Source organism: Euleptes europaea, chromosome 15, assembly GCF_029931775.1.
Source record: "Euleptes europaea isolate rEulEur1 chromosome 15, rEulEur1.hap1, whole genome shotgun sequence".
NCBI classification, from domain to species: Eukaryota; Metazoa; Chordata; class Lepidosauria; order Squamata; family Sphaerodactylidae; genus Euleptes; species Euleptes europaea.
The window spans coordinates 16250944-17372916 of record NC_079326.1 but is presented as its reverse complement, the minus strand read 5'-3'; the positions used below and the strand labels follow the sequence as shown (position 1 = coordinate 17372916).

The following is a 1121973-nucleotide window of genomic DNA, read 5'->3' as shown; positions in this document are numbered from 1 at the left end:
AATCAAATATTAAGACACTGTTCTGGATTTTTAAAATAAAATTTATTTAATAAAAAATACATTTTAAGCAGTGAAGGAGGACAACAGATCATCCTTCTCTGGTGACATAAAACAGATAAATGGGAGACTTGAAAAAAAATAAGCAAATGCTATTGTCACATGCATGTTAAAAAGAAAATCCAGTATTTGGAATTCATGTAGTACAAATAACATTTGTTCCAAGTTAAAATGTGACATGATATTTGATCTTTGGGTGAGGGGGACTAAGGTTGATAATACCCTAATAAATAACAAGCTAAACTAGAAATCAGTGATTCAAACAAATCCCACCCCATTGAAGTAGGTCAGAATTCAGGTAAAAATTTAAGTATGCCAGCTCAGCTAGTTTATTGATTGGTCTGAGTTGCTTCTGAAAAGGGGAAGATCAACTACCTTAAAAATCATGACGTGGCTGCTATATAAAATAATTTAAAATATGGCAGGTGATGTGCCAAGCAGCCCTTCCATGCATTAAGCGTTGTGAGAAACTATCAGAATGTCAGTGCCTGAAACTCTTACCTGCAAATTGTTAACAATTTAGACCAGTCTATGACAAGGCCTGGCATGGAGACTTTATTTTGTACACTACATCATGTGTAGGGCTTTTTTTTTTTTTGGTAGCTTATGAATTGCAGTTTTGGAGAGGCTAAGTTTTAAACTTTTACTGTCACATTACACAGCTCCCCGCCTTTTTTTTGCCATCAAGTCATAGCTGGCTTATGGTGACTTAATTGTTCAAAAACCTTCATCATGATCCTGTCTCAGCAAAGTACCGGTACTTTGAAATCCCAGTGATGCTGTAGCTTTCCTTTGCAAAAAATTGAATATAAAACTGTGCAGCACTGGCTGGATCAAGCCTATGCTGCTGTAAGGGAAAAAAGGCTATAAATAAAACCTGCCCCTTAATGATTATGAGGAACAGGTTACAGAGCTTTTTGTATCTTTCCATATTATTCCCTCCATTGAGCTAATTTTACAGCTAATATGTTGGGTTTAGTAGAAAAGCTTATTTTTTTCTTGTAAAAAGTTATTTCATTTCAGTAAGCATATGAACAATGATAACATACATATAAAAGTAGAAAACAATACCATTTAGTACAAATAATAAACCAAATTCTGGATGAACACAGAATTTTGATAGCATTACAATAATTTCCCTTAATTGTAGACTATAGCTTATTTATACTCTTAATTTTTGCTTATTCATTCTCTATGATGTTAATACTTGTATGCCGGTTTGATTCTCCTTAAACGGTAGAAAAAGTCAGCATATTAAAAACCAACTCTTCTTCTTCTACTACTTGAGGCAATGGCCTGTACTGTGGTGTATTTTGTGTAAAAATACGCTTCTGACCTTCAGAGTATCAGAAGACAAATGTGCTTTTTGAGGAAGTCTGGGTAAGGTTTCCTTCACCATCTCCCCCCCAAACCCCCCCACATGTCTCACATCATGGCTCTCTTGAATATTGCAGTTTACTGAGCAATTGAGAATGCTTTTAAACCCCACTCTCAGAAGTACTTTCCCAGAAAAGAACAAATTACTGCTAAACCAGATCAAGAATGTGGTGGAGAAAGGTCCTAAATATATCTTGAGCAGGAAATACTTGCAGTAGGCCTAAATTAAATATTCATAATACAAGTTCCTGTCCATCTAATCTAAATTACTTGAGTAGCCCGCATCCTACTTATAGTGAGATGTATACACCTATTCTCCTGCATGTTTAACCAAAAGTGCTGTTGAAAAAGATGCAGAAGGATGTGCTTGAAATCTACTGGAACAGGCATTCCGATTGATCAGTGTACTGACACACTATACTATACAGATATTAGCTAAATCAGATAAAAAGTAGTAATTTGGTATCTGAAATCAAGAGTGCGTCAAATGAATTGACGTGAATGCTCGCGGCTTTTCAGAAGTTCTGTTTGGTATATCATTAGCGCTGCAAGTTTGCCTGTGTTAGTTGCCTGGAAACATGTCACAGAAGCTGGTTACAGTGTGAGTTGTAATGAGTGTGGGTTTAGGTTTATTATGCTGAGCATCATTCTCATTTTGATTTCTAAAGCAGTGGAGGCTGGTCCATCTGGGCAAATAAGGCAGTGCCCCACCAACTCAGGCTGCCCCCTTCGCTAACTCTTGAAAGCAAAGGCACTAATGGTTTAAAAGTCTTTTTCTGGAACCGGCAAGCTTTAATTCGGTTTGGGCAAGCTGTATGTAGTTGACTGCTTGGGGGTAAGGGAATGTCTTCAAATTCTGCATGTGGCCAAAGACTGTTCTGTGTTATTTTACAACACAGGAAACAGAGTTCTTGAGCTAGGGGTATTTGGTGAGCTCTGGATCAAATTGACACCTCCAATATTCATATCCTGTCTGTTAAACTTTACCAGTTTGACTAGTATGTCAAGTAGCGAATTTTAGGAAGGTGGGCACGTGGCAGGCTTTCTTTCCTCCATTGGTTATTCCCACTGCTGTTTGTAATAAGGTAGGGTTCGATCATATGAGGGACACACCAAAGTAAAAATGAATGCAATAGTTTGTTGCCAAACAAACACAGTATTCTCCTAACATCCCTGGCTGCTCTCTAAGTCCTACTACCTGCAGCTCCTCCTTCCTAGCCAGCAGGGATACTCTTGAAACCCCCTTCTACTATATTCCTATAAGGATGTGTCTCTAAATTACAACAATCACTACATTGTTGTGAACATAGTTGCAAAATGAGAGGTTGCATTAGGATAGCACCTGCATGGGGATCAGTTAAATGTTAAGGACCAATATGGCAGCGCTTAAGTGTTTTTATTATCATTGCAAGAGAGGAGGATGGGGACAAAACAAAAACTATTCGGTTCTGGCTCAACCTACCAGTGACCTTCCTGTGTTCTGCTGCACCAGCTTAGAGGGTAGCAGCTGCAACTATTTTAATGCCTAAACTTCCACTCTGATGGCCTTAAAACAGTGAAAGATCACAAAATTCAAGTCCGACCAACACTTACTCAATGATATACAGCTAGGGATGCTAAATCTTTATTGGGAAATTCCTGGAGATTTTAGGGTGGAGCCTGGGAAGGGCAGGGTGTGAGGTGGGGAGGGGAGGGCAATCTGTGGGGAAGAGAGGCTTCTCAGTAAGGTAAAGTACCATAGAGTCCACCCTCCAAAGCGGCCGTTTTCTCCAAGGAAACTGATCTCTGTAATCTGAAGATCAGTCATATTTCTGGGAGATCACCAAGCCCCACTGATGGTTGGCAATCCTGTTTTACAACCCACCCTTTCTCATAAACATCCCCTTATGAAAACAGCTTCTTGCCGCCTAACAGACACTCAAACCCAGGGATGAAGTTCTGACACAAACTGATACACCAACTTTGTGGGTCCCCCTCCTTCAGTATCTTCAAGGAAGACTCCAGTGTGAAATGGAATTATTTCACAGTACTTCCCACCCTCAAGGGACCTGAGATTTTTTGTCTCGCAATACGAATTATCTATTTTAAGAAACTTTGGCATTCCCCACCCATTACAGGTGTGTTCTAATTTAGCATAACTATGGTCTCTATATTTTTCTGGATTACTTTTGAATTTTACATAACTACTTTTCACCCTGTTTACTTGTATTTCATGGCCCCTTGACCCCACTGGTTTTTCATACCTCTTTCGTAACATGGTTGTGTGCTGAGGATCCATTCATTGCATCTGAATAAGTGGGCTGTAGTAATGAAAAATTATGATAGAATAACATTTTGGTATACTGTAAGTCAATACTTCCCAACTTATGGGTTGGGACGCCTGTGGAAGTGGGTTGCGGTGGGCTCCTATGGGCTTATGGCAGCTGTTTCCTTCACCTCCTTGCCTGATGCCCAACTGAATTCATGCTTATTTCTAAGGTGGAGAGGTGGGATGTAGCAAGCCAGCCAGTCAACCTGCAGTCCACAGTGAGCAAGGCTGAAACTGCAGCTGAGCCTGAAAAGCAGTATGTGTACCTTCTTGCCCAACGCAGCAGCGGGCTCCATCCTCCTAATTTTTTCCTTTCTTTGGCTGCGCTCCTCCCCCATTTTCCTTTGATGGCAATGCCACCTAGCTGTTTCTCAGCAGTTGCTAAGGTGTTTTTTTTTTTAATAGGCCATTTGTGAACTGCACTGGCTGTTGCAGTTGCAACAAATGGCTAAAGGAATTACCTTTCCCAGGAAAGTCTGTGGTGCCACTGCTCCTGCTCGCTTCAGATGTGCCACTTGTGAACACAGGAACACATGAAGCTGCCTTATACTGAATCAGACCCTTGGTCCATCAAAGTCAATGTCTGCTCAGACCGGCAGCACTCTCCAGGGTCTCAGGCGGAGGTCTTTCATATCACCTACTTGCCTAGTCCCTTTAAACTGGAGATGCTGGGGATTACAGTCTTGTAATGTCAGCGCTACCATATCCATGTTTTAGATTGATGTATGATTTACCATTTCAAAGCATTTGGAGTGCACCAGCAAACTTTCTTGATAAGCGTTCACAGTTAGTCAAGTGTTAATCTTGTCTGAAGGATAAAAATGAATGTTATCAACTTTCCTACAGGGAGAAACAAGAGTTCAGATGATCTAGAGTTCGTATGTCCCTTTGGAGCCACTCTAGCTAAGCTTACCCACTACACAAACGATAGTTTTCAACAAATAAACCACTCTTACCTCTTGGACTCTTCAGAAAGCATTGAAGTGCTTGCATGAGAATCCAGCAAAGTGGCGTTTTCTATTTTTCTTAATGTACTTGTCTGGAATTATTCTTTCTCTGTATTTGAATAATAGTGCAGATAATAGAGTAAAAAGGTAAAGGTCCCCTGTGCAAGCACCGGGTCATTCCTGACCCATGGGGTGACGTCACATCCCAACGTTTCCTAGGCAGACTTTGTTTACGGGGTGGTTTGCCAGTGCCTTCTCCAGTCATCTTCCCTTTACCCCCAGCAAGCTGGGTCCTCATTTGACCGACCTCGGAAGGATGGAAGGTTGCATCAACCTTGAGCCGGTTACCTGAAACCAACTTCTGTTGGGATCGAACTCAGGTTGTGAGCAGAGCTTGGACTGCAGTACTGCAGCTTACCACTCTGCACCACAGGGCTCCTTAGATAACAGAGAGCTTATGTTTATTTTATTTATTTAAAACCTTTCCCTTCTCCCTTACACAATACCAGATATTTAGAGTAGCTTAACAATTACAAAAATAACTCTGACCTTTGGGGGCCATAGTTACACATACTTTGCCTTTCTGAGTGATTAATGTAACATGTTCCATGTGGGGAGTGCCTTTGAAAAACTCTTGGAAACTCCAAGGGAAGTTTGCAACTTATTGTTGTTATTGACAAGAGCAGACTGCTTAGATTACTTTAGTCTTGGTAGACCCGATCTTCATGTTCCTCTGTCATCAGAAGTTCAGAGGGGGGTGAAATGAGACAGATATGAGACATCATAAAAAGTAGCACTTAAAATCATAATAATGTGTGAAGTGGTTGATGGCTAGTCGGTGGCTGTTAAAACTAGGAAAAGGAATAATAATGTAATCCATAAACAGTTGATTGAAAAGCACAGTTTAAAATAAAGTGTAACACTGGAATGCAGGAACTTCTGACAAAATGAATAATTCTGGCATTTGCCAATTATTGGCTACGTGGAATAGGTTGGTGTATCGGCAGGATCTGCAAAGTGATCTTTATTTCAAATATCTCCACCTTTTCCCTCCCTAGATAGAAACCCATGGTGGCTTACAAAGTCTGCTGCAAAGCACAAACAGGCATATCTCACTAACTAAGATTTCCAAATATTAAAATATCAGAAATGAAAAAAGCACCAAAACAAACACATATTATCAATCTAACAAAATAACTGCGGCAGTTTCCAATATATCCACCAGATGGTGGTATCCTACAAGGAATTTTGTTTCCACAAGGAACCACTGAGTAAAACTATTCCCTGTTCCACTTTTGTATTTTAGGATACAAAATGCCTTTTGAAATCAAGCCTATTGAGACGATTGTATCATTGGCTCTTCATTAATTGCTAATTCATAGGAATCCCTTAAAATCACAGTTAGAGTAGCAGATGACATCTATAACTGACAAAAACCTGTCCAGAGTCCATTGGCAGATTCTTTCAATAACATCTGTTTTGATACCACACTGATTGGAGCTAGTGCATTTGCATGCCTGCACTATACATCTGTCAGTAGTCCAGCACAACATTATGTACTCTTGCATACATTGATTTCAGTAGGCTTAGGTGTACCTACCTCTGTGCTAGAATTTAGCCAGAGAGGTATAAAGTTTTACTGAGAACCTAATTTTGCATAGCAGTAGAGCTTCTGTTTATAAATAGGATCCAGGTGAAAAAGACTGGAACCTGGCATGGTGGTTTTGTATATATGAGCTTAGCACAAGATAGAACAACATGTCAGCAAATGCAGTGCAATCAGTAGGATTCTTTGGTTCTTGTAGGTTATCCGGGCTGTGTGACCGTGGTCTTGGTATTTTCTTTCCTGACGTTTCGCCAGCAGCTGTGGCAGGCATCTTCAGAGGAGTAACACTGAAGGACAGTGTCTCTCAGTGTCAAGGGTGTAGGAAGAGTAATATATAGTCAGAAAGGGGTTGGGTTTGAGCTGAATCATTGTCCTGCAAAAAGTATCAAAGGTAATGTGCTAACCATTGTCCTGTTAAGTATCAAGATAATGTGCTAATGAGGGTGTGGTATGTTAATATGGAACCATTGTATCCTGAAGTGATCTGTTAATGTGTGAAATCCAAAGCTAATCTGCATGGCTATTGTGGACTGTAGTAGGATTCTTGTTTGGCATTTTGTAATTTACCAATTATAATACATGAATTCTGTCTTGCTCTAGAAACATTTGCAGTATTGCTGTGTTTGACTCCATATGTTACAGTGTTCTGGACCTTTAGTGGGATCATTTGAAGCTCATGGCTCTTGCTGTGAGATCCCTGGATCATGGCTTCACCAATTATAGTGATAATGAGCTGTAATACCTTTATATCGCTCTTCCTGTGCTCAAAAGAATGTTACGGTGAAGTGGATGGAAGGCTGCATCATCATATAACCAGGAAGAGGGCTTTGCTTGGAGATAGTAGCTTCTGTAACCATGTGTCCATGATTGACCTGAAATCTGAAAGTGGGACTTTCTGCTCTAAGTTTGTATTTGTTACCACTATGCCACACCAGGTCACTATAGAGGCAGGCAATAGACATTATATACCCTCCTGCTGTCTGGACTTCATTGTACAAATTGGCTGCATGGGCTGAACATGAGACTTAGCAGTGCTATCCCAAAAATACTTTCCAGGGAATAATTTTAATTAATTTATTATTTCAATTTTCTACTCTGTTCTTCCTCTCCAAGGCCGGGCTCAGAGCAGCTTACAAAGTGGTATAACATCCCAATTAAACAAATAAAAACCTTAAAAACCTTAAAACAATATTTAAAATAGCCCTATCCTTTTAGCTCGTTTAAATGCCTTTCCATCCATGGTCATGTTGGGCAGATATACTGGGATACCTTTTCCAGACCGTCTCTGCCCATGTAAAATGGGCGAAATTGAAACGTTGGACCATCTGATACTCCGCTGTCCTTGCTGGTCTCAAGATAGAGATGCTCTTATTGCTCCAATCCTCACCAGCTTGAACCTCCCTCTACATGCCTGGGTGTTGCCTTTTTTGCTTGGCGACTCAACTAATGGTGCATCCACATCGAATGTTGCCCGCTTTTTGGCCAGAGTGGCTGCTCTTAAGAAGAAAGAACTCTCAACACCTACCTCTGCCAATTTTTAGTCAGTTCGCTCCGCCCCCAGTTTATTTTAGTTAGGATTTTTACTTATTGGGCTGATGCCTAATTTTTAGCAGTGTTAACGTAAGATTGTATTATCCTTATCATGTTTACTATAATGCTTCCTATCCTCCCTCGTCTTCTCCTCCCTTCCTTTCCTCCTCCCTTGGTCAAAGGCTGCGGTCATAGACCTAATAATGAATTATTATTATAATAAAATAGCCCTATAAAACAGTCATACAAAACAGAAATGTCCTAAATTATCTAAATTATCTAAGGCGCCTCTGAGGTGTTAACATAAAGCTACATCCAAGTGAGCAGATGGATAAGATCCCAAGTTGGATATAGGGTACAAAGTAAAAGCAGTGGAGGTTAGGGGAGGTCAGCATTTATATATAAGGGAACCGTAGCTGGCCTCAGCCATAGGCCTGGCGGAATACCTCTGTTTTACAGCTCTGCGGAACTCTCCAAGGTCCCTATAGAATAGACTTGGGTAAGATTCTGAGTAGACATCCTTAGGATTGCACCTTTGAGAGGAAGAGATAAACCATTTTAAAATCAAATATCTGATTAAATTGGTACATGGCTCTGTTTTATCCTATAAATCACTTACATTGCTTTCTTCAGCAAACTTACAGGTGAGAAAGGCCTGTTGAATTTGAACTGACTTCTGAGTAAACATGATTAAGACAGTGTGCACGTATTCTAGGTCCCATCACCTTCAAGATCTCATCTCAGAGTCCCTGTGTGTATGAACTTGCCAGCTATCTCCAGTATTCAGAAGGGGCACTGCCTATTCGTTCTCCTAATACCGTCTTCAGGAACAGGGCCTTCTTAGCAGTGGTACTGGTCTTCTGATTTATTTTCATTTATAGTCCACTTTTCTTACTGGGACCCAAGGTGGATTACACATGCGATAGAACTATTAAGTCAATCAAAATCTAACAATTGAATTATAACAATATTTAAATCTAACTGCAAAGATTCCTAGTAAAACAACTTAATGCTCTGGAGCTGGGATGGAAGAACTGGGGGTGGGGGGGGAACTCGGTATCCCTAATCGAGATAACCTCCCAAGGCGATCCATTACATCGCTTTACTCCTCCACAAGAATGCCCTCCTGAACATTTTTGTTCAGCGCAGTATGGGGACTTTCCTAATAGCTTTACGCAGATGGCTCCATAATGTGAGAGCCACCACAGAGATTGTCTGGGAATAGGCAGTTGCCGGTTTTACCTGTTTGCAGAGTGGCACCTTTGGAAGGCTTTGCTCAGATGTGCAGAGCTGTTGCAGTGGATCATGGCACGAGAGACAGTCTTGCGGGTACCTGGGTCCCATACCAAGAAGGGCTTTGGAAGAGACAGTTAAAACCTTGAAGTGAGAAAGATACCTGATTGGTTACCAATGGAATGTCCCAGAGTGGGAATGATATGTAGATTTTGCTTAGCATCGAATAGAAACCAACTGTGGTTTCTGAGTTGTCTTTAAGGGCAGACCCCTGTAGAGTGCTTTACAGTAATCTTGCCTTGAGATAACCATAGCATGAATCTGTACAGCTGGGGGCCATCTTCCAAGCTGAGTGGAGTTGGTAGAACACCCTTTTTGCAGATACTTGCTTCTCCAACAATAAAGCTAGATGCAGAATCACCCCAGCGCTCTTAAATGAGTCAGCTAGAAACAATTGCACCCCACCCAAAGTGGGAAAGCCCCTGTCCAGGGCCTTGACCTTCCCAATCAGCATTACCCCTACCTTGTCAGGGTTTCAGGGATTATCTTAAAACACTTCAAAAAATAGCAAAACGTCCAGTCAATTTTTAGAAAATCTTTTAAAATATCAAGTAATTTAGATAGCATTAATGCCAGTGTCAATGAAGTGGTGCTTGCAGAAGTGAACTTTCCTGCCTCCTTTGTTCTGCCAGAGCCTGCCATTCCCCTGCCCCAAAATAATGCCTTCAGGGATCAGTGAGCCCCCTGGAAGATTGTGGGAGATGGTAGGGGGGTCTGCTGTGGAAGGGGAGAATTGGCAAAAATTACTCCCTTTTCTAGTGGTAGAAGGGCAGAAAATAATCAACTTTTTCTTTTTACAGTGCAACCCTGTGCACAGTTACTCCAGTCAAAGACCATTGATTTCAGTGAGCTTCAACTCGGGTAACTCTACACAGGATTGCACTTCTAATGTGTACCGGTAAGTGGAATAACTTTTTAAAAACTACTTTTTAAAGTTCTGTGAATTTATTTATTTGTAGTTTTATTTCAAAGAAAGATGGGTTAACATACGTGTGTGCAAAATGTCATATTGTGCTGGCATGTGCATGTGACGTATGTGGATATTTGTCCTTAGACCTCTTTGCACATACACAAGTACATCCAGGCTTTTGACTCTACCCCACAACATTTTCTGTAGTGGACTTGGAAAGGACACAGAATGTCCTTTTGTTTACCCTGGATTCCCTGGGCTCTCACTATCACTAATATAAGTTCCCCCAGCCTTCTTTCAGGAGCTTTCTAGATAGGAGATTCTACCTTTTAAAACATTTATTTTAAATTATAAAATGTACAACAATAATGGTAGCGTACAATTGAAATAACAATATATAATAGGCATTTTCAGTGAACCCATGATAGGGAAATACTATGCTTCACAACATTGACATTATCTATGCACATATGTTATGCCATAGCTACTTCCCATTTCAGTGTATTATAAATCTTTTCCAAACAGTCAGAAATTAATCATCGCTCTATCGCTGCACGATCTTGCCTTAACCAAAGAATTTAATTTACAAAACATCCCAAATCTTCCCATGCCATTTCTCCACTGATGGTTTTTTTTAAAGTGCATTTCCAATTTTTCGCCGTTATCATTTCAGCGCCTGCTAACAAATTACTCACTGAATTTCAATTACTGCAGCTTCCTCTAACAACTTGTTTAATTGCCCGTCCATTCTTACTTCCCGTGTCTCCTGGTATTTAATCCAAATTTGCTTTGCAGAAAGGTTCAGCCTTGGGACATGTTACTATTGCACCAAAACCAATCATCACTTCCCCTTCCCACACCTGATTATTGTGAGTCTCATGTTTGCTAAAATCAACTTGACTTTATTTGCTGTGGAATGGTGCGATTTTTTAAAAAGTCTTATCCATGTTGAATAGAGCTGTGATGGTGTAACGCCTGCAAAATAATTTTGTTCTTCCAGAGGAAGTAGGGGATGACTACCATTTGTTACTATTCTGCATGGCACTTTCCAAATGCATTGGTACTGCCATCCAATTAGGTTCCAAAATTTCAAATGAGAATGGTAAGTGAGCCAGCACTGACTGCATAGACCATAGACTTCCACATTAAACAGCTGTTTGGCAGCCATCAGTTTCAATCTGTGGAGTACTTGACAACTTTAAAAGATAGCAGCTTAATAGCCATCCTTCGAACATGCTCAGTAGCTCACTTGTCATTTTGGCTACTTTAAGATTATATGGCAAAGTATATTTCACCAGTGGAACAGTCCTTGATATGTCAGGCGGAGAATAAAGCGGGAAAAAGTCTAAACTGGCATCTAGAAGATATAAATGGAAACTAAGTTTTATGCAGTGGTTTTTTAATCTTAATAAAAAGTTGGAATTGCCCAAAACAATGCACTAAATTAAGCAACTGTGTAATATGGCCTTTTGAAAGTCTGTAAACAGAATGTTTTCATAAGCAAGAAAAATCTATGCCAAAGGAAATAAGAGGCAAGCTTCCCTGTTGATATTGGTCTGTATAATTATCAAGCCAGAGGCAATGACGATTCTGATAATAACTTTACATTAAATTGCAGCACTGAAAAGTGAAGTCATCAGTTGACCATAATTTGAATGGTTAGGTAATTAATTTCATTGTATAGGACTTCTCCCCTGCACTTGTTTTGTAGATACATTTCTCTCCAGTGATGGCAAGAACTATTCTTCTGCTATTAAGCGGAGGCGCCGAAGGTGAAGGGTGGGTTCCAAACAAAGAAGCATGCTCTATTTGAGTGTTATGCTAAGGGATCTAATTATTAAATTATACACTTTTGCCACACACTTGAATTAAGCATGGTTTATAAATTGCAGTTAAAAATAATCCAATTGAGTAAATCCCATGGCAGCCTTAGACAAGTATTTATGGAAATTGAAGATGTAGGATAGTCTGGTCACAATCCAGCCCAATTTATGCACATTTAAATTAATTGAAATTAATGATATTAATGGTGCTTAGCTCTGCCTTGGCTTGTGGTCTCTGGTTGTAGTACAGTCAGTCTTGCTTGATGTTCAGTCCTATCAGAGAAAAAAAATCCACTGTAATTTTTTTTAATGTACTACTTCTTCTCATTTTTTTCCTTTTATTTTTCAAGCCTTCCAGCTATTTCTGCAGCCATATTCTCAGGATAGTTCTTTGAGTACTTGCACTGCCATCCAGCTGTGTTTGCCTCCAGGTAAATGAAACTGAGAAGGAACATCTTTGCTGCAGCTGTTAGGGAACCGCCGGTTAGGTCTCCTGATCCAAATAAATCATGCTTAAAAACACGCTGTGCACAGCGCGGTGTGTATCTGGAAGTGTGAGATATATTTACACACCTTACTGTTCATCAGAAATGGTGTCACACGTACCTGTAGATATATTCTGCTCTGTCTATCTGATAAATTTACTGGAGGATACAGTCATTTTGAAAAGAGAATTGGTTAGTGATCTACAACTGCGTTACAGTATTAGAGCTGAAAATATGTTTGCATGGAATGAATGAAAGAATGAATTTATTTTTACGGCATTAGCCAGAACAGTATGCATGGAAAGAAAACCTTCGTTCAATGTCCGATATATGTTAGCAATGGTAAAGGTTTTCAAAAGTACTTGTTGAATGATCACTTTTTGGAATATATTCTTTTCTTTACTGCAGGGGTGGGGAACCTTTTTTCAGCCAAGGGCCATTTGAATATTTATAACATCATTTGAGGGCCATACAACATTATCAACTTAAAAATTAGCTGACCAATATGTTTCTCCATAACCCAGGTGGGAAAGGGTTGACACAGTTTCTTGGGTGGTCCTAGCAGCTCCATAGCTAACGACTCTTCTGCAAGGGGGAAAGAAGGTTCCTTTTCTCGGCAAAACAAACTCACATCCGCCTTGAATAGAGGCTATTCCTGTCTGTGGGAGGGGGCTAATCGCCAGTCTTAGATCCTTCTGAGCTAGTGATCTGCCAGGACCCATGAAGGGCCAGACCAAATGATTTTGCGGGCCTTAAACGGCCCCCAGGCCTGACATTCCCCACCCGTGCTTTACTGGCATATACTATTGGTATATATTCTTTATTGGAACTAATCTCTGCTGTTCTCTTCATTTACATTGTCTTAAAAAACCTTCTGCTAATGGCCTTATATCACCTATGTAGTCCCTTATTATGTTTATAATTGACCATTTTACACTTTTAACTAATAAATGCTGGTGTCACAAAAAGCTCATCGTCATTGAACATATGAATCTGCCTTATAACGAATCAGACATTGGTCTAAATATTGTCGAAGGCTTTCACGGTCAGAGTTCATTGGTTCTCGTAGGTTATCCGGGCTGTGTAACCGTGGTCTTGGTATTTTCTTTCCTGACGTTTCGCCAGCAGCTGTGGCCGGCATCTTCAGAGGAGTAACACTGAAGGACAGGGTCTCTCTGACACTGTCCTTCAGTGTTACTCCTCTGAAGATGCCTGCCACAGCTGCTGGCGAAACGTCAGGAAAGAAAATACCAAGACCACAGTTACACAGCCCGGATAACCTACGAGAGACATTGGTCTGTCCAGCTCAGTACTGTCTTTGACTTAGTGGATCCCAGATGGAACTCTTTCCCAGTCCTGTGAGATGTTACCAAAAATGCTTTAGAGATGTGAGAACAGAACATATAAAAACCATGGGGGGTCTCACTGAACTGTGGGTCTTTTAGCGGTGTCACTGGAGTCTGTTGCTCTTTTGCTACAACAGAGTAACCTGGTTGCTTTTGGAATTTTTCACAGCCTTAGAAATCAAGCACTAAATTATCAGGTCTCATGCACTAAATTATCACAGAGATATTATTGGTCTTTTGTTATAACTCTGGGCAGTTGAACAATTTGGCACAGGAGCATAACTTAAATAAATTTAAAATAAAATTTTACCAGTAGAGAGATATTTTGGATCAAAGTGCCAGGAACCAAAAGGGCTATGGGCTCCATCCAGTGCAGTTATCAGTGGAAGAAGCATAGCTATTACCCATGTTTCTTCCCCTCTGCAGTCCTTGTGATCCCAAGAAAGATGATTCCTAGAACTGAGGGACCCACTCAGACTAACAGGTATGTGGGTTGAGGGAGAAAGGGCAGAGAAGAGGGAGAAAGGGATGAAATCACCCTTTCCTTCTCTTCCACAAGTGCTGCTCTGTGATGAGGACAGATGGGCATCCCAGTTCCCCAACCCATGTGGCTGTTAGTTGACATGGGTCCTGCAACCCTGGAAATCATCTTTCCTTCTGTAGAAGGACATGATAGAGGTCTATAAAATTATGCATGGTTTGGAGAGAGTGGACAGGGAGAAGTTTTTCTCCCTCTCCCATAATACTAGAACATGGGGTCATCTGCTAAAGCTGGAGGGCGAGAGATTCAAAACAGATAAAAGGAAGTATTTTTTCACACAACGCATAGTTAAATTGTGGAACTCCCTGCCCCAAAATGTGGTGATGGCTGCCAGCTTGGAGGGCTTTAAGAGGGGAGTAGACATATTCATGGAGGAGAGGGGTATTCATGGCTGTTAGTTAGAATGGATACTAGTCATGCTGCATACCTATTCTCTCCAGGATCAGAGGAGCATGCCTATTTTATTGGGTGCGGTGGAACACAGGCAGGATGGTGGTGCTGCAGTCGTCTTGTTTGGGGGCTTCCTAGAGGCACCTGGTTGGCCACTGTGTGAACAGACTGCTGGACTTGATGGGCCTTGGTCTGATCCAGCAGGGCCTTTCTTATGTTCTTATTTTGGCACTGCTAGGGGACAGAGACATGGCAAAATCAAATCTGCCGGCACAAGACTTCCAATGATGGATTGCTGGATTTTGGCCTGTGTGCAATGTTCCAAATGTGAACTGAGACTTTTCAGCCACACTCTAACCTGCTGCCATTCAGCCAGCTGTTTTTTCGCATCAGTGGACCCTCTGGACTGATGAGTAATAAACAGTTGGGGATCCAGAGTAGTAAAGTAGTCTCTGAAGGCTTCCCCGTTTTATCGTGATGGCCAAGGTCACAACCCCACCCCACTGAAGATGCCTCCTTCCTCCCAGCTTTACTATTCTCACACTCAATGAGCAAACAATTTAACCACTTCCGCCACAACAAGGACACAGAGGTCTGAAGGTTTAAATTCCCACCAATTGAAGCCTCTCAAGGCCTCTTAAAAATTAATTCCCTCAGGAAATTCTTGTCTATCTCTCGTTACTCTGATGTAGACCCAATTGTTATTTAAATAACCAGGAGAGGGTTATATTTCTATCTGCCTTAATTTTGCCCTGGTAGCATGACCCAAAACTTGGGGGTTTGCAAAAGACCGCAATCATAGTGACTGGATTAAATGATTTTTTTTTTACTAGGCAGGTCCTGACTAGAAAACAAAACCCAGTATTGTCAAAGATCCACATCTATAGCATTCTGAGCAAAGTAAAATATGAACATTGTAATAAAGATATCCCTTTCATACTACATCTAACTTGTATCTAATGATACAAAGAGACACGTAAGCTTGGTTACCGAAATCTAGTTATTGTTCTTCCAGCAGTCCCCATGAAGTCTCTTCTCTTCTTCCCCCGATAGTTTTTTAAACCACTATCCGATCATATCCTTCTTCCTGAATTTTCCATTGCCTTTCATTTTCTGGGCCCACTGTGCTCTGTTGCTCTGGAAGATCCTATTATTTCTCAGATAACCCATCCATTACAATTTCCATGGCGTTTCTTCCCCAGCCAGAAGATTCCTTGCCAGTAAATCAAGTTTAACACCTGCTTTTTTTGCTGAAGTGATTCACTCCTGGACATCAACGGAGTGCAAATTAAACATTTTTCTGTCCAAAGACATTTTACCTTGGTTACTTGTAGCGTGAAGATTCATTTCACCACGTGCAACAGCTTCTCTGAGGTGCTTTTTGTTGGCACCTGGGAGTGTTTAGATAGTAGCTGTCATAGTGTGGAAGATTTTTCTTTCAAAATAATCCTTCAAAGAGAATTGTGCTTTGGTAATGATTGTTCAACTTGCAGTCATTTAATAATCAAAGGGAGATTGGCAAAGAGCTGCTGTATCACTGTGATGAGATGTTTATTCATTTAGACCAGGGATCCCCAACTTTTTTGAGCTGCGGGACCTTGGATTTCTGACATACTGTGGTGGGCGCAGCCGCCAAACGGCTGCCACCAAACAGCTGCTGCAGGAGGTGGAGCCAGTCACAAAACGGCTGCCACAGCTTACTGTCAGTTGCACAGTGAAGATCCTTGTGCCATGGAGGCAGCTGCTGTAGGATGCAAAAAAAACCCAAAAAACACCCCACTCCACTCTCTGGCCAGATTCAACCAAGGAATGGAAACAACTCAGGTCTTTTTGGAAGCGAGAGGATATTTATTTTGCTAGCAAGGAAAGAGCCTCATGACTGGAAAATAGGACTCTTCCAAAAATGTCCCGCCTCTCATCTCAGTTTTTATACAATTTCGAGCCCTTTGTCTCCTCAAATATCATGATGCAGTCTGTATAGTCTCGTGATATACACGCCCCCATGAGCTCACGTTGTTTTTCTGTACCTTTTCGTACCAGTCAATGATGTAATTTACACTTGCACAAAAGTCTTAGCATAAATAAACCTTTGTTAGGATATACTTCTCTCTACTGGCTTATATAGATAACTAAAGTATTAATTAAAGCTGTAATACTTTTGGTGCTCCCATATTCTTTATATATCTTGTGAATGACTAAATCAAATAAATTGAAATTCTACACTTCCCTCACTGCTGCCAAATCAACATTTTAAAACATCTGCACAGCCCATCAAATCTCCCATTGCCAATCAGAAGGGTAAATTAGCTAATTAAAAGGACCGGTCAGAGTTCTATGAATGGACTCTGACTGCTAATGGGATTAAGGCGTTGTGCTATCAGTCCCAGATGTCTGCTTGGAGTGCTTCATTAAGGATGTCAGGGAGACTCATTTACTCCCTATTGTTTTCCAACTTCACCTTGAGGCCGGAGGAATGCAAACAACCCATCTCTGCCTTAACAGCATCCAAAAGCTCTACACAGAGCCCTGGAAACTTTAGTTCACCTTGGTAGAGCACTGCCCTGCTATTCCCTGTTAGCTTTGGTCCCATACGCCATTATGGCATACCGGGTTGCTGGGACAGAAAGGAAGCCGATGGGAGGTAGGCCTCATTGCAGTTCTAATGATAAGGGGGTCTCTGGGAGTTTCTTTCTCTGAAACGTATGAGAAGCCTGACACACATTCTATTCTTACAACATCCCAGCAGGGTAGGTATGTTTTTATCACCCTTATGCAGAATACGGTTTAACCAATCAAAGTGGCTAGGGGCTGTTTTAAATTATGTCAGGAATTTAGGCCTATCCTCCCAAACCCTTCTAAGCAGTGGGCTGGTTCAAGCAAAACAGCTGATCAGTAGGGTTGCCAGGTCCCTCTTCGCCACCGGTAGGAGATTTTTGGGGCAGAGCCTGAGGAGGACGAGGTTTGGGGAGGCGCTTCAATGCCATAGAGTTCAATTGCCAAAGCGGCCATTTTTCTCCAGGTGATCCGATCTCTATCGGCTGGAGATCAGTTGAATTAGCAGGAGATCTCCTGCTACTACCTGGCAGTTGGCAACTCTACTGATCAGGCAGAGGATCAAGGATACTGAGCGTCAAGCCAATATCGCTAGAACACCAGATTTTATATGCCCTCTGAGTGCCAAATATGTGATCGCTCCAGCGGCCTATTTGGCTATATTGGAATCCAATAACATTAGGAGAGCTCTCACCCTTGCCTTGTGTGCAGCACTCCCCTCTGCGGTACTCAAAAGCAAATTCAAGAAGATCCCTTTCATAGAAAGAAAGTGCCCATGCTTGCTTCAAGAGCTGGGAACGATCGAACATATGATTTTACGGTGTACTTTTTCCAAGGAAGTTAGGAGTAAAATGATTGATCCTTTGCTAAAGAAATTCTCGAGAGAATCTGACAAAATCAAATTGGACCACCTGTTAGCAGGCAATAATCCCCAGATCTCGAGATATGTTGCTAGATACTGCATGTTAATATGTAGGGCTTGAAAATCCCAGCAGTAATTTTTAACATTTATTTTATTAATGGTCATATTTTATTCTAATAGTGTTATTTGGTTTGTCCTTAAATCTGCCTTGCTTTTGTTGGTAAGGCTTATGGTATGCACCGCTGTATTTTTATATTGCTGGTCAAATGACTGTAATAAATGAAATGTAAATACAGTTTATCAGAATTGCACAGAAATAGAGTTCTTTGTAGAAGGTCATACAGTAGGAAGCACAGAAAATGGACTGGTGAAGTGATAAGTTGTACTTCCTCATCTCAGGACTCTTTTATACCAAGTCAACAGGCCATCTGATCAAAGTTTTTTAAACAAATGATAAATGTGATAGATTTGCCCTCAGCTTGTTGCCATAAAATTAATGTTAAAAACAAAACACTTGTTTTGATTGATGGTGCTGTCAAGAGCACTTTATTGTTGTTGGCATTTTAATGACAGTTTTGAGAAAGGAATAAAACTGTGTTAAGTAAATGGCACGGTCTCATTATGAGTATATTCACTGGCAGGGCTAACTAATCAAAAACTGAATACAAATGTGGCTTGCAACAAGGGCATAAAATAATTGTCTCTTACCATGGAGCATCCAAGTAGTTGTTTGGCATTGGTTAGCAAACTTCTTTATATAAAGTTTTGTATTGGAGTTTTCTCTGAACAGCTACAGAACTGGGGTTGTTCCTGGTGAGCATCTTGCTTTAGGTTTTGCTCTCTTGAGTTCTCTGTGAGCACAAGAGAGTCACACCAATAACCTACTATAGCCCCAGAGACAAAGTGGAGAGGGGGAAAGTAAGGAATAAAATAAACGAAGCACCTGTGTGAGTTCAGTAAGAATACCAGGGAAGTAATGCTTACAAGCACACCTAGTGTTAAAGCATTTTAACTTAAAAAAAAATGCTTACAGATGATAGATACTATGTTATGGTGGCAGAAAAGGGCAAGAGTCCAGTAGCACCTTAAAGACTAACAAAAATATTTTCTGGTAGGGTATGAGCTTTCGTGAGCCACAGCTCACAACTTCAGATGAGATATATATATATCTGAAGAAGTGAGCTGTGGCTCACGAAAGCTCATACCCTACCAGAAAATATTTTTGTAAGTCTTTTTCCCCCCCATAAAATTGTATTATTTTCACAATATTTTACTGACAGGAACTTTTCAACAACACATTCATTTCATAGACAATACAAAAGAAAACTTTAACAGCGTCGTCGAAAAGCATAATCATATAATAATAAAAAGATATTCAAATAAAAGACTTCCCCCTCATCTTCCTCCATCTTGCTATAAATTTATCCATTCTTTTGTATAGAAATTCTAATCCAAAAAAATACATCTAACTTGATTACTAAATTAATTCTAAATTATTTAATTCAATACAGTTAATACGTGTTTATTACTGATTTCATATATAGTAACAGATTTTATATCAAAACCGTTCTTAAAGTAAAAGGATTAGATTAATAATTACAAAGTTCACTAGTCATCATTTAAATCCCTGTTTAACCCTCCGTTTCTCTCTATCACCCATAAACGGCATGCTTCCTTTTTATTTTATTCTTGCTGTGAGTTTTTGTTTTTCCATCACTTCTATTATTTTTAAAGTCCGGTCTTTTTTGTCCAGGTGTATATGTTTGTAAGTCTTTAAGGTGCTACTGGACTCTTGCCCTTTTCCACTACTGCAGGCAGACTAACACGGCGACCCACTGTGAATTATGTTATGGTGGTTCTGGTTCTTCCTGGAGGATAGGGTCCAGAAGGTGTTGCTGTTATTCCCATCAGCCATCAAAATGTGAGGTTTCAGAGAGCTCTGTCTTTTCTCCTACGAAATCTTTCATCTGTGGGAAACAGCAGGAAGTGTGAGGGAAGGTGTCAGCAAAAAAACGGATGACCTACAGCTCAGCTTCTTTTTCATCTGATACTAAGGAGACTGTCGCTGTGCTTATCTGGAGCCTGGAATCAGTGATGGGTGCAATGAGATTGAACGAACTGAAGCTAAAACCTGACACGAGGGTGATGATGTTGATTAGGGTTTCAGCCTTTGCTAGATGGGGTTGAAATCACCTCCCTGTATGATTGGTCTTGGTCCACTTACAATGCAGTATTCTCCCTCTCTGTGTGTTTAATTTAAAAAACCCCAGTTATCCCAGTTATTCATATGCTTTGTGATGGACCACAGAACTGCTGATGTGTTGTTCTGGTTTGGGAACCTTGATTGATGGGGGTCCAAAAACAATTATACTGTTGACAGTTGGGAGTGACAGTTGGAGGCTGACAGTTGAAAGTGGCAGTTAGGGGCTGGCCGCCAGAGAAGGAAGGGAGTTGTGTAGGACCGAGAAGGATCCTGAGTGAGAGAAGTGAATCCAGTAGTCCCTCCCTGAGGGAAATAGCTCCAAGGAAAAGGGGGTGATTCCTATCAAGGTTTAAAGAAAGAAAACTGGAACCTGTGTGTATTGGTCCTGCTTCTTAGATATTTTGTATCAAAGAAGCTTATGGCTGTTCCTCTAAGGAGCGACTGCCAAGTGATCTCTCTCTCAACAGTTACAAACACCTGTCGATAAAACAGAACAGCTGCATTCTTATAACAAACTATCTATTGTATATAGTTGTATGTCCTTCCTGTTGCCTTTTCACCTGCCAAGTTTTAACCTGAAACCTCCCTAACAACCTGACTTGATCTTTTCTCCCAAAGGAGAAAAATAACACAGTTCTGTGTTAACAATTCAACCTCTCATGTGCCATATTCAAACTTATGCTAATAAAGGGTTTCTCGATTCCTTATCTTCCTAAGTTTGGGTCAGAATATAACAAGATACATTTCCTTCATCTGAGTGGAGGTGGTGGAATCACAATATGCTCAAACAGAGACACTGTCCTTCAGTGTTACTCCTCTGAAGATGCCTGCCACAGCTGCTGGCGAAACGTCAGGAAAGAAAATACCAAGACCACGGTTACACAGCCCGGATAACCTACAACAGTGATGGTGAACCTTTTAGAGACCGAGTGCCCAAACTACAACCCAAAACCCACTTATTTATCGCCAAGTGCCAACACAACAATTTAACCTGAATACTGGACATTATTGCTAGGGTTGCCAGGTCTCCAGCCACCACCTGGAGGTTGGCAGCCCTAGTAGGGGAAGGGGGAGGGATGGAGAAAGGAAGGAACTGGGAGAGGAAAGAGAATGAAGGAATTGGGGAAGGAAGGAAGAAAGAAAGGGGGGAGGGACAGAGAAAGAGAGAGAGAAAGAGAGAAAGAGAGAAAGAGGAAGGAAAGTAGGAAGGAACTGGAAAAGGAAAGAGAAGGAAGGAACTGGGGAAGAAAGGATGTAAGGAAGGAAGGAAGTGTCCTGGGTCAGGCCTCAAGCCCCACCCAGGACTTGCTCCAGGATGCACACCCGAAGTTCTCCCCACCCTTACCTGCAGCTCTGGGGAGGTGGCGAGGCGACGGCGCGGGATGGCGGAGACGTTGGGCCCCAGCGCGGCGGCATTGGGCACCTGCTGTCGGGGGCAGGGGAGGAGGGGGCGGCGAGAGCGAGGGCGAGCGTGCCAACACTTGCGACCCCGCCAGCCTGCGGGCGACCTTAGGGGGCGGGGAGGGAGAAGGCAGAGGCCACGCAGCCACGCCCAAGCCGGAGGACTCGAGGGTGGCTCCGGCTACCCCACAAGCTTACCGCAGGAGTCAGGGACGAGCACGAACAAGGGAGAGGGGGAGGACGGCGGGAGATGGCAGGCCTTTCTCTGGCGGATGCGCGGCTGTTGAGGGGCCGCCTGGCCCTCCACGAGCGCCAGGAGGAGGAAGGTGAAAACGGCCGGGGGAGAGGCGCCTAAGGAGGAGGACGATGGCGGCGGCAGCCTGGAGCTGGACTGCTGGGAGCCGCCTGAGGGGGACAAGGAGGAGGAAGGCGGTGAGGAGGAGCTGCTTCTGGAGCCTAGAGGAGGAGGCCCCGCCTCATTGCTGCTGGCCTCCCCGCCCCCTATCAGCTGTTGCGGGGCAAGAGGGGGGGAAGAGGAAGAAGCCAGCCGCGTGCGTGCGAGGCAGGAAGCTGACCCGCCGACGCACACACGGTGGGGGGCGGAGCTCAGCTGAGAGAGGGAGGGGCACAGACGACCCAGGAGGCCTTTTGGAGCTCACCCACGCGTGCCGGCAAAGATGGCTACGCATGCCGGAAGTGGCACGCGTGCCATAGGTTCGCCAACACGGACCTACAAGAACCAGTGGCTTATATGTCTGAAAACATCTCATCTGATGTTGTGGCTTTCCGTATTAACTTTCAGAGCTTTAAATCAGCAGTATTGATCAGCAGTATTGATATCCAAGTTATTGGCCACTACTGTGTTGTGCCAATGGCTTTCTGATTTAGAATTTAGATCACCCACCTGAGCAAGTGGTATATGTAAGGGCACAAATCTCTTTGTGCAAACATCTACCTTAAAAAAAAAGTAAATATCCCAAAAATACCAAAAGAACTGGCTTGGTAGTAAGAAAAGAGAGAGAATATGGACTCTGATCACATAAAATGTACTTCAAACACAAAAGTGATAGGATGGGGCAGAAAGACTTTGATCCTATTGGGAGGTAAGTACAATTGACCTCTGTGGGACTTATTTTTGAGTAAATGTGTTTAGGATTACACTGTAATTGAAGTGATATGGGAGAACAGCACATGTGCAAACAATGATATATACTTCAAAGAGAAGCCCTGGTTATGCTATTTTTTAAATTTATAAGTAAGCGGTTCCCCCTTCAGCTGTAAATGTACTGACACACCATATGGACATTTATTATAAGCTAAGGAGCAGATTAAATACCCTGAGGGTGACAGAGTAGACCCTTGTAATTAGTTTGGAGTTATTATTTTACTATCTCTTATTCCACCTTATCTTTTCACTTCAATGGCATCTGTGTGGCAAGGTTAATAAATAAGAAGGAATTGAAATGTTTTCAATATTCTCATGGCATTTCTATCTCTGCTTCATCTAACCTAGCAGAATGTTGCTTTCAGGCATCCTGAAATGAGTGACGATGGATATGAGTGGGATGTTACTCTAAGGTCTGTAAAACTGGTGTGACACTGATCAGTCAATCATTTTGACTTCTCTCATACTGAGCCTAGGACTTGATTCCAAGAACACAAGCCCACCACATATTTTGGAATAAAAAACAGTCTTTGTGTAACAAATACAAAGCACAAAAGTCTTTCTTCCCCATGCAAAGGCACACAATAGCTGTGCTATCCTGATAATTTTGTGTGCCTATAATTTTATTGCCTAAGAAAAGTAATAAATAGAGATGGAGAGCATTTGGTTAGATTATCTAACTTAACCTGCTGCCTTGGGCAGGATCTTTCATGGTTAAATATTCCTAACAAACTGAACTGCATTATACAGGTGATGTTCGAAGGAAAGAGGAAAAGAAAAGAAGGTACACAATGCCAAATGCCCATGGAGGGGAAGGAATAAATTAGTAAATGTACGCTTTGAGCAAGCAAGCCCATACAAGAAAAAAGTGCAGTTCCCTATGCCTGATGGGTCATTCTGATTTTCGGACCAAGATGAAAAATTATTTTCCAGCATGAATGTGGCAGTGATTTAGACTCAACTGCTAAGGCACTTCAACAAAACATAATCTTAGCTCTTTAGTACAAAAGTCAAAGTCAAAAACCTTTAATGGCATAAAAAGAGCATATCTCTTTAGTACTAGTTCTCTTTTCTGTCATCTGAATTCTTCAGACATAGGAAGAAAATTCAGTTAGGGGAAAACACTAAAAATAAAGATTATTCTGATATAAAATAGGCTACTAAACAGCTTTCTCCTTCAGAAGAGCTGCCTTGGTTGAAACTTCGGCTGGTTCCAAATAACCCACCCCCTTATGAAAACCTGCTGTCAAACTGAAGATTGCCTTGAGTAGTGGCTTTGCTTACCTGCACTGTGACCATCTCTTGATGTTTGATGACAGGTAGGGCTGCCAGGCCGAGCCTGGCAACCAGCGGGAGGGTTGGGGGTAGGGACATGGTAGGGGGCAGTGTTGAAAGCATGTTTATACCACTTCTGGTAAAAACCTGAAAGTGACAACAGGTAGCTGTAGGGATTACCAGACGTTCTATGGTAAAACCATAGAGTTTCTGGTGATTCCTTGAGCTATCTTATGCCAGTTCTGAGTTTTTACCAGAAGTAATGTAGTGTTGCATGCAATGCAGCCTTTGTTCCCTCCCACTGCCTCTTGAAGCTTTGGTGGGCAACAGGAGCTGGGGGAAGAGAATTCCCCATCCCACTGGGGGCTTGGCTGCCTTTATGGTGCTACACCTGCTTGTTCAGCTCTTTTGACAATGTAAGCTAAATGATCCCTGTAGATAACTGCTGTCATCTCTAAGCATCCATGTGACAGAGCAGGAAATCCTGAGCCGTGCCTTTGGAGTTGCTTCTATAACCAAGAAAGTATTTTAATTGTCTTCAGTTAGCTCTTCATTTATTTGGCAGCTTTTGGTTTTTTCTTGTATTAAAGTGCTTATTTGATTTAAATGTCCTCTTACAAAAGCAATAAAATGCTAATTTCCATTCACACAAATTGAGAAAGAAGTATTCCAGAACTGAGAATGCAGAAAGATAATGGCTGTACCATCTTTGGCTGACTGGATGACCCCAGTGGAGGTAATTTGAATTGAAAATCAATTCCAGTAAGAGCTTGGTAAAATGACTCATCCAAGGAACAGTTTTTTAAAACTAACTATGTATGGGTGGGTGGTTCAATTATAGGTGTACACATTTTTTTTTAGTATTATAATTTAAAGTTGGTGTACCTATTAATAAAGTTGATAAGCAAAAGGAATCCAAATGTCACTAGCCTCTGTCAAATACAGTACGTTGTTTTATAATGAATTTTTCTCACTTCTAGGGATCATATTCTCATGCTGCTATACCTTTTTACCAGGGAATAGACTCATTATTTTTTCACAGCCCTTCAAGCTGAGATAAACATCCCAATTTAAGAAAAAATTAAACTATAATATTTTAGATGTTCTGAAATAGCATGATATGCCAACCTAAACAACAGCCCTAAGCAGGCCTATTCAGAATCTCACTGAAGTCTGTTCAGTATATATTCAGTCTATTCCACAGAGCTGGAGCCATGATGGAAAAGGCCTGGGGTCTGGTCAATGCTAGAAGGTCCTCCCTAAGTGGGGGGATCATTAATATTAGTAAGTAATCATCCTGTTCCTTTCATGGATCTGTAAGCTATATCAGCTGCTAATCTGGTTAGTTTTTTATCCAGATCCATTTCATAATTTAGTTTTGCCACAATTTTAAAATATTAGCTGGGACATTTATGTGTGTTATGATAATAATTTAAATACAGTCTTGTCAGATACACTATTATTTTTGCCCAGTTATCAGTCTTACTTTTCTATTTCTCTGACTTTGGGTTGATTTCACTCACCTGATCTCTTGAAATATTCCACCAACCAAACATCTAGATATTTTATATATTGCTATTATATGAGATTTGGTCCTTTGTGCTTTATCCGTATTTAAAAATGTGGAAAGGAATAGTTTAATATGGGATAGTGTGCCTGTAAACATTTGGAGTTCTCATCCCATAAGAAAGATAGATGCAATCTCTTGTGATTTTCTCTGTTGTGGCTTTGCAGTAGTTGGTAGGGGAAAGTGTTGAATCATGTAATGATTTTCCCTTTTCCTTTAAAAAAAATGCTTGAACAAACATATTGTCCCTGAGTGGCTGCATGGAACCACTTTTAGTAAGTGCAAGATTCCAATTACAGATGTGTGCAGGGCAATGTCAGCTATCTTGACAAATCCAGTGTTAAACTTGTAATGGTACCCATATTGCACAGCCCAAACACTTCCATGCTGCACAATGAGGCGCATTGTCTATAAAGATTTAGGATTATGGACTGGAACTTTCCCAAGTGTATTTCAGGGTAAAATCAATAGCTATTAATTATGGCACTCTGTGTATATCACTTCAAGAGGGTGTCCCTAAACCTTCGCTTTTAAAAGCTGGAAGTCGTTGATAGAGGCTGAGAGTGTTTGCTGATCCCATGTGCTGTTAAAACACTTCTCTGAAGAGACTGAGAACTAGCCACCATTGCAAAAATGATATTGGGCTGAGTGGGCCATCAGTTTGAGTAATTTGGTTCATTAAATACCTATAAAGCTCTCAGGGTTGTCATCTTAGTCTTGGCAACTGGATAAATGTGCAGATAAAACACAGGCTTCATTCTTATGCTTTCTGTATATCATCCATAGCCCACCTGTTATAAAACAACAGCCCATAAAATTTTTAATTCCTATTTAGATGCTTAAATTCAAATCAGTTTACAGATTTTAGATACCAATGAAGAGGGGATTCAGGGCTGGAAGCTATGTTTATCCATGCTACTGTAAACTTTCTGGTATATTCTGTACCCATTGGAGCTTCAGGATGTTGCAGCTTCATAGACAGCATTTTACAGTAGTGTCTTTGAATTTTTTTCTTCAAAATGTCTGGCATTACTACTATTGTTGTAAATTATTTGTATCCTGTCTTTCCCCCAAAGGGTTCATGTGGCTCTTTTGCCAACATGCTGTTTTGTTTGGAAATCATCTCAAGTTCTGATAAAGACTGCCAGAGAGCCAGCGTGGTATAGTGGTTAAGCGTGGTAGTTTGGAGCAGTGGACTCTAATCTGGAGAACCAGCTTTGATTCCCCACTCCTCCACAAGAGCAGTGGACGCTAATCTGGTGAACCAGGTTGGTTTCCCCACTCCTACACATGAAGTCAGCTGGGTGACCTTGGGCTAGTCACAGCTCTCTCAGAGCTCTCTCATCCCCTCCTACCTCACAGGGTGTCTGTTGTGGGGTGGGGAAGGGAAGGCGATTGTAAGCCAGGTTGATTCTTCCTTAAGTGGTAGAGAAAATCGGCATATAAAAACCATCTCTTCTTCTTTTGTCATGCATCTAATAATTTGGAGGGATCTTCCCAGTTTGCTGCTGGTACATCTAGATGCTGCTGAAGTTAAGTAACATTCCCTCCCCATTACAGACAATAAACTTGCAAGCTTGACTTTCTTGTCATTGCCATATAATCTTGTAGCAATTTCAAAATTCTTTCACTGTACCTTAAAAAACATCCAGGTATTGAAAACATCACCTTTCATGTCTGTAGTCCCAGGGGCTGGAATTAGCTGAGCTGCCATGGATTGTTCCTCTGAGTGGCTGGTGCCTCTTGACAGCTGTAGGGCTTGAGGTTTTGTGTGTGTGTGTTCAAAAAAAGTACTTTAACTTCTGACACCATATTTCAGTGGATTGTTCAAAGATAACAGCGGCCCAGCTTCATGAACGTAGGCTTTATTACAGCAATTCTGAAATAAACTGTTAACAACTGTTAACTCCTCTCGTAGTCCTCTGATCTCTGGGTACAAAGCTGCATTTCCAGTTTCTTTTACTTACTAAAGTCTTTGTTGCAGCTCCCTCGGTTGGTCAGCATAACTACCTATTCAAATAGCCCCATTAAAGCCCTGTGTGAATGGGGTAGCAGCAGTGAGGTGCGGTGGATGCAGTACCTGCACACAAGACCACCTTCTAGGATATGAGCCATGGTATGAAAAAGCTGCAATGCAGTATTGTACAGGGTGAATCTTTAAATCAAAAGATTATGGAGAGCCAACATGGTATAGTGATTAAGAGCGGTGGTTGGTGTAAGCCCCACGGGTGCCAGTCTCCAGGACTGGTCATGGCAACCCAAACAGATGCGAGCCACCACTGTTCCAGCTGCACGCCTAGCCCCTAAACGCTACGGGGAAGGCTTTTGCATGTCAGTGAAACTGACACGGCCGCTCCTGTGTATCCTGAGCCGCCGGCAGCTGAGAAACAGAGGCAAGGTCAACCTCTCCAGTGAGCCAGAGGGACTCCATTTCCTGTGCATCTCTGTTCCAGCAGAAGCCATGTCAGGGGAGATGCCCAGGCATGTAGCCTGCACCAACACCCCCCCCCTTGCATCATCGGACACTGGTTAAGCAAAGCCATTCAGAGACATTGAGATAACGATCCCCGGACGTTAGCAAGATCGCGCCTATTGTTTTAGATCGTTAAAGCCAATCAGCGAGACTCCTGGTTTCTTCTGGGGTTGCACAAGCCACTGGAATCAGAATAGATGTCCAAATTGTCACCACACCACCTCTCAGCCGGTTGTTAAGCCTTTTGTTTTAGCTTGGGAACCAGGAAGGTAATACAATCACCCTCCCCCTCCCAAAAAAGAGTATAACTGAGTCCTGAAAGTCCATACGATCCCTTTTTAGCCTTCCCCTTCCATACTGACTGCCACTATGCCAGGCTGGGTAGCAAGACCAGACCACCCAGCTTTCCGGCCTGCTGGTTAAGCCACAGAAATCCATACCCCTTCCCCCTCCTTTAGCCGCATGGAATTCAGGACGGACAACTCCTCTACAAGAAAGGTGCAGTATACCCCCTCATCTGCCTGCCACATGGCAAAAGTCTCTTCCTACCACCTTTTATTCCTAGGCTCTTTTGAATGTATGTTTGTGTTGCACCACTGAATGCTTGAATACATAAACTCTCTTAATTTGGAATCCTTTTGCCTCTGTCGTTATTCCAAAGGTCACAGATTACCGGCTGTGGTATACATAGGTTGATTCCCGCTATATAAATATTGTAGTTTCCGATTGCTCAGCTAATTTCCCCATTGAAAGAGCATTTTGGGTAACATTGGAGCAGTGGAGTCTGATCTGGAGAACCAGGTTTGGTTCCCCACTCCTCCACATGAGCAGCGGAGGCTAATCTGGTGAACTGGATTTGTTTCCCCACTCCTACACACAAAGCCAGCTGGGTGACCTTGGGCTAGTCACAGCTGTCTCAGCCTCTTCTACCTCACAGGGTGTCTGTAGTGGGGAGAAGAAGAGGTGATTGTAAGCCGGTTTGAGTCTCCCTTAAATGGTAGAGAAAGTCAGCATATGAAAACCAACTCTTCTTCTTCTTCTTAAGGAGTTTTGCTCGGTGAAGATCTTATTTTAAAATTATTTTATCATCCATGTTGCTTAATGACAGATTTCTGCCTTCAAATTTACTATTAACCAATATGTTAAGTTGAAATTATGGAGGGGAAATCCCATACCTTTTCCAGACAAAATTCATCTTGGCTACTGAACATGTCCATCGTCTCTAATAGCCTTTTACTGTATAGCAATACAGATTAACTCAAATACATGATGCCTTCAGACCCCATTATGTTTAATTGTATCTGATGTGCATTCATCTATTGAAATGCAAGGTACAATGCTACGTCCCTGCAAGAAAGGCTAAGAGCCTAGAGAACAGATGAATTTCAAATTCTAATGGATGCAAATTGATTTAAATGTCACTACAAAGATACTCAAGGCTAATAAAAAAATTACAGAGGATTGGAGAATGACATCCTTGTACATTTTAAAAATACAGAAATCTAGAATCTTAGCCAAAGGGAAGTCAATGCAATGGGTGGCTTGAGTTTTAAAAGGTTTAAACAAGCTATTTATCATCAAAAATGACTTGCTGCTGCTTACCTTTCACATACGCATGTAATATCTCTTAGTTTTTATCTTTCTCAATTCTTGTTTCAGTTCACTTTTTCTTTCTGCCAATTTGTTTCTTTTGATCTTCCTTTTTGCCCTGGCAGCCCCCCCCACCCAATGACACAAGACAGCAGAATGTGGGTTAGACTAGTTTTGATTTAAATGATCATTTAAATTAATTTAATGGCTAATCTATGTCACTGCTCGTTCCAATAAGCTGACAACTTTGAAGGTGGGCTCTGCTTGGCATCTGCCTGCTATGCATTTTGGGCAGCTCCACCATGGCTCCAAACTTAGCCAGCACTTCCACTGGCCTTGCTTATCGCCGCTTGCACAGCCATATGTGCCCAAAGGTGTGAAGTTTCATCCCACTTCTCTGATGTGCCACAAGACTCCTACCAGGTTCAAAAGATGCTGCTCAGCCCCAAGGATGCTCCTTCACAGCACACCCAGTCTCAAGGTACGGGATCATCTATTTTAGACACACAGACCCTTTAATGCCAGACATCTCAGGGTGCTTCCTAATTAACTCTGCCTATCCTGATCAAACTGCCCTACTCCTGCCACAAAAGATCCTCCGCCAGTGAAGTGAAAGCTGCACTGAGAGCAATTGGGAGAAACAAATCACCAAGAGCAGATGGGATATCAATAGAGCTATTCCAAGCCACAGAAATGGAGTCCATCAAAATCTTGACAAGAATATGCCAACAAATATGGAAAACAAAACAATGGCCCACAGACTGAAAATGATCAATTTACATTCCAATTCCCAAGAAAGGAGACATCAAAGATTGCAGCAACTATCGGACCATCGCATTAATTTCTCATGCAAGTAAAGTGATGCTCAAAATCTTATAACAAAGACTGTTACCATATATGGAACAAAAAATGCCTGATGTTCAAGTTGGATTCAGAAAAGAAAGGCACTAGAGATTATATTGCAAATCTTCGTTGGTTACTGGAGCATACGAGAGAATTTCAGAAGAAAATCAGCTTGTATTTGATAGATTACAGCAAAGCTTTTGACTCTGTGGCTCACGAAAAGCTATGGCTGGTTTTAAAGGAAATGGGTGTGCCACAACATCTGATCCTTTTGATGAGCAACCTGTACTCTGGTCAAGAGGCCACGGTTAGGACAGAATATGGAGAAAAGACTAATTTGGAATGTGGACTCTATGGCATTGCACCCCATTGAAGCCCCTCCCCTCCACAAACCCCTCCTTCCTCAGCCTCCACCCCACAAATCCCCATGTATTTCCCAACCTGGAGCTGGCAGACCTAAGCCCAGGGATGGCTGTCTGTGTGGCACCTAGCATCAGTCTCTAAAAGGTTGCATTCATCTTCTCCCCACTAGCACCCCCCCCCAAGTCAGGTGCTTTAGGTAGGGGCCAGGGCAGCTGTGTCCATAGAGGGTCCTCTTACTCCTCTCCATGGCCCAGCAACCCACTCGGCCCCTTCCTTCTTGCCCTCTTCTATGGGAGTGGGCAGCGTTTGCGTATCACCCTTGGGGCACTCACCCATAGCTAGCCCATTTGCTGTTGACATGCTTCCTTCGCTAGATTGTCCCCTATGGACTGAGGATGCTGCTAGCACACTAACCCCAGATGACATTGGGGGCAGCTAGCTTGCCACCTCTGGCCCACTCAGCTCCACTGATTCTGCAGCTCCTGGTGCCTTAACTGTCAGATCTGCCTCCAAAGCTGTGAACCTAGTCACTAAACAACAAGAAGAGCGACTAGCCACTTGCCTGGACATCTTCCTGGGCAGCAATGCCACACCTGCTGCCTGCCCTGTTGAAGCTCATGGCTGTTGAGCAGCCATCCCATTTGATCCTCACTTTGGCCATGTTAGAATCTTCCTCTTTGTCAGATGACAACTGCCCTGGAACTCACGCTGGGGCTGTTGTTCTGCCAGGCAGCCAGGCCCACCCTTCTTTTGCAGTTCCTTCTTTGGACCCATCCTGCCAGACACACTGTCAAAACATCTAAAGCACACAGAAGTAACTTGAATGACCTTGGATGCTGCTGTAACAAACTTGCCCCCCTTTTAAGGTACCAACACTGTAAGTGACAGAGGTAGGGTCCAATCTTTAATCACAGGTCACAGTAGGAGACTCTAACCACTATACTCCATTCTAGTGACAGAGAGGGTCCAACACACTACAACCCTTATACTACAGCCTAGAACATATCTATGTATGATTTACAACTATAAATTAATACCCTCTATTGATTAATTTATTACACATGAATTATATTTATGAACATACTCTCTATAACATAATACCAAACTCCACCCACTCACGATTTTCCAATTACTTTTTCCTTTCCTGACCCTTGCTTTAAAATTACAAATTAACTGCACTGCTCCATATTAGAAGACTTACTTCGTCTCAACCAGAAAGCCTCCTAACAAAATGGTGTCCCACTACTTCTCCGAACCTCAGTCTGCACTCCCCCATCAAACAAGTGTTCAGTATTTGTTTGAACCCGCTCTGAATTTCCCATCCTTTTTCATATTTACGCTGACTCTAGTGATGTAAGCCCCAAACTGGCAGGAACTCTTCTGTGCTAAGCATTGTATTATTAAACTGTGCTAGGTGGGGTGAGCTAGGAATCTAAGGGTTCAATATTCTACACAACATTTATTTGGAAGTAAGTCCCATTGAACTTGCTGCAGAATAGACAGATCTAGGATGTGGTGGCAAAATGTTATCCTACTCTGGATTAGTCTGGACAATTTTGAGTTTCTTTTTTTAATGGCTCAGGAATGAATGCCTTGGATGTGTGTGTTAAGTGCTGTCAAGTCGCTTCCGACTCATGGCGACCCTATTAATCAACGTCCTCCAAAAAGTCCTATCTTTGACAATTGACAGCCTTGCTAAGGTCCCGCAAATTGAGGGCCGTGGCTTCCTTTATAGAGTCAATCCATCTCTTGTTGGGTCTTCCTCTTTTCCTGCTGCCCTCAACTTTTCTTAGCATGACTGTCTTTTCCAGTGACTGTCTTCTCATAATGTCACCAAAATACGATTGCCTCAGTTTAGTTATTTTAGCTTCTAGGGTCAGTTCAGGCTTTATTTGATCTATAACCCACTGATTTGTTTTTTTGGCAGTCCACGGTATCCGGTATGCCTCGGATACTGTGTACTTATCTGTTACCTGCTCAATAGTCCTGCCAGAAACTCTTGCTTCATTTCATGTAATTTTGCGTGCCAAAGTTTGTTGTAAACTTCTTTTGAACGATCTTCCCACCCCCAATTTTGTATCACATGCAGATTTTCTTTTTCTACTGTCACTGAAGACGTTTCAAAAGGTTTATTCTTTTGCTAAGTATGCAATGTTTGTTTGTTTTTTAATGACATTGCTGCTATAGCTACAGCAGTCTCTTGGGACTGAGCTGCCCACGTTTAAAAAAATACCTGTATAATCTATTTTACACAGAGCTATGGATTCTTCTCAAGGATATTAAGTATTTAAGTGAAACCAAGCTATGCTCGGCATTTATACTTTAGTAATCTCCTGTTAAATGATAAACGACTCCCGTAATGACTGGTCACTGAACTTTATATAACATATGCCCACTTTGTGATTAAAATATGTGAGTAGTCAGCGTGGATACCTTGGGCAATGATAATTTCTTGCATGGGTGAAACAGGTCTATGAATATTGCAACAGGCATTGATAGAGACATAATCCTGTAAGTGCTTTGTTGGGTGAATTAATTTGGTAACAACCCCTGGTCTAAAAATGCTCACCTTAAGGAAGAGCTGTACTTTCATAAGACCCCACGAGGGGTCTTTAGTAAATATAATCCAATGTGATTCGTCTCTTTTAATTGTTGGTTTTGTTGTGGGGAAGTTGTTTCTTGTTGTGGTTTATTGCTGCTGCAGTGTTAGTGCTTATACTTCCTCCTAATAATAAAAAATGACCACAATCCAGTCAAAATTAATCACTTTTAAATTTCTTCTCTCTGAGTTCAGAAGAAGAGATTTCAACACAGGACTAGCTTGACTATTGAAATGAGAGCAAATGCTTAACAGTGACTGAAGCATTACACAGATTTTGTGTCCTTAACCATTCTGGGGAAGCCAACAATAAACACCTTAAAGATTAAGAAGTTTTTTTATTGTAGCATAAACTTTCATAGGCTAGAGTCCACTTCATCAGATACATAAGGTGGAATCTTTGGTACCCACACACATATGGTATAGAGCAGTGGTTGGCAAACTCATTAGTCAACAGAGCCAAATATCAACAGTACAACGATTGAGATTTCTTTTGAGAGCCAAATTTCTTAAACTTAAACTATATAGGTAGGTACACTGTTTATTAACTTAATAAACTTTAATTAAAGTTTTAAGTCTTAATTAAAGCACTCTGAAGCATAGGAGTCTTTTATGTTGACAGGTTTTAAGAAGAAAACCACCAACCACTGAGTTCCCAGCTTTTAAATGACAATGCTGATGCTCAGCCATTACCTGCTTTTGAAGCCCCTCTCTCACACTACCACCCCCTCCCCAGGGAGGGGAAAAAAGGCTGGTGGAAAGGAATTCACCTCCACCTCCAAATGGCCACAGCTGTCCTCACCCCCTCTATTTTCCCCCTTCTTCCTTGAGCTTTAAACTTTACACTGGAAGCTCCTCAGGGCAGAGACCAGGTTTTTTTTTGGGGGGGGGAGGAGGGAAGAAAAGAGTGCATTACTTCCAAACCAGCGTCATGCACGGCGACGACGGTGCAAAATAAAACCTGCAAGAAAAATGGGGAAGGAGAAAGGGGGGGGGGAGAAAGGATGAGTGTGTGTAGGGATAATTTTCTACTCAGCCCGTATTTCCAAAAAAGGGTTGCATCCATGCCCCCCGTCCCAAATGCCAGATGTTGGCGGGGGAGGGGGGAAGGGGGAGGGGGACGATCATTTGCAGAGGATTACGACCCCCCCCAAGCCGCCCAGCCCCTTCCCCCACCCCCAAACAAGCAGGGCCACTTCCTCTCCTCTCCTCCGCTTGTTTACGGGCCCAGGGACCCGGATCCAGGCGGCGGCCTCCTCCTCCTCTTAGCCCACCCACCCCCCTTACCCCGGCCTTCTCCATTCACTCACCCCACAGCCTCGGCGGCCAGAAAGGGGAGAGGTGGTTGTCGGTGGTGGTGGTGGTGGTGTGGGGGCCTCGCCAGCGACCAGGACCTTGCGTGGCTCAGGCACGTGCGGGGGTGTGACCGGTTGGTTGGGTGATGGGTCCCCGTGCCTCTCTCCTTGCGCATGTGTGGATGCCCACCCGCTCTGCCCAGGCCCACCTGAGGGGATTGAGCGGTGCTGGGGGGGAAAGGGAGGGCGGCGGCAGCGAGCGTCTCTCTGGGCCAGAGCGGGCGAGCAGCAGTGGCAGGAGGAGAGGCTCAGTTCATTTGCACAGCGGAGGTGACGACAGCCACTGCCACCTCTCCCGTCACCCGACCTAGAGCCACACGCAAGGGGCCAAAGAGCCGCATATGGCTCGCGAGCCGTGGTTTGCCGACCACTGGTATAGAGGAAAAAACCTGAATAGCCCTATTAAAAGGTGACAAAATGCAAATAGCCAGGGTTGCCATATGCCTGGTTCTGGCAGGCAATTGCATGCCAATTAACCAGGCTGCATGTGGAAGTGCTCCTGCTTTCCCTCTGGCAACTATCCCGCATGCACGCAGCCATGACGACATCACTTCCGGGGTAACCCCGGAAGCATGGGGGAGTGCAAGAATGTCCTGCATGATGTCGCACTTCCAGATTTACCATTGCATCCGTGCAACTGTGTGCGTGGGATCACTGCCTCCAGCCCCATCCTCCAAAAAGCTCCCTCCGATGCCGAGGGGGGACCTGGCAAGCCTACAAATAGCCAAGGGCCTTGCAGCCATATATCCAATAGCAATCCCCATGGAGTGTGGGCAGAATCCTGAAAAAAAAGGAAATAAAAGGGAGAGAAACAGAAAACCGCTCTGGATTGGAGGGGAGCAGAGGGAGAAGCTGAGGAAGACCCTCCATGAGATCTCACAGGTGGTCGTTTTTGTTACCTCCAATTGGCACTCAGTACTGAGGTCACATATGTAGGAGTCCCTTCATGTGTCCCTTCAAACCAGGTCTGGGATCCTAAGTCTGTGTATATACATGTGTGTGCTAGGAGTGGAGAGGGTTCTGGGGTTATTATGTAAAATTCAAAAGTAATCCAGAAAAGTATGATGGAAATTCAAAACAGAAGTAATTGATGATGATGTGATTTTCCTAGTTTTGGTCCAGAATTTACCTCAAGACTGGCAGTCTTCATCAGAATCATAGAATCATAGAGTTGGAAGGGACCAACAGGGTCATCTAGTCCAACCCCCTGCCCATTGCAGGAAATTAACAACTACCTCCCCCCACATCCCCAGTGACCCCAACCCTCCCCCCACCATGCAGGATCCCAGAATCAATGCACTCCCGACAGATGGCTATCCAGCCTCTGCTTAAAGATGTCCAAAGATGGGGACTCCACCACTCTCCGAGGCAGTGCATCTCAGAACCTGAGATGATTTCCAGTAGTAACTGAGAAGAACCTTCAAAAATGCATGCTGAGAATCCAGGTAATAAAATTATAAAGCAAAGTTCAGCAGAGAGGAAGACCAAATTTAAGAGTTCTAGATTGCAGATTTTAGCTTTCCTAAAAACTATTGTTTCATTTGATAGAGGATGTTAATGTCAATGGTGTACACAACACACTTCTGTTCCACAGTCATTCTGGTCCAACAGGTTTTGACACTGAATGGGGTATGTGTATCACTGCAAAGAAAGTAATATTGCATCAACACTGTGGCAATTTTCATACAAGGAATTTTTACAGAAAAGCATCCATTTGAATATATCATCGTGCTGTATTAAGGGTCCTTTGGGTGTCCCTTCTTGGGACTGAATGTAGGATGAGAAAATGAGATGATGAGAATGTATGATGAGAAACACTGAATGTATGATGAGAATATGGTTTTATTTGTGTGTGTGTGTGTGTGTGTGTGTGTGTGTTTAAACCAATTATTTCTGCTGGCAAGAGCTTGGTCATTAAAACTGTTTTGTCTTTCATCCACTGACTATATGTTATGCTTAGTGAACTTGAGTCCTGGCTCAATTTAGAACTTTCATATAAAGTGTTTGACATTATTGGATGCTTATTTCTGTGAGCACTTTCTCTCGCCGTAAATAGGGTTGATTTGAGAAATTCTTATTTTGATTGCAAATAAATCCATACAACTAGCTGGCGAGTGGCTAAAAGCCTGAGATATGACCGAAGAAGACACCAGTTATGCTAGTGTTGTGAACTTAAGTTGCTATTATAGTGTCCTCGGGGAAGCCACTATTCTTTCAACCTCAGGCCTCATCTGCAATATGGGAACAACAATGTTCCCCTTTGGGAGCTGGGCCCCTGCCTGCCTTCAGAGGTGAGGCATGTCACAACTAGAGACAGGGCATTTTCTGTGGTAGCACCTCGCCTTTGGAATGCCCTCCCAGTTGGAGCTTGCCTGGGGCCTACTGTACTTGTTTTCAGCACTGGGCTAAAACTCATCTTTTTATCCAGGCTTTTAATTATGGGGTTATCTTATTAATTTTTAATGCTATGCCCTGTTTTATGGATAGGGTTTTATACTGCTTACTGTATGTCTAATGGCATGTGTTTTTTTTAATGGCTTGTGTTTTCTGCTGTGGTTTTTAATTGAAAGCCACATCAAGCAGGACTCTGGAGAGGCAGCATAGAAATATTCTAAGCAAATAGATAAATAACCTGGCTAACAAATATCCTGGGTCTTCACCGCTCTGCCCCTTGGATTATTTGCCTAGATGCTTGGACTCCCTGCCTTGGGATCTGGATCACTGCTGAACCTGACCAGATAGGTATGGCTTCTTACCTTCCTCCTTGTTGAATACAGTATGTTGCACAGCGTGTGTTGGGAGGGGTGTTAAAATATTTGGCACTAAATGTGGACATACTAGTGTCGCGGAATGATTTATAATATGTTTATAGCTCATGTGCTTATGCTGCAGTCCAGCTGTGTGTACAATTTCCCTCAAAGAATTGTTTCTCATTTCACACTCTCGTGATTCTCAGAATTCCTTCCACGCTAATAGAGGAGCCTTGGCACTTTGTCAGAAGTCCCTGGTAGCAGTTTGTGTAGGCCACTGCTTCAAAGGCTGGTATATAACCTGAACCAGAAGCTTCGTTAGTATAGCATTGAGAGGTGATGGAAGGAGGGAGGGGCCATGGCTCAGTGGTAGAGCATCTGCTTGGCACGCAGAAGGTCCCAGGTTCAATCCCCGGCATCTCCAGTTAAAGGGACTAGACAAGTAGGTGATGAGAAAGACCCCTGCCTGAGACCCTGGAGAGCCGCTGCTGGTCTGAGTGGACAATACTGACTTTGATGGACCAAGGGTCTGATTTAGTATAAGGCAGTTTCATGTGTTCATGTGTACATTACCCTCAGGCTTCTTTAGTGTGGATTTGAGCTTGTATTGGAGAGTGGGTCACATTCTCACTGGCATGTATCTGGTGAAGACCACACATAATAACAGTACAGTGTTCTGAACATTGTCTGCTTGTGTCCTTGATACTGCAGATCTATTCACATTTTTAAAAAAAATTTGAACAGCCTGTCATCTATGGGTTATAAATGTTGGCCTCCAGCCTATTTGGTCAGGACAGAAATCATGAGCTATTCCTTGGATCCAGTCATGCATTGCATGTGGGATGAGTTCTGTGACATCATCCTGGCATTCTGACCATTGCTACATGTTCATTTTGCCTTCCATGTGTGCCCAAAGTGAAGGCATAGGCAAAATTCTTGGTGAATAGCAGCTAACTTGCCAGGGGTGATATTGAAATGTCTCATTATTGTTTATGCTGTTACATTGGTGCTGCTGTTCTTACGTCTTTGACTTTGCTCCTGGGATGCCATAGGATTGTGGGCTACATTAGGTTAGACCCTACCAACATTTTTGCTCAGTCTCACTCAGATTCCCTCCTATGGCTTTTATACATGCAGTTCCTAGAATCATCAATATAGACTTTTTCACAGTCAGATGGAGGCCCCTCCTCCCTATTTCACCAACTGAAAAGCTTGCTGGACCCAGCTCATTATGATTGAATATAAGTATGGCTGTCATCTGATGTACCAATGCTATAGGACTGGCTCATCCATCATTTGTTTCTTATTCAGGAACTATGTAAGATATTAAGGCTGAGGGGGAAAATTTTTGCAGCTTGTCTCAAAAATTAATATTATACATAGGGTTGCCAGGTCCCTCTTTGCCACCGGCGGAAGGTTTTTGGGGCGGAGCCTGAGGAGGGCAGGGTTTGAGGAGGGGTGGGGCTTCAACGCCATAGAGTCCCATTGCCAAAGCGGCCATTTTCTCCAGGTGAATCTATCTCTATCGGCTGGAAGACCAGTTGTAATAGCAGGAGATCTCTAGCTAGTACCTGGAGGTTGGCAACCCTAATTATACAATAGCAATCAATGTGCTGTGTTGAGAAATCATTCCCACTTAGAAATAAATACACTTTGTCAAATTTGAGTCTGCGCTGATCATACAAGTTTATTTCAGAAGCTCTTAACAGGAAATTAGAAATGACATTTCAAATATAAACAAGGAATGTGACTACTCACCAGATGACAGCAGTAAATGTTTTTAAGAATGTGGCTGAGAAGCATTGTTTTTCTGCCACAGTTTGACACTTGCTACTCTCTCAAATCCTTATAATTCATGTACTGTCTGTGGCAAATAGTCATACTACTTGTCAGCTCTTGGGCAGTCCGGTGATATAAGCCATACATTCTGAGTCACGCCTGAAAGCTATGTCAGAGCTTAAAAAGTATGAGCTATAAAAATTTTGCACTGCAGAAAGCTAGAGGAGAAAATAAAAGCATACTGATTTAATCTTCAAATAAATTTGCCAAAGTGGACAGATCTTCCCTTGTCCTTTGCAGCCCTAACTCGAGACCTGGGAGCTGATAAGTTATTGGGGTTGCAAATTTTTCATGCAGGCATCAGGAGAGCTACACCGGGAGCTGAAGCAAATAGAGAGAGTCACTCACTCTGGCATTCTTATTATGCTGCAGAGGTTATTGTGAAGCAGAAAATAACATTATTTCACAGATTTAACGTAATTGTATAATATAAGAACAATTTATCTCCCTATAGGATTCTAGGATGTTTCAGAAGACTTCCTTGCCTAATTAGTTCAGGTGCCATTAAATAATTCATAATGGTATGACATTGGAATGGCATCACAGATTGGAATGACATCAATGGTAGGCACTGATATACAGCCATCTTTTATCTCCATCGCTTTTACCAAATTTTGATGGGCTTTTTCAAGAGCTCGTTTTAATGCCTTTCTGCTGGCCTTGCTCAGCAGGAGATTCCAGCATTTGAATCGGTCTTTTGACCACAATAAATGATTGATTGATTGATTCCAGCATTTACCTCTGGAGTCTAGGTTGTGCCCCTGTAACTCTGATGTTGAGACAATTACCCATATTTTATTGTATTGTGAATTTTATCAGGATATCAGAAATAGGCTGATTTTGCCCTTGTTGACCAGAGTTTTTAGACATTCAGATGTTTTTATTATTAAATATTTACTTGAGGATAAAGATGCCAACATTTCCTACACAGTGGCAAAGTTTTGTTACATTGTCACTAGAGCGTGAAGAGCTTGGGTTAGCGCTTCAAAATTGTAATCCTGGCTCTGTATTGAGCAATTTTAACAATGTTTATCTGCTGAGCAAATGACTGTAAATAAATAAACTAAAAAGCCATCTTTTATGACATCCTTCCAAGATGGAGTATTTAGGAGCAGTCTATATATAGGATTTATTATTAGTGAACACATGAACACATGAAGCTACCTTATACTTAATCAGACCCTTGGTCCATCATATTGTCTACTCAGACTGGCAGCAGCTCTCCAGGGTCTCAGGCAGAGGTCTTTCACATCACCTACTTGCCTAGTCCCTTTAACTGGAGATGCCAGGGATTGAACCTGGGACCTTCTGCATACCAAGTAGATGCTCTACCACTGAGCCACAGCCCCTTCCCATATACTGTTAGCTGCCCTGAGCCCAATCTGACTGAAGAGGGTGGGGTATAAATAAAATTCATTATTATTATTATTATTATTATTATTATTATTGTTGTTGTTGTTGTTGTGACATGTGGGCTGATGATGGGCAAGGAGAGCTAGCTAAGTGGAGCTGAGGATGTAGGGGGCATTGGCCTGGGCACTGGGGGAGCAAGCAGTGGGGACAGGACAATGGGGGAGTTTGGGGCAGATACATACTGGCCAGTAAATCGGGTGTAACCTGACATGCATATGGTAGGGTGTGGATGGATTATGGCATCAGCTGCCCTTGTGAGAGAGGGAGTACCTTTGTATATGCATTGGCCAGACTGGACTCAAGGAAGAGAAGGAATGAGGCTCTGAGGGAAGGGCCAATTACTGGGGAGAACTTTAAAGGTGGTGATTAGGCATGCCTGGGGGTGGCCACCAGAGGAAGAAGGACTAGGTAGTCTGTAGGTGGGATGAGTGAAATGTAACTGTGTCACCAAGTTGTTAATAAAGCTGTTTGAGACCTGTTTAAGTGGACTTGAGTCTAATATTTTGGCCATGGATGGACAACCACTGCCCAGCTTGCTACAGTCAGTGTCCCTGCAAGTGAGCTGGGACAAGCCCACCCTGCATGGCTGGTAGAATGCCAAGGCATATGGATTTGTAGCAGTGCTGAAGATATGTCATAGCTAGAATGAGAAAGAATAATTATAATTGTGATTATTGTTCTGCATAGGCATATCTAAAGAATTCAAGATTTTGTTAATGGGTGTGAAGTAGAGTTGTGCATATCGATATACCCGAACCGAAAATAAACCCAAAATTAGCTGTTTCAGCAATATTCGGGTTTCGGGTTGACCGAACACCAAAACCTGGGAATCTGCTCGAAACCGAATAGGTGATTCCCCAAAAAAGTTGAATAATTATTTGGCTTTTCCGGGTTCAACTATTCTCCTTTGCTCAGATGCACGGCTCTGTGCTTTTCACTGGTTATGCCTTTTGAGGTAGGGGTCATGTAATCGGAGCCAACTTGGTCTGACCAACCAGGCAGTGGGCTGATATGCACTTAAAAGATGGGGCTCACCCAGTCCTGTCTGGAGGGATATACCCTCCAACTAAAAAACGGCGACTTCTATAGATACTTATTGGGCTTCTGAACCTGAAAACCGATGGACAGCTCGGCTCGCAAATGCCTGGAGGATGGGGGCAACCTCTTCACTGGCCCATAAAATTGGACCCCTGTCCCAAAGTTCACCAAACTTCAGTGACTGTCTAAGGAGAGTCCCTTGCAGCCACGCTGCAAATTTGGGGACTCTACCTCCAAAAATGCCTCCATAGGAGCTTTGCAAAAAAATCCCCATAAGCTATAATGCCCCCCCTTTTTTTGGTAAACCCACAAATAAGCCATATACCCATCTTTACCATTATGGATATTCGGCTTATTCCGGGTTTACTGAAAAAATCAGGCCCAATAAACCCAAACCCAAAATTTACTGATTTCCTCTTCCCTTCATAACTGGCTAGGGAGAATTGTGCTCCACACTCATTCTGCCTATTTCTGTTTCACAGCACATGGCCGATGGCATTATGGTGAACCAGTCACCCATGTCTCATTTTTGAAGTGTTACCAAACCTTCTTGGCTCATCCTCTCCTTCCTTCTACTCCCCATCTTCCCGTCTTTTCCTCTGCACCTTATTAGAAAACTGGAAGCATGCCCAGTGCTTGCAGGTTTTTTTTTTTTTTTGGGAACAATTCCATAAATCATGAAGAGATGTTTCACGGCCAGGGCAGCATTCACAGCACTGTTAATTCAATATTCAAAACCAGTTCTACATCATGGAAAATTCAATCTATCCATTCCTTGCAGGATGCAAGTAAAATATGGTGTGGGGGCATCACTAGAATTTTATTAAAAGGACAGGTTCCTATTAACATTTTCTCACAATACAAATGTGGGAAATAATTTGGCCTGAATGCTCTTTATCTTAACAGCATAATAACAAAGGATAATATAAAAACTGCACGAAAGAATACCTGCTGATGTGCAACGTCCAGCTAGATTTGAAACCATGAAATGTATCATGTCAAGTATTTTTTTTAATGGAAATTTCTGAAAAACGTTATAACATGGCCATTTCCCCCCTGTTTGAAATCTTCTAGAAAATGTTCAAACAACCGTTTTAAATAGGCCATGTTAACCAAATTAATAATGTTCTTCATATTTTAAAAATGCTTTATGTTTTAACTATGTGAAAGTGTATTGCATTGGACCCAATGATAGGGAATGGCGTGCCAATTGTGGACCAGAGTATCCCTCTCCTCCAGCTGTTGCTGTTTGCATGCTATGCCCTGGATTCAGGGAACCTCCCAGGAACAGCACTCGCCATAGTGGACAAATTGGTGACAACTGCAGCTCTTCTCAATCCACAGAAGTGAATGTGTGCCATGTAAACTGACCCTAAGATTCAACCCATTTGTTTGTTTACTTGTATCCTGCTGTTAGTACAAGGAGTCCAGAACTGAAGTTTAGGTTTGCAGCAACCATAAGAAGTTGGTTGGGCTGTCAAAGAGTGACTTGCCAAGCCTACCTGGTGGGCTTCATAGTTTAAGTAAGGATTTGAACTTGGGCTTCCCACGTGTAAACATTATTACCCATTATTGTACGAGCGTTATATATGAAGACGGCTGAGATAGCTTCCATCTCAAAAGATGTCACGCATAAAGTGAAGGTACACTTTCTCTGGAGTAAGTGTCATTGTTTAAATTCTGAACAAATTGGTTAGACTGTGTGTGTAAGGTGCTGTCAAGTCGCAGCCAACTTATGGCAACCCAGTAGGGTTTTTCAGGCAAGAGACTAACAGAGGAGGTTTACCATTGCCTTCCTCTGCATAGTGACCATGGTGTTCCAGTTTGAAGTGAAGTTTCTTCTGGAATAATTCTTGCCACTGCAAAGTTCACATGTTCCCAATGGGAAGTTTTTTGATTCAGTTTGTAACATTGATGGCAGAAGGTGGTAGTGAACCGATGCTTCTATTCCCCCCCTTTGTTTTTATGTTACTCCTGTTATTGCGGGGGGGGGGGGGGCAAACTGCTGCTTATCCTGGGCACTATGGGTTAAATTAGGCGCCATCTGGAGTTTTAAGGTTTTTAATTGGGTTTTATTGTTTAATTTTAGAATTATTACTTTTATTGTTGATGTTTTGATGTGTTTGGATGATGTTACCTGAGCCTGGTCTTGGCTGGGGAGGGCGGGTTATAAGTCAATTAAATAAATAAATAAATACATACATCAATAAATAAATAAATAATCTCTTATGTTCTGCTCTCATAGCGTGTTAGGCATTTGAAAGGGCCTTACACATCAAGGGGGTCTGCTCAATGGAGGAATACGCATCTACAACATCCATTACAGATGGGCATCTACCCTCTGCTTAAAAACCTCCAGTGAAAGAGGGTGTATACCTCACAAGGTAGACTGCTCTACTGCTGAATGACTTTTACTGTTAGGAAATAAATGGGGTCTGGCAAAGGAGAGTGCCAGAATGGAGTTGGCCACCAAGCTTTTCCTGGGGAGGAAACATGGTTTGCTGGTCCTCTGCCAAGCAGGGAAAAAGGGAGGGTCTTGCAAGGTCTGTGGGGAGGTATATAAACTCCAGTCCAGTGTCAAGGAAGACATGGTAACGGCTGCTCCTCTTTCCTTGCAGCTAGCACAGAAAGGACAGAAGATCAAAGGGTTTCCCTGATGGGAGGGGACAGACCAGGGTGAGCATTCTACGCCCTTCACTCTCAATATGAGGCCTGTGCAGGGATGGAGGGTGATCCCGGTACACCCTCTACTGGCCTTTTTAGTGGTGAAGTCTGCACCACACAATCCATCAGCTGTGGACCTTTGGACAGCCACCGTTCTATGCTGCCAGCACTGGCCCATTTCCTCATATACTATCTAGCCAAAATCTTCTTCCCTGTAATTTCCACACATTAGTTCTAATCCTTCCCTTTGGACGGCTCCTTCTTCTTCCTGGCATATATTTGAAGACAGGGTTTATGACTTTCCTTGGCCTTCTCTTCTCCAGGTTAAGTACATCAAACTCTTTCAACTTTTTGCTCACCAACCTGGTCACCTTTTTCCGGGTGCGTTCTTGTTTGTTGACATTCATCTTCAAAACTGGTGCCCAGAACTGGACAAAGTAGGCCTGACCAGTGCACAGTAGCGTGGGATTTTAAATCCCCATAATCTAGACACTACACTTCTCTTAATACTACTAGTTAAAATGGATACTAGTCATGATGCATACCTATTCTCTCTAGTATCAGAGGAGCATGCCTATTTTATTGGGTGCTGTGGAACACAGGCAGGATGGTGCTGCTGCAGTCGTCTTGTTTGGGGACTTCCTAGAGGCACCTGGTTGGCCACTGTGTGAACAGACTGCTGGACTTGATGGACCTTGGTCTGATCCAGCAGGGCTGTTCTTATGTTCCAATACAGCCTATAATTGCATTACTGTGATGTATTTAACAAAAAGACTAATACAACTCACAAATTCCAGAAGAATATATAGGCACAGGACTCCCTTTCGTGGGACAACGATTTCATGTAAATTACTTTGTCTGCATATCCACAGTTACATGGTTTCGTGAATATTTCAAAACAAATAAAAATGTAATAGTATATCATCCACTGAAGCACACTCTTAGGTGACTTTCATGGCTAGGAAAATAAACTTACAGCATTATTAAAGCAAATGTTAAACTTGAGAGAGACTGAGCCCCGATTCAATCATTTTAAAATCATCCACAAAGAGTGACCCATATGTTGCAACCATATGGGGGAACGGAGAAGTAACGTATGAGATGGGGTGTCCAAGCCACCACCTGATCCTCCAGAGGTCCTATGCTTACATTTTTCTTTCTTTCAAAAATGTAACAGGAAAAGAGAGAAATTGTGAGAGGAAATCCTCCCAGGGATTGGGTGTTTTTGTGGACGCCAAATTGAGTGTGTAACTTTCCTCACATGACTGCAGTGGTTTGTAAACTTGTCAACTGAGATGGGACTGAATTTGTCCTAGACATTTAATGCATCTGATAACAGTAACATTATAGGCAGGATTCATCCAATTATGGCACTGCCTGATAGCTTATCCAGGATACATTTGAGAGCAGACCTGAAATGGTAGCCTGAACTCTGGTTTCCTATAAAACATGAGAAGAGGTTAGTGGCAGGCACCATATAGAATTAACATTCTCTTTGGGCTTTCTAAATCCTTTAAACAGTCGTGAAGAAGACTGATGATTTCTAGTTGCTAGTGCAACTGAGGAGTTTTGATAGCCTGCTGAGTGGGAGTTTCTCTATCACATTGTGTTTGAAATATTATGGAAACACCTCGCTCAGTGTTAAGTGGCTTTGCCTGATTTCTGTCAGATTGCTGGAGAAAAATGTTCCACCAAGCATTTTCTCTTCCTTTGACATAAAAGCTCTATGGCATTTTACGCTCCTAAGGGGATTTATTCAGAGATGGGTTCCCCCCCCTTTCCTGATTCTGGTTTGCGACTCTTTTTATTATGTTCTGGTAAACAGTTTTTCCTCCCCATTCATATGACTATAACGTGGATTAAACAAGAAGCATATATGAGAAAATTAAAAATATATTGCTTCACTTTAGTATCACATGTGTGCATGTTCATAGAGACCACTGGGGTCCCCCTGTTCATTGTGCACAAAAACACGTGTGTACCAAAGGAAAGTATGCATGGAGCTATTTCCTCTATTGAAATTAATTGGATAGCTTTTACAGATGGGAAGCTCAGTTTATTCATCACAGGCTCATAAGAACATCTTAAATTGCAAATGTGCACATGTTCAAAATATTTATTAAAGCAGATTCCTTTGTAAACACTCCATTGTAATACAGTTCAGGTTTGTTATAGTGGGCTATATTCTTTTCACTGCACTCAGTTAATAGTGGTGTATTCATCTGGTGCCAGGAGCCGTCACCTGCATAAGTATGGTGTAGGGGTTAGAGAATTGACTAGGGTCTTGCAGACCCAGGTTTGAATTCCTACTCTGGCATGGAAGCTTCTTGAGTGACTTGGGCTAGTCATACTCTCTCAGCCTAACCTAGCTGACAGGGATATTGTTGTGAGAATAAAATGGAAGAGGGGAGAATGATGTAATAAACTTCTTTGGGTCCCCATTAGGGCTGTCAATTCGGTTCGGTCAGAACTGAAAATCAACCAAATTTCCCCTGATTCGGTGATTTTATGTTCGGACGGATCCGAACTCAAAACTGGCGGGCAACCGGGGGGGCCGAATTCAGCGAGTTCGGGAGTTCGCGAATAAATCCGGCAAATTCGGCCCCCCTTCAGGGGAGCCCGCTGAAAGGCGCGGGCTGCCCTTTAAACTGATCTGAGCCTCCCAGCTGGGAGGCACAGGCCAGTTTAAAGGGCAGCCCGCACCTTTCAGCGGGCTCCGCTGGAGAGGCTCGGGCTGTCATTTAAACTGATCTGCGCCTCCCGGGCGGGAGGCACAGATCAGTTTAAAGGGCAGCCCGCCCCCCTTCAGCGAGCTCCGCTAGAGAGGCTCGGGCTGTCCTTTAAACTGATCTGCGCCTCCCGGGCGGGAGGCACAGATCAGTTTAAAGGGCAGCCTGCACCTTTTTAAAGGGCAGCCCGCACCTTTCAGCGGAGCTCGCTGAAGGGGGGCGGGCTGCCCTTCAAACTGACCTGCGCCTCCCAGCCGGGAGGCGCAGATCAGTTTAAAGGGCAGCCCGCCCCCCTTCAGCGAGCTCCGCTGGAGAGGCTCGGGCTGTCCTTTAAACTGATCTGCGCCTCCCGGCCGGAAGGCGCAGATCAGTTTAAAGGGCAGCCCGCACCTTTCAGCGGGCTCCGCTGGAGAGGCGCGGGCTGCCCTTTAAACTGACCTGTGCCTCCCGGCCGGTTTAAATGACAGCCCGAGCCTCTCCAACGGAGCCCGCTGAAGGGGGTCGGGCTGTCCTTTAAACTGATCTGTGCCTCCCAGCTGGGAGGCTCAGATCAGTTTAAAGGGCCCCCGCGCGCCTTCAGGGAATCCCTCTGAAGGCGCGCTGGGGCCGAATTTTACCCCGAACTCCGGATCCCCCCAAATTACCGGGGATCCGAAGCGGGGGAGTTCGGACTTCGGCACGTACCGAACCCACAAGGGTCAAATTCCGCCGAATCCGAACTGTACCGAATTTTTTTTTTTGACAGCCCTAGTCCCCATTGAGGGAAAAAACTGGGGCATCAATATGGAAATATAAAATGTGCTGGTGGAACAGCCTCTTCAGTTAGAAGCAGGTTTCTTCTTTTGGAAGGCACTGCCACTAGATGAACAGAGTAGAAGGATTCAACCAATTGTGTTTAAAAATTCAGATACAATATTCACATTTAGAGGTGTTTAGGAATATGTTGATTCATATTCCCAAAGACATACAACTCCCTTTTGCTCTGTGAAGAAGCCATAATAAAAGTTCACTGAGGCATGAGTGTCCCCTCCCTTAGCAATAGTAGCAGCAACCCAATGCTTTCAGAAAATTCTTGCTTGTGTCAATTAGGGGATATTCCAGCTTATTACTTGCTTTATATTTTCTGACTTCTCGCACATAAAGGTGAAAAAGCCTGGCTCATAACTGTGTATAACTGACATTTTTCTGAGAAATTATATGCATTAGTGACATTGTGAATCTGATGTGACATCACATCACTCACTCACTAATGCAGAAATTTTAGGGTATTTGAAAAGTGGTGGCATAAAAAGGAAGTGACTCTTACTGATCCCCGGATGGGATGTTGGCTTATTTTATAGGCCTAAACCTATTTTCTGCAATGATAAGGATACCTCTCTTATTGAATCCCGTCTTTCTTTCCTTTTGGGCTGTGTGAACCATGATGTGATGATAATGGATAAAATGGAGAGGGTATATGCTCTAGGAGACCTTGCCTTCAGTCTTCCAGTGCAGTATGCATGCAGTTTTCACAAGCTGTAAATTTTTGAAATATATCTAATTCAGATCAACATTTAAATGGCACACATGTCCACATAGGAGCTCACACTGCTAACATATATTATATATGATAGAATTCATGTATACTGGATAATCAGGACAATAGGTAAGAGAAAGTTACCATCATGCCTGCTTTTAGCTGCCATTTGTACACCAGGCATGCTTAGATAAAATTTGAAGAAATGCAAAAAACAGCCTTAAGCATTCTATGCACAATAGCCAAGTAAGAGTATAAGACAACACGGTATATTAGACACAACATTTTGTAGTACTTGTTTTTCACGGATCCATAATTCTAATATGGTTGGTTGCTTGGACATAGGAGATGCTACTTCTTATTCAGAGGCAACCACTCTGTTGTAAGAAGTGGTAATTACCACAGATCATCCTGGGAAAAGTTCCTGTGGATACAAAAGGGGAAACCTCTGACAGTGGCTAATGAATCCAGAGGAACCCAGGTGGCTACAATGGATGCCCCTTATTTCTTGTGAAGGTGACCAGTAAGACATTGCTGTACCTCAGGCAAAAGATAAGAATGCTACCATCCCGCTTTAACTGAAGCTCATTTTTAATAATGGCTACACTTACCATTTTCATGAGGTGTTTTTGTTTTATTCTTCTGATGGAATCTCTACCTTGTCCGGTGGGTCTTGCAGCATCCGAGGGCTGGGGCCACCTTCCTCCATCACTTTCTCATCTGTGGAGGCATTGGCAGGTAGACCCACAACAACTCCCTTGCTCACTTGGTAGAGGCTCCTGGCCCTCTCCCCCTGCCTGTCCACCTACAGCAGAGCTGTCACCTGGGTGTGTGGGAAACAGTTGGTCCAGCAGCCCCCGGTCCACCTTCCTGCCAGCCTGAGATGTGGCGGTGGCAGGGCTGCCCTTGGCACGGGATGCCCCAGTGTGCATGCTGGGATGGCTCCTCCTCCCTTCCTCTCCACATGTGCAGACAGTGTTCCTTTCTTTGGGGGGGGGGGTTAAACCACCACGGTTTATAACTTTTCAGATTTTTCTGCAAGCCTAAGGGGCCCCCAACTTTGAAGAAATATCTGCTTTCTGTCAACATGGCTCCAGTCTGCACGTTTACATATCCACACATGGGGCCATGTTGACTATTAGATATATTGATGTAATAAATACCAAGGCAAGTTTTCCCTGAAAGCCTATCAAAATGGCAAATGTTGTAAACAAAGACACAACTGTATTATAGGTCCCATAGTTAAAAAAAAAAAGACATTTCTGAAAATAATGGCTGAGGAGCCTGTGCATCTCTGCTCCTGCTATGACACCAGCTGCGTAAGGGTTTATGGAATAATATTTTTTTGGTCATCTCTGTTTAATACTTGTTACTGCTGTGTAAATGACTTCATCCAATTAAAATCTAATGTTCTAGTAGCTGGCAGTTCCTTGCTGTTTATGCGTAAGCAGCTACTGCAACCTCTGGACAATTATAATTGTTAGTAAAGTATGATGATGTTTTATTCAAATGAGTGATTCAAAGCAGAGGTTGCTGGGTATGAGCAGAGGAGGTGGGTTTTTCTGCATGTATTCTGAGAGATCCCACATACTGAATCTTGATGATGTTATTGACCTCGCAGTGTGCCAGAGTTTTGGAACATGTGAGCATTTTATTTATTATTTATAGCAACTATGTTTTTATCTTGTCCTTCATCCAAGGAGCTCAAGGCAGTGCACATGTTTCTCTGTTCTCCGTTTTATCCTCATAACAACCCTGTCAGGTATGTGCGGAAGAACGACTGGCCCAAGGTCGCCCTTGCAAGTTTCTTGGCAGAGTAGGTGTTTGATCTTGGGTTTCCCAGTTCTTACAGGGCAATCCTGTGGTGTGTGTGTGAGAGAGAGGTAGTTGGGTCAGGCCCGGGGAGATAGCACAGCCTCACCACCTCCTAAGTGGCTTGCTGACCTGAAAATACAAGTGAAAAATGTTATTATTATTATTATTATTTTTAAAAAAAACAACCATGAAACTCCTCCATAGAGTTTCACGGGGCTATGCCTTCCTTTTTGCTGGCCCAAGTTCACACTGGCTAAATGGAGCATTCCTGGGGTGAAATGGCTTTGGGGGCTGACTAAAGTCAGTTCAACTCCTGGGAACCCCCATTTGATGCCAGCAGGAGCCCTTGTGTTGTGTTGCGACACCACAGCGCAGGTACCCAAGTATGGCGCTGCGGTGTCACTCCCCGACACCGGAGTAAGTGGCCCTGCGCTAGCATCTGTGCCAGTTTAGCTGGCACAAGTTGCACTTACACCAGTGCAAGGGTCATGACAGCTCCTGAGCTGGTTCCCCCCCTTCAGGATTGCTCTGTCCGTCCATCATTCTAACCATTATGCCATCCCAGGTCTCCCCATTCTGTAGAAGAGGAGAGGGATATATTTTGGAATATTTGTGTTTACAGTATGCATTCCCTGAACCCAGTTCCTTTCTCTGCCCCTTAGGATTTAAAGGTCATTGATGTGGGTCATAATTGGACTTTGAAAATATGCAGCTTATACATGCCTCTAAGCCGAATTCTTTTGTTTCACAAGGAGAATTCTGTTAGACCCCAGACAGTTTGAGCAGAAGAGCAGTGGTGACTATGGCTGTTTCCAGCTCCATGGACCTGAACCTCAGGAGACTCACTGCAAGTCCTCTCTGCTCGATTTCAAGCAGGGGGGTTGCAGGATTGATGATAAGACCTATTCCTATATTTAGAGATAGACATATTTAATTTGTAGTAAAAGAAGAGTGCATGGGTGAGATGAGATGGGCAAATATAGAAAATGAGAATAATTTTTTCTTAGTTCCCCATTTCCACTGATCCATATGTGTTTATGATATGTTCCTTCCAGGTGATTAGTCTAACAGGCCATTCACTTGGGTTAATTGTGTCAGTCAAGAGAAGGCAGCGTGATTTATTGGAGATAGCTTCAAGGATGTAGAATTCATTATGACCCTTGATAGCCAAGTAGTAGTTTTAAATGTGATAATGAACTCAAGTTTATCATAATAAACTCAAGGCTTTGTCTTTGCAACTTCATTGAGCAAATCTGAACAACCACTGAACTGGTGGCTGGCCAGCTGTTCTGTGGCCAGATTGCTGCTTCTTCATGATCAATGAATTGAATAGAATAGTTGAATTTTGAGGACTCCATTGTGGGCTTCCAAGCAGTAGGTCATGCAAGCTTTTGGGCTTCCTGTTGAATAAACAGGTAGCAGTGTAGCTAGGGGTACCTTTTACCGGTTTTGGTTGGTGAGCCAGCTGTGTCCCTTTTTGGGGGTGAAAGATCTTCCCAGTGTGGTACATTCCCTAGTAACATCTTGATTAGATTACTGCAATGCACTGTATGTGGGGCTGCCCTTAAAGACTACCCAGAAGCTGCAGTTGGTACCGAATGCTGCGATGAGCATGGTGACTGGAGTGGGTTGTAGGGACCATATCAGTCCAGTCTAGTTCCATCGACACTAACTGCCAGTTTGCTTCTGGGCCCAAACCAAGGTACTAGTATTGATATTTATAGCCCTATACAACTTGGGGTCAGCATACCTGAAGGATCACTTTTGCCCATATGAATCTACCTGTCCTCTCCTGTCATCTTTGGAAGACCTGCTTTGGGGGTCCCTGCCACCTGAGGATAGACAGGTGGCAACACAAGAAAGGGCCTTCTGGGTCATGGTGCCAAAACTTTAGTGGAACTCCACGAAAGTAATGGTGGTGTTAGAAGCATGTTTGCCACCTTGGAGACACTATTAGGTGGAAAGGTGGCATAGAAATGTTTTAAATAAATAAATAAAATTCACTTTACTTTTGGAAAGTTTGTGGTGGGCCCATTAGAAGGATTTGTTTTGCCAGTAACCCATAAAATATGAACCAGCTGTAATTATTCCCCCTTTCCCCCATCCAAAGCAGAGGGGCAAAGAGAAGGTAATAAATATAAACTATTTGTAATTTAAATGTGTTGCTGAAATAATAGGCAACAAACCTTTCATAATCTCCTTTGTATGAGGGCAAATGTAAATTGTCTGGAGTAGACTTTGTTAATGATTATTGTAAGCCACCTTGAACCAAGATGAAAAGTGAGATATTGATGATTTAATAAAGAATACTTAAATAAATAAAAATTGTAAATTGGATTTTACAAAAGACCAGGTTTGTGACCAATTAATGGAAAAGGGCAAATAGTTTAAATAAATAAATAACACATGCCTTTAAGAACTCTTGAACAAAATCTGGAATCATTCCACACATTCTGATATTTGTTCCTAAAATTCTAGATCATACCACAACCAAAAGGTGTTCATCCTAGATCATGACTGTAATTAAATGTAACTTTACTTCTGCAAGGAGCTTTTCTAGCAGATACCTGACCATGCTTTCTGCAGTGTAATATATCAGCAGTTCATAATTTTTAAATTATGTTATTAAATATTATTATTAAATATTAGAATAGTTTTTATTAAAAATGAAGATGGAAACCCATTTTGTTCTCCGCAGCTTTTGATTCATTTGCAATTACCGATCTGCGTTCTATGCTTCCAGGTCGCTCAGTTCCTTATCATGGCTGCATGAAGGGAATGTGTAATGCCGTAGTGGTATGAGACTTTTATTTCCTGATGTCTGATTATACTCTTCAACCTCTTTTATTAAAGGCACTGAATAAAGTGAGGGAACATTCAAACACTGGCACATTTAGGAGGTTTTTTCCTAGCTTCAGATTAACGCATGAACTTCTTTCTTGTAGAACAGAAAACCCCCCAGGCCAGTCCCAGTCATACTATTTTGAGTCAAGCTGATATGTAAATTCATACAAGAAGGCGTGAATCAGAACACATCCTAACTGAACGAGTCTCTCTAATGTACCCTTCAGAATGTCTGGACTAATTGTCATCTGTATAACCAAAAAGCCCAGTAAATAATCTTATGTGTAGTCAAACTGACTTGGCAGTTGTGTATTTATTTTATTGGTTTTGATACGTTTTATGGACTCCTGTGTATTTTAATATGTTTTGAGCATATTATATTTGGATCTTTTTGAAGTGTAAATTGCTGTGTAATATATGCGTGGGTGATGCACGAGACTGGAGACAGAGTTCCAATACAACTGCTTTATTAGCAACTAGAAGTGATTTTGACTCAGCCTTTCATCCTTCCAAGGTCAGTAAAATGAGTACCCAGCTTGCTGGGGGTAAAGGGATGACTGGGGAAGGCACTGGCACACCACCCCGTAAACAAAGTCTGCCTAGAAAACGTCGGGATGTGACGTCACCCCATGGGTCAGGAATGACCCAGTACTTGCACAAGGGACCTTTACCTTTACCTTTAGAAGTGATTTCAACTGCAACTGTGGAACTCTGCCTGAATCCTCACAACACCCTGACTTATATGCTCACCCAACCACCCAGGGCCACGCCCCCCAAGTCCACAGTTGGCCATTGGGAGCTTGAGAGGAAACCAAGTCCGATAGTAACACACAGGCGCGGAGCCTGAAGCAGACTTCAAGCTCAACATAAGCCTTGCTCTCTGCTGCATACATAACAGGCTGTATAAAAGAAAAGAAAAATTTCGCTGAATGAAGATATTAAATATGTGTCATGGGCTACTGTTGTGCTTTCAGGAGGCTACTAGTATGTTGCAGAGGGCACATATGATTTGTGCCAAATATATGCAATAAGGTAGCCACAATTAGGAAAGCTGATGCCGGAGTTATGCCACAGTTGCCTACCCAAAAGCAATATAGCTTGATATTTTCTTCCTGCAGTTTTGTGACATCACTGTTATCTTTAAGTTATCTGCTGATTAACTGTTCATCTGCAAGGCAAGAGGAATCCTACTGACTGCAAAAGGCTGTGCTAGTATAGTATAGGTGCCTTATTTTTCCATCATGAAAACAACCTTTTTTTGTTGTGCAAAAGCAACCCTTGGATCAACGTATCTGCCCAGGAATCAATTGAAGGAGCTACCTATTACACAGGTTAATATTTTGGTGGAAGAGGTTAAGCACATGAACACATGAAGCTGCCTTCTACTGAATCAGAACCTTGGTCCATCAAAGTCAGTATTGTCTACTCAGACCGGCAGCGGCTCTCCAGGGTCTCAGGCAGAAGTCTTTCACATCACCTCCTGCCTGGTCCTTTTAACTGGAGATGCTGGGGATTGAACCTGGGACCTTCTGCATGCCAAGCAGATGCTCTACCGCTGAGCCACGCCCCTCCCCCAAAGGAGAAGCAAAGGAGAAGGTGTGGGATTTAGCTTGCACTAGATCCTTTTTAGAGGATTAGTTAAGAGGAAGAAACTGGAAGGTGAAAGAAAATTATATTTTCAATTTTTAATGACATGCTGCCTCCTTCCTTTATGTACTTTGTCGAACCTGTTGAAGAAGTCTGGTTGCTGGTTGCTATGCTGATACACAGCAGGATGCTCTGAGACTGATGTGCAGATGGATGTTCTAATAACTGACCTGTAAGACTGGGCTGGTTGATTGGGTTTTGTTTTTATTATACCCTCAGTTTGCTTTTACCCATCAGCAACCAGCAACTCAGGTTCCAGTACCATTTGCAAAACCTTTAGGACAAGAAGGTTTCTTACCACTATTTGTTAATTAAGTTTTGTAAGTTACTGCTGCTATGTATGCTCACACCAATGATAGACTTCTTGAATCAGTCACAATGGATATTTTATCCAGTTTCATCAATCTGGTTGAGTTTTTACAGGTTTTACACATCTAAAATGTGTTGCAGTGCAATCCTAGACAGAATCACACCCTTCTAAGTCTATTGGATTGCACCGTTCAGATCTGAAAAAGTGCAAAAATAAGCTTGATTCAAATAGCAGAGCTAGTGGTGGTAGAGAGAAAGCCCCCCAAAATGGCAAATACAACAAAACCTATTCTTTACCCTATTAAATAACTGAGATCTTAATAAACCACAAATAATTGTTCCTCATCAGGTTAACATATATTCAAAGATACCCTACAGTGACATGTATTAAGTATCCTGTGGTGCAGTAAACTTGTATAACACTAATGGTTATAGTCTATCCACTTGCTAATTTCAAAGATTAACTGGCTGATCTATGAAATGCATTCTCTAAGACACCAACTGATATACTAGTTTATATTCTCAGTATGGTTATCTTGATTTAATTTCAAGACACTAAGCTCTTTTGTTTATGGCTTCCCCCCCTAAGATACAACAAATTATTCAGGAATAGAACTGAGCTAGGAAATTAATGAAGCCATGAAAGTCCAGTTAGAGCTGTATCTGCAGATACTGGAGGAAGAGAGGAGCTGCAGGTAAGGTAACTGCACTGGTCCACAAAAAGAACAATCCAAAACCCAATGTTATGTAATATTTTAAGATTAAGTTCACCAAAAAATCCACAAAAACAACAAACAGGCAAGTTATAGGGAAGAGTAAGGAAAAAGAAAGAAGGTATTTTTTAGGCCTCTGCTTTGCTATTTGTACAAGCTATATTGCAGACTTGTTATGCAATCCTAAAAATACTTTCCTGGGAGTAAGCACCCATTGAATAGACACAAAGAGCATTCTAAGTAGATCTTCATGGCATTCAGTGGTGGATCTACTATGAAACTAATAAAGCTTAAACTTCAGGGCCCCTAATCCTGGAAGAGATAAGCCAGTGGGTTGAAGTACTTAATATTGACCTAGAATATGCTCTAATTCCCATTTCATATGGCTGCAAAATGTCCCTGTAATTGGTCAAATTTCAAAATTTTCTCGGGGGCTTGCAGCGCCCAAACCCCCAGCTGCATGGGCTTCCTGAGCTTGCCAGAAACTAGTCATAGCCTATATTTTGGCAGCTGGGTCCTGGAATCCTTTGCAGGTGCACAGCTTAATAGTTCTATAGCTCAGCTCTTAGGCTAGAGCCAATCAGAACCATAAAAAGACATCTGAAGTCTCAATTCAGGCTGCACTTGTCTCGCTTGTGCATTTTAACACCAAAAATCAGATTTTTACCTCTTTACCCCTCTGATGACCTTCTACCTCTCTATTAGAGAATGAACCAAAACATCTGCCATAGAAAACCCCCACTGAAGAAGATAACCGCTGTTACCCAGACATCGTTGCTAGTGAGAAGGGACTCACTGTATGGCCCATTTTCAAGGCTTCACCCCACCACCCTGTTCTCTGCCATTTGGGCCTTGAGGTCCTTGCAAGGACCCTTTGGACCTTGTTGGATGTTGGTTGACCTATTGTTGCTGGTTGCGAAGGGGCCCCCATAACAGTTCAAGCTTCAGGGTCCCAAAAATGTAGGTCCACCACTGATGACATTGTTAGAGAGCAATTCTAAGCAGGTCAACTCAGAATGCTACTCAGGTCTTTTCAGGAAAGTGTTCTTAGGATGGCACTGTACATTAGATTAGGTGGTCTGGGTGTAACAAGTTTCAACTTGCAACAAAAACCTTCTGGGAAGAAGGAGAAAATGGCAGTCTTTGTTTGAGACTATGAAGGCCAGCCATTTACCAATGTTCCTCCACCACTAAATGGAATTTGGGGCTGACAAGCCCCTGCCCCACATTGGGGCGCGGAATCCCCTGCCCCAAGCTTCTGTTGCCCACCATCACTCCAAGCAGTAATGAGGGGGAAAACATAGAGTTTCCAGTGATTTCTAGATTTACAGCTGTCATTTCCAGATTTCCCCCAGAAGTGACATCATCATGCTTGAGATGCTGGCCACCTAACCATGTCAATACCCCTAACCCTCCCATCAGTTGTCATGCTTGGCCTGGCAACCCTTGATGGAATGCATTTGTCTTTTAAAAAGCCAAGAGCCTTTGGCCTATGGGGTCCTCCAAGGCTCTATGTGGTCCCCAATGCTCTTTAAAATCTACATTAAACTGCTGAGTGGGGTCATCCAGAGATTTGGCTGGGTTATCATCAATATGTGAATGACATTCAGATCTATCTCACACTTCCAGCTGATCCAAGGGAGAAAGCCGGAACCAGTGCCCGGAACCAGTGTTGGAGTGGATGCATGCTGATAAACTGAAGCTTAATCCTAATAAGACAGACATGCTACTGGTGGGCAGAAGGTCTGACCTGAGATTTAAGGTATCACCTACCTGTCCTAGCTGGGGTTGCACTCCCCTTGAGGGAACAGGTGTGTAGTCTGAGGGTGCTCTTGGACCCAGGCCTACTGCTGCATGTCCTGGTTACATCTAGATCAGATTACTGCAGTATGCTGTTTGTGGGGCTGCCCTTGAGAAGTGTTCAGAGACTTCAATTGGTATAGAACACTGCAGCCAGGATGTTGACAGGAGTGGGTTGTAGGGAAGTATCACTCCAGTCTTGGACCATCTACACTTGCTCCCAATTTGTTTTTGTGCACAATTCAAGGTGCCGGCCTCGACCTTCTAAACCCTAACTCATTCGGGACCAACACACCTGAAGGACTACCTGCTCTCTCTCTTATGAACCTGCCTGACCACTACAGTCATCTTTGGAGGCCCTGTTTCAGGTGCCCTGTCTTCTGAGATTAGCCAGATGGCAACCCAGGAGAGGGCCTTCTTGGTCATGGCACCAAAGCTTTGGAACTGTCTCCCCAGGGAGATTTGCCTTTCCCCTTCTGTTGCTGTCATCTGTCGGTGGGTGAAGACTTTTTTGTTTCCTTTGGCCTTCCCTCGGTGTCAGTGTTCCCTCCTTTTCTGTTTTTAATTGTTTTAATGATATGTGTTGGGAGTAGGGTTGCCAAGTGCCATGTGGTGGCGAACAAACCCCTGCCACTCAGAGTTTGAGTGGTAAAAGGCCTGTTGCGATGCAGCACCTCCGGGTATAAATGCATTGCAAGGGGCCTTTTACCACTCAAACTGGGAGTTTGAGTGGTAAACGGCCCCTTGTGATGCGTTTTACACCCGGAAGTGCTGCACGTGACCTAGTGTTGCCAACTGCCAGGTAGTAGCAGGAGATCTCCTGCTAATTCAACTGATCTCCAGCCGATAGAGATCAGTTCACCTGGAGAAAAATGGCCGCTTTGGCAATTGAACTCTATGGCATTGAAGTCCCTCCCCTCCCCAAACCCTGCCTTCTTCAGGCTCCCCCCCAAAAATCTCCCGCCAGTTGCAAAGAGGTACCTGGCAACCCTAACGTGACCCCTTCCACCTCCACTCCAACTGCCGTAGGAGAAGGGGGACCTGGTAAAGCCTAGTTGGGAGTGTGTTGTAGGGACCATATCACTCCAGTCTTGGCGCATCTAGGCCTGGCAACCCTTATTAGTAGTAATTAGAAAGAATGGGTCTGGAAACAAACCTTAGTTGTGTAAATGTACATATTTCATAATGCAGTAGAAAGCTGAAAATGGAAGCAGGCTTCTTCATGGGAGGGAACAGTTTTGTCAATCTCGTCTGTTCTCATAAAACTAATAAAGAGAAGTGTTTACAAGGAAGAACTAGTAAACAGGAGCACATGCTTAATCCACCCCGCCCCCAGCTCTTCAGTTCTGTGTTGCCAATGTTCCTGTACCCATTTAAACATTTTCCTCAGCTGGGTTCTCCTGGAGAGCATTTACTGGGTAATTGTAGGCATAGGGGGATAGGGCAGGTGCCCCCTTTCTCTTGCCTTCTAGTTTTCCCCTATAAATGCTCTACTCTTCATATTATCTCAGCAAACATAGGCTAGGGAACACACATTTGCTGAGATAATGTGCAGTTCCACATAAATGTTTAAAGGTGCATGAATATCATATTTTTACATAAGGATAGAAGCGTGGAGTTCCAAAGGGCACAATTCTCCCCCCACGCTTTTCAATCTCTATGTAAAGCCCTTAGCACAAATCATTCATAGTTTTGGGGAAGGTTGTCATAAATATGCTGATGATACCGAGCAGTATATATCATCCAAATCTCCTGGTGATGCGCTAGATATCCTGAATAGCTGCCTGGCTGCTATGCTTAACTGACGAAAAGTGAAAAAATTGAAACTAAATCCCGAAAAGACGAGGTAATGTTGGTCGGGAAGAAGGAGGTCTTGAAGGACATTGTGCTCCCCGCTTTTGATGGAATTCAGCTGACCCTTGCTGACTCAGTTAAAAGCCTTGGGGTAATACTGGATCCAACTTCATCACTGGAGAAGCAAGTTAATGCAGCTGCAAAAGATACCTTCTACTGACTCAGCCTAGCCTGTAAGATGGCCTCTTACCTTGATAGGCTGATCTGGCCACCTGGATCCATGCCACAGCAACATCTAGACTAGGTTACTGTAATGCACTGTACATTGGTCTCCCCTCAAAGTCAGTTCAGAAACTCCAACTTGTGCAGAATGCCATGGCTCAGCTATTGTCTGAAGCTAGATGGAGTATGCATATTACTGCCATTCTACAGACACTCCATTGGCTGCCCATTTGTTACCAGCTCAATTTAAGGTATTGGCGATCACATGCAAAGCCCTTCATGATCTTAGTCCCTCACATCTGTTGGATCACCTCTCTCCCATGCTTCACCACATCAGCTTTGCTCATGTCCGCAGGGCCTTCTGTGGGTGCCAAGTTGCAAATGGGCAAAATCAGCAACCACCTGTGTAATGTGCTTTCTCTGCTGTGGTTCCCACCTTATGGAATGGCTTGCTCATGGAGGTCAGGAAAGCTCCCCAGTCATCTGGGTTTCTGCAAATGATGCAAAACTGAATTATTTAAGAGGGCTTTTCTGCACAGGTAATAGGGCTGCACTGTACAACATGGTTCACTAACTTACTTGGAAAAATGACTTGGGACTGTGGACTATACTGCTGTGTACTGTAAGTAGGATCCTATTATGTAATTTTGCATTGCTTAATATGTCATGTTAATTCTAATGGTATGCTTCAGTTCTTTCTAGACTTCTATAATCCTAATGCACTGTTTATTGAATGTCCCATTTTGTTGATTGTATTGACTCACTCTGTGTTATCTGCCTTGAGTTTCAGTGAGAAAGGTCGACTATAAATAATGTAGTTTTTTAAAAAGTCCTTTTGATACACAATTCTTGTTTAATTTCAAGATTTTTACTGAAAACCACAAGATTAATATATTGAAATCTTTCAAGCAACCTACTTGCTTTATGGCTATTAATTAGGGTTGCCAGCTCCAGGCTGGGAAATGCCTGGAGATTTTTGGGGTGGAACTTGAGGAGGGCGGGGTTAGGGCAGGGGAGGGACTTCAATGCCTTAGAGTCCAATTGCCAAAGTGGCCATTTTCTACAGGAGAACTGATCTCCAGTTGTAATAGTGGGAGATCTCCAGCTTCTACCTGGAAGTTGGTAACTTTACTATTAATAGAAAAAAGCTGAATTTTATGTATGTGTGTAAAGTGCCGTCAAGTTGCAGCCGACACATGGCGACCCCTTTGGGGTTTTCATGGCAAGAGACTAACAGAGGTGGTTTGCCAGTGCCTTCCTCTGCATAGCAACCCTGGTATTCCTTAGTGGTCTCCCATCCAAATACTAATCAGGGTTGACCCTTCTTAGCTTCTGAAATCTAATGAGATCAGGCGGTAGAATAATGCATGGTTTTAATACAAAACTGGTTAGGTTTCAATTTTCCTGTAATCAGCAAGCTCACTGCAGTATGTAATTTTGAAGTTACATGGAACAATGAAACCTAATTGTAGTAAATTATAAACCTTTGGTACATTCTTGTTTAGGGTATGTATGTGAACATGCTTGAACTACGGCGGGTATGTATGCATACCTGATGCATACCTGATGCTACTCCTGCATGACATTTATCGGTAAATGTACATCTGAATTGTTGCATTGATGCTTTTGACAATGACTGGGGGCAAAACACATGACTGACACGCTCCTGTCAGCTGCTTATTTTTTCTTGTGGTAATGTTGGCATACTGTCAAGTTGCAGCCAACCTCTGGCAATCCTGGAGGTTTTTCAAGGCAAGAGACAAACAGAGGCTGCTTACCATTACCTGACTCTGCATAGCAACTCTGGATCTGTTAACCAGGGCCAACCCTGTGTAGCTTCCAAGATCTGACACAACTGGGCTAACCTGGACCATCCAGGTCAGGCAAAAGGTCATTATTTTGTTTAATAATTCTACATGTTGTTCATACCACATCGAGGAGGCTTGTGGTGGTGTCTAAAACAGTAGCTTCTGCTTAATTTATGAAACTATTTGTATCCCACCTTTTCTTGTGGCTTAAGGCAGCTGTGATGCAATTGTACTCTCATTCCACCTAGGGGTTAACTTGAGTATTAGACGGTCCAGTCAAGCTAAGCAGATGCACCTGGCTTGAGAATGGTTGGTCCTTACCTCTCCCAAGGTCAGGCAGTGGAATATGGAGTCAATTTTGAGAACCAGGCCTGGCTGTGATAAAAAGACAAGGGTGAGGGAAAAGAAGGAGTAAATGTGAGTATCTTCTAAAACCTAAGGGGTGAAGGATTTTATTGGTTGAAGTTAGGGTTGCCAACCTCCAGGTAATAGCAAGAGATCTCCTGCTATTACAACAGATCTCCAGCCGATAGAGATCAGTTCCTCGGGAGAAAATGGCCGCTTTGGCAATTGGGTTGTATGGCATCGAAGTCTCTCCCCTCCCCAAACCCCACCCTCCTCAGGCTCCGCCCCCAAAACCTCCCACCGGTGGCGAAGAGGGACCTGGCAACTCTAGTTGAAGAGTGTCATCTGATTCTGTAGGCCAAAACCTATAACTGGGTATAGGGATTTAGGGTGACACCTACCTTTCTCTTCTGTTTTCCCTTTATCTATTTACCTGACATCTGTACCTGATGCTTAAATTAGTATGCTGTATTGTGCCATAGTTTGCCTTATTCTCCTGCTTGCTATTATCAGAAGCAATCTTCACTGCAGGTATCCTGTGTGTTATGTAGTGAGTCAGCTTTGTTATTTTTGTCACTCTTAGACCTTACAGAGAATCTCTGAAGTCTGGATATCAATTATAATTCCAGGAGAATTCCAGGACCCACCTGGAGGTTGGCAACCCTTGTTCTAGAGTAGGCCATGAATAAAATGTTTAGCTGCCCCTTGAGTTTGATTTTGCATTCAGAGGATTTATTTAACAGCTGCCATTTCTCAAAGCGACTTAGGTCTCAAGCCCAAATCACATCCTCCTCAATATGGCCCGTGAAAAACCAAAGTGGAAATATTTTCTCCTTTCAGTGGGTCCCCTTGAGCTGTGCAGGAAGGAAAGATTACATAGCTACTGCATTCCCATCCAGCTGGAACAGAGCATCTAAAGCTGGAGAGAGACTCCATCCAGTCACAGACCTGTGATGGCTACAGCTTTTGGGATCAGTCCTGCTCCTTTGCCAAGGAGCGATTAAAGTCACAAATGTAAGAAATTGAGGCCTGCTTCTTTGCTCTCTGTGCCTTAAATGACTTGGCCCAATATCACAGTTTTATAGTAATATTTGTGCTTAAGTCAAGTTTTTTCTTTTCACTTTGCAGCTTATACAACCTTTGTAGCTTAGATGACTGAAAGGAGAGGGAAGCATGGAGTCTGTAAGATGGTGTAGTCCTGTCCCCCCCCCTCGTTTATTTTACCAAAGTAGGAAAACATCAAGAATTTGAAATAGCCTTGAAACGGTTCCCTTTCCATCAAGAAACACAACATGTCCTTTCAAAGCTTAATTGAGCAGCACAAAGCTAATTAGCTGTCCGAAGACATGCCATTTAATGCACAATCCAGCATTAATTTGTTCTACTGAACGAGCTTATCTCGCATATAAACGCCTTTGCCCTCTGGCTTGCAAGGCAGCTGCAATACACAAGGAAGACAGATAATTCTTTCATTTCAGTGTTTTTTGTTTCTGTGAGCATAAAACAATCTGTATGTCAGTGGTAACTAAAAGTTTCTGTTTTCAAAAGAGGAAGAAAGGAAGCTGCTCTGATAGCTCTGCTTTTATTCCTGGGTACCAGCCATTAACAAGTGTGTTCCTCACTAGATGTTTCAGGATAACATGATCACTTACAACCTGCTAATCTAAGTTCTAACTTTAATGGTATGCTGAGCAAATGATTTCAAAACCTTCCACGGATAGCAGCTAATTGCTTTATACTCTTTCATTTTACAAGGGAAAAAATCCAGAGTATTTTTATTAAGTCTTTTATATCACAGGAGAATTGCTGCAGCTAATGTGAAAGGTTTTTTTTAATGTTGTTAATCTTTGAAGCATGCAGTACTTCAGAAATTGCTAAATGAATTCACTCTTTCTCGACAGTAAGAAGTCATTATTTTCTAAGGATACATAATATGGCTCTGAAAACTGGTTTGTGTTTCAAAATGTAAAATCTTAGAGTAGAATTACATATTTGCTAAGTTAACGGTGCAGATGAGTTTTTGTATTCCTTGTGGTGTTGGAAGAAGAGTGTTACAGGTACCTTGGACTGCCCCCCCCCCAAAAAAGCAAATAAGTGGTTTCTAGTACCCAGCTTGCTGGGGGTAAAGGGAAGATGACTGGGTAAGGCACTGGCAAGCCACCCCGTAAACAAAGTCTGCCTAGGAAACGTCGGAATGTGATGTCACCCCATGGGTCAGGAATGACCTGGTGGTTGCACAGGGGACCTTTACCTTTACCTTTAGATCAAATCAAGGCTGAACTGTCCCTAGAAGCTAAAATGACTAAACTGAGGTTATTGTACTTTAGTCACATTATGAGAAGACAAGAGTTACAGGAAAAGACAATAATGCTAGGAGAAGTTGCAACAGGAAAAGAGGAAGACCCAACATGAGATGGATTGACTATAAAGGAAGCCACGGCCATCAGTTTGCAAGACCTGAGCTAGGCTGTTAACAATAGGAGGTTTTGGAGGACATTGATTCATAGGGTCGTCATGAGTCAGAAGTGACTTGATGGCTAGGGTTGCCAACCTCCAGGTACTGGAATGAAAAACAACAACACCTATGCTATAATCAAATGGATATAGGAAACAATAGCACAAGGCTCCAAAGATTGATTTCAAAAAACATATATTGACACAATGACAACTATAACTACAAGTGAATATTAGTGCAAAAACACCAAGTGTAACATTGCAACAATAACAATGACAATTATACAAAACTACAAACGAAATTTCTCACAATGTACAATGACCAATTTTTGCACTCTTTAAACTAGTACAGTTCAAAAACTGAAGAGTGCTGGTAAACATTTTCTTTCACGTTGCCAATAAGGCTTTGGATAGAGTTGGAGTCGCTTCGAAAGAAGTCTTCTCAGCCAGAAAGGAAGAAAGGAACGCTTTCCGGATTGTTATGCGCGTTTTCGTCACTAGGGGCTTCATCAGCGTCTTGTTAACAAGCAGCCTCTCCAGGCTGGTGAGACTCACAATTGAATAATTGCAAGATTGACTATAAAGGAACCGGCAGGAGGTTTTTGGGGTGAAGCCTGAGGAGGGCGGGGTTTAGGGAGAAGAGGGACTTCAATGCTATAGAGTCCAATTGCCAAAGTGGCCATTTTCTCCAGGTGAACTAATCTCTATTGGCTGGAGATCAGTTATAATAGCAGGAGATCTCCAGCTATTACCTGGTAGTTGGCAACCCTAGGAGGGACTTCAGTGCCATAGAGTCCAAATGTCAAAGTGGCCATTTTCTTCAGGTGAACTGAACTCTGTCGGCTGGAGATCAGTTGTAACAGCAGGATATCGCCAGCCAGTACCTGGAGGTTGGCAACCCTATCCAGGCCTCATCTGGGGACAGGCAACCTTAGCTGTGTGAGTTTGAGTGTCTTCTGAGGTTTTATGATATAGTTATTCTATACTGAACAGGATGGCTTTGAAATGGGAGCACAGTATGTATTACCATGACCACTGTGTTACTTATCTGTAGGAAGACCAAGTTCCTGCCAGTTGAAACTAGGCAGAAATGAGAAGATACTTTTAGGGAGAAGTGCTGGCAAGCAAATGTAAGCTACCTTTGTAATCTTGTTTCAGGATGCATTTACTCCAGCACTCCTTTTGCCTTTTATTTTGTCTCTTACTGGCTTGGCCTTTACCTCTACACATTTTCTGTACAAATACTCATCTTCTTTACTGAGATGTTGGCTGGTGATTTTAAAAATTTCCTTTGTTGCTGAGGATGTACAATTGCATGCACATGCATTCAACAGAATTTGAATGCGGCTACATCTTGATCATTACCCAAGGATTCTCCCCCTACCCCTTTTGGTAATCCTATTTAATTCATGGTAACAGAAATTACATATCATTTATTTGGATGATTTTAGGCCACCTCTTGAGAGACCTGTTGCAGTGGTTAGAATGTCGTACTAGGATCTGGGCGGCTCAGCTTTGAATTCTCACTCTGCCATAGAAGCTTGCTGGGTTGAAATTAAATCAAAAGAGTTTCCGTGTAGACATTAGGAAGACTTTTCTAACAGAGCGGTTCCTCAGTGGAACAGGCTTTCTTGGGAGGTGGTAAGCTCTCCTTCCCTGGAGGTTTTTAAGCAGAGGCTAGATGGCCATCTGTCAGCAATGCTGATTCTATGACCTTAGGCAGATCATGAGATGGAGGGCATCTTGGCCATCTTCTGGGCATGGAGTATGGGTCACTGGGGATGTGGGTGGGGGGAGGTAGTTATGAATTTCCTGCACTGTGCAGGGGGTTGGACTAGATGACCCTGGTGGTTTCTTCCAACTCTGATTCTATGACCTTGGGTCAGCCGCACTGCCTCAGCCTAACCTACTTCACAGGGTGGTTGTAAGGATAAAATGGAGGAGAGAATAATGTACGCTGCTTTGGGTCCCCACTGGGGAAAAAAGGCAGGGTATAAATCAATTCAATAATAGTAGATTGTTTTTTTTTAATCTTGACCCTGTTACCATTTTGCTCCACTAATTTGGAACAAATGCTGTTCAACCAGGGCTTCACTCCACGTATCTCTATCTCCTCTCCCCCTATATCAGCTTTCTTTTCCATGAAGAGCTCCAGGAAAGATAACTAACCTTCATTTTTGTATATAAGCTTTTGATTCAAATGGGAAGGTTCTGAATGTAGGCAAGGAAGGAATATGAACCTACGGTGCTTCCAGTACCATACAGCATGTATGGTCTGCATGTCTGAGCCACATGGACTAGATAACATACATATTTCATGGCCTGTGTTGAATGTGTAGTAGTACTGGCAAGTGCATGGTGGATTTTAATATTTTTTTTGCTCATAAAAATCCATCCTAATCAGCAGGAGCTATGACAATCAGGATATTACTGGGCTGAGTGAACTAAGAGTGATCCCATTTATCTAAGTAATAACAGAAATGTAAAAAGTGGTAGAAAGTTAAAGATACATCATCATTTTGACTATGATCTTTCCATTTTGGAAGCGCGGTTTACAAGGTTTATAGAAAATCCTATTGTTCATCAAAGTTTGAATCAAGGCCAAACTTGGAATAATAAAATATTGGCTTCTTCAGCATTACATCAGTTTTAAATATTTTAGAGTTCATGTTTTGATTTAAGATACTTCTACAGTCCTACAGTTTTTCCAGCTCAGAAGCAGCAATTCAGCATACCCTGCATAATTTCTGCATTATAAATTGACTAACAGAGCTAGTCTTGGTAAATTAACTTTTATTTAAAAAAGAATAAAGCTCAGGTCTCTAAATCTTAGCAAAGGTTAGAGAACAGAATAGGTGATTAGCTTGCATATTATTCCTGGTTATATCAGATCTGTTTTGTTCATAATTAAGTAAATAGTCTGCATTTTTCAGTTTTATCCTGAAAAACAATTAGCCTGCATATGTATCCCTGAAGACTAAACTACACATTATGCCGCAGTCATGTTTAATATGGGCCTGAGAGTCCATTCACCACTGCAAAGCATTCTCGGGAGAGGTACATTGCAGTAGAGAATGAGCAGGGGAAAGAGCTATAACATTCTTGTCCTACCAGCCATCCTCCCCCTGGACATACCATGAGTTCTAACCTCAAGTTTGCAAGATAAAAGCAGCTTGGGAGGGGGGGTCAGTAGAGGTACCATTTTCCTGCTGCTGCTCCTGTGGCTGGCAAGACAAAAATTATATGAAAAAAAACCCCACTGTTGGCGACTGTGCAACACCATTTCCAGGAAAAATCTGGAAGTGACTTCAGCCTTCTATGATTTTATCATAGAGTTTCCGGTTATTTCTAGAGAGGTGTGATTTTAATTCCTGGTTTTCCCCAGAAGTGATGTCATGCCATCACCTGTGACTCCTCCACATGTTGTCCCTGTTTTCTGCTGGTTGCCAGGCCATGCCTGGTAACTCTAAGGTTCAAGGAAAATTCTGGCTTCCCAGAAAAGACCATCAGTTTGTTTAAGTTGCTGGTTGGTGGAAAACCCAGGCTTGAAATGGTCCATATACAGCCTGCGATATCACTGATAATTGGCTGTTCATCCCAATCTTTCCTACCTTTCCAGTTGTACTATTTCATAAAGGCTAGGAATTAGTTTGGGAGTATGGCTTGTCCCTGCTGGCTTGGCTCTGGTTTCCCCTCTTGCTTCCGCTGTGTTGTGTTGAAGGCTCTTGTTCTCATGATAAATAATTATGCACAGCTAAGGGCAGGTATAATGGTGCAAAACCATCCAGCGCTTGAGACAATTCCCCATTTCTGTTTCCTTCAGCTTAATACAATATTCTTTACACAGTTACTGGTGGAAGTCTGGCAGTATACCTTGTAAATTTCTTCATATCTTGAAGGCCAATCTGAACCCTGTACCCTGGGGCAGAGCCCTTAGTCCTAAAGAGAAGAGGTAAACATAGCTTCCCACTAAGGCTTGTACTAGGGTTGCCAGGTCCCTCTTCACCACCGATGGAAGGTTTTTGGGGCACCGCCTGAGGAGGGTGGGATTTGGGGAGGGGAAGGACTTCAATGCCATAGAGTCCAATTGCCAAAGCGGCCATTTTCTCCAGGTGAACTCAACTCTATTGGCTGGAGATCAGTTGTAATAGCAGGAGATCTCCAGGTAATACCTGGAGGTTGGCAAATTTAGCTTGGACCCAGCACTGCAACAAGAGAAGGAGCATAAATGTTTACCATCCCTCTATTTAAGCACTTTCATACCAATGTTGAGAGTTGGGCAGGTAATAAAGGCAAAGGTAGCGAATATTTTTGGTCTGAGTACACACGCACAACATCTAACTTGGAAGGAGTTGGTGTGCCAGCAAACAAGAGGGAAAGCGGGGAGATGAAGGCCAAACACACTGTAAGAAAGCTGAGCGCCAGTGGTGCTTCCAGTGCCTCGGACTTACCTCAGACCTGGCTGGTGGCTGCATGGGTCCAAGAGGAGATAACAGAGGTGCGCCTGTTCCCCCCACCATGTTGTTAGCATCAGAGGGAGGACCAGCTCCTCTGGGCTCACCACTGCTGCTTGGGCACAGAGCTGGCCGTGCATGCTGAGTGTTACATGTTACTACTTGGTACATGTGCCAAGGGTGGCCAGCTTCTGTGGCCAGTGAATGTATATCTGAGCTGAGATTTGAACCAAGGAGGTCCAGTTATTGCTCTTAACTAGTATTTGATGCCCCCAAAGAAATGCAAAGTGATTTCTGAACCTCAGTCTAACACCATATCTAGAACTTTTATACTGTGTATTTGAAAGATGAGTAAAAGGGTCAAATAAGATTACCGCAGGTGTGTGATTTTTAAAATATTTGTATAGAATTCTGCAAGATCAAAACAAAGTGTTTTGAAAATGCTATTTCACTGTATCCTTCACAGACAACTTTACAACTGAGGCTAGCTTATACAAATCCTTCATTTTGTCATCAACTTTAATAAATACTGTGTTTATTTTTATCTCGCACCCTCCCTTATGAGAGTCAAGAGCAGCTTTTTTATTTATTAAACGGCCACATTTATTGCTGATGAATGATAATTTACAGCTGCGCTATCAGGGGGGAAAAAGTAATGAAATAAAACTTTTGTTTTATTATGCTCCCAGAACTGATTACTGGAATAAAAAGGAATAAAACAACTCGTACATCTAAGAGAGATTATTGCACTATCAGGCAATACACCTGCCCAGCTGATGAATAGGACTCATGAGCAGAGTTAATAAAAAGCTAACGTTATTTGAAGCTCGAGCATAGCAGGACAAAGCAGTGCAAATGTAGTTCATGATGATGTCGCAGCGACAATATAAAATCAGAAGATTTAACAGGGAATTATGGAAAATATCACCACTCTATAAAAACAATTACAGTCACCCAACTTTTTGGTTATAATAGTTTCTGTGCCAGTTTCTAAAATAATAAAAGTAATTTTTCCAGTACACTTAATTAAAAACAACAACAACTTGAATATATGGTTTGTGTTTCCACCACCACAGAAATGCTTGTATCTCATGCAACAACAACTGAAAATTCGAGATGGAAGAATTTGTATCAGTGCATAATACTTGCGCAAGATTGGGGTCGAAGAGTTTGCTCTGGGAAGTTCTTTGTTAAAATCTCAGTTCATAAACCCACTGGATAGCCTTGAACTAGGCACCATTCTCACAGCCCTTCTCCCCATCGGTTGTCAGGCTAACACTGACCTACTTTAATAAAAGAGTTTGGTAAGGTTTACTGACACATGGTTGGATCCAGACCAAATTGACAATTTTCACTGATTCCCCATTTGTGCTGTAGACCCCTCCATGTCATTCCTCTGGGGCCCCTATCCTCCACAAGCAGCACTTTCTGGAGATCAATGCACTACAGTAGGTGGGGGAAGGCAGGAAAGTCCCATTCTGCCTTTGGGAAATTAAGTCTGGATTTAACCCTCTAAGTGTAAAGCTCTAACCGTGCAATCCTGAAGGTTGGGGCGAAGGGCCTCTGGAGGTGGCATGACCCATATGGTGACATAAGGGCCACTTGCGTCATCCAAACTGGCAGGACGCCAGCAGGGGGGCATTTACATTGGCACAGTGGAGTGGCGCAGCAACACAGTGCAGGGGTGGCATCGGAGCCCCAATGCGGTGCATATTTGGCAAGGGGGCCCGCACTGATGACAAAAGGGGGTGTTCCAGGGTGTGTGCCCATGACTAGTTGGATTCCTAAGGATCTTTGGCCAAGGAATGTCCACTTTTAATGGCACAAAGTTATGCCATGTGAAATCATGGTGTAGCCCATTGACACCCACGATAGCCTTTTTCCGAATGCCTCCCCTTTCATCGATGCAGCCATGCCCCTGGGTCCATGGCGGCTGTGGAAGCTGACCAAGTGCCTGGCTAATGGGACCGCAAGGGGGCAATGCCCCCAAAGTGGCGGCCAGTAGCACTGCATCCCATCCCTTATAGGCACTGGATCCACCACATACACCTTCTGACAGGTAAGGTGCGCGTGGCTTGACAACAGGCCGTTCCCCGGCTTCCCTGTGTAGCTGTGGCATCGTCTGTCTCACTATTATTTTGTGTGAGATTGCAACTTCACAGAGCTGGCATTTGCACAGCTAACTTCTTTGGAGGTGGCTCGGCTGTGCCTTTGCTGTGCCGTGCACAGCCGTGGCATAGTGCCCCCCTTCAGGGATGGGCTGAAAGTCTGCTACATAAAGTTTATTAGATTGCCCAGAAGCATCAGTCGTTATGATGGATGGGATAAGTGTGAGAGATGGCTTATATATTGCCTGTATCTATAAGGTTAGAGCATCCTCTCCAATTGCATCCTTCATGTGCTATCCCATATCACTAAGTGCTCTCTCCAAGATCAGAGGGGCATGCTGAATATATTAGGTGTTGTGGAACACAGGCAGGATGTTGCTGCTGCAGTTGTCTTGTTTATGGGCTTGTTTCCTAGAGGCACCTGGTTGGCCACTGTGTGAGCAGACTGCTGGACTTGATGGGCCTTGGTCTGATCCAGCAGGGCTTTTCTTATGTTCTTATGCTGGTCCACCCAACAATGGTGTTCAAAATCAGTGCAGCATGTTATATTTCCCACAAAAGTAAATGCCACTTTTTACTTGTAGGGGCAAAAGTAGATGGGTTAGGGCAAATTTTGTTCTGTTTTAGAGCTTGGTTTTTTACTTTCCAAAATAGTTCAGGAGCCCCATTTTGCTGAGGATCATGGTAGGGGGAGGGGGAATGAGAGGCTCCTGTCTCCCTCCGTGCCATTTTCAAGAGCCAAAATGGCTGTGAAATAGGGTTGCCAACTTCCAGGTACTAGCTGGAGATCTCCTGCTATTAAAACTGATCTCCAACCGATAGAGATCAGTTCACCTGGAGAAAATGGCCGCTTTGGCAATTGGAGTCTATGGCATTGAAGTCCCTCTCCTCCCCAAACCCCACCCTCCTCACACTCTGCCCCCAAAACCTTCTGCCGGTGGTGAAGAGGGACCTGGCAACCCTACTGTGAAGATAGCACAGAGGGGGAGGAGTCCCTCACCCCCTTCACACACTGCTGTCCACTGCAGGATATGCCCTCCCCATGGCATTTTGAAAAGTAAAAATCAACAGATCTGCTGCCCCACATCAAATCATTGGGTTGGGGGAGGAAGACCCCAGGGTGCTTCAAACAACGCATAGCTCTGTTTTTTTTAGAAGGAAGTATTTTTTAAGAAGAACTGCTTAACCAAAGGCACTAGGCAAATTCATTTTGAGTTAATTGAATATAATTGAATATAATTTCCTAGTATGATAGAGATTAAAGCCTGTTATCCATGACATTATGCAAGTTGAAATCAACATGCATGCAAAGGTACACGTATGCTGGCCCCAATCCCTGCCTGTGCACGATTGCTGGCCTGTAAATATGGCATCTGCATGCATAGATTCTGTCCCCGATCAGGAACATTGCTTTTTTGTAGTGTGTTTATTTTTCTAGGGTTTATTTGGTGGTTTATTTCTTTATACGCCTTTCTCTCCAATGGAGACCGGAAATGGCTGACATCATTCTCCTCTCCTCCATTTTATCATCACTACAACACTGAGAGGCAGGTTAGGTTGAGCATGTGTGAATAGCCCAAGCTCACCTAGCATGATTCTGTGGTAGAGGGGGGGATTCAAACGTGGGTCTCCCAGATCCTAGTCTGACACTCTGAACACTGTACCTAGGGCTGCCAGCTCCGTGTTGGGAAATACCTGGATATTTTGGAGATGGAGCCTGAGGAGGGCAGGGTTTGGAGAGGGGAGGGACTTCAATGCCATACAGTCCAATTACCAAAGCGACCATTGTCTCCAGGTGAACTGATCTCTATTGGCTGGAGATCAGTTGTAATAGCAGGAGATCTCCAGCCACCACCTTAACTGTACCACACTGTGTAATGTTGTGTGTGGTCAAATGAGGAACGTGAAAGCCGTAGCCACAAAGCCTAGCTGCACATCATGACGATGTATTTCTAGTTTGGAAATATTTTTGCTCAGAAAGGGCATCTTTATATCACCTGCTGTCTAATCCTTTCAGTTGGAGATGCCAGGGAATGAACCGGTCCTTCTGCGTGCAAAACCGATGGTCTGCCATTGAACTGTGCCCCCCCCCTCAGAAAGTACGTCTTGTCATCTGACATGCTCCGCATTTGTTTTATTTACACACCTAAATGGGACTGGATAATAAATGAATAATACGGGTTCTTTTTAAAGATCCATGATGTTAGTGAATTTTCATTGCTGCACAATGTACTGGCAGGAATAGTGACCCACCAAACTGAATGCCGTTCACTAGATCCATATTGTGGGTGTGACCAGTACTTCTACCCCTATCATTTTATTAGTTTCAGAGTAAGGAGCAAAACAGAGAAGGATAGGCCTCTTTTTTCTTTCTGAGGACTTGTAAAATACATGAGAGTTTTCATTTTGCTCCATCCTTTTCCTGGCCTCCTGTTGGTTGAAAACCGGCTTTTGAATTGTCAAATTATCTTTCTTTGTCGTCAAGTAAAACAACAACCTGGCTGTGCGTTCTAGTGGCTGCTTAAAAAACCAGGTAGAGATGCTGTCTCTGCGATCTGAAATTAATTTAAGGGGAGGCCATCGACTTCAGTGGATTTAGAAGGGTGTAACATTGCTTCGGATTGCACTACCTGAGCAGTGGATTTAGAAGGGTGTAACATTGCTTCGGATTGCACTTCCCCTGTTCTACTTCGTGGGAGTTCAGTCTTTGTTGATTCCATTGTCAGATCAGCAACGGAGGCTCCTGTTCATTCTCTGGTTGTTTTCCTCTCTGCCGTTTCATCTCGACCTGTGCTGCGCGTGACTCAGTACACAAGAGACTTGGGTTACCTCCTTTCATCCTTAAAAACGAGCACTCTGCTTTCTAATGGAAGTCTGAACCCTCCCACACACCCTTTCTGTTCTGTCCCGAGGACATCAAAAGCATAAGGAAATGCTTAGCTGTTCAAAAGAATATGCTTCCACTAATCAATCAGGGCCCACTTCAAGACCTATATGTACTGAAGAACCAAAATGCATCTCAGGGGCATTATGCAGGAAATGGTCTAACATTAAGGTGCTGATGACAACACGCACGCTTTATGTGAATAGCTGACATATTTGGTTTTGAGGGTAGAAAAACCTACATTACGTTTTCCTGTGCTGTTAATGCAGGCATCAGCACGAATTCCAGGGCTTGAGTTTTACCGTACATCCTCAGAGAGATGACCTGACTAGCCAACCAACTGCCCCTTAGGGCATAGCTGTTCTATTACATCAGCTCATGAATAAGTGGAATTAGTTCTATGGTACCTAAGGGTTTTCTATGGCAATTGTAGGGTACTTTTGGAAGAAAGAAGTGGAGGGTAGTATCTGACGATGAAAAACTTTAATGCACTTTAATGGAAGGTCAAACAATTGCCAGCCAGTTTCTTTATTAAAAATAAGAACACTTGTTTTTTATGTTCCCATAGCTAAGGATCTTCTAGAAAATGCTTGCAGATATTTATCTAAAGCGATTAACAAAATCAGAGACAGGTGAGTTTGCTACAGGTCTTCCCCCCCATCCCCTTTTCTCTCTCCTGCTCAAATCACGAACTTCATGAGGAGATTAAAGCAGTTCTTTTAAAAGGCACTTTTGCAAGAGAGGGTTTATCTCTGTAACTCTTGACAAATGAGCTTTTGTTTTATACGTACTACATGATTAATATGAAATGACCTTTTCACTCATCAGACACGGAATTATCTTGCCTATTGTTAAAGCATTTTAACAGTAGCAGTCAGTGATGTCTTTTGACATTTTACCTAATGCATTATACAGAACACATTCTCCATCTCCCTTCTGCCAAACCAATCCTCTACAAAATTAATAGAGGGAAATATTACTTCTGAATATGCCAAAAATATTTTACCTGTTGTTAGCATGCTTCAGATAGTTTGGGATTAGATATATGTGGAATTATTTTGAAGAGATGCACGAATTTTTATCTACAATTCTCATATTTGTACATATATATTATTTTGCACATTTATTTGTAAAGCAGTGTTTTGCTTCAGCAATGGCATGAGAGAATATTTCAAACAAGATTTCAAACCATTTTAAAATATCTTGTGAAATCCTAGTGCTTGGACTTCTCATAGGGAATGGTAAACCTTCAGGCAGGGCACACTATTGAACTTTGTACATCATGCGGAGTCGATTTTTAAAGTAGTGTATTAAAAAAAATAAGATCTAGTGTTCTGAAGAGGCTTTGAATTGTTCCCGCTTTGAATTGTTCCCGTTTAAGATTGCAGATGCCTACACAATATCCTAGGAAAAGCAGCACAAGCTGCTGATAATGGCAACATGACATATACAGGTGTGTCATCTTGGCAATCTGTGTAAATGAAGAACAAGGTTACAAGTAGCGGTGCTGGTACAATGGAAAATCTCAAAATAAAAGTGATCTAATTCCTTTTATTAGGACCAGTCAAAATGCTTTCAAGCTCTCCAGAATTTTTCACCAGGCTGGGGGAGAAAGAGATGTTTCTGGACGTGATCTTAAGGGCTTTTATAACCATCGTGTTGAATGGCAAGGAGGGTTGAATAGATAATATATTGCTCTGCTCCCTCCCCTTCTTAAAGGCATAACACAATAAACCTCCCTAACAGCCCCAAAGGAAGCAAAATGGAGGGGGAGGGTTATTGCCCAGTGAGTCTACTTGCGTGTAAATGAGAGCCTCCTGCAGTTCCACTCAATTCCGGCTCCAACGCCAAGTAGAGATAATGAAGCAAGCTTTTCCTCCCTTGTTCCGTAAGCAAACCCATTAGGCAGCAGACTCAGCTGGGCAAGGGGACGGCTTCTCAACTACCTAGCTGGAGAAGCCCAGTGCAAAGCTCAGGCCTGAACCTGCCTGCTGGCCCTGCCCCCATTGACCAAGGGCCGGATTGGTCATTTGCCATATAGGCGGGCCAGGAAGGGATGCAGCAGGGCGGGAAAGGGCAGTATGCAGGCGGCCCAGCTGAGACCCTCCACAGCCCCCGACCTTGTGCCAGCTCCCAACCCCTCCCCCTGCATATGCCGGAAACTGGGCTTGTGGTCAGCGTAAGCCTTGTCTTGTTGGAGCCAGTGTCAGATTGTACCTTTGTTTTTTGGGGGGGAAAGAAGCAAGCATGAAAATACCCCACTAAAAATACTAGTAGATGATAGTAGTAGTAGATGATAAAATATGTCTGTTACACCAAAGAGATTTATTTATTTATTATATTAAATTTGTTCCCCGCCCTGGCCCCTGACTCCCTGGCCAAAGCTGGGCTCGGGGCAGCTAACAACATATAAACCATACACGCTCTGTTAAATACAATAACATCACTCACAATAAAACCACAAACTATCCAGAAGCTTTAAAACCAATCTATAACTAATAGATGGCACTCTGATATTAAAACCGCTATGGCTCTCAAGCAGCCAGGGTCCCCAATTCCATCAAGAATATGACTGCACTAGAGGACTTCCGGTGGTGACGCTGGGGTGAGTGCCACGTTCCCCCAGAGCTCCTGGGGGGAATCCAAGTTGACGTTAAATAGGGGTGATTTATTTCACCCCAACCCAACCCTTGCAAGTGGGTTGGATAGCAGGAACTCCCTGCAGCCCTCCGAGCGGTTTGACCTCCTAGATACTCTGAGGGAGCTTCTTTAAGTCCCCCAGAGATCTAGATGCCGGTCCCGCGGGCACCAAGGGAATACAATCGCCAAAACGCAACTTCGGCTGAAGACTCTACCCTCCACCACCTCATTCACAACATAAGGATAATATCAAGATAAGCACCTCACCTCCAGACGCCCAAGTGAGTACATAAGAATTCTTCATCTTTCTACTGGCGTACCGAATAACTGAGGGGGTAGAAGAAATATTCCCAGTAGCCTTGGTCCCCCCCCCCAATGTAACCAGAGGAATTTGGCTTATAAGATCCACCAGTATAAGCGGCAAGAGTCTTATCAAACTGATCAGCTATAACCAAAACAACGAGCCGGATGGATAGACTTGTGATGGATTTAATTCTCTGCCAATAAGATGCATATTTTTTAGAGGAAGAGGAGGGAGAATAACCTACGGACTTCCTGGTTTAAAGAGTCCTCCAGCCACGTTGTAAAACAGGGGATATCTAAGACCGGAAGACACTCTGTATTGTTCACTCCCTCTCTATCATCTGAGCAACAACAGAAACCAACCCGCAGGACCGGAAACACGTCCCACTCGCGTTACACAGTTATAGTTCCTGAAGGAAACAATCAGCGAGAAGAGGTGGTAGAAGGTCCGCGGTGCAAGGAACTTCCGGACCACTTCCTGCTTTTGCCGACCTAGAGCGTCCGGAAACTCGTTGGTATTTTAAAACTTTAAAAGACTATTTCTATGTGGAAAATTACTCTATTTGACCCGAAATTTCTTTTAAAAAGCTAATCAGTGGCTCATCTTCTATTGATTGCGTGTTGGGCCCTGCCGGAGGCGACTTTTTTTTCCAGCTACAAACACATGTAAATGTCTGGATCCTGCCCTCGTTCTGGTTCATTACACAGCCCTGCCTTTACTAAACTTAAAGAAACTACACAGAACACCATGGATAAGAAATTACAAGATATGTTAGCCAAACAATCAGAGGCTAACGCCAAGCAGTTTGAACAGATGTCCAAGCAGATGGCACAACTGACTTCTATGATGACCACGCTTAGTCAATCGACCCAAGCCATTAATCAGAAACTGGATGTTGTCACTGAAGATGTAAAAGATGTTAAAGCCCAAATGTCAACTATGAAGATGGATATGCAGGCTATTGACACATCAATTAAAAAGGTGATGGATGAGCATAAAGACACAAAGAAAAAAATAGAATCTCAAGAAAAACAGATTGAAGTAATACAAAGTAACCAGGTTGTTGCCAAGGACCAAATGGCCATGATGGAGATGAAGATCAGAGAAACCAACCTTCGTTTACGCAATTTACCAGAGGCGATGGGTGAAAATAAAGAGACTCTTCTTCCTAATTTGGCTTACTTATTTAATATGGAGGAAGAAGTATTAGGCCAAGCAATAAACAGAGCTTATAGAATACCATTACCGGCAAGAATGAAGAGATCTAAACCAATGGATCTTATGATAGTCTTCTATGATACCAGGATTAAAGACAAGATGATGAAGATCCATTATGATAACCCAGTGTCAGTAGGAGACATCTCTTTGATACTCCTTAAGGACATACCAAGACATCTGCTTTCTCAGAGGAGTAATTACAAAGAATTTGTGTCTGTTCTGAAAGCTAATGGTATCAAATACCGATGGATAATGCCACAGGGCTTGGCCTTTACCTACAAAGAAATAAAGACAACAATCACATCGCCAACAGATGTTGGGAAATTTCTGAGAAAATATAAGAGAGAACTTATGGGCTTAACTTCGGAACAAAAAGAAGAGGACGAAGAAGAGGAGGAGGATCTACAAGGAGCGGAAGGTGGTGCTGATCAATACATTTAACATTTCGTTTTGTATAATATTACAACATGGCAAAAGTAATTTCATGGAACGTGAATGGACTGAATGAAAAAATTAAGAGGGCCAGAATTTTTAAACAGTTACAGAAATATAAATACTCCCTAATTTGTTTACAAGAGACTCACATTGCAATAAGAAACAGAAAATATTTGGACAGGCAAGTGCTTGGACAAGCATTTGTTACTTCAGCTAAAACAAAAACGAAGGGAGTAGTGATATATGCACATCCTAGCCTGAGCCCTGAACTACTGTATAAAGATGATGAAGGAAGAATTGTAATTATTAAAACAAAAATATTGGGGCAAAAGACAATTGTGGCGGGAATATATGCACCCAATGAAGGGAAAGCAAAGTTCTATGAACAATTACACGAAGTAATTTCTCAATATGCGAATGATCAGATCCTCTTGATGGGAGACTTTAATGGTGTTGTGTTACCGACTATGGATAAAAAATCGGAAGCAAAAGACAAAAATGAAGGATGTTTACCTAAAACCTTCTTCTCCATGGCTTCTGAACTGGAATTGCAGGACATCTGGAGAACCATGAACACTACAGCCAAAGAATTCACTTTTTATTCAGCAAGACATGACTCACATTCCAGGATAGACATGATATGGGCCAGCAAATCAATTTTTACGCAATTACGTAAAGTTCAAATTGTGCCTAGAACTTTTTCTGATCATAACCCGGTTACATTTGAGTGGAACAACAAGCAGGCATTTAGATGGCGACTGAATGACAAACTTTTAAAGGATGTAAAGATTCAAAAACAATTACAGGATTTAATCAAAGACTTTTTTTGAAATAAATCTTAATGGAGAAACATCCCTCAATACAGCTTGGGATGCATTCAAGGCAGTACTAAGAGGATTTATGATACAGAAAAATGTGACATGGAAAAAAACTCAACTACAACTTACTAATAATATTATTTGGGATTTACAAAATTTGGAACAGAATCTTCTTACAGCAACACAAGATGATGAAAAAAAGGACATTCTAATGAAGATATCTGTATCAAAACATCAATTGAATCTGGTAATGATGGAAGAAATGAATAGAAATTTAAAATTTGCCAAACAGAAATATTTTGAACATGCAAATAAACCAGGGAAGTTTTTGGCATCTCAGCTGAAAGATTCTTTTCAAAAAAGGATAATAACAAAAATTCAATCATCTAAAGGACCTGTGTATACAACTACAGATATACAAAATGAATTTGTCACATTTTATACTAAGTTATATCAGAGAGATAATATCTCAAATAAGAAAATGGATAATTTTTTAAACTCAATACAAATGAAATCTCTTTCAACGGCCCAACAACAAATAATAGATGCCCCAATTACCAAGGATGAATTACAAGATGCAATAATGAGACAGAAAATGGACAAGACGCCCGGGCCAGATGGAATAACCGTGTTATTTTATAGAACCTTTAAAGACAATTTAGTGGAATTTTTTTTTTCACTTTGTAACACAATTTTGGATAAGGGGGAGTCCCCAGAGACTTGGTCCCATGCATTTATATCATTGATACCTAAGGAAGGAAGAGACCTGGAAAAAACCTCCAATTATAGACCTATCTCATTGCTTAATGTGGATTACAAAATTTACGCTTCGGTCTTATCGAACAGAGTAAAACATTTAATTAAAGACTTAATACATGAAGACCAAGCGGGCTTTGTTCCAGGAAGGCAAATTAAAGATGATATCAGAATTTTACTAGATTCGTTAGAATATTATGACCAGAATACTCAACAAAAAGCAGCCTTTATTTTTTTGGATGCAGAAAAAGCCTTCGATATGGTCTCTTGGGACTTTATGAAAAAGATATTGGAGAAATTAAACTTTGGAGACCGTTTTTTGAGAGGCATATCGGCAATATATACATCCCAATATGCAAAAATTTCAGTAAATGAATCAATGTCAGATAATTGTTCAATAAGAAAAGGGACTAGACAGGGATGTCCCTTATCTCCGATACTCTTTATTTTGGTGTTGGAATCATTATGTTGCAAAATAAGAGATCTGGAGGACATCCGCGGACTAAGAATTAAAAAACATGAATTTAAACTGAGAGCTTTCGCGGATGACCTCTTGTTGATTTTAGAAGAACCGACACAATCAATGAAGGCTTTGATGGAGATTTTGGACATTTTTAGGAAAGTTTCAGGTTTTAAAGTTAATCGAGAAAAAACAAAAACGATATTTAAGAATTTGACAGAAATGGAACAGAGAGACTTTACTTTTTACACAGGATGGGAGAAGACTACCAAGGTCAAGTATTTGGGAATCTGGATCTCGGCAAAGAATAAAGAACTGATAATCAATAATTATTTTAAGCTATGGGAAAAGATAAAAACCGATATGATCATCTGGTCTAATAAAAAACTTTCACTCTTAGGACGTATAGCTATAGTCCAAATGAATATTCTACCAAGAATACTCTTCCTGTTCCAAAATCTACCTATCATTTCACATATCAAATACTTTAATATTTGGAGGAAAGATATCTTAAATTTCATTTGGCAAGGGAAGAAACCGAGGATTGCATATAAATACTTAGTGGACTCTAAAATTAGAGGAGGTTTTGCGTTACCAAACTTTCAATTATATGCTGAAGCGGCTGCTTTAGTATGGCTAAAAGACTGGATTAATTTATCTAATAGATTTAGATTTAGAAGGATTCGACAATATAAGTGGATGGCATGGCTACTTGTGGTACAATAAAATTAAGATAGAAGCATCATTTCGTAATCATATAATCAAGTCCTCCTTATTTCATGTCTGGATGAGGTACAAACATATTTTGGAACCAGTAACACCGTTATGAATCTCACCTCAAGAAATGTTAACTTTGCGTCCACTTAGACCAGACAAGTTTTTAACCTATCAAGATTTGATTGTTTGGGATGGAACAAAATATTCATTAAAAGGCTTTCAACTTTTAAAAGAAGACTTGCAATGGCTCCAATATTATCAAATTAAATCTGGTTTTTTGCAAGATATGAAGAATGGATTTGCTAAGGATAGGTCAGTGTTTCACAAACTTTTGTTAGATAATAAGACTCAACTGATCTCTAAAATGTATAGTCTTCTTTTGACAATTTATTGCGAGCAGGAAATAATAAAACCAACAATGATTGACTGGGCGCAAACCGTGGGGCACAATATAGCCTTAGATAAATGGGAGAGACTATGGTCAAAGGATTTGAAAGGAATAAATGTAAATCAATTCGGGAGAATATTTATAAAATGATGTACAGATGGCACTTAACACCTAAGAAAATTGCAAGGATATATAAGGTGACTTCCCCTAAATGTTGGAAATGCAATAAAGAAATTGGTTCCTTTTATCATATGTGGTGGACTTGTGATAAAGCTAAAGACTTTTGGGATATGATTTACAATGAAATAAGAATAATTCTTCAAAGAAATTTACCCAAAACACCGGAATTGATGCTACTCAGTGTGATCCCAGATGATGTGATAATACAAAGGACATTTTCGATCTATGCTACAACAGCTGCAAGACTGCTGTATGCAGCTAAATGGAAAGGGGCAGATATTCCTGGAAAAAAAGACTGGATCATAAAAATGTTTGAACTGGTGGAAATGGCGAAACTTACAGCTACTTTAAATCAAAAGGACAATGAGCAATTTATGGGGGAGTGGGAGGTTTGGTTGAAATACTGTAAACACGAATTAGGACTGGGAAAAATGGAAGAATACTTATTAATCTGATCCATGTGATAATATTAATGTTAATAATTAATACTGAATAGATTATATAGTTTAGGAGTGAAAATGTTATGGTTTTACTGGAAAGAATTAGGATCAGAACTCATCATGACGGTATTTAACCATTTTATTAAGAGGCAGACGGAGGTGAAGGGGAAGTCAAAATTTCTTTTCTTTTTCTTTTCCTTTTTTTTAATTATTATGTACTTAGAATAATAGCAACATACCTAGACATTTAAATGTTATATTTTTAAATTGTTGCTTGTCTAATGGAAAAGATATAAAACCAATAAAAATTTATTAAAAAAAAAAAAGAATATGACTGCACTACAGAAAAAAAGGGGGGGGGAGGCCAGCACAGATATAAAACCGTAGCTATCCTCAACCGTAGGCATGGTGGACCAACTTCATTTTGCAGGCCCTGCGAAATTGTTTAACATCCCACAGACCCTGGTCTCATTCGAAAGGGAGTTCCGCCAGGCCGGGCCAGGGCCGAAAAACCCCAGGCCCGTTCGAGGACAGCTGGACACTCTTTGGGTCGGGGACTACTAGGAGATTGGCATTTGCTGAACGTCAAGTTCTCTGAGGGGCATACCAGGAGAGGCGGTCCTGCAGATATGAAGCTCCCAGGCCATTAAGGGCTTTAAAGGTCAAAACCAGCACCTTGAGCCTGATCTGGTATTCCAGCTGGAGCCAGTGCAGCTGACGAAGCACTGGCTGTATATTAGCATTTCCCAACCATTAAAAACCAACAACAACCAATCTAGTTGACATGAAATTGGGTGCGGTGGAACACAGGCAGGATGGTGCTGCTGCACTCGTCTTGTTAGTGGCTTCCTAGAGGCCCCTGGTTGGCCACTGTGTGAACAGACTGCTGGACTTGATGGGCCTTGGTCTGATCCAGCAGGGCCTTTCTTACGTTCTTAAATTGATTAGAATCTGTATACAATTCAGTGTAGTGAATTTCACCACTCCATGAGTCTCTATAGGAATCAAGGTGCTGCTTCATTACAAAAAGACACTCGCAGCAAGACTGCCCATCCTATTATCTTTGTACAGTTTTGAAGGTACCAGTGCTAGATTAGGGCCAATGCCATGGTAGTAGTAAAGGAGAAGTGTCCCTTATTGCTCCATAGAAACAATCACAAGCGTACATCCTAAGGTTAATAGAACCGTATCCATATTTTTTGATGTGAGAGAAGAAAAGAGCATCTACAAGCGAAAAAAATAAGACGGGAATCTTTCATCAGGCCTGCTGGCTCAGCAAAATGCTATATTATTTAATACATTGACATATGAGGCCAGCCTTAGGTGATTTATAATGGCTTTTCTGTGACTTAAAAATTAGTGCATGCAAATTCTTGAAAGAACATAAGCTTGTAAAAGGTCTTATATCTGCAAAAATTCCTTGAGTTCATTTTACTGTGGCAATCCTATGGTTCTGCTATGCCAGGACTAACATTGGTATAATATTGCTGGCATCATACACTCCGTCAGTAGCAGAGCACCATCATAGGCAAGCGCTAATGAACAAGTACTAATATAGCAACACTGGCAAACACTTCCAAATTCCCTGACACTTCTGTTTGTACCCACCTATCATACCATCACATGCCACAGTACCTCCACATTAGCCATCCATATGTCACCAATCCATGCATGGTGATGACGGAGTCCCATAACATCACTCAACCAAGTACTTGCCTGAACAGAAAAGCAGCAATTGACACCTATAGACACAACCTTCAGTGCTTTCCATAGAGCAGGAGTCTCCAGTCTTTTTGAGTCTGTGGACACCAATGGAATTTTGACATAGGGTGGTAGGTGCAACTACACAGCATAGTGTAGTGGTTAAGAGTGGTGGTGTGGAGCGGTGGACTCTAATTTGGAGAACTGGGTTTGATTCCCCACTCCTCCACATGAGCGGCAGGTGCTAATCTGGTGAACTGGGTTGGTTTCCCCACTCCTACATATGAAGCCAGCTGGGTGACCTTGGGCCAGTCACAGCTCTTTAGAGCTCTCTCAAGCCCCAACTACTTCACAGGGTGTCTGTTGTGGGGAGGAGAAGGGAAGGTGATTATAAACTGGTTTGCTTCTTCCTTAAATGGTAGAGAAAGTCGGCATATAAAAACCAATTCTTCTTCTCCTTCTCCTCCTCCTTCTCCTCCTCTTTCTCCTCCTCCTCCTTCTCCAGCCACAAAATTGCTCCTGTAGGAGGCAGAGTCACATAGACATAGGAAACCCAAGTGCACAGGTGAAGAGGGGTAATTAAAAAATGCACTGGGAAAGAGGAGTGAGAGAGAATACAACCAACACAGTGGTGGCTGAAATGATGTTACTTTACTCTGCACAACCAATCAGAAGCCCTGCTGGGCAAGAGCTCCACATGGCCCCACCCACTTTCTATAAACACTTGGTGAATACCAGGAAGAGTATCAGCAGGCACCATGTTGGGGACCACTGCTGCAGAGAGGGGGCAATAACAGCACAAATGCAAGAAGCATTTTGCTGGTTAACAGCCGAAGTCAGACAGAGAAGGATAGTGGGCCACTCTGCTCATAATACCTTTCAGCTCCATGATGGAGTGGCAGACATGCATGCAGACAGAACCCATGAGAACAATTCAAGCTCGCCTGTGGGAACCATGCTCCCACACCAGCACTTATCAGAAATTTCCATCCTGTTGGTGCCCATGGGAGGGCTACACTTTTTTTGCAACCAAGAGGGCCACATAAAAAAGTTGGAAGCACAACGGGAAACTCACAGGCACTAATGTCAAGACTTGCATAGTAGCTTAATGGCAGAAAGCATTACGAGCAACCAAAAGATGTGAATTCTGGTCCCACTGTGGAGAGAGATTGATGTCCTCTTCAAAAAGCACATCTTACCTTTGGGGTTTTAGTCAAGAAGCAATGAATTTCACTGCAACACAGTGAAAAAAAAGTAAGGCTAGAACCTGCATTATCCGCTCTTCCAAGCAAATCCCTAACCACACAGTTACAGTGGCAGAAAGAAGACATACATAATGAAGCCTTTGTAATGCCATTTAGTAGAGGGGCAAGCGCCCATCCCATGGGGTGGATATCATTTCAGGAGCCATGAACACATGAAGCTGCCTTCTACTGAATCAGACCCTTGGTCCATCAATGCCAGTACTGTCTACTCAGACTGGCAGCGGCTCTCCAGGGTCTCAGGCGGAGGTCTTTCACATCACCTACTTGCCTAGTCCCTTTAACTGGAGAGGCCGGGGATTGAACCTGGGACCTTCTGCATGCCAAGCAGATGCTCTGCCACTGAGCTAAGGCCACTGAGCTAAAGGGCCGTGGCTCAGTGGTAGAGCATCTGCTCAGCATGCAGAAGGTCCCAGGTTCAATCCCTGGCATCTCCAGTTGAAGGGACTAGGCAAGTAGGTGATGTGAAAGACCTCCGCCAGAGACCCTGGAGTGCCGCTGCCAGTCTGAGTAGACAATACCTGACTTTGATGGACCAAGGGTCTGATTCAGTAGAAGGCAGCTTCATGTGAGCCCCATGTGTGGTTCAGTAAAGCAGTGCAGATCAGTAGACAAGGGATTCCAGATTAAATTGTTGGCAGTAGTTTCACAGAGGAAAGGGCTGGGAAGAGACTCATGTACTTGGAACAATACAATGAAATTGCCAATCAGCATGAGTAGTGGCAGTTTTCTTCAGGAACCTGTCTGGTTTGAGAATGCCTCATCATGACCAGCCCTTCTTACTCTATCAAACCACATCTTTCCCATGTTTTCAGGTTGATATCTAGTATCTGCAGACTTTTTTTTTGTCTTTAGCAGCCCTTGCTATCAATTACTTACTAGCGTAATCACTGATTTAAAAAATCATTAGCAATTATTAAAATAGCAGCAGCCAGGGAGGGGGAAAAGGTCAGCAAAGCAGTGATACATTAATACAGAACAAAAGCATCGATATAGGCCAAACATGGTGTGTTTGCCTGTCGATTCTGTTCTCTGCAAGGTTTGTGGCTTCTATAGCATATATTACAACTGTTCTCTGACCCAAGCCAAGAATATCTTGCTAAAATATTGGTAGTAGATTGCTCATGTAGCTTAGGAACTGTGAAATGGATTGGTAGAACCTAATGCATCTGTGGCTTACTTGTCATAACGGTGCAGGACAGAAATTATTTCAGTGGTTTCCTAGTCTTGTCTGTCGCCATGCAATGGGGTCATGCAAAACTCACTCTGTTAGTAGGAGGAATGTAATATTTGATTGAGCTGATTCATTGAGGCCTCCTTTACAAGCATATCTCGTAGTGTGTAAGTTGGCTCTGTGGTGCGGTCTCATGACTCTAGAGAGCAGGTGGGACACAACATATGGGAAGAGCTTTTTGCTTAGGAATTCTCAACTGAATGGCACCTTGTCAGAAATACTGTGACACACCAATGCGATTGCCGTGGGAAAGAACCACAGAGAACTGCTCCTATACTGCTAAATGTGTATGTGAAAATTGGCCTTTAAAAAACAAAAAAAAACAAAACTGAAGACCTGAGCTCTAAACTAAATTGTAACCCTTGTCTCTAAACTAAATTCTTCAACCATCAGTCCTCTACAGATTAACCCACATACACTAGACCAGAAGTCTCCAACCATATTAAGCCTGCAGGTCTTTTTGGAATCTAGGAAAGGGTAGCACATATCACTACAAAATGGCAGCCATGGGAATGGAGTCATCACAAAATGGTAGCCATGGGGCAAGGCCAATAATAAAATGTTGCGAAGTTCCATGAAATGTTTTTGAAGTTCCAAATCAAGTGGCCTCCTATGATGGAAGCATCTGCTTCTGAATGGGCACTCCCTGCAGACACAAAGACATTGCTTTCTGAAGCACTTTCTACAAAAAATAGGCTGAGGGAAGCTGGGACTGGGTCTTGCTTTGGGGAAAAGTAACTGTTTGGGTCGATGTCCAAGAAAGGGGAAGGTTTGCTCCTTGCGCAGCCCCAGGAAGAGGTTTCCAAGCCCAGAGGCATAAGGATCTCTGTGTCTGTGCCAAGTGGAGGGCCCAGAGCTGTGATGCATCTGCCTGGGATAAGCTCAGAACTTCCCAAATCAGTTAACTGGTAGGATGCAATCCCGAACAACCTCTTTTTCTTCTTCCTTTTAAGATCTTTGGGATCGTGTCCCCCAGACTCAAGAAACAAGCAGACCCCAGGAAACCCATTGGCAGGTGCTATGGTTCCCCTGGTGGCAGGTTGGGGATCACTGCTCCGAACTGCAATATACATGTGCTGTCATAGAGGGAAACCAAATGTGAAGCAAAGGCATCTACAGAAAGAACAGCTCAGTATTCTGTGCTCACATGAACATCATTTAGAAAGCATTCTGGCTCAAATAAGGCAAACCAGCTATTGAAATAATGCGCCATTAGGCAAGGTTAAATTTGTCCTTGAAAATACCTGTCATCAACTCAAATGCTGAGCCAATGTATTGTTCTTTTTTCTTTAAGCAATAGTGACCCATTATTTACACAGTTGTACATTTTTCCACTAATTTTTGAAATTGGTTGTACATTCTATAATAATAAATGGAACACCAGCTATTTTAGCTGCAGAAGTTGCTTTCTGAGAGCTGCAACAGAATTGCTACACGCTATAAAAAGGCGTCTAAATAGTGAAAATGATCTTTGATGCTATTTACTTTCCAAATGGTGTTTATAAAAGTCGTGATGAAGGGAATGGAGCTCTCCTTTTGTGAAATTTCAGTAGGAACTCTCAAGGCATTTCTACCCTTTTCCATCATGTTGTTTTTCTCTAAAGTGCATTTCAGAAAAAGGACCTCATTAAAATATTCTTTCTGTTTCAGACTGGCAGAATAGTCAGGCTTTAGCATAGTTAATAGAGTTCTCTCTATTAAAAAAAAACCTTGAAGAATTACTTCTTTTACATTTGAACATCACTTATGTAAACAATGACCTCTGAACTCAACAGTGAAGTAACATTTAACAACATAAATCTCATAGTTCTGAAGCAAACACTTCCTTCTCTTTCAAAGAACGTGAGGGCATTATTTTAAAAATATAGTATGAGAGAATGACGAGTGGGGACCCACAAGTAACTTGTGGGGAAGAAAATGACAAGCGGGGACCTACTTTCCCCCTGACTTTCCTTCCTCTCCTCTCCCCCACCCCGTCTTCTCTGTCACTCATGCCACCCTGTCTTTCTGTCTCCCTCCACCCCTGCTTCCCTGAACCCATTTATTTACATTGTTTATATTCCGCCTTTCTCACTTGGACTCAAAGTGGATTATACAGCGGGAATCAATACAATCGACTAATGGGACATTTAATTCACAATGCATAGAATTAGGGTTGTAGAACCAACCAGAAGTCTAAAATCAGAACTGAAGCAAAGCAAAAGTATTAACATGACTCATTAAATGATGCAAAATTCCATAACAGGATCCTAATTTCAGCAAGTTATAAACAGTAGTATGGACAACAGTTCCTAGTCATTTATCCAAGTAACTTTGTGAATCATTTAGTACGGTGCAACTCTAACGCCTGTGTAGAAAAGCTCTCTTGAATAATTCAGTTGTGTATAGTTTTGGGAAAGCCAGGATAGTGGGAGTCTTCCTGATCTCAGGCAGGCCGTTCCATAAAGTAGCCACATTGGAGAAGGCATGTGTACGGGCAATTGTTGATGTTGTCCATTTGCAGGTTGGTACCAGCAGAAAACCCTGCTCTGATGAACAAAGCTGTCCTGGTGGAACGTAGGGAGAGACATGGCCTTGCAGGTGTAAGGGTCCAATGCTCAGAAGGGCATTGTATGTGATAGCTAATACCTTAAATTGAGCCCAGTAATTGATGTGCAGCCAGTGAAGTGCCTGCAGGATGGGGGCAATATGCATGCTCCATCTAGTTCCCTAAAATAGCTGAACTGCAACATTCTGCACCAACTGGAGTTTCTGAATTGATTTTGAGGGGAGACCAACGTACAGTACAGTCTAGTTTCGATGTTACTGTGGTGTGGATCCAGGTGGCCGGATTAGCCATATCAAGGTAAGGGGCCTTCTTTCGGGCTAGGCTGAGTTGGAAGAAAGCCTTTTTTGCAACTGCATTAACTTGGTTCTCCACTAATAACAATAGATCCAGTATAACCCCAAGGCTCCTAACTGATCCAGCAAGGGTCAGCTGAGCTCAATCTTATGTTCTTATGTTCTTAATCAAAAGTGGGGAGCACAATGTCCTTCAAGACCTCTGCCTTCCCAACCAGCACTACCTCTGTCTTTCCAGGGTTTAGTTTCCATTTATTCACTCTTAGCCAATTTACCACAGCAGCCAGGCAGTTATTCAGGACCTCTACCACATCATCAGGGGATTTGGATAAGGGTATATGTATCTGGGTATCATCCAGATCTCTGTTGCTCTCCCTCTCCCTCTTTGCTCCAAACTGTGAGACTTGTGGGGTGTTAATTTACTCAGCCATTCCCTTCCTACCAACAGCTCTGCTTTAATTTTGGTGCAATTCGCTCAAACAAACAAACAGCTCCTCCAGCTCTCTGGAAAGATTCCTCATAGGGAATAATGGAGCCAAATAATATTGGAATCCTGAAAAAACCCGGATCTGAATACCAAATTGGCATTTAGATAACCGGGAATACCAGTATATTCTCCCCCCCCTGATATCTGGATCCAAAAAACCCCACCCCACCCCTGTGAAGACAGAAGAGCCATTTTGTTCTTGACATCAGTTTATTCTCCATTATGTGTATTAGGTTTTGCTTTTGCAGTTCCCTGAGACCCAGCAGTGTTCTTGGCTAACAGGCAACACCTGCAGCTTGTTAGCCTAGCAGGTTACATCTTCAAGGACAGTAGTGCATACCAGCCTAACTGGTTGATTCTGCTCATCTGTGGGAAGATGGGAGGGGGATAAGATCACTCCTTTTCCTGGGAACATTATTCCGATCCAAACCAGTTTGAACCATCTAGAGACTTCTCCCTGGTAACAACTTTGAATGGTTCATCTGGCCAGAAGCGAAGCTACACCTCATGGTGGATACCTTCTTCTTCTATTCTTGTTATACTCTGCCTTACCTTCAACACCTATGTAACTTTCCTCACAATGCCTCAGTGCCAGCAAGATGTAGAGGGGCCTGAACCAGCGTAAGTATCGATAGCAATATCAGCAGCTATGTAACAGTGTAGTAAGTATATTTAGTCAGCAATTTTGTTATTTTCTGTGCCAGTGTGCCTTAAACTGTATAACTGTATTTTAACCCATTTTGAACCTTTTTAATTTTCAATAAACTCTTTAGCTTTTAAAGGTGGTTTGAGTTTACCGACCTGGCTCAGTTTCTCCACAGACAAGGTTGGAGCTCAGCAGGGGTTCAATCTTGACACCCCGATGTGTATATCCCTAGAAATAACACCCAATTAAGCCTCTTCAAAAGGAACAAGTCACCTTTCCTCAGGCATTTGGGAACCTTGTATGGAAGTGCTGCTGAACAAATATAAAGAGTGATGATGTATTGTTATGAATTTGCTTTTTGATTATTGTGAGTGAGTACAGTTTGGCCTAAAATTACACCTGATGTTGGTGAGAGACTTTGACAAAATACTATTAATGGCTGTGGATATACTGTCAGTGGATGCTAACTGTAAAGAGATGGTTTTCTGAGAGCTCGAGTATGAGATATTAGAAATATAGAAGGTTTCTCACTTTCCCAAGAGATCAGGGAAGGGACCACTATGTAAATGTGTGTGGAAAATTTCTGGCTTGGATGAGACACCCTGAGAATGCAGTCTGTCTGTGTCTCTTGATCCTCAGGATTGTAGATTTGCTGAATTTTCCTTCTATATTGGTTCTTGTAGGTTATCCGGGCTGTGTAACCGTGGTCTTGGTATTTTTACCAAGACCACGGTTACTGTTGTGGTGCAGGCGAGGAGCGAGAGCTGTAAGCGTAGTCTGGGGAACAGTCCAAGGTCATTCACAGTGAAGGTAGAGTCCGAGATATCAACACAGGCAGGGGAAGTCCAAGGTGTTAGTCAGAGCCAGTCCAAGAAGTCAGGATACCAGGAATCCAAAGGATAGCAGGGAAACAAGGCCGGTACACCAGGAGGTTGGTGACAAGTTGCTTGCACAACAGCCAAGCCTAACTGATGGCTTAAACCCCTTCCCCTGCTGCTGTAGCAGAGCCAGCTGATGCTGATGAGGCTGAGTTCACAGGTGGTGCTTCAGCCCTGCTCTTCCTCATCACTGCTACTGGGGAGGTTCCTGTGTAAAGCCTTCAGTCTAGCACTCTGCCGTCTCTGCTGCATTGCCAGATGGACCTGTTTTTTTTCCTGCTTGTGGCCTTGGCAAGGCCTCTGGAGACACTGCATGTTGCAAGGTGTCAGGTCCAACTGGAGTCCTTGAGCTGGCAGGCTGCAGGCATGGCGAGTCATCTCCTGACTTTGGCTGATCCTCTATTCTGGCCTCTACTTCCTCTTCGTCAGAGGAGGTCTCTGTAGGCTGACTCTCTGCAGGCTGACTCATGACAGTTACACAGCCTGGATAACCTACAAGAACCAATGGACTCTGACCGTGAAAGCCTTCGACCATATTTCCTTCTATATATTCTCTACTTTTGTATTTGTAAATATAGTGGATATTGCAAAGACATCATACGTCTTCCATACTCTATCATCCAAATCCGGGAAGTGGTAATTCTAGAACTTCTCACAGCTAAGGAATGTATGGAGTACATAGTATGGTTGCCTGGCAACCAATGGGAGATTGGGGTGGGGGAGTGGGGGCATGGAGTATGGCTGTTGGCAACTGTGTGACATCACTTCTGGGAAAACATGGAAGTGATGTCAGTATTTTCTAGAAATCACCAAAGATGCTATGCTCTTACCGTAGAGTTCCCAGCACTTCCTAGAGAGGCATGACATCACTCCTGTGGGTTTTCTAGAAGTGATATTACACCATAGGCCCTATAGCCATTAAAAAAAAACTCTTCCAAGCTTTTCTGAGAGGTGGCAGGAAATGGGAGCTGGGGGAAGGGATCCCCTTCCCGTGCTGGGGGACTGGCAACCCTATTGCATAGTAGTAGTATGTAGATTGTAACCCTTCTGGTGGGTACTGTATCCTTCTGCTTGCTGTACAGTGCGAAGCCACAGCAGGCCAATACTATATTTGTCTTTGCGGTTTATAATAATTTTCCAGGAAGAGTAAGCTAAACATATATTCACAGGTGAAAGGCTAAGAACTATCATACCCATTTTCTAGTGCTCAAAGGATCTCAGCTAAAAAAGAGAGTCTTGGGTTTCATGTAGATTTGTAAATTATTTATTGGCATTAAGTCATGCCCAAAGTTTGCACAATTTTGTGAAAAGGAGCCCTTACAGATTTAGTTAGCATAGTTGTTTTTGTCCTCCCCCCAATGCTATTGTTAAATATTCTCAGTCTCCCAAAGATAGTTGTGCTTGTCCTAGTGACTTATTTCTCATGAACCCTACCTCAAAACTATCAAAAGAACCAGCATTATTTTTAAACAAACCGCAATGGTGTAATATTAGCTGGTCTCCCTTCTCCTTCCTTTCTCCACCCCTTATTCCTTTTCTCCTCCCTTTTCTTCCTTCACTTTTCCTTTTTCTTCCCTCCTTCCTTCCTTTTTTTTTGGTTCTTTTCATTTTTGGCTCCGTCCACCCCATCGGAGTAGTGAGACCACTGCCGACTAGTGATTGCCTATACCAACTTGGCTCTTCCTTTAGTTGGTAGGGTAGTTAGGTTTTATTTGAGGGTGCCATCAATACACAGGATGGAACTCGGTATGTTTTACTTAGATCAAATTTTCATGATTTTAATTGTAAATGTTATGCATATTGTATCTACATGTTGTCAGCCGCCCTGAGTCCGGTTCGCTGGGAAAGGCAGGGTACAAATTGAATAAAAGACAAAAAAGATAACAGAAGAAAGAAACTCTGTATATTTTCTATTATTAGTTATGGCATTAAACCAGAAGCTTTTAAAATTTAAAATCTGGATGATTCTCCCCCCCCCCCACTTCTCTCTACATGGTAATGGAGAGGAGGTGTGGCTCAGTGGTAGAGCACCTGCTTGGCATGCAGAAGGTCCCAGGTTCAATCCCCGGCCTCTCCAGTTAAAGGGACTAGGCAGGTAGGTGATGTGAAAGACCCCTGCCTGAGATCCTGGAGAGCTGCTGCCGATCTGAGTAGAATACTGGCTTTGATGGACCAAGAGTCTGATTCAGTATAAGGCAGCTTCATGTGTTCATGTATCCAATATAGAGCAGAGAAGAAGATAAAACAGAACTTTAAAAACCTAAGTCCACAAAATAGTAAACTAGTATAGCCATAAGGTAGGGATGGGGTGTAGAAATTCATTCACTGTGATAGGTGTCTGGAGCTGTGGACAGGCAAGACAGATCTTTCTACAAACCTGAAAAGGGCCTGACGTTTGTAGAAAAATGTGAAATCTAAAAAAAAAATACACGTTTTTTTTAAAAAACAACCAAAATGATAAAAGGAGTGCTGGTAGCTTTAACAAATGGATTAACTCAGTGGTTGTTGCTGATCAACCATAGCTTTCCAAGGCTTGGTTTCTGTGAGTAAAAGGTGGGACAGGGTACTTTCCAGGGTTGTAGTGGTTAGAGTCACAGTTCTCTCAGAACTCTCTCAGCCCCACCTACCTCACAAGGTGTAATTGTGGAGAGGGGAAGGGAAGGAGTTTGTAAGTGGCTTTGAGACTCCTTTTAGTTGGTAAAAGTGGGGTATAAAAACCAACTCTTCTTCTTCCTCCTCAGAATAGAGTCTGAGAGACCCAGGTTTGAATCCTCATCTTGCTGTGGTAGCTCACTGGGTGATTTGGGGCCAGTCACATACTTGTAGCCTAACCTACCTCACAGGGTTGTTGCGAGGAGAAAAAAGGAGAGGGGAATAATAGAATCTGCTTTGGTCCCCATTGTGAAGAAAGATGGAATATAAATGAAGTAAATAAATAATAAATATAGCTGAAGGTTGGGAGTCAGATAAAAGGTAGGTTGGTGAATGGCTGAGGTGAGAATGAGGCAGGGAAAGGGGAGAGGATATGGGGGTTGACAGGAGGAGGAAAAGAGGAAATAGTGTGGAGTGGGGTATACAGAGGAAAGTGATATGCTCTCCCCCAACAAGTCCTTGAGGGTTCCTTGCCATGCCAATGGGCTTGGCCCAATGGCCAGCACCATACAACTGGGGCATAGTTTTTCTAGGTAGAGGCTGCCGGGGGTGGGGGAGGGAATCCTGAAGACAAGGGGGCAGATGAATGTAGGTTGGCTGTTGGGTGGGAAGGGGAGAAGGAAGCAGGAAAAGGGAAAAAGCTATGTGGGCTTTCAAGAAAAAGAAAGAGGAAATAGTGGGGAAGGGGGAAATGAGAGGCCTCCCTCAAGTCCTTGTGGGTTTGCGCTTGGACAGTTATATTTGAGAGCATTCTGCATACCATTCAGTGCTCAGTGTAGGCTTTCCCCCTCCAGTTTCGCAGTGTGAGTTGAGCAACCTATCTATGACTGAGTAAAAAAAAAATCTTATTGAGGAACGTTTTATACCAAGCATTGATAGAATATGTAGCACTTGCTATGTATCACATTCTTGATATGCTTCTATAGATGAAACGTAAGAAGATTCACTTATCAGGATTGTCTTCTGTAAGTTACAACTTCAAGATTTTTTGTGCTTATAAATATATAGTGTGTATGGGAATTCCAAAACAAATTAAACATGTGAGTTGTGATTCCAAACATGCATTGGAATGCAAATATTGTTCCATTATTAATTTATAAATATAAGAAATTATCTTGAAGGGTATTGCATTACCAGTACTTGAACTGCCCTTGTTTTTTTCTGGCTTTTTATATATAAAATAAAGAAAATTGATTAAAAATAGCTGTGGAACTAAAGATGCGAGTGAGTCCAGTACCAGGTGAAATGGATTTGTGGGCTGGGGAAGACATTAGAAAGGAAAAGAGAAACTGGCTCGAAAAAACTATGATATTTATTTATTGAACTTCTTTCTTGCTCTCTATCCCTGCTGAAGCCGGGCTCAGAGCAGCTAATGTCATGTCAAACACAACACAAATCATACAATATGTAAATTAAATTCCAATATTAAATACTAACAATAAAATTCTAATGGTAAAATCCAATTGGCACCTATTATTCAGCCTGTATCTTCACGGCAAGCCCAGGGAGAAGCAATCAGGATCCCCAATTAAAACTTGGTGTGATGGAAGCAAGAAGAAAGAAAAGGGGAAGAGAGGCCAGCTATACTAGACACCACTGCTGCCCTCAACTGTAGGTCTGGTGGAATATCTCTCTTGGGTCTCTCAAGAGAGTTCCACCAGGCCAGGGCCGAAAAAGCCATGGCCCGAGTTGAGGACAATCTTCGGGCCGGGAATCACCAGTAGGTTGTTACTTGCCAAGCATAGTGCTCTCTTGGGGGCGTACGAGGAGAGACCGTCCCGCAGATATGATGGTCCTAGACCATTTTGGGCTTTAAAGGGAAAAAGAAGAAACCAGGGAAGTGAGTGAAGGAGTGTGTAAGCCTCATAATTTATGATCGCTGTGCAAAAGGAGGCTGAAATGTATGATATAAAAGGAAAATAAGGAAACAAATCTAGTCTATTGATGCTGGGAGAAAGGTTTAATGGGCAGCATTCCTCAGAACTGCTCTTCTGAGTGCCCAGCATAGCAATAAATAAAAGAATCTGAACCACCACAATCATGGGAGTAAACAGAGAAGTGGTAATACATAAGACAATAACATGCTAGGAGTTTCCCATCTTGCATGACTGAGATCACCTTGCATATTAGGGCTATCTATTGAGCTGCAACCAGCCTGGGAATTTAGCTGCATATGATTTATATATGTTTCCACCTCAAGTTGGCAGATGTGAAGCCCTGGCTGTGGAATTTGGACTAGGTGCATAGGGGTAATGTAAATTCCTATGAGATTTGCAGACCACATCGACACCCTTTGTGGAACACAGGCTGCTGCATCAGTATGTGATACTGTGCATGTGTATACTAAGACCTGGATGCTGCTGAGTAGGATCAAAGGGTGGGCAGAGTGAGAAACAAAAGTTAGGTAGGAAGGGCAAAGGAAAATCTGCAGTAGAGAGCTGTGATACAGTGAGCTTCCCTTTATTAGTCACACTAGGGAGTAGACTTGACCTGGGAGTGGTGTAGTGGTTAAAAGTGGTGGTGTAGTGGTTAAAAGTGGTGGACTCTAATCTGGAGAACCGGGTTGGCTTCCCCACTCCTATGCATGAAGCCTGCTGGGTGACCTTGAGCCAGTCACACTTCTTTCCGAACTCTCTCAGCCCCACCTATCTCACAAGGTGCCTGTTGTGGGGTGGTGGAGGAAGGGAAGGTGATTGTCAGCTGCTTTGAGACTCCTTAAAGGTAGAGAAAAGGGGTATAAAAACCAACTCTTCTTCTTTGGGCCTGGGTATATCATATGCTCTAGTTTATTGCTTCTTTGGTCTCGTTGATTATCTCATAATTCTCTCTTTCAGTCAGAGCTGGTGTATACAGATAACAGTGTGATCTTACTCAGATTACAGGACCCAGGTTTACAGACAATACACCTTTGCACAGATATTGCTTTTTTACTAGGAAGTATAAGAAGCTCCCATGCTGGCATGCTTTTATGTTATACATTTTTTCCCCTTTCATAAACTCCAGCTACAATTTATGTAAATGCAGCAGCACTTTTTGGAGCAGCTGCTATCATGGGTATTACAATGGGAGTGTATTTTTAAGTTGCCCGTTCATTACATCAATCATCTCATACAGCATCAACATTGAGGATGGGTCATGGAAGTCATATGCCTGTGTTAAATAATGCTAATTTTTAAGCTGGACTCTTTGAAATTGCTCTTCCAGCTACAAGATTAGCAATGCAATCCGAAACAGAGCTATAATTGCCTAAACCCATTGACGCCAATGGATTTAGAAAGGTTTATATCTGTTTAAGGACTGCACTGCAAGTCTCTGACAAACTTAAACCCACTGTCTTGTTTGTTGGCTTGTACACAAATTCAAATTTATTAGCAAGTAGGAGAACTAGCAAAAATGTACTTGGTTAACTCATCAGTGAAGTGGAGAAAAAGATGCAAAGATCACCTACCGTAGTCCAATTTATTTACTCAAAGGCACCATCTTTTATGTGCCAGTTCACATTTCCCTTGCACAATTAATTCTTTTACAGATTAATTTCCATTCCCACCATATGATATAGTATGTGACAAAGGAGAACATGGGAAGGAAGCATCTTCATGTCAAAGAAGTACACATGCAGTGCATGCACCTGTAATAGGACCATCTAAGATAGACTGAGCCAAGCCAAATACCACAAGAAGAACTGATATGAGTAAAAAACTGATTGTGTAGTATAAATCAAATGTTTAAAGTTTCGTTGCTACAAAGTTAAGTCACTTGTGTAGCGTTTAGAATCTTTAAATTGCCAGGAAGTTGCTAGTTCCAAAGCCAGTAGAACGCAAGTGCTGTTTCGAGTCTCTTTAGGCATTAAAATAAGTCTGGTGTAACAAGATTAATTAAATTGCTAATCTTGTGGTGGTGGCTTTTAAATACTCAGCATGTTCACATGGAAACATTTTGTCGCTTGCCATTATGCGCTTCCCAAGGATCACGCAGTTCATCTTTCTGTTCCCCGCAGTAATGAATCACAAAGATTCATAACCAGACCATTGTGCTTGTTCATTAGCCAACTCTGAGGTTGCAAATACTGAACTGCAGGGCTGACCTTCAACTGTTTGCCTTGAAATAATCCTTGACACAAATACATTGCAAGCCATGGATTTTGGAAGTGTGTGGTGCTTGCATTAGGGTTGCATTCTCTCATTTCCTTGTATATGATATTATTGATGATGTTCTAGCTAATTGATTCCTGTATAATTTCTGAAGATTTTCATCTACAAATGATGTCTGGACCTTATTATTGATGGAGGTCTCGCTCTTGCTTCCACAATGGTCTTCATTCTCACAGCTCTTGTTGCCTTCTCTTCTCTGCTACCGTTTCCTCATTTGGTAACCACCAAACCACACATCATAAAGCTTAATGGTCAGCTAGAGCCAGTGGATCAATGTAAGTTGCAGCAGTGCAGGTTACAATTTGCATTCCTGTCCCTGGGGTATGGTTCAAAGGCTGGAGACAGGGAACTCCACCCTGTTTCCCAGAAAGTCTGGCTTGACCCTATCAAATAGTTCTTTTTGGGTAACCTTTCTGGTAGCTGCTGCAATTTCTGGGACTCAATAACATCTAGAGGAGAATGGTAGGAGGTGAGAAGAAGAAACTGCTACTTGGAACCCCTCAGCAGAACAGCTCAGCTGCTCTTATGTAGTACCCTCGGGGACATGGAGAGAACATCTAGATGAGTGCATCTATATTTCACCTTCATCCAAGGCAGTGTACATGACTCTCCACTCTTCCATTTTATTCTGACACCTATCTAATGAGCTAGGTTATGTAAAAGAGATTGACTGGCCAAAGGTAGGGCTCCCAGGTTTCATTCTTTAGTGGAAGACATCCTGGCAGCAGCCCCTGAGCCCCCTCTACCACTCATTAGGGTGACAGGGGAAAATTGAGGTGAAACTGCATTCACACCATAAAGTTTCTGATGAATCCTAGAGCATCATACAAACACAATGATGTCACTTCCTGGTTTACCCGGAAATTATGTCACACCATCAGAGAGACAGCTTCCCCCCCATATTCCTGCCCACCCAGTCTCACACTGAGTGTCAGCCACCAGCCACCGGCAATCCTAGCTCAAGGTCATTCAGGAAATTCCATGGCAAGCAGGGGTTTGAACAGGGGGTCTCCCCAGACTTTGAACAACACTCAAAGCACTACAACATACTGGCTCTTACACCACACTGGTTTCTGTATCAGTGTGGTGAAGCTGCCAATGTAGTGGTAAAAGTGTTGTACTTGGATTAGGGAGAGCTGGATTCAGGTTTCTACTCAGCCATAAATTTCACTGCTAAATCCAGTTTAACCAGGGTCCAGCAATTGAGGGTGTGTGTGTGTGGGGAGGAATGGATGACTTTCCTGGGGCCAATAATGAGGCCTACTTTGGGTTGTAAACTCATTACCGTCCTCTAGATTTCAAAATTAATTTTTTTCCTTTCATGATGGATGAGATTGTATAGGATTGGGAAGCAGGGTAACTAAAGCATGGGTTCAGTTTCTAGTGAGCCCTTTGGCTTATATATAAAGTTTTTACCCGCCCTTTTCCTTATCCTGCAGATACGATGTTTCAGATAGGTCAGCCCAGCCACATCATGTTGGGAGAAAGCAAAATGTCACTAAACTCATGTTGATAATCGGAAGCTTCCAGTGCTAGTTCCATTAACAGCTCTGAAAATAAGATGGGATATTGCCGTTATACTCAGTATAGAAAATAATGAGTTTAGGAAGGTATGGGAAAAGGGTGCTTAAGGAGTTAATCTACATAAAATTGCTGAGGTTGTCACTATAATTAATGTTCCCAATAAACATGCTAATTAGTTGACATGGAGAGAAATCTTTCAGGGACCATGTTGGACTCTTTCATATTATCCTGAATGCAAACACTACCTTATCATATCCTTACCATTGAACATTACCTCTACATCATTTCCTGGGTTTAGACATTTGTTATTGACTATTCACAGAACAGCAGAAAGACTTAATAAAATCTGACAGCAGGCTGCTTTTCCTGCCTGCATAGATTAAGTGTGCACCACCTTTGCATTTCAATTAGCTAAAACTAATGGAATAAATATTTTACTTTTTACCACTGTATTTGGCAAATGACTTGAAGGAAGCATAAATCTCTGACCTGGAATTGTGGTCTTTCTTTAAAAATGGATGACAGCCACAGGTTTATTCTGTTGCATAGTGACTTTTTAAAGCCAGTGTGCTTTGATACAGTGAAAATTTAATGTGATTAAATGGGTTGGTAGATGCCTAGAGCGCAATAAAACACATTGCTATGACCATGCTACAGAGCAATTTTATGCCTATTCTGGGGCAAAATAGTCTAACTAGTGTGTCTGTGCAAAGCCATCTAGTAGGTCTATTCCAAGTGGTAAGGAGGTTTCTGAGACTGGCCCCTGAATAACATAAGCTTATCCCATACAACAGATAACTCTCTCTCTCTCTCTCTCTCTCTCTCTCTCTCTCTCTCTCTCTCTCTCTCTCTCTCTCTCTTGTCAAGTCACATCTGATTTATTTATCCTCATTGAATAGGTTTCCCAAAAAATTCCCAGAAGCAATTGCAGGCAGGATCATATGGGACCATGTTTACAGAATGTTTTCCAGCCTTCTACATTATATGCTTGTGTAAAGTGCCGTCAAGTCACAGCAGACTTATGGCGACCCTTTTGGTGTTTTCATGGCAAGAGACTAGCAGAGGTGGTTTGCCAGTGCCTTCCTCTGCACAGCAACCCTGGTATTCCTTGGTGGTCTCCCATCCAAATATTAACCAGGGCTGACCTTGCTTAGCTTCTGAGATCAGGCTAGTCTGGGGCATCCAGGACAGGGCTCTCTACATTATATAGCCAGACTTAAATATTAACTATTCCAAAACTAAAGTGATGATTTTCAGAAAAAGGCCTTGCAAATTGAAATGGAGCATAAATGGCTCTTCAGTTGCCCAATGTAGTTCCTTCAAATATCTTGGGATAACTTTTACTCAATCCTTATCTTGGAACGATCACCTGGCAACAATCAAATCAAATCAATAGCCATGAGCCAGCCAATCGGTGAGAGTGGATGGTTTTTTTTAAAAAACTTTTTATATTCTACCACTTCGGGTTACTCAATGAAGATGATGGGCAGTAGATTCAGGTCAGACAAAAGGAAGTCTTTACATAATAGGTTTCATTGCCACAATATACAATGACAGATATAGAATGACAATATAGAATGACAGATATAGAATGACCAACGACCTGACAAATTCAGATATTGGTCAATCTTTGGCTCTTCGTTGTGATAGCTAAATGAAACCTGTGTTTTCAGAGGGTAATGCTTTGAACACTAGTTTCTGGGAGGCAGAAATATAGGAAGTCTGTTGCCTTGATGTCCTGCTTGTGGGCTTCCCTGAGGCATCTCATTGACCATTGGGAGAAAACAAAGATCGATGTACAAAGGCAATTTCTACAGAATTCTTACAGGAGCAGGATGGAACATGAATAACAATTTTAAAACATTTTAAAAGGAAAAAACCCGTACCTATTCAGCGAAATACTGGACCTGCATATATTTCTTCTTTTAACGTTTAGTTCTTTTAAAAATTTGTTTTCCTATTGATTATCATATTCTGTTTAAACAAATGTTAAACAATTGCAGGAAAACAATTGGCACATGAACAGAATTAAGCCCTGTGGCTGCATATGTAGATAAGACTCTTATTTTGCCCCAGTGGGGAACGCTGATCCAATATGGAACACACAGACTCAAACGCTTAACTGAAACAAAGTAAACTGTTCATTGAAGTACAGCAATGGAAAGAATAAAAACCAAAAGAAAGAACAAAAAGGGATTGGAAACATAGTGGAGAAGTGAACTGCAAACAAAATAGCCTAAAAGTGAAAGCAGCACAAGAAGAAAAATGCTTATATGGTAATGCAACTGAATTGAACTTAGAACAGCTTGGCCCTTCAAGGAAACCCTCCTGTCCACTCATGTTAAAGCAGACAGTCCATTCCTGAGCTGACGGTGTAGGGGAACGGCGGGGAAGAGGCGCAGTGGCGCCTCTTCCTAAGCCGTTTCGCCTACGCAGTTGAAGGAAAAAAAGCTGTTTCACGGCTTTCCCCCCTTCAAGCGGGGCTTTTTGCCCCATAGGGAACAGCGAGGCTGCGCCTGCTAAAAAGCAGGTGCAGCACTGCCGTTCCCAGCGCCGGCATACCGGGCAAAATGGGTTAGGGAGCCCCCTACCCGGCAGCTCCTCCTCCCGTCCCGGTCCTGCCCCCCTACGCCGGCACGGCCTCTCTATGCCATGGCCGGTGCCATAGGCCACGCCGGTGGATGGGCGAGGTGCGGCCCGTGGCGCTCGCCCGCCAGCGGCCCTGGCCTCCCCGCCGGTGTAAGTACGTGTAATCATGCGATTAGACATACTTACGCCGGCAGCGAGGTCACGCCGCCTCCTGAGGGGATTCGCCCCTCAGGAATGGGCTGTTAGTCACCTAAATTACTTGAAGTATGAGGTAGTTGCCACTGTTATCTACCAAAGGCTGAGGGTCCAGGTCTTCAACCCAAGTATCATGCCCACCTTAACCTGTCCTAGTGTGTGTGTTAAGTGCTATCAAGTCACTTCTGACCCACAGCAACCCTATGAATCAATATCCTTGGAAACAACCTATTATTAACAGCCTTGCTCAGGTCTTGCAAACTGAGGGCTGTGGCTTCCTTTATAGAGCCAAACCATCTCATGTTGGATCTTCCTCTTTTCCTACTGCCTCCAACTTTCTTTAGCATTATTTCCAGTGACTCTTGTCTTCTAATAATGAAACCAAAGTTACGACAGCCTCAGTTTAGTCATTTTAGCTTCTAGGGAGAGTTGAGGCTTTATTTGATCTAAAACCCACTTATTTGTTTACCTGTCCTATGCCTTTTATATATTTTTCTGGATCAGTAGAGAGGCAAGGACATAATTTTCCCTCAATTTTATTTTACTACCCCATCTTTTCCCAAAGAGAAAGTTCTTATAACACTCCAGATTGCCAAAACAAGTTCTCTTTCTTCTTGCACATATCAGATGTCTTGGTTTGGCTTCTCAAGGTGCTATGTTTATGTCATATCTACTTCTTACTTTTGCAGGATTAATTGTTTAACTGATACTGACACTGTGCTTTTGTGGTTTATTGGATTTTTAGGTTGAAAACGCATGGCCTTTTTGTTCTGTGCTTCCCCCATGAATTTAACAAATCTCCCCATGGCCGTCTCCTGCAAAACATCCCCTGGTTTTTCCATTCCTGGTTTCTGCTGATTTTAATTGCAGGTGAGTTTAAGCTTCTGGGTTGACTCCCCTGCCTGGAGAAGCCACTTCCTGGCCCCCACAGCAGCAGAAGCTGCAGTGGAGGCATCTTTCCACCCCCCAGACCCCGTGCCCTTTATCTCCCCCACTGCCACACCTCGACCATCAGAGGCAGAGCTTCCACCCGCCAGTGGCTTCCCCTCGCCTCCACCCAGGGGATGGCGGAGCAGCGGCAGGTCCTTCAACCAGTTTCTGCTGCCTTGACCTGCCACGGCTGTCCCCTTGCCTCCACCTTGAGGATGCTGGAGGCGAGGGAAAGTTGGTAGCGGGTTGAGGCAGTGGCAAATGGTTGAAGGACTTGCTGCCGCTCTGCTGTCCCCTGGGTGGAGGCAAGGGGAAGCCACCAGAGGGTGGAGGCTCCTCCTCTGATGGACAAGGTGTGGGAGTGGGGGAGAGAGAGGGCATGGGTCTGTGCGGGGGTGGAAAGGTGCTGCTGCCACCACTGCTGCTGCTATCGAGGCCAGGCTTCCCTTCGCCTCTATGACTCCATCGCATTTGATTTTTAGACAGCGGGTTCAAGAAAAGTGAGATTGAATAGGGACAAAAAATAGAGAAACAAGCCATGCATTAACAGCCTTAGACACACTTTTGCTTATCCCTGTGAGGCTTGGGAGCAGGGTATCTGAAGGACCATCTTCTCCCATACATTCCTGCCTGGGAATTAAGATCATAGGGAGAGGCCCTCCTGACTGTCCCATCAACCAAAGACATGAAAGAGGGCCTTTTTGGTGGCAGCCCCACGACTGTGGAATAACCTCCCCAGGGAGGTGCACCTGGTCCCCTGACTTCGAATCTAGAAGGTAGCTGAAGATGGTTTTATTTAGGACACCACTTGGTTAGGTTTTTTCTATTTCTTTCTCTTGCTGACCCGAGATAAGATGCTTATATTTTGGGTATCAGATGGGCAACATCCAGTGCTGCTCAAGTCTCCTGGACATGATTCTGATATAAAGGGCGAAAACGAATGGTCACTTTATCCTCCTTTAATCCCTGTTTTAGCCAGGATTGAACGCACATTAAGTGAAACCCATGCGTTCGATCCTGGCTGAATCCTGGGCTGAAACAGGGATTAAAGGAGGATAAAGCGACCGTGCGTTTTCGCCCAACGACTCCCAATAATAAGTTGTGTTAGGGAAGCTAGGAAGGAGGGAGCACTCCTCCCTCCTTGACTGATAGTGCACCTGCCCTTTAAACTTTAAAGCAAGGGGCCCCAACATGGTGCCAATAGGCTCCACCTCTTGCAGCAGCCATTTTGTGGCAGCCAAAGGTGCCCACAGGCTCAAAAAGGCTGGGGACCCCTTCTTTAAAGGGCCATTATTATCAATGAGGAGGCCAGGTCACCACTATGGAAAGTAACGGTCCTTTAAAGTTTAAAGGGCAGATGTGCCTTCAACCAACTGGGAGCGGGGAAAAGGGGTAGGCGGGCCACAGCTAGCATGCTCTTCAGAGTCCCACAAGGGACCTGCAGATATCTGAGTTCCTGCTAGGTATTTAACTAAAACAATAATTTAATTTAATTTAATTTAAACTATTATATTGCCCTTCCTGCTTCCTGATATGGAAGTAAAAGGATAATTTTGCTAGTGTACATCCCTATTATCTTTATCATTATCACTTAACAGACAGTCTTGCTGGCATGCTCACATTGGTGTTGTGATGGTTCTTCTGAAAGTTAAATAAGTCTTCTTTTTAGAACAAGATTAACTGTGAGTCGGTGACCCCACCAGTATGTCTCTTAAGGATTCAGTTGCTTCGCACATAGACCCAGTAAGAACCTATTGATTAAAATAACTTTTGTTCCAAGTTGGATTATTTTAATCAGGTACCACTGAAAGTACCTTACTTAGGCTTTTGTGACTAAACACTGCTTCATTGTGTGGTTAAGTAGCTTCTAATGTAAGAATGATTTTTAAAGGTACTTTTTCAGCTCAAAGCATTTTCATAGACTATTTGAATTGTTGACTACTTCTTTCCACTATCTCTGATGAGCAATTCTTTGGAATGTGTAAACCAATGGTCTTTCTGACCTATTCCAATTAGTAGCTACAGTTCTATGCCCAGGACCATGATTTTCCACTGAAACAATACTAATCTTGTTTAGAAATAGATGATCTAAACCGGTTTAAATTTAGGGTTCAGATTAACATCTTCACAACATGCTCCCCCTGTATGCTTGAACAGATAGGAAAGACCTACTGAATCAGACTATTAATGGGGCAAGAGGTTACTATGCATAAACATTTTCTTCACCAATCCTGTATTGTTTGTGCCAGCTCTTCCCTCCTCACGTTTTTCTGTCAAACAGGATATAATCAGATTTGTTCTGAATACCTTGCTGTTGTTTTAGTTTCCACTGGTATCCCACCATTTATCTCAGAAAGCGGTCCTCTGATAGAAATAGCTGTTCCTCTGGTGGCAGGGTTGTGGACCTCCAGGTACTAGCTGGAGATCTCCTGCTATTACAACTGATCTCTAGCTGATAGAGGTCCGTTCACCTGGAGAAAATGGCCACTTTGGCAATTGGACTCTATGGCATTGAAGTCCTTCCCCTCCTCAAACCTCGCCCTCCTCTGGATCTGCCCCCAAAACCTCCCGCCAATGTTGAACAGAGACCTGGCAACCCTATCTGGTAGAATAGCTACTTCTGTTGGAGAATGCCTCTTTAGGGTAGATGAATGCTTCAAGCCAATGTCCATTCTGTTCTGCGATAAATTCTACCTACCACACAAGTTCCTCAAAAATGTGATTGGATCAGATTATGTGAATCATGATTTTTCCTCTACACATAATGGGGAGTAGAGGATGAGAATGACAGCACAGTTGACCTGCCTGCCCACATGTGTGTGTGTGTGTAAAGTGCCGTCAAGTCGCAGCCAACTTATGGCAACTCCTTATGGGGTTTTCATGGCAAGAGACTAGCAGAGGTGGTTTGCCAGTGCCTTCCTCTGCACAGCAACCCTGGACTTCCTTGGTGGTCTCCCATCCAAATACTAACCAGGGCTGACCCTGCTTAGCTTCCGAGATCTGACGAGATCGGGCTATACCATGCTGCCTGCCTGCCTGCCTGCCCACATAGGGATGTAATATTCTAAAAAGATTGCCAGATGTGCAAAATCCAATGCACACAGGAGCATAGGCTCAGATTGCATCATCAGTGTGACTGATTTTATCTGGAAAACGACCATGCTAAATGGGCCTTATCATATTGGACTGGATATTATGCTCCCTGGACAACTGGAGGCAGGACTGATGCAGGGAAAGTAAAGGCTCACTCTTGCCACAATCCAGTTCCATTTTACTTAGGGGGAAAAACTGAGGTCTGTAACATCAAATCGAGCTAAAAGAGCAAATTTGATACAAATAAGACAAATATGTTTATTTTTGTCTGTAACATCTCAATTTTAAGAATGTTTGTTTCTAAATTCTACTGAGATAACAGGATTTACTTCTTAGTAAGCTTGCTTAATAGATGTTAGCCTTTTTTCTAACCGGTGGCTATTGCATGTCTTCAAACAGTGCTTTTAGAAGATTTTTTATATGAAGGTCATCAGGAGAATCGACCTTATTTTACCCCAAATCCCAGAGAGTATCTGTTGTCATTAACCCTGAGTCCAACACATTATTTTAAGAATCTTAGTGAGAAAAGTAGAAGTTATTCATTTTAACCCTGCGTAAGCCTGCCATGCTGTAATGGAAAGCATTTCTAACATGCAGATGTGCTTGGTGATGCTTGATATGGATTTTCCACTTGTTCCAAAGTAATTATGCTGCGATACCTGCAATGTAATCAATAGCTAGTGGTCTGAATAGCAGGAATGATGGCAGTGATTTGCCGTTGCTGCATTTGACAGGATTGCAGTCTATTTTCATACTTTTTTAAAAAAAAAATCGTTGCTGAGATAGCAGCAGTGATAATAGTTATATGGGCAGAATAACAAGCAGCAGAAGGTTAACCAATCTCTGTGAACCAATAAAGTATTCTGATGAGCTGATAAATCGAATGGGTAACAGAATTCTCTGGAAGCCAGCCTGTAACTTGGAAAATTACTTGTCATGGCAACGGGCAAGTATCACTGCTGGGATTACAACCTTGGAGCAGGGGGATTGATCTAATTTGCACAATGAATGAGTCTTGCATATAGGAAATCTATAGGCAACGGTGAATAGTAAGGAAACGTAACTAGTTCAGACCTGGTGTATCTTTTTTAATATTTTCTATTATGAAATAGGCTAATCGCTCTAGAAAACTGCATAGTAGGTGAGAGAAATTCACAATAAGATTTTGGCTTCCCTTGTTTGGTTTTAAAATGTATATTTTTTTAATTACCCCCATTCCTTTTCATTCAAGGATCAATGAAGTCTTTTGAGAGCTCTGATCTGCTCTGATTTCTAGTCAGAAAGTGGCCCTCTTTTTGCTGGTGAGAGGCATCATTGGAAGGGGCAGGACAGACGCTAGGACTTGTCATGTTCAAATGGGCACGATAGCTGAGAAATAAGGTGATATTTGTTTAAAGAAGATTTTATACCTTGGCTCCTTTTAAACTCCTTTCTGTGTGAAAATGGAACGGGAGGTAAGTCAAGGAAAGGCCCGTTTGTTAAACTGAATGGATGTTGGCATAGATGGAGTTTTATCGAGGTTTCCCCAAACCAGTTGTCCTAGTTGCCATGGTGACGGTTTCTTCCCTCACTTCTATTATTGTTCCTTCCTCATCTCTGACTTCACTCAGAACCAGCATGATGTAAAAGGTGAGATCCCATCTGAATTTGGACATTGCCAGTCCTGAGTCTGAGACTTGGAGCCAGGGACTACTTTTGCGCTGCCTCCAAAGAGCAGTGTGAATCCAGGAATCAGACTCTACCCAAAGCAAGCCAGAAGTCTTGGTTTTGTGTGTGTGTGTGTGTGTGAGACAGAGAGTTTTAGTGCTGAATACAAATAATAATGTGCTACCACTGCTAGCCAAAATGCGTAGATCTCAAATTATTAAAAGAATAAATGAGAGAAAGCAAAATAAAGGATCTAAGATCAGAAAGCATGTAAGAGTGGTACAGCAACCCACATAACACCAAAATAGCACACTATTAGCAATGCTAAAGTGCTCTAGATGGAATGGAGATTGACTCCTGGTTATATTTTATTCATTAATATTCTTTTAAAAGTCTCATGCCGAGAACTGAAGCTGCAGGATTTTTATTGAACAGCAGCTAAACAGGAGTTAACCGGGATTGATGACCCTAACAAAATAAAATGAACACAAAAAATGAAACTAATATGCTCTGGAAAATGCAGAGCTGCCTTGCATTCACTAGCATGAGTTGAACAGAAACTACTTCAAGAGAGAATTATTTGTTATAAAAATATGCTGGGCAGGAGCAGTTCTAAGGCACAAACTAAAGATCCACTATGTTGCTAGGGGCATTTCATGTGCTATACAGCTATATCCAGGTTTGCTATAAAGTGCACTCAATAAGGAGCCACAAGCAATCCTGGAACCCTCCTGAGTATCTGTATGATACCTGTATTTTCAAAAACCTGTTTGCCACATTCACAAACCCTATTCATGAGACCCAAACACATACAGTGAGTATATGAAAGGTAGGGTGTAGGATAATAGTGGCAGGCCCTACCCCCAGTCTCCATAAACCTCTAGGCTCTGTGTCATAGAGCCTATACACCTTCAAGTCAAAATATGTATGCTCTGCTCCTTTGGTCTGGTTCCTCATTCTCCATAGGTTCACTATGCATGTTTTGATTGTGTGATTAGGGCTAAACTCTTTACATTTTAGGCATACATTAGAAATGTAATATGTAAAGGTTTATTTCCCTATTGTACTCAGTGTTATGCAACAGGGAGGTAATTTTCAGTGGGTTTGTGGGTCTGAGAATAATCATACCTCATCTTTGAAATCAGGAAATATTTGTTATAAATGTGATTAACACTATTTCATCCATAAAAATACTTGAAAAATAGAAGCCCACAAATAGTGTCACCAAACCCCTGATGGTGGCGGGGGATCCCCCACCTCAGGCTCCGATTGTTTGCTGCCACTTTGAGCAGCAAGCAGGATTTTTTTTTTTAATGGCAGTGTTGTGTGTGGTGCTATGTCGCTGTTCGTAAAAACCCGAAAGCAACATAGGGTAGCTCTAGGAATCACTAATAACTCTATGATTTTACCATAGTCTCCCAATTAAGTGTAGAACGGATCTGTAAGACTCCTATAAACGTACAGATGTATCCAGCAAAATGTCTATCAACCAGCACACTTTTAAATGATTCACTGTTTAGGAAGACTAACATTCATAGTCTTTTATGAAACTGACATACTTTTATGAAATTGACATGCTGAGTCAGACCATTGATCTGTCTAAGTCAATATTGTCTTCATTGGTCACACATTGTACAGGTCTGTTATCACACGGCATGCAGCACTGGTGCAGCTTGTGGGATGAAAGACTACTGCAAACAATTAAGGTCTCCTTAGAAAAAATGGCCAGCATGGTATAGTGGTTAAGAGCGGCGGACTCTAATCTGGAGAACCAGGTTTGATTCCCTTCTTCTCCACATGAAGCCTGCTGGGTGACTTTGGGCCAGTCACAGTTCTCTCAGAACTCTCTCAGCCCCACCTACCTCACAAGGTGCCTGTTGTGGGAGGAAGATGATTGGAAGCAGCTTTGAGACTCCTTAGGCTGGAGAAAAAGGGGTATAAAAACCAACTCTTCTTCTTCAAACTGTAAATAGTGATTTGTGAGTAAATATATTCCATGAGACTATCAAGAATTCTGTTATCCACTGGCATTTTTAATCACAGACTTTTCATGGGGAAATCCTAAACAAAGCTAGATTCCTAATGACATATCCACCCTCCTAAATGGAACTAATTGTATAATAGTGTATTTTCCCCACTCATCACAAGTGTTCTCGGTATCAGTTTGGTGCTATGGTTACCCACTAGTACTACCAGGCAGGCATCTTGCCTGTTTTTTTTAAAGACCCTGCATACCACAAGATAAGCAACAGAAAACAAACAATAATGGTAGTGGATGACTTACTTGCCCTTAGTGACTACTCGCTTTACTGATGTGAAAGGAATATATGTTGAGATTTTGCCTGTTATCTAACAATTTTCTGAGGGAGACATGAAGGAGATGGAAGATAGAATAACAATCTCCTACCCAAACTGAATCCTTGTGTGAACAAAGCCAAAATCTGTAACTGTAAGGCTTGGAATGTATGCTTTAGCCTTGTCTTTGAATCAGAAGAGGGAGAAATCATCCAAAAAAGAATGCAATTTTTGTCATGGTTAACCGTGCATTCCTGAAAGGGGGGCGCACGAAGCTCCATAGGAGCCAGCATGACCCTGCACTGGTATCCGTGCCACTTTACCACGGTGCAAAGTGGCATGGACGCTAGTGTGTTGGGGAGCCACAGAGCTGTGCTGGCCTCTGCTGTCGTCGCTGCCACACCAGCGGGAAAATCCCCAAAGGGAAATCCTACACTGGGGGGGGGGATTTCTGGGGCATTCTCATGGCGGAGCTGATGTTAATCAGCTTCCACACCCCTTTCACCCTGAGAATGCCCCTTCTCGCTGCAGCATTGCTACGCCAGCAAAATAGCTGGTGTAGCCTCGCTAAACTCAATGGGGGATTTTCAGGGATTTTCTATTTTGAGTTTTGGTAATCTTTTGCCACTGCGTTTCCTCCCCCCACCCCCAGGAATGGGCTGCCCGAAACCTAACATGTTGGATCTAGTGACTCCCTTTTGTTAAGGTTCCCTCCACTGGAGAAAAAAAATATTCTACTGGAATTTTCAGTTCTTCTCTTCACTTCTCTTCAGTTCCTCCCTTCACAGGGGGAAGAGAATAATTTGTTCCTGCTTTTTTAGTGGATGTGAATTCTGAGTAATATTTCAATGTGCATGCACCTCTGGGTATTTTGTATACTTCCTCAACACGTTGAATATAAAAAAGAACACTCTTGTGTACTTGAAACTCATTCAAAGGGTCATTTTCAAAGACACCATTTCCTCCCACCATTTCACTGATGATGGTTCTTTGTTATCTTTGCACGTTATTCATTTCATATGAAACAGCTTGGCCTCTGCTGGCTTCTAATATTGAAGAAATAGGAAATCAGCACAACGCTCACACACTTTAAACAAAAAGTTTTTTTTGCTTTACAATGACCGTTACTATGATTTCAAATACAAATACAAAAGTACATTGGTCACACAATCCGCGACCTATGTCAATCATAAACCCTACATGAAAAATAAGACTGCGGAAAGGTTCCGAAGAGTTCTCAACCCCAAAACAAAACAGCAGAACTTCAGCTTAGCTGCGTGCGCAGCTGAAAGCCACGCTGTAGAACGGCAAGAAGCCTGTAGGCGTGGACAGCAAGAGAGAGGTGTGCTAGCCGCGCTGTAGAATGGCAAAAAGCCTGTGGGCGTAGTCAGGACAGCAAGAGAGAGGCATCAAACGCAGTGCACATGAATGGTGCCTAGTGCCAACTCCTGGCAGGAGAGGAGCCAGGAGACTCAGTTTGTGTCCGGAGCCCGGGAAACTGGGAGACCCGGTGATCTCGGAGGTGGAAACGCCTTTTTCGGAATAATCTTATGCGTTTTCACTAAAAGGTTTAGCTTCATCAGCCAAGTAATGAACGTGAGTTGAGAGGAAACAATCTTCCTTTAATGTATTGGTTTCGTGGGCCAAATGAAAAATACGTTGGGAGGAAACAGTCTTCCTTCACTGCTTTCACAGCCTATATAACAAACAAACAAAAAAGCCATTATAAGCGCTGTTCTATGAGCCAAAAATCTTTTTAGTTTTTAAGCTATTAATAATATTTACTGTTTTAAACCATAGTGAACTATTTTTGATGATTTTTAATTTTTAACAGTTTTATAACTATTTTTTCTAGCTGGTTATCATGAATAGTCCTTGCAAAATATAGTGACACTCTAGTAAGAAATACAGTTTTCAAACACCATTAAAAATGCAATTTACAAACAAAGTATATACATAATACCAACACTTTGTTAGGACACAATCATCCTTACACAGCTCTATCATGAGTGACTCAGTGCACTCTCTCCTATTCAATTATAGGTTACAGGTGCAATGAATACAAATTGCTAGTGTCAATGCTTAAAGGTACCAGAACCCAAACAAAGGCTACAATAAATACTTACAACAAGCTGATACATGTGAAAACTGACTGACCTCATATATAATCAACTGTATACCAATGTTGTAGAATAAACTGTGAATTTATCATTATCTAGACTCATCAACAATAGAAATAAGAAATAAGATAATTAGGGCAGAGTGAAGCTGTACGGATCAAAGTAAGGACCTTTAAAAATTTGGAAAATTATTATAAAAAACATGAAAGATCAAAATCTGTATTCAGGCCAGAAGGGGCTAAGGTTTTAAATTAAAAAAATGAAGTGCATTTTTTGTCTAAGAAGTATTTGTTGGATGTTGCTTGAATTATAAGGATGGCCTTTATAGACCTAGATGACAAAAAATCTCAAGTCTTCAGCATTGTGTCCCATGGAAAGAAAATGGGAAACTAATGGAGCTTCCATATTCTTAGCTTTTATGCGAGAACGGTGTGTGCCAATCCTAATCGACCTTATTGTACTGCCCAAGTACATTTTTCCACAGGGGCAGACGTTGGAATAAACGACCCTACTTGTGCCACAATTGGAAAATTGTTTTAACTGAAAATTAAATCCAGTGCTGAGAGAACTCATGTCCTTAACAGGAAGACATAAATTGCACACTGAGCATGAACCATATCGATGATGGCCTAAGGGGAGGGTAGAGGAGCATGAAGAACTGGATGGAGGTATAGATGACTTAATGTCAGAATGTACTAGTGCATCTTTGAAGGACCTAGTCCTACGTAGCCCAAATACTGGTGTGACATCACATCCTGGAAGAGATTGGGCAACATGCCAGTGCTTACGTATAATGTTCTGAATGGTGTAAGTGTAAGCATTGTGTTCTAAAGAACAGAAAATTTTGTTGTCAGATGTTTGTGGCTTCTAATATTGGGCTTTTAAATAGTTTTAATCTTTTTAAAAAATTAAGACAAGAGCATTCAACAGAACTTTTAATTTCATAATGGATCTTTTTATCTTTATCATAGAGTAGCTGCCTGTCAAACATATTCAGCTGCTTCTACTATTTAGTTAACAGAAGGAATAGAAAGGGAAGGCTTAGTGTGTTGCCATTTGTGTTGTCAACAACCAAGAGAAAACCGGCAGCCATAGCCTGGGTCTGGATGCATGATTTAAAATCAAACAGGGTATTTTGGTCAATGGTACATACAGTGTTTCCATGCTTAACCATTCAAAGTGAGCCTCACCACCTGCAATATATAAAATGTTTGGCTGGTGTATTAATGTTCTTTTATGTAAATTTTCATGCTTATGTGATAGGCTCATGCTGCACAGTTCCCTTCCCTATTCAGATATTTTTAATTCTTGAGACGGGGGGGGGGGAGGGGATGGAGGCCGGATGACTGGCAACTCTAATGCACTTATATGCATATGTGCACCATTTTAATAAGGCGTGTTCAAAAGCAAGGTAAGGGCAAAAGGATTCATCATCAGCAAGTACCAGTCTGTTCCTAGACTGTCCCTGTTGAAAGGGACCACTGGAGCGTGCAATTGTCTTCTCTTCCTCTGAAATATAACAGAGTGTAAGTAGGCAAAGTTGAACTGGGAAAGGGGACTCGGCATCTTTTCTGTCTTATCAAAGGAAAGTCGGCCTCTCTTGCCTATTAGGAAAGAAGAGCATGATCTGCTCAATAATTTTCATGGTACTGGTGGGGGAAGCTTCCTTTTCATACATGCCAAGTAAGCATTAATTGGTCTGTGAGTGATTTGAGGTTTTTAAGGGGTATACTCCTCAACACATTGTGGGGCACTCAAGCATGCAAAAAGATGTGAGGCAGTTTAACATTATTAATTGCCAGCTAGCTGATTAGATTTACACAAAATTGTCAGTCCTTACGGCCCCAAATAATCATTCCTCGCAAAATTTACTATGTCATTAAATTTATCCCTAGCAGGTTTTCCAAAATGAAATCTCCTAACAGCAATAAAATTTTATTGCATGTTTAATTTATTTCTCCCTGAAGTTAGGAAATGTCTCAAAGACTTATGTTTGGGTTCATTGGTATTATTCCTTAAATATACATAAACATATATTATCTACTTCTTTAATTCTGATGGGTCTTAAAAAATAAGGTCATTTCCAGATGTTGTTTCTGCATTTGTGACAATGGCAAGTATGTCCTGACTTTAAAAAGTCAAAACAAAAACAAATCTCACTGAAGACTAGACACTAGCAGAGCTTTGCAGCTACCCTAGCTATTATTTGCAAATATGGCTTTTTCTTTTCTCTGTGTTGGAACAGTAATTGCCTACCTTTCTATGCCTGAACAAGTCATATCAAGATGAACAGTGCTGTAGTCCAAGACACCTATCATGTGGAAATTGTGTATTCGGAAAATTGCTGTAAGACCACTGGCTCTCAATAATATAGTAAGTATAGTCTTCTAATCAAGGCTAAGAATTATGTGGGATGGCAAATGAACGTTGTGATGTGACATCACCCCATGGGGCAGTAATGACCTGGTGCCTGCACAGTGGACTACCTTTACCTTTAATTGAGCATGACGTCTCAGCTTGCCACCATGATTTACCAGAATGGGAATGGACATCAAATATTACCATTCTCCTCTAAGCATACCAATGTACATCATGTGTTCCATGAACTTCCATTATATTCATTCTGCAGCAAGAAGTTTTCATTGTTATTGTTATCATCAGGTTTATCTTAACAAACATTATGTATTTTTCCAATAGCTGCTTTCCCATTTGCAGCAAGTTGTATCCTGTAATCTCAACCTTTTCCATACCAGGTTCATCTAAGAACAAAATAAGCCCTTGTGAGAAATTATTTCGAGGCATTGCACTCGCAAGCAACAATCTGGGTTTGGGTTCAAAGTAAACAGTAATAAACAGTGTAATACTCTTCAGTGTCCATTGAAATCAATGGGTTTAAAAGTAAGTAATTTTGCTTACAGTGCCGTCCTAAACAGAGTCACACCCTTCTAAGTCTTAGACATGTAAACTCTGCTTAGGATGACACTAGGGTTGCCAACCGCCAGGTACTAGCTGGAGAACTCCTGCTATTACAACTGATCTCCAGCTGATAGAGATCAGTTCACCTGGAGAAAATGGCCACTTTGGCAATTGGCCTCTATGACATTGAAGTCCCTCCCCAAACCCCACCCTCCTCAGGCAAAAGAAGGAAGGGCTTATACTTATGGTTGCCAGCCCTAGGGTTGCCCTTGGCTGGCAACTCCCAGGAGCATTGGGGAAGAGCAGAAACTCTGGAAACTGGCATTATGCAACGCCATGACTGCACTAGTGGTTGTGCATCTAGAAATAATGCCATGGTGTCAGTTATGTTCTAGGAATTTCCCAAATCATTACATTAAAAACCATAGAGATTTGGGAAATCTCTAAAGCGTTGAATGACTCTGATATTCCTTCTGGTTATTCAACTGGAAATGACATTACAGTATCACATGAGACCTATTCCCCCCTTTTTACTCCTGCTGCTCCATCAAGTTCCATGGCAATTTAAGAGAAATCCTTGCACATACAGCCCATTCCTGAGAATGTGGCCGAAAAGAAATAGGAGGCGGCGTGACCCCGCAGCCAGCGTAAGTGCATGTAATCACATGATTACACGTACTTACGCTGGCGACGAGGCCAGTCTCGCCGCTTGTGACTGTGGCCGAGCGCCGCGGGACCACGCCTTGCTCCTCCGCCGGCACGGTCTCCCTGTGGCACCGGCAATGGTGTAGAGAGGCGGCTCCCTAACCCATTTCGGCCCGGTGCGCCGGGAACGGCAATACTGTGCCTGTTTTTTAGCAGGTGCAGCCTTGCTGTTCCCTATGGGGCAAAAAGCCCCGCTTGAAGGGAAAAAAGCCGTTTTTCCTTCAACGGCGTAGGTGAAACTGCACCTCTTCCCCACCGTTCCCCTACGCTGTCAGCTCAGGAATGGGCTAATAGTTTAATTAAACCTTATTCTACTGATTAGTGTGTTTAAATAATGGGTTTTTAGGAAAGGGAGGGTCTGGTAGAATTTCTCTCCTGGATAGGATATGTCTGCTATTGTACATAATCAGAAAGGTTGCCTTTGGCTGTTAATTTTATAAGGGTCCAGTGTGGTATAGTAGTCAGAGTGTTAAACTAGGAACTGGAAGACTCAGGTTTGAATCCCCCTTTGGACTTTTCTTTTACTTGGTTTTATTTTTATTTAGTTACTTCTACAACCTTTCTTTATTGCTTCCCCCCCCCTTCTCTCTCATGAAAATAGGAGGGAAATGTGTGATTTACTGTCAACTAATAACCAGCTGTGAATCCATGCTTTTGGATCTCTTCATGAGTTACTTGAGGGGATCATGAATAGAATGCATGGCATGTTGCTTACTTCTGCGATGTTCTGTCTGTGTTTCCCCTTTGAATTTCTAGCAAAGCTTATTTAACATTCTGGTTGTTTTTAAGAAAAGTTCTTTGCTTCCTTGGGATGAAAGTTCGCTATATAAACCAAATTGAACTTTCAAACTGGATAACAAAAATAATTAGAATCACATAAAAACAAATTGTACAAAAAGTAATTCATACAATGTACTTTAGTACAATAGATCTGGCCTTATCACTCAATTCTTAGAAAGAACTAAGGCATTTTGTACTTGGAGGTTCCTAATCTACAGTGGGCTAATTTGGTTTATGGACTTTTCTACCACAGTTTCAAGTTTAATGTAGTAACTTCCTCAAATACAATTCCTCCCTGTCCAGGACCACAATTCCATTCCATATTTTGAAATGTTTCTTGGACCTAGAAACTTCATCACCTTTGTAAATTAGGTAGCACACACCTTTTAACTTGCCTAGATTTCCCTCACCTTTCTCCAAGCCTGGGAAAAAAGATTTCTTTTTGTGTTCATTGAAGCTCTGATTGTGTATCTGTAGGCAGTATCTGGCTCAAAATAAAGCTTTAGACATGCATTCTACCCCTAAATAAGACTCTCTCATACCATCATGTTCCAGATGTCAATACTTTCAAACTTGCATTAGCAGCTTCATCTGCCAATATTCACTTTTTGATCATGTTATCTTTCCATCTAGTCTCTACTTCGTGCTGTGTGGTACAGTTTTTTGATTCTAAGGATTAGATTAAATTATATTCTAGGTCTGATGCTTCCTGTAATGGCCAGGTGACCATCTCTGATTCAGAGAAGAGAGACAAACGTTTGGATATAAGGAATGCTAAAGACTAAATCTGTGCATGGAACTTAGAATACAACCCAAAGCAAATCAGAACTGGAATGACCCACAAGAAGAAAGTTTGCATCCACCTGCTTCTTTGCCAGCCTGTTGGCCCTGATCTGCAAATACTACCTTTTGGTTCCTGCTTGGTTTTTATGTCCATGTATTTACATCTAAAGTGGACAAGCCAAGTAACATTCCAAACACAAACCCCAGTAGAAGTATCTGATATTTTGCTGGCTTTAGCTGTGCTCAAATTTTAAGGAAATTTTAAGGCAAGCAAGCTAGTGTTGCCAACCACCAGGTACTAGCTGGAGATCACCTGCTATTACAACTGATCTCCAGCCGATAGAGATCAGTTCACCTGGAGAAAATGGACACTTTGGCAATTGGACTCTATGGCATTGAAGTCCCTCTCTCCCCAAACCCCAGCCTCCTCAGGCTCCGCCCCAAAAACCTCCCGCCAGTAGCAAAGAGGGACCTGGCAACCCTAAAGCAAACTGAGATGTTTCCCTTTCCATAATGGCAGGTTCTCCCCCACACCCCAAATACTATAACAGTCACAAGCAGCAGAGATGGAATTGCCACTACCAGCAGGCAAAAACAGATATGAATAGTAGCAATGAGTAGCAAACCATAAAGGCTGGGGGAGTAGGTACACTACTCTTCTGAACCCTTTAGTACAAACCTGCCTCTGTCTCGCCCAATTATGTATGATTTCTAGTTTGGCCGCAGAGCTTATGTATACCCTTCATCAAGTTACTTCATCTCACTGAACATTTGCATTTGCTTCATTTATATATTGCAAATTAATAAGGTATACTTGTTGGCTAGAGAAATTATCCTGTGGTATTATTATGACCATATTATGCTGCATCAGATCCCGTAAATACCAAAAATAGTAGAGGCACAATCAAAAAAGCATAAGTCTGACAAGCAGAAAGATGTGGTTTCCTGGAGGCATTCCCATCACGCTATGAAAGGGAGTCATCTTTTTAAATGACTTCGATTACTAATCTGATTGCTGTAGCTGGGATGCTAAATTGAAACATAAAATCAGTGAAGGTTTTTGGAGTGGGAAATTAATTAGAAAATTATCAGTTACAATGAAGGAAGTACAAGCTGCTGAATTATGTTCGTTATCGAGGCCTAAGAGCATTTAAACTGAAGAGATAAAATTCAGTGAAGGCTGCAACCAAGTGAAAATCATCTTAGCAAAAAGATAAGTGCTAATAGATTTTTTACACCACAGCACAGCTTCCAAAGAACTCTTTAAGAAGGCACAATTTGAGTTGGAGTGAATAGCAGCTTTAAAAGAGATGCTGTCCAGAAGGTTTGCCAAGCCTACCAGAAGAAGCTGGCCTTGCCTGATCTTCTGTTTTTGAGTCAGTTGCCAGAATATCAAGGATCATTAGGAGAATAATTTGTTTCCCACTTGGATTATACCTAAGCAAAGGAAAAACTTCTGAGCTCTACCCTTCAGCCAACCAAAAATTCATTTGTGGCCCAATAGGCCCAGAAATTCTGTTGTGCCAACACATTTAATTCAAATGTAATTTAAGCCATTACTGGGTAAGCTGGTCTTAGTCCCAGCCAATAAGGGGTGCTAGGGAGATGCTTCCCTGTCTGTTGAATCTACTTGCAGAACATATAATAAGAAAAGATGGGTTAGATTTAGATGAAGGTGGAGTGAAAATTGGTGGAAGGAACATTAACAGTTTAAGATATGCAGATGATACCACATTGGTGTTACAGGCTTTGACATATTAGAGCATATGAACTGTTGTATTAGTGTTGTACATATGCAGAATTATTCAATGTAAAACCTTATTCTTCATAAAGACAATTTAGAGGCTTGTATTTCATTTAAAATGAACATGCCTGGCTAAGAGACACTTTCAGAAAATTCCTCTACTGTTTTGAATTCCTAATCTTTTGAAAGATAAGCTTTTGGACTCCAACCAAGTTTCAGGAATCCAACTAGGTTTTGAAATTCAATCTGCCACTAACACTGACTGTTATAAAAAATAGTGTTGTATAAATATAATATTGTGTTTTTAAAGTTTAAATATGAAAGAATTGCTACAGATTGTTGAAAATAGATTCAGTTTGATCATGCTCTTCGGGAGATGAAGATGCTGATAATATTAAACATTATAGAGGTATATTAAAGCTAAAAACTGACTGTTTAAGAAATAAGCAAATAACCAGCTAGAAGAGGAAATCCTTATATGGAAGCCTGCAGGAATACAGTAGGGAAGCCCTTGTATGGAAACCTGCAGGAATACAGTAGAAGGAAGTCCTTATATAATACAAGTTTAGCTGTGGAAATCCAGCTAAGTTGAAATACAGTGACTTGTAACAGTATAAATACAGGCAAGGAAGAGCTAGATTTTAGATCTCTCTGAGTCTTTGACTTAAGAGAATCTCAAGATTGGTTTGGGTATGTATGGATTTACTTGTATACTATTCTAGATAGTGTGAATCAGATTCTTTTAACTAAATCAGACCTTTACTGTTATATTTTAAGTATTGGATTTTAAAACTAAATAGTATGTAGAGCTTGCTTGCTTTACTGTATACATTGTTATTGCTTTTAAGACTTTGTAATACTTGCATATACACATATATATACACATTTATTTCATTAGAGCTACTCGATAAAAAGGCTTACTTTTGTGAGTAAATAAGTTGAGTCCTGCTTAGTAGGTGACTAACTGAAGAAGATAACATACCACTTCTCAGGAAGGGGTCGATTCTAAGAGCATAGTCAACTGAAACGCACTGACACGCTACACTGGGTGTGTGTTAAGTGCTGTCAAGTCATTTCCAATTCATGGCAGCCGTATGAATCAATGTCCTCCAAAATGTCCTATCGTTAACAGCCTTGTTCAGATCTTGCAAACTGAGGGCCATGGCTTCCTTTATAGAGTCAATGAAAGGTAAAGAAGAAAGTTGCAAAGCAGGATTACAGCTGAACATCAAGAAGACAAAAGTAATGACTACTGAGGAATTATACAACTTTAAGAATGATGATGAAGAAATTGAAATTGTTCAAGATTTTCAATTACTTGGCTCCATCATCAAACAGAAGGGAGACTACAACCAAGAAATCAGAAGGTGATAGAGACTTGGAAGGGCAGTTATGAAGGAGCTAGAAAACATTAAGTGTAAGGATGTGTCACTGGTGACAAAGATTATGATAATTCATACTCTAGTGTTCCCCAGTACTATGTATCGGTGTGAAAGTTGGATGATGATGAAAGCTGACAGGAAGAAAGTTGATTCCTTTGAAATGTGTTGAAGGAGAGTTTTATGGATACCACGGACCACCAAAAAGACAAACCAGTGGGTTCTTGATCAAATCAAGTCTGAACTCTCCCTAGAAACTATTATGACCAAATTGTGGCTATTGTACTTTGGTCACATTATGAGAAGTCAAGAGTCACTGGAAAAGACAATAATACTAGGATGTTGAAGGCAGCAGGAAAGGAGGAAGACCCAACATGAGATGGATTGACTCAATCAAGGAAGCCACAGCCCTCAGTTTGAAAGACCTGAGCAAAGCTGTTAAGGATAGCACATTTTGGAGGTTATCAATTCATAGGGTTGCCCTAAGTTGCAAGCAACTTGATGGCACTTAACACACACGCAGAGAGATGCTTATAAGCAAATTGCCACTCCATGGCCAAGGGTGAGAGGAGGACAGGGGCCAATAACCCATTAGCATAACCATTGTTAAATAAGCAACCTGAACAACACAACATTAATCGGAACAATTTTATTTGGAGAAAACTGGCCACAACTTAATTGGCAGTAGCTGAAATGCATTGGCGCAATATGTGGGCTGAATCAGTGACATCATTTGACCCCAATGCTCCTGATGTCCTCCTACTACCAGCGAGCCCTCTAGAGTAGCCTAGGGATGGCTGAACAAGGGTTTCATCTGGATGTGAGCCACTTGGTGATTCCCCCGCCACTTGGGAGGAGGTTGTTTGGACAGCCCCCAAGCTGGGCATGTCCTACCCTAAGCCTCCCCCCAAATCCCTTAATGGGATCCCCCAATGGGGGAAAAGGGCAGGCAGGCTGCTTTCCTTGGAAACTGATTCCAGCCCCATGCTAAACACCACCCAAGTTGTGACGGTTAACAATACTGTTAAAACATTAAACATAGGGAGGGAGGGGCAAAAATAGAGGCAAATTGAGAAGGAGGCAGCAGAGTGCCTCCTTATAACCTTCCTGGGTAGACCAGGGACCCAGAACAATTTTCTGGGTATTTTAGATTTCAAGAGTAGTCAACCCTATGACTGTTTCCGCACTGGTGATTTGCTCTGGGTTGGATGCTTTGGGGAAGTAGTTTCTCCTCCCTCCACACTTCCCCACAGCTTTGGGGTTCTTCTGTGCACCACCTGGATTTACTTTTCTTAAGTCTTTCCTTAACCTGCTTTGCTGCAATGTTTTGGAAAAGATCACAGCAAAGCCAGGCTGGTTGCTTTGTGGGTGGAAAGGTATAGATTTTCTCATTCCTGCCTACAGAGTAACTGTTTTTCCTGCTCCTGTGGTGACCATTTCCTTTCCCTGCTAACAGGGAACCTTTTGTCTTTTGTTTTAAATCAGCAATTAGTATATCAATATAATGGTTAGGGTTGCCAGGCCTGTTCCTGGCAATCCTAGGATCATTTGGAGGCAGGCAGGGGGAGGGGGCTGTCATACAATGCTGTAGGAATCCCTCCAATCTCTATGGTAAAAGCCATAGACCTTGGTGGACATGGTAACCAGAACCAATGGCACTACATCTGTGACATCACCCTCCCTTTTTCTTCCAGTACAAAAGTGGGCAGTGCAGGAGAGAGCTGCCATGGCAAGCCTAATAATGGTATATCGATTTCTCAGTTACTGGTTTGTCAGGTTATAAATGAACAACCTGGACTGTTGCTTACTACTGTGGATGAACAAGGAGAGTGGACTGAAGGATTGGAGGATGCATGGGTAGAAGCGGTTATTTATCAGTGCCTTTGAAGGTGAATTCATATTTTCTGAGTTGCAGTACAGCAATTCTACAAAGGACCACAAACTGAGAAAGAAGCAGAGGCACAAGCAAAGTGCAGTAAAATAAGATTTACTGATTCATGCATGTATCTAAAGCAAGATACTTGCCCTCATAGTTTTTATTGGCCTTTTGTTACCACTAAAGAGGAAGTGCATTGCATTAAGCCATAGGATTTGTACAGATTCTTGGCTGTTGTGTCATTTTTATGTATGTGAGCTCTCATACATTGTCCTGTCTAAAAATTCAAGATTGCAGGAAGAAGAAGAAGAGTTGGTTTTTATATGCCGACTTTCTCTACCACTTAAGGGAGACTCAAACCGGCTTACAATCACCTTCCCTTCCCCACAGCAGACATCCTGTGAGGTAGGTCGGGCTGAGAGAGCTCTAACAGAGCTGTAACTTGCCCAAGGTCACCCAGCTGGCTTTGTGTGTAGGAGTGGGGAAACAAATCTAGTTCACCAGATTAGCCTCCGCCGCTCATTTGGAGGAGTGGGGAATCCTTTCCTTTCCTTTTATCCCTTAGAAGCTCCTTGATCAATTGATCTTGAGCAGCATATATCTAGTGTTGGAGGGATATAAGGACTGAAACAAATCTTGCCACTGACAATGTAGCCTTGGGGTCCCTATCACTTAGTAAAAAAGGCATTATGTCAGTCACAGAGGCATTGGATTTGTATATTAAAAGGGGGGAAATATAGTGCGATCGAAGATCCTCGTAAAAGCGGCATTCCAAAAGGGCATGGGCTAATGAGTCAATAGAGCCAGAAGAGCAAGGGCAGATCCTGTCTGAGTATGGTATATTCAGAATTCTGCCCTGCATTACCATAGAAGGGTTAGCATTCAATCTAGCCAAGCAAAAAGCTCTACAGAGACGAGGAGTTGTCAGATAATATGTATAGGCAGGCAGACCACGTGGAGGGGTATTCCGAAGAACTGGGATGAACAGACACGACGAGCACGAAAAGTAGTGCTGTTATAATCAAGCTCTTTAATGCGCTTTTTAATTTTGGCAAAAGCTTCAGTTTTCCCAAGATCTGATAACATATCCTGCGAGAAGCCCAACAACGCCAGTTTCTCATCTAAGATTTTTGCCATGAGGATTTAAAAGGGTCATGCTTCAGAGAAGCTAGGAACCCCTCAGTGCTAAAGCACAGTTTAAGGTGTAGTTTAAAGGCGGCCAACCACGCCCTAGCTTCAAGTGACATTTGGCCAAACTCGGAACGAAGAGTAACGCCAGCAACACATCAAGGGGCATTTAGAAGTTTTCGTAAGAACTGAAGCAGTGGACGATCTATAGATTCATTGATGACTGTAATCCAGATGGCAACACCAGAGAGGATAATTGGGGTAATTTTCAGGTTAAAAACCTGAATAGCCCCTGGAATATATTTGCCACCTTTGGTGTGAAAAAAATTGACAATAGCACCAACCCCAGGTTTAATTTTGTTGGACACTGCTTTTTGATGGGCATTCCAATTTAGGTTACGGGAAAAAAGAATGCCAAGGTAAACAAACTCCTTGACTTGGTCAACCTCAAAGCCATCTAATACCCAGCGAAAAAGTGAAGATCTCTTAGTGAAGATCATAATCTTAGATTTATGATGGGTTTATTTTAAGACCTTCCCTAGAGCAGTACTCAGAAAAAATTTGCAAAGATCTTTTTAAACCAATTCTTGTGCGGGACAGGAGAACTGCATCGTCAGCATAGAGTAGAATCGTGGTGTGATGACTTGCAAGCTTTGGGGGGTGGCAAAACTCTGAGAAATTGGTTGCCATATCATTCAGGTATAGGTTAAACAAGAGGGGAGCAAGGAGGCAACCTTGTCTAACTCCCTTGACCAGTTCAAAGGGCTCGGTTAGTTCTCCTTGGTTGCTACAGCGAACCTGAGCTGTGAGGTCAGTATGAAATTGCTGAATAAGCCATAGTAACCTCCTATCCATAGTAGAATGTGATAGTTTCAACCATAGCCTCTCCCTCGGGATGGTATCAAAAGCTCCCTTAAGATCCATAAAACCCGCATAAAGGGTGCCATTTCTGGGGGAGGAATATTTCTCTGCTAGATGGGAGAGCACTAAACAGTGGTCCATGACAGACCAACCCCTTCTAAAGCCAATCTGTTCCCAGCCAAGGATGTCATTACTGTCAACCCAGTCCAACAGCCTCTTTAATAAGTAGGAGGAATACAATTTGCCTAAGCAAGACAAAAGGCTGATTGGACGATAACAGCTTGGGTCAGAGCGCTGACCCTTTTTAAAGATTGGGACGATAATAGTATGTCTCCAAGATTTTGGAATAGCTCCTGAGGCATTAATTTGTGTGAATACAGGAGCAAGAATGTTGGCCCACCAATCGCTGTTGACTTTAAAAAGTTCGTAGGGAATTAGATCGGGACCTGGGGCTTTACCTGAGTGTAGGCGATCAATGAGCGGTTTAATTTCCTTAGGAGACACATCTGGCCAGGAATTCAACAAAATAGAAGATGCTACAGGTATAAGACCCTGGTTTTCCACAGAGTAGGAGAAGAGGCTCTTGAAGTAAGCTACCCAGACCGAAGACGGGATACATGCGGGGACTCTGGCGTAGCCATTGCTTAAAGAATTCACAGTCCGCCAGAAAGTTGAATTATCATTGTTGTTTATAGCTGTAATCAAGCTCCTCCAATTTTTATATAGGGCCTCTTTTTTCCTCCAGTTTACCAAGTCCTTGTAGTTCTTTTTAATAGTTAACAATTCCTTCAATACTGAAATAGTATTGTTCCTTCTGAATTCTCTATGTTTCCTGGTTATTGCTCGTTTGAGTAGTCTACACTCGTGGTTAAACCAAGAATTTCGTTTGTATAAAGCGTGAAAGCTTGGGGTGATTTTTTAGTAAATAAAGGTTTAAATAAATCAGTTAATCTGAAAAAAACATTTAAGACAGTAGCTGCAGACTCTTGCTCAAGGAGGGCAGCTTTCAACGAAGTCACCTCCAAAAGCTGCATTTTACCACGCACCAAGGAATCAAGCTCAGGGCTCCAGTAAACACGAGCTAGGGCTTTTTGGGATTGGTGCAATATTTGATGGTAGGACGGTAATAAGTGTGGAACACATAATTGGTTGATTGAAAGAGAGATAGGGAGATGGTCACTGCCCATGTAATCGCAGACTTCCATATTACTGATTAGAGGTAAGAGATCTAATGAAACCAGAAAATAATCGATAACACTGGCACCATTTTGGTTAAAAAAAGTGAAATCTCCATTAGGGTCGAGGAGTGGGGAATCAAACCCGGTTCTCCAGATCAGAGTCCACCACTCCAAACCACCGCTCTTAACCACTACACCACGCTGGTCAATGAAGTAAATGATTTTAGAATGTCACACGTGAAAAGCAACTACCTTAAGCTTTGGCTGAAATAAATTCTTTATAAAGATTCTATATTCAAACCCCACTCTATCAAATTCACGGGTAATCAGACAAGCATGTTCTATTTCCTGGCAGAAGTGACAATATAGAAAACAATTTCCATCCACAGAAAAATGGCTAAAAATATTGATTTTTCTTAATTCAGAAAATAAGATTTGTGTTCTTTTAACAGACCAATCTGAATACTAGTGGGTAACCTGGCATTTTCTTGTTCCACATGGCAAAATTGAAGTTTGAATGTGAGCCTGAACTTTTTCCTGATCAGAACAACCAATCAGTTGGTCAGACAGAAAACACTTGGCAGCTAAGTGTCAATTTCTTACTTATTGAATAGCCTGGCTCCTAACCAGCAATTCCTTATTGAGTTTCCTGTTAACATAACATGAAAACAGCTTTTGAAAATGCTGACGTAAACTCATTTGCTTTTCTGTAGATTTGGGAGATCAGTTCGTGTGTGTGTAAAGTGCCGTCAAGTCGCAGCCGACTTACAGCACGCAAAATTGTTTCTGGTCACAAATTTCTAAATGCCATTTAAAAAAAAAAATATTGATATTTGTCTGAACAGGTGGCAGATGAGAGGGAAGTTGGTTAGGCTTGACTTCAAATTGTTTTACAGGTATAAACCTACCACAAGTATGATAGGACAGGAATTTGCTCTATTGACTTATGGAATTCACTGCCGCAGGGTATGCAGTAGAAAAGAGCAAGAGTCCAGTAGCACCTTAAAGACTAACAAAATTTCTGGCTGGGTTTGAGCTTTTGTGAGCCACAGCTCACTTCTTCAGATACAGGGTATGCAAACAGCCAATAATTTAGATGGCTTTAAAAGGGGATTAGACATACTAATGGCAGGAAAAGTCCATCAATTGCTGTTAAGCAAACTAGATGTTCAAAGGCATAGTACTTCTGAGTGCTGGAAGACAACAGCAAGGGGAGACTTTGGCCTCTGTGCCATGTTTATAGGCCATCCTGAGACATTTGGTTAGTCACTGTGTGAAACAAGATGATGTAATAGATGGATCTAATCCAGCAGGACTACTTTTATGTGCTTAATCAAGTGCCTTAGCTGTATATTTCTGGTAGTATTCTGGACTAGTGATTCTGGACACATATTGTAAGACTAATTAAATTCTAGTAAGAACAAAGTACAGCAAAGAAGACATTTCACCATATGGGGTCTCAAGTGTTACTTAAAGCCTGGGGATCCATCCTCTCTTTGGCACAGAGACATTGTACAAGCTATATTTCAGATGAGTTTAAGATGGAAGTCTTTACCTGTAGGAGACTTCTTGGCCCTCATGCCTTTAAAGGAAAAACACTCACACTGTTTTGAGCTAAAGTCATATTCTTCCATAGCCTTGGCTTAGGCTGAGGGTGGGAGAGGAGGAATGCTTTCTAAGAGTCTTGGTTGCTTTCTTCCCCTACTTACTAGTTACGAAGAGAGGCGGTTACCTTTTTCCTTGATCCAAGAACTAGCATCTGGGGGATGTTCAAATTGCCATTTGGCCATGAAGCTCACTGGGTTCTTTAGGCCAGTTACCCTCTCATCCTCAGAAAAAAGGGGGGAGAACCATGTACACCATTTTGAGTTCCTTGGAAGAAGAGCAGGATGAAAATTTATAGATAGATCTCACTTTCTTATTGCCCTTTTCATGGTTGCTGATGATCTAACTCAGCTCCTTCCAAGTTGGCCAAGGTTCTGACTTCTGATTTGATTCCACAAGACCTCAGGACTGATTCCCTAATTCAGAACCTTACCTCTACTTTAGTGTCAGCATTTCCACTTTCTAGTGTATCCTAGATGGGCTGTTTCATTTACTCCAGCCAGTTCCATAGCTCATCTCCAACCGTATTTATGGGACAGAGACTTGTGTATCACCCCACTGCTAAGTTATCTTAGGCAAGTGCTTTTTAGTATCTCAACAGTTCTTTGAGGTACCTGTTGCTGTAATTTCAGAAGGCAGGAAAAGTAATGCTCTGCTTGTCTTTGGAGATACAGGACAACCATCATCTCAGCCTCACTGGCTCAATAGTACAAGACAGTTTAATTCGACAGGTACTGAGGCTATGTTTTTCCTCAAAGCATAGGAGAAGAGTATCTCAGGTGTGCTGTACTTAGTCCCCAGTTGTGATGTCAAGGCTGGGAGATACAGGCAAACCTTTTAGAAGCAAGGAATGTGAAGACAGGGCTGTGTGGGAGATGCACTGGCAAGACACAGTAAACAGTACTGCTAGTCTGCCAATTGTTAATGACGGTATTCACATGACTCCAAACACAAGGTTGGCCTGGAGAGCTTTACCAACCCACTGCCACACTCTAATGTATATTCTGTGCACTGTATTGCATTACCACTCCCCCAAAGGATGATTATTTCTTGCACTATGTTACCTTTCTACCACCCTTGGATAGTTATTCTTAGGATTGTATTACATTTATATCCATCTGCTTTTCAAAGAAACAACCCATCCACTGGCTTCTAGGAGTTTAAAGAACAGAGTAAAAAGCCTCAAATCTCTAGCATCTGTCATAAGGTAGGATTAAATGAGTCCCCCTTAAGAGGTTATTGGAAACCTAATTTACACTTGCTACCTTTTTGCTTAGGTGCTATAGCTAGAGTTGGACTTTTAATAACCGCTGTCAGCAGTAACAGTAGGTAGAATTTTTGGAACCTTTGTGTGTAGAAGCTGCTCTTAATGAGACTGTTGAACAATTGCGAGGTGAGAAATACAGGAGGACTGTAAATGTGTGATATCAAAATGAATGATTAATTAAAGGTATATGCATGTGAGATTAAAAGGGAGAGGATAAACGAAGAGAATAGTTGCACAAGACCATTGAAGTTAATGGCCAGGGAATATCTCGCACATCTGAGCTAGAAAATGTTGAGAAAGTTACTTGAGAAATGTTGCTTACTTTTTCTCACTGTTCCTGTGCCAGTGTGAAGTTTCTAATGCTCTTCAGGCAAGCTGAGGAGTCTGGCCAGCAAGGAGTTAAGGAAAGCTGCTAAATCCACATTAATAAGAAATTAAAAGAAATTAAAGTTATATAATATAGGACACCTAGCAAATGCAAGCCTAGTTTAATTGGCAAAAAGTGTCAGTGAATAAAGAATGCAGATCAATAAAGAATGCAGATCAATAATTAATTTTACCTTCATTTTAATATTTTACCCTTAGACAGATTTAGTGCAAACGAGGTGTTGTAAAAGGCTGATTTAAGTTGAATTTCTCTGAAGTGTTATGATGGGGCTATAAGAAATGCTTCTTTTTCCAAGGCGCTCATGTTCACTCCATACCTCCAAACTCTACTCCATATGCAAACTTCGGAAAGTAGTTCATATGGAAAGAGGCAGGAGTAACCCTGAATAGATATTAAGTTTAACATCGGTGATCGTTTGATGTCTAAATAAAGGAGAAAGCTGCATATAACAATAATCACTTGTCAAAATTAAAACGGGAGCATGTGCTGATATCTGAAATCAGAGAAGAAGAATGTGATGTGAAACACATATTTCAGTAGGCATGCACAGAGCCGGAAACCAAGCAATCTGCATAGTAAGTGGTAATAAGTGGGGGTTTTGTTTGTTTGAAAAAGGTGCCAGAACTCATATATAGGGTTGAACCGATTTCTTCCAATTTCCCCCTCCCTCTGCAGATCCCTGCTAGGCTTTTCCTGAGGGTCTACTCTCTCTTTCTGGCAAAGTGGGGTGGGCTAGCACACAAGAATCAGGTCTTGGGGGACCCCTCCCAAAGGTGCTGGTACTCAGTACTAGTAAGTATTGTCACCACAAAGAAGCCCTGGTGATAACTAATACAGGGCATTAGATTACAAGGAGAGGGGAAACTGTAGAGACTTACAGGGAAGGGGGAAAGTTCCAAAAGCTTGTAAACACTATCCACAAATCTCTCAGAATTGGCAGAACTGCTAAGGTTAGCACCACAAGGGAGTGGGGTGCCTTCTCTTATTTATTGTTTTAATGATTGTTTGCGTCATTTGATTTTAAACTGAATTTGAAACTGTCTTAGGGAGCAGATAGCATCGATCCATAAATAAAAATCAGATTTTCTTCAACCTGCAAACAGAGTCCGTGTTATGTAATGGTTAGAGTGTCAGACTGGGAAAACCAGGGTTCAAAGCATACTGGATGGCTTAGAATCCCCTCCCCCCCCCCCGCCTAATCTATCACATAGGGTTCTTGAAAGGATACAGTAGAGGAGATCCTCGAAGGAAGGGTGGGATAAAAATATGATGGATGGGTATGTCAGTTCAGGATGCAGATTTAGCTCAGCAATCATTCTGTGGAGCTGCATCTTTGTACATTGCACGGTAAATATGAAAAGAGAAAGTTCTCTGTTTCTCTTGAATTTAATATCTGAAACTGTCAGGCTTCTCTGTGTTGTAAAAGTAGCAATTAAACAACAAAAATAGGGGGCAAAACTCAACCAGAAAAGTACAGGGAGCCTCAAAGGTTGAACTGGACACTATAAAATCTATAACAAAATAATTGTACTTATTATATGGTGTACTCAATAAGTTTGTTAAAAACACTGGGCCTGGAATACAGGTGACATATGAAAAACATCACTATAAACTGTTACAAAGATCTCAAACAAAGTTGATGATACACCCATTATAAATGACCAATACTTAATACTCCTTTTAAGGTTTTCTATATTCAGATAAAAATATCTTGTAAGGTATATTTCCAGATGTGTCTTTAATAATCATTTTCTGTATTTACAGTGAGGGAAAAAAGTATTTGATCCCCTGCTGAATTTGCCCGTTTGCCCTCTGACGAAGAAATGACCAGTCCATAATTTTAATGGTAGGTCCATTGTAGCTGTGAGAGACAGAATAACAACAGGAAAAACCCCAGAAACCCAGAAGACAAAAGTCAGAGATTGATGTGCATTATAATGAGTGACATAAGTATTTGATCCCTTTGCAAAAGATGACTTAGTACTTGGTGGCAAAACCCTTGTTGGCAATTACAGAGGTCAGACGTTTCTTGTAGGTGGCCACCAGGTATGCACACATCTCAGTAGGTATTTTGTCCCACTCCTCTTTGCAGATCCTCTCCAAGTCAGTAAGATTTCGAGGCTGATGTGTAGCTACTCGAACCTTCAGCTCTCTCCACAGATTTTCGATGGGATTAAGGTCTGGAGACTGCCTAGACCACTCCAGGACCTTAATGTGCTTCTTCTTGAGCCACTCCTTTGTTGCCTTGGCCGTGTGTTTTGGGTCATTGTCATGCTGGAATACCCATCCTCGACCCATTTTCAATGCCCTGGCTGAGGGAAGGAGGTGCTCACCCAAGATTTGATGATACATGGTCCCGTCCATCGTCCCTTCGATGCGGTGAAGGTGTCCTGTCCCCTTAGCAGAAAAACACCCCCAAAGCATAATATGTCCCCCTCCATGTTGGACGGTGGGGATTGTGTTCTTGGGGTCGTAGGCAGCATTCCTCCTCCTCCAAACACAGCGAGTTGAGTTGATGTGAAAGAGCTCAATTTTGGTCTCATCTGACCACAACACTTTCACCCAGTTCTCCTCTGGGTCATTCAGATGTGCATTGGCAAACTGCAGACGGGCCTGTACATGTGCTGTCTTCAGCAAGGGGACCTTGCGGGCTCTGCAAGATCTCAGTCCTTCACGGCGTAGTGTGTTACCAACTGTTTTCATGGTGACTATGGTCCCAGCTGCCCTGAGATCATTGACAAGTTCCCCCCGTGTAGTTCTGGGCTGCTTCATCACCATTCTCATGATCATTGCAACTCCACGAGATGAGATCTTGCATGGAGCCCCAGACTGAGGGAGGTTGACAGGGTTAGGGTTGTCCCCTTCTCACCAAGCTGCTTGGCAATAGTCTTGTAGCCCAGTCCAGCCTTGTGCAGGTCTACAGTCTTGTCCCTGACATTTTTGGACAGCTCTTTGGTCTTGGTGGCTAGTTTGGAATCTGATGGCTTGATTGCTTCTGTCGACAGCAGAACCCTAACCCTAACCCTAATCTGGCTGGTTGATAGGGGATCAAATACTTATTTCACTCATTATAATGCACATCAATCTCTGACTTTTCTTTTCTGGGGTTTTTCCTGTTGTTATTCTGTCTCTCACAGCTACAATAAACCTACCATTAAAATTATGGACTGGTCATTTCTTCGTCAGAGGGCAAACGGGCAAATTTAGCGAGGATCAAATACTTTTTTCCCTCACTGTATGACCACTGATGAAGGCCCAAGAGGCCAAAACGGATATGGTCCTGTATTGATCATTTATAATGAGTGTATGATCAACTTTGAGATCTTTGTAATAGTTCAATCAGTCAATCAATACCTTTATTGGCATAATTGTAACAAATTCTACTTAAAAATTACCAATATTTGTAACAGTTTATACTGATGTTTTTCATATGTAGCTTGTATTCCAGGCCCTGAGTTTTTAACAAACGTCTCGTGTACACCATTTAATAAATACAATTATTTTGTTGTAGATTTTACAGTTTCCAGCTCAACCTTTGAGGCTCCCTGTAATAGTGGCAGTGCCTAGGTTGATCAACTTGATAAAGAAGCCTGAACAACCTGTGGCCATGCAAGTCAAAAATACCCATATTTTGTGAAGAGATTGACACTCCTCTCTTTATTTTTGCAGTCCCAGGCAGACAACAAAAACATAAGTTAATTAAGCATTCTAGTGGGCTTTCAACTATGGCTGGTCAATTGTGTGTATTTCTTTGTTGGATTCTAGTTTATTTCTGAATAAAGCATAATACTGTCCTGACAGAGAGAAGCTTGCAGGAACAATGTGCCAATTCTTTCAGTAATTTTTATTTTGTTTTTGCAGGAAGATATCTCCTTTTCTCTTGAGGGACTCATATGTTCAGCTGAAAAAAAGTTAATCAATAGCACTTTGTAATGCCAAGAAAATATGGTAGAAAACCTGGTTTGCAAAATTTATGGCAACTGAGACTTGTTTTACAGTTGTAGGGGCACAATGTGATATATGCTCTGCCCCATAGCTCATATTTTGCTTTCCTCTTCATGCTGCAATATTCATTCCACAGATACTCAGAATGCCATTAAAGAAGTGTAAGAATCCAGTAGGGAGTTTAGTTAGAACTAACCCAGCTGCAAATACAGATTGGAAATATTTCCACTCCCTGCTTTTCATAGTCATTTAGGCCCTCTTTAAATTTTAGAAGTGCCTGTTAATTTTTGATGCAAACAAAGCGTTACTGTACAAGGAAGCAGAGGTCATGCAAAAAAGTGTAACAGATACATTTGATCAACATTATAACGGCCACACAGAACATATTGAGGATATCCAAATTGTGTTTGTGCATATGCACATGATGATTTAGGGTACTGGAACCTGTACTTGCCTCATTGCATACATATGAGCTTTGGCTTATGCAGCCTAAGAATAATAACTTGTCTGGTAGATCTTTGAATAAATCACCCAACCAGTAGCTCCTATGAATGCTACATTTAATATTGATTGTGGGGAATGTCAAAGTGAACTTAGACTTTTTAAAGTTTTTATTCAAATGCCTTATTTGCCTAATTCAGTTTCATGGTAAAATTCTTCTGTAAGGGTTTGTCCTGGCTTCAATAGGATGTTGGTAAAACATGATACTTAGTTTGTTACCATAAAATCATCAGTTTCCCAGTATGTACAATAGATATATGTCTTTTATCATTTTTCCTACCCTTAATAGTTGGTTAATGGTTATTGGATTCATCGTTCTCCTATCTGCAATCCATTGTGTGAGTAGTTTTCAAATTTTAGAATTCATGCAACAAGTCTGTGTTGTTAGAAGAGCTTCCAAAGGTCTTCTTTTGATAGTTGTATTTCTTGAACTGGCCTTCCTAGACAATTCATGTATAAATTAAAAGATTTTACATGGTCCTGAGCAGGAACACAAGCAGCATACAAACAAAACAAATATAAATGCACAGACACACTCACAGCATAAAGCTATTTCATATAGTGCTTGGTCTCTATGTACATTCTCCATAAGGATATCGTGCATATTTACTGATCGGTATTCAGAATACTTACATTGTGCAGGTAAATGGTTGCTTACTGACTAGGAGATTGCAGCATAGGCTCCTAATGCTAATTATGGCATCTAACGAACTACGCTGGTTGCCCATTTGTTTCCAGGCACAAATTCAAAGTGCTGGCTGTTACCTTCAATTTTATGTATTTGTTTATTTACTATTTCCATTTGTACACTGCCCTCACTCCCCGGCCAAGATCGGGCTCAGGGTGGTTATCAACCCATTTCATAATAACAATAAAATCACAATCGCATAAACATCCACAATAAAACATTAATTTCAATTCATCAGATTAAAGCATCAAATTAAAACCATCTAATGGCGCTCACCATTGGGTCATAGAGGTCGCCGAAAGCCCAATAAACAATCAAGGCCCCTACACATAGGTTGATGACAATCAAATGCCCTCAGTTATAGGCTTGGAGGAATAGCTCTATTTTGCAGGCTTGAGCCAAGGTATTTGAAGGGCCTTTCTTACGTTCTTATGTTCCTCCCTTATTGCCCAGGCCACCAGTTAAGATCGGACTCACAGGTGCAGTTTTCTACGTTTTTATGTTGGACTGGATTTTTAATGCTGAGATTGAATCAATACCTTTTAATGTTTTATTTTTGCTATTTTTTAATTTTGTAAGCCACCTCAGGTATAAACTTGCCCCCTCAAAATAAATCTACACTGGATGCTTCTACCTAATCATCAGCAATGGTCACCCCCATCTCTACTACTGTTTCTGCATGTGTTCCTCACACAGAGTGCAATCCTAAACAGAGTTAGAGTGATTTCAGTGGAATTAGAAAGGTTTAACTCTATTTAGGATTGCACTGTAAGGAAGTGATGCCCCTTATGCTCTGAGTAGTGATTAGTAGTGGCAGCCTCTTCTTTCCCTTTCCTGTCCATCACATTACCTCCCTGCTGGCCACTGCCGTGTTTTGTTTTTGATGGCCAGATTACCAAGCTCATACCATTTCAAGGAATTCAGTATTGATCACATTGCAGTTTACCGTAATTTGTATAATGGTCAGCAGTAGCAATAGTGGTTATTAGTTGTTGCTAACTGAATTTGATTATATTTGAGACAGTATTAAATGACGCCAGCGCTGATCGATATGTCAGGTGAATAGCTTAAAGCTACTTCAGTTTTGGTTATATGACTTTAGACAAATACAAAATACCTGATTGAAAATTCATTTTAGTCTTCACTTCTAAGGATAAGTTCTTCACAAGAAAATTCTAGCCTCGGGAGAAACGCTCTTACAGTCATATAATCAGTTTATTTTGTCTGTTTTAAAAGCAGGCTGCTCACACCAGCTAGTTGAACTGGGCTTCTGATCCAAACTGATCACAAAGCAGGCGAGAAGACTAATCTAATAGTGCATCAGCTGTGGTTGTTTTGAATTTCATGGACGCACAGGTGAACTTAAGATCTGATTACTTACTCTTTTATGTTCTGCACTATTGAATAGGTACTTTTAAAATGTAAAAGTGAAGGGCTAAGAAATATCACAGTAAATGCCACTTTTATTTGAGCCAATGCCCTCTCAGGGCTCATACATCCAGAGGTCCTTTTTTTAATTCACTTCATGAGAAAATAAGACACCCCAGAATAGTCTGAACTGCACTTCCTCTGACTCTCACCAGCCATTACTGATCTCCTCCTTGCCTGAGGGTCATAAAATGCTGAAGCTGGAAATGATCAGAGAAAAGATTTTGTTGCATACATCCAAGGTATGTTCCATTACAAGAAAGGTCAAAATAAATAATGCTTATCAATTGTATAGTGCATTCAGAATTTTCAAAATATTGCATATGTTACCTGCCTAGGTTATTGTAAAAATGCATGATGTAGGTCAAAATTTGGATGGTTGACTGATCTGAGTATTTATTTTTCATTGCATCTTGTAACATACAAAATTGCTCAGTGGCAGTGCTAGTCTTACTAACCTCTGTTGTTTGTAAACTTAGGCTGTTTCTGCACCAAAGGTTTGAAACGTTTCATGCAACGTTTTATTTTTTTCATGTCTGCACTGTTTTCCCTCTGGTGCTGAAAATGTTTTGCAGTCGACTGTTTTGCAGTCGTCCTATGTGTGCACATTGTTGCTTATTGCAGTTTGCAGGAGACATAACCACCGGAAGGTTTTAATTTTTTTTATCACACTGAAGGGGTAAGTTCGACACACCATCCATTCACAATGTGTTTGCATGGTGGATCTCAGTTTGGGTCAGGGCATCCATTTTGAGTACCAATTCAAAAAAAGGAACTTGGTGAGATGACGACCAAACACATCGCACCATTGCACCATCACTAGAGTGCATGCGCAAAAACAAAAAAGGGGGGGAGACAGGGGCGGATCTACATTTTTGGGGCACTGAAGCTTGAACTGTTATGGGGGCCCCTTCGCAACCATCAACAATAGGGCAACATCCAACAAGGCCCTGGCCCCAGCCTGATGGAATGTTCTTCCAAGTAACATCAGGGCCCTATGGGACCTTCAGAAGTTCTGCAGGGCCTGTAAACAAGAGCTATTCACCAGGCCTATAATTGAGGGAAACCACAGGTTGTCATCGTTACTGGCCTCCCTCTCCTCTCCCTTGGGGCTTCTGATATGATTTGGCTGCTTGGCCGGGCCTCCAATGGCCCTGTAATTATACGAGTACCATCTTGTTAACTGTATTGAATGGTTTTATGAATTTTAATGATTACTTATGAATTTTAGATATATATGATTTTATTATAATTGTTGTTACCTGCTGTTAGGTAAGAGAGAGGAATGGGGATCTTCAGTAGCTGCCACCACTCTGGTGTGAGCCTGACTCAAGAAGGCCCAGAGCACCCTGCCCGCCCCTGGCTGCTTCTTCTCCCAACAGGGTATACTTTCTAGAGTAACAAACAGAGTAACAAACAGTTTATTAAAAAGGTCTAATAATAATGATAACTCAAGCCACAATAGGACAACAAAACCAGTAAAGGTAGGCAATCAAACAAATAAAAACCCTAACACATCTATCTTTACTGTCCCTAGCCATATCCTGGCACTAGGCCTCAGGCTAACTCACCCCTTCCTGGATGAGGAATCCCTCCATCTGCAGCAGCCTCTCCTTAGGAGTGAACCCCCTCCCTTTCAGGCAAGGCATTTTATTCCTTCTCCCCAGGCACCACTCCCTTACCCCTGATTGGCCCTAGCCTTCCCTCCAAATCCTCTTCCACCAATCACAAGGCCCAGAGGGAGCCTGGGAGATGTAGGCTTGGTAACTACTTTAATATTGGCCTCCCTAGGGCATGTAGGCTGCACTTGGGGCCTAGGATCATGACACCCACCCTGAGCCTGGCTTTGACCAGGAATGAGGGTGGGCTACAAATTTAACTAATAAATAATAATAATAGGGAGGGGTCATCAGAGGGATAAAGAGGTGAAAATATGATATTTTGGTGTTAAAATGCACAAGCGAGACAAATACAGTCTGAACTGAGAATTCAGATGTATTTTATGGTTCTGATTGGCTTTAGTCTAAGGGCTGAGCTATAGAATTATTAATGCACCAACAAAGGATTTGAGGACTCAGCTGCCAAAATGTAGGCTTTGAATAGATTCTGGTGAGCTCAGTGAGCCCTTACAGCTGGGGGTTCGAGCACTGCAAGCCCCCAAGAAAATTTTGAAATTTGACCAATTACAGGGACATTTTGAGGCCATGTGAAATGGGAATTAGTTAGAGCATATTCTAAAGTCACTATTAAGTACTTCAACCCATTGGCTTATGATTCTATCACTAAAAAACTCCATTGATTTTGTAGAGAAATTCACTCATTTAAAATAAGTTGCTTTGGGGGTCCCTCCAGGATTGGGGGCCCTGAAGCTTAAGCTTCATTAGTTTCACAGTAGATCCGCCTCTGGGGGGAGAGGAGGGGAGTGTCCTATGCATCTGCCACATCACAAATGGTGCTCACTCCCCAGGAGAAAAAAATCATTCATTTTTAGGAAAGCATGGGTAAATTGTTCTCAGGAAAACAAAATACAACAGCAAAAGAGGCGACATGTGGGCAAAAAAATTGAAAGCGCTGCCAAACCTCGCATATAGACCGCGAGGATAATTTGTTGTAAATGATTTGTGTATAAACAGCTTCTGTTGTCATTTGATAGCAAACTTAGAAGCAGATCTAACAGAAGTGGACTTTGTCCTGCTGTGCTGTAAAAATCATAGTGCATTTCTTCTCCACCACCCCACAAATAAACAAATAGGGGAAAAGACACCTAATTGTGACAAAGGCTATAGCGTGCTTTAGCTCATCTGTTAGAACTTTGAGCTAGTTCTGCATTTATTGCTTCTTCAGGCAGCAAGGACATTAGAAAAAAAATTCTCAACAAAATTCAGTAAAACATTTTTGGGAGAATACCAATGTTGGACACTTAAAACAACATTGAATAAGGCTGCCAAGCCCCTGGTTGTGGGGAGTATTCCCTGCCCCCAGCTTTTGCTGCCTGCCACTAGGGCTGCCAACCTGCAGATGATACCAGGAGGTCTCCTGCTATTACAATTGATCTCCAAGCGACCAAGATCAGTTCCCCTGGAGAAAATGGCTGCTTTGGAGGGTGGACTCTATGGCATTATACCTTGCCAGGGTCCCTCCCCCAACCCTGCCTTGCCCTGGCCAGGGTTCACCACCAAAATCTCCAGGCCTTTCTCGATGCAGGGCGGGCAACCCTACCCACCACCTCTCAGAGTAGCTGTGGGAGAAAAATATTCCCCTGCGACTTCAGCAGCAGAGTCATGTCACTCCTGGTAGAAAACTGGAAGTGACATGGAGTAGCTCTAGGAATCGCCAGTTGTCGAGGAACACAGGAGCCTCCGCACCTGGTCGCTCGCTTAAGGTGGCTAGCAAAACTACTTTTAAACAAACGCTGAGCACAGGAATCCCCTGAGCTCAGCTGGTAATCTGCCACCAGCCCCTATTCAACCAGTTTAGCCCCAGGCAGAGGATAAGGGCAGCCTCTGCCTGCTGGTGCCAAATTAGCAAGTAGTGCTCACCTTGCAGAGTAGGACTCTCAGCAAGGGGAAGCTACAAAAGTAAAGGGTTTGAGTTTGGTAAGCGGACCCCAGTTCAACAAGGCACTTAGATTTAGAGCTTGAAGCCGGTTAAAGCCAGAAACCACAACGATATATTTTAAGGATTTATTCAAAGGTTTGTGCTCGTTACAAGAAACAAAGATTCGTGAAGGAAGGAGCTTCCCACAGTTGTAAATTGAGCTTACATTCCAGAATGCCCAGAATTTGATATCATGCATATGCAGGCCAGAGGCCTGAACCAAAGACAACTGCAGCAAGGAATTGTGGGGATCACATTTCCTTGACACCAGTTTTGCCACAAAGTTTCCAATGATTCCTAGAACTACCTAAGCCACTTCTATTTTTTTTTACCAGAAGCGATGTGACGCCTCAGCCAATGCTGTGGCCTCCCCCATATCTCCTCCCACTGCCCTCCTGCTGCTTGCCACTGGCACTGCCTGGCAACCCTAACATTGATAGCAAGCAAGGCATATGACATAGCACCAGGTTGAATCTAGCATGTGCTTTAAATTATCTCATGATCCTTATACAAGTCCCAGGAACCCATGGGATTTTACTGTTTGCTTATTGTCTCAAAAATTGAAATGTGAATCAAAGGAGAAGAGTTGGAGAAGGTGATTTGCAGCTGAATATTTTGCATTCCATGAGAGAAATACAGCTGCAGCACAGTAGGGTTTTGAAAAAACTATTCATTTCATTTATTAAAATAATAATACTCAGCCTTTCCTCTTGGCTCAAGGTGGCTAGTTTAGTTCACCTCATCTCTAGGATTAGTGTTTCCAGGCACTGCAAGCAGCACAAAATAGAGATGCAGATGGAATTCTTGGGTATGTTGGTTTTCAGTCTATTTGCATAGCCTGCTTCTTGAATTAAAATGAAATTGTAAGACCTGGAGACAGATGGAATTGTAAGACCTGAAGAACCACCCCCACATACACAGCAGCCGGTTATTCTTTAAATTTAGATTTGGATCTTCAAATATACACATTTGCCCCAATTTGCATTTTGCTGTGCATTTGTTGTATTTATTAACATTGTCTTTATTAATGGTATTCAAAAGAATACAATACTGGGAGGATATTTTTCCTATTATAAACACAGGAAATGAGAATAAGAGAAGAACTGTTCATAAACATTTGCCTCCTTCATTCATTCCCCATACGTGAATACCATCACAAACCACATGCAGAAGCCAGTAGTTTTCAGCAGAGAGAGTTCACACATTCATTTATGTCCCAAGTGTTAACTAATTGAGTGATGGGAGAATAAGTAATGTGCATTCATATGTGAGATAGCTCAGCCAGTCAGTCTGTGGCATCTATAGAATTTGATCTAGATTTCCCTCAGTGGCAAGCAGTGGCATGTTACAGTAAATTATTTCCCCTATTGAACTATTAGAAATGGAAAGTAAGTTATGCCCCACTCATGATTACTAAAAGATAAAAGGAACAAGGTGTCACAAACACTTGTGGGTATTTTCTCACTTAGATATCTTTATTTACTTGTATAATTTTTCAGCCACAGCTTATAATAATTCAGGAAAAAACAATACAATTAGAATTGATCAAATGTCAAATTGAAAACAATCACAAATAGAATAAAAAGCAGCACAATAAAAACCAGGATGAATGAAAGGATAAAAGCCAATATTAAAACTATAACAATCAACCAATAAAACTATGCTAAATAGATAAAGTACCATCAAAGACATAAAATCAAACCAAAAAAGCCAAAAGTTACATCTAAAACAACAAGTAGGGCCAATAAATGGCAACAGAATCATTATAGGCTTCAGCCATTCTGAAGGGTAGTAATAACTGGGAGAAGTTGCCACTCCCTGTTGAGGACGTCTTCCGGTGGGGGAGGAAGAGGCAGCAGCGGCGTTTGTTGGAGGCTCCATTGTTTAAACTGCATTTTATAAGAAAACGAAAATCTCCTGGGAGTTGAGTTATCTGTCGTCAGAGCTAATAGCCTCTGAGTTACTTTGAACTGTTTTGAACATTGTTCAGAACATTCCTCCCCTTTTCTTAATTTATGATTTAAGATGCCTGAGGAGGGATTTGTGCCAGGAAAACTCCTCTGAGTAATTATCAAGACTAGGTGGGCTGACCGGCTAAATATAAGATAAGACGAAAGACACAAAACCTTCTCATTTGCCTGGTCTATTTGCCAGCTTTAATTTCGCAAAGAGTTTAATTCAGCGTGGGGTGTGTCCACCAGCCTGGAGTTTTAGCAATCCAGCTCAACTGACTTGGAAGACTTGGAAAACTTTAGTTTACCATTTGTTGTTAAAGTAGTCTACTTGTTTCCTAAGAAGTCACATGGACAGAGGTTGATGTTATACTTTCCCTGCCCTTATACTGAAATATTTCATTCTTCTAAATTTTTAAACCTTTATTAAGAACGGAAGATCTTGAGGAACAAGTGGACCATTAATAGCCTGAGTGAAATATCGAAATAAGAGTATATCCACCTGTCTAAGTTGCTGTCAGTTTGAGAAATGGGAGTGGGCAAACTGTCCCGAGATTTAGACGATCCTCTCTCGCCTTTCTCCCCTCCAGCCTGGAAACAAACCAGAATTGAGGATTTTTTTTGCTGTAGATGTTCCCCCTCCAGTTTATGCTGTTTCAACTTCAAACAGATATGCTCCATTAGCAAATCTTGAAGGGAGGGCTTTGGTTACTGGCACAGAAGAGAAGAGTAATTTGTCTTTTACAAGTCAAGAAGGCATTAAAGAGGTCAATGATGAGTCCCAGAGAATGCCCAACTCCATTACAGGTGATGATCCTTTTCATCTGATTGCTAAAACAGTGGAACTCACTTTTGACAAATTGACGTCACTCGAGGCTAAGATAGACCTTCTTATAAGGTCGTTCCTTAAATACTCTAAATCAAATATGGCCCCTGGCTTGTTCCCTGTGGAAAACCCCCTCCCTGGCTTTGGTGGTATAGTGAAGCAGATGGAAAAAACATCAAACCAACAAGTAGATAACATCTTAAATCAACAACAGGAGAGAGAACATTACAACCTAAAGTTGCAGCCCCATAAAGTATGTTTGATGGTGTGTAAGTATCATGGACAGATAATACCTTGGAAGACAAAGCAACAAGTAACCCACCATTTAAAGGAGCTTTTGGGGCAGAGAGTTCCCTTCATTGACCTGAAGAAGATACAACTGTTGTATAATCAGACACAGACTCAAAGACTTTTGCTTTCTTTTGGGAGTTCTAGAATACCTTCACAGTTATTGCGTTCAAAATCTTTCTTGTACACAAAAGGGATTTTTCCAACGAGGGTGTACAAAAATCTTAATGTGATCCCGTTGTTTCCAAATTTTAGATATAGTCACCCTCCTGATAGTCCTTTAGATGGCATGGTCTCTGCTGTTCCACAACCAGATTTGATATCCTGGTCAATACCAGTTTTACATCCTGAGAGACCACTAGCTCATTTTTCCCTCGAAAACTCTATAGAAGAGGATTTACTTGAATCTTTCCCAGCTTTACCTTCAGCGGATCAAATACTGATCACCAACAGACTTGAAGACCTTAGACTCAGGCATTTGAATTTAACAAAGGCTACATCTAAGCAACAGTCACTTACAACTTCTATCCAACCCATGGAGTTTGATCATGGAATCAATTTATCTTCTACTTCAACCCATACCTCGAGAGCAGCGGACATCAGGAGTCAAAGAAATAATTCACCCACCGTTGGACAGGCAGATCTCAAGCCTAAAACTCTTGATGCCTCACCAAAGATAACCTTGGATGATCAACACATGCAGATGGACGCCTCTGCTCCCAAGAATGGTTGAAGAATGATCTTCACGGATCACAACGGTAGTCTAAATAAGTTTTCAACCGCTGATTGACAACTAAAATTCCTGTCATGGAACGTAGGGGGGTGGATGAAAAAGCTTTATGATTCTGAATTTCTATCGTTTTTACATGGGTTTGATATACTTTGTTTCCAAGAAACATGGCTTCAGAAAGCTGACTCCTTAGATTTAATGGGCTACAGGGTATTCTCGGAGTCAGCGACTAAAACCCATGTAAAAAGCCGTGGTAGCGGCGGCCTAGCAACTCTCATCTCAGTTGACCTAAAGGTAGAGGCACAGGTTATCAAGAACAATTTCCCAAAAATATTTTTGATTTTACTTCTTACACGCCTTCACTTTGGTGCTCTTCTTTGTATAAATGTGTATATTCCACCTAGAAGCTTAACATCTCAGGTAAATGGGAATCTGTGGGAATCATTAGCCCTTATGTTGGAGTCTCTAACTTCCTCATACCCAAGAGCTCACATGGTCTTATGTGGAGATTTTAATGCTAGAATTGGGCCGGGGTCGAGGGGAGCTATTGTCAGTTTGAAGGCACAGAAGGCTTTGCATGCTCAGATCCTAGAACGAACAGCAAAGGATATGGTGATAAACAAAGAAGGACTGAAACTCCTGGAAATGCTTGCATTGGCTAATTTGTGCATATTGCACAGTTCAAATTTTGATGTATCTCGAGAGTCCTTTACATACTTGTCTACTGGTAGAGCTAGTACAGTTGATTATATAGCAATATCCTCAGGACTGTTAAATCAAGTGCTTGAATTCGAGGTCGTGGACTCACCACAGAGTTTAATAGTCAATACTGAGCCCAATGTTAAGCTAAAGTCTGCTCAAACTTCCGCAGATGGTCTTGTTCTGGGAGCAAGGAGACTCAGGTGGTCAGAACATTTGTATAATAAAATTGCACATACTCATTGTATAATAAAATTGCACATAATTCTAAATTGGCCGCACTAAGAGAAGTCATATTACATCAAGACACTGATGTGTTAATACCATTTGAGGCCATTAGTTTTTATCTTAAGCCCTTGCTCGTAAATCACAAGGTCATGAAATTATCACCTTATGCTAAAAATGGTTAGTTTGATCACAACTGCAAAATACGTAAAAAAGAACTTATAGCCACCATGAGGAAAGTGAGACGGTCCAACAATGGAACACAGATGGCCTATCTTTTAAATCTAAGGTCTCAATATAAAATGTTAATTAAAAACAAGAAAAAGGAGTATGATATATCTTTTTGGAAGGAAAAGATAAGCAGTATTTGAGAAAAATTATTCCCATTTTTGGGAATTGGTCTCTAACAAAATTAGGGATCCCAGTGACAGGATGGATGCCCATATATCAGGCCATGATTGGTTTTGTTATTTTAGTAAGGTTTTTGGATTTCATCTGGTTCCTCAAGCCTCCGAACAAATCGAGAATATTATTTTGGACCCTGTAGGGCTTCCAGATTGGACACCAGTTTCTGAGTCCCAGGTTGTTGGTTTAATAAACTCACTAGCATCAGGAAAGGCCCCAGGCGAAGATATGATCCCTCCGGAGTTATATAAAGCCTTTTCAAGTTGGTTGGCCCTCCCAAAGGGGACCTCAGTTGTCTTGATGCGAGCTGAAACAGGTCTGCCTTCTCTTAAAGCAAGAGCACATTTAGCCATCCTAAAATATTGGAAAAAGAATAAATTTGACAGTTCACACTCATTCAGACAGCAGTAATTTAATATCATTCTGTCAGTAATTTAATATCATGTCGGACGTCTCGCCTTTTATAACAGCATACTTACACGCTATTCCATACCAGATGACCTGTTAGGGTCATCGGTGGACAATTGCCAGCTTCGAGATTGGATATATAAAATGGAAGCACTAATAGATCATTCTTTAATTCTTAAGTCCAAAACAGCACCTTGGTTCAAATTTATTAAGTCCAACCATAGCAGAAGCTCTTACTTAGCCAATATTACCAATCAAAATCTTAGAGCAAATTTAACTTCCCTACGTTTTCAAACAATGACAACAGCAGTGCTTCTGGGGCGCTATTCTCAAACACCTTTAGATCAGCGGATCTGTATATGTGGTGCCCCTGTTCTGGAGGATTTACCACATTACATCCTTTCTTGTTCGTTATATGCTCATCCCAGGAGTAGATTTCTTGCAGCCCTTTTGGATGGGATGAGTACTTTGTCGGTTACTGAAAAAATTAAACTTTTGCTGTTGGACTGTGACACACATATTTCTTATCGGGTTGCACAGTTTGCACTTGCAGCAAAGAAAATCAGGCTTAAGGAGGTTTTACAGAGAGCAAATACTTAGAGCCTTCATGGTTCAATGTTTCAGTCCGTTTTACTGATATTAATGTTTTAATGTTTTAATGTTTTATATTCTATTTCTTAAAGGTGAATGATATCTGTGTTTTACTATTGTATTTCTTTGTACTAAATATTGTGACGGCCTAAGGCTATACAATAAAAACTTTTATTTACTAATATTTACATAATCATTATATAAATTATCTTGAAATAAAGCAATTGTTGATCTTTTATAGACATCCCTTTTTATACCGGAAATATTTGCCCACACCACACTGAAGCCAGAAGAAACCCCCACATACAAATTCTACCATGATAACTCATTGAGTTATTATAAGCATTGAAAGAAAAATTGTACATAGCCTAAATTTGCTTTGACATTTTAAGCAACCAAAAGTAAATGTAACGTTACTAGCAGCTACTGGTAGGATGATTTATTCAAAGATCTACAAGACAGGATCATTTTTAGTCTGCACAAGCCAAAGCTCATAGGTATGCAATGAGGCAAGTACAGGATGCCCTAGATCATCATTCATATGTGGCATCACAGTTTGGATACCAACATTATATTCTACACAGGTGCTATGATCTTGACCGAATATTCCTGACAGGCTGTTTTGCATGACCTCTGTGTCTCTTTTTACAGTAATAATGCTTTGTTTGCATCAAAATTCACAGGCACTTCTAAAACCGAGACATGACTTGAACTATTATGCAAAGCAGGGTTTTAGGATATTTCCAATCTGTAATTACAGCTGGGGCAGTTCTAACACAACTCCCGGCTGGATTCTTATACTTCTTTAATGGTGTTCTGAGTACCTTTGGAATGAATATTGCAGCATGAGGCAGAAGGGAAAATCTGAGGTGTGGGGCACAGCACAGATCACATTATGCCCCTTTAACAATAAAACTAGTCCCAGTAGCCATAAATTTTGCAAACCAGGTTTTCAACTGTATCTTTTTGACAATATATATTAAAAAGTACTGTGAAACAACTTTCTCAGCTGAACATATAAATCCCCAAGAAAGCATAGAGATATTTCTCCTGCATATATAAAACTAGATGTAGTGAATGTTTGTTACAGAGCCCTGTCTTATGTTCTAAAAAGTCTCTTCTAAATGTGAATAATCCCAAAGTGATGAGGTTAATATGTTTTAGCCTGAAATTCTGAATCAGATCAAATTTGTTATGTACTATTATGTCCCAAAGATTTTTTCCCCCCTCCATGTCACCCTCCCTCATTTTATCAAACTTTTAGATTATAAGTACAGTTTAGATTGTGGTCTTTTATGCATGGCTGTGTTACCCAACTTGCTCGGTTATGAATTTATATGGGGAAATTAGCATTCAATAACCGGCTAATGGCATAACCCACAGGATCTAAACCTATGTCTACGGGAGTCCAAACCGTGATTCAAGAATAAAGCAGAGGCAATGGATTTAGTTTCAAAAGGTTTACTTTTAAAATAGTGTGCACATGCACTCAAATATCATACACACACCAACATACAGAGTCTAAGAATAAAAGGGAGGAGTAGAGAGACGTTTGCCAATGTGGCAGGCCCACGATGATGGGTTATACTGTACCTATCTTGGAGCGGAGTTGTCCTGAGTTCCATAGGCTAAGATACTGGGAAAGAGGGGCAAGCAGGAGGTGTTCCCGGGAACTCGGCCAGCAAGGCGGGAGGGGAGCATAGTCAGGCTGCACAAAACCTCAGCCAACAGAGTGGTGGCAAGTAAGCCAAGGGACAACCTAAGGTAACATTATGGACTGTAGGGACCCCAGATATACTGTTTTCTTGGGGTGGGGTGATTGGATTACTCCTTCGTGGTTCCCGTGTGACAAAAGGTGACAAAGACCCTAATGGTCGGCTGTCTGGGTGAGGCAATGGGCAATTTGAGTAAACTATCCTATTTCCATTGATTTGCGCAATTCCAGGAGAGTCGGGAGTCGCCATGAGATGGGATTAGCGATCGTACACAAAGCTGCTAGTATCTGTCTCCGGGGCGCGTCATTTTGCATAGCCGCAGGAACTACTCATTGTTGGTATCAGGATGTCTTCCGATGGGCCATCAATCATGCTGATGAGGCTGGGGAGGGGTATGTGTTGGTGCAGACTACGTGCTAGACAGCTCCTTTCGAGATGGCTTCTACTGGAACAGAGGCACACAGGAAAATGGAGTCCCTCTGGTTGGCTGGAGGGTTGACCTGGCCTTGGTTCCTCGGCTGCCGGCATCGCGGGATGAATGAGAGCCTTCGTGTCAGTTTCACTGGCGGGCGCGGGAGCCTTCCCCGTAGCGTTTGGGGCTAGGCGCGCATCTGGAACAGTGGCAGCACGCATCTGTTTAGGGTTGCCATGACCAGTCTGGTTTGCTAACAATTGTTTCACTCACAGTCACCCCTCTGACGACTTCAGGTCTTTGTGATGATTATGCATGCCATTTCAGGGGTCACCTCGCTCTTCCCCTGCATTTCCACGCATTTTGCCCGTCTTTTCAAATTCTAGATAAAACCGGTCTCTGAAAATGGCATGCATAATCAATACAAAGACCCAAAGTCATTGGAGGGGTGACAGTGAGTGAAACAGCCATGCATAAAAGGCCAAAGAATCCACTTCAAGGAATCACAGTGGTCAAGTTTTAAGACTGATTCCCTCATTAAGCAGTAACATGGGACATTTCTTTAGAACCTGAATACCATAGATTTTTGTACCTTGTTCCTTTGCTTTTTTTTTTTAGGAGCCCCGTGGTGCAGAGTGGTAAGCTGCAGTACTGCAGTCAAAAGCTGTGCTCACGACCTGAGTTCAATCCCAACGGAAGTTGGTTTCAGGTAGCCGGCTCAAGGTCGACTCAGCCTTCCATCCTTTCGAGGTCGGTCAAATGAGTATTCAGCTTACTGGGGGTAAAGGGAAGATGACTGGGGAAGGCACTGGCAAACCACCCGTAAACAAAGTCTGCCTAGTAAACGTCGGGATGTGACATCACCCCATGGGTCAGGAATGACTTGGTGCTTGCACAGGGGACCTTCACTTTTACCTATGCTTTTTGAAAGGTGAAATATGACTGCTTCCACACATTGGTGGTTATTTCACTCTAGTAATCACTTGCAACTGGAATATCTTGTCCACACAGCAAAATTCACTTGTGAATGATTGCTGTAATGCAACTATAGTGCAATATCCAACGGTGGCTTGGATCTGCTGGAAATTTCTGCTGATGGAATGAGGGGCATTTTTCACATTCCCCCCATTTCCATTTCTCCGCTCAATGCTAGTCCTGAGAGTCCCTTGTCCCACAGGGACAGCATTTCAGGAAAAATTTGGAACTGCAGTGAGAGGGTGGAGGGGAAGGAGGTTCACTCTGCTTTTGGAAATCCATTCTACTGGTGGGTGTTTTCTGCGGGATCAAACCCAACACGTGGTTACAGCCTCTGACAGTTGTTTTGCGCCTGTTTTATATATGGTACTAACTACAGAGAAAGTAATACAGTTTGTAACATTCTACTATGTTGTTGGGGTCACTGGAGTAGCATAATGTAGTGCCATGTTGGCGAACCTATGGCACGTGTGCCTGACTTGGCATGCCAAGCCCTCTCTGCTGGCACGTGGGGGTAAGCAGAGCAGGCTGGCAGAGAAGGGAGCTGGGCTGCCGCCGCCACCACCCACCGTGCTGTGCCTGTGCCGCGGGAGCGAGCTTGGGCGCTGCCGCTGCCGCCCTCGGCTTCAGCCGCTCGGGGCTGTGCAGCAGCAGCAGAGGACGCCTCCTGGTGAACCCCGTGACCTCCTCCCATGCGCCCCATGGCTCGCCTTTGGCGCCACAGTGGCTTCCCGCCACGGCCGTCGCCGGCTTCTGAGGGGACAGCGAGCATCCCTGAGACCCGGGGGGGAGGCAGGGGAAGGGGGGAGAGCGCGCGAGGGTGGCAGGAACTGGGTGGGCAGGTCTCTTCCCCGACGCATGCGGCTGCTCTCCCCGTGCACCCCCACCCCAGCGCAGGACTTTTCGTGGCTCTGCTGGGGTCGCCTCCTGGCGCGGCACGGGCAGTTTGGGCGCTTCCTCACCCGCTCGGCGACCCCCTTCAGGAATAGAGGCTGCGCTGGCGGCCGCTGCTGGGCAGAGCGGCTCTCAGCCGCCATCCTGCGCACCTGAGCGGCCGCCTCTTTGCGCACCATGGGGCTTCCTGCCAAAGCAGGCGGGCTCGGGCGCTGGGGATGCCGCCGGCGCTGGCTGTTGCGGCAGGGCTGGGCATCGCCGGGGGCCCCGCACGGGCGTCATCCGGCTGGCTCTGGCCATCCAAAGCCAGCCCCCGCCACCCAGCTGGGCAGCGGAGAGTCCAGGCCAGCGGGGGCTGGCTTTGAACTGCTCCAAACCCCCCTTCTCTGGACTCTCCGCCGCCCAGCTGGGCGGCGGGGGCTGGCTTTGAGTGACTTCTCCTGCTTCTCTGAGCCAGGTCAGCAGAGCCACGGGGTTCTCTGTTGATGGTGACCTAGTCAGTTCTCCAAGTGGCATTTGGGAGCTATTCCCCTCCCCCCAAGACAGCACACGAGTGAGAAACTCCCTCTTTATCTCTCTTGACCTCCTGAAATTAGTTCCTCTTGCCTCACATTCCTGTCCTAGCCAGGCCTGCCTTTCTTCCTTTTGCAATCTTTTATAGCTTAGAGCCCTTCCAGGCATGCAGCTTCTGCAACATTGCAAATACAGCTTAAAGGGCATCTCTCTAATCCTCTTGCTGGAATGAAGGAGGGTGCCGCCCCAGGGGGACCTGGCAAACAGCCTCCCCTGCCCTTGAGCAACTCAGAGGCTGGCAGAGGTGGGCTGCCTCCAAAGACAAAGCGCCAGTTCACAGCAACTGGTCAGCAGTGCAGAGGAGGCTGCCCCTCCCCGCCTGTCTTCTGGTCCCAAAGACAAGGTCTTCCCGGGGCCACACAGTCTTGGCAGCTAACCCCTGAAAGGGACTGGGGTAAGACTGATGCTCCCTTAGAGCAGGCAGACACTTTCTCTTCCTTTCAACGGCACAACACCCTTGGGGAGGGAGAAGGGGGCTGGCAGAGGGTGCTGCCACGCAGGCAGCGGGGAGCAGTTCAAAGCCCCCCCTTCCCTGGACTCTACGCCGCCCAGCTGGGCAGCGGGGGCTGGCTTTGAACAGGCAGCGCGGAGCAGAAATGCCTGAACTGCCTGCAGGCAGTGAGGAGCAGTTCAACCCCCCCCCCCGTTCCCTGGATTCCCCTTCCCTAAAACCTCAGTATTCAGGTTAAATTGCCGTGTTGGCACTTTGCGATAAATAAGTGGGTTTTGGGTGGCAGTTTGGGCACTCGGTCTTTAAAAGGTTCGCCATCACTGATGTAGTGGATAGAGCACTGGTACCCAACCGGGGGTCCGTGGACCCCCAGGGGTCCGCGAGAACGAAATTAAGGTCCGTGAAACAAAGTTATAAACCTATAATAAATTAATATTTTCAATTAAAAGTTCTCTATTATAAACATATATATTCAAATATTATTCTAAGTTTAATGTTTAACTAACAGTTATGATTAAAGTTTATTTTCAAATTCTTGGAATTTTTATTTTGAACCTTGGGGTCCCTGCACCGAACAAAAAAGTCCTAGTGGTCCCTGGTCAAAAAAAGGTTGGGAACCACTGGGATAGAGTATCGACTGGGATATTACAGTGATATTAAAAGGTCAAACCCTTCCAGAGTAACCATAGGCATAGTGCAAGGGAATTCCTTGATTTGTGCAATGGTAGAAGATCTACATTTGAGCCTTCACTTCCACTGAGGAAACAATGATTTATCAAATGTTCCAATTTATTGATGCGACAACCCTGCTCACCCACATCTATCTGTAGATTCAAAAAAATACATGCAGGTTGTCTGAGTTCATTGTTTCAGAGTCTGAAACCCTAGGAAATCATCCAGAACTCCTTGTGATGGATATCATTATCAGCTGTTTTTTTTTTAAATTATAGGTCAAAGATATTGGCAGTTTCTGCAGAGAATCTAACCCAACGCCATTGGCAAGCTTGACATATGAGAGAAGCAGTCAATATTTTCTACGCCACCGCAATTTGGAATCCAATATCTGGTTTGTTTGCCAGTCTGTTCTCATTTGTCACTCAGGAAAGGCTACTTAACATGTATTTACATTTAATTTCTCTTTAGCATTGAATGACGTGCCACATTTGAAATCTGAACAGTAGCTAAGAGTTAGCCTTTGGGTCTTTGTTTTGATTATGCATGCCATTTCTGACCATCAGAGGTCACCTCGCTCTCCCCCTGTGTCTCTTCGTGCTTTGCCCGCATTTTCAGGGATCTGTTTTATCTCGAATTTGAAAACATGGGCAAAGTGCAGGGAAACACAGGGGGAGAGCAAGGTGACCTCTGACAGATGGAAATGGCAAGCATAATCAAAACAAAGACTTAAAGTCATGGGAGGGGTGACCGTGAGGGAAACAGCCATGCATAAAAGGCCTCACTGTTCATTAATGCTGTTCCTTGCACAATCAAGACCTATCCTAAAATACCTAATTCTGTCATCTCCTTTACCATATTTATGATCCTAAAAAGGCTGGACTCCAGAGAATGTTAGCCATTCTTATGTTGCATTGTGTTCAATGGGACTAATACTAACTTCCCACTGATTCCAGAGGGACTTACACATATTTAACATTTTTCTGAATTTGTGTCCCCATGTTCCACAGATGGGACTAGCAAAAACTGAGCTCACTACACCACTAAAATGCCAAAAAGCCTACACAGTAACAAAGGCTTTTAAAAATGGTTTTCATTCCCCATTATCAAACAATCCATTGTCTATTAAAAGGGCTTTTCTCAGCAGTCTAGTTTTCACTGAATTTTGCTGGGAGGCTGACATTGAAAATGTTGTGTCTTTGAATGTTACATTCCATAATTGAAATGTTGCGGCTTTCTTGAATTGTTCCAAATATACTTTTGAGAAAGGGTGGTGTGTGTGTGTGTGTGTGTGTGTGTCATAAACATCTGGTTTCAGGACCCCAAATGTCTTCTTACAAGGTTATGTATCTATTGCAGAAAACGTACTTCTGAAATAGTAGTTGCTAGAGCTGGTATGGAATGTGCTTTTTCTGACTCACCTAGTGTCTTCATTTTCCTTAAAATTACTGCTCACGATTGCCTTTCCTTTATAGTTAGAAATGCTTCCTTTGAGGGATGTGTACTAGGCTTCAAAGCCATCAGACTGTTTGTTGCTGCTTCTATTGTTCAGGCTTTTCAGACAAGGCTTGGCCTCGTCCAGCAAGAGGTTCTCCTCAGCTAAGTTTGAGCAATTGACTTGGGGTCAATACATGAATAGGTAATGCAGCTAGTGAAATGACCGTAGTATGCTGACGGCTATTGTCTTTGGTCCTAATAGTGCATGGTTCATAATATTCCCATCCAGAAACAGAAACAGAATACAGCAAGGTTATGATACAAATGTTCTGAATTACTATAGGCAGTGAGATCAGATTAGTGATAAACAGAGAGGCAAGTTCACATTTCTTCACCTAACATACAAAGCCCAAACATCCAACAGTCTGAGAATTATGGCTGTTTATCTTGTCTTGTGATGTGCATGTGTCATATAGGGTGACCAGGTCTTCTGCTTCATCGGGAGGCGTCTTGCTGTCTTTATTCATTGCTCACCAGCCCAATGATGGCTGGCAGGAGGGTTTTAAAAAAATGCTGCTGGGCTGGTATTCACCAGAAACAACATTGTGCCACCCGAGATTTCCATTTCCCCCTCCCCCACTGGTTGCTAGCCATTGGCTGGCAATCCTAATGTCCTATAACATATACGTATTCTGCCTGAGAGGTGTGCCATATACATGCAACAATACTAGATAAATCTTTCTGTCTTTATTGGGAAGTAGGGCTGTCGATTCGGTTCCATCCGAACTGGAAAACAGCCGAATTTCACCCGATCCGGCGGTTTTCGGTTCGGATGGAGCCGAACCGCAAAACGGCAGTCCCAAACTCGGCAAGTTCGGGGGGCCGCAGAAAAAATTCGGCAGGTTCAGCGTCCCCCGAACCTTCCTTTTCCCGCCTTTAAAGAGCTCTCTGGAAGGCTTATGTTGCATTGTGTTCAGGATCACCTTCCCTTTCCCCCCAATTTCCCCCTCAATCTCCGTGGGGGACAGGATCACCTTCCCTTTCCCCCCAATCTCCCCCCAATCTCCATGGAGCAGTTCAAAGAGCTACCCGCCCGCTTTCCTGGGAGCCCCGGGAAGGGGGGCGGGGGGAGGGCTTTGAACTGATCCGTGCTGCCATGGCTGGGGGCGGGGTTTTTTTAAGTGTGGGAAGGGGGGCGGGGTTTTTTTAGGTGCTATGTGCTGCCAGGGCTGGCAGTGCTCCACCCGCCTGCTTTCCTGGGAGCCCCGGGAAGGGGGAAGGGGGGCTTTAAAGTGCTCTGCGCTGCCAGGGCTGGCAGCGCACCTCCCGCCCACTTTCCTGGGAGCCCCAAGAAGGCGGGCGGGTGGGTCTTGGCAGTGGGGATCTGTTTAAAGAGCCACCCGCCCGCCTTCTCCGGGCTTCCAAGAAGGCAGGCGGGTGGCTCTTTAAACTGATCCCCACTGCCAGCTTTATTCCCTGAACTCAAATCTCGCGCCAAATTCCACGGAACCAAAGCGGGGGAGTTCAGACTTCGGCATTTCCCGGATCAAAATGGGCTGGATTTTGCCGAATCTGAATTTTCCCAAATATTTTTTAAACAGCCCTATTGGGAAGAGGCAGGCATTTTCAACTTTCAGGAAGAGGGTAGCTGAAAGAGAACCATCTCAGTGGATATTGGTGATGGCTGATTACAAAATGTTTGAATTATTAGGTTTAGATTTTAATACTTATTCATTAGGAATCATGGGAATTGCAGTGGTACTATTTGGTATTCTCTCACAGGCCATGAAGTGTGCAGCAGAGTCCACTATGAGTTACACATTGCTTATTGCTACATCTAGCATCTACAGTGGTTTCAAAAGTTGATCAATGTTTATGGACTATGGATATATGCTAGTAGAGAGTCACCATAATACACATGTGTGAGGGCCCAATTCCATCTGGAAAAGTGGAAGGTAAAATATGATAAAACTGACTCAAAGGTGAGAAAGCCTCCATGGGACTGGAGGCAGGAGCAAGATGGTGTAGGGAGGGGGGACAACAACAAAAAGAAGCAAAATATTCCTAAATCTTTTGATAAAGTACTGTATGTTTAACACTCACAAACAGATAGGAAACCTTATAGCTGCATTAAATTAAGAGGTTATTAAGTAGAGATACCCCGAGTTGTTTTGGGGAGTGTATAATGTCGCAGATAAAGATGTTGTCACATCACAGCTGACTTATGGCAACCCTTTGGGGTTTTCAAGGCAAGAGATGTTCAGAGGTGGTTTGCCATTGCCTCCCTCCACGTGGGCTGAGATAGTTCTGAGAGAACTGTGACTCGCCGAAGGTCACCCAGCAGGCTTCATGTGGAGGAGCAGGGAATTGAACCCGGTTCTCCAGATTAGAATCTGCTGCTCTTAACCACTACACCATGCTGGCTCTCTAAGAGTATAAATATCTAAATAAATAGATAAGGCACAAATGCTCTCATATAGAGCTCTAATGGAATAGGGTTGTTTTATACATTATTTTGTCATATATAGGATGCATGAAAACAGCATTTATGTTTCTTACACCTGCTGCCACAATATGCTGTTGCATTCACCACATACAGCCCATTCCTGACAAATGGGCTGGAAGTGCATAAGAGGTGGCGTGACCCCGCCGCCAGCGTAAATGCTCTCTTATTCCTTGATAAGAAGCAGGTTTTTCCTGGCACAGCCTTGCTGTTCTTTATGGGGAAAAATGCCCCATTTCCCTAAAAAGCTTTTTAAAAAGGCTTTTTTAGGCCTTTCGGCAGCCGGGAAACCACTTGGGAGGCACCGCAGCGGCGCCTCGGCCATGCTGTCCCCAGCCGCCGATAGGCTCAGGAATGAGCTGATAGACCTTCTGCCTGATATGCAGAGTACATAACATTTCTTGTGGTGGTGTATCCTAGTGTATATTCCTATACGGGAGGTGAAGGGAGGGGATTGTGGACAGTGATGTACGCAGGTACATGGCAGACGTACATCAGGTACATCACGCAGACCCCTTTCAAGCAATCTCAGCATATTAAAGACATCATACTGGCTGATTCCCCTCATTAGACTTCCCTGAGCTTTGTGAGAATTAGTGCTGAGTGTATGCTGAACTGCTGCCATCCAACTTTTTTGTTGGATAGTAAAGGAACTCTTAGTCATTTCCCCCCACACAGCATGCATTCCCATAGAGTAGGGGAGCCACAGCTTCGTTGCTTTCCTTTGAAGCAGTGAATATTATTGGCACAGTCATAATAAACCACGTTCTGCCAAGAGGTATGAAAACGGCTGAATCGCTGACATCCCTCTGCTGGTTGCTGCCCCTCTGGTGGTTGAAGTGAAGCTCTTACTTGCCATTAAGGGATGCTCATAAAAACATAATAGATGCATACTCTCAAGTCACAACTTACAAAATAACTTACAAGATGATGCCAGTGGTAGCTGTTTAGTATCAAGCAGGGCTTTTGTGTTCTTCCTGTAAGATGGAGATTGAAATGTATTGGGGCAGCTGTGATGGCAGTAATGAATTCCAGAGGGGTAATTACGTTGCTCTATTGCAGCAAAAAACAATCAAGAGTTTTGTGGCACCTTAAAGACTAACAATTTTTTATTCCAGAATAACATTTTGTGGACTAGAGTTCACAGCTGCGCCTCTGAAAGTTTTGGTTTGCAACAAGACTCTTGTTTGTTTATCTTGTCAGTATGCGGACATTCCACTATTGAGACCAATGTATGCAGTAGAAATATTTAAAAATTCTGAGTCACTTGGGTCGTTACATGAAGAAAAGGCTTTCTGATGCCAGTTATATACATTTTCTTCTTTCTTTTCAGGGTAGGTCACACATGCATGTGGATCACGTTGATTTCTCTGCAGTGGATTACTCTATGCATGTGCTTGGTGCACTCGTAGAAGTTAGGAACTATATGAATACAGTATAAAGTACTTATTTGCAGAATAGGCCATCGCAGATACCGCATACATAACTTGAATAGCCTGAAGACGAGAAGACTGAGTGGAACAGGCTTCCTCAGGAGGTGGTAAACTCTCTTTCCCAGGAGGTTTTTAAGAAAAGGTTAGATGGCCATCTGTCAGAAATGCTGATTCTATAACCTTAGGCAGATGATGAGAGGGAAGGCATCTTGGGCATCTTTTGGGCATGTAGTAGGGGTCACTGGGGGTTTGGGGGGAGATAGTTATGAATTTCCTGCATTGTGCAGGGGGTTGGACTAGATGACCCTGGTGGTCCCTTCCAACTCTATGATTCTATGATTCTCTGATTTTATGAATGGGCCCTCACACTATATGTACAACTTCTGTATCATTCCACGTCATCCCACATATAGCTGCCAATATAATTACAGATGTAATATATTATATGTAGAGCAGGCTTAGACCATTGGCTGCTTGAATTATGAACTGACTCTTTAGGTGATGCAGGTTAATACTATGTTGTCTGTAGCCAGTGTGGTGTAGTAATTAAGAACAATGGTTTGGAGCGGTGGACTCTGATCTGGAGAACCGGGTTTGATTCCCCACTCCTCCACATGAGCGGCGGAGGCTAATCTGGTGAACTGGATTTGTTTCCCCACTCCTACACACGAAGCCAGCTGGGTGAGTTTGGGCAAGTCATGCTCTCTCAGCCTCACCAACCTCACAGGGTGTTTGTTGTGGGGAGGTGAAGGGAAGGTGATTATAAGCCGGCTTGATTCTGCCTTAAGTGGTAGAGAAAGTCAGCATATAAAAACCAACGCTTCTTCTCTTCCTCCTCCTCATCTTTAGGCAGCTCTCAAATGCAAGGCATCTTCTGTTGAACATGAGTATGTCAACTAGATCTAAGATGAGAGCTGTATCAGTTGAAAATAGTTAGTAAATAGTCAAACATATCAGTTGAAACCAGTTAGGAAAACAGTCAAATGTTTCCCCTTTCTTCAGTGATGTTTGTTTGTAAGAGAACAGTTTCAAGAAAAGGACACCAGATTCCTTCCAGCTCCACATGCTCTTATATTTTCACTCCAGAACCAATGAATGTTTTACATGTTCTTTCTTCCTTCCAGCAGATTTTTTTTGTAGCAGCTCCTGCTCAGTGACCTCTATTTGTATAGAGAGGAAATGTAATTGACTTAATGGAGTCCCTCTAAAGATAAATTGGACCCCTATGTATCTTTGCTTGGGACTGAAGGCTGCTTGGCAAGGATGATACACATGGAAATTTTTATTTCAAATGGGAAAAGCATGACTCATACCCATTTAAAACTCAAGCTAAAATTGTAATTGCATGAATGATAACATTCTATAATTATGATGAGCAATTACTCCTAAGTAATTATGGATGTAACTAAATTTGAATGACTTTTGAAAATGTTGAATTAGGCTAGCATTTGCATTGGCTTGGCTTGTTCAGGTGACAGCAGTAGGAAAGGAATATTGAAGGTGGGCAGAGAGGCTAAATGAATTATTTGCGATGGTCTTCACTGTGGAAGATGCTGTCGAATAGCATCAGGAGAACTGTACCAAATTGAGGTGAATTAAGTTTGAGAGCTAGTTGTTAAACTTCAGATTAAGAACCCTCCAGGGCTATCTGGCATTCACCTACAGTAAAATCCAAGAGAGGTCACGCTCCTGGAGCAAGTCAGCTAGTCTTGAATCGAGTGCAGGCTCTGCTTAATTTAGGGGTGCAGCAATGTCTCATTTCATGTGGAAATGCATTTCAGAGTTGTTGGAACTGACCTTTATTATCACCAGCTGTATTCCTTCTGAAAAGATTTGTGGCAGATGAGATGGCTGCATAACCACTGTATATCCCTTGGGGCACTCCTGCAATTTATGAAGGTGTGACTTTTAAGCGATGGACATGCTCCATGGATTTCATCTCCCTGACTTATGTATCTTATAAGTTCCCATCTGTGTACAGTCACACATTGTGATGTGCACTGGAACATCATTTTAGTCAAGGAACATTTTTTTTCCATTGCACAACTTCCTGCCATACTGGCGGGACAGCCTCTCCCGATACACCCCTCGAAGAACTCTTTGCTCAGCTGGAGAAAATCTACTGGTGATCCCTGGCCCGAAAAGCATCCGGCTGTCCTCAACCAGAGCCAAGGCCTTTTCGCTTTTGGCCCCAGCCTAGTGGAATGTTCTGCTCAGTGAGGTTGAGGCCCTGTGGGACTTAAAGAAATTCTACAGGGCCTGTAAAACTGAGCTGTTCAGCCAGGACATAATGGTTCCATCTAGCTGGCCTCCTCTCCTCCCTTCTGTCCCCTATGTCTGAAGGCACCTAGATTTTATTTCTGCTGAAATTTTGCTGGGAATCATGGCTGTTTTAATTGTTTTAAATGACCATAAGCCGTTCTGAGCCTGACCTGGTCAGGAAGAGCAGCCTAGAAATCCAATTTTAAAAAAATTAAAAAATAATGTAAGACTGGTGTTTTATTTGATCTTTTCCATGGGGATCTCTAGTAACTTACTACAGTCTCTCACTGTACGTGGCAATTTAAAAGCAATCAGAAGGATGCTCTTTCCAAGTCTAGCTAGAACAACAAAGCAATCAATATAGCCTGCAATTTCTTTGGGATTTGAATGATTCTACCACCGTAGACAATTTTTCACACTGTTCAGTGTAGATGTAAATCCATTAATTCGGCCCAGTGTTCTAGTCTAAAGGTTTCCTACTACACCAGCTTGTTAATTCTCTACTCTTCATTGGCTCTTGCACTAGGGTTGCCAGGTCCCTTTTCACCACTGGCAGGAGGTTTTTGGGGCAGAGCCTGAGGAGGGTAGGGTTTGGGGAGGGGAGGGACTTCAATGCCATAGAGTCCAGTTGCCAAAGCGGCCATTTTCCCCAGGTGAACTGATCTCTATTGGCTGGAGATCAGTTGTAATAGCAGGAGATCTCCAGCTACTACCTGGAGTTTGGCAACCCTATCTTGCACTCCTAAAGCATTTAGTACATCCTTCCCAGAAGCATCTTGTGACTTGAGACAGCAACAACAGCCAGTCGAAGGAGTCTCAGGGAAGAAAAGTTGTGTAGTATTTAGCTTGAACTTTTAAATTCATAATTTTTTTTCCTGCATGTTCAAGCCTTGAGTTTAACTAATTAATTAGTATTATTCATTTGTAAGATCATCAGATTTTGGTTTTATATTGAAGCCCACTCCAAACCTTCAGCAATGATGACACCCAGATCAATAATAATGATAAAATACAAGCCTAAGTTTTATAGGTGATTGCCAAGATTTACAAACTGCTGTTAGGCCATGTCAGCACTGTGCCAATTCAATGTTACTTGGATCCCTGTTGTGAATAATGAAGTTACTGCAGGAGGATGAGAGCTCATTCTTTAAATGGGAATTATTTGGCACTGGGGGATCCTTCATGGGCTTTTCTCATGCCATGGTACAATGATTTTCCTAGCCTATGGTGAGGACATCTGTCTGTTATGAGGATGGAAGCGGGTCTGATGCTTAGCGGGCTACAGAACAAAGACCAGATGTATCTTAGCAAAGCTTCAAAGTGGATCCAAGGAATGAAAATGCTCATTGGTTCTTAGATCTCATTGTTAGATCTCATTGGATACGGGCAGCCCATTCCTGAAGAGCCGGCGAAGCTCCTTTGGGGCCGGCATGACCCCGTGCCAGTGTAGCTGCTACCTCATCACAGAATAAGGTGACATCTACACCGGCGTGGGGGCAAACGTGCCGGTGTCCTGGCACTGCTGGCCCTCACTGTCAGCGCAGCCATGCCAGCAGGGCTTCCCCAGAAGGGAAAGCCTGCACCAGCGTGGTGGTGGGGCATTCCTGGGGGGTGGCGCTGCCTTTAGGCAGCGTCCACAAGCCCTATTGCCCCAGGAACACCCCCTTGAGTGGCAGTGGGTCTGTACCACTTTTTTTTGGTGGTGCAGCCTTGTTATTTTCCGTAGGGCATTTCCCCTCTTTCCCCCTTTTTTATTTAAAAAATGCTTTTTAAGGCTCCACAATGGCCAGGAACACTCTGAGGAGGGGGCGCAGCTCTGCCACTCCTATCCGTCATGGATCTACTCCCCCCTTCAGGATTAAGCTCTTAGTGTGTCTGGCATTCTTGCATTGTAGCAAATATCTTAATGTGAGATGTTGGCAGATATATTACTTATGCATAGACAAGACCATTCATTTTGTTGTATTATTGACAAAACTCAATGTATCACACACAGGGTATGTTAGACAAAGTATGCCAAAAGAAATACACACATAAACATATACTTATCATGATTAATTTTGACAATCAATAATGTTGGATTTCTGAACATGATTAATAGGGATGGATAAGAGCCAGTTTCTTAGAACATCTGTGTTAGATTCCCCCTCCTCCTTCTGCATCTTTGGTGCTTATTTTTCTAACACAGATTTAGGTAACAAAACAACAACATACAGTATCTACAGTCACAATTCAGAGATTAGATTTAGCCAACAATTCAGAGATTGGCATAACGCAATCAGTGTTTGTTCAGGGAAGTGAAACTAATTTTATCTTTTTCACAAAAACAGACTTCAAAGAGATCTGAAGATAACCTTCTACATACTGATCTCCCATTGAAATCAAAGAAACTTACTTTAATGGACAGTGCAAGCAGAATATGAAAGCTACAACACTGAAATTAATCTACCTTAGTCATAAGCAAATCTTCATGTGGATGGGTATCTAACTAAGATTCGAGTCTTAGTACAATCCTAAAGAGAGTTGCTCCAATCTAAGCCTATTGAAATGAATAACTCTCCTTAGGATTGCACTGTATGATTAGTTGTGTATTGCCATTGATCTCTTGGTTTCACTCTCATAAATGTTGTTTCTCTGATACTTGTTAGTAGGCTTGTGCATATCAATAAACCCAAACCAAACATAAACCTGAAACAGCCATTTTGATACATTTCCAGTTCAGGTTTACTGAATGCACAAACCTGGGGAGAAAGCTAAAGCCGAATAGGCAATTCTTGAAAAAGCCGAATAATTATTTGGCTTTTTCAGGCCCTGGGGTGGGGCATTTTTCAAGGTAGAGCCACCAAATTCACAGTGTAGCTTGAAGGGACTCTCCTTGCAGAAACCCCAAAGTTTGGTTAAGATTGGGTCAGGGGGTCCGATTTTATGGAGTTTGGAAGGGGTCACCTCCCCTCCATAGAGAAATATTGTGAAGTTTGCAATACTCTATGGAGGGGGGCAACCCATTCCAGACCCCATAAAATTGGACCCCCTTGACCCAATCTTCACCAAACATTGGGGTTTATGCAAGGAGAGTCCCTTCAAACTGCACTGTGAATTTGGGGGCTCTACCTCAAAAAATCCCCCCCCAGGAAATTTTTTAAAATACTTACATTTTAGACTTGTAAGTAATGGCCACCGTCTGCTTCCTCCCTCAAGATTCTAATTTTCCCATGGTTAATTGCAGGGTTATGATCAATCATGGGAAATTGAGTTTTCCCATGAATTTTAAGAAAGGAAGGAAGAGGCCATTACAAACATGAGAACACTCTTAAAACCTTCCAGACTTGCATCCATCACCCCATCTTGGGGCAGGGAGTTCCACAATTTAGCTATGCATTGTGTGAAGACATACTTTATTTTATCTGCTTTGAGCAACCCACTCTATTCCTGCCAACTAGTTGTGGCCTAAGGAGTTTACAGCCAGGCCTATTTCAAAGACAACACTCATCCCACAGTGACAGCATGGAGCAGGCAAAATAAGAGTTTTGTACCAGGCATTTCTCAGCCTCGGGTTGCTTTTTGAGGGTGGAACCTGAGAAGGGTGGGGATTGGGGAGGGGAGGGACTTCAATGGGGTAAAATGCCATAGAGTCCACCTTCCAAATCGGCCATTTTCCCCAGGTGAACTGATCTCTGTCACCTGGAGATCAGTTGTAATAGCAGGAGATCTCCAGCCACCACCTGGAGGTTGGCAACCCTACCCCCAAATTCCTGCTCAGCACTTCAGTAGCGACCATATAATTAGATGCAGCAAAAGGCCTGCAAGTGAGAGGGTGCAGCTGAATAAGCAGCCTGCCACCCTCTCCTGATTGGCTGACTTTCTTCAGCCAAACTAATACTGCCCATGCCACAGCTGAAGTTCATGGGGCTGTGGCAAACTGATCCATGGCATTATCCACTGTGAAAGAAAACAGCTCCTATATATTAATTGGTAGGATCTGATAGAGTCGAACATTGGCCTGTTTTCTACAATATCTGTTCCTATAAATGCCCCAAGCAGCTTCTGTAGTCAACATCAAATCCTATGTTCTGTCCCAACTAGCAATCTAGTGTATATTGCACTACCTTCAGTAACTAAGAACATAAACTGTAATTTTACCATCCAGTTCTTTAGTATTATTATGGACATACTAGTGCTTCCTAATGCCCTTCTTCCTGACCCAGAATACAATCCTAAACTCACTAACTAGGGAGTAAACCCCATTAAGAGCCCTGCTGGATCAGACTAGTAGCCCATCTAATCTAGCATCCTGTCTCACACAGTGGCCAACCAATTCCTCTGGAGGTCCAACAACCTCTACATCTCTCACCAGGTCTTGAGTCCTGCTCAGAACCAAGTCCAAGATCACCACCCCTCTTGTTGGCTCTGTGACCAACTGTTCCAGTGTCCAATCATTTGTGATATCTAGGAATCTCATTTCTACAGCATGACTCAAGCACCCAGTCAATATGAATGCAGTTGAAGTCTCTCAGTATCATAACATTATCTACTTTAGTCACCTCCCTTATTTCCTTCTCTATCTCAAGATCAGCCCCATGGGTTTAATCAGGTGAACGATAGTTCACCCCCATTTTAAAGTAACTCTCATGGCCCAGTATTTTTATTCATATTGCTTCTGTTGGGGAGTTCATTCCCCTCATGCTTTCTAACTTATTTGATTCTATGCCCTCTTTGATGTACAACAGTACACCTCTCCCTCCCTGTCCTGTCTGTAGAGCTTATACCCAGGTATAACTGTATCCCATGGATTTTCCTCATTTCACCATGTTTCTGAGGTAACTACTTTATCTAAATTGTCATTGAGCACCAAGCACTCCAGCTCTCCCATCTTGGCTCGGAGGCTTCTAGCATTGGCATATAGATATCTACTACATGTCTTCCTCTCCAGCAACCCTTGCCTCCCTCTGCTTCTTTGTTGCCACATATGCCCCTCTTGTGCCATCCTACACTCACTCCCAAGTTCTATTGTGCTCCTATCAATATTACTGTGTTTACGCAATCATCCCTTTGGATGGACTTGTCTCAAACTGGAGTCTCCCCAGCTCCTAGGCCTTGAACAATAAAACCATAAAACTTAAATACGACCCATCTCTAAAGACACTTCCCTTCGTCTCTTCTCTGCAGCCTCCAAAAAACGAGCAACAAAATAAGTACGCTGAAGGTCAGAGTCCTTGAAGAGGAACTGAAACTTTTGCTCCAAAGTTGCTTGAGAAGATGTGGATCATTTGTGAAAACATGGTATAATCCATTTTAGCCTAAGTTGGTATATGTAAGGACAGTGCAAAAGGATATGTACCAAGGAGTCCACTGACTGAAGAGGGCAGGGACACAGCCGGTCTGCAAAAGGGATCTTTAGCATATGGCTCAGCAAAACCATTGAAAAAGGGCAATTAAATCCTGAAAGCATAAAGATTCCACATAACCTTGGACTAACTAACCAGGGAATCTATATAGGAAGGAAGATTACCCTTAGATAACAGGCCCAGAGTGTAACACAACACACACTCAGAGTCTAGGAAATAAAGGTAGGAGTACAGAGACATTCACCATTGTGGCAGTTTCCCTTTGAAGAGGGGTAATACTACACCTGGTATAGTAGCGAATGATGCATGAGTTTTTCCCTTTGCGTCTAGGGCTTGCTGCATGTCTGGAACTGTGGCGACACGGGTTGTTGTGGTGACCAGGTAACACAGTTCAGGAGAGGGCCACTGCCAGGCTTCAACCTCTTCTCAGACATTTTGCCCCCACTAGGTTGACCTCATTATATTCAACTGTCAGCATACCTGGCTGTTTCATTATACCAGCAATATGTTTCCTTAGTCCTCCCTTACTTCCGACTACAAAAAAAATCTGGTTCGTCCAATGTGTTTAGACAATCTAGCTGTTTGTATATGCCTTTGATTCTATTTAATGAAATGCCTTCACACAAAACCCTCACTAATTAGATGAGGGCGAAGTGTATTTGGACAATGAGAGGAGTTTATGGAGAGTAGGAAATGAACATTAAGAAATATTTGAAAGGGCTACAATGGGCATGGATAAATGCCTACTTTTGTGTGTGTGTGTGTGTGCTAAACTTGAGACCTTACATTTTTAGTATCTATTTATTATGATCTGAGACAATGTTTTTGAATGGTTACAGACATACAATTTTTTTTTATAACAGTCATTATCAGGACAGATCTAAAGCTTTGAGCAATATATATTACAGATGTCTAGTGGCACAAAACCACACTGCAGACAAAGTGTAAAATGATGCTGTTAAAAGGAAGCTATTTAATTTGCATACTTCGGGGGAGATCAGTTATTTGCTGTATTATAAAGTCTGATAAAGCTAATATGTTAGTATTTGAGTTTAGTGCCTGATCTGTTATATTGCTGGCTCTGCTTGCCCTGACCTTAAGTAGTGGAAGGAAGAATGTACAACCTGGAAGTGGAAATGCTCCGCTGGAAAGCAATTTCTTCTTGATTGGTCCCTAGCAAAAGCTAGAAGATCTGTTTCTTGGAAGAGGTGCAAGGAAAGCAGCAAGTGATGCTAATCTTCTTCTGGGCTATTTATGGATATTTACTGATCTGCGGAATCATTCTTGTCATGGTAGTGATATCAGATAGTAAGAGTGTCTACTCTGTTGCTGGCCCGTTATGCTTGTCAGCTCTGCTGAAATCATTCACCTGGGAAGAGCCCAGGAAGGCCCCCAGAGCATTGCTCAGGTAAGGCTGCAAGGACTGCTGTATGCCAGCCAGTTTCTTCTTCAGCCATTCAGTTGGAATATGTGCTTTATCGTTGGCTATTCATTAGGAACGTTTGTTGGAAGTGAAGGACTTTACACTGTCTCTTACCTCAGACTCCAGGGAGCGGTCCAGACTAGTGAGTCAGAGACACAGAGGGGACAAGAAATTAACAAGGAGTTGGGCATAATGAAGCCCTCAAAATCCAACACATTTTCCACCAGCAGCTCACTAAGAGAAACGCTCCCCCCCCTTTCTGGACATTGTGCCAAGAATAGTCCCGTGCTGTATCCCTACAGGAACTTTAAGACCCTTACTTATATGGTCACAACTGCACCAACAAACCACAATATCTGTCCATGTGCAGATATCATGGAAGGGGGGAGACTCTGAGCGGCATTTGGGTTTACTTTATTGTTTGCAAAGGTGGAACCAGCTATTGCATTCTCAGCCCTGAGGATGGTTGCAGAATCCTATTTGGTTACAGGTCCTTACATGTTAAATATATTTACTTTGCATTACCAAAGTGTTCCAGTGGGAGGTAACGTTAACACATTTAAACGTGGTCCCAGATAGGGAGTAGAGCAATCCAAGACTGGATATCAAGATGCTCTGCTAAGATGGGAGAATTATATCTATTTCTAAATTTTCCAAGTGACTCAAGTAATATAAAACAGTCTACAACAGTTCATCTTATCTAATATTGCTTTATTCAAGCTTAATTTAGCTTTTATAGCTGTTCATTTGTAGACAATGCTGACTGTCATGATAGCCAGTTTATATCTTCAGCAGTTGGCTTTTTGGCTCAGCAATTATGTATTTGTGGATATCCTAAATTAGAGGATCTTCCACGTTATATATGTTGTCCTCTTTGCTCCCTTCCAAAATGAATAATACATTTCTTGCTTCTATCTTAGCTTGTTTGAATTCTAGCTTTGTTGTAGGGAAAAATAACTTATGTACGTTTGGATATAGATTCTTATGTAATTTATAAGGTTTCTTTGACTGGCAGACATGAAAATCTGATCAAAATCCATTTAAGAACTGGCAGCAAATTACCATGGTGGTGCACTATCCTGATGTGTTCATTAAGTTTCTTTTAAAATAATTAGATGTTTTTAAATCTAGGAAATTAAGGCTTGCTATTTTAGTATTGTTATTTTTCATGTAATACTCTTATACTTTGCATTTTGTTGTCTTTTGTTTTCTTCTGTTTGGTAACTTGCAATGGCCTCTGGGTAAAAGCAATGAAGATTTTCTCTCTACCATCATGTGTTGGCTTGAACAGAAAGGTTACATGCAAGTTGAGAAAAACCTGGAGGCTGGTCAACTAAATGTACTGGCCATTTGCACTACTTTCTAACCACGTGCACCTTTGAAACCTGCAAATTGTCAGCTTGGCTCCCAGATATGCATTTGAGAGGGTGACAAAATACACATCTGTAAAAGTAAAAATGGGCTTTCTGATCATTTATAAGCAGCAAATTATGCATTCTGTGGCTGCTTGTTTTGATATGCAGTGCATGAAAAGAAGTGTCCATGGATCAAAATGTGTCCATGGATCAAAATGGATGTGAAACTGACACTCAGCTTCTTATGCAAAGTTGACATTAACAAGTGACTTGTTTATCCATCTTAAATACAGAGTCTCAATCAATATCAATGGGCCACGTATGCCCAAAGGAAATTTGTCCCCCCACACTCCAGCAGATTGCTGCACTAAGAACAGTTTGTGCTTTAATGCCAGGAGAGGTGTATCTTATTTTCATCTGGATTCTGTGGGGATTAAGTCAATTAAAAAAAAAGTTATCTGAGGAAGCGAATACAGATTTAGTACAGGAGCACACACCTTCTAGTGGGGGCGCGCGCACACACACACACACACACATGCATGCTTCTGCTCTTCTATTTTTCCGGATCTCTGCTGGCTTGCAGATCAGTAGAATGATTCTCTTCATATGGCCAGATGCTTCAGGCAACTGGCTTTTGTTGCAGTTGTTTGTGCATTGTGTTAGTTATTTTTTTAATTATCTGTCTTTACCCTCAAAGAGGGATAACATGATTCTCCTTTGATCAACCAGGGCTTCTGTGGTGTCAACTTTTTCTAGGGAGCTGTTTACAGGTTGCTCAGATGGAATGCATTAATGAAAGTTTTTTTCTTCTTCTATTTTTGGTAGACGGAACCCCTCTTTGACCTCATGAATTGCATGTCTTGTGGTTATACAACACCCTGATTGGGAGCTCTGGCACATTTGAATAATAAATGGAGGCATATGCTATTTCCCTTGACAATGTTGTTTTTCTATTGCAGGGCGCTACATGCTAAATTGATCTCCTTTGCTTCCTTTTCTTGCAAATTCTCTCATTAAATTAAATAGTCTGAAAGGAGCAGCCATTAAGCATTCATTCCTTATTAACTAAGTGGTGTAAAATGGAAGTCTCTGAACACTTTCCTAATTAATTGTGTAAAGCTGGAAACAAAGTTAACAGGGAACAAACAGCATTATTTTGGAGAAGCACTCTACAATTAACTGGAAGCTATTTACCAAGGACTGCAGAAGCGGAAATATTTTTCCATTCCGCAAAGACCATTAAAAGGAAGCCCCAGAGGTGACAAGTGGTTTGGTTGTCTCTTGATACAAATCCCAAGCAGTGGTCATATGAACTGGATGTAGGCAGTTTCTGACATGTACTGTTACTGCTTACTTTAAAATGTTGCAGTTTTATTCATAATCAGTCTCTGTTCCCCTGCTATAATTCTGCTACAGATTTAGACCACAGTAAGGCCTTCAAGTTAGAGCTGTATAGGAAATGAGGAAGGAATTCAATTGCCATATCAAATGTGTCTTTGTGTTTATAATTTCCCCTGTTTTATTTGCTGGGCTGACCAAAAAGGTTTTTAAATGAAAAACAAATAATGAATAGGGTTGCCAGGTACCGCTTCGCCACCGGCGGGAGGTTTTTGGGGTGGAATCTGAGGAGAGTGGGGTTTGGGGAGGGGGGACTTCAATGCCATAGAGTCCAATTACCAAAGCAGCCATTTTCTCTAGGTAAACTGATCTCTGTCAGCTGGCGATCAGTTGTAATAGCAGGAGATCTCCAGCTAGTACCTGGAGGCAGGCAACCCTAATAATGAAATGTGCAAAGCTATTAATATAATACTTTTTGTCTAAGGAAAAAGGCATAAAAGAAAACAATCTCCCGACATGAAAAAAAAAAAGATCCTCTAGATAATTCAGCAGAGGTGAACACTCTTCTGGGCCACCTTCAGCAAGATTCACCCAAAGGAAAATGATTATAAAAGTTCTATCCAAACTCTTTGCTTCTGGCACATTTACAAATAACAGGGACCCAAGTGTTACTCTTAGCTGATCCTGCCACAGCTAAGCAGTCGTATTATTGAAATGTGAGGGAAGGGGGGATTTTCTTGATGCTCATTATACTTGGGAACAAATGTAGTTGAAGTTTTCCATCCCCACAGGATGCTGGATAACCACCGTTTATAGTCTCCCAGCTATCGTCTCTGTGCAGCATACTTTCGCATACTGCAAGTTCTGTAATGCTGCATGCCAAACACTATTAGTAGTGTGACACCATATCTGCTGAGCACATGGCAAGGAAAGAACTGGGTTGCTTTAAACAGAAGCCTAGCCATAAAGCCTCTTGGCAAAAATAAGTTTTATTCTGTGAAAATGTTAACTTTAGCACCCTCGTGATTAGAAGAAATATCATCTATTAATAACCCCCAGTCTATTTGGAGATGTAGCAAAGTCCCTTTGAAACCAGTAGGACAAAATTAAATTTTGACTAATTTAGTTCCTTTGCTTTCATCGGATCAGGAGCATTAAAGAACATCATTGTTGTCAAATGACAGCTCTAAAGTGAGGTAGAACTCAATATCATATAGTAGACACTGATTTAAGTAACATTTGGATAGTAGGACAAAAAAAAGGATGTCCTGGTAGTCTGGCAGATTTGATTTCCAACATTGCTTATTGCATTTCTGATCTTATGGACAAATGTTCCAGAATCTCCTTCTGTCCTATTCTATCTGATTCACTTTCCATAAGTATTTGGATGGGAGACCACCAAGGAATACCAGGGTCGCTAAGCAGAGGCAGGCAGCGGCAAACCACCTTTGAATATCTCTTGCCTGTAAAACCCTACATGGTCGGCATAAGTCAGCTGTGACTTGATTGTGGGGTGGGGGCGAGAAGCCAAAACAAGAAGGAAAAAGAAATAGTGATCAGTAAGTAATCTCTTGTTGCAGCATGGGTGAGACTTGGATAATGTATGCTCCAGAAAGTATAGAAGAAACGGCTGCCCTGGTTGTCAAGCCTGGGGAAGACAAGACTCGCCAGATCTCCCCAAATATTTTTTCCTCTCAACTAATCCCCTAATCCTCCATTTTCATCCCCAGAGTCCCCAAATAATTTTCAGTTAATTTCTCACTAGATTCATGTCTGCGTCTCCCTCCCAAAAACAGTTTCCCAATTTTTGTCCTCTGTACCTTGTGATTTGGTCATGCTATAGTTACTACAATATTAAATGAAATTAATCAAGGTAACTATTCAGACATAAACTTGTTGACTGAATACACATTTTAGAGTAGCATTCACAAAATAAAATAAATCTCTAAATGTGGAAACTCTAATTTGAAAGGGTTTCTGGACCAAACTGGAGTCAATGGTACATGAAATCAACAGTCTGCTGATGTTGAAGACCTCTGTGCTTAATGTCGAGAACTCCTCAACAATATGTATGCAAAGTCGCTTTCATCCTCTTTTCAGCTTGTCAATTTTGAGTTTGGGAGTTTAAATTGATTGCTAATGCTGAGACTGTGCTTCTTTCTTCAGTAAGTACATTTTATTCACATTAGCTACCCTTCAGTTGATACTTTGAGCTGGACATTTAGTTCTGCAAAGGACCTATATCTCAGACAAACATGTAACACTGGAAACTGTTATTGGCAATAGTGGCAGAACTACATTTACAAGTCTAAATTATTGCCTTTTAAAAGCGGTCATAGTAAATGTCAATGTATGTTTACCTTAAGAAAATTATCCAAAATAGGTATGTGTGTGTGTGCAGTCAAGTCGCAGCCGACTTATGGCAACCCCTTTTCCGGGTTTTCATGGCAAGAGACTAACAGAGGTGGTTTGCCAGTGCCTTCCTCTGCACAGCAACCCTGGACTTCCTTGGTGGTCTCCCATCCAAATACTAACCAGGGCTGACCCTGCTTAGCTTCTGAGATCTGATGAGATCAGGCTAGCCTGGGCCATCCAGGTAAGGGAAAGTAAATATAGTCAAATGTAATTAAATGTGCAACTCTTTGTTGTCAGATAACTATGAATTACAGCTAATGAAGTTTTATTAGCTCATTTCTTCTTCATCATGCCCCAAAATGTTAGCGGTTAGTAATTTTTTGAAATCTATGCCATATACTCCAGTTATTCTAACATACTGGCACCTGAAGAAGTCCTTATCTGGGTTTTGGGTATAGTTCAGTCTCCCTTTCACAACCTGAACCTGGTCAGAGAGCAGAGGAAGACAGGTGAAGCAGTGAAGACTTCACAGAATATGGTGAGTTGTATCATGTGTGTGTGTAAAGTGCCGTCAAGTCGCAGCCAACTTATGGCGACCCCTTTTTGGGTTTTCATGGCAAGAGACTAACAGAGGTAGTTTCCCAGTACCTTCCTCTGCACAGCAACCCTGGTCTTCCTTGGTGGTCTCCCATCCAAATACTAACCAGGGCTACTTCCGGTGGTGCTGCTGGGGAGAGCACTCCATTTCCCCAGGCTGTCCTGGGAGAAATCCAAGTTTGCGTTATTTCTGGGATACATAGATACCCCAATCCGACCCTTGCAAGTGGGTTGGAAAGCAGGAATTCCCTGCAGCCCGCAAACGCGGTTTGACCTCCTAGGTACTCTGAGGGGGCTTTTTAAGCCCCTCGGAGTCCTGGACGCCGGTCCTGCGAGGGCACTAGGGAAGGACATCGCCAAAACGCAACTTAGGCATCAAGCTCCACCCTCCACCACCTTAATACCAACATAAGGACTACATAAAGAAAAGAACCTCACCTCTTGACACCCAAGTGAGTACAAAAGAACTCTTCGTCTACTTACTGGAAACTTGAACAGACGGGGGGCTGATAAGAATATTTCTGGGACCCCCATTCCTCCTTAATCCGAACTGAAAAAGTTTGACCTGAGTTAGCCATCGGGATTAGCGACAGGAGCCTTATCAATCCGATCAGCCTAAACCATAATAAAGAGTCGGAAGGATACCTTTTGATTGACAAGAACTATCACCAATGGGTCCAAGGGAAGGGGAGGGTGATTTTTCTTCCTGATTTTCCGGCGAAGAATATCCTGCCACGTTTGCAGTAAGGGAGCGCCTGGAACGGAAGACCCTCTATAACAACCTATCTATCATCGGAACTAAAATAACAGGAAGTAGTTGTAGGACCGATTACGCGTCGCACTCGAGTTACTTGGAAATCATTCCTGAAGGAACAACCATCGAGAAGAGGCGGTAGAAGGTCCACGGCACTAGCAACTTCCTGTATACTTCCTGATCAGCCCGACCTAGAGCGACCGAAAAAAACTCACTGGTATTTCAAAACTTTAAAACGCAATTCTAGAGCCAATTTCGACTCTTTTCAACCCGAAAAAATTATAAGGCTGATGTTTGAATTATTATCTTTTAATTAGAACTTTAAAGGCCCTGTCTGTGCACATGTATTTTACCAGCTTCTTTTGGCTTAATACATAGCCCTGCTCCTATGAAATCAAAGGGAATTTTACAGAATTCAAACATGGAAAAAAAAATACAGGACATGCTTGCTAAACATTCTGAGGCGACAATTAAACAATTAAAACAGATTTCAACACAGATGGCTCAACTGATTTCAATGATGACGACTCTTGACCAATCATCACAGATAGGCAATCAGAAGTTGGATCTGGTTATAGAAGACATAAAAGTCTTGAAAATTCAAACGATGACCACAAATACAGACATACAAGCAATGGACTCTTCTGCCCAAAAAGTCATGGAAGAATACAAGGATACAAAGAAGAAGACAGAAGTTCAAGAAATCAACCAGCCGGCGATAAAGAGATCAGACATACAAGAAATAGACTTTTCATTTAAAAAAGTCATGGAACGACGTGTGGATATAAGGAAGAAGAGAGCAGGTCAAGGAATACAGATTGAAGCCACGATGGAGATGAAGCCCAGAAAGAGTTATTTTTGGATACGTATCCTGTCTGAGGAAATGAGAGAGAATAAAGAAATCCTGTTCCCATACCTGACTGGCCTATTTCAGTTACAGAAGGAAGTATTAGACCATGGTTAAAGGATTGATTTAAACATGATTGCTGGATCCAAAGGCTTTGATAGTGTGGACGGGTGGCATGGCTATTAATGATGTAGTGGAATTAAGATTAAGACATCATTTTGGGAATAAAGGGCTAGAAATTCTTGAGAAAAAAGACTGGATTGTTAAAATGTTTGAAGTGGCAGAAATGGCAAAACTCACAGCTATTCTAAATGAAGAAAATGACGTTCGGTTTCTGGGGGAATGGGAGGCGTGGATGCATTATTGTGAATATGAGTTAAAATTGGGAAGAATGGAAGAATATTTTCTAATCTGATCCAGAGGATTATTTTTGGTTTTTTTTATAATGAATAAGCATAATTATATTTACTAACAGATTATGGTTTTTTTTATACAGGATATTGATAGTTTATTAAGATTAGATTAACTACGACGAGATGAACTTTTTATTAAGAGGAAGATAGAGGTGAAGGGGAAGTCAAAATTTTCCATTTCTTTTTTTTTCTTTTTTTTCTTTATTATATGTTATGGAAATATAACAACTTTAGGTTAGAATTGAAATTTTATATTGTCATAGATGTTGTATAATGCAATGGAAAATTTTTAGTATAAAATCCAATAAAATTTATATATAAAAAAAAACAAATACTAACCAGGGCTGACCCTGCTTAGTTTCTGAGATCTGACAAGATCAGGCTAGCCTTGGCCATCCAGGTCAGGGCAGTTGTATCATACATTAATCTTATTTATTTCTCTGAGTGCCTGGACCTATGCAAATCTTACTCAGCTCTTCATGTTCACTGAGGAACTAAGTCGATAACAGAAACAGCTAAGCCACTGCTGTACTATTTTCATTCATTAATTCCTCATTAGAGGCAGAGTTGGTTGATCAACTAGAATGGTACGAAACAGAACTTTGGATTCCATTGAAGTATAGTCTGATAGCACTAAGATTGCCAATTAAACAGCTGTTTTGTGCTAAGCTGCCAAACAAGTATTTTGCCAAGTAGTAATTTTGACAGATTTTTGCTGTCCGGGCTTTTGAAAAAGAACAAAAACAATGAAGACATTTTTAAAGCGACGTGTGACAAAATCGTCTCTATATAATAATGTATATTGTCTTAGTTTGGTTTTAACATGCTAATTACTTGCTTTTTTACTTACATTTAGTTGGATATTTAACTTTATACCCAAAGATGGAATATTATGAATTTTTTGGGGGAAAGTAAGTATATTCTGACGTTTTTGATTTAAGGTTTTCTTTTCTGCCTGGCCATGTCCGCACTGCACGTTTGCAGCCCCGAATTCTGCGGGCTTTCCCTGCATGTTCCCACTTCAACTCACCTGAAATATTCCGAGGAGTGCAATTTCGCCGCGCTAAGCGCATCCGCTTATACGGCGAATTAAAAAATAATAAAGCGTCCTCCACACCTGGTGCCTTTAAGTGGGAACATGCAATGCGTGTTCGATCCACTTCCTGCTGCCAGCCAACCCCCGCACTCCCCCCGCCTCCCTTACTAACGCAGGTCCAATCGCCGTCCTTGCTTGGAGCGCCGACTGGGCATGCGTGGAGAGAGTGCCGGTCTGGTTGCTGGTGCGTTCACGGGCCTTGTTGAACAGTAGTGATAAGGCAGGGAGTATGAACCCTTATTAAATGCCTTTCTATGGTGTAATTTATCTTCGGGACTATCAGCAGACAAAGGGAAAATGTTGCCTGTACTAATTATAAATATCTGCTTCCTTAACAGCAAAACAAAAAACAAGTGTTTGCACAACTGAAATTTGTTAGCAGACTTTAGGAAGATACATGTTTAGAACTAGGTAGAATTCAGCAATAGTCCCAGCTACAGACACATTCCTTTGAGAGCATTTATAAGATAGTGTGCTGCGCAGCATATTTTCATAACAGAACTGCCAGTTCTGAAATAGCTTTTAAAATTTATTTTGCATTTCTTAGGAAGAAAAATGAATATTTTTGTTGTTTATTATTTAGCTTGACCCTGTTGCCATGCTTTAAAAAAAAAAAGACTTACACAAATTGTAGTCTGGAGTATGTTTGTACCTCAAGCCAAAATTCCAATGTATTTTAGGGAAAAGATGCGCCACCAAGCAAACAAACAAATAAATATCTGTTTTGTTTGTGGCAGTAGAAATGGTGCTGCAGAATATCCAGCCACCAAGAGACTGAAAATACACTTCCCCATGAGGTGGAAAACATTGAATATTAATCTAATGGCACTTACTGTGTATATTTGCTACCTGAGACTGTGTCTATGGTGAAATAAATGTTTTCCCAGTCATCAAGAAAAGCTGCATCTCTCCAGAGCGCTTAAAATGCTTTCCTGGATCACTGTTTTCTGGGGAGAGGGGGATGCTCTTGGTGTATTTTTGTACTCCAGTATGTTTTTTTTTTGGGAGAGGGGGCTAACAAAACACCTCAAGGGAAAAATCTATAGCTTTCTGTGTTTGTTTTATACCTTTTGGGGTTTTTTTTTTGGGGGGGGGGCATAGGTTGCACTTTAATGGACAGGTGACAATGTCCCCTGGAGCCACTTCTGCCAAAAAAAAGTGGAACCAGGATGGAAATTCACCTTCAACAATGTTAACAGGATTTAAATATTAAAATATAACAAGTGGGAACCCACAAGGACTTGCAGGGAGCATTTCATTCCCCCCTGTATTCCCTTTCCCTACTATTTCTTCTTTCCTTTCCCTAGCCACCCTCATAGATTTTCGCTTTTTCCTATTTTCTTTTCTCCTCCCTACCCACCAGCCAACCTCCCTTTATCTGCCAGTGTGGTGTAGTGTTTAAGAGGGCAGACTCTAATCTGGTGGACCACTCCTACACATGAAGCTTGCTGGGTGTCGTGAGAATGTTCTATATTGAACATTAGTTCATATTAAATATATTATTAATTTATATTAAATGAGTTTGGGTTAAAAATGACCACATGCATACCTTAATATTATCACCTATAGTCACACAAGACCTTTAGCTGACATCAGCTCCAATTAGGCTTTTGACCCTAAAGGGCACAGGAGCTAGTCACCCAAAGCACATTGCGTGCTCCAAATCAAGGCAGTTCAAGCAGGCGGCAAATTGTCTGCCCACTCTAGGAGGAGATTGTTTTGGGAACATTGATGGATGGACAAGACAATCAGATATCAAAGCGGACACTGAAAGAATTATTATGGAACAAGATATTTCTAAACAATTTAGTCATGATTTGCAGAAAACTCATTTCCTAAGAATGTGACAGGGAGGGGTCATTTGAGACCCTCTCCTCTCTATAAATGAACAGTCCAAATATCCCTTCTTTGTCCTTCCACTGAGAGACCACAGACCCTTTGAATGGTTGCCATCTCTGTCTCTCTCTCTGGAAGTGACCCAGGGGCCTCTGTATCTGTTGTCTGTCAATACGTTTACGTTTGTTAAGTACTGTCATATATATTCAGTTAAATATTGCTTTCTCCTTTGCTTCATATTCTTTTTGTAAGTTCAATAAAACTGAATGGTTTCCTGCTCATATGGCTTGAATGCTGTTTAAGAATGACTGTGTAAGAATGCTTCTCTCTATGAAAGGTTCTTTTCCAGCCAGATCTCTCTGGGCTGCCTTTTGGTAAGTGAAGCAGGCAGAGAGGGCCATGCACAACGAACTAGAAGGGGGGGGGACAACAGATTCCCCCCACACTGGGTGACCTTGGGCTAATCACAGTTTTCTCTGAACTCTTTCAGCCCACCTACCTCACCAGGTGTCTGTTGTGGGGAGGGGAAGGGAAGGCGATTGTAAACCTCTTTGAGACTCCTTGAAGGTAGAAAAAATCAGGGTATGAAAACCAACTCTTCTTCTTCTTCTGCCATCCCTCTTTTCAGCTTTCCTCTTTCCCCACACCTGGTTCTCTCCCCCCAGGAATAGCCTGGCTGAGTTACCTGGTAGCCTCCAGTGCTTGGCCCGTCCCATTTGCTTGGTGGCTGCCAGTGATAGGCCAGGCCAGGCCAGGCCCATTTGCCTGGTGGCCACTGAAAGCTCCTGGCTGGGCCTAGTTGCATGCTGGCTAGATTCCCATTCATGTCTGTGCTAAACATAAGAAACTATTAGCTGGACAGATAACGTTGCCAACCTCTAGGTACTAGCTGGAGATCTCCTGCTATTACAACTGATCTCCAGCCGATAGAGATCAGTTTACCTGGAGAAAATGGCCTCTTTGGCAACACAAAACAAAACAAACAAATACAATAAAGTTAATATATAAAAAATACAAAAGAGTATCTTTATATACTAATTATTACATTCATGATTACTTAATTATAAAGTCCAAAAAGATACCCCTTCACCCTCCACCCACCTTAAAAAAGTGACCCTTCACCCGACTTCTGAAGAAGTGTCTAAACAGTTTTTATAATGAAACTTATTAACAATATAATATAAAGATATTAAAACTAGTTTCTATAACTCGCTAAGTAATATAGTAAAATCCATTTTTGCCAGTTCATCCCAATATGAGGTGGCCTTTAGCCATGTTTTTTTAAATTCTTCCATGTCCTTTCCATGTAGGAATTCTGTTAGTTTGGCCATCCTCATATACATCCATAATTGCTCTCTCCAGTCAGCGATTGAAGGTTTATGGCAACCCCTTTTCAGGGTTTTCATGGCAAGAGACTAACAGAGGTGGTTTGCCAGTGCCTTCCTCTGCATAGCAACCCTGGTATTCCTTGGTGGTCTCCCATCTAAATACTAACCAGGGCTGACCCTGCTTACCTTCCGAGATCTGATGAGATCGGGCTGTACCATGCTGCTTTCCCTCCCAGGAAAAGCTATACAAGGAGAAAAATACTGCCTAAGAGCGTTTTGTCGGAGGAAAGCAAACAGCAATAGGAAGGATCCCCAAGGTGCTCTTTGGCTATCAAAACTTAGCTTATTGGTTTGCTCATCTCTTTTGCTACTGCATCCATTAGACATATTATAATTTGAAAATTTTGACTTTGGCAGCATTGGTAAGGAAGCGCATAAGGCTTTGGAAGGAAGGAAGAGACGAAGATGTGTGGCAAGGGAACAATACTGGGAATTAGAGCATTAACAGCAGGGTACTGAAAGATCTGAATAACGATCAAGTGCTTCGGGGAATCGTCCCTCTAATTAGATGGCTGCAATCACGGTATTAGTGTCCTGCAGTTGCTGTTGATGTGCTTTTACTGCAGGGCTTTGAGCAGCATCGGCTTTGGCGACACTGTCCTCGGCTCTCCTGGGAGTTTCCTAATCATTTTCTGTCTTCAAGGAAACAAGCGCGATGTTTGATGTTTGTTGAGATCGTTAGGAGGAAGCACAAGACCGTCGTTACGATGATGGTGATTTTTTAAAGAAATATTGTAATACGAAATCTAGGCATCTGTCTATGACTTTTTGTATTCTTTCCAGAACATTTTTGGACTCCACTCTGTTCTTTAGTTGCACCCCAATGGCTGCAGTGCTTGAAACCTTCCTCCTCCTCCTCCTCCTTCCTGAACATGCAAGCAGCCATTTACACATTAGCAGGCAAACAGCAAGTTGCGGCATTAAGAACTGAATTTAGTTAAGCAGCCTGTTACAAAAGAGGATTATATGCGCTACCAAGGACGAAAAGCTGCACAGTAGAAAGGAAAGGATGGGAGTGAATGATATGCCTCAAAGAGTGATTACCACAACACCCCTGCAGAGGATCTCAGTCAGCACTTTGTGGAATCTCATGGTATTGATTGGAATTGTTTCCCTGATATTTTATAATGATAAATGATGCACTTAAAGAGTCATTATCATTCTTGATCACCCTTGTTAGGCGTATACTGTAATTAGGTTAGATCAAACAAGACTGGGAGGTTAATTGGGGAAATTTATGCTTCCTAGTGATAGATAAATTATCATTTTGTAGAAGCCCATCCAAAAACAAAGCCAACAGGTTATTGATCATGCCATATGACTCTGACTGCTCACCCCCTCCACACCCTCTCTTTTTGTATGAAGAAGGCTTTTATTTGACTGCTTCAAGGCATCTAATTTAGGTACCATTTTGGAAAATTTGCACAGAAAATCTTTTTTTTTTTTGAAAAAGCATGAAACAAGACATAAAGATCCCTATAAAGTTCTTATTAGCTCTCATAAAACTCAGTGCATACTTAGACCTACTAAAATTCTGAGCAGCAAATTTCATTAGTTTCAAATACTGAATGCCACAGTTTGTTAGATATAAAATGATGTTTTTTTCTAGTTCAGGGGGAAAGTATTTAGCCTTTATCTCTTGAGGGACACAGGCAAGAACAAGAGCAATATCCTTCCTGAGTTCTCAAGCACTGGAGGTTCACTATTTAGTTCCAGTATATACTTGTGTATGTACTGCTTGTTCTTTTGCTTTTAATTTCCCTGCATCCCTGCATGGACTTTTTGGTTTTTCACCCAGGCTTACCCTTAATTGCCTTTGGGTTACCCTTCCTATACTGCATCTCCATATATTTCCTTCACAAATTGTGCCCAGGCTATCAATATGCCCTGTTTGTTGTGCCCCTTGCCCTGAGCTTTGGCCACTGGGTGAAATAGGATGCTGGAGGAGATGGACCACTGTTCTGATCCAGCAGGGCTGTTCTCATTATTGTATGGCTCCGTTCTACTACTCCTTCTGGACTCTGCCCTCCCGCTAACTTGCTGGGACTCATGCTTCCAGCAACTCTTTATGTTTGGTGTGTCTGGGATTCCAGTGATAAAATGTTGAATTTTGTGTGTAGGTTTTCAGCATTAAGTTAAACTGAGACAGAAATGTAGACTGCATTTCTCAGATTGAATTATGAGACACCAGTGTATGGACTAAACTAAGTTTTTATTCTTGGATTATCTGTAGTTCAAACACTACTAGAGCATCATTTATAAGCACAATTTATTGCTAATAGATAGCTTCTAATAGATAACAGCATTGAGGGCAAATTTACCAGCTACAAATGAGGCCAGCATTACCACTCAGTTCATTCCTATCCCCTCCAGAATGCTGGGCTGAGCTGTCTGATTTTCATACTTAATTTGGAAATGGGATGGGCATAATAACTTCCACCCAAGAAAGTGTCGCAGGCAACCATATGTGAACAGGATTTTGATATGGAAACATGTTCCATTAGGCTTCATAAGGATAGAAATGTGTTAAAACGTGTTAAAAAGATGTTATGTCACTTCATGGACTGGAACACCTTTGACTGTATAAGCTCAAGGCTTACTTGCTATGCTGTAGAAGCAAACTCAGATTCTGCTGCTATAGTCATTTACTACAGCTGTCACAGATAAAGGTCACAGCTGCAGGTGTGCTTATCTGATTAAGCAAAACATACTGCTTGACAAGGAATGATAGATACTGTCATATCTACTAACTACTGCAGATGGCGGTCAAGTGCATAGTAATGTTTATAAGGCCTATTGATTAACTACTGGCTAAGTTACTGTTTATTTATAGAATGCTTTAGCTAAGGGATTCTAGAACCAAAGATGACTGGACCTATTCCAGCACATCTACAAGATAAAGGCTCTGAAAAGGTATAAATAGAGACCTTTCTCTGACTACAGGTTAGAGAGGTTCCTGATGGTCTAAACCTATTGACCTATGGACTTCCTCCATCTACCAAAGATATAAAACCTTGGTAGCCTAATTCTTGTGTGAGTTAGGAACCTGATTCTTGCGTGAATTAGGAACAATCATTTATACTTGTCTCTAAGTCTGGAGAACTCTCACAGAGAGAGATATTATACCACAAAATTTGTCTCTCTGAGACTGATTGTCTGGGATAACTGTCTGTACAATGCTTCATCCTGAATATGTGATGAAGACCCTTAATCTAAGGATTATAAGGGTATGGATCTTATCATACTTGAGTATGGTGTCATTGAGAACTTATAGAAGCCATTAGCCAAATATAAGTCCTCATAAGATCTATCTTATGTATATACTTCCTAGTTCTGACAGACAAGATGTAAATGCAGCTTCTCTAAGAAGCCCACTACCAGGGGTTTCTCTACACAAGGAGGAAGCACTGAATATACTCTGCAGTCAGTTCTAAGACTGAGGCCTCACATAGAATTGTCTGACATACACATGCATACATAAACATGCATTACAGCTAACAATGGCTAACACATAGAATTACTCCAATTGGAATACATATAATTGGAATACATATAATTGGAATACATGGATGGAGATGCATGGAGCCTTAAGCTCTTAAACTGAACTATACTCAGTACTCTCTAAGATTGGCACTGCCAGAGAGATTATGAAATGGAGTTTATACTCTACACATAATGTTAAGCTTTACACATAGCTTCAAATACGGATTAATTACAGTATAGCAAACCATCAAGGTGGCTCTTAGCTATACAGCAATGCTTACAGCAAAGCATACTCAAAGATGGCTTTCACATAGCCTTTTCTAATTTGAACATGGGCTTCAGACCCATAAACCTCAAACATATAGAGACTCTATGCTCTCATGCCTTCAGTCACAAACAGACTGCTGGAAGAGCTATAGTATCAGCTCTAACATGAAACTATGGAACCAAAGAGATCTCTCCTACCTTTACAACTACTAAAGGCATTGAAATAACAGAGTAATACTTAGAGAATACCTGAAGGAAATCTAACTATTCTAAGTGAACTTATAGAATCTTTACAGAAACTCTGCAATGACATGACTGGGTAAAGTATGTCTTATATTTAAATAATTTGAATTAGAATACTTATTCAATGCACTAACCATTATTTTACAAGATTTCTGTAAACTGTATTATTTCCTGAATGAAATATATACTTGGGAAACTCTTATATAGAGTCATAGAGATTGTTGATATTGCTAATATTGCTTGCATACATAAGATAGTATTTTGTTCCTGTTGAACTAACTAATATAGTTTTTATTTCTGTAATCATTTACATGCATATACTTTATGTGAAATAAATAGTATTTCTATTCATATATTCTTTTCATATTTTTACTGGAACATTTCAAGAGAAAGTCTATCTCGCAAGAGGTGGAAAGTGTTGATCCCTGCTTAGTGGGTAGTAGGCTGAATAAGATAAAATATCCCTTTTCAGGAAGGGGTCAATTCTAAGAGCTTGGTTACCTTAACGGCACGGACCATGACAAAAGCAGCAAAAGAACGTCTGAGAAATTATTCTACCTGATTTACACACAAAAATCCCAAATTAAAATTGGACTTAGAAATACAACTTTACTCTTGTATTATCCTGCTCTTACTGCATTTTCTATTTGCCTTTGTGAGGCCATAAATTGGCTGTGACTTAGCGGCACTTCACACACAATGCTATTTACTACATTGCTTATACTTTTTGTTGATTACGTTGTATTTTAATTCTGTGGTATTGTATTGTTCATTAGATGTCTTATACTGTAGGAGTAGACTTACTAGACTTACTAGAATCCATTAATAGTTCCACCTAGTTCCATATAATCATGAGAATGGGATAACTCTTGATGTGGAAGCCTCCAGACTGGTGTGCAATATGTGATTTATCAACTTCAAGATGGGTTGAACTCCCTTGCATGTACAGGTTATTCACTGTATAGTCAGCGCACAGTACATTGATGTCAGTGACATAATCCACTAGACCAGTGATCCCACCAATGTGTTTCTTGGTCTCCACTTCCTCTTCCCTTCTACTATGCAAAGAAAAAATCCCAGCTTCCTGCCATCTCATTGGAGCAAAAAATGCTTCAGAAGAGCACGGGAGGTTCTCCTTTGTCTCTTTCAAGAGCATGTATTTGGAAACAGAAGGATGCTTGGCTTGGAACCTCCCAAACCTTTGTGATTGGCTCCAGCCACCATGGCAGCCATTTGTTTTTCAACAAGCAATCCTTTCATTGTCAAGTAACCATATTGTACTCAAGTTCTGTTGTGTTCAACCCTGTTTTTTTTTTAACCATTTTATTAGAGAAGGGCAAATATACAATATTTACACACGAACTCCCAGATCCAAAAATATCAAATCTAATGAAAAATGAAAAAAAAATGAAAACAGTCTCTTTATGAAACTATCTCTTTCAAAATTCAAAAAGTGCCCACAAGTTAAACAAGGAGATTCCTGAACCATACTATGCAAGACTTCTCCTTTCCTATGCAGTGAGATTCACAGCATCTGTGGATGCATGGAGGCCTCAACTGCACTGTGATTTTGGAGAAGTTATTGAATGGATACGGTTTGATAGCCTAGAATGCAGACTATATTAGATTCAGAGACAACAAATGACCCAGGCCACCCAGTGACTTCATGGCTGGTTGGAGATATTAATTTGGATCCAGCAAAGGTTTTCTGTTAATGGAGTACAATGTTCCCCTTCCTCCCCCCTCCACCTCTCAAAATACCCTCTGAAATTTTTTTCTGGGGAAAAAGGTGACATTGAGGGACAGCATGGAGAAGAGTCAGAGATCTGCAGTGGAGAGGGGAATCAGTGAAAATTGTCCCCTTTCCATCTGTGAAAATCTTCCATGGGATCTAAGACACTGGTAGAGGTGCCTTCTTCTGCCTTAACTTAAACCATATTTTACCATAGCATTGTTTCTGATCCAAAACATATGTCACAATTTTGCAGAGTTGTAAAGAGTTAACCAAAATGTATTTTGAAGTTGCACTGAAAAATATTTCAGGTTATCCTTTAAGCCACAAAACATCACTGCTACCCTAGCAAAACTACCCATCTTGGAAGACCCTTCACTTCACAATGTAAAATGAAGTGGATAATTTGCTTAGAATAGTTACTTATCTTTTGTAAGTTTTTGTTATAATTTTAGCATAAGATTAGAAGGTAGTGCCCATATCATAATGATTTGTTTAAATTAAGGCTTTGTGATGCAGTAGTGGGTAAAAGGTGCTTTCAAGGATTTTTCTATAGATTGTGCCAGCACTGAATCAATACTGCCAAATGTTTGACTCTCCGGCATGTGTTTCATGCATAGGCCTAAACTAGCACCTGGCATAGATTTATTTGATGCAGTGTTCAAGTGTTTGGGAATGGTTCTATTCAAAGCAGAAGGCAGATGCAAGACAATCTTAGGGAATAACAGTTATGGCTGTCCTTCCAACCATTCTTTTTCTCTGATGTAAAAGAGTACGTGCCCTTAATGTTATGGCACAGAGAAATACAGGCAGTGTGAGTGAAGTCGCACCAGAGGAAGACAACTGCCTTGCCTCCTCTACTGTCACTGCAGCATTCTTTCCCTCCCCACAAACTGTCAGTGCACCCAGAGGAACAGGGTAGGGAACAAATTGGAAGCCTGCAGCAGGAGGAAGGAATCAGCAAAAAAACTCCTATCCATTCCACCGAAGGAGCTGCTGCTGTGCCAGTGGAACGGTACTTAAGGGGTTCAAGCCTTCTTGTCGACTCCTAAAATATTTCATTTGACTATTAAACTAAATCCAACATGTTCAACAAAATAATCACTCCATGCTCAATGCAATATCAGCCTACAGAATCCCTGACAAGTGTTCAACCAGTCGCTGCTTAAAGACTGCCAGTGAGGGGGAGCTCACCACCTCCCTAGGCAGCTGATTGCATTGCTGACCTACTCTTAGTGTAGAAAAAAAAATCCTAATACCCAGCCGGTACCTTTCCACCCATCATTTAAACCCATTACTGTGAGTTCTGTTCTCTGCTGCCAACAGGAGCAGCTCCCCGCCGCCCTCCTCTAAGTGACAACCCTTCAGATACTTAAAGAGAGCAATCATGTTCCCCCTTACCTCCTCTTTCCTGGACTGGACATTCCTAAGTCCCTCAGCCTTTCATGTAGGACTTGGTCTCCAGAGCCTATTTAATTCACTTTATTAAAGAGCAGCACAGCACAAATAATGTCTTGAACAAACCATGCTGTCACTCTCTCTTTGTGCATCTCTGTGTTAAGCCAGTGCTCAGACTTCAGCATATGTTGTGTTCAGTGCACCCTGACCTGGATGGCCCAGGCTAGCCTGATCTCACCAGATCTCAGAAGCTAAGCAGGGTTGGCCTTGGTTAGTACTTAGACAGGAGACAATCAAGGAAGTTCAGGGTTGCTCCACAGAAGCAGGCAATGGCAAACCACCTCCATTTGTCTCTTGCCTTGAAAACCCTACACGATTGCCATAAATTGCCTGCAACTTGATGGCACTTCCCACCACCAGTGGTCAGAGTTCTTGGCCATTCCACCAATGCAGCTGTTAGTGTTCACCCTTATGCCTTTCAGTGCACAGCAGGAGCTGTGGAAGGCATCCACAGGAAAGGTAGGCAACTTGTTGTGGTCCCCAGCAGAGAAGCGGTAGATGTTGCAAGCATCTGATCCTGATTATGCAAGTTAATCCCAATTATCTGAGAAAGACAACCAATGGTATGACATGGACATCATAACACCTCATGGGTAACTAACTGTCCACTAATAAGGGCAAAGGTGGTTTCCTTCATAGGTGATTTAAGTGAACACTGTTTATGAAGAGTTCTAGGAACATGGCATTTTTTATGATTACAATTAATTTTTCACTGACCACCTAAGTAAAATTAAGTTAATGTGAAAAGTATTAAAATCCTCTTATTTGGGGGGGATGTTCATGCAGACTTTATTTATTTATTAACTTTAGTTATATCCCACCTTTCTCCTCAGTGATGATCCAATGTGGCTTACATCATTCTCCTCCCCTCTGTTGCATCCTCACAACAACCCTGTGAAGGAGGCTAGGCTGAAAGTGTGTGACTGACCTAAGATCACCCAGCAAGCTTCCATGGCAGAATGGGGGGGGGGTTTCCAGATGCTAGGTCTCCCCAATGCTAGTCTGATACTCAGCACTACACCACACCGAATCTGAAGCATGTGTGTGTGTGTGTGTGTATATAGAAGTGTAATAATACCCACTTTTAGTTTCATTTCAAAGAAAAGAGAGTGGCTCTTTAAGCAACTCTGCTGCAGCAGATACTGACGAGGTTTGCTGGTATTCTGTTCTTTTCAAAGGGACGGAGAATCGAGATCGCTGGCTGCGCTGAAGAGCTGTCACATTCTCAGTGTTGGAGAGGTGTAGTGCAAGTGAATGGAAGCAGCCGTTGAGCTCTCTCTCTCTGCATGCTTAAAAACAATGAATCAAACGAAGGCTTGACTTTAAGGCTTTAAGAGACTCACACAAATCTGAGAGCCTCTTGGTCTCTAGAGTCTTAAATACTCCTGCAAGAGAAGCAATAGCAGAAGTCCGAGCAGAAAGGACGGATTTCTAACCGGTTGCTCTAACATAACTCCTTCTGGGATTGTGCGCTATCCAGGGTGCTGAAACATGAACCAAACTGCAACCGTGTCCCATCAGGTCAAGTGTCAGCCTTCCAAGTCAATCAAGGTATGGACAATTCATTATTGCTAGGGGTGGACAGGAAAGATTACATGGTTTATTTAAATTCTGGAAGAAATTGTGATGTCTTTGCTGGGCTACCCAGCGTCTCATTAGATTGTTCTGGGGCACAAGATGAGTTTTGAATGTTTGTATTTAGGATTTTTTTGAATAGCGTTTGCATTGTCTTTTCCCAGTGATCATTCTAGTGTAGGAGGGTCAACTAGCTTTCTTGGAATATTAGTCAGAGGGAATTATGATCAGTGTGATTGGTAAGGTTGGCAGTAGTTTACGTGGTGACAGAAAAATGAAATAGTTAAAGACGCACTCCAGCACAGGGCTGGCAACCTGTTTGATTATTTCCTTTCATTTCATGTGTCTGCGTACCATGTAAAATGCCCAAGCACTGGGCAGTTAGATTCTTGTCAATCAGTTGAACCTAAAGGTCAGATCAATTGCATGCATAGGTATGTGAGCCAAGCTGAAATGAAATGGAGCACAGTTGGCTTGCTGGTGGCTTGTTAATTGAAAATGTTTTGGGTTGCTGGGGAAGAAAGAGGTGCAGTGGACGGCTGAAGTTTTATTGATGGCCCTGTCATTTTGTAGACAGTCTTGACTGGTGGGGATTGATCAGTCAACAATGTGAAATAAACTCTCTCATCATTTCGTGTTCACCTTACTCTGCATTTAAGCCACATGCATAGGTATTAGATGTGTTACAAATGATAGACATTTTCGATATTGCTGGGGGGGCAGTAGGAACCTTGCACTGATTTTATATTTGTTCTTTACAGAAAGGTAAATGTGTGTTAATTGGAAGGGATTTTTACCAGGGGTTCAGCTGTTTACTCGTAGAAGGAAGGCTACACAAATGCCTCTTCTCATGTAAGAGAAACAAACATCTGCACAATGCTTCTTTTCTTGGTTATGTTATGGAATCCCTCTACTGCAAGCATTTTATGTATTTACAGAACAAATGATTAAAGTTTCCTAAATGCATGGCACAGAGGAATGGTCTGTGTAATGCCTAGTCTGCAAAATTCTGACAGAGGGAGCATAAAAATGTGATGAAGACTGCAACCCAGCACTAACTCACTCGGGGATCTTTCCTGTTGAACGCAGTGCAACTTACTTCCAAGTAAATGTATAGCGAATTGGGCTGCTTCTTCTGTTCTAAGAAATAGTTAAAATCTGTTTTCCTTAAAGAAATGAAATGAATGAGCTCCATTCTGTGACAGAAGGAGAAAAAACCAATTTCTAAAAGTAATTAAGCTTCATACAGTTAGTATCTCTGAGCAGGATACAGAAAATGTGACTTAACATTCCTTCATGTATAAACAGGCTATGCTTCAATTTGATATACCAAAGGAATGCAGGAAGTATGAGCTCCTGACAGATAGAAATGAAAGATCTGTGGTATAATGACTGGCCACATGAATTTAATGGTATCTCTGATGCCTAAATGATCACTTACATCCTGTTGGTACATGAAAGGAAGCAAATCCTATGATCTGCATTTGGCCCTCTTCAGACCATTTTCTAGTATTAAATCAACTTTAGCTGCTCTCAAGAATCTGCATTCTTAACTCTGAGGACTAAGTCAAAGATGTGCAATGCAGAGGATACCTATATCATATCCCCTACAGCTGAGACTAATTGCTCCCTGACAGCACCACTTATTAAATGCCCTTGACCACATGCCTAAAAGAAAGCACAAAACTTATGATAATGCTATTAAAAACTGGTTAATATTCTGCAGGTAGAGAAGGGGGCAGATTCTGAATGGCATTTGGGCACAAACCTTTCAGTGTTCTTCCATCGTCTTAATAACAGTATCCAAGCTAAACAGTTTGATTTTCTATTCCTTATTGTTATGTCAGGTGTATTAAGTGCTTTGAAAAGATTTCAAGATACTGCAGTGCTAAGCAAATGGCTGCAGCAGCCTGACAGAAGTATGAAGTTAGGTTTCAGGCTGCTTTCACTGCTGAGGGGCTTGTTGGGTGACATGTTGTCTTCGTAGTGGTAATTTCACAAGGAAAAATGGAGAAGAAAAAGGGCTGCTCAAATTTCAGTAATCAATTTGAACATACTGTGACCAAGACCCAAAAAATCCTGCAAGAAATAGCAAGTGGGTTTGGGAATGCCAAGTGAGATGGCAGGAAGAAAGGCAAATGGCCAGATGAATAGTACATCTAGGCAGATAGAAGTCTGATGGGGATTTGATTGCTGGCGGGACAGCTGGAGTTCAGGTCAGAGGTATCCAGTACATTTTCCTCCTCCTGTAAATGCTCGCCTTCTGGGATCCCTTCCTGGCTTCTTCTCTTGTGGGATCCAAATTGCACGTTCTCTCATGTTGCTCCAGGTCTCATCTTTAAAGGGTAGACTGCCACTAAGAAAATTATGGCTATAATTTGAATAGCAACAATATAGCAGTATAACAGAAACACCCTGGGTTGGGCTATGTGCAAAGCTCTGCTTATGGGGAAAAAACCTTCTCTGGCCCCCATTCAATTCCCCCGCACTTCTAGGAAGTGGCTCCAATGGGCCAAGAGACCCTTAAGAGCAGGGTGAAGTATGATGGGTGTTGGCATTAGGAAGGGGACCTGGGCAACCATTAACCCCATTCCTTCTGAGTGAGTGGAAATGTCCCCCTGTTTATGGGAAACAGACCTTGGATCTAGCTAATAATATCTATTTGTCTGGTAAAAAACAGGAAAGAATAATCTGTTTTCAGATTATGGGCTAGACTTTGTTGCATGTGTTGAGAAAGTTGTTGGGCTGTATTTACATACTTTTAGGGATGGGTGTTTATCACAAGGTTGGAATGAAGTCTATGTGACCTCAGCGAGAGATGGTGAAAGTCTTGAATATTTTTTTGTTTATGTTGCATATATTGTATATTTCTCAGTCATGTTTATTCTTTGGTAGATACAAAAATGAGGTTCTAGGCTGGTCTATCAAAAGCAAAAAGCCCAAAATATGTGAAGTTGCTTCCTGTAATCTGTTCCTGGGGGATGGGCAATCATTTGGTCGTAGAGGTCTGCTTTCTACATAGAAGGTCCCAGGCTCAGTCTTGCATCTTCCCCAAGGATTTCCAGTAGAAGGGCTGGGAAAGAGATTCTTCCCAAGACCTGGAAGAGCTAGCTCCAGTTAAGGTAAGCAGGTGATATTCCAGATGGGATCATTGGTTCAGGTCTGAACACGACAGCTTCCTGTATCACTATATATATTTTTTCTAACTACTAGTTTGTTTGTTTTTTTACTTCAGCAGTAAAGTGCATGGCTCTGCAAATGTAAAATAAAAATGAATCACTTTTTAAAAAGGATTTTCTACTCTGTTCATGTGTGTATCATAATGCTAGGATTCGGAGACCTCCTTATTTTTTTAAAAAAAATGGAATGAAGAAGATTAGTAAATTTTTAAAGTTTTCTTTAGATAACCCCCCCCCCGTCTCCTAATAAAACACTCTCTTAATTCTGCTTCACTTTACAGCTTTTTCTGAGACACTTGCAAATCTTTCCTCCAAGCAGGTCTCGGAATAATGATTTTTCACTTAGATCTGTAACAAAAAAAACTTTTTAGGGCCTGGCTGGGAATGCTAAATTCTTACCTTATTTTTCTTTCATTACAACCTTGACTTCAGAAGCCACCCCTTGGGCAAAGAGCTTGTTTTCATTCTTTACACTGTTGGCTCATCTTGTAACGCTGCAAGTAAATTAGATCCTGTGGCAGAATTTCACCACTATACTGTACCTTTCTGCTTTACTAATAGCAAAGTGAAAACTTTGTGTCACAAAGGAGAGAGTTGCTAAAGCTGTGCTTGTCTTGTTAAAAAAAAAATATCGAACCATTTGGTCTTGCTAAATTCAACAGCCATAAATCTCTTGATACCACATATGTGAAAACATCCAAGAAGGTGTGGATACCACATAGCAGAATCATTTTCCTCTTGCTTTTCTCTGTTATATTTGCCAGGTATAAAGGACAGGACACTGAGGGCTTGTTCGGGTTACAATTTTGTGACATACTTTGTGTGGTTTTGAGCCTTTGACTCTTCCATATGGAACATGAATTGATGGTTTGTGAGAAAGTGACCCAGTGCTTGACAGGAATAAAAGTGCAGTCCTTCAATAAGTGAAAGTTTAAAGAGAAGGATACTTGTTTTGATTGGAGAATCTACAAGTCTCCTATTCAGGCAGTGGTTCCAATTTAAAATTTTTACCTTGTACAAATGACTGTTCTGTGTGTGATCCTCAAGCAGTTCTTGTAGCTGCTTGATATCCAGATATTTCCAGAATAGCTGAAGAGCTGGTTCAGGGCTTCAGATTCTATAAGTCTAAACATGTGAGGAATTCTAGCCCATGTTGATCTTGGCCAAGGCCAACCCACCTGATCATCAAATGTGTTGTAGTTAACGCAGCTTGTTTATCGTTCTACCCATAGAACTGCTGATAGGGATATTTCTTCGCTGTAGCAATAGACCAGCAGTTCAGAAGCTGCCATTTAGTTGACCACTGTAGTTTCCACTTCTTTTGACAGATGTGTAGCTACGAATGTGTCACTGGTAGGTTTCTGGAAATCATACTTCCTTAGCCGTAGGATTAACTTTAACATTTTTTTTCCTGATGGTAGCAGAGAAAGGAAATTGTTTGGATTCTGTACCATTAAGATAATCTTCCTGGGAGAAGAAAAAATGTGTCTTTCATTTGAATTGTTAGAAGGGTAGTAGTTTGCTACTCGTCCAACATGGTTCAGTAGATGCCTTCTGACCAGAACTGAAAGTATTAGGCAGAAACATTTCATAAGGTCTTAATGCTCAAATGCTGTATAGAAATATGCATTTCTACTCAATCATACCTCTTCAGCACTGACAGATATTTTGGAACGTGGATGAAAAAACAGGATTTCAATAGATGTTGGGCTTGGGAGCCATAAGTGACTGTTTGACATGCCACCAGAAGCTCTTCTGAGCAACATTCCCAAATGTGTCACATGCCCCTTGTTTTAAGAAAGTGGGCAAGTGGGCACTATGGTTGGCTCCCACTTTGAAACAGCTGCTGCTGGAGGAATGGAACAGTTGCCAACCTCCTTGAGATGCAAGCTAGAAGGGGTGGAAGTAAATGTGGCTCTTTTGGTTGATGGTAATAATGGATGTGGCTCTCCAGAGTGAATAGCACTAATCTAGTTCATTGATGAAAGTTGTTTCATGAGTACACATTTCAGCTATCTGAACCTGGAATTCATTTTCATGAAAGCTAAAAATTCCCTGGATCACTATTTCTTACATGAAATTGGAAACACTACACGCTGCTGACACTGGACTTTTGTTTTAGTTCCTATGATTTGAAAGATGTGGACATTTGTTTTGGAGTCTTACCCTTGTGTTACATGGCAGTGCCTAACATGGTGCAGTACAATCGTATTTAAAGAACTAGAGAGATGCCTTAAAACACCCAGTGAGGATTTAAGATTCTACATTCTATTTCTCTGACATGGTACCTTTTTGGAGTGAGGTATAGCTACGTAGAATGAAGACTGTGTGTATGGGTGTATCTGGGTGTGCATCTCTCATAACTCCATGATTCTGTTTTCTATTCAAATATTTGCACAGGAAAATCTGCCAATATATGCAGGTTACTAAAGATGAATGCCCAAGTTCCTGCCACTTTTAAAAATAAACTGACCAGACCATTACTGAAATACTGTACACTGCTACAGATGATATCAGTTTCCAAGTAGCAACCTGATAGCTTGGCCCATTAAGAATTATTCCATATACCACACTATGAATGTCACACTTCAAAAATAAGAGGTAATGACATCTAAGGGAAAGACGGCCTTATCCGTTAGCTCTCTAATCATTTTATGTAGACTGTAACACACTCTTTTGTCCCAACAGTAACACAACTCCCTGCTGATGCTTCCAACCTTGAGCAATTAGGTGTTTCTCCTACTACTCAGTGAAGCTGCCCTGTAAGCGTGCTTAAATGTTGCATATTCTACCATTGATCATAAAGGGTTTTCAGATTGTGAAATATTTTTGTATTATGAGCGAATGCCACATGTCCAGCAGCACATGTTAAGAAAAGACAAGAAAATTAAACACATAAACACCACATTCTTGGACTTCCCAGGCACTCTGTATGTATCATCTGTCAGCTTTAACTCTTGGGCTGGATCCAGACTAAATCGGCAATTTGCAGCAATTTCCCTTCCTGCTGCAGACCCTCCTTGTGTCATTTCTCAGGATCCCCTATCCCGTACAAGCAGCATTTCATGGAAAAAAGTGGGCTGCGGTGGGAGGGAGGAAGCAGGGAAGCTCCATTCTACCTTCGGAAAACTCTGTATTCAATCCTCTGACAACAATTACAGTCTGATCTTGGAGAATGATAGTTCAGAACTATCTAGATACATAAATCTGTGATTGATCCATTTCCCAATTGGCTCCAATCAATTGTTCCATCTTTTTTACCTGCTTCCTGCTATCTATGTAGCGCCATTGGTCCTTGGATGGTCTGACCTAAACCTTACCATAAGATGTGTGTGCATTTGTACTAACATGCTCACCAAACAGTAGGGATATGTCTGACAATGGGGCCATAAGAACGGGCTATAGTTGAATGGTTATCAGCTTAAGAAGAATGTTGCATAAATGGGGTAATTTCTGTAAGGGGGAGGTTAAATTAATGCTAGTTTCATCTGACCTTTTTGCTTGCCTTTTGTTGCACCCATCTTTTGGTCCCCAGCCCACCCTTGCTTTTGCTTCCTACATTATATGCTTCTCACCTCCAAGTCTCCCAAGGTCTATTCGTTTTTTCTCACTCTCAGCTTTTCAATAACACTTTTTTGTTCATAATACGTAAACACAACATTTAGCTCAGGAGAAGATGGGCAGAGTTATAAACAAGTGAGCTCCTCATTTATAGTATTTTTTTTTTAAAAAAACGCTTTGTTACTAAAAGCTGTTTCCATGCATTTTAAAACCTGTGGGTTTGCAATCTAAAAAATGACATACACCAGGCAAAGGTTGTAAGATTCCAGAACATTTTAATAGTGCTGTTAAATATAAAAATATAAAAATGGGGAGGGGAGTTAGAAGGAAAGAGTATTGCTGCTTCTAAAATGTTATAAAGCTCTCCAATGATTTATAGGTTGCCTCAAGATTACTTTGATGATCCTTGACATAGGGGTACAAAAAAAAGAAAGCAAATAGTATGTAAAATTAGCTGAGGAAGGGATGCACAAAGCCGGAAAAGATGTCCTGTAAATAACTTTAAAGGATGGCTCGCTTCCAGTGTGTCTATTTCCAAATGGTATGGTATACCTGATCTTCTAGAGATCAATACAGCGACATATTGAACTTCCTACCTTCAACTTGTAAATCATGTATTTAGCATTTAGAGGCATGTAAATAGCCCCGTTGCCAGTGTAATGTTCATATACATTTTCCTGGATTAGTGGATGCTTCCTGATGCAAGATCAGGCCCTTTGAATTAACACAAAGTGTTTTTTTTCTGTAGTGTTTCAGTTGTTTGCATGCCATCTGCCAGTGTGAAACCAGACTATTTTTAACTCCTCCAGCTAGTTTTTAAAGCTATCCTCTATACAGCAAAGGGAATATATATATATATATATATATATATATATATATATATATATATATATATATATATATATATATATATATATATATATATATATAATCATTCTGAAACGTTACTCATGAAACGTTACTCATGACTTCAGAGTTGCATGGTCTGAAGGATGTATAGTTGGCACATATGCAATTACGTATACTACGGTTGAGCTGCATGGTCTATGAGCTTTGCAATGGCCATTAATAGCTTTTAGATTAATGACACGGTTCCAGAAGGGTATTTTCAAGCAGGTAGGCACCAAATGTATTTGAAATTTATAATAAGCCTTATTTAAAGCAAGGTCAATTGTTTCTTGGGATATAATCATGGCTAAATTTGCCTTTCACGAATAGTTGTTATGACTGAGAAAGTCTGCTGTTATGTGCTTTTTTGTGGGGTGGAGACCTAAGGAATGTGGCAGTATATATTTCATTTTCTGTAATGATTCTGATGAGATGTTCTTCCTACTCAAATTCCTGTGTATTTGGATACTGTCGTAATTTTCTTACAAGAGAGTTTTACATGTTATGACAAATGCTTTGTCTAAAATTCCTATGTCTTCATTTTGTGATCGTATATACATAACAGAAACACATGCTTCAGAGCCAATGGTGGTGTACATACATTTTATTTGCTTCAGTTTGTACTTTGTTATGTTGCATTTGTTTTCTTTAGTATGTTCTCTTCTTGTTTTTTTTTTCCCTTTTCTGATTTATTTCCATTGGTTTCACTGGGAAGCACATGTACATTTGAAATTTCATTCCTTCTAAAATGGAATGAAATTCTCAGAGATTATCTGAATTAATGATGTTTGCATTTATATACAAAGTAAGAAATAAAGTTTTATTGTATAGCCATAGGCCGTCACAATATTCAATACAAAACAATAAAATGATAAAACACAGATAACTTTCACCTTTAAGAAATAAAATATAAAACATTGAAACATCAATATCAGTAAAACGGACTAAAACATTAATCCATAGAGGCTCTAAATATTTGCTCTCTGTAAAACCTCTTTAAGCCTGATTTTCTTTGCTGCAAGTGCAAACTGTGCAACCCGATAGGAAATATGTGGCATTTATTTACAATAATTGTTCCACAGGGCAGCTCCTTATGGCAAAGGATAAGGAAAAGCATAAGATGGTATTGCTTTATATAAACAAGCAAGTAACTTATTTCTGTAACATGCTAATGGAGTAGATTGAATTCCAATTCAAAGGGTCGAAGATTACCAATTTGAATCAAAACACATCAGTGTTTTAATAAATCCACCAAATTTGTCCTTTCATCTAATGTGTAAAGCAGAGCCGGTCCAAGATACATACATATTAGATTTGTCTCTGGGTTGTTTCACATGGCCATTTTTATATCTTGGCATTAATATGCACTTTATATGTGTTTGGTTTGTACCTCATCATGCTCTGCTTCAAGGAATGTTTGAAAATCTATTAAGGGTTTCAGGCTTGGGCATGGAGGATGAGGATAGAAGAGTGCATGGCAGAAAATAAGGGTGGATTAATGGTCATGGAAATGATAGTTAGGTGATGAAACAGAGAGATATGCCTACCAATTTTAATTTAAGTATGCATTATACTGTCCTTGTGTGTGTGTTAAGTGTCATCAAGTCACTTTTAAATTATGGCAAACCTATGAATTAAGGTCCTTCTGATGTCTTGATTGCAGTCTCCCTTTTAGTTGATGATGGAGCCAAGGAATAGGAAATCTTTAACAATTTCAGTTTCTTCATTGTCAACCTTCAAGTTGTGTAATTCCTCAATAGTCATTACCTTTGCCTTCTTCAGCTGTAATCCTGCTTTGACATTGTCTGCATTAACCTTCATCAGGAGTTGTTTCAAGGCTTCACTGCCAGTAATGTGGTGTCACTGGCTTATCTCAAATCATTAACATTTCTTCCACCAATTTTCACTCCACCTTCATCTAAATCTAATCCAGCTATCCTTATTTTATGTTCTGAATACATATTAAACAGATCGGCGATAACTTGTCCGACACCTTTGCCAACTGGAAACCTCTCTGTTTCTCCATATTCTGCCCTGACGTAGCCTCTTGTCCAGAGTACAGGTTGCGCATCAAAACAATCAGATGTTGTGACACATTTCTTTTAAAACCAACCATAGTTTATCATGATCCACAGAGTCAAAAACGGTGTAATCTATGAAACACAAGATGATTCCCCTCCCCCCAAATTATTGCTTATGCTCCAGTAAACAATGTAAATTTGCAATATGATCTCTAGTGTCTCTTCCTTTTCTGAATCCAGCTTGAACATCTGGTATTTCTCATTCCATATATGGCAACAGTCTTTCTTGCAAGATTTTGAGCATCACTTCACTCACTTGAGAAATGAATGCAGTGGTCCGATAGCTGCTGTAATCTATGAGGCCTCCATTTTCAGAACTGGAAGGTAGATTGAGCATTTCCAGTCTGTGGTAGGGGTGTGCATATCAATATGCCAAACCGAAGAAAAACCTGAAAAATACGTTTTTGGTAATTTTTTGGGGGGAGTTACTGGTACAAAAATGGCAGCTATTAAAGGGAGCCGGAAAGCGGATCCCTGAATAATGCTGAATTTATTTGGCATTATTCAAGGCCGCTTTGGCTCTGCCGCCATTTTTTAAAATGCATACAAGCTTTCAATTTCTTCCTCTTCAGCATCTGTAGTTGGGCATAAACTTGAATGATGGTTGATAGGCTTTCCATGAAGTCAGATAGATATTATTTGGCCAGATATTATTTGCATTATAGCCCTGTCTTAAGTCTCAGGGAGAAAGATAACCTATAAATGATCTATAAATGAAGTAAATAGCAAATAAATGAGTTGGTACTTGCCATGTTTCTGAAAATGATCTGCAGATTATGTCAATTCTAGGAATGGACACCTGGTTGGACTCTTGATATGTTGGGAACTGGGATTTCTCGCTATCACTGTAACAATAAGAGGAATCAGACAGCTGCCAAAAAAAAAATAAAGTGCAGGAAAACACAACTGCAGCTGTTGTTGATTATTCCTTCCCATCAGCCTCCCCACCTTGACATTTACTACAAGTTAATAATAATGGATACAAGTCTTGATGCTGCTAGTTCTTTTGAAAATAATTTAAAATGTGGTACCCTTTCTTCCCACTCTTTCACTGAAGGGCTTTGTGGTCACTGGAGACTCAGATTTAGATACTGATTTTCCACTCTTTTTACGTGCTACATTACAGAGTTAGTGAATTAAGCAACCTTTACATGCAAGTTTATGGGAGTCTGAGCTCAGAGATGGGGGAAAAAACCTCCTAATTTAATAGAGCATGGAAATGAGCAAGCTCTCCCCTAGAAACGCAAGAGAGTTATGGAAGAGACCCCAGGGTTGTTCGGCATGAGAGGGATGAGGTGTTTTGTATGTGAAGCCTCTGCTGCAGCTGTGTCCTATTGTGAATTGATAGTAGCTGCACTTAGAGAAGCTCATTAAAAGGTTGAAAGATGCCAGGATATCTTTTGCCTTCATATTTGAGTTTGATTTGTGGTGGCAGGTGGGTCTTAAACATTTGATGCCTTGATTTTCATATTAGCTATTTTGAGAGAGTCAATAGCAGTTTGCCAGAGTGCCCAAATTGCATTTTGAGAGCTATGTCCTGCTGCAGTTCTTTAGGAGGTTTAAGCATGTATGGCATTGTTATAACAATAAACGTTATCTTATAATTATTGCCTTTGCAAAGGAATACCCTCAATGATCCAATATTATAGTTAAAGCACACATGCACACAACCATAGCCAGATGCTGTTATCTCTGTGTGTGAAGTAATCTAAACAGTGATTAATATTGTGTAGGTCATGGAGAATGACCTTGTCTCGTTTCTTCCCCAATGACATGTAACCTGCCTCAGCTGCAGACTTTCCTACACTGCAGCTCAAATGTAAGAAGGCTTTTAGCTTCGCTGAGCAGACAGGTAGGATACAGACTACAGATCTAGCCATGGGGATGAAAAGGGAGAATGTGATCAGCAGTTCCACCTTCTACCATAACTCATATAACCCCAGTCACCCTTGGCAGCTGCTACTCCAGTAGTTTCCTATAGACTGTTTTTTCAGTTTTTGAATGGCATCTAAACATCCCACTGTCATCCCAAGATCTCATCTCCCTTGAAACCATTTAAAATATCCAACTGCACTTCAGAAGTTGGACTACATCATAAATATGTTGGCATCACTGGGAACACTCTTGCCTGACCATCAAGGAGTATGAGGAGGAGATACAGGACTGCTGGTGGTAGAGAAACTTGAATAGTATCTAGATTTTCAAGAAATCTTTGGGACTCTCTATACGAATTGACTGGATGAATTCTCATTTGAAACCAGTTTGAGTTTCTAATTTAATGGTCCTATGGTATGGGGAAAGACTTGGGAACTGAGAGTCACATTGCAGTTTAACGTTCGAAATTTAGCAGCCAGGGTTGTTCTGCTTAGGGGAAGCTGGGGAAAGGGAAAAAGTAGACTTATTTAAATCGTTTTTTGGACTTAAATAGAAAGCCAGTGTGGTGTAGTGGTTAGAATGTTGGGCTAGGATCTGAATGAGTCAGGTTGTAATTGACACTCTGCCATGCAAGCTTGCTGGGTGACCTTGAGCCAGTCAATGCTCTTTTAGGCTAACAACCTCAGGGTTGCTGTGAGGATAAAATGGAGCAGAGGACAATAATGTAGACTGCTTTGGGAGCAAAGGGAGTGTATAAATGAAATAAATAAATAAATAAAGACATATAGTGTATTATTAGCAGTTTGGTCTAAAAGAATAAGGTCTATCTATGATGCTTCAATGGCTATTTAGCACAGGGACATCATTCCTTAATATTGTAGCTATTGAAAAACATTCATGTGTGAATCTGCCTGTGGAAAACAGACTCCTTTATTATAGAATAGCAATGTGGAACTGTTTTCCATAAAAATCCCTAGCCCCATCTCACCACTGTCTTGACAAATGAGCCTGGTATTACAATGGGCTCCTTTTCTGCTTCTGTGACTGACCCAACCTTACCCATCCTCTGCACCTAGGAGCTAGACTGCAAGAGAGTAAGACCTCTTAGCTCTAGACGAAAAGGAAAACAGTGTGGAAGCTGCTATTACACATCAGAGACAAAGTAAATGTGAAGCATTTTTTTGCTGTCAAAAAGATGTTTATGTTTATAAGTCATCTCTGTAGCATCATGAAAATCTGAGCTTTTGAGAATATAGTACTGACAGACACTGTTCTGAGAACAGAATAACTTATCGTCTGAAAGTCTGTTGAGAAGATGAAAGACATAAATAGCTTAATCAGGAAGAAAGATTTCCCTCCTACCAAACTAGAGGAAGCGAGCAAGGGAGGATTATTTTACAGTGGGAACCTTCTTTTACTCAATACCTAACGAGCATGGCAGAAAGAAAGAAAGAAAGAAAGAAAGAAAGAAAGAAAGAAAGAAAGAAAGAAAGAAAGAAAGAAAGAAAGAAAGAAACCAATGCCTGTGTAGTACCACTGTAGCCATAGAGTCCAAACTTGTATAAACTAAAGGGAATGGTATACTCCCAAATGGTAGCTACACAGTGGTGAGAATGAAGTCCTGCCAGTGCCGCAGAACCACGAGTTGAGGCGAGCTTCACAATCACAACCAATACCCAGGCCTGAAATATTTTTCAAGACCAATTAGGCAATAAGCATACAGACAGGATGGAATTTAGTGGACTGGCAGTGCACATTGCTTAAACACATTTACCATAAGGTGTAGTTTGTATAAACTTCATCAGGTGTTAGAAAAGTAGTATGGTACATAGTCCAGTGCACACATATGTTGCGTACAGGCTCTAGAACAGGCAGGCGTAGAGGCAATTGGGGTACAGGAAGAAGACACAGAGGATCAAAAATGCGGTCAATCAAAACCCTGGGATTCTGACAGACAAAGTTTAGGAAGCCAGCCAAAACAGAAGAGAGTGGAATAGGGTTGCCACTTCCAGGTTGGGAAATACTTGGAGATTTGTGGGGTGGAGCCTGAGGAGGGTGGGGTTTGGAAAGGAGAGGGACTTCAATGCCATTGAGTCCAACTGCCAAAGTGGCCATTTTCTTCAGGGGAACTGATCTCTATAGGCTGGAGGTCAGTTGAAATAGCAGGAGATCTCCAGCTACTACCTGGAAGTTGGCAACCCTAGACTGGAACCATTCTGAAAAGCAACCTATTGTCACCATCAGAATGCAGATGGGGATGGAAGAAGCCCCTTGCACAACGCCTGCCCAGCCTTTTCTGGAGGCTTGTTAAAGATACAGGCAGAAACCTAGGCTGTAAACTGGCCAGTAATTCAGCTCAGAAGGGTCCAGGCATAATCTGTTAACTGGGCAATAAGTGAGTGCAATAACTGCAAATTTGCTGTGTCACATGCTGTTTTGAAAGGCCGTAGTGTTAACTTAAAGTTAATAATTGGCGTTATCATCAACTTTAATTATTGTTCTAATTGTGGTAGATGGTTTTTAGGGGGGGAAACCAGTAATAAAATACAGTATTTTAAATGTTTCTATCTATCAAATATTAATTATTGTTTGGGATGCTAAAAGCATTCTTGAAAGTTGTGTGCACATTTCAGTATCTTTTCAGCAAACATTCTAAACTCTATTTGGGGTGGAATAGAGTCACTGAAGTTATTTAAAAATTTACACTGGTATTTTTCAAAATGTACTGCTCCCTGTGTAGCTGTATTTTACTATGAAATATTACGAAGTATCTGGGACCATATCCCTATAAGATGTTGTCACCCCAGCTATGTTGCAGTGATCGATGTGGGCTTGACTCCATGAGCCAAGGCTTAGTCTGTTGCTTTATACATTTCCTGTGTTCATGTTGATAAATGGGCTTGAAGGTCTGGGTGCCTAAAAGAAGTTTGGAAATCACTTTGGAAGTACAAAATTCACAGCACTTAACCTGCTGTATCTGGCGCCTCGCATGATCAGGACTCACGTTGGTTAAAAGTTGCCATATTAATTTCAAATCACCTAGTAATTTAAGCAGTACGGTGACAAGCTGAAAAAGGTAAATCTCCAAAATCAATAATAGTGAGTCTTGCTTTGATCTATAGTTTGTTTTCACCCCCAACAGATCTAAACCAGAACAGAATAGTAATCTAATATGGGTGCTGCAATGGCCTGTTATGTTATTACAGGGCTGGCAGTTTCCAGATCAAAACTGAATTATGGTATGAAAGAGCCTGAAGGCAACGCATCTTCCTGCATGCCTGTAGAGCTTGTATCATGTTTCCTTGTGTGTATGGTGTCTTCTCTCTAAACAAATAGCTTAAGAGGTTCATTTTTCATTAAAGATTATTTCAGGCATTGGCTATGGATCAAAGAACAAAAAAAACCCAACAACCTGTCAAGAGCTGTAGAAAGGCTGTGTGCACATTGCTTCTTTCTCATCCTACTGACTATGCTTAGAGAAGGCTAGTGAGGAGGAACCAGCCATTGTGCCAATCTGTGTACATGTACAGAAATAACAAGACATGTCACAGATAGTATGGTTTAGTAACTGATCCACAGCTAAATTAATTTTAATAACCTGCTGTGTGTGTGGGGGGGGGAAACCTGCTAAAGGCTGTAGTCCTAAGTACACTTACTCGGGAATAAGTGCGGTTGAACTGAATATATGTGCTTAGGATTGCATAGTTAGTCATCTGCTCTTAAACAGGGGGTTATATGACTAGTATATTCTCCCTACCTAATGTACAACCAGTCCTTATCCGAGCCCTAGAGTAGAAACTGCTCCTGGCTCATTGGAGTTGCAACACAACTGTGTTGAGTGAGGGTTTTTTAACCTGCCCCAGTCCTCACAACTTTAGGTAGCTTTGGTCAACCAAACGTTGGTGCTTGCCCCTGGTCTTGCCAGACCCAATAGCCCCGGGTGGCTGGTCTGAGGAATCCTTTATTTTCTAAATGTTATTTATTTTATTTATTTATACCCCACCTTTCTCCACAATGGGGACCCAAAGCAGCTCACATTGTTCTACTCTCCCCTATTTTATCCTCACAACAACCCTGTGAGGTAGGCTAGGCTGAGAGAGTGTGGCTGTCCCAAGGTCACCCAGCAAGCTTCCATGGCACAAGTGGGGATTTGAACCCAGGTCTCCCAGTTCCTAGTCTGACACTCTTAACCACTACACCATACTGGCTCTTCAGTGGTATGGCACCTCACAGTTCTTGGAAGAAAAAAGAGGGGAATAAAACCCAACCTGAAAACAGAAGCTGGGTACCCAAGGTTGGGTAGAAAGAATATATATATATACTGAAAATATAATTTATTTGAAGCGCTATGTAAAGGTTAAAAATATTTAAAAACATTAAAATAGCACAATGGCATTTCCTAGGGTTGATGTCTGTAACCACATACCAAACGCGTTTCGGCCTATTGGGCCTTCATTAGTGGTTAATAAAAACCCATGTTAAGCCTGCACACATTTACAGAAATAAATAAATAAATAAATAAATATACAAACAGTTCAAAGCAAACCAGACATGTGTATAGGTTGTAAAATCTTTTACCAATTACTCAAACATCTGGTCAGTTTGGTTCTAGTTGTAATACTGGTTTGTATATGTCTCTCATATACGATGTGTGCTAGTATCAACCTAGTAGAGCAGGTATCAACCCTAGGAAATGCCATTGTGCTATTTTAATGTTTTAAAATATTTTTAACCTTTACATAGCGCTTCAAATAAATTATATTTTCAGTATTTCTTTCTTTCTTTCTTTCTTTCTTTCTTTCTTTCTTTCTTTCTTTCTTTCTTTCTTTCTTTCTTTCTTTCTTTCTTTCTTTCTTTCTTTCTTTCTTTCTTTCTTTCTTTCTTTCTTTCTACCCAACCTTGGGTACCCAGCCTCATGGTTCTCTCCAAAGTAACTGATTCCTGAACCCCATTTTGTCTGTACTGCTCCTACCAATTGTAACCTGTTGTTTGTTCTCTGCTTAATCCTAGTTTGGAATTCTGGTTTGCTGCAAAGAGAACAAGCCACAATTGTGGTTCTGATGGAATGACAAGATATGGTTTGTTGTGAAAGTCATTTATTAGACTGCCATGTGTGAGGGGAGCGAGGAGAGAGTGAGACCTAAGCTTGTTCACATAGGGAAAAAAACGTTTTGTCATTTTTCCTGAACCATAGAGTTGACAATAGATCTTAGTGGCCTTGTATATGAAATCTGTATCTTAACCTTGAATATCAGTGAGGTAATAATGCCTTTGAATTTCTCCTTTTAGAGGAGTATTACTTTCTGGTCCTTGTAAAGGCCTTTCCCCCCTCGTCTTAATCTAAACCCATTAAAGTGTTTTAGAAGCTCGGAAATGACAAGACTAATGGCTTTTCTTGCTTACTTTATTCAAATATCAATAATTACACATGTTGCTCTTTGAATAAAGAGGGCAATGGTTAGGAACACAGAAATCAGGATTGAATTGTTTGGCTAACTCACCTTCAGATATAAGCATGTGTTTTCTTGTGTAATTATTTCACCAATGAAGTATTTACTGTAGTAGTGGGTAATTTCACTTCAGCATATAACTTGGATAGCAAGACTAATGTTAGGAAGAGAGCCCAGATGGATCAGACCTAAGATACAACTGGTTGAATACCCTGGTTCCAAAATGGCCACTGGCCAGCCTAAGGTTGCCAGGTTGAGCTTAGCAGCTGGCATGAAGGCTGGGAGCAGGGTTAGGGAGGGTGGGCTCCACATCACAAACATTTCTACATCACCTCCAGGTACAGACCAGAAATAAAGGTTAGCTCTAGGAATCACCAGAAATGTCTATGATTTTACCATAGTTTCTGGCAATTCCTAGAGCTCCTCTGTCATTGTCGGGTTTTAGCTGGAAGTGACATAGCTATGTCAGTGATGTTGCTGTTGCTTTTTCTTCCACTGCTGCTTGGATGGAGCAACAGTGGGCAATGCAGCTTGCCAGTGGGAACTTTCCTAGGCTAGCCAGATGCTCTGAGACAGCGCATGGAAGTAATGCCTTTTCTCAGCTGCTTCTCCCCAGCAGCTAGAAATAGTAAATATAGCTCTTCAGTCAGAATAGTTAATGCAAGTTTCTAGAAATATTTACTTATTGTTACTGTTTTCACACTCATGTAAAAGCTTGTTTTCAATTTGAGTAAAAAAAAAAAAAGCTCCTCATTGGCTAGGTATGTCAGTGATTCATTGGGAACCCAAATCATAATTTTTCATGCCACTGATGAACCCACTTTAATTTTTTTGTAGCACTCAAAAGATGACCGTGATTACGACAATGACCACAATTATGGGCTGGTTCATAAAGACTGGCACTGTCTGCATGTGGTATCATTTTTATACACTGGATGCAGCATTTCATAGAATCATAGAGTTGGAAGGGACTACCAGGATCATCTAGTCCACCCCCTGCACAATGCAGGAAACCCACAACCATCTCCCCGCTACACCCCCAGTGACCCCCACTCCATGCCCAGAAGATGGCCAAGATGCCCTCCCTCTCATCATCTGCCTAAGATCATAGAATCAGCATTGCTGATTTGCACAGGGCTTACACATTATGTCGTTAAAGTTTAATGAGAAATAATGATACAGTTTGGGTCTGTGTTTGTTGGATTCAATTATTGCATAGGACCTATGCATACAATATCTACATATAGATGTTCAGTCATCCAGGAGATAAGGCAGGCATATCCAGTATTTGGTATCTGTCACTGTGTCCGAGACATATCATATTATTTCATCTGAAGCAGGGTTTACACTATGTTATATTGAAAACTAGTTGATCTCTATTGTCGTTTACTGTTCTCCAGTAGATTAGACCATGCAAGGATGACACTGTATTGGGATACAATTAAAAGGGAACAAACTGGAAGTTATTCAGTTTGTTTTTACCAGCATTGTGTGGGTGTGTTTGATTATAAGCCTTAGACAAACAATGTTTTGGGGCATCTCTGAGACCAGGTGTGCAATTCTTGAATGAGCTTTATTGAACAATACCAGATGGCATATATAGGAACAGGGAATACTCTACTGCAAAGCAGACCATAGATCACAAACTACTACAGACTTTCTTATTGTACTGGCCGGGCAGGCGGGCCAGGCTGCTACTGCGGCACGGTGCAGAGGGAGCTGAGGGAGGGAGTGGCAGGATGCGAGGGAAGCACAGAAGCCAAAACTTCTACAGCGGGACGGCTGCACTAAACAGTGGAGATAGCAGGGAAAGCAAAGTCCGATAATCCAAAAGTCAGGCCGGGGCTGGTACTTATCAAAGGCTAAACAGCAGAGGCGTCAAATAGGCAGTCCGAGGTCAGGGTCACTAGTAAGTCAGCAGGTCGGTGTATAAAGTCAGTCCAAGGTCTCAAGCTAGAGTGGCGTGTGGCTGTGTAGCTGATGCCGGAGTTCAGCACGTTGCATCCACGTTTCAGCTGGGTTTTGCCACACCTTAGATCTGGCCGGTTATCGGAGTGAGCTTGATCCTGCCATTGCTCACTGTCATCTTCAGCCATTGTAATTTCTTTACGTCTGAGTAATCTCGCCGAGTGCCGTCTTTCACTAAGCAGCTGTCGCTGCTTTCTTCTTCGGAGCTCTATGGGGCCAGTTTCTTGCTGTAACTCATCATCTCTCCCTCTGGCTTCTGAGGAAGGCTGGAATCCATCACGCTGTTGAGCTGTTGAAGCCTCCACCGGCCCTTGTAAATCAGCCCACAGCTTCTCTGCCACGTTTCCTGGAGGCGTGGTCGGCTGTTCCAGTTTTTCTGCTGATTCCTCCGAGTCCGTCACAGGGGGGGCCATGACACATCCTCTGAGGAAAGGGGCTTCAAGGAAGTAATTAAAAAAAAAAGATTTCAGAGTTTGAATTGGTTATGAACATTTGCTTCAGCTTTCTTAAAACTGTATAACTGACAGTGCCATTCTAAGCAGAGTTACATCTTTCTATGCCAGTTTACTTCAATGGACTTAGAAATAGGCTTGCCAGGCCCCCACTGGGAGCAGGGCACCACCCACTCTGGGGTCTCTTCCCCTGGCACCAGTTTGCTGGCAGCAAAAGGAGGCCTAGATCTGTCTCACCGGCAACACGGCAACATCCGGAAGAGACATCATTATGTTGCTGGCGATGAAGGGACCCTCTGGTATTTGAGCAAAAACTCTGTGGTAAAAATGAATTCTACCATAGAGTTTTTGCTGGAATACCAGAGCATCTCCACATCACCAATGACATGATGACATCACTCCCAGGTGGGCTAGAACTGGCATCACTGCATTGCCAGCAACGCTAGCTTAGGGCTTTCTTTGCTCCTGGTAAGTTCCTTCCACCCCCACCCCCTGGTTTCCAGACTCTTTTTATCGGCCTTGAACTGCACTCTTTTTCACCGACCTCAAACAAAGGAAAAAAATTATGGGGCTTGGGGGTGTGACTGGAAGGGGGTTGAACGGTAGAGAATAACATTACCACTAGCCTACTGGCTTCCATTTCTCCTAATCCAGAGAAGTTACCCGAAGGCAACAGAAAGAAAAACACAACTTTAAAACAGCCTCCCTCTAGTAAAAAATTATCCTTCACAAATACTACTTAAAATATAAATGATTCATTTAAAGGAGTGTGTGAAATCAAGGTACCAATAATATGTATAAAGACAAACGTCTACAACAAAATTAAACTAAAAACAGAGAAGTGGCAGAGCCAGCATGGTGCAGTGGTTTGGAGCAGTAGATTCCCCAGTCCTCCACATTAGCGACCGAGGCTAATCTGGTGAACTGGCTACGAATTCCCCACTCCTACACACAAAGCCATCTGGGTGACCTTGGGCAAGTTACAGCTCTTAGAGCTATCTCCGCCCAACCTACCTCACAGGGTGTGTGTTGTGGGGAGGTGAAGGGAAGGTGATTGTAAGCCAGTTTGAGTCTCCCTTAAGTGGTAGAGAAAGTCGGCATATAAAAACCTCTCCACCTCCACCTCCACCTCCACCTCCACCCACCTCCTCCTCCTCCACCTCCACCCTCCTCCTCCTCCTCCTCCTCCTCCTCCTCCTCCTCCTTCTTCTTCTTCTTCTTCTTCTTCTTCTTCTTCTTCTTCTTCTCCTCCTCCTCCTCCTCCTCCTCCTCCTCCTCCTCCTCCTCCTTCTTCTGTCACAGGGCTTCCAAAAGCCTCTCTTAATCTCCCTGCAGGTTGGCAGGTTTTGTGTGGCTGTAAATGTCCAGAGGCTGCAGCTCTTTTTTACATCACTCACAAGACTATGGTATTATCTGCACAGAAAACATTCCCTTCTCCTCAAATACCTTTCTCGTCCCCTTCTTCTTAGAACTTTTCTCTCTCTCTCCTTTCCTTCAGAGACCTCTCTCATTTCCCTTTATCTTAGCAACCTCCTAAGGCTCCCCCTCAGGGACAAAAATCTACCAGGAAGCCAAAGCCATAGGGTCGCACACAGTTTTGTTTTGCTTTCAGTCCCATAGTGCCGTTAACATTTCAGCATTTCTTTCTAAAGTGCTGAAAAAATCTTTACAAAAGAATGCTACATTGTGGGATTGTAACAACAAGGAAATCTGTTCAGAGCCATTGCTGGAGGTACACAGTCTGTCCTGGAAGCTATTTATGAGCCAACTTAAACCATCCACTGCAAAGGTAGGTAGCATTTGTCTTGATGGTTTAAGTCTTCGCCCGTTTATAGCCTTGAACACCGAGTCTCTGCCAAGAGATCCAAGAACCTTAGCTGTCTGGGAGTCTGACCTATTTGACAGTGAGGTGGAGCTGTCTAGGGCATGCTATCTATTTCTAATGTATTTGGGCCCTGGTAGTATTGATCACAGCAAGCAGACTAAAGCTCCTGCAATTAGCTGGTCTCCTTTCTACTGACTCCTACACCTGATTCAGCAGCCAGTTTAATTTAGGACCTGGTGCTGTGCGATATTTCCCCCCCTAAAGTGCAGGCTGTAAATTGTAAGACGAATACTAGGATCCTGGGATTGAGAGCGCAATAGAGTAGTGTTCCTTAGGAACATGGCAAAATGAAAGAGGAGGCAAATTAAAAAAAGAAAAAGAGAAGTTAACTGCAGATAATTTCTTAAGTACATTCTCTAGTTGGTATGTAGAAGGCTCTTATGGTGACAAACAACTCTTGCATGAGTAGGGTTGCCAGCCAGGTCCCTCTTCGCCATCGGCAGGAGATTTTGGGGGTGGAGCCTGAGGAGGGCGGGGTTTGGAGAGGGGAGGGACTTCAATGCCATAGAGTCCAATTGCCAAAGCGGCCATTTTCTCCAGGTGAACTGATCTCTATCAGCTGGAGATCAGTTGAAATAGCAAGAGATCTTCTGCTATTACCTGGTGGTTGACAACCCTATGCATGAGTAAAATTTAATTTAAGCTAGGGATCTCCAGATTTGTTCCTAGAACATGTTTTTATGCCAGGATTTGGCTTCAGGTAACAAAAAGACTATGCCTTCTGGCCATACATGGAGTGCCTTTTCTTGTACAACTACAGCAGCCCCCACACATCTGAGAGACGAGATTCAATGGCAGGTCATGTGGTTTCTAGGCAGCCTTGGGCCTGTGGGTGAGTCTTGATTAATCATCCTTCATTTTGACTTGTGAAATCTCAAAATGAATCATTTTGAATGTAAACGAACAAGATTTTAAAATTTGCCAACAGAGAGGAAGACGCCCCTTCCCTCCCCGGCCACCATGCGCACAAATTTCTAACATTTTGGTGTTGATGAAGTTGATGCCATTGAAACCCAAAGTTTTGAAGCTGGACTTAAAAATGGAAACCACCTAGGATTGCCAGGTCCCTCTTCGCTACTGGAGGGAGGTTTTTGGGGCAGAGCCTGAGGAGGGCGGGGTTTGGGGAGGGGAGGGACTTCGATCCCATAGAGTCCAATGGCCAAAGTGACCATTTTCTCCAGGTGAACTGATCTCTATCGGCTGGAGATCAGTTGTAATAGCAGGAGATCTCCAGCTAGTACCTGGCAGTTGGCAACCCTAAAACCACCCTGTTCTTTTTATCAGACAACCCAAATCTTAAACTTGACATAAACTTGTCAAGAATAAAATGGAATGGAAATAGAAAGGAATGCTTAAGTGTGAAGATGAGCAATGCTTTTAAGGGTCTAAAAGTTCATGTTTCATTGTTAAACTCTAAGACTTATGAAGCACTTTATGCTCTCATTTGATGAATGTTGCACTCACTGCAGAAAACCTGCCTCACAAGATATTGGAAATGTTCCTGCAAACACTGCAGTATTTTGGGGATTTTTTTTTTTTTTGGTGTGGTGCAGTAGGTGGTTTTGTTGTTTGCAAACCATTTCTCAAATACAGTGAACTTAGTTGCCCTAGAAAAGAATGCTACATTGCTCTTATAATTTACATGGTTCTTTACTTTAGAAATAGCAAGCGGTTTGCTTTTCAGCCCCTGCATGATATGACTGTTTCTGGCAGTACCCATTTTGAGAAAGTACATACATAAATGACTAGGACATGGCTAAAGACCTTCGTTCTGAATGGTGAAAGGCTTTAGACACCTGTATTTGGAAAAGATTTGGGAACATTTCGGAAGTTCAAACAGCTCAAATTTGCAATGGAAGACATTTGCCTTTGTCACATTTATGAGTTCTCCTTAATTTTTTTTGTAAGGATGCAGTTAAATATGTCAGAAAAAGGGACCAGCCTGTTGTTAGCCCAGATTAATAAAACCAGCAGAAAGAAAGAAACTCAGTAAGAATCCTTTACTGTTCTAAATTTTTTTCCAAAAGGAAATTACTCATTCTGCTTCTGGTTACTTTGCCACATTTTGAGGACAAAATTAATTTAAAATTGTAAAAAATATGAAGGAACAAAACTGAGCACTTCGAAGTCCCTTGATTTCAATTAGTGATAAGTAACCGTACACACACAAACACACAAATTTGTAAGCATACCTATTGAGTACATGAAATAGCCTGAGGGAGAATAGTCAATGGGAGATCCTTAAAATGCACGTACCAGGGTTGCCAATCTCTGGGTGGGGCCCTAAATTCTCTTGGAAATACAATTGGTCTCCAGACTACAGAGATCAGTCCCCCTGGAGGAAGCAGCAGATTCAGAAGGTGGACTCAAGAGCATCCCCCCTCCCAGCTCCTTCCAGTCCTCAAATTCTGCCCTCCCCAGACACCACCCCCAAATCTCCAGGAATTTCCCTATCTGGAGTTGGCAGACCTAACACATAATACCTACACATGTCCATGCATCTACATATCATCCTGTATTTTGGAGGATTAAAATGCAAATAAAATAGAAGTAGGAGTTTAACAGGAATGCCTAGTTAAAATATATATATCCCTCTTGGCTTGCTAGCCAGAAACTGCACTTTTGGGGAGGCACAGAAGGCTAACTCACAGACCATATTTAATTTAATGTAGGTATCTTCTTGCCTAATATAATGGAAAAAGAACTTAAGTTTTAAAAGTACTAGCATCAGCAATAATGGTCATAACAATAACATATTCAACTTACTAACCAAAGGCAGTTTAGGATAAGATTAAAGAATCAGCATGTCCTATGGGAACATGAATTACTTTATACAAAATTGCTTTGTACAAAATTGCTATCCTTGCTTTCCTAATTGCAGTTTTGTGTTGAATTACAAGCTTGCAGTAATAGCCTGGACTGATGAAATTAATATATATTGCGGCATGTATACAATGCCAAGCTGACGCTTGTGTTTGAACAGTCTGCATATGTGAAACAGTGCAAGAAAGACAATTGTGCACGCCCTATCACACTGCTTCCACGCTCCACTGCTGCCTCCCTGTTTATTGTTTTAAGGCCCAAATTAGACATGAATTTTTTTTAACAAATTGGAGAACATGGACACAACAGCTGCAAGGAACTCACTTTTAAAGCACTGCAGGATCCCAATTCAACTCAGGACTGTGGCCTGGAAGGAGGAGGGGCTTTTGCCTTCCTTCACATTGTTTCCCCAATTTGAAACAGCCTGAGAATGTATTTGCTCCCTTTTGGAGCTGCATGCACGGGCCCAATAATGCTTCCCGGGGGCCATGGCAGGTTGGGAAAATGATGCAGGTGGGAGGGCAGAAGTCCTTCCTCCTTCCACACTATAATCCTGAGCCCAATTGGACTCTGTGGTGCTTTAAAAGTGAGCTCCCCACAGCAAATCAAGTCAGGGAAACCTGGACCCAATTGATTGAAAAACGTCATGTCTACCTTGGCCCACACAAAACATGTTAGTGATTAACAGTTCTCTCGTAACCAGTTGCTTCATTGTAAGCCCCGTGCAGATCATTAATGGCAAAGGCAGGCAAACTAACTTGATCTGGATCAATTTGTGCCTGTGCATTCTTGCAGTTCTAGCAGTCTGTTTTCACTTGACACCACCTGTTATTAAAACTGGTTTGCCTAACAAAATAGGTGTCCCATGGTGTGTGTCTTGGTTTCATTTTGTTTTGTTTTTACTGTACTCTTGGCTCATTGCTCCCATGTGGCCTGGTGTTCAGATCAGATGTACATTCAATCACAGTCGTATGAGAATTGCAGTTACTTGGGGGACGAGAGAACACTGTTCCAAATAACGTAGGAGGATGTCATTGAACTGCCAGCGTTAATTATTGAGGAAGACAATACGTCGAAACAGGGGCTATCTGGAGCTCTGTCGATCCACAGGATCCATTAGTCAGTTCCACCAGCTAGGTGGTTCGACGCTTTGCCACCCTTCAAAGGAAAGCTGAATCTGTTTCTCCAGCACCACGCATTTACAGCGGCTGGAACTTCTTCAGACGTGTCTCAATATACATACCTACTGAGGAATCCTGAGGCAAATGATTGAGAGCTATACAGCCTTAATCTGCCATAGAGGATAAAAACATTCCTCACAGAGGACTTTGCGCCCGAACAAAGTATTTGTATATTTAATTTAATTAGTATAGGATCACTTATGTATAGCATAGCATATGGAGTTGTTAAGAATGTATGATATGTGTTAATTTGCACTTAATGGTTATATGTACCACATTGTACACCACTTGTTATAATTTTTGATGGTTAATATACAATTCTATTGGCAACCTTGCTGTTTATTTTTTACAAGTACCTGGAGGTTGGCAACCCTAGTTCAACCTGGCATTTGATCTGAACTTTAAATAAAAAAAACACTGAGGTGGCCCAGTAGGGGCTGAACTCACCTGTAATCAAGCAGATCGATCACGATAAGTCTGAACACCAATTGTGTCTAAGTTTTCAGCATCCCTGCTGATACTACAATACTTTTATATTCTGACATTTACTCTCTTTACAAAAATGGAAATTGGATCAAATAAATGTTTGTTTAAATCTGAAAAAAAAAGGCATCTTTGGAAATGTAATAAAAGGATCTGGCATATACAATCATGGATCACAAGCATTAAAGAAGCATCATTTGTGACAATAACATATTATTTTTCTTGAATAATTCCAATCATCAAAAGAAAATAATACAGTCCTCCTTACTAGGTTCTATCAATCTCTTTTTAAATTAGGCTCTACTACTATATTGTTGTTGCTGTTGAGCTTATGCAAGGAAATAGTGTTGTCATTTTTAATGCCTGTAGAAAATTTTAGATGGTTCTGTTGCATTATTATGCCTGGAGAAAAAATGTAGGCAGTTTTATTACATTTACTGTATGTATTGTCCTCTTTTATTGTTTTTTTAATTGTAATCCACTTCAAATCTGAGTGAAAAAGTTTGGCATTAAATTAAGTAAGTAAGTAAGAGTGCATTCCTAAGCCGAGATACACCTTTCGATACACACTTCTGTGGACGTTGAAGGGTGTAACTCAGGATATTTATTTATTTATTTGAATTAACCATTTGTCTAATGGTTGGAATTTAAAAGGCAATTCCTAAGAAGTAAACCTGCTCCCACATTTCAGTATTTTGAATGCAAAAGCAATGGTGATAATTTACAAGCACTTAGTCACTTTATAGGGTTTTTAATGTTATTAAAGTGTCTATCTCATTAACAGTTTATAACAAAGTAAACAGCTTTTAGAGTATTCCTGTATTTAGATAAGTGCCATTTTGTGCTCTACCCCATATTGCTGGCCATTGCCTGTGTATAACTATAATGGTCTCACACTTAATGGATACATATTAAATACTTCTTTGAACATTATTAAATGCACTCCTGGACTATCCTAGCATTGCAGCATATTAAAAAGGCAAAAACACATATAGTACTACCTATATCTTTTTTGTATAAGAGGTACTACTATATGTGTTTTTGCCTTTTTGATATTCTTAGTACCTTTACTCCCCTTTGGGTCAATTGTTAATTGCAGAATATTAATCAGGTTTTTTAAAAAACATTTTTTTTCATGATTATGCTTTATTAGTTTTATTTAACTGAAAGAGAGCACACATGTGCTAAAGTAGCTTTACGGTAAGGCATATTTTGCAACTATTGTTTTTATTTATTATACAGTAACAGTAAAAATAAAGGTCTCATGTCCACACTGTAACATGATATTAAAAATGATATCACATTAGAAAAATATCTAATTCTTACTGAAGACCTGGTTGTGCTTTGCCTGAAAAATTTCCCTCCCTAATGTCCAAGATTAGCAGATACTAGAAATCTTAGGAAAACTAAGTGGTTGCTTCTTCTGCAATCCCCAAATGGCAAAATTGCAAAAGCATGCTCCCAAAGCACTTAAAACAAAGGCCTTGTTCAACCTGGTCTCCATGGATGCTGGGGGGGGAAATGGTTTTTTAAAAGCTGGAACAGTGCCTGAACTGCTCTTTGGATGCCCCACGGATTGGGATTCCATTTGAAAAGTAGTCCATTATCCAATACTATCACATGTTGTTTAACAGGTACTTTGGAGGACACACACAACAGCTTCTTGGCCAAATGTAATCTATAGGGTTGCCAGGTCCCTCCTTGCAACCAGCGGGAGGTTTCAGGAAGGCGGAGTTGGGGGTGGAGATCAGCATCATCTACGTGATGACGTATGTCCGGTTTGTAGGGCAGCTCCAACTAGGACGGTGGGGGAAAAAATCAGCCACGGACGACCACCGCAACGAGGGAAGGAACAAAAACAAAACAGGCTGCAAACTACGCCCCGTCCTCCTGCCTCGCGCAAAACAGCTGATCATCGGTGAGGCTCTTGGAGGAGTGGGGAGGGGAGTTGGAGGGGAGGAAACAAGGCAACTCGCCAATCAGCTGTTCCCTCGTGACAGTGCTTTTTTTCTCAGCTGCCCCAGTAAGGCGCCTGATGTCATCATGTAGGTGATGTGATGGCTAGGGGGAGCCATCACATCACCTACGTGATGACATCAGGCGCCCTTCCCCCACCTGCTTCCACCCGCCCACAGCTGAGAGTGGGCAGGTAGCAGGAACAATGGGCAGTAGATTGCCCGCCATGAGCGGGCAGTTGGGAACCCTAGTAATCTATCCTTAATTATTATAAACATTAACAATTAGCATTCATTAATCCTCTTCTACCGCAGAGGATCAGGTAGTTTTGATGCCAGAATGTAAGGCAATCTCAACTGAATGAGGAGAATTTTGAAACTATTCCTTTTCGTCAGGCAGCTAGCACTGCCAGGAAACTATAATGCAGGAAGTTTAATGCTGGATTATATTACCTGTTATGTTACCTATCCCATTTGTCTGTTAAGGTTGTGGATGAGTTTTGTGCTAGTTTCCCAAGTTTATTTGTTTATTTATACAGGAATGGGGTAGTAACTTCCCTAGGATCTGAACACAGAAAGAGACAAATTTACTGAAAGCTGGAAACTCACAGAAGGGAACATTCAAATTTGGGAGTAACAACACAGGTTTTTTGTGTGAGGAACATTATTTTACATGTACACAGAAGTAGTAGAGGTTCAGAAATACTTGACTGTTTAACTGTTTAATGGACACTCTGTTCTGTTAGGATTGAGTGCCTAGTTATTTGAAAGGTAAATTATTTCAAAGTCTGCAGTTTCCCTACACTAAGGAAAATATTTCCAAATATGTGGTAGCTCTGGAGACTTGAAGGTTCCCCATTCCCTTCCATAGAACCATGCAAGTGACCCCTATGCCACGTGTTTTATTTGAAGCCATTATGTCAATAGCTTTTCTACTCATGCGTGCTGCCTACTCCCTCTGCAGCAAAGGTCATTTTGCAGAGTGGAATGAAAACTCATGGGCTGTGGTTAGCCTTAATTTCCCATGAGGATTGCTTTGTGGGTTTGCTGGAAAATGGTAACAGAGAACACCGAGCCCCTAAACAAATTTGAGGAGATGCTATGCAAATGAATTCTTTGAATGAAACTAACTATAGGTGGGAATGGATTAACATTTTTCCCATTATACTTTGACCCATGTAGAATTTTCTACAGACAGTATCTTCCGTGGGATAACAGCAATTTCACGAGACATCATAATTCAAGTCATATCATCCTTTATAACAAATATGAGCCAATAGGAAAGTCTCAGATCAATAATGGTATGTTGTGTTGAAACCCTATTGAGTCACAGTTGTGAAGCATTGTACATCCAGGGATATGTTCTTGTGCCTCATGCTTTCCCCCAAGCATTTCCATCAGATACTGATGTTTTGCATTGCCAAAGAAAAATGGTAGTAGCAATTTTGAATCTACAGCCCTTTAATATGTTTAAAGTTCTAACTTATCATTATCTTCCCTGACTATAAAGAGACTACTCAATGTTCTGTCACACAATAGTCTTTTGAAAAATTGGAGGAAGTGTTTTCTGGGTAAAAAATTCTATTCGTGCAACTAATTTCAAAATATCTGTGCATTGTCAAATGAATAGGTTATAAATTTTAGTAGAGAGCAGGAAGTGATAAAGAAAGATCTAATGATACCTTTTGAAATTAACTTATACATGGTTTGTATTTCTCTAGGAAACGGTAACAAAAGAAGCTGCCCTTTTACTGAAAGAATACGATATCTTTATATTCTGCCATCACCCATACTAATTCTATTTCCTTAGATACCCCTAGATTGCCTTTATGGTGTTACATCTGTCTGCCATGTTTCTCCTTTACTTTGCCCATGAGAAAGGTACATGACCAGGTATCTGTGCATCACAGACTTTCATCAGCATCCAAGACAAGAGTGCCATAGCAGCAATTCACCATGTCTACCTACTGATATTTCCTTGCCTGACAATCCACCTGAGAACTTTGGTGCCGATTCAGAAATATCTTTTGATAGCAGCACAAATCGGGTTGCAACTGTTGAAATTAAAAACAAATCTGAACTGGGAGGGGGGATTTGGGGGCAGGTTTGGAACTAGGGCAATTCTTTTCTTGATCAGCTGAGAAGTACAAGTGAGAAGTGAGGCCATGACAAGAAGAAGCCCTGCTAGCCCACCTCGAGTGTTTGTATTCATCTGAAGGAGCTGTTTGGAACCAAGCTCAGGTGAGTTAGGAATTGATGCCTACTGTAGGACCCATGCGGGGGTGGGGGGGGAGGAACTATCATTTTGATACTTTTGATCATGTATGGTTTTATGTTTGCTGGCTGTAGGCTGAACAATGGTGAACTTATGGAGAGATATTGTTGAAGGCTTTCACGGTCAGAGTTCATTGGTTCTTGTAGGTTATCCGGGCTGTGTGACCGTGGCCTTGGTATTTTCTTTCCTGACGTTTCGCCAGGAGCTGTGGCAGGCATCTTCAGAGGAGTAACACTGAAGGACAGTATTCAAAAAGGGCAAGAGTCCAGTAGCACCTTAAAGACTAACAAAAATATTTTCTGGTAGGGTATGAGCTTTCGTGAGCCACAGCTCACTTCTTCAGATACCTTCTTCAGACTAACACGGCTACCCACTGTGAATTATCTTCACTGAAGGACAGTGTCTCTCAGTGTCAAGTGTGTAGGAAGAGTAATATATAGTCAGAAAGGGGTTGGGTTTGAGCTGAATCATAGTCCTGCAAAAAGTATCAAAGGTAATGTGCTAACCATTGTCCTGTAAGTATCAAGATAATGTGCTGATGAGGGTGTGGTATGTTAATATGGAACCATTGTATCCTGAAGTGATCTGTTAATGTGTGAAATCCAAGGCTAATCTGCATGGCTATTGTGGACTCTTATCTCTCTTATGGAGAGATGTATTCAATTTTATTACATATTGTCTTGACTGTTTTGTTGGAGAGCAACTGAGATGTTTTTATAAATATACATGTTGCAAACAGCACAAACTGTGTCTTGAGAAGTGAAGTTTTGTTTTGTTTTGGGCTGAAAATCTGGTAAGTGAACTGTTACATTGTACTGGCCAGATACTTTCTGTAACACACACACACACACACACACACACACACACACACCAACTTGGGGGCTTTTTGGTGTCCTTTGGTGCTGCTTATCATATACTGTCCTTTATATACACTTTTAAAATGTTATAAATGCTAAATTAGTTTTGTTCTTCGTTGTCATTTCCTCAAAGAGCTAAATATGATCTAAATGACTGGAAATCTAATAAAGTCATAACTCTGTATGCTTGCATACATTTAAAAATAGTAATATATATTTTTTAGGCTAATAAGCGTAGTTGGTGGTATATTTTTAATGCTGAAGGAATTAGAGGAATGACATAAATATGATCAATGTATGCTTTGCTTCCATACTTATCAAATATAGACAGGATCATCTTTTAAAGCTGGAGTAATTATTGAAATCTGTTGGAGTTCATATGCATAATTAATAAATAACTGATGGTGGATTTGTGAGTACAGAATTTGCTTTGCATTAGGATACATAATTTAAGCTGATGTTTGAGACAAAAATCCTCATTGGTTCTACTCTATAGTCACCATGGAAAAAATATTCATAAACAATAGTTCCTGCATATTGGTTCTTGTAGGTTATCCGGGCTGTGTAACCGTGGTCTTGGAATTTTCTTTCCTGACGTTTCGCCAGCAACTGTGGCAGGCATCTTCAGAGGAGTAACACTGAAGGACAGTGTCTCTCAGTGTCAAGGGTGTAGGAAGAGTAATATATAGTCAGAAAGGGTTGGGTTTGAGCTGAGTATTGTCCTGCAAAAGTATTGTCCGGTAAGTATCAAGATAATGTGCTAATGAGGGTATGGTATGTTAATATGGAACCATTGTATCCTGAAGTGATCTGTTAATGTGTGTAATCCACAACTAATCTGTATGGCTATTGTTGAATGTTGTCTTTGTCTGGAGGTTTTTCAGGGCAGGAAGCCAAGCCTTATTCATTCTTAAACTCTCCTCTTTTCTGTTAAAGTTGTGCTGATGTTTATGAATTTCAAAGGCTTCTCTGTGCAATCTGACAAAATAGTTGGTAGAATTGTCCAGTCTTTCAGTGTCTTGGAATAAGACCCTGTGTCCTGTTTGTGTCAGTCCATGTTCAGCCACTGCTGATTTCTCAGGTTGGCCAAGTCTGCAGTATCTTTCATGTTCTTTTATCCTTGTTTGTATGCTGCGTTTTGTGGTCCCGATGTAAACTTCTCCACAGCTGCAAGGTATACGATATACTCCTGCAGAGGTGAGGGGGTCTCTTTTGTCTTTTGCTGATCGTAGCATTTGTTGTATTTTCTTGAAATTCATAAACATCAGCACAACTTTAACAGAAAAGAGGAGAGTTTAAGAATGAATAAGGCTTGGCTTCCTGCCCTGAAAAACCTCCAGACAAAGACAACATTCAACAATAGCCATACAGATTAGTTGTGGATTACACACATTAACAGATCACTTCAGGATACAATGGTTCCATATTAACATACCATACCCTCATTAGCACATTATCTTGATACTTACCGGACAATACTTTTGCAGGACAATACTCAGCTCAAACCCAACCCTTTCTGACTATATATTACTCTTCCTACACCCTTGACACTGAGAGACACTGTCCTTCAGTGTTACTACTCTGAAGATGCCTGCCACAGTTGCTGGCGAAACGTCAGGAAAGAAAATTCCAAGACCACGGTTACACAGCCCGGATAACCTACAAGAACCAATGAACTCTGACCGTGAAAGCCTTCGACAATATTTTAGTTCCTGCATAGTTTCTCTCTTCAGTTCTGGAGAATGAAGGAAGCTTGATCAGGCACCTCTACTTTACAGAAGAACATTGAATCTTTCTGAATATGGTTGTTCAAAATATAGGGAAGGCACTGACTACCTTTTATTTTGCTATTTAAATATAAAATATTTACATCCCACTTTACAAAAAACTGCTTAAATGTTATACTTACAGCCCATTCCTGGGGGTGGGGGGTTAGGCAGTGCCAGCAGGCAGCACAGCCGCGTTGCCCCCACAACAGGATCCAGCTCCTCCGCTGAAGCCGGAATGCTTCCCTTACCTGCGAGCCCTCTGGAACCGCTCCATAGCATTCCACAGGGTTATGCCACCTAAAAACATTCCAGAATACTTTGTTGCCCCCAGAAATTTATGGGAGCTAATGAAACTAGCTGCCTCTTTTACACAAGCAGTCCTAAACAGAAGGAAGTCTTCACTCTAAATCTCTGCAGAATTTTATGCAGGGAAGGATCTCAGAATCTTAACAGACCCATTCTCAAAGAGTACAGAGAATTCCACTGGGGAGAAAGAGGCATGGACTTCTCATTTTCAGAGATCAATGTTGGTGCTGTTTGACATGTTGGTTTCTTCATCTATAATGCATCCCTTCTCTGTTTGCCAAGACCTTTTCTGGTTCTGCTTTAAGTTTCCCTTCAAAGACACTTGTTTTTATAAAACTTTTTTTAACCACTCTGGCTTCATCTTCTCAAGTCACTACCACATGACTGGCTAGAGATTCTCACTCATACATGTTAATGTTTTTATCTCCATTGCCATAGAATTACTAGGACTGGGTTCTTGGACCTTATAAAGTTGGGGCAGAAGAGGGTATCGCATGCAGGTACAGATTTTCTAACCAACTTCAAAACAAGTTCCATCCCTCGAAATCACATAGAACTGTTAAAGGGAAGTCCTACCCCCTTTGACTAAAGGAACATCCCCTTAAATGTCAAATGCACACGGACATGTGAATATAGTTTGAAGTATAAAACTATCAGTCTCAGAGATTGATGTGTTCTCATGTCACTGTTAAATATCTGGAAGATCCTGCTGTGTAGTTGTATTATAAGGAAACCAATTAACTGGTTTCTAATATTATGATGGTAGCTTTATTGTGAAGACCTATAGTAGGATAGTCTCCAGTTTATGAGCGATTATAATTGTATATTGGGCTGATGAAGTATATTTCATATGAAATGGTGTGAATCCAGAAAAATTGTTCCTGTGCCTTGGATTATCCATATATTGGCTCTTTGAAGAGTGGACGACGGCGTAGGATCTTCAAGCAAAATCCCTCTTTGTGTTCACAGACACTGGAATTTGGCTTCGTGATTGAATAATTGATGGACATTATTTACCTGTTGATTATTTTTGGTTGTAACATTATATACATGATTGGTATGGCACTTTAAATAAGAGTATACTGTTAAATATCTGGCAGATCCTGCTGTGTAGTTGGACTATGAAACCAATTGACTGAGACACTGCTATCACTTTTGATGGAGGGAGGTAGATGTGTCCCCAGGCAAATTGTCATTTGATGACCTTCCTTCCTTTTGAAGTGGAGAAAGCTTCAGAGCGCTGACACTCCTCCTGACTCCCAAGATTCAACTGCCACTCTTCTTTATTCCAAATAAAGAAGGAGACTGAATTAAGAAAAACAAAAATGAAGTGCCCTTCTGGAGGGACCTATGGAGAGGAGGGGAACCTATGGAAGTCACAGCAGCATTCTGGAGTTTTGATCCAAAGCCCCCCAGACCTTGGGTTACACAGATCTCCCATACAGTTGCTTTATTTATGTAACCTGGACTTGTGGGTCCTCTGACCTGGGATCATCTGACATCCTATGCTCTGTGTAGTGTTTAACACATGATTAGTATTAAACAGATTATTAACAATAGGAATGCTGTGGTGAGGACAGAACATTATTTGAATCCCACTGTTTTTCTTCTTACCTTAAATTAATTCACTTTAGGGGGTTTGCTGTGCAATTCTGAGCAGAGTTACACCCTCCAAAGCCCATTGACTTTAGTGGATATAGAAGGGTATAACTCTGTTTAGGATCGTATTGTTGGAAAACAGACATCTAAGCTATGGTCCACATTAGCGTTTTCCCAGCACTAAGCAATGCATTAATAATGCATTTCCAGAGCCTCGGGTCATATCAGTAATTAGCTCTTTGGAATACAAATAGCCATAACATTGAACTAGAAATGGACAAAATATTCTTTAGCTTTGTGCTCTCTCAGTAAAATACAATACCACAGAGCCCTTCAAAATTGCATATTCCATTATCAACTGGTGTGTGTTTTATTTAAAGTATTCTTATTAGCCTAGAATATCTAAACAATATATATGCTCTGGGAAGTGTGTTTGGTATCAGCTGTATTTTCAACAATTCTTGAAACACTCTGGATTCTGGAATCCCTTTTGTGGACCCACGGGCAAGCGGCTCCAAGGGAAGGAGAAGTAACGTTAAGTAAACACACATACACATGCTCTTTGGGTGTAAATGGCCACAGTTTTTATTGATCACGACAGAATGGAGCATTGGCAGAAAAACATGGGGGCGGATCCAAGATATCGAGTCACCACCCTGTAACTCAATACACGTATCGAAAGCATCAATAAACAGCCCAACCACCAGTGGGCACAGCACCGGAGTAGCACTTATGAGGCCCCACCAGGACGGGCATCTCTGTGTGGAGCCAGTGCCACCTGGGATTGGAGCACACACTGCAGGCCCCTTAGCTGGGCATCGTTGTTGTACTCCATCCCAAGACCCCTTATGGGGGTCCCCATAAACGGGAAGGAAAAGCACATCTTCCCTTCTTGGATCAGACCCCATGGAAAAACCAGCCCGAACAAACTGTGACAAAGAAAGCAAACAACATAACCAGAACACAGGGAGGGTGGGCGGGTAACCTCGCTGTCCCGCTGCAAAGAGGATGGCAGCTGGGCTGCGCCGGCTTAAGCAGGCACAGGGAGGGGTGACGTCAGGACACCCCACCCGCCTTGGGAAGGGAGGGGGAGAAACCGTGAGGCAAGCATGGCCTCGCGAGACAGCAGCAGCCCAACCTGAGGGACCATCTCCCCTTCCCCTGTATCCTGCCCGGTAAGTCCACAAGGGTGGGACCTGTTTATTCAGGTCCCCCTTTTTGTGGACCCACGGGCAAGCGGCTCCAAGGGAAGGAGAAGTAACGTTAAGTAAACACACATACTATAAATGCTAGCCTCCCTACTTTACCCACCGCTGCTGACTATTTTAACGCAGGCTATATATTGTTGAACTGCCTGCAGGCCATACTGTGGCGTTATATCGCAACTCTATGTGCCAGTTAGAAATTTTAATCTGTTAGGTTTGTTTTAACTTATTGTTTTAAGTAATTTTATATTTTATTGTATTTTTTGTGGTTTCTGTGAGCCGCTCTGAGCCTGGTGTGCTGGGGTAGAGCGGGTTATAAGAATGATAAATAAATAAATACATATAATATGAAGTATTAAATTTTTTAAAAATAAAAACATCTAGGCAGTCATAAATTTTGCAAGGATGGATCCTCCATCGTATTAAAACACTTGTAAGTATTTGGAATATTCTAAGAAGATTCCATTGTTTAGAATAGAATTCAGGACTCCGAACTATATGTTAGACTTTGGACATGAAAGGAAGGCAAATCATTAGAAACTGGAAGAAATGTAACTCATGGTGCATTCTTAATGCCTTCTTAAAATCCTTACACCTGTCACCATTTAGAAGAAGCTGTCATTCAAGTTTTTCACTGATCTAATCAACTTTCCTAGCTTGTTTGCATTAGGATTTCATGAATTTTTGAACTCAGTATGTGGATCTGTTTAAAGTTCTGCAATCACTTGCAATCATTTATGCAAACTTGCTCTGCCAAGAGAAAAACTATTAAAATGCTAGCCATGTTAGGGTTGTCAACTCCAGGTTGCGAAATTCCTGGAGATTTGTGGGGGGAGCCTGGGGAGGGAAACGTTTGGGGAGAGGAGGGAGCACAACAGGAATGTGCTTACCTAGTCTATCCTCTAAAGCTCCAAAGTAAAAAGGGTTGATACTTTAAACTGCTTTATGTGCAGGAATTGAATTCCATGTGAATAGAAAGAGAGCCAGCGTAGGGTAGTGGTTAAGAGTGGGCGGACTCTAATCTGTAGAACAGATTCGATTCCCAACTCCTCCACCCGAAGCCTGCTGGGTGACCTTGGGCCAGTCACAGTTCTTTCAGAACTCTCTCAGCCTACACAGATGCAGGCAATGGCAAACCACCTCTGAACATCTCTTGCCTTGAAAACCCTACAGGGTCGCCATAAGTCAGTTGTGACTTGACAGCACTTTACACACACGCATACAATCCCATAAATGTACAAAGCCTTGGGCATGTAGGTAAGGCACTACTCAGGCAGGCAATCAGCTCTGAACGTTATATAGATATTCATTTCTGATGTAGCTCTCGTCTACCTCCTCTGGGCTTAGTGCTACCTGTTCCCTTTCTTGTCCAATACTGTCTTTGGATTGGGGATCTTTGCATTTCTTTCCCCTAAGTTTACTAATATTTCAAATTCAAAATCCGCATCTTCCTTGACAAAATATGTGATCCCCTCCCTCCCCCCATAGGGTGTGCTCTCCATGGAACTTTGCCTGTGTTAAGCTCTTGTGAAAAAAAACATGCTCTTCATTCCAGTGCCTTCCTGCACAAACAATTTGGATGCTTCTTCATTTGGCTAATTAAGAAACCACTGACTTTTTCTTAAATCTAATTAGATCCATGTGGCTATGGGGAAAGCTTTCATGCACACCTCACATATACAGCCTTAAAAGTAGTTTCCTAATAGTTGAATGGCTTTACAGGTAATAGAAAATAACAATTAAATTATCTAGGTCTTTTATCTTTACGAACTTTGTATTGATTTAACACTATGGAAGGAGCTTGGACAGCAATTGACTAGTGTAATAACTTCCTTCTAGTTAAGGATTCCAAAAGCGTAGGTGCTTTTTGAATTGTGCTCCAAATTGAAAGTATTTACTGTTTACTTACAAGCAAAAACCTTTGCAGAATCTTGGTTTTTCAAGAAATATTTGACTAAGGAACTAAGAAATCCTGTTCAGTCATTCAAAATAAATGCATGATACTAAATAAACACACAGTGGAATGTATGCCCAGAGGCCTTCTATACACAGTTGGGTATGCTACAAAAATCTAGGTCCTACAGAGCCTATGCAGCTACAAAGTCTATTTGTATTCATATACGATTCCCTGTAGACATTTTTCCTGTACACATAGACATTGGGGGGGGGGGGGGGTAAGGCCAGCAGGTGCAATCCTGTTCCCCTCTATTTGTGTGGCGTGTATGTACTGAACAAAACTGCAGTGCGAATGACTTTTATATAATGTGGTTCATTGTGTGATATGGATAATAGATTTGGGGGATGGGGGCAGTGTGACATCACATCTGCCAGAAACCAGAAATGATGGCATGACCTGGGTGTGCATGTGTTAAACTGTAAAGGCTTTGGCAAATCCTAGAGTGTTGGCCCCAATGTCATAATATCACTTTCAGTTTTTTCTGGAAGTGAAGTAGTATTCCATGGTGACACCCCAGCCATTTCCCCCCAGTTTTCTCTGGCTGACTTTTTTTTTTTTAAAAAAAATATTTTTATTGCTTTCTGGTATTAAATGGGAATACAGGAAAAGAAAAAAGGGTAGGGGAAAACATTAGTAAGAAATTACATACATACATACATATGTGTGTGTGTGTGTGTGTGTGTGTGTGTATATATATATATATATATATATATATATATATATATATATATATATATATATATATATATCTCCCCCTTAAAAGGTTCAAATTGTCATCATTTGTTAACATAATATATTTAATCGTCAACTTAACTTTCATAACGTTTATAAGATTTTATTGTTGCGTTTTAGTTTTAATGTATTCATAGAAGGCATGCCATTTATCTTTATTTGATCTTGAGTATCTGTTTGTAATAGTTCTGTTAAGTGTGCCATTGTTATAAATTCGTACGCTTTGTCAATCCAAATTTCAATTTTTGGTATTTTGTCTGTTTTCCACAGTGATGCTAACACTATTCTTGCCGCTGTTATTAGGTATTTTAATATAATCTGTTGATCTTTACTGCATTCATCCGGTATTTTACTCAGGAGGAAAAGTTTGGGATCATATGTGATAGGTTGACCGATTATGGTTTCTATATTCTTATGAATTTTCTTCCAAAATTTTTGGACTGATGTACACGTCTCTGGCCGACTTTTGAGGTGCTGGCAGGCAACAGGGGAAATTGCATGGGGCTCTCCCACCATAGCAGAAGCCTTGGCAAGCTGATGGATAACTGATGCTTAAGCCTGTTGTCTTTCCATACCCCAACATTTTCCTTGAACCTTTGCATCTTTGCACTAAATTATGTTGAATGAACGTAATATGAATGCAGCCTTTGTTTTTCTTTCTAAAACTAAGAAACCATTCATTTAGTGTTATATGACAATAACTTTATTAAATATCATGGCTCATCTTATTATATTTTATTGATTACATTATATCCCACTATTCCTTCAAGGAGTTCAAACAGGTATGAAAGATCAGCACTGAAAATGAAGTCACATGGGGATATAGTGACTGCCTGGAGGCTATCTGTGACAGTTTGGTGTTCCTGAGATACCCTCTCCCCCTCTGGGTAAACCCAATTATAACCTTTTCTGCCCTTAATCCCTTTCACCCAGAAGGGCTATGTATGAGATCCATATACTGGTGTATGCAACACTAGGCTATCACACTAATCAGTCCACTGGTTGGAGGGGAGATCACTTTGGAAAGCTTTGGAAGCTTCTACCACAGCAGGCCTGCACCTGAGCAGATCTCAGATACGGCACAGCACATCACTGGATCATGATGACGAACAACAGTTACAGTTAAGTGCAACTCTGTTTTCTTGTTGCAAGTAGTGGTTATGGTGCTTGTGCCCTGCAAAGGATAAAACTTTCCCTAAACGGCATGAGTAAAAGCTGCTACTGGGGATTTGTAGATCTCAATGGTTAATCTTAAAAATAGATGCTGTGTGTGTAAAGTGCCACCAAGTTGCAGCCAACTTGCCAAGGCAAGTGGTTAAGCAGAGGCGGTTTGCCATTGCCTGCCTCTGCAGTGTCCTTCCTTGGATTCTTCCTTCCAAATACCAGCCCAGCTTACCTGCTGAGGTCTGACGAGATCAGGCCATTCCATACTCCCAAAATAGATGCTACACATGGGGAAATAGCATTAACACTGAATGTTAGGTTGAACCCTTGTGTGCCTGCTAGTTTTTAACATGCAGCAAGTTTGCGGAAGAGCAAATCTGAAAACCCAAGTGTGCCTTATTATTCCAATCTGTTCAGGCTTTCTCCATATGCAGAAAGTTGTAGAGCTTGTGCAGCTCTGTGTTGTTTACCCTGTAAATATTTCAAAATCTGGCATCTATTGCTTTTCACTAAGGACCAATAATAACAGTGAGTGGTTCACCTCACTGATGCTTTCTACACAGATGGGCTGAAAGTCTATCTTACAAATAAAAGCTAGATCAAACTGGAGCATACAAAGTTCTTTTATTGTAAAGTGGTGAATTTTTAGAAAGTAATTTATAGTGGCAGCTAGCCAGAAATATTTAGTGGAAGAGAGAGAGGGCTTGCAGTGCTTTTCATTATGTTTTGTGTGAAGTTTACACATGGGTTGACCAATTAATTAGGTTAGTTCTGTTTCTTCAAGGTACCTTTTATAGTCTTTGTTGCTGAATCTTATCATTAGGCTGCACTTGGTATAGGACTTGTTGAAAAAGAAGAGAATGTTCCTGAGTCAGCATGGAGGTGTGATGGGGGGAGATCTTGCTGCTTCATATTCTTTCAGGAAAAACTGGCCCATGAAGATAAGTCCTGGATCATGCAATAAACTTTTTTGTTCATGTGAATTCTCTGTCCCCCAACAGAGTTTTGGGCAGCTAACTGTAGCTGATTAATACTCACCAGGAGCAAGAAAATCTTTAACATGCAACTGTACTTTTTCTCCCAGAACTGCTGGAAGCTATTGCTTTGCACCAGAAACTATTTCTTCTCATGCCAATTGAGATTTACCGGTTTCCTGTGTTACATCAGTGTAGGGATGTGATTCTGATGCAGATAAGCACAATTGCTGTCATATTACAACATTTGTATTACACGGAGTCACACTTATGCTCCACAGTGCCTCAGGGGACAGAGACACCTGTCATATGGTGTTCGCCTTTTTGCCCACTCTCGGCATCAGATGCAATGAGCCCTTCATTTACTGTATTTTACACACAGCTGAGTACTGTCCCTTTAATTAAAATCCTCTTCTCTTATTAGGGACACCACTATGCCTTATCTGTCAAATATTACTAATCATGAATATCGTAGGGCTTTTATGCCCCTTCGATATAATGCTCTTCTAAGTTTCTCAAAGGGATATTTAATAAAAGGCCAATGGATGCACGAAAATGTATATGCAATTAGGACGCATTAGAAACCACTGAACATGTCCTATTTGAGTGCACGTTGCATGAACGTATCCGATCAGGCCCTCTGATTCCCTTGTAAGTGGATTGTCCCAGACCTCTTAGAAAACATCATCTAGAGCTCCTTTTGTCAGACACAGTACCAAATTTATCTGTTAGTATGGCTAGATTTGCCTGGCTGGCAACTAAAATCAGACAAAATGCACCTTAAGGCTCTGGAATAACCAATCTATAATTAGAATCTCTACTATTTTATGTATACTTTGGAGGATTTTATCCCTTTATTTCTGTTTTTAATCGCCACTACATTTTTATCTTTTGTATTATCAGTTCATAACTATCTATGTATATATTTAATTACAATTTTTGGGGATATTTGATGGTCTATGACTACAAATAAAGTCTGATACTGATATGCAGTCTCTTCTCTAACATGGGTTAGCCGTCGTGTTTTCCCAAATGTAGGGCTTTCTTGGCATCTGCTGCTGCATCAAAGAGACGGCAAAAGCCCATCACCATATGGAAAGCACTGCAATGGCCAGGATTCAAACATGTATTTTAGGTATCACCTTCTTTGAATGACAGTCCTTCCTACGACAGACTACTGTTTAAATTTTCCCTAATTCAAAATAGGTGGGGTTTTTTTAAATTTCATGTACAGCATCTTCTGTTTAAACACAAGTCCCAAACTCCCCTGAGTGCATAGAACTAGTCATGTGGGATTCTGTGGGCCCAAGACTATGCTTAATTTCCCCCGTTAAAAATGCAAGTTAAGTGCTTTGATGGCAACCTCCAAATCTGCAAGTAATTCTGTGAGATATCTGAAAAATCAGGGTCATAATGATGATGACGGGAAGGCAGGTGGTAGAAAACAGTGTTACTTTATCAGTTACTGACAATTGTTGGAGTCGACAAGTTTAAATGCTGTAGACTTAAAAAAAAACACAGCTGGTGATGTAAAATGAGGTATTGTGTTCTTCGGTATTCATGACATATTCCCTATCTTTGCCACCCTTCTATAGAGTTGTCATTGCCTGTTATTTAGACAGATGGTCTTGCCATTTAAAAATGAAGCCAGGTAATGGTTTATAATAATCTATGGTGGCAATTATACTGCACCACATAATACTTATGCAGCCAAGAAGTAGTATAATGAAGAGATTAGTGTGACTGATGAAAGCAACCTGTTTGTTTTAATAGAATATTGAGTGCCTATTGAGTGTGGACAAGAACACTAATGCAAGTAACTTATCAATTGCTACGCTGCGCTGATGAGGTACAAAATGTTCTCTAGCACGAAATGGCTAGTAAAGGCCGTGTTTCACAAATGATGGCTTCGACTCTAGACCTTGTGGCCAGGGCAGGCATGTGTCCTGTAACGATTCAGAGCAGGAAGCAGCAAGTGGCCCCGATGGCTCTTCATCATCAAAGGCTAAGGGGGTACAAGAACAAGCCACTGATAAACTGATGAATTAATCAATCACAACTGAATTAAAAACAATACATCCTTATAGTACAGAGTAGTGTGGTTGTCGATATGCCGAAGGAGGGCAGAGCAACATGGAGATGCTTTTCAGGCTGGTGAGTTTCTCTGTTATGCAATTGGGTTGCCAGGTGCCTGGTGGTGGCGGGCAAACCCCTGGCAATTTGCCCCTTTGCCCGCCGACCAGCTGACGGTTGGCGGGCAAATGTGCAAGCGCGTACACTAAAAGTTTGAGTGGCATAAAGCCTCTCGCGAGGACTTCCGGTTGTAAACCAGAAGTGACGTGCACGCGCGTCGGCTCATCCATGCATTGACGCTTGATCCCGAGATGTGCCTTAAAAGTCTCCCGCCAGAAGAGAGGTAGAACCTGGCAAGCCTAGTTATGCAATGGGGCCCATTACTGTACCGTGAAAACAGTATTCATAGATTGTTGAATGATTTGAGGGAGGATAAATTTTTGAATTTGAATGTAATATCATTGACGAGTTCTACCAGTGCAATCTCAATTCAAAGCCCACTGAATTTAACTAGATCCAATGCATAGAGCTGCACTCTTTGTCAAATTATTTTTTCATGACAGTGATTTAGTGCACAAGGATCAGACCAAAGGATTTTTTGGGGGACCTATACACAGAGTCTGTAAAATCTCTCTCTCATTACTCACACATAAGCTTGCTGACCGGTGGAGGAGGGCAGCTGCAGCAAAGCCAACATCTTTCTGAATTCTGTAAATTGGCATCAAACATTTTCAGCACTTTGCAATTTCACAAAAGAGGGAAAAAGTATCAAACACTTCTTAGAGAAAAAAAAAGTCTTCAAAAATGTAAAAGGTTGTTTCCAAACCTAGATGGTTCTTTCCAAGTTTAGAATGCACCGTCCATTTAAAGTACCGAGTCCTGTGTATTTTATTTAGTCTTCTATAAGAATATGTAGGCCTTTATCCAGCTAGATATGGCATTTTACAGGAAGTCTGAAGGAAGACTCATAATATCACAATGATTTGCCGATAATCCTGTGCTAAAGGACTGCTCGACTGCGCTGTGGTAGAAGAACTTTTGAATGCAGAAATTTATTAGCAAGTTGCTAGGAGTGCAGTCCTATACTGAGAAACTCCAATCTTAACCCATGGATTTCAATGGCTCAGACTGACGTAACTCTGATAGGGCTGCACTGCTGATCTACCCGAGCCACAATCTTGTTGCATGATGTAACAAAGTGTTCTTAAATGTTAAAAAGGAACAGGTTTTGCACCACAGTATCTAAGTTTTGCCCTGACCTGGATGGCCCAGGCTAGCCTGATCTCGTCAGATCTCAGAAGCTAAGCAGGGTCAGCCCTGGTTAGTATTTGGATGGGAGACCGCCAAGGAATACCAGGGTTGCTGTGCAGAGAAAGGCATTGGCAAACCACCTCTGTTAGTCTCTTGCCATGAAAACCCCCCAAAAGGGGTTGCCATAAGTCGGCTGCGACTTGAAGGCACATTGCACACACACACACATCAGCGTTTCATGTCCTTTAAAATCTTGATTAGAGATCTGAGGGATGTGAATTATTGAAACTGTTCTATTGACCCTGTTGAATGGAAGCTGAGCATTACTGTTCTTTTCTTCACAACATAGTGTAACATTGATTTGGAATACTAATGTATATCAAGCTGATGCTGTTTTCCTCTCCTTAAAAGCCATAATTGCCTATTCCATATTTTTTAAAAAACCAATTTTTATGGTACAGAGGATCGCAATGTTATACAACATTTCAAAATTTTATTGTTTTTGTAGACCTACTCAGTTTGGGATTAGCTTAGTCACACTCAAGCCTAGAAACCATGAATTGTGACATGCTAGTTGCTTAACACCCCCTCCCCATCAGATCTGGCAGTTCCCAGCAGGCAATAAAAGCAGGAGGTTTATTGCGTGAGCTTTGAGCTGTGGCTGATGGATGAGCTCTGAGCCATGGCTGATGGATGACAAATTGTGCAGGCTTGTGTAATTCCATATGCAAAATTACCTAAATATTAATTATGTAATGATCAGCTACACAGTATTTGAATTCATTTGAAACATGCTGCACCCATTAGAACACCCAGAAAATAAGAGCTTTGCAGAGTTGGTGTTTAACAGTATCTCCCAATTTTACATTGTTGTTAATTTGGAAATATATTAGTTTGAAGTAGATTTTCAGATCATGCCATGTTTATAGGATTGCCAACCTCCAGGTAATATCTGGAGATCTCCTGCTATTACAACTGATCTCCAGCCGATAGAGATCAGTTTACCAAGATAAAATGGCTGTTTTGACAATTGGACTCTGTGGCATTGAAGTCCCTCCCCTCCCCAATCCCCCCTCCTCATGCTCTGCCCCAAAAACCTCCCACTGGTGGCAAAGAGGGACCTAGCAACCCTACATGTTTAGCTAAAAGAGGCAATGATCTTGCCTTACAACAAAACTTACTCAGCATTCATGGATCTCTCCATTCAATCTGAAAGTGAACATTCAACTAGTTTGTAATTCTTTTACGCATTAGTGATAATAAATGTTCTATAATATATATATTATTATTAATCCTGGTTGTCAGACAAACTGATTTATACCAATTAAAAGTAAATATATACTGCAGAGGTAGGCACTGTATATAAATATAAATAAGACTCGGGTCCTGCTGTAACATACTAAAAGACATGGGAGAGTAAAGGTAGAAGAGAGACATCAGTTTGGTAATGTCAAACTAAGTGGTAACTGGTTAATAAGCTTCTAGTTGGAGCCAGGCTGATCTTGCTGGGAGGAGTGCACGTTATACGATCATATATGCTCAGGCCCTCTGATTCCCTTGTTAGTGGATTGTCCCAGACCTCTCAGAAAACATCGTCTAGCGCTCCTTTTGTCAGATACAACACCAAATTTATTTGTTAGCATGGCTAGATTTGCCTGGCTGGCAACTAAAATCAGACAAAATGCACTTAAGGCTCTGGAACAACCCATCGGTGATTAAAATCTCTACTATTTATTTTATGCATATCTTGGAGGAAAGTAATGCTATTACCTTTAGCAGGACTAGTCCTCTGATTAGTGACAGAGGCACAAATGGTAGGGTTGCCAGGTCTTCCACTATAGATATAGTGGGAAAGCTGTCCCTTAATCCTGCTGCCACTCAGTAGACCGGGGGACAGGGGTGGGAGAATGAAGAAAAAGAGTTGTATCTATGGTCTGACATCACTTCTGGGGTGAACCTGGAAGTGATGTCATTCTACTGTAGGATTCAATGGATCTCTATGAGATTGGTTAGACAGATTCATGCAAGTCAACAGGTCCATCAGCAGCCATTAACTATGCTGGCTGAATAGAACCTCCATTTTCAGAGGCAGTATTTGTCTGAATGCCAGTTATTGGGGGCAACTGTGAGGGGGTGGTTGTTGGCCAGGGAAGAAAATAGGATGTAGTACCAGAGAGTACTTTGATTTATTTTATTCTTATGAAAGCTACAGAACATATAGTCTCATTTTACAGAGGCATTGAAAAATATAATTCATTAATACTACTACTTCCTTTGCATCTTTAAGTAAGCTACTGAATTATTAAAGTGCTTGGGAAGACAGAAGACTGCAGTTTTCCAGTGTTGAGGGGAAGGTATTCTGTGCATGTCCAGAAGCATTTTTCTTCCTGAACTCAGCCTGTGCTGAAAACAAATGTGTGGGCTAAGAAGCCCTAGTTTAACCTTGGCATAAACTAGGTAGTTGTGAAGGTTGACAGTAGAAGAGGCAGGTTCTAGAGGAGCAGTCATGTTAATCTGTTGTGGCAAAACAAAAAAAGGATACAACTAACTTTAACATCTCTCAGTTTTCCTTTCCTCATTAAGCATCTTGACGTGTTTGTGAGCTTGCGTTTTTGTTTTGCTGAGTAGAAATATTTTTAAGAATTTTTTTTCAGTTGAGTACTTTTCAAGATGGGCTGATGTCTCATTTCATTCAGTGGGGCTTATCTCATATAATTGGTCTCCTCTGTATTTAATTAATAGTGCACTTCAGTATTTTGAATAGGCCCTTTGACTGGGGAGGCTTTCTGATTCTGCTTGCTCATTTTTTTGCCGTGTATCCTATTGCAGTCTGCACAGTGTAAATGATAAGTAAAACTTATTCTTTAATAATCCTGTTCCCTTTCCTTTACTGTTTCTTACCTAATGAACAATTATTGTTCTAGTCATGCTATCAGGAAGCCAAGTAAATTGTTTTGTTATGATATTTACAGCAGATTCCTTTTTTAAATATTTTTTTTATTTTTATAACATAACATAACACATAAAACAAAACAAACAAATACAATAATAAAAATACAAAAGAATATCAATTATATCATCTGCTTAATACAGTCAAAATTGCAAAATTCAAAATATCCTTTTGATCCACCACCCACCATAGAAAGTGATCCATCACCAGACTTCCCAAGAAGTGTCTAAACAGTTTAAAGATTACATTATTGACAATAAGATTAAAAAAGTTAAACTTATTTCTATAACTCATTAACTAAAATAGTAAAATCCATTTTTGCCAGTTTATCCCAATATGTGACGGCCTTCGCCCATGTTTTTTTTAAATTTTTCCATATTTTTTCCATGTAGGAATTCTGTTAATTTGGCCATCCTCATATACATCCATAATTTCTCTCTCCAGTCACTAATTGAAGGTTTATTTACTTGCTTCCAAACTTTGGCTATTATAATTCTTGCAGCAGCAAAACTATATTGACAAATGACCCTATCATTTCTATCTATTTTTTCATGAGGAATCCCCAATAATCAAAATGAAGGATTTCTTTTTACTCTCATATTAATCAAATTATTAGTTTCTCTTATTACTTTTTTCCAAATTTTTAAATTTTTTTTACATATCCACCATGCATGCATAAAAGTTCCTCTTTCCTTTCCACATTTTTAGCATAAATCCATGTCTCCTTTTTTCATTTTGCTTATCATCACGGGAGTTATATACCATCTATAAAACATTTTATATAAGTTCTCTCTAATTTCATTGGTTAGTGTAAATTTGAATTCTTTCTTCCATAAGTTTTCCCATGTTTCCAAATCAATATTATATCCTAACTCCTTCATCCATTTCACCATTACTGGTTTAATTCTTTCTTGTTCTAAATTTACTTCAATTAATAACCTATATATCCTTCCTACTGCTTTACCGGCATCCCATACTACTTCATCTGAAATTGCTTTATCTACATTTTCAGAAAAATAATTTTGTATATCTATTTTTATCTTATCTACAATTTTTTTATTTTTTTTAATAAAAATTCATTTGTAGACCATGGTTTATTTCTCTTGTCCCCTATCTTAATTCTAATTGAAACAGCATTATGGCCAGATAATACCCTAGGTAAAATTTCTGGATTTATAATTCCTTTAGAAAGCCATAACATGTCTATTCTTGAATGGGTAAGATGTCTAGATGAATAATATGTATATCCCTTTTTATTACCGTTTACCAATTTCCATATATCAAACATTTCCCACTGGTCTATAAGATGGTTAAAAATACCAGGTAATTTACCCTCACATTTACCCTTTTTTTTCTTTGCAGATCTGTCCAACCTTGGTTCCATCACTCTATTAAAATCTCCCATCCAAATCATTTTTTCTTTAGCATATTCAGCTAGTATCGATGCCAAATTATTATAAAACATTTTTTGGTTTGTATTAGGTGCATAGATACCCACCAATAATATCTTTTGAAAACCACTTACAATTTCTATCAACAGGATCCTCCCATCTTTATCTTTGTATAAAATCTTAGGTTCCAATATCAAAGGAACATACATAGCTATTCCATAAAAAAATTTCATTGCATGAAGTAAAAAGTTTACCCAGTTTTGATTGTTCCAATCTTATGATATCCTTTGGTAAAATATGAGTTTCCTGTAAACAAAAACATTAGCCTTAGATTTTTGTAAATGGTAAAATATCTTCTTCCTCTTATTGGGAGAATTTAAACCATTAACATTCCACGACAATACTTGTAGCATATTAACGTACAATCAACCTCATTTCTTAACGCTTTTTTAAATCTAAACCATTACTTTTTAAAATATTATTTTTATTTTTAATAGTTCAGCCATCGTGTGACTGAGAGTCCTCCTCAGTTGTTTCTGGTAACTTTGGCCCACCACTTGCTTCTGCCGCCTTATCTTCTTCAGGGAGATCCTTTTCTGAAAGATGTTGGGATGGATGATGTGTTGGTTTACGGAGATCTCCTTCGTATCTTCTTAAAAATTGTTCAGCCTTGACAGTGTCTGTAATCTTGAATCTTTTAGCTTTGAAGAGAAAAGATATACCTTGTGGAAATTCCCATCTATGTTGAATCCCGTTGAATCTCAGCTGTTCCACAATCTCTGCAAAATCCTTTCTTTACCTAAGTAGTCTTCCAGGAATCGCCTTCATTAGCCTCACCGGTGTACCTTCTATTGTGAGTGGATTGAATAGTGCTTATTCAAGATCAGATCCCGATGACTTCTGGAAAAAAGTTGAACTAAACAATCCCTTGGAACTTTATTTCTTGTTGCATAAACAGAGTTGATTCTGTAAGCTGTTATGATCATTCCTTCCACGATTGCTTCATCTTCTTGGAGAAAATCAGCCAACACCTTTAAGAATTTTTTTTAATCTTTCCCTTCAGATTTTTCTTTGAGGCCGCGTAAGCAAATGCAACTTTTTTTAATTTTAAGTTCCAACATCGCTGAATGGTCACCATACTTTTCTTCTCTCTCTTGGCTTGCTTCCATTGACAGTTCCAAAGTATCAACTCTTTTTCTGGTTTCTTTGTTATCCTTTGAGTATTTCTGAAGTTTAGCCTCCAACTTGTCCTGTCGCACTGTCAAAGATGAAATGGATCTTTCAGAGCAGAAATGGCGGCCATATTTTGTCCAATAGCCACTGTATTTTGAGTCAGTTCTTTTTTTGCTGATTCCACCTCCTGCTTTACTGATGACACCTCCTGAAATGTTTTAGTCATCAGTTCATGTAAAGAGTTCAGGGTGACTTCAGGTTTTGGTTTAGGTGTCATCTTTACAGCCTCAGATATCCCTGTTTGGATTGGTGAAGTGGTTAATGGAACAATTATATTAGATGCAGAGGCTCTTCTCTGGGGTAGTGAAGTTTGCTGAATCTGGAGCTGCTTAGTATCTTTAGGGAGTCCTTTAGGATGTTTTTCTGTATCTTTTTTGTCTTTGTCTCCCATTCCAAAAAGCCTAGATTGGCTGCAGTTTGTAAGAGGGGATGCTGAATGGGACGCCGGTGAGCTCCCCGTCCTAGGAGCAGTGAAGATCAGGGTCTCCCCGCCGCTCTTCCCGGCTGCTTAAGACGATAATGGCACCCGCTCCTTGGCTCACCCGTCCAAGCGATCTTCGCCGCTTCTGCAGCAATGACTGCTCCTAGGACGGGGAGCTCACCGGCGTCCCATTCAGCATCCCCTCTTACACAAGGGGTGTCGCTTGCCAGGTGGTGGGGGGAGTGGTTTCCCTGCCCCTTGGCAGCTTCAAGCCGGCCCGCGATCAGTTGCACGTCCGCGGCGATTCCCCCCAATCCAGAAGTCAGCAGATTCCTGAAAGGAATGCTCGTGCCGGACTTTGGAGGCCAACTAGTGCCGTTGCCTCCTAAAGAGGTTTCAGCACAGCCTGGCGCAAAAAGCTGGCGTATCTGGCAATTGTATAAACCTCTGAGATTAAAAAGAAAAAGGTCGGCAGTGGGGGACCGCCGACCTGTGCTTTTTCTTTGTAAAAAGAAAAAGGGGCGTTCCCAAGCAGAAAGTGCTTGGGAGGCCAACTAACGTCAGCCCCGCCCTGCAGCCGATGCCGTTATGCCATAGGAACACCTCCCGGGGCGCCGCTGCAACCTGTGCTGGCAGACGGAGGCTGGCAGTCAGCAGCGGTGGCCGGGGAGTGGTGCCCGGCCCTGCATGCCGGCGCTTGGGCCACTAATGCCGGCGTGTGCCTTCCGGGCGCTGGCGGTGTGGGCCCCTGCGCCGGCGGAGGCCGTAGTCTGCCTCCTAAGGGCTTTGGGCCCAATTTTCAGGAATGGGCCCTTAGTTTGAATCACGGTCATATAAAGGGGGGTAGGTGGAATCTTTTTTGCCCCTACATACAGAATGATATAACTCATGCAAACACAGGGGCCTTACTCATATAGCATCAGAAACTGTTGGAGTTGTGTAATACTATCCCTCCCCCACATAGCCCCTTCCACTGCACATTAAAAGGATACCCGGTAGTGAGAGTAGAAGAATAACTGTCAGATCAGAATTGTCAGCTGCTTCCAGCAACTCCCGAATAACCCGAAATAGTTATCTTCAGATTTGGAGCATTTACTGTATTTATATCCATGACTTGAGTCGGATTAATGAAATTCTGACTGCAACTTCCTATCGATTTCTTTGGCACAAGCATGTGCAACTATGCACTAGATTAGGTACTTTCTCTTCTAAAACAGGAAATTATGAGCAGGCTTATGAGAAATAAGCTTGTTTGGTATGCCCCTATGTTGCTTTGTTTACTATAACTCTATTATAAGGCCAATGGATATTAATAAATAATTGCAGTCTGCTTTGCAAAATCAATTCATTTGTAAATTACAGATGAAATCGATTTTACACTTAGGGGACTATTGGACAATTAAGGGTATAAATTGCTTTGATGTTTCAGATATTTTTTCATGGTCTACCATGATGAGCAACAGCTTTAGGCACATAATAAGTATCAGGGAAGTTAGGGATGGAAATGACTGATTGTTCATCAAGACCATTTCTTTCAAAGCAGGATTGGTCCCTAAAGTGTATTTACTGGCTTGTCTTTCTAGTAGAATATTAAATTTGCCAAGCAATGTGCCTTTTTCCCCCAGATTATGTCACGGATGTAATAATCACCCATCTCCTTAGGTAAAATTCATCCCTTGTGGAAACTTTCTGTTGTCATAAACATTAACCAAAATAAATTATCCCTCAGTTTTAATCAATGGCAGAGCACTCTGCTTGAGGCCACAACCAGACTCTCTGGCTAAGTGGGACTGCCACATTTCCAGGTAATCAGATAAATGAATGAAAAATTAGTGATTTCCCGATAATCTGCAATCCTATTGCCAAGCTTGTCTATTTGTTCTTTATTTAGTATTTATGAATTGGTATTTTCTGAAATATGATTTGCAGAATAACCATTTTTCCTTCACTTTATACATATGTTAATTTTTAAAAAATCCTGAAGCTTTTGCTTACTTTTGGTGACCCCCCCTTCACTTAACTAACAATTTACCTTTCCCCCCTTTGAAGTACTGCATAATATCCAGAGCCATAGTCGCTAAAGGTGGATTTGTTTCAGCAAGACAAGAGATAACAGTAATCTTGAACTGTAGGGGGGAAATCCAAACCCCAGCTAAGGTCCAGACTGTGGGCTGAATTCAAATATGACACTCAGAGAATATCTGCAATTTGATAATGCTTTATTGCAAGAAGATCATTTGCGCAAACGGGAGAGAGGCGTTGCTAACCTATGGGGCAAGCAACCGGACACACTCTCTCACTAATTTCCACAAATACCACCAATTATATAGACATACATAAACAAGAATCTAATTCTCAGAAATGCTTATGAAATACTGATAGCAAAACAGTGTTTCCTTTCACCCCTTTACCTAGGTTGCCAACCTCCAGGTGATCACCTCAAAAAAAACCAGAACCTAGGTTGTTAGAATGATAGTGTTCTAGCAAAAACAACCTATTATAGTGTAAATCAAATTGCAAAATCTAAGTTGCAAGTTTTGTTGTTACTAGCCTCCTGGATGAACCTAAGGAGGAAAAAACCTCAGTTCCCAACCTCCAGGACTGGCCTGGAGAAAAAATTATCTGTTGCCACCCTCCAGGAATGGCCTGGAGAAAAAATTATCTGTTGCCACCCTCCAGGAATGGCCTGGAGGAAAGAGTGTTTGCCAACTCTATGGCATTATGCCCCACTGAAGTCCCTCTCCTCCCCAAACCCTCCTCTCCACAGGCTCCAAGCCCAAAATCTCCAGATATTTCCCAAACTGGAGCTGGCAATCCTACCTTTACCCAAGCCAAGTTGCTCAATTCCTGCTGGCCAAGGACAGAATGTCATGCTGACCCTGTTTGACTGTTTTCAACTACCCTTGAGAGGAAGAAACCCACTTGCTTCAAATGTTTCCATCTGTTGTTCTTGTACAAAGATCTCCGCACAGAGTTCAAGTGATGCCTGCTGTGTTTCTGTATGAAGTTTAAAAGCAATGCAAAAGCTTCTAACTGAATCTTTTTGGTTCATGAATAGGCTTCCCAGTAACTTAGGCAGGCCTCAGCCCATGCTCACTTCCACAATTCCTCTTCGAACAATCTACCCAGAGCCAGGGACAGTGCACTGATAGTTGGAAGTATGTATATGTCAGGATATTTATCAAGCAAAACAATACATTTAGGATTCATGGGGAGGGGAAAGTCTTCTCTTCTTACCCACTGCAGATACCCATGGACAGTACCATCTGCCACTGAATGTTTTAAGCAGAAATTTATCACTCCTAAAATCACCTCTATTTTTTAACATGGAAATGGGCCACAAATTAAAAATCCTAATTAAAATAATCCCTGCCTCAACTTTTAAAGTTTTTTTTCTGACAAAAGAAGTCACTGTAATACAAGACGTCAGAAGCAATTTGCAGGTGGATTTATGGCAGACTGCACAGAAATAATAAGGGATACAGCAAACAATGGAATCTGGATTTTTCAAGCAGAATATTTTGGGCCCAAAGCCCTTAGGAGGCAGACTACAGCCTCCGCCGGCGCAGGGGCCCACACCGCCAGTGCCCGGAAGGCACATGCTGGCATATCTCTGTTCCTGCCTCTTAGCTTTTCATGTCATGCGTAACCTGCATTAGCAAACCTGTAAGTAGATCCTCACTTTTGTTCTAGCAGTCTACAATAATGCATGAAACTACTTTGTACTGAGTCAGACTAGTGGTCAGTATTGCCTTCTATGAGGAGAACGGCTCTCCAGTGTCTCAGGCTGAGGTCTTTCACATTACCTACTGCCTAAACCTTTTTACTGGAGATACCAGGGTCTGAACCTGAGATCTCCTGCTTGCAGAGTACATACAATGCCACTGAGCCATGGTCCCATCTCCAGTGCTTAACCATTTAAGCAGTGCATTCTTGGCTTATAACATTGACCAGGCACTGCTGTTCACCTGCTATGTTGTCCTTTTTAATCTCCATGAAATTGTAAATACATTCTATACAAAGCTGGGTTTGCTCTTTTATGTTGAAGGAACCTACTTAGTTTGACTGAAAACAATTATAATGAGGAAACATTGATTCTGCACTACAACGCTGCTTTCCTGATGGGCTTTCACAGAAGAAGTATAAATAATTGTTAGTAGAAGTACTAGTAATAATAATGAAATGTTTCATTTCCTTGTATTGGATCAATAATTTCTATTTGCTATATAACTGCTTTTACTTCTGCACAAAGATTATTTCCCTCTGTTTCTTATGTTCATGCTGTTATAATCATTTTAGCCAAAGTTTAAGTATAAACTTGTACTCATCCCTTTAAAAAAAAACACACCAAAACCCCTTTTGCTTTTGTTGCATCTGCTGGGCTTTTTCTCATTCCAGGAGAAAACCACCCAGAAGCCTAGCCAGAATGACAGATTCAGCTTATAGGTCCATGCTAATAGAAATGAGAAATTTAGTAACCAATTTGGTGTATTAATTCCCCCCCCCCACACACACACACACACATACACACACCATCTCCGGATGGAACAAAATTGAATGTGTGTTGTAATGGCATTCTTATTAAATCTGACTACCTGGGGAAGCATTGGGAAGCAATAAGGCAAATAGATATATTCTGTAAAATTCAGTTTGCCTCCTGGTGGTTAAACCACATATTCACTTTTACTTTTAACAGAGCAAGAGATAGAACTGCAATACTGAGCAACTAATTAGTCCATAGGTGAAATGAATGGCATGTAATGCAGGGCTGCATTTCTCCCATTCCAAAGCCATCTTGGGTGTATATATTGGTCATTTTGTATGTGGAACAGATGCTGATGTTGTTACCTGTTCAGGTATTAGCGCATTTGGCAATATTAAACAGAATCAGAGTGGTTGATATTTAAAGAGAAACTAAAGGCTGGCATACAGATTAAAAAGGAGTGGATTTGATTAAGTTATTGGCAATGGTTGGGATATTTGAGTGGATCCAGGGAGTGTTTCTTTAGAAGCAGTCTCAGAGTCATAATCTCTAAAATGGCCCTGTTGCTTTATGTTACTCAACAAGGTAGACAGTGATTGAACGTAGAGGCGGAAGGCCAAACTTATCCAAGTAGCTGCCATCTCACACTCCAATAACTGAAATTCTTTTTGTGAGAAAGGCTCAAGGGAACATCTTGTGATTGTACTTCACCTAGTATGACATCAGGGGAGGGGCTGGGGCTCAGTAGTAGAGCATTTACTCGATGTGCAGAGGGTTGTTGGTTTAAATCCTAGCATTTCCAGTTAAAAAGACCGGGCAGTGGGTGATGTGAAAGACCTCTCCCTGAGACTATAGAGAGCTGCTGCCAGTCTGAGTAGACAATACTGACCTTGATGGACAAATGGTGCGATTCCCTATAAATCACCTTCATGTGTGTTCATCCAAGTTGAAGCAAATATGTTCAATTGTAACTACAACGTGTTTAGCAAATAAGTTACAGCATGATGCTGAGGATTCAGGTACATTTTTCTGAGGTCCAGTATGAAAGCCTTACCATTGGAAATAATTTTGCAAGACAGCACTGCATGGAGAAAAAAAAAGGCTTTGGCATGATCAAAATGAACAAAATTAAGCTCTAAAATGGGCCGTTCATTTGACTAGACTTATCTTTCTCTATTTGCATTATAATGTAGTCCTACTGCTTTATCACCTCAACTCTGTGGTATACTAAGAAGCCAGTCTGGCTATAATAATTGGAAAAGAGATCATTGTAGTTAGGGATTATTGTGTCCACCACCTTGGTCATTTTCATGTCCAGAGATCTGTCAGAACTTTGACAAGAATTCCAACCATGCTAGGCGAAAGCTCCCAAAAGACCATCAAAAACTATGGCTTTGGGGAGTGAACCAATTTAAGTAACAGCCCACCCATGTAAAGGCTAGAGCCCCCTGTAAAAGGTAAACTATCCACACAAATTGCTGGGATCTTGCCTGGCAGATAATTTTGAATAAATGCATGGCCTTGGGTAGCCCTGTGATTGCCTTTAAGACTATGAAGTTCTTCTTGCTGGTTGGTGTCAGTGGAAGATAGGCTTACCAGGTCTGAAGCTCCATCAGTGGCAGCTTTTCAGCAGTGCGGGACACATGCACGCACCTGGCGCGATAGTTGCGTGCGTCCTGCGCGACGCGCCTACGTCACATCCAGGTTTACTCAGAAGCAACACAGACATTCAATCAACCTCTGCCATTTCTGCGCAGGTTGCTAGAGACGTAGGCTCATTGTGCGGGAACGTGTGCACACGTTGCCCGCCGTCCCTCAGCTAGTCTGCGGGCAGCCCAGAGGATTGGCAGGATTTTACTCACCACCACCGGGCACTTGGTAACCCTAGTGGAAGAGAGAGAAGGAAACAGTGTGACCTTGTCACTGCAGCATCCTATTCTGTGGTGTATTTTGTTTGTGAGGCTGTGCAATATTCAGACAGGATTTTCAGGACCAACAGCATTATGCTTGGGGAAGAGGAAGGAGAGGAAAGATCTTTTCCCCTAACATATTCTGTGAGCTTCTGTTCTGGGCCCAACCCTATGTATGTATTACATATTCATTAGTGGTTTCTGGATAACCTGCTTAGAAAACGTATATTTCCCTTTCAGCAACTGCAAGCCCCAGACCTTCTGCGGAGTATGTATAATGCAGCAACACTATGTGAGTTAACATTATTAAGCTGCACAGATATGCAAGGGAGAGAGGGAGGATAGAAAATATACTCCAGGCAGCTGGAAATGGATTTCAGCAAGGGAAGTACAAGTATAAATGTAAATGTTGTTGATGTATTTATTCTAGTAGGATGGTTGATGGCCACTTTTGAATTGGAATTTGTTATGTTTTGAATAGTTCCTCCAGAAAACTATTCCAGAATAAATTAAAAGAATCTATTCTTTACTGTTCCATAACGAGCCAGAGTCCAGTAGCACCTTAAAGACTAACAAAATTTCTGGCAGGGTATGAACTTTTGTGAGTCACAGCTCACTTCTTCAGATGAGCTGTGACTCATGAAAGCTCATACCGGCCAGAAATTTTGCTAGTCTTTAAGGTGCTACTGGACTCTTGCTCTTTTCTACTGCTACAGACAGACTAACCTGGCTACCCATTGTGATCTGTTCAATAATGAATAAGGATTAGAGCAGAAGTACACCTTGATAGCTCCTTTGCTACTCAAAGAATTGCATAATTAAATTTATTTTGTAGGCTGAGATTCTGTTTATAGATACACTGACATGAATGAGGTTAGCGTATACTGAGCTATTTCAAGTCAGTCAGGAAAGGTATTTTGGTTATAGTGGGAAGCAACTTAAATTTAATAGAAATTCAAAATCCTCTGGCAGTTAAAAATATAAGATTAGGAATTATGATGGGGGAAAGTGAATTATGAGAGGGGTTATTATGGGAATTATGAGGAATGAGGAGAGGGCAAATGGTGGGATCAACAATGCTGTTGCCCAGATCCATTGGCTGTCCTTTGAATTGCTCCATTAAAATAAAAAATGTATAATAGAAAGGACACAGAAATGCGATGTGAAAATGAATAGTGGTGATGAATTATTTTTTTTAGGGCCAAAACCTTGAGAATCTTACAGTTCACTGAAAAACAAACACACAAAAAGATGTCTCTAGATATTTTGTGGCAGAATGCCAACCTGGTATGTAGATTTCAGAGCAGTATAGCAAGCAGATAGAAAGGAAGACATCATATATTTTGGCCGGTTTCTAAGCATGCATAGGGCAGATAGCATAATGATGAAACACAAATCTATATTTGATCCCAGAACCAATCGTGAGGTACTGTGGTATCAAATGTTTCAATAACCTACAGTGCTGCTGGCTTTGCTCTCAATTTCTACACATTGATTAGTTCTGGCATGTGATATAGACCCCTGGATTGTTAATACTTTCAGTTTATACTGAAAGAGCCTGTATACATAGATCCTGAGCTGATCAATGTGATGCAATGCACCACTGCAACGCCTATGCTCCCAGTTCAGTTCCCACCCTGCTCATAGCCAATTAACCAATGGTCTGTTTGGCTGTTCATAATCTGTTCACATCTACCGTATATACTCGTGTATAAGCCGAGTTTTTCAGCCCAAAAAAAGGGTTGAAAAAGCCGAACTCGGCTTATACACGGGTCAATACGGTAGGAGAGGGGAGGGGGGAGGAGGGAGGAGGGAGGAGGGAGGAACTTACCGCTGCCATCGCCGCCTCGCCCGGGAGCCTTTCTCCTGCCGGCAGGGGCCTGGAGGGGCCGGCAGGAGGTCCCTGCTGGCCGCTCTGCCGCCGCCCAGGCGCCCGGGAGCCTTTCTCCTGCCGGCAGGGTCCTGGAGGGGCAGGCAGGAGGTACCTGCCGGCTGCTCCGCCGCCGCCCAGGCGCCCGGGCGCCTTTCTTCTGCCGGCAGGGTCCTTCCTGGGCCGGCAGGAGGCCCCTGCCGGCTGCGCCGCTGCCACCCACGCGCCCAAGCGCCTTCCTCCAGCCGGCAGGGACCTGGAAAGGCCTCCTGCCGGCCCAGGAAGGCCACGCCGCCGATTCGCCGCGTCTCCCGGTAAGTAGGGGGTTCAGGGGCTCTTCCCCCTCCCCCCCTTGGATGGCACTGGGGGTGGGGTGGGGTGGGGCGGGAGGGCCTGGGAGGCGGTGGGAGGGCGACCTGGGGCAGGGGCTCTGCGCTCTAAAATGGCGGCCGGCATTTTAGAGCGCAGCATTGCCGGTAAAGGGAATTTCTTATTGACCCTCGGCTTATACGCGGGTCAATAAGAAATTCCCTTTTCTGGCCTCAAATTTGGGGGGTCGGCTTATACTCGGGTCGGCTTATACCCGAGTATATACGGTATTCGCAGGAAGAGGCTAATTGCAACCAACAGAGGTGGTTTCTGATTTCCTGCTGAGGACATTTTGCACTGTACCCAGCAAAGTTTTTTAGGATGGGGGTGGAATCAGAAGCAGACTCCCAGTTGATCAGGGTGATCAGATGGAAGTTGGGTTTCTTTGATTTTGCATCCTGGAAACTTCCAGACCTGCTTATATGTAGCAAATGTAGAGGGGAATGATCAGAAGCTCACCTGATTCCCTTTTTCTTCTCTTAATCCAAGTTGTCAGCTTGAGCTGTTCGGGAAAAGAGGAGATCACTCCTGTTCTCCACAGCTCAAGTTCTCAGATTGACTCAGGAAACAGGTTACTTCTCTTATCCCCACCCCAAACTGTCAGCTTGGGCTGCAGAGAAGGGGAAAGAAACACTCCTTTTCTCCTCTCCCCTTTGCAGTGAGGAATTCAGAAGCATTGGTTCCTCCCCAGCTTGGAAGGAAGGGAAGGAACAGAAATTCTCTCTTTCCTCTTTCCCTTTTCTTAGTGGGAAAAAAAAGAACCAATGGTTTCTGATGATGATCTCCATCTTCACTGTGCAGGGGTGGCAGTGGATCAGAAGCCTATTCCCAGCTGACCCCCCATCAGCTGAGGGTCAGCTTCTGATTTCCCTGGAAGCTTTCCTGTGTATCAGCTCAAGACTAAGATACAGAGAACTACTGGGAGAACAAAACCCAAATCCCAGCTGGTCTCCTGATCTGCTATGAGCTGGCTTCTGGCCAATGGAAGCTGCACATTTGATCTGGAGCTATTCAAAGTGCTCAGTTCAAGCTAATCAGCTTGCAGTCTGTTCATGAGCATCAAATGTTGTATGTTCAATTGCCAAGCAGGTTTGCTGTGACATTTGTGACGTCCTTATTCCTGAATAACTTCTCCCCCTTTAAAAGCAATGAATTTACCAGTGGGACATTTGCTGCCATTCTCTTCCCAGTTCAGCCCTCTAAGAAGTCATTCCTGAGGATCCGCCCAAACTGTAAAGGATGCAACTCAGCAGAATGCTGCAAGAAGGGTGCACTGGTGGAAATTATTGTCCCTTTCCCCATCTTTTGCATGTGATGCAAGGCCATAGGTAGAGAATTGAGATTTCTCTCATTTCCTATTTGTATCTCCTCCAGCATTGTATCCCACCCTTTTTTTAAGGTCATCAGGAATGTCTTATGGAGAACATAAAGATCTGCATTGGCAAAAAGATGTGGCAAAGATCTCTTCTGTTTTCAGAAGAACTGGGTTCTAGTTTAGATTAACAAATATGGTGTGCTTGTAGAAAGAAAGCTCACAATTCTTCTCAACCTTTCTTTTCCATTATGAAAAACATTTTAAAAACCCTGGTCTAATTTATTACTTTATATAGGGTTATTACCAACTATCCTGTAGTTTCTTCACAAAAGACATTTTAAATTTAATTTATAATTAAGTGGAGATCATAGACCAAGTGTGATATCTGTGTATAATAATAATAATAATAATAATAATAATAATAATAATAATAATAATAATAATATATTAATTTGTCTTCAGACAATAATTCACACTTGAAATTTAACTTTTATATTTTGGTCTCTAAATGTGCTTTCTGTCTTAGTTTTTCACTCTGAAGAAGTAATCTTGTGCTTCTAAAGACAATGCCTTTCAGTTTATTCCCAAGAGTGTTAAAATTCATTGCTACAGAGAAACTAGAATGCGTTCAGTCATCTGCTATCCATCATGCTGAAAAGTTTGTTTTTCGTTTTTTGTGTGATAAATGTAAATGCGGCTGTTCTTGTATGCAAGTCACTGTAGAAGAATGAAAACTGGTACACAATTCACCCTCTTTAATGCTTGTCATTTAGTTATTTAACCTTATAAAACATGACAAAGCCTACCAACTAAAGGATCATGTAGTGAGTTTGTATGGGGTAGTGAAGTGTTAAGAGTGTTGGATCTAGGACTGAGGATACCAAAGTGTAGTCCCCACATCATGAAGCTCACTGGGTGATAGAGCAGTCATTTGAACAGCCCATTCCTGAGCTTTTTGACGGCTGTGGACAACGTAGCCCCGGTGCCATTGCGGCACCTCCAACGCCATTCCCTGGCTGCTTAAAGGTTTTAAAAAGCTTTTAAAATTGTTTTTCCAGGGAAATGGGACATTTCACCCCATTGAAAACAGTGTTGCTGCGCCATCAAAAAGCTGGCACAGCAACACTGTTTCAGAGGGGGGCGTTCCCAGCCCAAAAGTGGTCAAGAAGCTGCCTACTGGAAGCTCTGCCCCCCCCCCAGAACATCCCGGGAATGCCCCTGGGAGGACAGCGCATGGAAGTGCTCCATTTGGATGCCAGAGTCTGTGTCACCCTGGGTGGTGTAAGTGGCACAGGCACCAGCACAGGGGCCCAAACGCCGGCGCAGCCCCTTCCTGGCATCCTAAGAACTTTTGTCCTTTTGGTTCAAGAGTGAGCTGTTAGCCTAACATATCTCACAGGATTGTTGTGAGAAAACAATGGAGGATGGGACAACCTAGTCTGAATTCCTAGGAGGAAATGTAGGTGCCCCATTCACTAGTCTGAATTCCTTGGAGGAAATATAGGATGAAAATATAATAACTATCTAGCTAACTAACTAATTAAACCATTTATTTAATAAACAAGCAAACTCTATTGGATACTGGATTCTTTCTTCACACGTACCCAGCCACATGGTTGCAGTGAGTATTGCAACTTCAGAGGGAGTCTTCCCAGTCAATTATTTGCACCCACATATAATTAAATATACACTCTAGCTATGAAGGGACCGTGTCATTCTTAAGCAAGTTGCACAAGGTGTGTATAGAGATATGAATGGATCTGTCCTCAAAGTGGTATATTTGATTTCAAAACAACTGTTCCAGTTCAACATAGCAGACTGTTTCTGATATAATGATCACTGTAATTGTGTCCATACAGTGAGTCACTGATGGAGATAAGGGAGTTATACTGCTCATGTGCGTTCCTGTTTTAGCACTGGCTAATGTTGAATGTATGAACCAGATCTGTATGACTTAGTAAGCAACTTCTTAAAAGCCAGTTCTTGGGACCAGTGAAGACCTACTGTGTGGCCACACAGTAAGAAAATACAAGTATGCTGAGATTTCTCAGGGATGGCAAGGAGAACGCAAATGCCCACAGCCATGTCTAGCTTTGTGATGGTTGCACTGAAGAGCAGAGAAGCAAGTGTCCACTGGTGGCCCCTAATTTCTTTAGGGGTGGTATCTCTCTGAATGTATCCCACCCTGGTCAGATGGTCCAATTTTAAAAGCAAAAATTTCTATTGCTTTCAACAAACAGGTTGAAAGTTTAGTTTTACTATCTTGAAGCAGGCTCTTCCCCTGATAAGGGGAGGAGGCAGTTTACGTTATTTGTTGATTTATTTGATGGCACTTATCCTGCCTTTCTTCGTAAAGAAATCAAGACTCAATGTTACACAGAAACAGCAATGAGAGACTTCTATGAGTCTTGTAAATGAAGCAAATATTTCAGAAGATGCTGTAGGAGTCTAGCGCTCTTCCACAGGGAGCCAAAAATGATGCCCTTAGAACTTTAAAAATAAAACATACTTTTTTAGAAGTAGGGACTGATCTTATGAGATGCATTCACAGTTGTGGTGGCTTGGAGGTTTAAAGAATGTGAATAATTTGATAAAAATAATAGCAGACAATGGGGGAAATCACACATCAATAATCATTCATCACGGAAAAAATGGATTAGTTACTGAGAAGATAGTCATAAAATAGCCATGAAACACAACTAAATTAAAAATAGGGGTGTGTATTTGGCTTTGCTGTGCCAAAAAAATAGCCCCTTTAAACAAAAGCCAAAAAAGCTTAATCTGGAAAAGCTGGAAAAAAATGGCTTTTTTCTATTCCCCATCAGCTTTAACCCCCCTTAGCTCCATTATAGTCCTTGAGGAATCTTTATGGGGCTCTGGGGGTGCTGGTTTTTAAGGTAGATGTGCAAAAGTTTCTGCCTAGCTGCGGGTGATCCTCCTTATATGAATCCCCACATTTGGTAAAGATTTGGTCAGGGGGTCTAATTTTATAGGTTTTAAAGAGGGTGCCCCATCCATCCTCCTTTGTTTCCAAGGGAGGAAAAATGGGGGCCCATAAAATTTGACCCCCTGACCAAATCTTTACCAAATGTGGGGATTCATATAAGGAGGATCACCCGCAGCTAGGTAGAAACCTTTGCACAAATTTTACCAAACTCAGAGAGGTTTCTAAGGCAACTCACCAGCAGCTATTCTGCAAATTCGGTTCTTCTACCTTAACCCTTCCAAGAGCCCTGCATCGATTTCCCATAGAGTATAATGGAGCTGAACATTTTTAGATGTTTGAAAAAAGCTGGGGGGGAATCCATACCAGTATGGGGATTTGGCTTTATTTAGAAATACTGAAAAAATTTGGGTCTGATACACCCGAATTTGAAAAATACCAAAAAATTAAAACATAATAAGCGACTGTGTAGGGGCCCTCTTCCTTCCCTTGAAAACTTGCCAATATCAGCATTCCTTTTCAATGTGTGAAAAATGTTGTCACTGGCATTTTGAGATGCTAAGGGCTGAACATCCCTTATATTGGAGAGAAAATTGGTGCCCCTTCCCTGTTAATCATTGTATGGTAAAGGAAATTGTAGTTGGTGCATCCCTGAATGACAAGATGCACCTGCTAAAATTTATTCTGGTCATTCTAGGAAAAGGAGATGTGTGTGTGTGCACACATACATACACAGAAAGAAAAAGTCCCCTGCCCCCCATCCAGTTTCGAATATGAATATAAAGCCTTTATTAGCATTAGTTATACAACATCTATATAAACATGATAGAAACAATTTAGAATCATCTCCATAAAATTGACACTAAAACAGGTTTAAAAACATTGGAAGTTACTCACTTCACAGCCCTAAAATTACCTCATGAGTTGCACAAGCTTTCACGCACTTTAATTGCCCTCAGTAAAAATCTTGCCACCACATCAATTGTTAGTGGATCCTGCGCGTTCATCAGGATGAAGGCCTTAATGCTTACAGGTAGCCATTCTTTGTCCACGAAGATTGGGTCTATTAACTGAAAATGACCTCTAGCATACAGAGGATAGTTGATTAAAACGTGGGAGACTGTTTCAATTTTACCCTCCCCACAAGGACATACCCTTTCTGCAAAAGGGACTTTATTATATCTCCCTTGCAGCATGGCAGAAGGGAGAACATTTAGTCTAGCCAGCATAGAGGCTCTTCTTTGATTAGGATCAGTTAGGCATGTTAAATATTGGGGTCTAGAAGGGCTGTTGAGGGAAGGCTCCCAGCAAAGAGGTGAGCATCTACTGTTTGCCAATCTCCTAAGGTCCCGTTGTTCTGTCTAGAAATCTGCACTTGATCAGGGCATAAGCTGCTTCCTCTGTGAGACAGTACAGCGAGTCCAAAGGGATTCCTATTTGTTTAATTTTGCTTTCTATATGGTTTAACCAACTGGAATATTTAGATTCTGATAGCATATGGTAAACAAGGCTATTTGAATCTGACTTGAAATGCCATCTTAACCAGAATTTAGTTGTCATAAGCCAAGCTCTGGTTTCCAGACGGTTTTGGTTTGTTTCTATGCACAGGGCTGCACAGGATGGTATTCCTAGAATTTTCCGCAGGAAATTCAATTGTATTTTTTCGGCATCCTGGTTTATAGCATGGATCCAAATTGAAATTCCATATAGGAGTTGGGTTGGGAAGTTAGCTTGGCAGTAAAGACCCTAAGAGCAGCTGGCACATACTGGTGACTCCCATCCAGCTGAGAATCTCTGGCTGTAGGAAGAAAACAAACACCTGTTTTCCTGGGCACTTGCATGTGGGTATCACAGCAAAGTTTGATAGGAGGCTTCCCAAACCAGGAAGGTTTTAATTGTAATGCAAGAGGAGATGGAAAGAAGGAAGGCCAAACATGAGCAAGACAAACATGTTTTGCCATGATGTCTGAATGCAGCATATATATTCTGCATTCAGACATCATGGCTAGGGTAGCCAGGTCCCTCTTCACTACCAGTGGGAGGTTTTTGGGGCGGAGCCTGAGGAAGGCAGGGTTTGGGGAGGTCCATGGAGTCCAACTGCCAAAGCGGCCATTTTCTCCAGGTGATCTGATCTCTATCGGCAGGAGATCAGTTGTAACAGCAGATCTCCAGCTAGTACCTGGAGGTTAGCAGCACGAAAGGCTCCAAATAAAATCCAACTGGAATTACATCACAAAACTATATTGAACTGAAGCATTACAACATGCTAAATGAAACGAAATCAAGCATTACATCATGCAGAAATCAAAAATATAAACGTATGCGGCTCAGACAATAACCCCCGGTACAACTGGCTGGTAAAGTGGGGCGGGACAAATCCTTCTACTGTCTGGGATGGTCAAGTCGCAAGTCCAAGAAAACCAACAGGTAAGCAGGACGGAGAGAGTTCATGCAGAGGAGAGGAGAGGAGAACGCGTGGCTAGTCGCTGGTGCGCGTTTCAAAAAGGCTTTCTTCAGCTCCAATAGAAAGGCAACGTCAGCTTTTAAGTCCATATGGTGATAAGCTGGTTGTCAAAAAGACCGTCAACTGTGAAGTGCAAGGTGTTACAATGTCACTTATGAAATACATACAATACTAAAATCCATGTGGATGCTATAATTCAAAAGGAAACTTACCAAAATGCGTCTTAATGAAACTCAATAGCGCATTATACAAGGATCCGCGGTGGGGAGCTAACAGGAAGGGAGTTCTTATATGGCTGCCAGTGTAGCTTCTTAAAGAGACATAACCCCTTATACAGAAAGCAACCCCGAAATAAAAATGCAATTATATGAAGCATGATAGATCAAACTCGTTATTTAAACCCTTAGGAATAAGGGTCTGAAAAGCGTAAATTAGGCGAGATTCTTGCTGCAAAAGTATTTTCTTGGCATCTTGAGCGTGAAAAGGTTTGGATTTAAACTGCCAAAGAACAAAAAAGAGTAGGTCTGTATCAGCATGGCGTGCATGTATGAAATGTTGTACAAGTGGTGCCTCCAAATTCCGTGCGCGAATTCGCGCACGGTGCTCGCCGATCCTAAGACGGATTGGACGAGATGAGCAACCAATGTACATAAGACGACATGGACACAGAACCGCGTACACAGACATAGGGGTACCACAATTGCTGAATTGGCGAAGAGTATAAGAAAATTTTGGCGAGGTAGAATGAATCACTTTAATAGGTAAACTATAAGGACACATCGAACAGTGGCCACATTTATAGTGGCCGATAGTTTGAGATGGTCCTTGGGGTTGGCACACATCCGTTTTTATAAGCATATCTCGGATGGACGAGGTCCTTCTCATACCTAAAATGGGTGGTTGAGAACAACCGGGAATGGTGTCCAACAGGTGCCAATGGCGATTCAAGATCTTTTTGATATCTTGGGTCAGATGTGAATATTGTAAGGAAGCTATAACTCTCGAATCAGACTTGGGAAGATTATGAATGGGCGGAGTGGACCTGTCAGTGCCCAAAAGAAGAGCACGAGATCTGGAAAGCGTTTTATGGAAAGACCGTCGAATAACCTCAAGTGGGTATCCTCTTCTTTGAAATTTCGAAGACATGATGTCTGCAGCAGCAAAAAAATCTTGTTCCCTGGATGCGTTCCTCTTGATGCGTAAAAATTGACTGAAAGGTAGATTCACACGTAAGTGTAAGGGATGAAAGGAAGAAAAATGTAAATTGAAACCTGCATCTGTAGGTTTAGTAAACGGTTTAACCGCTAAGGTGTTATCTGGAAGCCGGAAGATGGTAACATCCAAGAAGGGAATCTCGTGTGTATTGATGCAGCCAGAAAAGTCCAAAGCGCTATGTAAGGAATTAATCCAAGAGGAAAAGCTGTGAAAGTGATCACCATTAGAAAGAATGGTACAGACGTCATCGATGAAACGCCTGTACCACAAAACTTGAGCAGTGAAAATCTCAGAAGGAAAAAGGAGCGTCTTTTCAAAGCGAGCCATGAAAATGTTAGCAATCGAGGGAGCGCAGGCTGCTCCCATCGAAACGCCACTAATCTGTAAGAAAAAAATCTCCTGGTAACGGAAAAAGTTGTGCTCAAAAAGGATATCAAGAAGACTCATTAGAAAATGAGTAGGTGGTGATGGGTCTGCTCTGGAATCCAAAAGTTCTTCAATAATGCTACGAACTTCATCTAGTGGAATGTTGGTATAAAGGGATGCCACATCGAAGGTAGCTAATGCTGCCTCTGAAGGGATCTTCAAACCCTCAATCTCACGAATGAGATGCCTGGTATCTGAAAGAAACGAGGGAGTATCCGTGGCATAAACCTGCAAAAAATGATCAAGATATTTAGCAATGGGTTCTAGAAGGGACCCCACAAGACTGATGATAGGTCTACCTGGAGGTGAGGATAAAGATTTGTGGATCTTGGGAAGAGTGTAAAAAATTGGCACACGGGGGTGATCAACAATAAGAAAATCGGCAGTATTTTTGGATATATAGTTCAGTGCAGATGCTTCAAACACAGTAGTCCTAATGATGTTTTGTATATGTTTAGTTGGATCATGTGGCAGTTTTCTGTAGTGTGCTGTGTTATTCAATTGTCTCCAGTTCTCCCGATCGTAGTCTTCCCGATTCTGAATAACTAAGCCCCCACCTTTGTCAGCAGGATGGAAAATAAGAGAAGAGTCTCGAGATAAGTCATTGATAATTTGTAACTGTGCTGATGAGATATTTCCGGGCGGGGGATGGTGGGCTTTGTGGGTTTCCAATTTTTGCAGATCACGAAGTACGAGAGCCTGGAAGGTAGAGAGGAAATGGCTGCAATTCTTGGGAATGTAAGTAGATTTAGGTTTGAAGGTCGGCTGAGGTTTGGGTATAGAATGTGTTGCGCCAAATTGTTCTTTTAATTTAAGCGTTCTAAAAAATTTATATAGATCCACCCGGCTCTGGAAACGAGAGTAACGGGGGGTGGGGACAAATCCAAGACCCAGTTCCAACACTTCTCGTTCAGCAGAAGTTAAGGTCCGAGAAGACAAGTTGAAAATTAAGTTTTTAACTTCTGGTGTCCCCGAGGTCTGGGATCCTTGGGAAAATCCGTGCGTCCGGACCTTAAAGAATAGGAGGAACCATACGAGCCAAGACTAGAGGCGCTAGAACTATGACGTTCAGCTGAAGAGTCTGATCGTTGTGATTGGGGAACCCGGGCTTGAAACCTCCGAGGGCGTCTAGTGCCCTGCCCAACCCAAAAATAAACGCGATCCTGCGCATAATCCTCCTGGTCTCTGGCAATTTTCCTATTTTTATAGCCGTCAATGTTAGCAGAATAAGCAGCCAAGTCCTTTTCTAAGGTAGCAACAAGAGAAGTAAAGGTGTCATCAGACACTGTCGCTTTAAATTCTTCCTGGGCAGCTGTTGCTTGTTCCTGAATGGCGTCTCTAACTGTAAGGGAGTGCTCAATAATGAGGGTCATTAAGTCAATGGAACATTTATTTAGAATAGCAATCCACTTATCCCCAAATTCTTTATCAGACTGGTAAAGTGCAGGTGCTTTTTGAATCCGTAGTCCTCGGGGAATGATATCTAATTGTATGTATTGAGATAAATTCAATGCATGGGCTTCACAGCGTAAGCTCTTTTTAAAGAGATTAGTAACAACGGAAAAATCGGATTTGTTGGAACTGGGTCTTGGATTTGTCCCCACCCCCCGTTACTCTCGTTTCCAGAGCCGGGTGGATCTATATAAATTTTTTAGAACGCTTAAATTAAAAGAACAATTTGGCGCAACACATTCTATACCCAAACCTCAGCCGACCTTCAAACCTAAATCTACTTACATTCCCAAGAATTGCAGCCATTTCCTCTCTACCTTCCAGGCTCTCGTACTTCGTGATCTGCAAAAATTGGAAACCCACAAAGCCCACCATCCCCCGCCCGGAAATATCTCATCAGCACAGTTACAAATTATCAATGACTTATCTCGAGACTCTTCTCTTATTTTCCATCCTGCTGACAAAGGTGGGGGCTTAGTTATTCAGAATCGGGAAGACTACGATCGGGAGAACTGGAGACAATTGAATAACACAGCACACTACAGAAAACTGCCACATGATCCAACTAAACATATACAAAACATCATTAGGACTACTGTGTTTGAAGCATCTGCACTGAACTATATATCCAAAAATACTGCCGATTTTCTTATTGTTGATCACCCCCGTGTGCCAATTTTTTACACTCTTCCCAAGATCCACAAATCTTTATCCTCACCTCCAGGTAGACCTATCATCAGTCTTGTGGGGTCCCTTCTAGAACCCATTGCTAAATATCTTGATCATTTTTTGCAGGTTTATGCCACGGATACTCCCTCGTTTCTTTCAGATACCAGGCATCTCATTCGTGAGATTGAGGGTTTGAAGATCCCTTCAGAGGCAGCATTAGCTACCTTCGATGTGGCATCCCTTTATACCAACATTCCACTAGATGAAGTTCGTAGCATTATTGAAGAACTTTTGGATTCCAGAGCAGACCCATCACCACCTACTCATTTTCTAATGAGTCTTCTTGATATCCTTTTTGAGCACAACTTTTTCCGTTACCAGGAGATTTTTTTCTTACAGATTAGTGGCGTTTCGATGGGAGCAGCCTGCGCTCCCTCGATTGCTAACATTTTCATGGCTCGCTTTGAAAAGACGCTCCTTTTTCCTTCTGAGATTTTCACTGCTCAAGTTTTGTGGTACAGGCGTTTCATCGATGACGTCTGTACCATTCTTTCTAATGGTGATCACTTTCACAGCTTTTCCTCTTGGATTAATTCCTTACATAGCGCTTTGGACTTTTCTGGCTGCATCAATACACACGAGATTCCCTTCTTGGATGTTACCATCTTCCGGCTTCCAGATAACACCTTAGCGGTTAAACCGTTTACTAAACCTACAGATGCAGGTTTCAATTTACATTTTTCTTCCTTTCATCCCTTACACTTACGTGTGAATCTACCTTTCAGTCAATTTTTACGCATCAAGAGGAACGCATCCAGGGAACAAGATTTTTTTGCTGCTGCAGACATCATGTCTTCGAAATTTCAAAGAAGAGGATACCCACTTGAGGTTATTCGACGGTCTTTCCATAAAACGCTTTCCAGATCTCGTGCTCTTCTTTTGGGCACTGACAGGTCCACTCCGCCCATTCATAATCTTCCCAAGTCTGATTCGAGAGTTATAGCTTCCTTACAATATTCACATCTGACCCAAGATATCAAAAAGATCTTGAATCGCCATTGGCACCTGTTGGACACCATTCCCGGTTGTTCTCAACCACCCATTTTAGGTATGAGAAGGACCTCGTCCATCCGAGATATGCTTATAAAAACGGATGTGTGCCAACCCCAAGGACCATCTCAAACTATCGGCCACTATAAATGTGGCCACTGTTCGATGTGTCCTTATAGTTTACCTATTAAAGTGATTCATTCTACCTCGCCAAAATTTTCTTATACTCTTCGCCAATTCAGCAATTGTGGTACCCCTATGTCTGTGTACGCGGTTCTGTGTCCATGTCGTCTTATGTACATTGGTTGCTCATCTCGTCCAATCCGTCTTAGGATCGGCGAGCACCGTGCGCGAATTCGCGCACGGAATTTGGAGGCACCACTTGTACAACATTTCATACATGCACGCCATGCTGATACAGACCTACTCTTTTTTGTTCTTTGGCAGTTTAAATCCAAACCTTTTCACGCTCAAGATGCCAAGAAAATACTTTTGCAGCAAGAATCTCGCCTAATTTACGCTTTTCAGACCCTTATTCCTAAGGGTTTAAATAACGAGTTTGATCTATCATGCTTCATATAATTGCATTTTTATTTCGGGGTTGCTTTCTGTATAAGGGGTTATGTCTCTTTAAGAAGCTACACTGGCAGCCATATAAGAACTCCCTTCCTGTTAGCTCCCCACCGCGGATCCTTGTATAATGCGCTATTGAGTTTCATTAAGACGCATTTTGGTAAGTTTCCTTTTGAATTATAGCATCCACATGGATTTTAGTATTGTATGTATTTCATAAGTGACATTGTAACACCTTGCACTTCACAGTTGACGGTCTTTTTGACAACCAGCTTATCACCATATGGACTTAAAAGCTGACGTTGCCTTTCTATTGGAGCTGAAGAAAGCCTTTTTGAAACGCGCACCAGCGACTAGCCACGCGTTCTCCTCTCCTCTCCTCTGCATGAACTCTCTCCGTCCTGCTTACCTGTTGGTTTTCTTGGACTTGCGACTTGACCATCCCAGACAGTAGAAGGATTTGTCCCGCCCCACTTTACCAGCCAGTTGTACCGGGGGTTATTGTCTGAGCCGCATACGTTTATATTTTTGATTTCTGCATGATGTAATGCTTGATTTTGTTTCATTTAGCATGTTGTAATGCTTCAGTTCAATATAGTTTTGTGATGTAATTCCAGTTGGATTTTATTTGGAGCCTTTCGTGCTGCTAATTTCCACAACGACGTTATATACGGCACAGGTTTTCTATTGTTATTGTAGTACCTGGAGGTTGGCAACCCTAATCATGGCACAAACACATGTTGTCTTTCATTTTGTCCTGCATTTTATGTATATAAAAAGGTAGGGTCCAGTTTTTGAACTGGAATGAGTCACATCATTATTTCACTTAATAGAAATCTTAAACATTTCTAGCAAAGCCTATGAAACATAATGGCTTATGATTTTGAGTAGAAGTTGGCAAATCTTTTGCATGTACTTATTTCACCAGAAGAACATGCCTTAAGATCAGGCCCTAATATACATTAGAAAAGCATTAGCCAGTGCCTTATCAGTAAATTCTGTTTGTAATTTTTATGTGTAGGAAGCTGGATTTAATTTGATCCAAGTGCATTCTTCAAGTAACACTTAAAAATTACTGCAGAAGCTTACAGCAGCTAATGAAGCCTCAGTAGATATATACAGTTGAAGGCTATTGTTATTTATTCACTTTATGAATCACGCTTGTTGTGAAACCGAATGTAACCCAAACAGTGGAAATGAGAAGTAATGATGACATACATCATTGCTGCATAATTTTATTTCGTTTTATAGCTTAGAAAATATGGTGAATTCTATAAAAGTGACAAATGACATAGCACTGTAATAAATAGCTATAGTTTATTCATTGCAGCTTGGTTTATGGAATATAGATTAAAATTCTTTATTCCAGCTCAGTGAATGGAGGATTAAATCACAGCGCCCTGATACAGAAAATAATCTTCTTTTCAAACATTAGTATTTTTTTGTTATTTCATGAGTTGTATCGTTTAGTAAACTAGAAATAAAAAAACAGACCTCAATCTAGGGTGCCAACTGCCAGGTAGTTCAGTAAACAGAAGTTAACCTGCTGTACAATAGTTGCAAACCAAAACCAGCAGTTAATTAGCCAAAAATACATTCTTGTGGTGATTTTACACCAAAAGCATGACAGATTCTGAATGTCTTTGATGTTCTATATTCATTATAAATTCCATAGAGTATGTGTTGTAAGTACAAACAAAATTACAAAGCAAAAATTACAGTAGACCGTTAATATTCACGGTAACTACTCGCTCGAGGGCAGTCCTTTTTTCATGCGTAGAAATCCCGCTTATGGTAACGTTCTCAGCTTCAGAGATGGTTCCGATGTTCCCTTTTATTTGATGGGGTGCAGTACAGGGGTCTGGTTATCACACTGTTTCGACCTTTAAGGCCTTCCTCAGGGACCACTAAGATATGCATTACAATATTAGAATATTACAACACAAATATTATATAGATATTAAAACCAATAATTTATACAATGTTTTTTATTTACACTCTTTACAATGAAATTATGTATTTCATGTTTGCTTAAGGTTTATAATCATGTTGATGTATACAGAAACAAAACAATATACATCCTATAGTAGGCAAAATTCCATGTAATTTATGTGGCAATGCTTATGATTACCATACCCGGGATTTCAATGCATCAAAGACATTCAGAATCTGTCATACTTTTGGTGTAAAATCACCACAAGAATGTATTTTTGGCTAATTAGCTGCTGGTTTTGGTTTGCAACTGCCAGGTTGTAGCAGGAAATCTCCTGCTAATTCAACTGATCTCCAGCCGATAGAGATCAGATCGCCTGGAGAAAAATGGCCGCTTTGGCAATTGAACTCTATGGCATTGAAGTCCCTCCCCCTCCCCAAGCCCCACCCTCCCCAGGCTCCGCCTCAAAAATCTCCTGCCGGTGGTGAAGAGGGACCTGGCAACCCTACCTCAATCCCATCTAACATACATGGAGCAATCCCTATTGCCCACAGGACATAACAGGGCCCTGTTTTAACTTTCCCTTACAGTGCATGTGGAGCTACCACAGCAAGTCCTTAAGAGAAAGAGAAACCTGTGCTTGCTTTCCATATCCCTCTCTAAAGGGTGGTGAACTGAGTGCTGTGAATGTGTGCTGGGGGAGGGGTGCAGGACAATTATACTCTGTACTGTGCTCAGGCACTGCAAATAGAGGGGACTGGATCAATCCCATGTGATACTTTTTTCCAAATCATCAGCTGTAAAAAGTGAAATAAACAAAAATACACAACAAATTTAATACAGACCTGAGCCCACAGTGTTTGTTCAGCAGGGCAGGATATTTGTAGCCTGGTAAAATGAAATATTAAATTTATTTAAAATCCAGCTGGTTACTAGCTAAATGACACAATTGGAGGTCATTTCACAGGCCTATGCATATGCAAACTCCAGTGCAGGATTTTTTTAAAAAAATATTTTATGTTATTTATTGTCCACCTTTCTCACTGAGACTCAAGGCAGATTACATAGTGTAAGTCAAATACAATCAACAGGATGGGACATCTAATAAACTATGTGATAAGACTGTAAAAATCTGAAAATAAGCAGAAATCGGAGGCCAGCAACCATCTGTGTATACAGCTTTTAAATCCTACCTAGAGATGTAAACTTTCCAGAAATTTTGAAGCCATGTGGGGAGGTGTTTTTGCCCTCCCAAACAACAACAAACCAGAATTCTTTGGGGAAACTCAGATATATCCAATACTTACTGTCCTAGCTAATCTAAAGTAATTTTATGCTTTAACAACAAAGAATGCATCATTTATAACATACTTAGCAAATACAATTGCAATATTTGATGTTTTTATGGAATGTAAAAATTACAAATGCCTTCGTTTTTTTACAAGCAAAAGTGCAAATATATCCACTATTTGAGAGAAAACTGCAAGCTAATGCACTCTATGCTACCTTAGGACACATGCCTTACAGTCCATTCCTGAGCTGTGGCAGCTGGGGACAGTGTGGACGAGATGCCACCGTGGCACCTCCTAACCCGTTTCCCAGTCACCAAAAGCCTTAAAAAGCCTTTCACCGGCTTGTAAAAGTTTAAATGGGCAAGATCCCCCATAGAAAATAGTGAGGCTGTGTCTGCAAAATAGCAGTCACAGCACCACCATTCTTGGTGCCTGTGTCTGGGGCCGAAAGGGGTCAGGGAGCTGCCTACAGGCATCTGATTTTTTCCACTCCAGTAAGTTAGAACAATAAGCTACTTTTTACTCAATATGTGGGGATATATGTTTTACAGGTTTGGGTTAAGGCTGCACACCTTTTTGGGGGGGTATTTTCAGGTTCAGGTTTAATAAACTCAGAAAGTTTCAAAAAATATGAAAAAGACGAATATAAGGGATTTGGCTTTTTAGAATAATTGAAAATTTTCAGCTTAATTAAACTCCAACCTGAAAAATACGCAGCGCAGAGCTGAATACTGGGGCGTTCAGATCCCGCCGTCTGCTGCCTCCAAAGTCCAAGTGGATTCCGAAGGAGCAGGCAGTGCTGAGGACTCAGCCAGCAGGTAAGTAAGGGAGAGGGAGGAGGGGAAGGATGGAGGGAAAAAATGGTGGCTGGGCCAAAGCAGCCCCGGATAATGCCAAAAAGTTTAATATTATTCGAGATCCACTTTTTCGGCTCCCTTTAATTGCTGCCATTTTTTTAACCGGTAAACCCCCCTAATACTGGAAAGCTTAAGATGAATCCACACCCCTAGTTTGAGTGAGAGGTGAAAAGATCTGGCTGAAAAGACAACAGAAGGTATGCAACAGCTGAAAAGCAATGAAAACCCTATGCTCCCCTCATCAAGATAGGTTAGGTATCCTACTAGATGCAGAAATTCATCTTGGGTTTAAGAGCTGTTTGTGTCTACAGCATGCCTAGCACATCTTTAAAAGCATTTTGCTCATTCTAACAGAGAAAATATTTCATAGGAGTTTTCCCCCCAGTACTCCCCAAAATATCCAGTTTTTCCATTGGAAAAATTTAAAAAAACGGCCATGGAAAAAAAACAGGGAAAAGCCCCAATTCCCACCCCCCTCGAATTTTTCCATTTTTTTCGGGCTTTCCATCTCTAATCCTACCAAGGATATAAACATGAGTGACCTATAGTTACAACAAATTGTGCATGGTGAAAATATCATATATTTGTGATGATAAACATACTAATGTTTACTCCAGTTTAATATAATTGGAATTAATATTGACTGTAATTGTCTGCCAGGTCCATGCCATTTAAGTTATCAGATGCCTCACATTATTTTCTCTCTCTCTCTCCTTGGAAAACAATATATTTTTATGAACATTCATGAACTAGGGATATCTACCTCAAACCAGTTTCTTTCTTTTCCCTTCACTGTCTACAGGCAAAACCTGTTATCTGAAAGAAAATGGCTCCACATATTCTAGGCAGAAATATTGAATAACTTTTTGTAATATATAATCATTGATTTTTGCCAAAAGCCTTGTTCATTTAATGTTTTTAAAAATCCATTGGCTTGAATAGTTCTATCATGTAATTGTTATGCAATTGAGTGCATTAGAGATTGGATTTGATACTTAAATTCATATGTGTGATTATGCAAGGTAAAATAAGATCTGTACTCTTTTTCCTTACATTATTCTCTCAAATGGGAGAGAATATAACCTTATTCATCTGAATGAACTAATTTTAGGTGGGGTTAATGAAATACATCTTAATTCTTGGGACAGTGAAGAGCCAAGGACAAGCCATTGGCTAGGAGCTCTGATGCAGAGTTGCCTAGATATGGGAATCAGGTGAGCATAATCCACAATAGGATGGATATCTGTATTTTTAAAATGAGTTGATTTTCAAATAGATTAATTAGGAAGGATGCTGTTGGATTAGGCTAAACACTGTTTAGTGCCTTAAGCATCTATTGATCTCGCCCCAGGCAGTCTGTTCCTTAACTGGCACATTTGGCTGAAACAAAGAAAAAGTTGTTGACAGCAAATTTTGCAAATTTGGTGGCAGTGTTAGATCGACAATTTTTTTTTTGGCACACAGTATTTTAGTTTATAGAAGGAATGATACAAATCTAAATACCATGTGATCCCAAAGTTGCCCTTTTGGTATCTGCTAAGGAAGGTGGTATGGGGGGGGGGGGAGATATCTAAACACCTGATTAATAATTTACTCATGGCAGCAAGGTTACTGACTGCACAGTCAGGGAAACAAAGTAGATTACCTAATTCAGAAACTTGGATGCATTATATCTGGTTTATCATGTCAATGGGAAAATAAAATCACTGTATATAGGAATGTGTGTGAAGAGAAAGTCTCCATTTATGAAAAAAAATTGGCAAACCTTTTATAACATATTGGAACAGAATCAAACCTCAAGAAAATGTTACAGAGACAATTTTCTGGTGTTTATAATTCAAATCTAGGTATGTGCTGAAAATAATGTATGCAATGAGATTAATATAATGGTATGTATCTTTCTTTGGTTGTAGTGTTTTTACATCCTATTTGTGTCTTCTGTGTGTAAATTTGTATATAAAATAATTTAAAAAACCCACAGGCTCCAAAAGATCTAAGTGAATAGCAAAATTAATATCAGATGCACTAACTGAGGCTGTTATGCCTTAGTGTGTAGCATAGGCAGTCGGTATCCCCCCCCCATTAACCAATCAAAATCAAAATTACAAGTAGAGGTAACTACTGGAGAATATTTGTAGGATGAAATGGGAGTCTAACTGAAATCTTTAAAGTCAATGTAAATTATAAAAACGGTTGAGAATACAGCCAAATATAGTTTTAGGTTATGGGCCAGCTCTGTAGTTTGCTCATGGATAGCCACTATCTCTACTATTGCTCTCGTTCTTTTGAAAAGCCCATAAAATAAATAGAAAAACTTTTTTTCTGCAGGGAGGAGAAGTTTTGAACTGAGAAGCGTTACCACCATTTCCTTATTTCAAGTAACAGTGCCTTATCTGGTATTAATAGAAATGTGCTTGGGAAAGAAGAGATGCACCATAAATGTAAAAAGCAAGTTTAATTTAATGCTTTATATATTTAAAACATTTCTCTGCCACCTATCTCACAAAGGACTGAGATGGCTTACAATTTTTTTTAAAAAAACACCTTCATAAAGATAACAAAAGGTAACAAGTTTAAAACACGTGAAACAGAATTAAAAACAAATTAAAATACGGATGTTGGCCTTGAGACAGAAAGGGTATATTCTAATAATGCACTGTTAATAGTTTAACACACATAAGACATCATTATTTATGACCTCACATTGTGTTCCTCATTTTGGGGATCTTCAAGTAACAATCTTGGGACAGAAGATAGGGTAGCTCTGGCCCTTAGTGCCAAATTCTAAGAATCATAGAAGCAATTCTCCATACAGCTGTAAAGTAGGATCACTACTTTCTCTACTAGCTCTGTGATTTCAACAGCCGCTTACCCAATCACAATCTCCTTTATTGGCATAAAATCGATACACGGAGTGACTAAATAATAACATAGAATTGTTGCAATTGAGCATTGCAATTCTGAGGTCAAAACAAAGATAAATAAAAATGAAGCTAAATTTAATAAAACTCTCTAATTAACTTGCTGGCAAATGTTCATGGCAAATTTCAGAAAATGGGCCACTTTCTCCAATAGATCAGGAGAGCAATTGTTCAATGGAAAAAGAGCGTTAAGAGAATCAGAAGAATTTAACTTACTTGTCAAAATAGGACTTTAAAATGTACTGCAAATTTCTGCATGAAATCTACAATGAAATAATGCATGTACAGTTGATTCAACACAATTGTTACCACAGGAGCAAAGTCTATCTGAAAGGAGGATTGCAGCCACTTACATTAGCAGGTGATCTTTCTTCTTTCTCTGCCACATGTCTTTAGGGGGCATCAGGTGACTGCATCAGGTGACTGCATCAGGTGAAGGTGTGCCAGAAAACTTCTATTGCATTATGCTTCAAAAACAAATAACCCATTCCCATGATTCTAAGGAATTCATTCTGAAGCGCTGCTGTTCATATCTACTGTCTTGGCTAGATGAATTTGGAGTTTGAGGCAGAATTTGGACAAAAATACTAGAGTTGGTTTGTGTGATCGATCAATCTCTGTCTGATCAGTGTGCTGCATAGGGCTGGCCCGGCTCTCAGCAGCATCATAAAAAGGTAACCAAATGTGGTGGGTGGGATCGGCCATGACTGCCATGCACTATTGATGCTATGCCAATACCATCCTATGAAAAAGTCACCCGCTGATTTCTGCCAGTCAAATGCATCCTAATGGTCAATTTAACGCTATTGTTAGATGCATAGGGTTAATTTAACCTTACTGTTGTGGCACATAAATAGCAACCTTGGGTATAGAAGTTGTGATTTAGATGGAGACATGCACTATTACAGCCAGAGCCAGGGATGGAATCAGGCTGTACGAGACTGGGGAATCTTGGTGGCGGGAATTTTGAGCCTAGACATTTATTTATTTTTGGTTTTATGAACCTTTGTGATTTCCCACCCAGATTGGGATTATGCATTTATTTTATATATTGATCATCAGAATATTTTACACAATCTTTTACACAATTACACAATCTTTTACAATTCATTTTGACAGGCACTTTTTCAAACCCATCTCATCCTTTAAAATTCACAAGCCTCTGGTTCTTTTTCTGTTGGCCTTGCTACACTGTAATATGTAGAAAATAGAAGCCCATTTTTCTTGCCAGACAGGGTTATTGTTATCTAGAGTGAAGTTTCATTTCCCAGCATCTTTCACAGAAACTATCACCTGATAATTATACCAAATAGAAAGCAACCATTAATCAAACAATATAATAAAACAATTTATCATGGTCATTCTTCTTTCCCATGTGAAGCTGCAGTTAAAATTAATCAGTCAACCTGAACCTTATCATGGTGCATTTTTTTCTCTGAATTAAATGTCTGAACTCTGATTCACACATGCCAGAATGATTGAGACCCTAAATGTTAAACTGTCTCCTGTCATTACTGGAGATTATTGTAATCTCATTACCTGCCAGTTTAATACTCTGTAAAGGTATGAGCAGTTTTACGTGTCTGCTGATCCTTAATACACATCTGGCAGAAATTTGTATGCTAAAAGCAAAGTTAACTAAGGATTGGTTCAGAAACTGTATTTTTTGTGGGTATTGGGAGTAATTTCTCCATCTGTTTGTCTGTTTTGGTCTAGTCACTTAGTACTCAAAGTGCTTCACAGAGATTATTTCAGTAACCCTCACAATAACTCTTCCAATGTGGTTAATACAAATGCCCCACGTGTTACGGAAAGAAGCCTGAGGTGGAAAGAAAACAGCTTGAATAAGGCTACTCCACTAAGGACATAAGAACATAAGAAAGGTCCTGCTGGATCAGACCAAGGCCCATCAAGTCCAGCAGTCTGCTCACACAGTGGCCAACCAGGGGCCTCTAGGAAGCCACAAACAAGACGACTGCAGCAGCGCCATCCTGCCCGTGTTCCACCGCGCCCAAAATAATAGGCATGCTCCTCTGATATTAGAGAGAACAGGTTTGCAGCATGACCAGGTCATGGCAGAAATGCTATGTGAACAGCTTCCTTGTTCACAGATCAGAGCTGCTGAACTGCAGCGGTTCCTGTGGATAAACACGATGTGTGAATTGATAATGGGATGGTCAATAAGTGCCCATCAGACTCTGAACCTATTTTGAAATTCTATATTTGAAAGCTAGTGAGATTTCACATAGTAGTGAGTCTGTTCATGAAAACAGCCATCTCTCATTACAGTATCATGGGAAATAAAGGCAGTATCTTCAGAAATACAATATGTAAAGTTTTTTTCAAAGCCTGTTTTACGAGGACAGGTCGGAAATAACAATATTGGTATATCAGCAAGCACGCTTAGCATTAGTTTCAAAGCAGCTGCATGTTTGTGTTGTTCAGACCCTAATAACACCTGATTGCATATTATAAAGTTCTTGGGTTGTGTCTGCCATGAGTAGGGCTGCCAGCTCCGGATTGAGAAATACCTGGAGATTTTGGGGGTGGAGCCTGGAGAGGGTGGGGTTTGGGAGGGGAAATCCAGAATTTTTCACTTTCACTTTTCATTTTATGTGTGTGGGCCATGACGCCCCAGCTGATTTATGGTGATCCCACAGGGTTTTCAAGGCAAGAGACATTCAGAGGTGGTTTGCCATTGCCTGCCTCTGTGTAAGCTGAGAGAGTTCTGAGAGAACTGTGACTGGCCCAAGGTCACCTGGCAGTAGGGTTGCCAACCTCCAGGTACTAGCTGGAGGTCTCCTGCTATTTCTACTGATCTCCAGCCGATAGAGATCAGTTCACCTGGAGAAAATGGCCACTTTGGCAATTGGACTCTATGGCATTGAAGTCCCTCCCCTCCCCAAACCCCACCCTCCTCAGGCTCCGCCCCCAAAACCTCCCGCCAGTAGCTGAGAGGGACCTGGCAACCCTACCCAGTAGGCTTCATGTGGAGGAGTAGGGAATCAAATCTGGTTCTCCAGATTAGAGTCCGCTGCTCTTAACCACTACACCATGCTGACTCATTTGATAGAAAAACATAAAAGCAACAGGAGTTCTGGCTTCCTGGACCTGCCAATTAACTTAGGGCCCAGGAAGTTTGGACTTGTAGTTCCCTCTATTGGAAAACTTCTATCCCTTCACTGATATTTGCTGCTGGGGAATGTTGGGACAGGTAAAAATAGGTCAACCTTGGAATGCAAAACAAATAATTAACTAGGGAGTTGTGTTTGAAACTTTGGTGGGAGCCACAAAACAACGTTAAATACACCTTTCTGCATGAGTCTAATAAAGATTGATATTTGCTAAGACTGAAATATATTGTTTTTTGAAGAATTTAATTACAAAGCTCACTCCTTACATGTTCTAATAAATATTGTACCCTTAAACCCTTAAATAGTGCATCCATAAAACATCTCCAGATGAATGGAGCACCTTTAAAACTTCTAAAATAATTTTCTGGTGATAGACTATATAAACAGTGCTTTCTTGGTTTCTTACCACATTGATTTATTAAAGGAATTGTTCTTTGGAAGATTTAAAGCATAATGTTCTGCATTTCCATTTTCTCTGTCATTACTAAAGGTTGTAAAAACTGGTATTCATATCTCCTATGTTTGTCTTTTAAAATGATAGATTACACACTCAATTTAAAAAAAGAATCTTTCACAATGGTATCTTACATTACTTTGAGACATAGCAGCATCCCGTGAAATAAAAATCACTTGGACAAAATGTACCCATATATCAGACTCATAAAACTGAGATAAAACTTTTGTACTCTGCCCCAGCTCTTGTGTTATCGAGAATGGATATCTATTCCAAGAGTTTCAGCTTTAATATTAATTGTATCGTTATAACATAAGTCTCCAATTCAAGCGTCTTCTGTTTTATTTCTTTTTAAAAAAAATATTCTATTTTGTCTTTTCAGTTTATCTCCTTATAACTTTTTAAAGAAAACCCCACTGAAATAAAATCCAGTAAAACAAAGTTCAGTTTTAATATGTTCCATTTTTCTTTTCAGTCAGATTGTTGGACCACGCTCTTCTGTAAGACTTATTTTCATTTTAATGCTGCCATCTGGTTCTCTCTCAAAGAAAAGATACAGCAGTATATATCATAAAAATACATTCCTTAGTTTGTGTGTGTGTATGGCTACCAGTAGGTATACTGGACAGATATGGGTCACTGGTTAAGGTGGTCTACCATAGCTGGTCTATCATAGTGAATACAGACTTTATAATCTGAGAGTTTTCAGATTAACCCAGTCAATGAGCTGGTTGGAGTTTGAAATAGAATTATGTTTCAACCATCAACATTTTTATTTACAAAAAATACTCTAACATAAATAGGACACAGTGATTCTAGATACGGTTCCTTAAGCACTGACCTGTAAAGTTTATGGCAGGATTAAGAATGCTGAAACAGGGAAGATAGCTAACATATGATGTAGGTAGTGAGAAAGTGTGTCAAATCCAGCTGAGTATGGTACAGAGTCCAGATCAAAAACTCTGCCCATTGTTGTGCTAGCAGCAAACAAGTTTTTTCTTCTCAACTGCATCTTCTCATTTCTGTCCAGAAAGATTTAGGCAAAGTCATTAATAACTTTATCTATTGTATTCTTCCTTATGATATGGACAGGATATATAGAGAGGTAAAGGCAGTCACATGCCCTAACATGGCTGGCCTGGTCTGGCCCAATCTCTCGAAAGCTAAGCAGGATCAGTCTTGGTTAGTACTTGGATGGAGACCACCAAGGAAGTCCAGAGTTACTACTCATAGGCAAGCAGCAGCAAACCAACTCTGTTTGTCTCTTGCCTTGAAAACCCTATGGGTGTCGCCATAAGTTCACTGCAACTTGACAGCACTTTCTACCACCAAAGGCAGCCACATGCATTCTGCGTACTTGCCAAATTAATGGTGCAATCCTGAAGGGGACAAATGCCCATATCCTGTGCTGTCATAAACTGGCACTTACACCGGCACTGGGGCATTTACGCTGGGGCCCCTGGACGCCGGTGGAAGCATGGTGCTCGGACACTACTGCAGCCTCCTGGCAGCATTCAAATGGTGCGTGCACCAGCATCCTGGAAGGCATTCCTTTAAGCAGATCCCTAATCCCTTTTGTCCTGAGAATACTCCCTCACACTGCAGTGTTGCTACGCCAGCTATTTTGCTGGCATAGCCTCACTAAAGGCAATGAGCGATTTTTTGATTTTCTAATTGTTGAGTCTTTTTATTTTTATTTTTTCTGGCTGGGAAGCCTCTGTGATGGCAGTATGGCTGCACTACTCTTGGCCGCCATCTGTCTTCCCTCCCACCCTTAGGACTGGGCTGTAAGACATTTAAGTTAAGAGACTTAAGTCTTACTGAAATACAGTGTGCTAGCAAGATGATACTACAGACAGTATATTTTGCATATATTAGAGGACGCTAACTTCCCTTTTCAAACTGGGTTCAAAGTCCCTTCTATGTGCACAACCCTCATTGCAAATTGTATTCTTCACAAGCAGGTCACATTCATTACATTCATCCACTATGAAAAAAGAGAGGTATGTGAAACGGATCAACATTTGTGAGATCAGACCCCCTCCCCCAGGATCCTACTGGGTCTCTTCTACCAAACTAAGAAAAGACAAGACTTGCTGCTGTTGCACATGCAGGTAAAGCCTGCTTGGAGTAGTGTGATCCAGAAACTTTAAACATAGTGTACACTCAAAGTGGCATCCCTAGACAGAATGCAATAGTCTATAATATTGCTGAAAGGAAATGGTACAGTGGTGCAAGTCTGGCATAAATATATATATTTGTGTTGGGATCTATGGTTAATATAGCAGAGTTTTTGCAGCCTTGGATGTGTGATATTGAATGCAGCAAATAAATTCCTCAAGAAGTAAATTGCAAAAAAGTAAAACTTATTTATTCAAGTAAATTCTGTTCACATTAATGTTGCAGTCGAAAGGAAGAAAGAGAAACCTAATCTAAAGAGTACTTTTCCCTGTCACAAATGGCCAGCTAGTCCAGCATCATATGTGTACTAGCAAGAAGCATTGTTTCTACAAGAGAGACCTGTAGATATATGTGACTCCATCAAGAACCATGTGGACAGTGAGAGAATAATGGACACACAGAAAGAGGAGGGCAGCTCCCAGGTGAACACAAAAGGAAGAACATCCCATTCAAGGAGATAACACTAATACACACTTAGAGTAATGGACCACCTCCCCCCTCCAATTTCCAGGCATCCTGAGCTGATGACTCCAACAGTTTGACCATAGAACTGTCCATTATATCTAAATGTGAAGGACTATTTGCCATGCAGGTATCCAGGTTCACACAATGTGGCCAGACATAACTCTCATGTTTTGTTCTGCAAACGGGAACTCCAGTTTTTGAAATACCGTTCAAAACGTTATCATGGTACAGTGTCTTGATGACACCGTAATTTCTTTCTATTACCGTGATTTCATCAATGAACTCATAGTATTCTTCGATTCTGAAATTAATTTTAGAAATCCCCCAATTTAAACAGCAAAGTTGGAAGAGAATCGCATAGGGAAGAATCAACAAATGAAAAAAAAGGTCAAACAGTTTGATTAACAAATTACATGTTTTGACAGTGAATTTTAAAAAAGTTGCACTGTATGTAAAAAACAAAAACAAAACTATCTTTAATGTTACAAAACTAAACATTGCAGGCATGATCCTAGACCAGTGATGGCCCAAACTTCAACCCAAAACCCACTTATTTATCACCAAGTGCCAATACTGCAATTTAACCTGAATACTGAGGTTTTAGTTTAGAAAAAACAACTCATACATTCACATATGTTGTGTTAAAAGAAAAACACAATAACAGAACTTTCAATGATACAAACGACTTTTTATTGAAAGGTAAAAGTTTGCATTTGGCATGCATCTCTCCAGGACTCGTCCTCTGCTCAGCCACCGGACATTATTGTATATAAGTAAACAATTATACTGTGCCTGAACCTCCTCAAGAAACTGTCGATAATTCAGAGCATGAGCCATGATGTAATTCACCATTTTTGTGACATCTTTGAGGACATCGTCAAACTTTTTGAACAATTAATGTGATTTTTGCTGTTGTGTGCATGCTGATAATTTGTCTACCCTTGGCTCATACTTTGTAAGTTTGAGAGCAACACATGCAGCACTCAGGTCATCTGTTAGCCTGTTTCTGGTGTCAGATTTGATATAATTCAAAGCTGAAAATACCTGCTCACAAGCATAAGATGATCCAAACAAAGTAAGGAAAGCAATCCCAAGTGCTTTCATTGACTTAAAATTATTTGGCAGAGAATTCCACACTTTAAGGATTTCATTTTCAGAACTAACTGTGCTGTCCTTTGCCATCCCTTCTATCTTCTCAAGTGTTTCACGCAGGTCATAGAATTTATTTTTCCAGATAGAACTTTCTTGAAATTCTATTAGATCCATTTCCAGATTTTCTAAATATAACCAGTGTAGGCAGGAAAGATCAAGTTCTTCAAATTTGGCTTTATCTGGAGAAGTAAGAAAATACAGGGTTGTCTCCATCTTACCGAACTGTAAAAATCTGTTACTAAAATTCACCTTTGCAGCAGCTACAACACTAGAAAATTCCTTGTAGATTTCCTGATGGCTTGTAGGATTGTCTGCAAATGTTGTAGAATTTTCTAAATGCTTTTTTAGACGGCGGGCCCCCAGACAAACTGAAGACGGGCGGGGCCCCCGACAAACAGTTGAGCTGCCCTGCAGCTCAGCTGAGAGGGGGGAGTGGCAAGGAGCTGGCCACAGCCTCCCGGTCCAAACTGAAGATGGGTGGGGCGCCCTGACAAACAGCTGAGCTGCGGCTGCAGCTCAGCTGAGAGAGAGGGAGGGGCTTGCCCCGAGTGCAAGGAGAGGGAGGGTGCCAGCGCAGGCTTGGGGAGCATGGGCTTGGGGAGAAGGAGCACCGCCCTCAGTGCCCTTACCACGGCAACACGGCACAGCCCTAGGCAGATGCGACGAGTCTGCGTGTGCCCACAGAGAGGGCTCAGTGTGCCGGCTGCGGCACATGTGCCATAGGTTCGCCAACACGGTCCTAGACGAACAATACAATCAAAGCAGAGCTACTCTCTTCTAAGCCCATTGACTTCAATGGACTAGCGACTCAATCCGAAACAGAGTTACACTACTAGACAAGGGAGTTAAAAGAGTGTAACTCTGCACTTCACTGGACTGGATTGGATTGCAAGGAGAGCAATTTGGTGCAAAATTAGAGGTAGAAGTAGTTGACTGAGCCCTTGAATTAAATCTTATTAGATTTAGACCTTAGTTGCTCCAGGTTGCCCTGAAAGTATTTGTCTTCTTTGTCTCATATTTCTGCCATGTTTTTGTTGTTTTTTAATTCTTGTATTTAAAATACCATTTAAGAATCTGGGTCAAATGACTCTTTTACGATCTTTCTTGCTGGGATACATGTTTTCATAATGTAAAAATTAAAAAAACCCACAGCTATTATTATATTTTATATTATATTTAGCATTGAGCCTATGTATGCTATTTTGTAAATACTTGTACTAAAATACTATCATGAATAATCTTCAATTTCAGTTTCAATACCTTCATTGGCATACCATCAAGCAGTCGATATCATGAATCATGTAAGAGTTCTTAAATCTTGTGACAGCCCTTGTGAGTGAATTCAGTGAGCCTTTCTTCCAAGTTAAAATGAACACTATTGTGTTTCATGAATGTTATTAACAATCTTTAATGATAAAAAATAGAACTCCAAGTATTCACCACCTCTGTATTTCCTGCTTTATAAATTTTGTGAAGCCTGTGTCAAAACATTGAGGTACCTTGCATCAGTAATATATAGCTCTAATTTCACTTGTTCCGCACTGATGGCACACTTTTATTTTGAGAATAGATGACGGTATTAAGTTTCAAAATGGAACCTTGATTCTAATGTAAACAAATGGCACCATTACGTTTCAGTGTAAAATTTCATTGCCCAGTAACACAGAAATTAGAAGGGTGTCTTGTGAAAGAAAAGGCCAAAAAAAAAGAAGAAGAAGAAAGATTCAGGTCATTACCTTACTAGGTATATTTGATACAGATTTAGCTTGCTTGATAGTATTTTGGAATTTTTCTTTCTCCTCAGATGACACAACATATTAATATAAGGAAAATTTGTACTCTGAACATGTTTATAAAAGCTTGTACACAATGCGTTGCTTGTGAAATATATGAGTAAATATGAGTAAATGACTGAAAGAAGTCTATGAACTAAAAAGAAATCTCATGTTTTCTTTCTGCAACAATAACAGGGCTTTTTTAATCAGTGTCTCAATCAAACAAAGATTATGTGTATGTGCAAACATACTACTGCACACCTGCATTCTGATGAATGTGGAATATATCTCACAAAAATTGCATAGAACAGCCACCGTACAATGAATTACAAATAAATGTATTAAACAAATGCACTACGAGTGTGCTCATTGTTACACCATGGACGCATGTGGAATATGCGCATGGTTCCCTAGACATATTGTCTGCATTCAGCAACTGGAACTGCTTGCATAATTTCTGGTCCAGAACTGAGAAGTCACATCATGGCATCCATGCTGTTCCTTCCAATTTTTCCCCCAAATGCTCCATCGAGAGAGCACAGGGGATGGGAGCATGGGGGCATGAAGTTACCCGTTACAGGTGTGCCAGCCTAATCCAACTCCAGAGTTTCGTGGATGTAATCTGGGCATCTACAGTAGGGTCCATAAATGTAGCAGGCATGCAACGGTGCTAATACAGCAGTCCCCAAACCTTTGAGCCTGTGAGCAACTTTGGCATTCTGACATGGTATGGTGGGTGCAGCCACAAAATGGTTGCCACACTAGGTGGAGACAGATACAAAAATGGCTGCAGCAGTTTACCTTCAGTTGCACAGTGTGGTTGTGGAATACGGCATGTTCTCCTGTTGAACATGTTGGGTGCTAAATTCACAAAATCTCTGATGTTAACCTCAGTAGTACCTTATCTAGCGTTGTCTCTTATTAACTCTTGACTCAATGTTTTTTGGGGAGCATGTGATATTTTTGCAAGCCTTTGCCTATTTTATCGCATACTTCCTGGCTCAAGCCTGCCCTGCGCTTTTGCCTCTGTGGTTTCTATCTATGTTATATGATCATTAAATGAGTCTTTAGTTCTGTAGGTAGATTTAGTCCTAACAATTAAGAATTTGTTCTTTCATTATGGGCATGCAGCATTGGAATGAATGATTACAGCAGAAGACTATACTTGTTTTAACTCCAGGAAAAGTAAGCTTTTCATTTGGTTTTTCACTTTTGCATATAAACTGTAAGGATGACAGAACTGGCAGATGATATACTCTTTATCTATGTTGCAAAAGGCCCTTTTTACAATAAATCCTATATTCCTGTATGGGTATATGAATATGAAATGTTCTAATAAGTATGAAAGGGCATTGAATTATTTTTCAGATGAATCCACAATGTAAGGCACTAAGGATTCATAGTATCCATCTGATGTCTGCAAAGTTCCACTTTTGAATGTAAAGGAGTTAACCACATCTATGATACTGCACTTGCAGAAAATAAATTGCATTGGCCAGTTTTCCCCACTAGGTTGTACAAATAGGCTGTGGAATTTGCAAGTGATCATATAAACTTTAGATTTATTCTGTGTAAATTACAATGCAGCATGCTAACCTGCACTAATCATTATTCTGTGAGAGCAGATGGAGCGAGGTGAATTTCTGAAACATGAAATACTTAAACAAAATATAGAAATCTTTACTTTAGGGCATACTGGAGCACATATATCCAATAGTATACACCGTGTAAATACCACTGTGATTCTAAAGACTACTGAAACAAAGCTGCCCTTATATTATAACATCTCTGAAGTGCAAATAATGTAATTGAATGAACGGGCACTCAGCATAGCAGTCCTGTTTTCTACTTTATGGCAAATAGAGATTAGGGACTACAAGAGGGGAATTCAGCTGGCAATGAGAGGCATAGTATCTTTGAAAACAACTAGACTGATGACCCAGTTTTCAAAAATACTGATTTTTGAGATTCTTTTTTGGACAAAAGTCCATATAATATTTGTATATTTTAATGGCACTAAGAGGTTACCTGTTTTTGATGGGAAATTGCCATTAATCCTTTGCCTCTGGCTATGTTGTGCTTAAGGAGCAACTATGCAAACTGAAAAGTGTCCATTCTTTAGAAAATTTCTATGCCATCTCTCCAGGGAACCTGCCCTAGCTGGCTTACAAAAATGCAACCATAAAAGTTAACAATTAAATCCACCATTAAAAACTCAGCCTTAGCATTAAAACAACATTAAGCATTGAACAGCTTAAATTCTCAGGCTAAAATGTTACTTTGGAGCCTCTGATCTGGTGAACTGTGTTGGTTTCCCCACTCCTCCACATGAAGCCAGCCGGGTGACCTTGAGCTAGTCACAGTTCTCTCTGAACTCTCTCAGCCTCACCTACCTCACAGGATGTCTGTTGTGGGGAGGGGGAGGGAAGGTGATTATAAGCCAGTTTGATTCTTCCTTAAGTGGTAGAGAAAGTCGTCATAAAAAACTCAATTCTTCTTCTTCTTCTTCTTCTTCTTCTTCTTCTTCTTCTTCTTCTTCTTCTTCTTCTTCTTCTTCTTCTTCTTCTTCTTCTTCTTCTTCTTTCAATCACCTTAATAAAAAGCTGGGTTAAAAAGAATTCCCCCTGGCAGCTAAAAGAGCATAAGATAGGTGCCAGGTAGTCTCAAGGGAAAGGGCTTTCCAGAGATGAGGTGCCACTGCTGAATAAATCCTGTCTCTAGTCACCACCCACCTTACCTCTGAAGGTGGGAGCATAGACAGCAAGGCTTGTGAGGAAGATCTTAGTGGGTGGGCTCTGGGCTGAACAGTTTAGGAGGATGTAGTCCAAGTATCCTAGCCCCAAGCCATTTAGGGCCTTAGAAGTAAGAAACAGTAGTCTGAATTATGCCCAGAAACAGATATTTCAGGACTGGAATGATACACTCCTGGCAGCAAGTTTAGCTGCCGCATTTGTATTTGATAGTATTATCTTCAACCTTTTCTTGACTGGGCCAAGAATTAAAACTACTTGAGGGGACATGGTATGACGCACCCCCCTTCCAACCACTTCAATATCCCACTCGCTCAGCCCGGCCGTATATGCTGAGGGGAAAAGGCGTTGGCCTGAGTATATTTGTGAGGAGAATTATTTTCCTTCTCCTCCTCCAGTCCCACACCCGTATTTACCTCAGTGAGAAATAGGAGACAAGAGGCTTTTCAACTTAAACAGAGAAAACAGGGAAGTTTATTAAAGAGAACTCACAGAGATTGGTTTTTAAGAAAAGGCCGAAATTTGGAGGGAAAGCTCAGAGCTAGATTGATACAAGCAAGATTACTTCCGAGATATAGCTTAGATGTTTCCTTCACACAAGTTCCTTCAGTTCTCAAGCTTAGTTCTATCTCTCAGAACTATTATACACATTCAGCTTCAGCTTTAGTTCTATCCCTTAGAAGTACTATTCAGATTCAGCTTTCAAAACTGCCATACAGCTTCAGACTCTCATCTCTGTCCCCAGTCTAGCTCTCTCCGACTACCCCACCTAAGTGGCTGTAATCCTCCACACCTTCCTGCTACTGGAATAGCTCTGCCTCAGAGACTAATTTCCCTGTGTGACCTGAGAACGGGCCCTATTTCACCCAGTTCTCACTCCTGTCACTCCCACAGGTTGTGTGTGTCAATAGCTCTGGCTTTCACAGAACCTCTCAGGTTCTCAGAGTATAGTCTGGCTTCTTCTTCGTCTTTTCACTCAGCTCTGAATCTAACACAGCCTCCTCTCAGGCTGGTTCCAAGCTTCGAATCCTATCACAGCCCTCCTGTCAGGCTGGGTCCCAGACTTCGAATGCTTTCTCTGTCTCTCTCAGCACTCAAGAGTGTCAGCTCTCTGGCTCCGGCCACTCTTTGTCGGTCAGCTCTTGCTGCTGGTTGACCCCTTATCCGTCACATGTCCCACCTTCTGAGATCATTGCTTCTGGGGAGGTTTACAAACCTCTCCTAGGCAATGAATAGACATGAACACCCTGGGTTATCCTATAACACATTTTTACTAAACATTTCTTATTTTACTTAACCATTAACAACATATGCTTACATTACAAACATTTCACTTACGTATCCTTACCATTACCTGTAATTTACACATTTATAACTCTTTCATTTATATTTTTATTCTTACCATCACCCGTTCCTTTGTTGACACTTTCTCAAAACCCCTTTCCGTTACCTGTAGTTTGCACCAAAATTGAACCGTTTTGCCTGGCTTGCATACCAGAATCTCAGGTGAGGCCCAAGGACTTTCAAAAAGTACATCCTAGCCCAAGGCTCATTACTACTTTTAACCCCTTTTCCCTATTGATAGTGGTGGTTGGGCCAGTAACACAGTAAAGAAGGAGTCTGAGTCCAACCCCGTGTCAATTCTGGCTTATGTACCAAAATCTCAGGAGAGGCCCGAGGACAGTCAGAAAGTACTTTTCAGACCAAGGCTTTTTATCTCTAACCCCTTACCCCTATTGATAATGGGTATTTGGGCCAGTGCTCCCGGTGAAGAGGTAGTTCTAACCCCCCATGTCAACTCTGCGCAATGCTACTTGGGTTTTCCCGGGGAGGTTTGTAAAGATGGACTAATGCTCCATCAACACTGCCTGGACCTGCCATACCTGGTCCTTGGTCAGAGATGGGGATGTGACTACTTTACCTGCTGCCCTCTCCTGAGCAAGCTTCCCCCACCCTGCCAAAGCGATGGATCCCTTCTCACCACCTGCACATCTTGCACCACATATTCCTTTCGAATCCTATCACAGCCCTCCTGTCAGGCTGGGTCCCAAACTTCGAATGCTTTCTGTCTCTCAGAACTCAAGAGCGTTAGCTCTCTGGCTCCGGCCACTCTTGGTCTGTCAGCTCTTGCTGCTGGTTATCTCCTTATCCGTCACACATGGCTACTAAAAGGAGGATTCCCCCCCGAACCATATGGAGTGCATTTTGTATTGTTGAATTGTGATAAAACCTGTTGAATATTTCCATTCGCTGTAATATTCGATTATTTTCATTCATTAATTATGTATCAAACGGAAACATTTCAAAAAGGGAAATAACTTTTCAAATTAAATTGCTTGACCAATAGCTGAAAAGTCTGGTCAAATTTAGCAAGTTTGTATAGTATCACTCGCAGAAATTGGTGAGTTATTCTTGTTCTCATTGCTCTCTATTTTTTCTAAAGTAAACAATCTAGAAGGGGGAAAACTACATAGAATTGTAAGAGAGGATTTGAAGTTTGTGAAATTAGCAATTATTTCAGCTTTATAGGACATTGAGAAAGAGAAACAGAAGACATAAACTTTGGCTGGAACTTTGTAGGAACTGAATGGAGAAATATATACCCTGTGATGCCGAGATGTTATTTTTATCCTTTTGTAAGCTGCTTTTTATGACTTCAGGTGGTTCTCTAGCTTCACAGTGCATTATGAGAAATAAAACAGGGGATAGAGTATTCTAACTAGGTTTGTGGAAAGACCCAAGGCTTCTTACGATGCGTTTCTTTACAACCTAATTTAGATAAAAGCAGAATGAATCCTTATTTGGCCAAAGGGAAAAAAGTGGAATAGCCGGATTGTAATAAAATACTGATATCAAAGGAAAATAAACCCCCTATTCCTTTTTTATCCCAAGGTTGGTGGCAAGGGTGAAATGCAAAATATGGTGAGCTCTTGAAACAAGAAATGAGTCTCTGATTTTGTAAACATGTGCGTATGTGAGAGGCAATCGATTCATAATCAGTTATGCAACTGAAATTAGTAAAACTGACTTCAACAAACAGTGATCCAACAACTTTGTCTCTCTTGCATAAGCACATCAAACGTGCATTATTTTATTTGTTTTGATTTGTATCCTGCCCTCACTCCCCGTGCAATGTGTATTATGGACAATGAACGTGACTTGATTCACCGAGTCGTGCTTTGCTGTCTGGGGCAGGCTCTGGGAGGAAGGAAGGCTCATGGGGGAGGGGGCGTGCTGCTCTCGCCCTTGCAGGTGGGGTGTGGCTCGCCTCCCACGGCTGCCAGCCACTGAGGGCTGGCACCGGGGAGTGATGTCGCTGCGACTGCTCTTGCCCCCTCACCCCTCCCCGTGCCTAGTTAAGGGAGCGCCGCCCACTCACTGGACAATGGTAGCACACAAATCTTTTACTCATCATGTGCCTTGGGAGTGCAAATTACCCCAGGAATATGTCTTTGCCATAGCTAACAATGGGAGAACTTATTGCTCCTAGATCACAATCCTACCAATCTAATATCTTTCTATTCATTGTTGGGTTTTTGTTTTTCTTTTTTTGCATTCCGTTGCATCCATAAGATGCCATTTTTCTTACCACAGGAGGCAAAGATGGGGCATGTAATGTATTGTTCTCCCTGGTTTGCACACTAAACAGTGTTAAAGTTTGGCCTCTTAGCAAGACCAGTTTTACTTCCAGTCCAGTTCATTTTGGCTCCTGCTAACAGTCAGTTCACTTCAAGAATTTTTCAAGAATAGGTTGCTTAATGGTTGGTAATGTACCTCTGGTGTGGTCTTAATGCATAAGGGATGTTGGCGCCTTGCCAATGTGTTTAGGATCAGTCCGTTTGTAAAGCACCTGGAACATTTTGTTTGTTTGCTTTAAGATTTTGAATTACTTGTTTACCCATAGTGAGCTGCATTTGTGCTTACAAACAATGAACAGTATGCTTGCTACTACTTAACATTTGACACAGATAAAAATGCAGGTGAGTTGTGGTGCATTCTTTATTTGGAAATGTATATTGTGTAACTTCAGCTATAAAAAGTGCTTCCTGTATGTTGTTGAGCTTGCATATTTCTCATCACAATAATGGAAGATCATTAGTATTATTTGCATAGATTCTTTGTAACGTACATAGTACACAGAGAAACAGCTGATCACAGGTCACTAGTGTGAATGGCTTCTCTGGAGTGCAGCATGTACAGAGGTAAATGGGAAAGGCAGACAGTCTATGATTTTACAATTGTATACTTTTGTATTATGTGTATACTCTGAAGTTATCTGTTCAGATTTATTCTTTTATTGCCATATGACCTTGGTTTACCTAGATACACTTTCTTTCAGATTGCTACAGTTGTACAGTTGTACAGTTGGCTTACTCAGCATCCAAATCTTAAGAATTTCCCCTTATTCTTTTTGCAGTTCAGCACAAACAGCATACAAGATACGTTGCCAGGGTTTTAAACAGGAGCATGGCTTTAGCATCACCATTCTTTGGCATTTGCAATGTTCATCAATATATCTAACAACTGGGGGACCTGCAAGGACTTGGGACAGGCATCTCATTTCCCCCTCCCTCATGATTTCTTCTTTTGCTTTCCTGAAACCTGCCATAGCATCTCACTTTTCCCTGCCTCATTCTCTCATTCCCAGCCACCAGTCAACCTATCTTTACCTCTCTCCTTCCCGTCTTCAGTTTTTCTCCTCTCCCCCTGGCAGCCTCTCCTTGGGAAAAGTCTGGCCAAATTGTGCAATGTGGGCTACTGAGCATGGTGAGAAACCAATAAGGCGTGTGCGGGGCACCCCATTTCCCCCTGTATCCCTTTCCCCACACCATTTCCTCTTTCCCTCCTCCTGGCAGCCCCTATATTATCACTGAGCACATTAGTGTCTTAAAACTAGAGGCACTGCTTCTATTCTTTTGAGGGGGGTATTAACCTCCAGTGTATTTTTTTAAGATTTCAGATTTTAATTCAAACCTAGGTTTTTTCTCAGGCTTGTAGAAAGATCTGACTTGTCTTTTCATGGCTCCAGTTTTGGATTTAATTATCCACAGATTTGGCCACATTGAGAATTAGATTAATTAATACATTTTTTCATGTTCTACGGTAACTATGAAAAATTCTCTTCTATAAAAAAAATTGTAAAACATAAATAAACGACTGCTCACGGGTCATCAGTTGGTTATCACTACTATAGAGCACAAGCTAAAGAACTGCAGCAAGTCTACCTTAAAGGAATGACTGTTCCAGCTGCAATAAAGATACAGATGAATGGATCAAGAAGACATACAGAGAGGAATGTATCATTTTAATGAAAACAAGGTAACGCAGCGCAACAAGACCATATGTTTAGCGATGTAATTGATTTGTAAAGACTTTTTAAAAATTGCATGCTATATAAATCAAATTCTGTTAGAAAATGGTTTTAAGACTTGCAATAGGTAAAAATGCATTCTTGATGTCCAATGTAAGCCTTCTCTATTTGTGTGTGTGTGTATCTCTATCTATCTATCTATCTATCTATCTATCTATCTATCTATCTATCTATCTATCTATCTATCTATCTATCTTCTTCTTCATCATCATCATCATCATCATCATCATCATCTATCATCTATCTATAAAACTTTAGGTTTTATTTTGCAGTGAGTAGCTGACAAATGTATTTCTCATCACAATCATGAAAGATAAATAATTAGTTTTCATATAGATGCTGAGGTTATCTTCCTGAAACAGCCAGAGGATTGCTTCTTAGACTATTCACTTTTTGATGAATGATGTACAAGCTCAGAATCACTTTCTAATGACATAGAAGTTAGAGATGTGAAATACTTTTTTGATAATCCAGGCCATTTCCTTGTCTAGGCAAAACGTTTCCCATTATAGAGAGGTTTTTGTAAAAAAAAAAAAAAAAAAATTAAAGTCACTGTGGCATTTGAATGGTACAATATAAAGCAACGTGCAGTGTGGAATATACAACATAAAAAGCAAGGAATAGTTGAGATAGCGATTCCATTTTAAGCTTTTAATACCAAATAATGGCCTTGCTGCATCCAACCAAGGTCCATCTAGTACAGTATTTTTATTCCAGTGGCATGCAGCCCAAATGCTTCTGGGTACTCGCAAGGGAGGCTTGAAGATGACTTGACTCTGGCATTTTTTTTAGCTATCATAGACACATCATCCATCTCTTTAAACCTTTTTAAAGATATCCAAGCTTATGACCATCACCATATTTTATGGTAGCAAAACCTATGTGAATTATATTTTGCATGATGTATTTCCTAATGTCAGCCCTGAATTTATGGTTAATATACTTAATTGAATGACCTGATCCAACTCTATTATTATATGAGAAGATGATACCTATTACCTAAGATAGAAGACTTCATATTTAATACAGTAGTTTCTTCTGGCTAGATTCAACAGTATGTATGTTTGATCCTCATTTATATTTTCATTTACACAGTCATCTTCATCATGTATTATTTTTAAAATTAGCTGTAATGCTGTCTCATAGAAAATCACCATGTACCATTCATGTAACCACAACAGCCATTTTTCAGGTGGGTCTGTCCAAGATCAGGTAGGTCTATATACACACAACAAAGTGATCTAATCCCTTCTGTATGCTGGGAGGGATACCTGTTCCAGTTTGCTAGGCAAGTTGCATTAATAAGGGAAGAGGTGCCAAACGGAAAATACGAAGGCCATTTATGCATGGCTGTTTCCTCACGGTCACCCCCATCAGCTTCTTTGGGGCTTTGCTTTGATTATGTTTGCATCTTCTGACCATCAGAGGTCACCTCGCTCTTCCCACCCGTTTTTGTGCATTTTGCCTACGTTTTCAGGATGCTGGTTAAACACAAATCCAGAAAACATGGGCAAAAGGCATGGGGAGAGCGAGGCGACCTCTGGCGGTCAGAAAGTGCAAGCATAATAAAAACACAGCCCCCAAGTAGACGGCGGGGTGACCATGCATAAATGGCCTAAGTTTTCAGTTTGCCTCTCTCTTTTCTGGCATTTATATTTTATTGGCTTACCAAAAGAAAGCTAAAAGCCTTCTTTATGTTCTTCATAGATTCTTTGTAGTTTGCATATTATATGAAGACAAGCAGCTTTGCATCATATAAATGGCTTCTGTGGAATGCAGCATGTGCAGACACAGGAAGGTAAGCAATCTGTAGTTTTAAATTTGTATACCTTTACTTTAATTTATTGTGTACACTAAGTTGCGTCTACTTTATTTATTAACTTAAATGAGTCCAGTAGGGATAAATATATAAATGACATGTGTTGAAATGGCTAATTCCTGCAGTTTAGCCTTTCACTTGAATTTGTCAGGGAGATCATCTCTTTAGATGGGAGGAATCTTCAGTGTAGGATTATTAAAATAATTTCTGTCTAATTTGGTAGTTCAAGTGAAAGAAGGTAGAAGCAGAAGTAAATGTAATTATATAACTGGCTAATTTCTAACTTCCTAGGCTGAATGCCTTCATCCTTTTGAAATCTGCTGAGTCCTTTGCTGAGTGTGAATCACATATCACTTATTCTGAGTTACACCTATTTTTATCAAGGTATTTCCCCATGTGGAAAAGAAACCATTAGTAGAATTTTTTAATTAAAATTGGCGTAGAGCATAGAGAAGCTCACTTTGCAGGGGAATTAATGCAAAAGTAATACTCTTGTTAAAAAAGATTAGTCATTGCAGTATAGTGTAAGAAGTACTAAACTGGGTTCTACTGTGAATCCTCTAACAAACTCATCAGTGGTTATCCTTGGTGATACCCAACAAAGAGATTTCTACACAGGGAACCCTATATTTGCCCTCCCCATAAGCTTCTCTGACATGGCTGAGAGAGGCCTGGATGAAATATTCTGTTTCATATCAAATTAAGGTCCCTGGATCTAGGCAGAGGTTGCCCCAGGGCGTTCCCTGATGGGAGCAGCCCACCTTCCTGGCAGCTTCATGGAAACATTAACTGAAGCCCTATACAGACTTTGGAGCTTTCTCCTGCCCTTTTGACCATCAGAAAAGACCGAGATGCGCATGACAATAAGCAACACTCCCAATTTAGCCAATCCTCCTCCAATCCTCAACATAATTCAGTCAGGAGTCTGAGAGAACCATCAAACCTACGCTCAGTCCTTTGTAAAACTAGTCCAAGCAGGCACACTAATCCACCTACCTTAGGCATACCACACCATAGCATGCTCATATTTGGCATTCTTTCTCTCCTCAAAATGGTCACTTCACTAATTCAAATCTGTCAGTAAGAGCCAAGACCCCTCTCTTCCAAGCCTATAAAAGGGCACTTCAGTCCCTCCATTTTTGTAGCTAGTGTCTGGATCCTACCTATTACCCTGACCTCCTGGTTGGCCTACTTCCTTACTCTTGCTGAAATCAAGGAACCTCTCCACCTTGGACCTTGTCCCTTGCGTCTCATAGCTGGCTTTCTGGATCCAAACCTGCTCCCCCTTATGGCTGGTACACTTTCTGGTCCCCTCTCTTTGGCTGAAATCACTGAGTTTTCCCTCCTTTGAACTCTGGAACTTCATCCCTGGAGCTTCTTTCATCACCCATTCCTGGATGGGACTCTTGCCCATCTTTTCAGAATCAGGCTCGTATGTTTTCCCTTTATTCTTCCAAAGCACCACTGGATTGTCTAACTGCTAGCCAGTCCCCCTTTTCCATGTTTTTTTCTAATAAGCAACAACTCAGGCAGTTAGGCTTATATAAAGGTGTTTATTGTAGTGTCTTGTTTTGCTATTTTTGCCTTTCTTTTCTTCCATTCTGTATCTTGTTAGGGGAATAAGATAGCTTTCTTATAAGAGCTATTTTCTCACTCATCATTATAGAGTGCTGCTCTGAATTGGGACCCTGGTATACATAGGCAGCAGATCCTAAAGCTAATTGCTCTGGTCATCACATGCGTAAATGACACTGCATGTTGAAGCCCCTGAAGAGGTGCCTATTTGTGCAACACTGGATGAATTGTAATTTCTCAACCTAACAAAACTCATTGCAGTGATAAAATGGAAGAACCCAATGTACCCTTTCCTGAAATCTTGGGGAGAAGACTGGGATACAAAGTGATTAATAAGCACTAGTGATGCAGTGAAATCCATAAAGGCTGTTGCAAATGATCGATCCTCTTAAGGACAATGTCACCTACAACATAGTTACTGATCTCCACCTTTTTCTTTCTTTGGTTGAAGTCCAGCAGATTTTTTTTTAATTGCTCAGGAATTATTTTTAATTTACAGTGGGATACCGCTGTCACAGAACCAGACCAGATTATATAATACACTCTGATTTGTTTTGCTTTTGTTTTCACCATACTCCTTGTTCACAACATGCCTTTATTTTGGTTCTTACAGAATATTCCTATACTATCTCCAATCCTTATCCATGCTCTCAGATGACTACAGGTGCAATTAATCTACCCAGGCATGCACATAGACTACTGAGCTTGGCTGGCCAATCATCATCAGTGTTAGAGTAACTTTATCTCTTCATTGATCTCAAAGAGTTTTCCTTTCCTTCTTCCAATTTCTGGGCTTCTGTCACCCAATGTTGCTATTAGTCCATACTCGGAGGTCTGATTCCACCCCCCCCCCCAGGTTTTCATTAATCTAAGAGTTACATAAGTTATTGCCTTCATTTTGACATGTTTTTCTCAAGTCTATATTTTAACAGTCATTCCCACATCTTCTGCCCATATCACTTCAAACTCATTAGTAACCTGGCTGAAACATCTCAGCACACTCCTAACACCCACCCACATGCAAACTACTGCTTGACAAATTTTTAAACATTTTTCTTTGCTATTCCTAATATACTATCTAGGACTTTCCATACCTTGTACATCTTTAGGACTTTCCATGCTGGCTTTGTCTTGGTTTTAGCTCATCCCACAGTTAACCAGCCTGTTCTAGTGGTGCCTTTTAGTCTTTCTAGTTTGCACTGGTCTGCATTCTAGAGCCTGGGTTCAGGCACTAGATTTCTTGACACAGCTCCCCCATCCATTCTGATCCTACTCAGTTTCTTCTGCTCTACTTCAACCTATGAATGTTCCCAAAGGGCTCTTGTCCTACCATTCCCAAACTTACTGAGGTGGGAGAGATGACTGTGAAGAAGGTCTCCATGGACTGTCACAGTAAAGCCTCAGGCTTCACTTTCTGGATGCTGCTGGGTGGAAAATGTAATTCCTAAGAACCCCAGCATCCCTGGACACCATATATTTTCCAGTGTAGACACATCTACCTTGCATGCTCACAGAAGCATCCAGGGTGTAAAACATACGTCCTGCACCGACGGGAACCCCTTCAGTAACTGTTACTATGGAACATTTTAGAAAAGTAGAGAAGGTAGAATGGGTATTTGCAGGCTGCAGGAAAGCCTCTAGACCCCCGCCACCCTCTCAAAGTCATCAATAAAGTCATGGTATGTAAAATCCATACCAGTTCTAAAAGGATCTAATTTTGTATTGGTTACTATTGGAAGTGTAATACACTTCCTCTAAATTACTGCTGTTTAAAAGGACCTATTACAAATAAACAGTAGGGAAATAGACCTTTTAGCAGCATTAGCAGCAGCAGTAGAAGTAACCATGAGAAACCAGAGTGATACATAAGAGTCATTGTGTGTTCAAACAGTGCTTACAGTGTGCATACTTGGTTAACGAAGCTCATAGCGAAGGCTGAATTTTAACAAAGACTGTATATACTTGTTGCTGTATATAGCCGTATGTAGCTTGGCATAGCTTGTTCCCAGTGAAGTCCATTTTTGTCTCGTGCTTTCTGATGTTTAATGCAGCAGGCTTCTTAGCAAGGATATTGCGCTTTTAGATCACACACTCGTAAAGTAGAACTTAAGGACCTTGTCACCAAGTAGCTTCTTGCTAGCCTCACCGGTGCATCAAGTTCTGTGTTTATTAGTTGTTTTATTTATCGTGAAGATATAAGACAATTGTGATAATTTGTGTGTACTGCCTGAACCGTTTGAATTTCAGGGCAACAAACAAGGCACCGCTCAAGCAAGAGTTGTTGATTATTTATTATTCATGACACATAAAACTACGGAGTATTAGGACAATAAAGACCCTCTTTATGGAAGGAAATAAATACTAGAGTGTAAATTCTTCAGTATGAAAGAGGTGTTCACATAAATGTAGATTTGCAGAAAGTTTATAGCTTCCACTCTAGGCAACATTTATGTTATTCAGATCACTTATTCTCTAAAGGAAAATTTAAAAATCCAGTTCAGATCAGCTGGCAATAGCCATCTTTCTGTTGATCCTACTACGATGCAACTAATATAGTAGGATATGTATAGTTACCAGCGGAAGCTGAGAGTTTAGGATATTCAGATGTTATAATGAGACATAGCATCAGGGAATGCTTACAATACTTTCATTTTTGTTCTCTCTCCTAGGCTTCCAAATTATGTAGTGGGCCAGTGGGGAGGGTCACCTTAAATGGATATGAGGGGAAAATGTAGTTCCTGGAAGAAGCCTGGTGGACCCTTCATTCAATCCAAGAACTGCATTGGGTGAATGCACTTTTCAACATTGACTGTATGGAAAAACTGGCTCCTGAATGTTTTGCTTTACCAACTATACTTAGGAAGAGTAGACTGGTGGCAGTATGCTCACAAAACAAAATTTACTTTTCTGATTCTTCTTAATGCTTTGTAGTAAGAATGTGCACAAAATTTTTATTTGGGCCATGTTCATTTCCGTTTGTTCTTTAATTCTTATTTGCTTTATTATGTCTCATGCTTTTCCATTGTTCAATGGCAAGCATTTCTAAATACTGAAAGTTTGGGGGGAAATGCTGAAAGCTTCAGAGTAAGATCTGGATCTCCCTTTAGCTGTGTGCTTCAGTTTTGTTTTAAAATACTCACACACATTTCTTTACACTTATCTGTCTTTCCCAGTCCCTATTGGGGTTAATTGTAGCTGGTGAAGGATAGCAGTTTTTATCAGAAAAAATGAGGTGGGTGCCTTTACACTTCTACATAATAACATTCTTCTGATAATATTCAGTAGTATCTTCTCACCACGGCAGTTCTGTTTGAAGCACTGTGGCAATGGAGCTTCTATACTGTCCTTTAATCTGGTCTTTCCTAATTCCTGTAGTGTTCTGGTAGCACCTTTTCACTTACACGTGACATCATGTATGTTGTTGGCTGGTGATGAAGTGCCAGCTCCCACCATTCAGATTCATCTCTGAACTTGTAGGGGTTAGTTACATTGTCGGAGAAATTCCTCTGGTTGGTTGGCCCATGAAAAGATTGAGAAACATCCCTGGTTGATTGGTTCCTCTGGGGAGATCTCTCTGGTTGTTCACCATGTGCCAAAAGAAGTCAAAACATACCACTGGAAAAATATGTAATAATTATTAATGATAAGAACTAAGAACAAATAATAAGTAAACAAAATAACAGATAAATTCTTTATTCCCCCTCCCCCTTCATGTATTTGAAATGGTTTGGTTGAGGGGCAGCCATCTGTGTGGGTTCTTGCAGTAGAATGGCATTTATACACCATCTCTGATTATTGTTGTAAGGCTTGATTTTATTGATAGTTTTATTGTTATTATTATATGTTTGTGAAGTTTTAAAAATGATGTTATCCACCCTCAGCTGGCTTGCTGGGGAGGACAGACTACAAATATGAAAAACAAACAAACCAATAAATATTTTTTTTCATGGCCAACAGTGCATTCCTGAGGTTGGTGGCTGAATCCCATTAGAAGGCGCCGTGATCCCTACGCTGGCATCCATGCCACTTGTGCCGTGCAAACTGGCACAGACACCGGCATAGGGGCACTTACGCTGGCCCTCTTGGACTGAGGTGGCAGTGCAGCCCTCGGACAACAGTGTGGCCTCCCACTGGCATCCTGGGAGGCGTGCCCGGGGTGTTCTGTGGGGCAGCTTTCTAACCCCTTTCAGCCAGGGAATGGAACTTCCTTTTTTTCTCCTGTGCTGGCCACAAAACCTCATTGGAGGTGCCGTGCATCATGGAGGCCACACTGTCCCCAACTGCTGCTGCTCTCAGGAACAGGCTGATGGTCACTTTACAATGTACTTTTTTTAAAAAAACCGGTTACCTGACTACCATAAAATGGCAGTACTGAAATGTTGATGATGCCTTTTGAAGTGCAGCTTACCTTCCAGCTGGCAGGCAACGTACTTCTGCTGAACACCTGGAGGAACCATCAGAGTTTAGGTGGTTTGGGAAAGCATGAAGAAAATTCGCCAATGGCAGAATGGAAATTCACCGCCACTCCCTTTCACTGCAGCCCACTGATCTCCCCAAAATGCTGTTGCTGCAGTCTTTGATTCCCCCCCTGTCTTCATCATTCTAAGAGATATATAACTAATTTATTCATTTTAACATTTTCTTCTCCATTTTATCTCTTATCACTGGTTCCCACATCATCTATCTCATATAACATCTCAAACTCATTGTTTACCTGTTTAAAAGATCTCAGCACATGCTTACACATCACTTGCTGTAGAACACAGTTCAACACAATCTTCTTTCATACCTCCAATGAACTCTCTAGAACTTTCCATACAGCTTTTAAGACTTTCCATGCTGGATATTTAAAAACCTTTAGAGGAATGTTTGTGATATCATTTCCATTTTTGCCATATTTGCAAAGAAAATTCAAAGGGCAAGTTCAAAGGCAAATGCACACTGGAATCTTAAACAGAGTTGCTGCAATTTGAACTTATTGAGATCAGTTATTCCCTAGACTGGAATAACTCTGCTTAAAATTGCACTGATAGTGATCTAACAGTGCCTTCCTAAGGAGAGTTACTCCAGTCTAAACCCATTCATTTCAATGGGCTTAGCCTGGAGTAACTCTCCTTAGGAATGCACACTATAAGTATGCTACTGGTATAACATAACATCTTTACTTACCTCTTATTCTAAGGAAGGAGCCCAGTGGCGCAGAATGGTAAGCTGCAGTACTGCAGTCCAAGCTCTGCTCACCACCTGAGCTCGATCCCAACGGACATTTGTTTCAGGTAGCCAGCTCAAGGTTGACTCAGCCTTCCATCCTTCTGAGGTCGGTAAAAGGAGTACCCAGCTTGCTGGGGGTAAAGGGAAGATGACTGGGGAAGGCACTGGCAAACCACCCCATAAACAAAGTCTGCCTAGTAAATGTCGGGATGTAACGTCACCCCATGGGTCAGGAATGACCCGGTGCCTGCACAGAGGACCTTTACCTTTTATTCTAAGGAAGGATAGGAGTTTTTAACATTATTGTGATTGCTGGACATAGATATGAAGAACTCTCAGATCTATCATGTTACATAGGCCACCTGGGACTCACTACACCTATAGAGAATACATAAATCCTCACTGGACCTATGCAGAATTTTATAGATTTCTGCACCAGGGAGAACTGGCGATGTCCCACACAGTTGAAGCATACTACAGGGCCTGCTTGGCTCTCTGCCCCTTGCTTGGCCTCAGTGGTTCTTGGCAGAGATGTCCAGGCATTACTGCATACTTTGCTGCATTAGGCTGCGCTGAAGAGATTATAGCGTCTGTTTAGTTAAACAATTTGGGTGCTTCTTGTGACAAATTAAATGCTTACTGCTGTGCTCCAGTTGCAGTGGAATTTACTGATAAAACTTTCAGCCGCGCTCCATTATCACTTTTAGTGCCAACCGGATGGCACTGCGAGTTTATTTACACATTATGAACGAGCTAAGGCAAGCACTTTTTCCTGATCTGATGAGCTGTTGGTCTTACTTGAAAGAGCAGCTGTTGAAGTGGAAGCCTTCTTGCATATGGGTATCTCAGAGGAATATGTTCTTTAATTTAACAGTGGAAGGGCTTAATAAACTGCCAATGATCGAAATCTAATTGAATTTGGTCAATTAGAAAAAAATGTGGTGGATGTGATAAAAAAAAGACTCTATTAAATATAGCGCAGGAAAATTATGCTTTCATTAGCCAGTGTAAATTAGACCTCAAATACCACTTTAGTAACTATTGTTATACAAAACAAGAGGATTAGATAAAGCTAAATTACCCATATTAGCAGTACTAAAAAAGACACACAATATATATATATAACCCTGAGGCAATGGAAAGGTAGGGGCATTTTTCACGGTAGATTTTGCTTCTGTTTTGCCACGGACTAAAAAAAACCACGATTTAAATGTTTTTTTCATGGCCGCGATTTATCCCCGTCAATCTCGATGTAGTTTTGGTTTTTCATGGGAACAAAGCACGCTGTATTTGACAATGGTTTGGTCTGTCCCTTTTGCAGGAGGCCTCCCCTTCCGAAAGGCTCATTGTTTATGCCTGCCCCCAGCTCCGCCCCAACTCCGCCCAGCAGATTACCTCCTGCGGTTCACCAGCCCCAGCGCAAAAAACAAGCACCAGTCCCTCTGGTCTCCTCCATTTTTCTTCCACCCTCGCTCTGTTCTGCTTTTGGAACAAATTGGGGGGGGGGCAAGGCAGCGCTTTCCTCAAAGCTTCCCTCTATTTTCTATAGGTGTGGAACCCATTGTACTTTAATGATAGACAGGATTGGGGGGGGGCAGGGAATCCATGTGCCCAGAGAAGTGTTTAGCTGAAAGTGGGAATGGCGGGGGGGGGGGGAGGAAAGAAGGCCCCTGGATTGCGCGCCGGCCATGATCCGGCCACATTGCATCGTGAGAGACAGGAGGGCTCCTAGCTTGTGTGCCAGCCCCGATCCAGCCAGTGTGCATGGCGGGGGGGGGGAGGAAAGAAGGCCCCTGGATTGCGCGCCGGCCATGATCCAGCCACAGTGCATCAAGAGAGAGGAGGGAGATAAGAGCAGGCTGGCCGCCCCTCTTCAGAAGAGTGATGGGAGGGAGTTTCAGGATGCACATTTTCCCCATCCGAATTCTCAAAAATCCCCCCTCCCCGCTGCGGTAGAGAAGCAGGAAAACATAGCAGCTCTTACATCCTTTTTCCATGCAATACTTAGTGGGGCCAGACAACATCATGCTGATGTTGCCTTGTCAACAATGCAACATTTGCAGTGCAGCCCTAATCAATCGCACCCTTCTAAATTCATTGACTTCAGTGGGTGTAAGTCTGGCAAAATGGCCCAGGCTAGCCTGACATCGTCAGATCTCAGATGCTAAGCAGGGTCAGCCCTGGTTAGTATTTGGATGGGAGACCTCCAAGGAATACCAGATTGCTGTGCAGAGGAAGGCACTGGAAAACCACCTCTGTTAGTCTCTTGCCATGAACCCCCCCCCCCCAAAAAAAGGGGTTGTCGTAAGTCGGCTGAGACTTGACGGCTCTTTACACACACACACAACTCTGGCAAGGATTGCGCTGTGATTTTCTTACAGCATTGTGGCACAGTGTCAGCAACAAGGAAGGTTTGGTCAGGCAACGTAGGAATGCTCCCCTTTATTCCCATGTTGTGTTGGAGTCAGTGCCCACTACACTGGAAGCTGGGCAAGCCTCCGTGTGTTGCTTAGGCAACTGGGCAATGCTCATGCTCTTTCTGCTCACTGCTAAGAGAAAACCTCATCAATTTTGAGATAAAAATGGCTTTAAAAAAGCGATTAGAGTGGCCCATCATCATGGCTGTAACAAGTCATGGGAGAATTGAAAGAAAGGTATAGAAGGTTTGAGGTGGAATTAACACCACAGAACCTTCCCCATACTGTCCAGTCTGGGGAAAGGAGAGAAACCTTTCTTACATTATTTTCTTTCCTGAACTAATAGGATTTTCTCCCCTTTCTATTACTGTGCAACAAATAAATACTTTTTTTAATCTTTGTTTTTCATTTGCTTAAAATCCTCTTAACACCACATCATGTGGCAGTGAGTTCCACACATTAACAATATGCTGCGTAAAGAAATACTTCCTTTTGTCTGTCCTGGATCTCCCACCCTTCAGCTGCAGTGGATGACTCTGGGTTCTAAAATTATGGGAGAGGATTTTCTCCCTGTCCACTCTCTCCACACCATGCATAATTTCATAAACCTCTACTGTGGGTGAAAATGCATGGTCCCTTTAGCCTCCTTTATTCCCTGTTTCAGACAGTATTCAGCCAGGATCGAACACATGCATTTCGCTGAACGTGCGTTCGATCCTGGCTGAAGCCTGGCTGAAACAGGGAATAAAGGAGGCTAAAGCAACCACGCATTTTCACCCTATGACTCCCCTTACTAGCCTTTTTTCTAGCCTAAGCAGCCCTAAGTGTTTCAACCAGTCCTCATAGGACAGCTGTTCTAGCCTCCTGATCATTTTGGTTGCTCTTTTCTGCACCTTTTCAAGCTCTAAAATATCCTTTTTCAAGGGAGGAGACCAGAACTGTACACAATATTCCAAGTGTGGTCTCACCATAGATTTGAATAAGAGCGGTATGATGGCAGTAGTTTTGTTTTCTATTCCTATTCCAATTACAGCCAGCAAAGAATTTGCCTTTTTCACAGAAGCTGCACCCTGGGTCAACATTTTCATCCAGCTATCCACTACCACCCCAAGGTCCCTTCCTTGGTCAGATCCCATTAGTGTATATGTGAAGCTGGGATTATTAGCCACAATATGTATAACTTTACATTTGCTCAGCTCACATTGAATCTTATTTGCCATTTTAATACCCATTCCCTCAGTTTGAATAGATCCTTTTGGAGCTCTTTGCAATTCATTTTTGTCGTAATCACCCTAAATAATTTGGTGTCATCTGCAAACTTGGCCACTTCACTACTCACCCCTAACTCCTGGTCATTTATGAAGATGAAAAGCACTGGTCCCTATACAGATTCCTAGGGACCCTGCTGCTTACATCCCTCCATTGTGAATGTCCCTGGGTGGCAGATGGTCCGTCACCCCTGAGATCCTTATCTGCCTTACCGAGGCCTCCGGGCAGCATCCTGCCTCCAGGACAGCCTCCCAGGGAGCCTCCATCGACGCGAGGAAGCCTGGACCCACCAAGTCCTCCTCTGTCCCCAGGAGGCGTCAGCTGCGACCCGGGAAGGAGGGGAGAGCAGTTGCCACTGTCTGTCAATGGGCCAGGAGGAGTGGAGAAGAGCGAGCTCCCCCATGTCATCATGCCAGCTGCAGGATGCTGCCAAACGGCTGATGGGAGGAAGAGTGAGGGCAGGACAGGACAACATGTGGCTGCACATGGGCCAGCCGAGGGCTAAGGGAAGCTCTCAGCGGAAGGCCCTTTATGGGCACTAGTGGGGGTGGAGATAGGGGAAGGGCCAAGGGAAGGTTTAGGCTGGCCTGCAGGCTATTTAAGGCCAGTTGGGAGCAGAGGTCAGGGAGAAGAGTCTATGGGCTGCTGAGGCTGTGACTTCCAGCACCCTGGCATCCACCTGGGTAGAGTCCAACTCAGACTCCTCCTCGGATTGGTCTGAGGTCAAGGAGGCTCCCTTGACCCCAGCCCACCAAAGACACTGCCGCTGTTCCTGGACCAAGTGTGCAAATGACAGTGAGAAATTACCATTTATTGCTATTCTGTGATATCTATTGATATCTATTACATTCTGGCAATAATAATGTAACTGGAGGAGAACTCAAATGTCTTGCCTCTTACCTCTCTGTAAAATTAACCATGTGAACATAAAGTGGATGCACTAATTGGATATGAGAACATTGTATAAATGAAAATTATGTTTGATTTTTGATGTAGTTAGTGAATTAGAGTCATGCTGAGTAAGATGTGCTGCATATTTAGCTGCAGAAATACATTATTTAGACAATCCAGTGATAAGATACCCTTCTGATTCATTTTTCTTTTTAATTATCATATTTCTAATAATATTTTGCTCATCAATCAATGCATATTTATAGAGAAGATAAGTTTAAAATAGTTTTCTGAAACACCGACAGTACAATAGCAATGATGGAAGACTTGAATTTTTTTTTTTGGATCAGATACCAGGAAGGTGCCCTTACCGGGATAGCCCAGGCTAGCACAATCTCATCAGATCTTAGAAGAAAAGCAAGGTCAGCCCTAGTTCGTATTTGAATGAGACTACCAAGAAAGTCCAGGGTCGTGACATAGAGGCAATGGCAAACCACCTCTGAATGTCTCTTGCCTTGAAAACCCCATGGTTTGACTTGATAACAAGAAAAGAAAAAGAAAAAAGGGGAAGGAAACATGTTCGCTAAATGGATCTCTCTGTCTTTTGTTCTAGACCCCCGACATACTGTGAATAGTTGGGAGGACATAAGCAAAGAAGGAAAAATGGCTGAAATCTTTCCCATATCTTTTGCACAAGCTCTTGCTTTGTTCACCAGAGAGCTCATGCAAGAAGCAAACAGGGTAATTTCTACTGATTTGCCTTCAAACTGCCCCTCCCCAATACTGCATCTCATTAGGAACAAGTTTTCAGAAGGAGGTCTGAAGGAGCTGTGTGTGTGTGTGTGTGTGTGTGTGTGAGAGAGAGAGAGAGAGAGAGAGAGAGAGAGAATCAGTGCACTTGTTATCGTTCATTGGATCCAAACTAACGCTTATGTATGCCCACGAAAATGGGGTGGATCATGCCAGCTGCAGTTTAACATGCTTACTTTGTTAACATTGCTTGACATTGTTGTAAACTTTTGTTGTAAATTTTTGTCTACAATAGCAACATTTTGAAGCGGAAAAAATGATCCCTTCCGAATTTCTTAAAAGATGAAACATGCTGAGTTCCCCTCTTCCCTCACTGTTGGCTGTAGTTAACCTATAAAGATGTAGAGGTCCCTTTTAATTGAAACTGAAGGCACATTTAAAAGATGGCTCCAGGAGCAACATGGCAGGAAAGATCTTTTGTTCTGTTTTCGTTTTCTTATCTTTTTTTTTGCTAAAGCTTTGCAGTATACCGACATATTATTTTAAGTGGAAAGTTTCTACTCTATATCCTTTTTGTCTTGTTGTCACTGTGCACTGTCACAACATGTCAAGGAAATGACTGGAAGGCATTTTAGGGGTGTGTATCAGCATCTGGGATAACTCAAAGGGAGGAGTGTGAAAGGGTAAGGGTAAGTAACCCGAACCTAAATGAAAAGTTAATTAGCATAGCAGTATTCTAAAAGGAAGGTGTGGAAAGAAATTACTTCATTGCCATAGAAACCAGGATTGCAGTGTGGCTGGAAGGCGCGGGGGGGGGGGGAGGCGAGGCAGCACATATCTCAGAAGGGTAATATATCAAATATATGGGAACACTTGAAAAGGTGGATTAAAGAAAAGCGGCTCCTTTAAAAATGCAGTTGATCCTTAAGATGACAGTCTGCTGCAACTCACAAGTACAACAACAACAAAATCCTTGTATTAAAACACATTTTGAAAAAATGCATGTTAAAACTCAGTTAACACTGGGAGGACAACAATTTAGCGTTGAAGTATGTGAAATCACACATACCCAGAAATCTGTTTGACTTCAGAAGCCAAAGTAGGTTGAAGACCCTGTATGAAAAGGGCCTATGTGGTCCTTGACTTTGTTAAGGAATAAAGTACCATTAGTTTAAATAATTGTCTTGGCTCCTCTTACCATCACTGGATAGTTGGCTTCAGCTGCCAGCTAGGGGCAGTGGCTTAAAGCGTCACCTCCTGTTGAGCTGCCACTAATTATAGGGGGATAAACAATTGGGAAATTCCCCTTCCAGAACACATCCATGAGACTAAGGCTTTTTCCGCATGCCCAGCTTACAACAGATTTTCCTAGTGGTCGAATCATGTGGCTTGGAAATGCTTTCTGGGAAATCATTCCACACTCCTCCTTTCCCCCCTTAGTTTTGGCGTTCCCCCCTTATCATTTCAGTTGTATTTATTCTGCGTGGTACTGCCAAAAAAGTAGTATTCCTGGTGGGGGTCAGACATTTCCTGTGAAGTGGTGGGTGACAGTGCAGGACAATCTCCTCCCCCCTTTTTTGTACAGATGTTCTAGCTCTACTGCTCAGTCGCATTAAACTTCCAACTCAAAATGGATGCCCAATTCCAGAGCACCAGCTGCCCATACATTTAGGAACACCAACACATATTCAACAACCACCCCCACCAACACTACAATCTTGATCCACATTGTCATTTCAAGTCTGCTTTGCTTTGCCCTAACACATTAAAAGTGGCCAGTGCCTGCTGATATCTCACCTTTGCTAATACAGTCCAATTTTCTCATTTTTTTTACAAGTACTACCTTGTTTTCTTGGGAAATCTAAGTGGATGCGTTGGGGAGGGAGGCGAAACTGGGTAGTTGAGCTCCCTGTATTCACACAGCCCAGATTATTGTCCTGTAATAAACCATAATGTGTTTACATATATTTACAGAATTTGTAGCAGTTTGCTTTTTTTCTATGTATATGTACTGACTCCTGAAGTTTTATGTAGATGTCCATTTCATTACACATAGGAAAACACCAAGCACTTTTCCCACTTCCTAGTGCTTGGCAACCCTAGCCCAGGCAATACATGCTGGATGACCTATGCATCCTGGTGCTTATTCCATTATTTTATTGCTAATTCTATCATTAAATATTAAAAAAAATAGTATGGTAAATGGGTGGAGGGGCGGGAGGGCTACAACAACAATAATCCAGGCTGGGAGGGGGGCTGGCTCCTCTTCCGTCTCCTCCTCAGTGCAGCGAATATGTAGAGGGGGAAGAGACCGAGAAAGCTGCCAAAGCAAATCCCTCAAGTCTGCTTCATCTTCTTTCTGTTTTTCCACTGCCACCATCTTAATTCACACCAACATCCCACTGAATGAAGGGGAGGAGGAGGAGGACAACAGTGGGTCTGTGGACGGGGGTGAGGGGGTCTCATCTACTGCAGCTTGTTCCTTTGGTGCTGTCACCGCCTCTGCTTGGGCTAGATGAGATGGTACTGTGACAGAGGAGGGGTAAAAGGGGGCGGGAAGGAAGAAGAAGAGAGAGCGGAGAGGAAAGGAGAAGAAGCCTGTGTGAATGTTGCATGTCACTCTCTCCCTCACAGAGCAAAACCAAAATTGGGGGTGTGGACAAGGGCTGGCCATTTGGTGGGGTGGAGCAAAAAACAAAATTGAGGAATTTCACTCATGCATTGAAAGCCGGCTCTGAAACAGATGAAAAAAAAATTGCGGTTGAAATGCTAGGAGAAAACACAGAGAAAAAACAAAGAGAAAATGTTTCAAAAACCAAACAGAGGAAAACATGTGCAGACAGCATGAAACGTTGTAAACCACTTGTGCACAAAAAGCCTAAGTTTAGATGAGTGGATTCCTGCTCACCTACTCTTCAACTTCAGCAAATGAATACAATTGCTTTGTTGTGTTATCTCCAGGCTAGGTGAGCATGAATCCACGTATCATGATTGTATTGCTGATTATATACAAATGGGTTGGGTCTATGTATTTATTTTCTTATGTGCTAACTGGAGGTATTATCTATTTTATTATTAATATTTGTAATATTAGAATGTTTTAAGTCCTTTAAGATTTTGTCATGTTTTAATGTTGTTTTATCTTTTATGTATTCTTCATGCTGAAGATCTTTGGTCGTATGAGCTTAATAATAAAGGAAAGGAATCCATGCATCTAGCCCCAAATCTGATTGTTACACATTGAAAGTGCATGTTTATATCTCCCGATGCTGTATGGAAAAATTGTTGGGGAAAGGGGTGATTGTGGTTTCATGAAATAATCTTTTGTGCTTACTTGACCAAATCTCCATCCTCTCAGACTCTGCCCTTTAAGAGCTTGAAGAACCATTGTGTGGGATCAGAGGAAGTGCTTTTACTCCAATTCTAATCAATCACCAAGCACTCTATTATCTTCAAAGCAGTAAAGCCTTTAAGCTTATAACCTTCCAGAGTTGTAGGCAGGTTGGGAGATGTGCAACACAGTGTGCATTCCCCCAATGGAATTCTCCCCATCTGGTTACTCCAACAGCCCATTCCTAAACCCAGCAGTGCCCAGGTATGGAGTGGCCAGGGTGCTGCTGTGGTGCCTCCAAAGAGGTTTGGAGGCTGCTGCGAGCAGGAAAAAGGGCCCTTTTTACCGACAAAAATTTAAATGGGGGGGAAAGGCCCCACAGACTAAAGCTATGCTGCGCCAGCAGAAACCTGGGCCAGCACCCCTGAGGGGGGGCATTCCCAGGCTGGAAGGGGTTAAGAAGCCGGCTACCAGCAGCCCCGACCCCCGGAATGCCCTGGCAACGCCCCCCCAGGACTTCGGTGCATTGGGACACCAGTGGGAGGCCGAGCCAGGATCCCAGAGTTGCGCTGCTGCAGCAGCATGGAGGCCGGCGTGAGCGCCCCAACCCTGGCGTCCATGCCACTCTTGGTGGCACAAGTGGCCTGGGCACTGGTGCAAGAGGCCCAGATGCCAACGCAGGCCCTTGCGCCCCTCCTGTGGACTTTCTCCCTCAGAGCTCAGGAGCCCAGTTTTATTCCCCTCCAGTTTCCCCTTTTTTACCTTCAGCTTATGCCCTGCTTCCCTCAGTATTCTGACTCAAGGTGTCCTGTAGGGCAATGAGTTGTCACTCAACATACAGCTTTGGAGAGTTTTGCGGTAGGCTGAGAGTCATCGTCCCCCCACCATTCCACAAAAACTTTCTATTCTGCATAACTTGAGAGTCCTGGAGACATACAGTAAATCCAAACTTGTCCATGGTGCCTTTGGGATCATCTTTATAAGCATAGACTTCAGCATGCTTATTTATAGTAAAGTTGTACTTCATGTGATACCTTTATCTTTAGAATAAAATGGGCTCTCTCCCAGGTGAACATCTTGACTTAAATTTCAGATGAAACTGTACAGTAATTTGAGTTTCGCCCTTCTTCTAATAAATGTATGTTCAAAGAGAAAAATGTATTTCTTTGTTCAAGTATTCTAACATTTCAATTACTTAAATAAGCAGAGGTTCACTTTCCAATCCATGGTAAATGTTGTAGAACATTTTTATAGGCTTTCCTGACCACAGCCAAAGTCTATTTTAAAGTTATTAAAGTCTTCTAATGAGGCACCTTTAGAAGCACACAGAGAAAAGTACAATATTCTGTGATGCAGTATAATAATTCAGTGAAATTAAGCAAGTAAGTGGTCAATGAAGCAAATGATTAAAAAAGAGGAATGAGAAATGAAGATTAAAATAGCTAAAATTGTATTTTCTGTTACTGAAGCCTTGGAATTCATAATTAAAAGCCATTTGACAAAAATATAAAAATGACCTTTGGCAAATACATAAGTGGGTGTTAATGCTTTCACCACCTGAATCAGTATCTTGCCAAATCCCATTCATGGATGGTGGAAAATGGGAGATGATATTTGATCGTTTTGAAGTTAGTTCTGTGTTCTGTTTTTGTGCAAAGAAAAGCTTAATCTTAGGAAGAACGTGATTTCTTATGCATTGCAGGCTCTGCTGAATTCCGTTGAAACAAATCAGAACAGAAAAGTCAGATCTGAGACCACCACATCGCATAAGTATCCATTTCCTACAACTGAAATCTAGAAACTACATGAACGTATTGATTGTGCTGCCTGGATTCAATCCTTGATCCCCCACCTGCTTGGAATGGGAGGCGCTGCTTGCATTGCTGAAAGTGTAGTGTTGAAACTTCTAATTCAAGTACAAAAACTTATTGTGAATTGTCTGTCCTCTAGGAAGGACTCAGAATGGGTACTACCCTTTCTCATACCTGCTGAGATCTTGATGTGGCCAGAAAACTCTTGTGCACTGACAATAAAATCTGACAAGATAGATTCTGACTTGCTGCTCATTGTCCTTACATCAACAATACTGGAGATTAATTTCAGATGATGCACTAAGTAAAGAGTTAAAATAGCCAAATTGTGGTGATATTATCTAATCAAACTTCTGAGATTTTCCCAGAGTTTGCTAGAGTTTAGATAATGACTTTTGAAAGAAGAAGAGTTGGTTTTTATATGCCAACTTTCTCTACCACTTAAGGCAGAATCAAACGGGCTTGCAATCATCTCCCCTCCCCCCCCCCACAACAGACACCCTTTGAGGTAGGCGGGGCTGAGAGAGCTGTGACTAGCCCAAGGTCACCCACCTGGCTTCATGTGTAGGAGTGGGGAAACTAACCCAGTTCACCAGATTAGCGCCCGCCACTCGTGGAGAACCAAACCCGGTTCTCCAGATTAGGCTCCAAACCACCGCTCTTAACCACTACACCACGCTGGCTCTCAGAGGATACATGATCTAGGAATTGAATTATAATTTGCCTCAGAAATTCTGAGACATAACTCAATTGTGATACAAAGCTTGGCAACAATTTATGTCCTATGTTTGAAAGATATTTTTCTTTCACAGATCCACTCTTTGGCGTATATGGGTAGGAACGTAGACTAAGCCTCTTCCATCCCACTGGCTAGCTGCCTGCATCAAAGAAATAAACAGGCGGCTGACTCTTCTTAAGAGCTTTGTTGCCTGCCTCAGCTAAGAGCTTTACCTCTTGCAAGTTTTCTCCCCTGGTCAATTTAGGTCCATTCATGTGTAGATAGAAGATTTTCTCTTTATCTCCAGGACGATCGCTTGGTACTTTTTTCCCATCTCAAAAACCAAACGGATTAAAATAGATTTGAGGCTTTGCCCGGCGAATATAAAAAGCTTTGGCACAAAAGATGGAGACAAGTAAGCTCTGTTCTTTATTTCTTCAAATCATTTTTATTTGTTTGTTTTACTGCTTCTGCTAAGCAAGATAGCTTTGTGGCACATGAGAGGTTTCCAGACAGCTTAATCAACACATCCAAAGGTTGAAGGGGAACCCCATGGGGGGTAGTACTGCCTCCCAAGTATCCCCTGTGCATATTCACAGCAATATTTAGGTCTTATGACATACCATTTGGAGGTTAGTATACATTTAAAGAAATTTGAAAGATCAAAAACGGTACCATTTTCTTCTCTCTGCCTCTCTGCCCCTAGAAGACGAATAATATGCAGAGACTGGCTCCAGTGTACTTGCCTTGACTCCTGACTTTGTTGAGAGAAAGACAGGGTATATAAATGTCCTCAGTAAAGGAACAACAGAATTCACCCCGGAACAATGAACAATGCAGATTAGAGTTGGCAACCTCCAGGTACTAGCTGGAGATCTCCTGCTATTATAACCTATCTCCAGCCGATAGAGATCAGTTCACCTGGAGAAAATGGCCGCTTTGGCAATTGGATTCTAGGGCATTGAAGTCCCTCCCCTCCCCAAACTCCGCCCTCCTCAGACTCCACCCCAAAAACATCCTGCCAGTGGTGAAGAAGGACCTGGCAACCCTAATGCAGATGCATGTATCATGGTGGCATCATTACCCCTTGTGTTCTTGTTTTGCTAGTGTCACACAGGACGTTGTGCTATTATCAGTCAGCTCTTCAGTTTAGGGCTGTCAAAAAAAATTCGGTTCGGGTGGCTTTGATTTGGTTTGGGAATGCCAATTCTCGAATCACCCCCATTCGGATTAAGGGGAGACAGGATAGAGGTCTATAAAATTATGCATGGTGAAGGGAGAGTGGACAGGGAGAAGCTTTTTTCCCTCTCTCATAATGCTAAGATGTGGGATCATCACCAGGATGTGGTGATGGCTGCCAACTTGGAAGGATTTAAGAGGGGAGTGGACATGTTCATGGAGGAGAGGGGTATTCATGGCTACTAGTTAAAATGGATACTGGTCGTGATGCATACCTGTTCTCTCCAGGATCACATAAGCATGCCTATTATATTATATTATTGCAATTTGGAACACAGGCAGGACAATGCTGCTGCAGTCATCTTGTTTGTGGGTTTCCTAGAGGCACCCAGTTGGCCACTATATGAACAGACTGCTGTACTTGATGGGCCTCAGTCTGATCCAGCATGGCCTTTCTTATGTTCTTAAGTAGGAGAGGGCTATCCATGGCTACTAGTCAAAATGAATACTAGTCATGATGCATATCTATTCTCTCCAGGGTCAGAGGCACATGCCTGTTATATTAGGTGCTGTGGACACAGGCAGGTTGCTGCTGCTGCAGTCGTCTGGTTGGGGATTGAGATAGTGAAAACCCACGGGAGGTTTTACCTTGGATTTGCCACTCTCTAGATGCACATTTTCCCCACCCAAAATTCTCAAAACTCAACAATAGGCCACCACGCAAAGGTTTGATAAACTGGCTGGGGGAAATGTGCATCTAGAGAGTAGCAAATCCAAGGCAAAACCTCCCATGCATAAATGACCAAGAGGTCCACCCGGCCGTCTCCCCGGGTCTCCCGGGGAGGCAGCCGGGTGGGTCTTTAAAAAGATCCGTGCTCCCAAGCCTGGATGTGTGGATCTTTTTAAAGAGCCACCCGCCCCTGTCCCTGGGAGTCCTGGGGAGGCCAGTGGGTGGGTCTTTAAAAGGACCCATGCTCCCAAACCTGGAAGCGCAGAACTTTTTAAAGAGCCACCCGCCTGTGTCCCCAGAACTCCCGGGGACATGGGCGGGTGGGTCTTTAAAAAGACCCGTGCTCTCAAGCGCCCGGGAGAGGGGGGGGGAAAGCAAGGCCCCGCCGGGGCCAGGAGTGCCCAGGAGAGTGGGGGGTGGGGAAGGCAAGGCGATCCTGGCCCTCGCTGGGGCCAGGAGTGCCCGGGAGAGTGGGGGGCGGCGGAAGGCAAGGCAATCCTGGCCCCCACTGGGGCCAGGAGCCCCTGGGAGAGTGGCGAGTTGTGGTGGTGGGGGCAGAGGGAGGAGGAGCTCTTTCATTCTTTTTTACAAAGGCAGGAAACCGCCGAATCTGAATCAGCCAGATTCGGCGGTTTCCTGCTTTTTTTTGGTTTGGCTGCTCAAGAACAACAACAGCAACAAAAACAGCCGAATCAGGCAAAATTCGGCTGTTTTTTTGGTTCGGGAATACCCAAATCAACAGCCCTACTTCAGTTTTCCTGTCTCCTTTTAGTTTTTTTTTTAGATTAACCTAAATAATTTGGGCCAATTAAAAGATAAAAATGTAAAATTCTGGTGTTATGTGTTTAATTTGATATGCTGGGAAGTCTGTCATAAATACTTTTAAAGTCCATGCATATTAAATGGGTATGCACTTGGCTGGATGTTAGTCCTGCCAAGCCCCCAGTTGGGGTAGGACCCCCCCCCCCATACTCCTGTTGCCTGCTGCTGGTCTAAGAGGCAGCAGGGGTAAAATAATTAAAACTCAGTGGCATAGTGTTTTTAGCAATTCAGAGAGCTACACCATTGCTCCTGGGTTTTCCTTGAAAGTGATATCATCATGCTCATGACACCCCCTACCATATCCCCCCTCTACTCTCCTACTGGTTGCTAGGCTTGGCCTAGCACCCCTACTGTAAGAACAACATTCCATTGATCAGGTAAATTCCTACTCTTTCAAACATTGCAAGTTGTCGGTTCTTGTAGGTTATCCAGGCTGTGTGACCGTGGTCTTGGTATTTTCTTTCCTGACGTTTCGCCAGCAGCTGTGGCAGGAATTTTCAGAGGAGTAACACTGAAGGACAGTGTCTCTCAGTGTCAAGTGTGTTGGAAAACTCCTCCTCTGAAGATGCCTGCAACAGCTGCTGGCAAAACATCAGGAAAGAAAATACCAAGACCACGGTCCCAGAGCCCGGATAACCTATAAGAACCGATAAACTCTGACCGTGAAAGCCTTCGACAATATATTGCAAGTTTTGCTACCTGACAACCATGATTTCAGTGTCAGGGGTTGATTGCATTTTGTCTCCTATACTGCATACCTCCCTCTTCTAAATGTGTAAAAGAACAGTTGATTTCCCCCTGAACTTGTTTCTTTGAACTTAAATCAGCACATCATGAAAGTTCTAAGCAATAGTAATAGGGTTGCCAGGTCCGTCTTCGCTATCGGCGAGACATTTTTGGGGTGGAGCCTGAGGAGTGTGGGGTTTGGGGAGGGGAGGGACTTCAATGCCATTGAGTCCAATTGCCAAAGGGGCAATTTTCTCCAGGTGAACTGATCTCTATCGGCTGGAGATCAGCTGTAATAGCAGAAGATCTCCAGCTACTACCATAGTGACTACATATAATTGACTAACTACCTGGAAGTTGGCAACCCTAAATGGTAACCATTTTAAAAACTAGGGCTAAGCCGGTCAAGGGAACTGGATCCTTTTTCTTCCACCACCTTACTTCCCTGTGCTATCTTGCTCAAACCCAGTATCAGAGCTAAGAGGGGAGAAAAATGCTTGCAGAGAGAGGAGGTGGAGATTCTTCAGCATTCCTCAGCAGTGTATCCCCGTCCCCTTTTTAGGCATGTCCAATACTAGTGGATGCAAAAATGCTGTAAACATTCTGATACATTTACATAATCTCAGCATCTCACAAAGTTTATCCACATTTTGTGCTTGATAACAGACATCATGAGTTCAGTGAAGAAGATGCAAGAGCTTTTGAAATGCTGCCATCTCCTGACTTGAAGGAGGGTTACACACTACATAATGTAACTGAGCCATGATCTGATGACAACAAAAAACAATGATGAATGTGGATTGTGTGTATTTTTCTAGAGCCACAGCATGATTCAATCAATCCTCTGTATCTGTTCTCATTCCAAGAATAGCATAAAGTCACCTGATCCAATTCTACCTTTGAAGCTAATCAGGGCAAGCCTGAGTCTTGTAAGCTAAATAGCAGGGGGATTTTCTGGAAACTTTATTGAAACCACTCAGAAATCCTTGAAGGAACACAATAATAAATATTTTTTTAATACATACTTTTACTACTACCTAAAAACATTTTTAGGAAGAGTTTTTTAAAAGCCATGAAACTATGCTGATATTGCCCTTCAGTATTTAATGCAGTCACTTCTAAAACTGAAATGTTTACTTGGAAATAAGCCTTCTTGACATAAATAACATTTCCTTCCATTTAAGTGTGTTTAGGTTTTCTACATCTATTAAAGTAAGCCTAACAGAACTGGTACTGTTAGATCAAAGTAAAATTCCTTACTTGAAAACTCTCTTGTGCTTTACAGCTCAACTTGCTACATTTCAACTCAGACAGCACTTCATATCTTTATCTTCTTTTCCAGAAAACTAAAGGCAGAACTGTATGTTTTGCTTGTATAGGCATCCACGAAGTACAATTCTCCTTCTGTCCCCTGTAGCAGGAAGAATCAATTAGCTCTGTGGCATAGCTTCTCATTGTACATTTCATTGACCTCATCGGTGGCATTCAATAATGTGGAGCAGGGGTGCAGACTTATATAATATAATTGCATCATGTGATCCTACACATTATGGAATAAGGTGGCGGAACTGACATGGGGATGCCATTTTTGATGGCAGCCCTGTGCTGAGAACAATGGGTTACATCCAAAGCACTAGCAGCAGAATGAAGATGGTAGAGTGGGACTTTTCCACCTCTGCCCCTGGCCCTCTGAAATTCTGGTCCTTCAAAGACATCCCTCTTTGGTAATGGGGGTCCTTAATGGGGGGGATTTGCATACATTGTTTTTACATCTTCCTCCACAATTCTGCCAGAGAAACTGCTGTTAAGCTTGGTAAACATCAATAAGAACAGTAAATGTACTGTTCACTTTAAAAGTATCACAGTGTGGAGTATTGTAATGTTACTGCTTTTAGTGTACTTTTAGAATGTGATCGGTATTGATGGTTTTCATTTGCTTTCATCCCAGATCAACTAGTGGAGGCTATGTTCATGAGAACATAGGATTGAAATATTCTCTACTGTCAGTCAGTCAAGTCAGGTTTATTGTATAAGGCCGTAGGCCATTACAATCTAAAACAGTATAGTAGCAGGTTAAAATAGGCAGAACCAGAATCATTAAAAGAATACAAAAATTAAAAAAAATTGAAATACCCCCAGTCGGCTCTAACCAACTTCATGGTTTGCTTTCCCCTAATTTTCTTGGCCACCAGACCATACAGTGCCAATCTTTTGGAAATATACGGGTCTCTGTCTGACAACAAATAGATTAATCTGCCAGCATCAGATGACAATTTTATTTTATTTTATTAATTGTTGAAAAAGAAAAAAACAAAGAAAAATGATATTTAAACAATAAACATATTAAAAGAAATTACAGCCAATATACAGAAGAGAAAAAGAGAGAGAAATAGAAAGAAAAAAACAATTGTTGTTCCTTTTTGATACATTATTTTGGTTACATTATTAAAACATACATTGAAACAACAAAAAGAAAGCATCAGATGACAATTGTGACCCTAAAAGAATGTTTGCTAGAAACTTGTTCCGGGGCTCAGTATATAAAGGGCAGGGCAGGACATAATGGGGGAGATCTTCCACTGAAGCCTCGCATAAACAAATGTGTTGAGCCAGTGATATTTTTAAAAAACGGCCTGCAAGGAGCTCCGTGGGCATGGTTTGAAAATGTAATGATGTGAGGGCTGCTCTGAGGCTGTATGTTGTAATGTCTGCCAAGTATGAGGCTCTGAAATGGTCTTTTTTAATCAGTTTAAACCATGGGGCGAATTTTGTGTGGGCAACTAGATGGTTATCGATTAAAGCATCTTCTTTATAAATCCAACCTCGTAGTTCTGAATTGCTCCCTGTATCAAAAAGGAACAACAATTGTTTTTTTTCTTTCTATTTCTCTCTCTTTTTCTCTTCTGGGATGGAAAAATGGGAGATGATATTACCAAGGTATTTGGATCACTCAATATCCCTATTTTGCAGTGGTGAAAACTGCTTTTACTGAATGAATCAGTGTTTTTTAAGTTATATTTTTTCACTGTTTTCAGGATTATGAACTGAGCTCGAGTTTTCATTGAGGGGAGGCCAAGTTCAACCCTCATAAGGGCTGCTGGTCTTTCTTTTGGTAAAACCAAGATGAGCCTCATGAACATACTCTGAGTGACTTCCAAGTTGGATAAAGTTTGTTCTTTCCACCCCCATATTTCAATGCCATACAATAAGTGAGGAATGATCTTACTAATGTAAAGCTTAAGAGCCGGGTAATATTCTCTACTGGGGCATGTTTAAGATATACCAGTGTCAAGTGGCTGGTTCATCAGCTCTGTAATAACTGATTAAGTTTTCAAAAATTGTAGGCTTCCAACAATGGAAATTATATTTCCTGAAGAAGTCATAAGGTGCTTAAATTATGGCTTTTTGTCCAATGTAGATAAACCTAAGCTATTCCAAGCATTGTCTGTATTTTACAAAATTAGTTTCAAGTAGTTCATCAAGAATGAACTAACAGTGTTTATATGTTTTAAGAAGATATTAAAGTATAGTTAGATTCATATGGTGATTGAAATAATCATAAGGGACAGCTAGCTATTGTTGGGAGATGATTTTTAAAGCCTATAGACACGAGAGTCTGAATCGACTAGGAACTTCTTAAAGGTAAAGGTAAAGGTCCCCTGTGCAAGCACCGGGTCATTCCTGACCCATGGGGTGACGTCACATCCCGATGTTTCCTAGGTAGACTTTGTTTACGGGGTGATTTGCCAGTGTCTTCCCCAGTCATCTTCCCTTTACCCCCACCAAGCTGGGTACTGGGAACTTCTTAGAAGGGGCCCATTGCTGGAGACCTTATCTTTGGGTAAGATATTTCAATGGACTCTTGCAATTATCTATGTAGTAGCAGTTATGGATGGCATAATTTTCTGTTGAGTTAATCATTGTTAGATGCATAGAGTTATGTTGTAATAAAAGGATAAAATAGAAGAAAACATTCTCTAATAGTATTATTTGTGTTCTATACCAGTATCAAACTAAAAGCATTGTTGAGGTGTAACTCTTGCCAGGAATTAAATGATTTGATATAGGACAGCTAACTAGAAACCTAGGCCTTCTTAAGTGCACATCTATATCTGAATGAGGCCTGACCAGAGTCATCCAGAACAGGGATTTGGCTGGTGATTGTGTTCACAATGAGGTTCTCAGCATGCCTAGCTTCAGCTTGGGATACTCTGGCTGCAATCCTAAAAAGGCTTTCCTGGGAGTAAGCCCCTTTGAACCAAATGGGGCTAACTTCTGAGTAGACCAGTTTAGGATTGCTCCTTGTGTTATGAAATATTAGCAGAAGCAGTTTGTTTTAAGATAAAGTTGAGCAATTGCTGTATTTCCTGACCAAATGTAAATACACATTCACATCTTATCTTCCTTGCACCATCAAAAGTTCAAACTATCTAGTTATCATAGTTAAGAATGATTTTTGTGGTTACCTTTTATATGCCAGCTTGGAGACCTCAATTGAATCTAATTATCTTTCAATTGAAAGAAGATATTTTCTAGCTAGATACTGTACATCAGGGCTCATTACTAAGGCAGCTCATTATTTTTAATGAGCAACTTCATTATATCTGATTCTGGAGAGAACAAGACATAATTTTGTCAATGCAAGAAAGCTTGTTAAATTTCAGCGGTCAGAGACATATGACTAGCAGTCAGAATTTGGCTATAGTGATGATTAGGGTCAGAGAAATTACCTGTAAGGATTGTAGGCTATTCTCCTAGATTATAGAAATTTTTCTTTCTTTTGTTTTCATGGATTCAAATGCATCTCCCACTCTCCCCTAGCTCATTACATAGTGGCTTTTGCAGTGATTGTATTGAAAGAATAAGCTCCATTGAATAACATAGGCTTTACTTCTGAGTAGACCAGCTTAAGATTGCTCCCTAAATTCATCACAAACTGTAATCAGTGGTGATGCTACCCTCCATAAAACCAGAGTGCTACAAGTCCCATATCCCATTAAGCCAGTACACCAAATGAAGCCTAGAAGGTCAAAAAGCACAGCCTGACACATTATGGGGAAGTCAGGAGAGTGAACCCACCGAAAACACTTTGTTCATCTAAGGTACCACTCAGCCTAAATCATGTAAAGGTGAGGATACCAGGCGAGTAAGTTTGGGGCCAGGGTAGGTATGTATCTGTCAAGTCATAACTGACTTATAGGCCATTTACTCATGGGAGGTTTTGCATTGGATTTGCCACTCTTTAGATGCACATTTTCCCCATCCAAATTCTAAAAACTCAACAGTAAGCCCACATGAAAAGTTTTGAGAATTCAAATGGGAAAAATGTGCATCTAGAGAGCAGCAAATCCAAGGCAAAACTTCCCCTGCATAAATGGCCATAGTGACCCCAGCAAGGGGCTTTCAAGGTAACTGCGAAACAGAAGTAGTTTGCTATTACCTTCCTCTGCAGAACCTTCCTTGGTAGTTTCCAACCCAAGTACTGACCCTGCTTACCTTCCGAGATCTGATGAGATTGGGCTATATCATGGTGCCTTCCCTCCCTGGGAGCCAGGGTGGAGGTGCTCAAATACTGTCACTGAAACAGTCTCTGCTCATTTCCACCTTACTTCGCTGATTGTTCTCACCCACCATACCTATGCTCTATCCAAGGCCAGTCAAATTCAAGTTTAAAGTCCTAAAATATAGCTATTTCCCCTAATATTTAGCTCTTTTCAAAACTCAGCTATGTTGAAAATATTGTCGAAGGCTTTCACGGTCAGAGTTCATTGGTTCTTGTAGGTTATCCGGGCTGTGTAACCGTGGTCTTGGAATTTTCTTTCCTGACGTTTCGCCAGCAACTGTGGCAGGCATCTTCAGAGTAGTAACACTGAAGGACAGTGTCTCTCAGTGTCAAGGGTGTAGGAAGAGTAATATATAGTCAGAAAGGGGTTGGGTTTGAGCTGAGTATCTGAAGATGCCTGCCACAGTTGCTGGCGAAACGTCAGGAAAGAAAATTCCAAGACCACGGTTACACAGCCCGGATAACCTACAAGAACCAATCAGCTATGTTGCTTTATTAATTACTCTTTATTGTCTCCCTTGAGGGGGGGGATCATAGCACAAAACCAGTAAAACAATTGCTGTAGGGTGTGATATCAAATGAACTAGTATGGAAAAATAGTTTAGTTCAAAGGCACAGATCTATAAGAAATGTAAACATTTATGGAATGTTCCTAAATACTGGGTTTTGTTATGGATTTCTGAATTCCCTCACAGATATCTAAAATCTCATGTAACTAGTCCAACAGTATACAAAGTACATTCTTTCTGAGCTAAAGTTATCATTAATTTAAAATAAAGCCGTGATCCTAGATGGAGTTAGCTGGGAGAATACGTCTCCCTATCACGACCTTTAGAAATCCTCAAGTGCAGTGCAGACCTGATCAAATTAACATATACAGTTATTAATTGTTATGTATTACAGAATCCATGCTACGATGTAATAGGGAAACATGAAATATGCATATGAAAAAATTATTAGGAATTTCATTATAGAGATCACCTGTTCAAGCTTGGCTTGTACAGAATTGAGTTACACATAAAGGATACTGTAAAACATAATCTGTGTTTTGTTCATGCAGAGAAATGAAGAAATTATATTAAGATATGGATTCCTAATTATCAATACTTCTACCTTATGTCTTAGTCATTCTGAATAGGTTTGTTTTTATTTTCTTTTAGTAGGATTTGCAAGTGATATGCATCACAAGCTATTATCTGTTTGTTTTCATGGCTGTGCTCATTATTTTTATTTGCCTTCTTAGTGGTGTTTGGATAAATTAAATGGCGTGTTACACCCTAATGACAATTTAGCATGAGATTTATAAACTGTTTTGACAAAGAATTATATATAAAAAGAACATCTTCCTTCTTACATTCTTGTATGCACATCACAATCTCCACATTTATAGTTGCTGAATACATTTGCTTTAGCAGTACAGAATAATCAACATAATGCAGTATTCATGGCATGTGCAAATTACTTGCCCCTGCAAATGGAAAGAGTACCTGAGGAACTGGAGTGGGTTCACAAACACTGAACTAACCAGTCCAACCAATGCAGCTAACTACCTCCTTGAGCAGTGGTGAGTCTGGTGCTATGGACAAACTGTTCTGATGTAGTTAAACTGCCCAGTTATTCTCATTCAGCCACTGATGAAACATCAGTGCAAGGAAGCAAGATGGCAGCCTTGGGTCAGGGATAACTGAATCTGCACAAAAATGCATTGGTCCTTTGGGGAAGTTTGGAATGACAATCTGCAACAACGACAGGTAAATGTTTATATTGTTGTAAAACATTGTAATACCATTTCTATAGAGTTTCATTTTATGTTGTTAATGTGTGTGGGTAGGAGACATATGTATCCTACTTATGGGTTGGCATGAATGCGGGTCTCTTTCCAATCCACACTAAAATAGTCTGAGCATGAGACCTAATAATACTATTCATTTCCTCTGCATCGAAGACACCTTCAAATCTAGGCAGCGCTAAGCGATAAGGAATCTTTGACAATGTAGTGATGCCTCACTGCATGTTTGGAAGGAACACAGATCTGAATAAAGTGAAAATTGAAAAAAATGTTTATTAAAGGGAATGGTACAAACAATCAAGAACCCGCAAGGACTTAGAATCATAGAATCATAGAGTTTGAAGGGACCACCAGGGCCATCAACTCCAAACCCCTGCACAAAGCAGGAAATTCACAACTACCTCCCTCTTCCACACACCTAGTGACCAGAAGATGGCCAAGATGCCCTCCCTCTCATCATCTGCCGAATGTCACAGAATCAGCATTGCTGACAGATGGCCATCTAACCTCTTCTTAAAAACCTCCAGGGAAGGAGAGCTTACCACCTCCCGAGGAAGCTTGTTCCACTGAGGAACTGCTCTAACTGTTAGAAAATTCTTCCTCATGTCTAGACGGAAACTCTTTTGATTTAATTTCAACCCGTTGGTTCTGGTCTGACCTTCTTGAGCAACAGAAAACAACTCAGCACCCTCCTCTATATGACAGCCCTTCAAGTACTTGAACATGGTTATCATATCCCCTCTCAGTCTTCTCCTCTTCAGGCTAATCATACCCAGCTCCTTCAACCTTTCCTCATAGGACTTGGTCTCCAGACCCCTCGCCATCTTTGTTGCCCTTCTCTGGACCCGTTCCAGCTTGTCTACATCTTTCTTAAATTGTGGTGCCCAAAACTGAACACAGTACTCGAGTTGAGGTCTAACCAGAGTGGAGTAAAGCGATACCATCACTTCGCGTGATCTGGACACTATACTTCTGTTGATGCAGCCCAAGACTGCATTTGCCTTTTTAGTTACCGCATCACACTGCTGACTCAGGTTCAGTGTTTGGTCTACTAAGACCCCAAGATCCTTTTCACACACACTACTGCTCAAACAAGTCTCCCCCATCCTATAATTATGCATTTGATTTTCCTACCTAAATGCAGAACTTTACATGTGTCTTTGTTGAAGTGTATTTTATTAGTTCTAGCCCATTTCTCCAGCCTGTCAAGATCATCCTGCATCTTGGCTCTGTCTTCTACCATATTTGCTACCCCTCCCAATTTAGTATCATCTGCAAATTTAATAAGCATCACCTCTATTCCTTCATCCAAATCATTTATAAAGATGTTGAACAACACAGGGCCCAGCACAGATCCCTGAGGAACTTCACTAGTCACTTCTCTCCAAGTGGACGAGGAACCATTAACTAGCACTCTTTGGGTATGATCTGTCAACCAGTTGCAGATCCATCTAACAATAATAGGATCTAACCCACATTTTCCCAATTTGTCAACTAGAATACTATGTGGAACCTTATCAAAAGCCTTACTGAAATCTAAATAAACTATGTCTACAGCACTCCCCTAATCCAGCAAGGTAGTAACTTTCTCAAAAAAGGAGATAAGATTAGTCTGACATGACTTATTCTTGAGAAACCCACGCTGGCTCTTAGTGATCAGACTTGCTGGAGGCATCTCATTTCCTCTCCCCTACTATTTCCTCTTCTTCTGAAAACCCCATAGACTCTCCCCTTTTCCTGCTTCTTTCACTCCTTTCCACTCAACAGCCAACCTACATTCATCTTCAGCTTTCCCTCTCTCCCCCTGCTGCCTCTACCTAGGAAAGCTATAGCCCAGTTGCATGGTGCTGGCCACTAGGCCAGCCTCACTTGCATGGTAGGGTACCCTCAAGGACTTGTGGGTTGACACATCACTCCACACACTATTTCCTCATCCCCCCTGGCAACCCCCATATCCTCTCCCCTTTCCCCGCCTCATTCTCTCCTTCTCATATACTCACCAACCTGCCTCCCATCTTCATCTATTTTTACTATTTTTTTACTTCATTTATACCCCACCTTTCTCCACAGTAGGGACCAAAGCTTCTTACACTATTCTCCTCTCCTCCTTTTTATCCTTGCAACAACCTTCTAAGGTAGGACAGGCTGAAAGTATATGACTGGCTCAAAATCACCTGGTGAGCATCCACAGCAAGATGGGAATTCAAACTCAGACCCTACTCTGAAGATCTAACCGCTACACCACACTGACTTTCATAGTGTGGCTGTCATGGAACAGTAGCAAGCAACCAGGCCTAGTTGAGTCATGCAGGTTGAGTAGTTTCAAGTCAGCCAGTGGTTGCTTCCAGGCCTAGCGTTGCCAACCTCCAGGTGGGATCTGGAGATCTCCCAGAATTACAACTGATCTCCAGATTACAGAGATCTGTCTTCCTGGAGAAAAAATGGCTACTTGGAGTGTAGACTCTATGCCATTGTATCTGGCTGAGGCCTCTCCTCAAACCCCACCTTCTCCAGACTATATCCCCAAAATCTCTAGGAATTTCCCAACCTGAACTGGCGATCCTAGCCAGGAGGTGGCCTCAATCACAGTCTCCTGTCAAAAGCCAAAACAGCCCTGGAAAGGACCATGCCCCCTCCCACTGCCTTTTACTCACAGAAATAGCCTGGAAAGCTGTGGTTGCCAAGCATCAGCCACTGAGGGAATCTGTTTCTTACAGCTTCAGGTGCTCCCTTTATCATTTTGGGTTTATTTAAATCCCCTCATGTATTTCTTTGAGATTTCAATTTTTCTTAAAACCTGAGGCTGTTTTCATAGCTATTCACAGCTTCAGTCACCAGACTGGAAAAAGTATCCTCGGATTGGGCTACACTGGACCATCAGAATACAAAATGATAGGATGATGTTGAGGAATTAGCAATTCAAGCAGACAAAATAATATCAAAAACACACTATCAATATCCAGAACTAGGAATTCTAATTAAAGAGCAGGTCCATGGCTTTTATGTCAAAGTTAATGTTAAAAGATTGGAAAGAATGAATGGCTCATATTGGGTGTTTGAAGAAAAATTGATGTTTTTTATTGATTATTAGAATACTAGATTTTGGAGAACATTCAGCTATTGGTTTTCTGAGATTTATTATAAAGGACACTATAATGTACCAACCACAAGAATTATGTTTGATAAATGAAAGGCTGGAGTACATTGACCTTTGTTTTTGAATCCATCATTTAGTATTTCTTGTTCTTGTGGTTATAAATAAGAAGAAAAAAAGAGCAGGTATCATAGGCATCCAAGCAGTATGCAAGTTACTCCACTAAAGGAGAGGGAAGTCATAAGGACAAAGAGATAAAGCAAGTGAGATAGCAGGGACTGCTGTAGCAACTTATCTGTGCAGGTCCAAGTGGAGAATTAAGTCTCAATGTAGCAGTCCCAAGTGTATAGGAAGCAAATAACCCAAAGTGGAAGAAGAAAGGAGGCTTGTGCTCTTCAGCTATACAAGCAAAGGGGCTTTGCTGCCCTGTGGGCAATAGCGGCCCCGTTGGAAAGGAGGTCAATTAATACCCAGACAATGATTTATTGGGTAAAAGGACACAGCTTTATTGATTACAACAGATGGAGCATTGGTGTGGCATAGGGAGCGGATCCACATATCAGCTGACAGCACTGTCAGCCATTAGATCGCTAGATTGACCATTCGATGTATCGATAACCGACCCCAACCCGCCTGTTGGAGTAGCAACCAGAGTGGCATCTAGGTGGCACCACAGACAATACTGGATTTGGGAACAAATTCTTCCCTCAGTTATGGAGCTTTCAGTTCAGTCCAAAAACAGTCTTTTTTTTCCAGGATTGAAAGAGGGAGTTTAAGTGTGTAAGCTCTAGATGAAGGGGAAGAGGTCCTAGGAATAATTCTCCTCCCCCCACCGAAAAAGGTAAAGAAAAGAGGGGGGAAATCCACAGAGAAAAATGGGGTCTTGAGGGAGGAAGTCTTAGTCTGATTAGAAGAGCAGTTTGGTGCCCTAAAATGAATCATAAGGGTGACTTGTCTATACCAGTAAAACCTTTTGGTGGGCAGTGCTATTTGGAAGAAATCCTCTCCTTAGGCAACATATATGTCTTAGCCAACATATTACTAATAACTGACAGTGCTTGATTATCAACCTGATGTTCAGACAATTGGAGAGGATTCTCCCCATGAAAATCAGCATGGTATGGGGGCTAGAGCATTGGAGGAGGAACTGGGAGACCCAGGTTTGAATCTCTACCTTGCCATGGAAACTTACTGGGTGATTTTGGACCAGCCACACATAATCAGCCTAACGTGTCTCACAGGGTTGTTGTGAGGATAAAATGGACAAGGGGGTATGTTGTGTAAGCCTCTTTGGGTCCCCACTGGGGAGAAAAGTGGAGTATAAATGAGGTAACTAAATAAACAAACATCCTATTCTTCTCCAGTCATTATGAAAAGATTAAGCCTGGTGCCATGCTGGCTTTTCCCATTTTTTGAGATAATGGCCAAATGTGATGCACTGAAAAGAACTGGTCCTGTCATCAAGATTCGGGGGTGGGGGGGAAGACACCAAACTGGGTGCTGGTCGGCAACAGTCTAACAGTATAATTCTACATAAATTCAAATTCAAATTCAAATTCAAAACCTTTATTGGCATAACAAGTCGTCAAAGCATTCCAGAATTAGTCAAATGATAAAGCATCAATATCAGAATCTATGTCAATAAACATGGATGAAATAGGATATGCCAGAATGCAGTGAATATAAGGTATATATGGAAAACAAAATAACAGAAATAATAGCGATTATATTTTTTGTTTGATTTTTATCTTTAAAGCTTGCTTCAAAAACATGGCTACTATTTCTGTAGTTTCTGGGTCGTGCCCATTCAGTAGGAAACATATCAAAACATGATGAATTCAAGTTCCATTGTTTGATTGCTGCACTTTGTCTTATTCTGTAGAACTGATACAAGTAGCACACTGATGATACTGAATAATATATCCCATTTTCTAATTAAAAACATTACCTAAACTTAATATCTGCTAATATCGTTGCCTATTTATGCATGGCCAATAGTAATGGAAATGGGGGAAAAAAACTTCCATCAGCTGATTTTGACTGACTAGGTACAAGATGGTTTACATTATAGAAAACTGAAATACCCAGTTTGGTCCAGGAAATGATTATTCAATTTGGCTTTACTTTATAAATTCCATGTATATAATTGCTCTATAAATACTTATTCCCATATGCAGGAATCTGTAGGTAATACATATAATTCAGGCTAGGGTGGAACACATAGGTGAAAATCAGAACATGGCAGTAATTCCATCTTTTTCTATTGCCTCTGGCATAAACATCTTAAAAGAAACTCATCAGCTAGAGAATTATTTATGTGATATGACCTATACCCTGTGAGATGGACATTTAATGTTGTAAGTTATTGATCCATGTCAGCAAAAATGCTGGAAGGATGCTATCTTAAAATTACACCAGTGCATTTGTGGCATGAATGCAGCTGAAGATCTTCCATTTGATGTGATATTCTGCCTTTTACATTTTGAATTTGGGAGGTTTCTTTTATTACAAAAAAATCCTTTTGACCTGTTGCTTTCAAAATGGAGCACTTCGAGATAATTAAACCAGCCTAAATAAATAAAGTAGGAACAGTTTTAGCATTTAATCCAGCAAAACATAGAATAAAAGTGTGCTTTGCAAAAATTCATACTGGAAATGCATATGCATACTGGAAAGGCATTGTGTGTGTGTGTGTGTGTGTGTGTGTGTGTGTGTTACTTTTACGGTTTATTCCTGAGCGTTTTGGTGGCCGGGAATGGTGTAGCTGAGGTGTTGAGCACCCCCAAAGCCATTCCCCAGCTGCTTAAAGGCTTAAAAAAGCCTTTAATTCCCCCCCCCCCAGAAATTGGGATGCCGGTGGGAGGCTAAGTTGATGCCCCTGGGCAGCGCTGTCATGGCAGCGCCATGAGGATGGTGTCCAGGTCCCCCCACCAGAGTCCGTGCTACCCTGGGCCGCATAAGTGGAATGGGCGACAGGGCTGGGGACACGAATGCTGGCACAGTCCCTTTCTGGCCTCTGGCCTCTGACCAGAAAGGACTTTGGTCCTTTCGGCTCAGGAATGGGCTGTTAGATTTTCTGGAATTTTGTAACTGTAGTGTTGTCTTTATACTGATTTCAGAGTCTGATTCTTTGACCTGACAGTATTCTAGAAATTCCAGGTATATAGAAACACATTTTATTATCTGTTTCTTTGACCACAAGGGTTTGTTAATGTCATATATTTTGATTTAAATGTTACGTATAGGGTTGCCGGCCAAGGGCTGACAACTCCCAGGAGCTTTTGATGGCAGGGTCAGTGTTGCATGATGTCACAGTTGCATAACTGGAGGTGACATAATGGCGTCACCACAATACTGTAGCAATCCTCCCAAATTCTATGGTTTTACCATAAAGTTTTAAGGAACTGCCAGACTGCTGCAGTAACATGTGATGTCACTTCTGGTTTTGTGACTGGAAGTGATGGTGTGGCATGGTAATAAAGATAAATTAATTCAACCTTTCCATTTTGATCTTTAGACTTGAATGAGCTCTGCTGTTCTGAGATCCTTGAAAATAAATTTCCAAAACAATATAAATGTATTAAAATGGACTACATGAAGTACCAAGATATTTTGCAATTTTAACTTCTTTTTAAGGCAGATCACTCAATGTTATCTGACTTCAAAATTAGCTATACAAGTTACTCTGTATGCTTTTGTTGGAGTGCAAATGGAAAAAGTGACCCCCCATTCTAGAAGCCATCAATAATATAGTGCAATGAAATGCAAATTCAACTTTAACGTGTTCAGAAGTTGACAGTATGATGCCAGAATATTACAATGAATCAGTGTTTCATTTCATTGCCCCTGAAAATTGTTTTCACCATTACTTTCTAATTCTGAAGCTTATAGGGCATAATCTGATACATTGATTAAGGTGGTTACCCTACAGAGACAGGCTTGCATGGTTTTTATATTGCTGGTACAACTGTCAACACAGTATAGGGGAATAGGGCTTTCATGTGGTAGGTTTCCCTGATGTTTCCCTTCCCCAGTCTCCCATCCCCTTCTCTTGGGCCACTGGTTCTCAGAATGAGAGCAGGGGGACTCCAATGAATTGCCCTGACATCAGACTAACAGAATTAATTGATGGTGTTTGCTCCCACAGGAAAATGAGGGACTCTGGCTCAGTGATAGAGCATTTACTTGGCATGCAGAAGGTCCCAGGTTCAATCCCTGGCATCTCCAGTTAAAAAAGGATCAGGTAGCAGTTGATGTGAAAGACTTCTGCCTGAGACCCTGGAGAGCCTCCATCAGTCTGAGTAAACAATACTGACCTTGATGGAGCAATGGCCGAATTCAGTATAAGGCAGCTTCCTGTGTGTTCATGTGTATGCATAAAAATGCTCTAGAGCAGGGGTGGGGAACCTTTTTCCTGCCAAGGGCCATTTGCACATTTATGACATCATTCAGGGGCCATACCAGGTGTAGATCTCCCGGAGGGGGGGGGAGAGGCTAGGGTTGCCAGGTCTCCAGCCACCACCTGGAGGTTGGCAACCCCAGGGGAGGCCACACAGAGAAGGCCTGCAGGGTGCCCCCACTCCCCCCTCCCAGGCGGAAGGGCAGCCAGCAGTGGGCCCGAGCAAACAAGGTGCCAGGGGGGCGCAGCCCACAGTCGATCGGCAAGGGAGGAAGGAAAACAGAGAAAGAGGAAAAGGGAGGGAGGGAGAAAGGGAGAAAGAAATGGAGAGAGAGGGAGAAAGAAAGAAAGAAAAGGACGAAGGGAGACAAAGAAAAGGACGGAGGGAGACAAAGAAAAGGATGGAGGGAGACAAAGAAAGAGACAGAAAAAGAGGGAGAAAGAGGGAGAGAAAGGAGAAAGAGTGACAGAAAAAGAGGAAGAAAAGAGAGAAAAGCCTTCCCCCCCCCCACACACACCCACACATGCTGGCCCTGTGCGACCGGGCCCCAGTCTCCATGCCCTCTCCTCCCCAGAGTCCACAAAAGCCCCCCCCCCCCTGAAGCCCGATCGGCTCCTGCATGCATGCTCTGCCGCCGGGAGCCGCCAGCCTCTTTCCCCCTCCCTCTCGCTGCTCAACAGCCGACAGTCGGCAAGAGGAGGTCCAAAGGGCGCCGCAGCGCCGCTGTAAGCCAGGAACACCCTCTGGGAGGGCCGCCCTGTGCCCCACCTCTGCAGCAGGGCCCCGGAGCTCCGGAGGGCCACAAAAAATGTCCTCGGGGGCCGCATACGGCCCCCGGCCTGAGGTTCCCCACCCCTGCTCTAGAGGTTGAGTATGCCTAAGAATTGAAGTTCTAGGTTTGTTGGTAAACCTTTTAGGGCAGAAAAAGAGATGAGAAAATGGGCGAGAGTCTGAGACAACATGAATTCCCCTTTGTTGCCTGATCTTCCTTTGCTGGTCTATATTAGGGTATTAAATTATGCTCTTTAAAACAATGATCTTATTTGTTTACATTAAAAACAAGCAGCTAGTTATTTCCCATTCATAAAACAGCAAATTATGTGGGATTAAAAGAAGCTGGGACACTACAATCATGAGGCTGTACAGGAGGGTAAACACTGATTCATTATTTTACGTCAAACTCTGTGAACTATAATGCCAATATTGCACTTCCCATTTGAATAACATTTATCTGTGTTAGGCATAATGAACTGAAGTAAGATTTGCTTAGCTGAGCTATCTGAATTATTTGTGTCACGGAAGAGTTTCTTCTGTGTAGTCAAGTTGATGGTTGTTGAATTTTTAATTTGTTGCAAATGTACTATGACACTTCTGTGCATGCCCTTGGTTGTAAAGAAAAAAAGAAATATTTTTATGATTTGAATTACAAATATTGTACATATCAAATACAGTTATGAATATTTAAGCAAGCCAACTAGAACTAGATAGGATCTTTTGAAAATATTCTGATTTGCAAAAGTCAGAATTATACAGCCCTGACCTTTAAAATGAGCTGAACAGGATTTTTGTTAAATGCACTTACATGGAAGAGAATGTAAACTGCTGCAAAATCATGAACTATGTAGCATGATGATATATTGTTTATTGGTTTATGAATGGTGCTAAGAAATACTATATTGATCTCTTTAAATCCTTGCAATGATCCCTTCTTGAGGTGCCTGGGTTCAGTCCATCACACATTAATGTTTAGAATAGCATTACTTTGCTGAAACAGCATGTAAATGTACTGATCTACACTACTGAGGTTTACACAATCAATTCCTTTGACCACCTCTATATGTATAGAAGGAATCTGCACAACCATATCAGCTAAGTCCTCCTCTGATTTCCTGCCAGCTCCTGGATATGTGTGCCATTGTTGAGCTGAAAAACACCCAGGCGTCCTGAATAACGTGTGGCTTTCACCATGTTCCACCTTCCTCTAGGCCCCTAGTTTGTCATATGCTCATGCTTTTGTGGAAGCAGCCTGTGTGCCTCAGGTGCTGACGTGAGATGGGCCAGTAAACAACTTCATGTGAGGCATGGGTGGTTCTCCGTTTGTTAGAAATGGTATGGGTGTTTTGCAGCGGGTATGATACAGCAGCAGGATACCAGGCAGAGGTGGCAGAAGAGGACTTAGATGAATTGTTAAATAGGTCCCATCTTCAGTAGAACTGTATGTAACAAGACAAGGATTGTTCTCATTATTTTAATCCAAAATTTCTCTTAAAATGTGAATCCACTCTAATGTCCAGGGCCTGGTTTCACATAAAATTTGTGGTTTTTTTTTTAATTAGAAGTTTTATCCACTTTAAACTTTTCCAGTATGGCCCTGTTAACAAATACTATATAGCTATGGTATACTGTTGGCTGCTGCTGAGTAGTGACTTTGGGGTGGTGAATTACTGAAATAGTGGAAGCAAGGCAGAGGGTAGGGACGTTAGTAGGACAACTATAGTGGGAAGAGCTGGAGTCCTCCCTTCAAAAGTACCTATCAGTCCTGTCCATGAAACAGCATAACCTGTGTCACATTTTAGTACATTACATGACATGGAATCCAAGTTTGGGCTATGACAATAGGGAGGAGACTAAACATACACTATCTTGCCTTTAGGGTTGCGAGCTCCAAGTTGGGAAACACCTGGAGATTTTGCGGGAGGGGAGGGATTTCAAAGCTATAGAGTCCAATTGCCAAAGCAGCCATTTTCTCTAGGTGAACTGGAGATCAGTTGTAATAGCAGGAGATCTCCAGTTAGTACCTGGAGGTTGGCAACCCTACTCCTCCCCATTGATCTTTGCTGGTTCTGCCTGCACTGATGAACCTTGCAGGAACTGAGAGCAGTGTTTCTTCGTATCATGTGTGTCTCTGCCCTTCTTGGCTGGTTGTTTTCTCTTAATATACACTATATTCCTATGAGTTGCAGCTGTGCTGTTTGTTGTTGGGGAGAGAGTGATGAGGAGATCATTACAGCACTTATGGAGGTATCCTCAGCATTGAAAAGTAGGTGGCATTCTTGCTCATCTTAAATACATTGCAGATTTTTCTTTCAAGTCTAATAATCATTATTCTGCTTCTCATGTTTATTTTACTGTCCTGAACGCATTTTTCTTCTTGAAACATACTGGTGGTGATAAAATATTTGAAGTATTAAAATAATGCATGTAGAAAAAGGGGTGAGTTGTAAGAAAAGGCTACTTCCAATGATAATGAAATCAGTAAGCTACAGAATCCACAAGTTCTTTATAGAATATTCATGCTTAGTAAATCCCAGTTTGGTTTCTATTATTCTAAAGCGATAAGGCTCAAGAAAAGAAATGGGCAAAGGATAATGTACATTCCCCCTAAGAAATAGGTTGTTTCAGAACTAATAACAATGCAATCTAATTTTGAGCAGGAGCATTCCATAAAATCATTGAACATTTGATATGTTCTGCCTTGAGTTTCTCTATGTAAAGAACAAAGGCAAAATATCTTGGGTATAGCTGTTTGCTAAATATGCTACTTGTGTTACTATCTTTTCTTTTATCATTTCTGTTCTATTTGTGTGTTGAGCAAGCCATTTCAAGTGTGTAAAGACAAATGAAAGGAAACATGGATGCCCTAGAATAGCTCGCTACGATGGTTTGAAATGTTTTCAGGTCTTGAAGAAATGTGATGCCAAGTCATTGATGTTTTAGGTCTGTTTTGAAGACACCTCCATTTTGTTCATGCCCCCCATGCCTGGACTTGCTTCCCTCTCTGTTTTGTGTGAGTAAAAAGGTCTGTAGCCATCACAGAAACAGAAGGCGGAAAACCAACAGAGGAAGTCAGACCTCATCATGATAACACTGTGGGAAACTGTGGTTATCTCAGACAGTTCTGGATACTAGAGCAAGCCTCACTTCACCCAATGCCTGGACATCAGCTCATTAACCATTAGTGGGTCTTGATCCACAAACAGAAATGTCACTATTAACACTTCCATTGCCTAACCCCAGGATCCATGTACATATATGGGTAATCCTCATTTTCCACCTTGGATTACTTGTTCAGGAGATCCAATTTGTCCTTTTTGAATTGGCTGCCAACCCCTTACTTGGAGTTTTGACCTTCCTTCTGCTCCCCCTCACTCCTGTAGTAAAAAAAAACAGTGAGATAAAAGTTTTATAGGGATCATTAGACAAAGTATCAAGGGTTCTAGGCAAGTTTGAAAACAGCACTGAGACCTGGTTACATGAAATCAGCTTTTATTTAATAGAACAATATTACACTTAGGCAGTCCTGAAAATACCAGACACAGAAAAACAGAACCATATACTGTAATGCCCACAGTGAGATGTATTTCAGTGGCCACGCACACTTTTGCAACATGTACCACACAGAGTGGTAGAGCAAGAGTGGGTGAGCAGAGGCTTGGATCTATCTGTTAGTGCAGTTTGTGGATAGAAATCCTTCCTGGTAGTGTCCCTAATGTTTTGCCAGTCAGTATTCCAAAAAGAGGACCAACATAACTAAACAATTGAAAAATGATTGATAGGAGGGGTTGGCAAAGCAGTTGAGCTCAAGGTACCCGGCAAGACCTAGTAAGCAGAGCAGACTACAGTTTGTAGAAATGCTCTGGTTTCTGTTATAGGAGTTGGAATTGAATAGGAGACAAAAAAAATCATGTACCCAGATGGGGAAAGGAGATGAGAATCCAGATGAGCTCTGAGGGAAGCTTCTTAATTGGCAGAATTGAGTTTCTGAGGAGAAGAAGAAGAAGAAGAAGAAGAAGAGTTGGTTTTTATATGCCGACTTTCTCTACCACTTAAGGGAGAATCAAACCGGCTTACAATAACCTTCCCTTCCCACACCTGTGAGGTAGGTGAGGCTGAGAGAGCTCTAAGAGAGCTGTAACTTGCCCAAGGTCACCAGCTGGCTTCACATGGAGGAGCGGGGAAACAAATCCAGTTCACCAGATTAGCCTCCGCCAGATTAGCTCACCAGATTAGCTCATGTGGAGGAGTGGGGAATCAAACCCAGTTCTCTAGATCAGAGTCCACCGCTCCAAACCACCACTCTTAACCACTATTTTCAGGACTGCCTAAGTGTAATATTATTCCACGCTGGAGCACTAGGAATTTCTCTAAATAACAAAAGCTAGGGAAGCCTTGGGGGATGCATAAGAGATTGTCTTCATTACTTGACAAGAATATGTGATGTTCACTATCGTGTGAAGGAAATTTTTTTTTTCAAATATGCTAATGTGGTTGGAGTTCTTTGTTAGAAGGAATGTTAATGCGATAAGAGTTTTGCGTGTGGCTAAATTTTTGGCTGCTGTAGTAAAATCACATTGTAACTTAGGTAGTAAACCTTAGGCTTCCCTTTTAATGTCTGATGGCTCATTGTTTATGATGTTTATCATGAACACAGTAACCAAGAAGAAAAAGAAGAGTTTTTGTGTCAAACTGATACAGTTGCAAAGGTGGCCCTCTCCCCCAGAAGTATTTGAAATTAGTTTTTGCTTTTAGCTGTCATGGTAATTTTCTCCCCTTCTCCTGTTATAAACACAAGGGGCACCCAATCAAATTTATTTGCAGGTGTTACAGAATAAATTCAAGGAAACACTTTGTACAATTAACCTGTGGAGTAAACTGCAGCAAGAGGGCCATTTGTTTAAATGGCATATAAAACAGTAGACAAAATTTAAGGGGTGGGATCCCAATAACCACAATCTGAGCTCTGCTAACAAGAAGGATCTTTTCCAGCTCCGCCTTCATTCTGGAGCCCTTTATATCCTCAAAAGCAATTGTAAGTCAAGGAGCCCTTGGGAACAGCATGGAAAGTGGCTCAGAAGTATGCAGCTTGAAGGGGAACTCCATCCCTTTATTTTTATGTATTCATTTAGCTGCCCTGTCTTTGTTAGAAGGCATATACATTTTTAAAGGCCAGCCTTATTTAACCTTGCTACAGGGCCAGCTTTCTTTCAAATCCAGAAGCATCCATCCACCAGCATTTTTTCCTGCGTTTATCAGCACACACCTCAAGCAATATATTTTGAAGTTTATCCTCACCCTCTCACCCTTTGGAAAGTTTATCATCTGAAAAGAACAATTACATACATGTTGTGAGCTACTCACATATGTTCTTTATTAGTCTTGGTCAACCCAGTCATCTTTAAACACTATGCAGGGGAAAGCAGCTAATAGGTAAGAACAAGGCTGTAAATTTAAACGAGTGCTTTAATGACTATGGATGATGTTCTACTAATGTGAATCCTACCACTTTCCTCAGCAAAGTCTGAAGCCCTCCTCCAACCTTTTTCTATCAGAAGCAGCTCTACCACCTCACCAAGAACCGCATCTTTTGGAGGAAGGCTCCTTAAGCTAGATTTTTAAAGGCCTTTAAACTTTGTAAAATACCAGCCACTACTTGCCTCAGTAGATTTGTAATGATATTTGTACTCAATTGATTAAGTTTTGAATGTTTAACTAATTCTCAATTGATCAAATTTATGTGTTGTCATACAACTTCATGGTTGACAATTTCCTCAACTTTATAAGATGACCTTACAACCTTAAGAAACTGCATTGCTACATTCAGAAAGGATCCATACACTGCAAGATACAAGGTTGTTTATTCACACTGGAAGACAGGCTAGCTCTTACAAGGTGAAACACTAACCAGACATTAAATTAAGTGGTTCATGGACCAGCTTGCCATTTGCAGAATGGGCAATTGAGCGATGTTGGTGGAAGTCCTTGCACTTGTACAAAGTGCTTTGTACATTTAGAACATTTGTATTCACTTTACTTCTACAAATTATTCTCAGTAATTATTCAGAATTCTTTTTAGAAATATAGTAAAGCTAATGAAAATATTCTAAACATATAAGCACTTTCCATTTTTAAATGAAGCTTTTAATTAAAATTTGTGTGTATGGTAGCATACACCACATGGGAAAGAAATAAAGGAAATGTAGAATAACCTTGTGGAGGAAAATGTCTACGCATCTGATTGAAAGGTCAACAGTCTCCACTGTATTTTCAACACCTACAACATTATCTCACATTCACAAACATCCTGACAAATATACTGATTTCCAAGACGATAAAGTAACAAAGACTGCAGAACAGTAATTAAAGATCAAGTCATCTTTATTTCAATTTGAAGTGATTTTGAGTTATACTGCTCCTTAGGTCTCTTAAAATTTTGATCACAGCCTACAATCCTGTGCACAATTCTTTAGAGTAAATACTGTTGAACTCAGTAGAATTGATTTCTAAGTAAGCAAGCACAGGATTAGGGTGCCAGTTTTACACATTTATACATTTCATTGCCTCTGGGTTAAGACATTTTCCAGGTATGGGTACATTTTCCATTTCGCTGGCTTGTTTTGGCTGGGTAATTTATATGTTACTTTCTCCAAAACAGAATCACATGTATCTAAGATAAAAAGGAGTTCATTGGTTCTTGTAGGTTATCCGGGCTGTGTGACCATGGTCTTGGTATTTTGTTTCCTGACGTTTCGCCAGCAACTGTGGCAGGCATCTTCAGAGGAATAACACTGAAGGACAGTGTCTCTCATTGTCAAGTGTGTAGGAAGAGTAATATATAGTCAGAAAGGGGTTGGGTTTGAGCTGAATCATAGTCCTGCAAAAAGTATCAAAGGTAATGTGCTAATCATTGTCCTGAAACTATCAAGATAATGTGCTAATGAGGGTGTGGTATGTTAATATGGAACCATTGTATCCTGAAGTGATCTGTTAATGTGTGAAATCCAAAGCTAATCTGCATGGCTGTTGTGGACTGTAGTCTTTGTTAGTCTGGAGGTTTTCAGGACAGGAAGGCAAGCCTTATTCATTCTTAAACTCTCTTCTGTTAAAGTTGTGCTGATGTTTATGAATCTCAATGGCTTCTCTGTGCAATCTGACAAAATAGTTGGTAGAATTGTCCAGTCTTTCAGTGTCTTGGAATAAGACCCTGTATCCTGTTTGTGTCAGTCCATGTTCAGCCACTGCTGATTTCTCAGGTTGGCCAAGTCTGCAGTACCTTTCATGTTCTTTTATCCTTGTTTGTATGCTGCGTTTTGTGGTCCCGATGTAAACTTGTCCACAACTCTTCCTACACACTTGACACTGAGAGACACTGTCCTTCAGTGTTACTCCTCTGAAGATGACTGCCACAGCTGCTGGCGAAACATCAGGAAACAAAATACCAAGACCACGGTCACACAGCCCGAATAACCTACAAGAACCAATGAACTCTGACCTTGAAAGCCTTCGACAATATAAAAAGGAGTGTTTATACATATATATATTTTTCTCCTGTGCATTATCATGACTGACTATGTCTCAGTAGAGCACTTAAGAGAAGTGACCATGACATCTGCTCTATAAGCAAAAGATTCCAGATTAAATCCTCAGCATTTCTAGGTACAGGACTGGGTGGTAGATGTTATAAAAGATCACTACTTGAGATCTTGGAGAGCTACTGACCTTGATAGACTGATGGTCTGATTTAGGCAGTTGTATTTCTTATGAATGAAGCAGTTCCCAGTTTTTTTAAACTAAGAACATTGAGATACACAGAGTCAATATGGTTTGACTCTTCAATAGAGTTTGACTGGCACGGCTCAGGAATGCACGGTAAGTATTGAACAAAGAAAACTGCAACCAGATTTTCTGAGGTGCTCACCATAGTCCAAAGATTGCTTAATAAATCTGCATGCATATCAGTTGCTGAACTGTTCTGAGTACATTTTGTAATGGCCTCAAGTAAGATTGGGTCAACAAGCTTTTGTTCTGGAATACAAATCTACTAGCTGCAGCACCTCTTTATCTTCACCTATGGGTAGGGTTCCATACTCCATCATTTCATGATGAAAATGGAGACATGCTTGCAACACCCTGTTCTCATACCATGGATCATTGCCTGGGGTCATTGCTGAACCTTTTTCTCCACCTGTTGTGCACAGGCTCAGTTTTGCAGATGCTCATTGAGCACACAGACTGTTCTACTTGGAAACCATGGAGCAGTTGACAAATGGAGTAATATATTAGGAGTACTGCATACTTTCATAGAAGCGAGGGGAAGGCACTGGAAGACAGCAAATATTCTGAGTTCTTAATAACTAGAACTGGGAACCATTATATATGCAGTAGTGAATCTTAGTAACAAAGCAAAGTCATTTATGCAGGGGTGCAAGTTGTTACTATCATTAAACCTTGCCCCTGAGTGTGTGTATCATTCAACCCTGCCACTGACTTGAATGGCCCAGGCTAGCCCAATTTCATCACATATTGGAGTGTTGGCCCTGGTTAGTACTGGGATGGGAGACCATCGACTTCATCTGAGGAAGTCCAAAGGTGCTATGCAGAGACAGGCAATGGCAAACCACCTCTGCTTGATTCTTGCCTTGAAAACCCTATGAGGAGTCCACTTTTTCCAACTTTGTGTGATATGTGGCTATTCAATAGATGGTGGAAAGATTCTTGTCCCTATACATTTTCCACATACATATCCTTTTATATGGAAGCACATTATGTTGGCTTGCTTCCATTCTCCTTATCTCTGATATCTCATGAGTGGTTTTTGTTTTTTGTTTTTTAATGTTGGAGGGTAGGGGGTAGAAAGTAATTGGGTCTCAAGCCTGGCTGTAGCACATACTTCTCTGTTCTGGAAACACAGCTCCCCAGTCTATTTAAGGTATTCTCTAATTGCTAAGTGTGAAGGCACTCTGCATACACTCAGATGAACTCATTATTGTGTGCTGAACGGAAAGAAAAGCCATGCCCTTAAATCTACATGCCTTGCCGTATTTCTATAGGGGTGTGTACACTTGTACAGAGAGGATTATGGCTAACAAGGTGAGGGATTAGCAATCAGTACATACTCAGAAGTACTCTTTTAGATTCCTTCAGGTAGTTGTGGATGAATTTTAAAGAATCTTTAAAAGAGCTGAGATTCATTAATAAAGGGAGCATATTTTGGAAAGCACAACCTTTTGGCTTTGAGCTGGTTTTACAGTAAAGGTGGTTAAAATATTAATACACAGTAATGCATATTCATATGTCTCTCAGTGTTTTCTTTGATGAAGACAACAGCAATGAAGATCAAATTTCTTTTGACCTTATCGCAGCCTAGTTGTTCTTCCTGTCCTGCACCTAAGACCATATTGTTTGAACCCATAGACAAATTAGACATTGAAAAGCCAAGTACCTTTAAAATCCTGCTGGGATATTTTTCTTCCAAGAGATTTTCATTTCTTTAAGTCTAGTCCTGAAATAGTTAATGCTCATTTGGCAAGTAATAGTCATGGAAAGTAATGTTCTCCTTTGTGATTTGCTGTGTGTCCTGCCCTTTAGTATGTAGGCTTAATGCTCTGTGGTTTGAGTAATGGGGTTGCCAATGGGGTAAACAAGTAAGTTCCTCTCTAGCTTGATTACAACTGAATGTGGTCCCAACCATAATAAAAGGTCAAGGCTTCATTTACTTTGCGCCCAGAGCAAAAAAGAAAAGAATAAAGTAATAGGTTTATTGTGCAATATTTTCTATACTGAAGAGACTAGAAACGCTACCAGAGATAATGACACTAAAACTTCTGCATTTTGGACCCAAGATGTGTAAAAACAGAGGCACTGTCAGTTTTTAGTGGGGTGGATGACGTTCAGAACACAGCAATGTTTGAAGTTCTGTTTGGTTATATTTATGATTATATTGCAACAAAAAAGGGGGCATGATCCAAAGCAGAGTTAAGCATATTCAGACCAATAGAAATCAATTGTTTTAAATGTGCTTACTGCTGTGTTGGATTGTCACTAAAATATCTTGAAAGCATTTATCGTCATTATTTTATAATATCCCTTCGATATAACAATGTAGACAGCATTGCAGACAGGTAGCAGCGTCTCACACTCCTTTTGTTTCGAGTGGAAGGATTTTTGCAATCCGTGCATATACCTAGTAGATAGGCTTGTTGATGCTTTTATTATAGCAACAGCCAGTCAAAGTGAACTTGCCAGATATATAGGTTCTGCTGCAAACTAATTGGTCACATAATATATACAATCATGGAGGAGGTAGATTATGTCCCCCGCCCCCCGTCTTAACAGCATTCCTATGTAAATAAAGGAAGCCACAGCCTTTAATTTGCAAGATCTGAGCAAGGCGGTCAAAGACAGGATGTTTTGGAGGACTTTCATTCATAGGGTCGCCATGAGCACTTAACACACATATGTAAATGATATACCAGGCCTAGTCCTGTTCATACAACAATAGTGAAGCCATGTTGTGAGTGTGTTTCCATATGGTTAGGGCACAATTTACCAAGTATAAGAAAGGGATTCCCCCCCAAGACATGGGAAATGGGAGAGTAAACCGGTGTGACTTAATTCACCAAAACATCTCAATAACTTTTATTTTAAAAATCAGAATTAAAAAAAAATGAACTTTGTATTGACGTTTTCATGTAAGAAATGACCATGACTTACATCTTATTCAAGGAGGAGGAGGAGGGTTATTTTATTCTAACAAGCTACATAATTACTACCATGCAACCACAGAGGGGAAAAAACCCCCTACTATTAATAAAGAACATTAAAAACAAGTAGTAGACATTTAAAAGTTTGATTGGCAAGTGGAGAAAGTCCCTATTTTCCTAGTAATTCTGTACCCTTTCCCCCCTCGCCTGGTAAAGCAGTTCCCCTGGTAGAAAAACAGATGACACAATTGCTTTGAATTAAACAAACTGATTATACTAATGTCATCGATCTAATATGCATATGTCGTGCTAATTTGAAAGGGTTAGGATAAAGTAAGCTAACCTACAGGACAATCACTTTTTGGTGCTATGTTTTGTATGGGATATCAGCCTCTTTCCAATACAGTTGCTATCATCAGCTGAAATGGGTTTCCTCATAGTTCCTCAATCAACAAAAGTTGCCAGCACCACTCCCCTTCTTTGGCCTGCCTCCCAAACCTGACAGTTGGCTGGATACTGAAGCAAAAATCTATCTAAGATAACCTCAAGACTGTTTTTCCGTTCTTTCCAGAATCAAGAAATAGAACAAGAATTGGAGGCAATATTGTCTCCAACCCCCTGCCCTGTCATCAAACTGTGCTTTGTGTCTAGTCTCTTTCATCAAAGCACAGTCAACCAATGAGAACTGAAGCTTTAATCTCTAGCACTTCCTTGCCAATTGGTGCTTTTCAGTGTCTTGGAGGAATACACTAGGGACAGAAGGTCCATATCATTGAATTCCCATAAAAAACCATTTTGCTCTTTGTTTGAGATTGTATGTTACCTTTGTTCGACTGATCTGCTTCAATTTAACACATTCGTACAACTCACTACTGTTCTGCAGCCAAACACCTTGTAGCAGACCTGAATTAGAATTGAACATTGCCACAAGAGACATATAATCATGTGCAATGTGAATTCATGTTTTACAAGTCATGCAATTTATTACCATATGCGGAAGCCATTTCTAGAGATGTACAATAATGAAAAAAGTCTCTTTGTTAAAAAATAAATGAAACCACCACCCTAGATGATGCCGTGCTCTAATCAGCCCCTTGGTAAAGGTTCTGATGAGGTCATTCTAATAACTAATGTTATTTTAAGAGAGCTTTACTGCATGCTCATATTCACATCACGTAAAAATATTGAAAAAATAGTTAGGAAACCTTCTCTGCATGGTAGACTGAGAAAGCAATCCACTTTTCTCTTCCCTTCTTTGTTAGGCCAGGGGAAGAAGAAGAAAATCATACTGAAAGGCAGAAATCACTCCCCCCCCCACTTTACGTGATTTTAAAAGTAAATGAGAGTGGTGTGACAAACATGTACATGAACATATAAATCTGTCCACTACTAAATTGGAACATTGCCCCATCTTGTGCAATATTGCTTATTCTGCCTGCTTATTCAGCTCTTCAGGGTCTTATGCAGAGAAAGATATTTCCTGGCACTAGCATGGTGAACTTGGCCAGCGTGGTGTAGTGGTTAAAGTGGTGGTTTGGAGCAGTGGACTCTGATCTGGAGAACCGGGTTTGATTCCCCACTCCTCCACATGAGCGGCAGAGGCTAATTTGGTGAACTGGATTTGTTTCCCCATTCCTACACACGAATCCAGCTGGGTGACCTTGGGCAAATTACGGCTCTCTCAGCCCCACCTACTTCACAGGGTGTCTGTTGTGGGGAGAGGAAGGGATGGTGATTGTAAGTTGGTTTGAGTATCCCTTAAGTGGTAGAGTAAGTTGGCATATAAAAAACAACTCTTCTTCTACTACTACCTTGAGATCCTTTAACATGAGTTACCAGGGGTGAACTGGTAACATTCTACATACAAAACCTGAATCTGCACTAAGCCATGGCCTCTCCTGCATGTGAAGACACATTATGAAGGCTTTCTCAAGCACTTCTCTGCCCCTATCCCACTTCTGTCTTCCAGACTTCTCCTGTTGCCAGTTGTTTCCTTCCCAGTTGTTTCCTAACTCAAGCCACCTTGAGAATAGGGGAGGGGAGCTTACAGACAGGCAGATGAGGGATTGATCTCTTCTTCACATGCCTCTTTATAGCTGCTCCCATGTTTTCCGTCTTATTGGGAAAAGCAAGAAGCAAGAGAAATGGGCATGGCACCTCTTTTTATCCATATCACCCACCTCACAGGGTGTCTGTTGTGGGGAGGGGAAGGGAAGGCGATTGTAAGCCGGTTTGATTCTGCCTTAAGTGGTAGAGAAAGTCGGCATATAAAAACCAACTCTTCTTCTTCTTCTACCTTCTTGTTCAGAATTGGGTAAGATCGGCAAGACAGGACAAGATGGAAGAGTGTTCAAGTGGAAGGGTCCCCCCCCCCGATAGTCTACTCCCCCGTTTCTCATAATCTCTGACTAGAAAGCATAGAATGCTGTATGGGTTGGCAAATGGGACTCATGTTGAGCTGTGGAACAGAAGCTGCCAATTCTTAGTGGAGGAATTATGTTTAAGTTATTACATTAACTCATGCAAATATATTGGTAAAAAGCCATCTTACATGCTCTTGTCCAAGATAAGGCATCTGGGGTGTAGAGGTCATTTATCAGTTCTCTTTGAAGAAAAAATAAATGTATTGCAGTTTTCATATTCTATTTGAATAAATCTTTATAAATTAGATTCATGCAAACCAATGCCTCAATGGTTCAAAAATTTATGTTTCAGAGAGCTCTACAAAGAGTGATTTTACATACCTTGTGGTTATTCAGTATAAATGCCATCCAATTGATCCCAAGAGCCCCATAGTGGGCAGGGATTGTTATTGCAGCACGTTAATTAACACAGTATCTTTTTCATACATTTGGAAGAAATAGTGTTGGTCATTGATAAATGTTTTCACTTCCTTCCTTTGAGTGAAATACACATGGCTTTTAAAAGCCATAACTTGAGTCGATTGCTTAAATAATGAATATTCTAATTCAGTAGTTGGGGGGCTTTTAATATTATACTTCAGGGAGTGATTGAGAAACAAGTGCTGGCATCATTTATCACTTAACTCTTCCAATAGCAAGCCATTGGACATTTCTGCTTTAGACCCTTTATCTTCATTGTTACTAGATCTTGATTGAAGGGGATACTTTCCCACATTTTAATTAAACCATTTTTAACCTCCTGCTAGGTAGGCATGGAAGCTTGGAAAGCAAAATGATTACTGACTGCTGTGAAGGCCTAATCGATAAACTGTTATTCATTTGTCATGGGTTTTTTTTTTATAATCCAAATGAAATGCTCATTATATATATTACAGAGCAAATAAAACATCCAGTATGTAAAAATGTCAAGGAACAAGGGCAGAAGCACTTATTACTGCTGCTGTCACTTAGTGGAAGGATAGGACAAAGTGGTTTGCTATTCAAAGTCGTGGGCTGCACATTATTTATTGCATTAAACTGTGGACCTCTGCATGTCTGCATGCAGTTGACTATTCACCAAGTTGTAATTATCCACTGTGGACATATAGCTACATGGGGAACTGCAATGTTCACTATCATGATTAGGAAGATTTTACCACAAGTTCTGGGCTCCTTAGAAGTCTTGTGGAGCAGTGGTAAAAAAATTTCTCACCACATAATTTGTACCAACAAATGCAAAGGTCAGTGCATGTTGTATGCTGAGTGTGGGATCTTATCCGTGGATATTAATCTGATTAAAATGGTCTTGCTGGTGTAACTAATCTTTATCTGTGGTACCGATATCTTTTCTGAGGCAGTCTTTAGAATGTTCCCTGGAAGAGGAGCCCATTGTTGATCAACGTAAGTGGACTTTTACCCTGAGGTTTGCACTCCAATCCCATGAGAAGATTTGCAGTAGCAGGCAAGCTTCCCATGCAATGTGTAACCATTACAGAGTGTTGCATTCTTAATTTGGACAAGCTTTACCAGCATTGAGAAATAGTTGGTTTTATATAAGCAGATTGGGAAGTTATCTTAGAAAAAGCATCATGGATAGGATGAGTGAGGATCCCTGATGCAAGCCCCAGATATCAGCTTGGATCCAGCAATGCACAAGCAGAGATATAAATGGACTCAGTGCAGTTTTGCTTGTGCAGGATTTTGGGCAACTCCTGGAGCTTTCTTCCCTACACACTATAGTGCCCTGAAATTGGTTGCAAAAGATGTTGTGCAAGCAGAAATGCAAGTGGAAATATGATAAGTTTGACTTTGCTCAAATGGCTACTGTAGTCTTTTTCTTACATTTCTGCTTGTGCAAGAGCTCTAGCCCAAGCAGAAATTTTGCACTGGATCCAACCAATAGTATTTTGTACGAGTTGTGCATGCACCCTAGAAAATGCTCCGGAACATCTTGTGTAGCCATAAGAGATTGTTGGGTTCGTTGTTTGGGGCCACTGAGAGCCTTACAGGCAATGTACGATGTTATCATGGCAGAACTGCAGGAGGGGAATCCTTGGAAGATATCAGTGTAGGAAACTTATCACCCTTTTTGCCATCCCTCATAGGGTTGTGCAAAAATAAAAATAGTTAAATTTCGGGTTCAGGTTTATTGGTCCCATTTTTTTTTTTTTTTTGGTAAACCTAGAATACGCTGAATATTCATACTGGTAAAGGGATATTTCGGCTTTATTTCCTGGTTTACTGAAAAAATTCGAGTCCATTATAGTCTATGGGTAGTTTTTAAGCTCCTATGGGGACATTTTTTGAGGTAGAGTCATCTAATTTGCAATGTAGCTGCAAAGGACTCTCCTTAGATGGACAGCAAAGTTTAGTGAATGTTGGGACAGGGGGTCCAATTTTATGGGCCTGCAAAGAGGTCCCCCCATCCTCCAGGCATTTGTTAGCCAAGCTTTCCATCGGTTTTCAGGTTCAGAAGTTCAGCGTTGCTGAGGACTGGCAGAAAGAGCTGACTGGCAGGCTGGCACCTCAAAGTCTGGGGGCTCCTTTCGTATCTGGGGTGGATAGCATGACGTCCATGCAAATAAGCTTCCAAACTGAGGGAAACGGCTTAAATGCAAGAAAAATTAGGCACAGAAAACATTTCTTTTGGTGGTGAATGACATCCTGTGAACAGTCCTTTATTATAGTAATCAAAAATCTTATTTCAAGAGATGGTCATGTTGCAGGGAAACGAAGCTTCTACTCAGGGCGACCTTCAATTTGAGAGAAGGTTTTCGGGGTGGGGTGAGATCGGAGCCAGCTGAAGTCATGACCAAGGCAGTTCTTGTGAAGGAGATGGCTCATCTGTGCAGGTGAGGAGTCTTCTTCAAAAGCTCAACAAGTAGCTGTAGAAGTTGGAGTTTTTCAGTTGGAGGTTATATCCCTCTGGACGGAACTCGGTGAATCCCGAGTTTTAAAATGACCTTTTTTTTTTTTTTTTTTTTAAGATTTTTATTTATAAAGTTGGAAGGGTACAGGAAAGAAAAAGGGAAGGGTAAAACGTTATATTTATAAAAACAATTCAGTATTGAAAAATAAACTCAGTTATATACAGCAAAAAGTATTTGGTCATTTGTGGTATAATGTTAAACATTTTCTACGTTAGAAATAATTGCAAAATATCATTCAGTTATTCTGCTTGTTTCAAATTGATGTTCTATTATGTGAAAATCCAGAGTTTTCTTAACAATTAGTTAAAACATGTAAAATTAGGCATATTCTGTTATAAATGGTTAAGCTGGCGTACTACATTCAATTAGCTGCAATTCATATAAGTATAAAATGATACCCACTTATGCTCTGTAGATTCACTAGACTTTAAATTTAACTCAAAAGTCAACTTAGCCATACTGGCATATTCCAACAGTTTTTCTTTCCAGTCTTCTATTTCGGGTATGTGAGCTTGTTTCCAAGTTCTTGCCAGAATTATTCTGGCTGCAGTTGTAGCATATTTGAAAACGTCCTGGAATTTCCAAGGCAAGTTTGGTGGCACTATACTAAGTAAGTAAAATTTAGAAGCGAATGTTATCTTAGTATCTAACATCAGCTGAAGTTCATGATGAATTTTTTTCCAATATATTTGTAGTTTTGGACATGTCCACCAAACATGAAAGTAAGAGCCATCCGTGTCTTGACATTTCCAACAGGTGCCTCTTTTTCCAGGAGTGGTCATCTGGGAAAGCATATTGGGGGTCAAGTACCATCTATAAAATGTCTTATACCAATTTTCTTTTACTTCTTGGCACACAGTATATTTCATTTCAGAAGTACAAAGTTTTTCCCATAAATCCATATTGATCATTTGTCCAAAGTTTTGCATCCATTTTATCATATTGATCTTCACTTGTTCTTCTTCTGTACCGTATTTCAAAAGGAGCTTATAAATTTTTCCTAATAAGTGAGAGTCATTTTTGGATATTATCTGCTCAAATTCTGTTAGTTCGTGAAATGGCTGGGGGTATAAGCAATCTTTTTGTAAGTTAGACCTCAGTTGTAAGTAGGTCAGCCAGTTCAAATTTTGAAATTTTTCTTGAAGTTTAATCAGGCTCTTAATTTCTCCTGTAGGCTCTACCATTTGAGTATAGGTGAAGTGAACACCCGGTTTCAGTGTGACGTTATCGTGATAAGCTTCGATTGGCGACATTATGGATGGTGGACAAGGACTTATTCTCTTTTTATATTTTTTCCACACTTTCAATAACGCTATTTTAACATCACAGTCTTCTGGTGCTTTGTCCTTTTGAATTTTTGTTGTAGAATCCCACAGCGCTTTATGAAACCCTTGTCCAAGATCCGCTCGTTCTAGAATAACATGTCTAGATTTAGGATATTTTATCCATTCTGTAATCCAAGTTAGACAGGCAGCATGATAGTATATTTTGAGGTTGGGTAGTGCCAATCCTCCTCTTTTCTTTTCGTCTTGTAGCACTTTAAATCTGATTCTCGTTTTTTTCCCATTCCAAACAAATCGATTGATTTGTTTTTGCCAACTTTCTATTGTTCTGTCAAGAATGTCAATCGGCAAAAATTGAAATAAAAAATTCAGTCTAGGAAGTACGTTCATCTTGATTGCCGATATCCTTCCCAACCAAGAAATATTCATTTTAGACCATGAACTCAGATCTCTTTCTATTTCTCCCCAGACTTTCAAATAGTTTGACCTTAAAAGTGTCTTGTTTTGAGAAGATATATTAACACCTAAATATTTAACAGATTCTTTGGCAATTTGACAACCAGTAACTTCTTTGATATGTTTGTCTTCATCAATTGTAGTATTAAAAGTCATAATTTTCGTCTTTGTTTTATTCAAAAATGACCCTTCTTGACTAGTTTAGTCTGACCAAGCTGGTTCTGATTACATGACCCCTATTTCAGGGCCCTAAAACAACCTGTCAAAGATAGAATAATGGGAGACAGCACAGAGCTGTGTATCTGAGCAAAGGTGAATAGCCAAAACCTGAAAAAGCCAAATATCTATTTGGCTTTTTCTGGAATTGCCTATTCAGCTACAGGCAGATTCCCAGGTTGTGGTATTCAGTCAACCAGAAACGCAAATATTGCTGAAACTATTTTGGGTTTATTTTCAATTCTTGTATATCGATATGCACAACCCTAATCCCACATTCAGTTCTTGACATAAATAGTGAGATCAAAATTATTCTTTGAAGATAATAAAGAAAATAATTATTCTTCAGAACTGTGCCTTCCAAACAATAATTCTGATACGAGTCATGCTGAGACCAGTGTGAGAACCTGGAATAAATGAATACTTGGAGTGGGTGAGTAGAAAGCAGTGTTAAAGTCAAGGTACCTTTATTTGGTGTTAATAGTTACATTAAGAACAAATGGAATGTCATGTTGTTCTTACCCTGATTTAAAGTCCTGTGAGATAAAGGCAGGGAAGAGGTTCAAGAATGTAGCTGTTATGATTCTAAATGATATAGAATCAGATCATTCAAATTCAAAACAAAACTAAAAGATATGCAGACCTTGAGTTTTGTACGTGTGTGTCCCACATTAAGTTATATGATCAGTGTTGGCTTAATTGGTTGAATTCATGAAGGTGTACAGTTAATTTAAAAGGTTAAAAGGCAACTTCATAAGGCTTATCTGTGTTAAAACAGCAGACATACAAATACCCCCTGCCAAATAATGAACTGTGCTAGTTTTTACTTTACACACACACACACACACACACACACACACACAAAATTAAGGATAAGGAAATGTAAAAAAAAACTTTGAAGAAGGCTAGGGTGAGGGAAACCAGATAAAATAGAAAATTCTTGTTAAACTTAACAGCTGAAATGCTGAGAAGGCACTTGTAGAACTGATAACTAAGCCTTATGTCTGGGATTCCACCCTCTCCACCACCCCCAATCAATGCAGGTTTTTCTAAGATAACTTTGCAATCTAGTATTTTGAAAGGAACAATTTATCAAGTGAAGTAGGCCTTAGAGGGGAAGGTTATAATTGCTTCCAAGTGATTCTGGCAATAATAGTCATGTTTCTATGGACAGACAACGAGCCTACAGAACTCTGCCTGTTTTGTAATGTCCTACTATAGCAGGGGCCATTAAGGTGCAGAAAAGAAAGAATTTTTGACCAGAATGCAAGGTCAGAGGCAACTGAATAGTATCAGGCATGCAATGAACAATCTCTGACCAGAAAATATAATTTTAGTTTGGAAGAAAGTATATATTATCCAACCAGTCTTGAAATATATAGTAGGGTTGATGACCTCCAGGTGAGACCTACAGTTCAGGAATTACAATTGTTCTCCACACCACAGAGATAAGTCCCCCTTGGAAAAAATATTAATTTAATTTATTTATTTTGTGATTTATAGCCCGCCCTCTCCAGCTGAAGCTCCTTGCGGCACCCCACACATTAAAGGGTGCCGCTGCGACCCCACCTCCCCCAGCACCACCCTCTGTCCCCAACCTTAGAGAAAAGAGTGCAGCCATTGATTGGCTGTACCCTGAATCCCCATGTCGACGAGGTGGTGGTCTAAGAGATCATGGTTGACCATGTCAAAGGCTGCTGATAGATCTAATAAAATCAGCAGCCCTGACCCGCCTTGTTCCAGCTGTCTCCGGAGATCATCTGTCGGGGTGACTAGAGCCATCTCCATCCCATGTTTGGGTTGGAAGCCCGACTGGAAGAGATCTAGGGCTGATGTGTCATCCAGGAACTGCTTGGTGTCATCCAGTAACTGCTTGGTGACTGCTCTCTTCCATACCTTACCCAGGTACAGAAGATTCGATACCGGGCGGTAGCTGGCAAAATCTTTCAGGTCTAAAGATAGTTTCTTTAAGAGCAGTCTTACCACTGCCTCCTTTAGGTTCCCTGGAAAAGTCCCTGAAGAAAGGGACCTGTTAATGATCTCTCCCAGGGGTGCCCACACCGCACCCAGACTAGCCTTAACCAGCCAGGATGGGCACAGGTCTAGGACGCAGGTGGTAGGCCTTACAGTTAACAGGTTCCTATCCACATCGGCATCTGAAAGCCGGCTGAAGTGGTCCAAAATTGGACCAGAAGATGCCCAAGTTCACTTACCACATCAAAACTGTCAGGAAGGTCATGGAAGAGCATTAAGACTTTATCTGCAAGGTCACTCACAAATGCCTCACAGCTACATGCCAAATTTATCCCTACATTTGAGTGTCCATCAAGGGACGTTAAGGACTGAATCACTCAGAACAATTGTGCTGGGCGAAAGCTAGCGGATACAATTTCAGCTGCATATAACTCCTTCTTAGCAGCTTTCATTGCCACCTCATAGGCTTTCATAAACGTCCTATAAGATGCTCTTGTAGCTTCGTCGTGAGTTCGCTGCCAAACTTGCTCTAGCCATCTAAGCTCCCGCTTCATAACTCGAAGCCCCTCAGTATACTGGGGGCTCAATTTCAGCAGGGGCGAAGAGGGCGCCCGGGTGGAATGCCTGTTTTGGAGGGCATACTCTATGGCATTATACTCCACTGAGGTCCCTCCCTCACCAAACCAAAATTACATGCCTGAGAAAATCCCAGCAGCCTCAGCCAAACGAAGTATGGAGTTCCCGATAATCCCCAAAGGCATATACTGGCACACACAGCCCAGCATTTGAAAGTGAAGGTATACTGTCTGTCCCCTGTCCTTGCTTACAGGGGCTTCACTCAGGGAAACTGAAAAGTGTAACTTTGTGGATAGGGATGCAAAAATCGCAACTGCAAAATATTCAGCTCCTAAAAAGGTCACAATTGGAAAGGCATTTAAAGGTTGTCAGTTATTAAATCTCAAATGTTCAATTCTCACCCTGTTGCATTTGGAAATGTCTCTATTAATGTTCCTTTGGCTTCCATTCCTTCTCCCTCTTTGAGGTTTTCTATGCTCTGTAGAGAAGTCTGCCTTTGTTTGACAGGTGTCCATCATCTTTCTTTTTAAAATTCTATTTTAGCCCTTCATCCTTCTTTTTATAGTTCTAGGAACAGTGCAGTCCTAAATAATTACACCCTTCTACACTCAATGGATTTAGACCATCTCTGTTTAGGATTGCATTGTAAATCTGTTGTTTAATTGACATGACCCTAACTGTATCAATGGCATGTTTATTGTTGAGGATGGTGTAATAATAATTGTTAATGGCTGCACATTTTAGCTCTAATGGTTGTATTCCTATGACATAGTTTCACAATGTACATCATAAAACGATATATGCTTTGAATGTTGTACAGTATACCATACAGTGGTTTGAATGCTTTATTAATTTTGGATGAATTGCATATCCATAGTGCTGTTCCTTGTATTCAGACTCTTAGCAGTGTCACGTCAGAGCTGAATTTAGAATGCTGAAGAAGTTAGTACAGATTCTATTGCATTTTACCATGCAATATTGCTGATGCCCAGAAGTTATGTTTCAGTGAGCTTAGATGACACTCAGGTGTTTAAAGTAATATTGAAAGGATGATTCAATTTTTCACAGCGGAGGCACAAGCACGAGGCACCTTTTGGCTTTCTTTGATTTTTTATTTAAACATTGCCAATATGTCTCCTAGGCTGGGAACTTTGTAGCCTACATGTACAGAACTCCTGCTGAAGTCAATATACAACTGTCTGCCTTGTGAAGATACTAGTTTTTTTGTTCCTTTACTGCTTTGCTGACTGTATATATAAGGTTGTGTGTTAATGGATCTATAACCAAACCATATGTGTCTTATAAACTATATTTTGTTATCTGATATTATGTTTCCTATCCCATATCTAATAATAAATGTATTTGGCTTTTATACAGCACTTTCAGGCATTCAAAGCATTTCACATACATTATTGCACTAATACATCTTACAACAGAAGAACAGTTGGTCTTTATACCCTACCTTAAGGTTCTCTACCTTAAGGAGTCTCAAAGTGGCTTACAATTGTCTTCCCTCCCCCCCCCACAACAGGCATCATGTGAGGTAGGTGGGGCTGAGAGAGTTCAGAGAGAACTGTGACTAGCCCAAGGTCACCCAGTGGGCTTCAGGTGGAATCAAACCCGGTTCTCCAGATTAGAGTCCATCCACCGCTCCTAACCACTACACCACACTGGCTCCTATGAGTCCTATAAGGTAGCACAGTATTACCTGGAAGCAACACAGATTTAGTCTGGAAAGGAAGCCCAGTACTAAAATCTAGTCTCTCCTACTCACATTAATAGAATTGGCAAGTCTACTTTAGCTCTAATTGGTAATGAGCCATGTAATTATATAGACTTCTTTGTAGAAATGCAGCTATATTAATTAAATACATCCCCCCTTTCCCCCTTCAGTACAGTCAACAAGGAACCTCACATTTCAATGGAAGATTACAGTAAAAAGAAGTGAGCTGTGGCTCACGAAAGCTCATACCCTGCCAGAAAATATTTTTGTTAGTCTTTAAGGTGCTACTGGACTCTTGCTCTTTTCTACTACGGTAAAAAGAACATACAAGTTCCATCATACCGCTAATTGAGAAACAAAAATGTGATCATTTTTACGTAGGAATGTTGTGTAAGTTAATTAGAATGTTGGATTCAAAAGGTCAGATTTCTTTTATTTATTACATTATTTTACCAAATTTATACCCCACATTTCTGCCCTGAAAAGGGCTACCTTATGGTTTTGCCACACTCAGGGTGAAATTTTACTTATCCTTTGTACCAATTATATTAATGAAATTTTATATGAATATTGCTGCTGATGCCTACTTTTGTGTCAGTTGCATATAAATGGTACAAAAAATAGTATAGGAAGATGTTAAAATTGTATAAAATATCATTGAAGAAAACGGGAAAGCACCATGGAAGATAGGTGGGGCAAAAAGGATCTTCCTGGACATGAACAAAAATTAAAAGAAATGAAATACATAATACATATTAATACATTCTTTGTTTTCTTTTAATTGGGGGTTTGCCTAATAGCCTTTTTTGTCAAACAGGGTGCTTCAGTACTTCACTGGGGCCCTTATGTGCTATACAGTCAAAAGTCTTTCATAATGTGAAATTCTAAATATGTTCTGTACAGAAACTAGTTTTTTTTAATAATATCCCCAAGCCCACTAAACACTGTAAATGAACAAGCAGGTAGACACAGCACTGGCAGGCATATCTGGCACATAGAAACTGAACAGTAAAGGTAAAGGTCCCTTGTGCAAGCACCTGGTCATTCCTGACCCATGGGGTGACATCACATCTCGACGTTTACTTTGTTTATGGGGGGTTTGCCAGTGCCTTCCCCAGTCATCTTCCCTTTACCCCCAGCAAGGTGGGTACTCATTTTACCCACCTCAGAAGGATGGAAGGCTGAGTCAACCTTGAGCTGGCTACCTGAAACCAACTTCCGTCGGGATCGAATTTTGATTGCAGTACTGCAGCTTACCACTCTGCACCACGGGGCTCCTTAACTGAACAGTATCCCTCCTAATTTTTTCCCCACCTAGAAGACATTGGTGGGAAAGTGTCAATGCATAGGGTAACTTCACACATGTTTAGCATTGTTTAGATGCAATTATGCTTCAATGTAAGAGCACCTTAAAGACTAACAAAATTTCTGGCAGGATATGAGCTTTCAGATTCAGCTAGAATGTGATTCCATCTATCCTTAAGTAGAGACAAGTGAATTGAGGTAGCAGTGATTTTTCCCTGCCCTTTCCCCCCACTGTTCCACTGAGATAGGCGTAGGGAGGCAGCAGCGGGAAGTCTTCCACTATAGCAGGAGATTTGGCAGCTCTATTTGGAAGTCACATCTTATGGATTCTCCAGATAACTGAGTAAATGGGGTCTATTCCAAAGAAGTTGGATAATGTAGAAAAATCTGTAATCTCCTCTAAATTGCATGGTATTTTTCTCATTCAATCTTAATTTATCATGCACAAGCTATTTGTGGCTTTAAAAAAAACATACTTAAGGAAAGTGACTGAGGTTTTAGACAGCTGTATCATGTCTACTTAAGAACAGTGTCACGGTTATCCCAAGGTAGAGACATTTTGGAGCCTGCACAGCTGCATTCAGGTTGAAGTTAATTACAGCAAATACTTCAAGGAATTATGTTGTTTATAAAGCTGAATAAATGCAGTCATGTGAAACCAGCTTCAGGGGTAACAGAGCAAATCCTGGCAAGAAAAGCATTAAGAAGACTTTCTATTTATTAAAAAGAAACAATTTTGAAAGAGATCTAGAAAGAAAGAGAGTGGGAAAAGAGACAGAGAGAAATGAAACTCCTATGATTTCCTGAGCTGTGGGATGAATTACATGATTTCCTGAGCTGTGGGGATGTGGGTGGACTGGAAGGAAGGCCTGAGTGGGGTTCCTGGAGGTAGTCAGAGGTGACTGAATGGATGAAAAACTCGGTGCATACACAGTTTGAGTTGTGCATTTCTCGGTACTGTAGCCATGCTCATTTCCATCAAAAACTCAGCAGTAAGGGACCATATAGGAGGCCAGCAGAAAAACTGGTGACATCAGGGGGTCAGGAGGGACAGCAGATAATGAAAGGGAGCTTTTCCTGCCAGCTCCCCAGAAGACCTTGAGCCCCAGCAATCTGAACACAAAATTCTGATACTCAGAATCACATTTACAATTCTAGCATGCCTGCTGCTACAACACAGATAATAGGTAATCAGTAGGGTTGTTTGGTAAATTTCAGGTTCAGGTTTGTTGGTCCTGATTTTTTTCAGTAAGCTCAAAATAAGCTGAATACCTGTACCGCTAAATTTCAGTATTCAGCTTATTTTCAGATTTACTGAAAAATTCAGGCCCATTATAGTCTATGGGAATTTTTTCGAAGCTCATGGGGGGCATTTTTGGAGGTAGAGTCCCCAAATTTGCAGCATGGCTGCAAGGGACTCTCAGTCACCAAAGTTTGGTGAACTTTGGGACAGGAGGTCCAATTTCATGGGCCCACAAAGAGGTTCCCCCCCATCCTGCAGGCATTTGCAAGCTCAGCTGTCCATCGGTTTTCAGGTTCAAAAGTTCACCATTGCCAAGGATTGGTGGAAAGAGCCAGTTCCAGGCTGGCACCTCAAAGTCTGGGGGCTGCCTTAGTTTCTGGGTCACTTTGCATGATGTCCATGCAAATGAACTTCCAAACGGAGGATAAGGGCTTAAATACAAGAGCAATAAGGCACAGAAAATGTTTCTTTTGGTGGCAAATGACATCCTGTGAGCAGTCCTTTATTGTGGCCATGAAAAATCTGTTCCCAAGAGATGGTCACAGTGCCGGGAAACGATATTGGAGCCAGCCGAAGTCATGATCAAGGCTGCTCATGTTAAGGTGAGGGAGCGGGTGAGAGAGTCTTCTTCAGAAGGCCCATGAGCAGCTGATGGAAACTAATGTTCTCCGGACTGGGTGAGCCCCTTCTTTTAAAGTGCAGATCAGCTGCTGTCAGTTGGTAAGAGCAAGTTGTCTCCGATTACATGACCCCAACCTCAAAAGGGCCCCAACTATGGGGCCCTAACAAAACCAGTCAAAAAGAAAGAAAGAAAGAAAAAGGGGAGAAAGCACAGAGCTGTGCCTCTGAGCAAAGGCGAATACCCAAACCCGAAAAGCCGAATACCTATTCAGCTTTTTCAGAAATTGCCTATTTGGCTTCGGTTTTATCCCCAGGTTTTGGTATCCGGTAAACCCAACTCCCCAAAATTACCTAAACGGCTAATTTCAGGTTTGTTTTCAGTTTGGGTTTATTGATATGCACAACCCTAGTAATCAGAATACCATAATTATTAATCATCTCAAAATATTAGAAAACTTGCATTTAGAATGATAATTCAGTCTTTGTGGCACCCCAATAGCAGAGAAGTATGAATTGTGAGAATAGTTTTCAGTGTTTATTTGCTTTTAGAGAATAATGGGCATTATGTATCCAAGAAAGAATAGTTTCACTGAATTCAGTAGGCAAAGTGATCTGTAAACTTGGTCCAGCTTTAACAAAGAGATGATCTGTAAACTTGGTCCAGCTTTAACAAAGAGATGAATTATTCTGTGATTCACAATGGCATTAGTGGCAAGCAATTACAGCTTCATATGTAAAATACTGTTGACAATTTGTTTATACAACAATAAAAATAAAGCTCAAAGTAAGTATTTCAAACTACCACTGAAACTGATGGGAAAGATATAAGAAAGCCATTTACTCACCCATTGAAATCAATGAGACTTAAATGCTCTTAATTTTGGCTGAACCATGCCCATTAGCTAGATGCTATGATGGATCTATCAAAAAATCATCCTTATGGACAGAATACCATAATTTCAGTAGTAAAAGTGGCCACAAGTGGATTTGGGTGGTTTAAAAGGTTCCCTCCTGAAAAACACCTATGTAGCACTATGTTCTTCAAAACGGCCAGAGTGTTACAGACATACAGATGTCTGTAGTAAGTAACTACAAGTCAAAATGGGAAAGTGATTTGTTATTACACTTATTCAACCCTTGCTGCTATTTTGAGTTTGTTAAGTGGATGGTTTTTGCACTAAGGGTGCAGTTTTTGCACTAAGGGTGCAGTTTTGCACTAAGGATAATGAAAGGCAACATGCTATTGTAACTTAATGTTTCATAATGGGTGTTCCGAATTATCATGATTTTAAATTTAGTAACTAAATGGAATAACTACAGTTTAAATCTGGAAGAAACACTGCTCTTCAAAATAAAAACTGCATAGTCTGAGTAGTTTATGAACTGATTGCATGTCTTGAAGGAATCTACTGCATTGTATATCAGCAGCATGATATCATTTCCACATTGTGGCCTTTATTTGCCTATTTTAAAGGACAGAGTCAGATAAGAATTTAATATTAGGTTTTTGCCCCCATAGCATATATATAAATAGAATTTGTCACCTAAATATTGTGGTGGTTTTTTTTTTCAAAATTACAATAGGCTTAGCTCTAATAAACATTAAGAAAATGCACCGAGTGTTATTGTCTGCATGTGTAGATTATTTATGATGGGACACATTAAACAGTGTCCTTTTGAATGCGACAAGATTTCAAGACCAGGAAATATTCTCATAGTTGCTTTAAGGAAAGAATCTCTACAAAGCATAATACTGAATAGTATTGGAATGGAAAGTACCTATAGCAGTATATCTGTCATCCCCACACCCCTGCAAAGAAAGGAAAATTTATTATACAGGAAAACGTCTGTTAAATATTTTAGTTTCTGGCTAGATATAAACTATTAATAAAATAGCCTTTTGTGTAATCAGTTCTAGCCATCATATGGAAACCATAAATACTGCACAAGATCCAGTCCAAATAAAGCTGTTTTGAATCCCATAGATTTCATCTAGTGTTAAGTGTGTGTGAGTGTGTATAGCCATCAAGTCACAGCTGACTCATGGCAACCTTTGTACTGTTTTCAAGGCAAGAGACATTCAGAGGTGGTTTGCCATTGCCTGCTTCTGTGTCACAACCCTGTATTTCTTGGAGGTCTCCCATCTAAATACTTGCCAGGGTCAACCCTGCTTAGCTTCTGAGATCTGACCAGATCAGGCTAGCCTGGGCCTATCCAGGTCAGGGCCGTTAAGTGTATACTTATCCAGTATTCAAGGGACATAACATTCTTCTCCTTTTGCTGGATTGTTCTCTTTCTTTTTCATTAATCAAGTGCTGGGGGTTGGATCCAGTGCAAGGATTGTACAAAGACTGCTGATCTTCCCCTTCCCTCAGCAGCCATTTCCAACCTTGGGAAATTTATTTCTGGGGTTGCAAGACCCACATGGAGTGATAGGTGTGCAGGTCAGGAGGCTGCACTGAGGAGAGGGAAAGGGATGAAATCATCCCCTCTTTGTTCCTCCTTCATTGGAGCTCTGCTCATGGAAGAAGCAGGAGGGATTTTTCTCTCTTCTCCTTCCTTAGTGCAGCCCCTCCCATACATGTCACACAGTTCCCATGGTTCAGGGAATAAACTTTCTACTGGTGGAGGAAAAAGCTGGGAAGATCAGTGACCATCAGGGACTTCCTCTGATTAATCATATGATCTAGAGTTGCCAACTCTGGGTTGGAAAAATCCTGGAGATTTGTGGGTGGAGCCTATGGAGGGTGGGGTTTGAGGAGGGGAGCAAACTCATTGAGGTATAATGCCATACAGTCCACCCTCCAAGCAGCCATTTTGTCCAGGGGAACTGATCTGTGTAGTCTAGGGTTGCCAAGTGCCTCTTTGCCACCGGCGGGAGGTTTTTGGGGTGGAGCCTGAGGAGGGCGGGGTTTGAGGAGGGGAGGGACTTCAATGCCATACAGTCCAATTGCCCAAGTGGCCATTTTTCTCCAGGTGAACTGATTTCTATTGGCTGGAGATCAGTTGTAATAGCAGGAGATCTCCAGCTAGTACCTGGAAGTTGGCAACCCTAATTACAACTAATAATGGAACTCAAGACCATGCATTCTCCTGGACTGAATAGAGATCTGGGATTCCTGTTTCATTACCAATGCTAATTTGTCCGCATCTACTACTCCTCTGCTTATCACACCTAATCCAGTCACACCTGCTAATGTCATTTACTTGCTTTTGACATTTACATGGCCATTGTGTGTCTAACAGTACATTCCTGAAGGGAGGGGCAAATGGTCATAGGAGGCAACATGATTTCTATGCTAGCGTCTGTGCCACTTGCACCATGCAAACTGGCATGGACACTGGCGAAGGAGCACTTATGCTGCCCCCCCCCCAGACCATGGCAGCAGTGTGGCCCTTGGATGCCAGTGCAGCCTCCCACCAGTGTCTTCCTGGTGCAAGTCCCTGCGCCAGTGGCCCTGGAGGCATTCCCGGGGTGTTCCAGGGGGCAGAGCTGCCGTTAGACACCTTCTTAACCCCTTTCAGCCCGGATACACCCCCAAAGCAACAGTGTTGCCGCACCACCTTTTTGTTTGCTATGGAGCTTCCCCCCTTTTCTAAATTTTGTTTTAAAAAACCTTTTTACCCCCACAGAAGGTGCAAAACCTCTTTTGAGGAGCCACAGCGGCACCACGACCATGCTGTCTGCAGTCGCTGCAGCATTGAGGAATATGCTGTTTCTCACTCTTCTCTACTTAAAGATAGATGGACTCACATTCTAGCTGAATGTGAAGAATTGAGCTGTGGCTCATAAAAGCTCATACCCTGCCAGACGTTTTGTTAGTCTTTAAGGTGCTACTGGACTCTTGCTGTTTTCTAGAGCCTAGATAGTATAACATATAGATCTCTGTATGTCTGAGCTGATACTCTGCATTTTGCAAATACCAGTTTGTGTGAAGGAACCAATTGAGTATCTCTGTGAAAACGTTTGGATTAATGTGAAGGTGAGCATGAGAATCATGAGCACAACACTGATTTCCCTTCAGTTCATTGATTTCCCAAGGGCTAGTTTTGCTTTTTCTGACATGACAGACGTGGCCCTCATTTTTCTCTCCTGCCACTTTCTGTTCTTTTAAATTGGTGAAGCACCCCACAGTTTGCTAAGTCTTTGATGATAGCTATCTTCTAGCCCAAACTCTTCCTTCCTTCCCTGTGGCTCTTTTATACTCTCTTACATAGTCATGTTTCATTTCTGCCCTTCCAAGCTGGTACAGTGCTGACTCTTGCAACTTCTTTTTAAACTGAATCCATGCCACATTTACTTCATTGACATACTGCTTCATATTTTTATTTCCTCTGTCTTAATTCCAGCAGTAAAATGTGTGCTGTTGTGAATTTAACATATTTTTAACGACAGCCCAATCTTTCTTCTTGCAAAATCTGCAGTATGCCCTGAATTTCTCTCAATTTTAGGAATCAAATTTTTCACCTTGCTTGAAGCAAAATGTTTGTATTTTCTATTTAAAAGAGATCAAGGAGTGATGAATATGATAAAAGATTTTGTAGTCGTTATCCTGTTACTATGTATATATTTTTATCTGCTGGTCTTGGACTGTATTAAAGTTATTGATTGATAGGAGATTTTGAGGGGGAAAATGTCACAAGGTAACTATTAACATGCATATATTACAGAACGCTGCTGGTTAAGATGCAAGCGCTCCCTTTTGTGACCAAATACACAGTCCAAATCAGCAGAGAATCAGCACTGAAATATTAATGGATGCCACCACCAGAATATGAATAACCACGTATTAATATTTCACTCAGCCTAGTCTAGAGATCTGAGGACAAACCACGGCTAGAACCTCTCTCAACCCCCAGTCTCTCATCCCTCTAAGTTCTATCAGTTGCCACCAGCTTAATTGAACTTGCTGCTCTTTGGTTACCATACAATAAACAATTCTCTAAGTACCTAAGGGAAAGTATGTGTGTCTGTGTGTGTGTGTAAAGTGCCGTCAAGTCGCAGCCGACTCATGGCGACCCCTTTTGGGGTTTTCATGGCAAAAGACTAACAGAGGTGGTTTGCCAGTGCCTTCCTCTGCACAGCAACCCTGGTATTCCTTGGTGGTCTCCCATCCAAATACTAACCAGGGCTGACCCTGCTTAGCTTCTGAGATCTGACGAGATCAGGCTAGCCTGGGCCTTCCAGGTCAGCCTTAACTAAACACATTTACTGTAAAAACTGTTAGCTGACATACACTATTAAGCAGAATGCTTGGTGCTGCCCTTGAGAGAAGGTAGTGATGAAGGAGGCCATTACGTTCCAGCCATGGGTGCTGCTGGCTCATGGAGAGGGCCTATGGTAAGGATCCTGCTGTTAGGGTCCTTTGCTGCCTACCCCAGTGCTGCTGATCAGCTCTGGGGTGGGCAGGGATTTAATGTGTTCCAGCTCTTTAAATCCCCACCCATTGCACAGCTCTGTGGCAGTAGGGAGTTGCTTGAAGAGGGTTTTGGCCAGGGGTGGGATGCACTTTCTACCCACTCCATGTCCAGGCTTTTTAAATCCCCACCTGCCACACAGCTGATCAGCAGCATTGGGGCGACACTTGTGTCCTGGCCATGGGTACAACTCATACTGTTGCCCAACAGGTGGTGCCTTTTTACCAGGAGTCCACTGGGTCCTGCTGCCTACGTCTCCTGCTCTCAGAGGGTCCCCCACTTGGCTAACTGGCATATTTGGTTAACTGGCAAGTCTAGTTCCTCAGGGATGCCAGTTAACACAGAAAAGCATTAGGCTTCAATCCTTACCCACTTACATGGGGATAAGCATCACTGAACATTGTGGGGATTTCTTCAGAGTAGACATGCATAAGACTGTGCTGTTAGAATCAATGGGCGCGGAGCTGCAGAAAGCTGCCAGAGAGCCACCTGTCTGAGAGCAAGTGCTGGGCATATTTGCCCAGTAATACAGCCCCCCTGCCCAGAGTCATACCGCCCCTCCCACACCCTGGTATAAGTGGTATTCAAGCTCAAAGCTTGGCTAGCTACCATCAAGGTCTGGCTAAAAGTCATCTTCAGAACAAACTCCGATTCATACCTAGCGGACATGCTGGAGGATAGTAAGGAATCTAGCTGGTCTAGAGCAATCCAAGGAAAAATCCGTAGTCTGGGCATAGACCTTGATGCTCTGGCATTAAGCGATGAACATTACATCTTTCAAACTATCCAACGGCGACTATATGATCATGAAAGGCAGCTCTTTCCCCCTCATTCCCTGAGAACTTGTTCCCCTGGCACTCTAGGCATCGTTTCATGTTATGGCTCTTGTGCTAATTACCTTTACAATTTAGCTTTACCAACCCAGAGAAGAACTTTCATGCTGGCAAGATTAAATGCCTTTCCATCGGCAGTGACCTCTGGCAGATTCCATCATGTTCCCCATAATGCCCGACTATGGGCCTGTGATGCTGGAATTCCCGATACTGTGGAACATATCCTATTGGACTGACCTCTCCATAGCGGACCTCATCATCTAATGCTTAGCCATTTGCCAGACCCTTGGTGCACAAGATCAAAAAGGAATCTGACTCGTCTCCTTTTAGCGGACCAAGACAGAAACCTCATGGTTTCAGTAGCTTCCTTCCTAGCTTCAGCCCTTACCGAGAGACGCATCAAGCTCACCCAGTTTAAGAGATTTAAATAAAATTTAAATAAAATTTTAATCGATAAATATTATTTTTAATGAACAACGGAAGATTTTAACCTATTTTCGCTGACGTTTTGGCGTGTTATATCATGTTATGATGCCAATAAAGGTATTGTATTGTAAATCACAAGCTTAAAGCTGAGAGCTAAACTTATCTGTGCCCTTTCCCACAAGGCAGCTAGTTTTGAGGTGGCATGTGTGCTAAAGCCAGCTTCACCCTGAACAGTTAATAAATTAGTCTGTTAGAGAATTGGGTCATATATTAATTCTCCATACATGTACCCCTAGCATCTTTTCCCTGTACTTATCCCATATTTTAGAACCTCACACTTAAGTTGAGCCTTCTGCAATAATTCCTCATGCCTCACGAGATTATTCTTCCATCGTTTTAGAAAGGTAAATATTGCATTTTGAAATCGCTCCAGCACAGAATTCTAATTAAGATTTTAAAAAAGAATTACTAAAGGTTTTCTGTGGATCAGAACATTTGAATGCTGAATACAGAGAGACAGAAACTCCTTTTCCCCTTGACTTTTCACATTGTTCTTTCACATACTGTAACACAACTGTGGCTAGAATATAACATGACACCAGGCAACAGCAGCATAAAAGGAATCTTTGAACCTGTTGCTTTTTATCATGCTCTATTCTTAACAGGGTGTCTCAGCTCTAATTCTTTTACCATTCCAAAGAGAATTATGCTTCAAGGTCCATAATTGCATGGGGGAATTGAAGCCTTATAAAAATGTAGAGCATTCTCTCTCCTAAGCCAATTTGTATTATCTGTAGAAGGGGAAGGCTGATACAGCACGAGGCAATGTTTAAAAATGCCTTTTCAAACATACGATCTTTTGCTGAATTCATAAAATATTTTAAGAAACTTGCGTCAGGTTGCATCTGATCTTGGAATTCTTTCTTCACAGGTCACTGTTCTTATATTATCTGTATATAGTGTTTGTGTATACGGGACACTTTATTTATCTTTGCATCAATAATGTCTTGTCATATGTTGTGGTGGCACAGAATGCATTCCACCTCCTTCTTTCCTTCCTCTGCCCCTTTTGAGCTGGAATAAACAACTTTGTTGAGTTAGAAGACCACATTAATCAGAAGCCTAGGGAGTTATATATATCCAAGGTTAAACTAGTAATAGCCTGCTCAATTTATTATGCATATACATTGCCAGTTTGAACGCCAGAAATAAGACATGGATACTCACACAGGAATAGACAATATTGAATAGCTTAAATATTAACAAAGATATCTGTACACAAACACGCATGCAAACACCAAATCTTAGGCATAAATATATGCTAAGGGTTGCCTCCAAAGAGCCATAAACAGTTTACTGATTTCTCCTTCTCTAAAATATCATGAAGAATTAACATAGATATAGTGAATATTATAGAAACCTGGTGGAAGGGAGAGAACCGCAAACTAACAAGTCACCGGGACCAGACAGTATTCTTCCTAGAGTTCGTCAAGAATTCAAATGGGAAATTGCTGAACTTCTAACAATGATATGTAACATGTCCCTAAAATCAGCCTCTGTATCAGAGGACTGGAGAATGACCAATGTAACACCCATTTATAAAAAGGGTTCCGGGGGGACCCAGGAAATTACAGGCCAGTTGTAAATATCTAGTATAAATATCTAGATAAATAAATAATTTTCATGAGCAGTGCGTTCACATATCTTTGGATCTGATCCTCTGAATTCCAGCCTCCATATCTTACTTTTTTTCGTATATAAACCCCCCCACTTTATTCAGAAGGGCTATATGTGTGGGAGAGCAGTGTTAGCTTTGCTTTCCAGCTGACCAAGTGGTCAGGAATTCCTTTCCAAGACTGCAACAACATGAAGTAAAACAAACACACACACAAATACAAATGATAAATCTGTACTTAGAAAATGCATTTCAGCTGAAGACTTTACTCATGCGGCCTTACTTGTAACTCCATTTATTTTACAAAGGTTTGGATCTATCGGAGCTTTTCCATAGGTAGAAAGATTTCTGCTCGCACAGCATCACTTTCTTGCCTCTCCCTCCCATTGCTGCCTAAAATGGCACCAAAACGTCTCTGGAGGCCCCTCATCCTCAGGAGGTGCTTCAGGCGATAGCAGCAAGGGGGAGCTGAGAAAGTCATGCTCTGTGGATAGAAATCCTTCCACCCACACAGAAGCGCCATGCATGCAACTTACAACCTTAGTGTGCATCCTAAGGCAGTATGACAGGTGATTTTGCGCTGAATTTTAGAGCACATCTTGCTCATATTATTTAATAAGTCCTATTCATTCTGAGATAAAAGAGTTATGAAGCATATTCAGAGCAGCTGTCATAATTCTGTCTATTGTAACTAACACTGGGGGAAAAGGAAGTGTAGCTCTTTTTCTAGCCTACATTTCCCTGCTGGAGACTTGCATTCATAGTGATCTCATTGTTCAGCTCTGGTAAGGGCCAATTTACTTTTGTTCCAGTTTTTTTCCCAGCATGTTTTTAAATTAAGGAACAAATTATTTTTGGCATGCCTATTTAACAAGTACACTCCAAGGTTAAGTATCATTTCACATTCACATTAGAGCAAGTAGGGTTATTTGTCATGGAATGTCATAGAATGGCTAGTTAACTGATACTTAAGAAACAACTTAGCTTTCAAATTATCCTTTCAATGAAAGCATGTAATAAACATATTGTATTGGTCAGTTTTCAAAAAGGTATGAATATGTTTTTTTCACATCTTACATAGGGTTGCTAGGTCCCTCTTTGCCACCGGTGGGAGGTTTTTGGGGCGGAGCCTGAGGAGGGTGGGGTTTGGGGAGGGGAGGGACTTCAATGCCATAGAGTCCAATTGCCAAAGCAGCCAGGGGAACTGATCTCTATCGGCTGGAGATCAGTTGTAATAGCAGGAGATCTCCAGATACTACCTGAAGGTTGGCAACCCTATATGTACAGCATCTGTAGCCACACATAAGGCTATCTCACAAGTATTCCCAACTTTGTTGTTACTAATTTCAAACAACTTTTGACTAGGGATTATTCAATTTCTTGCAATTCAAGTTGAACTGATCTTTTTTTGCAATGCCTATTTTCTCTCATCACTGGTTAACAGAGAACATTTACCATGCAATCCTGAAGGGGGGGCAGAGGCACTTCGGAGCTGGCTTGACCCCACCGCTGGCGGCTGTGTCGCTTGTGCCATGCAAAGTGGCATGGATGTCAGTGCAGGGTGACTTACGCCATAACTTAGAGTTACACCTGCAAAATAAGTGCTCAACCAATAACTTCAAAAGTTCCCAAAGATTGCATTTAGGAATAATTGGGTGGTACTCTGTGGATGTGAGACCTCATTGAGAAATATCACTATAAATTTTTGTCTGGGGTTGGAACCCCCACCTCTGTGCTTACCTCAGCAACTAGGGATTTTCAGGGTAGAGCAGCCCTGCTGGCGAGACGCCACACTGCTGCGGCAAGAGCCGGGCTGATTGCGGCAAACTGCTCCCACACTGAGGCGCATACCACAGATCGGGAGCTAGGAGGAGCGTGGCCGGCCAGCTCAGGCATGCCAGTTGCTGGAACCAACAGCTCCGGTGGTGGCATTGTGGTGGGTAAGGTCCCTGTTGGCATCTCAGCATGGAGATGGAGCACCCAGCAGTGTGAGGACCAAGGCGGCCTCACAGTAGCAACCACAGCTTCCAATAGCAGACAAAATGGGGAAAGGGAGGGCAACCCCACAGGAGCCCTCACCGGAGATGACTCCAGGACACTAAATGGAAAGAGCAACTGCATTAACAACAACAACAATAGCAGCAGCAAATGCATTAATAGAAAGAGGTCATTTAAAAGATATAGTAATGACTAATGAAATAGATAGCTATGCCAAAAATGCTCTAGTAATTAAAATTGTTTTGCAGGAAAACAGCAAGCTTTCAGGTAAGAGGTTGTAAAATATGCTGAGTGCATTCACATGATAACCTTTGCTGCTTCCCACTTACTGATACAGATGCCAGCATATTTCTCCTTTTCAATTGTCTGATACGACTTCCTCTTGGCAAATTGCTTTTCAGAGAGGCATATACTTTGCAGGAGCAGGAAAACTAATTAATTCTTAATGTAAGGATTTCAGTATTTCCAAGAAGTCTGCTTATGCTATTCCCATTTCCTCATCCAAGATCTTAGGTCACTGTACACAAAGCTCATTTTCTGTGTGCTCGTGGATAGGTTATTGAACCAAGGCAACCGAACTGCAGGGATTTAAACTGAGAGTTCCCATTGTCCTTGAAGGTAATAGGCAGCTATCAAGTGAGAGCCAGAGGTCTAACAGCTGGATCAAATGCGCACTCCAGCTCTAGTTTTCTAAATGTGTTTCAAGTCAGGGCGATCCAACAAATGACCAACAGCACATAAAACTATTGGTTCTTGGTTCTAGACCCTATGCCTTCTGACACCCACTCTACATCTGATGCTCTGATCACTGCACCACACCAGACCTTTACAGCAATCCAGTGCCATGTTGTTTACCTTTAAATGGGATAGGAATAAACAAGAGATTAAAGAAATGAAAGCTGGCCGGTGGGATTTACAGAACAATCCTAGACTCAAATGGACTTAGGTGTCACTCTGCCTAAGACTGAATTAGAGAGAGAGAGAGAGAGAGAGAGAGAGAGAGAGAGAGAGAGAGAGAGAGAGAGAGAGAGAGAGAGAGAGAGAGAGAGAATGCATGTTTTGAGTAAATGCATCATTTTTCTTCATATAGTCTGAAAAATACAGATAGAAATCACTACTCTCATTTTAAAAAATACAATATAAATTGCTATGAAATATGCCATTTGATGTTTTAACCCAACATAATTAATTATGGCAATGGTTCAGTAAAAAATGTACACATTTTATAAGAACAAAAATATTTTCAGATCATCTCAATCCATGTATTTCATGTTCTTTACAGAATTCTGGCCATGAAAGAAACTGAAGCTTCCCCCAGCACATACATACAGCAGAACATCAGGAGGTGGCAGTAGTGTTTGCTGAAAGAGCTTGACATAAACGGAGGCATAACGCCATGTAGGAATTCCAGTAGGCCATCTTGCACGTTTGCCAATGCAGATAACAGTAGTCTGAATTATAAAGGCTCTGCACAATCATCTGAGTTTAATTGTGTACTTTATTGACTATATGGTCTGCTTAGTAAATAATTTATCATTTTAATTCAGGAGCGTTTGAAGCTGCCGCACATATTTGTTACTAATGTATTAGGCATCGGGGCCTTCAAAGGTTTTTTTCAGGACAACTGTCTAATTTCATCTTTAAATGAATTTCTCATCACAGCCTCTTCAAAGATTGAATCCTAAGTCCCTGTCAGAGATCATGCTGTGGCTGAGAATCTCCTAAAAGAATGGGTAGTATTCTTGTTTTGTAGAAAGACAGAAATAGTCAGGGTGGGTGATTCCTTTTTAATGCTGTCACCTTAGCATTGAATATTGATGTGAAGTTAGGGTTGCCAACCTCCAGGTGGTGGCTGGAGAACTCCCACTATTACAACTGATCTCTAAACAACAGAGATCGGTTCTCCTGGATAAAATGGCTGCTTTGGAAGCTAGATTCTATGGCATTATCCCCCATTGAAGTCCCTCCCCTCCCCAAACCCCTCCGTCCTCAGGCTCCACCCCCAAAATCTCTAGGTATTTCCCAACCCAGAGCTGGTAACTCTATGTGAAGACCTTTTGAGTTGCTAAAGTATGGCTGTAGAAAACTTCAAAGAATAAAATTTATATATTTAAAAATATGCTTGCTAAGTATTAGAAATAAAAATTAAATTTAAAAATCTTTGGATTATCATTTGGGGTGGGGAACCAGTTTGGTATTTTTCCCCATTTCAAGAGTTCTGTAGAATCCAAAACAAAGGAAATTAAGTCTGGAAGTTTCATGCTTACAGTGCATTCCTGAAATGCGCCGGCGGCCTGACCCAAAGGCCTTAGGAGGCCGACAAAGGTTTCTGCCGGTGCAGGGGCCCACACCGCCGGCACCTGGAAGGCGCACACCGGCGTGAGTGGCCCCAGCGCCAGTGTGCAGGCCCGGACACTGGTCCCTGGCCGCTGCCATGGCAGTGCTGGGCCTGGATGCTGCCGTAGCCTCTCGCCGGCCTCTGGCCGCCAGCACAGGCTGCAGCGGTGAGCCAGTAGGCATTCCGGCACCCCAGTAGGCGTTCCCAGGGCGTTCTGGCTTCGCCCGGGGGGTGCGGCCGACATTAATCGGCCTCCTGAGCCATTTCGGCTCAGGAACGCCCCTTTTTGTTTTTGTCAAGATACGCCAGCTTTTTACTGGCATATCTCCAGTGCAACCCTATGAGGGTTGCACGGGTTTTTTGCACCGGGCGGAGGTTTCGGCACGGCCTTAGGAGGCAACGTTGCTAATTTGCCTCCTAAGCCCGGTGCAGGCATTCCTTTAGGAATGCGCTGCTAGTCTACTTTTGATAGTTGAAAGAGAATGTATAGCCAGAAGTTAAAGAAAACTAGCACCTGGTCTGAAAGTTCTGACCCTGAGCTGGATGGCCCAGGCTAGCCCAATCTTGTCAGATCTCAGAAGCTAAGAAGGGATGGCTCTGGTTAGTATTTGGGTAGGAGACTATCAAGGAAGTCCAGAGTCACTAAGCAGAGACAGGCAATGGCAAAACTTTGCAGAGACAGGCAATGACAATGAACGTCTCTTGCCTTGAAAACTCTTGTGGATCACCATAAGTTGGCTGCAATTTGACTGCACTGTCCATCTCCCCCATGAAAGTTCAGGTATTATTTATTAATGGACTATGAAATAGCACTATAGACCATCTTCCACTTCTCATATAACTTGAACTTAGTAAATAAGTAGAGAGGTTGGAATATTGGATTTCTCATACCTAAAGGTAGAAAATGTAGGCAAGCAAAGAATTGTTACAGGCTGGATCAAAGTACACACTTCCATTAGTTGCATCTAAATCTGGAAATATATTCCTTAATAAAATGAATGACAAGCCACTGCATTTTTACTTTCATATGTTACATCATAGATAACCAATGTTCTTTTTCCATTGGTTGAGAGAAGAAACAGCAATCTAGAAATGGCTCAACGAACATGGCAACTTCTCCACCATATCCCATCTACAACCGATGATTTCCCTTTTTTTCTTACACAAATATGGCACAAAATTTTCACTTTTGAATCCCAAACACAAAAGAATAAATGTGTCCAGATTGCAATCTGGCAGTGTATTTTTTTAAGATGTGTTTTCCTTAAACAATACAGCGTAGCTTCAAAATGTGAATGACAAAAACAGTATTTGAAATTGGCCAACACACTGTACTGCAGAATATTGCCAGACATGCTTAACACTTCAGTCCATTTTCCATCGTAGCAATTCAGCCCTATTTGATGAAGGAAGCAGGATTTACTGGTACGGATTGGCAGAAGAGCTGTCCAAAGGGATCTGGAAGCTGGGAGGCAGTCAAGACAAGAGCCTAAATAACAAGACATAGAAAAGCAGCGGAGCAGTCTAGGTGAAGTACTGGAACAAGAATTGCTGCAAAGGAATGTTGTACCACCATCGATTAGACTTCAGCTGAACAGTGTTATAGTGCCTCACCACTCCTTTTACCCAGGTGGAGTCCTTGTAAGGCTCAGAGCTCAGATCCTTCTTTCTGAGTAGAACTATGAAATGGAATGTCCTCAGGCTGCTAGGAACACTCACCATCTTCTAGTCCAGACAGCGGGGATAGAAAAACAGGGCAACAAGTGTGCACAGTTCAGGAAAAAAACCTTTGTGTCTTAATTTCCAAACCTGTTGAGCTGAAAAGATTCAGAAAGAACCTTTGGCCCAATTCCTGTTGTTCCCCTAAATTATAAGTAGTGATGGGCATAAAGAAATTCTCTGAAAGCACAAGTTGTACCAAGGATAACAACTTGCGATCTTAAGACCCCAGCTAGTTCAGACCAAGGGTCACAATGCGGTGTAGCATCCTGTTTCCAGCAGTGGCCACCCAGATACCTATGAAAACAAGGAAATAAAAGCAAACACCCATCTCCATTTTTGTTCCCAGACCCTAGCACTCTGAAATATCCTGCTTTTGTTAAATGTGCTTTGTAAGACTTTCTTCTGCCTGTCCCGAGCCTACTATGCATTCATTTTATGGATGACCACGGTTTATTCCCTCAAAGCCTGTAGATTCAGGTGCAAACATCAGGAAACCTTAATCACATGTATTTATTTAGTATAGTTATAATAAAGTAGTTAAAATACAAAAAATAGAAATAGAAGTCTGGCTTTTGTGTTTGTTTGGGGAACTTCATTGCCTTGCCCATCCATTTAATTTCTAGAATACATACATTAATATTATCTTTATGGTTTTTCTAGACTTTGCCCTTGTGTAGCTTGATTTCCATATTACCTGCTGTCTTTTCATATCACTTCCGTTAATTACTCCTCAGTAGTCTTCTCCTTCCCCACCATTATCTACACATTTTTCCTTGATTTGTCCCTGTGCCGAGCTTTGTGTCTCAGAACTATTGATGTCAACAAACTTTGGTTTTACCCAGCTCAGAATGCAAATGTGCCTAGTTCATAGCATTTGCTCAGTCAGGGGCTGTGGCCATTACTTCAGTGTAGATTGCAATTCTCAAGCTGGTCCATCTCCTTCTCTCCCAGTTGTCCTGAACATTGTAACAGGAAACACGCCAATCACCAAGGAACCTGGGAAATATAGTACATGTGACACATAAGTGAACATCAAATGACTGTAGGAATCCTGAAAAGTACATATTCAAGTGCTGCTTGGATCTAGAACTCAGCTCTGTAGTCTCCCAGGTGCAAAAAGTCATATGACACACGTAATATCCAGGACAACGGACATCCCTACTTATAGTACAATACTGTTTTATTTATTTAAAACTTTTTTTTAGCCTCCTTTGCACCTTATGGAACTCAAGGCAGCTTACAATGTAAACAATACAATAACGACAAAGATACATAAAAATCACAATTTAGAATCTCAATTTAAAACAGCCAAAAGAAAAACCAGATTAATCAAATGCTGTCCTAAATAAAAACAATCTTCAACTGCCTCCTAAAGACTGAAACTCCCTGGGGAAGTTGTCCCATAACTGTGGAGCTGCCACCAAAAAAGACCTTTCTTGTGTGCCCACCAGATGAGCTTCTTTGATTGGTGGGGCAGTCAGGACGGCCTCTCCCTGTGCTCTTAATTCCTGGGCAAGAACATATGGGTGAAGATGGTTCTTCAGATACCTGGTCCCAAGCCATGTAGGGCTTTAAAGGACAAAAACTGCATTTCGAATTAGACTCGGGATGAGACTGATAGCTGGTGTTACTGCTATAATAATTGCTCCTAGTAGCTGCCCCCAACCAGCCGTCTAGCCACAGGATTCTGCACTACCTGCAGCTTCTGACTGCTCTTCAATGGTAGCCTTAAGTAGAGCTCATTGCAATAATCCAGTCTAGATGTAACTAAGACATAGATCATTGTGGCTAGATCCAACTGACTTAGGAATGGATGCAGCTGATGCACCAGCTAAAACTGGGTGAAAGCACTCTAAGCCACTGCAGTCACCTGATTTTGTAAGGTATCCGCTGGGTTGAGTAGCATTCCCAGGCTGCAAACCTGGCTTTTAAAGGCAGGGAAGTATATCCCCATCCAACACAGAAGAGATATCAAGTCCCTGCTCTGTCTTTCTACTAAACTTGACAACCTCTGCCTGTCAGGACTAAATTTCAGCTTGTTCACCTTCATCTAGCCCATTAGTGACTCCAGGCACTGATTCAGAACATCAATAGCATCCTCTGAATTAGGTTGAAAATAAATGTAAAGCTTGGTATGAACCACATAATGGTGACACCACAACCCACGCCTCCTGATGACTTCTCCCTGTGGTGTTATATAGATGTTAACTATCATGGGGGATAAGATCAAACCTTGCAGAACCCCACAGGTCAACATCCATGGAGCAGAGTAGAAATCTCCAACGCCACTTTCTGCGACACCCCTCAGATAGGACTCAAGACCATATCATAGTGACCCTTAATCCCAGCCCTCAGAGGCAGTGCAGTAAGGTACCATGGTCAATAGCATCAAAGGCAGCTAAGCAATCCTAAGCATGTATACTTGGAACTTGGAAGATCGTATACCAGCTGTACCATCATTAGGTTTGATTTATGGAATTTTGAATTTTAATCAAATTTAGACTGATTATGATTGTGCATTATTGTTACTGTTTTGCTGAAATTGTATTACATTGTTACTGAATTGTGACCAGTCCTGAGCCCTGCTTTGTCAGGGAGAGGGCAGGATAGAAATATGATTAAATAAATAGATAAATAACATTAAATCCTATTGAGTTCAGTGGGACTTAATCTCTAGTAAGTATGTTGAGTTCCAGCCTAACAGTGCAATCTAACAGATTTACTCCAGTTTTAGTTAATTGAAATCAGTAGGCCTGTATGATAAATCACCCTTGGAAAGAAACATTATCCAGGATTTCTGACATCAAGGATAGATTCATCATTTATGGCACTGGAATGAGGGAGGGAGTAAAGAATGGAGGATCTGGTTCTACAGTGAGAATAGTGTTGTCAAGAAAGTGGGGAAGAAGAGTGGTTCAGGGCTCATGAGGGAATTTTGAGGGAGGGGAGGATTTTTCATATCTTGATTATGCTCTTGGGGAAATCAATCATGTCCAAATGTCTCAATTGTACTGGAAAAAAATGAGGTACACATGATCTGATTCCTTATATGGAATCAGATCCTTGGTCCATCAAAGTCAGCATTGTCTACTCAGACTAGCAGTGGCTCTCCAAGAACCTGGGCCAAGCAGTTGCTCTACCACTGAGCCATGGCTATTCACCCATTGTTTTAGAAGGTATTTTAGCTTGCTTAGCCCAGTTCTGAATTAAGCAAAGTTTGCCCTTTCTATTCAGAACATGTTTACAATGCCTGTGCAATTTAAAATTTCAAGGGTCTATTTTAAAATCCCTTTCTTCTGCTTATTTTCCCCCAAAAGCATCTTCTATTACTTTATTATTATATTCGCTGCTTCTGCATTTTTTGGAAACTTGCGCTGCATCTAAAATTTGCATTATATGCTTCGGTTTGATGCTTTATTTTTCTTGCATGGTCCATCTATGCTAACACAGATCACAAGCCTTTTTTAGGGAAAGAAGACTTCAATGACTTGTGTGCATATAGCCAAGCATATTTTTGTGGCTTAATAGTTTTTTGAAAGATTTGATGTGACATTTGTGTCCATTCCTTTTCAATGATAAAAAAATGCAATAACCTGTCTGCATACAGGTATGATGACCATTCCGCTATTGTCCCCGCTTTGTTTAAACCCGGCTCTGGTGAAATGTACACTCCAGGATAGAAGATCATGCTGGTTCAGCATCAGTTTCTTTAAAAAGCCCACACAGAGAGCCAAGGATATACATTTTCTTAGCCTGAGTCAGTGTGGTTAGAAGAGCACCAGCCATTTATTAGTTGAAGACACACCAAGCCTGGCTCATTCTGCTTTTTTGTTCAGGTGCTATTAGACCAGTCACTCCATTGACCTGACCTCATTAGCAAGCTTTTCCTTTTGCAAGTGAATCCATTGCACATACAGTTTTTAAAAGTGGCTTATAAAGATGTGTAAAAGGCATTCCCAGGGCAACAACTAAAAAGTTAAATTAGGCTTTGACAGCAGAACACTGCACTCCAGGTAGATTAGCAAACCATGCCACAAATTACTGCTCATAAAAATTCCCTAGTACTTATTTGCATTTTATTACGGCACATATGGAATACACATCTAGTCTTGATTCATTTCAGACTGCAAGGATCTAACACTCTTTCAAGCTATTTTTCATGCAGATGATGAAAAGGGGAATCATTTCAAAGAGGCATGGTTTGACTGCAATATTCATGTTGGAACTGAGTCAAGTTGTGTAGAGCCTGTTTTCATATATTGGCTTGATTGGCAAGTAACCATGTTTTTTTCCCCCTTTCCCCCCGTTTTGGTGGATAAACACTCTGAACTCCAGGAGATAAATTATTTTTACACCTAAAGAGGAGATGTGCGTAGCACAGTGTTCCCAATGATTGAGCAGCGATGTGAATGAATAATGAATGAGCCACACACAATACTGTATAATCATCCTAGCATTTCTGATCACAAGTTTAGAATCACAAGTCTAAATGGCACCACTCAACTGCACTCTGGAAGTTGTTGTTGAAGGGTGATATTTAAAGCTAAATCTTAGCTTTCTTAAAAGCATTAAGCAGGGGCCCACAGCTGATCCAAAGAACATCACTGTTATCAGGTAAGAACAAATCCTTGAATTGTCACATAGAAAAATAATAATTGATTTAAAAAAAATTAAATAAGGGGTACAGATAATTGGTTTCTACTGCTAGTCTCTTGCTTCTGTGTAGTTTTTAGTCACATGGAAAATATATTCCTTCCTACTGCTATTCTCGTAGTCTACTTACTATTCCCTGCATTAATGCAAGTGTCATTGGAATCAAACCCATACCTGACACATATTGGCCCAGCAATTCTTTTAGAAATTTCTATGACAGAGATTCCAGCAAATAGTTTTCCTTAAGTCGGTGATAACATTCCCCATCTTAAAATACAAAAACAAGACTTGAGAAGCAACATCCTAGACTCTGAAGATTTCTGTCTTTGTGATCAAGAATTATGATCCATTGGACCCCATAGACTTCATCCAAAATGCATGGTCCTGTACAGCCAAGATTATAAGGATGCAGGATTTGAAGTGGCAATGACATTGTTGCTTGAATGTTTGAAATCATCCCACATGGTAACAGATATTCACCTTGTTTATGCAAACTTTTATTAATTTCAATAATTTTAGCCATTCGCCTTTCATAACTCTCATCCCACAATTGCAGAATTAGCACAGGGACATATTCAAGAAGGCAGTATGAGAATAGATGAGATGCTGGAGTGCAAAGGATATAAAGAAGTACCTCACAGTATTACTGAGATGAACGCCTATGCAACCTGTATGCTGTGAAATCAATGCTTATGTTTGAGTATGCTTTTTACCACCACTTCCCCCCCCCCCTTGAGATCTCTTACAGCACATTCCTCAGTTTCAGCGTGAGGGAACGGCGGGGAGAAGGCACAGTCGCGCCATTCCCCACACACCAAAAAAAAAAAAAAAAGCCTTTTAGCGGCTTTTTTTTTTTTTTTGGTAAAATGGGGCCTTTTTGCCCCATAGAGAAAAGCGAGGCTACGCCTGCTAAAAAGCAGACACAGGTTCATTCTTCTCTGAGCTGGCGTTCACGGGGTGAAAGGGGACAGAAAGCTGCCTAATGGCAGTTCCTCCTCTCGGCTCGCCCCGGGAACGCTTTCCGGGACACCAGAACACCTCCTGGGACGCTGGCATGGGTTTTTATACCAGTAGGTTTTTACGCCAGTAGGATGCCAGCGGAAGGCCCCATCAGCATCCTGGGGCGGTGCTGCCATGGCAGTGCCCAGCAACCATTCTCTGGTTTGGCTTATATCATGCTCTTTGGTCATGATCAAGGAGCTGATTTTCAAGAAACTGTTCTTTCTTGTACAATTTGATTTCTTTTTCACATGATTGGACTGCATAGCTGCTGCCCCCTGTCTGCTGCCACCTCCAATAGTTAAAATGCACATAGTTAAAAGGGGGAAATCCATTTAAGATTTTGAATTGAGACTTACAATTTAGATGTTTCCATGTACCTTCAGTGTCTTCAGTGCCATTAATGTGGCTAATCTTGTGATCCGTTCTTGCAATCTCTTCAAGAATACAAGCTGCTGACCGAGCAGGCATCAACATTAGGCTATGCAAGGTATCCAATGCCAGTCATTTAAAGAATGCATTTAGTTATGCAGGCTCAAAAAGAAAGAGAAGTTGCAAGCAATTCCGTACTTGAGAAATAGATCACTTCAATGACCCGAAGATAAGCCCAAAGAATATGCATCTCTGCTCCAGTAATTGAGAAAATTTAGTCAAGTTTGTTATTACCAAGGCACAACATGGCCTTTTAGCCCAAGCCAACAACTGTGCAGGAGGAAAGCTGATTGGCACACTGTCTGAGATTAATTTCATCCCCCCCCCAAAAAAAAACCCATTGAGGCAATCTCATCAGGAGTTTACCTCACATGTAGTCAAGAAAGTTTGATCAAGTTCATTTACCAGTTGTATTAATATCAAATTTCTCAGAATGCCATCCCGCTGTTCCACAGTGAATGTTTTACAGTACGGGAACACTAATAACCTGGAAATATAACCAAAACCCTGCTGGATCAAACCATTTGTTCAATCCTGTAACCTGTTGTCGAAGGCTTTCACGGTCAGAGTTCATTGGTTCTTGTAGGTTATCCGGGCTGTGTGACCGTGGTCTTGGTATTTTCTTTCCTGACGTTTCGCCAGCAGCTGTGGCAGGCATCTTCAGAGGAGTAACACTGAAGGACAGTGTCTCTCAGTGTCAAGTGTGTAGGAAGAGTAATATATAGTCAGAAAGGGGTTGGGTTTGAGCTGAATCATTGTCCTGCAAAAAGTATCAAAGGTAATGTGCTAATCATTGTCCTGTAAGTATCAAGATAATGTGCTAATGAGGGTGTGGTATGTTAATATGAAACTATTGTATCCTGAAGTGATCTGTTAATGTGTGAAATCCAAAACTAATCCACATGGCTATTGTAGACTGTAGTCTTTGTTAGTCTGGAGGTTTTCAGGACAGGAGGCCAAGCCTTATTCATTCTTAAACTCTCTTCTGTTAAAGTTGTGCTGATGTTTATGAATTTCAATGGCTTCTCTGTGCAATCTGACAAAATAGTGGGTAGAACTGTCCAGTCTTTCAGTGTCTTGGAATAAGACCCTGTGTCCTGTTTGTGTCAGTCCATGTTCAGCCACTGCTGATTTCTCAGGTTGGCCAAGTCTGCAGTACCTTTCATGTTCTTTTATCCTTGTTTGTATGCTGCGTTTTGTGGTCCCGATGTAAACTTCTCCACAACTGCAAGGTATACGATATACTCCTGCAGAGGTGAGGGGGTCTCTTTTGTCTTTTGCTGATCGTAGCATCTGTTGTATTTTATTGGTGGGTTTAAACACTGTTTGTAGGTTATGTTTTTTTCAAAAGTTTCTCCATCCTACCAGTTCCATATTAAGTTCCGTATTAACATACCACATCATCATTAGCACATTATCTTGATACAGGACAATGATTAGCACATTACCTTTGATACTTTTTGCAGGACAATGATTCAGCTCAAACCCAACCCCTTTCTGACTATATATTACTCTTCCTACACACTTGACACTGAGAGACACTGTCCTTCAGTGTTACTCCTCTGAAGATGCCTGCCACAGCTGCTGGAGAAACGTCAGGAAAGAAAATACCAAGACCATGGTCACACAGCCCGGATAACCTACAAGAACCTGTAACCTGTTTCTGACAGCGAGCAGAAATATGATTCTGGGAGGACGGCAAAGAGTCCATTACTCAAGAAGTTGTTTGCAGTAGCTTCCATGTGGCAAATCTAATGTGTCCATTGGGCATAGCATCATCCAGTTGGAACCCATTTGTTTCTTTAAAGACCCTCAAACTATGAGCGCTCCATTTTTTCCCATTTGAACTAGCTTTTGTATGGCTCTAGCTAAGCTTGTTATTGTTGATTTTAAGTCGTGAGTGTATGTGTGTGGGGGGAGACTTCCAAGGAATACCAGGGGCATGACATGGAGGCAGGCCATGACAAACCGCCTCTGAATGTCTCTTGCCTTGAAAACCCTAAGGGGTCACCATAAGTCAGCTGTGACTTGATGGCACACGCACATCCAGACATTTATAACATTTGCTGTTAATTTATAACCTATCCCTAATCTGGGAGTCCATATATATTAATAACAAATGAACAAATCACCATTGAAAAATTCATTGTTGTAATTTGGTCTTTTTGAAAATACAACTGGCAAGTTGGGGAAACTGGCTGATATGAACAGCAAGACAGCACAGCGATCTCAGTTCTGATTACAAAGGGTCTGAAAACAGCAACAAAACCTGATTTGATTAACATGACTCATGAATTCAGGCTCTCACAATAGCAATAATAGGCTATATTTTGTATTCCTTTTTGGTACTATTAGCCTTTAAGATGTCATTTAAAATAATCTAAAACATTCAGAATATTAAAAATGAATTCTTCTTGCTAGATAATACAAGGATCTGGCGGCTACAAAGAATTATTTCTTTGGGGTATTGTGGGCACACTCCATTGCTAAACCTCTTGAAAATGTTAATTAGCACCAAGTAAAGAACAATGAAAAATGTCTGCACTCTTCCTTGGAGACTTAGATTTGGGACAAGTCATTTTGCACATGACTGGAATACATAAGTGTATAGAGATTTAAATATCTGATTTTAATAGGTTTCATCCCACTGGGAGAGACACTTTTGATTATCTATGACCTCTACCAATTATCGTGATTCTCCCCATAGGCCAACCATAATTTTAATAACTCATCAAACTAAGCCTGAAGGTTCTCTAAAATGCCAAATATGTACTTGAACTTTTTTTTTGCTAGTTACAGATCTAGTAGTTGCTACCTGACCTTTTCCCCTACCAGTTTTTTAAAAAACTAGTTATTCTCAACTCATTAAAATATTTAACTTTTGAACAAGGGTTTCTTATAAAGTGATAACCACCATCAGTACAGAGATGTAGACTCATTAATATACAGAATGTGCATTCATGTGCATGAATGTTTGCATGCTGAGTATATTGAATTTAACATAATATTAAATCTATATAGAAATATGATTATCTTGACCATTTATATTATTGTGCCAAATGTTAAAGAGATTGTTTGCTGCTTATCAGGTACAGATGTGGGGTAAAATGTGTGGGGAAATAGTTGTCTCTTCAGTGTCATAGAATCAAAGAGTTGGAAGGGACCACCAGGGTCATCTACTCCAACCCCCTGCACAATGCAGGAAATTCACAACTACCTCCCTCCCCCACACCCCCAGTGACCCCTACTCCATATCCAGAAAATAGCTCCAAAAAATCCTCCAGGATCCCTGGCCAATCTGGCCTGGAGGAAATTTGCATCCTGATCTCAGTGTGGCAATCAACATTTCCCTGGGCATGTAAAAAAGGGCCACGAGAGCCAAACACTGATGCAACCCTTCCTGCCCTCCCTCTCATGATCTGCCTAAGTTCACAGAATCTGCATTGCTGTTCTACATTTTGTATGGTTTTAATCTGAACATTGTGACTAAAACATTAATAAAATTGATTTGATCTGCATTGCTGACAGATCTAGCTTCTGCTTAAAAACCTCCAAAGAAGTAGAGCCCATCACCTCCCAAGGAAGCCTGTTTTACTGAGGAACTGCTCTGTCAGAAAGGTCTTTCTAATGTTTAGCCAGAAATTCTTTGGATTTAATTTCAACCCGTTGGTTTTGGTCCGATTTTCTGGGGCAACAGAAAACAACTCCTCACCATCCTCTATATGACAGCCCTTCAAGTATTTGAAGATGGTTATTAGGGTTGTGCATATCACACACACTACTTAACAAACAAGCAGATATGAGTCCTAAAAGTAAACTAACTAGTAATCTCATATGTCCCCTTCCTGTTCTGGGGTAAAAGTATGGCTCAGTATGGCCTTCCTAGTGATACACACAACTCTGCAAAACCTAGCCACCTGTTTTGTTATCTCTGGTGAAGCATTGTTGAGAAAATTTTTTACTCTATCTACTTCATTAAAATCTGTGTTTTTCTCTAGAAGAGGGCCTAATATCTTTCCATGCACCTCCGTATAAAAACTACATCTAAAAAGAACGTACTCCACTGTTTCCAATTCCTCAGAGGCACAAGGACATAACCTTTGTGAGTAGGGGATATTTAAAAATTTTCCCTCCAAATGGGCCGAGGGCAGGGCCGAACAGCGTGCTAAGGTAAAAGCGGGTTGTCCACATCATTATACCCGAACCAAAAATAAATCTGAAATTAGGGGTTTCGGTAATTTTTGGGTTTGGGGATCCCTCCAAAGCCAAATAGGTGATTCCTGAAAAAACTGGATAATCATTTGGCTCTGTGCTTTCTCCCATTTTGACTGATTTTGTTAGGGCCCCATAATTGGGGCTCTTTTGAGGTAGGAGTCGTGTAATTAGAGCCAACTTGGTCTGACCAACCATCCAATCACACAACCATCCATCCATCATTCAGTTGGTTAATTTGGATAAAGCATAACAATGTTTAAAAGACGGGGCTCACCAGTCCCATCCGGAGGGATATACCCCCCAACTAAAAAGAGCCAGCTTCAACTGCTGCTACCAACAGGCTTCCGAAGGAGACTTCCTCACCTGCGTGGATGAGCAGTCTCCTTCAGACAGTCCCTGTGGTCGAGACTTTGGTGGGCTCTGATATCACCCCCCCTCGAAAACCTGCTGTGAAATGGAAGGCTGCTCTGAGTAGAGGCTTCGTTTCCCTGCACCATGACCATCCCTTGAAATCAGATTTTTGATGGCCTTAATAAAGGACTGTTAACAGGATGTCATTTGCCACCAAAATAAATGTTTTCCGTACCTTATTTTTCTTGCATTTAAGCTGTTTCCCTCAGGTGGAAGCTAATTTGCATGGACATCATGCTATGCACCCCAGATATGAAGGGAGTCCTCAGACTTTGAGGCACCTGCCTGTCAATCGACTCTTTCTGCCAGTCTTTGTCCCTGAACTTCTGAACCTGAAAACTGATGGACAGCTCGGGTCACAAATGCCTAGAGGATGCAGGCCCATAACATTGGACCCCCTGTCCCAAAGTTCACCAAACTTTGGTGACTATCTAAGGAGAGTCCCTTGCAGCAAATCTGTGGAGTCTATCTCTAAAAATGCCCCCACAGGAGCTTCAAAAAAATCCCCATAGACTATAATAAACTCAAATTTTTCGGTAAACCTGGAAATAAGCCGAATACTGATATTTACCGGTATGAGTATTCAGCTTTTTCCCAGTTTACCCCCCCCCCCCAAATGGGCCCAATAAACCCACACCTGATTTTTTTTTTGCACAACCTTAATGGTAATCATATCACCTTTCAGTCGACTACTCTCCAGGCTAAACATACCAACCTCCTTCAACCTTTCCTCATATTACTTGGACTCCAGACCCCTCACCATCTTTGTTGCCCTCCTCTGGACACATTACAGTTTGTCTATATCCTTCTTAAATTGTGGTGCACAAAACTGAACACAGTGCTCTAGATGAGGTCTACCTAGAGCAGAGTAAAGTGATACCATCACTTTGCATGAACTGGACACTATACTTCTGTTTATACAGCCCAAAATTGCATTTGCCTTTTTAGCTACTGCATCACACTGCTGACTCATGTTCAGTGTATGGTCTACCAAGACCCCTAGATCCTTTTCACACACAATTCTGCCAAGACAAGTCTCCCCCATCCTATAATTATAAATTTTACTTTTCCTACCTAAATGCAGAGCTTTATATTTATCTCCATTGAAATTCATTTTTTTTAATTTTGGCTTAGTTTTCCAGCCTGTCAAGATCATCTTGTACCCTGGCTCTGAGGCATTTTTCATGGTAGATTTGCTTCTGTTTTGCCACGGACTAAAAAAAAAACACTATTTAAATGTTTTTTTCATGGCCGCGATTTATCCCCGTCAATTATCTGTAGTTTTGGTTTTTCATGGGAATAAAGCATGCTGTATTTGACAACGGTTTGGTCTGTCCCTTTTGCAGGAGGCCTCCCCTTCCAACAGGCTCATTGTTTATGCCTGCCCCCAGCTCCGTCCCAACTCCGCCCAGCAGATTACCTCGTGCGGTTCACCAGCCCCAGCGCAAAAAACAAGCCCCAGTCCCTCTGGTCTCCTCCATTTTTCTTCCACCCTCGCTTTGTTCTGCTTTTGGAACAGTCAGATTCCAAATTGGGGGGGGGCAAGGCAGCGCTTTCCTCAAAGCTTCCCTCTATTTTCTATAGGTGTGGAACCCATTGCCCTTTAATGATAGACAGGATTGGGGGGGGGCAGGGAATCCATGTGCCCAGAGAAGTGTTTAGCTGAAAGTGGGAATGGCGGGGGGGGGGGGGAAGAGGAAAGAAGGCCCCTGGATTGCGCCGGCCATGATCTGGCCACATTGCATTGTGAAGACAGGAGGGCTCCTAGCTTGTGCGCCAGCCCCGATCTAGCCAGTGTGCATGGCGGGGGGAGAGGAAAGAAGGCCCCTGGATTGCACGCTGGCCATGATCCAGCCACATTGCATCGTGAGAGACAGGAGGGCTCCTAGCTTGCGCACCAGCCCCGATCCAGCCAGTGTGCATGGCGGGGGGGAGAGCAAAGAAGGCCCCTGGATTGTGCGCCAGCCATGATCCGGCCACAGTGCATCGAGAGAGAGGAGGGAGATAAGAGCAGGCTGGCCTCCACTCTTTTTTTTCCTTGCCAGATGAAATTTGAAATGTCTTTCCTCCAGGTATCAAAGTATTTAGTATGTGATATTATTGGCAAATTTTGGAATAAAAAGAGCATCCTTGGTAGAACATTCATTTGAATCGTTGAAATACGTCCCATTAATGACAATTTTTTATTTGACCATATAATCATATCAGTTTTAATCTTACCCCATAACTTGAGGTAATTGTTAATTATCAGATCTTTATTCTTTGCAGTAATCCAGATTCCCAGGTATTTAACTTTGTTGGCTTTCTCCCAACCAGTATATGATATAAATTCCTGTTGCTGTATTTCCGGTAAATTTTTAAATATTATCTTTGTTTTTTCTTGATTCACTTTAAAGCCTGATATTTTCCCAAAATCGTCCAAAGTCTCCCGAAGTATGTTCATTGACTGTGTTGGATTCTCCAAAATTAACAGGAGGTCATCCGCGAATGCTCTCAACTTGAATTCATATTTTTTAATTCTTAATCCGCGGATGTCCTCCATACTTCTTAGTTTCACACATAGCGGTTCCAACACCAACAAAAATAAAAGTGGAGAGAGGGGACATCCCTGTCTAGTTCCTTTCGTGATTTGGCAATTATCTGACATTGATTCATTAACCAAAATTTTCGCCTGTTGGGAGGTATAGATAGCCGATATACCTTTCTGAAAACGATCTCCAAAATTCAATTTATCCAAAATCTGTTTTAAAAAATTCCAAGAGACCATATCAAAGGCTTTTTCTGCATCTAAAAATACAAAGGCCGCAGTTTGTTGGATGTTCTGATCATAATATTCCAATGAGTCTAGTAAAATTCTTACATTGTCTTTTATTTGCCTACCTGGTATAAAGCCTGCTTGGTCTTCGTGTATAAGATCCTTAATGAATTGTTTTATCCTACATGCCAAAACCGAAGCAAAAATTTTGTAATCCACATTTAACAGCGATATAGGTCTGTAATTAAATGTTTTTTCTGGATCCCTTCCTTCTTTAGGTATCAATGATATAAATGCATGTGACCAAGTCTCCGGGGATATTCCCTCGTCCAAAATTGCATTATAGAGTAAACAAAAAAAGCCAACTAGATTGTCACTGAACATTCTATAAAATAGTGCAGTAATTCCATCTGGTCCAGGTGTTTTATCCGTTTTTTGTCTCAGTATTGCTTCTTGTATTTCTTCTCTTGTAACTGGAGCTTCAATACATTCTCTCTGGGTCGTTGATAAAGCTTTCATCTGTATTGAATTTAAGAATTTATGTATTTTCTGCTTTGGAGTATTTTCTTTCTGATATAACTTGGAATAAAATGAAACAAATTCTTTTTGAATTTCTGAAGTTGAATAGACTGGTCCTTTAACAGTTTGGATTTTTGTTATAATCTTCTTTTGAAATGAATCCTTCAACTGTGTTGCTAAAAATTTTCCTGGTTTATTTGCATATTCAAAATATTTTTGTTTAGCAAGTTTCAAATTTTTATTCATTTCCTCCATTATTACCAAATTTAATTGATGTTTAGATGCAGAAATCTTTATTTGAATTTCTCTTTTCTCCTCTTCCTGTGTTACCATTACCAATTTCTGCTCCAAATTTTGTAAATTCCAAAGTATATTGTTTGTAAATTGTAATTGAGTCTTCTTCCAAGCCGAATGTTTCTGTATCATAAAACCTCTCAAAACAGCTTTAAATGCATCCCAAACTGTATTCAGAGAGGTTTCCCCATTAAGATTAATTTCAAAGAAGTCTTTCATTAAAGCCTGTAATTCCTTTTGTATCTTATTGTCTTTTAGAAGTTTATCATTCATTCGCCATCTAAATGCTTGTTTATTGTTCCAATCAAAAGTAACAGGATTGTGATCAGAAAAAGTTCTAGGTAAGATATGGATTTTGCGTAGCTGAGTGAAGATTGATTTACTGGCCCATATCATATCAATTCTGGAGTGTGAATCATGTCTCGCTGAATAAAAGGTGTATTCTTTAGCCGTTGTGTTCATTGTTCTCCAAATGTCTTGTAATTCTAATTCTGAAGCCATGGTGAAGAAAGTTTTAGGTAAGCATCCGTCATTGACGTCTTTTGCTTTTGATTTTTTGTCCAAAGATGGGAGAATAATTCCATTGAAGTCGCCCATCAATAAGATTTGATCTTTTGCGTGTTGGGCTATCAAATCGTGTAGTTTTTCATAGAAGGATTTTTTCCCTTCATTGGGTGCATAAATTCCGACCACTATTGTCCTTTGTCCCAATATTTTAGTTCTGATAATTACAATTCTTCCTTCATTATCTTTATATACTAATTCTGGGTAAAGACTGGGGTGGGCATAAATTACCACTCCCTTTGTTTTAGTTTTGGCTGAGGCGATAAATGCTTGTCCAAGCACCTGTTTCTCCAAGTATTTTTTATGCTTTAATGCTATATGAGTCTCTTGTAGACAAATTAGGGAGTATTTATATTTCTGTAAATATTTGAAGATTCTAGCCCTTTTAGTTTTCTCATTCAGTCCATTTACATTCCAAGAAATTGCTTTTGCCATGGTGTAGTATTTTTTAGCAAAATAGAAAGTCTATAATTTGGTACCTCCTTCTGCACCCTGTACCTCTTCTTCTTCCTCTTCTTCTTCCTCCTTCTCCCCAGGTAATTCTTTAAGGTCCATTTTATATTTTCTCAGAAATTTCCCCACATCTGCTTGAGATAGAATTGTCGTTTTCACTTCCTTGTAGGTGAAAGCCAATCCTTGTGGCATGATCCAACGGTATTTGATACCATTAGCTTTCAATGTAGACACAAAGTCTTTGTAATTATTCCTCTGTGAGAGTAGATGCCTTGGAATATCCTTCAGTAATATAAGAGAGGAATCTCCTGCTGACACTGGATTTTCATAGTGGATCTTCATAATCTTGTCTTTAACTCTAGTGTCATAAAACACTATCATCAAATCTCTTGGCTTAGATCTTCTCATTCTAGCAGGTAGTGGTATCCTGTATATTCTGTTAATGGCTTGTTTTAGTTCTTGTTCATCTATCTGAAATAAGTAGGCCAAATTTGGTAATACAGTTTCTTTATTGTCTCCCATCATATCTGGAAAGTTGCGTACACGAAGATTAGTCTCTCTCACTCTCATCTCCATCATTGCCATTTGATTTTTTGCCGCCATCTGATCAGTTTGTATTGTTTCAATCTGTTTTTCTTGGCTTGTTAATTTTTTCTTTGTATCCTTGTGCTCATCCATCACTTTCTTAATTGATGCATCCATTGCTTGCATATCTGTCTTCATAACAGTCATTTGAGTTTTTACTTCTTTCAAGTCTCCCGTAACCACATCCAACTTCTGATTAATAGCTTGGGATGCTTGACCAAGATTTGTCATCATAGAAGTCAACTGTGCCATCTGTGTGGACATCTGTTCAAACTGTTTATTTGTTGCCTCAGTTTGTTTAGTTAGCATGTCCTGTAATTTTTTTTCCATGGTTGAGGTTTGTAATGAGTCCCTTAGTTTGGTATAGGCAGGGCTGTGTAATGAGCCAGAGCGGGGTCGAGACATTTACATTCAAAAGAAGCTGGTAAAATACATGTCCACAGACAGGGCCTTTAAAGTACTAATTAAAAGATAATAGTTCAAACATCAGCCTTATAATTTTTTCGGGTTGAAAAGAGTCGAAATTGGCTTTAGAATTGCATTTTAAAGTTTTGAAATACCAGTGAGTTTTTTCGGTCGCTCTAGATCGGGTTAATCAGGAAGTATACCGGAAGTTGCTAGTGTTGCGGACCTTCTACCGCCTCTTCTCGATGGTTATTCCTTCAAGAATGATTTCAAAGTAACTCGAGTGCGACGCGTATTCGGTCCCACGGCTACTTCCTGTTGTTTTAGTTCCAATGATAGAGAGGGTGTTATAGAGAGTCTTCCGTTCCAGGCACTCCCTTACTACAGACGTGGCAGGAAATTCTTTTCGCCGGAAAATCAGGAAGAAAGATCACCCTCCCCTTTCCTCGGACCTTCTCATTGGTGATAATTCTTGTCAATCTAAAAGGTATCCTTCCGACTCTTTGTTATGGTTTAGGCTGATCGATTTGATAAGGCTCCTGTCGCTAATCCCGATGATTAACTCAAGTCAAACTTTTTCAGTTCGAATTAAGGGGGAGTGGGGGTCCCAGAAATATTCTTATCAGCCCCCCGTCTGTTCAAGTTTCCAGTAAGTAGACGCAGAGTTCTTTTGTACTCACTTGGGTGTCAAGAGGTGAGGTTCTTTTCTTTATGTAGTCCTTATGTTGGTATTAAGGTGGTGGAGGGTAGAGCTTGAGGCCAAAGTTGCGTTTTGGCGATGTCCTTCCCTAGTGCCCTCGCAGGACCGGCGTCCAGGACTCCGAGGGGCTTAAAAAAGCCCCCTCAGAGTACCTAGGAGGTCAAACCGCGTTTGCGGGCTGCAGGGAGTTCCTGCTTTCCAACCCACTTGCAAGGGTCGGATTGGGGTATCTATGTACCCCAGAAATAACGCAAACTTGGATTTCTCCCAGGACAGCCTGGGGAAATGGAGTGCTCTCTCCAGCGGCACCACCGGAAGTCCATTAAAGTGGTGACCCCTTACCTGTAGCTAGTTATTATTTTCTGTCTTCTTCATTTTACAACTAGATAAACAGCATTGTGCACATATCCAATCCAAACAATTAAAACAAAAAACAGGAATGTGAGAAGTATTTAAGGTAGGGTCTCAAGAAAAATGCAAAAAAAAAAAAACCCACAAAAAAACAAAACACACCCCTGGCTCTTGGGAAAATAAGGTGGAGCTTTCTTAGGAGGAATCTACTGCACATTTCCAGAGAGGAAGTAGTAGGCATCACATCTGTTGTGATTCCTACCACTTCCATCCCTAGGACCTAGCTATTCCGCTGTTATTTTGAAGGGCTCCCACTTTAAAATATTCAGCTATTATGGGGCTGGAAGTTAATGGCTGTGTTTTAGCCATTTCAGAACTGCAGTCCTCTTGGTAACAAGCGAAGATTTCCTCCTTGTAGAAACAGTTTGAGTAAACATTATTTTTAAAAGTGCTCGGGATCAGCTTAAACCTCCTCCTAAGATGTGAGTCAGTATGTTTGTGTGGTGAGTATAATCAAATGTGAATGATTGTTCACTGCACTTTAAAAGATATATGTTTTCACAGGCTCTTCCAATATGATGCTTGAAGTATCTTCCAGTATTTTTCATTTCCTTATGAGTGGTCACTGTTCTTTAACACTGATTTGCTAAACATTCAGCTGCATATTAATGCCCCTTTGGCTTGCTGATCCTGTAGTACATTCTTGGCATTCTGAACACAGTTTTTATCTTCCCTATTTAAGAAATATCAAGACACTAAGAATGAATAAGGGAGAAAAACATATCCCTACAAATCATTGCAATCAGCGCTACCTGTGATGAATTGGTATTTCTCCAGTTTCATTGTATTATGATGACAAAAGTCAATAGATGGTGCTATTCCAAATAGTCTTGCAAGGTTTACATTTTATTTGATTGGTATGCATGCATGTATGGTTTCAGTTTTGGAACAAATGTTGTATGTTAGGTTTTTGATTCATGCTGATTTTGCCCTCTCCCAAAATACTAGAACTCAGGGGTATCCAAAGAAGCTGATGGGCAATAGATTCAGGATGGGCGAAAGGAATTACTTCTTCACACAGCGAGTGATTAAAATGTGGAATTCACTGACAGCTAGGGTTGCCAGGTCCCTCCCCACCACCAGCGGGAGGTTTTGGGGCAGAGCCTGAGGAGGGTGGGGTTTGGAGAGAGGAAGGACTTAAATGCCATAGAGTCCAATTGCCAAAGTGGCCATTTTCTCCAGGTGAACTGATCTCTATTGACTGGAGATCAGTTGTAATAGTGGGAGATCTCCAGGTAGTACCTGGAGGTTGGCAACCCTACTGCATATATTCATATATTGGGTTATAATAGCATTGCTCTCTATGACAATCTCAATGTATCATCTTCAGAAAGCACTTATATGTGAGGATACTACATAATTTTCTGAAAATCTCCACTTTCTTGATGCCACTGTATTCGTGACAGGTTTGGGTTTTGCCAATCAAAAACCAGGCTTTTATTTTTCTTAACTTTGCTCAACAACTGAAGCCTGAAGTGGCCTATTTTCTGCTTTAACTTCATTTTTTGTAAAAAGCAAAAACAAAACTAAGAACTTGGAATGCACGCAGCAACTTTAACAGTTGTGTCAACACATGCATTACATAGTAGATATGCATATTCATACTGAGCATAAGTAACACACTTACAAATGTGCTTGGGAAGAAGCTGTCTGTCAAAAATGAGACAATTTTCAATGATACTATCAACAGTCTAACAATAAAGGATAGCTTCTTTTTGTTCCAGTTTGAGTTCCCGAAATTATATGAGTATGAAAAAAACCCTTCAATTTAATTTAAAACAGATAGGTTTCTAGCCCCCTGGCTGTGGAGAGACTTGAAAACATGACCCCAATTAACCCCACATTCTCAAACAAGAAAGCTAGGGGGGGGGGGGGAAAGAAATATACCCAAAAGTATTATTTTTAGAAATGTCTCCAATAGCCAAGATTGCTAGGGATCTAACTCATTATTCCTGTAAGTTACACACTACTGGAAACCTATGCATTATCAAAATGGAACAAAATACATGCATGAATATATAACTTTATCTCGTTTTTCCAATATTTCACCTTAAACTTGGTTTATTGAAGTCTTGAGTTTTGTAAGGAAGGCTGAATCAAAATGGAGTGTAAGAACTATGGGCTATTTCTGAAATATGAATAAATCTAGGTCCATTATGAACCCTTTGTCAAATTGGTTGGCTTTTTGGTAGAGTACCTGCCCACACACTTGACAGTGTATTACCAGAAAAGACCACAAAACAATCAAAGCATAGCTGGTGGAAAGCATTAAGCATTTCTTTTAAGTATCCAAGGCAACATTCAATGAGAACAACAATAAATACGTTGTTTTCCATTAGTTTTGAGCTGGGAGGTTTGGGTGGCCAAATAAGTATGTGCCTCATTTGTAAATCATACAGAAGCAATTAGATGAAAAACCAGTTTTCATTCTTGGTGCTTGTTTCTACCATTAATTAATTAATGCACATCCTGACAATTACATACCTTGGAATTTTAGCATCTTACCTTGTGGCTTCTCTCCCATTCGATTTCTTTTTTTTTGGCTTTCCCTGAACAGTCCTGAATATTCCTAAACATTCTGACTTAAAAACAATTGTGATTTAAATATTGTTTTAACCTGTTAGTAGACAGAACATGGCTGGAGTCATTGATCTGACATGTAGCTAAAGGTGTTTCGTTCATTTACTGTAGATGGCTATTGAAGCCATGCATTCCATAGTGGATTCTTAGTCCAGACAGACTATATAATACTGTTACTTATTTTGCTAATGCTTAAGGCTCTCTGCCTTGAGTTTTTGTATTCAGTGTGTGGCCTTGATGGTTGCAGCATACTGACCTTTCTGCAAATACCATGTCCAGCTGAGCTGATCAAAAATCCATCAGTTATACGGTTTGAGAAGGCTTTCAACCAATTTGCCCACATTACTTCCACAGCACAGGACAACTATAAAAGTAATTTGGAAACATTAGGGCAAGAGCACCTCCAGTGAAGCAGATGACCAGGCTTATAAAATTATGGAGACCTGAGCTGTAATGCATTGAGGCACAGAAGGATCCCTGTTCAGTGCATCTTGTTGTTGATGAATATCAACGTTTGTACACTGCATCACAAGCAACTTTTGAACATCAGAGGAGCTCTAAAAGCAGTTTGCAGTGGGGGTTGGAGGTAGGGTTGCCAGGTCCCTCTTCACAACCGGTGGGAAGTTTTTGGGGCAAAGCCCGAGGAGGGCGGGGTTTGGGGAGAGGAGGGACTTCAATGCCATAGAGTCCAATTGCCAAAGTGACCACTTCTCCAGGTGAACTGATCTCTATCGGCAGGAGATCTCCAGCTAGTACCTGGTGGTTGGCAACCCTAGTTGGAGTGGGAAATCCAAAGAGCAATTGTAGGTGCATCTAAATCCTCAGGCATGCCCACTGGGATTTTGACTTGTTTTTTTCTTTTTACTTCTCTCACCCTGCTTTGCCTTATTTCAAAGTGATATGGAATGTCTTCCCAGTTGTGATGGGGCATGGAGTGGGAGGGGAGAGGCGTTTTGAGGAACTGAAACAAAAAATCTCAATTGAGAACTGGAAAGAGTTACATGATTTGGGGGTCATGAGTCAGGTCAGAGTATATCACACATTTGAAGCACCAATGCCGCTCATGCGGAGGAGTGGGGAATCCAACCTGGTTCCTCAGATTAGAGTCTACTGCTCCAAACCACCGTTCTTAACAACTACACCATGCTGGCTCTACACCAGGCTCTACCTTTTTATTGCTGGGGCTTGCCATTTGACACCCTTGGGCTCTGTACCCAGGCCCAGCTCAGAAACTAGAAATTTGCCTTTCCAAAACAACGGACATCCTTACTTCAAAGAGGGCATACATGCAGAAACTACACAATCAGGAGGAATTGATATCTAGTGTTAATATTCTATAGCCCTGTTCACATGAGAGGAATGTGTGCTCCCAGCAGAGGAAACCTCCGCCAGGCGCAAAAAAAACTGTGCAACACTCACAAAGTTGCACTGGAGATACACCACCTAAAAGGTGGCGTATCTCGGGGGGAAGGTGGCGTTCCCGAGCCGAAACGGCTCAGGAGGCCGGCTAACGGTGGCCCCACCCCCTGGCTGGTGCCATAACACCCTGCAAATGCCTCTCGAGACGCCGTTATGCCCCAGGAACGCCTCCCGGGATGCCGTAACACCCGTCGTAACACTGGGATGCCATAACCCGGCATGCCGGCGCTGGGGCCACAAACGTGGCCTTTGGGCGCGGCCGCCAGTGCGGCTCAGGAATGGGCTGTTAATTACAGCATGCAAGGAGTGCTGGCCCCATCCACCCACCATGGACACTCTCTGAGCTGTAAGCACAGCCTCCACCCTCATAACTGGGAACATTTGCAAAAGCAACATGATTTGGGAGGGATCCAGGTGAAAGTATATCACACATTTGAAGCACCAAAAAAAGCTACGCTGAAATGCAACATTAGTTTCACTTGGTGGGAAATTTGGAGCCAAACCACCCGTGTGTTCTCGTATCCAGACACATAACTGGACTGCAAATACTCTGTTCTCACCCTGCCACCATAAAACACTTTTTCAGACCAGTAAATTTTGTTCACAGGCCTGTTGATGAATGCCTTTGGTAGTGTAAGAGCAAAACTATCACGTCCTCTAATGTACTTGATTTTAAACTTTGTATGTCCTGCTCATGATAGCCCTTGTGCCTGTGTAACTGATGCAAGATGGTAAGCATGCATCAACAGCAGTTACCCAGCTGGCAGTCATGCTGAATGTTGCCAGCCGAGAAAATGCAAAACCACAAAATGTTACTCCTTCTAAATTGTGATGAAATCTTCAGTGCATGGGCTGTTCAGCTCAGGAAAAAGTGAGCAAACTAAGTTCAGTTCTTTGTGATAAATGAATTGTCACTAATTTATTCAGTGTTTTAGCATCCTCTGAAATAGTCATTCATCCTAATATGAAAGCCATGAAGTAGATCAGAATTAAAAGAGACAGCGATTTGTACATGCCTCACCCAATGAGCTTAGAGCTTAACTGGAAAGTGAGGAAGTGGTTTATGACTAATAAATGATTAGGAGGAGGGAAGGCAGACAGCCAGAAGAACGGATTGATGCAGAGTGTCAGTTCAACCCTTTATGTAAAACCTCCTCCTATCCCACACATTTTATTTTGCCAGCATGTATTTTCACTCCAAATGAAACTCCAGATGCTCTTGTATTCCCAATTTCGGCTGTTTTGCGTTCTGTCTCTTGGCTGCTAACTTCTTGCAACTCATTCTCCCTCACTGAGCAAATGCAAAATCACTTGAAAAGATTATTCCTTCTAAACTGTGAAGGAATCTCCAATCCGATTATATGGGCTGTTTAGCTCAAGAGAAAGTAGGGTTGCCGATCCCCCTGGGGGATCACCTTCCCTTCCCCTCCCCTCCCCACAACAGACACCCTGTGAGGTAGGTGGGCTGAGAGAGCTCTTAATAGAACTGTGACTAGCTCAAGGTCACCCAGATGCCTTCATGTGTAGGAGTGGGGAAATCAACCTGCTTCACCAGATTAGCATCTGCCGCTCATGTGGAAGAGTGGGGAATCAAACCCGGTTCTCCAGATCAGAGTCCACTGCTCTTAACCACTACACCATGCTACTGAATTCCAGTGTTGGTGAAAAAAGACGGTGGACTAAGCTTTCTCAAGAAAGCAAGGAAGATGTAATGGGGAATTCATTCAGTTCCCATTCCTTACTGCCACCCATGGCAATTTTATGATCCTGACCCTCAGCAGATGAAGGGAGGACCCTCAGAGGAATGAAGGGGCTTCTGGGGGCAGGTAGATATCTGCCTGTTTAAGTTCCTGCTGTTTGTGCTACCATGGACTCCAACACATCTCTATTTTTACATTACAACAGGCCCCCTAACTATGCTAGCCTTTCCTTTGCCACTCTGTTTTTAACCTCAAAGACCTATCTCCCCTCAGGCCCCATCTTCAAGCTTCTGTCAAAGAGTTTTGTAGCCTCCGCAATGGTGCGCTGGGACAAGGATAGGAACCAGATGGCTTTAGATATCCTTCCAAATGATGGTGTCTTCGTGAAATATTTTCAACAACTTTTTGTATTTAGGACATTGGGGGAAAGTCCCCCTTCCATCTGTGCTCAGGCCTCTTAAGATGCTATAGTCAACATGGTTCAACATTCACAGTCTTAATCCACGTTACACCCTTCTGCAGCCATTGACTTCAACAAGCTTGAAAGGGTTTAACTCTGCTCAGGATTGCCTTATGGCTACATAATACTTTTTTCCTTTCTGTGAACCATAGAAACATGCTGCTGGGAGCTTTGATTGGATCTGATTTCCCAATGAGTGATAGCCACATTTAGCAGGTAGATGGAGGTTCATGCTAAAACTGTAACATTTAGCCTCATCTACTGTAATGAATTAAATACTTTTACAATGCAAAAACTAGAGTCAGAATTATGTCTAAATATTCCAGAGAACTGCAATATGTGGCTGAAAGGCTATGTTCAAAATGTTGGGCACTGTTTCATTCTGTATAAAATTTCACTATTCCTCAACTCTCGATGATAATTGCCTTTAGCAATACTTCAATGGTTCCAAAATAAAGCGAAAATATATGATTGCAGGGGGAAGTTATTATACCAATTCAAACCTATGAAATTGCCCAGATATGAGAGCTAGGTAAAAATGTGCACTTTTGCTTACAAAACACACTGTGATTATGACCAGTAAATCCTGTTTTCCAGAGCTAATTCATTTAGAATATTTTGAAGAAAAAGCAATAACAGAGGAATATTGAACTATTGAACTTTCATAAACAGTTTGGGCTCCATCTGAAATTTATATTAACTGAGTGAATGGTGGCAATTCGGAATACCTTAGAAAGATTCTTTTTGACAGATAAGGTGGTAATAACATCTGAAATAAATATGAACACTTGTGAAATGATAGCAGTTTGATATATGCTGTATTCTAATGTGGGCATCAGTCACTTTCAGAGAGAAGATGCACCGTCCTCCTGGGAGAGACACAGCAGTGAAGGGGATCCAACTGTACCTTATTGCTTTACTCATTAGCTTCTCTGTTGCTGCTTTCAGTTTGCTGGCAAGAAGCCTCCTAGGACAGTCCATCAACATAACAGCAAATGACTTGATCTGGAATGCAAAGGCAGCTGTAAGATTCATACTGGACAACAGCTTCAGAAGCTGATGTAAATTAAAAGTTTATTCAAACACATTGGAGCTAATGCGTTTTGTATATTATAATGTCAAACTGTTTTACACATTGTATCTCGAGGAGGAAGAGTTCAAATTTTGTCCCTGCAAGATTTTCTAAGTCGAGACAATGGTCCTGGGATATCTGCAGTGTTACTGTGCTTTCTTCCTGTGCCCTGCCAATGACTAAGCTTGTTCCATTTAGGGTTGCCAACTCTGATTGGGAAATTCCTGGGGATTTGGGAGTGGAGCCTGGGGAGGGCGGGGTTTGGGGAGGGGAGGGACCTCAGTGGTGTATATTACCATACAATGCACCCGCCAAAGCTGCCATTTCCTCCCGGTGAACTGATCTCTGTAGTCTGGAAATCAGTTGTAATTCTGGTAGATCTCCAGGCCCCACCTGGAGGATGGCAACCTTCCAGTTGGCCAGGGATTTTGTTGCTAAACATGCATAGGCTATCACAGTGGCAGTGCCAATATATAAATAGATACCAAAGAATGTAGGGGTTGGAGGGGTTTAGGAAGCTGACTAATGTCAGCTCTGCCCCAAGGAATGCCCCCTCACACCGACGCCACATTTCTCTTCCAGGATTTAGGTTCCAGAGAGACTGAGGTGGCGGGGGAATGGCATGCAGCTCGGCGGTGCCCCCACGCTGACAGAACTGCCCCCCCACTGGTGTAAGTGCCTCTTATCACGGAATAAGAGAGCATTTATGCTGGGGTCAGGGTCACGCCACCTCCAAAGAACTTTCAGCCCATTTTTCAAGACTGGGCTGTAAATGATTGAATTCTTCTTAGATTTGTATGCCTTTGATGTTTTTAAGCAGCTTTGAGTCCTGTGTTCCAGGAGAAAAGCGGCATATAAATATGCTAAATAAAATAAATACATAGATTAAAAAAATCTAGCTGAGTATTACCTACTCTGACCAGCAGCAGCTCGCTGGCACAGAAAAGCTTTCCCAACATGTTGTCTGATATATATTGTAGCAGAAGACGCTGGGAGCAGAACACTTAGATTTCTGTGTGCCGTATGTACTCAGTCACTGAAGGTGGGTTCTTTCGAAATGTTGTGATTATGAATTATCTTATGAATGGTGGTAGTGACCCCCACAACAGTATTGATTGAACTGGGCTTTAATTGTTTATTACAAAAAATATACCCTGCCTTTCTGTCCTCATCATGGCCACCAAGGTGGTTAACAGATTAAAAACATACTTAAAATCCCATCTTAAAGACCACTAAGGCCAACATGTGCAAATGTGCCAATCCATTCCATTAATAAATACATTCTGCAAATGAAGGATATTTTTGGTACTATTCTAAGCAGAGTTGTACCCTTCTAAGACCATTGCAAAGTCATTTTGTGAGGTTGCATTGAAAGAATATCACAGCTGGTATGTGTCTGAAAGAATAAAAACAAATTAAGATCAGTTCAACATGATCTCTGAAAAATGACAGACAGCCTCAGTCTTTGACTTTCAAGCATCAATATGCTAACACTGACCTTTTGTTTCAGAACAGGTATTTTAGAAATTCTTGTGATGGCACCCTTCCTGTGTTATACAGAATACAAATCTAAACAGAATGTATGTAATGTTTTCACCATCCCAATGAATTGGGCCAGTGAGGTACTGAGTCAGTCTAGGGCTGTAGAGACCTGATTTCAAATCCTTATTCAGGTCCAAATTATACATTCTAACAAGTGGAGTCCAGCTGTGGGAAACAACATTTTGAAGGACTGCAGGGACCAGGACCATGATATAGGGGGAGAAGGGGCTCCTGCCTCCACCCCAGCTGTTTTCCCAAGATGACATTTATCTACTTATTTTCAAAATGTATTTCCCGCCAGCATGGTGTAGTGGTTAAGAGTGGTGGACTCTAATCTGGAAAACCAGATTTGATTGCCCACTCCTTCACATGAGCGGCGGACTCTAATCTGATGAACTGGGTTGGTTTCCCCACTCCTACACATGAAGCCAGCTAGGTGACCTTAGGCTAGTCACAGTTCTCTTAGAGCTCTCTCAGCCTCACCTACCTCACAGGGTGTCTGTTGTGGGGAGGGGAAAGTGATTGTAAGCCAGTTTGATTCTGCCTTGATTCTGGTAGAGAAAGTCGGCATGTAAAAACCAACTCCTCCTCCTCCTCCTCTTCTTTTTCTTCTTCTTCTTCTTCTATCTTGCCTACAGTTTTCCTTGCTGGAGAATCTCCTGTGTCTACAACCAAGTCAGCTCCTAAGTGACTTGATGCAGTGTGGACCCCCCTCCCCCCTGTCAAGGAAAAGTTGTCCTTCCATGGTCCCTCCAAATCCTTTCCATAAGTGTCATCTTTACCAGGTGAATGATCAACAGAGGGTCTCTCAATACTCTATTGCCATAGAAGCAAACTGTCTGAGAAAATAACTCTTCCTCTGTAAACCATCGAGAGTCAAAGCTCCCTTCGTCAGACACATGTTTTGTGTCCTGAAGCAGGAAATAGTGAGGACCAGAGGCATGAAACGTTGTCCAGAAAGCAGTCCAAGGTTGAGCACAGTTCAGTCATAGTCCAAGGCATCAACATAGGAGAGAGCAGTCCAGGTCGTTAGTCATGGGGGTTGGCAGTGATGAGTTGCTTCCACACCAGCCAAGCCTAATTGTCAGCTTAAACCATATCTCGCTGGTGTAGCACAGCCATCTGTTGCTAAGTAGGCTGACCTGACATTCCAAGCCAGATGGTTTGCTTCAGCCCTGCTCTGCCTCATCACTGTTGACAGGAAGGGCTCTGTGCAAGGCTTGCAACCTGGTACTCTGTTCTCAAACTGACTCCTATTTCCTCTTCAGCAGGCTGTCTCATGACACTTAGTCAGCCCATGCCTGCATGCTTTCGTCCAAGTCAATATTTAGTAGCAGTAGTACTGAAGAACTGCAACGGAGAAAGAGATGTGTTACTCGGTTGTTTCTACAGCATATTATTTTACAATGGATGAGTCAAGTCTAGTATGATGGGTATACATGGATAGATTTCAGCTTTTAAATTCTGACTTCATCATTTTAGATTCAGGCAATAAGCTATAAATGTGAACTAAGAAGCCATAAATGTTTAATTGACTTTTTCTAGAATTTATAAATGTTGCATAGAACACTAGCTATATAGTCTGTAATATCATTTCAAAAATAGCATTTGAGTAAGTCCATAATGGATGCTTCTAAAATGTTTCACTTAAGCAATTTCTGTCTTCTCCCAACCATAACAGTGTAAATGTTGAAACTATAATTTTTTTTCATAGAACATACAGTAAATCAAATCAATCTGTTCCAGTTGGCCAAAGATAACCCAAGCCTGGAATGATCCTCAGAAAGTGGTGGATATTTTCAGTAATAATTACATAGCTATCCAAGTCTCTAAAGCCTGTTCCAAAGCTCATTAAAGTTTTGGTACATTAAGATAACACCTTTGCTAGTACTAGCAACTCTCTGTTCAGCCTGATTACTCTGTGTAATTTTGAAGTGATTGTGTAATTCCTTTTCAGAGTGACAGAAGCGGATTTATAAAGGTGGCACATCAAGAAAGGCATATGGGGGCAAGGTTGGGGGTGGACTCCTTAATTGTATCTTTTGTTGACCATTTACTGCCATGGAGCAAGCAACTACTAGAATCAATCTGATCCACATTCTCTAGTATAGAGTACTTCTTGGCAGCTGGAGAAAGCAGGGTATCTTTGCTCCGCTTGCCCTCTTTAGGATGTCACGAGTGACTGTGGCATGAATTAGCTTGTCCTGCAGAATATACAGCTCATCAACTGGGTGGGCCCATAAAATAAACAAGCACATCTCTGAATATTCTTAGATTCCCAGAATTAAAACACTGCATTTTCTCTTTCTTGATCTTCATGTTCGGTGTAGCATTTGTATTCTGTTGTAACACCAAGGCAGTAACAGCAGGGGTCTTGGCTGCCATATGCATGTCAAAACCCTTTCTTGACACCTGATAAATATTTGGCACCAACAGCATCCCTTGCAATATGTTCCATAATAAAACTGAAATGTTGGGAGAAATAAAACTTATTTTCCTTTAGCAAGCTTTTTGCATGCCAGTTATCAGTGCCATGGAAATGTGACTTTACTCTTGTGACTATGGCACATTGGGCTATAACTGTTTTTAATATGATTCATTGTTGTGACTTGCTGCCATTTCTGTCTAAATAGAAGGAAGAAGAGAGCATAGAGGCTTCACCTGTACTGCTCTTTGGTCAAAAGGCAGTGACTGCAACAGTGTGGAGCCTTGCCTGGTCCCTATAAGAGCGAGATAAGGAGAAACCATTATGTTTTCATAATGAACTTGATTTATATTATAAAAAAGCACCTCAAAAAGCAGGGCAAATCCTTTAGTTGCAGGTGTATAATCTTAAGAATGTCCCTCAGTCCAACAAACAAAGGTAGGGGCTATGGATTAGATGGGTCTGTTTGTTTGGCCTTACAGGACAATTGCTTGGCCACTCTGTGAAACAGTAGGTTGGTCTAGATCGACCACTGATTGGCTCTGTCACATTCTTTTGCCTCAGCATCCACCAACTCAACTTGCATTCTGATCATATGTTGCAAGTGCAAGAGCCAGTGCTGTTCTTGTAAAAAAGAAAAAGAAAAAGTACCAGCGTGGTGTAGTGGATAAGAGCGGTGGTTTGGAGTGGTGGAGTCTGATCTGGAGAACCAGGTTTGATTCCCCACTCCTCCACATGAGCGGCGGAGGCTAATCTGGTGAACTGGATTTGTTTCCCCACTCCTACACACGAAGCCAGCTGGGTGACCTTGGGCAAGTCACTCTCTCTCAGCCTCACCTACCTCGCAGGGTGTCTGTTGTGGGGAGGGGAAGGGAAGGTGATTGTAAGCCAGTTTGAGTCTCCCTTAAGTGGTAGAGAAAGTCGGCATATAAAAATCAACTCTTCTTCTTCTTGTTCTTTGGCTGGGGAGGGTGGGGTACAAGTGTAATAAAATAAATAAATAAATTTCCACCAATTCCCCCCTCTCTCTGTAGATCCCCATTAGGCTATTCCTGATAGTCCACACATTTTCCTTGACTTAGTGAGGTGGGCTGGGCCAGGAGGATCATGTCCTTATAATACTTTTTTTGCAAATGAAATATCTTGGAATTTTCAGCTGAGAGAGCTTGAATTTCCCTTAACGTAAAACAGTGAAGGCAAAAGGTTTAAAACAAATGTTCTCCAAACTGAAAAAGGAATTACTATGTACCCAATGCTGCAATTCTCTTTTTAAAAAATAAAGTGAAATCTAGTTTGGACTAGCTTGTGCATATTTCAAAGTCCCCTAGAAAGCAGAAGGCATTTGACAAATTACCAAGTTGGTCCATAGAGTTGCTGTATACTTTATTGAGTTTATCCACTGAGAGACTTGAAGGTTGGTTTAATTATGCAAATTGTGCTACACTCAAATCTTTCCCTTGAAGTCAGAATCAATGTTTCTCACATTCCCTTGGTAGCAGGAAACACACTTATTTGCCAGTCTGATTTCCAGAAATGGTATTTAAATATTGAACAACATTTCAGCAAAAGGATTATCATAAAATCTCATGCTATTTTTAGTATGCCATGTATGAAGTGTTCAATTATACAACACACACAAGGAGGTAATGTAGGCAGGAATCATTAACACATTAATTTCTGTGCCATCTGAATTTATGGGAAAGTTATTCATGGAAAAAATTACAGTAATTGCAAGAGTTGCTACAAAGGAAAGAATAATGATCCACTCATGTAAAAAATGTAAGCAGACTAGATCAGAATGATGCTTAGGAAGTTGATTATTTGCCTTCAGCCACACCAATGATTTAAGGCTATGTCAAAAGATTGCTAAAAGCATTTGAAAACAATCAGTTTTTATGTTTGTTTGTTTGTTTTAGCAAAAATCCCTCCCTTGCACACACAGAAATTTTAGGTGGGATCCAACCCTATAATGTTACGCCGATATAAGAGCCCCCAAGCCAAAATTCAGTATGTTAGGGCTATGGAATGAGAGTATCTTGGGATGAGAAGGCATACATCCACTGGAATCTAGAACTCTTTCCCCGATTCTTTTGATACCCTAATGCCTACCATTGTTTATGCCATTGTTTATGGTTTCTAGCCTTCAGCTTCCCCAGGTTTCTATGGTGTCAGCAGGTGTTCAGAAACAAGTTCAAAGATTTGAATCAAAGGCTGGATCTATTTAGATCTTACCCCAGCCTACATGTACTGTCCCACTACATGCTTATAAGTGAAGGTTTCTTTGAGCCACTTGGCTTAAAGCATGAACAGAGGAAGCTCCTTTCTTGAGAAAATTCTGTAGCACATTGGTGTAACGAACCTTTTTCAATGTCTCGAGTAAAACACCATTGATTTTACTGGGGCGGTTTGAAATTTCGTTATGCAGAAATCAGAAGAAAATAGCAAAGTATTTTTAATGATATCTGAGTGATGCATGAGAAGTACTAATTTTACATCTGGATGATGTAAAATGAAATGACTTCATCACTTCTAATATTTTAGCAGACGCAGCTGCACACTTCTGTAATTCCATGACAATTGAAGCTGAATCTCTCAAAATTCTGTCTAAACCATCCTTATGTTGCCTTGTTCAACAATACTGTCCTTAAAAAATGTCAAAGCATTATTAAAGTAGATGTGTTTGGGCTGCAACACTGCAATTCAATACATTTGTTTAAAATGTTCTTTTATGATTAACTGACCATAAAATAACAAGTATATTGTACAAATATGTCTTTTAATGTATGTCTTTTAATTCAGAATTATAAATGAAGGTTTTTCAGGCACATAATAACAGTTTTGTTTTGTGGCATTAAGCAATCTCCAGTTACATCTCTATGTTTTCTCATATACTCTAACACAGTGAAACAGAAGGATTACAATACTCTGCATTACTTGCATTTCAACACAATATGAAGTCATGTGATCTAGCATGTTTCCTGAAGAGCAAATATTACAGCGTGACTGTTTTTTTTATTGTTGTTGCACTACATATGGTCCTGGTGGCTTCATGCTGAGTGATGAAATAGAATGCACCCTTCCTTTAGGACATTTTTTTGGATGACATATTAAAACTATACAGGGTTAAGTCCAAGAAATAGGCCTGTATCCTACAATATAACACACACACAAGTTCTCATATTTGAACGTTATCTCTATGTAGATATTTGTTTTGTTTTGTTTTGTTTTAATGACTTTTAGGGTAAAGGACCAATTTTGTAGACTCATTTATCAAATGATCATGATTCATTACTTTCTTGCTATGGCAGTTTAATTGACATTGGGGCATAATGCTAATTTATTTTGCTTTTCTTCTCCCTCTTAACAGTTTATGCTTGCTTTATTGAAAAAGTAATTACTGGCTTCCAGTACAATAACTAGGAAATACTTCTTCTAATAACCCAGATTGTCACATCACCATCGGCACAATCAAATCACTGCTGCACCATTGGGGTGGAGGGTGTGTGTGGATAGAATGAGAGTGAGAGGAAGAATTTGATTTCAGATGGTATGGAATTACGGCAAAGGATCTGTTAATGTTAGCTATATTTTCATAAGTTGCAGAACCCCTGAATACAAAAGGTTATGTCTTGGGGAAATGTAGGAGATGCTCTTCTTTGGGAGAAGACTTACCCAAATAATCTCTCTAAGCTTGCACTAAAACTGTTTCTTGCCTTCTCTTTTCAAGTGTTCCTGTGCCTTTTGAACTTTGAGAAGTGCAGCTTTCTTTCCCCCTCCCCACTACATTGATATATTTCATAACGAGAGCATTAAATGCTCAAAGGAGAATTGCTTGGCGAAATGACTCGGTTAAATTGAGCAGGGTCTGTGTTAATTACTTAATTTTTAAAAAATGAGGAAGTTGACGCTTTTCAAATGTGTAGCAAAGCGGCGTCAGCACTTCGCTGAGTGCCATTACGGTTGATGCAAAGCTGATCTCCAAATTGCTCTGCATTTGCAAACTTGGAAGCATAATAAACAGCATGAAGAAGACTTCGATCCTGTAAGATGTATAGAGAAACTAAAATCTAATTCTCTTGTCATGTTTGCTTAATTATGTAATTTAGCATAGTGAGAGTGAAATTGTATCCTGGGATTGTGATTTCTTGCAGTAAATTATTTTGTGCTATGATATTTACTGACACTGTGGAATGTCTGGAAGAGGTGCCAAATGCGGGTTTTGTCTGTTTCTAAATGGTTGACATGATAAGCCCTGCAGTAAAGGCTAAGTAAGAAAGCAACTGGCTATGCTGTAGGAACTGCTGGAGTGGAATTCCAAGAACACAAAACCTCATCACCAATGAGGAGAACACCAAACCTGTGGGGCTCTAGTGGCACTTTGAATCTCCCTTGGAAGTCCTTATTGTGGCATGGTTTTGGACTAGGACCTGGATTGACTAGTTTCGCGTTTCTGCTCTGCTAAGGAAGCCCACCGGCTGGCCTTGGGCCCATCACAATCTCTCAGCCTACCTTATCCTCACAAGGTTGGTGTTGTGAATAGGGCTGTTGAATTAAAAAAAATTCGGTATAGTTCGGATTCAGCTGAATTCGGCCCGTTTAGATTCGGCATATGCCGAAGTCCGAACTCCCCCGCTTCGGGTCCGTGCAATTCGGCGGGAATTCAAAGTTCGGGAAAAAATTCGGCCAAATAAAGCCATTAAAAACACAACCGCGCCTTTCCGCGGCTCTGGGGGGCATTTTTGGGGGTAGAGGTCCCAAACTTTCAGCAGAGCTTCAAAGGACGTTTCTTGAAATACCCCCCAAGTTTTGTAAAGATTGGGTCAGGGGGGCTGAGATATGGGCCCTGAAAGGGGTCCCCCCACCCTTAATGTGCATCTCTGAGCAGAGCTTGCCGCCCATGCACAAAGCTCTCAGCCCCGACAATCAGCTGAGAACTTTTTTATGAATGAGGGAAAACCTGAAGACACACAACTGAAACCCCCCCCTCAAACCAGGGAGAGACTCGAGGGGGAACACACACCCCAGGCAGAACCGGCAAAAGCCCCCTTTGGCTTCCCCCCCCACCCACAGAAACTGCTCCCTCCCCACACACACACAGACTCTGCTTCCCCCTCACACACACACAGGAGAAAAATTATAGATTAAAGTCCCCAAAGGGGTCTTACTGTGGCTGTCTTCTGTTCCATCAGGAGGGGCTGGGGAGGACTGGGTAATCCAAGACGTTTCCATTTAGGCACGGGACGTTTTGCTCTGGAGGAGATGCATACAGGATCCCATTCATCCCAATAGGGAAAAGGGGAAAGGGGAAAGCCCATATCTCGGGACCCCCTGACCCAATGTTTACAAAACTTGGGTGGTCTCTTAAGAAGGCTTGCCTGAAGCTCCGCTCAAAGTTTGGGATCTGCACCCCCCAAAATGCGCCCCCTGCAGCCACGGAAAGAGAAAAGGGGGGAGCCAATATTTCTGCCCCCACTGAACCCATTTTTACAAAGCTTGGGTGGTATCTTTAGAAGGATTGTCTGAAGCTAGGCTGAAAGTTTGGGGGCTGTATCCCCAAAAAAGCGCCCCCTGCAGCCACGGAAATGGAAAAGGGGGGAAATAAATGGGGTGGAGCCCATATCTCGAGACCCCCTGACCCAATGTTTACAAAACTTGGGGGGGTCTCTTAAGAAGGCTCATCTGAAGCTCTGTTGAAAGTTTGGGGTCTGTATCCCCAAAAATGCGCCCCCTGCAGCCATGGAAAGAAAAAGGGGGAGCCCATATCTCGGGACCCCCTGACCCAATGTTTACAAAACTTGGGTGGTCTCTTAAGAAGGCTTGTCTGAATCTCTGCTGAAAGTTTTGTCTCTGTACCCCAAAAAATACGCTCCCTGCAGCCACAGAAAGGAGCGAATGTGCACAAGCACCCCCCCACACACACACATGAAGATTTCCCTCTCTCTCTCTCTCTCTCTCCCCGGCCGGGCCGCACATCAGCTGATTCCTCCAGTACTCAGTCCTGACTGATTGGCCAGAAGAAGACCCAGCTTGGCCACCGATTGGCCGGGGGAGGAGAATGCTGCTTACTGACGGTTATGCTGCTTACTGACGGCCGAATTTGCCGGATTTATTCGTGAACTCCCGAACTCACTGAATTCGGCCCCCCTGGTTGCCTGCCATTTTTGAGTTCGGTTCGTCCCGAACTAAAAACCACCGAATCAGGGGAAATTCGGCTGTTTTTCAGTTCGAGCCGAACCAAATCAACAGCCCTAGTTGTAAATATTAAGTGGAGGAGGGGAGAATTATTTGGAAAGCCCCATTGGGTCCCTGATCAGGAAGACAAGCAGAATATCATTTTTTAAAAAAAGTAAAAACTTTCAAGAGAAAGCTACTATATTCCTTTTCCAAAGAGTTGAAGAGTGATTAGCCACGTATGAACTTTGAATGATGCAAACTTCAGAATGAAAGTGAAAAGAAATTTTCTTTGAAATTTCTCATTGAGTCTTTGAAAGGTATACGTTAGAGGTGATATTGATGCACACCTTGAGGTACACACACACACACACACATACCCTCCGTGCCTCTATAGGTTTCCAGACTAAAAATATCAAAACCCACTTGGCATTCCATTTGAGACTACTTCTAGTACGTTCTCATTCCCTTTGCTGTTCAAGACTATAAATCTGAAGTCCCAGCTTCTGCAGTCTTTAGCCCCTTCCCTCCTTCCCCACATGCTTTGCCTTCCCCTCCTCTTTAAAAAAAAAACACCTTGTTTGTCCTGGCACCATATGTTTTTCCTCTAACAGCTGACACTGGGAGAGCAAGCAAAGTATTGTGTGTGGGGAGGGAGGAGAACCAAGGGACTAAAAGGTGCAATTGAAGACTGCTAAAAGCTGGGAGTGCCTGCATTGGCGGTGGCAGTGATGGATCAGTAAGTGTTGGCATAGCAATGGGGCAAGACAGTGCTAAATTTCTATCAAGCACCCTCCCCCCCCTTTCTGGGTGATGAAAGGCTAAACTGGCAGAGAGAGAATTCTATACAAATGTAGCTTCACTGGGTGGCTTGTGTGAGGATTGGTCCATAACTCCATATAGTACAAGTTGCAAGTGTGGCAGCGATTGGGTTGTGATATTCCTAACACTCTCCACCACCATTTTTCTTAAGTATAAATTAATTGTCTTTTGCCTTGCAAGAACTTAATACCAGTAGGTTGGCATGCCTCCAGAACACGTTTCTGTCACCTTGTGGTGACATCTCTCTGCCTTTGCAGAAGATGGAGTGTCATTATATGTCTTGGATAAGCAACTTCCTAGAAACATCTAGTGGGGATGAGTTGAAGAAGGTGACATAACTATTCCAATCAGTTTCAGACTCTATCATTTTCTCTGACTTATTGAATCCAAACTATACATGACATATAGTCCCTTTGGGTTTCTTTAAAGAAATATTTAAAATTTTTAAAATCAGATTGACCTAAAAAGTCATTCATTTTAATCCACCCTGCTTGTTTGTATATGTAAATACACCTAATATTATATAAAGAATGGGGTTTTTTTTTTGGAGAAATGTTACTCTGTACTGTTTTTATAACCACAAAATAGCTCTCAGTTGCATAATTTTACATTTTTATATCTGCTAAACTACAAGTATAAATAATACCACTGCTGTTCTTTTGCATTCACCTTAAGCTACCAGCAACTTTCATTAGTTTCATTGCTTTCAAGATTAAGTAACTTTACGTAATGTTTTAAAAAATAAATAATGTTATTTTCCAATTATAACTTCAAATTGCCTTGCTTGAAGCAACTGTGGAGTCCATTTAAGTTATCATTAAACTATTAAAATCAAAGTTTCCTGTGGTTCTTTTGCTGCCAAACATACATATTTTGTTGACATAACTCCTTGGGGAAAATACACACCTACTTGATTCATTAGTGGTATGTTTTCCAGGCAGTACCCCTCCTATACTCGTTGTCCTGGAGAATTTAAAAAAAAAACAGATTGAAGAGGGGATATTTCAGCCGCAGTGGCTGCAGTAAGAAGAGTTACACATCCCAACAGTTGCTCTTCCATCAGGGTTGCCAGGTCCCTCTTTGCCACCAGCAGGAGGTTTTTGTGGCGGAGCCTGAGGAGGGTGGAGTTTAGGGAGGGGAGGGACTTCAATGCCATAGAGTCCAATGGCCAAAGTGGCCATTTTCTCCAGGTGAACTGATCTCTATCGGCTGAAGATCAGTGGTAATAGCAGGAGATCCCCAGCTAGTAACTGGAAGTTGGCAACCCTGTCTTCCATTCATCGGTGCAAGTCATACCCTGAAGAAGCTGCTATTGCTTTTTAAAAAACCAGGATGAGGGTCAGCACAACAGCATGCTGCATCTGTTTTGAGCCTCATGTGCTTGTGGTAGCTGAACTTCATTGGATTAACATTATGCTTGCCATTGACATTTATGACTATGATTGGATATGGGGCTTGCAGCCAAATGCAGCCTAATGCAGGGAGCACAGTCCAGCTTACTAACGGGTTTATTTCTTTGAAGCTCTGTGCATTTGCCATGGAATACCTGAGAAGCCATCCTACCAATCTGTCTTTGTAGGCTAGTTCCAAGCTGTTTCTCATCGCTCTGGAATAAGGAAAACTATGCAGGAGTGAAAATAGTGAAGATCCTGCTAGCTGGCTAGCAACAGTTGAGGAAGAGCGGGCTGTGTTTGTTTCTCCTTTCCAAAGGCCTTGGTGTGGCCAGGGCCATGAGCCTAGAGTCTCTTGATTTGAGTATTGTAAGCCACTTTAGGTCCCTATTGGGAAGAAAATGTAAATGGAATATAAATGGAACAAATAGATCAGGTGCCTAAGCAGAAAAAACGTTGTTCTTAGAATAAAAGTTTAAGGGAATTGCCTAAACTCTATCAGAGCATTAAAGTGTCATTAAGTTCTGTTATATTTGGATTTAATATTAAAGGCTTAAACCCAGACTACCAAAGATGCAACCATATATAGAGCATAAGACTGCTGTTTGTTCCACATGTTGTTTCATTGTGTAGCCTTCCTCTAATTGTGTGTTCTTTTTATCATGTTCTCAAGGACTTAACAAAGAATGAGAGACAATTACAGAATACGATTACAGAATGTGTGTGTGTGTTTGTGTGTGTGGACACACACACATGTATGTATGTATGTATGTATGTATGTATGTATGTATGTATATCAATAAAATCAATAAATTAAGCACTAGGGCTTTTTCGGCCTTGGCTCCGGCCTGGAGGAATGCTCTGCCTAGGAACATCAGGGCCCTGCGGGATCTGAAAGTCTCCCGCAGGGCCTGCAAGACAGAGCTTTTCCACCAGGCCTACAGTTGAGGACAGCCGCTTATATCAGCTTATACTATCTATACCAGGGGTGTCGAACTAATTTGTTAGGAGACATGACATAATGTCACTTGGTCTGGCCAGACCATGTGTAAATAAATAAATAAATAAATAAATAAATAAATAAAAGCCATAAAATGTAATGCCAGATATTGGAGATACAAACTTTATAAAAGACACAGGCAAAGTCAATTAATGTGATTGTTTTTTACTTAAAAAAGTAATTATTGTTTTTTACTTAACAGAGGCATCTCTCCAGTTGCAGTTAGCATCAATGGCCAAAGGGTCCTGGGGTCTGTAAAGCTTGATCTTGTAGTGCTGGTGTCTTGGAGTCAGAGGATATGTCGAGGATGCTTTCCCATGCTTTTGGTTTCATGTGGGACAAATGATCTTAATGGGGGCACGCCCAAACTCACTGTTCAGTGCTTACCTGTATTCTGTCTTCATTTCCCTGATTATAATAATAAGTCAAACTTAAGCATTCATTGCTAATAAAAAAGTTAGAATACTTTGGAACACTGAGAGTGATGGCCACTTGAACTTTGTATCAAAATCATCTCTTTATATGCTAAGGAGTTTCAGTACCCTTCAGTTACCTTGCAATCATAAGTGGCTCTGCACCTACAAAACATTCGGTACACATGAAGGTTTAGAGATGTTGCTTCTGGGAATATAAACTGTTGACTTTTCTGCAGATAACATCTCACCTTTTGTACAATGTCTACAATGTGTGTAATACTATGGGTAATTACTAGTGACTCCTCTCTTCTGACGTAACTGATTATGTGCGTTTTGATTGTCACACTGTGCTGCAATTTGAGAGATCTGAAGCTACCACTAGACGCACATTTTGTACTACAAAAGTAAAGCTAACACACAATGCGGAATTGCTTTCAAGGGAGTAAGTCATGCCCTTTCATTCCCATGCTTCCAAACATTTGCAACTGATTGCAGCAGGTTTGTGGCTGGCTCTGGTATTCAGTGGAAGAAAAAAGCAAGTCTATACAGTATCATAACTAGTTTGTTAACTATTGATGCACATGTTCTGTAACTGAGCCTTGGTATTAGAAACAGCTTTTGTGGGGTATAACTATGGTGAACATTGGCTCAGGTCCAGCCATTGCATCATCAGGCTATACAAGGCCTTCAGTTGCTCTTTCTCATCTCTTCCAACCCAGGATAAGGTGGAGTTCAAATGCATGAGGAAGTGGTTTTATGAATTCTGAGGCCATAGGCAAAAGTCAAGGCTCCTACACCCCTTAATTCCCACCCAACCCTCTCTAAACAAGAATAAAGTATCCAATGTCACCATTCGTGTTCCTGCATTTTGACTGTATTTTCTACCTTTATTTACTATCATACCTACTGTGCCCGGGCTGTCCCACATGTAAGACCATTCATTGTTATGGCTATATAAAATATGGACAATTAAAGACACATTGATTCATATCTCCCAAACACATGTCAAATCAATTGTAATTCAAAGGATATTAATTTCTTTCACCAGCTCAATTAAAAAATTCAACAAGTCCTCCTTTCACAGGTCACATCAAAGGAAAGATTGGGTCAGGGAATAATTTAGGACCTGCTTATTCTATAATACTGGGGAATCCATTGAGAGTAAATTTAAGCGACCCTATGAAAACTGTTCTTAGCCTTCCACAGGAAACAGCAGAATACAATACATAAAAAACATAAATGTTTTTTAAAAGAGGGGAGATTTAATCTGCTGTGACCATGCTGTCTGTTGCTGAGGCTCTCCTCTCCATTTTGTTAATATGGCATATGTCTGAAAGTAATGAACATATACACATGTCGGGGGGGGATTAGCGTTGTTACCCTCAGGGTAAGTGAGGAATGGCCACCACTTGGGATGGCCCTGAACCTTAATGTGGTAGTATCAGCTGACTGTAGGGAGGTGGGGTAGCCATGTAAGGGGGTGGGTGGAGGGCAAGGCTGGAGGCCAGCCCAGCCCAGGTCAAGCCCAATTAGCAACAGTTCCTGCCTATCAACCCTAGGTGGTGGGGCCAAACTCAGGGAGGAGGAGACAGAGAGAGAAAGGGGTATGCATACACCAGGGAGTCTCCCTCATAAGGACCAGGGACTCAGGCCTAGGAGACACATACCCTGGCTCTCCTGCTAGATAACTATCTGCAAGGGAAGGCAGTGGGAAGAGAAGACCTAGAGTGCTGTTAACCCCTTCCCCTCTCAAGTCTGAGGCCTGTTGAGCCCTCACAAGGAGGCTGTGGAGGGTATGTCAGCTCCACCCAAACCCAACAACATGGCAGATGCTTGCAAAACAGAGGCTGAGTGTTAGGTCTATATAACTTCCTTTCATAAGTGGGCACCTGTATGGAAAGACCCATTTGATTGGTGTCTAACTGTTAAGTACAGATAGAAAAAAAAGGAAATTCGGGTGTGCAATTCTGGCCTCTTTGTTGGACAGGCAGACAACAGTTCTTTTATCCCAAAAGAAAACAATAAGAATAATCACTTTACTAGCTGGAATGCAGGGTGTCATACTGTAGCAGGGACCCATGATGACTGAATGATCACATGAAGGCAGAATTTTTGGTTAATGGTTTCCGAGTACCCTGGCCTGAATACACAAATTCTGACTAGTGCTATTGTACTATGATAATAATGATTGCCACAATTATTGTGAAAATTATATGTACTCATATCCAACTACATTTATGACATCTGTCTAGGCCAATAAAATCAGATGAGTGACCTTCAGAACTAAATATCAAATTGCATAAATATCATATTGCATAAATCATAAATGCCGTTGCTTGGATAAAACTTCAGTAATCTGTTACATTATATGCCATGAATAAGGGTCATAAACATTTGCATGAACTTTGTCTCTAACAAATTACCTTTTAGATAATGAAATACCATTGTCATGAATGCAAAAAACACATAGGTTGTTAAACCCAAATTCTTAATGTGCAACCACAAAATATAAGGAAGATTACTAGCTGTGCAATGACATTCTCAGCCATTTGTATTTTGGACAAATATTAACATGAGAGAGTACTAATGTTCTTCTGTCTTCTTTTCTTTTTATAATCTTTTCCTAAAGAATGTGGTGTTGGGATTTTTATGCCTTGTACGATCTGTGAATTATATTGCTGTGCTGTATTGCTTTGACCTTTTCTACATGGTTTAATATGAGATGCCGTTCTAGCACTCTGGCTCTTAACTGCTTTATTATCCTTCAGGGAATATGTACCTTAAAAGGCAGCCTTTCAAACCAGTAACTCTCATTTTTGCTTGCATTGGGTCAGCCTTTACAATGGTACATTTTTTTGTCTGAGTTTCATATTTGTTAATTGATATTTAAAAGCATAAGCTTCTTATCAGGAAACAAGTTATTAAAGCATACTTGGAAGGAACCATTTGTATAGAATGTAGCACGTGAGGTAAGATAAAATAACACTAATATGATGTCTCATATGACACAGTGTTCATTTGTCTATGACAAAGGTGATAACGAAGTGGGAAGTGAAATAAAATTTCAATCATTCTCCATTTGGGTCTTGAGATAAGCCATTTTAAGGGTTTCTTCGTCATCCTTAATAATGGGAAAGTGTCAGATGAATGGGATGTATTAAGTATTATGCTTGTGACAGATATATAACCTGTTTTACAATATCATTGATAGTGAATTGAGAATTCAGGGTTTCTGCACTTAACAAAGTGATGTCTGATTTATTATTTGATTATTATTATTATTTTGCTGAAGCGAGCTGAAAAAATCCAACATCAGACCACCTTTTCAATGTAAATTGCTACTGTATTCTGGAATAATAGTTTTCAAAATTATTTTCCTAATATCTATGGGATTCATCAAAAAGCTTTTATTTTCTGGGTCCTTCAGTACGTATTCACATGAGGTATTCACAGATTTCAAGGATGGCCAACATGACAGTTGCCTTAACCAACAAAATGGAATATGGATTCAGTTCACATAAGCAAGATGGCAGTACAAATGGTAGGGGATGATCTATGCTCATTTCACAGAAATGTAGACTGTGTTTAATTATCACCAGCCAGTGAATATTTTTCTTCGTCTATTCTTTCAGAGAAATTTGTTTGATTCTAACTGTCTGCATGGGAGCTTTCCTCTTGTTACTAAAACATCCTGTACTCCTGAAAAGCTGCAATGAAGGGTGGGAGCAAGAAGGGCTACAGATGAAGGGAAGGGAAAATTGGATTAACACCAAGATGACTATCCATAGCTGGCATCAGTGGTTGGTGAGGTGTGGCAGATGCAGAAGCCAGGGGCTCAGCTGTTGTGAAATTATTGTGTTTATTTTACAAAACAAAAGTCCAGTGGCACCTTGAAGACTGCCATTTGCCACTGCAAATTTCTCCCCGGTTGCAGTAAAGGGTAGAAATTCAGATTTCAGGGGCCATAAAAGCAAGAGACAGTAAAACAAACTCCATAACAACAATTCACAACAACAACCCCCCTCCAAGATTTCCTAGTATGAGTTTCCTTCACATATCTATAAGGATGCAAGGCTTTGCTCCTGGGCCAAAGCTCAAGGTATAAAAGGTATAACTGGAGAAAGCAATGTAAAGATTAATGAATGACGTGTTTACAATGAAAATAGACAACTTTATAATAAAGAGTCGTGGAAATTATTTCTCAGTTGTGTCTTATTAATCAAAGTTATGAATCAGAATGGGAGTGATGAGGGAATAAAAGGCTCTTTATGCTAAGTGTCTTGGATTGTTTCTATGGAATTTTAAACGTATGGCATCTGACAAACAGTGGGACCTATCCAGCTTAGGAAACATGAGCTCTTTTCCCACCTTAACTGCATAGTGATTGTACTAAACCACTTTTCCTCAGAAAGCCAAGCCCATAAACAATGGCCGGTAACACACAATTTATCCTGACAAGGGTGGTTTTAACTTAGGACCCAGCTGTTTATCCATAGGTAGGTAGTTCCTCTATGAAACAAGTACAGCATAACTAATGGCAGCAACAGGTGGAATGGTCCCTCTACTACTCTAGCAACACTGTGACATCAAAGCTTGTGATATACTAATTATTTGAAATGACTTGACAGAACTAAAACAGTCTGTATCAAAATACAAAATAAATATTAGTTATAGCTCAATCCTGAGCCTCGAGGCCAAACGGACTTAGGAGGTGGCGACGGGCTTGCATCGGCATCTTCGCCTCTTGCGCCGTGCAAACTGGCACGGACGCTGGTGTAGTTCCACTTGCATCGGCCCCCTAGGACTGCTGAGGCAGCGTGGCCCTAGGATGCTGGTGTGGCCTCCCGCTGGTATCCTGGGAGGCATTCCTGGAGCATTCTGGAGGCATAGCCGCCAGTAGGCAGCTTCATAACCCCTTCCAAGCCACGAACGACTCCCTCCACCACAGCTGTGCTGCGCCAGCATCCATGGGCACTATGTTGGGAAGCTCTGAGCTAAACTGACCAATAGTTGGATTCAGACTTTGTGCTTTCTAAGATTATAAACTTGTATCTAGCTATGCTACTTGAGATCGCAGGTGGCTGTTTATATGGTTGAATGCTCACTGGTAGAAAAATATTCTTTGCACAGAGAGTAGAAGTCAGGGAGGTTGCACTCAAACTTGTCTCCCCAATGGCTGGTTTTCTATGTGAAGATTGTTTTTATAAAATTTGGAGACACATTCAACTATTTACCTTCATTCTGAAGTGCCACAACACAGACTCAATCAACCATTTCAACAAGAACCGACATCTGTACAAGGCTGTATCTTGCTGACCCAGGGCTAAATAGGAGGGAAGGCCGACGCGCTTAAGTATAAGTGAAGACATTAAAGATCAATTTAATGCAACATAATTTTATTAAACAACAACATACATCAATTCAATATAAAGGATAGATAATTGGAAGGTAATAGGCCTCAGCTTGGAATTGGCAACAGCTGTAACCCCCTGTGGCGCAGCATGAAACAATGTGTCAGGTACCATGGCCGACCCCAATGCAGCCAGGTGTGCCAACCAGCCCACAACGGTCCCGCTGTGGGCAACCATTGCGGGGTCTAAGAAGACACCAGGACAATCGCCACTGGGTGTTTTCGCCCGCTGCTTGTCTGAGTTAGAAAAGTGACCCCTCCGGTTCGCTTTTCCCTCCAACTGACACATCTCCATGCCTATCCGACCAAGTTGTGACTGAAGCTAGGGAGGGCGGGTGGGTCAACAGAAAAGATGGAGTGAGCTGGGGTCGGGCCACCCTCCCCGTTATATACTAACGGGGAAGGGGCAGCCTCGGGCAGCAAACTCCGCTGCGGGCAGCAAACCCGGCTCCCGTTTTAAGGCGGGAACTGAGTTAGAAAAGCAACCCCTCCAGTTCGCTTTTCCCTCCAACTGACACATCTCCATGCCTATCCACCAAAAAGCTGCTCTGGGCCCTAAACTCACAGGCCAGCGCAGCTTCCGCCACTTCTCACAGCGAAGCCAATTCATCAGCCGCCCTGAATGTTCTGTAGCCAAAGGTCCATGCCCAAACTGGTGAGGTGCACACCATCCCAACGGTATAAAGCTGACATGCCGAAGGAAATGTCCCACTGACGTATTACCGTTCCGCCCAATCTGACCACCGCTCTGCCAATCACATTGATGACCTTCCTCCTAGCCACATCTATGTGCTTGATGTTGCAGGCACCTCTCCAGGACCTCCTTTCGATCCAATCCGACCAGAAAATCACCATGCCCAGGCATGCTGTCGCCAAAGCTGCCAAATCCTTGCAAGCCTCCTTTTCCAGGTCTTTGCCTCACGAGCTGCATAGGTCATTCACCCCCAATTGAAGAACCAAGGCTAGAGGAGCACCGTACTCCTTTATCCATTGTAACATCACCCGCATTAACAAATGCCATCTCATGCCACATTGGCCCAGCCAAAAAATCCACACCTCACATTCCAGGCCCAAATGTCGACCCCAACCAGCCACCGAGGCATAATGTCCATTCCAAAAGATGATACTGTGGACCACGATCCACACCGTTCGACAACAGCCTGAAACTCAAAGCACAATTAAAAGAAAGCCTGGTCAGGCCGTACGTAATTCTTGTACGCCGATGACCACCAGCGACCTATGGCCCGTATCCGTTCTGTTGCCAAACCAGCCCCAGCTGCTGATGTGGCCGCCCCAATGCGGAATGAATGTCCCCCATATTCTGATGCAGGAAAACACATCCTGCTTAAAGTGAGTCGGAACACCCTGACAAATTGATATCTCGTCAATGGCGTTCCGTCAGGATGGATAAACAAATACCCATCGCCTTTCGGGTGTACAATTAAAAATTGGTGCAAAGCCCAGTGTGGGCAAGGCCCAGCCTTTCCTGTGGCATGTAGTTGAACCGAAGCCCCTTTTCCACCCTGGTCCATTTTGGACCTTCTTATCACCAGGGTTAATTTCTTAGATGAAATGCGTGCATCCCCCAGCCTAAGTGCCCGTCCAGACCCATCATGACGGGACTAGGCCACTATCTCTTCGACCCTGAGAGCCCCAAAGAAGGCGATGGAAAATGCTGCCTCGAAAAGAACCACCTCGTAAGGTGACCTGCATGTCCTGTGGAGCCAAGAGTTAATTCCGGCCAGCATAGCTATGGTAACAGGTTTCCTGTCATCTCTAGCGGCTGGTGCTATTCATTGCCAGCCCTTCACGGCTCACCTCACTCGGAATGACCCATATGGGTCAGGAAAACCTTGAGCTTTGGAAAAGAATGATATGGCTGCCATGTGAACTCCGATGGTCCTGGCAGTGTACCTGGAGTCTTTTAGTTGAGCTAAATATTGAAGTGCCTTTGATTCTTTGATTGACCATGAGCGGGGACCCCCTGCACGTTGCAGAAACCTTGAAATTGTGCAGCGGCTCTGTCATATGCTCTGACCGTGGCAGGGGCAATTGAGTTTCGAATGCCGTTCATAATAATGTTTTCCCAAGAGCCCACAACTCTTCCGGGCAGGGTCGCTGAAGCCGATCCACCTCTGGAGCCAAACGACGGAATTTTTCCAGCTTTAAACGAGACAATGCATCGGGTAGGCATTTGTGATATTATGGGACAAACATGTTAAAGCCAGGTGTCGCACTAATCGCATAACTCTTTCAGAACTTGATGTTTGCCTGTTTACAACTCTCACCACTGCCTGATTGTCGCACCAGAAACGGACCCTTTTGTTCATGAAAAGCCTGGCCCAAATTGATACAGCCATGACCAGTGGGAATAGCTCCAGGAAGGTCAGATCTCGGCAGATGTTGGCCCCCAACCATTTGTCGGGCCAACGTTGGGCGCACCACTCGCCGTTTAAATAAACACCAAAACTTATGCTTCCGGCTACGTCCGAATGGACTTGCACGTCCTGGCCAGTCTCAAAGCAGCTCTGCCAGAGGGAAATACCATTGTGTTTCTCCAGAAACTGTACCCAAATTTTTAAGTCCTCCTTTATGCCACTGGACACTCTGATGTGATGGTGTGGAGCGTTGACCCCCCGGGTGGCCCTGTTTAAATGGGCACAGAATGCCCTGCCCGGAGCAATCACTCTGCAGGTGAAATTTAAATGGCCAATAATGGATTGCATCTCCCTTAAGGTGCATTTTTCTTATTGCCCACCAAAGTGAGCAAGGCACGCAGTGCCAGAAGTTTTTCTTCCGGTAACCTGGACGTGCCTGCAATTGTGTCCAGTTCAATACCTAAAAATGTCAAAATTGGGGTGGGACCCTCCGTTTTCTAGGAGGCCAGTGGCACGCCTAGCTCATCAGCCATCTCTTTGAAGGAGGTTAGTAGATTGGCACATATTAAGCTGTCCCGCGGCCCTACAAACAGAAAGTCATCCAGGTAATGGGTGACCGTTGAGACCCCTGTTCAGTGACGGATAGCCCATTCTAGAAAAGTGCTGAATGCTTTGAACACAGAGCATGACACCGAGCACCCCATTGGCATTGCTTTGTCTACATATGAGGACCCTTGAAACTGAAAACCCAATAAACAGAAATCATCCGGGTGCACCGGGAGTAATCTGAAGGCAGACTGTATATCACATTTTGCCAGCTGGGCTCCGTGGCCACTGGCGCGAACTAAACTTAAAGTGTGGTCAAAGGAAGCGTACCTCACAGAAGTGAGCTCAGCCGGAATCCCATCATTGACGGAAGCCCCTTTTGGATAGGACTGGTGATGTATTAACCTGTATTCTCCTGGTGCCTTCTTCGGCACCATTCCCAACGGGGAAATCCTAAAATTGGGAAGAGGTGGTGAAGAGAAGGGACCAGCTATTCTGCCTAACTCTCCTTTGTGATTTTCTTGGCCACCACATCAGACATTTCTATGGCAGATTTTAAGTTGCCTGCCTCCATGGGGACTTGGGCATTAAAAAGGGGGATATGAAAACCGGCCGTGAAGCCATTCAATAAATATTGCGCTGCGGCCTTGTTAGGATAGATGATCAGTAGTGGTCTTAAGGCGTCATGTTTAATAGGTGTGCAGGCCAGGCCCCTTAATGCCTCCACTTCATTTGTTGGATGCGGAAGTGTTGGTGGAAGGACCGCCCTTTTTTTGTTATTGGTAGGGCCTGACCTGCCCCCTCGAAAGGGGGCTGGTTTGAATTGCCTCGCGGGCATGAAGAGCGGGGATTTGGACTGGAACAGTTCTTGCAGCAATGTTCAAACCTGCATGCCTTACGTTGGCATTTTCCTAGGCCATAGTCCCAACATATACAACGATTACTGTCATGCCAGGGTCTATATGCCCAGGTTCCTTTATTGCTCTCAGTCCTCCCTTTTATATGAGGCCCAACTTTAATGAGCCACAACTTATCGTTGATGAGGTCCCAGCGGGTTCTCTCATTCTGCGAGGCCGGTTTCCTAAAGAACTCATCATAATCGATGGCGGCTGAGTCACCGGCCAAGGCTCTGACTCGTAAAACGTTGCCCAGATGGTTGAGAAGATGCCAGCCTTGCTCAGGATAGGCCGAGGCCACCACCCCTGCAAATATGTTATAGCCAGCTAAGCACCTGTCGAAAGACCTGTCTGTTGCCCCGTGCTTCTCGTTCTTCTTGTCCCTAGATGAAGGCCTAGATCTATGGCCTTCCTCAACCTCCGGTTTGCTAAGATACAAAACATCAACATAGTACCCGTTGAGAATATCTTCCCTTAGCCTTCTGGGAAGGTGGATCCCTGGGGGATCTTCCTCATCCTGAAATGTGGGAGGAAGAAAGAAACCCTTGTCTAACTGAGCTCCCACACATCTCTGGCCTCAAATACCCCATGCCTTTTTGCCTGGGGGCGCCTGCGCCTAAGGGCTTAAGCTGGTAAGCCTGGCACAGAAGCCGCTGCCAGCCAGTAGTCCTCCCCATCGCCCTGAGAAGAATCACTGGAAAAAGATGTCTCACCATCTGGCGTAGAAGAATCAGAATCAGAATCACCTGCCTTCACCTTATTTGACACCCTCTTCCTGCCTTTTTTGTTAATGGGTTGGCCCTTGCGCTTGCGCTTGACACGCCGATGTTCCCTGCTGGATTCTGATGAGCTGGAAGAAGAGGGTTCTCTCTTCCTTCCTTTGGCAGCGACAGGCCTGCCTCTTGCTGTGCACAGGCCACTAGAGCCGGGGGCATTCCCAGCTTCAGGCTGCTGGTCGCTGAGCCTATTAACAGTTTTGGAAAGCTGCTGTACAGCGTATGAAAGGTCCTTAAGGGTGGCTGCCCGTGGCCAATCCCTGGACCCAACAGCGGACGCTGGAGCCATGGAAGAGGCCGTTTGAGACCTTCCTCCCGAGCGGGCTGACCGGCCTGCTATGGGCGTAATGTTATTGCCATCTACAGCGCTTCCCACCCGAGCCCTGGGTCCAGTGTGCCTGTTACCCGCATCTGGAACATCGCTAGATACTGCAGGACTGGTAACAGCCCGCCCCCATGACGGCCCAGCCAGGCACCCGGCAGGAGCAAGGCTTGCCCAAGACCGCCTGGCTGCTCCAGCTCTCCCCCAGTATGTGGGGTTGAGCCGTTCCTCTTAGAAGTATTTTTGCATTTTGGAGCCACGTAATATGTCTGGTCTTATTGTAATTCAATTTGCATATATGGCCTGAGAAAGGCTCTATTGTGTAGAGCAGGAAACTTCACAAAACCTTGAAGGCTGAAACCCCAGAGCTTGTATTGGGGCCAGCTGCGTGAAACCCTGTGCCCGGGTTTCCCTTCTTTTTTTTTATATAGCCCTGGAGGCTTGTGAAATGACAAACGGGGGGGGGGGAAGAGAGCTGCAATACAATGCAGCTTATATTGCCCCTATTGAGACTGAAAACAGCAAGACTGAACACAGCAATGAAACAACCCCTGGCTCTGTAGCTCTGAAGCCTGAGGGGTACTGTGACTAATCGCCTCCAATAGGAGGAGCGACAAACCAATTGCTGCCCCCAATAGGAGGAGGGGCATGCCCAGAAGTAAATAGGAAAGAGAAAGGGTGTAAAAATGGCTGCCCCATGCTTATTGTGAGTCACCTGGTAAGCTCTCCTTGAATATTGGAGGCGACCAAAAAACCCAGCCAAAAGCGCGGTAAATGCCACTGTTAAAGATGCGAGGGGGCTGAGTGCGCCTGTCCGTGTTGCTGCTCCCCAGCAACGGCCCGACTCGCCCCGCAGCCCGGCCAGCAACTCCCTGTTGGCCCCCACTGTCCACCCCCTCTCTTCGTCTCTCTGTGCTTGTCCGCTCCTACGATGTTTTCTCTCTGGCTTGTCCACTCGTCAGCTTTTCTCTCTCTCTGGCTTGTCTGCTCGTCGCTTTTTTCTCTCTCTCACTTGTCCGCTTGCAATTAGTCTCCGCTCTCTCTGTCTCCCAAATCACGTTCCGTCTTCTCAACAGAAAAGACAGAGTGAGCTGGGGGCGGGCCACCCTCCCTGTTATATACTAACGGGGAAGGGGCAACCCCTCCCACCCCTTGCTCCCGCCCTTGGCTCCCATTGGCTTGGGACCCCGGGGGACCAGCCAATGGGAAGCTGTTGCTGGGGAGACGGGGGCTAGCACAAGCCCGGCCCGCACGCACAAAAGCACATGTCGGCCGGCTGGCCATTTTGACTCCCCGCTCCCCGCGCTCTCCGGCTTGCCTCTGTCGCGGGCAGCAAACCCGGCTCCCGTTTTAAGGTGGGAACCAGAGCTTATGTTCATATAATAGACAATTTATTTTAAAAACATTTAAATGATTTTTTGTATTCATAACTGTCACATCTATCCATTTCCTATTGATAATCTAACCTTAGTATTGATAACTGGACTGCCACAGATTTAAGAAGATGAAATGAATCAATCAGATCCCCCCCCATTTTTTTCAGACAGTTAACTGTTCTCTTTTAACTTAATCTAGACTTTTTACAAAATGAAGTATATCTTTGTAGTATTAAAATGTTTTTAAATCCTAGTGAATTGTTACATTTTAATTACATGTTTAGCATCGAAACAATATTTTATATAACCTGTACATATAATATCTATATAATCTTGGCCTTTCTAATGAATCTTACTACTTTGCTTGTTCCACCTGCTCGTTGACACAGTCTAGAGATATGTGCCACTGCTCACATTGCAAACATGTAGCACAATTTACAGATTGCATGATATCCTTTTCCCATTGCATTGTAATCCTGACAGTAGACTCGAGGAGACTTGTCAGCCTCTGTCTCTGATTGTAAACAGAATAATTTACCACTGTCAACCGCTGGCCTAGTTTCAGTCAATTGGGGTTGCCCACTGTTCAGGCTGCTTTCTACTGCTATGTCCGAGTGGCCTTGAAGTCTAAACCAGGCTGCCCATACAATGAAATTCTACAATGGGTAAACATGTAGCATACCATGCTTGGAACTGCACAGATATGGGACAGGAATGTGACTAGTTACTCAAATTATGTTTTGATTTTTAATACAGCTATTTATATGAGCTAGTTATGTAGTTTGAAGCATCATCTGTGTTTTTGAATAGATTTACAGTTTAAAAGTTTTGGATGTGTATTTTAATGTTATTGTACATTGTATACTGTATTTATTGTTGTTGGAAGCCGCCCTGAGCCCAGATGTGCCAGGAAGGGCAGGGTACAAATGAGTCCCAGAGTGATGTAGTGGTTAAGAGCAGTGGTTTGGAGTGGTGGACTCTAATCTGGAGAACTGGGTTTGATTCCCCACTCCTCCACATGAGCGGCGGTTGCTAATCTGTTGAACCAGGTTGAATTTCCCACTAAAGTCTGCATATAAAAACCAACTCTTCTTCTTATGAATGAATTAATAAACAAACAAACAAACAAAACCTGTTGTGATCTTAGTTTGTTCAGCTGGTGATGCTTTGCACTTAAATCCACAGTTTAATTTTGAACCTTATTTCCTTCCAGTTTAATTGATTACTTGGATGTTTCTTTTGATACTGCCTTTTTCATGCCACAGAAATAATAGTTGAAATTCACATGTCATCTTAGTGAATAGTGTAGACGTCTTTGTTTTAATATTAAAAAATACCCTGTTACAAGTGCTTTGTATCTGTATTTTATGTATATGCTTTTTCTTCCATCTCAATCACTTATAATGTGAAAAACCTCCTAGTAGCCCATCAATTTGATTTACCCATTTTTAACCTTGTCTTTCTTCCATGTGGCTGGGGATTTCTTTGAAAGTGATAGAAAGAATAAATCAGAAACAGTATTCTAAGTGCAATAGAATTCCTGCATTCAGTCTTACGGCTAGGTGTATAAATATAAAGCCAACATATGGCCCACAGAGTACCTGTGGTGTGCCAGGTTTCCTTCTATCCACTGCTGGTCAAATTGATTTTTCTTCATGCCCTATATTCCCAGCTGCAGAAGCAAAGCATACGAAAGATTGTTCATCTTTGGTTTAAGGTTCTGCTAACCAGTGGAATTAGATCATTTTGTGAAATGAAAAGAAATACTTGTGCAATCTGTGAAATTTTCATTCACTGCACAAAGAATACCCAATCCTCACAAACCATTCTGGATTTTAAAAAGACAAACACATCTACAGCAGACGACTTTGCAGATTGCTGCATTTTTGATTAATGAGAATCATAGAATCATAGAGTTGGAAGGGACAGTCCCACCCCCTGCACAGAAAGCTGTGTCTAGTTATCATCAGAGAAATAATCAAAATGTCAAAGACTAGAATCTAGTTACACAAAGGAACCAAAGGAGGATAACTCTGCCACAAGTATATGCAACTTCTCTGACTATTTGACTGGACTCGAATATCCCAAATAATGAACCATGATTTTGAGCTTCTTCATGTGAGTCTAACAGCACAATCCTGAGTGGGGATGGTGGATATGGCAGGGCTGGGGATGGCGGGCGCAGTTGTGCTGTCTCCTGTGTGGCTTGCTGCCGGGCACAGCAAGCCAAAAATGTTAGTTTTAAGAAAACCTCACAAAACTCTTCACTGAGTTTCACAAGGCTATACCACCCCTTTTCCTGGCGTAACTTGGAGCCTGCAGAAAGGGGCATTCCCAGGCTGAAAGGGTGCCCCCGGGAATGCCCCCTTTGGTGCCAGTGTAAGCCCTTATGTCAGAGCCATGCTTCCATAGCAGCTGTGCCCGTGTCCATCTGAGATGCTGCCGTGCCGCTCCCCCCACCATCTTAAGTTCCCCTTTGCTGGGGTAGATGCCAGTTTAGATCATGGCATTAGTGACATCCATGCCAGCGCTGGGGTCACACCGGTTCCTACGCCATTTTGCCCCCTCCTACAGGATTTTTCTGCCAGAGTGCATCAAGATGGAAGGTTGTCATCTTTGTTAGCACAGAAAGGAGAAGTGGAACAGAAAGTATCTGTAATTAAAGGTACCATTTAGTAGATGTGATATCACCACCTAGTATGCTGGTCCCACCATGGATTCTGGCTGCATTGCTTTAAGCTGATTTGGAGCATGTAGGCTTGGCTCATGAAGTTAAATATTAGATTTAATGAGATACTTCACTTATGTGTAAGGAGCCCACATGTACCAAATTGGTCAACAAGATGATATGTTAAAAACTATTGCCATTGGCATATTGGGTGGTTGGAGAAGTAGGGTGTACTATCCCCTCCTCACACACACACCCCTCCACATAGGGCAGTCATATTATACAAATGAGCCCATGGTGCCTCATGTGATTCTGACAAGTTTTTTGAAGGTAAACTTCACAATTGTCTGAGCTATTTAGTTTTTTCTTGGTGTAAACCTAATTTCCTAGGCTGGCTTGCTCCTCTAGTCATATGTTGCAGAAGTGGTCCTCTGTTGATGACTGAATTCCTCTAGTGTTGGGCACTTTTCACCTCATTGAAAGACATGAGCAGAGTGTCCAGGGCTGGAGGAACACACTGCACAGCAGAGAACTGCTTCTGCGATGGAAAAGTCATTGTACAAATGGAAACCAAGATGAGTACCCAAGATTAATACCCAAGATTTGTACTCATTTAGCAAAAATTAGACTTGTGACAACAAGCTCCTGTTATAAAGATTTCTCAGATCAGTACAATTAGAAGAGGGTAATGGATCACCTCCATCATAATTTCCCAAAAGCCTTTTGCATGGTCAAATAGCCACTTATCTACAAACTGACTTTTTGAACCAGAGCCATGTAAAGATGCCATATCGGTCAATCATGCTATTTTTTTATCAACAGTCTTCAAAATGTATTTTTCATATGTCTAATCTATTTTAAGTCTCATCAGCTTTTTAGCATTTTTATAGGAATCAAATCTCTCAGCAAATTTACTTTCAGCAGTTACTGGCCCAAATGATCAAGAGTGAGCTGACAGCTAATGCATCCTTTCAGGTCCATGACACCAGTTAAAATAGAAGCAGTGCAAAAAGGAGAAGTTCAGAAAGAAGAATCCAGTTCATTCATTTTTAATTCTGATCTTAACTTAAAAAGAATTTTCTCTCTTTTTTCATGATATATTTTGACCAACATGTTTCACATTCTAAAGGAGATGTCCAGAGTTGAAAGAGCAAATCATCAAGTTCCTCAGTGTGTCCAAAAAGCCAGAGTTTATGCATATTTATTGCATTAGTATGTATGATGACACACTTCTTTCACCCATCAAACTGAGTGTCATATCTGGATCTATTCTCTGTCAACTTTTTCTTTCATACTCCTCTGCTTCTTTCTCTTCTTTGTAGCCCCAGCCAGTGATTACTTGCACCCTCATCTCTTTTCTCCTTCACTCCCTCAGTCACACTGTTTCATTGTCAGGAATTGTTGCTGCCACAAAAATCTCTTTCTCTCGATGTTATTCTTTCGTTTTCATGCTATAAAAGCCAATCCATAATACCAGAGTATGATCAGCTAGGAGGTGCAGCAAGCTTTCCTATTCCCAGGAAGAGAGGAGGCCAGCGGCTCCTCTATACTTCCTCTTTCTTTTATGCCATTGTGCAGAGAATGTTTTTTTCCCTTCCCTGTTAAAGAAGGAGCAGAAACTATTCCCCATAGCTAGATCTACTGGCTCCTACAATGGTTCTCCAACAACTCCTTGCATGTGCCTCTCTAGAACATCTCTTAATTATTCAGTCATGACAAAATTCATTCTGTATTAATTCATTCATGTAGCTAAATTGGTTAGATTAAAAAAAAAGCTCATATTGATGCCCTTATCTATTGTACTTAATCCTAGAGCTAACTGCATTATGGAAGGTATTACTTCAAAGAACTATCTAGAATCAAGAATGAAAAAGCACTCAGGGTGTCCAATGTGGCAAACATTCAAATATTTCAAAACATTAAAATGATGTTATAGAACGCATAGTTAAATTGTGGAACTCCCTGCCCCAGGATGTGGTGATGGCTACCAGCTTGGAGGGCTTTAAGAGGGGAGTCGACATATTCATGGAGGAGAGGGGTATTCATGGCTGTTAGTTAGAATGGATACTAGTCATGCTGCTTACCTATTCTCTCTAGTATCAGAGGAGCATGCCTATTATTTTGGGTGCGGTGGAACACAGGCAGGATGGTGCTGCTGCACTCGTCTTGTTAGTGGCTTCGTAGAGGCACCTGGTTGGCCACTGTGTGAACAGACTGCTGGACTTGATGGGCCTTGGACTGATCCAGCAGGGCCTTTCTTATGTTCTTATGTTTTATATACACACACACACACATATATATATGTATAATCATGTGTTTATGTGATTTGTTTCATATATATATATATATATATATATATATATATATATATATATATATATATATATATATATATATATATATATATATATAAAACAAAACATATAAGCACATGATCACATATACACACACAAGCATGGAGAAGAGCTAGTAAGAGTTAGTGAGGATTCAGCAAAGAAGCAGGAACCAATATACTGCAGCATATAGTAGAAGTCCAAAATCAGTACCTTGGTCAGAGCATACTGGAAATCAGAGATGAGGCTTGGCTTACCATCAGGACCATGGTCAGGTCCAGTAACTGCAAATATTGTTACAGTGCTGGTCTTAAATGTACCAATAGCTAAAATAATCCTGCATGGAGGTGTATGTCCTGGGAAAACTCATGTTCTGAAATAAGAGTCATGCACTTTTCTGAAATTATGCATATTAGTGGACCTCTGATGCATCCTGATGCATTTGATACTGGTGTGGGATATCTAGAGCAGTGGATCCCAATCTTTTTGTTATAGTGACCCACAAGTCCAAATAAACTTGGCAGGTAATGCATTCTGGGCGGGCCCAAGGTTTCTGGACACCCTAGGCCAACTATGACCTTGGCTCCCATCTAGCACATTATTCCATTTTCTAAAGCGGGCCAACAGGGTGTTTATGAGAAACCAACAAACATTGCATAAAGGGTGCAGCTGTGCCCACTGTGAACCCCAAGTAAGTGGCATTACGAAGTATATAACCTTTGCATATGGAGATTACATTCTAGCCTTTGGCAACCCTCTTCTTCATCATTATTCCCTCGAACCCCCTGGTGTGTGCAGGGATGTGCAGATTAAAATGGTGGCTGGCAACACTGATGGTTACTAGAACAAGTTTCTTAGAAGCTTAAAGGATCTCAGAAATGTGTTCTAGTAACCATCAGTGTTGCCAGCCACACCCCACTTTCATCTGCACACCCCTCCCTCCCAGCCTGAATGTATGTACTGCATGTGTAGCACTGTGAGTAAGCCCCACGAGGCACACACAGAACATGGGGAACAACCAATATGTTTTGTGTCTCACAGAGAATCTTGCAGTGGTGAACACAGCCGAGGATCTTTCAACCACAGCAAATTCTTTCCACTGAAGTTTTTTTTTGGGAGATATCAGGGAGTGCCAACAGGATGTCAGCAACTGAGCCACACCAGGATAGAAGACAAAGATGCCTCTTCCTGTATTGCTTTTTAAATGATGTGTGATCACTGACCATTAACACAATTTGGATGTTAAGTCCCCTGTGACAATCTGGAACCTCTGGTTCAAATCTTCTTATTGTCCCTAAAGTTTCTGCCAAATATATAAATCAGATTCATGTCACCAGTTTTATAATTCAATCAAAAAGTTCCCTTTCAGAACACATTTTACTTCATTCTTTAACAATGTACGTATGCGCTGAAGAAGAAAAATGGCAACTACTGTATGATATGGAAGATATTGTTTCCAGGGTCAGATATTGTTTTTCAAAATACAGGTCACAGCCTTGACTCAGATCAGGCACTGAAGTTGGTTGTTCTAGGAGCCACTTAACATATTATGATTTTCCTACAAAAATATAATTCTGCATAGGAAAATGAGTATACCTATCATTGGTAGTCAAATGTCACATTTTGCTTACTGAGATAGCACAATTGGTTACATTATCCACACATGACAGCATATGTTCTTTTCTCTACAAAGATGAAATATCAATGAAGGTAAATCACATAAACAAGTTTCCAAACTTAGTGCAGTGCAAGGTGCTTACTCTGGTACAAGCTGTGAGAGCACCCTTAGTTTTCATCTAAACTTAGAAGACAGATACAGATCTTTTACCTTTGGGAATGAACCACCATGTATGGGAGGGTAGATGTGACTTAATCACTGTTTGCTCAAAACTGCTTAACACTGAGCATTATACCACCTTTAACCACCATCTGAATGTTTATAGTGCATGGATTGTGATAAAGGAAAGATTTGATCCACACATTACTTGTTGTATGATTAGGGAAATTGAGAGGTCTCTGGTACAACAATGGAATCCATCCATAAACATGTCCCCTGTGGGGGAGAAGGTGTTATAACAAAGAGTCTTCTCTACCCAGTGGAGAGTTGACACAGCTCCCTCTGAGGACCACCACCACTCTTTGTCATCTCCTTCTCTGCCAGCTGAACTAGAGTAGAGTTTGAGGAGGTGCATGGTGGGCAGCAGATGGTAACAATAGGGTGAGCAGAGAAGGACTTAGTGTGGTCATCTCCCACAGCAGGTAGAGGTGAGGTGCTGTGAGGGGGCTGGGCAAGAAGTCTGGCTGCTGAGGAAACAGCACCAAGATGAAGCCATGCATGCACATGCCTCCTTTTCACTTTCTCTTGCTTTTCCACACACAGAACAGCTCTCACCAACTCTCCTGCCTTTTCCCCTCTCTTCCCAGCTATGGCCATAAAGTTACTAGTTTTGAAATAAATCTTCCCCTCATTATTGTCACAAAGGGTGGTGAAAGGTGAGAATGTGAGAAGTTGACAAGGAGGACAAGGGGAGAAAGAAAGATGCAAAGGGCAGGAGCAGCCATTAGGGAGGGCCATCTTGCAACCCACTTTCAGAGGCTTTGAGACCCACTTTTGGGTCCCGACCCACAGATTTGGAAACATTTATCTGTAGTAATCTCTGTAAAATAATTGTCAGTGTCTGAGAATGTGGGCAAAATAATCTCCTTGTGAAGAAACAATCACTGTTTTTGAGGTTCTTCCTTCTGACCTATGGAAATACCTGTCATAGGGATTATCTGGATGACTACCCTCAAGATTGTCCAAAGAGATGATGTCACTCATAGTCAGGGCATAACGATGATGATTCAGAAGGGTTCCAGTGCTGGGTCACTATACCATGATCATTACATGAGGATTGTAGCACCCAAATTTTCATGTGGTACTGTGTCAGACAGGTTAGGTTCCACCTCTCCCTAAGAGGAACCAACGGGAGCCGACAGAATATTAGGTAGAGAGAGCTGTAAAAGAGCAGTTAGGGAGTTGAAGGTTAGGGAATGTGACTGGCTGAGTGAAGGTGTGGTGAAGATCAGCTTAAAGTTAGCTGACTAAAAAGAGTCAATCTGTAACACAAGAAGCCAAATGCTGGAATAGGGAAACAATTCAAAAGTTCAATGGAAAAGAAACTTTGTAACCTCTACCTTACTTTCTGCAGTATTATGTTCAAACCACAAATAAAAGTTAACTTCTTCTTTTGTTTAACCTTGTGGGCTGGATGTCCCAGGGAAAGACACCCCCCCCCCCCAACACGCAGGCCTTGGTCTCTATATATGTTTTGGGGTATGAGTAAAGGTGGCAGTATGTGAATGGAGCAGTGTTTGAGTACCCAACCCCAATAACTCTGTGCAGTGTTTGAGAGAGGGGAGATTATTAAAGGGGGCTGGGTAGATATCTGATGGCCTATCCTACTTGTAACCCTGAACCTGAGAGAGAGAGAGAGAGAATATGGAGGGTGGTGGATATTGTGTGGGAGTGAGAAAGGGGTGTCACAGGTTATTCATTGGAAAATATACCTTGCATTAAATTCACATCAGAGAGGAGGCTTTAAAAGAATCCTTCTCTCTGGATGATAAGATCCCCCCCCATGTGGAGGTATTTTCAATTAAGTGAGTCTCCTGGTGAATGGCTGTTAAATAATATTTATCTAAAAGTTGTTAGCACTTGCTACTTTGGTAAAGGATGATTAAAATTGTTTCAGAATGTCACCTTGCAGCTACCCTAGTTTGTACAAGAAGGAAGTAACCAGATGTTTGATTCAGTTGACCTTGGGTCATTCTGTTTCATGCCTACAGTAGACTCTGGAAGAATGTACACATGTTCTGCTTACTTAATTATCTTGAGGAAAGAGAAATAAGCAAAAGCTCTTCATCATCCACAGGATCATTTTATCACTTTAAAAAGCTTGTTTATCCTTTTGAAATGAGTTGTGATTGTGTAAACAAAATGATGCTATCTAAGAGAATTTTGCAAGGCTTATTTTCGTGATAATTTAATTTATTCCAATACATTGATTTAATCACTGTTCTATTGATAGTCGCGAATCACTAGTTTTTTTATACAGTCAACAGCTTAGTGCTAGTTTAGACATTGCATCCCTGTGGATATTCTTTAGCCATTAAGTAGAACTCACTATCTTAACCATTTAGTTAGTTTCCCTGCCTATGATCCCTACCAGTAGAGGTTGTGGGGGGAAGAGGGAGAAAAAAACTTAATTCATGATTCAGAAGGTGAATTTCTACTTGTCAATATGTGTACCACAGGGTGATATTTGCCACAGGGTATTGATCCCCTATTGATCCCCTAGACAGTGGCCCCAGTAGCTAAAGTATTTAAAGGTATGTTATTTCTGCAAATAAGTGTTTTTTTAATTGCATTTACACATTGTTTATTGTTATTATGGGAAAAATTCCTAGAAAGGGTCAGTTGTAAGCAGAAGAGCAATAGACTGTGGGGCTATTTGTTCCTTTATTGTTCCTCTATTTCAGTGGATAATCAACCCTACTGTTAAAATAAAAGTTATTGAGTCATTATTAATACAACTTAACCTTCTTTTATACAATTTTGTTTGAAATTGCAAACCTGTTACTAATATCAAAATTACATTGGATGTCTTTTTACATCTTCCACTTCACAAAATATCCCGTCTGTGTAGTTATATGGGTCATGAAATTAGAGGGTGGAAAAGCTAAAGGATGGTGCTTTTTAAGCACAGGAAGAACTGCACTCAATCACTGTGAAATCCCAAGACACCATGGTGTGACAACCATAAAATCCCAGGTGTTCAAGGTCTTAGTACAGTATAAAGCTGAATAAATACCCTAGAAGCTTTCCAATGCTGAGAAATAATGGGATATACAGAGATGTAAAAGGGTATCATAGCTGCATCTTAATCTGTCTAATTATCACACAATCTTTTGTGTATTTTTTATTTCAGTTGAACATACTTCAAAGTGAGTGTATCAAGGATTGCAGTATAAAGTGAAAAAATTCAAAGGACTCTTGTACAGGCTGTGGTTTATTTGTACATTTCCCCTTTAGCTAAACAAGAAAAAAAAACTTCTAGAAGGGAAAATGTATGTCCAAGAAAAATCCTAGTGCATATATAACATTAGGGGTATTCAAAGGGGAATACATTTTAAAAGCTTCTCTGTGTTTTCCAATTAAATAAAGTACTCTTTATTTTTTGTACAAAGACAGACCTGCTCTCTAGGACTACTTGGAGATACTCCAAAAAAAGCATATTCTGTACCGTGTACTTATAAAGAAAACTCTTTCTGGAGTTCCCAAGGACGGTGAGTAGGTCTGCCGTTGTACTAAAAATAAGTAACAAATGTTTTGTTTAAAGTGCATATTTTAAGTACTTACACAATCTTTTAAAAGTTTTCTTCTAAAGAACAGTTGAAGTCTCAAAACTTGGGATCCTTTCATAAAAGTTAGTTTTGGTATGCTTTTTGTTATTGTATGCTCTCTGGGATCAGAGGAGCATGCCGAAAATATTAGGCACAGTGGAACGCAGGCAGGATGGTGCTGCTGCAGTTGTCTTGTTTGAGGGCTTCCTAGAGGCACATATAGAACCCTGTATATTGCACCTTGCCTCAGACTTCATTACAGAGCTTGAGAAGGTGCAGAAAAGAGCAACCAAAATGATTAGGGAACTAGAGCAACTGTCCTTTGGGGAGCGGTTAAGACACTTAGGGCTGTTTAGCTTGGAAAGAAGGCGGCTAAGGGGCGACATGATAGACGTCTATAAAATTATGCATGGTTTGGAGAGAGTGGACAGGGAGAAGATTTTCTCCCTCTCCCATAATACTAGAATGCGGGGTCATCTGCTGAAGCTGGAGGGTAAGAGATTCAAAACAGATAAAAGGAAGTATTTTTTCACACAACACATAGTTAAATTGTGGAACTCCCTGTCCTGGGATGTGGTGATGGCTGCCAACTTGGAAGGCTTTAAGAGGGGAGTGGACATATTCATGGAGGAAAGGGGTATTCATGGCTATTAGTTAGAATGGATACTAGTCATGCTGCATACCTATTCTCTCTAGTATCAGAGGAGCATGCCTATTACTTTGGGTGCGGTGGAATACAGGCAGGATGGTGCTGCTGCACTCGTCTTGTTTGGGGGCTTCCTAGAGGCACCTGGTTGGCCACTGTGTGAACAGACAGCTGGACTTTATGGGCCTTGGCCTGATCCAGCATGGCTCTTCTTATGTATATATTCAAATAATTTTCTTTTATTAGAACTTCAGGGAGGAAGGGATAACTGGAATCCATTTTGTGTTTTAAAATAAAATTGGTTTTAAAAGTTGTAATATGGTTGCTTATTACTCAAGAAACCACTCAGAAATCATTGCTTAGATTTGGCCCTTGCAGTTCCTTAACATTAACAATATTGTGTGCTGTGATATTGGTCAGACTAAGCTATACTTGCCCTGACCTGGATGGCCCAGGCTAGCCTGATCTCGACAGATCTCAGAAGCTAAGCAGGGTCAGCCCTGGTTAATATTTGGATGGGAGACCACCAAGGAATACCAGGGTTGCTGTGCAGAGGAAGGCACTGGCAAACCACCTCTGTTAGTCTCTTGCCATGAAAACCCCAAACGGGGTTGCCATAGGTCGGCTGCGACTTGACAGCACTTCACACACACACACACACACACACACACACACACACACACACACACACACACAAGCTATACTTAAGCAGCTATTTATCCATTGAGCACAGTCGCTCAGAATTGCCGTGGGGAAATAGATCATCCTCATACTAGTTTGTACAAGTGAAGTGGGAGAGGTGGCGACTAGTTAGAGCCTCTAAATGGGGATGCAGAGAAAGAGTGCTAGATGTGCAAATGTGTCTAGCAGGAGATACTCTCAGGTTTACTGGCTGCAGTGGTTGTTACTCAGTAAGCAGTTTGGTATCCTCTGGGAGTAAGGAAAAAGGGCAGCATCACCAAGCAGAGACTTGGGATGGCCACGGCTAGGTTTTTCCAACATCCTGAGACCCGAGAGGACATGGCTTGGAAATCCATTCCTTCACAAAAACATTTATATACCATCTCTCAATAATTAAATCTAAAGTGATTCACAACATAAGAAAGCAAATTCAAATTCATAAAACAAAAAGAAAGCTGTGCAAATCTGAAAATAATTCCTACAGAAGTGGAGAACAGAAGCAACAGGGCATACCAACCAATTGTTACAACTGCCTCTGATCTCAGGTTTCAGTGTCTCTCTTCAGGATAAGCGTGGTCGGGAGTGCCGGATTCGAAAGGGAGCCAGAAATTTGCAAGGTCAGACACAGTCTAAGATCAGAATTCCAAGAGTGATCGGGTCAGGTATCAGACAGGTCAAAGTGAAGCGAACTCGTTGCGTCCACACCCACACTCTTTCCCCACAGGCTTTTATACCATGCCCTGGGAACGAGCTGGCTGCATCTCTGGCTGGGTCCTGCAAATAATCACTCTCCAGCTGTAGTTAAGGAGTTATTCGTTAATTAAAATCCTGAGCCCTGCAGTGGCTGAAGACGGTGTGGCTGCGGTGCCTCCAAAGAGGATTCACGGCCACTGCAGGGGGGAAAAACCCTTTTGAAAAAGAAAAATGCCGAAATGGGGGAAATAGCCCCATTGAAAACAGCGATGCTGTGCCAACAAAAAGCTGGCGCAGCACCGCGGTTTCTGAAGGAGGTGTTCTCCACTGAAAGGGGTTAGGAGGCTGCCTACCAGTAGCCTTGCAACCGGGATGCCCCAGGAACGCCTCCCAGGACTCCAGCGCGGACACTTGCGTTGGCAGGACGCCAGTGGGAGGCCGAGCCAGTACCCAAGTGCACCATTATTAATACAATCTGCAATTTTGAACTTTACCTCACCAAGCCTCTTGTGTGCCATCAATTTCTGACAGTCAGGATTTCTTTGAAAGTTCATTCTTCCCCCCCTCGATCTATGACATCCCCTAAGGTGGAGATGGCATCCCCCGAATGGGAGATGGCATTCCCCCCATGAGTTTTCTGAGCCCTCACTTGCTTTCCCTAATCAAAGAACTCTTTGTTTGTTTCTGGGGGTGGGGGAGCTGTCCTATCTAGCGTATCCCTTCTTTCTATTACTAATCCATACAGGCAAAAGAACTTTTCCTTGCCCTCAGTAGCCATTTTGGAACAATAACTTTGAAAACTAGCTTTTAACAGGAAATCTAATTCTGCTTCCCAGGCTACATTTCATATTGTAAGTTATGCCCTCCTATTCTCTTGTCACCGCAGTGAGCAATGCCGTAATGGAAAGCACCAGAGAGATTGTATTTTTGTCCTGTTTAATTCAATCTTCTCCTTTGGTGTCATTTAGATCTGTCTGTATCATCAGAGAAGGATATACAAGTTCACTTTCTCCATTTGAACTATGCACCATTTATTATGAGTAAATGATGATTTGTTGCGAAAAGTCTTGTAAAGAGTAAATATGGGTACAATCTGAAAACAGTATGGACTTAAATCTAAGTCATGCAGAAAAATAAGACGAATAGATCTTTGATCATTTATCATTGATGGGTTATAAGATCCAATTCTTTTTCATTGTGTTGTGATGTAAGAAGTAGTCTTCATCATTAGTCATTCGTTCACTTCTCCCTTTTAAAAGAAACTAGATTTAGCATCCTTGTGCGTGTGTAAAGTGCTGTGAAGTCACAGCCGACTTATGATGACCCCAGCAAGGGGCTTTCAAGGCAACTGAGAAGCAGAGGTGGTTTGCCATTGCCTTCCTCTGCAGCCTTCCTTGGAGATCTCCATTCTAAGTACTGACCCTACTTAGCTCCCGAGATCTGACGAGATCAGGCTATATGCTGCTTTGCCTCCCTCTAATGTCCTTGGAAATCCATTCATATGGATCTAGCAGAACAGGCTTCATCTATGTGACCAGTGATAGCCTTATCTTTTTTTCAGTGGCAATCAAGTCATGCTGCCTTTTACATTTCTTCCAAAAACAAGATGGTTTCTGGAAGAGATGATTTTGGTTGTGTCCACAGCAGTGTCATAATGTGTGGCCAAATCACAAAACCATAGTTTGCCTCTGGGAAACTAATATCTGGGCAAATAGAGGGGGGAAACTGGTCCAGCAGTACAACCATATGCATCAGTAGCTGTCTTCCACATCTTGCATCTATTCAGTACATCTGCCTTGCACGTTCTCAGGGAGTGAGAACTACAAAATGAAGGTGAGGAATGCTGCAAATTGACAACCCAAGGATGTGTGAAGAGATGCTTTTAGATACCAAGAGGTGTTATAGCATAATAAGTGCTATATTATCAATCATTTTTAAAAACTCATACTTTAAAAGGCTTACTTTTACAGTTACCCCATGCAGAGAAAGAAAGCCTGTGCCTATTTGAGTGTGGATATGGTACATTTATTGGAATGTAAACCTTGGTGAATGTGAATCAAAAGTAATATTTTGGTACATTTTCTTTTGAAAAATGCCCATTAAAGCTGAAAACCTGAATCTACTTAAGATACTTCGAGCAGAACTACACATTATGTTTATTTCTGTGATCATTTTAAGACACAGTTTGACTGGTTTTTAGAGTAGGAGAACAGTAAGGAGACAGAGCATTACTGTTTGTGGTGAGGAAAGCACATGTACATAAGACTCATGTAAATGTTCATGTGGCCTACTTTACAATTTGGCCAAATCCATGCTAATGTAGCTTGAGCAATGCATCAAGAAGACGTCATCCTTTTGCCACCTCGGAAAGCTGGCTTAGTTTGTACACCCAATTTAAAGGAACATCCTCTCTCTACTTAATGACCCACACAGTCACTATAAGGGATCTGTTGATTTGACAACATAGCAAGGTATTTCTTCAAAGCTGGAAGGAATACTGACAATCTGGGTAGATCAAAAACAGCATTTTGTTTTTCTTAAAGGGAATAATACAATGATCTGGGTTGGAGAAATAGCAAACTAAAGGTCAAAATAATAAGCATCATATGTCTAATTCTTAGCAATAACCCCTGAATTCTGATGGGGAGAAAATCCACACACTGGGGATATGTTCAGATAGGGATGCTATTTCTCCAAACCTTGGGAAACCCTTAAAATTTCAGAAAAATCTCCCTATCTTTTTTTTAAAAATTGGGGGCAGGGCAACCCCCCCCCCACACACACACACACTCAAATGGAAGATGTCACAAGACCTCATAAAATCCCCAAATTTCATGGTTGGTATTTTAGGGTTGCCTAGCGATTTCAGCAATAGGAGAGACTTTTGTCCTGGGAAGAAAGCAAAATTGGTGGTGGTGGTGGCGGCGGCACAGAAAGGCAGTGAAGGGGCAAGGTAAGGGAATGAAAGCAGCAAGGGGCACCAGTGGTGGGACTTCCCTTCCCTACAGGTCTCATTGGTCACCGCTTGTTAAATATAATACCCAATGCTAGAAATCCAAGTACTAGAAGCCAAATTATTTTAACGCTCACATTGTGCATTCTCCTTTCAAGAATCAAAAGTCTAGTGAGAATCAAAAGTTTAGTGAGGTACAGCAAGAAAGCAGAATAGGAGGTAGCTGTCTGTACAAGTCCTAATATGGGATCTGGGTCCCAGGGCAAGGTTTCAAACATTTGAGTAGGCAGTAATCCAGGTAAAGGTAAACCATATGGAACAGCAGTGGAAAACAAATCTCACTGTTGGTTCTTGTAGGTTATCCGGGCTGTGTAACCGTGGTCACTGTTGTTCGAAAGCAGGCACACAGATTGAGACATATGATGGGTGCCAATCAAGGAGCTTCTGTAGGAGCACACAATGATGAAACCAGCAGAAGAGCACTCTTCTGGTTACATTCTGGCTCTAGTAGTAGGACAACCAGCTTGACTAAAACAACAAGAGATTTCCTGAACAGCGCTTTTTTTAGTAAGTGTGATGAGATTAGGTACTGTTTGCTCTCCTGTTTTTTCTGTGATAAGGGGTCAGAGCTTGTTTTCCTGCCTGTGCAAAGACAAATAGTTGGTTCCATATCTAAATGGAGAGTGGGCAAAGTATGAAATGGAGAGTTGTTTTCAATAAGATGAGCTTTTAAACTTTTTCCCCCCCTTTCCTGCCATTTCCCCACTTAAAAAAAAAGCTACCTTGGGCCATGTTTGCCTCAGTGGGAGGGGAAAAATGAGTTCATGTAAGTTTCCCCCAGTGGAGACATAAGTAGCTTAAGGTGCCTTTTCCCCTCCAATGGCAGGGAAAAGTCTTAGAGCCAAACTAGACATGATGGCAGCTATGGGGTCACCTCCCCCACAGCTGTTTTGCCACTAAAGGAGAGAAGGAGAAGGAGATCACCTGTTGCCGCCACACTGTGGGCCCAATTGTGGCATTAGCTGCCATAGGTTGTCCCTGTGGGTGCTATCATATCTAATCTAGCTTGGCTCTCAAAGAGATGCCCCCCCCCCAATCATTTTGTTTTGGAAAGAAAATCAGCACCAACAGTTGCATTCTGAAAAAGACAAAAAGTTATTTAAATAATGTAAGAGAAACTACAGACTCTTAAAACAAATGTAATTTAATTGTATGCAGGACTGGAACCAATGAATTTTATAAACATACACACACAAACACTGAAAGATATATCCTTTATATCAGTATCTATATATCTTTCAAGTTCCTATTCCTTTGTTTAGATATTTAATAGCAAAATAAATACACAAGGACACATTACACTGATTGAATATATTAGTTCCCATTGGCATTAGAGTGCATGGTTTCATTAGGGCAAATCGGTATTGCTCTATATTACCTATGGTACATTGCCAAAATAATGACTTTCTGATGGGGTATCAATGAGATACATCATTACTCTGCATTTGGTTAGTGATGTATCGAAAGAATGCATCATTACCTTAGCCTATATTATGCCACTGTAGCATAATGCATTAAGGGTGTGGCATCATCATAACAATATCCTTGTTGGTCATGCTTCTCATCTTGATGACATGGAGCTCACAAACACATGCTTATCTTTTTGTGACTGATAGATCATGTTCCTTAAAATTATCAGTAAAGAGACAGGATAATAACAGATAAACTGCATCTATTAAGAACATTTAACATTAATGATTTTGGTGTACTTTTTACATGAATTAATGGTTGCTGGGAACAGTCCAACTTTAAAGATATTAAATGAGCCACACTCTTCATTTCAAATGTGCTTATTTATATTATTTATACTTATTGTATTATTTATACTTATAAAGGAGAGAAGGAGAGAAGAAAGTAGGAAAAGTAGAGAGGCTATAGGTGCTTTCAGGGGAGGGAACAAGGATCTAGTGGGATAGGGGGAAATGAGATGCCCCCCACAAGCCCTTGCCGGTCCCCAGCTTGTAAAAGTAAAGTAAACATCTGAACAGATCATGACAAAAGTTATCACAGGAACAGCAGGATTTGTTTATCAAATTATATTCAATACTACCAACTAAATTATAATAATGGAATACCTGATGACTAGATATGGGGAGGGAGCTCCACAAGTGGGGAACCAACTACCTCTCCTACAAATGTGGACATCTACTGCAGAATCTGTGCTGGAGCTCTTAACTATGGGATAGATACTTATGCATTGAGACTTGACATGGGGCTCCATGAATCACTGCCAGTTTTTTCCAGCCTTGTTTCTGGCAACTGACTGCACTGGAGATTTGGCTTCAACCCATCTTTGGTTTTCTGTGGACAGAAGGGCAAAGACAGTATTTCAGGGAGAATTTGGAGCTGCAGTGCAAGAGGGAAGGCAAGAAAGTTGCACTCTGCAAATGGACATCCCTTCTATCAGAGGAAACTTCCAGTGAATCCAGTGGATCCACCATAATAGTATATATGCTCAAGTAGATCAATGGCCCATCTAGTCCAGCATCCTTTTTGTGAGAGCAGGAAATCAGATGCATGAATGAGCTTATGGAGAAAAAACCCATTCAGATTTTATTCAATACCTTCATTCAACAGACATCAGATTACTGAAGGCCTGACCCAGTCCATAGCATGCCAAAAACAATACAGCAATTGTGAAATGGTTTAAACTACATAAACAGAAAGTTTTTCATGACAGGCCAAAATAAAAGATTGGGGAGCTGTATTCCTTTTGCTGAGCGCCATGTTGTGTAGGCCTATATCAGTAAGTAATTTTTTAGTGATCTAAAAACTAACGTTTAAACAATTGTAATACTGGATATTCTGTTTAATTTATCAATTTTACTTTTTTTCCATAGCAGGAACAAATTGGGTGAGAAGCTGGGAATGCATCTCTCTCTCTCTGTCTCTCTGTGTCTCTCTGTCTCTCTCTCTGTCTGTCTCTCTCTCTCTATCTCTCTCGGGCCATCAAGTCACAGCTGACTTATGGCAACAGTAGGATTTTCAGGACAAGAGATGTTCAGAGGTGGTTTGCCATTGCCTGCCTCCATGTCATGACCCTGGTATTCCAAATACCAGCCAGGGTCAGGGATGAGAGTATGTGACCGGCCCAAGGTCATCCAGCAAGCTTCCATGGTGTGAGTGTGGATTTTAACCTGGATTTCCCAGGTCCTAGTCTGACAACGTAACCACTATATCATGCTGGCTCTCATGCATCTCCTAATTATTGTTTATTGACAAATAGAAGCTTCAGAACGCGAACTCAGAGCAGGGTTCCAGAAGGGGAGAGGGGTCTATGCCTCCTGCCCACCAGAATTACATTTTGGGGGAAATCAGGCATGTTGCCTGTATGCTTCCATGTAGGGACAAATAGCGGCTCCACGGGGGCAGTTGGAGGAATGGGAAAATGGCATCCCCACACCATGTTCTTGATTCAAAGCATGCCCTCCGGTATCAATTTAGTTTGGCTCTCTGTGTATCAAGGCAACATTTGGACAATGGAAAAACATGATATAGATTTTTTAAAATTCATTTACCAAACTGCCTGAAGCATGAAACTGAATGTGTTTGTGTAATCTCCATGGACAGGCACACATCTTTAAATACTATTGTGGAGTATTATTAAAATTATGAGGGGGAAAAACTACTTATTGGAAGTTTAAAGAACATTTGCCCCTTTTATACGACTTTTTAATTTATCACAATACAGAGCAAGAGAGAAAAGAATATTGGCTTAGAGTACCTTTTTAATATAGCAGCTTTAATCAATTTTGCAATACAGTGTACAGATTCATATTAGACCTTCGATTAGCCTACACATTAACATCAGTTTTAGATGTTTAATTTAACTCTGCAAGCAATGTATATGGCAATTTAAGTAAGTCTCAAAATTCATTTCTAAAGCACATTTCTTAAGTCAAATAACCCAGTATTCCTTGTCAAACAAAATAAAGCAGCCTCCCATCCACAGATCTGGCTGCCCAGATTGTCTAGTCTCCACTATTTTATTATATGTATATAGTATTTCATAATTGTATTACATTTATTAGTTGCTCCAAACAACTTGTTGAACCCAGTCTATATTCCATGTATGGACAAACAACTTCCCTGCCTTCTCCCTTATAGAGCATCCCAAAATTCCCCCTACAGTGCTGCTTGTGGGGGACAGGGGAGCAGTTTGATGGGAGTGCCAGGGGGCTGTCACAGGAGGGGAGAATTGCACCCCTCTTTCACACATAGATTTTTCAACAGGATCCAGCCCTATCGGAACGTCTTTGAGATGACTTCCCACAGCCATTGCAGTGTTGGTCTAGATAGCACCCGTACCTCATGAAACTTGAAACAGAGGATGGTCTGATAGTGTAGTTGAAATAGATTAGTAAAGACCTGTATAACAAGCCAAACCTAGCATATCATATTTACCTACAGCTTGGACAGCAGAGAGAAGTAGTCAATGGAAATAGGTACAGATTAATTATTTGCTCAGTTCTCAGTGGACAAACCATAATGTTATATTGGTTCTTGTAGGTTATCCGGGCTGTGTAACCGTGGTCTTGGAATTTTCTTTCCTGACGTTTCGCCAGCAACTGTGGCAGGCATCTTCAGAGTAGTAACACTGAAGGACAGTGTTATACTTTGACCCAGATATTAAGGTTAGGAGAGATCTGAAAAGGTCATCTCCATCTATATGCACCTGAAGCAGCTGCTGGCTGGTAACCAGTGCTGGTATTTAGAGCCTTCTATATGTATTAGACAGTATATTGTATTAACTAAATGTCAGTTTTCCATAAGTAGAATTAAGTTCTGTCTTGACAGAGGTGGAAAAAAATCACAAACCTTATAGTTGAACTACTTTGTGATTCCTATTTTTGATTTTGTATCTAAATACAAGGTGTACTTTTTCATTGCTCCTATGTTCTCATAGGCAATCTAGCCTATTTAACACAAGCGACCAACACATGTTACTACAGATAATCCAATATTTTGGTTGTGTCTAGAGGAAAAGCTTGTGGAAGAAGTTGGTGGGACAGTTCTTTCCCTAACTTTCTAAAGATCCCTCCCCACCTTGCTCTGTGGTGAATGTCGTTCATTAGTATCCCCTGACAGGGAAAAGCTGCAGGCTACAAGGGGGAAGTGAAGGCTCAGTAGGATTTTCAGCTCCTTCCTTAAAGTTTTTAATTGCATCTAACCCTTTGTATGGGAGGGAAGGCAGCATGGTATAGCCCAATCTTGTCAGATCTCGGAATGTAAGCAGGGTCAGCCCTGGTTAGTATTTGGATGGGAGACCACCAAGGAATACCAGGATTGCTATGGGGAGGAAGGCACTGGCAAACCACCTCTGTTAGTCTCTTGCCTTGAAAACCCCATAAGGAGTCACCACAAGTCGGCTGCGACTTGATGGCACTTTACACTCACACAGCCCTTTGTAATTTCAGCATACACTAATATAGCTAAATGTGTTGAGGAGTATTCAAATGATTATATTTAGACCTCAAGAGAAAAAAGAATGTTGCGTACTCTAGTTCATACTGATATGCAACAGTCACGGTACAGTTCAATCATACTGAATTTCCAGTTATTAAAGGGTCAATTTTGACACGCCTACTAGATTGATATTTATTAGAAACTTTGCTTGAGACAACACTGAATTATTGTTTCAACTGTATGTGCCCTCTGTGTTAACACTATTGTTCAAATAAATCTTTCTAATTCCTGTTTTAAAAATTATTAATATCTCTGAAATATGTGTTTGCAAATGCATTTAGTAAGTTTAGTAACATCAAAGTAAATTAAAGTCATGAGCATATTTTACTGCATTGCATTATGTCTCATATTTCTAGTTACTGAGAAATAAAACCTTTTAACCTATTTTAATTTTTAGTTCTTTAACCACATTATTTGTAGCTGTTCCAAATTCTGTAAAGTGTTCCCTTTGTTATTTTCTTTCGGTGCTCAGCACTGAGCAGGTGGAAATCTAATTGTTTTAACTGTGCAAAATTGTTCATGACTGATAGCACGTTAATATGATGTGTGTCAAGATAGCAGCCAATGTGTTTTTGAACAAAATTTCAATCATAGGGGAAGACTATCATCTACAATAACAGATAAAACAAGGAGTTTACTAATACTTAGTTACTTTATAATCTGTGGACATATTGGAAATAAGCACAAATTCATTGGTGACTTGTTGTACTGGTTTAGTCTAAGATATGTCAGCTAGCATGGTAGAAGCAAATAAAGATTTGGGATACTATTGCTTAGAGAAGAAAGGAAGTTTTACTGTATGTAGTCAGTAGTTGCCTCCCCTTTTATGGGTCCTGCTGCAGAGGGCTGCCACACATAAGAATTAACAAGTGAAGCTTATCCAACCAATTATTTTATTTATTTAAAATGTTTACTCTCTGATGCAATATTGTATATATTGATTCTTTGGTTTTGTATATCCTGACCAGCTTTGCTTTGGATTTGGGGCGGTGCTCCTAATATATATTTTCGTACTGCAGCATTTTGCTGGTCTGTGTGTAATTGCATAGTACCTGGAGGCTGGCAACCCTAGTGGTAGAGCATCTGCTTTGCATGCAGAAGGTCCCAGATCCAATCCCGGCATAATCCAGTTAAAAGGGACAGGTAGCTGGTGACGTAGAAGATGCGAAACCTTGGAGAGCCACTGCCAGCCTGAGTAGACAATACTGACTTTGATGGAACAATGGCCTAATTCAGTATAAGGCAGCTTCATGGCAATTCATATAGAAGAATATAATTGTATGAAATTATAAGCAATAATAACAATTAAAATAGTAATAATAATCTTCACTGGAAACTAAGTTGCCTATAGAAACATCATACCTATACCACAATATACAAGATTTGTCATTCACATTAACAGTGCCAAGTCCAAGTGACTAAAACAGCCTGGCCTTGCATTCTTTTCTGAAGGCCAAGAGAGTTGGGATTTGACACATTTCTTTAGTGCTTTAACTACATTATTGTTCCAAGCTGCATACTCTGGTTCATGCTAGTTGTGGGGCAGCAACAGGGAATGCAGTCTCTTACAGAGGTTAACCCCACCACCCAGTGAGAGTAGACATTAAAGAAATTGGTGGGTGGCTCTAATGGTGTGCACGTGGCTATACTGGGAAAGGTATTTATCACCATATCTGGAAAAAATTCTACCACATTTCTGTTGATCAGGCTGCTGTTAAAATAAGGTTGTTACCCCACAACCCAAACACTGGACACCAACCTTTAATGGAGCAGTCCTAAGCAGAGTTACATCTTTCTAAGCCCATTGACCTCAATGGATTTAGAAGGCTGTTAAGTCTGCTTAGGAGTGTGTAGCGGGTTCCTTGTTTCAGTAGAAGACAAGGCAACCAGGATTCTTTCCACCTGTTCTGTCCCTAGTTCAGTCATGTGCCCCATTTCTCTCATAGGGTGCCAAGAGGAACTCAAAATGTTACACAACCGATGATGGAAGAGAGCAGATGACAGGACCTGCAATGAGAGGTTTATAGCTGTATGTCCAGTATCCCAAGTGCAAAATAACAAGCTTATGATAAAAGCATAGAAGGATCAGTTCAAACCAAACCAAACCCAAAAATTCAGCAGTCCAACAATTCAGTCAGGGAAGCCTTTATGCCACGTTATGCTAGGAAACTATTAACTTGCTCTAATAGTTGACACTCCAACCCATGAAACAGACAAAGAAGACTTTATTAGAAATCAAATTAATCTGAAATCAAAGACAAAAAGCTTTACTATCCTAGGTCATCCTAGCACAGATTGCATCACAGATATCACGTTGCACAAAAAGCAGATAATTTTGTACTGTGAAAGTCTGGATAATTCCTGGCTAGTATGTTAGGAAATCAAGGGTTAACATTTTGCTTTAAGGAGCCAGAGACTCTACAGATGCCATCTGCAATTAAGCTTGTCAGCAGCTTCTCAGGAAGGTTGCTCTAAATCCTTAAAACTCATTTGCAAACACCTGAGGCCCCCCCTCCCATGAGATAGCTATAGACATGCACAAGGAAGACTGTAAAAGAGAACGAGCTACCGCCTTCTGTATACCAACTCACAATTGGTCATTTATACACGGTACAGTCCATCCCTGGACTGACTGAGTTGTTCCTTGGAGTTATGCATGAGTTTTCTGTCCCTCAGAGTTGACCTCGTATCGACCCCATGCTTTTCTCGGGTTTTCCCAATGCTGTTTTGCCACAGATTTAAAGTTTGCTCTGAGATTAACTCGGTTAAAATTGTAGCCATTTGTGTGCATAAGGCATTTCGAGTTTCCCCCTCCTTCTCCAGTAATGCGGGAGCCATGGGTCAAGGAGGAAAGGGGTGGGGAGGAAGTGAATATTTGCATACTCAGGAACCAATATTAGCTGCCTTATTTCCGTAGTGAGTGTTTGCTGGCTCCGCTTCCAGCATTTGCAGGCTGATTTCCCCCTCTCTTCCTCACTGAGTCTTCTCAGTGTTTGCTGGAGATTCCCTCCCAACATAGCTGCCAGCATTTGCAGAGGGCATGTACTAAAATGAATGACAGGATTGCCCACTGGAAACAGTGGGAGAGGCTGGAAAGCCCATTGAAGATCATGGGAGCCAGGAAGGCCAATTGAGTTGCCTGGGCTCCACTGGAGTACACTACAGCACAAAAACAGTTGCAAAGAAAATGCAGAATGGATTTTCCATTAAGGTCACTTGGCCCAGATAGACTACTCTGGCACTGGAATGACAGCCCCCAGAGTGGAATGACAGACTCAGGGAACAGAATCTGTGCTCTGGGACTAAAATGACAGCCCCCAGAGTGGAATGATGGTGCCGCTGAAACGTTCCACAACATAGAGAGAAATATCATTGGGTAAATAACCTCCTGTTAAACCTTGTTTAAGTGGCAAAACTTCTTTTTCTCCAGGCCATTGGCAACCCTAGCTGTAAGCCATTTGGTTTCAAAAACTTGGGTGTACTTTCCTTCCTGCTGCCATGTAAAGGGTTTTCACATTTGAGATTAATTGTTAGAGTTTGTTGCTATTTTTACTGGTTTAAATTACTTGGAAGCACTTTAGAGAGGTTTGGGGGGGTAGATTATATATATTTTTAAAAAATGAACATGTAAAGACACAGTGCTTTCACACATTCTGAAGAGTGTTGAAAAAGATACATGTGTGTTTCTTGTTGGAGTGAAACATAGGAAATAAAATCCACTTATGTGTCATGCTGTTGGAATAGTACAGGAGTGAAACATAGGAAATAAAATCCACTTATGTGTCATGCTTCAGCACTTCTGGTAGTATGTGAGAGCACTCATAATATTGATGCACCAGAGAATCAAGATTATTTTTTCTTAGGAAGTATATATCTGTGTCAGCAAATGGCTTTTACCTTGTCCTTTGTGTGGTCTGTTTTTAGCAGGATTTGCTTCCAAGTAACTATTCTTAGAATTGTAGCCCATACCAAGAACTAGTTTGGGCATTAATCTTTTAATGTAGCATTATTGATATGAATGAATGTTTTAGTAAATTTAAAAAACAACAACACCATCAAGAAGTTTATTTCACCATCTCTCAAACTGGTTGGGCAAATCAGTTTACGGATCATAAAAATAGACCATCAAGGATCTTATTTGAAGAATTGAACTTATCCTGAGTCTTTTGGTACTTAACTCAAGAACTACATGGGTATCAGGAGTATACTATGGACCTCTTTTTTTAACCAAATAAGTATGAAAAGGAAAATGGGAAATAATCCACATAGATACATTTGTGTACTGTTAAGAGCTAGATTTACAGCGCATTCCTGAGATGTGCTGGTAGCCCGCACCAAAGGCCTTTGGAGGCCGGTGAAGGGCCCACAGTGCCGGCATCCGGGCAGCGCACACCAGTGTTTGTGACCCCAGCGTCGGTGTGCAGGACTGGACACCGGTCGCCGGACGCTGCTGCGGCAGCACCAGGCCCAGACACTGACGGAGCCTGCCGCCGGCATCTAGACACCAGCAAAGGCCGCAGAGACGTCCCGGGAGGCGTCCTTGGGAAGTCACGGTACCAGCTGGGGGGGCTGCCGTTAGGTGGCCTCCTGAGCTATTACGGCTCTGGGACACCCCCTTTTTTCCCGGCCGAGATATGCCACCCTATGGGGCTTGCACGGTTTTTTGGCGCCAGGCGGAGGTTTCAGCGGGGAGGCAGCACCGCTGCGTTGCCTCCTAAACCCGGCGCAGGCATTCCGGTCAGGAATGCGCTGTTACTGAGATTCGTTCACAAAGATTTAAAAAACAAGCAGTAAAGCAAATGGAATCTTCCATCCCTATTGGGACCTGCTCATGGCAATTCTAACATCACAACCTTTGCTGAACTCAAAAGATTGCTAGTTCAACAATGCAGTCTTAAGACCATGTTTCTGAGAGTAAGCAGCTGCTTAGGATGACACCGTGCTGTCTTTATTTCTACAGGAAAATTGCCAACCTCCTGGACCTTCCTCCAGTAATTAATCTTTGCAATGATGAGTTTTAACATTATTCAGAGACAAGCAGAAACCTGAAAGGACTTGCATCTCATTTCCCCCTGCCTCACTATTTCCTCTTTGCCTTTCCTGAATGCCCCCCATAACCTCTCCCCCTTTCCCACTTCCTTCTCTCCTTCTGGGGTTGCCAGCCTTCTGGTGGGGGCTGGATAGCTAATGAAATCACAACAGATCTCCCAACTACAGTGGTCAGTTTCCCTTAGGGTTGCCAGCTCCAGGTTGGGAAATTCCTGGCGATTTGAGGGTGGTGGCTTGGGAGGGTGAGGTTTGGGAAGTGACCTCAGCTGGGTATACTGCCATAGACTCCACCCTCCAAAGCAGCCATTTTCTCTAGGGGAACTGATCTCTGTCATCTGGAGATCAGTTGTAATTCCGGGTGATCTCCAGTGCTTACCTGAAATCTGGCAACCCTCCGTACATCATTTTCAGTTATAATTATTTATCATTTTAACCCCCAATGTATTTTTTTATTTCACATTTTTGTGCAAACCTGGGGGCCCTTTCAGGTTTGTAGAAAGATCCATCTTGTCCATTCACAGCTCCGGTCACCAGATTTAAATATCCAAATATTTGGCCAATTTTGCTATTAGAATGTAAGACAAGTGGGGGCCCACAAAAATTGCAGGGGGGAATATTATCTCCCCCTTGCTCAAAGCTTTCCGCCTCATGGGGGGAATCCCCCAGCTGGATCTGGATCTTTGTGGTGAGGATGGCCACTGCCTCTGCAAGCCGGGCCCAGCAGTCTCTGGAGCAGGCTGAGGCTTCCCTTCCTCACAGGGGGGAAGCCTCCAGCCGGACCTGAATCTCTGTGGTGGGGATAGCCGCCACTGCAGAGCGCCAGACCCGGCAATCCCCAGACCAGCCCAAAGCTTCCCCCTTCCCAGCAGCCAGGCCTGGCTCTTGGCAGCAGCCACAGCCATTTTGAAAGAGCATTGTCTATGCATGCGCACTCAACACTCTTTCAAAAACTGGGGGGATTTAAACCCCGTTTTGTTTTGTTTTTTTATTTCAGATTTTTCTGCAGACCCAGGAGGTCCCCCATGTCTGAAGAAAAACCTGTTGGGGAAAATGTGCCCCCTGTCCGTGGATTTAAGTATCCAGAGACAGAGGGCACACTTGGGAATTAGCTATATAGATGATGATAATGATGATGTTGGGAATCAGAATTCTCTTGTGCACTTCAGGTTTGTGCTGGCTGCTAACTCATTGCTCAAGTTGTAAAGGAAGGTTTCAACACATACCTCCTAGTTTGGTGGGGAAAACTGGATTGATACCATCTGTGCCCTTGATGGCTTTTACTAGAGCCTTTCCCCCCATGCCTTTAGTAGACTTTGTTTATCATCTTGTTTAACTTTACCTACTAAATTTCTCTTTGTCAGCCTGCTGTTAAATGCACAAGAGCAAGGCTGGTATTATAAAAGGTGGCAAGCCTAATGAAAATGTGTTTGTATGTCTAGGACGATGAGGATGTTTGATTATCTTTAATCACATTGCACTAGAGTACTAGTATAGGCACCTCTGTAAGTGCCTGTATCTTAGCCCAATTGCAGCTGGATCAAAAATAGAGGGTCTTGTGATGACGGTTTTCTGCTGCTTTCTTCTAAAATTTTACTTCAGAGTTTTTTATTGACTGTAGCTGAAAAGATCTGGATTGCATTGTGTAATTACCTAGCAGGACTATGGGAATTGCCTAAAGGGTAAGCGATATATCACATTCATGGCATTTATTACTTTTCCATTCCATTTCTTTTCTGTATTAAATAGGCACAGAAACTCTATTATTTGTCAACAGCAATGAGTTAGCAGGTAGCACAAACCTGAAGTGCACAAGAGAATTCTGATTCCTGGCATCTCTGAATAATGTTAAAACTCATCATTGCAAAGGCATGGAGTTTCGGTGTTTAAATTCATCTGATTGTGCCTCTGTAAAGTGTTTCAGAGAGAGAGAAAGGCATTTCCGCGAGCTCTGATTGTGAATGCTAGTAGTGCTATTGAAAACACGACAAGGGACAATGGAAAATGGAAAGCAAAATGGTACTTTTAATTTACTGGAGAGTTTAAATGTTCAGAGGAGGGCACAACTTTTAACCTTTTCTTCATTTTTCCTCTAAAACCGAAATCTTAAATCTTTGCTGGTTATCAGACCTTCTCCCAACTCTACTGATCTATATAAAGGAGCAGGGGCTACTGAAAGGTATGAGTCCCTTATGCTTCTCATCCTTGGGAAGAAGGCAATAGAGTCAAGAGGGCATCCAGAATGTCTCATTTCCCCATTCTGAATTGGTCAAAACTTATATTTCTGGCTCCCAATAATAGACATCATGCTCAGAATTAAATGGCCCTTCTTACAGGCTATAGCAAGGCAAGCCCAGCCCTTTTTGACTTGGCATAGCCTCAAACCCTAATTTCAGTTGACACACAGCTCAGTAATACAAACACACACATCATATAACAGTGGTCATTTTTTAAAATCTGTACTTCTTGTGGCAAGCCTTAATTCTTGAAGAAGTGAATGGGATTTCTCCTCAGTATAATGTTTCAGAATACAAACCATAGGTGGCAAATGGAACTGACCTCTGAGAGTCAGTACTAGTCATACTATATGGATGAGAACAATAGTCTTTGTTAAATAGATGTCCAAAAAGGAGGGCTGCCAACCTCCAGGTGGAGCCTGGAGATCTCCCGGAATTACAACTGATTTCCAGACTAAAGACCAGTTCACCTGGTTAAAATGGCTGCTTTGGAGGATGGGATCTATGGAATTATACCCCACTGAGATCCCTCCCTTTCCCAAACACCACCCTCCCTTGACGCAGCCCCCAAATCTCCAGGAATTTCCCAACCCAGAGTTGGCAACCTTACCAAGAATTGACCAGGGTACAGGTGTCTTTTAGAGGACCACTGAATTGACTGTACCAAGTTGTACCAAAGGTACATGACTTTCCCCTTCTGTCCATGTTGTTTCTTCTCACAGTACACGTCATTGCTTATTCCCAGCACACAGAGTGTTTTTAAGAGATCCGCCACCACTGTTGTAATATTGCTGGTTGGGCGAGGGGAGAAACAATCTGCAGATACTTAGCATGCCAACTGAACCTCATCCACCCCCTCCACACCCCTGATGCCACTCATTTCTACTTCAATGCCAGGATTATACCAGAATAGTACTACCATGGCACTGGTATGGATGGGCATAGCATTACCTTAAAACAAGTTGGCATATATCTCACTTCTGTCACCCTGCCTCTCACTTGTGCTGGTGGAGGGCTTAGTGATCAGAGGCAGGGCTTAAGATAGGGCTATTAGTCTAGCCTAGAGGACTCTTCCATGCTCTCTTACTTGATCAAGCATACTTTCTACTCTACTGCTCCACTCCTTCGGCTTTATTGCTTGGCCCGAGGGCTTTGACATGATTTCAGGGAGCTGAAGCTGTTTGGGCAGTTAGCAGGCAGTTGCCCCAATGAATAAACACATGCAATATTATTCCTTAATGGTTTTACCCTTATTAAACTCTGAATTGATTTTATATGTGCCTCTTCTCTGTCATATGCTTCTTATAGCCCTTGTGTTAGGTGTGTTACGGACCTTCTTTCTGTAAGCACATTCATTTCCTCATTGATTTGCATTTACAATGTAAGAAGCTGCTTAAAAAAAAATACTTGGGCACCCTTACACTGCATCTATTTTAAGTTTGCAGGTTGATTATAAATGACATTGTCAGAGGTAGTGGCATTGAAATTACAATGTTCCCCACAAGGCATGTGATTTCATTAGGGCATTCATATGTGGCAAGAAGGCTTAAATTCACTTAACCTATGCATACTAATTGGTTTGAGGTAGAATTTGTAAAGTAGCAAGTGACAGCCATATTAAAAACAGGGTCCTGCATCTGTATTATTTACTAGCGAACCAGTTTGCCATGAATTAAAGAGAATGAGAAAATGAATGTTATGCATGGATAGATGGCAGAAAAGGAGAGATACATTCATAACCCAAATGTGAAACTTGACTGAAAGCAGGATGTAATTTCACACTATTTCATGGGTCAGATTTTCAAAGGGGACCTAACAAAGAGGCTTGATTTTTAACAGCACTGCTGAGACGGGAATTAATTGCAGATGCCAAGAATAGATACTATAATCTTTTTTCTTAAGAAATAGTACATACATTCCATTTTAATTTATATTTTAGCCATGTCCTCCAACCACCCCTGGTTTCTGCTTCCTCTCCTGCTAAATCAGTGTCTCCATTTTATCCCTAGTCTACTTTCTGCAAGGTGTTTGCTTGTCTGCTTGCATACATATGCGCTATATTTTCTCAGGATGTTCTCCCTAACTCTAGAAGTTGCATGACTGCTGCAGTTTGGTGCATATTTGCTTGAGAGGGAGCTTTACTGGGCTTGACACAAATTATTTCTAAGTAAACATGTACACGATTGCAGGGCTTACATTCCAGCTCCCCACCTCCTGATAACTGCCAGTCCAGACAGTAAATATTGCTGAGCTGTTCCATCTTTCCCAGTATGTACCAAACTGACTGTGGCTTTCTCATGTAGAAAAAGGTGTTTCCAAGCATCTTGAACCGGTGATATTAAGGACTGAGTTCTGATCCTTCTAAGCGCAAAGCATGTGCTGTACCACTAAACCCTCCCCAACAGTGGTGGACCTACATTTTTGGGACCCTAAAGCTTGAACAGTTATGGAGGGCCCTTCATATCCAGCAACAATAGGGCAACATCCATGAGGGTCCGAAGGGCCTTGCTCCCCTTGCAAGGACCTTGAGGCCCAAATGGCGGAGAACGGGATGGAGTCCTTGAAAATGAGCCATATAGTGAGCCCCTTCCACCAGCAATGAGGTCTGGGTAACTGCTGTTATCTTCTTCAATGGGGTTGTTCTATGGCAGATGTATTGGTTCATTCTCTAATAGAGAGTAGAATGTCATCAAAGGGGGCTCGTTAGGATAAAGAGGTGAAAATCTGGTTTTTGGTGTTGAAATGCACAAACGAGATGAGTGCAGCCTGAATTGAGAATTTAGATATCTTTTTATGGTTCCATTTGGCTCTAGCCTAAGGGCTAAGCTATAGAACTGTTAAGCCGTGCACCAACAAAGGATCTGAGGATCCAGCTGCCAAAACGTAGGCTATGAATAGATTCTGGTGAGCTCAGCAAGCCCATACTACTGGGGGTTCGGGCACTTGCAAGCTCCCGAGAAAATTTTGAAATTTGACCAATTACTGGGACATTTTGAGGCCATATGAAATGTGGTATTAGAGCATATTCTAAGGTCAATATTAAGTACCCTTATTTTATTAACAACCACTTTAAAAAACTCCATTGATTTTGTTGAAAAATTCACTCATTAAAAAAAAAGATGCTTCAGGGCCCCTCCGGGATTAGGGGCCCTGAAGCTTAAGCTTCACTAGTTTCATAGTAGATCCGCCACTGCTCCCCAGTATCAATTGCAGAAGAGGTTTTTTTAATACAGCAAAGGAATATTCTGTACAGCAAGTAGAGACAAGCCTTTAGCAACAAAAAATGTGGGAATAGCAAATTGTGTTGTGAGATCAAGTACTATAGTTATATGTGCCCCCTATTTACATTTTTTAAATGTTATCTTTCACTGTATTCAAGTATCTCTTTTTTCACGATGGCTAAGAAGACAACATGTTTCAATCAAATAAATATGCTTAAAGTTTTAATATTTTTAAAAGCAAAAAAACAAGCTTAAAATGACCGCAAAATTAAACCTAGGGATCAAGTTCAGTAAAAAGAAGAAAAAAGAAGAAGTGTAACAACCAATGGTTGTCAGAATTTTAGGGAAAATTCCCTAAAAGCAAACTCTGCAACTGAGCATTCAAAGTGATTGTGGTGTGATAGGAAGGATGGCTTGATGGTCCTGGAACTCAAATGTGTCTTCATGCATGGGTTTGTTGGATGGCCTTCACTAAATAATAGCTGAACTTTAGGGTCCATATTTATGGAAGGGTAATATTAATGACTTACCTCATAGTCTTGTTCTCAGCAACATACTAAAAGCGCCACAGAGATGATAAATTGTAACAGTATGATATTGATTCACAGCATGACATACTGAAGATAGCTTGCCTTTCTGTCAACATATATCTTGATACGATACAAGGAGCAAGACAGCCTTTGAAATATATATATATATGGCATACCAAGGGTAGCATCTTGAATTTTACCTTGAAAGGCTTTTGGTATAAATACAATTCCAGCAAAGGGCTGGTTTCTAAAGCTTCCCAACAATCTAAGGGCATCCTGGAATATGACAGAATCAAACAGTCATTTTGCATGACTGCTACTTTAAAATACCCACTGAGGTTCTCTGGCCATAATCAGTTGTCATATAGATGGGACACAAAGCCAATTCAGCGTAAGGACAATGATAGATCCAATGATATATAGGCTGTGATCATATAGTAACTAAGCATTATCAGACTTTTACATCTACTCAGATGTAATAAGATTACTAGGGAACAGGCCTGGAGAAGTGACATACAAATAAATGACGTTTCTGAAACATTTGCCATGAGCTCCTACCTCAGGGAGATGAAGAGAGGATAAAATGCAATATCACAAGGGTGATGTCCAGTCAATCACAATTATTTCTTGATTTTTAATTACATTTTTATCCTGACTTTCTCCAAGGATCTCAAGGCAGCATGTCCATTTGTTTATTTAACCCATTCTGCTACACTCATTGCAGGTTCAGAGTGGCTTACAATACCATAAATATTTTATCCAAGGCTGCTTAATAGCAAATCTGTCTGCCATCAAGCGACTAATCCACAGAGTGGGAAGGGGCAGCCAAACAGTTGGTAACTGTTCTAATCTTGATTACAAACCTTCTCTATCCAGTCACTTCCTTCTTTCCATTGGACAGTTTTCTTTTATCCTTCCAGAAGCTGGAGCAGGAGGACAGAGCAACTCTGTCTTGATTAAAGTCTCTCCCTAGGTAGTTAGATACTCCCCCTTTATTCTGCCAACATTATTAGTTAGTTTAGGTTGAAAGAGGTGAGGTTAACTGACTCAAGATGACCCTGTAAGTTCTGCAACAGAAAAAAATGGATTTTTGATGTCAGTGGTCTAAGTCCAGAATTCTGACCAAAATGCTATGACATTACAATACTGCATAACCAATCAAGTGTCACAGTTGGAAAAGAAAGCCAATTCAGAGTAAGGAAAGTGATTTGGTGTTTAGCATTGACTAGACTATGAATGAATGAAAACTATGCCAGCATTCAGAACGATTCCATACAAATTGCTGAATATATTAATAGCATTTACAATAAAGACTTTCCATGACGCAGCCATGTAAGCTTGCTGGGTGACCTTGGATCAGTCATACACTCTTAGCCTAACCCACCTCACAGGGTTCTTGTGAGGATAAAACGGAGGAGAGGAGAATGATGTGAGCCACTTTGGGTCCTCATTGGGGAGAAAGGCAGGATATAAATTAAATAAATAAATAAATGATATTTATCCTTTAGCTCAGCACTGCAAACACACTAGAGCTACCTAAAGTCAAAGATGCTTTACTATGCACACTTTTAACAGAGTGGGGGCAGCTAACCACTGGAACCAAACAGAAGAAGTGATTGATTTTCTGTCACTCAGAAGTCTTTTTATCAAGATCCAGTGCTTTTTATAAATGAGATGCTCCATTTCATGGGCCTGATACTGGAATTATTATAAGGGACATTTTATGGTCTACATTACTCAGGAGGTCAGACTCAGTGATCACAATGGTGCCTCTTGGCTATAAATTCTATGAATAACAATAGAGTATAATCTTGTGTTTCAGGTTTGTAACTTTTCTGCAAAGCTGGCTGAGCATTATTATCTGTAGTAGCCAGAGCAGAGATAAGTGTCTTGCCCCAAACGTCCATAGCTAGTGAGAGACAAGGGCTTAGATGTTCAATAGATGGAAGAGATTCTAGGTGCTACTGCAACTTTTCCAAGGGGATATATAATACTACAAATGGCCACATTTTTTTTAATGAAACAAAGGTTTATTTTCATTCTATAGACCTGCCAAGGGCTGAACAGCAAAAGAATTAATTTGCCTTGTGTTCCACTTCACAACGGTGGAGCATCAAGCTGAATGGTGGCAACACCCAGAGCCACTAAATCTGAAGGTGGGTATTGCATATGTGCAGCAAGAATCTGAAGAACAGTAGCAGCCTTTTGATTCTGAGCCTGAGCTGATAAAACAGGAGCAGGAAATGCAAGAAGACTCCAACACATCAGTACGAGACAAGGGCGAATTATACTGCAGGCTGACATCTCATTGGGTGTTCTGGTGGACTCAACTGTGTGTGTGTGTTAAGTGCCGTCAAGCTGCTTCCGACTCATGGCGACCCTATGAATGAAAGTCCTCCAAAATGTCCTATCTTTGACACCCTTGCTCAGATCTTGCAAACTGAAGGCTGTGGCTTCCTTTATTGAGTCAATCCATCTCTTGTTGGGTCTTCCTCTTTTCCTGCTGCCCTCAACTGTTCTTAGCTTGACTGTCTTTTCCAGTTACTCTTGTCATCTCATGACGTGACCAAAATACAACAGCCTCAGTTTAGTCATTTTAGCTTCTAGCGTCAGTTCAGGCTTGATTTGGTCTATAACCCACTGATTTGTTTTTTTGGCAGCCCACGGAATCTGTAACACTCTCCTCCAACACCACATTTCAAAGTAATCTATTTTCTTCCTATCAGCTTTCTTCACTGTCCAGCTTTCACACCCATACATAGTAATAAGGAATACGATGGCATGAATTAATCTAGTCTTGGTGGCCAGTGACACATCCTTACACTTCAAAATATTTTCTAGCTCCTTCATGGCTGCCCTTCCAAGTCTCAATCTCCTTCTAATTTCTTGGCTGCAGTCTCCCTTTTGGTTGATGGTGGAACCAAGGAATAGAAAGTCTTGAACAATTTCAATTTCCTCATTGTCAACCTTAAAGTTGTGTAATTCTCCTGTAGTCATTACTTTCCTTTCCTTTCCTTTTATCCCTTAGAAGCTCCTTGATCAATTGATCTTGAGCAGCATATATCTAGTGTTGGAGGGCTATAAGGACTGAAACAAATCTTGCCACTGACAATGTAGCTTTGGGGTCCCTGTCGCTTAGTAAAAAAGGCATTATGTCAGTCACAGAGGCATTGGATTTGTATGTTAAAAGGGGGGAAATATAGTGCGATCGAAGTTCCTCGTAAAAGTGGCATTCCAAAAGGGCATGGGCTAATGAGTCAATAGAGCCAGAAGAGCAAGGGCAGATCCGGTCTGAGTATGGTATATTCAGAATTCTGCTCTGCATTACCATAGAAGGGTTAGCATTCAATCTAGCCAAGCAAAAAGCTCTACAGAGATGAGGAGTTGTCAGGTAATATGTATAGGCAGGCAGACCACGTGAAGGGGGTATTCTGAAGAACAGACGCGACGAGCACGAAAAGTAGTGCTGTTACAATCGAGCTCTTTAATGCGCTTTTTGATTTTGGCAAAAGCTTCAGTTTTCTCAAGATCTGATAACATATCCTGCGAGAAGCCCAACAACGCCAGTTTCTTATCTAAGATTTTTTGCCATGAGGATTTGCAAGGGTCATGCTTCAGAGAAGCTAGGAACCCCTCAGTGCTAAAGCACTTTAAGGTGTAGTTTAAAGGCGGCCAACCACGCCCTAGCTTCAAGTGACATTTGGCCAAACTCGGAACGAAGAGTAACGCCAGCAACACATCGAGGGGCATTTAGGAGTTTTCGTAAGAACTGAAGCAGTGGATGATCTATAGATTCATTGATGACTGTAATCCAGATGGCAACACCAAAGAGGATAATTGGGGTAATTTTCAGGTTAAAACCCTGAATAGCCCCTGGAATATATTTGCCACATTTGGTGTGAAAAAAATTGACAATAGCACCAACCCCAGGTTTAATTTTGTTGGACACTGCTTTTTGATGGGCATTCCAATTTAGGTTATGGGAAAACAGAATGCCAAGGTAAACAAACTCCTTGACTTGGTCAACCTCAAAGCCATCTAATACCCAGCGAAAAAGAGGCATTTTTCTCCTCTTAGTGAAGATCATAATCTTAGATTTATGATGGTTTATTTTAAGACCTTCCCTAGAGCAGTACTCAGAAAAAGTTTGCAAAGATCTTTTCAAACCAATTCTTGTGCGGGACAGGAGAACTGCATCGTAGCATAGAGTAGAATCGGGGTAGGATGACTTGCAAGCTTTGGGGGGTGGGAAAACTCTGAGAAATTGGTTGCCATATCATTCAGGTATAGATTAAACAAGAGAGGAGCAAGGAGGCAACCTTGTCTAACTCCCTTGACCAGTTCAAAAGGCTCGGTTAGTTCTCCTTGGTTGCCACAGCGAACCTGAGCTGTGAGGTCAGTATGAAATTGCTGAATAAGCCATAGTAACCTCGTATCCATAGTAGAATGTGATAGTTTCAACCATAGCCTTTCCCTCAGGATGGTATCAAAAGCTCCCTTAAGATCCATAAAACCCGCATAAAGGGTGCCATTTGGGGGGGGAGGAATATTTCTCGGCTAGATGGGAGAGCACTAAACAGTGGTCCATGACAGACCAACCCCTTCTAAAGCCAATCTGTTCCCAGCCAAGGATGTCATTACTCTCAACCCAGCCCAACAGCCTCTTTAATAAGTAGGAGGAATACAATTTGCCTAAGCAAGACAAAAGGCTGATTGGACGATAACAGCTTGGGTCAGAGCGCTGACCTTTTTAAAAGATTGGGACAATAATAGTATGTCTCCAAGATTTTGTAATAGCTCCTGATGCATTAATTTGTGTGAATACAGGAGTAAGAATTTTGGCCCACCATTCACTGTAGACTTTAAAAAGTTCGTAGGGAATTAGATCAGGACCTGGGGCTTTGCCTGAGCGTAGGCGATCAATGAGCGGTTTAATTTCCTTAGGAGACACATCTGGCCAGGAATTCAGCAAAATAGAAGGTGCTACAGGTATAAGACCCTGGTTTTCCACAGAGTAGGAGAAGAGGCTCTTGAAGTAAGCTACCCAGACCGAAGACAGGATACATGCGGGAACTCTGGCATAGCCATTACTTAAAGAATTCACAGTCCGCCAGAAGGTTGAATTATCATTGCTGTTTATAGCTGTAATCAAGCTCCTTCAATTTTTATATAGGGCCTCTTTTTTCCTCCAGTTTACCAAGTCCTTGTAGTTCTCTTTAATAGTTAACAATTCCTTCAATACTGAAATAGTATTGTTCCTTCTGAATTCTCTATGTTTCCTGGTTATTGCTCGTTTGAGTAGTCTACACTCGTGGTTAAACCAAGAATTTCGTTTGTATAAAGCGTTCAAGCTTGAGGTGATTTCTTTAGTAAATAAAGGTTTAAATAAATCAATTAATCTGAAAAAAAACATTTAAGACAGTAGCTGCAGACTCTTGCTCAAGGAGGGCAGCTTTCAACGAAGTCACCTCCAAAAGCTGCATTTTGCCACGCACCAAGGAATCAAGCTCAGGGCTCCAGTAAACACGAGCTAGGGCTTTTGGGGATTGGTGCAGTATTAAGTGTGGAACACATAATTGGTTGATTGAAAGAGAGATAGGGAGATGGCCTCTCTCCAATGAATATCAATAGAAATGTAGCCTACTCCGAGGATTGATAATTCTTTACTAAAAGTTGTGATACTGCTAAATATTGCAAATTTGCTACTTTGACTCAAAAATCCCTGTTTTGGGTTCACATCTCTTTTGTGTGAACTAAATCCATACATCTTTATTTTTCACACCATTTTCTGTTTTCTTGTGCTGCATTTTTCCTAATACATGTATGTAATTTTTGACATGGTTTTTGGAACCAAAGTGGGTGAAACAAAAAGTTTTCCCAATGACAGTATACAAACACAGATGAAAAGGGTCATATTTGTTCAAGCCTCATTAACACTAAATGTTTTACTATAACTTCCAATATCAATTCAACAGTAGTTCCTCAGTCAGAATTGTATAGCATTGCCACACAGACAAGGTTCCACACTACTTTAATGTTTAATGATAGATACATTTGGATCAGGTTTCCAAAAATTCTAATAGCTGAGAGACTATTTTTCAATTGATATTAATCCAATATCAATTCATAAATAGTTTCTCAGTGATTAGAATTTTGGGAAACCTGATCCAACTGTATTCATAATTGACCATTAAAATGCCACGGATCCTCTCTGGCAGGGTTACGCAATTCTGGCTGCTATTATTAGGACTTCTGTTATTCTAGGAAAGGATGGAAAAGCTACTTTCCAAATGGCATTCAGACCAGTTATACCACACACACATACAGAGGCCTTGGTTTCCCACCCATCCAAAATCTGACCTTAAATGATAGCACATTTAAGTTTGCTTTCATCTTGCTTCATTTAACACATATCATTTGTACAACCAGATCAATTGTTACCTGCCAAGTTTATAGCAAAATGTCATATAGTTAATAATATATTACACTGTAGAACTTTGATGATACAAATTAATTGTGGGTTTAGCTGCCTATGAACAGTTCTTAAAATTTAACATTGACAAATTATAGCTTTTGCAACCAGAAAAATGTGAACATGAAGTAAGCGCTCTGTTACCCTAAGTAGGCAGTCTCCACTTTAGTTGGGGGAAATTAGCTGGAGACGTACAGCGAGTGGGGGTAACTGGGATCTATAACCTATGTATACCAGGATAGTCCTGGGTGATAACTCTTAAATGAGCAGTTGTATAATTAAAATATGGTTTTATTAAAGAATAAAAATAGTAAAACAAGAAATACATTTTAAGCATTGAACATATTCACACAAAGCATACAACAGCTGACTAAAAGAAAAAAGAGGAAGATGGATAGGGTTTCAGGGATGGGCGATAGTTACCAGTCTTGAAGGGACATCCAGGGAAAGCAGCGCTGAAGAGGTAAATGACCAGCATTTCCAGAAGTAATTGAAAGAGTCCACATGCAAGTAAGGGTGCATGCATGGATCCCGAACACACACTATGAATGGACAAGGGACCAATATTTGTACCCCAGAATGGTCCTGGGGCAGTATAAGGTAAGCCTGGCAGGAAAGCCAGAGACAAAGTATTGATTGCTTTTCTGGGGTTGGAACAAAAAGATAGGAGAGGTCTGATGAGTCATTATGACTCAAGAGAATGCCTGGACTATTTTCTTGAATACTGATTGATTGCTGGAATGGGTGCAGATAGGTTAAGTAATGGTCTGTTTGGAGCACTGATTAAATCACCTTAGGGTGATACAATGGGAATTAGCTAGCCCCATTATCCAGCCAGGCACACCTTAGGCCCGTGTTGGCGAACCTATGGCATGCGTGCCGACTCCGGCACGCGGAGCCCTCTCTGTGGGCACGCGCAGGGGCCGGAGCCAGCCGGCAGCGCTGCCCCCCCCCTCCGGCGCCCCCCCCCCCGGCCATTCACTCGCTCCGCCGCCCAGGCAGGCAGGCAGGAGGAGGGACCCGACCGCTGCGCCGGCGCTACAGGAGAGGAAAGGGACCGCTACGGAGCTGCCGCCGCCCTTGCGCCCAGGGGACCTCTCCGGCGCGCCCTGCGTCTCTCCATCCAGAGCGGCCCCGGGGGAGCGGCCGGGCAGCCCCGCTCGTCTTCTGCCGCCGCCGTTGGGCGGCTGGGGCCTCTGGGCTGCCGGCTTCCCCACGCCACACTTGCCGCCGCCTCGTCCCAGGCGGGCGGGGGGAGGAGCGTCTAAAAGCCCAGAGTGGGCTGACAAAACGAGGGCGGGAGGGAGGGTTTTTCTGCCCCTCCATCTGCGACCCCCAAGTGTGGAGGGGCGTGTTGAGGGGGGGCCTGCTGGCGCTGGCTGCTGGTGGCGGGGTGCTCCTGGGGGGGGTCTGGCCGCCTGCGCGCCCCCCCCTCTGTGGAGATGCGGGCTGGGGAACCTGGAGGCGCCGCCGCCGCAGAGGGGGGTCTCCCCCTGCCCCGCCGGGAGGAGCGCCCGGGAGAGGCGGGGGGGAGGGGCAAAGGATCCCCGCTGGAAGCAGTGGGGGGTGGGGACACCTTTGGGCCTGAGGGCTGCCCCCCTTCCCCCCATCCCCAAAGGTGCGGCTTGGGACCCTCGGGGGGGAGGGGCCCTTCTGCTCCATCCCGCTTTACTTTTGTTCCCGACACCCCTGTGACTCACTCCGGGCGCCTCGCGCGCCTCGCACTGAGGCCGCAACTGTCTCTCCTGGGCTCGTTTCCCGCCCCCTTCCCTTCCTTTGCATCAGGGGGCCCACCTTCTCTGGAGAGAGGAGTCTTCCAGCCCATCTGCTTCCCCCCCTCCAGGAGATTCCTTCCATTGCAGGGTTTCTCTGGGACTTCTTCTTGGATATTTATGCATTGGGAGGGGGGGTTTGCCCTTGGAAGAAGAAGCTCCTCGTTTCTTTCTGGGCGAAAACGCACAGGAGGTTTTGCCTTGGATTTGCCGCTCTCAAGGTGCACATTTTTCCCCATCTGAATTCTCAAAACTGCACGGGGGCTTATTGTTGAGTTCTGAGAATTTGGCTGGGACAAATGTGCGTTTGGGGAGCAGAGTTTTGAGAATTCAGATGGAGAAAATGTGCATCTAGAAAGCGGCAAATCCCAAGGCAAAACCTCCCATGCATAAATGGCCTTTCCTTTTCTTCTCGCCCTCTCTCTTGCTCCCTCTCCACCCCCCTCCCCAGCTCTAACCAAGCTGCTGGCAATTTTGCATTGTCCCCCCCCCCGCATCCCTTCTTTGCAATACCCCTCCCCGCCTTCTGACTGGGATAGAGGGGCTCGGGGTCTCCGCTCCTGCTTGTATCTGAGGAACAGTCCTCTGGCTCTCCAAAGAGAGAGGCTCTTTCTTGCCTGGGAGGTTTTGCCTTGGATTTGCCTCTTTCTAGGTGCACATTTCCCCCATCTGAATTCTCAAAACTACATGGAAGCTTATAGTTGAGTTTTGAGAATTTGGATGGGGGAAATGTGCATCTAGAGAGCGGCAAATCCAAGCCAAAACCTCCCATGCATAAATGGCTAGATCTCTCTCCCACCCCACCCCACGCAAATCTTTTTGGTCTCTAAGGTGCTGCAGGACTTGAACCAAACTATGCATGATTCCAAATGTGTGGGAATGCCTAAACTAAAACCTCAGTATTCAGGTTAAATTGTCGCATTGGCACTCGGCGATAAATAAGTGGGTTTTGGGTTGCAGTTTGGGCACTCGGTCTCTAAAAGGTTCGCCATCACTGCCTTAGGCCCAGGGGAAAAGTTCAGCAGCCAACCACCTTCCTGCCCAGGCTTGACATCCCAAAATTCTTTGAGAAGCATACATTGTGTAGGGAACAGTGTCTTGCTCTTATGCCAGTCTTTGGCCCCCATGCCTTCGGGCACCCCTTAGTGGAAGGAGGGGTCTGACTGCTTACAACACCACTCTACTCAGACAGAATTTCAAGGCTATAAATAAAATAAATTTTGTTCAGAATTTGTTTTTGTGCTGGAACTACAAGAAAGTTGATGACCTTTTGTATGCCATAGTATTTGGTTTATTTAACAATTATTTGATTAATAATATTCTCGACATCCTCCTAAGGCAGATTCAACCATGCGTGTACATCTGGTACTTGACATGCCATGCAATTCTAAGCAGAGTTACCATCTTTCAAGCCCATTGCTTCAAGAAATTGGAAGGTGCAACTCTGCTTAGGATTGCACTTTTAGTCTGGTGCTCAGCTAAATATGTGAATTGCCTTCATTGAGTAGTATTGTGTTTGAAATGAATATGGGTGATAAGAAATGTGCCTGGGTGTTTAAGCCCTGATAATTGATGGCCATTTTTATAATTGATTATTGTGAGGACTGCTTTGTCTTTTTCTAGCATCCTTTTAAAAAATTCAATTTATGAGAGAGAGTACAATCCAAAGTACACTTTCTTGGAACTAAGCCCCATTGAATAGATCCAAGTAAGATTCTGAGTGGACCTGTTTAGGATTGCTCTCAGAGAGTTTTAAACTTGTTCCAGTTACATTGGATGTATTTCATATGCTTTTAATCTAGCATTCAGTCTTGATAGACACCAGAGCCACAGTTTGTAGCATGGGAGCTGTTTTTACATTTTACCATCTATGCCTATGTTCATTCGTTCTCTCTCTCTCTCTCTCTCTCTCTCTCTCTCTCTCTCTCTCTCTCTCTCTCTCTCTCTCTCTCTCTCTCTCTCTCTCTCTGTGTGTGTGTGTGTGTGTGTGTGTGTGTGTGTGTGTAATGTGTGTGTTATTCCTCTTCCTCTCTGTCTGCTGCTCTTAAAATATCATAAAGCAAGCAAAAAGCCTCTGGTGATAGTGCCACTTAGACTGGGGCAGGACACAGTTGTAGGACAAGGAAAGGAAATTTTTCATTACCTGTGACATGGTCAGTGCATTAAAAATGATTTTGTTCAGGGACAGGAAAGACTTGATTCATCTTATTCTGATAGCCACAACTAGAACAGTTGCCTTGAAGAATTTTCTGTATGAAGAATCCAATGGAACTGTTATAGCCATTGCTAGTGGAATAAGATAAATCTAGATTCTCTGAGCCTTGAAGAAGATTATTTTCAAAGTGCATTGTACATCTTATAGATCACAATAAATTTCTGATTTTGAGCATTAGATTGAAATCTTCCCTTTTTTATTAGTTTACTTTTCGGCTTTTAAGTGCTTCTGTAATTTTTAATCTGCTGTCTCCTTCTTAGGGTCGTGCGTATTGATATATCCGAACTGAAAATAAACCCAAAAGTAGCTATTTCAGCAATATTCGGGTTTCGTTTCATCCAAATAAAAAACCTGGGAATCAGCCTGAATAGCTGATTCCCGAAAAGCTGAATAAATATTAGGCTTTTTTGAGATTTGGCTTTCTCCTTTGCTCAGATGCATGGCTCTGTGCCTTCCCCCATTTTTCTATCTTTGACTAGTTTTGTTAGGACCCCATAGGGGGCCCTGCTGAGGTTTGGGTTGTGTTATTAGAACCAGCTTTGTCTGACCAACCTTCCAGGTACAGCACCCAACAGAAGACTAGTCTGCAAAGCAGAAGGGTCATTTAAAAGACAGAGCTCACCTGTCCAGACCTGTCCAGAGGGATATACCCTCCAACTAAAAGCACCAGCTTTAACAGCTGCTGACCACCAGGCTTCCGAAGGAAACTCCCTCACCTGCACAGATGAGCAATCTCCTTCAGAGCAGCCCCCATGTTTGAGACTTCGGCTGGCTCCAATATCACCACCACCCCCATGAAAACCTGCTTTCAAGTTGAAGGTCATCCTGAATACTGGCTTCATTTCCCCGCACAGTGACCATCTCTTGCAATCAGAGTTTTGATGACTATATTAAAGGACTGTTCACAGGATGTCATTTGCCACCCAAAAAATGTTTTCTGTGCCTTATTTTTCTCAGTTTGGAATCTAATTTGCACAGACATAGTGTAAAGCGACCCAGAAGAAACAGAGCCCCCAGACTCTTAGGCACCAGCCTGCCAATCGGCTCTTTCCACCAGTCCTCGGCAACACTGACCATCTGAACCTGAAAACTGATGGACAGCTTGGCTCTCACAAAAGCTTGGAGGATGGGGATGACCCCTTTGTGGGCCCATAAAATTGGAACCCCCTATTCCAAACTTCACCAAACTTTGGCATCTGCCTAAGGAGTGTCCCTTGCAGCTACCCTGCAAATTTGGCGACTCTAACTCGAAAAACACTCTGCAGGAGCTTCAAATAATTTTTCCCCATAGACTAAAATGGGCCCTAATTTTTTTGGGAAACCCAGAAATAAGCAGAATACCCATATTTACCGGTATGGTATTTGGCTTATTTTGGGTTTGCCAAAAATAATCAGGCCCAATAAATCCAAACCTGATATTTACCTTTTTTTTTTTTTTTGCACAACCCTACTCCTGATTTACCTGTTTGCACTCAGGTCCTGTGTTGTGGTCTTCATAGAAACAGAGCTGCATTATCCAGTCTCCAGCCTCCCCAGGTTGTTCATGCTAAGGGAAATCAGTATCTTACAGGAGGATTTGATATACTTCTTCCCCTGATAGCAGGACTGTGTTGATGGTAGGTTTCTCCTTGGGATGAATATTAGAAAAAATACCATGGATTATATAACTTGGCGCTATACGTTTAGAATAAGAAGATATTAAATAAAAATTAGTACAATGTGCCGTAAGAATGTGTTACTCACAAGAGTCAAAACATATTTGAAAAAAAAATCACGATTAAATGATGAAATGTTCACTAATGAGTTACTGATATTTTGGAAGGAAAAGAAATCCTGTGCTGTGACCTAGTTTATTATTGGCAGAGGAAAGAATTTGTTTACAATCCAAACAGTTAAATTTAATTACAGTAAGATCAATGGGTTTACTTTAAAGGATGTAAGCTAATAAAGTAATAGAGTACAGCATATCTCAGACTGCCATTTGTAGCATATTTGTAGCATTTTTACAGGAAAATGAGTCAGAATAAATTTGCAAAACTACATGATATTTATTTACTGGGAAATTTTATGGAGTGTACTTATGGCTTTTAAAAAATTACTACATATGAAACATGCTTTCAAAACACAAAGAACAGACTTTTAAAAAACATTACTGATGTTTTGAGGTACAACAAAATGCTCAGCAAGCGGAAGGATGATTACTGCTTCATTAGAAGGCCCAATAAATCATTTGAGAAAATTTGTCAAAAATTCACTGTCTATAATATATGATGATGTATATGTGGTAACTACACATAGTTATCTAAATATCCATGCTTTTCAAAGGTTCAGGGAGACAACAGGTTTTGTTTAAGGACCTCATTGGTCTCTACAAAATGTAATGCGCTGTTTGGTTTGCAGTATAATCTTATAGCTGAACATCTTAAACAAACTAGACATTTTTCTGCATTGATTTGCAATTTATCTTGCTTATATCCTTGTTCTACTCTACATCCATGTTCCACTCTGAGAAATATGGAGAAACCAGAGACTGCAAATATATGACCACTATGAAAAAGTGTTCAAGGTAGAAACATGGTGAAATGATATTTGCATTGAGAGAAGATCAAATCCAGATGTTTGACAGGAACTGTGCACTTGACATCAGTTGGATCTTATTTTTAGTGCTCTGCTGATTCCTTGGGATCCTAATTGTCAAAAAGATTTTGACAAAAGAATTCAGAAGAGACCTTCACTGAAAAGAGGTCTAGAAGGCAAAACAAGCTTTCTCCATTGTGGCCTCCACCCTATGGAATGACCTGCCCAACAGGAATGCACCCACTCTCCTGGCTTTCTGCAAACTATGTGAAGCTGCATTATTCAAGGAGGGCTATTTTTACACAGGGAATAGGGTAGCATTAAAATGAAAAGGTTCCAAAAGATAGGGAGGGATAGGGACTGTGGATAGGGTTGCCAACCTCCAGGTACTGAAAACGTGAAAACCTGTGCTGAATTAGTATAGACTGAGGAGAACACACAGCATGAAGGCTCTATAATTATAACAAATGTAAATAAATAAATAATATATAAAATCATAATTATACAGGCATTCAACTCATGCCCCAAAATTTTTAATATATAGTTTTGAATTCATAATGGCATTATGCTCATGCGGTCTGGAGCATTGCAAATATGCAATCTTGTGCAAGAGAAAGTCCACGAACTCAAATGTAATAAAGCACCAATTTTTCTGTAGTAAGCTCGACAGAGGAGCAAAGCAAGAAGGTCTTTGCAATGCTCCAGACCGCAGGACATTGGTCTGCTCTTTTCTTGTCAAAGCCTATATAGGCTAAGTATTTTCGTTTGTATAATTTGGTGGTTGATTTAATATTGTATACAATTGTAATTAATGACATTGTTCAGAACTGGGTATGAACATAATGCCCAGGCATGAGCATAATACCATTATGAATTAGAAATTATATATTTTAAAAAATTGGGCATGAGTAGAATGCCTGTATAATTAAGATTTTATATATTATTCATTTATTTACATTTGTTATAATTATAACGCCTTCGTGCTGTGTGTTCTCCTCGACCTCCAGGTACTAGCTGGAGATCTCCTGCTATTTCAACTGATCTCCAGCTGATAGAGATCAGTTCACCTAGAGAAAATGGCCGCTTTGGCAATTGGACTCTATGGCATTGAAGTCCCCCCCAAACCCCGCTCTCCTCAGGCTTCACCCCAAAAACCTCCCACCGGTGACAAAGAGGGACCTGGCAACCCTAAATGTGAACCATACCACTATGCTCTGTCTGTTGCTCTAAGTATGCTCCTACTATGTGATTTCTTCATCATGTAATATGTCATATTTAAATGCTTATGCTTTGTTTCAGGTTGTTTCAGCTCATCTTCAGATTTCTGCTTGTTTTCAGATTTCTGCAATGCAAACTCTATTGCACTGTTTTATTGCATGTCCCGTGCGGTTGATTGTATTTGACTTATACTATATAATCTGCCTTGAGTCCCACTATGAAAGGTGGACTATAAATAACGTAAATAAATAATTGAATGAATACAGCTGAAAACTGCTTTTGGCACAATGAGGGGAAAAGAAATTCAGGGGTGTGCGTTGACTGTTTTCAAATATTTAATAGAGAAGGGGAAGAGTGGAAAAACAGTAGATAATGAAGTTGTGTAGTATGCTGAATATTCCTAGATGTGGCAGAGAAAGAGAGAATTTGCTGTGGGATGTTGTTTTCAGGATCTTTACCAAAATAAACAGAAAAAGTAAACCAGCTCTGATGTCAGGCTTAATCCAGTACCAAAGGGGTGGATTAAGTTTAGGGATTTCATAACCTATTGTTTGTTGTTTTAGTGAAGAGAAAATAACAGCTCAGAATACAATGTCACTTCCCATAATGGAAAACTCTGGTGGCACTGAAAGAGGAGCCAGAAAACATGTGCTTCTGCATCACTTATAACCTTGTAAACCTACTGACTTCAGTGGCTTTAGACAGGTGTAATTCTGTTTAGAACTGCACTTTGGGCTGTTGATTTGGTTTGGGTCGAACTGAAAAACAGCCAAATTTCCCCCGATTCGGCTGTTTTTTGGTTCGGCCGAACCGAACTCAAAAAAGGCGGGAAATGGGAGAGCCGAATTCGCCGACTTCGGGGGTTCGGTGAATAAATTAGGCAGATTCGGGGGGTCCCCGCGCCTTCACGGGGCTTCCATGAAGGCACAGGGAGGGGGCCCCTTAAACAGGTCTGCGCCTCCCAGCTGGGAGGCGCAGATCTCTTTAAAGGGCCCCTCGCACAGAGAGCGCAGAGGTGCTTGACAGCCCCCTTCCAGCCTTCCCGGGAGTCCCGGCAAGGCTGGGGGGGTCTTTAGACCCCTCTGTGCTCTCAGCGCAGAGGGCGCAGAGGGGCTTGACAGCCCCCTGCCAGCCTTCCCGGGAGTCCCGGCAAGGCTGGGGGGGGGGGTCTTTAGACCCCTCTGCGCTCTCAGCATAGAGGGCACAGAGGGGCTTGACAGCCCCCCGCCAGCCTTCCTGGGAGTCCCGGCAAGGCTGGGGGGGCCTTTAGACCCCTCTGCACTCTCTGCTGGGAGGCGCAGAACTGTTTAAAGGGCCCCCCGCGGTCCTTCAGGGAATCCTCCTGAAGGCGCGCAGGGGGCCAAATTTCCCCCCAACTCCGGATCCCCCCTGAATTTCGGGGATCTGAAGCTGGGGAGTTCGGACTTCGGCACGGCCCGAATAAAAACGGGCCGAATTTTGCCGATTCCGAATTCTACCAATTTTTTTTTCAACAGCCCTAACTGCACTGTTAAGGGTTGCTCTTAGACATTAGAGTACAAAAGGGAAGAACTCAATCGCCACAGGGAGGGATACCATTTTTGGCAGCAACCCTGCAGCAGGGATATTGGGTACATGGTTCTAAATTCCATTAACTATGTGTGCCATAGTTGTTCTCTGGTTCACTAAATACTTTCAATGTGACCTTTGTGGAGAAAAATTGTCCAACTTGGCAGAGTGCTATAGATATTGGTCTGTCCTAGCAGAGTTAAATGTTCTCATGTTAAGAATGTATCATGAGTTGGTTCTCCCCCCCCCTTATTATTAGCCTGTGTGTTTAGCTGAATATCTTTAAGTAAGACAAGACAGTTAACATGATGACACTGTTGCCTTTTTTAGTGGGCCATCTGGCCAATTGTCTATGGACCTCAGTTCCAGAAGAATTTTTAGAAATGTGTTATGTTGGTAAATACCACTATAATAAAGTCTGCGGACTGAAACTGTGAGATTAGTAATTAGGTATACGACAATGTACTGATTAAAAAAAAACCATGCTGTTTTGATAGCTTTGAGTACTGAGTTTAAAAAAGAACATGAGGAGAATGATGGAAGAATGGATAAAAAGGTAATTACCTCATTCCACTTGGCATTCAACTGAAGACTTTTTGAACCACTTATATATGGTGATGAACAATGCAAAGAAGCGGAAGAAAAAAAGGAGGGGAATAAAACCCAACCTAAAAACAAAAGCTGGGTACCCAAGGTTGGGTGAAAAGAATATATATATATGTCTATGTATAAATACTGAAAGTTGATCAGCCCAATATCAAACAGTGGACTTCTGGGCAGAGTGGACAATTTGACCCCTGCAAACTGTAGTCTGGCCCTTTAACCATTGTATCCCACTGGTGTAATTAAGAGTGTAATTAAGCTGCATGCGGTTTGTCTACTCTCTCCGTTAGATTTAGCCAGCCCGGCTAGATTGATCCAGATTCCATTCTGTGGAAGGGAGCTCCTTGAGAAATAGGGTTGTCAACCTCCAGGTGTGGCCTGGAGTTATCCCAAAATTGCAACTGATCTCCAGACTGCAGAGATAAATTCTCCTGGAGAAAATGGCAGCTTCAGAGGGCAAACTCTATGGTATATCATAGATTCTAGGTGAAATCCCTCCCCAAATTTTCCCCAGATTTCCAGGAGTTTCCCAGTTTGGAGTTGGCTAGGTGAGGGGCAGGGTTGCCAGCCTCCAGGTCGTGGCTGGAAATCTCCTGGGATTACAACTGATCTCCAGATGATAGAGATCAGTTCACTTGGAGAAAAATGGCTACTTTGGAAGGTGGACTCTATGGCACTGTACCCCACTGAGGTTCCTCCCCTCCCTAAACCCCACCCTCCTCAGTCTCCACCCCTAAAATCTCCAGGTACTTCCCAACCCAGAGCTGGCAACCCTAGGGAGGCAACATTACTATAAATCCTCAGGCAGCATGCAAGGCTATTTTATTTGCCAGGTGTTTACTGGTGAATAGACTGCAGGTATTGCATAGGGTGCAGGCTCTTATTTTGTGTGTGATTTATGTGTTTTAAAATGCAATTTGTAAGCTGCCTTGAGCAATGAGGTAAGATAAGAGAGAAATATTGAAATCAATTGACCAATCAATCAATATTAAAATCTCTCTCTCTCTCTCTCTCTCTCTCTCTCTCTCTCTCTCTCTCTCTCTCTCTCTCTCTCTCTCTCTCTCTCTCTCTCTCTCTCTCTCTCTCTATATATATATATATATATATTTCATCTTCCAAGGAACTAACTGTTTGTTAACTAAAAGGGTTTCAAAGCTGATACATAATTTAAAGCAAACACTGTAGCCCATATAGGCCTCATACTTAAAATGATAAATTTCAACAGACAGTGCTGGGAGTAAGCCCCACTAACTAGATCTTAGCAGACCTGTTTAGGATTGATCTCTTAATCCTGCTAGAGTTAGATGTTAATACCAGCCTGATCCTATGGTTGTTGTGTACTCAGAAGTAGGTCTGGGCAAATGCACTGTATCTTATTCCCAAATCAGTGTGGATTGGAAGTTTTCTGCAATTCAGAGTGTTCTCTTTGAGGCATGATTCGGCACTCTATGACTTAGAAAGGAACTGAGTGGCTGGTCTCACAGACTTGACATGATGAAATGGTTATCATACTTTAGATAATACCCTGCAGTCTTTCAAATTCCTTGCTATTGTTTATCAAATACAAGTATCCAGCACTAAAAAAATAATCAGTTCTTATACCTTCATTTAGCATGTCAATCCATATGTAGAAGAAGCTTTTATGCATGTATCCCAATTACAGGTGGTGATCCAGTTGCCTTCTGGCTGAGTCAATAGAGAAACTGACCAGGTATTTGCAGTAACGGCTTCCAGAAAGTAACTGAAAGCTTGTGTCTGCTGGTTGCTCCTCTTCCTAGTGAACTAGTGAGGCCTGATTTTGACTGGACTTAGGGTAAAGGTTATTCATTCCAAACTGAAACAGGATTCTTCCTTATTCCCAGCAAGCTCTGTTTCTTCTGAAACATTTTATTCCAGGTTCATTACTGTTAACATCTTGGGGGGTGGCTGTGCAGATTGCAAGGTAGGCATGTCCAGGTATAAGCTTTTCAAACATTATGAGTCCTTGTGGGCGTTCTCCTTGGTGGTGGTCTTGGAGCTTCTTTCTGGGTACCCTGTGTCTTCCTGGTCCCCACTTGTTAGGGAGTGGAGAAGTATTTACATCTCTGATGTTTTGTCCCATGATGATGGCAGGTATGGGTAGGGTTGCCAGGTCCCTCCTGGCACTCGGCGGGAGCTCCATGGGGGCTGGGCTGGGGGCGGTGATGAGGGTCCCTGATGCAATGCCGTCACTTCCACATCGACGCAAAAGCAAAGGATCATGTCAGGGACGCTCTAGCATCCCCCCAAAAAACTCTGTGGTTTCAGATTCAGTACAAAATCCCTGCTAATGATTGTTCCTGGAACAGTATGTCCAGTTTAAGGTTATGACTTTAATCAGTACTTCAGATTTTGATTCAGAATCCTCTGAATTGCTTGCTAATCAGTTTTTTAATGAACAAGCAGTAACATTCTTCTGTAGAACCAAATTCCACATGTGAAGTCCAAAGCCTGTGTCAGAGCTGAGCTGATATGTGAGTTGCATGGTGTATGGTGCAGGATTTATTATGATTGGACAGGAATTAAGCATCACTAATTGTCACTGGGCCTATATTTCACTGGGAAATTGGTCAATAAATGAATCTGTTTCCTGAATAAATATATGGAATTTGAGAGAGTAACCAGATGAATGGGCAGTAAGGAAAGAGAGGAGGAAAGCTTTGAATTTGGGGAGCAGAAATCTATAGGGGTAGAGTTGCCAACCTCCAGGTTGGGCCTGGAGAGCTGCCAGAATTACAACTGATCTCCAGACTACAGAGATCTAGGCTTGTCTTCCTCAAGGTGGGGCCTGGAGATCTCCAAGAATTACAGCTAATCTCTAGATGACAGAGATCGGTTCTAGAGAAAATGATTGCTTTAGAAGGCGGACTCTATGACATTATATCCTGTTGAGGTTCCTCCCAACCCCAAAACCCACCATCCCCAGGCTCCACCCCCCAAATCTCCAGAAATTTCCCAACCTAAAGTTGGCAACCCTACAAGATCTCCTGGAGAAAACAGCTGCTTTGGTGGGTAGGCTCTATACATTGCTGAGGTCCTTCCCCAACCTAATCCCAGCCTCCCCAGGTTCCACCCTAAATCTCCTGGAATTTCCCAACATGGAGCTAGCAACCCTAGTTAGGGAATATTTCAGAAGATATCAGTTATGTGTCTTGGGTTGTTCTGCTGCAGACTGAGATCTTGGATATAAATCTCTTTAAATAAATAGATATATAGAATTAGCTACTGTTGTAATAGACTTTCAGTTTGGGGCAACAGGTCTAAATTGATTTATTTTCAGACTTTTCAAGCAGTCCAGTAATTAAGGTCTCTGGGTATATATGCACAAAACATTCACCTTTCCATTTGCTATGCAAGTATTCTAACAATTTAATAGCTCCTATGAACCAGTCAGTTCCAATTATATTTGCATAGCAATTTTAGTTACCCCTTTGAAACCTTGCCTCACAAAAGCGTATGCCACACTAATGTTGTTCGTTGTTGCCACAGCCCTCTTTACTACAGCAGACTGACATGGCTGCCTCTCTGGAGCCCTTTTTCATAATATGCAGGTTTAGCATTTTAGCTTTTGTAGCAGAAACTGTTTGCCTTACCTGGGAGTCACATTAAGCTACAATAAGTTCTGACCTTCTTTCAGATTTGTTTAAAATAACACAATAACGGTTATTAGAAACACAAATGCTCAATGCTATACTAGCTGTGCTTCTTCTGCAAACTATAATTTTGCTTCAGGTGAGCAGATCATAAACAGTGATTCATTAACAATGGAGCAACAGAACGTTATGGGGGAAGTGAGGCTTACGTGCTTTGTGATTACAAAGGAAACAAGTGATGGAAACTCTGCAAACTTTACATATTTACAAGCATTGCACAAAACAAATTGTTGTGAATATTATTACACAGTCATGAGTAGGAAGTATAACTTGCTTGCGCAGTATGAGAGGGCAGGACCCACAGCATGTGTAGAGGCTACTCTTGATCTGCAATAATGACATCGAACAGAAATCACCTTTTCATCCACAGAGATCATTATGTCAGCAAGCTCTGCCATATTTATTTATTTTTGTTTTTAACAGACAACTTTCCCTTCTTTTCCTCCTTCTCATTGAGCCCTTTCTCCTGAATCAGCATGGTGTATTGGTTAAGAACGGTGGTTAGGAGTGGTGGACTCTAATCTGGAGAGCCGGGTTTGATTCCCCACTCCTCCACACGAGCGGCAGACTCTAATCTGGTGGACCGGGTTGGTTTCCCCACTCTTCCACATGAAGCCAGCTGGGTGACTTTGGGCTAGTCACAGTTCTCTTAGAGCTCTCTCAGCCCCACCTACCTCACAGAATGTCTGTTGTGGGGAAGGAAAGGTGATTGTAAACTGGTTTGATACTTCCTTAAGTGGTAAAGTCAGCATATAAAAGCCAATTCTTCTTCTTCATCTTCATCATCATCATCAAATAAATATAAACCCACACATGATTCAACATTACTACTAAACTTATTTTTACAAGCCCTCTTTTTAGGAATAGGGCATTTGGATGGTATCAATGGTTTAATTCCTGGATCACATAGTTACTTCAGGGGAATTATCCCGTATGTTCAAAGGAAGTTACTTTTAGCCAAGATAAGATTTGGTAATCTTGGAGTAAAAAATGCGAGTAAAAGACGATTATGATATATTGGTTCCTAGATTCTTTATACTGTTTTTAAATAAATACGTGTTATATTCAATAAGAAAACTACCTGCTGCTTAGCATGCCATTTCAGAAGCCAATTAATATATTGTCCCTGATAAGACTGAACGTCAAATACTACCTGACAAAAGTCTTCATCTGGGCCTAAGTGGTGAACTAAATCAGAGGATAGCTCCCAGCAACTGTTCCTCCAGTTACATTTGACAGATGATTTCCAAAGGATGGATTCCTATTTGATTGAATATTTGCGGCCAGCGTGCCCTTAAATAGACTTGGAGAGGGGCAAGGGAGCAAGAGCATCGCCCTGATGTCATCCTCCCAGCGCCAGCCCCCGTGGTATGCTGGGGAAGCCGTGGGAGGCAAGCCAAATCCCATGTGCAAGGGCAAGAGCGGCGGCGACCCCCCTCCCCGCAGAAGTCTCCCTTCCCCCGGAGCCTGCCCAGGGGACCCCAAAGCGCGACTTGGTGAGTCAAGTTGTGTTCATTTCCAAAGGATGGATTCCTATTTGATTGAATATTTGGGCTAACCCATAATTACCTACCATATGAATGTAGATGGAAAAGGTGGTGGCAATTACTCTAATGATCTATAGTATGAACTTTTCCCCCTCCTCTCTCTACCCCTCTGTCACTTTCTGTGTTTGTCTCTTTCATGCATCCCAGTGCACCAAGCTCAGTTGCCTTGCTTTGGAAGGAATAGGAAAGGGAAAACAGTAGAGCAACAACATCTGTTGTGGAAGATGGATTTCCTGCTGTAATGATGTTGCAAAGATTATTAATTTATTTAATAGAATTCAGAAGGAATTCATCTGTTAACTGTCAGGATTCCACGAGGCCTGTGGGTTGCTGTAGGCTATCGGCATTCTGGTTGCCTGTTAACAACCTCCAAGGGGGGCAGCTGAGAAATAGCTTTGTTTATTTGTGTTTGGATTATAGAGCCTAATCTATTATTTGGTTCAACAGTCATTCTGCCTTTGATATATATATAAGAGAAGCCTCATTGGCATGAAAAATTTACCTTCCTTGGTTCAAGTATTGAAAATAAACACTTTGTAACTTTATGAATTCCATGGAAGAGTTCAGTAGTGGTAGCACTTTTGCCTGGGCTAGCCCAATCTCATCAGATCTCAGAAACTAAACAGGATTGGCCCTGGTTAGTATTTGTATGGGAGATCACCAAGGAATACCAGCATCACTACGCAGAGGCAGGCAATGGCAAACCATTGAACATCTGAACATTGCTTGTATGGTGTTACCATAAGTCAGCTGCAGTTTGATGCAAAAAAATGCACTTTTGCTCCTGAATTAACTTATCTAACTTAGGGTATTGAAAAACCTAATCCACTCCAACCAGTCATACTTGGGGGTTTTGTACTTTGTCTTTCACTTTGATGTCAATAAGGCCATTTATAGTTATAGAATTTGATACACCTTCTTCAAGATGATCTGTATTTTCGAAAGAACCATTTTGATGTGCTACAAAAGAGCAGTAGAATATTTCAGGCAATTATTTTATAGCTCATGAGACATTTGGGACAGTCAGTGGGCAAGGGCTCAAGGCTGACCTTAAAAGGAACATGAAACCACCACTGCATGCAGATGATCATACTGATGGCACTCTTTTTCTCGCCGTAGATTCTGTGCAATGAAGAAAAAAAAATCAGCTTCAAGTTGGAATGACATTTTTTACTTTGTGCTTCAGGAATGAAAATGCACAATGCTTGCTCTATAGAGTCTTGAAAAGCACAGGAGACATGCAATAGGTCATCGGAATATTACTATAGATTAGATTTCCTGCATAATTGACAAGCATTCTTATTTCCTATTTCCTCTTAAATCTGCTACTGGGTACAGTGTGTTGGTTTATTTAAGGCAAAGGATGAGGCCTGTGATGTGGGACATTTCATTGTTCCTTGATTATTTGTAGTGGTAAAGATAAAGGTCCCCTGTGCAAGCACCGGGTCATTCCTGACCCATGGGGTGATGTCACATCCCAACGTTTACTAGGCCGACTTTGTTTACGGGGTGGTTTGCCAGTGCCTTCCCCAGTCATCTTCCCTTTACCCCCAGCAAGCTGGGTACTCATTTTACCTACCTCAGAAGGATGGATGGCTGAGTCAACCTTGAGCCGGCTACCTGAAACCAACTTCCGTTGGGATCGAACTCAGGTCGTGAGCAGAGCTTTGGACTGCAGTACTGCAGCTTACCACTCTGCGCCATTGGGCAGTGAGACTCAATCAAATCTGAGGTCAAATTAAATGGAAACACCAGTCCCATCTGGATATATTGTATCTCTATGGAGGCACGGGGCAAACTTTCCCACCATTTTAAGCCCGGCTTCTCCATTGAGATACATTGCAAAGATCACACTAAAGAATCTGAACACAACCACTTTGCCAATGCTTTTCAATGGAGGCGGATGGGGCGACCCCTTCCAGACCCCATAACTCCAGACCCCCTGACCCAATCTTTACCAAACGTGGGGGTTCTTGCAAGGAGAGTCCCTTCTAGCTACCTGCAAAAATGCCCTCCAGGAGCTGCGAAAAGCCCCCATAGGGTTTAATTGTTCAGGAAACCTGAATTTAAAGCTGAATTCCTACCTTTACCGGTATAGGAAATTCGACATTTGGGTTTCCCTGAAAAAAATGGCCAATAAACTTGAACCCGAATTTTACCGAATTTTTTTCCAACAGCCCTAGAGACATGGGGTTGGGTGCCCCTTTGTTTTTCCTGGTCCTCTCTTCAGCAACCATGTGATGCCTTCCTGGATGTGGTTGCTGGATTAGGTCAGAGAAGCTTATATTGCAATCCTAAAGGCTACCTGCACTGCAGCAGCTGGCTGGCAGTCTAATCATGGTGCTGTTATTCTGCTCCCCAAAGAGTTTCGGCAGAGACCAGGAGGCAGGCAAAAGACTGAGAAGCAGGGTCACAGAGGCTGCAACTGCAGCAGTGTCCAATGGCAACCCCTTAACATCTTAAAGGGACAGACAGAGCCCTGACTAACAGTGACTGGGCAGCTGACAGAGTTGACAAGGGCTAGGCTTGTGCATATTGATAAACCCAAACTGAAAATAAGCCTTTAAAAAGCCATTTTGGTAAATTTCAGGTTTGGGTTTACCAAATGCCAAAACCTGGGGAGAAAGCCAAAGCTGAATGGGCAATTCCCCCCAAAAACGGGTAATTATTTGGCTTTTTGTGTTTGGTTTCTCTAGGCTTTGTGAAGCTCCTGGGGGGCATTTTTTGAGGTAGAGCTCTCAAATTTGCAGTGTGGCTGCAAGGGACTCTCCTTGCATGAACCCCCAAGTTTGGTAAAGATTGGGTCTGGAAGTTCAGTTTTATGGGGTCAGGAAGGAGTCACCCCATCCTCCTCCATAGAGAAAAATAGTGAAGTGGCTGCAGTCAGATTCTCTATTGTGAACTTCACTATATTTCCCTATGGAAGAGCCCGGCCAATTGCTTTCAATGGTGGGAAAGTTGGCCAGACTCCTCCATAAAAAAACATAGTGAAGTTCGCAATAGAGAATCTGACCGGGGCCACTTCACCATTTTTCTCAATGGAGGAAAATGGAGGTGACCCTTTCCAGACCCCATAAAACTGGACCCCGGACCCAATCTTCACCAAACTTGGGCGTTCATGCACATAGAGTCCCTTGCAGCCACACTGCAAATTTCGCCCCCCCCCCCAGGAGCTTCAAAAAATCCCCATAGGTGTGAATGCCTGAATTTTTTCAGGAAGCTCGAAAACAAGCCAAATTCCCGTATTTCCAGTATGGGAATTTGGCTGATTTCAGGTTTCCTGAAAAAATTCGGGCCCAATAAACCTGAACCTGAAATATATTTTTTTTGCCCAAGCTTAGCCCCAGCGGTTTTTCTGCAGTGGCGACCCCAAGCTGATACAAAGGCTGCAATCACCAAGAAAGGGACACATGGAGATGACATGGAGAGTGTGCCTAGTCACGGGTGTCTGCTGCTCACTGGTAGCCTGGCCATGCTGCTGTGCATGCCCCTGAGCCACCCACTGGACCATCCCTGCTGCCAGTGGAACAAGAGGGGAGCCACCAGGGTGGGTTGTGATACAGAGGCTCACAGCACCACCAGCAGATCCCCTAATAGCCTCTCATTGCATATCTGTCCATCCCCAACATCCCTTGTGACAGCCTGCAGCCCTTTCATGTGCCTGGCAGCTGACTCCACAGATGGTGCTCACCCTTCATGCACAGGTGAACCCTGGAGAAAGCATTCCTCCGCTCATGGCAGGTGTCCAGCTGCTCTTACTTGATCGCCTTCCACATGTAAGAGAGGGTGGGAGGATGGGCTGCACTAGCCATGAGCCCCATGCCTGGGGCCCCAGCAAGGAGCCTGAGTCCCCTGCATCCCCAAGGGCTCCAGCGGTCACCCCACCTGGTACCTGAGGCTGCTGCTGCCCATCTCTCCCACTGGCATCCTCCCCTTCCCTGCCTCCCCTTTACTGGCTCCCTTCAAAGTCATTGAGTCTGCCCGCTGAATTGACTTACACATTAGATACTTTCCTTTGGAAGTTATAAAAAAAGTATTATGTTGGTTTTTAATAACAATATAAAAATTCCATTGAATACTCCAGCAACCATTAGGTACAGCTAAGTCTCATTGAAAGCAGTAGAATGGCTTTTAGTTATAACTGACTTCTCTGAATTGACACTAAAGGCCACCTCCACATGCACACCCAGCAACACTGGACTGAAAGATGACTTCTTATTCACACTCACGCCAAGTGTTGACGATAGAGCTACTTCTCCATGGAGATATCTCATATGACTGCTGAGTGTGTATGTGTAGATAAGACAGAGGCTCAACTTGTTTTGAACCCAGCAGGGAAAGAAAACACAGATAAGGTGAGAAATAATCACACCATCAGACTCCCACACATGCTGAGTTGTCACATTTACACAATGCACACACTGCAGCCATTAACAGTATGATGTACTTTCCATGTGGCTGCATGTGGAAGAAGAAGAAGAGCTGGTTTTTATATGTCGACTTTCTCTACCACTTAAGGAAGAATTAAACCTGCTTAAATTAAATCACCTTCCCCTCCCTCCCCACAACAGACACCCTGTGATGTAGGTGGGGCTGAGAGAGCTCTAAGAGAACTGTGACCAGCCCAAGGTCACCCAGCTGGCTTCATGTGTAGGAGTGGGGAAACCAACCCTGTTCACCAGATTAGCATCTGCCACTCATGTGGAGGAGTGGGAAATCAAACCTGGTTCTCCAGCTTAGTCCACTGCTCCTAACCACCTCTCTTAACCACTACCTTTTGCTGAATTGTAACATGTACATGTTACAAATCTATGGAGTTTGATAATTTAGTATTCCCATTTTAGAGATGAAGAGTTGTATCCCTCCATTCTGCTGCACTCTGAATCCTCCCTCTGTCCAAAGCAGCCTTCCTCTGGTGGAAGAGCTTCCAGCACTTAATTGAGCAGTGCAGCAGGACAGGACACTTACAGTGCAGTGCTAAGTAAAGTTACACCCTTCAAAGCTGACTTCAATGGGCTTAGAAAGGTATAATACTGCTGAGAATCACACTGAATCTGCTAAAGATCACCCAGTCAGTTCATGGACAGGGACTTTATGGTGAGTAACCCAGATTGCAAATCTATCTGTTAGACTATCAGACAAATAAAACCCAATGTCGACTAGTTACACCATTACTTTCAGTCTTGTCCTGACCTACAATGGTTGTGTGGGAAGAATAATGGCATCTTGCACCTGGTGCCAGCTTGCTGATTTAGAAGAAGAAAAACTTCCTAAAAGCATGCCCTGAAGGAATCTCTGTTCAGCTTTACCTGTTTATTGTACCTCAATCCAGAAGGCAAATGACCTTTCTCTGCCTGGGACCCTAGGGAGCCGCTGCCAGTCTGAGTAGACAATACTGACTTTGATGGACCAAGGGTCTGATTCAGTATAAGGCAGCTTCATGTGTTCATGTGTTTATGAGATGAAAAAATAAACTTTTATAAAGACTATTTCACAACCAACTAGCTAGAATCCAACTGAAATCTTGCTTTATTCTTTCTTACTTATATCATTCAGTGCCCTCAATGGATGTTGGTCCTTCAGGATAACTGATTGGTCACTGTGTGAAACAGCTTGCTATACTGCCTGTGTACCATTGGTCTGATGCAACAGGGCTTTTCTTATGCTGTATAAGTAATATAATGTATCTGTGCTTGAATGATATTGGGATATTTAATATTTTGTACTCTGGACTCCATCCAGAGAGATTTGCTGCATTCATTAAAATTTCCCTGAAACGTCTTCCTGAATAGCCCTGCATCTGGTTTCAAATTCATGAATTTATTAAGAGCTAAAAGTGCCAATTCTAGATCATTTGTATGAACACTTTTAAAAAGTTGTTCAAGTTTGCTCTTGCACACTGTTGTGCATGGGCCATGCATTCAGGGTCCCTTAGTGGCAATTTGACAAACACTGAGCACTGACAAAAATAAACCAGTCCAACTATAGGAAGGTTTGTATCCATCATCTGCAATGTAGCCCAAAGAAGAGATGTTAGGCAAGTGATAGTGTTCCAGAGGGCATTAGTTGCTAAGAGATGAAGCAGGAGAATGTTCTGTTGGCTTGTCTTTCAAACACCAGTCATTGCAATCAATCATGCAGTTTCTCTTAAGCAAGCTGACAACTGGGATTTCATATGCTTAAAATTAAAATGCTGTACAACTAGAATTTTACAGTAACACTAGTTTTACTGTTAATGTGGGGAGGGAGTTGAAATATACTTAAACATGAGCATAAATTCCTAAGTCTTTAGGGTGGCTGTGAATATGTGGAAAGGGAAAAAGCCTTCTTTTGAAAGTGCCATGTCTTTATGTGGCTTTTGTTGCTGCATGCAACATCATCTTAAGGTTCAGTGCATTGTACTATGGCATAAGTTCCATTGTTCAAATAGTTAGGAATCTCTCTCTGGGGATGGAATGTGGTTTGCTTTCTGATTGTACGTTTGGGTGGGTTTTTGTGGCTATTTTGCCTATAAATTGCATTGGTATTGGGGTAGGTACATAATAGGTAAATCACTCTTTCTCCAATAGTGTAGATGTTCTTCAGCCCTACATGAAAAGCCTAGCTCAGCATCCATTTCAGAAAGCTGGCACTGTGTATGCTGTGCTCATGCTCAAATATTTTGCAGGGTTTTTTTTTAAAGGACTGAAATGATACTAATATGTTGAAGGAGGTTCTTAAACACTGTAGATGGATCCTAATATATAGGAAGCTCTTACGTACAAAGTTTAATTTTGAGAATTAAAAAATAAAATAAAATAAGTTGTTCAGAAGTGATTACCTCCGATTTACCCTCCGATTTACCCAACAAGCAACATGGAAACAAAACAGGAAACCTGATTCACCAAGAAAAAGATATCAGAACATAGGGACTAATCCTGCTAAATAAGGACTGTTTGAAAAAATACTGATCTCTCTGTTATGAAGTTACCGTGATGAGCCCTAAGCATTTTACCCCTTTAGAATGGAGGGAAGCTTCATTTTCTGTTACATTATCTCTCATGGGATAACTATGCAGGGCATTATTACAGTCTGCTGCTGTAAAAAAATTTGTCTAACTGTACCCTGGTGAAAATCAATTTTCAGACAATGTTGTAATACTTTTTTTTTACATTGCTTTACAAATTTAATTGATTCCCAGATCATCATTTTCCAGGCATTATTCCAGATTATGCTTGCAGTACTACCTTAATCAAGAGTTGTAATGCAAGGAGATAACAGACAAATGTAAACAACTAGAGTGGTATCATATTTGCTTCTGTCAATGATCAGCTTAATTCCTGTCACTGTACTAATGTCTGAATGCTAAGCAAGATAAAACTACAATATTAAACTGGAATGACTTTTATGTAAATTGCCATTCACTTTTGGAATCTGCTTTTAAGACACATGTTTGTGACACAGAATCTTAATCTTGTCTGGCAAACACACATACACACAATTACAGCTTGATGGTTGTCTAGTTTTACCATTGTCAGCTCAATCACGTAACGCGATGTCAATTCAACTCGTCTTCTGAGTTGACGGCAGAGTAGTCTTAATCCAAATATGCACAAATTAGTTTGGACAGCCCATTTATCTGATTTTTTTTTCTCCTTTGGGACTCTTGTCTTCCATGAGGGCCCTAGCCTTTTTATTTCCCTTTCTCTGCCCCCCCCTTTTTTTGTGCACTCAATATTTAATAACATTATAGGCCAGCAGCCAAAGTTTTATCCAGAGAATTACAATGAATATAACCCTCCTAGTTCCTAATCAGCACCCAGGGACTCTCTCCTGTGTGGTCCTCCCCATTCCTGGTGCAGACTCTTAATCGATTCTACCTGTCTCTTCCCAGTCTCTCCAGTGTCACCTTTTCCTGATTTGATAGGGTGGCCAACCTCCAGGTGGGGCCTTGAGATCTCTTGGAATTACAACTGATCTCCAGACTAAGAGAACGCTTCTCCTGGAGAAAATGGCTGCTTTGGAACATTGACTCTATGGCACTGAGTTCCTTCCCCTCCCCAAACCCTGACCTCTTCAGGCTCCCATACCTCTCTCTGTCACCCAGATTGCCTTTTTCTCTTTCTGCCTTTCATGCCACTGTATAGAACATACAATCAAAAAATAACACCTCTGTACTAATACCTAAGGTTAGAAAGCAAGTACAGAATTGGACAATGCTGTTGCAAGATAACAAAAAGTGTAATGGGTATAAAGAACATGCATATAATAAATAATATCACATAATATACATAAATAATCAATCCGAGGTTGACGTCTTCAAAGAAGAAAAGGTGATAAGGGATAAGTCTTCCTCAGTCCCGTTTAGTTAGTATCTTAATATGTACACTTGTTTCAAGTGAAGCTTCTAGAATTTCTACATGGTGTGCTTTTTTCATCCCTATAGGAGATTGATATAGCTTGCTCTAGAAGCTTCAATTGAAACAAGTGTACATATTAAAATACCAACTAAATGGGAATGAGGAAGACTTATCCCTTATCACCTTTTCTTCTTTGAAGACGTCAACCTCGGATTGACTGTTTATGTATATTATGTGATGTTATTTATATACACTTACGCGTTATATGCATGTTCTTTATACCCATGACACTTTTTGTTATCTTGCAACAGCATTGTCCAATACTGTATAGAACATGGCATGGGCCAGAAGAATGAAGACAAGAGCAGAAGGCTGTAGAAGAACAGCCTTCCTTTCTGTTTTTTTCCCTTTTCTTATTTGTGTCACTTTATTCTTCAATTCCTCCTCTAAGTCAGATATGTACTGATTTACGTAAATCTTAATCTCCACATGCAGGTACAATGTAAGATGTATAGTACACAGACAAACAGAGTGGGGCACATATCGGTTATTAGAGAAGTAGCTAGAACTGTATGTAAAATATATATTGTGGGGGTGATCATAAGGTTGCCAACATCCAGGTGGTGGCTGGAGATGTCCTGCTATTACGTCCGCTATCCAGGTGACAGAGACAATTTCAGCTGGATAAAATGGCCACTTTGGAAGGTGGACTCTATGGCATTATACCCCATTTTCTCCAGGTGAACTGATCTCTATTGGCTGGAGATCAGTTGAAATAGCGGCCATTTTCTCCAGGTGAACTCAATCAGCTGGAGATCAGTTGAAATAGCAGGAGATTGCCAGCTACTACCTAGAGGTTGGCAACTCCATCAAAAAACCTGGAAGAGATGTAGGGTAGCTCTAAGAATTGCCAGACAATCTATGGTTTTCCCATAGAGTTTCTGGAGATTTCCAGAGCTCTACCCTACATCATTTCTGTGTTTTCCGCATAAGTGAAGTAGCAGGGCACTGCATGTCACACACACCATGTCCCTATCCCTACCCTTTCTGTGGATTGCGAGGCAACCCAGCCACTCCTTTCTCACAGTTTCCATTTTATTCTACAGCCTTCTGCTCTTATCTTCATTCTTCTGGCCTTTGCAGTGTTCTATACAAATTTCTTAGGCCTTTCTGTAAGTCCTGCTCCTTCCTGGGTTCTGAAAAGCTCAGTCAGTGTCGGCTGTCCTATGCAGCCTTAAGGCAGTTCAAGATCTTTTAGCAGTGGTAAAAACCTCTGTAGTATTTACAATAAAAATACTGATAGGGGTGGCAAAGAGCAAGTTCCTGAGAAACAGCTATTCTCGCCCACACACCCCAACTACTTCAGTGGTAGAAAGAAGGGAATTTAGCCAGAGTAGGTGTCTATCTCTGTTGTGGAATATTGAAAATATTTAGGTTTATTGAATTGGAATTGGTAACATCTCTATTCATGTGCAGGCCATGCTACAGAAAGGTTTTGACATTCTTTGGAATCTACTGTGATGGTAAGATCCAGATCTTGCATTTTTCCCCCTTCACACCCATACACTCCAAGCTTGTCATTAGCATAATTACCACCTGTCACATGTAAAAGATAGCATGCAGTTACCAAAAATAATGTGCACCAGGACAGTTGCACTAAAATGGCTGAAAGTTTGAGAGGACTTACTTCCAATACGTCCTAGAGTCTCCTTCCACAGATGCTGCAACAGACAGTATATATTGGATATTTAGTTTCCTGGGACTGTGTACCAATAAGTGGGCTTTCTTGTTCATTTTTAAAAAATAATTGCAATATTTTTGGGTTCAGTGAGATACAGTTATATGTAGGCTAGTAGACAGTCCTACATGTAATACATCATTGTTGTATTCTCTGGGAGCCAGATAGTTGGGCCATCCTCCCATACTCCATAAGTAACCTCTTTTCCTCACATCTCTCAGAACTTTTCTGTTATTGAAGTTAACCTTCAGAAAGAAAAAGATTTCACTTCACTCCCCATGCAGTATGTTATGCATTTTAGAGATTATTGCATAGTATTGTCACTCCATATGCTACTGGCTAGTCTTGCTGTTCTCAGTTACTTCACAAGTCTTCTACTACAGTCACCTCAAAGCTGCTCCTGCAAGACTGTACAGCTTCCAAATACACTGAAGGCAGGTGACAGCTGCAGCTTTCCAGACAGAAGGCTTCTAAGTACTTTGTAAAACACAGCAGTCTGCTCAGGTTCTGGAGCTTTTGTGATGCATTGGACATGATACTGCAGGCACTGCCTATCTTCAGATATTACAGTTTAATTTTAAACTTACAGCAGGTTTAAAGATTTCCCTCCAAAGTAGCATTCCACACAAGAGATTGTATGCTTTTGATGGGGGAAAGGGGTCAATGTGTTTCAGATTTGCAACGGGAAAAAAGGATTGCAAATTAATTCAAAACTGGCTGTGGATCCTTGTCACAAATGGGTTCTACTTCAGGGACCAAGTTTGAAATCATGTGGAGGATCCCAAACAATTGTACAATTTCCAAGTTCAGGAAAATCAGTGGCTGAAATTGGACTGCTGAAAAGTGACAAAGATACAGTATAATAATAATATTCTGCATTGGAGCCCTCCAAGCTGCATGGCTTTTAGTCCACAAGTGTTCTGTAATGCCAGGAATAAACTTTCCTCTGATCAGAAGGGGCTGCTGGGTGGGGGAAGGGAGTGCAGGAAGGTGCTTGGGGCCATCAGCATCTTCAACTGATGGATCATCGAGGCAAAATTCAAGGATGCGGCCCCAGAATCACTGGGCAAGGGGACTCCCCCTGCACAGCTGAAGCTGCTGCTGCCACCCTACAGCTGATCCCCAGCTAGGGTTGGCAACTCCAGGTTGGGAAATACCTGGAGATTTGGGGTGTGGAGCCTGAGGAGGGTGGGGTTTGGGGCAGGGAGGGACTTTAATTGGGTAAATTGCCATAGAGTTCATCTTCCAAAGTGGCCATTTTCTCCTGGGGGACTGCTCTCTGTTGCCTGGAGATCAGTTGTAATAGCGGGAGATCTCCAGCCATCACCTGGACTTGGCAACCCTATCGCCAGCAATGGCTGCCTGAGTCATTTTGCAGGTGTGATCATCCACCAGTTGGAGCTCCTGCAGGGTGAGTGACAGGAAAGTTGGTCTAGAGAAGGACCAGAAACAGTGGGCAGAGGAGGTTGCACCATTGCTTGGGGGGGGGGGGCTTTGCATTCAGGGGCTGTTTCCTCCTCATCCCCTCAGGCCTCTGACCAGTTGCAGGATGCCATCACTGAGAGTTCCCTGCCTATCATTCTGCAGACAGCCACTGAGAATAGGGTTGCCAAGTTCCCCATTTCCTCCAGCAGGAGTTTTTGGGGCGGAGCTGAGGCAGCGATTGCATGCGCGCGGCCGCACCAACGTGATCGTGTCACTTCCAGTTTACACCTGGAAGTGCCGCATCACAATGGGCCTTTTACCACTCAAACTCCCAGTTTGAGTGGTAAAAGGCCCGTTATGACGCAGCACTTCTGGGTATAAACCGAAAGTTATGTGGTGCAGCATGCAGGCACACATGCACACTTGCCCACCGACCCTCAGCTGGTCGGAGGGCAGCCGGGTGGATTGGCGAGGTTTTGCCCACCACCACCGGGCACTTGGCAACCCTAAGGAGCACCACAGGTTCAGTGCAGCAGGAGAGGAAGGCATGTTTACTGGCTCCATTACCTCCCACCTTGGCTCAGGCTGGAGGGGAAAAGAAGAAGGAAAAGAAAAGCAGGGCTAGTCCCCCCCCTTCCTTCCTCCCCACTTGCTTGAAATCATCAAGGCAGGGAGGAGGCCATGTAAAATGGGTTTCTCCTTCCCTACTCCTTCCCTCATACCTTTTCATCATTTGTGGTGGCATCTCTGCATGATGCAGGTATGGCCAAGCAGGCTGAGCGAGAGCCTGTCAATCTCCTCTCTGACCCCGCCCCTTGGCAATGAGGGGCCCTGCTGCTTGACCAGTCCAGCCCCCCCAGGTCAGGACCTGGGGAAGCTGCCCCTTGATGCTCTTGGCTAAGACCACTGCTGTGGATTATGAGACCCAACCTACAGAATTTCCAAATTCATTACAATAGCCTCCAATAATATTTAGCAGCACTAGCATAGAAATACAATGTGATTGGGCTGGTTTATTGGACAGGTTGTAAGTTGCCTCACAAAAGAGGTTTCCAGCAGAAAAAACAGGAGGGGGGGAGTTAACATTGTTATAATGAGTCTGATAAGCTGGGACATTTCCTAGGGTGTGCTTATGGTGCAGTGAGGAGGTTGCATTGGAAAGACTTTCTGAGGGAAATCACAGAATGTATCTGAGGCAGAATTCGTGTGTGTGTGTAAAGTGCCGTCAAGTCGCAGCTGACTTATGGCGACCCCTTTTGGGGTTTTCATGGCAAGAGACTAACAGAGGTGGTTTGCCAGTGCCTTCCTCTGCACAGCAACCCTGGTCTTCCTTGGTGGTCTCCCATCCAAATACTAACCAGGGCTGACCCTGCTTAGCTTCTGAGATCTGACGAAATCAGGCTAGCCTGGGCCATCCAGGTCAGGGCAAGAATATAGGATACATCAAAAATGGGTTTCTCAGATTCTCTCTCTCTCTCACACACACACATCTGCCCCAGTCTACCTGTGGCCTGACTAGGCTAGTTTGACAGCTGAAGGGGCAGCAGCCTCAATCCAAGCCCAGCCATTATGGTTATATGTGAAGATGGAAAATTCCTATAAATGAATGGTGATAATAATAAAAACAAAAACAAACACATTGTAAAATAAATCAAGTAAGGGGGAATGTGTTTATCCCTAACTTATAGCCTAACTCTAACTTGTTTTTTAAAAATTTATGATTAGCATACCCAACACACACACACACACACACACACATTGTTTCTATTTAAGCTAAACATTATAATCATGAAGGACAGGTATTATTACTGAGGTCGTTATCTGTTATTATTTCTTGTAACGATGTTTTAGGGCCTCCAGTCAACTTCCCTTTCCCCCACCCCTCATACTGTTTGCTGAAACATGATATTTTGTCCAGTATCTCTGTACACCAGCCTTCATTTTTATAGAGATTTCTGTGTTCAGAACTGAGCTGCTGCTCATATCACCCCGCCTTTGCAATTATCACCCACAGACCATCTTGTTTTCAACCACACAGATATCTTACCTGCACTGGAACAGTTCTTTGCTGAAAGATGACCAGAAGGCATTTCCACCCATACTCCTTTTGTGCTTTCTAAATCTATTGCTGCTTATCATATTCACAAATGATGTGACATTTTATGCTTAAGGTTACGGGAATAAAAGAGCCTCTTGCTAGGATTTCTTAACCCTATTAGTGAGGACGTTCTCCCCCCTCCCATATTAAGCCACAAGTCATTTTGATTCGATCGAATGCTTTCATTCTAGCCGATGCCTTCCTCAAACATTTACCACTGGGCAACTTCTCGGCACCTTATTCTGTGTTGACTTTTTTTTTAAAAAAAAGGAAATTGGAAACATCATCATAGGGTCTGAATAAAACTGAGCTTTTGTATGTTGGTGATTTTCCCTGAATTTGATCCTTTTTGGACCAGCCCAGGTGTTGCACTAATTCTTGAGCTACATGCATGGAGATGCACCTGTGTAGATATGCTCCACTTTCCAATTGGAGCCCAAATACACATTCAAATATTCTAGTTTAAGGAAACTACCTTTTGTCCCAGACCTCTCACTCTTTGCCAATTGAGCCTCATGTTTATGTTTTAACACCCTCAAATCTAGGTGGTGAATCACATGCCAGTAAAGAGGGATCAGTGATTGAATGGTGTGCTGCTACAAGCTTTGGAGGAATGCTGGGACCTGAATACAGTGAAAACCTGAAATGATTTATTTTGGGGAATACTACAAATATTTGAGCTGGGAAATTAGCAAGAATAAAGCAGTCAAATAACACCAGGTACCCAGTACTGTCTACTAAAGAGCATATTACTTCATGCACCCAAATTCTAAACAAGTAATGGCCTTCAGGCGAGGCCAAGAGAGACAAGAGGCCAATGAGAAAGAGAGAGGAGCCTTTTATGCATGGCTTGTTTCCATGCCAATCACCCCCCCCCCCCAAAAAAAAACTACTTTGGGGCTTTATTTTCATTATGCACATCTTTTCTGACCATTAGAAGTCACTTCACTCTCTCCCTGTGTTTTCCCCACATTTTCTGACTGGGGGGAGAGGTGGGAGCCAGGTGTACATCCTGACTGGTGTTCTAAGTTCCTGCAAATATTTCCAAATTACTAAAAAGGGGAAGGTTCAAGGCAGGCTCATCTAGGGACTTGGGGATCCGCCAGAATTACAGTTTATCTTTAGACTACAGAGATTAGTTCCCCTGGATAAAATGGATGCTTTGGAGGATGAAATCTATGGCATTGTACCCTGCTGAAGTCCCTGTCCTCCCCAGGCTCCACCCCCAAATCTCCAGAACCCAACCTGGAGCTGGCAATTCTACCCCACCCTTTCCCTCGCTGGTGGCTAGTGGGGGCTGGCAACCCTAGGCTCAGCCTGAGCATAAAGGGGGCTTGGCAGCTACCCAAACTGAACCTGTTAGACAACTAGTCCAAAAGTGAGAAATGGACAGAATTAAGTGCAGTCCCATTTCATCTGCTGGCTCTCTGACTTCTGTTTCTGTGATGTGCATACTTGATTTAATGCAAAAGCATAAAGGAAATCTGGTCCCAGCACCAAGTTAGAGGGAAAATGAGCAAAATTACCAATGTACCAAACACAGTCAATGGGAGATACTTTTTATACACCATTTAGAAAGTATATGTTGTGCCTGCATGGATTAACTATTAATGAACAATAGGCATTGCAGGTGGATGTGGAATAAGAGGAGATTACACCATTAGCAGTGACAGTCAAGGGCCAACTATATTTACTTTATAGCAAAATGAGGATCTGCAGCATCCAAGGGCAAAACTAGGGGTGTGCACTTCAGAAATTGTTGCTTGAATGCCATACTGGAAAGATGGAAAAGGCATGATTATCACTTTCATTAAATATTAGCAGTATTATCATTCTGGAAAGTCATATTGAGAAAAAAAAACGTGTTTTAATATATGTTGGAGCCATAGTCCCAATTTAGTGAAAGTGATAATCATGCCCTTCCTGAACTAAAACAAAATTACTCCCAAAGGCAGCAGGAGTGAAGAGGGAGGGAGGGAGGGAAAGAGAGGAATCTGTTCCCCCAGGTGATCAGTGATACATTGGCCCTTTTAACTTTGAAGGGCAATTATTTCCTATGGACTCAAGACCTGGTCTGAAATTGATACACAAGACCAGCTAGGGTGTTGGCAAGTCCACCCCCAAGCTCTTCAGAGCACAGTAGGTGAACTCCCTACCAGCTTGCAGCTAGTTGGTCCAGACCAGAGGGGGGGGAAGTCCCTAGAAAGGAACCAGCTTGTTCCCACTCTAAAAGGTTGGGAGGGAGTGTGAGTGCCATATTAGAGGGGTCAGAGAAGCAGGTGATGCCCTATCCTTCGGGCCACATGCCTGCCTGTATGAGCATGCCCTGACTCTAGCCTCTCCCCTCATCTCACTCTTTGTTGGGGATGGGATAGAGTTTAACTCTCTATGAATGGCATGACACCAACGCTGAAAGCTCTGAGAGAATGGCTAAGGAATAAGGTGGTTCTAAAGAGCCACTGTGCTATAATGGTCAGTGTCAGTCTAGCATCTGGCAGATCCAGGTTCAAATCACCACTCTGCCATGAAGCTTGCTTAGTTATTTTGGACCAGTCACACACACTCAGACTTGCCGGGTTGTTATGTTATGGAGGGAGGTAGCATGATGTCTGCCCTGTGCTTCTTTATTTAAATATGCATACCCTGCTTTTCTCCAATTTTGGGCACTCAAAGGAGCTTACATATAAAATGAAAACAATGAAAACAATTTTAACCAAGATACACAAACTAATAGGTATTTAGTACACATTTCAAGCAGGAGCTGAGTTATAAAATAATCATGGGCTGGTGTTGGTTCTGCTGGCATGGCTCATAGGAGCTCTGAGCAGCCACTGAAGAGCCGGGGTAATTAGCCCTTTGACACCTGCCCTTCACTTTGCATCAAAGGGTTGTGCTTTTGGTAAGTCCAAGCATAAAATGTGTAAAAAGCAGAGGAGCAAATGTTCAGTCGCATGTCTTGTTTAGCTGGCTCAAGACAAATTCTCACATAATGATGCCATCACAGCCATCACAAGGACTTTCAGATGGTAGTGGGAACTCAGTTTCCAGATATGTTCAGGGCCAATTTGGATCAGGACTGTGGCACCTGAGGAAAGACTGTTTAAGCCATCACACTGGTGCCATTTTACTGGCCTGAAATTGCCACTGGGAGCTGCTGGTTGTCCCATTGAGTAAAATTTATGTGTTCTAATGGTATCTGAAGAAGTAAGCTGTGGCACACGAAAGCTCATACCCTGCCAGAAATTTTGTTAGTCTTTAAGTTGCTACTGGACTCTTTTTTTTTTTTTTTTTTATTTGTATAACTGAAGGGGTACAGGAAAAAAAGGGGAGGGATAATACGTAATAAGTATAAAACAATACAGTGTTAAAAAAAGACAAAAAGAAAAAAAACAAATAAGCTCAGTTGTATATTATGAGATATTTTCTTACAGTAAAAAAGTTGTTACAAAGTGTCATTCATTATTCTACTTATATTGATATTCTATTGTATGAAAGTCTAAAATTTACTTAACAGTTGTTTAAAACAAGTTAGATAATACAAAGCCAACGTATTTCATTCAGTTAGCCAAGGTTCATGTAAGTATAGAATGACACCCACTTATCGTCAAATTGTTCTGTGGATTCACTAGATTTTAAGTTTATCTCGAAAGTCATCTTAGCCATACTAGCATATTCCAATAGTTTTTCTTTCCAATCTTCAATTTCGGGAATGTGAGTTTGTTTCCAGGTTCTTGCGAGAACCGTTCTAGCTGCAGTAGTAGCATATTTAAAAACGTCCTGAAATTTCAAAGGCAAGTCTGGTGGCACAATGCTGAGTAGATAGAATTTAGGATCAAATGTCATCTTAATATTTAACATCAGTTGAAGTTCTTGATGAATTCTTTTCCAATAAGTTATCCGGGCTGTGTAACCGTGGTCTTGGAATTTTCTTTCCTGACGTTTCGCCAGCAACTGTGGCAGGCATCTTCAGAGTAGTAACACTGAAGGACAGTGTCTCTCAGTGTCAAGGGTGTAGAAAGAGTAATATATAGTCAGAAAGGGGTTGGGTTTGAGCTGAGTATTGTCCTGCAAAAGTATTGTCCTGTAAGTATCAAGATAATGTGCTAATGAGGGTATGGTATGTTAATATGGAACCATTGTATCCTGAAGTGATCTGTTAATGTGTGTAATCCAAAACTAATCTGTATGGCTATTGTTGAATGTTGTCTTTGTCTGGAGGTGTTTCAGGGCAGGAAGCCAAGCCTTATTCATTCTTAAACTCTCCTCTTTTCTGTTAAAGTTGTGCTGATGTTTGTGAATTTCAATGGCTTCTCTGTGCAATCTGACAAAATAGTTGGTAGAATTGTCCAGTCTTTCAGTGTCTTGGAATAAGACCCTGTGTCCTGTTTGTGTGTGTTTGTGACACAAACAGGACACAGGGTCTTATTCCAAGACACTGAAAGACTGGACAATTCTACCAACTATTTTGTCAGATTGCACAGAGAAGCCATTGAAATTCACAAACATCAGCACAACTTTAACAGAAAAGAGGAGAGTTTAAGAATGAATAAGGCTTGGCTTCCTGCCCTGAAACACCTCCAGACAAAGACAACATTCAACAATAGCCATACAGATTAGTTTTGGATTACACACATTAACAGATCACTTCAGGATACAATGGTTCCATATTAACATACCATACCCTCATTAGCACATTATCTTGATACTTACAGGACAATACTTTTGCAGGACAATACTCAGCTCAAACCCAACCCCTTTCTGACTATATATTACTCTTTCTACACCCTTGACACTAAGAGACACTGTCCTTCAGTGTTACTACTCTGAAGATGCCTGCCACAGTTGCTGGCGAAACGTCAGGAAAGAAAATTCCAAGACCACGGTTACACAGCCCGGATAACCTACAAGAACCAATGAACTCTGACCGTGAAAGCCTTCGACAATATCTTTTCCAATAAGTTTGTAACTTTGGGCATGTCCACCAAACATGAAAATAGGAACCGTCCGTGTCTTGACATTTCCAGCAGGCACCTCTTTTTCCGGGAGTAGTCATCTGAGAGAGCATATTAGAAGTTAGATACCATCTGTAAAATGTTTTATACCAATTCTCTTTCACTTCTTGGGACACGGTATATTTCATTTCAGAAGTACAAAGTTTTTCCCATAAGTCCATATTAATCATTTCTCCAAAGTTTTGCATCCATTTTATCATATTAGTTTTCACTTGTTCTTCTTCGTTTCGTATTTCAAAAGAAGCTTCTAGATTTTTCCTAGTAAGTGTGAATCGTTTTTAGATGTTATCTGCTCAAATTCTGTTAATTCGCGAAATGGCTGGGGATAGAAGCAGTCTTTTTGTAAATTAGACCTCAGTTGTAAATAAGTCAGCCAGTTCAATTTTTGAAATTTTTCTTGAAGATTGGTCAGGGTCTTAATTTCTCCTGTGGGCTCAATCATTTGATTGAAAGTAAGATGAACACCCGGTTTTAATTTAACGTTATCATGATAAACTTCGACTGGCGACATTATGGATGGTGGAGAAGGACTTATTCTCTTTTTATATTTTTTCCATACTTTCAATAGCGCTATTTTAACATTGCAATCTTCTGGTACTTTGTCCTTTTGAGTTTTAGATGTGGAGTCCCACAGAACTTTGTGAAAACCTTGTCCAAGGTCTACTCGTTCTAGAATGACATGTCTGGCTTTAGGGTATTTATCCATTCTGTAATCCAAGTTAGACAGGCGGCATGGTAATATAATTTGATATTAGGTAATGCTAGTCCTCCTCTTTTCTTTTCGTCTTGTAACACTTTAAATCTAATTCTCGGTTTCTTCCCATTCCAAACAAATCGGTTGATTTGTTTTTGCCAACTTTCTATTTTTCTGTCTGGAATATCAATCGGCAGAAATTGAAATAAAAAATTCAGTCTAGGAAGTACGTTCAACTTTATCGCCGATATCCTTCCCAACCATGAAATGTTCATTTTTGACCATAAACTCAAATCCGATTCTATTTTTCCCCAGATTTTCATATAATTTGACCTTAAAAGTGTCTTATTTTGTGAAGATATGTTGACACCCAGATATTTAACTGATTCCTTGGCGATTTGACAACCAGTAACTTCTTTAATGTACTTGTCTTCATCTATTGTAGTGTTAAAGGTCATAATTTTCATCTTTGTTTTGTTCAGTTTGTAACCGGAATGCTTTGCATATTCCATAATATGGTTATAAACCTGTGGGAGTGTTTGTCCGGGATTCTGACAGATTAAGACAACGTCATCTGCATAGCTTTTAATTTTGTGTTCTTCGTTTCCTGTTGTAAGACCTTTAATCTTTGGATCATTTCTTATGTAATTCGAGAGAACTTCCATTGATAAATCAAAAAGAAGTGGAGAAAGTGGACAGCCTTGTCTTGTGCCTTTTGTGATAGCAAATTCTGTTGACAGTGAACCATTAATCAAAAGACGTGCTTTCTGAACGGAATATATTGCGTTAAAAATCGTTAAAAGAGAATCTCCACAATCCATTTGTTGTAAAGTCTTGGAAATAAAATGCCAAGAGACGTTGTCAAAAGCTTTCTCTGCATCTAGAAAAATCATTGCAGTTTTTAATGATTTGGACTTTATATGTTTAATTGCACTGAGGATCAATCGTACGTTATCTCTCATGAGTCTCTTCGGAATAAAGCCGGTTTGATCTGGATGTACCAGTTTGCCAACATATTTTTGAAATCTTTTGGTAATTATAGAAAAAATGAAATTGGTCTATAGGCTTGAGGAAGATATTGATCTGTGCCTTCTTTAGGGATCAGGGAGATATGTGCTTCCTGCCAGGACGAAGGAATCTTGCCATATTCAATTACCTCATTATAGAGAGAAAGTAAAACCGGAGTCAGTTGTTGTTCAAACAATTTATAAAATTGTGGTATTATACCGTCTGGACCGGGTGCCTTATCTGGTTTCAGATTATTTATTGCGTCTACAATTTCTTGAGTCGTTATCTTCTGATTAAGACTCTCTTGGTCTTCTTTTGGTAGCTTAGGTAATTGTGCATCTGATAAATAAGTTCTTAATCCGTCTTCTTGCAGGTCATCCTTCGCGTATAATTGCTTATAATAATCAACAAATATTCTCTCGATTTCTTCTTATTTGTTGTGAATTATCCCATTAGCCTTAGCCCCGATTATCTTCCTTGTCTTTTCTTGTTGTCGAAGTTGATTAGCTAAAAAACGACCAGGTTTATTTGCTCTTTCAAAAAGTCTTTGCTTGGCATATCTGACTTTTGTTTGAATTTCTTCTGTTTCTATCAACTCAATTTGGTGTTTGGCCATCTTGATATTGTGTAAAGTACTTTTATCTGACTTGGTTTGAGCTTTTTCCCCCAATCTTCTTAGTTGATCTTGGAGATCTCTGAGTTTCTTCGGTTTATCTTTTTTAATTTTAGAATTCAGAGCAATCATTTTCCCTCTGATAAAAGCTTTGCTTGCATCCCATATAAAGAAATCAGACATGCCTACAGTGTTATTTATTGTAAAGAACTCCTCTACATCATGTTTGCATTGTTCGAGTGTTTGTTTCCTCCGCAGTATTTGGTCATTCAAACGCCATCTTCTGATCCCTATCCTGCCTTTTAGCCAAGTCAGTTCGATTGGATTGTGATCTGACAATATTCTGGGTGCAATCTGTATCCTTTCCACACTTGTTATCATTGATCTGGAGATCCAACACATGTCAATCCTAGAATGTGATCCATGACGATTTGAGTAAAATGTAAAGTCTTTTGTTCTAGGATTCTTCATTCTCCATATGTCGATTAGGTTGAATTCTTTCATTAGTTTGAAAACATTATTCAGCAATTTTCCAGATGTACTATTGTGAGTCTTATCTATCATTGGGTTCACAACTGCATTGAAATCTCCTAGAATTATAATTTCTCCTTGGTGACATTCTGCAAGATTCTTGAACAGTGTTTCATAAAATGCTTCTTTAGCAGCATTCGGAGCGTAAATGTGTGCTATTGTAAAACAAATTCCATCTGGCCCGTAAAGGATCAAAATTTGATAACGTCCATCTGGGTCTGCTATATGGGTCTTAACGGTCAAAAATTTTTCGTTAATATAAATAGCTAGGCCCCTCTTCTTCTCTTGAGCCGATGCAAGATAAGGAGTTCCAAGGTGATTTTTCTGTAAGATTTTTTCATGTTCTTTTTTAATATGAGTTTCTTGGAAACAAACAATGTCTTTCTTTTGTTTTTTTAGACTATGAAAAACTCTCTTTCTTTTGTTAGGGGAGTTAAGCCCGTTAATGTTCAATGATACAATCTGTAGATGGTTCATGATAAAATTAAAATTCAAATCTACAGTGCTGCTGCTTGATCTAGTTTGTCACCTTCAGTAGTCTTCTTGTGTTTTCTGAGTTCTCGTTTTCAAGTGGTTTCTTGTCTTTCTGGGTCAGTTGTGACGTACTGGGACCTGCTTCCAGAATGTCTTCGGAATCTTTTGGAGAAGAGTCCTCTGAAGTTTTTAATTCTTCAAGTAGATCTTTTGCTTGAAGTTGATTGTGAATTATTCTCTTCCCTTGTGGTAATGAGATCTCTAAAGAGTATGGGATGAGCCAACGAAACCTGATTTGTTGTTTGGCCAATTCTTGCTTTAACTCGTTGTACTCTTTCCTTTTGGATAAGACGCTTCATGGGAGATCAGATAAAATCTGGATTGAACTTCCTTCCCAAATCAATGGGTCATCTCTTTGTGTCCTCAACAGCAGGTCTCTGGTTCTTTTGTGAACAAATCTCACCAATATATCTCTTGGTTTGTTATATTTAGTAGCAAAGGATGAGTTTATTCTGTAACAAAATTCCAGAAGAGTATCATCCTCGTCAAAATCATAATTGTCATGAAGTAGTGCCCTGAGATCTGCCTCCAAACTTTCTTTCCCGAAACGTTCAGGAATCCCACGAAATTTAATATTTTTATCTCTAAGCTTCACTTCATGTGCATCAGCTTTGGTTGAAAGATCTTGAATTATTTTTGATTGTTCCAGAAGCTCTGTAGTGTGTTGCATTACTGAAGTCTCTATATCTTCTTGCTTCTGTTTGATTTTAACAATTTCTTGAGAATTAAGTTCAAGCTTTTCCTCAACCTTTGCAATACTTTGAAGCACCTTTTGTTCAGAGTCTTGAATTGACTTCTGTAAAGAAGTTTTCATATCCAGTATCATTTCTTGAGTATGCAGAAAAAAGTCCTGACTTTCATTGGCCATCACCAAACTTTTCGCCTGTGGCTTCTCTGCTGTGAGTTTAAATTTCGCTCATCAACCTCTTGTTCTTTTTCTGATTCCTCAAATTCTTCTAAAAACTTCTTTTGTTGTTTGCCTTTCAGTTTTTGGGATTGTCGATGCGCAAAACTGGTAACTCTTTTCCTCATAATAAATAAAAACCTGAAAACATAAGCTTCAATCTTATACATATAAAATTATTATCATCTACGTTCTTCCAGCTACACAGTATTATAGCATAAATATTTAATCTGAGTATGACAAATAGTTCCCAAAATAGTCAACTCACTAGCTAATGAAATTCAGTGAATTCATTAAATTCAGTCAACACAGTCTATCATAATACTTCAAAGGAAAAGATCAACTAAGTTAATTGTCAGTAGTCAATAGTTATAAAAAGCAAAATTTTTCTATATATATATATATATATATATATATATATATATATATATATATATATATATATAAAATAAGCTCATTTAGCAAATAACTAATTAAGTTCGTTTAATAAGTCAAGTTATGCAATCAATTGTTATGCTTAAAAAAATTGAGTTAGTTGGTTTGTTTACCAGGTGTTCAATAGTATTAAAAAATTGTAGAAGATGATTATAAAATATAAAGCTTTCAAAAATATGTTTAGGTCAATCAATGATTTGTTCCAAAGTTCATTAAATGTGAAAGTTATATCCTTTAGTTAAAGTTTGTATTAAGAAGGCAATAGGAGTTGGAAAAAAAAAGAAAAAAAAAGGAAATACAGTTGTAATTAATCCAAAATCCACTGGAGGGCAGCAAAGCATTTGTAAAGTTCCTTCAGTATAGAGAAACGAAAGTAACTCTTGAGCACATCGACTCCATTTTGTAGGAGTTAGTGTTGTTTGTTAACAAGGCAAAAAAAGATTAAAAAAAGAGGGAAAAATCACAGTAGAGGCGCGGAGCTAGTTCCAAGTACAGGCGAAGGACTTCAGGGGGGGGGGTGCAGAAAAAAAAGAAACAAAAGCCGAGGCTTGTGCTTTTGATGGCTGTCTGGTGCCACAGCTGCCGCCGCACTACCACCGCCACCGATATCCTGGCTCCTACGGCCCGCTCTAGATCTGTCGGCCCACCCGCTCCCAGGTGGGCCAGCAGCCCAGGGCAGCCGCACAGAGACCTGTTGTGTCGTCACACGGAATTTATAACATAGGCTCAGCCGCACCCAGCCCGAGGAGCTCAGCTGCAAGAAGGCAATCCCCCCCCCTCTTCTCCACTCCGGTCGTTCTGCGTCTTCGCTCACACGCAGCCCCTTTCAAACGTTTTAAAAACTTAAATTGCAGTTTGTTTTATTTGGGATGTAAACGAGTCTTTTAGAAAACGGAGGTGGGGGGGAAGGAAAAATGTAGACGGAGGGCCGCCATGATCTCAGTAGACTCACCCCCAGCTGCTTCCTTCATCACCAGATGCTGCAGAGGTGTTTTGCTGGCAGTTGGACCCCCGTAAAAAAAGTGGGGGGGCTTTATGAAGAATTTCTTCTATTTGGCCCACTCCCCCCAGGCCTGGGGGGGGGGTCTCCACAGAAGCGGTTGGGAACCCGTGAAAAAATCGCGTCAGGCAAGGCTCAGTCTCCACCGGAAGTTCGTTGCTACTGGACTCTTGCTTAGGGTTGTGCATATCAATAAACCTGGACCAAAAATAAACCAGAAATTAGTTGTTTCAGTAATTTTCAAGATTTGGGTTTATTGGATACCAAAACGGGGATAAAGCCGAAGCCAAATAGGCAATTCTCAAAAAGCCGAAAATAAACCCGAAATTAGCCATTTTGGCAATATTCAGATTTCACTTTTACTGAATACCAAAACCTGAGCATCTTCCCAAAACTGAATAGGTGATTTCCGAAAAAGCCAAATAATTATTTGGCCTTTTTGGGTTCGGCTATTCACCTTTGCTCAGAGGCATGGCTCTGTGCTTTCTTCCCCTTTTCTTTCTTTCTTTCTTTTTTTTTTGACTGATTTTGAGGTCGGTGTCATGTAATCAGAGCCAACTTGGTCTGACCAACTAACAGCAGTGAGCTGATGTGCACTTTAAAAGATGGGACTCACCCAGTCTGGAGAGAGTTTCCATCAGCTGCTCATGGGCCGTCTGAAGAAGACTCCCTCACCAGTGTGGATGAGCAATCTCCTTAACATGAGCTGCCTTGGTCATGACTTCAGCTGGCTCCAGTATCATTTCCCAGCACAGTGACTATCTCTTGGAATCAGACTTTTCCTGACCACAATAAAAGATTGCTCACAGAATGTCATTTGCCACCAAAAGAAATGTTTTCTGTGGCTTATTTTTCTTGCATTTAAGCCTTTTCCCTCTGTTTGGAAGTTCATTTGCATGGAAATCATGCAAAGCAACCCAAAAATGAAGGCAGACCCCAGACTTTGAGGCGCCAGCCAGGCAATTGGCTCTTTCCACATGTACTTAGCAACACTGAACTTTTGAACCTGAAAACCGATGGACAGCTCGGCTTGCAAATGCCTGCAGGATGGGGGCAACCCTTTGCAGGCCCATAAAATTGTACCCCCATCCCAAAGTTCACCAAACTTTGGTGACCATTGATGGAGAGCCACACTGCAAATTTGGGGACGTTTTGAAAAAATATCCATAGACTATAACGGGCCCAAATTTTTCAGTAAACCCCAAAATAAGCCAAATACCAAAATTTACCAGTATGGGTATTCGGCTTATTTTGGGTTTATTGAAAAAATCAGGCTCAATAAGCCCAAAGTTTACCCCAATTTTTTTTTGCACAACCCTACTCTTGCTCTTTTTACTGCTATTGACAGACTACACAGCTACCCATTGTGATCTAATGGTAATGTGTAAGTTTCCCCAATGGAGCAAATAGTAACTTCCAGGGGCATTTCAGGTCAGGAAAATGGCAAGGGTTGGGTGGGGGGAGGTAAAAACCCTATCCCAATGTGGTGTGGGTCCAATCCAAATTGGGACCTCCAGGTGTGGAACTGTTGGTGCACATGTTGACCTGCCATGTGGACTTTGTAACATGTCGCTCAGTGCTTGATGTTCTCAGTTCCCTCCTTGGAAGAAGATCAATATAAAAGTGCACTAAATGGTGAAATACATTAATGACATCTAAAATATAATTATGTACTCAGTCAGGACAATCATAAAAACAAGTAAAACCACCAGGATTTGGAAGTTATAAAGTTAAGGCAGAAGATACACTTCTAGGGGCAACTTCTGAAGGACAGTTGACCCAGCCCTTTATTCCGTCCCCAAACTAAAGAATACTGAAGGCGTGGCCCTCTGGAGCCTTTATGGAGGTAAAAATGCATACAAATAAAACAATACCTTTAAAACCTTCATAAAATGTGTAGAAAGAAATTGATGTACCTTGTCGATAGGGAAAGATGGAAACATACCCAGCTTCTAAATTTAGGAAAAAAATGACTAGGGTTTATAGAGATTATAGAGGTGCATGAAATTAGGACTGGTGTGGCAACAGTTGATGGAATGGTTTTTTCTGCTTTTTTTTACACTGTGTAACAATAAAATTAATTGGCAGTAGATATACGATGGGCAAAAAAAGGTACACACAGTCGGTGGACTTTTCTGCCAACAAATGAAGTGATAACCACTGGCCTAGATAGTTTTAAAAGGGGATTAGAAAAATTATTGCATCTAGGTCTACTAAAAGCTGTTAACCATGACAGATTAATTGAGTTGCTAGATTTAAACTCAGTATGAGCCTGCATGCCAGTTCCTGGATAGCAGAGGAGGATCAGCAGGGGTGTGTGATCCGGGCATAGCTGCATTAGACAGAGCTGTGGTTTGACCTAGCATGGAATTTCTTTTTTTCCCCCACATTTTTTTCCTTAAAATTTACAATTTTTTATTTACAAAATAGAGTTTGTTATGTAAAGTGATGGACATTTGCTGGCATCCAAATAAGTTATCAAAATAACTTTAAATACATTTTTACCAACATCCTTTCAAATTTGATCATTTCAGAATTCTGATTTTAGCCCAGTCCCTTCTTTAGCCCAGCTGCTTCTTTGGTCACATCACTGGTATATGCCAGGACTGAGAAGACTTGGTAAGCCCAATTCATTCTGGCAGGAATTTGGTCAGAATTCTATTTCTGTCAATATCTATCAATATCTGCTGGTTTCCTCAATTTCCTCAGAATAATCAAAACCTGACCTCCAACACAGTGAAAGTCCACAAAATTCTCCTGGTTTATCCACAGCTGATATGAGCACTCTGTCAGTTCTCGTTCATCAGTTATGGCATCAGAATTTCCCAACTGCATCTTTCTATGGTTCCGTCTTCAAACCAGGTCAGAAACTGCAGTAAAATGGTCTAGACAATCTGTTTTATTTTTTAAAAAATCTGTACAGCTACCATCTTCTTGAGCATCCTGCCCAAAACTGGTATATTCACAACAGGCTGATAGTTAAAATGGTTAGAAACAGAGATAAGAGTACTCAGGAAACTTCTCACAACTGCCTCCTTGCAGGCACAACAACGAAGCATTGACCTCCTCACGAATGCCAACACGCTACAATATTTAACCCAGAGTCAGGCAGCGACGACAAACCTCTTCAAGCAATTTGTTCACTTCCTGAGGATGCAACCACTGAAATGAATGAAAATCGATTGTGGAAATCATTTAAAATGAGTGGAGAGCAACGCACATTGAAGCGTAGCACAGTGATCTGCTTTTGCACATTGTGAGTAATGTGCACATTCCAGTGGTATGCAGCTTTGTGAATTCATCTTGAAAAGGGGGGGGGGGAAAGAAAGAAAAAACAACAACTCAAGCACAAAATTTATTCAGGCACCTTTGCCACCAAGAGGGGGGAAAAACAACATAAACATTATACTCTGTGGATAAAATAACTAAAAAATGGTATTTCATGAGTGGCTGCACAAATAGAATTTTGCAAGCCTGTTTTAACTAGAAATCGTTTTTCTCCCCATGAAATAATAGCAGCACTGCTAGGGTCAGTTCATATTTTATATCCAAAGTGGTATTGTTGATTTCTAGGTCTAGTATAATATATAGGAGTGTTTGGTGCCATTAATATGCATCTCCACATCTGGCCATTAGTTCTTCAAGTCTTCCCTTAATCAACCTTTTTTGTGTAGAAGAATACTAATACTATTTTTGTTAATTCCCCATGATTCTTCTTCTAATGTACTGTGGAAAAAATGTCCTACATGACTGATTCTGGCATCTTCAGTATTTAAATTTGCTTATTTTTGCCTTGGACTGCTAATAATTTTTATGTGAATCCTATACGAAAAGTACCTCACTGCATGTTCGGTAAATCAAATCCATTATTCCTTGTCAGTCCCTTGAACTACCTGAATTTCCCCATGTTAAGAGGCTGATTCAGTGAAACCTCTCTGAGGTAAAGAAGATGCCAATGCAATTTAGCATGGTTCATTTCAAAACAGTTCAGCTGTCATTCATATTTAAATAAATCTAAAATAGTTTCAATAGTCATAATGGAGCTCTAGAGCTGCATGACAGGCAGCATGTGCCCTGTTCCTCTTTGAGTATTTTGTATAGTATATGTACGACTATGTACAATTTTTCTTACATATGTATGGTTATAGGGGTTTCCCTCTCCCCAAGACTACTTCCTCCCCTCCTTGTTTGTTCAATGTAAATTGTAGAGAACTTGTCCAGTGTTGATAGTCATTTTGTTGAGTAAAACACTGCTAAATATCAGTGATTTTGTATAAATACCAATGTATTTATCTATTTTTTTCTTTAAAAAAGGGAGCCAGCATGGTGTAACGGTTAAGAGCGGTGGTTTGGAGCAGTGGGGTCTCATCTGGAGAACTGGGTTTGATTCCCCACTCCTCCACATGAGCGGTGGACACTAATCTGGTGAACTGGATTTGTTTCCCCACCCCTACAGACGAAGCCAGCTGGGTGACCTTGGGCGAGTCAAGTGGGGTTTTTTATGTGAAGGAGCAAAGTTGCAGCTGCCGTTTAAGCTGAGGGATAAAACTGTGGCTAACAAACATATTCAATTCATAGCCTAACTATGACATATACAGAATTAGATAACAACAAGTGGGAACCCGCAAGGACTTGTGGGAGGCATCTCATTTTCCCCTCCCCCACTATTTCCTCTTTCTCTTTCCTGAAAGCCCCCATAGTCTCTCCCCTTTTCCTACTTCCTTCTCTCCTTCTAGGGTTGCCAACCTCCAGGTGAGGCCTGGGAACCTCCTGGAATCACAACAGATCTCCCAACTACATAGATCAGTTCCCTAGGGTTGCCAGCTCCAGATTGGGAAGTTCTTGGAGATTTAGACATGGAGCCTTGAGAGGACGAGGTAAGCAGCCTTAGCAGGGTACAATGCCATAGAGTTCACCCACCAAAGCAGCCATTTTCTCCAGAGGAACTGATCTGTATCATCTGGAGAGCAGTTGTAATCTCCAGCCCCATCTGGAGGATGGCAACCTTATTTCCCATGGAGGAAATGGGGGCTTTGGAGGGTGGGGTGTATGTCATTATACCCCCTCCAAGGTCCCTCCTTCACTCAAACCCCACCCTCCCCAGGCTTAGGATTGCCAACCTCCAGGTACTAGCTGGAGATCTGCTATTACAACTGATTTCCAGCCAATAGAGATCAGTTCACCTGGAGAAAATGGCTGCTTTTTCAATTGGACTCTATGGCATTGAAGTCCCTCCCCTCCCCAAACCCCTAAACCTCCAGCCAGTTGCGAAGAGGGACCTGGCAACCCTATCCAGGCTCCATCTCCCAAATTTTCTAAACTGGAGTTGGCAACCATATCTCCTTCCCATGGATATGACAGATAGACTTACAGGACTGGGCTCCAAATTCTCCCTTCGTATAAATGGCTCAAAGTGGATAACAACAGAGCCCATTACTTGCGTAATATCATGTTTTACAACCCAAGATCAGCTATTTGCTTTTCACCATGCCATCTGCCATGTTAACAGGATGCTACTGTTGCAAAACAGATCACTCAGTGTATTTGTGTTCGTAGTATGTTAGAGGTTGAGGCTCTTCCTCACTACATGTCACATTGTATTTTACATTGGCTAAAATAGCCGCCAGAAATTTATATCTGTTTTCCCAATCTGTCTTCATTCACAGTTGAGGAGAAAATAATATTCCTTCTCATGGAGGTAGACCTATATGTTACACACGTGGTAGCTCTATATCCACTGGCTGCCAAGAAAATGTGTGTAAAAGTGGTGCTTGAAACCTAAAATTTGTTATTGTGTAATCTGTTTTTATTGTGTGTTTTTCACCCCTTCTTTTAACAGTAACATTTATAACCTTCTGGATAGGAAGAAGTTTGTCTGATGGTTGGCATCCTTTCTGGATGATTGTTTTTATCCTTTTTCGGAATCTATGTTTTTTCTAGATCAATTTTGTAATGGCCTTTGCCACATGCTATGAAATTTACATCACCTTAAAAACATAATTGAACAATAAAGTATTCTAAATTTAAGGCTCCCACTTAGGAAATAAGGCTGGAATTCCAATGTCTGTGGAAATTTTTAGAAGCATCTCAACCTAAATTACAATATTTATCATATGAGGTTAGAAGTTGTTTCAGTTTAGTTTATCATGCAATGTTGAATTAGCCTAGCCTGGTTTTTCCTGATATTCATACTTCTCCAAATAATATTTTGTATACATTGGTCTGCTGCATAAGTACAGAAATGTTTAAAATCTTCTGTTTCTTCAAGGTTTCTTTTTGGCGGCGGGAGGTATAAAGCATTGGGAGCATGGCTCAGCTGTAGAGCATCTGCTTGGCACCCAGAAGGCCACAGGCTCAATCCCTGGCACCCCCATTTAAAGGAACTGGCAGCAGGTGATGCAAAAGACCTCTACCTGAGACCCTGGAGATCCACTTCCAGTCTGAGTAGATAATACTGACTTGGATGGACCAAGGATCTGATTCAGTTTAAGGCAGCTGCATGTGTTTATGATGCTATTTAGCAAGAATAAAATGTCTAAAGTAATGGCCTTATTCTATAAGAATGCACTGCAGCCTATCATATTTTAGAAGTCCATAATTGTCAAATTTTAACTTTCTGTCTGACTCCTTGAGTAGACTCAGTGTTTGTTTTCTTGATAAAAATTGTCTGTCCTTAGCTGATTGTAGTATCAGTGAAAACATTACAAGATAATTCCATGCTTCCAAAGATTTTCACATCAAAGACAATGTAAACCTCTTTGCAAATGGATATGGCTTGTCAGAACTTCATAAATATGTAAGTGAAGGAGAGGAACTGTTTCTGTCCTAGATCTCATCTTCTTAATACACCAAGAATTTCATTTCTGCATTTTATTCTACTGATGTACCCACAATTTCAAATATTCTTCTCATGTTTCAGTATCCCAAACTCTTCCTATTCAGCCTGTCTCATGTATGCTTAGTGTTCAGGGAATTTTTTAGTTCTTTGCTTTTAGTTTTTGGAAATGCAAGTTTAAATAACACAATTGCTAACTAAGTACAACTCTGGCTTTCCTAATGGATCTAGAGAAATGTACTGAAAGTATTTACTGAAAGTTCAGCAGCAAAAAGAATTCCATTGGTAGAAGAGTGAAATTTCTGTGCACAGTGAGTAACCTGTAATTGATGCTGTTACTCTGAATCTAGGTCAGAGCATCAAATGGATGTCTTGCTTTAACTTGCCTTGATTTAGATTAATGCAAGTCAAATGCCTGATTCTACCCTCAGTTATATAAAAAAGAACAATTCCACACAAAAGCAACACACATCCTTGGCTGGGAATTAAAATGAAGAACGGGATTAAAGACATAAAACTTGATGTTTGAAAGAGCTCTAAACACAAATAATTGTTTTATACTGTATAAGTACATCTCTTCCTGTGAAATAGGTAAGCATTTGGGTCATAATCCAACCAGATTTAAACACTTTTACACCCCACTGGTTTCTATAGGAAACATTTAAGCATGTACATAAGGCTACAATCCTATGCACACTTAGGTCTTTTATGCATGGCTGTTTCCCTTGTGGTCACACACATACTAGACTACTTCAGGGCTTTGCTTTGATTATGCATGCATTTTCTGACCTTCAGAGGTCACCTCGCTCTACCCGCACATTTCCACATGTTTTTCCAGCGTTTTCTGGATGCTGGCTAAACAGCATCCAGGAAATGCAGGGGAAATGTGCAGAGAAAATGAGGTGACCTTTAAAGATCAGAAAATACATGCATGATCAAAACAAAGCCCTGAAGTAATGGGGAAACAGCCATGCATAAAAAGCCTTACTTGGAAGGCCATTGAAATCAAGCAATACACATGGAATCAGGTTTAATTTTTCATGCTGAAATCACTTTGGCTCCACATTTCTTACCTTTTGTCTGCACTGCGGCCTGGTAATTACTAATTTAAAATGATAGGGGCTTGTACTGCCAAATGACTTTATTTAAATTGTTTACAAACATTTGCATTTTTGCTGACTTAGAGTTTTCAGTAATTATCTTATGTGGTAATATCTGAATAAAATGTAGAAAGCAGAGTAGAAGAAAACATAAGTCTGTTAAACTTCTTATAGATCATATAATGAGTTTTTGAATGTTCTTCATAGAGCATGATAGTAGCTGTAATACCAAGGGAATCCCTCCAATGGGATAAATATAAAAGCATTGCCTTTCGTTTATGTTGAAAAGTGTTGCTTGGTTATCACATGATGGCCACTGTGTCATTGCCATGGTTTCAGCGAAGAAATGCAGGGCAGAGCAATGGGGAGTGCAGATGTCTGGCACAATATGTAGGGGAAAGAAATCTGGCAAGCAGTGAGAAGCAGCCAACTCATGACCTATTTGTCTGAAATGAGGAACCTGGTAACTGCTCTAATATGAGGAACCTGGTAAACGTCTCTGAAATGAGGAACCTGGTAAAAAGGAAGTTGAAAGGAACTGTTAGGAGGGTTAAATCTCTGGAAAATGCTTGGGGGCTACTCAAGTCCTCAGTACTAGAGGCTCAGGTAGATTGTATACCGCAAGTCAGGAAAGGTAGTATAAAGTCCAAGAGGTCGCTGCTATGGCTAATGGGTAAGGTGAAGGAAACTATTAGAAGGAAAAAAGTCTTCCTTCAGAAACTGGAAGGTTTACCTAAACAAGGCAAACAAAAGCAAACATAAATTTGCACAAAGGAAATGCAAGCAAACTATTGTTTGTGTAATGTGCCGCCAAGTTGCCACTGATTTACAACAACCCTTGGTGAGGTTTTTAAGTTAAGTGATTAAGTAGAGGTAGTTTGCCATTGCCTTCCTCAGCAGAGGCTTCATTGGAGGTCTCCCTTACAACTACCGACCCAGCTTAGCTTCTGAGATCTGACAAGATTGGGCTATACTATACCATTCCACATCCCAACAAACAATTAGAGATGTGAAAAAGGATTTTGAAGGACATATCACTGAACACAGTAAACACATTAGGAGCAGGAAACAAGCTAGGGAAGCAGTTGGGCCATTTGATGACAATGGAATACTAAGGGAGGATAAAGCAACTGGCAAGAAGCTAAATGAATTCTACTCATCTGTCTTCACTGTCAAAGATATAAGGCAGATACCTTTTCCAAAACAGATGTTTTGGGGAGGGAAGAATTAAGAGCTGGGGCAAACTGTGGTAACAAGGCAGGAAGCTCTAGAATGTATAGGCAAACTAACAATTTACTGGAACTAGATGGCATTCATCCTAGAGTTCTTCAAGAATTTAAATGGGAAATTGCTGAACTTCTAATGATATTGTGTAACGTGTGCCTAAGATCTGCCTCTGTATCAGAGGAATTGGAGAATGGCCAATTTATAAAAAGGGTTCCAGGGGAGACCCAGGAAATTACAGGCCAGTTAGCTTAATGTCTGTTCCAGGTAAATTGATGGAAAGCAGTATTAAAGATAGAATGGTCAGGTATATAGAAGGGCAACACAGGGACCAGACGGTATTCATCCTAGAGTTCTTCAAGAACTCAAATGGGAAATTGTTACATATCATTGTTAGAAGTTTAACATATCCTGTTGTACCAGAGGACTGGAGAATGGCCAATATAACACCCATTTATGAAAAAGGTTCCAGGGGGGACCCAGGAAATTTCCTGCCAGTTATCTTAATGTCTATTCCAGGTAAATTGATGGAAAGCAGTATTAAAGATAGAATTGTCAAGCAAATAGAAGGGCAACTTGGCAAGCCCTGATGAGCAAAACAGAACATGGCTTCTGTAAAGGTAGGTCCTGCCTCACTAACCTTTTAGAATTTTTTGAAAGTGTCAAGAAGCATATGGACAGGAATCAGTCTGTGGACACTATGTATTTCAATTTTACCACCAAAGACTGCTAAAAAAAACCATAGTCATGGGATAAGAGGATTTGTCCTCTTGAGGATTGAGAGCTGGTTAAACAATGGGAAGCAGAAAGTAGGAATAAATGGTCGGTTCTCACAATGGAGGGATGTGAGCAGTGGGTTTGCTCAGGGATCTGTGTTGGGATCAGTGCTTTTCATCCTGTTCATCAATGACCTGGAGCTGGGGGTGAACAGTGATGTGGCCAAGTTTGCAGATGACACCAGATTATTTTGGGTGGTTAAAAAAAACAGATTGTGAAGAGCTCCAAAAGGATCTTTCCAAACTGGAGGAATGGGCATTAAAATGGCAAATGAGATTCAATGTGAGCAAGTGTAAAGTGATGCACATTACTTTCTTAGTGGTTTTGGTCCCTTTTTTATATAATTTCCTCTAGAAATTAGACAGGAGTAATTTTTTATCAGTAGCTAACAGCAAGGAAAGGTACCCGTGAGCCAAATTTCCAACAGTAACCACCGGCTCGACAATAACCCTCTCTCCAGTACTTCAGCCCTAGAAGAATTTCTTCAAGTCCTGTTTTAGAAATAATTTGTAGTGAATTGGGGATTTCAGTCGTTATACTAGTAGAAGAAAGAACAGAGAGCTGTCACGCACACCAATGTGGGTTACTTACACAACATAAAATATCTGCAGCATTTCTTCTAGGACTGGGTGAAATAATTCAATAAGGCAAAAGTTTCTTGTTCTTTGTTGAAGAAAACATATATTTGAAGAATTATACTGTCAGTCACTTAACACTAAGTGGGGGGAAAACTTGAGTGTGTGGAAGGAAACATAAAACAAAAGCACCATGTAAAAGCTAACAGTCCAAGTTGTTGCTGGCTTGTTAATTTTTCTTACCCAGATTCTCACTACGAAAAACAACAATACATAAAATGATTCAAGGAAATTAGATTTTCAAGATCAACAAAGAATGGAAAATAATTTACGATAAAAGCCTTTCTGAGAAGAAAACACAACACATTGTTAGAGGACATGTTTTTGACTCCACACTCTTGGTACATACAATGATTAAGTTAGATGATCAGCATTTGTTGCTATCGCTTATGGACATCACACAAATGATCGCAGCTATCATCTGTCTCCTTTTCCTTCTCAGTGGTAGGTAGGCTTAAAGGTTCTTTCAGTGGTTTTGAAATGTGATCTTTTTCAGTACAACCAGATTAAACCATGCTCACATCTATGTTCAGCAGTCCCATCTGTTAATTTCTGCTGGTGTTGAGACCTGGGAGCAGTTGCTTTTGGGAGCTGCTGCAACAGAGCATCAGCTGTCACATATGCTGGCATTATAGGCCACAGCTAGGAGTCCAAGTTTAAACTGTAACATGCAAAAGCAATGCAAAGGTAGCTCACCTGGGATGAACTATTGGGTCAGCAGGGGACCCTGAATTAAAATGTCAGAATGGCATGTAAATGGCTTCATGGAAGGAGATGTGTGTGCAGCTTTTATATCTGGATTTCTTTACAGACTGAACCATCCTCAAGAGATAGTTGTCACTGTAGGTCCAAGAAGGCTGTATATAGCTATAGCTAGGAGTTGGTTTTCCTAGAGTATTTATTAGCTAGGTGTGAGAGAACAATGCAGTGGTCTAGTGTAGATTTCCCTTGGCAAAAGCCTACTTATTTGGGCCTAATATCCCATATTTGGATATCCAAGCTAGAAGTTTGCCCAGAAGGTGTTTAGCGTATAGCTTCCCTACTATGGATAGGAGGCTTATTGGTCTAAAGTTAGATGGATTTGTGTGGTCTCCCTTTTTGTGAATAGGTACCAAAATCGCACTTGTCCATGCCTCTGGCATGATACCAGTTTTATCCACCCATGTAAACAATTGGGCCAGTAGAGGGGCCCACCAGTTAGAGTCCGATTTGAGCACGTCTGGGCCTAGCATGTCTGGACCAGGTGCTTTCCTCAGCTTTACATGATCAATTAGCATTTTTATTTCATCAGTTGTGACAGGTGGCCACTCCAGTACATTGGCTGGGAAAGGAGGCATCAGCTCATTCTGACGCAGTCCTTCCACATGGAAAATATTTGCGAAATATTGGTGCCAATTATTGGGGGAGATATGTGACATAGAAAGGCCTTTGGTATAGTTGTCACTGTAGTAACCTGCTCTTGTTAATTTCTTTGTTGGGCTGCCTCCCATTCAGTATTTAACAGCACATATACTAGGGTTGCCAAGTGCCAGGTGGTGGCGGGCAAACCCCCGCCAATCAACCTGGCCACCCGCTGACCAGCTGAGGGCCGGCGGGCAATCTGTGCAGGCAGGGACAGGTCACTTCCGGTTCATGCCCGGAAGTGCTGCATTGCAAAGGGCCGGTTTCCACTCAAACTCGCAGTTTGAGTGGTAAAGGCCTGTTGCGAAGCGGCACTTCTGGGTGTAAAACACATCACAAGGGGCCTTTTGAGTGGAAAACAGCCCCTTGTGGTGCGTTTTACACCCAGAAGTGCCACATCGCAACAGGCGTTTACCACTCAAACTGCGAGTTTGAGTGGAAACCGGCCATTTGCAATGCAGCACTTCCGGGTGGAAAATGGAAGTGCTGAAGCACTTCTGGGAGTGCCTGACCCCCCCCCCCACCTCCACTCCAAAAAACCTCCCACCAAATAAAAAGAGGGACCTGGTAAGCCTACTATGGAGACATGTCACTTCGAGACTCCTGTGTAAAGTCATGCAGAACTGTTTAGGTGCATAGGAATGAATGCGTAGATGAGGGGGTATCCTTTCTGTATTTTAAGTAAGGGTGTTTATAACTTTTCAAAAATCATAATCATAACTGGAAATGTTCACTTTTGTTGTTGAACACTGCCTCTCATTTGATCACCTTGAAGATCTGCTGGCTAGCACCTTTGAAAGTAATTTTGTACCTGTGCAATGATAGTATCTGGTGTTGAGGTTGAGCAACTGCCCATAATAAATGCTTGATTACTGTGCTTCTTATGTGCTGCTTTTGTACCTGTGCTGTAGGCAGCAGTGTTCTTGCTTTTCCAGCAAGGACCCTTTTTTGGTTTGTTCATTCTATGTACAATGAAGATGCAGGATTCTAAAGTTTAAGAAAATATTGGTCATTTTATTTTTCTGAAAACTCCAAACGAATATAACTGAACTTATTCAAGATGAAATGGACCCTTCTATGCTCTTGGTGAGCACCCTCTCTCTTAGTGTGCATTAGCTGGAAAAAGTGCAGATCAGAGTTTAGGAACTTGAAATGAAATTGGCCAAAGCTTCACTAGCACAAAGGATGGATGGATGGTTTCCTGGTTGTAGGAAACACATCCTTAATGGAGAGACAACTTGCTTTGTAAATTGATGTTTTATCCTTTGGACAGAAAATTGTTTGGAGACGGCACCGCTATGGCAAATCATTGTAAGAATGTACATCTCCAAATGACTCAATATAGACTTTTCCTATTAATGAACACCAGGTAAAGTAATCTTGTAAGGACTTACAGATGTGACCCAAACTTTAAGCCACTCTCACTACAAAATGTAAATGTTTTATGTACTTAAAGAACCTAAAGAAAGGAAGGAAACATGGTGGTAACTGGTGGGGGAGAAGTTACAGGGAAGCAGAATGAGAGCATACATAAACTGTTCAAATGCAAACAAATTGTCCACTGTTTACCATGCTGACCATAACTTGTGGACAGCTTGTAAACTACTGTCAGGTGACCAACCATTACTGCTTTTAACATTTCCCCTCATAGTACTTTTATGGCTCATCCCTTTTGTACAGTATACCTCACTAGCTGATTGCTGAAGTACAATGATGATGCTTAAAACTAAACAGACAAAAAACATAGCCAATGACACACTAAAGACTAATAAGTTGATGTTCAAATATGTATAGATTAAGAATCCAAGCACTGGGGGAGGGGGGCTAGTAGTATTGAGTGCACTTTATGAGGGTCTGAATGTGTATGTGGGGCTTGTGTGTCTGGCCCAAGCTACAAACTCATCACCATGCTATAGCCTATTTGTGTTATTGCATAAATATGTATGCATGTATATATGTATTAGGGGTGTGAACCAATTGTTTTTGGTATTTTTTGGGTTTGGGTTTAATAGACCTGGAAATTTTCCAAAAACCCAAAAACAACCTGAATGCTTATTTCAACTTTCCCCAAATAATTGCAAATTTTCAGGTTAATAAACCAAAACCTGAAAAATATGCAGAACAGAGCTGATGGCTGGGTTTGGAGTGAGCCCAGTCTTCATATCTGTATTGTTGCCACCGCCAAACTCCATGTGGAGTTCAGAAGTGGTGGCAGCAAAGAACTGAAGGCAGGGCTTGCTCCAAGCAAGTCCAGCCTTCAGTTTTGTTTCATGCTGCTCCACATAGAGTTCAGAGGAGGCAGAGGACCCAGCCAGCAGATAAGTGAGGGAGGGAGAAAGGGAAGGGGGATGGGGATGGGATTAAAAATGGCAGTGGGGCCAAAGCAGCCCCAAATAATGCTGAATAAATTCAGCATAATTTGGGATCCACTTTTTCAGCCTTTATTGGCACCATATATATTTTTTTGGTATAAAAACGTTTTTGGTTTGTTTGTTTTCAATTTTGCTTTATTCAGTGCACATCTCTAGTATGTATTCCATTCTTGACTCATGAAATTCTATGTATGAGTTGGGATTATGGACAAGGTTATAAATTTGTACCAGACCCAGAGAGATTATGCTTGGCCTCTGTGTGCATGTGATTATCCAATGTATTTTTAGTGGAGTAGATTCTTGGAGAGTATGTTTTTGATTCCTGTTAGTTTTTTTCGGTTTTGGTTTTTAAGCAGAGAAGATGGTTTGTACACTTTCTGTGTAAAGCAGTCTGGAAGAGCTCACCAGTTATAGTGTGGTGTTATCAGAGTTGAGGTGACATATGAAAGTGTCAGAGATAGTTTGATGGCTGCATAGCATAGTAGTTATGATGACATTCTAAAAGAGAATCTAGATTTTCTGTCCAGATGATAAATTCAATCAGCAGTATATTTCAGGTGTAGCAGAGGAATGATAGTACATTTTCCAGGATGCTAATCCTGTAGTTTGGCATGATATAAGAGAGCATTTGTGCCATGAAATGTATTTATTTTCCAGTCAATTTAGGGTGGGGAAATCTTATAACAGTTCTGCCAGCACTGATTTGCAACAATGCAATTGTTTAAATATTTAAATCCATGTAATTTTCTTATTAGACTTGTTTAACCAAGCTGTATTTAATTTGATTAGTTTTATTCAACTAGCTTTAATTCATGTACTTGTTTACCCATGTTGAAGAAAATGGGCAGCCCATTCATGAAGGGAGGATAGTTATGTCACAACCAGGAACGGCACCACTGTGCCGCCTCCTGAGAGGCTTCCCAGCTGGAAAATAACAACTTAAAAAGCATTTAAAATAAAAACCTGTGAAACTTGTCCATGGAGTTTCACGGGGCTATGCCAGCTATTTTGCTGGCATAGCTCCGACGCAACATAAAGGGGCGTTCCTGGGCTGAAAGGGGTTTGGAGGTTGACTAACATCAGTTCCGCCCCTGGGAATGCCCCCTCTGGATGCTGGTGCAGCCTCTTACTCTGGGACAATACTGCTGTGGAGGCAGTGCCAGCGCCCAAGGCCCACACTGCTGTGCCATCCCCAGGGAACAGCATAAGTCACCCTGCACCCTGCACCGGTGTCTGTGCCATTTTTCATGGTGCAAATGGCACAGATGTTGGTGTAGGGGTCATGCCGGCTTCTATGCTGCTCCGGCCCTCCCATTCAGGACTGCACAGCAAGCAAAATAAAAGGATCTGAATGCTTTTGTGTTTGTTAAACAAGCAAGCAATTTGAATGCAACCATGTTAAAATTACCTGTATATTCCTCAATATGCTGGTGACCCAAGTTGAATATAGTCTTCAGGTATTTGCACAATTAAATATAGAAATGTTAACAGTTAAATAATAGCACACAACATTTTCAAAAATCGCAAGACTCATTGATAAAATCTGGCTACAATCTATTGCACACACATATAAAATCTATTGCACACACATATAAAATCTATTGCACAAACTGTACAAGATCCCACCATGGACAAATCAAGGTCTTTCTGCATCATCAGTAGTTGTAAAAATCCATATTTTATAATAATGTAAGGGTCTGTGTGATTCTAGCCATATGTTTGTCTTTTCTCCCAACCACTTTGTGAATGAATATGTGATCTCTACATCAGTGCTGGGTAAGTGTACAAGCAGGCACATTGACTTAAAACAATGTTTTTTTGAAAATGAGCTGCCTGGATACTGCTCAGTTTGAAAACTTAAAACAGGGAAATAAATTTCTTATGATTATGTGACACCTTCTGTAAAAGGCATACCCTAGACCCCACTGACCTGAACAACTACCACCCAGTGGCCATCTTTCCATTATTGGGTAAGGTGCCTGAGTGTGTGGTGGCCATATAGCTTCATATGGTCTTGGAAGAGATGGATTAACTAGGTCTGTTTCAGTCTGGTATCTGTTATGGAGAGTGGAAGGGAAGGCGATTGTAAGCCAGTTTGATTCTCCTTAAAAGGTAGAGAAAGTCAGCATATAAAAACCAATCCTTCCTCCTCCTCCTCTCTGTCTGTTTTTGTAGTCTGGGTTTTTTAACAATGAATTTTAATTAATTTTTAGCTTTACTTATTTTTATTTTGTAAATTCCCTTGGGAAGGTTCCTGGAGAGGTGGCATAAAAAGGTTCTAATTAATAAATACAGCAAGGATTTAATGTAAATGCATAGATACCTAATATATTACAGAAAAAACCAGATGTGAATTCCCCCCTCCCATTGCAGGTTCAAGGATTGTACACTTGCTTTATCTATCTAACATTTTAATTTTTCACAAATCCAGTGGTTTATAAGAAAACATCTGTTGTTGGGATGACAATAGCAGCTGGATATAATATGAATGGGGTAGAGAAAAACATAATTGCTTTTAGGAACTATACAAGAATGTCAATGAAAAGGACCTTCATTCTGTTCATGAGCTAAATCCACACAATGGTTGCATTTAGCTATTCCCTGGGGAATCTCTTACGTTAGTGAGATCTCATCTGTGCATACAATAACAATTGTGACTTAGAATGTCACAGATTTAATTTGAAGCACATTCATGAAAAGAATACAATACATATGGCTGCCTTGGCCCAACTGTTCCTGAATTTATGAACCAACTAGGGTGGTGCAAAAAAAAAAAATAGTAAATTTCAGGTCCAGGTTTATTGGGCCTGACGTTTTTCGATAAACCAGAAATAAGCCGAATACCCATACCAGTAAGCAATAACTTTACATGGGCCCATTTCACGCATTCATGGGAAACTGAGTTTTCCATGATTCTTGGGTGCGGATGTGGCCATTACAGACTATGATTAGTAAGTATTTTTAAAATTCTTCCAGGGAACATTTTTTGAGGTAGGGTCACCAAATTCGCAGCATAGCTGCAAGGGACTCTCCTTGCATGAACCCCAAAGATTGGTAAAGTCTGGGACAGGGAGTCCAATTTTATGGGGTCCCGAAGGGGTTGACCCCCCCCTCCATAGAAAAGCATTGTAAACTTTACCACGCTTTCCTATGGAGAATGGGGGTGACTCCTTTGGGGGCTCATACAATTGGACCCGCTGTCCCAAAATTTACCAAAAATTGGGGTTCATGCAAGGAGAGTCCTTTGCAGCTATGCCATGAATTTGGTGACTAACTCAAAAATCCCTCCCAAAGAGCTCATCAAATACAATTTCCATAGGGAAAAGCCGGGGGGAAACCAAAGCCGAAAAAAGCTGAATAATTATTCGGGTTTTTCAGCAATCGGCTATCTGGCTTAGGCTTGATTCCCAGTTTTGATATTCAGCTTAAATTAAACTAAAAGAAGCCAAAAGGCCTTTTTCTGGTTTATTTTTGGTTTGGGTTTATCAATATGCACAGCCCTAGAACCCGCTATACATGGTGGTAGGCCATTATGTACATAGGATTCGTGTTCAAACATCACTCATTTCAGCTCACTATTAATTTGCTGCTCATATTAATTTATCCTTCTAATTTATTTATCAGTCAACATTCCTTGTTAAATATAGCAATATTTAGCAAACTAAGGTAAGTAGGAAAGTGGAAAAAATATATCTATGCTGCCCAACCCACGGGCTCTGAAATGGAAAACACTGCAACATTTGGAGAATGTTTCTTTAAATTAGGAATAGAATTATAATTTGTGAACAAAAATTATAGAAGCATGATCTACATAGAGGCCACACCATTTTATCTACATCATGTGATGAACCTTGAAGTGCTAAATATGTTAGACAATTACTGCCTCACTGATTTTAAAACTTGTTTGCAGCTGTTGGGATGTGTTCTCCTTATTGCCCCTTTGTGGGACATATTGCTACAAACATTCACCCTGAATGTAGATTTAATCTGAAGGGAGGTATTGCTGTTTTTAAAGAGGTTTGCAAACAGCTGTAACCTCCCTGAATAGTTTTACCAACTGAATATGTCTATCTCATCTATTTGTCTGGATCAGGGTGATGCTGCACAAGATAAACTGCAGATGACGATTACGGTTCTAATAGAATGTGGTGAATAGCATTGATGAAGGTTCTAACCTGCCTTGTGGATCATATGATCCATAGGATTGGATCTTGTGGAAGTGTTCATAGAATGAGTTGGCAGAGTGAATCTTCCCCTTCCCAAACCAGCTAGTCTCAGTCCACTCCGAGGATAACACTCCGCACTATCACAAGCAGGTGTTGCTATAATAATAGAGTTTCATCTAATAACAATACAGTCTAACGTAGTATAATCTTAGTTTTAGCTTTTTTCATAAATGCTCAGATATGATTTCATAAATGCTCAGATTAAAATAGATTTCATAAATGCTCAGATTAAAATAGCCTGCTTTAGTTGCTTTGTCTACATCTAGATTCTTATATTTTGGTAGAATGCATGTACTCAGTGTTGTATTTTCTCCTGAAATCCCTATAACAGGGACGAGACTTAAAACTGCCACAGAGGAGCTGTCATCTGATGAAAATATTCAGCACTCTTCCCATCTACTGCCTATTACAGGCTCTGAGCTTTACTTTTAGATAGGATGCAGCTCTGAGCGATTTAACAGAGGAAAAGGGAGTCCTTCTGCATAACTTTTATGTACTTAGAGTTTTACACACTCATTCTCAAGTATATAGAAGTGGTCATTTCTGAGTAAATTATGCAGCACTGAGGTTCATTAACCACTCTCTCATTCCTTGCCATACAAAACAAGCCCCATTAAACACTTAATGGTGTTTGTAGCCAACAGAGTTAAAACTAGAATGAAGGGAGGACCACCACAGCTGCATACACAACCCCCTCTAAGGTCAGTGTATTGGATAAGGATGGCTAGAGGGTCGGATAATTTCTACTATCTCTTTATTGTATCAGGCATTTCAAGGAATTATTTACTGTATTAGTCACTATAGTATACACTGACCGTGGTAACCAGAGCAACCTGTGGCCTGAATGTTGCTTCTAAGATAAGGAATGCAGGAAGAAGTAATGTGAATCTTAACTGGATGAAACTGGATTTAAAACAAGACTTTCTAGAGAAACTTCTCTAATGATCAGAACTGAAACTGACTTGCTGTTGGTTGGACTGATCATGGGATGTCTCTCAGAATAGGATTTTATCTGACCAAGGCAGTGTATGCTGCCCAGAGTTCCTTGAAAGAAAGGTGGCATAATTAAGAATAAATAAATAATGTTATATACTGGAGGATTTCCTGCTCCTCTATAGGCATCTACTGTACATATGGCATTACAGACTCTGAATTCACAAATCGCATTGTGCAACCCTGTCCCTTGTTTCTACCTGGTCACAGAGACTGCAGCAGAGCAGTTACATCTTCCTTATACACAAACATCATGATACATTTTGATCTGTTTAAACCAGTTTCTGCAGCTATGGTTAGTGTACAAGGCATCCTGGTTTGTTTTAAAGCTCTAGGTTATCGGCTTATAATTCCCACTCTGCCCTCCAGCGAGGAAGACATCTTCCTTATACTACTGTTGCTGTGGCCACAGGTGGGAAGGTTACCCAACAAACTGTGGGTTGGAAATGTATACATCATGACAAAGCACAATCAGTACAAAGAGTGGATAATATATCAGTTATAATCCCTAGTTTGACATGCTGGACCACAAGCAGATGTTAAAATGAATAGTGATTTGATTTGGAACCACAGTTTGAAATTGGGGGGGGGGTACAGAACAAGTGTCCATCCCCTCTACTTTACCTGGCCACGTGGATGCCTCTACAGAAGTATAGAACTAAAACCCTTCTGTACAGTTGCCAACAAACCAGTATTTCAAGTCACATTAGAGAATTTGGGAGGGACTCAGTAATGGCACTGAACAAAATTCCCATCTTCCTTTCATCTTTTAATGGCATGATTTGTAGGCATTTTTCATTGACATTTTATACTAAACCAACTACAAAAGCTTCTAGCAAAAAAATAATAGTCTAGATTCTCAAAACAATTCTATAGATTCCCCACTCATATCTCTCTCCATTTATTGAAGAGCCATTTACTAGTTCTCCAAATGCTTTCCTCTATTGAAAATAATGGAATATACAAATTCAATGAAATGCTTACATTGTCTTCATTTCAGCCAGTGTGGTGTAGTGGCTAAAGTGTTGGACTAGGATCTGGTAAATCCAGGTTCAAATCCCCACTTGTGCCATGGAAGCTTGATGGGTGACCTTGGGCCAGACACAGACTCTCAGCCTAACCTACCTCACAGGTTCATAGAATCATAGAGTTGGAAGGGACCACCAGGATCATCTAGTCCAACCCCCTGTGCAATGCAGGAAATTCACAACTACCTCCCCCCCAAACCCCCAGTGACCCCTACTCCACGTTCAGAAGATGCCCAAGATGCCCTCCCTCTCATCATCTGCTTAAGGTCATAGAATCAGGCTGTTGTGAGGATAAAATAGAGGAGAGGAGAAGGATGTAAACTGCTTTGAGTCTCCATTGGGGTGAAACATGGAAATAAAGCAAATAAAACAAATGGTAAAAAGTCATATTGAAGCCACAATTGCACTGTTCAAACATGAATGTCACTTGCCCAGCCTTAATAATTTTTATTAATCCTTGCTATATTATTAGATCTCATTTGACTCAGACATACAGAGATAAATACATGGGAAATGCCTTGGAGGGAAAAATGAGAAGGAAATTTACTTTGAATAACATAAAATCAAAATTGCTGAATGATTCCATTTTTTCCCATTAAAGTCATTTTAATTAGAGTGTATTTATTGAAATCTTGACATAGTTCTTGGTTTTTAAGGCTGCTTTATATTTAGCTGTCATATCATAAAAGCTTACCTGGCATATGCATTTATTGATTTCCAAATTCCATCATATTTAGTATTATCTTTGAGTGATTAATCCTCAAATCCTTTAAGTTAATTTTTTTTTGTAGTTATAGAACCTTGGATTATATCCACAGATGAAAACTTTTATAAAGCAAGGAGCTTTATGAAGGTATCACACATTTTATTTGTTCTTTGCAACTTTATTTTTCTTTTACACCTCAACCATGTTCATCAATTAGCACAAAATGACTGCTTTCACTGTTAGTAAATTTTGAAAAGTAGTCAACAAGTTGCATAATTGAAGCATGAAGCTGTTATATTCTAACATTCGTACATTATTTTTACTTTGAATAATCAAGTAACAGGTAGTGTAACAACATGGCTGCTATTACCGTATTTTTCGCTCCATAAGACGCACTTTTTTTCCTCCTCAAAAGTGAGGGGAAATGTCTGTGCGTCTTATGGAGTGAATGCCGGCTGGGCGCGTGTGCGTTGGGACGGCGCGAGCCGGCATTTCCCGCCCCGATGGCCAGCTGGGAGGCGGGTGGGGCGCACAGAGCTGGCTGGGCGTGTGCGCGTCCGGACGGCATGAGCCGGTGTTCCCTGCCCCGATGGCCAGCTGGGAGGTGGGCGGGGCGCCCAGAGCCGGCTGGGCGCGTGTGCGTCCGGATGCGTGAGCCGGCATTCTCCACCCTGACGGCCAGCTGGGAGGCGGGTGGGGCCGCACAGAGCCAGCTGGGCATGTGCACCGGCTCACGCCGTCCCGACGCGCACATGCCCAGCTGGCTCTGTGCGGCCACGCCCGCCTCCCAGCTGGCCGTCGGGGCGGGGAATGCCGGCTCGCACTGTCCCGATGCGCCCAGTTGGGATTCACTCCTTAAGACAAGTTTTTAGAGGAGGAAAACAAGATTTTTTCTTGTTTTCCTCCTCTAAAAACTAGGTGCGTCTTATGGTCAGGTTCCTGTCATTTAACTAATTTTAATCCATAGGACTGCTATCCTATGACTACTAAATTTACTCAAGAGTCTTTGGTGAGATACCTTGTCAAAAGCCTTTTGAAAGTCCAAGTATATAATGTTTTCCAGGTTACTGTTATCTACATATTTGTTCACTTTCTCAAAGAACTCCAAAAAGGCTGGTGAGGCAGGACTTCCCTTTGAAGAAGCCATGCTGATTTTCCCTCAGCAGGCTTTCTCTATGTGGCTAATATTCTATCTTTGGTTAATTTGTTCTAATTTGCTTTGGACAGACATTGGACTAATAGGCCTGTAAATTCCTGGTTCTCCTCTGGACCCCTTTTTAAAAATAAGTGTAACATCTGCTATTCTCCAGTTATGATTCAGGGGCTGATTTTAGTGACAAGTTACGTATATGGGTTTATATAGTAAATATCTCACATTTGAGTTTACTAGGAACTTTTGGGTGTACGTCATCAGGATCTGGAGACTTATTGGTTTTTAATTTCCCTAGTAGGTTTAGAATTTCATATCACCTCACCTCAATTTGGCTCAGTTTTTCAGACTCCCTTCTCATGTCAAGAAAAGGCGTGAAATCTTATTTGATCCAAATGGACCTCAAATGCAACATGTTCCAGAAATGTGCATCTCTAATTTTGTTAAATCCCTGCATGTATTAATGGTCAATTGTTGGCAATTGATTCTGTGTACATAGTACATAGTTACCTTGCCCTGACCTGGATGGCCCAGGCTAGCCTGATCTCGTCAGATCTCAGAAGCTAAGCAGGGTCAGCCCTGGTTAGTATTTGGATGGGAGACCACCAAGGATTACCAGGGTTGCTGTGCAGAGGAAGGCACTGGCAAACCACCTCTATTAGTCTCTTGCCTTGAAAACCCCATAAGGGGTCGCCATAAGTCGGCTGCGACTTGACGGCACTTTACACACACACACACACACACACACACAAACACACACATAGTTACCTTAAATCTGAACTGTTTCCCCAGTTTTATCTCAAACTCAGCATTCATTTCTAAGAAAACTTGGGGAGGGGGTTCTTCTTATATTTGCTTATAGCCTAATTTTTTCAATCCTGAAATTTAACTCCTAAAGCATCTCAAACAGCACAGTTATTTCATGAATCTAGGGTCAGAGAAAGTGTTACCTCCTCCAAGGGAAAATAGACTTGTAAAAGAATGTGGCCTATAAATCATAGGTTGCTATTTAGATGGCAATGTCTGTTGGCTTAGAATAAAACGATGGCCTTCAACACCAATTCATGTATAACCTTGTACTCCACAGGGAGCTTTACCACCAGCTGTACAATCATAGCAGTCAAACTCTTTTGATTAGAGCATTGGTAGTTTTGCAGGTGCAAAAGGAAACAAGTAATTTCACAACTTCTTTAAGCATTGCAGAGAAGGACATCTGTGCTTAGCCAACAGTGTCTAGAAATCTCTATTATTTTCTTTGTATTTAAAACCTATCCTGGTTTGAAGGCTCAGTAAGAGTTACATTGTGATGTTACGAATAAACAAATTATAAAAAAGGAAGATTTAACCCTGAAATCCTATTAAAATACTAGGTTCCTGTAACTGATACCATCTTAGTTCTCCTACTAAATGTCAGCCACATTATATAGCCATTACAACTCTTGCAAAAGATGGTAAAAATCACAGGTTGCATGAGGCACCACAAGAATGCTTGCTCTACCTCCACTCACTGAGACTTTTACTACTCCAGAACAGCTTCTGAGAAGTCTCAGAAGAAACCTTCTCAGCCATTTCTTGAACTCTTTCCCACTGCATCTTGCTTTATTAGGTCCTGTGTGGATAGCCTCATGTATTGCTTTGGAGACAACAGCCACAGAGCTTCCCAAAGGTAATTTGTACAAGTGTGGGCTCACATTTTTGAAGTATGCATTTCTTCCTGCATAGTTTGTTTACACTGATGTGTGATTTTAAGTGCATTACCAAATCAGATCATTTTGCTTCTTTATATACATGGTAGGGAACCAAACATTTACCAAGAAACCTCAGACATTTGCATAGTATAGGTATGTGCAAAACTCTCCTAAATATGGTTATGACTGCAGCCTGCGATCCTGAGTGTGATATGTAGGACTACATCTCATGTAATTCATGAGGGCACAACTATATGTGACTGACACTGGGTTCACCCCAGGGATGTGACTCCATTTTCTAGTGCTGGGGAAAAGACATTTAAGAGCACCGGGGGGGGGGGATTCTGGTTGGGATGGGGGTAGGTGTGGCCTTCTCGGCTCCCAAACACACACCCTAGGACCATTTCGAGCAAGAAAAACAGCATGGGGGAGGAGGTAGGAGCCCCTCCTCTCCCTGTGCTCTGGTGGTCCTGACCAGAATTGGGTCCCTGCTTTGCTCTTAAATGGCTTTCCCCCGGACTAGAAAATGGAGGCACATCCCTGGGGTGAACCCAGGGACAACGTCATGTCTAGTTGTAACCTCAATGTGACTTTCTTCTTAGTAAACGTGCATTGTATCAGGCTGCAAAAGTCATCAATGTCAAGACAAAAAATTAGGTTGCTTGTATATTTTCAGAAGGATTGTTCAACTGGAGGCAACCTGGAATAACCTGGAATAATTCTTTAGTACAACTATATCAATTCACTACTAAAATATTTATTGATCGATCATTCAGTAAATCACAGCTTGATTTTTGCTATATATATATATTATGAATGCCATAGTGACATGAGAGATCAGCACAAAGATCTAGAGGAAAGAATTTGGCTGTGATTTTTTTTTAAAAATGCCTTTGGAAAATTGTATATATTCATCAAACTCTGTTCTTATGCCTTGTGGCATTCCATATTTTGTCAGTTCCTTTGAATATATAAGGAATAAATAAGCTGTTAAAGAAAAGCAGAGTGTCATGGGATCTTTAGTGTGATATTTCTTCTTAATTGGCAAGGAAATAATGCTGTAAAGCCAACATATTTGTTTCTCACTAGTTGCATGAACTGAGTCATAGATATCTGAGAAGGATATTCTTTCAGATGTTTCTGAAGGAAAAGAAAACTACCTACTTCAGACACTTATAGACATACTTTACATTAGAAAATACCAAGCTCCTTTTTTCAAGAGCTTAAACTTAAACTGAAGCTTAATCCCACCAAGACAGAAGTGCTACTGGTGAGAAGAAGGCCTGATCCTGGAATTTAAGGTGTCAACTGTTCTAGATGGAGTTGCACTCTCCTTGAAAGAACAGGCCTGTAGCCTGGGGGTAGGGTTGCCAGGTCCCTCTTGGCAACTGGCGGGAGGTTTTTGGGGTGGAGCCTGAGGAGGGCGGGATTTGGGAGGGGAGGAACTTCAATGCCATAGAGTCCAATTGCCAAAGCAGCCATTTTCTCCAGGTGAACTGGTCTCTGTCGGCTGGAGATCAGTTGTAATAGCAGGAGATCTTCTATTACCTGGAGGTTGGCAACCCTACCTGGGGGTGCTTTTGGACCCAAGCCTACAGCAAGATAAGCAGGTGGCAGTAGTGGTCAGCTTTTACCAGTTTCGACTGGTTAGCCAGCTGATGAGTTTTCTGGGCAGAAAAGATCTGGCTACTGTGGTGCAAACTTTGCAATGCATTCCTATGGAGGATGATGCACAGCCCTTTTGGGACTCATAAAACTGGACCTCCCAAACCAAACTTCACCAGGCTTCGAGGTTCATGCAAGGAGAGTCCCTCTCAGCTACCCAGAAAATTGGTAACTCTGCCTCAAAAAATGCCCCACCAGGAGCTCCTATAAAAAAACACCCATCGACTACAGTGGCCTTATTAAGATTCGAGAAAGCCAAGTTTCCCATGGTGTGCCAGGTTACTTGCATTCAGTGAAAAGTCTTTTCTGGGTACTTTGAGGGGGGGTGCTTTTTCAGGCAGAGGGACAAAATTTGCAGTATGGCTGCTGGTGACTCTTCTCAGGGTAAACCCCCAATTTTGGTTAAGTTTGGGGCAGAGCTCGGGGAAACAATTCTATGGGAACCCACATTTCCCACATCAGGGTGCCCATAGAATTGTCCCCCCTGACCCTAACTTTACCAAAATTGGGGGTTAACTCTGAAGAGTCAGCAGTAGCCATGCAGAAAAATTGGTTCCTCCACCTGAAAAAGCCCCCACCCCCCAAAAGAGAGCCCAGAAAAGACTTCTCACTGAATGCACTTTCAGCTCGGCCACTTTCCACTGGAGGAAAAACTTGCCTTTTTTCCTCCAGTGGAAAGTGGAGAGGCATGTGAGTAAGCACAGGCCAATGCCTCTCTCCCCAAGAACCAATGCAGACAGCAACACAGAAGACTACCAATAAATTTTTGTTTAACTATTTGGAAATCAATATTCTTTGCTCTTTTTAAGGCCTAACAAAATCCTAATTGGTAAGAGACTATAGCTATGGTTAAAATTTGAGGAAAATGTTACCCAACCAGTTCCTTATTAAAGCTAGTGTCTCTAAAATGGCTGAACAAAAAGACTTAACATGTTTTTCAGGCTCCATCCTTTTATGTACAGAGTGTGCATGAATACACATGTGTGTGTAGGCTATATTTAGATAATCTAATGAATGCATGGAAGCTGCGGGAAAGCAGTGTCATTGGCCACATATATCCCTAGATACATTGAGTGAACTTTATTAATAACGCTGAGTTTTCGAGGAAGAGTTTGGAAGGAAAGAGAATGTCACTGTCAACAAAGCACCATATGCAGTTCTCAGGGAGTGTTTCATTTAGCCATAACCAATAGTTTGCTGACAGAGACTGCTATAGCATATTGGGTGGAGGGAATCTAACAAAGCCAATATTGGATTAGTCTCATTAAAGCTACATGCAACACAGTTCCAAACTGCAATCTTTTTTGATTAGTAACTTATAATTGAAAAAAAATGTAAACTGAAAACCCATTAGCTGAGAAATGGGAAATTAGAAAGTAAAAATGATAATTATTTGAGTCTGCAAAAAATATGTTTATAATTGCAAAGTGTGCTGTGCTTGGGATAGATCCTGTTCTGGATACCCTTCTTATGATTAGAACTGTGATTTATTAAATATTCAGTTAACCTGCAGTGACATGAGACAAATCTACAATGATCAAGTCTTTCATTTTCTCTAAAAGTACTACTATTTTTTCTAGTATTGAAATAAGCAATAACAAAAGAAGTGTGGAAAATAGATGGGAAAGTTTTAAGAAACTTCAACAGGCATTTCTTCTATCCTTGCCTGTACAGTATTGAAAAAAGAAATGGTGAAAAAACCCTTGAAAAACTTAACTGATTCAGAAAAAAAACATGTAGTCTATGTCAGGTAGAGTTGCAAAATCTGGGTTGGGAAATTCCTAGAGATTTGGGGAGTAGAGCCTGACAAGGGGAGGGTTTGGGGAGGGAGCCCAGTAGCATATAATCCCATAGAGTCCACCCTGGAAAGCATTTATTTTCTCCAGGGGAAATGATCTGTGTAGTCTGAAGATCAGTTGTAATTCCGGGAGATCCTCAGGCCGTACTATAGCTACACCTAATTAATATGAGGTCTAGTCCTCTGTAAAGTCCCTTCAGATCACTATAGAAAATTAACCCAAAATGTAAGCAGCCTATCTTGGCCGCCTCAATGTTTTGCAGCTGCTGAAAATCTGCAACAAAATAACTATCAAGCCTGTAGCAAGACACAGCAATTCAGCCACCTAGGTATGTGACTAAAACTCACCTTTGCTCCATTGCCTTGCTGGGATAAATGATGCTGCTTACCTTTCTTGAGAAGGAAGAATGTACATGGAACAGAATATTGTAATGTTGTCAATATTTATTTCAACTTATATAGGTCCGTCTCAGGTGATTCTTGAATATTTCACACTATTGTAGCTGTAGTCCTAACATATGAACAGTGTTATCAGTGTTTGACTGCTCAGATAAATTCATTTACATTTTCCAAGTCTCATTATGGGGGGGGGGGGAAATCCAGGTCGTTTTAATGGCTTTCTTCCTGATAACTTGATTGGCTATTAACTGACAATTATCCTCCTCCTTCAGAACAAAATGTTTCTAAATTTGGAAGGAATTGAAGTTGGCAATCACCCAAGTTCTACCTTTTGAAACTAAATTTGAATTTGAGAGAGCAAGTTGGAGATGGGGACACCAATATTTGTTGGATCTGCTTTCCTACTCTCTGGTGAAAAATGCATGTCTAATGTTAATCCTACTTTTGGGCCACCCAAAAGGTTTTTTTCTCCTGGTTTACATGATTAACTCATTTAATGACGCAGGAAGAAGGTCCCATCCATTGTACTTAGTTACGAGCAATGCAGCACTGAATAAACAGTAACAGCACATTAATCTCGCTGACTTTTCATTATTATGCACTAACAGGAATAAATTAGTACCTGATTCCATTGTTCCAAGGCATTCACCATGTCTGTTTTAAATAGGCAAGATATGGTGTATTAAGCAATTTGTTTCATTGTTAGATTTAAACACAGCATAGCAGAGAACAAAGTATTATGTCAAGGACAGATTCCCTCTCCCCCCCCCCCCCGAACTTTGTGAAAGAGACACAACTGCACACTTTTCATGGAATGAATCCCCTGAGGGGCAATTTCAGAACCTCTCTCTACAAAACAACACTACCTAGTTTTTATACCAGTTTAACTGACCTGGCTTCCCAAGGCAAAGAATTCTATGAATAGCATTTTGGAGAATGTGCTAAGAATCCTCTGTTGAATTTTGGAGCTCTCTGCGCATCTTTCAGATACATAAGTTGAATCTATGGTTGGCACACATATGGAGAGGAAAAAAGTTGTAGGCAACAGGGTTAAAAGGCCATGAAAAGTACAGTGACTGTGGCATATTTATTGTATGTATTGCAATGGAACAGTCTCCCCTCTCCCAAACCAAAAATAAACCCAAAGTTAACTGTTTCGGCAACATTCAGGTTTATTTTCGGCCAAATACTAAAAACTGCAGATCTGCCTGAGGCCAAGTAGGCGATTCCTGAAAAGATGAATAGATATTTGGCTTTTTCAGGTTTCAGCTATTCGCCTTTGCTCAGATGCATGGATCTGTGCCTTCTCCTATTTTTCTATGTTTGACTGATTTTGTTAGGACCCCATAGCTGGGGCCCTTTTGAGGCAGGGGTTGTGTAATTGGAGCCAACTTGGTCTGACCAACCTTCCAGGTATATCACCCAACATAAGACTAGTGTGCAAGCAGAAGAGTCATTTAAAAGATGGGGCTCACCCAGTCCCATCTGGAGGGATATACCCTCCAACTAAAAGCACCAGCTTTAGCAACTGCTGACCAGGCTTCTGAAGAAGACTCCCTCACTCACGTGGATGAGCAATCTTTTTCAGAACAGCCACCTTGGTTGAGACTTCAGCTGGCTCCGATATCACCCTCCCCCCACCACCATAAAAACCTGCTTTCAAATCACTCTGAGTAGTGGCTTCATTTTCCTGCACCGTGACCATCTCTCAAAATCAGATTTTTGATTACTATATTAAAGGACTGTTCACACAAAGGCATTTGCCACCAAAAGAGATGTTTTCTTTGCCTTTTTTTGTTTGGTTTGCATTTAAGCTGTTTTCCTCAGCTTGGAGGACCTCATGCAAAGTGACCCAGATATGAAGGGAGTCTCTAGACTCTTAGGCACCAGCCTGCCCATTGGCTCTTTTCGCCAGTCCTTGGCAACGCTGACCTGAACCTGAAAACTGATTGACAGCTCAGGTGTCACAAATGCCTGGAGGATGGGGGCAACCTTTTTGTGGGCCCATAACATTGGACCCCCTGTCCCAAACTTCACCAAACATTGGGGTCTGTTTAAGGAGAATCCCTTGAAGCTATGCTGCAAATTTGGTGACTCTACCCAAGAAAACGCCCCCTCCAGAGCCTCAAAAATAAATTCCATAGACTGTAATGGACCCATTTCCCCCCCCCCCCAAGAAACTCAGAAATAAAGCCAAATACCCATTTGGCTTATTTTGGGTTTACCAAAAAAAAATCGGCCCCAATAAACCCAAACCCAAAATTTACCAAATTGTTGTTGTTGTTTGCACAGACCTACTTGCAAGCATAAGAGAACATCACAGTGACCATTCAAAACAGCAGTAACTGCAAATAACATACCTAATATTTGTTAAGCCATGGAAATGTAATTGTATTTCCCTATGAAGTCTAATCCAGGAGTTCTCTTCAAGTTGTTTTGTTGAAGACTAGTGATTTCTTTTGTGAGCTACACAATATCTGCGATTTTCAAAAATATTGCTATTTTTAATGTCATAGGTGTTTTTTTTTTTTTGATAGATGGTCTTTCTGCCATGTAAAGAATAAAAGGGTATTGTTGATGAATGATGGCATATATCACATTAGAGGATGAGTAAGTACTTGTTTAAGCCATGACAATATAACTGACAAGTGGGGGACCTGCAAAGACTTATCTAATTTCCCCCTTCTTCACTATTTCCTCTTTTCCATCCCTGAAAGCCCCCATAGTCTGTCCTCTATTCCTGCTTCCTTCTCTCTTTCCCACCCACCAGGCAACCTACCTATATCTGTACCCCTGTCTTCAGCCTTCCCTCCTTCTCTCCCACTGGTAGCCTCTATCCAGGAAAACTATGGCCTAATAGCACAATGCCAGCCCACTTGTGCAGTGGGGAACCTACAAGGACTTGCAGGGGGCACCTCATCCCCCCCCCCCGTATCCCCTTCCCTACACTCTTTTCTCTGGGTCTGCTCTTTGGCTTATGTTTTATGGTGTCCCCTCTCCCCAGAAATTATATCTTGCTGCAGGCCTCATTTCTGACCTTTTATTCAGCATTTGACAGCTTCTGGTCACTACTAAGGGTGTGCAAAAAAAATGGGATTTTTTTGGGTTTGGGTATATTGGACACAAAAAATATTTGTATTCCTGATATTCTCAAATAACAAATACTGGTGTGGTATTCAAATTTGGTTTTTTTTTTGGGGGGGGGGGTTTCTGAATTTTTGGGGTCCATTATTCCCTATGGGAAAACTTTCTGGGTGACTAGGGGGTGTTTTTAAGATACAGGCACCAAATCTTCAGTGGAGCTGCTGGTACCTATACTTCATATAACCCCCAAATTTAAATTAGGTGTGCACACCTCCAGGTAGAGGTGCATTTCTGCTAGCCTAGCAGAACCTGTTGTAACATGCAGAAGCCCAGCAGAACCTAGGGCCACTGTGACAGTGCAAGCCCAATAGAAGTAATGTCAAACAAGAGAATCTCACAAAACAACTCCAGCAAAAAAGGGGGGGAAAGCCTCTTGAAACTGACAAATGAAATTGACACAAGAATCCTGGTAAGCCTATAGAAACCCCCTGTGACTCAGAAACAAATGGGGAAAGAAAACATAGTCCCTGGGAGCCTGCAAACTCTGGTTCCTCATCTTCCTGGTGGATCTTGAATATTTCTGGGATTGGGGGGGGGGCTTTTTTTCAGTATCCCGAAAAATGCCAAGATATATTTGGGATGCTGAATATACGTGAAAAATACTGATGAGGTATTTCAGGTATATTTTCAGCTCAGATGTATCCAAATGTGCACCCCTAGTCACAACATTAATTTATTTAATATTTATTGCAAAGTCATTTCCAATTAAAAGTGGAGGAAATAGAATGTCCTCACACAGTAGGGTTGCCAAATTTGGGTTGGGAATTTCTGGGGATGTTGGGGGTGGTAAACCCTGGGGAGCTCAGGATTTTGTTGTGGGGGGGAAGAACCTCAGTTGGGTATTAATGCCACAATGTCTATCCTGCAAATAAGCCATTTTCTCCAGGGGTACTGATCTCTGCAGACTGAAGATCAGTTGTAATTCTAGGAGATGTCATGGCCCCACCTATCACTCACTGCCAGCTCCCATTCTCCAGTCCAATCTTTGTATGTTATCTGCATGTTAGTCAAAGGCACCTTTAACTGAGGCACTCTCAATCCTTTTGTAGCTATTTCCTTTCCAGGTAAGTACTGCTCAGATCTCACTAGCTCCGGCTTTATCAGGGTCACTTAAACTCCTGAATTACTCCAGCCAAAACATTGATACTGTGCTCTTCAAATAGTTCCATATATTCATTTGCAATTCCCTCAGGCATCTTCTACACACTAGATACATTAGATGTTTGTACCTCAGGGACTACAGCTGTTTCTGTCCCCTGGGCATTTTGTACTGCTTCTACTTTTGTGACTACATTAAGATGCCAACAGGTCCTGAGGTATGTTTCTTTATTAACTTGGGGCAACTGTATCTTGAATGCCCTATCTGTCTATGTCAAGAAACTAGGCCTTTATCACAGTCTTATGTAAAAATTCAAACAATGGTTCAGACTTAAGCCTGGAAAATCATGCATGTTTTTCTTGTCTCTGAGAACAGAAGATGGAGTTGACTGTGGCTTCAGAGAAAGACATAAGGAGATGGGAGTGCTGGGCAGATCATCTGGCCTAGAAGTTTCAAGACTACCAGAACGGGTCTAAGCATTTCATTTTGTTGGAGTAAGGACTTTGCTTAACTGAACCCTATACAGCTGCAGGGTATCTAGTCTAATTGGCAAACCCAACTGATTGGTTGAGTCACCTTGTTATCATGAATCACTGGTCAAATTACTTAATTGGCTATACATTTGATTGATCAAACAGAATCATGCCAATGCAGGTCATTGGGCATAAAGATTCTTAAGTTTAGTTTCTGCCCTTTATGTGGATTACAACTGCCTGTGAGACACCTTTTGATTCTAGGTGGCCCATGTTGGCCGAAGCACTTGTTTGACTTGGACTTTGAAACTCTATTGGACTCAACCTTATAAAGGTAACATCTGGTTTTAGAAACAATTCATGTAAAAGTGCTGAGGTTAGATATATAGCTTTGCTATTTTATCTTCACAGTTCACTGTCCTTTTATTGTATATCCCTGCACAATATTTTAATCAATCACTTTAATTATACTTTGTGCTCTTCTTGGGTTTTGGGGCTTCAATCTGAATCCAGTACTCTAGCCCATATCGGCCACAGCTACTAGAGTAATTGTTTTCTGGAACTCATCTTGTAAGTGTCCTACCCTGCATGTTTTTTTTAAAAAATTAAATGTTATAATATAATAATCAATACAAAAAGATACAGAAAAAACCACACCAAATACAAAAACATTAATGCAAAAAAAATACAGAATATAGGAAAACCGTCAAATAAAATGAATTACACTGAGATTACTGCTATCCATAAAATTGATCTCACATGTTTAAATCCAAATACTTGATTATTACCATCTTTAGCATTATTGTTAAACCCAAATTACTACCTGTTAATTTCTTAATAAACTATTACAAATATATTATTTGTATTATACAAATGTATTATTGGTTTATGTCTGCCATATAATCATGAACTGCCTCTTATTTAATTTTTCTTATTTATAATATCTTAAACATTAGACAAAACTGATAAACTTCATCTGGAAATTTTATCTCTCAGATCCCACATCTCTCTCAGATCTTATGTTCCCTCTCATCCCAAATTTTGAGAAGAATATATATAGTAAAATTTCCATTTACCCTGAAGTTCTTTAATTAGCCTTCTGTTTACAAAGCTGGTCAGTTTTGCCATCACCTCATATTCTGCTAATTTACTCTTCCAGTCCTCTATATCTAGGCATTCGTCTGATTTCCATTTTGCAGTTACTGTGACTCTGGCTGCTGTTGTTATATATTTGAACAGCTCTTCTAGCGTTTTTGTGATTCCTGTTGGTAAGATTTCCAGCAACATGTTTTTTGGTTCCATTGGGAACTTAAATCTTAAGATTCTCTGCATTTCCACATGTTTTTCTATGCAATGCTTTTTTATTCTTTTGCAGGACCACCACATATGATAAAAAGTTCCCTACCTTGCATGGTTGACTTTTTTCTTCTTTGACCTGGGGGGTCCAGAGGCTTGGTCCCTTGGTGTCTGACTGATGGGGTAGAAAGAGGACTGGTGGCAGCAGTGCCCTGGAGTGTGAGGACTCACACTTCAGCTTTTCTGGTTTGTCTTGACCAACCTGTCACCTTTAAGATGGCACTTGGCTTTAAGGTCCTTTAACAGTCTACAATTAAAACACCTCAGGGATCATGGTGGTCTTTGTGGGGTCAGTTAATTCTGAAGGAAGACAACTAGCAGCTTATGACATCTTATTGTAAGAACAGTTCTTTACAAATGGGTTGGGAAGAACGGTGTTGTATGGCACTAATCCAGAAGCAACATTAATCTAGGCTCACAAAATCCAACAGGCTGATAGTAGACAGCAATATTAACAAGGCCCTTTTACTTATAAACACTGCTGACATCATGAGTGAAGCTTGCAATTCCATCTATCAGAACTTCACTCTGAAAAAACGGATTTCTTGTCATGCAAACAGAATATAAATATAACAATGTTAACTTCCAAAGATAATCGTGTATATTGCAGTCAAAAATGAGACTTTGCCATCCTGATTAGGTAAAGGGGAGGGGGACGACACATTGAGTGACAACTAAGCACCATGCATCAAGAGAGTAGAATGAAATGTTAATGAGTTTTTGCTAACATTAATAGTCAATGAACCACTTAGTGTGCCAACTTATCTAATCACAGGAATGATCTATTAAACAAGGTGTAAGAAAAGGGCAGTATAGGTCAGCTTTTGCATTCAAAGTATTAATTGTAGCTCTTGAACATTGTATTTCTGTTCACAGGCAAGATGGAAAACAAATATCTCAAGAATGTTACATGTGTATTGTTTTCCCTCTGTTCTTAGATTCATCTGTATTTGTGGCAAGTGAGCAACTCACCACAACCACGCTGTGCTATTTTGCATGTTCCGCAAAACGTAGTGTACATTTGCAAGCTTTGTGTGTATGTGTGTTAAGTGCCGTCAAGTCATTTCCGACTCATGGTGACCCTATGAATCAATGTCCTCCAAAATGTTCTGTCTTTGACAGCCTTGCTCAGGTCTTGCAAATTGAGGGCTGTGGCTTCCTTTACTGAGTCAATCCATCTCTTGTTGGGTCTTCCTCTTTTCCTGGCTCCTGCTGCCCTCAACTTTTCCTAGCATGACTGTCTTTTCTAGTGACTCTTGTCTTCCCATAATGTGACCAAAATACAATAGTTTCAGTTTAATCTTCTAGGGTCAGTTCAGGCTTGATTTATTCTATAACCCACTGATTTGTTTTTTTGGCAGTCCATGGTATCCGTAACACTCCTCCAACACCACATTTCAAAGGAGTCTACTTTCTTCCTGTCAGCTTTCTTCATTGCCCAGCTTTCACACCCATACATAGTAATAGGGAAGATGATGGCATGAATTAACCTAATCTTGGTGGCAGTATGCAAAATAGGAATGTCCTATAAAGGCATAAGTTGAGGAGGCTTTGAGAGGATAACCTGATTGTCCGAATTCTCTTGCTTGTAGATTTCATATGACACAATTCAAATAGTTCCTTTATTCCATTAGGATTTATGAGAGGCTTTAAAAAATAATTGAACAGCAATCCTCCATGATGTATATTTCCCCAATAGAACTGGAGCTGATGTTTCCATACAGAGCTGGTGATAATGTTGTATGGGGGTGGGGCAGGGGAGGTAACAGCTTCATTGTCTATAAAGAGCTAGCCAGGCATTTGCTATTTTAAATGTTAGATGTTTTCAAGTAAAGAGGAAATCACAGACTTGGGAACTGTTAATGCACTGTATTTCCTACCTTGACGTATTCAAGTGAAATGAGTTCTAGGCCCTTCTGGACACACTAGTGACTCCAAGCAAACTGTAAATATGCCCATCAAGACAAAATTACTATTTAGCTGCCACATTACCCACCTTATGGAGTCTTTGAAAACTTTCAGAATATTGTCATGGTTGGTAATATGCTCAATCATTCATTCACAGAGTACAAAAGATGACAGTAAAATTACATATATAATATTGTGAAGATGATAAAATAGCTTTAGGAAACTAACTGAAGCTTAATAATGTCTGATAATAACTTTTGACTTTTAATTTACTCTTTTTAATGTTCAAAACTATAGCACTTAGGGTTCCCAACTTCAGGTTGGGCAATTCTTCAAGATTTGGGGTACAGCCTGAGGAGGCCAGGGTTTGTGATGGGGAGGGATCTTAGTGGGGTAATGCCACACAGTCCAACCTCCAAGGCAGCTATTTTCTCCAGGGGAAATGACCTCTGTAGCCTGGATATCAGTTGTGATGCCAGAACATCTCCAGACCCCACCTGGAGGCTGGGACCATAATAACACTTCATATAATTGAAACTAAAAAGTTAGGATTTATACAAGCTGGTTTATTAGTGTTGCCAACCTCCAGGTAGTAGCTGGAGATCCCGCTATTACAACTGATCTCCAGCTGATAGAGGTCAGTTCACCTGGAGAAAATGACCACTTTGGCAATTGGACTCTATGGCATTGAAGTTCCTCCCCTCCCCAAACCCCACTCTCCTCAGGCTCCTCCCCAAAAAATCTCCCGTATTTCCCAACCCAGAACTGGCAACCCTATGGTTTATCCATTAGCTAAGTTAATGTAAGATGCAGCTTCAGATATATGGGTACCTCTCCTCCCCTCTTTGAATTACTCAAGAATGGCTCTATTAGAAACAAGGTGGGGGCAGGGAATCCCCTGTTGCCTGCCGCTGCTGGAATTGGCAGTGGGAGAAAAAATTAGAAAGAAAAATAAGTCCTCATGATACATGTGCAATGTTTCTTTGGGATTTTATTATACCACCCTGTCAGAAAGGTTGAAGGCATGGTCTGAAATCTTAGGGAGGTGAAAGCCACCCTAAGGTTCTGAGACATGAGGTTAACCAAATAGAAAGATCTAAGATGGTCTTTGTTATAGTTATGGAACCAGGGGGGGGGGGGAAATTTAGACTATTGAATTGTTACTTTGTCAATTAAGGCATCCATCCTAAACACCCAGTCACCAAGTAAAGATTTATCTGAAGCAGCATCTAAAAGATCATCAGGTATAGAGTTGCGATGATAAATGTTATTAAGGTGACTCTGGTGGGCTTGGTCTTTTGCCAATAAGTAATCAAAAGCTTTGCCACCAAACCCATCTGGCCTGATGATGCTATGTTTTTTACAATATTTTATTATAGCGAGATTCACACAGGCCTTGAGAGATGGGAGACCTGTTTCGGCTCTCATCAGGGCTGCCAGGGTTCCTTTGGGAAGGGCTAGGATGCGCCTAAGAAAGTAGTTTTGTATTCTACTAGACTGTTTTAGTGCACTCCACATGGATAGGCTGGATCCCACTCCACATGGATGAGCAATCTCCTTCACACAGCCCCCATGGTCATGACTTCAGTCGGCTCCAATATCACTTCCCCCATGAAAACCTGCTTTCCAAAAGGTTGCCCTGAGTAGAGGCTTTGTTTCCCCGCCTCGTGACCATCTCTTAGAATCAGATTTTTCATGACCACATTAAAGACTGTTCACAAGATGTCATTTGCCACCAAAAGAAATGTTTTCTGTGCCTTATTTTTCTTGCATTCAAGCCTTTTCCCTCCGTTTGGAAGCTCATTTGCATGGACATCATGCAAAGCAACCCAGAAATGAAGGCAGACCCCAGACTTTGAGGCACCAGCCTGGAATCACCTCTTTCCGCCAGTCCTCTGCAATGCTGAACTTTTGAACCTGATGGACAGCTTAGCTTACAAATGCTTGGAGGACGGGGGTGACCCCTTTGCAAGCCCATAAAATTTGACCCCCTGTCCCAGAGCTCACCAAGCTTTGGTGACCATTGAAGGAGAGTCCCTTGCAGCCCGCTGCAAATTTGGGGATTCTACCTCCAAAAATGCCCCCCAGGAACTTTGAAAAAATTCCCCATGGACTATAATGGGCCCGGATTTTTCAGGAAACCTGAAAATAAGCTGAATACCCATATTTACTGGTATGTGTATTTGGCTTATTTCAGGTTTACCCAAAAAAATGTGCCAAAAAAACCCAAACCCGGAATTTACTGATATATATATTTTGCACAACCCTAGTACAGAATGCTACAGCATGCTTACTATTCACAGCCAGGAGGAGCATGTATATCACACCCATTCTACAGTTACTCCATTGGTTACCAATCAGTTAAAAGGTTCAGCTTAAGGTATTTTTTTAATCGTCTACAAAGCTCTTAATGGCCTTGGACCCACATATGTGCAGGGCTGTCTCATCCGCTATGCTCCCCCATGTGAGCAAATCCTTCTGAAGGTGCCACTCAGTAAATGGGTAAGATTGTCATCAGCCTACTCATGCGCATTCTCTGTTGTATCTCCTGTGGAACAGCTTGCCTGAGGAGGTCAAGAAGTCCCCCATACTTCTATCATTTCACAGAATGTACAAGACAGAAATGTTCAGGAGAGCACTGTTATAAATAGCAGTATATACTGCTATATTTTATATTTTATAAATATACAGAATATAAATATACTGAATAGCAGTATAATGGAACAGGAGGGTGCTTTTATAAGGAATAGGACTATAGTCTATTGTAGTGTTTATTATCTTGCATTTACCTCACTGTTTATACGTTTGTAATCCACGGTCAACATCATTAATGATATGTAATACCTTAGACAGTTTTCTGTTTGCATTGTTTTCTTATTCTGTCATCCTGGTCCTATTGCCTATAAAGCTCACGAAAGCTCATACCGTGCCAGAAATTTTGTTAGTCTTTAAGGTGCTGCTGGACTCTTGCTCTTTTCTGCTGCTACAGACAGACTACCCATCGTGATCAATCTGTCTTGAGTACATTACTACTGGGGCAGGGCTGTTTTTATCATACAGGATTGTCTCCTGCTGCTTCAGTGCTGTTGGTTAGCCTGTTTTATGAATTTATTTTATTTTAATCAAGTGGGCGCACTGTGACTCATGGATGGATCCCATCCTCTCCCCTTTGCCCTCTGGGCTGCTCACTTGCTGGCCAGGCTGCCTGCCTGCAGTGATGCTCCCTCCTTTTGCCTGGCTTATGCAGTGGCATGGGTGGTCAGGTGGGACTCCTACTCCTCCCCCCCCCCAAAGTGCAAACACCAACTGCCTGGCTTGGCCAGCTCCTGCTTTTCACACACACACCTCGCACATACAGCACCACTACCACCCACCTGGCTCTATTGATGGCTCCCCTTTCCTTTTGTTCCTTCAAAATAGTGGCTAAGATCTTGAGACATAACATTGTAAGATCTCATTTTTACCACCAGTAATTTGATCCCCCCCTTTTTTTCTTTTTGGGATTTTTGTGCAAACCCAGAAGCTGACCCAGGTCTGTACAAACATCCCCCTACTCTGTACCTAATGACTAAAATGACTAAACTAAATGACTAAACTGAGGCTATCGTATTTTGGTCACATTATGAGAAGACAAGAGTCACTGGAAAAGACAATCATGCTAGGAAAAGTTGAGGGCAGCAGGAAAAGAGGAAGACCCAACAAGAGATGGATGGACACAATAAAGGAAGCCACAGCCCTCAATTTGCAAGATCTGAGCAAGGCTGTCAAAGATAGGACATTTTGGAGGACTTTGATTCATAGGGTCGCCATGAGTCGGAAACGACTTGACAGCACTTGACTTGACGACACATACACTGTACCTGACTCCAGTGTGCAGACCCACACACTGTGGTCCTGGTTCAGAATTAGATGTAGAATATGTTGTAAGCCACCTCGGAAACTACTGCTTAGCAGATGCAATCTATTCATATGTACGTCTCTATATAAATAGTATCCAAGTGTGAACACAAAATCCACTCAAGAATTAAGCCTTCTGCTTTTTATTATTCTGGAAGCACATATCTGGTATTACTACCATATTTTATTGTTCTTTTCTTCACCTAATTGTCAATAAAATGAATACTTTTTGAATCAACACAAGATAATGAAAGGGGGTGAAAAGAGAGACCAAGATAAACAGTCCCACTGAAAAACTTTGCTGCTTCTGAATTAGTTACGCCTCAGAAAGAAATGTCTTGTCTCAGAGACAGTATACACATAAATATCTTAGTAAGATTCCAGTACATTCTCCCAGCATGTTCCCGAGAATTATGGAATTTACATATTCTGTCAAGAAGCGAGTTATAAAAGTAGCATCTATTTACTGAATAATGAAGTTGGCGAAGCGGACTGTTACTGCAGAGAGACCTTATATCAAAAGGAGCCAGGTAAATTGAGAACCACAAAGGAAAGAGGCCCTATATCATTCCTTTCGCTGACAGATGCATTGCACGAGCGCTCTCCCAGAGGCAGCTCTTTGGTTTGCGTCCTCATCGCTGACTGCCGGCATGTGTTACCCTTACCAATTAGTTCCACGTTCCACTCAAGCTTAGTCTAGGGCTGTGATCCATCTCACTTACTTTCCCTCTGGAGTGTTCAAGTCACTGATTAAGGGCACAGGAAAGAAGAAGCCTTTTTCCCAGAGTTTATATCTACAAAAAAGTACCACTATCTTATCTCTTTGATTACTCGTGTTTCCTCCATGGAGCCTCTCCAAGTGACACAAGACCTGTTTTTGACTGGTTGTGGTTCCACTCAGTATTTTGTCACTGCTCTTTCTTCAAGGCTCTTGTACTTTGGTTTTCCAGTCACGTTCCTCCTTCATAGTCGGTGCCCTCGCTCCCTCGCTGCAGTGCTTACTACTTTTTCCCGCAATATGAAACTCTATTCTTTGGGGTTGTTTCTGCAAGACTCATCCCCTGCTTATGGGTCTTTCTGTCGAGCACCGGTAGTCGTAGTTGTTTCCAGTCTGAAAACAGCACAAGTTTTTGAATGAATTCTTGTAAAAGAAATTCAATCAATCATGCTATATTTAGACCTTTCACTAAAACACCTTCTGAGGTGTTAACGTCAGGGCCCTTGCAAAATGGGGGAGGACCGATAAGTTACATGAAAAGAGGTGCAGAGAAATAAAGAGAGAGAGGCCACAAAAGCTTGTGGCTGATGAAACCAGCAAGTATTGTAAATGAATAGACAAAGCCACAAAGCAAAAATGAATGAAACAAAAGTGATGCATATGTATTGGCTGCAACATTGGATGTGGAAACAAATTCTTATTACCAAAACTATCCTTGTAAGAGAATAGGATGGAATTCACACATCAGTGAGAGCCCATTGGCTATGAATGATAACTCAAGGCTGACCTATATATGCAGCAGAATGTGGAAGTAGAATTTTGAGCTGCTTGTATGGGATGTACCACTTCAGGCAGTGAAGGAATAGGTCATAGGCTTAACACTCTTTCATGTAAAAATTCCCTTTCCAGGATACACAAGGCACTGGTAATATGAGAGATTGGGTTTTATATCTTGGGGTGGTGGCAATGAAAAGGAAACATGCTTGTACGTGCAAGCCAACATGCAACACGCATGTGAGAACATGCAGACCCAGAGTGGGATTGTGATTCAATATACTTCAAGAAAGATAAAGTTATAGGCTTTTGGTTATGTTCCTGACGGTCCTCTTGTCTGTTCTGTAATGTGTCTGGTATATGCCAAGGACCAGAATATTTGTGCACTTTTTAAGTGCTCTCATATATGATTATGTCTGTATATAAAAGAGAAGGGAGGTTCTGAGACTTTTCCTTGTGTGTTTGTATCAGAGTATGGGTATGTTTTGGTGGGTCTTGAGTGTGTTTGAGAGAGAATATGTGTGTGTGTGTGTGTGTGTGTATGGTTGATAGGGTTGCCAACCTCCAGGTACTAGCTGGAGATCTCCTGCTATCACAACTGATCTCCAGCCAATAGAGATCGGTTCACCTGGAGAAAATGGCCACTCTGGCAATTGGACCACTATGGCATTGAAGTCACTCCCCTCCCCAAACCCTGCCCTCCTCAGGCTCTGCCCCAAAAACCTCCTGCCAGTTGTGAAGAGGGACCTGGCAACCCTAATGGTTGACCTGTTTGAGGTCAGCCTTGCTTCACTTTCAGCTATTTTTGCAGCCTCTTCCTTTGTTTTTCATTTTGGTCTGGTTAGAACATCTGTGGGTCCCCCAAGCAAGCAAAGGTCTCTTCAAATTAATGTATGTACCCCTGATGTATCTTTCAAATAAATAATGAGAAGCTACAAAACCTACCCACAAGTTGCCTGTTATGGGGAGAGGGATTGTGATTGTAAGCCGTTTTGAGACTCCTTAAGATAGACAAAAGCAGGTTATAAAAACTGCTTCTTCCTTCTTCCTCTTCTTCCTCTTCTTTCTTCTTCTTCTCCCTTTCTGTTCCTCCTAATTTTCTCTGTGGCCTTTTATGCATGGCTGTTTCATTGCGGTCACCCCTCTGACTGTTTCGGGGCTTTTCTTTGATGCATGCCTTTTCCAATCATCAGAGGTCGCCTCGCTCTCCCTATGCATTTCTGTGTGTTTTGCCCGTGTTTTCTGGATGATGTTTCAGCCAGCTTCCAGAAAATGCGGGCAAAATGTGGAGAAGCATGCAGAAGAATGAGGTGACCTCTGATGGTCAGAAAAGGCATGCATAATCAAAGCAAAGCCCTGGAGAGCCAGTGTGGTATAGTGGTTACAAGCAGTGGCTTGGAGCGGTGGAGTCTGATCTGGAGAACTGGGTTTGATTCCCCCTCCTCCACAGGAGCGGAGGAGGCTAATTTGGTGAACTGGATTCGTTTCCCCATTCCTGCACACAAAGCCAGCTGGGTGACCTTGGGCAAGTTATGGCTCTGTTAGAGCTCTCTCAGCTCCACCTACCTCACATGGTGTCTGTTGTGGGAGGGGAAGGGAAGGTGATTGTAAGCCGGTTTGAGTCTCCCTTAACTGGTAGAGAAAGTCGGCATAGAAAAACCAACTCTTCTTCTTCTTCTGAAGCAATCGGGGGGTGACCACTAGGAAACAATCATGCATAAAAGTCCTGTCTGTCATTCAAACATGTTCCAGAGCTGGAGCTCAGAGTCTGGATGAATGTAATTCCAATGGTGTTACTTAGCCATATGGATGATGCAACTGATACCTGATCTATTATTTATCTCACTTGCCTATTAGGATGTTAGGACAGTGACATCAGTTTTTTTTTTAACTTATCAGCTGAAAAGCTCCTATGAGTTTGCTAACCAATTCCTGATAGAGTTAAAGCGATTCCCCAGCATGTTCTGGAGCGCACACCAGAACACTGGCCAAACCTACCGTGCCTTATAGGCCCCCTCTTGTAAACTGAGAGTACTTCTGAGAAGAAGAAGAAAACACAAACTCTGTAATCCTCTTATAAACATATTCAGTCATTTCCATATTAAACCAGAAGGCTCTTTGTTTGTAGTTAATATGGATTGTGTTGCTTATTTGACTAAAGAAAAAAAATATGCTACACAAATGGCACACTGTAAAACTTGGCTTTAGAGAAACTCGGGAGTACCAGGATTGGAATAAGATTACCCACATGGGTCTTTTCTGTAAACTAGACAGTATGTTTTCCTGCTTGCTTCAGGTCATAAAATAAATACCTTGCTCTCTGGGCACCTTACTTATACTACTTTCAATTAGACATGTCATGGTTCCAACTGATTTGCTTTAAATCAGTAAGTTAGCACTGCCTGTCCCCCACCCCTTCAAAGTTTAAGCAGATGCAGAGACATTTTTTTTTCCTGATGGAAACCTTCGTTCTGGTACTTAGCTGTTTGGATTGGCACGTTTAAAAATACAAAGAATTCCTTTGCTGAATCAGTCAACCAAGTTTGGCAGCCTACAAGTTTGCAGGCCAAAGCCTCCCCCAGATGTTGTCTCACAGCAACTAGTATTCAGAGGTACACCGTCTCTGAAGCTCCCATTTTAGCCATCATTGTAATAGCTAATGACAAATGTTATGTGTGTGTGTGTGTGTGTGTGTGTGTGTGTGTGTGTGTGTATGTATGTATGTATGTATGTGAGCAGGGCCATCCCATCCATTAGGCAAACCTAGGGTGCCAGATAGGGTCACCAACCTCCAGGTACTAGCTGGAGATCTCCTGCTGTTACAACTGATCTCCAAACGACAGAGATCAGTTCCCCTGGAGAAAATTGTCGCTTTGACAATTGGATTCTATGGCATTGAAGTCCCTCCCCTCCCCAAACCCTCCCCTCCTCAGGCTCCATCCCAAAAACCTCCCACCGGTGGCAAAGAGGGACCTGGCAATACTAGTGCCAGAGCCAGGGGGCTCCAAAAGAGTCAGAAGGCCACAGCAACCCCAAGGATCCAGGGTACAGAGTACAGAGCAGAGAGGGAGCCAAACCAGCATTCTTCCTGTGCATGTGTACCATGCCTACTCAGAAGTCCCACTATGTTCAATGGGATTGACTCCCAGGATTGTACCCCTTGGGATGAGCCAGTTGATGTTTAGGGGAAAGGACATAGGTTGCATCGGGTGCCCCAAACCCTTGGGCTGGCCCTGCTTGTGAGGAATTGCAGAACAGCTAAAATTTCCCCCCACCTCCCCCCCTGTGCCCCAGCCACTTCCAGCTTTTGCAGTTTGCCCTATTCCCAGCTGCCATGTTGGTGGGAAATAAATCCACCCATTTCTGTTTTTCAGCAAGTGCTTTTTCCCCCAGTGAGCTAATGCTTTCTGCAAGCTTGCAGTTTGTGCTGCTGTTCTAATGTCTTGTGTAGATGACTGAATGAATGTAAACTGGAAGAGGATTTCAAGGCTGAAAGGCTTCAGAGCTTTGGTGGGGGGGAAGGTATATTTTAGTCAAAACAACTGAAAATATATTTTTAAAAGCATTTAGGTTGGAAGAATCTGGATTACTTGAACATTGGCAAACCCTAAAAAACCCTGAAAATTTCTTGGTTTGTGTTTCCTTGGAGTTCAAGGGAACAGTTTGTCTGTCAGCTGAAGATAGTAAACTTGGAGGCGTAAAGACACAGACAAGGTTCCTCATGAGTAGCAAATGCTGGGGGAAAGGCTGTGGAGAGTTTTACATTGTAAAAGTAACTGTTAAAAGATATACAGCTCAAAGTCAGGTGGCATATTCGAGATAATGTTGCTAATCGGGAGAAAACAAAAGCACCTTTGATTCAGCAAGTCTCCCACATTCCCCCCCTATTTTTTCCTTCATTCCAGAAAATAATTTTAATTGCCATTTTGTATCCTTGACTCTTTGCATAAATTATAGAACATCTATATATTTTCTTTCCTTTTGACCACCTCCTGGGGTTTTATCAAACATCATTTTCTCACTATTATCAGAGACTGAAATGTACAGGAGACACCTGGAGGCCTTTCGTCCCCCGTCCCCCCCCCCCCCATCGTTGGGCTTTGTAGAAATAAGGCCATCTGGCCTGCAGGTCTGGAAGTGTCAACATATGTTCATTAAATTTGTCTCAAGCTCTCGCATTCAATCTAATTTATATTTGGGGAGCTCAGGAAACTAGGGAGTAGTCACCCCCCCTTGCTTATGACTGACAAGGAGTTTAAAACTAACTTCTGATAGCATGCAGGGGGAAATATCTCCTGCATATTAATTAATCTCTGTTGATAACTTTGTGCAAAAGCAGTACTTAAGACCACCAGAAGGCTGATCAGCCTAAGGGTCCATCTTGTTCAGCATCCTATTCCCTATAGTAGCCAGTCAGATGCATCTCAAAAACGTATGTGCAGGGCATGAAGATAAAAGCCCTGCCTTGTTATTTGTTTCCAGCATCTAATCAGAACATATTTTGTTTCTGGACTTAGCAGTCCATTTTGTTGTCATTGGGTTGTATCCAATGGTCCTTTTCCACTGTGTGTGTGTGTGTGTGTTAAGTGCCGTCAAATCGCTTCCGACTCATGGCGACCCTATGAATCGATGTCCTCCAAAGTGTCCTATCCTTAACAGCCTTGCTCAGATCTTGCAACTTGAGGGCCGTGGCTTCCTTTATAGTCAATCCATCTCTTATTGGGTCCTTCTCTTTTCCTGCTGCCTTCAACTTTTCCAAGCATGATTGTCTTTGCCAGTGACTCTTGTCTTCCACTGTACAGAATATTTTTGGCTCTCCTGTTCTGATGAAATCTACTGAGCTCCCCAAAATGTTGTTCCAGGAGGAAAGGGTATCCTGAGGAACAACATTATAGGCAAATTTGGGGGCTGCAATTAGAGGGGGGAATTGAAGGAAATTGTTCCCCTTTCCAGTGGCAGACAATCCCCCTTGAATCCAACCCATCGTTATTACCTAATGATAGACCTATCCTCCATGAATTTCACCAATCCTTTAAAAAGGCCATTTAAACTAGATGCCATCATCCCATTATGGGGTAATAAATAAATAATGCACTGTTAAAAATACTTCATCTGTTTGTATGTTAGGATCTTACCGCAGATCAATTAAAGTGGGTGAACTCAGGCTCCAGTAGTATAGGAGAAATCACAACACTTCTATATACAACTTCTCTATACACTATCATTCGGCAACCTTTTCTGTTGTTGCCCCTTACTAAACTAAGGGAGAAACCCTACTCAAAATTCCCATTATATTCAGTGGAGCTATGACGCACCCCCCTTTCAACCACTTCAATATCCCACTCACTCAGCCCGACCGTATATGCTGAGGGAAAATTGTTAGCCTGAGTCTATTTGTGAGGATATTATTTTCCTTCTCCTCCAGTCCCACACCAGTATTTACCTCAGAGAGAAATATGACACGAGGCCTTTTAACTTAAACAGACAAAACAGGGAAGTTTATTGAACAGAACTCACAGAGATTGGTTTTCAAGGAAAAGGCAGAATTTGGAGGGGAAACTCCGAGTCAGATTTATATATGCAAGATTACTTCAGAGAAATAGCTTAGATGTATTCTTCACTCAAGTTCCTTTCGTTCTTAGTTTCAAGCTTAGTTCTATCCCTCAGAACTGTTACTCGGATTCAGCTTCAAGCTTAGTTCTGTGTCCCCAGAACTGTTATCCAGATTCAGACTCTCAGTCTCTGTCCCCAGCCTAGCTCTCTCTCTGACTACCCCACCTCAGTGGCTGTAATCCTCCACACTCCCTGCTACTGGAATAGCTCTATCTCAGAGACTAATTCCCCTTTGTGACCTGAGAATGGACCCTCTCTAACCCCATTCTTACTCCTGTCACTACCACAGGTTCTGTGTGTCAATAGCTTTGGCTTTCACAGAATCCCTCAGGTTCACAGAGTACAGTCTGGCTTCCGCTCAGTCTTGCTACCAAGCTCAGAATCTATCACAGCCTTCTCTGGCTGGTTCCAATCTTAGGACTCCTTTTACAGCCTCCTCTCAGGCTGGTTCCTAAGCTTCCAGTCTATCACAGCCTCCTCTCAGGCTGGGTCCCAAGCTTTGAATGCTTTCTGTCTCTCAGAGCTCAGAGTGTCAGCTCTCTGGCTCCGCCCACTCTTGGTCTGTCAGCTCTTGCTGCAGATTAAGCCCTTATCCGTCACAGGAGCTTACACACAGTGATCTTCAGATTTCAGCCTATAACAGTGTATTCCTGAAGGGGGGGAGAACTGTGATGGATGGGACAGCACAGCTGAGAAGCCTCCTCAGAGGGGAAAAGCCTTTTTTTCAAAATAAAAAGAGGGGGAAAGTGGGCCTGCACCACCTCAAAAGGCGCAGGACCGCCACTATCTCAGGAGGCAATCCTAGGGTGAAAGGGGTTTGGAAGATGTCTAATGGCAGCTCTGCCCCAGGAATGCCCCAGGAACGCCACCCAGGATGCCAGTGTGGGGACTTGTGCCAGGAGAACACTGGCGGGAGGCCCCGCTGGCGCCCGAGCCTAGTGCTGCTACCATGGTCCAGAGAGGCCAGTGCAAGTGGCCCAGTGTTGGCTTCTGCAGCAGTTTGCATGGTTCAAGTGGCATGGATGCTGATGTAGGGGTCACACCAGCTCCTAGGAGCATTCAGCCCCCACTTCAGGAATGCACTGTAAGTTGTCAGCCTTACTGAACCTAAGGTACAAAACAACAATAACAAAAACAGAACAACTGTTTTAGACTTCTGACATTGTGATAATTTATCTGAGCTGATTTCAAGGGGAGACCTATGTAGAATACATTACAGTTGTCTAATCTTGATGTTACCATGGCATTTTCCCAGGTGGCCAGATCAGCAGAGTCAAGATAGGGGGCCATCTTCTGGGGTAAACCAAGTTGGAAAAAAACATATTTTGCAGCTGTGTTAACTTGCTTCTCCAGCAGTAATGCTGGGTCCAGTATAATCCCATGGCTGTTAATCAAATCAGCAAGGGTCAGCTGAATCTCATCAAAAGTTGGAAACAGTGTCCTTTAAGACCTCAGGCTTCCCAACCAGCATTACTTCTGTCCTGTCTGGGTTCAGTTTCAATTTGTTCACTTTCAGCCATTTAACCACAGAAGTCAGGCATTGCCTCATGTCCTCTACTACATCACCAGACTATTTGGATAGAGAGATATAGAGCTGGGTGTCATCAGTTTATTGAGGACATTCTGTTCCAAAGCTGCAAATGATTTCTTCTAAGGACTTTACATAGAGGTTGAATAACATAAGATTGTTCTTTATGGAACCCTACAGAACTACTCCCACTCTGGAGATAACTAGTCTCCCACAGCAATCCTTTAAGTTCACCCCATGAGGAATGATTTAAACCAATCCAAAACACATCCCAATACCTGCTTCTGCCTTCAAATGCTTCAATAGGATGGCATGATCTACCGTATAAAAGACTGTAGTTAAATTCATCAGGAACAACAAAGAAGCATGGCCTTCGTCTACCTTTAGAGGGAGATCATCAACTAAAGCCACTAAAGCTGTCTCTGTCCTATAGCCCAGCTTGAAACCAGACTGAAAAGGGTCCAGAGCAGATGAGTTATCCAAGAAGACCTGGAATTGGTCCGCTGCTGTTCTCGCAATCACTTTGCTCAGGCAGATTAGAGGCCGGGAGATCATTAGTAAGGATGTAGTGGCTGAGGAAAAGTGCCATAAATTAATGACTGGTTTTTGATGGACATCAATGATTTTAGTAGCCAGAATGGGCAAAGATCCAGTCCACAAGCAGTGGATCCTGATAACATTCATTACAGTAACTTGTTCAAAATGGTCCATAAGCAGACCAGATGATGTATTAGATATTATTCATCTTAGCCTATCTTACAGCCAGCATCCAGATCAGAGAGTATTCTTGTTATTTTGTCAGCCAAAAAACTTTGCAGAAGTATCACAACTAATAGTCTGTTCCCGAAATAATAAAGGCTCATATTTAGGAGTCAGCAGTTGTGAAGATTCTTTAAACAATTTGGGTGGTTGTGAACTAGCTGATGCAAAGGTTACAGAGAAATAACATCTCTTTACCACTGTCACCACTGCTTTATAGGCCTTCCAATGGACTCAGTCAGATTCAGTACCAGTTTTCTGTTGGCATCTGTCTAGATGTCTTCCAGCTCTCTTTCAGTCATCCAGCTCCACTTTAACCATGCATTCCTGAGGGGAATGCCTGTGCTGGGCTTAGGAGGCAACGCAGCGGTGCTGCCTCCTAAGGAGGTTTCGGTCCTGCCGAAACCTCCACCTGGCACCCACAATCCATTCAACCCTCATAGGTGGCGTATCTCATAGGTGGCGTATTTCAGCCTTAAAAAACGGGGGCGTTCCCAAGCCATAACAGGAATAATGCTCCAGGAATGCCTCCCGGGACACTGGGATGCCCCAGGAATGCCTCCCGGGATGACGCCATTGCCTTTGCCAGCATCCGAATGCTGGCGTCCGGCTCCATTGACGGCCCGGCCTAAAAAAAGGGGGTGTTCCCAAGCCATAATGAGCATGATGCTTCGGGAACGTTTCCTGGGATGCTGGGACGCCCCAAGAATGACTCCCGGGATGACTCCATTGCTTTTGCCAGCATCCGGACGCTGGAATCCAGCTCCACCGGCAGCCCAGCCCAGCGCTGCCGCGACAGTGGCTGGCGACCTGTGTCCGGGCCTTCACACTGACGTTGCGGGCCCCTGTGCCGGCACAGGCCTTCGCTGGCCTCCAGAGGTAAACCTTGGGGCTGGCTTCTGCCCCAGGGGTGGGAGATGTCAGTGACGAGCAGTGTTTTCAGTAGCTGCTGCATGGTTGTTTATCATACAGGTATTGTATAGATTATTTTAAAACCCACAGACGAAACAATGGCGTGCACAAATATTGGGACATTTTCATGCAAGGATCTCTGTCTCTCCACCTACTCATAATGTCAGCTTTGACTGTATCACTTATAATGAGGGAGAAGATACAAACAGTCCCTGGATGCCTAACTGCAGCAGTTCATTGACACTATTGGAGCTGGACGTATTGAGCAACTTGTAGGAGGTGGGTGTGTGACTCCAATTCAATAAGAATCACTGTGCACTCAGTTCCCCATGTTGCTGGATGTGAGATTTTTACAGAGCAATCCTAACATTGCTTTTCTGGAGGTAAACTCCATTGTAGAAAATGGTACTTACATGTGAGCAGACCTGCTTAGAATTGCTTCTTTAGACACTTCTAACATTTTGTTTTGAGCATGATCCTATCCAGCAAAATGAGGATTGGGGTTACTTTGATTGTAATGTTTAGGCACCATGATGTTCTTTTTTGAGTATGTAGACATATCTTTATACAAAGGTTTGTTGTTGATTTTGTAAAGCCAGATTTAAAAGTTTATCATTGTTAGCTTTGATGAAGTTTTCCTATTGAACAAAGTCTTTAATCATGTGAAAACTGTTTTCTAGGTGAATTAGTGATCACCTTACTAATTTATATCCCATATCATTCTACTTTTCTATATGAATTAACATTTGTGCTTAATACCCAAATAAGGTTTTTATTTTTATAACCTATCATCTGAAAATTATGAGGCTTTTAAAAAAGACAACACCATAGAGTCATAAAAGGTGGATAATGAGAAATACATTAGCTATTTACACAAGATAATATCTCACATAAACGTGACATTCACCTTCTACTCTTTCTTCTTATTGCTGTATGTTCATTGATTATGCAAATATTATTCACTCATTTTTAATGCTCTCAGTACTTGGATCAGCACACAGAAATACCATTTGCATTTCATTTTGGTTAGGTTATCACACATTTTTTCAACTGGAGTCCACAAGAGGTAGACCACAGTCTGTCTTTTGATCAATGTTTGGTGTAACAAGACGACAGCAAACTATTAATCCTTACCTCCAGCACAGCCCTCCAGCACAGTCCTCTTAAAGGCCAATAGATTATTTATTGCGTGTAGAACAACATAAACTAATTCAGTTATGAAAAACTGCAGTAAAATACATGATAGTGTTTAGCTGTTGACTTCAAAGAGTAGATATAATATATTGTTGAAATGTAATGAACTGATCCTCTATTAAAATAATTAATAGTAATTTAAAACATGAGTCTAGTGGCATCTTAATGACTAACAAAATTTAATTCAGCATAAGCTTTCTTGACACAGAGCTCACTTCATCAGATACATGAGGTTTACATCCAGCATGGCAATTTTTGCATCTGGAATTATAATAATTAAGTTTTAATTAAGTTTAATTAAGTTTAATTTTATAATAAAAATAGTTTTAATTATGATCCTTCAGAAGAAGATACCAAATACCCTGGTGGGGTACTTCGAATAGATAATTTATTTATTTAAACTGTCTATACCCCACCTTTACCTTCTGGGTCAAGGTAGTTTACAATTCTAAATTAAAATAATCCACAATACAAAAAAACTAATTACCCCCATCCCTCCCCAGGAAACTGCCTCCAGCTCAAACCCTGTTAAAAGCCTTCTAGAATAAAACAGACTTACAGTGCCCTCCTTACTAGGGTTGCCAGGTGCCCGCTGGTGGCGGACAAACCCCTGGCTATTGCTCCACCTGAGGGTTGGCGGGCAAACATGCATGCCCGCGTGCATACTGTGCGCGGCACTTCTGGTTTTGAACTGGAAGTTCAGCCTCGCGAGGGGCCTTTACCTCTTGGTTTGAGTGCATGTTTACCACTCAAACTAAGAGGTAAAGGCCCTTTCCGAGGAGGCACTTCCAGTTCTAAACCGGAAGTGCCACGCGTGCGTCGGCGTGCTTAGATGCAAAAGCCTCCCGCCGGAGGAAAAGAGGGACCTGGCAACCCTACTCCTTACCTCCTCAAGACGTTTGTTCCAAAGGTGGGGGCCGCTGTTGAAAAGGAATGAGCTCAAGTAGATGCCAGGTAAGCAGACTAAGGTGTTTTATGCATGGTCGCTTTAACCTCCTTTAGTCCCCATTTCAGCCAGGATCAAATTTTTCAGTATGCATGATATCTCATTACTTGGAAGCTCAACGCTGTTTCAATGCAAAATGAGCCCAGCTTTTCCCATTCTGGCACAAATTAAACCATTCATCCTAGTTCATTCCGGAGTCACAGAGCATGCATACTCTGTTCTCGGGTTGAGCTTCCCCTCGCCACCATGCTGCACCCTTTTCCAATCCCTTCTTCAAAGAAGTATGCCGATGGTTAAACAGGAGGGGAAAACAGAAGATTGGCTTCTCTCACAGCCAATCACAAAGCAGTGTGTAAAGGCGGGCATTCAAGTGCTTCCTGCTACCTCAAAGCTCTTTCTGAACAAAAGAAAGGCTTTTTTAAAAAGAGGCTTGGATTTCTCTTCCCCCCCCCTTTCAGATTGCTCCATTTTTTCATTTTTTGTCTTTAAAATGCTTTTTTATGCGGCAGTTGGGTTTGGGGGGAAGGAGGGGAGCAATGTGAGGTAAGCCAATTACAGAGCAGCATTTAAAGGGGTGGGACTTGATTTGAGCTTGGGAGACTGCTTTTCTCTATTCATGGTTTATTTAGCACACAGTTTCGTCCCTGATCATTCAAGCCAATGCATACAGTTTTCTCCAACCCGGGGTACTTTAATGTGCGATGAACCCAGGTCCAAGCAGGGAGATCCAACCCATGCATAAAAGACTTAAAGCTGGTGAACTGAGAGAGAACTGAGAGAGAGCATATCGATTCATTGGCCTTTCTCACAAAGAAATCGATATGATTGATCCATCTTTTTGGCACAATTTTTGTTGTAATCACTTAAGCCATCACAATATACACTAAGAAAGAATTAGAATCATGGTTCTGATATACCTCCTGTACTTAAGGTTACCAGTCCCCTGGTGAGGGATGCCCTGCCTGTTTTCTTCACATCTCATCTTTCTGTGTAATAAGTAGTGTCACAATTATTGACGTTCATAATTACTTTGTTCATATGTGGAACTTATATAATTTTTATATAGCTTAGAAATATTACAAATTGAGTTACGATCTTGGATATATTACAGATGGAATGTTAGTGTGATTTCCTTCAGTCTTTCTCCAGCTGTGAATATAAAACACGATTCAGACTGACCAGGCTGCTTTGTAAGTGCCTGTGCAAAGGATCTTTAATCTCAATGAAAGTATAGTTAAAACTGTAGTTTCTAGAGTCTGCTTGTTGACTGCTGTCAAACTGTGAACTATGCAGCTGGGTCCATGTGATTGGTGGGATGTGAAGAAGTTATTTAATGCTAACATCTTTTTCTTTACATCTATACATTTTAGTGAGCATATGACAAGGGGATATAGCATGCAGCAATTAAAAAGTATCATGTGAAGTTGCCCTAAACTTACCATGGATGAAACTTTTCAATCAAAATCACATGGAACTTGAAAGACAGAATTATAGCTATAGCTGTCTGAGGAATTTGTGAGGGAGACTTCTTTTCAGAGTTTTAACATGCCATGCATTATTCAGAGAGCCAGTGTGGTGTAGGGGTTAAGTGTGGTGAACTGTAATCTGGAGAACGGGGGTCGATTCCCCACTCCTCCACATGAAGCTTGCTGGGTGACCTTGGGCCAGTCACAGTTCTCTCAGAACTCTCTCAGCCCATGCAGAGAAGGGCAACGGCAAACCACCTCCAAACGTCTCTTGCCTTGGAAACCCTATGGGGTCGCCATAAGTCAGCTGCGACTTGACAGCACTTTACGCGCACACGCGCGCGCGCACACACACACACACATGAATAATCAGGTGAACAGCTGTATTGAGGAAGAAGTGCACCAGGGAGCACTGAAAAGCTCACAGATCAACGCTGGTGTTAATCTAAAACACCATTCAAGGTTGTGGGCAGAGGCCAGCGTTTAAAGATTCTGCATAGGTAGTTCTCTTATTTCTTTAAAGAAGCAACCTTGGTTGATATTTTATTCATAGAGACATCCTTACCATATTGCCTAGCATGATTCCTGCTGTGTGCGGACGTGACTATAGTGACTTTACATTCCCCTGACTGCTGCTCATGTGCTTGAGTCAGCAGTCTGCAATATGCTTAACAGTGTTATGGTAGCTATTATTTTACCGCTTCCTAGTGGGCTACCACTCCTTCCATGCCTATAAAGATTGCAAGAATGAGATGCAGAATCTTAAGTGCTAAATTAATACCTTGTCTTTGAACAGAACGGTAGAGTTGCTGTTAGGAAAGATTTAGAGTAGAGAATTCCTCAAATATTTTGCATGTTCTCATTATCTTAATAGTAGTTCAAATGGAAGAGTGATTTAAAGTATGAGTGGCTGCAAAAGTGACAGCTTCTATTGAAAGCAGAAAACACAAGTGGCTTTCGCTTCCTATTAAGTTCTTTTTTTCCTCCTCCTATGGAAGCAGTGTAAGCTGTCCCCTCACTGGGAATGCATGGATCTCTCAATAGGGACAGATTGGTGAGATATTCATTTTGAATGCTACTTACAAGTGCAAGGCGCCTCTGAAGACATTCATAATTTAATGTGTATGTGATCAGGACAAATACATGTAAGATGCTATTTTCGTTTGCCATGTCAACCAATAAGTATTATGTATAAATCTGTTTAAATGGTTGCTGTTCCCTGCCATGGATATTTGAGATGTCAAGTACATATTTTCATTAGTATTAAAGATTGTACATAAATCTGGCTTAATCTGAAGGTGGCTCCAGCAAGGCTTCCAATGCCAGCTTGAAATTTTCCAGAATTGCCCCTTCAGGGGAACTGTTGTCTGGGGGTCCGTTGTAAGGGAGAACTCCAGTACTCACCTGGAGGTTGGTAACCATAGGCTAATAATATCACCCATTATTATCACCCATTTTGGAGTAACTGCTCAGTTGTTTATCTCTGTATAGACATATATCATTTTTGTGATTTAAAAAAATTAACATGACCGACTGAAAATGAAATTCAAAAAGCAAGAGGGGGAAAGATTTCAGACCAGTCAAAAGGGCTTTTTCTTTATCTATACTTGCTGTCCAAATAATGCATTTAATGTTCATTGACCTATTTGTTGTCACTTATAGCTTCAATTTTATTTATTTAAAATATTTATATCCCACTTTTCCTCACGTCTCGAGGTTGGAGGGTGTCTGTCTGAGGAGGAGAGATGTGATCACTTAGAAGGGGTCCCTTCCTTGGCTGATGGACCAATATCTTCTTGTACCAAAGATACCCCTCTGGGGTTGGGGGGAAGTAGACTTTTGGTAGTGGGTGACGTAACTATTAGGAATACATAGTGTGGGGTCTGTGCCAGGCATTTTGACCTCATGGTGACTTGCCTGCCTGGTGCAAAGGTGGTGGACATCACACACTGTCTACATAGGTTGATAGGAGATGAGTCAGCAGTTATAGCATGCCAATAACATTGGGAAATGTAGTTGTGTGGTCCTGGAGGAAAGGTTTAGGTTGCTAGACAGAAGGTAAAGGCCAGGACCTCAAAGGTAGCATTCTCAGAAGTGCTACTGGTTCCATATGCAGGGGCAGCTAGGCAGGCACAAACCAGGGCTCTGAATGCATGGATGAGAAAGTGATGCCAGGAGAAAGGGTTTAGATTTAGGCCCTGGGAAACCTTTTAGGTCAAGCCAAATCGGTACAAAAGAGACAGGTTTCACCAAAAGGGAACCAGGCTGCTGGTGATTAATATCAAAAAGGTGGCAGAGCAGCTCTTAAACTAATCCCAGTGGGAAAACCAACAGGAGCTGGGTAGCCTCCTGTTCATGACAAGTCAGTCAAAAGGGATGAGTGCATAAACAGGGTAATATTGATAGGAGCATAATAGAACTTGGGAGTACAAGATCCCTGCAGCACCTGCTAAACTCCTCTAAAGCCAGTGCCTCTTCACCTTGTGAGAGAGCCTGTTACATAGCATGGGAACTACAATGGAGAAAACAGGGCTCTGAAGAAGAATTGGTTTTTATATGCCAACTTTCTCTGCCACTTAAGGAAGAATCAAACCAGTTTACAATCACCTTCTCTTCCCCTCCCCACAACAGACACCCTGTGAAGTAGGTGGGACTGAGAGAGTGTGACTAGCCCAAAGTCACCCAGCTGGCTCCATGTGTAGGAGTGGGGGAACAAATCCAGTTCACCAGAATAATGTCCACCGCTCTTGTGGAGGAGTGGGGAATCAAACCAGATCAGAGTCCACTGCTGAATCCAGATCAGAGTCCACCTCTCTTAACCACTACAATACACTGGCTCTGGTCAATGTCAGGTGGGCTACTCTAAGTGGAGGAACAGTAGCAGGTAGCAACCTGAAGATTACAACTCATGCATGGGGGCATATGGGAAAAGATGGATCATAGGCTATGGAGGGTTTTAAGGGTCATAATCAATACCTTGAATTGAACTCAGAAAGATCCTGGCAGCTAATGTAACTTTGCCAAAAGTTGATGAGTTAAATTGCTACCCCCTGACAATATTCAGACCGCCACATTTTGAGAGCCAGCTGCAGTTTCTCACTTGTCTTCAAAGACACCTCAATACAGAGTGCATTGCTGTAATACAACCAGAAGGTTACAAAAGCATGGATTAACATGGCCAAGTCAGCGAAGTCTATGAAAGGAGACAGTTGGCAAACCATTAGCAGCTGATAGAAGGCCCTTTCATTCACTACACCCACCTGCTTTTCAGACAGTACCATGGTTGGGACGAACCCTGACATCAGCAGTGGAGAGCCAGGGGCTGCTCTGCCTTATGATAGTACATACGTTGCTTATGCTATAAAAACTGTTTTCTTATTAAGTTTCTTAATTTTTAACTTCCCTGAACTACAAGGAAAGGTGGGGTATAAATGTTTTAATAAGCAAATAAAGTGAAGTAAGGAGAAGAGTTGGGTGTTATACCCCGATTTTCTCTCCCTTTAAGGAGTCTCAAAGTGGCTTACAATCGCCTTCCCCTCCCCACAACAGGCACCTTGTGAGATGGGTGGGGCTGAGAGAGTTCTGAGAAAACTGTGACTGGCCCCAGATCACACAGCAGGCTTCAGGCGTAGGAGTGGGGAAACAAACCCGGTTCACTAGATTACAGTCTGCCATTCATGTGGAGGAGTGTGGAATCAAACCCGATACTCCAGATTAGAGTCCACCACTCTTAACCGTTACACCATGCTGTAGGTGAGGATGTGGTGAGAACTGATCATGTGTGGCTGATCCTACTTTCTGGTGGCTGTGGACAGTCCAATCATTTTCTGTTATCTTCCACTTTATTGATTTTATTATAAGCCTTTTACTCAGCCTTGGACATGTCAAGGCATTCCAGCACTAACAGCATACTCCGTTGTAAATATCATATGATGAGCAAGGAAAGAAAAGGATTTTTACACCTATATTTCTGTTTGATAGTTTTACAAAATTGCCAGTTTCTTCATAGACTTTTAATGTTTACTGTCTTTTTCTCTCTTTCTCACTCTCTCTTTCCTTTCACTAATCATTCCAACAGTTTGAAAGATTATTAAAGTTTATTAGCTCACATGTCAAAATATGTATCAAAAGAATTGTCTGAAAAGAATGTTGCAAACAAATGGTGTGTTAGGCGAGTGGGTGGCATAGAACAGAATCATAGATCAATTAATCTGTCTTTTTCTGTTGCCATCTGTCTTTTGCTGTTGTCAGCTTCTCTCTGTATCCAATATGTAGATGAAGGGCTCTGGATTTACTTGTAAACCCATTCGATGGGCTTGATTTACCCAGAATCATTCACCATTTCCCATGCTCTTCCAGCTCTTTGAATTTTTTCAAACCAATCCAGCAGTTCGTACAGTAAAACTAGTTGGCAACAGTTACTAGAGTACTTATTATTTAAGTTATTTTAAATGTGAATATAATGATTCAAAGAATGTCTCAGAAGAAGCCTTTCTACTAAATTCTAAAACTGTTTCCTTTTGCTGCAAAATATTGTTACTGTATGTGGTCAGAATATATGTGTATCCTACACACATGTAATTATGAATATGGTCCACTTCTCAATTTGAGCCCAAAGGGGTGTGTGTGTGTGTGTATCAAACTAATACCAAGCACTCAATATGAATACCCAATACTAGAATCCCAGAAACTCCAGGCATCCGAACGTTGTATAAGTTATTCTGTTCAAGAGAGGAGGCAGGAAGCTGAAGTAAGTAACAGAGAAAGCAATGTGAACTCTAGATACTAATCCTTGAAAGATCCTAGAGGAGGTCCCAGTACCAAAGCAGGAGTTCAAGTGTCTAGGCAGCAAATAATCCAAAGGGGGGAAAGCTATGTGTCCCTCCTGTAAGGTGAGAACATGAGCAGCTCACAAGATTAGGGTAGTCCTGTGCAGGCAATCAAACATTTTGGGATATTATTCTTGCTCCAGTTGTAGGGCAATCAGGAGAGCCCAATACAAAACGGTTTTCTTTCCAGGCTCGGAAAGTCAGGAGGGGACTAGATGATAGTTTAGCTGCATCGCTTGTAGGTCAGTAGCGAAGAACAGGTATTCAAGATTCTTGGAATTCCCAAAGCATTTCTTCAATTATATCAGGAACAAGAAGCCAGCTAGGGAGGTGGCATGCATGAGAAAGGAGTAAAAGGACTGGTTATGGAAGATGTGAAGAATTGGCAGAGAAACCAAAGGATTCTTTGCATCAGTTTTCACTGTGGAATATGTGGGGTACATATCTACCCTGGAGCCACTGTTTTTAGGAAGGGTGTCTGAAGTCTAACATGGGTTCTGGGTAACTTAGTAGAATTATTAGAAAAAAGAATTATTGAACACATCGAAGAATAAAATCTGTTGAGGGATAATCAACACGGCTTCTGCAAAGTGAAATCCTGTGTCACCAAGCTCTTAGAGTTCTTTGAGCAGGTTGATAAGCATTTGGATAAGGGCAATCCAGCAGGCATCATATAATTAGACTTCCAAAAGGTTTTTGATAAGGTACCTCACCAATGACTCCTGAATAACCTTATCAGTCATGGGATAAGAGGATGGGTATTGTTATGGATCAAAAGCTTGTTAAATGGCAGGAAGCAGAGGGTAGAAATAAATGGACAGTTTTTGCAATGCAGGGAAGTGAGGAGTGGGGTCCCACAAAGTTTGATATTGGGGCCAGTGAAAAGTAATTTGTTCATAAATTATTTTGAATTGGGGCTTAGCTATGGAGTAGCCAGTTTCACAGATGATATCAAATGGTGAAAACCAAGGTGGATTGTGAAGAGAGACCTCTTGGTTTCTTTAAATTGGGTAAGTGGGCAACAACATGGCAAAAAGATGATCAGCATGGGTTAGTGTAACATAATGCATATCAGAACAAAAATCCTGATTTTGAATATATGCAGATGGAGTCTGAACTGGCTGAGACTGATAGGGAAGGAGATATTGGGATTGTAGTAGAAAGTGAGATGAAAATGTCAACACAGTTTGGAGGGAGTGCCAGTTAGTATGTGTGGCAGAAAAAGAAGCTCTGCCTCCTTGACAGCCATTGGTGCCTGTTTTCCTACCATTTCCCCCCAGTCCAGTCCTGAAGCTTGGAAGGTACCTGGGGAAAAAACGCAACTTGATTTAAGCAAGTCACACATTGTGGACTTACCCGGGTGGCTCCGAAGGGGAAAGGGGTGTGCCCTCGAGGCGGGGGGGCTGCCCTTGCCGCTCGTCTTGCAAGGCCCCGCCAGCCCCGCGGTTTCCTGGCGATTGGGGGGCGGCGCGAGGGAGGGATTTCAGGCCAGCCGCGTGTCTCCCCGTGCCTTTAAAGCAGAGCACAGCCTGGCCGCCATCCTCCTTGCATGCGGGACAGCTGCGAGACCCGCCCACCCTCCCTTTTTTATGGTATTGTAGTTCTCTTTCGTCACAGCTTTGGGGCGGTTTTTGCATGGGGTCTGATCCAAGATGGGAAGAGGTGCCTTTCCTCCCCTTTTGTAGGGAACCCCATAAGGGGTCTTGGGATGGAGTACAACACGGTTGCCCAGCTGCGGGGCTCATGTTTGGTGCTCCAATCTCAGGTGGCACTGGCCACACAGAGATTCCCGTCCTGGGGGGGGGCATCTAACCGCTACTCCGGTGGCTGTCCCTTTCTCATTAATATGATATTTTTCACTGAGTTGTCTAAAGGTTTAAGAAAAATGAATAATATTAGGGTTGCACTGAGTGGAAGGGAATACATGTGTTTCACAATATTAAACACACCTATTTCTGTAACGGAAAGCTGATAATGGTTTTGCTAATAAAAAGTGTTCTATATAACCTCTATGCATTCCTTCTATCAGTTTAAATTAACTTGTCACACTTATGAACTTGTCAACATCAACCTCAGGTTTGTGATGGTACTTTGTTTCATGAGATTACTCTCCTTATATAAACAAGATCTACCTTTGCTTTTCGCAGTAGTTTATAAAGACACTAATGAAAATACCGGTTCTTATAATGCCAGATTTATATCACTGTGCATCTGGTTTTACACAAACAAACACCCTCTGATACCATAAACACTTATTACTCTGATGTAATATTTGCAGAACTGTTGCTTACCGGATATATCCAGGAAATGACTGAGGCCCCACTTACCTTTTTTAACAAAAATATAAAGGGAAAAGATACTTCGAGCCAAAAGTAATTTGTTCTGCAGCCAAAGTCCTTGATTTTTTTGTTTGCTCTCCTGAAGAAAGTATGTTAGAAAGTGACTGTTCAAAAGTAATCTTTTTGCAAGGAGTTTGCTATATGTGTAAATGTCACAGGCATTTTCATAAACACTCAGTTCTTGTTGAGTGATAGGTACTCAAAAAATAAACGGTTGCCTTAATGTCAGACACATTTACTTGTGTGACTTTTCCAGCCTCCAAGTTCATATGAAGTATAAAAAGATCAGGTGATCAAAAATGTGGCAGACTTGTAAGCTCCTTTAAAAGCGTGTGTTATGCTAATTACAATTAATTGAGGTGATTCATATAAACAGGCCCACTCTCTTTCTCTGTACTAAAAGCCACATCCTGCATTTTGTTATATAGGAGAACTTTGACTCAGAGCCTTCCGTATGGTTTGTGAACGGATACTTCATAGATGTGTGTGTGTTCATGCATAAGAGAGACAATCTTCTTTAATTTCATAGGTCATTCTTTCACCTAGAGCAGCCTGTAGCTCTGCCATGAAAACGACTCATGCTTCAGAGCACAAAAATATTTTATAGAGCCTAGGTGGATAACTAGATAAGGAGATGTGGGAGGTGTGCATGGACTTCCATATCTTGCAGTGGACTTGTATGTCCGGGGACAGGAGAAAACTGGGCTCTGTTGGACTTTGTGTGAATTTTTTTGTGCTGTGCTCTTGCTCAAACTGTATCTCCATGGGGTTTCTATTTTGCCAATGCGGAGCGTTCCTCAAACGTGTATTCTTCCATTCCAAAGAGCCTTGAATTAGAATAACATACCTTTTCTACCAACAGAATGCACGAGAAGAGGATTTCACTGATAACAAAATGAAAACTTTCGATCCAACTTCACGTGTGTATTTTAATAAGCACAGTTCCCCGAACTGAAATAACAATATACTTTTAGCACTCACCCACTCAACAGCCTCTTGAAGAGCTAACCCTCTCTCCCGACTATAGATTATCATTACTTGGATCAGAGCAGTATTTCCATGGGTGCAAGGATTTCCATCCATGGAGCACAATTCCCCCCTTCCTGTGGCAACCCTAAATTCCCCTCCCAACCCTGTTCTGGAGATAGGGAACAGGAATTCTCCAGGAGCAGAAACTTGGAGAGGGGGCATTTGAGACAGGAGGGGAGAAAGCTGTGCTCTGCAAGTGGAAATTCATGTGCCTGCAGAAACGCTGCTTCGGATCAAAGCCATTATCAGGGTTGCCAACCTCCAGGTACTAGCTGGAGATCTCCTGCTATTACAACTGATCTCCAGCTGACAGAGATCAGTTCAGCTGGAGACAATGGCCGCTTTGGCAATTGGACTCTATGGCATTGAAGTCCCTCCCCTCCCCAAACCCCGCCCTCCTCAGGCTTCACTCCAAAAACCTCCCGCTGGTGGCAAAGAGGGACCTGGAAACCTTAGCCATTATGCATATTCAAAATATTGCCCCTAGGAATAGCTCAACTTATTGAGTGCTAATTGAGTGAGGTAAGGCTTGTCGCACAATGGTAAAGCATCTGCTTTGCTTTGTTAAGAAGTTTCATGTATTCATATGACCATCTTGTGCTTGTATAAAGGGAAGCATTGTAACAGAAATAAAACCAAATTAATTGTTCTTTTCTATTAGTTTGGCAAAGCAACCACCTCTGTGGATGTACTGAAAAGAAAACACTTCCTTCAAAGTAAAGAGACAGAGAATTCACTGTGTACTCAGCAGTCACTAATGTGGGTTATATACACAAATGTGCAACATTTAACTTACTACACTTGTTATTTAAGTAGGCTTATGCCATTGACAAAAGTTGGGAGTAGTGGAGTGCTTAACTTAAAAAAAAATCAAATGTAGGAATTCCATGTTTTCCATTCACTTTATATTGTTAATCAAGCTTTGTGCAAAACAAAATCTTTTCAGTTACTTATCTTTTATCTAACATTTTACCTGAATAATCACATACGTATATGATTTAAATTACGTGTGTATAAAGATGTATTTTCATTACTTTTTTTACTGTACGTTATACAATTATTCCTAGGATCAATGCAGTTGCAATCCAAATTACCATTTTAAGTATTCTTCTGCTTGTAGTTGCCAAGTATCTATCATATGTTTATCCCATCTTTCCTTAAAGGAGCTCAAGGAGGCACACATAATTCTCTTCTCCATTTTGCCATCATAGTAACCTTATAAGGACAGTCAGGTTGACAGTGTTTCATGAGCTTCATAGCTGAATGTCAATTATGCCCATGGAGGAAATATTATCTATGGTTTCTGAATGGAGATCAAAGAGAGAGAAAATAAGTGAGGAAACAGGACTAGGTGGTACTAGTCTGAGGTACTAGGGGTTGGATTCAAAACATCACTTGCAGAATGAATCTGGAATAGGGTTGCCAGGTCCCTCTTTGCCATTGGCGGGAGATTTTTTGGGGGGAGCTTGAGAAGGCGGGGTTTGGGGAGGGACTTCAATGCCATAGAGTCCAATAGCCAAAGCAGCCATTTTCTCCAGGGGAACTGATCTCTATCAGCCGGAGATCAGTTGTAATAGCAGGAGATCTCCAGCTAGTACCTGGAGGTTGGCAACCCTAGTGCCACTAATCTCAGGACAGAGCAAGTACTGCTGTGTTTAATGGTCATGATCACCTGTAGGGTAGGCCTCAGACTCACTGTGATCAGCCTTCAGTGGCTGCTGAGTAAATATGTTCCCACTTTCTCCTGTCTTTCAAGCTACCCCCAATCAGTGCAGCAGGTTGAATCAAATCCCTTGGATCCAATGGCATTGCGATGTACTACGCTGCTACGTGGAAGGAGTGGTCTGATGGAGCAGTTAGCTCCTTGCTCTCAACTAGCAGACATAGCATGGGTCAAGCTGACAGGTGGTCAAGCATACCAAAATGTGATTGTTCCCTTCTCTACTGCAGTCCATTGTACCACAGAAATTTTGCTAGTTGGTATGGGATTGAGAGACATTGAGGAATAGCTTAGGGACAAAGTGGGACTCTGTGGGAGGCAGGAATCCACAAAAATCATCCTCTCGTCCTCCAATAATATTACACTCTTGGCATGGCATCTTTGGATCCCACCCTACATAATTTTATTCTATGACCCAGTCTGTGTTCTCTTCTCCCTTATAGTACTTTGTGGAAAGGTTGATGCAATAGGACATGGCCTCCTTTTTCCAAAGGTCATACTTGAAAGAGCAGAAGGTGGTATGTCTGTATTGTATGCATTTCTTTATTTCGTACCGCTATCATTTATGGGGGAAAATAGCTTTTGAAAATTTGGCACAACTAAATCCCCCATCACCACCCTAATCCCCCCCCCCATTCAGAAATCTGTTTACCAGTGTCTATAGTGGATGAATGTTCACTCCATGGGCAACAGTGCCTCTATCACGTCAGTTTTATCACTAAAAAAAATACAATCTGTCTTGAGCTGTTAGAAAATTACTTGAACTACCGAAGCTGGAACACTTGGGGCAAGATGTACTTTTCCAGTTTTACCCATTTTAATTAAATACTTAGCAGTATTGCTTGTTCCACAGTTTATTAGTGTAACATTGTAGTCAATTAAACTGCTTTGTTTATTATAATGTTTGTTTATTATTATAAAGTATGATTTTTGTTTTTTGTAAAATTCCTACATTGTCATGCATGAGATGTTATTCAAACAACAGTATAATTTTTTTAATGCCCATGAGGTCAGATTTGTAAGTGGAAATTTAGAATGCAGATGTATTTCTTTAATAATAACCTAAAAACATGTCTATCAATTTGAAGGGAATGAGGAAACAAAAGAATGCTCTAAACTGAGACATAGGAGGAGTTCACCTCTCTGGGAAGACTTCTATGGGATGACTGTGCAGTGCAGTCATGGAAATAGTATGGTGGGATAGCAAAATCCTATGGGGAAGTACCCTGTTGGTATACATTTTGCAGGATTGTGGCTAACGTGGGCAGGCCAATGTTACAGAAAAGCCTATATTATAGTCAAGATGTATAGACCTGCAGACTGCATGGAAGACAATTGCACCGTTTGCTGCTGCTCATGTGTGTATGTAAAGTGCCTTCAAGTCGCAGCTGATTTATGGCAACCCAGTAGGGTTTTCAAGGCAAGAGATTAACAGAAGTGGTTTGTCATTGTCTTCCTCTGCATAGCAACCTTTGTATTCCTTGGTGGTCTCTCACCCAAGTACTAGCCAGGACCGACACTACTTAGCTTCTCAGATCTGACGCGATCAGGCGAGCCTGGGCCATCCAGGTCAGGGTTTGCTGCTGATTACCCCTTAAAAATTAAAGGTGGGCTAATCTTATGCTGTACACTGTGTTCAAATTTCCCAAAAAATTGTAGGTTACTTACAATGCAATCCTAAGAATACTTTCCTGGGATAAGTCCCATTGAGTAAACTTCAGTAGGATTCTGAGTAGACTTCATATTTGCACTACTACAGTATAATCCTGTTCAGGTATTAGTATCTAAGGGCCAAAATACACAACACAATTTCTAATGAGTCCCCACAGCCACACAGTAGCTTTGGGGAATATCATTTTAAAAGTGGGGGGGGGCATTCAGCTTGAGACTGTAGTGTGGGGAAAGGAGAGAGTTACTGACCTCCCCCCATGCTATTTTCCTGAGCCAAAATGTCCCCATTTGCTCCATTTTGGGATCATTTGCTCCATTTTGGAGCTGGATATGCACAGAAGCCCACTGATTTCTGAAGGATAAGACAGGAGCAACTCTGCAGTAGTAAAGTGTAAAGTTTCCTACATTCGATGTATTTTCATTATAGACAAATGCTCGATTCCCAAGTGATTTTTTCTTTGCTGAGGTTGTCTCCACTGTGTATCATTTAATTTAGCTTCTTTCACATGAAGGAGAGTACAGAGACATAATTTCAACAGATTCAATTTGGGGTTCAAAACATGGCATTTCGAGTTGAAAAAAACAAAACAAAAACCCTGCCTAGGCAACATAAAACAAATAGTAGTAATTCATCTGAATTATATTAAAATTAGTACTGCCTTAGGCATGGCAGAAGGTTGCAGTTTAAGTCACTGACAGCTAAGGCTGCAGATCAATACATGCTGACTTGGGAATTTCCCATGGAACTTAATGGGACTGACTTCAGAGTACACATAGATTGTAAAGATTAAGTCTGTAAGACTGCAGTCCCAAGCATCAGCAAATTAAGCAGCAAAATGGTGTGCGAAATTCTAGCCATTGTCATTTCCAGGGGCCTTGCAAAAGAGACATCTGTAGTTTCTCCTCTGGTACACCTTTACAGGGAGATGGGTAGATGTAGATTTGGTGGGTGGAGTACAGTACTGAATTTACAACACACACATGACCACTAGAAGCAGCCATGTGAATACCAGAGCTCTGGTTGGGGCAGGGTGTGGAAGAGGAGCCAAACATTAAGAACCATCTGAGAAAACCTGAAATAAAGGCAAGTGAAGCCCAGTTCCAAAATAAAAGTTTAAAAACCAATTGGCCTATTTTTTACGCTCTGTGCTAATAATCCTGCTTCCCTACCCACTGTAAAATAAAACATCTAGTTCTGTAATGACATAGAATGATTTAATGCACTGGATGTTGATTTTCTATTTATAGCTAGGTACACAATCCACTAAGATTTTCTTCTGTGTGTGTGTGTGACTCATTACCTACAGTCATGCATTTTTTATGTTTTATTCCCTAATATTTGCAAGGAAAGACCATTTTCTCTCTTGTCCTTCTTTATTGTCTTACCCAATCACATTGATGATCTTTGACTGTCACCACAGCAGGAACCAAAAGATTCCTCATCTGTTGCTCTTGTCGATGGCAACCTTAAGCAGGCAGTGCTGAAAGATGCCCCCCATTCTTCTTCTTCTTGAAATTATTTTCTAGTTGTCTAAGCATCAACAGAAAACAAAAACCACAGTAGAAGTTACATTTAAAATTAAAACAATGTGTGTTTCACTATAAATATCTAATATTTTGAATTCACATAGATGCCAGGAGAAAACAGGCTTTCCAGGTCTTTAGTTGATTCCTCTCCTTTCCTCATCTGAATTGCGACTTTGATCAGGCTTCTATTAATTACTATACTGGCCTTCTTTGATTGCCATTATGCTCGTTTTAGTGTATAACAATGTGTAGTGATACTTTAAGCAACTTTGGGGGGGTGAGGGTAGGCTGTTTGTCTTACTGCTGGTTATATGTGTCATCTGGGCAGACATGTGGAACAGGTGGTAAGTCAAACAGTCCTACCCCCCCACCCCCCATGGCCCTCTTCTGTTAGCAAAAGCATGCTGGGTGAAAGAGATGGAATGAAGAAACTCTTCCTGCCACTGTGCTCACTTGGGAGTCAATATGTTCCTCCCCACACACACACACACTATTTTTAAGGTGAATGCCAGGCTGCACATTAAATGTGAGTTTGGTTGGATTTTCCCCCCAACTCGTGTTTAGCATATTGTCTAATCAGGTTCTTAACGTTCAATGTGATGGAAATATGATGTGTAGAGTCCCTAGTCTTCAGTTTATAAAGCTGGAATGTTGGAGGTGTTGAGAACTTAATTTGGGTTATGGGGTGCTGGGTGCCAACCAATGCTGAAGAGGCACCAAACACTATTGGGGCAGATAATATTTTCAGAATATTAAAGGCAGCAGTTAATCAGATATCTGACTATTCAGAATGCAAAATACAGTGTAGGTCAGACAGCTGGAGGAAAAGAAGGCATTATTAATATTGGCAATGCTGGATATTAATTTGAGGTGATCCACTAGGTAAAGGATCAATCAAAGCCAAACTGGACAATGTAACCTAGAGGCTGGAGGGCAAGCAACGCCAATCAGCAGATCTTGAATGTACATATTTGTCCTGCAGTTGGAAAAATTCAATTGCTTGTGGATACAGGAGCAACTATCAACATTCTGAATGAAACCCCCCATGGAGGCCTGCAGGAATATCCGGCAAATAAACACACAAGCACCGCAGTATATGTATATGGCTCTAAGGATAATGTACAGATTAAAGGCAACTTTTTACCTTGCTGAAATCTGAAAATAAAGTCAGCTTTGTAAAGTTCTATATAAATTACAGAAATTCAGGCTCACTGCTATGCTATGAAACAAATAGCTGTCGACAAAGAATAAAATTTAGTAATTTTATGGTTGTTCATCTCCAGTATGTTTATATATATATCCTTTGTCAATGATTAAGAAGGTTGCTGAAGTTTAATTACCTGTTTCAGAATTTGTTTGGTTCATGATATTCAAATGTATTACGAATCAAGCATTGTTTCCTAAGTAAATTCTTCTCCAATTCAGAATGTAATATTTATTTGTTCGTTTGTTGGATTTATATCCCACTATTTCCTGGCCAAAGCCAGGATTCTGCACATTAGGAAGTCCATGTTCAGACTTATCAGGTTACTTTGTGCACAAAAAACATGAGGAAGAATTTTCCATTGAACAACAAGGCAAATTGAAAGTTGAGTGTTGACAAATCAACATCAAAGGCTACCTCTTATAGCTGTAGTGCCTGAATCAAAATGCTCTGGTGAGATACCCCTCTGTGTTAATATGCAAATAGCTAATCAAGCAATCCTCTGAGAGAGATAATGTGCCAACAATAGCTGATGCGATACTTGACCTCAGTGGTGTGCCAACAGTCTCCAAGGTCTCTAAATGAGGGATATCATCAAGTGGCATTAGATAATTACCGGTGCCTCAAAAATACACTTGTCAACAGGACTTGATCCTGGAGGAATGGGCCAACCTATCATGTATTACCCAGACAAGGGCTGTTTCTACTTTTGGATTTTTCTCCAGTTAGCACATAGCATGTAGAGGTTAAGAGCGGAGGTTTGGAGCGGTGGACTCTGATCTGGAGAACTGAGTTTGATTCCCCACTCTTCCACATGAGCGGTTGACACTAATTTGGTGAACTGGATTTGTTTCCCCACTCCTACACATGAAGCCAGCTGGGTGACCTTAGGCTAGTCATACTCTCTCAGCCCTGCCTACCCCACAGGGTGTCTGTTGTGGGGAGGGGAAGGGAAGGTGATTGTAAGCCGGTTTGATTCTTCCTTAGGTGGTAGAGAAAGTTGGCATATAAAAACAAAGTCTTCTTCTTCTTCATTTGGGACCTTCTGCACAATGTCATGCTCTTTCTGAATACGTGTGAAAGTTCCTCCTACAGCCTATGAGGGTGGGGTTGGCCCTTAGCACCACATTCAAAACAGCGATGCTCAGCTCTGGCTACCCCCCTTAAGCCAATAACAAGGCTTTCCCCCTTCCCTTTAATGACTGATCTGCGGCACTTCTATTGGGGGAGAGATACTGCTGGGTGCGGGGAGGGCTTTTGTCTGGTTGCCTCTTCTGCACCAACATGATAAGCAGGAAAAAGGTGGGGAGGGGGAGGGGGAGCAGTGAGCAGCACTGGAATGGGGTGGGTGTTGTTCATATGCCTTCATCCCTCTCACTGCTATTTCACAGCAGGAATGTTTTCTCTTGTCCCTGGGTGGATGCAGGCCTTGTTAAGTAAAGAGGAGGGGGTGGAACACTGTTTGCCAGGATTTTTGGTTCAATAGATCAAATTGCTGGGGAAGATGTTGTTGTCTGATGATAACCATCTCCCTTAGATCAGCCTCTGTACCAGAGGACTGGAGAATGGCCAATGTAACACCCATTTAAAAAAAAGGTTCTGGGGGGGATCCAGGAAATTATAGGTCAGTTAGTTTAACATCTCTTCCAGGTAAATTGATGGAAAGCATTATTAAAGATAGAATTGTCAAGCATATAGAAGGGCAAGCCCTGCTGAGCAATGTTGGGTTTCCACAAAGGTTGGTCCTGTCTCACTAACTTTTTAGAGTGTTTTGAAAATGTCGATAAGTATGTGGACAGGAATGAGCCTGTGGACATGGTGTATTTGGATTTCCAAAAGGCTGTTGACAAAGTCCCCCATCAAAGACTGCAAAGAAAACTTCATAGTCATGGGATAAGAGGACAAGCCCTCTTCTGGATTGAGAGCTGGCTGAAAAATAGGAAACAGAGAGTAGGAATCAATGGTCAGTTCTCCCAATGGAGGGATGTGAGCAGTGGGGTCCCTCAGGGATCTGTGTTGGGACCGGTGGTTTTCAACCGGTTCATCAATGACCTGGAGCTGGGGGTGAATGGTGGAACTCCCTGTGTGATGATGGCTGCCAACTTGGAAGGCTTTAAGAGGGGAGTGGACATGTTCATGGAGGATAGGGACTACTAGTCAAAATGGCTACTAGTCAAAATGGCTACTAGTCATGATGCATACCTATTCTCTCTAGGATCAGAGGAGCATGCCTATTATCTTAGGTGCTGTGGAACACAGGCAGGATAATGCTGCTGCGGTTCTCTTGTTTGAGGGCTTCTTAGAGGCACCTGGTTGGCCTCTGTGTGAACTGACTGCTGGACTTGATAGACCTTAGTCTGATCCAACATGGCTTTTCTTATGTTCTTATGTTCCCTTACCAAGTATCCTGTTCATTAGTCTCTAAATTTCAATGGTTTGTGTACAAAACAAGTCTCTACTTGTAGCTTCAGTCTGATAGCAGGAATCAAAATCCTCTGTTTTGGCTTTCACCAGCCCCACTGAAGTCATTACAGCCCTTACAGGCCTGTCTCTCCTGCAGTTTTCCCATCAGATCTCTGCTTTCTCCTTTCCCTCCCTTTTTCTCTGCCCTCTCCCTCCTTCCTTCAGGCAACTGCTACTTAAGTCACAGTCAGGGCTGTTGGAGGAATGTAGTCTCACAGTAATTCCATTACAATGGCATTGAGGTTTCAAGACAGAGCAGGGATTCTGTTGTTCTGCCATTCACCCTGATGCCCGATACTCTTCTATTACCCAAACTGGTATACATGTGTCAGGTCTGTAGCATGCAAAGGCATCTCCTTGCTGGCATGGAACAAAAACATGTATTTTGGATACTTCAGTATACTTGGGATTTTAGCCTGTGTATACCAAGGTCCAGATTCAGATCAACACAGAAAAATGAGGGAAGAAACAGAAGGGGGTTATTTTATAAACAGGGAAAAAAACCAAATTAATCTATGTAATAAGGTAGAACAAAATGAAAGTTACAGAATGGAAAAATTCAAAGCAGCAAATAAAGCACAAAAACCTTTCCCTAGAGAACCTGTCTAAAATGGCAAATAAACTTAAAAAAGACAAGCTTGTTCCTGAAGAGAAATAGGGGAAGAAGGGGGGTATCATTGGCAGTGAAGAAGCTGCTTCAGAGTTGAAACTGACCAGGCAGGAGAGAGAAAGGCAGTGGCAGATCCATGGAGAAAAGAGTTGACATCAGAAAGATGAGGTCCCAATTATAAGGCCTGGGTAACAGGATAAGTCCAAACAGGCTACAAAAATTGGCGCTGAAAGGTGAACTTATTATACCTTTTTGCCTGGGATGAAGAGGGGAAGGGGCATTGGAACTGGAATATGGCAATAATAAAAATGCAATCTTTTGAAGATGAGTCAAAAAGAAGTCCTTTGTCTATATGGTAGAGGGGATGTTTCCTTTTGTGCATGGGAAGTATCAAAAGTGTTTCCTTGGGGATACTGAGAATTTAGATCTATGGCAGGTTACTTGTCATGACTGAGGAAGAACTGGAACCTTCCTGTCCAGTCATTTAGATATGGAGTAAATTTCTGGAATCGGCCCATTGCTTATTGTTTTTGAAATCTTGGCTGAGTTGAGATCAAATTAGCTGGAGGAGGCTCTGGGATTCTTGGAGAAAATGGCCCTTGACTGAATCCCTCTTAGGGTGAGTTTTTGTATGATGGATAGAGGAGATGCCCTGCATTCCTTTTCTCCTTTAGAAATGACTCATTGCCTTTTGACATCACTTTGATTCAGTCTCCTGTCAATTCTAGGCCCATGCTCAGGTGTAGGGTTGTTGAATTAAAAAAAATTCGGTATAGTTCGGATTCGGCTGTATTCAGCCCGTTTAGATTCGGGATATGTCGAAGTCCGAACTCCCCCGCTTCGGGTCCGTGCAATTCGGCGGGAATTCAAAGTTCGGGGAAAAAAATTGGCCGAATAAAGCCATTAAAAACACAACCGCGCCTTTCCGTGGCTCTGGGGGGGGGCATTTTTGGGGGTAGAGGTCCCAAACTTTCAGCAGAGCTTCAAAGGACGTTTCTTGAAAGACCCCCCAAGTTTTGTAAAGATTGGGTCAGGGGGGGCAGAGATATGGGCCCCGAAAGGGGTTCCCCCATCTTAATGTGCATCTCTGAGCAGAGCTTGCCGCCCACGCACAAAGCTCCCAGCCCCGACAAACCGCTGAGAAGTTTTTTATGAATGAGGGAAAACCTGAAGACACACAACTGAAACCCCCCCTCAAACCAGGGAGAGAGAGACTCGAGGGGGAACACACACCCCAGGCAGAACCGGCAAAAGCCCCCTTTGGCTTCCCCCCCACCCATAGAAACTGCTCCCTCCCCACACACACACAGACTCTGCTTTCCCCCCACACACATACACAGGAGAAAAATTATAGATTAAAGCCCCCAAAGGGGTCTTACTGTGGCTGTCTTCTGTTCCATCAGGAGGGGCTGGGGAGGACTGGGTAATCCAAGATGTTTCCATTTAGGCACGGGACGTTTTGCTCTGGAGGAGATGCATACAGGATCCCATTCATCCCAATAGGGGAAAGGGGAAAGGGGAAAGCCCATATCTCGGGATCCCCTGACCCAATGTTTACAAAACTTGGGGGGTATCTTAAGAAGGCTCATCTGAAGCTCCACTCAAAGTTTGGGATCTGCACCCCCAAAAATGCGCCCCCTGCAGCCACAGAAAGAGAAAAGGGGGGAGCTGATATTTCTGCCCCCACTGAACCCATCTTTACAAAGCTTGGGTAGTATCCTAAGAAGGATTGTCTGAAGCTCCACTGAAAGTTTGGGGTCTGTACCCCCCAAAATGCACCCCCTGCAGCCATGGAAAGAAAAAAGGGGGGAGCCCATATCTCGGGACCCCCTGACCCAATGTTTACAAAACTTGGGTGGTCTCTTAAGAAGGCTTGTCTGAATGTCTGCTGAAAGTTTGGGGTTTGTACTCCCAAAAATACGCCCCCTGAAGCCACAGAAAGGAGTGAATGTGCACAAGCACCCCCCCCCCACACACACACACACACAAGGATTTCCCTCTCTCTTTCTCTCCCCGGCCGGGCCGCACATCAGCTGATTCCTCCAGTACTCAATCCTGACTGATTGGCCAGAAGAAGACCCAGCTTGGCCACCGATTGGCCGGGGGAGGAGAATGCTGCTTACTGACGGTTATGCTGCTTACTGCCGCCCCAAATTGGCCAGATTTATTCGTGAACTCCTGAACTCTCTGAATTCGCCCCCCCCCCCGGTTGCCTGCCATTTTTGAGTTCGGTTCGTCCCGAACTAAAAACCACTGAATCAGGGGAAATTCGGCTGTTTTTCAGTTCGGGCCGAACCGAATCAACAGCCCTACTCAGGTGTACACATGTACAAAAGGTGTAATAAGTCATGACAAACTGGGGTTCCCCAGGGGCTGAGGGTCTTGCAGGCATCACTTCCTTCCTGAGCTGGTGGGCCTTGTCATAGCATTAGTGTAGGAGCCCCCACCCTCCACTAACTTGTTAACCCTGGGAGACTTCAGTAATTAAGCTGAGATATCTCAGATATCTGGGATCACTTATACGGTTAGTCATATCCTCAGTTTTGTGCAGGATGTGAGACATCTGATGTGGAGGAAGAAAAGATTAATGTTACTCTGTTGTCAGGGGGGGAATTTGAGGTGGTGGACAAATTAAGTTGGTCAGCTCCAGAGAACAATAAGTCTGAATGGTTTTCTGACTATTCTGGGAAATTTTCCTGTTGACATGGCTGGCCTCTCATGGAAATTCTGGTGGGCCTCTGGTATCAGATACCTGACTGCAATAGAAACAATTGTCACTGAACATCCTCTCTCTTGCTCTGAAGCTCATTCAGCTCCCTGTTTCACAGTGAAATTAAAGAATCCGAAGCACAAGGGTAGACAATTAGAAAATTGTGAAGGAAAGCTCAGGCAAAGTCCAACCAAGCACAGGTTAGAGCATATTTGAAACCCTACTCTATAGCAGTGATGGCAGCAAAGAAACAATATTTCTCTGCTACCATTGCACCTGCATGGGACTGTTTAACTATACTCTTTAGGGTCATGAGAAGCTGGGCCTCAGGAGCAAATAGTGGAACCCTCTGCAGCTTGTTGTGACCAATTTGCTGTGCATTTTGGGGATAACATTGCTCACATCTGTCGTGTTGCAGGCAAGGAGCAAGGGCTGGAAGCATAGTCTGGGGAACAGTCCAAGGTCATTCACAGTTCAGGCAGAGTCCAAGATCTCAGTACAGGCAAGGGAAGTCCGAGAAGTTAGTCAAAGTGAGTCCAAGGATACCAGGAATCCAAAAGGAAACAAGGCTGGTACACAAGGAGGTTGGTGACAAGTTGCTTGCACAACAGCCAAGCCTACCCTGATGGCTTAAATCCCTTCTCCTGCTGCAGTAGAGCCAGCTGAGGCTGATTAGGCTGAGTTCACAGGTGGTGCTTCAGCACTGCTCTTCCTCATCACTGCTACTGAGGAGGTTCCTCTGTAAAGCCTTCAGTCTAGCACTCTGCCATCTCTGCTGCATTGGCAGACGAAACTGTCTTCTTCTCTGCTCCAGTGGCCTTGGTGAGGCCTCTGGAGACACTGCATGTTGCAAGGTGTCAAGTCCAACTGCAGTCCTTAAACTGGCAGGCTGCAGCATGGTGAGTCATCGCCTGACTTTGGCCGATCCTCTATTCTGGCAGGCTGTAGGCCCTGTGGTTGTCCTGTGGGACTTCTGTCTGAGGATGTCCCTCTGTTCCGGCTTCTATTTCCCCTTCGTCAGAGGAGGTCTCTGTAGGCTGACTCATGACAACATCTCATCCAATTTGGAGTCCACTTTAATGACAGTAGTGATGAATGCTCCAGAGGTTTCCATGTGTTAGGTTCATATGGATAATGTTCAGCCTGAAGTCATGGATAAGGTACTTGAGGAGGTAAGGCCTTCCACTTGCCCATTAAACTGATGCCCTTTATAGATTGGGAAATCATGAATAGATGGAAAAATGAGATGGTGCCAATTATTGATCATTCACTGCAGAAAGGCACAATGCCTATAATGTTAAGAGAGGCTGTAATCAGATTCTTTATAACAAAATAATCACTGGGTATCAGGGATTTAAATGCTTATAGACCAGAATGCAATTTCCCTTTCCAAGCTTGGAAAGAGAGATGGCCAAGCAACTTTTGGCATTCCTAGATAAAACACAATATCTAGTCTGGATTCAGGCCAGGTTATGGCATAGAAATGGCTTTGGTCACTCTGTTCAGATGATCTATACCTGTTGACTGATAGGGTTTGTGTGTCTCTGTTAGTCACCCTGAACAGAAGCATCTCCCTCATTCTCTCACTCATATATATTGGATGGTCACTCATTAGGGGCAACATATCCTGACAGCCAACAGGCATACTCATCTAACAGTGCCACCATCCAGAATGAGATATTGAGAGATTCACCAAAGTTATTGAAACCGAGTGTGTGTTGGGTAGAGTTTGTGTAAAACAGCAAATCAATATGGTTGCTCAATCTTTTATAAAAAAATAATTTAGGTGGTAAAGAATGTGGAGTCCTGTCTAGAAATATGTTCTAGAAAGTATGTCTGCTACTTTCAGAAGGAAGCTCTTATAACCAGTAAGAAAAGGCCAGAGAGTTTCAAACTGGGAAAGATGATTGTGCAGTTTTGGTTAATGAAATTATGTTAGTAGTTGATTCATTCTTAACTAGCAATATTATATTGCAGAATTTTCAGAATGGAAGCCAGTGTATTCTAGCCAGGATTTGTTGGTGCACAAACTTAAGATCTACAGCTGCAGTTTCAGGGCTGTATTTAAGGTTCTGTTTTCTATGCTTCATTTCCAGCAGATACCATATAAATGTGGATGTAGAGCCTTTCCAATATACATATATAAAATAATAGTTGCCTGCCTTAATTTTGCAGCTGAGGAGAGCAGGTGCTGTACATCTGGAAGTTCTGCTACACTAATTGCGTCTGGGCCAAACTTAGCAACTTAATTTGCTAATGTTGCCAGGCTGCCAAGGGTGGTGAATGAAACTCTGCTTAGAGGTCCTAAAATGATTGGAAGGAATTGCCTTTAGGTATAAGGTGAATCAAGGAAGAGTTTCCTGATAGTTTCCACATTACTGGGTAATGTACTAAATTAATCCACGAATTCTACCACATGGTGAATCTAATATGTATGAATGCATTGAAGTCAAGCTTTGCCACAAAAATTGCCACCTTGTGACCCCTCGGGAGACAGTTGAGCTAGGAGCCTTTAAAATAAATAAAATAATATAAGCTCTGTGGCTATTTTTTCATGCCTGCCTAGAAGATGTTATAGTGTGAACATATCTCTTGTAATATTTTAAGTAGCTAGATTCTAATGCTTGTCAAGAGGGTAATGATGACTTCCAGGTCACCAAAATAGGGCATCCCCTCACCTCTGGGCTCAAAACTCTTGTCTGTTCCAGACATATGTTGAGATATGTCCACAATACTATTCTTAAGTATTTGATCTGTTCTCCTAATGGAGGGGATGGAAAGGAGGTAGGCCTCTAACAATGTAAACATTAATTTTTAGCATGGTCTATAAAGTAAGCCATGACTCTCAGTTTGCAAGACCTGAGCAAGGCAGTTAGCAACAGGACATTTTGGAGGACATTGATTTATAGGGTTGCCTTGAGTCCGAAGTGACTTGACGGCACCTAACACACACACCCCTACGAGAATCATCCATTGCACCTTAGGTAAGCCACCCAGTTTTTGAAGACCCACCCAGTGCAAGTTGTATTATTGGAGTGTCAATAGGTGAGATTCTATGGTAATAAGCCCAATTGTTATTGTCATTTATTTATCCAAAATGTCTGAATGTTTCAATGAAAACATTTAGTAAATATTTTATCATAGCTACTGAAAACCAAGGTGAGTTTTTAACAGATGCATTTCATTTGCATTTGATAAGCAGAATAAGCAGGAACTAAATTAATGACTCACAGTACTCTTTTTAATAATAATAATGGCAGATGTTAACAGTCACATTTTGATGAATATCCAACAAATATATTTTAAGCTCAGATGGTTTTAGTGAATCACTGCATACAATTGTTTTACACATTACATATACTTGGGTTTTTGTTTTTTGTTTTCTTTAGAGGCAGCTATACGGAAGAGCCAGAATAAAGATGAACAAGTCCTCTGAAAGCAAATTGTATTTGGGCTGTAATATGGAGCATTTATTCGGATCTTTAAATGTCACACATGAATTTGAATACTGAGGCCTGACTAAAGCATGATATAAACTGAGAGATGCTGCTTCGAAAGTGTTTAATACATGAGCATACATATAATTTCCATCACCTAAAGCTATTTTGGCATCATTTTGATGCCCTACTGTACGTTTGCAAATTACTTTGTCTTCCTTGCAGCTTTGCTATTCTTCTTGTCAATTGCATGTCACTGATAATGTCACTTTTAACAGTGAGGCTGTGAATGCTTAGAATTACTGATAATTTTAAGAGACACTGCCCTTTAGATAAAGGAGGAGGATTTTAAAAAAGCCTTTGTACAAATTCCTCTTGGAAATGGCTCTTTTGTGTTAAATGCAAGGGCATTTGTCCAGGGAGAGAGCTGTATACTAAGATTAAGAAAGCAGAAATGACCCTGCAGTTTGCGAATACAAAAAAAAAGTATAAATATTTAGAGCTCGAAAAGCCTTCTTTTAGAAACTAGAATTTCTTAAGAGGTATTTTGCCACATGTGTATGTGTGTGTTAAGTGCCTTCAAGTAGCTTCTGACTTATGGCGATCCTATAATGACCACCTCCAAAATGTCCTATCGTTAATACTCTTGCTCAGGTCTTGCAAACTGAGGGCTGTAGCTTCCTTGATTGAGTCAATCCATTTCCTCTTGGATCTTCCTCTTTTCCTCCTGCCTTTTTCTTTTCCAATGACTTTTCTCTTCTCATAATGTGATCAAAGTATGATAGCCTCAGTTTAGTCACTTTCAGCTTCTAGGGAGAGTTCAGGTTTGATTTGATCTAGAACCCACTTATTTGTCTTTTGGGCAGTCCGTGGCATCTGTTAAACTCTCCTCCAACACCACATTGAATCAACTTTATTCCTGTCAGCTTTCTTCATTATCCAGCTTGGTTGCCAGTGACACAACCTTACACTTAAGAATCTCTTCTAGCTTCTTCATGGTTGCCCTTCCCAGTCTCAATCTCCTGATTTCTTGGTTGCAGTCTCTCTTTTGATTGATGATGGAGACAAGGAATAGAAAATCTTTAACGATTTTAGTTGTTTTGTTGTCAACCTTAAAGTTGTGTAATTCCCCAGTAGTCATTACTTTTGCCTTGTTGATGTTAAATTGTAATCCTGCTTTGGCACTTTCTGCTTTAACCTTCAGCAGTAGTCATTTCATGTCTTCACTATTGTTAAAATTCCTTCCACCAATTTTCACTCCACCTTCATCTAAATCTAATCCAGTTTTCAATATGATATGTCCTGCATACAGATTGAACAGAAAGGGAGATAAAATAATCCTTATCTGACACCTTTGCCAACTGGACACCATTCTGTTTCACCATATTCTGTCCTAATAGTAGCCTCTTGTCCAGAGTACAGGTTGCACATCAAAACAATCAGATGTTGTGGCACACTCATGTCTTTTAAAACCAACCATAGCTTATCATGACCCACACAGTCAAAAGCTGTGCTGTAATCTATGAAACACAAGATGATTTTCTTCTAAAATCCCCTCGTATACTCAAATAACCACCATAAATTTGCAGTATGATATCTAGTGCTTCTTCCTTTTCTGAATCCATCTTGAACATCTAGCCTTTCTATAATGTTAGGTCACAGTCTTTGTTATAAGATTGCCTTCTTTTTCGGAAATGGAATGTAAATTGAATGTTTCCAGTCTGTGGGCCATTGCTTTGTTTTCCATAGTTGTTGGCATATTCTTGTTAAGATTTTGATGGACTTCATTTCTGTGACTTGAAATAGCTCTCTTGATATCCCATATACTCCTGGTGATTTGATCTCCCAATTGCTCTCTGTGCAGCTTTCACTTCACTTGCTAAAACTGAAGGTTCTTCTTCAAAAACGTATTTTTTGAAGGAATCTGTCATCCTTTAATCTCTTCTGTATAGTTCTTCAGTGTATTGTTCACAGCCTTCTTTACTTTGTCTTGTTCAGTTGATATATTTCTGTGTTGATCTTTCAGCACGCCTAAGCATGTTTTAAATTTCCCTTTGATTTCTTGGATCTTGTGGAACAGAGCTCTTGTTCTTCCTTTGTTGATGTTCTGATTTCACTTTTATCCCAATTTTTAAATCATGGCTGTAGCTAACAAATCAGTTCAAGTTTCCATCATCTTAGTGTGAAGCTGTTAACTCTAAACCACATTGGTTCTGATACAATAGAAAATAAAATTTTGATAATGTGTTAATAGATGAACAAAGATGGGCTAGAAAATAGGCAGCATCCAGAAAAAAGTACAATGTGTGGTTTGGATTCCTCACTAAATTCACTCCTAAACAGAGTTGCACCTATTGACATCAACCAACTTAAAAGGCTGTAATTCTGTTTAGGATTGCACTGGAAACCCCATTGGAATCCATGGAAATTTAAGGTAATTGATCCCATTGATTACTATTTTGATGAGAATACCTCAACATACTGCACTCTGTCTGAATTGTGCCATAGATAGAATGTGAGGGTTGAATTACAATTTCATGTTTAATGAAAGAAGAGAAAATGAGGTAAAGAACCAAATATGAAAAGTATCAGTCAGTGTATTCCCTGGGTATAAGCCCTGTTGAATAGACTGGAATAGGATTCTGAGTAGACCTGTTTAGGATTGCTCTCTTTGTATCTAATTATGAACAAACATAGTTTAAAAAAAACCAAACAATGAGGCCATGTAAAGACAGATAACATTCTTTTACAGATCTGGGCGGGAGGGGGTGATCTCCAGGTTTGCAGAAAAAACCAAAAAAGTTAAACAAAATGCTGAGGGAGAGTTAAAATCTTATGCAACTTCATTTCATTTATTGGATTTCTATCTCACCCTTTCCTGACCAGAGTTGGGCTCAGGGTGGCTCACCACCTGAAAAATAACAATATAAACAACAATACATCAACAATATGGCAATACAATATAAATTATATTTTAAAAGCCCATCATTTAACATTCTAATGTTATGACAATTTCAGAAAAAATCCAGATTACAGTCAAAAATTTCAGAAAATTCCAGATCACAGCCAGCATTGTGTGGTTGCCTATACTGGGCCTAGACTACCACAGCAGAACAGAAGTGGGAGAAGGTAGCAGCAGCTGCTGCAAGAGAGAAAGAAAGTGGTGAAAGGGGGGGAAGAGAGTAAAAAGTGGAGAGAAAGAAAGTGGAGCAAATGCTAGGAAGAGTGAGAGAGAGGAGATTGGAGCTAGTGGAAAGTAGTCATTCCCTCTGTCAAGGAATTGAGTTCCCACAATTACTTGTGCTCTCATTTCTTTGGTTCAGGCTGTAGGCCCGCTATAATATGATCTCACCTTGTTAGCAGTTGGAATGCAATGCTTAATTTACAAGCCTGGGAATGGTTGCACTCCTTGGAGATAACGCAGATGTCTCCAGTTGTGTCTAGTCTCCCCATTTTAATTACAAGGTCATTTTGTTGCCAAAGGAATAAATTCTTCCAATTAGGCAGTTATTGCATCACCTAGTAGACTGGATGTGATTTGTGGAGTGCAGCCTTGATTCAAACCCACCCCATCAAGGACATCTTTTGGCCAGTATTTGACAACATTTACATCCCCTGTGTTTATGAATATCCCAGAAACCTGATTGGGTCTTGTAAGCTCACCCTACCCCGGTTTCAAGGATAAAGGTAGCAATTCTAGCCTTAGCAAAGTGTGGTGTCTTGATATGCTGACTTGGCATGGAGATCCATCTAGGGCTGTTGATTCGGTTCGGCCCGAACTGAAAATCAGCCGAATTTCCCTTGATTCGGTGGTTTTTAGTTCGGGACGAACCGAACTCAAAAATGGCGGGCAACCGGGGAGCCAAATTCAGCGAGTTCGGGAGTTCACGAATAAATCCGGCCAATTCGGGGCCGTCAGTAAGCAGCATAACCTTCAGTAAGCAGCATTCTCCTCCCCCGGCCAATCGGTGGCCAAGCTGGGTCTTCTTCTAGCCAATCAGTCAGGATTGAGTACTGGAGGAATCAGCTGATGTGCGGCCCCGCCGGGGAAAGAGAGAGAGAGAGAGGGAAATCCTCGTGTGTGTGTGCGGGGGTGCTTGTGCACATTCGCTCCTTTCCATGGCTGCAGAGGGCGCATTTTTTGGGGTACAGACCCCAAACTTTCAGGGGATATTCAGACAAGCCTTCTTAAGAGACCACCCAAGTTTTGTAAACATTGGGTCAGGGGGTCCCCCAATATGGGCTCCCCCCTTTTTCTTTCCATGGCTGCAGGGGGCGCATTTTTGGGTGTGCCGATCCCAAACTTTCAGCAGAGCATCAGACAAGGCTTCTTAAGAGACCCCCAAGTTTTGTAAACATTGGGTCAGGGGGTCCCGAGATATGGGCTCCACCCCTTTTTCCTCGCCCCCCTTTTCCATTTCCGTGGCTGCAGGGGGTGCTTTTTGGGGGGTGCAGCCCCCAAACTTTTATCATAGCTTCAGACAATCCTTCTTAAGAGGCCACCCAAGTTTTGTAAAGATGGGTTCAGTGGGGGCAGAAATATCGGCTCCCCCCTTTTCTCTTTCCGTGGCTGCAGGGGGCATATTTTTGGGTGTGCCGACACCAAACTTTCAGCGGAGCTTCAGACCAGGCTTCTTAAGAGATCACCCAAGTTTTGTAAACATTGGGTCAGGGCCCCCCGAGATATGGGCTTTCCCCTTTTCCCTATTGGGATGAATGGATCACCCTCGAGAGATGCATATATATGGATCTCATATTGGATACAAATGGAATCATATTGGATTACCCAGCCTCCCAGCCCCTCCTGATGGAACAGAAGACAGCCACAGTAAGACCCCTTTGGGGGCTTTAATCTGTAATTTTTCTTTTCTGTGTGTGTGTGTGGGGGGAAAGCAGAGTCTGTGTGTGTGGGGGGAGGGAGCAGTTTCTGTGGGTGGGGGGGAAGCCAAAGGGGGCTTTTGCCGGTTCTGCCTGGGGTGTGTGTTCCCCCTCCAGTCTCTCTCTCCCTGGTTTGAGGGGGGGCTTCATTTTTATGTCTTCAGGTTTTCCCTCATTCATAAGATCAGTTAGGTTATTTTGATGCTTGCTCAAAACTGGTTTTCAAATGGTGACTTAAAGAATGCATCTGCCTGGTCCCAAGTCCAATGCAAAAGGAGAAATTCCACCCCCTCCTGCTCATTATGCATAGCTAGCTGCCTCTGTCCCTTTCCATGGTTTGCAAACTCCCAGGTGTCAGGTGTTGCTTTGCACTGTTGCAAAGGTGTTGCATTGCATGCTTGTGTTGCTTTGCAGTTGTATTGTTTGCAAAATTCTTCACACCTGCCCCGCCCTTTGCATGTTTGCAAAGGTGTTGCTTTTCAGTTGTGTTGCTTTGCAAAGTTCTTAGCAGCTGCCCCGCCCTTGCTCTCATCAGCTGTTTGTCTGGGCTGGGAGCTTTGTGCGTGGGCGGCAAGCTCTGCTCAGAGATGCACATTAAGGGTGGGGGGACCCCTTTCGGGGCCCATATCTCAGCCCCCCCTGACCCAATCTTTACAAAACTTGGTGGGTCTGGCAAGAAGGGTCCTTTGAAGCTCCACTGAAAGTTTGGGACCTCTACCCCCAAAAATGCCCCCCAGAGCTTCGGAAAGGAGCGGTTGTGTTTTTAATGGCTTTATTTGGCCAATTTTTTCCCCCAAACTTTGAATTCCCGCCGAATTACACAGACCCGAAGTGGAAGTTCGGACTTCAGCATATCCTGAATCTAAACGGGCCGAATTCAGCCGAATCCGAACTATACCGAATTTTTTTTAATTCAACAGCCCTAGATCCATCACCTTTTGATATATTGATATTTCCCTAGGGCAGAATGCTGCCTCTTTGAACCTGGATTGCTGAAAGCAGGAATGCTATGAAACCCTTTTGGATTTGGTAAACCTTTCATGTTCTGACTTTGCTATGCCAAGCTTTTGAGCCAAAGATATAACTGTGTATTTAGCCATTGCTTATAATTTTTTTTATTTATCTGTTTCACTGTCTCACACATTTATTTATCTTTGTAACCAGCACAAGTCTTTTAAAAATAAAATTACTTAAAACTTTACTTGTGTTTCCTTGACTTTAAAGGGCTTCAAGCTAATTCTAGTGTCTTAGACCTAAAGGGTCCACCTACCATATATCTTAGTAACTTGCTGTTTTGCTGACCCATTTGCAGATGCACTACTCTGCAAGGTGGGCATTGTTTGGTTACGTGCTAATTGAGTCAGAGGTTGCTCTTGGCTTCTGACTGGGAAAGTGTTTCGACAAGAGCTGGTGGTAGACTACCTGCTGGGTTGAGAGGATTCTCTTCCCAGTGTTTTGTTACATGTGTGTTTGCTGCCCCACACATCAGAACTCACGGGGCTTTGGCTGACAGTTATCTGATTTTTAAAAACTGTAATCACTATTCTAGAATTTCAGAGATCCCTCATTCTACAGGGACAAATAGATATATTTTTCCCTGTGCTGATTAAGAATGTCATCTTCTGGTTTGATCTAGAAACCTTTGTTTCAAGTTACTTATATCAAATAAAATCTATAAATATGATTTAAAAAATCAGTGATGTTTTTCAGGCAAATGAACCTTTGCCATGTTTCACATAGAGGAAGTTTAATTTCATTTCTAGACAAGGAGTTCTATAATGTTTGTTAGCTTATTACTACACAATGGCATGTTGCTGTGCTGAGATAAAAGATCTTCTAGATATTATGCAGTACAATCTCAGAAATAGATGCTCCATAACTTTAAAAATGTTCTTTCCGCATTCCTCTTTCCATTCTGCCTTTTAAAGTACTATAACTATTATAAAAGCCCCAATCTCTGAGGTGGAAATTCAGTTTGTTACCACATAACATAAATGAACACTAAGAAAAGATGCTTAATATTTACATTTTAAGTTCTTGAAATTAGACAAATTTAGTACTGCTGTCTTGTAAATGCCTTCTATTACATCTTATAACTGAGCATTTTGAAAAGTACTTATTTTGTCTAATGTGATGTCTAATGCGACATCATGAGTTACTACAGAGTGTGAGGATGACATTAGCCTGATAGAAGCACCGGCTCAGGACTCACCCGGAGCCATATTTTGCTGACCAGCATGGGGGGTGGATGGACTGGGCGGCAGGGTAGAGTATCCGACTCCCCTGGGTCTGGCCAGGTGCTCCTGGCAATGGCATTTTGTGTCACTACTTTAAAGGGTACAGTTTTGTATAATAGCTAAGGCTATAAGTCTGTTGTGCATGTTTTTTGGACATAAAGAGAATGAAGACAAGCCATGCCCAGACCCTGAACCTTTAAAAAACATTTTGTTATGTTTATTGCCTTTTCTGTGCTCAGAGCAGCTTGGTCTGTACTAAGAAAGTGAGTCTGAATGTGCAGCAGGATGAGATGGTGGAGTGCAGAAGAGGTTGATAGGAGTACCTCTTTATATGGAGGTAGATGTACCACTTTAGATGTCTTGTGATATGTAAGGGTCTCAGTTATATAAATGGCACGATCTGATTGTAAAAAAGGGGGACCTGAATAAACAGGTCCCACCCTTGTGGACTTACCGGGCTGGAGACAAGGGGAGGGGAGTTGGTCTCGCTGGGTGGGGCTGCTGCCGCTCGCGAGGCCAAGCTGGCCTCACGGTTTCTCCCCCCCTTTTTTCCAATGCGGGGGGGGGGTCCTGACGTCACCCCCTGCGCCTTTTTAAGCCGGCGCAGCCCAGCTGCCGTCCTCTTTGCGACGGGACAGCGAGGTCACCCGCCCACCCTCCCTGTGTTTTGTTATGTTGTTCTTTCTTCGTCACAGTTTGTTCTGGCGGTTTTTTCCATGGGGTCTGATCCAAGAAGGAAAAAGGGGCTTTTCCTTCCCGTTTATGGGGACCCCCATAAGGGGTCTTGGGATGGAGTACAGCAACGATGCCCAGGTAAGGGGCCTGCAGTGGGTACTCCAATCCCAAGTGGCACTTGCTCCACACAGAGATGTCCGTCCTGGTGGGGCCTCATAAGTGCTACTCCGGTGTGGTGCCCACTGGTGGTTGGGCTGTTTATCGATGCTTTCGATACGTGTATCAAGTTACAGGGTGGTGACTTGATATCTTGGATCCGCCCCCATGTTTTTCCGCCAATGCTCCATTCTGTTGTGATCAATAAAAACTGTGGCCATTTACACCCAAAGAGCATGTGTGTGTGTGTTTACTTAAAGTATCTCTCCTTCCCTTGGAGCCGCTGGCCCGTGGGTCCACAAACAGTTGACAAAGCAGGGCTGAGATATTATTTTTACCATTTCAGCAAAGTTGTCACATCCTTGGAAAGATAATTGTGAATTATTGGATGCTTGCCCCGAAATAGGTCTTGCAATGTGAGGAGTGAACAGATCACTGGTTTGCAACATTGGTGTAGGACTGTTAATTCTAGGTGCTTAATTCTAGACATGCTTATATCACATATTTGAGGAGATTGCTATTGATACAGTCATGTGAATGTCATGTAATTGGGCCCATATGAGATAGCCATACCCAAAACACCCCTGAATCTCTCAGATGAGGGTTGCATGAGAGTACCTAATCTTTCTGAAAGCACTTTGATGAGAATCTCAGAAATTGTATTATATCTTTTACTCTTAAAATAGAAAAGGAATTATATGTATGTCTTTCTGTTTCTGATTTCATTTCTTATTCAAGTATTTTGTTTCATTGTGATTATTTTATATTTACTCATTTCAAAAGTGATTAGATTGATTTTAAATAAAAATACTAACAGATAAACATGAGTGATCTTCAGCTGGGATGCAAGGTTTTCACTTGAAACCTGGAGTAAATTAACTGACTTCTGTTCTGTCAGAGGGCTGATAACCTATAAAGGTGTGTTATTAAAGGGAACAATCATCTCAATATAGCCCTGAAGTTTTGTGGTTAACACATTGCTTTAGAATAGGCAAAGAGATTCTTTGTATCCATGTGTCTGTTTTAAAAGAAATTCTTCCTTTGTGGGGGTGGGGGGGGGAGAAGTAATCCATTATTACAGCATCATATACAATTATTTTAAAATCCTAACCAATGCCATGTCCTATCCGAGTCTCAAGAAAGCTTGGCTCCAGTGTCTCTGAATATCCTTGTTTTTCTTGTATAATTTTTGCTTTTCGGCAAATATACAACATGCTTAGTTCACTTTTCTTGTATGTGCACAGCTGAGTAAACATTGCAGTTGGGTGAGTTTTGGAAATAAGCTAAATGTCATTTGTAAAAGCATTTACTACGTATGGGCAAGTACCCATTCAACCAACAGAAAACACCATAGAAGATAAGCATTTCAAAAATGCTGTATCAGTTTTGTGTGTGTCTATTTAACAGTTAGGAGGTAGAAATGATGGCAGTATCCTGAAAAATTCTGTCTGGCTAAGGGGGGAAGGTAGTCAGGAAGTATAAGATGGGGTGCCAAAGGTTCTAGATTCTGTCTTACTATGAGCTTGACAAAGTGACATAATCACTGTAAGTTAATTGCTTAAATCATTTATTTATTTATGGAACATTTTGATGAAAAGAATTATGGGGACTTATGTGGTTTTTCTTTTGTCTTTCATGACCTGAAAAATGTTATAATAGAAAGTTAAATAGGCTATTAATGTATGAGTCTATCAGCATTACCTGTCTGATACTTGTGATCCTATCACCATGATTTCTACTGGGATACTGAGATTCTAATGGGCACCCACTTTCTTGTTTCACCAAGAAGAGGTGCTCAATTGGTTTGTGCTGATTTTTCCCAGCAAAATGAAAGGATTGGTTTAGGGTTGAACCCCTGAACACCTGAAGCTGCCTTATACTGAACCAGACCCTTGGTCCATCAAAGTCAGTACAGTCTACTCAGACCGGCAGTGGCTCTCCAGGGTCTCAGGCTGAGGTCTTTCACATCACCTAGTCCCTTTAACTGGAGATGCTGGGGATTGAACCTTGGACCTTCTGCATGCTAAGCAGATGCTCTGCCACTGAGCCACAGCCCCTCCCCAAGGCCCTCCCCAAGGCCCCTTATCAAGCACCAGCGAGAGTCAGGGGCAGGGACATGTGGAGGTGATGTCGGTGATGGCATGATATCAATTTCAGGCAAAACACAGAAGTGACATCACACCTCTCTAGGAATTGCCAGAAACCATAGAGTTTCTGGCAATTTCTAGATAGGACTGATGTCACAAGGTTTTTTTGTTTGTTTGTTTTGCTGGCAGGAGGTCACTACAGCAGGACACCTGGCAACCCTAGTGTGCCATTGTGGAAGAGGATGTTGGCAGCAAATGTCCTACCAGGTTGATGTGTGAAGTTAGGCTTCAGTTGTTTGAGGTAAATGTCCAGTGTGGGCAGTAAGACAAGCAAAATAGTGTTCATCATAATAGGACAAATCAGGAAGTCAGAAAGTCATCCACTGACAGGAGAGATTATAACTTCTTTGCATGTTACATAAACATTGGGTACTACTTTCTGTTTCTTACACATACTTGTAGCATTCATACTCCTTGCTATAAAGAAATACCTTACTTGTGGATTTGGTACTGGAAGAGATGGCCATAGACTATGGCTTTTGCATGGGACCTAAAAGGATGTTTGCCATGATGAACTAATGAAATTACCTTTTGCAAGTAATGATCAACTTTGCAATTGTCTGGATCCTTTGGATGCAGCATGTCTAAATCAAACAATGATCACTTGATCACAGGCTGCTGTGTGGCTTTCTATTGCTTTTCCCTTGTCGAAAGATGATATAGTATTACTCCTGAATTTATAAATTATTTATTAATGAGAGGCAAAAGTCATGTTAATGAAGCTGTGACTTCCAAATCCTTGAGTAATAAATTATTCTTTCCAGCACTTCTCAAAGACATAAAATAGTGTATGCTGATTGTGCACTTTGAATGCTATTTCCGAACTCTAGCTTGGATGTTTGCATTCATGCTGGAATATGTGTGTAAGTATTTAATAAGTTCCGTGTTTTTTCTCAAGCTGGAATATATTTGCATTAATTTGTGTTAACGTTTGCACTGATGTTTTTTTTTAAAAAATCAGAAAAGGCAAAGGAGATTAATTCACAGTGGCATCCTTTCAAGTACATAGCTGTTTGAGTGTAATGTGTTCCTGACTATAGAAGACAGTGAGGGGTGATCTTTTTTCAGCACAAGCTACTTAAACACTAGAAACCAAGCCTTTCCCTCACTCTGCTCCAAATGAGGTCTTTTATATAGGAAATTGCTCAACTGATGAAAATTGGCTCCGATTTTAATTATTTAGATCAGCTAAATATCTCAGCTGCTGCACGTACCTGAATGTTGCTAAAGAATATTGATATGGTAAATGTCTTCTCCAGCACTGAGGGTACCATTTCTTGGATGATCTACTTTGCATTCTATTTCTGTCATTTGCCAATATGATCAAAGCAAAGTGTTATTATACTGAAGAAGTGAACTGTGACTCACGAAAGCTCATACTCTGCTTGCAATTTTGTTAGTCTTCAAGGTGCTACCGGACTCTTGCTCTTTTCTACTGCTACAGACAGACTAACATGGCTACTCATCATGTTATTATACTGTTAGAGAGAATAGGGATATATGTACATAAAAAAGAATTACCTACCAATTCATTCATAAGAAGAAAGTATATTTGGCCTGAAACCAGAAATGGCACATTACTGGGATCCGTAGACAAAGAACATCAAGGTCTTTTGGTGTGCACCTCTGCAACATAAAACTATGTCACATTAGAGAACCTTACTTTAAGTGTGTTCTTATGATTTCTGAATCATGAGAAAGCTAATGACACTGGAGGGCAAAAAATTAGGTCCCAGGGTGTGTATTTTGATTCTTGAATCATCAAAAATGCATCCCCTGGGATGTTATTTTTTCTCTTCATTGTTCGCACTTGGCAATCACCAGAGAATCTTAGGAAACTGCTGGGTGCACGTTTTTCATCATCCCTGAATCAGAGGATCCTGGATGTGCACACTTACCACATTCAAAATGTGTTGTGGAAACAGGGGAAATGAAGAAAAAAATCAGCTGTGAATGACTGGAGAGTATGCTATCTTTACTCCTTAGGTTCTGCTCATCAGAGTTCCTTGAAATCAGATGGAATATTATGGGAGCTAATCTACAGGAGTAGAGAGAGATTGAAATCAAAAATAGAATGCCACTGAGGGTATCTGTTTATCCTTCAGAATTGGGGGGGGGGGTTAGTGGAAGAATATACCTTCTCTTAGCTTGTTTTTTCCCCCAAGCATTCTCCCTGAAATTATCTGGAAATTGTCAAATTAAATGAACGGACTCCAAAATAACCAGAGGGATTTCAGTCCACCCAACACTAGACAAAACCCACTGCTAGTTGAGTTTTCTGCCACACATATATGTGGTGAGACACAAGCTTGTTCATATATTATTTGCACACACTGAATCACAAACAAGATTCATAGGATTTCCTATGTAGATGACATGTACAGGAAACTCATCATAGGCAAAGTGTCCCCTCATTAGAGTTTCCTTACTTCAAAGTTAAATCATTCGTTATCTTGAATTGTGATGACAAGCACCATTACTTGGATCAGAATAGCTCTGTGACACAAAATGAAGTTTAGCTTTCAGTCTCAATGTATTAATATACATAAGGAAGTTCATATTACAAACTCCAAGTCAGAATCCATGCGACAGTCACCTCCAGGCCAGATTAATGTAACTCGCTCTACTTAGGGCTGCCCTTGAAACTGATTGGAAAGTTCCAGCTGGTATAAAATGCTGCAACAAGGGTCCTTACCTGGACACCGCCAAGGGCCCACATTCAGCCAGTGCTACGTCATCTGCACTGGCTCCAGGTGGAGCACCAGATCACGTTCAAGGTTTTGGTCTTGACCTTTAAAGCCTTACACAGTCTGGGATCTCCTATCTGCGGGGTCATCTCTCCTGGTACCCCCGCCCCCCAGAGAGCATTACACTCTGGTAACAACAATTTGCTGGTGGTCCCTGGCCCAAAGAGTGTCTGGCTGTCCTCAACTAGGGCCAGGGCTTTTTCAGTCCTGGCACCGGCTGGCGGAATTCTCTTTCCAATGAGATGAGGGCCCTGCAGGATCTTAAAGGATACCATAGGGTCTGTAAAACAGAAATATTCCACCAGGCCTATAATTGAGGACAGCTACAGTTCTTTCATCAGTGCTGGCCTCCCTACCCCTATCCCCCTTCTATCTTGTTACCTTCTTAAATGGGGGGGGGGGGCAAACCATTCTTTTGAAACTACAGTGATCTCTATGCCTTAATGTTGAATGCCATCTGTTTTAACTGTCGAAATGTCTAATTTTAATTGATTGATGTTATTGTGGTTTCATTAGTTTTATTGTATTAATACGGGTGATGTTTACCACCCTGAGCCTGGCTTTGGCTGGGGATTGAGGATGGGATCAAAGTAAGTAAGTAAGTAAATCTCAGAGTGTACCAGCATGTTGCATTTTGGCAGGTGAGTTGTACATCCAGTGCCAGATCACAACCAGCACTAGCCCAACTTTTAACTTGTTTTTTTAATCTGTGATAACAAAAAAAAATCCAAACAGCAAATCAAAACATTGTAATTTGGATGTATTGGATCTTTACTGAAGTAGTATACACAGTCTACTATCCAAACTATCTATAATACTGAATTAAAACTGGATTTTCTTGGGAGAAGTAGGATGAAAACGAGGAGTTTGTTTTTATACCCCTTTTCTCTAAGCTTACCATCGCCTTCCCTTCCTCTCCCCACAACAGGCACCTTGTGAGGTAGGTGGGGCTGAGAGAGTTCAGAGAGAACAGTGACCCAAGGTCACCTAGCAATCTTCATAGGTTGGACTAGAGAAACTCGGTTCACCAGATTAGAGTTCACCGCTCATGTGGAGGAATAAGGAATCAAACCTGGTTCTCCAGATTAGAGTCCGCTGCTGTTAACCACTACGCAGATGACAGAATCACTACTCCTTGTCACCACCTCAGTTTATATACACACAAATATAAAAGGTATGAAGCCAATGTGCCTCCAATCTGCTCATGAAACAGAGTTTTCCTTCATACTACAAACCCTCTAAAAACTTTCCCCCATGAGTCAGGGAATGTTTGGAATAGTGTGGATGTAGTGCAGGATGACTGGGGTGGGGATCAGTGGAAATCATTACTTCTCTGTTGCAGGAAAAGGCCAGAGGTGGTTTCCTTGGCTATGATTTTTCTCTTAATAAAAATAACAAGATAATCCCTTTTAACAGCACATATGCTGAGAGGGAGGCATTTGTAGAAAATACTTCTAGCTTTTTAGCAACTCCTACAGAAACATTTAAAACTCATTATTTTTGCTCTGATAAACAGCTTTAATAACAGATGCTGACATGATTTTTACATTTCAAATGCAATAATTTTGCAAACTTCACCATACATAGATTAAAATATTTGTGTAAATTTGGCTACCTAGTTAAGGTTATGCAGTAAACACATGGTAATATATGAGACTTAGACTTTGACTATGAATAAAAATGAATTAGTCCACAGTTGTTATGGTTTTTTTGTAGATTCATAAAACTAAGGTATGTAGTCTAATGAACCACACAGGTTTTAGTAGTAGATTTTATCTCTATACTTTTATATAATGGATAAAACCAAGTAAGCTGTCGTCTAAGATGAATCCAAACTAGCACTAAAGTTCAAGAGTGGCTACTTCCAGTTATGGAATCTTCTCTTCAAACATACTGGAATCTTCTTTTCAAACATACTCTCCTGGCACCTACTCTGTAAAGATTGCTTTACAATGCTTTATTCTTCCATGCTTTCAATAAACACATGAAAACTTGAAACTAGCATGAAGCTATCTTCTACTGAATCAGAACATTGGTGGACTGAGGTCAATATTTTTTGTTCTGACTGGCTGCAGCTCTTCAAGGTCTTAGGTAGAGGAGGTCTTTTGTCCTACTACCAGAACCTTTTAACAGGAGATGCTGGAGAATTGAACCTGGGACCTTAAATGCCTATGAATAATAAGCTTCTGGTTCTGATGCTTTATCCTGTTACTGTTTCATTGGGATTGCTGTTGCTTTATCATGTGTTTTTGTGGTTTGAAATTGTGTTTTACTAAAGTAACGCTTGCTCACTGCTGCTTCATTTTATTATGTACCTTCATCTCCCATTTTCATCTGCTACTGCTAATAAATGCCAGAGTCAAACCGACAGCACTTCAGCTCTTTATTTCATTCTAAATTTTGAGAGATCTAATAGGTGGAAACAGTTTATAATGATTATCAGTGGTGGGAGTGTATGCTAGCAGAGCAATTATGGCTATTTGGAGCAAGAAGCAGCAGATTCATCATTTACCTTTTTTGGGGAGGGTCCATATCATGATGTCCATGTTTTAGGGTTGCTAGCCCTGCAACTGAAACCCCCAGGAGCCTTTGAGGAGGGGCTAGGGGAGGGGGAATGTCACAAATGCCATTATGTCACTTCTGACTTATCAACCAGTACAGATCATAAAGATTGGGGAAATTCTTAGAATGGTGCAGATGCTGTGATTTCACTGCCAGTTGATAACCCAGAAGTGATGACACAGCATGTGCAACATCATTTCTGCCCTTTTTCTCCAGCTGCTTGATAGATTGAACATTGCTGTTCAAAACCTGAACATTTCCAGGGTTTCCCCCCCCCCTTTTGTTTTATAACATACCAGTGGAAACTATGCAAACTGTGTTGCAGTTTGGGTCAAGTGAATAATGAATGGATTAATCGATGGTGATGGGAGTGGGAGGTTGCACGCCATGGACAGGCAACTGGCATGCTTACTACATTCACACTTCCAAACTTAGAAATATGAATTTGGCACACTCATAATTCTACCTTCAATATGGATTTGTGCCTAATTCTTTTCTGACTCATATTGTATATCCAAAACAGGGAAGAACCCAGTGGCTTTTCACTTTTCCTTTCCTGGTGAGCCAGTGTGGTGTAGTGGTTAACAGCAGTGGACTCTAATCTGGAGAACTGGGTTTGATTCCCCACTCCTCCACATGAGCAGCAGACTCTAATCTGGGGAACTGGGTTGGATTCCCCATTCCTCCACATGAGCGGCAGACTCTAATCTGGGGAACCGGATTTGATTCCCCACTCCTACACATGAAGCCAGCTGGGTGACCTTGGGCTAGCCACAGTTCTCTCAGAACTCCCTCAACCTCACCTACCTCAAAAGGTGCCTGTTATGAGGGGAAGGGAAGGCGATTGTAAGCTGGTTTGAGACTTCTTAAAGGTAAAGAAAATTGGAATATAAAAAAACCCTCTTCTTCTTCTTCCCTCTCTCTCACTGCCATACTTGCTGTGTTGGTGGCTGATACTGCTGCAGCATTAGTCTGCTGAAACTTGACAGCAGCTGGTCAGCTAGGTGGCTGTCAGCCAGTCTTCAGAGAGTCAGATAACCTCTTTCTGTCCCTCCCTCCTCCAGCATATTGATGCTCCCTGGGTATAATATCAGGCAACATATTCCAGTATGCATTGTAACACTGCACTTTAGACTTAGAAGAAATATTGTCTGAGGCACTGGAAGAGGAAGGGAGGGGTAAAGTGACATGTCTGCTTGATTGTTGGGCAGCTGGCTGGCTGTTGTCTCATTGGCTCCTCCTGCCACCACCCATGGCAGAATTCGCACCGTTAGCCACAGTATTTGCTGCAGCCATTGCAACAGCAAGTATAAGGGGAGATGGAGAAAAGGAAGAGAGGAATGGAGAAGAATGGAGAAGGAAGGAGAAGGTGTTATAGAATGCTTTTTGGAGACATTCTGAGTTCTTGATAAACCAGGCTACTTGCTATTTTCAGTTTGGGTAGCACCTGGAAGGACTTGCTACATCTTTAGCATATGTGCCTGAGCACTTTGTTTAAAAAAAAAAAAACTTAAAGAAAGACACTGATAATGTTTGGGTTCTTTATAGTGTCAAGAAAGATCAAGTCTTACATATTTCTATAAAAATGTTCCTTATTTATAATACATGCATTTTAATGTGCTCCTGGACATACATACGCACACATATATATGTACACATATGTACACATACACACACACATATATATCGAAACACCTAGAACATTTATTTCTTCTCAATGTTATTTGCCCTTACTGCATCCATGCTGTGATAAGTACCAGTCTGCCATTTAGTACATACAGTGTTAAGATAAATGCTGGCTTGATGTCAGCACTCACTCACCAGATATAACTGAAGCTTGGCATCTTGTCCAAAATGCACATCTGATAGTGCTTGAGTTACAAGGGGCAAAATTGCATAGAAGGGATATCAGTACATGAGTATATATCTTACAGGTACACAGCAGATTTAAATTAATTGGGCATTGACAGCCATATCAGAGAATGCACTAACACATAATCGCTTAGGATATGGTGAAACAACTCCAGTGTCATAGCTTATGACATTATGGACTGACTGAGGATTATTATTCCAGCAGAAGACTTGTGGGTTGCTGCTGCTGCTATCTTGACTACAGACAGCAGTGCCAGTTGCAAACAATATTGCCAGTTGCACCATTGTGCAAAGCTGATGTGCAGTACACAGTTTTCAGAAGTGTGATCATGGAAGGAGTGGAACTAGGCCATCTTTATGGCATCCCATTTTAAAGGTAATGCACCCCCCTCTCGATATAGTCATCTTCATCTTTTCTTAATACTAGATAAATGCAGGGGTTCGAACTGATGAACTTGCTCGATTGCCACTCTGCATGCCTATGGCAGAACAATGCATATCTGTAGTATTCAGATGCCTACCCAACAAATCAGTTTAGATAAATTGTCTGCTAAATTTCCCTCGCTTTCTGCTTCATCACTGACATACTTAGTTATAGCACCCCACAGAGTATAATTGTTGGATAACTGAAGATCTATTAAAAGGATATTATATTCAAACCCCTTTATAAAATAATTGCTTCAATTGTGAATGAAATTATTGCCAATTGGATGAAACAAGTTTTTGGTCTGTGTTATAAAGCTGCATTGAAAGTACAAATAATCTGGACACTGTGGCTACAGCAGACTTTAGAAGGAATGTGTCAAACCATTATGCATATTCTGTTCTATAAAGATGTATATGAATTAAGAACAGAGCAATTAAACTAACCATTTCCTAAGTACTAAAGTAAGATAGCCAGTTCCTTCCACACCTGCCATCTAATCTAATTCTGATTATTTGCATGGGGGAAAAGTTCCCTACTGACACGAACGGATTTTTGGTATGAGAATAACAGTGCAATCCTATGCAGAGTTACTTAAATCTAAGCCTATTACAAGCAATGATTGAAGTACCCTGTAAAAAAGCAAAACAAAATGTTGCATATATTTTTTCTGTGTCATATCTTTCTTTTAGCTACTTCTTGCCTCTCATTCTTGTTCTGTGGACAGTTACATAACTGGCCATAAACAATTTTATCATTTTATTTAGACCAATCTAATATTTTATTCAAAAAACAGAAAACATGTTCTAGAAAAGTATGCAATTTTTAAAAAGGTAAATTGTTTTCAGTTCATTTTCTTTTAAAGAAAATATATTTTGGTTTTGTTTAAATCATTATCAAAGCTTTCGTTTTACTGATTTATTTTTAATTTCCATTGGCTTCAATAGGAACCACATTTCTGGTTGCAAATGCCTTTCCCTTTCCATTTTTAAATAGAATATTAAAATCCATAAAATATTAAAATATGAACATTCATACAAAATAGTTTAATAGGTTTCATACTAAAACAACTGAAAAGGCCTTCTAGAAAAAACAGTTTTTTGCCGGAAGGTCTCTGGAGAAGGTCTCTAGAGAACTGTCCATAGTACACGGGGGAGTAAGCTGCAATATGTCACATAGATGTCTTCTTGGAGAAGGCTGAATTATTTTAACCCTTCTGCCTCAAAACTCACTGCAAAAAAGGGAACTGATCCCAAATGTATATTTGTCCAACACAGAAAGATGGGTTTCAAGACAGATATGTCTTTGAAATATTTCACTTCAGAGCATGAGCAGGTCATATGGGTGGAGCTAGTTCATTAGATACTTTGGACAATTAGGATTAAATTGAAAGGCATTATACCCTTCACCCAAGAATCCCTATTTATGAAATTTCAGTCATAGGAGAAAGTCTCTTCCTTTTGGTGGTGGAAACTGCTATCAATTCGCAGCCAACTTATGGTGACCCTATAGGGTTTTCAAGGCAAGAAATATTCAAAGGTGGTTTGGCATTGCTTGCCTCTGTGTTAAAACCCTGGACTTCCTTGGTGGTCTCCCATCCAAAAACTAACCAGGGCTGACTCTGCTTAGCTTCCGAGATCTGCCATCTAGGTCAGGGCCCCTACATTTTAAATACAATAAAAATGCTGTTTGCAGAATAGAGGCAGTTGGCAAACTAAGAAATCAGGCAGCAGGGCAGAATGGATACATAATATAGAAATAAATAAAATGTCATTGAGCACCAAGTTTAGCCATAACATAGGACTGGCATGCAGGGATCAGATAAGGATACAGTTTGAAGACTAGACTACATGATGTTTTCAAGTGGAAACTGGTGTCTTCTGGGGACAGGAGCATTTTAATCTTTTCATCCTGTGGTATTCGCCTGCTTTAAGTTGGCTGCTTTTTTTACCACGACTGGGGAGACTTTCTTACTGCTTCCCTTCAAGGTATCACTTTCTATATTTAGGGGAGGCGCCACGGTCAGTTGTAGAGCAACTGCTTGGCATGTATATCTGTATCATTGGTTACAGCACACTTACATTATTGAGAGAAGACAGCACACACTGCCTGACATCTGAAATGAGGACAAGGCCTTGCTCCAGCAGTCGCGGCACTGCGGAAAACAAGTAAAATATTTGCTTTTCTCTGTTAGGCCAGCACCAGTGCTTCCTATATTGGGGGAAAGCAGTTGCTTCAGCCCCTTCTCTCCCCTACTTTTGTAGTGCTATCCATATCCCAGGGTGTGTTACCAAAATGTTTATATCTATGAAGAGAAGACACAGCACTAAAGAATAGTTTGACCAGAATAGTTTGACCAAATGGAAGCCACTGCTTGCATGGTACGAAAGCCATCACCAAAGCAATTGGCCAGAAATGTGATTGATGTAAGTGCTCCTTCTCCACCTGGACAGACCAATCGGCATAATGCTCTTCGGTGGCAAGGTCTGTGTGTAAATGCTGACTGAAAAATATTCTATCTCAGTTAGACAGCCAGGTGCTAGAATATAAACTATATTCAAACATTACCATTTGTCAGTATTTTTCCCAGTACAGATTAGCTTTGTGGGGAAAAATTCAGTAAATTTCGAGTTTGGGTTTATTGGGCCCATTTTTTCCCAGTAAACCTGGTATAAGCCAAATACCCATACCAGTAAATATGGGTATCTGGCTCATTTCCAGGTTTACTGAAAGGTTCAGGCCCATTATAGTCTATGGGGATTTTATTTAAAGCTCCTGAGGGGGCACTTTTGGGGGTAGAGTCACCAAATTTGCAGTGTGGCTGCAAGGGACTCTCCTTAGACGGTCATCAAAGTTAGGTGAACTTTGGGATGGGTCCAATTTTATGGGCAAGCAAAGGGGTTGCCCCCGTCATTCAGGCATATGCGAGCTGAGCTGTCCATCAGTTTTCAGGTTCAGAAGTTCAGCATTGCCAAGGACTGGTGAAAGGAGCTGATTGGCAGGTGCCTCAAAGTCTGGGGCTGCCTTTGTATCTGGGGCGCACAGCATGATGTCCATGCAAATTAGCTTCCAAACTGAGGAGAAAGGCTTAAATGCAAGAAAAATAAGGCACAGAAAACATTTATTTTGGTGGCAAATTACATCCTATGAACAGTCCTTTATTATAGTAATCAAAAATCTGATTTCAAGAGATGGTCACAGTGTGGGGAAACAAAGCCTCTACTCAGGGTGACCTTCAGTTTGACAGCAGGTTTTTTTTTTGGGGGGGGGGTGATATCAGAGCCAGCCAAAGTCTCGACCACAGGGGTTGTTCTGAAGGAGACTGCTCATCCGCGTGAGAAAATCTCCTTCAGAATCCTGGTGGTGTGAGCAGCTGTTGAATCCGGTTCTTTTTAGTTGGAGGATGTATCTCTCCGGAAGGGACTGTGTGAGCCCCATCTTCTAAATAACCCTTATGCTTGATCCAGATTAACCTACTGAAAGGTGATGGTTGGTCAGACCAAGTTGGCTCTGATTACATGACCCCTACGTCAAAAGGGCCCCAACTATGGGGTCCCAACAAAACCAGTCAAAAGATAGAAAAATGGAGAAAGCACAGAGTTGTGCATCTGAGCAAAGGTGAATAGCCAAACCCAAAAAAGCTGAATAATTATTCGGCTTTTTCGGGAATCACCTATTCGGCTTTGGGCAGATTCCCGGGTGTAGGTATTGAGTCTACCTGAAACCTGAATATTGCCCAAACGGCTAATTCTGGGTTTATTTTCCGTTCAGGTATATCGATATGCACAACCCTAGTTACTATATTTGTAATAAATGAGACACCCCCCCCAAGTTCAGATTTTGATTAAATGTAAAAAGCAGCCCCACGATATCTCAAGTAAAAAGCTTGTACATGGTAGACTACATGCTTTGATTGTAATAATTTTTCATTTCTTCTACAATTATACTTATTGTAACACAATGCTCAACTTCAGAAACATTTATACAATTGGAATGGAACATATCCCAGCAATTGTCTTTGTATAACTGGCTTTCTACTTTTCTATATAACTTTAATTCTCTGTTGTTACTTTATCTGCCATATACGTATCTGCCATATAACAAGAGTGAAACCACACATTTTGAACCACAGACTAATTTTGGGGGGCATTTTTGTTTTTGTTGATTAATGGCACGAATGCAGTTAACATGTTAGCCCCCTTGAACCGTTCTATAGGGGTAATCGTAGGGGTAGCCTGTGGCAGTTATGCACTAAAGCTTTGCTGTGTTGGGTACATGAAGTGTTATCCTCAGTTGCCTACAGAAAGAGACAGATTTTGAAAACTGTACACAGTGAGGGCAAAAGGCTAAAAATGCAAGTGAGGGGATCTGTTACATCTCTGTATAGAGGACAAATGTATGGAATACAAGAATAGAGTACCCCATTCCCAACCATCACCGGTGATGATGTTTTCTACTAATTACGTTATACTAAATAACATGTGCAATAGTATTTCCATTCTGTTCTATGTGTTCTTATCAATCAGTATTATTGATTTTTGTGGCAGCAGCAGATCATATTCATAGGGCCTGTTCATACAGTATGCATTTAGGTGCACACCTATGATAGCAAAGTTGTTTGTGGATGCATTAAACATATATTTGCAGGTGTGTCAAAGTTGCAGGTCCACCAGTTGGAGGCTGCTTTGGTTTGGTCAAAAAGTTTCCCCACAAGACAAAACATTAAACTCCAGGCTTTCACCCCCAGTTTAATGAGTAGTTGCTGCCACCAACCCTGGATCAAAAGGCGAGCCTCCAGGCAAGGAGTCCAGGGTAACTCCAGCCAAGATCCAAATTCAGTGTGACACCTCTCCTGCCAGGCTGAGACCTGGTCAGGCCAGTTCACTCTGTTCAAAAAGCGTTTACACAAAAAGATAGCATGGTCAAAGCCAGTATAGGCACTTCAGATTTAGGCTTGGAATCCCAAAGTTAAAAGACACAGCCAATTTAAAGGCTAACAATTTATTTATAAGAGTTATGCTGGTTTACAGGAAAGAAAAAGGGTTTCATGAAGTGATAGGCAATAAAATAATAAACTATTTAGCATAGCTAACTAATACATTCAAAAGCCTTCTTGATTCAAAAGGATTGGCAAAGGTTTTCTTGCATCAGGTTTTATAGTTACCAAGTTCCAAAGATGCTTCCAGCATTCAAGAGTTTCAAAAGATTGTCCAAAGTTTCTCCAAGCAGGTCAGCTTGACCAGAGTTTCCCCCTCAAGGGCCAAAATCAACTGGGTTGTGATGCCACCTGCACAGCCTTCTTGCTGTGCCCCCGAGCATAGTTTGCTTAGGGCTGGTTTGTCCTTATATCCATTTTCTCAAAGGGATAAGCTCATAAAGACCAATTGAGAAAACGAAAGCACTTAGCTGGTAATTAATCGCTTGGTCAGAAATGCTGACTCACTCAGAGATGTTCAGGTGATGAAGTCTGCAGAACCCCCTACACCTGGACACCGTCATGATGGCTGACCGATTAGTTACTATGGCAATGCACGGCCTTGCATTCCAGAAAGGGGAGAGAAGGCCTTAAAGAGCACCAGCTGGGGCCTACCTTGCTCTCTCCACAGAAGCAGTTTTCAAAAGGAAACTATTTTACTGTTCCCAAAGTCCCAATATCACAAAACTCATATGCCTCCCAGGCCTGAACCAAAAGAATCATGCAATCCAAGAAATTGAGGGGCCTCAACTTCTTGACAAGGTGTATGTATCAAACTCTTCCTTTTTTATTAACTTTAATAAGATACAACTTTAATCTTATACTCAATAGGGAGCTGGGGCAGGCTTTTCTGTTTTGCCTCAATCGAATGCTCAGTGGCAAAACCTGCATTCACTCCCACATAATGGCTTGGATCCCACTTAAATTTATAAAGGGAAGTTAGATTTCCATTTGTAGCTCACCATGCACCTACAAATGTTGCTTCTGGGGGACAGGAAAGAAAAGCAAATTTAAATTTGTGCTGTCAAGGAAGATATGCAGTTTTAAAGTGTGGGTTTTATTTTTGAAAAGAAGGTGGGAAATCATCATGTTCTTATGTCAGTTTCACTTTTCTCATGGAAAGTGGGTATTTAGGAAAGGCAGATCCTAGGCCAGGTTTGGCTGTGTGTATTTTAAAATCCTGGGATGAAGTTGCCCCTAAAAAACCCAGCTGATGCAAAACCCAGAATGGAATTACTGTTAAGAGAGGGTGAGAGCCCACAATGCTTTTAAATACTAATCTGTCTCCACCAGGAGCTGTAGTTGGGGATCTCATTACCCCAGATCAAGAGGGAAAGTCCCAGTGCTGTGGTCCTGGGCATCCCTGCTCCATTACACCCCCAAATTTATGGTTATGCTTCCACTCTTCCAGAGATGTAGAAGGTTGATGTGTCAGAAAAAGAGTCACTTCTAATTCACTTTTGACAGTAGCCAGCCCTGAGTGCTCTGTGGTGCTTCACAGAAAGCATAAAGCAGAACAAGGTATAAACAAAGTATGCCATTTTTATCAGTTTTCTGGAGCCATCTGGGGTTCAGGGACACTCTCAAGAAGCTTTTCCTTGACCATCTTGGTTACTTGCTGTTAATATTTGCCAGCCATTTTACTAGCCCACCCCCCTCTTTAAAGCTAACCATGAGGGCAGACTGTGGTAACAGAAGGGCTGCCAAGACCCTTGCATTCTGGACACATGCACGGTGCTTGATTAGAACAGCAATGAATCGAACATTAAGCAAGCATTGCTACCGAGTGAGGGAAACAAGGTATGGAAGTTTCATGGTGCCATGGATGGATGGCTTGTGGCATATATGTTCTGGACACTAATCACATTTTGTCATCCTTCACCAGATGGATGATTTCAGAACGGGATTGTAGAAGACTTACATATCAGTGTGGGCACCAAATAATCTTTCTGGATATGCTTGGGATGTTGACTTGGGAACTGACTACATCCTGGCCCTTAATATTGTAAAGATGTCGGTAGATTACATTAGCTCCAAGTACTAAATACTCTGTGAGCCCTTGATAAAGAGAGGTCATAAGACTGAGCTTCACTCGGGTTGAATATCGGAAAAGTCTCAAAGTGTCTGATGCTGACAATGCCATATTCATTTGAATGGTTGTTTATGCAGATTTATTTATTCTGTTAGAGTTGTGTTTCCTTAGGAAAGTTATATAAAACTTCCTATGCTTTAAATGGGGCCTGCCATAAAAGTGGGGTTGGTTTGTAAAGAGTGCTACTGTAGTTTCATGCTTTGGCCCCCTACCCTCTGTTGTGAAGGAAATAAAGCTATTTTTTTTTTAATTTATATCTCTTTGCCCATCTGCAGATAATTTCTCTCCACCTCCCTCCACTTGAGAGTACAACTGGACTTGAATGCAGGGATATATCCTCTTCATTTTTCTAGCAGATGGCTATAAGGGCAGCTCTGTTCCGTTCATATTTTGGTGCATCAGTTTCCCACCCCTCCATTTCACAAAGCAACATTTTGATCCATATGACGATCTCTAGAGGGATGCCTTTTTCCTCCCAGAACATCTGAGAACAGTGAGGGCAAGATTCTGAGTAACTTGTTCAGTCAATTTCAAGTGAATGTTTTAATCCCCTTTCATTCCCCATGCTTGGCCAGGAGAAGATTTTTTTTGGGGGGGGGGGTCCTTCTGTTGTTGTTGTTGTTGTTGTTATTGGATTGTCTCATCATAAGGTTTTCAAGGTAAAGGTTGGTCAGAAGTGGTTTACCAGTGCCTTCTTCTGCGCAGTACTAACCAGAGTTAGCCGTAGTGGCACTGCCGTTGTCTACGAAAGATCCTCCGCCAGTGTCACCTTCCACTACTGCTGCTGCCCAGGAGCTAACCTTCAGGGATTCCTCTGCCCCCATCCCCATTGGAACTGCCTGTTCTCTTCTGCGGATGTGGCCATTGATCCCTTAAGGGGGTGGATGCATCTTCGTCTGGTGTCTCAGCTGTGACCATTCCGTCTTGAGTGACTCTGCTAGGAGTTTAGTCTCTTGATAAGAGTCTAGAGCCCTTACGGTATTGCTCTCAGCTTCCCTGACGCACACAAACCCCTTCACCACGTTAAGGCGTGCATCCAGAACTGACCCCAGAAGCTAAAACGACTCAACTGAGGCTGTCGTATTTTGGTTGCGTCACGAGACGACAAGACTCCCTGGAAAAGACAGCCACGCTAGGAAACGTTGAGGGCAGCAGGAGAAGAGGAAGACCCAACAAGAGATGGACGGACTCAATAAAGGAAGCCACAGCCTTCAGTTGGCAAGATCTGAGCAAGGCTGTCAGTTTGCAAGATCTGAGCAAGGCTGTCAAAGACAGGACATTTTGGAGGACTTTCATTCATAGGGTCGCCATGAGTCGGAAGCGACTTGACGGCACTTAACACACACACATAATAATAATAATAATAATAATAATAATAACAATAACAATAATAATAATAATAATAATAATAATAATAATAATAATAATAATAATAATTCAAACAGTCTTGGCTTGTTCATTTAGCATCTCACCATTGGAACCTTTCATTCCGAGCGGAGCTTAGCAGGCCGATCTTCATCGGGCCGGTTTTGCGCGTACGCGCGTTTGGAGCGCGTCAATCACCCGGGGAGAAAGCACTCGAACCCCCCCCCTCCCCATTCAAGGCGAACCTCCCCCTCGCGCCCTTCGCCGGGTCCCTCCTCCCAGTGACCGCCCCGCCCTCTCTCCCCCCCCCCCTTAGGGGAAGCTTCCACGGAGTCGCGCAAACTCGGAAAGGGGGGGGGGCGGAGGGCGATAGGCGAAGCAGCCCAGGGGGCCGACAGCCCGCCCCTCCCAGCCGCGACGCCCCCCCCCCCGCGCCCGGCCCCCCGAATGGTCCGTTCCGGGCGAGGAGGGAAAGCGAGTGTGTGCCGTCTGCGGGCTGGGCGCGCTCTCCCTGGGCGAGGAAGGGAGCGCGCGCGCGCGCCGGGGGGCTTCGCTCCTCTTCGCCGGCCGCTCCGAGGGGAGCTCCTCGGCTCGTTGGGAGCCGCCGCCGCTCCGAGGGAGCCCGCCCGGCGCTCCCCAGCTGCCGCCCCCTTGGCCGCTCTCCGCGCCAGCCTTCCCTTTGGGCTCGCTTTCGCCTCCGCCGGCTCCGGGCTGAGGGAAGGGGCTGCGGGAGGCGGCGAGCGAGGACCCCGCGCTTCCCCCGGGCGGAGAGGAAAGGGGGCCGCCCGTGCCATGCCGGCGGGGCCGAGGCGGAGGGCTCTCCTGCCGCGGGGCCAGTGAGAGGGCGCGCGAGGCCCCCCCCCTCCCCCCGCTTGCCCGCCCGCGCGCCACTCTGGACCATGACAGCCATGAAGGAGCAGCAGGCGGCGGCGGCGGCGCCGAACCCCGGCGGCAGGGGCAGCCAGGCGCCGGCGCAGGACCAGGTAGGGGTTGGCTTTGGCCCCCTCCCCCGCCGTCTCCCGCCCAGTTCGGACCTGGCATCCCTAGACCGGAGCCTCCCCCCCCCCAATGCTCCCCAAACCTCGATTTGCAGCAAGGCGCAGAGCCCGTAGCTGGACGGAATGGGCCACAGCTGGGCGCAATGGCCAATTGGCATTGGCATGGCGTTGGGGTGTGATCCTTCGCTGCGGACCTGCTGTCTCCCGTGCAGCATCCCAAGTTGGACCAAATCGTATTGGGGGGTGGGGAGAGCCGGGGAAAGTGCAAGTGCCTCCTTTGCCGGCCTGGGGCTTATGGGGAGCAGGGCCGAGCCCCCTCTGACTCCCTAGACCGGATCCTCCCCCCCCCCCAGTGGCCGAGCCTCCCCTAATGTTCCCCAAACCTCGGTTTGCAATAAGGCGCAGAGTCCGGAGCTGGATGGAATGGGCCACCGCTGGGCGCAATGGCCAATAGGCATGGCGTTGGGGTGTGATCCTTCACAATGGGCTGCGGACCTGCTGTCTTCCGTGCAGCATCCCAAGTTGGACCAAATCGTATTGGGGGGGGGGGAGAGAAGAGCCGGGAAAGTCCTGCCTTTGCCGGCCTGGGGCTTATGGGGAGCAGGGCCGAGCCCCCTCTGACTCCCTAGACCGGATCCTCCCCCCCCCCCAGTGGCCGAGCCTCCCCTAATGTTCCCTAGACCTCAATTTGCAGCAAGGCGCAGAGACCGTAGCTGGACGAAATTGGCCACAGCTGGGCGCAATGGCCAAGTGGCATTGGCATGGCGTTGGGGTGTGATCCTTCACATTGGACTGTGGACCTGGTCTCCCATGCAGCATCCCAAGTTGGACCAAATCGTATGGGGGGGGGGAAGAGCCGGGGAAAGTGCCGCCTTGGCCAGCCTGGTGCTTATGGGGAGCAGGGCCGAGCCCCTTCTGACTCCCTGGACCGGATCCTCCCCCCGCAAGTGGCCGAGCCTCCCCTAATGTTCCCCAGACCTTGATTTGCAATAAGGCGCAGAGACTGTACCTGGATGAAATTGGCCACAGCTGGATGCAATGGCCAATAGGCATTGGCATGGCATTGGGCGTGATCCTTAACATCTGATGGTAGACCTGGACTCCCGTGCAGCAGCCCAAGTTGGACCAAATCATTGGGGGGGGGAGAGAGAAGAGCCGGGAAAAGTGCCCCCATTGCCGTCCTGGTGCTTATGGGGAGCAGGGCTGAGCCCCCCTCTGACCCCCAAGACTGCACCCCCCACCCAGTGGCCGAGCCTCCCCTAATGTTCCCCAGATCTTGATTTGCAATAAGGCACAGAGACTGTAGCTCGGAAGTTCTCAACAAGGGGGGAATCCCCCCCCCCGGAATTTTAGGGCTGCAAGGGGGGAATTGGGACCACTATTCAGCAGAGTGTGATGTCCTGTAGATTATGTACAATCTGTAAAATCGTAGTTGGTTTTTTTTGGGTTTTTTTTTTTTTTTAGTTAGACTATCTTGGGAAGGGGGGAATTGTATTCTGAACAATGGTGAAAGGGGGGAATGGAGCAAAAAAGGTTGAGAACCACAGCCGGAGCTGGATGAAATGGTCACAACTGGATGAAATGGCCAATAGGCATTGGCATAGCATTGGAGTGTGATCCTTAACATCGAACTGTGGGGAACGGTCTCCTGTGCAGCATCCCAAGTTAGACCAAATTGGGGGGGGGAGCAGGGAAATGCCGCCTCTCTCTGAGCAACCTGAAGGATGCTGCCCAGCGCCTGCTCAGGCGCAGCATGTGGAGACAGGTGCTGCCGCCTCCCTCCCAAGAGGGGACTTTGAGGGTGGGCTGAGGCTCTTTGCTTGGAGCCGTTCGCCTTGCGTTTGGAAGGGGTGGCTCTAGCGGGAAGCGGGTGGGGTGGGGAAGGGGAGAATCATCTGAACGAAATTGCGGAGGGGGGGGGGTTGACTCGATCAAGCACTTTTCCTCTTTTGCAAGCAAATCACTTAGAGGAGCCATGCTTTTTTTGAGAGGCAACGGATAACAGCCCATGCACCGACCTTTAATGGCCAGGGAATGGGGGTGGGGGTGGGCATGCGTAAAGTGGGAAGGGCTTGAATGGAGAAAAGACAGAGGAAGAAGAATCAAAGGTCTTGAACCGTGTTTAAAAGAGTGTCACTGTGGTGTTTGCCCTTTGAAAGGTTCTTGGAAGAAGCGATGTGTGTGTGTGCGTGATATTAAATGGCTACTCGGAAATGTGCAGGGGGGAGGAGAAAGAGGAAGAGTATTCGAAAATGCAGGAGTGGGGGAGGCTATCAGGCATGGATCCTTCTCTCCAAAGGAATGTTCATTCCCCCTTCTGGCGCTCCTTGTTGGAGTTTTGTGAGTTGCGCTAAAGAAAACTAGCAGATGGAAAAGGCTGAGTCTTTTTATAGCCGAGTCATGTTTACATCAATTAATGGCCCTAAGTAGAGGCTGTCAGCGACCAGGTCACTGGTTAGTAGTGGCATTCTAAAGAGAGGAACAGGCTGATATTGCCAGAGAGGGTGCTGTGCCCTCAGTATCCACACAAGGAAGCAGTGAAATGCTCTTTCCTTGTCATTTACTGTATTGCTAGAAACAGGGAGGAAAGCAGTGTAATAAACTGGGAAGGAGTGAAGGGAGACCAGACAACTTATGCCAGCCCAACACTGGCAGCTAGAAAGCTGTATTACCTCTCCAGTTTCAGTTTTATTGCTTCCTGTGCAAATGATCCCCTTACATTCTGCTTGTGTAAATATTCATTGACCTGCTACTGATAGTGACACAATATATTTACTTTAAAAAAAACAGGATTTTCCTGTCAAAACTGTATTTAAGATGGTCTCTTCTAGCATCACACCTATCAAGCCTTTTCTTCCTTTTCCATAGCCCGTGTTTATGTTCATAAACAGAGTTGCTTAGATGTCTTGTGCCATTTTTTAAGGACGTAAAAACAAGTGATTCCTTTTTGACCTGCAAAGCTGTGGATATTTTCTTTTTTTTCTTTTTCTCTTTTTTACTGACAGCCTTTCATCTGCCACCAAAACAAAAACACAAAAAACCCTTAGATTGCAATACAACCAGCAGCTGTATTTCACAGTTACTCATCAACAAAAGAAATTGATTCATTAGCAGATCATGTCCTGAGAATTTTTCATGCAAGAAACATTTATCGTTAACCTATAGTACCATCTGGCTAGGTTGGCTTTGCAGAGCTTGAGATGATGAGAGGAAAAGGGGGAGCTCAGCTGAGCAGAACATTTCAGTGCGAGGACAGGTACCTCTGGTTTTAGTTGTGCATAGCTGATGATAGCTTTACTCAGTGTTGCCTGCAAAATACATTTAATATTCAAGCCATTTGAAAACAGACTTCAGAGATATTGCCAATTAAAATGATCCATCCTCTTTTATTACTTAACTAAAAAGGTTGTGCAAAAAATGTTTAGAATTATATGTAACTTTTTTTGCACATTTATTATGTTAGGCTATTCCAGTTGTCACATTAGAAGGTTCTGTGCTTGCCTGACTCGGATGACATTTTAGTCTCATTGTTGAACTAATCAGAAAAAGTAATTGTGTACGTCAGATTCTGAAACATGCCCCCCACCTGCAATTATGTGGTATTATTTTCTACAACTCTGAACTTAATTAGTAAGTTTTAAGCTTTGTTGAGAGAAGTCTTTCAGAGTTCTGAGTAAAATCAATGCATTAATTAAAGTTGTTTGAGAGATTGGGTTATTGCAATCAGTACTTAATTTGTCTGTGGAGGAGAGATTAAAATTTATAGCAGGTCAATTAGTATGACTTTTAAAAAGTTTTGCAGAACTCTCTGTACTGAATAATGCTGACAATCAGTTCTTTGTCATTAATGTGTTCAGGTTTGCAACATATCTTTAATGTGCTCATCACAGTGATTGCTACTCTTGCACTGTTATTATTGGCCACTGTTCCATTTCACAGGCCAAGAAAGATGTGCACAACTCAGCTAGTGAGTAAACAGCATTTTAATTTAGGTGTCTCATTGCAACATGCAGTTAATCTTAAAGTTCTTAGAAATCAGAAGAACTTCTATTCCATGTAATGCCCTTAGGATTTCTCTATTTATTATTTTACTGTTAAAAACAGATATCAAATATATACATAAAGTCTAGTGTGGAATGACCAACATTATCTTGGAAAGAACAATATTCATAAGACTATTTTTTGTTAAGCGAAGAACTAGGGGCTGGGCTCAGTGGTAGAGCATCTGCTTGGCATGCAGAAGATCCCAGGTTCAATCCCTGGCATCTCCAGTTAAAGGGACTAGGCAGGTAGGTGATGTGAAAGACCTCTGCCTGAGACCCTGGATAGCCGCTGCTGGTCTGAGTAGACAATACTGACTTTGATGGACCAATGGTCTGATTTGGTATAAGACAGCTTCATGTGTTCATGTGTTCAACTAAGCAAAGAAATTCCCCAAAGGGTTATATGGGACTGCAACCAGCATGCCTTAAGGCCTGCCTACTCCCATATGACCCCACCTGACCACTATGGTAATCTTCAGTGGCCCTGTTTTAGGTGCCCTCATCATTTGATGCTAGATGGGTGGCAACCTAAGAAAGGGCCATCTCCCTGGATAGGGAAATAGTTCAGAGGTTCAACTGAAAAGAAGCTTTGTAACTTCTATTTGATTTACTTCGATGTTATGTTCAAACTATAAATAAAAGTTGACTCCTTGTTTGTTTAACCCCGTGGACTGGATGTGTGGTCTCAGGGAAAGAAGCACACACACAGGCTAAGATATCGGCCTATATGTAAGTATATCTTAGGATATGAATAAATGGTGGCCCCTGTGTGGTGTGTGAATGAGGGTTGATTATTAAAGGGGACTGGGCTACACTGTCTGGTGTTGTGTCTGAGTAAGAGAGAGGACCTGATATGTTAAAGGGTCATGGCTCTCCCTATATTTTAAAAGAGGTGAGATGGGTGACAAACTATGACTGCCTGACCTACCTGTAAACCTGAACCTGTGGGACAGAGGTTGTTGAGGATGGTAGGCACCCAGAGGTTGTATCAGTGCTTTGGATCCCCAATGGGAAAAAACGTGTGTGTGTGTGTATGAATATAAAATAAATCTTAGATATGGAACAGGTATACAAAAAGGTAATTGAAAATATTTGCAGGGATTTGAGCAGCATATGTGTTAAGAATGTTTTCAGAGGGGGGAAGTTTGCAAAAAGATTATTGTTTAGTGAGCTGTTTATGAAACGTTTAACATGTAGCCCAATCAGCACAATGGACAGAGGTAACTATTTTGCTGTCTCATAGCATTAGAACTTGGGATCACTCAATGAAGCTGATTGGCAGTATAGTTACAACCAATGGCAGTATAGTTACAACCAATAACAAAATAAAATACTTCTTTGCACAACATATAGTTGTCTTTTGAAAACCATTATAAGAAGAAATAGTGATGGTCATTAGCTCAGCTGGCTTACTTAAAAGGATTGGACATATTCAGTAGATAGTTCTATGAGAATTCTCCATGGATAGACAGGGCATATACTGTTCAATTCCTCATGCAGAGGATGAACAACAAAGGTCATCTTTCTGCCTTCACTGGTGTTCACTAGCTGCTTGCTAGTAGCTGAGATTCTTGTAATGCATGCTGGAATTAGGTGGAACGTGGTCTTATTCTGTCAGATATTTTTAAATATTTCAAGTAAGGGTATATATTTATATTTACTTTACTTCAATTAAGAGATCCTGACTACGCATTCTTGGTTTTAAATGATTAAAACACATTCCTGGTAGATTACAAAGATTCCAGAACAGGTAAAAAAAACACCATGCCAGACAGTCAACCACCCTTGCCCCAGCCTCTCAAAAATGCCTAAAAGCTTCATTCGAAACTGTAATGAGCTTCCTAAAGCCATCAAATTCATCAAAATGCATTTAATATCCTGAAAATTGTAGCAACTTTCTACCATGTCTCAGACAATAGCTCTTAATGAGCATAAAAGAAACTGCAGACATTAAATTGCAAGCCAACACAACAGATTGGAAAAAATCATAGTGTACTCATGTCGCATGCTAGTTGATGAATGCTTCTGTTTCTACACAAATGACAAAAATCCAGGTAATTCTTACATGTATGAATGTTTCTAGAACTTTTCAGTGCACTCATGCAGAGTTACTTAATTTCAGTGTACGGGAGTAACTCTGCATAGGAATGCACAGTTCTGTTTGCAAAAAAGAAAATGTTATAATACTTTATTCGGGCTATTGCTGATTCTGCATGCCATCTCAAACCTGTTGTTTTATATTTCTAATCATTTCTCCCCTAGGAGTCTAACCATAATACCAAAGTTGTATATGATTTGTACATAAATGACTGTAGAAAATGAATAAAAGAACACCCAGGGGCTGTGTTCTATCAACTGCAAATGGAAGAAGTTCATGGAATAGATCTATTTCCTGTGCCCTGTAGCCTCCTAAGCTTCTGTGGAGTGTTGGGGGATCTTCAGAGAGGCGTGTGCTGGGTTGGGTAAGCTGTAGCAAGAAAGGTTCAAATGGCCTCTTACTCTGTTTTGCAGTTGTACTCTTGATGGAAGAGCTTACTCAAAAGGATAGGGTGAAATTTGTGCTGATTTCCCCTTAAAGTTGCAGCCTCCATACCCTACTTTATATTCCCTGTTCCCTAAGATCCGCCAATGCTATGGGATAGCTTTTCCAGGGGTAGTGGAGGAAGCTGCAGTGAAAAGGAGGAGATGATAAGATCTGTTCACAGGTCATAGGATCCTGCTTCATGTATATAAATAGGTCATGCTATCATTTTTATATTTCATGCTTTTTGAACGTATCGCTCAGTTTACTTTTCAGTATCTTGGCAAGGAGCTCTCAGGTTTTCTCAAGAGTCGTTTGGTGATTTTTCTTTTACAAATAAGATGTACCTTTTTTCAAGCAACAAAACTGCACATGGCCAGTCTGATGTGTCTGCCATTCAAATGAGTGACACTACAAAATTGATTAGCTATCTAAGTCATGTAATACTCACTTCCCTATCGCAGTTATTGGCTGGCAGCAACTTCCGCAATTTCAGATGCATTTTGCAGCCTCCAAGGTCATGGAAGTTGTGCCAATAACCATAATCTCCAGGCTCATACATTATTTCTCATGGAAGAAATCTTGGTGGGGGGAGGCAGCTGGGAAGCATTACATGTGCATATCTGGAACATTTGAACTGGTCATTACAAAATAACTACTCGGAGCAAGTCTGTTGTTAAGGTGGTGTTTCATGTTTTCATAAACATTTGTTTCAGAATCCATTGGGGAAATCTGTAAGAAATCCGGAGCTCTAAAACTTGTGACAGGAAGTACTCCAGTGAATTCTGTGCTCTAATTTCGATAACACATTTTTAAAAGAAAGCATATAATGTAGTAGCCTGATCTGATTAACTGTTGTACCAGCAAAGTGTTTAGGATAAATCACTGGTGCTGTTGTGAGCCAGATCCAGGATGTTTTATTGATAGAGCTACAGCTTAGCTGTCCTGTGTTGCCACCAACTATTGTATAGCTCAGAAGTAGGTAGAAGGGGTCAGGATCTGATGGGTCAAGGCAAGAAATGTTTGTCACATGTGTCTTCAGGAAATGTTGGACAGAGATAGCTGCATATAGCATAAACCAACACACCTGGTACTTATTTGATAACAGCCATTGATAACAGCACTAGGTAGCCAGCAAGTAGGATTGTAGGGAGTGGCATCCGGTTGAGCACAAGGTAGCTTTTCTTATGTCTACCCAGGATGTGGCCACAATTGACCATGTAGCCAAGTTTTTGCAGCAAGCAATGTGGATTTGTGAACGTTATTGTAAACAGGAAAAGGTGAACTCTGTTGAGTGAAATATATGATTACGTTTTTTGCTGATGTTGTTTATGCCAATAAAGGTTTTGATATTGATTGAGTAGGATAGTATGCTATACTTCCCCAAAATAGAATACTACTTTAGCTTGCTTACAAAAGCCCCATTACCTACTGTTACAACTCTGCATGTTTATTTTGTTTTATTAACGTATTTATACCCTACCATCCCCTTGTGGCTCACAAACCCAAATTTAAAACTTACCAATTACAGTAAAACCTCCAATAACAAACACCTTTCCTGAAATGCCTACCGTCCATACCCTACTGAAAATCCATAGCAAATAAAATGCCTTGTAACACCTTCTAAACAGTTCTAGAGATGATGCCCTCCCTTAAGCTCCTCAGGGAGCCTATTTCATAAGTTTCAGATATGATAGAAAAGCACAGGCTCTGGTTAATGCAAAGCAGCTACCTTAAATAAGGGAACAGCTTTAAGAAAAATGAGATGGGCAGGAAGACTTTGTGAGTACCCTGATACAGTGTTTAGGATGGAGGAAGGGCATTTTCCTAAGACAGTCACCTATGAGCTGTATAGCCAGAAGGGCAGGGGGAGAGTGCTCTCTTGGTGCTGAGCAGCGTTCAGCTGTACTTTAGATCAGGGGTGTCAGACATAAGGCCCGTGGGCCGGATTCCTCCCCTTGAGAGCTCTTATACAGCCTGTGAGCCAGATGAGGCAACTGCCCCCCTCAGTCCTGATCTGGGCTGGCAAGGCATGGTCCGGCCCAACCCAACTAAGTGACATTTAAGTCATTTCCGGCCCTCTTAACAAATGAGTTTGACACCCTTGCCCTAGGTGCTTTATGGCATGTGGGGATGTTACAGGGCTCATCACCCCTCCACACAATTCTGTGTGGAAAACAAATGTGCTGAAAATGTTCTTTCCAATATCAATTTTAAAAAGCAGCGGAAGAGCCAGTAGGTGGCAACTAGGGTTGTGCATATCGATAAACTCAAACCAAAAAGAAACAAAAAATTAGCTGTTTTGGTAAATTTGAGGATTTGGGTTTACTGGATACCAAAACCTTGGGGAAAGCTGAATCCAAATAAGCAATTCCCAAAAAAGTCAAATAGATATTGGGCTTTTTGGGTTTGGCTATTTGCCTTTGCTTTCTCCCCTTTTTCTTTTTTTTTTTTTTTGACTGGTTTTGTTGGGGGCCCATAGTTAGTATTTATAACACATACTAGATACAGTGTTCAGTTTTGTTTTGTTTTTAAGTAAATGTGCATGATTTAATACTGCATGTGCCATTAGGGTTGCCAACCTCCAGGTAGTAGCAGGAGATCTTCTGCTATTACAGCTGATCTCCAGCCGATAAAGATCAGTTCACCTGGAGAAAATTGCTGCTTTGGAAATTGGACTCTATGGCATTGAAGTCCCTCCCTTCCCCAAGCCCCACCCTCCTGAGGGCCCGCCCCAAGATTTTTCACACATGCAGACACACGTGAGATTAACCCACAAAAATGGAGCCAGTGCACTATGATTCTGACTGCAAGCAATGAAAAGTTAGGTAGCACAGGTGCCCTATAAGAACCAAAGAAATCCATGGGGGTTACCACACTTGTATTCCCAGCAATGTATTAAGAGTTTGAAAATGTTATAAAAAATAATGTTCGCACTTTCTATGTATTCCCAGCGATGTATTAAGAGTTTGAAAACGTTATAAAAAAATACTGTTTGCACTTTGTTTGGCCCCTTTAGCTGTGAAGACGTCTTCCAACCATTTATAAGCTGTGGTATCCAAAAACCCTTTTAAAATGATGTTTTTTATAACATTTTCAAACTCTTAATACATTGCTGGGAATACAAAGTGCGGTAACCCCCATGTCTTTTTTATTCGAATAACAACTAGGTAATATAAACAATTGAGGCCTTCTGAATGTATGCCATTACATAATTGTGCATTATATAAACAGTCATTGGCCCTGACAGATTGTAATATGATTGGCCATATGATTATTCTTGCTTCCTCCTTTCTCCCTTCTGTACTGTGGCTGCTTTCCCCATCTCGCTGGAAACTAGCACAACTCTTCAATTGCAGACAGTATTTAATCACTCAACATTTGTACAATATTCATGAATACTTTTTAAAAATGCTGTCTATATAAATTTATATACATGTTTGGGTCCATGAGGCCTATTGAGGTCAGTTCAGATGTTATAGTTCATAGATGTGGAGCTAATCACACTATTTTTGTTTTGTTTTTTTGCTCTGTGCTATGTGCTGATGGAGTAATGTGTGTACAGATGTGAGACAGAAGCACTTGCACAATTTGAACATGGTGGAGGGGAAAACTGAATTTTGTTCTCTCCTGCTAGTTGCTGGCTCTGGTTGCCCCCTGCCCCACTACAGCTGGTTCTCCTTTTCCCTCCCAACCACTGCTTTCTTTCCTACCTAAAGTTTGCTTCTATTTTTAGCTCTGGCTCCAACTCTTTACATTCACCACTGCCAGTATTTCTATGGCAGCCCAAAATGCCTTTGGAACTCCAGCAGTATTGTGGGGGGGGGGGGCAATACTTGGTATATGTCACTATTAACTTGGGGGATTTACCCAAACTCAGTTTTGTTTTGTTTTAAGGAAGGGTCAGATTTCCCTGCAAACCTGGTAGACTCTTAAATCATAGCTATAGATAGCTTGCTGTGTGTAGTTTTTTCTGTCCTCACAAGGACTTTACCTTAAGGGATAAGAGGAAATTTCACTATTATCAGGTTGAGTGTTCCAGTGACACATTCCATGTCTGATTTATGCAGAACCTTTGCACATGTGGTTTTTCCAGGGTAAGTCCACCTATTAGAATCCCTGCCTTTCTTACCTGAGATAGTTGAGAAAGTCACCAACTGCCTCCTACCAGATGCATCAGTAGTGATTTGCTCATCCTCACTGATCAGTCTAGTGCTCCAAAGTCTGTTAAAAGTCAGGGAAATCACCAGGTTTTTAAAAATATGACAACAACATATAAAACACTAGAGTGCAATTGTTTGACAATTATCTTAGCGTGGATTTTTTGTCCAACATCAACAAATGGTAGCAGTGCCAGAGAAAATGGCTCGTAAAGAAACAGCTCTTTTAATATGTCTTATAAATATGTTCTTAGATGAACTCCATGTGAGTGTGTGTTTGGGTCTTGTTAATTTGTCATTCAAGACTCATGCTCACTTCCCCTCCCCCCATTTTAATCTACCCTGTTTATACAAGGTAGGGTAAAACAGGTAATATTTTATAAAATTCTTTCAATTTGGTCCCAACAAATCAGTTTCTGTTACTCTATCAAGAACATGCAGGCAAGAGTCTAAGGATGAACTAATGTTGATTCTTCTGGATGTGTGTGTGAGATTGTACAAATATTTTTTGTGTTCAGGCTAAATACAGAAGGTACCAATTAAAACTCAGCACATGCTTCACATGAATAAATAGTACCTTCATAATTTTTACGTTAGTACTGGGTATTTAAAAATATGAGTTTGTTAAGTAAGTTCAAACACAATTATAGTATCATCAGAACTACCCTGCAAGCATCAGACATCTTTGATATTTAAAATAGAGAATGCAGATATCTGGAGTGATGGAATTTAACATACACTGAAATCTTTAAGGATGTGATGAAAAGAAATAAGCAAAACCAACAACTGGCCTGATAAAGTTGTGTTTATATTTACAATCACTGTGCCTAATTTATGTTCCTATGTGGATTTGAGAGAAATGTTCATATTTATTAGTCTCTCTCTCTCTCTCTCTCTCTCTCTCTCTCTCTCTCTCTCTCTCTCTCTCTCTCTCTCTCTCTCTCTCTCTCCTCCCTCTCCTCCCTCTCCTCCCTCCCCCCATGCCTGCTGGGAGTCCAACCTTTATTTCTTACTCTTCATCTTCTCTCTTATATTGTACTTGCACTGAAAGAGTTTGACAGGGAGGTGAGAAGTCATTTTCAAGTCCATTGCCCCTGTTGCCGTTTTGTATCCTGACAGGAGGTGGAGATAATCTGATAACAGACTCTTTCTTGCAGTTAGAAGACCTGTGGTACTTTTTGGGTCCATGCAAGTAACCAGGATTCATGAGCTCAGTCTCTGTACATTTTACCATTTAAGCATGCAGTTCTTTTATGCTCTACTAAGATAATAAAAAGAAGAATGCTGATGGTGACTGATGATGATAAATTGCTGCATTTATCCATTACACAAGACAATTGGATGACCTAGAGTCTCTAGAGCTGAAGCTAAAAATGATCCTTAATCATTCTCAACATGGTTAAGAACTGGACCTCAGCAACTTGTCTTGTCCTACTCTTACAGCGCTTCTCATAATTTCTTTTCATCCTTTATTTTCAGTGGTGGGGGAAAAGAGAAACCAATGACACCATGCTTAGGGTTGCCAGTTCTCAGTTGGAAATTACCTGGAGATTTTGGGGGTGATGGTCTATGACTACAAATAAATTGTTGATTGATTTTGGGGGTGGAAGCTGGAGAGTGAGAGGTTTGGGGAAGGGAGGGGCATCAGCAGGGTATAATGCCATATAGTCCAGCCTTCAAAGCAGCCTTTTCTCCAGGGAAGCTTATTCTCTGGCGCCAGACTGGTGGCTGGACTTCTCCAACCCACACACTGCTGGCGGCATCTCCTATCCCCTGTAACACTCACCTTTGGAGGCTTGCAGAGGGATGTTACTGCCACTGCTGGATCCCAGCCTGGCTCAGGGGCCAGCCATGACCCCAGGACTACTGCTAGAAGCCACCAGGAGTCACGGGCTGCTGGGCAAGGCCATGGGACCAAGGCACAGCCAGGAACCCTCATGGCTGGAGGTGGAGGCGGGGCATCGACTTAGCAAAGCCAAAGAGCGAGCGACAAACAGCCCTGACATACTGGAGCTAGAAAAGGAGGTGGGCTTGGCAGGGTCGCCAGGCTTCCCCACATGGCAAGGAAAAGGTAGAGCATGAGTGCGGGTCCAGTTACAGGGCTGGAAGGGGCAATGGGATCAATTAGGGAAAAGGGTAGCACCTGGGAGAAGGGGCGGAATTGAGGAGGAGAAAGGGATAAAAGGCAAGGGAACTGCCAGCCATGGAGGAGAAGGGAGCTGGAGTGGCCCAAGTCGCAGAGCACAGAGAGAGAGTGCGAAAAGGAGAGCGAAGGGAAACATGCTGAAGAGAGAGAGCAGGCAGAGTGTGCCTCTGAGCTACCAATCCAACTCTGAGGCTGGCAGAGGGGAAGGTGAAAGCTGAGGAGAAGAAAAGGGATGTGAGGAGGGGGAGGCAGAGTGTGACACTGATCTTGGTCATCTAGAGATAAATTGTAATAGCAGGAGATGTCTAGGTGTGTGAGCTCCAGGCAGCTTGCCTTCAAGGTTCTGTTTCTCAGAAGTTTGTTATGACTGCTTTCTCTCCATTTGTGTGATAACTGTAATCTACCATGGGAACCAGGCTCGGTTTGGTAACCAACTGTGCATTTGGTTTTCTGTATATGTTCCAACCTGTCTGTATTCCCCCCAGTAGAGTCCTCGTACCTTCCCCTGTAAGTTCCTGCTACTCACCTTAAACCAGCCTCTTAGAATACCCTGTCTGGACGTTTGGTGATTGGGATTCAACAGGTGAACTCAGACCTTACAAAGTGCTACCTGGAGGCTGGCAACCCTAGCCATGGTGTTTAATATTTACTACACATTTTACACACCTTGAGAGTATTGGTGTAAGATGTCCAGGATTTTTGAGGGGTGGTGATGATATTCAGATTTTTAAGGGAAGCCAGAGGAAATAGAAGAAAAAACATTTGGTATCCATAGTCAAGGAAGGACAGAAACAATCAATTTGATTTTCATCATATATGGAAGAAAGAAGTAAAGTCTGTTTTGTTCACATACCTATTTCCAGGCCCGTGGTACAATCAGAATTACTACTTGTGTATTTGATTAAAATATGTAGAAAACCAGCCTTAAAGCTTCAGAGGACATTGGAGTCAAAGGTTTATTTGAGAAAACTGATAAATTTCTTGAAAACCGAATGGAGAGCAGTGATCCCAATGTGATACCAGTGGGCATTGCTCTGCCCACCAATGTGTTTCTTATGCCACTTGCTACTGCTTAAACTGAGTAAAATTTCATAATAATAGCAGAGAGCTTTATTATCAAATAGAACATTCCTCTTAATGTAACATAAAAATTGTAAACATTAATGTAAAGCTTAGAAAATTTTAAATGTATAACAGCCAAATATGAAAAATAATGTTCTCATCGCACATAATCTTTTTAATGGATTTATACACAAGACTTGTTAATAGCCAGAGAATTATTTATGGGAAATAAGAGATGTATTATTAACATAGCATACACATTGTGCAATCATTTTAAACAGCAGTCTGTAACCTCAAGCCTTTGGCAGGGATGTTAAGTTTTCTCTCACATTCCATATAACATGTCAAGCTTCTTATTTAGGAAAAGTGAAAGCTGAACAACTTTAAAGTGTGTAATTTACTACAGCTTTTAAGCATTGCTGACTTGTCTTGCCAACGTATGGCACATCTTTTTACTCTACCTCTCAGTTCAATAAAAAATGTGCGCTTGCTATGGTAACCTAGTATCTTAACAGCACATATGCCAAGATAACAAACATCTTCTGAAAGAAACCTATGGAAAACAACATATCATGTCAACACAGGAACATTTTTCAGTATGTAAAGGAAAAAAAAATCTTTTAAAGTGTTGTTTTCGCTAAGATTTTTGGTGTTTTGTTTTACTTTCACATGTGCTTACATAAAAATAGTACTTTCCCTTAGATTTACAGTACAAAATTACAAGTCCAAGTACCAAAGGTGCTGGTAATTGTAGGCATTCTCAGTGTTGCGATTAGGGCTGTTGGAAAAAAAAAACCTTCAGCTCGGTTCAGATTCGGCCGAATCTGCCCCGATTTGGGTCGGATTCGGCCAAATTCCTAACCCCCCCTGTTCAGGCATGCCGAATTCAGCAGGAAATTCGGCATGCCCGAACAAATTCAGCCATTTAAAGCCCTTTCAGGGATTTCTGTGGCTCTGGGGGGACATTTTTTGAGGTAGGGGTCCCAAACTTTCAGGGTAGCTTGGGGGGGACCCTCCTTGCAAGAACCCCTGAGTTGGGTGAGGATTGGGTCAGGGGGTCCGGAGTTATGGGGTCTGGAAGGGGGCAAGCCCCTTCTCCATTAAAACCAATGCAAAAGGTTTTACATTGGTTTTTATGGAGAAGGGGGCTTGCCCCCTTCCAGGCCCCAATCCTCACCGAACCTGGGGGTTCTTGCAAGGAGGGTCCCCCCAAGCTACCCTGAATGTTTTGGACCTCTACCTCAAAAAATGCCCCCCCCCCCCCGTGCCATGGGAAAAAACCTCCCTGTGGCTTGCTATACTGAGAGAATTCTCATTAGGCTATTTCCTATTGTTCCATGGTCCCCCGAACTTGCTAAGTTGGCACCGCGGTTTCCTGCCTTTTTTGCGGTTCAGCAAAATGAGGGGAAATTCGGCCAGTTTCCAGTTTGGATGGAACCAAACCTACAGCCCTAGCTGCAATAACAGATTCAGAAACATGTTGGTAGAGAAGTACATTAAGTAGATAATTCACTGTAGAATATAATTTGTTGTTGCTGCTGTATTAATGTATGCTTCTTTCCATAAGGAACTGCAACATTTAAACCTCTAGTCATTGAGAAGGCCAGTATGGCCATAAGAAAGGCTGCACTGGGTATGGTGGGACTTTTGTACCCCATCCTTCCATCTACCATGATATGCCACATCTATATAAAAATGACGGGGTCCACCTATCTGAGAATGGGTATGACATTCACCTGGCTGATCTTCATTAAGGCCTGCATGACATAATAGTTGGCAGGTGGGACAAGGGGTGTTAAGTTAAGCTAACTCCCTTGTGTGGCAGCAATAGAGTGGGTTGCTTTGGATAGGTAGGGTTAATCACCAAGCATCCTGAGACATCTGCATGATGGAGGGTGTGTCTGAAACAGGCCCTCACATGCCTGGAGGCTGGATGCACTGTGAGGGAGTGCACTTGGTGCTGAGCAGTATCTTTTGAACCTGGTAGTAGCTTTGCAGCACATCAGGGGAGAGGGATGATGCTGGGCACCTCTCTGCACATAGGAATGTGCAGGCGGTGATAAGCAAGGCCGGCAGAAATGCTGGCTAAGTTTGGAGCCAGGATAGATCTGTCCAGAAGGCAGTCCTGGATGATGAGCGTAGCCTGCCATCAACATTGTCAGCTTATTGAAATAAGCAGTGATGTAGATCAACCATTTATGTAAAATGAATATAGTTAAATAAATAAACTAGCTGAACCCATGCTTGGTGTCTTATGTCCTCGTTGGTGGGTGCCTGGGCAAAGATGTTGGCAGGGAAGCACAGTGAGCATGTAACGTGAGGTTCACTCCCAGATCTAATTAGAGAATCTGGACTAAACAATTTTAAAAAGCTTTGCCTATTCAAACTATTTAATCATAGAGTTCTCCAGGATTTATCTATTAAAGGCTGTTTATAAACCTTTAACACTGATAATACAAGCAAGTAAGGTGTGAATTGGGTTCTTTGAACTATAACCAACAAACCAGACCAAAAACCTGTAGAGAATTTTATCTTTTATTGAGAAACGAAATCATTTTCTTTATTTTGCAAGTAGTAAAAACAGGCAGAGAATCTTAGAAACATAGAGTTGGAAGGGTCCCCCAGCGTCATCAAATCCAACCCCCTGCACAATGCAAGAAATTCACAACTACCTCCCCCCCCACACAGATAAGAAGAATTCATTTAGTTTCTCAGCAATCACTTTATCCTCCCTTAGTGTTTCTTTACTCCCTTTGTCATCCAATGGCCCAACTTCTTCTCTAGCTGGTTTCCTACTTCTAAAGAACTTAAAGAATTTCTTATTGTTGGTCTCGATGTGTTCAGCGATATGTCCCTCAAAATCTTTTTTTTTCATCTCTAATTGTTTGCTTGCATTTTCTTTGTGCAAATTTGTGTTTGCATTTGTTTCCTCGTTTGGGTAATCCTTCCAGCTTCTGAAGGAAGCCTTTCTCTCTCTAATAGCTTCCTTCACCTTACCTGTTAGCCATGGTGGTGACCTCTTGGACTTAATACCACCTTTTCTCACCTGCGGTATACAATCTAGCTGAGCCTCTAGTATTGTGGACTTGAGTAACCCCCAAGACTTTTCCAGAGATTTAACCCTCCTAACTGTTCTTTTCAACTTCCTTTTTACCAGGTTCCTCATTTTAGAGAAGTTCCCATTTTTAAAGTCAAAGGTAATTGTGTGAGATTTCCCAGGCACTTTCCCACACACATATAAAGTAAATTTGATGCCATTGTGGTCACTATTACAAATTGGCTCAACTACATCCACATCCTGCACTAAGTCGCTGGCAGCACCACAGAGCACCACCTTCCTATTCCAGAAGGTGGACAGGGAAACAAGGGGGTCTGCTATCTTAGACTTGATACTCACCAACAGGGAAGAACTGGTCGATGAGGTTAAAGTAGTAGGCACCCTGGGTAGTAGTGACCACGTACTCTTGGAATTTACAATCTTGGGGAGAGGAAAACCTGTACGTAGTCAGACATGTAGGTTGGACTTCAAAAGAGCAAATTTTAACAAACTTAAACTTATGCTAGGTAGAATCCCATGGTCAGAAATACTTAAGGAGAAGGGAGTTCAAGAAGGGTGGGCATTTCTTAAAAATAAAATACTGAAGGCGCAATCCCAAACCATTCCTATGAGAAGGAAAAATGGGAGGAGCCTAAAGAGGCCAGGGTAGCTCCATAATCATAAGTGTTCGAAAAAATGATCAAACAGTCCGTCCTTGAGCATTTAGAAAGTATGGATCTGATCACCTGGAGGTATTCTTCATGGAGATTTGCTGCTGTTTTGATGATGATTTGCGTCGGAGGCAAATTTTGGTTATTCACTGCAGATCCGTGTTTTCCCCCACTGAGCAAAATAAGCCGGGTTAAAAGAGAGGCAATCCAAACCACTTCTGAGCCGTACTTTCCAGTAGAAGAGCGTTTTGTTGCTCGGATGCCCATGAAAAAATGTTTGCTTCTCTCCCCGGGACGTCTCCTTTCTCCTCCCCCAAGAACGGTGATTGGCTGGGGGAGTTGCCACTCTAACAGCATCGCACCGGCTGGAGGGAGACCCAGAGTAGACTGGCTGCCCCTCTTCAGAAGGGTGATGGGAGTTTTGGCTTCGATTTGCCGCTCTCAGGATCGCACATAGGATCGCACACATAGGATCGCACCGGCTGGAGGGAGACCCAGAGCAGACTGGCTGCCCCTCTTCAGAAGGGTGATGGGGGTTTTGGCTTGGATTTGCCGCTTTCAGGATGCCTCCCCCAACACACACACACACAGGATTGCACCGGCTGGAGGGAGACCCAGAGCAGACTGGCTGCCCCTCTTCAGAAGGGTGATGGGGGCTTTGGCTTGGATTTGCCGCTCTCAGGATGCCCCCCCCCAACACACACACACACACAGTATCGCACCGGCTGGAGGGAGACCCAGAGCAGACTGGCTGCCCCTCTTCAGAAGGGTGATGGGGTCAAAAAACATACTAAATCATCCGCATAAGCTTTAAGTTTATAATGATTTCTCCCTATTCGTACCCCTATTACCTCATTAGAATTTCTAAGATTATTTAATAATACCTCTAGTACTAAAATAAAAAGTAAAGGGGAAAGAGGACAACCCTGTCTCGTTCCCCTTTGAATTTCAATCTTTGGTGATAATGTTCCATTTACAATCAAATTAGCTGTTTGATATGTATATATACTTTTAATAGCCATTTTAAAGCTATCACCAAAAGCCATAAAATCTAATACCTTAATCATGAACTGCCAATTAACATTATCAAAGGCTTTTTCAGCATCCAAAAATATCAGTGCTATTGGTGTTGTGTCTTGTTCAGACACACACATAGGATCGCACCAGCAGGAGGGAGACCCAGAGCAGACTGGCTGCCTCTTTTCAGAAGGGTGATGGGAGTTTTGACTTGGATTTTCTGCTCTCAGGATGCCTCCCCCAACACACACACACACAGGATCACACCAGCTGGAGGGAGACCCAGAGCAGACTGGCTGCCTTTCTTCAGAAGGGTGATGGGAGTTTTGGCTTGGATTTGCCGCTCTCAGGATACCCCCCCCCAAACACACACACACAGGATCATGGGAAGAGTGGGCGGGATTAAGCGGATTTGGAGCGGTGAGTCATGAGCGGCAGCAGACGTTAAGCAGCGCAGAGAAGTGCGCTGTTTCTCCCGTGAAAAATTGAAAATGCCACGGGATGGGGGGAGAATCTGCGCTGCCATGAAAAAGCTATTTAAATCAGTTTATTGTTTGCTCCGATTCGAAACCGAAGCAAAATCCACCATGAAAAATACCCCTAAGAGCCAGCATGGGTTTCTCAAGAATAAGTCATGTCAGACTAATCTTATCTCCTTTTTTGAGAAAGTTACTACCTTGCTGGATCAGGGGAATGCTGTAGACATAGTTTATCTAGATTTCAGTAAGGCTTTTGATAAGGTTCCACATAGTATTCTAGTGGACAAATTGGGAAAATGTGTATTAGATCCTTATATTGTTAGATGGATCTGCAACTGGTTGACAGATCGTACCCAAAGAGTGCTTGTTAATGGTTCCTCGTCCACTTGGAGAGAAGTGACGAGTGGAGTTCCTCAGGGATCTGTGCTGGGCCCTGTGTTGTTCAACATCTTTATAAATGATTTGGATGAAGGAATAGAGGGGATTCTTATTAAATTTGCAGATGATACTAAATTGGGAGGGGTAGCAAATATGGTAGAAGACAAAGCCAAGATGCAGGATGATCTTGACAGGCTGGAGAAATGGGCTAGAACTAATAAAATGCACTTCAACAAAGACAAATGTAAAGTTCTGCATTTAGGTAGGAAAAATCAAATGCATAATTATAGGGTGGGGGAGACTTGTTTGAGCAGTAGTGTGTGTGAAAAGGATCTTGGGGTCTTAGTAGACCAAACACTGAACATGAGTCAGCAGTGTGATGCTGTAACTATAAAGGCAAATGCAGTCTTGGGCTGCATCAACAGAAGTATAGTGTCCAGATCACGCGAAGTGATGGTATCGCTTTACGCTGCTCTGGTTAGAACTCAACTAGAGTACTGTGTTCAGTTTTGGGCACCACAATTTAAGAAAGATGTAGACAAGCTGGAACGTGTCCAGAGAAGGGCAACAAAGATGGTGAGGGGTCTGGAGACCAAGTCCTATGAGGAAAGGTTGAAGGAGCTGGGTATGTTTAGCCTGAAGAGGAGAAGACTGAGAGGGGATATGATAACCATGTTCAAGTACTTGAAGGGCTGTCATATAGAGGAGGGTGCCGAGTTGTTTTCTGTTGCTCCAGAAGGTCGGACCAGAACCAACGGGTTGAAATTAAATCACCCTGAGCCTTTTGGTGGGGGGGGGGAGGATTGGTTTTTATATATATACTTTCTCTACCACTTAAGGAAGAATCAAACTGACTTACAATCACCTTCCCTTCCCCTCCCCACAACAGACACCCTGTGAGGTAGGTGGGGCTGAGAGTGACTATCCCAAGACACCCAGCTGGCTTCGTGTGTAGAAGTGGGGAAACCAACTGGGGTTCACCAGATTAGCGTCTGCTGCTCATGTGGAGGAATGGGGAATCAAACCCGGTTCTCCAGATCAGAGTCCACCACTCCAAACCACCGCTTTTAACCACTACACCATGCTGTAGAACGTTCCACAGTACTAAATTACCTTTAGGCCCGGAATCATCACGCACAAGGATTCTGGGGATGAGTCTGCCCTTTTTATGGTTTTTAGTTTATTAGATACTATGCCTTTCTTGATATACATAGCAACACCCCCTCCAATATCTTCTTCCCTGTCATTTCTATAGAGTTTGAATCCAGGGGTGACCATATACCACTGGTTCTCTCCCTTTTACCAGGTTTCTGTAATGCTCACTATATATTTTCCCTTAAAACTATGCACTCCAGCTCCCCCATTTTCCCTTGGAGCCTTCTAGCATTAGCATAGAAACACCTCCAGGATAACTGGCCAATCTGGCCTGGAAAAAAATTGCTTCCTGACCCCAAAGTTTGGAAAGGCATGTAAAAATTAACCCTACAATTACTGTAAAAATAAGTGCTAAGATTATCAAAGTTAATAGCATTGCTTAATCATATTATAGTGAGTAATAGTTTAAAAAGCAATCCAGGTTTTTGGTTTTTGTCTTGCTGCTTTTAGGGATTATTCAAAAGCCCAAGTCACACATAACCAGAAATTTCACCTAATCTTCTTCTGAGACTTCCATCCCAAAAAATCTGATTTACTTATCATGGTAGTGCGTATTTATAGAAAAATATCAGACTTATCAAACCTGCATTGTGCAGATAGTTGGACTAGATGACCCTGGAGGTCCCTTCCAACTCTATGTTTCTATGATTTCTGTGATCTTTTTCTAAATCTGTTCTATTGTAATCCTGTGATCATTATCTGGATAAGTGATGGATTCTTAACTAAATATAATAACACAACACAAGTGCTAATTAACCAATTAGTAAGGACATATTAGTTATAGCAAGGTAAGAACACCAATCTCAACTTGTGTGTGTGTGTGTGTGTGTGTAAAGTGCCTTCAAGTCACAGCCGACTTATGGTGACCCCTTTTGTGGTTTTTATGGCAAGAGACTAACAGAGGTGATTTTGCCAGTGCCTTCCTCTGCACAGCAACCCTGGTATTCCTTGGTGGTCTCCCATCCAAATACTAATCAGGGCTAACCCTGCTTAGCTTCTGAGATCTGACGAGATCAGGCTAGCCTGGGCCATCCAGGTCAGGGCAACTCTCAACTCTTAACCTCTATTAAAAAGCAGTTAGTCTAACTTTTCTGTAACTGTTTCAATTAACTGTCAAAGATTAAAGTAACTTCAGGCAAACAGTTAACTGACAGTTGAGGAGTTCTGGAGTTCTTAGTTAACATGCAAAATCAGCAAGAAAAAGTTGAAGTAATAATACCATCAGAGGTGGTTTGCCATTGCCACCTCTGCATCATGACCCTGGTATTCCTTCGAGGTCTCCCATCCAAATACTAGCCAGGGTCAGGGCTAAGAGTGTGTGACTGGCCCAGGGTCACCTAAGAAGCTTCCATGGCGTGAGTGGGGAATTTGAACCTGGGTTTCCCAGGTCCTAGTCCGATACCTTAACCACTATATCATGCATTACTACAGAATATAATTTGTTGCTGTTCTTGCTGTATTCTAGCCAAAATTGCCTGCTTTTATGGCCATTTCCTCCTTTGTTCAATAGATGTTCTTGGATGCTTTAAGAATTTCCATTCAACTCTTGTTAACTGCATAATTACATCTAAGGTAGATAACATGTTCAAATGTTTGATTTTGAATATGAAAAATAAAATAACATTCTGTGCTAGATTTTGTAGGAAGTACTGTAATTAATTCAACTACCTTCCTTCACAGTTTTTATCTTCCAATAAGCATAGCTAAGCCAAATAGACTAATCAAGGCAGATGGGCAGTCCATTCTTGGGGGGGCGGGTTGCGTGGCGGCCGGGAGTGACACAGCCATGCCACCGCCAAAGAGACTTTCTGGCCACCGTGGAGAAAAAAAGCCTATTTAAAAAAATTATAAAATAGAAAAAGGGCAAAAAGTCCCATTGACTTTAGCAGGGCCACACCACCAAAAAAGGTGGTATAGTCACGCTGCCGTGCTGAGAGATGTTCCCAAGCTGAAAGGGGTAAAGAAGCAGCCTAAAGGCAGCTTCGCTCATGGGAACGGCTTGGGACCCCCCCCCCCAACACACATTGGCGTAGTTCCTGGAGTGATGGTGCTGGTGGGGGAGGCCAATGCAGCTCTGCACCGCCCAGACACCAATGTAAATGCTCTCCATGCTGGCATAAGTGCCCGTTATCATGGGATAAATGGGCACTTGCACCAGTTTGGGGTCAAACTTGCTCCTAATGAGCTTTGCCCCCCCTCAGGAATGCATCTTTAGTACTATTGTATATAGCTAGGTCTAGCTATATAGAAGCTTTGCCCATTTAAACAGCTTAGAATGTGTTTTAGACCTCATTTTCGAAGGTGGATTTTTAAACAAACAAGCTAACTTAATATTGATTGTTTAATTATCTACAAAAGTGATTTGTGAATGCATTAGTAATAAATTGTTTTGTTTGGTTTCAGATTAATCCCATATTTTAAGATTCTCATGTATATGTTGTCAGCTTGAATTACATGCACAAATCCAGCAGTTGAATGAATGAAACATTTTTATTTAAATTTTATTAAAACAGTATTGTTTGTTGACATCTTTGAGCTTGGTTCATAGTTCTAACTACAAGAATTTGCCTGCAAGGAGTTTCCTGAAGTCCTTGCACATAAGGAACTATGCCGAGAAGTTAAATTATTCAGCAAGCAGGTTTTTACAAGTAATTATAACTTGGGTGTTCAATATTTTATGTATGCAGATTAGAATAGAAGTTGATTAAACTATGATGAAGTGAAGCTCATTCAGAAACAACTGACAGTAATGTTCCTTTTGTGACTGGTGGAGTATCACTGAGCCTTGTTTATTATACAGAACTCTAGATGTTTACATTTCAATATTCCCAAGTATCTGTTGGTAGATAAAAGGAGAAGGGAAAAATCATATAGGAACTATGCATATACAAGTGGGGAATCCATGAAAAACTTGGAGGGGGAAACCCAGAGGTAGTGGTGTTCAGCTGCTGTCCTGTTTGCTTGCTCACTAGCTCGCCCCTCACTACCATTCTGCCTGGCCATTCAACTCATCTCCTTGCTCTGCCTGCCCATCCTCCACTGCCACTACTGTGCTTGATTATCTTCCTCTGCCCCAGTGCACCTGCAGTGCACCATGGTGATAGGAGAGCAGTGGTGGCTCCTGGGGAAATCCATTCTTCCACCTCCATTCACTCTCCCATATGCCTACTGTTGCCCTCCTGTGGCCTGATTTATGTAACAGTGGTGGCAGCTTGGGCTCCTGTTCTTCCCCTGGCAGGAACCCACAAGAAATTCATGGAGAGGGGGATTCTCACCAACACCTGCTCCCCATTTTGCCTGCCTGCCTGTTCTCCTCACCACCATTCAGGAGGGAGCAGCAGAAGCTTTGACTGTCCCCAACCACTCTCCTGCCTACCTGCCCCTCTGCATCCTCTGCCTATCTGAGTCAGGCAGAAGCAGCAGCTCCTCTCCCCCTCCCCCCTCTCCCACATGTACCTGCTGCAGATGACAGCAGGCCAATGGAGGCATGTTGTCTGTGCAAGCACATACTCCTCTGTTTTGGAGGATTTAAACTCTCCTCCGTTTTTTAAAAGTTTTCAGATTTTTCTTCAAACCTGAAGGGTTTCCCAACTTTGTAGAAATACCTGGGTTTTTTTTCCTCTACATGACCCTTAACTGTGGATTTCAGTATCAGCAGATGGGAACATATTGATAATCAGATCTATAGATACTTGCCTATTGGAAAACATTTATTTTGTCATCAAATAAATGATTCCAAGGGCATGATAAGTTTTTTAGTTTTGTCATGGACTTAGACTCTGCCAGCTTAGCTGAATCTGCAAGAGGAAACAGGAGGAGATTATGGGACTGTAGACAGGAAGCCATATGGACATGATAAACAATAACAAATCTAAAGTATCTTAGTCCCAAGTCCATCTGATCAGTCCATAGCAGTCTCTATGAATAAAATGTTGAAAGTTCCATAAAATTGTTGATCTTTATTTGTACCTAATGACACATTTCAAAGGCCATTTCCACATGGGTTATTTACTCTGGGTTCAGTGGTGTTGGGAACTGTTTTTTCCCCCTACATTTGTGCAGCTCCCAGAGTTGCCCCAGCTTTTTTCTAGACTCCTCAAACCTACTTGGCTGTGAAGTCTTGGAAAAAATCTCAGTAAAGGCTGTATGGCTGCCATATGGGTGGGGAAGTTCAGATCCCCTTCCCCCCACACAAACACAACAGCTGTTTCCCCTGACATTGTAGCACATTTGCCTTGAATCATCTATGGTTTAATTTACCTAACCACAGTTAGTTGATCACAATTAGGGTTGTGCATATCGATAAACCCAAACTGAAAGTAAACCCGAAATTAGCTTTTTTGGTAAATTTCGGGCTTAGGGTTTACCGAATGCGAAAGCCTGGGAATAAAGCCAAACCCAAATAGGCAATTCCTGAAAAAGCTTAATAGATATCCAGCTTTTCAAGTTCAGTTATTTGCCTTTGCTCAGAGACATGGCTCTGTGATTTCTCCCCTTTGACTGGTATTGTTAGGGCCCCATAGGTGGGGTCCTTTTGAGGTTAAAAGATGGGGCTCACCCAGTCCAGTCCAGAGAAATATACCCTCCAACTAAAAGAGCCAGCTTCAACAGCCACCCCACCAGGCTTCCGAAGGAGATTTCTTCATCCACATGAATGAGCAATCTTCTTCAGACAGCCCCCATGGTTATTACTTCAGTCAGCTCTGATATCACCACCCCCTCCCCATGAAAACCTGCTTTCCCAGAGAAGGTTGCACTGAGTAGAGGCTTCGTTTCCCCTCACTGTGACCATATCTTGAAATCAGATTTTTAATGACCACAATAAAGGACTGCTCACATGATGTCATTTGCCACCAAAAGGAATGTTTTCCGTGCCTTATTTCTCTTGCATTTAAGCCTTCTTTCTCCATTTGGAAGCTCATTTGCATGGACATCATGCAAAGCAACCCAGAAATGAAGGCAGATCCCAGACTTTGCAGAAACGAAGGCAGAGGCCAGAGTTTCTTGCAGTCATTTTGCAAATTTGGGGACTCTACATCCCGAAATGCCCTCCAGGAGCTTTGGAAAAAATCCTCATTGACTATAATGGGTCTGAATGTTTTGGGAAACCCGAAAATGAGCTGAATACCCATATTTACAAGTCTGGGTATTCAACCTATTTCAGGTTTACCAAAAAAAAAAAAAAAAGGCTAAAAAAACCCAAACCCGAAATTTACCGAACATTTTTTTTGCACAACCCTAATCACGATGGATAGCCATGTTAGTCTGTCTGTAGCAGTAGAAAAGAGCAAGAGTCCAGTTGCACCTTAAAGACTAACAAAATTTCTGGCAGGGTATGAGCTTTCGTGAGTCACAGATCAATTCTTCAGATAATTCTTCAAGTATCTGAAGAAGTGAGCAGAGACTCATGAAAGCTCATACCTTGCCAGAAATTTCGTTGGTCTTTAATGTGCTTCATAGTTATTTGGTCATTGTCACATGGACCAATTCACAGATTATGGTTAGTTACAGTCCATAGCTGAAGTTAATTTGCTCTTACCTATGGTTTCATGTTACATAAGAATGTGATATCCTGATTAATTTCCTGATTGCACTCTGCATGGGCCCCAGGTATATAGCCTTTGCCTGGCAACTACAGCTCAAAGTTGAAACCATTTTTCTTTCACTGCCTCTCAAGCATTATCCATGACACATCCATCTCTTCCTACTGTAAACTTTCAAAATTTTCATCAGAATGCTTGTTAGCACTGCCACCTAGAGGGAAGTGATTTTTACCCAAGCTGGGTGAGTGGTTGCCTGGCAAAGATGTAGACAAGCTGGAACATGTCCAGAGGAGGGCAACAAAGATGGTGAGGGGTCTGGAGACCAAGTCTTATGAGGAAAGGTTGAAGGAGCTGGGTATGTTTAACCTGAAGAGGAGAAGACTGAGAGGAGGTATGATAACCATCTTCAAGTACTTGAAGGGCTGTCATATAGAGGATGGGGCCGAGTTGTTCTCTGTTGCTCCAGAAGGTCGGACCAGAACCAAGGGATTAAAATTAAATCAAAAGAGTTTCCGTCTAGACATTAGGAAGAATTTTCTAACAGTTAGAGTGGTTCCTCAGTGGAACAGGCTTCCTCAGGAGGTGGTAAGCTCTCCTTCCCTGGAGTCTGTGGTATTACAAATGAAGAAGCTGAGGTGTTCAGCTTTGCCAAATGCACACCCTTAGTTCCAACTACTAGTCTGTGAGCTGAACTGTGGTATTTCAAATGAAGTATAATTCAAATGAACCATGGTTCACATTATGTCTGAACTGACTTCATTACTATACACCTAATTCTGAACCTGAACCCAGAATGCTGATCAAAAATGCATAAGATAGGGCCAGGTACCAACAGGGAAGATATTTCTATGGATGCCTAGATGCCTAGAAAATCCAAAATAGCTACTACAGTTTCACATCAGAAACTAGAAGCAAGTTGGTGGTGAAAACAGTTGGTAGGCAGGAAATATATGAAGGATGGGGGTGAAGCTAGAATAGTGGGTAGAGGAAAGAAAAATGGAGCAAAAGGGGAGGGAAGGAGGCAGGAAAAGGGGAGAAGTGAGGACAGGAGGAAAAACTCTCTTCTAGTTGGGCCCATCACCCATCTCATCACCCGGTGTTTGTGGCTCTGCTCTGCCTCCCTGCACCACCTCGTGCAACCCCACATCCTTGCAAGTGACTGGCAGGCTACTCTCAGGCCGCTCAGGCCTTTTCCTGGGTTGTGCCTTCCTTTCCTTCCCTGCAGGGTATGGATAATACCTTGTTCACAAGGCTAAGTTGTTCAAAAACATTGGTTAAGTAATTTTAATACTCTTTCATGAGGTGCTTTACAAATGCAAATTGATATGCCCAGAAAACAAGGCCACCTACTGAATTCTATTGTAAAGTGGTATCAATTACAGTTAAAGTTTACTTAACCTTTTTGCAATGTTTGTCATAGTAAATTCTGTAGGTGAATGTATTAATTTTTTCCCATTAAAAATGAATCAAGTCTGCTAAAAAGATATTTTTTTCAAAGATTTTTAAAAAAACAGATTGAGGCTTTTTGTGTATTTGTTACATAAAATGAAATAATGATTGATTACTGAAATAAGTAGTGCCATTTAATTTTGTTGTTGTGTTTCTTTCATTGTCATATTTATTATCTTTTGCACTCCTTTCTAAAATAGTGACAATTATTTTTCTGTGTATTTTTCAGCTGCTTAATAGGATGATAGCTTAAAAAAATAGAATACCACCTTTCACCACCTCAGTGAAAGACGCTGATATTTTTTGCTCTGATATTTTCTATCCAGTTTTGATGGCAGTGTGATGGTAGTTTTTTCTGCTTTGAAGTGCTGTGCTCGTTATGAAAGTCTACCTTGAACCCTGGTCTCAAAAGCAGAATGTATGTGGAAGTTCAAAACACTCTGTCAACTACATTCTTGCTTTGTGATACAATCTATAGACTTCAAAATATAACTCTATATTCTTATTTGTGTGGACTTACTATCCCCCAAAGTTGTTGCTGACTACTGATGTCAGAATAAGTTTTTTTAACCTTCAGTGGCATTTTTTTAAAATTTATAACATTTTTGTAATTCATTTATAGCATTTTTGTAATCCATGTTGAGTCCAGCAGAAGGTAATTTAAAATGCATATCAAATAAATCAGATGATCAGGAAACAGTAATACATTAACAGCCCATTCCATTAACAGCTAGCTCACCCTCATCCAGCCTCATTGACTGATGTTTAGAATGTGAACAGCATTCTCGGAATTAGGTGGAAAAGAAAAATAGAGATGGGTATCATCTGCATATTGGTGAAACCACAAGCCAAACCTTGAGGGATAAGATCAGACCCTGTGGAACTCCACAGGCCAATAGCCATCAGGCAGAATAGGAATCCCTCAGCACCACCTTCTGGGACCAACCTCTCAGATATGATATGAACCACCATAGTACCTTGCCCCTTACCATGGTTGATGGCATTGGAGGCCACTGAGAAATCCAGCAGAACTAAAAGGATCACACTCCCCCTGACTACTTCTCAATTGAAGTCATCCACCAAGGCAACTAAGCAGTCTCTGTTCCAAATCCTGGCCTGAAGCCAGATTGAAATGGTTCTGGAAAATCAGTCTCTTCAAACAGCCCCTGGAGCTGAGAAGCATCAACCTGCTCAAGTACCTTGCCCAAGAATGGAAGATTAGAGACTGGCTGTAAATGCTCCAACATAGTAGAGCTTAGAGAGATGTTTCTCCCCCACCTTCAAAATAGGTCTAATCACTGCCTCGTTGAGCATGGGTGGTACAACTTCTGCCTTCAAGGAAACATTTACCACTTCCCTTATGTACTTGGCCAGCCCCTCTCAGGAAGGGCAAAGGTCGGGAATTCAGGTGGTAGGTCTCAACTCTTCAAGGATCTTATCTACATCCTTAGGCTCTAGAAGCTGAAAGGAATCTATATACATTGGGCAAATTCATGCCAAAGGTGCATCATCTGAACATGCATCCATGTTGGCATTTAACCCAGAGCAGATGTGGGTGATTTTCTCTGCAAAGTAAGTAGCAAATTGATCACAGCGGGCCCTCGTGTGGTCAGAGTCCAGTTTCCTGGGGCTATAATGTAAGATCCCCAGAACCACACAGAACAGCTCTGCTGGATGATTATGTCTAGACGCAATGGTGATGGAGAAATATTGCCTTTTTATTGCCATCGCCATCATGGAATAGGCTCTAATATGGGATTAAATTCAGTGTTCGGTCAGCCTTGCTTCAAGATTTCTGCCAGCAATGCTCTAGCTATTGTCCTTCTCATTTAATTGCCATCTGTTCCTCTGTAAACTATGCAATTGTGTCAACAGCCTCGGCCATTTCCCTATTCCAGAGGGTAGTCAGGGCCTCAATAGAATTATTTAGAAAATGTATATGCTGCCTCTCCAGAAACCTGCTTGAAAAGGCTTATGGTTAAAGTAATAATTCAAAAACTATTAAAAACAAAGTCATTAAAACACAACCATAAAAACAGGCCAATACCCTTAACATATTAAAATCCTGAGTTAACATCCTGGGTAAAAAGAAATGTTTTAGCCAGGCCAGTAAAAGAAAGTTAAGAAAGGCACCAGGTGAGTCTTATGGGAAAGGGCATTCAAAAGGCAAGCTGCCACTACTGAAAAGGTTCTGTCTGTAGTCACTGCCCGGCTCACCTCTGAAGACAGGGGCTCAGAGAACAGGGCCTCAGAAGATCTTAACTGGCAGGCTGGACAGTATGGGTAGAGGGGACCTTCAAGAGTGTAACTTAATTTAGAAGGATTTGAAGGGTGTAACTATATTTAGGATGCACCGTCATTCCCCTTCCATTCCCCTCACAGGTATTGTAAACATTAGCAGCACCAACACCTTTTTGATTATTCTGAATACAGGCTTCAATTAGTTCATGAATCTTTTTTTTCTTTTGCCATGAAAAATTGTTTCTCCTTTCCATGTACTTTTGTGAAAGGTTGCAAAAGAGGTCACAGATGTGAGTGTCAAGAAGACATTGCTGAGGCAGCCAGACCACTTCTGGTTTGCCTTGGTCCACTTGCTGGCTTGCCTTGCATTGTTGAGCATTTACTGTGGAGTATGGATGGAGATCTGCACCCACTGGAAGTAATGTAGTATAGATAGATAACACCTATATATACATGTATCATCTATCCACATCTCTCCATATGAAGAAGAGTTGGTTTTTATACCTCACTTTTTCTCTACCTTTAAGGAGTCTCAAATCAGCTTACAATCACCTTTCCTTCCTCTCCCAACAACGACAACAACAAGAAGAGTTGGTTTTTTTTAATATACCATTTTTCTCCACCTTGTAAGGAGTATCAAACTGGCTTACAATCTCCTTCCCTTCCTCTTCCCACAGCAGACACCTTGTGAGGTAGGTGGGGTTGAGAGAGTTCTGAGAGAACTGTGACTAGCCTAAAGGTCTCCCAGCAGGCTTTATGTGTAGGAGTAGGGAATCAAACCTTGTTCTCCATATTAGAGTCTGCTGCTCATGTAGAGGAGTGGGGAATCAAACCCTGTTCTCCAGATTAGAGTTCACCGCTCTTAACCACTATACCACACTGGCTCTCAACTGCTTGTGCATTAGGAGATGCATTCATATTTACCTGCAACTAGTCAAATGTCACTATTGACAGCTGGAGCTGAAATCAGGGAGAAAATATTGCTATGCAGCACTGATAGGTAATGAGACTGCCAGTGTAATGCAACAAGACAGAGAGATTTGCCCTGTTGTCTTGACAATGGGGATTCATGGGTTAGTGATCATTTGCAAGTGGATTTTGCTGTTTCACACAGTAAAATTCAGCTGCAAAATGCATTGAAAGTAGATTGAAAGGGCATTATTCAGCATAGGTGAAAGCGGCCATATCACTGTTCTATCTTTATTCAATATAAGAGCAATGGGAGAAATTCATATTAGCCTTTGGTGACATCAACAAGCAGTCCAATTTGATTGACTACATAGACCTGTGATTTCCTCACATTCACTACATAATTGCTGATTGTCTGAAATCATTCAATAAACCGAAAAAGAAGCTTTACCAATTGTGCCAAAGCAGCAGCGTAATAGAGCTACAATCACACACACACACACACACACACACACACACACACACACACACACATGCAATTCCCTGTTAAAGACCACTGAGGTTAAGACTTTGAAATTCCATTTTTGTAAATATTTTTAAATTTGACATAGCACTACTTTTGTTAGTCATAGCACCATTTATGTACATTATTGAAGTTTGTAGGTTTAATTGTTACGTATACATATCTGGGAACGTTTCTGTGGTTGTTATAGATCGCTCCTGTGTGGAGTTACATTCTTTTTAAGTCACTGTACATGGAAGAGTGTAACTCCGCTTAGGATGGCACTGTTATTTCCTAATTTTTTCCCCCCCAGAGATCATTTTGTGTGGGTATATAACTATATTTTCCCTAATGGAATTGTATGTTTTCTTTTTGAACAGCTTGTGAGCTGTTGACAAACATATTATCTATAAACGGTCTTGTGCTGTATTGTAGCTGTTACAGGAAAATACAGCTGAAGTCACAGCTATAATAATTTTGAGGCTTTTAGGAAGAAATGAAAAAAATATAAGTTGCAATTCTTCTTGAAGCATGAGCTGCAAGTTGACACTTTCCCCCATACTTCTAAATACATTGAAGTTGTAAGGCTTGAGATCTTCAAAAGCTCATTAGAATTTTTGTGAAATTTAAGGCCACATTCTGTTGTCTGTTCACCTTCCGAAGTTAGGCTACAAATAATGTGAAGACATTAATAATGAGCAGAGGTAAAGCTCCAGATGTGGTATAGCTTATTTGTCAAGCTCATACAAACAAATAGGCTGTTGTAACAAAAGAAACAGAAAGAAAAGGAAGCTACAGAAGAAAAAAATGGAAAATTATTACATTGATTTACTGTTTCAGTAGCTTTACTCTTTTGACTTCATTTTTAAAACGTTGCATCATCTTTTGTCTACTCTGATATAAATCAAGAGGTTGGTCTATACTCTGATTATACACTCAGATAAACAAATGATGTTTCTAGACTTTTTTCCATTAATGTTGCTGGTGCTGCTTGGGAGATACCTGGAGATTTGAGGGTGGAGCCTGTGGAGGGCAGGATTTGGGAAGGGGAGGAAACTCAGTGGAGTATAATGGCATTGAGTCCACCCTCCACAGCAGCCTTTGTTGTCTGGAGACCAGTTGTAATTCCAGGAGATCTCCAGCCCACACCTGGAGGTTGGCAACCATATTTTTCTTGTATGTTCACAGATGAGATTAAGTGGGCCAGAGTATTATAATTGTTTTATTTGACACAGAGCTATAGTGCTTGTTCACTGAAATTAAACTTTAGAAATGAAATTATAACTTGCAGATTATATAGGCTTTGGTGCGCACTTCAGACCTGCTGGTTTCTGCACAGTGCAAACCCAAGGCAGCTTAAAGTGTACAAACCACACACACAAAAGACAAAAATTCACAATTACTACTTTGCCATTAACAAATTAATTCACAAGACAGAGCAGGTGGCAACAGCACCCCTGATGAAAGCAGTCTCTTCCTCAGGCAGCAGTCACTGACTTCCTTTGCAGTCATAATAAATCATGATTTATCATTCAGAAGCATAAACAATAAACATTTTAGGCTGTAATATTTATAGGGTTCCCAACACTGCCTCAGCAATTACCAGAAGATTTTTGGGCCTGGAGACAATAGAGTCACTTTGAGGAGAATGTTACCTCCAGGTGATGCTCTAGACGGTCTCCCCTAGTCTCTGTGGTGTTTACCATAGATACTAGAGGAAATTCCTAGAGTGGCATTATGTGGAGACCATTTTTTTTCCCACTCCTTAATTCCTTGGGGGCAGAATGTTGGGGCAGGGGGCTGGTCATTTCCTGCCCCAGGAAGCTAAATGGCAAGCCTAAATATTTGGTGTACTAATTTAGGACTAAGAGTCGAGATACACATGCAGCAGAATTAGTGGCAGATGCTGTAGAATGGACTCTACCACTTTAGACAGTGAGGGAATGGATTATAACCTTCTATATGTTAAAACTCCATACAAATAAACATAATAACATATAAGGGAGAAAAGTTTTATCCTAGCCTTTTGCATGCTCTGCTAGTTCTTTGTTTTTGTTTTGCTTGGAGAAAAAATATTAGGGGAACTTTAAAAATGTAATCATGTAAAAATTCGTCTTCAAGGCTTATTAACCACTAAGACAAATAGAGATGTTATTCACATTTGATTTGAAAGCAAGGAAAACCGTGAAAACAGATAGACTTGTTTTTCACTACTTTATATTATCAACAACCTTGGCAGCTTTCTTTTGGCTATTCCCAGACTTCAAATGACTATACAGTGTCAGGGAACATTGTATCTGATCTTGTTCTGTGGTTTTTGTGGTCCAAACATCCTGTGTCACAAATAGCTTATTTTTCATAGGTCCCCCCCCCCTCTCTCTCTCCCGATGCTCAAATTTGAAGCCTTAAATCTGAACTTGGATTTTAAATCCAGGCTGCAGTTTGTTGATAATCTATACCTTTAACCATAAATATATTGGAAACTTCACCTATATTCTTAACTAGTACAGCCCATTATACCATCTCATCACTCTGCCATCTCACAGCACTTCATGCCAGCATGGTGTCGAGGTTAAGAACAGCAGACTCTAATCTGGAGAACCAGGTTTGATTCCCCACTCCTCCACATGACCAGTGGATTCTAATCTGGTGAACCAGGTTTGTTTTCCCACTCCTACACAAGAAGCCTGCTGGGTGCCTCTCTCAACCCCACCTAACTCACAAGGTAGGCTCCTTAAAGGCAGAGGAAAAGCGGGGTATAAAAACCAACTCTTCTTCCTCTTCTTTAGATAAGAATAATTGAAATGTGAGACTTCAGAATTACAATGCATAGGATTAGGCAGTTAATCAGTACAAAAAAGAAAAAATGAAAATTAAACAATCATCTGGAAACAGAGTCTGTGGTGTGTGTGTGTCCTGAGCATCCTTGATGCTTCCTGGTAGGGCTGTCAAAAAAAAAAAAATTCGGTACAGTTCGGATTCGGCCGAATTTGGCCCTTGTGGGTTCGGTACGTGCCGAAGTCCGAACTCCCCCACTTCGGATCCGTTCAATTCGGCGGGAATTCAAAGTTCGGGGAAAAAATTCGGCCGAATAAAGCCATTAAAAACACAACCGCGCCTTTCCGCGGCTCTGGGGGGGGGCATTTTTGGGCTTAGAGGTCCCAAACTTTCAGCAGAGCTTCAAAGGACGTATATTGAAAGACTCCCCAAGTTTTGTAAAGATTGGGTCAGGGGGGGCTGAGATATGGGCCCTGAAAGGGGTCCCCCCCACCCTTAATGTGGATCTCTCCGCAGAGCTTGCCGCCCACGCACAAAGCTCCCGGCCCGACAAACAGCTGATGAGAGCAAGGGCGGGGCAGGTGCTAAGAACTTTGCAAAGCAACACAACTGCAGAGCAACCCCTTTGCAAATATGCAAAGGGCGGGGCAGGTGTGAAGAATTTTGCAAAACAATACAACTGCAAAGCAACACAAGCACGCAATGCAAAACCTTTGCAACAGTGCATAGCAACACCTGACACCTGGGAGTTTGCATACCATGGAAAGGGACAGAGGCAGCTAGCTATGCATAATGAGCAGGAGGGGGTGGAATGTCTCCTTTTGCATTGGACTTGGGACCAGGCAGATGCATTCTTTAAGTCACCATTTGAAAACCAGTTTTGAGCAAGCATCAATAACCTAACTGATCTTATGAATGAGGAAAAACCTGAAGAATAGAAATGAAGCCCCCCCCTCAAACCAGGGAGAGAGAGACTGGAGGGGGAACACACACCCCAGGCAGAACCGGCAAAAGCCCCCTTTGGCTTCCCCCCCCCACCCACAGAAACTGCTCCCTCCCCACACACACACACAGACTCTGCTTCCCCCCCCACACACACACAGAAAAGAAAAAATATAGATTAAAGCCCCCAAAGGGGTCTTACTGTGGCTGTCTTCTGTTCCAGCAGGAGGGGCTGGGAGGCTGGGTAATCCAATATGATTCCATTTGTATCCAATATAAGATCCATATGTATGCATCTCTCGAGGGTGATCCATTCATCCCAATAGGGGAAAGGGGAAAGCCCATATCTCGGGGGGCCCTGACCCAATGTTTACAAAACTTGGGTGGTCTCTTAAAAAGCCTTGACTGAAGCTCCGCCGAAAGTCTGGGATCGGCACACCCAAAAATGCGCCCCCTGCAGCCATGGAAAGAGAAAAGGGGGGGAGCCAATATTTCAGCCCCCACTGAACCCATCTTTACAAAACTTGGGTGGTCTCTTAAGAGGGATTCTCTGAAGCTATGACAAAAGTTTGGGGGCTGAACCCCCAAAAAAGCGCCCCCTGCAGCCACGAAAATGGAAAAGGGGGGAGAGGAAAAAGGGGTGGAGCCCATATCTCGGGGGCCCCTGACCCAATGTTTACAAAACTTGGGGGGTATCTTAAGAAGCCTAGTCTGATGCTCCGCTGAAAGTTTGGGGTCGGCACACCCAAAAATGCGCCCTCTGCAGCCATGGAAAGAAAAAAGGGGGGGAGCCCATATCTCCGGACCCCCTGACCCAATGTTTACAAAACTTGGGTGGTCTCTTAAAAAAACCTGTCTGAATATCCCCTGAAAGTTTGGGGTCGGTACCCCAAAAAATGCGCCCCCTGCAGCCACGGAAAGGAGCGAATGTGCACAAGCACCCCCTCACACACACATGAGGATTTCCCTCTCTCTCTCTCTTTCCCCGGCCGGCCGCACATCAACTGATTCCTCCAGCACTCAATCCTGACTGATTGGCCAGAAGAAGACCCAGCTTGGCCACCGATTGGCCGGGGGAGGAGAATGCTGCTTACTGACGGTTATGCTGCTTACTGACGGCCGAATTGGCCGAATTTATTCGCCGAACTCCCGAACTCGCTGAATTCGGCCCCCCCGGTTGCCCGCCAGTTTTGAGTTCGGATCCGTCCGAACTAAAAACCGCCGAATCAAGGGAAATTCGGCTGATTTTCAGTTCGGGCCGAACCGAATTGACAGCCCTACTTCCTGGTAATCCATATTCCTAAGCATAGCAAAGGAAAAGCCAAGGGACTCAATTATATTAATTACACACCTCTCCCAAGAATTTCTAAAATTATCTTCCTTCACAAGATACAAAAGCCCCACCTGGACTTTAGGCACTGAGAAAAGAATCTTCAATCTCATTTTAAAGGCAGCAATCCAAGCCCTGGACTCCAAGGAATGCTGTGCAAACTCTACTCTAAGGACAGTTCCTGCTACACAGCTATGCACTCCTGCCATTCTGTGCAGTAACTGAAGACGTTTTGGGAGGAGGGACTGTATTCCATTGATCTGTTTCTTTTTTTCTTGTCATGTTCTACAGGTTTTTTTTAAAAAAAAATCTGTTGTGATGTATTGGTTTAATGCTTAAGAACTTTGGTCGTACAAGCTTAATAATAAAAGGAAAGGGTGAGCATGTGTAGTAGTAATATAAGGGTGCTTCATCGGTTTGCCAGCTCCAGGTTGGGAAATACCTGGAGATTTTGGGGGTGGATCCTGAAGAAGGCAGGGTTTGGAGAGGGGAGGGACTTCAATCCCATAGAGTCCAATGGCCAAAGTGGCCATTTTCTCCAGGTGCACTGATCTCTATCAGCTGGAGATCAGTTGTAATAGTGGGAGATCTCCAGCTAGTAACAGAAGTTGGCAACCATAGTACTTCAGCATGGTGCCTTTGGGTGCCATGGTGCCCACCGACACCTTTCCTAATGCCCACCAAGTGTCTTTAGAAAGTGGGTGGAGCCAGATAGGGCTTTTACTCAGCAAGGCTTCTGATTGGTCAGCTTCTGATTGGCTGTACAGATTTTTAGAAACATTGCTTTGGCAGAGCGCTGCCACCACAGCACTGGAATCCTCACTGTGTGACTAGAGGTCAGCTGTGGCAGCCATTATGTGGCTGGCTCCACCTTCCATAGCAGCTTTCTTGTGGCAACGGTTTTGTGGCTCTGTTCACCACACTGTGTCAGAATTTCAAAGGTGCACGCAGGTTCAAAAGGGTTGGGGACCCCTGCAGTAGTAGATAATCGCCTGGATCCACTTGGCATTTTTGTAGACAGAAAAATTTCTGCCCACAGAGCATGACTTTCTTACCTCTCCCCTTCTGTTGTAGCCCAAAATGCCCCTATGTTGTTCCTGAGGATGGGCCTGCATATCCTGTATAGGACTTGATTTTCTTTCTAAGGCTGTACATACTACCCTCAGTATCTGGCCTGGCAACCGATGGGAGGGTTGGAGTCAGGGACATAATGGGGTGCTGGCACCGGCGTCACTTCCTGGAAAAACCCATAAGTGATGATGGGTAGCTCTAGGAATTGCCAGAAACTCTATGGTAAAACTGGTGCTATGCCATTGACACTGTAGATTTACTTTTTTCCCCAGGAGCTCTCAGTAGGACATCCACCACCCTGACTGGGGGCTTGGTAGCTCTAAGTATCGCTGTGCTGGGTTATTTTATTATTTTTATTTTAAGAAACCTCAGGTTTGTGGATTTTCCTGTCTTCATACTTTTTGCTGAACACCTTTGTTTTTCAAACCCTTAATCAGAATGTGATGGAAACAAATTGATCTAAGGTAATACATTGCTGTGGTGGGAATCTGAATCACATTCAGTTGGGATGTTTTCGTGAAAAAGCTCAATTAAAATGGATGAAGTGAGAGAAGGCTGAACCCTGTCAAATATCCTGGCATAGTCTTGCTCATTTCCCAGCATCATACTGGAAATCAGTCCACAAGTTGCTATGCTTCTTTTGATGTCAGTATCCACCTGTCTCTGGGGCCTAAGAAAGATCATGGTTTGGAACATAATTTTTCCATAAGCATTGTTGCTAAGCCCTTTAGCACAGCTGCTTTCTCTGTACGGATTCTATTTAAAAATCTTAAATTCAGTCCCCAGGGCACTTCCTTCACAAAAGCAGATTGTGCATCAAAGGATTGCCCAGAGCTTTCTGATAGAACTATTTGTTGAGACTGATTAACATGGTTGAAAGTGTTAGAAATGAATAAAGAGCATGGCATAAATATTGTACCTTCAAAGAGTTTGCTAGAACCCTTTTGTGTTTCCAGAGCAACTAGCATTGATGTATTGGCCCTGGCCTGCATTGCATTGTATTTTGCACTCATTTCATAGTTAGATGTGAACGTTTTGAACCTGATCCAGCTGCCATTGGATTTGATCAAGGATTCCTGTTGATTTAATTGGAGTGGAAACATTATTAGCATTGTGATGAGTTATGCGTAGAGTGAAATTTTAAGAATAAAATCATTTTAATTATTTATAGAAACTAATAACATGCTGCTTTTAATATACTAGCTTATACCCTGCCCCCACAGCATTGGTTAAGAACTACTGTTTTCTTCATCAACACAGCATGGCATTATTATTGAAAACTGGATACGTTTGGTCTCCTGTTCCTGCTGACTGCCACTTGAAGAAACAGCAACAATACTTCAGCCTCAGTTTGCCAAGAATATAACCCTTCTTCTGTTTACTTTCTGGCAGCTTGAGTAAAAGTTCATTTGAATATTCTGATTCACTGGGATACCAGCTTTTAAAAGTTGTTGCTTGTTATGGATCATGCCAGAAAGAACTGTCTTAACTCATAGAAAAAAATAATCTTGTCAATTATGTATTATTATTAAATGGCAAACTTTAGCATTTGCTAGTATCACCAACACTGTGTTCTTCATCATTCCCCAAGTTGAATGGATGTCTGGAAGGGGCCAAATCTTGATGTATTGTACAGGTATTACACATTGGACTAATTGCAATAATCTAGTTTGCCTAATAGGCTGTGTCTGCAGCAGCGATTACTTCTGTTCTGTGCTTTGACCTGTGGACTTGCTTTGCCCCAGATTCTGACCCATCTGTCTTCCACTTTATCTTGGAAAATGTATGAAATGGGATATCAGAATTTGGGCCTACACAGCTTGCCACAATTTCTTTTTTACATCTCTTCTTATAGGTTACCGATATGCTTACACACATGGATAGAAAGCACAAAACAGAATTCTGTGTTTACACAAATACATCTCCTTTTCACTAGATCAATGAACATGTGTGTAGGTGTGCATCAAAAGCTGTTTGAAAAAAATAAAGTTTGGAAATAAAACAGTTTGGAAAAAGGATATATGGCTAACATATTTGTGGCTCTCTGAAAAGTAGAGGAGGTAATTTGGAACTCTCAAATCTGTGGAGAATTTAATAAGGTCAAACAGAATCCCTGACACACTAGAACGCTTTATACCATCTAGCTGAAGAGGCTGTTGATTTGCATCATTTCTTGACTGCAGAGCTTCCCCAACCTCTTCAAAGTAAATAAATAAAATGATCATTGTAATCCACAAAGACCTCCTTAGACTTCAAGGAAATTTAGAATACTCAATAGCTACTGCCACCCAATATTATTTTAAATATTGTGCAGCCTTGTAGAAGGCAATTCACCTTGAACATGTAGTTTGTGTGTGTTTACTGGAAACCTGTATATACTTTGGATTTGTTATGTACCTAGCTGGATGCCAGCACAGGTAAACTAAAAACTGTGTGGCACATAGATGTTATTTACATCCTCCACATTATCCTTCATAGTCAAATCATACTGGGTTCCAATTGTGTAGATGGAATTCAGATCACGTCTATGTGTAATAGTTATTTGTCTGTGTAAGAGTGTCAGAGTTACCTCTACCTCTCATAGGTTTCAGCAACATGGTAGCATTCTGCATAAGTATGACTTATAAAGTTGGAATGGAGCTACATTGCAGGATTGCAAATTGCTATATCTTAAATTTAAACAATTTATTTTATACTTCATTTGTACCCACGTTTCTCCCCAGTGGGGACCCAAAGTGGCTTACATTGTTCTCTTTTTCATCTTACCCTAACAACAACCCTGTGAGGTAGGCTAGGCTGAGAGTGAGTGACTGGCCCAAAGCCACCTAGCAAAATCCCAAGTTAGAGTGGGGATTTGAACTTGGGTCTCCTACATCCTAGTCTGACATTCTAACCCAGTGGTCCCCAACATGGTGCCTGTGGATGCCATGGCACCCTCTGACACCTTTTCTGGTGCCCACCAAGTGTTTTAGAAAGTGGGTGGTGCCAGATAGGGCTTTTGCCAGCAAGGCTTCTGATTGGTCACTGGAGATTTGATAGGCTGTGCCTACCTCACTGTGTCAGAATTCCAAAGGTGCCCATCGGCTCAAAAGGTTGGGGATCCCAGTTAGCCACTATGCTACATAATTGTTTTCTTGAGAAGGGGAAAAGACATGAGGAGTTTTCAGGTAATGCTGGATCATTTGGAAACTCAGGGGTGTGACTGAAAATGACATCAGTGCTCTAACGTTCCGCCAAAACTGAAGCTTCACTTCCAACTTTGCTGTAAGTGACATCAGTGTGCCCCAGTGGCAAATCTCCTGCTGGTTGCCAACTTTGTTCTGGCACCTCTAGCTGAATGCCAGGACAGGTAGGCTAAAAACTGTAGCACTCATAGATGAGCATGTAAATAGGGTCTGTTTGCAGATTTGTTAATCAGTAATAAGTTATGTAAATACTTATCTTAGTCCTCAGGGCTTCAGCAGGATAGCAATGCTTAAAATCAAATAAAATATACCTAGTGAAGTATAAAACACTGTATCAACCAAAACTATCCAACAGCTGAAAACATTGGTCTATGGAGGAATGTGTTTGCTGTACTCAGCAGAAAAGGCTCAGTCAAATATAAGCATTATGACAAAATATATGTGTTTCATTTCTTTTGACATGGGCCATTGTAGAAATAATATATAATTCCTAGCATGTGATTATTCTCTAAGAGTCTTAAAATTCTATTTCTTGTAAAATTAGGATAGTTTGTCATATCAATATGAAATTTGTTACAGATTTTCCACACAAGGGGTGTAGACTATCCACATTTAAGTGAAACCTGACTGCATTCTAGTTGTTTAAAAACAGAGGCAGAAGGGTTTTGTTGGTTTGGTTCTATCCCACCTTGTTTTTTAATGGGCAAACCAGAGTTCTGGGATGAGCTGCATATGGTTTCCAGAATTATTTCATGCTGCTACACTGTGATTCCCATTTTATTTTTGAAAATGCACTGTACTTCCAGTGTTTCAGTGTGTTTTATTTCCCATATTGTTCAGTTGAGAGAGAGATGGGCACTAACTTGTATTTTACAAGCTTAGTAGCAGCTGCCACTTGTGAGTACAATGGATATAAGTAGGTTTGTGGCTATAAGGAAAGTTGCTTGGTGAGGAGGGATCTGCTCAAGGTAAAGGTAGACCTCTGTGCAAGCACTGGGTCATTATTGATCCACAGGATGATGTCACATCACAACGTTTACACTTGTTAGGTTTGGTAACTTCTTCATTATTTGGTGTCATTACCCGCCCCTGTCCCAAAGATGCAGCTCTATTGTATTCTTTCAAAGCCAATTAATGGGATTTGTGAATGGTAATAGGATTTAGTTTGAGTTCCATGCAAGAAAAAGCTTTAGATGAGGTAAGTCTGACTGGGACCCACCACCAGTCTGTAGAATTCCTTTCCCCAGGAGGTGAATTTAGCACCATCCCTGCAGGTCTTCTGGACTAATTTAAAAACTCGTCTGTTCTGAAAGACCTTCAAATTAGACAGAAATGGAGAAGAGGCTTGTTGAGTTTGCTTTTATCCCTGGTCTAGTTTTAGATATATTTTGTGTTATTTTATAATAAATTGTTTAACTTTTAAGTCATCTGTGTGTTTCCTTGATGATCTTTGGTGGAAAATGGCTTATATTTTAAATAAATCAATAGATAAAATATGTTTCCAGTAGACATTCCCCATCATTAATTATATGTGACCCAATATTTATTAAACATTTATGTGCACTATCAAGTATTGGTCACAATCTGAAAATAAAAAGGATTAGGATTACAGGATAAAGGGAAAATAGAGCATAATATGTGAGACTACAAAGTCTTTATTGCTTACATAGCATAAAAGTTGAGGTGGGAACCTATATTTACACTTTCAATTTTTTGGGGAGCATGAGTAAATCTGTGAGAACCTCAGCTTTTTCCCTTGAACTGAGGTAAGTTTTTTGATCCTAGAATATGAGACATGAAACAGTTCAGTGTCAGATGGAGGGGTGGTAGAAACATCAGAGCAGACTTTTTCTAAGCGATGTTTCTGCCACAGAAAGGCAGGTGGTAAGGAGGAAAACACTCCAAAAGCAAGATCCTGCTGCCAAAAAGCAAGACATTTGGCCATGATTTCCTTTCACTGTCTGTATTGTTTATTCCACCAAATTTTACATATCCATATTTGTATATGCATTTGTAGTTTGTGACGGTTTCCATCTTCCTTCCTTTATTTCTGTTATGCATTTATACTGCACAAGCTCTTAGATTACCAGCTTCTGTAGCAGCTTGCAGAGCATACTAGAAACACAAATGCACATGAACACATTATGGTGATGTATTACATCAGAAAGCTGAGATCACTTAATAAAGTGATCATTGCACACATTGTGAAATTAAATATATTGTTAAGATATGGATAATTGTTTCAATGATTACATGTGAAATTATCAATTTTGGAAAGTGAGTTTTTCATCACTCTTTTTTAGATTAATTTAAAATTAGAAAAAAGTGGGAAACTTACGTATCAATGCTGACCAGAGGGGAAGGGGTTGATTTTAATGTATTGAACATATTATACAATGAGAAGCTCCCTGTCTCCTTTCAACCCGGCACACCAGCGGCGAGAACGCTGTTCTCTATGGGGCGAAAAGCCCCATTTAAAATTTTAAAAGTCTTTTAAAAGCTTTTTTTTTTTTTTAGTTTTTGGTGTCCGGAAAATGAGTTAGGATGTGCTGCAGCAGCGCCTCCTCCCTTCTGTCCCCAGCTGCCACCAGCTCAGGAATAGTGTAGTTCTGCTTGCGCAAAACCTTGTGCAACATCTAGCACTTCCCTCCCTATATATTGTAGTGCTCAGAAATTACTTGCACAAGACCTTGCATAAATGGAAGCACAAGTAGGGATACAATAAGTTAGCCTGAGTGCAAGCAGCTAACACAGTCTTTTCTTGCATTTCTGCTTGTGCAAGAACTCTAGAACACGTGGAAATTTTGCACCAAATCCAACCCACAGTGTAATCCTATGCAGATTTGCTCCAGTCTAAACTTGTTGATAACAATGGGCTTAGATGGGAGTAACTGTGTATAGGACTGTACTGCAAGTGGAGCATCTCAGTTGTCAGTGTTTCTAGAAAAATGATAATAAAGGCTTTTTAAAAAGTACCTGTCAGATAAGGATGAGATCTTAATTTTGCTGAAACAAACAGTATTTTTGTTACTCATTTTGCAAGAGATATATTCCACTGTAATTGTTTGTATCTTGTTTTCAGATAATTAAAATGTTGGACTAAAGGATATCTTTTTACTTTTTCCAAATGGAAAAGAATATTTTACTTTAAATTGTTAACGTGTATTGTATCTTTTTGTTGTTTATTGTTGCATGTGCCATCCTTAGCAAAACTAGTCTCTCTTTTTATTGTTTGCTTCTAGAAGCAGATGTGCATTGGATACAGTTTTCTGTGCTTTGATCACATCAGGTAGATATTAAGTCATTGCATTACTGTGCTGAACCTTTTTGAAATTGAACTGTGGTCTGCTAAGATGAGGTCATTTTGATTGTTTTCGAGCACTGTTTCAGAAACCAGCTTCTTGATTCCTTGTCTCAAGAATTATATTTTTGGCTTGGTCTCGGTGACAAAAGTCTGAAACTACTTTTTAATCATAGCTGTCACTCAATGGCCAGTATATACGGTCAGTCTCACACACATGTTGTTATAGAGGTGGTTGAGGCTAAGGAAATGTAACATTGCTGTGTGAAAGCATGTGAATGTTATAAAACACATAAAAAATTAACTGAAAGTATTATGTTTTGTAGCCAGTGGTTACAATAAGTTATTTATTATCCTTTAACTCAGGTTCTCTACTAACAGAAAAATACTGTGCAAGCATAGAATCATAGAGTTGGAAGGGACCACCAGGGTCATCCAGTCCAATCCCCTGAATAATGCAGGAAATTCACAACTACCTCCCCCACCACACCTCCAGTGACCCCCTACTCCATGCCCAGAAGATGGCAACAAAAACCTTCCAGGATCCCTGGCCAATCTGGCCTGGAGGAAAATTGCTTCCTGACCCCTAAGTGGCAATCAATATTACCCTGGGCATGTAAGAAAGAGCCATGAGAGCCAAACACTGACACACATCCCCTTCTGCACTCCCACTCATGATCTGCCTAAGTTGACAGAATCAGTATTGCTGGCAGATGATCATCTAGCCTCTGCTTAAAAACCTTCAAAGAAGAAGAGCCCACCACCTCCCGAGGAAGCCTGTTCCACTGAGGAACCGCAGTCTCGTTACCAATAATATCAATGTGAGAAATGTACTCTGCTCTACCTAGCATTATTAATATGGCTTTTGAGAGGATCAAAATGCCAAGTTCAAAACTGTCTTCATAACCTCTTTAGTGGTTATGGCTTGGCAAACCATGATGGTTTGCAATGTGAGTTATGGTTTGTAGACCTTAGTCTGCAATGTAGAATAAGAACATACCCAATATTTTGTGTAATGTGTTTAGTATGCCATCAATGTTGCTGATGGCTGGAATCCCCAAAGCACATAATAACTGACCTGATTCATAGGAACATAAAAAATAGAAACTGTAGATGGCAACATCTGTGACTGATAACAACTGCTTAAGTACACACTGCTATCTGAGCCCATGATGAGGTCTAACACAAACTAATCTGCACATACCTAGAGGAATACTCTGGGGCAAGAGAGCTCTGTTAGCTGTATCAGCCTGCCCAGAAGTAAGACTTTTACCACGTATAAGGTGCAACTGTATGACAATAGAGTAAAAATATGTAGTAAAAAGTTTTTTCCTGGCTCAGAAATAGTATTGAGCTTATGATATCATTAATCAACCCAACCTGCATTTTTGTGTGCAGAAAACACAGCCAGAATTTAATTTCTTTCTTCAGTATGTTGTCAGTGACAGCTGCTGTATTCTAATGTGATCGTTCATATTCAGACTTCATCTATGATAGGCATGAGCACAGCTTACTGCAGTGTTGAAGTGATTTCCTCACTTCTTTCCCTTTCTTTTCTCTTCAGTGTGGTTAATATAGTAGTGTTACAATATAAGGGTTTTCTCCATTAAAAAAACAGGATAAAAAAAGCTTTTGTTGTAAAAATACTGTATTTTTTTTTAAAAAAAAGAAGATTCACAAGAAATGGTCTTCAGTACTTGATTGATTAGAAGCCATTTGACTATATAAGAATGTGCTGGATTTTCCTGAAAAGGCTTGCAGGAATAGACAGAGAGGATCTTTCCTGCCTTGCCCTTTCTCTGCAGTCTTCTAGAAAACTGTTGCAGTGATGTGTGAACAATGGAACCAGCTCCCTCTGTAGAAGAGGGAGTGTTAGGAGGAGGTGATTTTGCTTAGCTACTCTTCACTGCAGATTCTCATAGTACGGTGAATTTTAATAAGGGCGCCCAATTCTCAGTAGAATATTTTGGGGGTGACAGGGGCCTGTCTGGGGAAGGACAAATTGTGGAAGATCCACTCCACAATTCCCCTGTGAGCTGATCCATAGGATCCATAGTTGTTTCAAGTCTTCACTGTTTTCTGCCAGTAATGTGATATCATCTGCATATCTCAAATTGCTAATGTTCCTTCCACCAATTTTCACTCCATCTAAATCTAATACAACTTTTTAATGATGTGTTCTACATATAGATTGAACAGATAGGGAGATACAATACATCCTTGTTAAACACCTTTGCCAATTCTGTTTCTTCCTATTCTATCCTAACAGTAGCCTCATGTCCAGAGTATAGGTTGCATATCAAAACAATTAGGTGTTGTGGCACATGCATTTCTTTTAAAACCAACCATTGCTTTTCATGATCCACACAGTCAAAAGCTGTGCTGTAATTTAAAATTAATCAAAATTAATAGGAGTACAGCAAATAAATGTGTCTGGGGTTTGCTGCTGCAAATATAAGTTGAATTGCTTCTGCTGCATCCAAAAAGTAGGAAATTATTACTCTTTCAACAGTAACTAATAAGCTAAAGGCATGTTCTCATAATGCAAACACACAGGTAATTGCATTGATAAAACTGCTGTGAGTGCATTGGAACAAGGAACATGAAAATGTTAGGGATATTTTCATTCCTTAATGGAAGATTTATTGTAGATGAGGGATTTTTTTTTATTCAAGTACAGTCTTCAGACATAATGTAATATTTAAAATGGTGTTGCTGGAACAGTTCTAGGAGGGCATTTTGTATGCCCTCCTATCAAGATTGAGAAATCTCTCCATAAAGAGACTATGTGGTTCTGGGTAAAAAGGTAAAGGACCTGGGAGTACAAATTGTGTTTTCATCAGTTCTTCCTGTCAAAGGTTGTGGCTTAGGAAAGGAAAGAAGAATACTGCAAACAAACGACTGACTAAGTAGATGGTGTCGTGAAGAAAAGTTTGGATTTTTGGACCATGGCTTATACTCTCAAGATTGCCGTCTTCTATTGAGACATGGTTTGCACCTCACGAGGGTAGGAAAAATGTGTTTGGTAAGAGCCTTGCAAAGCTGATAAGGAGGGTTTTAAACTAAGTCCTATGGGGGAGTGAGACAACAATTAAAAACCTGTATGATGCCAATAACTGGAGAAAAGAACACTAAAGATTTGCGGGGAGTGGCACAAGATTTGCAGGGAGCTGTACATACATTAACTCACAGGAAAGTACAAAGACAAAACCCTCAGGGCACATAAACCATGGATTCCGATGTCTCTACACTAATGCACGGAATATGAGAAACAAGCAGGAGGAACTTGAAGTTCTATGACCTAATAGGCATTACTGAAACTTGGTGGGATGACACTCACAATTGGAATATTACGATTGAGTAGGGTTGCCAGGTCCCTCTTCACAACCGGCTGGAGATTTTTAGGGTGGAGCCTGAAGAGGGTGGGGTTTGGGGAGGGGAGGGACTTCAATGCCATAGAGTTCAATTGCCAAAGTGGGCATTTTTCTCCAGGTGATCTGATCTCTATCGACTGGAGATCAGTTGAATTAGCAGGAGATCTCCTGCTACTACCTGGCAGTTGGCAACCCTAGGATTGAGGGGTACAACTTTTTTTAAAAGGATAGACAAGAAAGAGTGGAGTAACAGCATTATTTGTCAAGGATGTGTATACTTGTGAAGAAATACATGAATCTGAGCATGGAAGTTCAGTTGAGAGTCTCTGGGTAAAAATAAAAGGAGTAAGAAATAATAGTGATATTATGGTGAGGATCTGCCATAGACCACCAAGCCAGGCAGAGGACTTGGATGAGACACTCCTAGACCAGAATACAAAGTTCTCAAAGAGATGTGACACAGTGGTCATGGAAGATTTCAGTTACCCAGATATCTGTTGGAAGACCAACTCTGCTAAAAATGAAAGGTCAAATAAATTCCTGACATGTTTTGCTGACAACTTCATTTTCCAGAAAGTGTAGAAGGAAACAAGGTCTGCTATCTTTGATTCTAACCTCAAGGAAGAACAGGTTGATGAGGTGAAAGTAGTGGGTACCCTGGGTAGTAACGAGCATGTAATTTTGGAATGTACAATCTTCGGGAAGGGAAACTGGTTCATTTGAAACCATATTTACCCTGCCCTTTTTCTGGAAGCTAATTTTGAACTGGCTATTTCCTCGTGAATCATGTTTCTGTCGGTTTTCTTTGTCCTACACACTCTCACCTCCTCCATCCCACTTTTCAATGATTGGACTGTCATCATCATCAAACCACTCCCTCGTCTTCCCCCAGTCCTGAAGAGGAGAGATTTCTCTTTTTATTTTTTTAATGGCCCTAAAATATCAATACATCAATGTAGTGTTGTAATGATAGTTTAAGCAAGTTCTCTGAATTCCTAGCTTTCATTAAAAAAAAAAGTATCCAGCCCCTTCACTTGCAGAGATACGCCTTTTCCCTTATATCTCCATTAGGGTTGCCAACCTCCAGGTGGTAGCTGGAGATCTCCCATTATTACAACTGATCTCCAGGTGACAGAAATCAGTTCACCTGGAGAAATATAAAAATAATGAAAATATAATTTATTTGGAGTGCTATGTCTAGATAAAAATATTTGAAAACATTAAAACAGCACAATGGCATTCCTTAAGGTTGATATCTATAACCACCTGCTGGATGCGTTTCAGCCTATTTGGCCTATTTGGCCTTCGTCAGTGGTCAATTGAAACCCATGTTAAACATACACACATTTCCAGATATATATACATATACAGTTTAAATCAAGCCAAGAATGTATATAGGTTGTATAGTATATTACCAATTACACAAACATCTGGTAAGATTGACTCAAGTTGTTATACTGGTTTATATATGTCTCCCATATAAGATGTGTGCAGTTATCAACAGTACCCTCACTTGAAAATCTTCATTATTTTAGGAGAAGAAAATAAACTGACTCCACAAATGTGAATTGCATAGAGAGGGCAGACGCATGGAAAACCTGTGCCCAAACTGATTCCAATGCTTGTTGATAAACTGGCAAGAAAAGATGCGTAAAATACAATCAACAGGATGGGACATCTAATAAACCATGCAATAGGAATTGGATTTGAAATGAGAGGGCTATACCAATACAGAGTCCACAAGGAGAAGGGGGGAAAGTGCAGTGGAAAATATTTTTATTTACTGTTACAGATCCCATATAATTATCAACTATAAATATAATGAATAAGGCTTGGCTTCCTGTCCTGAAAACCTCCAGACTAACAAAGACTACAGTCCACAATAGCCATGCGGATTAGCTTTGGATTTCACACATTAACAGATCACTTCAGGATACAATAGTTCCATATTAACATACCACACACTCATAAGCACATTATCTTGATACTTACAGGACAATGATTAGCACATTACCTTTGATACTTTTTGCAGGACAATGATTCAGCTCAAACCCAACCCCTTTCTGACTATATATTACTCTTCCTACACACTTGACACTGAGAGACACTGTCCTTCAGTGTTACTCCTCTGAAGATGCCTGCCACAGCTGCTGGCGAAACGTCAGGAAAGAAAATACCAAGACCACGGTCACACAGCCCGGATAACCTACAAGAACCAATAAATATAATTATCCATATTCCCACTGCATCTTTCCCCCCCTTCTCTTCCTGGGTTTTGTAGAAATCTGGAACCAACCTGAAATTTGAAACAGAACTGAATGCTTAAGTATTAACATAATTTGTTAAATGGTGCAAAAATTACATAATAGGATCCTACTTACAGCAATAGACCGTACGAACTATACACAGTATTATAGAACAATGTCCTTAACACTTTACCCAAGAACCTTTATAAACCATTTTGTTATAGTACTGTTCTATTACCTGTGTAAAAAAGCCTTCTTGAGTTTTGCAAAGTGTTCTGATCATGTCAGGCAGGTCATTCCATAAAGTGGGGGCCACAACGGAAAATACATATGTATGGCCAGTTGATGGTTTTGTCCTGTTGCAGGCTGGCACCTGCAAAAGGTCCTGCTGAGATAAGTGAATTTGTTGTGGGGGAGCTTAGGGAAAGAAGTGCTCCTGAAGATGTGAGGGTCCAAGCCATGATAGCCAATGCCTTAAACTGAGCCTGGTAACTGATTGGCAGCCAAAGGAGTGACTGCATAATGGAAGTAATATGTATGCTCTGTCTAGCTCCTGATAATAGCTGAGCTTCAGTGTTCTGCACCAACTGGAATCTCCAAATTGACTTTGAGGGGAGTGCATTGTAGAGTGAATTGCAGAGTGCAGTGAAGAGTGCATTATAGTAGTCTAGTCTTGAAGTTACCATGGTGTTGATCCAGGTGGCCAGATCATCCATATCAAGTTATGGGGTAATCTTCTGTGCTAGACTGAGTTGGAAGAACACATTTTTTTGTTGCTGCATTAACTTCCTTCTCCAGCAGTAATGTTGGATCTAATATAACTCCAAGGCTCTTAACTGAGTCAGCAAGGATCAGCTGAACCTCACTGAAAGTGAGGAGTACAATGTCTTGCAAGATTTATGCCTTCCCAACCAGTATTTCTGTCATTTCAGGATTTAGTTTCAACTTGTTCACTCTTGGCCATTTAACTACAGCAGCCAGGCAGTAATTCTGGACCTCTACTGCATCACCAGGAGATTTGGATAAGGATATATAGAACTGGGTATGGACAGCCTATTGATGACAGCCAACCCCAAAATTACAAATGATTTGAACTAAGGCCTTTACATAGAGATTGAAAAGCATGGGGGACAGAATTGCACCCTGCAAAACTCCACGGAATAGGTCCCACATTGATAGCTGGTTTCCTTTAAGTCTGGTCTGTGAAAAATGATTCAAACACATCTAACACATATCCCATGATATCTTCTTCTGTCACCAAGCACCTCAACAAGATGGCATGGTCCACTGTATCAAAGGCTGTGGATAAACCCAGTAGAAGAGACAGAGAGATGGCCTTTGTCTATATTCAGATGGAGGTTGTCAACTAAAGCCAGCAGGGCTGTCTCTGTCACATGGTCCAGCCTGAAGCCAGACTGAAAAGGGTCCAGACAAAATGAGTTATCCATACACATAGATGAATACATAAGTCCTTCCTTGAGTCTTGTGATGACTTCTGATTTAAAACATAAATGGACTACTTCATTGAACTTCAAGGAAAAGACTTTCCTCAGCTAAGCCTCTGGAGGCTGAGACCCCCTCCCCCAATGGGATCACAGTGCATAATTCCTCCAGGGGGAAGAATTGGGACCACTATTCAGCAAAGTGTGATGTCCTGTAGATTATGTACAATCTGTAAAATTGTATTTGTTTGTTTTTTAGTTAGACTATCTTGGGAAGGGGGGAATTATATTCTGAATAATGGTGAAAGGGGGGAATGGAGCAAAAAAGTTTGAGAACCATTGCTAGTGCTTGGTTTTCATTCCAGCAAGTCATCAATTATGTTTAACTCATCTTGAATAAGATGCTTCTCTCACACAAGTAGAGTTGCCAACTCTGGGCTGGAAAATTCCTGGAGATTTGGGGGTGGAACCTGGGAAAAGAGAGGTTTGGGGAGAAAAGGGACCTCAGCAGGGTATAATGTCATAGTCTACTCTCCAAAACAGCCATTTTCTCTAGCGGAATTGATCTTTGTGGTCTGGAGATCAGTTGAAATTCTGGGAGAGTCCTAGGCATCCCCTTTGACCTCTGAATCAAGAACAGGCTTGCACACACACACACACACACACACACACACACAAGGTAAATTTTGGGTTCGGTTTTATTGGGCCCAATTTTTTTCAGGAAATACCTCTCCCCAAAAAGCCAAATTCTCATACTGGTAAATATGGGAATTTGGCTTATTTTCAGGTTTCCTGAAAAATTTTGGGCATTCACACTTTTTGAAGCTCCGGGGGACATTTTTGAGGTAGAGCCCCCAAATCTGCAGCATAGCTGCAAGGGACTCTCCTTGCCTGAACCCCCAAGTTTGGTGAAGATTGGGTCTGGGGGTCCAGTTTTATGGGGTCTGTAATTCCCATAGTTTAATGGTTTCAATGGTAAGAAAGTTTGCCCGGCATCTCCATAGAGAAGCATAACGAAGTTTGCAATAGAGAATCTGACCATGGCCACTTCACTATTTATTTTCTATGGAGGAGGATGGGGTGACCCCTTCCAGATCCGCCTCAAAAAATGCCCCTCCAGGAGCTTCGCAAAGCCTGGGGAAATCTGAACCCGAAAAAGCCGAATAAATACCCGTGTTTGGCTTTGGCTTTCTCCCTAGGTTTTGGCATTTGGTAAACCCGAACCAAAAATTTACCAAAATGGCTTTTTTTGGGTTTATTTTTGGTTTGGGTTTATCAATATGCTCAAGCCTAATCAAGAACTTGTCTCAGTTTCTATGCAGAAGAGTAAATGAGAACAAATTGCGGGCACACACACTCAATGAAAACACTTCCGGTTTTACTTCCCGAAGTGCCGCATCATCACGGTTGCTTTTGCACTCAAACCCCCAAAGGGTTTTGCACTCAACCCCAAAAGGGTTAAGTCTTAAATCAGCTGCAGCGATGTGGCACGTCTGGAAGTAAAATCAGAGGTGCCATCATCGCATGCATGTGCCCACCGCGCGCACACAGCTGCTTCAGTCCCGCCCCCTAAAACCTCCCACTGATGGGTGTGGGGACCTGGCAACCCTAATTAGAATTCATCAATAAATTTTATTGTATCAAAAAAATTTAAACTGAGGTGACCCCTTTCTTAACAATTACATGAGTTAAATTCTTTAAAAATGAAAGCAGATGAGCTGAACCAGCAGTTTCTTTATCAGTGACTCCCAGTGTGGCAAAACAAAACCTCCCTTTCCCAAATGCAGTTTACTAGGTTTAATTGTTATTGCCAATCATAACCAGAATGGATGGTCACTGTATTCATCTTCCACGCTTTTGAGCTTTGCATAGAAATTCACAATCTGCATGTCACATTCTTTTGTCTTTTTCTGCCTATATATTATGCTGAGAATTCATTGTATAAATTCATTGCTCAAAAGCTTATGCTTCAGTAAAGCTTATGCATTCAGGTATCACATTTGTTTGTTTATTTATTTAGTTAAAACATTTTTATTCTGCCTTTCTACCAATCAGGATCCCCAAGGCAGCATAAATAAAATATTAAAACATTTGAACAACTTAAAACATTTGAAATTACAAAATAATTCAATATAAACACAAACGATACCAGAACCCAGGAGGGAGGTCAATAATTGTTATTGGGGGTATGCCAAACGAAAGAAAAAAGTCTTCTTCACCCACTGGTAGAAGACACTGATAGAGGGAGACTGAATCTCCCTAGGGAGGAAGTTCCAGAGTTTTGGCGCCATGACTAAGAAAGCCCTTTCTTGGGTTGCCACCCATATACCCCTAGATTGCCGGGGTAACCAAAGCAGGGCCTCTGAGGATGACTGGAGTGAATAAGTAGGTTCATATAGTCCTTAAGGTATGTTGGTCCCAGGCCATACATGGCTTTAAAAGCCAACACCATCACCTTGAATTGAGCTCAGAAGCAAACTGGAAGCCAGTGTAGATGGAACAAGTGAATCAAGGCTAGAATGATTTGGTGCCTATAACCCACTCCACTCAGTAATCTGGCTGCAACATTCTGTGCCAGCTGCAGCATCCAGACAGTTTTCAAGGACAGCCTCACATAGAACACATTGTAGTAATCTAATCTCCATATTACCAGGGCATGTGATAGGCAATATTTTTTTCTGCCCAGGAAGGATAACACCTGGCTCACCAGCTGAAGCTGGTGAAAGGCAGGGTGCCTTCCACCTGTTTGTCCAACAGGAGGCCTGGGTCCAGGAACACCCCCAAGCGGTGAACATGCCGTTTTAGGGGAAGTAAAATCCTATCCAGAATGGGATAACCCATTTTCTGGGTTAGACCTTCCCCCCACCAGTAGCATCTCCGTTTGTCAGGATTAAGTTTCAGCTTGTTAGCCCTCATCCATTCTAAAACTGCTTCCAGGTACCTGTTCACAGTTTTGTATACCATGGTTTGATTAAATTCTGGTTTAGTATGATATTTGACTGCTGGTTTGTAAAAGACTCCCCAATTGATATTCTTAACCAGAGTGATGTTCTGGCTTGTGAATCCTAGTTTGTAAAAACATTGGTTACTTGCTGTGTCCAAATGCAGGCATCCTGGCTTAATCTCAGTTTATTTTAATAAAACAAGTCACAGGGCACCCAGCCCAGAGACACGTTTGCAGAATGGCAACAATACCTTGTCACTCCTGCTGTAATCAGCTTTCACTGTCTGGGGAGCAGAATCTGGTTTGTTTTGATCTTTTGCTGAGCTAGCCGTGCAATTCTAAGCAGAGTTACAACCTTCTATGTTCATTGAAGTCAAAGGCCTTAAAAGGGTTCAACTCTGCTTAGGACTGCATTAACAGTGGTTAGTTCAGTGTCATCATTAAAACTACTAGTGGTTAATCATGGCATCTGAATACAGTAGACTATCACTGTCCTGTATTCCACAAACAGAGCCAGTCAGATCTCCCCAAGTGGCAGTGTCCTCGTGCTTGGACAGCAAGACATGAGCATTAATGGGAGCTGCAGGCGAGGAACTGGGACACAAGCTTATACCTACTGGACCTAATTGATCCAGCAAGCTTCCCCTCCCAGTCCAACGCTTAAACAAGATGAACAGATAGCAGTTCCATCTAGTCTGGAAGCAGCACCTAGGACTCATCTAGCCAGGCTTATCTGGGGCCAGAATCCTGCAAAGGATTACATCCACCATGATCTGTCCCACGAGGTGGTGCACATGGTGCCAGCCTGGCACTACATCTTTGCTGGGCTATCTTGGCATGAGCCCTCTGCCTTTGCCACTCCTGCTGGGTTGAGGTGGATTGTGGTGAGCTTGGGGGCCAAGTCCTGGACTGGAGCTTAGTTGCCCCAGGACCTTGGGGGAAAGAGGGAAGGTGTGGTGGAAGGGCTTCTTTTGTGAGCTCTTCACGGGCAAGTTCTGAAGGATCTCCCACTGCAGGTTCCTCAGGGACTAGTTCTGGAGTGGCTGGGCAAGGGGTGTCTGCCCTGCAGGAGTCTTGTGAAGTTTCCTGCTCTCCTCCAGGCCATGTGTCTGGCTCTTGGAGACTTCCAATATGGAGTCTGGAGCCAGTTCATTGGGGTTCATGACACTCACTATTTGTGAATTGTGAATTGTGACTTATAGTCCACAATTCATTCAAGTGATGTGGTATCTTGCCTGTTTTTACTCAACTGTGCCATTATCATAATCATTACTTTGTTAAGATTTGTGGGAAATTTGGTTGTTTGCTACTGCAGTATTAGTAGATTTCACTCTTTGTGGTGATCCCAGGGATAGATCCATTGTGAATGGTGAGTGTTCTCGGTATAGTATTGGTCTATAGGGTGTCACAGTACACTTTTTGGGGGGGTAATTTGCTGCAACAGACTAACATGGATACCCCACTAGAAAAGTACAGCAGTTACTTTCCATCATGTCTCACTATGGTTCATAGCAAGCCAGATTTGCATATAAGGATTTGCCATTCTCATCTATAGCTAAGACACTTATTTAGCAAGTATGGCTTTCTTACAAAAGAATGTTTTATACTAAGATACCTGCAGCATGACACCTAACATTTCAGAGAATGCAGAGAAAAAAAGAAAACATCTTACAATACCATCTTGAAACTTGTTTATAGCTAAATCTTTCTTGCATTTCAAGGAATGGGAAATTGGTAGAACTTTTATTTGTATGGAGAAAGGTGGTTTGTTTTGCTACATGCCACCTTACTACATGTGACTGGTAAACAATTTCTTGGTTCAGCTTCTTTTTATATGTGCAAAATACTACCAATTTATGCTACAATTTAAATGATTTTGGGGGGCAAACCCCAAAATTACCCTGAAAAACCCACATTATTAGTATACATTTTTTGTTTTGTCCCTAAAAATCTATTAGATGTTTAGCATATGTTAAACATTTGCGTTAATTATTCTGGAGAACAAAATCAAAACAAAAATTCCCTTTAAAGGGCAGTATTGGCAGCAATCCTGTTTCTACCTATGCATGACTAAATCCAAGTGACAGTTGTGGACTTGCTTATGCAACTGGGTGAAAACTGCATCCATTTTCAGCAAGCCAAAAATTCCCTAACTTAATTTTGATGCAAAATTATATGCACAGTACACTTAGCAATGTTGTATAATTTAATATTTTATATAATCAGGTTGGAGGAAGTGCAAGCATCCTTCTATCCAGATGGAGTAATCACTTAGAGCTCAAGTTCAGTTTAACAAATGGTCACACTGAGTCTTTCTCCCCTTCCCCCCCTCCTTCTTTCCCCTATGTATGGAGCTAAAAACTGAAATAAATTTGTTAGGCATTTTATTTCATTTTCCCTGTAAAGACTTTCTTTTTTATATCATAATATTTTTAAATCTGTAGAAATTAAAGATGTTTCCATATCACTGACTAATTAAATCCAAATTTATGACTGCAGATTTGAGGACTGGTATTATTTGCAGGAAATAAAAGTTTATATTTGTCCCAAATATTGCTATGTATCCCCTAGTCTTATGTATGTACTGGTATCACTGAATCAACAAATACTACAAACTCTGGTTACAATCCAGAGAGAATTAAGCTCTTTTAGTTACAATTTATTTGAAGTGCCTAGTTTGCCTGATCTTGTCAGAAACAATATCAGAAACAAGGCATTCATTATTTAAAACAAAACTTATTTTGAATTTATATGCTGCTGCCTACGCATGGTCAACCCTGGCAAATATTTGGATGGGAGACCTCCACGGAATACTTGGGTTGTGATGCGGAGATAGGTAATGGTAAACCACCTCTAAACAGCCTTGAAAACCCCACTGGGGTCACCATAAATCAGATTTGACTTGACTTGACGGTCAAAGAACAAACAAACCCACAAACCCACAACTCTCTCACAAGGATAACAAGGATAAAAGAACATGAAAGATACTGCAGACTTGGCCAACCTGAGAAGTCAGCAGTGGCTGAACATGGACTGACACAAACAGGACACAGGGTCTTATTCCAAGACACTGAAAGACTGGACAATTCTACCCACTATTTTGTCAGATTACACAGAGAAGCCATTGAAATTCATAAACATCAGCACAACTTTAACAGAAAAGAAGAGAGTTTAAGAATGAATAAGGCTTGGCTTTTTGTCCTGGAAACCTCCAGACTAATAAAGACTACAGTCCACAATAGCCATGCAGATTAGTTTTGGATTTCACACATTAACAGATCACTTCAGGATACAATGGTTCCATACTAACATACCACACCCTCATTAGCACATTATCTTGATACTTACAGGACAATGATTAGCACATTACCTTTGATAGGTAATGCAGGACAATGATTCAGCTCAAACCCAACCCCTTTCTGACTATATATTACTCTTCCTACACACTTGACACTGAGAGACACTGTCCTTCAGTGTTACTCCTCTGAAGATGCCTGCCACAGCTGCTGGCGAAACGTCAGGAAAGAAAATACCAAGACCAAGGTCACACAGCCCGGATAACCTACAAGAACCATCTCTCACATGTGTTTAATACTAGCACTGAAATCTATGGCACTTATAAATGTTTAAGTTAATTGGAATAATACTTTTTGTTCTGGGTCCTACCTTAGAAGTCCAGTGTTAAACTATGGGAATTACAGACCCCTAACAGTTAAATCTGATCATAACTCTTGTGATTGAATTCCATACTATTTTAGCTCCACTGCTGCTGAAACAGGATCTATTACTGGATGATATTGTGAAGTTGCATGAGAGTGGGTAGAGAGAGTGGACAGGGAGAACTGTTTTGCCCTCTCCCAAAATACTAGAACTCGAGGGTATCCAATGAAGTTGATGGGCAGTAGATTCAGGATGGATAAGTGATTAAAATGTGGAATTCTCTGCCAGATGATGTAGCGATGGCCACAGGCATAGACAGCTTTAAAAGGGGATTAGATTTGGTGGCTAGATCAGTTCTGGATGGAAAACTGTCTAGAAATCCTATGGAAATCACTCTGAGATTTCCAAAGGAAACAATTAGTACATAAATGTAATAAGTAAATAATAAATTCTCATTAGCAGTTTTATGCAAGTCAGTGTTGAATCTTTCAATTGTATATTTTAATGTTGAAACTACCTGGGCTTATTATCAAAAGCATATAATCCTTTTAATTAAGGATAGAGTTTTTTGATTTAGTAAGATAAAGATAAGAAAAACTCAAGGTGCTATTAGTTTTCTAGCACTAATTTCTTTAGCACCTGTAGCACTTGATATCTCTTGGATTTAAAAATGAATTTAAGAAATAAATTGATTTTGTAAAGGCTGTGGAGTGCAACCAGTGCTGTATCCTCTTGTTTTTTTAAAGGAATGTCTGCCTGGTGGTAGGGATTCAGAGGGTTGAATCCCGTGATCCATAAACACAATAGGACTGCCTCCTGCTGGTAACCCCTGACCCTCTCTTTGCTGCTGCTCAGTAAGGTTTGGGAAAGGTTTTTTTGTGTTTTTGTTTTGTTCTTTTTTTTGCTGTCAAATCACATCCAATTTATGGCAATCCCATGGCATTTTCAAAGCAAGAGACATTCAGAAGTGGCTTGCCATTGCCTGCCTCTGCGTCATGCTCCTGGACTTCCTTGGTGGTCTTCCATCCAGATACTAACCAGGGCCGACACTGCATAGCTTCCGAGATCTGATGAGATCAGGCTAGCCAGGTCAGGGCCTCAGTAGGGTGGCGGTGGAAAAATAGAGACAAAAAATTGCTGTTGGAGTGACATCATCACATCGGGGCAACACTGTAGGATTCCACTGAAAAGACTATAGCATTTCGGTGGAATCCTAGAGTGTGCCTTGACACAATGACATCACTTTCAGCATTGTACTGGAAGTGCCATCACACCTTTTCTCTAACAACAATGTCCCTGTCCTCACCTCCCTCTTCTAAACCTCCTGCTGATTCCAGTGCTTGTCTGGCACCTCTAAGACAAAAGGACCTTGGATCCTTTCCACATTTCCTTCTATCCCCAGAAAAGTTCCTTTCTAGGGCCACTGGAACTTCATGGACTAATAATTCAATGGCTTGGAATGCTGAATTGAGCAATTGGATAAAATTGCCTTGTTTCCTTTTTTTTTTTTTGGGCAAGTGCCATGCCAGCTCTTCGATGCAAGAAACAGGAGGGTATTTTCCCCCTTCCCCTTTTCTGAATGTAGCTCCATGGCCCATTGTATCAGCAATAACTTTTAACTGTTTTAAAGGGGAACTTTTCACAGTCCCTTAAAATTTTTATCCCAATATGGTGGAAACCAAACATTTTCCATTGTAACTAGTGGAAATGAACATAGCAGAATAAAGAAAATGATTGTATACAACCACAAATAATTAAAAATGTTGTTTTTAAACTAAACAACCAAACAAAAAGTACACAGATATTAAAGTTGAATGACACCCATTTGTCCTACAAATAAAACACTCATGTAAATTTTATGTAATCTAAACTCCAGTCGTATAGACAGATGTCACTTGGCTTACTCATGTATCCATTAGGAAAGAATCAATGGTATTAGGTTACAATTTACCCTTTGTTATAGTGCTTAGTAAAGCTATTTTTGTGTTCTTGTTACTGCAAACTTTGTAACTGTCCAAAGTTTCAGGCTGATGATTTGCAGAGCACCCTTGTTGCAAAACAAACAAACAAAGAAACACCCCTAATAAAAATTTTATTCTATGGAGACCCCCGCTTAATGCATTATTTAGAGGTACTATTCAACAGGGAATTGAGAGCTGCTGGTACTATGAATTGCTTGTATCAGAAGAACATAAGAAAAAAGACAACAGAATGTGAAAAATAAACTTTGGATACTGTTCTATGCTAGCTAGCAAGCAAGGACTTGGTAGACTATAAAATAGTCTGCATTGGTTCACTATGGGTTTGTGACTAATTACCACTTTTGTGTGAAAAGGATTTACTATTAATTACTTTAGACATTTTTGAAGGGTTTGCTATGTGAACCTTATGCAGTATTAATAAAAACAGTCATTGCAGATGAAGAGGGATGGTATTTGGCAAGAATCTGCATAACTTGCAAATTGCTTTAATGGCAGTGGTAGCTGGTGAGGTTTGGAGTTGCTGGGACCAATTTCTTTTGCTCATGCATAGCGTGCATCACTGTAACAGTTATAGTGGTGCATGAGTGTTCAACACACATGTACAGTTTTCCGTTGTGTTTGCACACACATTTGGATAACTACTGTATGGCAAACAAAAGTCCTTCTCTGACACTTCCCCTGTAATGCATTTTTCAAAAGCAGTATCTGCTACTCTGGTAAATGACAACTGATAGTCACTTCTTCCATTATCACACTAGATCTGATACTTATGTCTTGTATATTTACATTTCTTGTAAATTATGGTAGGCACCCTGAGGTCAGGCTACATACCTTTGGGATTGCCAGCTCCCAAAAAAAGATAAAGAAGGGATGTCCCCTTACATTAAAGATTCAAAGCAACAATGGTTGTATGAAGCTTCCCCTCTGATTCTGATACTGAAAATCTCCCTTTTAGTAAGCAAAGCAAGATGGATGATTTTTTTATACCTATTAACACCTCTAATAGGTTTAACGTGCTTCAGGACTTGCCTACTGAGATGTCTTCTAATCCCATTGCCCCTGATGCTCAGGAGAGTACACCATTTAGCCCAAGTTTTGCCTTTACCCCTAAAATATCCTCAAATGTTGGCAACCCCCAAGCTTGCATAGAGGAGGAGAATGGAAATACTGACCAGTATGACACCTTAAGTCTGTTAGCCTCGCAGACATTCCTTATTTCCAAAACCCTCCAGAAGATCTATGACAAATTGGATATTTTGGAAATACAACTCTCACGCTTCAACTCCCCTGATCTTGCACCAAAAGGTTCCCATCAGCTGCCCTCAAAACTCAGTCTCCATATTGGGGTCCATGTGAGGCAACAATACAAAAGCAATACAAAACACAACCATTCCAGGACCTCAGTACATGACAGGGAAGCCAAATCTGAAGTTATCCTGGAGAAGTCCTTCCCCACCCTCTCAAATATTTTTTACACAATACCAAACTATTAACATCTCCATGGTTGCTTTTAGTAATCTCCTGGAGATTAATGCTGATTTCATGGAAACTCCAGGCCAGTCCTGGAGGAGTGGCAATCCTAATATTGCACAACTTTATACTTTAAGAATATTCATGAGTTTTTTTATCTATTAAGAAAGAATTAATACTGATCACTTCAGATGAAACTAGATCGTTAGGCCAGTTGCTTCACACGGTTTAACCACAGTTTTTGTGAAGATAAAAGGGTAGTGAGAGGGAATGACATGTGGGCATCTGGAACTCCTCGGAGGGAAGGGACACAGATTTGAAAGCAATTCCTTGGTGAGTGGGCGGGAAGGGATACTGGCACATACCTGAAAATAAAAGCCTGTGCCGTACCTACAATCCTCACTGGACTTGTCAGAGTAGGAACCAGGCCTCTTGCAAAGGGAGAGGGGAACTGCTCTTTAGAATTGTGCCTTTTCTTCCTAATATGGCAATTATTCCTATCTGTGGCCCTGCCCTAATACGGAAAAAACAGACAGTTGAAAGGCAGTGGTATTCAAGAAGTATCAGAGGAGTCTGCTCTACCCAAGGCTCACTCAAGTGACAAGTGTTTGTCCAGCCGCTGCTTGAAGACTACCAGTAAGGGAGAGCTCACCACTTCCCCAGGCAGCTGATTCCACTTTTGAACTACTCTCACTGTAGAAAAAAATGTATAATATTTTTAACAGGGTTTGGTTCTGGGCCTGGTACTTTTCAATATTTTTATAAATGATCTGGTTGAGGGTGATGAGGGACTACTCATTAAATTTGCAGATGACACCAAATTGGGAGGAGCAGTGAACACACCAGAGGACTGAGATAGAATTCAACAAGATCTGAACACACTGGAAAAGTGGGTGGATGTGAACAAGATGCAATTCAACAAGGATAAGTGCTGAGTTCTACATCTAGGTAACAAAAATGAGGGATATACATACTGGATGGGGGATACACTTTTGGGTAGCAGTGTGTGTGAACAAGATCTTGAGGTATGAGTGAACTGTAAGTTAAATATGAGCAGCCAGTGTGACACAGTGACCAAAAACGCTAATTCAATTTTGGGGTGCATCAACAGAGGCGTAACATCCAAATCGTAGGTTGTCATAGTTGCACTATACTCAGCATTAGTCAGGCCACACCTGGAGTCTTGTGTGCAGTTCTGGAGGCCCCACTTCAAAAAGGATGTGGACAGAATGGGGCAGGTGCAGAGGAGAGTGACGAGGATGATTGGGGGCCTGGAGACCAAGCCCTATGAGGAAGGGCTGAGGGAGTTGGGAATGTTTAGTCTGGAGAAGAGGAGGCTGAGGGGGGACATGATTGTTATAAGAATTTGAAGGGCTGTCACTTAGAGGAGTGCAGGGAGTTGTTCCTGTTGGCAGCAGAGGGTAGGACTCGCAATAATGGGTTTAAATTGGAGGTGGAGAGGTACTGGCTGGATATTAGGAAAAACTTTTTACAGTAAGAGTTGTTCAACAGTGGAATCAGCTGTCTAGTGAGGTGATTAGCTCCCCCTCACTGGCAGTGTTTAAGGAGAGGCTGGACAATCACTTGACAGGGATGCTCTAGGCTGATTGTGCATTGAGCAGGGGGTTGGGCGAGATAGCTTGTATGGCCCCTTCCAACTATGATTTTATGATTCTTGAATCATAGAGTTGTGGTGACCTTGTGGTTAACACTTCTTTGTGCAAGACCTTTGTACATAACAAAGTCCCATATGCTCCTCCACTGTTTAAGGAACTAATGATGAAGGGAAAAGATGAAAGGGCTGTCAATTCATTTCCATCCGAACCGAAAAAACAGCCGAATTTCCCCTGATTTAGCGGTTTCTAGTTTGGATAGAACCAAAGTCAAAAAAGGTGGGGAAACGACGAGCCGAACTCAGTGAGTTCGGGCGGACGCCAGACGAATTCGTACAAATTTGGAGACCCTGAATCAGCATTCTCCCGTGGCCAATAGGTGGCCAAGCTGGGTCTTCTTCTGGCCAATCAGTTGCGGATGAGTGCATGAGCCCAGCCGCTGTGCGGCCCGGGGAGAGAGAGAGTGTCTGTGTGTGTGAGAGAGAGATCCTCGTGGGGGGGGGTGCGTGTGCGTGGTCCCGGGTTGCTGCGCAGCCCGAGGGGGGAGAGAGAGAGTGTCTGTGTGTTTTGCCTTGGATTTGCCGCTCTCTAGATGCACATTAAGGATTGCCTGCTCCCATTCATTCCAATGGGTGGATGGGAGGGACCCCTTCCAGACCCCATAACTTGGGACCCCCTGATCCAATCTTCACCAAACCTGGGGGTTCTTCCAAGTAGGGTCCCTCCAAGCTACCCTGAAAGTTTGGGACCTCTACCTCCAAAAATGCGCCCCCAGAGCCGCGGAAAGCTGCGAATGTGCTTTAAATGGCTTTATTCGGCCGAATTTATTCGGGAATGCCAAATTTCATGCCGAATTCCATGAATCTGAATAGGGGGAGTTTGGGCTTTGGCGTTTCCCGAATAAAAACGTGCCAAATTTTGCCGAATCGGAATTTTACCGAATTTTTTTCCCAACAGCCCTAATGAAAGTTCAACACTTCATACAAATATTAGCCACATCATTTAGCATACTTGGGTGTTAGCGCATTTGGACAGATGAAGTCCAGTATTATTTATTTATAAGTGGGAGACCCACGAGACGTATGGGGGGGGGAACACACCATCTCTCCCCCTCCATTGTGGTTCCTGGCCCCACCACCAACCTAAAGCTCCGTTCCAATCCAAGCTGCCTTGGCAGAGGACTCCTGGAGCTGCTCTGGGTTCAGAGCTGCTCCCAGGTACTGTCACTGTTGCTGCCAGGCCTAGAGCAGCTCCTGGAATCCACTACCTTCATGGTCGGGCCCAGAGCCACTTCTGGTGTTCTCTGACATGGGGGCCAGAGCTGGAGAGGATCCCTGCAGCAGAGGCCACTGCTACTTCAAAAGGTGCATGCACAGACAACTTTTTTTTTAATGTGGGGAATTTAAACCCCCAATATATTTTTTAAAACTGCTCAGATTTTTCTGCAAACCTAAGGGGTACCCCAGGGACTTAGGTATCTAATTCTGGGAGATCTACAGGCCCCACCTGGAGGCTGGCAACTCTATCAACCCCCTAGCTGCCCAGTGGATAAATAGGGTGAGTGGAAAAGAAGCAGGAAGGGGGAAGGGCAGTCTGGCACCCAGGAAAGGAGCTCTATGTCTGATTCTTCCACTACAGGCCACCCCCCTTACTTCCTAAACACCTTGATTGAATGAGTTCTTTTTCCTGTTCCCAATTTGTAATATTTTACTCCATTTATATATTATTCTGTTGCAAATTTGGCACAAGGTCAAAGTAAAAATAATTGATTTTGTTCTAAAGAAAACAGAGCACAAATAAATAAACATATCTTTCTTATTTGTCTTAAGAAATGGTACATTACCTAATGAGTAGATATTGCTATAAAAGGAATTAATGAGACCATATGCTCTTTGCTCTGAGACAAAACTCATAGTGTGGATGGATTTTGGCCAGAGATCTGTAAGACATTCAATAAAATGTTCTCACCTTTATTAGCATCAATATTATGACATGAGTGGGAAGTTCTGAAAAAAACTAATCTTGTTTCTGGGTAACATTAATCATTCTTTATTTGTTGTGTGACCATATGACTCTGTTTCAGATATTTCAAGGCTGCCTTTTTCTGCATCAAGTGAATCTCTGGTTCACATTATGTAAAGAAAAAAAAGCTATTCATTGCGGACAGAATAGCTGCTGGGCTTCCAATAGCATAACTCCTCTTCATTACAGTTTGTGAGTTTTGACAGCTATGAGGCACCTGGCAACCCTAGCTGGGAAATACCTGGAGAGTTGAGGGGAGCCTGAGGAGGCTAGGGTTTGGAGTATAATGCATGTTTGCTGCTTTGGATGGAAAAACAGCATAGAAAGGGATTAGATATCACACCTCAGGAACAAAGACAGGGACACCACAAAGTCTGACAGTTCTAATAGCCTAGCCAGCTAGCACAGAATGAACTGTGAATGATTTCTCCCATATGTCTTTATTGGGCCTTGGATCCACCCCCAAGCTGCCCAAAGTGAGGGGAATGATCCCTATTTTCCCACTGGAAATTAATTCAGTGGACTTAATTGGTACCAAGTTTCAAATCTATAAAAAAGAAGACTACAGCCTTCTTGCTTTATCCAGTCTTGGTGTGGCTTGTTCCATTCAATCAGGTTTATTCCTGGGCTGTTTTGACTTATTCAAACTGGTGGAATAGGGAGGTAGACTACCAGCAACTGCATGGTTCACCTGGGCTGGATGAGGTGGCATTTCCTCTTAACTTTTACAAATGTAATGACACTGTTATATGTCCTTTTAATGTTCCAAATCTACCATGCATTATAGTTAATCCTGAATTTACTATAAAATGACTAAAGAAGGATTTCAAGAAAATATTAAAAAGAGAGCTCAGCAATTTCTAATTAGTTCTGTTTCCAATTAAAAAATACAGATAGTTATTATAATATAATATTGATTTTATTCATTTTTGTGTAACATAATTTATACCACACCTTTCTCCCAATTGGGACCCAAAATGGCTTACATCATTCCTTCCCTTTTATCCTCACAACATCCTTGTGAGGTAGGTTTGGTAGAAAGTGTGTGACTAGTAAGGTCACCCAACAAGCTTCCATGACAAAGTGGGGATTTGAACCTGGATCTCTCAGATCCCTGTCCAACTGTTTAACCAATACACAATACATCAGCATCTGCCGATGAACCAGCTTTCAATTAAGTACATGGCATATAAAATGTAGTTTAATGACAGAGTCAAGCTATAGACTTAAGGTCATGTGAAAAGGGGTGAAGGTGGTTCTGACCTCTCTCTCTGCGTGTGTATGAGTTTGTGAGTGTGAATGAGAGAGAAAGAGAGAGACTTTCAATTCATTACTGGTTTCTAGTAAAACAAACTATGGGTTGGATCATGTGATCCATCAACTGAAGATGTTCAGTGTCACTATTTTTGCTGTGTTGCCTCCCCCACCCAAGTAGTCCTTTCTGACATGTGCAAGTTTACTACTGAGTTTGCAGGACCCATGTGAACTAATAGCCATGTGAATTGTAAGGCTATAGTGGGAAGGAGGAAGGGGACAAAATCACCCTTTCAGTGTTTTATGTCAGTAGAGCTCCATTGACAAAGGAGTGAGAAGGAAACGATTTCATCTTCCCACTCTCCACTGTAGTCTCCTGATGTATGTAGCCAAAGGTTTATACAGGTCCTGTAACCACGGGAATAAACTTTCCTGGGGTTGGAAAAGACTGCTTGGGGGAGGGGATAACAGGAACGATCCTTGCAGCTGTAGTTAATGGGATCTTATCCATAAAGTGAGAGGAAAAATTTCACTTTCATTTTGTAAGACTACGTTGCTGAAGATACAATTTAAATCATACACATGGATAAAAAATAAAAAGGGTCACAGCACTGAACAAACTGAGCTTAACTGTACATTTCATTTTCCACAAGAGGTCAAAAAACCTTGATTGTTGAAAATTAATTTTATAAAACAAATCCCCAACCCCGAAGTAAAGTATGTCAACTTTAAATAGCAGATACAGTTTGAATATCTTAACGAGTTATGCTTATTATTTTTTTCCTCTCACCCTTGGTACAGATATCCTTGCATGAGAAAACTGTACATCAAGGAAGATTGGCTTAGAGTGCAATCTTGAAGGGAGGGGTAGATCCGCCACAGCTGGGAGTGGTGGAGCCACCCCGCCTCCTCAGAGGCTTCCTGGCTGCCATGGTGCTTAAAAAAATGCCCATTGAAAACAGCGAGGTTGCACCACCAAAAAAGGTGGCACAGCCCCACTGCCACTCAAAGGGGCATTCCTGGGGTGAAAGGGCTGTGGAAGCTGCCTAAAGGCATCTCCACCCCCGAGAATGCCCCCCCATGGTGGTGTAGGAAAGCCCTGCCGGCGTGGCTGCGCTGGTGGTGGGGGCTGGCAGTACCTAGACGACAGCATGTTTGCCCCACGCTGGCTCCAAAGGAGCTTTGGTCCCCTCTTCTTTATGAAGCAATAAGTTCTGTGTTCTTTAAGAAGAAAGATATACTTTCTTATCTGTAATACAGATTGCAGGATAAATTAGCTGACCCTGTAATAGTTGAACATGATTGCCGAAAGTCCCTAGAAATATTCTAATTCCATAATGGTTGGCATATTTTTTTCTCCAGAATGATATTACAGTACTGCTTACCTTCTGAGTAGGATAGATGTGCCTGATTTGTTCTTTAAAAAAATTCTTCTGTAAATGAAAATATTCAGTTTCGTTCAGCTTCATTCCTTGTTGTTCATATCAAAGAATGAAGACACAAACAAACTCCGATTTAAGGCTATACCCGTGCCTTTGAATTGAGAGCCAAACTAGATTTTATAATGACATGAGTTGGAACTGGGTATCCAGCCCAACTCAATGTCACATATATGAACTGGGTAACCCCCCTTTTTTTTAAAGCACTCCATTGCTCCAGTGGAGCATAGTGAGGGAAGAGGAGGGACTTTTTTTAAAAACACTCCATTGCTCCAGTGGAGCATAGTGAGGGAAGAGAAGGGAAACTTCAAGTTTCCCTCCTGTGCTGTTTTCACAAGCAGAAATGGCCACAGGGCTATTTGCACCTTTCTCTGGCTCTTCATAGATGGCAGGTTTGTTCAGGCACCCATGTCCCAAACTTGTGTCATATATAAAATGTCTAGTTTGGTTCTGAGCCTCAGATGCCAAAAAGAAAAACATACACCCAGCTGTGGCTAGCTGGCTGGGCATGTTTTTCACCTGGTAATGGATAAGAGGGCTGGGGGTGGGGACGTGGAGGAATGGGCACAACAGCAGCAACATCTCCAACATCTTGATGTTATTTCCAGGTACAACCCAGAAGAGACAAATGGTAGCTCTGGGAGTCACCAGAAACGCTATGGTTTTAACGTGGAGTTTCTGTTGATTCCTAAGGCTACCCGTTGTCACTTCCAGGTTGTACATAGAAGTGATGTAGCAACACCAGTGATGTTGCTTTTTTTTTAAATTCCCACTGCTGCTTGGAGGCGTGGCAGGCAACAGAGCTATACCAGGAGGCCTGGCAAACCTACTTGCTAGCCATGATAAATAAAGGGAATCTCCATATACAGAGACATTAAACATCTGAATACCAGTGCTAGCAGGCAACATCAGGGGAAGGCATTGGCCTCTATGCCCTGTTTTTGACCCTCCAGGGCAACTGGTTTGATCGCTGTCTGAAACAGGGTTCAGGACTAGATGGACAACTGGCCTGATGATCTATCAGGGCTGTTCTTATGATTTGCTTTTGTGAAATAGATACCTTGGTTTGTTGAGCTGGAGGGCTTTGCAAACCTTGATATTACGATATGAAAACAATGTTTGAATTGATTTATGCAGCCATTTTGAAGGATTATTTGCTTGGTAATGATTTTTAGAATAATGTTTTCAGACAGATAATTTTTTGAGCATTCATAACTTCTCTTTGGTTTCTACCTGTGAAGATTTGTAGCCAGCATATTGGTATGAATTAATATTAAATGTTTGATTTTCAGAAGAATAACTAAAAGCAGTTTTCAAATTAGATGACAGAATGGAATTTTGGTGCTATCAACTCTCTTTTGTGTCTTTAATTTTGCACTTGTCTTCACTATACGTTATATGTAAAAACAATTTTTATACTGATAAATACCAACCAATGTGCAACTTACGAAATATAATACTATGAACAAATTTTAGTAGTACTGATTAAAACAGATATATCTGTGCGCACGCACACACACACACACACACACGTATTTGCCATCAAGTCACATCTGACCCTTGGTGGGGTTTTCAAGGCAAGAGATGTTCAAAGGTGGTTTGCCATTGCCTGCCTCTGTATTATGACCCTGGTATTCCTTGGAGGTCTCAAAGTATTTGCCAGGGTCAACCCTGCTTAGACAGCAGCACATACATTCAAAATAAGTCTTGTTTTAAATAATGAATACCTTGGTTCTTGTAGGTTATCCGGGCTGTGTAACCGTGGTCTTGGAATTTTCTTTCCTGACGTTTCGCCAGCAACTGTGGCAGGCGTCTTGTAACTGAAGTGTTACTACTCTGAAGATGCCTGCCACAGTTGCTGGCGAAACGTCAGGAAAGAAAATTCCAAGACCATGGTTACACAGCCCGGATAACCTACAAGAACCAATGAACTCTGACCGTGAAAGCCTTCGACAATATAATGAATACCTTGTTTCTGATGTTGGGGAACATGTGACTTTGCCAGCACTCCAATACATTCTGAATATGTGCCAGCAGCTGGCGCTGGCTACCTAGTGTGATAATGAACAGCACTGACCACTAAGATAAAAAACCCCAAACATAAGCTCAAAATACCACTGCCCTCCATGTGAATGAAGAATGCTCACATGTCCATGAAATTTACTCTTTCTCTGTGCATTCAAATTAATTGAAATAATTATTGTACTTGATCAGAAGTAGCCATTGTGTGTCATTGTAGAGTATATGTTTGCAAAGCTATTTTGAAGGCAATAATAAGCATGTACAGTTTTATATATCCATTCCCTTCCTCCACTTAATATATTAAAAAATAGCCCTCTGTACCAACTGTATCTAAGTCAATCATCTAACAAATTGATAATTGAGTTCAGCCTACCAAGAAGCTAGAACACATTTCCCTGTCTTCAAATGCAAAATGAGTTTCTATTTACTGGTTTCGCAAATGTTACTTGGTAAGACTGCTATTGGTCGCTGTAGTGAAATTCCATTGTTATAAATTAATGCGGCATTGTTGTCTGGGTAGACAATTCTATATGGAGAGTTAAGGTGAACATTAGGAATCTCTGCTGTGGAATTTGCAGTTCTTCTATAGTATCAGCTAGCTTTTATGATGCCTGTCCACACAATTATGACCCTTACAAATTTATAAAATGGAAATTCAGTAGAGACATTTGCAAAAGGTGGGAGTTATAGCCTTTATAGGTTTTATCGTTCTCTGAGCAGTTCATCAGGGAACCCAAATATGCAACTCAGCCATGGTGTATGCATTTATTTGTGTCCCTTACAAATAACTTGAGTTCATTTTTTGTTTCACAATGGCATACACCTTTGTCTTGAACTCATTCAGAAATACTTGCTTTCTAAAATCATGGTATTATCTGATTTTTTAAAGCTATGTATTACTTCTTACTCCAAGATCTAAAACCTTTCTCCAACAAGTATGTTTTATATAAAGTTTTTCTTCATCTCAGACTCAGGTGAGAAGGAAGGAAATATCCCCTTCTCTAGGTCAATGTGGTTAACCTTTAAATGTACTTGATCTTTACTGTTTTGGAAGTTTTCCTGTCAGCAGCCAGCCTTGACTGTCAATCAGTACTCTCTTTAAATAGACAGAAGTTGCTTTTTCATGGTTTGCTCAACAGTATTGATGTTCCTTAATAGTCAGCTTCAGCAGATAGCAGATCACTATTTCTCAGGGTGAACACTGCACAGAAGTACCCAGGAGTAAAGCAATACCTCTGCTGGGATTATCAAGATACCAAAATAAGGGCAGATTCATACAACAGTTTTTGAGCCACAATAGTCAGCATGCGATAACATTCTTTTCAGTAAAATGGCCTTGGGAAAAGGTCCTTCTGTAGTAAGACAGTTGTCATTTCTATAGATACATTTACAAATAGTTTGTGATTTGCAACCAGAGTCTTTTGCTTTCAGAACGCTCCCAAGATTAAGTGTTGGTAATATTTATCAGTCAGTGAACAGAATAGAAATTCGAGGATGCCTGTTACCGGGTTTTTTTTTTATCATGGCTGCTGTGATATGTGTCCTATCAGAAACTTGGCTATACTATTTAAATGTTATATTTGCCTTTTCTTTGGAATGCACAACATGGCCAATGACCTGCCTATGTATGTATGTCTGTCCGTCTATGTGGAGCAGGATATTTTCATTGTCTATCATTTTTCTTTCCATAATCTGTCATTTAAACCTCCCCAGGACTTTTGTGCCGGGTAAAAGGGGACTATTTTGATGTATGAAGCACATTTAAAATAAATAAAATATATAAAATGCTCAGAACATTTTTTCACATTTAAAATATATTTAGATAATTATGGTGTACAATGCTCATAATGTTCTTCTATAGCTCTACAGTTTATCATATTTAAATATTTCCACATAATACTTTGTTACCTATGTAAAACTATATTTTTGCCCACATAAAGTTCTCTCCAGGTGAATAAGGACCATTATTCATTACAGAAATGTCTGTTCCCTGAAATCTGCTTTATAATTGCCGATTTGAGAAGACTATATATTCATCTTCGTGGCTTCTGTGCAGTCCCACAAAGAGAGGATCTCCATTGCTGTTCTGTGAGTTTCCTCACCTCATTCTTGAGACTAAGGAGACTTCTTTCTCTCATCAACAGTCATTATAGCAAAGAATAAACTGCATTTAAAGAAGATATGTTTGTGGATTTCTACCTTGTCATTATGGCTCAAAAAGTGCCTCCTCAGGATTGTGCCAACTGTGGCTTTAAAATGGCACTGATAAACCGCCATTCTCAGTGCCTTATCTGCTTGAGGGATCACACAGAGGCGCTGCCTGCTCTTTCTGTCACCTGAAGGCATGATCTGATAGAGTTGGCAAAGAGCTCTTTTTCAAAGGCTTCGGCTGTGTGCCAGCCTGAATGAAGGCACCTTCCCCCTCTGTGGTAAGGGGTTATCTGACAGAGCCTCGGATTCACTGGTTCTTTTCAAAGCCTACTTGGCTATATCAGCTCTGAGGGGAGAGACCTGATGTTGCCTGGCCAGGCCTCCAATTCAGAAAGGCTCTTTTCTAAGGCTTTCACTGCAGCCTGCTTTAGAGTAAAAAAGCATTTCGTCATGCTTTTTTTGTTTGAATGTTTGAATTTCCTTTTTAGCTGGATCAGCTGTAGTGGATAAACTTGGAGAGAATACATTTTTTTCCCCCTCGAGGGTGTAGCCTTACAATTTTTTTTATTTCCCGCCCACTACTCACTTTTGCAGTTGGGGCCGTTTCTTGGCAGCGGCCACTTGCCAGTTACACTCTCCCTGGTGGGTCTGACAGCAGAATTATTTCCAGAACATTGGGTTCCATTTTGGGGGGCTCAGAACACACTCAGTCTGGTCCAATGGAATGCAGATGCGGAAGGGAAAGTGGCTGCTCTTTTAGACTCTCTAGATCCTTTGGAACCCATTGCACATCAAGCTGCTTAACCAGAATCCCTTCTGGGAATGTTAGACAAGGTTGTGGGACTATTGAAAACAATCCTTCCTAGGAACTCCAGTGTGATAATATCTGTCTAGTAGTAATCACTAGTTTGATAATGAATGTCGATCTCTCAGATGTTGAATATTCCAAGTTCATTGTAAATTGAGGAGGAGGAGACTGCCTGACTGAAGGACTCCCTCCCCTGTAGGGTTGCCAATCTCCAGGTACTAGCTGGAGATCTCCTGCTATTCTTTCTGCAAATTAGTTGGTCACACTAATTTCACCAGAGCACTAGACGTACCTTACCTTTGTCTTTTATTTCAGTGCAAATATTCCACATAGTCATAGAATGCATTGTAATTATAACTCCCAGATACTTTTGACTGGAGGCCTTAGATATTTGGCCTTACTCCACAATGGGATATTCTATGTACTGTCTTTTAATCATTCTGCTCCTGTTAGGGACCCCCATCACGGTGGAATGTCCTTCTAATCCCTTGGCAGGGTAACCTGTTTTGATGTTTTTTCTGGCCATTTCGCTGCACAGATTACTCTGCAAGCTGCTGAGGGTTCATTTATGGTGCATGCTGTTCATTCTTTTTTTGGCCACATCTGGCCAGCTTTATTTCTTTCATTATTTTTTCATTATTATGGTTCAGATTGGCTTATTCTCACTCCCAATGTTGACTTCAATAGTTTTGATCAGCTCCTTCTCTGCATTGTAGCTGTAGCCTCAGATTTTCTGACTAGCAAGCACCACTCCTTCACTACCAAATCTTGTACCTCTAGGTGGGAAATAGATTCAGCTGAAACTGTACCAGGCTTTAGATCCTGCTTCTTGTGCTGTTGATTCTGTTTTGGTCATAGGTTGGGACTCAAACTCTTTAAACTTCCCCTTCCTTATTGAATTTCTAAGGATATGGCAAACAGAGATATAACCCCTCATTGATGTTTTTGCACTTCTCTGGTGCTTCATTTATAATAGGGCTTTTTAGTATGCAACACTTCCAACTGTACAATGAGGACATGGCGGGTTCTCACCTATAACCCCTTCATTCATGAGGTTTCATACGGTTAGAGTGTCTGATGTTCTGGCCGGGATTCCCTACCAGGGATTGTCTCTCAGTCCTCATGTCTCACAATATTATCCTTACACTTGTTTTGATGCCAAACATCTGTGCACTCCTTACAATTTTTGAATGTGACTTCTTTGGGTTTTGGTCTGCTAGAGACCCAACATTGCTTTGTAGAAACTATCACACTGTTTTGAGTACATGAATGTTCAATGTCACTTTACACATCATGGCTGTCTCCAACAGTGTCCTATCTTTTCTTTGCCACGTTTCTGCATTATATATTTTGGTTGGGATGCTTGTAGCGAGCTCCCTGATCCTTTATAAAACTGGGTGACATTCACCCAGAATATTAGGAAGGCAGTCATCTATGGTCTATTCCATTGAGAGCTTAACACCTGCTTTCTTAACTCAATGAGTTTGCTGATCTCCCAATGTGGGACTGCACAGAAGCCACAAAGATTAAAACAGAGTTACCCTTACCTGTAACTGTTGTTCATTGAGTGGTCTGTGCAGGCACACATCCCTTGCTCCCGCCCCACTGTGAACTCTCTGGAACCTTAGTTTCTTGGGTCTCTGGCAGTGGCATGGAGAGAACTGAGGGAGTAGCGGCCCTCCTCCTGGTCAGGTGACCATTTTGGTAGTTAACTGCCAGACAGAAGAGAGGCTTTTCTAGTTTGTTAGAAAGCTTTTAAAATATTTTCTGTGGTGGGACTGCACATGTGCAGTCCCGATGTGTGCCTGCACAGAAGACCACTCAATCAACAACAGTTTCAGGTAAGTCCAACTCTGTTTGTATCTATAGAAAACAAAGTGCCCAAATGAAGCATGTTTCTATGGCATTTGAAAGTTTAAAAAGATAAGTATTCACAAGTCCCATTTCTATATAACAATAAACAAAAATAAATATAAAACTATGTAATGGTCAAATATTTGAAATAACGCAGAGATTCCAGTAGCAAATCTAATAGAAAGTGGGTAGTATTCAATCTCCAGCCTAAGGAGCCTTCTTCTAACATAAGAGGCTTGCTTAGGATAGGGGAGATGGGGAAAATGGTGCCTCACTGGCAGCATGACATCACTTCCCAAAAATACCAGAAGTAATGTCATGTCACCAGTGTAACATTTGAATAATGCTCTAGGGTTTGGTTTTACATGAGTAATGAACTTTTAAAATTTCATGTCAAGTAATGATAAAAAATTCTTTAAAAGTACTGTAGCAGCATCATATCAACCATTTTTAGCTTTCTTTATCAAAGACATTAGGGGCAAAACAGATGTGATGATCACAAATCTCCATCTGTCTATAAAATGTAAATTATGTATCCTGATTCAGATCAAGGACACACAGGAAGAGGAGACAGGATTTAATACTTACAACTCCTGTTCAGTTGTACATGCTGTTGCTCATGTTTGAAAGGAAAAATGGTACTAAAAGCTTGGCAACCCCAATTTTGATTAGCGAAACCAAGCAGGGGTTAGAAGATTAAATCACCTTCCCTTCTGCATGCCAAAAAAATTTTAAATCATGTTTTTAAAAGCAGTTTAAATCGGAGAAAACAATGTTTTAGGTAGAACAAAGCATCCACTAGCCCCACCATGGCTATAGTCCGGAGCAAAAATATCATGCCAATACTAATTGTAGATTTATTTTCATGTTCTGCAGTTACATACGATGACATCCATATTTTCAAAACATCTTTCCTAGGGGTTATATATCTTTGTAAAATCCATTTAAAAACCAAAAGGGCTCCTTATTTGTAGGACTGGAACTTCATCAGTAAAATGTTATGGTAGTACTTCGTTGCCATAATGGGTGATTTGGTGTTGAGTGGTTTCATAATAATTTTTTCACCATTATAGTGTGAGTTCTTTTTGTTGATTAAATAATGATGCTATGTTATTATGCTATCTAAGTTTTATTGACACAAGTAGCTTTTTGGCATACACAAATGTGTTTAGAATTGCAGCCTTGGGAAGGTTCGTGACAGAATATTTATTCAAGTATTTAATATACAGTAAAAGCTTTGTTATTGAGCAAGCTCCAATAACTGGCATTGCTTTTCCCTCTCAGACATCATACCTCTGTGTCTTTGGGTGTGCAAACCCTCCACTACTACCTCTCCAGCCAACCTTGATGTGACTATTTCTGGGCTTCTGACAACCAGTTCTGTCACCATCCTTGGGTGACTCCTCTCCCCTCAACCTGCCTTGAGTTGCCAAGTCAGCTCTGCCAGAGGGCCCTCATGCACTGGCCTGCTTTTGTGCTTTCTCTGCAGGATGGCTCCATGGTTTGGGCGAAGTCCACTGCAGAGATTCTCTGGTTTGATTTTGGTTCTGTTTGGCTTGGCACATTGGCTTGTGGTTCTACTGGGATTACTGGGTTCTGCGATGGTTATGTTGGGCTTATTGTGTTGGTTCTTCTATAGATGGGAGTATTTGGATGGGAGACCTCCAAGGAATGCCAGGGTCATGACACAGAGGCAGGCAAACCACCTCTGAACATCTCATGCCTTGAAAACCCAATGGGGTTGCCATAAGTCAGTTGTGACTTGACAGCAAAAAAAAAAGCTTACCCCAAAAAACCCAACAACTTTTAAAATGTCAGCTGAATGTAATCCTGAAGTATATTTTTCGAAATATGCTAGTACCAAGAATATCTTCAACAGCTTACATAAGCACAATGTGATTCTTTCTGTTGTGATCACTAAAGAGGTATTAAAACTCTGAATATCAGTGCTAGGAGACAATTTCAGGGAAGGCCTTGACCTCTATCCCTTGTCGGTTGGCCCTTCAAGGCAACTGGTTAGCCACTGTATGAGACAGAATGCTGGACTAGATGGACCAGTTGTCTGTTACAGCAGGATACCTGCTACGTCCTCAGTCTGTCTCCTCCCCATATATATGTGTTTTATATCAAAATTGTACAATTGCAATGAACAACTGAGACAGGAAATGTGACAACTATTTAGTTGTGATTTTAACTATATACAGGATATCTCTTATTTGAATATTAATATGAATGTATATTTTTCTAAGACATGTAATTATGGAACTATTTCATCTTTTTTAAATCCCTCTAGGAACTTGGAAGCAACGGCCCACCACAGAGGAATTGGAAGGGAATAGCTATTGCACTGCTCGTGATTCTAGTTGTATGCTCACTCATCACAATGTCCGTAATTCTTTTAACCCCAGGTAGGATTACGATTGTTATTACATATTGCATAGTCATACCTACGTTATTAGTTAATTCCAAACTCCCATGAAGAAAACGAGGTCACCAGTGTGGATTTTCCCCACCATCCTGTTTTCTCCCTGATAAAAGTAAGATGCTACTGCATTTGAGTCTTGCTGTTCTACTGCAGACCAACACAGCTACCCACCTGAAACTATCTTCAGTTATCAGAGACTTCCCCTGGGATCCAAACCAATGCATATGTGATATGGTCTAGCAAAGCAGTGGCCTTACAGTATAGCAAGTCAAGCACAGCCAGAAGCAGGACCTCTGTCCCTCACAAGTTTTAATGAGTGTGGCTCTGGAGTGTAACTTCATGACTGTTTTCCTGCCCATATGTATAAAGTTTAGATTGTACTCATAGTCAGATAAGTAATATTTTTCTTTGGTAATATTAACTGTACTGTCTGCTTGGTTCTCTGTAAGCTGGAATTTTGGATCCTGCATGGATTTTTGTAGCTCGGAATTCAGCTGTGACTTGCAGTCTTTACGAACTATCTTAACTACAAATGTGAAACTTCATCAGTCAGTTAAGAAACTAGGAAACATTATACTATCAATGAATAATTCAATATAATATGAGCTTCGGCAGCACATATACTAAAATTGGAACAATAATTCTTGAATGGAGATGGAAAAGTCACATTCTGTTGTGAACTGTGTGAATAAACATTAAGGAAGAAAGTCTAGACTTCACTGAGGGGCAAACAATATAAACTATGCACATAAATTCATAAAGATACAAAAGCAAAAGTTCATTGTAATCTCTGTACTGTTACACATGGAGAACTAAATACGTGCAGGCCATCCCTGGAAGATTCTGAACATTAGGTTTCCCCATTTATTCCCCCTCTCTGTTTCTCTGGGGCCTCATGAGGAGTGGGGGCTAATGCCTCTTCAGAGTTTGATCCCTACAAAAACTATGTATTTATTTTAAATATTTATACCCTGCCTTTTGTCCTCTGCAAGGGCATGACAACATCATAAACATGAAACAACAAGTTACAAAATTAATTGGGGAGAGACTGTGCATCTAGGGAAGCAAGTGAGCAGGGCAAGCAGGTGGCAAGGAAGCCAAGAGAGACATCACAACCACCAGGGAAGTGAGAAAGCACATAGGCCAGGCAGAAGGTGGCATGAGTGAGCAGGGTAGGGAAGCTGCTGACACACGGTGAATGAGGGAGGCAGGTAGGTAAGGGTCACGGGGAGGCTGAGAGATGTACTGCTTGGGCAAGCCGAGCCAAGCAGGAAGAAACCATGGTTGCTGAGCAAGTAAGCAAAGCAGCAGAGGTATCGGCAAGTATGAGATGCAGCTCCACCAAGAGACAAAGCAGGCAGAGGCAGGGAGGAGGGTATTTTCCTTCCCCTGTAAGTTCCTCTCAGATCCCTTCTTGTTATTTCTTATTAATATCAGTGTCCTTAAGTATGTTTAATAATGTCTAGAAGTGGTAAGCCCATAGAAATAGCAACTATTGGCTGGATACCTGGGTGGTAATGAATGTCAGGCATTGATTTCTCAGTTCCATAAAATGTCTTTGAGATACTTGAAAATAAAAATGCAGTTTGGTTAAAAGTTTTACTTTTTATTTTCAGCCAATATTTAAAAATGGAGAGACTGCATTGTACAAAACAATTTTGACATCTGTGTAATCCAGCAGTATCAAACTGATTTGTTATGAGGACTGGATATAACATAAATGTCACTTGGTAGGACCAGGCCATGTGTACCATAACATTTAATGCCAGGTACCGGAAATACAAACTTTATAGAAGACACAGGCAGAGCCAATTAATGATATTATTTTTTTGCTTAAAATACAAACATTCTTAAAACAATAACACTCTTACAGTATTTTCTTTTATTTAACAGTCTTTAATAATTGACACCTCTTGCTCAGAACTACTGCATCAAAATCTGGAGTCAAAATCTGTGCTGTAGCAATTTTGAGTATCCGGTGCAGATGTGTCTCTCTAAGCTGAGAATGTACTTTTGATTTATTAACATTCATTATAGAGACGAGCTGTTAACATGCATATGTTGTCCCAACCATAGACAAATTTTTAAAAGCAAAAGCCTTAAGCTAGGGATAATTCGGACCCCAACAATGGTACAATTTGCTAATGCCAACTTCAGAAAACTTATTCTTGAGAAATTTATTCTTGAGAACTGCATCACACTGCATCCAACAGCTGCTCACGAGTAAAGCCGGTCTACTTGTGAGCAAGAGCAGCATGCCTCCAAACCCCGTTTTGCCCACTCCCACCCCATGAGTTCTCTCTGAAAGAGGCAAGCAGGCAGACAGCAACAGGAGCTTCCCTCCTGCCAGAACCAACAGTTGCTGCCTTGAGCAAACCCCACTCTTGCTCAGCTGTTCTACTCATGAACAAGAGCAGAAGTTCTACTCTGCTCACAAGTATGCTCACCACAGCCCAAGATGCCTCCGCCAGTCAATAGAAACAAGGAAACCCTGCCCCCACCCCCCTTTCCAGCTTACCCTCTTTCAAGGACTGAACTCCTCTCATCCTGGGAAACCAAGCGCCATGTGGGATAAAAGAAAGCAGGCCAGCTGCACGTGCTGTAAAGGAGAGTGCAGTTTGGCATGCTACTTTAAAACCAGGGTGCAAACCATCCTTCACCTCAGCAGGCTCCAGCCTTTTCCAGCCTTATCCGGGCCGGATAAGAGCTCTCAAGGGACCTATTCAGGCCCCTGGGCCTTATGTTTGACACCCCTGGTGTAATGAGGAATGAAAAATGTAGGGATTATTTTGATAATATCTTAAAAATGACTCTCAGCTTAAAAAGCATTATCTTTAGTATTCTGAGAGATTTACTTTTTATTTACTTAATTTATAGCCCACCATTCTCACTGTGACTCAAGGTGATTTCTGAAATATACCTTAAAATATAAAATCAGACAGAATAAAACATCTAGAAAACAATGCAATATGACTAGGATTGAAAAACTGGAAAATAATGTAAACCAAAAATGGTATAAAACAGGACATAACATTAATAATGCAGAAAATGCATGCATATGGGCAGCTGTTGTTGCTAGTTTGAAGAGTGACACCTTTAGAAGGCTTTGCTCACAGGGATGAAACTGTGTTCCTTTTATCATTTTGGGTTTTTTAACCCCCTCCCTTTTTTAGATTTCAGATTTTTCTGCAAATCTGGGGTATTTTTCAGGTTTGTAGAAAGATGTCTTGCTGTTTGCAGTTCCAGGTACCAGATTCAAGTACCCAAAGATTTGGCCAATTTGGCTATTAGAATATACAAGTGGGGACCCACACGAAACTTGTGGGGAGGGTGCATCCCATCCCCCCTTTGCTTCTTTCCCTCTTCTCCCTTTCTCTAACAATCTTCCTCCTCATTCTCACCCCTCTCTTTCTGTCAGTTTCTCCCCCTCCCCTACTCTGTCAGTTTCTCCCCTATTTCTCCCCCTCCTTCTCTGACAATCCCTCCTTTTTCTTCCCCCTCCACTTCTTGTCAATATCCCCCTCTCTCTTTCTCTCTCTCCTTCAACTCCTGCCATCCTCCCCTCCTTATCAAGACTTGTGTGTGTGTGTGTGGGGGAATCCTATACTCTTCCTCCCTAGGGTTGCCAGGTCCCTCCTTGCCACTGGCGGGAGATTTTTTGGGCAGGGCCTGAGGAGGGTGGGGTTTGGGGAGGGGAGGGACTTCAGTGCCATAGAATCCAATGGCCAAAGCGGCCATTTTCTCCAGGTGAACTGATCTCTATCAGCTGGATATCAGTTGTAACAGCAGGAGATCTCCAGCTAGTACCTGGAGGTTGGCAACCCTACTCCTCCCATTGCCAACCCAGCACATCTCCAGGCCTCAGCAGCTGCCTCTGGGCCCAACTTTGGCTGCTGCGGTGTCTGGGAACTGCTCCGGGTATGCAGAAGCTGTCCCATCACCGAGCCACGCTCCAGGCTTGGCTGTGGTGATGGTGGTATCTGGGAGCTGCTTCAGGCCCGAAATGGCTCCTGTACTTCACTGCTGCAGCCAGGCCCAGAGCAATTCGGGACTTTGCCACCACTGCTGGGCCTGGAGTTACTCCAGCACTCTGCCACAGCAACTCCGTCATCACCATACCTGTAAAAGCAAAGTAAGCGCTTTGTCTGCGTATGCTCGGACAATGCTCTTTTATTTTTGGGGGAAATTTAACCCCCCAAGTTTGCAGGAAAATCTGTTTCATGTTCATGTGGATATCATGTAGCTATCTGCAGATGGGGGCCACACATCACTATTAGATATATAAATGATTATGGTTATGTTGCCAGTATGGGCAGATGTTTATTGTACCCGGAATGTATATTAAAAAGTATTGATTCCAATACAAATATATATTTCTTTTTTGTTACAAAGATAAATGGCTTTGTTTTCTACTTTTGTTTTGCTTCAGATGAACTGTCAAATTCATCAGAAACCAGATTGTCTCTGGAAGATCTCTTCAGAAAAGAGTTTGTCATTCACAATCCAGAAGCCAAATGGATTAATGGTATGTTGCTCTTGATGCTAACTATTTTGAACAGGAAAATTTGCGATCTGGAACAGTTGGATAAACTCAGCTTTTATTCATTTAATTACAGCATTTCTAACCTAAACATTAATTTGGTGATGATTGCATAGTGTGAGAACTTCCTTTCCTTTGAGAACTGGCCTTAAACGATTAAGAAAAGATTAACGGCAAGACACTGTGTAATAAAAATTCAGATGCTTAAGTTGTAATGTGACAATTGTAGTAATCACATTTGTAGTCATCACATTTGAATTTGAGCAACACATAAACTGTATTTTCTGTTTGTGAAGCTTCAGCTGCTGATTGGTGGAACAGGTCTGGTGTGGTAGCATGGAATGTGGTACTAAGTAATGGGACTTGGAAGTTACAGAGTGGTTTGATATTTTCTTGAATGTCTAAGTGTAGGTAAATACTCTCAGTGATGCTCCTAACTCAGCGAAGCAGAAATTACTCTAGTCTAAGCCCACTGATTTGCAGTTAATGACTCAAAGTGTCTGAATATGTGAAACGATTACTGAAAAGCATTGTGTTTGAGGTAGAGTTGCCAAATCCCTCTTTGCCACTGGGGGGATGTTTTTGGTGTGGAGCCTGAGGAGGGTGGGGTTTGGGGACTATAGAGTCCAGTTGCCAAAGCAGTCATTTTCTCCAGGTGAACTGATCTCTATCAGCTGGAGATCAGCTGTAATAGCGGGAGAACTCCAGCTGCCACCTGGAGGTTGGCAACCCTAGTTTGAGGTGATGTAAATTAATCTAGTAGTTCTGTCTGTTTTTTGATCTATGATATGTGAACCAGAATAAAATGTGGGATCCAACCAGCTTTTCTGCAAGTTAAAAAGGAAGGAAGCCCTAAAAAAATGCTAAGCTGGGGATATAGGAGGGGAAATTCCTGAAAATTTGCCGGTGGAGCCTGAGAGGGTGGGGTTTGGGGAGGGATGGGCCTCAGCAGGGTATAATACCATTGAACTTGTTCTTCACTACTATTACCTCCAAGGGAATTGATCTCTGTAGTTCAGTTGAAATTCCTAGAGATCTCCAGGTCTTACCTGAGATTGGCAACCCTAGCTGGAGATCATGGGAACTGCATGAATAAAAACAATGTGGGGGTAGAGGGATATAGCATTGAGGGGAACTGAGTGAGATTGAGTGAGATAAGAAACCCTTGTTTTATCCAGAACACTGTTTTCATGAGCAAGCTGTAGGTAATCCGAAGACAGCTGAGCGTATAGGCTTTTGTGGAATAGATGTCTATGTGTGATGATGACTGTGTAAGGTTTGTTTTTTTTTGAGCTATTTGTTTATTGCTTTCCCACATAGCTAAAGCAGTGATGCTGTATTTCGATTTATATGATAAAACAGATAGTTTACAAACTATATGCACTCCAGGAAGTAGGGTTTGTCTATTGCTCACTGGGTTCTTTTCAGTATTGCTTTTGTTCTGGTCAGTAACTTCAAGAAATTAAATTTCATACCTTACACAGAAAAGAGCATGTGAAGGAATATAACTCAAAGAGTCAGACAATCAGGAAATTGTCTTAAAGTGCTTACTGTTGGGATTGGTAGAGTCCTTAGCAAGAGTTGCCATGTGCAAAAATAGATACTGGGATTATCTGATAATATTTTATAAATACAATTTTTGAAGTTTATATATTTTCCCTAAAATTGCAAATACTTACAGTAAATCAGAGTACCGTATATACCCATGTATAAGCCGACCCGCGTATAAGCCGAGGTGCCTAATTTCTCCCCCAAAATGGGGGAAAATTAGGCACCCGCGTATAAGCCGAGGGTCGGCTTATAACCCCTCCCCCCCCGCAGGCTTACCTGACAGGGCTCTCCAGCGGCGAGGGTCTGGCGGCGGCGCGGCCCGGGGGGGCCTGGACAGCCTTCCTGCGGCTGCAGGAGGCTGCCCCAGGCCGCTCCCTGCGGGAGGAAGCGGCGGCGAGGCCCAGGGGGACCCGGAGCAGCCTTCCTGCGGCTGCAGGAGGCTGCCCCAGGCCCCTCCCGCCCGGGAAAAATGGCGGCGGGGGCGGGAAGGGCCAGGGCAGCCTTCCTGCGGCTGCAGGAGGCTGCCCAAGGCCCCTCCCACCCAGGAAAAATGGCGGGGGGGCCCGGGGGGCTGGGGCAGCCTTCCTGCGGCTGCAGGAGGCTGCCCCAGGCCGCTCCCGGCGGCAGGAAGTGGCACGGGCCCGGCGGCGGCGGCGACGGCGGTAAGTTTCCCTCCTCCCTCCTCCCTCCCTCCCCCCGTATTGACCCGCGTATAAGCCGAGGCCGGCTTTTTCAGCCCATTTTTGGGGCTGAAAAACTCGGCTTATACGCGAGTATATACGGTAATGCATTTTTTCATAAATAAAGTAAAATAGAATGAGTGACAGCTGAATGAACAATTTTAGTCCATGCCACTAGTTTCACTCACTCTTCCCATACATGTAGTTTTCCATGTAAAGAAAAGTTGCCAAATAATGCAGGAACTTGGTAAGATGAAGCTTCCACATACAGAGTAATATATGAGGGGGAAAGTATGGATGGTCATGCCATAATCTTTCCTCAAAATTGGCTGAAAAATACAGTGAGGTACTTATTTTATTGTGGTGTGGCTGGGAAACTTTAATATAAAACACAATTATAAAATCTCTTTTGAGTTAATAGTGATAAGAAAATAAAATCTTCTGAATAAAAAATCTTCTTGTAGTTTGTCATGCTAGTCTCAAATTGCTGCAGTTGAAAAGAATGTGTGCAAAACCTCATATACAATTTGGCTTCTCATTAAGCTCTGCTCAATATACATCCCATCTCCAGATTCCTGTACTGCATCAAATTTCAGAGATTCATAACAAGCAATTTGAAAGTCTTGGGGCCGTGTGTGCTGAAAGAGAGATACAGAGTGCCTGGCTCTGCATGCACAATCCCTAGAGAACATGTAAATGGGCTTTCTGGATTGTGGCCTGTATTTTTTATGCTATAATTAAATTCCATCAGATCAGCCACCGTTCTCTAAAGTGATTCTGAAAAGAGGTCTAGATATCTGTCACGCCTTTGAGGATGTTAAATGAGAGTGCACCTACTTTTAGAAGTATTGATTTTCAACATTTAATAAAAAGTGAAAATTTAAAATGTTGCCAGTGAGTGATACAAAATGTTTAAGATGGAGGGCACATTGAAAGAGATGGATGGAGTTGTGCCGCAGAAGTAGAAAAGGGAGGAAATGGCTGTAATGTGCTTAAACTACAGTGCTGTGTTGAATGATGAGGCGTTAAAATGGCTATCAGATAATTTCAAATAACAAAGGTCTAGGCTATTAAAGGGATGCATGTAAATTCTGTTACAAAATTTATCATAAAATACCATTAAATTGTTATGGACATGAAAATGAAAGTTTGAGTGGACATGTAATGGACCTTGGGCCTCAGTTCTTCACTAGTATGTAAGTAAGGGTGTCCTCTGACAATTGCCATATTGCTGGTTCCTTCTCACAATTTCCCTATTTTTTTTTTAAAGTACCAGCATTTTATTGGAAACCACTGTCCTACAAGGGTAGTAACTCTCAACTGCTTGATTTTTTTTTTAGATAGTTAACTATGCAAGCAACATAAATCTATCATGACCTAATCATAAAAATACTATATTTGGGTGTGGCCGGCACTTCCTGAGACTCTTGGAGGATGGGTGCCTGTAACAAGCTGGGAAGTAGTCTTGACTCCATGGCTTTCGCTATTCCTCAGAAGCACTCAGGAAACACTGAACTGTGATTCAATGTAGCCTTTATTCTGGGTAAGATACATTGTCACACCACACCTACCTTCCAGGGAAGTAATTTGCTTCACCTTTCCCTACCTGTGGACTCCTTCTCTTTTTCTCCCTCCTTCATCCACCCTAAAGTGTGTCTTATCATTGCTTTTAATATCTTCCCAATTATTTGGACCCACCCCGAGTCTCAGTCTGTCTCCCACCAACCTCTAGGCTCTCAAGCCTAGGAACACCCCCTCTCCCCTGATCACTGCCCACACTGTTAGCCAGCCCTGACCAACAGCATGGGTGTCAGGCCATAGCCTTCCCACAAGCAGGGTTTTTGATCGGTCTTCGAGCCCTCGTGCCACTACTGGTCTTCCCTGGTCTTCTTCAGCCAACTGCTGAGGTTCTGGCGTCTGCATCTCTGCCCCTGGTGTCTGCATCTCTGCCCCTGCTCTCACCTGGAAGCAAGTCTTCCTCAGACCTTCCCCTCTATACTATCATATCAGATACTTCATTTTATATCTGTGGGAGAGTTCTACAGAAAACATTAGCAAACAATTTGCTGTTTGAAAGTCAATGTAAACCATTAACTCTCTTTATATATTAGCAGATCATGACTATAAAAGAAATTGAACAATATGGCTTCCAGTCCCACAGTTATATTCATTTATCATCTTACTTGTTGACACTTGAGTAGTCATAATCACTTCTTCAAACTTGTTCTTCTGATCATTAACACAGGACCATGAGCTTTTTTGGTAATATAACTTTTTAATATGAGCAAACTGAAGTCTTAAGACTAACAGCATTTTATTCCAAATTCTGTTTTTGTTACAACAAACTGGTAAAGCTACCCTTCTGAAATGGGGGCAGTCTTAGTGATTCTGGGGCCCTGAGCAAAAGTCTAGGATGGGCCCCCAGAATGATTGCCACCCTACCACCAGCCCAGCAAGTGGTGTTTCTCACTTCATGCACGGCAGACGGGAACCACCACTGAAAGCCCTTTGCAAGATGGGGTGGGTGTGAGTGGCAGCAGTAATCTGCTAGTTTTCTTTCCCACCCCCCTTTAGGAGTGGCATGGGTGGTCAGTCCCCCTTAATGTAAACCCTGGGACAGCTGTCCCTACTGCCCATAGGCTGTCTGCACCTGTTCTGGAATTACATAGTATAAGAAGGCTATGTAAAATTAGACAATTGCTGCTTGCCTTGGGACCCAGGATGAATATATCAGGCTCACTTGAGAGGGAACAGCTGATCTACTTACATTTAAACATTTTCCTCCCTATATTGTGTGGGTTACCCTATCCATGGGTAGCCTTTGAAGTATACCAGCATTCATACAAATCCAGTGTGATTCAAACATTTGCATGTCAGTGCTGCCACATCTTGCTGGATTCAGTAAGCTGTGAGCATCTGGATAGGGTAACTTCCCTTCATTGTTAGAGAAATTGTTAGATGCCTCAAAATGTTCTCCAAATCTGTACATTTATGAAACTGAATCTGTACTATTCCTACTTGTTTCCTAGTTAGGATCTAACACATCCCATAAGGATCAGACATATTGATTGGGATGATAGTTATTTATAAATATGAAGAAGAAAAAAGGCCTGTTTCACTCCAAAATTCTTGCTTATCTTCAAAGTAACCAGCTGCTCTGGGTTTGAGCTCAAGCTCCCTCTGCTGCTTTGCCATTAAAGGCTTCACTCTGTTTTTGCATCTCCCTCTCCTTTTGCACTTGCTATTGAGGGGACCAACGTGCTTAGTTGAGTACTCTGAGGGGTGGAATTTAACTGCTGCCCCCTCTCCTTTCTGCTGTTGGACTGAACAGGGGCTTAACATGGATCATAGAGATCAGACTGACAGCACTGAAAATGAAAAGAAGTTTAATAAAAAAAAGCATACATCACATTTACAAACAAAAAAGACTAAGCAAGGAGAAAAAGAAACATGAATAAAATGCAAACCCTCTAAATTCTGATTCTTACATATCTTACATAAATAGGGTTGCCAACATCCAGGTACTAGCTGGAGATCTCCTACTATTACAACTAATCTCCAGCCGACAGAGGTCAGTTCACCTGGAGAAAATGGCCGCCTTGGCAATTGGATTGTATATCATTGAAGTCCCTCCCCTCCCCAAACCCTGTCCTCCTCAGGCAGTGCCCCAAAAACCTCCCGCCGGTGGCAAAGAGGAACCTGGCAACCCTATGCATAAAGATGGTAATTAGAAATAGGCCATATAATTTTTAGAGCTGCAAGCAATTAGAAATCATCCATTACTTAGGTTTCAGTATCTAGATTTCATCCTCTAGTGAGTTTAGGACCATGTGCTCATGGCTACTTCCTCCTTTGTGTGTAAAATGGCCAAGAGAGTAAAAGAAAACTTCAGGTCACAAAAAATTGATGAGCTCTGGCTGTGGACAAAGCTAAGCTTTACTAACCAACACCCATGGTGAATGGGGATTGCCAGTTAACAAAACTTTTATGAAGCAGCACAGGAGCAGTAGCACCAAGTGGGTGGCTGCCATGCCCAGGACCTTCATTGCACTCTGCTACCTCTTGCTGGGCACAGCTGCCCGCTCATCGCTGCCTGTTCATTGCTAGCAGCAGCAGTTCCAAGGGGGCAGCAGTGGAGCAGGCTGCAAGTCCCAAGCTGTGCTGTGACACAATAAAAATCATTTAAAAATAGCTTCTTAAAACTCCTTTCTGCTTATTTAATCTACATCATCCAACAAATTTCATATGAAAGGAATGCTTTCCATGTCTGAGTAGTGTGGTCCATTTTACTAGGAAACTGAGCAAGTAACTGCCATGGATTGCCTGCTTGAGCAGGGAAATATTGTCTGGGAGGAGAGGTTATGACATCATCTATCCTTCCCAAATTATCCATAAAACTGTTATGGTCGGAAGTGGCAAACATGCATTTCCCTCTGCCCTGGGACAATAGGGTACTTGTAGGCACGAACTCTGGGGACCAACATAGACTATTAGGAGTCATACATTCTCCCTTCCAGCAGTTGCTTTGGGATGAATGAAGGCTGAGCTACCCCTGCCTTCTGAGTTTACCGAAGAAGGAAGAAAAAATGTTTATAAAGATTACATACACTTTGACACAATCTGTTTCTGAGTCAAATTCATTCCCCAAGCAGTTACACTGGGGGAGAAAAAGGTTAAGTTCTCCTTCCTCTTTGAAGCAACCATGGGAGAAGAATAATAGATTCAAAGACTTTCTTTGAGCCCAGATCTTTCCTACACTGGTCACCTTGGGGAGAGGCAGGTGGAAGAGGCTGGATACTCTTTTACCCCGCTCTGAAGCAACTGCAAGGAGAGGAAGAAATTAGACAAGATGTCCCTTGTTGTGTCTGAGCCAAATCTTCCCCCACCTATCACCTTGGGGGTGAAGATCAGAGCCACTATCCTCTTTGTGACAGCTTTTGGAGGTTTAGGTGTGTTTTGAGATTTAAATATGAACGTGATCCTGGACAAAGGGGGAATGAACACTGAGTTTGGGGGTTCTGATGAGTACTGAACCATCTTGCCTTGAGCTAAGTACAGGGATGAGAGGATTCACTATCCATTTAGCTTGCCACAAAGTTTGGAATGACTTTTGAGGTTCAAATATGCATTTAGCCTGTCTTAAGAGTGACTTTTGGAGTTTAGTTATGGTCAGATACACTTCAGCCCAACTGGAAGGCTTATGTTTGAGATTAGGATGTGTGTCTGGCTTTGCCCAGAGATGTGTTGTTGTGACATGCAGTTTCCTAAAGTAGTTTGGCAATTTTTTAAAATATTTTTTTTTTATTACTAAAGGTTTTTTGGGGTACAAAAATAAAAAGGGTATGGGGAGGGAAATGTGGAAAGCATTGGGGTTCTGTGTCCAAACTTTTCCAATACACTCTTAAATTAATATTAAATTAATATTAAATTATGGTACACCCTTTAATTTCTTATCGATGAGATTTATAGCATATCCTTCTATAAGTCAGTCTTAAACACTTACTAATATCTTCACTTAAAATCATATTGGTATCTCTATTAATAACTGTTAATAACTAACACTAAATAAGTCTTCTTTAAATTGTGTATAACAGATTAGTTAAATGCAATTAGCAAAGTTCACTGTTGTAGCATACTTATCATATAGCGGTTGCCACTTGCTCTTAAAGTCATCCAGTGATTGTCTTTTTATCAAATAGGTTAATTTAGACATCGAAGCAAAGTCGAATAGTTTGTAAATCCACTCATTCATCGTAGGAATCTTTGAGTCTTTCCAATAGAATGCATACAAAATTCTAGCTGCAGTAGTTGCATGTTGAAAAAGTTCTTTATGGATTAAATTTACTTGTGGAGGAATAATTCCCAATAGCATAAATTTGGGATTTAGTTCAAATTGTGCTTGCAATATATCTTGGATTCTTTTATGAATCATCTTCCAGAACTGCTGACTCTTTTTACACGTCCACCATTGGTGGAAGAAGATCCCCTCCGTTTCTGAACATTTCCAGCAGTTAGCTTGGTTTGTCTTAAACATCTTTTGAAGGTCTTTCGAAGAGAGGTACAATCTGTAAAACATTTTACACCAATTTTCTCTAACTGCTTGTGAAGAAGAAAATTTTATTTCTGTCGTGCACAGTTGTTCCCAAGTTTCCATTGGAATCATTTCGCTGAAGTTTTGCATCCATTTAACCATGCACACCTTAACTTTCAGCATGAATATCAAATGCATTAATCCATACTGGAATGACAGAGTAGTTGTGGAATTATTTTGGCTATAAAGACTTTCAATGCAGATGGAACAAAATGATTGCCCCTGCCAAAAAAAACACACACGTAAAATATCCGATGCACTGATGGTGGCAATATTAACTGCTGATTTACGATGGTTTGACCAGGACATGTTGTAGGTAGAGACCTAGGTATGTGAACTGCTTTACTTGTTCTATTTCTTTCCCCGCAAATATCCATTTTTGGATTTTGCAGGATTTAGCAAATACCAATATTTTGGATTTCTCATAGTTCAGTTGTAATTTGTTAATAGAGTAAAAAAAATATACATCTATTCAGCAAACGTCTGAAACCCATCTTTGTGCGGGAGAGTAATACTGCATCATCTGCATAGAATAAAATAGACACATGGGTAGTGCCTAGTTTGGGGGAATGATAGTCTTTCAATGCTAAGAAAGGAGTTAAATCGTTAAGACTTTACCTTATGGTTGCATTCCATACACAATGGATTTCTTTGTATTTGTGGCAAGACATTATACATACATGGCATTATAATTTTGGCTATGTTTGTGTTTTGTTTAAGAAAGGGTGGGGAAGCAGCATGGCTGTCAAAATAAGGTCAAAAATCCTCCCTGAGTAGATAGAGTTTGAGGGTATGTTTCTGTAAATTACAGCATGACCTGTGCTCCTCTCATGCCATGTCAGCTTAATAGTTGACAGAGAGCTTCTATCACAGCCATGCAATGATTTCTTTGCCCTCTGAGGCAAATTGTCTCCAAGAAATGCTGCTTAGGTGTTATACCCCCACTCTCAGAACTTGGGCACATGGATACAACTTAGCCTTTGGTTGGAAATATGTGCAACAAAAACAAATAAGTATTACAAGCTTCAGTTGATTACATTTTGATGGTCTGACTTAATTACATTTTTAATTAACCATTGCAAAAGTTGAATGTGGTACATATACAGAATCTAGCATTTTAACGTAGTTAAAAATGACCCACATGGAATTGGTGTGTGATTTGTTTATCCCAGTCTGACCAAATTTCCAGGCAATTTGAGGGGAGGTATTTGCCAACTAGTAATGATTATAGAAACCATGTATTTCTTTGCCAAATAAATAAATGTAGATTGATTTCCATCCACTAATGGGACTACACAAACTCATATTCTCTCTAGTGAGATAATTAAATTCTGAGCACTTTGTTAAAATAAAATTGCTAAATATGGAAACCAAAAAAAATCAGGGCTGGGGCTGAGTTAGAATATTGGCCTTCAGTACATATTGGGCTTGATTTCTATCCAAAGTGTATAAGTATTTTGTTCTTGGTGACCTTTAATGAGAGAACTTTCAATTCCTGACTTTTCTTCAGTGACTAAAGCAACAGCTCAAACCACCATTAAGCTACATGTTGGACTCCCTTCTCATGCATAAAACATGTTGAAATCATTTGATTGTGGTACAATTCCATGCTGCAGGTGCACACATTTAAATATTGCCGCATTTGCACGGAATTGGCATGTTGCCATGCAGGAAGAGGCTAGTTCTGTTAGAAAGACATGCAATCCAAATAGGATTGTAACCGGTGGGAATCTGGGGGCTGGGGGTCAAGAACATGAGGGGAGCTGGCAGGCAATGGCATGGCATCACTTCCAGGCAAAACCTGGAAGAGATGTCATGCCTCTGTAGGAATTACTGGAAACTCTATGGTAACAGTGATTTAATTTTTCCTCTTCAGCCAGTAGCCAGAGAGGCAGCAGGAGAAAGGAGCCAGGGCAGGAGATTTCCCACCCCTGGCAGGAACCTGATAACCCTGAATCAGCACTATCCATGGGTCTGTGCTAATCAGTAACATGCTTGTGGAGTATGGGATCTCACTATGCTGAAGTAGTGTGTGTATGTAAGTGACCTCAGTTTCATTGCAAGTGTACTAGCATTTTTTTATGAGTTGCAGCAGGTAGCTGTGGACACAGAGTCTCTCCCAGTCAGACCATAAGCCTATTGATCTGATTCAGGGTCAAACTTCCCACTATGCCTGAATTACTGTGAATGACTTCAAGTTTTTGCCTTTTAAAAATTAGACTTCTGAGTCTCCAATCTGTAGGATTGCCAGGTCCCTCTTCGCAACCGGTGGGAGGTTTTTGAGGCAAATCCTGAGGAAGGCGGGGTTTGGGGAGGGGAGGGACTTCAATGCCATAGAGTCCAATTGCCAAAGTGGCCATTTTCTCCAGGTGAACTGATCTGTATCGGCTGGAGATCAGTTGCAATAGCAGGAGATCTCCAGCTAGTACCTGGAGGTTGGCAACCCTAGATATGACTAAAGTTAAATACTTTTGATTTCAATGAAAAAGGTAATCATGAACTGAAAACTCTCCCATTATAATCAATTAGACTTACAAAATGATTAACTTTGGTCTATTCCCAATATTTTCTTAAAACACACATCCTAAATTACCGTATATACTCGGGTATAAGCCGATCCGAGTATAAGCCGACCCCCCAAATTTGAGGCCAGAAAAGGGAATTTCTTATTGACCCGCGTATAAGCCGAGGGTCAATAAGAAATTCCCTTTACCGGCAATGCTGCGCTCTAAAATGGCGGCCGCCATTTTAGAGCGCAGGGCCCCTGCCCCAGGCCGCCCTCCCGCCGCCTCCCAGGCCCTCCCAACCCACCCCAACCCACCCCGACCCCAGTGCCATCCAAGGGGGGGAGGGGGAAGAGCCCCTGAACCCCCTACGTACCTGAAGAGGCGGCGAATCGGCGGCAGCAGCGGTGCGGCCTTCCTGGCCTGGCAGGAGGCCCCTCCCGGCCGGAGGAAGGCGCCCAGGTGCGTGGTTGGCGGCGGCGCGGCCGGCGGGGGCCTCCTGCCTGCGCAGGCAGGCCCCTCCCGGCCAGAGGAAGGCAGCTGGGCCCGGCGGCGGCGGTGATGGAGGTAAGTTCCCCCCTCCCTCCTCCCTCCTCCCCCCTCCCCCCTCTACCGTATTGACCCGCGTATAAGCCGAGTTTGGCTTTTTCAGCCCTTTTTTTGGGCTGAAAAACTCGGCTTATACGCGAGTATATACGGTAATTTACTTGGAAGTACCATTGATTTCAGCAAAACTTGTTTAAAAGCCAGCATGCTTAGGATCACTACTTAAATCTCAAGAATTTTAAAACTAAAGGTCTGCCAAGATTTCCCATTAGAATTTCACAGACAAATACATTTAAAAACAGTTTATAGAGCTACGAGTTATGTGTTGTGATACCAGCCTGGGAATATCGGCACTGTACATAACAGGAAATATTATGGCAGTTAACCTTACTTTCAAGAAATTCTGACTGCTTTTTAAGTGTAATGTATTTAAAGCCAAGCATGAGTAACATCCTTTCTTTCTTTCTTTCTTTCTTTCTTTCTTTCTTTCTTTCTTTCTTTCTTTCTTTCTTTCTTTCTTTCTTTCTTTCTTTCTTTCAATCTAATGCAGAAAATGGAGAAGTATGAGGTGTATTGTTAATAACAATATAAAGAACTGAGGTACAAGAGGTTTCTTAATTAAGATGGTGGCACATGCAACTGAAACACTGTTGATTCAGTGGGTACATTTCACTCCAAACAGCCTGAATTATTTCTACATAAAGAAAAAAAATATGTACTGACAAAATTATTTAAATAAAAATTTAAGCACATATTGAATATTGTATAGCTTTGTACCTCAGGAAAACTTAGTAGAGGGCAAAACTGAATGGCAAAAATAATGACAAGACCAAGGGCATGAAAGCGTATTCCATATGGGGAAGAGAGAAGGTCCAACACACTAGATATGCAGCTGGAGCAGGAGACATGGGAGGTAATTGGTGTACCAATTGTGTCATGTGCTGGCACGTGGAATCCTCCAACTTGCTTCATATTCCATGAGCCTTATATAGGGTTTCAAGGTCTTTGTCTGCCTTAGAGAATGTCCATCTTTTCAACTGGATTTGATCATCTTAATTTATCTCACCATCTCATGTTGACCACTGGCCGATTTAGCTCCATTGCTGATTTTAACTTTCTGGTCTGCTTGGTCCATCATAATTTGATAAACATTTCTGGTTTTAGCCAGCTGGACATAATCTTCCATCTTATTAGTTGGTACATTCTTTCTGTTATCGTTTCTTTGCACTTTGTTTGCCCCTCTTGCTTTTTATGCTCACCATGTTTTTTCAGGGCCTTTTTGTCCATTTCTTATCACATCATTTGTAGTCTCCCAGGAATTTCAGCCTTTGGTTGGTATCTCTCTTTCATACTTCACACATACTTCCTTCTGTTCCAACAACTCCTTTAGTGATGTTTTAGTACACACCTTCAAAATATTATAATTTGTATATCAATATATTGATTAGATAATAATAACAGTGAACTAATAAGTGGTTACCAGTTGCACTTCTTAACCCCCTTGACCTGAATCATTTTATGGAAGAGGTCCTGGGCTTTTTATTGGAGTTATCTCTGCCAAGTGAACTGGAGCCATTGTTTCTCAGTCTGGAAAAAAAAATAACATGGTTGCAGTGAGAAGAGAATCAAACCTGCAACTGTAGAGTTTCCTGAGGTGTGTTTATTCCAAACATTCCACCAAAGTGGTTTCTACATTGGAAGGTGCTGTATTTCTTCAGGGATTTTTTCTGCATGTGGACAGGAAAAGATTGATGTTAGGGAGGCATGCAGGCATTAGCATGCATTGGTCGGTAGGGCTGTCAATTCGGTTCGGCCCGAACTGAAAATCAGCCGAATTTCCCCTGATTCGGTGGTTTTTAGTTCGGGAGGAACCGAACTCAAAACTGGCGGGCAACCGGGGGGGGGCGAATTCAGCGAGTTCGGGAGTTCGCGAATAAATTCGGCAAATTCGGGGCCGCCAGTAAGCAGCATAACCGTCAGTAAGCAGCATTCTCCTCCCCCGGCCAATCGGTGGCCAAGCTGGGTCTTCTTCTGGCCAATCAGTCAGGATTGAGTACTGGAGGAATCAGCTGATGTGCGGCCCGGCCAGGGAGAGAGAGAGAGAGAGAGAAATCCTCGTGTGTGTGTGGGGGGGTGCTTGTGCACATTCGCTCTTTTCTGTGGCTGCAGGGGGCGTATTTTTTGGGGTACAGACACAAAACTTTCACTGGAGCTTCAGATGAAGCTTCTTAAGATACCCCCAAGTTTTGTAAACATTGGGTCAGGGGGTCCCAAGATATGGGCTCCCCCCTTTTTCTTTCCATGGCTGCAGGGGGCGCATTTTTGGGGGTACAGATCCCAAACTTTGAACGGAGTTTCAGACCAGTGTTCTTAAGATACCCCCCAAGTTTTGTAAACATTGGGTCAGGGGTCTCGAGATATGGGTTCTCCCCCTTTTTCCTCCCCCCTTTTTCCATTTATGTGGCTGCAGAGGGCGCTTTTTTGGGGATATAGCCCCCAAACTTTTAGCATAGCTTCAGTCAATTATTCTTAAGATACTACCCAAGTTTTGTAAAGATGGGTTCCGTGGGGGCAGAAATATCGCCTCCCCCCCTTTTCTCTTTCCATGGCTGCAGGGGGCGCATTTTTGGGGGTGCAGATCCCAAACTTTGAGCGGAGTTTCAGACCAGTGTTCTTAAGATACCCCCCAGGTTTTGTGAACATTGGGTCAGGGGGTCCCGAGATATGGGTTTTCCCCTTTCCCCTTTCCCCTTTTCCCTATTGGGATGAATGGATCAGCCGATCCTGTGCATCTCCAGAGCAAAACGTCCCGTGCCTAATTGGAATCATCTTGGATTACAAGTCCTCTTCAGCCCCTCTTGATGGAACAGAAGACAGCCACAGTAAGACCCCTTTGGGGGCTTTAATCTATAATTTTTCTCCTGTGTATGTGTGTGTGTGTGGGGGGAAAGCAGAGTCTGTGTGTGTGTGGGGAGGGAGCAGTTTCTATGGGTGGGGGGGAAGCCAAAGGGGGCTGTCGTCGGTTCTGCCTGGGGTGTGTGTTCCCCCTCGAGTCTCTCGCTCCCTGGTTTGAGGGGGGAGGTTTCAGTTGTGTGTCTTCTGGTTTTTCCCTGTTGCAAAGGTGTTGTTTTACAAGGTTGAGTTGCTTTGCAAACTGTTGTCGGGACTGGGAGCTTTGTGCGTGGGCGGCAAGCTCTGCTGAGAGATGCACATTAAGGGTGGGGGGACCCCTTTCAGGGCCCATATCTCAGCCCCCCCTGACCCAATCTTTACAAAACTTGGGGAGTCTTTCAATAAACGTCCTTTGAAGCTCTGCTGAAAGTTTGGGACCTCTAACCCCAAAAATGCCCCCCCAGAGCCACGGAAAGGCACAATTGTTTTTTTAATGGCTTTATTCGGCCAAATTTTTTTTCCGAACTTTGAATTCCCGCCGAATTGAACGGATCCGAAGTGGGGGAGTTCAGACTTCGGCACGTACCGAACCCACAAAGGCCAAATTCAGCCGAATCTGAACTGTACTGAATTTTTTTTTCGACAGCCCTATTGGTCGGTGTTCTCAGCATGCTTCTCTGTGACCTGTTGGCATAAGTAGAATTACTATGGACTCTGCTACAATTTCTGTTCTCGAAGTTCCTTGGAGTTAGATTTGTACTGTACTATTCTCCTTCTGCTGGAAGAGCAAAGGGTATAGCGGCACTAAGCTGGTGTTGCTGGGGAGCCAGCATCCAGGATTTAAGACTGGCACATCTAAGATCTGGTGGGACTGAATGGAATATTCAGGCTGTCAAAATTGCAGGGGAAACACAGATCAATATTTAAGAAAGAAAGCCAGAAACAAAATATTTTGATTAAATCTTTAGTGTTAAAAAGTTGTTTGAATGAGAATGGTTTTTTAAAAAATTTAAAAGTGAATGGGAGGTCTTAATTATAAAAGTAATTATATCTTATTGCATTCTGCAGCAGTAACTAGTTTCAATTTATGACATGATAACAAACCGATTTTCCTATTTCTTTTTCCTCTGATTAATAGAGACCTAAGCACATACAATAAATTGCAACTATTTTCCTTAACTTCAATAGTTTAAACATAGTAAATTAACATAAATATAATATTCTGATACAGCGATTACTATATATATATATATTAATCGCTGTATCAGAATATTATATTTTTGTACACACACACACACTCCCCCTTCTGTTTTTGTGTGCTTCCATGATGTTCATACAAGTTAAATTAATTCATTATCTAAACTGAATATTCTGGTTTTAATAACAGCGGTTGAAAGAAAACATAAACAGTGCTATTTTCAGGTAACCTCTTAGTGAAATTTAATAGCATATCCTTAAGCCCTGGATGTCTGTGTGACATCAGTGTAGCTAATCAGTACCTTGTGCTGTTTCAATAGGAGGAAAAAGGCCAAATAGACCCAACTCAAAGAAACAGGGATACTAGCAACCACAGCAATACCATTCAGTCCTGCTTATCACAGAGCAACATGCTGACATCCTTGTGTCAGCCATACAAGTAAGCAGTCAACTAATCATGGTGGTACCAATGAACTTTCTTAATGTAACCCTGCCCTTACCCACACACAGAGCACAATGAGGGAAGAAATACAGGAAGCCTAGCCCCATGCCCTATAGAGAGTTTTGTAGCATGCCCAGTAGGAACCCTGTAACTTTTGGAAGCTCTGTAGAATGGAGTTGAATCCTCTCCTGCAAATGCATTCCCTTTAATGAGTGGACACATACTGATAGAAGCATGCCACTCCAACCATTACACTTGGATATCTCCATAACTCACTAGCGGAGGAAAGGCCACAAGGCCAAAGCCTTTCCCAGACAAAGGCTCAGGTCCTGTGGAGGGGGAATTGATGCCTTCAGGAATGTTTCTGTATGTATCGTACCATTAAATTGCAGCTGACTTTTGATGACCCCAGCGAAGGAGAAGAACGGGCCAGACAGAGAGAGACTCACTGACATGGGATGTTCTAAAACGAATGACAGGCTAGTCCAGGGGTCGGCAAACTCATTAGTCAAAAGAGCCAAATATCAACAGTACAACGATTGAGATTTCTTTTGAGAGCCAAATTTCTTAAACTTAAACTATATAGGTAGGTACACTGTTTATTAACTTAATAGACTTTAATTAAAGTTTTCAGTCTTAATTAAACTATAGGTACACTGAATAAAACTTGATATCATACTTAATAGTGATCTTATTTATTGATAAAAATTGAATTGTAAGTCCCTGCCATTTCCCCCTCCCTGTCTGGAGTCCTCGTCTGGAGGCCTGGTCTACTGCCATAAAAGCCTATTGGTAGACCTGGCCTCCGGCTGAGTCCCATTGGGAGGCCAGGTCTACCCATTGGCTTTCTTGGCAGTAGACCTGGCCTCCGGAGGACCATAGAAGTCAATTGGTAGACGTGGCCTCTGAAGGGGGACTTTTTCCCCTCCTCGGAGTCCAGGTCGACCATCAAGAAAGCCAGTGGGTAGACATGGCCTCCCAATGGGACTCAGCCGGAGGCCAGGTCTACCAAAGGAAGCCTCCTAACCATGGCGGGGGGGAGAGACAGCACGTCTGCTCGCCTGCTGTCTCGCGCTCTCTCAGGCGCGCGGCTCCGCAGCCTGGCTGCCGCATGCGGCTCGGGAGCCGCAGTTTGCAGACCCCTGGGCTAGCCCATTAGAAACAACAGGAGCAGCTGCACAGCCCATTAGAAACAAGAGGAGCCAACCAGAGAGAGACTCACTGACCCACAGTTAACTCCAGATGAAGTTGGCAACCGGTGAAAACAGCAGAAAGCACAGTCCCACACAGAGGCAATCAAGCCCACCCCCCAGCAGAACAGGTAAACCCATCCCCCTTTGGCTTCCCCCCTCACACACACACACAGAGAATCTCCCCCCCCACATACACATGCACAGGAAAAAGGTTATAGAGAAAAGGCCCAAAATGGGTCAAACAATGGATGTCTTCTCTTCCATCAGGAGCAGAGACTGGGAGTCAGGATTCAGGAGTAATCCAATACGATTCTAGCAGCAGGTCAGCTCAGGATCTCTCACGATCAGCACAGGAGCAGAGCAGGAGCAGCACCAATGAAAGGAATACAGACTCACACACACAGACTCTCCGGCCATTTATGCACGGGAGGTTTTGCCTTGGATTTGCCTCTCTCTAGATGCACATTAAGGATTGCCTGCTCCCATTCATTCCAATGGGTGGATGGGGGGAACCCATAACGCGGGACCCCCTGAACCAATCTTCACAAAACTTGGGGGTTCTTGCAAGTAGGGTCTCTCCAAGCTACCCTGAAGGTTTGGGACCTCTACCTCCAAAAATACTTCCCTGGAGCCACGGAACACCACGAATGTGCTTTAAATGGCTTTATTCCAATGAGCAGATGGGGGAACCCCATAACTCAGGACCCCGTGACCCAAACTTCACAAAACTTGGGGGTTCTTGCAAGAAGGGTCCCCTCAAGCTACACTGAAAGTTTGGGACCTCTACCTCCAAACATGCCCCCCCGGAGCCGCGGAAAGCATCAAAAGTGCTTTAAATGGCTTTATTCCAATGGGCGGATGGGGGGACCCCTTCCAGACCCCATAACTCAATCTTAACCAAACGTGTGGGTTCTTGCAATAAGGGTCCCCTCAAGCTACACTGAAAGTTTGGGACCTCTACCTCCAAACATGCCCCCCCGGAGCCGCGGAAAGCATCAAAAGTGCTTTAAATGGCTTTATTCCAATGGGCGAATGGGGGGACCCCTTCCAGACCCCATAACTCAGGACCCCCTGACCCAATCTCAACCAAACTTGGGTGTTCTTGCAAGAAGGGTCCCCTCAAGCTACACTGAAAGTTTGGGAACTCTACCTCCTAACATGCCCCCCCCCCCAGAGCTGTGGAAAGGTGCGAATGTGTTTTTAATGGCTTTAAATGGCCGAATTTATTCGCGAACTCCGAATTTCATGTCGAATTCCATGGATCTGAATCGGGGGAGTTTGGACTTTGGCGTTTCCAGAATAAAACGGGCCAAATTTTGCCGGATCCAAATTTTACCCCAAAAATTTTTTCAACAGCCCTTTAGCAATGTCCAATCAAAAGAGAAAAAAGATGCAGGACTCCAATCTATATCTCACACACTGCTCTAACCCCATGTCTAACTGGGAACTTAGGAAAAAGACACAACATGGAACATCTGGGATTATCCATTGGCCCTGGTATCAAAATTAAACATACATATAGAATAGGAAAGGCTGAAAAAAAAGGCAGTATGCTATGGAACAGCCCTGGTTTACAATGCATGGGGGTTTGGGTTCAAAGCCTGCATGTTATTAGCTACCAGGCAGCCCTGGAACAGTTGAGTTTTTTTCTACATCATAGGCAATCACTTAGGAGAGACTGGTCCTGTTGATTAGCTGCTCTAGACACCAATAGTTGGGTTTAGCATCTTCTCATTTAGCCATCCTTCCACTGCATTCATGATGTTCATTGTAACTGCCTGTCGGCATTAATCCTGGCTATTCATTGTTTTTCTCCTTACCCCTTGTTCATGTAGGCTGCAATGGTTATTCACAAAGCTCAGGAGAGAGAGATGAGAAGGCAAGAAACAAGTACTTGGTGTGAATACATTTACAATGCAATCCTAAGAACACCTTCCTGAGAGTAAGCTCCATTGAATAGACCTGAGTAGGAGCCTCAGTAGACGTGCTTATGCTTAGCGCTGCTTGCTTTGCCAGCTAGCTAGAAACTGGAGTATCAATAAATAAATACTGTAACTTGCCAATGACAGTGGCATTAGGGATCTCACAGGCATTGATAAATGAGAATGGAGATTGCTTTTATTCTTGGAGAGTTTCCACCTGTTTCAAATACATGCTGCAAAGCATTCTAAAATAGTGCAGGAGTTAAAAGTATCTCAATGACAAAATAACTCTATGGAAAAAATCTGAACAGGTATATGTGATAGCTTCTCAATGTTTAGTGCAAAAATAATAAAAATGGGGGGAGTACTGACTTCACATTGCAAAAAAAGTTGACTACTGTGGAAATAATATAAGATTCAGTTGAAAACTGCTCAGCACGTAGATTTAGCAAAAGAGAGGCACAGTGATGGGAAAACATTAATAACAGTGTCCTAACCACAGTACACATAGGAAGTATGCTGTGGCTGACAAAATCCTTCCCCTCTCACATACAAATTCTCATGACATGTGAGATATTGTGTGTACAGATAAACAGACACTCCACATTTATTTTCTTGATCTCTGGTTCACTTATTTCCACATAAATACAAATGTGAACTTTCCGTGGTCACAGAATATTTTTTTCCATGTTAAAATCTTGTACAGTAGTTACTGACATATGAGACATTCAAAGGACAGTTCTACCTTTGTTTGGTTTTCTTTGGATTAGAGAGTACTCATGATTTAAGATATTTCGTAATACTTGCTTTATTTACCAATCTGCAAATAGAGCACAGATGGAGACAGAGGCTCACCTAGAAGATTGTAGATCTGTTGCCCCACAGGTCCTTGGAAAAATACATCTGGCACCACCAAAGTGTTTCAGCCAATTTACAGCTGATTGTCTACCCTTCCCTTCTTCATTTACTTATTTATACCTCACATTTCTTGCTTATACTCAGTGTAGATCACATTATATTCTCTCTCCAATTCAAAACTGCTACTTATGAACACGCATATATACCTGATCTCTCTCGTCAACTGGAATGGGTTACCTTCAGGCTTTAATAGATTGTAGAGCAGAGCCATATCCTACCAATTAATGTTCGTTGAGGAAACTTCCATAGTCATTAAGTAACGTTAACATTCTTGTAATCAGTCCTGTCTCCTGTCTGTTCAGGCCAAACTCATTTATGTTGACCAGACTTCAGTTTCACAATATAATGGTGCTTGAAGATAAATTTTTATTAGGAAAGTGCTAATACAGATTTAGTTACATCTGTGTAAGCATTCTGATGTAATATTTTAGGTACAGGAGGTGTTGGCATAACAGCAAAAATACCAAACCTCTACGGGGTTTTAAGATACTTTCTGAAGTACAACTGAAAGAATCAGTTATTTACAAATCTATATTTATTTATTTTTACATTTTAACCTTATTATTGATTTTTACAATAGTAAGTTAATCAACACAGGAAGCCAGATAGCTATACTTGTTGCGTATTTTAAGAATCTGTATCCGTTATATTTATTTGAAAAATTATATCCCGCCTCTCAAGGTGTTTCTCAAACCCAACATTTAAAATTATAAAACTTGTGTAGTGGTTAGAGTGTCAGACTATCTGGGTAACCCAGGTTCAGATGTCTGCTCTGCCATGGAAGCTTGCTCAGGCCAGTCATGCATTCTCAGCCTAACCTACCTCACAGGGTTGGTATGAAGATCAAGTGGAGGAGTAAGCTGGTGTAATAGTGAATGGTGTAAGCTGCTCTGTACAGTAGAGGACAAAGGTAGTCTATGAAATAAATAAATACCAGAAGCAGAATAAAATACACAAGCCATACCAATCAGTCCAAACAGAAATTTCAGGAACTCATCAAGAACAGCCAGTCTGTTATTTGGATGCTTTTCAGAAAATAGCCAAAGAGCCCTAAAAAAGCAAGGAAGAAGGGAGCAATACAAACTTCTTCTAGGAGAATGCAAATATATTGTTACAGGTTTGTTGAATGATTACCATGAAAGGGCCCAAAGTTACTCTGAATGGACCTCAGGGTCTTTTATAAAACAAGTTAATGTTCATTAAAAATAGCTGTGGTATTTCTTAAATGTTCAAATTGCCTACAGAATGGACACTGAAGGAAATTGCATTTCAGATTGTGGGTGTGCAACAGCAATTTTGATTAGAAATGGACAGAGAGAACTGTGGGTTATCTGAAAGTTCAGCACTTTAACAGTGTAAGGTTTTGTATCTCTAGACTCTAGAGAGCTGATGTTAAGCAGCAGATTTACTATTTTGGAGGGACTCTTTGTCTCCACTTAGAAAAGAGCAAGAATCCAGTAGCACCTTAAAGACTAACAAAATTTCTGGCAAGGTATGAGCTTTCATGAGTTACCGCTCATTCTTCAGATACAGCTAGAATGTGAGTCCATCTGTCTTTTTGAAAATACTACAAAAATTCCACAAATCTTCAAAGGAAACTAAAATATATAATGCTGTCTCAAAAGCATCTCTTCTTTCATGGAAATTAGGAACACACAACAATGTATGATTCAGTTACCAATATTTTGTCATATTCTAATGTTACCAATAAGAAGAATAGGGTATTGTTTCTGTGGGTGCAGAACTGTGGTTATGCTTATAGGCTCAGTGGCTAAGCTCCTTAATAGTAGGGAACAGGTTTAGCTATCATCACCTTATTAGCAACCTCAGGTGCTGCCCATAGGACAAATTCTAGCTAGTGAATGATATGTTAAGGAATAGGCAAAGCATTGTTCCTGAATCCACTGTTACTGTGAGGGTTCTCCTAGGGCATATAATGTGTGTCTGCATGTGGAGCATGAGGAGATGTGAGTTGCATTTACCATATCTTATCACCTAGGCAGGCACCAGTTTTTCATTCTAGGCATTTCTGCCTGTCACACAGCTATTAAAGGCACAGGAGTCTTGCCAGAAAAAAGGTCACTACCCATAACTTGAAGTCTCAGTTGCAATATCCCAAACATCTTTTTACTTCTGATAAAATTGGTTCGTTTCCAGGTATGTGGAAGGTTTTTTTTTTTTGCCCTTTCCCCCTTTCCCCAGCATACTACTTCTTCCCTTGAAAAATCTATCAGGAACAGTATATAATGTGGCACAGGGGACTGCAGAAAGAAGAAGGAATTAGCCCCTCCAGGTTCACAAATGGAATTAAAAATTCACACAATAAGATAGAGGAATTTCTCCTGATACTTCCTTCTTCTTGCAGACCTCTGTGTTGAATCCCATGCTGATCCTGAGGGCATCCCAAACATAAGAAGCAGAATTTTTTTCAGGGATCTTAGGGAGCTTTTAAGATAATGAGTCTTGTATGTTCCTTCTACAAACTTGTTGCATTTGCAGAAGGATTGAATCCACCCTTAAGCTTTTAATTAACTTATATAAGTATTAAAACAACATTCTTTCTCTCCATTAGCCTAGAAGTAGTTTCTATAAGAAGGTAATTAAAGCTGTGTTAGTTGTTTTGTATATATGGGAATGGTTGAACATGGAGATCAGGAGAGAAAGGGGGTTGGACTAGATAACCCTGATGGTCCCTTCCAACTCTATGATTCTATAAAGCATCCTAAGATCATCACTGGTAACACTTAACCTGACAAATTCTGTATCTGTCTCATCAACATTCTGGATATGCATTGTATTTACAAAATGGCATAATTACATGAATTTCCTGAATTGTTTATAGTTTGTATTTAAGATTGTATTGATTGTACACAGCTATGTTCTAATACTGTGATGGTACAGTTAAGAATAAAAAAGGCCACAAGAATCTTATCTGCAAGGAGCCTGAAGAATGCTGCTTTAATAAATTAATTTTATTGGTTCAACTGTACCTCCAAAGCCTATTTTTCTCCCCAAGGTACTGTTGAATCTGTTGCGGTAGTGATGTAGTTTAAATCAAATATAAACAAGCAATGTGCCAAAGCTAAAGAAATCAACAGACGCCACAGGAGTTTGAAATTTTGCATGTTTTTCAAAGTAATAAATAAATAAATAAATTTCTGCCTGAGCTGTCATAAACCCATTTATATACACTGAAGTATCCCAATGAATTGAGGCTGCAAACAATACCCATGAGAAATACATTAGGTATAAGCCTATACATATAAACATAGAAATTTATACAGTCAGCATTCCAAGTTTTGTGTACAGCAATAGCATGCCAGTAATTCCAATGAAAACACAACTTTAGTGAAAAACAATTTCAAGAAAATACAATAAAGAATGGGATTGGATCCAACTAGCTTTTCCACTGGTGAAAAAGGCAAGAGAAGGCCTCCTTCCCCTACCAAAAAAGTTCATGCTGTGGATCATGGGACCTGAATAGACAAGAGCCATGTTGGGTGGGCGCTATAGTAATAATTGCAATAGGACAATATTCTATTAAACCGTTGGCTGGATCCAACTCACTGTTTCTTTGACAAGGGCAGTAATCTGAGTAGCTGGGTAGAATAAAACCCCTATTCCAACTGATATTTCTGAGTTTAGAATAGCATGCATGATTCTTGGCAGCCATGCCCAGAGTATCTTGCATACTACTGTGACTACTGTGAACAAAAGGATACATTAATATTGAGTTTAGGGACTTCCGGTAGAGACGCTGATCTGAGCACCACGTTCCTCGGGAGCTCCCGAGGGACCCAAAAAACGTTCGAATTTGGGGTGCACCTTGCACCCCTAAATAGTGGACTGGGAAGCAGGAAGACCCCTGCAGCCGAGAAGAGCGGTTTGACCCCCATTCTTTCTGAGAGAAGGAAGTATCTCGGGAACATTGGGTGTGGTCCTGCCGGCATAGGGGAAATACAACGCCGCGAACGTCTCCTTGGCATTAAGCTCAGATCTCCTCTATCTATTACCATCTATGCAACTACATGGAAGCAAGAATACCTACTCTTCTAAAATCTGAGTAAGTTACAAGAACTTTAGTTTTACCTGGATTTGGAAGTTCTGAAGGATTGCTAAATTCATCTATTAAATCCACACCTCCCCACCTAATGTATAAATGACTCTTTGAAAACAAGAAAATATCTGATAAACTGTCAGGAACCATATCAATTTGATCGGTGGGTAGACATAACAAACAGGATCTTTTGAAAGATGCTATAACTACCAATCAGACACTACGACGCAGAAAGGGAGGAAGGAGGAGATACCCTCCCAACCCAGCGGTGACGTCTTTCCGACTCAAGTAGGTCCTCCAGCCACGTTTTCCTGGAAGCGACTTATCTTGGAGAACCGGAAGACAGTAACTTGTTGTTCTCTAAGGTGTCTAATACCATCGTCATATCATCGATCGTGGGACCGGAAGTGTGTCTCCCTTTTGCAACTGGCAAATATCTCCCAAGAGGAGGTAACGGAAGGTCCGCAACTCTGCCCCTTCCTGTGTATATCCTGTTTCCTGCAGTATCTCCGTGCTAGAGTGTCTTCAACTCGATGGTATTTTAATACTAAAGCACTACCCACAATACAAGAATCCTGTCAAACTATTTACAAACTTTCTATTTTCGGTGTATCTATCTGGACTTTACCAACTGAGCTTTAACAAAAAATTTAAAAGCAGCAACCATGGAACGTGCGATTAATCAGCGGGATCAACTACCTGCTATGATAAGCACTCAATGTCAATCTATCAACCAAAATTGGATATCATCTTAGACGAACTTAAAGATATAAATAACCAAGCTACTACAATGAAGTTAGTTTCATGTGACTATTCATGGCTTTCCGTGGCTCTAGGGGGGCATTTTTGCAGGTAGAGGTCCCAAATGTTCAGGGTAGCAGGAAGGGACTCTCCTTGCAAAACCCCCCAAGTTTGGTGAAGATTGGGTCAGGGGGTCCGGAGTTATGGGGTCTGGAAAGGGGCGCCCACATTTCCCGATTGGAATGCATTCAAAACTGTTTGTATTGCTTTGAATGGAGAAAGGGGGGCGCCCCCTTCCAGACTCTGGACTACCCTTTTACATTTAGGATTAAAAGCATATATGGCAACAGGCATCTGAAAAGCCTGAGCTGTACTCTTTGAAAAGGAATTATTTTCCATTTTCTGCAGTCTGCACAGATTTTGTTAATCATTTTTGCAACTGGTTTATTATATAGCTAAAAGCACTATAATAGAAGATTGTAATTACAAAAAACTTCTTTTTTTACAAAGAATATATTGACTTCAATTTCTTGTAGCAGAATGAATTGAACTAAAATGATGTGATGACCTGATAAGACCCAATGATTTCTAACTTTCACCAGGTAGCCAGGTCACCTGAAAATAAAAACTTAAGTCTTAAAAATGAAAAGAAAAATCAAAGAAATGTATGTATACCTCTGTCCCTCTGTAAATGACTCTGAGACTCTAATAGTCACCCTCCCTGCTGAATGAAATAGCCAGATTTCCTTACTCCTCCACCCCAGTACTTCACATGCTTACTGATGGATGAAGAGAAATGTCCTGATTGGCTAGGAATCTTCCTTATTATGCTAGCAGCTGGCTGACTGTCTTGCAGGCTTCCATTTCTGGTCCTGCTAAAGCATTCTTCCCATCTCTTCAAACAGTCTCAGCCACAGATCTTTCAGTCTTCTAGGCTGCTCTTTTTCCTGCTTTGTCTTTCATGGGGAATCTGCCTGGTCTTTGGTATCTCAGTCCTCCATCTCTTGGAAAATTTTGAGAGCACTCCTAAGCAGATCTATTCAGAATCCTACAATGGTCTGTTCATTTCAGTTTACTCTTAGAAAAGTGTTCTTAGGATTTCACTGTTGGATTAGTAGCTCTCTTCTTCCTGAAGATCTTGTGCCTTCCAAACACTATCCAGCTTCTTAACTATTCTTGCTACTCTTCATCTCCAGCTCCTCATACTTTACTTCTGCTTCGTCTCCTATCTTCCCCGCCCTCGTCCTACCAAACCATCATAGACACGACAGAGGAAATGGCAACCCAAGAGGAGGGGTAGGAGATGATCTCCTTTTCGGAAATGAAGAGCAGGCTCCTCCCTTCCAGAAGGCGGTGAAACACACCCTCTGACAACCATAGTCATGGATTCGTAGAGGAGGAGAGTTGGAGGCCAAGACCTCCAAATGAAAGTGATCAGCCCCGCCAGGAAAAAAGGGCGCGAAAAAGATGCGCGAAGAGGAAGAAACTGCCTTTTCAGCCCGTTTGGCCCCTGGTGGCAACAAGGGTGAACCACGTGCTCAGAGGGCCTTCCCAGCCAAGGAACTAACTGAGGAGAGTGTCTGCGGTATTGTAGCCACCCTTCCCCAATTCATCGCTGCGGGTGGGCAAGTAGACATGGAGGCCATATCTCTTTGTAGCTCTTCTTAGGATTCCTCTTTGCAACATTTATATTCTTATATCTAATTAATATGTCAAATAGTACAATTTTATATGCTGGTTACATCATAAATAGCTCATATTATGATGTTGAAATAGTAAAAAGAGAGGCTTGCTGAGAAAGTATGGGTACATTTCATTTCCTCCCAATTTTCCATTTTTCCTGAGGGAGGGGGAAGCATGGTTCTCCTTATGGCTTCAAAGTTGTACATTTTAAGACTACTAATATTACAAATTCAATTTTGCCAATTTGTCATGATTCCTGTCATGTTTTCATGATGCTTGCACCTCTGCTCATGCACCTACAATTTTTAACTCATTTAGAAAAATAATAATTCCTAGATTATTATTTCAAAGACACTGACAGATTATCAAACTGCCATACATTTTAAAAACCATCTGCTTTGTACCTTTCAGATGAAAAAATGGTTCATCCAAGCCTTGATGGATATTACTTTGCAATTTATGAAGCTTGCATTAAGTGTAAAATCATTTAAAATAAAAAATGGAGCATAAATAAAGTGGTAATAGTTCCTCAATATTAACGTGTGTACTGTTTTGTCATTTATACTGAACTTAAAAGCAATAAAAAAGATTTCAATATCCAAGGTTATTAACAATGGCTGTTGAGATCATTCACCCACAGAGGTTACAGCGAAATCGTTTTCCTTCCATCATCATTTCTCAGTCAAGTTTACATCTACCATGTATGCTTGTCATTACAAGGAGAATGAACTATAGCAACTTTGGAAAAGTGCAAATGGCAACTTTTTTTACTAGGGTGTTCAGACAATGGACTAATCCCCAAAGGATAACTTCTAAGTAGTGAATTGAGTAGTATTGGCTGGGGGGGGGGGGGAGTAGAATAGGCAGTACTGTTTTTGCACGGGCCAAATCAAATACAGAAAGATGCTGCAAGATCACTACTGTTATTTATATGTATGTTATTTAATGTTGGCTGTTAGTTTTATTGGTGTTTAAAATATTGTTTTGATTGCCAGTGTAATTGTTGTTTCCCATTTTAACCTCTGCTTTTGCTGTTTTAAATATTGTTTTTAATTGTCATTTAAGTGTTAATTGTTTGCCCCATTGGTATTGTTTAATTGCCATTGTAATTGCTAATGGATGGATTTGTATTTATCCTATTTAAAATGGCCTGAAGCATAAACATGGAGAAGTATCGCTATCACCAAAATATGTGTGCTTTAAAGATAGTGAAGGAAACTGTATTTCCTTTCTTATTAGGGAAAATTATTAGCAGGGTGGTGTCTTCTGGTTTTTGTGTGTGTGTGTGTGCCACAGCTGTTTATTCATTCTCACTATGCCTGCTCAGCATATAGGCAGGCATCTGGAAAGGCTATTTACCCAGAGCTAGGAGAGGGAAAGGATAACACTGTCCTTGTGGCTGAACACAATTTTTTTTATGAAAACTGTAATTATTTTGTGAAACACAAGATGCTGTGTGAGTTGCCATATTGTCAGTGCTGCAGTTAAATCAGATCTATAGTTTATGTTCTATTTAAAGGAAAAGTTGTTTTTATTATGCCACCTTTGTACCATTCACTCGAATGATACCACAGCAAAAGTTTTCAGATTACCCAGTTTCATCCTGGCAGTATCCCTCCCCAAAGATAGATTTGGTTGAGTGTATGTGACTTGCCCACAAGTACTGAATGAGCTTCAAGGGATTTGAACCTGAGTTTCCAGTTTTATCCCAAATGCTCTGGGTGGTACCTTACTAACAGGCAATGGAATACATTGATAGATGTGGATTTCCTGTGGGAAAGGTGGGACCATTATTTCCTATGGGTACGCATGTCCTACTGTGCATAGGAGATTCCCTGGAGTAGCCCAGTCTTGTGGGAGCACCTGCCTCTCTCCCCCCACCCCATGCACACACTATTTTTCGACTGATGGGACAGGAAGAAACAGACAGTGCCAGCATGTTAAGTCTGGGGTGGTTTGGTTCTTTCCCTTTTAAAATTTAAAGGGAGGCCAAGTCTACCTGACCCTCAACCATTAGTTGGCATCTCGCTTCCCTTTAACATTTAAATACCATTATGTAATATGGGGGTATACCTAGTTTGGGAGGCCAGGTCTATGCCCATAGAACATAATGGCCCTTTAGGATTTAAAGGGAAGAGAGCCGCTAATTAACAGCTGTTTCCCTGGGGCCAGCTTCCTCTCTTGCCCTCCCTCCTTCCCTGCTCCTGCTGCGTCTTGGGGGAAGGGGAATAATTCTACATATGAAGAAGAAACCCAAAATGAAATCCCAAAACAATACCAGTAAACCCAAAAATTCAGGTTAATAGTATCAGTGCCCTCCCCTAAACCAGCACCTAAAATTATTGTTATTTTTTGGGGAGTACATACTCAAACTTGCAGTAGCTCTCCAGGGTCTCAAGTGGAGGTCTTTCACATCACTTACCATCTTTTTTTTTTTTTCATTGAACCTGGGACCTTCTGCATGAAAAGGGAAGGGAAATTAAGGATCGTCTGTTCATGTGAAATTGGTTAATAACATAAACTGAAGAAGCTAAATAGTTATTCTTAATGGGTGAGTCATTTTATTCCAGATTGAGTGGTTCTTTTTCATTGGTACAGTCAAAACTTGGTCTCTGTTCTTTCCTTATTTTATAATTAAAGTATACTGCAGCCTCTCATTTTGTGGCTGAAACTGTGCAAAGGCTTTTTGCCCACAGAACTTGGCTGCCCAAACAAGCTACTTATGGAAATTACTGGGTAACTTGTCCTCAGCTGTAGCTGTTGCTGATATTCCCTTTCTCACAGGCAGTTGGCTCCATACTCTAATGCACTGTTTTCTAGGATAGGAGGGAGGAAGTGGGAGAGATCATAGGGAAGTTTCTAGGCAGCTGCTCACTCTTCCTTTGTCAATTTCAGTGTGATCAAGAAATTATAATGCACATTTGGATGGTTTCCTAGCATCTACTCACCCATCCCTCCTAGATTTTTGTCACTCTTCCTAATGAATATAGAGCAAGCTATCCAGTAAATTAAAGAGGCCATCAGCAGCAACTTGCCATTTTAAATGCTATCAAAAGTGTGAATATTAAAAAGCAGCTGCCCACATTATGTATGTATGAGCATATTAAGTGGGTCCTGCTGTATGTACAGTTAAAATGTTGGGTAATGCTTGCACTCTCTATAAGTAAACGTAATACAATATAGGATAGATTTTATTCAAATTACTGATGTTTCTCAGTACAATAATTATGGCAAACTTGAAGTGGAGAGCAATGAAAACTAAGAGCGTGTAAAAGAAGCTAGAGAATAAGTCAGTAGATGCTGCGAATAAGTCAACAAATGAAGATTCATGAGGGCAGAACTTAAATGCACTCTTTTTCTGAACAGGCAACACTACAATCCTAGACAAAATCTTTGACCGTCCATGAATCCTGTGTTCGGGGAAAGTTTGGAACACTTTGAAGTCAAAATATTAGATTAATAAATTCAGCTAAATGATTCTGTTGATTAAAATCTCTTAGAAGCAGTACTCTCCATTTTACTAGTCTACAATCTTTGTTATCGTTCACATTGCAAAGCATCTACTTACTTACCAGGGAAAATAAAGAACAAAGTGGTAGTAAACCTAATTTTTAAAACCATTACAAAGTAACTCATTGTGATTTGAGGACTTAAGGAGCTTTGAGAACCACATGCAAGTTCCCTTGTATAACCAATCACAAAACCCCTCTTGTATGCCTTTAAGATTAAATTATCATAATTTATCACAACTTTTAGGCTTAAGCCTACTAACCTTCATTAGGTTTGCCTGCTCATTAATCCACAAGCAACAGTACCACTGGACTATTTGCATGCAAGGCTTGTTCCCAAAATCAGTTTTCAGTGCCAGTGTTCAGCCAGTGAAAATATGAAATAGAAAGTACTGGAAAACACTCAGCACAGAAGGCAGCAATCTCATCCACCAACTACTTTTTTGATAGAACTTGCTGAAATCTCCATGACAAGGAACTACTTAATGTTCAACCATAAATTCTACTGGCAAATTAAAGGCATTGCCATGGGTGCCCCATGGCCCCTGAGATTGCCAATATATATATACATATACATACGTATACACACACACACACACACACACACACACACACACACACACACATATATATATGGAAAATTATGAACAAGAATTTATATATTCCAACAGCAATCCCTTTACAACTGCATCTTTAAGTGGTGGAGGCACATATCTTTCTAATATGGGTAGAAAATAAATTACAGTTGCTGAATTTCCATACATAGTTAAACCAACAAAATGCAAATATAAAATTCGATCTGATATCATGGTTTACTTTAATGACACAAAATTGTCTACCAGACTCTATAAAAAGCCTACTGATAAAAACTAACTGTTCAGTAGGGTTGCCAGGTCGCTCTTTGCCACCAGCGGGAGTTTTTTGGGTTGGAGCCTGAGAAGGGTGAGGTTTGGGGAGGGGAAGGACTTCAATGCCATAGAGTCCAATTGCCAAAACAGCCATTTTCTCCAGGTGAACTGATCTCTATCAGCTGGAGATCAGTTGTAATAGCAGGAGATCTCCAGCTGGTACCTGGAGGTTGGCAACCCTACTGTTCAAATTTGACAGTCAACATCCCTTGCATATCAGAAGGAACCTACCTTACAGTCAATTCTTGAGGTTATGGAGGAATTGTTCTGACATCTTAACTTTTAATTGATAGTTAGGGCTGTCAATTCGGTTCGGCCCGAACTGAAAATCAGCCGAATTTCCCTTGATTCGGCGGTTTTTAGTTCGGACGGATCCGAACTCAAAACTGGCGGGCAACCGGGGGGGCCGAATTCAGCGAGTTCGGGAGTTCGGCGAATAAATTCGACCAATTCGGCCGTCAGTAAGCAGCATAACCGTCAGTAAGCAGCATTCTCCTCCCCCGGCCAATCGGTGGCCAAGCTGGGTCTTCTTCTGGCCAATCAGTCAGGATTGAGTGCTGGAGGAATCAGCTGATGTGCGGCCGGCCGGGGAAAGAGAGAGAGAGAGGGAAATCCTCATGTGTGTGTGAGGGGGTGCTTGTGCACATTCGCTCCTTTCCGTGGCTGCAGGGGGCGCATTTTTTGGGGTACCGACCCCAAACTTTCAGGGGATATTCAGACAGGTTTTTTTAAGAGACCACCCAAGTTTTGTAAACATTGGGTCAGGGGGTCCCGAGATATGGGCTCCCCCCTTTTTTCTTTCCATGGCTGCAGAGGGCGCATGGGTGTGCCGACCCCAAACTTTCAGCGGAGCATCAGACTAGGCTTCTTAAGATACCCCCCAAGTTTTGTAAACATTGGGTCAGGGCCCCCCGAGATATGGGCTCCACCCCTTTTTCCTCTCCCCCCTTTTCCATTTTCGTGGCTGCAGGGGGCGCTTTTTTGGGGGTTCAGCCCCCAAACTTTTGTCATAGCTTCAGAGAATCCCTCTTAAGAGACCACCCAAGTTTTGTAAAGATGGGTTCAGTGGGGGCTGAAATATTGGCTCCCCCCCTTTTCTCTTTCCATGGCTGCAGGGGGCGCATTTTTGGGTGTGCCGTTCCCAGACTTTCGGCGGAGCTTCAGTCAAGGCTTTTTAAGAGACCACCCAAGTTTTGTAAACATTGGGTCAGGGACCCCCGAGATATGGGCTTTCCCCTTTCCCCTATTGGGATGAATGGATCACCCTCGAGAGATGCATACATATGGATCTTATATTGGATACAAATGGAATCATATTGGATTACCCAGCCTCCCAGCCCCTCCTGCTGGAACAGAAGACAGCCACAGTAAGACCCCTTTGGGGGCTTTAATCTATATTTTTTCTTTTCTGTGTGTGTGTGTGGGGGGGGAAGCAGAGTCTGTGTGTGTGTGTGGGGAGGGAGCAGTTTCTGTGGGTGGGGGGGGAAGCCAAAGGGGGCTTTTGCCGGTTCTGCCTGGGGTGTGTGTTCCCCCTCCAGTCTCTCTCTCCCTGGTTTGAGGGGGGGGCTTCATTTCTATTCTTCAGGTTTTTCCTCATTCATAAGATCAGTTAGGTTATTGATGCTTGCTCAAAACTGGTTTTCAAATGGTGACTTAAAGAATGCATCTGCCTGGTCCCAAGTCCAATGCAAAAGGAGACATTCCACCCCCTCCTGCTCATTATGCATAGCTAGCTGCCTCTGTCCCTTTCCATGGTATGCAAACTCCCAGGTGTCAGGTGTTGCTATGCACTGTTGCAAAGGTTTTGCATTGCGTGCTTGTGTTGCTTTGCAGTTGTATTGTTTTGCAAAATTCTTCACACCTGCCCCGCCCTTTGCATATTTGCAAAGGGGTTGCTCTGCAGTTGTGTTGCTTTGCAAAGTTCTTAGCACCTGCCCCGCCCTTGCTCTCATCAGCTGTTTGTCGGGCCGGGAGCTTTGTGCGTGGGCGGCAAGCTCTGCGGAGAGATCCACATTAAGGGTGGGGGGGACCCCTTTCAGGGCCCATATCTCAGCCCCCCCTGACCCAATCTTTACAAAACTTGGGGAGTCTTTCAATATACGTCCTTTGAAGCTCTGCTGAAAGTTTGGGACCTCTAAGCCCAAAAATGCCCCCCCCCAGAGCCGCGGAAAGGCGCGGTTGTGTTTTTAATGGCTTTATTCGGCCGAATTTTTTTCCCGAACTTTGAATTCCCGCCGAATTGAACGGATCCGAAGTGGGGGAGTTCGGACTTCGGCACGTACCGAACCCACAAGGGCCAAATTCGGCCGAATCCGAACTGTACCGAATTTTTTTTTTTTGACAGCCCTACTGATAGTGTAACAAAAAAAGGATATCCTAGCTACCTGCTACAAGCTTCAGATTAAAAAGCCCTTACAAAAAACAGACAGCAAGTCTTCCAAACTAACCGTAAAACTGACTTTGACACTCTGGCTTGTAGTGTCTTGTTTAACTCTGTAATTATTGGATACTCTAAGAGCATAAAACAAAACTGGAATATACTAGGTGGTATTTATGGTTGTGAACACAAACCTATCATTTGCCTCAAAAGAACTACTTTCAAAGACCTGTTGGTCCACAGTGACACTTCTATAAGAAGAAGAAGAAGCAAACAACAACTTTTACTAGATGTAGATCCACCCTTGGGTCACTTTAAATGTGGGAATTTTTCATACTGTGAGTTTACATGTAATATCAAAGGATTTATAAATCCTGTTGATGAAAAGCAGTATGAATTAAGGACTTTCACAAATTGTAACTCTAAAGGAGTGATATATGCTATTAAGTGCTCATGCAACAAACTGAATGTAAGAAAAAACCTCTAAGTACTTAAAAACACATATTTGTGAACATAAAAGTAACATCTCTCTGGAAATATCAGGAGCACCCTTGGTTTCACACTTTATAGAACACAAACATACGTCCACGGATATTCTATTTTGGGCTATCCATAAAGCACCTAGTCAAAATAATAACTTGTTAATGAGAAAAGAAGGTGAAAGAATACTCAGATTGAGATCCTTGGCCTCTCATTGGCTGAATGAGAGCCTGGACCTCCTATACATATCTAGTCATGGGGACTAAGCATTTTTTGAGATCATCAGTCCTTCAAGGGTGATTGAATGTATTGCATCACATCTGGCTATAAAATACAGCCAGTTCTACCTTGCTCACTTAATTGTTCAAGGTGAGAGCTGAGAAATCTTTATAGAAGGTATGCTACTATTACTGTTTTTTCTATCATTTTCCCATTATAGACCATGTAAAAAATATTTTCTTGAGTTCTTTTTACTACATAAGATGTTTCTGCTGTATACTGTGATATGCTACTAGAAACTATGCAAGACTTCTTCATTATATGTTCATACTGTTTTTGCTGTACACTATGATATGCCCCTAGTACCGTATATACCCGTGTATAAGCCAACCCGTGTATAAGCCGAGGTGCCTAATTTCTCCCCAAAAATGGGAAAAAATTAGGCACCCGCATATAAGCCGAGGGTCGGCTTATAACCCCTCCCCCCCGCAGGCTTACCTGGGCTCCCGGCAGCAAGAGGCGTGGGCCTGGCGGCAGCGGTGGCGCAGCCCGGCAGGGGCCGGGGCAGCCTCCCTGCAGCCGCAGGAGGCCGCCCCAGGCCGCTCTCGGCCGCGAGAAGCGGCGGCACGGCCAGGCGGGGGCCGGGGCAGCCTCCCTACAGCTGCAGGAGGCCGCCCCAGGCCGCTCTCGGCGGGGAGAAGCGGCGGTGCGGCCGGGCAGGGGCCGGGGCAGCCTCCCTGCAGCCTCAGGAGGCCGCCCCAGGCCACTCTCGGCGGGGAGAAGTGGCGGCGCGGCCGGGCGGGGGCTGGGGCAGCCTCCCTGCATCAGCAGGAGGCCGCCCCAGGCCGCTCTCGGCGGGGAGAAGCAGCAGCGTGGCCGGGTGGGGGCCGGGGCAGCCTCCCTGCAGCCGCAGGAGGCCGCCCCAGGCCGCTCTTGGCAGCAGGAAGTGGCGCGGGCCCAGCAGCGGCGGCAGTAAGTTCCCTCCTCCCCCTCCCCTCCCCTACCGTATTGACCCGCGTATAAACCGAGTTCGGCTTTTTCAGCCCTTTTTGGGGCTGAAAAACTCAGCTTATATGTGAGTATATATGGTAATTATGCAAGGCTTCCTTATTACATGCTCAGAGTATTTATGATGTTATTTCTATATAGGTCTTAAAAATTTTTCTTATGTAATAATTATTAATTGGTTATATTTATGTTTGTATTTTGTGTTTTATGTTAGATCCCCTGACAAAGCTGCATGCAAAATACGTAGGGATCTAGAAGGGATAAATAAACTCTCTACCTTGCGCCTTGTTTCTTCCACTGTTAGCCACCACCACTTCTCGAATGTCTTTCTTCACTTCCAATTCACTGGGTTGCATTTTTTTTAATATGACTCCTATCACCATCTTTAGATTTCATTTATTTAATAGAAATAGAAGTGTTAAATTCAAATAGCAAGCATATATGGTTGATATATATCCTTGAGAGAATGTGTTACGGATATATGGTGAAGATGAAAACAAAAAGCAGATTGTTCTTATAAGCATATTTATTTATGCTCACAAAAGTTAAAAAACAATTAAAAATACTATTTTCTCTATTTTTAGTTATTCCTATTCATTTCTCAATAAAGTAATAATTTGAGATCGTTGACAGTTTCCTGTTTTGTTTCATTTAATACACATTTTCTTCACTAGTATCTACTATGCTCTTTTTAATGTGGTTTATTTGTGTTTACAGTATGTGTGTGTGTATGTGTATGCATGCATGCCATTCTGCTATCATAATACTTATGCCAGTGTAACAGCATAGCACAGTGTAACAGTATAACTGTTGACAGGAGAGGAAACACATTTTTGCTGAGTCCCCCCTCACACTACAGATCCCTACCTTGCCCCCCCAATGTTTCTGATGGCCCTCAAGAGCAGAATTGGGGGAGGGGCTTGGTGGGCTGAAGCAGGTGGAGGAAAGCAAGAAAGTCTCATTCTATGGCTTATTCTGCTCACAGTGGTTTGTATCCAACCCACAGTATTCATATACAGTTCATATTGTATTTATACCTACAATGAAATACTTAAAACATGTTGATTTCATGAAAGCCCAAATAACATATGTGTACATTTTAAAGAAGTCAGTTTAAGGAAACTATCAATGCTGTGAAAATAAAAATCTTAGATTGTATTCACACAAAAAAGAAACAAAATCAAAATGAGAATGTTTGAGTTGAAACAGCAGGCATGAGAACTTCCCCATCATTCCTTGTAATAACATGAATACCACTTTCAGATATTGTAAGGCAGAAATACTAGCATTCTGCCCAAATGGCATGAAGTTTCAAGGTAGTGATGTAGTATAGATAGGAACTTCAGTGAGCCAATATAGTCCTAACATGATAACAGTGAATATTTTCTATATTGAAAAAGAGGCATCTGCCTCCAGGTATCAATGTGAAGTTTTCCAACAAGGCAAATTAGAAGAGATAAAAAAAGTCAAAATGAAAAAAATTCTGTGATGTTCATGTCTGGCTGAGAAACTGAAAGAGATCACTTCATGCAACCAGGATTGGGTCTTCTATCAAGAAGAATTTATGTTCTCATACCGCCAGTGTTCCTACAGCCAAAATAAGTTATTCTTCCCAGAAACAAAAGTAATGTGAGTTATTTACTTACATGGTGAAATAAAGCCAGCCTGGAAATATAGCTTCAAACAGAGAAAACTGTGCAATCTATGAATTATTCATTGATATTAATTTATCATAAACTTAAATTTGTCTTCAGATAATACAAAGTAACATTTCATAAAATTCAATAGGAAGGATATTGTTTGAAGCAATTTACAAACAGGCAAAATAAATATGTTACCAGTTTCAGTGATTTCTGATCAATAGTAGCTATATTCCTCATTTTCGTCAGCCCCTCAATTATTTCAAGGTGATGGCTACACATTTCTGGGAAGTGCCAAACATGTACAGTACATGTGATTTGTATGCTTCTCGGGTAATGTGCAATGAGACAATTTATATATCTCTCCTGAAGGGAGATAAACATGCTGCCTCGTTTATTCTCCTTAAGACAGTTACCATATCTGAGATAGCACCTTTTCTTGGCTACAGACAAGGTCAGGCTGCTAGGACACCAAGGGGAGAAGGCTACCTAGGTTCCCAGGCCAGACCAGTAGCAGGATTTCATTGGAAGTCATAGTTCAGTACTGTAAAACAATTAAATAAAATCAAAGCTATTTGTAGTTCCATGGGCTAGAGGAAGAAATATTCTTCACAGAAAAGAGAAGAATCAGAATGGTTTGCATACCACCACCCCTTCACCCTCGCAGCTGGAACAGATGAATTGTAAAGGCACAAATTAAGTATCAAGATGTCATTCTTCCTCCCTTTCCCTTCTGTGGTGAGGAAGAAGCCATCTGCTGTTCATACTTCTCCACAAAATGTTAGAAAAGTTGTGTTCCGGAAGCATATCTCAGAAACATCAAAGTGGCTTTCTTTCTCCCCAACTCTGTGGTGGGGAAGAAGCCAGACTCATTGCAAAGTGGCAAAGAAGCTTCCTTTCCCACACAGAAAAGAGCTGTCTGAAAAGAAAGCTATGGCACTGCTTCTGTGTCATTTTATCAGTCACAAAGTGATATCCAGCAGCAACTAAAGTGAATAGATGCTGCTTTCACAATAGCCAGGATGCAGAGCCTCAGTTCTGAAAAAGTTGTACGAAATTAGGAGGAGCAGAAGCATCATGTAGCCTCCTTCCCACCCTTTTTGCTTCAGAGCTATGACCACCATTGCAGTTGCTCTTGTCTGCTTTTCTCCCCTCATAACCTCACAAATTCAAGGTGTAGACATTCAGGAGAAGAAAGGCAGGTTTCAGTCTCTCCTCTTCTGAACAGACAGCACCCCTCCTCTTCTGAAATTTAGGGTCAGTGTGTGGCAAGGGCCAAAAAGCTGTATAGAGGTCTAATGTTTTCTGTACAAATACAGTGGAGAAAGCTCTGTTTCCCCTAGCTGCCTAACCTTCCCACTGTGATTAGCAGCACTGAAGGCTGAGACACAGGTTGGAAACAGATTAAAATATCTAAGCATTGGGCTGTTATGATTGTCCTATTTTCACTGGATTTATTACTGTATGAAATCATGACTTTTTTTTTTTAATCTGCATGTTTTTGGATCCGTCCTGAAGTTGGTTCAGGCTCTATTCGTGATTTCCTTGTTTCTTCCCCGAGCGGTTATATGGTGAGCTTTGCTTTTAAAGTGACAACTAATCAGATTGACTCTATGTGCGAAAAGCTTTCCCCAGATTTATTGTCGATGCAAATGTGCGCCCCCATGGTATCCACCATGCTAAACCATGCCTCCTCTATCCCACATGTTCCCTTTCCCCTTACTTTCCATCTGCATTTGTCATTGTATTTAAAAAAAAAATGTGTATGCAGTGTACTGGAGGGAAGGCAGCACGGTACAGCCCGATGTCGTCAGATCTCGGAAGCTAAGCAGGGTCGGCCCTGGTTAGTATTGGGATGGAAGACCACCAAGGAATACCAGGGTTGCTGTGTAGAGGAAACCACCTCTGCTAGTCTCTTGCCATGGAAACCCCATAAGGGGTCGCCATAAGTCGGCTGCGACTTGACGGCACTTTACACACACACATACAATGTACTAATGTTTGTTTGTTGGTTTGCTGATCTGTCATGAAGCCCAAGCACCTTTGTAACTTTGTGACTGAGTGAACTAAACGATGCCACTCCCACAGCTCTTTCTCCCCCCCCCACCAAGCTGCCCTCCTCTCTCCTCCCTTCTCCACATAAAAAAGGCTAGCACACCAATTTTTTTGTCCTTTATGTATTGCATTAGTGTTGGTATGTTGGTTTGCTGATGTGTCCTGAACAAGCGCCCTTGTATAGAAAATACTGTTTTCACTTAGCTTTTTAAAGAGCTGCAAGTGATGCCTCTCCTGCGGTTGGGGATGATTGTGGATCCCAAAAGGATGCTCACATGTCACTTACTCCCCTTCCCCTCACAGAAGTTTAAATTCCTCATATGAGTCACTCTGATTTTATCTTATTTTATCAACAGTGTGTACCATCGTTAGGGTGCAAAATGTTTTTTAAAAGGTTTGTTGGCTTTCTGATGCTGCCCATTATGACATCAGTGATATGTGCACTGATGTACATGGAAAGGAAGATCGCTCCCCTGAATGCCAGAATCTGTGCAGAACAGAGAAAAAACCAAGCCTACTGCAGGGGAAGCTGAGAGGTGTGGGTGGATCGCAGCAATCTTTAGGCTTGGGGCTCAACCCTGCACAAAATCAGGGAAGAGGGCAGCATGCAGAACAGGCCAACATGATTTAAACCAGTTGTTCCCAAAGTGGGCAGTACCACCCCCTGAGGGGCAGTGGGATTACCCAGTGATGGCGAACCTTTTAGAGACCGAGTGGCCAAACTGCAACCCAAAGCCCACTTATTTATCGCAAAGTGCCGACACAGCAATTTAATCTGAATACTGAGGTTTTAGTTTAGAAAAAAAAAACAACTCATACATTAACATCTTTTGCCTTAAAGCAGGGGTGTCCACAGGTGGCTGTTTTACCTTTACCTGCACAATCCTTGGCCTTGAAAGTTTCCTTCTTTCTTTCTGACCTTGTGTGTATTTAATTCCCTGCCGGGTACACCATGGTGATTCTGAGCAGAAACTCCAGTGCGAACTACAATCATTAGATACAGGCAACACACAGTGAGAAAAAACCACCAGGAGAAAGCAGGCTTGAATCCGCGCGTCGTCGAACCACTAACATTAAAGCACCAAGCTCTTCCGCTGCGGCGCTTTCTATCCTTCCATAAAACAGCCGGGGAACAGAAAGTTCGAGCGACGCTTACTTAACATTGGCCACTTAAGCATGGGAAGTTTTGCCCTGGATTTGCCGCTCTCTAGATGCACATCTTCCACATCTGAATTCTCAAAACTCTGCATGGGGGGGGGGGCTTATTTTTGAGTTTTGAGAACTTTGACTGGAAAAATGTGCATCTAGAGAGCCGCAAATCCAAGACAACATCTCCCATGCAGAAACGGCCATTCATACACAATTAAGCCTCCTCTTTTGGAAAAAATATTCTTCCCTTATGGGGGGGTGTGGTTTCCACAAACTTCCTCTTTAGAGGGAAAAGCTACATTTAAACAACTCCCCTGCGTTCAAACCCACCTAGCTGTATGTAGTGACTTAAAAGGCACGCGACACAAACCAGAGTGCGATGCGGGCTTCACCACCCCCTCGCTCTCCGAGCGGCACCAACTGGGAAAGCTCCCCATGGGTCTATTATTAACATGCTCGGGCAGAGGCTTTTCTTCCTCTCCCACGCACCAAAAGGCTTCAGAAAGGGCTTGGCGGCTCAGAGCGAGGCGCCCCATGACGCCCCTCGGCCCGGGGTTTTCCTGCCGCCGCACGAGACCCAAGAGTGAGCTGGTGGTTGGGACTAGAGGAAGACAGCCGCAGAGCGCCAGGGCTACCACCACAGACCCACGCCGCCCCCTCCCTCGATCTTGTACCTGTCGGTCCTCTGGTGAGGTTGATCACTTCCTCAGAGAGGAGATAGTCCACCCTTCCATTCATGCTTTGCTCTTTTGCATGGCTTTGCCTCCCACCTGCCCCCCGCCGCCTCCTCCCCTTCCTGTACGTGTTTTTCAAGCCCTGCTGCCAGGAGCCGCAGCAACCCGCTCAGCCCCAGCCTCGCCTGGCGGAGAGGGAAGCGGACGGGGCTGATCCGGAGCGGCGGGCAGATGCCGGCGAGGGAGGCGGGGCAGGGAGACCCAACAAACAGCTGAGAGAGAGGGAGGCGACCTGGGGAGGAGAGAGAGAGGGAGGGGCCCAGACTCCCCGGAAGTGCAGGATGGGAGGTTCGGGAGGGGGAGGATGGCAGACCGGCGCATGCCCACAGTGAGGGCTCTGCATGCCGGAGTTGGCACGTGTGCCATAGGTTCGCCAACAAGGACCCAGGGAGGCACTAAGAAGCAAGGGGGAAGCAGGGGGTGCTAGAGGTGGGCCAGAGGTGGGCCCCTTCAACTGTGTTTTTGGATAGGGTAGGGGGCACTGAGGTTGAGTTTGTGGAACCAAGGAGGCGGTGGCCTAAAAAGTTTGGGAACCACTGATTTAAACCATGCACATTCAGAGCTTCCTCACCCTTCTGAAGGATTTTGCTTCTTTCTTTACAGGTGCTTTTAATGGATATGTTTGTTTACTTCATTTATAGTGCCCCTTTTTCATTGATCCTCAAGACAAATTACAAAATAAAAAGACAATGCAGTAAAGCAATGTAATACATACAAAAAAATGCAAATAAAAAAACTTGGATTACAAAATTGAAAACAATGAAAGACAATGTACTACATAAGTAAACAAAGAAGAATAAAATTATATTGTCTAAATTTTTTAGACTTTAAAGTTAGAATCCTGCATAGTTTATACTTTATAAAAATACCCTCCTGAAAAGTGTAGGGGGTTCACAATGCAACTTTGCAAACAAGCTTTTCTGCTTTCCTGATTATTAAACATTCTGTTGGCCAGGTTGAGCGTATATTAGAAGTGAAGGGAATGTCTGGACTTTAAATATAGGTCTGAAAAGAAAAAAGCTGCACTATATATTTTCAGTTTTCTGACAAAGAACTGTTGCTGTCCACTGTTTACTAGAATTATCTTTAGAAGATGACACAGTTTCACACCTGAAAGTGTTTCTAATGTGAAAAAAATGACAAGTTGTTGGGCAAAATGATTCAGACCCTAGGACTAGAACTGCCACAACCAAAGAAAATTCCCAGCTTTCTAGAAATTCTCTTTTGTGCTAAAAATTGGTGCTGAACATGAGAATGATTTTGGATCACCCAATGTCATTTTCCCCCCAGTTGGACTACCTATATTATTAAAACACAGCCTCTTAACAGCTTTTTCTTCTCCACCCCTCTTTTCACTGTTTCTCTTAACAGATTTTTCTCCCCCTTGTTTTTCACTCCCTTGGTATTAAACATCTTTTCAGCTCCCATTTTTCACTCCCTCTCTTTTAAGTTTTGTTCCCCCCCCCACTTATTGATTTTCACTCTTTCCCCACTCTTCCCCATTCCATTCCCTCTCACTTAACAACTCTTTCTCTGCCCCCATTCACCCTATTTTTCATTCTCCCAGCACCTCTCACCACTTTCACTCTGGTTGTTTATGCATGGGAGTTTTACCTGAGGTCCGTTGATCGCTGGACCCACACTTTCCTGTTGGGAATCTATGCACCAGCAGTCTCCCAAGCTCAAATCAAGTCCCCACCCCTTTAAATGCTGCTTTGTAATTGGCTTACTTTGTAGAGCTTACTGTGAGAGAAAATCCCCCCTCAACCCAATTGCTGCATCAAAAAACATTTTAAGAACAAAAAACAAAAAAAGAGCAACCCGAAAGGGGCGGGGGGAGAAATCCAAGCCTTGGTTTTAAAAAGCCTTTCTTCTGCTCGGAAAGAGCTCCCAGAAAGCAGGAAGCATTTGAATCCCCACCTCTTTACACGCTGCTTTGTAATTGACTGTGAGAGAAACCAAGCTTGTGTGTCCCGTGCTTTGCTGAGCTCAGGGGAGAGGGAAGAATCGGGTTAACAGAGGAACGGGAAGTCCCGGGATTTGTGAGTGCTGTTAGTGAGGTCACCCCTAATGGACGGAAAATTCATGCATAACTCCAAGGAACAACCGAGACATACTAGGGGCAAACGTGAGTGAAAGTACCCATGCATAAACAACCTTTGTTTGCTGCTGCTTTCTTTCAACCTACAGTGAGGCAGAAGTTGCTTAGGCCCAGGATAGGGTTGCCAATCTCCGCGTAGTAGCTGGCGATCTCCCACTATTCCAACTGATCTCCAGCTGATAGAGATCAGTTCACCTGGAGAAAATGGCCACTTTGGCAATTGTACTCTATGGTATTGAAGTCCCTCCCCAAACCCCGCCCTCTTCAGGCTCCACCCCCAAAATCTCCAGGTATTTTCCACCCTGGAGCTGGCAACCCTAGCCCAGGATCTACTTCCTTGGTTGCTAGGCAACCCCAGAGTGCTGACTGTGATCTTGCCTTCTATTCCTGGCCAGGGGCTAGTAGTTAGGACCCTTCACAAGATAAGTGTTCAACTGGAAGCTACCTGGTCTCAATCATTCTTTATTTGCCATTTGCATACATTCACAGCATTTCAGGGTCACTCAGGACATGAACATAAGATATCTGCAGTCATTTTGTGTTGAGATTCCATTTGTAGCTGACCGTGAAAACATAATGGATCCACACACCTCTCTATCCCTCAGGTCTCATTAACAATGAAATATAAAGGCCCCCACTTTCCCCGGGCAAAGTGGCCTGACCGGAAGAGGAAATGACTTTTGCCCAACCAGTATACTACTACAGAGACATGTAACTAGTGGGTTTCCTAAACTACAGTAACTAGCATGCACTCTCCTTAAAGGAAAAATACTATTTTCCTTGAACATTACCAATACAAAACATGAACTGCAAACCTACAAATACTAGAAAGCTACTAACAGCGCATTCCTCAAATGTACTGGCGGCCACAGCAAAAGGCCTTAGGAGGCCGTTTGTTTATTTACTTATAGCAAAGTAATTTACTTACTTACTGGGCATTCATCTGACCCCTATCTCTTTGTGACCTTATTTTGCAGGGGAATTTGCTCCACATTTTGGGTCTTGTTCAGAATGAGATATAACGATTATATTAAAGAATGTGAGGTGTTGAATTTTTTTATTAGTTATTATCAAACTGTACCTCCATATGTAATAGAATCTAGGAAGATATTAGGATCATGACTTTTATTTGAGATGTGATTCATGTGTCAGGGAGTCTGTAGGGATAAATCATGCAACATTTAATCTTTTTACTGAAGTGCTTTCACTAAATATTTTATAGTGCAATCCCGTGGAGAGCTTCTCCAGTCTAATCTTATTGATTTCAGTGAGACTGGAATAACTCTGCATCAGATTGTACTGGTAGTGGCAAAACTGGTATTCTTCTGAAAGCCCCTGGGCTGGGAGAAGGCCCTAATCCTATTTATACTTGTATTGTCTGATATGCATTCCTGCAAATACTTCCTTTTTGGGATTCAATCTTTAGACGAGAAATAGTTCCAGATCTCCTGCTTTTCCTTTTGGCTGGCCCAGTTTTTTCACACACCTTTTCCTTAAGTATGGACAGATGATAAGTACAATTCCCAACAGAGAACAAAGCAAATTCTGTTGTTTATGAATCTGTTTTTCCCTTTTTAGCTAGTCACCAATGTACTAAGTGTTGGATGTGCAGAATGTAGACCATGATCTAGCAATAGGCTCCTGGCCAATATTTGGTGGAGGACATTGTGCTAAGATCCTTGTCTCAATGCATCCTTGTCTCAATGGATAGCAGAATATAAGTATTCATTAGGATCACTTAACCCGATGCTTTTGCTTTGGAAATATAAAACAAATGGCTATATTCCAGTAAAAATGGTACCTTCCAAAACTGAAGTGTGCCCACTTTAGTTGTACACAATCCTGTTGTGGCGACTACAGTCCTTTGCAGTGCCCTCCTAAACAGGTCTACTCATAATCTTGCTCAGGTCTATTCAGTGAGGCTTTCTCCCTGACAAGTGTTCTTAGGATTTCAGTGTTAATCCTTTTGTAGGCAGGACATTACTATTAGATATCTTATATGCCTATACATTTATCCATTGTAGTTATTCACCACAGCTCCCCAATGCCTGCCAGAAGATTTTTGCCAAGGGCTAGGATTGTGACAAGAACACTATGCCATTGGTTCTTGTACGTTATCCGGGCTGTGTAACCGTGGTCTTGGAATTTTCTTTCCTGACGTTTCGCCAGCAACTGTGGCAGGCATCTTCAGAGTAGTAACACTGAAGGACAGTGTCTCTCAGTGTCAAGGGTGTAGGAAGAGTAATACATAGTCAGAAAGGGGTTGGGTTTGAGCTGAGTACTGTCCTGCAAAAGTAATGTGCTAATCATTGTCCTGTAAGTATCAAGATAATGTGCTAATGAGGGTATGGTATGTTAATATGGAACCATTGTATCCTGAAGTGATCTGTTAATGTGTGTAATCCAAAACTAATCTGCATGGCTATTGTTGAATGTTGTCTTTGTTAGTCTGGAGGTTTTCAGAACAGGAAGCCAAGCCTTATTCATTCTTAAACTCTCCTCTTTTCTGTTAAAGTTGTGCTGATGTTTATGAATTTCAATGGCTTCTCTGTGCAATCTGACAAAATAGTTGGTAGAACTGTCCAGTCTTTCAGTGTCTTGGAATAAGACCTTGTGTCCTGTTTGTGTCAGTCCATGTTCAGCCACTGCTGATTTCTTTGGTTGGCCAAGTCTGCAGTATCTTTCATGTTCTTTTATCCTTGTTTGTATGCTGCGTTTGTGGTCCCGGTGTAAACTTCTCCACAGCTGCAAGGTTTACATCGGGACCACAAAACGCAGCATACAAACAAGGATAAAAGAACATGAAAGATACTGCAGACTTGGCCAACCTGAGAAATCAGCAGTGGCTGAACATGGACTGACACAAACAGGACACAAGGTCTTATTCCAAGACACTGAAAGACTGGACAATTCTACCAACTATTTTGTCAGATTGCACAGAGAAGCCATTGAAATTCATAAACATCAGCACAACTTTAACAGAAAAGAGGAGAGTTTAAGAATGAATAAGGCTTGGCTTCCTGTTCTGAAAACCTCCAGACTAACAAAGACAACATTCAACAATACCATGCAGATTAGTTTTGGATTACACACATTAACAGATCACTTCAGGATACAATGGTTCCATATTAACATACCACACCCTCATTAGCACATTATCTTGATACTTACAGGACAATGATTAGCACATTACTTTTGCAGGACAGTACTCAGCTCAAACCCAACCCCTTTCTGACTATGTATTACTCTTCCTACACCCTTGACACTGAGAGACACTGTCCTTCAGTGTTACTACTCTGAAGATGCCTGCCACAGTTGCTGGCGAAACGTCAGGAAAGAAAATTCCAAGACCACGGTTACACAGCCCGGATAACGTACAAGAACCAATGAACTCTGACAGTGAAAGCCTTCGACAACACTATGCCATTATTCAAGCATTTATTTGCAAATAAAATGAAATAGATCTCCCAGACTACAACACAGTGCTGAGCTTCAGAGAGCAAAGATATACTAAGAATCTACAGAATTGCCCTCAGAAGAGTTGTTAGACATTTTTAGTGGCTTTGGCACAGACATTTGTACATTTTGTCCATCATGCTTAATGCCAGCTGAAATCAGTTAGAATAAATACCTGCATCTGGAGAAAATAGATATGAATTGCTAGAATTAATGTACATTCATCCATTTTATCTGTTCATTTTATAAAAACAGTGGCAGGAATCAAAGCAGGACTTTGTAGTGGCAGCCCTGCTATTATTGAGCATTGTGCTCCTTTTTTCTATACCCATAGATAAACATATACCTATATATCTGCTGTGTATGTCATGAAAAAGACACTACATTCCACTCCTTTCAACTGAAAATCACCCTGTTATGCATAATGGAAAACATTATGCAAATGATTATATATATATATACATACCAGGCAGTAAACGTCTCTAAGCGCTATAGCTCACTGTAAGGTTTCAAGTTATATCCCCCACAAATGCAAGAGATCAGCCAGACATTATAATTGGTCATTTTGTCTGTCTTAGAGGCAGTGTTATCTACAGTATCTGCTGACTATCTCTCAAAAAAATTACCCACTTAGGACGACTGCACTTAATTAGGTTGTGGTAGACATAGGTTTAAGTGCTAAACCATGGCTTTTCTTTTTATTTTATTTAAATGAGTGTAGCCTCTGAATTTATCATATATTACCAGAAGAAAATGTGCTTAATAATTTCAATGCACCGTTCAGAAAAGGACAGAAAGTAATAAAAGCGGTATTTAAAATTCTTCAGATAGCATCTTGTAATGAGGAGGCTTCTTATCCATATTATAAAACATGCTAAAATGGTTGAAATTGATTCTTTAAAGGCAGACATTTTGTGAAGCATTAGTGTATTGGGATACAAACTATGGCATACTGAAACTAACAAAATTAAATTTATTGCTGGGCTAGAAAAAGCCATGTCATAAAGCTTTACTTTTGAGGCATGAAATTCTGTGAGATACATATTTTTTCTTTCTTTCCAGTTAGCTGGATTCTAAGAATCATGAGCAACTTCTTCCCTTCATGTGAAGTTTCTAGTATTCCCAGCTCCCCAAAGCTTCTCCTGAGGATTACAGGGGCATCGGCTATCTGTCTGGTACACAGAATGGCTTGAAATTGGCGTCAAGAAATAGATAAAGGGAGGAATCTGTGCAAACCATTGCATGAGTGTAATTACTTTTTACTTGCAGAAGATACATAACAACATAAAAAAGCCATGCTGGATCAGACCAAGGCCCATCAAGTCCAGCAGTCTGTTCACACAATGGCCAACCAGGTGCCTCTAGGAAGCCCCCAAACAAGATGACTACATCAGCATTATCCTGCCTGTATTCCACAGCATGTTAGATATATAACCCTTGTACATACTGCTTACCGTATATACCCGTGTATAAGCCGACCCGCGTATAAGCCGAGGTGCCTAATTTCTCCCCAAAAATGGGGAAAAATTAGGCACCCGCGTATAAGCCGAGGGTCGGCTTATAACTCCTCCCCCCCCCCCGCAGGCTTACCTGACCGGCTCCTGGTGGCGAAAAGCGGCGCGGGCCCGGTGGGGGCGGCTTTCCTGCAGCCGCTGGAGGCCGCCCCCAAGCCGCTCCGGGCGGCGGAAAGCGGCACGGGCCCGGCAGCCTCCCAGGCAGGCCCCGCTGGCCGCTCCCAGGCCACTCCCAGGCAAGCGGGCCTGCGGCGGCGGGGTGGGGTGGGGGCGGCGGCGAGGCCTGCCTGCTCCCAGGCAGGCCCCGCTGGCCGCTCCCAGGCCGCGGGAAGGCGAGCGGGCCGGCAGCGAAGGATGGCTGCAGTGGTAAGTTTCCCTCTTCCCTCCTCCCTCCTCCCCCCTCCCCTACCCTACCGTATTGACCCGCATATAAGCCGAATTGGCTTTTTTCAGCCCTTTTTTTGGGCTGAAAAACTCGGCTTATATGCGAGTATATACGGTACATTTATTTTATGCTATTGGTGAAGTAGTCTTTTGACCATAAAGCTCAAGCTACAATAATTCACTAACAGCCCATTCGTGAGGTTGGGGCCAAATGGGCTTAGGAGGCAGTGTGACCCCTACACTGGCATCTGTGCTACTTGCGCCATGCAAACTGGCATGGATGCTGGTGTAGGGGCACTTATGCCAGCCCACCTGGACCACGGTGGTAGCACAGCCCTCGGATGCTGGCGCTGCCTCCCACCGTGTCCTCGTGGTGCAAGTCCCTATGCTAGCGTCCCGGGAGGCATTCCTGGGGCATTCTGGGGGGATGGAGCTACCCTTTCAGCCTAGGAAAGCCCCCTTAAGCAGTGGCGTTGCTGTGCCTCCTTTTTGTTGGCACAGCAATGCTGTTGGCTATGGAGTTTTCCTCCCCTTGTCTAATTTTTACTTTCACAACCCACCCCCCAGCAGCCGTGAAGCCTCTTTGGAGGTGCTGCTGCCCTGCCATGACCATGCCGTCCCCAGCCACTGCAGCTTTGAGGAATGGGCTGTCACAATGCTATCCTAAACAGAATACACCCTTCTGAGTACATGGGAGTCAAGTGAGGATTGCACTGTATATCCCTAAAATGCCACAGCAGTTTTATGGAAATAACATACCCCAAATGGACATTTCTAAGTAGTACATAGATCAGCAATCTTAATAACAATTTGAATTGTGTGACCCTTTTACCCATTTGTGTGAATCACTGCTCAGATTGGGGATGTTCCTTTAAGCCAGGTGCAGAACAGATGTGGTAGAAGGAAGTTTTTCTTACGCTTAGGCTGTTTTTAATTTGAATTTGTGCTAAATTGGAAAGTGGGCCACTTTACTTTTGCACATGTCTAGGGCACACATTTCCATATGATAACATGATAAGTGGGAAATAGAGGCACTGACATATGTTTCTAGGGGAGTTTGAACATTATTGGTACTTGTAGTGGGAGCAGGTGTCCTCTGCAAACTATGGAAGGAGTCTGAAATCTATTTGTCAAATATTTTTTGTGTAGTTATATTAGAGGTTATACGGGGACCTAGAAGTTGATTAATGTTGGGTTGGCTATATTAAGACTATCCCTCTTTTCCAGTTCCTTCCTTGGTTGAGTAATTATGTGATGGTATTAGATTAAGCTGGTTGGTGTTATATTTTACTATCGGGCAAAACAATTGGATTGAACAGTGGAACAACTGAATAGTGGCTAGCAGTAACATTTAGGTGGAATTCCAAATTCCTGCCCCTTGATTGTGGATAGAGATGGTGAAATGGTTCATCTTAAGTCATATGTAAACAATGGAAGTTCAGAGATATCTAACTCTATTGGTTTACTAATCAAGTCGTTTTGGAGTGTGTGTGCCCCTTGTCTCTCTAGGACTAATAGGGCTGAACTCACTGGGCCAGTGCTAATATTCCCAGATAACCCAAAATGGTAATATAGGGTTCCCAGGAGGTCTTCCATCCAGGCACTGTCCTAAAACAGATTTGCAACAAGGCTACAGCAACATGTAATTTTATTGCAAGCATATCCAAGCATGAATATTAAAGAGTTATTTAAGAGTGGGGTATGAGAGAGAGAGAGAGAGAGAGAGAGAGAGAGAGAGAGATCCTGCAATCTGGGAAAGAATAAGAAGTAATTAAATATGCTGAAAACAATTGAATAAAAGAAAAAATGCCAGAAGAAGGACTTTAGGTGAAGGGGATAAGTAGTAGGTTCTTGCTTGTGGAGAAGGATTTTGGAGAGAGAAATGGCATTATATTAAGTGCATTGTGAACTCCCATGACAGTTGTTCTCAGCTGAATATAGAACAGGGATCATTCAACAGTGGAAAAAAGTTGGATAATGGAAAAATATGCTTGATCACTCAGCAGTTTGTTTACAAGCTATTCCTAAATTGTGTTCAACACAGTTGAATTCAACACACTCTTCATTTGTATTCAAATAGTTTGCATACGTTCTTGATTGTGCAAAAAAGCTGATAGGACATGTGCGTTTTTCATATTGCTTTCCCACACACCCCCAATCTCTTAAAATATTTACATTTCACAGTGAACTACTTACAGGTATGAAGTATCTATCGCCTTCTGACCCTAACAGCTGCCCATGTGCTCAGTAATACGAATGGTAGGCAACTGGTCTGGACTGGGAATAATTTGGGTATGCACATTCTCACAGTGCTTTCATGCTGCTGTTTCCTCTCTAAATGTTTACTGCCTAAAGAAAATAAATGACAAAGCAGGCTGTCTTTCCATTAGGGATGAGTTTTCTTAAGTTCAGGAACCTTTTTTTATTTTGTGGGAGAAGGGGTTTCTATATTTCCCAAAGGTGTGCACCTCTGTGAATCAATATTGGCCAGTTTAATTTCCTTTTCCTAGGCTGGAGCTGTGGTCCTCCAAATCAATGCACTAATAGTGCTACCCTAAGCACTATTCTAAGCAACTCATTCTAAGCATTGTCTAGCCCAGACAATGGTCCCCTACATTGATATGGCCCATCTGGCCACCTGGATCTGTTCCACAGTAACACTGAGGCTAGACTACGGTAATGCACTTTCCATTGCTCTCCACTCAAAATCAACATGGAGACTATGGTTGGTGCAAAATACTGCAGTTTGGCTATTTCTGGGAGCTAGACAGACCGTGCATATTATGCCCATTCTCCAGTCACTCAACTGGCTTCCATCTGTCACATACAAAGACCTTCATGGTCTTGGTCCCTCGTACCTACGAGACTGCCTCTCTCCCTTTGCCCCACTATGATAGCTTCGCTCATCTGAGCGGGGGCCTTTTGCAGGTGTAAACCTGCAAATGGGCAAAATCAGCAATTGCCTGTACACACACATTTTCTGTTGTGGTCCCCACCGTATGGAATAACCTGCCTGATGAGGTCAAGAAAGCACCCACTCTACTGGTTTTCCTCAAACTGCAAAACCAAATTATTCAGGAGGGTTTCCATGATGCTGGAAACCTGGGATGGAATAGGGATTCTGTTGGTGTATCACCTCCCCCACTCCCGCTACCCAACCTTCTTCCTGCCTGAGGCAGTGTCAGAGTTTGCATTGAGGACCACAAGGATGGTTATCCTTGGGGATTTAAATGTCCATACCAAGGCTGCCCTCACTGTAGTTGCTCAGGAATTCATGGCTGCCATGACAACTAATGAGCTGTCCTAGAACATTCTAGTTCCTGCACATAATGCAGGACATACACTTGATTTGTTTTGCCCTGGGGACACAATGCATGGCTTCGTAATGGGCAAATTTTCCATGCTGCCCTTGTCATGAACTGGCCATTAGCTGGTGAGGTTGACACTCACAGACACTCAGAACCTCTGCAAGGGTGAGGGCTGGTGGTCTGTCCCAGGAAGTTGATAGGTCCAGATGATTTCCTGACATCTCTTGGGAATTTCCAGTCAGCAAGGTTGGAGCTCCTTTCAGCTCTGGTCGATCTGTGGAATAAGGATATGAATGGGACTGTAGACATGATCACTCAAAACCACCCTCTGCTGTCTAGCAGAGTCTGGAATGCTCCTTTGTTTATTGAAGAGCTAGGAGTGATGAAGCAGTTGGTAAATTGTTAAAGTGCAAGTGAAGGAAAACAAAGTGAATGAGACTGAACACAGGGGAGAGCACATTACCACAGAGAAGGCAAAAAATCTCTGGTGGTGATGGTGGAAAAGCAATCTCACTTCTCTGCTACCATTGGGACTGCACAATGCCACCCAGTGGAGCTTTTCCAGGCTGTGAAAGGCCTGCTGGGATGTTTTTGCAGTTCATTTTGAAGATAAAATTGCTTGTATACATTGTGACTTAGATTCCACAGATGGTGCCGTTCATTCTAAGGATGCCTTGAAGTACAGTCTCGTCCTACACTGTGGATGACTTTCAATTGGTTAGGCAAGCTGCTCAGAATTGTGCAGCCCACAACATCTTGACTCAACCCTTGTCCTTCATAGCTGTTGGTACTGAGCAGGGCTGGTTTGGGCAAAAGGGTCTGGGAGGTGGAAGGGTGTAGTTCTGACCAGCTTGAAAGAGGTGCTCATACTACCCCTTTTGAAGAAGGCAACCCTGAACCTCACTGACCTGAATAACTACTACATTCCATTATGGGGCAAGGTACTTGAACAGGTGGTCGCCACACAGCTTTAAGTAGTCTTGTAGGAAAGGGATTATTTAGACCCATTTCAGTCTGGATTCATGCTGTTTAACATCTACATGAAACCTCTGTGAGAGATCATCGGGGGATTTGGTGTAAGGTTCCACTAATATGCAGATGACACCCCACTCTACTTCTCCTTAACAGCTCAGTCTGCTGGAGTCCTGAACAAGTACCTGGAGATAGAAATGAGATGGATAGGGGCCAATAAACTGAAGCTCAATCCAGATAAGACTGAGGTGCTGCTGGTCAGTGACAAAACTGTTTGAGGGCTGAGGGGTCAGCCTCTCCTGGTGGGAGTTTTACTCCCCCTGAAGGAACAGGTTTGTAGTGGGGGGGGGGAAGGACTATTGCTGGATTCTGGCCTACAGTTGGAGGCCCAGATATTCTCTTTGGCATGTAGTGCCTTTTATCAACTTCAGCTCATATGATAGCTGTTGCTGTTTCTCAAAAAGTATGGTCAGGCTACAGTGATCCATGCTCTGATTACATCCAGGGTAGATTACTGTAATGCACTTTACATACGACTGCCTTTGAAAATGGACTAGAAACTTCATCTCATCCAGAATGCAGCAGCCAGGCTATTGTCAGGGATGGGATATAAGGATTTTATCATTCCAGTACTGAAAAAATATGCACTGGCTCCCCTCTGTTGTTGGGCACAATTCAAAGTGTTGGTTCTTTCTTTTAAAACCTGAATGGTTTGAGGTCAGGGTATTTAAATGACTGCCTCCTCCCATATTGCCCTCTCTGCCAGTCTCACAAGTCCAGCTCTCTGTGCCTCCTCCTTCAGAGGTGAGGCAGGTAGCAAACAAAGATGGCTTTTTCAGTAATGGCGCTTCACCTGTGGAATGCCCTTTCCCTTGGAGGCTCATCTGGTGCCTATGTTGCTTTCTTTTAGGCACTAGGCCAAAACATTTCTGTTCACCCAGATTTTACTTAAGGAGCTGATTAATTTTGAAAAACATGGTAGTAGTCTAGAAATATATTTGAAGCTGTCTATCATCTGCTTTTATGTTGTATCGTTTTATGGTAGACTAGGTTTTCTTCTAATGCTGGAATTTAATTAATATATGTTAGTGTTTTGTCTTTATAATTTTTATTTTGTAAGCCACCTCACGCAGGTTCCAGGAGAAACAGCATAGACGTTTTCTAAACAAATAAACAAACAATCAGCATCACAAGAAAATTGGAAAATAATGTTGATCAAGGCTTTTGGGGGCAAATAAAATCTCTATCAATTTCATTTTCATTACAATGAATGAGCATTCTACCCATATTCGTTTAAAGAAGCAACACTGTGATTCTTGAACTTGAAATGAAATTGACCAAGGCTTTCTTAGTTATGGGGGTGCACAGCTTTGGGATCTATAGAAGAACGGGGGGTGGGGGGAAAGGAAAAGGTCTTGCCTTTGAAGAACAAGGGATGAAGATGAGAGAGGAATGCTGTCAGTCGTCCAGATGTGAATGCAGCACATACAACCAAATACAGAAACCCCAATAAAAATATTGTAAATTTGAAAGCCAATTATATTTTTTGTAGAGTTATCAGCATCCTTAGTGTAGAACCACCCAAGTGAAAGGACACTAAGGTTTTACAGGTGTGTGTGTGGGGACTTCCAACATACTAGCAGTGCAATCCTAAGCAGTGTTTTAACCTTCTAAATTCATTGACTTTTAGGTCCATTGACCTGCTAAGCAATGCTATACAATGTTACACCCTTCAAGTCCATTGACTTCAATGGTTTTAGAAAAGTGTAACTGCTTAGGATTGCACTGTAGAGCACTTTGGATATTTGGAGTGTTTCAGTTTAAGGTATGCTAATCCTTAAAAGTATACATACTTATTCAGTGTACAGGCTTCATATTCAATAGCAAAAATGCACAGTGTAATGTGTTCCCACCCACCCCCCATATTTTTTTCAGTTTACCCTAGTTCTCTATTTACCCTTTATCAATTATTACTAGACTTTAGAAGTTACAGCAATTCATGATGACAGTATGATTAAAAGAGATACTGTGAAAGTGCGTTATAATTAGAGATACCATACAGTGCAAACATTTGATTTAATTGGGCCGTGCTAATAGGAGACCACTTATCCTGGTCCCTAGATCGTTGTGCTATTAACATTCAACTGTGGTCTACATCTAAATAATAAAATGTTACGACATTTTGTAAGTTAATCAGACTTTGTGTTTAAATTTTGTGCACTGAAGCTGTACAAGATCTCTGAGGTGCTATACCTTCGTGCTACATACCCTATATAAGGGCTTCATGGATGAAGTTTAATTTATTATGCATTTAGAAAAGGCTGTTTACTAATACACCTCTTTGGCCTGTAATTTATTTGTATTTCCTTAAAATTCCCCAGTTTGCAATGGTTTCTTAGAGTCAAACTACATAGCAATAAAGAATGGTTCCAATCCTGTGCCCCTGAAATCAATGTGATTTAACTTTATGTAAGAATGCACTAGACTTGAATGTTGCTAATTATACAAATACAACATCTAATTGCAAAGTATTTTACAAACCTTCAAGACCTTAGATACTGAGGAATAATAATATGCTCAAGAAGAACAGCTTTGTGATTTTTGAGTGTTTAGTTATTTATTTAGAAGATCTGTATGTTGCCTTCCCAGACTTCCATGGGGCAGCTCACAACTAAAATAGTAAAAAAGAAGTAAGCAAACAGCAATAAAAACAAATCATCACAATAATAGAACAATCAATAAAAACATGCCAATGAAACACCTGATAAAAGCTTATAAAATAGAGTACTCTAAAATAATATTGATAAAAGAGGCCTTAGGCTAGGAGCTGACCACAAAGTAGTAAAAAGAAGATGCCTGGGGGGAGGGGGGAAAGGCTGGGTAAAGAACAACATTTTGGCTTGGTGCCTTAAGGAAAGTAAAGCAATCAAGCCTCAAGAGAGAGGGCATTCCAAACGTGAGGTGCCATCACTGAAAAAGCCCCATGTCTCTTCAACCACCCACCTTACTTCTGCAGTCCAGGGGCACAGAGAGCAGGGATTGCAAACAGGATCTCAGCTGGCAGGCTCTACAATATGGAAGGAGGCAGCCCTTCAGGCATCCTGATACTTACCTGATACTTACAGTACTTTACAGTACAATCGGATGGAGAGTTGCTCCACTCTATGCTCATTCATTTTAGTTGAAGGAGAAGAGGAAGAAGAAGATGAAGAGGTGGTAGTTTTTATATGCTGACTTTCTCTACCACTTAAGGGTAAATCAAACTGGTTTACAATCACCTTCCCTTTCCCACAACAGACACCTTGTGAGGTAGGTGGGGCTGAGAGAGCTCTAACAGATCTGTGACTAGCCCAAAGTCACCCAGCTGGCTTCATGTGTCACCAGATTGACATCTGCCGCTCACGTGGAGGAGTGGGAAATCAAACCCGGTTCTCCAGATTAGAGTCCACCACTCCAAACCACCGCTCTTAATCAATATACCATGCTGACTCTCTTAGACTGGAGTAACTCTGCATAGGGTTGGACTGTCAGGGCCTTACAGGTAAGAAGGAGTACTCTGAATTGTACTTAGAAACAAATGGGCCGCCAATGTAGATCTTTCAATATGGGAGTAATACAATCCCTGTGTACAGCCCCTGACAATAACCCGACTGCTTCATTTGGTACCACTTACAAACAGTTTTCAAATGCAGTCCCACATTCAGTGCAATTAATTGTCCTTCCTTAAAAAGGAAGGACTAACCTGGATGTGATCAGAGCATAGCCTGATCATGCTTTTTAAGGAAGGACCATTGCTGGTTTGTCACTCAAAGCTGACAAAAGTGCTGTGTGCTGTAGAGGAGACTGAGAGTCAGGGTCCAACAAGCCCCCCTCCCCCAAATGTTACAAACCTTGGTGGATGTGTAATAGAATGTCTCCTCCTGAACAATATGTGGTCCGTTCCCAGTCTTCCGGACCTCAAGAACTGTTCCTGCTAGTTATTGTGGCATAATGTGTTGGTGGTACCAGGGCCTAAAGAGCAGAAGCCACAGGCTAAGAGCCAAAGGCCAAGAGCCCTGTGAATCTTGCCCTTTGGGGTGTGTGCAAATACAGGGGTCCCCATGGGGACAGCCTTGGGCACAGCACCCTGTATTAACACTAGTACTTGTTCATATTAGGAGGTTGTGAATTCATTACCACTTTAATCATAATTTATTCACCCCACTGTATTTTCAGGTGGCATAGTGGTGCACATGAGTTTATTCCATTTTATCCTCACTGTCTGGCAGGTTGAGAAACAGTAACATTCCCCAAACCATGCAGTTACTCTTATGGATTTGGCCTATAACACTTAATCCTCCTGTGTTGTCCCCCTATCTGTCCCAGCAACCTGGTATGCCATGAGAGCACATGGGAACAAAGCTGCCAGGAAAAGCAGAGCACTGCTATGCCAAGGTGATCCAAAGATTCCAGGGCTCTGGACTCCATTTTGGTGACCTGACCTGTGCAAACTTTGGGAACTGTCAGATAGAGATGGGCTGTTTACATTCTTCTTACTTCGAGGTGGAAAAGCTGGAAACAACAGGGAGTAAATGAGCCTCCCTCGCATCCTTTTTTAAAAAAAATATTAGAAAAAACCAATGACAATAACAACTAAAAAAAGCAGAATTACTGACAGTCTTTGTAATTTAAAATACAATATATATATATATTGTGTATATACTGTGTATATATTTTGTGTGTGTGTGTGTGTGTGTATACACACACACACACACAATAAAATAAGTTCAAGTCTCCCATGCTACAGCTTATTTCTGTCTTCATATTCATCATTATGTCCTGACTGAGCGCAACACATTCCTCTTTCCCGCCCTTATTTATGAAATTCTCTATTTTACTTATTGTATGTGACCATACCACATCCTATTTTATTGTATCTCTGTTTTTCTGATATACTGTTAGCTTAATGAAAACATATATTTCTTTAACTTTAACCAGCCATTCCTCTATTTTGGAGTTGATTTTTGTTTCCAGTGACTGGCAAAGGTTGTTCTAGCCACAGTTATCATATGTAACACCATACAAAGTTGATCTTTAGCTAGATTAGGTACCAGATTTAATAAGAATATCTCGGGTTTACATGGAATATCAACCTCCATTCCAACCGTTAGTTTCCAGAACACTATTTCCCCCCTCTAAAAATGGAGACCTCCTACTAGGGGTAACACCTCTCTCATAGTAAAGTACACCATAGTGAGGTGCATTATATCAACATGGATCACCAGCTTGCTTTGCTGTATTTCCTAGGAACTGGATGCTACTTAATTTGCAGTGCTATAAATAATTGCTACACTAATCTGTACGGTTGGGCTTCCCATTTGTATTTGTGTTTGGAGTCAGATTTTTCAGTAGAAGCAGTTTTAAAATTCTGTTGTGTTGCGTGGAAAGGATTTTGGAGTGGACTTTCATTGTGCATCTAAAAATTGAGCGAGAATAGCTAAATACAAGGCTAATAACCTGGGCTTCAGGATTCAATGGCTAAAGGGGGAGGGGGATCCCTCAAGTAGTTGCCATATTTTAATTTAATTAAAGAAATCAACTTGAAATAATTTATAAACTTCCATTATGCTTATATGCTAATTCTTGAGGGCTAATGAGTCTCATTTAATGAAAATGTTTTGTTCATAAGTCACACTGAGACACCTGTTATTTTTCAAAGATTAGAAGTGTGGAGAACAAATTAGCTACTTTTGTTTACACCAAGATATTTTTTTCTTTCCTCCTCAGAGCTTTTCTTTAAACTTCACCTCTGTGCATGGAGTATTTGCTTTACTTAAGCTTAAAGTGAAGCCCCATTTTAGGGACCAATATAGAGTTGCCAACCTCCAGGTGGTAACTATATAAACAACAGCAAGAGGCTCATAAAGTAATCAAATTTACTTAACTAATTCACATCACACGATATGGAAAACTATAAGTAGACTATATACATATTATTAGAGAATCAAATTAAAGTGCCCCCATAGGGTTATAACATCACCCAAGTACGGATATAATACGTCCTGTGAAGCGGGTTATATCACCCTTCAGGTCCTGTAAGATGGGTTACTTCACCCTTCAGGCAGGTCCAATTGTAATCCAAAGGAAAGTGGTAAGTAATCCAAATAATAAGTTCCTTGTTCTTCAAAGGTTAGGCTGCCGCCGTCCAATTCAGGAGAAACAAAATGGCGAACGGAACAAACAAGACGACCCCTCTAGATCTGTGGCCGTTTCACAGAATGTAGCTTCTTCAGTTAATTTTCTTAAATTATACCGTATATACTTGCGTATAAGCCGAGTTTTTCAGCCCCAAAAAAGGGCTGAAAAAGCCGAACTCGGCTTATACGCGGGTCAATACGGTAGGGTAGGGGAGGGGGGAGGAGGGAGGAGGGAGGAGGGAACTTACTGCCGCCGTCGCCTGGCCGCGCCGCTGCTTCTGGCGGCCGAGAGCGGCCTGGGGCGGCTGCTCTGGCCCTCGCCCAGCCGCGCCGCCGCTTTTGGCGGCCGAGAGTGGCCTGGGGCGGCTGCTTCGGCCCTCGCCCGGCCGCGCCGCCGCTTCTGGCGGCCGAGAGCGGCCTGAGGCGGCCTGGGGTGGCGGCCCCGGCCCTCGCCCGGCCGCGCCGCCGCTTCTGGCGGCCGAGAGCGGCCTGGGGCGGCGGCTCTGGCCCTCGCCCAGCCGCGCCGCCGCTTTTGGCGGCCGAGAGTGGCCTGGGGCGGCTGCTTCGGCCCTCGCCCGGCCGCGCCGCCGCTTCTGTCGGCCGAGGGCGGCCTGGGGCGGCCTGGGGTGGCGGCCCCGGCCCTCGCCCGGCCGCGCCGCCGCTTCTGGCGGCCGAGAGCGGCCTGGGGCGGCCTGGGGCGGCGGCCCCAGCCCTTGCCCGGCCGCGCCGCCGCTTCTGGCGGCCAAGGGTGGCCTGGGGCGGCCTTCTGCAGCTCCAGGGAGGCTGCCCCGGCCCTCGCCCGGTCATGCCGCCGCCGCCGCCAGGACCGCGCCGCTTGCTCCTGCGCCGGGAGCCCAGGTAAGCCTGCGGGGGGGGGAGGGGTTATAAGCCAACCCTCGGCTTATACGCGGGTGCCTAATTTTTCCCCATTCTTGGGGAGAAATTAGGCACCTCGGCTTATACGCGGGTCGGCTTATACACGGGTATATACGGTAAGTGGGCAAACATGCCTCTATAAAAATATATATGCATAGAAAGATTACTGTATTCAACAATTAAAATGCAATATTAACATCATGCCAAGGATAATTATAAACTTACCACAATAGAGAAGAACACGACCCCTATGGGTTCTCTATGCCTCTGTGAGGTTAATTGATAGTCAGAAGGGTTCCTAATTTATTACCAGCATGAGCAGATACCAGGTTTTTAATAAAAAGATCAGTTTCATTTCTTGTCTATGAAGTATTTTTGTAATGTCCTGAATTTTATGAGGTTGTGGTTTGAACTTCCATAGAGCAAAAAATCTTATGTCAGGTAACATTTTAAAAATTCTCTTTGTCAGAGTTAGAGTAGCTGAATAAAGAAAGTTTTTGAGCCATAGTTTGAATAATTCTAATAAAACTAGATACCTATGCTGAATAAAATATTGTAACTATATAAATAACAGCACGAGGCTCATAAAGTAATCAAATTTACTTAACTAATTCACATCACACAATATGGAAAACTATAAGTAGACTATATACATAAATGTGGAACATGTTCGGTCTGCGCCTTAAGTCTTCCAGTTAAGGAAATTAGCTCTACATCTTTTAATTTTAAATATCAGCTGGATTTTTTTAGTAACTGTTCATCTGACAATATTGTGTATGGAATCACCTGCCCGTGTTCTCTAATTTACATAGGCTCCACATCGAGACAATTAAAATTAAGAACTGGGGAGCACAGGGCGTGCGTTCACGCGAAGGTCCTGGATGCTCCCCTCACTGGACATTTTCTCGAAAAGGGACACTCAGCCGATGACATAAGATTTTTTGCTCTATGGAAGTTCAAACCACAACTTCATAAAATTCAGGACATTACAAAAATACTTCATAGACAAGAAATGAAACTGATCTTTTTATTCAAAACTCTGGCACCATCAGGATTAAACAATGAGTTTGATCTAGCATGCTTTCTGTAACTTTAAGAAAATGGACAACTCAATACACCTGGTATCTGCTCATGCTGGTAATAAATTAGGAACCCTTCTGACTATCAATTAACCTCACAGAGGCATAGAGAACCCATAGGGGTCGTGTTCTTCTCTATTGTGGTAAGTTTATAATTATCCTTGGCATGATGTTAATATTGCATTGTAATTGTTGAATACAGTAATCTTTCTATGTATATATATTTTTATAGAGGCATGTTTGCCCACTTATAATTTAAGAAAATTAACTGAAGAAGCTACATTCTGCGAAACAGCCACAGATCTAGAGGGGTCGTCTTGTTTGTTCCGTTCGCCATTTTGTTTCTCCTGAATTGGACGGTGGCAGCCTAACCTTTGAAGAACAAGGAACTTATTATTTGGATTACTTACCACTTTCCTATGGATTTCAATTGGACCTGCCTGAAGGGTGAAGTAACCCATCTTACAGGACCTGAAGGGTGATATAACCCGCTTCACAGGATGTATTATATCTGGACTTGGGTGATGTTATAACCCTATGGGGACACTTTAATTTGATTCTCTAATAATATGTATATATATCGTGTGATGTGAATTAGTTAAGTAAATTTGATTACTTTATGAGCCTCGTGCTGTTGTTTATATAGTTACAATACTTTATTCAGCATAGGTATCTAGTTTTATTAGAACCTCCAGGTGGTGGCTCGATCCTATTGCACAATTTTTAGAGTCTCATTTACATTGCTTTTCTACTCAGACATCTTCATTTGTGCTAGACACAAAACAATTTATTTCTGATATGGAGGGACTCGTCATTCCACAACAGGCACTTTTAGCAACATTAGATGTTGCTTCGTTATATACAAACTTGCCTCTAGAAGACACAAGAATGATCACTGAAGGATTACTCATTAATTGACCTATACAAAAACCTCCTGCTCATTTCTTATTAGGGCTACTTGATTTGGTGCTTGAAAACAACTTTTTTCGTTTTTTAGATCAATTTTATTTACAACAGCATGGTGTAGCGATGGGCTCCGCCTGCGCACCCTCAATAGCTAATATTTATATGGCCAACTACGAAAATTTATATATCTACAATAATAATCCATTTTCTTCTAATATTGTTTATTGGAGACGTTACATTGATGATATTTTTCTGGTATATCACCCTTCACATAGCTTCCCTGATTTTTTTAAATTGGCTTAACCTGCAGAATAATCGTATACAGATGTCTGGCACTGCTAGTAAGGTAAGGTAAAGGTCCCCTGTGCAAGTACCGGGTCATTCCTGACCCATGGGGTGATGTCACATCCCAACGTTTACTAGGCAGACTTTTTTACGGGGTGGTTTGCCAGTGCCTTCCCCAGTCATCTTCCCTTTACCCCCAGCAAACTGGGTACTCATTTTACCAACCTCGGAAGGATGGAAGGCTGAGTCAACCTTGAGCCAGCTACCTTAAACCAACTTCCGTTGGGATCGAACTCAGGTCGTGATCAGAGTTTTGGACTGCAATACTGCAGTTTACCACTCCGCTCTACGGGGCTCCTACTACTAGTAAAGACGGGGTTAATTTCCTGGATGTTACAGCCTATGTTACATCAGACTCCAAGTTAGCTTTCAAACCCTTTAGGAACCAACAGATAGGGGCGCATTACTCCATTTTGATTCCTTCCACCCGATGCACCTAAAAAGAAATCTCCTGTATGGGCAATTTCTCTGTCTGAAACAGAACTCCACTACTGTGGAGGACTATCACTCTGAAGCAAAAATCTTAAATAACATTCTTAGAATACGAGGGTTTCCAACCAACATCATAGAGGAGTCAAAAAGAAAAGCGGACAATAACTTAAGAACACATTTATTAAATGAGAAAACTTCAAATAAGACACATGTCTTACAGCTGCTTTATAATATTCCCCTCTATCTCGCGATATTCAAAATATAATTCCCAAACACTGGCACCGGGTACGTGATATACCTCTCCCCCAAAATTTGCTTAAGATGATCCCTTTCCTTTAAAGATCAATTGCTACATTCAGACTCCATTTCCCAGCAGCACCATGATCTCCCTGCCGGCCACTTCCACTGTGGGGACTGCATGGCATGTGTACAGGCGCTCCCTGTAAAGGAATTTCAAGATATTCATACCAGCTTTAAATTTCAATTAAAACAGTTTAGAAATTGTAATAGTAAATTTGTTATCTACATTATTTGATGCCCATGTGGTCCTTTATATGTGGGTAAAACGAAACGAGCTATAAAAATAAGAATGGGGGAACACAGTTCGCGCGTTAGAAATAACAACTTGGAAGCGCCCCTTACTGCCCATTATAAACAACTTAAACCTCTTGGTAGAGGTTTATTGGTAGACCATATCACATTCAAAATGTTGACCACATATTATCACAACAAGAGGCTTGCTTTATATTTTTATTTGATACCCTAGCACCTAATACACAATATGATTTGAGTTGTTTCCTATAAATATTCAATTAAAAGATCTTTTCAGAATGGATTTGTTACTAGATATATTTTTCATTCAATGAATTTTTCACTAATGAAAGGGAGGTTTTCTTAATAGTAAGTACTGTCTCTACCTTTCCAATTTAGACCAGTTGTTTCAGCTGTTACTAATTAGAGCCCATTATAGGCTTTTTATAGGAGGTGTAAGTTTCTTCCTGTAGATAATGCATATCGCCATCCACTAGCTACACTTTGCTACATAGGGTACACACCTAATTCCTGGGTAAGTGTATTCAATGGAATTGTTGTATTTATTTCATTATTATTATGTTTTTTATGTTTAGTATTTCCTATACATTATGGTTATTCTTTATATATGTGTGTATATATATTACAGAACATATGCTCTTAGGAATGTGAATCTCACTACTAAAAAGCTGCCAGAAATTGGCCAGAAATTGAAGAAGCATGGTGCGAAATGGGGACTAATACCAGAATCCAATTTTTCCTGGCTTTTGGATTCATGAAGTTTCCTGGCTTGTCTGCATTTATGAAAAGTATATCTTTATTTACAGCGTCTTTATTCTCTTGGACGCAGGAAGTATTGTACCATTACAGCATTGACATTGTGATTTGTCTTACCTTTATTACTGATTCCTACAAGGATTAGTTCTGCATTGCTTGAATTGTATACATTGCCTTGCATTTTTGCATTGTTCTTATAAATAGTTTAGCAAATGTTATATTGGTTACTGCCTGATATTTCTATGTCATATGCCATTAGTACCTTTTTTCTGTCACAACTTCCAGGTGGTGGCTGGAGATCTCCTGCTATTACAAGTGATCTCCAACCAATCGAGATCAGTTCCCCTGGATAAAATGGCTGCTTTGGCAATTGGACTCGATGGCATTGAAGTCCCTCCCCTCCCTAAACCCCACTCTCCTCAGACTCTGCCCCCAAAACCTCCCATCAGTGGAGAAGAGGGACCTGGCAACCCTAGACCAATAACTTTCTTCATGATTCCCTGGGATGTGGATAAGAGGCACTGGCATTTAACAAGATACCCATAGCACAGTTATTTAAAAAGAAACAGTTTATTGTGAGGGAAAATACATTCAAATCTGCTTTAACAAGCTCAGCAAGTATATTGATTCAGAAATTTACATGCTTTTTTAAATGTACCTCTCAGTCATTTTGATTAATTGTATCCTATCTTGATACTCTAAAGTATCTTAAACTGTTAACTGTAATTGGTTATATCCAGTACTACTTTTAAAAGTTTTTTTAAAAAACAACAACAACAACGTTTTGTCTAATTTTCTAAACTCTGTAATTCTACACTCTTCAGCCTTAGCCAATATACAGTGGCATCACATCTCTAGTGTACTCCCACCCCTCCCCAAATTCCATCCTCCCAGGTGTCCACCACCAAATCTCCAGGATTTCCCTACCCAGAGTTGGCAACCCTAGATGGAAAAGAATGCAGATACATGGAAGAGTATGTGCAATTTGACTCAATTGCCTTCTCCCACTACCACTGCAATGAGTTTTTGGAATAAGCTGAAGGTCTTACTTCACCACACTTCATTAATAAAGAACAGCTGTTGTCCTCAAGTCACCTTCTGCCTACAGATGATAAGGGAAGCCAGAAGTTCTCTTGTGACTGTGAAAAGCCTATAGTATATCAGGAATAGAAGTAATACTGTGCCACTCAAGATAGCGCTTGACAGACCTTAATATCCTCCTGATGATTTAATAGCATAGTTTGCTTGTGGAGATATTTCATCATCTTGGTAGATAGAGTTCAGCTCTTGCCTCTTTTGATTGCTCTCCCTGAGTGATGATGGCCAACTCTGGCTGTTGCTAGTCAAAAATGCTATTGGTTGCTCAGGGAGCTAGAAAAAAAATGTAGATTTTTTCAAGAATTTACTTGAATAAGAGATTAGAGCTGAACATAATTATGTCCAGGATTTGGTGGAAAGGTATGTGCTAGGATCAGAAGAGGAAAAAGGCATTTTTATGAATGCACCATATATTCCCATATAAGCAGAAATTTTAGTATCAGTACAGTTATATACGTTAAGGCTAATTTGTTGTTTCTGCAGGCAAGTGGCAAGTATGGGGGTGGTTGGTGTGGGATGGGGGTGGTTGGTGTGGGAGTATTTTTTTTTTTTTTGCACATGATTTCCAGTTTTGAATGGCACATGATTTCAAAAAACAGGAACTGGTTTTGTTTACAATACTTCACAGAATTAGAACATCTAGTAGTTTTCTAACTAAAGGGGGGGGGGAAGGATGACCTTGCTGAACAGATAGTTTTGAGGATGTTTTGAGACATTTACTGCCTACTGTGGTGAATGTTGACATTAACAGTAAATCATAGAAACATGGGTTATTTTTGGTAATTAGCCACAGGTAATTGGTGATTTCTGATAAATGCTTGGATTTATGACACTTTCTGTGCCTTTTCAAATCTCAAGTAAATCTGGTAAATCTATCATTCACCAAAAGCTTTAAAAGAGCTAGATTAAAATTCAGTAGCATTTTAGAGACCAACAGGATTGCCAGAGTATAAGCTTTCAAGAGTCAAAGCTCCCTTCGTCAGATACCAGGTATCTCTAAAATGCTGATGAACATGAATCTAGCTCTTCCACTGTAGACCAGCACAGCTACCCTCTGAAACCAAAGTTTTAACATTTACTTTAACAAATCTGAGTCAATGTGTATCTGAGTCAATATAAATAGTCAAAATCCTGGTGGTTATTTTTGTACTAGACATATTTTGGTGATTTTAAGGATGCTTAATAACTCTTTAAATCACTGCTTTATTTACTTAGCAAATGCTTAATTAGTCACAGATTTGTCTTTCATTATATGCTTATTAAATCAGAAGCCATTTTCTCTTTTAATTAGAATGGAATTTTCTGTAATGCCATCTGTGTCAGTCTTCTAACATTTTGCTCAGCCAAACTGACTGACAGTTCTGTTGGCAACTAAGTATTGTACTCTTCCCGTGCCTTTTTCCTAGTTAAGTTAGAGATATAAGAACAAAAACAAAATTAAGCTCTGAGTAGAGTATAGATCTTGGACTGGACATGTATAGGTTTGCTTAACATGTATAAGTTTCGCCCCCCCTGTACGATTATTTATTTATTTTATTAAATTTATAACCCACCCTCCCTATAAAAGCCGGGCTCAGGGTGACTCACATAAATATAAATTATATAACAAAACACAATTTTCTTTCACTGTGCTTAAATCTGCATTTATGACACTGGTTGGGAAAGCTGAAGGACATTTAACTTCCCACATTTTATTGAGTCCAACTGCCTCTTGCTAAGAGCCTAGGGGTCATACTCGACCCAGCATTATTACTAGAGAAGCAAATTAATGCAGCTGCAAAAAATAATGCTTTTATCTTCGTTTAGCCTGGAAGATGGCTCCCTACCTTGACCGGGCTGATCTGACCATATGGATCAATGCCATTATAACATCAAAGCTAGACTATTGCATTGTACTCTACATGGGCCTGCCCTTAAAGCCAAATTGGAAACTGCATTTGGTATGGAATGCCACAGCTTGGTTGCTATTGGGAGTGCAATCACTCCATTGGTTACTAATCAGTTACTGGGTTCAATTTAAGGTACCAGTCATCAGTACTGATCATCACCTACAAAGTTTTGGCCCTGGGCTCACAAACCTGCAGGACTGCCTATCCTACCGTGCTCCACCACATACAATCCAAACAAAACTTTCTGAATGTGCCACCCTGCAGATGGGTGAAATCAGCAACGGCCTGTGCATGTACATTCTCTGTTGTGGCACCCATATTGTGGAATGGCCTTCCTGAAGAGATCAGAAAGGTCCTAACACTTCAATCATTCTCCAGAATGTGCAAAACACCAATATTCAGGAGGGCATTTTTTTAAAATAAAGGGATTAGAACTACAGCATAATGGAACAACTCAGAGGAACACTTTTGTAAGGGAATGGGATTGTAGTCTATTGCAGTGTTTACTGTATATATCATCTTGATTTTACTGCATTATCTCCTACTTTGTAATCCACATTCTGCATTATAGTGTGTAATACCTTAGACAGTTTTCTGTTTGCATTGTTTTCTGACTCTTGAATCCTAGTACTGTAGTATTGTTTACTGGATTTCTTATGCTGTCTGATTGAAGTATTTTTCATATTTTGTAATCCTCTGTGAGTTTCAGTGAGGATGGCGAGCTATAAATTAAGTAAAATAAATAAATAAAATAATCTATGAAAGGCACATCCACTCAGGTTTATATAAGTATAGATATGTTTAATGGCTCTTGCAAATGAATTAATCTCAAAGATTCTTGATATCCCCAATTTACCAAATTCTAGGTTTTGTCCTTCCAAAGTCATTAGTATGTTTTACTTATTAATGTCAAGCTGAATATTTCTTGTTAGTGTAAAATAACACTGCAGTATTCTAATATTTATTTAAAATATTATTAACCAGAATTAATCAGAGTAGAAGGCAAACATTTTTTTGTAGATCCTGGGCAATAGGCAAGGAAGTCTGGCTCTCCCAGCCCTGTCTTCACTTTGGACAAAAAGACAAATATTGATTTTGATGGAAAACAGATGGTGGTTATTGGGATTCAGTGTAGCTAAAATAAACCTTTCCCAGGATCAGTTAACTAACCTTACAACCAGTGTGTGGTCATGTCTGTCAGCTATAACACTACAGGGTCATTGGTAGGTGGATTATTGATTGCTGCTTACAACTTTTTTTATTTATTCAGCCAGCAGGATCTCTGGGTTTATACATGTGAAAAGGACAGTAATCTAGAAAAACGATCACCACATGGTTTTAGTTTCACAGTCAGAAATACTATTTGAAATCCCCATTGCAGTCATAAATATGTCCTGAACATAGTTTATCTTGATTTCAGAAGGCTTCTGATAAGGTTCCACCTGATTTCTTGTTGACAAGTTGGTAAAGTGTGATTTCGATCCTATTACTGTTAGGTTGATTTGTAACTGGCTGACAGATTGCACCCAAAGAATGCTTGTTAATCATTCCTCCTCTTCTTGGAGAGGAGTGACAGGTGGAGTACCTCAGAGATCTGTCCTAGACCCTGTGTTGTTCAACATCTTTATAAATGACTTGGATGAAGAAACAGAGGGAATGCTCATTAAATCTGAAGATGATACTAAATTGGAAGGGGTAGCATACAGTAGAAGATAGAATCAAGATTCAGGATGATCTTGACAGGTTGGAAAACTGGGCTAAAACAAAATGAATTTCAACAGAGATAAATGCAAAATTGGGCATTTAGGTAGGAACAATCAAATGCATAATTATTGCACGGGGAAGACGTGTTTTGGTAATAGCACATGTGAAAAGGATCTAGGGGTCTAAGTAGATCATACACTGAACATGAGTCAGTAGTGTGATGTGGTAGCTAAAAAGGCAAATGCAATTTGGGGATGCATCAACAGAAATATAGTGTCCACATCACATGAAGTGATGGTATTGCTTTATTCTGCACTAGTTAGAGTATTGCATTCAGTTTTGGGCACCACAGTTTAGGAAGGATGTTTATAAGCTGGACCATGTCTAGAGGAGGGCAACAAAGATGGTGAGGGGTATGGAGACCAAGTACTATGATGGAAGGTTGAAGGAGCTGTATATATTTAGCCTGGAGAGGAGACAATTGAGAGGTGATAATGATAGCCAACTTCAAGTATTTGAAGGGATGCCATTTAGAGGACGGAGCAGAGTTGCTTTCTGTTGCCCCAGAAGATTGGACCAGAACCAACACATTGAAATTAAATCAAAAGTTTCCAGCAAAATAATAGGAGGAACATCCAGATAGTTAGAGCAGTTCCTTAGTGGAACAGGCTTCCTTGGGAGGTGGTGGGTTCGCCTTCTTTGGAGGTATTTAAACAGAGGCTAGATGGCTATCTGATAGCAATGATAATTCTATTACTATGAATTTAGGCAAATCATGAGAGGGAGGGCAGGAAGGGATAAGCCAGTGTTTGGCTCTTGTGGCCTTTTCTAACACTACTTTAGGGTCAGGAAGAAATTTTCTTTGAGGCCAGATTGGCCCAGGGAACCCTGGAGGATTTTTGCCTTCCTTTGGGCATTGAACATTGGTCACTAGGGGAGTGGGGGGTAGATGGGAATTTACTGCATTGAGCAGGGGGTTGGACTAGATGACCCTTGTGATTCCTTCCAGCTCTATGTTTCTATGAATCAGTGGGAAACATAAAATGACATGCAACCTGAATCAATCAATCACACAAAGTGTTCCCATGCTGGAACCAACAGGTATAAAAAATATGCAATGCTACGACATAGAGATTTTCACCATGCTTTTGGTATATAGTAAACTTTTAAATATTGCACATTTGGAATTGCCACCTTATGAAGTATTTCCTGCAGCCTGCATGTTGACATTATCATAAGGATAGAAGAGAAACCAGAGCAATTTATGATTAACTACAGGTAAACCAGTGTTAGGATTTTAACTCTTTTTTCAAGGTTCCTTATCATAGTATGTTCCAACAGAAGAACAGGAATGTTGTAGTGTTCCTGGCATGAATACTCAGTGCGGTATTTATTAATAATACTGCCACTTTCATATGGCAATCCCACCCAACAGTACGGAAATAATTTTCCTGTCAAGAGACATGAAAAATTCTAGGCAAAACAATTCATGTCCTTGTGCATTTGCCATAGTTTCACCCGCTGCAAACAATTTTCTAAATTTTAAGGAAAAGGAAGGGGTTGACAAAGGAGGTTCAGAAATCACATCCACAAGTCAAAATAATTTTTGTGAATGACAGAGCATACTTCACATCACTTGAGCTACATTCTCACCTATTTAGTTTCCTGGAGAGATTTATGTGCAGGCCATATGAGAAGACCAAAGCAGTAAGAAGTGTGAATGAGCAAAAGTGATAGTATTCTCTAAGGGGATGCAAAAAAATCCAGGTAAAAATGGATTGGAAAAAATGAAAATTACAGTTCTCAGAAAGCTATTGCATTTTCTTCAGCAATGAAATCATAAAATGTTGCTATTAATGTCTGGATGTTATTCTTTTAGTTTTGTGGGGGCGGGGGTTCAAAATGAGGACGAATATTTTCTTCCTTCCTATTGTACCTGAGGAAGTGAGCTCTGACTCTCAAAAACTCATAGTGCAATAAATGTTGTTAGTCTTTAAGGTGCTAGTGGACTTCAGTTTTGCTACAATAGACTAATTTAGCTACCCCACTAAAATGCAAACAAAACAGTAAAGGGTGTGTGTGTGTGTATGAGAGAGAGAGAGAGAGAGAAACCAAACAACTTGCTGGGCCACAAATAAGGTTGCTAACCTCCAGGTGGGGCCTAGAGACCTCCCAGAATTAGAACTGATCTCCAAACTACAGAGATAAGTTCACTTGGAGAAAATGATTTCTTTGGATTGTGAACTGAGGTTCCTCCCAACCCTAAAACCTACCCTTCCCAGGTACTACCCCCCAAATCTCCAGGAATTTCCCAACCCAGAATTGGCAATCTTAGGTCCACAACAAAGCTATTGGCTACATTTGCCTTGATGGATTACAAGTTGTGCAGCCCTCTTTAAACAAAACTTTAATTTTCTCCAGAGACTTCATTTGGATTCTCATTTGAAAATGAGCATCTCACAACTTGGATATAAATGAATCATTAAGTCTCCACTTCAAGAAAAAATACAAACTATGATTAAATATAACTCAGCAGCCCTCCTTCTTAATGAGTTTCTGGAGCCCAGCTTGCCCACAGTGGAATCAGTAACTTGTGCCTGGAATGGGGACCAGCCCCATTCCAGGGAGAGAAAGAGGGAGGGAGGGATGGCACAGACACACCGTGCTATGAGGAATCATGCCACAATTGTATTGATTACAGGTTCATCAGGTCTTGGCCCAGCATAGGCTGGGAACAATGGCTGCTGTTAACAGCCCAACTGCTGTCAGCACCTTTCCAAACCGCTATTCCTAGCATCGCCACCCTCCTGGGGGTATTGCCAGCCCCAAGGTTGGCTGTCCCATGGCCCACCACTCAGAGCCCCTTAAGGGGGACTCCTAGGGTTGCCAAGTGCCCCAAGGTGGCGGGTAAAATCCCGCCGATCCACCGGGCTACCCGCCGGCCAGCTGATGTGGTGGCGGGTAAACCCAAAAGTGATGCAGATGCTCTGGCAATCGCTAGAGCCAGGCACGCGCGTACATCACGCGCCGCAGCCATGGCCCCAGAAAACACCCGCTGGTGGAGCTACGGGGCCTGGCAAGCCTAGAGACTCCCCTTTGGTCATGCAGGGAGCCTCGCCTGCACAACCCGCACTGCGTTCCCCAGCCAATGCCTAAACGATGGCAGCCAGTTGTGAAGCAAGCTTTGCCTGAAAGGCTAGCAACTATTTCTTTCTCACAGTGTTAGGTGTAGGAGCATTTTAAAGCCCTGTTTTAAAACTAAGTATTATTTCAGGCCATGCCATAGAGGCACCAACATGTATGCCCTGTTTTTATAATTATTTTCTACACAGGTAACAAAAGCCTGGAGAATGGGCTGAGACTAAGGTTGCCAATCTCACTATTATGACAGATCTCCAGGTGATAGAGATCAATTCACCTGGAGAAAATAGCCACTTTGGAAGGTAGACTCTATGGCATTAAACCCCAGTGAGAACCCTTCCCTCCCCATATTCCGCCCTCCTTAGGCTCCATCCCCAAAATCTCCAGGTATTTCCCAACCCAGAGCTGGCAGCCCTAGCTTAGACTGAAAGAGATATGACAAAACTGGATTTTTTAAATTTCCCAACTGTTTAACCACAAAATACATTTGCTTTAGCAGGTTGCTTTGGATCAGATATAGGAGTAATGTATTGTTATACCCAGACCATGTCAACAAGTTTGAAAAGAGTATGTGAACAAGGCTGTCTTAGACCTACAATAATACAGCAAGCCATAAAATAAAAACAAGGGACATCCTATGATTACATTATGCATTATACTTTTAATATTCTAATGTTCTTGCAGTGCAATAATAGGTGCACCAAAATAGTAAAGAAAGTTATCAACAGCAGTGTCCTCAATGTCCTTGAAAAAAAAGTATCCCCAAGAATGAATTTCAATAAAATTTAATACATGCTCAAAATACACGGTAGTGCTCTCTGCTTGTATTACATCAGTTTAAGCCAAACTTACAAGTTTGATGCTTGTAAAACTCTTTTTCAATGCAGTCTATTAAGTAGATCATACATATATTACTCAGGAGATCATCTAATTCACATGCACTGGTTTGGTTTTGTATATTATGGGTATGTTTACGTAAAAGAACAAACAAAACAAAAAGACAAGAAAGATTGATTCCTTTTCATGTTGTGCCTTATTGACTCTGACTTTGAATAAAAGTCTTTCCAGCCAGAATACCTCTGAGGCCAGGCTTACTGTAGCCCTGTACCTTCTGCTTTTTAACATTAACAGTGAACACAATTTTAGAGGTGGTGACCCTCATTTGTCATACTGTCACCTAGCTACCATTTCTTTACAAGATCACCTATAAGTCTGAGCTGCCGAGAAATAAATGAGACCACAAGTACAAAAGTATACAAAAAGAAACCCATTTTTTTCTCATTTAGAAAAAAGATCACTGTTTGTTTTATAAGAATTGTCTTTTTGGATCGGACCTATGTCTAATGTGTTCTAGCCTTCCATTTCCAACAGCGGCCAGATGCCTCTTGGAAGCTCACCAGCAGAACAATAATTGTAGCCTCGCTGTACTTTTTCTCTACCATCCGGTGAACAAATGGTGGCTTGGAAATGCATCTGGTATTGGGTCTAAAAATAGATGCTCAGTTTTGTTGTCTGAGCAAACAGCCTGTCTCCAATGCAGGGTGCAAGCATGAGCATAAAGAGTGGGCACACTTGACTAGAATCTGGGAGTCCAGGGCAGGCATTGCCCAGGTTGCAGGGCATGGGAGGGACCTGTATTAGAAGTCTGAATTGGGTCCAGAGAAATGATACATCGGCACTGCTTGCTCAGCTTAATCTAATAGTGTTTTAAATTATCTGAGCTAAACTAATTTGTGGTGGGTGAATTCAATGAGGTGGAATTGTTTGGTCCTTAAATTGATACTTCGGTTTGACTTAAGGATGGTTGCATTTTATATCTGTCTTTTCTCCGAAATTTGGCCTTAAAATATGATGTGAGACTGTGGAACATAATGGTAGCGCTCTCATAGAGGTGGGAAGTGGTGTATTATTACTGAGTGGCAGGAGTCCTTGCAATTGCTAGATGTGGTTGCTTGTTGATATCACAGGTAGTAGTAGACTGGGGCTATACAGAACAACATCAGTCCTAGGGAATAATAGCCCACTGTTACCCTCTCTTCCCAAATAATCTAAATGATAACATGTAAAAATTCTTGTTTTTTTCTGCGATTTTAAAGTCATACTTTTGTCAAGTAGACATCAAATGCTTCATTATTCTGTCCAGAAATGCTCTTTATCACACAAAATGTCATTCATTAGACTAAAATTTTGGGGAGATAGAATATAATTCCATAGAGTCCACCCTCCAAAGTTGCCATTTTTCTCCAGGGGAACTAACCTCTGTAGTATGGAGATCAGTTGTCGTTCTGGAAGAACTAGGTCCCACCTGGAAGATGGTAACCGTAGACCAAACTGATTCTATGAATTTATTTCCTGCCACCATCTCTCACATAACTTGGAGAAGGAGTGTCCAGAGCAACCTCATTAAAATGGGAAAGTACTTCTGAATTATACTTGATTGCCTTTGTAGTGGTTGTAGAGACATTAATGTTGAAGGACAGTAATTTGATGAAAAGATATGGCTAAAGTTATTATTGCAAAGATTTTCTCGTGTTAACAGTCTTCTCTTACAAGTGCTTCATTCTTGATTAGCAGCATTTGAACAAAATACAGGTTTCAAGGTTAAGATCACATGGCCAAATGTTACTGATATTTAAGGTTGCCAGCCTCCAGGTACTAGCTGAAGATGTGCTATTACAACTGATCCCCAGCTGTTAGAGATCACTTCCCCTGGAGAAAATGGCTGCTTTGGAAATTGAACTCTATGGCATTGAAGTCCCTCCCATCCCCAAAACCCGTCCTCCTCAGGCTCCGCCCCAAAACCCTCCTGCCGATGGCAAAGAGGGAGCTGGAAACCTTACTGAACAGTGAGTTTTTATCAGTAAGCTTTTTATAGAGTCTGGTAGACAATTTTGGGCCATTAAAGTAAACCATGATATCAAGAAAATTAATCTGATGTTTATCATTGTGCAGATGAAATTTTATATTTGCATTTTTTTTGGTTTAACCATGTATGGAAATTCTTTATCACACTTTGTGTGATAAAGAGGGACCTGGCAAACCTACTGATTTTGCCCAGAGAAATTGTCCTACCTTCACACAAAGGAGCAGGGTATGGCTACCTCGGTGAGGTGGAACCACCTCTGTTAGTGAGGTCAGCAAGACTGCAATCACTTCCTTTCTTTCCTATTATTTGTCAGTGATGACTTCTCTTCATTGATTGGGTCCGTTAACTAAGAAACTATTGCATGACATGTTTTGCTTTGCTAATTCTTAATGCATTTTTTTCTGTTAACAGATACAGAAGTGGTCTACAAAAACAGGCATGGACATGTTGTTAAACTGAATGTAGAAACAAATACAACTACGTTATTGCTGGAAAATGCAACTTTTGTAAGTATTAATTTATGTCTAATATAGTAATTAGTCTCCTGCATCTTTATTAAAGATTTTATTAAAATCTAGAGAAGCACACATCTAGCCACATACCCAGCAGGGTTTTGATCTCCCTCCACCCCAGTAACTGTTTCTGAAACTCCTCCGGCACAGTTACGTTTCTCACTGTTTGTGAAACATATTTACCTTCTTTCCTGTTCAGATTATCTACAAAAGCCCTTCTCAAACATTCTAAATAGGGAGAATGAAACATGAGTAAGAGTAAAGTGAAATTGTGATGATAAACTCCATCCCCAACCTGTACACAGAATGTATGTATACAGCAGAATTCCTGATCATACAGAGAAAACTCTGTGCACAGAGGTGTATATGTGTAGGCTTTAACCATACATTCCAATGAATATGTGCTTTTGACCACTAAAGTGACAGTTTTGCTCATTTTCCTACATATGATCAATCTATCTACTTAGTATGCTTGAAAACAACTATTGAAGAACATAGAGTCAGAGTAGGTTTACTGTGGGCTGGTTCATGCATGCTGTCTCTGACTGTGGTATCATGAAGTCTCCCATTCACTCACTCTACCTCACTCTTTCTCTGAATGGTAGAGGCCATCAGAGTGAAAATTAGCAGCTACTTTTATTCCATGCAAAAAGTTCCAGTTGGAAACACATTTGCATTCATTAGTAGGATTAATAGATGTGAGGAAGTCCTGGTTAATAATATGTAGGTTGGCTAATGTTTTTCATATCCTTTCATAAAATGAGTCACTTTTGCCCTTTGCTTGTTACTGATATGAAAAGGGTGCTTCTCTTTTTGTAGTGAATAATTTATGCAAGATGGCTCGAGTGGTTGTATCAATTGTACAGTTGCTTAATGTTGTATTGTAACTGTTCTGCAAAACTGATAGTGCTCCACAGTTCAGTCTACACACAATCCTCTCATTGTATTATTACATGCATCCAGGGTATGAATCTCTGTAGAATCTCTAGGACCTCAATTGGCTTTGTTTTAAGGTAATAAGTGCATCATAACCATGGATTCCACTTCCTATTGTACTAGAGAAAAAGAGCAACAAAAAGAATATGATTTATTTTAATTGTCAAATCTTTTGTAATTTCTGGTTCGTGCATTGTTTAGTTTAATACATGATGCCTTCTGCTGCACATCTAAGAATAAGTGTCCAACAAAGTTAGGGTGCCTGTTCTGCTCAAAAGTAATGAACTGACTATGCTTCAACAGAAGAAAAAAAAAAGGGCAAGGTCTTCTAGAATTCTTTTTTTGCTTGCACATATCTGGTGTTAGTTTATCTACTTAAAAATGCCACTCTGAGCTCTTCTGGAGAAACATATGATAGAATGATCATCCCTGGCTAGGTGTTTCTCAAGACAACTGTCCCATATCATTCTCTCCTGTACTGGCCTTTGGAGGTTAGTAGATGGCATTGTCTGCCTTGTTGGCTTTCCACTGAGTGGCAGTTCACTCTGCTTCTTGTTCCTTCACAGGGGTGTGCACCAATCTTTTGGGTATTTTGGGGTTCAAATTTATTAAACCTGACATTTTTTTAAAAAAACCCTAAAAACCCAGATTTTTTGAAAATGTTCAGGTTAATAAACCCAAACATGAGAAATACCATGGGGACACTAAACTGAAGACTGGGCTCTCTGCGAGCGAGCCCAGTCTTCAGTTTCGCGTCCCTGCCACAATAGAAAGGCAGAGGTGTTTCTGTCCATGCTGCCAGAAGGTTGAATTGTCATTGTTGTTTATAGCTGTAATCAAGCTCCTCCAATTTTTATATAGGGCCTCTTTTTTCCTCCAGTTTACCAAGTCCGTGTAGTTCTTTTTAATAGTTAACAATTCCTTCAATACTGAAATACTAGAAGTTTTAAACATTCCATTGAATGAGAGAAAAGATGGCTGAAAACTTTAACTAATCAGAAATGCTCACCTGGACTCAAAAGAGCAATAACGTTTCTTTGCTTCTATCAGTGTTATGGAATAGGTCTTAAAATAGGGTATTATTTATTTATTATTATTATTTAATTAATTTATATCACTCCCTTTCCCAAAAAAGTCTCAGGGTGGTGAACAACAATATATTCAGCATATAAATGTACAATCTTAAAAACTAATACATATCAATATAAATTAAAACTACTTACTTAATACTTAAAACTTAAAAATGGTGTCCTAACAATAAGAATTCTCCTTACATTTTTCAGTCTCCTAGGTAGGGTTGCCAAGTGCCCGGTGGTGGCGGGTAAAATCCTGCAAATCCACCGGGTTGCCCACAAACCAGCTGAGGGCCGGCAGGCAATGCGTGCACTCGCACCCATGTGACACGCCCACGTCACTTCAGGGTTTATGCGGAAGCAACGCGGACGCTCTAGCAACCTCCGCAGAAACTGTATGGAAACCATAAAGTTTCGGCAGAGATTGATAGAGCATCCGTGTCGCTTCCGAGTAAACCTGGAAGTGATGTAGGCTCATCATGCGGGATGCGCGTACGCATTGCACCAGGCACACAAGCCACACGTTACAGAAAAGCTCCGCCATTGGAGCTGCAAGACCTGGTAAGCCTACTCCTAGGGGAATCGCTTCCTATGGGTGGAGGAGGTGCCAACAGCAGGAGAGTCACTCCAGTAGGATCCAGCACGGGAAGCCAATTGATATAAAACTGTCGCTTCCCTCAAACATAGCCCTGCCAGAAACATCTCCATCTTACAGGCTCTGTGGAATTGAGCCAAATCCTGCAGGGCCCGGGTCTCATTTGACAGCGAGTTCCACCAGGCGGAGGCCAGGGTGGAAAATGCCCTGGCTCTGGTCAAGGACGGCTGGAAGCTTCTTGGACCAGGGACTACCAGTAAGTTGTTTCCAGATGAGCGCAGCACTCGTGGGGGGTGTGTGTTATATTGGGAGACCATGTTTGGTAAATTTGCTATGAGGATTTTATTTTGTTTTATTTTACCTGCACATGTTGTTGGTCTGCTACCTCATTGCTTGTATATCTTCATTAAACCTCTCAGATACTGGGATCTGGCAACAAGGATGCAGCGTGTAAGAGCTATTGAGTATAGTGTCTGTTTTCTGTTGCAGAAAACTCTAAGCCTGTAATTGTCCAAGTGCATTTATATGACAGGTAATTCTCTTTTTTCCTCAGTAGTCAAAGACTGAGAGCAACACTGCTTTTTCATTTTTCCTGTTTCACAAAACAGCTAGGTCAGTCAACTATTCTATTAAGTCTACCTGGAATAGTGATGTATACAGAGATTTATTCATGCCCCCAGGTATATTTACTTTCTTTAATACATTTAATAAGCTATTTAGACTATTTATTATTAATTAATTCAATGCTTTCAATGGGAAACACATTCCTAGCTATAATTTTTTTATCCAAATGTGATTTTAAAATGTGTATTATGCCCCTAACATAGAGGATCCTCCTTGTCAAACTTTAGGTAGACAGAAGGGAATTTTTTCCAGTTCATAGATTATTAAAATGCACATTTTTACAGAGCAGGCGCAGGGAGGTGTGACAACTCAGATGTGTGAGTTTCTCCTGTTTTGCTGGAATCTTTAAGCAAAATATTCTGTATCCTGCCATTCCCCAAAGGAGCTCATGATGTCGTGTTTGATTCACCTGGTGGCAATGTATCACCATGGTTTCAATCCTTGTGTTCTTCATTAGAGCTAAGATGGCCTTCAAGGTTTAAATATGTAGGCCTTTAGAAAAATGATGCCATATTTTCACAGATATTATTGTATAAAATATGGCAGATGGAGAGCCATCCTTTTTGAATAAGTGCAGAAGATTCCCCAGGGCATTCTACATCAGTTCCAGCACAGCAACTGGGTTGAATCAGATAGAAGGTTAAATCAGGTTAATCCTGAGCATGATCAAGAATGGCTGAATGGCACAGAAAATGAGGAGAGATTGTAGGAACCATGGCCAACAAACAATTTTAATTTTTTTTTTTTTTAGCACACAGCAGGTAAGCTCTTTCGTTCAATGGACAGGCTCACATTGAAGCCCAAAGCTGCTTTCACTTGAATTGATAATGAAATTATTCCTGCAAGAAAGCAGTGAGATCATTGTGATGAATGTAAAGTCCTCCACACTTCAGAAATAACCAGTGTTCATCTGCGTGGCTTCTATGCAGTCCCACATTGGGACTGCGCAGGCGCAGGCCAGCCACGGATAAGATTTGTCAGCTTCTAGCAAAATCTAAAAGAGAATGTTCCCCCTTCCTTTGGGGCATGCAATCTCCCCGCCCACGGTCACATGACCCAAGGGGGAGGGAGCACTCTTCCCTCCAGTTCTCTTTCTGTCGCCACGGAGAGAGAACGTGTCAGCACCTTCCTCTAGCCATGGAGCCCAAAAAAGCTCCACTTTTCAAGAAATGTAGTGTGTGTGGTACTAAGATGGCAAAGAATGATTCCCACACTGAATGCCTCCTTTGTCTGGGGGAAGGCCACATTCCAGCAATTCGATTACTTTCTCATCTTTACAAAGAGTCGCTTCGCCTACAAGGTCGTTCTGCTGAACCGGGTACTTCGACTGGTAAGTCCCAACTCAATGTGGGACCCACTACAAAAAAAGTCCAAAAAAGTTGGCCCTTCTAAGAAGCCTTCCTCCATCGTTATTTGGCCAGCAAAGTTTATTGCTCTGGTTACGCAAGATGGCCGCGGCTCATCACACCATGCTTCCCGCTCCAAATCGCCTCGGCGTCGATCACCTTCGAGGTCGCCGAAGTCCTTTTGATTCCGATCGCCTTTGGCATCCCCTCGACGCCGATCCCAAACCAAGTCGCCTCACTCGTCTCATCCGTCTGAGTTGCGAGCTCCCGACGAAGCTGCACAGCAGCCCATTACCATCGAGGATTCGCCTCCTCATTCCCTGGCTACCCCCACGGTTCCGTGTCCGAGCAGGGCCCAGGAAGACTCGGCTGAGTTCAAACAGCACCTCCTTCATCTCTATAAAGATGTGCCTCTTGTGCTTAACAAGTCCTCACGGCCTGATGATAAAGGGCCTCGGGCAGAACCTACAGAGTTCCAGGTCGGTGCCGATCAACCACCTCCTCCTGTGAGTGCTCATCAAGACTCCCAACGTTCGGTTGAAAGGAAGCAAGTGGAGTCTCCGAAGGGTTTGTCCCATCTCAAGCCTGGCCAGCGGCCTCGGCGTCAATCAACTTCTCGGCCCCAGTCTCGATTCCCGGCTTCGTCCAGATCCACTTGGCGTCGGTCGAACTTGCGCCATCGCCGATCTACCCGTCGGAATCGATCTTCTTCTCGACGTTAATCTTCTTCTTGACGTCGAGCCGATCATCGGAGTCGATCCGCTTCCTGCAGACGCCGGTCATCTTCTGATCGGAGTCGATCCCATCGTCGGAGTCGATCCCGTCGTCGAAACTGTTCATCCCGTCGGAGCCGTTCGTCCCATCGGAGCCGTTCGTCCCATCGGAGCCATCAGGGCCAATCCAGTCGTTGGCGCCGATCCATTTCTCGTCGCTCCCACTCTCATCGGTCTTTATCTAGACAGTCTTCTTCCGGTCATAGCCGTTCATCCCGCTCACGTATCCCAGCCATTCAACAACACCAGTCATCATCTAAACAGTCAGTTACCGGACATTGCCGTTTACTTCATCCACTTGGTACAGATGTTCAACCTCGCCGTTCTTCATCCAAACAGCCAAACACCGGACATAGCCATTCACTTCATTCACGCAGTCCGATCAGTCAGAGGCGCCGCTACTCCTCTAGGCGCCGGTCTCCCTCTCATCAGCATCGAGAGGTTTCTCGACGCCAATATCCTACTCCTTCCGTCTACTCGGGCTCTTCGGTCGACCGTTGTCATTGTCACTGACGCTCCCAGTCATGCTCGTCTTCTGGAGGCTCTCATCGGTGTCGCACACTCCATCTCGTCGTCCTGATGATCTTTCTAAGGATTCCGTTCGTCCAAGGCAAGAGTCACTTTGCAAGCCTCCCCTCTCCAGGTCTCCTTCTATGTCAAGGGACACTGATCCATCTGAGTATGACACCTCCTACTCCCCTGATGAGGATGAGGATGAGGAATCCCGCACTTCAGCTCCCTCACCCGAGGACACTGTTGGGGACTCTAAGCCGCTCTCTCCTACGGGAGATGTCCGTTTATATGCGAAGCAGCTCATTCGCATGGTGAAAACTCTCAAAATTGAGTTTAAGCCAGAGGACTCCGGCCCTATAGATGATATTATGGATATCCTCCATAACCCTGAAGTAGGCCCCGTGACCCTTCCTATGATAAAGAGCATTCTGGAAGTGATCCGTAACAACTGGGCTAAGCCTGCTTCGGTCCCCTCTTCCACCAAACGAGGAGAGAATCTTTACAAGATTCGCAGGGAAGGTGGAGAATTTCTTTACCAGCATCCCCCTCCTAATTCCATAATAGTGGAGGCTTTGCCTGGTAAATATAGGTCTGGAGCACATTCCTCCTCGCAGGATAAGGAAGGCCGTAAACTAGATACCCTTGCCAGAAAAATTTACACTTCCACTGGGTCTCCGCATTTTCAATTTCCTTGCCATCATGGCCAGGTATCAATACTCCCTCTGGGATTGTATATCCCCTCAAATATCCATCTTTCCCGACGATAACGTCCCTCAGCAGTAGCCATTCAGTCCGAAGGCATGTCCCTCGCAAGGCAACAGCTTACAGCTGCAACTCATGTGGCGGATTCCTCTAGTAAAGCCGTTGCCTCTGCCATTGTCATTCGCCAGCATGCCTGGCTGCGCCAGTCTGTTCTCCCCTATGAGACTCCAGCCCGTATTGAGGACCTTCCTTTTGAAGAGACATCCTTGTTCAGCGACCAAACTGATACTTTCCTGGATCACCTGAAAAAGAACAAAACAAATGCCAAATCCTTAGGGATTGCTCCTTAAGCCCCCGATTTTAAGCAGCATTATTTTGGCCAGCAAGCCAACCAATCTTCTCGCCCATATTGTCTCCAGGGTTCCTTCCAACAACCCTCCTTCCGCCCGTCCTTTCCCAGCCCGCAGCAGGACAGGAAGTTCCCACCCAAACCCAGGGTCCGTAAAAGCCCCAGAGGGTTTCCCGGCCATTTCAACAAACCGAAGCAGGCATGACTAGATGTGTCTGCTTGCTTTCTTGATTGCCTGTCGGCTTTTTACCACTCATGGTCTGCTATTACCACTGATGTTTGGGTTCTCAAAATAATAAATGTTGGTTACTTCATAGAATTTGATACGTTACCACCATACAGGCCCACAGGCCACTCCCTTTCACCGGCCCCAGACCTACTCGTACAAGAGGTTACCACTCTCCTGTCTAAGGGAGCCATTTCAGAGGTTGCACCTTCGGATGCCAACATCCTCTCAGGTGTCCCCTTTCATCGCCCTTCTCCTCAGAGGTACCTGTTCACAGACGCTTCCCTGTCAGGCTGGGGAGCTCATTGTGGTGACCTTACGGCCTGGGGTACTTGGTCTTTCCTAGAATCCTGGTTGCACATCAATTTGTTGGAGCTGCGTGCTATCCGTCTTGCTCTGTCTTTATTCACAGGGCACCTGGACGGACAGCACATTCAGATCACCACAGACAGCTCCACCGCCAAGTTCTGTATAAACAAGCAGAGCGGCACAGGGTCCGTTTTGCTCTCCAAGGAAGCCAGCGACATCTGGGAATGGGCCATAGCTCACCGCGCTACTCTCGTAGCGATTCACATTGCGGGCAAGAGCAATACACTAGCAGACGCTCTAAGTCGCCTTCCCAATCAAGCGCACGAGCTCACCCTGAGCAGCGATTGTCTCCACCAAATATTCTGCCATTGGGGTTATCTGCAAATAGACCTTTTTGCCACACACCTCAACTCAGTGGGTCCCAGGTTCTATTCGAGGGCGGGAGCCAGCCCGGGCTCAATGGGAGATGCCTTTCAGGCAGTTTGGAATGGGGCTCTGTTTTATCTCTTTCCCCCATTCCCTCTACTTCACAAGGCCCTAGCCAAGTTGAACCACGACAAGACAGATTGTCACTCCATTTTGGCCCAGGAGGTTGTGGTTCGCAGTGCTCATGTCACTTGCACAAGGGAATTACATTCTTCTTCCGAGGAATCCCTCCCACTCCCCCCCCCCCAGACTTGCAGCTTGTGGCCTGGAGGGTGCTACCCCGGGGCAGTGGTCCAACAGGGTAGCTAAGGTTCTGCTGCATTCGTTAAAGTCTTCCACACGGCGGTCCTACGATGCTAAATGGAGACATTTTTCTGATTGGGTTAAGGTTAAAAATATTTCACCAATCAATTGCCCACTGTCCGTTGTGCTTGATTACCTTCTATCCCTCAAAGATGATGGCTTATCTAATTCTTCCATTAAAGTTTATTTAGCCGCAATATTGGCTTTTCATCTGGATATTGACTCCTCAGTTTTTTCTCATCCCCTTTCCAAAACGTTTTTGAAGGGTCTCAATAACTTGTACCCTCCTGTCACTCCACCAGTTCCCCAGTGGAGTCTCTCCTTAGTCCTTTCACAACTCATGAGACCTCCGTTTGAGCCATTAGCAACTTGCGAATTGGCCTTAGTATCATTCAAGGCGGCCTTTTTAGTCGCCATTACCTCGGCAAGGAAGGTGAGCGACATGTCAGCACTGTCACATTTCCCTCCTTATACTAAATTCCACTAGGATAGGTTAGTATTGAAGCCTAAGATTTCCTTTTTACCTAAGGTTGTTTCAGCCTTCCACCTGTTTCAGAACTTCCGTAAAGATGACAACCTTCGGTGGACACCGCAAGGGTCGTCGTGCTTCTCCTCAGACCCTCTCGAGGTGGATCACGTCAACCATCAAAATGGCATATGAGTTTGCTCACCAGGAGTGCCCTCCTATGATCAAAGCGCATTCTACCAGAGCGTATGCGGCTTCCATCGCCTTTTGCTCTAAGATAGATCTCCGGGACATCTGTAAGGCTGCTACCTGGTCCACGGCCTCTACATTTATGAAACACTACGCTATGGATGCAGACTCGGCAAGAGATGCAGCCGTGGGACGTGCCGTACTGCAGTCTTTATTTCGGTGACTGTCCCACACCCACTGTCCTGGTAAGCGAGCTCGCTATTCTCCCAATGTGGGACTGCATAGAAGCCACACAGATGAAAAACAGAGTTTCACTTACCTGTAACTGTTGTTCATCTGGTGGATCTTCTATGCAGGCACACATCCCTCCCTCCTTCCCCGCTGTGGGACCTCTCCGCTAGACCAGTGGTTGGTTCCATGGCGGCAGGTTGGAGAACTGGAGGGAAGAGTGCTCCCTCCCCCTTGGGTCATGTGACCATGCCCCAAGGGGAGGGGGAGCACTTTCTTTTAGATTTTTGTAGAAGCTGACAAATCTTATCCGTGGTTGGCCTGCGCCTGCGCAGTCCCAATGTGTGCCTGCATAGAAGATCCACCAGATGAACAACAGTTACAGGTAAGTGAAACTCTGTTTTTTTGTCTTCTGCCTCATCCATTACAATTATGAAACAGGCTTCCTTGGGAGGTGGCTTTCCTTTGGAGATTTTTAAGCAGAGGCTAGATGGCCATCTGACAGCAAGGCTGATTCTATGAACTCAGTACTCTCATCATTATATCCAGTATACCTCTATAGAGATATAAACTCCCCCCTCCCCGCCATGCATTCTTTAGTGTGACAGTGTTCAGCCTCTTCAGACTTGATAACTCAGTCTACAAAACTGGACCCACTATTATTTTTTTAACAATATGTCTTCTCCGATGATAAGTAAATCTGCATAAGTTGGGGAAGTTGCTTTCTGTGATAGGTGGTCCTTGAATAAGCAAGATTGCCAGCTAATGATATATGTTTTGGCCCTTAGAATACACACACACACACACACACATATATATATATTTCTGCTAAGTTTCAATGTGGTAGAGAAGCATAATGGCTGAACTTGGAAGCCTGAAGTTCAAATCCATTGTCTATAGAGATGAGCAAATGGAAATTCACTAACCAAGTTCTGACCTAGTACTCATTCATCAATATCAGATATGCTCCAAAATTATTTCCAACATTCCAGAATGGGAGAAAGCCTAATAGTCTGAGATAAAGTCCCTGAGAGAACAACACAGAATACATCTTTGGTGGGAAGTTGGTAAATTTCTTTCTCTACTTAATTTGAACATATTGAAATTGAAAATGCTGATAATCAAACTCAATTTTGTCATTTTCATCAGAGGAGGCATTGCCTCAGATGACAAATTTTCTGTCAAAATGGTGTCTACTGTAAAAAACAGATTTCACAAAATTGTCAGTCTGCTCACGTGAAGTGTTATTCCCAAAGGGTTTCCCTAGTCCCATACTTGCCCATCAATCACAGTACATGAAATATCTTCATGTGTCACTTGATGGGGGCAAAGGATATTGCTTGTCAAGTTGTCTGCAAGAACTGATTTGTTTTCTGCTCTGAGGTTTTCATTCAAGTCTGTGAGCTCAATTGGCCCTGGCATTAGTTCATGTTGCAGTACTTTTACAGCCAGTGTGGTGTAGTGGTTAAGAATGCTGGACTAGCATCTGGGAGACCCAGGTTTGAATCTCCACTCATTCCATGGAAACTTGCTAGATGCCTTTGGACCAGTCACATCTACCACACAGGGTTGTTGTGAGGATAAAACAGAGGAGAGGAGAATTATGTAAGCCACATTGAGTCCCCATTAGGGGGAAAAGGAGAGGTATAAATTAATTAAATAAATAAATTCTTTAATAAATAAAGAATTTATTAAATTCTTAAATAAATAAATTCTTAAATAAATAAATAAATTACATTAAATAAATTCTTAAATAAATAAATTCTTTCCTTCTTCCATCTTCAGTGGCCATGATTAAGCTATGCAAGGTGTACTGATCAGTCTTTGCAGAAAATATTCTAGTTTTTTGTTTGCTTCTTTATCATGTAAAGGTTGGAGTGCAAATTCTGAAGAATTTACCTTCTTTAATGAAACATGAAATTTCATTAACAAAGATTCCTCTGCTGGCACCATGAGTCCTTCCCGAACAAAAACAATGAACTGCTTCTGATCTAGTTGTTCAACACTGAGCTGAGACTCTTGTATCACCTCTGTAGCAATATGCATGGTTGCAACAGCATGAAGAAACATAGAAGCATAGAGGGACTTCAAGGGTCATCTAGTCAAAAACCCTGCACAATGCAGGAAATTCACAACTACCACCCCCAACTCCCCCAGTGGCCCCTGCTCTATGCCCAGAGGAAGGCAAAAAACCTCCAGGGTCTCTGGCAATCTAGCCCCAAGGAAAATTCCTTCCTGAGCCTAAAGTGGTGATCAGTATTGTGTGTGTGTGTGAAGTGCCGTCAAGTCACAGCCGACTTATGGCGACCCCTTTTCTGGGGGGGTTTTCATGGCAAGAGACTAACAGAGGTGGTCTGCCAGTGCCTTCCTCTGCACAGCAACCCTGGTATTCCTTGGTGGTCTCCCATCCAAATACTAACCAGGGCTGACCCTGCTTAGCTTCTGAGATCTGACGAGATCAGGCTAGCCTGGGCCATCCAGGTCAGGGTGATCAGCATTACCATGGGCATATAAGAAAAGGCCATGAGAGCTGAGTATTGACTACAATAAATCTACCATTAAAATTATGGACTAGTCATTTCTTCGTCAGAGGGCAAATGGGCAAATTTAGCAGGGGATCGAATACTTTTTCCCCTCACTGTATTCAGATCAAACTTACCTTTCTTACTATACTCATTTTCTCTTATGAAGCACCACAAAAGATCCAGAGATCATTTGCTTGCAATTTAAAATGTGTAGGGTTTTTTTTAGTGGTTTTGTGTCTGTAGAGTTGGCACCTTTCACTTGGATGCTGGCCAGCTACTGCTGGCACATGCTCACAATTTACTGGCTTGTTGAGATTATATATGCCCTAGGGCTAATCATAGGCAGGTTATTTATCATTTAAAATCACAGTGTATGTGATAGCTTTGCATCTGCAGAGCTATCATCATTCATCTGTTGAAGCATTTGTTGTTTGTGCATGCTCAGAACTTATTGGGCTGAACATAAAATTCCCAAGTGGCGATGTGAGCATACACATATTGTTTCTATAAAACACAGGCTTGTCTGTGGGAGTCAGGTAGGTAGAATGGGCAAGGCTAGAGTGCTAAAAAGACAAACAACTTTCCCTCCACCTTAGCACGATTAATAGGATCAAAGAAAATACTTCTTTTTTAATGCTGTTTTTTTTCCTGACAGAGGGAGCCAGTAGGGTTGTCAACGGCTGCTTGGGAAATACCTCGAGATTTGAGGGTGTAGCCTGTGGAGGTTGTTGTTTGGGAAGGAGAGGGAACTCAGTGAGGTATGACATAGAGTCAACCCTCCACAATAGCCATTTCCTTCAGGTGAACTAATCTTTGTCGTATGGAGATCGGTTGTAATTCCTGGAGATCTTCAGCCCCCACCTTGAGGTTTAGCAAACAAGATAAAGCACTGAAGGCACACTGCGTATGTAAAGAAAATTCCTTTTATCTATATAATAATAATAGTAGCTTGCAATTCAACCCGACTCTCTGTAACATTTACAGAACATAACGTATACAGTTACAAAAAACAACTTAAGTCAGAAGCAGAATTAGGCAAAACATTGATAGAATTCTCTCTCAAGCTGAATCACGCTTCATTTTTCTTTTCAATACGATTATTCCAAATGGATTAAATTCTGCTTCTGACTTAAGTTGTTTTTTGTAATTTTTGTAATATTATAGCTATAACTGTAGTTGCCAGTTGGCTTGTGCAGTGCTAACAGCTATGTAATTCCTTGCTAAGAGTTAACTGTCTGTCCCTTTAAGACTGTTTTCTGCGACAAGCACCTGTTGCCAATTACTGTGCATAAAATACGGGCAGCTTTATGCTCTTGTAAGATTGCTAGAAGCTATCCTACAATCTGTATGCTACAAGCTTTTCAGCAATGGTATGTAATATTTATTTTCCTTGTTTAATTTTGGAATATTCGTATATATTGTCAACCTTTGTAATTATATTGTATTATATTATAGAGATAGGTGCCATCTCATGCTTTACTTTCCCGATGGGCAAAGCCACGGCGAAATGGGTCTTACCGGTCTCCCATCTCGGGATAAAGTAACTCCTACCATCTTATGCGGCTCATGTGAATGAACTATATATCTTTATACAGCGTACTTCCATCCTGAAGAAGCTCATTCATTTTGAAATCCACTCCGGATTTTCATGTTTTCTCTGGAGAGCTGCTTGCCTCCAGAGCACAACCGCTTCGCTAACTGTATATGTTATGTTCTGTAAATGTTACAGAGAGTCGGGTTGAATTGCAAGCTACTATTATTATTATATAGATAAAAGGAATTTTCTATACATACGCAGTGTGCCTTCAGTGCTTTATCTTGTTTGCTAAACTCAAGCACGAGGTGTTCGGTTTAAACCCACCTTGAGGTTGGCAATCCTAAATACGACAGAGATAGCTGTGCTAATGTGCATTTGCAAAACATTTGCCATACCCTTAAAACAATTTTGTATGCTTAATAAAAAGTGAACATTTTCTCCCAAGTTTTTCAGGGCAATCAAATTGTAGTATGAAGCACCGAACCTATTCACAGATCGCTACTAGCCACTAGTACATATCATCTGTGAAAAGGGATACAATAAAGACATCTCAAGTTTTTAATAATAATTTTATTCTCTTACACACTATAGAAATAGTTTTACCAATGTGATGTAAAGGTAGAGGTCCCCTGTGCAAGCACCTGGTCATTCCTGACCTGTGGGGTGACGTCACATCCTGACGTTTACTAGGCAGACTTTGTTTACGGGGTTTGCCAGTGCCTTCCCCAGTCATCTACACTTTACCCCCAGCAAGCTGGGTACTCCTTTGACCGACCTTGGAAGGATGGAAGGCTGAGTCAACCTTGAGCCGGCTACCTGAAACCAACTTCCGTCAGGATCAAACTCAGGTCACAAGCAGAGCTTGGACTGCAGCTTACAACTCTGCACCAGATGGAAATTTAAAACTAAGTTTTGCTGAAAGATAGCATGGAAGCTACTCATCTTCCTCACCATTTCATTGCACAGTCCCTTATTTTTTAGGACTACAATATTATCACAATTACAATACTACTTAACTTCCAGCAAAAAACTATGTTTGTATCAAAGCAATATGTGAAAGCTAGAATGGGGGGTGGGGTGCAGGGCCAAAGGGCTGCCTGGTGGTGTATCATTCTGTCTCCATTTGGTTATCATGCCTGTAATCTCTGGCTGTGGCAATACACGTGGTCACAGTTGTCAAGTGCATTCTTGGGGACAGGGAAAAGGATGGTGTTGCTTGTCCAATGAGCATCTCATCCTCATGCATCACTGTCAAGTAAAGAATTAAAACTCAGGACACGGAAGGCATTGTCTTTAGTGGAGGCATGAAATTCAATCTGATGCTTGTCTCATACAGTGATACCCAGTCCTGCAGTCACTGGAACAGGAAGTGGAACCAGAATGGTTATGCAGGTAAAACATACAGAGAGAGCACTAGCATCTTGCCTTATTTGAAAATGACATATTTCTAAAGTTACAGATGCTAGCTGCTGAATCGGGAATTTCTTTAGGAGTCATTAAAAAAAAAAAAAATTAGAAAAACACACCAGGGAAAAAAAATCTAAATCTAAAATAAAGATGAAAACAGATTAGAAAAGTTGTCTTTTACTATCCATTGTCAGTTTTGTCACAAACCATTTGTATCTCTTAAAGCCACATTATCATGTTCCTCTCATATGTCTTTGACATAATTCACTCATTGATGCCTGGTACATCCTTGTGATACTCAAACATTTTGTGACAGACTAACAGGAACACAGGACAAAGAATTGCATGTTATCTTGGTTCCTCTTCCAGGTGTGCCACAAATTTGTAGAGCATTTGCCAGTTGTAAGGTGTACATCATAGACTGGTCCAACTGTAAACAATTGTCCTTTCTACCATTTCTTGTCATGCATTCTGCATGGTAGGAAGCTACTAACATGGCTAAGAACAACTTAGACAAACACTGGGCTGTATAATTTTCTTTAAATGCAGCGTTTATTTATTATTGACTTTTACTGATTTATAATTTTGTTCGCTATGGCTACATCCAAGATAGTGAGCCACTATTTCCCCTGTGTATTCCCTGTAGTGACACCAGGGAGCTTCATTTAAAAATAATCAGTAATTGCTATAGTGAAAGTGCACAAGGGGGGGCATTACTTCTTACAGAAAAAGTAGTATCTGGACAGTGAGAAATGGAGGACCTTATTGCTGTTTAATTTGGTTCTGTTGCTTAAAGTGCTCTGTGGTTAATATCCTGAAAACTACTAGTGAGCCTTGTTTCTGAATCTGTTGCCAATTCAGATGCCAAATTAATTAATCTGGGATTTGCAAATGAGCCTAAAATGAATTAGGCAACCACGTTTCATTGAAGCTCAGTTGGACTGGGAATGTTAACTCCCTTCAGGGCTCTTTGAATTTTCTACATTGTGAATTCTGAAAATATTCCAAATATGAATTTACTGTGATGGCTCCATGCACTTAACAAAAAAAAGAAAGAAAGAAAAAAAGTAAATATAACATTTAAATTCTCGTTTGACATTAAATTGCATTACAATTTAACTCCATAGTGCTCCACTTATAAACTGAATTAGACTGGGGGTCCCCAACCTTTTAGTCCTGCAGACACCTTTGGACATCTGACACAGGGTGGTGGGCTACGGTTGCCAACCTCCAGGTACTAGCTGGAGATCTCCTGCTATTACAACTGATCTCCAGCTGATAGAGATCAGCTCACCTGGAGAAAATGGCTGCTTTGGGAATTGGACTCTATGGCATTGAAGTCCCTGCCCTCGCCAGAACCCATCCTCCTCAGGCTCCGCCCCCAAAACCTCCTGCTGGTTGCAAAGAGGAACCTGCCAACCCTATTGTGGGCACAACCATAAAATAGCTGCCACAGAAGGTAGAGCCAGCCACAAAATGGCTGCTGTGTGAGACAGGGCCTACCACAGAACATCAAGGAATGAGGTTGTGTATAATTCTAATAGTAAATCCTCAACATTTTAGGTAGAAGCTCTGTTTAACAGGATGGCTTTTCAAATGAACATATTGTTTTAAAATATTTTCTGTCATTAGGGTTGCCAACCTCCAGGTACTAGCTGGAGGTCTCCTGCTATTACAACTGATAGGGATAAGTTCATCAGGGGAAAATGGCCGCTTTGGTAACTGGACACTATGGCATTGAAGCCCCTCCCCTCCCCTCCCCAACCCCACCCTCCTCAGGCTCCACCCCAAAAACCTCCCGCCGGTGGCGAAGAGGGACCTGGCAACCCTATCTGTCATGCACACAGTTTACCGTCAGTCACTCAGTGAACATTTTTTTTGCTATAATGGCAGCACCTGCCAAAGAAACATGTTTTTTGTGAATCTGCACTTACTCCCAAGCTTATTCTCAGGAAAATGTTTATTTATTTACTGTCCTGCGTCGCCCTCCCTCCCAGGCGCCGGGGACGCTTTAGAACCCCCCCCCCCCGGAGACCAGCCTGAGAGGGAAAGAAAGGCAGCGGGGAAAGATTCAGCGGCCCCGCAGGGAAGAAAGCGAGGCAGCCGGGGGGCCCTTCCCAAAGCCGCAGGCGCCCTGCGGGAGCTCAACACAGGCCCTGCCTGTCAGCTGTTGGGCGGGAGGCCAGCAGAGTGCCGAGGTGTCGGCACCGCTCTGGACCAACAACTACGCTCCTCGACGCCCTGCCTGGCTGGGGGAGCCGGGAATCAGGCGTCCTTGCACGGCCCCGAACGTTGGGTGTCGGACAGCATGGAGGAGAGGCCCTTTGCCCAGAGGGTGGAACGCCGCGGCAGCAACCGATGGGACCAGCCCTGAAGGAGCCGCCCCCGGGCCCAGATGTGGCCAGGACGGGGTGGGAAAGCCCCACCCACAGGGGGAAGAAGAAGCAGGGATCCTGCCTTGAGCCGGAGGCATGGAGGGCAGGAGGGAGGGCCCGATGGACACTCTGGCGTGAGCCCCGTCCTGTGGGAGGTACATCCCTGAAGGAAGGGAATGTTGGTGGAGGAAGCGATATAGCCTCGGGAGAGGGTGGAGCGAAGGGGTGGCGCAGGGATAAATACAGAGGGTGGAGGCCGAGGAGGAGGCTGTCGGCTGGTGTCAGGTCTAGGCAGGAGTGCTGCAGGCCTTCAAGCTGGCAAGCTCAGAGGAGGAGAGCTCTTCCTCCTCCTCTGAGTGGTCTGAGGCCGAGGAAACCCTCATGCTACAAGCTTCAGGGAATACTTACCGGCCAGACTTAGCAAAAACCGCTGCAAAGGGCAAGCCAGCTGCGGCAGGGGCGCGACATTTACTTTATTTATAATTAGTCTTTCTCATTGAGACTTAAGGCAGTTCACCTGGAATAAGTCAATGCAATGAAATAGCATGGGACACCTCATAAGAAATGCAATAGGACTTGGATTATGTGATGTTTTTCCTTCACTGCACTGACTCGCGCTCGCCCGCCCTCTACTGTCCTGGATGGGCCTTGGCCAGCCTCCCTGCCAGACTCAGAATGGGAAGGAGAGAGGACTTAGGCAACCTGCTCCTCTTCCTTCCCCCTGAGCAAGCACATCTTTTGCAAATTCCCACAGTACCTAGCCTTTTTTTTTCTTTTGGCTATATTTGGGTACTCTTTCTTTGTTTTGCAAACCTCCAGTTGGTGGCTGGAGACCTCCTGCTATTACAACGGATCTCCAGGTGACAGAGATTGGTTCCCCTGGAGAAAATGGCTGCTTTGGAAGGTGGACTCTAGGGCAGTATACTCCATTGAGGTCCCTCCCCTCACCAAACCCTGCCCTCCTGAGGCTCCACGTCCAAAATCTCCAGGTATTTTCCAACTTGGAGTTGGCAACCCTACCTTCTGAGTAAGGGCCTTCCAGGAATTGGGTTGTTCATGGCTTGCCAGTGGGAGGGCAGCTAAGGCTGGGATGGGCACCGGCCCCAGACAAATTACAAAATTTAGAAACAATGCAAAACTATTAGGATTGCACTGCAAATCCTTGGTTTTAAAACAATGCAAAACATATTAGGATTGCACTGAAAAGCATTGGTTTTAATCCAGGAATGGAGATAAATCCGGCAAGGAATGATATAAATCCAAAAAGTTTTCTTTATTTCATCAGGATATATGCTAGACTAAATTGAAATACTTGGGAGGAGGGTATCAGCTAGTTTAAACTGGGGTTATATACAGTGTTAAATGGGACTACAGACTCCTAATCTGGTTTGAAAATTAAGGTTCCCACTTGAAGGGAGCCTACCTTTGCTGCCCCGGGCCAGAGAAATGAAACCAACAGCAGGGAGGGGGAGCCAGGCTATTGGGTCGCCTGTGCATGCGGAGCCAGGCTGCTGCCGCATGCCGGGCCTCGTGCCGGGGTGCTTGCCTCCTCCAGCCAATGGGAACTCTCCTCTGGGGCTTGAATCAGCCTATGGGGAGTTGGCTCGGGCTGGAGGCAGGTGGGGCAAGCTCCGGAGGGTCGGAGGTTTGTTTCCACTCCAGTCCTCTCTTGGGCCTTAAAAGGAGCGCAGCGCCCAGGCAAACCAGTCTGTCCCTGGGTTTTGTCCCTACCCTCCCTCCCTATATTGGATCATTTTAGTCATTCTTTTATTCATCACAACTTGGGGCAGTATAGCATGGGACTGCTGGCAGTTTATTGGGGGAAAGCGGCTTGCATGCCCCTTTCTTCCATCCTGGGGACCTCAATAAGGGGTTTGGGGAAAGGCTGTAGAAGGATAGGCCCTGATGGAAGGGCAGCCAGCCAGCCTCTTCCCAAGTGGTGGGGGTATACCTAGTTGCTCACGCCCAGGTTACCATCCCATAACCGCCACCCCTGGTTGCCCACAGCGGTCTCGCTGTGGGGAGGCTCATACGTTCCGCCGCATTGGGGTCGGCTAACGTACCTGTCTCAGTCCCCATGCGGCGCCAAGGCTATTGCAGCTGTTGCCAATCAAGTTGTGGCCGCATAATTTCCAACAAAAAGTTTTCTGATTTTATGCTAATCTGTTAAGAGTTAATGTTAAAATAATAATAATGTTAAATAAAGTAAAATTGTTGTAACTGGTGTTGTCTGAAGTTTCTCTGCAATGGGCCCTGGGGTGGCAATAACTGTAGACTTTTCAGCATTAAAATGGAACCCTCACTTTGCTAGTGAGTCCATGAGTGAGATCTGTTCTGCGACTTCTTTAGCTCATAGTTTTTGCTTTAAAACACTACAGAAGCCCACGTGTATGTTTCCAGCTGAGTGTAATCTTACTGGCATGTCTTCCTTGTACCAGATAAGGGCAAACTTTCAACTCTGCCCGGTTGAGGAAAGAATATATTCATGTTAATCTTTACACTGACAGTGTTTTGTTGTCAGTAGAAAACTTAGGTCACTTTGAACAGCTTTTATCATCTGTTTTAGCAGCTGGCTGTTAACAGATTTTTTGTGTCAATTCAGACACAACTCTTTTGGCTTCCAGCTGATAACGGATATTTTTTTAACCTTTTCAGACAAAAGCGCTGTGTCCCGTTGGCAAAGGGGTTGAGCCGGCCTTTTTAAAAACTCCTTCCTTTCGTGTTCAGGTCTTCTTTGAGCTTTTGAATTGCTATAGTGCGCTGTTTGAAATGTCTGTGGGGCTTCTGAAAGTGCCACTCCCCCCCCACACACACACACACTTCTTTGCGGTACATTCTTTTCTGTCTTTTACAACATTTTAACATTTAACCCTATAGCGCTAGGTAATATAGCACTTCAGTGCTATATTGTTCTAGCACTATAGGATGACAGTTGAAATGTGCAAAAACAAAAAAGATGGAAAAAGAATGTGCTGGGGAAAAGAAGTGGTATGGTTTGAAATGGCCAGAGTGCTTCAGACACAGCTCTTTAATGGATTACAATACACTATATGAGACCTTGGAATGGGCCATCAGCAGATAAAAACTCATTTAGAATGGCTATATAAAAGGGACCTTAGAGTTTTGTGGCTTTTTACTGAGCATTTATCTTGAGATTTTAAATTCTTTGCCTTTGGTAATTCTCCAGAAAAATAGCCAAGGCTCCTTTCACATTGCAATTCTAAACTAGTTATATTTAAATGTGTTAATGAGCTGTCTCTGAAGCACTTTGGCCATTTCAAACCATACCACTTCTTTTCCCCGGCATGTTCTTTTCTGTCTTTTTTGTTTTTGAACATTTCAACTTTTGTGCTATAGCGCGGCTAGACCAATATAGCAATTCAATGCTACATTGCCAGCATTCAGCAAGCATCTGAATTGCTATATTGATCTTATTTCATATAAGCGTCGGCTTAAGATTGTGTTTTATATACGTGCTGGTCTATGACCATAACAATAAAACTAACTAGCTATATTGATCTAGTGCTATAGTGCAAACATAAAAAAAAAAAGATGGAAAGGAATACACCACTAAAAAGGCGGCGTGTGTGGGGGGGGGTGGCACTTTCAGAAGTGCCACAGACATTTCAAACAACACACTACAGTGATTCAGAAGCTCAAAGAAGACTTGGAAATGGAAAAAATAGTGGGTATATATTTGTTTTTATTTTTTGGTTTCAGGTAGCTGGCTCAAGGTTTGGATGTTGGTTTCAGGTAGCTGGCTCAAGGTTGACTCAGCCTTCCATCCTTCCGAGGTCGGTAAAATGAGGTCCCAGCTTGCTGGGGGTAAAGGGAAGATGACTGGGGAAGGCACTGGCAACCACCCCATAAACAAAGTCTGCCTAGTAAATGTTGGGATGTGACATCACCCCATGGGTCAGGAATGACCCGGTGCTTGCATAGGAGACCTTAACCTTTTTATATATGGTGAATTACCTGAAGATAAATTTGGCATGGAGTGGCTGGTTCAGCATGTATGTGTAATAGTCAACAGTTGACACACTGGCAGTGCAATCCTGTGGGCCACAGAGGCAGAGGCAGTTGGCTTCTAGCATAATTGTGGGTAGCGCTGGTCCATTACTTATGGATATTTTGCAGGGTGAAACAAGAACACATGGCTCTCCACAAGGCTCAGATGGCATAGCAAGAGTGCTGAAGTCCATAGAAACTGTGGCATCATCCACCAATCAGACAATTGCAGGCAACGATGCCCCTATGAATGGCACGCACAGGAGCAGCCCATCACCAGCCACTGATCTATTCACTGCTCTTTGACGGCACCCCTCTGTGCAGAGCCAGCAGACAGGGAGGAAAGACCCATCAACCTCAACAGAAGCACTTGGCCCAAGGTGCCCTCTCCCCAGCCTATGGGGAAGTGCACCGGCACATAAGACAGGAAGCCCACCTCTTCCCTGGCAAGGGCCCAATGGGCAGCAAAAGTGATGCCCATGGGAACACATTCCTGCTCCCCACACACCCTTCCATCAAAAAAGTAAAAACAAAAACAAAAAACACCCCTCACCCCCCCCCCCAAGAGCATCCTAACCACTGGGCCGAGAGGTTCACAGGAATCACATAGAGTCATAGAGTCACAGAGTTGGAAGGGACCACCAGGGTCAACTAGTACAACCCCCTGCACAATGCAGGAAATTCTAAACTACCTCCCCCCCACACCCCCAGTGACCCATAGTCCATGCCCAGAAGATCGCCAAGGTGCCCTTCCTCTCATGATCTGCCTAAGATCATAGAATCAGCATTGCTGACAGATGGCCATCTAGCCTTTTCTTAAAAACATCCAGGAAAGGAGGGTTTACCACCTCCCAAGGAAGCTTGTTCCGCTTAGGAACTGTTAGAAAATTCTTCCTAATGTCTAGATAAAAACTCTTTTGATTTAATTTCAACCCACTGGTTCTGGTCCAACCTTCTGGAGCAACAGAAAACAACTCGGCACCATCCTCTATATGACAGCCCTTCAAGTACTTGAAGATGGTTATCATATCCCCACTCAGTCTTCTCCTCTTCAGGCTAAACATACCCAGCTCCTTCAACTTTTCCTCCTAAGACTTGGTCTCCAGACCCTTCACCATCTTTGTTTCCCTCCTCTGGACATGTTCCAGCTTGTCTACATCTTTGCCAGGCAACCACTCACCCAGCTTGGGTAGAAATCACTTCCCTCTAGGTGGCAGTGCTAACAAACATTCTGATGAAAATTTTGAAAGTAGGAAGAGATGGATGTGTCATGGATAATGCTTAAGAGGCAATATACAAACCAGGCATGTAATAGGTTGTATATATTACCAATTACACCAACATCTGGTGGTATTGTCTTAAGTTTTTATGCTGGGCTGTATATGTCTCCCGCATAAGTTGTGTGCAAGTATCAACCTATTCAAACAGACTGTTTGTACATATTGCCTGTACATGTAAATATATTTGTAATGTGTGTGCATGTTTTTATATGATTTAAATAGACCACTGAGGAAGGCCATATAGGCCGAAACACGCTTGGCTTGTGGTGACAGACATCAACCTTAAGAAATGCCATTGTGCTATTTTAACGGTTTTTAAATAATTTTAATTCTTATATAGCGCTTCTAATAAATTATATAGTTTCATTATTTATATATATTGTTTCATCCCACCCAGCCTGGGTACCCAACTTCTGTTTTCCAGGTTGGGTTCTATTCCCCTCTTTTTTCTTCTACTAGTGTCTCCTTGCTGTCCAGCACTTTGTCCTTATTATGTGGCTATGAGGTTGGGCTTGGAGTCTAGTAAAGCTAGGTAGGACAGGTGAAGGGAAGTACAAGGGAGAATACAATAGGGAAGTGTAAATTGTTGGCAGAACAGACAGACAACTCATGTGAAATTAATGTGAAAGCAAAAGACAGCTCCTATTACATATTCCAAATTTCCTACTCATATGGGGCAAATATATATATATATATATATATATATATATATATATATATATATATATATATATATATATATATATATATATATATATTAGCACATTTATGAGCACGACTTATACATTTTTGTATGCTTTTCTTATCCTCCTAATGCTCACAATTCAGCTACTCTTTACAGCTTTCCCAGGTGTCTGAAGTGCCTCATGCTTGACCTCTTTGTTCTTTAGATATATCTCTAGATTCACATAAAATAATTCCCTTCAATGGTTCTGTTGCTTCAAGTACACACTGATCCTTCCTCTACATCAGATCCATTAAATTCTTTCTGACACCACCATTACCTCTTGATGAAATTATAGCTGTGAATTCAATTGTGTGTCATGTATTCTTATCTAGACATAAAGTGTTATTAGTTTGACCATGCTTTTTTTCTCCTCTACTATATTTGCCAGACCACTAAGGGTTTTACATCTTTTATTTTTTAAAGAAATGCAAGGCACTCTGTGAAATGTCTGGGATCACAATATAGTACAGAGTATACTGTATCAGTGCTGAGGCGGATGCATTCTTCCCTAGAAATTGTTCTACACAATGTTATCATTAAGGAGAGAGCTGAATGTGTCAGAGTGGTTCCTCAGTGGAACAGGCTTCCTTGGGAGGTGGTCAGCTTCCCTGGAGGTTTTTAAGCAGAGGCTAGATGGCCATTTGTCAGCAATACTGATTCTGTGACAGGCAGTTCATGAGAGGGAGAGCATCTTGGCCATCTTTTGGGCATGGAGTAGGGGTCACTAGGGGTGTGAGGGGAGGTAGTTGTGAATTTTGTGCATTTTGCAGGGGGTTTGACTAGATGGCCCTGGTGGTCCCTTCCAACTCTATGATTCTATGATACTGAAATATGTTATTGTTCTTTACATTTTTAACTATAATTGTTTAGATCCCATTTCTATTGTAACAAGCATAGGCAGGGATCTAAAAAGCTATTTTAGGGCAACTTTATAGACTTTTGAAACTTCGTTGATGTTTTTAGTTTTGGTTAATTTGCTTGGCTTCTTCAGTATGCTAAGGACAATTATTTTGTACTTTCAGATGCTTAAGACAAAAATAACTTAATGTAACACAATCTCTAATACTGTTTTATCTTCTTAGGTAACTTTCAAAGCATCAAGGTATTCAGTGTCTCCAGATTTAAAATATGTCCTCCTTACATATGACATCAAACAGGTAAGTTAGTCATGGGGGGAAGGTATAATATGTTTAAAATTACACTAAAATATTCTCTGTTGTGAAATAAAAACTTTGAATGAAACTGGCTTTCTCAGTGGCATTAATGCTGGTGATATACTGTTTTAACTACATGGGAACACATTTTGGATCCAGTGGCTTTTTTGGATTGAGGTTGGTTTGAAACCACTGACAGTTATGTAAAATAATTTTGATAGAATTGCCTTTCTTTGCTGTATTTGGATAGCTAATGCTTTTACAGTAATATAATTCTATGTCAAAAAAAACCTGACATTATGCAAACATTTTAAATCATTTATTTGGCTGAGATATGTTTAAAGCTGTTCTGTGGGGAAATTTCTATTTTATATAAACCAGTTTGTTAAAAAAGGATTTTTGATTGTTTGTTGTTAACTAGCTTTGGTAGGGTGATACCTTGCATTTGTAAATGAGCCATCAAAAAGGGCTATCCTATGCTCCAGTTTAAACCCACTGAAATCACTGGGCTCTGGACAGAATTGCACTGCAGGTCTGCATGGGTTGGCATTGTAAATGCTACCGTTATAAAACAAGAAATGATCCCTCCTTCCTGTACAATGTTTTAATTGTTTTTATGTCTTTGTATGAATTTTAGTTCTGGTTTTAATGATGTGTTATTGTTCTTTTAGGTTGGTTTTAATGGTTTTAAAATGAGATTTTATACCCTAATTTGTTAGCCACCTTGGTGACCCTTGTAAGGGCAGAAAGGCAGAATATAAATGTTGTAAAAGAAAAAAAAAACCTTATGTGGCAACATCAGAGTTCTTTGCCTTCCATTAGAATATATGAATTAATTGGTTAGAGCCAAACTCCACATTAAAAAGGAAACCCACCAACTCTCAGGGTTTTCTTTAATACTAGAAAGCAGCTGCTGGGTGGGTGGGTGACTGTGAACTTTTCTGCATGGTTCCCCCCCCCCATTAGTTCTGGCCCCATACTGCTTTGGTTTATCTCCAGATTTCCACATTCATTTTTGTGACTTTAATTTGTACTTTGTCCCCCCCCTTGAATTTTTTCCAGCTCTTTTGAGGCCCCTTTTACCCCGATGTGTTTCTGGAAACCAGTTTTGAGTCGGCTTTTTCCTAATGCATAATGTTTCTATTGGTTTTCTTTGTCCCACCCATTTTTCAATGATTGGACTGTCATTGTTTAATTCAGTGGTTCCCAAAGTGGGCAGTACAAACCCCTGGGAGGGTGGGATTACCTAGGGGGGCACTAAGAGGCAAGGGGGCAGCAGGGGGCGCGAGAGGTGGGCCCCTTCAACTGTGTTGTTCACTAATTTACAGTAAATCAAGCTGTGGCACTGTGCTGGCAAATGGTGGAAACTATCAAAACATTTTCCCCAGACTTGGAATGGCTGGTACCACTGGATCAAATTCATCAGATTTGTTGAATAAATTTAAACTAAAAAGTTTTAATTGATTTTGAATAGATGTGCAATTAATTGTTGCTGTTTTGAAATTTTATTGTTATTATCTTCTTTAGTGTGTCATGCAAATCCCTATTTTGAATAATGTTTTTTATAGGATAGGGTAGAGGGTGCTGGGGTTGAGTTTGTGGAACAAAGGGGGGCGGTGGCCCGAAAAGTTTGGGAACTATTGGTTTAACCACTCCCTGTTTCCTGATGAATGATTTCATTTAAAAAAGCAATGGCCCTTAAATAGCTGTGTAACACTGGAGTGTCGCAATGATAGTCTAACCAGATTTCCTGAATTCCCAGCTTTCATAAAAAAAAAAAAAAAAAAGAGTAACAGCCCATTTCTGGGGGAGGGTGGATCCACAGCGGCTGGGAGTGGCACAGCCACCTCGCCTCCTCAGAGGCTTCCCAGCTGCTGCAGACGAAAAGAAAGCCTTTTTAAAAAGTGAAAAATGAGAAAAGTGGGAAGTGTCCCATAGCAAAATAGGTGGTGCAGCCCTGCCACTGCTCAAGGGGGCGTTCCCAGGATGAAAGGGGCTAGGAAGCTGACTAACGTCAGCTCCGCCCCTTGGAACGCCCCCTGATGCCAGTGTTCCTGCCACTTCCAGGATTTAGGTCCTGGAATGGCATCTGCAGAGGTCCACACCGCACCGGGGCTCTCAGGGACTGGCATGTGTGCCACCTGAGACAGTGTAAGTGTCTGTTATCCCAGGTTAAATGGGCATCTACGCCAGTGCGGGGTCATACCAGCTCCTATGGAGCTTTCCCCCCTCAGGAATGTGCTCGGGCAGCCCATTCCTGGGGGGGGGTAGATACGTGGTGCAGCCATGCTACCTTCTTCAGAGGCTTCTGGAGTCTGCTCCCGGGCACCCAGATACTGGTGTGTGTGCCACCCAGGATGGCGTAAGTGCCCATTATCCTGGGTTAAACGGGCACTTTATGCCAGCATGGGGTCATGCCAGCTCCTATGGAGCTTCACCTCCCCCCCTTCAGGATTGCACGGTTACTTATTTTTTCTCCCCTTCCTCACTCTTCACTATTGAGGAGACCTAATCTATGTGCAATCTAATCTATGATGATGTTTGTATATACTGAATGTGTAAGTTTTTGCCTTTACTAGGAGTTTTATGCTGTTAGTCTACATGTGCACCTTATTAAAATTTATATATTAGTAATTTTAACATTTTCCAGCTCAACCTCTTTGGTTTGCAATCAGTATTTTGGTTGAGTTCCATCAGGATTCCCCCCCACGCTCTTTTGTTGTTTCTTGAGACCTAATCTATGCCACATTGTTTCCAATAATGTTGATTATTTTTCATTCACATGTTTAGAGCACATATATGCCCCCAGCAGGGCATGTCATTACCACTGCCTGGGGCCACTAAACTGAAAGTAGAATTCTACTTGAGGGTTTCACCAGTGAGCTGATTAGTTACATTGTCCCATCTTCCTTCCAGGAAGCTCAAGGCAGGGTATAGCTCCTGAACCACCTTCTGTATAGGATTGTCACAATGGTCAAATTATGAAGACACAGACCATGAGTAGTACTGAAGGGTAGAACCTAGTTGCGACTCTCATTAGGAGAAATTTAAAGGCAGTACTTGCTCTTTGTAAGAGCAAATGGTGATGAAGAGGATACCATAGATCAACGCTGAAGGTGAAAACGGGAGTTTTGTTTTCCTTGTGTGATATTTGTTGCAGTAGGAAGTGAAGACTTTTTGCATCAGGACTTTGACATGAAGGAGCCAGTATAGTTTGAAAAACAACAACATGGGGATATGCATTTCATAGTGACATTTGCCATGAAATTGTAATTAGGGTCATGGTTATTTTGATGTTTAGATTAAAAATAAATGCACAGTTAAATTGAATAGTGGAATATTTATTTTTCTGTTGTCAGCGTTTTCTTTAATCTATTTTATGCTTGGAATGGCAAACTTTAATTAAATTTGCAGTTGTTTCAGCACAATTAAGTATATCCTTTATGCATAACAGGATGTAAATTTGCATGAAAATAAGCTGTCACTGAATACAAAAGTAATAATTGAATGAATCATACTGAACAAAATGTGGAAAGCTGTTAGATGTATTCTTCTGCAGCTGTGTGATGTTGTTCTGTTCACTTTGTGAGCTGAAAAAAAATGCCTTGATTCCTGGTGAAGAAAATTTTAGATTTGTACCCTTTACTGAACCTGATTTTCAGTACGAATGTTAGATATCTTTCCTATTGCATCCTGAGAAGATCCACAATGGTTGTAGTTATTTTAGGTAGTCCATTAACAAGATCAGCTATGAAAAAGGTTGGAGGGTTCAACTTTCCAGAGCAGAATTTACTGATTTTTTAATCACCCCAGTATGGGTCAATGGCATGCTTCCTTAGTCATCAAAAGTGATTTTGATTGTGACGATAAAAATTCTCATACATTACCAAGTGAAGAATTTAACTGTCCTTGTGTTAAAGTGAGTGCACAGATGACAGAGATCATCCCATTGCCATTTACGTTTCAGCTGGATGTGAAGAATACATTCTAGACCGTCCTGCCATGTACAAAGGAATAACAGGTCTGCCAATTAGATAGGGCATAGAGAAGCTATTGTCCTTTTTTCCCCCTTCCACATCTGACCAGGTTTCAGGAAGGCTTATCTTCATCACCTATGCACAGATTCAATACACTGCATGGCTAATGGGATCCCTGAAGCAAACTAGAAATGGAAGTTCTCTGGTTATTCATTCCTTGTTCACTTTTTTATCCCTCTAATATCCTCTGCTCGAGTCTCATGAAGTGGTATTGTGAAAGAGGTAGTCACTTTACAAAACAAACACGTGGAGGTGTGAAGAAGTACAGATAAGCACGTTTTTCAGTATTGATTTCAGAAAATACTTTTAAGTGGCTTGATGATCTTAGATAACTTTAAATTACCAATCACTCCATACAGTTTGGAGATGAAAATGTAATGGTAATAAAACTAGCGCTGTTGCTGGTACTACAAGCTCAGCACTAGCCACCATCTGGATCTTTCTGTATGAATTTATTTTTTTATATATTAATTACTCAAGGTGTACAATAACTATTTCAAAAAATCATTTTTTCCGCCTGTGGGCACATTTGGATTTCAGACAAGGCATGGTGGGCACAGCAAAAAAATGGCTGCGATAAAGTAGCTGCCGCAGGAGGCACAGCCAACATGAAAATGATTGCCAGAGCTTAACTTCAGTAACACAGTGAAGATCCTTGTGTTGTGATGGCAGCTGCTGCCAAAGGAACATTAAAAAAAAAAAAACTGCACAACCAATGAAATCTCCAATAGTCAATCAGAAGCCTGACTGGGCAAAAACCCTACCTAGCCCCACCCACTTCCTAAAAACACTTGGCTGGTGCCAGAAAATGTGTTAGCGGGCACCATGGTACCCATAGGTACCATGTTGGGGACCCCTGGTGTAATCTGATTAAACACTATTGGAAAGTTTGGTGTTAGTTAAAAGCATAACTGTATATATAAATATGTTGCTTTTTAACCCTATGAAACTATTTCCATCCAAATTATACTTTCCTTTTATTTACTACAAATTTTGTATTGTTATTTTCATCTTTTTTTTTCCTGTCACTCATATGGGAGCAAACCAAGATACATGTGTTAACAAAAGGTGCCAGAGTCTGCAGTTTTCTCTCTCTTTACCAACATGCTGTACTGAAATTCATCTTTGTTGTACTTGTTGTGGCAGAAAGCTTACAGAAGTAGCTCTACATTTTCCCCTTTAAGTAATTGTTCAGAGCACATTAATAAATCAGGTCTCAAAAATATAGCCATTAACTGCTTACTTCTCCCTCCCTGTAAAAAAAAAGTATTTGGGATATAAAAGAACTCTTGGAAAAAGAACTGTAACTGGGATAGTTTTTTGTAACATGTTGGGGATCCAGGGAAGCATTGGCCATTTATGCAGGGCTGTTTCCCTCAAGGTCACCCCACCGACTGCTTTGGGGCTTCCTTTCGGTTATGCATGATTTTCCTGATGGTCAGAGGTTGTCTCGCTCTCCCTGTGCATTTCCACGCATTTTGCCAGTGTTTTCTGGATGCTTACTTAGCCAGAATCCGTACACTGGAGAGATTAAGTACACGGGAGAGATGCAGCCTATTCATAATTTCTCAGAAAGATGGCTTGATAACATTCCACAGAAAGGAATGCATATTTTATTAAATATGCTGACCCAGATGACCCCCCCCCCGGTGCCGGCAAGCAGGCAGGCATCTGACCGGTGGCGCACTCACCCACCTGGTGGCACAGGATAGTCTGTTGCACCATCCAGCCACATGCCGGAGTTGCTCCTGCTCTGCATGGTTGGGGCTGGATTCTACAGCCAACTCCTGCTACCTCTGCCTGCAGGGATGAAATGAGGACACACTGGCTAAGAACCCCCCCCCCCCATGCTTTCTGGCCCTGCCCCCTTTAACCCCTCCATTGTCGCCATTTCCAGCCCTTTTGTAGTACAGAGGGAATACATTTCTCCATGACCCGGGTGGGAAAGGGTTAATACAGTTTCTTGGGTGGTCCTAGCAGCTCCATAGCTAATGACTCTTCTGCAAGGGGGAAAAAAGGTTCCTTTTCACTGCAAAACAAACTCACATCCACCTTGAATAGAGGTTATTCCTGTCCGCGGGAGGGCGGTGGATCACCAGTCTTAGATCCTTCTGAGCTAGAGAACTGCCAGGACCCCCGAAGGGCCGGACCAAATGATATCGCGGGCCTTAAACGGCCCCCAGGCCTGACGTTCCCCACCCCTGTCCTAGAGAATGGCAGCTTCAGAGAGTAAAATCTATGGTGACACATACCCACTAAGCCCCCTCCTCTCATCAAACTGCACTCTCTCCAGTCTCCAATCCCAAATTTCCAGGAATTTCCCAATGCAGAGATGACAGCCCTAGTTATAAATGAAACATTTTTATGCTGTTAAAGCAGTTAAACAAGTTAATGGTTGATAAGACAACAAGACTTGCATATATTGCCATTTTACCCAGATTTCTTAGTGAGTGTTTCCCCCCCCCCAGGGAAAAAAATTAATTCTCTTCCCTGACTTCAAAATTTTGGGAAATGTTAAATCTCTTGTCAAGTGTCAGGGAAGCTTCTTTAAGTGGGGTCAGGGACAATTCAGTGCAGAAGCACTCTGCATAATCCTTTAGATCCTAGGTAATTTTAATTATTCACTTCATCTACAATTTTCACTTTATCTACAGATGTAAACCCAGGCAAACTTAGAAAATAGCCCTCACAAATTATTGGATAATTTTCTATTTGCATGTTCAAAGCATTGCAGAAGACTCAATTTAGACAACATTCTTTTAAATTGAAAAAGCCAGTTATTACTGTGTTGCTGCTGAAATTCTTTAGCAGCTTGCTACAGCAAATGTGTTGTGTGCTATCTTTCCCATTAAATATTTAAATGGGATGCCATCAGTATCGATGAATTCAGCCACAAATGAACAGTTAATCTTAAAATAAGCATCAAGAATTCTGAATTTTAATCTTGCTGCCAAACAACGATATGATGATGATAGTCATGGGTTTATTCTCAAGTGATTTAATACTTCAAATAAGGTATTACAAATTACATTTCTAGAAGTCGCTGATTGGTAAACCAAGCACCAGCTTTGTTGAGTTTCTGTTTTAAATGTGTGTCTACTGGTAGCATTTGTAATGTGATACAACAGCAGCAGGGAGGGAAGAAGGACCTAAAACCTGTAGGAGGAACAAGCACCTGTTCTTCTCAAATTAAAAAAGGTAAAGGTCCCCTGTGCAAGCACCGGGTCATTCCTGACCCATGGGGTGATGTCACATCCCGATGTTTACTAGGCAGACTTTGTTTACGGGGGTGGTTTGCCAGTGCCTTCCTCAGTCATCTTCCTTTTACCCCCAGCAAGCTGGGTACTCATTTTACCGACCTCGGAAGGATGGAAGGCTGAGTCAACCTTGAGCCTTCAGCTACCTGAAACCAACTTCCATTGGGATAGAACTCAGGTCGTGAGCAGAGCTTGGACTGCAGAACTGCAGTTTACCACTCTGCGCCACAGGGCTTCTCAAATTACATAATCCTATACTCATTTATTCAAAAGTAAGGCCCACTGAGTTCCATGGGTCTTGTGTGTGTGTGTGTGTGTGTGTTGTGTGCTGTCAAGTCACAGCTGACTTACAGCGACCCTTATAGGATGTTCAAGGCAAAAGACGTTCGGAGGTGGTTTGCCATTGCCCGCCTCCAAATGGGCTGAGAGAGTTCTGAAAGAACTGTGACAGGCCCAAGGTCACCCAGCAGTAGGGTTGGGAAATACCTGGAGATTTTTGGGGTGGAGCCTAAGGAGGGCAGGGTTTAGGTAGGGGAGGAACTTCAATGCCATAAAGTCCACTTGCCAAAGCAGCCATTTTTTTCAGGTGAACGGATCTCTATTGGCTGGAGACCAGTTGTAATAGCAGAAGATCTCTAGCTACCACCTGGAGGTTGGTGACCCTACCCAGCAGGCTTCATGTGGAGGAACGAGGAATCAAATCTGGTTCTCCAGATAAGAGTCCGCCGCTCTTAACCACTACACCACACTGGCTCTCTCCATAAAACTTCATCAAGGACATTTACTTGGGATTAAGCATCATTAAATATAATAGGATTTACTTATGAGAAAACATATCTGTTTGGTGACCCTACCCAGCAGGCTTCATGTGGAGGAACGAGGAATCAAATCCGGTTCTCCAGATAAGAGTCCGCCGCTCTTAACCACTACACCACACTGGCTCTCTCCATAAAACTTCATCAAGGACATTTACTTGGGATTAAGCATCATTAAATATAATAGGATTTACTTATGAGAAAACATATCTAGGATTATGTTATCAGAGAAGGATGGTTGGTTGTACTTTCACATAGGGCTGTCAATTCGGTTCGGCCCGAACTGAAAATCAGCCGAATTTCCCTTGATTCGGCGGTTTTTAGTTCGGGAGGAACCGAACTCAAAACTGGCGGGCAACCGGGGGGGCCGAATTCAGCGAGTTCGGGAGTTCGCGAATAAATTCGGCCAATTCGGGGCCGTCAGTAAGCAGCATAACCTTCAGTAAGCAGCATTCTCCTCCCCCGGCCAATCGGTGGCCAAGCTGGGTCTTCTTCTGGCCAATCAGTCAGGATTGAGTACTGGAGGAATCAGCTGATGTGCGGCCGGCCGGGGAAAGAGCGAGAGAGAGGGAAATCCTCATGTGTGTGTGAGGGGGTGCTTGTGCACATTCGCTCCTTTCCGTGGCTGCAGGGGGTGCATTTTTTGGGGTACCGACCCCAAACTTTCAGGGGATATTCAGACAGGTTTTCTTAAGAGACCACCCAAGTTTTGTAAACTTGTAAGACCCCTTTGGGGGCTTTAATCTATATTTTTTCTTTACTGTGTGTGTGTGGGGGGGGAAAGCAGAGTCTGTGTGTGTGTGTGGGGAGGGAGCAGTTTCTGTGGGTGGGGGGGGGGGAAGCCAAAGGGGGCTTTTGCCGGTTCTGCCTGGGGTGTGTGTTCCCCCTCCAGTCTCTCTCTCCCTGGTTTGAGGGGGGGCTTCATTTTTATTCTTCAGGTTTTTCCTCATTCATAAGATCAGTTAGGTTATTTTGATGCTTGCTCAAAACTGGTTTTCAAATGGTGACTTAAAGAATGCATCTGCCTGGTCCCAAGTCCAATGCAAAAGGAGAAATTCCACCCCCTCCTGCTCATTATGCATAGCTAGCTGCCTCTGTCCCTTTCCATGGTATGCAAACTCCCAGGTGTCAGGTGTTGCTTTGCACTGTTGCAAAGGTGTTGCATTGCGTGCTTGTGTTGCTTTGCAGTTGTATTGTTTTGCAAAATTCTTCACACCTGCCCCGCCCTTTGCATGTTTGCAAAGGTGTTGCTTTTCAGTTGTGTTGCTTTGCAAAGTTCTTAGCACCTGCCCCGCCCTTGCTCTCATCAGCTGTTTGTCGGGGCGGGAGCTTTGTGCGTGGGCGGCAAGCTCTGCTGAGAGATACACATTAAGGGTGGGGGGGACCCCTTTCAGGGCCCATATCTCAGCCCCCCCTGACCCAATCTTTACAAAACTTGGGGAGTCTTTCAATATACGTCCTTTGAATCTCTGCTGAAAGTTTGGGACCTCTAAGCCCAAAAATGCCCCCCCCAGAGCTGTGGAAAGGCGCGGTTGTGTTTTTAATGGCTTTATTCGGCCGAATTTTTTTCCCGAACTTTGAATTCCCGCCGAATTGAACGGATCCGAAGTGGGGGAGTTCGGACTTCGGCACGTACCGAACCCACAAGGGCCAAATTCGGCCGAATCCGAACTGTACCGAATTTTTTTTTTGACAGCCCTACTTTCACATAAATGCCAGGTTTTAGCTAAGCCTCCCTCTCTTGCTGTAACTCCTACATGTGCTGCACAGTCTAGTCACCAAAGCTGCAAAGTGCCCGTTTTTAGGATCAGCAGTCTCTCCAGGTCTGCAGCAGTATTTGCAGACCTTTCCTATGGGAAAAGAGACATGCTCAAGTGCTTGAAAATAATGGGCTTCTACCTGCATAATTAGCCTCACAAGAGAGTATAATCTGTACCCTGAAGGGATTTACTCATCACCTTCACCTCTGTTTTATTGGAAGTCTTTTGTGGAAGACTGCCTGGGTATGATTACATTGCAAACTTTTTATTACCGTATTTTTAGCTCCATTAGACGCACCTGACCATAAGACGCCCCCCCCCCAGCTGGCCGTCAGGGCGGGGAAAGCCGGCTTGTGCTGGAACGACGTGAGCTGGCTCTGTGCACCCTGCCCGCCTCCCAGCTGGGAGGCGGGCGGGGCGCACAGAGCCGGCTGGGCTCGCTGGAACAACGCGAGCCGGCTCTGTGCGCCCCGACGGCCAGCTGGGAGGCTCTGACCTCTGTTCCCCCTGGTCTCTGCAGACCTGTACACGTGTAGGCTTTCCCGTGCTTCATGTGGGCTTCCTACAATGGACAGGGGAGAAATGTACTATTGGCTGAACCTATGCCCCTATTCTCCCATTCTGCTGTACCTTACAGAATGTGCAAGCAAAGTATAGCTCCCAGGCTAGCAGTGGCAGGTGCTGTCTCAGAGAACAAAATATCTCATACAGACAACGCCTGTGCTTATACGGAATCAGAAAGCTTTATCTCTTTCTGTTTGGGAGAGAACAATGAGCAGAAAATTGAAACGCTGTGCTGAAAAACACCAATCAGGGTGTTCCTGTTTGGCAGAAAGATAGGCTGATTGGATGATATTCCTTCCAGGATGGATCTGCTATCATTCTCTCCCCTTGTTACATTTTTGGGGAATTTAAAAAAAATCTAAATCCCATGAAAGTCTGTCTTCAGTCTGAAAATAGAAGCAAGTAAACATTCAGCACAGCCCTACTAGTTAAATTAACTTGGTGGAATAACATGGTGTAAACATTTATATATGACCCTATGACTCTTTGTACTCTGGTATCATGGTGTGAATCCTTGTGCTATGTAAAGTGAATCAAAGTACCCCCTTGTTTCTTACCTAAAAGGAACATTAGCAGTAATAAAGAATCTTTAAGTCTTCCATTTTAACCCCCCCCCCACTCTCCTCTGTTCTCCCCCCACTATTTGTACTTGTAAGACTGTGTTTACAGATTCAATATTTTGGAGGTTATCTCAGAGTTGTCATCTTGCGATAACAATCCCTGTGTATAATCAAGGAAATTAAGGATGTGACAGCCATCTACTTTTGCCTTATTATCTTGGGGCATTCACAGGTCACTGCATTTCTGTATGAAACTGTGAATCCTAACCACAAAAGACAAGGCTGCTAACTTTCAAATCAAGAATAGCAAAATTTCAGAATCTTAGGAGCCACTGTCTCCTGCAGACAGTTGACTAGGGGCTAGGAATGGTTTTATAAAGAAACTAGTATGATCTAGCTAAGGCTTTACTGTTAAGGACTACTTGCACCCAGGCATAGCTTAATGTACACATATAATTTACAAGTTGGCAGCTCTGGTCCCTTTAAATTTAAAAGGGCCTTTGCTTTCAATGGCAAGGCCTGGCCTCTGGAGTTTAAAGGGGCGAGCAGGGGTCCCAAACCCTTTTCAGCCTGTGGGCACATTTGGAGTGCTGACAGAAGGTGGTGGGTGCAACCACAAAGCGGCTGCCGTGGGAGGCAGAGCCAACCACAGAATGCCAGGGAGCAAGGTTATGCATAACTCTGACAATAGCTCTTCATCATTTCAGACAGAAGCTCTGCTTAATGGGGTGCCTTTTAAAATATTGTTTGAAAACATTTTCTTGCATACACACAAAATAAGTATTCGTGCGCTAGCTAAGAACCCCTCATCTGGCTGTATCTGTCTTCGTTTTGCGGGCATTTAACACAGTTATGCAAAAGGGAAAAGAATGCTGTAGACGAGCCCTTCTCTCATGAGCCCAGACATTTTCAGCCCACGCTGTTTCTTTAACAATGACAGTTGGTGCTAAAGGGCTGGTGGGAACTCATTGCATATGTGATGTGTACAGTGAGAGAGAGATTCTGGTCAGATTTTGACAGGAACATAAATAATTTTTGAAGAGTTGCCAAAATATGTATTACAAATACTCAAAATATATTGTTTAATATAAACATAAACAAAATATGAAAGCGCCACGTTAAAGACCCACACAGTCTTTAACAACACAAATAAGTACTGTTGGGTGAAATAAGAATAGTCTTAATTTGCTTGTAAATCTAAGGACGATTGCAAGTAGGTCTCCTTTTTATCAGGCATTGAAGTCCCACTCCAAATCCCTCCCTCCTCAGGCTCTGCCCCAAAAATCTCCCTCCTGTGGCGAAGAGGGACCCTGCAACCCTCTTCCCTCACCCCTGCTTCAAGCCAGCCAGCCTGCTTTTGTCCTAGGTGCTGTTGCTTGGGATGGAAAGTTGCCAGTGGCGAAGAAGGACCTGGCAACCCTACCAGCAAGTACCAGAAAAGGTGTCCACGAGCACCCTGGCACCCGCAAGCTGTGTGTTGGGGACCCCTGGACTAAGAGACCCTTTAACTTCAAGGGACAGAGGCAGCCGATAGTCCCTCTCCTTCAAATTTTAAAAAGAAAGCAGGGGTAGGAGATTCTCCCATCCAAATGGCATCCCTGACATTGTCCCTGGCATCCCTGGCATCCTCCCCCCTGCCACTGTGGGCCTTTTTGATTTCTTTCTCTTTTAAATTGGTAACTGAATATTGTTACATTGCTTATAAGCCAACATATTAACTACAATATCTTTTGAAAGCTTTATTTTAAGTTAAGATTCAGTGCTAGAGCATCTGCTTTGCATGCAGAAGGTCTCAAGTTCAATCGTTGGCATCTCCAGTTAAAAAGATTAAGTAACAAATTATGTGAAAGCCCTCAGCCTGACACACTGGAGAGCTGTTGCCAGTCTGAGTAGACAACACTGACCTTGATGGACCAATGGTGTGATTCAGTATAAGAATGGAAGAAAAAAAGGAGGGGAATAAAACCCAACCTAAAAACAAAAGCTAGGTACCCAAGGTTGGGTGAAAAGAAAATATATATAAGTCTATGTATAAATACTGAAAGTATAATTTATTAGAAGCGCTATGTAAAATTTAAAATTATTTAAAAGCATTAAAATAGCACAATGGCATATCCATTGTTAATTAGGTGATGCATCACCTAACTACAGATGTGCTGAGTCATAGAGCTTGCATCACCCTCCCAACACTATTTAGAGTGGAATAGGATCACCAGTTTGACGCTGCTTTACTAGGTTGATACCTGCACACATAGTATATGAGAGACTTATACTAACTAGGTATGTGTTTATACATTGGTATATTTAATATACATAGCTAAGTAATTATTCAAGTTAGATTAATGATGAATTGAGGATTCCAATCTGTATAATTATGTTTTACAGTATTACAACAAGTAATTGAGAATAGAATTTACAACACATACACATGCCTGGTTGGGTTTGAACTGTTTGTATTTGTATTCATTAATGTATTTCTGTAAATGTGTGCAGACTTAAGAAAGGGCTTTAATCAACCACTGATGAAGGCCCCATAGGCCGAAACGCGTTTGGTATGTGGTTACAGTTATCAACCTCAGGATATGTCATTGTGCTATTTTAATGCTTTTAAATAATTTTAAATTTTACATAACGCTTCTAATAAATTATACTTTCAGTATTTATACATAGACTTATATATATATTATTTTCACCCAACCTTGGGTACCCAGTGATTCAGTATAAGGCAGCTGCATGCATTCCTGTTAGGGTTGCCAACCTCCAGGTAGTAGCTGGAGATCTCCTGCTATTACAACTGATTTCCAGCTGACAGAGATCAGTTCACCTGGAGAAAATGGCCACTTTGGCAACTGGACTCTATGGCATTGAAGTCCCTCCCCTCTGCAAACCCTGGCCCCCTTAGGCTCCGCCAGTTAAGAGGTAAATGCCCAACCTACATGCTGAAATAATAATTGCCTTACTAAGAAGACAAGCCACCAATTACTGTGGTTGTCCCCAACCACTAAGGCTGTTCAGTTCCTGAAAGACCTCGGGGAAAGGAAAGGGAGTATGTGTATCTGGGGGGTGGGAGGGGGGATTAGGCACACAGGATACTTCAGGGAGATTAGGGTAAGGTGGTCATGTTCTGTTACACTCCAGTGATGAAACTGGGAATATGAGAGGGCTGAATTTCAGAATAGGTTTTTAGAAATAAAATGATTTATTTTATTATTATTATTTGGAAAGGAATTGCTTTATCAGAGCTCACTTTGAGATATCCGTGGAAACTTGCCCATTATTAATAGCAACTGATGCATGGAAAGTGAGCACACAGACTAGAGCTCCTTCAAAAAATATTTGAAGGGTTTTATTTCTTTGTTTAACCTTGAGAGAGGATAGTATATCAAATTAGCATAAAATGTAATGGCTATCAAAATTATATATGCACACATGAAACTGCCTTATACTGAATCAGACCCCTGGACCATCAAGGTCAGTATTGTCTATTTAGAATGGCAGTGGCTATCCAGGGTCTCAGGCTGAGGTTTTTCGCATCACCTACTGCCTGATCCTTTTTAACTGAAAATGCTGTGGATTGAGATTGGGACCTTCTGCCTGCAAAACAGATGCTCTGACACTGAGCCATGTCCACCCCCCCCCCAGTCCCTTCAGGACTTTCCTACTCTGCCTGTAATTAATATTGATTGGCTCAGAGCATTTATTAAAATACCTGACAGTGCTATCCTAAGTATGTTTACTCAGAATTCTAGTCAGGTCTACTCAGTGTGGCTTACTCCCAAGAAAGTGTTTTTAAGATTGCATATTTTTCTTCTGTGATTTATTTTCATATGAGACTGTTGGTTTCAGTTGCCTGTTTCATCTTCAAAACATTTCCAGATTTACACTTATTTATTTGTTTATTTTACCCCACCTTTCTCCTGCAAAGCAAGACCCAAGGTGGAGTACAGTAAAAATCATTTTCAACAACTCTACTGTACATTAAACAATAAACAGCACCCACATCTTAACTTAAAAGAAATAGCTTTCAAAAGATACTGTAGTTAAGATGCTGGCTTATAATCAATGTAACAATATTCAATATGGGAGGAAAAGATGGCAAAAGCAAACCCAGTTCAGCTAATCTGAAAACCAAGGAAGCATCTCTTTCAAAGAGCATTGTCTCATATGACCTTTGATGTACATGGAGAATTAAGTTCATGGAGGCAATTTTCTGTGTTACGTGCATTCTCATATATGTCAAGCTGTCTGGGAAATAGCTTGTGGATGACATAAAATAAATTCTTTTTTTTTCCAATGTGATTTTATTTATTATTTATATACTACTAATGTCCACTTTATCATATGACCCGCTTTACCGGGTGCCAAATGCCTGCCTCAACCCATTCTGCCTAAAAATTGGCGGTGGGGGGCCGGTTACATAGAAATTATGTTTGACATTAAAATCAAAGGGGAACACAAAATTTGAAATAGAAAAAAATGAATACCCCCAGCAGTGTAACTGGCGCCCTGACATATCACCCAATTAATCCCTAATACTTGGACTTTAGATGGTCTCCTTTCTGTTTCTGTGTTCCTTCCAATACTGCAATATTTTTTTTAATTTTTTTATAAACTGTTTATTTACAAATATATAGTTAAACAAAGGGCATGAGGCTTAATTTCAAAATACTACAAAACAGTAAACAACAAAATCAAATAACAATGGAAGTTGCAGCAAAAACACACAAAACTAAGCCTACAGCAACAGGAAAAGAAAAAGAAAAAAAACTAAAAGGGCAGGAGCCCTACAACAGCCAGACACTGCAATTGATTTTATGGTTAAAAAAATCCAAACAATTGGGCTCTGGCTCCGGGGTGGGGTGGGTTGGGGTGGGGGAGACAGGCAAACCACAAGGAAGGTTCCAGCATGAAATGGACTGACACTGCCGATGAACCATAGCACTTCCAGAGCTCATGTGAACACACAGTCAGAATAATCAAATGGTCAGAACCCACAACCCATGGTCAAATAGTCAGAACCCACAACTGCTGTATCTACCATGCTCTCTTATGGTGTGGGATTCACTACAAAATTCAGGGACTCCTTTCCTCTAAACCTTCAGCTCCTGCTCCCACATCCAGGTGAACAAACAGGAACAGTAGTTGTCATTCCAGAGGCCATCAGGAAAAGTGTGGACAATAGAATTGAGGGAGAAGAAGGGATTCCAGAGCTGCGCTCTAATCAATGTTGGTCCAGACTTTAGCCATACGATCTAAGAAGTCCTGCAGATGCTTAGAGATCATTTCCATCTCCTCCTCTCCAATCTCTTCCTCTTCAATCTCTTCCATATGGTTTATTTCCTCATGTGGAGCCTCAAGTTGACCTTTAGGAATTTCACTAAATTGGTTCTCTAGATGGTCCGGTAAGCCAATGTTTTCTAGCACCTGAATAGAATTAGTCGGGTCCGCAGAGTCGTCCTGCCCTGGGCTGTTGCTGGAGTTCCTCAACATTAAAGGTTTGTTCCTGTCCTGCACTGAATGGCAGGAAACAGTGGTCTCTTCTTTCCCTTTGGGACTATTGCATATTTTGGTAAGTTGTTTATATCTGTCTAGAGTGGGTTCACCTGTCGATTCCGCCAGGCATGGCAGATCAGACATAGAGCATTCTGTCCTAACGGGCAGACTATTCTGGGCATCCCTTTGATGGAAATTTAGCTGCCCTGATTTTTATCTCTTCCGCTTCTGTGAGTTTTGAGATTGGCTTTCTGGTTGCCCTGGATGACTGGGGGACCTTCTTACTGGCAGCGTGGGGCTCTTCTTCTTAGTAGTCCAAACAGGGGCCGTCGCCCCAGTTTTACCTCGTTTATTCCCAGTTGCCCAAGACAACAGTGGTCTTTGCCCCACCTCTACAAACACCCTGACTGGGCGGATCTGCCAGGAAGCTAATAGCCTCCTCATCTCAGCAACATGAGTGGAATGGTACTACAATTAAATGAAAGTAGTACTCTCCAGCCTTGGGGAGAATCAGGGAGTTTCTCTATCTGCTTTAAATCCACATAGTTGGGTTCGATGCGGAGCAGCTGGCTCACCAAGCGAGTTCTCTCCCTCCTGCTTGTCCAGCGACCTTGATTTAAAGGGTTCTGAGCAATTTCTAAAACTACTGCATTCTTCTGCAGCAAAAGATTATCAGCTACATTATCAGGGGATGATTCTTTTCTGGTGGGACAGATCTTCCTCCACTTATTCCTTGAATGCTCAGAAGAGCTGTTTGTTGCACTCTGAAACCTATCACTTGACAGCACAATCTCTCTTTCCAGTAAGGTCTTTAAATCCTCGAGTTTATTTGAGATGTTATTTAGTTGCTGATAAATATCAATCACAGTTTCTGCAGTCAGGAGGCACTGATCCCCCACTATCTTAAGTAGGTCACCTCTAGTGAGCCCCTCGGCTCCTACTTCTTTTATCACTATGTCAATATTATCAGTTTTATCAGACCCCCCATTGTCTACCAGGGGAGGGGAAGTTCCTTCTTCTCTACAAACCTCTTCTAAAACCATCTCTTGCAACTGGGAAGAATTGTCTGGTAGTGTCTTGATCCTTAATTTGCCTTAAAGCCGTAAATCTATTAGCAGTGGGAGACGAAAACTCACCAAATAATTCCAAAAAGGGTCCTCAATTCGAAGCTGCTTCCCAAGTCTTTGTGAGGATAGTGGTGAGTCTGAATCCCTCCTTTGCCTTTTCAAAGACATTTTCCCATTCATTGTTGTTCTTAAATTCAAGCTTACACTTGAAGTCTTTGATGTTTCAGCCTTACTGGTGTTTAACGTTGCTTTGTTTATCTCTCACTCTCTCCCACTTGCTTCTGTCTTAGCAACTAAGATTAGCTTTGTTTAGCTTGCTTGGCTTTAATTCAGAAAAGAAATTCTTATATACCCAAGGACACACTATACTGTGAGAACTATATATTAAAATATATACAGAGACAGAAATGTACTGAAGTTTGCGCTCAAAACAGTGTGTTTTTTTTTAAAAAAATATTGTAGTAGGTTCATGGTAGAGTTTTTAACCATCGATTCTTTCACAATGAACTTCCAGCACAAAAATGCTTTGGTAACATCTTAACTACAGTATTACAATTGAGCATGAAGAGAAGTACAAGCTGTTGAGTTTCTACTATTTCCTTTCACAGAATATATAATATTTTTCTTTTTGTTTTGGATCATGTGGGAGATGGTATTCTTCTGAAGTTGTATTTTTTTTAAATCAGAAGTTAAAGAAAAAGAGGGCTTCTATTGCAGATTCTGTTCTTTATTTGAATTACATGCTGTGTATGAGATCACTGGGAAAAGTCATGCTGAGGTATCCTATGGAGTGGGAGTTAACGGCGCTTGATGCAAACAATAAAGTTCAAATCTTACAGAAGTGTTGCAAAGACCAAGCTATTCACATTTATTAACATGAAGGGGATGTAGTTGTAAAACAGCACTGTGAAATTATTTTTCGTGTGGAAGGTTCCTCTTATCCTTGATATCTGGCTATTTGAAATTGCCTATTGAATTTGTTTCATGCTATGAAAATGGCATGGTATGTTAGCCACATGGCGATTGATGCCATGCCTATGTTCTTCCTTTCAGAATAAGAGTGTGCACGAAATTGTACTTGGATTTATCTGCCTTTGTGCAGGTTCTTTGAAATAGTTATGTTGCAACCTTTTATTCATTGTTCTGCCTTAGAATATGTCACCCATGTTTGAAGTCATTATTGTATCCAGGTGATATTTACACATTCCTGCCTGTAACTATTCACATATTCTTATCTGCTTTTCTCCCAACCAACTGGGGTGAAATTCTTAAGGTGTTATTCTGCACCTACAAAGGAGTCTTTTTCCTAACCTTTAGGTGGGTAGAAAAAAAGCTTTTCCATTCTAGAGGCAATCACAATTTGCACTTGCAGATTGGGTAGAAAAAATAAAAATACTTCGAACAATCAATAGGGTTGCCAACCTCCAGGTACTAGCTGGAGATCTCCTGCTATTACAACTGATCTCCAGCTGATAGAGATCAGTTCCTCTGGAGGAAATGGCTGCTTTGGCAATTGGACTCTGTGGCATTGAAGTCCCTCCCCTCCCCACACCCCACCTTCCTCAGACTCCACCCCAAAAAAACCCCGCCAGTGGTGAAGAGGGACCTGGCAACCCTAACAGTCAAGCACTTATCAGTGAGGTAAGATTGGTGAGCAGTGTGTATGCCTTCGATCACCCACATGCTCGGCTTTTTTTTTATGTGCCTCCCTTTGCATGTAGACAGGTATACTTACACCTATCAGGTTCCCCCACAGCTGCTTAGTTTATCTATAGTTTAATAAGATGAGATCTCACATCCTGATTGATGATATCAAAACTGCTGAGAGGTCAAGGAGAATTAAGAGGGTTGCAGTCCTCATCCATCTCCTAGCACAGGTCATCCACGAGGGGAACAAAGGCCATTTCAGTTTAGTTTTCAGTTTTAATTTTTCGCAAGCTGCTAGGTTCTGGATTGATGTCATATTCTTAGATACAACAGTGAACAAAATCTTGTGCCCAACATTGTTGTACTTTACTAATATAGCTTCTTAATACTGAGATGCCCTGACCTGGATGTCCCATTCTAGCCTGATCTCATCAGATCTCCAGAAGCTAAGCAGGGTCAGCCCTGGTTAGTATTTGTATAGGAGACCACCAAGGAATACCAGGGTTGCTGTGCAGAGGAAGGCACTGGCAAACCACCTCTGTTAGTCTCTTTCCTTGAAAACCTCATAACGGCACTTTACACACACACACACACACACACACACACACACACACACAATACTGAGATATCTGTTTCAGAATTACCAAAAGGTTTATTTTTGTAATTCATAGTTTTAACCATACTGACACACTTTTATAATCCTCTTCAGATAATATGTTGATTTAAGTGGCAGTGTCTAGTTGAAATGGGGTATCTGTCTCACTGACGTGTTTTTGACAGAATCCAAACCCTGACATCAGTTTTTCTTGCATCCACTGTATCTACATCTTATATCTAACAGTGAAGGGGGACCATCTGTGGATTGGGCCCAATCATACAGAAGGGAAAAAAATTCAACAAACTTGGGGGACCTTTCAGGTTTGCAGAAAAATCTGGGGTGGGGGGTGGAGGCTGGTGTAAATTCCCCAAAACAGAGGAGCGTTGTCTGAGCTCCTGGAGTTGTCACTGCAGCCAGTGCCCCTCCCAAAGTTGCTGCCACCCCCTATCCTGGTGCAGCTGTCCACTGTGCTGCTGGCCTCCCCACAGCCAGTCTGGCTGCTAGGGTTGCCAGGTCCCTCTTTACAACTGGCGGGAGGTATTTGGGTAGAGCTTGAGGAGGGCGGGGTTTGAGGAGGGGAGGGACCTCAATGCCATAGAGTCGAATTGCCAAAGTGGTCATTTTCTCCAGGTGAACCGATCTTTATCGGCTGGAGATCAGTTGTAATAGCAGGAGATCTCCAGCTAGTACCTGGAGGTTGGCAACCCTATTGGCTGCAGCTGGAGACACACAAAAAGGCCGGCCCACCCTCTCCTGGGATGGGGGAAGGTGGCCAAGCAGAGCACCGAAGATTTGGGGAAGGGGCAGAGCACTGAAAATGGAGTGAGGGGGTAAAAATAGCGAGGATTGGGGTTGGGCAGTACAGTGGGAGAGAGGGGAGGCAAGGAGAGGTGGCAGCGAGGATGTCTGGATGGGTCAGCAGAGCAGTGAGGATGGGAGTGGGGTGGGGGAGGGGTGGGATGTGAGGAAGGAAAGGCGGGGGAATAAGATGCCACCTACCCACAAGTTCGTTACAGATCCCCATTGTAAAAGTCCTATTTCAGAGTCTCTTTAGCTGTGTATACTTGACATTTTTGTGGTCTGACGTAGCAGCATCTTGAAAAATAACAATTCCCACAATTAAAACTAAGATGCTGAGAATGTTGACACAAACATGGTCCCTAGCTGAACTCACCTTGATTGAATTCTTCACTTAGATATGAGTCATGCCCCATTTTGTCTGATTCCCGAGATGTTGCTGTTTGATCTCTGACTCGTATAACATGCCTAGAAACTCGGTCATGACTTGGTCATACCACATTATTATACATTTTATTAGCTGAGATGCAGCTTTCGGCCTTTTTTTTTTTTTTTTGCTTGTTCTCAATTTTTTAGATTACTGGAAAAGAAAGCACATACCCCCCAGGGTCCTGGTCAGGTAATTAAAGTAACCTACTTTTCAAGCACAGATCACTCAGACTGCCCTTCTTTGCATTATGTTATGTCGATTCAGGATAGTTTGGGTGCCTTCCCTTTTAGTTGTCATGTGGGTGCCATGTGCCAGGAATACTTCATTGCAGAAACCCCTGATGCACATCCCTTTTCGTAGTTTTAATGTTTGGTGTAATGCACTGATTGGAGTAAGTGCTTGCTGTGACCAGGAACCATGATCCTCTTTCTCACAACTGTAAACTTGGTTGGATGAGATTTGTCAACCCTGCATCTGCTTTCACTTTCTCTCATCACTGATCCCTATCTATCCCTCATTGCCTTAGCTAATGAAGGTATGGCAATATGGAAACTGAAAACAGTGTAGCCACAGGCAACATGATACTACCATAATTAATGGTTGGATGTGGCCTATTTGGTTCCTTAACAGAAGCTGAAGGTGACTCAATTTAGATGAGCTAGATTTCCAAGATTAACAAACAAGTCATGTTGAGACAAGATTTTCATGAATTATGTTCTGAATGAATATCCATATTATACAATTATAAAATGTTAAATGCATGGTATTAGATATGCGTTATGGTGTTTCATCTTGCAAAAACTGTTTTTGCCTTAGAAATTGCCTTAACAAAAGATCTAGAACTATATATTGCTTGCATATGGGAGATCGGGTTCAGAGCTTTGCCTAGGATTGCCAACTGTCGGTAGTAGCAGGAAATCTCCTGCTAATTCAACTGATCTCCAGCTGATAGAGATCAGATCACCTGGAGAAAATTGGCCACTTTGGCAATTGAACTCTATGGCATTGAAGCCCCTCCCCTCCCCAAAACCCACCCTCCTCAGGCTCTGCCCCCAAAATCTCCCGCCGGTTGCAAAGAGGGACCTGGCAACCCTAGCTCCGCCTCTTGTGCAGAACATATTGAAAAGGAATGGATTAAGCATTAATCCAAGGCTACATCCTGGAATCCTTTGCACACCTTCATGGGAGAAACACCTTAACAGTTTCATTGTACACCTACCTTTGAATACCTAATGTGGAAAGGATTAAAGATTAAATTATAAATGTGTCCCAAATACTCACAGAAAGGATACTTGAAGTAAAAATTGACAAAGTACAATGTATTAAATCTGAAGCCAAGGAAAATGTGTACATAAATTTGGGGAAACAGATGATTTTAATCCAGTAGCTGTGTGCACATTTGCATGTATATTATAATTTTGTTACCACTGGATAAAAAAGAAAGAACGCGGAGCAGGCAGTAAAGGATTGTAATAGATTTTTTTCTGCAAAGGTCTAAATATTTTTCCTCTCCTTTGCCTCATCTTTATTAGAAAACTTTTTTTTAAAAAAATAGGGAGTAATAGTATAATAAATTATAATAAAGTACCATGAAAATGCTTCAATTAAAGGAATGGAGGTAACAAAAATAATTAAGGGGAAAAATCTCAGTATAACTTTTAACAAAAACTCTTAAAAAACAACAACCCTACAATATTTTTTTAAACACTAGCTGTTTCCTAAAGTTAAGGAAGGGTTTAAAAAATGGGTATTAGAATAAGACTGAATACTACATACACTTCTGTGTGTCTTATGCTGAGACATACTTTTAAATAAATCTGTGTAAGATCAGGGAGTAGATGGCCCTAATGCATTAATGACCTCTTTCCTCACCCATTAATAATATGAAAATGAGAGATGGTGCTTAGAATTGGTTATTGCCAATGCAAATATCTAGGCACAATAGGTCTTCAGTAGAGGCAGAATTATAACATTCAGGCAAGTCCTTAAATGCTGCCAGGGTTAAATTCAATTCATGGCTCAACAGGCAACTAATGAAAAGAACGCAGTGCAGGTGTACTATGTTTTTCTAGATAGGCAAGGAGCCCTGCTGTTGTGTTCTGAGCAAGTGCCAGAGACACTGCAGAAAGCCCACATAAGCAGCAATTTCTTTTAATCACCTTGTGGTCACCAAAGAAATGCTTCCTATAGCAGGCGTAGCAAGAGACAAGCATGTAAAATGTGCAGGTTTGATGCTACTATTTTATGGATATGTAGGAAGGCATATTTCTTTATTCCTACTCCTTATGTCTAAATGTGGAAATATTTTATTAATGTCAACACCAGCTATTCAGATGTATGGAGGGATGATTGCAAATTAAAATCTGTTTATCAAGGCAGCTCATTTCCAAAGTGGTATTTTGAAATTGAAAGATCTCATATCTTATGATGCTACAAGTGGGGACCCACAAGACTCATGGTGGGGATCCTGCCCTTATCTCCCCTGTTTGCTTGGCGGGCAACCCACCCACCAGCCAGCCCACCCAGGTGAAGAGCCCCACCTGCCTGCCTCCCACAATGACTTCCTGATTTACATGGTAGGGGATGGCAACTCCCACTCCCTCACCCTCCTGCCTGCAGTTGTGCTGTTTCAGTGGAGGAAGCCGACAATGGGGGCTTCTTCTCCTTTGCCCACCTGCCTCCAGAGTTGCTTCCACAGCAGCTGATGGAGGTGAGGCAGCAGCTTCTGCTCATCTCCACGCTACAGAAATCAGTTCCCCTGGAGAAAATGGATGCTTTGGAGGGCAGAGTCTATTGCATTGTACCCCAATGAGGTCCCTGTCCCCCCCAGGCTTCATCCCCAAAGGTCCAGGAGTTTCCCAACCGGGATCTGGCAACTTTACCCCTCAACCCCCATTGGGGGCTGGGAAGGGGGGCTGGCAATCCTATATGAAAAAGATGTAACTATTAGTTCTGATATTGATAGGTATGATTGGAAGCAACAAGAACGTGTTACCATAACATGCCCAAGCAAGCAAGCAAGTGATTCTGTTTTCTTCCCGTTCTCACTGCAGCCCATCATGCTTTGAGGGTCGGTCTTTTGAGCCTTAGCACATGATTTTCAGGGAATTCAAGGAGCTGTTGGGAAAAGAAGAAAGCAGGGAAGGTTTTTTTCTTTCTTTTTTTCTTTTTTTTCATGAGCTCTTTCCACTTGCACATATGGAGGATCCAACCCAAGGTTTTCATTCTGTTTTTAAAAAAATCATATTATTGTGTCCCAAAATGGCTTAACTAATTTTGACTTACCTTATTTTATTTTTACCTGCTTTTTAACCATAACATTAGTTAGGACACAGAGCATGTTTCCATGGGATACTTTAGAATACTCACAGTTGGATGCGTTTAAAGGTAAATTAGATATCTGTCACACTTGGAGCACTATTTTACAGAGAAGGAAAGAATATATTTGTTTAAAACTCTAAAATGATCTAAGATATGCTACTGGGATGTAAATCTGTGGTTATTGATCATGTTGCATGATGTGGGGATGTAGAGCCTTTCCTAGAACAAAATCACAAATATTAGGACCATTCTAGAGTTATTTTTATTTTTTTGAAAATTTTATTGGTTTTTATAATATAAATTTTCCATGTTAACAAACAACAATATATGTAATATTAAAAACTAAATCATAGGTAACGTTGTTATAATTGTTTAAGTGCTAAATAAAAATAAAAAATAAAGGAGAATTTATTGACTTCCCCATCACCTCCGTCCGCCTCTTAATAAAGTATTCTATCCCATCGTGATATGGTCTGATCTTAATTATTCTTATATCTCAATTAGGTTTCAATCACTTTATGCTATCAATATAATTGATTACGTTTCTTTATGTTAACAATGTCTTCTAGATCAGATTAAAAGGTACTCTTCCATTTTCCCCAGTCCTAGTTCTAGAGTTATTTTGACCATTTTAGCAGAGATCAAAGATCGTTTTATTATAAGATAGGAACATCCATTAGTCCTAAGATTCAGAGATAAGAATTGCCACAATAGTCTTCACCCATCCCCTTTTCAACAGCAACACCACAAATACCACTACCACAGCAGAAGTGGCTTGGGAGGGAGGAAATCTATATGATGTAGCCAGCTGACAAAACAGTAATGTGTGTTGGGGGCGGGGGTTTCAGCATTGAACACCCCCTGATCATTTCTAAGGAGGCTAACTGCATCACAATCATCTTCCCGCTAGCAAACCTGAAAATGAATGTGATTTATAGATTATGAAATAGGAGACGTTAGTGAGTCCCTAGAAAGAAAAAGGCTGTAATTGTAAAATACACTTACTTAGAAACATGCCACACTGAAATCAATACGACTTATTTCTTCGTACTTAAGGAGGTTGCAAATCTTATTAGTGAACCACCTCTTTAAAAGTGGAGGATGTTTTAAGGTGCCATTATGCTCTAAATGTCCACACGTTTTTATTTGAAGGATGTTCACCAGCAACATCTAATTGTACTTTGCTTTTATTTATATTCATTCAGTACAAGTGGTAATGGCAGAGACTTAAAAGAACAAGATTCTGTAGAGAATATCTCCCTGTGTGCCATAATGATTAGGAAGCATAATTTATCATGTCTTTGCATATAATGATCTTCCTTTTGGGAATTCTGCCAACTTGATGAAAATGGAGCACAGGATCAGAAATAAGGCATTGTTTTGTCTTTTGTTATAAGAGCCAGCAATTGATGATGTGAGATTAACTGCGCCATCCTAACGGGAGGGGAGGGAAGGGGAAAGGAGCTGGCATGACCTCTGCGCTGGCATTAGTGCCATTTGCGCCGGCTACAGTGGCACAAATGCCAGCGCAGGGGCACTTACGCTGGCTCTGGGGAGCTGTGCAGCAGCTCGCTGGCAGTGTTTTCCTAGTGCAGGGGCTCACACTGGCGTCTAAAGGGACGTCCTCGGGGGCAGAACTGACTTTAGTCAGCTCTCTAAGCCCTTTCAGCGCAAGAGTGCCCCTTTTTGCTGGGGCCAAGTTACGCCTGCAAAAAGGCAGGTGTTGCCCCATGGAACTCTATGGAGAGTTCGACAGGGCTTTCTTCAAAGTTGCTTTTTGGCTTGCTGTGCTCAGCAGCAAACCACTCTGGAGGCGGCACAGCGGCACTGTCCCGGGGCACACCTTAACCAACCAACCCCCATTAGGATTGGGCTGCTTGAAGAAGAGGAGCTTGGAACAAAGCATGTCCGGGACTAAATGGAAAGAAAAAGTAAAGTACAGTAGCACCCCCTTTTTACAACCACCTGAATCCTGGTTCGGGTTTGGCTCCAGCTTCATACTTGGCCAATATTTCCAACCCAAACCATAGATGGGCCCTATCAAGGGCAAGATTTGATGCCTTTCCCTCCTCGCTACTATATGGCAGATTCCTCCATACTCCCCGCTCCATGAGACTCTGTCCCTGTTCAAGCGACTCCATAGAGACAGTTTCTCATGTATTATTTCATTGCGATTGGTATGCCTCGGAGAGAAAGTGGTTAATTGAACCATTTATACACCGTTTTAACCAAACCGGAAGTTTTAATATACCAATCTGAGGGTTTTTTAGTACCGTATATACTTGCGTATAAGCCGAGTTTTTCAGCCCCAAAAAAGGGCTGAAAAAGCCGAACTCGGCTTATATGCGGGTCAATACGGTAGGGGAGGGGAGGAGGGAGGAGGGAACTTACTGCCGCCGCCGCCGGGCCCACGCCGCTTCCTTCTGCCAAGAGCGGCCTGGGGCTGCCTCCTGCAGCTGCAGGGCGGCTGCCCCGGCCCTCGCCCGGCCGCATCGCCGCTCCTCGCGGCCGAGAGCGGCCTGGGGCGGCCTGGGGCGGCTGCCCCAGCCCTCGCCCGGCCGCCCCGGCCCTCGCCCAGCCGCGCCGCTGCTTCTCGCGGCCGAGGGCGGCCTGGGGCGGCCTTCTGCAGCTGCAGGGAGGCTGCCCCGGCCCTCGCCTGGTCGTGACGCCACCGCCGCCAGGCCCGCGCTGCTTGCTGCCGGGAGCCCGGTCAGGTAAGTCTGTAGGGGGGGGAGGGGTTATAAGCCGACCCTCGGCTTATACACGGGTGCCTAATTTTTCCCCATTTTTGGGGAGAAATTAGGCACCTCGGCTTATACGCGGGTCGGCTTATACACGGGTATATACGGTAAGATATTTCTTGGAGGACAAAAACGTGGAGATTTCATGTTCAGTAGCAAAATTTTTGTTCATCGCATTTACTAAACGTAAGGCAATCATAAACGATCTGGGTCCCTCACTGACTGCTAGTCATTCAGACCTTTGATGTACAAAAATTATGTAAGGACTCTAACTGTCCTATAGAATGTCAGTTATAAATGACTAGGTTATTAGTTGTGGATTTTATATATTCCTTTTAAACTTTAATGTCCTTCTGTATCTGTACATATTCTGTCTGGTTGCTGACCGTTTTAATAAACTGACTGAAAGTACAGTAGCATTTTGCACTGAAATTAGGTTGAACAACATTATTAATTATACAGACCTTGATGTTGCAAGTAAACGGAATCCAGAGGACTGGTTGGAAAATCCCGTCAAGGCTTATGTTTCTTATGTACAGGATATTAGCAGTCTTGCAGATGAAGGTAAAGGGTATTCCAAAGCTCAGAGGGAGATTATTAAGAACATAATGCAGTTTTATGGTTCCAGAGAGTAGCAGAAAAATACTTTCAGTGAAGGAATGGCTTTTGTAAAACCTCCCCTATCACACACACAGAATTTCTCAGTCCTGACAGTGCATGTTGCTTCTGGAGATTCATCAATATGTCTTCAAACTGCAAGTGACCATTTTTGAAAACTCAAGCCCCCTTTGTGTGTGAATGGGGAAGAGGAGGAATGACAGGACTAATCGTTCTGTATATATTTGTCCTGCGACCCCCGGAGCCCCGGGAGTCGCCGGACTTGGCGGGGCTCCCCCTCCTTCCCCAGGGGGGGGCAGGCCAGGGGAGGAGGCGTCTGAGCCGCCGCCGCGAGCGGCGGCGGGGTTCAGGCCGACGGGGAAGCAGGCAGGCGGCGCGGGGGAGCACCGGGAGACGGAGAAGAGACCCGACTCCCCCGAGAACTCACTGGGCCCCCCGGTCTCCTTCGCAGGGGGCCGTGGACCTCGCCGGCGGAGGGACGGGCCGGAGGGCGACAGCGGCGGCGGAGGAGAGGGGCGACGGCCAGGAGGCAGCCCCGAAGAGGAACGGAGGGGGCGGAGGCCCGCGGGCCAGCTGACGGGCGGCCGCGCCCGGAGCGGAAGGGGGCGGGGAATCCCAGCCCTGCATCGAGAGGGAGGGAGGGGGGAACGGCGGGGAAGGCTGAGGGACGACAGCTGGGGAGGGAGAAGGAAAGTCACGGGGACGGGTGGAGGGCGGGACCGCGGGGGAGGAGGATAAAAGGGTGGAGGACGCGGAGGCCGAGGAGGAGCAGGAGAGGAGGGGTCTTTGGGGATCGACTGCGCAGGCGGCACAGCGATCCTGGCTTCCCCTGTGGGGGAATTGAAGCCAGACCCACTCCTGGAAAGGTCTGAGGCCAAGGAAGCTCCTCCACCTCGAACTCCTCCTGCACCGGTGGGAGGCGCCCCGAGGGCAGAGGGGACAGGGCGCCCCACAATATTCATGTGGCAGAGGAGAGCAATAGGAGAGGTTTTGTGTGTGCGATTGGGGGGGGTACAGAGAAGATATCACTAAATGAAAATCACATTTTAATGCATTGCACCTCGGGGAAAAAATGAATTTCAGTACATTCCTTCTCTTCCAAGACACCTGGTTAAGAGTATGAGAGATTCTTGATAGTATGTCTAAACAAAGATCCTTTTTCCTATAACTGTTATATATGAGAGACTCAGAGTTAGATGCAAGATATATAGGCATACACACAAGACATTTCAGATGTCCCTATTCTCCTCCCCCTTTCTGTACTTTATGCTGGAATCCATCTGAGGGGGTGGCCTGAGCCTGTCTACTCAGTCAAGTTGATAGAAATTGGCCCACCATCTTGAGACTTGCCTGGTTTTAGTTAAAATGTTATTGTTTTATTGTTTTAAAGTTTTATGGTTGATGTATATTTTAAATGATGTGATCCGCCCAGAGCCTGGCCTTGCCGAGGGAAATGGGCAAGAAATAAAACAAACAAATAAATGTGATCAAACAATGTGATTAGGATACTGCCTACAATTTATTTATTAGCAAACTGCCCTTTATTTGTGGCTAATCCTCCTCTGTAGCATTTGGAAGGGAAAGAGCTTAAAATGCATGAGAGATAACAAAATTGAAGAAAGAGTAGGCCGTCCAGCTCCTTCCTATTAGCAAAGAGATGTAGCTTCTGAGGAGGAACATGAAATCAGCTTGCTCTTTCTTCTTATGATAAGGGCAGATTGTGGAAAGGGAGGGGACCTTTGGGAACCAAAAAAAAGATCTTCTTTCAATAGGGACCTTCTTTCTGTGTGAACAGTCTGAAACATTGCCTGGCTCTCAATTGCCTCTCCCAGTTTTATCATATCCTAGACTGGAGACTTCAACAGCTTATAACACTTTATATACATTTTAAACCAAGATTCCTCATTAGATGTGAAACAAGGTTATACAGCCTTATTCAGAGCTTGAGTAAAATTTGTTTCTATATATATACAGACAATTTTCATTATTGTTTTGGGGGTGCAAGAGTTATACAAGGTACCTTTTCTCCTCAGTACTCATGACGTTCAGTGGCTTTGAGATTGAGATATCACAGGATGTGTGCACATGCTCAAACACCAACCCAGGTAAGATGTTATTTTCCTCATTGCTCAGGATGGGAGTGGATTTCAAACTTTCAGAAGATGTAAAAGCTGTGATAGCACACAGCTTGATGGTAAGTGTGGTGGGAAAACAAATGCATCACACAATGACTGTTTTTCCCCCCCATTTACTATCAAGCAGTGTACTATTCCTATATTCAGTGCATTCCGAAACCATAGAAAAGCAGCTCCCAGGTCACTAATGACAAGCAATAACAGGGTTCCTTTCCTTTCCTTTTATCCCTTAGAAGCTCCTTGATCAATTGATCTTGAGCAGCATATATCTAGTGTTGGAGGGATATAAGGACTGAAACAAACCTTGCCACTGACAATGTAGCCTTGGGGTCCCTATCGCTTAGTAAAAAAGGCATTATGTCAGTCACAGAGGCATTGGATTTGTATGTTAAAAGGGGGGAAACATAGTGCAATCGAAGTTCCTCGTAAAAGCGGCATTCCAAAAGGGCATGGGATAATGAGTCAATAGAGCCAGAAGAGCAAGGGCAGATCCTGTCTATGGTATATTCAGAATTCTGCCCTGCATTACCATGGAAGGGTTAGAATTCAATCTAGCCAAGCAAAAAGCTCTACAAAGACGAGGAGTTGTCGGATAATATGTATAGGCAGGCAGACCACGTGGAGGGGGTATTCCGAAGAACTGGGATGAACAGATGCGACGAGCACAAAATGTAGTGCTGTTATAATCGAGCTCTTTAATGCGCTTTTTAATTTTGGTAAAAGCTTCCGTTTTCCCAAGATCTAATAACATATCCTGCGAGAAGCCCAACAACGACAGTTTCTCATCTAAGATTTTTTGCCATGAGGATTTGAAAGGGTCATGCTTCAGAGAAGCTAGGAACCCCTCAGTGCTAAAGCACAGTTTAAGGTGTAGTTTAAAGGCGGCCAACCACGCCCTAGCTTCAAGTGACATTTGGCCAAACTCGGGACGAAGAGTAACACCAGCAACACATCGAGGGGCATTTAGGAGTTTTCGTAAGAACTGAAGCAGTGGTCGATCTATAGATTCATTGATGACTGTTATCCAGATGGCAACACCTAAGAGGATAATTGGGGTAATTTTCAGATTAAAAACCTGAATAGCCCCTGGAATATATAACAGGGTTTCTCTTCAATACTTCTTTCAATCAATGTCCTAAAACAAAATAGTTTAACCCCCTGAAAGATTTTTTGATTTTCAATTTCAAAATTTTCAAATTGAAAATTTTAATTTCCTTCCCTTTTTGTAAATCCAGAGTGTATTGGTAGGGTGGCTGGCAATAGGACAACAGGGTTCGTCAAGGGTTGATATTCACCTTCCCACTCCTCTGTACTATGTGGCCACAACGAACTCCACTGGCATTAGGTTTTCTAAGGAGCTGCTGCAAAATCAACATAATGAAAGGGAATATTGCCCCACCCCATAATTTTAGTGTGATTTGAAATGTTGTTTCAAGCCACCCTTTCCAGATGAAATAATATTTCCCAGCATGTTGTTTATGTGTCTGTTGTTATGTGTGTGTGTGTGGGGGGGGAGCTGGCTTTTATTCCAGCTCTTGGAGGAAATGGTACACAGCACAAAAGCATTTAAGGTATTGTTTCCTTGGCCGTAGGAGGCCAGTTGGATCAGATGCCAGCAGATTTGTGCTCCTAGGAGCTGACCATACCTTTCTTATGATGTAATAAACAGCTGTCACAACACCCATACTTCCTACTCAACTTTGGCAGTTGGAAGTAGTTTGTCATATGTGGGAGACAATAGTGTTTGGCTATGATTGCATAGGCTGGAGATGGGGGCATTTTTTTGGCCTACTCTGCATTGTTAAATTGATGGGTTCAATGTATTTGTTTTGTTTGGTTCGTTTTCCAGCATAAATGGTTTACAAGTAGGGATGCTGCAAATTTCTCAGCAAACTTGTTGGCAGGGAAAAAAATTACCTTGTCCAACACTCACAGTCAGACTGTGAGCTGGTCAGGGATATATTTGGATTGCATTGACCAGCTCAAACAGTTGCTGAACACTTAAGTTTGCATCTGCCTAATCAGCTGGGAGATCAGTTTTTATCCACCCCACCCTTTCAGCAAAATAGCTACACAGTCGCAAAAGAGTGTTTTTTTTCCCTCCCTCCATGCTGGGCAGGAAGAGAAGAAATGTTTTAAGCCTCTATTGCAAAAGGTAGAGGAGAAAACTTGTTTCTCTCTCCCCCTCCAAGCAGGGTGGGGACAGATGCCTGCTTAGAATCTCTGTGTTGCAAAAGGGAATGCCACCACTCTACCATGTAAGCTTGTTAGGTGACTTTAGGTCAGTCATACACTCTCTGCCTAATCTACCTCATAGAGTTTTTGTGAAAATGAAATGGAGGAGAGAATAATGAAGTAAGCTGCTTGGGATCCCCGTTGGGGAAAAGGTGGGGTATAAATAGGGTTGCCAACCTCCAGGTACTAGCTGGAGATCTCCTGCTATTACAACTGATCTCCAGCCGACAGAGATCAGTTCACCTGGAGAAAATGGCCACTTTGGCAATTGGACTCTATGGCATCAAAGTCCCTCCCCTCTTCAAACCCTGCCCTCCTCAGGTTCCACCCCAAAAACCTCCTGCTGGTTGCAAAGAGGGACCTGGCAAACCTAGGTATAAATGAAGTAAACAAATAAATAATTGGCCACCTGATCACTACTGGTGAACAGGAAATGAATGAAACTGACAGGCGTTTTGAGCACCCCTAGCCACAACTGACAGATTCAGTGCAGGTCAACTCAGAAAAAGGAAGCAGGGCCCACTAGTGAGCTCCTTGAAGCACCAATGTGGTGGAGGGCTAATTCAAATCAACTTCTTATAGATATGCAGCTGTTCGCGGTTCTGAAAGTCTGGAATGGGTAGCATCACTTGTCTACACTAACACCTTAAGAACACTTTCCTGGAAGTAAATGCCATTGAATAGGATCCTGAGAGCTCATCTAGATATGTTGCCATTTTAGGGATGAAATTTCCTTTGTTTACAATCACCATGGGGGTCTGATCCTGACTGGAATTGCAACATGGGGGAGGGGTGCATGTGTCCCCCCCCAAAAAAAAGCTGTTGTGAAGAGCCCAAATCCTGGGGGTTTAGCTCTTGAAAGTGGTGCAAGGGGGCTACAGAAGCCCCTCCTGTCCCCCATGTCATGGTCCCGATTAGAATTGGGACCCTGTGGCATTAGTGGACAAAGGGAATTCCATCCTAAAATGGTGGTGGCATCCCCATGGTGAACTCAGGGATACTGTCACATCTTGTTAGTTGAGTAGACCTGCTTAGGAAGTCACTGTAAGTTAGAGAAAAGTTGCCAGTTAATTAGCTGTGTAGGGTGTAAAATAAATTTGTGTCCCATAGATAAATTCACTTCTTGTGTCCAGTGTCTTCATTCTGGGTGCCAAGGGCAAGAGGGAATTCCTCAGAATGGCATATCAATATCATATTCAATTAAAAGACTAGTTATGCTGCAGGAACTAGATAATACAAAAGCTGTGTCATCACCATTAGTTTTACAGTATATAACAGTTTGTTCCCCCCCCCCGCTTGTAGACTGACAAGAATCTAAACTTAAAAATAAAGCATTGGGATGGAATCCAAAACTATACTTCTAAAAGTATAACAGCAGGGTAAAAACAGAGTATGAGAGGTAGCCGTTTTTATTGATTGGAATCCAGCCTACCTATTGATATACCGTAGGAAGTATATTAAGACTGGAAGAGCTTGATATGGATATTGCTACCATGGAGATTTCTATGGGGCTGCTTTAGGTGGTGTGGAATAGAATCTATGTAAGTAGCTGTGAATAAAAGTAGCAGGGAATCTAGTGCTGGGTTGCTCTTATTTAAAATGTATTTATGTGTTGCCTGAGGAAGTTAGGATGAGAAAGATTTGTTTTTAGCATGCTGTGAGAATCTCTATCCATGGAGAAACACATTTAATGTTGTTTAAGGATTTCAAATGCAGTTATTAGCCTTTTTGAGGTGATCTGAATGAAACTGAAATTTGTCCAAGTTGTCCTTCATAAGAACATAAGAAAAGCCCTGCTGGATCAGACCAAGGCCCATCAAGTCCAGCAGTCTGCTCACACAGTGGCCAACCAGGTGCCTCTAGGAAGCCCCCAAACAAGACGACTGCAGCAGTATTATCCGACCTGTGTTCCAAAGCACCTAAGATAATAGGCATGCTCCTCTGATCCTGGAGAGAATAGGTATGCATCATGACTACTACCCATTTTAACTAGTAGTCATGAATACCCCTTTCTGCCATCAACATATCCACTCCCCTCTTAAAGCCTTCCAAGTTTGCAGCCATCATCACATTTTGGGGTAGGGAGTTCCACAATTTAACTATGTGTTGTATGAAAAAATACTTCCTTTTATCTGTTTTGAATCTCTTACCCTCCAGCTTCAACAGATGACCCCTTGTTCTAGTATCATGAGAGATGGAGAAAAGCTTCTCCCTGTCCACTCTCTCCAAACCATGCATAATTTTATAGACCTCTATCATGTCTCCCTTTAACCACCTTCTTTCCAAGCTAAACAGCCCTAAGCGTTTTAACCACTCCTCATAGGGCAGTTGTTCTAGCCCCTAACCATCATTCAAAATACAGATGTAGCCATCTGAAAAGAGATCTGTGGTGGCCTTGAGCTCTCACACAATGACATACTGTTTTGTTTCAAGATGGTAATCAAGATAACTAACATTATATCTTCCTCCTTTAGATTTTCTTCTAAAAAGTGTAACATCCCATTGAACAAAAACACATGCAATAGGGACAGTGCTTAGTAAAATCAGAATGCTGAAGTGGGAAAGTAGTGTCTCTGTTTAAATGTCTTTGTTTTCTTTTTTTTCTTTTTCTTTTTTCCTGGCCACAGTTATACATGCTCCACTAACGCCACAGTAGATTAATACAATGTATTGTATCTTGGGCAGTCTTTGAAAAGTGCTGGGAAATCAGATTGGTACTGAACATAACTACCCTAGCATTAGGGCTTTGGTGGCTCCCAGTATTCTTATGGACTCAATTCAAAGTGCTAATGTTAAATTCATAGCTTTAAATGGCATAGGACCTGTCATTTTAAAGAACACTTTTCTTCTGGATTCATCAGCCTGTCAGTTAAGATGTAGTGTAGTGTAGTTTAGTGGTTAGAGTATTGAACTGGGATCTGGCCCAAATTCAGATCCCCAAATTCAGATCCCCCTTCTGCCTAGAAAGCTTGCTGGGTGAACTTGGGTCAGTCACATACTCTCAGCCTAACCTGAGGTTGTGAGGATAAAGTGGAGAAACAGAGGACAATGTAAGCTGCTTTCGGTCCCCATTAAAGAGAAAGGTGGGGTATAAATGAAGTAACTGAATAAATGAGATAATCTTCTGAGGTCTTTGTATGTGTCTCATCAGTTTTTAAGGTGTGTCAAAGGGCTGTATGTGTGACCACTGTCTGTCTGTGTATCCCTTACTTTACAGTTTTTCTATCGATTCTGCCAGGACAATTCTAACCGACTGCACCTGAGGTGCAGGTATAATCCCACCTATTTCAAGTTTCTTATGTTAGAGAACATTCAGAATGAAACTCTGTGAAAAAGAACACTTACCATGTTCTGCTCGTTTTATTACGCACTATCTTCCATCGTTACCACTTCTGGATCATCTTTACATATTGCATATGTTATTTGGAGTTAGAAATTCTAAAAGTCCTAGTTAATTGATGGAGGAATATGCACTAGATGCTGTCAAAAAGGTAGTTAATCCAATGTTAAATTATTTTAAGTGTCAGCTGCACATAACTGTAATGTACAGAGGCAGAGTGCATAATCGGAAAGCAATAATCACTCTGAACTTGACATTTCTTTTATGTGACTGTGATTGCAATAGTGATATGTTGTAAATGGCATATTATGCAAAGTACAAGTTTAATTATAATGGGAAACTTCAGTTGAGTATTTCCGTTTGATTAATAATCATTCGGCAGATAAAATGTCATTTTCTCATTTGAATTTTAATGTAGGCAATAATGTATGATGCTGAAAAAAATGTTTCTGGGCTGTATTCTATAGCAATTTCTTCGTGTGTTCGTTTTCAACTTTTAATGCATCCTAGTTGGGATCAGCATTCCCTTTATTAAAACTACTGCATACAAGTCAGTGCCTGAAATGTGCAGAAGCAAAGAGAGAGTCAGTTAAAATAAATATAGAACATTTAGCATGAACACTTGAGTCCTATTTTCTGGAGCACTCTACTATCCCCATTACGTATACTATTCCCATGTTAAAAAGAGGGACTTATTTCTTCAGTAGAGAACATAGCAGATCACATTGTCTGTAAGTAAAAGCTAAGCTGACATGCCTGGTAAAGTGTCTCTTAAGAATCACAGAGTAATAGAATTAGACAGCAATGAGATATTTTTCCCTAAACATAGTAACACTGGGCTGGGTGCATTCTAGTCTTGGAGGGAGACTATATAAGCTTTCTCCTAATTTTTTGACCACTGGAGGGAATTTTCTGACCTTGTCAAATATTTTAAATACAGAACTCAGTAACTTGTACAAGTTTTATCTAGTTTCCAATATTTTATCTAGATTCCAATAACAAGCTAGTTTGGATCATATAAGTTGCTTAAAAGCTTCAGCCTCTCCAAAATGTGTGTTAACTGGAAGCCTCATGTTACAGCTTGATACAATTCCATTTTCTATTTTTTTCTGACTCAGTCTTATCTTGATTCAACTTTGTGCTTCATTGCACATCTGCTCCTGTTGAGTGTGTTAAGTGCAGTAAAATAGCTTCCGATTTATGGCGACCCTATGAATTAATGACCTCCAAAACATCCTATCATTAACAGCCTTGCTCAGGTCTTACAAACTGAAGGCCATAAATTGTCAATCAATCTCATGTCCCACACCTTTGCCAATTGGAAACCATTCTGTTTCTCCATATTCTGTCCTAGCAGTAGCCTCTTGTCCAGAGTACAGGTTGTGCAAAAAAAACAAAAACAAAAAAACACAGATGTTGTGGCACATTCATTTCTTTTAAAACCAAACATAACTTTTAATGATCCACACAGTCAAAAGCATTGCTGTAATTTATGAAACACAAGCTGATTTTCCGCTGAAATTCTCTCATACGCTCCAGTAACCAATGTAAATTTGCAATATGATATCTAGTGCCTCTTCTTTTTCTGAATCCAGCTTGAACATCTGGCATTTCTCATTCCATATATGGTAGTCTTTTTTGTAAGATTTTGAGCATCATTTTACTCATGTCAGAAATTAATGCAATGGTCCGATAGTTACTGTAGTCTTTAGCATCTACTTTTTTGCAATTGGAATGTAGGTTGAGCGTTAACAGTCTGTGGGCTAGGGCTGTCAATTCGGTTCGGCCCGAACTGAAAATCAGCCGAATTTCCCTTGATTCGGCAGTTTTTAGTTCGGGAGGAACCGAACTCAAAACTGGCGGGCAACCGGGGGGGCCGAATTCAGCGAGTTCGGGAGTTCGCGAATAAATTTGGCCAATTCGGGGCCGTCAGTAAGCAGCATAACCTTCAGTAAGCAGCATTCTCCTCCCCCGGCCAATCGGTGGCCAAGCTGGGTCTTCTTCTGGCCAATCAGTCAGGATTGAGTACTGGAGGAATCAGCTGATGTGCGGCCGGCCGGGGAAAGAGAGAGAGAGAGGGAAATCCTCGTGTGTGCGTGAGGGGGTGCTTGTGCACATTCACTCCTTTCCGTGGCTGCAGGGGGCGCATTTTTGGGGGTACCGATCCCAAACTTTCAGGGGATATTCAGACAGGTTTTCTTAAGAGACCACCCAAGTTTTGTAAACATTGGGTCAGGGGGTCCCGAGATATGGGCTCCCCCCCTTTTTCTTTCCATGGCTGCAGAGGGCATTTTTGGGTGTGCCGACCCCAAACTTTCAGCGGAGGATCAGACAAGGCTTCTTAAGATACCCCCCAAGTTTTGTAAACATTGGGTCAGGGCCCCCCGAGATATGGGCTCCACCCCTTTTTCCTCTCCCCCCTTTTCCATTTTTGTGGCTGCAGGGGGCGCTTTTTTGGGGGTGCAGCCCCCAAACTTTTATCATAGCTTCAGAGAATCCCTCTTAAGAGACCACCCAAGTTTTGTAAAGATGGGTTCAGTGGGGGCTGAAATATCGGCTCCCCCCCTTTTCTCTTTCCGGGGCTGCAGGGGGCGCATTTTTGGGTGTGCCGACCCCAGACTTTCAGCGGAGCTTCAGTCAAGGCTTTTTAAGAGACCACCCAAGTTTTGTAAACATTGGGTCAGGGCCCCCCGAGATATGGGCTTTCCCCTTTTCTCTATTGGGATGAATGGATCACCCTCGAGAGATGCATACATATGGATCTTATATTGGATACAAATGGAATCATATTGGATTACCCAGCCTCCCAGCCCCTCCTGCTGGAACAGAAGACAGCCACAGTAAGACCCCTTTGGGGGCTTTAATCTATATTTTTTCTTTTCTGTGTGTGTGTGGGGGGGAAAGCAGAGTCTGTGTGTGTGTGTGGGGAGGGAGCAGTTTCTGTGGGTGGGGGGGGGAAGCCAAAGGGGGCTTTTGCCAGTTCTGCCTGGGGTGTGTTTTCCCCCTCCAGTCTCTCTCTCCCTGGTTTGAGGGGGGGGCTTCATTTTTATTCTTCAGGTTTTTCCTCATTCATAAGATCAGTTAGGTTATTTTGATGCTTGCTCAAAACTGGTTTTCAAATGGTGACTTAAAGAATGCATCTGCCTGGTCCCAAGTCCAATGCAAAAGGAGAAATTCCACCCCCTCCTGCTCATTATGCATAACTAGCTGCCTCTGTCCCTTTCCATGGTATGCAAACTCCCAGGTGTCAGGTGTTGCTTTGCACTGTTGCAAAGGTGTTGCATTGTGTGCTTGTGTTGCTTTGCAGTTGTATTGTTTTGCAAAATTCTTCACACCTGCCCCGCCCTTTGCATGTTTGCAAAGGTGTTGCTTTTCAGTTGTGTTGCTTTGCAAAGTTCTTAACACCTGCCCTGCCCTTGCTCTCATCAGCTGTTTGTCGGGGCCGGGAGCTTTGTGCGTGGGCGGCAAGCTCTGCTGAGAGATACACATTAAGGGTGGGGGGACCCCTTTCAGGGCCCATATCTCAGCCCCCCCTGACCCAATCTTTACAAAACTTGGGGAGTCTTTCAATATACATCCTTTGAAGCTCTGCTGAACGTTTGGGACCTCTAAGCCCAAAAATGCCCCCCCCAGAGCCGCGGAAAGGTGCGGTTGTGTTTTTAATGGCTTTATTCGGCCGAATTTTTTTCCCGAACTTTGAATTCCCGCCGAATTGAAAGGATCCGAAGTGGGGGAGTTCGGACTTCAGCACGTACCGAACCCACAAGGGCCAAATTCGGCCGAATCCGAACTGTACCGAATTTTTTTTTTTTGACAGCCCTACTGTGGGCCATTGTTTTGTTTTCCATATTTGTTGGCATACTGTTGTTAAGATTTTGATGGACTTCATTTCTGTGGCTTGAAATAGTTCTGTTGATATCCCATCTGCTTCGGGTATGTGTTTCTCACAATTGCTTTCAGTACAGCTGTCACTTCACTTTCTAAAACTGGAGGTTCTTCTTCGAAAGATTCTTCTTGGAAAGAATCTGTCATCCTTTCATCTCTTCTGTATAGTTCTTCACTGTATGGTTGCCATCTTTTCTTTATTTTGTCCTGTTCAGTTAATGTATTTCCTTATTAATCTTTTAGCATGCCTGACCATGCTTTGAATTTCCCTTTGATTTCTTGGAGCTTGTGGAACAGATCTCCTGTTCTTCCTTGTTTTGTTGTTCTCTTCTATTTCTTTCAATGGTTATTATAATAGTTACCTTCACCTCTATGTGCAAGTTGCTGGAATGTTCCTCCTCCTGTTAACTATCATTTTTAAAATCATGGAAAACATCTCTTTACCTGATTTTTGCCCATGCCAGAATTTATTCAGGCTCTCAGACAACAGCAGTGATTTTCTGGAAGAGAAGAAGATGGAACAAGTCACTGTGCCCTGTGTTCTCTGGTTTTGTTGCTTTAACAGTATATGAACCTTCAATTAATATGCTGTAGAAGTTTCTACGTAGGAGATATCTGTTTTTCTCCTAAATTTTGTCAGTGAAATACGAAATGTACACACACACACACACACACACACAAACTTATTTTTATTCGCTTCCTTAGTAGGTATGGGAAGTCTTCATAGTTAGATGAAATAAGATTTGAGCTGCTATTTTGTACATACCAACCGCCTGTTGATTTCAGTGAGATATGAACAGCACTGCAGCCTTAAACTCTACTCCTAATTTACTAAAAAGTAAATTAAAACATTGTTGAAGGCTTTCACGGTCAGAGTTCATTGGTTCTTGTAGGTTATCCGGGCTGTGTAACCAAGACCACGGTTACACAGCCCGGATAACCTACAAGAACCAATAAATTAAAACAATTTAAATGGGACTAACATCCAAACAAGAGTGCATAATATTGTAGCCTTAAGGATCTCAAATCTCTCCAACAATGTACAGTAATATTTCCTAATAAAGGGAATGTATTTTCCTAATAAAGGGAATGTATGCACTGTTCCCTACAAATCCAGGACTAATTACATATTCTAGCCCAGCACTGCATTCTCAAAGCCTCATGTTCCATTTCCCATAGAAGAAGAAGAAGCAACCACTACTCAGCTTTACTTATTCAGAATGGTATTCCACCTATTCCAGCTGGATCCTTACTTCTAGTTCAATTTTGATGGCAGAAAAAGCTACAAATACCAACATTCCTAGCAGGAACCGATGGCTAGTGGAGATAAGTATAGTTACAAGCCTTGTCTCCAGAAGCCTATTTCCTCCTGATCCCTTAACAAAACGACTTAAGGCATTTAGGCGAGTTTTGCCTGCACCAGCTCTGGAAAGGGAAGTCCTCATTGAAAGTTCCATGCCGAATTCAACAAGAATCTCTCCCAAGGATTCCCCCCTTTCATTCTTTTGCCATACTATGAAATTAATGTTAAGTGCTAAAACATAACATCTATAGAACAACAGCATTCTATATGAATTGACAAAAAGTAAATAGATATTCTTCACAAAATGTTGGAAGGATTAGGAAGATCATCTGTTATATGAGGAGGGCACAGTCTGTACAAGCTACATGCACTACAATTTAGGGTATATAAATCATCTGAAACACAATTTGACCTTCAACTCCTGGAAATTCTTAAAATCAAATTGCAAATAATACATATAAATTAATGTTAATAATTTCATCATTTTTTTCTCCTAGAATAAACAAAGTGTGTCCCTTGCTGTCCAGAAATAAAACAACAGGAAATCAAATTAAGGAATAAAAGACAGTCAGTAAATGGGGAAGTGACAAAAAAAAGTAGGAGTGGAAGGAAGGAAGGAAGAAAGGAAGAAAGGAAGAAAGGCCTGCTATCAGAAAACAGGAAGAGGGGCTAAAGGATATCACACACACACCAAAGACAGATTCTGAAAATTACAGTTCAGCTACTTTAACCTCACAGTGCAGTTCTTCACTAAAGCTGATAATAAAGCAATCATCCTGTAGACATTTTGACGATAATAATATCATGACACATTCGTGTGATGTATACAATATGGAAATATTTTTTCACTGTGCTTCTGCCCACTGAAGTGTTCCATTCTAAGTCAGTCCTTCCATTTAGAGCCCACAGTTATGCAGTTGTTGCAATATTTGGCATTTTTAAAAGAATAAAAAGCAACTAAATGCCTAATTGACAAGTATAACAATGAAAATGGGATTCAGCACTTATGTTTAACAGCCAGACAGGTTCTGCATCTTATAATTCTGCAGTATTTTACATTACAGGAGAGGTTTTCATTTCATTCATTGTTTTTCCTAACTGAGGTGGAAAGATAATGAGCACTATTTCCAGACACAGTGTGAAAATAAAAGCACTCATCCATCTATGTTATGGCTTTCAATAGAAATGTACCCTTGCAATATCCATACATATCCAATATGTATCCTGATAATCACAGAAATAAATTTTTGTACATTTAAGATATTAACAGCATACCTTATTAATATATTCCAGGCAACATTGCCCTCTTGTCCTACTAGTCAAATATAGTGTCTGACGTTTATGGAAATTAGAACATCTGAGTAACAAATCACAGAAATGTTAGGTAATCATCATACTTCTTATTCTACCGCTATGTCCACAAAGCCCAAACCAAACTCTGAAGGCCATCTCAGCTTATGGTATGGTCAAACTGTTAGGAGGGTTTAACTGAGTAACATGGAACAGAACCTACTTTTTCTCCAAGTGAAGTTAAGACTGATGGAGCAAGAATGTGCTTTACTAACATCCAGGTTTTCTGGTTGGTATTTTGATCACAAATGTTTGCAGTCATATTTTTGCAAAATCTTTTACAGTATAATCTTATGTAGAGTTACCCACTTCTAAGCCCACTTAATTCAATGGACTGAGAAGGGTGTGATTCTGCATTTGATTGCAGTGCTAAGGTGAATTCAAAGCAATTGGAATTTACAAAGTTCTTCCCACAACAGTATCTTCAAGTTTCATAGCAACACAGTGAGATATGCTCTGTGTTCCATACCTGTGTAGCAATTAAGTCTTACAGCCAAATGAGATGTGCATCCTAAGCCTAGGAATGCTTACTTGGAAGTAAGTCTCACTGATTTTCATGAGACTTAGAAAGACTTGATATTTAACCGGCCAGGATGGGCATGGGTAGAGGAGGCAAGTGGTGGTCCTCACAGCCCTCAGGGTCCTGTCGACATCAGCCTGGGAGAGCCAACTGAAGTGGTCCAGTATCAGACCTGAGGATGGCCCAGGGGCCTCCAGTTCATTAACTGTATCAAGGTTGGAAGGGAGGTCATGGCGGAGCAACAAGATTTTATCCACAAAATAGCTTGCAAAAGCCTCACAGCTGATAGCCAAATTAGAATTTGGCTGTCCCTCAGATAGTAATGTCAATTACCTAAGTATTCTAAACAATTGTGCTGGGCGAGAGCTAGCAGACACAATGAAGGCTGCATAGTAATTTATCTTTGCAGCCTTCATTGCCACCTCATAGGCTTTCATAAGCGTTCTATGATATGTTATTCTAACTTCATTGTGAGCTTGACACCAAACTCCTTCTAGCAGTCTAAGCTCCCATTTCTTAGTCCAAAGCTCCACAGTATACCACACAGCCCGGTTGAGATGGGGGCGCAGAGGGCATTGGGAAGCGATTCTGTCAGTGGCTTCAGATAGATGGCCATGCCAGTCTTCCACCAGCTCATCTAAGGAACCGCCAGGGGGAATCGGATCCCGCAAAGCACTCTGGAATTCAATCGGATCCATGAGTCTGCACAGGCGAGCATAAATCTGCTTGCTGCCCAGACAGGGAGGAGGCGGGATGTCAATTCAGGCCTTCAAGGCAAAGTGGTCTGACCATGGCTCTTTTTCAATAGATATATCCACATCTACCCCTACCCCAAAGATCAGATCCAGAGTGTGGTTTGCTTGGTGTGTGGAGCCTGAAACAATCTGGGAGAGCCCCAGTGCTGCCATAGAAGACACTAGACCCAAGGCCTGAGAAGATGGGGCAATATTGGTATGGATGTTGAAGTTCTCTAGAACTATTAGTTTGGGAATCTCGGCAGCTGCCTCTAATAGGCTCGGCAGGGTATCTGCCAGTGTGTTAGATGGCCGGTACATCAGCCAGATAGCCATGCTCTCCTTGGCGTTCCACACCAGGCCCACACATTCAATGCCAGGGATCTCTGGGGTGGGTAGAGCCACGAAGGAGAAAGCCTCCCGGATGAGTATCACCACTCCCCCCCCTGGCCCATTTTCTGAGACTGATGGAGGACAAGAAACTTGGGAGATCCAGCTCTTTCAGGGTGACAGTTTCGCCCTCTCTCGCCCAGGTCTCAGTCACGCAAGCCAGCTCCACTCTCTCAGCTGTGAAATAGCCCTTCAGGGTTTCAGACTTATTGGCGATGGACCTGGAGTTACACAACATCAGTATCGGAGATGGGTTATTCCTCATCCCCCTACCATCATGTCTCGGAATGGGATGCAGGTTGGAAAGAGTCCGAGCCTGTCCATATCTCCAACTCTTTCCCTTATACCACCTGCTCCCATAGCCATACTTCCCCCACCCTCCAATCACTGGTATCCCTGACCTGCTGCTGGCTTCCCACGATTGATCAACACTCAATTGCATGTTGAATCACCCAGCCCAGCCTCAGCAACACACTGTGATACAATATCAAAGTCCCCACTACAGCCTAACAACATAATTGCAATACCACCAGTCTAAAATACAATCGCTGTAATCACTCCCCCCTCCCCAAAAAACATCCCCTACAAAACTAACTAATAACAAGCTTTACATAATTTCTTCTCTGATTATTGTGGCATCTGAGGATATCTGATGTGAACTGCATGGGGTTGAGGAGGTTTCCTATTTGCCAACCATCCTGAGAACAGATAGACTCCTGAAACAGCCACAGTTTTATCAAACAGATGTGAAGTCCTGACCTTTAGCTCTTCTACCCTGTCACTTCTCCTTCAGTGTTTCTTATTCCAGAGTGAAATACCTATTCTCTCTAGTATCAGAGGAACATGCCTATTTTATTAGGTGTTGTGGAACACAGGCAGGATGGTGCTGCTGCAGTTGTCTTATTTGTGGGCTTCTTAGAGGCACCTGGTTGGCTACTGTGTGAACAGACTGCTGGACTTGATGGGCCTGGGTCTGATCCAGCATGGCTTTTCTTATGTTCTTATGGAAAACAGTAAGGATAAATCTATATTGATGCATTGAGGATCTGCAGTTGGCTTAGCTGCAGTTCCTGTGTAGAAGGAATTTATAAACACAATTAGAATTTTAGGGCTGCAAGTCATGCTAAGCAGTTATCCTAGAAGGCATGATATAGATTACTGAAAAATGATCTGCCTGAGCGTCTGCGAGGTTTATATGGACCACCAAATCACTTTATTCACATTTTCTTTACCCTGAGATGGGAGATTAAACAAAATCTGCATTCAAAAATCACAGAAAACTGAGGTTTGTCCTTGATGGGCACAAACAGAGTCAGGCATTGTGCCATCTTTCTTCCCCCTTTCCTCTTCACCTCATGGATGTAGTTGCAAGCTTCCTGGTTTGAGTCCATCTCCAAATCAGCATTATGCCTGGATTGTTTATTTATTTAGGATTTTTAATGCCACCTATCCAGGGTCCTGCTCAAGTCAGCTTTCAAGTAAAAACAATACCATAAACTCATAATAAATTATCAATCTACCAACAAAACTAGCCATTAAAAAACCAACTAAGGACATAGAAACAGCATAAACATATCTCTAAACCAGACCTCAGACTAGAAGTAGACCATAAAACAGCTAAAAAGATTAGAACCCTGAGTTAAAAGCCTGTTTTAAAAAAAGAAATGTTTTGGCCTTCCTAAAAGACAATGGTCATTTATGCATGGCTGTTTCATCATGGCAACTCCTTCGACTACTTTGAAGCTTTGCCATGATTATGCATACATTTTCCGACCGTCAGAGGTCACCTAGCTTTTCCCGCGCATTTTGCCTGGGTTTTTTGGATGCTGGCTAAACACGAATCCAGAAAATGTGGGCAAAATGTGTGGAGACGCGAGGAGAGAGCGAGGCAACCACTGACGGTTGGAAAATGCATGCATAATCAAGGCAAAGCCCCAAATTAGTTGAAGGGGTTGCTGCGAGGAAACTGCCATGGATAAATGGCCAATATGGAAGGCACCAGATGAACCTCATGGAGAAGAGCATTCCAGTTGTAGGTGCCACCACTGAAAATGTCCTGTCTCTAAATTGCCATCACCCTTATCTCTGAAGGTATGGGTACAGAGTGCAGGGCTTGGGAGGCAGATATTAACTGGCAGCAGGGTTGCCAGCTCTGGGTTTGGACATACCAGGAGATTTGAGGGTGGACCTGGGAGAGTGCAGTTTAGGAAGAGGAGGGACCTCGGTAGGGTATAATGCTATGCACTCAAACTTCCAAAGCAGCCATTTTCTCCAGGAGAAGTGGAGTACATGTTTTAAATCAATCAATAATAAACCAATAAGTGATTTACATGGTCTGGAGAGCAGCTGTAATTCCAGGAGATCTCCAGCCCCCACCTGGAGGTTGGCAAAGCTAACTGGAAGTGTGTAGGCACCCAGACCCAAGCTATTTAGGTCCATAAAGGTAAGAACCAGCACTTTGAATTGTGTCTGGAAACAGATGATAAGCCTGAATATAGGAACCTAGATAAACCAGAGCTTGTTCTTTCCCAGAAGCTGGGATTCAAAGCCTCGATTAACACCACTATGTGAGGAGAAAACAATTTCCAGTTCACCCAAGTGCTTGTATTTGATTGCAACAGTGAATTGGAGTTTGATTTAAGGCTTCCAGGAAGGTTTTAATTTTTCTCCATCAGGGAGGAGAAGAAGGAGGTAGGATGATGGACTGTACAGAAGCTTGGTAACAAGCTATGTTCATATCTATCATGGACATAAGAACATAAGAAAGGCCCTGCTGGATCAGACCAAGCCCCATCAAGTCCAGCAGTCTGTTCACACAGTGGCCAACCAGGAGCCTCTAGGAAGCCACTAACAAGACGACTGCAGCAGCACCATCCTGCCTGTGTTCCACCGCGCCCAAAATAATAGGCATGCTCCTCTGATACTAGAGAGAATAGGTATGCACCATGACTAATATCCATTCTAACTAACAGCCATGAATACCCCTCTCCTCCATGAATATGTCCACTCCCCTCTTAAAGCCCTCCAAGCTGGCAGCCATCACCACATCCTGGGGCAGGGAGTTCCACAATTTAACTATGCGTTTTGTGCAAAAATACTTCCTTTTATCTGTTTTGAATCTCTCACCCTCCAGCTTTAGCAGATGACCCTGTGTTCTAGTACTATGGGAGAGGGAGAAAAACGTCTCCCTGTCCACTCTCTCCAAACCATGCATAATTTTATAGACCTCTATCATGTCTCCCCTCAGCCGCCTTCTTTCCAAGCTAAACAGCCCTAAGCGTCTCAACCGCTCCCCATAGGACAGTTGCTCTAGTCCCCTAATCATTTTGGTTGCTCTTTTCTGCACCTTTTCAAGCTCCATAATATCCTTTTTTAGGTGTGGTGACCAGAACTGTACACAGTATTCCAAGTGTGGTCTCACCATAGATTTGTACAAGGGCAGTATGATATCAGCAGTTTTATTCTGTATTCCTCGTCTAATTATAGCCAGCATGGAATTTGCCTTTTTTACAGCAGCCGCACACTGGGTTGACATCTTCATTGAGCTATCCACTACCACCCCAAGATCCCGTTCTTGGTCTGTTCCTGCCAGCACAGATCCCATCAGTGTATATGTGAAGTTGGGATTTTTTGTCCCAATATGCATCACTTTACACTTGCTCACATTGAATCTCATTTGCCATTTTAATGCCCATTCTTCCAGTATGCAGAGATCCTTCTGGAGCTCTTCACAGTCCGATTTTGTTTTAACCACCCTAAATAATTTGGTGTCATCTGCAAACTTGGCTACTTCACTGTTTAACCCCAACTCCAGGTCATTGATGAACAGGTTGAAAAGCACCGGTCCCAACACAGATCCCTGAGGCACCCCACTGCTCACATCCCACCATTGTGAGAACTGACCATTGATTCCTACTCTCTGCTTCCTATTTTTCAGCCAGCTCTCAATCCATAAGAGGACTTGTCCTCTTATCCCGTGACTATGAAGTTTGCTTAGCAGTTTTTGGTGGGGGACTTTGTCAAAAGCTTTTTGGAAATCCAAATACACAATATCCACAGGCTCATTCCTGTCCACATGCTTATTGACGCTTTCAAAAAACTCAAATAGGTTAGTGAGATAGGATCTACCCTTACAGAAGCCATGTTGGGTTTTGCCCAGCAGACCTTGCCCTTCTATATGCTTGACAATTCTATCTTTAATAATGCTTTCCACTAATTTACCCGGAACAGGCATTAAGCTAACTGGCCTGTAGTTTCCTGGGTCCCCCCTGGAACCTTTTTTATAAATGGGTGTTACATTGGCCATTCTCCAGTCCTCTGGTACAGAAGCTGATTGAAGAGACATATTACATATCTTTGTTAGAAGTTCAGCAATTTCCCATTTGAGTTCATGAAGAACTCTAGGATGAATACCGTCTGGTCCCTGTGACTTGTTAGTTTGCAGTTTGTCTAACTGTTCCTTTCAACTTCCTCTTTACCAGTTTTCTCATTTTAGAGAAGTTCCCTCTTTTAAAGTCAAAGGTAATTGTGTGAGATTTCCCAGTCACTTTCCCACTTACATATAAATTAAATTTGATGCCATTGTGATCACTGTTGCCAACTGGCTCAACTACATCCACATCCCGCACTAAATCACTGGCAGCACCACAGAGTATTAAATCCAGGATCACCTCCCCTCTGGTTGGGTCTATGACCAACTGTTCAAGGGCACAGTCATTTAGGATGTCTAAAAATTTTATCTCTTTGGCTTGACTGGATCATACATTTACCCAATAAATATGAGGGAAGTTGAAGTCTCCCATTATTACTACTTCATTACCTTTACATGCTTCCCTAATTTCATTCTCCATCTCAGGATCACCCTGAGCCATTTGGTCAGGGGGCCGATAGAACGTCCCAAGTACTAAATCTCCTTTGGGGCCCAGAATCGTCACCCATAAGGATTCTGTGGACGAGTCTTCCCTTTTTATGGTCTCTAGCTTATTAGACACTATGCCTTCCTTGATATACATAGCAACACCCCCTCCAATACGCCCTTCCCTGTCATTTCTATACAGTTTGTAACCAGGGATGACTGTATCCCACTGGTTCTCTCCCCTCCACCAGGTTTCTGTAATGCTCACTATATTTATGTTTTCCCGTAAAACCATGCACTCTAATTCCCCCAATTTTTTTTGGGAGGCTTCTAGAATTAGCATAGAAACACCTCCACACTGTTTCTCTCTTTCGAATTGCTTGGCATGTGCCTTTGGGCATCTTTAAGTGGCTATCCATCATTTTCCCCCCATTCCCTTTCATGTCCAATTCTCTTGTGGGCAACCTGAAGCAATTTTCCCTTTGTCCATGTGCACTGAGTTTGCCTGAACCGGATGCTTCTCAGCTCCTGTCGGCTTTCCCCCCAGGTTCAGTTTAAAAGCTGCTCTGCCACCTTTTTTATATTACGCGCCAGCAGTCTGGTTCCATCCTGGTTCAAGTGGAGCCCATCCCTTTTGTATAGGCCCGGCTTGTCCCAAAATGTTGCCCAATTCCTTACAAATCTAAAGCCCTCTTCCCTTCACCACCGTCTCATCCACGCATTGAGACTCACCAACTGTTCCTGCCTAGCTGGTCCTGCACGTGGAACAGGTAGAATTTCTGAGAAAGCTACCTTGGAGGTCCTGGCTTTTAGTCTCCTGCCTAGCAACCTAAATTTGGATTCCAAGACCTCCGGACTACATTTCCCCACATCGTTGGTGCCAACATGCACCACAACCACTGGCTCCTCCCCAGCACTACCTACCAGACTACCTATATGATGGGTAATGTCCACAACCTTCACACCAGGCAGGCAAGTCACCATGCGGTCCATGCACCCACCAGAAACCCAGCTATCTTCATTCCTAAGGATTGAATCCCCCACTACAAGAAGCCCCCCTCCCCTCTGAGGCATATTCTCAGTACGAGAGGATATCTGTTCATCCACCAAGGAAGAGGTCCCTTCTAAGGTACCACATTCCCCTACCTCAGTGAGATGGCCTCCTTCCCCATGGGCTCCATCATCCGTGACTGGCAGGTTGCTGTCACCTTGGGACTGGGATGTGACTATTTCATCCCCGGAGTCCTTAGTCATCTCTCTCTCTGCCTGCCTCAGCTCCTCCAGTTGAGCTACCTTGGCCTCAAGGACAAAGCTCTGTTGGTCATGATGTCTGAATGCAGCCAAAGGCTAGCACAATCATTTGGAATTTAAACTACATCGTTTATAACTAATCAGGGTCAACTTACCTCATCCACAACCCAACACTTTCAAAATTTCTAGACATCATTTGCAGATTCACTTCTAATCAGTTTGCAGCTGATGTGTCTCCCACTTGCGGTAGCAGTAAGGCCTTCAGATACATTTACCGAATAAAATATGTCTCGAAATTGTATGAAAGGCTTCACCCCAGCCACCAGAAGGTGTTTGCTATTTGTCTTAAGTAGAAGGGATGATGAGTCCTCACTTTGCAACACATGTTTTGACTGCTGCAAGGAAAAGTAAGGTATGATAGCACTGCTGTACTGAAATTTGAGGCAGCATGGAGTCGTACAACATTGGTAGCCTGATGCTGCTGCCCATTAGCTAGAATAATTATACTATATAGTAGAGAAGTGTTGTATTTTGCAGATGTGGTATAATGATTAAAGTAATAGTTTAAGCTGTACAAGACAGACTCCCCCCCCCCTTTCTGCATGTGGGAACAATATCAGAATAACTGTCTGTTGAAACAGCCACAGCTTTTATCAAACAGATGTGGAGTGAGTTCAGATAGCTTTACAAAGTAATGGGAGCCCCCAACCTTGGTTTTGGGCGTCATCCTTTATCTCACAAAGAACTGTAAAAGTTAATTGTGCCATTTCAAGAGACTTAGAACAATCCATCTTTTTAAATTACTACAGAATATTCATAAAATGAATTATTTTCTTTTGGTACTTTGTAAAGTGGTTGAAACTTTGGAGCTGGTTAATAGTCACTGTGGGTTTTTTTCTACACAGATGAGTACAAATTATTTTTCAAGAGTAATCAGCAAAATAGTTTGGCTTTCTCCTTGAGTGCTTATCAGCTTCCTCAGCAGAATAACTTTGGGATTTCTCTTGAAATCAAACATCATGAAATATTTATTAGCTATTACATAAATATTGGTAGTTCAAAACTCTCCTGTTTATGCCAGAAGTGATAGATGAAGCTGCCACCAATGCCCTTGGTTGGTATAGACAAGAGAAACCCCATGAAGCTGGGTTACAGTTTCCTAGAAGAGCTTCACTTGGAACCAATTTCGCTTGGAAACAAGGAAACTAGCATGTTGACAGATGGGAAATTCTATAAAAACATCAAGACAATTATAAAATGTTGAAAGACAAAGACATGAGCAACATAAAGTTAATTCTCTAGAGCTCTATATTAATTCAAGCTGCACCATCTGTACTATCAATTTGTGCTGAAATACCTATGACCTACACTTTTGATGTGAAGTATTCAAGATCACCTAATATGAAAGCACAACAAAACAAAGACTGTTGTTACACACTCCAGAAACTCATGTTCTGGTTTAACAAGACAGTAGATGGAAGAAGTAGAGAGTTAACATTCTGCAGATGTCTCAGAAATAATAGAAGATGTTGGCTTTATTAACCATGCAAAATATGCACCAGGGATGGCCGTCTGGTAAACCATGGACCAGATGTGGACCCAAAACCGTTCCGGGAGGGGGGGGGGTTCCTGCTAAAAAAAAAATTTCAAGTGCAAGAAGTAGCTCTTCCACTCTCCAAAGTTATAGCTCTCTTTTGGCTTTTGTTTGCACTCTGTAAATATATATGTGTGTTCATCTGTAGTGGCAGAGCATGTGTACTTAATAAATGTGAAGACCTTGACTGGTGTAAATATCATGGAGCTGAGAACTTCAAGTTCCTGGATGGCTGTCTGGAGAACAGGATGGCCTTTGGGAGTACAGAAATGGCAGCAGAAGGAGAGCTGAGGAAATGCAGAAAGTTCTGTTTCACATAACTTTTTTTGCACCCAGTCCTTGCAAATCCTGGGACTGGGATTTGTGTTGGTTCCAGTCCTACTTGGTGGGTCGGTTTCCAAATGTGGTTCTGGGAGACTGCTTCTTACCCCCATGGACTCTGGCCTGTGGGGTTTTGCAAGGTACCATCTTGTCCCCTATGCTTTTTAACATCTATTTGAAACAGCTGGGTGTGATCATCCAGAGGTTTGGGCTGGATTGTCACCAATATGCAGATCACACTGAGCTCTATCTCATAATTCTGGCTGATCCCAGGGAGGCTGCAGAAACCCTGAATGGGTGCTTCAAGGCAGTTTTGGATATGGGCTAATCAATTTAAACTTAATCCCAACAAGATGTAAGTGGTACTGCTGAGGGGAAGGTCTGACCCAGGATTTATGGTGTCGCCGCCTCTGGATGGGGTGGCACTCCCCTTGAAGAAACAGGTCCATAGTTTGGGGGTGCTCTTGGACTTCTTCTGGATAAGCTGTGGCCAGAAGTACCTTTTACCAGCTTCAGTTGGTTAGCCGGCAGAAATGATCTGGCTGCTGTGGTGCACACCCTAGTTACCTCTATATTAGATTACTGCAATGCAGTCTACATGGGGCTGCCCTTGAAAAAAGTTTGGAAACTTCAATTGGTGCAGAATGCTGCAGCCAGGTTGCTGACTGGAGTGGGTCATAGGGACCATATCACTCCAGTCTTGGCCCATCAACATTTGCCCCCATTTGTTTATGGACACAATTTAAAGTCCTATTTGGCTTGGGTCCAGCATTCCTGAAGGACTGCCTGCTCCCTTATGAACCTACCTAGGCATTACAGTCATTTTCTGAGGCTATGGCTAGGATGCCCCTGCCTTCTGAGATTAGGTGAGTGGCAACCTAGGAGAGGGCTGTGTCTGTTGTGGCACCAAAAGTCTGAAATTCTTTCCTCACTGAGACTTGCCTGTCCCCTTCTGTTGCCATCTTTCGCCAGCAGGTAAAGACTTTTATGTTTCATCTGGCATTCCCTCAGTGACCCCACCTTTCTGCCCTGTATTTCAATTGGGGTTTTTAAAAATATTTCTTTACATGTATGTTAACTTTGGCTTTAATTGTTTATAATGATCTATTTATATTTGGTTGTAATGTTCTTTAAGAAATGTTTTGATTATGTATGTGTTTAATTTGTTAGCTGCCCGGGGGCCCTAAGGAGGGCAGAAAAGCAGGGTATAAACTTTGTAAATAAATAATAAATTTACAAAGGCTCTGGCATGTCAAATAAATGGCGATTTCATGTTGGACATAATTGAGGCATTTGAAATGGACAAGTAAATTATCAAAGTACTGTTAGCTCTAAGATTTCTATAGGCAGTCCTGCATGTGAAAAAGGGACCAAAAGGAGAAACGAGAATTTAAGCATAGGATAAAAGTTATAGTGCAGAACAAAATTACTACAGACATATTATGGCAATTGAATGTTATTCAACCACCTGGCTTTATTCTCAGCTCCATTTCTTTGTAAATAATAGGTACTCCTGGGTGAGCCATCCCCTTCTTTTTAGTAGTGGGCAGCCCTTCATTGCTCTACTAGCCTTCCTTTTTCACTTAATGGTGGTCAGTCTTTTTTGTCTCTGTTTGCCAGAAGAAAGGACATTCAGAAGAAAGGGAATTTGCTAGACACTTTTTTGTCTGCATTTCTAAACACTACATACCTGAACTTACAAAAGAAACATGTTGAAAGAAGAATGTTGAATAGGGGAATCCCTAGAGAGTAACGGTTAAATCTATTCCTGTGCTAGAGATAAACCAAAAATATTTTAGAAAACTTTATAGAGAGGACTAAAAGCTTTGAAATATATTGCAGAGTTGAGCCCTTTTATGTCAGTCTTGCTGGGAAAAATTAAACCATATTTGGCACAGATATAGAAATATACTAACGTTGGATAAAGATGTGTGATTTGTATTGCATTAGCCATACTGTTTCTGTTTTGGCTGCAAATTTCTTGCAGGTTATATGCCAGACTTGACAGTGCAATCCTAAAAACACTATCCTGGGAATAAGCTCCATTGAATAGTAGGATTCTGAGTTTATCTTTTTAGGAGCCCCATGAATTTCTCTCTCTCTCTCTCTCTCTCTCTCTCTCTCTCTCTCTCTCTCTCTCTCTCTCTCTCTCTCTCTCTCTCTCTCTCTCTCTCCCCCCCCCCGTCTCCCTCCCTCCCTCCTTCTCTGTGATGTGTATATTTGTATAACAAACATCCCTTGTCTTGTGCTGGGTGGGTACACATACACAAACATCATCAGATTCATGCCAGCAGTTCTATGCTGTGAAACCTCTATTCTCCCGGCTAGCAGTCGCTCAGATCTGAAGTTGTCTAATATCATATGCGATTGAAATACATTTTGATTAGCTTTTTGATGTCATTCTATTCTAAATCCAAAAGGAATTCCTCCCCCTGCCCCCCAATAATAGTGTGACAATGTTCCTGAATTTCTTTTGGGAGATCTAGCATATTATGCTCTGATGAGGAAATACCTTTTCCCCTCTTAATTCAAAGAATAACAATGCCCATGTGGAATAGATGAGTAATGTCTATGGCCTATTTTATAAATCATATGTTATCCCCCTTTATTTATTGGTACCTAAATTGCATTAGTTACTATGCTGTACTGATTTTCTTACAAGCCTGATTGTCAGTTTTCCCTTAGCAGACTTAATCTTTTATTTAAAAGTTTCTTCATTATTTTGCACTGTTACTTCTTCTGTGGCTGGTTCTGTGAACTATGTGAAGTGGTCCTAAGACTGAGAAACATGTTGGTTCGACTAGATCAATCCCTGACCTGCGAATCATTTTATCAGTCATCTATATGAATATTTACACGTTATCCTTTAATGTAAAAAGTGTATTATAAACTACCCTGTCCAGTAGCTTATTGCTAATGAGGACTCATTTGACTTAAAAAGTGGGGGGAGTCATATGTTCAGATTGTTAAGGCTTGCCAAATTCAAGATACACATGATTCTCAAAAATTAGTTCACAGGAAAGCACAGTAACGAGTAGTGACTAAAAAGTTGGCAACTGATGTATTAAAATATGGGGAATAGGTACTTCTGCAGAGTCTATACCTTAAAGTATCTACTATTGGAAAATACAGGGCTAAATTTGTTTTCAGAAAGATTGATTTGGATATGGTATTATTATTATGTTATAGTTGGTCCATGAAAAAATGATCCCATGAAGTATAACATTAGTAACTTGTCATGACTTTTTATGATTGCACCAGGGGTGTGCACCATTGTTCCCCTGGTATTTTTGAAGTTTGGGTTTAATAGATCCAATTTTTTTATTTATTTATTTTAAAGCCAGGAAAAGCTGAATTCCCATATGGGTATGTTTTTTTTTTCTTTTTTCTGGAAATTCAAAATTTTGGGGGTCTTATTAAACCCAAACCCGAAAAATTCCAGCCACCTCCGAAGTCCACGCGGGTGTTGGAGTCAGCAGAGCTTAATGCTGGGCTTGGCTCGACTGAGCGCAGTGTTCAGCTCTGCACTGTCTGTCACCTCCAAGACCCAGCCAGCCATCAGGTAAGTGAGGGGGAGAGGGAATTCCCCCCAGATTTTTTTTTTTTTTAATGGTGGCAGGGCCAACGCAGCCCAAAAATGCCAGGAAACATGGCATTATTTGGGATCTACTTTTCTGCTCCCATTTTGGGGGGTTTAAAAAAAATACTGGTAAGATATTTTTGGAGGTTTTTTTGGGTTCAGCTTTGCCGAATGCACACCCCAAGATTGTGCCATGAAGAATTACTTTGCGCATGTGTAAAGTGCCATCAAGTCACAGCCAACTTATGGTGACTCCATAGGCTTTTCAAGACAAGTGATTAAGCAGAGGTGGTTTGCCATTGCCTTCCTCTGCAACGTCTTCCTTGATGGTCTCCCATGCAAGTACTGACCCTGCTTAGCTTCTGAGATCTGATGAGATCAGGCTACAATATAACATTCCACATCCCAGAATTGCTTTTGAGCATACAAAATATAGTATTGTGTTGCTTCAGCTATCACACGCACAAGTCTCCTTTTGTCACTACTGCTCAGCTCCTCGTCCCCTTTGAGGCTCTTTCCCTTACTCTCAGGTGTGCTGTTCTTTGATCCTATTGATTTTCCCGTCTCTTCACTCACAGCATTCTAATTGGCTGCACTCAGGTTATTCCCCTACTTGTGTTCCCTTACCTCTTTTATACTTTGACTTTCATAGCAGAAATGGCTTGGGCATTCTCCTGCCTTTCCTTTTGCTTACTCACCACTACTGGTTGTGGCCAGAACCTTTGTTTTCTCACTGCATCAAACAGCTCTATTTTCTTTCCTTCCCACTGAATTTCTTCACTTGTTTTCTGTGTTGCTGCTACTTTGTTGGTGTTTATTCCGGCTCTCTGGGAATTCTTTGCTTCTTCTCCCTGCAACTCATATTGCCTATTGCTACTTTCACAGCACCAAACAGCTGGGGAAGGAGGGGGGAACAGATGGATCAAGAGTCAGACCTTTCCTCCCAATATCTAACATTTCTTTCTCATTACATTTTTTTCCTCTTATAAGAACTGCTAAATAGCAGTTGCTGTAGTTCAGTATAATATACATATTAGATATCCACAATGCTTCAAGCATAATAAGCATTAAGAGATGTAGGAAAAGAGGGAGACCCAACATGAGATGGAGTGACTCTATAAAGGAGCGGCTAAACAGTCTACATTTGACTATTAAATTTTCTTATACATCTGATTCTCACCAGATTGCTTTTTTGGACACTTGTATTTATGTTCATGAAGGATGGTTGTGAGTTAGGCCTTAGTGATGATGCCTAGAGCTTCAGTTGTTGAATTGTAGTTTGTAATTTTTCCAGTACAGAGTAGGGGATATTCCTACAGCCCATGGACAACTTGGGGGGTGGGTATTGCTGTGTTCAAATAAATATAGTGAGTGTCAGGAAATTGATCTAATTATTTTAAAAAGACTGTGCAGTGTTTGGAAAATGCATCTTAGTGCCGATTTTATGAGAAGCACTGTATAGTCTTGCTGAAGTAAAATCTAAAGTGATGTGTGCATCTCTTCCAAGTAATGGAAGATCATAAATTTCAGTTATATAGAACATCAGTTCAGCTTCTTTAGGGCCTGCTGTGCAATATGCCAGAATTTCCCCTTTTGATTTGATGTGGGCACCTCTAAAAGCAGCCAGTGTGACCTGCATATGAATATGGTACACTTGACCCTTCAGGGTTTGGGCTACTGCAGCTGGGAAGAGGGCAAGATCTGTAAACAGGTGAGACCTACCTCCTATGTTCTCGACCTTCGCCACAGTGACCCATGCCTGAGTTACATTTAGACTGAACTACTGCAATGCGCTCTACTTGGATCTACCCTTGAAGAGCATTCAGAAGCTTCAGTAGTGGGCACACGAGAAAGGGCCTTTTTGCTGGCAGCCAACAGACTGTTACATTGTGATGTACACAATAAATACATCACACTCTGTATTCCTCAAGTGACTCCTTTGGGCGTCCATTTAAAAACAAAATGGGCACCACATAGTAGGATTTGTCTCTTGCTCAGAGTACACTTTCTGTAGGATACAGAAAAGGCTCTATTTGCAAAGGTTGCTGTGTTCATAGCATGTATGTATCAGATATACATGTGGTCATAAGGTGTTAAATTTCAAGTTTACATTGAAAGTATACTATATTGAATATTTTTGTCCTTGAAGTAACTTTATAGTTGGCTGCCAAGAAGTGAGGGATTTTGTCATTTATTTCCTTGAACTATCCCCAGAATTCCTCTTTTGGACAAATTTGGGCAAGGGATTCAGATCACCGAAGTTCTGCTGAGTTATACTTGCAGCTGATGGTAGTGTGGCAGAAGCCAGACAGTGGGGGAGAAATAAAAGAGTTTTGTTGGTGTCTGCATTATCCCATTTATAGGAAGTGCACAACATATCTGGAACTTTGGGGAAAGTCAAAGGCTTCACTTGCAATTCCTGTCATGTAATAAGGGTTGCTGTGTTGGCTGGGGGAGAAAAAGAAACAGAGGCGGTTCTTGCTGCACTCCAATTTCCCACTCACCCTGCTTCACAACACACTACACTTTGTTGCTGTTGCAAAGCAGAAGGTATTTGGTACTCACATAGGTAAGTCAAGAGAATCCTTCTCTAATCTAAAAGCAGCTCCGGGGATCTGATTATATATAATGTGTATGTATGCCATACCATTATATTGTAAATTATATGGTATGTATTGTTTAGCACATTGTTCTCTAATGTGTGTAATACTGCTTTATTCACTGTTGGTTGCATGTTTTATTCTGTTCCTATTGCACTGTCTTTAATTGTGTAATCTGCCTTGAGTCTCAATGAGAATGGTGGCCTATAAAACAAGTAAGCCTTCCTGCATCCTCCAGTGTCTTATTGTACTTATGTCATGTGCTGACTTTTCTCTAAGCAACATGCCAGCTCTTATGAATAGCACATTAAGGAACAGTCCTTTGATGGAAGTACATCTACGCAGGGGCTGAAAAAAGGCAGAAATGAATGAGTCTAGTACAGGGTTAATTTGGTTCTACCGGGTTTAGCAAGCTTCGCTGTTTTTGTTTACAACTAGGCTGTACTGGCCAGGCAGGCTGGCAGGGCTGCTACTGCAGCATGGCGCAGAGGGAGCTGAGAGTGGGCGTAGCAGGATGTGGTGGAAGGTATAGAAGCCGAGGCGTCTGCAGAATGGAGGCTGCACAGAAACAGTGGGGTCAGCAGGGATAAGGCAAAGTCTAAGAAGCAGTCCAGAAATCAGGCCGGGGTCTCTTACGTCTCACAGGATAGGCAGCAAGGGTCGTCGTTAATCAATCCAAGATCTGGGTCACAGGCAAGGCGGTATGCATCGTCTTTAAACAGTCCAAAGTCGTTCTCAGACAAGGTAGCAAACAGAGTGGAGCTTGGCTGAAACCGGAATTCAGTAAGTTGCTTCCATGCCTAGGCTGCTCTTCACTGCTCCTCAAATCTGGCCAGCTATCAGAGTGAGGTTGGTCCTGTCATCACTCACCATCATTCTCTACAGATGGAATGCCTCTCCGGCTTTGTAGCCTAGCCGAACGCCTTTTTTTTTCATTCAACAGAGCTCGGAGTTTGTCTTCAGTGAACCATGGGGGATGATTCTCCTTCTGAATCTCTGGGTGGCTCTGGCAGTCAGGCCGCAAAGGGGGACTGGAATTCCTCGGCCTGGCTGGATGTAGAAGCATCTGATGGCCCTTTTAATTCAGCATCTGGTTCAGAAGGCTCATCAGCTGCATTCCCAGGAGGGTCAGTTGCTGATGGGACAGCCAACTGCTCCAGTTCTGCATCCGAGGCCTCGGACTCAGCCACAGGAGGGGCCATGACATAGGCCGTCACACCCCACCTGTATTCCTACCTACCTCCTACCACTGAACCCCAGTGGAGATCCCCTATTTCTATGACTCTGCCCACTCTACAGACAAGAATTCAAAGGATCTGCAAGGCAGTGTTTGCCTGCTGTTTAGTAGGGATAATCCCATGGACGAGTTTAAAATCCTTAAGAATTTCATCCCAATGGGATGGCAGAAAAAACGAGAGATGGAAAGTGCAGTACTTTTCATTGCCTCTAGAATGAGAATTGTTTTTTTATCTGCTAAGGGAGACTTCATTTTGCAATCCCTAAGAATTTCATCCCATTTGGAGTGAAGGAAAGTTACAGAAGGAAATGTATTTCCCATTGAAACTAACGGAAATGAATACTGAAATAATTCACTACTCTGAACACTTGATGTAATGGTATCAAAGAATCTGTGCAAAATTTCCCCAATTGAAATGACGAAACTTAAATAAAATTTCTGTTCACTTCCTATGGGTGGATAGGAGTGTAAGCACTGTAGTTCTTAGAGTCATCACAGGCATTAATTCAGTTTTATTCCATTTGGATAAGATTTGGGTGATACTTGCTTTTAACTCTTTTCTCATACATCTCAGTATCTTGCTTCTGCCTTGGATATGTCTCATTGACATGCCCTTAAACTGTTCCAAATTACTACCAAGCAGCAAGAGGAATGGTTTCTCCATAACCCTGTCACACTCATCCAAAGAGTACCACACAGTAAAAGTGTTGTTCAAATGTCATGTTTCAGAATGGTTCATTCAAGCTTGATGTTATCTAAAGGTTACTTGGAATGGAATTGAAAGATTCCCTCAGCCATGTATTGCATGTGAGCCATCTCATTCAATGTTTAACCCATTTCAGAGCCTTGTTCAAAAGTTGCCTATTGCTTGATTCACCCTTGCTCAGCCAGGCTTGGTAAGAATGCAAAAAGCTTCTGAAAGTACACCCCCAGATCCTATTAACCTATGTGCTTGATGATACCAGCTGAACTTGGGGGGGGGGGCTTTTTTCCAAGGTACACAAAAACAACCATTTCCCTCTATGTATGGTTTGCTTCATGTCAATCTGTACAAAAAGCAAAGGAGCTCGGTGTGGAAAACCAGTGATTCTAGTTGGAAGAACTTGGTTCTTTTCACAAAACACAGCAGTGCCAAGAGAAACCTAGTTGATACTTTGTGAACAAGACTTGTGAGTATTGTCATTGGTTGTGTTCTCTACCCTGATTATTAGAATCAGTTCCGTAATTTATGGTATGGTTTTATTTTTCCTGCAACGGGACTCCAAAAGAAGCCCATTGTCACAAGATAATATAATAAAGAATTTCCAATGACAGTGATATATGAAGCTTTCAAATGTAGTAATGGGAAACATTTTTGAGTAATTCACTCATCTTAAATGGTTAGGTACTAAAAGAGAAATGATTGAAATATGCATCCAAATACAACTGAGGATCTCAATGCTGTTAAGACACTAGCAAGCAGAGTGTTTCCACAATTGCACTCAACTGCAGTATGCATCACGTTTGAACTCTTGCTTAGCTGCACTGAGTTTAATTGATTGTGAATTAATTAACATTCCACAGTAGATGACTTTTTCATGAGATAATTAATCTTAGTGAAAAATGATAAGTAGAGCAGCATAAACCCAGGCAGATTTTCTAGATGTGCATTTTTGTTTAGTCTTGGTTGACAGACTTTTTTCTTGTTAGATGAATTAGATGTCTAAAAATGTCTCTCTCTTATATTTATTTTGGCTTGGCAGCATATAGTTGTTGTGGTGGTAATATTTCACAGCCAAAAGTGTTAATATTATCCATAAATTCTGCCCAATGATATGCAATGGTTGCAATCAATCATGGCAAGTAATTGATGTTGATTGAACAAAATAAATATGATGCTTTAAGAAGTTATGACCTTGTCATTTAACTTCATTTTGACAGTTTGGAATTAACTCTTTTAGGAGCCAATTTTCGCAGAATTAAGAAGCACAATACAGTTTTGATAACTCTTCTCCTCTCACATAACTATGAGGCAGTAAAACTTTTGTTAGTTTGCACATTTGAAGAGATTAATAAACATAATGGAGTTGGTAAGAAAAACCAAATTTTTCTTTTCTTTCCACCAGCCTTTTCTTCATTTAATTTCTCTTTTCTTCATTTAAAGACAAGGGATAATTAACTTGAATGGTTTACTGTGCAACCCTAAGCAAAGTTAGACCCTTCAAAGGCCACTGATTTCAGTAAGCTTAGACCACAGGCCAAGCCTAGCAACCAATGGGAGACCAGGGAAGGTCGTGACATGGGGGGGGCGTTGGTGACATTGTGACATCACTTCCAGGAAAACCCAGAAGTGATATCACACCTCTCCTGGAATTATCAGAAAGTCTATGGTATTGTCAGAAACTCTATGGTATAAAGTTTCTGGTGATTGTTAGAGGCAACTGATGTCACTTCTGGGTTTTTCTCAGATGTGACACCAGTCCTCTCTAGGAATCTCTGGTGATTCCTAAAGAGGAATGATGTCACTTACAAGTTTTCCCTAGAAGTGATGTCACATAGTCAGCCCAACAGCCATTTTTTTAAAATTATCCCACCACAGCTCAAAGTAGCAGGAATAAAGAGGAGCTGGGAACAGGGGATCCCCCACCCCAACCAGGGGGCTGGCCACCCCAGATGGCATTTTTGGAGATCAATTCTATGTACCCAAGTCCCATTCTCCATACCATCTTACGACTTTGAGCAAGCCTTTTTTCCCCTCCCTCCCACATGTTTTTCTTTAAAAAAAATGTGATGCCCAACTGTCCTCAATATTTTATGTGCTTATGCAGTTCTCATCAGATACCTCAAAAAGGGAGAGGGAAAGAAAAAAGGAGGATATTTCTTTTTCTTTTTCAATTTTCAGAGTAATTACCTGCAGTGATAGAGAATCCTGGAAGGATACCTTAGAAACCTCTGTATTGTTTAACAGAAACCCTGTTTCACTGGACTACAGATAGGCGCAGTCCCTTCAACTTTAGTATTGAGAGGAATATTTAATAGGGTGCAATATATTTTCATAGAGCTTTACAGAATTACAAGAAGACATGTCCCTGCCTAAGGGAGCTTACAGTCAAAAATTCTCTGACTTCTACAGGGCATGCTGAGATGCCCCAGTAAGTACATAAACCTATGGCTTTGTTTTTCACATTTTGGGGAGGACAGCTCAGCACCCATAATGACAATGCATAAATGGTTAAAAGCTTTTGTTTGTGATGGCTACATTTGAAACTTTCCAAATATGGCTCACAAGGTGTAAACAGTCATTTAAATGCAAGACTTCTGAGCATAAATCTAGAGAACTGACTATAATTCTAAATTAATATCTTTTTAAAAAAGAAACTAGATTAATACTAGTAATCAGAACTTGCAAAATACCGTATATACCCGTGTATAAGCCGACCCACGTATAAGCCGAGAAAAATGGGGAAAAAATTAGGCACCCGCGTATAAGCCGAGGGTCGGCTTATAACCCCTCCCCCCCCCACAAACTTACCTGACCGGGCTCCCGGGAGCAAGCGGCGCGGCCCTGGTGGCGGCGGTGGTGCAGCCTCCGCGCAGCCGCAGGAGGCCGCTCCCGGCCCCAGGAAGCGGCGGCGCGGCCGGGCGGGGGCCGGGGCAGCCTCCGTGCAGCCGCAGGAGGCCGCTCCTGGCCCCAAGAAGCGGCGGCGCGGCCGGGCGGGGGCCGGGGCAGCCTCTGTGCAGCCGCAGGAGGCCGCCCCAGGCCCCAGGAAGCAGCGGCGTGGCCGGGCGGGGGCCGGGGCAGCCTCCGTGCAGCCGCAGGAGGCAACTCCCGGCCCCAGGAAGCGGCGGCGCGGCCGGGCGGGGGCCGGGGCAGCCTCTGCGCTGCCGCAGGAGGCCGCTCTCGGCCCCAGGAAGCGGCGGCGCGGCCAGGCGGGGGCCAGGGTAGCCTCTGCGCAGCTGCAGGAGGCCGCTCCCGGCGGCAGGAAATGACGCGGGCCCAGCGGCGGCGGCGGCGGTAAGTTCCCCCCTCCCTCCTCCCTCCTCCCTCCCTCCCCCCTCTACTGTATTGACCCGGGTATAAGCCGAGGCCGGCTTTTTCAGCCCTTTTTTTGGGCTGAAAAACTCGGCTTATACGCGAGTATATACGGTAAGAAATGTACATTTCAAACATGGAAAAATTATTCTATCCAGTAGGGCCAATCACACTGAAGAGCATTCCTAAGCAAGTCTACTCAGAATCCTGCTCATGTGTATTCAGTGAAGCTCATTCCCAGAAAAGTATTTTTTAGGATTGCACTGACAGATTTCTAGTTGTTTATATTAAGGCTTAGAAAATATTTAAGATCTCAGTAAGATTTGTGGCCCAATGATGGAATAGATCTCAGGAAATCAGAGCCTTTCCTTGAATAGTGATGCCAGTAGAGCTCAGTTTCCAGATAGGGGTTCTCTAGGTCACCAGTAGTTGATGTGTGTGACCAGGATCTTTCTCTGGAATTCAGTACCCATAAGGCTATTGTGCCAGTGTAGCTGACCTATCAAACATCTGTAGTTTATATTGATAATGGCACTTCAACATAAAGTGAATTTTAACTTTAGAACTATTATGGATGGCCCTTCTCATTTATGTAGTAGGTACTCTGTGAAACAGACTGAAGACTTTCTTCTTACCGTCCATCAGTTCTACATTGCCACAGGCAACAGACATGCTGCTCCTAATTTCAGTTTATTAACTGCATCCAGTGTTTTAGTAACAGGAAAGCTACAGATCTTCTTTACACATAATATATAAAGGAATAAGTCATTTTTATTGCTGCTTGAAAATTCTGGGAGCCAATTAAGTACTGGTTCTATTTTCTTTATACTGCAATCTTACCAATGTCACATATCTATAAGTTACAGCTGAGTTAGTAAAGAATATTGCCTTTTTGTATGAATGGAATGGACCAATAAATTCTTGAAGGAGAATTTTTTCCTTGGTGTGTGTGTGTGTGTGTGTGTAAAGAGTTGTCAAGTCACAACCAACTTATGATGACCCAGGTGAGGGACTTTCAAAGCCAATGAGAAGCAGAGGTGATTTGTCATGGCCTTCCACTGCAGAGTCTTCCTTGGTGGTCTCCCATCTAAGTATTGATCCTGCTTAGCTTCCAAGATCTGACAAGGTCAGACTATACTATCTTATTCCACATCCCTATAATTGGTGTATGGCTTCCTAAACAATAGTGAAGGGTTTATTTTTGTCTTTTTTGTTCTAAGCCCAGCATTGTTTGACATGTTGAAGAAGAGAATAGTATATATAATACCAGTGCTAATTTATGTGCTTTTCATGTAAGTTGCTGTTTCATCCAGTTATTTGGAGCAGATGGGATTTGGAGTTGGAATTATCTTGAGGTGACAATGCTTGCTTTATGAGAATCTGTATATCTAATAGTGAGGTGTGAACCCCACCTGCGGATACCTAAATCCATGGATCATGGCCACACTGATGTTAAACAGATTCTTCTGCAAACTTGGGGTACTCCCCAGATTTGCAGAAAACTCTGAAGACTTAAAAAAGAATGAGGCAGGGAAGGGAAAGGATATGGGGGTTGCCAAGAGTAGAGAAAGAAGAAATAGTGTGGGGAGTGGGATACAGGGGAAAATGAGGTACCTCCCCCCACAGGTGCGTGAGGGTTCCCTACCATGCAGGTGGGCCTGGCCCATCACAATAATGTCCCATAGTTTTCCTAGGTAGAGGCTGCAGCGGGGAGAGGAAAACCTGAAGACAAAGAAAAGATAAATGTAAGTTGACTGTTGGATTGGAAGGGGAGAAGGAAATAGGAAAAGGGGAGAGGCTATGGGGGATTTCAGGAAAGGGAAAGATGCAATAATGGAGGTGGGGAAATGTGATGCCTCTAGGGTTGCCAGGTCCCTCTTCGCCACCAACTGGAGGTTTTTGGGGTGGAGCCTGAGGAGGACAAGGGGAGGGGAGGGGAGGGACTTCAGTGCTATAGAGTCCAATTGCCAAAGCAGCCATTTTTTCCAGGTGAACTGATCTCTATCGGCTGGAGATGAGTTGTAATTGTAGGAGATCTCCAGCCTTACCTGGAGACTGGCAACCCTAGATGCCTCCCAAAAGTTCTTGCGGGTTACCACTTGTGTATTTATATTCTTTATTTATGCTGTAGGCATAGTTTATCTAGATTTCAGTAAGTCTTTTGATAAGGTTCCACATAGTATTCTAGTTGACAAATTGGGAAAATGTGGGTTAGATCCTGTTATTGTTAGATGGATCTGCAACTGGTTGACAGATCGTACCCAAAGAGTGCTAGTTAATGGTTCCTTGTCCACTTGGAGAGAAGTGACGAGTGGAGTTCCTCAGGGATCTGTGCTGGGTCCTGTGTTGTTCAACATCTTTATAAATGATTTGGATGAAGGAATAGAGGGGATGCTTATTAAATTTGCAGATGATACTAAATTGGGAGGGGTAACAAATACGGTAGAAGACAGAGCCAAGATGCAGGATCATCTTGACAGGCTGGAGAAATGGGCTAGAACTAACAAAATGCACTTCAACAAAGACAAAGGTAAAGTTCTGCATTTAGGTAGGAAAAATCAAATGCATAATTATAGGATGGGGGAGACTTGTTTGAGCAGTAGTGTGGGTGAAAAGGATCTTGGGGTCTTAGTAGACCAAACATTGAACATGAGTCAGCAGTGTGATGCAGTAACTAAAAAGGCAAATGCAGTCTTGGGCTGCATCAACAGAAGTATAGTGTCCAGATCACGCGAAGTGATGGTATCGCTTTACTCCGCTCTGGTTAGACCTCAGCTAGAGTACTGTGTTCAGTTTTGGGCACCACAATTTAAGAAACATGTAGACAAGCTGGAACGTGTCCAGAGGAGGGCAACAAAGATGGTGAGGGGTCTGGAGACCAAGTCCTATGAGGAAAGGTTGAAGGAGCTGGGTATGTTTAGCCTGAAGAGGAGAAGACTGAGAGGGGATATGATAACCATGTTCAAGTACTTGAAGGACTGTCATATAGAGGGGGGTGTTTTCTGTTGCCCAAGAAGATCGGACCAGAACCAACGGGTTGAAATTAAATCAAAAGAGTTTCCGTCTAGACATTAGGAAGAATTTTCTAACAATTAGAGCGGTTCCTCAGTGGAACAGACTTCCTCGGGAGGTGGTAAGCTCTCCTTCCCTGGAGGTTTTTAAGAAGAGGTTAGATGGCCATCTGTCAGCAATGCTGATTCTGTGACCTTAGGCAGATCATGAGAGGGAGGGCATCTTGGCCATCTTCTGGTCACTAGGGGTGTGGGGGGAGAGGTAGTTGTTAATTTCCTGCATTGTGCAGGGGGTTGGACTTGATGGCCCTGGTGGTCCCTTCCAACTCTTTGATTCTATGATTCTATTTCTTTATTTAAATTATTTAAATTCATGTATTTAAATTATTTAAATTCAGATCTGACAATAAAAATTCTAAATTAGTTGTAAACAATATAATAGCTGCTTTGAAAGAAATATTGAATGAAAATATTAACATTTATTTATTTACTTACTTTATTTATATCCCACCTTTCACCCCCAATGAGGACCCAAAGTGGTTTACATCGTTCTCCTCTCCTCCATTTTTTCCTCACAACAACCCTGTGAGGTAGGTTAGGCTGAGAGTGTGTGACTGGCCCAAGGTCACCCAGCAAGCTTCCATGGCACTAGTGGGGATTCAAACTGGCTTTCCCAGACCCTAGTCCAACACAACACCACACTGGCTCTCATGCCTTTGTGAATAAGCCAATTTCATGTTAATCTGAAAAAGATTATGTGACTAAACTAGTCATGTAATTTCTTTCTCACTCAAATGTTGTGTGTATAGGACTAGAGTTTATACAAAAGCAGGGGAAGTTTCTGCTAAATCCCACTTCCCATGGAGCATTGAGGTTCATGTGCTATTCCAGGTTCTCATGCTATTCCAGTGATGCAACTGAGCGTCCCAAGAGACTTTTTGGTTTAGTGGTTTGAGTGTTGGATTAGGACTGAGTTCACATGCCCTGAAACTCTCTAGCCATTTTTGCATGGTAATTAGCAGCACTTTTCAGGCTGAATTGCCCTGCAGATTTTTTTTGAATTTTGCATGCTGAACTTTCATTTCAGAAGTGAGTGCGAAGCCAGCGCAAACCTCCTTTGCATTACAAAAGAGCCCGCTTAACGCGACCTTTTGTGTTTGCTCCGCTGCTGCTGCGAAGAATAACCAGAGGAAACCATGCAAAACAACAGTGGCGTGTTAGCTATGCACATGCTAATGGCTATGCAAACAAACGAAGAAGCAGGCGAGTGGGGGGTGGGTAGAATTTCTCCTTTTGCCTTGGGATCGTGAATAGGCATTTTTAAAGTCACATTTTAAAAAGAGCTTTGAGCGAGCATCAAAATTGACCATGCATAAATGGCCTCTGTGTGATCTTGGGCTAGTCAGTTTAACATACTTCAGCATGGTTGTTAGGAAGATAAAATGAAAAGGAAAGATTCCTGAGCTCCTTGCCTTGGATAAAATGTGATCACTAGTGCAAATGCTTGGGAGGCACAGGGGATGCAAAAAGGGGGGGGGTAGTGGAAAAGATCCCTTCATGACTCAATTGAACTCAGAGTCTTATAAATACTGTATTTTAAAGACATCTAAGTCAACATTTTGTGTTTTCTAGAAAGAGCTGCATATGGTCCTAATATTCTACTAATTCACAACCCTCTTCCCTATTTGTTTTCTTTCTGTGCTTGTAATTCTCTCCTTCCCCATGACAAATCAGTGTAGTGACAGCTGATATCAAATCATCGGTCTTCTGTTTGATGGTGTCTGTAGGTGGCATGTAGAAGCTCTCCTTTGTTCTCACTCAGTTGCTGAATTGACATTTTGCATTCTTCCTCCACAGCCAGATCCTCCTCGGTTGAGCAGGATATCTGTCAGTAAGGTTTAATTTAACTTAGAATCAATAGAGCTTATGATAACTGTGTTCTACACCATTTGTTGAAATTACATTATTTTATATTCTAATAATCAGGTGTGGATCAATCTGTGGATATATAAATTCATAGTTGGACTCACACAGTCAGAAAACAGATAACTCTGCAAACTTGGAAGACCCCCCATCCCCAGTTTGCAGAAAAATGTGAAAACTTAAAAAAAATACATTGGGATGATTAAATCTTCTCCCCCAAATAAAAGAGCATTGTTTGCACAGTGCAGACAATGTACTTACCTTTGTTCTGCAAAGCCAGTGGTGGGGGTGTCCATCATCTCCTCTGAGGCCAGATTGGAGTGGCTCTGGACCTGGCTATGATGGCAATGTCCAGGGACCATTCCGGGCCTTGCCGTGGTAGTGTCCAGGGGCTACTTCGGGCCCAGCCACAGAGGTGTGTGGCGGCCGCTCCAGGCTTGGCTGCAGCGGTGTCCAGGGGGAGGGAGGTCTGGAGCAGCCCTCAGACGCCGCTGCCACCATAGCCAGGCCCAGAGGTTGCTGCAGAGTTCTGGAGCCACACTGGGCTTACTAATGGGGTGGGGGAGGATGGGATCCCCCCGTGCACCTTATGGGCTTCCACTTCTATATTCTAATAACGAAGTGTGGCCCCATCTGAGGACACTTAAATCCAGAGATCAGAGTGGTGATTGGACAACATGGATCTGGTTTGCAGAAAACCTTCATATAAATATGTGGCTTTTAAAGAACCAAACAATAAAAGGAGCACCTGTAGCTTTAATAAACAGATGCCCTCAGTGGCTGTTGTTAGGCAGCCATAACAATTTTGCCAGCATTCCAAGATTGGTTTTATCAGTGGGGGAGGGGCAGTATCCTTTCTGGGGCTGTTTTGGCCTTTGAGGGAGGACTGCTCATGGCCATGCCTGGCAGCAACCACCCAAATTACAATACTCACCCAAGCCTGGCTGTTTGCTTCTGTTCCGTAACAACCACCCCACACCCACCTCAGTGTGAGGTAGTGGTTAGAGTTTCAGACTGGGACCCCAAACCCCCATTTTACTGTGGAAGGTAACTGGGTGACCTTAGGCCTGTTACACATTCTCAGCCTAACCGACCTCCACAGGTTGTTTTGAACATGAAATGGAGGAGTGGAGAATGTTTTAAGCTATGCTGGGTCCCCATTGTGGAGGAAGGCAGGATATAAGTGATGTAAATAAATAAATTGGGGCCAAATAAAAGATAGATAGGTGGGTGGGTGGGTATGAAGGAAAAAGGAAGTAAAGAAGGGTGAAGATATGGGAGTTGCTAGGACAAGAGAAAGAGGAAATAGTTTGGGGAGGCGATGAAAGACAAAGTGAGATCCTTGAAGGTTCCCCCCAGTGAAAATGGGCCCAGCTCAGCTGGCACCGTATAAATGGGTAGAGTTGCCAGGTCCCTCTTCGCCACTAGTGGGAAGAGGGCAGGGTTTGGGGAGGGGAGGGACTTCAATGTCATAGAGTCCAATTGCCAAAGCAGCCATTTTCTCCAGGTGAACTGATCTCTATTGGCTGGAGATCAGTTGTAATAGCAGGAGATCTCCAGCTAGTACCTGGAGGTTGGCAACCCTATAAATGGGCCATAGTTTTCCTGTGTAGAAGCTGTCAGGGGGAGGGAAAGAAGGAAAGCTGAAGACAGGGGGGGCAGATAAAGGCAGGTTGGCTGGTGGGTGGGAAGAAGAGAAGGAAGCAGGAAAAGGGGAGAGGCTATGGGGGCTTTCAGGAAAGGGAAAGAGAGTGTGGTCAGGCAGGAGACTGAGATGCCCCCCACAAGTACTTGTGGGTTCCCCACTTGTTCAGCATGTATTAAGTGCATGATAGTTTAGTTCTCAATATTAGGATTGCTTACATACCAATATTATGGAAAACATGTATTTAAGCAAGACAAAATTATGGTTTTAGGAAACTCTAGGGCTGTAATACTGTATGCACATCTGTATGTGTATGGTTTTTGATTCCCCCTTTTTGGGTAGATTGTCATGTACTGTACAAAAAAACAAACATCAGGATACACCTTTATGCTGTAACCGAAGTTTTTGTTCTGTAGAGGCACGGTCACGTGAATATTCTTCACTTGACTACTGAACTCTTGATTACTTAAAGCTGAATGCATTGGAAAACACTTGCTCTGGTATGAAAGTTCCATCTGTGGTATTTAATGGCTCATTCACACATGCAAGGTCGTTGATGTAAAAGTAATGGGTGTATAAACCAGAACAAATATACTTATTGCCAAAAATAGCACTCTTCAGCATATGCAGAACACCATGGTTTGAATCCAATTGAGGATTTCTCCAGGAAATTCTCTTCCTCTGATTCTTTACCCCCGCCCTTCCTATTCCTGGGGCTATCCAATCTCCTGTCAGTCATATATGCCATTTTTGTAACAGTGATATCCTGACTGATAAAGATTATGGCTGTATTCCCTGCCTTATGTCTGTATCCTAACCATGCTATTTTTTCTCCTTCCATGTTTTACAGGTTTTTCATTACTCTTATACGGCTTCATATGTGATATACAACATACGTACAAGGTAAGACAATGTTATATATCTTATTTTATTGCAAATAATTCTGTGCATATGTTTAAGTAAAATTTTTACTTTTTTCAAGGGAAGTTTGGGAGTTAAATCCTCCAGAAGTAGAGAACTCAATTTTACAGTATGCAGCATGGGGTGTACAAGGGCAGCAACTGGTAAGAACTTTCCCTTTTTTAATTTATCTGCCCGCTTGTTATACTGATAAAACAGTAATAAGACTCAAAAGGAAGAAGGCGTTATGGTAAATTGTTCAATATTCATTCTTTTGGGCAGTTATAAATATTAACTCCATCACACGTTTCTATATGATTTAAATAAATGCTCAAGCAGATGATTATGGGTGCAGTTTGAAGCGGGTCGTGCTGTTCAGATGACAGGCTCTTAGAATGTATCACTTACTGAGAAGTGAAGTTATCTTATTCAGCCAGTCATCAAGTAAGTAGGACTCAACAACTTTACCTACTTTTTAAAAGCAAGTCTTTTTATTGATATACTTCTAGTAAAATATGTGTAAATGCAGATTATCAGGTCTTTAACACTTCTATAAAAACTCTTGTCAAAGTACAATGTATGTATTTACAATTATGAAGTAAAAGCAAGCAAGTCTTACATACTGTTCAGTTTCAAAATCCAATTTCTAAAATATAACAGTCAAATTATTCTGATTCAGTTCAAAGTATGTAATTCATAAAGTCTAGAGTAATGTATTCAAGCCATACATACCAGTCAGCCTTTTCTTGAGAGCCTTTGGAAGGTTCTGATTCTCTGGTCTTACTGTGGCTGTATTTATACTGTTTCAGACTCATTAAGAGTGTTGATTTTATCATCAGGAGGGATATCTTCCTCCCTACTTTCAGATAACATGAGCAGTGCAATAATGTCTTAGTTGCAGCTGTTCAGGTTATTAGTATCTCCCCATGACCAAATATGGGCTTCCTTTCCTTTCAGTCTATTTTGCTTAAAGTATAAGCAATCATTTCTGAGCTCCATGATCACTCCATATACTCAATTTTCATACCATTCTCATCTTCAGTACAATACACATTAAATGAGACTATTTAGAAATCTACAATACAATATATAACTATATAAATCATAAAACACAATTATTGCTCACATTGTAACATGTAACCATCTGGTCAGTAGGAAACATAGCCTTCAGCAAGGTTATAGAAAGCAGAAAGCTTACTGCACTTATAGCCTTGAGGTCTTTGAGTAGACCTTCTCAAGGTTTGAGGATAGCAGGACTTTTCTGCTCTTGAGATATGAGCAGCTGACAGCTGGCAGCTGAATATGGAAGGGTAATTTCAGATACACCTTTCTGGCAGATAGTGAAGAATGACTCTGTTCTTCTCCAAGGACAAGACCAGGGTAAGTTAGTTAGCTTTTGAAAGAATTCAGACCTTGAGAGAATTCAGTCAGCCTGTTCTAAGGACATTTGCATTTTGCAAGCTATTGCCAGGCTCTTTATTAAACAAACCTCTGCAGTTTGTGGTTCAGTTTGTATGTTGTGTTCAAGTTCTCCATGGAATTAATTCTGCACATGTACGCAAAATACCATAATTATGTCAGATACCATGACATAATTATGTCAATCCTCTGTTGATTGTCACCTTCTACATATCCCCCCCCCCCATTTTCCTGCGTCTACTAGAGCTGATTTCTATTCAATAGCACCTGCCATCAGTAGGCTTCCTGTGGGGGCATCACGAGAGGTACATCCTTGTAGAAGGTTTTGAGATAGTACTGCAGGGCTGTGCTGTTTGCAGCGGTGTTTAATAAGACTTGAGCCGTAGACAAAGGGTTCATTGTAGAATGTTTTTGTGAATGATCTATTTAACATTTATGGTTCTAATGGAATAATCAAGAAGGCTCTTGAGTCACAAAGGAAATGGCAGGATATACATGTATAAATAGATAAATAATTAAGTATTAACAAACATAATTTCTCAGTGTAACAAAGAATAAGAATGCAATGTCTTTGTTTGCTGAAGACAGTAAAGATAGTGTTAATGATCTCAGTTGACTTTAATTCAAATGCAAAAATAATAGTGGGTTAACGATTTGGCGACTTAACAGACAAGACCAATAACATGCATGAAATCTGTCTAAAAGGGGATTTGAAATATCTTAATGTCCTGTTCTTTGTGAAAATTACAGAAAAAGGTCAAATATATTGCTTTGCCAGTTAATGATAACACCCCATGTTACTGGGATATTATATATGAAACACTTCGAACAGTTTAAATGCTCTTCATGGATACTCAGTATTATACACATTTTGTATTAAACCCTTCATACATTCGTTCTAGTAGGTTATCCGGGTTGTGTGACTGTGGCCTTGGTATTTTCTTTCCTGATGTTTCGCCCACAGCTGTGGCAGGCATCTTCAGAGTAACACTGAAGGACAGTGTCTCTCTTCAGTGTTACTCCTCTGAAGATGCCTGCCACAGCTGTGGCTGAAACGTCAGGAAAGAAAATACCAAGACCACAGTCACACAACCCGGATAACCTACTAGAACCAATGAACTTTGACCGTGAAAGCCTTCGACAATACCTTCATACATTTGTTCTCATCTAGAGTTCTGTGTGTTCTCGTGTGAGCTTCTGCACATTTTAGGATTCCCCATGCACTTCAGTTGAGGGGCTTGCTCTCTTCCTTTGCATATAAATATTCCATTGAAATAAATAAAACACTTCTTACATGTGGGGGGAGCACCAAGCACACCAAGCATTTAAGACTATGTCATAAGTAATATCTAGCGTAATTGAATACTTTACATACCCTGCCAGAAAATATTTTTGTTAGTCTTTAAGGTGCTACTGGACTCTTGCTCTTTTCCTTTACTTACAGTGCCATCCTAAACAGAGTAGGATGATACAGTTCATGCTAATGATGGCATTGTTAAATAAAGGTTTTGACCTTGCATGGAAAACTCATTCATATCTATTGCAGTATGAGCAAATGGATAAATATTCCAAATTCTGTTCATTAATGTGGTTATTTTAACTAATCCATTAAATAATTAATCTTGTTCAGAGTAATGAGGAAAGGTTTGAATCTTCTGTAGATTCTCTGGCAACTTGCTGATGCTTATCTCTTTTCCATTTCATAAGGCAATGAGGAAGAGAGAGGAGAATGACTTGGCCTATATGTACCTCACATGGTCATTATCCAACTGTAACAGTTTACTGATTTCCCATTGAGAATATTATCATGATTGTCATTTCTGTGCATAGCTTTTCCACTTTCCACCAATCATAGCATCATTTCAATCGATATTCAAGGGCTTTTTGATTCTATATAAACATGGGTCCTGTTTGTATTTTCTAGGTGATCAATAGGGGTTTCTTTAGATCCCCTGTATTACCTCACAGAAAAGTCAGCATTTGATGTGATCAGATGTAGACTTTTAGACCCAGAAATGCAGGAACTTAGAAGTCATGCAAGTAGTAGATGTTCCCCCTTGAGTTGGGAGCCTTGGCCAAATAAACAACATATAGCACTATACTTTACGTGTCTAACAGCACTGCAACAGCGTGGAGCGTATATCCTTGCCAGGCTAAATGCACTACCCTCTGCCTTGTTATACGGAAGATTTAATAAAATCCCATTTGCAGACAGAGTTTGCCCCTGGGGAATGGTGAAATTGAATCCCTTGTGCATGTCCTTTTTAATTGTTGCTTTTATGGTTGTAGCCGATCCCAATTCATTGACCCACAGTTTGTAAACAGGGAATGGCTCTCTGATGAAATCAGGACATCCTATCTTACGACCACACAAAACCCCAAAATAATTGAATCAGTTGCAAGATTCTTACAGTTAGCAATCAGGTATCTTAAATGGTGTGTGGCTTTCCTTAATGGCTGATTTGGGTTGGTTTTATCCAATTTTATTTATTTGTACTCGGTTTTATCCAAATGTATGCTCTTGCTTTTTATATGCCAATAAAGGCTTGTGTTGTGTTGTGTATGCTAGGTCAGAAACAAAGCTTTGCTTGTACTTTCTGACAGAGCTGCACAGACTTGTGGGAGAGATATAGGGATTCAGGCTACATTTGCCCCTAACTTATGATGAACATTCACTGCAGGATACAACAGTGGTTTTTCTTGTAGCAGCAGCGAGTTGGGGGAGGTAGAAGTATAGAGCCAGGATTTAATTGTCCCCTGTAATAGCTATCTCACCTCTTTACACAAGATGGGAACTAGAAGCAGAAGTTAAAGCTTCATCCTCAGAGTAGATGAGATTCAAGAGATCAAAGGTCAGTATGAATTGAATATCTGTGTGAGAGAGAAATGCTGATTCATGATCTAAGATCTCTTGTTATCTCATATAAAAGCACTAAGGCTGTGTTTTAGCCACCATACACCCCTCCCTTTCCTGTTCTTAGCTTTGGTATGGGGGAAAAGGCAAATTCCCATCCATTTTTAAAGAAAGTGGAAGTGGTAGGAGGAGGAACTATTTTTTTAAAAAAATTTTTATTAAGATTTTTTTAACAATAAAAAAATATCAAACAAAAAAACAATACATGTAACAACAATAACAAAAAAAAGTAACAAAAATTACAAAATACATAATACAAACTTGGAGGAGTATCCATATATCTCATTTATTACAATCTCAAATATCAAAGTTCTTATATTAAAAAAGAAAAGAAAAAGATACCCCTTCCCCCACCACCCACCATTAAGAGTGACCCTTCACCCGACTTCCGCAGCAGGTGTCTAATCAGATTTTACTATTAAAAATACAAAGGTATAAAATTACTCTAGTTTCTACAACTCGGTAATTATAACCATAAAATCCATTTTTGCCATCTTATCCCAATATGAGGCGGCCTTTGACCAAGTTTGTTTAAACTTTTCCATATCTTTCCCGTGTAGGAAATCTGTTAATTTGGCCATCCTCATATATATCCATATCTTCTCTCTCCAGATATTAATTGAGGGTTTATTCACTTGCTTCCAAACTTTAGCTATCACAATTCTTGCAGCAGCAAAGCTATACTGGCAGACAATTCTGTCTTCATCATTGATATTTTTTGGTGGTATTCCCAATAAGCAAAATAATGGTTTTCTTTTCACACTACCATTAATCAAATTATTCGTTTCCTTCAAAACTTTCTTCCAGAATTTTTTTATTTTTTTACAAAACCACCATACATGCATATATGTTCCTCTTTCCTTACCACATTTCCAGCACAGACCCCTGTCTTCTCTGTTTATTTTAGAAATCATCACTGGTGTTATATGCCATCTGTAAAACATTTTATATAGATTTTCTCTAATTTCATTGGTTATTGTAAATTTAAACTCTTTTTTCCATAATTTTTCCCATAATTCCAAATCTATGTTAAAACCTAGCTCCTTCATCCATTTAATCATAATTGGTTTAACCCTTTCTTGTTCCAAATTAATTTCCATTAACAATTTATACATTCTACCTATCAGTCCTTTATTTCCTTTTATTAATATTTTCTCTAATTCTGATTTATTTCTATTGAATCCAATTTGGTTATCTTTATTAAATATATCTCTTATTTTGTAGTATAGAAACCAATCCTTTATATCCAGTTCTTCTCTACTTTTTAGAATCCATATCCCTTCTTTCCAGTTAATAATATTTCTATATATATCCATTTCTAAATTCAGCTGAGTTCCTCTTCTCATAAAAGCTTCCACTGGATTGAGCCATCCAGGAGTTTTATTTTCTAATATCTTTCTATACTTTTTCCACACTTTAAACAAACCAGCTCTAACAAAATGAATATTAAAATCTTTATTTACTTTTTCTTTCTCATACCATAAATAAGCATGCCATCCAAAACGTAAATTATAACCTTCCAATTCTAATAATTCAGTATCCTCTAACATTATCCAAGATTTCTTTTTTTTATATATATAAATTTTATTGGGTTTTATGATAGAAATTTTCCATTGCATTAAACAACATCTATAACAATATCGAATTTCAATTCTAACCTAAAGTTGTTATAATTCCATATCATATAATAAAAAAGAGAAAAGAAAAAAGAAAAAAAAAAGAAATGGAAAATTTTTTGACTTCCCCATCACCTCTATCTGCCTCTTAATAAAGAGTTCATCCCGTCATAAGTAATCTAATCTTGATAAAATATCAATACCATATATAAAAAAACATAATCTGTTAGTAAATATAATTATGCTTATTCAATATAAAAAAAAATCAAAAATAATCCTCTGGATCAGATTAGAAAATATTCTTCCATTCTTCCCAATTTTAACTCATATTCACAATAATGCATCCACGCCCCCCATTCCCCCAAAAACCGAACGTCATTTTCTTCATTTAGAATAGCTGTGAGTTTTGCCATTTCTGCCACTTCAAACATTTTAACAATCCAGTCTTTTTTCTCTGGAGTTTCTAGCCCTTTCCATTTCGCTGCATAAAGCAGTCTCGCAGCTGTTGTGGCATAAATCAAAAAGGTTCTTTGTGTTGCTAAGTCGTCTGGAATCATACTCAATAACATCATTTCTGGTGTTTTGGATATATTCTTTTGTAGTATTAATCTCAGTTCATTATAAATCATGTCCCAGAAGTCTTTGGCTTTGTCACAGGTCCACCACATGTGATAAAAGGAACCAATTTCTTTGTTACATTTCCAACAAGTAGGGGACATCGTTTTATAAATCTTTGCAATTTTCTTGGGTGTTAGATACCATCTATACATCATTTTATAGATGTTTTCTCGCACTGACTGTGCTTTTATTCCTTTTAAGTCTTTAGACCATAATCTTTCCCATTTATTTAAAACAATATCATGTCCCACATTTTGAGCCCAATCGATCATAGTTGGTTTAATCGTGTCCTGCTCACAGTATATTGTTAAAAGGAGATTATACATTTTAGAAATCAGCTTTGTATTATTGTCTAGTAGAATCCTTTGAAAAGGAGATTTTTCTTTAGAGAAACCTTTTTTTGCATCTTGTACAAAAACTGATTTGATTTGGTAATATTGAAGCCATTGTAAATCATCCTTAAGAAGTTGAAAGTCTTTTAGTGAGCATTTCTTTCCTTCCCAATTAATTAGATCTTGATAAGTAATAAATTTGTCTGGTCTAAGTGGGCGCAAAGTTAGCATTTCTTGGGGTGATATCCACATCGGTGTTTCTGGTTCCAAAATGTGTTTATATCTCATCCAAATACGAAGTAGAGAGGACCTGATTATGTGATTACGGAATGTTGCTTGTAATTTAATTTTATCATACCACAAATAACCATGCCATCCACTTAAGTTATTATAACCTTCCAAGTCTAGCAAACGTACATTTGACAAATTCATCCAGTCTTTTAGCCATACTAAAGCTACCGCTTCAGCATAGAGTTGAAAATTAGGCAGTGCTAAACCTCCTCTAGTTTTTAGATCCACCAAGTATTTATAAGCAGTCCTTGGTTTTTTTCCTTGCCAGATGAAGTTTGAAATGTCTTTCCTCCAAGTTTCAAAATATTTTGTTTGTGATATTATTGGTAAATTTTGGAATAAGAAGAGCATCCTCGGTAAGACATTCATTTGGATCGTTGAGATACGTCCCATTAATGACAATTTTTTGTTTGACCATATAATCATATCAGTTTTAATCTTACCCCATAACTTGAGGTAATTGTTGGTTAACAGATCTTTATTCTTTGCAGTGATCCAAATTCCCAGGTATTTAACTTTGTTAGCTTTCTCCCAGCCAGTATATGATATAAATTCCTGTTGTTGTATTTCCGATAAATTTTTAAATATTATCTTTGTTTTTTCTTGATTCACTTTAAAGCCTGATACTTTCCCAAAATCATCCAAAGTCTCCTGAAGTATATTCATTGACTGTGTTGGGTTTTCCAAAATTAGCAGTAGGTCATCCGCGAATGCTCTCAACTTAAATTCATGTTTTTTAATTCTTAGCCCGCGGATGTCCTCCATACTTCTTAGTTTCACACATAGCGGTTCCAACACCAACAAAAATAAAAGTGGAGACAAGGGACATCCCTGTCTAGTCCCTTTCGTGATTTGGCAGTTATCTGACATTGATTCATTAACCAAAATTTTAGCTTGTTGGGAGGTATAAATAGCCGATATACCTTTCTGAAAACGATCTCCAAAATTCAATTTATCCAAAATCCGTTTCAAAAAGTTCCAAGAGACCATATCAAAGGCTTTTTCTGCATCCAAAAATACAAAAGCCGCAGTTTGTTGAATATTATGGTCATAATATTCCAGTGAATCTAGTAAAATTCTTACATTGTCTTTTATTTGCCTTCCTGGTATAAAACCTGCTTGGTCCTCATGTATAAGATCCTTAATAAATTGCTTTATCCTACATGCCAAAACCGAAGCAAAAATTTTGTAATCCACATTTAAGAGCGATATAGGTCTGTAATTAGATGTTTTTTCTGGATCTCTTCCTTCTTTGGGTATCAGTGATATAAATGCGTGTGACCAAGTCTCCGGGGATGTTCCCTCGTCCAAAATTGCATTGTAAAGTGAACCAAAAAATCCAACTAAATTGTCACTAAATGTTCTATAAAATAGTGCAGTAATTCCATCTGGTCCAGGTGTTTTATCCGTTTTTTGTCTCAGTATTGCTTCTTGTATTTCTTCCCTTGTTACTGGAGCTTCAATACATTCTCTCTGGGTCATTGACAAAGCTTTCATCTGTATTGAGTTTAGAAATTTATCTATTTTCTGTTTTGGAGTATTTTCTTTCTGATATAACTTAGAGTAAAATGAAACAAATTCTTTCTGAATTTCTGAAGTTGAATAAACTGGTCCTTTAGCAGTTTGGATTTTTGTTATAATCTTCTTTTGAAATGAGTCCTTCAGTTGTGTTGCTAAAAATTTTCCTGGTTTATTTGCATATTCAAAATACTTTTGTTTAGCAAGTTTCAGATTTTTATTCATTTCCTCCATTATTACCAAATTTAATTGGTGTTTAGATGCAGAAATCTGTATTTGAATTTCTCTTCTCTCCTCTTCCTGTGTTACCATTACCAATTTCTGCTCCAAATTTTGTAAATTCCAAAGTATGTTGTTTGTAAATTGCAATTGAGTCTTCTTCCAGGCCGAGTGTTTCTGTATCATAAAACCTCTCAGAACAGCTTTGAATGCGTCCCAAACTGTATTTAAAGAAGTTTCCCCATTAAGGTTAATTTCAAAAAAGTCTTTCATTAAAACCTGTAATTCCTTTTGTATCTTGTTGTCTTTTAAAAGTTTATCGTTCATTCGCCATCTAAATGCTTGTTTATTGTTCCAATCAAAGGTAACAGGATTGTGATCAGAAAAAGTTCTAGGTAAAATATGAATTTTACGTAGTTGCGTGAAAATTGATTTACTGGCCCATATCATATCGATTCTGGAGTGTGAATCATGTCTTGCTGAATAAAAGGTGTGAACATTATCCAAGATTTCAACCATACAAAGCATGCTGCTTCATAATACGTTTTTAAATCTGGTAAGCCTAATCCACCTATATCTCTTAGTTGAATCAAATTTTTGTAAGCTATTCTATGTTTTCCTTTGTTCCACAAGAAGTTTAAAATATCTTTTTTCCATACCTTAAATATTTTAACCCCCTTAATTATTGGTAAATTTTGAAATAAAAAAAGCATTTTGGGTAAAACCATCATTTTAACAGCTGAAATTCTACCCCATAGTGATAAAGGTATTCTTTGCCAGTTTTTCAAGTCTGTATTAATTTGATGCCATGTTTTTATATAATTATTTTTGAATAAATTAAAATTATTTGAAGCTAACCAAATACCCAAATACTTTATTTTTTGTTCTATAGTAAAACCAGTATTTTTTGATAATTCTTGTTGCTGCAAGAGTGTCATATTTTTAACCAATATTTTTGTTTTGTTTTTATTAATTTTAAATCCTGCAAGTTTTCCATAAACCTCCACCGTTTTTTTCCATTCTGCAATCTGACTAATAGGGTTAGTTAAAAAACAAACTAAATCATCTGCATATGCTTTAAGCTTAAAGTGATTTCTCCCAACCTTATAACCTATAATATTTACATTATTTCTAATCTTTTTCAATAAAACTTCTAACGTTATTATAAACAATAATGGTGATAAAGGGCAACCTTGTCTGGTGCCCTTTTGTATTTCAAATTGTGATGTTATATTCCCATTTATCAACAATCTAGCAGATTGGTAAGTATAGATCTTTTCAATAGCTAGTTGGAATTTCTTTCCAAAATCCATATATTCTAATACTTTTTTCATAAACTTCCAATTTACATTATCAAATGCTTTTTCTGCGTCCAAAAATATCATTGCTAAAGGTATAGTGCTAAATTCCGCACATTCTAAAAGATCTATTACTACTCTAACATTTTGGCTGATCAGCCTTCCGGGAAGGAAGCCTGCTTGATCCTTATGAATAATCTGACTCAGTATTTTTTTCAATCTATTTGCCAGAATCGCTACAAAAAATTTATAATCATTATTCAATAATGAGATTGGTCTATAATTTTTAACATCTAATAAGTCTATGTTTGGTTTAGGAATTAACACTATATTTGCATGTTTCCAGGTATTTGGAATAGATCCATTCTGCAAACAGTTATTCATCACTTTTAAAAGATGTGGAGAGATTTGTTCCATAAAAACTTTATAATAAAATGTTGTAAAACCATCTGCTCCTGGTGCTTTATTCAACTTACTTTTACCTATTACTGCTTTTAATTCCTCCAAGGTTATATTAGCGTCCAATAATTCTTTATGTTCTTGTGAAATTCCTGTCCATTCTAATTGGTTCAAATATGTCTCTATTTCTTTTTCTGAAACCTCTCCTTGTCTATATAAATTTGAGTAATAGTCCACAAAAGTTTCTACAATTTTACATTTATCCATTGTAACCTTACCATCTCTCTTTATTCTTATTATAGGTAAATTCTTTTCTTTATGCTTAAGTTGCCAAGCTAATAGTTTACCTGGTTTATTTGCATGTTCAAAAAATTTCTGCCTATTATACATAATTTTTTTTTCTATTTCCGCATTTATTAAAAATTCATATTGATATTGCAAATTTTTAATCTTATCTCTATATTCCTGTTTAAGCAATTTAGTTTGTACTTTTCTCAATAGATTCTCTTCTTGTTTAATCTGTTCTAACAATTTCTTCTTTTTACCTTCTCTCTCTCTATACCATCTCGAATTTTGTTGTATCAATAAACCCCTTAGTACTGCTTTACCTGCGTCCCATACAATATCATCCGATGTCCCTTTATCAATATTTTCTAAAAAATAGTTTTGTATATCTATTTTCAATTTATCCACAATTTTCTTATTTTTAAGTAAATATTCATTTACCACCCAAGATTTATTTTTTTTTGTACCTATATTAATCCTTAACATTAGCGCATTATGATCAGAAAACACCTTAGGTAAAATTTCAGGAGCCTCAGATAATCTTGTAATATCTTTAGATAACCAAAACATATCTATTCTTGAATGGGAACAATGTCTTGATGAATAAAAAGTATACCCTTTTTTATTACCGTTCATTAATCTCCATATATCAAACATTTCCCATTGATCTGTTATATAATTAAAAATACTTGGAAGTTTACCCTCATATTTACTCTTTTTTTTCTTTGTAGATCTATCCAATCTTGGTACCATTACCCCATTAAAATCTCCCATCCAAATCATTTTCCCATTAGCGTATTCTGCTAATATCGACGCTAGATTAGAATAAAATAATTTCTGATTTATGTTAGTTGCATAAATACCCACTAATATTATTTTCTGAAATCCCATTACAATTTCCACAATTAAAATCCTCCCATCTACATCTTTATATAAAAGTTTAGGTTCTAATACTGAAGGGACATACATAGCAATACCATTGATTTTTTTCATTTCATTACACGCAGTGAATAATTTGCCCATTTTTGTTTGCTCCAACCTGTGAATATCCTTTGGTAATATATGTGTCTCCTGTAAACAAAAAATATTAGCTTTGGACTTTTGTAGATGGTAAAACACTTTTTTCCTCTTAATTGGAGAGTTCAAACCATTAATATTCCAAGATACAATTTGTAGCATTTTTATTATTAATATAAGCTCCTACTCAAATTTCCATAGTTATTTCTCTTTTTCTCTTAAAGACTTCCATTATCCTTTTCTCGCCCTCCCCTCTTCCCCCCTTTTTCCCCCCCTTTGTTCAGCCATCTCCCCACTCCTCACTCATCTGAGGATGATGCCCCCCCAGTTGCTTCTTCTGCCTTTTCTTCTTCAGCACGATCCTTTCCATCATGTTCTCTTGAAGTTTGGCCTGGTGGTTTGCGTAGCTCCCCTTCATATCTTCGCAAGAATTGTTCTACTTTGACAGTATCTGTGATCTTAACTCTTTTAGCCTTGAAGATAAAAGAAACCCCCTGGGGGTATTCCCATCTATGTTGTATTCCATTGTATTTCAGTCTTTCCACAAACTCTGCAAAAAGTTTTCTTTTCCTCAGCAGTCTTCCAGGGATTTCTTTCATCAATCTCACCGGATTCCCATCAATTGTTAGTGGGTTGTTAAAATGTTTATTCAAAATTAGGTCACGATGACTTCTGGAAAAAAGCTGAATCAAACAATCTCTTGGAACTTTATTTTTTGTAGCATAAGCAGAGTTCATTCTGTAGGCTGTAATTATCATACCTTCCACCACAGCATCATCTTCCTGTAAAAAATCAGCCAACAATATTTTCAAATAATTTCTCAGGTTTGTACCTTCCTGTTTTTCTTTTAAACCACGTAGACGAATCCAACTTTCCTTTATCTTCAACTCCAACATTGCAGTACTGTCATCTCGCAATTGCTCACATTCCTGGGAGGCTTCCATTGACAATTCAAGAGCATCAACCCTCTTTCTGGTTTCTTTGTTATCCTTTGCTTGCTTTTGAACTTTTGCATCAAGCTTATCCTGTTTTACTGCTAAAGATGAGATGGATTCTTGAAGTGTAGTAATAGCCACTGCATTTTGGTTTAGGCCTTGCTTAACAGATTCCATTTCCTGCTTCATTGAGACCATTTCCTGTTTAACTTCTGTCACCTCTTGTTTAACTGATGTCACCTCTTGGAGTGTTTTAGTCAGCAGTTCTTGTAGAGAGTTAAGAGTGGCATCAGGTTTTTTAGTCATCTTTGCTGTTATTGATGTCTCTGTTCCAGGAGAAGAAGCTGGTGAAAGAGCAGGACTGGTGACAGAAGCTCTTCTTTTAAATTGTAGTGATTGTTGAATCTGAAGCTGTTTGGTCTCTTTTATTAATACTTTAGGATGTTTTTCTGTGTCTTTTTTGACTTTGTCTTCTTTGTTTTCCATGTAAAAAACTTGAGGTGGCTGCTATTGTAATCCAGGGAGGGTGAGGGGGGGGGTGAGAATTATTGCTTAAAACATTAGTTCAGCTATATTTGTTTAAACGTCTTTTATTTCAAAACAACATTCAGTTTCAAGCAGAAAAAATCAAAAGTCAAGAATCAATTCTGGAGAGGATATAGCATTTATATTCCTTCAATGCTCCATTGCCAATGTTTCACTTGCTTTCAGTCCTGGTCAGATGCTTCTCAGGTCTGAAGTGGCACAGCTGGAATTTTAAATGCGCAACACTTTGGCAAAAAGCCAAGTTTCACTTTGTTAGGGTTAGCGAGTGTAGAAAACAGAATCAGAAATGCTTCTCCTTGTTTAGATAACAGATTAGACACCTCCATGAGTTAGTTGTTAGCAAATGTTAATCATTAGAAGAAAAAAAAAACCTTTTTACTTTGCTCCGTGCCGTTTCCTCCGCCACCCGGGCTCCTGCAGATCTAATGGTGCTGACTCATCCGCTTTCCCCTCCTGGCGCTCACTGCCGATTTTGAGGCAGCGGGCGCACCTTGGTCGGGGCGCGAGCCGGCAACCTATTCAGCTTCCCCTCTCCTTCCAGGGGAGCCGCGTCGTTGTTCCGGGGGGGGGGGAACCTCCCCCCACTCCGCTTTAGAGCCCGGAGCTCTAGTCTTGAGCTGCCACGGCGATCGGCACAGGAACCGGAAGTCGGAGGAGGAACTATTTTTAAATAAAATCAAAATGTACAGCAAAACTTTGCCTTCACTCCATGCCTCACTCTGGTGCTTGCATCATTTTTCCTTAGGCTCTAAGAGTGGAACAGTTGGGAATGTCATGAATTACTAAAACTGACAAGCTCAGTGAGGTAAAATGGTGGTTCGGCAGATTTAATTAATCTCAGTTACGTACTCCGTTTTTGTTAAGAAATAAACTGCCCACCCCATGCTTGAGAATCCTGTGCTACAGGAAAAAGTTACAGATGGAAAAGTGCTTACTTTTAAAATAAATGGAAATTAATCAAGGATTAAGAATAAAGCATGTTTTTACTATAACTGGTGTAAAGGAAAGGAAATGAGTAAAATAGTTAAAGAACAGATGTACATGAATATGACCCAAATGTAAATTCTGTATATATCCTATGGTATAGAAGCATGGTGCAACTTTGATGAGTCTCCTTGACATGCCAGTTCTATAGAGGCAGAAATTCTTCTCAGAGTCTACACAATCAGGTAGCTTCTGTGGCTGTGCTGCTGCTTGAATCATTAATCAAAGTGGCATGAATGTGGGGAAATGCCTATGGTTAGGATCCATCACATTAAACAAATAGGGACAGGAAGCAGTGCTGAAGAGAGAAATAATTGCATCCATCTGGAACATGACTGGTAATTTTTAAATAATTAACTATGCTAATTTATCAATACATCAGTGCATAATGACAAAATTAAATGTAACAAATATGAGTATTATACACAGAGTAGTGTTCTGGAACTGTGACATGTGTGCTCTCAACAGGAAAACAGGCAAAAACAGAGAGGACTTAAGTGTTTAAACTGCAGGAAGTTTGCAGTAGATAACTACTGGGGCTTCTTTGAGAAAGAATAATGTACGATAATGTACTGTAGATAATTAAAAGCATTTCAGTTACTGATTTTTACTTCATCAATATTATAGAACCCCTGGACATTTGAAAAAGTGTGTTTTAGCAACATACTAGAAACAAATAACATTTTTAATTGTCATCTGTGAAAGAGTAGGAACTTATTTGTGGGGTCACAATAGAGAAGAGATTTGGCAAAATAGCACATGGTAAACTGGCAAGGTGGTCATCCCTTGTGTAGTACCAATTGGTGTAGAAGTATTACCATTTCTCTGCCTTCCTGGATTTCTGATTAGGTGGAAAAGTATGAATAGCATTTCAGCTGTTCACCTTTTGTATGCACATGGTAATTGACGGTGGTGGAAAGTGTCATCAAGTCCCAGCCGACTTACGGCGACTGCATAGGGTTTTCAATTATCAGGCATCTTATGGTGACCCCATAGGACTTTCAAGGCAAAAGATGTTCAGAGGTGGTTTGCTGTTGCCTGCCTCTATGTAGTGACCCTGTACTTGCTTGGTGGTCTCCCATCCAAATACTAACCATGGCCATCCCTGCTTAGCTTCTGAGATCTGAAGAGATCAGGCTAGCCTGGCTATTCAGGTCAGGGCATATGGCAATGACTACTTGGCAAATGGTCAACAAACTTGGAATCAAGCCATGAATAAAACACAGGTTTCATCTAATTGTCAAGGTTGCAAGAATGTCATATAACATATTAGGCAGCATCCAGATGGTTAGTGTTTCTCCATGTGATTTACTGTTATTCTTTTGGTTTTGTGTGTTTAATTTCACATGTGAAACAAAAATCAAACTATATATGGAAAAAGGGAATCTGGATGATGCTTTTATACAAATAGTGGGCTTTCAAAGTCTCATTCCATTCCTAATGTGTGCGTTCAGGGTACATTGGGATAAATTGTTGCAGCATCTTACTGGCAAAGGTGCATAGTACTGGAAACCTTTTTGCTGGAAATACACTTTCCTACCCTGAAAGTTATGCTAAAAGCTCGGTTATCCCTAAAGCAAAAGTGAACTAAATTCTCAGAACTGAGGCTGTGGATCTGGCCTAGAGAAGAAATAGCAGGACTAGGGACATGCAATAAAACTTCTAGTTAACGTGACCTTCCTTCTCTTTCCCACTGCAGCTTTCCCCTCCCCTGAAAAGGCTGAATGTGCATCTCATCAAGACATTTCCTTTTTCCCACACTCCACCTACCAAACCCTGGTTGCTCTGGCTTGCTCAAAGCATGAACACCTTAAATTTTTACTCAGTTGTTAGGTGTTCCTTGTTTATTTCTTAATTTATAATTTTGCAGACTGGATTTCATCTCTAATTTTGCAAACTGCGGGGAGTTAGCTCTTATTCCTTTCTAGGACACTTGCATGTGTCCTAGAGCCAATATTTGTAACAGCTTCTGTAATGAAGACACAAAACATGAAACCTGGGTTGTTATTAGTGACTAATCTCCATCAACAAGACCACCCTAACCCTTGAGTTTGGATTGCTGCCTAATGTCATGGATTCCAGTGTTTTTGACAAACCCACCCTGGTCCCAAACTTTGCCAACATTCTTTTGACTTAGCCTGCACATAAAACAGTGTTGAGAGATGTTAATCCTAATCTTCATCCCTTCAAGTACCACTTGAACAATTAAGACCTTGGTTGATGCTGCAACCCCAGGAACAGTGTGGACCAAGAGGAAAAAAGACCCCTTCCATGTCAATCTGGAGGAGATCCAAATTATTCCTGCTCAGTGCCTCAAAAGTGCCTCACTTCTCCCACAGTTTTGTGGGAGAGTTTCGTGGGCGAGTGGGTGGACCTACTTGCAGGAAAGCCTGCTGATGCGACATGGGGAGTGCCAGCTTCACTAGATGTTCAAAACACCCTCTTTTATTGGATGTCAAAATATATGGTTTGGCCACTTCCCCATTACGAGTCTTGTGTTTCTTGCATAATAGGGTTGGCCCCGGAACTACACCTCACTCTGATAGGCTGTCCAGACAGAACCTGTCAATTGATTATAGCAGTTGCATCCTATACACAGTTACACTCTTCTAGGCCCATTTTCTTCAGTGGATTTAGAAGGCTACAACTCTGTTTAGGATTGTGCTGACAGCTGTCACAAACCTGCTTTTACTTTCATCCTCCAGCTGCTGGTTCATCTTTGAGCTCCAAATTGGCTGAGAACCAAGGCAGGCTGGTGTTTAAATATTTATCTTTCAACCTTCCAGGGAACAAGGAACCACTTCCCCCTCGTTTGGAATCTGTTTAGAACCATTTCTCGGCGCAAACTACCCTAAACAAAAGGAACTCTCTTTAAATATGGCTCCTTTTGCAGGCCAGCAAATCTGTGTATGTGTTTTGTGTGTATGTGTGTTTTGTGGGAGAGAAGTTGAGGCATATGGCCTGCCACCCCCACCCCCCTTTCCCTATCTGTGTCTGTCAGATGGCTCTGTCCATTTCAGCACTAGTTGAGCACTGGCTAGTGTAATTAAGCAGCTGGCACAATGTGAGTAGGATTTCTCTAAGCAATCAGTTCATACAAATCAAAGTTTTAACAAAATTTTAATAACTAAAAATCCTAGAAAGTACAGATTCTTGGGTACAGTAAGTAGACAGAGTTTTAGGCAAAATACTAGAAAGAAATATGAAATAATAAGTTGCTAGCTAATCCTATGTATGGGTGTGAAAGCTGGACAGTGAAGAAAGCTGATAGGAAGAAAATAGATTCCTTTGAAATGTGGTGTTGGAGGAGAGTGTTACGGATTCCGTGGACTGCCAAAAAAACAAATCAGTGGTTATAGATCAAATCAAGCCTGAACTGACCCTAGAAGCTAAAATGACTAAACTGAGGCTGTCGTATTTTGGTCATATTATGAGAAGGCAAGAGTCACTGGAAAAGACAGTCATGCTAGGAAAAGTTGAGGGCAGCAGGAAAAGAGGAAGAGCCAACAAGAGATGGATTAACTCAATAAAGGAAGCCACAGCCTTCAATTTGCAAGATCTGAGCAAGGCTGTCAAAGATAGGACATTTTGGAGGACTTTCATTCATAGGGTAGCCATGAGTCAGAAGTGACTTGACAGAACTTAACACACACACAGCTAATCCTATATTCAGAAAGAGCTTGACATGTAAATGACACACACACACACATATATAATTTAAATAAAGCATAATATTATTATTGTATTATTTATTATTATTTATATTCTGCCCTTCTCCCCAATTAAGACCCAAAGATAGTTCTCCTCATCTCCATTTTATTCACACAACAAACCTATGAGGTAGACTAGGCTGAATATTTGTGACTGGCCTAAGGTCACCCAGCAAACTTCCATGGCAGATTGGGGATTTGAACCTGGGTCTCCCAGATCCTAGTGCAACACTCTAACTGCTACACTACTCTGGCTTATGAAAATATAAACACATAAAAACACACAAACAGAGAGAAGGGCTAATAAGAGTTAGTGAAAGAACACCAAACAAAACAAATATTCATTGACTTTTGGAAGACAATTATAGAGGGATACAAATGAATCTCCCTGGGAGGGAGTTCCAAAGTTTTGGTGCCACTACCAAGAAGGCCCATTCTTGGATTGTCACTTGAAGCAGGGCCTCCAAAGATGACAGGAGTGGTCTGGTAGGTTCTTATGGGAGGAGGCAGTCCTTCAAATATGCTGGCCCAAGCCATGTAGTGCTTTAAAGGTCAATACCAGCACCTTGAATTGGGCCCAGAAGCAAACTGGGAGGTGGTGTAGACAGAACAAGACTGGAGTGATATGCTTCCTATGTCTCTCCAGTCAGCATTCTGGCCACAGAACTTTGTTGACTGTCTAAGGAGAGTCCCTTGCAGCCATGCTGCAAATTTGAGGACTCTACCTCCAAAAAGGGCCCTCAGGAGCTCGAAAAAAATCCCCTTTGACTATAGTAGGCCCAATTTTTTCAGGAAACCTGAAAATAAGCCAAATACCCATATTTACCAGTATGGGTATTTGGCTTATTTTTTAAAAAAAAAACAGACCAAAAAAACCCAAACCCTAAATTGACCCCCAATTTTTTTTTGCACAACCCTAGTGTGGAGCAGTGTCTTGCTCTTATGCCAGTCATTGACCCCTGTGCCTTCCCGGCATCTTTCAGCAGAAGGAAGAATCTGGCAACATACAACAGTACTAGTTGGACAGTATCCTTACCCTTGTTGCCCTTTCCAATACTTGCTTTCTGAGAAACTCATACAAGACCAAGGCACCATCAGCATTCCTATACGTTAGGAAAAAATCTTATTGAGTTCTGATAACTTATAGTATTAAACAATGGACATAGTTTGGATCAGATGATTACATCTTGCTTAGTAAAGTGTTGATTACACATCCCTGTGTAGTGAGGTTTGTGTTGTTATGTATTAAAAGGCTCAGAGAGAATTACAATCGCATTGTTTTTATTCATAAAATGTTATTCGTAAAATACAATTTATCAAAATAATCACTAATGAATGTGTCGTAAATAAAAAAAAATTGCCACTATCAAGGGTTTTGAAAATAAGGCAAATGCAAAAACTCAAAGAAAATAAAGCTGTTTTACCAGCAATAAAAATCTCACTAAAGAACCTTGTAAACAGCATAGTCCATCTGGGCAATGTGTTCCTCATTTAGATTTAGTTATTCCGTTTAGATTTAGTTATCCCACTGACATTTATCTCCATTGCTTTTCCTTATATCCCACTTCGCGTTATTGTGTTTTTATAAACTATGCACAGAACTTGAAGGTTTACCAATATACAAATGGTATACTTGTGAAAGGGCTCTACACACAAATAGTCTACTAATTCTAAATTCTACAAATATGTGTGAGTAGTTGGTGGTGACAGGGTAGGGAAACTGTGCTTCTAGCATTGGGGGGGGGGGCTTTAGGTTATTTCACACAGCTTCTTTCATTTCCAGTTTCTGTGTAGTATTTAAAAAAAAAAATTCCCCAAAGAAACTGGTCACAAAATTTAGTGGCTCTACTCAGTTGCTCATAGATGCACACTTAAGAATAATGATGAAATAGTAGACCGGATTAATCATTAAATTGTTGAAGAATAATTTCAATTTGCTATATTAGGAAAATCATCTTTAAAAACAGAGTTAGCATACAATGTAATGAATTCATGTTTTGAAAGGGATTGAGTTACATGTTCGTATCATTGTAATTAGTATTTAGTACCCTTGAAAGATTCAGCAAGCTCTCCTGGCAAAAATATTATTTGCAATTTAAAGGAGAGGAATTTTTTTTTTGTCAAAGTTCATGAGCCAAGTGGGAGCTAATTAATGGTAATGAAGCACCCTTATGAATAAATATATTAAAGGTGCTGTTTTTATTTGTACTATTTCAAAGCCTTTTGCTCATTTTGACTCACTGGGCTTGCTAGATGAAACAGCTCCAGTTCATGGGCAGAAAAATCAAAGATTTTCTGTATGCTTCCTTTTAATTCTGGACCTAATGAGACAAAAAAGTAATAACACTGACAGCAAGACAAAATGCTCCTTGAATGTATTATGAAAACCATGTGTTGGTAACTGAGTTATAATTAGGAATCCACCCTAGGATTTTTTTTTTAATGGGTGTTTGTAAAGTGTTTCCAACCTTGCAGTTTAATTACCTTGTGTACACTTGTCTTTCTATGTAACATATTGGAGCAGCTGCGGAAGTATTTGTGAGGAAAAAAATACATGGCTAAATGAGGAAGGGTCATCAATGTGAACCCTTGAGGAATCTGCAACTGCTCCTTTCAGATACATCAAAGCAAGTCTTGCATGACTATTTATTTGGTTAATCACCTCAGTTTCACAATTTAATATAAACTGTCACTAGCCAGTAGTAGTAGTAGTAGTAGTGGTGGTGGTGGTGGCAGTAGTGGTGGTAGTAGTAGTAGTAACAACAACAATAAATAACCCTATTGTGGTAAAAAATATGTACCAGTATTTTTTAATCTTAAAAAGCTGAAGCTTTTATATCTTGAAAGGTGAAGAGACAAGTTATGACGATATTCGATCTTAGTAATTAATATCAGACACAATATTTTGAAGCAAGGAGTTCTATTGCAAATTTTGGAAGGAATTCATGCACCATGGTCTATTCAGCCCCAATATTTTACAGTATCCCTTGGCAAAGTTCTGCTTCCCAATAGGCACTGGACCAGAATCAGTGGCATTTATTTAACTAGGGCTGTTGATTCGGTTCGGCCCGAACTGAAAATCAGCCGAATTTCCCTTGATTCGGCGGTTTTTAGTTCGGGACGAACTGAACTCAAAACTGGCGGGCAACCGGGGAGCCGAATTCAGCGAGTTCGGGAGTTCACGAATAAATCCGGCAAATTCGGGGCGTCAGTAAGCAGCATAACCGTCAGTAAGCAGCATTCTCCTCCCCCGGCCAATCGGTGGCCAAGCTGGGTCTCCTTCTGGCCAATCAGTCAGGATTGAATACTGGAGGAATCATTTGATGTGCGGCCTGGCAGGGGAGAGAGAGAGAGGGGGGGGGAAATCCTCCTGTGTGTGTGTGTGGGGGGGGGTTCTTGTGCACATTCTCTCCTTTCCGTGGCTGCAGGGGGTGCATTTTTGAGGGTACAGACCCCAAACTTTCAGCGGATATTCAGACAAGCCTTCTTAAGAGACCACCCAAGTTTTGTAAACATTGGGTCAGGGGGTCCCGATATATGGGCTCCCCCCTTTTTTCTTTCCATGGCTGCAGGGGGCACATTTTTGGTGGTACAGACCCCAAACTTTCAACGGAGCTTCAGATGAGCCTTCTTAAGAGACCCCCCCAAGTTTTGTAAACATTGGGTCAGGGGGGCCTGAGATATGGGCTCCACCCCTTTTTCCTCTCCCCCTTTTCCATTTCCGTGGCTGCAGGGGGCGCTTTTTGGGGGGTGCAGCCCCCAAACTTTCAGCATAGCTTCAGACAATCCTTCTTAAGAGACCACCCAAGTTTTGTAAAGATGGGTTCAGTGGGGGCAGAAATATCGGCTCCCCCCTTTTCTCTTTCCGTGGCTGCAGGGGGCGCATTTTTGGGTGTGCCGACCCCAAACTTTCAGTGGAGCTTCAGACAAGGCTTCTTAAGAGACCACCCAAGTTTTGTAAACATTGGGTCAGGGCCTCCCGAGATATGGGCTTTCCCCTTTTCCCTATTGGGATGAATGGATCACCCTCGAGAGATGCATACATATGGATCTCATATTGGATACAAATGGAATCATATTGGATTACCCAGCCTCCCAACCCCTCCTGCTGGAACAGAAGACAGCCACAGTAAGACCCCTTTGGGGGCTTTAATCTATAATTTTTCCTTTCTGTGTGTGTGGGGGGGGAAAGCAGAGTCTGTGTGTGTGTGGGGAGGGAGCAGTTTCTTTGGGTGGGGGGAGCCAAAGGGGGCTTTTGCCGGTTCTGCCTGGGGTGTGTGTTCCCCCTCCAGTCTCTCTCTCCATGGTTTGAGGGGGGGGGGGCTTCAGTTTTGTGTCTTCAGGTTTTCCCTCATTCATAAGATCAGTTAGGTTATTTTGATGCTTGCTCAAAACTGGTTTTCAAATGGTGACTTAAAGAATGCATCTGCCTGGTCTCAAGTCCAATGCAAAAGGAGAAATTCCACCCCTTCCTGCTCATTAGGCATAGCTAGCTGCCTCTGTCCCTTTCCATGGTTTGCAAACTCCCAGGTGTCAGGTGTTGCTTTGCACTGTTGCAAAGGTGTTGCATTGCGTGCTTGTGTTGCTTTGCAGTTGTATTGCTTTGCAGATTTTTTCACACCTGCCCCACGCTTGCTCTCAGCTGTTTGTCGTGGCTGGGAGCTTTGTGCGTGGGCGGCAAGCTCTGCTCGGAGATACACATTAAGGGTGGGGGGACCCCTTTCGGGGCCCATATCTCAGCTTCCCCTGACCCAATCTTTACAAAACTTGGGGGGTCTTTCAAGAAGCGTCATTTGAAGCTCCTCTGAAAGTTTGGGACCTTTACCCCCAAAAATGCCCCCCCAGAGCCATGGAAAGGCGCGCTTGTGTTTTTAATGGCTTTATTCGGCCGAATTTTTTTCCTGAACTTTGAATTCCCGCCGAATTGCACGGACCCGAAGCGGGGGAGTTCGGACTTCGGCATATCCTGAATCTAAACGGGCCGAATTCAGCCGAATCCAAACTATACCGAATTTTTTTTAATTCAACAGCCCTATATTTAACATACTGCAGCTGTGTGCTTGCGAAGCTGTATGCGGTGCTTCATTTTAAAGACATTTCAGGGTTCAAAGCGTAGCTGGAAGCTATACCTAGAGAGTCTTTCTCTCTAATATGTAAGAGTCTGTCCTCGTGCTATGTTTACTGAAAGGTGAGAAGAAATTACACTGTATAGAAGAATTCGTTTTTTGTTTTATTTGTTTCAGAGCTCATCCCTAGATCCAGGGCTTAGACCTCACACAAATAAAGCCTTGGCTGCGCATGAGCTCCTTCTGCTTCTAGTGTTCACATTATATGAAAGGATTATTAAATGTTTACACTCAGTATGAAGATTTTCAAAGGAATGCCTTCCTCTCACCTCCAAGTGTAGACTTCAAGAAGTTCGCTGTGGTTCCACTGTAGTTGTTTATTTACTGATCCGAACTGTTCTTCTGTACTGAGTCACCCTGCATGAATCCCTGAAGACTGGAGATGTGTTCACTAAAGTGTAGAAGACACCTATGCACTGTCAGATTCAAGGCCACATCAAGCCTTTGAGTATAAGCAGATCAGTGAAGAAAAACATCTGTGTTCCATTTTTTGGACAAAAGCAAGCACCATTGCACAGAAGGAAGGGTGTTGCTGGCACTCATACACCTCATCAATTTCGAAGTGTACTCAAGCATCAGAAGCTGAAATGAATAGATACAATGCAAGAGAAGATTGTAGGATACTGACATGGGAAGAAAAAATACCGATCAAACTTCCCACTATTGTGAAGGTTGTGTTTTAATTCTGTTATCAAGTGGTTTGAAAAAAAAAATAGCTTACTTTTACATAAATAAGCAAGGAGAGGGCAAGACATTTTGAGGTCACCTACTTCATCTCTTCAGTTGACTGACTGTATCAGAAGCCTTTAGATCCATCAATGGTCAATTTTGTTATCACAAAATGTTCCCAAACATCTCTGGGAATTTATTCATATTGAAAAAAAAGTTTATTATGACCCACATCTCATATGCATTTCCTGATATTGCAGCTACTAGTTATGAGGACACTCTAAAGCATTCTTAAGAAACAGTGAACTCCAGTGAACTTTGGTTTTTGGAAACAAAGCTGACTGTTTTTTACATTTTAACATCTTTTTGTCTTCTGTATTAATGTTATGAATAAAAGGCAGAAGGTAAATCAAATGTATGTTATAATATACTAACTATAAGATACTAATATATCCAGACAGCCAGGAGCCTTCAAATACATTATTTACTGCTGGCAGTCTGAAGTGGTACAGTCTAAGAATAACTCCACCACATAATTCTGAAAACTGTGTAGCTCAATTCTGGATATGAATTTAATCACCTCAGTATTATCATTTCTAATTCATTCAGATTGTGTGACATGTCTTGGGTTCATATTGGGGTAAGCTCCTCAAAAATACAAACAAGGGATAGCCATGGGGGCCTCTCTACAGAGTGAAATTTTTTTTCCTGATGTGCAACTTGTTTCCATAGTATTAAACAGACTTTGGAAAAGGTTCTAAGATTCTTTGTAAATGAGATCTAAGATTCTTTGTAAATGAGAGCCCGAGAGTCAAGAACATATAATTTCTATAGCAATGGAAAATAACATTCATTTTAAAAAGAAAGCTTTTCATAATCAAGAATTAAAGTTTGAGGTACCTCAGGACACAAAATCCACATGAAAATATGGCCTATGAGATTTAGAGTATTCTTCAAACTGAGCATGTGGGGAAGAGAGTAGATTTTGGCTACAGTGACCTTTCTCCTTCATGCAGGACAGCCAAAGTGACCTGGATCTTTCCTCTGTAGGCACTTTGGCAATGTTCATGACACCCCCTCAACCTCACAGCCTGTTCAGTATAAAACTAGATTAATTATATGGCCAAATAGGACATTTTCTCCATTTTACCGCAATTGGCCAAAGGAATAAAGGACTGGTTCTTGTGGGTTATCCGGGCTGTGTAACCATGGTCTTGGTATTTTCTTTCCTGACGTTTTGCCAGCAGCTGTGGCAGGCATCTTCAGAGGAGTAACACTGAAGGACAGTTCTTGTAGGTTATCCTGGTTGTGTAACTGTGGTCTTGGTATTTTCTTTCCTCACGTTTCGCCAGCAGCTGTGGCAGGCATCTTCAGAGGAGTAACACTGAAGGACAGTGTCTCTCAGTGTCAAGTGTGTAGGAAGAGTAATATATAGTCAGAAAGGGGTTGGGTTTGAGCTGAATCATTGTCCTGCAAAAAGTAACAAAGGTAATGTGCTAACCATTGTCCTGTAAGTATCAAGATAATGTGCTGATGAGGGTGTGGTATGTTAATATGGAACCATTGTATCCTGAAGTGATCTGTTAATGTGTGAAATCCAAAGCTGATCTGCATGGCTATTGTTGACTGTAGTCTTTGTTAGTCTGGAGGTTTTCAAGACAGGAAGCCAAGCCTTATTCATTCTTAAACTCTCTTCTTTTCTGTTAAAGTTGTTCTGATGTTTATGAATTTCAATGGCTTCTCTGTGCAATCTGACAAAATAGTTGGTAGAATTGTCCAGTCTTTCAGTGTCTTGGAATAAGACGCTGTGTCCTGTTTGTGTCAGTCCATGTTCAGCCACTGCTGATTTCTCAGGTTGGCCCAGTCTGCAGTATCTTTCATGTTCTTTTATCCTTGTTTGTATGCTGCGTTTTGTTGTCCCGATGTAAACTTGTCCACAGCTGCTACATCGGGACAACAAAACGCACAACAGCATTCCTGTAACTCAAGCAGAACTGAGTTATTTTCCATTTTCATTGGATTCTATATAGCACACTTATTCCTGTTGAGTGTGTTGTCCAACAAACTGTGATTGACAGACGACTCATGGTGGAGTGTAATACCTCTGAAAAATACAACATGTCTTTAATCAGTATATCAAAATATACCTGTTCCTTCCAGATGCTTCTTGTTTTTGTTTTAGGTAGTTCCCCCGTAATAATCTTTATTTCTGTCATTCATATTGCTTTGAAAATTACACATTTACAAAACAGATGTAATAATTGCTGGCTTTGGTTATGATCATATGTAATTTGATAGTTTTATCATTGGTGGTATTATATGTGCTTTTCAAACAAGGGGAACAGTTCTCTGCTGTACCTCTGTTCCTGTTATCATGAGAAGTGATTTGTTGAAGGATTCTCTTTTGCTCTTTACATTTACTTAAATCCAGCGTTAACCTGGTCTTTATTCGCCTTTAAACTATGAACTTGAGTGCATCATTTCAGAAGTGGGTATGTACCGCAACACTTTCTTATTGGCAGTAATTTGTATTTACTTAACCAGCAAACATGAGTAAAAGTAAAAATGGGATAGGATGATCAGTTCAGGTTTCTTTTCTTCCTGCCAGCATTTGAGGAAATCTGAAAAAAGACTTGGGGCATTTTCCAGGCTTGTAGACAGATCTGTATTTTCTACTCATTTATCCAGTCTCTGGATTTAAATATCCAGAGATTTGGCCATGTTGAGAATTAGATAAATAGTGTCATTCCACAGTGCTCTCTCATTCAAAGGAAACAAAATCCAATCTTGCTGCCCCTGAGACCTTGGGGCAGTGGAGAGCATGTAATCATTGCTTTTGGGGGGATATAAAAAAAGAAGTGCTGGTACTCGGGCAGCCCATTCCTAAAGGGGGGGCAGTTAGGCAGCAGCCGGGAGTGGCTCAGCTGGGAGTGGCATAGCCGCACTGCCTCCACAGAGGATTCCTGGCCAGAATAAAGGTGAAAAACTCCATTTTAAAACAAAAATTAGAAAATAGCCCCATTGCCTTTAGCGAGGCTACGCCAGCAAAATAACTGGCATAGCAATGCCACAGTATGAGGGGACATTCCCGAGGTAAAAGGGGTTAGGAAGCTGCCTAAAAGCAGCTGTGCCCCCAGGAACACCCCAGAAACACCTCCCGGGATGCCAATGTGGTGAGATACGCTGGGGACACGCCGGCAGGAGGCCGCGCTGGTGGGAGGCTGCACTGGCATCCAAGAGCCATACCAGCATCCAAGAGCCATGCTACGGCCAAGGTCCAGGGGTGGGTGGGTGGCGTAAGTCAACTATGTAGGCATCCATGCCAGTTTGCATTGTTCAAGTGTCACAGATACCGGCTCCTATGGGCATCCCCCCCCCTTGCAGGATTGCACACATAAATAAGGTTGTACTGATTTATGCCAATTTCCACTGCAAGACCTCAAAATTTCTATCAAATCCCCTTTCCAGACTTGGGAGGGTACCCAGAAAATTTGCCTGCATGGAATAATATATCATTTTTCCAGATTTCAAAGGCTTATTCTATTAATGACTGGGAAATACTCCGTAAATTTTCTTGTGATAAATTAAAGCCACTAATTATGATGTGATGAAGTAGTAATTGGGCCATTTTTGTTCGTATTTAAAGATCACCTTACCTAAGAAATACTGTCTTTGGACCATTATTAGTGTCACCTGGAGGAACAGTAGAAAGAAAGAAAAATATGGATGTTGAAATTCTGCATAGAGTATATAACCAAATTGTTCCGGGTTCCTGAAAATCAGCATCAACTAGGTTAGAATTTAGGGGGGGGGGGTAGGTTGGGATACATGGACACATGAAGCTGCCATAGATTGAAAGAGACCATTGGTCCATCACTGTCAGTACTGTCTACTCAGACTGGCAGCATTTCTCCAGGGTCTCTGGTAGAAGTCTTTCACATGACCTACTACTTCATCTAAGCCAGCTCTGTGAGATCTGGGCTGATCTGGTGTACACTCCTTTGTTATAGATATTTAAGCCTGGGCATGGACAGAAGCAGAAGCCATTGAAGTTGTCCAAAGGACAACGGCAAAAGGGCTCTTGAGCCTTAGCTCATGGCTCACAACCTCTAGTCCAGAATGGGTTGGGCTGGTTGATGCAGGACCAGTGCAAGATTCTGGAGTAGTATACTCTTTCTTGTCTATTTAAGTTATATTTTTGTGTGTGTTTTTAATAAACCCATAAGAGAGGGCTGCACCAGTAAGCAGAAAAAGAAAAGGCAAAAAAGAAATCTATTACTAGAGTGGGGGGGGGGATATTTTATTAGACTTGATGACTGCATGCATTTCACCCATGTTTCGTTTGGGGGGTTCTGTAAAAATATATAAATATAAGCAAGTCTCTAAGATAATAGAATAATAATAAAAAGCACACATATTTAAAAATACTGGAAAGACAGTCATAGCTGAGTATGTCAGAAAAAATAGTTAATAAATTGACGTCCTGAGAGGTGGAAGATACACTTTGCCTAAACCATTATCAGAAGTTAAACAAAGTCAAATATTACTAACCTGTATAGTTATATTTCCATGACGTTCCCACTGCACCAACTGCTCCCCCCCTTTCTTCTTCTGTTTATTTTGTAAGGCACTTACGGTATGTCTCCATTGAGGAGAAATGTGAAGTAGCAAAGAACTTGAAAAGGTTAATGAGGCAAGACTTCCCTTTGTAGAAGCTATGTTGATTTTTCCTCAGCAGGCCTTATTTCTCTTTGTGCTTAATAATTCTATATTTAACAGTTTTTGCTAATTTACCTAGAACACGCATGAGATTAACTGGTCTGTAGTTTACTGGATCTTCCCTGGACCCATTTTTAAAATCAGTGTTATTCTTGCTATTTTCCAATCCTCTGGTAAGGAGGCCAGTTTCAACTCCACATTGCATATAATGATTAGAGCATCAGCAAATTCACATTTGAGATCTTTAAGAACAGCACAGGACATAGAGAATTATTAGTTTTGAATATGCTCATAACTTTATAGAATTTCACTTCTTGTCACCTTTGTTTGGTTCTGTTCTTTGGACATCCTTCCTGGAAACTGCTGATTCTCTATGTCCTAATGCTATGGCCCTGGTCAAGTACATTACTCGAACAGTACTAAGGAACTCACCTCATCATGGGCTATGCATTGCTAGGATCCATGTGTTGTTGTGCTTCTATGCTTCCTTCTCTTTCATTATGTCATGCATCTTATTCACAGCAGAGTGCCTTCTTCCCTATCCTGAGTACCTGTCCAATTTTCCATGAACAGACTATCCCCTGACAGCTCTAGTCGTCTGTGGCTGGTAGACTACACCAGTCAGCCAACTTGCCAGCTTTTGGCCACACAGGACTTTCTAATTCTAACTGCCTAATGGGGTTGTTGGGGAAAGTGTTCTGTTGTCTCTGACCTCTCTGTTATGGTTAATACAAATGAATCTACCACACCCTTTGTGGATAAGTAATTTATATGATTGCTGAATGGTCTAATTGTGTATTGATACAATTGCCTGCTGAGCGGAGCTATTGTGCAGCAGGGTTGGGGTTTAGTAGAACTCAATTGGGCTTTGTGAGAATGTGCATGTGTGAAAAGCTAATTGATCTGTATTCCATGGTTAGTAAGGAATACAGTGAAACAACCTTCCAACCCCCTAAGAACAGATCATTCAACTTTCAAACTGGTTATTGAAAAATCAGATCTCTGTTTGCAACCAGTGAACATGATATGAGCAAAACCAGCAGTTGTCTGGGTATCCCTATTAGAAATTATGCACAAAATGGAAATATGTATTTACTTACAGTCCTACCTTTACAATTTGTCTTTCCTTCAGAGAAAATTTAATGAACATCATTTATAGGTGGCATTTAACTCCTTTACGGTTGGCAAAGATCTATAACACTGTGAGTAGCAAATTCTGGTTTTGTGGAGTAGATATGTCTGATTTCTTTCATATGCAGATGTGTCTCTAGTTATTGGAAGCAAGTGGTGAGGATTATATCAACTGGGTTGGGAAAACAAATTCCATACAAACCAAAGACATAATTTACTGCTAAACTATGTACCCAACATCCCTAGAGAATCTTCAAGTGGTAACCTCACATTATTACTACTGCCAAATAGCTTGTGCCAAAGAACTGGAAGCAAAAAGATTATGTACCCATCATCCCTAGATATCTTCAAGTGGTAACCTCACATATTATTACTGCCCAATAGTTTTTGCCGAGGAACTGGAAGCAAACAAAATGCCCAAAAATTCAAGATTGGCTGTTGAAAGTACAAGAGATTTCAGGGAAATTAAGATCTTACCAAAAGTATGATGTATCCAAACTGGACTTAGTATGGTCAGGAGTTGTGCAGAGGATGGAACTGGCAACAAAATAGCTAGAAGTAGAATTGGGATTATTCAATGTTGATTTTCTTGTTTTTAAGCTTAAGTGGGCAATATATAATGGGTAAATCTTTTGACAATGTACTTATTTGGTATGTTTTTGATTCCTTTTTTTCTCTCTTTGGTGTTGTTGTAGTTTAATGATTTTTTCAAAGAAAGGAATGAGCCACAGAGTGATTTTTGCATCCTGCCTTGTTCAGTCTAGCCAATCAGAAGAGAAAGCTACTTAAAGCCAGCCCACCTATCAGTGGCAGGTTTGAGCCATAGAAGGCTTGACCTTGGCCCATCCTTCAGGAAAGCAATATGGGATTGACCAGTCACTTCCAAGAAGGACTTTTTTTTTGGTTTACCAAAGTGTCTTGGAGAAGGGCCTTTCACTGAATGTTTCATATTGTTCTTGGAAAGGTTGGTGTTTAATAAAGCCTGATTTCATCGGGACAAGTTAGACCCTAACTAGATCATTTACAGGATTAGCCTGGATTATTGCTAGACTTTTAATGTAGATTGATGAATACGCTCGGGTATCTGAGGATGGAGGGGGGAGATACTGGATCCAGAGGGCTGAAGAGGTGCTAGGTATCATTATTTGAATGCTTATGCTAGTTGTCATGTGAGATGACATTGATGGTCAACATCTTTTGGCATAGCATTATGTGTGTGCAAGGTAAAACAAGGCAAAGCAGTATTGCTGTAATGAGTTTCAAGACAGAATGGTATTGCTGAAAGAGTGGCAACCCGTTTGGGACATTTTTCAGAGAACCTCTGCTAAAGAGTTGGAGTAATTTAAACAGTTAACCTGTTTTTTCTGTCAATTAATAAACCCTAGAGTTTTGTATTTTCATTTCATGGTGTGCAGGGCAAACTAGAGAGATACATATTTTGTAACCTTGAAATAGGTAATGTAATGCACCAGTTATTTCTGGCTCACATAGCTTCTGATTCTACTTGTGTCTTAAGACAGACTGTAATATAGAAAAGATTTTTTTAAAGGAAACAGAACATTTTCAGGCATGTATATCATTGTATCAATATAAACATAATCATAATAAAAATAATTAATTACATGTCTTAGATACTAAATTCAAAATGTACACACACACACACACATTATAAAGCACAGAAAGACTGCTGCCAGATATGAACTCTTGTGCACTTATCAAATCAGGACATGGTGTTTGTTATTATCTAATAGTCTACAACATTAAATTTTAGGAGGTTGTTAAACCTGGTGTGTACAGAAGGTATCACAAAAGCTACTGACCCTTGGGATGTTCAGTGAATAGCTCCATTATCTATGAAGAGTACATTGTACTTATCCAATTGTTTTTCCCTCATACATCCCTCATACATCCAAGTAAAGGGGTCAAACCCAAACTATGAAACATTAATCAGAAACTTTTTTCCTGACCTCAGAAAAAAGAAGTTTAAAACACATTCATAACGTACAGATATAGATCTTCCTAATAGTTTAAGTTTTTTAATGACAGAAACAATTTTTCCATCATAAACATGTACTATTATTCATGTATTATATTTACTAGTCATATTATTCATCAGCAGATACTTAAAGAAACAGAAAGAAACTTAACACCCTCTTGTTGTTCAAGCTGATAGCAAGATGTACATCTTTTCCTCTTGAGACTCCTGTCTTCCAACAGCATCCAAGGTTACCATCATCAAGTCCAACTCAGTGGCGATGGCAGAGGACTCAACAGAAAGAGTGCCAGACTCCTTGGCCATTTATGCATGGCTGCTTCCCCGCGGTCAGCATACCCCCCCCCCCGACTACTTTGGGGCCTTGCTTTGATCATGGTTGCATTTGCCATCAGAGGTCTCCTCGCTCTACCCACGTGTTTCCACGTGTTTTCCCCATGTTTTCTGGATCCGTGTTTAGTCAGCATCCAGAAAACACAAGGAAAACATGTGGAAATGCACGGGGAGAGCAAGATGACTTCTGTTGGTCAGAAAATGCAAGCATAATCAAAGCAAAGCCCCAAAGTAGTTGGCGGAGTGACCACGAGTGCCCCATGCTACAGAACAGGTTTCTTGAGAACATGAGGGTGGCACTATCTCTAGTGGTGTTTTCAGAAGCTCTGCAAGGTTTTTTATTATTATTTATTTATTTATTTTGCTTGAACTTTTAATGGTGTGTTGGCTTATAAGGCAGTAGTTTATTGTATATTTTAAATTGGAGTTTGTAATCTGCCTTGATGCATGAGAAAAGGCATGATATAAATATCTTAATAAATCAATATGAGCCTGTTGAAGTATTTTCAGAGCTCTAGCCTCCTTTGGAACATATTTTCATCCTCCAAACTGTTCAGGATTCTGCAGCTTGTCTCCAGCAAAGTCTGAGGCTACAGCCTGCCCACCCTTGCTTCTGGTAACTCCACCCTTTAGTGGAACCTAACTCTACCCTGTGATCACCTATCCAAGGCTGAATAAGTGGAAAGCCTGCACACTGGAGGTGGGGCTGACTGAAATAGTTGGTCCTATGCCACTCATGATTGGCTGGGCCCCATGGTACCTCCAGGCTAGCCCTGTACCCACACATTACGGTTGCCAGCACTGAGTTGGTAAATTGAGTGTGGAGCCTGAGGAGGGTGGGGTTTGATGAGGGGTGGGACTTCAGTGGGGTATAATGCCATAGTGTCCACCTTCCAAAGCAGCTATTTTCTCCTGTTAAACTGGTTTCTGTCGCCTGGAGATCATTTGTGTAAGCGGGAGATCTCCAGCCACCACCTGGAGGTTACACACTTATATTCACAACAGCATAAGACAACAAAACAAATTGGTCAAGCTATGTAACAAGTGCTATATTCTATGTGCAATGACAAAACATAAACACTTATTAATATATACAGAACCGAAAACAAGAGCAGACATACTAACTGCCTTGAACACGTTCTGAAGAAGACTTTGGGTCAAAACAGGGCGATAATCCGGACCACCGTAATACGCCCCGGACTGGGAAGTTCGTGAGACCCCAACCTTGTACTGACAGTGCAACCAACAGGATATGATTCCATGTATGCACTTCAACAACAAGATATTCAATTTTGACAACCTTGAAAGGATTACACATGGACAGTGATTCCAAAAGAATAATGCTTCTAAAGAAGAAAGTTTATCTTTTGTAAATAGTTCTATTTGTTTAGATAATATCACTGTATATATTAATAAGTGTTTATTTATGTTTTGTCATTGCACTTGTTACATAGCTTGACCAGTTTGTTTTGTTGTCTTATGCTGTTGTGAATATATGTTGTGTAACTAACATTACAGCAGGCTGATTATTTGTTTTCCTACCACCTGGAGGTTGGCAGCCCTATCGCATATCCTTGCTCTCCATGTCCTACAAAGACAGAGAAAACCAGATCCAAGGCTTACTTTTCTGGAATGGCATTGGGTTCAAAAGGATTCAAATTAACATAGAGTGAGGAGGAAAAGGTTACATAAGATTACATCATTTAAACGCAATAGAGTATAGTATTTCCATCTTGTGCCATTTCTTCATTTCTGATCATGGTGCTTAAAAGCAGGAAAAGCTTTTTGTGGGGGGGGGGGGGCACAAAGGCAGTAGCATTAAATGATGTGGAGTCATGTGTGAAGACCAAGATTAAAAGTGGAACCAAGACTGAAAGTAGAACCAAGAGAACAGTGCTCAAACAAGACTGCCCCAAAGTGCCAAAAACTGAGAAAAACAAGAGTTGGCTTCTGACAGTCTTCAAAATGAAATATTTTGAAATATTTTTCCAAACCTCAGAAAAAAGAAGTTTCAAACACATTAATAATTTACAGATACATGTTTACACTGTGCTACCACCATGACTTGAGTAACTTAGAAGATTTTGCAGAACTTTGTCTTTTGCAGTATTATTTCTGAAATAAATGGAGTAAAAAAAAGCCAATATGATGCTTACTTTATATCCCATAGATACAGTCATACAATTCTGTCATAAAATAATTGCCAATGCTGTTATTTTCCCTGCTTGAAAGTGTAAACATTTCTGTACTCCATAAACAAGCAACGTGATTAGTCAGTCCTGTCAGCATTGTTTCCACACTTCAGTTCATCTCAAGATTGTTGGTGGTCCGCATGGATGGACTCACGGTTGACTTGTTAAGAGCTCAGCAGGCTTCAGGTTTATTCAATAAGTTCTTATTGCTTCATATGTAGCACTCAGCATGCAAGCTTATCATGTATGTAGCCGAAATTAATCTCTGCTCTTTAGGAATTTGTGCCTCTTCTTTTTTCTATCTCAGCCTACCAACCCGACATGCTTTCCAGGATCCATTTTCCTGGTTCGTTGTCCACTGGCTTCCCATTATATACATTGCAGCATAGCACTACCTAACAACATTTAAAGCGTGTGCAATTTATTTCAGTGGAATTTGTTTTCTAGAACTGCAACAGAGAACTTTAGAGGTGAATTTGAAAAATCATGCTTGGCTGAAACATCTAATGAATGTTGAGGGAAGCAAATAAAATCCAATAGGCAGAATTTAAAACTTCCACAAAGTGCTGCACTTCAGCTAACATTGGGAATGAACCCATTAGATGGTGGATACTCAATCCTTTGACTCTCTCATTGTGAATACAGATCACCCTGATTTCAACAAATGGCTCTTAGGTCAATGCGAAACTTGATTCTCATTCCCTTTTGGACAGAAAAGAGATCCAGGAGTTTTCTTGTCGCTGCAGAAGTAGGGGGATATAGAGTCTGGTCCTTTGTCACTGGCCAGAGCACCAAGGTCTAGTGGGAGGCTGGGAAAAGGGAAAGGGAAATACCTTTCTTTTTTGCAACTCACTTTCTTTTGTGTGTGTAAGCACTTAGGCTGCAAAGGTAAAGACATACCCTGCTCACAGTGCTCCCTTACACCTTCTTTTTAGGAAAGAAAATACATTATATATTTAAAGGGAGATTCCCAGGTAATCTGAAAATATTCTCAGTGGATTGAAATCCTATTTGCTTGCCTGTTTTGGATTAGATTGAGCAATGCAGGTCCAGAGTCTGGTGTTTGTGATCCAATGTACATGCAGACCTTTTACATGCAGAATTCCTACAGCCCATTCCCATCATACAACAAGCATAATTGATAAAGCTATCCAATTTTATATGTCTGTTATATCAATTGTGGAATACTTTTACAAGTATAAATATAGAAAACAACTGTTGTGTGAGTACTCTGTTCTCCAAGTTAGTGGTTAAGAAGGATTAGGTAAGATCCCCTACTGTTGACCCATATACTGTCATACTTTAGAAACTTTTACTTACCATTAGACCTGAATATACAATATGAAATGGAATAAGCAACATGTTTCTTGAATTTATATGATGTAGTCTCTTCTATGCATTATGAAATATATTTCCTGGCTTTCCTAAAAATTATACCCAGGCTTCTTCATTAATAATCAACAGAAATGTTGAAATTGCGGTGGCTCCAACCATCCTCCAAGAAGACTTTCTCTACCCTAAGGAGATTTCCTCCAACTTAAGTGACTCTCCCACCAGCATATGAGCCACTTATATGCTGGGGAAAGCATATGGGGAAAGACTCCTTAGACTGGACACAGGCATCCATCTTGGGCCAAAAGGAAATAGTGGTGGTGGTGGTGTGTGTATGTATGAACTGTAGGCTTACCAGGCCCCCCTTCTTCTTTGGCGGGAGGTTTTTGGAGTGGAGGGGGGGATCGCAGTGGGAGTTTGAGTGGAAACCGGCCCTTTGCAATGCAGCACTTCTGGCTGTAAACCGGAAGTGACGTGTTGCCGTGTGCACGGGTTGCCTGCTGACCCTCAGCTGGTCAGCAGGCATCCAGGTGGATTGGTGGGGGTTTGCCCGCCACCACCTGGCACTTGGCAACCCTAATAGACTGCTCAGTGGAGTATTAGAATAGGAGTAGGATCCAGCCCATTGCCTCTTACCACTTTCTCAAAAACAAAAAGATTGCATATTTAAAATTCTTATTCTATAATTTCATCTTCTGATTATAACATTAGCCCATGTGTCACATCTCTGAATACTCCAGTGTATTTCAAATATAAATGTAATGACTAGTCAGTATTTTGGGATAATTGATGTGCCTTCATTTCTCAGATTTTATTTTTACAGGATTTTTTTTAATGACAGGATTTGAACTTTTGCCCAGAGATCAAATGTGAGCCCCATTTTCAACAATTCCTAGCAAAATATTTAATATTATAAAATCTCCATTTTGAAAATTCCCTTGTTTTAAATGATGAGAGAGAGACGTGGGTTAAATCCACTTATTCTAGATTCTTGTCTGCTAAATGAAATGCTTCCTTCTCTGGGAGGAAGCAATTTAGCAGAAGAGAGTCATTGCATCTAAGTTTCTGCCTCTATATAGACAGTGTCTTTTTTCTATCTTATGCAAGAACATACAGATATAAATGTTCAGATATTGGCATTCATTTTATAGAAGAATACAAGCAAAACATAATAGCAATGTCAAACTCTGCCCTAGTGGTCTTAGTTATAATCTAGATTTAGAGGCAAACAGAAAAATGTGAGCAAATAATATCACTGGTACTTAGATCTGCAAGGGAAGGATTTCAGTAATTTATTAGGAGATTTTTTAATAGCATGGAAAGGTCATTGGCATATGCAAAAGAGAAAATAAGGACAGATTAGATATGGTATGAGATTGAAAGGTAAAGAAGTTATGTGTGCATTGCACAAATGAGAGTGAAAACTCTGTACCTTTTTAGATAAGCTGACATACTCATGCATTCCACCCTCTTCTTGTCTATGAGACTATCACAGTCCATGCATATAATAAAAAGCAATTAATTTCTGTGAAAACACAGCTGTTCATGGCTGTTTACAAGTACACAGAAGAGGACAAGAACACTTAGGGACTCACATTCCAAATGAGGCTGTAATAATGAATGATCGCAGCAAATAAAAGAAAGCTGAAGGAAACAATGGGGAGTTTTTTAAAAGCAAGCAAATGAGAAGGTCTGCCCATGATACGGGAAGGGTTTTTTTGGTATATATATTAGCACATTTTGACCTAATACACTGGTTGATGTATCCACATCCTTAAGAGCCCGGCATACAACAGCAGGTGAGACAGTGAAGCCAGGTTTTAACATATAAGAAGTAAAGAAATTGACAGGGAGCTTCACTGTACTAGGAGGGCTTTTAGATATTTCTTACTGCCCATTATGATATGATTATATTATTAGGATGTGTGATAAGTTATAATTTTATACTGACCACTGAGGAAGGCCTTTCCAGGCCAAAACACATTTGGTCCTTTTTGGATCTCATATTGGTCAATGAAAGAATGTACATCGCAGTTGCTCATGTTTGTATTTATTGAATGTGTAAGTTTTTGTCTGTACTAGGAGTTTTATGCTTTTAATCTATATGTGCACCTTATTAAAATGTATATATTGTAATGTTAGCATTTTTCAGCTCAACCTCTTTGGTTTGTAATATATATTAGCACCACATTGCTGAGAATCCCATTGCACACTCAAAGCAGTCTTAGTCACGGGGCAACTGGGGCTGCGACCAAGGCGCCATGCTGGAGGGACCCCCTGATCAGCCAATTGCCCTGTCAATAGTAGTGGATTTACTGTTGCACCACTGCTACAGTTTCCATGCTGGCCAGCAACTGGCCATAGATCCAGGCCCACCTCATGGAAAGGGTGAGGGATAGAGGCTGGGATGGGGACTGTCTGCTGTCCTACACAGCCAGCCCCCCATCCGTCACATTCCAGGCTGCTGCTTCATAGTGTCATAGCTGCACCATCCGGGAAAGTGGCACATTTGGCCCAGCTTCCCTCAATGCTACCAGCTGAACTGTGGAGCCATTGTGCCCTGCTGGCTGGAAATCAGTTGTAGACTCAGTGGTTGGTGGGACTGACATTGTGCGCTGGGGGATAGAAGATGGGAGACCCCATCTGCCACCTGTAGCAAAAGCATCAAGCATCCAGTCAGAGGCAGACAGCTGAGAGAGACTGAGCATCAACAAGTCTACTGCTGGCAGCCCCTCAATCTGCATACTCCGGAAAGGCCAGCAGAAGCAGGAAGTGACATCTGCTGATTTTATCCAGAATATGAAGGACCACCCCTGCACAGCCCTTAGATACCATGGCCGTAATCCAAAGGACACCAATACACACGGGAGCTCCAGAGTACAAATGCAGCTTCTGCACTCACTGCAGTATTGCTTTTGCATGTGTACCTTTATGTTTCATTCAATATTACAGTTAACAGGTGAGGCATTTTGCATCTGGAAGCTTAGTGGGTCCTTATCTGGATCCATGTAGATAGAAAATTAAATAGCAAAGCATGTATGTTAGCAAGAAGAACTAATCCTGTGCATTCTAGGCTACTTCCACTACACCCCAAATTATGACCAAAATCTTTCTATCAGGTGAATTTTAGGCTCCTTTTAACTTTTTGAGGAGGCATTGTTTCTTGTGTATGTGTGAGTAGTTCCTACATCTCTATTCTGTAATCACTCACTATATCAGCCTTCTTTGGTCTGCAAGTTCCTCCAATGTGCTGACTTCTTCTGTGTACCTTAACAAATGCAACGTGTTTAGTCACCTAGGATGTGATCCAGCTAACTGCCACTGATTTGGGATTGGAAGAGAACAATCCAAAGGCTGTTTTGGAAACTACTATGATGGCATTAAGCCCCTAGGATGGTGTAATGCTGAGATATTCAGGACCAGTTCTCCTGATATGTTCTGCTGTGACAAATTTCTTCATTTGTTCATTTTATCAAGGCCTTTTGACAGTGCAGCCCTACATTGGATTCTGCTGTCTGTCAATGCACCTTTCAAAAGCACAGGAACCTTGCTAGAAGAAGAGATTTAAAATGGCTTTACCACTGTATGACTGTTTTAATGGTGTTCAGTCTATGCTCGTTCCCTGCTAGTGCCTTGTGACAAGTTGCTCCCTAAGGCATGATAATCTACCGGGGACCAAGATGTGGAGGAGTGGCAGTGTTGCTATAGACTTCAGTGCAGTTGCTGTATGCACAGTTCCTTGGGAGTGGGTCTTTGGGGGGACATTCCTTGCTCTGTCCTGAGAGGATGCAACACGGGAGAAAGAAATTTGAGTGGAAAATAGATGGAATTCATGACTATCCCAGTGGGCAAGATGAAATGCCTTCTGCTCACAATATGGCATGTTTGGGTCAACCAACTAGTAGTTGCAGCAAGAGCAGCTACAGCAGTATTTTTTCTATAAGGGTCCTTTGAACAATAGTATATGTGGTTTTGTATAAGCATTGTTACGTCAGGGGGGAAGTTGTGGGTTGCAGTAAGACAAAACATAAAGTTAAATTTTGCCATGTTGCATCTATATTACACAGATTGGGACACAGCACAGAAATAAAAAGTGCAAGATCTAGCACAACTAGCAGCACATTATCTGGACACTAGGAAAATGCAACTATATAACATCATCCGTCTTCATGCAGAAGATTATTTTGCTACGTACCCCCAAAAGTGGACTGCTGCAGTCTTCTGTCTAGGAACCAGGATATTCTCAGAAACAATAGCATTGCTGTATGGAGAAATTTTGTTGAAACTGTGAAAGGGTTTGCAGGAATTAGCCTAGCAACTATGTGTGCCTCATGTGGGGGGCCATGGCTCAGAATCTGCTTGGCATGCCGAAGGCCCCAGGTTCAATTCCTGGCATCTTCAGTGAATAGGATCAAATAGTAGGTGATGTGAAAGACCTCCACTTGAGACTCTGGAGAGCCTCTGCCAGTCTAAGTAGACAATGACCTTGATGAACCAATGGACTGATTTGTTATAAGGCAGTTTCAAGTGTTCCTGCGTACATTCTGACTTTATCACTTTCCATTTAATGCAAGAACCGAAATGCGCATCACAAATAGAAATCAGGACAGGCATGGAAATGCTGGGTGAAAAGCTACAAAAATTGATCCTTTACGCTATTATTAAATTGCAGGGACAGTATTTCTGTGACATGAAAACATTCATTGATATCTGCCCAAACCTTTATCCCTCCTACCTCATTTAGATTTATATATTTGAAAATAACATCTACTACCAGCCTGATGTAAAGAGCAGTTCATTGCGGCTGACATCCTCTGGAAAAGAAGGAATTATTTTTAATGGAATTGCAGACTGGTTATATGAAGGTAAGCTGCGCAGATACAACTTCATTATGAGCACAGAGAATATACCCTTGTATAAATCCTCCAAGAGAAACCTATTTATTCCAGAACAATGCATCTGATGATTCTTTTATTCTTTTCTTTTCTTTTCTTTTGCAAAATTGTCTGCATTTATAGGAAAGACATGACTGTACATAGCACTAAGTAACTTTACTGGAGCAATCATTTATACAGTGAAATCATGTTTATTTCCTTATTTCAAGAGCAAACAACTGGATTGGGAAGGGAAGATAAAACAAATGCAACCATAGATTTGTATCAAAAGTTCCTGTTGCACTAAAGGTAGATCTTTTGTCCAATGCAAGGAGCCTTTTGTCAATATAAGGAGCCTGAGGGAGAGACATTTTCTTGAAGGAGAAAGCTCCTTGCATCAAAGGAAGATTCTACAGTTATCAGAACAGAAACTTTGGATCCAACCCATAACATTTGGAAATGGGCCCAAAATGATTCCATCCATTTTTTAGTTGTTCATGTGCAATCAATTTCTATCTTATATTTATTGTTTTGTGTTGTGGTTGTGGTTGTGAGCTGCCCTGAGCCTGGCCCTACCCAGGAGAGGGCGGAATATAAATATAAATAAATAAATAATACCCACCTTACAAAAATACCACCACTATTAATTTTTATAGAATATTATGTGTAACAGCTGTTCTGGAAATAAAAATCACACAGGTACAAATCATAAAGGCATTAATATTGCCAGTGGTCTGTGGCTGTGGACTCAATGCCACGTATCTCAGTTTGTTCCCCAAAACTTAGAAATCCAGATTCCCATAGGGCAACAGATAGGATAACATCATGCCTGCTGCATTCTGTTCTTCCATACCATTTCTCACCTTATATTCTGTGCATATGAAAAGAAAGATAGCCATGTCAAGCAAACGGATGCCACTCTCACTCTCAAAAAGAAAATCTAGTTTCTTTCCAGTTGTTTAATATTGATACTTGGATATAAAGTTACTGGGTTAAGTAAGCTTTCAGTTCTTCTGCCATTTTTATGGCTCTGGGATTAAATGGAAAAAAACCTGTTTGTTGGTGCTTTACTTTATTTTATTTTTACCACAATATTCACTTTGCTATGAGAAGCAAACATCTGTACCACGTGACCTTCAGCCGGATTTCAGACGTCCCCAGACTGGCTGTGAAAGGTCTGAAGAAATGCCACATTTTTGCATCTGAATTATATATTGAACCTTCTAATTTCATCTGTTCTAAGGACATTTTTTCTCCCCAGAGGAGCTGCTTCATTCTCATATTACTCATTGGTGGTCACCTGATGGAGAGAGACTCGCCTTTCTAATGATAAATGACACATTAGTACCCAACATGGCTATTCCTCAGTTTACTGGGAGTCTATATCCAAAAGCAAAGCAGTACCCCTATCCAAAGGTAAGGAACCAACAGATACAATTTTCACTATTTCCATATGGTGAACTAGTTGTTTATTTTCAATGTAACCAAAACTTTTTTAAATCAGTTCTTATTGGTATCCCTTCTACAGCAATTAGTAATTAGAAATCTGATTTTTTAAAATAGTTACGTAGAGGTGGTGGGACAGTGGGACAGGCAGAGCCTAATCTGTCCCCTTTTCCGTATGTGCTATTCCACTTTGTACCCTGGTGGTTTGGAAAGCCAACAACGGCCATTCAGGGACATGAGAAACCTTTGGGGAGAGAAGGGAAGGTGAAAGAGCAGAGGGAAAAAAGAGCTGTTTAACTGATGTTTGAGCCAGGTAGGGCATTGAGGTCCCTTAGGCAAGTTAAGGATCTCCACTCACTTCAGGTGGAAATGGGCTGTTTAGTGTGGTGGCCTGGTGTGGCATGCACTGGATTATGGTTCTCATATGTAGTTTTTCAGGGTTATTTGAAATTTATGGAGCAGGTGAACATCTGTGGGTTTTAAAAGGCTGTAATGAAGAATCTCAAAGATTGTGGAAGGCAGTAACAGCCAAAGTAGACTGGCCGTTACTGGTGTTCTCTCCACTTTCTCCATATTTCTAACCTCAATAATTACATTAGTGTAAAATTGGTCCTGAACATTCCCAGGTTACTTTCCCCACACTGTACAATAAACCTTTCTCTTATTGTGTTCAATCTCTGTTCTCCTTGGTATTAGGATGGAAAAGGTTATAACCAAGTTTTACGAAGGGAAGGGAGAGAGTACCTCAGGAACACCATCGCGATGTCCCTAGCTGTAAATAGTGGCAAGTACTGGCAGGCCAGTAAATAAAGATTTCTTTGGCCTCTTTCATAGATCTGCTTGGTGGTGTGATGGGGAAATATTGTGGACAGTAGTCCTCAATCCCAAAATAAATGCATGCTACCATCATGAGGATATTGGCACTGGGCTGAGTAGTAGGGTTTCCCACCAAAAATATGTTAGTGCTTTACCCACTCCAACTTGTCACAGACAGAAAACATTTGAATTGTTTCATGCTTTAAGGGGAAGGACTGTGGCTCTGTGGTAGAGCATCTGCTTTGCATGCAGAAGGTACCAAGTTCAATCCCCAGCACTCCAGCTAAAAATTAAATATTACATAGTAGGTCATGTGAAATACCTCTGCCTGAGACCCTGATTCTGCCAGTCAGAGTAAACAACACTGACCTTGATAGACCAATGGTCTGACTCAGTATAAGGTTACTTCATGTGTCCATGCTACCATTGCATACAATGCACACACCTTTTTGAAAATAAAAGAAAAAAGAAGGAAAAAAATGCTTTTACACAGTCTAGCTGATCCATTTAAAAAGTAAAGGACCCCTGTGCAAGCACCGGTTCATTCCTGGCCCATGGGATGACGTCACATCCTGACGTTTACTAGGCAGACTTTGTTTACGGGGTGGTTTGCCAGTGCCTTCCCCAGTCATCTTCCCTTTAGCCCCAGCAAGCTGGGTACTCATTTTACTGACCTCGGAAGGATGGAAGGTGAGTCAACCTTGAGCCGGCTACCTGAAACCAACTTCTGTTGGGATGGAACTCAGGTTGTGAGCAGAGCTTAGACTGCAGTACTGCAGCTTACCACTCTGCGCCATGGGGATCCATTTAAGCACCTTGATAATATCTTTTTCAATGGGAAAGATGCTTCCTTTTCATTTCACATGCTTCATTTTCAAAGTAAATAGAAGCTCCAAGTAGCCATGTTGTTCCAAGGGAAAAAATAAAAATGCATTTAATACCTTCTGTTAGGACCAATCAAAATGATACAAACAGTGTGCAAGCCTTTGAGTTCTCAAAAACTCTTTATCAGGCTGGATGTTTAAAAAAACAAAAGGGGTTGCTTCAAGCCACCGTATTGAGACCAACTACTGCTTCTAGACACTTCCTAAGTCTGTCATGCCAACTAAGGAAGTGCTGGCATGTAAGGTGTATCTGATATCAGATATCCTTGGTCTTTTGGAAAGAGGATGATGAAAACAGTGACAGCCTAAATTGTGAATGTAAAAACCTACTGGTTAATCAGATGTCTCTGAAATGACTGAGTTTCATTTCATCACTGTTAAAAGAGTTTGTAAAAAACGGACCTTTCAATTTTTTAAAAAAAAGTCTTCATTGTTTTATTGTTTGATTATTAAAGATTTTTTATTGGCCAGATATTACTGTGACTATCACAATTTAAGTCTAAATATTTAGGTCTAAATATAAATATTAGGAAATGTATGAGAGAAAAATTGTATACATAAAAGCCTCAGTATTATTTCTATACATCAGTTTGATATTTACAATATGTCCATTTGACAGTTATTATTAAAGTATTATGTGACAAGGCATTGAGAGGTATGATTAAAGATAGAGACTGTAAAGATTGTACAGTTGTCTTTCCTGGGAACAGAAATCATCTCTAGTATTGCTTTAGAAGGATTTTTTTTAAAGAAGGGTACCCTTATGTATTATCAAGAGAGAAACAAAAAAAAGTTAAAGATAAAGTATTAAATGCAATTAAACTTTGGTATCATATATCTCAAGTGTTAAGGAGAATACCAAGAAGGTTGGGGTTTTAAGAAAGGTGTTTTTTTTAAAAAAAAAAAATCACAATGAAACAAAAAAAAGGGGGAAAGAACTCAACCAGAAATGTACAGGGAGCCTCAAAGGTTGAGCTGGAAACTATAAAATCTATTACAAAATAATTATATTTATTATATAGTGTACCCAGTAAGATTGTTAAAAACACAGGGCCGGGAATGCAGGCCACAAATAAAACCACCAGTATAAACTGTTACAAAGATATCAAGCCAAGTTGATGATACACTTATTATAAATGACCAATACAAGATCATACACATTTCGCCCTTTTGGGCCTTCCTCAGTGGTCATAAATACAAAACCTGATTATTAAAAACACATCCGGAAATAGACATTACAAAGTATTTTATATCTGAAATTAGAAAATCTTGTGTGATTTAAACTATTAACACAAACCATGGGTCTTGTAACACAGAAACCTGATCACACAAGCATCTGGTATAAAATTATCAATGTTTCCGAATGTGTGTAACATTAACCAGTGATAAAATGTATTAGAGAGAGAGTGTGGCTAACAAATTGTTGTTTCTGTTTTTTATATATATACAGTATCTATTGCACTCCTGGGGCAGGGGAGGGAGCAAAGGCAAAAGGCAAAAGGGGGAACAAACTGAGCAGAGATGTGATTGGAGGGAAACAGGCCACAGCTTTATTGATTGCAAGCGTTGGTACAACATAGGGCATGGGTCCAACATCGGGCAACCTACCTATTGACTGATGGCCTGCCTGCTGGGGATCAACATGAAATGGGAAGTCTTGGGATCCACATGGCCATTGTGTGGTTCCCTTCCCACCTGGGAGTGAACTTGACCAACAGTCCCTGAGCTGGGCACATCACTGAATGGTTCCAACCCCCAACTCCCCTTATGGGGGTCCCCAAAATGGGGGAGGTGGGCACACAGGCACAGCCTCCCGTCTAAATGGATCTGACCCAATGCCCACCCAAAGCTGTGATGACAACATGCAAACAAGAAGAAAGTCTGAAATAACAAAATGTTGTGAATGCATAAAACTGAAGGAGAGATAGGGAAGGGAAGTTGGAGCTGACTGTGTGGTTTCAGGTGACAAAGCCTGATACAAATGGGTGGAGCAGACCACAATGAAAACTCTACTCTCAAAGTAGCTCTCCCTCTCTGGCCCAGCCCAAGAGGCCAATGATTGGCCAGCATGGCAGCTGCCAGAACCTGCCCAGCAGGCTCCTGGCCACAGCTGCAGAACCAAGGGAAAGGGAGAGGAAACCGTCCCCCTTTTTGCCTGCTCCTATCCCCAAGGGTTCTGTTCCTTGTTTCCATACTCCTGGGCTGACAGCTCCCTTCTTGTCCCCACGGTTCTCCGTATTACACCAGTGGTGCTCCGTGTGCCACACTGCCTTGAGCGCCTTACTTTCTTTGAACTTTCCACTTTTGGTCTCATCTGCCTTTACAGCAAGTACACAGAAACGCTGATCATTGATTATTTAGTATGGACTTTTGACTCATTGAAGTTTCAATTCCTTATTTACATATGTTATAGATGGTACTGAAATGATATTACAAATGATGTTATTTGTTACCTTGTACATAAATTGAATTATTTCTCATTATAGAGCTTTGAATTCTCTTCTTGTGAGCCTTTGTGCTGTTTTTTGTTCTATAACCTATCCACAAGGCTGCAAACGTTAAGTCCAGGGCTGTCACTTTTTGTAAACTCTTTACTTTGAATATGTAGGGCACTCTACCCAGCCTGTGTTCTTCTGCATGTAGTTCTTCTGCTCCATTCCTTCTGACCAGAAACGATAGGGAAGTCATGAAGGGGGCACCCTGAGCAACCCAGACTACTCTTGCTGTGAACCCACTCAGACTCCCAACAGTACTGCCCTTGCCTTTTCCTTTTATGTTTGTTCTACGAGTATACCACATGAATAATGTAATGGTATTCTTCTTGTCCTTGCCCATCCTCTATTAGACATTTTTAAAACAGTTGCACTAGCAGTTGGAATAGAAACACACTAAAAGACTTTCCATTCTCATGTGACATTGTCTCACACTTGGCTGGATTTTAGTTCTGATCTTTTTATTTTGCTGTCAAGTGCTCCTGATATCGGAACCAAAGTGTAGACTGTCATAATCCTCACTGTTCCCCTACCACTACCTTCCCACACCATGGCTAGCCAAGAGAACACTAGGATCTGGCTTGTATTCTTTTAAAATTTCAAAACAAAACAAAAAAGTATTTTCCCAACCCCTTAATCTTTGGGTACCACCACCAAAAGAATCCCTCCCCTCTTTCTCCCTCCAGTTCTATTGGACACCAGGAGTATTGAGGAGGGGTATATGTATGAGAGATGTAAGTTATGTGGCTTATAAATCATGGTGAATCAGTTGAGCTTAGAAGTAATATCAATCAGTAGTCTGAGGAAGAAGGGGTGTAGATTTTATATTCTGTTTACAGCGTTAAGCTTGTTAAAGGATATGTTACGGACAGAGTGATCTTTGTAGCTCTTGAATAGGTCTTCCATGTTAAGATTGCAGTGGACAGAAATGGCGATGTTACTCATTTCCTCAGCAAATGGTGTGGGTCACACTTATGAAACTAATGAAGATGCATGATGGATAGCTATGTGGCTCTGAAGGATTGATCTTCATAGCTGGCATGCTTCTTTTGTATCTTTACATATGAAACATAGTTGTCTTTTCTTCTTGTCAAAGGCAGGTCAGATGAATCCAACAGTAAAGCTATATGTAGTAAATCTATATGGACCAACACATACATTGGAACTGATGCCACCTGACAGCTTTAAATCAAGGTAAGTGATCTGGACCCTGAGGTTTAATTTGTTGTAGATAACTTGGCTGAAATATAATGATCCATAACTCAACACCACAATCATCTTTGTTCCAGGATTCCAGATGTTAATGCAAATTGTTTCATTTTGCTTTGTACACCTCAACATAAATATCAACTCCAAATGACTTATTTGTGCATGTAATAGGAAATAAGCAATCAATTTGAGTTTAAATAGGTCACATCTAATCAAAAGGCTTTCAAAATAAAACGGGTCACAACTACAGTGCAGTCCTTTATGCATAATAGTATGTCCCAGCTATGGGAGACCATGAACCCAAGGAAGAGCAACATTTCTTTTTTAGCTGTTTTCCTAGATCAGAGTGAGGTGAAGTTTTTAAAAGAAAATCACTTGGATGCCCCAAATTTATTTAAACTGGACCTCATAGTTACAAGTATGATTTCTGTGTGATCTAAAATATCATGGAGATTGGATAGTTCAAGCCACAAAACTCATTAGGGACACTGATTTTAAATGATAATAGTGCAAATTATTTTCTCCCATAATTCAGATATAACCCCTTATCATCATTTCAGGGAAAAAAATATGCATGATAGGTATTTCTCCTGTGGCAAGAAAGTTGCACATTTAAACGAACCATCTTTCATTCTTAAATCTGTGGCCTCTTCAGGTTTGCTAAATATTTCATGCATATGCTGTATTCTCTTTGAGTTGAAGATGATTATAAAAAAAACCATTCTACTGTCACATCACAGGAGTTTGAAGAAGCATGTACACTCCTAGAAAAATCAATTTTAATTTTAATTTTACCTATGAAAGCATAATGTCCTGGTTACAGAAAACTGAAGCTCTATGGCAGTATAAAACACAAATAGACTGGAAAAATACTGCATGTTCTTGTATCTTTCTCACACACACACTTACACTAACACACACACTCTTACTGTGTCTCTGTGCTGCGTTCACCCTTAAAAACATCCACAACCTGCAACTGTGCCAGTTAGTGTTTCTGTCATTGTTCTTGCTCTGTGCTGCTGGGGTTTGGATGACCTGGTGTCAGCTCTGCAAGGCAAAAAAAAGGGGGCAAAGAAAGATGTCAGCAGCCTTCTGATTAGGAAAGATATATGCCAGAAAACTAGCAACACACCATACCTAAGTTCCCTCATGGCATTGCATGTTGTGTTCCTCCATTCAAATGAGTGAAAGAAAAAGAGATGCAAGTAGAGGTCTTCATTTGTAATGTCTACAAAGATAGGCATCAGCAACAGTTCAATCATTTGGCCATTGGTTGTAAGTTAGTTAGCATAAAAACATAGAAAGACAGTTCTGGAAGGTACCTCAAGGGTCATATAGTCCAACCCCCTGCCCAACACAGGACATTCACAACTATCTCCCACCCCCCACTCCCCCGGTGTTCCCTGCTCTGTGTCTAAAAAGGTAAAGGTAGTCCCCTGTGCAAGAACCGGGTCATTACTGGCCCATAGGATGACGTCACATCACGACATTTACTAGGCAGACTATGTTTACGGGGTGGCTTGCCATTGCCTTCCCCAGTCATCTATACTTTACCCCCAGCAAGCTGGGCACTCATTTTACCGACCTTAGAAGGATGGAAGGCTGATTCAATCTTGAGCTGGCTACCTGAAAGCGACTTCCATCAAGATTGAACTCAGGTCGTGCACAGAGCTTTGACTGCAGTACTGCAGCTTACCACTCTGCACCATGGGGCTCCATTGCTCTATGCCTAGAGGAAGGCAAACAACTTCCAGGATCCCTGGCCAATCCAGATGTTCAAGCCAGCTTCTAAATTCAGTGTTAAGACTAATCACAAGCTGCTAGAGTGTTAGTCTTGAACAAGAAGCTCAAGGTGGAAACCCTGGTTCATTCATCAATGCAGTAAGCGGCCTTGGGTGAATCACTTTCAGCATCAGTTCTCTATTTCTAAAATGATAGTATTAACGACTTACCTCAAAGCTATATTTTGAGAATGACAGCAGATCATTCTGTACTCTAAAGAGATCATGATGATTATGCTTAAGGATAAGATCATTCTAATGTGACTTTAAGCTATTCCTCAAGGTTAATTTAGATTATGAAATATAGGCTATGCTTCCAGGCTACAAATGAAAATTCCTTTTCTTTGTTCAGTTTACTGTGTCTGTTTACATCATTAAGCACATCATAGCAGTCAGGAAGATATTTCTCTCAAATTCCAAAATTCATGAATGGGGAAGGAGAATAATCAATTTGTTAAATTATAATGTTAAATGTCATCCGTTTGAGCTACCAAATTAAAAGAAAAAAATTGTAAACAATAATTGTTTCAATGGATTGTCTTATTAAAGTTTTTTTTTAAGGTGGTTGTTAACAAGGTGGAAGTTACAAGTCTGATAGGATGGTTAGTAAAATATTTCAAAATGCCTCATAGGTAAGGGAAAATTCCAGTGTGCTGTTCCAGAATACAATCTCTCTGCCCCTAGCACGAGTATGTATATACGTACAGTTGAAAATCATCGCTATAGATTATTTATAGTAGATACGTAGATAAATATTTTATCAGCTCTGTGTTAATGCCTAACTTAGCAGTTGCTCAAATGATGTTAAAATGAAATCAAAGTTGCACTCCTTAAGGTATGGAATCCTAAACTGTGCCATTGAAGCAGATTAAGGTTTCTCCACATTCAGTGGCTTCAGAGCTGCCACTGGAGTTCCTAGAGGAATTTAAATCTTATTTGGAACATTGCTGAGCTGGACTGTGATAGGTGAAAGCTGCCTGTCAGCTGCCATGAACACTACACTGAACTATGTATGGCAAGCTTCCTAGTTGTGACAGCTTGCAGAAGGGATTCTCAGCAACAACTTCTGCATGCCAATCTAATGGGTTTGTGGGAAAAGGCAACGTTTGTGCCACTGATCCTCTTTGTAGGATACCCTCATTTAGCTAAACATGGCTGAAGACAGGCTATTTGTCTATTAATACAAGATGCTAACATACACACACACACACGTGTGTGTGTGTGTGTGTATGGTGTTATGGAAGCAACTATCCATGCTGCTTTGTCTGTCTGCTTCCCTTCTTGCAGGGATTACTTGCAAAATATCTGTATCATTCTAAATTCTCTCTGGCATCCCTGTAGCACTGAAAACATCTGTGTTTTTCAAGTTGTTTCCAACTTTGTTTTCCTTAGCCTGGGGAAACATAGTAAGATAATAACGTCAACACAAGGAACATTTTTCATGTTTATTTTGAATATGGTAATGAAATAATATTTCTTCATCAGTTTTGCCTGATGAGCGTGGTTTTAGGATGCTGGCAATCACCAATGTGATGCATAACAAAATAATTTTAAAAATGTTCTCTCCTGCAGTTTGGGGAAGGTGATTTCACAGCTTACCGGTGAATAATATATCTGTTGTTTTTTAATGCATCTGTTTCACAGAGAATATTACATTATGATGGTGAAGTGGATCAGCAATACTAAGACAGTTGTGCGGTGGTTGAGTAGACCTCAGAACCTATCCATCCTTACAGTGTGTGAGACAACAATTGGTGCTTGTAGCATGGTATGCAATTTCTTTCTTCAAGTTTTCCAGGGACATGTTAAACATTATTTTTCATATCTACTGAAAGCATAGTTTGGAGTTGTGTTTTGGATCCAATGCATCTAACTGTTTTTCAAGCGTCAGTTATTGGAAATCCCTTTGTAGTGAAAATCAATGTGGGTACAGCATTCCCACCACCACACACGCACGTACGCACGCACACACACACACACACACACACACACACCGGTGCTCAGCTATCATGCTATTTCTAAAATTGGCCTGGATGATCACATAACAATTTGTGCATTCACAAATTCTGGACTTGAATGATTTCTAGGCAAGTCAAGTCAAAACTCACCTGTTAAACAGTGGGAAAATGTGAATCTTCTGTAGAATACTTAGCACCACTCAGCAAGCAGAAGAAACAGCAAGAAAATTATTCTTTATCCACAGGGAAGTCTTGCATCTGGAAATGCTAACAACCGTGACTCTTTTTTAACTATCAGAGTTTTCAGAAATTAGGGATAAGTATATGTTCCCTATTTCATTTCCCCTCTCTCTCCCTCTCTCTCCCCCTCTCCCTCCCCCTCTCTATCAGTGTTATGCTTTTCTGGGTTAGTTTTATACATCAATGCGATGTATTTTATATGCAAATTATATGTTATTAGTATGTGCAAAGTACATGTATAATGTTGATTTAGTGATATATAAATAATGGAAACGGTACAAAATTTAAGAGTCGCAAATCCAGTTCACACAAGATAGAAGCAAAATTGAGTGAGTGCAATGCCCTACCAGGATTCACTACGTGGGCAAAACAGACACTAACAGCGTGAGGCTCTGCTGGTTTGTTTCACCGCATACATCTATGTAACATATTTAAGATCAGCTTTGACAGTCAGGCTAATACTTAGAAAAAGAAGCCTAGAACTGCAGACTTAGTAACAGAATAGCCATTTTAAAGTACATAATTTTCCTAGGAAAAGTTCCACTATGTTACGCACTATCTAACAAAATTCTAACAATATATATATTAAATATCTCATTTAATTTAAATTGCACATTATTTTTATAATATGTTCTTAAGTGAAGAGAACAGTAGCAGGGTTCTTTGCCACTCCACAGATTGTGCTAATAATTCAGCAAATTTTTAATAGATATATAAGGGAATGCCCTGCATTACAAAGTTGGTAATTCTGTAATTAATGGTACATTGTCCAGTATTTGGTTTCTTTTGCTGTGCTAACATTAAAAAGCTAACAATTAAAAACTATGTTCACAACAATGGTTGCATTTTTAAAAGGGCTCTTAAAAGGCTAATGCTGGCTGTTTGCCTAACAGCACTGAATGACCTAAACATTTGTCATTTTTAGATAATAACACAGGTCAAAATGTCCTTTTTAAAGTTGCTTTCCAGAACATATGATAGCTTGTAAAAGGTATTACTTGGCCTGTGTGCCAGGTGTTTCAATACATAATCTGCTTATGTTTGTGTTCAATAACAGAGGAAAGAATGTGATTCTGTGATTTTGGGTGAGCTCTACATTTGTATGCACTTCATAACTGGAATGCTTTACTTTTCAGAAATATGACTTTACATCTGAAGTATGGCTTTCAAAACAGGTACTTATCTTGGTTATTCTGGTTATTGTTTTTTTCTTCTTGGCAGAATGTAATCAGAGTTTCATGTTTTAAAGAAAACTATTCAATAATATAATTAATTTAGAATTCTAGGTACATTTAAAGATAGGAAATGTTTATTTTTAACACAAAACATCACAAAAACGTGATGGTGCACTGGAGTCACAAAGGCATCAGCACTGGCATTTTAGACAGGTATTCCAGAATAGAATATGCAGTATGTATTCAACTGTCTCATCCAAAACGTTTTTAATGCAAGACTGCACATGAGGTTTTCACATATACAGTGATACAGAATAAGGCTCCTCCCACTGGCTTCATTCTCAACACAGCAAGCAAAAAAGACTGAAGGCATCTGCTATCAGGTGGTGAAATGCTGAAAGCAGCTGTGACATATGTTGATGATAGGCAAAATTGTATCTCAGAAAGTAATCTATTGCCTATGAAGCCTTGTGCAACAATATATTTGTTAATATGTAAGATTCCATGAGATTTTTTGTTCTTATACTGATCACTGTCGTTCTCTTTGTTTTCTTTATTTCTAGCTTGATTTGAAAATCAAATATTCTGAATGTAGTAGAATCACCCTATTTTGGGGGGAGATAATCTGAAATCTAAATACACACATTGGGTATGTCTGCCCTGACTTGGATGGCTCAGGGGAGCCTGATCCCATCAGATCTTGAAAGCTCAGCAGGGTTGCTCCTAGTTAGTATTTCGATGGAAGACCACCAGGGAATGGCAAACCACCTCCGTCAGTCGCTTACCTTAAAAACCTACTGGGTTGCCATAAATTGGCTGTGACTTGATAGCACTTTACACTCACACATTAAAATTCTCTGAAATAATAGAAACAACACCTATAGCTTTAAGGAAAAAATACCCACTGATCTTGCTGGGAATAAGTCCACTGGAAACCACTAGAGACTCAGTACCCACACTACCAGGCCATACCCAGTGATTGCAGCCACCATGCAACTGGGCCCAGCCCAGCAGTGGCCACCACATAGCTTCGCACAGCCCAGTGGTTGCAGCCACCATGCAGCTTAGTCACATCTTTCCTAGGGAGAGGCTGCCAGGGAGGGAAGGAGGGAAAGCTGAAGACAAGGGAGCAGATAAAGGCAGGTTGGCTGGTAGGTGGGAAGGAAAGAAGGAAGCAGGAAAAGTAAGAAGCTATGGGAGCTGTCAGGGAAGAGAAAGAGGAACTTAAAAACATAAGAAAAGCCATGCTGTATCAGACCAAAGCCCATCAAGTCCAGCAGTCTGTTCACACAGTGGCCAACCAGGTGCCTCTGGGAGGGACACAAACAAGACGACTGCAGCAGCATCCTGCCTGTGTTCCACAGCACCTAATATAATAGGAAATAACGGGGGAGGGAATACAGGGAAAAATGAGATGCCCTTTGCAAGTCCTCGTGGGTCCCCCATTTGTCATAGTTAAAACCCCACATTTTGATCCTATGAAGGCTGTGCAGATGCAGAGCTCCACTGCCTTCTGCTTTTCTTAGCAGACTATTGTGACCCCTGAAAAGCTAATGCTTAGGTCTGTGGAGCATCATGAATGAAAAGCTATTGGGTGAGGAGGAGCTGCATTAAATAGAGGGAATCAGGCAAAAGCACTCCTGTCTCCCTTCTACCAGTGGATTCTTTTTGTACCAATTGAAAGTCCATTGGCAGATGAGGATGGACGGCACAATTTCTTCTGATTACTGCTCTAAAGCAGGGCAAACTATGCTACTAACACAAGAATACCCAGAATTAATTCTGTGGAAGAACTGACAATTCACAATCACCAGCTATTACATTGCAGTCATTACATACACAAGCAGCTAATGCTTGAGATATTAAAAATAATAATATAATCTTTTGTTGTAGCTATTGTTGGGTTGTACAGAACTGCATTGTAATTGGCAATTTAGTACAACGTAACACTCTCTATAAAACTGAACTAAATTCAAAGCAGATTTAAGTTTAGAAGTGAAAGATTATGTGATGTAGAAAGTTCTGGCTGCAGAGCTTCCAGCAAAATACCATCAATGTCATCATGGTCGAGACTGCAATTGACTTCAGCAGTTGCCTCAACACATCCACTGTTTTTTGGTACTTCCAATCTTAATGAAAAATGAAAATGTTAGAAACAGCTTTTTAAAATTCTTACAGAAAAAAAATCTAACTCTAGTTACTTAAAAGTAAGTCTCACTTAATACTCCTTTTTAAATGTGCGCTGCCCTGACCTGGATGGCCCAGGCTAGCCTGATCTAGTCAGATCTCAGAAGCTAAGCAGGGTCAGCCCTGGTTAGTATTTGGATGGGAGACCACCAAGGAATACCAGGGTTGCTGTGCAGAGGAAGGCACTGGCAAACCACCTCTGTTAGTCTCTTGGCATGAAAACCCTGGGTCGCCATGAGTCGGGTGCGGCTTGAAGGCACTTTACACACACACACAGTATTGCAGCTGTTTGGGAAGAGGCTTATGGTAGGAGAATTCTGTCACGGATATAAGCAATAATAATAATTTTGCCACTTTTCTCACTAAATTTTGTTTAACTTTGTTCATTTTTACATTTCACTAGTAGGTTACATAACTCAGGTTTAACAGGAAATTTCAGTGTGATGTTCTGTTTCATTGTTGTAGAATGAGGAGCCAGTTTTCTCCAAAAATGGCAGCGAATTCTTTATGACAGTTCCTGTGAAACAAGGTGGCCGTGGAGAATTCCATCATATTGCCATGTTTAATGTTCAGGTAAGGGTTCCCCCCCCCCAAGTTTCCAATCATGAGTGTAATTGTAGCAGGTTCAGATGAACTGAAGGAGATTGCAGAAGTGGTCTTCCCCATCTCCCCTCCATAAATTAACTGCTTCTGGGAAAGTGGGACCCTCCTGAATAATATGCCATGAGATTCAGTGGGCTGCAGCAAGAAAATGGAAACAGGTGAAATTAAGCCCTCATACTGTGCAGGTAGAGCAAGTTCCATGAATGGTTCAAAGGTTGGTTTTTTTCCTGCCCTTTCCCACTACAGTTGCCCTGTGCCATGTGGCATATGATTCTGGAGGGTACCTCAACCCCGCTGGAGAAAGAGGAAGGTCTTGCCCTGATCTAACCACAGTGATCCATGCAACAGTCACCTCCAGGTTGGACTACTGTACTGTACTCTATGCAGGGCTGCCCTTGAGACTGCTCTGGAAACTTCAGCTGGTCCAGAATGCGGTGGCGAGGTTCCTTAGGGAGACCCTATTGAGAGCGTATATCCAACCGGTGCCCTGCCAGCTGCACTGGCTCCAGGTTGAACACCTTTAAGCCCTAAATGGTCTGGGACCATTGTATCTGCGGGACCACCTCTCCTGATACAACCCCCAAAGAGTGCTACGCTCATCTAATAATAACTTATTGGTGTTCCCAGCCCAAGAAGTATCCAGCTGTCCTCGACCAGAGACAGAGCCTTTTCAGCTCTGACTATGGCCTGATGAAATTCTCTGTCAAGTGAGACCCAGGCCCAGCGGGACTTGGCTCAATTCCACAGGGCCTATATTCTGCCAGGCCTATGGCTGAGGACAGTGACAGTTTCATCTTAGATGGCCTCCCTATCTTATTCCTATCCCTGCCCTATTACTCCATCTTGACTGGTTACTTTGTCATTGTGTCAACATGAGTGGTGCCATCTGAAATACGCTGTAATTCTTCTGGAATTGACTGTGGAATTTTTTTAAAGAATTTTAAATAAAAGGTTTTAAGCATAATTTATATTGTATGAGTTATTGTGATATTTTTCTGGTTGTGAGCCACCCTGATCCTGACCCTAGTTGGGAAAGGGTGGGGTAGAATTCCAATCAATCAATCAATCAAGTGTAAAAGGGCTACCTCTCCAAACTTGTTCTGTTCATGGAACTCTGGATCCAACCTACTGTACCCTAAATGTCTCATGAAAAGATTTATAATAGCGATTGAAGTCTGCAGCTCCAAAAATGAGTATCCCTGTTTGACAATGTTGAATCCTTTTGTTGGAGTCATTAGCATATTATTATTACTTTGCTCATTGGACTTTTCTCATTGCAATAAAGAAAAAAATTAAAATTATAAATTAAAACTACAACTTCTGCAACACCACTAGCACCACTAGCGGCCGGTTAGAGATATTCAATAGTTACTTCTGCCAAAGGTGCATCGAGATAATTCTACTTTGCACTCTTTTATGGAAGAGAGAGAGTAGGGAACTTTCCATACCATATCTGGCAGGCTGTTCCAAAATGTGGGTTTCTCCTTGTCAATCACCTCCACCATTTTTCCACCTCTGCAGATTTTAGGCATGATGTCAAACTGTGTGTGGGAGGGATGCAACGGTGACCCCTTCAAACCTTCTGTATGGAATTCAGCACCATGCATACTCAGTGAATATGTCTGTCTTTTAGTATGGATTTTTAATGCTATAATAACAAAACAAATGGAGTCAATGATGTAAATGAAGAATATTTGGTTTTCTTGCAGGCTAAGAGCGTACGACATCTGACATCAGGAAACTGGGAAGTTATCAAAATTTTGGCATATGATGAAAAAACGCGAAAGATGTGAGCATTATTTTTCTTTGTCTGTGCAGGTAAAATATCTGTGTATTAACAAGACAGAATCCATTTTACTGGAAATAGCACATTTAATATCAGTTATTCATTCTTTCATTTTCAAGTGATAAAATTAGCTATAACCATAAATGCAAAGTTTAATTCATTTAATCTGCCAATATACTGCAAGTACTATTCTCAGTTAAAGAGAAAGGAAAGATTCTGACTTTTTTTTTTACTTACTGCATTGATTGAATTAAGAGTAATTAAATAGCTGTGTCAGAAAAAAATGAATTTCTCAAATGAGTTCTCATTGGATCTAGGAAATAAAATGAATACATCATTAGGAAGCTTATAAACATGTTATTAATTAAAATTGTTAAATCTTCCATGTACAAATTTCATTCATTAGGTTATTCTGGAATGTCCGTTAGAGATCTTCGCTCTCTAACAAAAGGGAAAAGATAATAGGTTTTAAACAGATAGATATCTGCTTCCCACTGTCAAGAAAAGAAACTATCTTAAAGATTCCCAAAAATTTTAATGATAATTTTGCTAAAGGTTTTAAAGTGGCTTAAATTTATTTTTCCGCAGTCAACCTGAAATTTTCAGTTTTAAATAGGTGCATTGGACAGTTATCATTTTCTACTGTGGAATCTAGAAGTCACAAAGTTTTTATGCTTGTGGCAAAGAATCTAAAGTGCCTTAGAGTGCAATCCTGAAAGGGGGACGAATCGGCATAGGAGCCAGCATGAACCCGCACCGACGTAAGTGCCCATTCATCTCTGGATAAGGGGCACTTAAGCTGGCATGGGGGGCATTCATGCCAGCGCTGACAAGCCACGCTGCTGTGCAGGGATCCCCCGCCAGTGCAGCCATGCCAGGAGCGAAATCTCAGAAGTGCGAGCTTGCACTGCCATGTGGGGGTCGCTACAGGGGGCAGAGCTGCCTTTAGGCAGCATCCTATCCACTTTTGCTTGGGAACACCCCCTTGAGTTACAGCGTTGCTACTCCCCATTTTACATTTTAAATTGTTTTATTTTCTCTGCTTCTAGTTGCAGTGCATCCATCCCCCCTTCAAAAAAAGGCTGTCTATGTATTAGGCAGAATGGGCATAATTCTAGCCTTTTAAATCCATAAACATTCAGAGATTGTAAACTTAAAATTGGGGGCAATTTTTTTAACAATTATTAGAGATAGTAAATGGAAGAAACATTCATTGTCTTTTCCACTAGAATTTGTCGAGAATTTTTGTACTATTTAGTGCAGAATGAAGAAGTGTGTTTCTAATTATAGCAAGCTTCAGAAATAAAATTCCAAAGGAAGGATTTGAGGTAGCACGAGTCTTATCCCATGAGTCACAAAAAATCAAAGCAAAAATCCAGCAACTGGGATTTTTCCCTACTTGTTAATAAAATTCTTAGAGATACATGTTAGAGATCTTCAATCAGGAGAAAGTGGAGGGTTTCCTTTAAGTCTAGAAACACATTTGCCTATTGTCCTTCAAGTATTTTCTATAAATATATACATATCAGTAGGGTTGCCAGATCCCTCCTTGCTGCCGGCGGGAGCTTCATGGGTGTGGGGTGGGGTTCCAAAAACTCTATGGAAACCATAGAGGTTTTTTGGGAGAGTGCTAGAGCATCCCCATCATGATGCCAGCACTTCTGGGGAAGTTATGCCATTGTGCTGCATGCGCTGGGTGTGCACGGGATGCCTCCCTCTTAGCTGGTCTGCTTCCACCTGCTGGCCAGCTGAGAAACAGCAGGCAGTACAGTTAATTGGCAGGCAATTGCCTGCCATAACCAGGCAGTTGGCAACCCTATATAGCAAGTACTCGTAACTATGAAATAATTGTTACATATAGAGAGCATTTTGTGCACAACACTTCACATGAAATGTCTTATTCTTTCCATGACACCACAAACCTATATGAGGAATGGTTCGACATTACATTATATATTCTGGAAGCCTGTATTCTGAGCTGCTATACATTGTTCAACTGATATATATTTGGATTTAAGTTGGCTACTTCATAGCCACTTGGTCATTTGAGTTCAGCAGTAATGATTAGAAATGAACTAATATTGCCTGCTTGCCTGCCTGCCAGCGAGGTGTAGTGGTTAAGAGTGGTGGCTTGGAGTGGTGGACTCTGATCTGGAGAACTGGGTTCAATTCCCCACTCCTCTACATGAGCGGTGGAGGCTAATCTGATGAACTGATTTTGTTTCCCCACTCCTACACATGAAGCCAACTGGGTGGCCTTGGGCTAGTCACACTCTCTCAGCCCCACCTACCTCACAGGGTGTCTGTTGTAGGGAGGGGAAAGGAAGGTGATCGTAAGCCGGTTTGATTCTTCCTTAAGTGGTAGAGAAAGTCGTCATATGAAAACCAACTCTTATTATTATTGTTGTTATTGTTATTGTTACTGATATATGTTTATATTTTTAAATAATTTCAACTTTTTGCAGTGGTTTTGTAGATTCACTTTTATTATGTCCAGCTGTTATATGAATTTATTGTATATTTTGAGCATAATCTTGGAAGGGGGGGCAAATCGGCATAGGAGCAGGCATGACCCCGCACTGACATAAATGCCCATTCATCCCAGGATAAGGGGCACTTACGCTGGCATGGGGGGCATTCATGCCGGCACCGGTGAGCCACACTGCTGTGCGGGGCTATGCTGTCAGTGCAGCTATGCTGGGAGTGAAATCCCGGAAGTGGGAGCCCGTGCCAGCATGGGGGGGGGGGCATGTTCCAGGGGGCGGAGCTGCCTCTAGGCGGCATCCTAACCCCTTTCACCCTGGAAACTCCCCCTTGAGTTGCAGCATTGCTACGCCACCTTTATAGTGGTGTAGACTCTCTGTTTTCTATGGGAGCATTTTCCCCATTTTACATTTTAAATTGTTTTATTTTCTCTTTGGCAGCCAGGAAGCTTCTGTTGAAGCGCCACAGCTGCGCCGCTTCTGGCCACCACACATCCACCCTCCCTTCAGGAATGGGCTGATTATATATGACTTTGATGATACTTAGAAAGTACAACATTTATATGTATAATTATGGAAGGGGATATATACTTACACATTTAAGGAAAAATAGATCAAGAACTTCGACATTTTAACGTTTAAAAAAAGGAGTAATAAGAAAAAAAATCCAAAAGAAAATACAATATGGATATTTTCTTTAAATCAATTATTTCAATGTAAATTCACACAAACATTGAAATACAAATTGAAATACAAATGTGTTTATGTGTTTCTAATTGAATTTTATCATTTTAACTGTATTTGAATTGTTTAAACGTGTTAATGTGCTTTTTTCTGTAGCAATGTGTACTTGGATATTAACTAATTAAAATATGAGTGCAGTGAATGAAGGCAAGGGGAAGGAGCAGGTTAATCTTTCCCTTTCCTGCCTTACAATAGCATGTGAATTTGTCCTGCATTACTAAGTTTGCTTAGTTAATACATTGCTTACAGATTGGAAGTTTGACAACTGTACAGTCTTTAAAATAAAATGTGAATGTTCCTTTTGCTTATAGTTGCAGAAAATTAATGAATATTATCTGGTCTGAATGTATCCTATTCTGTTTCCCAGCTATTTTTTAAGTACTGAGAATTCACCAAGAGGAAGACAGCTACATAGGTAAGCAGCATGGTGAACTTACACTCAAAGAATAATGTAAAATTGTCTTATTGGCTAGGTAACAGGTTGTAGAGGATATGCAATGGTATAGTGTAGCCCAATCTCATCAGATCTCTGAAGCTAAACTGGGTCAGTACTTGGAAGGGAGATCTCCAAGGAAGATTCAGCAGAGGAAGGCAAATTCCACCACTGTGTAATCACTTGCCTTGAAAACCCCACCGGGGGTTGCTATGAGTCGGCTGCAATCTGATGACAGTTTACCCACATCTTAACAGGTTGCAGATCAAGTTTTTTCTAGCTACCCTCTTGTTTACCTAGGTGAGGATAATCAAGTCCTGGTAGCCACAAGAGCTAATGAATTTCCTCCTGTTGCTTAAAGACTCAGGAGCAACGAACTCATAGAAAATTCCTGGATGAGAGATTAGTAATTTTCCATTGGATAGGATGGAAGAAGTCTGATGGTGCTTGGAGAAATAACTCTGTCAAGGAAGAGATTTTATTCTGAACTTGGAAAGCTCTAGGTAGAAGAAGAAATACTTGACTGGTAATTCCAGAAATGACTGGGAAACAGAAGCCAAAGTATGGGCTGGGTGAAATGGCTTTATGTGGAGGCTTAGAGGGAATCAGCACAAATGAATGAAACAGAAATCTGATAATTATAAAATCACTCTGCCTTTTTTAGACAAAAAAAAGAAAGTATTGCATTCATCATTCATTTAACTTTCCCTTTGCTCTTCCCTAAGAAAGAGCCAGTGCTGTATAATGGTTAAAGAATTGTGTTTGGCTCTTGAAAACCCATACTCAAATCTGCCATAGATAGAAAGCTGGTGAACCAGCTTATATGATAAAATGTGTTCCTGGCTCCTTCTGCAGTCTGCACATCCATGTGCAGAAGTAGAGCCAGAATCTGTGATTCTGCGGTTAAAAGAAGAGTGGAGTCCCATCTAACATAGGCTGAATTCCTATCCTCAGGTTAAGCACATTCCCAAACAACAGCATTTCCATGTTTATATTCACTTGCTCCATTACAGACTGCAGACAATGGTTCAGGATAATATTATTCTTAACAGTTCTGTAAAGTATGCACATAATCCAAGTGCATAGTAATGTATTTTTGAATGCATGTTAACTTAATAGTTACTTTCTTAATTTTTTTCCACCACTACAGTGTGTCAACATTTGAATTATTGAATCGTCAGTGCCTTTCATGCAGTTTTATGAAAGATAACTGCACTTATTTCAATGCAAAGTTTAGCCCTACAAACAAGTATTTCATTCTACAATGTAAAGGTAAGTCAAACTTCTCAATTTAACATTTCAAGTGTTCAGATTATTTTAAAGATCACACCTTGCATTTGTGTAAAACACCCATTCTGTTCCAAGTGTTATACAACTAAAGAAATAAACAATGCAAAATGTCATTTTGGTACAAATAATTTAAACTTTGTTTGTTTATTTGATCGATTTGTATCTTGCCCCTCCCTGGCAATGTTGGGCTCAGGGCAGCCCACAACAACATAGTACACAATTTTAAAACATATGATTCCAGTTAAAATTCTTTTCCATCTTACAATTTCTAATTGCACCCTTAATTGTTCCAGTGGCGGGTGCCAGCCAAGTAGTGGTAAGAACGATCTCAACAAGGAAGGGATCAAGGTTAGGGTAGGCATGACTGTTAATATAACTAAAGAGGCAGGATAGGAAAAAGAAAAAGAAGAGGAAGTGTAGAGGGGAAGGGAGGCCAGCCAAGTTGGAAAACTGTTGCTGTCCTCAATCCTGTCATTTGAAGTGTCATTAGCGATAGTTAGAAAGAAATTTCCAGTTGACTCCAGAAATGAGAGTGACGATGTTAAAACGGAGCAATGCCACATACAAAAGCAATATAAGGATCCGGTAAGTCCTTATTTCGTGCTCCCTTCTTCAGTTGCTGGTGATACGTTTTAAAGATGTTCCATCACAAGTGTTGTTTTGTTTCCCTTTCAATGGAAGCACAGGTCACAAGTGTAGCCAGAGTGGCACTTTTTCATCTTCGCCAGGTTAGCCAACTGGTGCCCTTCCTATCTCGCCCTGACCTAGCCACAGTGATCCATGCATCAGTCACCTCCAGATTAGACTACTGTAACTTGCTCTATGGAGGGCTTCCCTTGAGGCTGCTCCAGGAACTTCAACTGGTCCAGAATGCAGTGGCATGGGTCCTTACGGGGACCCCTCAAAGAGAGAATCTACAACCGGTGCTCTGCCTTATGCACTGGCTCCAGGTTGAGTAAAGCTCTAAACGGTCTGGGACCATTGTACCTGCAGCACTGCCTTTCCTGATACACCCCCTAAGAGTGCTGTGCTCAACTGGGAACAAATTACTGGTGGTCCCTATCCCAAAAAGCATCCAGCTTTCCTCAACCAGAGCCAAAGCCTTTTCAACTCTGGCCCTGGCCTGGTGGAACTCTCTGTCAAGTGAGACCCAGGCCCTGCATGACCTGATGCAATTCCACAGGGCCTGTAAGACTGACATGTTCTGCCAGGCCTATGGTTGCGGACAACAATGGTTGCCAACTTAGCTGGCCTCCCTCCACTCCTACTTTATTCCTCATCCCTTCCCTGATTGAGGGTACTTCATTGTTCCTTCCTTCCTTTATTCTTTCCCCTCTTTGGTTGGTGCCCCATTATTGTTATGGTTTAAGGGTGCCATTAGGATTTTAAGAGATACTAAGGATTATTGATTGTAAATTGATATGATTTTAATTGTTATTGGAATCTGTTGTGAGCCACCCTGAGCCTTACTTGGTTGGGAAAGGGCAGCATAGAAGTCGAACGAAAAGCTACCAGTCTTACCACCCTGTCTCTCCATTCCCCTTGCCCTGCAGTAGCTTCAGGGCCCCACATGATGTCTAATTTGGCCCTAAATGTAAAATTTGACTCAGTCATTTCCAGTTCCTATCTGTAATGGGGTGGATTCTACCTCTATCCTACCACTTTAATGTACATAGTTTGTTTATTAAAAGCAAGGCTCTGGACTTACCTGGAGGATGTTTTGTGGCACAAGGTGGACAGCAGGATGCCTCTCCCCTTTTCTTCATCACCATAGGGCCCAATGTGCTGCAGGCTTCTGCAGTGATGGCTTCAGTGCCAATCACAGGCAGCACTGGGAGCTTGGGGCAGGATGAGATTCCCTCTCTGGTCCATGTCGCCCACTTTTTGCCTGGCTCCACCTTTCTTTTTTGGCATGGTGTAGTGGTTAAGAGTGGCAGACTCTAATCTGAAGAACTGGGTTTGAGTTCCCATGCCTCCACATGAAGCCTGCTGGGTGACCTAGGGTTCTCTCAGAACTCTCTCAGCCTCACCTACCTCACATGGTGCCTGTTGTGGGGAGTGGAAGGGATTGTGATTCTAAGCCGCTTTGAGACACCTTAAGGTAGAGAAAAAGGAGGCTGGAGGAACACTACTTGGAGAATGGTTGGATCCACTCCACTGGTTCTGTGGCATTCGTTTTGCAATAATAGTACTGCATCTAAAATTTGTCTGTATAATTTATGTTATGATGGTACAAAAATATGAAGATGATTAGGGCCACTTCTGACTGAAATTCCAAAACATTCCTAAAATTAAATGGGTCTACAACAACAAGAAGTAAGGTTGGTGTAATCTGCCCTGTTCATATAACCCTGGTTGAATTTTTCCTGACCCGGTTCACATTAGGCTTTTTCCCTGTGGCTGTTTACTCATGTTCATGATTTTGTGGGTGAATTTATCCATATGAATGGACTGAATGGACTAGCTGCTAATGCAGTGGAAAACCTCTTCCTCCAGAAGTATTTTCTGCAGTAATTTTACTCCAGAATAAGTCAAGACTGTTTCAGAGTAAGTATCCTGTCGTTTTGAGAATGTATTGTGACAAAGGAAACAAGAATTAAGTAAAAGGAAAGAATATGGTTTTTTTTTCCTATGCTTTAGGCCATGAGGTTGACTATGTGCATTTCCACACTCAGTTGCAGCTTTCTTTGGTGTTTCTTTGCAGCAGCTGCAGCTGTCCATAAGGTAAGCTTTCCTGTTCAGTGCTGGCAGCTGCTGCAGGACAAATGTCAAAGAAAATCCAGTTAAGTATGCTGCTATTTACATGTAAATGACTTCTTTGGATCATGGCTCTGGCCTTGGGTTGTAGAAGCAGACACAGTTCTTGTGCAATCTTTAGCAATTCTTGAACATCTTCCAAATGACTTTGAAAAGTGCTGAGTATTCACTATTTTTTTTGATCTAACAGTAGCAGTAGGTGCTTCATACTTTTAATAATCAGACTATTAATTGCTCTGTGTCAATTTCTCATCTGTAAAATTGAGATGATAATAATAATAATGCCACGGACTTGTAGCGTTCCCCATGAGACTATCCTAGTGATGTCTTGGCATTATGGGAACTACTCAAGTGCGTAGTATTAAAGCATACACATTAATTGTTTTGAGAATTGAGGGCAGAGCTGTTAATGCACACCAAAAGATTCTTGCTCTTCACTGAAGTACTAAGCTGTATCAATAAATTTTACATTTAATAACTATTGTCCTTTCCTCCTCTTACAGGACCTGATATCCCAGTTGTCAGTGTGCATAGTACAAGTAATCCCGAAAGTAGGTCCATTGGGAATTTTCTTGAGCCTTTTCCCCCTGATTCTTTTTAGACTTATTAAAGAATTAATGTCTATAAACCCATCTTAATTACAGCCTAGCAATAAATATGCCCATAAGTGATAAGAATAGAGGGAAATTAATCAAGAGACTATAACATACCAGGATTGGCATAATACTAGATGTATATCTTTTATCTCATATTAATACTTGTGCTAATTAGGTGGTATAATGGCATGATTCCTTTTACTAACTATGCAAACTGAGTTTCTGTTACACCAACTCTGATGCATGTGTTAAAATATTTCAAAGCTGTAATCCAATTACTTTGGATTAAGGTGTTGCCTTCAGAGTGCTATTTGTCAAATTCATCCTACATGTGATAAGCCAAATTCTACTTCTGCTTAAGCTTCTGCAATCTAGTACAATTACTATTCACTATGTTCCTCATAACCTGTGAGACTCTAAGCAAAATGACATAAACCCTTTCGTACATACGTGTATAACAAAGAATATGAAATTCCCCTTGAAATTTCAAAACTATATATATATATATATATTATTTTAGCTTAACTTCTCTTAGTATTCAGTTTATCAGATGAAATATAGTTAATTTTAAATGTGTCATGGAAGATAATACTTTGTCCAGAAGTGGTTCGTTCTTCCAGTCACCACTTTGTGAGTGTAATCATTTCAGTTCAGCTGAACAAGCTCCATGTTTTCATAAGTTGATGGGGGAATTGCGTACATCTGCATGTGTATTGTTTATGCAATTACTGTAAAATAACCTTTTAAAATATACCACACTTTCTTCAAGGAGCTCAGGACAGTGCACATGGTCCCTCCTTCTTTTCATCTCACTACTTTATAAGTGGTTTATGCTGTGAATTATTTGCCCAAGATCACCTACTAAGGTTTGTGAGGATTGTGAGGGTGAGGATTTGAACCTGGCTCTTTCCAGTGATGTGATGTGTGGCAAGAATACATCCCACAAGTGTGGATCATTGTAAATATTAATCTGTGTTCCATGGTGTGATACTTTTTCATATCCCATAAGTCTTTCCAAGGTTCCCAAAGGAAGTTGTAGAAGCCAGTAGTTTGAAAGAAGAACCATAGTGCCATACTAAGCAGAGTCTTAGAATGATCTCAATGGACTTGGAAAGCTGTAACTCCACTTAGAAAGCTATAATAGAACCATAGGTAGTTTCCATTCTTTCTGTTGTTCTGTAATCAACCTCCATAGCATGGGAAAACCATGGCCTCGATTGCCTGCCAATATAAAAAACCTAATTCCCTGCAAATATAATGCAAACTGTCTACTTGCTGCAACAGGTCATAAGATAACATAAAATCATCCTGAAATTGTTAAGGTAGATTCTTGAGGTGGCAAGCTACCAGCTGAAACACCCTCCCCCTTGAGTTTCACCTGGCACCACTTTTACTGTCTTTTACATGCCAGGCCAAAACACATCTTTTTATGCAGGCTTTTAATTAGGTGTTTTATCAGCTTTTATAAGTGGTCTGCTTCTGGTCTAATGTCTGTTCTATGGACAGTTTTTTATGCTGTTCATGTCCAAAGACTTGCTTTTAATGGCTTGTTGTTTTATACTGTTATCCTATTTTAATTGTAAGCCACCTCAAGCAGAACACTGAAGAGGTGTCATAGAAATATTATGAATAAACTCAACATGCCAAATGCATGTGGGGATCATTTCAAACAAACAAATACACACCATGAAAACAAAAATCTTCCTGTGATGGCTGCATTATCTAGTTAAGTCTTAAATCCAACCCTTTATCTTTTGCTGTGCCCTGTACAGGAAGAATAACAGAGTGCTCGATTTAGTTCCCCACCACAGTTCCTCATAGCTGATCTCTAGGATTCTATTACTGAGCTGTACGCAGCCGTAGCTGCTGCAGATGTGCTCAGTTTGATCAGTTTTGAGTACTTTTTTCTTGTTTGGGTGCCTCTTGCAGAAAATGTCCTAGAGATCAAACACTATTTGGGACTCTTGAGCAAAAATGGTAGTTCTGACATGCCTAAGTAAGACCCATGAAAAAGTTAACACTGTCGGTTATGCTAAAATGACTGCAAAAAGACATGTCAGTCGGGCACTTTTAGTTCACACTTTGTTCATCCAGAACATGCCAGGATATGTCTTTCTTATCTATGCCAATGTTTCCCATGTTCCAGTTCACTTGGTGCAGGAGCTACTTTTAGGAATAGTTCCTTGATATGACTTGTTTTTCGCTGTGCCTTCCAGGATGAAACAATGAGCATTCCATTTATCAGGCTAAACACAGGATGGATTCGACACAGATTGGAGGGCTGTAATGCACCCTAATTATCATTTGTAGACATTCAGTGAAGCCCTAATTTAAACTGTATTGCTATTTGGTATACTCTAGTTTATTGTGAACTCATCCCAACCAGAGGAGTACTGTCCCAATAAGCTTTAGTTGTACACATAAGGGAGTATTATACTGATGAGAACAATCCTCTTCATGCAGATGAGGATTTTGATCATTTAACTCTGCCGTTTAATTGCAGGAAAGATTCAAATGATCCCTTGTGCTTGTCTTTATAATATTCTCTTTATAGCACCATACTGTTGCTCATAGTCATTAGACTTGGCAATAGTAAGTATAATAGTTTGATATTTGGAGAAAAAGAACATGTTCTGCTCTGATCTTTTTTAGAATTCTCATCTGCCTAGGATCAAAGCAATAATTCATTTTGTACAGTGATTTTGGAAGGAAAAGTATGCAGAAGGTCAAGATGTTATTATTTACAACCAAGAATAAAATTAGTGCAGAAACAATAATGACTTGAAAACTATGTATCTAATGCCCAAATGCACAGTTAGATGATCTCTTCCATTAATAAAGTGGAAAACACATGATTGAAGTTTACTTCAATTATTGTATTGGAATCAATTATTACAACTGTTTGGTTGGCTGCCCAGAATTACCATTTTAAGCAGTTTATCTTTTGTTGCCCTAAAGGAGAGTTTAAAAAAATCTGTATTAATGGAGGAAGATTAGAAACTGAGAGAAAACCAGTCAAATACATATGGATTAAAAAATATTGCTTCAAACAAATGTTTAGGATTTGCAGCTTTCTAGATGAGGAAGTGGACTCTTATATCAGAAGCAAGAGCTGTGACTGTAAATGCAGTACTCCAAGTATTTAATGGTATTTTGTATTTTCTGCCACTACCTCTTTATTATAGAAGGTGAGAGGAATGTAGGCATTGTAAAGCACTACCAGGAAATTCTAACATTTCTGAATAGTAGACCAGACAAATAGCTTGGACCAAAATTACCACACTGCAGATTTACTGCCAGCAATCAAAGCTTTTCTGCTAGGGTGTGTGTGTGTGCGTGTTAGTGCATGCGTGTGGGTGTATGTGCAAGTTATAAAACATCACTTCAACTTTTTTGATCCTTTGACATACTGTAAAGATATTCTTTTCTGCATACATTTCCCCCTTCATTTTGTAAAATTGTTACATGCATCCATGCAGGTGGGAAAGGCTAAGAAACACAGTGGAACATGTCAACAATCTTGAACAATACGGATGAAAAACGATATATGGGAACCAATGAAACACGTTTTCTAGGAGAATTCTATGAAAGCTAGATTCCTGCATGTGGACCTTCCTTAAAAATTGTTATGTCATAAAAAAAAAACATTAACAGCCCATTCCTGAGCCTTGTGGCAGCCAGGGACAGCATAGCCAAGGTGCCGCCGCAGCACCTCAAAAGAGGTTCCACAGCCACCGCAAGGCTTAAAAAAGAGTTTAAAAAATAGAAAACGGGGGAAGCCCTATAGAGGAAAAGGAGGCTGCACCAGCAAAAACCTAGCGTAGCGCTGCTGAGGCATGAGGGGGCGTCCCCATCCTGTAAGGGGTCAGGAAGCTGCCTATTGGGAGCTCCACCCCCTGGAATGCCCTGGGAACACCCCCCCAGGTCAACGGCACAGGGACTGCCAGCTCAGGGAGGCCGGCGGGAGTGTCCCAACGCCAGTGTCCATGCCACTCAGGGGCGCAAGTGGCCCGGATGCCAATGCAAGCTGCCTAGATGCCAGCGTGGCCACTTGCACACCTCCTGAGCCCTTTTGGCCTCAGAGCTCAGGAATGGGCTGCCCGACATCTCTACAAAACGTGTGAAGTGTTTGTCTCGCTTTCTTGGAGATTAATATATTGAGACTACTGCTTCATGGGATGCCAAATGGTGGCACCTCTCTTAATAAACTTGAGGAAGGATACTAGTAAGTTCCTATGGGGAGCTGGTGAACCATATGGAAACAGCAGCAGGAGCATTTGGGGTGTGAACACTTGCAAAACAGCATCGGGCAGTGCTGCAACATCACTTCCAGCTAGGAATGTGGTTGTGGTGGCATCAGGTTGTGCCACACTCTAGGACTCCCCCCCCCAATCTCTATGGTAAAACCCATAGGGATCAGGAAAATTCCTAGAATGTTACATGATGTCACTTCCCAATTTCAGCCAGAAGTGAGGCTGAGGCATCAAGTGATGCCATTACCCCATGCCACTCCACTGAGCACTCTGGTGGTAGTAAGGGAACGCCAGCAGAGGTTTGCCTTTTTATAGCAAGCAAATGGCACCCCTAGATGGGAATCTGTGTGTGGCAGCTTACTGGAGTCATATTCCTGCTGAGTGCTCATCCTTTTTAGATAGAAGATGATGTTTCTGCTACACCCAATAGCAGAATCAATTTTTTTTTAAAAAAGTTCTGTTATATACAAATAAGGAAAATATCATTAATATCATTTCATTAATATCATTTCCTTATGCATCATAAATTGAGCTCGACTTTTCCACCCCCCGAAATGTATAGAAGAGTTTTAAAAGGTGCACTTGGTGTTGATTTACTGTGTGCGTGTGTGTGTGTGTGTGTGTGTGTGTGTGTGTGTGTGTGTGTGTGTAAAGTGCTGTCCAGTCGCAGCCGACTTATGGCAACCCCTTTTGGGGTTTTCAAGGCAAGAGACTAACAGAGGTGGTTTGCCAGTGCTTTCCTGTGCACAGCAACCCTGGTATTCCTTGGAGGTCTCCTTGGTTTATGCTGCTTAATTACACTGCTTTATGTCCCGTAATCTGCCTTGAGTCATAGTGAAAAAGGCAGGCTATGAATACAGCAAATAAGATAAAATACTTTAAAACGGGAGGTTTGTATCCTATGCTTTGCTTGTGCTGCATCCTACCCATTGTGGAGGCAGTCATCTGCTGCTGAGGAGCCAGCGTGGTGTAGTGGTTAAGAGCGGTGGTTTGGAGTGGTGGACTCTGATCTGGAGAGCCAGGTTTGATTCCCCACTCCTCCACATGAGCGGCAGAGGCTAATGTGGTGAACTGGATTTGTTTCCCCACTCCTGCACACGAAGCCAGCTGGGTGACCTTGGGCTAGTCACAACTCTCTTAGAGCTCTCTCAACCCCACCTACCTCACAAGGTGTCTGTTGTGGGAAGGGGGAGGGAAGGTGATTATAAGCCGGTTTGATTCTTCCTTAAGTGGTAGAAAAAGTCAGCATATAAAAACAACAACTCCTCTTCTCTTTTTCTGGTACTGAGTTTTTAAAGCTCACTGAAAGACTCTAGCCTTGCAAAAGCAGTAATCCCTGAGGAATGTGCTCCATAGAAGAGGACCACCACCTTTGTAGAAAAGGGCATATAGGAAGCCAGGTTTAGGATCTAAACCAGGGATTTTTATTTGTCCATTCATAAATGTATTTTACAGTTGCACTGTTGCCCACATTGAAACAGATTTCTTCCTTCTTCTGTCATGTTGTTCTTACAGAATTTTATATATTGGAAAACAATTCTGTATTACAAGAAGCCCTTTTAAAGAAAAAAACATTCCGGACAGAAATTAAAATGCTTCACATTGATGACTATGGTAAATGTACCTAGATGTTATTAGTATAAACCAAATATTTTTTCAGAGAATTTTTTTTTCATCTTTGAAACTACCAGCCTTTAATGTTTTGCTCTTTTCCTAAAAGACCTTCCTTTACAGTTGTCCCTTCCAACGGATTTCACAGACCGGAATAAGTATCCACTCCTGTTAATAGTGTAAGTATGACTTTAGCATCATTAAGATTAATTAAACTGATTTATGCAATTGTAGAGTTTGTTTTCCTGGTCTCTGGATAAAATAATGAATTTCAGTTCAAACACTCTCATTAGGGTGTGACCCTGCTGTGCTGGCATCACACAGTCACTACTATTGTTTGAGGGATTTCTTTGAGGGATTACTGGACTACCAGCTTTAGTTTTTAAGGAGCCAGCTTTAGTTTTTAAGGAGCCTATGCGCTAAAGATTTTAGGAGCCAGTCTTTTGAGTTCCACAGATATCAACTAATGTTGTAGCTAGATTTTTCTGACGTGTGAGGGGACAATGAGATTCCTTCAGTGAAAGAGCCATACAGTCTCTGGTTTGAATCCCAAGACTAGTTGGGCTATTTTCAATGTGCAGAGCACATTCCTCCTGCAGTATTAGCTTACACTCGTGAAAGCCTTTCAGTGAGCAAAAAAGCACCAAGCATGATTAGAGGAAAGACCTGCAGAGGAGAGGGTCACCTTCAAAATGGAGAACCAGGGCACAAATGGAAGCAAGGTTCCCAGCTTCTATGTTTACCCAATGGAGCTAGCTTTGGAACGATGTGTTATCTCTTACTCTTGAGGCTGGGTAGCTTCTCTGCACATTTCCTATTTTGGAAAATTAATAGTGTCTCAACAATGGGGTGTTTTCTCAAGCACTGTCCATTTGGGCAGACAAGGATGGTATCCCGTTCCTTTGGTCCTAGGTGTAGTACCTCTGTTAATTGGATACCAGTGATTTGGCCAGGTCATTTGGGAGTCAGTTCACTAGCCCAGTGCATCAGGAACCAAAGTTTTAAGGGTAACTGTCCTGGGCACTGACTCCCCACCCTGCATTTTAGAGTCCTGCATTTAAATCACCTCTACAAGGCATTACCTTTGGTGTCCACCAGTTTTTACAAAGAGTTGTTCTGTATTTTAGAGTAAACTATGCTATTTTCCAGTCTTTTATTTATGCAGACCACTAACTTGTTATGCCTATTCCCCCCATATATGCTGAGCCATCAGTGAAAGGTCATGTGAACAAAGCAAGACTTTTGTTGCACCACCGAGGCTGTGGCTCATTGTTAGAGGGGCTGTAGTGCACGTGCTTTGCAGAAAGTCCCAGGTATCTTCAATTCCCGGTATCTTAAGTTGAAAGTATCTGTAGAAGGTGATAAGAAAGGCCTCTACCTAAGGCCCTGGAAAGCTGCTGCTAGTCAAAGTAGACAATACTGAGCTTGATAGACTAATGGTCTGATTTGGTATAAGGCTGACTTATGTGCTCACAGTCATACTTATTAAACTATTTGGCAGTAGTCATTAACAGATATTTCAATGAAGCACACAGGATAATGGTGAAATAATCTCTTCTCTGTTTTCTAGCTCCTGTTACTAATGCAAATGACATGGGCAGCCTTCTTCATAGCTGATAGTTGTTGGTGCTCCATAAGTTACAAAGTATGCAATTTAAGATACTGTAGAAAATTCAAGATGCTGAGGTGCCAGGTGATTGGAATAATTCTTGCTTAAAGTAAAGCTTTTGACAAATTAAATGATTTGCTATGGAATCTTTGCAACATACATTGGTTCAGATTTCCCTGAGACTCACGGAGAGGGAATCCCACCCACCCCTTGCCATTGGGACAGCCAGTTGCAGACCAGCCTTCCCAGCTATGGCACTGCAGCCTCTACCTACTGGCCCTGGCTGTCCTGCTTCTCCCCCCTGCTTCTCCCACACACACACATTCTAAACCCACTGTTTCACACTTCTTGTGTATATCCACTATCTCTTAAAAATAGTGATTCATATGCTGAGATGAATCTGTTTTCTATGCAGTTTGCATAACAGTGTAGTTCTAATATTCCATACATGTGCAATTACTCAACTGTGATATATTCTTTAAAAATCTATGTAAGAAACATGCAAATAAATATCCTCATATCCTAAGGAGTAACTAAATCACATAATTGTGATCATGAGCAGTGAACCAAATCACATAAACATGATCCCCAAACTGGAGCCCATGAGCGTCATGGCGTCCACCAATGGGTTTCTTGGCAACCGTTTGCTCCTTTCCCCCAAAACAAATAGCCAGTCCTGCTTTCTTCCACCTCCTGGAATAGGAGATTCTTTAGAAAAAAATCAGAAGGCATCATCTATGTGTCTGCAAGGAGTACCCATTTAGAAAGTGTTGCCTCCATTGCAGATGAATGCCTTCCTTGCAACCGCCCACATGGCAACATTTTTATGCTTGCACTCACTCTGTGTCCCCAAAATTCCAAAAGTTCCCACAGGGTCAACAAGATGGGGACCTCTGATCTAAGTCTAATTCAAATTTCAAATACCTTTATTGGCATAGTAAAATTTGCAGTATATACTGATCTAAGTCATTATAAAGAGAAAAACAAAAGAAAAAGCACAGTAGAAACAGAAACTTAGAAGGGAGTTCAAGATTAATAGAAAATTCCATGAAACCCATGTCAACAATGAAATGCACAAAATACAATCTGCAGGACAATATTTTATTACATTAAGCTGATGAAATGTATCCTACCTTATTAATAATCAGGAAAGAAAATACCAAGACCACGGTCACACAGCCTGGATAACCTACAAGAACCATTCCCCTCAAGTGCTTGTACATTTTTCTTGGTGTAGCTGCTGGAGGTAGTTTTTTTTTTTGGGGGGGGGTGTACTAATTGTGTATATGTCCAGGAAAGGACCCAAAGTCTCTTTGCAGTTTCTTATTGAGCATACTCCATGTAAGCTAATTCAATGGACTGTTTCAGCATTAGTGGTTCCAAGACTTCAGGGACGGTGATGGGAAATTCCTCTGTATCCTCTTGCCATTTTAGCAAGGCAAGTTTTTGTCAGGGTCAGTGAGATGTGATGCAGACGCCAAATACATTGTAAAATTGCCAATTCTTTGGATTCCTTCCCTCTTACTAATATGTTTCACACACAGCTTCCTTTAACTACATTACATGCACTAGTCTATAGATTAGAGAGTTGTACTATAATTGCCTGAAAGAATGATTATTATCTCTTTTCTGTATAATTAGGATCAAAGTTTAACTTTCAGATCTTTGATTTTCCTCATTAATGTTCACCTTATTTATTTAAATAGTTGCCAGATACACTCCCTGGTAGCATGCAATAGACTGAAGACTATAGAATTTAATCTGTGTAATAAAAGTGAGAGGTGATAATCATTCTCCCCCCCCCCCAACACAATTAACCTCCTTCCATTGAAATCTGCAGATGATGCGTCTTAAATACCAGCTTTCATTATTTAATACTATTTGAAAAGGTACAAACTCTTATTGGATACAGTCAGTTTGAGATGGTACTAATCTTAAAATAATCAAGACAAGCTTTTCTTTCCCTAACTTGTATAGCCTGCTTGTCTCTGCATTCTTTATGCAGAGAGATTATTTGCACTAACATGGAAATTATGCCAGATCTAGGCCACTGACTACCAAAGTTCATAGGCTCAATTGCCCCCTCTCTCATCCAAAAACTTTGACAGATGCTGCGATGAATTTTTATTAGCCTTGAGCAGTGGGATAGAATAATGCAGACTATGCCGTGTACAATATGAGCAGCAGCATATTTTTCAGAAGGAAAACCTACCCACGCTTTAAATATAACACTCTTGTATGTATCGATATCTACGGGCTTTGTTTGCTGCAGAGGTATTCTTAGCTTTGATCAATATGCAGTACGTGTGATAATGACAGAACAATAGATGGTCGCTTGGAACTGTTTAAATGTACAGTAGACGCTGCCCTTTCCCTTCCGCAGAACAAAACGTGTATCTAGAAATATATGTGCGTGGAAGAAAATCATGTGTGCAGCTGGTGTTTTCTTTGAAGCTTTCTCAGAGAACAGGGCAGAGTAATTAGTGTATTTTTAATTACCAAATTGTCCTAGAGGGAAAAAAATCTATTTACAGTTTAGTATGTGCGGAGTATATTCAGCTTTTTAAAGACTGAGCTATAAATATGAATGTGATGCAAAAAATAAAATTCTGGGCAGATCTATTTATAAAAAGCCAGACAGAACCCTGTTAATTGCTAATCTGCTACACTTGAAAATAGTGTAGGTGGGTGTGGCTGTAAAAGCATGCTAATCGTACTATGATTCAGTAGTTTTTCAACAGTTTCCAGTGTTTAGCCATTTAAAGTAGGTAGTACTAGAACTGTGGACACATAGAAATGTTTTTCCTCCTTAAAAAAACAAAAATGGAACACATGGGCCAGGTGCAAATGAACAATGTAGCTCCCTTACATAACCCCATTGTTTGCTTAATTTCAGCAAGTGTTTTTTTTTTAATTCTCCCAATGCACTTGACTTCCAGTACTAGAGCAAGGCTAGGCAGGGGCGGTATTGTTAGGGTTGCCAGCCTCCAAGTACTGGGTGGAGATCTCCTGCTATTACAACTGATCTCCAGCCTATAGAGATCAGTTCACCTGGAAAAAATGGCCACTTTGGCAAATGAAGAAAAAATGGCCTCTTTGGCATTGAAGTCCCTCCCCTCCCCACACCCTGCCCTCCTGGGGCTCCTCCCCAAAAACCTCCTGCCCGGTGGTGAAGAGGGACCTGGCAAGCCTAGCTGTTTTGAGAATATAACAGTGAGAGATGAACTACCTTTTCCACAGAACAGTCTTAAGGTGTGAAGGATTAGGCTGCAGGAAGCATGTAAATTATGTGCTAAGGTCCAGGAATTATGGTCTATAATTGGTAACTTTTGTCTCTTTAAAAAAGAACATCAGCTTTGGCAGAGTTTCTGAATGCTTATAAATCTTGCCACCAATGAGTTTCATAAGATACAAATCATTAATATCTGTAGGCACACATTGACCCTAGAAGCTAAAATGACTACACTGAGGCTGTTGTGTGTGTGTGTGTGTGTGTAAAGTGCCGTCAAGTCGCAGCCGACTTATGGCAACCCCTTTTGGGGTTTTCATGGCAAGAGACTAACAGAGGTGGCTTGCCAGTGCCTTCCTCTGCACAGCAACCCTGGCCTTCCTTGGTGGTCTCCCATCAAAATACTAACCAGGGCTGACCCTGCTTAGCTTCTGAGATCTGACGAGATCAGGCTAGCCTGAGCCATCCAGGTCAGGGTGAGGCTGTTGTACTTTGGACATATTATGAGAAGAGAAGAGTCACTGGAAAAGACAATCATGCTAGGAAAAGTTGAAGGCAGCAGGAAAAGAGGAAGACCCAACAAGAGATGGATTGATTCTATAAAGGAAGCCACAGCCCTCAATTTGCAAGATCTGAGCAAGGCTGTTAAGGATCGGACACTTTGGAGGACACTGATTCATAGGGTTGCCATGAGTCGGAAACAACTTAATGGCACTTAACATACACAGACACAGGCACACACTTGATTTGCTTTGAGTTAGTAGACCAGGGAACAAATGGAGACCTCCACTGATAAAAAGAACTGCGGATGTAGAAGCACAAGCAACAGAAACTTCATGAGGATTAGGTAAAAGTAGAATCTTTAGATTTCTAATGAAATTGAGTGACATACTACTGTAAGAAATTATAGAAATTATAAATGGATATCACCTGCATATTCTTCCCCATGTTAGAAAGGAAAATTTGAAATGTTCATCAGTGTTGAGAAAGCATTCTCCCCCGCCCCGCTGTTTCCTTTCCTACAATTACAGCCCACTTGTTTTCTTCTATACCTTCTTTACTTATACTGGTTAAAGGCTGGTTCACACATTCATATGTCCCACTTGTTTCCCATTACTTGTTTGCTCCACACTTGATGAATGGCAATGGAATATGTGAATTGCCTCCTTGTAAAAGTACTGCATTTGAGATGACAGCTGCTAGTGATATGAAAGTTGTATCTATTATGTCAGATGTCCAAAACTGGACATTCATGTAAATATTCAAGATAAGGAAATTCATAAGGGGTTTTGGGTTGAAAGAGGAACATCCATGGTAAACCTAATTATACCAATATAAAACTGCAAAAAATAATTGTATTATACATAATTTATATAAACACTGGTTTTGTCCACATCCTTTTAGAAATGAGTCCTCCAGAACTGCACACAATACTCCAGGTTCAGCTTGACCAATGCAGTGTACAGCTGAACTATGACATCTTGCAATTTGGATGTTATGCCTCTGTGCATAACACCCCCAAAGTGCATTAGCGCTTTTTTTTGTCACTGCATCACACTGGCTGCTCATATGACCCATTTAATTTTTTGTGCACATTTTTTATTATTGGACATAACTGTTGTCATGCTCAGGAGATGTAAGGTGGTTTGAAGCTCACCAGGAGTCCTTGGGACCCTGACAGCAGCTTACTTTCCCAGGAATGAGAGCCATAAAATGCACCAAGAGGTCAGCGAGAGCAGAGATGCATTTCCACAAAGAATTAACAATTTGCTGTACCTGCCAGGAAGAGCAAGATGGATAGCTGTTGTAAAACATGATCTGGGTATTTACAACATTTTACAACATGATCTGGGTGTGGGATATGCACTGTTAGATAATTTGGAGATTGGGGCTCACCTTCCCACGTGGGGCAAGTTCCCTAAATCTGGATTGGGATAGGCTTCCCCAAGGCATGAAGGGTTAAAAGCTGAAACATCTGCTAGTCTTCGTTCAAATGCTATGTTAGATTCCTCTACATGGAGTAGGTAAAGGTCAGGATTTGCATTTGCTGTGTGGACCTCCTGAGAGGGATGTTAGACAAAACCTACTGTATTGCCAAGTTTAGCTTAGTGTGATGATTTTTTTCCTGTTCTTTTCCTTAGATCTGTGACCCAGCAGGCATGATCTGAGGGCCAGAGGCTTAGTCAGGTAGGGGTCCAAGTCAAATTCCAGGTTGTTTGTAGGTCTAGGTCCAAAGCAGCAATATAAGAAGCATGATCAAAAGGAAGAGTTAGAGTCTATTCCAGGGTCAGAATCACTCAAGTCTCAGGAGTAGCCAGACTGCACAGCAAAAATGAGGTGGTTGCAACAAGTTGTTTCCACATTGGTCCAGACACAGTGGCCTGCTTAAATAGTCCTGAAGTGGACCAGTTGATGCTCATTACCTTGTTTCAGTGTTCCATGCCTGGTGCAGCTCGTCAGCCTTATTACTGCCATCAAGGAGTGTTCTTCATTGGGCTTGTAATCTAGCACTCATTCTCCAGTTGTGTAGTGGTGCCCTGAGTCTTTTGCGCCTCTGCTCCAGTGGCTCTGGGGGCTCTCTGGTAACACTGCTTGAGGCTGAGCTTCTGGCACAGGTAAGTCCCCTGCGCTGGGCGGCTGTAGACACGGGGAGGACCCTTTTGCCTGTGGCTGCTCAGCCTACCACTGCTTCCTTCTTTCACTGCCTTTTTCTTCAAAATCCTCTTCATCCGAGGAAGCCTCAGCAGGCTGACCCATGATAATGTGTTTCAAACTCCTCCCCATGCAGTCTTGGCCACTTAGTCACACACATGCGTAGGGGAAGGGCTGAAGTAATAGGGAAACTCTGTCCTTTGTACTTGCTTAGAGACTGCCTTTGCTAGTGTTCTCCAAGTCTGGTAATATGGAAGGCTGGATTTAACTTGGGGTGGTTGCAACCAAAGGAGAACACGCTTACATGCACATGAACATGCTAAATGCATGTAAACCCCATTGATATACAGTTGTCATAGCTATGACAAACAAGGGCCCCTGGACTAACCCTATGACAAACAAGGGCCCCTATGACAAACAAGGGCCCCTGGACTAACCCTGGACAATGTTTGCAGGCCCACGTGGAGCAGGAGGGAGGTGATGCAGCTCTGTTCTCCAGTCCCCAGAGCTGCGGCTTTGCAATAGCTGGGGAAGCCTCTGTGGCTGCATCGCCTCTCCCCCAGCCTGCTTGACGTGGCTGGGAGGAGTGATGGAGTTCTCCCTCTAGTCCATTTATCTGGGATTTATCCAGTGTCAGCTTGAGCCTGGATCCTTTTGGGGGGAAATCTGCTTTGGGGATCTCCTTAAGGGATTTTGGGGTAAGAACTTGCAGGGGACATGCTCAGCTCAGGGGCTGTGAGGGCATCCTCACCCCAAGTGGCAGAGGGAACCACGCAGTGGCCTGTGCCCATGTGGAATCCCACATGCTCATCCTAGGGTTCTTCCTCAGCAGGCGAGTTGGGAGTAGGAGGTCTGCTCATTGGCTGGCAGGTGGGTGGGTCAATGCCTGGATCCGTTGCCCCTCTGCTATACCAATGCTCTTCCGCTGTAACAAACCAGCTGTGGCCTGTTTAACTCCAGCAGTGTGTCAGCTGTTTTTTCTTGAATGCCTGCTATTAGTGTGTGTGTATGGGGGGGGGGACTTCACCATTCTCCTGCTCACCTGAGATGCTGTGTCTTCAACTGTAACTCATATGTAAGTGTAGATCAGCTGATTTAAATAAACTAGTTGCATAGATTGATGTAGATCAGCTGGTTTAAATAAACTAGTTGAACCCATGACGTCTCGAGTCTTTGTTTGGGCAAAATGTGATGGATCCCTCTTTGTATTTGCAGAAGGCCACAGAAACATGGAAAGGACATTCATGATTCACTTGGAGTTTCTTTATATCTTTTTATGTGCTGTATACCTAGTGAACTCATGAACATATGAAGCTGCCTTATACTGAATCAGACCCTTGGTCCATCAAAGTCAATATTGTCTACTCAGACCAGCAGCAGCTCTCCAGGGTCTCAGACAGAGGACTTTCACATCACCTACTTACCTAGTCCCTTTAACTGGAGATGCCGGGGATTGAACCTGAACTGAGAATAGGAGATTGGTAAAAAATGTCATCCCTGATAGTATTGGTTTGGAGAGAAAATTTCTGTGGATTGTTTTAAAATCTAAGAACTTACTTCTCCTCCCCTTGTGCCACCAGCCACCTGCAAAGCAGCACTGGTACTAAAGAAAAATAGTGACTTACCGAAATTTAGATAAACTGCCTACAAATTTCTAGAAAACGCTGTTGGTCAACAGGAAAAAAAATAGTTTGGTTCTAATTTTGCTTCTATTTTTTTAAAATGTTATCCAATCTTTTTTCTTCATTTTCATGTGAGTTTATTACCTCTCCCCCTTTCCAATATTTCCATTTTCAACACACACACACAGACACCCTTGATGTAGCAAGTCCAGCCTATCTTATTTCCTGGTCTAAAGAGGTGAACAGTGTGTTATTTCTGTACAGCTCAAGAAGTTATTTTTGCTTACTGTTCCCATAAGAGATAATAGGATTGGTTAATATGCTGTTATAGATTAAACTGACAATAATTCATCTGGATTGCATAACTCTAAGAGAACTCTGCCATCCAGGTTAAATAAAATATTGAACTGCAAAGTGCATCACATTGTCAATAGTCCGTTTGTGTCTGGTGTGTTGGTATTTACAGTGATGAAGCTCCAGGCAGCCAGTTGGTTACAGATAAGTTTCACATTGACTGGGATTCTGTGCTTGTCAACTCTGATAATGTCATCGTAGCTCGGTTTGATGGAAGAGGGAGTGGATTCCAAGGCCTAAAGATTCTGCAGGAAGTCCACCGTTCCTTAGGATCAGTCGAACTGAAGGATCAGATAGCAGCTGTAGAGTACGTATGTGCCAGAATTTCTTTTATTTTGATATTTCCTTCGTTTGAAACAACAGATTGAAATGTATTGGATGTTAGAGCTTTTGTGCAGTGCCTCATTATAGAAAAATTCAAGTACTCACTGAAACATGGCAAGAAAAATATAATAAAAAATCAATAAATCCCAAAGAAGAAATGTTTTTTGGTTGATGTATCTGATAAAGCAGAATTCTGGGCATGGTCTGATTGCTCTGCTGTTTTTAACCTTTGATATTTTTCTTGACTGAAACATGGCATAACCAAGAGTACTTTCCAGATGCTTTGTCCAAATGCCTAAAATTTATTGTGACAGATTGTACAAGATTACCTCAGGTTTGAAAAATACAGCTGCTTTCAAAAAGAGTGTGCTGCTTTAGAATAATACGCCACTGCATTAACTTATTGCACCTAAAGGTCATTCACAAGAAATGATTTCCCCCAAATAGTTTATAATAGTTTGTGCATATAATCGGCTGACAATTATTTTCCACTCATTTTATTCGCAAATAGGCGAATGTTTTGATCCTGTGTGATTAACATGGAAAGAGTGATTCTAATATCCTCTTTTCTTTCCTGGTATCCAATAAAGGGGCAACAAATATTTTGCTGTAGGCAACAGAATATCATTAATGGTTTTTCAACTTACATTGCTGCTGAATTTTTTCTGCAAGATAATTTATAATTGTGAAGATTGTCAGGATAAAAAATATAGACTTCAGCAGGTATTATTAGAAGGATAAAAAGACATTTGAAAGCCATAAGAAAAATAGTTTATTTTATGTTCTTTGTTTAAATCTCTGTAATGAAATAGTAAGAACTATGAACATTCTTTCAGTAAATAACATTGCCAAAATATGACTTTTTAATAATGTGCTATTATTGTCTCTATTACAGATCATTGCTGAAACAACCATTCATTGATTCTAACAGGTTGAGCATATTTGGAAAGGTAAAATTCAGGAGGGTAAAAGATAGTAGCCTGTTCTTATTAGCATCATTTTTGTCCATTCTGAATCCTTTGTTACATTTTCTTTAAAAGTTATGAAGGTTAGTAATCAGAGTTTACTAAATTGAAGACAGCCCCCAAAAGGACAAAACACACAAACACCACAAACCATACTCCCCAACCTGTAGTTTGCAGAAAATTCCTTTCATATTTTAAGTCTCATTTATTTCAGTGGTTATGATTTACATGAATGCTCAACTTGTTTGTTATACATTTAGATATAATTATTTAATGCTTTTGAGCATATGTTTAAAGGACACAGATAACTTCCTGTATGTGAGTCACTCAGTTAATAGTGCAAGGCACTTGTTTTGAACATCCTTCAAAAAATGTAAAATGGCTATCTGGTAAATTCGCAGTGTCCCTTTTAATGCATATTTTACATGCAAACCAATTTACAGCCTATTGTGCTGTGAGTACTTTTTTTTTTTGCCATCTGTTCAAGAGATCATTGGCTAGTCTGTCGGCTGCAGGGTGCTGTTGCCTCTGGCATTAGACAGAAGAGCCAGACAAATTGTTTCACCTTTAGTAAAAAGTTAAAAAGATTCTAAACAGCTCTCTCTCTCTTTCTCTCTCTCTCTTTCTCTCACTCTCTCAAACAGCATTTAGAATTTAACTAGAAAAAAGTGCTGCACCTTTTAGAACTACAAAAACAGACGTTTGCTCTTTTCATATGAGAGAAAAAGTAGCTCTTGAAAAGATTCACTTTTTGTGCTCAAAGCGTCATATTAAATGCTGCAACAGTTTGTGCACATATATATGCACAACAGTAGAGACTTCATGCATTCAGTATTAAAATAAAATACTTTAGTTGAAGTATCTATGGATATATTGTATCTCTATGGAGGAATGGGGTGAACTTTCCCAAGGTTTAAAGACCGGCTCCTCCATAGAGATACATAGCGAAGTTCCCACTAAAGAATCTGAATACAGCCACTTTGCTATTTCTTTTCTATGGAGGATTGGGGGCTACCCCTTCCAGACCCCATAACTCTGGACTCCCTGACCCAATCTTCACCAAACCTGGAGGTTCTTGCAAGGAGAGTCCCTTGGAGCCATGCTGAAAATTTGTGGGCTCTACCTGCAAAAATGCCCCCAGGAGCCGCAGAAAGGCCCATAGGCTTTATTGGACCCGGTTTTTTCGGGAAAACCCCCAAAAAAGCTGAATTCCCACATTTACCAGTATTGGTAAATGTAGGTTTCCTGAAAAAATCCAAAATTTACCAGATTTTTTTTTTTTTTGCACATCCCTAATTAAAAAGTAAAGCCACCTACAAAAAATTTGCAGTGGAGAAGGGGAAAGGATGGGTAGAAGAAAAGGTTGGATGGCTATCTCCCATTAACCTCTTTCCTCATTTTCTCCATCCTTGTTCCATCCACCATTCTCTCTTGCCCCTCTTCTCACCCCATGATTCTTTTCTCCCTCCCTGTGCTCTTTCTCCTTCCTTTTCATTTGTTCCAAACCAAAGTAGAGTTTGAACTAGAGTTTGAACTTCATCTCAGGAGATACATAATCAGGATCTCCCTTTTTTTTGTCATTAGTACAAAGCAGCCACATGGGATGCTAAATTAATAGTGAAAGTGGTGCACTGGTATTCCGTACTCCCTAATTCATTATATCATTTATTATAGAATTTGTTTATCCTGAATTAAATAAGATTTTGGAGGTGGTTGTTATTCATCCTGAAATGAGTTTATTTAGAACTGGATACTCCTTTTTTAAAAATGTGATTTCAAAGATTGTCATTTTTAGTGACCTGTTTTCAGGGAATTATAATTTTCAAATGGGTGATTCCCCCCCCCCAGTAGGAATGGGAAAAGATAGCAGTCTTATTTGTTGTTGTTGTTAAAAACCTATTGTTGGTGGTATAAGTTTTAAATCAGAGTTGCTAGACCTTGAACTCCATTTCTTGGAAGTGTGGAATCAATCTACAGCCATGCCATTTTATATGGATTGCTATACTCAGTTGCAGCCAAACACACACAAACAAGAATACCTGGGAAGATTATAAAAATGATCTGTTTCAACGTTTTTATTTTTTCAATAATGGAAGTCTAAAGTTAAATTTTGAGAAAGACCTACAGTGACAACCATAGAATTATTATGTATTATAATTAGTGGCTTCATTTATAGTCTACCTTTCTTTCTGAAACTCAAGATGGATTACAAAACATGATCAATCAAACAGCAATCAAACAGCACAGATCCCTAATAAACAAACAATTCATAGGCTAGGATTAAAGAGTTGGAAAACAATGCTAGCATATAATAAAAAATGTCTAAGGAAACTGGTCAGTATCAATAAAGAGCTTCCTAAGCAACAAAACTGTCTAAGGTTTGACATATTATACTGAAGAAAGATTATAAAGGTAGAAGACGTTGAATTAACATACCACTTATTTTTCTGTACATGCCATATAGAAAGTGATAGGTGAGTGGAAGACAGCTCTTACAGTCCATTACTGAGGTTTCAGGTTGATTTTCATTAGGGTTGCCAACCTCCAGGTAATAGCTGGAGAGCTCCTGCTATTACAACTGATCTCCAACTGATAGAGATCAGTTCCCCTGGAGAAAATGGATGCTTTGGCAATTGGACTCTGTGGCATTGAAGGCCCTCCCTTCCACAAATCCCGCCCTTCTCAGGGTCTGCCCCAAAAACCTCCCGCCGGTGGAGAGGGGGGACCTGGCAAACCTAATTGCCATCTACTGGGAGCAGGGCATTTTCAGCAGTTTCTCTTCATTAGATCTCCCATTTTTTTGCCGGACTTAATTTAATGAGGATCTTCATGAAAGTTTCTGTTACACACTACACTTGACCTTAGCCAAAAGGCCCAGAAGCCTTTCTAATAGAGAAGTTCCTATTATTTTTAGTTGTTTATTTTGTACCCTGTTGGTCTTGTAGATTGTTGGGGCCTTTGCTTTCTCCAGTTGTGTTTTTATTGTTGTGATTATGATGTTTATTGTTATTTTATTGTAAACAACTTAAACTGTTTTTAAAACATAAAAGCAGTAAGTTTGCCAACTAAAATAAAAACATGGTTTCATTAAGGCTGTAGAGGGCAGTAACTGAACTCACATTAGCTTGTTTTGTAGGGCTATGGAGGATACATTGCATCAATGATTCTGGAGTCCAATGAAAGACTTTTCAAGTGTGGAACTGTGATAGCTCCAATTACAGACATGAGACTATATGGTGATTATTTTGTATTCACGTGTTCATAGACATGAAGGTCAGTGGGGTTTTCCCCTTCTATATTTATACATTATATGCAAAACTCTTTGGCAATGGAACTGTTGGAGGCGACTTGGTAAATTCTCTATCATTTTGTATTCATCAGTTAATTAGGCCCATAAATGCCAACACTCCTCTTTTGAAAACAATTTGAAATAAAGTGTCTTTCTGTTTTCCATGAACAGCATCAGCTTTTTCAGAAAGGTATCTGGGTCTTCCTTCTAAGGAAGAAAATGCATATCAGGTAAGCCAGCTGCAGTGAGGAGCTTGAATGTATGGGGATGGCAAGGGCATTTGAAATGTGTATCAGTTACAGATGTGTGTATCCCTGTGTGCGTGTCTTTCCTAAAGGCATCCAGTGTACTACACAATATTCATGGCTTCAAGGAAGGAAATCTCTTAATCGTCCATGGGACAGCTGATAGTAAGTAGTTACAAAAGCCATTTCATTTGCAGTTGTAGCTTGTCACACAAAGAAGTTCAGCAAAGGATAGGCATGGAGCAAGCATGTGTATTTTTTTGATAATTCTGAGCTTTGTCTGCCCCTAGAGATCCAGTTGTCAGATTCAATTGTCAATTTTAGATCTTAACAGGTGACATTTCTCTTAACTGAATATTTGTAACTCTTAGCAGCCATAAGTACTAGTTTGTTTACACCTCATAAAACACAATGTTATTGGTGAAAGCCAATTGGTATTAATAATTAATAACATCAATATTTAATCTGCTTTTAAATTAATGCCTATTCTGCCCTTGGCAAACAGAAGCAAGCAACAACTCTAGCATACAACATCTTACAGTATATTAACAGTTTAGGTGCTTTTGTAATGAGTAATTATTTCTTTCTTCATCCCATTTAAGAGCTATATATTTTCAGTGATCCATATCATGATTGTCCATTATTATCTTTACAGCATCCCATGTTCTTCTGAAGACGCTAGATGTGAATTTCATGAGATACGTGCATACACATGCATGTTAACACAAATGTTAGAATAAATTCAACAGCATCTCTAATTTACAGCTCTGTATAATGGTCTTGTGCCATGCCCATCAGTATTATGTGGTATATTTGTTAGTCTGCTTCTTTGGCTATCCTTTGACCTCCTCATAAACATCCTTCTTCCAAATAATGAATTCTTCCCATTCTATAGTACTGTCCCATCTCCTTTCATAGCATGTGTAGCCAGCTTTTGGAATACAGGTGCCAACTCATTCCAGCTTGTTACTACAGCTGTCTCAGGGTTAGCATATCTAACTTTTTGATAAGTGGCATACAGAGGAAAGAGACAACATTGCTTCCCCTCTCCATAGGGTTCCTATCACTGTTCGTGGTGTGCTTCTGTTGTATGCACATCTCTTACAGGGTGGGACGATCCTGCACCAGGTATGATACATAGTTAAATACTGTGTGCTTACTTTAAGTAAACATTAATATATGAATGAACTGTGTCTGCACTGGCACACATTCAATGAGACAACACAGTGATAGCTTAAAGCAAACCCTTTATTATTGTGGGTTGGATCCTGTGAACCGCCAATGAATCTCATTTATCCAGTAGCCCATGAAAAACTGTTCCTGAAGGTTAAGGGATCATCAGTATCAGCGTAGGGTTGCCAACTCCAGTTTCAGAAATACCTGGAGATTTGAGGGTGGATCCTGGAAGAGTGGAGCTGAGGGAGGGGAAGGACCTTAATAGGGTATAATGCCATGCATTCTACCTTCCAAAGCAGCCATTTTCTCTAAGAGAAGTAGAATAAATGTTTTAAATAAATAAATAATAAGCAAATTATGTAGATCAGTTGTAATTCTGGAAGATCTCCAGCCCCTACCTGGAGGTTGGCAATCCTAACTGCATCATGGGCCTCCTATAGCACATCATTTGGCAGCCTGAAGGTAGATCAGTAGAAATAACTCTTTCCTCTTATCCATGAACCCTTCTGAAAACAAAACAATATTTTTTCTGAGAATTCATCCAGAAGAGCTCATATAGGAGAATGGAGGGAATTTCTGCTGATTCCCAGTTCTTGCTTCATAATACTTTATTACCAAGGATCCCTTGATCTTTAACAACATCTTTATGGGGTAGTGTATGAAGCTGTATGAAGAAGCAAAAGAGGTCAGTTCAGTGAATTCCGCCATTTTCTTCATAGGTTGCAATTCAATAACAATAATAACAAATAATAATAATAAATACTACTACTACTGAAACAAAATAGTTTCAGTTTAATAGTCAGTGCTCAAAGTATCTTACAAAGTCACATTAAAATGTTCTTAAAATGTTTCCTGCCCCACTTGTGGGAAGTGAAACATAACAACCGATATAATAATAAATATGCGTGTGTGTGTGTGTTAAGTGCCATCAAGTCGCTTCCAACTCATGGCGACCCTATGAATGAAAGTCCTCCAAAACATCCTATCTTTGACAGCCTTGCTCAAGTCTTGCAAATTGAGGGCTGTGGCTTCCTTTATTGAGTCAATCCATCTCTTGTTGGGTCTTCCTCTTTTCCTGCTGCCCTCAACCTTTCCTAGCATGACTGTCTTTTCCAGTGACTCTTGTCGTCTCATGATGTCACCAAAATACGATAGCCTCAGTTTAGTCATTTTAGCTTCTAAAAAAAAAAAAAGCATGCCTGCTGGTGCCCACAGCCAGCATTAGTGCCTCTGAGCCCATGCCAGCTAGCCTTTTTGTAAACAGACGTGCTCTGGAACAGATGACAAGTCACTGATCCCTGAGTGATAGAATTTGCTGCTTCCCGGAAGAGTTTAAAAGGCCCTCCGGAAGAGTAGACAGGGGCAGATCTCAGCAGGATGGAAGCTGAGCCGGAACTGTCTCCGTCACAGACCCTGAAGAGAGAAGATAAGAATGCAAAAAGTTTAAAGATACCCATGCCAGACTCTTTGAGGTGACATGAAAGAAAACATAAAAAAGAACATAAACATTCACCCTTCAACACTTTACTACACTGTACTTTGTATGGAAACGATAAGAAAATGAAAAAAGTGACAGGGTTACTGGGATATCAAACAATCTACTTACAAAAGATCATGCTCTTTTTGGGTCTGGGTCTTTTTGTACCTCTTAGCCACCTCCCCCTAATAATCACTTAGTGAAAAATTTAAGATTTTGTTTGTAAATCTCGTTGCAATAAGTCAGTAGTTTTATTTTATGTTAAAAATGTATGCCCTGCTTTTCCAATTACTGTCAAAGCAGCTGCCTAAAACATTTAAAATTACAAAAATACCGAATGTGTGATTTACCATAATGTAAAGATAAAGTATCAGCAAGCAGGCAATGAACTAAATCCCCCGAGGATTATTTGTCTGTATTTAACACTGATTGTCAGACTGTACCAGCATTACTGTAAATGTCCCTTGAACAGTAAATAATTACTGTTATTTCATGATATTTTTTCTAGATCCTTTTGATATGAAACTAGATCACATCTAACTCTGTCCTGTCATTGGACAGGTACAAGAAGTGATAATTCAGCCTGTTCAGGATTATATTACTTTTTATAGAGAAGGGGAATATATCTGTCCCTGGGGAAATAATCTAATCCGACAAACTTCCTCTTCATCTGATTGGCTTACTTTGTTTGTAGTTTGACCGATAATACATGCTCATCCTTTGCTGACTTTCTTAATAAAAACTTAAGCTCTTTAAAAAATGAAAATGGTTAATGTTTGGCTCAGCAGGGACACACATCCAAATAAATCCTTTTATAAATAAACCTTACCAACACAGAATAAATTACTCAGCTAAGCAAACAAGGAAATTACTTTAACTTCACAGAAGGAGTTCTCTAATAAGTTTGAAAAGATGGTCTACTCCTATCTAATATGTAGTCTAAGGGTCAAGCCCTATGAATGAAAGTCCTCCAAAACATCCTATCTTTGACAGCCTTGCTCAAGTCTTGCAAAATGAGGGTCGTGGCTTCCTTTATAGAGTCAATCCATCTCTTGTTGGGTTTTCCTCTTTTCCTGCTGCCTTCAACTTTTCCTAGCATGAATGTCTTTTCCAGTGACTCTTGTCTTCTCATAACATGTCCAAAGTATGACAGCCTCAGTTTAGTCATTTTATCTTCTAGGGTCAGTTCAGGCTTGATTTGATCTATAACCCACTGATTTGTTTTTTTGCTGGTCCAGGGTACCCATAACACTTTCCTCCAACACCACATTTCAAAGGAGTCTACTTTCTTCCTATCAGCTTTCTTCATTGTCCAGCTCTCACACCCATACATAGTAATAGGGAATACGAAGGTGGGATACAGCTATGTAAATGAGCAAATAACAGGCACAAAGATGTATGGCTGCTAATTAACTTTCAAAAAATGCCAACGAAATTTGCCTAATCACAGATCTGGTTCAATCCTGAGAATGTCACAGTGCAGGACACATAAAATCATGATGCTGCAGCATGAGCTTGTGTTCACCTTTAATAAACCTTTTCAGATCAGAACTAAAATATAATTTTCCATTTTCCCCCTAATGTATGCAACATACACACCAAATAGAGATAATGGCATTGCAAATGTTGGCATACATTGGTAACCCAATCATTTCTTTACTAGATCTGTAGGATATGAACATGTTGGTTTGTCCTGACAGACAAGTGCATTAAGAATGGGAACCCCAATTGAAATTTCTTTGGCCAAGATGATGTTGCATTTCAAGAACAACTATATATCCAATAAGTATAGCTATTATAATTTTGCTTCAGTCATTCCTATGCATCATAATAGCATCAGGGAGTCATTGTGTCTCTAACAGTGCACTGCTGAGGGGGGGGAATGGTCATAGAAGGAGGCGGGATCCCTACACCGGCGTCCATGCCACTTGCGCCATGCAAACTGGCACGAACGCTGGTGTATGGGCACTTACGCCGGGCCCCCTGGACAGCAGCAGCAGCGCAGCCCTTGTATGTTGGTGCAGTCTCCTGCCAGCAAGTCCCCATGCCAGGAGCTGTTCCCGGGGCATTCTGGGAGGCAGAGCTGCCATTAGGCAGCTTCCTAACCACTTTCAGCCTGGGAATGCCTCCTAAAGCAATGGTGTTGCTGCACCACCTTTTTGTTGGCACAGCATCGCTGTTTCCTATGGGGCCTTCCCCCCTTTCTTTTTTTAAAAAAACCTTTTTACCCCTGCAGCAGCTGCAAAACCTTTTTGGAGGCGCCGCTGCAGTGCTGCACCACACCAATCCTGGCTGCTGCGGCTTTGAAGAATGGGCTGTAAGACAGCAGGGCAGATGATGAAGAAGAAGGGCATGATGTCTGTAGGGTGGCGTGCTCAATAACCATGCTGTTCTTCCATCTACAAAACCAGCCAACATTACATTGTATTAATACATTAGTACTATATACTTTGAAACTTTTTGAAATATTATCAGCAGTGTATTCAAATAATAATAACCACGTTTACATACTAGTTATTGAGTATTCAAAATGCTTCACATGCTATTTTAATAATCTTTACAGCAACCCGGTAAGGTAGGTCCGTTTTCTTATCCTAAAAGGATGGTTAGGGATTTTGTCCTCCACTATGAAGATTAGATTGGAAGAGCAGGTGCTGGCTTACAATTTAAACCTAAGTGGAATTACACCCTTCTAAGTCAAATGAAGTCAATGGGTTTAAAGGAGTGTAACTTGGCTTTCACTAATAATGTCTTATATAAGGCTACCTAATGAGTTGGAACTGAGATGAATTTGAAACAGTAATCTACCCTAGTCCATGGTCCATGGAAGGAAAAAAGATATCCTCAGAACTGCAAAGGAAGGAAATAAATTTTATATTATCCAGCATATGTGGTGGTGTGCCTGAATTTCAGAATAGACGTTTAATAGGTTTGTGTGTGTGTGTGTGTGTGTGTGTGTGTGTGTGTGTGTGTGGTGAAGGAGCATTCACACAGTGTCAGGCTAATTTGTGGGATCTGATTCACATTAAAAATGCTTATCACTAACACTCAAATGTTGTTGTCCCATAGCTAAAGTCCATTTCCAGCATTCAGCAGAACTAATTAAACATCTAATAAAAGCTGGAGTGAATTATACTATGCAGGTATGTGTCTCCAAAGCATCTTATATCATCATGTTTTAATTTTAAACAGTTTCAGTAGCTTTACAATAATCTTCTTCCTGCAGATATTTGAAATACATAAGGCATATCTTCTTTTAAAAAGGTAAAGGTAGTCCCCTGTGCAAGCACCGGGTCATTACTGACCCATGGGGTGACGTCACATGCCGACGTTTACTAGGCAGACTATGTTTATGGGGTGGCTTGCCAGTGCCTTCCCCAGTTAGTGCCACTTATGATGTGAAAATGGGCATTAATGCCAGCTCACGGTGACTTACGCCAGCACCAGGCAGCCATGCAGGAGCATGAAGCTGGGATGCTGGCGGAGCCTCGCTGGCAGCATTTCTCTTGTGCAGAGGCCTGTGCCAGCAACAAAAGGGGCATTCCCAGGGCAGGGCTGAACCCTTTCACCCTGGGAATATCCCCTTTTGCCAGCGTGAACTTTGTCTGCAAAAAAGAATGGCGTAGCCCCATGGAATTCTATAGAGCAGTTTCATTGGGCTTGGGGAAAATCTGTTTTTTTAATGCAGCCACACCTCTGCAAACCAATCAGGAGGCGGCATAGCTGCACCATCCTTGCATGCCCTGCAACTATCCCCCCCCCCTTTCAGGATTGCTATGCCTGTGAGTGATAGGCCGTGAACCCCTGCTAAAATGGACATTAGATGTTAGGAATGATGGCAGACAGGGATGTGTTGGAGACGTACCTCTGTGACTTGAATGATCATCTAAGCAAAATGGCTATCATCCCTTTTTGACATTGATAGTACGGTAAGTTTAGCAACTGTGTTTTTAAAAAGTTCCTTGCATTAAGGCACTCCAGTATCCGTACCAATCCGCAGTTTCAGACACACAGACTAGAAATATGAATTCTAACAGCCATAATCCTATCTAGTGCTCAGTCCTAATTTAATGAGTTGTTTGCTAGCCCAGCAAAATTTAAGATCAACTTATAAAACATATCCATATTCTTTATGAAATTGTATACCAGGCTTGGATATAATCCAAGCATATCCATCAACATTTGAAAGAAACTAAATATTTAATTCCATGAAACCATCATGAAATCGTAATCACAAATGCCATTAATGTGAAAATAGTGCTTTAGTGCTAAATCTTTTGATGCACACTATGCTGGTAAAGCCATAGCTTTGTCAGATGCTCTCATTTTATGTTGATGTAAAAGCTTTTTTTAAAAAAAAAAAGTCCCAGGCAAAATTAATTATTTTGCCATATAATCTGATCTTTAAAGTCTATTTACTTCTTTCTTCACTTAGATTTATCCAGATGAAGGTCATTACATCACATCAGAGAAGAGTAAATATCATCTTTATAGCACAATCATCAGTTTCTTTAGTGCTTGTTTAAAGGAGGAAGCACCAATTTTACCACAGGAACCAGAAGAAGATGAATAAGGGGACTTATTTGTACAGAACTGAGGAGACTTAAATTGAGGCTCACTGAAACCATAAACAAGAGTGACTGTAAGAGAGCAGACGCTGCAGAAGCCCAAGGACAGCTGAAGGACATACCAGTGGAACAGCACATTTTGTAACAATGAGCTAATAAACTGGGATTTGAATACACAAGTCCAAATGTATTACCAAGGACAAAACCTATACATTTATGGAAGGTCAACAGTTGGTTGCAGTTTCCTGGGAGAAATTAATTTTGCATAAGAGTAGGGTTAGTGCATGTTGATTCTGTTAAGATTCACTGTTTGTTCTGTATGTAGTTGCTCCATTTTTGTTTTGTTTTGTTTAAAATGCGCGTCACTCCTTGACTTCAGCATAATGGACACAACCTGTCATAAAATTAAGGCCACTAATATTTAAACGGGAGAGCTGCAATCTAACACTATTGTGACTTTACAAGAAGTGCAATTCTTTCACTGTCAAGCATAAAAATATTGAGTTAATAAAATAAATGGCTTTTGTTATGGTTTACACAGGAAAATCAGGTGAGTCAGGTATCAAGTATACATATTGCTTTGATATTCTCTCCCCTCCCCATTTCAGTATTCACTATTATTGCTGCACCTACTATAAACCAGTAAGCAAAATTTTGGTAGTATACTCTTGGACTTTATGTATATACACAAGACTCCCTTGGCAGAAAATGTTTGTGTGCTTGAACAGTTTTTTTCAAGCCATACTTACAGTGATGTTTCAATTGGAATCAACAACAGCAGTAACTCCCTGGTTAAAAGTTGTATTTTTTAGTTTACTAAGAAATGTTTGGGGTTGTGTTTTTTTGTATTGTTTACAGTAGTTGATAGTTTGCTGGTTATGCTCTGATTTTAGAATATGCTACTTTGTCACATGTAAATTAGATACATGGATATTAAATTATAGTTTCAGATAAAGAAATTTTATTAACAATGTAATGCCACTGAGTAATACTTTACTCTTGAAATGATGAAATCTTTTGTGAAGTGCATTCTTGCCTTTTTCTCTTGCAGATAGGCTGAAATTCCATTGCAATGTCTACTGGGGTAGCACATCACGGAAGAGTCTGTCAGTTTTTATTTGGTCTTTCACAGCTGCCCATTAAGTCTGCTACAAGGAAGATTTAAATTTAGCAGAGTAACTGGGAATTATTTTTTTTCCCATTTGTTGGCAAGGAAGCCTCCTGATGAATGCAAGTTTTATTATTTTATTTAGGTGAAGACCCTGAAGTACATTTGTGTATTTGTCAAGGTGAATTACAACCCTAGCAATTGACACTGTGAAAGAAACAAGCCAGTCCCCTTTGGCCATCAGAATTTTAACTTCCATGATTGAAGTCAAGTGCTACGTTCACTTTATTTTAGATATATTCTAAGTGGTACTGCAATGCTCTTGCCAAATGTTGTTCATCTGATAGAGAATTGTAATTTATTTATTTATTTATTATTTTTGCACCTGACCGGTTTTATTAATACGTTCTTGTTTGAATGAAACCTTGGGATTTTTCCCAAGATTAAAATGATTAAATTCAGCATAATTTTGAAAGAAATTTCACATTTCTTGTACAGAGAGTTTCTCCTGTATCATTACCAAACATTGCTGCTTGTTAGCAAAAAATTGTGGGTTCACTTTAGCCAAAGTAAAGCATTTTTAGATCCATTGATTGATCTGAAATCTGATTGCTTAAGTTTTTTTTTCCTGCTGCAATCAGTGGGATTTAATGATGCTTTGCTGTCCAATGTATTGTTCTCATTAACCTTTTTAATTAATTTTTTATTTGATTTGTTCAGCAAGAAGTGAAGTTTTGGGCATGCATATTGTTTAAAGAAGAGTACTCTTGGCAGAAAACCTTTCAAACTTTATTTTGAACATCTGAAATTTAATTGTTGCTTGCACCAGGCGATACACAGGTATGTAAAATGTTGAGGTCCCATGAAAAGAAGACACATCCTTCAGGAACAAAAATTAAGAAAGGATGCATACCTTTTCAAAAAAAAAATTCATTCCATATCAAAAAATATAATTTCAAATATCTGGATACAGTTCATATTTGGGTGTACAACCGCCTGCCTGGTAAAACTCCATGGACCCCATTTTTCATTATCAGACACAAATAAGCCCCCCAGCATGAGTTTTTGAGCATACTAACAGCCCATTCCTGAAAACTGGGCTGAAACCCTTTAGGAGACGGTGTGACCTTGCCTCCAGCATAAGTACGTGTAATCGCTCGATTACACATACTTACGCTGGCGGCAAGGCCAGTCCCGTCGGCGGGCGAGCACCGTGGGACCGTACCTTGCCCTTCTGCCAGCGCGGCCTCTCCATGGCGCTGGCAATGGCATAGAGAGGCCTCGCCAGGGCACGGGGGCGTTCCGGGGGTGAGCCGGGGGGGAGTAGCCGCTGGTTAGGCGGCCTCCTATCCCGGTCCGGCCGGTTACGCAGGCAGCGGGAACAGCGTTGCTGTGCCTGCTTTTGAGCAGGTGCAGCCTTGCTGTTTTCAATGGGGCTTTTTGTTCCCGCGGCGTGCGCAAATCGGCTTAGGAAGAGGCGCCTCTTCCCTGCTGCTCCTCTTCCCCGCCAACTCCGCACGCTGACTTTTCAGGAATGGGCTGAAAGTGTTGGATTTAATAGAGATGCACATACTCAAAGATGGAATTATATCCTTATCAGGCAAATTCTGAAAACTGGTGTTCGTGACATTTTTCAAACACACTGAAAATGGATCAGTATTAATCGCAGTAGTGAACATGGTGATTAACCCACAATATAGAAAGTTTCTTGTTTCTTGAAAAGACAGCTGATGCATAGTACTAACCTTGATAGACCAAAGGTCTGATTCAGCCTAAGGCAACTACGTGTGTTCAACTGGAAAAAGATTACAGATAGCTCCCAAACAACAATCCAATACCCAACCAAATTCTGAATTCTCTGATTGTAAATTGTGCTGTATCAGGTACTGAGATAATATGCTAAGCAGTGCAATCACAACATCTTGAAATGGTAACCAGCATGTGTGAAACGGTTGTCACTGGTAAAAAAAACAAAGCCAGATTACTTCCAACAGAATGGCTTGGATCCATCAGAGAGTTTCCCAAAGCAGCATTTTGGACTACAGTGGAAAGAGGTCATAGATCTCTTTCCATTAATGGAAATAACTCTGGTGCATTCAAGTCTATATGTCTTCACGTAGGTTGTTTGCATGTTCTCATGATAGTAATTGGGAAATGATATACAAAGTGATTGGCATTTTACCTTGGGGTGAGTTCACACGAACATCTATCTTAAACTGCAAAACAATCAGTGCCAGCTTGAGAAATGACATTGCGTAGTGACTAAGGATATGAATGTCGAAGTAAGAAGTCTGTGGTGCAAATCTCACCGGTCACAAGCATACACTCATGAAGGGACCTTAGCCTGAAACAACTAATACCACCCTAATTTACAATGTTGTCATATTGTGCAATGCAAAGTTTCAGATATGAACAAACTACTTAGAACTCCTAGGCCATTTATGCATGGTCAGTTTTGATGCTCGCTCAAAGCTCTTTTTTTAAATGCGACTTTAAAAATGCCTTTTCACAGTCCTGACTCAAAAGGAGAAATTCCACTCCCCCACTCGCCTGCTCCTTCGTTCCTGTTTGCATAGCCATTAGCATGTGCATAGCTGATGCACAGCTTTATTTTGCATGGTTCCTTGAGGGGGTTCTTCAGGGCAAACACCAAAGGTTGTGTTAAATGGGCTCTTAAGTAATGCGAAGCAGGTATGCGCCAGCTTCACAGTCACTTCCGGAATGACGGTTCAGCGTAAAAAATTAAAAATGCGGGGCAATTCAGCCTGGAATGCGCTGCTAATTACCATGCATAAATGGCCCTAAAGTGCATTATTTAAATGTCCTGTAGTAAATGTTCTGTAGTAAGTTTACCTGTATGAACTAGCCAAGAAATTAAACAATATGCACACCGATCATATATCTCAGATGGCATCCTTTACACTGGTGGCAATGCAGATTGTTGTCTGTAAGGCAACAGGTATTTGTTCTTGAACGATGTATGTGTGACTCAGTCCTTAGTGTTAAAATAAAAGCACAAATCTATACAAATGTTAATTGAATCCCCATTCCAACTACTAGAAGCTGTAAAAGCTGCTTCTCACAATACATGGCAGGAAGCCCACTCTGGCACGACATTGAGTAGCCAGCTGCTGCCAGATGCACCTGTGTAATACTTGTTTGCCATATTCACACATTACATTTTTATATACACCCCAAACATTCAGATGTTTGTAAAAATATAATGCATGAATAGGCGTTATGTGCAGTGATAGCACTGGAAGTGCCTTCTCGGTCCTGGCTGCTGGTTTCTTAATAAAATATCCAATTTCCCAAATCTAGAAAACTTAGGTGCCCATAGGTGGAATAAAATAATGTGTTGTGATGGAACAAAATTGGAGCTGTTTGTGAATATAATAAGAAAAATGTCCCTGATGGGTGTAAATGGATGCCTCTGAATATTGGCTGGTGAATCCATGACTTGGTACCCTGAAAAACACACAGCTTTTAGCCATCTCTTCACTCTGGTACAGAGTGCTTAAGCTGCTGTACTTGGTTCATCTTCACCCTAAATAATCCGCCACCTTAACAAAATGAAATTTGTCTGTACATTATTATGCTGGACCACCAAATGTTGCTGCAGTTCAATTTGTTCAATGGAAAAACTAGGCAATGTACCTTTTTATTGTACCATAAAATTGATTAACATGTCAAAATGCATCGGCATGTTTCATAATAAAATATGCTGCTGGACATTCCCATTTGCCAAGCAAGGAGCAAAAGCTGCAAGCGATTTATGACATTTACCAGCCACATTAACATCCTTAATTGTAAATGACAGCGTAATTAAGGTTGGAAAACATCCCTCAAAAGTTCATTCAGCAATTACAATGCTTCTGTTTATTGTGGAGAGCCACAAACCCCTGAATATGGTGTTGAGCAAGATGGTCTAAATGTTGTGAAGAAGCCTAGGGTTGTCAGCTCTGGACAGGGAAAAGCCTGGGGATTTTGGGAATGGAGGGATTTTGGGGGAAGGGACCTCAGCAGGGTACAATGCCTCAGAGTCCACAGCCCAAAGCAGCCATTTTCTCCAGAGGAACTGATCTCTGTCATCTGGAGATCAATTGTAAAAGTGGGTGATCTCCAGACCCCACCTGAAGGTTGGCAACACAGCTCTGTGTGCAGATCCGAGGCAAAACCCCAGCATCTTCACTTTGAAAGATTTCTAGTAGTGTATAGTGAGAAATAGCTCTCTCTGCCTGAGACCTTGGAGAGCTAATGCCAGAGTCTATTTTATTGAGCTACATGGACCAATGTTTTGACACAGTTCAAGATAACTTCATTCATATCTTTTCAGCAGGACAGATTGGTATATAGAGGATCAAACTTAACCAGATGGGAAGAAGAGGGAGTTAAATACAAATTGAGTGTGTGTATTTGCATCACTCTCTGTGTGAATGTACATATAATGTGAGAGCTGTAGCAATTCTTGTGGACTGGTATTTCCGTAGAAAGAATCAAGCATAAATAGGTCAGTGAGAAAGAGATAGAGGTAAATTAGAAATCTGGTAGGCAGGTTGATTGGCATGCAATCAATATGTTTTGAAATATGAATTGATGAAGCTGCTCCCATGATTATACAAAGTTATTGACTTAAATTCCCAGTTGCCAGCTGAAGGCAGCATGCCATGTACCTGACCATAATAAATCTGAAATAAGTGATCAAATAGAGGTGATAAAATACAGAAATAAGCAATGTTGGTGAAGCCATTACAGGGATGAGTTTATTGACTGAAAGAGTCAAATGGAAAAATAGGATAAAGAGGGTTATTGTTATTTACAAAATCTCTCCAGAGTTTTCAAAATGTTACACTAAGAGACTGTTGTGATGCATTGTTCTTATACCCCTGAGACATCCTTGGATGAATCTGAGAGCATAGGAACGTTTGTGCTTGTAGCTTCCCATCTAGCTGCCGTTTTTAAAGCCTTCCAAAGTTATTTCCCCCCAAAATCGTACAGCAATCACAGTTCATCTGTTTAATGTCTGAACTGTTATTTTTACCAAGTTGTGTGTGTAATTGGGGAGAAGGGAGAAACATCTACACTGTGTCATTTTCTTGGGTGCATTCAGGTGAATGAAGTGACATTTCCAATAAAAAATCATTTTTTAAATGCTTAGAGCATGAAATTGTAAAGATCTGTTGTACATTTAATGAAAACTTCAGTCACTGGATTTAGCACAGTGATTGTACAAAACACACATGAAGAAGCTCTAGAATCTGAGAAGAATGCTCCTGGATGAGACCATGGGCCAATCCAACATCCAGCTTTCCACAATGGTCCATTAGATGCCCATCATTCACATTGTTTCTGGGTATTGAGGTTATATTGAACAATTATGGCTAATTGCATCACTGCTCTCTGTGAATGTGCCAGTCCTTTTTAAAGCTGTCTGAGTCACCAAATCATGTGGCAGTGAATTTGATTGTGTTGCATGAAGTAATACTTCTTTCGTAGGCCTTGTATCTAATAGCCCATGCATGTTGCATACCCTGAACTTTGCGTTCCCATGTCTTATGGGAAAGAAAAAGGTCTTTCTATCTGCATTCTTTACGCTATGCATAGTTTTGTGAACACTTATCATGCTCCCCCTCAGTAAGCCTTGTTTGTTTTTTCCTGAGCTAATTTGACTATACGTCAAATGGTTTGGGAGGGATTAGAACTGGCTGACAACTGTCACTAGTATGAAAATGAATTACTATGATACAGGTGGTAAAAAGGTAAAGGTCCCCTGTGCAAGCACCGGGTCATTCCTGACCCATAAGGTGATGTCACATTCCGACGTTTCCAAGGCAGACTTTGGTTGCTGGGTGGTTTGCCAGTGCCTTCCCCAGTCATCTTCCCTTTCACTGACCTCGGAAGGATGGAAGGCAGAGTCAACCTTGAGCCAGCTACCTGAAACAGACTCCCATCGGGATCGAACTCAGGTTTTGAGCAGAGCTTTTGACTGCAGTACTGCAGCTTACCACTCTGCCCCACGGGGCTCCTATGATACAGGTGGTACATATATGTAATATTCATTACGTCATATAATAAGCATAATCCATAACCTAGAAGACTTCACAGAGTGGATCTTTGGTGCTTTTACCATCCCATAAAGCCCTCTGAAAACCAATTTCTGAGAGTTAGGAAAACCTTTGTGACCATGGCATATCAGGAGGGAAAAGGAATTTGAGCTCTTGCACAAATGGAACAAGGTGTCCACATGACAGTGAAATTTGCTCCTTCTCGTTTCAGTCCTCCATGTTGTTATACCAGGCCATTCTCAAGGCTATTCTAGGTCCACATAAAACGACTGTATTGAGCAGGAGGTAATCAGCAGAGATTCCTTCCACAAGTTCCACTCTCTTCGTGGCTGTTTAGATTCAAGTCATAGTTCTTAACACTGGTCTCTTGCTTGCTAGGGTTGCCAGGTCCCTCTTCGCCACTGGCAGGAAGTTTTTGGGGCAGAGCCTGAGGAGGGCGGGGTTTGGGGAGTAGAGGGACTTCAATGCCATAGAGTCCAATTGCCAAAGCAACCATTTCCTCCAGGTGAACTGATCTCTATCGGCTGGAGATCAGTTGTATTAGCAGGAGATCTCCAGCTATTACCTGGAGGCTCACAATTAAAGTCAACTTGGATTGAATAATTACCTGGAGGCTGGCAACCCAATTGCTTGCTTGCTTGCTTTCCAATTCATTGAAAAGATACGACCAAAATTGGTAAAACATTTCTTTATGTTTTATGCACTGCTGTGCAGACACAATGAACTGGATTTTACAAATGGTGTGCATGAGCGATCTTACAGACGCAGAGCTTTTCTGCCCTCCCCTTGCCTCAGCAGTAACCTGACACCAACAAAAAGCCTGATGGTTGAGGTTGTAGGACACATGTGGACAAAATGTCATCTAGCCCAGGGGCCCTGCAACAAGGGAAAAGCCATGTGGAATTTTCCCCACCTCAGTCTGTTGCCAGCACTGAATCTGTTGTCAAGATAAGTATTGGGGCAGAAGAAGAAGATGGGAGTAATTTTTTTCCAACTGTCCATCAGCAGTGCAGGACCCTCCGCATGTGGCTTTTTGTTCACATAGGTCTTGAAAACCCAAGCATCATTTTTTAAAAAGTTTTTATTTTTAATTTAAGTTCAGGATACAGAAAGGGGAAAAAAGGGATAAGGGGAATCCGTCTGATGTAGACAAACACATTTTTTGGTCTGATAAGTTTGAAAGCATTTTACATTTTCAGAGTATAGTTACCAAACATTTTCATTAATCTAATATATTTACATTTAACTGATTATATTTTCTGGTTTCTTATATTTATCTGTTAGTTCGCTAACATATAAGTGTAAAATGGTTGCCATTTCTTGTTAAACTGTTCTACTGACTCATCATGGGTAGGGTTCATCATAACAGTCATTCTAGCCATGTTTGCATAGTCGAGCATTTTGTCTTTCCATTCTTCTATGTCAGGTGTAGACGCTTGCTTCCAGGTTCTTGCCAACACAATTCTTGCAGCCGTTGTAGCATATTTGAACAGATCTCTGAATCTCTTACGTAAATCAGATGGTATTATACTTAGTAAAAAGTATTTGGGGTCCAATCTTATTTTTATTTTAATTATGTTTTGTAGTTCACATTGGATCTTCTTCCAGTAGATTTGTAGCCTCGGGCAAGTCCACCAAACGTGAAAGTAAGAGCCATCTGTCTGTTTGCATTTCCAACACAACCCTTTATTTCCCTTCGAAGTGGTCATCTGAGCAATCATGTTGGACGTCATGTACCACCTGTAAAACGTCTTATACCAATTTTCCTTCACTTCTTGATTTGAGGTGTATTTTAGTTCAAGTGTGCATAGTTTTTCCCATGTTTCCATCGTGACCATCTCACCAAAGTTTTGCATCCATTTAATCATGTTTATCTTAACTTGTTCTTCTTCTGAATCATACTTCAGAAGCAGTTTATAGATTTTTCCTAGCAAATTATCATCATTCTTGGTTATAATTGTCTCAAATTCTGTTAGTTCTCGGAACGACCCAGATTTTAAACAATCTCTTTTTAAGTTGGATCTCAGTTGGAGATATGTCAGCCAGTCTATATCTTCGAATTTATCTTGGAGCACTGATAAACTTTTGATCTCTCCTGTAGGATCTACCATATCACGGTATATTAGTGGTGATTCGTTTTTTAATACTATATCTTCTTGGTAGGCTTCAATCGGAGACATTATACATGGAGGAGAAGGACTGATTCTCTTTTTATATCTTTTCCAGACTTTTAAGATCACCGGCTTGATATCACAATCTTCGAAGGTTTTACCTAATTGCGATGGTGTCCTAGGGTTCCACAAGGCTTTATGAAAGCCTTGCAAGAGGTCTGCTCTTTCCAATGTGATATTTCTGTTCTTAGGATGCTTGATCCAATCTACGACCCAAGTCAGGCAGGCTGCATGATAATATAATTTAAAATTCGGTAACGCTAACCCGCCTCTTTTCTTCTCATCCTGTAGTACTTTAAACCTAATTCTTAGCTTCTTGCCGTTCCACACAAAGTGATTTATTTGCTTCTGCCAGTTGTCTATTGTTTTGTCAGGTATACTTCTTGGTAAAAACTGGAATAGGAAGTTTATTCTTGGAAGTATGTTCATCTTTATTGTGGATATTCTTCCTAGCCAGGAAATATTCATCTTTGACCATTGACTCAAGTCTTTTTCTATTTCTCCCCAGATCTTTGTATAGTTCATTTTGAAGAGTGCCTTGTTTTGTGACGATATATTGATGCCTAGATACTTAAGTGGATCTTCGTTATTTGGCATCCTGTGATATCTTTGATATGCATTTCATCAGTTTTTGTAGTATTAAATGTCAGTATCTTCGTCTTTGCTTTGTTTAATTTATACCCTGTGTACTTTGCAAATTCTGTAATATGTAGTACGCATGGAAGAGTATCCTTTGGGTTTTGGCAGATCAATACCACATCATCTGCATAACTTTTGATTTTGTGTTCATCTTTTCCAAATTTGAGTCCCTTGATCATTTCTTATATAATTCGCTAAGATCTCCATTGATAAATCAAATAGAAGCGGTGAAAGTGGACAGCCTTGTCTGGTGCCTTTTGCAATATTGAATTCTGCTGACAAAGAACCATTAACTAAAAGTCTTTTGGACTGAATATATTGTATTAAATACTTTAACGAAAGTGTCTCCACAGCCCATTTGTTTTAATGTCTTTGAGATAAAACGCCAGGAAACGTTATCAAAGGCTTTTTCTGCATCAAGGAAGATCATAGCAGCCTTCAGTGATTTTGACTTGATATGTTTAAATGCACTGAGAACTAGTCTTACATTGTCTCTCATAAGTCTTTTGGGAATGAACCCAGTTTGGTCTGGATGCACCAACTTAGTGATGCACCTTTGAAGTCTTTTGGTTAGTATGGAGACAAATAATTTATAGTCAACATTTAGCAGAGAAATTGGTCTATAGGCCTGAGGGAGATATGGATCAGTGCCTTCTTTTGGTAATAGAAATATGTGTCCATCCTGCCAGGATGTTGGAATGTTCCCATTTTCTATTACATCATTAAACAGTGATAACAAAGCAGGGGTGAGTTGCTGCTCATAGAGTTTATAAAAGTTCAGAGTAAACCCATCCAGGCCTGGTGCTTTATCAGATTTCAAATTATTTATGGCATCTACGATTTCTTGTGTAATCATCTTCTGGTTAAGACTTACTTGTTCTCCTTTTTCGGAAGGAAAACCCAAGCATCAGCTTCTCAAAGGTCTCCAAGGTTGGGGGGGGGGGAAGGAGAGAGGACAAGGTGGGAAAGATCTATGTTGCCGGGCACCTTCCACTTTGTCTAAGCCAACCCATTGGTATATATTTCCTTCTTAATAACCCTTTAAAATATTCTCATAGAGCCAACTTTTCCTTCTGAGAAACAGCCAGTTATGTACATTTGAACCCTAATCCTGTTAAATGTAGTTGGAGAGGGAAATTATATAAGAGTCACAATCGAAACCGCAACAAGGACTATATTTTCTTTATCAAATACCTCTCCTTTTCATGACCTCAAACTAAATAAAGACCTTCCTTCCACACAGTGTGAGAAAAGCAATTAGCTTCTGTCTGAATCTTAGCGAGTAATTCTCACTAGAAATTAAAGACAATTCTTTATCTAATCTGTCCCAATAGAATACAAGAGTAACACTGATTAAAGACATGCATACAATATGTCACTTGTTTTACAAATCTGTCTATGTCATGCTGAAAAAAGGAAACACTCCCAAAGGACAAGATTTGTGTGTGTGTGTGTGTGGGGGGGCACATATGTAAAGCAATGCTCACAACATTCTTAGCAGTTCAGTTTTCAATTAGATGTATACTTTGCTATTGGCTTTGCTCTTCTTGTTGCTGGCTTACTGAAGTAGACTAGAAAATGATATTCTTTTAACATGCATATAATATGAAACAAACATTTACAAAGATAGTTTCAGGTGTGTTCTATGGCAGAAGAATGTTGAATTCCAAATCTCTCCTTGTCCCAGAACTACATTCCAGTTCTGATGAGCCATGATAGCCATTCTACTCCTAATGGTGCCATAAAGCACAATGGGGATTTAAATTTCAGAATGGGCTTGGGGGGAAAATTGTGGGTTAAAAAATAACTGAAATTGAACAAACAACCATGTGCCCATTACTACTTATCTGCTACTGTATCTTTTATCATTTATATCAGGGGTCACCAACCTTTTGAACCCATGGACACCTCTGAATTCATACACAGGGTAGTGGGCACAACCACCAAATGGCTGCCACAGGAGATGAAGACAACCATAAAATGGCTGCCATGTGAGGCAGAGCCCCCCCCACACACACGCATACATTCCTATGAGAACCATTCCTATGAGAACATTCCTATGAGAACCAAACCATTCCTATGAGAAGGAAAAATGGGAGGAGCCTAAAGAGGCCAGGGTGGCTCCATAAACAGCTTTTTAAAGAGTTGAGAAATAAAAAAGACTTCTTAAATGTGGAAGGAGGGCCTTATAACCAAAGAGGAATATAAGCAAATAACTAGTGCTTGAAGGAAGAGTGTTAGGAAAGTTAAAGCTCAGTATGAACTTAGGCTAGCAAGAGATGCTAAACGCAACAAAAAAGGATTCTTTTCCTATGTACAGAGTAAGAGTAAGAACAAGGACAAGATAAACCCATTGTGTGGACCGGAAAGTGAAATTGTAACAGGAGATGAAGAAAGGGCAGAACTCCTCAATTCCTATTTTTCCTCAGTTTTTTCTCGTGAGGGAAGTGGTGCTCAACATGGCATAAACAGAACATGTGATGAGGGAAGGGATTTGCAGCCTAGAATGGCATTGGGGTAGTGCACAAACACCTGGTTTCTTTAAATGAAACACAATCCTCTGGGCCAGATGAGTTGCACCCAAGGGTACTCAAAGAACTTGCAGATGTAATTTTTGAACTTCTGTCCATTATTTTTGAAAAGTCTTGGCAAACAGGTGAGGTGCCAGAAGATTGGAGGAGGGCAAATGTTGTCCCCATCTTCAAGAAGGGGAAAAAGGAGGATCTGGGTAACTACCGACCCATCAGCTTGACTTCTATACCAGGAAAAGTGTTCGAACAAATCATCAAACAGTCCGTCCTTGAGCATTTAGAAAGGATGGATCTGATCACTAAGAGCCAGCATGGGTTTCTTAAGAATAAGTCATGTCAGACTAATCTTATCTCCTTTTTTGAGAAAGTTACTACCTTGCTGGATCAGGGGAATGCTGTAGACATAGTTTATCTAGATTTCAGTAAGGTTTTTGATAAGGTTCCACATAGTATTCTAGTTGACAAATTGGGAAAATGTGGGTTAGATCCTGTTATTGTTAGATGGATCTGCAACTGGTTGACAGATCGTACTGAAAGAGTGCTAGTTAATGGTTCCTTGTCCACTTGGAGAGAAGTGACGAGTGGAGTTCCTCAGGGATCTGTGCTGGGCCCTGTGTTGTTCAACATCTTTATAAATGATTTGGATGAAGGAATAGAGGGGATGCTTATTAAATTTGCAGATGATACTAAATTGGGAGGGGTAGCAAATATGGTAGAAGACAGAGCCAAGATGCAGGATGATCTTGACAGCCTGGAGAAATGGGCTAGAACTAATAAAATGCACTTCAACAAAGACAAATGTAAAGTTCTGCATTTAGGTAGGAAAAATCAAATGCATAATTATAGGATGGGGGAGACTTGTTTGAGCAGTAGTGTGAAAAGGATCTTGGGGTCTTAGTAGACCAAACACTGAACATGAGTCAGCAGAGTGATGCTGTAACTAAAAAGGCAAATGCAGTCTTGGGCTGCATCAACAGAAGTATAGTGTCCAGATCATGCGAAGTGATGGTATCGCTTTACTCCACTCTGGTTAGACCTCAGCTAGAGTACTGTGTTCAGTTTTGGGCACCACAATTTAAGAAAGATGTAGACAAGCTGGAACGTGTCCAGAGAAGGGCAACAAAGATGGTGAGGGGTCTGGAGACCAAGTCCTATGAGGAAAGGTTGAAGGAGCTGGGTATGTTTAGCCTGAAGAGGAGAAGACTGAGAGGGGATATGATAACCATGTTCAAGTACTTGAAGGGCTGTCATATAGAGGAGGGTGCCGAGTTGTTTTCTGTTGCTCAAGAAGGTCGGACTAGAACCAATGGGTTGAAATTAAATCAAAAGAGTTTCCGTCTAGGTATTAGGAAGAATTTTCTAACAGTTAAGAGCGGTTCCTCAGTGGAACAGGCTTCCTCGGGAGGTGGTAAGCTCTCCTTCCCTGGAGGTTTTTAAGAAGAGGTTAGATGGCCATCTGTCAGCAATGCTGATTCTGTGACCTTAGGCAAATTATGAGAGGGAGGGCATCTTTGGCATCTTCTGGTCACTAGGGGTGTGGAGGGGGGAGATAGTTGTGAATTTCCTGCATTGTGCAGGGGGTTGGACTTGATGGCCCTGGTGGTCCCTTCCAACTCTATGATTCTATGATTCTACATAGGAAGCTCAAGTGCAGGGAAGAAGAAGGGTAATGTTAAAAACTACACTGGGAAAGAGGAGTGAGAGAATAATAACACCAACACTGTGGAGATATTTGCAGCCAAATGAATGTTTTAAAAAATCGGTGCAGCCCATCAGATCTCCAATAGTCAGTCAGTTGCCATGCTGGGCAAGGGCCCCACCCACTTTCTAAAAACATTTGGAGGGCACCAGGAAAGGTGTCGGCAGGTAGGGAATGGTGTGAAAGCAAAGTATGCCCCTTCACAAAAGAACCCAGAATCAAGCACAGAAAAATAAATGTCCAAAGGACCATGTCACAGCCCTGGGCACCCTCCTCCTGGGAAAAAAGGGGTGACGCATTGGCACTGCCCTAAGGGAGGTTGCAGCCTAATTGCAGAGCCAAGGAAACTGCCAGTGGGGTCTGCCAAAGCAAGGAAGGAGAAAACAAGTGGAAGGCCAGCCAGAAATAGCCCAGCCAAAGGTGGTAGAGGGGGCTGGAGGCTGGGAGGGGGCTGTGAACAAACAGTCTAAGGGGCTTTGCAGGTGAGAGAGTATCAAGCCTCCTGGAAGGTTGGAAGGTGGTATTCCTGACCCCAAGGGAAGCCAGAAGGGACTTTCCCCACCTGACACAGGTAGACTGGCTACCCCCTGGCTTAACTCTGCAAGAAAGGTACAGTGGCCAAAACAGGAGCTGAAGGAATTTTGAAAAGGCAGGCTGTCATGGCCCAGCATGGGCTTAGTGCCAGTGAGGACTCGGAGGAGGAGGCCTGTGGAAGTGGACCACAGCCGACTCCAGACACCCAGTCTGAAGAACAAGTACAGGCATTCCCAGAGACACAGCAGCCTGCGAGCTCAGAGGCACAGCCAGAAGTACAAATGCAGGCAATCTCAGATGCACAGTAGCCTTCTAGCTCGGAAGTACCCCCTGACCTCAGGGCAGTGGATCAGCCTCCAAGCCCCCAACACCCCTGGAAGCACACAGGAAGTGGCTGAGAGAGGAACTGAAAGCTAGACGATGCAGCGGGTGCTTGTAACACAGGCTGAGAAACCTGCCGTAGCATCTAGGTGTGAACAGGTGGGGTGTGGAGTCATGAACTGTCTGGGCTACAAGTTGGCAGTTAACCTCTAGAGTTGGCATTGTGTTGGATATTCAATTTCAAGATCTTGGAAGTGCAGCTGACAAAAGCTGTTCCCCCTTAAGGCCAGGGCTTTCACTGAAGGTAGGAAGCATAACCTCATATCTTCATCTTTAGAAAATCCACATCTGCATAGAACTTTTTCCCTGGCTAGATTCAATGTTATGCCATCAGCGGTTTTATTTGGTAGATTCCAAAAAGTGGACTATGATGACAGACTTTGCCCAGGTGAACTGAAAAGCACTGAATCAATTTGGCACATCCTTTTCCATTGCCCATTCTATACAGCTATACGGCTTAAATATATTGACCCCATCTTTACAAACCTGGTGGGCCTGTCTGATCAAGCTAAAGAACAATATATGTTGAAAGATACTTCTCCAGGCATAACTGAGGAGGTTGCCAAATTCCTTAATAACACTCTAATGATTCACAAAAAAGGGAACTGGGAGTAAATTGTTATACCTAATTTGTGTATATATCTGATGTTTTAATTGGTATTTTGTACTGGCCTGATATTATATGCCATTAAAGGTTTTTGATTTGATTTGAGTTGGCAATGTGAAGAAACCAAACAAAGTGCAAGTTTCACAGTTCCGACACATTCACTCATCTCTGACAATGCTGATAAAAGATGGCCCCTCCTCCAGGGGAATGGGGGCCCTAGACCTTGGGGGCTTCACACATCATTATAAGGATTCTTGATCCCCCCAGGTTCATTTTAACTCTTAGAGGAGGGGCCAGTGGCAGATTTACTGGCACAAAGGGGATTGATTCAGCATCTGCACTAAAGCAGCTTCATATAAAGCAGACTATATGTGGAAATCCTCTTGTCTGCTCAAACACTGTGGTGGATTTAAGCCAAAACTAGTGGGAAATTATTAGTATGAATATCTTCCAGATTTTCTAATAATACGAGTCAAAGTTCTTGGTATGCTTCCTTGAAGCAGTGATACTTTACATGTTCAGCATGTGCATTAAAGTGTCATAAAATTCATCTACCATAGACCAGATGATGAAATTTGTCAACAACATCACCTGCTTTCTCCAAACTATCCCCACAATTGACTGGGGAAATATAGGCTTGGTAGGTGTACCTTCCTTTGAAGACTAACAAAACCTCATTATATTTTGGAAACACTAGGTCATTATGTGTCTTGTTTTTGGTAAGACAGGTTAAATGTATGTTTGCTTCAGCATTCTTTTATGGGACTTTTATGCATAGCTCTAAAATAGAAACCCTCCTGTAGTCCTAAATCAGCAGCAGAGTACCAATACAATCCTAAACAGAGTTACAGCTTTCTAAGCCCATTAATTTCAGTCAGTGGACTCAGAAGGGTGTAACCCTGCTTAGGATCACACAGGATAAAACAGATAAATGGAAGTATTTCTTCCCAACACATAGTTAAATTGTGGAACTTCCTACCCCAGGATGTGGTGATGGCTGCTAGCTTGGAGGGCTTTAAGAGGGGAGTAAACATTTTCATGGAGGAGAGGACTATTTGTGGCTACTAGTAAAAATGGATACTAGTCTTGATGCATACCTATTCTCTCAAGTATCTGAGGAGCATGCCTATTATATTAGGTGCTGTGGAACATAGGCAGGATAATGCTGCTGTAGTTGTCTGTGGGCTTCCTAGAGCCACCTGGATGGCCAATGTGTGAACAGACTGCTGGACTTGATAGACCTTGGTCTGATCCAGCATGGCCTTTCTTACCTTCAAAAATAAACCCACTCTTAACATCTTGACAGCCCATTCCTTACCTTTTGGCATCCGAGGACGGCATGGCCAAGGCGCCGCCACAGCACCTCCAAACCCATTTCCCGGCTTTAAAAAGCCTTTCACCTGCTTTTAAATTTTAAATGGGGCATTTTGCAAAAAAGCAGTCACAGCAACGCCATGCCGGGCCTAAAGGGGACAGGAAGCTGCCTACTGGTAGTTCCGCTCCCTCCCCCAGCACACCCTGGGAGGCGCTGCTGCAGCAGCACCAGAAGACCTGTGTCCATGCCTCCCTGCTGGTGTCCGGCCCATCCTAGGTGGTGCAAGTAATGCCAGCACAGGAAGCCTGAACACCGGCACTGCCCCTTCCTGGCCTCCAAAGGACTTTCATCCTTGGAGGTCAGGAATGGGCTGTGAATGTATAAAAACTAATTTTAGATTGCTACTAGCATGTTTATTCATAGTATGTGTCTCCAATGGGTTTGATGGGTGAAGCCATGGTGGCTATCTCTACACCTGTTTCTGACCTTGTAGTTCTTAGGGCTGTCCTGAGGCATTTTCACATGTCCGTGTAGTATTTATGAATATTGTTAAGGTGAAGTAAATCAAAAGATCAGAATAAAATGTTGCTTATCTCTGTTTTTGTTGTTGTTTGAAAAAAAAATATCAACAAAAGCTTTGGGTAAATTGAGATGCCTCTGGCTAAAACCTCTACCAACTTGTGATGCAGTTAATGTAATCAAGGATTCGGGCTCCCTTTGTCAGCGGTGCTTTGAAAAGGCTGGTTTGTACCAAAGCTCTTAACTCCGCAGTCTAGTTCACTTGATTATTGAACATCACAGTTTTGTAAATTGGAAAACAAATCCAGACCCTGAGAGCTTCTGCCATAAAGGGTTTTTTTTTTAAAATGGATATATAGCTACATGTTTCAATTGATATCAGGGAAGTTTACCCTTATATAATGCAATTTCTAACAAATGTGTATTTTGTACTAAAAGTAGAACGATGGAAAGCTTTGAACTGGAGAAATATTATTCTGGAAACCATCTGCCCTTTCTGAAGAGACAAAAGAAAGAGCCATGACTGAAGGTTATGACTTTCCTTTTGTTTTCTTCTTAGCTTAGCATGACTCCAGCCTTTTTTTTGCTGCAGAACATGTCCTCTTTCATAGATGCCATTATTATTCCAGACAAAAGATGATAAATCCTTCAAACACACATTCAAGCTCATAGTTTACCATTCTCATGCCTGTCCAGGTTTATTGGATATTCCTTCCTTCTTAAATTCCATTTCATCACTCTCATTGTTGTAGCAATTCAGTGCACAACAAATTGTAAATACCTATGGGATTTTATTGCTATCCAGAGGATTTGTGTGTAGACAAAAGTAATGAAGAATGAAGAATTACACAACTCGAAGGTTGACAAAGAGGAAATTGAAATTATTAAAGATTTTCTATCATCAACCAAAAAGGAGACCCAAACTAAGAAATTAGAAGAAGATTGACTCTGGGAAGGGTAGCCATGAAGGGACTAGAAAAGATCACTGGGGACCAAGATCAAGATAATTCATATTATGGTATTCCCCATGTATGGATGTGAAAGTTGGACAATGAAGAAAGCTGACAGGAGAAAATTGATTCAGAAGAAGAGTAGGTTTTTATACCCAACTTTCCTCGACCTTAAGGAATCTCAAAGTGGCTTACAGTGGCATTCCATGCCTCTCCCCACAACAGGCACCTTTCAAGGTAGGTGGAGCTGAGAGTGTTCTGAGAGAACCGTGACTGGCCCAAGGTCACCCAGTAGGCCGCATGTGGAGGAGTGGGGAATCAAACCTGTTTCTCCCGATTAGAGTCTGCTGCTCTTAACCACTACACCATGCTGGTTCTCATTTGAAATGTGGTATTGCAGAAGAGTTTTACAGATTCCATGGACCACCAAAAAGACAAACAAGTGGCTTCTAGATCAGATCAGGCCTGAGTTCTCTCTAGAAGTTAACATGACTAAACCGAGGCTATCATACTTTGGTCACATCATGAGAAGACAAGACTCACTGGAAAAGACAATGATGGTAGGAAATGCTGAAGGTAGTAGGAAAAGAGGAAGACCCAACATGAGATGGATTAACTCAATAAAGGAAACCACAGCCTTCAGTTTGGAAGGATGTTAACTATAGGACATTTTGGAGGTCATTAATTTATAGGGTTGCCGTAAGTCAGAAGGTACTTGATGGTGCATAACACACAACAAAAACTTTCCTTATGCCTTCCACAAATTTTTGAGAAGAGAGAAGTTTGCTTCTTAATCTAATCCTCATATAGTCAAAGAAAGACATCTCCCCAAAACAATAGTTATAGATTCAGTTCACCATTTTAAACTGTATTAAACACACTGAAAACTGATCCTTAAAAGGGGCTAAAATGAATATGCTAGTCTAGGAGACAAGGATTCAAATCCCCGCTCAGCAGTTAAGCTCATTGAGTGACCCTGGGCCAATCAGTCAGCCCAGCCTGTCTCACAGGATCGATGTAAGGAAAAATTGTGGAGGGGAAAACTATGTAACCACCAGGAGGTCTTTGAAGAAAGGGTAGGATAAAAAAAAATGCCAGTTAACGTACATCTGGAAGAACACAATCTGAGAGAGGCATTTGATACACACCATAGAGATTGCTTTTAGTGATGGGTAAAGTCTCCTCCATCTCAATCGTAATTTGGTTATTAATTTCAAGTACTAGTCTCAAATACTAGTAAAGAAGTTCACTTATGCCTGTGGGCCCAAGGGCAATGTGTAGAGTAAGTTTGGGGAAAGGGCCACACATACACCAGATTGGGGGAAAGTAGGCCAAAGCCACAGCTTTATTGAATACAGCCACAGGAGCATTGACGCAGTATGGGGATACTCTATGCTGATGATGCGGTTCTGCTTTCCAGGACCCTGGTGGGCCTTAAAAGAGACATGTAGAGGCTATCGCAATATTGTTCTTTTGAACAACTAGACATTAATTTCTCAAAGACAAAAGTTACGGCCTTTGGCAAGCTCCCTAAAGTACGAACATGGAGCATTGATGGTCACAAAATAGACCAGGTACTCAAGTTTAAATACTTAGGAGTATTTTAAATACTTAGGAGAATAAGCCTCTGATTCTAGAAAAGCTCACAGTGATTATGCAGCAGAGAAAGGGCAAAAATCTGCCTTAAACATCATTACATTTTTAAGAACTAAGAAAGGGCATTACTTTCCAGCCGCTCTTAAGCTTTACCAAGCGAAAACACTGGCACAACTGACATGTGGGACTTTACTTGGTCCACCTTCATCTACTTTTGTCCCACTGGAGCGGGTTCAATCTAAATTCTTGAGAGCAGCCCTCCATTTACCTCATTGCATATCAAATGCTACTGCTAGACTGGAGGCAGGACTGGTGAGGGTGGAGGCAAGGGTCTGTACTGCTTCCATTATTCTTTGGCTCAAATTAAATCTTATCCCTCAAGGACTGCTACCCCTGCTTCTACAGGATAAGTTCCAGTCAACATGGCTAAAGATGGTCCTTAATAAAAGGGCCTGCCTGGACCTTTCTCCACTTACCCTGTTAGCCATGGGTGTAGACCAAGCATCAAGTTTCTTGAAGCAAAGGGTGGAAGACATTGAAAGCCAGACAGGCTACTTGCCTAGTCCCTTTAACTGGAGATGCCAGGGATCCAAAGCAGGTGCTCTACCCCTGAGCCAATGCCCCTCCCCGGTTTCAGATTTTTCATACCTGGGTAAGGTGGTTGAGAGAGCGGTTGCTGAGCAGCTTCAGAGATTCCTGGATGACACATTGTTATTAGACCCATTCCAGTTGGGCTTCCACCCTGGTCATGGGAAAGAGATGGCTCTGGTCGCCCTTAGAGACGATCTCCGTCGACATCTGGATCAAAATGGGTTGGGGCTGCTGGTACTCTTAGATTTATAAGCAGCCTTTGACATGGTCGATCATGACCTCTTAGACCACCACCTCTCCGACATTGGGATTCGGGCATAGCCTTTCAATGGCTGCACTCTTTTCTCCAGGGTTGGGGACACAGGGTGTCGCTAGGGAAGGAAGTTTCGCAGCAGCACTCCATGTTGTGTGGGGTGCCACAGGGTGAGATCCTCTCCCCTGTGTTATTTAACATCTATATGTGCCCTCTTGCCCAGCTTGTCAGGAGGTTCAGGCTGCGTTGTCAATCAGTACACTGATGACACCCAGCTTTATCTGTTAATGGATAGCCATGACTGGATGATTGAGGAAAAGCCAGCTGAAACTGAATCCATCGAAGACGGAGGTCCTGTGGCTCGGCCAGGCCAGCCTCGGTGTGGGTTTCCAGCTCTCAGCTCTTGACAGCATGCAATTAACACCTGCACCTGTTTCAAGAGTCTGGGAGTAATCTTTGATGCCTCCTTGTCAATGGAGGCTCAGGTCACAGTTGTGGTCAAGGTGGCCTTTTCCCATCTCCGCTGGGCCAGGCAGTTGGTTCCTTACCTCTCCCACCCCGATCTAGCCACAGTGATCCATTTGACGGTCAACTCTAAGCTGGATTACTGTAACTGGCTCTACTTAGGGCTGCCCTTGAGACTTATCCGGAAGCTCCAGCTGGCACAGAATGCCATGGTGAGGCTCCTGACAAGGTCCTCACCGCACGATCATATTTTTTAGTTATTTATTTTTATTTATTTTTATTACATTTCTACCCCGCTTTTCCCAACCAGAAAGTCGGGCTCAGAGCAGGCTCAGAACTCCAGTATAAGCAGCTACACTGGCTCCAGCTGGAGTACTGGATCAGGATCAAGGTGCTGGTTTTGACCTTTAAAACCTTACATGGTCTGGGGCCATTGTACCTTTGGGACCGCCTCTCCTGGTATGCCCCCCAGAGAGCTTTATGCTCCAAAAATAACAACTTACTGGTGGTCCCTGGTCCAAAGAGTGTGTGAATGTCCTTTACAAGGGCCAAGTGGAAAAGTCTTCCTAGTGACATCAGGGCTCTGCAGAGTTCCACAGGACCTGTAAAGCAGAACTATAACTGAGGGCATCCTCAAGTTGTCCACCGTTGCTGGCCTCCCCATCTCCCCCCACTACTGTAATCTGTGGGGGGTTCTCTGCTTGTCTGGCCCACAGTGGCTACTATGTTCTTAATTTTACAGCATCTTGTTTTATAGTTGTTATAATTGTTGGGTTTTTAATTTATGTTTTATGATTTTATGTGATTTTAAAGGTTGTTACCTGCCCTGAGCCTGGTTACACTGGGAATGAGGGCGGGCCATAAATACAAACGAACAAACAAACAAACAAACAAATATCAATACAACTATATTGTCAGAGAAAGATCTTGAGAAAATCCACAACTCCTTCTTGGCTTGTCTGGTTAAGGAAATTAAATGTAGGCTCCTAAAATGCACAGCCCTCTTCAATTAAAATGTTTTGCATGAAGTAGTATGAGAATGTGTCTTCTTTGTCAGACTAGTCAAAGCATCCTTGACTGTGTCAAATTCGACTGTGCCCCTCCTAGGAACAGTCCCCCAGTTTTAAGCGCAGAAGCTCACCTACTTAAGGGATTAGAATGCCTTTGAAGGACTTTCATTCCCGCAGAGGGATCACTGCTAAGATGAAACAGGTAAACTTTTTAAAGGAGCGCTCATCCTTAAGCTTCTGTCACTTTCAGCCCCATTATCTCTTTGGTAAACATCTCCTGCTGATGTCTTTTCCCACTGACAGCTCTGTTTTCTGCATTCTTTAACACAAAATATTGCACAGGCTAGGGTAAGATTTCAAGCATTCCCCCCCCCCCCACATGGTATGAAAGGCTCCATGGGCATGATCTAGTGACAAGTTAAGAAATTGTAAGACTCTTTAATTTCAGTGGGGGAAGTTTAAGCATATGCTTAACTCTCCCATTAAAATTAGTGGCGCTTAACTTTAACTTTGCAAAATCATGCCTCATGCGATAGTCTACCGCTCCTACCCTGCCTTGTGGTCCCATAGCAACTAAACAGGGGAAAAACAGACACAGTAATCTGAAGGGGGACACTGAATGAAGCAACAGCAGCAATGTTAACAGCAGCAAAAGGGGTGGGAGGAGAAGTAAGCCCTTTGGGGGTGCAGAATCTATGGAAATGCCTCTGACTGGATCACACATGCAGAGCAGCCCTACTGATACTAGCTGGGCCAGCTAGTGTCCTTTCTGGGCCCAGAAAATATATATTATCTCACTCTGCAAGCTCTAGTTTCAACCTGTAAAAAATCAAAATGGATGAGCATTTAGTGAAATCTTAACTTTCTTTTCTCAGTTAGAAACCTTTTTCTTTTCTTTTCTTTTCTTGCCATCAAACTACAGCTGACTTATGGCGACCCTGTAGGGTTTTCAAGGGAAGAGACATTTGGAGGTGGTTTGCCATTGCCTGCTTTCACATCTCAGCCTACCTCAAAGGGTTGTTCTGAGGATAAAAGGGAGGAGAGGAGCATGATGTAAGCCCTTTTGGGTTCACCTTGGAGATAAAGGGGGGGATAAATAAACAAATTAAATAAATAAATGTAAATGCATAGCCCTAATCTGACTCTGGCTGTACAAAAGTAGTCACATGCATCCATTATCCTAACATTTTAAAAAGCTGCATCTATGTATTTCAGGTTAGCCCCGATCAAAATTATGTTGCAGGCACATATAAAATCTGGCTTCTAAATGAAGGGCCCCCTTGCAGGAGAAGGGATTGGTTGAAGCAGTGTGCTACATGGCAGTGGCAGAAGAAGGGAAGTACAGATGGTATCCCGAGCAGTACCAAGGAAAACCCTTGAGGCAGTGTGGGAAATGATGGCAAGTATAAGGTGTGGTGGATCTATTCGTCCATCTGCCTGAACATTTGTTTGTTCGCTGATCACAAACCAGTAGAGCAGTACCGGTGTACTGCAAAATGAGAAGTACAAGATGAAGGAGAGGTAAAGGATGGAGAAATGGGGGAAGGGATGATCAAGTATTACAATATTGAAGTTTTTGCATTTGAATCAAAATGGTGAAAGTAATTTATTTTCCATCACCAACATTTGCCAACATTTCTGGGGGGGGAAAGATAGTATGACATCGAATATGTGAAGTTTGAACTTTTACATTTACATTTTAAAATGTCATTTCTGCAGATCAGAAGAAATTCCATTGCTCAGTAACTCCCCGTTTTGTGTTTACTTCCTGGATTTACTTGTCCATATAGTGCAACTTGAAAGCTAGAAGAATTTCATGATAAAACAAATACCACTAAATGAGGAGAACTGTCAGCAAATGTTGGTAATATTTGCACAGCCTTCTAGCTTTTACAGGAGCAAATACATCCACTAACTTATCTAAGTATAGCAAATGCACTGTTCCTGGAAAATGCACTGTTCCTGAGAATATTGGAATGCTAATTGCATCACTGTTTAATTTTTTGTTTGTTTTTTACAGAAACTCTCTGTTGAAAGGACTCTTTTCTGAATAGAACTTGCATTCTGTCATTATATTTTAAAAGTTCAGAGAAGGTCCAGCCAGATAGATGAGTTCACTTACCATTTTTAAAGGATAGCATTCAATTTCCATCTTATCTGGCTATAACAACAGGCTGTGTTTACATTGTAGTTCTAATCAATGTGATTGATCGAAGTTAATACGATTTAAGCAACCTAACTGCATCCTAACTTGCTTTCCAATACATTGAATGAGAAGAAATAAATGGCAAACTGTCTAAAAATAGTTCATGTAGCTAAACTTCAGAGGTTTCTTGTCTTTTCTTTTTGTAAAATGCAATAGAAAATTATTTGGATTGAGAGTTTTTATACACAAAATAATATAGGGTCATACTCCAGAAATCAGTAAAAATTACAGGTTTGATCCAACCAGCTTTTCCACTGGTGACATGGGAAGGAGGAAGCCCCATTTGACCACTAATAAGGCTATACTGAGGATCATGGGACCTGCATAGGGTTGTAGTAAGAGGGGAAATTGGGCAAGCTTGAGAGAAAGAAAAATGACAGGATCTAACCCTGAAAACATAGCATAGTTAATTGGCGCATAAGCGCCTTATGATGAACCACTGCTGGGCCATGCCATTTTACTTACTTTACTTACTTTAATGATACTGTTCATATGGCCAGTTCAGGCCTGAACAATGTCTCACTACGATCAAAATTAAAAAATAGATAGATAGATAGATAGATAGATAGATAGATAGATAGATAGATAGATAGATAGATGGATGGATGGATGGATAGCTGGATAGATGGAGGGATGGAGGGATGGATGGATAAACAGACAGACAGACAGACAGACAGACAGACAGACAGACAGGCAGACAGACATAAACAGATGTCTAGATAAACAATAAGATAATTTGTATTTTTTTTAATCTTGATTGACTGAGATAAAAACTTGGCAACAGCCAATGAGGTATTAAAATCCACACTTGCTAAAAGAACCCTCAGATTTTCCAGTTCACAAGCAGATTCCCAGACAAAAGGCTTTATCCATCTGTCTCTCACTTCATTGAGCAGGTCACAGCTAAACAAGGAATGCTGAAGAGAGTCTATTTGGCCAGAACCACATTGGCATACTCTCTCACAATATGGTACCCTGTTTAGATGACCCGTTAACTCCCCTGATGGAATGGCATTTAGTCTAGACAACATAAATAATCATCTGTATTGTGGGATTGTCAGAAAATCAAAATACATCGGGAGGGAATGGGGAATATACAATTTCTTCTCAATTCTCAATCAATGAATCTCTAAAACCTGGCGGTGCCAGTATCCCAAGAGAGACATTAAGCAAATGCCCATCGGGATTGCTATTTTTTCCTTTGAATGGGGAAAAGGTACTCCACTGCTCCTCCAGCCAAATTAGTTGTCATCTAGAGTTCCTGGTAGTTTTCTTGGACAAATCTGTCTGCTCAACCTTGTGTAAAATGGAAATCATGAGTTCACATGGAGTTAAGGATGACTAGATTATGACTGTACAGTACAAACATGGGGGATGAAAAAGCACAAGATCTCTGTTGTACCTTGTTAAGATTATAAAACAATCCTGCCCCCTATTCATCAGTGTTGGGAAAATACAATCTTTGGATCTGCTCCAGTCCTAACAACAGCCTATATTCAACCACATTCTGAAGTTATAAGGGTGCTTAAATTATCTAAAGAAAAGGTGGCAATTTCCAATTTTTTTCATCCCAGTGCAAGTTTCCACTATGCTGTCCCTGAAGATCTGCTGACCCCCAGGAAAAAATTGGGGGGAATTCAATGGATCCCAGTGGAAATCACTGTCCCCTCTTAAGAAACATTTTGTTCCCTTAACTTTCAGAACCACGTATTTGACCAGCATTATAAACTAGCATTTCTAAAGACATTCCAAGGATGCTTGGTAACTTGCAGAACTGAAAGAGTCCATAAAGGCATTTAGTGCAACTCTCCTGCTTGAAGACAAGACCATCCAGCCATCCGTCTCACACAGGTCTATTACAACCAGGATAGTCCAGACACCAATTTCACACAGTCCAGATAACAGAGCGCCATGCATTACAGAGAATGGGTGCTGTAATGAGGTCCAACCGACTGCCTACTTTGATAGTAACAGGAATATATATCCCAATGATGAGAGTCCAATTAGAACCAGAAAAACATTCTTCTCAAAGAAGGCAATCAATAGACCATTACTATGATAAAAATGCATCCCCTACCTTCTCAAGAGACAAGTCCTGGAGCTCTATGGCTGCAATTCGAAGATCACTCTCCTGGGAGTAAGCCCCACTGAATAATATGGGACTTTCCTATGAGTATCCCAGTTTCAGATTGCTCCCTATGGCCATCCATTACTTTGTCTTCCACTGTCCTTGATGTTCTAGAGCAAAGGGCATTAACAGCACACTCCTGAGAAAAAGTTGGCGTATCTCTGAAAAAAAGGGGGGCGTTCCTGAGCTGAAACAGCTCAGGAGGCTGACTAACGCTGCCCCCGCCCCCTGGCCAGCGTCGGAACACCCCGGGGCCACCTCTCAGGGTGCTGGAATGCCTCCTGGCTCATAGCCACGGCCTGTGCCAGCGGCCAGAGGCCGGTGGGAGGCTGCCGCAGCGTCCGAGCCCAGCACTGCCACAGCGGCAGCCAGGGACCAGCGTCCGGGCCTGCACGCTGGCGCTGGGGCCACTCATGCCAGTGTGCACCTTCCAGGTGCTGGTGTTGTGGGCCCCTGCACTGGCAGAGGCCTTTGTCGGCCTCCTAAGGGCTTTGGGCGCCAGCCGGCACGCCTCAGGAATGGGCTGTAAGGCCTTTTATGCAGGGATGTTTCCCCATGGTCACCCCCGCCGACTGCTTTGGGGCTTCCTTTTCTGCCTGTCGGAGGTCGCCTCGCTCTCCCCGCGTGTTTTGCTCATGTTTTTCAGATTCTGTTTTAGCCAGTATCTGGAAAATGCAGGCAAAATGTGCGAGGAAACCTCTGATGGGCGGAAAAGGCATGCATAACTAAAAGGAAGCCCCAAAGCAGTTGGCAGGGGTGACCGCGGGGAAACATCCCTGCATAAAAGGCCTAAGAGCCATGTGGAGGATGAACTCTCTTTAAGATATCAGTGAGCTTTAACATAATTGGGTTAGTTCACACATGTTCCAGGCATGGAGAGTCTACCTACAATAACACATGGGGCAAGTCTCAGGAATGTGTTGTATTGTCTGGTGTGCATGTACCTTGTCTGTTTGCTTCCTTGACCATGTCTGCACTTCGCATTTGCAGCTCCGATTTCTATGGGGTTTCCTTGCATGTTCGCACTTCCGAAGGGTTCCGGAGACGTCTCCAGAGCACAATTTCTCCCTGTTAAGAGCATTCGCTTATACGGCGAATTAATAGAAATTAAATGTTTTCCTCACCCGGAGCCTGAAGTGCGAACATAAAATCTGTCTTCAATCCACTTCCTGCTTCCAGCCCACCATCCACTCCCCCCGCCTCACTGCCCACGCTGGACCAATCGCCATCCTTGTTTCAAGCACTGAGTGGGCATGCGCGCCAGGCTACCACCTCAGCCAATCACAATGCTCCTTTGAGCTGGTGCGTGAATGCTGCCGCGAGGGAAAAACATATGGATTTTATCTAATACAGCGGAGGAAGGTGTCGCGGTGGGAACAGAAATTTTAAGTCGTGTTGGATGCTTGAGTACTGGACACGTTTAAATTGCGAGGTAAGTTTCTAGTGCGTTCATGGGCCTTGTTTACAGCTGACTGTATGTGAAGGCCTATTTGTATATATACACACATAAGCACCAGATCATACTACGTGTGGGCAGAGGCACATAAAATGGTGATTTGTAGAGCAGATTATTGGACCACTGGAATACACCAGAAGTGACAACATCCACTTTTAGGATTTTGAGCATTTCTTCTCTTACGCAACTGCCAGTGTATAATAATGGTGCACAGTCCTGCAGAAGACTTGGAAACTAAATCGTTTATATACAGCAGGGCTGATGACAACTAAATTTAATTAATCACAAACTTTAATTAAGTTTATACGAAACTGTAAAAATGGAGGTAATGAAATATTGTTCGGTCCCTTGATTTGTTTGATTTCATTTTATTGATTTGCATGCAATGATTTATAGGGAATCAGCAATTCTGGCAAGGAGCTGGACAATAAATCAAACCCGGATGAGGCAAACTGGAAGTTAATACAACATTAAATAATTGGAAATGTTTCTCATTCTATAAAAAATATGGCACAAGAATGCTGAAGCATGTGACTAAGTGGGTCGTCCATCATGTTGCTACTGTGTATTATTACATTATCAAAACAAAAATGGTGATGTTTTCTACGCATTACAGAGCAGCACAAATGTGTTCTGGCGTGATATGTAGCAAGAGAAAAGCACTTTAGTAAAGCAAAAACCTGTAATATAAAAGAGTAAAATGTGATCCATGTTAATAATCCTTTGTACCCTGGCTGCAAAACAGGGAAAGACATATTATCTTGCATAACATTGTCACCCTTAAACTGAACTTAGCTCATGGGATGTCTCTTTTGATTTCAGTGGAGTTGAAGCCCTTTTAGTGTAAGGACCGGGGAGAATCACATTTATTGTGGTTAGTTCTACCATTTGTATATTTGCTTTTGTGTGTGGATAAAAAAAATAGACAGAATATTATTAAGAAAATGTATGTAGCAAGTACACATTATTTCCATGAAGAACATGTTTGAAAATTATAGGTGTTAGGGTCATATCTTAATCAGAACGAGGATAGTAACCTGTCGACTTGAGAGTTGGGCTGATTATTATTGACCATATTAAACTAGCAATGATGGTTCTGTGCTTAGATTCTCAATTTTTCTGTGGAATCTGTTAAAGCTAACCATGTCACATGGCTTCATCATTTTACTGTGAGTTTCTCTACCACTGTTGGACCAGTAGGAATGGGAAGACATGCAATGCCATGGTGAGTTTCACAAGACATTACAGAGAAGAGGTAGAGAACTAGACATCGTGGCTGCCATTTTCTGCGGTAGTCCCATGTCTGCTATAATGTCTCTTTAATCTCTGGCTGTTATTTTTGCAACACTTTTTGTTGTTACATAAGTAAATATGCTAGTGAGAAGGCAGTTGCTAGTCCTCTGATCTCATTTGTATTATTAATTCTACTATCAAAACCCAGCTGGAGATATTTGAAAATCCGTTTGATGTTTCTCTGTTTACTAAGTGAATCGAACAGTGGCTTGTGGGTTCTGAACAGCAAAATAAACATTTTTTCTTAGATTATTATATTTTCTTTTTCTTTCCACCTTTCTCACCACCTTAAACAAAATTTTGGCCCTAAATTGGCCAGAAAGGAAGTCTATGGGGCAGTTTGTCCTAGGCCTTACATTCCTTTCTAATGTTTAGTTGCATGGAAACTGATGCTGCTTTCCATGCTGGAATTGCCCTGTTTCTGGATGGGGCAAGATTGTCATGTAGGAGTCACAGGATTCCTACATTGTGGCCATAGACAATAGTATTGAACAGTGCGAGCAGAAGTTGCATCAGTTTCCATGCAACTAAGCATTAGAAAGGAATGTAAGGCCTAGGACAAACTGCCCCATAGACTTCCTTTCCTTCCACAAGAAGCTACGTACCTCCTCTCACTGTAAGAGGGAAAAGGAAGCAGAAGAGAAAAAGAACATAGCTGTGATACCTCCTAGGGTAGAACACTGAAGCATGCCATCAAAGTACTTGTAAAATAACAACTAGACACGCAAAGGCCAGGCATTTGCCTTAGATCAAAGGTGTTCAATTGGCAGATAAATCAATATCCTTCCCAGGGGCAGCACCGCAGATGAATCCACAGTTTCCCTTTATCTTTGCTCTCTGAAAATATTGCCACTTATCACTTTCAGTGCACTCGCTGTGTGATTGTTAACCTTCACCCCTACACTTTATTGGCCTGCCCATCTTCTAAAAATAGCAGAAGTGGCTACAAGCTCAATCGAGTAATATTTTGATGGCCTTTGTTGACTGAGATTAAACAGTGAAATGGTCACTGTCAGTGGAGTATCCATTAGTATGTGATAAATTTGATCATGTATTTGGAAGAGGAACTTGAACCAAAGCTCATTTGAAGGCTGTAATAGCTGGTCAAAGATGAAGAAAACATATAGGATGAAGTGGACTTCAAATAAAATGTTGGGTTTCTTAGTAGATTGTTTTTGAGTCAGGATTCCATTTGCAGGGCCTAAGCATCATTTCATAGGCCCACTGTAATTTTGTGATTTACTTCCCACAGACAATCCCATTGCTTACATACAATCTTATGAGTCATGAGCCCAGTCCCAAGAAATTGGATATAACTCAAAAGAGTTAAAATCCACCCATCTTTTTTTTTTGTCACTGAAGGGGAAGTCAGGAGGGGCTGAATATTGCTTTCTGTCCCAAACAGAATCCCTAGCTGACAGGAGAGAGCAACTGCAGATACCGAATTTGTTAGTGCATCCAGGTCTCTATGCATTTAGGATATGCATACAGAAGCCTGCTATTACGTATGTAGTGCCTCTAGAATGACTGTACGTAAAAAGTGGAAGGAAACAAGTGAAAAGGTCCTTTCTTTCTTTTGACATTGTTTTGTATTGAGTTTATACCCCAGTAAATATATTTTACATCTTGTTTAATTTATAACATTAATTAAATGTTAGATTAATGACATCTCATGGAATTGAGCTCTATAATTCCCACTGGCAAATGTTAGCAATATTGCCCACTTTCCTACAGATGTCCCTGAGCAGATGCCTGTGTTTCTCATAGAAATTCTACCTGGGGTCTACTCATGTAATTTTAAGGTATGCTGACTAGCTGGCCCAGCAGAGACCAGGGAAACATTTATTCTGTTCTCTTGAATATCCACAATACGGGTGGCAAAATCTTGGATGAAATACCAGGTACCTTCTCACTATTTTCCCAGTAATTGGCCCTTAAATTCTTCTAGCAATGGCATTTCATAAAAACTCTGCTCTTGAATCTTGCTGTAAGCAAAATTGGCAGATGACCAGGCGTCTATCTGCACTTCATATCTGTTATAAAAATCAAAAAGTGAATCTGAATCAGGGGATTAACCCAAACACTGCTCAATCACAAAAAATATGAAAATGTGATAAAAAGAAAGTACCATTAAGCATGTACATAGTGGGTTGCTATTGAATTCTAACAAAGTCCCCCCGCCCCTAAATATGGATATATGGAAGGTCTCTGCCTGGCCAATGCATATTTTAATCAACACAGTGGTTTCTATGCAAAAAGGTTTCATTATACAGTCGTTGCTAATATTGGCGCTACAGTGTCATTATACCTCTTGTTCATGGTTCTTGTTTCTATCAGTGAGGAAAATTATCCATGCCTCTGAATATTCCTTGAATTGAAGGAGAATGGACAAGAGGGACCAGTCATACAAACCTGTTACTTTCTTCTTCTGTTACTCTCATTCCATCTATATGTAAGATCTTAGATGCTGCAATCAGAAGTGTATACACAGTCCCACACTGAAATCCCAGATGAGTTGCAAGTTCAATAGCTAAGAACTCTGATTTTTTCTGTACCATCTTGCTCATTTAAGATGCTTTCTCAAGCAGTTAATAATGTTTGTTTGTTTTGATGATTAACATTTATGCCATTTAAATTATTGGGATGGCAGGTAAAAGCAGCTGTATTTGTGCATTCAAGAATGGAAATGCAATAGCACAAATCAAATGAGATGTGAAAAGTTTTATCTTTTGTTTTGTGAGAATGTTCATTAGCCATGGCTGAATTCATTCTGCACCTTGGTAGAATGTCTTATGTGATCTTCAAAATGGAATATTAAAACTTTTATTCTTCTGCAGTGAAGAAAACCTTTGGACCCAACAAACCATGTATTAAACAACCATTTTTGATATTCGGTTTGTACCAAAAGAAAAGCAATACAAAATGACTACCTTAAATTACAACCACATCAAAAGCATATAAGCTAATGGATAATAAAAGCAAATTATGCCTAGACATGATAAAAACCTGGAAAATAAAGAAGTAAAAGTAGGTTTTCCATGTAGAACCATTGAAAAACTATGCATAAAAGCCATATGTGTAACTAAGGCTGACCTCAACAAGTAGAGTAGCTTCTATAATGTCAAGGAGAAGTTCAGGGTCACTGACGTGGTCCCTTTTCACATTCAGATGCAGGAATACAGTGAATGTTGATCAGAACTGACAACTGCAGGTAGCAACTAACAGTTCTTGTTTCCGTGCTTCCTGGAAGATGAAAGAAAATCATTAATGAATTGAACTGTTGGGCCTACAGGTAACCTCCTTGTTATCTTGCAGGAAAAAAATCAACACAATGGCAAGTATCTGCTCGTGAAGCAAAGGCATACCAAACTTTCAAAGAGCAACATCAAAGGATAATCTTTAAGGCATATTTACAACTTCACTGAGATTTCCAATGTTTTGCAACTCCTCACTGAGTTGAGACTGACTGAAGTAAAGAGAGTGACAGTGTAGAGCTTCTACTGTGGCTTTATGCATATTCATCAAAGCCATTCAGAGGTAGTCTCCTGACCCTAAAGACTAGTCTTTTGAGGTCATGGGGCAGCTACCTGAAAGGGAAGTAAGCCAAGATCTGTTCTGAGAATTGCTCTGTGTTCCCTGGCTTGAAGCTGTTGCATTTGCCAGTATTCAGCTTGAAGCAATTTGATAATTCCAACCACCAACAAACTGGGGTGCATATTGCATTAATCTGTACAGGGCCAAAAGAGACATTGCATGTAACACTTGATCTCCATGGGGACTTGCAGCAATGCAGCAGCTGCAAGTTTCCCATGGGGATTCAATTCCAAAGAGCCACAGGGTCCCAATATCGATTGGAACTGTGCTGCAGAAGGTGGAGGACAAGGGCCTTTAGCCTCCCCACCCCCCGCATGCCATTTCCCAGCCTAAAATGGACCAGGTGCATTATTTGCTCCATGGGGAGGGCTGCTTTCAGTGCATATGCAGCACCGCAGTGGGTTAAATAATGCCCCAGGGGCTATTTTGAATCTGGTAAATGGCATGGGGGAAGGGTGAAGCCCATTGTCCCACAATGCCAAAGTTCTGATCCAGATTGGGCCTCTGCAGTGCTTCAGAACTGACTTCCCAACTGATGCAGTTGCAAATCCCCATGGTGATCACATGTTCCATATAGCATCTAGTTGGAGAACAGTTTGGCTTGTGTTTGCATGGATATTGTGGGTGCCTATTTGCTAGTGGAAAGAGCCCCATGGCGCAGAGTGGTAAGCTGCAGTACTGCAGTCAAAAGCTCTGCTCACGACCTGAGTTCGATCCCGACGGAAGTTGGTTTCAGGTAGCCAGCTCAAAGTTGATTCAGCCTTCCATCCTTCCGAGGTTGGTCAAATGAGTACCCAGCTTGCTGGGGGTAAAGGGAAGATGACTGGGGAAGACACTGGCAAACCACCCCGCAAACAAAGTCTGCGATTTCATGCACAAATAATGTTGAAAACAGAAAATGGTCCAAATCACATTTCAAAAAGAAAATCGAAATACAGATTTTTGGAGTCAATACAGCAGGAATGAGAAATTCGAAAACACCCTTGTCCCTTGATGTGAAGTCTATCTTCCTTCAGTTCTATTGGACTGTAGATAAATTATGTCATTGGGAAGGGCAGATTTCTTGGGGAGGGGAAGAATGATGCTGTTTATGCAAAAACTGTTTGAAAACCTTGGCTCCAAATGAATGATTTAACAGCTATCTCTGGATGTCATATTAGCGTATGGTGATTTTAACACATGCACACACCCCTTGGAAACAGCAAGGCTAAGCTGTCACCCATCCAGTCACTTTCGATCAAGTATATGGCGGCTCAATATCTCTGGTTTCAGGGAAAGACCTTGTGCAAAACAATGCAGACCTCCTGTGGGATACAGGGTGTGTTGACAGGGATAAAGAGGGGACAGAGCTGTGATCAGCTACACTAGCGATGGGGTGGAAGAGAAGGGAGGTTTGCCCAACCTACTTTTTATCAAGTCAAGTGTATGATTTGGAATGGGAATTATTTTAGTGTGCTTTATGCTGAAAATTCGAGTTGCTCCCTGGTGTTTCACAGAGGACCCCGTGATCCTTTCTGATTCTGAGAATGATTTGCTGGGCAGACAGCTGACAAACTCTGACAGAGGAGGAGGGGAAGGCAGAAATAGAAATATTAAAATCCCTCAAGATGGTGTATCTGTGAGCATTCTGATAAGACGGTGGACTGAGTGTTTCTTCTAATGCCAGAATTAGTTTAGTGACTTATCTGTCACACTTACAGCTGAAAAGCATTAAACTGCCACATTCAAGGCATATGACGAAAAACATTTTCTTGAAAGAAGCATATTTTACGTGAGTTTAAAAGGAGGCAATTGTTCCAGTGTGGCATTAAGACAATATTTTCTACGTTTAGAATAATTGTCTCGTAGCAGTGAGATTAATACCCGCAGCAAATCACATCTCAACTAGCCTTATTTTTTAAAATTATATTTATTCAATAAAATTAACAACAGCAAAAACAAAAATATATATAGCAGTCTTCATAATTTCTATATTACAGCTTCACTGTTTAGTCCTCTATAAAATAGCTAGACTGTCATCGCAGAAAGTTGTCCTTTCCCACCCTTGATTATAAGATTTTCCATTTTATTTATAGTTTGTAACCATAGCTCGTCTAGGTTCATTGTATCACCATTTTTCTGATATGTTGTTAACTTAATTAATACATATATTTCTTTTACTTTAACCAACCATTCCTTTATCTTTGGAGTCGTTTTTTGTTTCCAATGTCTGGCAAAAGTCATTCTAGCAGCAGTTATCATGTGTAACCCCATACATCGTTTATCTTTAGTTAGGTTAGGGGGTAAATTTAACAAAAGTATCTCAGGTTTACATGGGATATCAATCTCCATTCCAACAGACAGATATTTCACTATTTCAGTCCAGAACGTTATAGCTCTCTCACACTTCCACCACATATGAATGAAGTCTGCTTGTTTTTTATCGCAGTACCAGCAACTATTGTTCATTGATTTGTAGATTTTACTTATTCTAATTGGAGTTAAATGCCACATATATACGATCTTAATTATATTTTCTCTTATTTGCAAGCTAACTGAGAAATCCAATCCCTTTGAAATCAACTAGCCTTATTTTCTAAGCAAAATATCAAAACGTAATTTTTGATTTTTGGACAAGCATACTTTGAGCCATCACAAGTGTGGAGACTACATAATGGCCTCTCAAATCCCCATTCTCTTCCATGGTGAAGCAATTCCTTGCTTACATAAAAATGGATGAATGAAGCGGCTGCCGCCGTGCAAGTGTATAAAAATGTCAACACAGTCCATGGTTTCTTACTCATCACAGCGCACTTTGGATGAAAACAAATTTGTTTTTTCATTCCATGGAGTTTTCATTCTGAAATAACTTTTGATTACTGTCATTGATTGATCTGAAACTAATTTTAATGCAAGCCTTTTCCCAGTCTATTCTCAACAGACCTATTCAATAACCACTCTCCCTTCACAGTATGAAGTAAACAAACAAATAACATTCTTGGTCAATTTGAGGCAGACCAAAAGATACCTGCTTGTCGCCAAAATGACCAACAAATCCCAAAATGTAAATTAAAGGGAGGATAAGTGGGAGAACTCTGCTGGAGAAAAAGCTGGCACCAATGGGAATAGGGCTTTAAATATATCATCATTACAGCCTGACTGATTGGCTGGCAGCTCAACCTGCCCAAAGGTATAGTTCCTTTTGAAAGAGGAGTGGGAAGAAACAATGTCCCTCAGCCTCTACTTTCTGTCTGCCATTTTGATATAGACATAGAGTATCCCATATCCAGACTGATCCAAAAACCGGACCCTTTGAGCGAGCATGTAGGCAGATCCATGCTGCCTGCTTTCAGTGTTTCCTCTCACTTAAACAAAATGAAATGCAGTGTACGCTGCATCATAGGTGGAGACTGAAAGCCTGCCGTTGTTAGTTGGTTTGTTGTTTGCTGTTGCAGCGGATACAAGTATTCTGGTGAGATGGTTGCACCTTTGCCTTCTGATGGTTCAATGTACACAAAATTATTAAAATATTGTTAAACATTACATCCAAGTGATGAGTATAAAGTGTATATAAAATATAAATGAATTTGGGTCCCATCCCCAAGATATCTCTTGAAGTATCTGCAAAAATTCCAAAATATTCCAGTATACAGAAAGATCCAAAATGAAGAAGAAGAAGAGTTTGTTTTTATATGCCTACTATCTCTACCATTTAAAGGAGACTCAAACCAGCTTACAATCACCTTCCCTTCCCCTCCCTACAACAGACACCTATGAGGTAGATGGGGCTGAGAGAGCTCTAACAGAGCTGTAACTTGCCCAAGGTTACCCAGCTGGCTTCGTGTGTAGAATTGGGGAAATAAATCTAGTTCTCCAGATCAGAGTCCACCACTCCAAACCACTTCTTTTAACCACTACACCATGCAGGACCACTTCTGGTCCCAAGCAGCCCGGATAAGGGATACTCAACCTGTATTGATATTCCAAGCCACCTTGGACCACAAGGAAAGGCAGGGTATAAATTTTTTAAAAGCTAAATGAATAAATATCATTAATGGTATTACAGACCTGGCTAAATCTGTGTGGGAAAACGTAGCATACAGTGGCCAGCAGATAGAAGCGTTAAAATAAATTGATAATGAGAAAGACAAAAAAAACAACAACAACGTGGGCTATACAATGTTTGTTGAAAATTGCCTATCCTTACAAGCACATTCCGGTTTTAAACCGTGTAATGTTTTTATTATCAAATTAACTTTCAGCATGGTTTTGGAGCATTTATGGTGCATTACTTAAATCCCCATACAAACAGTGTGTTTTCATGTAATTTAATTCCAATTGCTCTTTGTGCTTTAATTAGCGCTGCTGCTTGAGTTCACCACAGAATGCTGCAATTAGTGAATAGTCAAACTAGAATGGAAAGATTACTGCAAATTACAGCAGTGTTCTGGAATATGTCCTTGGTTGTCATCAGTTTGTCCTGACCAAACTTCAAGATCATTGGAAATGATGAACGAAAAGCTCCAATATATAGCAGATGGAGGGCTAGGAGCTTGTTATTCTACTTTACAATAGTGATGGAAATCTCCATTAATCACTCCGACCAATGAATAAGCAAAGCTGAATCCAATGGGATTTATTTATAAGTGAAAGTTGATGTTCAGAGGAAGTAGATGGGTGCAGCTTATCCAGGGCTGGTGCCAGTAATTTTTGAGCCCTAGGCAAGGCTAACTACTTGTGCACCACCACCACCACCTTTGCTAACCAATTTAAAAAACAGATATCTTGTAGAAAAAATAAAAGCACAAAACGTTTTATAAGATATTATAATTAATTCTGTTCCATGGCACGGTTGTGGTACTTATCTTAAAATAAAAAAAATACAAATTGACAGTTGCATTTTTTTCAAGAAACTAATTTGTTTAAAAACTGTGCCCTTCAGGTCAGTTCTGTGCCCCTCTGAGGTCTGCGCCCCAGGCAACCGCCTAGTTCACCTAATGGTAACACCGGCCCTGAGCTTATCTGGAAATGGAATTGCTGTTGCTGACCCAGTGCTATTGGGGTTACAGCGGCATTTTAAACAATTTCAAACTCATATAATCTTAACAATAAAGACTCAGACACAGCTTATTAACTTTTGGAGGAATGGCCACAACTTTTTTATTGGCAAACAGCTGTTTTGTGCCTTGGCATGGCATGGGAACTGGATGTATATCAGCCGCCACCTTGCGGACTGATGCAACCCATCCTTCCGGCAGTCCCCCTGGGAGGGGCGCAAAGGATGGCGGAGCTGGGAAATCACCTGGGCTTCAGCCACTTGGTGGTTCCCCCACCACTTGGGTAGAGGCCCTCCTACGCTTCCCCCAAGCTGGGCACCCAGAGCCAAGCCTCACTCAAACCCCCTTATTGGGGTTCCCAAAATGGCAGAGAGGGGCACGCAGGCCACTCGCCCCTCATAAGCAAATCCAGTCCCATGCCTACACTGCCAAGTTGTGACAAAATTTTAACAATCAATCAAACTTTTAGAAAGAGGGAAGGGTGGGTGGGACAAAGCCGGAGACGGACTGAAGCATGCTGCTGGCCCGCCTCTCCTTTTATGCTGTGCTGGAGGACCAGAATGAAAACTCCCCTCCAGCTCAGATTTTTCCAGCCTGGCCCAGCCATGCTCCCCATTGGCTCATTCAAAAAACCCCACTGGGGCATGATTTGTCTGAGCCCCAGAAGCTCCAGGACCAGCAGCGGCCCGGCCGGGACCCTTTTGCCACCACAAGCAACAGCCCCACCCAAACTGCTGTCACTTTTCCTCTTGCACGGGCCCCCAATCTCGGCTCCGGGTAAGTCCGGAACCGTTAGATTGTCGCAACTGCCTTAAGACAACTCCAGAAAGGGGCTTTAAGGCAAGTGAGAAGCAGAGGAAGTTTGCCATTGCCTTCCTGTGCAGAATCTTCCTTGATAGTCTCCCATGCAAGTACCAACCCTGCTTAACTTCCGAGATCGTGCTATACCATACTGCCTTCCATCCTTTTTCTGGTAATGTACAACTCCAGAATAGAGGTGGGAGATTTTATAATGGTATCAGAAACCTAGCAGATGGGAGGATTCTAGACTCCCCCTTCTTCTTCAGGTGCCAAGTTTCTTTTTGTGTGGACCTTTTGTTGAGGAAGAGTATTCAGTCCTACAGTCCTCTACTTGCATTCTGAAGTAAATACATTTTTTGTGTGCACATGTGCATCAGCCTTAAAAAGCTCTAAAATAGTAACGGAGAAACTGATATCTATAATATGAATGAAGCATTGGGAAGTCTGAATAAGATATAGAGGGTGAGATAATGATCTGCCAGGACAGATACTCAATTCATGGACAGACCCAAACTACTCTTATCTCTTTGAATATGGGTATGTGTTACTCTGAAGTAAAGAAAATCTGCTGCTGTTGTTTTTGCAAAAAGGGCATTCAAAAATGAACTTACCTTGCTCAGCTTGCTTGTTTTCTCCCGAATTGAGCAGCCCATATAATTGCAGTGATGATTTGTTCAAAATTTTATGACACAAGTAGTTCTGCATCAGTACAGCTGGTGGCATCCAGAATGGTGGCTTGCTGGGCTGGGAAGCAGCTGTTTGAACATACTTACAATTCACTGTCTTGCTTGGTTTACATGTGCCTTAAAGTCATAATATCAAGAGCCCTGTGGCGCAGAGTGGTAAGCTGCAGTACTGCAGTCCAAGCTCTGCTCCTGACATGAGTCTAATCCCAATGGAAATTGGTTTCAATTAGCCAGCTCAAGGTTGACTCAGCCTTCCATCCTTCCAAGGTTGGTAAAATGAGCACCCAGCTTGCTGGGGGTAAAGGGAAGATAACTGGGGAAGGCAACGGCAAACCACCCCGTAAACAAAGTCTGCCTAGTGAACGTCGGGATGTGAAGTCACCCCATGGGTCAGGAATGACCCGGTGCTTGCACAGGGGACCTTTACCTTTACCTTTTAAAGTCATAATAAGCAGGACAACTAAAACTAGCTAAAATTTCAATTATATGCACTGCATTGGGAGTAGGGTTGCCAGCCTTCAGGAGGTGGCTGGAGATCTCCCGCTATTACAACCCATCTCCAGGTGACAGAGATCAGTTCACCTAAAGAAAATGGCCACTTTGGAAGGAGGACTCTGTGGCATTATACAGCATTCAATTCCCAAACCCCACCCTCCTCCGGTTTCACCCCCAAAATCTCCATGTATTTCCAGACCTGAAGCTGGCAACCCTATTTGGGAGCAATCCTAAGCAGTTCTACTCAGAAGTTCTATTTTATTCTTGGAGGCTTACTCACAGGAAAGTGTTCTTACAATTACAGCCTTGGTGTCTGGCAGTCAATGACATCCATCACTTGGCAGAATCTTTATCATTTTAGCATACTTGCCTAATTAGGGCCAGGCTTATGGTGAAAGTCCATGGCTTCATCCACTCTGGATCAGAAGAGTCTGTACTATCTGTCTAATTCCTACCTCTAGCAAAAGAACACTCATTGTTCTTTTCAATCATCTAAGGGTTAAAGTCTGGATTCCTAGAGGGCTTTCCCCCCTGCTCTGGAAGACCAGTGTGGTGTACGTTCTCCCTGGCAGCTGTTCTGGAGCTGTGCATATGTTCCTTTAGCTTTGTTTTGCTTGGAATATCTACCTCTTGGTTTGAATTTGGTAGCCCTTGGTTTGAATTTGGTAGGAAGAGCACTGTTGCTGCTTTTGTCAAAAAGAATTTTTGCAGGTATTGTTCAGTTTATTCCCCAACATCCATCTTTCTCTCACATTTCAGAGAGAAAGAAAGAAGAAGTGAAAGAGATAGGATTTCAATGAAAGAAAATGGGGTGAGATTCCTTGTGTGGAAGACAAAAATAAATATCAAAAGGTCAAGGTTTATTATCCAAGGTCATGGCTAAACTCCAGCAGCCTTTAAAAACCATGTCCACCTCCAGTTTCCCTGAATTATTTACTTTTTCCTGACACATTCTGTTTGCTATAGTGCTGCATCAGAAGATATTTCTGAAGAGCACACTGTGATTCTAGGGGTTCTTTGTTCTTTTGCTGAGCCCTTATGAGTAGCATTAACAACATAAGAACCTTGCCAGATCAAACCAAAGAGCCATCTAGTCCAGAATCCTGTTTTCCACAGCATCCAACTAGATGTCCCCCCCCCCCAAACAAAATCCACAATCAGAGGCACAAAGGCCATAGCATGACCCTGACTTCCAGGAACTGATATTTAGAAGTACCCTGACTCAGAACATGGTTAAGCCATTAAGTCATTGTGGTAATTAGCCATTGGTGGAGCTTTCTTTCACTAATTTATCTAATCCTCTTACAAAGTCATCTAAGCTAGTAGTCATAACTATATCTTGTGGCAGAGAATTCTGCAATATAATCTTTGTCAAGTCCTTAGGGTTGCCAACCTCCAGGTACTAGATAGAAATAAACAGCAGCACGGGGGCTCTTAAGTTAGTAGTACCATATATTGTGAAAGAAATATATATGACTAATATAATAACAACCAAGACTGAATGTCCAAGGTAGGTATATTACAAGCATACACCAGGTAAGATTCCCAAATCACAAATGTTACAAATTATACATAAATGAAGAAGGTTACTTCACCTGAGAGATTGAAATAAACAATACAGGTTGCTTCACCAAAGAAAAAATGACAATACAGGTTGCTTCACCAAGGGAGAACAATAGCAATATGGGGTTAAAAAACCTTACAACAGATCAATGAATACAAACAAAGTATAACCCAGAAAATTTCAGTTTCTTCAAAGTAACAGCGAAGAAAATCTCTCAGGCAGCACCCGAGAAAGGTCTCTCAAGAAAATAGCCCATGCGAGCATAAACAGCATCAAGAACAAAAGACGACACCTCCGGATTGGTGAACGTTTCGCTTCGGAGCAGCTTCTTCAGTTGTGTTCAGGGCAATGCCTCTGTAAACAATATAATTAAATAATTGCAAGCTGTCTCGTTCTGTAAAAAATTTCTTATTAACAAAAGTGTTAATAAAATACCATCTTACCGGTGTGAAGTTTGGCTTTATATGAATATCATTCTAGAGATGGGCATATAAGCCTCTACAATAAATAAATAGAAAATCTAAGCAAAAATCAATTGGCAATATTAAAGAAGCAAGCAGGCAGAGTAGCAGGAAAGCAGCTTACCCGAGTACAGAAGAGAACGACCCAGCGGGTTCCCTAGCAATGAAGTGCTTGAATCTGCTAGAAACCCAGCACTATTTTAAGGAAGGAGAAAGGGAGGAGAAAGCTAGATCCCAGCTGAATAACATTATCTCCAAGCCTCATCCCTATGTAGTATGGGAGCAAAAAAATAAGAACTTACAGAACACTTAAAGGAAACAGCCTAGATCAAAGTCATTATTAAGACCTGCTGGAGCCAAAGTTTTAAATAAAAATATCATTTTCATCTCCTGCCTGTGTAATACAGTGGAGATGTCTTCCGTCTGGTATGGTTTGGGAGAATACTTCCATAAAACAAAAAATAATAGATCGTCCTCTGTGTGGCCTTTCTTAAGAAAATGCTCCGTTAGTGGAGCCTCCATCACGCGTGCGCGAATTCGCGTTCTGTGTTCAGCAATGCGCACTTTTATCTGTCTAGATGTGGAACCTATATATAAAAGAGAACAGGGACATTTGACCGCGTAAATAACATTTTGAGATAGACAATTGCTGAATTGTTTAATTTTATAACTGAATCTGAAAGCGGTGGAACTGACTTCCTTAACAGGTAAACAAAATTTACACATTGCGCATGTGCCACATTTGAAGTGGCCATGCGGTTTGGATTTCACTTTCTTAGAAAGACAGTCCGTATGGACTAGACAATTTCTCAGAGATTGTGTTCTCCTGAGACCTAACAGTGGTGTTTCCTGGCATCCTGGCACACTCAGTAGAATGTGCCAATGTCGTAAAATTATTTTCTTAATTTCTCCTGACAGGTGGGTGAACTGCAGAGAGGCAAACACTCTAGGTGTAAGCTCCCGAGGTTCCTTACTGGATAACAATTCTTGTCGGGTTTTGTTTGCCACTTTTATTCTGGCTTGGGAGGTAATATGATCATCGTATCCTCTCGTTCTTAATCTATTAATAAGGCGTTCCGCAGCTAGGTGATAGTCATTTTCCAGAGTAGAATTTCTTTTTAGTCTTAACAAGTGACTAAAAGGAAGATTGCGTTTTAAATGCAGAGGGTGATGTGACTGAAAATGTAATCCGGCCCCCAAGTCCGTGGGTTTGTGAAAAGGCTTGACAGCTGCTGTGTTCTGCGCGGTCCTAAAGACCGTCACATCAAGATAAGCAAGAGAAGTAGTGCTATAATTGCCGGTGAATTTTAAATGCGGATCCAATGAATTGATCCAAGTAAGTAAAAGCTCAAAGCTGGAAACAGAATCCATAATGAAAAATAAATCATCAATATATCTAAGATAAGAAGTGATATGATGTTGGAACAATTCACTGCCAAACAGATGCTTTTCCTCAAATGAAATCATATAGAGGTTAGCTATAGAGGGAGCAAAGGCTGCCCCCATAGCTACCCCTTGTTTTTGGACATAAAATTGGTCTGCATACCTAAAAAAATTATTCTCAAAAATAATATCCACCAAAGATAACAGAAAATGTGTGGGAGGCTGAAGAACGGAGCGGGAATCTAATTTATCCTGGATAATATTACGTGCATCTTCCAAAGGTACGTTGGTGTAAAGGGCAGATACGTCCAGAGAAACAAAAACTGCTTCAGGAGATAAGGGCAAGTTTTCAATGTGGTTAATAAATTCACGTGTGTCTTTAATATACGAAGGAGTCATTTTGCTGAATGGCTGCAAAAAAGAATCTAAAAACTTAGAAAGCGGTTCTAATATGCTGCCAATGGCAGAGATAATAGGACGGCCTGGAGGGTCAATAAGTGTTTTATGGACCTTGGGTAAACTATAAAAAATAGGGACTCTAAAACTTTGAGTCATTAAATAATCAGCAGTGGGTTTGTCAATATAATTTAGAGCAAGCCCTTCAAAAATAACTGTTTTAATTACATTCAGAATTTTTTGAGTAGGGTCCGAAGAAATAGTTTCATAAAAACGGCTATCCTGTAACTGTCTAAGATTTTCAGAATGATAACGTACTGCGTCCTGGATGACGATGGCCCCGCCCTTATCTGCCGGTCTGATAACTATGGAAGAATCATTAGAAAGATTCTGGAGAATAGAATAATCTTCAGAAGAAAAATTAGAGGAATTGTCTTTGCGCCATGCCTTACGTTTTTCCAGTTTGTTAATGTCCCTAAGTACCAAAGACTGGAAGGTGTTAATAAAGTGACTGGGATTCTTGGGTGTGAAAAATGATTTGGGCCGAAAATTTCTGATGGAACTGGCTTGTTCCCCAAAGAATTCTTTTAACTTAATGTTCCGGAAAAATTTAAAAAGGTCTACTCTAGTCTGAAACGCCGAGTAGCGGGGTGTGGGAACGAAGCCCAGCCCCAAATTAAGAATGCGTTCCTCATCAGTAGAAAAATTCCTAGAGGATAAGTTGATGATCAGGTTTGTTGGCGCAGCTGAGGTTTGCGACGAGGAGGACCCCGCTGTGGCCTTGGGGCGTATGAAAAATCCCGTCGGGTAGGGCGAAGGAAATATGAAGACCCATAGGAGCCCCCACTAGAAAAGCTAGAGCCTGCCTGATCTGAGGACGAGGCTTCAGAGTCAGAGCCCTCTCGAGGTTCAGCTCTATCCCTAGGTGCGCGCTGCTGAGCCCCTTGTCCGAGCCAAAAATAAACCCTATTACGCGCATAATCCTCTTGGTCCCGTGAGAACTTCTTATGTTTGTATGTATCAATTTCAGTGGCATATTTGTCTAAATCATTCTCCAATTTGATCAATTGACTTTTAAAATCCTCTTCCGGAAGACAAGTTTTTAATTCCATTTTTAATTGGTCCGCAAGATCTTTAGACATTTCGGCTTCTTTAAGAGACCGTTCAATTACAAGCATCATAAGATCAACCGAACACTTGTTAAGTATAGACACCCATTTATCATTGAACTCCTTATCAGATCTGTATAATGCAGGGGATTTCTGAATTCGTAGTCCCCTAGGGATAATATCATTGTTGATATACTCGGAAAGTGCCACCGCATGTGACTCTGCCCTAATAGTCCTGCGCATAGTATTCCAAATCTTGGACATGTCTTTGTTTTGTGTGTTGCTCTGCAACGATTTTTTAGGTAACATTTTAAAAATGCGTTCTTTATCAGAACTAGTATAACTAAATAAGGTGAGTTTCTGAGCCATAGTCAGGAAATACTAACACAAACAATCACCTATGCTGAAATAGTATAAGCTAGAAATAAACAGCAGCACGGGGGCTCTTAAGTTAGTAGTACCATATATTGTGAAAGAAATATATATGACTAATATAATAACAACCAAGACTGAATGTCCAAGGTAGGTATATTACAAGCATACACCAGGTAAGATTCCCAAATCACAAATGTTACAAATTATACATAAATGAAGAAGGTTACTTCACCTGAGAGATTGAAATAAACAATACAGGTTGCTTCACCAAAGAAAAAATGACAATACAGGTTGCTTCACCAAGGGAGAACAATAGCAATATGGGGTTAAAAAACCTTACAACAGATCAATGAATACAAACAAAGTATAACCCAGAAAATTTCAGTTTCTTCAAAGTAACAGCGAAGAAAATCTCTCAGGCAGCACCCGAGAAAGGTCTCTCAAGAAAATAGCCCATGCGAGCATAAACAGCATCAAGAACAAAAGACGACACCTCCGGATTGGTGAACGTTTCGCTTCGGAGCAGCTTCTTCAGTTGTGTTCAGGGCAATGCCTCTGTAAACAATATAATTAAATAATTGCAAGCTGTCTCGTTCTGTAAAAAATTTCTTATTAACAAAAGTGTTAATAAAATACCATCTTACCGGTGTGAAGTTTGGCTTTATATGAATATCATTCTAGAGATGGGCATATAAGCCTCTATTGTAGAGGCTTATATGCCCATCTCTAGAATGATATTCATATAAAGCCAAACTTCACACCGGTAAGATGGTATTTTATTAACACTTTTGTTAATAAGAAATTTTTTACAGAACGAGACAGCTTGCAATTATTTAATTATATTGTTTACAGAGGCATTGCCCTGAACACAACTGAAGAAGCTGCTCCGAAGCGAAACGTTCACCAATCCGGAGGTGTCGTCTTTTGTTCTTGATGCTGTTTATGCTCGCATGGGCTATTTTCTTGAGAGACCTTTCTCGGGTGCTGCCTGAGAGATTTTCTTCGCTGTTACTTTGAAGAAACTGAAATTTTCTGGGTTATACTTTGTTTGTATTCATTGATCTGTTGTAAGGTTTTTTAACCCCATATTGCTATTGTTCTCCCTTGGTGAAGCAACCTGTATTGTCATTTTTTCTTTGGTGAAGCAACCTGTATTGTTTATTTCAATCTCTCAGGTGAAGTAACCTTCTTCATTTATGTATAATTTGTAACATTTGTGATTTGGGAATCTTACCTGGTGTATGCTTGTAATATACCTACCTTGGACATTCAGTCTTGGTTGTTATTATATTAGTCATATATATTTCTTTCACAATATATGGTACTACTAACTTAAGAGCCCCCGTGCTGCTGTTTATTTCTAGCTTATACTATTTCAGCATAGGTGATTGTTTGTGTTAGAACCTCCAGGTACTAGCTGATCTCCAGCCGATAGAGGTCAGTTCACCTGGAGAAAATGACTGCTTTGGCAATTGGACACTATGGCATTGAAGTCCCCCCCTACCCAAACTCTGCAGGCTCCACCCCAAAAACCTCCCACTGGTGTCGAAGAGGGGCCTGGCAACCCTACAAGTCCCCTTAGTCGTATTTTTAATAAAATGAAACACCCTTCTGTTCTTCTGGAAAAAGACAAGAAAACAAAGAGTTTATAAAACTGTGCATGGAGTGCAGAAAGTAAACAGACTCCTATAGGGTCAACCAATGAAAATCACTAGTAGTAAATTCATGTGACACCAGAAGTATGGTTACATCCTATGCATTAATTTGTAGAATTCACTGCAAAGAAATATGATAAGGGCCACAGGCTTAGATGGCTTTAATAGGTTATTAGACATGCTCATGGAGGATAACAAATGGCCATCAATAAACCTATGATGGCTTCAGGAAACTCCAGGTTCAGAGGTAGTATCCCACTAAGTGACCTTGACCCAGTTATCTCAGCCTAATTTACCTCAAAGGGGTGTTTTGAGGAAAACTTAGTTCTCATTTTATATCACTGGGGGACTGCCTTGTGCCAGTCCCAATTTTAAATAAAGTAAGAGAACACTATTGTGTCTTGATGAACCTTTCTCTGCCTTGTGTGGAATGGTCAGTTGGAAGGTGGTTGGAGAAGCTGAGCTCAGTCCTGCTCACTGCAGTGGGCTTTGCTGAAAGTTGACCCATCCAGCCTACCTGTGGATAATGTGGGATTAACTGGTTAACATTTAAGGGGCTGAGTAGGAATTTTTTGGGGTCTCCTTCAGATAAGCTTGTGAGGGAGGACTTTTTTCACCTGCTCTTGAGGTCTTGAGGAGTGGTAATAATTCTCTGTCCAGGCCTGGTCTTTGGACTGGTTAGTTTTTAAGTAGTGATGGTGGGAATAGTTTGAATTGCTATAGTATTAGAAAGACTAATTGGTAAGCATCCTGAGCCACCTAAGAATAAGGAGCTGTTTCCAAGCTAGCCCATCATTGACTTGAGTGGCCTGGTGCGCTGGGGAGGGGACATGCTCTTGGTTAAGAAGCATCATCTGAGCCCTTAATTGTTAAAGTAGTACGTCGAGCGAGGAAACGAGTCACTTCTCTTGGCACTGTTTTATGTGCAAGAAAGGATAAATGGAGCCAGAGATAACACTAGCTAAATTTGGAGCCATGGTGGGTTTGTCCCAATGATGGTAGCCATGTTAGCAACAATTTACACAATTCAAAGGTGTTCCATTGAAGCAGATCAACCACTAATAAATGAGTTAACTCCCACATTGGTGTCTTGTGTCTTTATTTGGGGGTACTGATACCATCATGCACACTTGACTGAGCTCTTTGATGGAACCATAGGATGAAAATATAATTATGTAATAGTCCTTCCTGATAAGGCTAAATGAGACAGTGCCAGTCATTTGTTTGCCAAGCAATCTGGATCATGGCATAACAGTTTTATCTTCTTTATGGATTCTTTTGTCTTGAGTTATCTCGATGTGCTCACCTTTTATATGGTAGAGAAGGGCCACATTGTAATAGATCAGTTCCATTTCCTACTCACAGGAGTCTCCATTTTTCTATTTCTTGACCTGACTTTCTTTTCTATCTACTTAAAAAAAATACAATCTGTTCAGCCTTGGAGAATTCCTGCACTTTCTTCAATTCATTAAAAATATACACTGGTATCTCCAGTTAGCCTGAAACAAAACAGAAAGACCCTCTGACCCCGACACTCTGGATATAGCTGCACCAGAAACATTTATCACTGTTATACTAGCTTAACTGCCTTGACTTTTCCCAAAGTAACCTAGGGATTATAGTTTGGTAAGTGTGCAGAGAGCCAGTGTGATATAGTTGTTAAAGGGTTGGACTAAAATCTGGGGAAGTCAGGTTCGAATCTCTACTCTGCCATGGAAACTTGCTAGGTGACCTTGGGCCAGTCATACAGTCTCAGCCTCAACTCTGGCAAGTATTTGGATTGGAGACCTCCAAAGAATACCAGGGGCATGATGCAGAGGCAGGCAATGGCAAACCACCTCTGAAAGTCTCTTGCCTTAAAAACCCTATGGAGTCATCATAAGTCAGCTGTGACTTGATCGTAAAAAAAAGTGTGCAGAGATATAACAGAGTCCCTAGAGACCCTTCCCAGAATTCCAGCACCCCCTTGGGAGAGGGAATGTCTGGTAAACCATTTGGAGTCTGGCATCAATATGATCAGTTTGGCTGTGAATCCCATAGCAACCAGTGCTAACTGTCCTGACCACTATGAAACCTTTCTTTGCAGTTTTTAGAAGCACTTCCTTGACTTCCCAGCATGCAATTTATAGGAAATCTCAGATAAGGGTTGATGCTTCTCTGATTGCAAAGAATCTGCTGCAGCATTTAGGAGTGCTAGCAAGAGCTAGCAAGAAACAATTTTTCTAATATGTTAATATTTCTCTTATCTAGGGAAAGGGCCCTGACAGGTTTGGGGACTGGCTTCAGCTAGGCCCTCCTTCTACAGCAGAAAAAAAATCATAACCAGTTCATTTATGATGTTATCTTTTTCTTGTAGGCCTTTTGGATTGTCCCGCATCTCAAAATGGAAACACACACCAAGTGCTATAAATTTTACTTATTTGTTTGATAATTTTTATCTTAGAATATTTATAGCCCACTTTTTGGTCCTCTCAGGCTCCCAAAAGAGTTTACAAATGTTTAGAAATGCAACGTATAATAAATACAATTCAATTGAAATAACAATATTTAGCCTTCGCAGTTCTTCTCTCACTTTGGCTCATAGGTCCTCTGTTTGCTTTTTTTTTTTTTAAACTTCTGTTTCGGCCAGAAGGCCTGTAAGCTACTCTAACCTAACCTCCATGGGAACGGTGTTGAATACTAGGGGCAACAGTTGAAAAACCTATGGATTCCAGCCAGCCTCACGTCTGATAAAATAATTTACCTCAGGAAAATGTCATGAATACACCTCAAAACTTGAGCAGTTTAACACATGTGGAAGAAGTGCATGAGGTTCTATGGGGAAACCACAGCATTATGGGCTTAATGGGTGAATGCTAGTATTTTTAGTTGAGCCCAGAACCAAACTAGTAACCACTGTTGTTGGTTTAATTTATTTAGGAAAAAAAGTATTTAGAACATTTCTGTGCCATCTTTCCAGAGACCTGCTTGAGGCAGATTTTATATTGGTGTTATATCATTATTCCAGTGATGACTTTTGATACCACATTCTGCTTAAATAGTAGTTTACAGTAAACTTATTTTGATGTTACCAAAGCATGTGTGACATAGGCTGAGGTCCATTTTCCCCAGAAATGGTCGCAGCTGTCACCCCAGCCTGATATTAACTTCACGGTAAATTAATGGAGTTCTGTACAGTTCTGATAAAAATAAAATCACTAAAACATGACCTACTTGCACCAGGAATGACGTTGGCTCTTGATATTTATAACTCCAATATGAGATGCAGAATTTAATCGTGTTATACCAAGTTCTACCCACTTAGGGCCTGGTCCTTTGAGTGCAGTGTCATCTAAATCAATCACCATTATTGGACTCATTTACTATGAGCTTGTCCTCAATCTATACTCTTCCTGCAGCAATGTCACACAGAGCAGGCAGGCACACAGAAGGAGCCTTCTACATTTTAAAGGGACTATGCTGTGATGTCCCATCAGACTTCTTCATGTTCCTGAATCTAATTTTCCATGCACCAAATGTTCTTTCAATTACAGGCTTAGTGAATGATGTATTGAATTATAATGATGGTCTTCTGGAGTCTGGGGATGTGGGACAAGAAGGGTTAGCAACTTCAGTGGTGTATTAACGGGGGATTTGTGCTATAAAATTACGAATAGGGGAAATGTTTGATTTCACTTTGGAGAAATAGTCCCAGATAGCCAAAATCATGTTCATAGCACCTGTGAATTTTTTTTAAAAAATATTTCATATATACATGTCACACTTTTGTCACATTGTTTATTATAACACAACACAAATAAAACCTCACCAATAATCTTTTTCTAATTAGGGATTCTGTGAAATTCACAAAATATACAATCAACATTTTAATGTAGCTTATTTTGATAATATCTGGCTGTTGTTGGTTTGAGTCTAACACCTCATATGATAGCCTTGACAATTTGCCTGCAATGCAAAATGAAGAGTATTTCAAGAAACCTGACATCTATGTAGTGGTGGCAATGAGCATGGTGGCTGGCAGAGTACCTGCTGCTGATGCAGACTCACAATTTACTGGCTTAAATGTATTATGTATGCCCAAGGGTCACTATGGGCACTGATGAATAATTTAAAATCAGCTGCATTAGAGTGCATGCGCTGCTTTTGCGCCAGTTCAGTCAGTAACATTCATTAGGTGGTGGTATATATTGTTGTGGAGTATGCTCAGAACTGACCGCATCAAACTACATTTCCCAGGTGGCAATGCAAGAAAGCATACATTCAGTTAACGCAAATGGACATGTTCAGCTTTTGAAGCCAGGCAGAGAAGCAAAGTGAGCCAGACTGGATGACTAGAGAAGCAAGCCACCTAATTTTCCTGGGCAACTTGGCTCTACAGGAACAAGCTCACGAAGGCAAAATGGGCAAGGCTAGAATGGAGAGACAAGCAATGAAGTATTCCCCAACCTGCCTGAAGAAAACTGAAAAACCTCTTTTTAAATTTTTGTTTTAAAATGTAACAAATATGATGGAGACAGACAGCTATGGGGAAAGCAATGTAACAATGCTCATACACAGAACAATTTTCATCTAATTTCAAATGTCTGAAACTTTAAAAAGAAGATTTGCAGGTCCTGCTTTCAATTTAGGAATAAATAAACCAAAGATGATCAAGCATCCATGTTCTTGAAGGTTATTGTGCCAGCAAAGAGAGAGAAATACTAACAAAGATGTTAGCATGACATTACAAAATATTATTTTGTAGCACTATTTTCTGATGGTGTAACATGCTAACATGCAGAGTGGTAAGCTGCAGTACTGCAGTCAAAAGCTCTGCTCACAACCTGAGTTTGATCCCGATGGAAGTCGGTTTCAGGTAGCCGGCTCAAGGTTGACTCAGCCTTCCATCCTTCCGAGGTCGGTCAAATGAAGACCCAGCTCACTGGGGATAAAGGGAAGATGACTGGGGAAGACACTGGCAAACCACCCCGTAAACAAAGTCTGCCTAGGAAACGTTGGGATGTGACGTCACCCCATGGGTCAGGAATGACCCAGTGCTTGCACAGGGGACCTTTACCTTTACCTTTAACATGCTAACAAATAACCCTATTTCTGTCAAAATGAAGGGAGGGAGGCAGAGGAAGGAATGCAACATTAAATTGCTCTTCTGCTGGGACAAAATCATAGAATAGGAAAATGTTGGACCCAGAAAAGGAACTTATTAGAACTGAGGACTGAAGGGTTCACTAAAGAAGTTGAACTTACATATTGTTAATACAAATTATTTTCTTTATCACAGTGATGTTTCCAAATTGTGTAAGTTAATGTCAGTATGCAACCAAAGAAAAATGCCCGCTCACCCACTTGCTGTCAATTTGTAATAAATAGTCTTATCTGGATAGCTAGCTATCACATTTTTATCCTACTTGTCCTCCAAGAAACTCAGGTTAGTGTACTTACAGTGCATTCCTTAGCTATAAGGGTGAAAGCCGTTAGGAGCCCAGGAAGGCGCTGCACCAGCATCCGGGGCCCCAGCTCCGGCGTCTGGGCTACTTACACCAGCGTTAGTGGCCCCAACGCTGGCGTGAAGGCCCTGACGCCTGTCCCGGGTGCTGCCACAGCATCGCCACCCCAGGACACCGGCAGGCCTTCCGGCGGCATCCCAACACCATCAAAGGCCGTGCTGGCATCCCGGGAGGCGTTCCTGGGGAGTCCCTATGAGGGTTGCACGGATTTTTGCTACTGCAAGGTTTTGGCAGGGCCGAAACCTCCTTTGGAGGCAGCGCAGCCATGTTGTCTCCAAATACCAGCTCAGGCATTCAAAAGCATGCGTGTAAGAAAGGATGGGATCTAAGTAACACCTTTAGACTTCTTCCAATACCCTTCTTTCTCCATATTAACTTCATGTACTTCACAAAAGAATGTTTGGGAAAGCGTCCCAAATACTGGAACAGTATTTCACTTGACATAGGGGGCTGTTGTTAGGTGGGAAGTAAGGGTCCACTATTCACATAGCACAGTGTGAGGCTCTTTGAATCCTATCAATTTTCACTAGCCTTACACACAGGGAGATAAACCTCCCTAGTTTATATATTTGTCCATCACCATGACTTTATTTATATCCAAGGCAATGGTGTCCTACCATATTCAAGTGGCCTGGCTATAAATACTAGTTAAAGCTGCCACTGTATATTTATATGTAATTAAATTAGGCATGATTTGAACTTGGCAACCTTAACAATATGCTTTCAAGTTGGCCACTTCTGTGCTTGCTGTTAAGCAGTGACTCTTTGCAAAAGATTGCAGGAATATAAATCAAAAGGTCAACAGGCCAAGAATGAATAATGTTCTGACACCTGCAGATAAATCAATTGTTCCTTTACATTTCTTAGGAAACAGGATGAACCCAGGCAGGTGTCAGGACTCATTCCTTGTCATACCTTTGTAAGTATCCCAAATACTTTGTGGTACTCAATAGGAATCCAGTCTTTGATTTTAATGGTAAATTATGATTACCTTTATTTAGACCAAAATAAGATATAAAATTGCTAGTCCTGTCCACTTTAGATAGAAAGTGAGGTACTTCAAGCAAAGGGAACAGCTAGATTCAAGTCGAGAGGCAGAGAACAAAATTTTCAGGATGTAAGCTTTCAAGACTCAAAGCTCTCTGTGAGGGTCTCTGCCTTTGTGTCTCTGCTTTCCATCACCTGCGGTGTTATCAGTGAACTCGTAAAAGCAGTTCACACCTTCGGGTCTCAGGCGCCAGGCCTGATGGCCCATGTATCTTCCCCCCCCGCTGTTCTTCCTGCCAGTACTCCCTCAGGCCGGTGCGGCCTTGGAAGTGTGATAGCCGCACCAGACTTCCTGGGATCCGTCTGATGTTTTGTATTATGCCAAGCTTGTAACTTCCCATAACAATAAGTGTGAACCCCAGTGCCCCAGTGCCCTGGAGTCAATATATTCTGTAAACCCGTATAGCCCCTCACTTGCAACTTTCTACCTGTGCCTGTCTCATCTCCTGAAGGCTTCAATAAATCTATTGTTTCTGTATCAACGTCTGAGCAACTGATTTGGAGAAGCAAACTCAGAGAGGGGGATCTCTCACATTAAGTTGCAAGTCTTTGCCTCTCGGACTGCAGCTGTACCGTTTTGGACAGAATGTCAGCCGACGAGGACACCACTCCTAACCCCGATACCCCCAAGGAACCGGACGAGCCGGAGAAGCCGGACCCGAAGGAGGAGGGAGCCAAGCCAAAGAAACCGAAGGGTCGCGCCCCCGACCAAGATCGGGACGAACGTCCCCGGGGGCTTACTTATTGGCTGGACTCTCCCAAGGGCTGGTCGCTCTCGCGGACCGCGGCGAAGGATCGCCGGTTGGCCTTCCCCAGCACGGGACTCGAAGGGGACCCGGCCCGCAAAGAGGCCCTCATGGAGGAAGAACGAAAGCAGTGGCAGGAAGACCGCCGGGCTATGCAGGAGCAGATGGAGACCATGCAACGCGTAATGGGTGAGATGGCCACGGCCCTAGATGCGCTGAAGTTGCAACCTCCAGCCGGTGCTCCCCCAGACGGGGCGCCGGTAGTTCCGCCCGCAACCCCTGCCCCCCCGGCCCGTCGGGACCTGAAAGTCACGTATGACGGGTCGGGAGACCAGTTGACCTTTTTTATGGTCCAAGTCGACATTTTTATGCGGGAACAAGGCCGAACCTTCGTTTCTGAGGAGTCCCGGGTGCAGTACGTGGCTTCCTTACTGCAAGGGGAGGCGGCTGCCTGGATGGTGTTGCAGTATGAACTCCGCTCGCCGGTGCTGCGAACCCTGGACGAGTTCATGGTAGCACTCCGAAACCGTTTTGAGGACCCAACTCTGGGTGAGCGCGCTAAAGCCTCCCTGATGCAACTGCGCCAAGGGACTAAGTCGGTGGCGCAGTATGCAAGTGAGTTCCAGTCACTGGCTAGCCGAATTCTGGACTGGAGTGAAGCTACCTTGGTACAATGTTTCAGGGAGGGTCTCAACCCGGACCTCCAACATTGGGCCTTCATGCAAGGGAACCCCCCGGATGTGGAGGGTTGGGTTCGCCATGCTGCTGACATCGAGAATCGCAAACAACTCCTGAACTTGTCCAAGCAACGGCTTGGGCGAGACCCCAGACCCCGAGGTGACCGTGGCCGGGAACTCCGGCAAGGGGGTGGCGGGGGTCTCTCGGCCGCGGAACGCCGCAAGCGGTTCGAGGCCGGCGTCTGCCTGATCTGCGGGGGAAAGGGTCACTTTGCATCGCAATGCCCCTCTCGCTCAGGCCGTCCGACCCCCCCCCGCCAAACCCAGGCCGAGCCGACGAAACCGGCCGCCGACAGCCAGCCTCGCCGCAGAAGTGGACCACTGAGCCGGCGCTCCGGCGCACCCTCCGCTCTCCACGCGCGCCCCCAGGATGGGGCATCCGACTCTACGGTCCCATCGGGGTCCCGGATTACAAATACCGTCTTTGATTCGGACGGCTCCCCGGAAGCCACCACTCCGTCCCCCTCTTCCAGCGAGGAGGAAGAGTGGGAACAGCCGGCAAAAAACGCCGTCGGTCTGCTGTAGAGGGGGCTCCGCAGCAGACCGTCCCTATCGTTGTGCAAGGAGCTCCACCGATGGTAAGCGCCCAAGAGGACAATGTATTTGTGCGTGTTCATCTGTCCCTACCCAAAGGGGGTCCCCCGTTAGAGGTCCCCGCGTTGGTCGACTCGGGGTGTGCCCGCACCATGATAAATGAGGAAACTGCCAAGAAGTTGGGTGTCCGGCGCAAGCGGCTTCCGGGACCCCTCCGTTTTTCCCAAATGGACGGGAGTGACTTTAAACGGGGCCCTGTGACCCACAGAACTGCAGCCGTGATTATGTCCGTGGGGGAACATTGGGAACGGTTGTATTTCACCATCGCCCCTATTGTAACCCCTGTGGTGTTAGGGATGAACTGGTTAAGGGGACACAATCCCTCCATTGATTGGGTTAAACGGGTGCTTTCCTTCCCCGAAAACCCCTGTGGGTTGCATGACAAGGAACGGGTACTCAGAACTCCAGCCGCCGCACTGGTAGGGTCCCCCGCCCCAGTCTCTCCTCAATTACCCTCTGAGTACTTGCAGTTTACTGATGTTTTCGATGTTAGAGAGTGCGACGAACTGCCTCCCCACAGAGAAACGGACTGTGCCATCGAGATTGTAGGGGAAGGCAAACTGTCTAAGGGGAAGGTTTACCCCATGAGCCCTAGTGAAAAGACTGTATTGCGAGACTATCTGGATGTCAATCTGGCGAGGGGTTTCATACGCCCCTCCAAGGCTCCTTATTCAGCCCCAGCTTTCTTTGTAAAGAAAAAGACGGGAGATTTAAGACTGTGTATTGACTTTCGCAGACTGAACGCAGTCACCCAGTCTAATGCTTACCCCCTCCCTCTTATTCCTGACCTTCTAGCACAATTAAAGGAGGGCCGAATCTTCACCAAACTGGACTTGGTAGAAGCCTACCACCGCATTCGCATCAAAGAAGGAGACGAACCCAAAACAGCCTTTTCCAGTTGTTTTGGGATGTTTGAGTACCTGGTCATGCCGTTCGGACTTTCGGGGGCTCCGAGTGTCTTTATGCAATTAATTAATGAAGTTTTGCATGATTTACTGTTTCGGGGGGTGGTGGTATTTCTCGATGACATTCTTATTTACTCTGAAACCATGGAAGAACATGTGCGCCTAGTGCGAGAAGTGCTCCAGCGGCTGCGGGAGCACAAACTGTATGCTAAGGTGTCCAAGTGTGAGTTCCACCAACCTTCTATTACATTTCTGGGGTATGTGATTTCCCACCAAGGGTTGGAAATGGACCCCGCCAAGGTCCAGGCGGTGCGGGACTGGGAAACCCCCACTACCCGCCGCCAACTTCAACAGTTTTTGGGGTTTGCCAACTTTTACCGGAATTTCATTCCCAACTTTGCCCAAGTTGCGCTTCCCCTCACTGCCCTGTTGCGTACCAAGGACAGGGGGGCTAGCGCCGCACTCCCCTCAGCCCGTCTGCAATGGTCTCCCCAGTGCCAGCAAGCTTTTGAACGTTTAAAGCTACTTTTTTCATCCGAACCCGTTTTAGCTCACCCGGATTGCACCAAGCCCTTCGTGGTGCAGGTGGATGCCTCGGATGTAGCCATGGGCGGGGCAGAGGGATGAGGGGGGACGGTTGAGGCCATGCGCCTACTTCTCCAAGAAGTTTTCCCAGTCTGAAATCAACTGGGCCATTTGGGAGAAGGAGGCAGCAGCGGTCAAACATGCCCTTACCATATGGAGACACTTCTTGGAGGGGGCCGAGCTGCCGTTCGAAGTGTGCACAGATCACAAGAATCTTGAGGCTCTCAAGGGAGCTAGAAAACTCAATGCCAAACAAATTCGGTGGGCCCAATTTTTTGCAAAGTTCCGGTTCACCCTCAAACATGTCCCTGGCAAAGAAAATGCCCTAGCCGATGCTTTGTCACGACTTCCCCAGTATCGCAACGATTTCGATCGCCCCGTCGACTCCCTGTTCACTCCCGAACAGCGAGGGGAAGTCCCTGGCTTGGCCGTCACCACCCGATCCCAAGCCCGCCAACCGGAGACCCCCCCTACACTCAAAGGTATCCCGGAAGCATTCCAACAGCGACTCCGGGACGCCTCCTTACAGGAGGAGGAGCACCATCTCCTCCCCACTGGCTTGGAACGCACCAACACTTGGTGGGTGCAGGGGGGGAAACTATATGTCCCATCTTCCCTTCGCAAAGAAGTATTGGGACTTGTACATGGGGCCAGGCTAGCGGGTCATTTTGGTTTCGTAAAAACGCTTCACCTGGTTCGAAGGCAATTCTGGTGGCCCGGTATGAGATCTGATGTAGAGTTGTATGTGCGCAGCTGCCCCACCTGCGCCACAGCCAAGAAACGGATGGGAAAACCCCCGGGGCTTCTCAAACCGCTTGAGAACCCCGCCCGTCCCTGGGAAGTCATCGCCATGGATTTTATCACCGACCTACCTCCAAGTCGGGGGAAAACGGTTCTCTGGGTTGTCACAGACCTCTTTTCCAAACAGGTTCATTTCGTTCCATGTGCAGGTCTTCCTTCGGCCCAGGGCTTAGCTAAACTGTTCATCACGCACGTCCTCCGACTACACTCGATCCCGAGGAAGGTCCTCTCCGACCGGGGGGTCCAGTTTGTTGCCAAATTCTGGCGGGCTTTCCTAACGTTAATGGGAGTGGAGGAACAGGGCCTTTCTTCCGCCTATCACCCCCAAACGGATGGTCAAACGGAACGAGTAAATGCGGTAGTAGAATGTTATTTGCGTTGCTATGTAAATTTCCACCAGGACGACTGGGTCGACCTGCTGCCATTTGCCGAATATGCATACAACAATGCGCCTCATTCCTCTACCGGCTTTAGTCCCTTCCAAGTTATATACGGGACGGATTTTGGCCCATTCGGTGCTGCCCCCGTCTCGCCAGAGCTCCAGTCTACCCCTGATCTTCAGGAGTGGATTCAGGTGGTTAAATCCACCTGGCCATGGTTGCTCAAAAATCTGGAAAGGGCAAAAAGCAAGTACAAGGAACAAGCAGACAAACACCGGTCTCCGGGATGGGAACTCAAGGTGGGGGAGCAAGTCTATCTGTCCACCAAAAACCTCCGCTCTCTTCGCCCCTGCAAAAAACTGAGCGATCGTTATGTAGGACCTTTCCCCATTACCAGAGTAATCAACGAGGTTACCGTGGAACTGAGTCTCCCTAAGACTCTCAAGGGAGTTCATCCAGTATTCCATATAAGCCTCCTCAAACCTTATGTAGCAGCTCCCCAGTTCCACCCCCCTCCCGCTCATGAGATTCCGACCGTAGTAGGAGGGGATACCCATTTGGAAATATCCAAGGTTTTAGATTCCAAATGGAAGAAAGGGAAACTATTTTACTTTGTTCGCTGGAAAAACCTTGGCTCCGCTCATGACGAATGGGTGGCCGCACCCCACATGGCGGCTCCTCGCTTGGTCCGAGAATTCCACCTCGCTTATCCCGATAAGCCTCGTCCTCTCGGAGGGGGGCCTTAAGGGGGGCAGAATGTGAGGGTCTCTGCCTTTGTGTCTCTGCTTTCCATCACCTGCGGTGTTATCAGTGAACTCGTAAAAGCAGTTCACACCTTCGGGTCTCAGGCGCCAGGCCTGATGGCCCATGTATCTTCCCCCCCCGCTGTTCTTCCTGCCAGTACTCCCTCAGGCCGGTGCGGCCTTGGAAGTGTGATAGCCGCACCAGACTTCCTGGGATCCGTCTGATGTTTTGTATTATGCCAAGCTTGTAACTTCCCATAACAATAAGTGTGAACCCCAGTGCCCCAGTGCCCTGGAGTCAATATATTCTGTAAACCCGTATAGCCCCTCACTTGCAACTTTCTACCTGTGCCTGTCTCATCTCCTGAAGGCTTCAATAAATCTATTGTTTCTGTATCAACGTCTGAGCAACTGATTTGGAGAAGCAAACTCAGAGAGGGGGATCTCTCACATTCTCTTTGTCAGATTTTGTCAGATTGGAAGGGAGATCTTGGAGTCCTTATATCTCAGTCAGAAGGTGGGAGGGGTACTGCAGAGAAGGAGCTCGAGATGTAGAGGTACAATGCACATTGTAATCAGCCTGATTAGACCAGACAGGAAGTGCTTGGAGGCAGAAAATTAGCATCTGTAGTGAGATAAGAATCCCATGTCCCTATTCAGTCCTGGTGGAGACATAGGATTTTTATCTCACTACAGATTTTTTGCCCCCAAGCATTTCCCCTCTGCTCTAATCAAGCTGATTACAATGCTCCATTCCAGTTTATATCTGATGAAGGGTTCATAGACACTTGAAAGCTTACACTCCAAAATCTTGTTGATCTCTAAGCTGCTGCTGGACTCAAATCTAGCTGTTCTACTAGTAGACCAACATGGGTACCTTCTGAAGCTATCAAGCAGTGGGGGTACTGCAGGAGTACTCTCAGGTCTTCGCTGTAATTCAGAGGATAGGCAGGGATGATTCCTTAGACACACATTTGTCTCCTTGGCATAGTCTAGCCTAGCAATAGGGTTGCAGCTCCAGGTGAACTGATCTCTATTGGCTGGAGATTGGTTATAATAGCAGGAGATCTTCAGATAGTACCGGGAGATTGGCAACCCTACCTAGCAACCTCAGAATCAGTGTTTTAGGTTTCCTTGCTGGTGGGGAATGTATTTCCCATGTAAGTGCTGCCGGACTTTCTTTGAGGTCCAGAGTATGGTTGTGCATATCAATAAACCCGAATCAAAAATAAACCCGAAATTAGCCGTTTTGGTAATTTTGGGGCTTCAGGTTTACCAAATGCCAAAACCTGGGGAGCTCCCAGAAGCTGAATAGGTGATTCCCGAAAAAAGCCGAATAATTCGCCTTTCCTCAGAGGCACGGCCCTGTGCTTTCTCCCATTTTTCTATCTTTTTTTGACTGATTTTGTTAGGGCCCCATAGTTGGGGCTCATTTGAAGTCGGGGTTGTGTAATTTGAGGCAACTTGGTCTGACCAACCAGGCAGTGGGTGGATCTGCACTTTAAAAGATGAGGCTCACCCAGTCCCATCTGGAAGGATATACTTTCCAACTAAAAAAATGACCACTTTTACAGCTACTCATTAGCCTTTTGAAGAAGACTCCTAACCCGCACGGATGAGCAATCTCCTTCACAAGAGCTGCTTTGGTCATGACTTTGGCTGGCTCCAATTTCACCCCCCCCCGAAAACCTGCTCACAAACTGAAGGTCGCCCTGGATAGAGGCTTCATTTCCCCACACCGTGACCGTCTCTTGAAATCAGATTTTTGATGACCACAATAAAGGACTGTTCACAGGATGTCATTTTTCACCAAAAGAAACGTTTGCTGTGCCTTATTTTGCTTGTATTTAAGCCTTTTTCTTCAGTTTGGAAGCTAATTTGCATGGACATCATATTGTGTGCCCCAGATATGAACAGAGCCTTCAGACTCTGGGGTGCCAGCCTGGCAATCGGCTCTTTCTGCCAGTCCTAGACAATGCTGAACTTCTGAACCTGAAAACTGATGGACAGCTTGGCTAGCAAATGCCTGGAGGATGAGGGTGACCCCTTTGTGGGCCCATAAAATTGGACCTCCTGTCCCAAAGTTCACCAAACTTTGGTGTTCATCTAAAGAGAGTCACTTGTAGCCACACTGCAAATTTGGGGACTCTACCTCCAAAAATGCCTCCACAGGAGCTTCAAAAAATCCCCATAGATTATAATGGACCTAATTTTTTCAATAAACCCAGAAATAAGCCAAATACCAAAATTTATCGGTATGGGTATTCCAGGTTTACAAAAAAAATAATCACACCCGATAAACCCAAAATTCCGCCCTCCCCCTGGCCAATCCTAGTCCAGAGAGGCTCAGGCCATTTCCAGCTTTTGAGGTGTTTAACCATATGATAGTATATGCACATAAAAACAAGTTGTAAAATTTATCAAATGCCAAAATATTAATTTTTGAGGCTCCCTTTGAGCTTGAGGCCCAGAAAAAAATTCCCCTCCTACCCCCCACTCTGATTGGTCCTGGGCATTCTCAGTTTCCAGCCAGACAACTGACTATTGAAATAATTTTATTGGTGGAAGAAAGAGCCTCAAGGGCCAGAGGGCACAGACAAAATGCTGAGGAACCCCCCTATTCTATGCAAGGAGGGGTGGTGGCTGAGGACATAGCATGGTGTCCTCAGTATCAACATCTGAGCATCATTATCTAGCTCTCTGCAATCACTTTAGGTGCTCTCCCTACGGTTGCCAGCTCTTGGTTGGGAAATACCTAAAGATTTTTGGGGTAGAGCCTGAGTAGGGTGGGGTTTGGAGAAGGGAAGGACTTCAATGCCATAGAGTCCAATTGCCAGAGCGGCCATTTTCTCCAGGGGAACTGATGTCTGTCAACAAGAGATCAGTTGTAATAGCAGGAGATCTCCAGCCACCACCTGGAGGTTGGCAACCCTAGCTCTCCCTGCCATGAGGCACTCACTAGTCAATCAGCTGATTCGCAGCTGGAAACATCCTTCCAGCAAGACACAGGAGCAGCCATACTTCCTTAGACATTCCCAAGCACCCCAGAGGCCAAGACCCTGGAATGAAAGGATGCATGGATAGCTTCTATGAGAAGCCACCTTGTACCCAGAAGAAAGGCAAATATAATTATTTTAATAACTAAAGAATAAAATCAGATGGAATTTCTTTAAGCGATGTAGCTGCTCCATGGAAGGTCCAGAATGCTGTTGTAATGGTTGCTATTGGAGACCAACCGTCATCAGGGTTGGAATTGTCCTATGGAGTTCCACAAGGTGCAGTCCTATCCCCCATGTTATTCAATCTCTATGTAAAGCCCTTAGGAGAAACCATTAATGGTTCTAGAGTTGGCTGTCATCAATATGCTGATAACATCCTGCTTAATATTTCTTCATACATATTGCCTGGTGATCTAGTAGAGGTCTCATCCCATTGCCTGACTGATGTGGTTAAATGGCTGAGAGTGAACAATTTGAAACTGAATCCTCACAAGACAGAGGTAACACTGCTTGGGAAGGCTGAGGTCTTGAAGGACATTGTGCTTCTCCCATTAACTATACTTAACTCCACACTGGGCTGTGGCTGCAAAGGACAAATAAACAAAACCCTTAAGGCTGCATCCTACCAACAATTTATTGTAGAGTGTCCACTACTTATTTTTTTTTCAATAATAAAATAAGATATTTGTGTATCTTTATCCCATAGAAAGGGGAATCTTATTACACTTTCACATCAGTATGGTATTTTCCCCATATAAGAAGTCAATAGATGCTAGTACATTTTTTAAAAAAGAATCACTGGTGTTTTGCATCATATTTTGTCTTGAAAATATTAGTGCAGTATTTGATTGTCAATGTTATTCATGAATTCTCTTTGAGCGTATGCATACTGACCCCTTTCTTTTTAATCATTTTGTTTTATCCAGTAGCAGTGCTTTCAAGATGGAAATGCATATCTATACTAAATCCTATTCTTTTTCTGCCTTAGACTGGAGGTAGAAAGGACAGGGGAAATGTTATGATTAGACTCGTGCTTTTAAACAGAAATCCTTAATTCTGCAGACATCCCTGGCTGCTAGCCGTTAGAGAAGATCTCTTGTTTTCAGTGAGGTCTATTTGGAATGCAAAAGGGTAAGCACCAACAGAAGGATTAAGACCTAATCTCTCAAAATCAGATCATGCAAACATTCCTGAAGTTAAGTGCCTCTTACTTCTGACCCTGGAGACTTCTGCAGTTGTCACTGTTTTGCTTAGAGGTATTTAAGCCTCATCTTTTATCTCACTTGTGTTGAGGACGCAGAAGATGAACTCCACAGTAATGTCAGCACTTACTTAAGGAACTGAGGGTCAATCGTTGGTGTTCTGGTGAAGTAGTTGTCTGAGCATTTCATCAACAAATTGGCAGTGGTCTATGCTTGGGATAAATCCATTTAAAAAACCCATTTCAACAGGGCTTCTGAAAGCCCCTCTGAGCACCCAGAGCAAGATTCTGTCTGAGTTCATTCAGAAGAATGCTCATAAAGTGTTTGATTGGAACATGCACACTGCTACTATCCTCCATTGCTTCTTTAGCTAGTGCCAGAGCACCTTGGAACCCAGAACTTTGTACCCCCAGACCTCATGGCAGCCTGGCATTTCACTGCTGGTTCTCAGTGTGGCAGAACAATGAAATTAGGCTTTTGCCAGGTCTGTGAAGTACATTCCATTGATCTGAATGGATCTGACTTGAAAGTAAAATTGCATAAAATTGCAGCCTAATATTAAGTTCCATGGCTGTGAGGTTTTTTAATACGTTTGTACCCCCATTTACACCCTGACCTGGATGGCCCAGGCTAGCCTGATCTCGTCAGATCTCAGAAGCTAAGCAGGGTCAGCCCTGGTTAGTATTTGGATGGGAGACCACAAAGGCATACTGGGGTTGCTGTCCAGAGGAAGGCACTGGCAAACCACCTCTGTTAGTCTCTTGCCATGAAAACCCCAAAAAGGGGTCGCCATAAGTCGGCTGTGACTTGACAGCACTTTACACACACAATGCTGACCTACTCTGTGGGACTGTTTTAAAGATTACTAATATATCTGTAAAGCTCAAAAAATGCTTTATACCATGTTAAGTATTATTTTCATTATGGTGCCTACAAATGTGAAGCCTGTTTCTCCCTGACTGCTAGATCAAAAAACCCTTTTGATGCGACATTCCTGTTGGCATCTTTTGCTGCCAATGATGAGATGAGGTGCGTTGCCCAAGGTCTGAACAATGAACATGAGAGAATAAGCAGGCATCAATTTTCTGCTTCTGAATAACCCTGGAAAGCTGTGACTGAGCATTGTAATTGCAGGAAAGAAAACAAAACAAAAAACAAAAGTGGCATTACAGCAGCCTTAAGCTTCTCAGATTAATTCAGAAATTTTGGTATTAAAATAAGTAAATGTCTACTTTAGAAAAGCATATGTATCATCCCTGGGTGGGCATCCATTCAGCACCATCTCAATTTCCCACAACACTCGCACAGCTGGTGCTTTCTAAGACATGCCAGCCTGCCCATTTAGAAAATTGAGGTGAGATAGTCAAACTCTGGGAGGCTTTTACATCAACATTTGATTCACGTGGGCATATTTCCATGGATACTCCAGCCAGCCACCAGAACGTCTTTTCCTGCATTCATTTCTAGGCATCAGTGACAAATGAAAACTCATCTAGAAAGTGATGCTTGTGCTTTCTGAGTCTTGGCTTAATTGAAGCAAAAGAACCGTGCCTGACCCTTGAGTTAGCTCACTTCTTCTGATCGCAAATGTGTAAACACCAAACTAGTGAAAATTCTTGCATATGGAACAGCAGAAGGATTGTGCTTAACAGTTTCATTGAAACTAAAAACTCTGGCCCTAAATAACACCCATATGTAATTTATAGAGGAAGGGCTGGGGCTCTGTGGAAGAGCCTCTGCTTTGCATGCAGAAAGGTCCCAAATTCAATCCCCGGTGATTCCTAGAGTGATTTTAGAGTGACCTTATGTTATTTCTGTTTTTTTTCCTGGAAGTGACATCATAGTGCATGTGACACCATGCCCTCCCATGTCCCCACCTCCAAGCTCCCACCAGTTGCCAGGCAGCCTCATTGTAAGAGGATGCCCCAGATCATGTTTCAAGGCTAGGGTGACCTCTCAAGGAGGCATTAAGTACCTCTTCAACCAAGTCAGCCAGCCGCGCTGGCAGATTTAAATAACCAGGAAGCCAGTGGTAGGCCTCAATACTCCAAGGATCCTGTCCATAACTTCAAGCTGAATGAACTGAAAATTATCCCAAACCGCAGGACAAGTTGGCACCCTGGCACCACCTGGCCCTGTCACTGCTACTGTACAGTCCAAGTTAGAATAGATGCGAGAGATTTTGGTGTTTTATGCATGGTTGCTTTAACCTCCTTTATTCCTCGTTTCAGCCAGGATCAAATTTTTCAGTATGCACGATATCTCTTTCCTTGGAAGCCTAACGTGGTTTCGATGCAAAATGAACCCGGCTTTTCCCATTCCTCTTCTGGCCCAAATTAAACTGTTAATCCTGGCTCTTTCTGGAGTCACAGAGCGAGCATACTCCATTCTCGGGTTGAGCTTCCCCAAGCCATCGCGCCCCACCCTTTTCCAACCCCCTCTTCAAAGCAGCATGCTAATGGTTAAACAGAGGGAAACAGAAAATTGGCTTCTCTCACAGCCAATCATGAAGCAGTGTATAAAGAGGCGGGGATTCAAGTGCTTCCGGCTTCCTGCTACCTTGGAGCTCTCTGTGAGCAAAAGAAAGGCTTTTTAAAAAAATGAGACTTGGATTTCTCCCCCCTTCCTTCTTTCAGATTGCTCCGTTTTTGTTTTTTGTTCTTAAAATGCTTTTTTATGCGGCAGTTGGGTTTGGGGGGAAGGAAATCTTCTCTCATGGGGAGGTAAGCCAATTACAGAGCAGAATTTAAAGGGGTGGGACTTGATTTGAGCTTGGGAGACTGTTTTTCTGTATTCATGGTTCGATCAGCACACAGTTTTGTTCCTGATCATTGAAGCCAATGCATACAGTTTCTTCCAACCCATGTTACTTTAATGTGCGATGAACCCAGGTCCAAGCAGGGAGATCCAGCCCATGCATAAAAGACCTTTATCTGCAAAGTGTTGAACAAAAAGGTCACATATGACCATTAATATGGTGAGACTCTTAATATGTTGAGACCAGCAGAGTATAGGATTAGGCCAATTGAAACTCTTTTGTAGTGTGAAAAATTGCACCAGTGGCTTTTTGTTAATTAACATAAAAATTGAGAAAACATAACACTTGCTTGGTTGTCTTTTACAGCTCTTTAAAAACAAAAACTATTTCTGCGCCAAAATTGGTTAGTTCTAAACCATTGTATTTTCCCATGACAAGCTGTGATAAGACTTCGTTAGTATGCACATTGACCCTTCACATATTCATTAAACATCTGTGAGATTTGTGCCTCCAGAGATCGCTTTGTTTCTAGACCAAAAGAAATGGATACTTAAAACATATGCAAATGCTTTATGGGCTCAAAATGCCAAATGAATTCCCAGCTATCTTGTAACATTTTAGAAATCCAGAACCATCCTATAACACAGTTCTCTCTCGTGGGAAGGAATGTAGAGCACAATTAACAGAGCTTTGTCATTAGTCTTGTAAATAAAAACAATAATCTCAAGCAACCTCCCTATCTACAAGCTATTGGAGACCATTCTCCATAGTTCCCAATGGTTGTCAGGCTGAAAATCAACAACAGTTGTGAACCCTTTGGAACATTCCAAAAAGCAATAGTGAAGAGCTAATGAAGTCCTGGCACACTTTCTAAAATAACTTTAGAAATATCCTCACCATTTGTCAATGATCATGTGAGTCCTGTGGTCTCATTCATAAATCAGTTTTTTTCACATAGCATTACCCTTATACAAATAGCATGGGTTTTTTAAAAAAATAAATGAAAGCATCTTTCATACTGCAGATGAAAGCAGGAAAATCATCAATCAGAAGATTGCTGAGGGACAAACTCAGGGGAGCCTGGAGTAGGGGCACAACATTTCAGAAGTTTAGTCTGCCTGGGGGCCCATGGACCTGGCCAAAACATGTGATCTGTTTTCATGTTTGAGTTGGATCTGGGTAGTGTGAGTACTGTGGCCTATATTATGCCCAGGTGCACAGGCAGTATCCTAAAAAGACAAAGTTGCAGGACAAAAATGAGAAAGTATGCATTCTCCGCCCCCCGCCCCCCCTGCAATGCAATTGGAGTAGAATTTTTCTCCAGATTTTTTAATAAAGAGTTTTAATTTAAAGGACGTAACCTAGTTGGATCAGTTTTTGATTAGTTTCTGTCAAAATGCATAACCCAACTAACTGTTGCTTCTTTTTTATAGTTGGATCCCATACTGCTGTTCTTTTTAATAGCTGGATCCCATACAGGTGTTACATCCATATTTCCCTAGGAATGTGTGATGTGTTCCACCCATCCCACATGATGCCATCAGAACTGGTACTGATGTCCACCACAGGGAAGCAAAAACCACACCAGTAACATGGGTTGATTATGAGGGTGCAATCCTGAGAACGTCTTACAGCAATCCCAAAAACGTGAGCTTTGTTTTCATAGGGTGGTGTGAGCTGTAGTTAAGGGAATAGAAAAGCAGTTGTGATGCTTCTCACCTAAACACTCTATGGTGTATACTAGTCGATTTCCCCATGTGATTTATAGCTGCTCCACACTTCCAAAAATATATTATCATAGATAACAAAACATGCACACCAGTGTTGCACAGTGCCTGTGGATGATGACAGCCCTTTTTGTTCTCAGTTGCGCAGGCCAAATGGGGTGCATGAGGCAAGTCTATGATCAGGGCTTTTCATATGAGATTGATAGTAAGTGAACAAACATCTGGATTATCACATAAGTCTATCTACATATGGAGGATTGTAAAGATCTGTGAAATTGGAAATCCCCTCTGTGTGCTATTGCCGCACTGCTGGGCTGTAAGGCTAAATTCAATTATTTTTTTTGTTCGCCTAACTCTGAACTTTAGAAGTTTAGCACAACTGGCCTTTAAAGCTGACTGAACATGAATGGTACAACATGCGAGAGATACAAGAGGTACAAGAGACTTTGGGAGGAGGGGAGGAATGGGGGTAGACATGCATTTCCCAACATTAAGCATTCCAGGTTTGGGGCTATGCCACCTTTGCTCCTGAAAAAATCATTCAGAGGAGGGCAATGGATTAGGATCATTTTCCATTTTATTTTCCATTTTATTCTTATCAATCTCATCTTCCCCAAACTCTTATGGCTGCAAAGTAGTCAGAGTCCTGAAAAGTATACATCAGATAGGATCTGAATAATTCTTCTCCAAGCTCAAGGCCAATTCCCCCCATTTTTTCTTTCTCTGCCCCAGCTGCCATTCAACTGTTCCCAGTACTCCTCAGTGTTGAGCATGCTCAGATATTTAAGAGGGGAAGGTTTTTTGGTCTGACACTCTAACCATTATGCCACAGCAATCAAGAGGCAACAGAAATACTATTACATTGTGTTCTTCTTCCTCTACCAAAACTAGGCACTTCTCTTATTGCAAAATGGGATTGACCTGGTGTCTCTACTCAGGGGTAGTCCCTGTACCAGGCTGTGGGTTCTGCAGGTGCTTGGTCAATCCCTGACTATAACCTTAGCTTGGCTGATAGTTTTGTCACCTGCTCTAAAAGGTGGTCTGAGTGTCTGAAAACCTTATAGCAAAAGAAGGCTCATTCTCATGATAACACTACTATGGGTTTATTTTAGCTAACCCATTACCATGTGTATTTGTTTAAAACAGATACACTAACAAAATAGAAATCACTGTTTCTTAGAAATCACTGTTTTCTTTAGTATTTAATTCAAAGTAGAAGTGAAATATGGCTAGCTATTCCCCTAAATGCTAAAATTAGCAAAAGTAAAACCATAAGTCAAAAGTTTATAGACAGGGCAGATTTGGGGGCATGACTCCTCTACTGACAAGGCCAATGTAAATCCCTATTGCTTAATATCATCACCATCAACAATAACAGTAGCAAGAACACATTTCACAGTTCACTGCAGTTCACATATATCATCTCTGTAATCCTTCTGTCAGTCCTGTGAGGTAAGATATAATAAATGTCTTTTAATTGGGTAGGAAGGATGTGATCTATATCATACAATTTCTGCCTTTCGTATGCCAATGGAAAATCTGTAGCACACAAGGAGGCTGAATATATGTTCTAGCAAAATGTCACTGTCTCCAAGCCCTTTCACACTAAAGCCATCGCAGAATTAGATCCTGAAAATGCACATCAGCATTCAGTGGCATTTGAGCCATATTTATCAACCTATGCACATGGTTGCTTTTGACATTTTGGGGTTATGTGGATGGGGAAGAGAGGGCAGAACCTTGTAGAAATAGCACTGTGAACTATGAGAACTGCCAAGTTAATCCCTGGATGTATAATAAAAGGCATTGGCTTGGCATCAGCACTGCACTGGGAGAACAGAAGAGCTGAAGGTCAATGACATCTTAAGCAGCATGTCGTTCCTTGAGGTTATTTCCTACTCATTGTAAGAATGAAAGTTAGGACATGTGTAGAAGGATGGGATTAGGGGTACTATGAAAACGGTTCCCTAACATTTCATGAAAGCCGTTTCCTTCCCACATCCCATTGTCTCATCACAAAAGAAAATGAAGAGAGCAGCAAAAGGAAACTCATTTATATTTCCTGGTTCTCAACTCCGAAGACAGATGATGAAAGGGTTGAGATTGGTGATGCTTCAGTTTTTGCAAATGGCACATTTGAAAATAAAGCATACCCTGCTTGCAGTGCCCATTTTCTCTTAAGTTAAGTACCCCCTTCTCTCAGTTTGATGATTTGTTCACAATTCAAAACAAGCAACATTTTGAGTAGTTTTGGAGTCTGTACAGTTGGCAGCATTCGCTATGGCAGCTGGCTGGGCAGCCATTTAGTGATATATGCTTACCCTTTATGGCATTGCTAGGCTTATGCACGCCCCAAGATGGACAGAACATGCATCAGTCAAAATAGTCTATGTTTTGAGTACAGATGCTGCTTTTGGGGCTGCGCATTTGGTTCAATTAATCAGTCATCAGTTCAGCAACCATCCCCAGATGGCTGAAACAACAGAAGAAGAAGCCACGCAGTTCTCCCTCCACTCCCAACCTTAGAAGAATGGAGATGACTAAGGAAATAACCTGCTCTGGAAATGAATATTTTTTCCTGTTGTATGACCAGGAAGAGGATAGCCATAGGAAAATAAGATGATAATATGTATGGGTGGAACATCTGCGATACAATTTCCAGCAGTTCTCAATGCTCAATAAAAAGCCACAGCAGAAGGTGCTGCTAGTAATTCACAATCAAATTGCAATTTCAACAGAGGAATATCATATGTTCTTAACTGAGATCAGAGAATTGGGATGGACTTAAAGCTAAATAGTGGGGATTTATTATTTTAAAACTCAGGTAGAACACACAACACCTTAAAGCTGAAATGATATTTATTTAAAATTTAGACTGCAGCTTTCAGGCAATGGCTCCTGACAAGATTTGAAAGATACAAATAATCAATAAATAATAATAATAATAATAATAATAATAATAATAATAATAATAATAATAATAATATTAAAAGATACAACCAAGAAAGATGTAAGGGTTTTACAGAGCAATCCCATGCAGAGCTCCTCTAGTCTAAACTTACTGATTTTAATAGGCATTGACTATAGGAGCTCTGCATAGGACTATACAGGATTTTAAAAAAATCCAAACAACTAATCCCTGAAACTAAGTACATTAATAAAACCATCATGAAATACGAATGGTAGGATCCTGCTAACCTGTTCTGGAAATGCTGGCACCTTCCTCTGGTGCAAGGAGCCTTCTTGCAGTGTGAGAGGTTCTTGTACTTGAAGAATCCAACCCTATATCTTTAATTGATCTCAGCAAAAAAGAGGCAGGGGAAAACCAAACAAAATCAGCCAAAAGATTGGGCAACAAAAAAGGAATGTCTGTGCCTAAACTGTGACTGACACTGAACAAGCTTGGTGCTAGGAACAGACAGCTGTGGGAAAGGCAAAGCAAAATTGAGGAACCATCAATAAAATGGCCCTGTCAGGGACTACTTTCTCACCTCTAAGAGTGTAGTGACATAACTCAAAGCCTCTGTTAATATACTGGCTATGAGTACATATAATTAAGTTACATTAAATTATCATTTTAAAAACTAATATTTACTTAAAATCAAAATTAATATTCATCCTTCTGTTGCTTTCACCATAGCATGTCTTATCTTGTTGCTGTGAAACACAATTTTGCAGCAAGTTTGGTGACTTTTGGGTCTTTATTTGAGAGAAGATATTTAACATAAAATTCCTCTGTGTGACCAGGTAACTCTCTTAATAGTGGTTGGATCAGATCTCTTCGGATATCACAATAAAACATGCAGTATAAGAGAATGTGACCAATTGTTTCGATCTCATCTGTGCTACATGGGCATATTCTCTGATCAACTGGTATCATCTGCTGTCTAATAAGGCTGAAGGGAGGGCATTAAAGCGGGCTCTAGAAAATGCCCAGTGATTTTGGGATAATCTAATAAACTTAAGTTGCTGGGTAAGATCTTTGAAGATCTCATAACATCCAATAATCGTTGGCAGTTTGGTTAATATCATTTTGGAATTCTATATCCCAGATCTGCTCTTTTATAATACTTGTGGCCCTCCCAAGTTCTATGGTTAATAGATAGTCTGGGGAAAGACCATATACAAGCCGTTTACCTGTGATTTCCTTCCACCGTTTTGTTTGGAAGTTATCAGTCAACATCAGAGAAAGTAAGCCATTTGGAAATTTGTTAAGTTTTAGCCATATGTTTAGGGTAGCCAGCCAAACTTTGGCTTCAATCTTAAGCAGACCAGACTCCAATCTCAGGGTTGCATTTGAAAGACCGTGAGGAGTCAAAAATAGTGATCTTAAGAACCCATTTTGATTTTTTTAATAAGAATCAAGATTAGAGAAAGGCACTAGTGTGCTTTTTGCAGCAAAAAGTTTAATAGCAGCTGGGATAAAATTATTTCCCTTTGTTTGATAAAATGTTAAAATTGCCGCTGTACTTTTTTGGCCCATAGAAGATATATATTTAATATGAACACTGTATTTTTGGAGGCTTGAAAAAAAAACTCCTAGATATCTAAAGCAAGTTCAATGTCATGGTCATCTAAATGCCACCTATGGATTTTCCTGCTGTTGGAGAAGACCATAATTTTTATTTTTTGATAATTTATTATTAATTGCTCCTCCTTACAAAAATGTACTAATTCCTTAAGAGCTCTTCCAAGGCCAATCTGTGTCTGGGATAGTATAACAGCATCATCTGCATACAGTAAAATAGGCAGCCTCTTTGTTGCTAATTTCGGGGCATCTATGTCTAGCTCTTGAAACTGCTTAATTGTCAGTGGCAAGATTTGTTTCAGTCCTTATAACCCTCCAACACTAGACATATGCTGCTCAAGATCAATTGATCAAGGAGCTTCTAAGGGATAAAAGGAAAGGAAACTGCTTAATAAGAGAGTTTACATAAAAATTGAATAAATAACCCTGTTTAAATTCCCTGAACGGTGGGGGCCCCCTCTAGCCTCTCTTTTTACTTGGATTGACCAAAGCGGTCTAATGCCCGAGTAATGGACTACTGTTATAGTGGTTCCAATTTTCAAAAAAGGAGACCCATCTATGCCAGCGAATTATCGCCCAATCAGCCTTCTTTCAATAATTGGCAAGCTATATGCGAACCATCTACTCACCAAACCCCTGGTTCGGGAATCCCCTTTGATAGGACAGGAACAGGCAGGCTTCTGGAAGGGCAAATCTACACTTGTCCACTGCGCCACCTTACACCATTTAGCCGAAAAGTACAGCAGAACTAAGAGAGGGAAACTTTACGTGGCCTTTTTGGATTTGAAGTTGGCATTAGACTCAGTTCTGAGGGAGTGCCTCTAGTCCAAACTGACGAATTTGAAGATCAACCCCCGATTGCTCTCTCTCTCATTTGACAGCTCTATACATCTGCCAGATGCAGAATAAGATCTGGTAGATCTATTTATCTATCTATCAATCTATCTATCTGTCTGTCTGTCTGTCTGTCTGTCTGTCTATCCATTTGTCATCTGTCATCTGTCATCTGTCATCTAATTCCTTTACTTCAAACATGCAGATATAATCATTGTGCTTAAATAACATGCATGTCATTTTAGCTGGAAATCCTGTTTACTGAGGGTCAACCTTGACCAAAAATAACTATCATAATCTAAACACTGAATTTTTGCAGTATGGCAATTCAGTTACGTTGAATGGAATGACCTCTGCTTTGAAATGGCAGGCTATAATTGGGCTTCCAAATTCTAAAAAGCATCTAGCATCTATCAGTTGTCAAATGTCATTGCGTCGCAGATACAGGCTTCTAAAAAGATTAACTCTACATGCCTTTATGGTAGATAAAGCACAGGACGTTGATAAGCTTTACCTCCGTCTCTCATTCATAGTTGCTTATGAAAATGGATTTAATAAAACACTCACAGACCGCTGCTACCACCATCAAGAAAAGGCAAACATGTGTGAACAATATCAACCATTTTCAACATGTGTGCATATGTCCAAATCACAATATTATATTAAAATATTGGCTTGTACATTTCTCTGTGGATCAGTTTCATAAAAAAAGATATTGTGAAAGTGGAAATGGAGGGTCAATAATACATTGAAGGTGGGAAGAATTTAAGGTATTTCAGGCAGCAAGTCAGATGTTTTTTCGTGCTTTTTGTTATGAAAGGAAAGATTATAAAGGAACATTTGTAGTTGTCAAGTTCCGGGTTGGAGTCTCCCACCTGACCCCTTGAGCCAGACCGTCGAGTTTTAGCTCCTAATTGGTGGCTATGGACATGATATGGAATCTGAAAGTAAATCTGGAGTAATTTAGTGAAAGAATAGTGAGGATACATGATCATTAACTCTGTTTTGGAACCATAGTGGTGCCACAAATCCATGATTTTTTGTGGTGCAGTCTGTGGGTATGGGCATAATATGTCATTTGAGTTTGGGGTGACCCTGTGTAAAAACCTTGTCGGTCTTTAAGGGTCCATGTCTTGGGACCATGTATTTGTGCCGTGGCTGTGCCACAGAGTAGTGGATGCCTGATTTTTTGCAGTGCAGTCTGTGTACATGCTATGGGATATTTGGTGACTTTAGGGTGACCTAACCTGGTTGGCCACTGTGTGAACAGACTGTTGGACTTGATAGGCCTTGGTCTGCTCCAGCATGGCTTTTCTTATGTTTTTATGTTCTTATTAAATTCTATGTGAGTTGTTATATATTTGAATCAACCTCAGTGGAGGTCACATTGCCTGTCTCAACCATTTGTTTTTAAATCACCCAGAGCATTAGAGACTGGATGGGGATCACACAGTTGGATTCTCATGTGCTATTTTCCCTGATGTAAATTTCCCTCCTGAAACTGTTGTTTGCCTGGCAGGGAAAACATAAAGGTACCAGTATGTTTTTGGTTTGAGGGAGGAATGAGATCATTTCTCCTGTTCAGGGAGCTGAATTACAGGGTTCATTCGCCTAATTCATAAGGTCAGTTGATCTTCCTGTGATATAAGCCACATTTTCTCTCCGTTCCGTACCCCCAGCACAAAAGAGAAGTCATCCATCATAGGGCTACTTAACATACCTAACTACTTTGAATAGTGGGTCTATAGCTTTTACACACTCCATTTATGTCACCACAAATCTTGGAAACTGAGATACGTGTCAGCAGCCTAGAACACACTAGAGAAGTGGCTTTGCAAATGCTTATTTATGGCAATTGCAGACAGTGTTCCCATTCATTCTTACTATATGTAATTTTGTTCCCAACTTCAGCATTTTTCTTCATGGGAATATTTTAAAGAACTTTGTAAATTGAGATAATTCATTTCTGGCCTAGTTAGTATCATGTCCAACCTTTTTGCCGGCTGTAGCTCATTTTCTCCTACTTTTGTAGTGCAATCCTATGCAGAGTTACTCAAATCTAATCCTACTGATTTCAGTGGGTTTAGACTGGAATAATTCTGCATAGGACTGTGTTGTGGTTTCCTGAAAATATCTAGACCTTTCCTCAGACAAATTATAAATGGCAAGGAAGAAAAAAACCCCACTTCTACCTATGTTGGCATGTGCATAGTTTTCTTTTTCCTAAGGCAGAAACAATAAATTATTGTTTGTGACATTTCTTGCAGTTCTGTATTTGAATGAAACATATACTGCATTATAAATACTGTCTTACACAAAGTCCCAAGTGCACCTATCCTGTGGAAATAAAACAGACAGTAGAGTCATTATTCAACTTAATTTGCAATGTTTATTATCCTCAGTAGATACAAATGTGTTAGTTACAACCACAGTAAATGACCATATATATATGGTGCTAAAATTTAAGGATGTCTGGGCCTTTTGGTCACAATTAATTTGTATCCTGGATACAGTCGGCTCCTTCATTTAGGTTCAAGACCCAGGTCCACAGTTTTCTCCCTCTCCCATAATACTAGAACGTGGGGTCATCTGCTGAAGCTGGAGGGTGAGAGATTCCAAACTGATAAAAGGAAGTATTTTTTCACACAATGCATAGTTAAATTGTGGAACTCCCTGCCCCAAAATGTGGTGATGGCTGCCAACTTGGAAGGCCTTAAGAGGGGAGTGGACAGGTTCATGGAGGAAAGGGGTATTCATGGCTTCTAGTTAAAATGGATACTAGTCATGATGCATACCTATTCTCTCCAGGATCAGAGGACATGCCTATTATCTTAGGAGCTGTGGAACACAGGCAGGATGGTGCTGCTGCAGTCGTCTTGTTTGGGGGCTTCCTAGAGGCACCTGGTTGGCTACTGTGTGAACAGACTGCTGGACTTCATGGGCCTTGGTCTGATCCAGCAGGGCTTTTCTTATGTTCTTATGAACATGAAGATCTTACCCTGAGTCTAAGCAATTGTACTTCCAGTGCAATCCCATCAATGCTTGTCAAACCTACAGTTATTGAATAGGGAAAAGACACCATAGATCAAGACTGTTTAAGAACATTTGAAGTAGGTATAATCTGAGTTAGGGCAACTATAATTGTGCTGTCTTATTTTCAAAAAGAACAAGCTAAACTGTCAGCATATGATGCAAGGTATGGCTCCAACCATTGTATGTCATTTGTTTATTTCTCAGCAGATAAACCCCATTTGATGTCAATCAAAATAAACTGAAGAGAATAAGCAATATGTGGGAGGCTGTCAGTGTTTAGATATCTGAAAGCAACAGAGTAGCACAATTTCCCCATAATAATTTCCTTTGTTCTTGTCATAAATGAAGACAGGTATTTAATCAGACAATGAGATACAGAAACAATGCTTTGATCTCTTCTAACATTCTAAGCAAAGTTCTCTAGTTAAAAGTACATCATTCTGTTTCCTATGGATCGCTTTATCAGGAAATGGGTGCACAGTTGATGAAAATAATCCCAGTACAATCCCCAGAAATCAGTCAGTGGTATATAGTGTAGCTGGGTGCTGAAACTGAGCTAGCTCTCAGAAGACAGAAATAAAGTAGGAATCATGATTTAGACATGGCAGTAAAATGCTAGAAGACCAATCTGTGCTAGGATAAAGAGATAGGAGACAAAGAATCAGCAGGGACCCATACCGGATGACTGAAGCTGACTCTACGATCCACAAAGTTTCAGCATCCAAAGAGATCAAGGTCCAGATGTGATTTAGGGGAACATAACTAAACAAAGGCTAGATAAATGGTTTGCTGCCCCAGCTGATGAGTGCTGATTCTCATGCTGTCTTATTGGAGAAATGGAGAAGAAAAAGCAACTGGACATGTGTTAGAGCAAGACAATAGGTTGAAATAGGTTGACATCATTTAAAAATACTTTAAATAGGTTATGTCCGGTGTTTGATCAAGCTGTTCAGAATCCTGCTTCACTAGCCTCCTGAAATCAGCACGCCTTCATTAGTAAACTGTGTCTGCCATGTAGAAGGGCTGGGGACTGAAATGACTGAATGGAGAGAATGAGAGTGTGTATGTGGTGCCTGGGGGCACCTGGGTGGAATATGGCAAAAGTGTAACTGTTGAGGGGGAACAAAGATCTTCACTGATAAAATGTAGGTCATTAGCTGGCCTCAGGGATGGCAAAAAAGATGCTGAGTAGAATGTAAAAGAAGTGAGCGCTCTGTTCATCATCAGTATGCATGGTGGGAGAGTGGAAGCACAAGAAAAGATGGATATAGTTGATGATAACTAGTCTGGAAGAAGACAGATAACAGATGAAGAGTACAGATAACAGAAGAGTGCAACAAAGGTTGCATACTTCTTAAGAGAAAGGGGAGTTTGCACTGAACCATAGGGCAATAATTTGCTATTTTAGGGAATAGAATATATTTCGGAGCAAGCATCAGTTCACAATACAGAATGAAAAACATCGTGCACAGGTAGATGATAGATAGATAGATAGATAGATAGATAGATAGATAGATAGCGATAGAGAGAGGGGGGGGGAAGAGGTCAGAATGATAAAAGAACCAAACATTAGCATGTTTGCTCTCTGCATTAATCATGAGAACTTTGCTTGTGGTTTGCTGAATCAGATACATTTCTCCCACCTCCTTTTTGAGATGTTTTCTCCTGTTTCCCTTCTTAACTGCCTGTATGGTTATTATTGGTCTTTTTCTGTGTTTGGCGACTATGTTTTTGTGAGTGTTACTGAAGACTCTCAGTACTGCTGGGGTTTATCAAAATCTATGCTAAGGCTCCCTTATTAGTTGTGGCTCAGCATTTTAAAAGGTAAAGGTCCCCTGTGCAAGCACAGGGTCATTCTTGACCCATGGGGTGATGTCACATCCCGACGTTTACTAGGCAGACTTTGTTTACAGGGTGGTTTGCCAGTGCCTTCCCCAGTCATCTTCCCTTTACCCCCAGCAAGCTGGTTACTCATTTTACCCACCTCGGAAGGATGGAAGGCTGAGTCAACCTTGAGCCGGCTACCTGAAACCAACTTCCGTTGGGATCGAACTCAGGTCGTGAGCAGAGCTTAGACTGCAGTACTGCAGCTTACCACTCTGCGCCACTGGGCTCCTCCACCTTCATTATTGTCTTCTTAAATTATATCTGGTCCTATACATTCAGAGTGATATCCCCTATTTCTTAGTGAGACGTGTAGGCTTGGAGCAGCTAACAGCCAGTATGAGGGGGAAAGTGAAAGATTTAGGCTGAATTGAACTCATTATTATTATTGAACCCATTATTTCACCATTGTGAGAGAATCTGCACAATTATGTCCAATGGACCTGTGTGAACATGTCCATGTTCTCTGTTTGCTTGTTAATTGTCTAATAACTCCACAACAAATCATTAACTGGCTAACTTGTTTTTTTTAAAAAAATGTTTTGAAGAAATCTCTTTTTATCCATTACTGGCAAAAAAAACCTCTAGCTTGTATCATGTTTCCCATAGCTACAGAGCAGCTGCAGGGAATGGCTTTTGAAAAATAAAGGAGAACCCAAACAAGCTCAGAATACAGCTGAACAGGGAGGAAGGCTCCTGCCTCCCCCTCAAGACATTTTCCCGTGCAGAAGCAGCCCGGAGGGGCTATTTCCCCCCATTTTTGCAGCTCCATGTGGAGTATTCTGTTCATGTAGGACAGCAAAAATGGGGAAATAATTTCCCCTCCATGCACTGTTTTTGCACAGGAAAATGGGTTGCAAGAGTGGCATTCCAGTACTGGCTGGGGTCTTTTTCACTTTTTAAAACCCAAATCTACCTCTTTAAAAACATGAATGCTTAATTTGGCCCAAAGTAAAGACTTTACAATGTACAGATTTTTTAAACTGAATGTAGGAAATGTGATACTGATAGAATTTTAGAACATGGCAAGTGATGCGGGGTTAAAGTGGTGCAAACCTATAATGAAGGTTATAAAGCCCAGGCTAGACTGATCTCATCAGATCTCAGAAGCTAAGCAGGGTCGGAATTTGGATGGGAGACCACCAAGGAATTCCAGGGTTGCTATGCAGAGGAAGGCAATGGCAAGCCACCTCTGTTAGTCTCTTGCCTTGAAAGCCCTATGGCCGACTGCTTGATGGTATGCCAATAAAGGTATTGAAATGTGAAATTTGAAAGCCCTATGGGGTTGCCATAAGCTGGTGGCAACAACAGCAACAACAACAATGTCATACAGGTTATTTGACCTGGTTTTGATGCTGTTGGGAAGCGGATTTCCCCCCTGCTTCTACACAGCATAGTGTGTATTTATGCAGAGTTTGTCTCGCTTTCCTACAGTCTTTCCCAAACCTGATTTGATGTGAAGTTTTGGGAAAGGTCACAGCAAAACCTGGACAGCTGCTGAATGGGAAACCATGAGGAAACCTGCCATTTGGAAGACCTCTTGCCAGTGTCCTGTCTTGAAGCTGTGGCAACAATGGGGAAACAAACACTGTGCAGTAAGCATGCTGTTCCTTCCTTTGGAAAGCTACAATACCATAGAACAGATCTTACCAGTTCTTCAGATCTTTCCTTTGCAGAAGGCAAATTTATCAATTTCTGTTAAATTTGTGGATTTTTTTTTTTAAAAAAACTACGTTGTATTTCAATAGCTACCTTATACTGTAAGCAAAAACTATCCCTGAGAGTTGCATTATGATAGTGTGAGACAGCTCTTGCCTTAAACACTTCTTGTTTTTCTACGGTTATAAATCAAGGGCATCATTTATTGTTATTTTACTTCTGTTAGCTGATGGAATAAAAAACAGAACTGCTTTTAATTCTTCTTCTTTTTTAAGCACTGTAATGTACTGGAGAAATTTTTAATGCGATGATTTTCATTAGAGAACTCTTCCAGCTGTAAAAATAATGTTTTTATAAAATGGCTTTATCTGATTCTGGGACTTAATGTATCTTTCCTTGTTTGTCTCCAGCACTGCCATTCAGTGTGAAATAAATGTATTCAATCTGAGTTTAAGAGCACATTTCACTGCCAGCACAGTCATGCTGGCATGGGGGGGGGGGCGTTCCTAGGGGAGGATCTGCCATTAGGCATCTTCCTCACCACTATCACCCCAGGAACATCCCCTTGCGCTGTGGTGGTGCTGTGACACCCTTTTTGGTGGCGCAGTCCCATTGGAAGCATTGGGAGATTTCCCCCATTTCCACTATTTTTATTTCTTTAAAACTTTTTTTTTTTTTTGCCTCCACAGCAGCCATGAAGCCTTGGAAGAGGCAGAGTGACTACGCTGCTCCTGGCCACCTCGGATCTGCTCCCCCCTTCAGGATTGGGCTGCCCATCTCCCCCGCCCCCAAATACTAACCTTTTATATTTGCATACCTCTATAGATGTAAAAATGAGAGGTCCCCACATGTTCTGAATAATGAAGCTTTGTTGCTAGGGCTTCATTGCTAGAAATGCAAATTAAAGGAACAACCAATGTGCTTTGTCTACCACTGCTAACAGGGCCCTGACTTTCAGGATGACCTTTAATACATCTCTCCACATTGCTGGGGTTCATTTTTCTTTCTTCCCATCTGCGTCACACCTGTTTCACAGAAGCGTTGTGGAACTTCATCACTGCTGGAAGCTGTATTATTACTGTTTGCAAAAGACTTCGAAACCCTCAGATGAAAAGTATCCTAGTACAAAGTGGTCTTATCATCACCATCCCAAAGTATATAATGCAAGGCAGGAGTAACAACATCATTCACTTACTGACTGTTACAATTAATATGAGTGTTCCTGGGGTGATGATGCTCTTGAAAACCAGTCCCACACATCCATTATTGGGTTGCTTAGTAGAGGAAAGAAATCCCTAATGTGCAGTGTGACCTTTGTATTTCAGGTGAGACCAAAATGTGTCTTTTTAACAAAATCAGATTTCCCTCTCTCCATGCACGCAGATGAGTGTTACAGGTGACCTTTTTCTTAATGAGTATATAGTATAATTTCTTCCTTGAGCCTGTGGAGATGTTAAACTGGAAACATCTGAGCTGGACAAATGAAGGTCATATCATGCCTGCAGTTTCGGCTGTTGCTAGATTTTCACAAAATCTATTTCCTGTAGTGAATTCCTTACGTGCTAGGACAAGGCTTGCCCTGGAAATCTAAAAGGTTTGAGACAAAATTATTTTTAGCCAATTATTCTTGAGCTACATCTTACATCTTAAAGCATTTAAAATTCATATTCTTTCCAACTTATAATGAACTTAAGCACCACTCTCAATTCATCATTTTCACTCCCTCTCTCCTACTACTGGTTTGTATCAAACCAGAGAGCAAATGCTTTCGCCGGGACCCTTCTGCCAGCATTAAAGGTCTCCTTTAGGTTCAGCTTGCATCTTTTGAATGTAGAAGAAAATAGAAATGGCCAAGAGGAAAAACTGCCATTATGATTAGCAGAAAAGGCTTATCAACAAAGTGGTGCTTAACTGAGAAACAATAGTATTAGGAGAAGAAACAATGGCAGTAGGAATGGGATACAAAGAAGATCAGCAGTATCAGGGATATATTAAAAGAGCTGATGATCAGGTTGGTGCTCTCAGCAGGCAGGAATACAAATACTGTATATACCAGCCAGGTGTAGGGTTGCCAGGTCCCTCTTCACCACCAGTGGGAGGTTTTTGGGTGGAGCCTGAGGAGGGTGGGGTTTGGGAAGGGGAGGGACTTCAATGCCATACAGTCCAATTGCCAAAGCGGCCATTTTCTCCAGGTGAACTGATCTCTGTCGGCTGGAAATCAGTTGTAATAGCAGATCTCCAGCTAGTACCTGGAGGTTGGCAACCCTAGCCAGGCAGCTAGGGATAGGTCAACCTCAGTTGGGCACAGCCTCTATATCAGACCCCCATTTTGAATACACTGTGTGCGTGTGCATGTAGCCTTTGAAGGATGTAGTTAGCTGTAAACATACTTTCCCCAAAAAAGTACATACACACATACATACGTGGCTCAAATAATTTATTATTACAGCCAAAGGCCAGCATAAAATGTAAAATATACATAAAATATGCATCCCATGTTAAAATTATACAACTTCCACTTACAGCATCTCATCTGTACCAGTTAGTCTGAAGGTTTACCCATATGGTCTTTATTCTTCAGACATACGTGGCTCAATTCCGCTGCCTCCTGAAAAGTTTTAATCTGGATTAAAATGGATTTTAAATTATATGCTATTAAATTTAGAATTCAAAATATTAGTCTTGTACTTCCATGCCCAAATTCAAGAATTTGATCCAAAGGAACAATATTTGCACACCAGTAACCAATTCACGCTGTCACTTCAGATGGGCCTTCTTCAACATTCACATACATGTGACTGTATGACAAACACTTTATATGAATTAGTGCTACTCATAGACACACAGTATTTACATTTTGAAAAAGTGTTTCCATGATTCTGAGTGTGTATGTATGATCACAAATCATTAGAGACTCTTCACCACAGACCATCTTTTCACTGAAGCAACAATGAAAGAAAATAATCTTGACAATAATCTTTAGCATTTTAACTTAATGTGGGACAAGAAAATGTTCACTGGAATCTGATGTTTAAAAGCCCTTATTGGTCCCTAGAATAAGATTTGCTGACAGCTTGTGATAATTTTTCCAAATGTTGTGGCAGCATATAAATACCTTTGTCATTTGCAGTCATATATGAACAGATGGAAATACATTTTCAAAAGGAAACGGGTTGACCCTAGCCTCCTGCTCGCTAAGTACTAAATCCACAAAATACATTTCTAGATAGAGGTTCCTTTTATCATTTTGCTTATTATCTAACTTATACAAACTGCTTAGAGGCACCATGAGGGCAAGAAGATAAGCAGTCAAAGAAACTAACAAGTTTGTCCATTATCAGAAGCAGAAGAACTAAAAGCTAAACATAGAAATCCTGAAAAGGCTGGTCTTAGAAATGCTGCAACTATCACCCTTAAAAATGCAAAAATAAACAAATAAATAAATAAATCTGTGTGGGAGATCAATCTTTATTTGACCTAGGGCCGTAACTGGCAGTGGGTGGGTGGGGAGGGCAGCCTCCTTCCCTGCAGCATGCAGAGAGGGTGGCAGAACTGCCTCTCCTACCTGGTCCTCTCGTCCTGTAGGAGATGCAGTTCTACTACCCTCTCTGCATGCCACAAGGGCAGTGGCTGCTCTTCTTACCCCCCCCCCCCAACTACAGCCCTAGTTTGACCTATAGGGTTATTTCCTCCCTAGCTATAAAACTGTATTATTTATTTTTTAATATAGAAGAAGATAAAGAAGAACTAGAAGAAGAAAAGTTGGTTTTTGTACCTTGCATTTCTCTACCTTTAAGGAATCTCAAAGTGGCTTACAATCGCCTTCACTTCCTCTCCCCACAACAGACACCTAGTAAGGTAGGTGGGGCTGAAAGAGTTCTGAGAAAACTGTGACTAGCCCAAGGCCACCCAGCAGGCTGCATGTGGAGGAGTTGGGAATCTAATCTGGTTCTCCAGATTAGAGGCCGATGCTCATGTGGAGGAGCGGGGAATCAAACCCGGTTCTCCAGATTAGAATCCACCGCTCTTAACCATGCGGGTTCTCAAATCATTATATAAATATCATGTAAGATATAAAACACCATAACTACTTACATTCATTGTTTAAAAGAAGGAATGTAGCAGCAGTGGCACACAATAATTTGAATGATTCTGATAACATTTAATGTAAGATTCCAAAACAGTAGACTTCTTAACCTGATCTCTAGAAGTATATTGAAACCAACAGGGCAGTCCTAAACAGAGCTATTCCCTTTAAACCCATCTAGCTATTCCCTTTAAACCCATAATCCTGTTTAGGCTTGCACTCTGGATATAGAATTGTTTGGATATTTCAGTGCTATTCAGATCTAAATCTTTTTGGATGGCCTTAGACGATTTAGCCCATCCTATCTTATAGTGTTATTTCTGAAGGTAAAATGATGCTCAGAGTTCCTTGGGTTACACAAAACAAAACAAAAAAAATTGGAATATTTTTTGCAATGTTTCTCTTTTTAAGTTTTTCAGCATTGCTTGTAAATAGTTCAGATACCCACCAGTTCAGCTCATGCTCTGTTCACTGGATGTCATCTGAGAGCCAGTTGTTTTGTTGGACAGTTTGACTATTCATAAGCACTTTAAGCCTGTTCATTGGGTTACATATCCAAACAGTACTTGGTAGCATATCATATATGCACATCCTCACATGGCCAGATGGAAGTTTTAGTCGCCACTATCACAGACCTTTAATTGGTGTGTGCTGCTATACAGTCAATTCTTTAAATAAAGAATAAGCCAACCCATCAGTCAGTGATTTTTGAACAAATACTATTTTCCCCCAAAAGCCTATTTGTGTTCATCTAATCCTTATTACCAATGTTATTTCACACATTTGTGTTCTAGCACAGCCTTGTGGAAATCATACCCCCCTACATCATTTAACTGGCCAACCAAATTGATTTCACCTACTGTGCAGATGCAAAAGTGGCAACAAAGCAGAAGGAAATGAAAGTCCACCATCACAGCAACTGCACAGGTGCAAAGCTGTTTAGCACTGCTCAAGTCAGATGGGGGTAAGATGGAGACAACTAATGTTTGGCTCATGAATTACAGTAGCTGTCAAAAATGGTATGCTCACCTGCTGAACATGTCCTCCACAAATTTTGCAGCATTCCTATTTGTACATTGTTGCGTATCCCTTTACTTTGCCTTCACCTGATTTCTTTCTCCATTGACTTCTGTGATGGACAAAGGGTTAATCTTAAGTAGAAGCTGAGAAACAAGGAGTGGGTGGAGTCAAGAGGCTCATTCTCTGAGCTCTGAGGAAAGAAAGGATTCGAAGATTGGTAATCTGCGGGTGAAGAAACTGTGAACGACTCTGAGAACCTGAGGGTTATGTTTGGCCTAAACTAGTGAAACACACAACTTGTGGAGTGACAGGGTTGAGAATGGTAGGAAAAGATCGCTTTCTCAGGTCACAAAGGCCAAAAACGCATGGTCCCTTAACCCACTTTATTCCCCATTTCAGCCAGGATCAAATTTACCCGGGCTGGGGGGGAATTGTATGCATTACCTTGAAAAGCAGGGATGAAACTGTGCCAATCGATCCATGTAAACAGAAACTGCAGGAGACATGAAGTTCCTGCTTCATTTGGCATACACCCCACGCCCCTGGTGATTGGTTGTTTCAAATTGACCAATGAGGGCCTTCCCTGCCCTGGGAAACAACCAATCACCGGGGGCGGGGGTGTTGCAAGCTAAACAGAAACAGGAACGTCTCCCGCATTTTCTGTTTACATGGATGGATTTGCACGCAGTTTCGTTCCTGCTTTTCAAGGTAATGCGTTCAGTTTCCCCCCAGCCCGGGTCAATTTGATCCTGGCTGAAATGGAGGAATAAAGTGGGTTAAGGGACCATGCGTTTTTGGCCAAAGAGGGATTAGTCTCTGGGAAGGAGCTATTCCAGACACACGGTAGTGTGAAGGGATTACTGTCCCTGGTGTGGGGTAGTTCAGTTGTGAGAACGGGAAGAGAGGTTTACATAAATCTCCACACTTCTGTGATTCTCTGGGGAATAGAGGTTGAATGGTCTCTTCCTTCCCTGATAGCTAGGTGGCAGAGTCAGTGAAACAACATCTATAGGAGTTCTGGGGAACAGAACTAAGTTTGTGAACTAAAATCTTAAGGAATGTAACTTGGGTAACATCTAAGCCAAATACGAACGAAGGTTTCTCTGAACTGAATCGTGTAAATATATATATATATCTGGTTTTCTACTTTCCCTATAATACAGTTTTCCCTCAAAATCCATCTTTTGAATACTGCTTAATAAATTTCTCAGTTTTCCTTGTTAACTTTAAGAAACCTCTGGTGTCATATTTTATTCTGAGGTAAAATAAGGTGGTGATTGAGAAGGAGAAAAATAATCTCCACATACCACATTCTGGCAGACAGCAAGTAAGCAATCTCTCTCTCTCTCTCTCTCTCTCTCTCTCTCTCTCTCTCTCTCTCTCTCTCTCTCTCCCCCCCCCCCCCCCTCAGCACAAAAACTGATTACTGGGAGATAGTAGGAGGGGGGTTGTCATAACTTCATTTGCTCTCAAGATGCTACATTTGAATTGCAACATATCATCCCTAAGTATCATCCACAGATCACAAGCTGAACAGGATCCCATTTCATCAGTTCAATCTGTATATTTAGAGTCATTAACAATATATGGAAACACATAAGCAGGCAATAGCTGTACCAAGTGTGAGGGTTGATATATTCAAACTATATACCAGAGACATTCCAGTAAGAAATCAGGTTAAAGCAGCATCAGGATGTGTAATGCCCACTTTCCCAGTAATGTGCAATTAGTCCATAAATGCAGGCAGAAAGAGCAGAACAAAAGACTCCGTCAGGAACTGACATCATTCTGGAGACGACTACCCTTAGCTTGGCTTCGCTCTACCTTAAAAAAAATCCAGTCAAAGGCATATGTAGTACAGTTGGGAGTGATCAAAGGCACCCAGGTGGCCTTTCCTATTGTGCTTTAATTGAAAATGAAGTGCTCCTGGTAAGCTTTTGGCCAAACCTAAAAGGTTTTCTGAGACTGAAAACACTCTATGGACAATAACGGTATTTTAATAATACTGGCAATATTATTCCCACCCAATTCCCTGTAACTTGAATTTAGTAGTCCTAAACAGTAATTCTATGCAAAATTCCTTCAGACTAATCTAATGGCTAACTTCATAAGTTTGATAGGCCTTGTTTACATAAAATGAAACAGGGTTAGTGGTGGGGGAAACCTAGCGTCAGCAATGAGCAGGGCATTTTTTTGTGGCAGTACTTACCAGTACTGAATACCAGCACCTTTTGTGGGTGGAGGGGGTGGAGCTCACCGAAGTCCTGATGGGGGAATTGATGGAAATCAGCATATCCTTATATTTGAGTACCAGCACCTTTATTAATTTTTTTAACAGAGAGCACTAACAGTGAAAATGTAATATTTCCAGAATTTCAGTTATATCTTATGCATTTATTATCCTTTCTATATTTTAAAATTTCTATGATACCTTCCACTTAGAAGACTTGTAATCAGCCTTCAACTGATTTGAAAACAAGTAATCAAATTACAATAAGTACAATATAAACCAGGGGTACATTGTACTTATATTGTATAAGTACAATATAAATCTGTACTTATATGGATAAGTACAATATAAATCTGCGAACCAGATCCGATCCTTTGAATGCTGTAATCCGGCCCGCCAAGCCAACCCCCCCTTTCCCCCCTTCAGGCTGCAGAGTTTTTTGGCTCTGCAGACAAAGAAGCCTCCAGAATGATTACTTACAGTCCTTTTCTGCTGGGTTTGAGGTTGTGTTTGTGTAGAAGGGGAGGGGCCGAACTGTGCCTATGGGGCAGAGGGAGAGAATCACATTTAGTAAAAGAAGCCTGTCCTGAAAGGTGTCGATCTAAGTAGCCATGCCTTTATCAGCTTGTTAGCAACCAACAGGTTGGAAGCAAGATATGACTCCTGGGGCAGAGATCTTCTTCCTACCCACCTTCCTCCATTCAGAAAGTAGAGACAATTTGAGGAGCATTTCCTCAGAAATGCTTAAAGCATCTACCAGTCTTTGTTTGATCAACGCAAAGGCACTATTTTCAGAGAGCAGGACCAAATCATTAATATTAAGACCAATGACTGAAATTTTCTTATCAATGAGGGCCAGCCATTCAGAAATATGGTACTCAGTGAGCATAAGGTAAATAAGGCTATTAGGGTCACATCTATAATGAAGACGTAGCCAAAATTTAATCGTTATCATCCAGGCCTTAGTTACTTGACGTCTCTGGTTCAACTCCAAGCATATGGCCGCATAAGATACACAGGCTGGAAGCCCTAAAAATTTTCTCAAGAACTTTGCTTGAACTCGTTCAAGCAGTGCACTGAAAGCAGAGGTCCAGATTGGCGCACCATATAGTAATCTAGCGCAGATTTTTAAATTTAAATACAGCAGGAATAAACTGGTTTCCTTTGGTAAAAAAGAAACGAGAAATTGCAAGAGCTGTACGATTTGTAGCTTTTGCCGTTTCCCTAACATGAGTGGCCCAACTAAAATTATGCTGAAAATGGGTGCCAAGATATTTAAAGCATTTAACCTGTTCAATGGATTTACCTTGGAAGGTCCATTTAGTGGGCTTCCAATTTTTCCTAAAAACCATAATTTTAGATTTTTCAAAATTTAGGGATAGTTTATTTCTAGAACAATAAGTTAGAAACTGATTTATCAATCTTTTCAGTCCAATTTTCGATAGTGAAAGTAGGACTGCATCGTCAGCATATAAAAGCAATGTCACATGCTTATTCCCTATTTTTGAGCAACAATGACCATCTATACCACTCAAGAAGGGGGCCAAATCATTTAAGAAAAGATTAAATAAAGTGGGCACCAGGATGCATCCTTGCTTTACCCCAATTTCTGTTGAAATCTTGGTGGTTAACTCACCGTCAGTAGAGCATCTTATCTGGCAAGTAGTTCCAGAATGTAAGTTTTTTAATAGAATTAAAAGACGTTTATCAATCCCCATATCATACAGTTTTTTCCACAGCATAGATCTGGGTACAGAATCGAAGGCACCCTTTAAATCTAAAAAGGCAGCATGTAATTTAGGCCCCTTCCCTTTTTTATATTTGCCTATAAGATGGTTTAGAACGGCAAAATGATCTAATGTTGATTTGCCCTGACAAAAGCCAATCTGCTCCAATCCCAGGATTTGTTGATCTACAATCCAGGTTTTAAGCTTTCTCGCTAAATGGCTGGCATATAGCTTCCCAATGGATGACAAGAGGCTGATTGGCCTATAGTTGGAAGGAAGCTGAGGATCGCCTTTTTTAAAAAATAGGGACTATTATGGCGTTTCTCCAGTCATCTGGTATAACCCCAGTTCTATCTATAAGGACTGTTAGGAAGGGAGCCCACCAATGAGGAAAAGATTTGATAGCATCAGATGGAATAACATCCGGGCCAGCAGCTTTACCCAGCTTAATAGATGCTATCAAAGATTCAACCTCCTCAAGCTGGACCGGATCCCATTCTGGGCCACTCGGTCAAATTGGGATAAAACATTTCATCCCGGCCATCACTACCACCCTGAAAAATCATAGAGAAATATTCATGCCAGTCACCCATAGTGATCACTCCATTAACTAAGCCATTGCTCCCCAATGAGTTAGCAATTTATGACCAGAATTTCTTTGAGTCATTCCTATTTGTTGCTTGTTTGAGGAATTCCCAATTTTTTAACATAAATTTGTTTTGTTTATTTTTATATAAAAGGTAGATGGCCTTTTTCAGGTCGAAATACTCCTTTGGAAGTTGCAATAAATTCAAATCTCTATAACGCTGGTAAATTGATCGTAACTGACATTTCCACACATGGCACTCATTATCAAACCCACCAGATATTGGTACATCCCTACTACTCTGTTGCTGTTCCTTTTGGGCCATTAATGCCTCAGCAAGTTGGTTTACGACATTATTAAACTTTGACAGCCAAACTGCATTCTGAGATGAATTCTCCACAGCTTTGTCATTGATCATCCTCCTCCATCTCTCCTTCTGCTGCTGCCTAATTTCTGTAAGTACATAACACATTAACATTTCACACTTAATGACTTACAGATATGTGTGTCCCTTACAGGTACCGGGCATGGTGGTCATTAATGGCAAAAAGAGGCAAACTGTATATTGGAACAATTGAGAAAGAGACTGTTATGTAGCATGGGCGATACAAGAAGAACGGAGATGGCATTCCAACAGCAATGCTTTATTAAGAACAGGCAGAACAGAACTAACTACTGTGATCGGACCCCTGTTTTTATGCCCACTTGGCCACCTGCGGCCACTCCCCCCCAAGTCCGTGATTGGTGAGGATAACCCCAGTAGCCAATAGGAACATGCAGTTCAGGAGCCCGGGAATTGTCTCCCTTTAACCCAGTCATTAGGAATTGTTTCTCTTGAACCCATACAGTACATTTGTACATACACAACAGAGACCGTAGCTGAGTGGTCAAAACTAGCACTTTTGTTTTGCATGCATAAGGTCCCAGGTTTAATCCCCAGCTTCTCCAATTTAGAGAATAAAGTAGTAGGTGATCTGAGACTCGGGAGAGATGCTGCCTGTTTGAGTATACAGTACTAACCTACTTAGGTTACAATGGGTGGTCTCACTTATCTGATCCTATTACCTGAGACAGTTGCCTCCCTCTCTCTCCCACCCATTGCCAGGGAGCCTTGATAAATTAAAAAAAAAACAGGTTTGGGAATGTTAAAATTGAGGGCCCAAATATTTTTTAAAAATTTGGGGAATTGGTACTAGGAATTCTAGAATCCCAAATAGCATTTTGGCTGGCTGGAATATACCTAAAAATACCGATAAGATATTTTTCAGGTATATTTTTGGCCCGGAAATATCCAGATTCACATGCCTAGTTTTGAGTGCTGCTCCACTGGGACACCACAGCTCTTTGATCTCCTTAAAGAAACTAGATCACCATTAAATTATGGTAATATGCAGATGAAAAATCTGGGCATTTGGGCATTTGGGGGCCCTCTGAAAAATTTAAATAGCTCTTGGTGAGCCTACAAATCTGTGTTTAGAAGAGTCACAAAGACTATCTTTAGCACAGAAGAATGTAATTTCATAGTATATAGAATAGCAATTACACGGATCACCATGTATGTACGTATCAGAAGGCGAATATATTTTCTGGTATATGCTTTCAATACCATTAAATTCTAAAATTTAAATGGTAAGAACATAATAATACTGAATTTTTTCTTGCCACATAATTATTTTGGGATTATTTTTGATAGTTAGCTATGTTCTTAACATTTCCTGGTTTTGGCCAGTACTAATAGACTGTAGAGTATGGTCATGCATTCGTGATAACATTTTGTAATATGAGTTTTTTCCAGAGTTAGCCATGAGATACAAGAATTTCATCATGTATAATGATATGGATCTCAGGTGTCCCTGTCTAATGTGCTCACACTAAATGCTGGCAACTTTCCCTAAGTTAGGAAAGTGATGGTTTTAGGTCATTTGCCATTTGAGACGAGTGAAGATGGGATGGTGCTGTATGCATTGAATATGAAAACTGCCTAACAATCAGGAGCATGAATAATGCTAAATAATATATATGGATAGAAATCTGGCAGCCCTTGCCTCCCCTCTGCCAAGAACATTGCAAGGTCTTACTTGAAATGCAATACCTGTAATTCAAACATATAAAATTGATAAGGCTGTAAAAAAAGTCAAAAATTCTTGCCAAGGGTCTCAATAAATATTGGATGTATGGTGAAGTATCTATCCCATTGCTTAAATTTGCTAACTGGATTCTCCAAAAAAGAAAAAAAAAGAAAAAAAATGTTCTCTATCTTTGTTGTTTTTTCTTTTACTTCTGAAAGTTGGTTTCTTCATTTTGCGTATTTGCATTTTGCTTCAAGGTTAATACAAATGAGGAAAACTTAATTGCTAAATAACAAATGGAGTGTATATGATTGAAATGGGCTGAAATGAGGCATTTTGAATGTTTTCCCTTGTAAAATCTATCTGCATAAGGAAACCTAGCAAACTATAGAGAATGCCTAGTCTTGTATTTGATGTGCTATGTTGTTGTTGTTTTTAAATGCAGAATATCTGAAAGTCCACAGTTTTTCCTATTGGTACCTTCATACTTCATATCAGCTGTTTTTTTTCCCTGAATAAGAGATGATTTTAATATTTGGGGGTGGGGAGTGCAACACTCTTCCCAGAATGCAAATGGGTTTATTGCATGTTTGAACATTTCCCAACATCATACACTCCCTACACAGGAGAAACTGTGCATGCAGAATAGGATTTTAGTATAGCTTACTCCCTAATAGCTTCATTTTCCACAGACATCCAGGAATGCTACAATTCCAGATCTTTTTCTAAACTAGTCTACTAGAATTCTACAAGAATTCTGCATGTTCTTTGGACTTTAATCCTGATTTAGAATCCCTGTTGGTGTGGAGTAAGAAAACTCCAACTAACTCAGTTGTCTGCATTACGATGAAGCTAAACTTGATCAAATCAGGGGATTTTGCATCAAGAGTTCTGTGTAAAGAGAGGTGGGATGGAAACACACGAAATATGGTAAACAGGCTTTGTTTTGTGGCTGATTACAGTTCAATTGCAGCTTGTGATGAGATCTGAATGCAGCCAGTATCAAATAATTCTGAAATGGCATACAGGACATCTCTTCCTTGTCAACCCATTGTAGATACATACTTGGACATCTGTAACTGCCTCTTTGCTGATACCCTCCAGAAGTGGTCTTATCCACCGCTGCCATACTCTCCCAGTGGGTTCCCTCCCTTTCCAACACTTGCTTAGCTTCTTCTTGTTTCTGTGGAAAGGGGGGGAAAGCTTTGTATGAGAACCAAACATCGAATGTTACTCTAGGGCTAGATAAGCGGGAGAGTACCTTCTCCCCATATTTTACTGCCACATGATACTGGACTTGGCATAATTTTATTTAAACTTGCACAATATTTACAGTTTCTTCCCTGGGCCTTCTCTTGATCAGGCCAATCTTCTAAAGCATGTAGCATGAGAGATATTATGGGAGATGTGCACCAATTACAATGCCACAAGTCACAATAGTGTTTTCTCCCCGAGTTGGGAATGAATGCTTTTGTCATTTGCACCTGAGAATACAAATGGAAAAATAAGACATACAGCTTTTGAGGACACATATCTTTACAAAATGTCCAGCCAAGAAAAACCGAACAGCGACTACTCAGAAAGTCCTTTGAACGCGCAGGAAAATATTTGCCATTGGAATCGGAGGAAAAGGTAATGATTTAGCTGTCAGTGAGGTAGTAATACAATCTACTTCCCTCGGAGGAGGTGGTGATGACTCCTTGAATATTGATGAGTGCCTTTTATACTATTAAACAAACATATTTCCTTGTCTGACATCTAAACCCCAGTAAATAGAAATACTGTTTTAATGGACTTCAATAATGGACTAAAGCAATCTGACATTTTTGTCTGGTCAAAAACATACATTGAACCCTCTTTAGTGGCTATTGTCTCTCCTGGAGGTAATCTGTGCATGTCTCCATTGCATACTGATGTATACGGTCTCCAAAAATTCAGTGAGAGAGAAGATTACATGAGGGAAGCAATACAAGGACCCCTGTGGAAGAGGATCTGAGAGATAACATTTTGGTAATTAGCTCTTAAGAAGAACAATGGAATGCTGGCAGCAATCCTAGAAGCAAAAATCAAGATTTCATGGTGTTTACCACTAATTAATTGTACAACCAGTGCCATTCAGAGAGATTTGCGGATGTCTCTTGAATAAATGACTGTGTTCAGAGAGAAAATGCAAGTCAGACGTTCACACGGTAAATTAATTCCAGCATTTACAATGTTGCTTATCATCATGGCAGCAACTATTGCACTTAAGGATAAGTGGGCTAGCACACTACCTTAGCTTTAACAAGTTATTGGAGCTCATTTCATAGTGATTTGCTTTTATTGACTATGTTTTGGCTTCATTTGCTTATACGTTTCTTACTGGCAACTGATGACTTCACTATTTCCATTTTTTTTTTTTTTGCTTTTGATGCAAAATAATGATGCTTTGCATACCTTAAGATCTCCAGGTAAGGCTTTGTTCAGGTGTGACGTGTGGTGGAAAGGATGTTTCCTTACCTGTGTTTTAAAAACCCTACCTGAGCACATAGTATTAATGTGCCTACGATCCATAGCTTATGTGGGCGCAGCACTGGTGTGCTACTGCCAGGGATGTCAAGCTTACTGGCTCAGTTTGAAAACTGCTATTCCAATTTTGCTTCTCCCTTGCCCAAGTGCAGATGAGTAATTTTCATGTCAGATTCATTACATGGATTCTCCCCCTCCCTATAAAACGTGAGCGTTTTCCAACATTATTTGTACATCAATAAGTAGCATTATACATATATTAGATGTATACATGTGGTACACTAAACTTACAAATCGCATACAAATTGTGTAAAAATACAGCAGTACTAAAAATGGGCAAATCAAATCCATTTACAATGGCAACACAGGGAAACAAAAAAATGGACAACAAAAGCTGTATTCATTCTTACCTTATAGCAATTGATGATTTGATTTAAATTAGTCAATGAGCACATGCAGTCGCCATGCAAGTAAACTTTTTGCTTGTTTGGCATCGTGGTTTTGCCCACCTCAGTATACCCATGCTACAAAAAGTGTCTCTTCCTTAACCAATGTGACAGTGAGGGTCCTTACAGAGACCCTATGGAGAGCACATATTCAACTGGTGCTCTGTCAGCTGAACTGGCTCCAGATGGAATACCGGATCAGGCTAAAGATTTGGTGTTAACCTTCAAGGCCCTAAATGGTCTGGGACCATCATATTGGTGGGACTGCCTATCCTGGTACACCCCTCAAAGAGCTTTATGCTCTTTCAATAACAACTTATTAGTAATCCCTGGCCCGAGAAGTATCTGGCTATCCTCGACCAGGGACAGAGCTTTGTGGAACAGGGCCTGGTGGAACTCTCTGTCAAATCCCTGTGGGACTTAGCTCAATTCCTCAGGGCCTGTAAGATGGAGATGTTCCGCCAAGCATACGGTTGAGGGCAGCAACAGTTCCATCATAAACTGGCCTCCTTGCTCCATCTTTGTTCCATCTTTGGTTTACTTTTTATTTATGCCTGTCCACTTTCCCATCTGAATGTCCACCACTACTACTGATAGGGAAGGCATTATTGGAGCCATCTGTATTTACATTTCTGGTTTATAATTGCTTAATTTTTAGACTGTGCTATATATTTTTAACTATTTTCTTATATGGTTATGATGTTGACTCAAATTGGACTGTGTGGATGCATGTTGGATGTGAGCCAGCCTGAGCCCTACTCTGGTAGGGAAAGGACAGGATAAAAATCTAATACAATAAATAATTTAAATAAATAACTTTAGTTAACCCCCTCTCTTAGAGATGCAGAATACGACACTGCTTTCTTATGGAATGAACAGTATTTCTCTGCATATTTTCCCCAGCTGTTTTTTTTTTTAAGTTTGATATTGTTTTATTGTATTTGCCTTTTTGTACACCACAAAAGATTAAGACTAACCTTAGGAAAGTCAGAATGTAACAGTGCAATCTTAAACAGAGTTACACCCACCTAAGTCTATTGAAGTAAAGGGATTTGGAAGGGGGGTGACTCCACTTAGGATGGCATTGTAAACACTGCAGTAAAGAAAGTAACATCCAAGCCTGTTTGTGAGATGGGGGAATGTTGATCTCAAAGCATTGTAGCGAGACACAGAACTCATGCCACCCCATCAATTCCAAGAAATTTTCCAATTGGTTTGAATACTTCTGACTTGGACAGACTGAGCTGCAGTAGACTTTCAGATCTGACCAGAGTGGCCAGGCAAGCTACCCTTTAGTGGTTTCAAAGGTAAAAAGGTAAAGCATCCCTGTGCAAGCATCGGGTCATTCCTGACCCACGGGGTGACATCACATCCTGACATTTACTGGGCAGACTTTGTTTATGGGGTGGTTTGCCAGTGCCCTCCCCAGTCATCTTCCCTTTACCCCCAGCAAGCTGGGTCCACATTTTACCGATCTCAGAAGGATGGAAGGCTGAGTCAACCTTGAGCAGGCTACCTGAACTCAGGTCATGAGCAGAACTTGGACTACAGTACTGCAGCTTACCACTCTGCGCCACGGGGCCACGGGGTTTCAAAAGGCTAGGCCATATTTCTACAACATAGTTTTTGAAACACTATGCCATCTTTCAGCAAGGTGTATAAAGTTTGTAGTGCAAACATTTATTGTTTTATTTTGCTGTCTCCAATTCAACCAATAGTCTTGATTGGACAGAAAGAATAGTAATACATTTGGATTCCATATGCTGTAGGAACCATGTTCAGTCCCTGTCCTACAAGGGTGTGGAGCAATTTTTGCCTACCTTCTATTTTCCTGAAAGGAAGCCATTGGGGATGAGGGATATGACATGCTGGAAGGATTTATACAAGCCAGTAAGTGCTTTGGTAGAAAAATGCATTTATGTTCATGCTCTGTCCCATTCTTGGAATTTGCTGTCTGGATCTGTTCCATCCACCTGTCCCTTTCCATTAGCAATGTGGGCTTAGCTGGTCATTGTATAGACAAGCAGTGATTTGGGTGGGGGTTATTGAAAGGCCTTCTTCACCTGCTTCACACTGCTGTGTTCTAAGGAGGCTGGCTTTTTAAAATAGGCCTGTTTTTAGGCTACAACAGGGTAGGCCAGAATACTGTGGTGGTTTTACTTGTTCTGGATGGGGGTGGTGGTTTCCCAAGCCAGCCTCTCATGGCTGACCAGGTTGGGGGTTTGGAGAGGGAATCTGCTTGGAGCTGGGACTTCATGTTTTTGATCCCCAGTGCTGTCCATTATGGGGGAGAAGTATTGTGGGGGTTCAGCTCTTCTAAGCATATTGATGGGTATGAAGGAAAGGAGAAGCTGGGTGCATCAAAAATGCTGACCTGGGCTTGGCAGCAGAGCAAAGTTGCCCTTAATACAAGCACACATTTATCACATTCCCATAGAAAAGGTAGCTTGTGCTAAGGGTGGGGGGTTAATATTTTACACAGATCATAAGTTAGTTCATCAACCCAGTTTAATACAAATTTCTGTGTTACACCTTTATTTCAGGAAAGGGTGGACAGTGGAGCTGACATGGAGGACCAAGTCATGGCAGCAGAAACCTGAACATATTGAACAAGAATAGGGTTGCCAACCTCCAGGTAGTAGCTGGCGATCTCCTGCTATTATAACTGATCTCCAGCCAATAGAGATCAGTTCACCTGGAGAAAATGGCCGCTTTGGCAATTGGACTCTATGACATTGAAGTCCCTCCCCTCTCCAAACACCGCCCTCCTCAGGCTCCGCCCAAAAAACCTCCTGCCAGTAGCAAAGAGGGACCTGGCAGCCCTAGAAGCAAGTATTATGAAGGATAATGTCAAGGGTGAGCCAGGACATAGGTGACAAAAAAATTGGGGGGGGGGCTGAGCCAGGACATAGGTGACAAAAAAATTGGGGGGGGGGCTGAGCCAGGACATAGGTGACAAATAAATGGGTGGGGAGAGAAACTAAAGGGTAACAGGTATGGAATAGAGAACCAGACCAGTGGGATTATGAAACTGTAGCTAGAGCAGGGATTCCCAAAGGAGCACCTGTGGGTGCCTCCTGACACCTTTCCTGATGCCCACCAAGTGTTTTTAGAAAGTAGGTGGGACCAGGTGGGGATCTTGCCAAGCAGGGCTTCTAACTGGCCAATGGAGATCAGATTAAAATAGCATAACATTTGTGGCAGCTCCATCACAATGTTTGTTTTATTCTCTCACTCCACTTCTCCCTTGCAGTTGGGCTTCCTGCATATGTGTGAATGTGTGTGGCCTTCCTGCATTGCCCTTTTCTTGGCTGCACTCAGAACCCTGTGACAGAATTCAAAAAAAGTTAGGGACCTCTGATCTTTGAGTGTGTAAAGTTCCATCAAGTCGCAGCCAACCTATGATGACCCTGCAGAGTTTTCAAGGAAAGAGTCATTCACAGGTGATTTGACATTGCTTGCCTCTGCAAGGGCTCAGAGAGTTCTGAAAGAACTGTGACTGGCACATCCCAATGTTTACTAGGCAGACTTTGTTTGCAGGGTCGTTTGCCAGTGCCTTCCCCAGTCATCTTCCCTTTACCCCCAGCAAGCTGGATACTCATTTTACCGACCTCGGAAGGATGGAAGGCTGAGTCAACCTTGAGCCTTGAGCTACCTGAAACCGACATCCATGGGGATCAAACTCAGTTCGTGAGCAGAGCTTGGACTGCAGTACTGCAGCTTACCACTCTGTGCCACGGTGACTCTCTCCTACTCTACAAATGGACACAGACCAGGCAGAGGGATCTGGCATGCTGTTTAAAGAGTCAGTACTGCCTTCAAGCAGATTCTGGAAGGATAAAACCAATAGAAGTGAGTCAGCAGAGCCATGAGCCCAAAAACAACTACCAGAGAAATGTTTTTTTTTTTTTTTTTACCTGGAAGACAGAACTGTGATGTGTGAGCTTTAAACTATAAAGCACCAGAAGTCTGCTTGTAAGAGCAGCATTCTATTCACTGAATCATAAATGTCTCTGGTTCTGTAAACTCAAGATGGAAGTCTCATTAGGTTGGGATTAGAGACATCCCTTTTCTACCTCCTCAGCACAATCAGAGAATGTATAGCTCTCCTGGCAGCATTTAGAGCAGCAGGAACCATCTTAATGATGCTAAAACTGAGTGTCCTATTCTTTTATTCTTTAAATAAATCTGACAAGGGTATGGAGTACGTTGCTTCCAGTATTTTTGTTCTCTAGCTGCTGAAGGCTTCCGAATGAAGCCACAAGCAACTAATGGATGGCTCAGAATCGACCAAGACAAATGCTTGTTCCTTTTCTTTGAATAAACTGAACAGGGATACCAAAGAACATGAAATGGAGTTTGTGGCTAAAAAGAGGAATTTGTTGCTCTTCCTTGGTCAATTCTCTCCTCTATTATGGTTTCCATTCATGTTTCTGTTCTCATTCCTCACCATAGTACAGAATGCTGATGAAATGATAGTAATTACACCTGTCAGAATACTCTTAGAAAACAATGAGCACCAAAATATTAGTTTTTAAAAATTATTTCCAGCCATATCACTTCTCTTGGGGAGTTTATCCCCCTGATGTTTTCTAACTTATTTGCTTGTATGCCCTCTTTGATGTATGGCACAACACCTCCAACTAACAATTCCCTCCTTGTTCTTCCTATAGAGTTTATACTCAGGGATGACTCTGTCACATTGAATTTCCTGATTCCATCATATTTCTGATATACCCAATGTATCTAAATTATAAATTGTATCCAAAGTTGTCTTTCCTAAGTTGTGATCTACTAGACATTCATCATGGCCTGAGAGATGCTGGATAACTACCCTTGTCTTTGCAATCCAGGGTTGGCAGCAGAAATAATGAGTAATAGTTAGAAGGAAGCTGAAAGGGAAACAAAAGAGAGTCAAATCACTAGAAGATGCTTGGAATCTATTTAAAACAATACTAATTGAAGCCCATATAGTATGCATTCCCCAGGTTAGGAAAGGTACTGCCAAGTCTAAAAAATGCCTGCATGGTTAACAATGCAATTCAAGGAACCCATAAAACTCAAAGGGCTTCTTTTTAAAAGTGGGAAGACTGCTTCAATGAATTAAACAGAAGGGATCACAGGCTCTGGCAAAAGAAACGCAAGCTAATAATTAGGCGTGCAAAAAAGGAATTTGAGGACCAGAGTGCTCATCAAGACAAACAATAAAAGTTTATTTAAATATATCCAGAGCTGGAAACCAGTCAGAGAAGCAGTTGGGCCTTTGGATGACCAAGGAATAAAATGATTGCTAAAGGAAGATGGGGAGATGGCAGAGAAGCTCAATAAAATCTTTGCATCAGTGTTCACGGTGGAAAGTGTGGGGCATGTACCCATGCCACTGCCACTATTTTCAGGAAGGGAGTCTGAAGAACTGAGTCAATATGAGGTGATTAGAGATGAAGTTCTAGACCTACTGGGAAAATTAAAAACAAATAGGTCTCCAGGTCCTGATGGCATACACCTGAGAGTTCTTAGGGAATTCAAGTATGAGATTGTTGATCTAACTGTCACATATATAGAAATCAATACATTCAGCCACTGTATCAGAAGACTGGATAGTAACAAATGTTACACTGATTTTTTTAAAGGGTTTAGAGAGGAAACAGGAAGTTACAGATCTGTTAGCCTAATGTCTGTGCCAGGAAAATTAGTAGAAACTGTAATCAAAGATCTGATCCTACCGGGTTTGTCAATGATCAGATTGCTGAGCAAGCTATTCTCTTAGGCCAGTTGTCTCATGATCGGGTTATCAATAAACTGGGTTTAAGATTGTTAGAATTATTACCCCTTCAGCAGCTGCATAGTCTGCGAGGTACTAGGTTTGATATCTCAAGGGGCATATTATCTTTCTTTTCGAGGTACAAACACGATTGATTATATTGCTTATCATCTTTGCTGCTGCTTCACACACACACTGCTTTGAGGTTGGTAATAGGGTTGAAAGTGATGATTGCTCCTTAAGTTTAGTGTTTGACTTTGAGAATAATATTTTTCTTAGCTCAGCACATGATCCATTAGGAGGACCTCAACCCAATGTAAGGAGGATTAAATGATCCCTGTAGTTATATACTGCCCAGGCTCTGAAAGAAGGAACTTTTGAGAGATGTCTCTGATGTCATTACCTGCTTTGAGATCATTATTCAATTCCTTAACCCTCTGTTTATTAACAATAAACCCTTTGAAATCACCTCATCTCAAGGTCAAGGGTGGTCTGACTGCGAATGCAGGACTGCTAGGAAAAAGTTAGTTTCACCGGCAAAAATCTGGAATATCTTCTAACTCACTCATACAGTTAAGATCAGCCTATAAAAAACTTAAAACAAAAAACTCAACCATGCAAAACTGCAATGGCAGGAAATAGGTTTAGCCATTCCAGATAAGAGTCTTACAGCACAATCCTATGCAGAGTTACTCCAGTCTAAGCCCATTGAAATGAATGGGTTTAGATTGGAGTAACTCTCCTTAGGACTGGACTGTTATGTTAGTTCTGAGAACTTATGTCATTTGGACTTGGTAGATATTTCCTGCTAGGAAAGAGTTGGTGTATTATACTTGGCAGGTTCATTGGCAAAAATCTGGAATATCTCCTAACTAAGATCAGACTATTAGAAACTTCTTTTAAAAAACTCAAACATGCAAAACTTCAATGGCAGGAATTAGGTTCAGCCATTCAAGATAAGAAAGAGCCTTTGTTCCTGGAACTTGTATCATTTGGACTTGGTAGATATTTCCTGGTTGGGGTGCACAGATTTCTACAAGAGACTAGTATATTCACTATACCCAGGTATTTGGTATCCCTTCCATCCTGAACCCAGAGCCTTTGGCATTTTTCTGAATGGTGGTCACCTGTTTTGGCCAAACTGTTTACCCAGATTAATTTTACTGGCGTCTTTCCTTCTGGTTGGAAACAAAGCATTGCTGTGCCTGTATTCAAAAAGGGATGCAAACTGGACCCCTGAAATTATCATCCAATTAGTTTATTGGATATAGTTGCTAAATTATATAGCAAATATATACAATGTCATTTATTACATGCAGTCTAATGAGCAAATAAGGGGGATTTACAGAAATTTAAAACAAAGAAATAGTACCAGTGTAGAAACAGGATAACAGGTATTAAGTACATGTGGGCGATACATGATACCGGAAACAGAGTTCCAACAGCAACTGCTTTATTACGAACAGGCAGAACAGAACTAGAGAACCGTGTAACAAACCCCTGCTTACATGCCCACTCGGCCGTGCAGGGCCACGCCCCCCCAAGTCTGTGATTGGGTGGCTGCAACCCTTACAGCCAATAGGAACACAAGTGCAGGAGCCTGGAGAGACTCCAAGCTCAACAGAGTTTCAGCTTCCCACTGCATACATAACAACAGGGAATCATAAAGGGAAGGTGGATTAAACAATATGAGTTTCAGAGTGTAGTCATGTTGATCTGCAGTAGGACAGCCACGTTTGAGTCCAGTAGCACCTTAGAAACCATCACCATTTTCTGGGTATGAGCTTCCGAGAGTAAAAGCTCCCTTTGAATCTGAGGAAGGGAGCTTTAACTCTTCAAAAACTCATGCCCCCAAAATCTAGTTGGTATCCAAGGTGCAACTGGACTAAAATCTATCTGCAAATCAAGATTATAAGCTGATTCACAGATACATATTTATCGCTTTATAATTGACACATGAAGGTTCTTATGTGCAAATGAGTCATCACAGATTGAATATGCAGATTGAATTGTTTTAGAAGGTGGTGATTTGTTGGCGGGATAATCTATTGTTGACATTTAACCATGGATAGCTCCCTACATAGTGAATCTTGGTCATGCTGGCACTCAGAACCTGTGTAGGGATATATGGAAGGCACTAAAATGGCTTACCATCAAAGGCAACTGGATCCAAAGGATTTCAAGGTTGCTGTTAGGGAATTTTCAGCCAATTTCATAATCTTTCATGTCAATGTTCTGGTTGAATTTTGAAGCGAAGCATTAGATACTTAATGCCTTAGGCATTTCCCCCACCACAGGAATAAAGTAGCTCCCTGGTATGCTGGGTAGCTGCTTGATAGGACGTAGGAAACACAAAAAAAGTGAAGAAAACAGGATTTAAACCCATTTGAAAGCTACTCCGTGCCATTGTTATCGGCAAAGAAATCTTTTCTGCTAATACTGTTTATGTGAAATAACATTCAGGAGAGCTTTTCCAGGTTGTTAAGAATCCTACAGTTCTTACCCTACCATTGTGGATCCATTAGAATCATCATTAGCAAGTTCTAATTTATTCAAAGTGCCTCACAGATAAAAATCATCTGTATCCATTCTGACTTGGACACAATATTTGCTTAAGTTCTATACCAGAATTCTCTTTGGACTCTGCTAATTACAGCTGCTTGGAGGAGTTTCAGCTGATTCTTCCTGGGAATGCCAATAAAGAACTTGGAGAAGTCCATGCCATTATATGCCACTTTGAGCCTAATCCTCCTTGGTTGGTTGTAATTTAGTGAGTTTAGTGGAAAACTGAGATTGCTTCCACTAGGAGAACAACAGGGGGAATGAAACTATGTTGATCCTGCTGCAACTCTTGGTGGCATTCGATACTACAGGTGCATGTTACCCTTTTGAGACCCATGAACTGCCTTACAGTGAATAAGACCATTAATCTATCAAGATTAGCATTGTCTACTCTTACTGGCAGTGGGTCTCAAGAGTTTCAGGTAGTCTTTCATATCACCTATTGCCTGATCCTTTTAGCTTGAGGTGATGGGGGTTGAATCCAGGACCTACTGCATCCAAAGCATATGCTCAGCCACTAGTCAAAGCCCTGTGCCATGGTGCTAGTATTATCTGGATATTTGAAACCAGAAGGTGGTGTTCTCATCGATTCCTGGAAGTTCTTTTGGCATCTTCCTGGAATAGTGAAATCCCTAATGGTTCCTTTTAAATACATGAAATATCACACAGTAAGTTAAGTTTTTAAAATATATATCAATTTAACTAACCATTGGCAATCATATATTATTGCACAACTCTGCTGAAAGTATGATGGAAGATTTTTATGGTGACAAGAAGAAATTTTAAGAATAATAAATAGTCTAGTTTGTTCAAAAAAGTGGAACAAAAAAAATGATCACGGCCAAAAGAAATAGAACCATTCAGAGGAACAACTACTCTATTCTGTCAAAGCCAGTACTAATAATGGAGATCTCATTACTTCATCATATTATCGAATGCTAAATATTCAAACTATATTCCAACCACAGAATAATTGTTATTCATCCTCTTCGAAGGAAAACAAGGCAACATAATTGTAGATAGAAATCAATATTGTGTGCTTTTGAGCAAGCCAAAAAGATTGAAGTGTTATTAAAGGGTGGCTAAAGTGTAAGGAGGAGAAAAGGCACATTTTCCTTAATTTTTTGTACCTCTTCCAATGGTTAAAAATAAATTCTCATGACTTATTAATAAGGATAAAATTCATATTTAAAGATCTGGGGAGGTTATTTCACATAGACTTTGAATAAAAATCACGATAACTGTGAAATATAAGAAAAACAGGCCCTTGGAGGAAATTTATTTTCCAACAGGATTGGCAACAGAATACTGGACTTGGCTGTTGAGATGGGCAGTGGGGTCCTGAGGGCTGCTGTGGTGGTGATGGGAAGCCACGTTTGCAAAAGTAGCACCACTTGTCTGTTCCCTGTGGACGTTCCACAAGGGTGCAGAAAAGACCAACCAAAATGATCAGGGGACTAGAGCAACTGCCCTACGAGGAGCAGTTAAAATGCTTAGGGCTGTTTAGCTTGGAAAGGAGGCGGTTAAGGGGAGACATGATAGAGGTCTATAAAAAATTATGCATGGCATGGAGAGAGTGGACAGGGAGAACCTTTTCTCCCTCTCCCATAATACTACAATGTGGGGTCATCTGCTGAAGCTGGAGGGTGAGAGATTCAAAACTGATAAAAGGAAGTATTTCTTTACACAACACATAGTTAAATTGTGGAACTCCCTGCCCCAGGATGTGGTGCTGGCTGCCAACCCGGAAGGCTTTAAGAAGGAAGTGGACATGTTCCTGGAGGAGAGGGCTATCCATGGTTACTAGTCAAAATGACTACTGGTCATGATGCATACCTATTCTCTCTAGGATCAGAGGAGCATGCCGAATGTATTAGGCGCAGTGGAACACAGGCAGGATGGTGCTGCTGCAGTCATCATCTTGTTTGGGGGCTTCCTAGAGGCACCTGGTTGGCCACTGTGTGAACAGACTGCTGGACTTCATGGGCCTTGGTCTAATCCAGCAGGGCCTTTCTTATGTTCTTAAGGGGGAAATAACAACACACACCTTTCCACAGGGCACAGACAGTACAGCAAGCATGTTGAGTCCATAGCAACTCTGGCAACTTCCACCAAACTGACAATGGCAGCTGGTGATGCACCTTTGAATGGCACACATAGGCAAAATCAATCACCATCTGTCAACATGCCCACTCCCACCCCACCCACAGAGGGCCAGTGGACAAGGAAGACCCAGCAAAAGTATAACGCCAACAGAGGCATGTGGTCTGAGCCCCCCCCCCCTGTTCAGCCCATAGGAGAAGGGCACCCACGTGGCAGGCAGGACCACCACTTTCCCCCAGCAAGGGCCTGATTGGCAGTAAAACTGCTGCCCAAACCTTGCTCCAAGCCACACACCATGAAAAAGTTTTGAAAAATATGAACAAAGAGAGAGGCCAGTCTCAAACCCACAGCTGCCACACTAGAGTTGCCAGGTCCTCCTTTGCCACCAATGGGAGGTTTTGGGGTGGAGCCTGAGGAGGGCGGGGTTTGGGGAGGGGAGGGACTTCAATGCCATAGAGTCCAATTGCTAAAGCGGCCATTTCCTCCAGGTGGACTGATCTCTATCGGCTGGAGATCAGGGAACACCATACATAGCTCTATGGATCCCAGCTTAGTCTGCTTCAGTTCCTTGGAGTTCAATGGAATTTAAGCAGCCTATAACCAAACAAGACGGCAGCTTATACCATTAATGAGATAAAATAGTTCTTATAAAACTGTACTTCATTTTAACAGAAGTTTCAGGACATAAAAATGAAGACTCTCTGCCAGAGAGAAGTCTAAACTGCTTGGCACCAGGCTAAAAAGACAGAAAACATATTTTCAATCAGTAAAACAAGCCAGCTTCCAAATGGGCAGTGGAGGAAAGACCATTCAAGACTTTGCAATTGACTCCGATTAGAACTTCTGGGAAATGATGTGCTGTCTAGCAATGTTTCTCTTGGAAAATGGAAACCGAGCAGAGCAGTCATCTGTCTGAACACCCTGTGGCTGCATAAACAAGTAAAGACTCCTGCCAGTGACTGGCAGCAAGCATCAAGACTCAATCAGAAACGGAACTGGTACTTTCCTTTTATTTTTTTTATAATTGCTGAAGGGCATATCTTGTAGGTTGCTTGACAACACAGAGGAAACCAGATGGCAAAACCATTTGCAGCCAGCGCAAAAGCAGAGAAAAGCATAAAGCGAAACTAATAGTCTTTTCCCCAAACAGCCATTCACTAATCCATCCAAGTTATTATATAGTCATTAGCTAATTAACTGTTCTCAAGCCCATTCTTCTTCCCCACATGCATGGTTGGGGTCTCCCATCTTTCCTTAAAATCTCATGCTTATACACAGTAGTAACCCTGCTCACTAATTTTCCCACAGCACAGAATTGAGGATCTGTGGCTTTTTTGGATAGTCCTCATTTTACTGGTGCTGTTAACAGACAGCTACTAAAGAGGCCTCCTTCTCACTTTGTGGGTTTCTTTTTTTAAATAAAATGTTTACAGCTTGAGGATTCCCGAAATATATTCAGAGTTTGACTCCATCAATTTTGTTGTTTTCATCGAGAGCTGGATTTATGTACAAGCTAAGTAAACTAAGGTGTAAGGCTTCACATTGTGTGTGTATGTGTGTGTGTGTGTTAACTGCAATAAAGTTGCTTCTGATTCATGGCAATCCTATGAATCAGTGTCCTCCAAAACATCCTATCATTAACAGCCTTGCTTATAAATTGAGGGCCATGGCATCCTTTATTGAGTCAATCAATCTTATATTGGGTCTTCCTCTTTTCCTTCTGCCTTTAGCTTTTCCTAGCATTATTGTCTTTTACAGTGATTCTTGTCTTCTCATAATGTAACCAAAGTACAATAGCTTCCGTTTAGTCACTTTAGCTTCAAGAGAGAGTTCAGGCTTGATTTGATAGAACTCACTTATTTGTCTTTTTGGTGGTCCATAGCATCCATAAAACTATCCTCCAACCCCACATTCCAAATAAATAGGGTTGCCAACCTCCAGGCACTAGCTGGAGATCTCCTGCTATTGCAACTGATCTCCAGCCAATAGAGATCAGTTCACCTGGTGAAAATGGCCACTTTAGCAATTGGACTCTATGGCATTGAAGTCCCCCCCCTCCTCAAACCTCCCGCTAGTGGTGAAAAGGGACCTGGCAACCCTACAAATAAATCAGCTTTCTTCCTGTCTGCTTTCTTAATTGTCCAGTTTTCACACCTGTACATAGTAATGGGGAATACTATGGTATGAATTATGTTGATCTTGGTTGCCAGCGACATATCCTTACACATAAGAATATTTTCTAACTCCCTCATGGTTGGCCTTTTCAGTTTCAATCTCCTTCTGATTTCTTGGTTGTAGTCTCCATTTTGGCTGGTGATGGAGCCAAGTAATAGAACATCTTGAACAATTTCAATTTCTTCATCGTCAACCTTAAAGTTGTGTAATTCCTCAGTACTCATTACTTTTGTCTTCTTGACGTTCAGCTATAATCCTGCTTTGGTACTTTCTGCTTTAATCTTCATCAGGAGTAATTTCAAGCCTTCACTATTTTCTGTCAGTAATGTGGTGTCATCTGCATATCTCAAATTATTAATGTTCATTCCACCCATTTTCACTCCACCTTTATCTAAATTTAAACCCCCCAAATAATTTTTTTAATGTCATTTTTTTCTGCAAACCTAGGAAGTCCCCCAAGTTTGCAGAAACATTTTTTGGGGTAAGTGTGGTCCCAATCCATGGATGTAGGGATCCGCAGGTACAGTGAGGGAAAAAAGTATTTGATCCCCTGCTGAATTTGCCCGTTTGCCCTCTGACGAAGAAATGACCAGTCCATAATTTTAATGGTAGATCTATTGTAGCTGTGAGAGACAGAATAACAACAGGAAAAACCCCAGAAACCCAGAAGACAAAAGTCAGAGATTGATGTGCATTATAATGAGTGAAATAAGTATTTGATCCCTTTGCAAAAGATGACTTAGTACTTGGTCGCAAAACCCTTGTTGGCAATTACAGAGGTCAGACGTTTCTTGTAGGTGGCCACCAGGTTTGCACACATCTCAGGAGGTATTTTGTCCCACTCCTCTTTGCAGATTCTCTCCAAGTCAGTGGCCATTTATTCAGGGGAGGTTTTGCCTTGGATTTGCCACTCTCTAGACGCACATTTTCCCCATCCAGATTCTCAGAACTTATCAATAAGCCCCCATGCAGAGTTTTGAGAATTTAGATCGGGAAAATGTGCATCTAGAAAGTGGCAAATCCAGTGCAAAACCTCCGATGAATAAATGGCCAGTAAGATTTCGAGGCTGATGTGTAGCTACTCGAACCTTCAGCTCCCTCCACAGATTTTCGATGGGATTAAGGTCTGGAGACTGGCTAGGCCACTCTAGGACCTTAGTGTGCTTCTTCTTGAGCCACTCTTTTGTTGCCTTGGCCGTGTGTTTTGGGTCATTATCATACTGGAATACCCATCCTCGACCCATTTTCAATGCCCTGGCTGAGGGAAGGAGGTGCTCACCCAGGTTTTGACGATACATGGTCCCGTCCATCGTCCCTTCGATGCGGTGAAGGTGTCCTGTCCCCTTAGCAGAAAAACACCCCCAAAGCATAATATGTCCCCCTCCATGTTTGACGGTGGGGATGGTGTTCTTGGGGTCGTAGGCAGCATTCCTCCTCCTCCAAACACGGCAAGTTGAGTTGATGCCAAAGAGCTCGATTTTTGTCTCATCTGACCACAACACTTTCACCCAGTTCTCCTCTGGGTCATTCAGATATGCATTGGCAAACTGCAGACGGGCCTGTACATGTGCTATCTTGAGCAAGGGGATCTTGTGGGCTCTGCAAGATCTCAGTCCTTCACGGCGTAATGTGTTACCAACTGTTTTCATGGTTACTATGGTCCCAGCTGCCCTGAGATCATTGACAAGTTCCCCCCGTGAAGTTCTGGGCTGCTTCATCACCGTTCTCATCATCATTGCAACTCCACGAGATGAGATCTTGCATGGAGCCCCAGACTGAGGGAGGTTGACAGTTAGGGTTAGGGTTAGGGTTGTCACCTTCTCACCAAGCTGCTTGGCAATAGTCTTGTAGCCCAGTCCAACCTTGTGCAGGTCTACAATCTTGTCCCTTACATCCTTGGACAGCTCTTTGGTCTTGGTCATGGTGGCTAGTTTGGAATCTGATGGATTGATTGCTTCTGTCGACAGCAGAACCCTAACCCTAACCCTAATCTGGCTAGTTGATAGGGGTTCAAATACTTGTTTCACTCATTATAATGCACATAAGTCTCTGACTTTTGTCTTCTGGGTTTCTGGGGGTTTTCCTGTTGTTATTTTGTCTCTCACAGCTACAATAAACCTACCGTTAAAATTATGGACTGGTCATTTCTTCGTCAGAGGACAAACGGGCAAATTTAGCAGGGGATCAAATATTTTCCCCCCTAACTGTAGGGGATACACTTGGGAATTAGATATATAGATTTTGATCTTTCAGCATGCCTAATTGTGCTTTAAATTTCCCTTTCATTTCTTAGATCTTGTGGAACAGATCACATGTTCTTCCTTTTTTGTTGTTCTCTTCTATTTCTTTACACTTATTATTAGTTCTTTTTGTTTCTATGCGCAAGTTGCTGGAATGCTGCATTTAGATTTCTTATTCTATTTCTGCCACCTTTTACTTTTGATTCTGGTCTATCTTTAGCGATTTTAAGAGTTTCTTCAGTCATCCATCAAGGCCTTTCATTTGTTTTGGCTACAGGAATACTCTTCTTGAATTCTTCCATGACAAAATCTCTGGTTCCAACCCATAGTTCTTCTAGTTCACAGTCACTTGAATTTAGTAACACAAATCTGTTCTTCAGGAATATTTGTTTAGACTGTATTTTAGCACTATGAATGTTTGGGTGTTTTTCTTCCATTGTATTCTATTTTTTCAAAATTAGCAATTCAAGGTCTGCTTCACAATCATCCCCAGGTCTTGGTTTAGCTGACAAAATAGAGCTGCTCCATCTTCTGCTTCCGATTATTTAATCCAATTATTTAATCTATTTGGTTTTGATATTGGCCACCCAGTTATGTCCACATATTCTATCATTTGCTTGGTTGCTTGAAACATATGTTCATGTCAGTAAAAGGGAGGGGGAGAGGCAGAGTCCTTTCCAGAGCTGTTTTGGCCTTTGAGGGAGGGCTCATCAGGGCCAGGCTTGGCAGCAACCATCAAGCAATTTGCTGTCATGTGAGTTGCATGACTTACCAGTCCAATCTTCTTGCTACTGTTCAACAGCAGCTATACAAGGAAAGCCAGCATTGTGTAGTGGCTAGAGTTTCAGATTAGGATCTGGGAGACCCAGGTTCAAATTCTCATTTTGCTTTTGAAGCTCACTGGGTGACTTTGGGCCAGTCATACAATTTTAGATTATGGGGAGAATTCAGGCTTGATTTGATCTGGAATCCACTTATTTGTCTTTTTGGTGGTCCATGGTGTCTGTAAAACTCTTTTCCAATACCACATTTCAAAGGAGAGCCAGTGTGGTGTAGTGGTTAAGAGCAGCAGACTCTAATCTGGGTTCGATCCCCCACTTCTCCACATGAAGCTTGCCAGGTGACCTTGGGTCAGTCACAGTTCTATCAGAACTCTCTCAGCCCACACGGAGGAAGGCAATGGCAAACCTCCTCTAAGCGTCTCTTGCCTTGAAAACCCTAAGGGATCACCATAAAACAGCTGTGAATTGACAGCACTTTCCACCACCACGTAACAAAATGGTAGTGAGGATGAAATGGAGGAGAGGAGAATAATGCAAGCTACTTTAGGCCCCAGTTAGGGAGAAAGGTGGAGTAAAATAAATAAATAATCTAGCTGAAGATGGGGGCTACCAGGAGGAGATAAATTGTGTGGGAAGGGGGTACAGGGGAAACTAAGGTGCTCCCTTCAAGTCCTTGCAAGTTCCTCACCCTGCAACTGGGCCCAGCCCAGCAGCCAGGCTCTTATAGCATACCTGGCTGCCAGGGAAAGGGAAGGTGGGAAAATGGAAGATGAAATAATGGAGAAGAAAAAATGAGATGTTTTCCACAAGTCCTTGTGGGTCCCCTGTTTGTATAATTATTTCCTTCTCCCCCATGAAGACATATTGCAGTAAAAATCCAAAAGAATCATAATATTTCACTGTATTTACTGTTTAAATGACCTCTTAGAGAGAAACTCAAGGGTCACGACTGCGGAAAGTTTCAGGTAAAACTGATGCTACCAGAAATCATTTTAATAGAGCCTCATCTTCACAACCTATTGATTTATGTGTTAAGTATGAAGGAAAATCAATATGCAGAATAATTTTCAGTCCTTTAAACATTTATGCTGGCCAAAAATATCCTGTCAGGAGTCGAGAGAAATCATCAGCAAAGGGAAAAAATAGTAATTATAATTAGGTAGCATTAATTCATTATGTTTCTTTGTGTAACAGAATTGCCCACATATATGCTACCCTGAGTTTGGATTTTTAAAAAATCTCTTTAAATCAGATGAGAAGAAGAAGAGTTGGTTTTTATATGCTGACTTTCTCTACCAGTTAAGGGAGACTCAAACCAGGTTACAATCACCTTCCCCTTCCCACAACAGACACCCTGTGAGGTAGGTGAGGCTGATAGAGCTCTAACAGTGCTGTAACTTGCCCAAGGTCACCCAGCTGGCTTCATGTGTAGGAGTGGGGAAACAAATCCAGTTCACCAAATTAGCCTCCGCTGCTCTTGTGGAGGAGTGGGGAATCAAACCCGGTTCTCCAGATCAGACTCCACCGCTCCAAAGAAGAAGAAAAGTTGATTTTCATGTCCCATTTTTCTAGTAGTACATATAAGTAACACTTCTAATAGAAGTACCCAAAGCAATGTATATGATTATGACTGACGTCTAGAGGGGCCAAGTTTCCTTCTAAAGAAGGGGATCTCTTGGCCTGGGCCTCCTGTTTCCAGTCACCACTTGTCAGGCTGCAGGGGGAGGGGAAGGGAAGGATGATTCAATTCAGAGTTTTGATTGTATCCAAGAGCGTCACCCCATCATGATCAGGTCACACTGGGAGTGTTGTTGTGCACTGACACAATGCTAAAGAACTTGTCCCCACCCCTCAGATTCTGTTGCCAAGGTGCAAGCTACGGCTGGCAACTCTACTGACAGGACAATACTCATATACCAGTACAAAAACAGCAACAAAAACAAAAAAGGTTGGATCATAAAGTTTTGTTCTGCTAACTGTCGATGCCCATTGTCTTCAACTAGCATCAGAAACCTTCAATTGTCAGAACTCACCTTTTCTGCTGGATGAAGTCTCTTTGACACAATTGAAAGCTCCTTATATAGGAAGAAGGCACCACCATTAGTAAAACCTTTGGATACAATCCATCACAAGATCATTAGTATAGATAGCTGACAATTTAGAAAGCTTTAGTATACAACTAAATTCTATTCTACTGGTCGAATGTAATAAGGTAGCTTAGCAGGTTTCTCCTGACAGATTTCTGCAAGTTCCATTATGGAAAATAAATTACAGCAATAGAGAAATTAGTTGTTTCAGACTGGGTTTGTCTCAAACTGGTATGATGAAGCTTCTGACAAAAACACTATCTTTTGAGTTTCTTAACATATATATAGTGTTAACCTCGGGTGCCTCTGATCATCAAGGTAATAAAATGGGCAATGCAAAATAACAAAACAAAACCCCCCACAGATTTTCCCCATTTTCTGTGTCTGAAAACTCTAAAGTTCAGTTTCATCTGGCAGATGAAACATCTTGCTAATTTCAAATTAGAATTTCAACATGAAGGACAGAACTTCCTCTAGGCTTCCCAAACCCTGTTACTATGAAATTTAAATATTCCTGCACTTTCTAATCTTTGAAAATCTAATCATGCCTTACTGCTGGTATTATATTATCATATCAAAGAAATCCTTGTTTTTTTTCCCTTTTCTTACCATTCCAAGTGAACTAACTTATGCTCTAAACTTAACATATGATTATTTCACCAGGCGATGCTTGCAGTCTGATATGTGCAACTGTCTGCATTGAATTTGTTATGTATTTGAATGTGTGTAAGTGAATCTACAGTTGTGGTTCACTTACAGTGCAATCCTAAAGAGAATTGCTCCATTTTAATCCCATTTATTTCAATGGTTTTAGACTGGAGTAACTCTGCATAGGATTGCACTGTTAGTAGCTGGTTATGCTGAATCTGTTGACTCTGCTGTTCTGTTGTATCTACTAGTTATACTTACTGTGTTACCTGAATACAACATACTTCATCATGAACCCAGCCTTGTGTGAGTCTTAGTGATAGAGTTGTATGATTAATAGCAAATATCTTACAGGTTTCTTCATCTGGTAGCTCTTTCCTCAGCAGAAGACTCTCTTGCATCGGTCCTTCCGGGTGAAGATGGCCGTCAAGTAGCTGTGCCTCAGCTAAGCTGCTTGCAACCTCACCAGCAAGGAAAGCAACTAGCATGTCTAGAAGCCTTGGGGTGCAGAGGTACCTCCCTCATTAAATTGGGGTCCGTACAAACCGAGTCTCGCCATCAAGCGGGTTCAGAAGAAGCTGGTGGAGGTCGGGTTTTCCCGAGCCGGCCATTCTCCTCCCTAAACTCCCCCCCACTTTCCTCTTTTACCCAACAGCTAGACTGTGGTACACAGTTTTTGAAAGCTGTGAATTCTATTTACACCAATAAAAGCGCAAGACTTCTGATCAATGGGATAAATTGATGATACAAAAAGGAACAAGACAGGGCTGTCCTTTGTCACCACTGTTGTTCAACTTGTCAATGGAGATACTTGCAAATAGGATAAGGAACGATCCTAAAATAGAAGGAATAAAATATGAAGGCCAAGAATTTAAAATAAGAAGCTACGCAGATGATGTGGTGTTAATATGTCGAAAACCAGAACTTCCATTGAATGAAATTCAGAAACAAATTGATCTATTCAGTTATTACTCCAGATATAAGCTTAACAAAACTAAAACCAATATGATTCTTTATAACGTCTCAGAAGAAGAAAGACAAGACATTCAAAATAGATTTCAATGGTTCACACCAAAGAAGAGCGTGAAGTATTTGGGTGTTAAGATACCAACGAGATCCAACACACTTTTTGATTTAAACTACAAAGAAGTATGGGGGAAGATTGAAGAAGATCTACAAAAATGGAACAGACTTCAAATCTCATGGTTGGGTCGAATAGCAGTATTGAAAATGAATGTTATGCCAAGACTCATTTTTCTTTTTCAAACAATTCCGATTGACATAAACCCAATGGTAATGACTAAATGGCAGAGAAGAATGGATACATTTATTTGGAATGGTAAGAAACCCAGAGTAAGATTTGCAGTGCTACAAGACGAGAAAAGTAGAGGAGGATTGAATCTACCAAATCTCAAATTATATCATCAAGCAGCCACACTGGCTGCATTGTCAAACTGGATTATCTGCCCTGAAGACAGAATGATAAAATTAGAAAAAGCTGATCTTGGACATGGATTTCATCAACTACTTTGGACCAAAAAAGTTGTAACTAAACTCAAGAATGTAAACACAGAGAATTTACCAATACAGATGATGAAGGTATGGAATTTACTTAAAAGATTTCTCAGTCCCCCACCACCAGAAATGATGTCTCCTATTGAAGCATACACAGACTTTGCAAGCATGATCAAACATGGGTTACTCACTTATAACGACCTAGTTAAGAAAGATGGACAAATAAAATCATTTCAAGAACTTCAGGAAGAAAATGTAAAAATCTCTTGGTTTACATATCATCAAATAATTCATGCATTAAGAAAGGACTATTTTTATAAAGATCCAAACAAAGAAAATTGACAGAATTTGAAACGTTGATTATGAAAAATCAGGACAGAGTTAAGAACAAGAATTGATGTAGTATAAGAAAATTGTATTAGATTTAGGAAATAAGGCCATTAATAGATTAGAGAGACATTCTATGTAGATGGTGAAACAGTCCGTGTGCCAGTGAAAAACAGTGAATGTAATTCTATTTTCCTTTCCCTAATTTCCCCTTTTTTCTTTGTATTTTGAAAAATATAATAAAAATATTTTTTAAAAAGACTCTCTTGCATCAATGGAATGTATATTCCACAGGAGGAAAGCAGTTCCACTAGAGCAGCAAACACAACGCACTTCTGGATCACACCAGTGGTCCATCTAGTCCAGTATCCTGTTTCACAGTGGCCAGTCAATTGCCTTGGTGGAGCAATGTATCTGTGGTATTCAACACATAATCTTTAAGATGTCATAAAAATGTTTGTGAGTTCTACTGCAACATTCTAACATGGTTACTAACATGGAAAAGGGAGATCTGGAGAATTGGGGCTAGGGAAACTGAACAAGTTAAAACACTTAGATATTTGGGGTTGCTTTTCCCCCACAATTTGAACTGGTCTTTACATAGAGAGCAAGCCCTTGTCTCAACTAAGAGTAAGCTTTCAGCTATTACCCAATTTTTCTACAGAAAAGGAAACCAATTTGTACCTGCGGCTATAAGAAACTTTCAGAGAATACAGAATACAGAACCTTTATTGGCATTTACAGTAACAAAACAAACAGGTGAAGCAGCTAGATATGGATCTAAAAAAAGAATGAATACACAGTTCATCAGTAAATTTTATAATAAACAATTAAATGAGGTTCCCCTCCTCCTTTCTCCCTCCTTCCGGCTCCACATCTTTCAGGCCACAATAATTCCGCATTTATTGTATGGCGTCCAGGTGTGGATCCAGGCTTTTAACAAGGAGGTGGAACGGATTCTAACATGGTTACTCTTTTATAAATAAGGCCATATAATCTAAGTCTGAAAAACACACGCATTATTAGTATGAAAGTTATGCATTTTAGACACCATTGTGCTATTTTTATGGTGCTTTTTATTTGATTTTGTTTTTACCACAACACAGAATTAAATCTCACTGGAATTAAAGGAGCTTCCTCTGAAGCAGCAAATGCTAGGAGAAGATGTCAGTCTATTTATTATGTCATCAAACAAGAAAATATCATTTTAAACAGATACAAGTAATAATATGTGGATGTAACTAGACTGAGAAAAAAGTGTCATTTGTAAATCACTTTCCAATGACAAAGGCTTGGAAAGTAGGGCTGTTGATTCGGTTCGGCCCGAACTGAAAATCAGCCGAATTTCCCTTGATTCGGTGGTTTTTAGTTCGGGACGAACCGAACTAAAAAATGGCAGGAAAAGGGGAGGGCCGAATTCAGCGAGTTCGGGAGTTCATGAATAAATCCGGCCAATTCGGGGCCGTCAGTAAGCAGCATAACCATCAGTAAGCAGCATTCTCCTCCTCCGGCCAATCGGTGGCCAAGCTAGGTCTTCTTCTAGCCAATCAGTCAGGATTGAGTACTGGAGGAATCAGCTGATGTGCAGCCAGGCCGGGGAGAGAGAGAGAGAGGGAAATCCTTGTGTGTGTGTGCGGGGGTGCTTGTGCACATTCGCTCCTTTCCGTGGCTGCATGGGGCGCATTTTTTGGGGAACAAACCCCAAACTTTCAAGGGATATTCAGACAAGCCTTCTTAAGAGACCACCCAAGTTTTGTAAACATTGAGTCAGGGGGTCCCGAGATATGGGCTCCCCCTTTTCCTTTCCATGGCTACAGGGGGCGCATTTTTGGGTGTGCCGACCCCAAACTTTCAGCGGAGCATCAGACAAGGCTTCTTAAGAGACCCCCCAAGTTTTGTAAACATTGGGTCAGGGGGTCCAGAGATATGGGCTCCACCCCTTTTTCCTCTCCCCCCTTTTCCGTTTCTGTGGCTGCAGGGGGCACTTTTTTGGGGGTGCAGCCCCCAAACTTTTATCATAGCTTCAGACAATCCTTTTTAAGAGACCACCCAAGTTTTGTAAAGATGGGTTCAGTGGGGGCAGAAATATCGGCTCCCATCCTTTCTCTTTCCATGGCTGCAGGGGGCGCATTTTTGGGTGTGCCGACCCAAACCTTCAGCGGAGCATCAGACAAGGCTTCTTAAGAGACCCCCCAAGTTTTGTAAACATTGGTTCAGGGGGTCCCAAGATATGGGCTTTCCCCTTTTCCCTATTGGGATGAATGGATCACCCTCAAGAGATGCATACATATGGATCTCATATTGGATACAAATGGAATCATATTGAATTACCCAGCCTCCCAGCCCCTCCTGATGGAACAGAAGACAGCCACAGTAAGACCCCTTTGGGGGCTTTAATCTGTAATTTTTCTTTTCTGTGTGTGTGGGGGGGAAAGCAGAGTCTGTGTGTGTGTGGGGAGGGAGCAGTTTCTGTGGGGGGGGGAAGCCAAAGGGGGCTTTTGCCGGTTCTGCCTGGGGTGTGTGTTCCCCCTCCAGTCTCTCTCTCCCTGGTTTGAGGGGAGGGCTTCATTTTTATGTCTTCAGGTTTTCCCTCATTCATAAGATCAGTTAGGTTATTTTGATGCTTGCTCAAAACTGGTTTTCAAATGGTGACTTAAAGAATGCATCTGCCTGGTCCCAAGTCCACTGCAAAAGGAGAAATTCCACCCCCTCCTGCTCATTATGCATAGCTAGCTGCCTCTGTCCCTTTCCATGGTTTGCAAACTCCCAGGTGTCAGGTGTTGCTTTGCACTGTTGCAAAGGTGTTGCATTGTGTGCTTGTGTTGCTTTGCAGTTGTATTGTTTTGCAAAATTCTTCACACCTGCCCTGCCCTTTGCATGTTGGCAAAGGTGTTGCTTTGCAGTTGTGTTGCTTTGCAAAGTTCTTAGCACCTGCCCTGCCCTTGCTCTTTTTTTTTATAATTTTTTATTGATTTTTATAATAAATCCAAATATATATATACATAATAAAAAATAATATTAATAAAATAAAAATGAAAAAAAACAAAAAATATTACAAACATACATAGAGCGTACAATTCTGTTATTACATTATGCATATAAAGATACATATTGTTTATATTGTTATACATATATTGTTATACCTAATTTGTTATACATATAAGAATATATATTGCGCCCTACTTCAGAAATCCACCACCCACCACAGTGCCCATCACCAATGGACTTCCGATGGGGTGTAGTGACTAATAAAAAAAAAAATCACATTATTATACATTAATTAAAACCACATTGTACTATAATTCGTTAACTATATTTTTAAAGTCCGTTTTTGCCGATTTATCCTAATATGCAGCGGCCTTTGACCACATAATTTTAAATTCCTCCATGTCTTTAGCATGTAAAGATGCTGTAATTTTGGCCATCCGCATATACAACCATAATTTTTCTCTCCATTCTCTAATTGAAGGTTTGATCATTTGCTTCCACTTTTTTGCAATTATAATTCCAGCTGCTGCAAAACTATATTGGCATATAACTCTGTCACCTTTATCCAATTCTCTATTTGGAATACCCAATAAACAAAAAGCGGGATCTCGCTTGATTTTTACTTTAATAAGGTTATTAGTTTCATTCATAACTGATTGCCAAAATCTCCTAATTTTTTTACAAAACCACCAACTATGCATAAACGTTCCTGTATCAATGCCACATTTCCAACATAACGCTTTATCATCTTTTTTCATTTTACTTAATAAAACCGGGGTTATATACCATCTATAAAACATTTTATATAAGTTTTCTCTTATTTCATTCGAAATAGTAAACCTGAATTCGTTTTTCCAGAGCTTTTCCCAAATTTCCAAATCAATATTATATCCTAGATCTCTCATCCATTTCAACATGACTGGTTTAATCCTTTCTTGTTCTAAGTTCAATTCTATAAGTACTTTATAAATCCTACCAATCAATCCTTTATTACCTTTCAATAATACTATTTCAAGGTTGGACTTAGTATGATTAAATCCCAATCTATTGTCTCTATTAAAAACATCATTTAATTTATAATACATAAACCAGTCTTTTAATTGAAGTTCTTCACGTGTTTTCAATATCCATATCCCATCTCTATACTCTATCAATTCTCTATAAATATCACAGTCCAAGTTTAGGTGTGCACCTCTTCGCATAAAAGCTTCTATAGGATTTATCCAACCGGGAGTTTTACTTTCTAAAGCATCTTTATATTTATTCCATACTTGTAATAAATTTTTCCTGATAATATGAAAATTAAATTCCTTATTCACCTTCTGTTTCTCATACCATAAATAAGCATGCCATCCAAATCGTAGTTTATATCCTTCTAATTCTAATAGCTTTGGATTCTCCAAGAGAATCCAATCTTTAATCCAGGTAAAACATGCCGCTTGGTAATACATTTTTAGATCCGGTAATCCCAATCCTCCCGTCTCCCTTAATTCTATTAAATTATTGTATGCAATCCTATGTCTCTCTTTACCCCAAAGAAATCTCAGAATATCTTTTTTCCATTCCTCAAATATCTGTACCCCCGTCACTATTGGTAAATTTTGAAACAAAAAAAGCATTTTGGGTAATAACATCATTTTAATTACTGATATTCTTCCCCAAAGTGATAAAGGAACTTTTCCCCAACTTATCAAATCTTTTTTTATTTGTTGCCATTGTTTCACATAATTATCCTGGAATAAATTAAGATTATTATTCGATAACCATATACTTAAATATTTAACTTTATGTTCAATATTGAGTCCCGACTTTTTGATCAATGTTTGTTGCTGTGAGAGAGTCATATTTTTAACCAATATTTTTGTTTTTGCTTTATTAATTTTGAAACCTGAAATCTTTCCATAAACCTCCAATATTTTATTCCATTTGTCAAACTGTTCAATCGGGTCAGTCAAAAAACATACTAAATCATCTGCATAAGCTTTAAGTTTATAATGATTTCTCCCTATTCTTACCCCTACTACATCACTAGAATTTCTAAGATTATTCAGTAATACCTCTAATACTAAAATAAAAAGTAAAGGGGAAAGAGGACAACCCTGTCTCGTTCCCCTTTGAATTTCAATCTTTGGTGATAAAGACCCGTTCACAATCAAATTAGCTGTTTGATATGTATATATACTTTTAATGGCAGTTTTAAAACTATCACCAAAATCCATATATTCTAATACCTTAATCATAAACTGCCAATTAACATTATCGAAAGCTTTTTCGGCATCCAAAAATATAAAAGCTATTGGTGTTGTGTCTTGCTCCGCATATTCTAAAAGATCTATTACCACCCTAACATTTTGACTAATCAGTCTTCCTGGTAGAAATCCAGCTTGATCATCATGTATTAATTGATTCAATACTCCTTTTAGTCTAGTAGCTAAAATTGCTACAAATAATTTGTAATCAATATTTAACAATGAAATCGGTCTATAATTTTTAACTTCCAGTATATCAGAATTCACCTTTGGTATTAAGGCTATGTTTGCTTGCTTCCAGGTCTGAGGGATAATACCTTTTGTCATCCCTAGATTCATAACTTCCAAAAGATAGGGGATTAATTGTTCTCTAAATGTTTTATAATAATATGCTGTAAAACCATCTGGTCCAGGAGATTTATTCAATTTACTTTTTTTTATAGCCTGCTCCAATTCATCCTTGGTTATTGGAGAATCTAAAAATTCTTTATTTTCTTGTGTTATTTTTCGCCAGTCCCATTTAGCAAGATAAACTTCCATTTCTACCTCTGAAACTAACTTTTTTTATATAAATCTGTATAAAATTTCACAAATGTATCTACTATCTCCTCTTTAGTTCTTGTTATCTTGCCCTCCCTTCTTATTTGAGTTATTGGTGTTTTTTTTTTTCTGTTTAATTTGCCAAGCTAACATTTTGCCTGGTTTATTAGCATGTTCAAAAAATCTTTGTTTAGTATACATAACTTTTCGTTCAATTTCTTCAGCAAGTAAAAATTCAAATTGATGTTGGCAATTTCTAATCTTATTTTGTTGTTCTTGTTTAGCCCCTTTATCTTGGAGTCTATTTAAATATCTCTCCGCCTGCCTTATTTCATCTAATATGCATTTTTTCTTATTCTCCCTTTCCCTTTAATATCTTGTGTTTTGTTGGATTAAAAATCCCCTAATTACTGCTTTACCAGCGTCCCAAACTATGTCTTCACTGGTACCTTTATCCATATTTTCTCTGAAATAATTTGATATTTCAATTTTTAATTTGTCTACAATTTTTTTATTTTTTAAAAGAAAGTCATTAATTCTCCAGGGTTTATAACCCCTGTTTCCCATTTCAATTTTAACTGATATCGCATTGTGGTCTGACAGCACCCTAGGTAAAATCTCACAGTTTTCTAAATTCTGTACCAGACCCTCTGACATCCATATCATATCAATCCTGGAACACGTGAGATGTCTCTGTGAAAAAAAAGTATATTGCTTCATATTACCATGTGTCAACCTCCAGACATCAAACATATCCCACTGATCTGTAAGAACATCAAAAATCCCTGGTAGCTTTCCTTCATTACTTGCTTTTTTCTTTTTCCCAGATCTATCTACCTTAGGTACCTTGACTCCATTAAAGTCCCCCATCCATATCATTTTTTCAGTAGCATATTCAGCTAATAATAATGCTAAATTCTCATAAAATACCTTTTGATTTGAATTAGGTGCATATATTCCCACAAGCAATACCTTTTGGAAACCAATTGTTATCTCCAACAACAAAACTCTTCCCTCTGTATCTTGATAGATAACTTTTGGTTGTAATAAAGCAGGTATATACATAGCTATTCCATTGGTTTTTTTACTCCCATTACAAGCCGTAAATAAAGTACCCAACCTGGCATGTTCCAACCTAAAAACATCCTTTGGGAGTATATGAGTTTCCTGTAAGCAAATAATATTAGCATTAGATTTTTGTAAATGATGAAATATTTTCCTCCTTTTGTTGGGAGAGTTCAATCCATTAACATTCCAAGATATAACCTGTAACATATCAAATTTTCAATTAAATTCCATATATTTCCACAATAAATACATACTTGACACCTACTACTGCAAACCCCCTCTACCCCCCATTTCTATTCATTCTTCAGTCTTCAGGTTCGTCATTTGGAGAGTCCTCTGATGAAACTACTGGCAAATCTCCACCACCGGAAGCTTCAGATGCCTTTTCTTCTTCTGTAGATTCTCTAGTTGGAACTTGTTTAGCTGACTTGGGAAGTTTAACCAGTTCTGCATCATATCTTCTTAAAAACTGGTCTGCCTTATCCACTTCTGTAAGCTTGAACCTTTTCGTCTTAAAAATAAAAGAGACACCCTGCGGGTATTCCCATCTGTATTGGATTCCATTGAGTCTTAAACGCTGGGCAATCTCCATAAAATCCTTCCTCTTCCTCAGCAATCTTGCAGGTATTTCTTTCATCAGCCTCAGTGACTCATCTCCAACTTTCAATGGTGATTTGTAGTGAGTATTAAGTATTAAGTCTCTGTGGCTTCTAGAAAACAGTTGAATCATGCAGTCCCTCGGTACTTTATTCCTGGTTGCATATGCTGAATTTATTCTGTAGGCTGTCACAATCATCCCTGCAATCACCTCTTCAGATTCTTGCAAAAAATCTGCCAAGAGAACCGTCAGATATCTACGCAGGTCCCTGCCCTTGCTCTCATCAGCTGTTTGTCAGGGCTGGGAGCTTTGTGCGTGGGCGGCAAGCTCTGCCCAAAGATGCACATTAAGGGTGGGGGGGACCCCTTTCAGGGCCCATATCTGAGCCCCCCCTGACCCAATCTTTACAAAACTTGGGGGGTCTGGCAAGAAGGGTCCTTTGAAGCTCCTCTGAAAGTTTGGGACCTCTACCCCCAAAAATGCCCCCCCAGAGCCGCGGAAAGGCGCGGTTGTGTTTTTAATGGCTTTATTCGGCCGAATTTTTTTCGGCCGAACTTTGAATTCCCGCCGAATTGCACGGACCCGAAGCAGGGGAGTTCGGACTTCGGCATATCCCGAATCTAAACGGGCCGAATTCAGCCAAATCCGAACTATACTGAATTTTTTTTAATTCAACAGCCCTATTGGAAAGGCCTTCTGAAACAGTAACTGTTTCATTGAATTGGGTAAAGCTATCTTTGCATTGGGTAAAGCTATTTCAGTCACTTGGCTGCTTGGTGTCACTTGGCTACTATTAATTTGTTCTCAAAATGAACATTGCCTAGATTCCCCCCCACCCCAACTTCTTTTATGGAACTTTTCTAAAATGATAGAACAACTGTCAGTGCTGTTACTTGTAGCCTTGCTGAAGAATGTCTGAAGAAATAAATATCTCCCAAGACAAGGTGCATGTAATGTATCAGAGTAACAGCGGCCATTATTTCCCTCTGTCTGAATACCTCAGCTGCTTAGTGTTCTGCATACCTATTAAAACTAAAGTGGAGAGAAAAATATTAACATGCATGTCTTTAGGCAAGCAAATATGAGTTATGAGCAAAGCACTGATAATATAGAACTGAGCTGTAAAAGCAATCAGTAATTTTCTAGCTGAATGCCAACCTTTGATGTGCACAAGTGGAGGCCCGCAAAACTTTGGGTGGAAAATCCCATCTCCTCATTGCAGGGGGTGGACAACACTCATTCAAAATTTTTTAAAACATTTCAGATTTTTCTGCAGATTTAGGGGGTCCCCTAAGTCTATAGAAAAACCTATTGGGGGTAAGTGTGCCTCCTATCTGTGGATTTAAGTATCCACAGGCAAGGGGCACACTTTGGAATTATATAGATGAGCAACTGGTTATGTGAAGTACACAGACACTGGCTTTGTGTGGCATCTGCTTAGAAGTAAATAGAATCCATCTTTATTGTACTGACTTTTGAGAAGTTAGGCATGTAAAGGACCAAATGCAAAAGCTTATTTCATTAACTTGTCCCTTTGAGACAGTGAACCATGGAGATCGATACACAATTTTGGTCTGTTTTCCAACTGCTGTTGATTGCTGCTCTGGGTGGAAGTGGGGTTATGGTTTGGCCATAGCCCCCAGAAGGGATGGAGCGTGAGGCACAATGTGCATGGAGATGCATGACTGTGTGGCAGCACCTCATGCAATCTGGCCAGTTGGTGACAGGAAGGGAGCTAATATGTAAAGTGGCTCCACCACTTTCAGTCAAGAGAGCTACTGTTTAGAATTTCTTTCCGTCAAGCTTTTTGTTGGCATTTCCCCATGCTTCCACCCTAGTGGGGTTGCCAGCCTCTTGGTTGGGCATGGAATTTTCCTACGATTACAACTAATCTCCAGACTACAGAGATCAGTTACTCTCAAAGAAATGGTAGCTTCATAGGGTGATCTCTATGGTATCACATCCCTGCTGAGCTCCCTCTTCTCCCCAAACTCTGCCTTCCTCAGGCAGTGCCCCCAAATTTGTAGGAACTTCCCAAGCCATAGTGGGAAATCCTACACACTAGGAATGATCAGTGTGGGAGTAGCAGGTAACATATGGTGCAAGGTGTTGTAGATAGGGTTGTCAACCTCCAGGTAATAGCAGATCTCCTGCTATTACAACTGATCTCCAACCGATAGAGATCAATTCACCTGGAGAAAATGGCCACTTTGGCTATTGGACTCTATGGCAATAGAGTCCAATAGCCTCACCTCCCTCACCTCCCAAACCCTGCCCTCCTCAGGCTCCGCCCCAAAAATCTCACGCCGATAGCAAAGAGGGACCTGGTAACCCTAGTTGTAGAACTGGTCATGCAATAAAGTAAATTGGCAGGAATAATGCAGGTTGCTGCCAATTAAAAAAAGGAAATAGGGCAAGCACCCTGAGACTTCAGAAGTAAGGGCAATTCACCAAAAGCTGTTGCACCCAGAGGTGTTGGAAAGCAGGTGTCGCAGTTCGGGCCGTTAAGTGCCTACGCTCTTAGAAAGGACCCCTTCTTGAGAAGGAATATGTTATCTTATTCAGCGAGACACTACTAGACCGGAATCAACGGTTCCCAGAAACTTATTAACGTCTCTAGGACATCTTTTGAACACTCCAATAAATTTATAATATTGGACAAGTTACGACATGTTATTAAATATGACATGTTATTAAAACATATTTATTTCACATAAAATATATGCATGTGAATATTTACACATTATTAAAACATGTCATAAAGTACAAACATTTATGATTCTCTTACATGTTAATTTATGTTAATATAGCAAGCAGTTTCAAACAATCTTTATAAGCAATTTCTCTATGTAAGATTTTCTAACCTTAAACCTGTAATGCATTTCATTCAGGAATAAATCAGTTTACAGAAAGCCTGTCAAAATATGATTAGTATAAGGAGAGAAAGTCATAGTTAAAAACATCTTAATGCAGAATACAACCTTATATTGTCGAAGGCTTTCACGGTCTGAGTTCATTGGTTCTTGTAGGTTATCCGGGCTGTATAACCATGGTCTTGGTATTTTCTTTCCTGATGTTTCGCCAGTAGCTGTGGCAGGCATCTTCAGAGGAGTAACACTGAAGGACAGTGTCTCTCAGTGTCAAGTGTGTAGGAAGAGTAATATATAGTCAGAAAGGGGTTGGGTTTGAGCTGAATCATTGTCCTGCAAAAAGTAACAAAGGTAATGTGCTAACAATGTGCTAACCATTGTCCTGTAAGTATCAAGATAATGTGCTAATGAGGGTGTGGTATGTTAATATGGAACCATTGTATCCTGAAGTGATCTGTTAATGTGATCTGTAAGCAGTCATTTCAGACATCCAGCCTTAGCAGGTCATTTTGAAATGAATCTCTCTCAAGGAGAGTCTTTCCCATTCTCATAAAGAACTTGTGAAATGGTAGAGTTACATATCATGCAAGATATGAAATAACAGAATGAGCAAATGGCAGACAACAGTGTTGCCCTCCACTCGCACTTCTATATCTTTGAATGTTACGTCTTATGCAGATTAATTAATGTTAATTAATCTGTTAATGAAATTTATAAACATCAGCACAACTTTAACAGAAAAGAAGAGAGTTTAAGAATGAATAAGGCTTAGCTTCCTGTCTTGAAAACCTCCAGACTAACAAAGACTACAGTCAACAATAGCCATGCAGATTAGCTTTGGATTTCACACATTAACAGATCACTTCAGGATACAATGGTTCCATATTAACATACCACACCCTAATTAGCACATTATCTTGATACTTACAGGACAATGATTCAATGGTTAGCACATTACCTTTGTTACTTTTTGCAGGACAATGATTCAGCTCAAACCCAACCCCTTTCTGACTATATATTACTCTTCCTACACACTTGACACTGAGAGACACTGTCCTTCAGTGTTACTCCTCTGAAGATGCCTGCCACAGCTGCTGGCGAAACATCAGGAAAGAAAATACCAAGACCACGGTTATACAGCCCAAATAACCTACAAGAACCAATGAACTCTGACCGTGAAAGCCTTCGACAATATAAGGTTGTATACTGCATTAAGATGTTTTTAACTATGACTTTCTCTCCTTATACTAATCATATTTTGACAGGCTTTCTGTAAACTGATTACACAATTTCACTGATTACACAATTTCACAAATACACAGCCCGGATAACCTACAAGAACCAACACCCTTATATTATTTCTAAACTTCTCTTAGCTTATATTCAGGACATTGCAAACCTTTTCTGTAAGAACATAGTCTTTTCTCATGTTTCTATGTCTTTACCATATCTTTGATTCTCTGGTTTTTAGTTTATTTGAGAGCTATAGTCCAAAATACTTAATGAGCTTTTGGTTCATTGGAATACTGTTCTGTATCAGAGACAGCTGATTCTTGTAAAGCTGAAGTCAGTAATTTACAAGACTATGTGTAGCTTTAAATTCAATATGTAGAGAGAACCTGTATGAACCTTAGTTCCAGGTAAGAGCTCAGTAGCTCTCTCTATATAATCTAATCTGTGTATGCATACTGTGTATGCCACTTATTGTCACTGAGTGTAGAAGCTTCCCCTGTGTTGTTGAGGAAACCTCTGACTCTTTACCCTGAGAGATATCTCTGGTTGCTTAGAGGAATCTCTAAGAGTATCTAAGAATCCTGTTTCTGGTCTCTTCAGCTCTGTAACTTGGGTTTCACAACTTCCATGTTTCTCAAGGAAAGCCAAGTCAGACCATTTAGATCATTCAGTGAGAACCCATCAATCCTTGCTAGAATTAATGAGATGTCAGTGTTTCCAAATATGGAACTGATCCAATACTCTTAGACCCCATAGTAAGGTTAGTAGGAATACTAAGAGTCTCCATCATATGGAATAGTCTGCAAGCAGTCATTTCAGACATCCAGCCTTAGCAGGTCATTTTGAAATGAATCTCTCTCAAGGAGAGTCTTTCCCATTCTCATAAAGAACTTGTGAAATGGTAGAGTTACATATCATGCAAGATATGAAATAACAGAATGAGCAAATGGCCAGACAACAGTGTTGCCCTCCACTCACACTTCTATATCTTTGAATGTTACGTCTTACGCAAAAGATGGAGAAAGCCAATGGCCAAACAACCAGTGTTGTTCTCCATTCACATCTCTGGGTTTTACAACTTTGGAGATGTTGAGAGAGTGAGGCCAGATGACCAGTGTCGTCATCCACCAACCCTCTGCTTCCTGCCTGTTGGGCTAGTCCTTATATTCTCTCCAGATCAGTGTTATCTGATATGTGTGGGTATCTCCGCACCCCTGGAGCATGGGATAAAGCACCAGCAGCTTTGTAGTGCTTGTCTTCTGCACCTATGAAATGAAGGTTGTACAGCTGGACAAGGTGTCAATACTGTACCCTTGTAAGACCATTCCTTGTAATACCTTGTAATACCACTCAGGAGCCCCGTGGCGCAGAGTGGTAAAGCTGCAGTACTGCAGTCGAAGCTCTGCTCACTACCTGAGTTCGATCCCAGCGGAAGTTGGTTTCAGGTAGCCGGCTCAAGGTTGACTCAGCCTTCCATCCTTCCGAGGTCGGTAAAATGAGTACCCAGCTCGCTGGGGGTAAAGGGAAGATGACTGGGGAAGGCACTGGCAAACCACCCCGCAAAACAAAGTCTGCCTAGAAAACGTCAGGATGTGACGTCGCCCCATGGGTCAGGAATGACCCGGTGCTTGCACAGGGGACCTTTACCTTTACCTTATAAGACCATATTTGGGCATCCATATCCTCTGGATCTGTTTTACTAAATCATAATCTATTAGTTTTGAGCTTCAGGAGTACTTTATATATTCAATTTCGGAGCCATTCTCACCTCCTGAACAAGACGTATTTAATACATTCATTTGTGAATCAATAGTATAAAGTTAACACATTTAAATCATAAAATACAATTATATGCTTAAATTGCATTGCATAGCCTTGACTGGCCTTATGGCTTGGAGGATAATAAAACAGTACTTGTGATATTCTTGGTACAGTAGCTGTAAGAAGGGCTAACTATCATACAGCATCTGCCCATTTCACAGTCAGCAGTTTCATAAGGCATATTACTCCTTCCCCTCTTCTTATCTGTCCTTGCTCTAAGGCTTAGGGGATAAAGACCCTTAGTTACAGAACCATATTCTAAGACAGAAAGATAGCAGATAAGCAGTGGCTAGAAACTATACACAGCTCATAGCCTTACAGCTGTACGCTTACCCTGGAGGGCTGCTGAAAACCCTTCCCTCTGAGGACTATTGCATAACCATTACAGCATTACATTACAGAAGCTGCACTGTACATTTATTCTTATACATGAGCTCCATATTAATGACTGATAGGTAAACATTGTATTTAATTCACAAAGGACGGCGACACAGGCTCCCTTGTAGATGGGCAGCATCAGCAGAATCCTAGGCATGGCTCTGCATGAGAGAAAGTGTGTGAGGATTGGCACCTTACAGCACATAAGAGTGTGCAAGAGATGAAAAGCAAGGCTTGGGATGGGAACTTGAGCTGCATCTAATGTTGAGTGGGATTTTGTGGTTTCCCCTTTGCTGCTATGGCTGCCAGTACATCACAATGGCAATTGGGCTTCCACATGGCAGGTTTTGCTGCAGCTTCCCTTTCCCAGCCCCCCAGCAGCAGCCTCCCCTCCCCAGGGCCACCAGGGCTTTTGCATTTTTTTTAAAAAAAAATGTGTCAGAATATTGTTATATTAATATACCATTGTAACAATAGGTGTAGCAAGTTCTCTAGGTTCTCAGCTTCCTTTTTTAAAAAGTTATTTTCTAGCCCCCTTCCCTTGAAAAGTGATGCCATTTTCCTTATATCTCCACAAGGGAAGGGAATAAAGACTTACTTAAAAAAATGAAAACTGAGAATTCAGAGAACCTGCTATACCTATTGTTACAATGGTATATTGGTATAAAGATACTCTAGTGCCAATTAAAAATAATACTAAAAGCCCCCAGCGGCAAGGGGAAAAAATGGCTACTATGGGGACAGGGTAAGGGAAAATGGCAGCCACATGGGTGAAATCTAAATTTTCCTACCCATATGATAGCTATCCAAACGTTACTGCAATCTTTCCCAATACTTTGGAGCAAAGGAGGATTGAGAAAGATCAGCGAAAAGCTGGGGAAACCACTGGAGGTGCAGGAATGTAGGTCACCATACTGTGGAGAGGCAGGGGAAAAAACCCTGCTTCCCAAAAGCATTGAATTTGGGGCAGAGAACCCATGTGGAAGCAAACTCATAACTAGATTTTTTTTTTTTAGAGTTCTCCCATTGTTTGATTTAGGACATAGACAATCCCCATGAATTCTCAAGTCTTTTCCTTGCCTCACAACAAGACAATCGAACTCAGTCCTTACATTTACAAGGAGGCCTATTCAAAGGATCCTTAGGCAATTGCAGTAAATGATGTGTCAAGTTACAATTGATAGATTTTGATGATAAATTACCATATAATCTTGTGATAGTGATAAATTGGATTTAACAACGTAAAATTATAGTCAAATTCTCTTTTGCAGATAATTCACATGACAAAGGATAATAACTGAAGAAGGACTTTTATATCAAGCTGCCACATTTATCACTTCAACCATGATTCTTGGCAGGGGAGCATAGAATATTTTCTCTTCAAAATACAGTTGAACCATCAGATATCTTCCTTGTGTGGGACAGAAATCCAATCTTCTTCACATATAACTTTTAACCCTAGTGAACTCAAACATTTTCTCTCCTCCATTAATATTGATATAGCCGTGTCCAAACCCTAGTTAGTCAAAAATAAAAGCTTAGAAAAATAAAAGCTTAGGCCTGTTCAGAAGCTGTCTTTACTGGCTAGGGTTGCCAACCTCCAGGTACTAGCTAGATATCTCCTGCTATTACAACTGATCTTCAGCTGATAGAGATCAGTTCACCTGGAGAAAATGGCCGCTTTGGCAATAGGTGTCAGGATCAGGCGTCTGTCCCTAGCATCCCTTAAGCAAACTCATCCAGGCAGGTAGCTCTGAAGCAGTAATACTTTATTAGGAGCAAAAAGACAGATTAAAGGACTGACTGCCTACAGGCAGGTGAGGCTGGTAATGGTGAAACATAGGCAGGTTACAGGTTTAAAAGCACTACAGGCTATGAAGGTAAACATGGCTAAGCAACCCCGAGATAAGTGATTCCCAGGAAGGAAGACTAAACATTACTGGCCTCAGTAGACCTCCTATGAATGGGAGAGCTCCCATGAAGAAACAGCACGAGCAGAAGAATAGGGGGGAGGCATCTAAGGACATGCACCATCTGTTCCTTGGCTGTGTTAGATAGTTGCAGTAGATTTCATGCAACCCTTCACTTGTTAAAATAATTTATATTGAGTAGATAAGATGGTGATACGGCAAACGGGGGTTCGTGGGGGGAGAGAGAGACCTGAGATCGTTATTCAAGAAAACAGTTTATTCTGGCAGCTGCGACCCAGAGCACTCTACAGAGTAAAAATCTCTGAGCCCCGATCATACTGAGGAAGGGATATTTATCCAAATTCAAGATATGACAACCCATCAACATTCAGGGTAGGCTGATAACACTCCAGACATCGAGGCGGCAGTGGAGTAATAGTTTCACCCAGTTCTTGTTATGGTTTACTGTAACCCTCCATGACTCTTACCCCAGTTACTAGCTCACAGACACACAGGGAGATTCTGCCCAGCAACAAGCTATTCCCTGGTTGCCCTAATACATTTTACAGAAAGGAAAAGAGATTATTACAAATTGTTAAATCAGTGGATCTTCCATAGTCAGGGGAAGTCTACCTGCTGTCACAATGGTAAGAGCCCAGTGGCGCAGAGTGGTAAGCTGCAGTACTGCAGTCCAAGCTCTGCTCACAACCTTGAGTTCGATCCCAACGGAAGTCAGTTTCAGGTAGCCGGCTCAAGGTTGACTCAGCCTTCCATCCTTCCGAGTTGGTAAAATGAGTACCCAGCTTGCTGGGGGTAAAGGGAAGATGACTGGGGAAGGCACTGGCAAACCACCCCGCAAACAAAATCTGCCTTGGAAACGTCAGGATGTGACGTCACCCATGGGTCAGGAATGACCCGATGCTTGCACAGGAGACCACCTTTACCTTTAAATAAGATGGTGTGTTCTTTTTAAATTCATGGGGTATGAGTTAGTTGCCCTGAAACAGATAGCCTGATCTCATTTCCAGGTATCTATGCAAATAACTCTTTAGGATTGGAACACAAAAACCATCATTACTATCCCTCTCCAGGTGACACCCTTCTGTTTAACACATGAAGCTACCATCTACTAAGTCAGATCATTGCTCTCTCAATGACAATATAGTCTACACAGAATAGCAGTGGCTCTCCAGGGTCTCAGGTAGAGGTCCTTCACATCACCCACAAGCTGCTCTTTTAAACTGAAAATGCCAGGGATTGAGCCTAGGACTTTCTGCATGTAAAGCAGATGCTCTGCCATTGAGCCACAGCCACCACCACCCCATCAATGCACATAGGGAAGGTCATGAATGAGAATGCTGGCACTGCCCCCTGCCTATCGACAACTGACAGAATATGAGCATGGCATCTACATGTGTACAAGGTATAAGGTGTACCCATGCAGGTTCTATCCTCACGATCAGGAATGTGGAAAAAAAATTTTTGTTCTATTAATAGGGTCAGTGCCTCTGTGTGTATACCCCATGCTCATGTTCCAGCAATCACAAGTAAGAGGGGAGGCAGCATGCTAATTTCCATTCCATTTCCCATTTGAGTTCTTGAAGAACTCCAGGATTAATACTGTCTGGTCCCTGTGACTTGTTAGTTTGCACTTTGTCTAGACGTTCTATGACTTCCTGCCTTGTTACCACTATCTGTCCCAGTTCCTCATTCTACTCTCCCCAAAACCATCATGTTTTGCATTAGAACAAATAATTCAGCACAGAAACAAAAAGCGGAGACCCAACAAAGGAACCATGACAATACCAATTTATTCATGCCGAATGGAATTGAACAGGCATCCTGGAATGTTGTCCAGAAAAGTCTAACCTCACCCAGAAACACATTCATATTATCAGATATCGTCAGTAGGCCTTTTGCCACTCTAGATAGACTATTGCTAGTACCATATCCATTTACATCACTTAATGGTCTGTGCCCATTTAGGGCCAGCTATCTCAATTCCATTTACCTTCTTTACCCAGGTTTGAATCATTATATTCCCCCCTTCCTTTCTAGAAACAACCAAGTTTCACTTTATTTGTGCTCATGAGCTAATCTGTGTATAATTGAGATAGTTCAGATAAGGCATGTTGACCACAATGTTTTCTGCACAGTCACCTGTAACAACTGGCAGCAGAATCATCCCCCAAACTTTGCTTTTACTGAAGCAAGGCTATTCTTTTCTGATGAGGTGCAAAATTCCTGTCTGCAATATAAGTGGCTCTGGCCAAGTAACTGCAGTACAATGGGTGGCAGCCCGGGAACGAGCCTTCTTGATCATGGTGCCAAAGGTTTGGAACTCCCTTCCCAGAGAACTATGTCTGTCTCTATTGATGTCTTCTGCCAGTGAGTGAAGATTGCTCTGCTTTGTTTGGCATACCCCCAGTAGCTGTTATTCGCCCTCCTCCCTGGTTGTTAGGGTTGCCAACCTCCAGGTGGTGGGTGGAGATCTTCCACTATTACAACTGATCTCCAAGAGATAGAAATCAGTTCCCCTGAGAAAATGGCTGCTTTGGCAATTGAAGTCCCTCCCCTCTCCAAACTCCGCCCTCCTTAGGCTCCACCCCCAAAATCTCCAGTATTTCCCAACCCAGAGCTGGCAATCCTACTGGTTGTGTTTTCTCTGTTTTTACTGAATTGTTTTATATATAAAAGGTTAAAAGGTAAAGGTAGTCCCCTGTGCAAGCACCAAGTTATTACTGACCCATGGGATGACATCACAGCGTTTTACTAGGCAGACTATGTTTACGGGGTGGTTTGCCATTGCCTTCCCCAGTTGTCTACATTTTACCCCCAGCAAACTGGGTACTCATTTTACCAACCTTGGAAGGATGGAAGGCTGAGTCAACCTTGAGCCGGAGACCTGAAAATGGCTTCCGTCAGTATCAAACCCAGGTTGTGAGCAGAGTTTTGACTTCAGTACTGGAGAACCACTCTGCATCACGGGGCTCCTATATACATAGTACATATGTATACACATACATATACACACTCTATTTTAAATGCTTTTTAGAGTTGAAATGTTTTGATGTTTTGATGCTTGCTGCCTTGGGGGTCTGTATTTGGGTGGAAAGACAGCATAGAATTTGTTTTTAATAAAGAAAGAAACTTCAGGGTTGAATCTTTAACCCCTGCCCCCCCCCCCACACACACTCACTCTCACACACTTCTCAGTTCTCCTCTTGTTATCCTTTCCACCTCTACCCCACTCCCACAAGTGAAATAACTTGTTCTTTAGATGGTACTGAATATTATGATATTGGGCACTGAGAAGTACTTTTATCCTTTGTGTGTGTGTGTGAAGTGCCATCAAGTCGCAGCCAAATAAGGATTGCTAATATTTCTACCCTGAGATTATTTTATTACCTTTAAGAAACTTTACTTCTGATTCCATCCTATATTGATTTCAGTACTCCTTCCACATTTTTAGTGGCATGTCCCCACTTATAAATCCCTTATTACTGTGGAGTACATCATTTTAGTAAATTGATGTTTCCTTGAGAGCCAGCATGGTGTGGTGGTTAAGAGCTGTGAACTCTAATCTGGAGAACCGGGTTTGATTCCCCACTCCTCCACATGAAGCCAGCTGGGTGACCTTGGGCCAGTCACAGTTCTCTCAGAACTTTCTCAGCCTCACCTACCTCACAAGGTACCTGTTGTGGGGAGAAGAAGGGATTGTGATTGTAAGCCACTTTGAAACTCTTTAAGGTAGAGAAAAGTGGGGTAGAAAAAACAACTGTTCTTCCTTTTAATGCTTTGGCCAGGCTCAAATTTAAGTCATTTGTTCCCTAAACAGAGCAAGAGTTGGTGGAAGTAAGGATGCTTCTATACAGTGGGCTATTTGATGGGGGTCTGGTCTGCACAGCGTAGAGCTTTCAGTTGCCTCACTGTGGTAGGCAACCTCCTCACCCTACCTGGTCTTGGGCAATAGAGTAGCGGGAGAAAACTGGGTGGGAGTGATTTATTATAGCTGCTTTTTCCCCCAACAAAGGTGGCTCAAGTTTTTACAAATTCAGGTGTGAACCATACCACACAAAAACATTAGAACATTATAAACCAGAAGGACAGAACGACATCCAGAAAGACAAGAAGAATATTTCTGCTAAATGGCTCAGCCACAAACGCTTTGATTTCATTCATTTCAATTGCCCTCAAAAGCCTCTTCGAACACAAAGATTTTGCAGTGTCTTTGAATCTGTACCAAAGTGGGAATTCTCCTCCGGGTGTTTCAAAGAACAGGTGCTACGGCTAAGAAGGAATACTTGAGCTAAAGAAGACGGCAGGTATGGGATGGTGAAGAGAAAGCCATGGAAACTTATAAAATGGTACACAAGCTCATATATTGAGAGATGGTCCTTCAAGTATGTGGGTCCAAAACCACAAAGAACTTTTATTCTGAGGCAAATAGGCAGTAAATGTAGATGTCAAAAAATCTGGTGGTATGATCAATCCAATAGCTCTTGGGCAATTCCACATAGAGTGCATAGTCCAGTTTTGAATTTATTGAGCTTAGCCAGCATTTACATACGGATCCAGTTCTCACATGAAATGCACTTGAAGGTACATACTCCTTGCAATGGCATTAACAAGATCCTCCAACATTAAAGCAGGATTAATAAGGACTCCCTCTACCCATGTTCTATTTCCACTGAATTTGTTAGCTTCAGTACCATCACCTCCACCTAGGATGTGCAAGGAATTCCAAATAAGGCTTCTGTTTTACCAACAAGTGTCTTCTGGTCACTGGATAATAACCCAGTTCAGGAATACTGATCAAATGTACGATACCAAACCTTTATACCCCCCAGGAAATAAGACCCGAGTTGACTCTAACAGTATTCCTTTTCTACACTTACAGAGCCTGATTCACAAGATAATGACTTCCAAAGAGTCCCTCAGAGAGTAGAAAGTAGAGTGGGACTTCTAATGCTTCCTTCAGATCCTTCATCAAAATCGCCCATCATGAAAATCTTCATTTCATGGCAGTGGCACAAGATGGAATAAGATGTAAATCAGGATAAAAATATCTAGAAGTATATTCTGAACAGTTCAAAAGTATATTCTGAATTGTAAGCAATGCTGTTGTTCTTTCATCTCACAAGTATTCCACAGTGAGCAATTGAAGTTACAGCTTCACTGTACAAAATATGATCCAGCGGAAGGACCAGCTTCTGAAAAGAGAGCAGAGATAATAAATCTATGCTGCTTTTATTCTTATTTCAGTGTGACACCATGAGGAATAAGATGTGGCCCACTGTGCTGAGGGAGATTAACATTAATATTTAGTTGACATTAATATTTCCTTGCAATGTGCTGCTCAAACTCAGCAGGGTGCCTTGCAGATGAAGAGAGCAGAATTAAGGATAGATTTTCAACATTATATCCCCATTGATTTCTCCTTCTGCTGCAAGCATGAATTGGATCTTAATGTAGCTTTAAATTTGGGAGGGGTGACTTAATTATACTAGTGGTGAAAGTCAAATTACAGGCTACCTCTTTTCATCACTTAGAAAGAAAATAAAGCATTGCTAGATGAGTTAAAGTGCAGCTGTTGGAAATAAAGGAATGAAAATGATGGTCCAGCAACGATGGTCTGCTGCTGGATGAGATCTAAGCATTTGATTAGAGAGTAATTGTATTTCCCTGTGACAAATCAAATGAAATTTTGGGGCAGGGGGCATTTGTTTACAAATCTATACATTGCTTTTCAAAGACCATGTAGCAAAGGCATCTGATAAAAAGTGGTAAGAATGTTAACAAATAGCCCCAAGTGCTGTTATTACTCTTTTGTAACTGTTTATCAGAAATTCTTCCTAGAGTGTCAGCATATATCATGTATATGCAGGGTTGGATCCAGTGGGAAAGCTCAAGGAACAAGCTTACCAGGTCCCTCTTCTTCAGTGGGAGGTTTTTGGAGTGGAGATGGGGGGGTAGCCACATTGCAAAGGGCCGGTTTCCACGCAAACTCCCAGTTTGAGTGGTAAAGGCCTGTTGCAATGCGGCACTTCTGGGTGTAAAACACACCACAAGGGGCCGTTTTCCACTCAAATGGCCCCTTGTGATGCGTTTTACATCTGGAAGTGCCACATCGCAACAGGTCTTTACCACTCAAACTGGGAGTTTGAGTGGAAACCGGCCCTTTGCAATGCAGCACTTCTGGACGTGAACCAGAAGTGACCTGTCCCTGCCTGGACAGATTGCCTGCCGACCCTCAGCTGGTCAGCCGGCAGCCAGGAGGATTGGCAGGGGTTTGCCCGCCACCACCTGGCACTTGGCAACCCTATCAAGGAAGAAGCTGGTGGAGTAGATATTCCCCCACCTTCCACTTCTCCAAGCCACCACCAAAAGATGGACAAGGGAGCAATTTTACTTGAACCCCCCCTTGTTGCTACAGTATTAGGGTTGCCAAATATGGTTTGGGAAACTCCTGCAGATTTGGGGGGTGGAGCCCAGGGAGGGGAGGGACCTTATTGAGGCATGATGTCATGGAGTCCATTTTCCAAAGCAGACGTTTTCTTCAAGGAAACTGATCACTGTAGTCTGGAGATCAGTTGTATTTCTAGGAGATCTCCAGGCCCCACCTGGTGGTTGCCAACCTTATTAACAGTGCCCTGTTAGGGTTGCTAGGTCCCTCTTCACAGTCGGTGGGAGGTTTTTTGGGGCAGAGCCTGAAGAGGGTGGGGTTTGGGGAGGGGAGGGACTTCAATGCCATAGAGTCCAATTGCCAAAGTGGCCATTTTCTCCAGGGGAACTGATCTCTATCAGCTGGAGATCAGTTGTAATAGCAGGAGATCTCCAGCTAGTACCTTGTGGTTGGCAACCTTATGCCCTGTACAGTGGTGCACTTTATTCATCTCGGTCTTCAGATAGGATTTTGGGGACAAATTGCAGGAAATTGGGGAAGCAGAAGATGGGGAAAGATCCACTTTGCCAACTACTTCTTCACGTTTCTGTTCTGGATCAAACCCAGACTCTCTTTCTAACTAAATAATCTGGGCCGAACATTCATGTAATATGAAACAAGAGCTCTGGTAATGCACTGAGATCTCCTTTTGTTATCACTGGGGTATTCTTCACGGAGATTTGCTGCTGTTTCGACACTGATTTGGGTCGGAGTCAAATTTTGGTTATTCACTGCAGATCCGTGTCTCCCCCCCCCCCCCCTGAGCAAAATAAGCCGGGTTAAAAGAGAGGCAATCCAAACCACTTTTGAGATGATCTTTCCTGTGGACGGGGGTTTTGTTGCATGGATGCCCATGAAAAAATGTTTGCTTCACTCCCCGGGATATCTCCTTTCTCCTCCCCCAAGAACGGTGATTGGCTGGGGGAGTTTTGCGCTCGGACAAGAATACCGCCCCTTTGGCTGCCTGCCTGCCTGCCTGCCTGCCTAGAATCCTGGCACTTCTCTCCCTCCGTCCTGGAGGCTGGCAGGCGGGCAGGCGGCATGCCTTCCTCGCCCCTCGCCTGGGATGGGCCTTGGAGCTGGGCCCACACCTCCAAGCCCAGGGGGACGTTGGACGGACAGCTCCAGGGGGAGACCGGCGGGGCTACGCCATGTGCTCCTCGCGCGCTGGCGGTGGTGGTGGCGGCAGCTCAGTCTAGGGCAGCTGGACCCATGGGGGGGATGTTCAAGGGAAGGGGCTGTTGGCCCCTCTGCCCCAGAGGGGAGGGGGGATTTTTGAGAAATCGGATGGGAAAAATGTGCATCCTGAGAGCGGAAAACCCAAGGCGAAACTCCCTCCCATCACTCTTCTGAAGAGGGGTGGCCAGCCTGCTCTTATCTCCCTTCTCTCTCTCGATGCACTGCGGCCGGATCATGGCCAGCGCGCAATCCAGGGGCTTTCTTTCCTCTCCCCCCCCCATGCACACTGGCTGGATCGGGGCTGGTGCGCAAGCTAGGAGCCCTCCTGTCTCTCACGATGCAATGTGGCCGGATCATGGCCAGCGTGCAATCCAGGGGCCTTCTTTCCTCTCCCCCCCCATTCCCACTTTCAGCTAAACACTTCTCTGGGCACATGGATTCCCTGCCCCCCCCCCAATCCTGTCTATCATTAAAGGGCAATGGGTTCCACACCTATAGAAAATAGAGGGAAGCTTTGAGGAAAGCGCTGCCTTGCCCCCCCCCCTCCATTTTGGAATCTGACTGTTCCCAAAGCAGAACAGAGCGAGGGTGGAAGAAAAATGGAGGAGACCAGAGGGACTGGGGCTTGTTTTTTGCGCTGGGGCTGGTGAACCACACGAGGTAATCTGCTGGGCGGAGTTGGGGCGGAGCTGGGGGCAGGCATAAACAATGAGCCTGTTGGAAGGGGAGGCCTCCTGCAAAAGGGACAGACCAAACCGTTGTCAAATACAGTGTACTTTGTTCCCATGAAAAACCAAAAGTACAGATAATTGACGGGGATAAATCGCGGCCATGAAAAAAACATTTAAATCGTGTGTGTTTTTAGTCCGTGGCAAAACAGAAGCAAAATCTACCGTGAAAAATGCCCCACTGTCTCTCACAGGCTTGCCAACCATGCAAACACTATAGCAGTCTTGCCCTTACCCATTTGCTTTCCTGCCCAGTTGCTACCGCTCCACTTCTTCCTCCGTCAAGTAAGAAACAAAGCACCTCAGTGCTAGATGTTTGAGAAGGCTTTGCTCAATAGGCCATGTCCTTGAAAGATGATATTTTCTTCTACCAAGGCCAAATCCTTTGATAAGCAGCATTATGCTAACTTGTTCTTCCTTCCTGCTTCTTAATCCTCTGCCTTCTGCGATATAGCACTTCTTCCCACTCTAAACTGTGTATTGTTCACAAGTTCCCAACACTTATTGTGCTTTCAAAAATGCCTTTACTTTTAAGTCCACTCCTTGCAGTTATATTGATGCTTTGGTATTGTTTATGGCCTCTGTAGCTGACAACAGCACTTCTTCAGCTGCTTCAGAGATAAAATTGAGTTGGGTTTCACTTTCTTCCCATATACAGCAACAACTTGTTTCCCACAACTCTAACAATGCAAGGGAAGCACGGATAAGATAGGCAGTGTTTGTCCAAGCACTCTTTTGTTGTTCTTTGTTCCGGCTTTGCTACTCTCTGAGCCAATTTATATACAATTGTGTGAGACACTGTAAAAACTTGATAACATTTGGGTGACTAAAGATGAGCATTTGCCACATAACAGTGCACATCAAACGACTTGAATGGCTAACAATGCCACCCTAAGCAGAGTTACAAATCCATTGAAGTAACAGGGCTTATAAGAGTGCAAATCTGTTTACTTGCCTATAGGACCCTTTCATGTCATGAGGAAAATGTTATCATATTTTTTCACATGATCTGAAATTCAAACACATGACAAGATTGACCTTAGTACTAGCAGCTTTTATGTACTGGCTACACACACATCATGGTAAATTGCAATTTAGTAAACGGTTATTTGCATTCACCCATTGTCTTTAGCTCTATTCAAAAGTTACACATACAATCCATGTACAGTGTACACTTGATGGTTGTTTATACAATTCTCACATTACATTCAACTCATTTACAGCAGAACATATGGCTGAAACCCCGCATTTATCAAGAGGGTGGTTCTCAGTTTCATTTGTAAACTGAAAACGTATTGCCTCTTTCTCACAAACAGGTGTACACATGTACATATAGGTTGTGTCTATGTTCACTGTAACATGTGAACAGGGATACAGTTACTCATGGATGGGTGGAAAGGTAGAACTGGAAAGGTAGAACACTGCTCAGAAAATCCATTGCTTCCTCCAAGAAGGAATCTCTTTTTTCCTAATTTTTTCCATATTTTTTTGTGTTTTTCTTCATTGAGTAGTAATATTGAGTAGTATTATTTTTCTGAACTGTCAGTGCTGAGACTGTCATTGTATATTAAATCTGAAACTTTTTTCTGTTTACCAATTTCGCACAGTTCACTCAGAATTATTCATATCAGCTTTGCACCAGCCCCTGCAAAAGGAAAATAAAATTTTACAAACATTGTCACTAAAATGATATTATGATACAACTTAAAATATTACATAGAAAATGAATGACACAATAATTCTACAACACTATATGCATATGCATATGTTAATTTCACAAGAAATAGACTAAGGTAATTAATGTGATGCCTCACTATTTCCTGGAAGTACGAAAACACTATTTCAGAATCAAGGGGGCATTGATAGTTAGATCCCTCAAAATCTGTAGCAGTAGATATGTTGAGAAACAACCTAAAATCTTATGTATCCAAAATGTGTAAATAATAATTCTATACAGAAAGGGTAATGGTTAGCAATAAAGTATGATAAAGTTATGAGGTATAAATGGGGTGATTTTACATCTGCCATGTAGTAGAGCTTCAAAGTTATTGGAATAGTTCTCTGTGGAGTTCATAGCAGTCAGCAGGAGCCTCAAGGGAAGAAGAGGAGGAGTTGGTTTTTATATGGCACCTTTCTCTACCACTTAAGGGAGACTCAAACCGGCTTACAATCACCTTCCCTTCCCCTCCCCACAACAGACACCCTGTGAGGTAGGTGAGGCTGAGCGAGCTCTAAGAGAGCTGTAACTAGCTCAAGGTCACCCAGCTGGCTTCGTGTGTAGGAGCGGGAAAACAAATTCAGGCCACCAGATTAGCCTCCGCCGCTCATGTGGAGGAGTGGGGAATCAAACCTGGTTCTCCAGATCAGAGTCCACCACTCCAAACCACTGCTCTTAACCACTATACCATGCTGAGGGACAGAGACGGACAAAGAGGCAGGTGTTGAGAGAGATGTGGGGCAGCAATAAGGTAGCAGCAGAAGGACAGGGCAGTGCCCACCAGCTGCGGTGAAGAGAGATGAGGGCTGGGAGAGACCCAGGGAGGTAGCAGCAGTGGGACAGATGGGATGGGGAAGGGCCCACAATTTGTGGCAGGAGCTGAAGTGGCTGCCCAGGAAGAAAGCCCAGGAAGATGCCAGCCCTCCAGAAAACCATAGTACTGGTGGGGAGGGGACTGGGAAGGCAAGTAGCTGAGGAGCCATCCCCCCATGAACTCTGAAAGGAAACAAAGGAAGGAAGGAGGGTGGGTGGGGGGAGAGAAGGAACTGGAGAGAAGGAATGATAGCATGGGGTGAAATGGGAAAAAAAAGAGACAGACACACAGAGAGAAGGAATGACAGTAATGGAGCAGGGGAGGCAATGGTGGGACAAATTGGATGGCTTGCCCCACACGTTCCTTGCAGGTCCACGCTTTTAAGGTATAATTCATAAACAGGTTAAATGTATAAAGTAGGATAGATAAGTCATTTTAACAATGACTAGGGTTGGCCAGGTGGTTTAGTCTCTTTTTAAAAAAATGCTAGTTTGTACCAGTTTAATTGATTAAATTGTTGATCAGGATGGATACATTTAAGATTTCTTTAAGTGGTTGAAGTTCTCTATGTTACATACCGGGTTAGATCCAGCAATTTCCCCCAGTGGTGACAAAGGGAGGAGGGCATCTCCTTGGACCACAGATGACTCATTCTTGAACACTGTGGACATAGCGGATATACAACTTGGGGGGGGGGACTTTCTATATGTTTTTGTGGCAGAGCAGTTGCGGTGTAACAGTGTCCCCAGTTCAGGTTTTCAGTAGGGATTTAGGAACCTCTTGGTTCTTGGCCTTTGAGGTTCTTTCATGTTTGGTGAGTCCAAATTCTTCCTACCTTAAGTCCTTTCCCAAAAATATCTGCAACCAGCGGTTCTGCTAAATTTTACTCAACTGTCTTGTGCCCATTTTACCTCTGGCAATTTTCGTGTTTAGTAGTTTCCATTTGGTTGAAATGCCTCCTGATGTGTAAATTGGAAAAAAAAATGTATGTGGAAATCTCAAATTGACTGAAAAGCGTTTCACTTTAAAACCAACATTTGGCGTAGTTTCCAAGTGCACAACGCTTTTATTCCACCAACAAGAAAAAAACAAAAACAATGACAATTTGCAAGACCTGGGACATTGTAATGGTATAACACTGAGGAATTTATTAGCAGGTGGAAATTTTATTTTAAGATAAACATATTTGCTTTTAACACTGAATTAATTGTAAAGAGAATGCTGCTAATTCCAAAGGCAATTGAGAGTGATGTAATTACTGCTCCTAAAGGCATCTGGATAAATACTAGTGGCAAGAAAGTGGTTTTCTGGAAAGGAATCAATGCACTCCCAAGACTGATAGTTAAGGGGTGTGAAGCACAGCATAGTCTAGCATCAAGCCCGATGGGTTTACTGTATCAGTGCCTCCTACAGAACAGTCCTTTAGCATTACTTAGACACATAGCCACCAGAATCAATGATGCTGTTCATGGAATAACCAATAGTGAGGGGCGGGGACCATGTCTGAGCGATAATGCATAGGTTATGGCACTTGGGACTCAAAGGAATTTAGCTGTCTCAAAAAATATCAGGCGCACCATGCTCGATTGGGTTTGAAAATCCACTTGCCCATCCTCTCATTCCTCAACCCAATCAAATTACTACATCCCTTTGTGAGACATTGCACCAAATGTCAAGGCTTAAATTGAGTAGAAAAAGTAATTGGGGAGCTGTCTCTGTGATTGAGAGCGTAGCAGGTATGTAAATTTTATAAAGCAATATTTCTCCTTTTTGGATACTTTTAAAAGGCAAAATCTAATAACAATTTTTCACGTCACCACATCTCCCTTTGTTGTCTTGTCACGTCTTGCTGGATAAAGTTAATATCTTAGAAAAACAGGAAAGTATACTTGGGAAAAAAATCTGCAGTGAAGCTTCAGATAAGAAGATGGCCTCACAGAAAGGCTTTATCAAGCCGTCAAAAGGCATTTCCATAGCCAGGGCTTGCCTAGTGACACAAGCTAGTTTTGGAGGGACTTCAGCTCAGTTCAGAGCAGAAATATTCCATGCAGAGGTTCACAGGTTCATCCCTTGGCATCCTCAATTAAAAGGGATTTGAATAGCATGGCAGGGAGAGATCTTGCTCTTGGAAAGCAACTGCGAGGCTAAGTAGGCCTGCTTTGCTGAGCTGGATGACATTTCCAAAGGGATAAGAGACTCCACCCATGAAGAATTCCTTAAGTAAGAGTAGCAGTAAATAATTAAGATATCTCTACAGTGGACACCCAGCATGGAAATGTGTCTCACAGCAACTGGGTGACTGAATCATCACATGCAGTAATACAGAGACATGCTTACCAAAATCCCTCTTCTAGTTCTCACTGAACTACCCCACACCAGTGGCAGTAATCCTCCACACCACCCTGCAACCGGAATAGCTCTGTCCCAGAGACTGATTCCCCTTTGTGAGCTGAGAAAGGGCTCTTTTCCACCCAATTCTCAATCCTGTCACTCCATAGGTTGTGTGTTCCACTAGCTTTGGATATACTGAACCCTTATGTTCGCAGAGTTGTCTACAGCTTCCTGTCCACAGGTTCACAAGCTTAGAATCCATCACAGCTTCTTCTCAGTGTAGTTACCCAGCCCAGAATGCTTTGTGTCTCTCAGAGCTCAGAGTGTCAGCTTTTTGGCTCTGACCACTCTTGGTCTCTCAGCTTCTGCTCAAGATTAACCCCTTGTCCGTCACAGCTTACTTTGTAGTGCTTAGTGTGAGAGAAACCCCACCCCCCAAATCCAGCTGCCAAATAAAAAAGCATTTAAAAAAGAAAAAACGGAGCAATCTGAAGGGGTGTGTGAGAAAATCAAACCTCGTTTTTAAAAAAGCCTTTTTTTCTGCTCAGAAAGCTCTCCAAGGAAACAGGAAGCATTTGAACCCCTGCCTCTTTACACAGTGCTTTGTAATTGGCTGCATGCGTTTTGTGATAGAAACCAAACTTGGGTGTCCTGCCCTTTGCATTATGTGTGGGGATTTCACCCGGGCTGAGCTCAGGGGAGAGGGAAGAATTGGGTTGACAGAGGAACGGGAAGGTCCAGGATTTGTGAAGGCTGGCAGTGAGGTCATCTCTAATGGACGGAAAACTCATTCATAACTCCAAGGAACAACCGAGACTGACCGGGGCTGAATGTGAGTGAAAGTACCCATGCATAAGCGACCATTAATACTTCCCCCCCCCCCAGAGCACACCCCTAGTTATGCAAAAATGTTGATTGGAAATTCAAACCATGCTGGGAAACACCATGAAAGACATCTGGATTTTCAAGCTGAACCAGTATGATCTCAAAAGTTGGATTTCTCTATAAGGAGGATTGGTAGATTATGCAACTGTAGAGGTCTGCAGGTTAAGAAAAAACTGCAACTGTCTCACTGTAGCAAGCCTTTCCTGATACCCTTTGGCTGTTTGATTGTCACATTCGTATTGCTGCTTTCTTTCAAGGAGCTTGGGACCAATCCTTTCTAACATTGTAAGATGCCTGAAAAGTAGATTAAGCCAAGGCACAGTAACTGACCCATAGTAGGAATACATTGGAACTCAGATCTTTCCAGTCTAGGTATACCACCCTACTAGTTTTCCAGCATAAGCAGGTCAGTTCCTGGAAGACCCCAGAGAAAAGCATGGAGTATAACAATGTGTTCTGGGCTGCTTGTTAAATGACAAGATAACTTTGTTGTGCAAATTCTTGTGTCTAAGCTGTAAGCTTTAGTCTGTTCGCATATTTTCTTTCCTCTAAGTCAATGTTCTCTAAAGCTTTGACCTATACATACAAAGTGTATTTGCACATAGAGGTCAGGTGAATAAACATCCAGCTAACAAGCATAATCTTTAAAGGGCTGACAAAACTTAAATCCCATTAACCCCAAAGCCACATATTAGATACTAACAAGCCTGGGCATGAATCTTGCATGAATAATGGATGAACTAATCAGACTCTGAAATTTAGAAAGTGCAGCATAGTTGGTTATGTAAACTTGGACTTGCAGTTAGGGAGTCATTGGTCACTTCAGTGTGTAAGTGTCCTTTGCAATATATTATGCAGAATGATAGATAATACACATCAATGGATAATAAGGAAGAACATTATACACAATGTTGCTGACAAACTTTCAATCAGGGAACTTGAAAAGTGATTGTTCCTGGTTTTGAACTGATGTTGTTTTTAGCCAAACCCCGAGCTCTTTAAATCTCAAAATGCTACTACTTCAAAGCACACACACACACACTAGCCACAATCCTTACCTTTCCAAGAGGTGGGAGAAAATAACTATTTAGAGGGGGGATAGTTCTTTAAAGAAAGGATAGGCTCCAAATTATTCTTCCAATTAGGACTGTCAACTCTGGCTTGGGGAATTCCTGGTGATTTAGGGTGGTGGTGTCTGGGGAGGGCAGAGTTTTGGAAGGGAGTTCAGAAGGAATGTGATATCACATCCTGTAATGTCATGTCCTATGATGTCACATCCAGATCAAAGTTCAGCTCTCCCAATTTCTCCTTTTCTTGTAAGATGATTTCCACCTACCAAAATTTATATGTCCCCCATATCACTTTACATCACCTTTTCCTCCCACCTTACATCACTATATGCATGTATTATTTGTCATACTAACCCTTTTATCCTAAGTACTTGTGTTGTTATAATTGGCTGCTATCCATTTTAGTTCCACTCAGTCTTAAAAAAAAACCCTCACAGAATCCTTTTCAAGTTTTTGTCACTGTGAAGGAGAAAAATCCACTCTGAAACCCCATAGGAGGAAGGGCTGTCAATTCGGTTCCATCCAACATGGAAAACAGCCGGATTTTCCCCGATTCGGCGATTTTCAGTTCGGATAGAGCCGAAGTCAAAAAAGGCGGGAAAACGACCAGCTGAAATCAGCAAGTTTGGGCGGACGGCGGATAAATTCGTACAACTTCGGCGCCCGCCGAATCAGCATTCTCTCGCAGCCAATTGGTGGCCAAGCTGGATCTTCTTCTGGCCAATCAGAGCATGGATTTCCCCTTTTGAATTGGCCAGGAGAAGAGTATAAAAACTCCTGAGTCCCTTCCATCCCGTCCCCTCCAGAGTTTATTTCCTTCCATTTTGGTGCTGCTGCTGCTCCTGAGAGATCCTGAGCTGAGCTGCTTACTGGAATAGGATTGGATTTACTTCTCCTCCCTGCTCCTGCTGGAAGACATCCACACAGTTTGATTTTGGGGGGTTTTCTCTATACCTTTTCTCCTGTGTGTGTGTGTGTGGGGGAAAAGCAGATTCTGTGTGTGTGTGTGGGGGAAAGCAGTTTCTGTGGTTGGAGAAGGAAAGCCAAAGGGGGGGGATGTTGCCTGTTCTGCTGGGGGGGGGTGCCCACTCGCCTCTGTGTGAGTGTGTGTTCTGTCTTTTTCTGCCCGTTGCCACCCTCGCCTGGAGTTGAGTCAGTGCGGCGGTGCGGTGTGAGTCTCCTTCCGCTCGGCACCCGCACCTCCTCCTCCTTGGTTTGTTTGTTTGGGGTTGAGCTGAGCCATACTGGTTTTTTTTGGGGGGGTTGCCTGTTTGGCCAGGGGGGTGCCCACTCACCTCTGCGGGAGTGTGCGTTCTGCTTTTTTTGCCCATTGCCACCCTTGCCTGGAGTTGACTCAGTGCGGCGTGAATCTCCCTCCGCTCGGCACCCGCGCCTCCTCCTCCTTGGTTTGTTTGTTTTGGGCTGAGCTGAGCCATACTAGTTTGAGGGGGGGTTGTTCTGCTGGAGGGGGCTTGATTTCCTCTGTGGAGTGTGGTTTGAGGGATTACCTGTCCTGGGGGGGGGGGGGGCTGATTGCCTCTGCAAGTGAAATCTATCAATCCTGAAGATACGGAATTTGCGGAGGTTGCACTTACGCTAGTAGCGTTATAAGATGCACTTGGGCTGTGTTGAAATGAAAAGATATATTACCCATGCTAGTTACGCTGTTTACTTACGCTTTGAGCGTTGTTGGATGCACTTTCGGTGTAGTTATATCGGCTCTTAGAAGCCACGGACTGGCTTCTACTATGTGTGTGTGTGGGTGGGGGGAAAGCCAAAGGGGGGGGTGACCTGTCCTGGGGGGGCTTGATCTCCTCTTTGTGAGTGTGATTGTTGCTCTTTTCACTGGTTGCCACCTTCGCCTGGAGGTCAGTGTGGGTCGGTGTCTCTCTCTGGCTGCCCCAGAAACAATGGGAGGTTTTGCCTTGGATTTGCCACTCTCTGATGCACATTAAGGATTGCCGGCTCCTCTTCATTCCAATGGGCGAAGGGGGGAACCCCTTCCAGACCCCATAACTCGGGACCCCCTGACCCAATCTTCACCAAACTTGGGGGTTCTTGCAAGAAGGGTCCCCTCAAGCTACACTGAAAGTTTAGGATTTCTAACTCAAAAAATGCCCCCCCGGAGCCACGGAAAGCCACGAATGTGCTTAAATGGAATTATTCGGCCGAATTTATTCACGAAAGCCGATTTTCATGCCGAATTCCACGGATCCGAATAAGGCGAGTTTGGACTTCAGCATTTCCTGAATAAAAATGGGCCGAATTTTGCTGAATCTGAATTTTACCTATTTTTTTCCCACAGCCCTAAGGAGGATGCCATCTAACAGTAGTCCATCCTGCTTTCAATCCCTAACCAGGCCTACACCCATGCTCCCTGGGAGTTGTTGAAGGGTGGGGTCTGGGATGGGAACAACATTCAATGTTACTACCAGGTGAAGAACTGAAAGTTGCATCACTGCCCTTGTGATGCTCTAGGAATCCCTGAAACTCTATGGTTAATATAATAGAGATTTGGTCAGTTCATAGAGTATCATAGGTGGGGCAATGATGTCACCTCTCAGTTTTCACCCAGATGTAATGTCAGAATGTCAGTGATGTTCTCTCCACTTTCCTCCTGCTGCTCACTGGTGTGAGGGTGGGCAATGGAGGTTGGAGGTCAACAGCTCCCCACCCCCAACAAGTACCTGGCAACCCTACCTCAGTATCTTTACTGGGGCCAATAAATCAATTTCTCCTAGAATGGCAGTTTTGGAGGGCAGAATCTACAGTGTGCCACAGATGCTGCCCTCTGAAGCAGCCTTTTCTTCCTGAGCAACTGATCCATCTAGTCTGGAGATCAATTGTATCAGGTGCATCTGGAGACTGTGACCTGGCTTCCAAATGATGGCTTTTGCTGGTGTTGATGGGAACTGTTGTTTTCTTGGCTTCCCAAACTCAACCAGAAAGCTGTAAAAACTATAAATCCTATTCAGGGACATCTAGAGCAATTTCATTTTTTTCGTTGGGATGCTCACAAAGATTAGAGCACTTCTGGGTCAGGCATAAGGATGCTCACCCATCACCAGGTATCTGATTGCATCCTCTTTCTAATTGAAGATTATTCCAAAGAATTTGTACTTATAACCTCAACAAAAACTGATAGCAGCTGTAATGTAGTGGCTAAGATGGTGAACAATGACCCAGAAAATCTATTAGTAGTTAAAGCATGTCTGACTCAATTCACTGTTGCCATTGTAGTTCACTGACTTACCCTCCTAGCCAGTATTCAAGAATACAAAGTAGATTTTATTCAAAGGCACGGTATAATGAAAGCATCCCTTAATCTAGTCTATACATTTTTTTTTTCAAATGGTTGCATCAATTACACTCAGTCAGCTCTGGATTATTAACCCACAGATCTACTGATACAACAGTTGTGAAATACATATTTATATCAACAGGTACAACTGGCTGTCAGAGTACAAGTTTCATTATCCAAATACATATATAAAAATGTCCCAATTGCCTGAAATGTTTCAATTCACTGATTTTTCTTTCAGGCATACAATTAGAAATATACACAAAGTATAGCCAAGCAGAGCAGAGCAAGTCATCGATTTTCTAGATTTGAAGAGTAGGCAGATATTCACTACATAGCAGAATGCTCCAGAATGATCTCTTCTTCCACAAGTCTGTCTTAATTTATGCCCAATTTATTTTGCAGGGGGTGCAAAATACGTATGTATTTCATTTAGACCCTCACTTTGTTTATTGTAGTTTTATAACAGTACATCAATATAAAATACAAACCCAAAGAGCACAAGAAAATTTAAAATTTTAGCCCCTCCCCCCCCAGTTTTTTTTTTTTCAGATTTCAGATTTTTCTGCAAACCTGGGGCTTTTCTCAGATTTGTAGAAAGATAGATAGCCCCAGTCTCCAGGTTTAAGTATCCACATGTGGGCCATGTTGTGAATTAGATATATTGATGTGAACAATATATGGGCATTGTTGTGGGGTTTTTTTTTTTTTTTTTAGTTCTGGCCACACCCCAGAAAAATACAGATATAAAATTTCATTTTAATATTTTACCAGTTTCTGCATATAAATTCTCCCTGGATCAGATCTTTATATCATGCTAAGGAAATCTGTACTAATTATGACATATGTTGGATTTATTACCTTGCAGTCTTTATGTCAGTAAGTTATAACAAACTTGTGTGTTGACCAGCAGTGCCAGCTTCTACCATGCCATTGCTACAATAGTAACCATTTCTCTTAAAATCTCCCCCACTCCCAGGAATTGAAAAATCAGCCAAAAATGTGTTGGTGACATTTTAAATGCTTAAATATTCAATTTCCACAGCAGTATACATTTATTCATTGTACCCTCTGTATGTTACCTTGTAATATTTTAGCTGCTACAATGAATGACTGTTACATTTTCAGCAGAGAGTTTTTGTTGCTCTAGGAATCTAGAAATTCTTGATATGAGGAATTTATCAAAGCAAACTAATTTGATTGTTTCCCCCATTCCACTACAGCTTACTTTTATACTTGAACATTATGTTATTGTGTATGCATAACTTAAGGCTAGTCCTTTCTCCTGAATATTGAGCCAAGTGTTTTAAAGAAACACACATCAAAATGAAATGTGCATTTTCACAGATATTACATCAAATTATCTGTCAGCTGAAGGTACAGCAAGATGATCCATTTCCCAGAACTTTAATTGTTCATTTTCAAAACAGCCCTTCTGGCATCCCCCCAAAATGCTTTTATTACCCATACTTGTTTGTAAAAGGAATCATCAGGTTCAGTCTGTAATGAATATGTGGTTGTCTGCTGGTGTAAAAAAAATGGGCACCTGTCGTATAGAAGGTTCATCCTTCCTCTGAAAAATATGGTGTTCCATCACTTATGTCTAAAACTCAAGTGCAGATAGTAGGCAATCAATCGATCATTTAATCAAACATTTATAATATAGAATGTTTCCCTGTTTGGTGTTCATGCCTAGCTAAATATAATTCCTACAAATACAGTAAACACAAGAGAGGCATGTGGGCCTTGCAGGGGCTGGGGGATGCCCAGATGCTGACCTGGCACCAGGCAGGAACAGACCCAACAATCATAGTTCAGCTACAGGCAGAGTTATTGGGCATCCCTGGCCAGTCTCATGGCCACAGTTGCCTGACTGGAAGGAGTACTGGCAAGGGTGGCAGACACTGGTGCCAGCCTTAAGCAAGACCCTGCCCAATGCCTGACTTCCAACAAATGATACAACAGGAAGATGTACCTGGGTCTGCAAAGGGATCACCTACATCCTCCAGGCATTTGTGAGCCAAGCTGTCCATCGGTTTTCAGGTTGAGAAGTTCAGCGTTGCTGAGGACTAGTGGAAAGAGCCAATTGGCAGGCTGGCGCCTCACAGTCTGGGGGATACCTTCATATCTGGGGCACATAGCATGATGCCCGTGCAAATTAACTTCCAAACTGAGGAAAATGGCTTAAATGCAAGAAAAAATAAGGCACAGAAAACATTTATTTTGGTGGCAAATGACATCCTGTGAACAGTTCTTTATTAGCCATCAAAAATCTGATTTCAAGAGATGGTCATAAAGCCTATAAGCGGGGTGACCGTCAGCTTGAGAGCAGGTTTGGGGGGGGGGTGATATCAGAGCAAGCCAAAGTCATGGCCAAGGCAGCTCTTGTGAAGGAGATTGCTCATCCACATGGGTGAGGAGTTTTCTTCAGAAGCCCAATAAGTAGCTATAGAAGGGGCCATTTTTTAGTTGGAGGGTATATCCCTCTGAATGGGACTGGGTGTTCCCTGTCTTTTTAAATGACCCTTCCAGACTATTTATGTCTGACCAAGCTGGTTCTGATTACGACCCTGACTTCAAAAGGGCCCCAATGATGGGGCCCTAACAAAACCAGTCAAAGATAGAAAAATGGGAGAAAGCACAGAGCTGTGCATCTGAGCAAAGGCGAATAGCCGAAACCAGAAAAAGCTGGATATCTATTTGGCTTTTTTGGGAATTACTTATCCAGCTTCAGGCAGATTCCCAGGTTTGGGTATTCAGCAAACCCAAAATCTAAATATTTCGGGTTTACTTTTGGTTTGGGTATATCAATAAGCACAACCCTACTCATGACTTGAATGAATGAATGAATTTATTTACAGCAATAGCCAGCACATACTCATGATTTGATTACTGTAATTTGTTCTCTTTGGAGATGATTTAGAAACTTCAAAATGAGGCAGCACATGTTATATAGGGCTAATTGTCCCAATGGATGTAAGATCTTGCTCTGGCTACCTGTCTGCTTCACTGTCTAATTCAAGATTTTGGTGAGATTGGCTGCAGTCTTCTAACTACATATACAGACAAGTGGGCTGCAAGTGAGTGGAGCAAAAGATAAAGAATAGCACTAGCTGTAATGCACATTTCAGACAGTTCTATCGATGTCACCTGCTTTCCTACGGTACTACAAGTTTATTGGCTCCATTCCTCATCCAGTTGCACTACACTCAGTGCATTACTATCCTTGGAAAGAAAAGTGCTTGACAGCTCCACTGATAGGTTTGGTTTGCTGGGCCTACAAAACTGAATATGGTCCCACATGTTAAGTCATTTCTACTAAAGTGGTCTGGGGTCCTACCATACCAAGCATATCTATCTAGTCATAGCTGTTACTCACTGTGCCATTCCAACTACATCAACTTTTCAAAGTATTTTTTTAATGTCAAAGCAGGCTCACTCTCTGCTTAATGGCAGACCTCATCTCCACAAACAGAATTTACACAATCACTTGAAATGTTAGCTGGAAATTGACAGATGATAGAACTGAGAGATGCAAATCATGCTACGAGCTGATTAGCACAATTTAAGAAGATTGAAGTGAGCTGCATCTCTTATAATCTGCAATCTCATGCCCTTTCTCTAAACCCAACCCAATAGGTTGCTAATGGTGTGAAGAATATTATTGGATCATCAATTGGACTTGTCTTGCTACCTGTAGAAAAAGCCTGGATAGATTTACAATGAATGAATAATATAAATAATAAAAATAAACCAAGATCTTAAAGAAGGCTGACATTCAGGACTGCATTAGCAGTCTGCTGCGTCATCTTCAACACAAACTATGGACGGCAGAATACTGAAGGCCTAATAAACTCCTAGCATTTCCTCTTTTTTAGGACTGAGAAACAGGAGGGATGAGAACATTTAAACACAAGACCACAATACAAGGATGGTCTGAATTTTGCTTGCTTCAAGTCTTGCTATAGTTCAGAACACAATATAATTCTGCACCTACCTGGCTTCACAAATCAACATCTCAGGCCCAGTTGTGAGACCTTCACTGTCAGAGATATGGGAGGTTAGGGACAAAAGGTAGGGCCTTTTCACAGTAGATGTTTCATAAACTGAATAAAAAGGTTAAGTCGTTACTATACAAACTAACTCTTTGGTGAAATTAACAATTATTTGATCTTCAAATTGTAGGGAGCCAGCGTGGCATAGTGGCTAAGAGTGGTGGTCAGGAGCAGTGGACTCTAATCTGGAGAACTGGGTTTGATTCCCCACTCCTCCACGTGAGCAGTGGACTCTAATCTAGTGAACTGGGTTGGTTTCCCCACTCCTACACATGAAGCCAGCTGGGTGACCTTGGGCTAGTCAACAGCTCTCTTAGAGCTCTCTGAGCCCCACCTACCTGTAGTAGGAAAGGGAAGGTGATTGTATACCAGATAGATTCTTCCTTAAGTGGTAGAGAAAGTCGGCATATAAAAAAAACCCACTCTCCTTCTTCTTCTCTACTGGAATCTCAGCTTAGCAAGAAGCCCTCCAGACACAGCTACACATATTTGTTCTTGATGATTATTAGGAATATGTGGTTAGCTGAATTTACTTATAATTAAAAACCTCATGTCCTGCTTGATCCTGTTGCATGGAGTGTTTTAGAGTTACCAGTTTCAAGGTGGAGCCTGATATTCTCTGGAAATTGCAGCTGATCTCTGTACTGCAGAGATCAGTTCCCTTGGAAAGCCAGCATGGTATAGTGGTTAAAAGAAATGAACTTTAATCTGGAGAACCAGGTTTGATTCCACACTCCTCCACATGGGCGGTGGTTTGTTCCCCCAGACTTCCACATGAAGCCAGCTGGGTGACCTTGGGCTAGTCACAGTTCTCTCAGAACTCTCTCAGCCCCACCTACATCACAAGGTGTCTGTTGTGGAGAGAGGAAGGGAAGGCTATTGTAAACCAATTTGATTCTCCTTAAAAAGTAGATAAAGTTGGCATATAAAAACCAACTCTTTGGAGGAGGAGGAGGAACAGGAGAGCTGACTTTATGGCATCACATCCCTGCTGTGCTGCCTCTCCAAACTTCAACCACCTCAGGCATCACCCCAAAATCTCCAAAAATCTCCTTATCTGGTGTGGGCAACCCTAAGTATTTTGCTCCTGCTTCTGAAAGGAATGGCTTTTATAGGTGAAAAAGCCACCCAGGCCCATCAAAGGAAAGTCTGGGAGCTTATTTAAGTAACTAAGCTCTCCTGAGCAAACATTTGGCTGTTGTGGGAGCCTATCCTCCTGTCTCCTTCTCTTTTTCACAATGGCAGCATGGCAATCACTGTTCAGCCTGCTCCTTTCAATCGGAGCAGTGCCAGCACATGCCTGCAACCCTCAGGACTGAGTGCCACACCCAGTCTATGATGGGCTAACCTCTGGGGCCGGAAGATTCTTGAGAGCTATCTTGCTGACAGCCAGTGCAGCGCCCAATTGCACAACATCATCCTTGCTTCCCTCCCCTCCACCCCCAACAAATGCCCCCCCTTAGCCCTTGGTGGGGAGACTGTCTTTTGTATCTTTTTCCAGATTAGCTAAAGGGGAAGACCTCTTTCCCCCCCTTTCCACGTTTCCTGCAAAGGTAGGTAGTTAAAGGTAGGCCTGGTCAAGAAAATGGTTGGATAGGCATTAACAAGGGATTTGTTGGCAGTGAATTTTGTGGTCAAAATGTAAGGAAACTAGTAAGCATTCTGAGACATCCAAGAATGAAAGAGGTTTAGCCAATCCAACATTTCATAATCAGTGTGGAAGATCTGGTGAGAGGACTGTTGGAATGACTCAGCATACCTGGATTTTTTGGGGGTGTCCCTCTTTTTGTTTTAACTTGGGAGCTGCCCTCTGACCCCTCCGCCCTCTCTCTCTCTGTCCATTGTTCCTCCCACTCTCTATATGGATCTTCATGGAGTCACACCTATCTTCAGCTCTCTCCTGTAGAAACAATGTCTCATACTTTTATAGACATGATGCTGGATTAGCTGGCCACTTGTGATAGGGGAAAGTACTCCTTAGATTAGGTTCCTCTTTCTTCCTTTCAACTGCAGTCTGAAAGTGAACAGAATCTACTTGGATACATGTACATTTTTACTTTTTGCATTATGCTTCTTGGGAGATTTATTTACTGCACTCAATATCACGCTTCTACGACTGTGCAAACTTATATTAACCAAATATCTCAACAAGAACCCCCTTGAGGCTGGATGTCATCACCGAACTCCAATCCCACTGGCACAGTAGTAGGGTTGCCAACCTAAAGGTACTGGCTGGAGATTTCCAGCCGATAGAGATCAGTTAACCTGGAGAAAATGGCCGCTTTGGCAATTGGAGTCTATGGCATTGAAGTCTCTCCCCTCCCCAAACCCCGCCCTCCTCAGGCTCCACCCCAAAAACCTCCTGCCAGTTGCAAAGAGGGACCTGGCAACCCTACAAAGTAGGAAGGGGGGTGATGAGGCCAGGCTCTGCTCAACACATTGGTAAAAAAGCAAGTAATGGAGAATAAGACACAGCAACGCTGTGGTGCTGAGATCTGAGCTTGGGCTGATTTTCACAAATGCTGGTAGCCTCTAGAGTAAATGTTTTAGTTGTAGAACTTTTTAAATAACTGATCTGCTTTACTTGAAGCAGGTTTTTTTATTCCAAGGTGTGAGGGCAATAACATATCTCTTCTACTCCAGACGCAGGTCATGTAGGTTCTGTGTTTTATTGTTTAAGCTTCTGTAAGCTACTTTTGAAACTTTCATGTTTTTTGTAGCAAATGTCATGATCCATTTGGAATTCTTCACTAATACCCTACATAAGCTAAAATCCACAGTCCTGGAAAATGAAAATATTATTTCTTGCAACTGTGCCTGAAGGGAGTTGTGATTACTATGTAACTAATGGGGGAAAAGGGTAAATTAAGCATTATAATACATAGCTTTAGCACTAAATTGATCAGGAGTAGATAATATCTGGTCCAGATTAGCAGGGGACCTTTGTGAATACAAATCAAAATACTTGGGAAGTGAGATAAAAAATGTGCTGGATAACAGTCTGACATTTTCAGATTGTTAGTGTATAACTTTCAGACAGTGTTTCACATTAGCCAGAACAGATTTGGCAAGCTATTTAAATTAAACAAAAACACCATTCATTGATTGATATGAAAGGGATGCATTCTTGTGTTAATGTTTCCTTTAAAACTGTTCTAGATTGCTTTATGCTACAAAGTTCTCACGCCATCAGTGAAATGAGACAAGGATTTTAATAATAATCTGAGTTGCGGAGGTGGATTGTCCCTTTAATTTATCAGAATATATCCTAGTGGGCTGCTGCTCTAGGGAACTGAAGGCTGCTGCCATGGCTGGTTCCAGCTAACGTCACCCCAAACACCCTCCTTCCATGCTACCCCCCCAGAATCCAACGCAGGTTAGACAAAGTGCCTACCTTAACTAGGCTTGCCAGCTCCAGACTGGGAAATACCTGGAGATTTTCGGGGTGGAGCTTGAGGAGGGCGGGGTTTGGGGAGGGGAGGTACTTCAATGGGGTATAATGCCCTAGAGTCCACCTTCCAAAGTGGCCATTTTCTCCAGGTGAACTGATCTGGGTCTCCTGGAGCTCAGTTGTAATAGTGGGAGGTCTCCAGCCACCACCTGGAAGTTGGCAACCCTAGCCTTATGCCTCCTCCTCTCAGCAACAACTGCCTCAGTGCCTTCTTGCCTCAGCTACTATGGCCCAGCAAGATTACCAAGCCATCCTTCTTTAGTTGCCCCTTTTTTAGATTTGAAGGGCGCCTTTGATTGGGTTCCTAGAAATATTTTATGGAAGAAACTCACGGATCTGGGGACTGAGACGAGACTGCTTCTCTTGATTAGGAAACGTCATACCAATGATACATGTCAGGTTAGGTGCTCCAAGGAGGGAGATTTAACCTCTAAGATTTCAATTAATATTGGAGTTAAACAAGGGTGCATCTTAGCTCTGCTGCTTTTTAATCTTTTTTAAATGATTTAGTTCCTTTTTTGGAAGGTATGGATGGACATAGCCCCAAATTAGGAACAGGCTATGTACCACTACTTTTATTTGCAGATGATGCAGAGCTTCTTTCCCTTACAGAAATAGGGATGAAAAGGCAGATTTTATGTTTTTTGGAATATTGTGAAATGAATAAACTGACCTTAAATTTTGATAAATCTAAAATTATTGCATTTGGCAAGAAGTGGAAACCGGCTAAATGGCATTTCAAGGGGGAGGAAATAGAGCAGGTAAAATTTTTAAATATCTGGGAGTATATTTCCATTTTAATGGCAGTTGGGTTCCTCACTACAGGGAAGTATTCAAAACAATAAATAGTAATGTTCTTGAGATTTCAAGGTTTTTTTTATTCTGAGGGAAACCAATTTATCCCTGCAGCCATTAGGGTGTTTAACTATAAAATAAGTGCTAAATTGCTGTATGGATGCCCAATTTAGATTTCAGCTTTTAACAAATCAGTAGAGAGGATATAGTCTAATTTCTTAAGAAAAATATTAGGACTTCCAGCATGTGTGTCTTATGCGGCTATAAGTCTGGAGACAAACCAAAGACGTCTTTGAGACAAAAGCATGGATTACAACAAATAAATTTTGGTTGCGTCTACATTTTAGGAGTAGTACTAATCCCTTGTTGTTAATATGTTCTCTGAATTGGAAATATCTGTATGGTCTTCTTATATTGAAAAAAAGAATTACTGATTTGGGGCTCAGTGTTGAGGATATGGTGCTCCTTTCTGAGAGAGCAGTATATGCTTTGATCAAGCAAAGAATTATTGATGTTGAAATACAAGAACTTAAAAGTTTAGCTTCTGGAAGATGCTCACCACTGCGATGGGGAATATCAAATTCCCTGCCAGAGTACTTGTCATGTCTTACTGTCCCTCATCTCCAGAGGGCATTTATGTTAGCCCATTTTAATGTTCTCCCTTCTGCTATTCTGTATGGAAGATATAAGAAAATTCCATACTCTGCCAGGATGTGTAAATGTGCCCTGGAGGAGATTGAAAGTATTGACCATATGCTCTTGTATCGTCCATTTTATTGTGAAATTCGTGCAGTCCATTTAGATCCCTTTCTTTCAAATCATGTAGATCAACCATCTAAATCACGCACTGCTAGCAAACGGCTACTCCAAGAATGAAATCAGAAGGGCCATTGAACCAAACAAAAATCAGAAAACTCAAGAAAAACAGTCTCCCATAGGAAAGGTATTCTTGCCATTTATTAAAGGAGTCACTGATAAAATGGAGAAACTTTTGAAAAAACATAACCTACAAACAGTGTTTAAACCCACCAAGAAAATACAACAAATGCTACGATCAGCAAAAGACAAAAGAGACCCCCTCACCTCTGCAGGAGTATATCGTATACCTTGCAGCTGTGGAGAAGTTTACATTGGGACCACAAAACGCAGCATACAAACAAGGATAAAAGAACATGAAAGATACTGCAGACTTGGCCAACCTGAGAAATCAGCAGTGGCTGAACATGGACTGACACAAACAGGACACAGGGTCTTATTCCAAGACACTGAAAGACTGGACAATTCTACCAACTATTTTGTCAGATTGCACAGAGAAGCCATTGAAATTCATAAACATCAGCACAACTTTAACAGAAAAGAGGAGAGTTTAAGAATGAATAAGGCTTGGCTTCCTGCCCTGAAAAACCTCCAGACAAAGACAACATTCAACAATAGCCATACAGATTAGTTTTGGATTACACACATTAACAGATCACTTCAGGATACAATGGTTCCATATTAACATACCATACCCTCATTAGCACATTATCTTGATACTTACAGGACAATACTTTTGCAGGACAATACTCAGCTCAAACCCAACCCCTTTCTGACTATATATTACTCTTCCTACACCCTTGACACTGAGAGACACTGTCCTTCAGTGTTACTACTCTGAAGATGCCTGCCACAGTTGCTGGCGAAACGTCAGGAAAGAAAATTCCAAGACCACGGTTACACAGCTCGGATAACCTACAAGAACCAAAGGTATTGAAATTTGATTACCAAGCCAGGTCAAATGTAATGCATTTTATGATACAGATTGGTCACATGTTATGTATCATGTCATGTGATGCAGGCTCCAGAACGATTATGATGTCACAATCTTTCTATTCTAAGGTGGGAAGCCCCAGGTCTATAGACCATAATAAGAATAAGCTGGCAATAATGCACTGATCTCACATAAGTGATTTTCTTTCCTTCTAAGCACACAGTTGGAAACATGTTAAAGAACTCTTTCACCCTCAATATCCAAAGTAGGGAATTTTCTCCCTGGTTCCTTGGAAAATGACACAATCATTTAACTTTGGGTTAAACAAGATTGTAGCTTTAAAAAAAGGCATTGTATGGCTAACCAACATCTGGCCTAATACTGAACCTTGGGGAAAGGAAGCTGCTTTTTCATGCTGTTAGGCTAATATTGTAAGTGTTGAACTGTAGCTGCCTGGCCAGTGGAGTCCCCTGTGCAGTTTAGTACATTGTGGTCCCTATTGGCCTCCTCACTTAGCATGGGGAAAGCGTGGGACAACAGGCAAGCATTCCTTGCATACTAAGGGTGTGCACATTTCTTTCCATGCAGAATGAGACTGATGGAGCAAAGCCCTGTCCCACCCCTGTTCTTAATACATGTCTTAGAACAGCCTGAACTGATGTTCTAATGACCTTCTCCTGGTTCTGAGTTCTGCAGCATCATTGGTGCATTTGTCACATGTTCAAACACAATGACAATTGACACTGCCTAGCCTGACCTATGGAATCCTTTGGATTCTTTAGGGGAAGGGTAGGAGGGGGCAAAGAATCCTCTGCTTCCGGCCCTTTTACAAAGGAATATGGAAAACTTGCCATGAACAGCCAAAAATGTCCCAGCCACAAAGCAGCCGGCCTCATGGCCAAACAAGATACAACATCCCTGAGTCTGCCAGAGGGAATGGCTGGATATTAGGGATTTTTAAAAAAACTTTAAGAGTAGTCCAGTAGTGGAATCAGCTGCCTAGAGAGGTGGTGAGCTCCCACTCACTGGAAGTCTTCAAGCAGCAGCTGGACACACTTTAGGGATTTTTTCAGGCTGATCCTGCAACAAGCAGGGGCATGTACTAATGGCCTGGCCCCTTCCTACACTACGGTTCTATGTGGTGACATTTGAAAGTTTTCTCTCTCTCTTTTTTTTACTTTTCAAAATGCCATGGAGGCCTGATCCTGCAGGGGACTGTGGCAAAGGGGGATGAGGGGCAGCCTGTTTTGGCTTTTGAAAACAGCATGAGGGGGGTAGAGATAAGAAGCCGTCATCCTCTGCACCATGGTCCTTGGCAGTATCAGGCCATTGTAGCATTGTGAAAAGTTAAACATGAGCTTTAAAGTGGCAGTGCTGTTACCATAAACAGGTTTGACCCTGGTGCTGACCAGCCAATAACCACACCACGGGGATGAAAGGACAAAAAGTTTATTTCCGTGCACATAAATAAGCACACACACCCTCAGCTCAAGGGGCTGTTGAAGAGAGAAGCACACCGTTACTCACAATCACAGACAATATATCACATCTCATTTCCTCCTTCCGTTTATACATATTTGGAAAGCACGTTACCAATTGGCACATCTACTCATTATTATTCAAGGATACGTACAGCTTATTATCTTGCATAATTAAACTCCCACTGCGATTGCACAGCCATCCTTGGAGGAGGACCACTTGCTAACAAGAGGTATGTTCTGGCAAACTCCATGTCACTAAGTCACTCCAGGTCACTTTCTACAAGGTTGACCGAAGCTTGTTGTGATCTTAGCAGTGTTTATGAAATTCCAGCTGTTCCTCTTTACCTATTATTCCTTACCAAAGCTGTGAACACTAGACACATTTAAACTTTACTTCAGTCAGGCCTTTTTGCTATGCACTTTGGAGCCTAATGAAACCTTCATCCAGTATGAGGGTCTGGATCTTTATTTAGGGCCTGAACCTTTCAGGCCTGAGTATCAGGGCATTCCCATGGTGGACTTGGGGATGCAGTATCGTCTTGTTTGGCCCTAAGCCGGTACTACCACCAAGGGAACTGGTGGGACAGAAAATGTGTTCAGTGCTGCGATCCTTGTCTGTGCCTCCCTCATTCCATGTGTGGACTCCGTACTAAGGGAAGCTATTTTCTGAATGCTCTGATGGGACATTGGCAAATGCCTCCACACTCCAACAGGTGAAGCAGGGATCTTCCCCAAGCAGTGCCCAATTAAACTGAACACAGTTTGTTCTTTTTTCTGTAGTTCAGCTCCATTCAAAAGTAGAATTGAGAGCGTGGCTGACTGCTGCTGCTGACTGCAGCTTCCTGAAATAGCCAGTGTGTAGGCTTACCAGGTGGCTGGGCTGGTTTCCCAAGGGAAAAGACATCTCCCAGGCAAGCAGAAATCTCCACAGCCCCTCTACAGTTCAACAATTTAAACTTGCCATTTAAACATACTTCTATATATAACTGCAATACAGCAGCAAAACAAGTCATTCGATACACAATCTGATACAGAAATTTCCTGCACCCCAGAAACAGTGTATGTGCTTACCTCTGGGACTGAAGTCAGGTGGTCAGGTCCCTAATGGAACCGTGTTCATTCGTATTCTCTATTTCTCTCTCGGAAGGAAGAAATTTTCTCCTAAAAACTGTATTTTTTCTATCTTATATGGTAACATGATTACAGCTATGAGCTACCTGTAATGTTCAATGGTCCATTTCATAGAATCATAGAATCATAGAGTTGGAAGGGACCACCAGGGTCATCTAGTCCAACCCCCTGCACAATGCAGAAAATTAACAACTACCTCCCCCCACATCCCCAGTAACCCCAACCCTCCCCCCGCTATGCAGGATCCCACAATCAAAGCACTCCCGACAGATGGCCATCTAGCCTCTGCTTAAAGATCTCCAAAGATGGGGACTCCACCACCCTCTGAGGCAGCACATTCCACCGTTGAACAGCACTCACCGTCAGAATGTTCTTCCTAATGTTTAAATGGAATTGCTTTTCTATTAGTTTAAATCCATTACTCTGTGTCCTACTCTCTGGAGCAACAGAGAACAAGTTAGTTCCCTCATCAACATGACATCCCTTCAAATATTTAAACATGGCTATCATGTCTCCCCTCAACCTTCTCTTCTCCAAACGAAACAAACCCAACTCCCTAAGTCTCTCCTCATAGGGCATGGATTCCAGATCTTTGACCATTCTGGTCACCTTCATGTTTTATATTAATTCCAAGATAGTAGAATCTAGAGTAGTTCCAGTCCAGGTATTCCTTACCTAATACAGCAGTGTCAAACACTGCTCTACTAGGTTGATAACTGCACACATCGTCTATATGTATTGGTTTGCTTAGGGGAAACAGTAGAGGAAAAGTTTTCACATCTGAGCACCTGCTCTGAAACAGTGCATTTTTTTGTACAAGCTTCCAAGGATCTTGAAAAAAATTAAGTAGCTTCCCAGAAACAAAGTCTGCCATCCCTTTCTATAGTGCACTGCCTGCTGAACTAGACTCAGCCATACCATTTCTAACAATAGCATTCTATTTGCAGGACCCCACATATTTTCTCTGGAATAATCTTTTGACAAACAGGTGTTAAAAATAGCCCCCTAATAAAAGGTAACGGTGGCACTGTTGATCTAACAGCAGCTCCATAGGGCTTGTAACTGTTGATGGCAGCAAGGTCAAAAGGAGCCAAGCTGATAGAAAACTGAATCTTGATTGCCGTGAACAGCTACAGCAGAAAGCATCATGAGAATCTGAAGACGGCTCTGTTCTCTGCCTTTCTCCATAGCCCATAAGGATTCTGTTGAGGGTCTAGCAAACATTGCCAATACCAGAATAATTGTTTTCTGGACCTCACCATGTAAGTGTCCTAGCTTGTAATGGTGACTTTCTTGTTCTTTGACCTGGGAGGGGTACAGGCTTTGTCCCTTGGTCTCTAGCTGGCTGCATAGTAAAAAGGCTGGTGGCAGCAATAGTCTAGAGTTGTGAGGATTCATACTTCATTCTTTTGGTTTTGTCTGCATATCACTCCATCAGATGTAACAATTGTGCAAGGTGGCAGCTCTTCTCAGCAGCACACTGCAAATGCTTTTTCAGTAGGTACCCTGCCACACCTCCCTCTTGGCTGGAACATTTCGAGCCCTTACCAGTGCTACCCCATGCCTTGTTTGACAGAAGGGGTCAGGGCAAATGAATTAACAATTGCTAATGCTGTGGATATTCTTACTTCATAACATTTCTAGGCTTACAATATTGTGTCCATTTTTTGTTGTTTTTAACCAAACATTCTCTCTCTCCCTTTGTGCAGATGTGGTGGTTTATCTCTAGTGAATAATTCAGTGTTAAGATGTAGCATACATCTTAATACAGTAGACTACCAACTATTATCCAAAACTGTGTTTGTGAACCATTGCTTTATCTGCTGTAAGCCTTTTTATATAAAGCCTATGTAGTTGTTCACATGAATAGATCTCTTGAGTACAAAATTGTTTTGGAACATTTGTTTGTGAAGTACAAATTGCACATTTGCACACAAAATCATTTACTTGAGTTAAATGCTTGTTTTGGTGCTCTTTATTCTTTGGTCCTTTAAACAAAAATGAAACAAAAAATCTAATAATTTATTCAGGTAGGAGAAACATTATTACAGGCTACTCATTGACTATCCACTATATTGAATTTGTGCTATGTGATTGTCATAATGCTCCTTTTATGAGAAATTTTATAGTAAAAAAACCCTGTAATGTATTCATGATTGCTGCATTTAATATCTCTGATGAAATACACATAATACAGAACCTCATATTCTGCTCTGAGTTTTCCAAAGCCTAGGGAAAAATTGTCACTTTCCCAAAATATAACTAAGGTTAGCAAGGCTGGTGGGGCCACGCTATCTCTACTACTGCTGCTGCTTTCTAGTAGAAACTGGGCCCTCATTCAGATATTTTTGGCAACTAATGCTTATTCTGGATCTGGGAGATGCCTCTCACATTACATGCATCTTACAAAGAAGACTTATCGGTGTATGAATTAAAGTGAAACTTATTTGTAGATGATGAGCACATGGCAGGAAGCAGTCATAGTTATGTAACAAAGCACATGATTGCATGTAGGAGAGCCCAGGTTCAAACCGCAGCATCCATAGCTAAACTTCTCTCCTAACAGGTGTTGGAAAAGACATTTTCCTGCCTGAGTCTCTGACAGCACAATTCTAAGGAGAGGTTAGAATTGTGAAGTCACTGGGCTTAAGAAAAGGGCGTAACTCTGTTTAGGATTATACTGTAAATCCCTTGACTGCCAGTCGGAGCCAACAGTATACTGAGCTAAAGGGATTAGTGGTCCGATTCAGTTTAAGGCAGCTTCATGTATTCAGATGTGCACTACTGATGAACACACAATGAAAAATCCTCATGGAAAATCAAGATCTACACTTCATTTTACCATTTACAATTCCTAATAGTAGTGAATGGGAAACTGAATATAATTGAAATAAATAATGGGTGAATGTCCTACTTAAGAAAAGGAGCAGGACTTCAATTAAGAAAGTGATGAGGGTTATGGTTGCGCTAGAGGAGGACAAGTTGTGATGAATTTTATATTTTCTTTCCCCTCTCCCCTGTTTTTCTTTTCTGTGCCCTCGAAAACTCAATATATATATATTTTTTAAAAAAGATCTACACTTCATGAGATGGATTAGATAAATTGTACTCCACTAAATTAGTGGATTCTGTGCATTTACACTGTAATGTATCTCATATTTTCAGAATCATCATTATTAACTAGTGGAAACTTCTATGTACATTGAAGGTAAATGCATGAAGTGACTTAATGGGAACTTTCATGAGGAATGCATGGATCATTTCTGTGCCAGTATCAGTATCACTGAAAACCAATGTGATGTATTGGTTAGATGGCTGAACTGGGATCTGGTTCAGAACCACACTCTTAACACACAACTCACTCGGGGACCTTAGGCCGTCACACACTGTCAGCCTAACCTACCTCACATGGTTGTTTGGAGATAAAATGGAGGAGAGGAGAATGATATGTGCTGTCCTGAGCTCTTTGGAGGAAGGGCAGGATCAAAGTGTACTAAATAAATAAAATGTCCTAAGCAAGCAGAAAGTTAGGAACTAGGTGAATCTGATATTCAGAATATGCATCTATGGCAAAACTGATATCTCTTATACATACTAGATCAATTTCAGAGTTTCAAGACAAATAAACTGTTTTTTAAAAAAAAAAAAACGATATAGCAAAAAATTAAGACTAGAACTAAATTAAAATAGAACCAGAAAGATTGAAGTAATACATGTTTAAGAATAAATATATTATTACATATGAAGATATATCGAGAGCATAGAGTGACATAATTCAAAGAAGTTAATGATTGAAATGCAATTCAAAAAGTAAGCTCCATATATTATAATAATAACTGGCAGAAGTAGAGATGCACAACTTGAAAAAAATTGGATTTTTTTTTGCATCTGGCTATTAGGGAGATGATAAATATTGGAACCCAGTTATATGGGTTCCAAATACTAGTTTGGTATTAGGATCTGGATTAGGTTTTTTTTGGGGGGGGGTACTCCAATATTATTCAGCTCCATTATTCTCAATGGGGAATATTTCCAAAGGGCAGAAGGGGCTGATTTTCAAGCAGATTGTGCCAACATTGCAGAAGAGATGTTGATGTCTGTCCTTTAAATAACCATCAAGCTTCAAGTGGATTGGACTAAGAGGTCCAGTTCTATGGACCCCTGAACAAGATGCACCCAGCCATCTTCCATTGTTTTCTGTTGGGAGTGGTAGAAATGCCATGCTTTCACCAGGGCAAAGAATAGCCAAAGACACAAAAGTAATTAAAGCGACCCCTGGCCAGAAGCCTCTCAAAGCAGACAAGATCAACAAGCCCAAATAACTAATACAGCATTAGGGAATCCCAGCAGAAGCATGAGACAATGTGGCATGCCCAAAACAGCAAACAAACAACTCAAGAATCCAAGCCAATGTCAAACTAGAGAATCCTCCAAGCAAAACTGAACAGGACACTATTGCAAGCCCAACAAATGTAAAATCAGAGAATCCAAACCAGTCTACAACTTGAGAATTTAAAGTAATGTCAAAACAGATAATTTACCCCAAGCCTGACACAAAGCAACTTGTGCAAAGAAGACAATTGTGAGAGATCCCCTCTCTCTGAGTTTACTTCTCCAAATCAAATGTTCAGACGTTGATAAAGAAACAAAGGATTTATTGAAGACATCAGGAGATGAGACAGGCACAGGTAGCAAGTTGCAAGTGAGGGGCTAATCGGGTTTACAGAATATATTGACTCCAGGGCACTGGGGCACTGGGGTTCACACTTATTGTTATGGGAAGTTACAAGCTTGGCATAATACAAAACATCAGACGAGTCCCAGGAAGTCTGGTGAAGCTATCACACTTCCAAGGCCGCATCGGCCTGAGGGAGTACTGACAGGAAGAACAGCGGGGGGGAAGATACTTGGGGCAATCAGGCCTGGCGCCTGAGACCAGAAGGTGTGAACTGCTTTTACGAGTTCACTGATAGGCAGGTGATGAGAAGCAGAGACACACAAACAGAGACCCTCACATTCTGCCCCCCTTAAGGCCCCCCTCCGGGGTCCTCGAGAGGGCGAGGCTTATCGGGATAAGCGAGGTGGAATTCTCGGACCAAGCGAGGGGCCGCCATGTGGGGTGCGGCCACCCACTCGTCGTGAGCGGACCCAAGGTTTTTCCAACGAACATAGTAGAACAGTTTCCCCTTCTTCCATTTGGAATCTAAAACCTTGGATATTTCCAGATGGGTATCCCCTCCTACCACAGTAGGAATCTCATGGTCGGGAGGGGGGTGGAACTGGGGAGCTGCCACATAAGGTTTGAGGAGACTTATATGAAAGACGGGATGGACTCCCTTGAGGGTCTTTGGGAGTTTCAGTTCCACAGTAACCTCATTGATCACTCTGGTAATGGGGAAAGGTCCCACATAACGGTCGCTCAGTTTTTTGCAGGGACGAAGAGAGCGGAGGTTTTTGGTGGACAGATACACTTGCTCCCCCACCTTTAGCTCCCATCCCGGAGACCGGTGTTTGTCTGCCTGTTCCTTGTACTTGCTTTTTGCCTTCTCAAGATTTTTGAGCAACCATGGCCAGGTAGATTTAACTGCCTGAATCCACTCCTGAAGATCAGGGGTGGTTTGGAGCTCTGGCGTGACGGGGGCGGAACCGAAAGGACCGAATTCCGTCCCGTATATTACTTGGAAGGGACTAAAGCCGGTAGAGGAATGAGGCGCATTGTTGTACGCATATTCGGCGAATGGCAGCAGGTCGACCCAGTCGTCCTGGTGGAAATTTACATAGCAACGCAAATAACATTCTACCACCGCGTTTACTCGTTCCGTTTGACCATCCGTCTGGGGGTGATAGGCGGAAGACAGACCCTGTTCCTCCACCCCCATGAGCTTTAGGAAGGCTCGCCAGAATTTGGCAACAAACTGGACCCCCCGGTCGGAGAGGACCTTCCTCGGGATCGAGTGTAGCCTGAGGACATGTGTAACGAATAGTTTAGCCAGGCCCTGGGCTGAAGGAAGACCTGCACATGGAACGAAATGGACCTGTTTGGAAAAAAGGTCCGTGATTACCCAGAGAACCGTTTTTCCCCGACTAGGAGGTAGGTCGGTGATAAAATCCATGGCTATGACTTCCCAGGGGCGGGAGGGGTTCTCCAGCGGTTTGAGAAGCCCTGGGGGTTTTCCCATCCGTTTCTTAGCTGTGGCGCAAGTGGGGCAGCTGCGCACATACAGCTCCACATCAGCTCTCATACCGGGCCACCAGAACTGCCTCCGTACCAGGTGAAGTGTTTTTATGAAACCAAAATGACCTGCCAACCTGGCACCATGTACAAGTCCCAATACCTCTCTGCGAAGGGAGGATGGTACATACAGTTTTCCCCCTTGCATCCACCAAGTGTTGGTTCGTTCCAGGCCAGTAGGGAGGAGATGGTGCTCCTCCTCCTGTAAGGAAGCGTCCCGGAGCCGCTGTTGGAAGGCTTCCGGGATACCTTTGAGCGTAGGGGGGGTCTCTGGTCGATGGGCTTGGGACCGGGTGGTGACGGCTAAGCTTGGGACCTCCCCACGCTGTTCGGGAGTGAACAGGGAGTCAACAGGGCGATCGAAATCGTTGCGATACTGGGGAAGTCGTGACAAAGCGTCGGCTAGGGCATTTTCCTTGCCAGGGACATGTTTGAGAGTGAACCGGAATTTGGCGAAAAATTGGGCCCACCGAATTTGTTTGGCGTTGAGCTTTCTAGCTCCCTTGAGAGCCTCAAGATTCTTGTGATCGGTACACACTTCAAACGGCAGTTCGGCACCTTCTAAGAAGTGCCTCCATATGGTGAGGGCATGTTTGACCGCCGCCGCCTCCTTCTCCCAAATAGCCCAGTTGATTTCGGACTGGGAAAACTTTTTGGAGAAGTAGGCGCATGGTCTCAACCGCCCCCCTTCATCCCTCTGCAATAGGGCCCCGCCCATGGCCACATCCGAGGCATCCACCTGCACCACGAAAGGCTTGGTGCAATCTGGGTGAGCCAAAACGGGTTCGGATGAAAAAAGCTGTTTTAAACGTTCAAAAGCTTGCTGGCACTGGGGGGACCATTGCAAACGGGCTGAGGGCAGCGCGGCGCTGGCCCCCCTGTCCTTGGTACGTAACAGGGCAGTGAGGGGAAGCGCAACCTGGGCAAAGTTAGGAATGAAGTTCCGGTAAAAGTTGGCGAACCCCAAAAACTGCTGAAGCTGGCGGCGAGTGGTGGGGGGTTCCCAATCCCGCACCGCCTGGACCTTTGCGGGGTCCATTTCTAACCCTTGGTGGGAAATCACGTACCCAAGGAAAGTAATAGAAGGTTGGTGGAACTCACATTTGGACACCTTAGCATACAGTTTGTGCTCCCGCAACCGCTGGAGCACTTCTCGCACTAGGCGCACATGTTCTTCCATGGTTTCGGAGTAAATAAGGATATCATCAAGAAATACCACCACCCCCCGAAACAGCAAATCATGCAAAACCTCATTAATTAATTGCATAAACACACTGGGAGCCCCCGAAAGTCCGAATGGCATGACTAGGTACTCAAACATTCCAAAACAGCTGGAAAAGGCTGTTTTGAATTCGTCTCCTTCTTTAATGCGAATGCGGTGGTATGCTTCCACTAAGTCCAGTTTGGTGAAGATCCGGCCCTCCTTTAATTGTGCTAGAAGGTCGGGAATAAGAGGGAGAGGGTAAGCGTTAGACTGGGTAACGGCGTTTAGCCTACGAAAGTCAATACACAGTCTTAAATCTCCCGTCTTTTTCTTCACAAAGAAGGCCGGGGCCGAATAAGGAGCCTTGGAAGGGCGTATGAAACCTCTCGCCAAGTTGGCATCCAGATAGTCCCGTAACACCGCCTTTTCACTGGGGCTCATGGGGTAGACTTTCCCCTTAGACAGTTTGCCTTCCCCCACTATTTCGATGGCACAGTCCGTTTCTCGGTGGGGGGGTAACTCGTCACATTCCCTAACATCAAAGACGTCCGCAAACTGCGAGTATTCGGTGGGTAGTTGAGGAGGAACGGTGGCTGGGGGGGGAAACCCTACTACCGCGGCTGCCGGAGTCCGGACAACCCGTTCCTTATCATGTAACCCACAGGGGTTTTCGGGAAACGAGAGTACCCGTTTAACCCAGTCGATGGAAGGGTTGTGTCCCCGTAGCCAGTTCATCCCTAATACCACAGGGGTTACAATAGGGGCAATGGTAAAATACAAGCGTTCCCAATGTTCTCCCACGGACATAATCACGGCTGCAGTTCTGTGGGTCACCGGGCCCCGTTTAAAATCACTCCCGTCCATTTGGGAAAAGCGGAGGGGTCCCGGAAGCCGCTTGCGCCGGACCCCCAGTTTCTTGGCAGTTTCCTCGCTAATCATGGTGCGGGCACACCCCGAGTCAACCAAGGCGGGGAATTCTAAACTGGGACCCCCTTTCGGTAGGGATAGGTGAACACGCACATACACATTGTCCTCTTGGGCGCTTACCATCGGTGGAGCTCCTTGCACAACGACAGGGGCGGTCTGCTGCGGAGCCCCCTCTACAGCAGACCGACGGCGTTTTTTGCCGGCTGTTCCCACTCCTCCTCCTCGCTGGAAGAGGGGGAAGGAGTGGTGGCGGTTGGGGACCCGTCCGAATCGAAAGTAGTATTTGTAATCCGGGACCCCGTTGGGCCGGTAGAAGTGGAGGCCCCGTCCTGGGGGCGCGCATGGAGAGCGGAGGGTGCGCCGGAGCGTCGGCCCGGTGGTCCGCTCCTGCGGCGGGGCTGGTCCTCGGCAGCCGCCTTTTGCGGTTCGGTCGGGACTTGGCGTGGGGGGTTGGGACGGCCCGCACGAGAGGGGCATTGCGACGCAAAATGTCCCTTACCTCCGCAGGTCAGGCAGACCCCGGTCTCAAATCGCTTGCGGCGTTCAGCGGCTGAGGGAACCCCGCTGCCCCCCAGTCGGAAGTCTCGGCCCCGGTCGCTTCGGGGTCTTGGGTCTCGTCCGATGCGTTGTTTGGACAAGGTCAGGAGTTGTTTGCGATTCTCTATGTCGGCAGCGTGACGAACCCAACCTTCCACGTCCGGGGGGTTCCCTTGCATGAAGGCCCAATGTTGGAGGTCTGGGTTGAGGCCCTCCCTGAAACACTGTACCAAAGTGGCTTCACTCCAGTCTAGGATCCGGCTGGCCAGTGACTGGAACTCACTTGCATACTGCGCCACCGACTTGGTCCCTTGGCGCAGTTGCATCAGGGAGGCTTTAGCCCGCTCACCCAGAGTCGGGTCCTCAAAGCGGTTGCGGAGGGCTACCATAAACTCGTCCAGTGTTCGCAGTACCGGCGAGCGGAGTTCATACTGCAACACCATCCAGGCGGCCGCCTCCCCTTGCAGTAAGGAAGCCACGTACTGCACTCGGGACTCCTCAGAAGTGAAGGTTCGGCCCTGTTCTCGCATTAAAATGTCCACTTGGACCATGAAAAAGGTCAACTGGTCCCCTGAACCGTCATACGTGACTTTCAGGTCCCGACGGGACGGGAGGCTAGGAGGCGCGGGAGGGGCTGCCGGTGCTCCGTTCGGGGGGTTGCCGGCAGGCGGTTGCACTTTCAGCGCGTCCAGGGCCGCTGCCATCTCACCCATCACAAGTCGCATGGACTCCATCTGCTCCTGCATGGCTTGGCGATCCTCCAGCCACTGCCTGCGTTCCTCTTCCATCAGGGCCTCCTTGCGCGCCGGGTCCCCTTCAAGTCCCGTGCTGGGGAAGGCCAAACGGCGATCCTTCGCCGCGGTTCGGGAGAGAGACCAACCCTTGGGGGAGTCCAGCCAATTGTTAAAAAGTCCTCGGGGACGTCCGTCCCGGCCTTGGTCGGGGATGGGATCCCTAGGTTTCTTTGGCTTGGCACCCTCCTCCTTGGGGTCCGGTTTCTCCGGTACCACCGGTCCGTCCGGTGCGTCAGGGGTAGTAGGGGTGTTTTCCTCGTCGCCTGACATTCTGTCCCAAAAGGTACAGCAGCAGTTCGAGAGGCAAAGACTTGCAACTTAATGTGAGAGATCCCCTCTCTCTGAGTTTACTTCTCCAAATCAAATGTTCAGACGTTGATAAAGAAACAAAGGATTTATTGAAGACATCAGGAGATGAGACAGGCACAGGTAGCAAGTTGCAAGTGAGGGGCTAATCGGGTTTACAGAATATATTGACTCCAGGGCACTGGGGCACTGGGGTTCACACTTATTGTTATGGGAAGTTACAAGCTTGGCATAATACAAAACATCAGACGAGTCCCAGGAAGTCTGGTGAAGCTATCACACTTCCAAGGCCGCATCGGCCTGAGGGAGTACTGACAGGAAGAACAGCGGGGGGGAAGATACTTGGGGCAATCAGGCCTGGCGCCTGAGACCAGAAGGTGTGAACTGCTTTTACGAGTTCACTGATAGGCAGGTGATGAGAAGCAGAGACACACAAACAGAGACCCTCACAACAATGTTGCAAAACCCATAGAAATAATTTCAAAGCACACAATTGAAGCCAGATTAACCTGACAAGTGAATACCTAACCCTGGAAAGAAGACACAGAAGATACAGTGGAATTCTAAGGAAACAAAGTCCTGGAAGCTTTAAGATGCTGGCTCCCATTATCCCTGGTTGTGTGTGTACGTGTTAAGTGCCATCAAGAAACATCCAACTTATGGTGACCCTATGTATTAATGACCTTCAAAATGTCCTATCATTAACAGCCTTGCTTATGTCTTGCAAACTGAGGGATGTGACTTCTTTTATTGAGTGAATCCATCTCATGTTGGGTCTTCGTCTTCCTTGCTATCTTCAGCTTTTCCTAGCCCTTATGTCTTTCCTGTAAATATTTCCTGGATTTTTCAACACCCATTTCCCAGTATTCTAGGGAATCCCAGATGCCATCCAGAGACCCGAGTATATCCAGAAAATACCGATAAGTTATTTTTCTAATATATATTGGGACTAACTATATCCAAATGCGTATTCCTAGGCAGAAGGGTTCTATCTTTAGGGGCTTTTTCATGCACACTGAATAATGCATATTCAATCCACTTTCGATGGACTTTACAATTGGATTAAGAAAACTTCATTGTATACAAGACGGCCTTTCAGCTAGCAAATGCTATTAAGTAAGATGATGCACAACCCATTCCTTTTCTACCTGTCAGACCACTATGGTCATATTCAGAGGCTCTGCTTCGAGGGGCCCTGCCTTCTGTGATTGGGCAGGTGGCCCTCTCAGCCATGGCATGAAAGCTCTGGAGCTCTCTCTTCAGGGAGATTCATCTATCCCCTTCTGTTGCCATCTTTCATCAGCAGGTGAAGACTTTTTTGTTTTGTTTGGCATTCTCTCAATGATCCCTCCTTCCCAATCAATGTTTTAATTGCTGTTTTTATGTTTTGCATGTATTTCATCTTTTTCAATTGTTTTTCAATTGTTTTCATGAAGTGTGTTGGGGGAGTTGCTTTTAACAGTTTCAGAATGGGATTTTATCACATTTTGTGATAAAATATTTGTTAGCCACCTTGGTGGCCCTTGTAAGGGCAGAAAGCCAGGATACAAATTTTGTAAATATAAGTAAGTAAGTAAATGCTATGCAGAAAGTGTTTATACAAAGGTGGTAAGTTATGACTGCAGTTCATATGATCCAGCCCAAAGAATGAAATTCTATTTAGCCAGTCCAATAGACCAGTTCAACAAACAAACTAAAACCAAGTAAGGCTTTGTGAGGAATTTTCTTCTGCAAAAACAACCCTGATATCTCAACCCTGATATATCAAAAACCCTGATATCTCAAAATATTATATCCGTGTGAAATCACTTACATTTTAAGTGCCTGGACCAGTTTGTAGATGTGGCATATAAACATATCCTCAGATAATATCCTGTGAGGACTGTACATTCATGCATTTCAAATTACTGAAGAGTTTGACAGATTGGAACCTGCTGTTTTAGTGTTTAGTGAGATGAGGCACTTTAGTTCTCCAATTCATTCCAGCTCGTTCATTCCATAGCTGGCCCATGTATTTTACCTTATTGGAGCATAATATTTTGTGTTCAAATAGTATAATGACAGTCAATAATACAGTATTAGAAATGTCTGTTTTGTCCTTATATAAAAGGATATCTTCAGTTTTTCAGCACTATTATTGCAACCTGACTAGCCCCATTTCAACTGTGCTTCTTACTTGAGTGAATCAGAGCCGTGATTCTTTTTCTGCACCATTTTCAGTTTCCTTGTACCAATTTTTTCTCAAAAAAAGCAGTCATGTTCTAATATTGTTGGTATGTTCATATTAAACCATATATGTATCAATAGCAGAAAAGAGCATAAAATTTGCAACTTAAAACCATGCAACATGCATGCACAGTACGTAAGTCTGTCACTGTTATTTTTGCCTATAGTTTCCCAGCAAACAGTTGAGTAAACTCAATGACAAGGCAAAACTAGAAACTGAACAAAATAATTCATACCACCTCCCATTGGCTGACATCATCACATGACCTGATGAGGCCACATGCCTCAGTTTATGAGGAAACATGTTAAAACAATGAACAAAATGATTTCTTTAAATATTTATACCCCACTTTTCTCCCCAATAAGGAGTCAAAGTAGCTTACAACATTGTTCTTTCCTCCTCTATTTTATCCTTACAAAAACAACCCTTTGAGGTTAAACTGAGAAATTTGAATGCCCACGTCACCCAGCAAGCTTCCATGGCAGAGTAGGGATTTGAACCTAGGTTTAGAAGATCCTCGTCTAATACTCTAACCATTACATTGCACCTTGTTCATAGCCCCATAGGATTGGAGGTTCTTTGCAATTTGGGTGTCATTTGCTTGAAAAACAACCACTCCATCCATCCCCCTGGAAAGAGACCCCATAGGAAATAACAGACCCAGGACATTTTGGAATTCCAATCAGTCCTCCCAAAATCTAAATCTCAAAACCTGATTGGGGACCTGAATAATCCAGAATACTGGTATGGATTTTATTTTTGCCCTCAAGTCACAGCTGACTTATGGTAACTCCTGGTGGAGTTTTCAAAGCAAGAGATGTTCAGAGGTGGTTTTCCATTGCCTGCCCCTGCAACACGACCCTGGTGTTCCTTGGATGTCTCCCATCCAAATATTAGCCAGGGTCGACCCTGCTTAGCTTCTGAGATCTGATGAGATCAGGCTAGTCTGGGCTACCCAAGTCAGGGCACTGATATGAATACCCTTCCCAAAACCTGAATCCAAAAAATACCAATTCCCAATCCCCAAGTGCACATTCTTAGTCCCATAGGCCCCTCAGTAAGAATTTTGTGGGTCCAATACAAATTGGTTGCATGGACCCCTGCCCACACAAATACCACAATCATAGTTCATACAAGCATATAATAACATGAACCATAAAAGAAAAGTTCTATTTCCATTCTGAATTTTGTGTTGGATCGAGAGTGATTCAGCATGCTTGGACATTGGGGGAGGGGGCACTGATTTACTCTAAGTGTGTAGGTGTTATCTCTTGAATGGGATGCTCCTCTCTGCCTGAACCTGGGGACTGCCCTCTGACCCCTCCTCCTTGTCTCTCAGTAGCCATTGTCTCTCTCTTTCCACATGGATCTGCATGGAGGCAAACATTTCTACAGGTCTCTCCTGTAGATACAATATATCATACTTGCACTCACATGACGCTGGATTAGCTAGCCACTTGTATAGGAAAATGTTTCTTTTAGATTAGGCTTTCTATTTCTTTTATCAGCTGCCATAAGAATGTGAATGGAATCTACTTGAATAAATGTAAGTTTTACTTTTTGCAGTTTACTTCTTGGGAGGATTGATTTTTACTGCACTCAATATCATGCTTCCATGACTGGGCAAACTCTGCTATATTAACTAAATATATACCCAATAGTTTGATCAGACTGAGGTCTGAAACTGACCAACACTCACTGTGAAACTGAGTAATAAGCAGCCACATAGTATTCCAGCTTCGAGGGGAGGGGCTGCATGAGGGGAAAAGACAAGTGGGAGGGAGAAGCAAGAATAGGTGAGGGGAGAAAACCCTGACTTGACAAGTATGCACAGGTTCAGCTTTCAATTTGGGATCGAGGCAGACATCAAACAACATCCACAAAGTGCGGGGAAAATACGAGGGGAGGATGAGGCAATGTCTAAAGGTTGGGAAATACATGAAAACCAAGCCCTGAAGTACTCGGGGCTTGATGGCGATGAAACCAACCTGTGCATAAAAGGCCCGTGGCAGAGTGGTGATTTGAATCTGGGCCTCTGAGATTCTAGCCTGACATTCTAACCATTACACCATACTGGATACCCTAGATAGGCAAAAGTCATAGATACAGTCAAAGGTTTCCATAAGTTAAACTATGCATTACTTGCAATTTTTTTCTGCTGTCAAATCACAGCTAACTTATGGTGACCCCGTAGGGTTTTCAAAGCAAGACATTAAAAGGTGGTTTGCCATTGCCTGTCTTTGCGTCACGACCTTGGTATTCTTTGGAGGTCTCCGATCCAAATACTTGCCAGGGCCAGTCTTGCTTAGCTTTTGAGATCTGACAAGATCAGGCTTGCCTGGGGCTATCCAGCTTAGGGCACTACTTGCAATTTAGCCTCATTTTTTTCCTAGGTTGCAACCCCTGAATTCTAGGCCCCAGCAGACTGTACAGTTTCCCCCTACCATTCAGATAAATGCAATTGTATTGTAGTGCATGCCTTTCTAAAAGTATTTGGAAATCATAAAATCATCTTTTCTTCTTGATATGCTGTGCTTGAATTGGAGGCTACAATTATTCTGCTGTTCAAATGTCTAGAGGGAAAATTGTCAGAGCTATTCTTTTCTGTAGAATGAACAGATCTATTTTTAACTCTCTCTTCTGCATTTGAATACAGTTGTAGCATTCACTGATATTTTATCACACATTTCAACTTTAAAAAAATCAATATGGAACATGAATTGTGTTTCTGGCACACATGCACTTTTCATGGCATTCATTAAACACACATAAATAATTCTGGATTTTCTTGAAAAGACCTCAGCCCCATGCAATGAGTTGCATGCTAATTGACTTTATTGCCAAGAAAATTGCTCTGCCAATCATTATTACTGACTAATAGAGGTTGGCATGACATGGTTCTAAGATCAATAATTATTCTTGCTAACTACCAAATAGTCTGTTTTGTGGTGCATCGTGTCCCTGGAGAGGCAAAGTGTAAAGGCACAGGGTGCAGAGTGATAGAAGAATCTCACTAATAGTCAGAGAAGATGAAGATGGCAAATAATTAAAAGTGAGTGAGTAATTGGAAATCATGGCTGCAGAGCATCAGGATGTTGTTAGCCATTCTTTTTTCTTTGTTTCATCACATTTAGCCCTCATTAATCATGAGTGCTCCTTTTTAACCTGTGGCTATCGCTCCTGGTCCCCTGATAGAAAGCAAATCTCAAATTTGTCATAACACACACACCCCTCACAAGCACATACATCCAGTAAATTAAAGCCAATTTATGTCAGTGAAACTTACTGGTATTCAAGGCTCTTTCAAGAGCAGCTCATGCAGTTCATGTTAATATATAAAATAATATGTTGCTCCGTGTGCGACATTAAGCAACACACCCTTCTCACCAGGGAGGTTCTGTTTGTAATATATAACCTAGTATTAGATCATGTATTGGCATTTTAAAAATTGAACACATTCACTCAATGGCTTTCGGTAGTGGGAGGTGTTATTATCCATTCAAATATACAATTCTGTCTATGGAGCTGCAGCCAGGCAATAGAATTCAAACTAGATTTTTTAATTACTAAAAAAAAAAAAAAACAGCCTCCGTCTCTAAGTGATGGTTTTGTTGCATGTTCTGTCTGCGATGTGTTTAGCCATCATTCATAAATGCAGTGATATCTACAGTTGATGGAAAATCCCCATCTGTTTATGACAGCTTAGCTGCTGGATAATATCCAGCTGTGGCGTGCCTACAGTTCTGAAGCCAGACTCAGTTTTGCCATAAGCAAAGTGGCTGTTGAACAGGAGAAACATCACTGGGCTTTGTGAACATACATCACCACAGAGAGTGGGGGATGTGAGATTAAAGAAGAAAATCTTCAGGTGGCACCATTCCTTGTCATTGAAAACAGGATCTCCTTCACTTACAACAAGAAGCCTGCCTATGATGAGATCCATCATGGAGACAGCAAGTGAGATATTATGTTCAACCCACACTTTGTCCCTCAAAGGATCATACATTTCATAGTATTCCTAAGACTAAGAAAAGCCACTGAATTTTAAGTACGATAGGAAATAGTGTCCTGGATGAAACAGTATTTGAGGTAAATGATCCAAACTAAGAGAAATCCCTCTGAAAACCTGGAAGAACAGGTTAGCTTCATCTTGTAGGGTTGCCAACCTCCAGGTGGGCCTGAAGATACCCAGCTATTACAACTGATCTCCAGACAATGCTGTACACTGCGTTGGCCAGGCCACACCTGGAGTACTGTGTGCAGTTCTAGAGGCCTCACTTCAGAAAGGATGTAGACAGAATGGAGGAGGTGCAGAGGAGAATGACGAGGATGATCAGGGGCCTAGAGACCAAACCCTAGGAGGAAAGGCTGAGGGGCTTGGGAATGTTCAGTCTGGAAAAGAGGAGGCTGAGGGGATTTGATTAAGAGGAGGTTGATTAAGTATTTGAAAGGTTGTCACTTAGGGGAGGTTTGTCACATTAATAATAATGGCTTTAAATAATGGGTATAAATTATGAGTGGAAAGGTACAGGCTGGACATTAGGAAAAAACTTCTTACAGTAAGAGTAGTTCTGCAGTGGTATTGGCTGCCTAGGAAGGTGATGAGCTCTCCCTCACTGGAAGTCTTCAAGCAGCAGTTGTACAACACTTGTCAGATGCATTGAGCAGGGAGTTGACTAGATGGCCTGTATTCCCCCTTCCAACTCTACGATTCAGACAACAGAGATCAGTTCCCTTGGCTGCTGTGGAGGGAGGACTCTATGGCGTTGTACCTTGCTGAGGTTCCTCCCCTCCTCAAACCCCACCCTTCCCAAAATCTCCAGGTATTTCTCCATCCAGAGCTGGCAACCCTATATCATCTTGCTACTTCAGCAATTTCAAACCTGACAACAAGAAACTCCTAAGTCCAAACAAAGGGCAATACCAGGAAGCAGAAACATCAAAAGGCAAATCAGTTCCTTCTTGGAAAAAAATCAAGAGGTGTGTTCTTCAGTTCTTACTTACGTTGAATATAGAGTTGATTTCTTTTCAATCTACCTTATGCATGTTTTAGTGGAGTGGTCTGTAAATATCCTCATTTTAAACCAATTGCAACAGCCATCTTTAAAAAAAACACAATGACATCACCTTGAGTCAGGCAGTTTAGCAGGTATCTAGCACTAGAGAGTTGTACAGCTGTAGGGAAGCAGCAAGACAGAGAAGTCTTGTGTGACACAAAAAAACAAAACCCAGCAGAATGCCAGCAGTATTGGCAGACTTCCTTATTCTCTAGCCTTGTGATTTATGCCAGTCCTGCTTCTGAAATGAACTGCTTGGCCTGGCCATATATGATGCCCGAGACTTAGTGTAATAATGATTGTACTGCCTTAGGTTGCAGCCCTTCAAAGCCTTAATCTAATAAGGCACCAGTGTTGCACAATGCTAGCTATTTCCCTTCTCCTTTAAAGTGGATTCTTGAAGAGTGGCTAAAGTCAAATAAACACTGTATTATACTTCCCCTGTTTTATATACTTCATTCTCTTCCTCAAGGATTGAAGTACTGAAATGTATGGGGTAATTTATATTTGGAGTAATTTATATTTTTAGTAGCTGTTCTTGCATGTATAATAAGCACATTAAGTGACTTCAGAACAACTTTGTGTAGCCAATGATCTACAGTGCCTTTCTTTACTCACCTGTCTTTCTGCCTGTCTCAGCTCCTCCAGTTGAGCTACTTGGTCTCAAGGAAATGAACTCCCTCCTTGAGAGCCAGGAGCTCCTTGCACCAAGCACACACCCATGACTTCTGTCCAGCAGGCAGATAGTCATGCATGTGACACTCCATGCAACGCACTGGGTAGCCCACTGACCCCTGCTGGCTCTCTATCTTCATAACTGGTGTTTTATTTTTTTTTATTTGGTATTTTTACCCTGGAGACGAAACGGGATAAGCGCCCTGCCCTCTACGCCCTGTGCCCCTCTTGTACTGTATAAGGACGTAGTGCCCGAACGTCCTTGCCCTGTTGCTAAAACTCACACAGATGCTTAACTTGATTGGAACTCCTGCAGGGCACAGAGATCTGCTCTGCCCTGATAACAGGATTCTTTCCCTGCCCTCTAGGGTCCCCAGGCCAGATCCCCAGGCAAACAGCCACAGGGCAAGAGCCCTTGAGCTCTCACCCTTCGGATTGCGCCAAAGGCTCATGGCTCCTGTGAGGAAGAGCCTAACACAATTAAAGGCTCACTCAGCAAAAGGCGGGCCAGCAGTCAGCCTCAGGCAAAGCAGACCCTCCCCAATGAACAACAACCAGCTGCAATCACCTTCCTCAGTCAGGTACACTCAGCTACAACCCGGGCAAAAGAGATACACAGAAACGACACTTATTCCAACAGGCACCACTCTACAGAGTTTGGGGAAGACAGCATTTCCTCAGTGTCAGGATCAGGCGTCTATCCCTAGCATCCCATAAGTAAACTCATCCAGGCAGGTAGTCCTGAAGCAGTAATACTTTATTAGGAGCAAAAAGACAGATAAAAGAACTGACTGCTTACCCGCAGGTAAGGCTGGTAATGGCGAACCATTGGCAGGTTACATGTTTAAAAACATTACAGGCTACGATGGTAAACGCGGCTAAGCGTCCCCGAGATAAGCTGTTCCTAGGACAGGCAGACTAAACATCAGCACAGCTGTGGGAGAAAGGAAGAGCGAAACTGTACACAGAGTTTACAGGCATGAGAACCAAGGGCTTGGTGTATAGCCAGAAGCTGGCCTGCTCGTGTCAAGAGCCTTTACCCCTGCTAGCAGCACAGGCCTGACACTCAGTGCCGCTCTGGAAATTCCCCCATAGAGATTTATGAAATTCCAAGAGCATCACCATTGATGCTGTTTCCGTCCCCCCATTTTTTTCTACCATCACTAAAATTAGTGATGGTAGGGGGGCTGAGAACAGCCGTGGAAGGCTGCCCACTGCCATGGGGCAAACAGCAAGCCTAATCCTTCAATTGCTGCCTCATGTTGCTTCACACTTCAGTTTGGCCTTGAGGAAGTGATAGCTCCACTGTTCCTGCTTGAGTATTCCATGATCCTCCTTTTCTCCTGGCCAGGAACACCTTCTTCCCTTGCATCTGGAAAGGTCTGGTCTACTTAGGCTGTGAAGATTCCAGGCCTGGCTAGCTGCCCTGCTCCTGGCACCAGCAGACTGGCTCTTACTTCTCTTCTAGTTCCTCTTAACCCTTTCCTCCCTGCCATGGCTAGTTCTGTCACCCGAACCTTTATATCTGAATGGGAAAGGGATAGCGACCATTTCCTTTCCTTGTGCTTATTTACCATTAGGAACCTAACAACCCTCCTCCCTCTCTAAACCTGATCTGATTCTTTTCTTGTGTGTGTGTGTGTTAAGTGCCGTCAAGTCGCTTCCGACTCATGGCGACCCTATGAATGAAAGTCCTCCAAAATGTCCTGTCTTTGACAGCCTTGCTCAGATCTTGCAAATTGAAGGCTGTGGCTTCCTTTATTGAGTCAATCCATCTCTTGTTGGGTCTTCCTCTTTTCCTGCTGCCCTCAACTTTTCCTAGCATGACTGTCTTTTCCAGTGACTCTTGTCGTCTCATGACGTGACCAAAATACGACAGTTTCAGTTTAGTCATTTTAGCTTCTAGGGTCAGTTCAGGCTTGATTTGATCTATAACCCACTGATTTGTTTTTTTGGCAGTCCACGGAATCTGGTCCACGGAATCTGCCACTATATCTTTTTTTCATTTTGGATTGTCTCATCATAGGGTTTTCAAGGTACAGGTTGGTCAGAAGTGGTTTACCAGTGCTGCCTTCTGCGCAGTACTAACCAGGGTTAGCCGTAGTGGCACTGCCGTTGTCTACAAAAGATCTTCCGTCAGTGTCACCTTCCGCTACTGCTGCTGCCCAGTAGCTAACCTTCAGGGATTCCTCTGCCCCCATCCCCATTGGAACTGCCTGTTCTTTTCTGCGGATGTGGCCATTGATCCCTTAAGGGGGTGGATGCATCTTCGTCTGGTGTCTCAGCTGTGACCATTCCGTCTTGAGTGACTCTGCTAGGAGTTTAGTCTGATAGAGTCTAGACCCCTTACGGTATTGCTCTCAGCTTCCCTGACACACACAAACCCCCTCTCCACATTAAGCTGTGCATCCAGAAGGGGATTCTTTTCTTAGGGCTCCTCTTTTACTCCCACTCTCTCACTTCCTGACGTGGGGTGCCATATGGCATGATGAAGCTCTAGGATTGCCAACAAACCTGGAGAAAAACAACCCTGCCCCTTTGATAGAGGCTTAATATGTTGAAATGAGCAGGTAACTCTTTTCATGGCATGGAGGTAAATAACATCTCAGTAAGCCTCAATCAAGGGGGCAGGACACTTTTTCTCCAGGCTCTTGGCAACCCTACTCTGTATAGACCTTCCAAGGAGCACACATAGGTCACTGCAATGCCTGTCACTGCCTTCTCCCCCCCCACCGCCCCCCAATGCCTGTTCATTCATATTGAAGGTCCACAAAGGGCTGCAGGCACTGGGCCTCAGGGAAGACTTGCAATCTCACTTCCAAGGGTTTTAGGTCTCAAATTGCATGGAAACATTTTTTTGTTTTGACACAGTAAAACTATGAATGTGGCTTGCTTTGTTTTGCAGGAAATGTTCCCACAATGATCACTGATTTATTTTTTCATCACGGAAATATTTTTTTTGCACACAAAGCATAGTTAAATTGTGGAACTCCCTGCCCCAGGATGTGGTGATGGCTGCCAGCTTGGAGGGCTTTAAGAGGGGAGTGGACATGTTCATGGAGGTATTCATGGCTACTAGTCAAAATGGATACAAGTCATGATGAATGCCTATTCTCTCAAGGATCAGAGGAGCATGCCTATTATCTTAGGGGCTATGGAACACAGGCAGGATGGTGCTGCTGCAGTCGTCTTGTTTGGGGGCTTCCTAGAGGCACCTGGTTGGCCACCGTGTGAACAGACTGCTGGACTTGATGGGCCTGGGTCTGATCCAGCAGGGCCTTTCTTATGTTCTTATGATTTTACAACGTGTTTTGCTTCTTTTCATGCTGTACAGTGCTATGCATGGAAAAGAATGTATGGCTTGGACCTCAGCATTCTGTTTTCTGAGCAGGTTCACCTCAGGATGCCTCAGCTTGATGCTGGCAGCTTTAATCAGGTGGACTTTTTAATTAGGGCATTAGACTGAACATTACTCTCCTGCAGGCAAGTTGTTATTAGAAGGAATGGGATAATATCAGATATGCGTTGTACTGCTTGCTGTCCACAAGCTAAGCAATTATGAAAATATTGAATCAATATTCTATTACTTAAGAGTATTATCATGAACTATATTTATATTCTTAATCATTGTTCCTATAGAAGTGGTATGATAAGCGCTGTAAATGACTTGAGAACAACTTCATATATCTGAATGGCTTGGAAGACATCCAAAGCACTGCAAGCTTGAGGGCACAGTTACTATTTTATGAGTCTGGTTAATCTGAAATGCATCCAATGAGACTCCAGTCCATGTACAATTGCCTGGGAATATGTTTCATTAAAACCAACTAAACATATTTTCTAACATTACTTAGGAATGGGTGTAAGTCCTCTTTATACATTTTTACCAATACAAATAAGGTTTTTAAAGTGCACCCCAAAAAAGCATCTGTCTGAGAAGATATATATCATGCGGATATGCTTGGGGTTAGCTGGGGAATCCTGTTGAGTGACCTCACAGTGAGAACTCAGATTTGCTCTTGTGTAACATGTGAAGTGTTTCTAATTCTGTTTTGATGCATATTATCTATATAGTGTCATGTCCGTGTTCTCTATATTGCAGTAATAGCATTACCACAGATTCCTGTCTATTATTTATTTAATTATTTATTTATATACATTATTTATAGTCCACCTTTCTTTCTGGGACTCAAGGCAGATCACACAGAGTAAATCAATACAATCAACAGAATGGGACATTTCAATAAACAATGAAATAGGATTTGGATTGTAGAACCAACCAGAAATCTAAAAAAACAAAACTGAGGCAAGCCAGGAAGAGGAGGAGGAGGAGAAGGAGATGGTTTTTCTATGCTGACTTTCTCTACTACTTAAGGAAGAAAAAACCGGCATACAATCACCTTCCCTTCCCCACAACAGACACCCTGTGAGGTAGGTGGGGGACTGAGAGAGCTCTAAGAGAGCTGTGACTAGCCCAAGGTCACCCAGCTAGCTTCATGTGTAGGAGTGGGGAAACCAACCCAGTTCACCAGATTAGTGTCCATCACTCATGGGGAGGAGTGGGGAATCAAACCCGGTTCTCCAGATTAGAGTCCACCACTCCAAACCACTGCTCTTAACCACTACACCACACTACTAACTAACATGACACATGCTACATTTCTGCTGAAGGAAACTGACCTTGGATCCAACTGAACACAGGCATGAAATATTTCTGAGTGATCATAAATGAACGTATTACAGTTTTTACACTTCATTCATAGAAATTAATGGTGACATATACATATATTCTGGTTGCAAAGATATTTTCTTGGGGAAACTACCTCATTAATTTCAATGCAACTAACTTGCTAGGTGTAAGTCACATGATCCTAGCCAAAGCCAAGTGCCAAATCTATTTATAGAGATGCTTCAGTGATTACTTTTTCATCCACGGTGCTTGGACAATATTAATTAGCAGTGCGACACCCAAATGAAAATGTTGCTAATTACACTCTACTGTACTGACTCTGCCACCTCCACAAGTTAATTTCACACCCGCCCTTTGCTTTTTATATGTTTTGCCCTGCACACAGGTTAATTAGCCGCTTTCAAGTTGTATCTTTCCCTCTTTTTAAGAATCATTACTGTGTACCTTAAACTCAGTAGATTTTTATTCAAATTGTTCTTCGATTTCTCACTTGTCATTGCATCAGAGGATATTCATATTTCATATTGGCTTTGTTAATGACATTCTTCTCACCGTTACTGGCTTCCCCATCCCACCCCCTCTCCCCATGCTCTTTTAATACATTTCACCATCCATACTGGCTAAAGCAGCTTCCATATGGTAGATGCTCCACACTGTGGGCATAAAATGCACAGCAGCCCAAGGCACTGATCACATGGAAAGTTTTTGCCAGAAATATCTGGCAACATGTGGATGAAGAATCAAATGTTAATTGGGAAGAAAATAAGATCAGTGGTCCTCGCCTTAGATTTGATGTATAGGAAATAAATCAGAAATCAGGAGAATTTTGTAAACATTTAATGCCACTGAAGTCTTTCTTCTCTATTCAGGTGCTTCCCTGAATTCAGAGTTCAAATGGGAGTTAACTTTTTCATACCAGCATGATTATTTATTATTAGTATGCATATTATTTTATTAGTGTTCAGAAAATGGCTACTCCTTTATCTCTGGCATTCTGGAAGCTTTAAGAACATAAGAACATAAGAAAGGCCCTGCTGGATCAGACCAAGGCCCATCAAGTCCAGCAGTCTGTTCACACAGTGGCCAACCAGGTGCCTCTAGGAAGGCACAAACAAGACGACTGCAGCAGCACCATCCTACCTGTGTTCCACCGCACCCAAAGTAATAGGCATGCTCCTCTGATACTAGAGAGAATAGGTATGCAGCATGACCAGTATCCATTCTAACTAATAGCCATGAATACCCCTCTCCTCCATGAATATGTCCACTCCCCTCTTAAAGCCCTCCAAGCTGGCAGCCATCACCACATCCTGGGGCAGGGAATTCCACAATTTAACTATGCGTTGTGTGAAAAAAATATTTCCTTTTATCTGTTTTGAATCTCTCGCTCTCCAGCTTTAGCAGATGACCCCGTGTTCTAGTATTATGGGAGAAGGAGAAAAATGTCTCCCTGTCCACTCTCTCCAAACCATGCATGATTTTATAGACCTCTATCATGTCTCCCCTTAGCCGCCTTCTTTCCAAGCTAAACAGCCCTAAGCGTCCTAACTGCTCCCCATAGGACAGTTGCTCTAGTCCCTTAATCATTTTGGTTGCTCTTTTCTGCACCTTCTCAAGCTCTGTAATATCCTTTTTTAGGTGTGGTGACCAGAACTGTACACAGTATTCCAAGTGTGGTCTCACCATAGATTTGTACAAGGGCAGTATGATATCAGCAGTTTTATTCTCTATTCCTCATCTAATTATGGCCAGCATGGAATTTGCCTTTTTTACAGCAGCCGCACACTGGGTTGACATCTTCATTGAGCTATCCACTACCACCCCAAGATCCCTTTCTTGGTCCGTCGCTGCCAGCACAGATCCCATCAGTGTATATGTAAATTTGGGATTTTTTGCCCCAATATGCATCACTTTACACTTGCTCACATTGAATCTCATTTACCATTTTAATGCCCATTCTTCCAGTACGCAGAGATCCTTCTGGATCTCTTCACAGTCCGATTTTGTTTTAACCACCCTAAATAATTTGGTGTCATCTGCAAACTTGGCTACTTCACTGTTTAACCCCAACTCCAGGTCATTGATGAACAGGTTGTAAAGCACCGGTCCCAACACAGATCCCTGAGGCACCCCACTGCTCACATCCTGCCATTGTGAGAACTGACCATTGATTCCTACTCTCTGCTTCCAATTTTTTCAGCCACTCTCAATCCATAAGAGGACTTGTCCTCTTATCCCATGACTATGAAGTTTGCTTAGCAGTCTTTGGTGGGGGACTTTGTCAAAAGCTTTTTGGAAATTCAAATACACAATATCTACAGGCTCATTCCTGTCCACATGCTTATTGACGCTTTCAAAAAACTCTCATAGGTTAGTGAGACAGGACCTACCCTTACAGAATCCATGTTGGGTTTTGCCCAGCAGACCTTGCCCTTCTATAT

At 41.7% G+C, this 1121973-nt stretch overlaps 1 protein-coding gene across 1 annotated transcript; it reads left to right on the top strand.

The window, feature by feature from the left end:
* Nucleotides 1-186146: 186146 nt before the first annotated feature.
* Nucleotides 186147-935707, top strand: DPP10 (dipeptidyl peptidase like 10). The gene is made up of 26 exons (XM_056861104.1): nucleotides 186147-186310; nucleotides 668928-669042; nucleotides 673489-673584; nucleotides 748062-748156; nucleotides 772162-772236; nucleotides 842711-842763; nucleotides 842843-842924; nucleotides 883101-883221; nucleotides 884492-884646; nucleotides 889965-890062; nucleotides 893503-893626; nucleotides 895193-895231; nucleotides 897884-897991; nucleotides 899731-899810; nucleotides 903402-903449; nucleotides 904618-904739; nucleotides 908018-908065; nucleotides 913879-913977; nucleotides 914084-914153; nucleotides 923553-923747; nucleotides 924660-924714; nucleotides 927866-927965; nucleotides 928190-928248; nucleotides 928356-928428; nucleotides 933986-934059; nucleotides 935352-935707. The coding sequence occupies exons 1-26, from the start codon at nucleotides 186251-186253 to the stop codon at nucleotides 935487-935489; spliced, it is 2382 nt and encodes a 793-aa protein (XP_056717082.1). The 5' UTR covers nucleotides 186147-186250; the 3' UTR covers nucleotides 935490-935707.
* Nucleotides 935708-1121973: the final 186266 nt, after the last annotated feature.

Bases quoted from the DNA above. Each gene is read 5' to 3' on its own strand.
- DPP10 (XM_056861104.1), top strand. From the start codon at position 186,251: ATGAACCAAACTGCAACCGTGTCCCATCAGGTCAAGTGTCAGCCTTCC. The intron at 897,992-899,730 runs GTAAGGGTTCCC...GTTTTCTTGCAG, and splicing joins TTGCCATGTTTAATGTTCAG to GCTAAGAGCGTACGACATCT. The intron at 928,429-933,985 runs GTAAGTAGTTAC...GTTGTCCCATAG, and splicing joins CGTCCATGGGACAGCTGATA to CTAAAGTCCATTTCCAGCAT.